The sequence below is a fragment of the Lineus longissimus genome, chromosome 3 (genome assembly GCF_910592395.1).
Source record: "Lineus longissimus chromosome 3, tnLinLong1.2, whole genome shotgun sequence".
Taxonomy (NCBI): domain Eukaryota; kingdom Metazoa; phylum Nemertea; class Pilidiophora; order Heteronemertea; family Lineidae; genus Lineus; species Lineus longissimus.
The window spans coordinates 13,917,262-14,889,188 of NC_088310.1; the positions used below are offsets into that span (position 1 = coordinate 13,917,262).

Below are 971,927 nucleotides of genomic sequence, written 5' to 3' on the forward strand. Positions count from 1 at the left end.
GCACTGGCTAAAACATGTCAGAAGGACGGGGTTGGGGGGGGGGGGGGGCTCTCCATGTCGACAGTTGCGAGAGTTCAATAGAGCTTGCACTTTACATTAGAATCTGCCAGAGTGCCAGAGTACGATAGTCCAGACACCTTTGGGGGGGGGGGATATTTTCCATTTCTTTGCCGGCTATTATGATGATGGAGTTGAGTTACTGCTGAAGAGATACACAGAGAAAACTGTCTATCAAAACAAAAAATTGGCGGAAGGAACTATAGCAGGTTCCCAACCAGGGGGTTTGGGGGGTTTCACCCCAGCCTAAAGGCGCTGCGCGCTTACTAGGGCACTGCACTGATAATATTACATAACTAGAATTGTCAGTTGAGTCTTAGCAGACTCTGGAGTCTCCGCCTCATATGCACACATCCATGCATGTTGACAAAAACAAAACAAATAACATCGCACTTTCACTTCAGCGGAGCGATGGTTTATGTGCGAAATACGACTGATCAAGGCAACATAAAGTGTCCAGAAGGGAAGAACACATTCTTGAAACTCAGCTGCTTTAATTCACTGCCGTTTTTTCTTATTTCATAGCCCATAAACTCCAAATATCATATTAGGTATTATAGAAAATGCTTCGATGGTGTAGACTAGTCCCTGATCTTTATCCAATACGTTCCTCCATATGTGCAGCCAATATGTAATACACATAACGCGGGCACCAGTCATCGTGCCGGTATGACGAGGTTTATTGGATAAAAATTTACATGTATTGCGCTATGCATGCCCATAGCACTTTCGCGGCTGTAACCCAGATTGACTTCTTAGTTCATGGACACCCTCGTTTTATCGATGTTTTGCAATGCATTGCCTTGTTCATGTACATATGAAGCTTTCACCTGGGGACGAGAGTTTGCTGGAATAATTTCTTGAAGAGAATAATACCCTAATACAAAAGTCTCAGCCGATGGCAGAGACTAATTATATCTGATAGTTCTTACAATTGTATTTATATACGACTGAATTTCTAATATTTATTAGTTGAAATTCAGTGAACTTGCTACAACCATGACAATTCTTCTCAAAATATTTAACCAACATTAACTTTCTATCCATCCAGCTGCAGCGTAGATGGATCTTCATGAAATAATAGACACCGTTAAAACCATATTGAACTTGATTTAGGCATCGCTAAAATCCACTGCCACAAGAACTGAATTAAAACAAATCGTTTTGTTTTATAACAAAATGTTTTTATTGAAATCACTAAATTTTGGTCTCGGTTGGAGTTGTACTAACTGAACATCAAAGCCTGCCACTCAGTAACTAGGACACACACAATAAGCCTCTCACAATCATTATTAGCACAATAAAAATGACGTCTAGGTTGATGCAGTGCGAAAGGTCCCATTGTTTTCTGTCGACACCAATTAGTTTAAGTTAATCAGCAACATAATGTTTTGTCCGAGAGTGTGTGTTTGTACTACAAATACTGTATTTGAGTACACATGCAAGCATGACCATTTTGTAGCAGGCATTTAGGGAAGCTTATATGACCACATCTTGTTTAAGAATACTACCTGACATACATAGGGCCTACTCAACTCATAAATTCAAAGAGTTTACATTGTATAGTCTGAATAGGTAACAAGAATGTGTGATGAGTAGGATTATATTGTAGTTGCTGTTTTACATTCAAAAATTGCATGTGCACCGTAAAATAATTTTTTTCAAATAAATTACACAAATAAATAAATACAAAGTAATGAGCTGTGCCATGGCACTTCGATATTGAATTTGAAGAGGTGTACAACCTGGGCCAACCTTTACGCTAAATGTAACCCAGATTTATATATTGGTTCAGATCAGTAAAACATGTAGATTATGCCAAGAAAGTGCTTACAAATCCTCTTTGCATTGTAAGATGAGACAGTTCGCCGCAAAAACTGCTCATAATTTCATGTCCACACAGACTTAATCGTCCGTTTGTCAAAGTTTGAACAAAATTGGCCCAAACATAAAGTGTCCTTGGAACATAAAGTTTGAGACATTTCACGAGTTTTTGAAGTTTGTTTGTGAAAGTGGGGTTTAAAAAACCTCTTTTATCTCCAAAGATAAAAATCTCAAAGCGAAAAGCATATCCTTGTTCAGGAAATCATAGTCCTTTTTAACAAAATTGATACATGAATTTGTCCAATGATGAAACACTTCACTTTGTAGATTGATGGAAAGAGAGAGCTTACAAATCTTCTTTTTTTGTCAGATGAGACATTTCACTTCAAGTATTGCTTACATAGACATGTTCACCCAGACCTCATCATCAGTCTGTCAAGGTTTGAACGAAATTGTCCTAAACATAAAGCGTACTTAAAACAAAAGAACTTTCCTATTTTTTTAAAAATTACTGTTCATCAAAGTCACATTTTTCCAAAAACAACCATGTGCTTCATTTTCAGTTCAAGTCAAAGTAGACCTACATGTAGCTCCACTAACATTGCGCAACGTTGCGGCCCGGGATGGTTTGTTGCTTAAATGAAATAATTTAAACCTACGGACCCCTTCTTAATTGGAATACCTTTGGATAATGAAGAACTTGTGACATGTCTGATCAGCAATAAAATTTTTACTTGGATTGCGGACCCATACTTGTAATTTGCTTTAAGGTACACACGTTGACAACGTACCTTCAGTTTTCATCATTTGTACTAGCTGTCTCTTTACAGAACCAGCAAGAAAACGAGCAAGGAACTGTCAAGGTAGAAAAGAACATTGGCAGAGAACAAAAAATTACAGTGTAATCGCGGAATGAATGCTGAGGCCTATAAGGGGTTGAAAAAACAGGAAGGAAAATGGTTGCAAGTTACAGAAAGATCTAAATGGGGAATGGGACTGACATGTTCTTGTAAGGCTTCCGATACTTGCCATGAAGTCACTGAGGAGAAACGCAGAAAATGACATGGGGCAGAAACAGGTCATCAGCATTAGTCCAGGAATATCCAGTTAAAAAACGAAAAAAAGCAACTGGTACACATGAAGCATGCATCTTAAATTATAAAGATTTTCAGTAGGCCTTGAAATCAGCTTTGCAGGAGGACAAATACGTTCATGGAGCCAGTTAAATATTCACACTGGTGCGTTTACACAATTGTACTGGCCAATGGAAAGGGAATATTAGGCAGAGCTTGGAGTCCTATAAATAGCTCTGATCAAGGCATAAATCTTTTTTTCCATCATTTCGTAGTTGCCTATCAAAGAAGCTATACACTGGCGTACCACTTGTGGCTCCAAGGCCGTACAGCCTACACAAGGTGTGTAAGAAGATTATTCTCAGTACTCATGGCATTGGAAAATGGACAGTGCGACATTGGGTCTCAGATGATATTGAGTCAACTGCCAAAGAACAGAATGAAACTGAAAACCCTGATCTGCCAAATAACACTGAAGACCATGTAGATCCTGAAGACCATCCTGAACTTGACGAAACCAGAGAGGAACCGGGAAAGGAACCACCTATACGTCATGTCGGTTACAAATGCTTCACAAAAGTAATCAACACAAAGAACATAGGATTTTTTCAGCCAAGGTAACTATTAAATTACAAAGTGTCAGAACAAATCACCAATAGATGTTTTTGCCAATGCGCATGAAAGTGTTATAATGACTGGGTTTTGGATGGCATGGACACCGATGATATCTCGAAACAACATTATGTTTCTAACAGAAGAAGAGAACTTTGAACTAAAATCTAAATCAGGGCTTTAGATAACTGTTTTGGTCAGGAAGTACAGTTCTTCCTAAAATCTCCAAGTGTATTAGGTTTGGCGTATCATGAATTCCAAAAGAGTAGGATTACTTCCAATATTTTTTTAAAATGCCAGCTTGGGGTTACGGTGACGTCCCAGTCCAAGCCCCAATCATCCCAAAGGGTGAAAGTCATACCCAATTCACCAAGAGACACTACATTTAGAATATCATCCTCACCATAGTTTTAGGGAGGAGTGATTAGCAAGTTCTCCCTAGCATCTTGTTATTACATTTTGTTTTTCAGAAAAGTCCAATGTGACACATGTTACACTTTCAAACCTGGTAACCTAACTGATGCAGAAAATGACAGACAAGAAAAATGAAGCTAGAACAGAGAGAGACAAGGACAATATCAGCCCAAATAAAGATATCTAAACCATGGACCTACAAGCAGTCCTCCTATGCCCTCGTATGAAAGCCTCTGCACATTATAAAACTAAGCTATGTGTACATAACTTTACAGTGTTCCACCTTTCCTCAAAAGACGTTATCAACTACATTTGCCATGAGGGCAAAGGTGGCCTTAACAAATCAGAGTTCTCATCTATTATTGTGGATTTCCTGGATAAGAAAATATGTGCAGGACAGAGTCTGCTTTTTCTCTTCAGTGACAGCTGTACATACCAGAACAAAAACATCATTTTGGCCAATGCGATTCTTCATGTTGCTATACATAGTTCATCACGTCATAATCATGCAGAAAATTTTGAAAAGGGTTTACACTCAAATTGAATTTGATTCTGTTCATGCAAATATAGAGGAGGCGTTGGTGAATCGTGATATTCACATGCCAGCAGAGTATGTCAGCGTAATCAAAAAAGCAAGAATAATGCCAGAACCGTACAAAACAAAGTTCATTGGCCACGAATTCTTCAAAGATTACACTCAGCAAGATTACAACAAGTAAATTCAACCAGGAAACCGTACAGGGGACTCAGTTGTTGCAGACCTTTGATGTCTCATGTACTCTACAGAAGGGATATCCGTCAAACTGAGCTATTGAGACAACTGGACCCCACTTTCACAAAGATTGAATCGGAGGCCTACTGAGGAAATGACAGCCAAGATCAAGCCACTGCACCCAAACCTATTGAAAAGTTTGTCCACTTACAGCAGCTCAAGTCCTTCATGATGAAATACTTCCATCCTTTCTTCGACACGCTGCAGCATAACTGCAATGATGCTGAAACTCCATGTAGTCATGTAAGACAACTACACAAGGACAATTAGTGAGTCAATTGGTTGCTTGAGAAGCCCAATACTCTCGATGATAGCTAGGTGAGCATAGTTCACTAAACATGCTAGAACAAATAAACATGCTGGTGAACTAGGGGCATTATTTTAGTGGCATTGACATGTGAATTTCAAAGAGACACTCAATATACAATATACTATATACACCACATTGTTGATATATACTTGCTCGTCTCGATAAATTAGGTGATCACACCTTATAATAAAAGTTACCTCAAAATAGAAGCACATTAAAACTGACAGGTCAAATATACATTCCCGAGTAAGGCTGAAGACAATGTATATTTGGATCCTCTACTGATTATACCCACTACCCCAGTGCACAACCCGGAAGGGAGACATTCTCTGCAGAAACTGGAGGGTGCAATTCATGTGAGAGCGTCCAGAGTTCACCTTATAAAGGTATTCAGAGACGAATGTCAGAACTCGAATCATGAACTGGCCTCCGTACTGTATCGGATAGGCTTTCATTTAAAACATGGACTGGAGCGGTAAAGACAAATTTACCAAACTACTTCTTTCTTTAAAAGTAATCGACGTTAACATATCACTGTAATTTTTTCGGTGTTCCATCAAATTTGCCTCGAAATATATTGTAACATATACTTGGTTGGCCAATTTTGAAGCAGTAACTAATTTATTCAAATCCGATATTTCAATATCAATCTCATTGACAATATTGAATTCGAGATCTCAAATCAGAATGCATTTTGAGAAATTTAAGAATGTATTTCATTGCGACCTGATGATAAACCGAAGAAGTTAGAGTGATATGATGGCATTGATTAAGATACAAAGAGTTTGTTACAAACAGAGTGCTCGACGTCGACCTTACTTGGGAATGTTAATTTGACCTACCAGCTTTAACTGATATACTGACTTTTAATCACGAGACTATCCAATGCCAGCAACAAAATGTTGGCGCAGAGTGACCAATCATTTCAGAATGTCATTGAAACGTTCTCAGTTCACTTATCATAAATACAAAGTTCCATGATGACTACCATCCCCAAGGTCAAGTTCAAGGTCTTCTTGGATGGTCATTGAACTAACAGCTGATGATGCCATGGCAATGTCTGGCATCGGATCACTTAGAAAACTACCACTGCATGAACTGGCCTCTTTCTGCAATGAAATGATGCAAATGCATTTGAAAATAAATTAATTCATTGCAATGTTTGAAATAATATACTAATACTGTACCCTGGAAAATTAAGTAGCACTATTTGGTTGCATGTACATTGTGTTTTATTCTGAAAAATCTGGTTGCGGGCAACCTTGGCAATAACAATTCATGATGGGTCAGTATTCATTTAACCTTTTTCAATGTCACTATTACTGCTGGAAAAGTAGATATATGGGGTAGGCCAGTAAAAAGGGCTTGAATTATAATCACAAATATATCAAGAGCGATGGCCGAAAACATCTTAAAGGATGGCTCCAGGAATTATTTACCACACTAAAAATGTATGAAATTAACGAACTTGAATGTTCTAAAATATACTTATACTCCCAAAAAATACTTCTTCTAAAATACATGCTTGTGATAAAAAAATGAGATTAATCCACCTAAAACTCAATTCATGATCACCACCATTTTCTTACTGTTTCCGCGATCTCCTATCCAATACTGGAGAGTTGTGACATCACAGGTGCAATGCCAACAATCAATAGACACACGTGCATGCATGATAACCAGCTGATATTGATTGCTCTTGAGTCGCGTGTTTACATTCTTCATTATCCTATTCACTATTGTATCGAAATTATCGTCATGGCGGCTTTGGTTGATGAAACAGATGACAGTCTATAAGCTATTCTGATATATCAGAAGGTTCAAGTGACAATGAGATGAATGAATTCATGGCCGTGATGGTGAATAAGCATGAGGGGGCGGCATCATTGGATACTTGAGAACTACCGTGTTGCAACCATGACGTCACGACCAAGGGAATTTTGATTCAAAAGGGCGACATTCATAATCGGAAAAAAAGGAACTTCAACAAAAATGCTTTTTATATGTAGGTAGCAATTTTTTACATCAACCAACATTTTGAAGTGGGGAATTATCACAATGCATAATCATGCTGTTTCTTTTTGATTGGCATTCTACCATTCATTCCTGGAGGCAACCTTTAAGCCTGATACCTGATGACATGTTTTTTTCTTCGGTTAAGCTGTGTAGATTATATTGTCATTGCAAAAACATTCCATCCCCGACAACAAATACAAACAAAAATAAAAACAAATTCGTTCAACAACCAAATTTTGGAAAATCCACAACATCAGTGTTTTTACTGGGTTTGAATAATCATTGTGCCAGTCACTTCATCTGCATATGGGATGCAAAATTAGCCTTTGATTTGAATCTCTTCAAAAAGACAGATCTGTTAAGGGTTTAACACATTCACCAGGTGGCTTGCATGACCAATGAATTCTGTGAATTTTGCAGAGATATTTTTTTATTGTATTATCACTTGTTATTGTTATGATATCAAATTGCAAAACGTTGAAAATGTTGTTTCATCTTCAACAAACTGCTTTTTTGCTAACAGGATACCACATGACAACTAAACAGCCACCAAACCAAGTTTCCTGAATTCACCAAGCTGTTATCAAAGCACCCACTCAAATGTTCACTGCCCCAATGTAACGGATAATAATGTTGGTGACATCATGACATCTAAATTATTACATCAATTAGACAAAAAGTTGGTAGTTCAGTGAGCTGGTGACAAAATCAATGAGTTAAGGAGCAATTTACTCATTACTCATGACTCATTACCCAGTACTTACCTCTTCCATGTCATACAACATCACAGGTGATATTGGACCTAAACCATAATGTGCTGGTGATGATGATGCTGTCGATTGGGGAAAGTGATATGACTGAAGTGACATCGGAAGCGATGGATTGAGTTGTGGTTGAGAAAGTCTGGGGAAGTGCTCGGGTGCCTGCGTCAAGGCAAACAGCTGGCCGGTCTTGAATACCTGCACTGATGAATCAGGCAAACCAAATTCTCGGACGACTCTTAACTGCAGCTGATGAGTGATGGCTCTCCGGTCAGCACAGGGAAGACTGTTTGCTCGATGCACTAGCTGTGACTGCTTCAATTCACCTTCTCTTTTTAACATGGTTTGTAAGGTATCATCATGAGGGACTGAAATGATTATAATAAGATATTTATTATCATGGAGGAACAAGAAGTTGGAGTATTATTGGGTATTGACAATATCTTGATCGCAAATCCACTTCCTTTCAGGTCATTTGGCTTCATAGATCATCCTATGATACAATTAAGGGCTTTTTTATTATTTGGTTTACCGGACCAACGCCGACACTAAAATCTCCGAATTTAGAAAAAAATTAATATGGGAATTCCCGAGTATTTTTTTACTGCCTATCATATGCTGCAAAATGAAATGGCCAGGGGCCATTGTGCTCACCGTTATACATCTTTTAGTAGGCAGGATCATGCTTAGTTTACAGGTGAATATGGCGAACACAATCAGGCACGAATAATTTTTTTAGATGTGTATTGATGCCTAGTTATAAGACAGGGCAGTATATAGAAGTTTATGATCAAACCAATAATTGTCTAGGACATCCACGAGATCAATATTGTGTGATAGGGCAGCGTTGGTGAAGACGAGGTCTAACTTTGAGTCATAATCAATCTGTGGTGTTCATAGTACAAGCTGTTAAGAAACGTGCCACTATTGGTGAAATTTTAGAGTTTGGCCTCTGCGACCTTGACAAGTAGGTCAAATCAAAAACCCATATGACAGCTAGGGGTAACCACCATAAAAGTTTTATCAAAAACAAATCATTAATAATAAGCGAGATATCACACTTTTTACGCGATTTGACCTCTATGACATTGACAAGTAAGCAAAATTGACCTCATTTTAGAGTTTGACCTCTGTGACTCTGAAAAGTACGCGACATTGACCTCATTTTTTGTCAACATGTAGTGCTGCCTTATCAGGGTCTACATACTAAATTTAAAGACAAAACGTGCCACGATCTGTGAAATTTTAGGGTTTGACCTCTGTGACCTTGAACAGTAGGTCAAATCAAAAACCCGTATGAAATGTGATGTATCCTTGCTAGGGGTAACCACCATAAAAGTTTTATCAAAAGCAAATCAGTAATAAGCGAGATATCACACTTTTTAAGTTGTGTTTTAGCCCCCTGGTGGCCAAGTCAAGAATCAGACCCGAGCGAAATTCAGTGTCAGGGTACATATGACCTTGGGCATGATGTAATCAAAGTTTCAGGTTCATAGCACAAGCGGTTAGGAAACATGCCACTATCGGTGAAATTAGTTTGACCTCTGCGACCTTGACAAGTAGGTCAAATCAAAAACCTGTATGATATGTGATGTATGCTTGCTAGGGATAACCACCATAAAAGTTTTATTAAAAACAAATCAGTAATAAGCGAGATATCACACTTTTTAAGTTTTTGGTTTTAGCCCCCTGGTGGCCAAGTCGAGAATCAGACCGGACCGAAATTCAGTGTCAGGGTACATATGACATTGGCGATGATGTGTGAGAAGTTTCAGGTTCGTAGCACAAGGGGTTAAGAAATGTGCCACAGGATACGACGGACGACGACGACGACGGACACAGAGCTATCGTACAGACTCCCCTTACGGTGAGCCAAAAACCGGCTTATTTTCAAAAACGGGTGAAAAAAACATGTTCCTTTCACCCCGCCAATTGTTACATCAAGATGACATTGTTCATTCTCAACATCGCAACAAAAAACTGTCAATATATCTATAGAATCGCACTGATTGTTGTTGTTGTCACTGTGGGTAGCGGCACCGCATCTGTTTTATTATGCATGCCTATGCGGATAACAAAAATGGGCTAAGACACGATTGTACTTTCTATGTTCAAGGCTTGGCCCCAAATTGCCAAATCCAAAACTATTGACCACTGATGATGGTACCTGGCTGAGATATCATATTTCAATCATACTGAACTCTTTGCATCATTTTTTCTTTCGCAATACCATGCGATTTTTCGTGAAAAACACTATTTTCAACAAAAAATAAATAAATAAAACCAATCATCAAAGCTACTTGCATTATATATCTCCTGAAAGGTCTTTCTGAGTTCTTTTCTTTGCTTAATAGCATTCCAATTCAGGTAAAATACCTGATTTACAGTATCTTTTTAAAGAAATATAGTTTTCACCCCTCGCTGAATTCCAAAATAATTGGCAGAACTAGACATTCCACTATGATTCTTCTAGAAAGCCACAAAGTCATAAAAACAACACAGAAAATGTTCCTAGAACTCCCTAGCAACAAACTGCATAAGAAAACATTGTCTGAGGCATCCAAAACCTAATGGGCTTGTTCAGCCTTAATGGTGCCTGATTTACCCAAACGACTTATGCCATTCAAAAGTCTCAAAGAGTTAAGATTTTATTTCTTAAATCCCATTTGTTGCAAGTGAACAGACAATTTTGATAGTTTTCAAGTTGATCTGATATATACAACAAGCACAATGGTGGAGGCCCCTATGCCAAACATGTATATGGTGTTACTCGTCATGGGCATCCAAAGCATGTGCTTCTTGCTAATCATGAGATGTTGCAGAGCTGGGGCCTTATTCATAAAGACATCTTAGGGTGTCCTTAGTGTCAACGACTACTGAGCGAGACCGTAAGTTTCTATTTTTGGGTATTTCGGTCGTGCACTAAGTGACTGCTCAGACCCATCTAAGTTGCCGATCTAAGCATTAGCTAAGTAGTTCTTGATCACGCAACTTTTTATCTAATACCCGTTTGCCTTCACCGTGGGGCTTCGTCTCCTGCAAGGGCCATAATTTCAAAGAGAATGAACAAAATTACATAAGGCTGGGGTTGAATGCTGGCATCCGAATACAAAACCTAGTAGACGTAGGCCTCTGTCCACTTCCACGATGTCACGCGAGAAGAGCAAATCGAGCAGGAGCTCTAATGTTCTCCCCAGAGAGGTTGATTTACTCATTGACAAAATAGTTGAAAATTATAAAATAATATCCTGCAAATTCACCGATTCGAAGACCAATGACAAAAAGAACCAGGCATGGGCTTATATCACGAAGTTCATGAACAGCAGGTCAACAATCAGCCAACCCGAGGACCAATGGAAGATGAAGTGGGGGGATGTGAAGGGGAAAGTGAAAACGAAGGCTACTCAAGCAGCAACCCTGCTGAAGAAAACCGGCAACTGGCCGTTGGAGGACGTTGACTGCCTGGGGGTTCATCTCGACGAGTCGGAAAGGAAAGTTCTTGGATTGATCGGCATCGACGCGGTTTGTGGAATAGACGGGGGCTTCGACAGTCAAGAGGTGAGTACCGTACGTTTCCTATGATTTTCTGGGGACTAATCCGACCGAGGCCCGGATAAAGGTGTCTTCCTAACTATAACCCTTCCCCTAATTCCCCAATGCATTTCTATTACGAAATGAGGAACAACGTTACTTCCGATCCTACCGGTCCTACCTTGATGGGAATTTGCATCGCCGTGTGAAACTGTCCGGCCAACCTGTAAACTTATGCCAGTTTTTGGCGCGTGGGTTTGAACATCTCCAGCCCCCGCCCCCCCCGTCAAACACTCTCCAGACATCATCTTTTTCACAATACATACAAGTATCTTCTTTTTTAAGGTATTGGTTGTTGAGGACGAGATCAGCGACATAAGTCTAAGTCCGCCGCCTTTCGATCGTAAACGGTTCCGCAGAAGTCCGTCACCACGTCCTCGTCAAAGCCCACTAAGAAAAAGTGCTAAACAACAATTGAAGAACGTCGTACAAATGAAACTAGTTCATCCTAGAACAATACCAGCTGCTGCTGGATCCGCCGCCCCAGGAAGAAACGAGCATACTGATGAACTTCCGGACATAATCCATCCAAGGAAAGGTCGAAACCCTTCATGTTCTGAGGCGTCAAGATCAATAGATGTTGACTTTGCAATTGGAAAGCGCAAAAGGTGAGTATTTTTAACATTTTTCTATATGCATCGGGTCTGTCCCGTCCCAGAGAAAATCTGGTTATCATGCCTGTGTTGTCAACAAATAGACCATCAGAAAATCGCTAGTTCATGGGACCATCGCAAAACGGAACGGATATTGCGCCTTAAGCGCTATTTCCTTCAGAGCTTGGGCTTGAGCGTAGCGCGCATTTCTCTTTGTTATGTCACACGCTACCGGTTGTGGACAATGGCTTGGCTTGCCAAGCTAGCAGTATTCTGCTCTGATGGATGGACCGCTTTACATGTAAATACAGAAAATGAAAAGGACCCAAGGATATGATGTTCAGATTTTGATCATAGCTTTCATATTTGTTATTATGGCATTCCGCAACACTGGAGCAATATTATATCCAAGAACCGAAAGTTCGATTCAATACTATATATCATCCTATAAACATAAAAAACGTAGAGAGTTCTGCCCTTTTTTCCGGGACACACTATAATTCCCGAATATCCTGTTTAATAACTAGAACAGAAGCAACATTTCGTGTGTAACACGCGTACTGTAGTCTCCTTTAAATCTGAACAAAATAATGATCTCTCTTGACGTTCCCCACAGCAGTGTGTAGGGGGCGGGGGCACGTACCTATGATGAAAGCCTATTCACATTTCCATCTTTTGTTTCAGCAGTGTAGGTGAGCTGGAGATGGAACAACTTCAGTTAGAAAAGGACGAGCTCGCAGTGTACAAGGAGAGGCTCGAGATTGAAAAGGAGAAGCTACAGATGAAAAGGGTTCGACTGTGTTATGAAGAAAGGAGGACATTGGCGACGGAGGAATCGGTCAAATTGTTGAAATAATTGGTGTCCACATGTACAAACCCTGCCGCTGCTGCCACAGATGCAAGGGAAGCAGCCTCGACGGGGAAGAAGTTAACCAATATATTTGAAAAATTCACGAAAGACTTCAACAGAAAATGACTTGTTATGTTACCAACGTGTTATTCATAACTATACTTCATACCGGTATTGCAGGAGAAGAATAATCCTCCGAGTCTTGCCAATCTACGAAAGCCCTGAAGGCTCATTGAACTTCATCATTGATACAAGCCGATTTCAAATTTGAAGTCGATTTCAATTTTGAAGGCGCTACTTAAAATTTGAAGTCAACATTTTAAAACATCAAACTACCCTTTCTGATCGACTGAAAATGGTCAGAACCGCATGATTATTAGAAAAAAACATATTTATCTCGGTCGATTAGAAAGGGTAGTTTGATGTTTTAAAATGTTGACTTCAATTTTGAAGTAGCGACTTCAAAATTGAAATCGGCTTCAAATTTGAAGTCGCGATTTCAAAATTGAAATCGGCTTGTATCAATGATGAAGTTCAATGAGCCTTCAGGGCTTTCGTACCAATCTCGGCGCCAGCAGCATCTCACTGATAAATGTAAAACAACTGAGCATAATCTAACTTCAATCTAAGTATAAAACAACCTCATTATGGTCTTTCACCTGTATGTCGGTTGGGAACATGTCAAGCATGTTCTATCGTTGACAGTGCAATGGCGCTGAAGCCGAGATTGGCAAATAGACAATTACAAGCGTTAGGGCACTATTTATTATATAGGCCTATAAACTGGGGTTTTAAGTATATTGTGTGTCACATAGCCTATAGGTAAAATCTCATCGAATATAGAAGTCTTGGAAATGAATTACAAATGCTTTCAAATATTCTGTTGATTATACAAAATTGATCTTATATGGTATGTTTTCCTTCGTCTATCCACTGGAAAGCTTGTACTAATATTGCAGAGGAGATAATAAATAATCTCTTGAAATTTGTCTTGGTGACTTGTTTTTCGAAGTGAATCCCAGTAAATGAAAATGTTGTGCCCTGCCAAATCTCTATCAGAGAATTTGGTGACAAAATGTGAAAAAAATAGAATTTCCTGAGATGATGTGAGGAGGACACTTCAGGGTATTCGTACATAATTTACCCAGCCGACTGCTCTTTCGGCATTGTCAGGCGCAGGTTATATATTTTGTTCCAAGCCAACCCCTCTACATTAGACAATTCGCATGGTATACGTCTTATATATATGAAGGGCCTCGAATTTCTCGAATTACCACGGACAGTTAACCCAACTGGCAGATTCATTTTGGGAAATGCTTTTGCCATGTCAAAAATATGCACCATTAGGCTATTTAAGCCCAAAAGTTTTCCCTGATGACGGCGGCTCTTGCACGTTCTCCATCCTCGTCCTCTGCCCTTCTCGGAAGATGGCCACGGTTGACGTTTTCTCGTTGGATATCCTCATCGTTCATTCTTTCGCCGGGGGGTGGTGGGATCCCTCGTTCCTCGCAAATATTATGCAGTACAGCAGTGGCCACTATAACCTGGCAGCACTTTCGTGGACTGAATGTGAGCGCACCCGCTGAAGAAAAGACAACATCTGCGGAATCAATAATGCAGGCATCCAACAGGGATTTAGCAAAAGTCTACTTGGGGGGGGGGGGGGAGATACTATGCCATGTATTTTCACGAATTTACGCAGGGTAGACAAGTAATACAAATGTTGATCCAAATGGCTCTATGAAATGAAAACGCGACGTCAAAGCGTCGTAATGGAAACCAGTCTTAGGCGGTAAGCAGATTGGAGGCTTTTTGGTTAGTTGTGACAGGTGTTCACACGACAATATTATAAATTGATTAATTGTCGTGATAAATTTGTGCAAAAGGGAAGTACATTGTACTCCAAAATTTGTCAGCGGACGTATGAGCGATTTTCAAGTATTCTGGAATTGCAACTGTCAAATGTCATAGGTCACACCTATCTCCAATATACTTAGTATTAAGGGACTTGGGGGTCAGGCATTATCATTCAGAGTAAAACTTGATTGCTAATGGGCGGTTCCTAGCCGATACCCTAGTGCCATGTTTAAACTGCACATTTGCGAGTGACCCTTAATATCTATTTCCTCAAACTTACCATCCTTACTAAGACATCGCCATCGTGTTTTCCAGCATCCGAACGCACATTCTATCTTTTGTCGTATTCTCCGATGATAGATGTTAAATCTTCGTTCCGCATCATCCTGGGGGTATCGAACTGGTGTAAGTAGATACGGTCTGAGGGGATAGCCTCTGTCTCCAAGTAAATACCCATTCCATGGAAATGGCACATTTTCCTCCAGAAGATCATGTAACCCCGAGTGGGCCCAAACGAAAGCATCGTGTGTTGCGCCTGGCCAACGAGCCACGATATTGGTAAACCGGAAGTCATGTGTGCAAACACCTTGCACATTAATCGCGTGGTACCCCCTCCGACACACATAGGCTTCTTCATTTATTGATGGACATTTGATCTGGACTAAACTTCCATCAACACAACCGAGAACATTTGGTATCCTGTGTCTGTTGCCAAGGAACCCTTCCATGATGTCTTGCTGAGATGCCTGATCTTCTGGAAATGAGATGAAGTACCTTGCTCTTCTTTGTATTGCTGCCGAGACCCTCTCCACTATACGTGATATAGTGGGCTGGCTTAGCCCAACAGTGTCCCCCTTAAGCAGTTGGAATGTCCCTGAGGCGAAAAATCTGATGGTGCTCAATATTTGCAAGTTCGCCGGTACAGCGTGGTTCCTCCTTGTTGGGTGTGATACATCATCTTCTAGTAGATTTATCACTTCTAATAAAACTGGGCGAGGCATCCGATATCTCTGTAACAGATCAATGTCATCATAGGCATCCAGGGGATGTAGTCTGTCTCTGGAAAGTCTTTGTCGTCGCCAGGCACGTCGATGGTTTTCTTCGGCTGCCATCAGTTCTCCTGCCATCGTGTCGAAATGAATGGCAAACACTGAACACTAGGCCTACTATTTACGTCTAGTCGCGACCACACTTAAAGTTGCGAGGGCGCTATGTCGTGAACCTCAAGTTACGTGGCTGTTAAGTAACCACGCAACTTCGAAAGAAGACGGATTCAATCAAGCGTTGTGCTTCCCATGTAAACTCCAATGCATTTTGTAATCTAAGAGTTGTTCTTAGGCCTACTCTTACGAGGATGCCGTAAGTTGTGTTTGCGGGTATGATTAGGGTGACATCTTAGAGGGCCTTTATGAATACGACCCCTGATGCTCAGTCAAGTTAAACCTGGTGCAATAGGGAGCCCAAAAAATATAGATTTATAACATTTGACAAGCTCAGGTCACTCAATCTGAGCTCCTGGGGACATTTTGTGGTAATTTCCAAAGCAAATAAACAAATAAAGAAAAATCTGTGTTTATCTATCTGCCAGCAATTTTTCACACGAGCAGTAATTTAGTGTGCTTGTTTTCCAGAGGTGACTGTGGCAAACTTGGGTGCAAGATGCGGCGTTCATTGATCAAGGGAAAACTTTGTCTTCATTTTAAACATATATTGAAACAAGTATATACAACAGTTAGGGTTAACAAATACAGTGCACGAGCTTTAACGGTACTTCCACGAATAAGTTCCTATAATGTCTCGATTCCAGTACATATATCGTGTCCGTGAGTTTCAGAGTATTCCACGCGGACGTTGGTTTTGTGGTGGTGAACAAGCTGTATAAGAGAACAAACCAAGTCTTAATCAAACTGTTACAAGACACCTATCTACGAAATGCGAAATAACCGACCGAAAATGGGAAATTCTGACGTTACTTACGTGATCCCAGATCTTTTTTATCAGAAAATACAGCCAGATCCCTGTCTGGTCTAACACAGCCAAAGGTCTGCACGCTCGGCCTCTGTCAACATAACTCAAGCACCATAGGGCCAAGGCCTAGCAAGCCTCTAAACATGGTAAACAGCATTACCTAATCATATTGATCATATTGACTTAGGTATTAACCACCTATGCACAATAGGGGTTCTACTTTCTACTATTTTGTCACAGTGACCCTTTTTAAACAAATGAAAAAATGAAACTATCATAGCTTCAGACATCAAACATAACTTATTTTTCGTCACTGCACCTGTTCTTGAACTGGGCATTAAACTTTATAGGGGAATATTTTGTTATTTTTCAGTAAGTCTTTGGAAATTGCTGAAAAAAGCTCGATTTTCTTAATTTATAGCCAATTTCAGAACTCATAAGTTGACCAAGAACAAAGGAAGCTAGGGCCAATTATGAATTATTGATCCTTGATCCAAGCATTTAGGGGCGATACAACTGTATAACTGCAAAATGAGAAAAAAAATGCTGTTACACTAGTCAAGTCGAGGTCCTCTCAAGCCTACCAAGCTGCTGTAGTGGCAACTTGGATGGGGCTCATAAAAAGTTTCAGGTCATTATTGCAGCCAGTAGGGGTAAAAGGGCTAAATGGCAAAAATATTGTCTGCCTTTGCCCAATAGGAGCTATAAATGGCACCAAATTGAAAGAACTAGAGGCCTATCGGCCAGGGAGCTTCCCTTATCTGTTCACATAACAAGCTGAAGATTGCTACAGTAGGTACATCTTTCAATACTAGTTGTGATTGTCCCTTTAACAATCCAGCAGACGCATGGTCACTATCAAGTACACAACCAGTAAATGCACTCTGGGCTTTTAACATCCAAGCCTTTGACGACAGAATGCTCTAGTAGATGCATGGTTACAACATTGGAATGACCAGTTAATATGGTCCAGACCTTGGGAAGATTCAAGATGGCGATTTTTGCGAAGTTCTGGAAATACTTTCGAATATATAAATAAGATGAAATGGTCCAGGGACCATGGAAGCACTTGTTTACCTCTGCAAAAGTATTTTAAATTCAAAGTGTTGGATGCTTCTGGCTAGTTTCACTAGTTTTGATTTCACTGAGTAATATTATTCTTCTCGGCTCAATGACACAAAAGAAATTTATCGGTACCATCTTAGTAGAATTTTGGTTATAAAGTTGACATAATTTCAGGGTTATTGAAGTGTGAAGATGTCACATGGAAATTGGTTGACATCTGTTCAACAGTTTAGAAGTAATAGGACGACGGACTCCGGATACCACGGTATTGTATAAGCTCCCAAGAGTTGAGCTAAAAACCAAACGAGTGTGTTTTTTTTAGCAGAAGTATCACATGAGAGGTTTCCGAGGGCCAAGACAACCTTGAGTGTGATATTTCTGCTAAAAAAATACACGAGGGTCGTTTTCTGTTTATAATATCACTGTTTGCCACTACTGCGATTATTTTGAGGGATTTTTAGCTCGAATAAATCAAATTTTTTGGTCCCGTGAATTGAAGACCCAAAGTGCGCCTCGTGTCGCAATGATATAAAATCTACAGCTGCGTTACCACAACAGTGACAACAATGTACCTCCGACCCCTGTTGTAAAGTTCTCAACAACGATGCATGGCATCGCAGGGATTCTCTACCGCGTCACAGAGGTCATCCATGTGATACAACCAGATGATCCGAAAAAAAATATCACACGGCTAGGTGGCACGCTTAACAATCCACAGGAACAATCGAATCAAATTGTTTTGCCAAGCTGCAAGGTCGATTATAATGATGGCCTAGGCATGCGATAAATGTACATGGCTGAACTGTTGGTGATCACGTCCAAAGTCTGCATGCAAATATTCGCTATGCGAATCTGGGCAAAAATTTGCCTGGTCGAATATCGCAACACTCATTCGCTTCCAAATTGCTCCCTGCTTCGGCGATTCTATTTTGATCACGCTAATTCAGCACGTATCGAGCCAGTTCGATGGATGAACAAACATATAGCAGTGACGCTTTGGGTCTGAAATTAACTTTTAGGTTCGATCGATTTGTTTGCGTCACGTGACAGCATTTTTCCACCGATAAAACAAGGCGAAAATTGTTGCAATATCGGACAAGAGCCACCAATTTTGTAAAATTGCTCAATTATCGCCTGGATTGATTTTTGGGGTGAAATCGAAGAATAGGGGCGATTGTGGGCGAATTTCGCATCTGACATATCAGTGATTTCATATAATTGCCATGCATTTGGACGTGATCACTAATGTGCAGACAAATGCCATAGCAGAAATCTGACAACCTGACAACCTGTAGACGGAACAAAAGAGTTCAAGCACAGTTTCCTAGAATGAATCAAGCAAGAGAAAAGTAGTAGATTTGGGTTAATTATTGCTGCTTAAGCCCCAACTGTCCTTCCCAAACCTTTCTGAGATGTCCTGCGGGTTCAAAGCTCAATTGTCAGATGCATTAGAAAGCAAGATCGAGAATGCACTAAACAAGCCATTGGTGCTGGATAAAAATAGCAGCTACGGTATCTGAGTGGACATTAGGCTTTATTCATCTTTTTGATTCGACACCCAAAAGCCTGGACAAACTTGATCACATCCAGACCATGGTTACTTCGGAGGAATGGGTGGCTTTTTACATCAATAGGTTTATTCTTCTCCTGTTTCAACAGCCACTATACTTCTGAAAATATTTGAAGGTTTAACTTTTTTTTCCTTACTCTTAGGTTTGAAAACAAGCATAGCGTTGAATGTCCCCCGTTGCTGTTGGGTGTTTTTTGAAAAATGTGTAGTTTGAATAAAAATTTGGTGAAGATAAGACGAATATTAAGCGAGTTCTAACACTTTAGGTCTTTTTTGTTTTGGCCCCCCTGGTAGCCAAATCAAGAATCAAACTCAGCCGATTTTTCAACGCGACACACCTTTGTCCTGCCCTCTATCAGTACACCAAATTTCAATCCAAAATATTCTGTCGTTCAGAAGTTACAGAGCGGAAGGGAATTTTCATGATTTTCAGGAAGCGCCCCCTATAGGGCAGAAAAATAGCATCGCAAAGCGAGCATAACCCCTCAGCCTATTAAGGTTGAAGGTGAGATAATGGTGAAGTTGGCTAAGTGGAGTGGCTAGTTTGCATATGGAAATTATAATAGTGGAAACCTATTTTGAGGATGTGAGCGTAGCGGCCATAATGAATTTCGAATCGCGCCGAATTTCGAAAGGAACCTTTCCCTTACAAAACTGCATTAGGCCTACGCCCACTAAAAATTTATTCCATCCTCCAAGCCGTGCTCCTCGAAATTGACGGAAACTGATTTCAAGCACGTTGGCCTGGTGACCATATTGAGAATCAGAACGAGCCGATTTTCGAAAGGAACCTTCCTCTAGTCACCCCAACGTACAAACCAAAAATGAATTTGATCGGACGAACGGTTCTCCTCGAAAATTGACGGAAAAAGATTTCAAGCACGCCGCCCTAGTGGCCATATTGATAATCAGAACGAGCCTGTTTTCAAAGGAACCTCGCTCTAGTCACCCTCAGCGTACATACCAAATATGAATTTAATCGGACAAACGGTTCTCCTCGAAATTGACGGAAACTGATTTCAAGCACGCCGCCCTGGTGACCATATTGAGAATCAGAACGAGCCGGTTTTCGAAAGGAACCTTCCTCTAGTCACCCCCAACGTACATACCAAAAATGAATTTGATCGGACGAATGGTTCTCCTCGAAATTGACGGAAACCATTTTCAAACACGCCGCCCTGGTGGCCATATTGATAATCGGAACGAGCTTGTTTTCAAAGGAACCTCGCTCTAGTCACCCTCAGCGTACATACCAAAAATAAATTTGATCGAACGAACGGTTCTCCTCGAAATTGACGGAAACCGATTTCAAGCACGCCGCCCCAGTGGCCATATTGACAATCGGAACGAGCCTGTTTTCAAAGGAACCTCGCTCTAGTCACCCTCAGCGTACATACCAACAAGAGGCCCAAGGACCTGGCGCTCAGCTGGATGACCTAATAACATAGGACTGAGGGTGTAAAGTAGTAAATATCGGCTTTATACTACTGTTTGAAGGTCAAGATAACACGTTATACCACTAAAATTTCCAATGCAGAGCTGCCAGCTGGATGAAATATGATTGAACTAATCAGCCATGGTATGTAAATATTACAGGAGGCAACGGAAGATATCCCTAGTTCAGTATGTTGTATCGGTAGCTTTACAGAAAGAAGTGTCAGAGAGGATGAGACTTCTCCGTGGACAACTGTGGTATGTCCAGGCTGGGTTGTACAGCACAAGGATACAAAATGCTGTCTGTAATTGAGAGGTATCCTGATTAAACAGAGGTCAAAAAATAAATAGAAATTATCAGTTTGGGACTAACACCACTGTCTTTTTTTTATAATAAGGTAGGGATTACAGGAGTCAACAAAATTAATTTTATTGAGAGAAATTGACCTGTCCTGCAGGTGATTGGAATTTACAATACAAAGCTAAGTACAGAGCTAAGTACATCTGATGCCCAGTTTGGGTTCAAGGCAGGTCTCTCCACAGCTACGTGTAGCACGGCTATAAATGAAGTAATTAATTATTATAACGGTTGCAACACCGCAGTGTATTGCGTAATGCTTGATGCAAGCAAAGCATTTGATTGTGTTCATTTTGTGAAGCTATTTCGAATTTTGATCAAAAAAGGGCTATGTCCATTAGCGGCTAGGCTATTAGCCAACATCTACACACAACAACGTGTACAGGTTCAGTGGGGGAAGCATATGTCTGGTGAATTTACTGTATCCAATGGAGTTAAGCAGGGTGGGGTGCTCTCCCCCGTTCTTTTTGGAATTTATCTGGATGAGCTTATTACGAGTATAAAAACTGACGGTTTCGGCTGCCAGGTTGGCAACATTTTTTGCGGTGTATTTGCATATGCCGATGATGTTATTCTCTTAGCACCATCGTTCTATGGGTTAAATAAGATGCTAAACACGGCTCGTCAATTTTCTATTGAATTCAGAATATCCTTCAACGCATCTAAGAGTAGATATTTAGTCTTCGGGTCACATGACCCGCCAGGGAAGATTGTATTTGAGGGTTCAAATTTCTAATGAAGAAATTCATTTGGGCATTCTTCTTGGTCCTGATGTTCGTCGGAGGAGGGTTCAGGGTTTAGTTACTGATCTGTACAAACGGACCAACATGCTTATGGCTCAGTTTAGGTACACCAACTTTGAAATCAGATATAAGTTATTCAAAAGTTTTTGTATGCCGCTGTATGGTTACCAGTTGCTAGATTGTTCAAAACCATACATGGAAGAATTGTATATTGCATGGCGTAAATGTATTCGTCAGACTTTGTGTTTGCCATATCGCACTCATAATGACCTGTTACCAGCCATTATAAAGGACTGTAGCATTCAAACTCAATTGGAGAAAAGGTTCGTAAAATTCATCAAAGGACTGCGGAAATCAGGAAATACACTCGTAAAGGTTACAGTTGGATTATTATTTGCCGGGAGCGTCTCATCAGTGGGGAAAAGTCTAACTATGGTGTTACAAAAGTACAACTGGAATAGGGATCAGCTGCCTGATGAATGTATAATGCTAAGGGACATCAATAGGGAATTTTGGGGATTGGGGCATAATAGGGTTGCCATCCAAGTTAGGGAATTGCTTGAAATGCGGGAGGCAGGGAATCATATTCTCACAAAAGAGGAAATAGACATGATAATTAACTTTTTGTGTACAGGTTGATTTGATGGAGTATTGTTTTTGGTGTTAGTTTTATTGTGATAGTTCAAGATACTAATGTAACTTATTCAGGATCATCTCCAAGAATGAGAGGTTTTCGGGTTCGACTCTCAGTCTTACCTTTTACTTTGTTTGCCTTATCGTAAACTTGTATTTGCACCCAACTCTGTATTGTCTTATTGCACCTTATTTTTTGTTATCTGTACAACGGAAAGTACTACGAATAAACATATATATAAAGGGTCGTTTTTCATGACATTGTGCTCTACTGCGTATCCCTAGTGAGTCGATCTTGAACCAATCTATCCTTGGCGCAGACAGGTTCAAATTGGCTATATCTTGAATAGATTGAATTGCGATGAAAATCTAATGCAATAAAGGAGCATTATCGAAGAGACAAATTAATCAAACCAATTGTCCACAGACTCGGACCCTGAAATGGCATGATGTATGCGTGCATATAAAAGTGTATCAATTGGTCCCATAGAGATGATGAGGCAATGTCAATATGCCTTGTTCCTTAGTCAGCAATACGCCCCTTTTTATACAGAGAAGAAGGAGAACCCAGATAGGCCTTCACATGTCGGCTTCCAAATGGCTACAACCAACTGTACTATCACTACCACTAATTTAAAATGTGTGCTCCTCCTACATGTAGCAATGTCTCGGCCAAAAAGGCACTTAGTCGACAGGCAAGCTAGAAGTTCAGCACCGTGAGCAGCTCCTTGGTAAGGCCATGTCAGGTTACGCGCGCCTCTTCAGATACATCAAGTATTGAAAGCTGTGGTGAGCTGAGCACATAAAAAGACCATGGTCACCTTAATTTGAAAATCCCTTCATAATCACGGGCTACTTCTGACTAAAACAGCACAATAGACCACCAATTTGACCCCAGCTCCTAACTGCGGGAAAACCCAAGTCCAGCAACCAAAAGTACCAAAAATACATTTTTGTTTACATTTGAACTGTAAACATGCGTTTGTTTACAATTTCATTTCCCGCGAAATCTCGAAAATCCGGTGACCTGCAATCGTGGATTGAAAATAACATTAACCTGGGTTCAGCAGGTCAGCAGGTATACCGGCTGTTCCAATCATCCGCCTACAGCCAGCTGTTCAAAAGGTAATGTTATTCACCCCACAGGGAGTGCAGGTAATTGATTAAGCCCCTGCATAACTTAACAGCAATGGCTTGGCTTCTGTGAGTGGTAAGGAGTTTTTTTATGGGAGTGTGGTGAGCGCACGCCGCAGGATTGTGTATAGTGGCCCTTTAAGGGTGGTACTTGGGCGTAGTAGCGGTCGCGAGTTGGGTGTGTGATATTGTTTTTGTGACCCGTGTCAAGACCGGCGGTCTAATTGCAATTGTCACAGATAATAGTTACATTAAAAGCGTATAAGTCGCATACAAGTGTTGGTAAGTTTTGTGTTCAACCCCGTGTGTGTTCCAGGAGTAACATTATTGTGTTGCTTAAAACGTCTACTTTTTACTCATGTAAGAATCACTAATAATAACTTCAACTTATTTTCTGGTTATGATAACACAACACGCATCTTCATGATCATGATCGCCTTGGACGCACAACCTAACCACATATCAATCCGCCCCGACGATCGACACATCAATTCGATTCGATAACACTCGATAAAGTTTGATAAGTAAACTAGAACTGAGATTTCACAGGAGCACTTGTGAATTCATGACTCCAGGGTTGTTTTGAGGGCGATATCGTAAGAGTTGGTCTTGAGTATGGGGACCTGAAGGTCCGTGTGAGGCACCTGGGCCACGGAGAGAAGACTAGTTGAACGGTCGATGGGATCTGACACGGACACTACTATTGATCTCATTATATGAATACCATTTAATTACAAAGAAGTGAAAACAGATCATATCATATTCCTTGGCATAAATTGAAATAGGAGTGCGGGAACAAGGTTTTTTTAGCAGGAGGAAAGCGAGAACATTTTGCGCCGTCGTATTCCGATTTGACTGGTTAGTGGTGAAATCTGCTTTTAATTTTGCAAATTAACATATTCGTTTTTATAGTTCTAACGTTGTCTGAATTAAAGATGCTTTCCCAATGCTTGACTGGTCTGGCAAGAGGCATTGCCAGGAAAACGTGACGTCATTTTAGCCATTCTTCTTACCGCACGCCCCGCCCTCTCCGTAAAACTTCCTGACATGGTGTGAAGTGGGAGGGCGCACAATGGGAACCACACTGCCGCGATGTTAATAGTTTCTATTTATAGAATTCAGCGGAAGAGATTTAAGGCACGGAAAAAGTAGATTAACTCGGCTTATCTCAATGGATTTTACCCAGGAATGTTTTCAAGGCGAGAGAAACATCTGATTTAAGTACTGCGCTTATTAGATTTCATGTTCATGCCGAAGATTGGCCTAAAACGTGGACGAAAAGAGTGCATTATCGAGTGTTGGAGAGGTCACGTGATTGGACGAGAAACCTGAGCGAAAACAATACTGACTCCAGCTCCCAGAGGGAGGAGCGCGGCTGGAGTTATAAAAAAGTTTTCGTGCTTTTAGCTGTCAACATCAATGGCTATAATATACTCCTGCAGAATAGTAGAACTAATAGAACTAATTTCCGAAGTTTCCATTAGTTTGAACACAAATCAGAACATCACCCATCAGCTGGACTCGGATCTGCATAAATTACGATAAATAATGAGGTCGTCGCTTCAATTTCGCAAAGAAAGTTGACTCCATTCGAATGTTGTTTTGACCAAATTCCGTTGAACTCATTGTTATGAGGGAATTTAAAACATTCTCGTTGATCTTTCCTATAAACGTGTGAAGTTTCGTACCAAAATACATTTCCGTAAAGGCTTAAAAAAGAAAATTTGTCACTTACAAAATCATCGCTCCGGTAGAAATAAAAAGGTCACCGCCATTTTCTTGATGATAGTACTCCAGGTAACCTCGGCGGGAAATTTAAAGCGGATGTATAGACTTCATAAAGATCTTCACAAAAATTGTATCAAAGTCCCGAAAATCGATGGAATTTTGTCCCGACTTCTCTTATATACATAGATACCACCATTATACATCGTTTTGTCAAAAATGTGATATGTGCATGCTGCGTTGGAAAAACGACGCACAATTGTTTACAGATGGACTGACTGACCGACTGACTGACTGACTGACTGACTGACTGACTGACTGACTGACTGACTGACTGACTGACTGACTGACTGACTGCCTGACTGACTGACTGACTGACTCGCTGACATCGAACCATTTTACAAGCTCTGCTGACTACAACAGCTGAGCTAAAAATGAATTTAATCGGACAAACGGTTCTCCTCGAAATTGACGGAAACCGATTTCAACCACGCCGCCCTGGTGACCATATTGAGAATCAGAACGAGCCGGTTTTCGAAAGAAACCTTCCTCTAGTCACCCCTAACGTACATACCAAAAATGAATTTGATCGGACGAACGGTTCTCCTCGAAATTGACGGAAACCAATTTCAAACACGCCGCCCTGGTGGCCATATTGACAATCGGAACAAGCCCGTTTTCGAAAGGAACCTTCCTCAAGTCAACCCCAATGTACTTACCAAAAATCGAATTTTTTGTCAAAGCCATTCTCCTAGAAATCGACGGAAACCAAGTAGCAGACGCCCGCCCGCCCGGACGGACGGCGCACGGGACGACAATACCCCTCTAACCCATTTGGGCTGAGGGGTAAAAATGCATGACTCTAAAAACCCGGGTGATATATCGTGTACCTTTGTTAGCTTAGTCTATCATAAAAATATGGTAAATATCGGACAAATATTAAGCGAGTTCTAACAGTGTTTTTGGTTTTGGTCCCCTAGCGGCCAAATGGAGAACCAAACCCGGCCGATTTTTCAACTCGACACACCTTTGGCCCACCCTCTATCAGCACACGAAACTTTAATGCAAAATATTTTGTCGTTCAGAAGTTACAGAGCGGAAGGGAATTTTCGTGATTTTCAGGAAGCGCCCCCTATAGGGCAGAAAAATGGATCAAACTAAAAAACCGGGTGATATATCGTGTACCTTTGTTAGTTCAGTCTACCATAAAAATTTGGTGAAGATCAGACGAATATTAAGCGAGTTCTAACACTTTATGTGTTTTTTGTTTTTGCCCCCTGGTGGCCAAATGGAGAATCAAACTTGGCCGATTTTTTTGTGCTCACCTCATGTGGAGTAAAGATGGATGAAGAGCATGGTATTGTGTCATGTAGTGTTAGGTTTGATGTAGATCCAACCAATTACAATTTCCCCAAAATGGCCAATTTATAATACATTTGACCTCTGTGACCTTGAAAAGTAGGTCAAATCAAAAAAGACCCGGGTGACACATCGAATGGTCGTTAGAATTAGATGTACCTATGATATAAAATTGGAGCCAATCGGACAAGTAATTAAGGAATAATAGCATTTTGAAGAATTTTGGATTTGGCCCCCTCCCTGGAGGCCAAACGGCATATCAGATTGGACCAAACTTCGGTACCTGAGATCACCTGACCAAGGGGTACATGTGTACTCAATTTGTGATCAATAGTCATTGAGGTTAAGAAACGTGCCATAGTTTTGGTCTGACGGTCAATTTACGCCATTTGACCTCTGTGACCTTGAAAAGTAGGTCAAATTAAAAACCTGTGTGACATATACTGTATGGTGGTTGATGTACCCATGATATCAAATTGGTGGCAATCGGGCAAGAAGTTAACGAATAATCACATTTTTAAGGTTTTGGGATTTTGCCCCCTGGTGGTCAAGTGGTGAATCATATTGGACTGAACTTCGGTCCCTAAGATCACCTGACTAAGGGGTAAATGTGTACCAAATTTGGGATCAATAGTCATTGCAGTTTAGAAATGTGCCATAGTTACATCCTAACGGGCAATTTACGCCATTTGACATCTGACCTTGAAAAGTATGGTCAAATCAAAAACCCATATGATATATGATGTATCCTTGCTAGGAGTACCTACCATAAATTTTTATTGAAAACGGATCATTAATAAGAGATATATTACACTTTTTATGTTTTCAGTTTTGGCCCCCTGGTGGCCAAGTCATGAACCTGACTGACCGAAATTCAGTGTCAGAATACCTCTGACCTAGTGGGTCATGTGTACAAAGTTTCAGGTTCATTGCACTAGCCGTTAAGAAACGTGCCACAGGATACGACGACGACGACGGACACAGGGCTATTGTATAGACTCCCCTAACGATGAGCCAAAAACAAGATTTTTGTTAATCTTCACCCTCAAAGGGTCAATGAATTCCTATCATGCATATTTCTTTCCCATTCCCTGAAGCCGGCGGAATTCCGCAACGTCATTTGAATTTCACCTCGTCAACAGGGTCAGTGAGGGCAGTGAAGGCAGTGTTGTTACTTTCGATTTTTTTCTGCCATTTTGTTTGGCATTTTTTCCCCCATTTTGTTTAGTGTTTGAAGCCACGTTAGGAAAAGATGATGAATCCTCGCAGTGTATTTTCTTATCTTCGAATAATAACAAGTAACGTCATCCGACACTGAGGTTGATTGGTGCTCTCACCGATTCGTCAAACAACAAGGAAAAATTGATATATATGCAGCAATACGTCAGAGTTGACGTCAAGGTGATGATCCATGCCTCGACAATACCCCTCTAATTTAGTTTCAAAATATCAAGCCTGGTACGAATCCTTCTACCTAGGAACAACTCTGCTGGTGAGACTCTAGTCATAGTATGTGAAGTTGACCTATATGTCCTGAGAAACCTACACAATTTCTGATGTTATTGTACTTGATTCAGCTTTAGCCCTCTTCACTATCTTTGCAAGTTCTCACAAATCTTTCAGCAGTACCATTTGAGCTTGGGTGGTATGGTGCCACCAACACATGTCCAATACCATTATGAGTTTAAAAAGGTGTTCAAACTCTTTTGAAGTAAACAGGAGCCCATTATCGCTCACCAACTCTTCTGGTAAGCCATATGAACAGAACAACTCCCTTAGCACTTCAATTGGTTTCCTGCTTGTAATACTCTTCATTGGCTTTACCTCAGGTCATTTGGATCTAGCATCCACAACAATCAAGAGTTAATAATTAAAAATGGTGCTGCAAAATCTATGTGGACCCTTTGATATTACCTAGAAGGCCAAATCCAAGGATTTGTGTGGTTGAAATGTTTGTCTTGTACCTTTTGACAAGTAGAACAACCATGTAGTGTATTTTCAATATGCTCATCTAACCCAGGCCACCAGCAGTGAATTCTGGCCAGAGCCTTCATTCTGACTACTCCTGTGAACGCGCCCAAAATCAATAGGGACCCTTTGACCCACTAGGCCTACACCCCCTAAAAATTTCAAGACGTGGCGGCCGGAAACCACCCAAGTACATAATGCCCCCAGTATGGTGGGGGCATAATAAAATTACTTTTGAGCCATTTTTTCAAATGAAAGACGGACCATCCGAGCAATGCAGCATGTATACAATGCATACATCGTTTCATGATTAAATTGTATACCATAGGCAACACGCCACACAATGCTGGCATGGCAAATCAAATGTCACAGGGTTCTTTCAAAAGATGTTGTAAAACACATAGGTAATTCTGAAACTTCGTTCTGTACACCTTCAATATTCTCACAAAAACAGTCATTAAACCATTTGATTTTTAAATGTCTAGTTTTCCCAAAACTTTGTGGACACAGCACCTGGGTTCTCTAGTCTCTAACCCTTTAGCCCCTGTACAACTGGATCGGATCATCAGGGCGGATCTGATCCGCCCTGATGATTACTCCCTATAAGACCGGATCAGCCCAATAACTTAGGGGATTCCCCATGGCCACAGTATAAACTGGTGAGTGAGACTAACCTCGTTTCTGGATAGCAGGGGCACTTCTGTGTTGATTCCACTTAAGATTTTCATATGCTGTTGCGTAGCGCTTGGCTGAAATCTTCACTTGGAAGTTTGGGGACCAACTTTGTTGACAAGTTGCAGATCACGGCATTGTGTGCCGGTACAAAGGCCTATTCACGAGGTATTATTAGCATAGATGATGGATGTACTCCCAACAGCTTGAGAGCGATGAATTTGACGGTTTGTTCATGATCTTTCGGGTAGGGGTTCTGATATTCAGATCGATGGAGGAATTGACGTACGAGGGGGGTCCCAAAGAGGGCCTAAGATGGTCCGAAGTCATACCATTGCCTACAGTATGCATGTAACGTTACAGCATTGTTCCATGCATTGATCATGATCTTTTGGGTTCAGGCACCGTTAGTAGGATGCACGTGGTGCATATTGGCTCACTGTCTATAGTGACCAGTTAAAGTTGCATGGGTTTTTTAACCTCATTTTGCGATAACCTCGTTTGTCCATAAGGGCTGACCGATTCGGGCGCAATCGGCATCATTGGCTGTGTTTGGCATCATAGGTGTGTCTCGTGAAGTGATTTTGGACAACAAACCATCGTATATATCTGTTTTTTTCGTTTTTCCATGTAATTTTGCCACGCCCCTTTTCCAGGGTGTTATTCATATTGATTTATTATGGTCATATGTACGTACATTCGTACAAGGGGACGAGCTTACTATGTTCCAACAAATCGAGTACATTCGCAAAATGTTGATTTTTTGGAAGCGTGTGAGTAGTGCAAATCGGCCACAAACAATTTATTCCATTTGATTCCATCGACAAATATTTAAAGAAAAGAACGAATATCGTGCCAGTTCGATAGTTTCAGGTTTGATTAGTAAGGTTTGATCCGGGGGTGTGCTAATGATATGCTACATTAGCCGATAATCAACCTGGGATCGATGAAGTATTGCAGGTGTATGACTGTATGCAACTAAGCTTATGGTGAGCATTCGGAACGAGGTAATCACCGTAATTACCGTCATCCATTAATGTTTACATGGTGAATTCTGAAGTCAACGTATAGGCCGGACATCCTAAACAGCGACCACCAGCGTCCACCAGCGTCTACCAGGTTTCAAAGTTATCAAAATTATATTTTCTTGACATAAATCAATAATATTATCAGTGCAGTGCCCTAGTAAGCGCGCAGCGCCTTTAGGTTGGGGGGAAACCCCCCAAACCCCCTGGTTGGGAACCTGCTATAGTTCCTTCCGCCAATTTTTTGTTTTGATAGACAGTTTTCTCCGTGTATCGCTTTAGCAGTAACTCAACTCCATCATCATTAATAGCCGGCAAAGAAAGCCCCCCCCCTAACCCCCGTCCTTCTGACATGTTTTAGCTAGTGCATTGGGGGAAGGCCCGCTCACTGTCTATAGTGACCAGTTAAAGTTGCATGGGTTTTTTAACCTCATTTTGAGATAACCTCGTTTGTCCATAAGGGCTGACCGATTTGGGCGCAATCGGCATCATTGGCTGTGTTTGGCATCATAGGTGTGTCTCGTGAAGTGATTTTGGACAACAAACCATCGTATATATCTGTTTTTTTCGTTTTTCCATGTAATTTTGCCACGCCCCTTTTCCAGGGTGTTATTCATATTGATTTATTATGGTCATATGTACGTACATTCGTACAAGGGGACGAGCTTACTATGTTCCAACAAATCGAGTACATTCGCAAAATGTTGATTTTTTGGAAGCGTGTGAGTAGTGCAAATCTGCCACAAACAATTTATTCCATTTGATTCCATCGACAAATATTTAAAGAAAAGAACGAATATCGTGCCAGTTCGATAGTTTCAGGTTTGATTAGTAAGGTTTGATCCAGGGGTGTGCTAATGATATGCTACATTAGCCGATAATCAACCTGGGATCGATGAAGTATTGCAGGTGTATGACTGTATGCAACTAAGCTTATGGTGAGCATTCGGAACGAGGTAATCACCGTAATTACCGTCATCCATTAATGTTTACATCGTTCACTGCTTGCTTTCCATACAAAATCAGTAAGTTTTCAGATGTCGAGGTGATGGAAATACTCATCGAAGTGTCAATAAGTTGTCTGTGAATCGCTGGCAGCATTGATACCTGGTTTGGGTGACACTGACTGACAAAGTTGCACTTGCAGCCTGATGCGGATGGCATGAATTCTAAAGTCAACGTATAGGCCGGACATCCTAAACAGCGACCACCAGCGTCCACCAGCGTCTACCAGGTTTCAAAGTTATCACAATTATATTTTCTTGACATAAATCAATAATATTATCAGTGCAGTGCCCTAGTAAGCGCGCAGCGCCTTTAGGTTGGGGGGAAACCCCCCAAACCCCCTGGTTGGGAACCTGCTATAGTTCCTTCCGCCAATTTTTTGTTTTGATAGACAGTTTTCTCCGTGTATCGCTTTAGCAGTAACTCAACTCCATCATCATTAATAGCCGGCAAAGAAAGCCCCCCCCAACCCCCGTCCTTCTGACATGTTTTAGCTAGTGCATTGGGGGAAGGCCCCTCAACCCCCCTATTCCTCTCAATAAGTCCTTCTGAGCTGCTTACCCCGGGGCGCTTGAGTGGAACCTCCAAACCTTCATCAAGTTCATGATGGTGCAGGCCTTTGACACGTTTAACCCAGAGCGAGGAAGAGGTACTCCTTCGATGGTACCTTAACTGCAACCCTCAACCATCATTACCCTTCCTTTTCACTGGCATGATATTGGCAAGACTACCAAGAGGTCGTACTGGTGGCTTCCTTGAGACAATTGCTTGTGGTCGTACCTGGGCAACCAATTCAAGGGGTCAGGGATCAGGTTTTTCCCCCACCAACATGTTGCCGAATGGTTAATGCATAAAAAATTGGTTGGAAAGGGTTTTTGCAGGCCAAGAGACTTGAAGACACTTGACTCTTGAGGAACACCAGACTGATGAACAAAGAACCTGAAGAACATAGAACCCTCTTCATACCTGGGAGCATAAAAAGACTGCTAGCGAATATTGATTATTCTTTAGAAAAAACCAGAAGATCTGCAAAACTAATGGTACCCCATAAAAACATACATTCCTCCTTAAGGTGTCTTCGGATTCCATCACGGCCCATGTGGAATTCGTTCAAAAGGTTTATTGAAATCTCAAAATAAATTTTTTTTTTCTCGAACGCCTGCCCGTCTTTTGCTTCATTATTTCGGGATTATATCCATTTTAAGCATCTTTTGGATATTATCACTAAAGTATCAAAAATCAAAACACATATGTCGGGGGGGCAAACCCCCAGAAATTGACGTTTGATTAAAAAACAGTGAGAATAATCGTGTGGTTCTCTCTCGGAGCTCAGAATAGTCGAGTTGCTTCATTCGCGCGTTTATCTCTTCTGGCCGCCATTTTAAGTCAAATTCAAGCCATTTGAAACGAATCCATGGACTTGAGAAACATTGTTTACATTGGATAAGTCGTATGCACGTTAACCATAGTAGCGCTTCGCAGAAAAGCGCGCTTAAAATAGGTTATTTAAAACATATTTTGCAAGTTTTATTGCAATATATTGAAAAATAAGTGAATTATCTGTGCTAGAAGTCGGACCCATCATGCCCAATAAAATCCAGCGTCCACCAGCGTCCACCTAGTTTCAAAGTTATCCAAATTATATTTTCTTGACATAAATCAATAATATTATCAGTGCAGTGCCCTAGTAAGTGCGCAGCGCCTTTAGGTTGGGGGGAAACCCCCCAAACCCCCTGGTTGGGAACCTGCTATAGTTCCTTCCACAAATTTTTTTGTTTTGATAGACAGTTTTCTCCGTGTATCTCTTTAGCAGTAACTCAACTCCATCATCATTAATAGCTGGCAAAGAAATGGAAAATGTCCCCCCCCCCCCCGAAAGGTGTCCGGACTAGATAGTCTGGCACTCTGGCAGATTCTAATGTAAAGTGCAAGCTCTATTGAACTCGCGCAACTTTTCAATGTATTTCACTATTTTCAAACAAAGATTAGATTGCTTATGTAAACTCATTTTTATCATGTACATGTATTTTGCAATTAACGTAGCGAGAAGTCACCACTATAACAGATAAAACTTACATCAATACGCCTGCATGTTTCACTGGTAGAGTAACCTGGCCCACTAGCACTGGCTCCACTATGTCCACTTGCACTGGAACGACTACAACAATCGTTCGTGCCAACCAACAAAAAAATGTCCGAAAACGAAGACCATCTAATCCGCCGACATTTTTCTAACAAGCCGGCAGTTTCATAACCCTGGTATGCAAAAGTTATATGGCTCTTGAACGAACTCCCTAACGCCTCATTATCCACGTACTTCAAAATTGATGCGGAAAAAATTGCAGTACGCTTCTCGTTCTCCGACACTCCCGCCATTTTGGTTTTTTTCTTCCATAACCTCGGCGGACTAATTCCACATCGCCCGCGGAATGCCGAAGACATTAGAAACCTGCACACCAAACGTCGTCGGCTAACTGTACACCTTACGACTTTGCCTCCAGACGTAATATTATAGTAGGAGGAGTACACAGCTTCACACCACAAGTTTGTTGTGGCAATCTACGTCATCATGTCTTTAGTGGCCGCATCAGGGACACCATGCTAAGTCACATAAAGTGTGTCGTGGAGGTGTGTCCGCCAGACTACCGCGTGATTGGTTGACCTAGTTGATATCTGTGTCAATTTGTTGTTTTTGTGACGACCTATAATGACGAATCATCAGCAAGAGTATTGACTTGTCGTAGTGGCCGGTAAGGGCGATGGGACGAGGCCTTATCACTAAGTCTGTAGTGTAACTAGTTGCAACAACCCTTCTTGGTTTATGCACATTTTGCAGTATTTATACCCTAAAAGAAGCAAATGCTTTAAACACATATAATCTGTGCCTCTTAATGATTCAGCGATATCTAGAAATCATCACTTGCGTGTTTCCAGGGAATGTGAAGATTTTTTTCATATTTTTGCATTTTTCTCCAAATATAGGGTTTAAAATGTGCCTTTGCCTGATTATACTTCTAAGCTCTTCAGTTAGTACTCGCATTTTAGTCTGGTGGTCCGCCATCTTGGATTCAGTAAGTGAACCAATTGGTCCAGTCCCTGTACACATTGACAACATTATAGCAATCATTTCTCACAGTGAGCCATTATCGCTGAAGGGCTTGTTTCTATTATCTTCGCGCATTTCGTTGTCTTCTAGGGGCATAAGGGATGCCCAGGCAGATCGGGGCGGTCAGGGAACGGGACAGAAAAAGAATTTTATTTATTTCTGAGGCTTGTACAGTAGAACCTCTCTATTGAGGACACCCTCGGGATTGACAAGAGAGGTGTCCTGATTAGAGAGGTCAAATTGAATGGAAACAACCAATTTGGGACCAAAACTAGTGTCCTTAATAGAGAGGTTGTCCTTAGTAGAGAGGTGTCCCCTAAGGGAGGTTCTACTGTATATGTAAAATAATGGGCCTAAAACGAAATACTAACAAGAAGCTATTAGAACTGCAAGCCTAGGCCCCTATTCAGTTTATTCAATTCATTTACAGGAGAATGACATAGTCACAAATGATTATTTAAGGCATTTTATTGATTTTTGGTGTTGTCGTGGAGGGTTAATTTTCACACAAACAAAAAAATGTCCGAAAACGAAGACCATCTAATCCGCCGACATTTTTCTAACAAGCCGGCAGTTTCATAACCCTGGTATGCAAAAGTTATATGGCTCTTGAACGAACTCCCTAACGCCTCATTATCCACGTACTTCAAAATTGATGCGGAAAAAATTGCAGTACGCTTCTCGTTCTCCGACACTCCCGCCATTTTGGTTTTTTTCTTCCATAACCTCGGCGGACTAATTCCACATCGCCCGCGGAATGCCGAAGACATTAGAAACCTGCACACCAAACGTCGTCGGCTAACTGTACACCTTACGACTTTGCCTCCAGACGTAATATTATAGTAGGAGGAGTACACAGCTTCACACCACAAGTTTGTTGTGGCAATCTACGTCATCATGTCTTTAGTGGCCGCATCAGGGACACCATGCTAAGTCACATAAAGTGTGTCGTGGAGGTGTGTCCGCCAGACTACCGCGTGATTGGTTGACCTAGTTGATATCTGTGTCAATTTGTTGTTTTTGTGACGACCTATAATGACGAATCATCAGCAAGAGTATTGACTTGTCGTAGTGGCCGGTAAGGGCGATGGGACGAGGCCTTATCACTAAGTCTGTAGTGTAACTAGTTGCAACAACCCTTCTTGGTTTATGCACATTTTGCAGTATTTATACCCTAAAAGAAGCAAATGCTTTAAACACATATAATCTGTGCCTCTTAATGATTCAGCGATATCTAGAAATCATCACTTGCGTGTTTCCAGGGAATGTGAAGATTTTTTTCATATTTTTGCATTTTTCTCCAAATATAGGGTTTAAAATGTGCCTTTGCCTGATTATACTTCTAAGCTCTTCAGTTAGTACTCGCATTTTAGTCTGGTGGTCCGCCATCTTGGATTCAGTAAGTGAACCAATTGGTCCAGTCCCTGTACACATTGACAACATTATAGCAATCATTTCTCACAGTGAGCCATTATCGCTGAAGGGCTTGTTTCTATTATCTTCGCGCATTTCGTTGTCTTCTAGGGGCATAAGGGATGCCCAGGCAGATCGGGGCGGTCAGGGAACGGGACAGAAAAAGAATTTTATTTATTTCTGAGGCTTGTACAGTAGAACCTCTCTATTGAGGACACCCTCGGGATTGACAAGAGAGGTGTCCTGATTAGAGAGGTCAAATTGAATGGAAACAACCAATTTGGGACCAAAACTAGTGTCCTTAATAGAGAGGTTGTCCTTAGTAGAGAGGTGTCCCCTAAGGGAGGTTCTACTGTATATGTAAAATAATGGGCCTAAAACGAAATACTAACAAGAAGCTATTAGAACTGCAAGCCTAGGCCCCTATTCAGTTTATTCAATTCATTTACAGGAGAATGACATAGTCACAAATGATTATTTAAGGCATTTTATTGATTTTTGGTGTTGTCGTGGAGGGTTAATTTTCACACAAACCCATCTTTTCAGAAAAAAAACCCACTTTAGATGTGTAGAGTAGCATTATTAGTACAAGATAAACACAACTTGTAGTACATGGCTTTTACCTTTTCTATCTCTTTTTCCAAAAAGCTGAATGCACATAATTATACATAAACATGCTGAAACATTCATTGTCATGTAAGTTAATATCACGTCTTCTATCAGCCGTATTCAAATGTGGTTCCTGCTCCGTAACAAGAGGCCCAAGGGCCTGGCGCTCAGCTGGATGACCTAATAACATAGGACTGAGGGTGTAAAGTAGTAAATGTCAGCTTTATACTACTGTTTGAAGGTCAAGAGAACATGTTATACCACTAAAATTTCCAATGCAGAGCTGCCAGCTGGATGAAACATGATTGAACTAATCAGCCATGGTATGTAAATATTACAGGAGGCAACGGAAGATATCTCTAGTTCAGTATGTTGTATCGGTAGCTTTACAGAAAAGAAGTGTCAGAGAGGATGAGACTTCTCCATAGACAACTGTGGTATGTCCAGGCTGGGTTGTACAGCACAAGGATACAAAATGCTGTCTGTAATTGAGAGGTATCCTGATTTAACAGAGGTCAAAATAAATAGAAATTACCAGTTTGGGACTAACACCACTGTCTTTTTTTTTAATAAGGTAGAGATTACAGGAGTCAACAAAATTAATTTTATTGAGAGAAATTGACCTGTCCTGCAGGTGATTGGAATTTACAATACAAAGGGTTGTTTTTCATGACATTGTGCTCTACTGCATATCCCAAGTGAGTCTATCGGGAACCAATCTATCCTTGGCACAGACAGGTTCAAATTGGCTATATCTTGAATAGATTGAATTGCGATGAAAATCTAATGCAATAAAGGAGCAATATCGAAGAGACAAATTAATCAGACCAATTGTCCACAGACTTGGACCCTGAAATGGCGTGATGTATGCATGCATATAAAAGTATATCGTTTGGTCTGATAGAGATGATGAGGCAAGGTCAATATGCCTTGTTCCTTAGTCAGCAATATGCCCCTTTTTATACGGAGAAGAAGGAGAACCCAGATAGGCCTTCACATGTCGGCTCCCAAATGGCTCGAACCAACTGTACTATCATCACTACTATATATTTAAAATGCGTGCTCCTCCTACATGTAGCAATGTCTTGGCCAAAAAGGCAATTAGTCGACAGGCAAGCTAGAAGTTCAGCACCGTGAGCAGCTCCTTGGTAAGGCCATGTCAGGGTCCGCGCGCCTCTTCAGATACATCAAGTATTGAAAGCTGTGGTGAGCACATAAATAGACCATGGTCACCTTAATTTGAAAATCCCTTCATAATTAAGGGCTACCTCATGACCTCTGACTAAAACAGCACCCATAAACAATAGACAACCAATTTGACCCCAGCTCCTAACTGCGGGAAAACACAAGTCCAGCAACCAAAAGTACCAAAAATACATTTTTGTTTACATTTGAACTGCATACATGCGTTTGTTTACAATTTCATTTCCCGCGAAATCTCGAAAATCCGGTGACCTGCAATCGTGGATTGAAAATAACATTAACCTGGGTTCAGCAGGTCAGCAGGTATACCGGCAGTTCCAATCATCCCCCTACAGCCAGCTGTTCAAAAGGTAATGTTATTCACCCCACAGGGAGTGCAGGTGATTGATTAAGCCCCCGCATAACTTAACAGCAATGGCTTGGCTTCTATTGTGTGAGTGGTAAGGAGAACTGACAGTTTTTTTATGGGAGTAACATTATTGTGTTGCTTAAAACGTCTACTTTTTACTCATGTAAGAATCGTAGTACTATTACTAACTTCAAATTATTTTCCGGTTATGATAACACAACACGCATCTTCATGATCATGATCTTTCTCAAACTAACTGAATGACCTAATCTCCTTGGACGCACAACTACATATCAATCCGCCCCGACGATCGACACATCCATTCGATTCGATAACACTCGATACAGTTTGATAAATAAACAAAGTTTTCACGCTTTTAGCTGTCAACATCAATGGCTATAATATACTCCTGCAGAATAGTAGAACTAATAGAACTAATTTCCAAAGTTTCCAATAGTTTGAACACAAATCAGAACATCACCCATCAGCTGGACTCAGATCTGCATAAATTACGATAAATAATGAGGTTGTCGCTTCAATTTCGCAAAGAAAGTTGACTCCATTCGAAGGTTGTTTTGACCAAATTCTGTTGAACTCATCGTTATGAGGGCATTTGAACACATTCTCGTTGATCTTTTCTATAAACGTGTGAAGTGTCGTACCAAAATACATTTCCGTAAAGGCTTGAATAAGAAAATTTGTTAATTACAAAATCATCGCTCCGGTAGAAATAAAAAGGTCACCGTCATTTTCATACTCCAGGTAACCTCGACCGCGTAGTGGAGGGTCGAGCCGCCTCGTCAATTTACCCAAGACGAGCCGTTCATACAGTGGATGCACTGGCAATACCAGCAGTCTGGTATTCCCTGGTTCGAGGTTAGTTCGCGGCGGGAAATTTAAAGCGGAAACATCCGAGGTCAAACAACAGTTTTGCTCACTACCGCCAACTGGTGATATAAATCGACACTAATCTATTTTATATCAAAATTTCTGTATCATGAAGACCTTTTCAACTTTATTTCAAGCTTTTATCTACTGCTATAGAGCGTCAAAAAATTGTTTTTTCATTTACGCATTTTGTCCCCGGGGGAGCTGAATTTGAGTCGAATCGCCCAAATTTTTTTCCGTAAGCAACATTTTCTGCAGTGTTTATAAGCAAGACTAGATTTGAAGCACCTTGGTTGTACGCTTACAAAATGCCCAACTTTGTCTACAGATGGCTAGATGGAAGGATGGGTGGAAGGATGGAAGGACGAACACCAATCGAATAGCTATTTGACTAGCTCCGCTGACTTTGTCAGCTGAGCTAAAAATACATCAGGAATGCTTCCGAAAACACCCGCGGCCAGCTTCGTGACGCCGGAGTTATCAACAGTGTAGCAATGCGTCACAACCAACGTAACGTCGCCACAACAAGTACAGTAGCCAGCGACGTCAGACCTGTCACTTGAACAACAAGAGGCCCAAGGGCCTGGCGCTCAGCTGAGTTAATATCATTAATATCTTCCCGGTGTTTAGTTCATTATGCATGAAAATGGCATGCTCCATGGTATTTGATATCCTTTTGCGTTCACTACGGTACCAACGTTTTTGGTTGACATAATTATGCCACTGTTCATTCCTCAATCCTGATCATAATTCGGGTGAAATCATTGTATGAAAATATTTACCGTAACATGAAGTTTATGCCATGAATGAGGATACTCATTGTCATAGCCTCGTTTACAAGTATGAAGTATTTTCCCGCGAATATTCAAAACTGCTTGGCTCCTTGCCAGTTAAATAACATGTGACTATACACAAAATAGAAAACTTTGATGGAAATTGTAAATCATTTTTTTATCTATCAGGGGAAAACAAGCTGATGATGATCAAGTAAATCATTCATGAGAAATCGTTTTGTTGCTGAAGCTTGCATGACGAAGTTAATGCTAAACCTTTTCTTGTGCTCTACTGCGCCACAGTAGTTTTCTATTAAGACCAGCGATGACGTCATTTCTGGTGATTCCCTACGTTGTCCAATGAGCGCTTTTTAAAATGTGCCATTTGGTATTGTACAGTATGCATTGTATTTTTTCAGCGCTGCCAGTTGCCGAACAGAATGCCGTACTCCCTCAATTTCCAATCAATTTTTATGGGAGTGACATTATTGTATTGCTTAGAATGTCTACTTTTTACTCATGAAAGAATCGTAGAACTAAAACTTAATAGGCGAACAGAATCATGCTGATTTACTGCACATACTGTGGGAATTCTCCACTTCAAAATACATCAGCGATGTCATCGCGAACAGAGCATGCTCTTCCGATATCGTTTTCACAGAAATGTGGCCAAATTTTCAAGAACTAATTTCTGAAAGTAGTCCCTAAAGACCTTATGACTACCACTGAAATGAACTAGTGATAATATCGCCTACCAGACTACTTTTTAAGCAGAAAATTGGGTTCCTTCCCGCGGTACGACCGTAGTACCAGCCTGTAGGCGTAGCGGGCCATCGTCATCGAGCTGAGTACTCATTGAGCTCCAAGATTATTGCACATGGCGTCAACATGCCGCCATTTTGTCTCCGCTTCGGTATTTCGCAGGCCGCTTATAATGCACCTTCTCAATTAAAACCAACATAATAAGGCCTTACATCGTTGATTGAATAGGAACACCACACAAAACACAATAAAGTGGGGGTACAATCGATTACGAAGCTGAAGTGAACAGTGATTTATTCCTGGAGCTACTGCTGCTTTGTTGTGTAGCTGCCATGTTTTGAGAACTGGCAAATAGGAGACTTCATTGATGGCTGACGTCATCGGGCGAGAATTTGAATCGGCAGAAATAATTAAAAGGCAGGTAGCGCCCTCTCCTGTTAAAGTTTGAACTTTTTCTCAATAAAATAGTTTTTCAAGAATTTTATCTTAATATTAAAGCATATTTCCACTAATTCTGCTGCTCCTAGGCCGATATAGGCCAGTTTCCTTCATGCGCTCTCACTCGCAGGAAGTACTTCGAATGGCGAGAAATTTTGTTTTGAAAGTAGAGTTTGACCAAAAGTATCCAGAAATGCAAAATTGAAGTCTCTAGGTCTTACGGTTACAAAATGTGCACCATGGGTTTAACGGACGGACGGACTGACAGACGGCCCCACAGACGGACGCCACTGAGCAGCTCATTTGACAAGCTCAGCTGACTTTGTTCAAACCATCCGACAATTCACATCGTAACCCCACTGATGGAGCCTATGCGATGCAAAATAAATGAGGCGAAACGCGTCTGGAGGTCTATTTAAAAGTATCTATGCTTTAAGGAACTGTACACAGTGCCGCCTGTTCCCATATTTTCATACATAAACATGCTGAAACCTTCCAGGGAACTACAAATAATGTAAATTAAATCTTCAGGAGCTAAAGGGCTAATGATATGGACAATACATTGAATACGCTGCAGCCACCTGGAACAGGGTTACATATTGGGGGAATTTCTGCCTCGCTATGCCAAGCTCCTCAACCCTACAAACATAGGTTGATGAAGACTAATAAAGCTACTTTCTAGTAAGAAAACATCAAACATACACTTGCACACTTTCCAGGTCGAGGTTTGAATATTGCATTTTAAGTTTAAAACAAGCACAACATTGTAGATGAGAGAAAGTGTGTGGCAGAAATTTTCCCTGATTGGTAAAGGATGGTGAAATTGGTGGCAACTTAGTTACGCTGAAAATAAGAGCTGTCCATACGAATTTTTGTCCGAAGTGGACCTCATTTTTGCAAAGAAATTGAGCTAATGGCCTTATGAAAAATTCAACTGAACACCTACTTCAACCTATTTGTGATAGATGCAACGGGTTGGTTATGTTAAAGGGAACTTGAACCGCCGAGCGATTTATTCAACTTTTCGACTTTAACCGCCCGAGAAAGTCAACCTTCCAACTTCCTATTCGAGTTCAGATTTGTAGCTCCGCCCCCAGTGCCCGAGCATGCGCAGTTCAATTTGTTATTATCGAGAATCATGTGAGAATCACGTGAGTCATGCGATCTTTCATTCATGAATTTTCGTAGTAAATTCCATAGTAGTGACGTCACTGAATGATTGACAGCTAGGGACCATATTTCATTCATGCCTCGTTCTGATCACCCGATACGCGGGAAATGAAAACTAGGTCACACGAACTGGCTTGGCGGTTCCAGTTCCCTTTAATACGTTCAGCATACCTTGTGATCTTGTCACTGAATAAAGTTGGAGGATTTCAACGGAGTTCAAGTTCAATGGCTTTGGGAACATGGTGATATACTGTTTGAGACCAGTCCTGTCTGAGCATGTTCGTCAGTTGTTCTCACGCAACATTGTTTTCTTCAAGGTGATACAGCACATCAGTCTTGTTTGAGCATCCACTGGAATAGTTCTCAAGCGACTTTGTTTTCTTCAAGGTGATAAAGAACATCAGTCCTGTTGGAGCATCTCACTGGACTAGTTCTCATGCGACTTTGTTTTCTTCAAGGTGATAAAGAACATCAGTCCTGTTGGAGCACCCACTGGACTAGTTCTCATGCGACTTTGTTTTCTTCAAGGTGATAAAGAACATCAGTCCTGTTGGAGCATCTCACTGGACTAGTTCTCATGCAACTTTGTTTTCTTCAAGGTGATAAAGAACATCAGTCCTGTTGGAGCACCCACTGGACTAGTTCTCATGCGACTTTGTTTTCTTCAAGGTGATAAAGAACATCAGTCCTGTTGGAGCACCCACTGGACTAGTTCTCATGCGACTTTGTTTTCTTCAAGGTGATAAAGAACATCAGTCCTGTTGGAGCATCTCACTGGACTAGTTCTCATGCGACTTTGTTTTCTTCAAGGTGATAAAGAACATCAGTCCTGTTGGAGCACCCACTGGACTAGTTCTCATGCGACTTTGTTTTCTTCAAGGTGATAAAGAACATCAGTCCTGTTGGAGCATCTCACTGGACTAGTTCTCATGCGACTTTGTTTTCTTCAAGGTGATAAAGAACATCAGTCCTGTTGGAGCACCCACTGGACTAGTTCTCATGCGACTTTGTTTTCTTCAAGGTGATAAAGAACATCAGTCCTGTTGGAGCATCTCACTGGACTAGTTCTCATGCGACTTTGTTTTCTTCAAGGTGATAAAGAACATCAGTCCTGTTGGAGCATCCACTGGACTAGTTCTCATGCGACTTTGTTTTCTTCAAAGGTGATGAAGAACATCAGTCCTGTTGGAGCATCTCACTGAACTAGTTCTCATGAGATGTTGTTTTCTTTAAGGCGATACTGCAGATCTGTCCTATCGGACCATCACACTGGACTTGTTCTTGGGCAACGTTGTTATCTTCCAACTGATACTGCATATCAGTCCTGTCGGAACATCTCACTCAGCTTGTTCTTGAGCAACGTTAATTGCTCTCTTCTGACTAATAGAGATACTGCACATCAGTCCTGTCAGAGCATCTCACTGTAACTTGTTCTTGGGCAACGTTGTTCTCTTCCAACTGATACTGCACATCAGTCCTGTTGGAACATCTCACTGGACTTGCACTCGGGCAATGTTGTTCTATTCCAACTGATAGAGATACTGCACATCAGTCCTATTGGAACATCTCACTGGACTTGCACTCGGGCAATGTTGTTCTATTCCAACTGATAGAGATACAGCACATCAGTCCTGGTGGAACATCTCACTAGACCTGTCCTTGGGCAATGTTGTTCTCTTCCAACTAATAGAGATACTGGATATCAGTCCTGTCAGAGCATCTCACTGGACTTGTTCTCGGGCAACATTGTTCTCTTCCAACTAATAGAGATACTAGACATGAGTCCTTGTGGAAAATCTCATTGGACCTGTTCTCGGGGAATGTTATTCTTTTACAACTGATACTGCACATCAGTCCTGTCAGAACATCTCACTGGACTTGTTCTCGGGCAACATTGTTCTCTTCCAACTAATAGAGATACTAGACATCAGTCCTTGTGGAACATCTCACTGGACTTGTTCTTGGGCAATGTTGTTCTCTTCCAACTGATAGAGATACTGGACATCAGTCCTGTCAGAGCATCTCACTGGACTTGTTCTCGGCCAACATTGTTCTCTTCCAACTAATAGAGATACTGCACATCAGTCCTTGTGGAACATCTCACTGGACTTTTTCTCGGGGAATGTTGTTCTCTTACAACTGATACTGCACATCAGTCCTGTCAGAGCATCTCAGACATGTCAGAGGATCTCACTGGATGTATTTATTTGAAAAGACCCTAAAGTCCAGGGCATCCTGAGCCCCGGTTTAATTGTAGCCCCTGGCAATGCTTCTGATTCATATTAGGGGTTATCAATTGGCATCGGCTATTGGTGAGGAGTTTATAATGGTTCATTGTATCAAGAGTTACACCATGCGATGTAATATGACATGTGTGAACTAAGCTGTATGAATATTGCAAGCCAAAGCAGGAAAAGATTCAGGACCCAAATATTTACTGATAATGTCCACAGTGTCACCTGCCTCATGTGTGATCTCCACTGTTCTGTAAAGTATTGGATATGGGAGCACATCAGCGAAGACAGACACAAAACGCAAACTACACAGATCAGAGAATGATATATATTACCCTGAATTAGATATCAAGCTGAAATCTCTAGGACTTACCGTTACAAAATATGCGCCCATGTTGACGGATGGAAAACGAGATATCGATATCTAAGTTTTTATTTTTGGCCTGCTGGTGGCCAAGTTAAGACTGATTCGTTATTCTGTGTCGGTGGTCATCTGACCCAAGGATGCGCACCAGGTTTCACGTTCAAACTCAAAGCTTCATTGATTAAAGATAATTACCTAATATAGTTCCACCAATTATATCCACAGTAGCAGCAGATGGAAGGTGTCCAGGGAAGTACTGAAGACCAAGGGTATCTCCCTCAACCATATACAGAGTATCAGGTATGTTGGACATATGTACTGTTCTCAACTGTACCTCCTCATTCCCCTGGATCTGGGAAAGTTGCTCATCGAGTAATGCCTGGAAAAGCAAAGGTAAATAAGGCAAATGATTTGACAAAACTACATCATTAATAATCCTCTGAACAGTGCCACTGCATGACCGTGTCAGCTTTTTGACCAATAGTCAAAACTATGAACAAACATTGTGTAATCTCCTTGGTCAGCTTTGTTGTTACATAATGTATAGGATATTGTGGTGAACTGGGTCACAGTCTTGGTTCCGTGGTTGGCCACGGCGGTGCCAGCATTACGGACGTGCCCCGGTCACCCGGCCATCCCCGCCCGTGGTTACGTCACTCGGCTGCGCTCGGTATTTCCCGCTGTACTGTCGATGACGCAACGACGCCCAATGTCGTTACGTCATCGACAGAGCGGTGTTGAAGCGGAGAGACGAGCGGGTTCGAACGTGGAAAGTGACAGAGATAAAATCGAGTATTAATCAACGTTAGTCGAGTCTTTCATTTAGCAACACTATTGCTACAACTTTATTCTTTTCATTGGCGCCCAACGTCTGAAGAATCTACGAAGAATTTATCGATTTTGGTGTTTTTATGAGTATTTTGTGAACGGTTTGTAATTGCGAGAATTTGATAACATTATTTGTTGTGCGTATTCTACAAGTAGGCCCTATACTGCGTTAAAATGAATAATTCAGAAATTGAGGAAGGTTACGACCGCGATAATGTTGAAATTAATGATGCGGGCGACGGAAATGCAGGTTCAGCCCAAGAAGATATGAACATGAATTTAGGCTCAGGGCCCAGGCATATTTTGCCTGAAAATAGGCCGGAGTACCATGGCGCATCGGATGCCGCTGTAGGTGAGTTGGTGTCTGCGTTTTCCAATATTTTAAACAAATTGGATAATGCGCAGCCAACCCGTATTATGAGTAACAGTAGTGCCGCAAAGGTACAGGCACCAAAGAATTATATGGTAAACCAGAATTTCAGAATTTGGTTGGAAAGATTCAACACATTTGCAGATCTGGCGCGCGTATCGGAGTGCGAGCGTAGACAACAGTTATTGTCTAGATCAGATCACCAGGCTTACATTGCCGCAGCAAATTTACATTCGTCTGCGGAACTATCCTGCGATCATTTTACGGCAGCGTTAGTCAAGCGTTTTCATAACGTAACGCGCGAAGATTACAAACTGCAATTGCGTGCGCGAGTCCAGGCTTCAAATGAAACTTATGAAGCTTATGCCGACTCATTACAGGAACTTGCGTTGAATGCGTACCCAAGCGGCGGTTTCGCATCACAACAGGAGATGGCGCTAGACCAATTTTTAGTAGGGGTGAAAGTGACTGATCAAATAGAACAACAACTGTTAATGAGTGCCCCAATTGGTCTGGTCGAAGCCATCCGGAAAACACGCTAACTTGACGCGGCTCAAATGCTTTTGAGGGATGGTTGGTATGCAATACCTTCCTCGCATCATAGGAAAGAGCATAAGCCTCACGTCATAGCAAATATTGATCCGGTAATAGCAGCATCCTCGGTGCCAAACCAGACATCAGAGATGAGTCGAGTCCTCAATCTTCTGGAGAAGTTAGAAACCAGGATTACCAACTTGGAAAAGACGAAGACGGGCAGTTCCACTTCCAACCAGTGTTGGCGCTGTCATGGCGACGGGCATGGGCCTTCCCAGTGCCCTACTTTGGAATGCTACAATTGCCATGAGTTTGGTCATCTTTCTCGCCATTGTACCAAACTGGTTTCGGGAAACACCAAGAAGGGATTGTCAAGGGGTGGACAGTCCCAGTAAACCCAGTAGGAGTCCCAAAAGTGTGTGACAGTATGGACGGCAGTCATTACAACCATGACGAGCAGAGGAACACCTCGTTAATTCATGGTTATGATAAACCACAACCTCCCCAGTGGACACCTAGCTCCTACAATGATGTTACTGTAGGATGTGGGTATCAAAATCAGAAGAGGAAAACCTCATCCGGTGGGCAAAAATTACATGTCTACATGCCACAATCAGTATCACTATCAAGCAATTACAACCATGGGCGGATGAGGAGCTCTTCATCAACTCTTGTTTGTGATGTTGAATCAAATCTTATAAGCAGGGACAATAGTCACAACCGTGGGCAGATGAGGAACACTTCATCGTCCCGTGTTTGTGATGTTCAGTCACAACCTGTTACAGTTATTGATTATCAGTCATCTATTCTGAATCAGGACCATGTAACGGCTAGAGCAACTCCAAGTGCAGTGTTTAATGCAGACTCCTTGGAGAGCGGTGATATTGATGCAGTACCCATGCAACAGCCTATACATACATCTCTTGTGAAAGCTAGCGTTATTGATGGTGACTTGAAGGATACTCCGTTATTGACACAAGATTTGACAGAGCCGGTGCAGCCAATCATAATGCAGTCTGATCCAGTGAAACCTCCTAGTGAAAAGGCCATTAACCAAGACAGGAAGAGGAGCACCTCAGCTTGCCCTGGTAAACTTTTGTCACCAGGTGGTCCACCATTACCTAGGTATCAAACAGCAGCCGCAAATAAACCTTGGAATTGTGAAATGACAGAGCTTACAGTGATGTCACAATCTACGTCTACACTACAAGAACAAACAAGTTTATTGGACGCTCCTACTCCTGATGTATCAAATAGCACAGAGAAAGAAATTGGGTTGAAGTCCAAGGAAGTTACCGTAGTGGAGAAGACGACAACAAAGCTGAATCCAGAAGCTGGAATTTTCAAGGGCAGGAGGAAACCAGATACATTGTTTGTAAGACAGGTTAAGTTCAGTGATCGTAGCCTGTTTCTTACGGGATAAATACAGGGGGTGTCAACATCTGCGTTGCTAGATACCGGAGCTGCACTTACCTGTATCAGTGGCGAATTGTGGAGACAAATTTTAGCTGCGACACCTAACCTGAAGATTAAGGAAACTGAAGGGAATCTACAGTCTGCCACTGGGGAAAATTTGAAAATCCTAGGAGTTGCCGACGTGAATGTTATTTTAGGATCGCGGGAGTTCAACTACTCAGTTGTAGTTGTTGACAATTTGTCACATACATGTCTGTTAGGAAGTGATTTCTTTTCAGATAACCATTGTACAATTAGTTACGATACAGTAACTCTGTATCTTGGTGACATCAGAGTCTTTCTATACAAGGGTCTGGTCACCGGTAACTTTCCTTTGATCACACGGCTCTCTCGGGCAATTAACTGGAGCCAGATGAAACCCTTTAATTTTTTCTTAAATTTTGCACAAACGTCGTAAGTCAGTTCTATCAACTTCCGATGGTGGCGCGCTTTTTCGCCGAAGCTCACCCGAGTTTCTCCGAACCGTTCCGAATGAGGAAGACACTAACAACAAAAATGGCGGACGAGGAGTTGTCTTTCAAGATTTTCCGGTTAATTGTTCCTGTCTTCTGATTGGATGTCCTTAGATGTCTAGTGAAGACAAGGGCATATTTTCTGAAGTAATGAGACGTGGTTGTGACTGTCCCCATAGCAAGTGGTTCTTAATTCCATTGGAGGGACAGGATAAACATGGGACAACACATGCTGTGCCATAGTATACAGTCTTGCAGTTGTTGGGAGGCCAAGCAGCTGGCTAAATCGAGTTGTGCTCAGGTCCGTTTTGGCAATGTCTTTCTACACAAACATACCATGATACTGGTCTTTGTCTCCCGAGGTCATTGAACAACCTTCAGGTATATCTGGGAGGGATCATAGGCAACAGAATACTAAGTATCACGGTTGTGACCGTCTCCTCAGCAACAACCGGTCATACAGAATTTACATCTTCTGGTAGGGAGTACTAAAGTTGTCGTCCTGTTTGTTGCCGAGTTCATCTGCCATCCAAAAGCAATACGGGTGTACCATTACCAGAACCAGTAAAAAAATCAATACAATTTGATTTACATAAAAACATTTTATTACCGGGTAATACCAGAAACATAAAGTGAAGTAAAAACACTGACGCCTTCGGTAACCTATCATCTTTCTTGCTCTTGGGACGTGTAAACCTGGACCTTGAACCCTTTTTCTTATTCGGCATGATGGAACCAGACCTAAAGTGAAGAAGTGAAACAGCATAATTTATTACTGGTAAATAAAACAACAAAAATTACAACTGGTAAATAAAACAACAGAGTGAATAAGTTCATTTCATCAGGTGACTCAAATCAGGAATTACAATTATAAGGCCCAGGCCTACTTAAGTTAGGTTAAAAAACAAATTAACAAATACAAATACAACACAAGCTGTTGTGTTATTGTTTACAAAAGTTATCAACACATGATATACATTGCAGGGAGCCGAGAAATAATAAGTAATGCAGGTAATGTAAACCACACACATAACACAACAGTGGATTTGAGTACTTTTGAGTATAATGCTTTGCATGACATTTTATTTCAACCTGTCATCGAACCTTTTCTAGTATCTGTCATGACCTGTGCATGAAGCCATATACATCCGGGTACTCTACACACTGAACCGCTGAATGACAGAACCAATTTGAGGAAAACGGGACCAATTTGTAATAATAATAACTCAAGATTAAAAACTTAAAAAGGTACAAGAGTTGATTATTTAGTAAGAAGACAGTTATATCTAATTAGCAAATGTACTATGATAATGAAATTTGCACGATAAACATGCTAACTGCTAACAACAACTTTTCGTCTATCCGAGAATTTTTCGTTTTCTTCAGGCGTTTTTTAGGTTTTTTTTCAGAGACTCGAATAAAACCCGCTCTAACGTCAGTTTGTTCGGTTCAATTTTAACCACACGCGATTATTAAGTTAGATCAAACCATAAAGAACAATGTGAATCTTTTAAAAAGTCAAATCAACAACGACATCATACTGAACGCCTAACAACAAAAATGTGGAAAACTGCGAGAAGAAAAAAAACTATTTGGACATTTTTCGAATCGCCGTCAAAACTACAGTCTACAAAGATGACCAATTGGTGCAAAACTAATAACATATATCGCAAATTGAAACATACCTAACTGTCCGTGAGATAAAAGTCTATCTTGATTTTAGCAACTCAAAGCGATTTTTGATATCCTTCAGGCAGTAAAAACATGTTTTTGTGAGAGAGATTGAGACGATGATTTTCCGAGTGAACCAAAATGGCGGATATGGCGTAAAAAGTTGGCTTGGGTGTACCACGTGATCCGAGAGAGCGCTGTCCCACCGCACGTCGTTCGAGACGGGCGGTGTCTTTGATGTTGAAACCAGTGACCAGACCCTTGTATAGAAAGACTCTGGTGACATGGAGTTGCCTCTGAGGAGACAACCGGGTGAATCAAAAGTATGTAGGATATTATTGGGAAAAGGAATGTGTATTCCTCCAAACACAGAAATGATACTTCCTGGAAAACTGGCCAAGTCAGTTGGTACCGGGAATGGTTGAGGACAAGTTAGATCAGACCAATTTTACAACGGGAAGATGTTTGGTGAGAGCAATCAACGGGAAAATTCCTGTTAGAGTTGCTAATTTTTCAGATAAGACTTTGCATATCAGAACTAATCAGACACTAGGATATTTTCACCCTGTTGCTGAAGTCGAGGCTGCAAAGGAGCTTGACGAAAATGAAAACAAACAGAACAATTCGAGAAAATCCAAGAGATCAGAACGAGATCAGAAACCACCTTGTGCCAAGACATATAAACCGCCAAGAAAACCGGCAGAAGAAAATAAACAACAGTCAAATGTCACAGTGTCAGGGAACAACCCTAGTCTAATTTCTTCTGTCACTAGTACCAAAGTTAAGGATCAAGAACCAGATAGCACCGGTGAAGCGAAAGGTACTTAAGCCAAAGAAGACGAGGAGGCTAAGATCCGTCTGGAGTCCTTGCTGCTTAAATTGGAGATAAATTACATTGGACTGGATCCAGGTAAAAGAGAAATGGTGGTCCAGTTGATCGAGAAATTTCAATTTCCATTTTCAATGGGTGATTTTGATTTGGGGCATACGACCGTACTACAACACACCATCGATACTGGAGATGCCCTCCCCATCAAACAGAACCCAAGACGTTTGCCCCCACATCAAGAACCCTTCGTACTTAACACAGTTAAAGAATTGGAAGAGAGAGGACTAGTTAATAAGAAGCAGAGTCCTTGGAGCTCGCCGATTGTCGTAGCGAAGAAGCACGACGGTTCGTTTCGTTGTGTGTGGATTACAGAAAACTGAATGCATGCACAGCTAAATCAGCCCAACCTTTAGCAAGGATTGATGATACCCTTAACAGCCTATCAGGATCGGTATACTTCACAACTCTAGATTGTGCCAGCGGATATTGGCAGGTAGGCGTTGCACCCGAGGATCGCGCCAATCTTCGTTTGTTGTCGGAACTCAACAGTATGAATGGAATTCGATGCCGTTCGGGCTTACCTCGGCACCGAGTACCTTCACCAGAATGATGAATATTGTCCTAGGGGGCGTGGAACATTGTCTGGTATACTTGAACGACATAATCGTACATTCGCTGACCTTTGAGGATCATCTGAAGCAACTAGCTAGTGTGTTTCAACGTCTGCAAGTTGCAAATCTCAAACTTAAACCAAGTAAATGCAAGCTTTTCAGGAGCTTGGTGAAATTTCTTGGGCACGTGGTATCCAAGGACGGAATTGCCACTGACCCGGAAAAAGTACAGAAGGTAGCTGAATGGCCAAGGCCGAATTATGTCGCTGAAATCCGGTCTTTTATGGGACTAGCTACATACTACCAGAATTACACTGCTCCACTGCATCATCTAACGAGAAAGAACACTACCTTTGTTTGGACAGACGAGTGTGAAAAAGCATTTGTGTCATTGAAGGAAAGTTTAGTTTCTTCAACAGTACTTGCACATCCTGATTTTAGTGAGAGTGCCGGAATGTTTGTATTAGACACTGATGCCAGCGACTTCGGAATGGGGGGAGTGTTGTCTCAGAAACAAAATGATGAGTCTGAGAAAGTGATCGGATATGGGAGCAAAAGTTTCCATGGGGGCGACTAAACTACTGTACTACCAGAAGGGAGATGCTTGCCCTTGTAACATTCGCCGAACACTTTCGTTATTTCCTTCTTGGGAAAAAGTTTCTGGTCATAGTTGATAATATGGCAGTGTCCTGGCTTCTGAACTTCAAGGAACCATTTGGTCAGATAGCGAGGTGGATAGAGAGGCTGGCGGAGTTTGATTTTATTATTGAACACAGGCCTGGCGTAAAGCATGGCAATGCCGATGCTCTCTCGAGACGCCCAGAAAGGATGCGGCAGCATGGAGACTGCCCATCTTGTGAACCTTCAGATATCAAGAAAGATAATCATTAATCGCATGAAAAGACCAAGGCCACTCCAAGTGCAGTGTTTAATGCAGACTCCTTGGAGAGCGGTGATAGCCATGCAGTACCCAGGCTGCGGTCAAGACATGCAAATTCGACGAAATCTGATGTTACGACACAAAGAATTGAGGCTGTGCGTGTAAAGACAGATAACAAGGAGCTTCCTGCCATGTTGTCAAGAGAAGCTATTGCAACAGCCCAGATGACCGACCCAGAAATTAGGAACCTTTATGACCACATAGCTGAAGACAAGAGTGAGCCTTCTAAAGCAACTTTGCAAGGATATGGACTCTGAGAACGCGCCTTATGGGCACAAAAAGCTAGCATGGAAATATCCAATGGTTTACTGTACATTAGGCCAGAAAAGGATTCCAAACATAAGAACCACAGATTGGTATTACCCAAGTCCCTGATTAAACCTATTTTCCGGGAAATACACGAGGGATTTGCTGGAGGACACCTTGGAATAAGGAAGACGGAAGTTGAGGGAGAGATGCTGGAGGCCTCAAATGAAAAGGGAAGTTACTGATCTTATTAGATCATGCGAGACTTGCCAAAAATGTAAGTCACCTCCTCATGGAACAAAAGGACCATTACAGAGCATTCCTGTTGGGAGGAGGAATCAGAGGGTACATGTTGACGTCATAGGACCGATTAATCCACCGTCTCGGAAGGGACTCAAATTCATTCTTGTCCTTCAAGATGCCTTTACAAAGTGGCCGGAGGCATGGCCTCTGCGCAATCAGAAGGCAACAACATGCGCCAAAGTGATAGTAAATGATTACATTTCAGGTTTCGGTACTCCAGAAAATCTTCACACAGATCAAGGAACCAATTTCCAGTCGAATGTATTTGATGACATGTGCAAGATTCTCAACATCCACAAGACGAAGACGACAGCTTTTCATCCACAAGGGAATGGTCAGGTGGAAAATCTTAACAAGACTTTGAAAAGTATGCTGACAGCCATGGTTGATGAAGAAGGTCGCGACTGGGATGATCGCCTTCCTGGTGTGTTAATGGCTTACAGATCAAGCGTTCAGGTTTCCACGGAAGAGGCACCCTTTCTCTTAACCTTCGGAGATGAGATGCAGCTACCCTTAGACTTGATCATAGCCACTGCAGATTCCGATAGAGATTCCTTATCACAACTACCTATCAGAATTGAGGGCGAAAATCGAATCTTCATTCAATCGGCCTCGTTCGAATCTTAAGTTAGCACAACGGAGACAAAGGACATACTACGACCGGAAATGTAAGGATGGTTCCTTTGCCGTTGGAGATTTGGTGCTTCTCAGAAACCACTATGTAAAGCCAGGCGTTCCACCCAAGTTTCACCGTCGTTGGATGGGACCGTTTCGGGTGTTAGATGTGTTATCTGAAGTCAACTACAGAGTAATAACGACGGAAGGGAAGGCCCCGAAGAGTAAAGTTGTCCACCTGAATAATATGAAGCGTTTCTATGCAAGAGAAAACGAAGAGTTGGACAAACCCAGCGATGACGATGATGATGACGATGATGACAAGATGTCGACTGTGACTACGGAGGAGTCAGATAATGAGTCTTACAGCCCAAACTCTGAATTCGAATTCCGTTCTTATAGACCAATGGTTCTTAGATCAGATAAAATAAATGAAATCGCTAAAGAGCCAGGTGTTAACAAATCAGAGTCTAATGTGACGGATGAAGCAGCTCCTTTTGAGGCGTGTGATGCTTCCTCTTTGGAGAGCGGTGTGGACCATGCAGAGCCCCTGCCGATTCCTAATCATGATGTATCCGATGTTTCTGTTGATGCCACTACAAGCAACTATGATCTGAGACCACGTGAGAAATTGCGCGCACCGATTTGCTATCCGCAGTTAACTGAAAGTGTAACTTTGTGTCGGATAAGAGCCCGCAAGAATGTTAGGCTCAAGAGCAAACTGTAATTAATAAGCAACCAATAAATGTATTAATGTAAATATGAAAATAATTGTTATCATTAGATATGAAATTATTGGAAGAGAAATACTGAAGCTAATTAATTGCATAAAGTAATCATACCATTTTGCCTTTACAGATGGATATTTTACAATTAGACCCGTTCCCTGTTGAAGTTAAAGAATTGAAGAGGGGGAGCAGTAGACAAGTCTATTTATTCCTTAAGGACATATTACATCGCCATCTCAATGTTGAGATTTCGTTCGGGCAGGCTCTGCAACATCTCGTGGAGGCGGGTAATATTTACCTTATGAACACAAGAGAGTTGGTGACCGGCTGTATGATTCATGGCATCCGTCTATTTATGGCCAGTGTGAAGAAATCCTTGAAAGTGGAGCCGGTAGAGATGGCTTTTGTCAAAGAGCGTATGCTATCGATAACCAAGGTGTATAACGGTGAAGAGAAGGACGTTGGGAGTTGGTTGGTCAAACTTGAAGCCAAGTTGCTTCCAGGTAATTTGTTAACTCCCTCCGTGGTTGCGCAACCTGCAACCTATGATCTCCCCATTTTAGTTATTTCTGATTCTATGTTCAGATTTTGCAAACCATCTGGCGAAATTTATCCAATCTCTCATTCTGGCGAGCGTGCCGAAGGTGTTAGGCACACCGTAGATCTTTTTCATAACATCCAATGTAGGGCCATCGTCCTTAATCATGGTCTTAACCACACCTGCCAGTATGGCAACCCTCTTCCATTTATGGAAGATATTTTTCGGTCGCTGACCCATCGTTTCCCAAACATTCCCCTCTATCACTTTCAGCCTCTACTATCCCCATCTGTATTGAACAATCCTCTTCCATGTTTTTCGTGTTAGCAATTTTTGCAGGATGATGGTAGATGTGGGATTCACCCCCATTGAACATCCTTCACTTGGTAGAGCTGCGTTCGACCGAGAGGGCTTTCATTATTCGCGTCAGGGGATGGATGATGTCACCCGTTTCCTCGTGGATGCCATTCATTGAATGAATAGGAATACAATGTTGTTCTTCGTCTTGGAACCCTTCGGAGTAGTGTTATATTCGTTGGGGGAAGAGATGGGTTTGGCGTGTTATTGCAGCATAAGCCCATGAACTCATTAATTCCTAAGCAGCTCACCGAATCCTGAATGCATGAGACACCTGGGACAACCGCACAAACCGTTGAGGATTACCTTCGGTAAACTGTAACAACCACTTGTAAATTACTGTAAAAAGGTTTAAATTTATATTTGATTATCGTTCCAGGTTGTCACACACCACGTTGGTAGAGAATATGTCCGTACGCTACTTGTTGACATCGTTACTCATTACACTTGCGAGGATTAAGCCTGGATTGGATGGTGCTACGTTGATTCATTTTTTGTATATAGCAGACTTCCTAGCGGACTGATTGTTTGATGGTCGTTATCCATTGTAATATTATATTGGACATGTTGGATATTACTGAATTGTACATTGGAAAGATAGTTGTACAGCTCGCGTTTGTGATTCAAATATTATTATAGTGGACATTGCTGAGATCCGGTAGTTCGTGCGTAATGGATTGTGTGGTATATATATATTGTATAGTTTATTTCTTATTGTAATACAGTTGGAATTCTGGAGCGTAGCTATGAGGACTATTTTGTTCAAAATTTTTGATATTTGAACAATTTTTTGGTGGGGATGGTGTGGTGAACTGGGTCACAGTCTTGGTTCCGTGGTTGGCCATGGCGGCGCCAGCATTACGGACGTGCCCCGGTCACCCGGCCATCCCCACCCGTGGTTATGTCACTCGGCTGCGCTCGGTATTTCCCGCTGTACTGTCGATGACGCAATGACGCGCAATGTCGTTACGTCATCGACAGAGCGGTGTTGAAGCGGAGAGACGAGCGGGTTCGAACGTGGAAAGTGACAGAGATAAAATCGAGTATTAATCAACGTTAGTCGAGTCTTTCATTTAGCAAAACTATTGTTACAACTTTATTCTTTTCAATATTGATTCCTCTTTAAAGGTATGAACTCTGTGACCTTAAAAGTAGGTCAAACTAGAGCAATGTCGATGGCAAGGCCATTGCAAATCTCCCCACTTTTGATAAGCAGGAGTGTTGAGGTGGAAAATTTTTAATGTATGTGTTGTAATGGTGTGTTTGGAGAAGGCGTTTGATGTCGTGAATGTGCATGTGGTGAAGTTTAGATAAATGTTCAGAGAAAGTGATGCATTTGAGGGTGATGTGATATTGTACAATGTTAATAATAACATTGAAAATGCCATTATTGTACAAAACGCGTTACTAATAAGCGAGATATTGCACTTCTCGCATTTTAGGTTTTGGCCCCCTGGTGATGAAAATCGAAAATCAGATTGCACCGAAATTGGGTGACAGAGGGGATCAAGTTTCAAGTTTATAGTTTTATCGGTTAAGAAAGGTGCCATAGTTATACACTATCGGACAATTTACGCCACAGTCAATGTCCTAACTAGTATTGGGCAATTCGCCTAACAGCAAATTGCAGACCATATCCCTGGTGAAAGTATTTTGTCATGTTGAGAAATTAGGTTTGCACCAGGATATAACCAGATAAATCAGAGGCAAATAACCCTGAATAACCAGCTGAATTAGGTTGTGACAGTAGGTGCATCATAAATACTAGAATTAGCGATGGTTCTGGGACTGCAACAACTCAGAATATGGATGGTCAGAATCCAGCAGACAACAAGCAAATGTAATCTGAATCTCAACATCTTTCGTATCTTTTGATGAGTTTTCTGGTCGAGTGAGGGAAACCAGTTGGCCATCTGATATGGCTGGTGGGGATGAAAGCTCCCAATGTTGGGACGACCAATAATACATTGCGTCTCCACAGTATTTATATTATAATACCTCCCTCCATGCACACATGGTTCTGCTGCCAATTTTTTCTTCAAATGAGCTAGGTGTCAATCATGCACTTGTGGGTACTGGCACCACGTAGGTAACTTCTGATCTGATCTTAAGTGGCAGGTTTTTGGTGCTTTGTCCTGGTGCTCATTTTTAAGATGACAAAACACTATCACCAGGGATATGGTCTGCAATTGCTGTTAGGAAAGTCACAACCTGGGGACAAAAAATAAATGTGATTTAGACTTCGCATTCCTTTGAAGTGTAGGTTACAACATCCCAGGCCATTGATGCATGCATGGTCATAACATAGGGGCAACCGGGAATCATGGCTAGGATTTTTACAACCATTCTTTTGAGGTGTAGATTGTGATGTGAGGGAAGTGTCTTTATCTCTACATAAAATTCCTTCGACATGGTGCAACAAACCAGTCCAGTAGATATATACATGGTCATAGCATACGGCATCGAGACAACCAGTATGCAAGGTTACGGCCACGCCCAAGGGGTATGACCGATCAGCACTAAGAGTAAAAACGTAAAATGCAATAATATATTTTTAAACTAACTGCCACAGTAGGTTTATTTATTCAGCCTTTTTGAAGTAAAAGTATTACAGTGAAAAGAACGAAATACGGCTGGAATATTATACTGGTTTGTCTTCGGACGGCAAATTCAGCACTGCACCGATGTCAAGGTTAAGACGGTTATACGACTTTGCCTCATCAGCTCCTCGTGGTCAAGGCTCCTATATCCGTGACTGATGCGGTCGCAGAACAGAACAGATGCTGATCATCCCCGTCACTGCGTCAGGCTGTAAAACGACCGAGGAAATATTTTAACTTCACCAGAAGTTTTATCATTCATTATTCAGACCAACAGACACTGACTACCTGCTAATAGTCTATGAATTTCATTGTCATAATTCAGAACAAACACTTATCACCTTTGCTGACAATATTTTCAGAAGGTGTGTACATTCGTGTGTCCATTTACACTGCACGTGTATACGTGCTTTGCTGTACATTTCTACAGGAGTGAGCAGGATGTACAGAAAAACGATCTCCAAAACTGTTGCTTTCAGCACTCGCGACACGTTAAGCGAGGTTTTAGCAATTATTTTCAGTGAAGGTATATCTCATGTGTAGAGTCTGGGTGATTTTGAGACATTCTTAGGTGTTTAAGGCGCACAGTTTGATGAAACTTACCCGAATTCGTAATTTTTTTGATGAATGTATATCCGCCATTGCGGGGATCTGGAAACTTTCGGATGACAGTTTGCCTCAAAAGATGGACGTGCTCCCTATAATCACCCAAACTAACAGCGAATATTTATTCTTAAGATCCTTTTCTTGACCTCTGCTGAGTTAATTTTGTCTGATGCAGTGTTTCAACACAAATTTGAGGGCGATTACAATCACGAAAAAATCACACTCACCCAGTCTAGAATGCGTAGACGAAATGTCTGTTGGCTCTTCTATGTAGCGGGTATCCTCCCACCTGTTCAGGTCAGGACAGATCAACGTTGAGCAACTTGCCTAATCGGTAAAAACGCGGGAGGCAGTGCTATTACCGGAACGGTTCAGAACCGACGATTTTCATCAAAAATCACCCGAAAACTAAAAAAGTAAGCAACGGCTGCAAAAATAAAGTACACGTTGTTCGTTAGCAGGTTATGAAACGTAACCTAACCAAATTTCAGGTCGTTCCGTGCGGCAGTTTCGGAGATACGTGTCGAAAACCACATCCCTCGGGTCCTGGCGATCGGCTCAGTAAAAACAATAGACCATATCCACGGAGTTGTGGATATGGTCTAATAATCGGCGTGTCGTAGTTCTGTTTTTATCGGTTCGTGTATTGAATTTCTTTGGTCCATGTATCGCCAGTTCAGTTCGGTTCCTAACCTATCTTCCTACCGGTTTCTATCGTGTCCAGTGTTCACGCCAGGCAGGTTTTTCCAGGCGGCACCGCCCTGTTTTAACACAGAGGGCATACATCGCCCTGTTATAAAATACGGCGCCCCATTAAAGAAACCATCGCCCTCTGAAAAAAATCTCTTCCAATAACTCTCAGGCCTGTTGCAGGCCTTCTGAGTAAAATGAAATGGTCCAGGGACCATGTGCTCACCTCGGGTAATGTAATGCATGCATGTCATTTCCAGTGGATATGAGGAGAACAGTTTCTAGCTAGTTTCACCAGTTTTGATTCCATTGAATAATATTATTCTTCTTGGCTCAATGGCACAAAAGAAAATTACCGGTACCATCTAAGTATAGCATTTTGGTTATAAAGTTGACTGAATTTCAGGGTTATTGACGAGTGTACATGTCACATGGAAATTGGTTGACATCTGTTCAACAGTTAAGGAGTAATACGACTTTGTTGGATTTTCAAGATGGCGGCCTGGTGGCCATATTTGTCATGGGATTTGACTGAAAATTAGGGATATTGATAAGAGTACATAGATACATAATCACATGAAGTTTGGTTGCAATCCTATCATTAGTTTCGGAGTAATAGGACTTTGTTGAATTTTCGAGATGGCCCCCTGACGGCCATATTGGTCAATGGATTTGACTGAAAATCAGGGACATTGTAGAGAGTACATAGATATACAATCACATGAAATTTGGTTTCAATCTGACTTTGTTAGATTCTCAAGATGGCCGCCTGGCCGCCATATTTGAAGTCCGAACGGGACAAATTTTAGGGTAGAATAGAATGTCCCTAGGTATATGTCCTCACAAGTTTAGAACCTTCTAGCTCGAAAAGAAACAAAACGTGCCACCAATCGGTGATTTAGTGAACTTTGACCTCTGTGACCTTGAAAAGAAGGTCAAATCAAAAACCCAGGTGATATCTCATTAAACCTAACTAGATACACCAACCATAAAAATTTCATCACTCTACGTCCAATCATTAACTTCAAAAAGGCAAAAAACTATTTCCAAGATGGCCGCCTGGAGGCCAGAAAGTAGGTCATATTGCGAAAAAGAAAAATAAGTATGGGCATATTGCCTTAAGCTAACATCACACCAAGTTTTAGCCATCTAACCCAAGCAAGGACCAAACATGCTCCGCTAACGGACGCCACGGTGTCCTATAAGCTCCCCATAGGTGAGCTAATGAAACGGCCAGGGGCCATTGTGCTCACCGCTAAATATATTTGGTGCATTGGAATTCATCCAGGTTAAGAAACATTTTACATATATAGTATATAGGTCAAACCAAAGTCAGTATGAAATGTGATGTATCGTTGCTTGGAGTAAGTACCATAAGAATATCATCAAAAACAATTCACTAATAAACGAGATATTGCACTTTTCATCTATTTTAGTTTCGGCCTCCTGGTGGCCAAGTTGTGTACCAGATCAGATCGAAATTCGGTGTCCGAGGTGACATGACGTAGGGAGTCATGTGAACCAAATTTCAAGTTCATAGCTTTAGTGGTTAAGAAACGTGCCATAGTTGCACTCAAACGACCAATTTATGCCATTTGACCTCTGTGACCTTGAAAAGCAGGTCAAATCAAAAACTCATATGATATGTGATGTATCCTTGCTAGGAGAACCTACCATAAAAATGTTATTGAAAACGAATCACTAATAAGCAAAATATCACACTTTCTTGGTTTTCACATTTGGCCCCCAGGTGGCCAAGTCGAGAATCAGACCAGACTGAAATTCAGGGTCAGAGGTCAGCTGACCTAGGGGGTTCTGTGTACAAAGTCTCAAGTTCATGGCCTTAGGGGTTAACAAACGTTCCACAGTTTCGCTCAAATGGGCAATTTACGCCATTTGACCTCTGTGAACTTGACAAGTACATCAAATCGAAAACCCGTATCATATGTGATGTATCCTTGCTAAGAGTATCTACCGTAAAATTTTTACCAAAAACTAATCTGTAATATTAATAAGCGAGACATGGCACTATTCAAATTTTTGGTTTTGGCCCCCTGGTGGCCAAGTTAGGAATCAGTCCGGACCGAAAATCAGTGTCACAAGTCATCTGACCTAGGGGGTCATGTGTACCAAGTTTAAAGTTCATAGCTTTAGTGGATAAGAAACGTGCCATAGTTACACACAAACGGCCAATTCACAGCATTTGACCTCTGTGACCTTGAAAATAAGGTCAAATCGAAAACCCATAGGATATGTGATGTATCCTTGTTCTGAGTACCTACCATACAAATAAAATTGAAAACAAGTCACTATTAAGCGAGATATTACACTTTTTACTTTTTTTAGTTTTGGCCCCCTGGTGGCCAAGTCGAGAATCAGATTAGACCGAAATTTGGTGTCCGAGGTTATATGATGTAGGGAGTCATGTGTACCAAATTTCAAGTTCATAGCTTTATTGGAAAGAAACGTGCCACAGTTACACTCAAACGGCAAATTTATGCCATTTGATCTCTGTGACCTTGAAAAGTTGGTCAAATCAAAAACACGTATGACATGTGATATATCCTTGCTAGGAGAACCTACCATAAAAATTTCATCAAAAACAGATCACTAATAAGTGAGAGATCACACAATTTATATTTTCAGTTTTGGCCCCCTAGTGGCCAAGTCAAGAATCAGACCGGAACGAAATTCAATGTCGAAAGTCATCTGACCAAGGGGGTCATGCATACAAAGTTTTGAGTCCATAGCCCGAGCGGTTAAGAAACGTGCCACTGTTTTAGAAATAGGATACGACGGACGACAGACGACGGACACTGCGGTGTTGTATAGACTCCCCTACGGTGAGCCAAAAAGGAGAAAATAAGGCAAAAAATCTCTTCAATTAAGGACATTTTTAGGAATTTTTCAAATAAGATAAGGAAAAAGTAGGAAATTTCACCGGTTGCAGCAAAGGAAATGAAATGGCCAGGGCCATTGTGCTCACCTCATGTGGAGGAAAGATGGATAAAGAGCATGGTATTGTGTCATGTAGTGTTAGGTTTGATGTAGGTCCAAGCAATTACAATTTCCCCAAAATGGCCAATTTACAGTACATTCGACCTCTGTGACCTTGAAAAGTAGGTCAAATCAAAGAAGACCCGGGTGACACATTGAATGGTTGTTAGAATTAGATGTACCTATGATATAAAATTGGTGCCAATCGGGCAAGTCATTACTAGGAATAATGGCATTTTGAAGAATTTAGGATTTGGCCCCCTCCCTAGAGGCCAAACGGCAAATCAGATCGCACCAAACTTCGGTACCTAAGATCACCTGACCAAGGGGTACATGTGTACTTAATTTGTGATCAATAGTCATTGCAGTTAAGAAACGTGCCATAGTTACGGCCTGACGGCGAATTTACGCCATTTGACCTCTGTGACCTTGACAAGAAGGTCAAATTAAAAACCTGTGTGACATATACTGTATGGTGGTAAGATGTACCCATGATATCAAATTGGTGGCAATCGGGCAAGAAGTTAAGGAATAATCACATTTTTAAGGTTTTTGGATTTTGCCCCCTGGTGGTCAAGTGGTGAATCATATTGGACCAAACTTCGGTCCCTGAGATCACCTGACTATGGGGTAAATGTGTACCAAATTTGGTATCAATAGTCATTGCAATTTAGAAACGTGCCATCGTTACATCCTAACGGCCAATTTACACCATTTGACCTCTGTGACCTTGAAAATAAGGTCAAATCGAAAACCCGTAGGATATGTGATGTATCCTTGTTCTGAGTACCTACCATACAAATAAAATTGAAAACAAGTCACTATTAAGCGAGATATTACACTTTTTACTTTTTTTAGTTTTGGCCCCCTGGTGGCCAAGTCGAGAATCAGATTAGACCGAAATTTGGTGTCCGAGGTTATATGATGTAGGGAGTCATGTGTACCAAATTTCAAGTTCATAGCTTTATTGGAAAGAAACGTGCCACAGTTACACTCAAACGGCAAATTTATGCCATTTGATCTCTGTGACCTTGAAAAGTTGGTCAAATCAAAAACACGTATGACATGTGATATATCCTTGCTAGGAGAACCTACCATAAAAATTTCATCAAAAACAGATCACTAATAAGTGAGAGATCACACAATTTATATTTTCAGTTTTGGCCCCCTAGTGGCCAAGTCAAGAATCAGACCGGAACGAAATTCAATGTCGAAAGTCATCTGACCAAGGGGGTCATGCATACAAAGTTTTGAGTCCATAGCCCGAGCGGTTAAGAAACGTGCCACTGTTTTAGAAATAGGATACGACGGACGACGGACGACAGACGACGGACACTGCGGTGTTGTATAGACTCCCCTACGGTGAGCCAAAAAGGAGAAAATAAGGCAAAAAATCTCTTCAATTAAGGACATTTTTAGGAATTTTTCAAATAAGATAAGGAAAAAGTAGGAAATTTCACCGGTTGCAGCAAAGGAAATGAAATGGCCAGGGCCATTGTGCTCACCTCATGTGGAGGAAAGATGGATAAAGAGCATGGTATTGTGTCATGTAGTGTTAGGTTTGATGTAGGTCCAAGCAATTACAATTTCCCCAAAATGGCCAATTTACAGTACATTCGACCTCTGTGACCTTGAAAAGTAGGTCAAATCAAAGAAGACCCGGGTGACACATTGAATGGTTGTTAGAATTAGATGTACCTATGATATAAAATTGGTGCCAATCGGGCAAGTCATTACTAGGAATAATGGCATTTTGAAGAATTTAGGATTTGGCCCCCTCCCTAGAGGCCAAACGGCAAATCAGATCGCACCAAACTTCGGTACCTAAGATCACCTGACCAAGGGGTACATGTGTACTTAATTTGTGATCAATAGTCATTGCAGTTAAGAAACGTGCCATAGTTACGGCCTGACGGCGAATTTACGCCATTTGACCTCTGTGACCTTGACAAGAAGGTCAAATTAAAAACCTGTGTGACATATACTGTATGGTGGTAAGATGTACCCATGATATCAAATTGGTGGCAATCGGGCAAGAAGTTAAGGAATAATCACATTTTTAAGGTTTTTGGATTTTGCCCCCTGGTGGTCAAGTGGTGAATCATATTGGACCAAACTTCGGTCCCTGAGATCACCTGACTAAGGGGTAAATGTGTACCAAATTTGGTATCAATAGTCATTGCAATTTAGAAACGTGCCATCGTTACAACCTAACGGCCAATTTACACCATTTGACCTCTGTGACCTTGAAAAGGAAGTCAAATCAAAAACCCGGAGGATATATGATGCACCTTTGCTAGAAGTACCTACCATATTTTTTTCAAAATTTCCCGACTACTATTAAGGGAGATATTGCATATTTTCACTTTTAACGTTTGGCCCCCTGGTGGCCAAACCATGAAACGAATCGGACCGAAACTTGGTCTCCAAGGTGTCATTACATAAGGGTACATGTGTACCAAGTTTCAACTCAATAGCTCCAACAGTTACGAAACGTGCCCTGCTAACGGACGACGGACGACGACGACGACGACGACGACGACGACGACGACGACGACGACGACGACGACGACGACGACGACGACGACGACGACGACGACGACGACGACGACGACGACGACGACGGACGACGGACGCCACGGTATGGGATAAGCTCACCTCTGCTAAGAGGTGAGCTAAAAAGAGTGGTTTCTTACCGTTAATTTGCAAAAAGACCACCTTACTTACTAACAACAAGGAAACTGTGACAAAAGCATGATGTTGTTGGTCTCCAGACTTTCAAGTCCCTCCTAAAGACTCCCCTTTTTGCAGTTGCCTTCGGGAAAAAAAGCGCTCCAGAATACCCACTCGCTGAGTAATTGGAGCGCTTTACCAATGCCAACATTGATTGATTGTTTGATTCAAAAGTCGTTTTTACATGCTGCGGGTTCAAGCTGGATCGCATCCAGAGATACAGGTTTTGGATACTGCTACATTGTGTACGCAAAACCCTGATAAAATCCAGTACAATCTGCTGGGAAGGGTGGCTGTTCCAATCACTTCACAACCTTGAAGAGTTTGTGTTCAGATGCGGTATAATACAATAAACATGTTCCTAATGTTTTGATTCTGCAATCTTCATCGATTTTATGCTGTTAAACATTCTGTTGAAGTGTTATTGTGTATTGATTACAAAATGAAACAAACTTGCAGCGGAGGACACGCACTTCAAGAAAGAGCCTTCGATAACTCAAGCTTTAAAGCGGATTTAGCATAACTAGCGATTCAGCCTACTGTTTACTTTTTCCCAGGCGGTAAAAATGTACCAACTTAATTTCTGTTTAAAAGTCTGGTGCTGATCAGTTTCTCTATTTTAGATGATCATATTGACAATAGGGTTCCACTCAAAAACTCTTGATGACAGTGATTCTAAGATCGCTTTGATAATGATTTTTGTGTGGGAAGGGCTTTGTGCATGTTGCTCATGCAAAATCTGCCTTAATAGAGAGTGACGCTCTAATTGGGAGCTTATTTTCCTACCGCAAACACCACACAGAAAGGCATGGATTTTATCAGGGGTTTGAAATATCGAGAGGCGGAGTATATTTAAAACCACTGATTACCTCAGGATGGCCAGATCGAGCCAGTTTATTTTCCCTTATGTAAAAGCAAAGCAACAGTCCTCAACCCTCCTGGGCCGAAGCGATTCCGATCGCCATTCTCGGGTCAGTGCAGGCCGGTGTAGACCGGTTTAGGAGGGTTTATTTTGTATTTAAAAGCGACCGGCCCAAGGCCGATTTGTGTGCGCTACTGAAGTGGTCGAAATTTAGAGATTTCCTTGATTCGGAAGGCAATGTATTGCAAAAAGCATGTCATGATAACACTTGTAATGACAAGGAAACTGTCCTATCAAAGTAAGGGGACGGACATACTCCAAAAGACACTCAATGGTACAGAAACACAACAAGATGAGTTAGAAAGAGCATTGTTTCACAAGGGAATCGAACTGAACCAAACAGGTTTTTTTTACTCAACATAAATACGTAGAAGGAGTAAAAACAATCTTGGATTAATCATTTAATGTTGTGATTCCAAAAAACCCTCCTCGATCCAGATCGAGGCCAGTATGATGAACCGTCCCTGTGTAAAAACGAACTAACGGGCTTGGAACCGAACAGGCCTCGAGTGGGTAAAGGAGGGTCTCCTTGAACCAGTAATGTGTAAAAAGGTGTAACGTGTCAAATTTGAAGGCCTACTTGACGAGGATGACACCGCTGGATCTCACACCATAGTTCTATCAAAGTCGAATGAGATCCAGCAGCAGAATACAAATGTCAGTGTAGTGCTTGCATTTATATTAGTGGACAATGCATGCTGGTTAAGAAACATGCTATAGTAAATAGCCAAAGAGGCCACCGTCCTAACCAAATATTAGTGGACAATGCAATCTGGTTAAGAAACGTGCTACAGCCACATGGAAATGTTATGCCATGTAACCTCTGTGACCTGGGAAAGTAGGTCAAATGAAAAACCCATGTGACACATACCTCATGGTGGTTAGATGTACCCATGATATCAGATTGGTGCCAATCTACAAGTATTTAGGCAATAATATCATTTTTAGGGATCATGTCCAAAGTCCGCATGCGAATATTCCCACATATTCACTGTGCGAATCGGGGCGAAAATTCGCCTGGTCGAATATAGCCAAACTCATTCGCCTCCAAATCAGTCCCTGCTTCGGCGATTCAATCACGATCAGGCGAAAATTCAGACTGAATGAAAATTGCAGGCGAAAATCTATCAATAATTCGCTCACACCAACCATCGGAACAGAGCGAATATTATATGTGTTGTAGTATGCGAATTCCGACATCAGCTAATAGCAGACCAAACGAAAACACAAACTAGAATTCCTGGTCAACCCGACTCCAGTAATCAAATGAAACGGCCAGGGGCCATTGTGCTCACCGTATACATCTTTTAGTAGGCAGGATCATGCTTAGTTTAGATGTGAATATGGTGAACACAATCAGGCATGAAGACTTTTTTTAGATGTGCATTGATGTCAAGTAATAAGACAGGGCAGTATATATAAGTTTATGATCCAACCAATAATTGTCTGTGACATCAACAAGATCAATATCGTGTGATTGCTAAGAGTCCCTGCAATAAAAAATTCATCGAAAAAAAGTCATTAATAAGCGAGATATTGCACGTCCTACTTTTTCAGTTTTGACCCCCTGGTGGCCAAATCAAGAATCAGATCAGGTCAAAATTCGGTGTCAGAGATTATCTAATGTAGGGGGTTACATGTACCAACTTTCAAGTTCATAGCTTCAGCAGTTAAGAAACGTGCCATAGTTACACTCTAATGGCCAATTTACGCCATTTGACCTCTGTGACCTAGAAAAGGAGGTCAAATCCAAAAATCGTAGGACATGTGGTGTATCCTTGCTAGAAGTCCCTGCCATAAAAATTTTATCGAAAACAATTCACTCAAATAAGCAAGATATTGCACTTCTTCCTTTTTCCATTATGGCCCCCTGGTAGCCGAATAAAGAATCAGATCAGGCCAAAATTCGGCATCAAAGGTTATCTGATGTAGCAGTGAGTGCTCTGGGTAGCCAAAGTGTAACTGATATCCAAAGTGACCCAGTTGCTGGCAGATTATAGCCTCGGTTTAGTATACCTGGTTAGCATAAACTTGGCCGCCCACTGACATAGATTCATGCATAATATGTCCTAGTTTACCTATATTAGGAATGTTAACAATAATAGTGCCATGCATGGAAAGTGGAGTTTGTCCATCTGAAATGTGCATTGAATTCGCTATTGCAATACAATAAATAAAATCACCCTCCCAACATCCCTAATCCATTGAATCAAGAATATCCAAATATCCAAACAATTATTTCATTCCATATTCCTTTTTTGGTCGAAAAATATAAATCAAAGTAAGGGTCACTGAATGAATATAGGCCTACACATGTGAAACATTAATAATCCAAAAGAAGTAAGAATATAATCCACCAAAGGAACAACAAAATAAGTTTAACCTGTTCAGAAGAACTGGAACCAGGAAAGATGTAACAAAATTGACAAGGCAGAAAGCACTTGATCTTCACCACCACGTGTTTCATCATGGTTACTAGGCCAATATGCTAATGAGCGGCTGATAATGAGCTGGACAAGCAACATCAAAAATGTGATAGCCACTTCGTTGATGACCAGAAAGGGTGTAAATTGTACTCATTCACTACAGTAAGAGTAAGACATGGTCAACACCATGGAATTGACCTTCTGCACTTGAAGTATCAGAAACAAAATCTATCCCTATTACAAGATCAAAGGAATATGCCGCCTTGCAAACAAGCAGCCTGCTGAATTTGAGAGATTATAGCAGACAAGTGTATCAACAAATTAACCCAAATAATGGTGTGTTCACACTGGATGCGAATTGAAACCGAATTCCGTAGAGCGCTCTCCAGAATACGAATTGATTAATCCAGTTTCAGAACGGTCGCGTCACACTGGCCCGAATACCCATTCAAATTGGTTTAAAACGCCCCACACTCAATGCATACTAATGACGCGCCATCTATTATTATTATTATTATTATTTATTAACCTCCCATATGGGAGAATAAAATTTACGAGTACAAAACATAAAAGTATATAATATCACAGTATCACACAGTCATTACTAACAAGTTAAAATCGCGTAAGGTGCTTGACCATTTCCATCTCCCGGCCATGCCTATTGCCAAAGTTCGGGTCAAAGAGGAGTGCCTCAGCGAGTCAACACCACCGTCGCTATTCGCGGAGAATCCCGGCCTCGCCCTCGAAAACGAGGCCAAAACCGGGGAAAACCCCGCCGCGACGATGTTGCTGACCAGCGTACCTTTGACCAACGAACCTGCGGCAACATACCTTGCCAGGAAATGGAAATGCAAGTCACGTGCAAGGGAGTTGATTTTTCCCTATTCTATGGCATAACGAAAAACGATTTGAGTTAATGAGATCATTTAAATACATCAGTTGACTAGTTCGGAGCACTAGTTCCCGCGGTCAAAGGTCACTTTCATGCGCCGGGCGCATGCGCAGTGCGATCGAAAACCTTAATTCGTATCAAGCGCGTCACACTTGAAATCTCAATACGGTTTCGTTGATTCGGATTAGCTGATTCGCATTCAATTCGGTTTAAGAACCGTGTTGGTTAAAGCGGATTGAGATCGGTATGAACCGAATTGAGTGTGACGCCCCAATACGTATCAACGTTTTAATTCGAATTCAATTCGTGTTAAAACCCCAGTGTGACCACGGCATATGTGTAATTAATCAAGCAGAAAGGTCCCTGTACCAGGCTGTATCATGATACCATACACAAGTTGACCACCAAGAATGTTATTGACAGTTTAGTTGAGGGGGAGGGGGCTGTGCTGGGTGGACTCCAGCCATTCATAAGCCTCATACATCAAGGGGTGTGCATATTCATTGAGAAAAGTGGTTGAATTCCACAGCCAAGATGTCAATCAAAGGTCTCCCATCAATGGTCTCTTGTTTTAGACATAGAAACTTTTTCTATCCCAATTAGAAGTTGGGGGTGGGGTGTGTGTTGGACAGTACTCACAATGAAATGCATTTTATGCTCTCAAAAGTGCTTAAATGGAATACATGTTGCATTAGGATTGTAGTGTGGTATGTATCTAACAATATTAAGCATGTTTATTGAGGTAAAAAAAGATTTGGGCTGTGCCAGAGTCATTTCAAATAATGACCCCAGCTATCAAAGCACTATCTGAGATCATAGTGCATTGAAACTGGAATGCACTAGATAGTACACAAACTAGGTCAATCCAGAACGAGGCTGACTTTGGCCTATTTTGTATAAGTTTTGACCTAGGTTGTACACTGTAGGGGGTTATATGCACCAAGTTTCAAGTTCATAGCTTTACTGGTTAAGAAACGTGCCATAGTTTACACTCTAACGGCCAATTTACGCCATATGACCTTGAAAAGTAGGTCAAATTGAAAACCCGTACGACATGTGATGTATTCTTCCTAAGAGTACCTACCATAAAAATTTTAGTGAAAACAAGTCACTTATAAGCGAGATATCACACTTTTTAGATATCCACTTTTGGCCCCCTGGTGGCAAAGTTTAGAATCAGATCAAACTGAAATTCAGCACCAAAGGCTATGTGATATAGGGGGTTATATGTACCAAGTTTAAAGTTCATAGCTTTAGTGGTTAAGAAACGTGCCATAGTTTACAATCTAACGGCCAATTTACGCCATTTGACCTCTGTGACCTTGAAAAGTAGGTCAAATTAAAAACCCGTACGATATATGATGTATTCTTGCTATGAGTACCTACCACAAAAATTTCATTCCAAACAGGTCATTAATAAGCGAGATATCACACTTTTTAGATATCTACATTCGGCCCCCTGGTGGCCAAATTAAGAATCAGATCGGACCCAAATTTAGTGTCACAGTTCATCTGACCAAGGGAGTCCTGTGTACAAAGTTACAAGTTCATAGGCTTAGCGGTTGAGAAACGTGCAACTGTTTTTGAAACAGGATACGACGACGACGGACGACGACGACAGACGACGACGGACGACGGACACTGCGGTATTGTATAGACTCCCCTACGGTGAGCCAAAAATACATCGCATCTATCCACGAGGAGCAACACAAATTTGGCACAGAGGTTTGAGGTTGTTAGTATTACAGTATGCATTCTGAAGGATTGTTGTGGAATGTACTGAATCATACAGCTAATCATAGTTAGGCTTATGTTTCCGAGTCTCGGCCAACCAATCAAGATCGTTGTAGTATCCGATCATCCTAAACAGCTTCCACCAGCATCCACCAGGTTTAAAGTCGGGTATAAAGTCATCAAAATAAAATTTAGTGACGATAAACGTAATAAGTGCATCATAAAAACACATTTCCTGAAAATTTCATGACTTTTGGAAGTAAGATGAAACGGCCAGGGGCCATTGTGCTCACCGTATAGATATTTGGTACTTTGTAATTCATCCAGATTAAGAAACATTGTACATGTATAGTATATAGGTCAAACCAAAGTCGGTATGACATGTGATGTATCGTTGCTTGGAGTAAGTACCATAAGAATATCATCAAAAACAAGTCAATAATAAACGAGATATTGCACTTTTTACCTATTTTAGTTTTGGCCTCCTGGTGGCCGAGTTGAGTACCAGATCAGATCGAAATTCGGTGTCCGAGGTTACATGACGTAGGGAGTCATGTGTATCAAATTTCAAGTTCAAAGCTTTAGTGGTTAAGAAACGTGCCATAGTTACAATCAAACGACAAATTTACGCCATTTGACCTCTGTGACCTTGAAAAGCAGGTCAGATCAAAAACTCATATGATATGTGATGTATCCTTGCTACTAGAACCTACCATAAAAATGTTATTGAAAACGAATCACTAAAAATAAGCAAGATATTGCATTTCTTACTTTTTCCATTATGGCCCCCTGGTGGCCGAATAAAGAATCAGATCGAGCCAAAATTTGGCATCAGAGGTTATCTGATGTAGGGGGTTATATGCACCAAGTTTCAAGTTCATAGCTTTACTGGTTAAGAAACGTGCCATAGTTTACACTCTAACGGCCAATTTACGCCATATGACCTCTGTGACCTTGAAAAGTAGGTCAAATTGAAAACCCGTAAGATATGTGATGTATTCTTCCTAAGGGTACCTACCATAAAAATTTTATCGAAAACAAGTCACTTATAAGCGAGATATCACACTTTTTAGATTTCCACTTTTGGCCCCCTGGTGGCAAAGTTGAGAATCAGATCAAACTGAAATTCAGCACCAGAGGCTATGTGATATAGGGGGTTATATGTACCAAGTTTCAAGTTCATAGCTTTAGTGGTTAAGAAACGTGCCATAGTTTACACTCTAACGGCCAATTTACGCCATATGACCTCTGTGACCTTGAAAAGTAGGTCAAATTGAAAACCCGTAAGATATGTGATGTATTCTTCCTAAGGGTACCTACCATAAAAATTTTATCGAAAACAAGTCACTTATAAGCGAGATATCACACTTTTTAGATATCCACATTTGGCCCCCTGGTGGCAAAGTTGAGAATCAGATCAAACTGAAATTCAGCACCAGAGGCTATGTGATATAGGGGGTTATATGTACCAAGTTTCAAGTTCATAGCTTTAGTGGTTAAGAAACGTGCCATAGTTTACACTCTAACGGCCAATTTACGCCATATGACCTCTGTGACCTTGAAAAGTAGGTCAAATTAAAAACCCGTATGATATAAGATGTATATTTGCTATGAGTACCTACAACAAAAGTTTCATCGAAAACAAGTCACTAATAAGCGAGATATCACACTTTTTAGATATCCACATTTGGCCCCCTGGTGGCCAAGTAGAGAATCAGATCGGAGAGAAATTTAGTGTCACGGGTCATCTGACCTAGGGGGTAATGTGTACAAAGGTTTAAGTTCATAGGCCTAGCGGTTAAGAAACGTGCCACTGTTTTTGAACTAGGATACGACGGACGACGACGACGACGACGACGACGACGACGACGACGGACGACGACGGACGACGGACACTGCGGTATTGTATAGACTCCCCTACGGTGAGCCAAAAAGGGAGGTGTTGTCTAAAATCACAGGGTTCCTGTTGTATTGGGAAGCCCTATCATTTCCTCCAAGTCAAATCCAACATTGCCGCTGACTGAGTGGTGGACGCTCATACATTTTAGACAACAACTCGCTGATCTAGCACACAAATGTCACGAAACGATCAGGGAATGTCCTGCTTATTTTGTTTATGACCAATAGATTTTACTTTAATGGCTTTAAGTATGTTTTTAAACCTGGTGAGATTTCATATTAAAGCCTCGCATTCGCCGGTCGATTTTCGGACATATTTCGCAGGCGTAATACTGTAGGGTGAATTTCGCGTGCGGACTTTGGACTTGATCCCTTAAGTCTTTTCCGTATTTGGCCACGTGGCCAAGTGGTGAATCAAATTAAACCAAACTTTTGGCCCTGAGATGAACTAACTATATCGGGTACAGTTATATTTGTACCAAATGTAAGATCAATTGTCACTGCAGTTAAGAAAAATGCCAACGACCAATCTAGGCCATTTGACCTCTGTGACCTTAAAAACCCCATATAACATTTGGTGTATCATTGCTTGGAGTAACTACCATAAAAATATTATCAAAAACAAATTACTAACTAGAATCGTTGTTTTAGTCAGCAGGCAGACTCTGGAGTCTCCGTCAACTGTGGATGTTAGTTAGCCTCGAGTCTTTATTTACCATCCTGAGGAAATTAGGGTTTAGGTACTGTTTGTGTGCAGGGCCGATGAAGCGAACATTAACCCCCGATTTCCTCAGGATGTAAATTACGAAAGTTTCTAACATGCAATCATGTTTTGCCAATTCTCTTTGAGCAGGGCTCGACACTAAGGATTTCAGGGCAGGGTCTGTGAGCGCGGGCACCAACAAATGGCAATGGAAATTCTTGGAAAATTTGTTATTTTATAGCCTGCAAGTGTGTAGGACTACTATAATCATAATAATTAAATGAAAAAGTCATCATTGATCAAAATATAAAAGAAATGAAAGAAAGAAAGAGCACAGAAGATAGACAGAATGAAAACTGCACTTAGATTTTGAAGCCCTGTGTGTCAAACACTGTAATTTCTTGGAAATTCCTAGAAATAATCATCGGCTTTCCTTTGACAAAACTTGGCACTAAACTGCATGTAATTAACATAATGTCTGAAAATTTTCCCTCGCTCAGAATTGAAAAGTTTTGGCAAATGTAAACAGTACAAACGTATATGTGTCATTCAAACCACAATGCTAGAGTAGATAACACAAATCTTTACTGTTCATGGGTCAACGGGCCAAATAAAATTACTTTTAAGCCTGTATTTGTTCAAATGAAAGGCAAACCAGCCAGCCGAACAATGCAGCATGTACACATTGCATACATCGTTACCTGATTACAATGTAGACTGATACATACTGACAAGCCTATAGGCGAATATGGGTCGTCGCGTTGATGCCAGAACGTCCCCAAAGTTTGGAAATGTTGTTCTTAATTCCTCCGGGTTGGGGTACCTATGGCTTGATCAAATGAATATTAATGTGGATAACTGGAAAATATTATACTCTAATGCCCAGTAAACGATTAGAGATATTTGTCAACATGAAATTTTTGGTGAAATCGCAACAAATAAAAAACTCGATGTATAGTAATCTTATGTTTTCATTTGAACTTCAAACATATTTAAATGATATTAAATCAGTGAAACACAGGGCTTGTATCATAAAATTAATGCTGGAAGCCCATTGTCTAAGAATCAAAACTGGGAGACACTGTAGTCTAAGAAAGTGTGAGGTTTGCAAGTCAGGGGAGGTTGAGGATGATTTTCACTTCCTTGCGGTGTGCCCTCAATATGCGTCAAAACAGCAAAACTCATTGCAGTTGTAATAGAAGTGATCTCCATTTTCTGTCTCTGTCGGATCTGACTACAATTTTTCTGAAAAATCCTTCACCTCCCTCTGCTGCGATTATCAACGAGTTCTTTAAACTGCATAACTCTATATTGTCCTGATTTCCATTATTATGTTTTTGTCTTTAAATATTTGTGATCTTATTTTGTATACCCTGTAACTTTATATTGTATATTTTGTAATTATTTTATGTAACCGTTGGCCCCTAGTGGGCGTTTTATAGTCTGGGCTCCTGACCTCACTCTCGCTGTCGTAGGTCAGGCAATAACAAAAATCTATGAAAAAAAATGGCCAGGGCCATTGTGCTCACCTCATGTGGAGGAAAGATGGATAAAGAGCATGGTATTGTGTCATGTAGTGTTAGGTTTGATGTAGGTCCAAGCAATTACAATTTCCCCAAAATGGCCAATTTACAATACATTCGACCTCTGTGACCTTGAAAAGTAGGTCAAATCAAAGAAGACCCGGGTGACACATTGAATGGTTGTTAGAATTAGATGTACCTATGATATAAAATTGGTGCCAATCGGGCAAGTCATTACTAGGAATAATGGCATTTTGAAGAGATTAGGATTTGGCCCCCTCCCTGGAGGCCAAACGGCAAATCCTATCGCACCAAACTTCGGTACCTAAGATCACCTGACCAAGGGGTACATGTGTACTTAATTTGTGATCAATAGTCATTACAGTTAAGAAACGTGCCATAGTTACGGCCTGACGGCGAATTTACGCCATTTGACCTCTGTGACCTTGACAAGAAGGTCAAATTAAAAACCTGTGTGACATATACTGTATGGTGGTTAGATGTACCCATGATATCAAATTGGTGGCAATCGGGCAAGAAGTTAAGGAATAATCACATTTTTAAGGTTTTTGGATTTTGCCCCCTGGTGGACAAGTGGTGAATCATATTGGACCAAACTTCGGTCCCTAAGATCACCTGACTAAGGGGTAAATGTGTACCAAATTTGGTATCAATAGTCATTGCAGTTTAGAAACGTGCCATCGTTACATCCTAACGGCCAATTTACACCATTTGACCTCTGTGACCTTGAAAAGGAGGTCAAATCAAAAACCCGGAGGATATATGATGCACCTTTGCTAGAAGTACCTACCATATTTTTTTCAAAATTTCCCGACTACTATTAAGGGAGATATTGCATATTTTCACTTTTAACGTTTGGCCCCCTGGTGGCCAAACCATGAAACGAATCGGACCGAAACTTGGTCTCCGAGGTGTCATTACATAAGGGTACATGTGTACTAAGTTTCAACTCAATAGCTCTAACAATTACGAAACGTGCCCTGCTAACGGACGACGGACGACGACGGACGACGACGACGACGACGACGACGGACGACGGACGCCACGGTATGGGATAAGCTCACCTCTGCTAAGAGGTGAGCTAATAAATAGAACAATAGCTTAAACCACCATTTCCTCAAAAATTCTTCTGCCTAATTTTTTTTAATATTATAAACAATCTATCCTGCAAAAACCAACGCAATCGGTCAAGGTTTAGCGTCCCAAATCGTACTTTTGCGAAAATGACAATATCGCTAAAAGTGACGTCATTATATGGGGAAACCCCTTTGTCTGAAACATAAAATAACCGTAATCGCGCATTTTAAGAGTAATTCCGGTATTTCTACAGTGTAGAATGATGTGTTCAATAATAGTGCATAATCCTAGGACAGATACAGCGCTCAATTCGACCGTAAAACGATAATTGGCTCGGGAAATTACAACAATGGCTGAATCTAAAAATAACACTCCTCTTTTCTGCCGTGTTATTTGTAGACGGTTGTTGTTACCTGACCCGTTCCTAAACCCTACCAAAAGCCCGGAGATCGAGGTCAGAGAACCAGACTATTTAGCGTTTTAGAGTAATAAAGAATTTGAATTTGAATTTGAATTTTTCCACCGCTGTACCTTATTATCATAATTATGCCCACGTGATTAGCTGCTCGGTATTGACGAGCAAGTGACAGTCCTCATTTGCATGTACATTAATGTCATTATTATGGCTGACGCGATCCTGTAAAGTTGTGCGTAATTTCTAATTTCTCGGCAAATACTTGATTGATTTCGTTGAAATTTGAGAGTATTACAGATTAGATTACTGCTTACATTGGGTCTTCGTAGTTTCTTCATACATCATCGATAAAGACACGTAGCTTTGTGAAGAAACTCACCATACTGCTCGCTGGCCAGCACAACATTCCTACATGCTACGTATACACGCTCATCAATTTTGAGCTCCCAATTAATAATTTTATTCATTTCGCATTTTACATGAGACGAAGGACTTAATGAACAAGATAACGAACTTTAATGAAAACTTAAGTTTTATTACAATAGGACAAATACTGGCAACGCAATTTGCATTTCAATTCAACAACTGCCGAGCATCCTAGGGCTAAAACTATCTTCATTCATAGTCAATCTCGCCATTTAGCTAAACGGACCTGAAACAAATCGATTCAGCGTCTACACTTTTACTCCGATTTGTCTCAAAATTGGTGACAAAGAGGCTGAATGTACTGCAAACAATTCCTCGGAACCAAATTTTTAAAAAAATGATTTTAAAGATATTTTTTAGTGTAAAATGCCCGTTGCTAGGAATGGTTGCTAGGCACATGCTGCCACAAACATAATGACAGAACCTGACAATAAGGGTCTGCTCTCGCGACGACCAATACACACAATGCCGTGTGCTGGCATGGATCATCACAAAACCCCACGCGGCTCCTTCAAACATGTCGTTAAATCTTCGCACTGCACACCTTTGATGTTTTGACAAATGTTTTGACAAAACAATCATCACACTATCTTATTTATTAAATGTCCAGTTTCCCCAAAACTTTGCGGACACGGTACCAACTGGGTTATCCAATCTCAAGTGATATAGACAGTACATTGTATAGGCCGTAGCCACCTGGAACGGGGATATAAATTAGGCGAATTTTTGCCTAGCTATGCCAAGAGTCTCCTCCTCTCAACCCTACATACGTAGGTTGACAGAGACTAATAAGCGAGCTATTGCACTTTTCACGTTTTCAATTTTGGCCCAGTGGTGGTCAGAACGACCGAAAATGGGAATCAGAGTTTATCTCACGGAGGGGGTCACTTGTTTCAGGTTTCAAGTTTATAGCTTGAGAAACGTGCCATAGTTACATTCGAATGGCCAATTTACGCAATTTGGCCTCTGTGAGTGTGACCTTGAAAAGTGGGTCAAATCGAAAACCTGTAGGATATGTGATGTATCCTTGCTAGGAGTACCTACCATCAAATTTTTATCGAAAACGAATTACTAATAAGCGAGATAAAGCACTTTGTTTGTTTTCACAAATCGGCCCTGGTGACAAGAGATGGGAGTCGGATCAAAATTTCAAGGGCGTTGTCAGCGTGGGGATTCAGACAGTGTCAGCAAAACAGCGCTAGTAGACAACAGCAGAAAATTTAGAAGCACAGGCCGATTCAACCGCGAATATTTCCTGTTCTAGGATTTGCTGGTTGGTATTTCTAGATGAAAGTTTCCACATTAATAGCCCCTAGCAGTTCAGAAACGTACCACTTTTTTTTAAATCAAGATACAAACAACGACGATGGCGGACACTGCTGTATTGTATGGACTCCCCTACAGTGAGCCAAAAGGCAAACCTTTCATACCTTAGTTTCATCATAATGTGGTTGAAAGAGCCTCGGTTTCAAAAACGTGCCTCGGTTCCTTCCACGTATCCAAGCACTTGCTCGACTCTGGTGGCCAGGCTCATCTCCCATCATGTGAGACGGTGGCGTACTGATGAGACCTCGCTTAATTGCATTTGTCAGCACCTCATGGTTGGGTGGAATAATGTGATCAGCACGTACATACACTAGTAGATCAGACAGGATATCACGCAGCTCGACATCACTTAGGTCACGTTTCTTTATACCCTTCTTACTGACGCTATGAGTAGTATGATTCAGCAAGTTTGGCTCTGAAAAAACAACAATAACCAGGTCAAATGCCATGTTCGAAAGTTTTAGTGGTTCTGGTAAAAAAATGCTTCAGGTTCATCATGTTCACAGGGATTAAGATTGGTTTCAAACCTTGCTGTGAAAACTTGTTTGTCAGTATGACTGTACACCATGAATGTCAAACTGGCCTTACACAAACATCGATCTGCTCTGCTCCACCGGATGCCATCTTAGGGATCACGTCCAAATTCCGCACATGAATCAGGGCGAAAATTCGCCTGGTTGAATATCGCCACACTCATCTGCCTCAAAATCACTCCCTGCTTTGGCGATTCTATTTTGATCAGGTGAAAATTCAGACTGAATGAAAATCGCAGGCGAAAATCTATCAATAATTCGCCTAATTCGCTCACACCAACCATCGGAACGGAGCAATATTACATGTGTTGTAGTAGGAGAATTCCGACATCAGCTGATAGCAGACCAAACAAAAACACAAACTGGAATTCCCGGTCAACCTGACTCCAGTAATCAAATACATCGCATCTATCCACAGGAGCTACACAAATTTGACACAGAGGTTTGAGGTTGTTGGTATTATGCTATGCATTCCGAAGGACTGTGGCGGATTGTACCGAATCATACAGCTAATCATAGTTAGGCTTATGTTTCCGAGTCTCAGCCAACCAATCAAGATCGCTGTAGTATCCGGTCATCCTAAACAGCTTCCACCAGCACCCACCAGCGTCCACCAGGTTTAAAGTCGGGTATAAAGTCATCAGAATAAAATTTAGTGGCAATAAACGTAATGAGTGGACCATAAAAAAACCCTTTTCCTGAAACTTTCATGACTTTTGGGTGTAAGATGAAATGGCCAGGGCCATTGTGCTCACCTTATGTTGAGGAAAGATAGATGAAGAGCATGGTATTGCGGCATGTAGTGTTAGGTTTGATGTAGGTCCAACCAATTACAATTTCCCCAAAATGGCCAATTTACAGTACATTTGACGTCTGTGACCATGAAAAGTAGGTCAAATCAAAAAAGACCCGGGTGACACATTGAATGGTTGTTAGAATTAGATGTACCTATGATATAAAATCGGTGCCAATCTGGCAAGTAATTGAGGAATAATAGCATTTTGAAGAATTTTGGATTTGGCCCCCTCCCTGGAGGCCAAACGGCAAATCAGATCGCACCAAACTTCGTTACCTGAAATCACCTGACTAAGGGGTACATGTGTACTAAATTTGGGGTCAATAGTCATTGCAGTTTAGAAATGTGCCATAGTTACATCCTATCGGCCAATTTACGCCATTTGACCTCTGTGACCTTCAAAAGTAGGTCAAATCAAAAACCCGTACGATATGTGATGTATCCTCGCTAGGAGTACTGGTACCTACCATAAAATTTTTATTGAAAATGGATAATTAATAAGAGACATATCACACTTTTTATGTTTTCAGTTTTGTCCTCCGGAATCAGACCGAACTGAAATTTAGTCACACTAGACCTTGTCTTTCTAGACTTGTCCAAAGTTTGACCTTTCTCTCCACACCCACGTAGGTTTGATTTCACACAATATTCTTATGAAATATGGATTCTTAAATCACAATGATTCCACTATCGGACATTCTTGACCATTAATCGATTCAGAGACATGCGCCAAATTCAGCTGGGCAGATACTGTGGTCACCTTGATTGGTGGTCAGTGTCTAGAGGACCATGTCTAGCCGGTCTTGTGATGGGTTGATGGCCTGAGTTTTTGTTATTGTGTGTTAGATGCCCAATAGGTGTCATCATATCAAATTTTTGAGAGTCTAGCACAATTAAGGGCGAAACATGCCACCTTCGCTGAAATGTTGAGAGTTTACCTCTGACCTTCAAAAGTAGGTGAAATCAAAAATGGCCAGGGCCATTGTGCTCACCTCATGTGGAGGAAAGATGGATAAAGAGCATGGTATTGTGTCATGTAGTGTTAGGTTTGATGTAGGTCCAAGCAATTACAATTTCCCCAAAATGGCCAATTTACAGTACATTTGACCTCTGTGACCTTGAAAAGTAGGTCAAATCAAAGAAGACCCGGGTGACACATTGAATGGTTGTTAGAATTAGATGTACCTATGATATAAAATTGGTGCCAATCAGGCAAGTAATACTAGGAATAATGGCATTTTGAAGAATTTACGATTTGGCCCCCTCCCTGGAGGCCAAACGGCAAATCAGATCGCACCAAACTTCGGTACCTGAGACCACCTGACCAAGGGGTACATGTGTACTTAATTTGTGATCAATAGTCATTGCAGTTAAGAAACGTGCCATAGTTACGGCCTGACGGCCAATTTACGCCATTTGACCTCTGTGACCTTGACAAGAAGGTCAAATTAAAAACCTGTGTGACATATATTGTATGGCGGTTAGATGTACCCATGATATCAAATTGGTGGCAATCGGGCAAGAAGTTAAGGAATAATCACATTTTTAAGGTTTTTTGATTTTGCCCCCTGGTGGTCAAGTGGTGAATCATATTGGACCAAACTTCGGTCCCTGAGATTACCTGACTAAGGGGTAAATGTGTACCAAATTTGGGATCAATAGTAATTGCAGTTTAGAAACGTGCCATCGTTACATCCTAACGGCCAATTTACACTATTTGACCTCTGTGACCTTGAAAAGGAGGGCAAATCAAAAACCCGGAGGATATATGATGCACCTTTGCTAGAAGTACCTACCATATTTTTTTCAAAATTTCCCGACTACTATTAAGGGAGATATTGCATATTTTCACTTTTAACGTTTGGCCCCCTGGTGGCCAAACCATGAAACGAATCTGACCGAAACTTGGTCTCCAAGGTGTCATTACATAAGGGTACATGTGTACCAAGTTTCAACTCAATAGCTCTAACAGTTACGAAACGTGCCCTGCTAACGGACGACGGACGACGACGACGACGACGACGACGACGACGACGACGACGGACGACGGACGCCACGGTATGGGATAAGCTCACCTCTGCTAAGAGGTGAGCTAAAAACCTGGTTATTCTGCATTTAGTCTCATCAGAAGTATTGACAGTAAAAATTTCACGGTTCTAGATATCAGCGTTCGTGAGATATTGACAAAATAAGGTTTTCAAAGATTGCCACCTGGAGCCCAGAAAATAGGTCAAATGGCGATGATGTTTTGTGTGTCAAGTCAAGTTGTCATAAGACACCCACACACCAAGTTTAAACTTTCTAGATTCAACAGTGAGCAAACGTGCCACCCTCGTTGCCGGACGCCAGAGGGACAGACAGAACGTGATGACATAAGCTCCCAGGTGACATAAGCACCCAGGTGAGCTAAAAATGACAACAAATTACCAAAATTCCCAAAGTCAGAGTAGCTTTATCATGTTATTTTACGGTTTGTCTTTTCAGTTCCTGCCTCGCCCGAACGTGGCAATGGTGTAGTTCGTTAAGGGGCTGTAACAATACTAAAGTGAAGCCGATAAAAAGGAAAAAAAATTGTTAGGGCAGGGAGTCAAGGGTCATTTTTTTCTTTCCAAAAAAATCCTCAACAAAACCCTTCCTGAACCGTTTTCTGGCCCTATATATGCCCAAATTTGCTCCTAAATGCTTGAAAGCCTCTTTTCCTGGGTAGCCGGCTACAACCAGAACTTTAAAACACCCTGTTTAACCACTTGCCCACAAGCAGATTAGGATCCCGCCTTGAAGTATGTCCCAAAGTGTAAAAAGTCAAAGGAGGTGCAGCAAATGGCTTTGGAAAGTGAAGCCAAAATCAGCATTTGTTAGTTTCTGAGTGGTTAGGAGGTTGGAGGAGAAACTAAAATATTTCGTTTCTATTTGATTCACTTTAATTTTGCTACAGCCCCTAATTTTGCTACAGCCCCCAAGTCCATGAGACTCCGATAACCAGCTAAATCGGGGGGAGGGGGGGGGTGGGTGGGACCTTGTAGATCGACGTGGTCATGCCGCCAACGTGGGTTTTTGTACACATACAATAGAACCTATCTATTAAAGACACCCTTGGGACTGACATGTGCTGCCCTTAATAGAGAGGTGTCCTGATTAGAGAGGTCAAATTGAATGGAAGCAACCAATTTGGGACCAAAACTAGTGTCCTTAATAGAGAGGTGTCTGCTAAGAGAGGTTCTACTGTAGATCTAAGCGGTTCGGCTGTGAAGGTGTTAAGAAGTCGGAAATAGCCTCCTACTAGTGATCAAATAGACCTAACCTACCTCTCTCTTCCATTCGTTTGACGAGCTGATGCTCCCCCCATTTAAGGACAGCACAGAGAACATCTGCTTCACTTGCCTACAAAGACAAAATAAACGAAGAAATGAACTGCTTGGTTGCGGGTCACATATAACCCAAGGTGGCTATTTTTGTTACAACCTGTATGGTGCTGGGCTTTTGTGGACGCCATGGTGAGAATTGTTTACAGACACGGTTTATTTTTAGACCTATGCATTTACTTATATGCGCATCAATTTAATTCCATCAGAGTTTTCCTATACACTCCCCATTCATGTACACAGCTGAGGATTGTGAAGACCGGGAGAACGTTTGCTCCTCTGTTTTCTTCATTTCCACCTGACTAATTACTCCAAAGATTCAAATTGATGTGATTCTTTCACGTTATTTTTTCCAAACCTAATGGAAAGAATGCTTTACTGACTGTGTGTCTCAAGCAGTGATATTTCGTACAAACTTTGTATTGGCACAGAGCTACACAGAGTCGAGCACATGTGTTCATAGTCAACGCCGTTTATAACAAGTCCCTGTGGCGGCTGCAACAAGCACCTTACATTTACGTCTAGGTTCACGCAGATATACGCGTGTCCTCGCACTTCCTGTTGGATGTATATATGTACTTCCTGTTCGTTCAATTCAAGGCCTTGAACTGTGACTTTTCTTTGTCAACCACTACCAGGTTTGCACTATTACTCTATCTCGTGATGTCATCTCTAAAGGTGTTTCTACAAATCGATGGAGTTTCTTCCAGCTATTTGTTTTTCAGCTACAGACTGACCGATGTGTTTGTGCTTGCATTTTTCATAGCATTCAGTAACCTCTTTTACCCTATGTGCAATGATCCAGGAGACAAGACATCAGAAAAACAAAAAGGAAAAGGCCACAGGCCATTGTGCTCACCGTATAGATATTTGGTGGTTAGGAATTCATCCTGGTTAAGAAACATGCTACATCTATAATATATACAGCCAGGTAAACAAGTATGTATCGCATTGTACTGTATTCTACTCGGTTACTGGTCGGTCCGTAACGCTATTATTAAGAGTACGACACAACGATGAACCGACAAATCACAGACCGAACCAGAGTCGGTGTCCTAATAATGGTCGGTTTGTAGTTCATCAGATTTTATCGGGTTGTGTATTGATTACTTCAGTCCGTGTACTGCCGGTTCGGTTCGGTTCCTAATCAAACTCTCACAGGTTCCTATCGTGTCGTGGCTGCGATGACCGGCATTGATCAGGGCCCGGTCGCGTAATTGCGCAACAAGACAGATGACGTTCGTGGGAAAACTACTGGTAAAAAGGACGGGTTGCAGATCAAAAACGGCCCTATATCTTACCGTTTTTAAAAGATAACCCCCAATCTAATCCCCAGCAGATATCTATCAAAAACAGCCCATCCCAAATGATCGACAATAGTCCTCTATAGTCCGACCAATCTGGTAGTCCCGGCCACGCCGCGCCACCCGTCCAAACAAAATCTGAGGATACAACACAAATCATTGCGTGCGTACATTTGTGTCGAGCAAAATTTGAGTGAACTTTGAGAAGACAAACTTCCCTATCGCAACATATTTACAATGATGCATTCCACGGAGCACACAGGGTCACTTCACTCCAAGAACAAGAGGCCCAAGGGCCTGGCGCTCAGCTGAGTTAATATCATTAATATCTTCCCGGTGTTCAGTTCATTATGCATGAAAATGGCATGCTCCATGGTATTTGATATCCTTTTGCGTTCACTACGGTAACAATGTTTTTGGTTGACATAATTATGCCACTGTTCATTCCTCAATCCTGACCATAATTCGGGTGAAATCATCGTATGAAAATATTTACCGAAACATGAAGTTTATGCCATGAATGAGGATACTCATTGTCATAGCCTCGTTTACAAGTACGAAGTATTTTCCCGCGAATATTCAAAACTGCTTGGCTCCTTGCCAGTTAAATAACATGTGACTATACACAAAATAGAAAACTTTGATGGAAATTGTAAATCATTTTTTTACCTATCAGGGGAAACAAGCTGATGATGATCAAATAAATCATTCATGAGAAATCGTTTTGTTGCTGAAGCTTGCATGACGAAGTTAATGCTAAACCTTTTCTTGTGCTCTACTGCGCCACCGTAGTTTTCTATTTAGACCAGCGATGACGTCATTTCTGGTGATTCCCTACGTTGTCCAATGAGCGCTTTTTAAAATGTGCCATTTGGTATTGTACAAACAGAATGCCGTAGCTCCCTCAATTTCCAATCAATTTTTATGGGAGTGACATTATTGTATTGCTTAGAATGTCTACTTTTTACTCATGAAAGAATCGTAGAACTAAAACTTAATAGGCGAACAGAATCATGCCAATTCACTGCACATACTGTGGGAATTCTCCACTTCAAAATACCATCGGCGATGTCATCGCGAACAGAGCATGCACTTCCGATATCGTTTTCACAGAAATGTGGCCAAATTTTCAAGAACTAATTTCTGAAAGTAGTCCCTAAAGACCTTATGACTACCACTGAAACGAACTAGTGATAATATCGCCTACCAGACTACTACTTTTTAAGCAGAAAATTGGGTACTTGAGTGTCATTGAGCTCCAGGCGTAAACAACATGCCGCCATTTTGTCTCCGCTTCGGTATTTCGTACGCCGCTTATAATGCACCTTCTCAATTAAAACCAACATAATAAGGCCTTACATCGTTGATTGAATAGGAACACCACACAAAACACAATAAAGTGGGGGTACAATCGATTACGAAGCTGAAGTGAACAGTGATTTATTCCTGGAGCTACTGCTTTTGTTGTGTAGCTGCCATGTTTTGAGAACTGGCAAATAGGAGACTTCATTGATGGCTGACGTCATCGGGCGGGAATTTGAATCGGCAGAAATAATTAAAAGGCAGGTAGCGCCCTCTCCTGTTAAAATTTTGAACTTTTTCTCAATAAAATAGATTTTCAAGAATTTTATCTTAATATTAGAGCATATTTCGACTAATTCTGCTGCTCCTAGGCCGATATAGGCCAGTTTCCTTCATGCACTCTCGCTCGCAGGAAGTAGGTCGAATGGCGACAAATTTTGTTTTGAAAGTAGAGTTTGACCAGAAGTATCCAGAAATGCAAAATTGAAGTCTCTAGGTCTTACGGTTACAAAATGTGCACCATGGGTTTAACGGATGGACGGATGGATGGATGGATGGATGGATGGACAGACGGACGCCACTAAACAACTTATTTGACAAGCTCGGCTGACTTAGTCAGCTGAGCTAAAAACTGCCCACAAATTGTGCAGTGTACTTACAGTAACCAAGCTAAAGGCTGATTACTCCGAGGTACACATCATAATGATAAGGAATAGGTGTTTATTGGCACATTGATTAGATGTATCTCCAGTTTCTTCTGATAGAGAATGAACTAGAGTGACCAACGCTTCTTTTTTGTCAACAATATTTGAGTGAACAAATATATTATTTATCGCCCTCCAAGAAGTTTCAGCGGCATGTCTGAAGATCAAAAGAGCCGGGATCGAGAAAGTTTTGACATGGATAATATGTCAGACATGATTTATAGCGGCTAGTTCCTTGATGTCTCAGCAAGATGTTGAAATTTGTTACAACTGACTCCTGAAACCGGCCAATTCTGATTAAAATCGGATGCAGGTGGTCAACCCCGACTCCACGGTTCATCCCCATTTCGCCTACAGCCATTTCGCCTACAAAATTTACCCATTTCGCCTACTCACCATTTCGCCTTCACCCATTTTGCCTATTCACCATTTCGCCTATTACCCATTTCGCCTACTCACCATTTCGCCTACACCCATTTCGCCTATTCACCATTTCGCCTATTACCCATTTCGCCTACTCACCATTTCGCCTACACCCATTTTGCCTATTCACCATTTCGCCTATTACCCGTTTTGCCTACAAAAAACCGGCAACGAGACATCATGGGTTACGTCGATGCTGTTAGGCATATCATATGAACAAGACATTGTGTCATGGACCTGTGTGTAGACTGTTTGAGCATTGAACCAGTGTTTCATAAAGTGAAAAGTGTCGGTACACTTGTACATGTATCTAATTTTTTCATTATTATCACATGTGCGATCTAATAAATCTTATAAATTGAAGTTTTATAAATGTAACCGCCAACGAAAGAGCATGGGTTACGTCGAAGCTGTTAGGCATATATGAACAAGATATTGTGTCCAGGATGGACCTGTGTGTAGACTGTTTGAGCATTGGACCAAATAATAAACTTGAGATAGATCATACTTAATTTTTTTTTGTTTCTTGATCACGACCCTGTAATGACCATTTGTAAAGCCAAGCTCCACAATGAAGATATCCTGTAGGGCGGTTCATCCCCATTTCGCCTACACCCATTTCGCCTACAAAATTTACCCATTTCGCCTACTCACCATTTCGCCCACACCCATTTCGCCTATTCACCATTTTGCCTATTACCCATTTCGCCTACTCACCATTTCGCCTACTCACCATTTTGCCTACACCCATTTCGCCTATTCACCATTTCGCCTATTACCCATTTTGCCTACAAAAAACCGGCAACGAGACATCATGGGTTACGTCGATGCTGTTAGGCATATATGAACAGGATATTGTGTCCGGGATGGACCTGTGTGTAGACTGTTTGAGCATTGGACCAAATAATAAACTTAAGATAGATCATACTTAATTTGTTTTCTTTCTTGATCACGACCCTGTAATGACCATTTGTAAAGCCAAGCTCCACAATGAAGATATCCTGTAGGGCAGCGCTTGGTTGTACCAAGATGTAAAAAAACAGGCCAAGACTCTTGGGTTCTTCACTTGCAAATATTCATAATTGAAATGATGAAAAGCCCCCCCCCCCTCGCCTTTATAACCCCTTGAAAATGGAAGTATAGTATGTCGGCAAGTGACCCGAACACATCAATATCTACATGTTGAAGAGTGACCTTCCCCCCCCGCACCCCCCCAATTAAGTGAAGTGAAGAGAGACAAGACCAAAATTGAATATTCATAGGTTGGAGGTTCCAGACCTATCAATTAGACGCGAGTGTGTTTTCAACTGTCAAGTGCTTATTTGGAGAGGTATTGGAAAGATGGTATGGCAAGTCTACAGATAAAAATAAATTTTTTGAAGAAAAAATAAATTTTGATATTTGGTAATCTGACAATAAGTGTTTTGAGATTTGGCTGAAAACAGTGGAAATATCATGGTCTCTCAAATTTGTCCAATTTGAAGAAAAAAAATTCGTGGACAACCACCAGTTTTAATAAAATTTCACCATTTACTTATGAATCCGACTATAGGCCTAACTATAAAAGCACTGATGACAGCTGCGCTACACTTTCATCATTATCATCATCTACTTTAGTCAACCAGCTCAGATGACCTTTCTTGGGGCAGTGATCGGTAACGGTGAACTCCTTCCGACCCAACAGGCAAATGTTTACATTCGTGTCTCCGTGTATCATGGATTCATGTGTATACTAACACCGTTGTTGTGTTGACACACTGACTGACTCTGACTGTGTACATTTCTACAGCGACGAAAAACGATCACAAAAATGGTTCTTTTTAAGCACTCATGACATGTTTACAAAAATTAAAGCAAGTGTTTTTAGTAGAGGTTTACCTAATGAGTAGCATCTGGGTGATTATAAACAATTAACTTGTGTTTAAAAGCCCACATTGTAACGAAAGGTTCCGGCTTGACGCTAATCTCCACTGACGGCAGCCGCCATTTTGCCATACTCTCGAAACTTTGGGATCGTCAAATGCAATGGACATCACATAATTTCTGACACACACTGCTACAATTCATCATTTTATTGTTCTTTCACAGTATTATTACGCCACCCTGATTCGCAAGGCAGCTTGTACCAACTGGCTCTGCATTGACTATCCCCATTCCAAGCCGAAGAACAGTGTGACAAGTTTCTCATTTTACCTTCCAATCACAGTCAAAATTTTCTAAAACAACCGGCAATGAGGACAAACTAATAATCTCAAACCAATCACAAGAATGTAATCAACACATACGACCTCATCCGAAGAGCGGATGATTAAGTTTTAGCATTGATTCAAGGTGATTTAATTCCTTCTTCGTCTCGCTTCAAATTCATAAAATGGCTGTCTTCCATACTTGTAGTATGCAGATCTAGTGGCGCAGTACAACACTGCGCATCTGGGATATCCCGACGGATTGCCTCAACCGCGAAATTCAAAACTGCTGGCAATGTGCCAACTGACATTTTTGCACAATACCGCCACCTAGTGATATGAAACGAAATTAATCTATTTAATATCGAAACCTCTATATCAGGCCGACCTCTTAAACTTCATTTCAAACTTCAATCTGCTGGAATAAAGAAAATGGGCTTTTTTAACCTTGACCTACTTATACCTGAATAGTAGGTCACACTGACCTAAATCTGTGTCAACATATAGAGATGCCTAATAGGTATCTACATATCAAATTTAGAGAGTCTATGACCAATAGCAAAAAAACGTGCCATGATCAAAGAAATTTTAGAGTTCGACCTCTGTGACCTTGAAATGAAGGTCAAATCAAAAACCCATGTGATATGTGATGTACATTTATTAGATACACCCACCATAAAATTTTCATCGCTCTAGCTTTAACCATAAGCTTCAAAATGACAAAAATAGGTTTTCAAAGAGCACCCCCTATATGGCATACCAGCAATCAAATTGCGCTGATTTTCATTCTGAAGGAAGGTCTTGCCGAGGGGTACCTACACACCAAGTATGAACTTTCTGGGTCAAGCGGTTAAGAAACGTGCCACGATTTTGTCAAAAGTTAACGACGGACGACGACGACGACGACGACGGACGCCAGACGCCGCGGTATCGTATTAGCTCACCTGACAGGTGAGCTAAAAATCAATGGTGGTCTTGTCTTAAGAGGCCAGGTTGGAATGATAAAGTATGGTAAAGTTTAACTGGGAAATATGCTATAATATGAAGGAAAAAAACCAAGCTCAACAATTCGTAAAATTGTTCAAATGTCCAGCGCACACTACTCTTTTCCTTTTTAGTAGGCGAAATGGTGAGTAGGCGTTATGGTGAGTAGGCGAAATGGTGAGTAGGCGAAATGGTGAATAGGCGAAGTGGGTGTAGGCGAAATGGTGAATAGGTGAAATGGGTGTAGGCGAAAAGGGTGTAGGCGAAATGGGGGTAGGCAAAATGGGTAATAGGCGAAATGGGTGTAGGCGAAATGGGGGTACACCGACTCCAGGTCAAATCAAGTGATAGCGTGGTGAATAGCACTAGGAAAAGCAGATGCAGATTCTAGATTGAACTGGATGCGAGGATAGTGCATGTGATTTTTGCTTCGGCCAGCATTGGTGGGTAGTTGACGAGTTAAGTTTGCAAGTTTGCCAGTACAGAAATTGTGCTTTAGATTTTAATGTTGTTGGGAGCTTTGGATTATTGTGGTCTAGGATGTTAACAGCTGCCAATACTTGACTTGCCAAACTCAGAAATGCAGCGCCACTCGCGGACAAAGATAGAACAACTCGACATTTTTTCCACCGGTTTTCGCTGCGCATGCGTACCAGCCATCCGGAAACTATAAGCTGAATAGTAGGTCAGTACATGTTCATGATTAAGGTATGCACACCAAACATGCCAGGAACTGGAAACTGAGTAAATGTAAAGTTTTAGTGTTGATATTGGGCTTCTTTATGCATATCATATGAGTTAAGCCACCATAAACACAGTCATTAACACCACAACAGCAATGGACAGTGTGTGTTGTGTTGTGGTAGTGTACATCTGCATTGTACATGTAGTATCAAGTATGCTGCATGGCTCTGCCACTGATCATGAACATGTACATGTAGGCCTGGCATAGTATATTTTCTGTGGTGTGGTGGTAGGCCTATGGCTAATATACTATAGGCTATGTACTGTGTGCATAATGCCATTATTGTATTTAATGAAAACATGTAGCCTTATGACATGTGTGATCATGATGCAATGGCAGGCAGCTAGCTACATGTAGGCTACTCTTTCTTGGGCCATGGGCCTGCAGGGAGAATGATAGCCAGATATCACAGCCCGGGATCACAGCACATGAGGCATGAGAGGCTGACCACATTTGTCATGTCTGCATGGAAAATGTTTGGGCAAGTCATAATTTTAAAAATTAACAAGACAAAATGATGTCAATTGCCTCTTTCAAGTTTTATTATTAAATGAGATCCAAATGCCGTCCTATCACATGCAGACATACATCCATGGCATAGAATAGTAATTCTTTTCACAAAGTACCTGTTTCACTCAAAATGATACGATCATTGTTCAGTTTGGAACAACCGCTGTCTAACGTTACAAACAAGTGACCACGAATAAACCAGGTTTGCCGAAATGGATATGGATAATACATCAACAAACTATTCCACAGCTATTCCAATCCAGCAGGAAATGTTATGAAGGTACATTTGTAATACAGTCAATATTCAGCAGTATACTACCCAAACTACTAGTACTATATCTGTACTATTTACTTATAATATTGTCAAGATATCAAATGCATCTCAAAAAACGCTGATTGTATATATCAATCTCTTTGAAATGCATTTAATTGAGAGGAGCTAAATGAAATACTGAGTACTCATGGCGTAAATTACAGAAACAAACCATGTAATCGAATGTTTCTTTGAACAAGTAAGTTCACACAATTGCTTGTTTTGCCAAGAATCTCAACAGTTTGACGAAAATTATTAAGATTGTTATTAACTGGGGATTATTCTTGTCTTCAGCAACCTCCCAAGAGTCACATATACTGCTGTGTACCTCACTGCACCAGTCGTGGTTACAACAAAGATGATGAGCATGGTGAAAAATTGCACCACTTTAGATTTCCAGATTTTTTGGTGCAAATACTAGTATTACAACTGTATTGATGCTTTCTCTTTTTCTGTATCTATTATCCTTGAAAATACATACTACTAATGTCATTGGCATTAAAATAGTTTTGTAATTTTTTTACCTAAAACTAATCCATTACTTCCATTTGGAACTGGAGCTCCTCTGATGAGTCGAACTCTATCATGTCCTCTGACATCACGGTTGTCATCCATGACAAGCATTCCCTGTCATGATAAAACATTGGACGTCGACATTTGTAGCACTTCTGGCAATCAGACTGGTGACATGGTCCCATCATTGTCTGGATGCTCTGGAGATCCTGCCATCGGATTTTCATTGGAATCATGAATCCTGTGTTTTTCATGTAACACCCCATGAAATACAGGGGATTCATGATTCAATGAGAATGAATCGTGCATCTCGTGTTTTTCGTGTGAGACAGCATGAAATACAGGAGATTCATGATCCAATGAGAATGAATCATGCATCTCGTGTTTTTCATGTAAGACGGCATGAAATACAGGAGATTCATGAACCAATGAAAAAGGATCACCAGCATCATCCAGCAATGAGGGATCAATGCACTCACAATCAAATTCAGCTACTGGCATGACTGGTATTATGTCGCTGCATGCAGGGCTTACGGATGGTACTGGTGGTGCATCAGGCCTAGGGGTGGCGGTGGAATCCCACGGTCAATCCCAATTGGTGATGATGTGGCAGTCTGGTGTCATCACTTTGGACACTTGATGGTTGCAGTGTGGTGTCATCAATATGGACACTTGATGGTGGCAGTGTGGTGTCATCAATATGGACACTTGATGGTGGCAGTGTGGTGTCATCACTGTGGACACTTGATGGTGGCAGTGTGGTGTCATCAATATGGACACTTGATGGTGGCAGTGTGGTGTCATCACTTTGGACACTTGATGGTGGCAGTGTGGTGTCATCAATATGGACACTTGATGGTGGCAGTGTGGTGTCATCAATATGGACACTTGATGGTGGCAGTGTGGTGTCATCACTGTGGACACTTGAGTCCATCTTCTAGCTTGCAATTAAGATAAACGTGTATTTAGTTTGTTGCAGCATTGGTGTTTGGAATGTTGCACTTTAATGAATTTTTAAAAAATCATGCAATAATTGAACATTGCAACTAAAAGGCCCATGACTCCCAGGCCTACATTCCGGCAATGCAAATAAAACTAGGCCTAGGCCTACAGTTTAAAATTGACTTGGCCTTGGGACTTGGGGTCAATTTGACTGACAACCACTCAAAAAAACCCCACCATACCCAAGCAAAATCATAGTGGGTTTGGGCAACACAAAGTCAGAGGCATCTCCTACATATTTCTGGCCCAAACTGATAAGGCCTAGCCAGCCTAGAATAGAAACACCTACAGAGGCCTTCTACAATTGAATTAGATTTAGTTCATCATGTCTATGTCAGAATCCAATGCATGCAATGCATGGCTTCAGCCAGCCTCCTATCACTGGCACAAACATCATCAGACTGTTTTATTGCCCTCATTATTTAATTGGTCAATTATTATCACTTATCATGTTCACTGACATGAAAGCCATTAATTCCCCTACTTTCTGTGGTAAGACTAGCCCAACACCACGCACAATAGAGTTATTTGGAGCAATTTCAGTGATAGCTATTGTTCAATACTCTACACGCTACACACAATGCAGGTTGCTGACCTACCTGCCTCACTCTGCATCACTTCCTGTGGTTCTGCCACTAGATGGCAGTGTATTTTAGGAATTGTGTATAAATGCTGTATTTTTAAGAATTTGGAATATGCAAGAAGAAATGATCTCCATCTTCAAATTGTTTTGTCAGAAGCTAGTTTTCCCCCATAATATTTGGTATTGTGATTGTGAGTGTACTTGGATATACAGTGTTATAAATTACCAGAAGTGGACAGAACTCTGCATTCAACTTATTTCTACTGCTAGTCCCTCCCTTCTCTTTTCCCCATAATATATCCCCCTAAATTGTTGGTCGCTTCAAAGAACCCAAGTATAATTATTCGACCTCAATCATAGGTCCTTCGTTATTGGCACATATTGAGACTTTGCTTGTTAATGACAGATGTCAATCACACAGTAACCAATCACTGATCACACTCGTAATGCCGCATCACGTCAATGTCAAAATGTTGATACATTGGAGCATGGAGTCCTGCCTAGGGCAAATTGTCAAAGACTGAGAAGAACGGCAACTTCCATCATTTCATTTTAATATTCTTCCACTATGATAGCATACCACTTCTAAACAAACTGTAGACGACAGTGTAAACATGAGACATGATTGAAAGACACAAGTCGTCTGCAACTGGCATATTTGGCCGGGCCAAAGGCAGCAACCTGTTTAAGAAGAAAATGTCAACACTTTCTTTGTTGTTTGTCTTCAGTACTCTCCGGACATAAAAGAGGCCCTGTTTAAATTAAAGTTTAAATCCAGAACCGTGTGTGTGACTGACCTGTGATGTGGTTTTTTACCCCTCAGCCCGAATGGGCTAGAGGGGTATTGTCGTCACGTTCGCCGTCCATGCGGGCGGGCGTCTGCTACTTGGTTTCCGTCGATTTCTAAGAGAACCGCTTTGACAATCAATTCAATTTTTGGTACAGTGGAACCCCGGTTGGCGACCACCCCGGTAACGCGACCACCCCGCTAACGCGACCACAATTCTCCGGTCCCGAATGGTTTCCTCTCTAATTACCATTAAGAGACCCCCGCTAAGACGACCACCCCGGTACCCCGACCGCGACCACTGGCTTGGCCGGTCCCAAACTGAAAATCAACCCCGCTAACCCGACCACCAGGCCTAATTGCCGTAATCGGTCGCGACCGCGGCATAGTAATTAGCACCTCGCTGCCAAGCTTTGTTGAGACGGGGACAATGGCCATGGGAATACATATGAAAACAAAAAATACAATGTGATTTTGCAGGTATGATCAATTGTATAAGTGTAAATGAATAAATAAACTTTCTTTTTCTAACGTTTTCATGGTTTGTTTTCATCACTGAGCCAGTTCAGTACCAGACATGCGCACTCAGCAGCAGCAAAATCATGTGATTTGCGTGATTTGCATATGAACGTATAATAAACGGCGGGTAGTTTGAAGACCACACTTATGACAATAACAAGCTTGCGAGACGTTTGAATGTTTTATGATATGGAGAACTTGGTTGATTTACTACAGTATCATTTTATATTTCTTTAAATATTTTGACTGAAAATAGATTTGATTAAAACTGTAGCATTACTCAACTCATCATTCACGTGGAATCATACGACAAGTTTACTTCAATCGTCACAAACAGTCGGGTACATGGAGGATGATTCACCAAATTGCCCGCAAATGCGTCACGTCGGGCAGATAATGAAACTTTGTGGATAAAATGAGTTACAAAATTACCTTTTCTAACTCATTCTGAGAATGTAACATGTAATTTTATCGCCGAACTGTTCTTGCGAGGCATGATAACAAAACTTTGGAGCGTGCATCATCTCAATCAGGCAGCGTTGCTATGGTAGTGCAGCGTACACACGCCATGCAGTCGGCAATTTTGGCGGGAAAAATAATCATGTATTTCGTCTGGGGATTCCCAACCCCGGTAACGCGACCACCCCGGTAAGACGACCACTCCGACCACGGTCCCATGAGTGGTCGTGTTACCGGGGTTCCACTGTATGTACATTGGGGGTGACTAGAGGAAGGTTCCTTTCGAAAACTGCATTACCAGCAATCCCCAACTTTATTATGCCGCTGCTAAATGCAGGCGCTACGATCGAGTTTGACACGTGACCCAATTTAGCCAATCAGAGCGTCCATCAATAATAAAATATATTTTTAGTACAAGAAATCAATGCCTTGTGTCAGTTTTATGCCTTCATTGTGGGTTCACAATTTTGAATGTACAGTGTTCCAGCTCATCAAAAGAACAGGGTTTTGTCTAGAATCACGGTTTTCCGAGTTTCTCCTTGTCAACACTGTCAGGAACCCCCCCCCCCCATCCTATCTACCTAGCCAACACCCAGACAGAGGTTACCAAATGACAGAGCTGAGAGAGCCCAAACATCTGAGGAATCCATGCAACAGCAAAAGCTTTGGCAAATATGCTGAAGAGAAGGATGCAATATAATATTTCGGGCTTGGTCACCCGCCTACCCCCCCCCCCCCCCGACATGACCCTTCCCAGCCCTAGTGTCCTTAATTGAACCATCCAAAGCTAGGGATCTTAGGCCATAAAGTGGACAAATAAAGCAAGAAGTTATCAAAGGGCAGTCATTCTCATATCTTCAAAGATCACTTGAGGTCCAGCTTTTCATGTATGTTGATGTTTGGACATATATTCTCTCCTCAAATCCACTTGGGACGCCAATTTGGACCCCCCTGTGGACATGGAAAAATTTTCAGTTTTCCCAATGGCATGTGTTTCAGTATACTCAGTATGATGCTGCCTTCTGCAGGAGCTACCGGCAAACTAAATTTGCAAACTCTATGTGATTCAAAAAGGCCACAGAAGTCGGCCAATTTTCATGTTTTCTTAGAATTTACATTAGGAAAAATTGCAATTCACGTGGTATTTTCAACCCATATGTGGACATGGAAAAATTTTCACCAATCAACTCAAAATTTGGCCTGCAAATGCCTTGATAGTCATAGAATCACATACGCTATCGGCAACTAGGCTTTAGTTACACAGAAAGCCGTGAGATGTCTCTCACCTCGATCTGCTATAGAAAACGTATGCTTGGCTCTGGAAGGGAGTTTGGCGCATGCGCAGCTAAAAGGTTGGGAATTGCCGGTAATGGGCTCGTTCTGATTCTCAATATGGTCACCAGGGCGGCCTGCTTGAAATCGGTTTCCGTCAATTTCGAGGAGAACCGTTCGTCCGATTAAATTCATTTTTGGTATGTACATTGGGGGTGACTAGAGGAAGGTTCCTTTCGAAAACGGGCTTGTTCCGATTATCAATATGGCCACCAGTGCGGCGTGTTTGAAATTGGTTTCCGTCAATTTCGAGGAGAACCATTTGTCTGATCAAATTCATTTTTGGTATGTACGTTGGGGGTGACTAGAGAAAGGTTCCTTTCGAAAACCAGCTTGTTCCGATTCTCAATATGGTCACCAGGGCGGCGTCCTTGAAATCGGTTTTCGTCAATTTCGAGGAGAACCCCTCAGCCTATTAAGGTTGAAGGTGAGATAATGGTGAAGTTGGCTTAGTGGAGTGGCTAGTTTGATATGGAAATTAAAATTGTGGAAACCTATTTTGAGGATGTGAGCGTGGCGGCCATATTGAATTTGGAATCGCGCTGATTTTCGAAAGGAACCTTCCCCTTACAAAACTGCGTTAGGCCTACACCCACTAAAAAGTGATTCCATCCTCCAAACCTCTCTCCTCGAAATTGACAGAAACCGATTTCAAGCACGTTGCCCTGGTGACCATATTGAGAATGAGAATCAGAACGAGCCGGTTTTCGAAAGGAACCTTCCTCTAGTCACCCCCAACATACATTCCAACAAGAGGCCCAAGGGCCTGGCGCTCAGCTGGATGACCTAATAACATAGGACTGAGGGTATAAAGTAGTAAATATCTAGAATTGTCGGTTGAGTCTGCAGGCAGACTCTGGAGTCTCTGTCAACTGTGGGGTGCTTTGTTGAGGAAGTGGAGGAGGCAGTATGTTTTGGTTAAAAGTTTATTGGGAAAATAGATATATACATATATTCAAATGATGTCCTAGTTGAGGGCGTCTGTTCCTTTGCAATCACTTGCCTCGCCTGGCTCTGTCTGTGGTCCTGTTTCTCTTTCACTTTCACTTCCTTAGCCTTCTTCAAAACTTTTTCGTGAGCTACATCCTCGGACTCAGTAAACAAGGACGATCTGGTGTTTTGTCTTTTGTTTTGACCAGGCATACTGAAGATGGGGAAAAGAAAGTTACATGCCATTACCTAGCGGTATTTTTTAGTAGGCGACAGTCCGATTGGGGCCCGGGATTATGTCGCCTCGTGTTGCATGATGTTTACACGACGCCATTATGAAAAGCGCATGTGCAGTACATAGCCACTGTTCCGCGTGCGCGGAATGTACAAACTGAGGAGGGGAGGCTGTACCGTTGATGGAGTATTGTCATATCATCATATATATTAAAGTTTACACTCTCAATCCCCATTAGATATCGTGACCTCTCATGGCAACTGGTCAAAAAATGCTTGGCAAATTCTGACTGCATCTTCGGTCATCCTAAACTGCGTCCACAAGGTTTAAAGTCAGATATAAAGACATCAAAATGAAATTTAGTAATCATAAACGAAATAAATACACCATAAACGCATTTCTTGAAAACTTCATGACATTGGGGTGTAAGATAAGGGAGTTACTATCTAAAATCACAAGCCTCCTTTAGTGTTATGAAGCCCTGTCATTGCCTCCAAGTTGAATCCAAGATGGCCGCCGACAGGGTGGTGGACGTTGGTACATTTTAGGCAATAACTTGCTCATTTTACAAACAAATGTCACGAAATCTTCATGAAACACGGGAAATGTTCTGCTTATTTCATTTATTGCCATTAGATTTTATTTTGATAACTCTAAACTTGATTTTAAACCTGGTGGACGCTGGTGGACGCATTTTAGGATAACCTGCATCTTTGCATGCAGCTGCTGCATGCAACCTAACCTGTCATCTGGACATGCCGGCCATCATCGGCCGATCTCCGTTTTAAACTCGTTTTGTATCACATGAAATAGTTGCCATCCATCGACATACTTCGCTCACCACAATCACCTAACTGTAAATAATGGCCCTGCTTGAAGAACAACCATACCATGGGACGGCTCAGAACAAAAAAAATCACTTACTTTTGCGATGAATAATTCAACGATTTCACATGTGCCTTAAACACTATTCTGCACATGCGACTTGCGCATGACCGGAACTTGATCGTCTTATCAATGCCGTCGCCTCGCTCCAAGGCCCTGCCTGTATTGACCACTATTGTTGCCGCGAAAATGTGTTTGCAGCAAGAATAACTTATAACAACAATGAATCATAAAAGATTTCAATATATTTCTAAGCAAGTGTGTTCCTGTAATCGTTGCTCTTAAGTACGAATTTATCAATTGTGGCCATTTTCAGTCAATTTCCACGGGCCACTTCCTGTCCAACATGGAACCTATCAAAATTGGCAGGGAATATGGTCGCATAATACGTCTCGTTTGGAGATTGTGTAATGGCGGATCAAATTTTCACGACCCATCGCCAAACGGCTGTCTCGTCCCCTAAAATATCGTCGTTGTCGTTATTGCTCGCAAAATAATTCTGAAAATTCGCACTGCACACCTTTGATGTTTCGATAAACAATCGCGAACACGAATCCACCTGGGTTCTCCAATCACTAATGATATACACAGTGCATTGCATACACCGTAGTCACCTGGAACGGGGTTATAAATTGGGGGAATTTGCCTAGCTAAACCAAGAGTCTCCTTTCAACCCTACATACGTAGGTTGACAGAGACTAATTACCAGTTTGGGACCAACACCGCTGTCTTTTTTTTTTAATGAGGTAGAGATTACAGGAGTCAACAAAATTAATTTTATTGAGAGAAATTGACCTGTCCTGCAGGTGATTGGAATTTACAACACAAAGGGTCGTTTTTCATGACATTGTGCTCTACTGCGTATCCCTAGTGAGTCGATCTGGAACCAATCTATCCTTGGCGCAGACAGGTTCAAATTGGCTATATCTTGAATAGATTGAATCGCGATGAAAATCTAATGCAATAAAGGAGCAATATCGAAGAGACAAATTAATCAAACCAATTGTCCACAGACTCGGACCCTGAAATGGCATGATGTATGCGTGCATATAAAAGTATCAATTGGTCCCATAGAGATGATGAAGCAATGTCAATATACCTTGTTCCTTAGTCAGCAATACGCCCCTTTTTATACGGAGAAGAAGGAGAACCCAGATAGGCTTTCACATGTCGGCTTCCAAATGGCTCGAACCAACTGTACTATCACTACTATAAATTTAAAATGCGTGCTCCTCCTACATGTAGCAATGTCTCGGCCAAAAAGGCACTTAGTCGACAGGCAAGTTAGAAGTTCAGCACCATGAGCAGCTCCTTGGTAAGACCATGTCAGGTTCCGCGCGCCTCTTCAGATACATCAAGTATTGAAAGCCGTGGTGAGCTGAGCACATTAAAAGACCATGGTCACCTTAATTTGAAAATCCCTTCATAATCAAGGGCTACCTCTGACTAAAACAGCACAATAGACCACCAATTTGACCCCAGCTCCTAACTGCGGGAAAACCCAAGTCCAGCAACCAAAAGTACCAAAAATACATTTTTGTTTACATTTGAACTGCACACATGCGTTTGTTTACAATTTCATTTCCCGCGAAATCTCGAAAATCAGGTGACCTGCAATCATGGATTGAAAATAACATTAACCTGGGTTCAGCAGGTCAGCAGGTATACCGGCTGTTCCAATCATCCCCCTACAGCCAGCTGTTCAAAAGGTAATGTTATTCACCCCACAGGGAGTGCAGGTAATTGATTAAGCCCCCGCATAACTTAACAGCAATGCCAATGGCCTGGCTTCTGTGAGTGGTAAGGAGAATTGACAGTTTTTTTATGGGAGTAACATTATTGTGTTGCTTAAAACGTCTACTTTTTACTCATGTAAGAATCATAGTACTAATAATAACTTCAACTTATTTTGCGGTTATGATAACACAACACGCATCTTCATGATCATGATCTTTCTCAAACTAACTGAATGACCTAATCGCCTTGGACGCACAAACTAACCACATATCAATCCGCCCCAACGATCGACACATCCATTCGAGAACACTCGATAAAGTTTGATAAATAAACTAGAACTGAGATTTCATAGGAGCACCTGTGAATTCATGACTCCAGGGTTGTTTTGAGGGCAATATCGTAAGAGTTGGTCTTGAGTATGGGGACCTGTGAAGGTCCGTGTCTGTGAGGCACCTGGGGAGAGAAGACTAGTTGAACGATGGGATCTGACACAGACACTACTAACTCACACAACGTAGTGAGTGTAATGGTTACGTATACATGTAAAGTGTAAACAAAATTCATATATCCATCATGTCCATCGAATCTGAAAAAATTTGTGCAGACCCATGACAATTCTGGTTCCGGTAGAGTTTGTCGCATTCCATACGGGCCGCGCATTGGCCGATCCTGCATTCACGACGCACCACATCCACAGTTACCACGTCGGACGCGATTCCCATAATTGTTTCCTTCCTTGTGACGCAATTATTTCATGACGTCATGAGCCATTGACCATTCACACAAGTAGATTTATTCACAACGGCGCCACTCAAGTGCGGGTGTAGGACATCATGTATTTAAAAATCGTCTGCTAGGGTCTCGTTAGGGAGTTTTTCCCAAATGTACGCGATGATAACGTGTCCCATTAACAGGACGTAACATCTATTTTAAAATGCGTTTCCAAAGTGAATGCGTGAGGACAATCCATTTGTGTCGTATATCACTGGAAACGCCCGATTCCCCTGATTCTGCAGGATGTTAAATCGGGCATTTTATTTCTTTAAATAAATCATAAGCGTCGCATTTACTCCTAGCTCTGTTCACCATCCCAAATGGCAATATTGCCAATTGGGCCGGACAATCATGAAAAACCCCAAATATTATACATTTCGTCCTGAATAATTCTTAGACAAAGAAAACGTGCTCGTCTTCTCGATTTACGTACTTTACTTCAAATGAAACGGCCAGGGGCCATTGTGCTCACCGTATACATCTTTTAGTAGGCAGGATCATGCTTAGTTTAGATGTGAATATGGTGAACACAATCAGGCATGAAGACTTTTTTTAGATGTGCATTGATGTCAAGTAATAAGACAGGGCAGTATATATAAGTTTATGATCCAACCAATAATTGTCTATGACATCAACAAGATCAATATCGTGTGATTGCTAAGAGTCCCTGCAATAAAAAATTCATCGAAAAAAAGTCATTAATAAGCGAGATATTGCACGTCCTACTTTTTCAGTTTTGACCCCCTGGTGGCCAAATCAAGAATCAGATCAGGCCAAAATTCGGTGTCAGAGATTATCTAATGTAGGGGGTTACATGTAACCAACTTTCAAGTTCAAGTTTCAAGCTTCAGCAGTTAAGAAACGTGCCATAGTTACACTCTAATGGCCAATTTACGCCATTTGACCTCTGTGACCTAGAAAAGGAGGTCAAATCCAAAAATCGTAGGACATGTGGTGTATCCTTGCTAGAAGTCCCTGCCATAAAAATTTTATCGAAAACAATTCACTCAAATAAGCAAGATATTGCACTTCTTACTTTTTCCATTATGGCCCCCTGGTAGCCGAATAAAGAATCAGATCAGGCCAAAATTCGGCATCAAAGGTTATCTGATGTAGGGGGTTATATGCACCAAGTTTCAAGTTCATAGCTTTACTGGTTAAGAAACGTGCCATAGTTTACACTCTAACGGCCAATTTACGCCATGACCTCTGTGACCTTGAAAAGTAGGTCAAATTGAAAACCCGTACGACATGTGATTTATTCTTCCTAAGAGTACCTACCATAATAATTTTATCGAAAACAAGTCACTTATAAGCGAGATATCACACTTTTTAGATATCCACTTTTGGCCCCCTGGTGGCAAAGTTTAGAATCAGATCAAACTGAAATTCAGCACCAAAGGCTATGTGATATAGGGGGTTATATGTACCAAGTTTCAAGTTCATAGCTTTAGTGGTTAAGAAACGTGCCATAGTTTACACTCTAACGGCCAATTTACGCCATTTGACCTCTGTGACCTTGAAAAGTAGGTCAAATTAAAAACCGATATACGATATAAGATGTATATTTGCTATGAGTACCTACCACAAAAATTTCATTCCAAACAAGTCATTAATAAGCGAGATATCACACTTTTTAGATATCTACATTCGGCCCCCTGGTGGCCAAATTAAGAATCGGATCGGACCGAAATTTAGTGTCACAGTTCATCTGACCAAGGGAGTCCTGTGTACAAAGTTACAAGTTCATAGGCTTAGCGGTTAAGAAACGTGCCACTGTTTTTGAAACAGGATACGACGACGACGGACGACGACGACAGACGACGACGGACACTGCGGTATTGTATAGACTCCCCTACGGTGAGCCAAAAAGTCAGTTTTAACACTACTGCACAAATATAGAGTGGTCTTAAAGTTCCATTTGGATAGAGATTTGACGGACTGATTTGGAAATTCATTCCAACCATGCAACTGTTTCAGAAATGAGAAAAAGCTCCTGTGTGTCATGACATGCATGATGTGTCTTGCCTCTGCATTTTTGTACTCAGACATGTCAGAGGGTTTTCAACTTACATATCATTGAAGAAATAATTCATTCCAATCTACAAGTATATCAATCACATCATTTATTTAAAAATCGTCTGCTAGGACATACAGGACAACGTCGGTGGAGACAGTTGTGACATTTCAATTTTCATTGCATAGAGATTTGACGACTGATTTGGAAATTCATTCCAACCATCCTGGGTGTCATGACATGCATTCAATTATTATTTCACCACAAAGAGCTGCTTCTGTCAGCAGATATGAGACAGCTACCGGGGCGGGGACTATTTCTTTATGGGGCCTTATTGTTCAGCGTCTCCAAGGAATTCTATTTTTAGAGTCCAATGGGTCCAGTGGGGGGGGGGCCTTCCCCCCAATGTACTGACTAAAACCTGTCACTTTCAGAGAACGGCGAGGGGGTTTGGGGGACTCATCCCCCAATGTACTGGCTAAATATGTCAGAAGGACGGGAGTTTGGGGGGCTCCCCCATGTCAAACAGTTGTGTGAGTTCACTAGAGCTTGGTCTTCACATACTATTGATCTCATTATATGAATACCATTTAATTACAAACAAGTGAAAACAGATCATATCATATTCCTTGGCAAAATTAAAATAGGAGTGCGGGAACAAGGTTTTTTAGCAGGAGGAAAGCGAGAACATTTTGCGCCGTCGTATTCCGATTTGACTGGTTAGTGGTGAAATCTGCTTTTAATTCTGCAAATTAACATAATCGTTTTACTAGTTCTAACGTTGTCTGAATTAAAGATGCTTTCCCAATGCTTGACTGGTCTGGCAAGAGGCATTGCCAGGAAAACGTGACGTCATTTTGGCCATTCTTCTTACTGCACGCCATCCCTCTCCGTAAAACTTCCTGACATGGTGTGAAGTGGGAGGGCGCACAATGCGAACCACACTGCCGCGATGTTAATAGTTTCTATTTATAGAATTCAGCGGCAGAGATTTTAAGCACGGAAAAAGTAGATTAACTCGGCTAATCTCAATGGATTTTACTCAGGAATGTTTTCAAGGCGAGAGAAACAACTGATTTAAGTACTTCGCTTATTAGATTTCATGTTCATGCCGAAGATTGGCCTAAAACGTGGACGCAAAGAGTGCATTATCGAGTGTTGGAGAGGTCACGTGATTGGACGAGAAACCTGAGGGAAAACAATACTGACTCCAGCTCCCAGTCATAACAAAGTTTTTGAGCTTTTAGCTGTCAACATCAATGGCTATAATATACTCCCGCAGAATAGTAGAACTAATAGAACTAATTTCCGAAGTTTCCAATAGTTTGAACACAAATCAGAACATCACCCATCAGCTGGACTCAGATCTGCATAAATTACGATAAATAATGAGGTCGTCGCTTCAATTTCGCAAAGAAAGTTGACTCCATTCGAAGGTTGTTTTGACCAAATTCCATTGAACTCATCGTTATGAGGGCATTTGAACACATTCTCGTTGATCTTTTCTATAAACGTGTGAAGTTTCGTACCAAAATACATTTCCGTAAAGGCTTAAAAAAGAAAATTTGTCACTTACAAAATCATTGCTCCGGTAGAAATAATGAAATGAAATGGCCAGGGCCATTGTGCTCACCTCATGTGGAGAAAAGATGGATAAAGAGCATGGTATTGTGTCATGTAGTGTTAGGTTTGATGTAGGTCCAAGCAATTACAATTTCCCCAAAATGGCCAATTTACAGTACATTCGACCTATGTGACCTTGAAAAGTAGGTCAAATCAAAGAAGACCCGGGTGACTCATTGAATGGTTGTTAGAATTAGATGTACCTATGATATAAAATTGGTGCCAATCAGGCAAGTCATTACTAGAAATAATGGCATTTTGAAGAATTTAGGATTTGGCCCCCTCCCTGGAGGCCAAACGGCAAATCAGATCGCACCAAACTTCGGTACCTGCGATCACCTGACCAAGGGGAACATGTGTACTTAATTTGTGATCAATAGTCATTGCAGTTAAGAAACGTGCCATAGTTACGGCCTGACGGCGAATTTACGCCATTTGACCTCTGTGACCTTGACAAGAAGGTCAAATTAAAAACCTGTGTGACATATACTGTATGGTGCTTAGATGTACCCATGATATCAAATTGGTGGCAATCGGGCAAGGAGTTAAGGAATAATCACATTTTTAAGGTTTTTGGATTTTGCCACCTGGTGGTCAAGTGGTGAATCATATTGGACCAAACTTCGATCCCTGAGATCACCTGACTAAGGGGTAAATGTGTACCAAATTTGGGATCAATAGTCATTGCAGTTTAGAAACGTGCCATCGTTACATCCTAATGGCCAATTTACACCATTTGACCTCTGTGACCTTGAAAAGGAGGTCAAATCAAAATCCCGGACGATATATGATGCACCTTTGCTAGAAGTACCTACCATATTTTTTTCAAAATTTCCCGACTACTATTAAGGGAGATATTGCATATTTTCACATTTAACGTTTGGCCCCCTGGTGGCCAAACCATGAAACGAATCGGACCGAAACTTGGTCTCCAAGGTGTCATTACATAAGGGTACATGTGTACCAAGTTTCAACTCAATAGCTCTAACAGTTACGAAACGTGCCCTGCTAACGGACGACGGACGACGACGACGACGGACGCCACGGTATGGGATAAGCTCACCTCTGCTAAGAGGTGAGCCAAAAAGGTCACCGCCATTTTCTTAATGATAGTACTCCAGGTAACCTCGGCGGGAAATTTAAAGCGGAATCATCCGGGGTCAAACAACAGTTTTGCTCACTACCGCCAACTGGTGATATAAATCGACACTGACTGATCTATTTTATATCAAAACTTCTGTATCATGAAGACCTTTTCAACTTTATTTCAAGCTTTTATCTGCTGGAATAGAGCGTCAAAAAATTGTTTTTTCATTTACGCATTTTGCCCCCTAGGGAGCTGAATTTGAGTCGAATCGCCCAAATTTTTTTCCGTAAGCAACATTTTCGGCGGTGTTTATAAGCAAGACTAGATTTGAAGTGCCTCGGTTGTATGATTACAAAATGCCCAATTTTGTCCACGGACGGACGGATGGATGGATGGATGGATGGATGGATGGATGAACGAACACCACTCGAATAGCTATTTGACAAAAATGAATTTGATCGGACAAACGGTTCTCCTCGAAATTGACGGAAACCGATTTCAAGCACGCCGCCCTGGTGGCCATATTGATAATCGGAACGAGCCCGTTTTCGAAAGGAACCTTGCTCTAGTCACCCTCAACGTACATACCAAAAATGAATTTAATCGGACGAACGGTTCTCCTCGAAATTGACGAAAACCAATTTCAAACACGCCGCCCTGGTGGCCATATTCATAATCGGAACAAGCCTGTTTTTGAAGGAACCTTCCTCTAGTCACCCCTAATGTACATACCAACAAGAGGCCCAAGGGCCTGGCGCTCAGCTGGATGACCTAATAACATAGGACTGAGGGTGTAAAGTAGTAAATATCAGCTTTATACTACTGTTTGAAGGTCAAGAGAACACGTTATACTACTAAGATTTCCAATGCAGAGCTGCCAGCTGGATGAAATATGATTGAACTAATCAGCCATGGTATGCAAATATTACAGGAGGCAACGGAAGATATCCCTAGTTCAGTATGTTGTATCGGTAGCTTTACAGAAAAGAAGTGTCAGAGAGGATGAGACTTCTCCATGGACAACTGTGGTATGTCCAGGCTTGGTTGTACAGCACAAGGATACAAAATGCTGTCTGTAATTGAGAGGTATCCTGATTTAACAGAGGTCAAAATAAATAGAAATGACCAGTTTGGGACTAACACCACTGTCTTTTTTTTGATAAGGTAGAGATTACAGGAGTCAACAAAATTAATTTTATTGAGAGAAATTGACCTGTCCTGCAGGTGATTGGAATTTACATTATACAAAGGGTCGTTTTCATATTTGAAAATCCCTTCATAATCAAGGGCTACCTCTGACTAAAACAGCATCCATAAACAATAGACCACCAATTTGACCCCAGCTCCTAACTGCGGGAAAACCCAAGTCCAGCAACCAAAAGTACCAAAAATACATTTTTGTTTACATTTGAACTGCACACATGCGTTTGTTTACAATTTCCCGCAAAATCTCGAAAATCAGGTGACCTGCAATCATGGATTGAAAATAACATTTATCTGGGTTCAGCAGGTCCGGCTGTTCCAATCATCCCCCTACAGCGAGCTGTAGAAAAGGTAATGTCATTCACCCCACAGGGAGTGCAGGTAATTGATTAAGCCCCTGCATAACTTAACAGCAATGGCTTGGCTTCTGTGAGTGGTAAGGAGAATTGACAGTGTCCGATTAAAAATCCCTCATTTCTGCTCCGCTGAAGTAAATTTTTGAATAAAACCAAGACGTTGCATCAGGGTAAGGTGTCACCACCATTCATGCAAAATTTCAAGGCGATCCAACGCCTCTAAGTGTGACTTTATTCGTCCCCCTTCTAATATTATTATATGGAAGATTTAGACCAGCGATGACGTCATTTCTGGTGATTCCCTACGTTGTCCAATGAACGCTTTTTAAAGTGTGCCATTTGGCATGCATTAGCATGCAATGTATTTTATCAGCGCTGACAATTGCCGAACAGAATGCCGTAGCTCCGTCAATTTGCAATCAATTTTTATGGGAGTAACATTATTGTGTTGCTTAAAACGTCTACTTTTTACTCATGTAAGAATCGTAGTACTAAAAACTAATATGCAAACAGAATCATGCCGATTCACTGCACATACTGTGGGAATTCTCCACTTCAAAATACATCGCGAACAGAGCCTGCACTTCCGATATCGTTTTCACAGAATTGTGGCCAAATTTTCAAGAACTAATTTCTGAAAGTATTCCCTTAAGACCTCATGACTACCCACTGAAAGGAACTAGTGATAATATCGCCTACTTGACTACTTTTTAGCAGAAAATTGGTTACTTGTTGCAAAATCAATCTTCCATCTTTACACTGGTCACAGTGGCTATGCTGAAATATACCCTGGTTCCCTGGCCAATTCAATGCGCAGAATACAACTGCGCAACTATACGTCATAACCCGGGCTTTTGAATCGTCAAAAAATCTGTCAAATGTGCCTGTAGCGCCAACTGGCGGTGAAAACTAAACTAATTCCATTACAAGTCAAAATGAAAAATTATTAAAAAATATTAGGCCAGATTTGAAAACAATATTTCCTCTGTGGCCCGAGGTATAAAGGAAAGAAGTTTAAACTTCCCGATGACCTCATTCGCCGAATGTAGGTCGGATCGCGCTGATTTTTGGTTTCTGAGTTCCCCTTGGGCTACTCCTAATTTAGCAGCGTCAACAAAGTGCCTAGGTCTTACGGTTACAAAATGCCCAAAATTGACATGGCAGGATGGCAGGAAGTACGGACACCATTCCCTTAGTAATATTACCAGCTTCGCTGACTTTGTCAGCTGAGCTAAAAATGAATTTGATCAGACAAACGGTTCTCCTCGAAATTGACGGAAACCAATTTCAAACACGCCGCCCTGGTGGCCATATTGATAATCGGAACAAGCCCTTTTTCGAAAGGAACCTTCCTCTAGTCACCCCCAATGTACATACCAAAAATTGAATTGATTGTCAAGGCCATTCTCCTAGAAATCGACAGAAACCAAGTAGCAGACGCCCGCCCGCCAGGACGGACGGCGCACGTGACGACAATACCCCTCTAGCCCATTTGGGCTGAGGGGTAAAAACTAAACCTAGTACGGGTGAGTGGAACCAAGTTTGAGCTCCATAAATATCTTCTTATAGTTTTTATCTGAACGCTTACGGAAAAGAACGAAAGGCACTAGAATGAGTAAGCCTGACCAAATAAGGAAGACCATCGACAGCAATTTTATGTGGGCTTATATTTCATTGGAGTAAGATGCTCGAAAGATTTGTCATACGCCAAAGGTCGTCGGCATGTAATTTGTCCTAGCTCTTGCGCTGGCGACAAAGTCCAAAGCCAGTATTAACCCCCCCCCCTACTTTTTAATGCATTTCTGCACGAATCTCAGGACCTGACTTTGGCCTACAAACAACCGGAAATGCCCAATTTGACAAATTGGTGTTTTGTTTCGCTTGCTTGGGCTATTGTTCGCATTCCGCGGAGCAGGTGAGGATTTCTGAGGGTGATTCCTCAATTAGAGGGGTAATCAACCGCGGACTACAGCTGATGGGTTCGGATTGCCACGGTTTGAGGTGATGGTTATATCCAAGCAGCAATGTAGTTGCACTCAAACGGCCAATTTACGCCATTTGACCTATGAGACCTTGAAAGGTAGATCAAATCAAAAACCTGGATGATCAGTGATGTATCCTTGCTATTCGGAATACCTACCATAAACTTTTTATTGAAAATGAGTCACTTTTAGCGAGATATCACACAGACTCCCCTGGTGGCCAAGTTGAGAATTGAAATTCTGTGTCAGAGGTCGCCGGACCTAGGGTATCCGGTGTTGAATGTTGGGAGTTCATAGCTTTAGTGATTAAGAAACCTGCCACTGTTTTTTAAAACATGGTTACAGACAATGAAATGGTCCAGGGACCATGTGCTCACCTCGGGTAATGTAATGCATGTCATTTGCAGTGGATATCGGGAGAACAGTTTCTGGCTAGTTTCCCCAGTTTTGATTCCATTGAATAATATTATTCTTCTTGGCTCAATGGCCCAAAAGCTACCATCACACCAAGTTTTAGCCATCTAGCCCTAGCGGTCAAGAAACGTGCCACAGGAGACGACGACGGACACAGCGCTATTGTGTAGACTCCCCGAACGTTGAGCCAAAAACCAGAAAATGAAAGGTACAAATATTTCTGTAAGTTGTTATTCAACTGACTTACCTGCAGGAAGTCAGAGCTGATGGCATCAATCAAATACTTCTTTGGTAAATCTAAGATGGTCGGCGAATGGGCGATTTGTAAGAAGTCTTCTCTTAGGTAGTGTAGAGCTTGCCGATAAACCCAGGCCGAACCAAGAGGTTGTGAACTCCACAGCAGGATTGGTACCAAATTGTCCATGCCTAAGGTATCAACTATTATATCTTCACTCCCTTTAAAAAAGAAATAAAGTAACGTTACAATAAGAAATACTGTCCTCCTATCTGACCTTGTCCTATATCATCCTGTAGAATCGTCATCACATTTTGTGAGTGTATTCCCTATTGCAAGGGAGGATTTCCTGGAAATATCATTCGAAATATATATCATCGAAAATATGTGACACGTTCCAGCAAAACCAGTTGCATGTCACTCTGAGCTTGGCAGGTTGAGACAGACTGTTTGTTCATTTCACTATTGCCTTTTGTGAAATCTGGACATCAATTTCTTCTATTATCTCCTGGAGTCATCTAGGGCTAGGCTCATCTTATGTGCAACATGTGATTAGTTTTGCTAGAACGGGTCACATATTGCATCAAAATCATAAGTCAAATAGAAGGCTAAACACATTACATTTGGTTATTCCATGAAAACTACAGTGCATTAAATCATTTACAGGGATGCATAGAAACTGTTATGAGCTTATGAATCATGATACTGGGAACATATGTTATCGTACTGATGGAGGCGATCAAAGAATTACTGAACAAAAACAATGCAACGTGTCAACTATGTTCACGATTGCCTCACTCGACTCTACACCCTCCCATCGACCTGCATGCGGCAATAGAACCTCTGTCGCCAAAAGGCTTGCAGCATTGTTGATTGACTTGAGTCTTTAGTGGACATGTTCAAGATGTTGGTTTCAAAATAAGTTCGACACAATTATACTCGTCAATATTGTCTACACAACTGACACTGGTTATCGAAAACTGAGACAGTCCTATACTAGCAATATGCATGTGGGAAACTGTGAATCCATGTTTAAACTAGAGCAATGTTGATGGCAAATCTGCCCGCTTTTTGTTAAGTAGGAACGTTGAAGTGGATAATTTCATAACGGATGTCGCAAAACATTTGGTGTGTGTGATGGTGAAGGTGTTTGATGTTGAGAATGTGTATGTGGTGAAGTTGAGACTGATGTTCAGGGACTTCAGCATTTGAGGGTGATGTGACATTGTACAATGAAAATAATAACAATGAAACAGCAAGGGGCCATTATTGTACAATGATGATTAACACTGAAACGGCCAGGGCCACTGTCCTCACTGTACATGTATATTAGTGGACAATGCATGCTGGTTAAGAATCGTGATAGCCAAAGGGAAATTTGCCAAGGAACCTCTGTGACCTTGAAAGGTAGGTCAAATGAAAAAAACCATGTGACACATACCTTTGGTGGTTAGTTGTAGGGTTACAGGAAAATTCGTCCCCCGAAAATTCGTCCACAAGGAAAATTTGTCCCAGAGGAAAATTCGTCCCCGGAAATTCGTCCCTGGAAAATTCGTCCCCGAGGATACTTGTCTCCTAGGAAAATTCGTCCCCGAGGATAATTTGTCCCCAGAAAATTTTACAAAGTTGAAAGTTTCTGACTTTACTTTCTAAGACTCTTAAGTCTTGTCGAATGGACTGTAGTAATAACCACTACTTTCAATTTTTCTCATTCAGTGTTACTTCTTTCTTTACTACCCTACTAGCTAGTTACCTACCCCACTATTTTCATTGTAGGTAGAGGTAGGCATGCAAAATATTTTATTTGATCGCCGTGTTGAAAATGCTACTGCGTTTTGTTTTCTTTTGCCATCTTATCAACTGAGCAGTGATTTCGGGGAATGTTTTGATTTTTTTTAAACACCTAGGAAAACCTACTCTTCCGTGAATTGGACCTTTTTTCCACAATTCCGTACCACGATTCAGTAAATGTCGGACTGGTTATTCTCTCCAAAAACCAAACTATGAAGGTTGAGTTATTCAAGCATCTTGTACACAATTTTACAGTAATTGCCAATATCTATACTATAATGCGCGTTGTGGCCGCTATTTAGGAGGTAATTTTTGTTTCAAAATTGGGCCTTGGAAATGCGTCGAATTCTTGCAACCTTTGGCTTCGTGGGTCTGGATCATATGTAAGAGTGTCACTGAGTGTGTCATACGTCGAATATCTTCGTGGTTTTAGAATAAATAACAACTTTTCAGAGAGCACGTCGACTGGAGAGCTCCGCTCATTCTCAAAAGCATACACAAACTTCACGCATATTCTCCCTGCCATATCAGTAATAGCTTCCAGCACATATGTAGTGCTATACAACCTGGTCCATGGTGCAGGGTATTAGCAGGGAGATTAATGATTAGCCTGTTCTATTTTAGTTCTATTCGAGAAACACTGACCTGAGTGATAAGGCAAATTCTGCAGAGTGGCCTACCGGAACATGCAGTCAGGGTATCAATAAACAGTTATGCCAGGATGGACAAAATATGTACAGTGGCCAGCGCTTGCTCTTTGTTTTATTCTTTACTGACTGATGTTGTCAGTTTGAATTGCGTTCTGCATCTCTCCATGCGCCTGGCTTTGGTCCGACAGTGGCATTGGGTACGGGAGTGGGTAGGTGATATGCCTAATATGTGAGGGCCTTATTTGGAACAGGACCTGCTGTCACTGGTCTCAATGCATTGTGCAAAATAGCGTACTCCAATCAATCTATTGGGGGTTGCATGTAGATAGCAGCAATAAGTCCCTAAATGCAGTTAATTTCGTGTTTAACCTTTAATAAAACTTCAGTAACGTTAGAAATTCAATGTAGCTCAATCATCGTGCCCATTTAACTAATGTATATTACATTTCAACTTTGTCCGCTCCATGGGTATATGCTAGTTAAAACAATGCTTCAAAGGTTGAGAAGAGCAGGTTTGAAGTTTAGAAGAAGACCTTTTCTTAATTGCACCCAGTAAAAACTGGGGATCAAGATAAAACACTTCCATGATGCAATTATTTAGACAGACTCCTTTGTTCCCAGTCCACAAGAAGCCATTTTCTTATTAATTGCATCATGGAAGTGTTATCTGCATATCCAGTTTTAACTGGGTGCAATTAAGAAGAAGTCTTCTGAACTTCCCACAAAAAGTCCAGACGTTACAGAGACAAGGTTCTTCTCAACCTTTGGTTTCTTGGCTCTAATTGCTTGCTCAAAGTGTCAGGTGGTATTATGACAACCATGGTTGTGGGAAGTTCCTTATTCTCTTCAAAGTGACTGATGCTGATACAACTGGAATCATGGCTGAATTTATAACATACGAGTGAGGAAAAGATAAGCTGTACGACGGTTACGTATACACAAGACAGAAACTGCTGGCAGGAAACCGCACTTCGTGGATTTGCGGACAGAGATCCAAATGTAAAGCCAGAGTAACGACAGATGGTCTACGTGTAGTAAAGGCCACAAATCAGTATACACATGCTCAAAACCGACCTGCTGTCCAAGCACAGAGGGTGCAGCAGCAGATGAAAGCACGTGTCTAAACCACACAAGAGACAATCCAGCAGGTCCTGACAGAGAATGTTGGTAACCTTGGTGAGGGGGCTGCTGTGCTGCTACCAAATATTACAAATATGAGGAGAGTTCTGCGAATGCAATGACAAACGGCGGCGCAACCTGAACCCCAGCCACAAAATGCCATGAACGTGGAGATTCCTGAGCGATATACTTAAACTCTTCGAGGAGAATTGTTCCTGCAGTTCGATAGTGGAGTCGGCGATCCAAATTGCATTCTAATATTTTGTACGCAAAGGAATCTGGAACATTTGGCGTACTGTGAACATTGGTTTGCTGATGCCACTTTTAAACAGTTCCACTCAACTTTCTTCCAGTTGTTCACCATCCATGTCTTGCTGAATGACTCTGTGACCGCATGTATTTATGCGGTGCTACAAAACAAAACTCAGGAGACCTACGCTCGGCTTTTCACCATAAGACAATTAATTCCCAATGCAAATCCAGAAACATTTTTGATGGACATGGAAAGGGCAGCTTCAAATGCAGCTTCAGAACTCTTTCCTAATGTGGATATCAAATACTGCTTTTACCACTTGTCCCAAGCAGTATGGAGGAAGATTCAGGAGAAGGTCTTGCCGTGGATTACCGTGAGGATGACGAGTTCTTGTTAATCTGAGAATGCTTACTGCACTGGCTTTTGTCCCTGTCGATGATGTCATTGAAAGTTATGAAGCCTTGCAACCACATATTCCAAATGCTGCTGAACCAGTTGTACGATATTTCGAATCAACATACATCGGAGAGAGAAGACACCAGGGACCTAGAAATCCGATGTATCATATCTCCAAGTGGAACGTGTATGATAGAACTGTCGAAAACCTTCCGAGAACCAACAATGCCATCGAGGGCTGGCATCGCGGTTTCCAGTCGAATGTCGGAGCCTTCCACCCAAACATCTGGAAATTCATTGATGTGATTCGCCGTGAACAAAGTCTTAATGAGTTGAAGATTACACAAATTCTTGGTGGACATCAAGCCTCCCCAACAACGTTGTGAGAATCGTGACTGTCAAAGGAAAATTGCTGCTATCGTGCAGGATTATGACAATCGTGATATAGTGGGATACCTGAGAGCAATTGCACACAATCTTCGGATGTGAACAGATTTGTGAACTCTTAAGGCCTCCATATACTGCATGACAAAAGTCGAAATATAGTACATTCTACAAGAATTGACCTAGCTATATAGCTAAATATCGAAATGTCTTAGTAATGTCAAACAGACTATATTTCAAAATTTGTCATGCAGTGTATGAATAATGAAGGACTTTATACAGTTGGTGACTGTTGTGGAATACCTGAGAGCATTTGAATACATGGGTGTCTCAAGTTTACTCTTGTCTTGAATTAGTATGAACTGTTTGAGACAGTGAATCAAGAATTTTAAAAATGTCCTTTTAATTGTACATATTTATAATATCAGGACACAGTTGCTCAATCAGCATTAACCAATCATTCGAGTGTTACCATAAATGTTGGCATTATCTCTTTATCAATGTAAAATACCAAGGCGAAATGGCTGAACAGCAATGTTGGTGCAAATTGTGCAATCCAGGACCAAATACATTTGTACGGCAGATTTGCATAATATCCAGAAAATTTACTTAAAAGACAATGAAAGATACCGACATACTTGTAAACAACATTTTTGGTAAAATTATCTTTTCGTATCAATAAACTTTCTATTGTACATGAAATTGTTGTAAATTTGCTTTTCTTTTAATTCCCTCTATTTTGTTGAAAACGAGAGATTAAGGCCAGTCTTGAAATATTTTTGTTTGCACATGCCTACTCAAATAATTTTATTGGCATTTATTTTACAATTTGCAAAATTTTGTTGAAGAATTTAGAGCTTTTCTTTCATTCTGACCAAAAAAAGTACTGATTTAAAAATAATAAAATATTACCCCTGCCTACCTCTACCTACTATGAAAATAGTGGAGTAGGTAACCAGCTAGTGTGGTAGTAAAGAGAGATATAACACTTAATACTAGAAAGTAATGTCAGAAACTTTCAACTTTTGTTAAATTTTCCGGGGACGAATTATCCTCGGTGACAAATTTTCCAGGGACGAATTATCCTCAGGGACGAATTTTCCAGGGACGAATTATCCTCGGGTACGTATTTTCCAGGGACGAATTAACCTCGGGGACTAATTCTCCGGGGACAAATATATAAGAAACGTGCCACAGTAAGCCCAACAAACAATTTACGCCATTTGACCTCTGTGACCTTGAAAAGTAGGTCAAATCTAAATGAAATGGCCAAGGGCTATTTTGCTCACCGTATCTATAGATATTTGGTGGTTGGGAATTCATCCTGGTTAAGAAACATGCTACATGTATATGTATTTAGGTCAAACAAAAGTCGGTACAACATCTGATGTATCATTGCTTGGAGTAACTACCATACAAATATCATCGAAAACAGGTTGTGTGTAAACCCCTTACTGTTGAATTGTGAACATTTTGGGGACATCTTGGCTTGAAATGCATTTGCGAGTAGCATTTTTGCTAAAATCCAAGTCCGAAATGGATTAGTTTTGGATATTGATTAGCAACAGTCTGTACAGCAATTTTTATAGCATGACAAAATAATACCCCTTCTTCTAAAAAGCCTAAAGCTCTGTACACACTGACAACATTTTGGGAAACATGTTGTCCAGGTGTGATGTTATCGAAAATTTGGCCCTGTATACACATGACAACATTCGACAACATGTTGGGCAACTTGTTGTCGAAAGTTTCCGTGAAATGAGGATTTTTGAGGGAATATTTTGGAGGTAAATTCATAAACAATGGAAGATTCCAAGAGAAGAAGATGTATTGTCGGTGGCTCTGCCATAATTTTACGTATCCTGATTGAAAGACGGCGAAGAAGACGTAAAGATGAGAAAAGAGTGTGGACAAGACCATGGATTTATATGAGACACCAGCATGGTGCAAATTTTGTAGCTATTTCTATAATAGCAGCTTTCTTTTTGTTCTTGTCTTTATATTCCCTGGATGTTACATCCCATAAACAGGCACAACTTTCCCATACTGCAATAAGTTGTTCAACTTTACTCAGTAACCATTCCTTGCTTGAGGCTGCCATTTTGACTACATCACATGGCTTAAGGTAGATCATGTGATTTGTGGCCTATTTCTGATTGGATAAAACTCGACAACATCATTAGCATCTCGGCAACAAAATTGATTTTGTATTATTTCGACAACATTTGAGCAACATTTGGCCAACATGTTACCGAATGTTTCCGAATGTTTCCGAACTGTACACACTGCCAACATTTTCGATAACATCGCACCTGGACAACATGTTGGCCAACATGTTTCCCAAAATGTTGTCAGTGTGTACAGAGCTTAAAGCAAAATCAATCATTGCTATGTGTAAGAAGTTCAAATCTCCCATTACTGAGACTTTTCAGCGACAAAGACGTCATAATTTATTGCAAAAGAAATGTTTTGAAAATCACTCAAACTTGTTGATTAAGTCAAGTCACAGAAATAAGAAACAGTCATTATATGTTGTTTAGAACAGATTAAATACCATTCAAAACTTTTGAAAGCTCACCTGCAACACTCTTTACCTTAGGGAAAAAATGATAGGGCATAAGATAACAAGCACAGTGGTGAAAACCGCATAAAAAGCAAACTACCCATCTTCAGGTTATGGCAGGTAGAAAATTCAAACATTCCAGGTGGTGCAGGAAGGACAAACTGATGATGTAGATTGTGCTGTACTGAAATAAATTTTTTTAGAGTTTCATGCCTATATTTTAAAATTGCACATTTACCTGTTCCCTAAAAGCTCATACCTGTGACAAGGTAATTAAAATATAAGCATGAAACTATCAAAACTTTATTTCAGTACAGCACAATGTACATCATTAATTTGTTCTTCCTGCACCACCTGGAATGTTTGAATTACAAACTGCTATAACTTTAAGATGAGTAGTTTGATTTTTATGCGATTTTCACACTTGTGTTTCTTATGTTATAATGCCCTATAGTTTTATACGCCAAGTTAGAATTTTAATAAAAGCATTTCAGGTCACCTTGAAAGCTTTAGGGAGAGTTTGCTTGTGTCCAATGAGGACTATAAAATAGGCAAAATCGATGTTGAACATAAATCACTAATAAGCGAGATAATGCACTTTCTGCCTTTTTAGTTTTGGCCTCCTGGTGGCCAAGTCGAGAATCAAATCGGATCGAAAATTTGGTGTCCACAGTTACATGACGTAGGGAGTCATGTGTACCAAATTTCAAGTTCAGAGCTTTAGCGGTTAAGAAACGTGCCATAGTTTACACCCAACTGGCCAATTTACACCATTTGACCTCTGTGACCTTAAAAATTAGGTCAAATCAAAAACCTATAGATTATGTGATGTATCTTTGCTAGGAGTACCTACCATAAACATAGTCATAAAAAAAAGTCACTAATTAGCAAGATATTGCACTTTTTACGTTTTTTAGTCTTGGCCCCCTGGTGGCCAAGTCATGAATCAGATCAGACCTAAATTCAGTGTCTGCGGTTATATGACAAAGGGAGTCATGAGCATTAAATTTCAAGTTCATAGCTTTAGCGGTTAAGAAACGTGCCATAGTTACACTCAAACAGCCAATTCACACCATTTGACCTCTGTGACCTTGAAATATAGGTCAAATCAAAAACCCGTAAGATATGTGATGTATCCTTGCTAGGAGTACCTACCATAACAATTTTATCGAAAACAGATCACTCATAAGAGAGATATCACACTTTTTAGGTTTCCACTTCTGGCCCCCTGGTGGCCAAGTTAAGAATCAGATCGGACTGAAATTCATTGTCAGAGGTTGCCTGACCTGAGGGGTCCTGTGTACAATGTTTCAAGTTCATAGCTTTAGCGGTTAAGAAACGTGCCACTGTTTTTGAAACAGGATACCGACGACGGACACTGCGGTATTGTATTGACTCCAAGCCAAAAACCCTGAAAGAATTAGAGTGATATCTCTACTTTCTGATTTATGACCATACAAAGATGGGAAGAAACAGGCATTTGAGCCCCAAAATGTGCCACACCCCCTTTTTTTACTCTTCTGGGAGGGTAAGGAATATGACACTATTGCCGGATTTTTCATATTGGCCCCTTCTTATAACCTCCAAAATGAGCCAGTTCAAAGACATTTTCTCAAATAGTTTCATTTCATATGGAATCACTACTAAGTACTCTAATGGATGTAGAGGTGCAATAGTTTTTATTCCAACTCCTCCGTCAGTTTAGATCGGATGGCAACAAAACTTGGTGGGCTTTAATTTTGGAATTCTGGAGCGATTATGGAGAAATGGCATTTTTATTGCTTCCATATTAATCATCATAAGGTAGATTATCAAAAGTCAACAGCAGTGCTCATTTCATGAGTCATAGCATCGCAAATAGCATTGCAAATAGCATTGCAAAGCGAGCATAACCCCTCAGCCTATTAAGGTTGAAGGTGAGATAATGGTGAAGTTGGCTTAGTGCATGTAGTGGAGTGGCTAGTTTGAATATGGAAATTAAAATTGTGGAAACCTATTTTGAGGATGTGAGCGTGGTGGCCATATTGAATTTCCAATCGCGCTGATTTTCGAAAGGAACCTTCCTCTAGTCACCCCCAACGTACATAAGAAAAATTGAATTGATTGTCAAAGCCGTTCTCCTAGAAATCGACAGAAACCAAGTAGCAGACGCCCGCCCGCCCGCCCACCCGCCCGGACGGACGGCATACGTGACGACAATACCCCTCTAGCCCATTTGGGCTGAGGGGTAATAAACCAAATTGCAGAACAAATAGTGTAAATTGTTCAGGTACGTCTATTGTATATACTAAATGCTATTTATTCTTCCATTTCTTGTCAATTTCAGTTGCTTTATTCACTTCTTCAACTGAGAGAAACAATCCCACTGACCTCTTGATGGCTTTGCATGTGACAATGTGATCCACCATCTGCACCATAAAGGGTGTCTACAAAACCAAGACCCAAGACCTAAGACCCAAGACCTACAAAACCAAGACCCAAGACCCAAGATGTTGATGGGTCTTGGTTTTGTAGGTCTTGGTTTTGTAGGTCTTGGGTCTTGGTTTTGTAGACACCCACACGGGTGTCTACAAAACCAAGACCCAAGACCCAACGGGTGTCTACAAAACCAAGACCCAAGACCCAAGACCTACAAAACCAAGACCCCATCTACATCTCTCCTTTTTTCAGCAGGAAGTTGCAATTTATCAATAAAACAGAAGCTCCTATATAAACAAGCTCTTTGATGCTTTGTACTCAGATTCTGTTCAGAACATTTAACACTGGTTAAGCTTTTCCAAGAAAATAAGGATCTCGGGGTAAGGATATAATACAAAAGCTAAAATACCTTAAATAGTCCTCTCGAGGGTATTCGTGATAATATAGCCTAGCTTTCTAAAGGGTTAGGGTGAATGAAAAAAAAAAAAGAACAATGTAATTACTTCTTGGGCAGGTACTTGGTACTAGGTACTAGTTTGGAGTAGGTTTGTTGATTGATCTTGGTTTTGTAGATCTTGGTTTTGTAGGTGGGGGGTCTTGGTTTTGTAGGTCTTGGTTTTGTAGGTGGGGGTCTTGGTTTTGTAGGACTTGGGTCTTGGTTTTGTAGGTCTTGGTTTTGTAGACACCCGTGTGGGTGTCTACAAAACCAAGACCCAAGACCCAAGACCTACAAAACCAAGACCCAAGACCTACAAAACCAAGACCTACAAAATCAAGACCCATCAACATCTTGGGTCTTGGGTCTTGGGTCTTGGTTTTGTAGACACCCGCACCATAAATGCAAATATTTCCAAACACCCACCAATACGCAACTTTATACAAGCCTCTTTGCACACAGCATCATAAGGGATCTACATGTATTGTGGCTTTAACACGTTAAGCATACCTGTATAGCCTATAGACCATTAATTTATTTTGGGAGAGACATGACATTAGAAGGCCTATTTGAGTTCTTCTTCATGTCCCTCCTTTTCTCCGTATAATGAGGCCTATTGCTCACTAAAGAGGCATTGTGACATTGCCTCATCATATCTATCGGACCAATAAGTCCGGGTCCGTCGACAATTGATTAGATTAATTCGTCTCTTCGATAAGACCCCTTTGATATTGCAGTAGATTTTCATTTCAATCCTTCGGCCCATGCATTTCGAGGTATAGACAATTTTAACCCGCCTGCGCAACGGGTATAATGCTAGTACATCAAATAACATACATGAAATTAGATTATTTGCATATAACCAAAATCTGATTTATAAGTTCATGTTAACGCTTGACCGAATGAAATGGCCAGGGGCCATTGCGCTCACCGTATAGATATTTGGTGCTTTGGAATTCATCCAGGTTAAGAAACATTGTACATGTATAGGTCAAACCAAAGTCGGTATGACATGTGATGTATCGTTGCTTGGAGTAAGTACCATAAGAATATCATCAAAAACAAGTCACTAATAAACGAGATATTGCACTTTTTACCTATTTTAGTTTTGGCCTCCTGGTGGCCAAATTGAGTACCAGATCAGATTGAAATTCGGTGTCCAAGGTTACATGACGTAGGGAGTCATGTGTACCAAATTTCAAGTTCAAAGCTTTAGTGGTTAAGAAACGTGCCATAGTTAACAACCAATTTACGCCATTTGACCTCTATGACATTGAAAACCAGGTCAGATCAAAAACTCATAGGATATGTGATGTATCCTTGCTAGGAGAACCTACCATAAAATTTTTGTCAAAAACAAATCAGTAATAAATGAGATATTGCACATTTTAACTTTTTGGTTTTAGCCCCCTGGTGGCAAAGTCAAGAATCAGACCGAAGCAAAATTCAGCGTCAGGGTACATATGACCTTGAGCATGATGTATACAAAGTTTCAGGTTCATAGCACAAGCGGTTAAGAAACGTGCCACAGGATACAACGGACGACGACGACGACAACGGACACAGAGCTATCGTATAGACTCCCCTATGGTGAGCCAAAAAGTCGAGACATCCTGCAGTTTCTCATATTTGTTTTCGTTTTTTACCATGAACGCGATATTAAAGGGAATGAAGCCAGGCGAGTGCACTTCAGACAAGCCTAAGAAAAAACCCAAATCAAGGCTTTATCTTGTGACGAACCATGATAAACCGTTGAATATGGATTTATTTTGACAAAAGGTTGGGATTCATGCAACAGGGTCCAATTTGAGTGACACCCTTAGGGCTCGTCTTGTTTTTAAAAGTGCAGGAAGTTGTCTGACCCCATGATAGATATGCCCTTTAAACTTGCTATAAAACTCATTGTAGTGGGTCAATGAATATCTCATTAAGATGACAACAAATGGAACCATATGATACCCTTAGATAGTCCATTAAGCACTGACAACATACTAAATCTAAATAGTTTTATAGGAATCAGTAAATTAGAAGGTAGCGCTTTCTTTAGAACAGAGCGTTTGTAATGGCAATGTTCAGCTGATCAAAGAGTTTGTTAAAGTTGCAGTTGTGCGGAATGGGCTTGGGTCAACGCGTCACGCAAGAGAGCTCTGTCCCATTCGAAATGGTCGTTGGCTTTGATGTTGAAATTGGATGTTCCCCAGTTGCCAGACTCTTTATTTGAAAGACTCTGGTTAAAGTGTCTGATTGACTTCAACTTTTTATACAGAATCACCAACATGCTGACAAGAAAAAATTAATTACCTTGGGACAGGATGGGCAAATCAAGGAACTGTCCAATCTCGTGAATTTCAATTGCTTCTTCAGCATGGGTCAAGTGACCTTTCCCGGTTACAATAGCCTGAACCTCACTCAGACTACTCGTACTAACACTGTTCCGAATAACACACGACAGATCCACTGTATCCAAGTAGATGGCTTGTAGTAACACACGGGCATACTTTCTTGGAATGACTGTTTCATCCAGCACAATACGTTCACACTTCTGGTTCGCCCTTTCTGAACACTCCTTACCCAAAGAATGCATCCCTCGTCGTACCAGTAAGTTTCTGAAAAAATTGGACCTTGCTGCCAATATTGCCTTGTGACATGACAACTCCAATTTGCTGCTTGATGAAAAGGCACAAGCACCATAAGTATCGCAGGAACCTGACAATAACTCATGGCAATCGGAATCCAGCGCAAACACTAACACAGCATCACAATAATCATCACTGTCAAGTAGGTTTCTAAGATCATATTCTAACAAATTGGGTGTGCCAAACTCGCGTCGCAGATGTACCAATATACATGTATCCAAGTCTTCATATTGAGAATCTTGTAATAAAAATTCCCCCGTGTATAGGTAGTGTAGCAATGCAGAAAACAATGAAGTATCAACACCATGACTTTTGATTTCAACGGGGACCTGGGCACCATATTTAGGGTATTTCTGCAGCAGGTCCCTGAAGTAGGGACAACGCGAACATAGAATAGCACGATGGACTGGAAAGCTTGTACCACGATAAATCAATTCAAGATCACTACCAAATTTAGAATGGTACAAATGTGACAAATCCTGTTTGAGTGAATTTGCAGTAGGTCTTGCTAGATTTGCTAGGAGAGTAATCTCCTTCAAATTTAAGCTGGCTTCATATTCATCAACCAAATCACTTAGTTCACGTATTGTCCAATTTGAAGTATAGTCCCGAATTGCTTTAGCATAATCAAATGAACGACTATGCCTTCTAACCCTCGTCAGTTTTTTTCTCAATGTCTGTAACTTTGACAATTTCTTCTTTTTCTCTCTTGTGGCAACATCACCCTCGCTAAAGTGAAAGCTGAGTCCCCGGTAAAGGGTTGAGAACCGTGAACCTGATTGGCCAGTTTTGTCAGGGTATGATGAATTTGCTCCCATATCTGTAAACTTGGCTGGACTCGTCATCAACAAAAGTAATCCATTCCTCCTAAAGAAAGATAAAAATCAGGCTTACATGTTGGTATACAGGAAATGAAATGGCCAGGGGATTTGTGCTTACCTGTAGTCACTGACAGGAATGAGGTTATCATTATGGTTCCGGAGAGATGATTTGATCTCTGTAACCTTGGAAATTAGGTCAAGGTCAAAAGTGTTCAATCAATATGTTAAGCTTGATCAGATTAAAATCAATGATATGACATACACTTTTAGATCACACATTGAAGGTTTCTTGATACATTCATTTCCCAAATAGGATCTGATGACCTTGAAATATCTATGTCAGAAAAGTTGGTCATATGACCTAAACCTTGTCATGATGAAGAGATGCCTAATAGGTGTTGACAAAGCACATTTGAGTAAGGACCTTGGCTTTCATATGATCTATAAGTCTTGAACATTTCTAATCACCCAGTGTGGTAAAAGAATTCAGACACAAAATGTGGCCGAGAAAAAAAATTTGATACTTAGATCTATGATGAAATGAAGCCGACATTACCCAACAAACTTTGAACCCTGAGTGAAATATAAATTTGCTGAGGACTGGATCGATTTGATTGGATGAAATGACATCAAAATCCTTCAAATGGCAAAGGTCAACAGGTCATAGCTTTACCGCGTGACGTGGAATTCTAACACATAATGATAAGTGAAGAAAATCTACATCTCTCAATCACATGGGAGGCATGATAGCTAAGTGGGTAAAGCGCGTGACCTCTCCTTGTCAAATACAGGCTATGCGAGTACGAACCTCGCCCGCGGTCGTTTTTTTCTTCTTTTCTTTTTTTTTCTTTGTTACTTTTTTTACTTAATGCATTACTATGCGTACATTATAAACAAGGTTATGACCAATCTCCAAAGCAGCGATAATATTCAAGCCCATTGTCTCTGCCAGAATTGGCTACCATTGCACGTGTATCGCATGTATAATGTACACAAATGTACACAAATGTACATGACAAGACTGCCTTAAGGGATCACGTCCAAAGTCCGCACGCAACTCGGAGCAAAAATTTGCCTGGTCGAATATCGCCACACTCATTCGCCTGAATCACTGCCTGCCTCAGCGATTTGATTATGATCAGGCAAAATTTCAGATTGAATGAAATTGCAGGCAAAAGTCTATCAATAATCGCGCCTGATTCGCTCTCACCAGCCATCGGAACAGAGCAAATATTACATGTGTTGTATTATGCGAATTCCAACATAAGCTGATAGCAAACCAAACAAAAACACAAACTGGAATTCCAGGTCAACCTGACTCAGTAATCAAATACATCACATCTATCCATGAGGAGCTACACAAATTTGGCACACAGGTTTGAGGTTTGGTATGCATTCCGAAGGGCTGTGGCGGAATGTACCGAATCATACCGCCATAGTTAGGCTTATGTTTCAGAGTCTAAACCAACCAATCAAGATCATTGTTGTAGTATCAAACCTAATTAATTAATTGAAAAAAATGAATTGCTGTTGTTGAAGACAAAATTGCTGTGGAGAGCTTCTGACACCACAGTTATAAAAAAAATGCTGCTGTGCGCATTCTGGGAATTTCCAGCCCTGCTAATTCAGCACGTATCGAGCCAGTTTGACGGATGAACAAACATATAGCAGTGATTCTTTGAGTCCGAAATTAACTTTTAGTTTCGATCGATTTGTTTACGTCACGTGACTGCACTTTTCGCCGATTAAAAACAAAGCGAAGATCGTTGCAAAATCGTCTAGCAAATATCAGACAAGAGCCACCAATTTCGTAAAATCGCTCCATTGTTGACGTGAGTGATTTTTGGGGCAAACTCGAAGAAATGGCGCGATTGTGAGTGAATTTCGCATCCGACATATATTGCGTGAGGACTTTGGACGTGATCCCTAACATGATGCTGTAAATGTGACAATTTACTATAGATCTTCGAATCTGCTTTTAAGGTAACCATGCTTTAATATTACTAAAGTGATTTATTCCCATTTTGAACCAATTTTAAATGAAATGGCCAGGGGCCATTGTGCTCACCGTCTAGATATTTGGTGGTTAGGAATTCATCCTGGTTAAGAAACATTCTACATGCATAGGAAACCATTCTATAGTAAACCAATGTAAGTATGACATGTGATGTATCATTGCTTGGAGTACCTACCATAAGAATGTCATCAATAAGCGAGATATTGCACTTTTTAAGTTTTTAAGTTTTGGTCTCCCGGCGGCCAAGTCGAGAATCAGATCAAATTGAAATTCTCGTCTGAGGTAACATGACGTAGGGAGTTGTGTGTAACTATGGCTCTTTTCTTAATCGCTAAAGCTATGAACTTGAAATTCAGTACACTCAAATGGCCAATTTATGCCAATCTACCTCTGTGACCTTGAAAAGTAGGTATCAAAACCCTGTATGTGATTTATCCTTGCTAGGAGAACCTACCACAAAAATATCACCCAAAGCCAGTCACTGATATCAATAAGCGACATATTGCACTTATTAGGTTTTTTAGTTTTGGCCTGCTGGTGGCCAAGTCGAGAATCAGATCAAATCGAAATTTGTTGTCTGAGGTAACATGAGTTGTGTGTACCAAATTTCAAGATCATAGCTTTAGCGGTCAAATCAAAAACCCGTATGATATGTGATGTATCCTTGTTAGGAGTACCTACCATAAAAACATCATCCAAAACAAGTAATTCATAAGAGAGATATCACACTTTTTAGGTTTCCACTTCTGGCTCCCTGCTGGCCAAACCAAGAATCAGATCGGACCGAAATTCAGTGTCAGGGGTTACATTACATAGGGAGTCATGTGTACCAAATTTCAAGTTCATAGCTTTAGCGGTTAAGAAACGTGCCATAGTTACACTCAAACGGCCAATTCACACAATTTGACCTCAGTGACCTTAAAAATTGGGTCAAACCGGAAACCCGTAAGATATGTGAATTGTGATGTATCCTAGCTCGGCCAATTCACACAATTTGACCTCAGTGAAACTTAAAAATTGGGTCAAACCGAAAACCTGTAAGATATGTGAATTGTGATGTATCCTAGCTCGGTGTACCTACCATAAAAATATCACTGAAAACGAGTGGCTTATAAGCTAGATATCGCACTTTTTAGGTTTTAACGTTAGGCCCACTGGTGGCCAACTCAAGAATCAGATCGCACCGAAATTCATTGTCAGAGGTCACCTGACCTGGAAGGGGCCTGTGTACAAAGTTTCAAGTTCATAGCTCATGCGGTTAAGAAACGTACCACTGTTTTTGAAACAGGACACAAACAACAGACGACGGACAGAACGGTGTTAACAGACTCCCCTACGGTGAACCAAAAACTGTTCAAGGCCCAAGACTACTGACTAGTCTAGATTGTCAATGGTAACCATGGTTGCCAAGTCTTACTTGATTTACTTACTCTGCCGCAGTTGGCTCACCAGTCACCTTTCAACAATGAGAACAATCGACAACCAACAATGGTCATAATGGGACATATCTAAAGTTGGATATGCATGCACCCAATATCATTGCACTTTCCACTATTTCATGAAATGGGCTAGGGACCATGCGCTCACCTCAGACAGTGTTAATGCATTTAATTTTCAATGATATGGGAAAAACAGTTTTGGTCGTTGATGTCAATCAGAAGAAGAAGTGGTTTTGTATTGCAGCTTTTATGGAGAATTTAAAGATTTAATTGAATTTTCAAGATGGCCATCAGGCGGCCTTATTGTCTATGAGATTCAGGGTTATTGTAGAGTGTACATGTCATATGGAAATTGATTGACATCTGTTCAACAGTTAGGAGTAATAGGACTTCGTTGAATTTTCTAGATGGCGGCCTGGTGGCCATGTTGGTTATTGGATTTGACTTAAAATTGGGGATATTCTTACGAGTGCATAGATACATTATCACATGAAATTTGGTTGCAATCAAACCATTAGTTTGTGAGTAATATTCTAGCACAAATAGAAACGAAACGTGCCACCAATTGGTGATTTAGTGAACTTTGACCTCTGTGACCTTGAAAAGTAGGTCAAATCAAAAACCTGGGTGATATGTCATTTAACCTTATTAGATACACACACCATAAAAATTTTGTCACTCTACGTACAACCATTAGCTTCAAAAAGGCAAAAAACCTATTTCCAAGATGGCCGCCTTGAGGCCAGAAAGTAGGTCATATCGCGAAAAAGGAAAAATACGTCTGGGCATATTGCCCAAAGCTACCATCACACCAAGTTTTAGCCATCTAGCCCTGCGGTTAAGAAACGTGCCACAGGATACGACGACGGACGACAGACGCAGCGCTATTGTATAGACTACCCGAACGGTGAGCCAACAAGTATTCAAATATCTGCTCGGATTACACTAACTACATTCCTCAATATTCAATCTGTCTCCTGAGCTGGTTTGTCAGAATGCTAAAGGTACAGGAGTGCTTTTGCACATGTCCACAAGTTTTTGTCCGTCAACTGGAACTGTGCCGAGTCACAGCCCAAAACTCTAAAACTCTAAGACCACAGTGACACTGCGCGCGTATTTGACTTTATGAGTAATGAGTAAGTAGAAAGCCTTAAAAATCATTTGAAATTCAGTTTACCCGTGAGACAACTCGATAATATCACAACTGACCAAATTTTTGCGCCGAAATATTGCCACATGACCTAGGGGCTTTAAATTCGCCGTTCAAGGGGAAAATATCTTGGCGTCAAAAACAGATGTCGGTCATGTACTGGAAAATGACGTCATACCATGTAAAATCCAAGAAGGACGTCCTCGTGTCACCAACAGGTTAGGTTCTTGCAAAATTTACGCACCTCTGCGCAATAGAGGTTGATACGACTTAACAGACAATTTTGTGACGTCATACGATGTAAATGCTGCCTCCATGGACCAGTGCATTTTTTTGGCGGGAATGGCCAGCCAAACGTAAATGGCGCCATGGCATAGTGGATAGACCACTGCGACTGTAGGCGTCAGACCCCTGCGACTGCATCCCCAGTCGAATTCCACGATGGTCACTTGTCTAACTTTCTTCCCGTGATTTTTCTTCTAAATTTTGTGATGATATTTGTCATCAATAAAACCAGACTTTCACTCCAAATAACAGACAATATTATACACCTTCCATATCTTATAGAAGTGTGAGCTTTGTAAGATTTTCCATGACATTTCATGATTTAATCTTGTCACCTGCGGTAAATTCTCGAAATATACCGGTATTCAAAATATAAGTTACCATACAAGTTATAGTTCCGTACTCATAGCGCTCTATAGATTGCCGTACGAATAAAACTTTGGAGACCATACGGGAATTGGTGTGCGCATGCGCAAAGAACTCACGTACCTTTAGCATTCTGACCCGTCAACTAGGCATATGTGTACCGTACCTCTAGCAAGCGCCAAGTTTATTTTGTAGATAAAACTTTCACCAATGGTGCAGACTCGACTGGTTAAGCCTAGAGGTTTTAAAATGTATCTGGTTTAGCTCCTATTTACATGGTTTATATTTAGATTGGTTTTAAATTTATGTTCTGAAATCTTGAAAATTGCCCTCATTTTCACAATTGCTCTTGGATTTTCATCAAACCTACTTCAGATTGGTTGTGGTTGGAATGAATTTTGAATGGATTTAAACGCTGGGAAATACTGTAACAATCAATTTGAGGTACCGTAGGTTTGACGAAAATATACCATTGTGCACATTGAGAAAATGAGAATGAGAACGTTTTTCAATTCAAGATTTTTTTTGAACATCTTGAACCAAACTAAACTTATGGGTTGCTCTCGGATTTTTATCAACTCTACAAATTGATCGTTACAGCATGTCCCTGCATTTTAATACATTCAAAAGTTCATTCGGATCACAACCGCTCCAGAAAATGGCCGATATTCCAGCATAGGAAATTTTAGTACACACAATTTGCCAAATTTGCCATTGAAGAAATGTCATGATAAATGACGTTGGACAAGCTCCAGACGCTCTGTTGCAAAGTAGCGTTATCGCCGTGTTTGACACATGCAATCATGCATGCATTTTAGGGCTCATATGTAATTATGTTGCACAAAATCATCTCTTTCTGGAGTGATTGTCACTTGTGGTTGAAATCTTTTGAATGGATTAAACTGCAGGGACATGCTGCAACGGTCAATATGGCTGAAAGGGTGGATGTCGTCCATTGGTGCCGACAAATGGTACCCAGGTTCAAGATCGACTGGACAATAAGCACCCTGGGTGCCATTACAGTACACTAGACAAACAGCACCCATCTTCTTTTTGCCTGGCTTACGGATCTTAGGGACGAGAACGTTTCTTACAATCTCGTTTTATCTCGCGCCAAGTCATCAAATCATCAAATAAAGTTAAATTTTTCGCATCAAATCAGAGTTATTAGTACTTTTCTGCTATGAAATAAGTCTTCAGACAATAAGTTATCATTTGAATAATGAAAAGTGCTGTTTTGATGGGGAAAAATAGGGTTTTTAAAACCAAATAGCCGGGCACCGATCTTCCAAAATTAGCAATGGTTTCAAAACAGTCTCCCAGATATGGGGCAATCTCTTCATTATCATAATGGGATTTAGAGGCATGTTTACAGATTTTACAAGTTCGAGACCTGTAGGACCTAAAACTCGCATAGATCCCCTCTATTTGTCGAGTTAGCGCCCATGTAAGATCATGCATTTTCGGACACTAGAACAAAATCTTCCTGCGGATATCGCGGTTTCGGTGATGATTTAAGGAGAAATTGACTGTTCTTAGAGTTGTATAGGACAGAAATGAGTTCATACTTCATGTACTTCATGAATACATGAATATATTATGATATGGGCGGGCTTCTAAGTCAAAACAACAACAAACTCAACTGCATCTCTACCGTGTATCGCGTAGTGCATTGCCTAGTGTATTTCGCAGTGTATTTTAGAGGAGACATTATTCCCGCACTTTGGCCACGCCAAATGTCTTTTTTATTCGTGGAAGTTAATCTGCTCTGTAAATTTTATTTTACACAGGACGAATCCATACTAGGTATTGCAATATTTCATGTCTATTGGTGTTTTTGTGTACAGGAGCGCACCAGACAGTGAGACATGGAGATGTGTTCAGTGCTGGTGCTGTCAGTAGACTGAATCTGATTGGCCATAGCGATCAGTGTCAGTGATATGGGTCGTGATCACGTGATGTGACGTCACCGCGGTATCCTCCTTGATCTGGCGCCGTGGTACTTCCAGCATTAGCAGTGACGCGTTTTTTTCTGTTTATCTGTTCTTTTTATTTCGCGCACTGCTAATGCCGCAAGTACCACGGCGCGAGATAAACGAGATTGCAAGAAACGTCCTCGTCCCCAAGATCCGTAAGCCAGGCAAAAAGAAGCTGGGTGCTGTTTGTCTAGTGTAATGGCACCCAGTCAGGGTGCTTATTGTCCAGTCGATCTAGAACCTGGGTACCATTTGTCGGCACCCAGGACGACATCCACCCTTTCACTTCAGCGTCAATATGATGAGGTAGGTTGGATGAAAATCCAAGAGCCATTGTGAAAATAGCTCAAATTTACAATCCCCAATCGGAAATGACGTAGGCCTAGTTTGAATTGATCGCATTCTATGAGGCGCCAAACGTTCCAAAATTATTTAGCTTTTTTAGGTGTCGAAAAACATATTATATAGCTAAATATTCAAAGATATAGATAAATACATATTTCTGAAATGTGCATTTATAAATTGTTACTTTTGATCATAAATCTTGAATTATCAGTTTAACTTTCTATATAGGATTTATGCATTTTGTACAGAAAACTCAAGATATATCTAAATATGAGAACCTAAATCTAAATACGAGAATGGTGCGACTTATTTTGTATATTTAGGATTTAGAGAAGCAGGTGTTAAAAAAACTCTGTATTTAGCTATATGCTAGCTAAATATGCCAAACGTTCCAAAATTATTTAGCATTTTAAGGTGTCGAAAAACATGATATACAGTGGAACCCCGGTAACACGACCACCCAAGGGACTAAGCCGAAGTGGTCGTGTTACCGGGGTGGTCGCGTTAGTGAATTTAGGAATCATAAGTAGGTTTTCCCGCCAAAACATCGTCCTGCTGTGTGTACATTGACATGCATTAATGACTACGCCACCGGGTGATTCGATAATTTTGTGTGTATATTACGAATAAAAAATCATTTTCTTGAGTGTTTTGCGTTTAATTTGCAACTTATGTAAATGAGTAAATAAACTGACGAGAGCTAATTAGACCAAACATTACATTAAAACTTGAGCATGCTAATTAGAACAAGCATGTAATTCACACCATCGGCAGCTGCCCTTCTTGATGTCAAGCTAATATTCCCGCTAACATTGAGAGAGGTGATGTGAGAAGATGTTGAGAATTCTTCCTGATGTCTTCCTGCTTTAACATCAGCCAATTTGAACTGGTACTGATTAAATCATCTTTTTTTACGTATTTTATCAACATTACGACGTAGTAAGCATTCTTTACTTTGAGTATCGGTACTCTTACTAATCAACATAATTTATTTGTCCTAAAAACTACGTGTGCATGCCTCTTGACATCATTTAATACTAAATGATGAAAAAACAAGCCGTGAGTCGAAAAGAAAGTTTATTCTTCATTTTATTTGCGCTTACATTTGATCAAACCTTGGAGGAATTATACTTGAAGTATAGTTCCTCCAAGATCAAACTCACTTACACATCATTTATTTTCATATGGATTCCCATGGTCATTGTGTTCGAGGTGCTAATTATCAACACGGATTTGCGAGAAGGTGCCAATTGATACCATGCAGTCATGGTTGATTACGGCAATTAGGCCTCATGGTCGCGTTAGCGGGGTTAATTTGCAGTTTGGGACCGACCAAGCTGGTGGTCGCGGTCTGGGTACCGGGGTGGTCGTGTTAGCGAGGGCCAGTTAATGGGAATTAGAGAGAAAACCATTCGGGACCGGAGAATTTTGGTCGTGTTCGCGGGGTGGTCGCGTTACTGAGGTGGTCGCCGACCGGGGTTCCACTGTATAGCTAAATATTCAACATATCCGATTTCGAAACGATGGATATATAAAATCCTTTGCAGTAGTCGTTATATATCTGTCTTTTTAGCTAAATTCAGCTTTATTTTCTAAATATTTAGCTATATAACATATTTTTCGACACCTAAAAAAGCTAAATAATTATGGAACGTTTGGCGCGCCTCATAACGCCTGATATACGATTTATGATAAAATATCATAAAAACGATGTGCATAGGTACAAAAACCGGCATTTAGCTAAATCGGAAATCTAAATCTAAATCTCGTTTCTAAATCCAGGGAATGTTCACAGTTTTCTGTATTTAGGATTTAAAGTTTCGATTTAGAAAATAAAGCTGAATTTAGCTAAAAAGACAGATATATAACGACTACTGCAAAGGATTTATATATCAATCGTTTCGAAATCGGATATGTTGAATATTTAGCTATACAACATGTTTTTCGACACCTAAAAAAGCTAAATAATTTTGGAATGTTTGGCGCCTCATAGCATTCAACTATAAATCCATTGAAAAGTTGCGCTTCTAATAAATATAATTATAATCAACCTATGACCTTTTTTTGGGCCGTGAACGGGGATCAAAAACTCGTTCCGTGAAAATAAGAGTGACTTTTACGATTTCTGAACGGCTAAACTTTAGAATCCCTGATCGGAAATGATGTAGTTTGATCGCATTCAACTATAAATCCATTGAACAGTGGTGCTTCGTTAGTCAACCGATGACCTTTTTTTGGGGTGTGATCGGGGATTCTAAACTCGTTCCTTTCTGAACATCTTGAACTAAACTATAGCCAGTGCAGTGTAGTGTAGGCCATGTAAGCCTAGGCTGTATTTATAGTTCATACAATACATACGATTGACCACCAACACGATCAGCCTCAGGCACTGCATGTCAGGTTTACATACTTTATGAGAAATCCTCAGGCACATCAGATTATCATGAAAATGGAGATGATGGACATGATGGACAATCTATACTTGTATGATGTATCGCTCCGTAACTCTAAAACACGTCTAAGTACTTAGGAGGTCTGGTGAGATTACATTTGTCCGACGCACCCCAAGTAAAGGCAAACAAAATTTGAATAGCAATATGAGACACACTTAGAAGTACGCAGCAATGCCCAGCAATTTTATTTATACCAAGATCTATGACGTCATTGATGGCGGGAAAATCAAGTGCCGAGCTGGACCAATTCCCCCAAACAGACCTCTGACAATTGGCAATGTGCCAAAAGTATATCAAAGCATGGATTGCACGTGCCGGAAAAATAGGGTGCATGGCATAAGCTATAATATGTAAAGTCAAGAACTTAGTGAGCCCCCCTTTAGGTCGGGGGAGCTCCCCCGAACCCCCCTACGAGCATATGTTAAGTGCAAGCTCTAACAACTACAGCTGTTACAATGGGGGGACACCCCCCAAACCCCCCTCCGTCGACATAGGTTTTTACCAGTGCGTTGGGGGGAAGCTCCCCCCAAACCCCCCCGGTGGACAGTCAACTAGCCCTTCTGTGTCATACTGCTGGAGGGGGGGGGGGGGGGGTGCGATGGGACCATCCATATAGTTCCTTCCGACACATTTTTGTTTTGGTAATGTAATACATTGTGATTGACCTTATTCACGGGAATCGGGCGTTTCCAGTGATATACGACACAAATGGGTTGTCCTCATGCATTCACTTTCGAAACGCATTTTAAAATAGATGTTACGTCCTGTTAATGGGGCACGTCATCATCGCGTACATTTGGGAAAAACTCCCTAACGAGACCGGAGCAGACGGCTGAAAGTAGTGTAATTATTGGCCGCTAGGGTACATAATGTACGTCGCTCACCCGAATTTTTCACGCAACTATAGCTAAATAGAGCTAGTTCTAGTTTGTGATTCAATTTGATACTTCAGATTTGGGCAGTAGACCAATATAACTTAGTCGTCAGTGTGGTTTTAAGCTGGAAAAACGTATTTGTTTTTCTTAAAGTGCCTTTTTTGGACGGGTGTGTGCGATTGTTTTGTTTTTATGTCACGTGACCTCGATCATGTCGACACAAAATTGAAATAAACCACCCTTTTCTGTCATTATTTAGGACGGTTATTTCTCTGATAAAAATATTAATATAATTGGCCAATTTCTTAGGCATATGATGTAGCGAATTCCCATGAAGATTTAAATTAATTTCAACCAATGGGATAGCAACCACCACCGGAAGATCGCGGAGAAATCGGTAAACTCAACGGAGTTAATTCAGAAAAATACCAAAAAAAATTGTTTGTAGGATATACAATATTTACTCTCTTTATTTCTCATCAAATCAGTATATCCTCCCACACACACGTGTATCTTAAGAGCCCCTCCTAAAGGGGGGCTTATAATGGAGCTAGTTAGGTTACAAGCATACGACGGATAAACCGCTCACCTATTAATTTCAAACGTTTCCAATTGTCTCAGCAAAGTTTGTATTATATCCGCTAGTTTCATCGATTTGCAGCCAATCGTGTGCCGCACGAAATAAATTTGTCCGGACACCCTCCAGTCGTTGCACCCCAATCCTCACTTGATTTTTTCTATCCATGTCAGTCCTGGCCGGTGCAAGTGTGACCTTCCCACGGCCTGAATAACATTTCTGCATACTTCCAAAGTTAAGGATATGGTACCTCTCGGGCGGTGGAGGCCCTTCAGCGCAGTTTGCCAGGGAAAAGAGGGCAACAAAAAACTTCGTCATGGTGCCAAACTACAGCATCCGTGCTATGTCAAGATCTCCGCGTCGTATCTGACATGTCTGATCAGCGTATGGCGCTTACTCAGGACAAGTCACGTGACTCATCCGGAATGTAAGAATGTAAGAGGGCATTTGATTGGTCGCCGGATCAATTTTTTGTGTTGAACACAAATCATGAAAGGCGATAAGTGTTGAACACTTAAATATATTAATAGTGACCGTAACCGCGCGCCATAATGGCGTTGATAGTCGGTCAGGGATGGTGCTGATCGCAAGCGATCGTACTCATTTTGGAGTCAAGTTTCAGAGTCAAGATGACGTTCGGACAAATCGTGCCCGAAATTTCGAGATTCCGCGATGAAAAGTTGTCATTCGAGTTCGACCACTAATTATAGCCTACTAGTGATGATAATTCGGGGGGAGGGGGGCACATCTTTACTTTATAAGCCAATCGGAATGCGAGCAAGGTTGCGACCCACTTTTAAGGCAATGTTAGCCTCTATGTAGACTGGTGCCCGGTCTCAAGACTGATACTCTGTATTGATTATGGGCGCTCCGACAAGAAGTTTAAAATTCAAAAATGTGTAATTTTTTGCCATTAGTTTTAAGTGAATAATTTAATCGAAACAGCAACTTAGTACTTCATTTTACATCAGTACATTAGGGATATTCATGCAAACACGAAAATGTATAGAAACATGGTATTATGTGTGTTTATTCGTCGAGAAATAGTTCTGACACATGTGGTGCATTTACAGATTTGTGCTGGGTGCTAGGTGCTTGTTTACAACGATCTATTTACATATCCGTGAAAAATCAAGGTTCAAAGAATTTAACTAGTGCACAGAAAATCAATCATTTCTGTTAATTCCCTATGATTAAACGCCGCATCCCCTACGTCTCGCATGACCATCAATTCGCTAATCTGTTCCGCTAACCTATTTTGCCCGTTCTTATCATTCACTATATAAAAAAGCCTCAACATATCTCCCCAGCTGTCCACATTGTTCCTATCTAACCCATATTTTGCATACAACATGTTGACACTTCTATTGATTGGATAAAGCTGATTTTATTGAGATTAACCATGAGGCCGACCCTAATTAGCGCATTAATTGCCTCAACTACTTGAATATTTTTAAGAATTACAGGATATACACCACTTTGAAATTTAGCCGAAATCAGTTAAAAAATGACCTATTGTTCAGTATATTTTTCAAAATTCTCAAACTGGGGGAAAATAGAAAATCGGCATCGATGGACTCTCGTTTTATGCTATGAGCTGTAACTGAAAAAATTTTCAATAAAAATTTTTGATATTAGGCCTATAGGTCCGAACAATCAACAACGAAGTTTTTGGCTTTTTTGATTCAAGAGGTAATTTTTTTTTTAAAGTACCCATTTGTATTTTTCTTAAAAATTATGCTTAGTAATCCTAATGTTTTTTTTCCCTGCAAAGAACCAGTACTCTTTCATTACCCATAAAAATATGGGATTCATAGCTTTGTAATCAGGAAAGTTATTAGTTATCATTTAGGGGTTATTCACACGGGTCCAGAAATGACGAAAATCTCGTTTTTGGAAGAATTTTTTCACTCATTTAAAGTGGTAAAATGCAAAAACCGGATTGTTGGTCCATTATGGGGACCGACGAACTAATTAACAAGGCCAAAAAAACCAAATATCTTTTGTTTCCATCGAGAACAGTCAACAACGACTTTTTGATACGTCAATTTTAATGAAACTTATGAGATTAATACAAATTATTAAAAGTCCGGTAGATTTCTTTCAACATGACTAAAAGATGTAATTCGAATTTTGTGATGAAGGGTACTATTTCCTCTTCAAGGTGAAATGACATTTTTGAAAAATAGCCTCTAGGTGAATAGACCGCTTACCATAGAAACCAATAAACACTATTATGTAGCAAAACGGTAAATTTGAGACTGTTACAAGCTCCCAGTTAACTTTGTTTACATTCTTTTGACCCCAAAGTTTGGAAATTAATGCTATGATAGAATATAAAAATGTTTCATATTGTCCATATTTATTTTTAAAGACTTGTTTGACATTTCTGCACACTTAAATGGGGTGTTAGGCCGGCAGGTTTTCTCATTTTTTTATCTCGCAGACGATATTTCAAGCTAGAAATACAAAAAGTGAGTATCCTACAAAAACATTGTGGAAAAATATGACATTTTGAACGTTTTGAGCCATTTGTGTGAGCGGGTTGATTTGTCCTCCGCCAGGCATGCCGGCGCGCTGTACATCTACACACGTGGTTATGCCGTTGTGGCGTGGTCTTCTGTCGTGATTGTGATAATTCGAACTGGGATCACAATGCTAACTGTAGCCCAAGAGCCTACTAGCCAGCGAATCTGGGACGAAATTAACCCACGTATACGGCCTATCTCGACCTGTATGACGTTAATCAATCCTGTATGATGTTAATCAATCCGCCTACCGCCATGGCAAGGACATAGCATAGCACTGAGACTGTACTCCAAAAAGTCACTGACAGTATTCTCTCAGCACCCGACATCGGGAAAGAAGCTCTTCTCGTCCTTCTGGATCTTTCCGCGGCCTTCGACACCGTGGACCACTCCCTGCTACTGGAGAGACTCCGCAATAGGATTGACCTTACCAACGCTGCATTTTAAGTGGTTCAAATCCTATTTACGAGACAGGACTTTGTCATGTGTGATTGAGGACGCACAGTCCGTGAAGGTTTCAGTCAAGTACGGAGTGGGTTCAGTGTTGGGCCCTGTTCTTTTCACAATCTACACACTCCCGCTCGGGGACGTCATGCGCTATGAAAATGTCCCTTACCAGCTTTATGCTGATGATAATCAGTTGATCGAATCTGTTCGCTGCGGTGACAAAGCTTAGTGCACAGCAATTGTATCCAAAACAGAGGATTGCATAGGCAACATCCAAACCTGGTTGTCTCAAAGCTTGCTCTCAATGCGCAAAAAAACGGACTTAACAAACTTTGTTTCTATCCGGAGGTGTGGTTCAATTTCGGGAATCACAATTGATGGCATATGGATTGAATGTTCTGAGTGTGTGAAAGACCTAGGCGCGTGGCTTGACAAAAACATGAATACGCAGACGCACATTAAGCTAACATGCAAAGCGGCCTACGGGAGCCTTTACAAAATTGGCCGAATCAGGAAATTTCTCAAAACAAACACCGGGAGGCTAGTCCATGCGTTTGTGACGTCACGGTTGGATACCCGAGAATACACTCGCATCCTTACAGCATGCTCAGACCTCCGCAGCTAGGCATGTCACTCGAACAAGGAAATTCGACCACATCAAACCTGTTCTTATAGACTTACACTGGCTTCCCATCAGGTCGCGAATTGAGTATAAGATTCTACTCACAGTCTATAAGTCGGTAAATGGACTAGGTCCTGTGTACCTAAAAGAACTTTTAACTGCGACCCCCCAAAGAAGGATCACCAGGGAATCCTCTGGGTTTAATCTGCTAGAAGCAAGAATGACAAAAACTAGGTACGGTGAGCGCCGTTTTTCCAGCTGCGGGCCGTGCCTATGGAATAAACTGCCACCAGCCCTCAGGGCAGAGACAAGCATTGAACAGTTCAAGAGTCAGTTAAAAACCCTACTTTTCGACAAGTGGAGACGGGCGCTTTGAACGTGGTTTAACCGCGGAAAGGCGCGATACAAATGACATTTATTATTATTATTATTATTATCATATCTCACCCCCCCCCCCCCCCGCAGTGTAGCCTGTACCGGTAAGACGACAGGCATTTGAGTCAGACCGTACGCACGGGGATTGGAAATGGCTCAAACTGCAAATAATTTCATTTCATTTCATTTCACTCATTGATGTTGACATTATTTATGGTGTCATTGGTGAGTTTTCAAGTTCAAGTTCAAGACTTGCAGTCTTGCTTGATCGAGTCAGTTGTATCGTTGTCTGAACTGAGGACAAAGCCAGTGCCTCCACTGTCCTCGACCATCCTCCAACTTCTAAGGTTAAAGAGAGACATTGCTGCATTCTTGCCAGGGCAGAGAACTTGAGACCAACGAAATCCACGTGTCCAAGCAGGAATCGGTGATGAGTTAATATCGAATGTTAACTGGGTCAACGTAGTCCCTTCGTCATTTAGTTTATCTTAGTATAGAGGCGCTGCCTCTTTTCTTTTTAGAAATATGTGAACCGTCCAGCACTGTGATTGGCTCTCTGTTTCACATTGCAAAAACTTGTTTCACGTCCCAACAAAAAGGGCGCAACGGGGTCCTTCCAGGGGAGTCCGAAGCCGAATTTCACAAAAGGAAGACCGCAGTCGAGCCTTTGACAGTGCAGCGCACGTGTTTGAAGTGGGTGGAAGTTGCCCAGGTTCTTGTACTAAAATGCATCCATGTGGAGTTACGGACGTTTATCTTACTATGTCTTACACCTGGGATCTTGTACTATTACATTTGTGTAGAGGGATAAAAGTGTGATACTAAAGCCGAAGGCAGTGTAGCAGACGGAGTAGTCCTTGTTCCATCCTCGGCACCTAGTGGTTTTCCATATGCTCCAGCTCTCGCTATTACAAACCCCTGGGGAAATCCATGCCCTTCAGACGGATTGTAGCGTTAGAAAAAAAAGCGCCCAATCAGAGCGTCGGTTGTATTTGAGTCTCGGAAATTCGTAAACCACGGACCCAGGAATTAATGCTCTCAGATGCACTATCAATTGTATAGTCTTTTGCGCCATAGGGCTCGGGTCCGAGGTAGGCTAGTTAAATTTCAATCAGCGCCATGAAACGCGTATTTTCATTAGCTGCTATTTTTAGAACATCCGGGTATTTATGAAAATTCTGAATTTTTCAGTGCTGTTCCTTCGTATTGCGCGCATCCCGCTGCAAATTTATTTCATTACTTAATTAAAACACAATTACACGTCTACACAATGTTTAACAGCATAGAATCGATGAAGTATAAAACGATTTAACGATAGGATTATCTTAAACTTTATTCATATATACATTTTATTGTCATATAAAACACTATATATACATACATTACGCACAGTGTATCAGGTTATCAGAACAGCCACCCTTCGCTGTCGATTCTAATGGATTTTCTCAGGGTATTGTATGGGCAGGCGGTATTGGGCAGGCGGTATTTGCACCACGCCACCACGGGCACCACGCCACCACCACGCCACCACGCGAACAGGCGGAGCGATCATAATGACGATATCAAAACAGACCATGGATCCGACCACAGACACTTGAGAGTTGTGGTTACACCTACCAATTATAGATGGCATGTTGGTATACTGCGTTGTTGCCTGACGGGATTTACGAGTATTTATTACTTGTTAATGGCATTCGCAAAAAGCAGGGCTATTATTAAGCCGCTACACATCCGTGTCCAACCGTTTGTCATGAGAGATCTTATCACACCATTATTGTTATCACAATACTGTCACTGCGGAGAAAGTATAGATCGGAGACCTATTATTGCGAATTCGTGTTGTACAGAGACTTGTCCATTAAAGGGGCACTATATAGGCAGCATAAAGTTACACAAAGTAGCCAGTGAGTCTCTCACATCTCACAGTTTGTCCTAACCTAGTCACGCCTGTAACAGGGATACATTCAGTGATGAATCAAATAAGACCTAATGCCCTTACTCTGTTTATAAGTCAGCTAAAGTTGGCCAATTTGACCCCCTGCTCCTACCATGGAGGTAATAATACCTCCATGCTCCTACATAGTCCCCCTTTAATGGGAAACTATAGGCAACAGCTAGGTAGGCAAGATAAAGTTACACAAAGTCGCTAATAAGGGTCTCGCACACAACAGTATGTTGAAACTATGCACACGTGTTCGAGTTAGTGATAAATCCAACTCCTCCCCCCCCCCCCCCCCAACCCACCCCACCCAAACGAACGGCCACCCCTTTAAAGGGAGACTATATAACCCACTCGTACTCGTATGGTTTTGCAGGTCAGTCGTCAGTTGGAGTAGGTCTAGTTACTCAACGGTAATTCAGTACATATTTCCGTAGTTGGCTTACGCCTTTATTCCAATAATCCCAAGAACGGGCATCAGAGAAGCTAGGATAGCAGCCAACGCCATCTATAATTGTTCCAAGAAACCATGATCCAATGAATCGACCGCTATTTTGATATCGTCATTATGATCGCTCCGCCTGTTCGCGTGGTGGCGTGGTGGTCGCGTGGTGCCCGTGGTGGCGTGGTGCAAATACCGCCTGCCTATTGTATGGGACGTAGGAGTATCAAAAACCTGAAGCTCAGGATGTCCTTGTTCGTGATTGTGTTACTTCAGACACTTGTCTCGTTATGGATTGTCTTCAGCTGGTTGCGACGTGGAATGGATAATGTCTCCCTAGGCTATCCCTCTCTGATGTGTTGGAGAACTCCGACTTGCACTTGTAGCACTGTATGGGTGTCTCTTAGATACCGTCGGATCCAAGTAGCATGTGCTAGCTACTAAAGAAAACTCGACTCAATACTTGACTTGCCAATCTCAGCTCGACGCCGAACTGCAGCGCCACTCGCGGACAAAGGTAGAACAACTCGACATTTTTTTCACCGGTTTTCTTGCTGCACATGCGTACCAGCGTCATCTTTTGTTGATTTCCGCTGGTACGCATGCGCAGCGAGGAAACCGGTGAAAAAAATGTCGAGTTGTTCTATCTTTGTCCGCGAGTGGCGCTGCAGTTCGGCGTCGAGCTGAGTTTGCAAGTCAAGTATTCGAGGAGGTCACCTTTCCCGCGACAGATGGTGGCAGCGGTGGGATGCTGCATGTCGAGATCGTAATGTCGATAACATTTATTGTACGAGAGTAGATCGGAACGCTATTTGCGCCCACGTGGATGTGCACGTATGTACGTAGTGTACTTTTCCTGCATTTATTTCGAGTTGCATGATGACGCTCGGGTATTGCGGTTGGCAATACAACGTGTAGTATGTACATACAATGTACAATGTATGTACTGCGGGCTGATGTCAATGGATGTCGGTGACATGCTGATGATGTTGTCGTGTATTGGTGTAGCAGTGGTGCTACTACCCTGTCCCTGTCTATGCTGTGTTCTTAGTGGACATGATGTCGGTCATCCATTCTAAGCTGATGATGTCAAGTTTCAAGCTCCTCTTGATCAGTTGATCTGGTGATGCTGTACTACGACTAGACTGGTGGGCTGTCGGCTGTTGATGGTTCGTGCCTTATGTGAACTCTATCGCAGTTTAGCTGGAACCGTATGGACTCCATGATGATCCTGAGCTGCTGAGACTGAGGAGAAAGGTTCAACGCCAACATGAATGACAACACGGGATGCGACGTGAGATGATGATTGATTGTGATGGTGTGCTGTGAAGCGGTACCAGTGCAGAGACTTAATTACTTTACTCAATTTTGTATTTAAAATCTTCTTTGTATTTTGTAATACATTGCATTTTTGTCCAACTTTAATTGTGGCAAGAGGGTTTATAAATTCCCGCTTTCCCCAAAATTGGACCGGTGCTGAGGACCGTGTTCTGTGGATGAAGCGCTGGTAACCTCTCTCCACACTTTTTATTTTATAAATTACGCCACAATTTTAGTTAGACCAGTGTTTTGCCATCATTTTAGAATGGTAACCTGACCATTTTCCATTTTGCTGTTTATTGAACTGCACCTCATGTCATCTTGTGTAATTATGGGTATTATATCACTGTCATTTTGACTTCATGTGTCTTGCGCGCATCTTGATGTTTCATTCAGGTTATTTTATGGTTAGGGTGCTTGCCTTACATTTATCTGGAATAGTCCAGTCATTATTCTGATGCATCACGGTTGAGTCCCTGTTGGAATTTAGTCGTGCATTAATGCGCCTGTATGGTAGAATGCGGAAAGCCGCTGCCGTCTGGGCTGAGCGAGATGCCATATGCTGCGTTCACACTAGATGCGGATTTAAACCGTATTCCGTAGTCCGCACTTCGGAATGCGGATTAAGCCCTCATTCCGAACTAGCCGTGTTCAGACACGAATCTCACTAGTCCATATTTACCACAGCGCCATCTACAATAGACGAATCAAACTGCTCTAGTTAGCGGTCAAGGTCATTCATTCCAAGATGGCTGCGCCCATAGATGATAATCTGCTGAGACAAGACCAGTAATGAATATTCATAGGTTGGAGGGTCGAGGCCTATCAATTAGACGAGTGCATGTTTTTTACTCTCAAGTACATATTTGGAGAGGTATTGAAAAAATATTTGCTGTGGCAAGTCTACAGATATAAAGAAATTATTTGATGAAAAAATTAATTTCGAATTTTGCTAATTGGGTAATAGGGGGCGTGTTTTGAGTTTTTTCTGCCAGTTGGCTGAAAACAGTGGAAATATCAAAGTCTGTCTAATTTGTCGATTATAAAAAATTTCCGTGGTCAATCACCAATTTCCATCGCACCAGTTACTCGCAAGACTAACCCGTATATCATATCCGAATTTCAGTTTCACTACTTGACGCGTTCTTTGATGCCTCGCGGTCAAACATTGACAATTTAACTGCTAAAAGGCTTAAAAAATCAATTGTGGTCTTGTCTCTATTTACACTACATTTTGGGTCAATATAGTGAAAAATTTGAATGTGCTCAAATCACTCTAATTCATTTAGAATATTGTATTGCTGATGATTTAAGGTCAAAACAAGCTAAAATAATGAGAAAAAAACTTAATTTGACCCAAATAAGAGTCAACCTGACCCCGGTCTAAGTTCGGTTTCATTTTTACAAGTCTTGTTGTGTTGCCATTCATTTTGTAATTTCTTTGAAACTACTTAGGCCTTGATTCTGAAAGTTGTGCCCTAAGCAGCAAAGATATTCCTAAATCACATCCTAAATTTTCAGCTCCAAAGCTTGCTTATTCTGGCCAGGGCAGGTCTTTGAATTTGGTGCTGTTGGCTGCAAAATCATGACTTTTTGTCGATTTTGTCCTCTTTCGTCGCTTTGGCACAGTTGTACCACTCTTTGAAATGTCTCTCATTTCTCCAAAAATGTCCAGATATGACTTTCCTTTGTTGGAGAGTTGTGGGATGTCATTCACATTAGTTTGAAAAAAATCTCAAAATGTTAACCCCTGAAATGTACCTTCATTGAGACAAGACCACTAATGAATATTCATAGGTTGGAGGGTCGAGGCCTATCAATTAGACGAGTGCATGTTTTTTACTCTCAAGTACATATTTGGAGAGGTATTGAAAAAATATTTGCTGTGGCAAGTCTACAGATATAAAGAAATTATTTGATGAAAAAATTAATTTCGAATTTTGCTAATTGGGTGTTTTGAGTTTTTTCTGCCAGTTGGCTGAAAACAGTGGAAATATCAAAGTCTGTCTAATTTGTCGATTATAAAAAAATTTCCGTGGTCAATCACCAATTTCCATCGCACCAGTTACTCGCAAGACTAACCCGTATATCATATCCGAATTTCAGTTTCACTACTTGACGCGTTCTTTGATGCCTCGCGGTCAAACATTGACAATTTAACTGCTAAAAGGCTTAAAAAATCAATTGTGGTCTTGTCTCTATTTACACTACATTTTGGGTCAATATAGTGAAAAATTTGAATGTGCTCAAATCACTCTAATTCATTTAGAATATTGTATTGCTGATGATTTAAGGTCAAAACAAGCTAAAATAATGAGAAAAAAACTTAATTTGACCCAAATAAGAGTCAACCTGACCCCGGTCTAAGTTCGGTTTCATTTTTACAAGTCTTGTTGTGTTGCCATTCATTTTGTAATTTCTTTGAAACTACTTAGGCCTTGATTCTGAAAGTTGTGCCCTAAGCAGCAAAGATATTCCTAAATCACATCCTAAATTTTCAGCTCCATAGCTTGCTTATTCTGGCCAGGGCAGGTCTTTGAATTTGGTGCTGTTGGCTGCAAAATCATGACTTTTTGTCGATTTTGTCCTCTTTCGTCGCTTTGGCACAGTTGTACCACTCTTTGAAATGTCTCTCATTTCTCCAAAAATGTCCAGATATGACTTTCCTTTGTTGGAGAGTTGTGGGATGTCATTTACATTAGTTTGAAAAAAATCTCAAAATGTTAACCCCTGAAATGTACCTTCATTGAGACAAGACCACTAATGAATATTCATAGGTTGGAGGGTCGAGGCCTATCAATTAGACGAGTGCATGTTTTTTACTCTCAAGTACATATTTGGAGAGGTATTGAAAAAATATTTGCTGTGGCAAGTCTACAGATATAAAGAAATTATTTGATGAAAAAATTAATTTCGAATTTTGCTAATTGGGTGTTTTGAGTTTTTTCTGCCAGTTGGCTGAAAACAGTGGAAATATCAAAGTCTGTCTAATTTGTCGATTATAAAAAAATTTCCGTGGTCAATCACCAATTTCCATCGCACCAGTTACTCGCAAGACTAACCCGTATATCATATCCGAATTTCAGTTTCACTACTTGACGCGTTCTTTGATGCGTCGCGGTCAAACATTGACAATTTAACTGCTAAAAGGCTTAAAAAATCAATTGTGGTCTTGTCTCTATTTACACTACATTTTGGGTCAATATAGTGTAAAATTTGAATGTGCTCAAATCACTCTAATTCATTTAGAATATTGTATTGCTGATGATTTAAGGTCAAAACAAGCTAAAATAATGAGAAAAAAACTTAATTTGACCCAAATAAGAGTCAACCTGACCCCGGTCTAAGTTCGGTTTCATTTTTACAAGTCTTGTTGTGTTGCCATTCATTTTGTAATTTCTTTGAAACTACTTAGGCCTTGATTCTGAAAGTTGTGCCCTAAGCAGCAAAGATATTCCTAAATCACATCCTAAATTTTCAGCTCCATAGCTTGCTTATTCTGGCCAGGGCAGGTCTTTGAATTTGGTGCTGTTGGCTGCAAAATCATGACTTTTTGTCGATTTTGTCCTCTTTCGTCGCTTTGGCACAGTTGTACCACTCTTTGAAATGTCTCTCATTTCTCCAAAAATGTCCAGATATGACTTTCCTTTGTTGGAGAGTTGTGGGATGTCATTTACATTAGTTTGAAAAAAATCTCAAAATGTTAACCCCTGAAATGTACCTTCATTGAGACAAGACCACTAATGAATATTCATAGGTTGGAGGGTCGAGGCCTATCAATTAGACGAGTGCATGTTTTTTACTCTCAAGTACATATTTGGAGAGGTATTGAAAAAATATTTGCTGTGGCAAGTCTACAGATATAAAGAAATTATTTGATGAAAAAATTAATTTCGAATTTTGCTAATTGGGTGTTTTGAGTTTTTTCTGCCAGTTGGCTGAAAACAGTGGAAATATCAAAGTCTGTCTAATTTGTCGATTAAAAAAAAATTTCCGTGGTCAATCACCAATTTCCATCGCACCAGTTACTCGCAAGACTAACCCGTATATCATATCTGAATTTCAGTTTCACTACTTGACGCATTCTTTGATGCATCGCGGTCAAACATTGACAATTTAACTGCTAAAAGGCTTAAAAAATCAATTGTGGTCTTGTCTCCATTTACACTACATTTTGGGTCAATATAGTGAAAAATTTGAATGTGCTCAAATCACTCTAATTCATTTAGAATATTGTATTGCTGATGATTTAAGGTCAAAACAAGCTAAAATAATGAGAAAAAAACTTAATTTCACCCAAATAAGAGTCAACCTGACCCCGGTCTAAGTTCGGTTTCATTTTTACAAGTCTTGTTGTGTTGCCATTCATTTTGTAATTTCTTTGAAACTACTTAGGCCTTGATTCTGAAAGTTGTGCCCTAAGCAGCAAAGATATTCCTAAATCACATCCTAAATTTTCAGCTCCATAGCTTGCTTATTCTGGCCAGGGCAGGTCTTTGAATTTGGTGCTGTTGGCTGCAAAATCATGACTTTTTGTCGATTTTGTCCTCTTTCGTCGCTTTGGCACAGTTGTACCACTCTTTGAAATGTCTCTCATTTCTCCAAAAATGTCCAGATATGACTTTCCTTTGTTGGAGAGTTGTGGGATGTCATCTACATTAGTTTGAAAAAAATCTCAAAATTTTAACCCCTGAAATGTACCTTCATTTACACTACATTTTGGGTCAATATAGTGAAAAATTTGAATGTGCTCAAATCACTCTAATTCATTTAGAATATTGTATTGCTGATGATTTAAGGTCAAAACAAGCTAAAATAATGAGAAAAAAACTTAATTTGACTCGAATAAGAGTCAACCTAACCCCGGTCTAAGTTCGGTTTCATTTTTACAAGTCTTGTTGTGTTGCCATTCATTTTGTAATTTCTTTGAAACTACTTCGGCCTTGATTCTGAAAGTTGTGCCCTAAGCAGCAAAGATATTCCTAAATCACATCCTAAATTTTCAGCTTCATAGCTTGCTTATTCTGGCCAGGGCAGGTCTTTGAATTTGGTGCTGTTGGCTGCAAAATCATGACTTTTTGTCGATTTTGTCCTCTTTCGTCGCTTTGGCACAGTTGTACCACTCTTTGAAATGTCTCTCATTTCTCCAAAAATGTCCAGATATGACTTTCCTTTGTTGGAGAGTTGTGGGATGTCATCTACATTAGTTTGAAAAAAATCTCAAAATTTTAACCCCTGAAATGTACCTTCATTTACACTACATTTTGGGTCAATATAGTGAAAAATTTGAATGTGCTCAAATCACTCTAATTCATTTAGAATATTGTATTGCTGATGATTTAAGGTCAAAACAAGCTAAAATAATGAGAAAAAAACTTAATTTGACTCGAATAAAAGTCAACCTAACCCCGGTCTAAGTTCGGTTTCATTTTTACAAGTCTTGTTGTGTTGCCATTCATTTTGTAATTTCTTTGAAACTACTTCGGCCTTGATTCTGAAAGTTGTGCCCTAAGCAGCAAAGATATTCCTAAATCACATCCTAAATTTTCAGCTCCATAGCTTGCTTATTCTGGCCAGGGCAGGTCTTTGAATTTGGTGCTGTTGGCTGCAAAATCATGCATTTTTGTCGATTTTGTCCTCTTTCGTCGCTTTGGCACAGTTGTACCACTCTTTGAAATGTCTCTCATTTCTCCAAAAATGTCCAGATATGACTTTCCTTTGTTGGAGAGTTGTGGGATGTCCTCTACATTAGTTTGAAAAAAATCTCAAAATGTTAACCCCTGAAATGTACCTTCATTGAGACAAGACCACTAATGAATATTCATAGGTTGGAGGGTCGAGGCCTATCAATTAGACGAGTGCATGTTTTTAACTCTCAAGTACATATTTGGAGAGGTATTGAAAAAATATTTGTTGTGGCAAGTCTATAGATATAAAGAAATTATTTGATGAAAAAATTAATTTCGAATTTTGCTAATTGGGTAATAGGGGGCGTGTTTTGAGTTTTTCCTGCCAGTTGGCTGAAAAGAGTGGAAATATCAAAGTCTGTCTAATTTTTCGATTATAAAAATTTTCCGTGGTCAATCACCATTTTATTTTTCACCATTTACTTGCCCGACTGTCCGGAATAACATAATCTAAATTTCAGATTCACATCACCACACGTTCTTTGATGCGTCGCGGTCAAACATTGACAATTTAACTGCTAAAAGGCTTAAAAAATCAATTGTGGTCTTGTCTCTGCTGAGACAAGACCACTAATGAATATTCATAGGTTGGAGGGTCGAGGCCTATCAATTAGACGAGTGCATGTTTTTTACTCTCAAGTACATATTTGGAGAGGTATTGAAAAAATATTTGCTGTGGCAAGTCTACAGATATAAAGAAATTATTTGATGAAAAAATTAATTTGAATTTTGCTAATTGGGTAATAGGGGGCGTGTTTTGAGTTTTTTCTGCCAGTTGGCTGAAAACAGTGGAAATATCAAAGTCTGTCTATTGTCGATTAAAAAAAAATTTCCGTGGTCAATCACCAATTTCCATCGCACCAGTTACTCGCAAGACTAACCCGTATATCATATCCGAATTTCAGTTTCACTACTTGACGCTTTTTTTTGATGCGTCGCGATCAAACATTGACAATTTAACTGCTAAAAGGCTTAAAAAATCAATTGTGGTCTTGTCTCTGCTGAATGAGTTAAACGCAAATAATCGTGAAAATGAAGGGTTCGCTATGGTTTTTGCGTTCATGCTGCAAGTAATGAGAATGAATGGGGAACATAGACGTTGGCGGCGCCTCAGACAGCGTCATTTGGCGGCCGAGTGGCGATTGCGGTGGCAGCGGCACCAAGATCAACAGCGTCTGGCTATGTTGACATTCGTGTTGGTGCACTTGCAGCAGGTGATGGTTGGCCAAAACCGCATTCCTCGTCGTATGTGGGTGAAGTATCGTTTGCGGAACTACTGTATACAATGGTAATTTTTGGGAGCCAGTTGATTGGAGGGAGAACCTGTGGATGTCCAGGGAAACATTCGAAATATTATGTGTTCATCTACAGCCTGCACTTCAAAAGCAGGAAACACGAATGAGAAGGCCGATTCCTCACCATGAACGGTTAGCAGTAACTCTATGGAAACTTGCAACCCCCACTGAATAACGCACTCTTGCTCAGAAATTTGGTCTTGGACGCTCCACCGTGTGTACTATTTTCCACGAAACTTGTGAGGCTATTTGCCTGATTCTCCTTCCAATATATATCAAGTTCCCTACTGGTGAATGCCTTAATAGTACCGTACAAGGATATGAACGTCGTTGGGGTTTCCCTCAGTGTGTCGGAGCTATTGATGGAATGCACGTTCCGATCAAAGCTCCGAGGGAAAACCCAGCAGATTACTACAATCGGAAATTATACCACTCCATTGTGCTTCAAGGAGTGTGCGACTGGAGGTACTGCTTCACGGATGTGTTCTTCGGCTACGCTGGCCGTGCCCTTGATGCTCGTATTTTGGCGAATTCTGGTATTTACAATATGGCTGTAACTGGACAATTGTTACCAAACCAAAATCGGGTTATTGTTGGCCAGAATGTTCCCCTCTTCATCGTCGCTGATGCAGCATATCCCCTTCTCCCTTGGCTTATGAAACCCTTTGCCCATCGAGGCATTTTAGCTGCAGCACAGCATTGGTTTAACTATGGACTCAGTCGTGCGCGAATGACTATTGAAAATACGTTTGGACGTCTGAAGGCCAGATGGTGGTGTCTTTTGAAAAAAAATGAATTTGAGCTAGAAAATATTCATAGAGTTGTCATGGCATGTTGTGTTATGCACAATGTTTGTGAAATTCACAATGAACGTCTAAATGCGAACTGGAGGGAAATCCTGAGAGAATATGAGGGTGACGACCCCCTACTGATGGTTGCCCAAGAAGTTGATGCTCGTCAAATGGATGTGGCCAGAGGACATGAAATTCGTAATGCCCTAGTTGAATTCTTAACACATTGATCTGACAATTAGGCAGAGATGTTACTTTCTGTGACGAAACTTGCTTGTCTGAAATAAATTTTGCTTGAAATTCTGTTATGCCAGTTTTGTAATTTGGGAAATACATGATTATAACATCTATATATTCTTTTTTTCCCTGACCAGATAGTCTCCTTCTGTACTGTCTCAGGGTGTGTCATGTAACACCCCGAGACAGTATCACATCATATTTTGTCACACTCGCACTGGCTAGAAGAATGAATAAAGGTAATTAGGGGGTATTGCAATGTCATGATGGGTGTACACAGGTAAAGTTCCCCTCTATTTGTCAATGGGATAAATACCAGCCATGCCAGCGATGGAAGATAAATCTTAGCTCTTGATCATTCCATGGATTGGGCCCTGGCCTTGCATAGAATGACAGTCTATAGATAAAGACTACAATATTCTACTAAAATCAAATGTATTAAAAAATAAAATCTGGTTACATGTAGGATATTTCAATTGCCCCAAAGAAAAGAACATATTGCAATATTCTACCATGAAATTAAATGATCCGATATTCATATAAAATAAACTCTGATTACATGTAGGCCTACTTTGCTCTACAACAGACTAGTGCAGTTATTGCACAATGTAATTTCCGCCTGAGAAACATTTGACCAGTGTTTGACAACATTGTGTTGACCAGTGTTTGACAGCAGTGTGTTTCATATGACGTGTATGAACCAGCTGTATTAAAAAGGGCACACTATCATGACTACAATGTATACTACTACACTATATGACAATATACTACTGGTACTTTTTTAAAAGTCATCCGAGTCAAGGACGTCAAAGCTAGACCTCATCATATTAAACACATTGCGATGTTCTTCCAGCTGCGCTTCACTCTCTTCAGACTGAACACCTTGGGACGAGTTCCTGATACCTGCAGCTGGTGTTGTTGGTCCGCGGCCGCCTGGAGCATGACGATTCCACTGTTCTGGTAGTCGATACTGACCAAGACGCATGGGTGGTCTTGCAGGCAATGGGTTGGCATGATTTTGCATATGAACTCCTGGCTGGACCTGAGCTTGCATAGGAACTGCTGGCTGGACCTGAGGAACTGGCTGGGCCTGATGTTGCATTAGAAATGGCATTGCTGGCTGTTGTCCTGCAAAAATGAAGTGTTCATCATATTTAGAAATTAAACAGTTATCCTTTTACAATGTGCCAATACAGCAGCCCCTGGTTTGCAATATCCATTCAGTTGCATTGATATACTGCATTCACCCTGTAGACACCTACCTTGGTTACCCATGAACATATTTGCCATTGTCCTCATCATTAGCATATTCTGTTCGAACTCTTGAGCACGGAGCTCCTTTTCGCGTTCCTCATCCCTTCGCCTCTGTTCTGCCTCTCTCATACGGAAGGATTCATTGGCCTCCTCTTGTTGCCTGAGGAATTGTGCCAGGATGTCACTCACTTGCTCACTGCCTTGATTACGCTTGGTCTTCTTCTGCTTCTTCCTGCTGTAGTCTACAGAATGAACACGGCAAAAGAAATCATTTAAATTTAAGGCAAACAACACTGACTTGTGATACATGCTAGTATTGCAACTTGACAAATCAAAACTTCTGGTCATTCGGACATTCAAAGTGACAGCTAGGAATCCTTGGATGGGCAAAATCGTTTAACTGGGGTATCCGATGAGAACTGCTGTCCATTTGAGAGATGATCGTATACCAACCGTTAACAGAGGACTTCTCATCCTCTGAGGACTTTGTGGGATGGTTCCTTTTGGGTGTTGCGACGTAACCACTTGTGCTGCTTTCTCTGCTTTTGTTGCTGGCTCTCGAGTCTGGTCTGATGTTGGCTGGCTCATCATCAGTCATGTCAGCATCTGTTACTGCATTATTTGAGTCGTTGACTTTTGAACCTATAAGAACAACAGCAGTAAAATAAGTTGAGCTAATAGTTATCGAGACGCCTCAATAATCGCCATATAGCTTAATATAGCTGGCGACTACCGTAAATTAATTGGACCTCGCTCATCCTGCCAACCAAAAGGAGCAAGGGTTGGTGGGGGGGGGGGGGGGGAGGCCTATGTAAGGTCATATAGGTCATGACACAAAACATGCTCCCTTCTACTACAGTACTTGTACAGCCAGCCAGTAATATTTTGGAAAGCAAGTATGCAAATGTGGATTAAGTAAGTGCGAATTAATTAATACGCATTTAAAACCGTATTTGTTAATTCGCATATAATTCGCATTAAGGGGCCTCTAGTCTGAACGCTCAATCCGGATTAAGCAATAAATTCGGTTTAAATGCGAATTAAAACGCTAGTGTGAACGCGGCAATAGTCGCGTTGTGTAACAACGCTCTGAAGGAACAGTTTACTAGGGGGCACGGGATCCAGTAGTTCGTAGGGATTTGCGGCACATCCAACTAGAGAACAATGACCAGGATTTTGAACATATGCGGGAGGCTGCCATGAATTTTTTTAGAGACGAGGCACTGGGCCGGAGGGCCCGAGTACATGGTATTGAGTTCGGGCCAAGCAACACGGTAGACTCTGGTGAGGGGCACTTGGAAGTGAATGCCGCTGGCAGAGGTCGTGTTGGGCTGGCTACTCATCCTATCATTAGAAAATTGACCGAAACTCAAGGTCAAGTTGAGGAGAGGTTGGCTAAGATTGAGTCCGATGTTGGATCGAAACTCGATAGCATTTTGGGTAAACTGTCTCTACCACATAGCGTAACTCCCCAGGAGTCAAGCGGCTGGGGTTGCGGTGGTGGTCGGTCGGGGCGCGGACCTTGGCGTCGTAACAATCCTGGTAGGCCTGGGCCTGAGCGCCGTTGCTTCCGGTGCAACAGCGAAGAGCATTGGATAGGGGCCTGCCCACAACCAGCTCCAGTTCAGCCGGCTGAGGACAAGGATCAGCCGGAAAATGTGTAGCCTCCCTGTCGGTGGGCAAGGCAGTGGAGGCCGATTTTGTGCCCAGAGACGAAGTAGTTGGTGATTGTAAGGCCCCGGAGGGAAATACTAGCTGTAGTATTAGTGCAAATAGTGCTCAAGTGGGGGCAGTGGATGTCACATGCATGATGACAGAGGGGGAATCTTGTGGCGTAGAAAATGGCACAGGTACCATAGACCCAGGGTTAATGGACAAAATTGCTGGGATGAGCCCAGCTGTGATGGTGGACGTAGGGTCCACCAGGGTGCCCTGCATCCTCGATACGGGTGCGAAAACTTCGCTAGTGCCTCTGTCTTATTATCAAAAATGTTTGTCTCATGATCTAACACTTTGCTCTCTGGGCAGTTTTATGAAGGTGTATGGGGCCAATGATCTTGAAATACCAATAGCAGGGTATTTGGTGGCACCTGTGTCAGTACATGGTAAAACAGTGACGGGTTTATGTTATGGAGGGGGTGCAAATGGTAAAAGGGAGTGAAGTCAAAAGTGACTGTAGCTAATTTGGGGACAACGCCCAAGTTCATCTTGCGGCGAACTGTTGTGACTACAGCAAGTGACACATCTGTAAAAACCTCAGTTTTTGTAGAGGAGGTGCAAAATGGCATTCAGGTAACAACACGGGAGGTTGCATTGGAAGAACCTACGGCAAGCACAGATTTTGTCAATATGGGTTTACATGTGGATGAGGTCAGACTTGGTCCACCCTCACCATCTGAGCCAGATCGGTCAGAAGACCAGGGGAAGGAACCTGAGGTCTATACTTTGTCCGATGGTACAAGTTATACTCTACCCCCAGGGATTAGTTTCAGAGATTGCAAAGATCTCACGCCAAATCAGATCATGGCTTTGGTAAAATTAATCTGTCGGCGGGATGCAGCTTTTTGGCTCACCGTTAGGGGAGTCTATACGATAGCCCTGTGTCCGTCGTCGTCGTGGTCGTCGTCGTCGTCGTCGTCCGTATCCTGTGTGGCACGTTTCTTAACCGCTTGTGCTAGGAACTTGAAACTTTGTACACATGACCCCCTAGGTCAGAGGTACTCTGACACTGAATTTCGGTCCGGTCTGGTTCATGACTTGACCACCAGGGGGCTAAAACTTAAAACATAAAAAGTGTGATATGTCTCTTATTAATGATCCGTTTTCAATGGTAGGTACTCCGAGCAAGGATACATCACATATCATACGGGTTTTTGATTTGACCTACTTTTCAAGGTCACAGAGGTCAAATGGTGTAAATTGGCCGTTAGGATGTAACGATGGCACATTTCTAAACTGCAATGACTATTGATCCCAAATTTGGTACACATTTACCCCTTAGTCAGGTGATTTCAGGGACCGCAGTTTGGTCCAATATGATTCACCACTTGACCACCAGGGGGCAAAATCCAAAAACCTTAAAAATGTGATTATTCCATAACTTCTTGCCCGATTGCCACCAATTTGATATCATGGGTACATCTAACCACCATACAGTATGTCACACAGGTTTTTGGCTCACCGTAAGGGGAGTCTATACGATAGCGCTGTGTCCGTCGTCGTCGTCGTCGTCGTCGTCGTATCCTAACAGTGGCACGTTTCTTAACTGCTAGGGCTATGAACTTGAAACTTTGTACACAGAATGCCCTAGGTCAGCTGACCTCTGACACTGATTTTCGGTCCGATCTGATTCTCTGTTTGGCCACCAGGGGGCCAAATGTCGATATCTAAAAAGTGTGATATCTCGCTTATTAGTGACTTGTTTTCGATAAAACTTTTGTTGTAGGTACTCATAGCAAATATACATTTTATATTATACGGGTTTTTAATTTGACCTTGTTTTCAAGGTCACAGAGGTCATATGGCGTAAATTGGCCATTAGAGTGTAAACTATGGCACGTTTCTTAGCCACTAAAGCTATGAACTTGAAACTTGGTACATATAACCCCCTATATCACATAGCCTCTGGTGCTGAATTTTGGTTTGATCTGATTCTCCACTTTGCCACCAGGGGGCCAAAAGTGGATATCTAAAAAGTGTGATATCTCGCTTATAAGTGACTTGTTTTCGATAAAATTTTTATGGTAGGTACTCTTAGGAAGAATACATCACATATCTTACGGGTTTTCAATTTGACCTACTTTTCAAGGTCACAGAGGTCATATGGCGTAAATTGGCCGTTAGAGTGTAAACGATGGCACGTTTCTTAACCACTAAAGCTATGAACTTGAAACTTGGTACATATAACCCCCTATATCACATAGCCTCTGGTGCTGAATTTCAGTTTGATCTGATTCTCAACTTTGCCACCAGGGGGCCAAAAGTGGATATCTGAAAAGTGTGATATCTCGCTTATAAGTGACTTGTTTTCGATAAAATTTTTATGGTAGGTACTCTTAGGAAGAATACATCACATGTCTTACGGGTTTTCAATTTGACCTACTTTTCAAGGTCACAGAGGTCATATGGCGTAAATTGGCCGTTAGAGTGTAAACTATGGCACGTTTCTTAACCAGTAAAGCTATGAACTTGAAACTTGGTGCATATAACCCCCTACATCAGATAACCTTTGATGCCGAATTTTGGCCTGATCTGATTCTTTATTCGGCCACCAGGGGGCCATAATGGAAAAAGGAAGAAGTGCAATATCTTGCTTATTTGAGTGAATTGTTTTCGATAAAATTTTTATGGCAGGGACTTCTAGCAAGGATACACCACATGTCCTACGATTTTTGGATTTGACCTCCTTTTCTAGGTCACAGAGGTCAAATGGCGTAAATTGGCCATTAGAGTGTAACTATGGCACGTTTCTTAACTGCTGAAGCTATGAACTTGAAAGTTGGTACATGTAACCCCCCCTACATCAGATAATCTCTGACACCGAATTTTGGCCTGATCTGATTCTTGATTTGGCCACCAGGGAGTCAAAACTGAAAAAGTAGGACATGCAATATCTCGCTTATTAATGACTTTTTTTCGATGAATTTTTTATTGCAGGGACTCTTAGCAATCACACGATATTGATCTTGTTGATGTCATAGACAATTATTGGTTGGATCATAAACTTATATATACTGCCCTGTCTTATTACTTGACATCAATACACATCTAAAAAAAGTCTTCATGCCTGATTGTGTTCACCATATTCACCTCTAAACTAAGCATGATCCTGCCTACTAAAAGATGTATACGGTGAGCACAATGGCCCCTGGCCGTTTCATTAATGTGACCTTCTTGTCAAGGTCACAGAGGTCAAATGGCGTATATTGGCCGTCAGGCCGTAACTATGGCACGTTTCTTAACTGCAATGACTATTGATCACAAATTAAGTACACATGTACCCCTTGGTCAGGTGATCTCAGGTACTGAAGTTTGGTGCGATCTGATTTGCCGTTTGGCCTCCAGGGAGGGGGCCAAATCCTAAATTCTTCAAAATGCCATTATTCCCAGTAATTACTTGCCCGATTGGCACCAATTTTATATCATAGGTACATCTATTCTGACAACCATTCAATGTGTCACCCGGGTCTTCTTTGGTTTGACCTACTTTTCAAGGTCACAGAGGTCGAATGTACTGTAAATTGGCCATTTTGGGGAAATTGTAATTGCTTGGACCTACATCAAACCTAACACTACATGACACAATACCATGCTCTTTATCCATCTTTCCTCCACATGAGGTGAGCACAATGGCCCTGACCATTTTTCAAAATCTGATTTTGACCTGGGTCATTGTGACCTAATTCCTCAAGAGATCAGATTTAAGGATGACCGGCCTGTGAAATTGCCATATCGCAGGATCCCCCCACATTTTATAGTACAGGTTAGGGAATTACTTCAGGATATGTTGGACGGGTATTATTAGGAAGTCCAAAAGCCCATATGCATCACCCGTAGTATTGGTGAAGCGGAAAGATGGCTGGATCCGTTTGACTCTGGATTACAGGCTTGTCAATGCACGCTCTGTTCAAGATGCATTCCCTCTTCCAAGGATTACTGAAAGCCTGGAAGCTCTAAAAGGGGCTACAGTATTCTCCTCCCTTGATCTTTCTCATGGCTACTTTCAGGCAGCCATGCATAATTCTAGCATTTCTGCCACAGCTTTCAGGGTCCCCTGGGGTCTATTTGAGTTTCTTAGGCTTCCCCAAGGTCTGTCAGGGTCACCTGGTACTTTTCAGTGGGTAATGGAGGCGATATTTGGTGATATGAATCTCATTGAGCTCATTATCTACTTGGATGATTTGCTTGTGTTCTCTCCCACCTTTGAAGAGCATTTGCATCGACTTGACAGGGTGTTAGAGCGATTAATCAAGAACAATCTTAAGGTCAAGGGCAAAAAGTGCAAACTCTGTATGCCAGAATTGGTACATCTGGGTCATGTGGTGAACAAGCATGGAGTGGCTGTCGACCTGGATAAAGTAAACAAGGTCAAAAATTGGCCATGTCCTCCAAAGAGCTCAGAAGAGTTATCATCTTTTCTGGGGTTGACTTCTTACTATAGGCGCTATGTCAAGGATTTTGCCAGCATTGCAGCCTCACTCCACGCACTGGTTGCCCGGGGTCGCAAAAGCTCAAACAATGGTAGTAAAGCTGCGAAAACAGGGAAGCCGGTGCCGTTGGACCTCAGTGGTTCAAACTGGTCAGCAGAGGCTGAGGCGTCATTTCAGGAATTAAAAAAACGCCTAAGTGAGGCACCTGTCCTTGCTTATCCTAGTTTTGATCGTGGGTTTGTTTTGGAAACTGATGCGTCGTTCAGAGGCCTTGGTGCTTGTTTGTCACAGGTTGATGATCAGGGTGACTTGCACCCTATTGCTTATGCTAGTAGGGGTTTAAGAGGGCCTGAGAAAAATTACCCGGATATTTCAAGTTTCAAACTTGAACTGTTGGCCCTTAAATGGGCCGTCTCGAAAAAATTCAAGGATTACTTGATCGGGAGCCCGGTGTGCATCGTGTACACAGATTGTAACCCCTTAGCCCACCTAAAAAATGCCAAATTAGGTGCAGCAGAGCATCGATGGGTTGCTCAGTTGGCTCCATTCAAACTGGAAACTCGATATCGCTCAGGCAAGTCAAATCAGTGTGCAGACGCTCTAAGCCGCTATCCCGTGCGCATGAATCCCCAAGAGGTCAGAACTGTCATTCATGACACTTTGTGTGGGTCAGAATTATGCTCTGTAACGTTGTCATCTGCGGTCGTTGATCCTAAGCCACAGGTTGAATCTACTAGTAGTGACGTGTTACCATCATTCAGTTATTCGGAGTTGGCCGAGATGCAAAAAAATGATGATGTTCTAGGTGTTGTCTTGGCAAGATTGGAAAAAGGCTGGGAGCCTGGTCAAATTGAACCGGTCGAGTCTCACCCACAACTACAATCTTGGGTTCGAGAATGGCCACGTCTCCACCTGAAGAATGGTGTGTTGTACCGTAGGTTCGAGGATTCTGTGCTTGGTGAGGTTATGCAATATGCTACCCAAGACAAATTGAGAGTAGTTATGTTGGAGATGGCTCATGACAAAATGGGTCACCAAGGTGTGAATCGCACAGTTACTCTGTTGAAAACTAGGTGTTTCTGGCCAGGTTTACAAGGTTCTGTGAGGGGGCATATCAAAAATTGTTTCAAGTGTACAGTTGCTAAGGCACCAACACCCAAGGTTAGGACTCCCATGAGACATCTTTTGGCTTTTAGACCGCAAGAGTTGGTGGCTATAGATTTCCTCAAATTAGATCGTGGGAGTGGTGGTTTTGAAGATGTTTTAGTGGTTACTGATGCTTTCTCCAAATTTTCAGCAGCCATTGCTTGTAGAGATCAAACTGCACCGCGCGTGGCTGAGGCCTTGAGAGATCATTGGTTTGCACCTTATGGGCTACCCTCCAGATTGCAAAGTGACCAGGGGAGCAATTTCGAGGGCCAGATTGTGGCTGAGGTTTGTCTGTGCTCTCCCCTATGGAGAACCTGGGCGCGGGCTCGTTATCTGGGCAGTAATAAGGACTCAATCTACGAATGATTTCCCTTTAACAATATATTTCAACATCGCTATAGGTCGTTACAATCATGTAGTTCGATTGATCGATTGGTACAACTGAAAATACATAACATGAAACACGTCTTACAACATTGTCACTAGTATTCTAAAAAGAGGGAATAAAACCCTGTAAAATAAACCTTAAAATTAATCAATATTAGTATCTTGACTTCTGAAACAGAATATTTCGATTGTCGGATTATTAACTGGCTTTCAACGTTAGTAGGCCCGGCGGCCAGTGATCTATTATCGGACACTTATTTGAACATGACGCGTAGCCTAAAATACGCCCAGAAAACGTTATAATAATAGGCAATTATTGTCAATCGATACATATAGCATTGCTAGGGCCTCCTAATATCTCGAGTACAAAGGATTTATATCCTTTATTCGTCTTAGGAAGATGAAACAACTTGGCGGGACAAACGCAGCCTTCAAACATTACGCGACATGGTTGCTTGGAACTCAAATTTCTCTGAAATTACGCAACACATTTGGGGTTCTTATACATCATTTTGATCCTTACATTACGTGTGTCCTTCTCGACCGGCTTATATATGGTTATCACACATTTACACCGCCTTATGCGGTCAAAAATGCGCCTGTAAATCGGCTTGCGTCCTGCGTCTGGCAGACAATATTTTCTTCCTCTTGTTGTCGTCGCAGACCAATTCCGTACTGGCCGGACGTTTCCCTTACGACGTTGTCTTCGGACACGACATAGCGGCCTCAAAACAAGAAATTAAACCTATTTTAAGTTTGTTTTCATCCTTAATTGGAGTGTCCATACCAAAACTAATTGCTATTGAGCAATGAATGGCTAAAAGGTTCATAAGAAAGTCCATAAGAAAAATGTCTCCAAAATTGAGGAAATACGAAAACTCAAATTTTAAACTCTAAAATGCAATATCAAGAGAGCAGCGCACAGCGTGCGCTCTCCGATTTTAATTCTAAACTGCGCAACACATATCATGTCCACGAATCCGTCTCCAGAATGACAAAAAGGCAAGTGACGTGACGTCCAAAGTATCTCATATTTTCAAATCTCACCCCCAAGACAAGACAACACGATCCCTAAAATACTAAGGTATAACCCGAAAAAGATGTCACAGCCGATAATGTCAAATAGGGACGAAAAACATGAATTCATGACTTATAAATCACTGAGGTGGAAGCGAATACTATCCACTTGAAACGTTCGATGTATACGACGCGAAATCCTTCGAATTTAGTGTCTCGATTAAGTGTCCTATGAAACAAATGCCTATGAATCGGCTCTGCCGTCTGGTTGGTTGTCTTCAGCAGCCTCCAGCAGGCACAATTTGACGATTGGCCTGTGCAGCTCCTTATCCGATGCAGTTTTGACTACTGCAGGAATCGCTCCATATACGCTCCTGTTTGGTAGAGAGCCCACATTACCCATAGATCACTTGTTGAATAATGCCACAGCGGAGTGGGACACGGATTTTGTGAAAAGGCAAGCCGTCTGCCTAGAAAAGGGGTATGAGATTGCTAGACAGCGTATTGAACATGCTCATAATGTGAAGAAACGCAGGTATGATCAGAAGGTAAAGACCCACCCACTCTCAATAGGAGACAGGGTCCTCTTGAAGCAGTGTAATTTCCGCTTGTGTCAAGCTAGCAACAAATTTCTATACCCAAATCAAGCTAGCCCCATATTTCCAGCACCAAGTTTACTCGGGTCTTACTCGAACTTACTCGGGTAAAGTGTCAAGCTAGCACTAAATTTCCAGCCCCATTTTTGGAGTTTTTGCGTTACATTTTAGTAGGCACAACACCAGTGACACCTACAACGGTACAAATTATTGGAGAATAAAAACAAAAAGTTGACCCTGGGGTGGCGTGGGTTAATACAAAGGTATCAAGAAAAATAATGATTTGAATTATAGACTAGTATTCAATCTTTCATAAAATATTGATTTCAGTGCTATGCTCCCCCCGAGTATTTTCAGGAGGGCAGCACCAGTAAGGGATTCATTTCTGGAGACAAGCAGCTTGGAGATGGCACTTTTTTCGATTGTTCCTTGACCAGACCACATGTGTACGGTCGGGGACGATGCCCCGCATAGCCTCATACCACTCTCGTTCCTAGGTGTGACCCGAATTTTTCAAAAATATTTTTAAAGTAAATTTTCCATTTTTTTCTGACCACCCCAAGCTCAAAAACCACTTGGAGATGGCACTTTTTTCGATGGTTCCTCGACCAGACCACATGTGTACGGTCGGGGACGATGCCCCGCATAGCCTCATACTACTCTCGTTCCTAGGTGTGACCCGAATTTTTCAAAAATATTTTTAAAGTAAATTTGGTGGTATGAGGCTATGTGAGGCATCGTCCCCGACCGTACACATGTGGTTTGGTCGAGGAACAATCAGAAAAAGTGCCATCTCCAAGTGATTTTTGAGCTTGGGGTGGTAAAAAAAAAATCGAAATTTTACTTAACAAAGATTTTTTTAAAATTCTGGTCACTCCTAGGAACGAGAGTGGTATGAGGCTATGCAGGGTATCGTCCCCGACCGTACCCATGTGGTTTCGTCGAGGAACAATCAGAAAAAGTGCCATCTCCAAGTGGTTTTTGAGCTTGGGGTGTTAAGAAAAAAAATTAAGGCCGAACACGAGCATATGCATGTACAGTTTACAAGAAGCGACAACCACAACTAACAAAGATTGCCGACCTGCAGAAAATAATTGTAGTCGGTAAATAGATGTAATTATTGGAGTTGATTTTCTCAACTTAGCATCGTTCAAAAGTCTGGAAATTAACATACTTGCTGTATATTTATGTAAACAGTACAAATATAAATATTCTGATGATTAATACACTATATTTTGGCAGCATTTTGCGCAAGTCGGTAAATGTCGGGAAAAGTCGGGGTAGGTCGGGAATTAGTATAACCGGTAGGTTATAGTTAACTTTTAGTTAGAATGGCTTATAGTTAACTTTTAGTAGATGGCTTTCAGGTCGGTTACTGTCGGTGATTGCATTTTGACTCGACGAAAATGTAAACGCCAAAAATGGGGCTGGAAATTTAGTGCTGGCTTGACACTTTACCCGAGTAAGTTCGAGTAAGACCCGAGTAACTTGGTGCTGGAAATATGGGGCTAGCTTGATTTGGGTATAGAAAGACACAGCTGGCCTGAACCCACTGACGCGATTTGTCGCTTTGCAAAAATCGCTGGAATTGTCCGCTACGACAAGTCGCCGCGTGCCGAATTTCATAACCTGTTCCCACTAGGGCGTTATCTCTGACGATTGACATCGAGGTCGCAAAGAGTTCATTTAGACACCTCTCACAGACCATTTGAGACTTGTCTTCACACGACCCAGTATCCGATTTAGACGATATTCTCGTCTTAGTGAAAGGACATGGTGGTTTTTTTTCAGTGACGATGTTTATTTTTCATCTCGGGCACCTGACTTACTATCTCAGGCACCTAAGAAGATGGCCAACGAAGAGAATGATGAATAATATTTGAATCAGGATAGCGTACATCCATCCCGGCCTCGGAAAAGGCATGTCTTAGATCTATTGGAGGGGACAAAGTGGGCTTCTGAGACCTCCAGACTAGCATTTGATTCACATGATCAAGAGGTGATAGCTCCTGGGTGAGTTTACAGTAGGGACCAACACGTTGGATGGTAGCCGACTGATATGTCCCACTGGTGCTGCCACATTTAAGGTTAAGACAGCTCCTGGGTGAGTTTATAGTGGGGGGTGGGGGGGCTGTCCTATATCGATACATCCAGCATGTGCTGCCATTTGAAGCCCAGACGGCTCCTGGCCGGGTGAGTTTACAGCAGGGGACTATGAATATGACAGATCCAGCGGGTGCTGCCATTTGACGGTCGGACAGCTCCTGATTGAGTTTACAGTAAGGGCCTGTTATTCATTTTACCATAACAAAACATAAATAACTTTAAAGAAGTACTTTCTTATTATGTGATACATTTTTAGCTCAGCTGACAAAGTCAGCGGAGCTAGTAGAATAGCTGTTCAAATGGTGTCCGTCCTGCAATCCATCCATCCATCCATCCATCTAGGGACCCATCTGTGGACAAAATTGGACATTTCTGATTGGGAAGGCCTAGCCACTTCGTTGACGGTGCTAAATTAGGAGTTGCCCAAGGTGAACTCAAAACACGAAAAATCAGCGCGATCCGACCTGTATTAAGAGAATGAGGTCATTTCGCGTTTAGATTTCTTTCCCTTTTTACCTCGGTCCACAGAGCAAATATTGTTTTCAAATGTGGCTGAATATTTTTTAATATTTTTTCATTTTTTACTTTTAATGGAATTGATATAGTTTTCACCGCCAGTTGGCGCTGCAGGCACATTGACTGAATTTTGGCGATTTCAAATTTGGCGGTGGCTCAACTTTTTGCAAGCAGTGCCGCTGATTGGCCGATCGATAGAAGAGATGCCACCATTTAAAAATGGCGGTAGTCGCTACTTCAATGAAGATGAGTGAACTTTCTCATGTTCAATCGGTTGATACTCTTTTAATCAACATGACCATGTACCTGAAATTTGTTTAGGTACTGAAAAGAGTCTATATAATTCAGATTTATCGATAGTTTTTTATAATATTGCGGAAATTTTGTGCACAAATTAGCGAAAGTTGGTGCTCGTCTCATGTCATTTTAGAGCGAGAAATTTGTTTCCGTCGATCTCTACCACTGAAAAATCGCTTGCATAGCTTCGAATTTTTGTGAAAATAAGTATCTGAACTTGGTTTCAAATAGTCTAGAGAGTTACCTTTGTGGTGATACATATGGTATGTGATAAATATTTGTAGAATTTGTGAAATTCGGTTTTCAAACGTGCCGATGAAGCAAGCGATCTCGCGTGAATTTTGCAAGTCCTGATATGTTGACCGGGTGTCAAAAACCACTCACCTCAATTCAATTCAAAGATCAAAAATAATATCTGAACTTAGTTTCAAATAGCCTACGCAATTATCATTTCGGTGATATATAATGCATGCATGTAATAATTGATTAATCTGCCTAAAACGCGCGATTAATACGGCGAAAGATCGTGATAAACACTCTGGTGGCGGTCGCACTAAATAACTACCGGTAGGGCCCGGCGTCTGGCGGAGAAAAAAAGGTAGCGCCCGGAGGTTGAAACGGGATTTTTATGCACTTTTAACTGTATATATATGTTGTTTGGATGTATTTCTAACAGTTCTGTAACTTTGATGACCAAGCTTGCGCCCAAAGTTGGTAAAATTGATGCTTGTTTATGGACTGCGCTAGCGACCGGAGAATTCGCCGTCGGCCATTTTGGCTACGGTCCCTGAGTTGTTGTGGATGGCAATTTTGCAACAAATTTCGCCATTTACGTTTGTTTACAATTATTTTGAAAGTCACATTATGACATCGTAGTATGAATCCCACTGCAGTTTCGTTACGCAGCAATGCTCATGTTTTTGGTTTGCAATCCTGTACTGTCTGTACACTGCGCTGTGCATGGCTGTACTGTAGCTGTAAAAAAGACAAAAACCATGGCCTAGCCCTGTAGGACAGGCTTAGAGTATAACACAACAGGCCCTCATGATTCATTTGATGGACAACTTATTTGATAGTACCTCATCATTAAGTCCACTAGATCCTGTTCTGTCACATGTCGTAGACGATAGACAATTTTCAAAATGTAGTACACCACTCGCTCATCTTTAAGCCCAGCTCTCGGCTCACATCATGTGGGCACGGTTGGCTGTTATTCACAATGTGATCTTATTTCTGTTCCTGAAAAGTTGTTTTCAGTGTATTTTTTCCTTGAAATCGATCACTTCAGGTACTATTACTGTGCATACCTAGCTAAGTTAGTGTCTAGTTTCGTCTCTGATGACATTTATTTCGTAAAAATCGCTGTTTTTTTCTAAAAAGGTGTTTTTCTGGTCATTTTGGCTGTTTATTTCGAGGGTAGGGTAGGAGGTCATCGTTCACTCGATAACTCTTTTTAAAATGAAATAAAAGCGTTTTAAGATACATGATATGAATTGATATTAATATTCGTTAAGTGGGATTGTCGGTGGACGTTCATTGTTGAATAGTTGTGCTGAAATTACGAAAATATATCGATATCGTTGAGAGTTCATTCATTAGGGGCCTGTTCTCAATTTTCCTTACAACGCCTCTAGCACTGGGCAATTGCCACCATCTTGAAAAGCAGTGCCGCGGATGGCTATCGCATCGCCACTACGCATGAGAACACGATGGCTGCCCTGCGCTGCATTGATAGTTCGTAATAAATTCACATAAAAACACACCAGAAGATCTCCGATTTTATTTACAAAGATCATATTTTGTTATTTATTGATAAAACAAGCCATTTTACCACAGCAGGTGACACATATTAGGCCTGAATAAGACTTTAGAATTTGAAGTGGTGGTGACGATGCCGATATCCAAGATGGCGGAATTATACCAGTGGTCAAATCTCATCTATTTTCAACACCCTCCGCCAGCCTACCTCTCTGGCTGGGCACCACCTCCACAGCTAGGAACCTCTCTGACCAGGAACCACACGTGACTGGTAGTATCACTTCCAACCGTTTGAAGAAATGGCGGTGCTGTTGGTTGATATGTTGGCGTGCAGTAGTAGCTCAGCTCATGCTCCGCCTGCGGGTGTAAAAGAAATGCTGGTCCCCATGAATCTAAGTCCAGTCTAGAATTCCTTTGTGAGGAATATTAGTTCTTGTGGGAAAAGGGAGATATATTGTTCCGCTGTGATAGAATCAAATGCCCTCCCTTTCCTGATGCCCGCCTGTATTGTTCTTCTTCGGATGAAGGGTCTTGGCCTCTTTAGAGTCCTATTGAATGGTGCCGGTGTTCTATTGTTGAGGGCATTTAATATCAGGGGGCATCTGATTCTATTACACCGGCACCTTTAAATCATATGTTGTGTTTCTTTGTTATAGAATATAATAGGGCCTACATGCAGCATAGCACCTTTCCTTATTGCCCTGCCCTTACTTAGAGTAAATTATACTATACACCTACAGGGCCAGGGGCGTAGCTAGCTTTTTGGTCTGGCGGGCGGGGGGGCAAAAGGCTCTCTGGGGACAAAATGACCCTTTATGAAATCTTTTGGCCAAAAACACATATTTTGGTGACCTCGGGAGGAGGGGGCATTTGCCCCCCCCCCCCCCTCTGCTACCTACGCCCCTGCTTTCCCGGGCCTGCTATATACTAGTCTCGTTACTCTAAGCCTCATCTAAGCCCTGCCCGAAACCATCACTATTGTATTAGGTATAGGCTATAGATCACTCTGAAACACTAATTACTTGAGAAGTGTTCGGAGCACATTAATATTGGGTTTGCTGCCCGATGTCCAGCTTGTTCCAGGCTTCTGTCTAGGAGTAAGGAGATAGCGACACCCCCCAGATCGAGCCAATGACTGTAGAGCACATCCTGGGAAGATGCCCAACGCTTGCAGCGTTGAGGAGGGAGACTTGACCGGCTGACGAACACCAACTCCGCTTCTGATTACTAGTAAGTCTGGAGAGTCTGTTAGATGGAAATGAACACAAAGAAGAAGAATTTCCAGGCTGAAGGGTCCAAGTAATGAAATGACCACACGATTTAGTTTTAAAGATGTATTTATTAATCAATCAATAGACATCATTTGAATTACAACAATTTTGTTCAGTGGACACATTCGCATATCTACTAATAAAAACCTCCTGATAGGAATTGAACATTTTACACTGTGACTACAATCAATGAATACCACTCTTGACTTTTTAAGTAAAATGACTATAAAGTTATTACCACAATCCACCCAATATTGAATATTTCAAAGAAGTTTCTTCCAAACTGATCAATAACCCAATCTGTTCAATATTGGGCAAACTGTGTTAATTACAGAACATTTCATGGTCATTTCACTTGAAATGGTCGAGAGCAGGTTACCTCCACAGCCAGGCACCACCAAGTGAAAAAAGCAGTCAGTGTATGTTTCCCTGGCCTGATACAATTGATAACTTTGATAAATAAAACTTTGAATCTGTTCAATATTGGGCAAACTGCCTTAATAATCGAACAATAACATAGTCATTTCTCTTGAAATGGTAGAGAGCAGGTTACCTCCACAGCCAGGCACCACCAAGTGAAAAAAGCATTGCATGTGTCCCTGGCCTTATACATTTGATTACTTGAACAAATAAAACTTTGAGTCTGTTCAATATTGGGTAAACTGTGTTAATAACAGAACATTTCATAGTCTTTTCTCTTGAAATGGTCGATAGCAGGTTACCTCCACAGCCAGGCACCACCATATTTTCCTCAACTTCAATGCGCCTGCGTTACCGGAAGTGATCAAAACGGAAACGGAATAGATCCAAACGGAGCATGCGCATCCGTGGTGCCTGGTCAGAGAGGTTCCTAGCTGTGGAGGTGGTGCCCAGCCAGAGAGGTAGACTGGCGAACCCTGATCTCTATTTTGGGTAATTGCATCATTATTTCTTTTTGTGATTGGTGATTTGTAAAATTGAGAATGATTGAAAAATCAGTATTTTTTCACCCAAAGGCATGAGTGAACATTTGATAAGTTTATTGTGATTTAATTGGTAATTTGGTCGACATTTTGACAATTATATTTAGCAATATTTCGATAAATGCGGACCTGCTTCTTCCTCTTTTCGTAGTGACGGTGTTTCGATAACTCAGGTCAGTTTCACGGCAAAAATAAGTGGTAGTTTTGAAATTCGAATGTGCATTTATTGATGTAACGATAAAGTACATTTCCGAGAATAATTAGTGAAAGTTTCAGTAGGTGTCGATTTTTGTAAAGTAGTGTATAGGCGATGGATTGGCTCAGCCATGTGCTCGTCGTGTCAGCGGGGCGCAAGCCGTCATGGGGGATGTAGGCTACACTACAATGCACGTGATTGATGGTTGAACATTCACTCTCGTTGACAGTGTATTATTGAAATATTTGATTGTGATGATGGTGTATTGTACTAGGCCTTGCATGCTCCCAACGTGTGGCATATTTCACATTGATACTACCAGTATCAATTACAAAAAAATAGATTGTGAGTAACAGTAGGCCTACAATACAATCAATGCTACATGTTATGAGGGTGGGAACGGGGAAGGGGGGGGTAACTGTCTCGACGTCCCGTTAGAAAAAAAGGCTTATCCCGTTTCCCAATATGCAATTTTAGCCGAATCGTGACGCAAAACACGGCTTGTCTCGAATCCCGCTAAAATAAGGGTGTCTATCCCGAATCCCGACAGTTATTTTCGGCCCATCCCAGTGTCCCGAAAATACCTGTTCTCCCCCTCATAAATACTAGTAGACCATATTGTCACATTGATGTTTTCTTTCATTACAGTTAGACTTCGAGATCTACATTTTCGACAAAGTCCTGGTGTAATATTACGTACTTGATGAAGGTAATATTAATTTCTTCAAATTTGAAGCATGACGTTAATGGGGTACCAGCACAACTTCATTGACTGCTACGTGGCGCTGGTGGTAACTAAGGTATTGCATCGCTCCTATCACTTGAAAAAAACATTTACCCTAGTTACGACCAAAGCTGCTTAGCAGAGGGCGATACCTCATCAGGAGCGCCACAATCATATCATTGGTGTGAAAGCATTTGTATGAAGTTTTTCAGTTCTCAATGTGTTCAAAACCTTAATTGTGAAATTGTGCACTTCGAATTCAAATTTACGTCACTACGTTAGTTTGACATCCATTGATGTCACGGTAATTTCACTGTTATGCTGTGCTGCTTTCAGGTTTAATGACACGAATGAGTACAAGTACATTACATTTTTCGACGAAGGCCTTCTGTAATTTCATACGCTTCTTACGGTTAGTATTGATTCATAATTTCTAGTAAAAAAGTTAATTTTGAAAGTGAAAAATATGTTACAATACAATAGACCTGCAAATACCATATACGCAAGTTTTGAACAAATATCACACATATTCCCCAGTTGACTTGTGATGATATTGATAATGGTGGTGGTGGTGTTATCATGTACATGGCTTCTAACGTAGTAAATGTTTTCTTTTCAGCAACATTCAATAGATTTATTTACTGTATTATCATTTCGACCAAGGCGAATTCGACACTTCAATTACACAAGGTTAGTAACTTTTGTTCACAAAATCCAAATGGAGGCAAATACAGAACAATCAAACTTAGTCATTCCAGTCAGTTACTGAAGCACAGTGAAAACTGTCGGGAGCAGTGCAACTGATGGCATGTCAAACTTCCAGTGACTGTCCCTGTCCATATATTTTAGACAGTACAAATCTTGTAATCATTTTGTTTATGCAATGTACGTTATTATGTATCATTTCAGCACAATCAAACTTAGTCATTCCAGTCAGTTACTGAAGCACAGCGAAAACTGTCTGAATTAGTGCTGCTGATGGCATGTAATTACTCTACTACCACTACCAGTGACAGTCAATGTCCATATATTTTCAAGTGTGCGAAATTATTACTCGTCTACTTCTTAGTGTTATTTGAATGCAATGTATGTTATAAAAATATTTTTTCAACACTATATCAACATTCTCATTCCTGTCAGTTTCTGAAAATCAGCTAAAGCAATCGCTACCAATGCAGCTGATAACAGCAATTCTTTTTGTTCCCAATGCCCATCCATGACAATATATTTCACGCATGTGACAATCATGTAATCATCCTGTTTTTTGTGTTCTATTCATGCAATAAATAAATTCAGTATTTTCAAATCATTGGTGCTACAAAACTATTCTCATTATAGATTATTCATATTTCATAAAATGCTGTCATGTCAAATTTTGTGTCCTATAAATCATTATGAAGTCGGCATTTTATATACAACTTTTGTACTCCTCCTAAATAAACATACAAATCTTGTTTTATGTAAACTTTGTATATTGGACCCGTCACAGCAAAACCAGGCGCATGTCGCTCTGAGCTTGGCAGGTTGAGACGGACTGTTTGTTCATTTATCTATTGTCTGCCTTTTGTAAAATATGAGCACATCAATTTCTTCCATTATCTCCTGGTGTCATTTAGGCTCATCTTCTGTGCGACATGTACCTGGTTTTGCTGTGACGGGTCACATATTCTATAGATATACAACACTCTAATGTCACAATGCCTCTCTCACTCGCTTTTATATAGCAAGATGTATGAATAAACATGACACACCAACTATGTACAAAATTGCTAACAAACTGCACCATTTGTCAGTACACCACATGAAATACAGAGATATGTCTTAATTCTAATCTTTCATTAGCGACACCATTTCTTACCCGAGTGCCTCCTTCATTCATACATCTTGTACTTTAACTCAAGATACCCATCTTTGAATATTTTTAGTATACCAAGTACTACAATGTCAATGTATTGAAGTCATGTTCTTGTAGTGTTATTGGCTTTCTATTATCTTGTCAAAATACCACTTGGTTCTCGCAAAATCTCAATAAAAACAAATGCTATTGCATGTATTGCATATTCTAACAGCTATCCACTGTATCGATTTATCCATCATCTGTACTATTTGTCACAAAAATGTTATATAATGTAAATCATATTTCATTACATAATGCACACTGCCAATTACTGCTGAACCATTCATATGTCATTTAAATAAATAATTTTCAACTTTTTAAAACCGTCTTATAGTACTGTTCTTGTTTATAGTACTGTTCTTGTTTCTTATTTTTAGTATACCAAGTACTACAATGTCAATGTATTGAAGTCATGTTCTTGTAGTGTTATTGGCTTTCTATTATCTTGTCAAAATACCACTTGGTTCTCGCAAAATCTCAATAAAAACAAATGCTATTGCATGTATTGCATATTCTAACAGCTATCCACTGTATCGATTTATCCATCATCTGTACTATTTGTCACAAAAATGTTATATAATGTAAATCATATTTCATTACATAATGCACACTGCCAATTACTGCTGAACCATTCATATGTCATTTAAATAAATAATTTTCAACTTTTTAAAACCGTCTTATAGTACTGTTCTTGTCACTTAGCTGAACCAATTGCTCTATAGCATGAAATTTCCAGAAATACCCCAGGGACCGAAAAATGCTGTTTTAACAGAGAGGTGTCCTAAACTGAGAAGTCGAGTTGAATGGAAACAACCAATTTGGAACCAAAAACTACTGTCCTTATTAAAGAGGTTGTCCTCAATAGAAAGGTGTCCACAAAAAGTAGGTCCACTGTATATGAAAGTACAAACCCTGGTACATGTAGTGACATCATCTACTCCTCGATGTGGACACCTGCAAATGCAGCGACAATGTCACATCAGTTATTTAATTCATCGTCCTTTGTGCAGATGGCACCACCCATCAAGCATGTTGGTGACGAATAGTGTCGCAGCATTTCGTCACCGAGCTTACACGAAAATGCACTGTCATTCATTCAGCCATAAGTGCAAGACTGTAGGGTTGTTTCCAACCAAAACATGTTCGAAATGTGTCAAGCATTCGGAACACCCAAAGACTGATTAGAGAAGTCAAAATTGAATGGAAACAACCAATTTGGGACCAAAACCAGTGTCCTTATTGGAAAGGTTGTCTTTAATAAAGAGGTGTCTACTAACGGAGGTTCCACTGTACATAATGTAGGAACCCTGGTTGTGACATTGTCCACTCCTCCAGCTGCACACCACCAAATCCACAACAATGTCACACCAGTTATTTAGTTCATCATGCTTATGGTCATTGTACTTTCATCTTATGTAAAATGTAACTTTTTACACGGTTTCAATAAACGATTTGTAATTTGTAATTTGTAAATTATAAATTTCACTAATAATTTGACGCCGCCAATTCCACTGGTCTTCGAAATACGTAAGCTACACTGTTGACGACTATGACACTCCTCACAAACCACATTGTGAATCAGACGCCGATAGGCTTGTTGAGTGTTATGGTTCAGTCTGTGAGACTAATTTAAAGAGGTTACACTTTTATTTTGAATTGGAAAACAGCCCACAGGACTGACTTTTCACTGAGTAATAAGTGTGCCCTTCGAAGGTTAAGTCTCTTTCTGGATTTGCTTCCATAGATGCCTTGTTCAGGATATCATCTGACCGATGCCTGATCAAGCACAGACTGTATCCGGTGGTGTACATTTCCCCGTCTATGTCACCCTTTTTTATTCAGTCAGTGTTAATTTCTCTTCTCTTTTTTTACAGATCAACTGTTGTTGGTTATTGCAAGAGGAGTCGTTGGCACATTTCAAGTCCAGGAAAGCACTTGCTGTTCCCACATTCAGAGTAAGGTGTGCTTACTCGTTTTACTGCTTTCCATTCCCGGAGAGCGTTATCAAATATCTGCCGCAAGGCAACAAATATCTGCCGCAAGGCGCTTCAAATATCTGCCGAAAGGCATCAAATATCTGCCGCACCAATAAAGTTCATTTTGTTAACCAACTCTTTATCTTCTTTTCTTCACATACAAAAAAGACCGTCCCAAACATTTGGCTGCATCCACTTCATCAATGTCCAGACAACAGTCGGTTCATTTGACCATTGTAAAGCACCAGGCCCCACCTCACAAAATACACTGTAATAATTATGTACCTTGTCTTCATGCAGCGTAGGTGGAACTAATAACATGCACATGGACACAAGGACTCCACTCTTTGACGTCACCACACAACTCCTTGACGTCATCACACACCCCACTACTGCAACGGCAATAGAAATGACTTTACGTCATAATACCAGGGTGACGTCAACTCAGTACTTCAGCATGCACTGATATAGCAAGAAGGTCTTTCGCATCAGCACCTCTGCGTGCTAGACGTTATAGCTTCACGTTGCCTCATAATAACGGTACCGACACACACTTGGCCCTTGCCTTCACTTATCCATTTCAGCTGAGCGCCAGGCCCTTGGGCCTCTTGTTACTTCATTATTTACATCATACATTTTACATTTTATAAACAATATTTGATTGTGAAAAAATGGGTGAGAAAATGCAATTGCCTTTGCAGACCATTCCCAGAAACTCACCCTTTTTATCACAGGTCAATGTTTTAAACCTTTCAAGCCATGTGCCCAATTCGAGCTACTATTACTATTAAAACGCGCAACATGCTCACTGGCATGAGCCTCTGAGTTTTAAAATCTGATAAAAACTTTTCCCAATTATAGCAAACAACTGGGATTAAGTTTAAAACCGGTGATAAGATTGTATTGCAGCTTCGCCATGGTTACCCAGGTGTGTCATCTTCCTGGAGATAAAGACCAGTGAGTGCCTAACCTTAGATACGTTGCGCCTACACCTACTGCACTCACTAGTCTCAATCCTATCGCTAGGTGGCTGCTGATGACGGCACTAACTGCCAGTCATGAAATAAACTAATGCTGTAACCCTGTAGGCCTAACCTACCTGTAATCTAGCTATAATGACCAACATGTACCACTGAAGAAAAAACAAAAATGCCAAAAAATCTTTAAAAAATAAAAAATAATTGAAAATAATGAAAGATATGCCTATGTGGGGCAAAGGAAGATGACACCGTATGAAATGATAAAGTTATCAACATACTTAAGTGGCTTATTTGATTCACAGACTATTTGAGAACAGGAAGAGCGCTCCCAAGAGCTTTCAGGCTTGAAAAGTTTAAATTACATTAGTTTCAAGGGTGCAAAACACACTGGGCCACAGTGAAAGATTATGTGCAGTATTGCATTGTCAAATACATACAGGTGATCTACATACAGGTGATCTTCAAACATGTTGATAAATCACAATTTTGAACAAACATTTTGCCTGACAAATTGTAGCGTTGCATTACATCACATTACATTTGTGCAGTATTGCATTGTCAAATACAAACAGGTGATCTTCAAGCATGTCGGTATATCACTATTTGGAACAAATATTCTGCTACAATTTGGAACAAATGTTTGCTTAACAGATCGTTTGCACAGCACTTCATTACATTTGCCTGAAACAAGAGCATTGATGGGATCGTCCAGCTCTGTATCAACGCGAACATTGGTGTAAGCAATGAGAGTTCTTTCATCAGGTTTGTTCCTGACAGTATTCCATGTATCTCTGACATGAAGTTGTAGCTGCAAATAGAAATACCCTTGAAACTTTCAAAACCCGTTTAGACAATCTCTGGAAAAATTAAAAAGTTCATATTTTTACTACAAGTGAGACGACTCTCCCACACCGTACTTCGTTTTTCCTTGTTTTTATAAAGCGCCTGGTCTTTTTGTGTTTTTCTGTGTGGGCACCATATTTTGATATGCAAACAACAATAGAGAATGACCAGTCTAAGTATGAGTCTAAGTATAAAAGACAAGGAATGAGGATGTCTTAAAGAATTGACTGTGTCAGATTCAAAGAGATGGAAAATAAGACTGTATTGCACTGATTTTTCACAAACCTTATAAGTTGAAGACCCAAAAGGGTTATAAAACTTCCACGATGATGATGAAGTGATTTTCCTCATCGGTGGTTTTTCAGCGTATCCTGATCAAGACAAGTGTTTTCGATACGATCTTTGATGGGTTCTCCTTTCCCAAGGCTCTTTTCCTACAGAATGGGGATGTCAGTGATTCAGATGTGATCCTGGGCTTGTTGAACCTTTAAAATATTAGAATAAGAATGATGTGTTCAATTTGGAATAAAATCTTTAGCAAGACTTTTCAAAACTGCTAGAAATCTCTCCTCTAGATCTTTACATTCTTGTTGGAATCCGTTTTTTATGTTCTTGAATATATTGGATGGTTCAGCTGTATCTTACTCAAGTCACATAATCTCAGTCACTGCTCAAAATTTCAATCTATGGCATTAAAACAGCAGACTAGCTGAGTCAAGAATCGAGTCTTACCTTGAGGCTATCTGCGCCATTTTATGGCCAAGCTTAGTCAAGGATCAAGTCAAACCTTGAGGCTCTCCCTCGGGTTGGTTGGGAGGGTCATTCATTGTCATCCCAAAGGCAGTGACAATACCGGGACTTGCAACCTCTCACCAAAAGACTAGTTGAACCTATAAAATATTGAATCAGAATGAGGCATTTCAATCAATCCTTAGCAAGATGTCTTAAACCTTGCTGAAAAATCTCCAATCCGAGCCAGATGTATTAAATCTTGCCGAAAAATCTATGGCATTAAAATAGCAGATCGACTATCTGCGCCATTTGTGGCCAAGCTGAGTCAAGGGTCGAGTGTCACCATGAGGCCCTCCCTCAGGTTGGTTGGGAGGGTCGTTCATTGTCATCCCAAAGGCAGCAACAATACCGAGACTTGCAACCTCTCACCAAAAGACCAGTTGAACCTTCAAAATATGGAATCAGAATGAGGCATTTCAATCAATCCTTAGCAAGATGTCTTAAACCTTGCTGAAAAATCTCCAATCCGAGCAAGATGTATTAAATCTTGCCGAAAAATCTATGGCATTAAAATAGCAGATCGACTATCTGCGCCATTTGTGGCCAAGCTGAGTCAAGGGTCGAGTGTCACCATGAGGCCCTCCCTCAGGTTGGTTGGGAGGGTCGTTCATTGTCATCCCAAAGGCAGCAACAATACCGAGACTTGCAACCTCTCACCAAAAGACCAGTTGAACCTTCAAAATATGGAATCAGAATGAGGCATTTCAATCAATCCTTAACAAGATGTCTTAAACCTTGCAGAAAAATCTCCAATCCGAGCAAGATGTATTAAATCTTGCCGAAAAATCTATGACATTAAAATAGCAGACTATCTGCACCTTTTTGTGGCCAAGCTAAGTCAAGGATCAGGTCTAACCTTGAGGCTCTCCCTCAGGTTGGTTGGGAGGGTCTTTCATCGTCATCCCAAAGGCAGTGATGATACCGAGACTTGCAACCTCTCACCTAAAAGACTAGTTGAACCTATAAGATATGGAATCAGAATGAGGCATTTCAATCAATCCTTAGCAAGATGTCTTAAACGTTGCAGAAAAATCTCCAATCCGAGCAAGATGTATTAAATTTTGCCAAAAAATCTATGGCATTGAAATAGCAGACTATCTGCGCCATTTTGTGGCCAAGCTGAGTAAAGGATCAGGTCTAACCTTGAGGCTCTCCCTCAGGTTGGTTGGGAGGGTGGTTCTTCGTCATCCCAAAGTCAGCGATAATACCGAGACTTGCAACCTCTCACCTAAAAGACTAGTTGAACCTATAAAATATGGAATCAGAATGATGCATTTCAATCAATCCTTAGCAAGATGTCTTATACCTTGCAGAAAAATCTCCAATCCGAGCAAGATGTATTAAATCTTACCGAAAAATCTATGGCATTGAAATAGCAGACTGTCTGCGCCATTTTGTTGCCAAGCTGAGTCAAGGATCAGGTCTTACCTTGAGGCTCTGCCTTAGGTTGGTTGGGAGGGTCGTTCATTGTCATCCAAAAGGCAGCGACAATACCGAGACTTGCAACCTCTCACCTAAAAGACTAGTTGAACCTTCAAAATATGGAATCAGAATGAGGCATTTCAATCAATCCTGAGCAAGATGTCTTAAACTTGCAGAAAAATCTCCAATCCGAGCAAGATGTATTAAATCTTGCCGAAAAATCTATGGCATTAAAATAGCAGACTGTCTGCGCTATTTTGTTGCCAAGCTGAGTCAAGGATCAGGTCTAACCTTGAGGCTCTCCCTCAGGTTGGTTGGGAGGGTCGTTCTTCGTCATCCCAAAGGCAGCGACAATACCGAGACTTGCAACCTCTCACCTGAGAGACTAGTTGAACCTATAAAATATGGAATCAGAATGAGGCATTTCAATCAATCCTTAGCAAGATGTCTTAAACCTTGCTGAAAAATCTCCAATCCGAGCAAGATGTATTAAATCTTGCTAAAAAATCTATGGCATTAAAATAGCAGACTGTCTGCGTCATTTTGTGGCCAAGCTGAGTCAAGGATCAGGTCTAACCTTGAGGCTCTCCCTCAGGTTGGTTGGGAGGGTCGTTCTTCGTCATCCCAAAGGCAGTGATGATACCGAGACTTGCAACCTCTCACCTAAAAGACTAGTTGAACCTATAAAATATGGAATCAGAATGAGGCATTTCAATCAATCCTCAGCAAGATGTCTTAAACCTTGCTGAAAAATCTCCAATCCGAGGAAGATGTATTAAATCTTGCCAAAAAATCCATGGCATTGAAATAGCAGACTATCTACGCCATTTTGTGGCCAAGCTGAGTCAAGGATCAGGTCTAACCTTGAGGCTCTCCCTCAGGTTTGTTGGGAGGGTCTTTCATCGCCATCCCAAAGGCAGTGATGATACCGCGACTTGCAACCTCTCACCTAAAAGACTAGTTGAACCTTCAAAATATGGAATCAGAATGAGGCATTTCAATCAATCCTTAGCAAGATGTCTTAAACCTTGCAGAAAAATCTCCAATCCGAGCAAGATGTATTAAATCTTACCGAAAAATCTATGGCATTGAAATAGCAGACTATCTGCGCCATTTTGTGGCCAAGCTGAGTCAAGGATCAGGTCTAACCTTGAGACTCTCCCTCAGGTTGGTTGGGAGGGTTGTTCTTCGTCATCCCAAAGGCAGCGACAATACCGAGACTTGCAACCTCTCACCTAAGAGACTAGTTGAACTTATAAAATATGGAATCAGAATGAGGCATTTCAATCAATCCTTAGCAAGATGTCTTATACCTTGCAGAAAAATCTCCAATCCGAGCAAGATGTATTAAATCTTGCCGAAAAATCGATGGCATTGAAATAGCAGACTATCTGCACCGTTTTGTGGCCAAGCTGAGTCAAGGATCAGGTCTAACCTTGAGGCTCTCCCTCAGGTTGGTTGTGAGAGTCGTTCATTGTCATCCCAAAGGCAGTGATAATACCGAGACTTGCAACCTCTCACCTAAAAGACTAGTTGAACCTATGAAATATGGAATCAGAATGAGGCATTTCAATCAATCCTTAGCAAGATGTCTTAAACCTTGCTGAAAAATCTCCAATCCGAGCGAGATGTATTAAATCTTGCCGAAAAATTTAAGGCATTAAAATAGCAGACTGTCTGCGCCATTTTGTGGCCAAGCTGAGTCAAGGATCAGGTGTTACCTTGAGGCTCTCCCTCAGGTTGGTTGGGAGGGTCGTTCATTGTCATCCCAAAGGCAGCGACAATACCGAGACTTGCAATCTCTCACCTAAAAGACTAGTTGAACCTATAAAATATGGAATCTGAATGAGGCATTTCAATCAATCCTTAGCAAGATGTCTTTAACCTTGCAGAAAAATCTCCAATCCGAGCAAGATGTATTAAATCTTGCAGAAAAATCTATGGCATTGAAATAGCAGACTGTCTGCGCCATTTTGTGGCCAAGCTGAGTCAAGGATCAGGTCTAACCTTGAGGCTCTCCCTCAGATTGGTTGGGAGGGTCGTTCTTCGTCATCCCAAAGGCAGCAACATTACCGAGACTTGCAACATCTCACCTAAAAGACTAGTTGAACCTATGAAATATGGAATCAGAATGAAGCATTTCAATCAATCCTTAGCAAGATGTCTTAAACCTTGCTGAAAAATCTCCAATCCGAACAAGATGTATTAAATCTTGCCGAAAAATCGATGGCATTAAAATAGCAGACTGTCTGCGCCATTTTGTGGCCAAGCTGAGTCAAGGATCAGGTCTAACCTTGAGGCTTTCCCTCAGGTTGGTTGGGAGGGTCGTTCATTGTCATCCCAAAGGCAGCGACAATACCGAGACTTGCAACCTCTCACCTAAAAGACCAGTTGAACCTATAAAATATGGAATCAGAATGAGGCATTTCAATCGATCTTTAGCAAGATGTCTTAAACCTTGCTGAAAAATCTCCAATCCGAGCAAGATGTCTTAAACCTTGCTAAAAAATCACAAATCCGAGCAAGAGGTCTTAAACCTTGTTGAAAAATCTATGGCATTAAAATAGCTAACTATATGCGCTTTCTTTGGCCAAGCTGAGTCAAGGATCAACTCTTACCTTGAGGCTCTCCCTCAGGTTGGTTGGGAGGGTCGTTCATTATCTTCCCAAGGGCAGCGACAATACTGAGACTTGCAACCTCTCATTATTGATTATTAATTATTATTGTTATTATTATTATTATTATTATTATTTTTATTAAAAAATTTGAATAGCGCTTATTGTTGTTAAAACTTCTAAGCGCTTTACAATTTATGATAAAGCATTGAAACATCAATACAGGATAAAATAAAAGTCATTACTAAAGAAAACGTGCAAGTGGGATTTAAAAATAGGATTCTAAAGAAAAACCTCCCGACACCTGATATCTAGGCCTGCACTTCCAGTTGAACTGTCTGCAAAGATAGAAGAAAACAATCTCATCAACTGTCAAACTTGTTCATGTTACAAACTAATATGTATTCTAACCTTGTGACTTGCCTCCAAACTAGACCCTCCTTCGGTTGAAGAACCTCCTGATACCAGATATCTAGGCCTGATCTTCCAGTAGAACTTTCTGCAAAGATAGAAGGGTACAATTTTATAAACTTTTTAACTTTTTCACTTTACAAACTAATATCTATTTTAACCTTGTGGCTTGCCTCCAAACTAGACCCTCCTCCGTTTGAAGAACCTCCCGATACCAGAAATCCTTGCCTGCACTAGGCCTGCACTTCCAGTTGAACTGCCTGCAAAGATAGAAGGATACAATTTCACAAACTTTCAAACTTTTTCACTTTACAAACTAATATCTATTCTAACCTTGTGGCTTGCCTCCAAACTCCACCCTCCTCCGGTTGAAGAACCTCCCGATACCAGATATCTAGGCCTGCTCTTCCAGTAGAACTTTCTGCAAAGATAGAAGGGTACAATTTCATAAACTTTCAAACTTTTTCACTTTACAAACTAATATCTATTCTAACCTTGTGGCTTGCCTCCAAACTTGACCCTCCTCCGGTTGAAGAACCTCCTGATACCAGATATCTAGGCCTGCTCTTCCAGTAGAACTGTCTGCAAAGATAGGAGGGTACAATTTCATAAACTTTCAAACTTTTTCACTTTACAAACTAATATCTATTCTAACCTTGTAGCTTGCCTCCAAACTAGACCCTCCCTCGGTTGAAGAACCTCCCGATACCAAAATTCTAGGCCTGCTCTTCCAGTAGAACTTTCTGCAAAGATAGAAGGATACAATCTCATAAACTTTCAAACTTTTTCACTTTACAAACTAATATCTATTCTTACCTTGTAGCTTGCCTCCAAACTTGACCCTCCTCCGGTTGAAGAACCTCCCGATACCAGATATCTGGGCCTGCTCTTCCAGTAGAACTTTCTGCAAAGATAGATGGGTACAATTTCATTAACTTTCAAACTTTTTCACTTTACAAACTAATATCTATTCTAACCTTGTAGCTTGCCTCCAAAATAGACCCTCCTTCGGTTGAAGAACCTCCCGATACCAGAAACTTTGCCTGCACTAGGCCTGCTCTTCCAGTAGAACTTTCTGCAAAGATAGAAGGGTACAATTTTATAAACTTTCAAACTTTTTCACTTTACAAACTAATATCTATTTTAACCTTGTGGCTTGCCTCCAAACTAGACCCTCCTCCGTTTGAAGAACCTCCCGATACCAGAAATCCTTGCCTGCACTAGGCCTGCACTTCCAGTCGAACTGCCTGCAAAGATAGAAGGATACAATTTCACAAACTTTCAAACTTTTTCACTTTACAAACTAATATCTATTCTAACCTTGTGGCTTGTCTCCAAACTCCACCCTCCTCCGGTTGAAGAACCTCCCGATACCAGATATCTAGGCCTGCTCTTCCAGTAGAACTTTCTGCAAAGATAGAAGGGTACAATTTCATAAACTTTCAAACTTTTTCACTTTACAAACTAATATCTATTCTAACCTTGTGGCTTGCCTCCAAACTTGACACTCCTCCGGTTGAAGAACCTCCTGATACCAGATATCTAGGCCTGCTCTTCCAGTAGAACTGTCTGCAAAGATAGGAGGGTACAATTTCATAAACTTTCAAACTTTTTCACTTTACAAACTAATATCTATTCTAACCTTGTAGCTTGCCTCCAAACTAGACCCTCCCTCGGTTGAAGAACCTCCCGATACCAAAATTCTAGGCCTGCTCTTCCAGTAGAACTTTCTGCAAAGATAGAAGGATACAATCTCATAAACTTTCAAACTTTTTCACTTTACAAACTAATGTCTATTCTAACCTTGTAGCTTGCCTCCAAACTAGACCCTCCATCGGTTGAAGAACCTCCCGATACCAGATATCTAGGCCTGCGCTTCAAGTTGAACTGTCTGCAAAGATAGAAGGATACAATTTTACAAACTTTCAAACTTTTTCACTTTACAAACTAATATCTATTCTTACCTTGTAGCTTGCCTCCAAACTTGACCCTCCTCCGGTTGAAGAACCTCCCGATACCAGATATCTAGGCCTGCTCTTCCAGTAGAACTTTCTGCAAAGATAGATGGGTACAATTTCATAAACTTTCAAACTTTTTCACTTTACAAACTAATATCTATTCTAACCTTGTAGCTTGCCTCCAAGCTTGACCCTCCTTCGGTTGAAGAACCTCCCGATACCAAAAATCTAGGCCTGCTCTTGCAGTAGAGCTGTCTGCAAAGACAGAAGAATACAATCTCATATGGTCAACAAGATTGATGACAACCCTGTGCAAACCACAATTAAATCGGTCTGGTGTTTAGGAAACATCACTAGTCACTGGTGTTGATATTAAAGGGAGAATATAGGCAGCAGCTAGGCAGGCAAGATATAGTTACACAAAGCCGCCAATAGGGGCCTCTTACATCTCAAAGTAGGTCGTAATGATTCACGAGGTCAAATTGAATGGAAACGACCAATTTTGGGACCAAAACTTGTGTCCTTAATAGAGAGGTGTTCGCTAACAGAGGTTCCACTGTATTTGGATGGAAAGCGTTCCTCATTAACTAAGCCTCTGGGAAAAAGTTATGAGTGTGGCGGATTGTCTTTATTCAACTGAAATATGGCTTAGACGTTTATTACGGGTACGTGACCTAAAACATAACAATAAAAGACGATATTAATATGCGGTGGAGGTGCAAGGTCAAAGATGGAAGCCTTCGGCACATCTCCGCTTATTTTGTTTGAACCCACAACACGAGGCATGCATGCAGTGTATTGATTGGTATACACCGCAGTACCTTTAGAACATAATATTTCGGCCTGAAAAATCAACAGTGACTAAATACGCCTAATAAACAGTAACAAAGAACATCGTACTTACATTTGATCACGCTTTTTGACAACGTAAACTCGGTCTAACATGAGAAATCTGGAGTGTTTGTTCACCACGCAATTTGAAAATGCCCTCGCCATCACAGTGCCATTCCAAAGACATGCGCAAATGGGCTAATCGTGACATGGTCATGCGCAAAGGGGCTAATCATGGCAGGGACATGCTTAAATCGTCGAAGAAAGGGCAAATCAAACTCCACAAAGTGGTCGAACAATTTTCAGCAGTTGTGGCGCGTTAACTCAGAGCATAGAGCGTCAGACTGGCATGACCTGTGTTGTGGGTTCGAATCCTACCAAGCGCAACTTTTATAATGCTTTTTTGCCTTTTTGGGCGACGATTATTTTTTGATGGTATCAAAGCAATTAGCATAAGTCCAGCTGGACCAGGCCGTGTCAGCAGAATCGTGCACTGGCCGCCTTCTCGCCCTTTTCAGGGAGTTGCAACTCCCTGAACCTTCCCATGGTCCATAACCGGATCTTGGGAGATGAAAAAGCTTTTGTGGTCAAGATGAATTTGCCATGTCCTTCACTGCTGACAAGGATTAGGACTTTCTCGATTCAGAAACATAACAGGTGGTTTCACTGTCGTTTTCCGCCACGTGTCAAATAAAGTCCTCGGATAAATGTGGCGAGTATTTTCCGCAACCTAACTGGTTTAATCTATACTTACAAATAAACTGGCGAGACGCTTATAAATCACTCCGATTTTGTCAGCATTACTCCCATCAGTAACAAGTTTGTCTACATCTTAAGCCATCCTGAGGAAATCCGGGGTCAATGTTCGCTGTTCGTTTCTCCGACCCTACGAGCAGGGTCACTCGAACATCTAATTAATTGGTCATCAGGCGTCCTAAAGCACAGGCCAACATTCGACACTATTGACCGAGCTTGTGTACAGAGGGAGGAGGATGGTCATCGGGCAACAAAGTAACCCGCATCCTTAAAACACAAAGTCGGACTGAACTAACTTGCAGCGGTCGGGAAAACTTATGCACGAACCAATTGTATACAGATAGCGCTCGAGCGTTTGACTACTGACTATTGGAGTTGATTGGCGTTAGAAGTAGGAACTAGATATGATTGGACCAAACAGTAAATATACGTCAACGACCGGCGTACCCCTTTAACCATCTAGGCACCAGTGGTTTACAATATCCTCCGCCTCTCGATATGACGAAGGAGTATAAAGGTATGAAGCTCAGGATACCCTAATTCCAATGTATCCTCGAAAATACCAGCAGCCGATTCGATCCATCGTCGGTAGTACTCGAACGCCCGGAATCAGTATGTGCTGCAGTTTGATAAGTTTGGATGCGGGGTATGATAATGATACTAATGAAAATGTTGACATCAGTATATGGTTGATGAGATATCAGTATATGGTTGATGAGATAACAAGATAAGGAAGAAGAAAAAAAGAGATAAGTGCGGCAGATTCACCGGGAGTCGAACCCGTGACTAGCCGATCCACAGTCAAACACTTTCAGCGCCGAACCGTCAAGGCTTTCGCTTGTGTCAAGCTAGCACCAAATTTCTATACCCAAATCAAGCTAGCCCCATATTTCCAGCACCAAGTTTACTCGGGTCTTACTCGAACTTACTCGGGTAAAGTGTCAAGCTAGCACTTAATTTCCAGCCCCATTTTTGGAGTTTTTGCGTTACATTTTAGTAGGCACAACACCAGTGACACCTACATCGGTATGGGCGTCAAATTATTGAAGAATAAAAATAAAAAGTTGACCCTGGGGTGGCGTGGGTTAATACAAAGGTAATCAAGAAAAATATTGAATTATAGACTAGTATTCAATCTTTCATAAAAATATTGATTTCAGTTCTATGGTCCCCCGAGTATTTCAGGAGGGCAGCACCAGTAAGGGATTCATTTCTGGAGACAAGCAGCTTGGAAAATGAGAATCTGAGAACTGTTTTTCCGAAATAGGATTTTCTCTAGATTTTCGTGGTGAACCCTATACGCCATTGCAGTGAGGGATGTCCCAGACCTAATATTTTTAAAGTAAATTTTCCATTTTTTTTCTTACCACCCCAAGCTCAAAAACCACTTGGAGATGGCACTTTTTTCGATTGTTCCTCGACCAGACCACATGTGTACGGTCGGGGACGATGCCCCGCATAGCCTCATACCACTCTCGTTCCTAGGTGCGATCCGAATTTTTAAAAGATATTTTTAAAGTAAATTTTCCATTTTTTTTCTTACCACCCCAAGCTCAAAAACCACTTGGAGATGGCATTTTTTTCGATTGTTACTCGACCAGACCACATGTGTACGGTGGGGGACGATGCCCCGCATAGCCTCATACCACTCTCGTTCCTAGGTGTGACCCGAATTTTTCAAAAATATTTTTAAAGTAAATTTTCCATTTTTTTTCTTTCCACCCCAAGTTAAATGAAACGGCCAGGGGCCATTGTGCTCACCGTAAGTATTTTTAGTAGACAGTTACAGAAAGTGCTACAGTATGTAGGCCTCTCATAATTTATACATGCATCTGTGACCAGTTCAGAGCCGGCCCTGGCCAAGTGGTGAATCCGAGACTTGTGGTTCCAAGCTTGTAGAGTCTAGGTGAAAATAATAGTGAAGAAACGTGCCACTCCATGACAATGGTGAATATATTTTTAACTTTGACCTCAGTGACCCTGACAGGTAGGTCAAATAACAAACCAGGGTGATATGTGATGTAGACACATCCACCTGACCATAACAATTTCATCACTCGTTACACTACAGCAATCGGCAAAAAACGATTTCCAAGATGGCCGCCTAATTAAATCTATGGCACCAAAAAAAAAAAAAAGGAAGAAAATGTAAGATAGAACTCAGAAAAGAAAAAAGGAAAAGATGAAAAATAAAAATATTTTTGGCTGTCCTTGACCGGGGTTTGAACTCACGACCTTTGGATTGCCACAATACGAGGAAAAACCCACAAAACATGCAATTTCGGCCATATTTGAATTCCGATCTGGCTGAAACTTGGCATACAAATAGTGGCTTCTTAGATGCATCATTACACAAAATTAAAACTCTTTACATTGAACAACGACAAAACGTACCAAGAACGGTAAAGTTTTCAACTTTGACCTCTGTGAACTTGAAAGGTGGGTCAAATCAAAAACCCGTAAGATATGTGATGTATCCTTGCTGGGAGTACCTACCATGAAACTTTTATCAAAAACAAATCAGTAATAAGCGAGAAATCACACTTTTTGAGTTTTGAGTTTGGGCCCCCTGGTGGCCAAGTCAATAATCAGACCGAACAAAAATTCAGTGTAAAAGGTCAACTGACCTAGGGGGTCATTTGTTCAAAGTTTCAAGTTCATAACTGTTGCGGTTGAGAAACGTGCCATAGTTACACTCAAACGGCAAATTTACGCCATTTGACCTCTGCGACCTTAAAAAGTAGGTCAAATCCGAAAAATTGTGCAACATCTGAGGTAACCTTGCTAGGGGTCCCTGCCATAAAAATTTCATCAAAAACAATTTGCTAATAAGCAGGCTATTGCACTTCTTACTTTTTCTGTTTTGGCCCCCTGGTGGCAAAGTCAAGAATCAGATCAGGCTGAAATTCAGCACCAGAGGTTATCTGATATAGGGGGTTATATGTACCAAGTTTCAAGCTCATAGCTTTGGTGGTTGAGAAACGTGCCATAGTTACACTCAAACGGCCAATTCACGCCATTTGACCTCTGCGACCTTGAAAAGTAGATCAAACTAGTATTGGGCAATTCGCCTAACAGCAAATTGCAGACCATATCCCTGGTGAAAGTATTTTGTCATGTTGAGAAATTAGGTTTGCACCAGGATATAACCAGATAAATCAGAGGCAAATAACCCTGAATAACCAGCTGAATTAGGTTGTGACAGTAGGTGCATCATAAATACTAGAATATGCGATGGTTCTGGGACTGCAACAACTCAGCATATGGATGGTCAGAATCGAGCAGACAACAAGCAAATGTAATCTGAATCTCAACATCTTTCGTATCTTTTGATGAGTTTTCTGGTCGAGTGAGGGAAACCAGTTGGCCATCTGATATGGCTGGTGGGGATGAAAGCTCCCCATGTTGGGACGACCAATAAATGATAATTAGACCATATCCACAACTCCGTGGATATGGTCTATTGTTTTTACTGAGCCGATCGCCAGGACCCGAGGGATGTGGTTTTCGACACGTATCTCCGAAACTGCCGCACGGAACGACCTGAAATGTGGTTAGGTTACGTTTCATAACCTGCTAACGAACAACGTGTACTTTATTTTTGCAGCCGTTGCTTACTTTCTTAGTTTTCGGGTGAATTTTGATGAAAATCGCCGGTTCTGAACCGTTCCGGTAATAGCACTGCCTCCCGCGTTTTTACCGATTAGGCAAGTTGCTCAACGTTGATCTGTCCCGACCTGAACAGGTGGGAGGATACCCGCTACATGGAAGAGCCAACAGACATTTCGTCTGCGCATTCCAGACTGGGTGAGTGTAATTTTTTCGTGATTGTAATCGCCCTCAAATTTGTGTTGAAACACTGCATCAGACAAAATTAACTCATCAGAGGTCAAGAAAAGGATCTTAAGAATATATATTCGCTGTTAGTTTGGGTGATTATAGGGAGCACGTCCATCTTTTGAGGCAAACTTGTCATCCGAAAGTTTCCAGATCCCCGCAATGGCGGATATACATTCATCAAAAAAATTACGAATTCGGGCAAGTTTCATCAAACTGTGCGCCTTAAACACCTAAGAATGTCTCAAAATCACCCAGACTCTACTCATGAGATATACCTTCACTGAAAATAATTGCTAAAACCTCGCTTAACGTGTCGCGAGTGCTGAAAGCAACAGTTTTGGAGATCGTTTTTCAGTACATCCTGCTCACTCCTGTAGAAATGTACAGTAAAGCACGTATACACGTGCAGTGTAAATGGACACACGAATGTACACACCTTCTGAAAATATTGTCAGCAAAGGTGATAAGTGTTTGTTCTGAATTATGACAATGAAATTCATAGACTATTAGCAGGTAGTCAGTGTGTGTTGGTCTGAATAATGAATGATAAAACTTCTGGTGAAGTTAAAATATTTCCTCGCTCTGTTTTACAGCCTGACGCAGTGACGGGGATGATCAGCATCTGTTCTGTTCTGCGACCGCATCAGTCACGGATATAGGAGCCTTGACCACGAGGAGCTGATGAGGCAAAGTCGTATAACCGTCTTAACCTTGACATCGGTGCAGTGCTGAATTTGCCGTCCGAAGACAAACCAGTATAATATTCCAGCCGTATTTCGTTCTTTTCACTGTAATACTTTTACTTCAAAAAGACTGAATAAATAAACCTACTGTGGCAGTTAGTTAAAAAAGATATTATTGCATTTTACGTTTTTACTCTTAGTGCTGATCGGTCATACCCCTTGGGCCTGGCCGTAACCTTGCATACTGGTTGTCTCGATGCCGTATGCTATGACCATGTACATATCTACTGGACTGGTTTGTTGCACCATGTCGAAGGAATTTTATGTAGAGATCAAGACACTTCCCTCACATCACAATCTACACCTCAAAAGAATGGTTGTAAAAATCCTTGCCATGATTCCTATGTTGTGACCATGCATGCATCAATGGCCTGGGATGTTGCAACCTACACTTCAAAGGAATGCGAAGTCTAAATCACATTTATTTTTTGTCCCCAGGTTGTGACTTTCCTAACAGCAATTGCAGACCATATCCCTGGTGATAGTGTTTTGTCATCTTAAAAATGAGCACCAGGACAAAGCACCAAAAACCTGCCACTTAAGATCAGATCAGAAGTTACCTACGTGGTGCCAGTACCCACAAGTACATGATTGACACCTAGATCATTTGAAGAAAAAATTGGCAGCAGAACCATGTGTGCATGGAGGGAGGTATTATAATATAAATACTGTGGAGACGCAATGTATTATTGGTCGTCCCAACATTGGGAGCTTTCATCCCCACCAGCCATATCAGATGGCCAACTGGTTTCCCTCACTCGACCAGAAAACTCATCAAAAGATACGAAAGATGTTGAGATTCAGATTACATTTGCTTGTTGTCTGCTCGATTCTGACCATCCATATGCCGAGTTGTTGCAGTCCCAGAACCATCGCTAATTCTAGTATTTATGATGCACCTACTGTCACAACCTAATTCAGCTGGTTATTCAGGGTTATTTGCCTCTGATTTATCTGGTTATATCCTGGTGCAAACCTAATTTCTCAACATGACAAAATACTTTCACCAGGGATATGGTCTGCAATTTGCTGTTAGGCGAATTGCCCAATACTAGTTGAACATTGAAGTCCTTTGAAGTGTAGGTGTGACGAGTCAGCCCAGTTTGTGCATGATTACAACATAGGGGCAACTAGTTGCAACAATCCTTTTTTAGTGTAGATTGTGAGGGAATAGTCTTGATCTTTCAATTAATTCCTTTGGTATGGTGCAACAAACCAGTCCAGTAGATATATACATGGTCATAGCATACGGCATCGAGACAACCAGTATGCAAGGTTACGGCCAGGCCCAAGGGGTATGACCGATCAGCACTAAGAGTAAAAACGTAACATGCAATAATATCTTTTTAAACTAACTGCCACAGTAGGTTTATTTATTCAGTCTTTTTGAAGTAAAAGTATTACAGTGAAAAAGAACGAAATACGGCTGGAATATTATACTGGTTTGTCTTCGGACGGCAAATTCAGCACTGCACCGATGTCAAGGTTAAGACGGTTATACGACTTTGCCTCATCAGCTCCTCGTGGTCAAGGCTCCTATATCCGTGACTGATGCCGTCGCAGAACAGAACAGATGCTGATCATCCCCGTCAGGCTGTAAAACAGAGCGAGGAAATATTTTAACTTCACCAGAAGTTTTATCATTCATTATTCAGACCAACAGACACTGTTACCTGCTAATAGTCTATGAATTTCATTGTCATAATTCAGAACAAACACTTATCACCTTTGCTGACAATATTTTCAGAAGGTGTGTACATTCGTGTGTCCATTTACACTGCACGTGTATACGTGCTTTACTGTACATTTCTACAGGAGTGAGCAGGATGTACAGAAAAACCGATCTCCAAAACTGTTGCTTTCAGCACTCGCGACACGTTAAGCGAGGTTTCAGCAATTATTTTCAGTGAAGGTATATCTCATGTGTAGAGTCTGGGTGATTTTGAGACATTCTTAGGTGTTTAAGGCGCACAGTTTGATGAAATTTGCCCGAATTCGTAATTTTTTTGATGAATGTATATCCGCCATTGCTGGGATCTGGAAACTTTTGGATGACAAGTTTGCCTCAAAAGATGGACGTGCTCCCTATAATCACCCAAACTAACAGCGAATATATATTCTTAAGATCCTTTTCTTGACCTCTGATGAGTTAATTTTGTCTGATGCAGTGTTTCAACACAAATTTGAGGGCGATTACAATCACGAAAAATTCACACTCACCCAGTCTAGAATGCGTAGACGAAATGTCTGTTGGCTCTTCCATGTAGCGGGTATCCTCCCACCTGTTCAGGTCGGGACAGATCAACGTTGAGCAACTTGCCTAATCGGTAAAACGCGGGAGGCAGTGCTATTACCGGAACGGTTCAGAACCGGCGATTTTCATCAAAAATCACCCGAAAACTAAAAAAGTAAGCAACGGCTGCAAAAATAAAGTACACGTTGTTCGTTAGCAGGTTATGAAACGTAACCTAACCAAATTTCAGGTCGTTCCGTGCGGCAGTTTCGGAGATACGTGTCGAAAACCACATCCCTCGGGTCCTGGCGATCGGCTCAGTAAAAACAATAGACCATATCCACGGAGTTGTGGATATGGTCTAATTAAAAACCCGTAAGATATATGATGTATCCTTGCTGTGAGTACCTACCACAAAAGTTTTATCGAAAACAAGTCACTAATAAGCGAGATATCACACTTTTTAGATATCCACATTTGGCCCCCTGGTGGCCAAGTAGAGAATTAGATCGGACAGAAATTTAGTGTCACGGGTCATCTGACCTAGGGGGTCATGTGTACAAAGTTTTAAGTTCATAGGCCTAGCGGTTAAAAAACGTGCCACTGTTTTTGAACTAGGATACGACGGACGACGACGACGACGACGACGACGGACGACGACCGACGACGGACACTGCGGTATCGTATAGACTCCCCTACGGTGAGCCAAAAACCACTTGTCGTCGTTAGACATGGGTGGCACGTTTTGTAACCACTCAAGCTTATGAACTTGGTACACATGTACCCCTAGGTGATCGCTACTCAGAGACCGAATCGCGGCCTCATATGATACACGGTTTTGCCACCAGGGGGCCAGAGGTCAAAAATGGAAAAATTGTGTTTTCTCCCTTATTACCGGTCCGAAACATTTGAAAAAAATATGGTAGGTACTTCTACCAATGGGACATCACATATTCTCCGGGTTTTTGATTTGACCTACTTTTGAAGGTCACAGAGGCCAAAGTTTGTCGGCAGCAATGCTGTTAGTCGGTGGTGGCACGTTTCGTAACCACTTTAGCCAGAGATCTCAAACTTGGTATAAATGTACCCCTGGGTGATCCCTACTCAGAGACCGAATCTTGGCATAATACAATTCACGGTTTGGCCAATAGGAAGCCAACACCACCTGCCTCCGTTCATACCAGCCGACTGAAACATATGTCATTCTTGGTGACTTCAACATGAATTCAATAGTGGGAGGTGAACATTTCAATGCCAAACTTGAAAAATTCTTTCTCCAGGAATATAACATGAACATGATGAAGCAAACAGTCACTGAAGAAACAACTGATTACCACACCAAATTAGACCTTGTATTTACAAATGCACATCATGTTGACCATACAGGGGTCGTTGACAATTGCTGGTATGACCATAAAATGATATATACAGCTTTACCAATGTCAGAATCACTGACCCCATAGCCTTCCCTTTGACACAGGTGAGCATATGGTCCCTGGACCATTTCATTTTAGTTTTATAGTGGCGAGATGACCGTTCGGACAAATTGAGACCGACATTTCGAGATTCCGCCTCGATTAGTTGTCATTCCACTAGCGATATAGCCAACTGGTGATGATAGTCGGTCAGCATTGGCGCTCGTCGTGACCGATCGCACTCATTTTTAGCTCAGCTGACTAAGTCAGCCGAGCTTGTCAAATAAGTTGATCAGTGGCGTCCGTCTGTCCATCCATCCATCCATCCATCCATCCATCCATCCATCCATCCATCCGTCCATCCGTTAAACCCATGGTGCACATTTTGTAACCGTAAGACCTAGAGACTTTAATTTTGCATTTCTGGATACTTCTGGTCAAACTCTACTTTCAAAACAAAATTTGTCGCCATTCGACCTACTTCCTGCGAGCGAGAGCGCATGAAGGAAACTGGCCTATATCGGCCTAGGAGCAGCAGAATTAGTCGAAATATGCTCTAATATTAAGATAAAATTCTTGAAAATCTATTTTATTGAGAAAAAGTTCAAAATTTTAACAGGAGAGGGCGCTACCTGCCTTTTAATTATTTCTGCCGATTCAAATTCCCGCCCGATGACGTCAGCCATCAATGAAGTCTCCTATTTGCCAGTTCTCAAAACATGGCAGCTACACAGCAAAAGCAGTAGCTCCAGGAATAAATCACTGTTCACTTCAGCTTCGTAATCGATTGTACCCCCACTTTATTGTGTTTTGTGTGGTGTTCCTATTCGATCAACGATGTAAGGCCTTATTGTGTTGGTTTTAATTGAGAAGGTGCATTATAAGCGGCGTACGAAATACCGAAGCGGAGACAAAATGGCGGCATGTTGTTTACGCCATGTGCAATAATCTTGGAGCTCAATGACACTCAAGTACCCAATTTTCTGCTTAAAAAGGAGTCTAGTAGGCGATATTATCACTAGTTCGTTTCAGTGGTAGTCATAAGGTCTTTAGGGACTACTTTCAGAAATTAGTTCTTGAAAATTTGGCCACATTTCTGTGAAAACGATATCGGAAGTGCATGCTCTGTTCGCGATGACATCGCCGATGTATTTTGAAGTGCACATACCCACAGTATGTGCAGTGAATCGGCATGATTATGTTCGCCTATTAAGTTTTAGTTCTACGATTCTTTCATGAGTAAAAAGTAGACATTCTAAGCAATACAATAATGTCACTCCCATAAAAATTGATTGGAAATTGAGGGAGCAACGGCATTCTGTTCGGCAACTGGCAGCGCTGAAAAAATACATTGCATACTGTACAATACCAAATGGCACATTTTAAAAAGCGCTCATTGGACAACGTAGGGAATCACCAGAAATGACGTCATCGCTGGTCTAAATAGAAAACTACGGTGGTGCAGTAGAGCACAAGAAAAGGTTTAGCATTAACTTCGTCATGCAAGCTTCAGCAACAAAACGATTTCTCATGAATGATTTATTTGATCATCATCAGCTTGTTTCCCCTGATAGATAAAAAATGATTTACAATTTCCATCAAAGTTTTCTATTTTGTGTATAGTCACATGTTATTTAACTGGCAAGGAGCCAAGCAGTTTTGAATATTCGCGGGAAAATACTTCGTACTTGTAAACGAGGCTATGACAATGAGTATCCTCATTCATGGCATAAACTTCATGTTTCGGTAAATATTTTCATACGATGATTTCACCCGAATTATGGTCAGGATTGAGGAATGAACAGTGGCATAATTATGTCAACCAAAAACATTGGTACCGTAGTGAACGCAAAAGGATATCAAATACCATGGAGCATGCCATTTTCATGCATAATGAACTAAACACCGGGAAGATATTAATGATGTTAACTCAGCTGAGCGCCAGACCCTTGGGCCTCTTGTTGTTATACAGAGTCGAGATGAGCGTTCGGAAAATTCAGACCAAAATTTCGAGATTCCGCGAAGATTAGTTGTCATTCGACTAGCGATATAGCCTATTGGCGATGATAGTCGGTCAGAGATGGCGCTGGTCACGACCGATCACCCTCATTTTGGTTATACAGAGTCGAGATGACCGTTCGGACAAATTGAGACAGAAGTTTCGAGATTCCGCGATGAAAAATTGGCATTCGACTGGTGATATAGACTACTGGTGATGATAGTCGCTCAGAGATGGCGCTGGTCGCGACCGATCGCCCTCATTTTGGTTATACAGAGTCGAGATGACCGATCGGACAAATTGAGACTGAAATTTCGAGATTTCGTGACTTCAAGTTGTCATTTGACTAGCGATATACGCTACTGTACGCTACTGGCGATGATAGCTCGTCATGACCTGTAGATCTTGCTCATAGGATGAACGAAAGTGGAGAAGATATCAAATCAGACACTGTACGGTCTTAGTAGCACCTAGCCTGCATTACATCCTCCCCTCTTTAGAAGAACATATTATTGTTCTGTGGAAAAAGAACGGATTGCTGAAAGTTTGAAACTAATTACTAACTCAATTACAACTGCAAAACAAGTCTCTTGTCTAGAAATGATTATAAACCAACTTAAACACTTTACTGCTGATGCTGGTTATATGGTATCATGTATATCAACCAAAGTTATGGTGTCATGTTTATCTCAACAAAGTGTCCAAAGCACCGTCTATAAATTGCAGAAGTGAAACCACTTCAGACCACTTAATGTTATGCCACCATAATGGTATATCTAGGGTTGGATTGACCCTACAAAACCTAGTAACCAAACCGTGCTAGTGGCACGACAGACCTACCACTTCTGGTGGTGTACGGAGTGTTATCGTTAACTCCTGCTACGGGCAGAGTTGCGGTTTCAGGCTGTCTCAGACTGGGCGTCTGTGGTATAATTGACGGGTGTCCTGAGTCAGTCTGATTTACAAACGGAGTTTGCACTGGGGCAGATGGTACTGAAGGCTCCGTGCCAATGCCAGTGGAACGCTGCGGAGTATCGTTATTGTTGGTGCTAGGACCTGGCACTTTTAGGAGATGCTTCCTGTTCTTCCTGTACTCGAATCCTCCTGTTTTGGCCAGGACATAGTAAGACCTGGGCTGGTTCGCTCTCCTTGTAATTACCGCTTCCTCGTCGTATCCCTTGTCGGTCTGCATTCGGACATTATCACCTGGGGTCAGTGGTGTTAATGGCTTGGATGATTTGTCCACGGATTTCTTTTGAATTTGAGGGAGTTCGGATAGGCGATTTTGCACTACCTTTGAATCCAGTGCACTGGGTACAAGCAAGGCTTTAGCCGTCGGAAGCGTTGACCGCGTGCACCTGGACAGGTTTTGCTGTGCCTGAGAACCAAGCACCGAGTCTCTGGGTGTATTCCTCTAATTCAACAAGTTCATGTAAAACTTTGTACCATCCCTGTATGATTTCTCTAAGAGATGATTTGCGGATTGAACAGCTTTCTCTGCTAGGCCATTTCTTAAAGTTCCAAGGCTAGAGACGTCCTTGAATTCTTTGGACCTGTATTGCGGTCCGGGATCTGATACCATCAGATCTGGTATACCAAATCTGGCGAAATACGATTTCAGCTTACTCACAATTGTCTTAGTTGAGGTGTCCGCGAGCGTATTAGCCTCAAACCATCCTGAGTACGAATCAATTGTCACGAGATATGAACGGGATTGCCATTAAGACATATCTGTGCCGATTATGGCCCAAGGTCGGCTTGGGACAGGGTATAACATATGCGGTTCCCTCTGTTGGTGCATTTTTTTACTAAGGCATACACTACATGCTTTGATCAATTGCTTCAATGTCATTGTCCATTGACATCCAAAATAAGATGTCACGCGCGCGGCGTTTTGTGGCGTCACAACCAATATGGCCACCGTGGGCCTGCTTCATGTAATCCTGTTGAAGTTTGGTGGGAACAACTACTTTCTGTCCTTTGAACAAGATGCCATCATCGACTAGCAGTTCGTCGCGAAACGGGAAGTACGGTTTAACTTCCGGTGCGATTTCCTTTACATGGTCGGGACATCTTGCCATGATAGTTGTACTCAACTTCTGTAGAATGCGATCATCCGCTGTAGCTTGCTTTAATTCTTCAAGCTTGCGGAAGAACTGTGAGATCATCAATGTCATTCAATCGCTGTTCTGAGTTTGCGTCCGCTGGACTGAGCGGCAGATGAGCGCGGGAAAGTGTGTCGGCGATGTATCGTTCTTTCCTTTTTAGCTCACCTCTTAGCAGAGGTGAGCTTATCCCATACCGTGGCGTCCGTCGTCCGTCGTCGTCGTCGTCGTCGTCGTCGTCGTCGTCGTCGTCGTCCGTCGTCCGTTAGCAGGGCACGTTTCGTAACTGTTAGAGCTATTGAGTTGAAACTTGGTACACATGTACCCTTATGTAATGACACCTTGGAGACCAAGTTTCGGTCCGATTCGTTTCATGGTTTGGCCACCAGGGGGCCAAACGTTAAAAGTGAAAATATGCAATATCTCCCTTAATAGTAGTGGGGAAATTTTGAAAAAAATATGGTAGGTACTTCTAGCAAAGGTGCATCATATATCCTCCGGGTTTTTGATTTGACCTCCTTTTCAAGGTCACAGAGGTCAAATGGTGTAAATTAGCCGTTAGGATGTAACGATGGCACGTTTCTAAACTGCAATGACTATTGATACCAGATTTGGTACACATTTACCCCTTAGTCAGGTGATCTCAGGGACCAAAGTTTGGTCCAATATGATTCACCACTTGACCACCAGGGGGCAAAATCCAAAAACCTTAAAAATGTGATTATTCCTTAACTTCTTGCCCGATTGCCACCAATTTGATATCATGGGTACATCTAACCACCATACAGTATATGTCACACAGGTTTTTAATTTGACCTTCTTGTCAAGGTCACAGAGGTCAAATGGCGTAAATTCGCCGTCAGGCCGTAACTATGGCATGTTTCTTAACTGCAATGACTATTGATCACAAATTAAGTACACATGTACCCCTTGGTCAGGTGATCTCAGGTACCGAAGTTTGGTGCGATCTGATTTGCCGTTTGGCCTCCAGGGAGGGGGCCAAATCCTAAATTCTTCAAAATGCCATTATTCCTAGTAATGACTTGCCCGATTGGCACCAATTTTATATCATAGGTACATCTAATTCTAACATCCATTCAATGTGACACCCGGGTCTTCTTTGATTTGACCTACTTTTCAAGGTCACAGAGGTCGAATGTACTGTAAATTGGCCATTTTGGGGAAATTGTAATTGCTTGGACCTACATCAAACCTAACACTACATGACACAAGACCATGCTCTTTATCCATCTTTCCTCCACATGAGGTGAGCACAATGGCCCTGGCCATTTCATTATAACATTAACATATTCCAGGTTCGTGTCATGGTCCTGAGAGTCGTCGTCAGGTATGAACATGTCATCCATGATTGACTCTACGGGGTATCACGTTAAGAGCTGATCGATGGTTTGCTGCCAAACTTCTGGTGCAGAACAGATTCCCATCGGCTGACGAAGATATCGGAATCATCCAAAGGGTGTCCCAAACGTAGTGAGATAAGACGATTGGAATATGGAAAAAAGGCTCGGCTGACATCAATGACAGTGAATAGCTTAGCATTGGGCATGTTTGCCACCACCTATTCAATTGTCTGCATTGGGTACCGCGGGCGCTTTATAGCTTTGTTTAGATCGCCTGGGTCGATGCAGATACGAATGTCCCCTGTACTTTTGGCATGGCCGAAACCCAATCTGTAGGTTCGGTCACATGTTCCAAGATTCCTGCGTCAACCATCTCTAGTAGCTTGTCGTAAACTTTTTCCTTGATGGCAACAGGTACAGCCTGCACATGGCGCACTACAGGGGGAGCGTTAGGATCCACAGTGATCTTGTGTGACTCAATGGGGGAGTTTCCCTAACTTTCCGAAAAAAAACTGCGGGTACTTTTTCATTATACCCGAGAGCTATGGTGGTAGATTTGCTTGCTTTTCTTTAGCAAGTTGGAACACTTCTGAACTCAGAATAACCAAACCTAAGCGAAGACTGTCTTTTAGTTCTAGCAGGATTTTCACATCCTTATCGACAATGTGGAACTCGATGTCCCATACTTTGTTGCGATGCACACATAGTGTTGCCTTGCCAAGATCTGCTGTCGCGTGTCCGCCAAACCCTATCAATTTGACGGTCCTCGAAGGGTCCATTTTCCCTTTAAGGCATGTGAGTTCTGTTCACCAATAACATCCAACTCACTAACATGTTTCCTGGGGTTACCAAGCGGGTTTTGGTTTCCCTCGCGTGACGACCTACATACCGATGCGAAGTGGTTCCGTTTCGTACATTTGGCACACTGCTTCCATGAGCCCGGCACGATGATTTGTCTTTCCCGTATGGGCCGTGTATCCACAATTGCTACACTTAGAATCATTGCCTTGCGAATGCGAATCTTTTTTCCTAAAGTCGGATTGTTTTCTTCCGTTGTTGGAAGGACGATTCGGCGGCTTGAAAGGGCGTTTCCCTTTTTTCACAAAGTGGACCTGCTCCTCCTTCGCTGCACCCTTTCCTTGGATGTCCTTTGCATCCTACTCCGAAATCTCATGTATCTGCACAGCTTTATCGAGTGTCAGATCACTCAGAAGGATCTTGCGAACGTTATCCTTGGTTATGCCGGTTACTAACCGGTCTCGTAGGAATTGGTCTTTGAGATCACCATAATCACATGCATTGGCTTTTTTGTTTCGCAGATTGGATAGAAATGTCTGGAATTCCCCAGGCTGTTGTGTTCTCGAGTTAAACTTATGTCTCTCTAAAATAACATTGGTCCGCGGACTGCAGAGTTCCCTAAATTTTACTTTCAATATCTCAGGGTCCTCCCTGGATTCAGCTGCAAGCTCAGGTTGTCCTTCGACTGGGTTAGCACGATGCGGTAAATATGTGAATGCCCGTGCGCATTCTTTTCCCTCTGGGCTCGCTAAGTTCAAAAGAATGGCAGCTTTCTTGTCGGCGAAACCGGCAGCAATGAAGATGTTGTACTCTTGTTCGAATATCCGCTAGTTTTCGGCGCAATTCCCCTCAAAACTCAGAAGAGACGGCTTTCGAAGTCCTATGTTGCCCATTGTTCTTTGTTCTTTGTTCACAATACGAATTTGGGTCAATGTCTATGAACTAATTTCCCCGTGAAAACGGGTAGAATGTCACTTTTTGAAGCTTTTTACCTGTCCTCTGTGAATTCATACGTATTTAGCCATGTGTCTTAACTTCTGACCCCATGTTGATCTTACTCATAGGATGAATAAAAGTGGAGAAAATATCAAATCAATCTAACTTTATTCAAGCTCCGTGACATGAGAGCAAGCCTCGATTTGGATCACAACTGTGTGCCTATTAGTGTACAACAAATATTATAGGTGGAGACACCGTACGGTCTAAGTAGCACCTAGCCTGCATTACATGACCAATCGCGCCCATTTTGGTTATACAGTGTCGAGATGACCGTTCGAGACCGAAATTTCGAGATTCCGTGATGAAAAGTTGTCATTCCACTAGCGATATAGCCTTCTGGTGATGATAGTTGGTCGGCGATGGCGCTCGTCGCAAACGAGCGCACTCATTTTAGTTACACAGAGTCGAGATGACTGTTCGGAGAAATTGTGACAGAAATTTCGAGATTCCACGATGAAAAGTTGTCATTCGACGAGCGATGTAGCCTACTGGTGATGATAGTTGGTTAGCGATGGCGCTCGTCGCGACCGATCGCACTCATTTTGGCTATACAGAGTCAAGATGACCGTTCGGACCAATTGAGACCGAAATTTCGAGATTCCGCGAAAATAAGTTGTCATTTGACTAGTGATATAGCATACTGGCGATGATAGTCGGTCAGGGATGGTACTGGTCGCGACCTATCGTGCAAAATTTTGTTATACAGAGTCGAGATAACACCTTGTAGATCTTGCTCATAAGATGAATGAAAGTGGAGAAGATATCAAATCAATCTTAACTTTATTCAAGCTCCATGACATGAGAGCGAGCCTCGATTTGGATCACAACAGTGTGACTATTAGTGTTCAACAGATATTATAGATGGAGACACTGTACGGTCTAAGTAGCACCTAGCCTGCATTACATGACCGATCGCGCTCATTTTGGTTATACAGTGTCAAGATGACCGCTCGGACAAATTGAGACCGATAAATTCGAGATTCCGTGACGATAAGTTGGCTTTCGACTGGCGATATAGCCTGCTGGCGATGATGGTCGGTAATGGCGCTCGTCTCGACCGATTGCGTTCATTTTGGTTATACAGGGTCTATCGATATGACTGTTTGGACAAATTGAGACCGAAATTTTTAGATTCCGCGACCATTTGTTGTCTTTCCACTAGCGATATAGCCTACTGTTGATGATAGGCGGTCGGCAATGGCGCTTGTCACGACCGATCACACTCATTTTGATTATAGAGTCGATATGTCCGTTTTGACAAATGGAGACCGAAATTTCGCGATTGCGCGATGACATGTTGTCATTGCACTAGCGATATAGCCTACAGGTGGTGATAGTCGGCGATGGCGCTAGTTGCGACCAATCTCACACATGTTGGTTATACAGAATTCAGATGACCGTTCGGACAATTTGAGACCGAAAAATTCGAGATTCGTGACGATAAGTTGGCTTTCGACTGGCGATATAGCCTGCTGGCGATGATGGTCGGTAATGGCGCTCGTCTCGACCGATTGCGTTCATTTTGGTTATACAGGGTCGATATGACTGTTTGGACAAATTGAGACCGAAATTTTGAGATTCCGCGACCATTTGTGGTCTTTCCACTAGCGATATAGCCTACTGGTGATGATAGGCGGTCGGCAATGGTGCTTGTCACGACCGATCACACTCATTTTGGTTATAGAGTCGATATGTCCGTTTGGACCAATCTCACATATGTTGGTTACAGAGTCCAGATGACTGTTCCGACAATTTGAGACAGAAAAATTCGAGATTCCGTGACGATAAGTTGGCTTTCGACTGGCGACATAGCCTGCTGGCGATGATGGTCGATGATGGCGCTCGTCTCGTCATTGCAAAGGAGGAGGGATTCTAAAACCTTACTATCCATTCTAAAGAAACGACACAACGGGTCTCATCTATTAGAAGTAATGGGCCTACTATAACCAGTGATGATGATTTTGTTTACAAGATCAGTGCGTGATTATAACACATGCGACTCCATTGGCCCATGCCATTGATAAAGGAATAATACCTGACCAATTGGCCCATCCCCATTCATTCAACAGAAACCCTCACAGATGCTGCTGAACTCATACTCAAAACTAACAACTTCATCTTCAACAACAAACACTACCTACAAAAATCAGGTACAGCCATGGGCACATCCATGGCCCCATCTTATGCCAACCTGTTTTTGGCTAAATGGGAATCAGACTTCTGGAACGGCCGACCCCACAAACCCCAAATGCACGTCAGATTTATTGACGACATCTTCATGATCTGGCCACACGGCAAAGACAAACTAGACCAAACCATAAAAGACATAATCGAACACCATCCAACCATCAAATATGTAGCTAACATCAGTGAAACCTCAGTAGATTTCCTAGATGTCACTGTTAGTATTGGGGACAACAACAACATAGAAACTTCTCTATTCACTAAACCCACAGATTGTCATAGCTATTTGGTGTCAACCTCCAGCCATCCAGACCATACCAAGAAAGGTATTGCATACAGTCAAGCAATCAGGATTCGCCGAATCTGTTCACGCATTGAAGACTACGACCAACACAGCAAACATCTCATCAGGATGCTGCATGTCAGAGGACACAAGCTTAACGACCTCAATGAAGCCATAGCCAAAGCCAGATCTCTGGACAGAGACACTCTGCTGCAAAAACAGTCTACAGAAACTAGCAGAGACACTGTCATTCCTCTAGTTACAACGTACAATCCATCACTTCCGAATTTACGAAAAATAGTGAACAAACACTGGGAGGTCCTCGAAACTTCGGATAAACTCAGGACTGCCCTTAATTCTGCCAAACCACTCATCAGCTACCGTAGATGTAAGAACTTGAGAGACATTCTAACAGGAGCCGATATAAAAGAAAACAAACTTCGTAAACCCAACACTGGCACAATCAATGAGACAGAAAGACAAACCGGCCTCCTATCGTTTGCACCCCCACCACCTAAGGGCAGCAACAAATGCAACAACAGCAAATGCGCCAACTGCAAATATATGCAGAAATCAAACTCAGTAACCAGTAGAGTCACAGGCAAAAAACATTATGTCAAACAAAACATAACGTGCAACTCAGAAAGGGTCATATACCTCATTGAATGTGCAAAATGTAACTATCAATATGTAGGCCAAACCAAAAGGACACTCAAAACCAGAATGAAAGAACACCGTTATGGCATAAACAATAAGAAACCCACGCCTATTGGCACACACTTTAATAGCAGTAATCACTTTATTAAAGACCTCCGTATCTATGGACTTGAAAAGTTACCTCAAACTAATAATGAGAGAACTCGTGCACTGGACAATCGTCTGCTAGCTAAAGAATCATACTGGATTTATACTTTGCGAACCGCTCGTCCCCTTGGTCTAAATGTCATGGACCAACTGGTATTAGTCATCGAATGGCGTGGAGTTACTTTCAGCTCATATTTTTATGTAATTCTTAAAATTATCTCTTTGTAACTCGCTGCATTATTCACTTGAACCGCCATTTTGCTTTCTGGAACGCACAGCTAGAGCCACCTAAACCACTTTATACACTAAATTTCTAGGAAGCCACGCCCCCACGAACCTCAACCAATGAAATCTCAGATAAACAACAACAAACCTGAACACGTTGGGATATCGCGGCTGACTTTTGTTAAGACGTAGCGTAAACTACATTCTCTGTTCGCAATAGTATTTAACCTGGTTGACCAAATTTGTGAAGTCATTCATTGAAAAAGTACCAATTATACGAAACGTCTGAATTGACTGGAGTCGTTGCATTTGTTTATTTAAACCCACACCCATCCCCATTCATAACCATTGTAATGATTGGGGGAGGAGTCACATTCCTTTTCTTCGAGGTTCGAGTATAAACATTTGGTTGACATCTTGGATTAAAATACTTACTTTTTTCCCTAGGCTTGTGAAGCAATTTTGTAAGACCAAGACTAATACTGATACTGGTAAGCTGTTTTGGAAATTGATTAGCAACTTTCTAATAATAACAGCAATTTTTATAGCACAGTAAAAAATAACCGGGTTTTGAGCAAGTCCAGCAAAGTAAGCAAAGTAAGCAAAACGCTTATAGTGTTCAATTGACTGTTCCCCTATAAGAAGTTCAAACCTCCTGGCATTGAGGCTTTCAGCGACCACGACATAAATGTTTCGAAAACACTGTGGATTCGTTGATTAGTTGTCACAGACATAATAAGCAGTAATAATATATCGTTTGAACAGATTAAATACCACACACAGCTTTTAAAAGCATTAGGGCGAGTTTTGCTTTTATCAAATGTGGACTATTCAATTGGCAAAATCGATGTACACTGATTTGCACTAGCATACACTATGTAGATACATAGTAGTGGAGCCTCCAAGACATACAAAGTTGGACAAACTTTCCAGAACAAATCACGCTTCTAATTCCTCCAATACTTTAAACATTAGCATCATTTGTCACAACTGCCATATGGAGGATGTTGAGAAATATCTGAAACTGGTTATACTAGTCAACTGACCCGTCAATTGCTTGTGTGATTTCCTTGCGGCAATTTTTCAGATGGTCACTCTCTGAGGGGTATATTTCCTGCAGATAAGGATTGTCCACGCCAGGGCCAGACCCGCCTCTATGCGAGTAATACGTTTGCGGACAGACACATTTTCATACAGTCCAACGTTGCAGCAAGTATTTGAAAAGAATTGTTCAGTCTCTGGGTAGGAAGGTAGCTAATATAAGGATTGAAATTCTAAAATACCTTGGTACCGTAAAGTCAACTTTTAAATGGAAAATGCATAAGCCTCGTTCTGAGAGTGGAGTGTTTTGGACACGCAACCAAGATGCTCTACCAAAGCTCCCTCGGGTTGCACTAAAATGTGGAAACCATGCACACGTCACCCCGTACGGAATTTCAGCTCACTTCATATGTTTGAGACTCTCAAAACACTGCTTCAAACACAAATCAGCCAAGGAAGCATCAACCACCCTAAGTTTTTTAATGAGCACTACACATATTTGCCGAGAAAAACGCTCCAAATAGCCCATTTGCGCGGATTTTAGCATCCCTTGAGCGAGCCGATGCGGACTTCCTATGCGCGCTGTACAAAATGTACATGTCTTATTTTCTGTAACGTTGCCTAACATAATGTAAACAACGGCGCTACCGGCGCTCCGGGCTGGCGATGGATGGAATTTGCCAAATTCGCACATATTCAAGTTATTTTCGTGGCCTATCTTTTTAAGTTTGAGGTATTTTAGAATAGAAATTGAACCCTCGGCTTCGGACCTTGGTTGAGTTACCAAGACACTCTCGGGTGGAGCTAAAATTTCGTCCAAACCCTCGCCTGTCGGCTCGGGTTTGGACTGTATTTTAGCTCCACCCTCGAGTGTCTTGGTAACTCAACCAAGGTCCTCCGCCTCGGGTTCAATTCCTTAAACCGTAAACGATACTTTAAATAAGTCTAATTTTGCCGGGGTGATGTGTCTTAACTAGCGCATGGACGTGGTACTCATTGAATTTCCGTGTATTCCAGACACTGTTAGAGATACTTCATTCCCCACCGAGTCCTGGATGAGCAGATTGATGCTGAATTTCCGTGTGTTCCAGACTCAATTAGAGATACTGCATCCCCCACCAAGTCCTGAATGAGCAGACTGATACTGAATTTCCGTGTATTCCAGACTCAATTAGAGATACTTCATCCCCCACCGAGGCTTGAATGAGCAGATTGATGCTGAATTTCCATGTGTTCCAGACTCAATTAGAGATACTTCATCCCCCACCAAGTCCTGAATGAGCAGACTGATACTGAATTTCCGTGTATTCCAGACTCAATTAGAGATACTTCATCCCCCACCGAGGCTTGAATGAGCAGATTGATGCTGAATTTCCGTGTGTTCCTGACTCAGTTAGAGATACTTCATCCCCCCCCCCCCCGAGTCCTGAATGAGCAGACTGATACTGATTTTCCGTACGTTCCAGACACAGTTAGAGATACTTATCCCCCACCGAGTCCTGAATGAGCAGATTGATACTGAATTGCCGTATGTTCAAGACACAGTTAGAGATACTTCATCCCCCACCGAGGCCTGGGTGAGCAGACTGATGCTGAATTTCCGTGTGTTCCAGTCTCAGTTAGAGTTACGTCATCCCCCACCGAGGCTTGAATGAGCAGATTGATATTGAATTTCCGTGTGTTCCAGACACAGTTAGAGATACTTCATCACCAACCGAGGCCTGGATGAGCAGACTGATACTGTACGTTTGTGTGTTCCAGACTCAGTTAGAGATACTTCATCCCCCATCGAGGCATGAATGAGCACACCGATACTGAATTTCCATGTGTTCCAGACTCAGTTAGAGATACTTCATCCCCCAACGAGGCCTGAATGAGCAGACTGATTCAGAATTTTCCTGTATTCCAGACTGAGTTAGAGATATTCAATATTTGTTTGTGCATTTCCTCATCAAACAAGCCGTTTTTTCTGTGAGAAAAATCTCCAGTTCCGATGAAATCGATCAATTTAGGCTCTTGGCCGCCTTGGTTGCAAAATGAAAAGAGGAATGGACACTTTTTATGTACATAATTTGACATCATTGTAGGACATGACGTCGATAATATCACTACATATCACTGTTGCCGGAGGAAATGTGATGTCACTAATGAAGTCACTCGTCATGACGCAGAATTATGCAAATTTAATTCGTCAATCTGACTGCCGAAAAACAATAATTTGTCATTTTTTAGGAAATTATGTCAAAAATAAAAAATCGGGCTCCGTTAGGACACTTCCGTGGCCCCCCAAACATTTCATACCTAGTTTGATGTCGATCCGTCCGTTGGTTTAGGAGAAAATCGCGAACAAACGTACAATCAAAAAACTTTTCTGGAATTTATTAAGAAATCAGACATTCTGAACCAAATTACTGGCAAATCATCCCTGTATATAGACACCATACATTATGAACACTCTCAGTACGGGAAGTCTGTGTCAGCAGATAGGCCGCAAATTAGCATCATATATAGCATGTAAGCACGGTAGGGTAGGTTGAAATCATGACATGAGACGTTTTTGAAAAATGGTCATTTCAAGTAACTGCCTCCCTCCCGCCCGTAGCTCCTGGGTCAATCATAGGTTGAGACCAGTTTTTTGATCGGCAATATCGCGGGTGGCATACCCTCACGGCGCCGAACATTGAAAATTCACCAAAAATGGCAAAATATTGAGTAGATTAAACTTTGATGGATTTTTGACGATAGAAGGTTATAATGAATCATACACATGATGTAGCCGAATGTCAGCCGGTTTGGGAGAAACGCGTCAAAACCACCGGGCTTGGAGAGTGGGTCACGGGCTGACTAAAAACAAGAGACCATATCCATGGAGTGTCAATATGGTCTAAATAGAACAGTAGCGGCTGTTACAAAACGCGGATTCCGCGGAAATCCGCGGAATCTGCGCGTACCTGGTTCCGCTGGCTACCGTCAGATGTAGTGGTAGTCGTTCACACGCTCTCTGCACGGTCACTGCACGCAGCACGAATTTAGAGAACTAAATCGTTCCGTAATAACTGTATTTCATTACATTATTTTGAGGGAAGGTAAGTACTATAAACAGACACTGTGGACTGAAATACAGACAGGACTGTTATTCTATTAATCACATATACATTGTACTACAGTTTTTGAATTTTTTTTACCAAGGATGAATCATCGCCTGAAGATGGCTAAAGATGGCTAAATTAGCCCCACTGCTGCTGCCTATAGTCCCCACCGCATTTTGGTATATTCATTAAATAAAATACCACCATGCGAATGGTTAATTGACAAGGACATTTAAATAAGCCTGGTTATCATTTCATGTCGGATTAAACGTAAACTGAATCACACACTATGCTGGGCGATCTTCGGTCCGAGTAGCTAGACCTACCATCGAGAGTCTAAGAATGTTCCAGAAGGGCGCCAATGGCTAATATTCATAAAAAACGAGGAAAAGTTTTTACTTTAAACTTCATGTATACCATACATTTACACTAGCCATCTCTGTAGAACAATGTAGTAAAAAGCATATTAGCACATGATATAATTACAGTTGGCTGGCATTGATTATTGTATGTTGAAGCTCTCGGCCTAGCGATAGATCGAAACACAGTTATCATTACATCTGACTACCACTACATCTGACGGTGGCCAGCGGAACCAGGTACGCGCGGATTCCGCAGATTTCCGCGGAATCCGCGTTTTATAACAGCCGGAACAGTAGATACAATATCGTCTCTCAACCAAACTGAAAGATCCACACTAAAAGATTTCAAGGCTGAAGCGTCATCACAAAAAATGTCCAACTGTTCAAGCAGTGCAATGTCTACAATGGTTATACAACCTTTTTTCAAAATTTTTCACTTCACAATATGATGCTCGAGCCAAAGATGGGTGAGACATCTTTGAGTTTTTTTGAGTTTAGTTTTCTTTATTCACTCAAACATAAAATAAACATACAAACAGAGAAAAATTGCCAGGGCTTAGGCACGAAACATTAGTAGCCCTGGTTACAAAACAAAAACAGTCCAAGAGTTTTCATTAATGATAGGCCCTACACATTTTGAATCGTCCCTTAATCTTAAAACCTCAAATTATCTACGACTTAATACTGCAAAGAAATTGTTTGTAACATACCGGGTCACCTAAAACATGTCCCTTTTTAAGCCTGGTCAGGTTTTATTTACCGCGAACTTTGCACAGCATCATGTGAAAAATGTGGTAGACGGTAATAAAGGCACTGGAAAAAAAGGCACAGAAAAAAGACACTAGGTAAGAAAGGCACTGGAAAAAAAGGAACGGAAAAAAGGCACTAGGAAAAAAGGCACAAGGTAAAAAAGGCACTGGAAAAAGGCACAAGGAAATCACTATACCAGGTAAGAAAGGCACTGGAAAAAAAGGCACCAGGAAATCTCTAGGTGAAAAATTCATTTGGGGTGCCCCCCCCGTGCTTTCTATTTGTGTAATGTGCTATGTGTAATGTGCTTCCAAGTCTTTCTCACCAATAAAACTGCAATGAGACTTATCAAGAATGTTTTGCTAGATGCCAATAGCCACTCTTGTGATAAACTATTGTATCTTGTAGAAATAGGTTATTGGTGAGGGAACCCTGATTCTAATTTGATTAAACTACTGGACCAAATCGGATGATCTTTTATAAGGATTCCCTGCCTATCCAAGCTAGTTTTTCTGGTCGGAGGGTACTGAAAATAGGCTGTTCGGTTTTTTTGGACCACCCAGTATTCTGTTGATGTAGAAAAAACTACACATAGAAATGCATATAGAAATTTTTATTTTTATTTTTTATCTATGTAGTAGAGATTTCCCATACATTTTTTCCATTGCCTTTTTTTCCAGTGCCTTTTTTACCCAGTGCCTTTTTTCCTGGTGCTTTTTTTTCAGTGCCTTTTTTACCTAGTGCCTTTTTTCCTAGTGCCATTTTTACCTAGTGCCTTTTTTACCTAGTGCCTTTTTTCCGTCTCTTTTTTCCAGTGCCTTTTTTCCAGTGTCTTTATTACATACATTCGAAAAATGTGCATGCATTTATTGCCATAGGGCGTCCAATACCGGGATGTTATCTGTTAATATAATATTGTGTCGACATCTAGGTGTTGGCTATCTTACCACCTATTGTATGATTGACCCTATTGTCAATTAGCCCTATAAATAGACTTGTGGTGCTTTGGACTCTTGCGCTTTCTTCTGGGACTTCCTTACTGTTCATGGGGAGCTAGCTCATGTGTTGTCAGTACTAATGTTCTTTGCTCCATTCTACATTTTTGTAAATTTCCAATTTCAAGAGCAGTAAATTCCAGACTTTATCCTTTGAAAACAATCTTTACTCCTGTCCCTTACTAGGGACGATACACATACATTTTTTTCTGCTTTTCCAATGCCAACAAATTATACATCATTAAAAACGTTGTTTAGAAACTTAGACAATGACACACGTTTCATGTCTCTACGACAATTCTAAACAAAGTTATGGTAGATCTTCTGTCACTCTGTATGCCAACTGTGACCTTAGTTATAACGTTTTGAATGTTAGTAAACACAAAAAAAAATTCTGTCATAATGTAGCACACATTACAATACATTGAAACACGCCCACCCCCCCTCCCCATATATTGATAAATCAACAACACGTGGTAAAAAGCTATTTATAGGGTGAAAGAATTATTTTGAGTATGTGCAGAAAGAGTTTTGTGAGTGCGCATGCGTTGTGCAGAAGAGGCCTTCCCAACCATGCAAAATTGCTTGAAACAAAAGTTGGCCATTCTACTTTATTGATTTTAAGCTTTGTTTCTAAAGTATTTCAGTACTTGTATCATTAATACTTCATCAGCCTGTGGCAAGGTCTCCATCAGCTATGATTGAGGTCGTATATATTGTCCCACCTGGGAAAGGTCCTAAAATGCTAATATACTAAAAAACACTGGTAGAAATTAAAGATTAATCATTTTGCCAGCCATGCCATGTGATAATTACCCATAAATCGTTTTTTTTCTTCAAGAGTAGTGCAATCAAAGTTGACAAATGCAATGCATTGAAAGATGGTGCAAAGTTGAAGAGGTGCCTGTTTCCGGTCCAAGTTTTCCCTCCAAATATCTCGATGACCTACTTTTAGTAAAAAAATTAACACTGGAAATGTGTAATGAAACGGCCAGAGGCCATTGTGCTCACCGTATAGATATTTGGTGCTTTGGAATTCATCCAGGTTAAGAAACATTGTACATGTATAGTATATAGGTCAAACCAAAGTCGGTATGACATGTGATGTATCGTTGCTTGGAGTAAGTACCATCAGAATATCATCAAAACAAGTCACTAATAGACGAGATATCGCACTTTTTACCTATTTTAGTTTTGGCCTCCTGGTGACCAAGTTGAGTACCAGATCAGATCGAAATTCGCTGACCGAGGTAACATGACGTAGGGAGTCATGTGTACCAAATTTCAAGTTCATAGCTTTAGTGGTTAAGAAACGTGCTATAGTTACAATCAAACAACCAATTTACGCGATTTGACCTCTGTGACCTTGAAAAGCAGGTCAAATCAAAAACTCATAAGATATGTGATGTATCCTTGCTAGGAGAACCTACCATACAAATGTTATTGAAAACGAATCACTAATAAGCGAGATATCACACTTTCTAGGTTTTCACTTTTGGCCCCCTGGTGGCCAAGTCGAGAATTACACCGGCTGAAATTCAGGGTCAGAGGTCAGATGACCTAGGGGGTCCTTTGTACATAGTCTCAAGTTCATAGCCTAAGAGGTTAACAAACGTTCCACAGTTACGCTCAAATGGCCAATTTACTCTATTTGACCTCTGTGACCTTGACAAGTATGTCAAATCAACAACCCGTATCATATGGGATGTATCCTTGCTAGGAGTATCTACCATAAAATTTTTACCAAAAGCTAATCAGTAATAAGCGAGATATGGCACTATTCAATTTTTTGGTTTTGGCCCCCTGGTGGCCAAGTAAAGAATCAGACTGGACCGAAAATCAGTGTCACATGTCATCTGACCTAGGGGGTCATGTGTACCAACCTTTAAAGTTCATAGCTTTAGTGGTTAAGAAACGTGCCATATTTACACACAAACGGCCAATTCACACCATTTGACCTCTGTGACCTTGAAAAGTATGCCACATCGACCTGATGTTTTGTCAATATGTAGAGCTACGTAACAGGTGTCTACATACCAAATTTAAAGACTATAGGACGAATAAAGACAAAACGTGCCACTATCGGTGAAATTTTAGAGTTTGACCTCTGTGACCTTGAAAAGTAAGTAGGTCAAATCAAAAACCCGTATGATATGTGATGTATCCTTGATAGGGGTACCCACCATAAAATGTTTGTCAAAAACAAATCAGTAATAAATGAGATATTGCACATTTTAACTTTTCGGTTTTAGCCCCCTGGTGGCAATGTCAATAATCAGACCGGAGCAAAATTCAGTGTCTGGGTACATATGACCTTGAGCATGATGTATACAAAGTTTCAGGTTCAGAGCACAAGCGGTTAAGAAACGTGCCACACAGGATACGGACGACGACGGACGACGACGACGGACACAGGGCTATCGTAAAGATTCCCCTAACGGTGAGCCAAAAATGACTTTTCTTTCCAAACAAACCCTTGACGTTTGAAATATACATGCGATGCACTATGGCAGAATACAAAACGTCAAAATGGCAATTGGTGTATCATCCCTATCCTTACCTTAGTCATTTGTGTTGCTGGGAGAACAACTTGTTTCTTGAAAGTAAATTCTATCATTCAAATTGTTGTTTGCTTATACCTTTTTGTTCCGTTTTCTATGAACCTTGATGATTACCGATAGGATGTTACTGGAGACGAGAAGAACTTGGATCACCATGCTGGTACCATGCCATGAAGTGCTGCAGTATATGTCGGACACTGAATTTCGATGTACAGATTGCCTTTGTTAAACCGTACAAGGTGAAGTCGCTGAACTGTACGAGGGTTCGCTTAACATGTACGATCATTGCAGAAATCCGTCAAAATCACGAAAAAAAATTAAGAAAAGGGCAGAATTTCAAATGAAAAAACCACGGAACACATACCCAGAAGTTGACTCCATAGCTTTAAATGGGAATGTGACAGCCTACCGTTGACCAGACAGCAATTACATGGTACACTACTAAACTTGTTTAAAATTGTTATAAAGTAGTCTTTTAAACGACAAAAACCATCCGTTATCATCTGAAGGATAGTGAATTGTATATAGCAAGACCCAAGGACGCTACATCGCAAAAATTTATTCGTATCTACCATTTTTATTTCATACACTGATTTTCAACTCTCGTTGTCTGCTAGAGTGCATAAGCGGCAGTTCGCTGAACCGTACATTTGGTTGCTAAACCGCTACAGTTATCGACCGTGGTTGTAGTACAGCAAGAACTAAGACTTTTTTGGGTGTTTTGATGTTGATATCTTAGCTTTGTTTCGAGCAATCATGCTTTTTCTGCAAAAATATCAATATGCGATAGATACTTTTCTATTGACCTTTGAAATCTGCCCCCAAGCTTCCACCTCTTCAACATGCACTCTGCCATGTTATACATTTAGGGCCCTGTGTAAAAAAACAAAGACAAGTTAATAATGATAGGTTATTCCTTTTAGTATTCCAATTATTGCACAACACTTCAAACCTCATTCAATGAAGGATGGACATAATTATCCCATTCATGGGCATACCTTCATTGGGGTTATTGACACCGTGATGTAACTGGACATGTCACTTATTACAATCCTACGGCAGTTAGATAGATGTGTTTTAGCAAGAATATAAAGAATATTCTTTGTATAATCTTGCTGGTGGTGTATGATTATGTGGAAATAATTCTGTGTGACCAACCCCATAACCTTCCTTGGGAGGGTAGCCTTGTGCAGTGGGAGAGTGTCGGTAGTCACCACAAATGTGACCCGTCACATCAAAACCGGGCCCATGTCGCACAGAAGATGAGCCTAAATGACAATAGGAGATATTGGAAGAAATTGATGTGCTCATATTTCACAAAAGGCAGACAATCGAAAATGAAAAATAGCATTGCAAAGTGAGCATAACCCCTCAGCCTATTAAGGTTGAAGGTGAGATAATGGTGAAGTTGGCTTAGTGGAGTGGCTAGTTTGCATATGGAAATTAAAATTGTGGAAACCTATTTTGAGGATGTGAGCCATATTGAATTTCGAATCGCGCTGATTTTCGAAAGGAACCTTCCCCTTACAATACTGCATTAGGCCTTCACCCACTAAAAATTGATTCCATCCTCCAAGCCGTTCTTCTCGAAATTGACGGAAACCAATTTCAAGCACGTTGCCCTGGTGACCATATTGAGAATCGGAACGAGCCCGTTTTCGACAGGAACCTCGCTCTAGTCACCCTCAACGTACATACCAAAAATGAATTTAATCGGACGAACGGTTCTCCTCGAAATTGACGGAAACCGATTTCAAGCACGTTGCCCTGGTGACCATATTGAGAATCGGAACGAGCCCGTTTTCGACAGGAACCTCGCTCTAGTCACCCCCAACGTACATACAAAAATGAATTTGATCGGACGAACGGTTCTCCTCGAAATTGACGGAAACCAATTTCAAACACGCCGCCCTGGTGGCCATATCGATAAATGGAACAAGCCCGTTTTCGAAAGGAACCTTCCTCTAGTCACCCCCATTGTACATACCAAAAATGAAATTGACGGACCGCGCACCTGACGACAATACCCCTCTAGCCCATTTGGACTGAGGGGTAATAAAAACTCAGTCTCAACCTGCCAAGCTCAGAGCAACATGCGCCTGGTTTTGCTGTGACGGGCCACAAATAGGAGTTATTCAGGTTTGATATTTAACCACAAAAAGTCTGTTATTTCAGAACCAGTGTAAGATATTAACAAGAAAACAGATCAGGCAGTCTTATTTTCCCTGTACTACAACACCATTATAAATTGATGATTACATAATGAAAAGAATAATGCACTTCATAGTGATCTTAACGATCATACAGACAACAACATTTGCAACAACCTTGTGCAAACCACATTGAATCATTAGTTGTAGGTGTTGATGTTGATATGAGCTAGACTCTACTTACATCTGAAAAGTAAGTCAAATGGACTTTTGAAGAACTAACAATTTTTTCCCCCTGTGACCTTTAAAAGTAGGCAGGCCTAAAGCTAAAAAAAAGATTGATGCAGATTATTTAGCTTGTTTAGATATATCAATGACAGGTATTTGGTGATTGACTGTTTAACGAGACTGACTTACTGTTCAATGCGAAAAGTGCATCACTTGAACCTAAAATTGTCAACATGTTGAGATGTGGAAGCATAGCGTTCACAGCCCTAGCAGTTAAGAAACTTGAAAACGTGCCAATGTCCGAAGTTTTCCTTGACTGATGACGGCGAATGATGGACACTGTACCACCATAGACTCGCCGAACCAATGAGTTCAAAATACTTCAAAACCAATGAAATGTAAGAGTTTTGACTAATTCAATTCGTCTTCCAAAGGAATTTATCCCAAAGAAGAAGAAAGTATTTCTGTGATAACCAGTTGCCCAGTGGTGTGGTGAACATAAATATATTTTCGATATTTTGTTTTATTCCCTCCACTGCACATTGTATACCCCATGTCTTTATTTCCTACAATTCTTACATCTCATGGTTTGCGTATTCACTTGTATTTGCATATGGATTAGCAGTCAGCAGCATGACAATATTTCTATTATATATGTTGCCAGTCAAGGCTCATCAAGCTGGTGTTGGACTCCAGACAGTGGGTGATTTCCTCAGGTATGGCATGACTCAACCAAAGTTTATGCAGCCTCTTGTAACTATCACTGCATAGGTGTAGTGGGTTTCCTCGCCTGAAAGATTGAACAAATTCATCGGTATCAACTCAAATATTTTATACATATGCCTAAATTTAAGCAAATGTAAAAGGCACAAAACTGTCAGAACTTATCGAGAATTAGCAATAGCTCACAACCAATCATATGCCCTTTATGCTGACTTCATGCAGAGTTCAAACTTGAATAATAGTTCTACTATTATTAGGTTAAATGGAAGGTCCCACGGCAGAGCTGTCTATGTTAAAAATAGTATAAAACAAGGAGGTGTCCTGTCACCTATTCTGTTCTGTATTTATACAGACAAATTGTAACATCGTCTGAAGGAAGATGGTTTTGGCTGCTTCATAGGTCAATTATTTATGGGAGCACTGGGATATGCTGACGACATTGTTTTTATATCTCCAACCAAACATGGTCTCAGAAAATTGGTTAGGGGATGTGATGAATTTTCAGACCAATATCAAGCGCTATTTAATGCTCCAAAAAGTCATTTTCTAATATTTAGTAATGAGCCAGAGCTAGTGGAATTCACACTATGGAACAACTAGAGGCCTGGCGGCATGTATAGCTACGCTGGCGGAATTTAATAGCAAGGAATCAGATGAATGACAAGAAAATGTAGCAAGTAGTATATGCGAGTACCAGAATGTAGGTTTATGGTAGATAGGGAGATGTGGACAGACTAGATGGAATCAAGCTTAGACAAATGGGGCCAAATTCATGAAGGGTGTTCAGCTTAAAACAGCGTTTAGCTACAGAATAGACAGATTCAGGTCCTTCATGTAAATCTTCACAGAACATGAATAGGCCCTATAACTAATCAGGGAGAAGTTACACACGTCTAATGAATTTGGCCCCTAGGGTGGATGACAGTTGTAAAGGTTTTATTTGAACTGCAATGAATGAAGTAGTTGAGGGGTTCTTTTGTTACATCTGCTCTTCAATACCTTCAGTGCCTTTGCTCCAACTGTGTTTAAGCAGGCCAGCGCAAAACTGCTCTCTCAATACCTTTAGTTTGATACCATTAATGCGACTGCCTTCCTCTTACGGTGTTCAAGTTGTTTAGTGAGTCAAAAAAGTATATCAGGGTAAACCTACTCTTAAACACCTTTAGTTTGATATCAAACACGGATGACACCTTTCGCTGTAACCGTCTCCAAGTAGGTCAGTTGGTAATAAAAGTTGGTTAGCACAAACCTACTGTTCATTATCTTTAGTTCGATACCAAACACGACTACTTTAGCTATAACAGTCTTAAAGTAGGGCAGAAGGTCATAAAAGTAGGTCAGTGCAAATCTCTCCTTCATTACCTTGAGTTTAGATTAGTTATTGTGATACTGTCTTATTCCCTCCCATAAGGCTCTAGATTGTGACACGAGGCCATCTCTAACATCACCCTCTCTACTCTCATATCAATCAGGCTACAATGCGGTCTATTGTGACATGAAGCATGATGCCGTCTCTTTCATCACCCGCTTCTCTTATATCAATCAGGCTACAACGAAGTCTTACTTGATTGTGACATCAGGCATGATAACGTCTCATACATCACGCTCTTCTCTTATTTCGATCAGTTTTATTCTATAATATTATAATAAATAAAAATTCAGAGATGCCTATTCAATTTCAAGGCTTTTTTATTCAATCAACTTGTATAATATAGTAATAATAACACAAGACCAAAACGTGAAGGACAAATCAGCTAAGGTACAGCGTCTTCTTCCCCGATCCTGTCAATCTCATGGCTGACTGGTTGATTGGTTTCATTTTACCAGTTCCACAGCATGCACAGCAACACCACTTTGCCAGTGGAGACCACCGGAATGACTCGTAGATTATAGACTGCATCATCCTGTAAACATGAGAAAAAATAGCACTTTGTAAAAAAACATCATCAAAATCAGATATTTATTATTAACATTCCCGATTATGTTACAAAAACAATGAGTAGTCAGTGCTGATACGCAAAAACCGTGAGAGGAAACATAACCCTGTATGGCTTGCTGTTCATGTTGTTGGTAAGGTAAAACACAAATTAATGTACAAAAAAAGATCAAAACTTTTGTGAAAAACTAGTGAACTGTTGGGGGGGGGGGGATAAAATAAAGTTAAATTTGAAAAAGTTCACCCTTATTTACTAACGTTCACCTTGATAGAGTTTGGACACATGGCTTGCAATGCATACTTTACTTCCCTGCAAATATGTTGCAGTGTATTGCATTTGTTCATGTACCGGTATCGGGTATGTAACTGTAATGTATTGTAAATAATGTAGGCCCAGTTCATGCAGCTCCTCACGATTTTCCGTATCAGCAGCATAGACTGAGAATGGCAGTTTTATTGTTCGTTAAAAATACCTCGCAATTCCAGCAGACTACTTCGTCGCTATTATTTGTGTACTCTGACCAGTTTCACCATCAAAGGTGTACGATATCATTGTTATTTTGACAAGAAACATGAGAAAACATCAACTTCTTGTGAAGCGGTCCGCCATGTTATTGTTTGTTCATCAAGCGTTCGGGTTTGTTTTGATTACGACGTTACGTCGATGATGATTATTAATACAAAGAGGCTATTCTTATAAGGAACGAGTTTACAATCCCCGATCACACCCCAAAAAAAGGTCATCGGTTGACCAATGAAGCACCACTGTTCAATGGATTTATAGTCGAATGCGATCAAACTACGTCATTTCCGATCGGGGATTGTAAATTTTAACCGTCATGGCCAATTGTACCTAGCAAATCAAGAGAAAATACAGAGAAAACTCACCCTGATTTTCTCTCAAAACGTCTACCGTACGTAGATGAACTGAGCGCATGAATCTGGGTTTCTCTACGTGTCTTTTATCGGCAATATTAATAAGAATTAGACAAAATAACCCCACAAAACGACATGTTGACATTGAAAATCAAAATATAGGGAAATACCACTTCCTAGCTGCTCGTTTTGAAAAATTTAGACTGGAACTATGTTTTGAAGTGAACGTACACACTCTGTATACATTCGCAAAATGGCCATCACTTTATCAGCCTCAGCTGCAATGCCTTAGGCCAATGCATTATGTGCAGCGCGTTCAGTACATTACAGAGACAGGTAGGATCGAGGCCGTTTCGCCACTTTTGACCAGACGACAATTTCCAGCTTAAAATCTGCTAATTACTGCCAATTACGGGGCGTTTAGTCTTTCTGCTGTAAATAGCTATAATCCTATCGAAACAAGAGTTCAAAATATTGGTATCCTGGCACATTTTCTGGCCCAGCTACAGCAAATTCGGATGAAAATGCAACTATTTTGCTGGAACTACTTTCGGCCAGCTCCAGTACAAACCATAAGCTCCGCTGGAAGCCAGCGTAGCTAAAAAATTGGGCAAATTGTAAATGAAAGAAAAAACTTATCTGGGCATTATGCCCAAAGCTCACATTATGCAAAGTTTCAGCCATCTACCTCCTGAATGACGACAATGATGAACGACAGACGCCACAATATTGTATAAGCTCTCAACAGGTAAGCTAAAAAATAAACTAGAGGCATCAGGTGACGGCATAGATTCGTCTCCAGGGAACTGACAGATGGACAATTTTTAGATGTGATCAGGGAATGATGGATAACGTCAGGATATTTTGTGTTGGTGACTTGGACTGTCATCAAATCCTTTGAAGTTCAGCATGAGACAAACCTGTCCATTACATGCATGGTCACAACCTAGGACAACTAGTAAATGCAGTCTGGACCATTGAATCAATTCCTCTGAAACATATGTTGAGACAAACAAGCCCAGCAGATACATGGCACAACCTTGGGACAACCAGTAACAGTCTGGACCTTTACATCTAGTCCTTTGAGGTGTAGGTTGTGACAAACTAGTCCAGTGAACATGGTCGAGCCAAGGACTAAGCCCAAGGGGTATGATGGATACATAATATTAAGTAAAAACTTAACCTTCTGTAAACCAACTGCCACATAATGTTTTCTTTATTTAATCTATCCGCGTTAAGTAATACAGTGAAAAAGTAAGTGTTGAAGAATTGTGGCTCAGCTCCTCTCTCTCTTGGTCGACTGTGATGCTGGTCACCGAAAATGTTGAAATGCAACTGTCCATCATCCCTGTTGAACATAATGAGAGAACATTTTAATTTTGCTTACCAAGTTATGTAAGACCAACAGACACTGATAAGATACTAATGATCAAGAAAATTAATTGACAAGCCCTTCGGCGATAATGGCTCAATGTGTTGTCAATGTGTACAGGGACTGGACCAATTGGTTCACTTACTGAATCCAAGATGGCGGACCACCAGACTAAAATGCGAGTACTAATTGAAGAGCTTAGAAGTATAATCAGGCTAAGGCACATTTTAAACCCTGTATTTGGAGAAAAATGCAAAAATATGAAAAAAATCTTCACATTCCCTGGAAACACGCAAGTGATGATTTCTAGATATCGCTGAATCATTAAGAGGCACAGATTATATGTGTTGAAAGCATTTGCTTCTTTAAGGGTATAAATACTGCAAAATGTGCATAAACCAAGAAGGGTTGTTACAACTAGTTACACTACGGACTTAGTGATAAGGCCTCGTCCCATCGCCCTTACCGGCCACTACGACAAGTCAATACTCTTGCTAATGATTCGTCATTATTGGTCGTCGCAAAAACAACGAATTGACACAGATATCAACTAGGTCAACCAATCACGCGGTAGTCTGGCGGACACACCTCCACGACACACTTTATGTGACTTAGCATGGTGTCCCTGATGCGGCCACTAAAGACATGATGACGTAGATTGCCACAACAAACTTATGGTGTGAAGCTGTGTACTCCTCCTACTATAATATTACGTCTGGAGGCGAAGTCGTAAGGTGTACAGTTAGCCGACGACGTTTGGTGTGCAGGTTTCTAATGTCTTCGGCATTCTGCGGGCGATGTGGAATTAGTCCGCCGAGGTTATGGAAGAAAAAAACCAAAATGGCGGGAGTGTCGGAGAACGAGAAGCGTACTGCAATTTTTTCCGCATCAATTTTGAAGTATGTGGATAATGAGGCGTTGGGGAGTTCGTTCAAGAGCCATATAACTTTTGCATGCCAGGGTTATGAAACTGCCGGCTTGTTAGAAAAATGTCGGCGGATTAGATGGTCTTCGTTTTCGGACATTTTTTTGTTGGTTGGCACGAACGATTGTTGTAGTCGTTCCAGTGCAAGCGGACATGGTGGAGCCAGTGCTTGTGGGCCAGGTTACTCTACCAGTGAAATATGCAGGCGTATTGATGTAAGTTTTATCTGTTATAGTGGTGACTTCTCGCTACGTTAATTGCAAAATACATGTACATGATAAGAATGAGCTTACATAAGCAATCTAATCTTTGTTTAAAAATAGTGAAATACATTGAAAAGACTTCACCACGTACACGAAGGAGTGCAGGGAGTTTTCATATCCATCGCTGTTGGGAAGAGAAGGCAAATAAGCCTGGCCAAAGCCTGGGGCCAAATTGGTTGCCTTGGATGAGCCGTCATCAGTGAATTCACCTTTTTCATTACAGATTGTTAAACTAGAAATATATAACGCAATTGGGGCAAATTGCGAATGTATGCCCCCGCTCTGGTGTGTTCGGTGTGTAAATATGTTCATTGCGCGCGTTATTTAGCCTATAAATATGAAATTGTGGCTATAAGCGCACCTCGAATATAAGCACAGTGCGCTTATAAGCGCATAAATACGATAATATCTTCTCTGTGGCTGTTTATGAAATTTTGTGGAGGCTCTCACATAACATCCACAATAATATGGCTGTTGACTGGGCTAGTTGGTCTTACAATAGACATGCACGTGAACAGCAGAGGTTGGTTTTCCCATTTACTCACTACAGAGGTGAAGCGTGGTCTATACTATTTTCGCCTTTGTCATCTCCTTGATCTTTTAAGTTTTTGCCGTTTCCAAGGCGATTGCCTGCTAGCAATTTACACAGAAGATCAGTGGGCAAGCTGTTGACCCTGTTACTGGAACAGCATCAATTATGCGATCGCCTGGAATCAGTCACAGAATATCTGGTACTCAGGAAGTTAAAGACTAGTCACTGCCGGGTAGCTAGTGCAATCTGCTAGAATCAGTCACAGAATATCCATTGCTTACATGCTAATGAATAACAACTGTCAGGCTATTTATCCCTTCTCCTGGTGTCAGTCACAGAATATCCAATGCTCGGATATCAATGAATAGGAATTGCCTAGCTATTTATCTCATCTCCTGATGTCTGTCACAGAATATCCAATGCTCGGATATCAATGAATAGCAACTGCGTGGCTATTTATCTCATCTCTTATCTTATCTCATCTCAGCAAAAATCTAAGATGGCGGCTGGAGGCCATTTTGGATTCTGGAATGCGCCCAAAATCGATAGAGAAACTCCCCTACTGAAGACCATTACACCACAAAAGTTTGAAGTGTGTCAAACCTCTAGTTTTTCAGTTAACAATCGGAATACCAAAATCTAAGTTGGCGGCTGGCAGCCATATTGGATTTTGGAACAAGCCCAAAATTGATAGAGAGCATCCCCTGAATGACCATTGCACCACAAAAGTTTGAAGTGTGTCAAACCTCTAGTTCTTCAGTTAACAATTGGAATACCAAAATCTAAGTTGGCTGCAGGCAGCCATATTGAATTTTGGGTCAGCCCAAAATCGACAGGGAACCTCCCCTACACAACCTCATCACACCACATAAGTTTCAGGTCTGTCACTCACTTGGTTCTTGAGTTACAGGTCGGAATGCGAAAAACCAAGTCGGGCCTGGCAGCCATCTTGGATTTCAGATCGGGCCCAAAATGGATAGGGAATCTCCCCTACACTAGGTAATAACACCACATAAGTTTCAGGTCTGTCACTCACTCGGTTCTTAATTTACGGGACGGAATACAAATCACCAAGTCGGGGACCTGGTGGCCATCTTTGATTTCGGGTCTGGCCCAAAATCGATAGGAAACCTCCCCTACCATAGACCATTACACCACAAAAGTTTGAAGACTGTTGGCCCTCCGGTTCTCTAGTAAACGAGCGGAATGCGAAAATCTAAGATGGTGGCTGGCGGCCATCTTTGATTTCAGGTCGGGCCCAAAATCGATAGGGAACCTCCCCTACCATAGACTATTACGCCACAAAAGTTTGAAGACTGTTGGACCTCCGGTTCTCCAGCTAACGAGCGGAATGCGAAAATCTAAGATGATGGCTGGCGGCCATCTTTGATTTCGGGTCGGGCCCAAAATCGATAGGGAACCTCCCCTACCATAGACCATCACACCACAAAAGTTTGAAGACTGTTGGACCTCCGGTTCTCTAGTAAACGAGCGGAATGCGAAAATCTAAGATGGCGGCTGGCGGCCATATTGGATTTTGGAACGCGCTAAAAAACAATAGGGACCCTTTGACACACTAGGCCTACACCCCCTAAAAATTTCAAGTCAGCCGAGCAAGGGGTTCTTGAGTTATAGTCTGGAATTCAGTGCAGCGGACGCGGCGGCCGGAAACCACCTAAGAACATAATGCCCCCACTTTAGCGGGGGCATAATTATTCACAGACATACTTGTGGGTAGGCCTAATCCAGAAGAAACATACCGCCAGCCTTTCCTCCGGGTTTTTCCTACAGCCTTCTACTTCTAGGCCTAGTTCTAGCACAGATAATTCACTTATTTTTCAATATATTGCAATAAAACTTGCAAAATATGTTTTAAATAACCTACTTTATTGATTTATTATTGATTTATGTCAAGAAAATATAATTTTGATAACTTTGAAACCTGGTGGACGCTGGTGGACGCTGTTTAGGATGTCCGGCCTATACGTATACGTTGACTTCAGAATTCACCGGCCATCCGCATCAGGCTGCAAGTGCAACTCTGTCAGTCAGTGTCACCCAAACCAGGTCATACCAATGCTGCCAGCGAAATTGACACTTCGATGAGTATTTCCATCACCTCGACATCAGAAAACTTACTGATTTTGTACGGAAAGCAAGCAGTGAACGATGTAAACATTAATGGATGACGGTAATTACGGTGATTACCTCGTTCCGAATGCTCACCATAAGCTTAGTTGCATACAGTCATACACCTGCAATACTTCATCGATCCCAGGTTGATTATCGGCTAATGTAGCATATCATTATCACACCCCCGGATCAAACCTTACTAATCAAACCTGAAACTATCGAACTGGCACGATATTCGTTCTTTTCTTTAAATATTTGTCGATGGAATCAAATGGAATCAAATGGAATAAATTGTTTGTGGCCAATTTGCACTACTCACACGCTTCCAAAAAATCAACATTTTGCGAATGTACTCGATTTGTTGGAACATAGTAAGCTCGTCCCCTTGTACGAATGTACGCACATATGACCATAATAAATCAATATGAATAACACCCTGGAAAAGGGGCGTGGCAAAATTACATGGAAAAAGGAAAAAAACAGATATATACGATGGTTTGTTGTCCAAAATCACTTCACGAGACACATCTATGATGCCAAACACAGCCAATGATGCCGATTGCGCCCGAATCGGTCAGCCCTTATGGACAAACGAGGTTATCACAAAATGAGGTTAAACAAGAGGCCCAAGGGCCTGGCGCTCAGCTGGATGACCTAATTACATAGGACTGAGGGTGTAAAGTAGTAAATATCAGCTTTATACTACTGTTTGAAGGTCAAGAGAACACGTTATACCACTAAGATTTCCAATGCAGAGCTGCCAGCTGGATGAAATATGATTGAACTAATCAGCCATGGTATGTAAATATTACAGGAGGCAACGGAAGATATCCCTAGTTCAGTATGTTGTATCGGTAGCTTTACAGAAAAGAAGTGTCAGAGAGGATGAGACTTCTCCATGGACAACTGTGGTATGTCCAGGCTGGGTTGTACAGCACAAGGATACAAAATGCTGTCTGTAATTGAAAGGTATCATGATTTAACAGAGGTCAAAATAAATAGAAATGACCAGTTTGGGACTAACACCACTGTCTTTTTTTTGATAAAGTAGAGATTACAGGAGTCAACAAAATTAATTTTATTGAGAGAAATTGACCTGTCCTGCAGGTGATTGGAATTAAAAATACAAAGGGTCGTTTTCATATTTGAAAATCCCTTCATAATCAAGGGCTACCTCTGACTAAAACAGCACCCATAAACAATAGACCACCAATTTGACCCCAGCTCCTAACTGCAGGAAAACCCAAGCCCAGCAACCAAAAGTACCAAAAATACATTTTTGTTTACATTTGAACTGCACACATGCGTTTGTTTACAATTTCCCGCGAAATCTCGAAAATCAGGTGACCTGCTATCGTGGATTGAAAATAACATTTATCTGGGTTCAGCAGGTCAGCAGGTATACCGGCTGTTCCAATCATCCCCCTACAGCCAGCTGTTCAAAAGGTAATGTTATTCACCCCACAGGGAGTGCAGGTAATTGATTAAGCCCCTGCATAACTTAACAGCAATGGCTTGGTTTCTGTGAGTGGTAAGGAGAATTGACAGTGTCCGATTAAAAATCCCTCATTTCTGCTCCACTGAAGTAAATTTTTGAATAAAACCAAGACGTTGCATCAGGGTAAGGTGTCACCACAGTTCATACGAAATTTCAAGGCGATCCAACGCCTCTAAGTGTGACTTTATTCGTCCCCCTTCTAATAATTATTATTATATAGATAGAAGATTTAGACCAGCGATGACGTCATTTCTGGTGATTCCCTACGTTGTCCAATGAACGCTTTTTAAAGTGTGCCATTTGGCATGCATTAGCATGCAATGTATTTTATCAGCGCTGACAATTGCCGAACAGAATGCCGTAGCTCCGTCAATTTGCAATCAATTTTTATTGGAGTAACATTATTGTGTTGCTTAAAACGTCTACTTTTTACTCATGTAAGAATCGTAGTACTAAAAACTAATATGCAAACAGAATCATGCCGATTCACTGCACATACTGTGGGAATTCTCCACTTCAAAATACATCGCGAACAGAGCGTGCACTTCCGATATCGTTTTCACAGAATTGTGCCAAATTTTCAAGAACTAATTTCTGAAAGTATTCCCTTAAGACCTTATGACTACCCGCTGAAAGGAACTAGTGATAATATCGCCTACTTGACTACCTTTTAGCAGAAAATTGGTTACTTGTTGCAAAATCAATCTTCCATCTTTACACTGGTCACAGTGGGTATGCTGAAATATAGCCTGGTTCAATGCGCAAAATACAACTGCGCAACTATAAGTCATAACCCGGGCTTTTGAATCGTCAAAAAATCTGTCAAATGTGCCTGTAGCGCCAACTGGCGGTGAAAACTAAACTAATTCCATTACTGATTACAAGTCAAAATGAAAAATTATTAAAAAATATTCGGCCAGATTTGAAAACAATATTTCCTCTGTGGCCCGAGGTATAAAGGAAAGAAGTTTAAACTTCCCGATGACCTCATTCGCCGAATGTAGGTCAGATCGCGCTGATTTTTGGTTTCTGAGTTCCCCTTGGGCTACTCCTAATTTAGCAGCGTCAACAAAGTGCCTAGGTCTTACGGTTACAAAATGCCCAAAATTGACATGGAAGGATGGAAGGACGGACACCATTGCCTTAGTAATATTACCAGCTTCGCTGACTTTGTCAGCTGAGCTAAAAACCCATGCAACTTTAATGGTCACTATAGACAGTGAGCCAATATGATTGAGAATTTGATGATAATTCAGCAGGTTTTTTGTTCATTTGTGTGTACATTTACACTGTGCGTGTATCTGTACGTGCTGTACAGTACATTTCTGTAGGGGTGATCGGGGAGAGGAAAACGATCTTTAAAATTGTCAATTTCAGCACTCATGACATGTTTACCGAGGTTTCAGCAATTATTTTCAGTGGAGGTATATCTTATGAGTGGAGTCTGGGTGATTTAGCATCATTTATAGGTGTTTTGAACGCACAATCGTCACGATTGTGATGAAAGTTTCTGGCCTGAATTTGCTAATTGCAATGCCAGTGCCAATTTCTCGGGACTTTTAGATCATCTTATGGGATGGATATGGCATAAATTCTGACGGACTCTGCTAATTATGTTGTTCATCAATACTTGATCTTTACTTTGTAGGTGTTATCTCCAATTCTGTTTAATATCTATATCGATGTGTAACTGGAAAGGTTCCGTGCAAGCAGACTCGGGTGTCATATTGGTGACCAGGTTTGTTGCGCCTTAGCTTATGCCGACATTATCATCACTCTAGTTCCTTCATTACCCTCACTTAACAAAATGCTTCATATAGCCTCGGGATACCCTATGGATTATTTTATATCTTTTGATGAGAGCAAATTTAAGTTTGTGTTTGGATTATGTAATTTTGAAAGTATTGAGATTCTTTTTAAAAACTTTATAATGCGTGTGACTCCCCGAGACGTGCACCTTGGGATAAGATATCGGAAAGACAAGAATTTCCATTTCCTGTGGAAATGTCATTTTGTTAGTTCATACCTACCCAGGTCAGACTTTTGCATGTGTACTCCATTCGGACACACCCGAAGAAGAAATAATATATTTATAATAGAAATCTCTTAGCTAGTTCGCTTAGCTACACCTAGGCAGCGCCCCTATACAGCCTCTGCCTCGTGTGAGCCGCCATCACTAGTACTTATTACTCGAGCGCACCGAGTAAGTCCCGTTGCTGTGGGGACAGGCAGGGCGGGTAGTCTGACCCGGGTCAGACTTTTGCATCGAATACCAACAACCAAAGGAAGGAGGGTAAACGGTGACTTACCATGTAGTGAAGTGAACTGTCTCCAAGCTGCGCAGCAGAACCCAACGGGTGAGACCAGGGGACCAAGAAAAAGAATGCTTGGGGGAGACCCGGGCTAGAGGTCAATAGGCCCTTTGACAACAAAGGGAAGCATACCTGGGAAAACCCATCCCCTCCTAGACGGGGACAAAACCACCTCAACACGGTATAAGCTCAGCACATATCGTCAAGAGACACAATGTGGAAAAAAATTCTTTTTTTTTACAAGAAGGAGAGCACGCCCCAGAATAATAACATGGAGCGGCCTCACTGACTAACTCTCAAAAGTCCTAGGAGGCTGAACCCTAGGACAGCTGGACGGGGCGAACGCGCAGGCCCGAAGACCCGGCGACAGTCTATAAAACAACCCCCCCCCCCCCCGCTTAAAAAGGAGGGAGGACAAGAGAGCCAGCAGGAGAGAAAATCGACGAGTGGTCTAGGCAGGGAAACACCTAGACCACGTGCTGAGCGGCGACAATTGGACCAAGAGACAGCATACCATCTGTTAACCTGGAACAATCGCGCATATAATACTGGGAGAATGTAGAGTGAGAACTCCACGTAGCCACATCTAAAACCTCGTTCAGCGCCACTCCCTTATACTCGGCCCATCAAGTAGAAATGGCCCGAATCTCGTAGGCCATAATGGCGCCTAGGCGACAAAGCTCTGGAGAAACGAGTGTCATAGAATAAGCCATCCGGATGGTGGCCACTAACCATCTGGCGACCGTGGCTGCAGCTATCTCCCAAGTAAACCCCTCTCTGTAAGACAGAAAGAGGCGCTTTCTGCCTAGGCGAACAGCAGGATCCTTAGTCTTATTAGAATAGAACTTCAATGCCCGAACAGGACAGAGAGTTCTGTCCTGGAGGTCTCTAGAGACCGTAGCGGATAACGAGGAGATAAAAACCGGGCGCCTGGAGGTGTGCGGCGCCTGGTTTTTAGCCAGAAAGCCTGGGACAAATTCTAGGACCGCGCCCCTCTCAGTGAAAGCCAATTTATCAAAGGCTAAAGCATGGAGCTCAGATGTTTAAAATCTACCTGATGCATGGGTTCAAATGGAAATTTCATGAGAGCCCTTAAGACCACCGAGAGGTCCCACTTGGGGGAGAGCTGAATGGAGCGAGGACGCTCGAAAGACATATTGCAGAGCAACGATGAAACAGCGTCATCCCAAGACGGCTGCCACGATTCAGTCAGCTTTAAGGTGACCGAAACGGCGGAGCGATAACCTTTCACTCCCTGAACCGAAAACTTCCGGACCGAGAATAGAAAATTCAAGAAGTCGAGGAAGTTGGGAAGAGAGGGAGCGACCGGAGAAACTCCGTGCTCCCGACACCAGTCTCGAAAGACAGCCCACTTGCTATCGTATGAATCAAGGGAAGACTGTCTCTGAGGTTGGGCGACTTTACGGATAACGTCTTCCGAAAAGCCTCTCTCTCGGAGGAAATACCCGACAGCCTCCAGGCGTGACGCCTGTAAAAAGAAGGGTCTTGATGATCGACCCGGCTGATCGGGTGATAAAGCAGACGGTCCCACGCCGGCAGGCGGCGGGGGTGATCTGTCAGCAGCTCCAGCAGAACCGGGAACCAGGCCTGGTTCGGCCAGCACGGTGCTATCAGACAAAGTCTGACCCGTGAACTGGCCACCTTGTTGAGTACCGGTAGCAACAGAGGGGTTGGCGGGTATGCATAAGCATTGAGGCCGTCCCAGGAGGCCGACAGGCTGTCCACTCCCAAGGCCTCCCCGTCCGGGAGGGGTGAGTAGTACAGGGGGAACCTCTTGTTCAACCGAGTCGCAAACAAGTCCACGACCGGAGCATCCCACATGGCCCCCAGGCGAGAGACCACCTCGTGATGGAGGGTCCACTCTGTCTGGACCAGACGGTCCAACCTGGAAAGGGCGTCGGCCAAGATATTTCTCTTGCCGGGGATGTGACGGGGGAGGAGCTGGATATCCAAGCGGCGACAAAGCTGCAGGAGCTCCCAAGTGAGACGGCACAATGTGTCGGATCTCGTCCCCCCTGTCTCCGAATACAAGCGACCACCGTCGAATTGTCGGAGAAAAGAGAAACCCTGTGACCCCTCAGATGAGACGTGAAGGCCCTCACTGCCAGGATGACAGCCTGCATCTCGAGGATATTGATCGAGAGACGCGCATCCTCCTCTGACCACGGGCCCTTGGTGGTCAGGTCCCCTTCATTCAAATGGGCGCCCCAACCATAAAGGGAGGCGTCCGTGAACAGGGACATCTGGGGCGACGGAGGGCTGAGCTGCACTAAGCGAAGGAGCTCCGTCTCCGAACCCCAGAAACTCCACACCTCCCCCAGGAGAGACCCCGGGATAAATATCCACTGGTCGAGGGAGTCCGTGAATGGACGCCAACTCGACAGCAGGAGGAGCTGGAGTGGGCGCATATACAGGCGGCCGAAAGGAACCTGGTCCGCTGCCGAATTGAGCAGCCCCAGCAGCGACAGAAACTGTCGGGCTGTGGCGCTGACCTGACGGCGAAAAATCCCGACCAAGGACCGAATCTTGCGAATTCGGTCCGGAGGGGGGACATCAGGCCCTCTCGTGTGCAAAATCGCACCCCCACGAAGACATAATCCTGAGCTGCGTCCAGCTCGGATTTGTCCTAATTTAACAACCACCCTGCCTGTCTGGTTGTGACAAGCAGAAACTTTGCCTGCTTTCCCAGACAGCGATGAGCCTGGTGCCGTAGCAGCAAGTCGTCGAGATAGCAATGGAGCTTTAAGCCCATGGCGCGAAAAGGCGCGGCAAACGCCTTGACGACTGTTGTGAAAATCAGCGGAGCAGAAGCCAGGCCGAAAGGAAGGGCCTTAAACTGATAAACCTTTCCTTCGAAGAAAAAACGAAGGAAGGGCTGAAACTCTGGATGGACCGGGACGTGTAAATACGCTGGGCTGCACCGCGACCGCTACTGACCTGGTTGTCTCCATCTTGAAGCCAGGGACCCGGAGGAACCGATTCAAGGTGGACAGGTCGATGACCAGTCTCCACTTCCCCGACTTCTTGGGGACCAAGAAGACATGGCTGTAAAAGCCCGGGGAGGAATGGTTGTCCACCAGCCTCACTGCCTGCTTCTTGAGAAGAGACAGGACCTTCGATTGAAGGGCAAGCGCCCTGACGATGTCTACTGACGGGGACACCGGGGTGGGAGTCGACGTCATAGGGGGGGGGACGGGAAAAGTCCAATCGGACACCGTGTCGGAGCATATCTGGCACGGGGGAGTCTTTTTGACACCACCGGTCCCATAAGTCTGCGAAGTGTCGCAGTCTGCCACCCACGACGCCAACTGTGGGGGCGCCACCTGGAGGCGCAGGAGGAAGGACTAAAGAGTCACTTGCGCTTGCCCCCGCGACCCTTCTCTTGGAAGGGACGCTTGGGCTGCACGCCGCCCCCGCCCCTGCCTGAAGAGCGGTGGCGCTTATTGGAGCGTCGAGAGGGAGCCGCAGCTTCTGCCTGCCCTTGGGGACGAAAGGAGGAGGAGTCACGCGAGGACGAATGCCCACGAGGAGTCGACGAACCTCAGGGGCGTCGAGACCCCACCTGTTGTCCCCTGCCCACGGCCTGTGAATAGGAACGCGGACGGGGGGCGGCCTGGGGAGTTGAGACTGACTCCATCAGACGATCAGACTGTGCCTGAGCACCCATGGTGTCAGGCAGGGAGTCATGGAACAAGAAAGGGCCGCTCAATGGAGCGGTCCTTAATGCCCCCCCCCCCCCCCCCCCCGCAGAAACTGGGACCTGACCGTGCTCAACCCCCCGATGAGCAGGTCACGGCGTTTTAGCACGCCGTTAGCCGCCTGCTTAGCAGTCAGATCGTTGGCATGCTGCAGGGACTGCTGGATCGGCGTAAGATAACACCGCCTTGGTCTCCTTAGCCAGGGCCTCGTCATTCTTCGTATCCTTTAAGGCCGAAGAAGAGAGGACTTTAGGGGGTACCAAACCCGAAAGTTGGATGTCATCCTTGAGGGGCGACAGTGAAACTGGGTCGGTTCCCGACGGTGAGACCCGATAATAATCGGGTCTATAGGACAGGCTTGGAGGGGAAGCGGTCGTGAATCGCTTCCCAGCCTGAGTCCAGGCACCCGGGCCCGTAGACGGGAGCGTCGAGACCAGGGCGCGCTGGTGACCCCCGCAAGAAGGCGCTGTATCCCTGAGAGCCGTATCCAACCATGTGGAGGCTCTAATCAGGGCCGGAGACGCGGGCAATTCTTGGAAAGCCTGGTCAGGGACCGCATCCGACTCCTGCTCGGAGGCGTCGCCGAACAAGTCGAACGGCACCTTACCGAGGGCGGGGTTGACCGTCGGGAGAGGACACGTGTTTTGCGGCACAAATTGCCGAACAAGAGCACGCAAGTCGAGCATACCCGCGACAATGGCGGAGTCCTCACCCCCAGAGGGGGGGTCAGCCTGAGAGGCCGAAAAAGACTGTGAGTCGCTAAACTCACAGTCCATTGGCTGATGACTCAAATCAAAAGCCACCGGCCTCTCGGCCCGGCGAGCCGAGGATCTGCCATGGAGGTTGGAAGCCTCCATGCGGCCCGTCAGGCTCCTAAGCAACTGCCATTGCTCCTCCGTGAGAGAGGAAGCAAGAGGCAGAGGCTCAGAGCTCAAATCGGACTCCCGTGGGGCAGACACAGGAGGGGGGAGGGGGGCATGCCTGATCGGCAGCCACACCCGTCAACCCCAACATACCCGACAGAGCAGGGTGGGGTCGGACCGGGGAAATAGACGGTCTGACGGCACCCATAACGGGGGGGGGGGGGGCACCTGGGCCCCTCGCCCGTGAATAGTGGTCGATCACCGACCCCCTGCCCACACCGGGCAGGACACCTCCGGGTGCGGTGAACGGCGGCAAAGAAGGGAAAGTGAAAACAGGTCTTGCCCCGCCAGGGGGCGTCCGAAGAGACGACCGACTCACGCAAACCCCGGAGGGGGACGGGGGAGCACACCTTAAATAACAGGCGGCTCACCGGGGCGACGCTGCTCACCAACCCATGACAGGTGGGGGCGTCGGCAGGGGGAGTCCCACCCCCTGGAAAGGGGGCAGGGCTAGCCCTGGGGAGTGTCCCTGAACACTCAAACCCAAGGCCTCCCCAGGGGGCACACCACCAAAAGAGGGGTGCCCGGCCTGGGGGGAGGGGTAGGGAGGGGTCGAAACCCTCCCAGAGCCCCGTGGACCTCGCCGCTTAGCGGGAGTCCGTGAGGAGGGCGAGGGAGAGAGAGTCAAAGACACCCTTCCCTTTGAGGGCCGTGCCCCTCACCTCACCTTCTTCATCTTCTTGCCGGCAGTGCCAGGAGAAGAGGAAGGCATCCCGGGGGCGGAAGGGTCCGGCCCAATTGGGGCGGAACTAACCGCACCTCGACACAGGGAAGAACCGGGCTGGGGACTATGAATCCCCGATACACCCGTAAACGGACCTCGAAAACCCGCCCTGAAGGGCAGGAACAAAGGGTGGAACACTCAAAGAAGTAAGAAAGGACGGCAATAACGATGCCATTACGTCGACTTTCTAACAGAAAAACCACAAAAGTATAAAACAAACGGTCACGTGACCAACAGCCCGGGAAAACGGAGAAAAAATTTCTTGGAAGACGGCAGAAAAGCAAGCTCCAAAAGCAGAAATCGAGGGAGGATAGTAAAAGAACGATCTCACCCGTCTCCTAGAGTCAATAAGCGTCCCGCAGGTGTCCCGGGGTGTCCTTCTCGAGCGTAGAATTGACCAAAATTTGGCTAAAATGACGTAGGAAAAACTCAGTACAATGTGATACAGTGTGCCGAGGAATAAGTACTGGTGATGGCCGCACACACGAGGCAGAGGCTGTATAGGGGCGCCGCCTAGGTGTAGCTAAGCGAACTAGCTAAGAGATTTCTATTATAAATAGATTATTTTTTCCGCGGGTGTGTCCGAATGGAGTACACATGCAAAAGTCTGACCTGGGTAGAGTATGAACGACATAAAATTGAATTCGAAGTGAATGAATGACCTTTACAGAAGGACCAATGTTATGTTGTTGTTATTTTTTAGATATGCTAGTGTCTCTGTGAAGTATCCTATATTCAAAACCTTTTCTACTCCTACTATTGCCAGATTTGGGACATATCTAAACAGCAGTTTGCTGATTTCCCTCTCTGTGGGACGGATAAATCGATACAAAAAATCTTAGATATCCCTCAGAGAACGTATAATGACCTAATTCTATTTATAATCACTGAAGGGGATATCATTCACACCTAGAGAAAAGGATTATCAAATTCCTCAATCTTCTCATGAAATCCAACAATAAGCTGAAAAAGAAATGTCTAATGCTCACTCTTAATGGTAGCCGGTCCTCTATTGGGAATCCTTTCCCTCATCTGTGTCACAAATATGGTTGCGATAGGAAGGTTCAGGATCTAATGCAAAAGCAGCTGGTTCCTTTTGCTTGAACGGAGGGAGGTTTACATCTGGGAGTTGCTAGGTATGAGGGATATGGGCAATGAGATCTAAAATTAATCAGAAATGAAATGGCCAGGGCCATTGTGCTCACCTCATGTGGAGGAAAGATGGATAAAGAGCATGGTCTTGTGTCATGTAGTGTTAGGTTTGATGTAGGTCCAAGCAATTACAATTTCCCCAAAATGGCCAATTTACAGTACATTCGACCTCTGTGACCTTGAAAAGTAGGTCAAATCAAAGAAGACCCGGGTGACACATTGAATGGTTGTTAGAATTAGATGTACCTATGATAAAAAATTGGTGCCAATCGGGCAAGTCATTACTAGGAATAATGGCATTTTGAAGAATTTAGGATTTGGCCCCCTCCCTGGAGGCCAAACGGCAAATCAGATCACACCAAACTTCGGTACCTGAGATCACCTGACCAAGGGGTACATGTGTACTTAATTTGTGATCAATAGTCATTGCAGTTAAGAAACGTGCCATAGTTACGGCCTGACGGCGAATTTACGCCATTTGACCTCTGTGACCTTGACAAGAAGGTCAAATTAAAAACCTGTGTGACATATACTGTATGGTGGTTAGATGTACCCATGATATCAAATTGGTGGCAATCGGGCAAGAAGTTAAGGAATAATCACATTTTTAAGGTTTTTGGATTTTGCCCCCTGGTGGTCAAGTGGTGAATCATATTGGACCAAACTTTGGTCCCTGAGATCACCTGACTAAGGGGTAAATGTGTACCAAATTTGGTATCAATAGTCATTGCAGTTTAGAAATGTGCCATCGTTACATCCTAACGGCTAATTTACACCATTTGACCTCTGTGACCTTGAAAAGGAGGTCAAATCAAAAACCCGGAGGATATATGATGCACCTTTGCTAGAAGTACCTACCATATTTTTTTCAAAATTTCCCGACTACTATTAAGGGAGATATTGCATATTTTCACTTTTAACGTTTGGCCCCCTGGTGACCAAACCATGAAACGAATCGGACCGAAACTTAGTCTCCCAGGTGTCATTACATAAGGGTACATGTGTACCAAGTTTCAACTCAACTACAGTTACGAAACGTGCCCTGCTAACGGACGACGGACGACGACGACGACGACGACGACGACGGACGACGGACGCCACGGTATGGGATAAGCTCACCTCTGCTAAGAGGTGAGCTAAAAACTGACATGATTAATTTATTGTGTGTCGTGTGAATTAGTGGTGGGTAGCAATACAGTACATGTTGTAAACCACTATGTACCGTACTGATCATATTAATATCAACACCTTCTTCATGCAATATCTCCCAAACTAGTACATCAATTCCAATATGGTTTTCAGGATATTGTCTGCAATTCTGTTTTCTAATTACACATTATGGCAAGAATGTGAATGCATGAGTGCCTGAAAACCCTTACAAGAAGCTTTTTTAGTTCAAACTTTCTTTGAAATATTTTTCGCTACAATGATAAAACACAAAATTCTAAGAATACTGACAAAAATCATCAAAATCTGACGAGTAATAATGAAGCTAGAGCTATTTTTCAACAGCGCATTCACTGCCAAGTGGCATGTTTTTACGACAAGAACATGCTTTTGGCAGTGAAACCCTTAATTCAAAAAAGTTATTAATGGCTCTATCTTCATTTTTGCTTGTTCAATTTTGATAATTTTTTGTCAGTATTCTTAGAATTTTGTGTACTATCATATCGTTCTAGTAAAAAAATTTTTTTTTAAAGTTTGAAATAGAGGGTTTTTTTAATTGGCCGCGCATTTGCATTCCTGCCATAATGTATAGATAGAAAACAAGATTTCTGGTAATAACCTGAAAACCGCATTGGAATTGGTGCACTAGTTTGGGAGATATTTAATAAAGAAGGTGTTGATATTGATATGATCAGGACTGTACATTTAGGGTAAGTAATAATGGGTTGTTTCTTGTGTATTTGTTTTTCCTGCACCGTGCACTACCTTTGAACCTCATGTACTTTTTGTAGCACGAAATGAACAGCTATATATATATATATATACTTAATTCACCCGACGAAAATAAAATAATTCACTCACCTTGACACACCCGCAGTGTTCAGCATAAATTATGAGTCGGCAGCTTCCTGCAATTTAAGTGAGCTCGCCACTGACGGCCTCACTCATCATATCAATGCGCATTCTTCCTCAAATACAAACTAACGCAAAGTACCATTGTTGTCAGCATTATATTTATTACTTTAATACAACAAACAATATGATTGCATTGCAAGAAAACACATAAAAATCAAACAGAACTTATAGTTCATGTCTGCGCTACAAACTATTAATATGAGCGGTAGGTAGAATCGGTCATCATGGCGGCTAAACAGCTGTAACCTCATATCAGCACTACGCTGAATATTAGGTGGCACTACACAGTGGGGACGGGGTCTGTTTTGTCCCACCAGAGAAATGTAGTTCTTACAACGCAGGCCGTTTCCATGTTCATGAATGGGTCCAACCGGTTCCAAATACTATTTACTTTGATGCCCTGGTCTTAGTTTCCATGTGCAGATGGATCTTTGGCAATTTTATGTGTCCAGCATCTGTGCCATTTGAAGCAGGTCAGAAGTTTGGCCTCAATATGTAACATACCTTCCATCTGCCACACGAGGTTGGGCATAGGTGTGCGAGTGTCTATTATGCTTGTCCAAATTCTAGGCCATATAGCGAAAAAATAGCCGAGATGACTCCATGTTTTCACATCGAATAAAGAAACTCGATGCATTTGACTATCTGCTGGTGGTAATGGCATTCCCAAATCATTCATTTTGAACCGATTGAAGCATGTTGGGGAGATCACACACATCATGCCATTTCTTGGTCAATTATTTACCATTTTCAGCATCCAAGTGGTGTCAAAGATGGCGCCACCTATCGGTGAACTTATGAATTAAATGCAAAGAAAATGCTGTAGACTTCTTCTCTTGATTCATATGAACCCAGAAATGTGTGGATTATGGTGCCTGTGATGTATGATTAGGCCTCAGCAGAAACTGAAAGACTAACTCGTGTTGGTTGCCCGGGGCCTTATTTGACGCTGCCCTTGACACTGTCCTTAGCACTGCGTATAGCCAACTTAGTATCTTAATTTCTGGATCGGCAAATTATTCACATTCGGCAAGGCTTATATCTCTTCCACTACTCATTAATAAAGACCAAGTTTAAACTTAAACAATGCGAAAACACGCATTTTGGCCTTTCGCTAGTGATATTGCCTAGGTATTTAGCCTATGCCTATGCAGAGCACAGTTGTACGCTGCTAAACCTGGATTGAGACTGCATCGATCTGTCCCATCAAGTCAATACATGAGATTTGTCGCCCATTGCACATGTGAAGTATGGTGAGGACGAATATAATGAAATGGTCCAGGGACCATGTGCTCACCTGTGTCAAAGGACCTTGAAAAGTAGGTAAAAAAACTGCAGACGATATATGATTATCATTGCTAAAAGTACCTACCATATTTTTTTCAAATTTTTTGGACAAGTATTAAGTGAACAATGGCATATTTTCATTGCCATATTGACATTTGGCCCCCTGGTGGCCAAACCGTGAATCATATGATGCCACAATTTAGTCTCTGAGTAGGGGTCACCCAGGGGTACATTTGTACCAAATTTTAGATCTCTAGCTAAAGCGGTTACAAAACATGCCACCGTTCTTTAACGGCAGTGCTGCAAGACGACCTTGATCTTGCGGTCTTGAAAAGTAGGTCGGAATAATAACACGCTGGATATATGATACACCTTTGCTAGAAGTACAACAATATTTTTTTCAAATTTTTCGGACAAGTTATAAGGGAGCAATCGCATATTTTCACTTTCACTACTCAGAGACCAAATCATATGATGCCACGATTCGGTCTCTCTTACCGATCACCCAGGGGTACATTTGTACCAAATTTGAGATCTCTTGCTGAAGCGGTTACAAAGCGTGCCGCCATTGACCAACAGCAGACTTTGACCTCTGTGACCTTGAAAAGTAAGTCAAATCAAAAACCTGGAGGATATGTGATGTAGCATTGCTAGAAGTACCAACCATATTTAAAAAAAAATTTTCAGACCAGTATTAAGGGAGAAAACGCATGTTTTCACTTTTGACATTTGGCCATCTGGTGGCCAAACCGTGAATCATATGAGGTCCCATTTCAGCCTCTGAGTAGCAGTCACCAAGGGGTACATGTCTACCAAGTTGGAGTTCAATAGCTGTAGCGGTAATGAAACGTGGCACCCATGTCTAACGATGGATGACGGTCGACTGACGACGGACACTGCGTCATTGTATTAAGGCACACAGGTGAGCCAAAAAGGCAGGGCAATTCTTTTTTAAAAAGGGCAGCAGAATGTCGCTTTAGCTGAAACACTACCAGCAGCTTTTGCAGACATAGCATTTACAAATTGATGATAATTCTAGGAGGGCCTACAAAATATAATCACCCAGATGAAATAACGTACCATGCACTCTTATCTCACAGTCAAAGGTAAATAACCAGCATTTTTCAGTCATAGTGGCTAGAGGGCCTGGCTCATAATCAGGAGGTTGTGGGTTCCAACTCTTGGCAGGATCACTGCTGTTTTGGCACAGTGATCTTCAGCAAGACACAAAACCATTTCATTGCTTCATCATTTAAATAAAACAGTTCTGGCAGCAAAAGCTTTTTTACCTTAACCCTTGGTCGGTCTCTCCATAATCATCTAAATATGGGGGAGCGTAGAAGCAACCCTTTGTTTTCCCTGATAACAACAGAATCTGGCATTCCCGCACTCTGAAACAGCAATTGAAATATCAAAATTACATAGCATATTGGATTCATAAACAATACTGGTAGCCAAATTTCTAAAAGTTGATTCCCTGAGATTAGCTGCTGCGAGACATTATAGTGAAGAAAGGATTTAGTTGATTATAACAATATTTAATATCAAGTTTGATATTCTTTTTCTCTTCCACAGAACTGCTTTGCATACTGAATTGCCTCTATGCTGTAGAGTGACCCTAATACTGTAGTTATTTCTTTACTGTAGCTTTTGCTGTATACTTTTGTTGCCTCTATACTGTAGAATCATTTCTGAAGGACCAATTTCACTAGAACATTTTCCCACTTTGGGCACCACCTTTGCAAAACTGCAACTGGCAAGACTTTGGTAATAAGGAACTCAAATCCATACATTATACTTGAACCTTATTTGGCATAATTTGCTCTATCTCTTCATCAACCGCTGGGTGGAATTTGCTCATTTTTTGAAGACTGAAGTAGACGGCCATGCGAAGAACTTCAGCTATGGGTCGAATCCATATTTTCAGCGTAAAATGTGTTACCCGTATGAATAGCTGGCCAGGCTAACATGATAAAGTTAATGGACGATGCCGCCATCAAAGCCCGGCACCTGAGCTCTAGACCGACATTTCAAGGAATCCTGGTAATCTAATCAGTGGTAAAGACACTGGCCTTACACAACAGCGTCCCAGGCCAAAACCCGCAGAGGCCACTTTTTTTTTCTTATTTTTCCGTAATTCTTATCATTTTTGTGTGAATCTTTTCATATCAGTTGATCGCACTTTCCGTGATAAGCAAAAACTTGTAAAATATGGCTATACTGATAGCGCAGATTTTTTAATTACATTAAATTTTTGGATGGAACTAAAAATGTTTCAAGTGCATCAGTGCCAGTAAAACCAGATAAATTGTAAATTTAATAAATTTAAGACGAAGAAAACGACAAAGCCAGGCCGACATGACACGCGCGCACCGCCAAGTGGTTAAGCCAAGTGGTTACTACAACCTCAAAACGGACAACTTAAGTAAATATGCAATATAACGGCAGCTAGATAGTCTCACAATGTTCACACATTCTATTCAAATCCCATCGGAATGCCAAAACATACTAGAAAATGCCAAGATTGCCGATGCACTCATTACACTGGACTGTCAACCCCTTCGATTTTGCCCGAGTTGCTTTTTCAGCCAAAAAGTCAAAAACTCTGATTTCTCTTCCAAAAAATCTGCATTCAGGCAATAAAGGGTTAATTTTTTGTTGCATCTCGGAATCCCCCACCTGGCATCAATCCTCGTCGATCGTGGTGAGTCTCGCTCACTGGAAACATTGTGCACTCTATGGACATGATGGAGTGCATGTGTATTCCAACAGCGATTCATTTTTCGTGTGCGAGACTAACAAAAAGGCCAGCGCTTTTGGGCAGCGTTTGGTATTGTTATTGAAATAACTTCTACATGAGTGAGACGTGACCCTTGATTTTTGTTTTGAAGCTTAAACCATAATGAGCAGAAAACAGAATTCATGAAAAAGTCGAGCGATGTGAATTGTACTTGTTGTCAAGAAAAACTAAAAACTCTGAAAAATCTGAAATGGGTCCGACAGGGGCTCGTAGCTCTGATTACAGATTCGTCTTGGGGATTTTATCGGACATAGGCTTACCCAAAAACAATTGCCCACAAACGACTTGATCCTAAAAATCAACAACATGCTCATAAGCGAGTTGCAGCGAGGGCTCTTCCAAAACATGTTTGAGTGCAGACAGGCCAGCTTCTGATGATGCAACATAACAGGACAGCTATCCCATTGAATTTCTTACATGTAATTTTAATGACTCCGAAACTTGACACCCCAAAAAGACTCTATATGGAACAGGGTTTTAAAGTTTCAGTAAAATTTTCAGGGAGAAGTAGTTTCAGTTGAAAGTATCTAATCAGCATATTCGTATATGAAACGGCCAGGGGCCATTGTGCTCACCGTATAGATATTTGGTGCTTTGGAATTCATCCTGGTTAAGAAAGATTATACATGTATAGTACATAGGTCAAACCAAAGTCGGTATGACATGTGATGTATCATTGCTTGGAGTAAGTACCATATGAATATCATCAAAAACAAGTCACTAATAAATGAGATATTGCACTTTTTACCTATTTTAGTTTTGGCCTCCTGGTGGCCAAGTTGAGTACCAGATCTGATCGAAATTCTTACATGACGTAGGGAGTCATGTGTACCAACTTTCAACTTCATAGTTTTAGTGGTTAAGGAACGTGCCATAGTTACACTCAAAAGACCAATTTGCGCCATTTGACCTCTGTGACCTTGAAAAGGAGGTCAGATCAAAAACTCAAATGATATGTGATGTATCCTTCCTAGGAGAACATACATTAAAAATGTTATTGAAAACGAATCACTAATAAGCGAGATATCACACTTTCTAGGTTTTCACTTTTGGCCCCCTGGTGGCCAAGTCGAGAATCAGACCGGACTGAAATTCAGGGTCAGAGGTCAGATGAGCTAGGGGGTCCTTTGTATACCAGGGAGGTACCACACCTCTCATAAATGATGCTGAGCTATTGCCGACATCTTGTTGTGGTGTTTGTTATTCAAGGTGTTCGGGATCGAACAAGCGAGAAATAAGACAACAGTTTGTGGGAAAATAACTTAGTTAGATTAAGAGAAGAATAGAAAGGCACATGATGGAAGATGCCATACTGTCACAATCAGTTCCGACAAAAGACACTGTCCCAAAGAGAACTAAATTCTGTGAAGGATCTCCAATGCACGACTACTACAGTAAGCTGGCAATGTTTGCGGCACACGGTTATATATTATGAAACTGGTTACAAACGTCTGAGGCCAAGGTTTATCCGTAGTTTTAGGTGTAATTTGTGGAGATGATAAAAGTAAGAAAGAGCGGGCCATGGCTGCAGATCAAGTGCGCAGGCCTGAACCAAACATGGTTATAAGGAAAGATGGCGCCAGCGAGCGAACTGAAGCAGACGAGCATCGAACCCAAACATGGCCGCCCCCTGACAGAGACAAGTGTATATTTACAAAGTATTGCACCCGAAAGGTGATTTTAAGTAGATCCAAATTTAGTGCAAGGTAACTTTAACCCAACTAGAAATGAGAAGCTTGAAAAACACGATTAATTTAAAACAGTAACTGAACTGCAAGCTGCTGATAGATATCCCTGTTAAATAATGAATAAAAGTGAACTCACAATAACATGACTAATACTCGGCCTGAAGCACGACTATAAATACAGATTAACCCTTCACAGTCCATAACTCGAGAATGACCCTCAACCCAAACTATTAAACGGGTCCAACGAGTCCAACAAATCCGAACGTAGGCAAGTGATGCCCAATTGAATATGCGTTATGTAATTCATTAGATAGTACCGGTATTCAGTGAATCCGGACAGTTCAATTTCACCTTCTATTGATCACGATAAGGGTTCATTTTGATTTGAGTTCGTGCGAATATCATAAACGAGTTCATGTCGAGGTTGCCAAGAGTTCATGCGGATATCACAAAAGTGTTCATCATCCAGCCTCATCCAAAGGTTCAACATACCGAATGGAATTCAAGCTCATAGAGAGTGGGCAGACGGAACATGATGGCCGAGAAATTAGAAGCAGTAATTACCAGAAATATGATCTAAATTTGAGAACCTTTTCATCAATTTTTTTCTGGCCATTTTGATTCCCTCTTTCCACATTCTTCGAGCATGCAAACCTTCGTCACAGGCCTGACGTAGCTATTGTCCTGACTGCTGTGCTCGCTAGTGTCCATGTTAGTGAGACAGTCCTAAGAACGGCGCTGGTCGAGGTTGAGGCCATCGTAAATAATATGCCTCTGACCAATGTCAAGAAGTCAACCATCTTAATGCTCTTACGCTAAATAACTTCTTATTTGGTAGTGCTGATGTGCTACCTCCGTTTGAAGAAAACAAGAACGAGATCAACAGCCGGCAGAGATGGACTCTCACCGTGAAGGGTGCCAGATATCCTCAGGGATACAAAAAAGCTGCTGACTGTACTGAGTACTTGTCTCTTTGTAGTCCCTTTGGATTTGACTTCAGTGTTGAAAACAAAGCAATTTTCTTTCACGTCCCATTTGATACCAAGAGCTCTTTGAGTCTGGATCTAGTCAAATCGATTGGTCCTGAAGGTTTGATGGCTCTCTCTGTTTCGGAAATGTGTTATAGTATCTCCCCAGTTCAGTAACCTCATCCACAAGATGGATCCCTGTAGTCAAAGAGTCAACACTTTTGACCATGTCATCCATGTAGAAGTCTTCAGTGAAGGTTTGTACGGCTTGTTTGGAGAAAGCATGGACGTTGTCTTCTGCTGTACGACGCAATGCATAATTGCAGCAAGGCGGTGAGTTCTTTGAGCCAAAGATGTGAACTACCATTACTCAAGTGTCTGGTGGCCCGGGTGTGGTAGATTCGACCTTCCATAGGAAGCGAAGGGAGTCAGAGTCGTTTCTAGCAACATAGACCTGATGAAACATTCCTTGTATATCTGCTACTATCACCACCTTGAAAATTCTGAAACGCTGAAGCACTCCAAATAGGTTGCTGAGGAAACCCGGCCCGTAGACTATTGCTGAGTGATTCCCCTTGGTGTTCAGACTTTGCCGGGTTTGTTTAGGTTAGTTACCCCGTGATGTGGGATACACATATTTTTTTGGAAGATCTTTACTGTGTGTCCTTTGTTAATAAAGTCCATCATCGATTGAGAATACATCCCCCTAAACTTTCAAAAGCTGTCTCTCCAGACTGTAATATCTTGGTAGGGCTACCGAGATGTTATTCGGAAAATGGAATCCTCAGCCTTCCAGAGCATTGGTACCTCGTAGTGACCATTTTCTAACAGCTTCGTACACTCCTTGAGATGCTTCAGTGTACTGCGATCTTGCCAAGACAAAGAATGGTTATCTGTATGATTTGTTCCAAGAGATTCTGAAATCCAAAATCTCGCCACACTCTCCTGCAAGTGTAAAACATCCTCTTGGAGATGTGATCCAAGATCAATTTCTCCGCCAATTTCTCCGCCATGATGAACCATCCGAGGTGTGTCCCTTACTCCATATTGTTGGTGTTTACCTACTTTGACAACTTCCTTCGTGATATGTGCCTCGGGTACATCAACGCTAATGAGTGGTTCAACCTCGGAAGCATTGACATCACACAGCGGAAGTTTAGATAAGGGCTTCCACCTGGACGTATTTTCTGCGTTGGCGTTTCAAACCCTGGAATGTTCAAACTCCCTGCTCCGACGACCATGATGAGTCTCGCATTGGGGTCACCTGCGGCTTTGACTTGAAGCTGAGGTTTGATTTGATGTTGAGGTCCTCAAGGCGAGTGCAGCAGAACGCCCTTTTAGGCTAAGACGATCTGCCAGGGAGTCCCAATCACTGTGATTTCGCTTGCTGAGTCTATTAGTGCCACTGTCTTGACTGTAATCCCATTGTTTGTGACAAATATTGGTGCAAGTGGGAAGCATGCTTGTAAATCCTCGGCTTTACTCAGTGCAACTCCTGATAAAGCTAAAACCACTGCATTATTATTCCCTTTGACTTCAGGCATCCCCTCCTTGGCAGCTTCATCACGATGTAAAAGGGTGTGAGGTTTCCTGCCACAGTCTTTAGCCCTACAGCGGATCTTTAACTTACAATCCTTTGCACGATGAGGCTTGAGGCAGTTGTAACATAAATTTCAGTTTTCGCACCTCATCCCTTTTTTCTTCTACTGTCTTTTGGAGAAAATTTGTACACTGCTGTAGGTAATGTTGAGGCCTTGATTCACGTGTGTACTGGCCCTCAGATTCCACCTTTGCTGCCGAGACCCGGGATGTTGGTGGCAGAGATTTCCGGGTCTCTTTGCTTGCTGTTTCATCGTAGCCATCACTCCTTTGTGCCTTTTTGAATGGGTATTGCCAGGATTTTCCTTATTATCCTGATGTCGGATTACATAGGGATTGTACTCCGTCCCAACCATCCCTGAAATCTATGATACTCTGGTAATATATTTATTCCAAACATTCACCCTGTCTCCGGGAATTTGTTTGGCCACTCTCATCAAAACATCAGTGCCTGTGATATCTGAAATGTATCCAAGCGACGTCAACGTGATTATACAGTCCCGCACACCAGAATATAAACTCCTTAATGATGACACACTTGTAAAATAGAACAATTCATAAGTTTCTCCAGATAGGCTGAGGTTACTCTGTGTCCATGTCCAAAGTGAACCTTGAGGTCCTTCAATGCCTGGTCATAGTATCTCCCTGAATGCCCAATTCCTTGGATGAATTGCTTTGCATCTCCCTCCAAATGGCTGATAAGCAAATCAATTCTCCGATCATCTGTGATCCCGTGTTTACTATGTACATGATCGAAGAAGAGCTCAATAAACTTTGGTCACTTGAGAGGGCTGCCATCAAATTTTGGAATAGTGATGGGTGGGAGATCCTTCTCTGAATTCAACTGATTCTTAGCTTGGAATAGTGACTACAATCATAATACCTTCCAAGCTGTTGGTAATTCCCCTCTGGAAGTTTGTCTCTTGTCCCATCTCCAACGCATCAATCCATCCCAAAGAATTGACACCAGTATGAGGTCGAGCAGCATGTCCTGGTATCCAAGGGCAAGCACCCGGCTTCAAACATGACAGCTTGGTTCTAGACTGAGTCATGTTGGGAACGTCTCTGAACTGCATTTCAGATTCGCAGGTTCTAAGATTCACTCCATGGTCAGGGTCCTCGCTCTTAAGGTGAAGGTTTCTCACTCCAGGCTGGGTCATAGCAACATTTTGACAGACATAATCATTGGTAATTCTGGGTCCCAGACTATTCAACCATCCTTCCACTTTGCAATCTATACTATAATGCGCGTTGTGGCCGCTAAATAGGAGGCGATTTTTGTTTCAAAATTGGGCCTCGAAAATGCGTCGAATTCTTGCAACTTTTGGCTTCGTAGGTGTGGATCATAAGTAAGAGTGTCACTGAGGGTGTCATACGTCGAATATCTTGGTGGTTTTGGAATAAATAACAACTTTGTGGATATGACGTCAACTGGAGAGATCCAAGTAATCTCTTTGCCGAGAAGTCCATCAGTAATCTCTCTGCATTATTAACGTCACGAAAATTGCCGAGCCACCTCCCACCTCCGCTATCAACCAATCAGATGTCCTGTTCAAATGGTTCTTTCCATGCGCGCATCATCCACCAATCAAAATCGACGTCACTGACGCCAGCATGCAAGATGGCGGCGCCCATATCTGAAGGAAAAATGCTGCTGTTCCACCTCGAGACAGCCATTTATTCACAAATAGCTCATCTTAGCACACAATGCACCCAACGGGAGACAAGATTTACCCACACACCGGTAACTTAAACCATTTTGGCGCTAATCGCTGGCTGATATCGAGTACATCACCAGTCTGCACCATCTTGGTTTTCCGAGAATTAGTTTAGCATTGTGGACGCCTGTACATCATGTACATGGTTACATAGTTCCGTTTTCAAGAAGTATTACACTCATGAAAAAAGTGTTACTCACAAACCAGCACCCCATTTACACCAAACCCACAATATACCAACACCCACACAATCCGATGTTTATACCTCGAACAGCCCGCGCCTCGGGTATATGCTAGTTACTGCAATGCAGACCGGCTGTCCTTGACTAGCGTAGCTTATATCAGGCTGTCCCTGTGATACGTAAATTCTCTCAGGTAGTCCCAGCCCTGTGCAATCTCTATCAGGGTGTCCCTGTCCTGTATAGATCCTATCAGACTGCTGTTGTCCGGTGTTAATCCGATCAGACTGTCTCCAATAGACTCCAGCAGGCTCAGCATAAGAGGTAACTTCTTTCTGTACGTGAACTGGCCTACTAGCTGGTCTGAGCCCAGTTTGAGTGATTCTATTCTGTGGATTGAATGCCTTTGGTGAAGTCACTATCTTGATCAAGTCTGGAAGTTGGAGGCTAGTGTTGGTGCTGACAATCTTCTCGCCGATCTGTGGCTTAAGTTTTGGCGGGAAAATGTTTAGACGTATTCTCGGTTACTGTCATCTTTAGGCTAATGTCACTCTTCCGTAATGGATCAGCAGAAGCCCCTTTGATATCTGCCCGCCCTCCTCTCAGTTCTGTTTCACACCAAAATGAGCTTTGGTGACATGATATCCGTGCGTTTCTTTACTTCACCATGATGCTCATCACTGGTTGCCAAGTCCTCAGAGGCACCAGTAGCCCCCCCCCCCCGGCATATCCAAGTCAGCTTCTTCTTTTGGAGGTTCATCATTTCATCATCATCTTCACTACCACCCGGCTGAGAGCCACATCCTTCAAGAGATTCAAAATCAGAAAAGTCATATGAGGATTCAGTCACTGATGGGATTGCATTCCTCAGCTGGCAGGTTTTAATGTCTTTCAGACACTGTGATGCTAACTCTGCTCGAGCGTTGAACCACTCATCGGCTATTCTACGATCCGATTGATCCGGCAACTGTATAGTATAAAGTTCATTTGTCCGATGTAGTGCTTCCCAAGTCGACAAAATACTTTCCTCTATTTGAGCGAGATGACTTTTACACTGGCTCTGTGACATCGCAGCAATAGCAGCATTAATCCTCCTGGTAAGCCATCCTGCCTGGAAGGCCCTCATGCTCTTAACTTCCCGGTTAAGCTAGGCCTATCCATGTCTGCTTATTGGCATAGGAAAGTTCAAACAATTCCAATGACAGCACCCATAGTACTTATTGATGACTGGAAAACCAAAGGCCGACAGTTCTGTAGATCTGCTTGATGAGGCATTGGCTGCTGAATACGTCAATTTCTAAGAATTCAATTCGCAAAAGGACTTGAAGAAATTAAGAGTGCATTGCCCCCGAAATCTCAGAGTGCGTCGAACGAGAAAGTTCAAGACGGCTGGCTGGTGTATACCAAACAATAGGTTCAGTGTTCCATCAACAGCAACCCCAATTAATGGAAAGACAAATAGGCATGTACTTCCACTTTAAGGTAATGTCCAAAGAAGTAGGTCTAAAAAGTTCCTATAATTCCAAAGTTGAACGCCTTCAAAGTTCAATGTCCAATGGATAATACAGAAAATGTACAGTCATTCAATGAAAGTATGTAAGCTGCAGGGTATCTACACAACAGTTTAGTTGTACTCACATGTATGTACCAATCAGTAGATTCAATGTTCCATTCACAGCATGTAAACAACCCAACATGTTGACAGAAAACACCATTCTCCCCACAGATCACTGGTTCCAATTTTGACAACTAATCCACACTAAATTCCACTGCACCGCCTCAGCTGATAAAGCCACCGAATAATAGAGCAGAATGTTTCTCAGTGTGTTGAACTATTGTGTGCATAACCCGTATAGATGCAATGCAGATGAAATGGACCAGGGACCATGTTCTCATCTTGGGTAATGTAGTGCATGTCATTTGCAGTGGATATGGGGAGAACAGTTTCTGGCCAATTTCACCAGTTTTGATTCCATTGAATAATATTATTCTTCTCCCTGGCGGCCATATTGGTAGATGGATTTGACTGAAAATCAGGGATGTTGTAGAGAGTACAAAGATATACAACCAAAAGAAATTTGGTTGCAATCCAACCTCTTTTTATTTTCAAGATGGCCGCCTGGCAGCCATATTTGAAGTCTTACCAAGACAAATTTTTTGGGGTAGAAAAGAGGGTCCCTAGATACATGTCCTCACAAGTTAAGAACCTTCTAACTCAAATATAAACCAAACGTGCCACCTATCGGTGATTTAGTGGACTTTTAACTCTGTGACCTTGAAAAGTAGGTCATATCAAAAACCCGGGTGATATGTCATCAGACCTTTTTAGATATACCCACCATAAAACTTTTGTCACTCTACGTACAACCATTAGCTTCAATGAAATGGCCAGGGCCATTGTGCTCACCTCATGTGGAGGAAAGATGGATAAAGAGCATGGTATTGTGTCATGTAGTGTTAGGTTTGATGTAGGTCCAAGCAATTACAATTTCCCCAAAATGGCCAATTTACAGTACATTCGACCTCTGTGACCTTGAAAAGTAGGTCAAATCAAAGAAGACCCGGGTGACACATTGAATGGTTGTTAGAATTAGATGTACCTATGATATAAAATTGGTGCCAATCGGGCAAGTCATTACTAGGAATAATGGCATTTTGAAGAATTTAGGATTTGGCCCCCTCCCTGGAGGCCAAACGGCAAATCAGATCGGACCAAACTTCGGTACCTGAGATCACCTGACCAAGGGGTCCATGTGTACTTAATTTGTGATCAATAGTCATTGCAGTTAAGAAACGTGCCATAGTTACGGCCTGACGGCGAATTTATGCCATTTGACCTCTGTGACCCTGACAAGAAGGTCAAATTAAAAACCTGTGTGACATATACTGTATGGTGGTTAGATGTACCCATGATATCAAATTGGTGGCAATCGGGCAAATAGTTAAGGAATAATCACATTTTTAAGGTTTTTGGATTTTGCCCCCTGGTGGTCAAGTGGTGAATCATATTGGACCAAACTTTGTTCCCTGAGATCACCTGACTAAGGGGTAAATGTGTACCAAATTTGGTATCAATAGTCATTGCAGTTTAGAAACGTGCCATCGTTACATCCTAACGGCCAATTTACACCATTTGACCTCTGTGACCTTGAAAAGGAGGTCAAATCAAAAACCCGGAGGATATATGATGCACCTTTGCTAGAAGTACCTACCATATTTTTTTCAAAATTTCCCCACTACTATTAAGGGAGATATTGCATATTTTCACTTTTAACGTTTGGCCCCCTGGTGGCCAAACCATGAAACGAATCGGACCGAAACTTGGTCTCCAAGGTGTCATTACATAAGGGTACATGTGTACCAAGTTTCAACTCAATAGCTCTAACAGTTACGAAACGTGCCCTGCTAACGGACGACGGACGACGACGACGACGACGACGACGACGACGACGACGGACGACGGACGCCACGGTATGGGATAAGCTCACCTCTGCTAAGAGGTAAGCTAAAAAGGCAAAAAACCAATTTTCAAGATGGCCACCTGGAGGCCAAAAGTAGGTCATATAATGAAAAAGAAAATACGTCTGGGCATATTGCCCAAAGTTACCATCACACCAAGTTTTAGCCATCTAGCCCTAACGGAGACGTAAGACGCTCCGCTAACGGACGACAAAAGGCGCCACGGTATCATAAAGCTCCCCAGAGGTGAGCTAAAAACTTCAATTCAAAACGCCTTCGAAAAAAAGCCGATTCCAATTCTGGCTTCACCCCAGGGATATGACAGAAGTACTAAGCATTTGATTTTTCCATGACACCAACTCGAGAGGTCAAAGTTCACGACAAGTTTGTAGTAAAGGTCAACGATTCCTGATGTTTAATCCGAGATACTGTGTAAAAATATGTAAAGGCTATATAGCAGGCCTGTTCGCTATTGTTCTGCTTAGTATATCATGAACTTCCCACATTGGTGACCGTTAGACTCGGGTGAAAAGTTTGTGAATACTACATGCGAAGTAACACAGCCATGGCCTCGCTCTGGATCCCGCTGTCCATGGAAGTCATTCCTTGTTGGCACTCGCCCGCATATTTAATTAGGTAAATTACAAGTGTACATACCAATGTCCTAAAGTGAGATTGAGATCCCAGAAATCCTCCGGCTTTAGATCCAAGAAATCCTCGGTTTGTTGGAAAATAACTTAGATTAAGAGAAGAATACAAGGGCACATGATGGAAGACACCATATTGATATAAATGTATTTGAAACTTGGTGCAGGTGATCAGTACTGAGTGTAGAGAAAGTTGTATTTGATGTCATTACTAAAAGTACATTTTTCATTGACACTTTTCTGCCCAAGGTACCTTCGGGGTATTTGTAGCAATTACCCCAAAGCCATGGGGTAATTGTAGCCCCTGATTACAAGCCTTATAGTGTCTCTAAGAAGCATTGTTTTAGATCAAATGCTCTGAATTACAAACTGGTTAAAATGTCTGAAGCCAAGGTTTATCCGTAGTTTTAGGTGTAATTTGAAGCTGGTTATAAGTGACAAGGATAGATGGCGCCAGCGAGCTAACTGAAGCAGATGAGCATTGAACCCAAACACTATGGGTGTCCTCATGAGCCTGTGACTGAATACCGGGGAGATACGGTCTCTCCCATATTTAATGCAGGGCTATTGCTGACATCTAGTTGTGGTCTTCATTATACTAGGGGTTTCTTTGTAAGCCACTGATTGAATGGCAGGGAGGTCTGGACACTCTTTATTGTGCTTGTGAGCCTGTGACTGAATACTGTGGAAATCCTGACCTCCTTTATTTCATGCAGGGGTGTTGTTAGGGAGGCACTGGCGAGCCTGCGACTTAATACTGGGGAGGATTGGACTTCCAATATTTCATGCAGGGCTCTTGTTGTCGAGTTTGTGGTTCTGGGCTGTAATGGAGAGCCCGTTACTGATAACGAGGTGGTCTTACCCTCCCACATTATTCATACAGGGCCATTACTAACATCTTCTTGTGGTGTTTGTAATATTAGGTGTGTGTTCTTAAGGCCTTGACTGAATACCGGGAGGTCCTCACCCTTCATCATTTTAAGCAAGCCCATTCATCTTGTTGTGGTGTGTGTAAATACAAGGGGTGTGCTTGTGAGCCCCTTTTTCTCTAATGGACACACTCAAGATTGCACAGTCATGTACTTCAGACAGGTTTTCGAGTATGGCCTGCCTCAAGGCAGCAAGTGCTTACCGAAGAAAGAGACCAACACCGGCGCCACAGGTACGTGCATGTGCTGTGGCTGCACCCACTTGGATGCCCTCCATCTCAGTCTGGCAGCAGTAACTCTGCGAACACACCATCTTCCCACAAACCAGGCATTGTGTAGGCGCACGACTGTCATCATCCGACTGAGGACATCTGTAAAGTAATTACAGGGGTTAATCAAAGGCCAAGTTAGTTATCAATGAAATGGTCTGGGGACATTGTGCTTACCTGGGAATAATTTAGGGGTAGATGAAATGAGACATGGGGGTTAAATCGACTTTTGAATACGACAAAACGTGGCACTATCAGTGACACTTTTAGAGTTTGACCTCTGCGAACTTGAAAACTAAGTCTTAATCTGTGACATAGAAGTGAATTATGCAATCTTCAATGAAATTTTAGAGTTTGACCTTTCTGACCTTGGAAACTATGTCAAGGTTAAAATGTTATAAGCACTATGTTAACCCTTTGACCCCTGAGCTCCTTGTGGGAGGGGGGTACCCCACCCTGCGATCCTGGTGGGGGGGGATTTTTAAAAACAAATAAAAATAAAAACTTTTCTAGAAGAGGTAGCCTCATGAAGTAAACTTGAAAGCCTTGAATTCCGCTAGCATTTTAACTCTATCTAACATGTGTCGGCCTGGCTGCTCAGTATCAATGTTAGTTCTCTTATCTGATGCTTTACAACACCGTTAACCCATTATCAACGTCGCACGGGCACTAGTTCATCCTTTCCAGGTTGTAACTCGACCAAGCGAGCCATCAACCATTTCAACAGCGGCAATTTGTCTTCGCTAATAATCACTAAATTGTCCAATTCAAGATTGCACTGAATCTTTGTCCATTTTGGCGTGTTCTGTAACCTAGCAATATATTCTAGCGACCAACGCTTCCAGAACAGTGTTGGTACAAGGACTGTACATGTTGCCACCTATTGAGGTTATTAACCTTTACATCAGTCAAGTCAATTTCTGATAAAGCATTTCGTTTCGTGCTTACCAGCAAATGACCCGGTGTGAGAGCTTGAAAATCCGAAGTATCAGTACACAATGGACACAATGGTTGCAAGTTCAAACATGCTTCACTCTGCACTAACACAGTGTTCAACTCTTCAAATGTTAGGCTCATGCCTACGATCTTCCTTTTCAACTTTTGACACTTTTAACCCCGCCTCCAAGAAACCTCCAAAGTGAGCAGCAGGGCTGAAATGCCACTCGATATTGTCTGTCGATAGACTGTTTGCAACTGTCAAGTGGTGATCTCTGGACTTGAGTATCCATTTCAGTTCCTTTTCTGCACCCAGAAAATGTCAATGATCATATTCCTTGGTTTACCTTGTCTCGCTGTGAATCAGCGGAATGCGATTCAGAAAGCTTCAGTCGAAGCACTGCTAACTAGTTCAAGATGTATCGCGTTCACTGCAAATCAGACGAACAATTCTGCATAACACTTTTCTCCTGGTGAACGAGCCTTGTGTTTTATCAGCAGAGGTCCAGCGTAATCAACACAGGTGTTCATGAACAGTTTCGCAAGTTGTTGGCAAGGAGGCCATCAACTGGTTAGTCATTTTCGCGCTATGGCAACGACTGATCACACACTTCTGAACAAAGTTTCTGACTAAATATTGCACACCTATTATCCAGTACCGCTGTTGTAAAACGGCGACAAGTAATTGAAGTCCCACGTGTAGATTTCCTATACCTAACCATAACCCCTTTCCCCATCTGGCTCATGTCAGTTTGTTATGGGAGGAATCATACATTATCATCATCAAAAGGAACTCTTCAGCTATGCACTAATTGTTATCAAATCATGTGGAAGTTGTGAAAAAATGACTTTGAAAATCATTTTCCAATTAGACTTGTCAGATTAGTCTTCAGGTCAGGAAATACTCACTTTTGGTCTGATCAAAGTGGATTCAACTGTCAATCAGAATAAATTAAAACTCTCTGTGCATGCCTTCCGAGTACAAGTTTCTGATCGGCAGCATTTCCTGCCTCAAGATACACACTGGTAACTAAGGGCATCCAAGGAGAGCGAGTACTACAAACGAGGCCTCCCGCTGAGCACCAGATGGGGTTTATTGAGGCTTATCAGTGGCAGTAGATTTGAACTCGGCTGGGCTTCTAGTGGGTCATGCAGTGTGATCTAATGGAAATTATGAGCTGATAATCTCGTACTTGCACCCTTTAGGTTGGTTACTCTAAGATCAGCAGCACTGATCCTTGAAGAGGATTTTTATATGGATAATTTGATCTTTGCTGGTGATGAAACTGAGAGTGCTATATGTGTAACATCAGAACTTGACAAACTATTTGGCGGCTGTGGGTTTGATTTGAGAAAGTGGAATAGTAATAAACCCGCTGTTCTTCAGCGTGTTGATGGGGCCAAGGTCAGTCAGCGTATACTTGATATAGACTTGGAAAATCCAGTAGCAAAAACCCTAGGAGTTTACTGGGACTCTAATTCAGACACGTTTCTGTACCGAGAAATTTTGGTGATAGTGGCTGGAATTAGCTGGAAATTCCCGAAAATGTCAGGGCTGGAGTTTGGCGGTATTTTCGTAAATGGCAGTGCCAGAAAATGCCAGTTGCTAGTAAAAAGCTGGCATAACCTGACATTAGCTGGAACCTAATTTCCAGAGCTGGAATTAGGTGGAAAAATCTGGACCCAGGCCTTCCAGCTGATTTACCAATGTCAGGGCTGTCAATTATTGGAAATAGCTGGCATTAGTTGACATTAGCTGGAAATTACAAATTCAGCATGCAACGAGGAATGCGACTGTATCCTCAGGATTGTCATTTGCTGTCATTTATTGGAAATAGCTGACATTTGTTGACATTAGCTGGAAATTAAGAATTCAGTATGCGACCGGGCTGGACCCAAACCTTCGAGCTCATTTACCAATGTCAGGGTTGTCATATATTGGAAATAGCTGGCATTTGTTGACATTAGCTGGAAATTAAAAATTCAGTATGTGACCTGGTTAAGCTCTCTGCCACTACGTTTGAATCGATCAGAGCGCTGCACACTAATTTACAGGCGTTTTTTGTCACTCAACAGTGACTATGATTAGAATCGTTGTGATATGCAACAAGAAGATCTCTTGTCTTGGAGTAAAACCAATAATCACTTGGTTTTGACTTTGCTGATTGCAATCTTGTCACACGCACCTGCGATTATCACCACAGACAGGCAATTTTTTCACATGCAAACATTATTGCATGTTGATTTTGCTTGATCCCTGGCCGTGCGATTTCCAATTCTAATTCAATTTTGATGGCATCTGCAATTATAACGGCAAACAAGCAATTTCTGTCACACAGAAATATTATAGGTTGCAGGTTGATTTTGCTTCCAACAGAGGTTGCTAGGATGACCAGTTCTTGTTGCGGGTACCTGAAATTATCTATGCAAACAAGTGATTTATGTCACTTGCAAACCTGATTGCTGTAGCATTATCAAGTTTGAGCATATGCCACTGACCTAATCCCTTAGTTTTCGGACACAATCTTGTCACACTGTTATAATGTAAATCTATCATTCTTGGTGTGTGTTGAATGGACTTACACGAGCATAAGATGCTCATCATATAAAACGTAAGATTATTGCTTCACTGAGGCTCCTTGCAGACACCTCTGCTAGGCGGACACTTCCCCATTGCAGATGGTTTAAGTTGCCGCATGACCTGGGTTGGAGTGCTCGTCAATGCCGATTGGCGTCGTCAGGGCTCAATGCCCATCCTGGAGGCAGCACGTCATTTACATCATAGCTAATTGTGATCAGTTGATACGATGATGTCATTGACACTCACGGACAGGAAAATTTTGCCTCTCGTTTAATGATATAGATATTGCAAATTATTCACATTGTAATATAAGGCTCATAAGTTTGAGGATCATGGATTGACCAGATTGGTGTGAATTGCCCCAGGGCCCAATGGAACATGTGTACCAATTTTAAGTCCAGACTTTACGAAACGTGCCGCGCTAACATATGGACGCCACCGACGATGGATGCCACATCATCGCATAGGCTCACAAGGTGAGCCAAATAAAAAAGAGGTGCCGTTTTAACCGGATACCGTGACATCAAAATGATGTTAACCACACATAGCACACTCTGTCACTTTCATGTCAGGAGGGCAGGGTTAAAGACGGGGACTGACGTCCAAAATGGTTGTCCAAATAACATCACTGCACGGCCTTGAAAAGAACGATGGAGCAAGCTGACTGTTGATTGACTCCATCACTACATGAGTCATGAGCTGTGGACATCTCCCATGCAAAATCTTACAGTTATGATACCGTCCGGGTCCACAATCATGCATAGCCTACAATAATACAGGCTAACAGCACATGCACTGATTCAGGCTTCTTCATATGCTAAAAAAACAACCTCAAGCCCTGTCCAGATTACCCTTTTTGCATTCATTTGAATCCTTACGTGTTCCAATTCAATTTGTGTAAACTTTGGATATCTTGATATTGAATTCGGGGTAAAAATCAAGAAATAAGAAGACCTCCCACATGATTTCTTTGTTTGACTTGAAAATTCAAACCTACTGGTTCTTGTCCGAGGTGTAATGCATCATGGGATAGGTAAGGTGATAAGACCACATGATAGAATTGCATAACGTAATAGCAATTTGCGTTGCCAGCAAATGCCAGCTTTTTCCAACAATTGTCAGAAACATTGAATTTGAAATTTCCATCTAATTCCAGCTTTTGACAATCTTATAGTAAATTGACAGAGATTTCCAGCGTTGGAACTTTTACGAAAAATAAAGTTCCAGAAAATGCCAAGAATTTCTACCCCATGGATAATGTTCCAGTTTTTGGTCAGCTTTTGCCAGCTAAAACTTTTTGATGAAACTCTAAATTCAAAGTGTCAGCTTATTCCAGCCAAGAGCTGGAAATTCCAGCTATTTCCAACAAAATCCACCTAAGGTAAAATTCATTTCGCAGGGGCGGCGGGCGGGCGGGTGAACGGATGCCCAGTAATTTAAAGTCCCCCTCCGAAGCTCATGGAGATAATAAAGAGCAAACAGATACAGTTAAACCGAATAATGATTAGTAATAATTAGGTCATGATCCAGGGATGGTCTTTGCGTCATCAAATTATTATTAATTAGGTCATGATCATGACATAATTATTATTAATAAGGTCATGATCCAGGGATGGTCTTTGCGTCGTCAATTTATTATTGACAAATTATTCATGCTTAACTTACTTATTAATAAATCATTCATGATTATTCATGCGAGTCGCCCAAACGAGAAGTTAAAACTTATTCTCTTCTGGGCGACTCGCATGAATAATCCTAATTAGGGCATATAAAGTTTGACACTGTATAAATCATGTAAATTACCACGATAGCATCAGGTCGCATATCAACCAATCAGATCGTAGCCTCCACATGAATCATATGATCAAATAAATTGAAAAGGGGCATTGTTGTCTAACAGCCGTGACCTATCATGTCATGCTTTGTATGTCCAATGTGAAGAACTGGCTATATTCAGAAATATATTTACATGATACTTACATTGCACAAGGCATCACACTTACATGGGAAAAGGCATCACACAATCTGTTAATTCTGCAAATCTGCATAAGTTCCTAAGCAACTTTCAGTGTTCACTCTGGTATGCTCAGGTGCACTCTTTCAGTGCAAGTATATTGATGTTCTGGAAGCCTGCGAGCATGGGATAGCTGATAAATATTTGTAGATATTGTCTCACACTGATTTAGTAGACAAAAATATCAAGAAGATCAATATGAATATTATTCACATGACAATGACTATACTAACCTGAATGTGGCTGCATCGTTGACCATATCACTGTAATCATGTGGTAGAGGGATCAGCCGATTAACACTCATCGGATACTGCACAACCTTCCCAGATCTTATTATTGCCTTCACTCTGGTATCACTACACCAACTGAAATATTTCACAGTTAAGATGAATGCAAATGAAAAGTACCATGGCTAAGCAAAATTATAAACATGGGAATGTTTGCTGGCTGGTTAATTTTGCTTATTTTATTTGGTAGACAACTTTAAAAATGATGCATTCCAAACAGATCCCAGCACACCTGTGGCCAAGTTGATTTTTTTTTTTTTTCATTTAGAACGGCTGCCTGGCTGATATACTGAATTCCGATACCAGATTTTTCAACTTGCCTTTCCCTTAATCCATGTCTACAGAGGGCTAGTTTTAGTGAATCAGGATGCAGCAAGCCAACACCTTAGCCTCAATTCAAGGGGGACTACACAGAAGAGAGGGATCCAACTTGTGGTCTCCTGATGACTGATATGCAATTTCAGCCAGGGAAATAGATCTGGTTTGAGTTTCTGATAAAACTTCACCTTATACAATGATGAATAGTGCTGATACTTTGAGATAGGAGCTACACCATGGCTACTTCGTGAAACTTAATCTTGCCCATTTGGCTACACCCTGCATAGTTTTTGACTCACAAACCCACCTTTCCACTAACTTTTTGATGAGATCTCCTCTCTCATCGAATAATGCTGAAAGCTTGGCTGGCAGGGAAAGATATCGACAGAGGGTTTCAAACTGCTCCACTGAACTCTCTGAAAAAAGAACCAATAAGGGTTAACCCTTTAAAACCAGAGTTCCCTGAGGGTGGTAATGGTAGTTGTAGTTGCAGTGGTGGTGGTGGTGGTGGTGGTGGTGGTGGTGGTGGTGGTGGGGGGGGGGGGTACTTGAATGTATGCATCTACTCTGTATTACTGAATTCAGTAGCATTTATTTCCCAAAGGTCATTCCCAAAAAATAAAAATAAAGTGCCCCTTTCAGTGAAAAGTCGGTCACCAATCAAAACCTTGGTGATATGTAATGGAGAGCCGAGCTTATGGTCTATCTGGCTGTACATATAACCAGCCAATGCAAAGTACAGTCCTACCAGAAAGTAAATGTCCACCATTTAAAAAAAATATCACAGCGATAAAATAAGAAAGCCATTGGCGACATTGATTCACTTGAGTGGATAGTTCCATGTTGCTCCATTTGGTGAACTTGACTGGTATTTGGTCGCCTGCTTTCTGTTGGCGAGGAATGATAAAGGCCAATGTTTTTTGTGTGGTGTTGGGAGATCTTGAAAGCATTGTTGATTAGTCATGCTCAATATCAAGCAGTTGGTTTTTTAGGGTTGCGCAATAAGTACAAGTCCCCCACAGATCCCCGACCCTTCTAAAGATTTCTAGATCCGCTACTGTCAAATAGTTTTTAAATCGATTGCATGATGTTTCACTCCTATGGAATTTTGAAATGTCATGAATTAGCATAGTACTTCACTCTCCTACACAGCGCAAAAAAATATTTCACAGACTGAGAATTCATCACCCTAGAGTGTGGTAACTGAAGAATCACTAGTATACTGGACGTAGAGGTGAAATTAAGTTTGTGATGTAACTCCTCCGTCAGTTGAGATCGTAAGGACTATGGTAACCACAGTGGACAGTGCATTGCCGACACTGTACAAATCCAATCATGGAGATGCTGAAAAGGCTAGTGAGGATAGTACCAAGCCGACCACAAATACCAGCGATCCGTCCTCGAAACAAAACAATGCCAAATAATGCCTAAGGAAGGTCAGAAAACAGTATTAGTGACCTCAGAGACCACAACCGCCTGACCAGGCATGAATTCTAATCTACCACACAATACACTATGAACAATGCAACGAGAACGATTGCGATACATCATTCATGTATAGATACTATTGATATATACATGCTTACTGTTGGTGCCCTCAATCTCGATAGACACATTCTGCGCGTATACATCACATGCATAACTTACTACATTCAGTGAATCCTCGCCAAAAATATCTCATGCTCGCCACAGGTGGCCATTTTGTTATCACTTTGCTTGAGGGATGTACATAAGCATTGTACACAGCTGCACCCTGCTTCGAGGTTCGATTTCCAAAAGCGCGAAAACACATATTTGTGGGCAATGAAATTCATTTCTGATTCAATGCGACACAATTAGCCATCACCACATTGCACGATCATTGGTTATGCAATCGCCGAGAAATCGGGTCTACAAAAATTAGACCGCACAGATTTAATAGATCACTAGCCATGTGAATCAATATTTGAAAGTGGTTTTCAGCAGAGAATGGCATGTTGAGTTGGTCATATATCTGTTGTATTTAGATGCACGTAATTCGACTCCTTCATTATGTAACAGACATTTCAAAAACGGACCAAAAATCACTTTTTTTATTTCATGTGCCTTTCCAAAAATTCACATAAGCTCATCAACTGCTGCAAGCCCTTTATGACCATCATTTTTTGGCACTTGCAATTACTACATAGAATATGTTCAATAGTGACAAATGCACATTTTTGCCAAGGATTTTTATGTTATGATTTTAATCTCTTCCATAACCTTTGATAAAGACCCCGAATCCTTCATGTATGCGCCCGAGTTGACCAAGGGCTATGTTACGGCCAAAACACTACTCTTAGCTTTATTTACAAAATTTTCATATGCACCCGGGTCACTGTCTTTAGGTCAAGTCTATCTTTAGAATCAAGGTGAGACACAGGTTGTTGGTCCCATAAGAGTCTGCATCAAGCATCAAAGAGCATCAGAGGCCGTACCTTGTGTCGATTTCAACTGAGAAAGGGTGATAAAGCTTGTAGTAATGTTAAGTGCCAGGCCATGAAGATTAAATAGGACTGAAGTTTCAGTAGGTGATATTTGATGTACTTCTTGTTTAGTTTTGAGTGCCTTATGGAGTTAAACTGAGGGTTGAAGATTCAGCCATTGTCTTAAAGATGCTTACAAGTATTTGTGTGTAGTCTCGCACAACTAGTTATATGAATGGGTCTGTTAAGTAATAATTTGGCTATGAAGCATTAATTTCCATGAAGTTAACAACACACTCAATGCTATTCTGGAGTTGTCCTTATCCCATGCTTGGTCTTAGTTTGATGATTACAATGTCTTATTGGTGTTTCAAGTTGTATGTGTTGCGCAAGACAAGGTGAGACACAGGCGTATATGGATCATCTTCCAGCTACAATGGCTGCTTTGTGTGTTGACAGTATTGATAGTGAACTAGGCTGCTATTGTTGTGCATGCAATAGACTTGGGTTTCATTCCCAAGCTTAGTGTAGCATCTTGCTTGGTGATGCTGGCATATTTGGTTGCCGTGTTTTGCCATTGATAGATCACTGATGGAAAATACATTACGTTCACGGCGCCCTCTTTATTTGAGTTGTTGAACTAATTGTAAAAATTGTATTGTATAATGAGTTTTCTATCACTCATGGTTTCTTAAATTTGTATTTTGCAGTCAATCTGAATTAACCTAAATGGGAAGATAATAAAGAAACATTACATGAAAGAATGGTTGTTCAGCATTTTCGAGCTAAGCCCATGGTCAGCACAGGCTATGCAATTACAGTGAAATTAACTCACAGCAGATGTCCCATGGTGAACATGACTATATTCAAAGGGTTCTAAGTGAACACTTCCTACTTTTTTGTGCCCATCCAAAATTTGAATCCAGTTGAATCATTGGCATGTTAGGTTTGTTTGGGAATCAGTTACAACAGACAGCCCTTGAACAACCCTCTGAATATTATTATACTTGAACCATCAATTGTATTGAATGGCCCCATTTATAAAGACCCTGACTGACTGCATTGCTGAGCAAAATTGGAGTTCTCAAAGATCACCAGCTGTCTGACATAAACCATCACCTCCAGCGAGCTAAAATAAATCTTCAAAATGAAGAATTTAGTAGGAATTTTGTAATGAAAGGGAAAAAAAACTTTCTTGCATCATAGTTCTTCAATACATTGCGAAAAAGAACAACAATAAAATAGAAAGGGGTTATTTCCACGACTGCCGTGTTCTGAACAGCGAAAATGACCTTGCATCAACGAGTGTTTTTAAGTTACTGTTCGTGTAATGTACGTGTTTGTGACATTTTAAGGAAATTATAAGGAAAATGAATGATATTGGCAGTTATTTGTTGCGAACGTCGGCTTATTTTATGATAAATAAACAAAGATATATTCAATTGTTCACTCAAAAATTACAAGAAGTAAGAAAAATTGCGGGAGGAATAAGAACTAGAGGCCTGGCGGCCTGAATAGCTACGCTGGCGGAATTTAATAGCAAGGAATGAGATGAATGACAAGAAAATGTAGCAAGTAGTATATGCGAGTACCAGAATGTAGGTTTATGGTAGATAGGGAGATGTGGACAGACCAGATGGAATCAAGCTTAGACAAATAGGGCCAAATTCTTGAAGGGCGTTCAGCTTAAAACAGCGTTTAACTACTGAATAGACAGATTCAGGTCCTTCATGTAAATCTTCACAGAATATGAATAGGCCCTATGACTAATCAGGGAGAAGTTACACACGTCTAATGAATTTGGCCCCTAGGGTGGATGACAGTTGTGAAGGTTTTATTTGAACTGCAGTGAATGAAGTAGTTGAGGGGTTCTTTTGTCACATCTGCTCTTCAATACCTTCAGTGCCTTTGCTCCAACTGTGTTTGAGCAGGCCAGCGCAAAACTGCTCTCTCAATACCTTTAGTTTGATACCATTAATGCGACTGCCTTCCTCTAACGGTGTTCAAGTTGTTTAGTAGGTCATAAAAGTGGATCAGGGTAAACCTTCTCTTAAACACTTTTAGTTTGATATCAAACAGGGATGACACCTTTCGCTGTAATCAACTCAAAGTAGGTCAGTTGGTAATGAAAATGGGTTAGCACAAACCCACTGTTCATTATCTTTAGATCGATACCAAACACGACTACTTTATAGCTATAACAGTCTTAAAGTAGGGCAGAAGGTCATAAAAGTGCGTCAGTGCAAATCTCCCCTTCATTACCTTGAGTTTAGATTAGTTCTTGTGACACTGCCCTATTCCCTCCCATAAGGCTACAATGCAGTCTCTAGATTGTGACATGAGGCATGATGCCATCTCTAACATCACCCTCTCTACTCTCATACCTATCAGGCTACAATGCGGTCTCTCACTTGATTGTGACATGAGGCATGATGCCGTCCCTTTCATCACCCGCTTCTCTTATATCAATCAAGCTACAACGAAGTCTTACTTGACTGTGACATCAGGCATGATAACGTCTCATACATCACACTCTTCTCTTATATCGATCAGGCTACAATGTTGTCACTTACTTGATTGTGACATCACCCTCTTGTCTCATATCATTCAGGCGACAATGCGGTATCTTACTTGATTGTGACAAGAGGCATGATGACGTCTCTTACATCACCATACCCCTTGCGTGACCTCTTCTGAAAACTTGCTTGGCTTTCAGTTGTAAGTTGTGGGAAATTTTCATGTAGAAACAATTTGGTTTCCTGGTATCAAATGATCAGACGCAGTGCCGTCTTTACACTGGCAGATAAACTAGACATAAAGACCTCAAATTGCGCTGTGGATAATTTATTTTCTGAGGCATTTCCCTCTCTCTCGACCCAGGGTCGAGCGACAGTAAAGGGGTAGGAATTTTAACTCGACCTTAGGTCGAGCATGACACTAGTATAAAGGTTAAAGGTTGTATGTTCAAGAGTTTAGGTTTAATAGGCAAGCATTATAATAAATAAAAATTCAGAGATGCCTATTCAATTTCAAGGTTTCTTTATTCAATCAACTTGTATAACACAGTAAAACAAGACCAAAACGTGAAGGACAAATCAGCTAAGATAGCCTACAGCGTCTTCTTTCCCGATCCTGTCAATCTCATGGCTGACTGGTTGATTGGTTTCGTGTCACCAGTTCCACAGCATGCACAGCAACACCACTTTGCCAGTGGAGACCACCGGAATGACTCGTAGATTATAGACTGCATCATCCTGTAAACGTGAGAAAAAATATAACTTTGTAAAAAAACACCATAAAAGACAGATATTTATTATCAACATTCCCGATTATGTTACAAAAACAATGAGTAGTCTGTGCTGATACGCGAAACCGTGAGAGGATATACAACCCTGTATGGCTTGCTGTTCATGTTGGTGATAAGGTAAAACATAAATGTACAAAAAAAGATTAAAACTTTTGTGAAAAACTAGTGAACTGGTTGGGGGGGGGGATAAAATAAAGTTAATAAATTTGAAAAAGTTCACCCTTATTCACTAACGTTCACCTTGTTAGAGTTTGGACACATGGCTTGCAATGCATACTTTACTTCCCTGCACATATGTTGCAGTGTATTGCATTTGTTCATGTACCGGTATCGGGTATGTAACTGTAACGTATGGTAAATAATGCAGGCCCAGTTCATGCAGCTCCTCACGGTTTTCCGTATCAGCATTGATAGACTGAGAATGGCAGTTTTATTGTTCGTTAAAAATACCTCGCAATTCCAGCAGACTTCTTCGTCGCTATTATTTGTGTACTCTGACCAGTGTAACTATCAAAAGTGTACGATATAATTGTTATTTTGACAAGAAACATGAGAAAACGTCAACTTCTTGTGAAGCGGTCCGCCATGTTTGTTCATCTCATCTAGCGTTCGGGTTTGTTTTGATTATGTCGATGATGTTTATAAATACAAAGAGGCTATTCTTATGACAAAGTTTTGTCTGGATTTCTAAGTCATTTTCCTGTAGTTGTTATATCTATGTGTAATAGATAATTGTGAAGTATTATGATTATTTCATTCTGATGATTGGGAAGAATTTTTTGCAGCACTGTTTTGTGTATAAAATGTACTATGGCGTACATGTGTGTTTTGATCTTCGACTTCGACTCAATGACTGAGCAAATTTAACGAGACAGAAAGCCAAAAACGGTAACACTTCCTATGTAAACAAGCTACGTGAGTCATTCTATACTATGACTTTTCAAATAACAGCTGTCATGGCCAATTGTACCAACCAAATCAAGAGAAAATACAGAGAAAACTCACCCTGGTTTTCTGTCAAAACGTCTACCATACGTGGATGAACTGAGCGCATGAATCTGGGTTTCTCTACGTGTCTTTTATAGGCAATATTAATAAGAATTAGACAAAATAACCCCACAAAACGACATGTTGACATTGAGAATCAAAATATAGGGAAATACCACTTTCTTACTGCTCGTTATGAAAAATTTAGATTTGAACTATGTTTTGAAGTGAACGTACGAACTCTATATACATTCGCAAAATGGCCATCACTTCATCAGCCTCAGCTGCAATGCCTTAGGGCAATGCCTTATGTGTAGCGCGTTCAGTACATTACAGAGACAGGTAGGATCGAGGCCGCTTTGCCACTTTTGACCAGACGACAATTTCCAGCTTAAAATCTGCCAATTACTGCCAATTTCGGGCCGTCTAGTCTTTCTGCTGTGAATAGCTATATTCCTATCGAAACAAGAGTTCAAAATATTGGTATCGTGGCACATTTTCTGGCCCAGCTACAGCAAATTCGGAGGAAAATGCAACTATTTTGCTTGAACTACCATCGGCCAGCTCTATTACAAACCATAAGCTCCGCTGATGGCCTACGTAGCTAATAAAAAGGCTCTCCAAGTGAGTTACGAACTCGGGTCGCTGGCGTATGAGGTCAACGTTAGTACCATTAGGCCACAGAGATTTCTTGATACATCGTCAACGATCTTACAAAGTGAAGATTTTGTAAGCTGATGACCTAAGTTTTGAACATTTCTAATAGCCCACAGTCTAGTTCAGAATGTCGCCGGACGCCATTTCCAAAACAAAAATTACAGTAGATCTATGGTGAAATGCAGCCTTAAGCCCGGCTTTGAACTGCGAGTGATAGAAAATTCGCTGAGGCTTTGTCTGTGAAAGGAGTGGACCGATTTGATTGGCTGAAAAAAGTCATGGATGGAACAACACTTTTGGGTTTGCGTCCACGATTTTATCGTGGAAATAACCACTTTGAATAAAATAAAATAATGAAATTGCCAGGGCCATTGTGCTCACCTCATGTGGAGGAAAGATGGATAAAGAGCATGGTATTGTGTCATGTAGTGTTAGGTTTGATGTAGGTCCAAGCAATTACAATTTCCCCAAAATGGCCAATTTACAGTACATTCGACCTCTGTGACCTTGAAAAGTAGGTCAAATCAAAGAAGACCCGGGTGACACATTGAATGGTTGTTAGAATTAGATGTACCTATGATATAAAATTGGTGCCAATCGGGCAAGTCATTACTAGGAATAATGGCATTTTGAAGAATTTAGGATTTGGCCCCCTCCCTGGAGGCCAAACGGCAAATCAGATCGCACCAAACTTCGGTACCTGAGATCACCTGACCAAGGGGTACATGTGTACTTAATTTGTGATCAATAGTCATTGCAGTTAAGAAACGTGCCATAGTTACGGCCTGACGGTCAATTTACGCCATTTGACCTCTGTGACGTTGACAAGAAGGTCAAATTAAAAACCTGTGTGACATATACTGTATGGTGGTTAGATGTACCCATGATATCAAATTGGTGGCAATCAGGCAAGAAGTTAAGGAATAATCAAATTTTTAAGGTTTTTGGATTTTGCCCCCTGGTGGTCAAGTGGTGAATCATATTGGACCAAACTTCGGTCCCTGAGATCACCTGACTAAGGGGTAAATGTGTACCAAATTTGGTATCAATAGTCATTGCAGTTAAGAAACGTGCCATCGTTACATCCTATCGGCCAATTTACACCATTTGACCTCTGTGACCTTGAAAAGGAGGTCAAATCAAAAACCCGGAGGATATATGATGCACCTTTGCTAGAACTACCTACCATATTTTTTTCAAAATTTCCCGACTACTATTAAGGGAGATATTGCATATTTTCACTTTTAACGTTTGGCCCCCTGGTGGCCAAACCATGAAACGAATCGGACCGAAACTTGGTCTCCAAGGTGTCATTACATAAGGGTACATGTGTACCAAGTTTCAACTCAATAGCTCTAACAGTTACGAAACGTGCCCTGCTAACGGACGACGGACGACGACGACGACGGACGCCACGGTATGGGATAAGCTCACCTCTGCTAAGAGGTGAGCTAAAAAGTTAGGTTTTGGATATTTTTAAAGACTGCCTACAACTGTTACATAATGAAGATACAGGATTAGCTGGGCAAAATACAACAGATACCTGATTTACCATTTAAGTTTTATCATTGTATGCTGAAAACTGCATTCAATTGTCTTATTCTATCCCTGTGATACTTTTAAAAACTTGTGGACATTTACTTTCTGGTAGGACTGGTTGATCCAGCAGTTACCAAATGTGCCACCATCGGCCAATTTACGCTATTTGAACTCACCTTGAAATGTAGGTCAAATCAAAAACTTGTGGGACATGCCATGTGTAATCATTACATGTACCTATGATAAAAATTCGATGATGTTCGAGCTCTTAGTTAGATAAGATAAGCTCACTTATCTTGAGGTGAGCTAAAAAGCACAAAACGTGCTCTAGCTTGTTACCGAATGGCCTGAAGATCACCAATTTTTTATGGTACATGTATTTGGCCATGTGTGCTGGCAAGACCAAAGAATCAGATCAGTCCGAAATTTATTCTGGAATTATATATTTTCCTTTGTTACATACTTACATAGTTTTAGGTTCAAAGCCCCACTAATAACAAAATGTGCTGTGCTAACGGCCAATGGTACTTAGCTCACTAGGTAAGCAAAAAATTGATACAGTCCCAATATTTTCACAGACCAGTGTGTAATGGCCATTTTAGGACTACAGTGTTTTTACAAGTTTAAATTTTCCTCCATGTGTAACTGGTAATGTGCATTAAACACTGCACTAGTTCCCTGCCTCATTCGAAGGTTACTAGAGCCCTCTTATGTTTTGGTAAGTATGTCAAATGTATATAGATATTGTTGAACCCTTAAATTGTACTGGTTGTATTATAATCATCTCAGTCGGAAGGATTTTATAGTGCCTTTCCTGCTCATTGTCACAATGCACCTGGTCATGTGGGACAATCCATTTGCAATATTGTTATCATGACTCATATAATAGGATGCTGGGGTTAGCCCTGAAGGATTGTCCCTCTTTTTCCCTGTGCTAAAACTTCCTGGGGGGGGGAGAGGGGGGAGGGTCACTCCCCATGACATGATAAGGGGTGTTTTTTTCGGAGGACAGAGCGTGACCTGTGCGTGGGGAATAGACCCCTTATCTCGTTCAAACCCACGCAATAAGCCCCTGGGAATACTGAAAATGCAACACGCCACACGCTTAAGGCCTTCAAGTTGCGGACACGTGCCCGCACCACACTCTAGGCCCCTCTCATCTCATCACACTACGCAATAGAGGCTCTTTTTCCATCAATATTTTGAGCATCAAATTATTTCAATGAAATCGGGAAATAAGAGCATGTGGCGCAAAGTTTCTCTGATCAGATATCATATCCCAACTCCCCAACGTATATCTGGTGTATTTGAGGCCCATTCAGAGGAACAATGGCACCCGACCCTACTACCGGTACATATGTTTTCAAATTTTCAAAATGTATTTCTCTTCAAAATTTGACCATAAACTGACCTGTCAAGTAAGCTTCCTCTGAGTTGTTTGTAACTTTTGTTTGATCATGCAGGATCAAGTTGTGTTATGAAATTTCAAGAGGAACTGTTCCATGTACTATGCCTATCAGGTTGATTTGAATAGAATGTTAATTAAAAGTCCTGGTAAAAAGTATGAAGAATGTATGTTATTATTTGGTGAGAGTAGAGAATCCCAATTTCCAAATGCCCTGATGGTCCTACAATGGAGCTGTAAGGCCACAAACTCGGGCCCAGCTGAAAGGGCTGTGGAAATGATGTCTTACCAGCTGGAGGGGGTGGAAATGAAAAGCTTGCCAGCAAAAGGGGGGTGGGGATTGAAAGCCTGCCAGCAAAAGGGGGTGGGGATTTCATATGGCTGAGACCAGCTGGAGCGGGTCTATTGAAAAATCAGAGTACAAGGATGCTCTGCAGATGTAATGGAGAGTGACCCCCTTGGGCTAAAACTAGTCAGGTGAGTTTTAGTTACATGTAGTAGAAATCAAATAAAACATTTCTTTGTAATACTGTATATCCCTAGGAGATGTTGTCTTTTAGTCTCTGGTCAATGGTCATTGGTTTTGCTTAGTATAGTCGGGAGTTTCAGAATCCAAACGATAAACGTAAACTTTATGACAAAGGCAGTTTGTCGTTCGTGAATTGGTAATGACGTAAACACAGTTAAGATTGAAATCTACCCATGAACGTTAGCGTAAATGGTAAATCCGAAGTACACTCAACCAGGAAGAATAATCGGGCGGCGGGTTTTCGTAGACTTGCATAACTACTTTGCATTGCGGAAAGTCTGGCTGAAGTTGTGTCTATAATCCCTAGGCCTACACACAGATCGCACATACTCAGACAGATATTTACTGTAACAAGAATGCATACACTTTTTTTCGCCAAGGATGACATTGAGCTCTTACTCCTGTATAATGCCCTTGGGCCTAGACGGGGTCCTTTAGGATGCTCCACAGCGATTCAGATTAATGGATATATCTGATGAAAATTGTGTGGAGATGTTTCGATTTGATAGAAACTTGCTTATCAGGCTGCGAGATGCACTGAACTTCCCACCCATTCTTAAGTGCAAAAATGGGACTGTAGTAGAAAGTGAAGAAGCTTTGTGTATTCTACTAAGGCGATTGTCTTATCCTAATCGCAGTGCGACCTGAGAGAAAGATTTCGACGGAGTATGCCGGAACTCAGTAAGATTTCCAATTCATCTATTGACCACGTTTATAACAACTATCGTGGTCAGGTCACAAATTTGGAGCAGTGGTGGCTAGATGCCGAGCACCTCCAAACCTACGCAGACGCAATCAGTGGGGAAGTTGGGGATTCATAGATGGAACAGTTGCTGATGTCTTCAGGTTTGGACTTTCCTATAGGGACTAATTCCCCGTTTACACCATTCATGTGCTGGCGCGCGTTGCATTCTGGTGTAGCGCACTTGTACGACCAGTCGTTATTCTTGCTCCGTTTTGCACTACACGACACTGGCGACGATCAAGATGGGATCTAAACAAATACCAAGGTTTGTGGAAGCGGAGGAAGACTTTGAATCGTATGTAGAACGATTGCAAAGCTACTTTAAAGTGCATAAAACTGACGGTGACCTGAAGGCCAATGTTTTGATTAGTGGTCTGTCCGCAGCCCAGTACCAGAAACTCAAAGACTTGCTTGCGCCAACGAAACCGGCCGAGATATTGTACGAGGATCTCACGAAGGCCCTTGCAACGCATTTCGGGGGCAAGCATAATGCCCTGGCCGAGAGATCAAAGTTTAGGCAGGTTGTACGCAGGGATAACGAATCCATGGTTGACTATGCTGTGCGCTTGAAAAATGCCACAAAGTACTGTACATTTGGTAATGCATTAGACGAAATGCTGTGGATCAGCTTGTTGCTGGAGTTCGCAATAGGCCTGCTGTTACAAAGTTGCTAGAAGCTGCGGAGGGACTGAAATTGACTTTTGCTCAAGCAATTGAGATTGCATCTACTGTTTTCTCTAATGAGGAGAGTGCGGATATGTATGGTGGTAAAGCTGCTGGTACTACTGTAAACCATGCAAGGTCCAGTGCTGAAGTTCATGCTGTTGGTCGAAATGGTTTTAAACGTGGATTCACGGCTAAAGCCCCGAGTTTTGATCCGAATAAGTTCAAAGTTGAAAAACCGAGTGCCGCTGCTGCTAAAACTAACCACAGGTACAGGGACAGAAACGTTGCTATCGTTACGATTCTTCATCGCACTTGGCTCGTAAGTGCAAGTTCAAGGATGCAACATGCCACGCTTGTGGTCATCGAGGACACATTGCGAAAACGTGTAGGGATGGAAAGGTTCCGAAACTGAAATCGCAACATATGTTATCGGCAGATTCTGAAACATACAGAACCCAGGAGCTGGAGGGTACTGGATTTCCGGATGCGGAATATTCAAGTGGGATGTGGAATATTTCGGCAGAATTTCCAGAGGTTTTTAGTCTCGATGCTCATTTATGTGATATTCATGATGATAGGAAGTACAATGTCCGGATGAATGTGAATGGTTCAGATTTCAAATTCAAATTGGATACCGGTGCAGTGGTCACTTGTGTAGGTGAGACCACTTCGAAGAAAATGTGCCAACCTGGTCATAAGTTGTTGCCCACCAGTATCAAATTACATGATTACAATAAGCGCATGCTTGATCTCGCTGGTGTTGCTATGATTACCGTGAAACACAAAGCCCAGCGCAAAAAGTTACCTTTGATAGTTGTGCAAGGTTACCGTACCTCTTTGCTAGGCCGTAATTGGCTCCGTCACATCAGTTGGATTGGAAAGTTGGCATCAATGCAGTTTCTCAGGAAGTTAGGGATTCACAAGTGAAAATTCTATGTGACAAGTATGCTGATGTGTTCTCTGATGAGTTGGGCTGTCTGAAAGATGTGGAAGTTGACATTCCACTGTAGCTTGGTGCCAAGCCTGTGTATAAGCGTGCGCGCCCTCTGCCGTATCAGAGGCTTTCTATGGTTGAGGCTGAATTGCATTATCTCGAGTCTGTGGGGGTGATGAGACCTATAGAGTACAGTGAGTGGGCTAGTCCGATTGTGCCTGTAGTGAAGTCAGATGGCAAAAGTTTGCGCATTTGTGCTGATTTTAAGGAAACGTTTAACCCGAAATGTGACATGGCTCACTATCCTCTGCCTACCCCTGAGGATATGTTTGCTAATTTGGCTAGGGGTAAATCTTACACAAAGCTTGATATGTCTAATGCTTACCATCAGTTGAAATTATCACCCCAAGCTCAAAAGCTGATGGTTATCAATTCTCACAAAGGCTTTTTTGCATATAAGCGTCTACAATTTGGTGTTCATTCTGCTGTTAGCATTTTCCAGCGCGCCATGGAAAATGTGCTGTGTGGTATTCCATTCATGGAAGTGTATCTTGATGATATCATCATAACGGGTCCGACAGACAAGGAGCGTCTTAGAACGTTGGAATTAGAGCTGAAACGTCTCTCGGAGGCCAGATTGCAGCTCAATCGAAATGCACGTTCATGAAACCGGAGATTAACGTTATTGGCCATAAGTTGGATTCAGAGGGGGTCCACCCCTTGGATGGCAAGGTCAAAGCCATACAGGCTTTTCCAACACAGGATAACAAGAAAGATCTCTCTACGTTTGTCGGGATGCTCAAGTAATATCATCGCTTCCTGCCGCGTGCTGCAGACGTGCTGTCGCCGTAGTACCATTTGGAGAAAAAGGACACACCTTGGAAGTGGGGACCTGCTGAGCATGCCGCTTTCAATGCCGCAAAGGACTTGCTGGTTTCTAACGATTTGTTAGTGCATTACGATCCGTCGAAGCCGTTGGTGCTCACGACAGATGCTAGCTCTTACGGACTTGGAGCCGCGTTGGAACAGCTTTCCAACGGTGGTGATTTGAAACCAGTCTACGACGTGTCACGTACATTGAACTCTGCAGAGAAAAACTACTCTCAAACTGAAAAGGAAGGACTCGCTGTTGTCTGGGCGGTTGGAAAACTGTCCAAGTTTTTATTTGGCAGAACGTTTGAAATTCGTACTGATCATACGCCGTTACTGGGACTGTTGGGTGAGAACAAAGCCGTACCTATTATGGCTTCAGGTCACATCATTCGTTGGTGTTTGACCCTTGCTGTGTTTGACTATAAGTTAGTGTACAAACCCAGTCCTAAAATCGCGAATGCGACTGTCTGAGTCATTTTCCTCTCAAGGAGGAAGTCGCTGCATGTCCTATGGTTGGGGACCAAGTCATGTTACTTGAACATTTGAATGATACTCAGATTACTGCAGATAACAATAGGCGGTGGACTGACCGAGGTGCACTGCTGGCTCGTGTTAGAAACTGTATCTTGAAAGGCTAGAATTTTGAGGTTGAATCAGAGACAATGAAACCGTACTTTCATCGCAAGGATGAACTTTCAGTCTTGAATGGTTGCATTCTGTGGGAAAGTCGTGTTGTTATACCTCCACTGGGTCGTGATGCCCATCCTGGAATTATGAAAATGAAGAATTTGGCTCGTGGCTACATGTGGTAGCCAAATATGGACAAGGATCTTTAGCGCCGAGTTAGTGCCTGCAGTGTGTGCCTGTCTACTCGTAAATTTTCTACGTATCAGCAACCTCTACATCCTTGGGAATACCCGAGCAAACCGTGGTCAAGGTTGCACATTGACTATCCTGGCCCAAAAGAAGGACACATGTGCTTGGTTGTCATTGACGCTCACAGAAAATGGCTGGAGATTTTTGTCACGCTCGGTTGTACTGAAGAGATTACTATTTCTAGACTGGGACTGTTCAGTGTTCATGGTTTGCCAGATATGATCGTATCTGACAACGCTGCTGCTTTCATGGGAACTGAGTTCCAGGAGTTCCTTACCAGGAATGGTATACATCACGTGACAGGGGCACCGTACCACCCTGCCACAAATGGTCTAACTGAGCGAGCAGTGAGGGGGTTCAAGGAAAAAATGGACAAAATGGCAGGATCTGTTGAGGATAGGCTCCTACGCTACTTATTTGACTATCGCATTACGCCTCACAGCACCACTGGTGTTGCGCCTTGTGAATTGCTCATGAAGCGCAGGATTGCTACACGTTTTGATAGATTAATTCCATCAGTTGAATCTCGTGTTCAGAAAATGCAAGAAAATCAGGCGAGAAACTTTAAGGGTAAGAAAGCTCAGGAGCATTTGCCAAATCCTCCTGATTTAACCACTGGGGACCATGTCTACTACAAGAACTATTCAAAATTTGGTCCACCAAATTTGCCGGGTACCGTTGAGGAGAAAACAAGCCCACTTCCTGCACTGTCCGTGGAAAGGATGGGCGACTCCATAGGAAGCATTTTGATCAGATCTTCAAACAGGTCAAGCCAGACCAGAGTGGAGGACTATTGCCGTTTTCGCCCGTCGCTGTGCCCACACCTCTACCGGGAGGCGTGGTTACTCAAAGTTCTGAACTGTCATTTAATTGTGCGAATAGCGAAACGGCAGAAGCGCCACCTTCGATGTCTTCTCCAGAGACTACTGCTACGGATTCTGGTAGTACCGCTGGGACTGATGTGCGTCGCTCTACCCGGGTTCGTAAGCCTGTGGTAAAGTTAGATTTGTAGAAACTGGACTCTGGTTTTATTAGAGACAGTCATGACAGTGAGTAATTTCAGAGACAGTGAAGTCAGTGAGATTTTGTCTTGGGAACAATCTTATTTACTCTTGTGTTGAGTTAACTTTTCATGCTAAGATTATGAGTAATTATGGGCAGTTGTCCTTACTGAGTAATTATATAGTATAGCTTTGTCTGGAGCGTTGAGGAGTGTGATGTCTTCAGGTTTGGACTTTCCCATAGGGACTAATTCCCTGTTTACACCATTCATGTGCCTGCACGCAGAGCATTCTGGTATAGCGCACTTGTACGACCATCATGGCGATTTCCTGATTTAATTGTTATTGTTTATATATGTCGTTATTCTCGCTCCGTTTCGCACTACAAGAAACTGTTCATCCTATCTGTTGCCCCGGCCACGATCAACAAGAGGTCTACAATGGACACAAGCGGGTTCATGGACTCAAGTCTCAGTCAGTGGTCATTCCGACTGGATTAGTTGTGAATCTCTGGGGACCGATGGAAGGTCGGCGCCATGACTCTGCAATGTTGGCAGAGAGCCACTTGTTGGATGAGCTTGAATTATTTCAAGGTGCAAATAATGAAGAACAGTTCTAACTTTACGGCGACCCAGCATACCCCCTGAGACCATCGCTTATGGCGCTATTTCGCCATTCTGGATTACAAAAAGGACTTGAAATTGTACTTACAGCCTGTAGGCATGTACTACATAGTCGGCACCATACTAACCAATTGCCACACATGTTTATATGGCAGTCAAACAGGATCGTACTTTGGCTTGGAAGCTTGGAAGCCTTGAGGAGTATTTAAATGGCCATTAATTTGAACTTTTCCTTGGAGTCCGAATTGGGGGGGTTAACCTCGGCAGTGCGGAAGTAAAAACGATGACAAATATTTTATTCATTTTACCTGTTCTGTACAACATTTATTTAACAATTTGAACCCTGATCTTTTGAGGCAAAAATTTGAAAAGTGAATAAGTGCTGAAAACCTATCACATAACTTGGTTTTGTTAGAAACTGCTAGCCAGACCACTTCCAATGAATATCAACCTTACAGGTCTTGGTTCACTTTTCAAAAACAAAATTAATGGTCAACTGAAGTGAATCGCCATTTCAAAAAATGTAGGAAAAATACAGAAATCAGAATGCCAGTCTGGCCAAACTAACAAATGCATATGCATTTGTACTGGATCCATCAACCACAGACATGAATGGTGTAATTAGGCCAGACTGAGTAAATTTATTTCTGGCATTTTATTACATTTTCCAAAATGGCAATTCACTAATCAGTTGATCCTTAACAGCCGTCCATGATGCAATGAAGTAACTGTAACATTTTACCAGTTTTCCCTTCAATGTTTGTAGAATAAGGCTTCTCTCTTGTATCTCTAATTTAGAATGATTTTCATGTTCTTTTCGTTCTACTTCTAATTTCTGCTCTTCGATTGCAAATTTATGTTGTTCCAGGTCGAGTTCTTCGCGCCGGATACTTAATTCCTCCTGTTTCAGTTGTTCGTCAGATTTATTCCTTTTTTCCAGGTACTCTATTACATCATCTTTTGCGGAGTGTTTTCTACCCTTGCCTTCTTTTTTCTGCTGTATCTCGGACTCCGAATCTGCACAAAGATAAAAAAGAGTTACTTAGAGATACCATGAAATCCGTTGCATCATACACTGAACACACCCAGGTGGAGAAGGCTTAGAGGAAAAATTTCGAAGTCAAGTGCATCCAGAAATACAAAAAAAGGAATGGAAGATAGGCCTACCAACATGTCGTTGTACTGATCACACCGGTTCTCCTGGTACCCCACAGTATCATCAATTACAGTAGGCATATCATTCGTGGGGGAGACATCTTCATGTACATGTATTGCAGGACACCATTCATTTCGTTTCATTTGGCTTGTACCGGAGTCATCCCAGTGATACTGCATGATGTCTCTGAATAAACTAGATGATATACATAGCCTACCTGTGTCATTTCTTTCCTGTCCCTTCATGGCATTTACTCTGATGCGTTCTGCTTTCTCTCCAGCAGCCTCCTTCTTCTTACTAGTTTCCGCTTTTTTTATCTCTGTTGCCGGATCCTATTCATTCACAAGATCCAGGAGTTCTTGTAGGAGTTGCATCAGTTCATCATACAATTCATCAACTCCACTCCTGAAAAAAGATTTAGCCATTAAAACCCTTTCATGTATAAAGTGGTCACATACAGTGGTCACATGTGACCATTAGCCTGTGCATTAAAAATACAAAATTTCTAAAATTCCCATGTCTCCATGGCTCTTATAAAATCATCAACAGATGGAAATAATTTGTACTCACTTTTTTCATGCTTTCTCGACTGCCTTTCTTAAATTTCTGCAGTAGTAAGTTTGTGTGCTCTCTGCAGAGCCGACGGTCAACATGGAACTCCTGTTCAGTGTCATTCAGCTGAGTGGCAACAAGACACCATTTCGCTTTCTGGCTCTTTTGATCGGGGCCATCGTACGGATTCACGGCCAAGAGCTCTTTGAGCAGGTAAACATCCAGCTCCATTGTAAAGCAAAACTTTTTCCTCTTTTCTGCTTCCTTCTTTTCTGCCGACATAGCTGCAGTTTATCTCCCAAAGTCGGAGTCAAAGTGTTGTAGGCCTAATTGAGTGAATTCTTTTATATATCCCGACACCAATAGCGTTCACGTCTCAACTTCACTACAAAAGGCCCCATATGAGGTTTCACCATCTGGTAAAGCCATGAAGACGACATTATAGGCGTTAAATATGATGTAACTTAATGCTTCGGGTCGAGGCGTTTGGCCTAGTTCACCACTTCTCTTGAATAGAATTCAATACAATTGACACAATTCACGAGATCATAGGTTTTGATTGGTTGATTTATGGTGCACCACTGTTCCGATTTATGCCGTGGCATAGTTCTGAATTCTGTTCACTCGCGCCAGCCATATACAGGAGAGAGAAGCATTGACAATGTCATATGACCTGGTTTATTAGCAGAAAACGTTCAAACGCTAGTGGAATATCATGGCCACCTCAATGCCGTAAAGTTTACGTTTATCGTTTGGATTCTGAAAATCCCTAGTATGGGGTCAGAAACCTACATCTTTTCAAGTAACTTGCACAGATATTTTTTCTAGCTTTTGTATTTAAAGTATATTTTCTCTGGTCTCTTTCACTGGGTTGTTTAACAAGAAAGTGTTGACAACATCTGGGTATATTTCTTTGGTCTCATTAACTGGGTTGTTTAAAGGAATGGGCAGCTCTTTACCGGAGTATGTTTGTTCTTCTTCTAGTTTATCAGTAAACTATTTTCAGAACGTGTTTTATGCTTTTCCATTTTTTCTTCATTTTTGTACACAGCTATCAAATCCACAGCATGTGTCTGTGAGTTACAGTATACAGTTTCGATTTGTTCTATAACCCCTTTATTCTATGAGTGTGAAAGCTGTTCCAATGGCTAGCTGTTGATTCCAGAGTTCCGAAAGTAAAAACAATTGAAGTATTTAAAGTATCTGCATTTTGCAAAAATAAAAAGACTGCCTTGAAGCCATGTTGGATCTTGGGTTTGGTCCACAATTAATAGGGAACCCCATTACACTAGGTCATCACACTAAAGAAGTTTCAGGTCTGTCACTCAACTGGTTATCAAGTTATGGGGCGGAATGCGAAAAAAAAGACAGACGCCTGGACTCGGCCTCGTTGCATCCAAAATCAAAAGGGAACCTCCCCTAAACCTGGCCATCGCACCATAGAAGTTTCAGGTCGTTCACTCACTTGTTTCCAGAGATATTAGGTGCAAAAGCGAAAAGACGAAGAAGGTGGCCGGGTGAATGGAAGGTTGAGCGTTGGAACCCAGCTGGCAGCTCTTTCCATTACAGCTTTGTTGGTAAGCCTTCGCTAGAGAACACTTAAATATCAACCTAAAAAACCCACTTACCTTGAAATTCTGATGGTGGTGAAACACCAGTCAAGTTATGAAAAAAGAGGGCAGCACATCGAAGGAATGGTGCACAAGCCTGTCTGAGGTAAGTATGGAGTTGCCAAGGACGGATGGTGGGGGAAACATCTTGCCTGCAATGCAAATCATTAATAAATTTACCACTTAAAAATAATAATGTCAGCACAAAGTTCTTATAGATCTATGACTAGCTATTATCGTTTATTTCTATATTCAATTCATTTCAATTCATTAAAGGCCAGTCAAGTGACACCTCTTGTGAAATGGGGCATTTTGGCTATCATGTTAAAACTTAATGCTTTCATTGATAAATTTATGAAGTTTCAAGGATCCCAAATCACTTGTATGGTTCAAGGAATACTAGTCTTCCATTCGTTTTCCCATTTCCTATGGAAATGTGATTTTATTAGTTCATACCTAAACAGGTCAGACTTTTTCATATGTACTTCGCTTCGGGCTTACCCAAGGAATTATTTAACTGTTTTATAATATAATAACTACTTCGTTTGTGGGGAAATCTGTGCGTCGCAATTCCCAGATCCTCGCCGATTTACCCTAAATTTCAGGTTTTCAAACGATCAAGCACAAGTGCATTTTGAACAATCCTTCAATCAGCCGAACATGGCCACTACAAACTCTCCATTTTAAAGCATACGCCAGCTTCAAATTCACTCATTTCTATGAAACTCTTTAGATATAGTGTCAAAGACAACATTAATAGGAAAAGCTATATGTTTCAACTTTTAGAAAAAATGCAAAATGACTCGACTTTTGTGGTCAATCGTTCACATGTTTAGAAATCACATTTTCTTTTATTAAAATTTTTCGAACTTAATGTAACTGTTATCTAATGGGAATTTGATAGCTTTGTGATTTTGAAGCCCAGTTTCTTGGTTTTTAAGATTAGAAAACGTTTCATTTTCCCATCGATCAGCTTGTTTTGGCAAACATTCAAGTGCAAAGTGATGTGAGGTATAACCGTTCCAATATTGTTGAACATGCCATTTGGCTTAAACCTTACATGCATTTATGATTGTACATTTTTGAATTACCTCATACATTAAGATACAACAGTATATGTACCTGTCTCAAGTTTGCCATTCATAACAACCTTATTATGAATTTTTAAAACCAATTGCAAGCCGAGCAGGCAGCTTAATTGTGGTTTGATTATTGTCTTTTTTGGCAATTAGCAGCTAATCAAACTTCACTAACTCATCTGCCTAAATTGTTAGATCACCCCTGCGAAATGAATTTTACCTTAGGTGGATTTTGTTGGAAATAGCTGGAATTTCCAGCTCTTGGCTGGAATAAGCTGACACTTTGAATTTAGAGAGTTTCATCGAAAAGTTATAGCTGGCAAAAGCTGACAAAAACTGGAACTTTATCCATGGGGTGGAAATTCTTGGCATTTTCTGGAACTTTACTTTTCGTAAAAGTTCCAGCGCTGGAAATCTCTGTCACTTTACTATGAGATTGTCAGAGCTGGAATTAGCTGGAAATTTCAAATTCGATGTTTCTGACAATTGTTGGAAAAAGCTGGCATTTGCTGGCATTATGCAAATTGCTATTATGTTATGCAATTCTATCATGTGGTCTTATCACCTGACCTATCCCATGATGCATTACACCTCAGACAGGAACTAGTAGGTTTGAATTTTCAAGTCAAACAAAGAAATCATGCGGGAGCTCTTCTTATTTCTTGATTTTTACCCCGAATTCGATATCAAGATATCCAAAGTTTACACAAATTGAATTGGAACACATAAGGATTCAAATGAATGCCAAAAGGGTAATCTGGACAGGCCTTGAGGTTGTTTTTTTAGCATAAGCATATGAAGAAGCCTGAATCAGTGCATGTGCTGTAAGCCTGTATTATTGTATGCATGATCGTGGACCCGGACGGTATCATAACTGTAAGATTTTGCATGGGAGATGTCCACAGCTCATGACTCATGTAAGTGATGGAGTCAATCAACAGTCGGCTTGCTCCATCGTTCTTTTCAAGGTCGTGCAGTGATGTTATTTGGACATCCAGTTTGGACGTCAGTCCCGGTCTTTAACCCTGCCCTCCAGACATCAAAGTGACAGAGTGTGCTATGTGTGGTTAACATCATGTTGATGTCACGGTATCCAGTTAAAACGGCACCTCTTTTTTATTTGGCTCACCTGGTGAGCCTATGCGATGATGTGGCGTCCATCGTCGGTGGCGGCCATATTGTTAGCGCGGCACGTCTCGTAAAGTCTGGACTTAAAATTGGTACACATATGTTCCATTGGGCCCTGGGGCAATTCACACCAATCTGGTCAATCCATGATCCTCAAACTTACGAGCCTAATATTACAATGTGAATACTTTGCACTATCTATATTATTAAACGAGAGGCAAAATTTTCCTGTCAGTGATTGTCAATGACGTCATCGTATCAACTGATCACAATTAGCTAAGATGTAAATGACGTGCTGCCTCCAGGACGGGAATTGAGCCCTGACGACGCCAGTCGGCATTGACGAGCACTCCAACCCAGGTCATGTGGCAACTTACACCATCTGCAATGGGGAAGTGTCCGCCAGGCAGAGGTGTCTGCAAGGAGCCTCAGTGAAGCAATAATCTTACGTTTTATATGATGGGCCTCTTATGCTCGTGTAAGTCCATTCAACACACACCAAGAATGATATTTACATTATAACAGTGTGACAAGATTGTGTCAGAAAACTAAGGGATTAGGTCAGTGGAATATGCTCAAAACTTGATAATGCCACAGCAATCATGTTTGCAAGTGACATAAATCACTTGTTTGCATAGATAATTTCAGGTGCCCGTTACAAGAACTGGTCATCCTAGCAACCTCTGTTGGAAGCAAAATCAACCTGCAACCTTTAATCATATTTCTGTGTGACAGAAATTGCTTGTTTGCAGTTATAATTGCAGATGCCATCAAAATTGAATTAGAATTGGAAATCGCACGGCCAGGGATCAAGCAAAATCAACATGCAATCATGTTTGCATGTGAAAAATTGCCTGTCTGTGGTGATAATCGCAGGTGCGTGTGACAAGATTGCAATCAGCAAAGTCAAAACCAAGCGATTATCGGTTTTACTCCACGACAAGAGATCTTCTTGTTGCATATCACAACGATTCTAATCATAGTCACTGTTGAGTGACAAAAAACGCCTGTTAATTAGTGTGCAGCGCTCTGATCGATTCAAACGTAGAGCAGGTCACATACTCAATATTATATTTCCAGCTAATGTCAACAAATGCCAGCTATTTCCAATATATGACAACCCTGACATTGGTAAATGAGCTCGGAGGTTTGGGTCCAGCCCGGTCGCATACTGAATTCTTAATTTCCAGCTAATGTCAACAAATGTCAGCTATTTCCAATAAATGACAGCAAATGACAATCCTGAGGATACAGTCGCATTCCTCGTTGCATGCTGAATTTGTAATTTCCAGCTAATGTCAACTAATGCCAGCTATTTCCAATAAATGACAGCCCTGACATTCCTCGTTGCATGCTGAATTTGTAATTTCCAGCTAATGTCAACTAATGCCAGCTATTTCCAATAAATGACAGCCCTGACATTGGTAATCAGCTGGAAGGCCTGGGTCAAGATTTTTCCACCTAATTCCAGCTCTGGAAATTAGGTTCCAGCTAATGCCAGGTTATGCCAGCTTTTTCCAGAGCTGGCATTTTCTGGCACTGCCATTTACCAAAATACCGCCAAACTCCAGCCCTGACATTTTCTGGAATTTCCAGCTAATTCCAGCCTCCTGGCAAGGAAAAATAGTTTGGAATTAGGTGGAAATTGCCGGCTTTTGCCGACAATTTCCAGTCGAATTTCGCAGGGGACATTCACCTTGGTCACAATTTATATTGTATGTATTTGTTACCCGATGAATCATATGTATACCGCATATGCAGAGTATGTTTTTTCGTTGAATTTTTGGTCGTCCTATGATTGTTTTGCACCTCACCTCAGTTTGTAGCTGAATTAAAATGGGCTTCATCATGGCTTCCAGTTAATTGCACAAGAAAGCTGTGGAATCAAAGGAAACTTGTCATGACCTGACTCTTTATTTGAAAGACTTTGGTTTTATGAAGCTCACCCACATGGCTTGTTCTATGTATGGGGTGCCTATATGTAGGGGCTGTTGTGTATTATCAGCGTTAGATCTGTAGCTGGTACAGTCTAATGCAAATGCTGATAATAGACAACAGACCCTACATATAAGCTCCCGATAGGTGGCCAGTGTTTAAGCCCACAGCACACTAGCCGCCAACTTTGGCGACAAGAAGCGTTCGGCTGATGCCTCTCGACGTCAAAGTTCGCGGCCAGTCGATCCCGGTCAGAGCACACCTGCCCAGAATTGGCGTTCAGTAGCGTCTTTTCCACCACTTTAACCCATCCTGGGCCACGCAGCGCGAAATCATGTGACATCAAGACGCAAGCTGATTGGCCATAGCCTCGCCGCCGACGCCAAGTCAAGCGGCCATCAGTAGCACACCTGGCTTCTTCTTGCGTTCAAACGCGGCGACACGTGTCAACAAGAGGCCCAAGGGCCTGGCGCTCAGCTGGATGACCTAATAACATAGGACTGAGGGTATAGAGTTGTAAATATCGGCTTTATACTACTGTTTGAAGGTCAAGAGAACACGTTATACCACTAAAATTTCCAATGCAGAGCTGCCAGCTGGATGAAATATGATTGAACTAATCAGCCATGGTATGTAAATATTACAGGAGGCAACGGAAGATATCCCTAGTTCAGTATAGCTTTACAGAAAAAAATGGGAGTAACATTATTGTGTTGCTTAAAACGTCTACTTTTTACTCATGTAAGAATCGTAGTACTAATAATAACTTCAACTTATTTTCCAGTTATGATAACACAACACGCATCTTCATGATCATGATCTTTCTCAAACTAACTGAATGACCTATTAGTAATCGCCTTGGACGCACAACCTAACCACATATCGATCTGCCCCGACGATCGACACATCCATTCGATTCGATAACCGGGTAACCCTCGATAAAGTTTGATAAATAAACTAGAACTGAGATTTCACAGGAGCACCTGTGAATTCATGACTCCAGGGTTGTTTTGAGGGCGATATTGTAAGAGTTGGTCTTGAGTATGGGGACGTGAAGGTCCGTGTGAGGCACCTGGGGAGAGAAGACTAGTTGAACGATGGGATCATGGAGGTATAAATAATTATTTATACCTCCATGATGGGATCTGACACGGACACTACTATTGATCTCATTATATGAATACCATTTAATTACAAATGAAACGGCCAGGGGCCATTGTGCTCACCGTAAGTATTTTTAGTAGACAGTTACAGAAAGTGCTACAGTATGTAGGCCTCTCATAATTTATACATGCATCTGTGACCAGTTAAGAGCCGGCCCTGGCCAAGTGGTGAATCCGAGACTTGTGGTTCCAAGCTTGTAGAGTCTAGGTGAAAATGATAGTGAAGAAATGTGCCACTCCATGACAATGGTGAATATATTTTTAACTTTGACCTCAGTGACCCTGACATGTAGGTCAAATAACAAACCAGGGTGATATGTGATGTAGACACATCCACCCGACCATAATAATTCCATCACTCGTTACACTACAGCAATCGGCAAAAACGATTTCCAAGATGGCCGCCTAATTAAATCTATGGCACCAAATAAATCAAAAAAGGAAGAAAATGTAAAATAGAACTCAGAAAAGAAAAAAGGAAAAGATGAAAAATAAAAATATTTTTGGCTGTCCTTGACCGGGGTTTGAACTCACGACCTTTGGATTGCCACAATACGAGGAAAAACCCACAAAACATGCAATTTCGGCCATACTTGAATTCCGATCTAGCTGAAACTTGGCATACAAATAGTGGCTTCTTAGATGCATCATTACACAAAATTAAAACTCTTTACATTGAACAACGACAAAACGTACCAAGAACGGTAAAGTTTTCAACTTTGACCTCTGTGAACTTGAACGGTGGGTCAAATCAAAAACCCGTAAGATATGTGATGTATCCTTGCTAGGAGTACCTACCATGAAACTTTTATCAAAAACAAATCAGTAATAAGCGAGAAATCACACTTTTTGAGTTTTGAGTTTGGGCCCCCTGGTGGCAAAGTCAATTATCAGACCGAACCAAAATTCAGTGTAAAAGTTCAACTGACCTAGGGGGTCATTTGTTCAAAGTTTCAAGTTCATAACTGTTGCGGTTGAGAAACGTGCCATAGTTACACTCAAACGGCAAATTTACGCCATTTGACCTCTGCGACCTTAAAAAGTACGTCAAATCCGAAAAATCGTGCAACATCTGAGGTAACCTTGCTAGGGGTCCCTGCCATAAAAATTTCATCAAAAACAATTTGCTAATAAGCAGGCTATTGCACTTCTTACTTTTTCTGTTTTGGCCCCCTGGTGGCAAAGTCAAGAATCAGATCAGGCTGAAATTCAGCACCAGAGGTTATCTGATATAGGGGGTTATATGTACCAAGTTTCAAGCTCATAGCTTTGGTGGTTGAGAAACGTGCCATAGTTACACTCAAACGGCCAATTCACGCCATTTGACCTCTGCGACCTTGAAAAGTAGATCAAATTAAAAACCCGTAAGATATATGATGTATCCTTGCTATGAGTACCTACCACAAAAGTTTTATCGAAAACAAGTCACTAATAAGCGAGATATCACACTTTTTAGATATCCACATTTGGCCCCCTGGTGGCCAAGTAGAGAATCAGATCGGACAGAAATTTAGTGTCACGGGTCATCTGACCTAGGGGGTCATGTGTACAAAGTTCTAAGTTCATAGGCCTAGCGGTTAAAAAACGTGCCACTGTTTTTGAACTAGGATACGACGGACAACGACGACGACGGACGACGGACACTGCAGTATTGCATAGACTCCCCTACGGTGACTGAGCCAAAAAGTGAAAACAGATCATATCATATTCCTTGGGATAAATTAAAATAGGAGTGCGGGAACAAGGTTTTTTAGCAGGAGGAAAGCGAGAACATTTTGCGCCGTCGTATTCCGATTTGGCTGGTTAGTGGTGAAATCTGCTTTTAATTTTGCAAATTAACATATTCGTTTCTCTAGTTCTAACGTTGTCTGAATTAAAGATGCTTTTCCAATGCTTGACTGGTCTGGCAAGAGGCATTGCCAGGAAAACGTGACGTCATTTTGGCCATTCTTCTTACCGCACGCCCTCTCTCTCCGTAAAAGTTCCTGACATGGTGTGAAGTGGGAGGGCGCACAATTGGAACCACACTGCCGCGATGTTAATAGATTCTATTTATAGAATTCAGCGGCAGAGATTTTAGGCACGGAAAAAGTGGATTAACTCGACTAATCTCAATGGATTTTACCCAGGAATGTTTTCAAGGCGAGAGAAACATCTGATTTAAGTACTGCGCTTATTAGATTTCATGTTCAGGCCGAAGATTGGCCTAAAACGTGGACGAAAAGAGTGCATTATCGAGTGTTGGAGAGGTCACGTGATTGGACAAGAAACTTTTAGCTGTCAACATCAATGGCTATAATAAATATACTCCTACAGAATAGTAGAACTAATAGAACTAACTTGAAGTTTCCAATAGTTTGAACACAAATCAAAACATCGCCCATCAGCTGGACTCAGATCTGCATAAATTACGATAAATAATGAAGTCGTCGCTTCAATTTCGCAAAGAAAGTTGACTCCATTCGAAGGTTGTTTTGACCAAATTCTGTTGAACTCATCGTTGTGAGGGCATTTGAACACATTCTCGTTGATCTTTTCTATAAACGTGTAAAGTTTCGTACCAAAATACGTTTCCGTAAAGGCTTAAAAAGAAAATTTGTCACTTACAAAATCATCGCTCCGGTAGAAATAAAAAGGTCACCGCCATTTTCTTGATGATAGTACTCCAGGTAACCGGCGGGAAATTTAAAGCGGGGTCATCCGGGGTCAAACAACAGTTTTGCTCACTACCGCCAACTGGTGATATAAATCCACACTAATCTATTTTATATCAAAACTTCTGTATCATGAAGACCTTTTCAACTTTATTTCGAGCTTTTATCTGCTGGAATAGAGCGTCAAAATTGTTTTTTCATTTACGCATTTTGCCCCCTGGGGAGCTGAATTTGAGACGAATCGCCCAAATTTTTTTCCGAAAGCAACATTTTCTGCGGTGTTTATAAGCAAGACTAGATTTGAAGTGCCTCGGTTGTATGATTACAAAATGCCCAACTTTGCCTACAGATGGATGGATGGATTGAAGGATGGCAGGATGGGTGGAAGGACGAACACCAATCGAATAGCTATTTGACTAGCTCCGCTGACTTTGTCAGCTGAGCTAAAAATCAAACATGTTAGATATTTGGCGTTTAGTTGCGGCAAGTGGCATCAAGTCGCGTTCGCCGACGCCGTTCGTAGCAGACTAGGGATTTTTCAGGCGTTCAGGACTCTCGCGGCAAAAAACGCCTGTGAACGCCGAGGTTGGCGGCTAGTGTGCTGCGGGCTTTAGCAACGATTGGCCAATCCCAAGGCAAACTCACAAATTTAATGCATGAGTTTGTACATGATAGATACGACCTGAGAGGCAAACCAACTCAGCGATGAGATCTCTTTTACCCTGTGGTCCATGTGCTGAAATCGCAATTCCGTAACGTACAATGGCATTTCAATACAACATTAAAATGAAATGGCCAGGGCCATTGTGCTCACCTCTTGTGAAGGATTGATGGATGACATGGAAAGTGAATTGAATTGAGATAACTACAGATATGACAAAGCAGAATAGACTATTTTATGATCTGACCAGTAATTGTCTATAATATCGACCAAGTGAATTGTGGCAGATGGAGTAGGATTGGTGAATATGAAGTCCAATTCAGACTGATAGTTGGTGGTGTTTTTGGACATGTTTTGTCTGAAATCATATGCTTGAAACATGAATGTTTCCAACTTTGCATTGTAGTTTTCACCTTCACCTATTGATTTCATGTTAAAATCGCCCATAACAATGTATTGTTCATTCGGTTCATATGATGAAAGGCAGTCTTGTAGACCATACACAAGATTCTGGAACGAAGATGATGGCGTTGCATATATTGCCATGACATGGATGACTATTTCACCACTACCAAGATCAGCCAATAGGCAATACACTATACCTACCATATCATGCATTATACATTACTTCTTAGGCTATGTCAATCATCAACGACCCTTTCAGCACCTATTTTCACCTCTTCAACCTAGAAATCAATCACTACACTAGAGTGTGGAAGGAGATTTCAAAGTGATTAATTACTTCTACGGCCATGACTTGAGATCACAACAATATCCAGCTTCAAGAATGTTGACAAACACCGAAATTTCTGCAATTTCCCCAGTTCACTGAAAGCAGACATGTTTATTTTGCATTCCAGTGTATCAGAATGACACCAGGTGGCATGCATTTATAGTCACTGGGCTGTATTTGGTTTTAGCCATCTAGTGGCCAAACGAAATATTAAAAACCGGACCAGATTTGGTGCCGAAGGGTATTTCACTAGGAGGTACAATTGTACCAAGTTTTAAGTCAAAAGCTTCATTAGTTGCAAAATGTGCCAATATCGGCCAATTTACGCTATCTGACTTCTGCGACCTTAAAAAATAGGTCAAATCAAAAACTGTATGATATGTTGTGTATCTTTATTAGATGTACCTATGATAAAAATTTGGCAATGATCCAGCCATGCATTAAGGAGGTATAACACATTTTGTGTTTACGGTTTTAGCCACCTGGTAGCCAAATCAGGAATGAGACCGGACTGAAATTTGGTCATCCAGGTGTTATTACATGGGGAAACATGTGTACCAAGTTTCAAGTCAATAGCTCCAGTAGTTACGAAACGTGCCCTTCTAACGGACAACGACGGACGCCGACGCCGACGGACACCACGCCAAAGCAAAAGCTCACCTCTCAGAGAGGTGAGCTAAAACAACACCCTGCTTAAGAGCAGGGTTCCAAATTGCAATCCTGGAAGTGAGAGCAGTCACAATTTCATTTGGGATTCCATATAAATTGGTAATGTATTACTAAAATAACAATTACTAATTTCTGTTCTAATTTTCATCATACAAAGAGGTGAGAGCAGTCACAATTGCACTTGGGATTCCATATAAATTGGTAATTTATTACTGAGAAAACAATTACTAATTTTTCTGTTCTAATTTTTATCGTACAAAGAAATTACAATTTTTCAATTACTAATATTTATCTGACTAATAGCTTACTGAGAAATTAATTGCAAAGATTTCACTTGCTAAATTATTACCAATAAAAAGGTAATTCAATTAGTCATATAAGATTTAGGGACTGGGTAAGCCCCTTAGTGATAAAACCATCAATCGGATTGGGTCGATGCTAAATACACCTCATATGAAAAGAAAATTTTGAAGCAGTCGCAAGTTAGAGCGTTTATGACGTCTTGATGGGAGCACAGCCAGACACCGCAGAGGACAAAAAATACCCCTCGGCCATGCTGCTGGTCGAGGGGTATTTATTATTTTGGCCATTGCCTTTTATGTTGCCGACAACTTTTGGGGCCAGAAAATGAAAACAATTATTGGGTAAAGACTATGATCCATACTTGCTGGAGAAGTTTGAATGTCAAGACAGTGCATTACTTACCCTGCTAACTGGCGTACTTTTGTGAAAATTCTCATAAGAGGCTCGCATTCCTCGTCGCCTTCCACTTCCATAGATTCTGCAATAGAGAAATATTTGAGAAGAGGCAAACAGTTAAATAGATCATTGTTCATTTTTTCTCAGTGCACGTTGCCTTGCAGATCTCAGCAATCAAGCAACACTTCATAATCCTTTGGACATATCATTCTTTAGAATATCTCAACTGCAACACAAATATGTCAGTTGTCACAACCTCCACCACAGTAGGTGCTGCAGTTGCTATTTGGTTTCTGATATGCGGCAACCCCAAGCAATAATGCAGAGCTGGGCAACCTAAAGTATAGCTAATCCCACCGAACAAGCACCGAATTTAAGACAGGGTGATTGGAATTATTGATTATTGCACTGTCAAGGAAACAAGGGCAATGTGAAGCGTGGCTTTGCCCCCCGAACAAACAGAGAATTGTAGAGTGGCTCTTCCACAAAACTTAGTCTCCTGTTGTGACAATTACCTGTGATATATTATCTTTTAATTAAGTGCACACTACCATTTAACAATAAAAAGGCCAGGGGCCATTGTGTACACCGCTGGTTAGGAAACATATTACATGTACAATAGGTTAAATCGATGTCTGTATGACATGTGACGTATCCTTGCTTCGAGTACCTAGCATAAAAATATTATTGAAAACAAGTCACAAATAAGCAAGACAAGCCTATAGGCGAATATGGGTCGTCGCGTTGATGCCAGAACGTCCCCAAAGTTTGGAAATGTTGTTGGCCTTTATTTGTAGGACGGCTGTTATGAAATCTGGCAGCATTATCTACTTGGGAGGCAAGATTGGTTTTTATTTCTGTTTATGTTTGCAAGAAGTATTTAATGCAAAAAGTCACCAGTATTGTGAAGTTTGCAAATTATTGATGGGATGGATGGCGTCATTGGTGGAGGTGACTGAAAGTAGGTTGAATCCTGAAACTAAAGTGGAGTTGTGGGAGTTACCAGGAAATTGAAGGCATAAAGGATTAAAGGAATGAATAAAGATATGTATGGTTAAAAATGCTTGTTTTATTGGTTGAAATGATTGTACTTGACCAGCAAGTAATTAGCACCAGTGATTTAAATCAAAATGAATCAATTTATTTAACATAATTGGTCAATCAGATATTTGGTTGAAATCTTCCACAAAAGATTTAAACTAGATAGTTGTTCTTACATTGTAAGAAGACAAATACAGTTGTGGGAGATTTTACAGCAATTTGAATTACAGTACAAGTAAAGTAATATATATATATATATATACAAAATAAACATGGGAGTAGAGTAAGAAGTCAGCAAATATGAACAGTACAAAAAGATAAGGAATATGGATGGCAATGATTAGACTTAACCAGTAAGATATTGGAGAATTATACATATACAATGATTGTAATCACAAGTTGTAATCATAAGAAATGAAAGTATAAAAGTTATGTAGTAGAGAGATATTATGATGGTATTTTCTTCCAGTGCACTGATCTCTTGTAGAGGAGTGGTGATGACAGGTGGTGGTACATGTGCGAATGGTAGAGTTGGCATGGCTTGAATCCTGGCACTTGATGTTAACTTTATATCCTTCTTGTCAGGGCTATCCTTGGAAGTAATTGTGGAGTGCGTCAAAACAGTTAAACTCATTGCAGTTGTAATAGAAGTGATCTCCATTTTCTGTCTTTGTCGGATCTGACTACAATTTTTCTGGAACATCCTTCACCTCCCTCTGCTGCGATTATCAACGAGTTCTTTAAACTGCGTAACTCTATATTGTCCTGATTTCCATTATTATGTTTTTGTCTTTAAATATTTGTGATCTTATTTTGTATACCCTGTAACTTTATATTGTATATTTTGTAATCATTTTATGTTACCGTTGGCCCCTAGTGGGCGTTTTATAGTCTGGGCTCCTGACCTCACTCTCGCTGTCGTAGGTCAGGCAATAAAAAAAATCTATAAATAGATAGCTTAAACCACCATTTCCACAAAAATTCTTATGCCTAAATTTTTTTAATATTATAAAAAACCTATCCTGCAAAAACCAACGCAATCGGTCAAGGTTTAGCGTCCCAAATCGTACTTTTGCGAAAATGACAATATCGCTAAAAGTGACGTCATTATATGGGGAAACCCCTTTGTCTGAAACATGAAATAACCGTAATCGCGCATTTTAAGAGTAATTCCGGTATTTCTACAGTGTAGAATGATGTGTTCAAAAATAGTGCATAATCCTAGGACAGTTACAGCGCTCAATTCGACCGTAAAACGATAATTGGCTCGGGAAATTACAACAATGGCTGAATCTAAAAATAACACTCCTCTTTTCTGCCGTGTTAATTGTAGACGGTTGTTGTTACCTGACCCGATCCTAAACCCTACCAAAAGCCCGGAGATTGAGGTCAGAGAACCAGACTATTTAGCGTTTTAGAGTAATAAAGAATTTGAATTTGAATTTGAATTTTTCCACCGCTGTACCTTATTATCATAATTATGCCCACGTGATTAGCTGCTCGGTATTGACGAGCAAGTGACAGTCCTCATTTGCATGTACATTAATGTCATTATTATGGCTGACGCGATCCTGTAAAGTTGTGCGTAATTTCTAATTTCTCGGCAAATACTTGATTGATTTCGTTGAAATTTGAGAGTATTACAGATTAGATTACTGCTTACCTTGGGTCTTCGTAGTTTCTTCATACATCATCGATAAAGACACGTAGCTTTGTGAAGAAACTCACCATACTGCTCGCTGGCCAGCACAACATTCCTGCATGCTACGTATACACGCTCATCAATTTTGAGCTCCCAATTAATAATTTTATTCATTTCGCATTTTACATGAGACGAAGGACTCAATGAACAAGATAACGAACTTTAATGAAAACTTAAGTTTTATTACAATAGGACAAATACTGGCAACGCAATTTGCATTTCAATTCAACAACTGCCGAGCATCCTAGGGCTAAAACTATCTTCATTCATAGTCAATCTCGCCATTTAGCTAAACGGACCTGAAACAAATCGATTCAGCGTCTACACTTTTACTCCGATTTGTCTCAAAATTGGTGACAAAGAGGCTGAATGTACTGCAAACAATTCCTCGGAACCAAATTTAAAAAAAAATGATTTTAAAGATATTTTTTAGTGTAAAATGCCCGTTGCTAGGCATGGTTGCTAGGCACATGCTGCCACAAACATAATGACAGAACCTGACAATAAGGGTCTGCTCTCGCGACGACCAATATTGCACTTTTAACCTTTTCAGGTTTGGCTCCCTGGTGGCCAAGTCCAGAATCATATCGGACCAAAATTTGGTGTCAGAGGTTATCGAACCTAGAGGGTCATGTGTATCAAGTTTCAAGTTGTTACACTCAAATGACCAATTTACCCCAATTGACCTAGAAAAGTAGGTCAAATCAAAAACCCGCAGGATATGTTATGTTTCCATGCTTGGAGTACCTACCATAAAAATATCATTGAAAAACAAGTCACTAAATAAGCGAGATATTGAGATTTTTACCTTATTTAGTTTTGGCGGCCTGGTGGCCAAGTCGAAAATCAGATCATACCGAGAATCAGATCATACCGAAATTCAGTGTCAGAGGTAACATGACGTAGGGAGTCATGTGTACCAAATTTCAAGTTCAAAGTTTTAGTGGTTACGAAACGTGGCATAGTTACACTCATACGGCAAATTTACGCCATTTTACCTTTGTGACCTACAAAATTAGGTCAAATAAAAGACCCCGAATGATATGAGATCATGAGGAAACCAGCCCTGTAAAAATTATCTCCTAACCATCCCCCACCAACTAATGGAAAATGCCTTAGATGCCGGGGGATGGATATTTGATGAGGGGAGAGTTTCTGAGGAATAGTTTATTGACTTTAGCTCTCAGCATATTTGAGCCAGGTAACCTCCTGCTGAGTTGCCGGACCAAAAGCTGAGGTCAACATATGTTGTTACATAACCGACCTTGCTATCACATCCTGGTTGCCTTGAAGTCGAACAAATTACTTGTAATTTTGCCTCATCACAGTAAATTAGTCATGAGTGTTATCACTGGTTACGCTGGCCATTAGGTAGATAAGGTAAATATGCCGATCATCACTGTGTGTAGTATCAGCGGGTGGTTGAAGTTGGAGGGCGACTAAATATTTTACAGGGCTGGTTTCCTCATGTGTATCCTTGCTAGGAGAACCTACCATGAACATTTTATTGAAAAGATACACTTATAAGAGAGACATCACCCCTTTTTTGGTTTCCACTTTTGGCCCGCTGGTTGCCAAGTTCTGAATCACATCGGTCCGAAATTCAGTGTCACAGGTCCCTTGACCTAGGGGGTCCGGTACACAAAGTTTCAAGTTCATAGCGTTAGTGGTTAAGAGACATGCCAATGTTTTTGAAACAGGATAAAGATGATGATGACAGACACTGCGAACTTGCAAAGACTCCCCTACAGTGAGCCAAAAAGGAAGTTATGTTTAAATTCATCATAAATGTAATCTTGAAATTAATGTTACAAAGCACATTTTTCGACCAGGTAAATACTACACGTAGGGTTTATACAGGTATACCTAGCTTGGTTACATAAAGTAGAATGAGAGCAATTAAACCTGAGGTGTGCCAGGCCACTATGGGGTTCCTGCTGAGACTCATGAGAGATGGCGCACAATCAGTAAAGTCCATAAGCATTTGGCTTTAAACACTCTGAGGTCATCCCCAAGCTTGTAAAGGAAACCTGAAGACAAGTTGGGGTCTACTTTTTGATACTGGCTAACATGATCTGCATGGCATGAGTTCTCCCAGTATACCCAATCATGCCACAGGCATTTTTCGTGAATTTAACCAGAAACCACTTTAAAAATTAAGTATATGCGCCAGCAGAATCCTGATTGCGAGGTTGTGAAATCACTGCATGTACATACACAATTTAAACCTTTTTTGCTGCGGCTGACATGCATAGCACGTGATGTAAATGTTTCAAAATCATGCATGTGATGTGCTCAGCATGTCGTACCCTTTTAAAATATCCATTCGTGAGCACTTTGTCGCAACTCTCTCAGCATACCAAACGCACTCAGAGGTAATTAGTTTCAGCATACTGATATAGATGGCAAAACTGTTCTGATAAAAGTAAGCTTCACTGCTCAAGGAGGATACCGCGGTGACGTCACATCACGTGATCCCGACCCATATTACTGATCGCTATGGCCAATCAGATTCAGTCTACTGACAGCAGCAGCACTGAACGCATCTCCACGTCTCACTGTCTGGTGCGCTCCTGTACACAAAAACACCAATAGACATGAAATATTGCAATACCTGGTATGGATTCTTCCTGTGTAAAATAAAATTTACAGAGCAGATTAACTTCCACGAATAAAAAAGACGTTTGGCGTGGCCAAAGTGCGGAAATAATGTATCCGCTAAAATACACTACAAAATACACTAGGCAATGCACTACGCAATATACAGTAGAGATGCAGTTGAGTTGGTTATTGTTTTGACTTAGAAGCCCGCCCATATCATAATATATTCATGTATTCATGAAGTATGAACTCATTTTTGTCCCATACAACTCTAAGAACAGTCAGTTTCTCCTTAAATCATCACCGAAACCGCGATATCCGCAGGAAGATTTCGTTCTAGTGTCCGAAAATGCATGATCTTACAGGGGCGCTAAGTCGACAAATAGAGGGGATTTATGGGGATCTATGCGAGTTTTAGGTCCTACAGGTCTCGAACTTGTAAAATCTGTAAACATGCTTCCAAATCCCATTATGATAATGAAGAGATTGCCTCATATCTGGGAGACTGTTTTAAACCATCGCTAATTTTGGAAGATCGGTGCCCGGCTATTTGGTTTAAAAAACCCTATTTTTCCCCATCAAAACAGCACTTTTCATTATTCAAATGATAGCTTATTGTCTGAAGACTTATTTCATAGCAGAAAAGTACTAATAACTCTGATTTGATGCGAAAAATCTAACTTTTTTGATGACTTGATTTTCCCTTGGCCGTTGATCGAATTTGTTTACAATATGCAGCGCCATCTTGGAAAAGCCGTGACGTCACCACGGTATCCTCCTTGTTCACTGCTCATTATTGGTATTGTCTGTCAGCACATGGCAAAGCCGGCTGGAAAAAAGGCTGCACGCAGTGAAAAGGTTAAAGATGACGGGTCAAATACACATTCTCGAGTAAGGCCAAAGCCAAGCACTCAGTAATGTTCGTAATGTGCATTTGGATCTTCAACTGAATATACATCATAATTAAACAATAACTGACCCAGAGCTCTGGGCTCATAAGTGGCCACCAACATCTGGGCCATTTACCTGCTGCGCACACACATTACCAGTTACATTAATCTTCAATATGATGAAGGAAGAAGAAGCCATACCCATTACCCCCAGTGCAAAACTCGAAAGTGAGGCATTCTTTCCAGACACAGTAGGCTGCACTACGTGTAAGAACATCCAGAGATCACTATATAAATGAAATGGCCAGGGCCATTGTGCTCACCTCATGTGGAGGAAAGATGGATAAAGAGCATGGTATTGTGTCATGTAGTGTTAGGTTTGATGTAGGTCCAAGCAATTACAATTTCCCCAAAATGGCCAATTTACAGTACATTCGACCTCTGTGACCTTGAAAAGTAGGTCAAATCAAAGAAGACCCGGGTGACACATTGAATGGTTGTTAGAATTAGATGTACCTATGATCAAGCAAGTCATTACTAGGAATAATGGCATTTTGAAGAATTTAGGATTTGGCCCCCTCCCTGGAGGTCAAACGGCAAATCAGATCGCACCAAACTTCGGTACCTGAGATCACCTGACCAAGGGGTACATGTGTACTTAATTTGTGATTAATAGTCATTGCAGTTAAGAAATGTGCCATAGTTACAGCCTGACGGCGAATTTTCGCCATTTGACCACTGTGACCTTGACAAGAAGGTCAAATTAAAAACCTGTGTGACATATACTGTATGGTGGTTAGATGTACCCATGATATCAAATTGGTGGCAATCGGGCAAATAGTTAAGGAATAATCACATTTTTAAGGTTTTTGGATTTTGCCCCCTGGTGGTCAAGTGGTGAATCATATTGGACCAAACTTCGGTCCCTGAGATCACCTGACTAAGGGGTAAATGTGTACCAAATTTGGTATCAATAGTCATTGCAGTTTAGAAACGTGCCATCGTTACATCCTAACGGCCAATTTACACCATTTGACCTCTGTGACCTTGAAAAGGAGGTCAAATCAAAAACCCGGAGGATATATGATGCACCTTTGCTAGAAGTACCTACCATACTTATTTCAGAATTTCCCGACTACTATTAAGGGAGATATTGCATATTTTCACTTTTAACGTTTGGCCCCCTGGTGGCCAAACCATGAAACGAATCGGACCGAAACTTGGTCTCCAAGGTGTCATTACATAAGGGTACATGTGTACCAAGTTTCAACTCAATAGCTCTAACAGTTACGAAACGTGCCCTGCTAACGGACGACGGACGACGACGACGACGACGACGACGACGACGACGACGACGACGGACGACAGACGCCACGGTATGGGATAAGCTCACCTCTGCTAAGAGGTGAGCTAAACATTATGATGTAAAAGTCTAAAGACAATTCAAACACTGGCCTCCACACTGTATTGGTGAGGCTTCATTCAAAACATGGTACTGAATATGAATTGACCAAACAATTTGCATCTTTAAGAAGAATAAATGCCAAGAAATGAGTCAAAATTTCTTTTTCTTTTCACCATTACACAGCCTGGGAGAGTATTTCATATATTACCCACTTGTTTTTCTTTCAGAATTTTAGGATAAAGAGTTTTCAGGGTAGGAATTTTAGGAAAAATAGAGAGAAAAATCAATCTGGTTTTCTGTCAAAACGTCTACCGTACGTAGATGAACTGAGCGCATGAATCTGGGTTTCTCTGCGTGTCTTTTATCGGCAATATTAATAAGAATTAGACAAAATAACCCCACAAATACCACTTTCTAACTGCTCGTTATGAAAAATTTAGATTGGAACTGTGTTTTGAAGTGAACTTACATACTCTATATACATTCGCAAAATGGCCATCACTTTATCAGCCTCGGCTGCAATGCCTTAGGGCAATGCCTTATGTGTAGCACGTTCAGTACATTACAAAGACAGGTAGGATCGAGGCCGTTTTGCCACTTTTGACCAGACGACAATTTCCAGCTTAAAATCTGCCAATTACTGCTTTCTGCTGTGAATAGCTATAATCCTATCGAAACAAGAGTTCAAAATATTGGTATCGTGGCACATTTTCTGGCCCAGCTACAGCAAATTCAGATGAAAATGCAACTATTTTGTTGGAACTTCTTCCGGCCAGCTCCAGTACAAACCATAAGCTCCGCTGGAAGCCAGCGTAGCTAATGAAAAGGCCAGGGGCAATTGTGCTCATTGTATATAGATATTTGGTGGTTAGGAAGTCATGCTGGTTAAGAAACATGCTACATGTATAGTATATAGGTCAAATCAAAATTGGTATGACATGAAATGTATCCTTGCTAGGAGTACCTAACATAAAAAAATATCATTGTAAACAAGTCACTAATAAACGAGATATTGCACTTTTTACCTTTTCAGTGTTGGTTCCCTGGTGGCCAAGTTGAGTATCATATTGGACCAAATTTCAGCGTCAGAGGTTATCTGACCTAGAGGGTCATGTGTACCATGTTTCAAGTTGTTATCTTAAAACCTTTTGAGTCCCCAGACGGGACAGCATACCGCATAAGTAACCATTATATTTGCCCACGGTAGGATGCCATCCCGCCTACCATGCCTTGTATGTTTTGTTATCTTCACAGGTGATGCCGCCTTTTGTTTGAAAAATAAACCAATAAACTAGTGACTCCAGTGGTCACCAATTAAACATTACGTTTTCTGCCCTTGATGATTTTAAGGAACTCCCCGTGTTAGCCCTTTTGGTGGGTCAATTTTATCAACATTGCCTAGGGATTATGATGGAAGAGCCGTTCAGTTAGATGAAGCATTGCGGCTTTGCTGATCACTTAGCGTGTCCCCTACTTAGCATTATCTGAGCTATAATTAAGTAAAAGTTGTTTAACCCTTATTAGGCCATAGGCGATGATCGTCGACAATAGGCCTGAAATGCCATAGGCGAGGATCGTCGAATTTGACTAGAGCTCACTTCAGTTCCTTATTGAACAATAGAGAGCAGCACTGCATCGTAGAGAACGTTTCCAGCAGTGAGGTCAATGACCTGACCGCCATTACACGCTGTACAACTATATGTTTGTGTGCAAATATTTGGCGTAATCTGTGATCAAATTTCTTGACTGTTTTGAGGAACATTTCTTCAAAATGGCGGCCAGAAGAGGTGAAACAAGGTATAGTGCAGAAGAAGTAGCTGATCTTGTAGCAAATAGTGACAGTGAAGATGACTTTATGGATGATTATTTATCGCCGGTTCGTAGTGAAAACAGAAGTAGCCATGGAAGTGATGATGTACAGGGTTATGCATCTGGCCTAGACAGTGATGTTGACAGTGTTGTGGATGGGGCCTGGCTGGGACCTGGCAGTGACATTGAGAACAGTGATGATAATGACAGTGGGCAGATGACAATGCAGTAGTACCAGCTTTACCCCCATGCCAAGCTAATGCAGGGAGAGGAGCTGCTAGGGGTAGGCCTAGAGGCAGGGGTAGAGGGAGAGGAAGGGGCAGGGGCAGGGGTGCCGTCCCTGGAGCTGCTAGACCTGGATCTGGTGCAGTTGATCTCGTCGCTTGCGGAACTTGCAGTGGAATGACCATGATGGCACGATTCCAGTATGGTGCCCTCAATATGGTAGACAGCTAGGACCACGAGGGGACTTGCAAGGGAAGAAACCCATAGATTTGTTCACCCTTTTTTTCCCTGATGAGGCTATTGATCTGATGGTCGAGGAAACAAACCGATATGCGTGGCTGTTCTTCAAACTTACTTTGCAAGAAATCGTTTTGAACTGATAACCTCGTTTCTCCACTTCAGTGATTCAAACCTACAACCTGCGAGAACTGAGTCCGCTTATTGTACGGGGTGTTACGTTGTCTATGCTATGATATGATAGAGTATTTTGCTGATATGGCAGCTTATGAGTGCGTGTGATTCATATAGGATCTATATATCACTGGCAATCGGCCAACACGCTACCGTGAGGTATACTGTTCTGTTTTGATGTTAGTTAATGTGCAGAATATAAATTGAGTCCAAGAAATGAGGTCCTTTGATGATTATAGCTTGCTTAGCTCGTGTAAAATTGGGGTAGACTAGAGCTTCAAATGGAGAGTACTGGCTCTCTAGTGGCAAGGAGAGAGTACCTTCAAGGATCGTACCTATCTGCTAGGAGTCAATTTTGAAACACAGCAATGTTAGCGAGCACTCAATATCACCGAGATAAGATTCAGTTGTGTTTTATAATTTTAATCAAGGAAGTTAACAATATTGGGTATCTGATAATGATGGGCCTAAACCTTGGCTTGTGCTTTCAAAACAGGGTTAAAGGTAGTCTGATAAACTTGCTGATACCAAACTGATAGAATAATTCTTTGCCAGAATATATCCGAGTTGGAAGCTTTCGGGTTTGTTATCAATGTAGACAAATTGGCTCAAGTTGAAGCTTTCTGAAGGTGACTAATTTCGGCATAAAATCGGGTAAAATCGGTGAGAGGTCTGGAGTCGAATTTTTGGAGGTGAACTCTCCGAGGTGAATTTTTGGAGGTGGACTCCTAGAGCGTTGATATCTTGCCCTTTTTATACCTGTAAAAGCCATTGCTTCATACCTATTTTTAACCTATTTCTTCATAGTAGACCATTCGGTCATTACTATTTTAGCTGATTAGCTCATTTTCGGATTGCCTCATTGTTAAAAATAGTTCAGTTAAATAAGTATTTTTTCCTAACATATCAACTATCCTATTATACGATTTAGAAAACCGTCATAATAATTATACATATAAAATATGAGTTTTGTTTTGGTCCTTGATCTGATTCTAGGTTTTTAACTACTTGTTTTAGACAAATGTTTCAAGGTTGATCCTTATTTACTTTTCTGACTTACATTCTATAGATAGCCACTTGGCTACAATTCAAGCCTCTTTGAGCAGGTGAATCCTCGCAGTTATGCAATGTTTACAGGTATTTTCCAATAATATGTATCAATGGGAAGCACAGCCGCTATAGCTACATATGAAGAATGGAATGATTTTGCTTCAAATCGTCTCTAAATATAGTGATGAAGGCAGCACTATACATTATGACCCGCTATACAAAATAAAGTCACTACTGGACATAGTTAGGCCAACATACAAACAGTGGTATATACCAGAAAGGGAGATTTCTATTGATGAAAGTGTGATTAGATTCAAAGCCCGTCTCTTCTTCAGGCAATACATGCCCAATAAACCTATCAAGTGGGGGATAAAAGTGTGGGCTGTGTGTGAGAGCATTTCAGGCTACTGTCTTGACTGGTACCCATACTGTGGTAAAGACAATGATGCTACAGGAGTTGGATTAAGTCATGACGTTGTAATAAAGGTAACAGAAAGTATATGGGGGGAGTGGACCTAATGGACCAATTGCTCCAGTATAACGAGTACCCACATTTGAGCCACAAGTGGTACATACCCTTGTACCATAGGGTTCGCGAAACTGCCATGACAAATGTATATCCTCTACAAGAAGGTCAACCCCAACGACAAGAAGATGACTCATTAGAAATTTGTGGAAGAGGTGATTGCTGGCTTGGTGGAAGGCATCAGTACCACTAGAAAGAGGAAAGGGCGAATGAGTGGGGTACCTGACAGAGAATCCCGCTCAGTGGAACGACACTTCGGATGGACCCCAACCAAAGGCTACAAACCAGATTGTGTTGTTTGTTCATTCAGATCTGTGAAACGCGTGCAAACCAGCAATGGATGAAAGACTGTAGAAAAGCTATGTGCTGGCCAGAATGCTTTCAGATTTTCTATACAGAACAATACTATCGCATTGCAGGAAGGAGAATTGAACAGCGTAAAATTGACACTGCAGCTCCGGAATGGAAATCAATAACATTCGTTACTCTTGTGATAGGACACATATTTAGCCATGTATTCTTTATTCATTTTGAATCTGAGGATTATTAGAATGTTTAGTGGTTGTTTGAGCCAAGAAACTGAAGGAATAATAAAACTACGAACGACCTTCGATTATAATTTGACGTTTTTATTCGGCGAAATTCTGAATTTGGAGATTTCCACTTGGAAGGGGTTAATATGAACATTTGGACAAAATTCACTCCCATGGTTGGAAAGACTAGGTGAATACGAACAACATGTATATACATGTTAACAGTGTTTGACAACTTTATAATACATTAATTTGACTTTCTTTGCAGCATATAAATTCTTTTGTTTTAGCCATTAGTAATTTGGCGCTGGGGAGTGGCCCGCTATTAGTAATTTGGCTCTTTAAGGGTTAAGTTAGGTGTAATTATTAAAGTGCTAATTGCGCGGGGTTTACACGTTGGGCCAAGCTGTATGTAGTGCCTTCTTAGTGCAAAATTTTTCCGTTCTACAGTATATAGTGCACAATATTTTTTAAATTTACAGTATTTGTGATTTAAATTGGATTTCAAATGTTCTGGAATAGTGGATTTTACTTAGAAGGCTTATCATCATGAATCTAATCCAAAGTTAAATGTCATCAATTTTTTAAAAAGGGTCACTTGTCAACTATGTGTTGCTATGTTCACTATATTACAATGTCCGTTGGTTGAAGTTTATTGTAGAATAGGTTTGAGAAGTTTTGTCAAGACTCCATGAAAGGGGAATGTCAGTGAAAGAGGAATGTCCTCTTTACTTTTCTAGTTCTCCATTTGTAGATTATGCATAGAGAATCCTCTTTTTTGGGTAAAATTAGACATTTCACTACTATAATTGCTCATTTATCATGTTCACACAAATCCAATCATCAGTCCGTCAAAGTTAGAACAAAATTAGCCCAAACACAAAGAATCCTCAGAATAATGTTTGTGACATTTCACGAGTTTTTGAGGTTTCTTTGTGAAAGTGGGGTTTATAAAACCACTTTTTCTACAAAGATAAATGATATCTAGGTAAAATAGCATATATATTCTTGTTCAGGCAATCAAAGCCATTGATCTGACAGTGGTTTCAAAAAAATGTTGGCAAGACTTCGACCAATATTGAAACACTATATTTTGTAGATTAATACAAAGAGAGTGCTTACAAATCCTCTTCTGTTCATGAAATTTCTGTTCATCAAAGTCACTATTTTCAAAAATCAACAATGCTTCCAGTCAGAGAAGTCCTAGCTACACTAAACAATGATATGTAAATTAAGCATAGTATATATACTGGCAATTAATCTCCTCCTGGGGTGACACAGATAGCATTGTTTAGAATGAAGCTTCTTTTACACTATGCAATGTATTTTGTAGATTTATGCAAAACCTTTGCAGCGATCTCGGAGAAATAGCATTTTTTGTTCTTTCTATATATGGGCATACTCATTAACATAAGGGGCCATTTCAGCAGGTCTGAATTTGCATATGGGGCCATCTATTAAATCAAAAGTGTGGGATTATACGAAAATAAGCCGGGAAAGTATTGGGGCAACTATATGTTTTAAACATTCATCCATCTCCGCAATTTTCCCCCTTTATTTTGGTCGTTCTCTTTCACCTTACGTTGTTAATCGCTCTTAATTTTTCACAGTAGCGTATGGGAATTCATCACGTGATACAGGTCACATAATAACAAAACCGCCTCACCCGACCCAAGCACTGGGCACAAAGTACCGCACAGCTCCCTATATGAATACCCGGGGCAAATATAAAATATAATATAAAATCCTGATTAACATTTCTTCACTGCAATAAAAACAGGCTAACCACTGCAGATTAACAAGTAAGTGAGTGTTCCAGAACGAGTGGAGTCCGTGCGGAGGGTGTCGAAAAAACCTCAGGTGAGCTACTTCCTCCATCTGGTGCTGCCACCCACTATGCTCGTGGCATTTGTTGTACTAAGTTCGTAAATTCACGCCATTGCCTCTTCATCATTCGCGAAATAGTTCGCAAAATAACTCGAGACCACTTTGAAGAGTGGTGGAGTTTGATGTTTCCCGTCAAACCAAAGCCAATGAAGACAAATCCCCCCCCCTCACCTATCAATACATATACCGTGATTGCCTCAATCATCAAAAGAAGACAGAGTCACAACCCCTCAGACCAATCAACCCATATCACCCAGATTGTCCCAATCATCAAAATCATCACAACCCCCAGCAACACCACAACCCCCAGACATATCATTTATTTCACCCAAATTGCCCCAACCCCACAGTTAGCCAACACCCTAAAACAACCCGCGCCATGGGTAATATGCTAGTGTAATAAACACACAAAGCAGCAGTGACCTATAACCTCAATTCAAAGGAGGTGTTAAACCATGCTTCCCTCTGTTGGATTATGGAACTTGAAGGAACTCCTTGCTATTGTGTGGGGTTGAGGAATTAGGCTCACGCGTCCGTTGGGATCAATGGACGATCTTGAGGGAAGATAACGTATCAAACGAACCGGGATCAAGGGCTCTAGGAACGTAATATATGATCCATCAATTTGCACCTGATCAATATGGCCGTATCCAGGAATGAGAAGTGGCTGTCTGTTGTTAACTGTGAGCCATTTGACCTCTTTGACCTTGAAAAGTAGGTCAAATCAAAAACTCAAGTGATATGTAATGTATCCTTGCTTGGAGTACATACCAAAAAAAAATTATCGAAAAAAAGTCACTAATAAGCAAGATATTGCACCTTTAACCTTTTCAGTTTTGGCTGACAAGTCGAGTAACAGACTAGAACTGGCAAAGCCAGATCGACGGTTTTCATTTGGGGAAACTGGTATTGGCACCTGGAGGTCACATGATGTAACATGTCAGAGGAGAATGAAGGGATTGATGTTCACACCAGAACCCAGTGGGCTATTGCTCAATAAATTTGGCTTTCGGAGCTCAGTGCGACACAGACCAGTATGTTTTGTGCGCCTTCTTATTTCTGCATCCTCCATGATAAACCAATCCCATTTCAATCGGATGTAGCATATAGGAGAAAAAGCGATCTACGTAGTGTTGTAAACACGTGCGTTTTGTCTGCATGTCAAAATATGAAATGTCATTTAAAGGGGCACTGTATTCAATCGCGAATCGGTTTCAGCACGACCACCGTAGAGGGAGGTGCCCATCGGTAAAACGATGGAACTACAGGAAACGTATCTAAAATACCCAGCAATGCAGTTTGTTCAGTGATGTATTGCCGTCAAAGCTTCCACACAGCTTCTTCAAACATTCTAATGGGATATTATGCTTTCCTGAAGAAAGTTTAATAGACTTAATACAGGTAACAATGGCAATTTAGATAACGTGTTTCTTAGTTTCATTCCTAGCCGATAGGCGCCTCCCTCTACGGTGGTCGTGCTGAAACCGATTCGTGATTGAATGCAGTGCCCCTTTAAACCGTCATTTTGTTGTGCTTGAGGTCAATTAACAGGATTTCGAATGAGCAGAGTGAATTCTGACTGTGCTAAGAGTAAAAAGTTGGCCAAAGAACAGTTGGGACGATGCGTCTAATGTATTACGTCTAAAAAGGCAACTGTCACATACCCACAGTATTTATGCATAATTATCTCATGAATAAAACCATGAATCTCTTGATGCTTTCGATTTGACTTGTTGACTTTTTATTTTGAAGAAGATGTTCTTGGTGCATTCATCAATTCTGGTTTAATACAGTAGGTTTGACTGTATGATCCCGCACAGTGCAGTGCAATGCACGCAGCACGCACACACACACACACGACCACGTGCACGAGTGACGAAGACGCTGTCCGATGCTGCCCGGCCACGCGACATCGTTGGACACCTGCGGTTTACCTACCTAACCTAGGGTAACCGCTAAAAAAGCGACGAAGTTAACTTTGCTGGTCAATACTACAAAAGTAAAATCAGTAGCCTGTGCCTCTTTGCACCTCCACAATTGCTGATTTCTTTCGAGAAAAAAACTTAATTACCTACCGACCCAGTCGAAATCGAATGTCGAATGCAAAATGGCGAATTGTTAATGACAGCCTACTAAATTGCGACAGTAACCGACAACATGGCTCTCGATTCAAATCACTATCTAAACTATCAATAAATGCCACAAAATGTATACAATTTATTAAAATCCAGTTTGTAGATTATTAAAAAATTAATAAGGATTACCCGTTGCAATAAAAAACTGTTGTGGAAAGTTGTCTTAGAGTGTCGAATAGGGTCGCAAATTAGTAAGACCCAATGTGATTCGCGTCATTAGTTTGGTTTCAGAACCCACCGCTAGGGCTAGAAGGGTAGGCTTGCTCAGGATCTACCATTCGCCGAAACCAAACGCCACCTGGCGTTAAAAGGAGTAAGCTCCACAAACGCTCGCAGTGCCGTTATTTTACCCTTTTGGTGTTTGTCGCTTTTTCAGTCAGCGCCATCTATCGTCAAAACTACTGACAAATTTTGCGTTGCCACTTAATATATATTGTTTCATGCTAAAATTGCATTTTCTCCCTTACGCCAACCCCGATTTGCATGAAACTTTCTTTATCCGAAGCGGAACTCTAATACGCACAAAACATCTGGAGACACGTCACCCCGATTTTGTCAACAGTTTCGACGATAGAGGGCGGTTAGTGAAAAAAAGTAAAAAAATGCATTAAATGCCACCTATTATCAAAACCTGTAACTATAACGTGACTTCGTCGGTAACATCTGGTGGGTAATGAGATTCTGCATCAGATGAAATTAATCTGATTCAATTCGGAGTTCGCATTCGGAAGTTATAGCTCTTGTAAGAAAAACAAGATGGCTGGTCTGGAGGCCATATTGAATATCCGATCGCAACCAAAACCTATATATTCCCTGGGCATCATAGGGAGGCATTGTTCTATGCCACTAGAATAAACTCAAAGGCTCACAGTGCCGATATTTTACCATTTTGGTGTTTGCCCCCTTTTTTCAGTCAGCGCCATCTATCGTCAAAACTGTTGACAAATTTTGGGTCGCCACCCTATATATTTTATGCGCAACAAGATTCTGCATCAGTTGAAAGTAGTTTCGTTCAAATCGGAGTGCGCATTATGGAGAAAAAGCCATTATTAGATTTTCACTTAGCGCCCCCTAGCGGCCGACCCCCTCAATGAATTTCGTAATTAGGGCAAGGAGGATCAACTTCAGACTTGGGCCTATCATATGAAATAAGTTCCACATCTACAGCTATCACCATCTCTGAGATTTGCTCTGCACAAAAATCCGTAGAAGAAAGAAAGAAAGAAAGAAAGAAAGAAAGAAAGAAAGAAAGAAAGAAAGAAAGAAAGAAAGAAAGAAAGAAAGAAAGAAAGAAAGAAAGAAAGAAAGAAAACACAAGCAAAGCAATAGGTTTTTGTTTTTTTGAGAAAAACGAAAACCTAATAAAACTGAATTTCGGTGTCAGAGGTTATCTGACATAGGGGATCATATGTATCAGGTTTCAAGTGTATAGCTTAAGTGGAAAAGAAACGTGCCATAGTTACGTTCAAATGGCCAATAGAAAATGGGCTAGAAAAGTAGGTCAAATCAATGAAATGGTCCAGGGACCACGTGCTCACCTGTGTCAAAGGACCTTGAAAAGAAGGTCAAAAACGATATATGATTTATCATTGCAAGAAGAACCTACCATATTTTATTCAAAATTTTCGGACCAGTATTAAGCGAACAATGGCATATTTTTACTTTTGACATTTGGCCCCCTGTTGGCCAAACTATGAATCATATGACAACACGATTTGGTCTATGAGTAGGAGTCACACAGGGGTTCATTTGTACAAAATTTGAGATCTCTGGCCAATGCGGTTACAAAACATGCCACCGTTCTCTAACGGCAGTGCCGCCAGACGACCTTGATCCTGCGGCCTTGAAAAGTAGGTCGGAAAAATAACGTGGTGGATATATGATGCATCTTTGCTAGAAGTACAACAATATTTTTTTCAAATTTTTCAGACCAGTAGTAAGGGGGCGATCGCATATTTTCACTTTTTACATTTGGCCCCCTGATTGCCAAACCGTGAATCACATGACGCTTGGATTTGATCTCTGAGTAGCGATCACCCAGGGGTAAATTTGAGATCTCTGGCTAAAGCGGTTACAACACGTGCCGCCATTGTCTAACGTGCCGCAGACAGACTTTGACCTCTGTGACCTTGAAAAGCAAGTCAAGTCAAAAACCCGGAGGATATGTGATGTATTATTGCTAAATGTACCTACCATATTTTGTTCAAATTTTTCGGACCAGTATTAAGCGAGAAAACACATGTTTTCACTTTTGACGTTTGCCCCCTTGTGGCCAATCCGTGAATCATAAGAGGTCGCGATTCGGTCTCTGAGTAGCGGTCACCAAGGGGTACGTGTGTACCAAGACTGAGTTCAATAGCTTCAGCGGTAACGAAACGTGCCACCCATGTCTAGAGACGGACGACAGACACAGCGTCATTGTTAAGGCTCACAGGTGAGCCAAAAACCCATAGGATATGTGATGTATCCTTGCTTGGAGTGCTTACCATAAAAATATCGTTGAAAACAAGTCACTAAAAGGCGAGATATTGCACTTTTTTACTTTTTACTTTTTGCCCCCTGTTGGCCAAGTCAAGTTGAGCGTTTAAGAAACTCAAAAGGCCAATTTACACCATTTTACCTTTGTGACCTCGAAAATTACGCCAATTTACGCCATTTGACCTCTACAAAGCCCTGAAGGCTCATTCAATATTCAAAATTCATATATTCAAAATTCAAAATTCAACAAATATTTAACTTTGAATTTAGGTGAAATAGAAACCTGTATGATATGTGATGTATCCTTCCTAGGAGAACCTACCAAGGTACGTTTTCTAGGACGCTCCTTTAGCACTAAGAAATAAATCTCTGGCTATAAAAGGCCTCCTTTTTATGTCTCCCTTAAGCAAAGGTTGGGACATTTCTAGAACCTTCCTTTATCACAGGAAATGCTTTATTTTGCTGTAAGGAGGCATTTAAACATAAGCAGGGCCGGGTACCTTTGAAAAAACCTCTGAGTACAATATTATAAATTTCCCTGATTTTTGAGAACAAAGCTGAGTTTTTCACACCAAAATCATCGATGACACATGGCCGAATTCCCTTCTAGCTCATTTGAATATGAGGTAGAACACTTGTGAGATTTATAATTCTATTTCATATTTCATACACTGGGTAGCAATATCGTACACTGTACGCCCAGGCCATACAAGTACCCAGCCCTGCATAAGGTTGGTCCGGAGTATCCCTTAATCTCCCTTAACAGCAATTAGCAAGGACCCCCTCGATATCTCAGCGATGGGTTATTATAACAATCGAGTCTTGCAGACTTATGACATCAATATGCCTATACCACGCATCCGGACACTGCTTCCTCAGTTTTGCGAGGATGATTTCAGTGACGACGCCTTTTGATCGATTTCGGTTCATCAAGAATGGATTAAACCACCTGGGTCCGGTTGTTAGAAAGCATGTTAGCTCATAACATCATGCGGACATGTTGTCACATGCGCATTGAAACATGAAACAACATGTCAACATGATGTTATAAGCTAACATGCTATCTAACAACCGGGCCCTGATGCATTTTGGCGACGACATCCAGGAAGCTCACCACAATTGTGGACACACCTTGTCACCAAGGACCCAAGTGCTGGCTGCATTCCGTTACTATGCAACAGATTTCGATTCAGATCTGCAAGGAGCTTCCCAGCCGTCGGTTTCAAGAACTGTCAGAAGTGTTTCAGGAATGTTAGCAAGAAAACAGGTCAGAAGGCTATTGCAAATAAAAGGAAATTCATTGAAATGTATGGTTTCCTGATGTGCTAGGTTGCATCGACAGGGTTCATGTGCCCATCCAAGCCCCAAGCTTGGACGAATGTGAAATTTCTAGATGTCGCAAGGGTTTCATGTCTCTGAATGTTTCAAGGCATAGCAGATGCAGATCTGAAATTGTCAACATTGTCAATCGATGGCTGGGATCAACTCATGATTCATTAAAAGGCCAATTTGTTTCCAGCTTGAACAACGCCAATTCGATGGTCATCTGCTTGGAGATAAAGGCTACGCTTTGCCTCCCATTTTTAATGACGCCACTTCAAGATGCGCACAAAACCGATACAACAATTCCCACAAGAGAACGTGACCTGTTTAAAAAAGGATGTTTTGTATATGGAAACTATAATTTCCGTCTTTGAAACAGGGTATAAGAGTGAAGCTTGACACAGCAATGTCCAACAAACAATTGTTCAAAATTATTTTCAAAAAGCTTAATTAATTGACAGTTTTGTGGTGGACAACAATCCCGGTCACAAGTTATTAACCAATTGAAGAAATGAAATACCTGTATCTTTGAGATAGATCATGATAATTTGGTGTGGTTTTCAACATATGATAGACACATCATTTGCGCTTCAGTCAAATGAGAATCTGAATTCATGGCAATTTCCATAATACATAATTTTGATACATGTATTTTGAAAAAGGCCTGAAGTTCGAAAAAAATGAAATTTCATATTTTCTGAAACTTAGCGCATCTATGACAGTTGTAATACTTTCCGTGAACAACAAATTGAAAATTTTATTTTGTTTTGATGATATCTCAAAATATCGAAATTGTCACTTTTTTAAAGAAGGGTTCTTGAATACGGGCCATAAATTTTATCGAAAACGAGTCACTTATAAGAGATATCACACTCTTCAGGTTTCCAATTTGGGACCCTGGTGGCCAAATCAAGAATCAAAAAATCAGACTGAAATCACAGCGCAGCACTTCTGATGATCTTGCCGCATCGTACCTTGTCAGTTCCGTGATTTGCCGCAGGATGGCAGCAGTGCCCACAGAGGGTTGACCTCTCTACGTTTTACACACGGTTCCACACTCTTGAATGAGACCAGGAGGTGCTGCTTCTGGTGGCAAGGCATTACCAGCAATGGCAGGCCTAGCACACTCTGTTTAGAATAGAGGGAGACTCGATCATTCCTATTGTTTGAGATTGGACAGGTGTGAATTAATCTGGCAATTAGCCTCCTGTGCATTGGTGCATGCAAACACTAAAATGTTCGGTTTTTGCTAATTTAGGGTCAAATAAATCAGCCAAAAGTTATGAAAGCTTCACGAATGATTGTCGCGAGGAAGTACTTTATGATAGTTTGCGAAATTTTGATTAATTCTAGGTGGAAAGTAATATTTTTCGCATATTTGTTCGGAAAAAAATTGAAAATCCTCCAATTTTCAACCCCCCTATGGACATTATGAATTTTTCTCCAATAAAGCTGAAATCTTGGGAATATAATCCTAAGAGTTATATCAACCACGTCTGAAGTCGGGAGTTTGTATCAAATGTATAGTTTCAGAGCTAGCGCAGCTAGAAAAGCCCCCAAATCCCAATTTCTCAGGAATTTACACTACGGGCTACGAGTGAAGCATTACAGATTTACCAAAATTTTCAACCTATAGATGAACCCATCGAATTTCCATCTAAATCACTCCAAATTTTGCCAGTAAATACCTAGACATTTATAGAATTGTGTCAGAAGTCGGGAGTTGGGATTATTTTCCTGCCCAAAAAGCCAACTTTATTGATATTTCTTATGCATTTTCCATTAGGCTTGCCAGGACCAATTAAGCAGGTGCACTAATTGGCTTGATTGGCGAGGCCCGCAATAGCTGGTAATGGTCAGGAATCAAGCAGCAATGGTGGTCAGTGTGAGTGATTTTGGAAAATATCAAGTATTTAATCAATTTTAACGTCGAAATATGCCTCCAAAAGTGACACTTTTTGCACAGGAAGTAGAACTTGGTCAATACTAACTTATGAAATTCGCCATAATGACCGTATTGCTCAAAAAACGGAAAAATTGGCGTTTGGTTTAGGGTATTCAAGATCGTGTGTATGTAATGTCAGACCAATGCAGTGCACCGTCTTGCAGAAAAACATTTGTTACAATTTGGACACTCAATTTTCCATTGTCTTTAGGTCATGGCGCATGCACATAGGCCCTAATGGCGGCCAAGTTCTCCTTGGCTTGCAAATGACCTAGGACATTGTCCCAAATAATTAATTATGCTGTTTTGAGTGTTAAGAAGCATTCCCTACCAGGCCCTAGGCACTGACCACAGGAATAGTCATTCTAACTTTCAGAGCAGCATGCTATAGGTTGATGCAATGTCTGCAGTGCACCCAATACATGCATTGACCTTGAGGTCTATGCATGCACTGTGATAGCATGCAACGATGCATTACAAGAGCACACCATGCCATAAACCTATTTTGTAACCCTGTCCCTGCCTGTTGTTCTTTTTAGCGTACCCGATAGGCATAGTAAAGGAACAGTTTCCGACAATTTCCACACCCGGCCCCCTCCAACAGGAGGCGGGGTCAAGGGGGGCACACGGCTGTAACTATCACAAATCCCCCCCCCGGCCCCTCTGGCCGAGGCTATAGGCTTGGCCGGTACACGTGTGTCATCCCCGTGGCCCTAAAGGCAAGTGAGGTAGCCCTGGGGGGGGGGGGGGGAGGCCCTGGTCGTTCATACCATGCATTCATATTCATGTCCATTTTTGCAGGTTAGCCTCACACTTCCATGAAATCTAGAAACGCTACGTACAATACTCTACAGAAATGGTTGAGGTTTTTTAAACAACGATACATGTCTCTATTTCAGGCACTGACACAGTAATGGCAGTCCTGCAGGCGATGGACAAAGGGAAGGTTGGGGAGTGTACGGAACTCCTTCGCAAGATTTTCCACCACCAGGGAGGACGACACAGAGTGGCTAGAGATGGCCGAAACCCCTCTGGCTGGTTTAGGTATCCAGGTAAAACTGATTACTACTTATACTCAACTTATAGTACCAGTAACTCCAATCAGTTCATGTGATGTAGGCCTACCTATTCGAAGTTGAAGCAATGAAATACCGGTATAAGAGTTTGCCATGTTGATGAGAATTGATGTCTATTCTGATCACAGTACAATACATAAATTTGTCTCATTTCAGTAAATCCTGATGATGTGCCGGGGTATTGTGAAGAAATTGATCAGCCAATGGATTTCACAACTATCCAGGAGAAACTAATTGTATATGAGATCTTTGTCACTACATGTATACGTTTGTTTATTGAGTTAACATGCAAATCACTCATGAATTTCCCCCTCCAGATCCCGTGTCTTCTGTTGATGAACTAAGTAGATTCTTGTTTGGCGCCTGTCTTTTCATCCTTCCCGACGTTTTCAGGGCAACCAGTACAATAATCTCGATGAATTCAATGCTGATATGCTACTTGTTCGAGACAACTGCACTAAATTCAACAGGGATGAAGGCAGCCAGATCCGTATGGACAGCAACATTGTGTTCGACTTTTATTGCAAAGAATTTGAAAAACTGAAGAACAAGAAGAAGACAATGCAAGAGGTAATCGGCAATACTTACTGTAACATATATAATGTGGATAAGATACAATCAACACTGATAAGGCACTGCCTTTTTCAGAGTTATTGATAAGTATTGAGAGGTGTCAAACTGGAAACACGACACCATGATATATTACTGTGCTTGGCCAATGAATTCTTTCCAACAGTAGCGTTGATGTTTGTCTCAATTCTCTTGACATAACATAATGCCAACTGCGGTGCAGGTCTTTAACCTTGGTGGTAAACAACAACCTACCGGTACTGAATCAGTGCATGTGAATATCTTTTAACTATGGTTTGCAATGAGTCAAGATTGCAATGATTTGAGATAACCTTTACTTTATTTTGCCCCAGGGAAAACATAGCAGTTGGAATGTAGGGCAGTACATGCGCGCCCAGAAAGAGGCCAGGCTAGACATGGCTCACTCCAGTGCAATGAAAGTGGTCCAAAAGCAAGTTGTGCAGTTGGAGAATACTATTTTAGAGAAAGAAGATCGTGAAATGGTGTCAGGTGCTTCCTCCTGTCTCATGCCCAGTCAGTTGTTAATAGAGCTTCACATTACACTGGCACTAGTAGTATTTAAATTTGCCCTCTTTCCTGCTTGGTGATCTTCAGTTGCTCATACATATGTTTACTTACATTAGTTATAAACTTCAGCTTGAATGGAGAGAAAGACTACAGTGCGACGTAAGAACTGCAACAACTGAAACTATAACACAAGTAGCGCTTGATCCAGCCAATCAACTGATGCAAGTAGACCAGAAAGGAAACAGGAGGGGCCCTGAAGTGAAAGTGAAAGTTCCAACTCGATTTATTCTAAATGACACTGACACTACCCTATTGGATCCGAAGACAGCAAGCAGTCACATTAAAAAAACTGTTACGGCTTTAAAATCGGTGCATGGCGATGATGTGCAAAATGCTAAAGATGGTATGTGGCACTCTCTGGTACAGTTGACTAGTCCTGCTGAACTGAAGGTGTGTATGTAAAGAATAGTAAGAAATGCAGAAAGGTAGTTAGCCAAGGTAAGGTGATGAAAAGGCAAGTGAATCACAATAGACGCACACACTCCAATATAGTAAATAGTGTGAAAGTGTTATACAAAGGTGGCTTGATCAGCAGCAGGAAGTACAGTGCTATTAGGCTTGCTGACAAAAGTGTTGCCAAACCTGAGTTACTCACTTATAAGGAAATGAAGGAAGAAATTGACAAGATTAAGGAAAGTCTTGCGTCCACATCTGTCGAAGGGACCAGTGGTTGTTATAGAAATGTTGAGGCTACTTTGCTGAAACTAGCCGGTTTGTACCTACACATCGATGAAGTGCTATCCAAAGATGGTGGAATCGGTCCGAGTTGGTTCAATAAGCCTCGGGGAGAATTTTGTATTGCGATAGGTGCAGACAGCGCCCCGTCAGGTAAGTTCAAAACCCAAACATCCCTCCCGCTTTCTTTCTTAAATGTACTTGGAAAGGTCGGTAGTTGCGATCATAACTTTCTGCTTTTTGGGGCAGATGTTACTGAAGACAATCCAGTGTTCATATCCAAACTCGAAAGGATCATAGCTGAGTTAGAAGAAATTGAGAAGAAGGAGTTTACTATTGGGTCAGTGGCTGTCAGATTTAGACTTGAGCTAGTCCCAGCTGATTGCAAATGGGCTGCGATAGCATGTGGGAAGTTGTCAAATGCTGCCACATACACCTCCACATTTGGCAATGCGCATAAGGATGAGCTTGGTACCCTCAATGCATCCTTTGGTACAGACGAGAAGAGCACATGGAAACCATGGGGTTATCTTCAGAGGTTAGAACATGCTAATAAAGTAAAAAGTCTGAAGAAGAAAGTGACGAACAGGGCCAAAATACTAGACGCTATCAAAGGCATGCATTCTCGACAAGAACATAGACCCATTCTGGGTAAGTATTGTGAGAAAGTGTTTGTGGAGCCACTGCATTTGAAAAAAAAATGCCTGTCATCAGCTGAATAAGATTGTTCTCTTTGAGGTCTTGAAGAGAACCGATGACAAAGTGCTCAAAAAGCCCTTCAATGATGAGGAATTCATAGCGTGTCCCTTGGGTAGGTATCTGCACTGCCCGAGAGAAACAATGAAAGCAGGTAAGATGTATATTCGACTCACAAAATGGCTGAGAGAAGCCAGGACGTCTGCTGGTGGACTCAAAGACTGCACAATTCGCTTCACTGGTGAGGGCTCGATGAAATTTTGTGTAGGGTTCCCCAATCTCACAAAAGTCTTAGATGAGACCAGTAATACAACTCACTTGAAATTCCGCCAGCTACTACTCATTCACTATGCATGGACCTTGCTCAGGGAAGCAATTGCCCTTTGGTCAAAAATCAAGTTCAGTCAAGCAGAACTTGAGCAACTGAAAGATGTGTGCGAGCTATACCACGCCACCCATGCACTGTTCTTTACGAAACCTTTGCTCACCACCTGGCATATTGGATATATTGTCACATACCATGCCATGTTGATATACTGGAAATTTGGTGTTGGTTTAGGTATCAATACAATGCATGGCAGAGAGGCAAAGCACAATCAGGTTGCACTATATTCAAAGTTTTCAACTCCCCAAAATAGGTGGAAATGCGTGCTTAGGCACGAATATGTGCAGCTGTACTGGGTTCGAGAAAATGATCTGCAGGGTGAGGCCAAAGAAATGACAAAAAAACGTGATAATAGCAAGTATCATGTAAACCCTACCTCGGCAGAATCGTGTAGGTGTTGTTTGAAGAATGAGGATGAATGTATCTACTGCAACCACCTTGTTACCAAGATGATTGCACGAAGTTGCCGCGAAAGGAAAATCAGTCATGAATTGAGAAAGATGTTTCAGAGCAAGTAGTTAATGTGTATTGCAATGTGTCGGTTCATTCAATAGCCATTAAATATGTTTAAATTTCAAGTGCTAATATTATATAGTATTGATGACAGTATTGTCTCGTGAACAACAGGACACTCAATGTACCAGGTTTTAGAGTCTGCATTGCATTCCTGATCTGTTTTGAAATTGATGTTTCAGATCATGGGGAATTCAACAGGTATGCGTCTGTAATCTATCTAGCATGCACTTTTATAATATTGCTTCATTGGCCAGTGGTAGCATGAGCACTGGACAATGATGCCACGGAGGATGGTACTGAGCTACAAGCTTTCCCAAAAACGTTTGCAAGGTTCTTGTTATTCAAGTCAATAGCAATGCATTTGTTGGCCTGGCAGTGCAATAGTTCGACATGAAGTGAGGAGCATTAGGAAATGCGGTTGTGGCGGAAATATCACCTTATCCTTAGCCTTTACCTTAGCGACTGGAAAATAACCTTCATGGGGGGAGGGGGATGCAAGAGTTTTTGAGACTTTTGAGATTGATAGTTGACATCTGTCTGAGGGTCTGTCCATTCTCAATTGTTTATTGTGTAAATGAATTAATATGTAGCTATAACTCTGACAGTTGACATCTACCTGAGGGTGCATGCATGTCCAGTATGTGATATATGTGCCAGGTGCCTTGACGAATCCTTCTTGAAAGTGATGATTGACCCTCATCTTGATGTTAACAAGACAGATTTGAATTGATGATAATAATAATAATAATAATGATGCGTCTTATATAGCGCAGTATCCAGGCCGTTTGCCCGCTCAAAGCGCTTTACATGAAGGCTATCACTCTCACCACATCACTGGAAAAGGCACGTGGTGTATGACTGTGTTCCTTGTGTGCCTCCATATCAGCATAAATCTACTAGTATTACTTTGGGGTGAGTAACACCATGGTGAAGCATCTATCATTTTCAAAGGAGATCAATAAGGCGGCCTTTCACACAGTTTCAATGTCAGGGCATTATATTTTCCGGCTTGATCTCCAAGATTTGCTTTAATGCAGGTGCATGTAGGTTTCAGTTAGAGACAGTAACAGTTGTCTATGTTGACCCACATTGTACTGTGTTATTGGGTAGGAGCCCATCAATGAGATACCGGATAGTGCTGCGATCAAGATCCAGCCTACAAGTGAAGAGTGAATGTTAAGCTAAATGTGAAAGAAATGTGAAATGTGAATACCCAAATATAACGTTTACATCAATTCAATTTTGTTTCCTCACATTATCATTATTCATAAGTAAGAACTACAGCCCCCCCCCCCCACCCCCAGATCAGGCATATTGCTTGCTAGTCAATGGCTGGAACATTTAATGACACTTGTAATGCACATGTCCCGATCATGGACAACCTGTCTGGTTATTGTGTCGCCTGTCCAAGCGATGGACAGCATGTAACAACCATGGACAACATTATGTCTCAATCATGCAGACACCATGTCACATACCTTGACTGTGACACATCCCCTGGCTTCCTCCATGGCAGGGGTGGAGTTAAAGTTTGTACTGCCTGATAAGCTAGAATTCATGTTACGTTTTGAATGAGAATATCTGTCCTACTACCGATATACAATACAACCTCTCTATTGCGGACACCCATGGGACTGGGCCCAGGCATCCGCAATAGAGAGGTGTCTGCAATAGAGAGGTTATGCCAAATCGTCCGATAGGTGGATTTGAAGTTCCCGCCTTGCAGGTCTTGGTTTTTTTCTGTGTCGACATCTAGCGTAGAAACTTTAAACCTCTTGGCTGATCGGTATTTGCTTGTGATGTTGCGTTGAATGACGTGAGCTACTTTGGAACTCAGAGAGTGAATAATCTCTCTAGTAAAAGGTGCCCCTTTTAGTGCAAAATCTCCTCGACATGTCATAATGTGTGAAAAAACACCATAATTTCTGTCCATCAGCCACCTTTGATTGATAATTAATTTTTTCAAATTTCTCTACTAACGCATATTCGCCGCAACACTGACAAAACTGCGTGTATTTATGAGTGTCCGTTGACACAATAGGCCTATGTGATTAGTTGAAAAGACGAGTAAACAAATGCTGCGGCTTAATTAGGATACAAAAACACAATGCCATGGGGTAATTACGTTGATTACTTACGCAAATATCACACCTGTCGGGCCTACTCAACTCTCCAAGCGCACGTGGGAAACCATTGTTTTTGCCTACTGTCCGTAATCGGGAGGGAATTTGACCAAAAATTGGCCATCGCCCTGTCCGCAATTCGGAGTAGAGAGGTGTCCGACATACAGAGGTTTTTCTTATTGGAAATGACTTGGAAAAAATCGGGACTGGCCGGACATGTCCGTAATGTAGAGGTGTACGCCTGGCAGAGGTGTCCGCTAAGGGAGGTTCTACTGTACTGGATATCAATGAATAAGGTAACAAGGTTTATTTTCTTATTTCAGATGTTTTTATTGTGGGATTCCATGTTTGTTGGTAACCACCCACGTGTAAGTGCAGAATAATCTATCGAAGTTCTTTTTGTTGACAATGATGAATGGATGGTCCTCATCGATTTCCACCTCCGCCTTGCAGCCGTCCTTGAATTCTTTCCTGAGCAGAGACAGTCTCTCGGGGGCATCCTTCTCCTCACAGGCCCAAGCATTGAAAATGGACATGACCTTCTCCTGGCTGGAAATAGTGATGGTAACTGTGGCCCTGGTTTCCTTCTTGGTGGTCCTGTGGCTGTTGGAGAAAATGAGCCTGTCCAAGGCATCAAAAACTGCTCTAGGGGTGTCTCTGGCAGTGTGCACCCTCCTCCTCCCACGTAAGGACACCTTTCTGAGTATTGCCTTGCGGAGGTACTTGAGCTCGTCTTTCACCAATGAATAAACCTGAAAGTAAATTTGAAATAGATCAATGATGTGCTACTCCTGAGAGACATGTGCAAAGGTTTAGGGACAATAATGTCCATGGGACATCGATCCATCATCAACGCAACAGTTTCAATTGTACATCAGCCTTCGCTAATATGACAGAGATAGGGCTATGATAGTATGATCCTAGGACCCCTTGTCCAATATGCCACCTAAGGGGCATCCCATTCGACCATCAAGCAGGTGACATCTAGTCAAAGGGGCCATCTGAAGAACACGCGATGGTGTCACAACTAAGGAAGGTCTGACACAACCTAGGGCAACATATTAAACAACCATGTAGATGATTGTGATGTGCTGTCTCCATGGTTGAGACATTCCCTGGTCCTCTGCGGGGCTCAATTGCTTATGGGGAACTCAGAATATGATATCACATCCATTAACAGCCTGTCACAACCAGGACATCATGTCATATCAATGGCCTTCCTTTGTCACAATCACCTGTGCAGGCGAGTGCACAGGTAATTGTGACGTCTCCATTGTTGTAACATCCTGCTGCCCTCCATGCAGGCGATTGTGAGGTCTCCATTGTTGTATCATCTTGCTGCCCTCCATGCAGTGTTCTCCACAGGGGTTGAAGTGTCACTGGTGAGGACGTCACAACCATGAATAGCCTGCTGGTGATTGTGACGTGCTGTGTTGTGACGCCACATCCACCTGGTTATCACCAAGCAGGACTCTGGTGGTCCACATAGCACTGGGACAACAACTGGAATGAATTGCCAGTACTGGCAGGCTTACCTGAATGACCTCATGGCGACGCCCATCAGCCCGGCCATAATGGGCAGCTGTGTTTGCAGCAAAGTTTCTGTCTCCTGACAGAAAAGAGTGAATCTAGCGCTTTCTTGAATATTCTTAGTTAAGATGGTGCTAGTAAAATTTGATTTGAACTTTTTAAAAGAACTCAGAAGAGACTTATTCAGCAGGCCCTGGTTCCAAATGTTTGCCATGATTTTATAGAATAGGCTCCAGTGTATTTTATTGTAATATTTATTTTGCTAATAAATACATAATTTATTTTCATCTATGTGTTGTTTGATTATTCTCATGTATACTATTGTTTTTCTTATTCATAACATTCTCTAATGGTACTTTGCTTCGTAAAGGAAAAAAAGCCACTAGTTCAATATGCCCTCTCCCATGTATTTTGCTACCACTCATTTGATAACAAGAGGCCCAAGGGCCTGGCGCTAAGCTGGATGACCTAATAACATAGGACTGAGGGTGTAAAGTAGTAAATATCGGCTTTATACTACTGTTTGAAGGTCAAGAGAACACGTTATATCACTAAAATTTCCAATGCAGAGCTGCCAGCTGGATGAAATATGATTGAACTAATCAGCCATGGCAGTAAATATTACAGGAGGCAACGGAAGATATCCCTAGTTCAGTATGTTGTATCGGTAGCTTTACAGAAAAGAAGTGTCAGAGAGGATGAGACTTCTCCATGGACAACTGTGGTATGTCCAGGCTGGGTTGTACAGCACAAGGATACAAAATGCTGTCTGTAATTGAGAGGTATCCTGATTTAACAGAGGTCAAAATAAATAGAAATTACCAGTTTGGGACTAATACCACTGTCTTTTTTTTTTAATAAGGTAGAGATTACAGGAGTCAACAAAATTAATTTTATTGAGAGAAATTGACCTGTCCTGCAGGTGATTGGAATTTACAATACAAAGGGTCGTTTTTCATGACATTGTGCTCTACTGCGTGTCCCTAGTGTGTCAATCGGGAACCAATCTATCCTTGGCGCAGACAGGTTCAAATTGGCTATATCTTGAATAGATTGAATTGCGATGAAAATCTAATGCAATAAAGGAGCAATATCGAAGAGAAAAATTAATCAAACCAATTGTCCACAGACTCGGACCCTGAAATGGCGTGATGTATGCTTGCATATAAAAGTATATCAATTGGTCCGATAGAGATGATGAGGCAATGTCAATATGCCTTGTTCCTTAGTCAGCAATATGCCCCTTTTTAAACGGAGCAGAAGGAGAACCCAGCTAGGCCTTCACATGTCGGCTTCCAAATGGCTCGAACCAACTGTACTATCACTACTATAAATTTAAAATGCGTGCTCCTCCTACATGTAGCAATGTCTCGGCCAAAAAGGCACTTAGTCGACAGGCAAGCTAGAAGTTCAGCACCGTGAGCAGCTCCTTGGTAAGGCCATGTCAGGTTCCGCGCGCCTCTTCAGATACTTCAAGTATTGAAAGCTGTGGTGAGCACATAAAAAGACCATGTCCATTGTCACCTTAATTTGAAAATCCCTTCATAATCAAGGGCTACCTCGGACTAAAACAGCACCCAAACAATAGACCACCAATTTGACCCCAGCTCCTAACTGCGGGAAAACCCAAGTCCAGCAACCAAAAGTACCAAAAATACATTTGTGTTTATATTTGAACTGCACACATGCGTTTGTTTACAATTTCATTTCCCCGAAATCTCGAAAATCAGGTGACCTGCAATCGTGGATTGAAAATAACATTAACCTGGGTTCAGCAGGTCAGCAGGTATACCGGCTGTTCCAATCATCCCCCTACAGCCAGCTGTTCAAAAGGTAATGTTATTCACCCCACAGGGAGTGCAGGTAATTGATTACGCCCCTGCATAACTTAACAGCAATGGCGTGGCTTCTGTGACTGGTAAGGAGAATTGACAGTTTTTTTTATGGGAGTAACATTATTGTGTTGCTTAAAACGTCTACTTTTTACTCATGTAAGAATCGTAGTACTAATAATAACTTCAACGTATTTTCCGGTTATGATAACACAACACGCATCTTCATGATCATGATCTTTCTCAAACTAACTCTAACTGAATGACCTAATCGCCTTGGACGCACAACCACATATCAATCCGCCCCGACGATCGACACATCCATTCGATTCGATAACACTCGATAAAGTTTGATAAATAAACACAGTTTTTTTGCTTTTAGCTGTCAACATCAATGGCAGAATAGTAGAACTAATAGAACTAATTTCCGAAGTTTCCAATAGTTTGAACACAAATCAGAACATCACCCATCAGCTGGACTCAGATCTGCATAAATTACGATAAATAATGAGGTCGTCGCTTCAATTTCGCAAAGAAAGTTGACTCCATTCGAAGGTTGTTTTGACCAAATTTCGTTGAACTCATCGTTATGAGGGCATTTGAACACATTCTCGTTGATCTTTTCTATAAACATGTGAAGTTTCGTACCAAAATATATTTCCGTAAAGGCTTAAATAAGAAAATTTGTCACTTACAAAATCATCGCTCCGGTAGAAATAAAAATGTCACCGCCATTTTCTTGACGATAGTACTCCAGGTAACCTCGGCGGGAAATTCAAAGCGAAATCATCCGGGGTCAAACAACAGTTTTGCTCACTACCGCCAACTGGTGATATAAATCGACACTAATCTATTTTATATCAAAACTTCTGTAGCATGAAGACTTTTTCAATTTTATTTCAAGCTTTTATCTGCTGGAATAGAGCGTCAAAAAATTGTTTTTTTATTGACGCATTTTGCCCCCTGGTGAGCTGAATTTGAGTCGAATCGCCCAAATTTTTTTCCGTAAGCAACATTTTCTGCAGTGTTTATAAGCAAGACTAGATTTGAAGTGCCTCGGTTGTATGATTACAAAATGCCCAACTTTGTCTACAGATGGCTGGATGGAAGGATGGCAGGATGGAAGGACGGACACCAATCGAATAGCTATTTGACTAGCTCCGCTGACTTTGTCAGCTGAGCTAAAAATACATTGCGTAGCATAGGACAAGAACGTGACGTCGTGACGCTATGCCTGTCTAAACATTGTTTCTCTTCTCTATCTGATGACATAACATCCCGAACTTCGGCCCAACTTCGTGTTGAATCTTCCTGTTGCCCCTTGTAACGCCGAACGGCCGTGGCGCTGACTGCAGGTGCAGTGAACTATCGAACTACGCGTATTCCAGTTTACAGCCTAGGTTCGCAGCGCTGTGAAATACAGTGTACAAAGTTTCAAGTTCATAGTTGTATCGGTATAGAAATGTGCCACTGTTTTTTGGACGATGGAAGACGGACACTGTGGTATTGTATAGACTCACCTACGGCGAGCCAAATCAAATCAACGCCAACAGATTACTCTCAATTTTTTTCACTCTTTAATCTTTTTTTCTTAACCATTGCACAGCTTAGTAGTAGTAAGAGCCTTTTAGGTATGACTGACTTGTTTTTCTTTCAGACTCATAGGATGAAGATTTCTCAAATTTTCAAGCCAGAAGTTTGCATAAATGAAAGGCCAGGCTCATTGTGCTCACCGTGTACATATTTTGTGGTTAAGAATTCATGCTTGTTAAGAAACATGTTATACCATCGTAGCCAAATTGAAATTTTACTCCCTTTAACTGATCAGAGAAAAACATGACCCTTTAAAATTAGACATCTCTAAAACTCTAGGTTTTACGGTAATAAAACGTGTGCCCTTGTTGATGGATGGACAAACATGTGCAATTTTGAATAGTTATTTTACCAGTTCTTCTGATTTCGTCAGCGGAGCTAAAAACCTTTTGTTGTATTGCTTGGAAAGAATATTCAGATGAGTGACAATTAGAAGATCCCAATTGGCAATATTTTGGCGCTTATCTTGATATGCACAATACAGTCGCCTCCATTTTCTAATAGGGGGGAGGGGGGTCTGTTACCTGCTTCATTAAAGTCCGCTCCAAGCATGATCTGCACTACATGAGCTGTCATCGTCAACTCTAGCAGATGTTGATCACTGAGGCCACCAGTTGGGAGCACCCCCACACCAGGCCATTGCTCCTCTCCATACAAAGTGGGCACAGAAAAACACAGCTGCGCGAAGTGGTGGAACATGTCAAAAGCCAGAACACACGGAGCAGGATTTTTTGGTTTGAAGTCACTGGTGGGCAAAAGAGCTGCAAATGAAATAAAATCACTGTATTACAAACATGAAATGGCCAGGGCCATTGTGCTCACCTGTCGACATGAAAGGACCTGAAGACGACCTTGCTATGAAAAATGTCAGGGAGACAATCCTGCAATATTTCTGCATATGGTATAATGGTTATGGTAGGTAAAAATGGGCTTGGACATGTTGGGTTCTTTTGTCTTCATTGATGGTTTTTTAAACTTTGCCACCTGGTGGCCACATTTGTAATCAAATCCGGACTGTAGTTGGTTGTTTGGATAGGACTTGCCTGGAGGCATCCTTGTACAAGTTTAGAATGATCTAGGCCACAGTTGACCTCTGTGACCTTGAAAAGTATGTCAAAACAAAAACCCAGGTATTATATCATGTATTCTTCCCAGATGCACCTATGATAAACATTTGGAAATGATACAGCGTTTTGTTCAGGAGAAATAACACCCTTTGTGTTTCGGGTTTTGGCCAATCCATGAATCAAATCACATCTGAATTTACTCTTTGAGGTCATTTGACCCCGGGGTACATATGTACAAGACTTCAAGTCTGTAACACCAGCAGTTATGAAACGTGCCACTAATGCCTAAGGCGATGCCAATAGCGAACTTTGACACCTGTGACCTTCAAAAAGTAGGTTAAATCAGAAACCTGGGTGGAGAAACCCTCGGGGCAATTTTCAATAGTGAACAGCATCTACTGATATGATAAACATTTATCACATGTGAAAAGAAAATCTTGAAGCAAAACTCGTGCGACATCATGATGTATCCTCAGCAGATACACCTACCATATAAATTTCCTCAGCGATAACGTCATACAGACGGACGGACAGACAGATGCCGAAGAGGACGACATGGTCGAGGAGTTAAAATTGATGAGGATTTTCCAACAACCCGGGTCATCAATGTGACAGAAATAAATATATGGCTGATTACAGTTGCATAACAAACGAGAGAAATACAAATCATGGCATATGCTCCCGCCAATGTGTTGGAACTAAAGATGGCTACTGTGGCAGGTATGTGAATTGATTAATAAAAAATTGTGTCAGATGCAGTATTTATTTTTAAAACTGCGACTCAGGATAAAGGAATGAGTCGTTATGACCAGAAAATGGAAATTGGGTCATTCGCCTTTATTGAATCAGCAGTTTACCAGGTTTTAAAATGTTGTAATAGATCAACTATGGAACTTAAAAACTTATATAATAACATATATAAGCACCTAGCACCCAGCACAACTCTGTAAATGCACCACATGTGTCAGAACTATTTCTCGACGAATAAACACATATATATACAAGCCTATAGGCGAATATGGGTCGTCGCGTTGATGCCAGAACGTCCCCAAAGTTTGGAAATGTTGTTCTTAATTCCTCCGGGTTGGGGTACTTATGGCTTGATCAAATGAATATTAATGTGGATAACTGGAAAATATTATACTCTAATGCCCAGTAAACGATTAGAGATATTTGTCAACATGAAATTTTTGGTGAAATCGCAACAAATAAAAAACTCGATGTATAGTAATCTTATGTTTTCATTTGAACTTCAAACATATTTAAATGATATTAAATCAGTGAAACACAGGGCTTGTATCACAAAATTAATGCTGGAAGCCCATTGTCTAAGAATCAAAACTGGGAGACACTGTAGTCTAAGAAAGTGTGAGGTTTGCAAGTCAGGGGAGGTTGAGGATGATTTTCACTTCCTTGCGGTGTGCCCTAAATATGCGTCAAAAAAGCAAAACTCATTGCAGTTGTAATAGAAGTGATCTCCATTTTCTGTCTCTGTCGGATCTGACTACAATTTTTCTGAAAAATCCTTCACCTCCCTCTGCTGCGATTATCAACGAGTTCTTTAAACTGCGTAACTCTATATTGTCCTGATTTCCATTATTATGTTTTTGTCTTTAAATATTTGTGATCTTATTTTGTATACCCTGTAACTTTATATTGTATATTTTGTAATTATTTTATGTAACCGTTGGCCCCTAGTGGGCGTTTTATAGTCTGGGCTCCTGACCTCACTCTCGCTGTCGTAGGTCAGGCAATAACAAAAATCTATAAATAGAACAATAGCTTAAACCACCATTTCCACAAAAATTCTTATGCCTAATTTTTTTTCATATTATAAACAACCTATCCTGCAAAAACCAACGCAATCGGTCAAGGTTTAGCGTCCCAAATCGTACTTTTGCGAAAATGACAATATCGCTAAAAGTGACGTCATTATATGGGGAAACCCCTTTGTCTGAAACATAAAATAACCGTAATCGCGCATTTTAAGAGTAATTCCGGTATTTCTACAGTGTAGAATGATGTGTTCAATAATAGTGCATAATCCTAGGACAGATACAGCGCTCAATTCGACCGTAAAACGATAATTGGCTCGGGAAATTACAACAATGGCTGAATCTAAAAATAACACTCCTCTTTTCTGCCGTGTTATTTGTAGACGGTTGTTGTTACCTGACCCGTTCCTAAACCCTACCAAAAGCCCGGAGATCGAGGTCAGAGAACCAGACTATTTAGCGTTTTAGAGTAATAAAGAATTTGAATTTAAATTTAAATTTTTCCACCGCTGTACCTTATTATCATAATTATGCCCACGTGATTAGCTGCTCGGTATTGACGAGCAAGTGACAGTCCTCATTTGCATGTACATTAATGTCATTATTATGGCTGACGCGATCCTGTAAAGTTGTGCGTAATTTCTAATTTCACTGCAAATACTTGATTGATTTCGTTGAAATTTGAGAGTATTACAGATTAGATTACTGCTTACATTGGGTCTTCGTAGTTTCTTCATACATCATCGATAAAGACACGTAGCTTTGTGAAGAAACTCACCATACTGCTCGCTGGCCAGCACAACATTCCTGCATGCTACGTATACACGCTCATCAATTTTGAGCTCCCAATTAATAATTTTATTCATTTCGCATTTTACATGAGACGAAGGACTTAATGAACAAGATAACGAACTTTAATGAAAACTTAACTTTTATTACAATAGGACAAATACTGGCAACGCAATTTGCATTTCAATTCAACAACTGCCGAGCATCCTAGGGCTAAAACTATCTTCATTCATAGTCAATCTCGCCATTTAGCTAAACGGACCTGAAACAAATCGATTCAGCGTCTACACTTTTACTCCGATTTGTCTCAAAATTGGTGACAAAGAGGCTGAATGTACTGCAAACAATTCCTCGGAACCAAATTTTAAAAAAAATGATTTTAAAGATATTTTTTAGTGTAAAATGCCCGTTGCTAGGCATGGTTGCTAGGCACATGCTGCCACAAACATAATGACAGAACCTGACAATAAGGGTCTGCTCTCGCGACGACCAATAATTTGGGAGTGAAATTTGCTTTTGAAAAATAATGCATTTTTCATTAACCCTTTTCATTACTGCAGGTATGTGCCAGTCCTGTACTGAGCAAAATTAAGGGATTTTTGGAGCTTTTTTCCTCAAGCCTAGAGCTCAATAACCAGATGAGGTAAAGACAAAAATTGGTTGCAACTAACAACCAATTAACTAGACATTAATTTCTTAATAGGAAAGTGTGCAAATTTATGCAAATTTGGTCACGAGAAATAGTTAACATATTCTGTGACTATATTTCAAGTGCTTTTTTCAAGAAAACCTCAAATGGGGCAATTACCATAAGGTTATTGGTAAAAAAACATACATGATATTGATTGCCATGGTTGATGTGCAGAACCAAAATAAAGCAAAGTTGGATTTTTGTGGGATTTTAGTAAAAAAAATTTCCAAAATTTGCAAATTTTAACAAAGTGCAAAAAAATTGCTACGATGCAATTTTCTTTTACATCTAAGCTGTATTCTGAATGTATTTGCATGATAAAATGCAATCAGTTGCTAAATGCTAGAGCGTATAGATATTTGGTGGTTAAGAATTCATCCTGGTTGAGAAACATGCTACATGTATAGTGTATAAGGTCAAACCAAAGTTGGTACGACAAAGGATGTATCGTTGCTTGGAGTATCATCCAGAACAAATCCTTAACAAGCAAGATATTGCACTTTTTAGTTATGGTCTCCTGGTGGCCAAGTCGAGAATCAGATCGGATCGAAATTCGGTGTTCGAGAAAAGTAGGTCGAATCAAAAACCCATAAGATATGTGATGTATTCTGCTAGTAGAACCTACCATAAAAATGTCATCGAAAACGAGTTACTCATAAGAGAGAAATCACACTTTTTAGGTGTCCACTTCTGGCCCCCTGGTGGCCAAGTCAAGAATCAGATTGAACCGAAATTCATTGTCAGAGGTCACCTAACCTAGGGGGTCCTGTGTACGGCTCGAGTTCTGATGGCATTGTCAACTGGAGGCTGGTTGTTATGGTTACAGCGTGGTGTTGCAGTTGTTTCCACTTGACGACTCGGACTAGGCAGCGTATTCTCGACAAGGGGTGTCTTCGCAGTAGTGATCAGGCAGTTCAGGTATTATCTCTTACTGTGGTGTGTGCTTCAAATGGCGTCTGTTGCGTCTGTAGATCTGACCATTTTCTGCTTCCACGGTATATGAATGCATGTTGACTTTAAATTTGACGACAACCTTTTTCCAAGGTAGGTGACTGTTATCGGTTGAATTCTGACAACATCACCTTGTTTCAATGGCTGCAAATCTTTGGAGTGGTGGTTGTAGTTTTCTACTATCTCGTCTTTCTGATATTTCAGCTGGTGGCGAACATCTTCAGCATCTGGTGTGAAAGGTTTGAGCAGCTTCTCATGGGTTGGCAAGGTTGTCCTAGTTCTTCTACCAAATAGTCGCTGTGCTGGTGACAGTCCTATGCTCTCAGTTGGTGTGTTTCTTTGTGCAAGTAAGGCAAGATAAGGGTCATTGCCTGACTTGTGGGCCTTTTTGATGAGTTTCTTGGCTACTTTTACGGTGCTTTCACTTTTACCATTCGACTGAGGAAAACGTGGAGAGCTTCTGACGTGCTTGAAGTCGTACTTGAAAGTAAAATCTCAGAATTTCTAGGAGTCGAAAGGTGGAACATCACTTCAGTGGGTAGACCATGGCAGGCAAAGTGCGCTTTCATCTTACCAATTACTTCAGCAGCTTTCTTGTCTCTCAGATGGTCGATTTGGAAGAAATCAGAGTATCGATCGGCTAGGACGAGGTAGTCTTTCCCATCGCACTGGAACAGATCGCAGGCTATCATTTCCCAAGGACGACTGGGAATCCGGTGCGTTACCATTGGTTTTTTCTGCTGTCTGGTTGGATAGGTAAGGCAGATTTTAACATCTCTCGGCTACAGCTATGATGTCGTTGTGCATCCCTGGCCAATAAACGCATTCTCGGGCTCGTCTCAGGCAACCTTGGATACCAATGCGACTGCTATGGATCCAGCTGATGATATCTGGTCGGCCCTTTCTTATAGATGACATCAAAATCATAGTTCTGGAGACACAGCATCACCTTTGCAGGCGCTTCGGTGCAGATGTGAGGTTTTTCTTCAGAATTGATTCAAGTGGCTTGTGATCGGATTCTATAGTTATTTTTCTACCATAGACATATGTGTGGAACTTTTCAACAGCATAGACGATTGCGAGGAGTTCCTTCTCAATTTGTGCATAGTTTGTTTTGGTGACAGTCATTGAGCGAGACGCGTATGCACTCTGTTCAGTGGCTTTGGATCTAGGCATAACCTTATTTTCCCATTTGGCTTGGTGACAGCGAACATCGATGATACCCAGTCAGTTGGTGTGGTGACCTTGGTGAGGATTCCAATCATGTCCAGCTGGTTGATTTCATCAAGTAGGTTATCTTGCACAGCCAGCGGCATCTTGCGGACTGGCATCTTGACCGTCTTGATGTTTGGATCTACTTCCAAGTGTAGCTTCTTTTCCAGATGTCCTTCCCCTTGGAATACATCTTCATATTTGTCGAGTATGGCTTCGACTTCTGGTGGTATTATCTTGGTTGTTATTGCACAAATGTTCTCCTTGTTGACTGTAATAATAATGAGTTCTTGTGCGGATCTTGCACCCAGGATCGGTATCCCTGTCGGTACAATCACAAGTTCAACGTTGTACCTTCTGGTTTCAGTTCAGTCCCATTATACATCAATAGACGGTTTGCTTTTTCTAGCTCTTGTAAGTTGTTATCGGGAAACAGTTTCTTGTACTGATCAAGAGGCAAGACGTTGACAGTTGAGCCACTATCAATCTCAAAGTTGACATTTTCTGAAGGTATTTCCATTTTTAGTTTCGCATACAGTTTCTTGGGGAATTTGTCACTTGGCGCGTTTATCGGCATAAGATAATCAGAGTCATCGGCTTTATCAAAAGACTGATTTGATTCATCGAAAGCATGTACAGGCTTGCGAAGACCTCTAGATTTTGACCTGCTTCCTTCACGTATCGCTGTGTTAGTAGGTAGCAGTCTCTTATTCGTCTTCTTATGCTGGTCTAATCATTGGCTGTGCTGATCTCTGTTCTTCTCGGAGCTTTAGCAAACTTTTGTGAAGTGATTCTTACCCCCACAATTGCCACATTCTTTGCCATATGCGGGGAAATGCTGCGTGCCGAAGGTGTGCATATCTCCGCAGTATTTGCATTGTTTGTTAGTATTTCCTGTATGGGTATCCTTTTTCTTCACATAGTTTACTGTTTCCTTGCTGATTTCTTGTACGCAATGTTCAGTGGAAAGGAATGCCCTGCATTGGTGGATTGCAGATTCCAACGTGAGCTTAGCATCCTTTAGTAGTTTCTTGCGCAGACGCGAATTTGTTATCCCAGTAACAAGTCTATCATAGATGAAGGATTCTTCTAAAGTTCCAAAATTGCATGTTTTTGCAAGGCGACGTAATGCGGATACATAGACATCAACTGTCTCATCGTTTTTCTTTGTTCTGTGGAAAACATTCTCTCTGGAAGGGGTGGTCCTATCAACTTTATGCAAAGGCAGGGCCTAGGGCAGCAACCCCATCCAAGCTAAATGGGGGGGGGGGTTAATTCAGCAGCAGTAAAGATGGAAGAAGACATGCAAATAAAACAGCTGTTTTGAATACTTTGTACATTTTTGGGGATTCTTTTTCCCGTCCTTTTTGTATTATGTCATTTCCTTTGATACGTAATCACGTCGCCGTCTTTGTTGTTATTTACGTTACGCATTTCGGTTGGGTTAACGCCATTATTTAGAATCATTCGCAGGCGTCAATCCTGTTTCCATTACAACACAAAAATCGCACTCTAAGGTATGATTACTTTCCTTTCGATTTCTCTTTGATTCGTTTGAAATGTTCATTCGCAATACCGAATGTGTTTCAGAACCTCATGTTTGTATATTTGTTTTTGCAGAACGTGTTTTATAATAAATCATCAATCAAGAATGTTAAAGAACCTTTTTCTATTAATCGTCATTGGATCTAAACCAATTTCTAAGAGCAACAATTTCTAAGAAAAATTATGGGTGACGAAGCTGAGAGTACGGGAGGCGTGGCGACGAGAGCGGAGAATTCGGCGAATTCCGTCCGGATTGAGACTCTCAAGAAGGAGAGGAAGACATTGCGCGGAAAGGTTACGCGCACCATGAAGAGGATTCGTGATGGCATGGAAGCTCGATACATGTTGGAGTTCAGGAGGCCTTGATTCAGACTTTGAAGTTGTTAGTATATAATATATATATAAACGCGCAGCTAATTGGATCCGTGGCGGAAGCTGACAAAGAGAGGTTCGAAAAATGGGAAGGCCAACTGTTGAACGATTATTATGGCTTCAAAGAGCAGTTTGAGAAGTATGTACAAGCTAGCGTACAATCAAAAGACCGCGATGGTGGTAGCAGTCCGATTGCTACAACGTCAGTTGATGATGATGGCGGTAGTGCTGTCAATGCGAGTAGCGGCCAGCGCGTTGAGGAAAATAGGCTTCATGGCATTCATGATGCAAATCGTAGCAGTGATATCGTTGAGAATACGTCAATTAATCAATTCGATGATGAATTTGTCTTCAAGCGGCGGGAGCGGCGGCAACCTGTGCAGACAGGATTTCGACGCGTGGATAGATGATTTCCATGAAATGAAAGAGACTGTCCATGAAACCAATTCTGAGAATATTTCCATAGCTGACGCATTGTTCAGATTGCAAGCATCAAAGGACATTCCATCAGTTGACTTGTGTAAATTCAACGGTAATTCATTGAAATATGTTGATTTTGTGAAAACATTTAAAGTGCAAATACATGACAAGCGTTATCTGTCAGATGACCAGAGTATGGCGCAATTGAAGATGCACCTTAGTGGGGATACCTTGAGATCAATTACAGGTTTAGGTTCCAGGGGGTTGATGTATGCGACGGCACTGAAAATGATTAAAGAGCAGTTTGGCCAGTGTAGTTTGATATGCAGAGCTTTCATCAATAAGATTACCAAGGGTCCCAAAATTTCGGCAAATGATAGGCAAGGTCTGCGCAATTTTTCGCTTGATATGATTAACTGCATTGCTACTTTTCAGCGCATCTCATTTCAGTCAGATATTAATTCCACAGAGAGTTTGCGTCGGATCATTTTGTATCTTCCTGATCTCCTCATCAACAGATGGAAGACAACAGTGACTGACATACGGGACAGAGGCGAAACTCCAACGCTCGAGCACATCAGTAAATTCGTATGGAAGCAAGTTAAGACTGATTTCGACCCAGACTTTGGTGACCTCTAGACAGGATCATTAGACAAAACTGACTCCAAGACAGGGCAGAAGGACCGTTACCATGTTAACGTACAGAAAGGTGTACACGCGGCTCAATACCAGACTACAGCAAAACCGGTCCCGAGATGTTACCTTTGGAAAGAATTGCACAAGATTTCAAACTGTCTGACTTTCAAGGATTGGTCAGTTTATGAACGCTACAACATGGTGAAAGACAACCGTCTTTGTTACGGATGCCTTAACAGAGGTCACGTGACCAAGGACTGCAGATCCAAGCGGAAATACGAAGTGAATGGATGTACGAGACAACATCATGCCATGTTACATTTCGATCCACCCAGCGCCAACAGAACAACCTCAACCTCAACCCTGAATAGAGGCGGAATTTTGCCAGTCGTATGTGTCCGTTTTAGAGCAGAAAATGGTCACATCAGGGAGGGTAACATGCTCATTGACAGCGGTGCAGGGACAACCATCGTCAGGAAAGAATTTGCCAAGTCACTAGAATTACAGGGAAAACGCAAACACTTGGAACTTTCGGTCGTCGGAGGCGAAAGTCTGAACCAAGCCGACAGTAGAAGACTGAAATTTTGGATATCATCTCTAAATGGTGGCGAGGAATTTGAGATTGAAGCACATGAAATAGAGAAAACAGTACTAAGTGTACCACCCCTTGACAGACCATGGCCGACTTCATACCGACATTTGAGAGACGTCGAATTCGCACACAACGCGAGAGCAGTTGATTTGATATTAGGCGTGCAGTACAGTCACCTACATGCAGAGGAAGAAATCCGTCAAGGCCTAAACTTCGAACCAGTTGGAAAACGCACGAAATTAGGATGGTTCGTCATTGGTTGTGACAGCACTAATATTCCCAGGATATCAGTCAACTTCGTCCAGAAATCTGACATAGAGACAAGGACAAGACAAGGAAGCGATGGACTAGTTGGAAGCGTCTTGCCATAAGAAAGGCGACAGGTACGTCATAGGCCTACCATGGAAGGAAGACCCATCAGCGCTACCAGACAACTATCCCCTTGCTGAGAAGTGACTTCAATCGTTAGAGCGCAGCCTTATGAAGAATCCGGAAAAAGCTGAACTGTACAAGAATGACAAGAATGTGGTCAACCAGAAAACGGTTGGGCAATAGCATTGACAAAAGAAGAATTGGAGGATGAGAAGATGCCGAAGTTCTATCTTCCACACCACGGAGTATATCGACCAGAGAAGGTTAGTACACTACTTAGGGTAGTATTTGACCCCGCATGCAATTACAACGGTGTTTCATTGAACTCCCTTCAACACAAAGGTCCGTGTCTCATTTGGGATCTTTATGGAGTGTTGCTTCGATTCAGAGAAGAACGTGTAGCCATCGTCGGAGATCTGCGTAAGATGTTCCTACAGATTTTGCTAAACGAGCACGATAGTTTGGTTCATCGATTTCTTTGGAGAGATTTGGATACCGGAAAACCACCTACCATTTATCGTCTGGCAAGAGTTACATTTGGAGATAAGCCTTCCCCAGACATTGCAAGCTTTGTGATGCTTAACCTCTTGACTCCCTAGAGGGGACGATATATCGTCCCTGTATTTTGTCTCGCGTAGGAGGTACAATATATCGTCACTATACTAATGCTTTAGTATAGAACTTGCGGTACACGTTAGACGCTATTGTACAGTGTATTCGTGTCCCTGGTGATCTGCAGAAGACTAGATTTAGTTTCATTCATAGTTTGCAGAGGGCGCTGCAGTTTGATTGGCGCTTGTGCAGCGTCACAGTACAATAACTGATTAGCATATAAATTAATGTTATGTTGTATTATTCGATCAATCAGTAATAGACAATAGTCAAAGGTTATCAATCAAGTTACGTTGATCATTAACAGGTTGTAACTGCATCAATTACAGTTCCATATGCTTTGTTCAAATCAGAAAAATCAATCAATTAGAGCAAAATCAATCAAAAAATATTGATTATTACTGATTATTGATTACCTCTTACCCAATTGATACCCAGAAACAACGCCAATTAATAGCCAAGGTAATCAGCTTTACAAAAATGTATGGTTTTATTAATCAAGGATGCATAATGAAGGAGGTACAATATTTAAAAGTATTTTTACGTTATTTTGCATAAAACTGGTAAAAAATCTCGGTACATCGCGTTACATAGGCCTCGGGAGCCAAAGGGTTAAATTAGCTGAGGAATTCAAAGCTACCCTACCAGACTCAGCAGAGGTACTTGAGCGTGATCGGTATATGGACGACCTTCTCCATTCATGCCCTACGCCAAAGGTCGCAGGCGAGAAGATGATGGGATTGAACATAATCCTGAACAGCAGAAGTTTCGAAATCAAAGAATGGTTTTGTTCTTCTGAAGAAGCACTTGATCTCATGCAGCCGAAGACCGAGGGACCTCCTGAACGAGAAAGTAGTGAGAGAAACGAGACCAACGCATCACCTATCAGCCTAGACAGCGAGGACGAAGAGATTCAGAAGACACTTGGCATTTGCTGGAGTCCGAAGGCAGATACCATCCAATTCCAAGTGAAAGACATGGACGCCAAGATACTGACAAAGCAGGTGGTTCTCTCTCAACTTTCCATGCTGTACGACCCATTGGGATTAGCAGTGGCAGTCACAATTAGGGCAAGAATGGCAATGCAAGAAATATGGAGGCTGGAGAAACTTGGTTGGGATTACCCATTGCCTGATGATCATGTGGAACACTGGCAACAGATATTCATCGATTTGAAGAAACTGGAAACCGTCAAATTCCTGAAAAGCGTGAAGCCAACGACAGCAAACGGAGTTGCAGAATTACATGTGTTTGCAGATGCGAGCTTCAAGGCATACAGAGCAGTTGGATATATGCGATGGAACACAGACGAGGGCCCTAGAGTTCGACTATTGATTGCGAAAGGGAGAGTAGCCCCTCTTGAGCAGACTACAATCCCAAGACTTGAACTGATGGCAGCACTTGTAGCATCGAGACTAGCGAAAACAGTTGTAACTGAACTCAAGGACAAACCGACCGTGACACTATGGACTGATTCGCAGATTGTTTTACACTGGTTGCAGTCAGAATCAATCACGTTAAAGCCGTTTGTGGGTGGCATGTTTCTACAGACAAAAACCCTGCAGATGATCTGAGTCGTGGATTGACAGTTGAAGAAATAGAAAACAGGTGGATGAACGGACCAGAATTTCTGAAAAGACCACGAGAAGAATGGCCAGATATTTCGGAAATCCAGACACCAGTAGATGACGTTGAAAGGAAGAGACAAAACCCATCTGCGTGACAGTGAAAACCGAACCACTGACTGACCCTCAGAACTTTTCAAACTGGCAACGACTCATTCGAGTGACTGCATATTGCCTTCGGTTTGTGCATAACATGATAGAAAACTAGTGAAAGAAGGAAGAAATCAGATCTAAACTTTGCTATTTTGCACGGTGTAAAGTGGAAGTTTATAACACCGCTCAGTCCACACCAAGGAGGATTCGTAAATCAAGTGTGGAAGCGTTTTGCCAGAGAATACCTTCCGACCCTTACGAAGAGAATGAAATGGACGCAAACCTGACACCAGCTTCAAGTTGATGACGTTGTCCTGGTATCAGAAATTAACACACCAAGAGGAAAATGGCAGATTGGTCGCATCACCGAGATCTTCCCAGGCGACGATGGGATTGTCAGAAATCTTAAAGTGAAAACAAAGTCGGGTGAGTATAAGCGCGCTGTCCAAAAATGCTGCTTATTATTAGAAAATTAAGACCTTGCCATATCAAATGGAGCATGGGTAGCGGGAGATAGGTTAAACCAAACACGTTCATCATTTATGTGTCAGAAGGTACATTACCTCATTTGCATATGAACCTTGTAAGATGCGCATTTCTGTGAAAAGCTATTCCTCAACTCATCATTCGTATAAATAGAGACTATAACCAATTCAGTGATACATGTGGTAATTTGAGCATTTACAGACTTGATGCTTGTAATCAAGTCCTTACTGTCTCATATGTAATCACTCTCACTGCCGCTTACGCCACTTATCATGTGAAGAAAGAAACAGTTCGTGTTTGTGAATGTGTCGGGATCACATTGATGCCAGGATTGTGGACTCTAACCCAAGCACTGCCAAGTTATGAGAGTCTCTGTGAAATTCATCTTCCAACCATTCTGGACATTGGCGACATTTTGTTCCTGTGTATGTGTATTGTACACAATTGCACGCACCTTGCATAGGCCTACTGTGTATTCAGCAGGAGCAATCATGCATTCGTACCCGAGGGAAAAACTAATGCTGTTATCCAACACTGTGATTGACTCTTCTTGTCACTTGTGGATTACTGAACTTGATCAGCTAACCAAAAGGACTATACTTCGTAAAGAGCGCAAGCCAACTCGCAGAGGAAGTAGAGCAGGCCGCAAGGTGAAATCAAACCGTACTCATCGTAATGTGACATCCAAACTGACACTTGGTGCATTGAATGCTCAGTCAATAAGGAATAAGGTTGACAGACTAAAGGATCTCATCATGGACTATGATATGGAGGTGTTTGCTTTAACAGAGACATGGGTCACATCCACCGAAAAGGATGCATTCTTTCTTAAATCACTTACCATGCCTGGCTATAAGCTACTTAGTATACCACGTGCCGGAAATAAGGGATACGGAGGAGTTGCTGTTCTCTATAAGGACAATATTGTCATGTCACCTGTTATCTCTACTCAGATAGCCACCAGCTTTGAACAATGTCAGATTTCATTCACCACTGGTTCACGGACTTTAACCATCGTTGTTATATACCGCCCACCACCATCCAAGAAGAATAAGTTGACAACCAGGCTGTTCTTTGACGAATTTTTACCCACCCTCCATGATCTCGCCACACGTCCTGCTGAGCTGGTAATTGTTGGTGACGTCAACTTCCATCTTAACATGAAATCTGATCCTGATACAAAGAAATTCATGGAGCTCATTCAGTCCTTTGGTCTGGTACAACACATCAACTTCCCCACACATGTGTCCGGAAACATCCTTGATGTGGTCATCACCCGTGCCAGTGGCAACATTAAGTCTACGATTACTGACGTGGTCGTATATCAGACCATGGCCTTGTAGTTGCGTACCTTCAGTGTCCAAAGCCATCGCCAAAGCGTGTTAAAATCCATACAAGGAAACTTAGACACTTAGAAACATTGACATGGACTCATTCCGTTTGGATCTTGCAACATTTGACTGGCAAACCCACACTGCAGATGCAAGTTTGCCGTATGCTTCGTACAATGAGTGATTTTGCAGTGAATCCGTTAGATTAGATTATTCGTTCACTGAGTTTACTCCAATCGATTGTGATGAATTGCTCAAACTGATTGGTAGGCACCATGTAGCCAATATGGTGTTCCGCAGGGGTCGGTGTTGGGCCCAAAAATGTACTGCATGTACACAAAACCACTCGGCAACATAACAAGAAACCATGGCCCAGGTCATCATTTTTATGCAGATGATGCACAGCTTTATGACTCTTTTAATCCGGGGATCCCACAAGCACAGTAAGTTACACTTGACTGTCTTGACTTATGCATTACTGACAATGGTTCCTGGTTGAAGGAGAACATGCTGAAAAAGAACGACGACAAGACGGAGGTGGCACTCTTTGCATCTACTCATCGTTCCAAGACCCTGGATCACGTTTCTGTGAATGTTGGTGACTCTATCATTGACTCTGTGGCATGCGTAAGAAATTTGGGGGTGATGTTTGACAAGAAAATGAACATGGAAGCACAGGTGAATGCTGTCTGTAGGTCGGCCTACGCCCAACTAAGGAATATTGGACTGATCCGTCAGTATCTCAACACTTCTGCAACCCGTTCACTAGTGTGCGGCCTAGTCACATCAAGGCTGGATTACTGCAATTCACTGCTCTATGGCATTTCAAAAGACCTAATGAACAAGTTGCAGAGGGTGCAGAACGTAGCAGCCCGCATCATCACGCGCACCAAGCGTCGAGACCACATCTCCCCTGTACTACGTGAGCCCCACTGGTTGCCGGTTGAGCAGAGGGTGAACTATAAAATCCTCATGCACGTTTTCAAATGTGTGCATGGAATAGCGCCTGGCTACTTGTCAAGCCTGGTCAATATCTATAGGCCAGGAAGAGACCTTCGGTAGGCTGATGACAATAGACTATTACTTCCAAGGGCCCGGAGCAAATATGGGGAGCGCTGCTTCTCATTCTCCGCAGCTGTTTTGTGGAATGGGCTCCCTTTTGAGGTCCGGCAGGCAAAGAGCCTTGCATCATTTCAAACGATGCTCAAGACCCATCTTTTTTCGATTGTAATTTTGTTATAAATATTGTGAAAGCGCCTTTGAACGGATTTAATCTGAAAAGGGCGCTTAAATTTAAATATGGTATATACATACATACATACATACATGTAAATCTTGTCAACTTGATCCTCTACTGACCTGGATCGTCAAAGTTTCTGCATCAGAACTCTGTCCAATCATCATGGCCACCATGAATGCATCACTTGCGAGTGGAGCTGTGCCAGCAGACATGAAAGTCGCATCTGTTTCTCCACTTCTGAAGAAGCCTTCCCTGGACCCTGAGATACTACAAAACTACCGACCGGTTAGCAATCTCCCATTCATCTCGAAGGTTCTTGAGCGTGTAGTTGCTTCAAGGTTGCGAAAGTACATGGATGAACATGGACTTCATGACAAGTTTCAATCTGCCTACAAGCCGCACAATAGTACGGAGACCGCACTCCTCCGAGTGCAGAATGACATTCGCCGTATGATAGATGACAATGGAGCTGCTATTCTCGTGCTGCTTGACTTGAGTGTAGCATTTGATACCGTCGACCATGAGGTCTTATTGGGTCGAATGAAGAGCCTACTTGGTCTGGATTGATGTGTATTAGACTGGTTCAGGTCATATCTGACCGGAAGGTCACAGTGTGTACGTGTTGATGGCAAACAGTCAGGTCCCCAGGACCTCCACTACGGTGTGCCCCAAGGCTCAGTATTAGGACCGATCCTATTTCTTGTCTACATTCTACCTTTGGGTCAGTTGATTGATTCATTTTCCGTCCCTCGCCATGGATTCGCGGACGATAATCAGCTTTACATAGCAATCAAGATCAAACTTGCTTCCATACCGCCACGCTCACAGACTGATCATTTAGAACGTTGTCTGTGTACAATACAGGACTGGCTTACCATCAACAAGCTTAAGGGAAACCCTAAAAAAACGGAATTCATGGTGTTTGGCACGAATAGAGCCCTGGACACCCTAAACATGGTTTCGCTTCCAGTTGTCGATGTTTGCGTTGAGGTCTCAAAAGGACCTGTTCCAAACCTTTGTATGCTGTTTGACAAGCAATTGTCAATGAGTTCCCAAGTTAACAACATTGTGAAAAATACCACCTTCTATTTGAGGATCATCGGGCGAGTAAGGAAACATCTGACAACCAGTGCAACCAAGCTCCTCGTGCAGACGCTGGTCATGTCGAGACTTGACTATTGCAATAGTCTCCTTGCTGGTGTTAGTGTCAATCTTCTGAACAAGCTACAGCTTCTTCAGAATCGTGCGGCTCGCATGATTACTCGGACATGTCGTGAAGAGCACATATCGCCAGTGCTGATGGCCTTGCATTGGCTGCCAGTTAAGACCTGGATAAACTTTTAACTGTTGCTTCTGGTTTATAAGGCAAGGAATGGAATGGCACCTGACTATTTGTCAGACCTTATTCCTCACTACCTGCCCCGCCGAAGTCTAAGATCTGAGCATTAGGGATAGATAGCCGTACCACGCTATAACCTCGAAACTTTTGGGGGTCGGACCTTCGCGGTCCAGGCAAGTAGACTGTGGAACTGTCTCGACTGTTCACTACGTGAATCGCTGATTTTAAGACAGGGCTGAAGACTCTGCTCTTTCAAGAGTGTTATTTGTGAAAAAGTGCTTGTGAGCAGGACCTTTCTTGGAACATGCGCTTTATAAGACATTATTTACATTACATTACATAACATTACATTTACGTGTAACTGATTTCATATGTATTTGAATATATCTATTTGTATCGTATATAGGTGTTATAGTCAAGACAATATTTGTTATAGTCAAGACAAGCAATGTGTATAAAATATGAATTTTTTGAAAAAACATATAACAGCTTTGGACCCGGAGGGTTTGTTTTGAATACTTTGTACATTTTTGGGGTGTATTACGTCATTTCCTTTGATACGTCATCACGTCGCCGTCTTTGTTGTTATTTATGTTACGTATTTCGGTTGGGTTAACACCATTTTTTAGAATCATTCGCAGGCGTCAATCCTGTTTCCATTACAACACGAAAATCGCACTCTAAGGTATGATTACTTTCCTTTCGGTTTCTCTTTGATCGTTTGTAATGTTCATTCGCAATACCGAATGTGTTTCAGTACCTCATGTTTGTATATTTGTTTTTGCAGAACGTGTTTTATTATAAATCATCAATCAAGAACGTTAAAGAACCTTTTTCTGTTAATTATCATAGGATCTAAACCAACGGCCAAGGGCCATTGTGCTCACCATATAGATATTTGGTGGTTAGGAATTCATCCTGGTTAAGAACATGCTACATGTATAGTATATAGGTCGAAGAAAAGTCAGTATGACATGTGATGTACCGTTGCTTGGGGTACCTACCATAAAAAAATCTTCAAAAACAAGCCACTAATGAAACGGCCAGGGGCCATTGTGCTCACCGCCTAGATATTTGGTGGTTAAGAATTCATCCTGGTTAAGAAACATGTTACATGTATAGTATACACATCAAATCAAAGTCGGTATAACATGTGATGTATCGTTGCTTGGAGTACCTACCATAAAAATATTATTGAAAACCCAACAATGACATCGTAAGAGTTAAGCGAGATATTGCACTTTTTACCTTTTTTAGTTTTGGCCCCTGGTGGCCAAGTCGAGAATCAGATCAGACTGAAATTCGATGTCAGAGGGAGTCTGGTATACCAAATTTCAAGTCCATAGCTTTATCGGTTAAGAAACATGCCATAGTTACACTCAAATGGACAATTTACGCCATTTGACCTCTGTGTGACCTTCTGAAGTAAGTCTAATCAAAAACCCTGTTTATGTGATGTATCCTTGCTAGGAGAACCTACCATAAAAATGAAATGACCAGGGCCATTGTGCTCACCTCATGTGGAGGAAAGATGGATGAAGAGCATGGTATTGTGTCATGTAGTGTTAGATGTGATGTAGGTCCAAGCAATTACAATTTCCCCAAATTGGCCAATTTACAGTACATTTGACCTCTGTGACCTTGAAAAGTAGGGCAAATCAAAAAAGACCCAGGTGACACATCGAATGGTTGTTAGAATAAGATGTACCTTAGTATTAGATGATATAAAATTGGTGCCAATCGGGCAAGAAATAAAGGAATAATAGCATTTTGAAGAATTTTGGATTTGGCCCCCTCCCTGGAGGCCAAACGGCAAATCAGATCGGACCAAACTTTCAGTACCTGAGATCACCTGACCAAGGGGTACATGTGTACTTAATTTGTGATCAATAGTCATTGCGGTTAAGAAATGTGCCATAGTTACGGCCCGACGGCCAATTTACGCCATTTGACCTTTGTGACCTTGAAAAATAGGTCAAATTAAAAACCTGTACCTGTACGACATATACTGTATGGTGGTTAGATGTACCCATGATATCAAATTGGTGGCAATCTGGCAAGAAGTTAAGGAAATATCACATTTTTAAGGTTTTTGGATTTTGCCCCCTGATGGTCAAGTGGTGAATAATATTGGACCGAACTTTGGTCGCTGAGATCACCTGACTGAGGGGTACATGTGTACCAAATTTAGGATCAATAGTCATTGCAGTTTAGAAACGCGCCATCGTTACATCCTAACGGCCAATTTACGCAATTTGACCTCTGTGACCTTGAAAAGTAGGTCAAATAAAAAACCCGTATAATATGTGATGTATCCTTGTTAGGAGTACCTACCATGAATTTTTTATTGAAAACAGATCATTAATAAGAGACATATCACACTTTTCATGTTTTCAGTTTTGGCCCCCTGGTGGCCAAGTCAGCAACCAGACCGGACTGAAATTCAGTGTCAGAGTACCTCTGGCCTAGGGGGTCAAGTGTACAAAGTTTCAAGTTCATAGCAGTAGCGGTTAAGAAATTGGCCCAGGATCTGACGACGACAACAGATGACGACCGACACAGGGCTATTGTATAGACTCCCCTAACGGTGAGCCAATGAGTCAGTCATAAGAGAGATATCACACTTTGTAGGTTTCCGCTTCTGGCCCCCTGGTTGACAAGTCAAAAATCAGACAAAAATTCAGTGCCAAAGGTCATCTGACCAAAGTTTCAAGTTCACAGCTTTAGCGGTTAAGAAACGTGCCACTGTTTTCTAAACAGGATACAGACGATGACGAAGACGGACGACAGACACTGCACTGTTTTATAGACTCCCCTACGGTGAGCCAATAAGCAAGATATTGGGATTTTTACCTTTTTTAGTTTTGGCCTCCTGGTGGAGTAGAGAATCAGATTGGATCGAAATTTGGTGTCCGAGGTAACATGACGCAGGGAGTCATGTGAAACAATTTTCAACTTCATAGTTTTAGCAGTAAGGAAACATGGCATAGTTACATTCAAATTGCCAATTTACACCATTAGACCTATGTGACCTTGAAAATTATGTCGAATCAAAAACCCGTATGATATTGTGATGGATCCTTGCTAGGAGAACCTACCATAAAAATTTGATAGAAAACGAGTCACTCACAGTCATAAGACAGATATCACACTTTTAAGGTTTCCAATTCTGTCCCCCTGGTGGCCAAGTCAAGAATTGGATTGGACCGAAATTCAGTGTCAGAGGTTACATGACATTGGGAGTTATGTGTAAACAATTTCAAGTTCATAGCTTACACAGTAAAAAAACGTGCCATAGTTACACTGAAATGGCCAATTTACACCATTATTTAACCTCTGTGACCTTGATAATTATGTGAAATCAAAAATCCATACAACATGTGATGTATCCTTGCTTGGTGAGCCTACCATAAAAATATCAGCGAAAACAAGTTACCAATAAGCAAGATATTGCAAGTTTTTTCTTTTTTAGTTTTGGCCCCCTGGAGGCCAGGTCGATAAACAGATCACACCAAAATTCGATGTCAGCTGTTATATGACGTAGGTAGTCATTTGTACAAAATTTCGAGTTTATGGCTTCAGCGGTTAAGAAACATGCCATACTAACACTCAAATGGCCAATATACACCATGACCTATGTGACCTTGAAAATTAGGTCAAATCAAAAACCAGTAAGATATGTGATGTATCCTTCTTAGGAGAACCTAGCATAAACATTTTATCGAAAACGAATCACCTCATACGAGTCACTCATACTCACACTCAAGAATCAGACAGGACCGAAATTTAGTGCCAAAGGTCATTTGACCTAGGGGGTCATTTGCACAAAGTTTAAAGTTCATAGCTTTAGCGGTTAAGAAATGTGCCACTGTTTTTTAATTAGGATGCGACAGACGACGATGACAGACACTGCGGCAACAAGACAACAAGAGAGTAGAGCTTATCATTACCTTTTATTTCATAACGCAATCATCTGTTTATGTCAAAAAATAAATGTTTTGCGCACGTTATACCATTTTGGGCCCACAGCCTGGGATGGAGGTGCACTAGAACCTGGGAGTTTGGGTTGAAGGGGTTCACAATGCCATTTTTTAAATACTACGAACACATGTCTATACATAATATATCACTTCATAGTGATATAGGTGAAGAATGTAGCATAATTTTAAGGTTGAATCTTTCTTCAAACACATTTTAAAAACAAAAATCAGTGGTCAGTAACAGAAAAAATACTCTGCACTGAAGGGTTAAGGTCATTTGGAGAACATTGAAAATTGAAACTCCCATGTTCAAATTTTGGAGTTTTTAGTTAAGACAGGAGTGACTGCTCTCAGCTGCCAATTAGCACTACACCTCATTAACTCTTTCAACCCTATGATGAAGTATACACGGATTTCAAATCATTCCCCAACTCTGCTCACAGCTGTTTCAGCTAAGCCTTATCATGACATCGAAATGATCCATCCCCAGCACAGGCCTGCAGCTGCCCAGCGATTGCTCAGCGCAAAAAGCTTGCTAACCACTATGTAAACATTGTCTCCATCACACAATTGCAATACCAATTCAGTCTAAAGGGTAATGCGTTCAAAACACGAGCGCAAGCCTGTGGACGTTCTGCTTAAAGATACGTCGGTTTTGATTGGCTCATTAGGTCTATCACGTGCCATGCCACCCGCTGACGAACTTTCATGAAATTCGGATCAGAATTAATGAAACAGCGACGATTTGTGGTATTTTTATCGATATTTCAACAAGTTGCAGATTTCCGAATTTCATCAAACTAGATACCCGGTAGGTGTAATATCACTCATCATAAATACCCCCACCGTTTAACATATCTTAATTCAGTTTCGTACCAAATCGTGCGCTTATTCAGACAATCCTAGAACTTGGATCTGATCCGATTCAAAATGGCCGGCTTGCAGACTGAGATGAACTCGAGGTGCCAATTTCATCTTACAACATCGGATTCCCTTGACCGTTTATTTGTAGTACGAGTTACTTTAAATATTAATTGATATCCTAACTTCAATTAGTTTCCGTTTTTAAAATTTAGTTTGCACTATTAATGCAGAAATATGCATTTGAAACCCAGTGTCCAGTTTCAAGTTTCTTTGGTTCAGTCTATTGTGCTGATAGGGGTTCGGTTTGGGTGGAAATATAAATGAGTCACAATTTTTTGGCAACTTGTAACCAAAACATGAGTTAGTACTTATTGTAGTCTATCCCGAAAACAAATTCAGGGATGTTTTTGATGAATCTGGTTTTCAAACTTTTGAAACACTGAATAGTTTTTCGGCATGTGCTGAGCTTATCACCCTTGGCCACAATGGACTTGCCCATTGACCCACACATTGGATTTGTTTTGATTTTTTTGTACAGGGTGATGTTAAAACAGTGTCTTGTGTTGACTGGTTGCCTATGCATAAACATTTCTTTTTTTTCTCTGTGACTGTTGCCGCCATATACTGCGGCTAGTTTGTCTTCGGCACCTCACCCGGCATAGGCGGAATCGGTCGCACACGCCAACATGAGATATTTCTTCTTTAATCGATTTGCAAATTAATCCTCGTTTCAAACTGGAAATTCTTAGCCAAATGTGGCTTATTGTAATGAGGAGAGAGGTAATTATGCAGTATAAAGCATACAGATAATTGAAATGCGTTGATTAATAGTTGGGCTATTAATTAGGCCTGTGTTTGGCACGTTTTAATGACTTGATGACTTTTGCAATATTTTAGTTGGTACTCAGTACGCCAGTAAGCGCCACCAGTTTTAGGATGCGGTCTTTTAATTGATATTCGTTATGCCAGGAGGCGCCACTAGTTTAGGATGTGACATTGTTTAAGATGTGACAATGATGATTAGTGCAGAACGTTATAATGATTCCAGAGCATTAATTCGGTTAGTTTGGACACAAAATCGTTTATGTTGTGTTTTTCCAGGATTCTGTTGCTGTTTAGAGACTAGTCACGCAATTTAGTAGAATGGTGGCATTGGTAACATCCTGGACTTAGTTTGGACAAAGCTTCAACCGAAGACCAGAGCAGGAAGAAGACGTCACAATAGACTTGGAAAGACACTGTAATTGCTGCGGCTGAAATTGTACCCAAGTGGTATTGTAATCTTGACTGTTTTTGCGTTATTAAAGTTGTTGTTGTTAATCCAGTGTTACTGTCATCATCTCGCTACTTTGAAGTATGTTTGAGCAGCAATAGTGACTACATTGTTAGATTTTGTTCCGACTCTCGTGTGTATTGTCTGTAGGCCTATTGTCATTTGTCACTGTCAGCATTTATTCGAAGAATCAAAGAACACAATTCATGCAATTGATCAGTACATGGTTTTGTATTGTCAGGGTTGCAAGAAAGGTGAAAACAATTTTTTTTTTAACTGGGGTACCATTACCAGATTTGTCTGTTTTATAATGTGTATTCTTTCATGTTCCTTATCCATGGCTGCCAAGTGTGCTAGTCATCCTTCAGTTACTAAGTACTAGATTTTCCTTTTCTTTATTTTCAGTTGGTGGTGTGGAGAGTAGGCGTACTGATGGGTGAGCAGGGTGCTGAAAGCATCCACAAGCTTGTCAATCTTGACAAGAGAACCTATGCCTGTGTGAGGGATTCAGAACTTCAGATGAAATTGTTGTACTCCAATCATGCTCTGCTTATTACTGCTAATCCAGACAATATGAAGAAGAGTGAACGAACGTGCAAGAAGGTCTTAGAAAGTGGTAAAGAATGTCCTGGTCGGTTGAAAAAATGTCCTGCTCAAAATAATGAAAGGATGTGTCAGAGCTGTTTCAAGCATTTGTTCAGTCAGTGATTGTTTTCTACATGTTGGTTTCTTTGGATAGTTGTTTGAAGGGTTCTTTTCTATACTTTATTAGCTCAGATCACATGGGTGAGCTTATGTCATGGTTTCTAGTTCTACATGTAAATCAAGAGTAAGGTGACCTTCAGCTGTCATGTGGATGTACTTTATTTCAGCTCACATGTGTGAGCTCACATGTACATGTACACGTGCATGTCATTCTGCATTTTTCGGTCTGATCCTGGCATATGATAATGTTCATTTCAGGTGATGGAAAATACCATACGGGTTCTGCCTGATAATTATTGTGTCTCGTATTAATCTGTGATTATTCACTGTAAAAATGTACCGGCATGACCGACCAGTAGTATAGTATTAGTATTGTACAGAATGTTTTTTTTCTAGTCACTGAAGCCAGTTTGTTTACGATACTAAGTTGTCAAGAAAGGGTTAAATTACAGGTTATGTCTTCCATGGGGCGGACAGTACACCTGTTTTTTTTCCCCCAAATATGGCACTTGGCTCCATTTCAGTAATAATCTGCATAGTTCTGTCTTTGCCCCTCTTAGTTACAAATATTGAGTTGTCAAATGTTCCAAAGTTCGAAAACAATATGCCATTGATACAGTCCAAGTCACAAATGTCATCGCCAAAATCGTGTCACTGTTGCGCAAATGACACGCTACAAATGGGGAAGGTCGCGCGTCATTCGGCGCAAAACTCGCCTGAATGTCCTGCGTCCCTGACGCGACGCGAGAGGGGTGACATTTGTGACTTGGACTGTAGTTCTAGTGAAGCGAATGTACAGATCGTTTTTTTGCAAGGCACTGAAGGCTGTTTCCGATACTAGGAAGTTGTCAATAAAGGGTCAAAAGTACAGGTTCTTTCTTCCATGGGGCGGACAGTACACCTGTATTTTGCTCCGAATTTGGCACTTTGCTGCATTTCTTTACTAGCCTGATTTAGTTCTGTCTGTGTCAGTCTTATGGCGCCTTGCTTCTATCTACCCTTGGCATCCACTGTAAATCAAAGTTGAACCTTCACATGTTTTAGAGCATTGATGGACTTGTGAACTAATATTGTATATACTTTAAGGGTTATTATAAATTGTGAATATCAGCATTCAATTGATATCTTGACTTTTTCATTTTTGTGAACTGCCACGTCGGTATGGAATACTATCCTCTGGTCAAGCATTGGCACTCAACACAACTAACCTGGTTGTGAAGGAGACCTGGTGAGGGATCTGGAACCACTTGTCCCATCTTGTTTAAACAGGACCAAGCCAGATGAGACGGTCACATCCCTTGCCAATGATCATTGATGATGTTACATGTATGACATGTCCTATACTAGTCCCATCTTGGTTCAGGGACACTATAACCAAGCTGGATGAGACGATCACATCCCTTGCCCAAGATATTGGTTATGAGGTGTCCAATAGCCCCATCTTGGTTCAGGGACACTATAACCAAGCTGGATGAGACAGTCACATCCCTAGCCCATGATATCGGTTATGAGGTTTCCTATAGTCCCATCGTGGTTCAGGGACACCAAGCCGGGTAAGACAGTCACATCCCTTGCCCATGACCTTGGTTATGAGGTGTCCTATAGTCCCATCGTGGTTCAGGGACACCAAGCCGGGTAAAGACAGTCACATCTCTTGCCAATGATATTGGTTATGAGGTGTCCTTTAGTCCCATCATAGTTCAGGGACACCAAGCCGGGTGAGACAGTCACATCCCTTGCCCACGATATTGGTTATGAGGTGTCCTATAGTCTCATCTTGGTTCAGGGACACCAAGCTGGGAGGACAGTTATATCCCTTGCCCATGATATAGATTATTAGGTGTCCTATACTTGTCCCATTGAGGTTCAGGACACCAAAACGAGCGAGATGGTCACATCCCTTGCCCATAATATATAGGTTATGATATATCCTATACAGAGTCCTATACTGCTTGTCTCATCTTGGTTCAGGGACACCAAGCTGGGTGTGTGACGGTCACATCCCTCGCCTATATGTTGGTTATGACATGTCCTATACTACTTTTCGCATCGGTTCAACAGGACTATTTGCATCATAAGGTGACTATTTGCATGTGTGACTATGTCTTCAGTAAGTATCATAACTTCTATACTATTACTAATCTGGCATTCCAGTACAGTCTGCATCATAACTTCCATATGGATCTGGTCTTCAGTGTAGTATAAAGAAGGAGGGTTTAGTTGTGATTTTGAACACAAGGTACAGCCAATCATCATTTTAACCCCCACACATATATCACTATCAGGTTAAAACTTTTTTGGCTAAAGAATTGCATCAGATTCATAACACTTTATAGGTACCATCTTTTATGAGGGAATAATATATCTTTCAAAAGCACATGAAAAAAGTGTCATGAGGAATCAGTAAAAAAAGGACCAGTGATTTACTTTTTTCAAGGAAAACCCCATGTTATTATAAAAATACATAGCTAAGTCAGAAGTTATGGATATAATTGTCATTTTCTGAAGATTTACAGCATCTGCTGAAACTAAAAGGGAGTGTAAACAATCATCAACGTTTGCACAGAAAAATGCCATCAAAGTCATCCCTTAGCTAACTCATTGTAATGCTGGCCCAGGCCTACTATTCAAGATGGCAGCCGAAATATACTACACAAATCTTGGTTCACGCCAAGTTGATTCTAATCAATACATATAATCCTAATTACTACAGCAAAACTGAGGGCATACATGGGTAAATTCAGGCCTATTATGTAATCTTCGCACGTTCCGAAAGCTGTCTGGGGTGAGGAACTGGGCTGTTTATTGGGATAGCAATTAACACTTTGGTGTCGCACCTCCCTGTAGAGCGTAATCTGGTAAAACTTGTATTTCAATTCCAGCTGAAACAGCTGTGTGCTACAGCATAAACACGGTGGCATCGAAACCAGTTTCCAGTTCATTATTAATGATCTCAAGTGCGATTGGGGAGCCATCTACAGTTTGCCAATCAAACTAATAGACTTCTGGGCTTGAAGTAAAAATTCACAGACGATATTTGGTTTTGAGTCTACTGGGGGGCCGGGGTATTGAATCTGACTTTGCATATATCATTTTGTATATATCAGTTTATAAGGAATGATTCAAGGAAATATTCCTTTTTCGATAAAAGTGGCTGCTGACAATTCTTCGGAAAAATGTCAGTACACAAAATTAGCAAAATTGAAGACACTCAGAAATATATAAAAATTCATGAATATCTATAATCTTTATATCACTGTCACTGTCACTGTCAAGACCTTTCTAATGGTACCACGCAAGTAGTAGTAGGGGGAGTAGTTTTTGTAAAATAAAATCCTGAAATCTTGCTTTTTCCTGAAAATCGGCTGGGATCTGGGAACTGTCGCGTCAAAAACTGCTAGGGCTGAAAGAGTTAAAATCCCTTGATGATAGTTAATTTTCCAATAAAGGACATGGGTAAATGTCCAGGCTGCCTAATGAGTTTGATGTCTGTGTACACCAGGGACAAATCTGTAAATACCAACCCTACCACAACAATAACACCTATGCGATATATTAACCTAGTTAAAACATCCGTATCATTTCAACAAGACATTCCAAACGGTTAGGATTCTGTTGCTTCTGCAAGGTCAGTGCAACAGTTTGTGACCTTGACCTCTTTGATCATGAAAAATGGTTTAACTCCAAAGCCCGGATATAGATCTGTGATTCAAAGTTAGTATTGATCAAAGCAATAGTTATATGAAATTTAGACGTTATAGGTTTTTTGGGCCCCCTAGTAGCCAAATCATAAAACTTATCTAAAATGCGAATTTTATCTAACATGCCAGCTACAAATGATTTTAATGTGTTGTGGGATAGAGTACACCAACCTAACCATAGAAACCAATTCTTAAGTTTTTTCCAGTGGTGGGTGTAGAAGATAGTTAGAAGTTTTTTTAATAACTTCATCATTGGACTGTTCAAGATTTTAGTGTATATTGATTCTTGGTGTAAATAACTTCATCATTGAACTGTTCAAGATTTAAGTGTATATTGATTCTTGTGCTCCTGTACAATGCTCCATTTGTGGACTAATGATGAAGTAATTAAAAAAAATTCTAATCCCTCTTTCTCCCACCACTGGAAAAACTTAAGAATTGGGGTTCTATGGTCAGATAGGCATACTCTATCCCACAGCACATTAAAATCACTGTAGCCTGCATTATAAATAAAACTCATCCCTTAAATCTAAAGCGTTGGGAAGCTATAGCACCAGAGAGGTCAACACAACATTTTGTGACCTTGACCTTGAAAAGTAAGGCAATTTTAATTTGGAGTCTCCTGTGACTGGCAATGTTTTTGTTCTTGCACCTACCTGTCAACAACCTGATGCAGTGTTTCCTGACTTCATCTGGCTGAACAACCTGACCAACCACAGCACCAAGACGTACTAGGGCACAAAGGCAGTCTGTCTGACGTGAACTCATTGAGCCAAATAATGGTTTTCCTTCGGCTCTGAGACACTGCTCTGTATGAAAAAAAACACAATAAATTATTTATTTAATAAAAATGAAATGGTCTAGGGACCATGTGCTCACCTCGGGTAAATGCATGTCATATGCAGTAGATAGGGGGAGAACAGTTTTGGGTATTGATGTATATTTTGCAATCTTAGAGGAAGTGGTGTGGTCGTGTAGCTTTTATGGAGAATTTAAAGATTTCATTGACTTTTCATGATGGCCACCTGAAGCCCCAAATTGTTTATGAGATTCAGGGTTATTGTAGAGTGTACATGTACATGTCACATGGAAATTGGTTGACATCTGTTCAACAATTTAGGAGTAATAGGACTTAGTTGAATTTTTAAGATGGAGGCCAGTGGCCATATTTGTCACTGGATTTGACTGAAAATTAGTGATACACCCTATTTAGGTAGGGGTGCGTAAGCTATACATGCGTGAAGGAATTAGTGCATTTACATTAGAAATTCTCTGTATAGCTTGAAACGTCAAAAATGGCACTGATAAATATGCGGGGTAGTTTCATGTGTCTGTGCGTCGCTCCAGCGCATCGGTAGGTCGCGCCCCATTGGCTGATTTTTCAATTTTCAAGAATCAATTTCAATTTAAGGGGGATTCGGGGGGCCTTTCCCCCCGGCACATGCCTAAAAAAATCTTTATTTGTATTCTTATTAGAAAAACTGCCGCCTAAATCACACATTACTCACAAAAATGCTGACGTTTTGTTTCAATTTTGCCGAGGTCACGTGACATATAGTATATTCCACACACGCGCGCGCTCGCCTGGTAACTGTTGCCAAGACGTGTTTCTTCAGTGTTTTCTCGAAATCACACTAAATCAACAATACAATATGATCCAAATAATGCAAATACGCTTTTCGTACCATCTAACATGCACTTGATTGCCCACTGCGCATGCAAATTAGCGAGAAAAAATTATTGTTATTGCATTTTTTTTTGCCAATATATACACCTGCGGAACCATTTCCACATCGGCCGTGGCCTAATAATCCCAACAATTTTAGGGGGGTTGGGTGGGATTTATCCCCCCGACTCATACTTAGGACAGATCAAAGAATTTCATTTGCATGTCCGCCTTAACAGCTTAAATCCTGTACAAAAGTGCTGTTTATTTGCGGAATTCAATCAAAACTCGTGCAGATTCGTGAAACAAGTCTCAGTTGGCAATACACCATCTAAATTCTGCACCCTAGCAGACAGAGAAACAAACAAATTTCCGCCATCTGCTTTAGTGGCGTCCGCACACGAATGAAGACACGATTTCGATTGTTCTTTTCAAATTTCCCAAATTTCTTGCAATATTTAGAAATTTTAACAGCAGTAAACCAATTCAATTGATCATTATTACCATTCAGAACATACATAGAGACTTTTTCCATAACACGACCTTTTGCAATAATTATTTTTGGCATTTTGTGGCACTGGCACTTGACTTGGCAGTCACAACCAAGTCCAAAGACAATTTAAACCAATTTATTTTGATGTCATAATGGCAGGTCTATAGGCTCAAAATCACCCAGTGAGTGGGTACATGGAAGGGTTAATTGACTGTCCAATGGCAATGAGGGGGTTAGGGGGGCTTCCCCCATTGCACTGGATAATATCAAATTCAAATTCAAATTCTTTATTTGCACAACTATCACAAGTACAGATGACACACATCGCCCCCCCCCCCCAGCGGTAAATGACACAGAAGGGCTAGTTGACTGTCCACCGGGGGGTTTGGGGGCTTCCCCCCAAACGCACTGGTTAAAACCTATGTCGACGGAGGGGGGTTTGGGGGTGTCCCCCCCCATTGTAACAGCTGTAGTTGCTAGAGCTTGCACTTAACATATGCTCGTAGGGGGGTTCGGGGGAGCTCCCCGACATAAAGGGGGGTGCACTAAGTCTGTGACTTTACATATTATTGTTGAGAGTACACAGATACATCATCACATGAAATTTGGTTGCAAGCCGATCATTAGTTCCGGACAAATAGGACATTGTTTAATTTACAAGATGGCCCCCTGGCGGCCATACTCATAATCAGATTTGAGTGAAAATTTACCATATTGTAAAAAGTACATAGATACACAAACACATGAAATTTAGTTGCAATCTGATCATTGGTTTTGGAGTAATAGGACTTTGTTATTGTAGAATGTACATGTACATGTCACACAGAAAATGGTTGACATCTGCTCAACAATTTAGGAGTAATAGGACTTTGTTGAATTTTTAAGATGGCTACCAGGCGGCCATATTGGTTGATTGATTTGACTGAAAATTTGGGATACTGTAAAGAGCACATATGTATTATCACATGAAATTTAGATATGTCATATAACCTTATTAGATATACCGGCCATAAAAATTTCGTCACTCTACGTACAACCATTAGCTTCAAAAAGCAAAAAAATATTTCCAAGATGGCCACCTAAAGGCCAGAAAGTAGGTCATATCACAAAAAAGACTAGAGGCCTGGCGGCCTTAATAGCGACGCTGGCGGATTTGAATAGCAACGAATTTAATTTAATATAAGTTTATTGAGCACCAATATACAAGAGTACAGAACATAAACAATTAAAAAAATGGCCAGGGCCATTGTGCTCACCTGTCGATATGAAAGGGAGAGTATGAGGAAGAACTTGTCATTGTTAGGGGTTAATCAAGCAATAGTTGAGGGATGGTGTGGTTTGTTTTGAATGAAATGGCCAGGGCCATTGTGCTCACCTCTTGTGAAGGGAAGATGGATGAAGCATTAGCATGGTTTTATTAATGTAAGAAAGAAATGAAGTAATGTTTTACAATGAAAAAATACATGAGAGATAAAATAATGCGTTAAGTTGAATTTAATTGAGGTGACTACAGGTATCCTTAGGGGAGAGTCCACTATTAACATTTGGGGCCCTGCTGGCCAAACTGAGAATCAGAAAAAGACTGCAGTTTAGTCTAAGAGTATAGGGGTACATTCGTACCAAGTTAGGGATCTGTAGCTAAAGCAGTGACAAAACGTGCCGTCATTGTAAAATGGCGGTGCCATAGAAAAACTTTGACCTCTGTGACCTTGAGAAGTAGGTCAAATCAAAAACCCACATTTATGAAATGTATCCTTGCTAGGAGTACCTACCATAAAAATGTTATGAAAATCAGACCACTATTAAACGAGCAATCAAACATTTTAACTTTGGACATTAAATTTGGCCCCCGGGTGGCCAAACTAAGAATTTTTCAAGATGCCCGCCTGGCACCCATATTGGCTTTCACATTTGATAAACCAGATGTAGAAATTACATAATTGTGTACGTCATAAAATAGGGTTACCTGGTGGTAAAATCAGGAATTGAATCGGATCCGTCTCCTAGGTATCATTACATAGGGAAACATGTACCAAGTTTCAAGTCGATAGCTCCAGCAGTTACAAAACGTGAATTGCTAATGGACAACGACGGACGGACTCTTGTATTAGGGACACACTTGGAAGTGACAAATGCCATCCTTAATAGAGTGGTGGCCTGATTACAGAGGTCATAATGAATGGAAATAGCCTATTTAAGACTAAAATCAGTGTCGGGGAGGGTGTCCTGCTAACAGAGGACTTCGCTATTAACCCTTTCGCTGCGGATGTACGCCAACTGGCGACTCAAATAAAAATGTCTATCGTGCGGCCGTAGGCCGGTTGACGAATTCGCCTATTTTGATTCCTATGTGTTATAGACTGATATGCAGTACTGTAAATGTCTGATAGATGGCAATAGTGTTTCATTTATTAGTGGTCCTCCATGGAATTAGAATGGTAGAGAACAATAGAAATTTTGGGTTCCGCAGTGAAAGGGTTAAGGCAATACTCTGATTACATCTTGTCATGTGCAAAATACAAAGATTCAAGAAAAACCAAACTTTGAAGAAATCGGCCCAATAGTTTTTGCACAGCGACCCAATTAAAGGCAGTGTCAGTGACATTTACTTATGAATCCGACTATAGGCCTAACCATGGAGGTTATTTATACCTCCATGGCCTAACTATAAAAGCACTGATGACAGCTGTGCCACACTTTTATCATTATCATCATCTACTTTGGATGACCTTTCTTGGGGCAGTGATCGGTAACGGTGAACTCTTTCCGACCCAACAGGCAAATGTTTACATTCGTGGACCTCCGTGTATCATGGATTCATGTGTATACTAACTAACACCGTTGTTGTGTTGACACACCTACTGACTCTGACTGTGTACATTTCTACAGCGACGAAAAACGATCACAAAAATGGTTCTTTTTAAGCACTCGTGACATGTTTACAAAAATTAAAGCAAGTGTTTTTAGTAGAGGTTTACCTAATGAGTAGCGTCTGGGTGATTATAAACCATTAACTTGTTTTTAAAAGCCCACATTGTAACGAAAGGTTCCGGCTTGACGCTAATCGCCCAGCGGCCATTTTGCCATACTCTCGAAACTTTGGGATCGTCAAATGCAATGGAAATCACATAATTTCTGACACACACTGCTACAATTCATCATTTTATTGTTCTTTCACAGTATTATTACGCCACCCCGATTCGCAAGCAGCTTGTACCAACTGGCTCTGCGTTGACTATCCCCATTCCAAGCCGAAGAACAGTGTGACAAGTTTCTCATTTTACATTCCAATCACAGTCAAAATTTTCTAAAACAACCGGCAATGAGGACAAACTAATAATCTCAAACCAATCACAAGAATGTAATCAACACATACGACCTCATCCGAAGAGCAAATGATTAAGTTTTAGCATTGATTCAAGGTGATTTAATTCCTTCTTAGTCTCGCTTCAAATTCATAAAATGGCTGTCTTCCATACTTGTAGTATGCAGATCTAGTGGCGCAGTACAACACTGCGCATCTGGGATACCCGCGGATTGCCTCGAACCGCGAAATTCAAAACTGCTGGCAATGTGCTAACTGACATTTTTGCACAATACCGCCACCTAGTTATATGAAACGAAATTAATCTATTTAATATCGAAACCTCTATATCAGGCCGACCTCTAAAACTTAATTTTAAACTTCAATCTGCTGGAATAAAGAAAATGGGCTTTTTTAACCTGGACCTACTTACACCTGAATAGTAGGTCACACTGACCTAAATCTGTGTCAACATGTAGAGATGCCCAATAGGTGTCTACATATCAAATTTACAGAGTCTATGACCAATAGCAAAAAAACGTGCCATGATCAAAGAAATTTTAGAGTTCGACCTCTGTGACCTTGAAATGAAGGTCAAATCAAAAACCCGTGTGATATGTGATGTACCTTTATTAGATACACCCACCATAAAATTTTCATCGCTCTAGCTTTAACCATAAGCTTCAAAATGACAAAAATAGGTTTTCAAAGAGCACCCCCTATATGGCAGACCAGCGGTCAAATTGCGCTGATTTTCATTCTGAAGGAAGGTCTTGCCTAGGGGTACCCACACACCAAGTATGAACTTTCTGGGTCAAGCGGTTAAGAAACGTGCCACGATTTTGTCAAAAGTTAACGACGGACGACAACGACGATGACGACGACGACGACGATGACGACGGACGCCAGACGCCGCGGTATCGTATTAGCTCACCTGACAGGTGAGCTAAAAATCAAAGATTTAGTACAGTACATAGATATACATCCAGATCAAATTTGGTTGCAATCCAATCATTACTTTCGGAGTAATAGTACTGTGTTTATTTTTCAAGATGGCTGCCTGGCAGCCATATTTGATGTTCGAACGGCCGAAATTTTAGGGGTGGAATAGAGAATCCCCAGATACATGTCCACACTGGTTTAAAACCTTCTAGCTAAAATTGATAGGAAACATGCTACTGTTCAGTGAATCAGCAAACTTTGACCTCTGTGACCTTGAAAAGGAGGTCAAATCAAAAACCCGGAGGATATATGATGCACGCTAGAAGTACCTACCATATTTTTTTCAAAATTTCCCGACTACTATTAAGGGAGATATTGCATATTTTCACTTTTAACGTTTGGCCCCCTGGTGGCCAAACCATGAAACGAATCGGACCGAAACTTGGTCTCCAAGGTGTCATTACATAAGGGTACATGTGTACCAAGTTTCAACTCAATAGCTCTAACAGTTACGAAACGTGCCCTGCTAACGGACGACGGACGACGACGACGACGACGGACGACGGACGCCACGGTATGGGATAAGCTCACCTCTGCTAAGAGGTGAGCTAAAAATACAAACAAACGAAGGAAGGAACACAATGATGGCACTCAATAGGGACACCCAGAGGGATCATAGACCCATAATAGGGGTCCCCTAAAATTAATACATATAATGATAAAAATCAATCAATATTGGACTTTAAAAAAAAAAACAGGCATAGAGAGATTTAAAATCTACAGTTAGCACATCTACAACGCCCAACCCATGTGCACGCAATGAGATAAATGACAAGAAAAGTGCCTTCCTCCAATGGTGTTCAAGTTGTTTAGTAAGTCATCAAAGTAGATCAGGGTAAACCTACCCTTAAACACTTTTAGTTTGATATCAAACACGGATGACACCTTTCGTTTTAACCGTCTCCAAGTAGGGCAGTTGGTAATGAAAATGGGTTAGCACAAACCTACTGTTCATTATCTTTAGTTCGATACCAAACACAACTACTTTAGCTAGAACAGTCTTAAAGTAGGGCAGAGGGTCATAAAAGTAGGTCAGTGCAAATCTCTCCTTCATTACCTTGAGTTTAGATTAGTTCTTGTGTCACTGCCCTAGTCCCTCCCATAAGGCTACAAGGCAGTCTCTAGATTGTGACATGAGGCATGATGCTGTCTCTATCATCACCCTCTACTCTCATATCAATCAGGCTACAATGCGGTCTCTACTTGATTGTGACATGAGGCATGATGCCGTCTCTTGCATCACCCGCTTCTCTTGTATCAATCAGGTTACAAGGAAGGCTTATTTGATTGTAACATCAGGCATGATAACGTCTCTTACAACACGCTCTTCTCTTATATCGATCAGGCTACAATGTGGTCACTTACTTGATTGTGACATCACCCTCTTGTCTCATATCATTGAGGCGACAATGCAGTGTCTTGCTTGATTGTGACATGAGGCATGATGACGTCTCTTACATCACCATACCCCTTGCCTGACCTCTTCTGAAAAAGTGCTCGACTTTCAGTTGTGGGACATTTTTATGTAGAAACAATTTGGTTTCCTGGTATCAAAAGGTCAGACGCAGTGCCGTCTTTACACTGGCAGATAAACTAGACATAAAGACCTCAAATTGTGCTGTGGATAATTTATTTTCTGAGGCATTTCCCTCTCTCTCGACCCAGGGTCGAGCGCCACAGTAAAGGGGTAGGAATTTTAACTCGACCTAAGGTCGAGCATGACACTAGTAAGCGTTAAAGGTTGCTTGTTCAAGAGTTTAGGTTTAATAGGCAAGCTTTATTTTTTGATATTATAATAAATAAAAACTCAGAGATGCCTATTCAATTTCAAGGCTTCTTTATTCAATCAAAATACAGCAAAACAAGACGTGAAGGACAAATCAGCTAATAGATACAGCGTCTTCTTTCTCGATCCTGTCAATCTCATGGCTGACTAGTTGATTGGTTTCCTGTCACCATTTCCACAGCATGCACAGCAACACCACTTTGCCTGTGGAGACCACCGGAATGACTCGTAGATAATAGACTGCATCATCCTGTAAATATGAGAAAAAATAGCACTTTGCAAAAAAACACCATCAAAATAAGATACTTATTATTGACATTCCCGATTATGTCACAAAAACAACGAGTAGTCTGTGCTGATACACGAAACCGAGAGAGGATATACAACCCTGTATGGCTCGCTGTTCATGTTGGGTGTACGGTAAAACATAAATGTACAAAAAAAAAAAAAACCTGTGGGATGAAATGGCCAGGGCCATTGTGCTCACCTCTTGTGAAGGGAAGATGGATGAAGCATTAGCATGGTTTTAAATGTAAGAAAGAAATGAAGTAATGTTTTACAATGAAATTACATGAGAGATAAAATAATGCGTGAGTTGAATTTATCCCACTTAGCAGCATTTCAAGGCACTCTTAGGGGAGAGTCCACTATTAACATTTGGGGCCCTGCTGGCCAAACTGAGAATCAGAAAAAGACTGCAGTTTAGTCTAAGAGTATAGGGGTACATTCGTACCAAGTTAGGGATCTGTAGCTAAAGCAGTGACAAAACGTGCCGTCATTGTAAAATGGCGGTGCCATAGGGAAACTTTGACCTCTGTGACCTTGAGAAGTAGGACAAATCAAAAACCCACATTCATGAAATTTAGCCTTGCTAGGAGTACCTACCATAAAAATGTTATGAAAATCAGACCACTATTAAACGAGCAATCAAACATTTTAACTTTGGACATTAAATTTGGCCCCCGGGTGGCCAAACTAAGAATTTTTCAAGATGCCCGCCTGGCACCCATATTGGCTATCACATTTGATAAAAAATCAAGGATTTAGTAGAGAGTACATAGATATACATCCAGATCAAATTTGGCTGCAACTGTATTTATTCATTGTTGTACTGTGTTTATTTTTCAAGATGGCTGCCTGGCGGCCATATTTGATGTCCGAACGGCCGAAATTTTTAGGGTGGAATAGAGAATCCCCAGATACATGTCCACACTGGTTTAAAACCTTCTAGCTAAAATAGATAGGAAACATGCTACTGTTCAGTGAATCAGCAAACTTTGACCTCTGTGACCTCGAAAAGGAGGTCAAATCAAAAACCCGGAGGATATATGATGCACCTTTCCTAGAAGTACCTACCACATTTTTTTCAAAATTTCCCGACTACTATTAAGGGAGATATTGCATATTTTCACTTTTAACGTTTGGCCCCCTGGTGGCGAATCGGACCGAAACTTGCTCTCCAAGGTGTCATTACATAAGGGTACATGTGTACCAAGTTTCAACTCAATAGCTCTAACAGTTACGAAACGTGCCCTGCTAACGGACGACGGACGATGACGACGACGACGACGACGACGACGACGACGACGACGACGACGAACGACGGACGCCACAGTATGGGATAAGCTCACCTCTGCTAAGAGGTGAGCTAAAAAACTAGTGAAGTGGTGGGGGGGGATAAATTAGAGTTAAATTTGAAAGAGTTCACCCTTATTTACTAACTAACGTTCACCTTGATAGAGTTTGGACACATGGCTTGCAATGCATACATACTTCCCTGTACATATGTTGCAGTGCATTGCATTTGTTCATGTACCTGTACCGGGTGTGTAATGTATGGTAAATAATGTAGGCCAAGTTTATGCAGCTCCTCGCGGTTTTGCATATCAGCATAGACTGAGAATGGCAGTTTTATTGTTCGTTGAAAATACCTCGCAATTTCAGCAGACTACTTCGTCGCTATTCTTTGTGTACTCTGACCAGTGTCACTATCAAAGGTCTACGATATCATTGTTATTTTGACAAGAACATGAGAAAACGTCAACTTCTTGTGAAGCGGTCCGCCATGTTTCTTCATCTAGCGTTCGGGTTTGTTTTGATTATGTCGATGATGTTTATAAATACAAAGAGGCTATTCTAATAACAAAGTTTTGTCTGGATTTCTAAGTCATTTTCCTGCAGTTGTTATATCTATGTGTCACAGATAATTGTGAAGTATTACGATTATTTCATTCTGATGATTGGGAAGAATTTTTTGCAGCACCATTTTGTGTATAAAATATACTAAGGCGTTCATGTGTGTTTTGATCTTCGACTTCGACTCAATGACTGAGCAAATTTAACGAGACAGAAAGCCAAAAACGGTAACACTTCCTTTGTAAAAAATGGCCAGGGCCATTGTGCTCACCTCATGTGGAGGAAAGATGGATAAAGAGCATGGTATTGTGTCATGTAGTGTTAGGTTTGATGTAGGTCCAAGCAATTACAATTTCCCCAAAATGGCCAATTTACATAACATTCGACCTCTGTGACCTTGAAAAGTAGGTCAAATCAAAGAAGACCCGGGTGACACATTGAATGGTTGTTAGAATTAGATGTACCTATGATATAAAATTGGTGCCAATCGGGCAAGTCATTACTAGGAATAATGGCATTTTGAAGAATTTAGGATTTGGCCCCCTCCCTGGAGGCCAAACGGCAAATCAGATCGCACCAAACTTCGGTACCTGAGATCACCTGACCAAGGGGTACATGTGTACTTAATTTGTGATCAATAGTCATTGGAGTTAAGAAACGTGCCATAGTTACGGCCTGACGGCGAATTTACGCCATTTGACCTCTGTGACCTTGACAAGAAGGTCAAATTAAAAACCTGTGTGACATATACTGTATGGTGGTTAGATGTACCAATGATATCAAATTGGTGGCAATCGGGCAAGAAGTTAAGGAATAATCACATTTTTAAGGTTTTTGGATTTTGCCCCCTGGTGGTCAAGTGGTGAATCATATTGGACCAAACTTCGGTCCCTGAGATCACCTGACTAAGGGGTAAATGTGTACCAAATTTGGTATCAATAGTCATTGCAGTTTAGAAACGTGCCATCGTTACATCCTAACGGCCAATTTACACCATTTGACCTCTGTGACCTTGAAAAGGAGGTCAAATCAAAATCCCGGAGGATATATGATGCACCTTTGCTAGAAGTACCTACCATATTTTTTTCAAAATTTCCCGACTACTATTAAGGGAGATATTGCATATTTTCACTTTTAACGTTTGGCCCCCTGGTGGCCAAACCATGAAACGAATCGGACCGAAACTTGGTCTCCAAGGTGTCATTACATAAGGGTACATGTGTACCAAGTTTCAACTCAATAGCTCTAACAGTTACGAAACATGCCCTGCTAACGGACGACGGACGACGACGACGACGACGACGACGACGACGACGGACGCCATGGTATGGGATAAGCTCACCTCTGCTAAGAGGTGAGCTAAAAACCTACGGGAGTCATTCTATACTACTATTCTATACTTTTCAAATAACAGTTGTCATGGCCAATTGTACCAATCAAATCAAGAGAAAATACAGAGAAAACTCACCCTGGTTGTCTGTCAAAACCTCTACCATACGTAGATGAACTGAGCGCATGAATCTGGGTTTCTCTATGTGTCTTTTATCGGCAATATTAATAAGAATTAGACAAAATAACCCCACAAAACGACATGTTGACATTGAGAATCAAAATATCGGGAAAATACCACTTTCTATCTGCTCGTTATGCACAATTTAGATTGGAACTATGTTTTGAAATGACGTACACACTCTATGTACATTCGCAAAATGGCCATCACAATATCAGCCTCGGCTGCAATGCCTTAGGGCAATGCCTTATGTGAAGCGCGTTCAGTACATTACAGAGACAGGTAGGATCAAGGCTGTTTTGCCAGTTTTGACCAGACGACAATTTCCAGCTTAAAGGGTAACTCGTGTAAAATTTCACCATATAATGTTTTAGCTGTTTTTGACAAATGACTACGTCAATTTCTCATAAATCGGTAAGGTTTTCGAATCGAAATGCACATTTTCTAGAAATTGATGGTTTAATCCTGCCCGGATGGCTCGCTTTGATGCCGTTTTAGTTGATGACGTCACAACATGAACATTTTCGCGGTCGCTGTGGTTTACATTCAGCGATTTTATAATAAATCTAATCAAAAATGGAAAATTTGAGCTTTACATTTGTGATCAACAATTAAAAACGGACGTATTTCCGCAAAGTTGTAAATCACATCATAGTATCACTTTAAAATCTGCAAGTTACTGCAAATTACGGGACGTTTAGTCTTTCTGCAGTGAATAGCTATAATCCTATCGAAACAAGAGTTCAAAATATTGGTATCCTGGCACATTTCCTGGCCCAGCTACAGCAAATTCAGATGAAAATGCAACTATTTTGCTGGAACTACTTTCGGCAAGCTCCAGTACAAACCATAAGCTATGCTGCAATGCCAGCGTAGCTCAAAATTGAGTCTGGGCATATTGCCCAAAGCTACCATCACAACAAGTTTTAGTCATCTAGCCCTAGCGGTGACGAAGCGTACCCGACTAACGGACGACGTCGGACAAGGATGGATGTGACGGACCCCAGAGGTGAGCTAATTATAGACAACCAGTTGGGGCCATAAAACCCAGCTCCAGGATATGAAAAAGTGTTTTACCTATGACTTGAATAGAGTAAGCACATGTTGACCAGGCCATTACAGGTACCCTGTGGTTGTCATCATCTGGATTTACATCAAGTCCAACCTGAAAAATACTTGACGTATTATATTGTCTCCATATATATGTGTAAGATGATTCAGCATTCATTTTGTTTTTATACTTCAGTACTACTACAAGATGACTACTTTAAAGACTCTAGGTGCCATTAGAACAGATTCCGTCATTCTCTCCTTTAGCACCAGATGTAGCTCAGTTGTTTTTTGAGATATAAGCCCTCAAAGGTACCAAAGTTTATGGGTACCCCACAACAAAGGCGATTCCATTTTATGTGAATCAATGAATTTGGATGAAAATACAGTGTTTCGTTGCAGCTGGCAGCTCTCAGTCAAACACTAGGCAGGTGTCAAGTTGGAGGATGGGTTAAGCTGATACTCATACCATATAAAATCCATCAAACTCTACTGCGTTGCATAGAAGCAATTGCAATTTTTCCCTTATCAGCAAAAGCCCCCTGGTAGTGAAGCCATGAAATGAATGGGGCTGACTTTAAAATAGCACCCCACCACACCATGCATATTGATATGCTATTCATATGAAGAAAAATTACCTTAAAGAAGTCTTAAGTTGGGGCATTTGCATTGTTAGTCAATGGCCAAAACACAAACTTTAGAAATTTGACCCCTGCAGCAATGAAAATTATGTCACTTGAGTTTTATTGGAACAACTGCAACTATTTTGTTTTCAGGAAATGATTACATGTAGTAAATCTACGAATTTGATTGATTGGGACACTTTGATTAATTTCATTGGGACACTTTGATTAATTTCGATCTGATCTGATTCTCGACTTTGTCTTCGATGATATTTTTTTGGTAGGTATTCCAAGCAATCATACATCATATGTCATACCGACTATGGTTTGACCTACATACCAGATATATAGAATGTTTCTTAACCAGGATAAATGTCCTCCCCACTAAAGAAATAAAAGATGAAATATTGTGCAGAATCACTTTTTTGGAACGAGACAGTTCGCCAACAAATATATCTCTATCAAAAAAAGCTCTTTTAAATATTGTAAAATATCTTTGTAAAATTTCTGTTCATCAAAGTCACTATTTTCAAGAGTCAACCATGCTTCTAGTCAGAGTAGTCCTAGCTACACAAACAATGATATATATACTAAGCATAGTATATATACTCGTAATTAATCTCTACTTTGGGTGACACAAAATGTATTATTTAGAATGAGGCTTATTCATGCACCTTCGGTTTTGTAATAATCACACAAAGCAGCAGTGACCCATATCCTTAACCCAAAGGAGGTGTAAAACCCTACTGCCCACTGTTGGATTAATGCGTAACTAGCCATTCCGATCAGGCTTCAAAAGCTAAATATATGTAATAGGGAGGGCCGCTGATCTATGGAACAGCTATTGTTTGGGGTTTCGGAATTAGGCTCACCCCTTTGGTCGGAAACCATGGACAATCTCGAGGGAAGATAAAACAAAATCCGAATCGGGATCAAGGGCTCTACAGGGTGGCCCAGAATTATTTTCCCTCTCATAATGGATATGTTACAGAAGGCTAAATAGTACGATACAAATTGTCTGTATTTACATTGGTGGTCATTAAGGGTTAAATTCTATTGAGAACATTCTCAGGGGTCAACATTTGAGTGAAACAGCTTATGTTTTAAAGAGTACAGATTAGCCATTTGAACAGAATTTGTGACGCAACTTAAACCTTTCGAACATGCACATCTTGGGAGGGGGGACGTTACTAAATAAGGTTTCAATACGCTTAGCACTCGGAAATTATCAGGGATCGTACTGTTTGTGGGGCTTGGTAAATATTTAAGGAGCTTGATTGCTAGGGTATATCATAACTTTTTCCGAATCCGAGGTTTTTTGGGAATTAACTAGAATTTAATGTCAAATTATAGCAACCTCATGATTAATTCTCGGGGTTTGACCCAAACTTGGGGGAGTTTCTAGCTGGGTTATCCTCTGTTGGCTGGACCAAGGAGGATAACTTGCCAAGGATTTGGGTGTACGAAAACATAACATGGCTTTGTAATACTGCTTGTGTTGTTGTGGATCGGTTGGTCTGGAGAAAATTGTATATAAATGGTTGATTTTTGGAACCTAGATTCGACTTGGACGAGACTTTAAGAGAGGCATAGAAACTTTTCAAGGATACACTACTCCACCAACATTCTCCTCCACAACAAAAATGTAGGGCCAATTTCTCTGTTTCCGATCATTAAATTAGCGTAAAGATCAACAGTCCAAGGTTACTTGTATTCATAAGTGCAGCTGACCCAAGACACCTTGCTAAAGACTTGAGGTCAAGTTTTACGTCCCTGACTCTCAGAGTCAGTAAAATTTAATAGATACACAATAGAATTCTCTTGTGCAAGCGAAAATGATTCTGGGCCACCCTGTAGTAACCTAATGGATATAAAAGAAAATCCTGAAGCAATTTAAAGTTTGAGTGTTTACGTTATCAGTGACGACACATGAACTTTTGAACTTTGACCTCTTTGACCCTGAAAATTAGGTCAAACCAAACACTCCTGTGAAATATGATGTATCCTCAGTCGATACACTTACCATATAAACTTTTCAAATTCTGCTTTTATTGGAACAAAATTGCAATTCTTACGTATTCAGAAAACACCCCAGAGTAACAAAACCGTGAATCTAATGTATCACAGTGCATAGTTATTAATAGCACATGGAGCATGCTATACATTCATCACTAAATTAAAATGAAAAGAAAGTGTTCGAGCAGTTTTAAGTTAGAATGTGTTGTTGTCAGTGAATGGACCAATCATCTACTTTTGAACTTGGCTTTTTTTTTTCTTCAGCAAACCCCTGTTTGTAAATTCTAAAACACCTTGATTTATATTGAACTGCAGTTTACAGTGTTTGCGTAAATGTACAGAAGCGTATTAGTGCTAAGTGAAAAAAAAGTTTCTGGCATTAATGAAAAAAACTTTTTATCACGTACGTTCGAGATAGTATCACGTCATAACGTGATAATTCGCGCTATTGCGTAAGTACATGATACTAACGCGTAATTACAAGATAACTATCACGTTATTACGAGAAAACTATCACATAATTACGAGATAACTAACGCGTAATTACGAGATAACTATCAGGTTATTATGAGAAAACTATCATGTAATTACAAGATAACTAACACGTAATTACGAGATGACTAACCCGTAATTACGCGATAAGTAATACGTTATTACGCGATAACTTACACGTATTTACACGATAAGCTCATACTAACCTTATCATTCTCAAAGTTCATGATTATGATAGCTGCTGGTCCTTGCCCGAGTCTTTTATTCAGGAAATTGGCAATCCATTGAGTCCGCCATTATAGAGTTCTAGTATTAGTGTGTCGCCTATCTGTGTGTACATCCTCATCCTGAGATTCAGTTATCGCGTATTACCGGTTAGTCATCTCGTAATTACACGTTAGTTATCTCGTAATTACGTGATAGTCATCTCGTTATAACGTGTTAGTCATCGCGTTATATCGCGTTAGTTATCGCGTAATAATGTATTATCGCTTAATTACGTGATAGTCATCTCGTAATAACGTGATAGTTTTCTCGTAACAACGAGATAGTTATCTCGAAATTACGCGTCAGTTATCTCGTAATTACGTGACAGTTTTCTCGTAATAACGTGATAGTTATCTCGTAATTACACGTTAGTATCACGTACGTACGCAATAGCGCGAATTATTAGTTACTATGTGATACTATCTCGTACGTACGTGATTAAAAAAAAGAATTTCATTAATGCCAGTCACTTTTTTTTCACTTGGCACTAATACGCTTCCGTATAAATGCACCATGGACCCACGAAGCCTCTTTTGAATTCAGCGGTTATGGTAACGCGAGCAAAACAGCTTGAATCAAAGTTTATGCATCCCAAGTAAAATAACTTTTGATAAAAAATGCATACATTGAAATCAAATCAGTAGGTGTCATTTGAGGTGTCGTTATTGGTTATACCATAATCAAGTCCATATTGCTAATTGATCATGTTGATGCCGTAATAAGTGAATGTCCAAATGTGTCAACATATGGAAGGCAGGAAGGAAGGAATTAGTTACGAAGAAAGAAAGAAAGGACCAACACAATTCACACCCATCTCATAAGTTCTGCAGTCTAATTAAAACAGCACAAATCCATGAAAACGACGGTTCTGGGACTATTCCCCCCAGTCAATTGCTCCCCAAGTCAATTTGAGAATTCCCCTAAGTCAAATTGCAAATTTTTCTAAGGGTAATTTTACTGGGGGGGGGGGGGGGGTTTTCCCTTGGGGGCAATTCTACAGGGTGCAACTTACTGGGGGCAATTGACTAGATGGGATTGTCCAGGGGGAATTGTCCCAAAAAAAACAAGCTCTGAAAAAATGAAGGTTTAGAGTTTACTGTGAGATTGAAATATTTCCTTACTGAATAAGCATCCCTGCTGAACTTTCTGATCATTTCATTGATTGTATCACTGAAGTGCCCCCTTGGCTCCAACACATACTCATAGAGGGCTTGGAAGTTCTTGGCCACACTGTCTGCCATCATTTTGGTCACGGTTGGTAATGGACATGGTTGCAGCAGGAATAACTCTTCTGGAATAGGGGCAAAATAATTTGTCAAGTCATGTTATCAAGACATCCACACATCAAGTTTAAATTATTAAATCAAACTCTTCAAGTACATATGTATGTTTGAGGATAAATGCCAAAATAATAAAAGATATTAACCATTTTGTAAGTGTAAAATTTTTATTGAGCCACTCTGTAGAGGTAGTCAGCCAGGGAGCTCTGCTTAGTCCATCGGTTTGAACATACAAATGTATACATAACAATGAGCATGATAACCAGTTAAAGATTGTGACATCAGATACATCTTACAAGTTGTAATGATTCCTTTGACTGTCACAACCTAGTAGACAACCTAGTTAAAACCTGTTAACCCTCTTGCTGCCAGACCTATTCCTATAGTTCAACCTCTTGGGCCCGGGCCTGTTTTGGCGAATTACAAGAAAAATGCATGTCTATTCCCTTAATTTTTGCCTCCTCTCCTGTAAAAGCTACAGCTGTGGAGTAATAGAAAAGTTTGTGGAATTTCTCCTATTCTTGAAGATGGGCCAATCAAAAAGATTATAACATTTTTCTTTTGAGTAAAAGCATGCATTTTTCATCAAATACATGCAAATTTTGACAAATGTATGAAAAAAAGTTTTATTGCAATTTCTTGAAAACTAAACACGTCAAACAAATTCACAAACATGTTCATTGTACTTTCCTTCATTTTCAAAAATGAAAGTTAACTTTTTGGTGGATTTTTATAGTTTTTCTTCAAGTTTCGCAAGATTCAGAGAAATGTCACTGAAAATCAACCGCCAATATCTCCGATACTTTGTGTAGGACCTCATACACATTGCAATGAGACTATCACTAAACAGTTTACATGTATGGCTTGAGCTGTTCGCAGCGAAATGTGAGACTACATTTGTGTTCGCCGCTCAGAGAGTTCGGGAAAATGTCTTTGTTATTTTGTGCTCGCTGATCGGCGAGTTCGGTAGCAAGAGGGTTAACCCTTTGATCGTGGAAGTTATTGTAAGGCGATGAGACACCAATTCCCCTTTAAACTGCCCTAGCACCTGTCAGACATCGGAAAGGGGCATGGGGGTCAGGATCTGATCAGAATATCATTTCTTTTGTATTTTATAAAACTCTAGGACTATTGACATAGCACCGATATTTATCATGTAATAGCGACCAACACTTTTCTGATTTTCTTTAAAGAAATTCAGCTCCAAAAGGGTTAAAGCCAGGATGTAGGCCTTCTATTTGTCACATACCCTAAATCCACTAATTCGTCAGACATGCTTTGAAAAACAACAAAATTTGCAACAAAAAGTAAGTACAAACGTCTCCAAAACCATAGAAAGTGTCCACAAGGAATGCCTTTGCTTTAAAAAGAAGTCTGCGCAACTTAAAAATCCCATTAAAAGTAATGCCTTTTGTTATGTCATGACGTTCGAATTCCCCCACTCTTGCCATTCGACATCGGCATGAAGTCCTGACTTGGTTACCTCAAAACTTACGTTTTCATGACAACAAGAGGCCCAAGGGCCTGGCGCTCAGCTGGATGACCTAATGACATAGGACTGAGGGTGTAAAGTAGTAAATATCAGCTTTATACTACTGTTTGAAGGTCAAGAGAACACGTTATACTACTAAGATTTCCAATGCAGAGCTGCCAGCTGGATGAAATATGATTGAACTAATCAGCCATGGTATGTAAATATTACAGGAGGCAACAGAAGATATCCCTCGTTCAGTATGTTGTATCGGTAGCTTTACAGAAAAGAAGTGTCAGAGAGGATGAGACTTCTCCATGGACAACTGTGGTATGTCCAGGCTTGGTTGTACAGCACAAGGATACAAAATGCTGTCTGTAATTGAGGGGTATCCTGATTTAACAGAGGTCAAAATAAATAGAAATGACCAGTTTGGGACTAACACCACTGTCTTTTTTTTGATAAGGTAGAGATTACAGGAGTCAACAAAATTAATTTTATTGAGAGAAATTGACCTGTCCTGCAGGTGATTGGAATTTACAATACAAAGGGTCGTTTTTATATTTGAAAATCCCTTCATAATCAAGTGCTACCTCTGACTAAAACAGCATCCATAAACAATAGACCACCAATTTGACCCCAGCTCCTAACTGCGGGAAAATCCAAGTCCAGCAACCAAAAGTACCAAAAATACATTTTTGTTTACATTTGAACTGCACACATGCGTTTGTTTACAATTTCCCGCGAAATCTCGAAAATCAGGTGACCTGCAATCATGGATTGAAAATAACATTTATCTGGGTTCAGCAGGTCAGCAGGTATACCGGCTGTTCCAATCATCCCCCTACAGCCAGCTGTTCAAAAGGTAATGTTATTCACCCCACAGGGAGTGCAGGTAATTGATTAAGCCCCTGCATAACTTAACAGCAATGGCTTGGCTTCTGTGAGTGGTAAGGAGAATTGACAGTGTCCGATTAATGAAATGGCCAGGGCCATTGTGCTCACCTGTCGATATGAAAGGGAGAGTATGAGGAAGAACTTGTCATTGTTAGGGGTTAATCATGCAATAGTTGTGGGATGGTGTGGTTTGTCTTAAAAAAATGGAGTTAGTCGTATTGTTTTCCGCGTGCACATGTTACTGACGTTGGAATAAGTGAATCGTTATTTGTGGGAGAAGCTGAGAGATGTTTTCTGGCCAATTAAGACGGGTTTACATGTGTCTTAGCTATTCAGTGACTATTGAAAATAAACAGCGCATTTACATTTTGTAAAACCTGCTGTCATTGGCCGAAATTTCAAATGAATGGGATGTACCTGTGGAATTGCGTGTGATTACGCTATCTTGAAAGGAGTATTTATCCTCGGCTTGCAATTAGAGAGAAATGTTGAAAAATATGATACAAGAACAATTGAAGCAAGGAATGCACAGTATAGAATATGATGTACTGAGTAACTAGGTAGCAGTTTGTATTCATTTTTGAGACAATAACATAGTTACAAGACAGCCCTATAGTCGGAATGGATTCATAAGTAAATGTCACTGCCCTTTTGGGCCGCTGCGCAAAAACTACTGGGCCGATTTCTTCAAAGTTTGGTTTTTCTTGAATCTAATTTCGGGACCCAAGAGGATTTTTATATTTCAGTAACCATGGTTACGAAGAAAAATTTTTTTGTATGTATTGGTGTACATTGACGTAGTGTATTGATTTTGACATTTTCTCCTCTGTACTGCTTATTTCTGGATGCATTTTGCTGAAATGTTCAGGTTAATTTTTTTTCGTGTGTATCTTTAAAGCTGCCAAGTTTCATTTAGAACTATCCATCAAAAAAATCGGGCCCTCCAGATTCCCCAAAAATGGCCAATTTTTTTCTTTATAATTTGCAAATCTCTAACCTGGAAATTGTGTTGGGTCCTGAAATTAGATTCAAGAAAAACCAAACTTTGAAGAAATCGGCCCAATAGTTTTTGCACAGCGACCCAAAAGGGCAGTCAGTGACATTTACTTATGAATCCGACTATACTACTTAGGCCTATATAAAAGCACTGATGACAGCTGCGCATATGCAGCAGTGCTACATTTTCATCATTATCATCATCTACTTTAGTCAACCAGCTCAGATGACCTTTCTTGGGGCAGTGATCGGTAACTGTGAACGCCTTCCGACCCAACAGGCAAATGTTTACATTCGTGTCTCAGCTCCGTGTATCATGGATTCATGTGTATACCAACACTGACTGTCAGACTCCGACTGTGTACATTTCTACAGCGACGAAAAACGATCACAAAAATGGTTCTTTTTAAGCACTCGTGACAGGTTTACAAAAATTAAAGCAAGTGTTTTTAGTAGAGGTTTACCTAATGAATAGCGTCTGGGTGATTATAAACCATTAACTTGTGTTTAAAAGCCCACATTGTAACGAAAGGTTCCGGCTTGACGCTAATCTCCAATGACGGCAGCGGCCATTTTGCCATACTCTCGAAACTTTGGGATCGTCAAATGCAATGGAAATCACATAATTTCTGACACACACTGCTACAATTCATCATTTTATTGTTCTTTCACAGTATTATAACGCCACCCCGATTCGCAAGGCAGCTTGTACCAACTGGCTCTGCGTTGACTATCCCCATTCCAAGCCGAAGAACAGTGTGACAAGTTTCTCATTTTACCTTCCAATCACAGTCAAAATTTTCTAAAACAACCGGCAATGAGAACAAACTAATCATCTCAAACCAATCACAAGAATGTAATCAACACATACGACCTCATCCGCAGAGCGTATGATTAAGTTTTAGCATTTATTCAAGGTGATTTAATTCCTTCTTCGTCTCGCTTCAAATTCATAAAATGGCTGTCTTCCATACTTGTAGTATGCAGATCTAGTGGCGCAGTACAACACTGCGCATCTGGGATACCCCGACGGATTGCCTCGAACTGCGAAATTCAAAACTGCTGGCAATGTGCCAACTGACATTTTTGCACAATACCGCCACCTAGTGATATGAAAAGAAATTAATCTATTTAATATCGAAACCTCTATATCAGGCCGACCTCTAAAACTTCATTTCAAACTTCAATCTGCTGGAATAAAGAAAATGGGCTTTTTTAACCTTGACCTACTTATACCTGAATAGTAGGTCACACTGACCTAAATCTGTGTCAACATGTAGAGATGCCCAATAGGTGTCTACATATCAAATTTGGAGAGTCTATGACCAATAGCAAAAAAACGTGCCATGATCAAAGAAATTTTAGAGTTCGACCTCTGTGACCTTGAAATGAAGGTCAAATCAAAAACCCGTGTGATATGTGATGTACCTTTATTAGATACACCCACCATAAAATTTTCATCGCTCTAGCTTTAACCATAAGCTTCAAAATGACAAAAATAGGTTTTCAAAGAGCGCCCCCTATATGGCAGACCAGCAGTCAAATTGCGCTGATTTTCATTCTGAAGGAAGGTCTTGCCTAGGGGTACCCACACACCAAGTATGAACTTTCTGGGTCAAGCGGTTAAGAAACGTGCCACACAGGATACGGACGACGACGGACGACGAAGGACGACGACGACGGACGACGACGACGGACACAGGGCTATCGTATAGACTCCCCTAACAGTGAGCCAAAAATCCCTCATTTCTGCTCCGCTGAAGTAAATTTTTGAATAAAACCAAGACGTTGCATCAGGGTAAGGTGTCACCACCATTCATGCAAAATTTCAAGGCGATCCAACGCCTCTAAGTGTGACTTTATTCGTCCCCCTTCTAATATTATTATATAGAAGATTTAAACCAGCGATGACGTCATTTCTGGTGATTCCCTACGTTGTCCAATGAACGCTTTTTAAAGTGTGCCATTTGGCATGCATTAGCATGCAATGTATTTTATCAGCGCTGACAATTGCCGAACAGAATGCCGTAGCTCCGTCAATTTGCAATCAATTTTTATGGGAGTAACATTATTGTGTTGCTTAAAACGTCTACTTTTTACTCATGTAAGAATCGTATTACTAAAAACTAATATGCAAACAGAATCATGCCGATTCACTGCACATACTGTGGGAATTCTCCACTTCAAAATACATCGCGAACAGAGCGTGCACTTCCGATATCGTTTTCACAGAATTGTGGCCAAATTTTCAAGAACTAATTTCTGAAAGTATTCCCTTAAGACCTTATGACTACCCACTGAAAAGAACTAGTGATAATATCGCCTACTTGACTACTTTTTAGCAGAAAATTGGTTACTTGTTGCAAAATCAATCTACCATCTTTACACTGGTCACAGTGGCCATGCTGAAATATAGCCTGGTTCCCTGGCCAATTCAATGCGCAGAATACAACTGCGCAACTATACGTCATAACCCAGGCTTTTGAATCGTCCAAAAATCTGTCAAATGTGCCTGTAGCGCCAACTGGCGGTGAAAACTAAACTAATTCCATTACAAGTCAAAATGAAAAATTATTAAAAAATATTCGGCCAGATTTGAAAACAATATTTCCTCTGTGGCCCGAGGTATAAAGGAAAGAAGTTTAAACTTCCCGATGACCTGATTCGCCGAATGTAGGTCGGATCGCGCTGATTTTTGGTTTCTGAGTTCCCCTTGGGCTACTCCTAATTTAGCAGCGTCAACAAAGTGCCTAGGTCTTACGGTTACAAAATGCCCAAAATTGACATGGAAGGATGGCAGGATGGCAGGACGGACACCATTCCCTTAGTAATATTACCAGCTTCGCTGACTTTGTCAGCTGAGCTAAAAACCAATATTGCCTTTTAATCAACATTTTCTTGGTATTTCTGGGAATATATGTGGAATATGATCAATATAAGACTGCCCTCGTGTGTGATCCTCCTCACCAGATTGCACTTGTTAATTTTCTCCAACCCGAAAGCTCTCAACCTGCGGTCTCCAGTTTTCTAAAGCTGGAGAAAATCTTGGAATCTGGCGACTCGAGCAGTATTCTTATTGAATTGCTATGCAATAGCTTTCAATATATACCCTAGTGATGTAACCTCGGACAATGATGTTTAATTATGTACATTACCAATACTCCCGGAACAGGCCCTGCGTACCAAGTTAGCGGATAATTGAAATAGGTTTGCCGGAAGGGGCGACATCAAGTATTTTAAAAAGCTATTTTTTTCTAGCCAGCTACATCACAGTTTGTTAATGCCTATATCATCCCGTCTGAACCAATATATAAAATCCACGAAGTTCAGGTTGTGACTAACCAGCAGGGAGAGGGGGGGCACAACTTCAAGTTCGATCTACCAACCCAGTGGGAGGCAGAATGTTAATTGAAACAGCTGGGGAACCCCGAGGAATAGCCGGGGTTTCGGGGAAATACCCTGCCTATATGACGTCACCATAGTGCTTGGGACTTACTTTTCCAAGTTGAAGTAACATTTCGCAGCTTGGTTACAAAAACTGCACTGACTTTGGCAATAGATGTCTTCACTCAACGCGACAAAAAGCATACTTTCCTGCAAGATCTACTCTACCCGAAATATATCAAGAGGTACTGTTTAGGATATTTAATAAGTTTTTACAATATCGAATTGTTAACTCTCTGGTGACTTTACCCCCAGTTTTCGCATTCATAAATGCTAATATTAATTAGTCCAGAAAATAAAATTGGAACAACATGAAATTTGTGTTTTATCCATCATAGCAACAGTCTCCATACTTTTGGGGTAAAAGTATGTGAATAGGGGCAACTGGATTTTTTTAAAGCCCCAAATTTACTGTTTTTGCTGTATACCAATGTTCAGTGGTTTCTATGGTAAGAGGCCATTAAATGACATTAAATATATTTTTAAAAATCATAAAGAGGAGATAGTCCCCTTCATCACAAAAGCTGAATTACATCAATTGTTCATGTTTTAAGAAATCTACAGGAATTTCAATAATTTGTATCAATCTCATAAGTTTCCTTAAATTGGCGTATAAACTAGAGGCCTACGGCCAGAGAGCTTCGCTTGGTCCATCTGGTTGTACATATATCTTCATACAAAGAGCATGATTACAATTTATGGTTGTAACAGTAGGTTAATCTTACTAGTTGCAATGGTGATCCTTGGACTGTCACAATCCAGTAGATGCATGGTCAAAACCAGTAACTGCACTCAGGATGATTACACAAAATCCGTTGAAGTTCAGTCGGAGACAAACCAGTTGTCACAACATAGGGACAGCCAGTAAAGGCAGTCCTGACCTTTTTTATGAATTCCTTTGAAGTTTAGGTTGTGAAAAAAATGTCCACTCATTGCATGGCCATCACCTTAAGCAAGCAGTAAAAGCAGTGTGGGCATTTACATTAAATCCTTTATAAAGTGCTGGTTAATACCAAACAGTTGGATGCATAGTCACAACCTAGGGACAACAAGTAACAGTCTAGGCCTTTACACCAATTTCTTTGAAGTGTACGTGGGTTGTGACAAACTAGTCCAGTGAACACGGTCCAGCCGAGGCGGGGGCAACCTTTACATCAGGGACAACCAAACAATGACCAAGTCCAAAGGGTATGATTGATAGCCCGCATTGATAGCGAGTACAAACTAAACTGCCACATAATGTTTTCTTTATTGTGTATTACAGTATTGCAGTCAGTGACAGAAATAGAATGAAATACTAGAATCTACTGGTTCTTCTGATGACCGAGTGAGCACTGATGTTGAAAAGCAATTGGAGGTGCTAAGTGTTCGGTTCCATGAGTGATGCTCAGTTCCTCTCTCGATCATCTGTGTCCTTGAGGTGATCAACGAAAACGTTGAAATGCAGAATTTCTTTTCATTCATTTAAAGTGGTAAAGTGCAAAAACGGACACGATGGTCCATTATGGGGACCGACGAAATAACGATGGCAAAAACCTGACTTATTTCTTGTTTCTATCGCGAACAGTCAACAACGACTTTTCAGCTTCACTTACAGTTTTAAATTGCCAGCGAAGCTCATGGAATACTGTAATTTCTACGTTAAACCCTTTAGTGCCAGACTACTTCTAGAAATCGTGTGAAGTTTTTTCTCGATAAGCTGCTCAACGAAGGAGTTGTGGTTGCTGCGCACTAGTGGCAAAAGTGCCGGTCGCTTTTGTCAATATCGACTGACATTGACATGAGCAAGCAAAATAGTGCTCGGTTAAATCTCTATTATTTACAGCTTTTGATGTAACATTACGCCTGTAAACAATCTGGAGTGTTTTATGATAGTTCTTTGCCATGATTTTGCCAGTAATTTTGATGGAAGTGAGCGAAATAAAAGATATTAAATTGATCTGTCAGGAGTTTTCTACAATCAATGGCGAGTGTGAACTTTCGTTATAGCTATGGTCCTCAAAATTGTGTTAAAACACTGCATCAGGCAAAGTTAACTCGTCAGACGACAAGAAAATGGTCTAAAGAATAGTATGTTTGCGGTATAAGTTTGGGTGATTATGGTCAGGACGTGCATCTTTTGAAGCAAACTTGTTGCGGTGTCACAGATTTCGTGCTTGAGATTTAGCGAATCTTCGCCGTTGCAAAGTGTGGTTGTGTCAAAACTACCCAACATATCTCTGGCTAGGGTTCATTATATATATATATGTTTATTCATACTTTCAAATTGAAGCGTACAGTTACAATTACAAATGATTGTGCTAAAAAGAATACAGAGTTGGGTGCAAGCGCAGAAATACATCAACAATCTGTATATATAAAGTATAAATGTTAACCCGGACTGTAAGCACCAACATACTAAACATATACCATACTGTTAGATCAACATGTACACACGAATGTATACATGGTATACAAACCTGTAAAATTATCATCAAAGATATTTATTCTAAATTCTTAATAATATCAATGACCTTCCTTGATCAGTAGCACCTAATTACTGTCTGTTGGTCTTGTATAACTTCATAAGCAAAATAAAAGTGTTTTCTCAATGTTTTATTTTACAGGTATGATCCACAGTGAGTGAGTGCCAGGGATCTGTTCCCACAGTTTTTAAACCCTTGTAGAAAAAAACTGTCAAAAATTGAAAACACCTGAATAAAACATTTCTTGGTGATTTTTTTTATACTAAAGATCTCTAGACAGTGAAGGCATTGTACAGACCAATGTAATCAGCAGTAGTTGCGATAACTAGGCTAATAAGACCATAAATTAGTGCTTTCACCCCGAAATTCAGCAATATCAGACCCCCAAGCCCTGTTTCTACATCTGTACCATTGTTATAAAGGCTGAAGAGAATACCATACACTGGGCGTAAAAAGGCCTGCCCAATACGGACGGTTCCACAAATGCGGCACAGGCTGGTGGCTCAACCCACAACGTACAAGGTTGGTGACCTGTTGCGGAAAGTGCGTCTTTTTAACGCGTTTTGGTATGGCGACCAGATACTGGCTTATTTTGCATTATAACACCTGCTGCACCTACGGTATTCACTCAAAACTAATCCCAACCAGCTACATATTTGCCTCGTCATTGTAGCTGAACTACATATTTACAGCCTACAACCTAATTACATTCAGAAATGATTTCAGGTTTGGAGTATGCAACGATGTACTTTTTTATTCATCATACTTCCCGAATAATCATTGGTTACATGCGATCATTCTGTTTCACGTTCTGCAGTAAAATGGTTAATACAGTGAAACATTTAGCAGCATCTTTAAAGATGTTTTCCAACATTTAAAGGTTTTCTTCTGTACCAGCAAAAAAACAGTCTTAAGTTGAGATCTTGTCGCATCCGACATAACAATAACTTTACAATCAGACAATTATAGCTGGTGTAGAAGTAGAAATGTCCCCCTGGAAAATATTCATGTCCATTGCCCTTGTATTGCCCTATTACGGATTAGGGCAAATGAGCGTCATATGACCGTCAGTGCATAATAGAATCATTTGCTCCACGGACATTATTTTCTAAGAACATTTCAAACTAGCGCACGTAATTCTTTCAAAGCGTCCCCAAGCCAAGAACAATTTACGTCTGAATTTGTTGGCGAGATTGTTATCATGACTACCGGTAGCCAGCACTGCTCTTATGTTTGATCCAAGCATTTACCTGCAGAACTCGTGGCGGGTTAACCAAACTCCAATTACACTGTCTGCTGGTTTATAATTTTTAGCCCTTCAGGCATACATTCGAGGAGATATTCAAAGACATATTTAGTGGCATATACTTATTCCTCATTGTCAGTGTTTTCATTTTTACTACAAAAAATCCCCTACAATTAACTGACTTCATTCATTGAATTACATTCTTAATTAATTCGAAAAAACACAATTTTAAGTATTGTAGCGCCATTTCTCGATGAATTTTAATTCTGTTTGTTAGAAATGTCGGTGTTAAAATCAGTTGCTACCATAGTATATAGGGCGATTTATAAAACAAAATATAACTTATAAGAATTAAATGGGATTTAATGAATTTAAGTCGCATTGTATCAACTCTAATGACATTTAGCAAAAGTCATATTTAAAACCTTGAAAGTATAGATATCAATGAATACATTACAGCTTGCAGTATTCAACTCTGGAGCATGGCGCTGTAAAATGGATTTGAAAGTATAATTTTCTTGTTTTGCTAGTTTTTATACCGAGGGATACGACTAAAAAAATGAACCTCCTTGAAATGTAACAACACTGGTATCACTGGAAAGATCTGCGAATATGCATCAATATGGTTCCAGCCCAAATATTAAGAAAGTTACAGAATTTTGAAAATAAGAAAGTCCGTTCACTTTGGACCCCTTCGTTTTAATGGAAAAACACAGAGTTTAACCACTAAAAAGGAACTTATTCACAAAAAAGGGCTCAGGGAGGTCGGCCAGCCAAACCACCCCTCACGACAACAAACATTGACCAATACACACTGTAGTACTCTGGATTGAAACAAGAAATGATATACTATCAAATAAAGTCATAAACTAACCCCTATTCTCCATACTGGATTTTACAATTCAGCTAGTCTGGTCCATCCCTCAGAAACCCCCCAAGTTCATAGCTTTTGCGGTTTAGGAACATACCAGTTACACTGAAATAGCAAATTTACGCCACTTGACCTATGTGACCTTGAAAATTTGGACAAACCAAAAACCTGTAAGATATGTGATGTATCCTTGCTCAGAGAAACTACCATCGAAATTTCATCGAAAACGAGTCACTCATACGAGAGATATCACACTTTTTAGGTTTCCACTTCTGGCCCCCTGGTGGCAAAGTCAAAAATCATTGTCAGCGGTTACATGACATAGGGAGTCATGTGTACCAAATTTCAAGTTCATAGGTTTAGTGGTTAAGAAAGGTGCCATAGTTACACCCAAACAGCCAATTTACATTATTTGACCTCTGTGACCCTAAAAATTATGTCGAATCAAAAACCCATAGGATGTGTGATGTATCCCTGCTAGGAGTACCTACCATAAAAATTTCATCAGAAACAGGTCACTAATAAACAAGATATTGCATCTTTTACCCTTTTCAGTTTTGGCCTCCTGGTGGCCAAGTCAAGAATCAGATCACACCGAAATTCAGTGTCAGCGGCTATATGACAAAGGGAGTCATGTGCACCAAATTTCAAGTTCATATCTTTAGGTGTTTAGAAAAGTGCCATTGTTACACTCAAACGGCCAATTTACACCATTTGATCTCTGTGACCTTAACCCTTAAAGCGCCGAATTCACCAAATCAAGGCTTTTTACCAGCGCCGATTTAACAGAGGCAAAGTTGGCAAAATCTACATGTTTATTTAAACTGACGAATACACCCTTTTCTGAAAGAGATAAAACAAAACAATGCATATAAAAAATGTTCCTATTTACCAGAGCTTTCAGACTGTACAGCTGGTTTTGTTCTCAAAATGTTCATATTAACCCTTTCTGGGCCAAAATGTTATGTAATCCAAAAAAAGTAATCCGAAAAAATGTCATGTAATCCAAATTGAATAAACTGTTCATGAATCAATTGTTAAATATTGTCATTTGGTTTGTCTATCATCATAACATAAAAAAAGACAGTCTATGCTGTATTTAGAGTTTTCTCATTGCAAATCTATTGGTTTTCCCTAGCTGCATGTTTACGTTCGCAGATAACCCTTCCAACACGGCGATAGTCTTTTTGGGTGTAGTACACTTCAAAACACTCTGGCCAGCACATAGCTTTCTGACAGTCTTTGCACCCATCAGATGTTTGTACATGCTTGATATCATTGTAGGAACAAACAGCACAGTTAGGCTTGTACCCCTTTTGAGAAGTCCACCCAAAATGCATATCAAGAGGCCGGAGAGGCATGTCGGCTTCATCACTTCGACGTCCTCTGCGCTTGCGTGTGGATGCAAGGCCCTCCACCAGCCCATCAATGACACCCTTGCGGAATTTCAGATGTGTCATATTTCCATCAGGATGGACTCTCTTGTACAAGAGATAACCATTATGATTGCAACATCACGGATTCTATGATACAGGGGGATGTACCATTTGTGGCTCCAGTGGGGATATTCGTAGTACTGGAGGAGTTGGTCCATTGTGTCCACTCCTCCCATGAATTTGTTGTATTCAATTATACAGTCTGGTTTGTGAGCTGTCCTCATATTACCAGGGGCTCTCTTGTCCCTAATTTGACAATCTGTCACTCCATTTCCATGAATAGTTGACAACATGTTGACTCGCTTATTGTCTTGCCACGTGCACGCCATCATGTTTCGAGACTTTTTGAACAATGGCACATCACCAAGTTGCAGTGGAATATTTGTGAAGTTTTGAGGATAGCCAATACGATTTGGTCTGATAGTACCACATGTACCTATTGAGTGCTCCATCATATTCAGGCCCAGAAATGGCAAAGAGTAGAAATTGTCATAGTAGCAGTGGTGGCCAAAACCTCTGTAGTTCTCTGTAAGTTTTGAAACAATGTCATGGTGGCCAAGTTAAGAATCAGGTGGTGGCCAAGTTAAGAATCAGATGGTGGCTGAGTTAAGAATCAGATCGGACTGAAATTCATTGTCAGAGGTCGCCTGACCTGTGGGGTCCTGTGTACAAAGTTTCAAGTTCATAGCCATAGCGATTGAGAAACGTGCTACTCTTTTTAAAAAGGATAGAAAGACGGACGGCGACGACGGTATTGTATAGCCTCACCTAGATGGTGAGCCAAAAAGGCAAAAAACTATTCCCAAGATGGCTGCCTGGAGGGCATAAGTAGGTCATATCATGAAAAATATAAAATACGTCTAGGCATATTGCCCAAAGCTTTTAGCCATCTAGCGTTAGCGGTGATGAAACGTGCTCCGCTAACGGACGATGACGACGGACACCACGGTATTGTATTATCTCCCGAGAGGTGAGCTAAAAATAAAATTGTGTGCAGCGACACTTCTGGGAACAAGAGAGTTTCCTAGCAAATATATCTCTATCATAAATAGCTCTTTTAAATTTTGAAGTTGACTGAAGAATAACGATTTTAGAGCTATAAAGTAGGCATTTTTGTCGATCTCACCTGGTTCTCATCATTTGATGAAATGCCGCGGCTTTGCCGATCATTTAGTGTACCCCTGCCTCGAGCAAGTCACAGTGTTATGCGCATCCAGACTGATCACTCAAACATGTTCAGTTGCTACATGTTCAGTTGTTACTGTAGAACGGAAAATATGCCTAACGATGGACATATTATTTGCGGCAAAATATTTTTGTGAGTGAACATTTTTTTTTTCCAAGAAAATTTAAACTGTCTATTTTGAGTCAACGCTCTTAGTGTATGGGGACTGTAGTGTAAATTGCCCCTACTTAACATAATATGAGCAATAATTAAGAAATAATTAAGCAAAAGCAGTTTAAGTTAGTTGTAATTATGACAAGTGGTAACTGCGCAGGGTATACACCTAGGCCTTTGTTGGGCCAAGCTGTATGCAGAACCTTTGAAGAAACATGGTAACAATGACATAGATTTGAAGTTAAAAGCAAGAGATTTTTGTGGCAGAATATTTTCGCGAGCCTGACCTACTCGCGAAATTCGCAAAAATATGGAATTTCAAATGTTCTGGTATAGTGGAATACTAAGAAGGCTTATCCTTGTGAATCTTATCTAAATTAAACGTCACTGGTTTTTGAAAGGAGGGTCACATGTCAACTATGTGTTGCTATGCTAAGTGTTAGGCATAGTATATAAACTAGCAATTAATCTCTTCCTGGGGTGACACAGAATGCATTGTTTAGAGTGAGGCTTGTTTTACACTATACAATGTATTTTGTAGATTTATGCAAAGAGAGTGCTTACAAATCCTCTTTTTTCGTAAGATGAGACAAACTGCTCATATATTCATGTAGTCACATACCTAATAATCAGTTTGTCAAAGTTCTAACAAAATTGGCCCAAATGTAAGTGTCCTAAGAACAAAATATTTGTACAATCTTTGTAAAATTTTTGTTCATCAAAGTCTCTATTTTCAAAAATCAACCATGCTTCCAGTCAGAGTATTCCTAGCTACACTGAATAAAGATCGTACATATACTGGTAATTAATTTCTACCTGGGGTGACACAGCCTGCAGGATGACCCGCCAGGGGAGATTGTATTTGAGGGTACAAGTGTTCAAATTTCTAATGAAGAAATTCATTTGGGTATTCTTCTTGGTCCTGATGTTCGTCGGAGGAGGGTTCAGGTTTTAGTTAATGATCTGTACAAACGGACCAACATGCTTATGGCTCAGTTTAGGTACGCCAACTTTGAAATCAGATATAAGTTATTCAAAAGTTTTTGTACGCCGCTGTATGGTTACCAGTTGCTAGACTATTCAAAACCATACATGGAAGAATTGTATATTGCATGGCGTAAATGCATTCGTCAGATTTTGTGTTTGCCTTATCGCACTCATAATGACCTGTTACCAGCCATTATAAGGACTGTAGCGTTCAAACTCAATTGGAGGAAAGGTTCGTAAAATTCATCAACGGACTGCGGAAATCAGGAAATACACTCGTAAAGGTTACAGTTGGATTATTATTTGCCGGGAGCGTCTCATCAGTGGGGAAAAGTCTAACTATGGCGTTACAAAAGTACAACTGGAATAGGGATCAGCTGCCTAATGAATGTATAATGCTAAGGGACATCAATAGGGAAATTTGGGAATTGGGGCATAATAGGGTTGCCATCCAAGTTAGGGAATTGCTTGAAATGCGGGAGGCAGGGAATCATATTCTCACAAAAGAGGAAATAGACATGATAATTAACTTCTTGTGTACAGGTTGATTTGATGGAGTATTGTTTTTGGTGTTAGTTTTATTGTGATAGTTCAAGATACTAATGTAACTTATTCAGGAAATCTCCAAGAATAAGAGGTTTTCGGGTTCGACTCTCAGTCTTACCTTTTACTTTGTTTGCCTTATCGTAAACTTGTATTTGCACCCAACTCTGTATTGTCTTAATGCACCTTATTTTTTGTTATCTGTACAACGGAAAGTAGTACGAATAAACATATATATATATATACGCATACGCATATATATATATATATTGTTGAGAGTTAGGCTTGTATTCACATGTAATAATCACACAAAGCAGCAGTGACCCATATCCTCAACCCAAAGGAGGTGTTAAACCCTCCTGCCCTTGGTTGGGAACAATGGACGATCTTGAGAAAGGATAAAATTAAATCTGAATCGGGATCAAGGGCTCTGGAAACATAATGTTGTTTTTCAAGCACCCAAATAATGCCACTAAACATACTTTCACCATTTCAGCAAACAATGTTTTGTCTGATGGCTCTTCCTGAAGAATAGTTTGTATGGGATCTTTCTCTTTTTCAAGGACATTACCAAAGAAATCTGCTACAACAGACAGAATACCAGCAGGGTTCTCCTCCTGGAGCGTGATACGACTGAGAACATCTTTCACTACACAAATACCTTCTACATGATGAATTTCAGAGTCGGCTGAAGTATAGAATGTCTTCATTCAAGGTCCAGAAAACAACTTTCCGATCAATCCGAGAACCTGAAGCTCCAACTTCACCACTGAATTGCCAAAAGCCGACAACAAACTAGATCATAAACCAGCAAGGGCAGAACCTAATTGCAAGAATGTGAGAAAGTTTGAATGATGCACAAAGTACTTTCCAGCAATACGGAAAAGAACATGAAGCCGATTGCCCCTGTAACGCTGGATAAATCCTTCACCCAGTTACTTCTCTTCAATGAATATCTTGAAGCCCATCAGGTCACCTTTACCATCCTTGAACCGCACTCTGTTCATCTGCAAAATTATCTTGGCAGCAAGACAATCCTGCCCAAACAGCTTCCCCTTCATTAGGCCATTTCTTGTTCAAGTAATTTAAAGCTGATCTAACTTTCGTTGCAACAGCGTCCAGAGGATGAAGATGGCAGTTGAGTCCATTAAGGGTCTTATTCTATGCAGCATTGTAGTTGCATCCAACCCCAAGGTGGAGTCTGGATTAGCCAAGATGCTTTCTGCTACATGAAGCTGGGATATCACCCCCATTTCTCAGACCATCATTTCAACAGTTGTACGGTGAGGGACTTCGTCAAGTTTGGCACCAGTCCTTTGAACAAACTAACTTATCCAACAGTTGGGCACATATGGCAGTGAGAACTTGGTTGACCACGGCATCATATACAAATAAGCTAGTGGCCATAGAAAACATTGTACCGTCCTTTTTGAATAGATCAGATGTAGTAGAGACATTATTACTGTCCTCAATCTGCTCTTCAAGCACAGCCACATCTCTTTGAAGAACACAGATCATTTCCTCTTTCGCTTTCACTTTATCCTTAACTTCAGAGATTTCCGCTGCAGATTGTTCACTTAGCGCTTTAACTTTTTATACTTTTTTTGCTTCTGCTTGACTTTATCTCAACTTTTCTGCAGTGCTTCCAATACATGAGTAGAATCTGCTGTATCAAGTTTCTTATGCCTGTCATGTTTCCGTTTGATTTTCTGATTCGAAACCCGGACAGTATTCTTTTTCAGAAGTTTCCTCCTGAATACCTCAATCTGGTGTAAGTGTTTTTCCTTTGTTTCTTGATGCTGTTGTAAAGCTTTGTACAGGCGCCCACGAAGTTTGATACAGTTTGAATATTTCCTGTGAGAGGAATTAGACTTTGGAATAGGACTGCTTGTAGTAATAGTTATATTCGATAGTGTGCTGCATGGGTCTTGAAGACACTCTACATACAATGGCGGTCGAAAATGGTTCACAACAATAATCCTTGAATTTCATAAATTCACTCTCATTAGTAAGCTTTTTTTATATTTCTGAAGTGTCCTCTTCACCAAAGAAGTTATCTTGCCCTTTAAAACTGTAATAGAAGAACAGTGTGGCAGTGTGGTGATGTTACTGAAAATAAAAATATATTTCTGATGTATTACAAGTAGTCTTCAGAAAGAAAGTTATGCAAAATAATTGTTTGAACTAGTCATAAGTGATCCAGAAGGAAAATAAAGTAAAAATAATCATCCATGACATAAATAGCAAGTGTGTTTGTTTTGTAAATATAGCCAGGGAGCCAATCAGTGCGCTAGAAAATGGCACATGATTCCCGTCATTCATAATCTGGTTCTAGCACAGTTATGATGAGGCATCTTATCCGTGTCCATCCTCGAGAACTATACAAGTTTATCACAATAATGAGGTATAATCCAGAAGTATTAGGGTAGCAGGAAGGGTTGGGCGTTTGTGGTTTCTGAGTCTGAGGGGGTTGGTGTCTGTTGACTGTGCTTTAAGAGAGACTAGGCATGGCGCCAGTCTCTCTTAAAGCACAGTCAACAGGCATTTGGTCTCAGTATTTGGGTTTTGATTGCCATGACTGTACCCCTGTAAAAGTCAGAGGAGGAGAAGTTTGGAATGATGAAAGCATTGAAGAAGAAGAAATGTTATTATATATTGAGGAAAGCAAAATTTATTATGAGACTAGAAGGCAGTGTCCTGACTTGATTATTTTGAAAATGGCAGTCTGAACACATTAAAAGGTGGAACATGGCATTTTATCGACTTTGAAGTGTTCCGCAGTTAAAGGGAGACTATAGCCGGCAGCTAGGTAGGCAAGATAAAGTCATACAAATTTGCCAATAGGGGTCAGTCATATCTCTAGGCATGGCGCCAGTCTCTCTTAAAGCACAGTCAACAGGCATTTGGTCTTAGTATTTGGGTACAGAATCAAGGCAGCTCAGAGAGCAATGATTGAACGATGCTGTGGACAAGTCCAAGGATACTGCATCAGTCACGACCAACATCTCATCAGAAAGCGTCACCACCAGCATATTCAATGTTCAGTTCCAACCTGTACCAGTCCAATGCACGCCTGTCATGGTCAGCAGTGGTCAGCTTAGCGCGATATGGAACATTCTTCCGAAACTCAAGCGAGGGAAGTCTGCTCATTAGCCTATCTCGCGCACTGCTCCTTCTTGTCAAACATCGTAGTGAAATCGTGGTAGAGTGGGGCGTCCTCGAGGATTGCAGCTGGTCGGACAGACGTGAGGTGGAATGTGGGCGGCTGCACTTCTTGGTTGATGTGCGATGGCAGATAGCACAGTTGTTGCGTTGCATGACAGCTGAAAGTGAATGTGATATCATAGAACTGAGGCGTTTGCAATGAGACTATAGGTGAAGTAGAAGCAAGGAGTGAAATGGGCCATCTTCCAGTGACTAATATACAGAGTAAGGGCACTGGGTGTTGTTAGATTCAGCATTGAATGTATTCCTCGTACAAGCGTGAATAGTGTGGACATACAGTGAGAGGTGAGAGACCCCTATTGACTACTTCTTGTAACTTTATCTTGGATATTATATTAGTATTGAACTTCTAGCCATGGATTATGAAGAAATTGAAGTTGTAGGCATGGAATATGAAAAATTATTCAACGTTGAAAGACATTATTCCATGAGGCTTTGCCGTGATCGCAAAGGACGCGACGCGATTGGTTCACATGCTAATGAGGTATGATAATGATAATTACCTCTATAATGCTACTTGGATAGCGACTGTGTCGTTGATTGCAACAGTGGTCTATGTCAATGTGTGCCTGTAATGTCAATGAAGTATGATGAGGTGATGACGATAGTGCAATTGACTAGGTGGCGCATTTTAGAATCAGCAGTGAGCACTGTGTGTAACATGGTGGAGGCAGCGGAGATAATAACTGTGTCGAAAGTATTGTTATAGGGCCTTCCCTAGGCCCATGGGGTTAAATTTACAATCCACGATTGAAAAGATGTAGTTTGATCGCATTCAACTATAAATCCATTGAACAGTTGTGTTCCTTGGCTTTAGTCAACCGATGACCTTTTGTTGGGCCATGATCGGGGATTGTAAACTGTAAATGTATTATGGACTGGGAGACGGGGGAAACACAAGTGAAATAGACCAAAACAAGTGATTTTGGGGCTTTGGTTTAGACGCATGCCCCACATGCGCCATGCGGGATTATGCGGGATTATACGGTTCATGTGAACTTGTTGACATCTACATGATCTAGTGCCGTTATTGGTCATGGTACATGGTAGGCCTAATCATCATGGCAATATGTTTCAGGAAAAGCTTGGAGTAAAATGAACTGCCGATGAATAATGATGTTGTTCATGTTTACCATGTTTACTATACATAGCCATAGGGTATGCACTGGCCAGTGCACTTTCTGCACGTCGTCATGGTCATGTTACATGTACGTGATACCTTGCATATTTTGTTTTTTGAATGCGCATGCTTTTTGGGCAAAATCACTTGTACCAACACTAATGAATAATGTCTTCTTATCCCTATGACTCCATACACAGTGAGGGCATTGTCCCATTCTCATCAAATGGTAACTTATTGTACCGTATTAGGGTGGAAGTTGGGGAGCAGATACCTACCGCTGCACGCCTGTCATAATCAGCAGTGATGAGCTTAGCGCGATATGGAACATTCTTCAAAAACTCAAGCGAGGGAAGTCTGCTCATTAGCATATCTCGCGCACTGCTCCTTATTGTCAAACATCGTAGTGAAATCGTAATGGAAAACGTCTGGCTTTGCGCCAGACGTTGAGACTAATAAGTGAAGAACTAGTAGGTAAAGAACTTCTACTTGCGCGAGACTGCTCTGATAAAATTATCATTGCAGAGACTACGGTGACGTACACATATATTTTTTACAATCAAAAATGCCCTCAAAAGACGACATGGAATGATTATTTTATTGATATTTCCTACTATATACCTTCCAATTATCACTTTATACAAATAGATCGGCGTTAGGTCGCATGCTTTTCTTTCCTGGTGACACTATAAAGCAAAATAGTTGCAACCCCGTAAATGCGCTATAAGTCCAATAATAAGTGACGGTGACCCGTTATAAATGTTTCGCCAGCTTCGCTTTTTTGCCGCTACGCGGCGCGTTGGGCCCTTGCGTCAAGACAATAAATATATCTATTCACTATTTCTTTATTCATTATTTTTTTGTTTTGATGCTCACAAGTTGAATTTAGACGACTTTAAAATGTATGAGAATTCAATGAAAATTGAAGAAAATCGACGCAATCTTGGAAATATCATTTCGCCAAAGGTTTTTCTGCAGCTTCGTAGATAACCTTCGCAGCTAGCTATGTCCATGTCATTACACACAGATGTGCAAAACTATACATAACAAGAGGCCCAAGGGCCTGGCGCTCAGCTGAGTAAGCAGATACAATTCATAGTTTAGCAGTTTTACTGATACTTTTAGATAGATTTGGCAAGGACTATATATAGTTACAATAACCATGGATGCTTCAATTTGTCAACTGTGAAAGATGTAAGTGACATCACATGAAGTAATGCAGTGCGAGTGCGACATTTCCAATAGAGCCAGGATCTATATCACAGTGACACACAGACAGGATTGGTTTTCCTTCTGGTATCAAAATTTTGGAAATTTTGGGGTTTGGGATGCCCTGTATGTGAAGAAGCAAGATAAAGAGGTGCTTAAGAAAATTAACTTTATTGTTAAAAGATTGACCTGACCTGCAGGTGATTGGAATTTAACAAAGGCTGATTGCAATCACGGAGTAAATTATATAAGAATCACTGATTTGGCAAAGATTATTACATTTACAAGACGTCAAGATGGAAGTGATTGTACAGTGTTTGCCAAATCCGGACCTACTTTCCGTCAATGCTGAATACGTCGATGAGAGCTCTCGAACTATCATTCCATGCAATAAATGGCAATGACAATACCACTAATAACTTCAAATTATTTTCCGGTTATGATAACACAACACGCATCTTCATGATCATGATCTTTCTCAAACTAACTGAATGACCTAATCGCCTTGGACGCACAACCACATATCAATCCGCCCCGACGATCGACACATCCATTCGATTCGATAACACTCGATACAGTTTGATAAATAAACAATTTTTTCGTGCTTTTAGCTGTCAACATCAATGGCTATAATATACTCCTGCAGAATAGTAGAACTAATAGAACTAATTTCCGAAGTTTCCAATAGTTTGAACACAACTCAGAACATCACCCATCAGCCAAGGAGGATACCGCGGTGACGTCACATCACGTGATCACGACCCATATTACTGATCGCTATGGCCAATCAGATTCAGTCTACTGACAGCACCAGCACTGAACACAATACGTCTCACTGTCTGGTGCGCTCCTGTACACAAATACACCAATAGACATGAAATATTGCAATACCTTGTATGGATTCTTCCTGTGTAAAATAAAATTTACAGAGCAGATTAACTTCCACGAATAAAAAAGACGTTTGGCGTGGGCAAAGTGTGGAAATAATGTCTCCGCTAAAATACACTACGAAATACACTAGGCAATGCACTACGCGATACACGGTAGAGATGCAGTTGAGTTTGTTATTGTTTTGACTTAGAAGCCCACCCATATCATAATATATTCATGTATTCATGAAGTATGAACTCATTTCTGTCCCATACAACTCTAAGAACAGTCAATTTCTCCTTAAATCATCACCGAAACCGCGATATCCGCAGGAAGATTTCGTTCTAGTGTCCGAAAATGCATGATTTTACAGGGGCGCTAACTCGACAAATAGAGGGGATCTATGGGGATCTATGCGAGTTTTAGGTCCTACAGGTCTCGAACTTGTAAAATCTGTAAACATGCCTCCAAATCCCATTATGATAATGAAGAGATTGCCCAATGTCTGGGAGACTGTTTTGAAACCATCGCTAATTTTGCCCATCAGCTGGACTCAGATCTGCATAAATTACGATAAATAATGAGGTCGTCGCTTCAATTTCGCAAAGGAAGTTGACTCCATTCGAAGGTTGTTTTGACCAAATTCCGTTGAACTCATCGTTATGAGGGCATTTGAACACATTCTCGTTGATCTTTTCTATAAACGTGTGAAGATTCGTACCAAAATACATTTCCGTAAAGGCTTAAATAAGAAAATTTGTCACTTACAAAATCATCGCTCCGGTAGAAATAAAAAGGTTACCGCCATTTTCTTGATGATAGTACTCCAGGTAACTTCGACCGCGCAGTGGAGGGTCAAGCCGCCTCGTCAATTTACCCCAGACGAGCCGTTCATACAGTGAATGCACTGGCAATACCAGCAGTCCGGTATTCCCTGGTTCGAGGTTTTCATGTCAGTTCGCGGCGGGAAATTTAAAGCGGGGTCATCTGGGGTCAAACAACAGTTTTGCTCACTACCGCCAACTGGTGATATAAATCCACACTAATCTATTTTATATCAAAACTTCTGTATCATGAAGACATTTTCAACTTTATTTCAAGCTTTTATCTGCTCGAATAGAGCGTCAAAAAATTGTTTTTTCATTTACGCCTTTTGCCCCCTGGGGAGCTGAATTTGAGTCGAAACGCCTAAATTTTTTTCTGTAAGCAACATTGTCTGCGGTGTTTATATACAAAACCATATTTGAAGTGCCTCGGCTGTACGGTTACAAAATGCCCAACATGGCTAGATGGATGGCAGGATGGAAGGACAAACACCAATCAATTAGCTATTTGACTAGCTCCGCTGACTTTGTCAGCTGAGCTAAAAACTAATCATACAAGTTATCCACACTCACCTTGATACCAAAATCTGCATGGTTCCACGACACAAATTTCCACTTCCAGCAAAAACATCAACAAATTGGTTGATTGAAAAACGAGGTAATTTATTCATCACTTGGCTGCCTTAGAGGGTGTTTTCCAGCAGGAATATCCACTCCAAGCCAATCTGAGAGCACCTTTTATAGCACATTCAAAAATGCCGCTCTGGGGAAGCCCGATTAGAGCGTCACAGGTAAATGGAGTCAGCAATCGAGGCCACCAGCACTGGATAGTCACATACCTACATACTGCAGAGTGGGGATTAGCTTTAATTTATGCAGTTGTGCTGAGCCCAAGATCCAGGCCTCGGTAATTGTAATGGGTCGCTTGCTTCATGGGTTGATGATCTTAGTGTTGTGGTAGCAATGCTATGTTTTTACTGCTTAAATACTGAGTTCACGTTGAGTTTCTTCTTGCAATTGTATGCATGCATCACAAGATAAAGAAACCAAAATTGTAGGCCCACTAACAATGCTCGATACCAGCATTAAGTCAACGGCAGAATTTCGCTAACATCTATATTCATGTTTTTTAAGAATTGCTTATTCTTAGTCTAAGTATATAAATAATGTGTCTGATAGTTCTTATAATTGTATTTATATCCCACTGAATTTCGAATATTTGAAAGTTGAAATTCTGTGAACTGGCTACAACCATGACAATTCTTCTAAAAGATTTAACCATGACCTTCAATCCCATCCCGCTCCAGCATAGATGGTTGTTCATGAAATAATAGTCACCATTAAAACCATAGTGAACTTGATTAAGGCATCACTAAAATCCACTGCCACAGGAACTGAATTAAAACTAATTGTAACTATGACACGCACCAAAAAGCCTTTCACAATCGTTATTAGCCTATTATAAGTATTAACTAATAAAATGACTTTAAGGCTGCCATGCAGTGCAGAAGTTCCTATTGTTTTCTGTCCACACCAATTAGTTTGAGTTAATAAGCAACATAATGTTTTGGCCGAGAGTGTGTGTTTGTACTACACATACTGTATTTGGGTATAAGGTAAAATTGGGTAATTGTAGCCCCTTTTTCACCTATAACTTCGGTTACGCAAGAGATTTCCAAGCAGATTCACAAAACTGGACCGGCTCTTGGCACCTCTTCCAATAATATTGCTTGTAATTCAGAGCATTTTATCCAAAACAATGCTTCTGAGAGACAATACAAGACTTGTGGTCAGGGGCTACAATTGGGGTAATTGTAGCCCCTGACTGAAATTACAATTTACATAAGAACACTATTTTCCACAGGTTTATGGTCTTTGTATTGGTAATGAAACATTTAGTATTATTCCAATCTACCAATGTAGGTTAATGACATGATTTTACTAGTATGGTATTTATTGAACATTTAGTGATGTTCGATGGAATCACTTACCAACAATTTAAACATTGTCACAAATCAGATTTTAAACTGGTGCAAAAACTCAAAGTTCTATTCATCCCCACTTTGTGTCAGACAACAGCTTGTGAAATTCTGAATTGACTGACAGTCTTGCCGTGCGCCGTTAAAAACTTTATTTTCAGGGATGGGTCATGTATCAACCCCAATTATAGCTGGCAACACTTAATGGTAATGCAATGTACATGTACCATGAGAAGCGCTGCTATCTCGTCAATGGTGTGGCTTGAACTACACACACCAGTAACTTTGAAAATATTTTATTTTGAAATAATGTTAGATAATCTAGTATGAAACCTCAAATGTATCATTGTTGGTACATACAGGGTGACTATTGTATCTATTGTACCTACATCAGATAGATTTATGATCAAATGATATAATTCAGGTGTAAGAATAAAGAAACCTAGCATCTGCATGATTTATGACATGATATATTGAGCTATTTAGGGATCACATCCAAAGTCCGCACGGGATATCCGCCGGCGAAATTCACCCTACAGTATTTCGCCTGCAAAATCTGTCCGAAAATCGACTGGCGAATGTGAGGCAATAATATGAAATCGGCAGTATGTCAGATGCGAAATTCGCCCACAATCGCGCCTATTCTTTGATTTCGCCCCAAAAATCGCTCCAGGCGATAATGGAGCGATTTTACGAAATTGGTGGCTCTTGCATGCTTGTCGGAACGATTTTGCATCAACTTTCGCCTTGTAAAATGTTCCATCGGCATAAACGTGCAGTCACGTGATGAAAACAAATCGGGTCATACTAAACAGCGTCCACCAGGTTTAAACACATATGAGGGGTTCAGGCGCAAAACCCCGTAAACGCCATTCCTATGAAAAATGAGATAGCTGTACCAATGTACAGCTTTTGGCATGTAGATGACGTTAGTCAAATCATATTGTTGCAAAATCCCGTAAGTCCCATCGTAAAGCCTACCTTAAACCCAGTTTGTTTGCAAAACCCAGTAAACGCCACCACCATATTGGTGCAGAAACACGTAAGTCTCTGAAAGCCAATCACTGATGAACTGCAGGTCACATGACGCACAAAATGGTGGCGCCCACGCTCGCAAGGCTTTCGCTGTAGAATAGTCAATTTCTGCTGTCAATTGTCAGTTTCTGCTGAATTTACGTAAAATTAAGATGAACAACTTTGATGAAATGGATGAAGCAGTAATGCACTCGCCACAAGGCAAGCGTAAACGTCGCCAACCCAAGGCTTCAGCCCGTGCGAGGGCAAAATCAGATCGGTACAGTGGCAATGACTTTGTTTCCCGTATATCATGTAGGCATAACAATGCATTGTGTAAAGCGAGTACACTGACTGAAATGGACTTGACTTACATTAAAGGACAGTTGTATGCAACCGATGATAAAGTAAAGCAGGATGCAGTTCTAATGTCACACATGGAAACTAGTCGGGTGAAGCGCCGGAGGCCTAGAGTACAGGATCAGAACAGACAAAAGAAGAGAGGGGTTTCCACGAAATACAGTGTTCTGAAAGAAGACAAAACCAAGATTCCTATTTGCCAGGCATCATTCCTTAGTGTCTTTGGTAAGTGAGATTTAGATAGATAGGATAGATTCTTAGTGCAGATGGTGATTTAGGGTATGTCTGTGTGTGAGGGGGATGGGGCTCTATGCTTGTGCGATGAAATTTCAGACATGAATTCGGCTGTCCGTAAAGACCTTTCTTACTGGTGACCAGAAAAAAAACCTTGCTTCAGAATGTGCCACCACAATGTATGGCTGAGTTGTTATGGCAAAAAAAATGTGCTAGTCTGTATTATTTTTTTCCTTTTATTTCAGGCCATCAGGGACAGCGGACATGATTTTAACCAGCAGTATCATTGCAACACTATTTCCAATCCAGTGTACAATATTGAAAATTGACTTCAGTTTAAATCAGATGAGTCACCAAATTATATTTTCCTTTCAGGCATCAAAGAATACCGTGTCCAGAGTGTTGCAAGATATTGGCTTGAACATGGTACGTCTCGCTCAGAAAATCGTGGTGGAGCCAGGAAAGTTGAAGAACATGCTGAGAAAAAGGAGCGCATTCAGGCCCATATTCAGTCATTCACCTGCAGAGCGAGCCACTATGCACGTAGGTCAGCCCCTGGCAGAAAGTATCTCCCTACGGATTTGAATGTTGCGAAGATGCACCGGATGTTCCTGGAACAGAATCATGCCCAATGTTCCTACTCCTTATACTGGAGCATTTTTGTGTATGACTTTAACCTTGCCTTCGGTCACCCATCTACGGATGTGTGTTCTACATGTGTGAAGTTCCGCATTGCAATAAGGGATCCCGATCTGACTCCAGATGAAAAACGAGACAAAATTCTGATGTACACCTTGCATCGTCGCCGTGCGCGTCAGTTCTACAATCTTCTCAATGAGGTCGAAGACAGCTATACTCTCTGTTTTGATGTAATGGAGAATCTGGTCCTACCCAAGTCACCTATAGGACAAACATACTATTCTCGGCAGCTGTACTTATACGTCTTTGGCATAGTTTATCACCATGGCAGAGGTGGGCCCCAGCGGAGAGAGGATGTCCACCTGTACACATGGCTTGAACATGAAAACGCCAAAGACAGCAACGCGATAGCATCGGCCCTGCGTGATTACCTTGGTTCAGTGGCACGTGCTGAGATCAACCAAACTCGTCTCCTCCGTTTATTCTCAGATTCTTGTTACGGGCAAAACAAGAACATTAACTTGATTTCCATGTTGTTTTCCCTGTGTAGCAGACAGTACCCTCAACATACCGTGGATTATTACTTCCCGATACGTGGCCATAGTTTTCTTCCTGCCGACAGAGTGTTTGGATGTATGGAACAGGATATTCGTAAGAAGGATACCATCTTATTGCCAAAGGAGTATGTTGAAATTCTCAGTAAACATGGTGTTGTTCATGAATACGGGAAGCAGTGGCAGTGTTACGATTTCAAGGGAGAATCTGCAGCGTTCATAAAAAGTCAGAGGTCATTCAAAATAAGTGAGGCTAGGGTACTGCAGGTGTATGGAGATAAGCCTGGCTTTAAGAGTGTTTACGGCGGGGAATTCTGCCAACACTCCCTATTGAAAAGAGGGAAAAAGTGGTCACAGTACAACCCACCTGTTTGTCCTGATATTAACTGTGTAAAGGATGCAAAGAAGGATGATGTACTGAAGCTGCTGAATGAATTGGGGGTACGTCAGGATGTCCGTAGTTACTATGAGAATGCTCTCTCAGATGCCGAAGTTTAGGAAGGCACTCAGGATCTTGAGGAAAGTGACGAGGACGATGACTAGGATAGTACAATGTAGTTATTAGGAGGCCATGCATCCTTGTGCTTATTATTCTTGCTCTTTTATTAATCCAATTTGAGTACATTGTTAACTGTGTTGTGTTCTGTTACATTTTCATGCATATTTTTCCAGTGATGGACTTGCCAGGTTTTGCAAACACAGATTTTTTGGACTTACTGAGTTATGCAAAAATAACGCATTTGGACTTACATAGTTTTGCAGCCAATATCAATCAAAATTGCTTAATAACTAGTTTTCATAATAAAGGTTAATTTTTGAAATTCTTGCCTTTTGTTTTTCCACCCAATAACTATTTGATTACAATGAGAGTAAACCAGTAACCAATGAACCTACTCCCAAACAAAAATTCTTGTTTTAAAACAATAGGGGTATTGTGGACTTACTGGGTTTTGCACCTGAACCCCTCATATATACATTAAAGCCATCAAAGTAAAATCTAATGGTCATAAACACAATAAGCATGAAATTTTCAGGAAATATGTTTTTTATGGTGTCGTATTACGTTTATGGCCACAAAATTTTATTTTGATGACTTTATACCCGACTTTAAACCTGGTGAACGCTGGTGAACACTGGTGGGCGCTGTTTAGGATGATCAGATACTACAACGACCTTGATTGGTTGGCTGAGACTCAGAAACATAAGCCTAACTATGATTAGCTGTATGATTTGGTACATTCCGCCACAATCCTTCGGAATACATACCATAATACTAAGAACCTCAAACCTCTGTGCCAAATTTGTGTATCTCCTCGTGGATAGATGTGATGTATATGATTACTGGAGTCAGGTTGACTGGGAATTCCAGTTAGTGTTTTTGTTCGGTCTCCTATCAGCTGATGTGAGAATTCGCATACTACAACACATGTAACATTCGCTTCGTTCCGATGGTTGGTGAGAGCGAATTAGGCGCGATAATTTTTTTCGCCTGCGATTTTCATTCAGTCTGAATTTTCGCCTGATCATAATAGAATCACTGAAGCAGGGAGCAATTTGGAGGCGAATGAGAGTGGCGATATTCGACCAGGCGAATTTTCGCCCCGATTCGCGTGCGGACTTTGGACGTGATCCCTTATAGGGGCTAAAAATACCCCGAACAAACGAGCTACAAATACCCTGGGGGTACTTCGGTCAGTCTCTAAAAAATTATCTTTTAATAATGACATCAAATACCACATATAACATTCTCTACACTCAATACTGATCACCTGAACCAAGTTTCAAATATATCAATGCTCTGTAAGTGTGGAAAATTCATACCTGCCAAAATTTCCATCCCAATTTTTTTTTGCATGTGTCTGATTTGTTTACTGCTTTTAGCCAAAGCTCTTACATAACATGTTGCATAATAAACAAACTATTTATGTTGTGATACTCAAGAGTCACCTCTTTCATATCCATGCTTGGGTTGGCTGAATAATTCCATGGTTACCGGAATATGAATCAAAAACATAGTCAGGGCTACAATCAGACTTGGGCTACAATAACCCCATTTTATCTTACATGCAATCAGGAAAATATATATAGTGGTATTTAGGGAAGCTATGACCACACTCTGTTTAAGAATACTGCCTGACATACATAGGGCCTACTCAACTCTTAAATTCAAAGCGGGTACATTGAATAGTCTGAGTAGCTGACAAAAATATGTGATGAGTAGGATTGTATTGGAGTTGATGTATCGCACAAAATTTCCATTTATTCAGTTATGGATATGTTGTACAGTTTCATCTTCATTGCAATAACAAAATTGGCTCAAACATAAAGTGTCCTTAAACATAAAGTTTGTGACATTGAACTAGTTTTTGAAGTTTCTTTGTGAAAGTAGGGTTTCAAAAACCTCTTTTTTCCCCCAAAGATGAATGATCTCCAAGCGAAAAGCATATATATCCTTGATCAGGAATCAAACATACACAGTGGGAGCCTATGCTAATCAACATACCTTCCTTTTCCTTTTCAACAGCTTCCCTTACACTTGCCTCAACTGTTTTCTGAAGTCCATCAATCCAGTTATTGAAACTCAATTCCACTCCTCTCTTCTCTTCTCTTTAAAAAAAAGAACAGACATTCAATTAGTAATGTAGAATATGTAGAAGAATGAAATGACCACGGGCCATGTGCTCTCCTGTGTTCTAAAACAAAAATATGGTTACTGTTATGCTTACAGAGAATTTGACCTTAGTGACCTTGGAAATTAGGTCAAGGCCAAAATATTTCAACTATTAACTATAGAAACTGTAAGTTAACCTTGATCTGCTTAACCCTTTGGGTGCCTTATAGATGTACGACATACGTCAACTTTTTGGAAATTGATGTGACATATAGACAATGACGTACGTACACATTTCTTTAATGATGTGTGCCCAAGTTTATCGTTATTCCCAATGATTCGGACATTCAACATATGTCCGTATGGCACACGGGTAAGTCTTAAATAGAGTTACAGTACAAATTCTCAGATGGCAGCACTGGGACGCCTTTTTGTGTGGATTACTGGAACTCTATATTTCTTATTGTGTCACATAATCACAGGCTCCAAATTCAAAAAGTGAAAAATGGCAGCCTGGGTGGTCCTAGCAGGTGTGATTTTCTGCATAGGCATGATATTATAATAGGTTTGTGTGCAAGGGGTGAAGGGATGTCCCATGGAGTGTCCCCAGGGAGGTGCCCTGAAAGTCTGGGGTGGTGAGGGGGTAGTCGGGGGTGGTAAGGGGTCGGAGCTAATCATGCTGTTCTGCTTTCAGGGCCTACTGCATCAAGCAGCACTAGCCAAAGGCCAAATATGTGTGGTTTATGGGGTCTATTAACAACATGTTTGCCATACTAGTATAACAAGAGGCCCATGGGCCTGGGGCTCAGCTTAATGTAAAGATGCTCACTTTCGTTTTTTTGGGTCAGTTTGTATAAATATTTCGTCACAAAACTGAGCTAAAAATGGTTTCCAAAACGGCTGCGTGCCAAATAAAGGTAGCTTTGCTTAATCCATCTGATTGTTCAAATAACTTCATATAATGAGTGCGATTAAAAGTTGAAGGTTGTTACAGAGATTAAATCTTACTGGTTGCGATGGTTCCTTCAAGAGTCACTACCCAGTAGACAACCAGTAACTGCAGTCTGGACCTTTACATCAATCCTTTGAAGATCAGCTTGAGACAAACAAGTCCATTAGATGCACGGTCACAACCTAGGACAACTACATCATGGAGTAAATGTAGCCAGGTCCTTTGTATCAGTTCCTTCAAAGTGCAAGTCGTGAAAAATAACGTGCTCAGTCGCACTTAAGTCCCCTCGGCTTGGGTGCAAGTTGAAGAATGTATCATTCACAGGGGAACTGTTTTTATATATTAAGGTTGTAGAGATTATGATGTTGAAGCCCTCAGTAAAACCCTTGTTGGCTGAGCTGGAGGACAGCTTGCTTTATCACTTTGAACCCTAAGAGAGTGCTGAGTGGCAGTCACCATCTTCTGCAATGGTGCCGAGGTCAAATTTAAAAATATATGTTTCTTGTCTGGAGCTGATTGAGCAGACATTGTAGTTTGATACATATACTGTGTTCAATTTAGAGTACTAACCAGTATTTGGAAGTTGTAAAGTATGATACACGGGTGGTGTAAAGGCATTTCATAAGCATTATGTATCCATTCCCTTTACAAAACATTTGAAGCAGATCAACACTCTTAGTTTTTCTTTGTTGAATTATTTATCTTCACAAATGGCATTGGGTCATTTGTTTCATTAGAATTACAAAATGACCTAGAAAGGGGAATACATTATGTGTTTCAATGTATATAAATATACGAGATTTGATAAACAACCAGTGAGAAATAAAGAAATTCAGAAGTAGAGGGTAAAGGACCATCTAGTAGTATTTCCTTCTGATGTTGATGACACCTTTCCATGAAACAAAGTTTAGGAAAGCGGCTGAAAACATAATGTTAGGAAAGACTGAACTATTCACAGGGCTCCGTACACACGTGTAGTCTTACTCCTCAGTATCTGAATTGTCATTTTTTGTTGAATCTGCATCGGATATTGGCAGTACACGTTTGTGGTGTAGACATGGAAGGCACTTAACAGGGTTGTTACAACATCTGTTTTCTTCTGTTCATTTCGTTTTCTCAGTTCAGCAGGGTGGAGCAGAGTCAAATGTACGAAGTGATTAGTGTTAGGAAATCCAGATGGTTTTATGGTAGGAGTAATATGTCTCGGCAACTCCACAAATAGGACTGGCTAGATTTGTGTAGATGAGGTCTATGGTTGTACGCATGTCTGTGGTTGGTGACATGATTTGCTGTGTGAGGCCTCGTTGTTGGAAGAAGTCCTGAACTGTCGTCTTATTGCTTGATTCTGAGAAGTAGTCGATGTTGAAGTCACCTATGATGATAGTTGGACTGGTATTATTGTTCCCGTCATTGAGGAATGATGAGAGTGCTTTGATCAAATCCGTCACTGTAACTGTTGGTGGTTTAATACCTATCACCATGATTGAATGGATGTTGAATATGACTAGTTCCACTCCGTAATTGTTGCTTCTGCACACAGGAAGGTTATCAGTTGTGGTTGATTTGAAGTACACTGCCATTCTATGAAAAGGTATTTCTTGGTTACCCCTGGTTCCGCATCATGTCTATGGCAGAGAAACTGTTGAATTTTGGTTGCTGATTTGGGGTCAGTTGGAATGAAGCGTGTCTCTGCAAAGATTAGTACATCTGCTGAGGTGAGAGAGTTGTCATGTTGTACATCTGGAATGTGTCTATGTAGAGAAAGGGCATTGAGGAATGCAATTTTCATTGAAGAGTTTACTTCATATAAGAACTGGGTCTTGAATGGGAATGGAACGCTTCTGAGACGTCTCATTTCAGAGATAACTTCCTCTGAAACTCTTACCTTGTCTGGATTGAAGTTCTGCAATATGAGATTGGATAAAGATGTTACTCTGCTACAAGCAACCTAAAGGATGTGATGTTGTGTTCTGCCAGAGAAGTTTAAAACTAGTTTGGATGGTTGTGTTGATCCCTGTGCACGGTGGACTGTGCGGTCGGCTGCAGGTCTTAGGGGAAATTGAAATCTTGTAACTTCAGGATTATTTTGAGATTTTTCAATGGTGATGTTGCGGCGAACTATTTCAAATTAATCACATCCAATTAAACAATCCAAGCCTTCCCTAATGTCATCAACATGCAATAACACAAGCAGCCAAATATTATCGCCTATGAAATTGTGAATTTAATGAGAACTTACCTCCGAATTGACAGAACGCGATCTATTCCATAGCATGGTCTCCTTACGTCTGAACTGCGCAGACTCCACGTGACGTTCGCTGCACGTGGGATAACTCGCGCGAAATTTAAAATGCTCTTCTGGGGGGTGCTCACTAAATTGTGCCAGTAACACCACCTGGTGAGAAATTCATGAGCCACGCCTATTGATAATGAAAGAGAAAGCTTTGCTCTATAAGATTAAATTTGATTCATGATCCCCAACTTAAAGAAATAGGAGAAATCAGCTGCTGGAAAAGTTTTTGGAAAATTTCGCTCGGTGCCACCTAGTGGCCAAACCACTCATCCTGCCGGACCCACATTTGGTCTATTCAGGAGTCCTGAAGGGTCTCAACGCCTCAGAGGGAAAATCTATCGCCTATCCGCCATAGTTTTGAAACGTGCCTGTTTAACGGACAGACAGACAGACACACAGACACACGGACATTCATTCTACCATTTACTCATATGAATAGCTCAGCTTGTCAGCTGAGCTAAAAAAGTAGGTAAAATCAAAAACTCTCAAAAAATTGGAAATGTGATGTATCCTTGCTAGGAGTATCAGCCACAACATTTTAAGCAAAAACAAATCACTAACAAGCCAGATAAAGCACTGTTTTTGATTTCGCATAATACCCCTTAGTGGCAACATGTGAAGTTGGATCAAAATTCTGCAGGTGTTGTGCACATCAGTGGATGAGTACCAAACATGTATCAAATTCTAAAGTTGATATGTTGCACGGCCTAGGAGGAGATATCACTTTCAGATGGTCTGACTGACTGACGAACCGACAGACTGACATACGGCCCGTCATATGGACTGACGGACAGATGGCGAACGATTTCGGAAAGCGGGTAGATAAAAATTCACACTCACCTTTCCAGAAAATTGCATATGGCTAGGTGGTATCACTCTCCTTCCAATAAATAGAAACACGCTCTCAATATCAACGTATGTTGAAAAGCCCCTCGAGACGAAATTCCACATGATCACCATAAGTAGTCTGGCACATTAAAAACAATCACTAATACGCAGGAATATTGCACTCTCGTTTGATTCAGTTTCAACCACCTAGTGACCAATAGGATTGCTGTGTGACATACATACCTTACACATAAAATACACAAAACCTTCATGACAGTGTTATATACACAACCGGCACATCCTATGCGGATCCAGAGCATGGGTTGTGCTAATGCTGAAAAGAGGGTTTGTCAATTGCCATTAGATTCATCAAAGATACTCTGGATACCAAATAACATAACTTACAGGTCGTCTGAAAGCATCTGTAGTGGAGGGATAATGGGGATCACAGAGTTGCTTATCGTCTCACACAGTGGACAGAGGAATTCCATTTTGTCAATATCAAAACTGGGGTGATGACGAAATCGAAACATTCGTCTTCTTTCTTGAGTCAGCACAGAATCAATGAGTCTGAAAATAAAAAAAATAAAAATATTTCAAATACCTTCTCTTTTGTGTTTGATAAATTTCTGAAAGTGCCATGGTCTATTTTGCAAGATAAGAGGCTCACCAAAATAAAAACACTCACTTCCTGCATTAGATGGAAAGCCAAGCTCAATGATATTTATAGCCTTGCAAGAAGCTGATTATATGATTATTACGCAAATTAGCGTACTTACATACCAATGACCAGTTTGACCTGTGTATCATATCCTGTATCCTTAATTGATACATTCATCATATAAATTTAATGAAATTCTGGCGAGTTGTATCAGAGCAAGTGCATTTTTTTCCGCTTTCTTCACGTTCTCCCTGGTGGAGAAGCCCTGAACTGGGTCAAAGCAATTTTCGATAGCAAACATCGCCTACTGATATGATACATATTTATCACATATGAAAATAAAATTTTCAAGCAGTCTCTTAGAGTGGAGCATTTACGTCATTAGTCATTTGTATGGCGACGAATAATGAACTTTGGAACTATGACCTCTGTGACCTTGACCTTTTCAAGTCACGAATCAGATCAGACCTAAATTTGGTGTCAAAAGGTTATATGATGTAGGGAGTTATGTGTACCAAATTTCAAGTTCACAGCTTTATCGGTTAAGAAACATGCTATAGTTACACTCAATCGGCCAATTTACGCTATTTGACCTCTGTGACCTTGAAAATTAGGTCAAATCAAAAACGTGTATGATATGTGATGTATCCTTACCTGGAAAACTTACCATAAAAATGTTATCGAAAACGAGTCACTCATAGTCAAAAGAGAGATATCACACTTTTTAGCTTTCCACTTCTGGCCCCCTGGTGGCCAAGTCAAGAATCAGATCGGACCGAAATTTATTGTCAGAGGTCACCCGACCTGGGGGGTCCTTTGTACAAAGTTTCAAATTCATAGCCCCAGCGGTTAAGAAACATGCCACTGTTTTTGAAACAGGATACGACGACGGACACAACGGTGTTGTATAGACTCCCCTACGGTGAGCCAACAATTGTCACTGTAACGTTAAAAGCTAGATCATCCAACTGCATTGGGTGAAAGAATTGGGGTTTTTTACATTTACTTTATGCTCCAGCACTTTTTTCCAAAGTCTTAAAACAGATAGGGTGCTTGATATCAGGCCAAAAATGTCCAGATCCATTGGCACATATCAGCCAAATAATACCAGAGCACTCAAAACTAATCTAATGTCAAAAGTTCAGGGTGTATTCTGAACATGTTGAACGAAACCATTGCTTCACAGGGCAAAAGGCCTCCCAAGGCTTCTTCAGCTAACTGTGAAATGTTTCAGGGACGATGTGTTCACCTCGGGTATTGTAATGCATATCATTTGCAGCAAATATGGGAGAACAGTTCCTGGCTAGTCTCAGCAGTTTTGATTCCATTGAATAATATTATTCTTCTTGGCACAATGGCACAAAAGAAAATTACAAGTACCATCTTAGCATTTTGGTTATAAAGATGACTGAATTACAGGGTTATTGAAGAGTGTACATGTCACATGGATATTGGTTGACATCTGTTCAACAGTTTAGGAGTAATACGACTTCGTTGGATTTTCAAGATGGCGGCCTGGCGGCTATATTTGTCCTGGGATTTGACTGAAAATCTGGGATATTGATAAGAGTACATAAATACATAATCAAATGAAGTTTGGTTCTAATCCAATTATTTGTTTTGGAGTAATAGGGCTTTGTTTAATTTTCAAGCTTGGTCGATGGATTTGACTGAAAATCACATGAAGTTTGGTTACAATCCGACGTTGTTTAATTTTCAAATTAGAAGTCTGAGCGGGACACATTTGGGGTAGAATAGAGGGTCCCTAGATATATGTCCACACAAATTTAGAACCTTCTAGCTCAAATAGAAATGAAACATGCCACCAATCGGTGATTTAGTGAACGTTGACCTCTGTGACCTTGAAAAGTAGGTCAAATAAAAAACCCGGGTGATATGTCATTTAACCTTATTAGATACACCCACCATAAAAATTTTGTCACTCTATGTACAACCATTAGCTTCAAAAAGGCAAAAAAACTATTTCCAAGGTGGCCGCCTGGAGGCCAGAAAGTTGGTCATATCGCATAAAAGAAAATACGTCTGGGCATATTGCCCAAAGCTACCATCACACCAAGTTTTAGCCATCTAGCCCTAGCGGTGACGAAACATGCTCCGCTAACGGATGACGACCGACGCCACGGTATCGTATAAGCTCCCCATAGGTGAGCTAAAAATGTCCATTATCTATCAAAGAATTTTAAGGCTTATGTGCCACCGAAAACAGTTTAGTTCACCTTACCTTTGCCAGCAGTCAGAGTGCATCACATGCCCACAGGTGCTTGTATGGGTGCCACAGAATAGGTCAGACTCAATGAACAGGGGGTCAAAATCATATCCATTCTCTATCACCTTGCCTGGGCTCCTTGACAACACTGTCGACCTAAAAAAAAAATTCAAGCACCTTGAGCACAGCTCTTTTCAAGTAACACAACCTGCGTGGCTTAAAGATAGCAAACAATGAAGCAAGAATAACATGACCTGTTAGAATACATTTTATTTGCTCATACCCTTGATGGTTAAGTGGCAGACTAACAACGCCATAGCATAATATTTGTTGCAATCCTGTGCATCATGTGACATAACTGAAACAAGTGTGCAGCTAAGTGGCAGCAAAATATGTTGGTCGCCCAGTACTCAAAACCAACCAAAAGCATGCATTTCGACCAGTAATTGTGTGTAACTGCATTTCTTTTTTCCTGGACCACCAGTAATTACAAACGGCCAAAGATCACACAATGAATGATCAAATGCGTCCTTGATTATGAAATTGCCTTAATCATTTTAGTCACGACACTGTGCATATCCCAAACTGAATCACATTCACAGGGTAATGTACTGCCATCAATCATTTATTGATTACGTAACACCTTGTATCACCATCAAGTGCTGCCACCATGACTAGGTCGTATACTGAAAAAGTTATGTAACCAGAATGCAGTTTCTGCAAAATGGCCTACTTGTTTGGCTCTAAAATACCACATGGTGTCAGATTTGGTTGATAAACCATGGCCCAGGTACAAATCAAACCCCAAGCACAACTCTCGTTGATAGAAATGATGGAGAACTGTACAAAAAGAATGAAAAAGTCCAGGTGCAACATTTCTACAAGCCGCTCAGATTAAATTTGCTTAAATTTGTCCGTCTCTGAACGTTTTGCAGCTTACGGTGCGCCAGCAATCCCCTTTTGCACTGTGGTCATTTGATCCCCTTCCTGTTGAGTGGTAGTGGCTACGATTGTTTCTTGCCCCGGAACTAAGGTGTCAATCCATGCATCGACTGCTTCCTTGTGTCGGTATGCCCTGGCAGTAGGATTCAATGCTTCTCTCGGTCGAACAGTAGGATCGGTCTGGGGTTGAGGACTGGTTGTAGTAGCAGCATTCAACCATTCGTTGACTCGTTCGGTAGGTAGTGTGACATCAATGAGGTCTCATTGTTTTTCAGTTGTCATGTTTAGGGTTTGCAGTCTGGCCTGAACTTGTTCGATTACCTTCTGTTCATCGCGCTTGATTTTTGAAAGTTCGTTCTGCAATTTTGCCTTGGTCACTTGTTCTAGTATGTCAGAATTTTGTCTGGCTTTGTCCAAGTCCAAAGTGCTGGCTTCCAACTCTACCATCTTACTTGCAGTACCGTATTTTTCTGACTAAAGGGCGCACTCTACTATAAGGCGCACCTTTGATTTCTCAGTTAAAATCCACAGATAAGGCGCACCGAACTATTGGGCGCACCCATTTTTCGAGAAGTTACCGTCATGACCGTCCGGTACTCAGCCATTACATTGGTATTGTCGATATCTTGTAAAATTGATGTTCCAGCGCGGCCGGACAATTTTAGACTTGGGAACTGTCTCAATGTTTTCGGCATGCACACTTACAAGAGAAGGGCATTTAAAACCAAACATTTTCGTGTTTGAATGAAAAAAAATCGGATATAATTTGACGAAAATAGGAAAATAAACTATTATTTATCTTTTTTTACCTCCATGGTATGACTTGATCAGTCTAGAAATAATGATAAGACTCAAAATTGAGAGGAATAAAATAAAACTGCATTAGCTGTTTCATTATTCTCCCTCAATTCTATTTTTTATTCATGACAAGCTTCGACTCCGGTTAGAACCACAATACTGGTTTCAGTGTCCCTGGGCAAGACACTTAACCCTGCAGTTGCTTCTCTCCACCCAGGTGTATAAATGGGTACCGGTTGGAATGATCAGCTAGTGCGCTGAATTGACGGCAGCCTTTCTGAGTTCTACTGAAAGGTTTCAGGAGAGACCGGGGTAATAATGTAAAGCGCTTTGAGCGGGCAAACGGCCTGGATACTGCGCTATATAAGACGCATCATTATTATTATTATTATTATTAACAAATAATACAGTGGACAAATCCATAAACAACGTTACAGTCAATTGATTGCTCATGAGAGAAAAGTTCACACATGTCATTTATGAAGTTCCGAGACGGTCCCCTTTGCAACGGCGACGGAACGTGTAACGGCCACAATGGAATCCTGCTATACTGATGTAAACATCAACATCAACATGGAAGGCGTTCATTTCTGACTCCGGATTCTCTTTTGTCTGTTCAGTTTACTCTTTTTTTATGCTCATAAACTCAATTTGCCGAAATCATGAGGTTACAAATACTTACCTGTAAAATGATTTTTCATGACTAAGCCCTGAAAAATGGGTCAAGGGCCACAGAAAAGGCGCACCGGACCATAAGACGCACCCCCCCCCCCCCCCCCCCATTTGGGGCCATTTCAAAATGTTTGCCTGCGCCTTATAGTCCGAAAAAGATGGTACTTGATTGTGAAGTGAATTCATGATGACTGGATGCTTCAGTGACTGATGTTACATCATCTTGGAGTAGGTAGAATTCAATCTTCGGCAACACTTTATTGGCCTGTTTTTCTTGGTAACACAACCAATCTTTAGCAATGTCATTTTCAGAAGGGACCAAATTTCTGTAGAGCTGGTTCGTGTCGGAGACTATATCAAATGATGATGCGATGTTTCCTATACAAGTACAGATATAACTATTTGACCTGTGGTTTGAAATTCTGTCTGCTGCCTTGTTGCAATAACGTGTGAGTGCGCTGGTCTGAGCAGTCCGGCATTGTTTAACTTGAACAGCTGATAACATGGACGGGTCGATCATGATCAGTTCGGAGATGAAGGGGGGGGAGTGAGCCAGTGAGCTCGAGTAGTACTGGGGAACCAATAAATAGTAAAATATTGTCGGAAGAAAATACTACAAACAACCAATCAGCAAATACTAAAGAGTGAAAAAGAAGGAGATATTCAAGTGCTTTGATCACACAAAAATGAATGCTTATATAAAGTTCATCAATGTACACATAAGTTAGACACAGAGGGTCATGCACTGGAATTTTTACGGGCTCCAATAGTCAGTGTGTATGACTGTTCATGGATGTAAACAAAGACCGTACACGAGTGCTTCGAATGCACTGCACAGAGAGTCAATGAACTATGATACACGGAATCCAATAGTCATTGTGCATGACTGTACATGGATGTAAACAATGACTGTGCACCAAGTGCTTCGAATGTATACAAATTTAATAATCAGTGTGTACCCAGGTGTGCTTCAAATGCACTGCACTATAAATGGAGCCACACCCCATGACATGCAAACTTGAGTGAAACCGAATTATTCAAACTTTAATGTACATAATTACCCCCAGAGTTTGGCAAGTAGTACATTTTACAAAATTAAGATGAGAAGAAATCTGATATATATTATTATTAAACTTCGTACTGAAAACAATACACTGCAGATGCAGGATTGTGTATGAGCAAGGGGTGGCAATGTACAGAAATGGTGAAAATAAAGGTATAAATTATATCACCGCTATCAAACGGTTATATGTACATATAGCTAAGATATTACCAGACAAGATGCTGTTGATTGTTTGAATAATTTGGGATTATAATTGGAGAAATTCGGGGAAAAGGTTTGAGAGTAAATAGATTAAGATCTTCCTTGTTAGCTCTCAACTCACTAACTGGAGAGTTCCAGTATTTTGAAACACAGCAATAGGTGGCAGCACCTTAGTTGACACACATTAACTATACTAGTCCGAAAACAAAGTGATGTATCTGTGCTTGGAGTACGTACCATAAAAATATTTTTGAAAACAAGTTACTAATAAACAAGATATTACACAATATTTTTAGTTTTGGCCCCCTGGTGAGTCAATGAATGAGATCAGATCGAAATTCGTTGTCAGAAGTAACATGACAAAGGGAGTCATGTGTACCAAATTTCAAGTTCAAAGCTTCAGCGGTTGGGAAACATGCCATAGTAACACTCAAATGATCAATTTACATCATTTGACCGCTGTGACCTTGATAATTGGGTCAAATCAAAATCACGTAAGATATATGATGTATCCTTGCTTGGAGTACCTATCATGAAAATATCATTGAAAACAAGTCACTAGTAAGCGAGATATGCACTTTGACCTCTTTGAGTTTGACCCACTGGTGGCCAAGTCGAGAATAAGATCGGACTGAAATTAGGTGTCAGAGGTTATATGACTTATATGAATCAGATCGGACCAAAATTCAGTGTCAAAGGTCCCGAGACATTGAGGGTCCTGTGTACAAGCTTTCAAGTTCATAGTCATATCGGTTAAGAAACGTACCACTGATTTTTAAACAGGATACGGACGACTTCGACAACGGACACTGCGGTAGTGTATAGACTCCCCTTGGGTGAGACAAAAAAATATAATCATTACTGAATTCACTGAGCAATAATTCGCCTGCTCATGATGACATCGTTCATTATGGACACAAAGCGTCGGGCACTTAAGCCACTGGAGTGCATGCGCACCATCAATTAATGCTTCATTGAACAGCGTAAAAAGGCCTCCCCTGTGTGGAGGGTTACACAAATAAGGTGCGAGTCGGTGCGTCACTCCGCAATGGATGAGGTTGGTGATCGATTGCGGTCAGTGCGTCTTTCCAATGGGTTTCGGTATGGCAACTCAATACCGGCTTAATATAGATTATAGCACCTGCTGCACGTGCAGCGTTTGCTCGAAACTAATCCCGATCGGCTTATTGTAGTGACGTGCTTTTGTCTAAGATACATATCTACAGACTACAACTTACAGTAATTACATTCTGAAATGATTTTTCAAGCGATGAGACCGTTGAGGTTTGGAGTATGCAACGGTGTAGTTTTTTTATTCATCATACTTCCCGAATAATCATTGACAATACGCAATAATACTGTTTCACATTCTGTGTTTATTATCAAGGTCTTGAAAAAAAGATTTTCCCCTATTTAAAGGTTTTCTTCTGTACCAGCATAAGAACAATCTAAATTGAGATTTCAGCGCATCCAACATAACAGTAACTTAACAATCAGACAATTATAGCCGTTATAGAAGTAGAAATGTCCCCCTGGAAAATATTCTGGCTGTGCACCATGTCAATTGTCCTATTGTATTATAACGAATTAATAGAAATGACCGTCGTGTAATCGTCAGTGCATAATAGAATCATTTGTTCCCCCAGGCATTCTTTTTCTGAGGAAATTGTTTCGACGAAATGCATGTACTGTATAGGTCGCCTGGTGAATTCCCCATTGTTTACTTCCGGTGGCGTATGGAATCCTGGGAAATAGTTCCATAGAAAATAAAATCAAAAGCAGGTCGAAGGTCAAATAAACAACTGATAACTTCGTGGGAAATTGCTAGCTACTCTTTGCATTCCCGAATTGACTGTGAGCGAGTACAGTCAACTGATTTTCTGACCTGCATTTTGATGTCGGAGAAGTTCTTCCGAGCAGCCGAGAGGAGCGGCCAGGGCTCTTTTTAAGTATTATTCATGTATTGCGTTGCAAGTTTATAGTATGAGACTGTGAACGCCTTTATTAGTGTGAAACTGTCAGACGGTTTGAAGACGTTTCTGCCTAAGCTTATGATCTTATAAAAACTTATAATACTTATAAGGGCGGCCGCCCATAGTACATTTGTACATGCATTCAGCGTCTAGTCTATAGTAAAGTAACCCTTCTTTTTCATGTATTCACATAGGCTTTCCTTTTCAGTTGAAGTTAGTTGAGAAGCCAATTAATTCTAATCTTAAACTAAAACCATGAATGGACTTTAGTCTTCAAAAAGGGTTCAGTTAGAAAGTTATAGAGTTTAAGTAGTTGATTTGATGCACTTGAGAGGTTTTCGTAGCATGCATTGGCAGTCATAGTTTAGGCTGGTTAACCCCTTGTGATCTGGACGGTTCCTCCAATCTGTCGTAGTTGTCTACAATCGTAGTCCAGAGATTTTGACACCGCCAGTATAGTTATTCACAGATGTTGCCACCTGCCAGCCGGCGTAGTTAGCAACCAGATGTCGCCATCTGCGATCGTCGTTAGCAAACATATGTCGCCATCTGTCGATCGTCGTTAGCAACCAGATGTCGACGCCTGCCGATCATCATTAGCAACCAGATGTTGCCACCTGCCAAGCAGTTATAGATATAGATTTGATGTTCCGTTAGGAGGGTGACTCTTCCCTCGGACATATTTATACAACTTTTGGTGCGATCTAGTACAGAATTTTAGTCGGAAATACTTCAAAAGATTTTGGTTTCAGGAATGCCAATCTTCAGTTACTAGATCGTACTGCAACTACTTTAAAACTTACCTCAATACGCTTAGCGTGTTATATACTCATCAAAGAAAGTTAAGGACCACTTTTTATATTTAACATAATTTTTTTCACAGCACATATGAAGGACCAGAAAATGCCTAAATATGGATGTCCTGTATGACCTCCAAGACACAGTAATCAATTTCACATGTGGTTTGTTCTACTTGTTGCATAACTTTTTTCTAAACTTGTCACAACCTGAAAATGGGTGTTTTGGTGTGTCAACTTTTTTACAATTTTAGCTTAAATGTCTTGTCATCAATGTCAGCATGTATGGCCGAGTATGGCCTCCCCCTGCTGCAATAACAGCCTGACACCGCTGTCTCATTGAGTTTATCAGACGATTAACAACCCTGACATCAATTGCATCCCATGCAGCCTCCAAGGCAACACCAAGCTGCTGCAACCCATTTGGCTGAACCTCAAGCACTCCAATACTCCTTCCTATCATGTCCCAGACATGTTCTATCGGATTCAAGTCCGGGGATTTCGCTGGCAAGTCCATACGCTCAATTCCATGATCCGCCAGGTACTGTGTCACCACCCTCGCTGTGTGGGGACGGGCGTTGTCGTCCATGAAAATGAAATTTTCCCCAGCGTTTTCTGCAAACGGAACCACGAAAGGTTCCACGATTTCATCTCTGTACCTCACACCTGTAATTGCTCCCCCTGGGACCACATAGAGGCGAGTGCGTTGGCCGTAGCTGATTCTGCCCCACACCATAATGCTGCCTCCACCATAGCAGTCATGTTCAGCGATGCAGGCATCTGCAAATCTCTCTCCCTGTTGTCTCCAGACTCTAACACGTCCACCATTGTGGTCCAGGCTGAATCTGCTCTCATCTGAGAACAGAACACGGCGCAATTGCTGGTGGCTCCATCCCACATGATCACGAGCCCAATTGAGACAGATTCATCTGTGAGCAGGGGTTAATGGGATGCATTGCAGTGGCCTCCTGGCATGGATGTCGGCTCTGTGAAGTCGGTTACGGATGGTTTGATTTGAAACAGTCACCCCAGTTGCAGCAGTGAATTGGTTATTGAGTCTGCGAGCACTACTAAAGCGTTGCGACGACAAAGAGTCACTCAGTAGCGATCATCCCTCGCAGTTGTTGCTGATGGGCGGCCAGTACGGGGTCTCTCTGAGTATCGCCCTGTCTCCCGGTGTCGTTGGTTAGCACGACTGATGACACTGTGAGACACACCCATCATCTCAGCTACTCGTCGCTGACTGAAGCCAGCTTCCAGCATCCCTATGGCTCGTGCAACCTCGACTTCACTCAAGTGGCATCTAGGCATCTCTCTAGTCAGAATGCTGCCTGAGCTTGGTGGGAATTGCAAGGAAAAGCACTTGCATGGACTTTTGTACCACTTTATGTGGTCAGCTGACACACCAAAAACACCCATTTTCAGGTTGTGACAAGTTTAGAAAGAAGTTATGCAACAACTGGAACAAACAACGTGTGAAATTGATTACTGTGTCTTGGAGGTCATACAGGACATTCATATTCAGGCATTTTCTGGTCCTTAATATGTGCTGTAAAAAAAATATGTTAAATATAAAAAGTGGTCCTTAACTTTCTTTGATGAGTGTATATTCAAGTCATCAATTTATATGTGTGTATTTGTGTAAAGCACCATTTTCGTTACGTAAAACACACTGTCAGTTAATAATTAGCAAACATCAGTGTTATACACGGCTACAAGCCACCATTATACCAATGCCCTTGAAGAATTGAAGAAGCCATTCACCACCCGACCAGTAGCTGGGCCGGCCAAGAGGATCAACCTTCGTCAGACTACACTCATCTGTTGATGGTGCCACTACTCCTGTATCCGGATTTGAGAGCAGCCTGAAGAAGAACCACAGTTGTGCAGATCCCCTTGACCTTGGACAGCTGTTACTCTATGCCATCTAGAACAGTTGGTAAGAATCGCCATTTGTTTCGAATATTGTAGTTGCACTTGTACGTCATCTATATTTGATAGTTATACAGTCTTCGCCAAAACAGGAAATTTCAAACTTCTACACCGGTGCACGATTTTTTTTGAAGGGTCCCAAAAGCCAAAAAAATGTCTGTCTGCATTTGTTGACGAGATTGTTATCATGACAACCGGTATATTAGTAAGTGAAAGTCTGCACTGCTTGTATGTCTGATCCACGCATTTTTTACTCCACAGAAATTCTAATATTTGAAAGTTGAAATTTAGTGAACTGGCTACAACCATGACAATTCTTCTCAGACATTTAACCAATGATCTTCTATCAATCCTTCTACATCGTAGATGGTTGTTCGTGAAATGATAGACAGTTAAAACCATATTGAACTTGATTTAGGCATCGCTAAAATCCACTGCCACAAGAACTGAATTGAAACAAATTGTTCTGTTCTGTTTTATAACAGATTGCTTTTATTGAAATCACTAAGTTTTGGTCTCGGTTGGAGTTGGAGTAACTGACAATCAAAGCCTGCCATTCAGTAACTACGACACTCACAATAAGCCTTTCACGATTGTTATTAGCGCATATAAATATTAACTAATAAAACTGACTTCAAAGTCCCATTTTCTGTCAACACCAATTCGTTTAAAGGTTAATCAGCAACAGAATGTTTTGGTTGAGAGTGTGTGTTTGTTCTACAAATACTGTTATTGATGAAATACTAGCATTTATGACCCAAATTATTGCTAATATCTGATTGGTTATCACTCAAACAATGTCATCTTTCCCAAATATCCACAAAGGGTGGTGTTTACTAGGTTTAAAACAACATTAATTAGTGGCACATTTTCAAACAAACTAGTAAATCACTGATACTGACACGCTTGAGGCGTCCCACAAATGTCAGCACTGTCCGTTTTGTAATTCAATCGGATAACTAATTTGAAGACTTTAATAATTTCATTCTGAGGCATTCAAAACAGAGATGAAATGATACAGGTATAGTATATACGTCAAACCAAAGTTGGTATGACATGTGAAGTATCCCTGCTTGGAGTGCCTGAAACAAGTCACTAATAAGCAAGATATTGCACATTTAGCTTTTTTAGTTTTGGTGACCAAGTCCAGAATCAGATCAGACCGAAATTAGGTGTCTGCGGTTATATGACGTAGGGGGTCATGTGTACCAATTTTTAAGTTCATAACTTTAGCGGGAAAGAAACGTGCCATAGCTACACTCAAACAGCCAAATTACGCCATTTGACCTCTGTGACCTTAAAAATTAGGTCAAATCAAAAACCCATATGATATGTGATGTATCATTTCTAGGAGAACACAACATAAAATTTTAATCGAAAACGAGTCACTCAGAAGAGAGATATCACACTTTTTAGGTTTCAACTTCTGGCCCCCTGGTGGCAAAATCAAGACTCAGATCAAACCGAAATTCATTGTCAGAGGTCACCTGACCTGGGGGGGGTCCTGTTTACAAAGATTCAAATTCATAGCCCTAGCAGTTAAGAAACGTGCCACTGTTTATGCAACACTGCAGTGTTCGTTATCGTCGTCGTTGTCGACATCCTGTTTCATAGACTCCCCTAGGGTGAGCCAAAAATGTCAGGGAGACAATCATGGAATAGTTCTGCATGAAGTATAATGGTTATGGTACGCAAAAGTGAACTCAGACACGAAGGGTGCTTGTGACTTCATCTATGATTTTTTAAACTTTGCCCCTGGTGGCCACATTTGTAATCAAATTTAGACTCTAGTTGGTCCTTTGGGTAGGACTTGCCCAGAGACATATTTGTACAAGTTTAGAATGATCTAGGTCACAAAGGAAGGAAATATGCCATGTTTGTTGAAATTTTTAAAGTTGACCTCTGGGACCTTGAAAAGTATCTCAAATCAAAAACCCATGTATTATGTCATGTATCCTTTCTAGATGTATCTTTGATAAATATTTGAAAATGATCCAGCCTTTAGTTCAGGCGTAATAGCACTTTTTATGTTTTGTGTTTTGGCATGGGGGCGGACGCGCTGCTTGCTTTTAAACGACTCCTAAAATCCTGGCTGTTCGAGGAAGCATTTCTTGGTGGGGAGGTAGCGCCTTGAGCAGGTTTACCTGGAGTTTGGCGCTCTATAAGACATTGTTGATTGATTGATTGATTGATTGAAATTCGGTCTCTGTGGTCATTTGACCTAGGGTACATACTGTCTTTTCATCGATAAACCACCGGTTCCTAATATTCAGGCCAAACCCACCTTATGATGGTACGTAGTAGCCTTTAACCCCCTCAGGAGAAAAAGGTGTAAATACTGCTTTGCTGAATATTAGATCTGTGAGAAACAAGGCAACAGCCTTGTGTGACTTTCTTGATGATGAGAAAATTGATCTAGTTGCTCTTACAGAAACATGGCTTGACTCAGATTCACAAAAGGACAGCGTTCACATTGGTCAGATGCTACCCCACGGTTATAAGCTTCAGCATAAACCTCGACTTGGTCGTGGTGGGGGTGTTGGTCTTGTCTATAGAGATCAGCTGAATGTCACCAAGATTTCGACTGATAGTGTATACAGTTCCTTCGAGATCATTCAGTTCAGGTTACAGACTAACTCAGACTGTATAAGACTTGCTATTGTGTATAGACCCCCTCCTAATTACAAGAACAAACTGACAACAACATTGTTTTTCGAGGAGTTCGCAAATCTGTTAGAGACTCTGTCTTCCATCGCCTGTCCACTGATCATCATGGGCGACCTCAACTTTCATGTTGACAACCCCAGTGATCGAGATGCTATAATATACCTCAATATCTTGGAAACGTATAGCCTGGTCCAACATGTGAAGGATCTAACTCATATCAAGGGTCATATCTTGGATCAGGTTATCACGCGTGCTACTGACATGAACGTGATTGGTGATCTGTCGGTTGGTGCATCATTGATGTCAGACCATTGCCCTGTGACTTTCACTCTCCCAGGCAAACGCGTGAAACAGCCAAATCGTGTGATGATGGATGTGAGAAGGCTGAGGTCAATAGATGTTGGTGCATTTGCTCTTGATGTTGCAGCATCTGCAGTGAACCAATGTGTCCAAGACAATGCCTCAGTCTTGGTGGAAACCTACAACCACGATCTGAAGGCAATCTTGGACAAGCATGCACCAATTCATTCTAAGGCAGTTACAATACGGCACAAGGTACCATGGTATAATGCTAAGGTGCACGAGGCACGCATAATCCGCAGAAAGGCTGAGAGACAGTGGCGCCACTCAAAGCTTGAAATCCATAGGGAGGTCTACCGTGAAAAGCATGTGCAGGTTATTCGGAAGATTGAGAAGGCAAAAAGGGACTTTCTAGTTGAAAAAATTAAGGACGATGGTGGTGATCAGCGTAAACTCTAAAGAACTGTGAACTCATTACTCAACAGGAAGAAAGACAGCTCATTGCCTGACTTCTCTGTTGGGGAAGGGCAGCAGCTAGCCAATAGATTTGCTCATTTTTTCCAAAATAAGGTCAATGGCATCAATGTCTACCTTTCAGGGCTCCGCGATTCAATGGGGTCATTGGTTACTGACGCTGAGCAACCTTGCTGCCAACAAAAGCTGTCTTTCTTTCAACCTGTTACTGAGGATGAAATTAGAAGGGTGATCAAGAAGTCGCCAACAAAATCTTGTGCACTTGATCCTCTTCCCACACATCTTCTTAAAGAGGATGCGATTGCTGAAGCAATTTCTCCTGCAATCTGTAAGCTTGTAAACTCGTCAATTTTATCTGGTTCAGTTCCGGATTGTCTCAAATCAGCCAATGTCACGCTAATTTTGAAGAAACCTAGTCTACAAAGGGAGGACCTTAAAAACTACCGGCCTGTTTCCAACCTAAGCTTCATCTCCAAAATTTTGGAAAGGATAGATGACCACCAGTTACGTGACCACATGTCCGAAAACGAGCTTTTCGAATGCATGCAGTCGGCATACCGGGCCAACCATAGTACCGAAACAGCCTTGGTCAGGGTTATCAATGACATCCTCTTGGCACTGGACAAAAAGCAAATGGTTGGTCTGGTATTGCTTGATTTATCTGCAGCATTTGATACTGTCAATCATTCGGTTCTCCTTGATCGTCTACGTGACAGGATCGGTCTGAATGGTACCGCTTTGGAGTGGTTTAGGTCCTACCTGACAAACCGGTCACAGAAGGTTATAGTTAAAGGAGAGTCATCTTTAGCTTTCAAGCTAGAGACAGGCGTTCCCCAAGGATCAGTCTTGGGCCCATTGCTTTTCAGCATTTACATGGCTCCACTGGCCGATGTGATTCGACGTCAAAGTATACAGGTTCATTTCTTTGCTGATGATACTCAACTCTACATATGTTTTGAGCAGACCGATTCAGTACAGTCAATCAGCAAACTTGAAGCCTGTATTGCGGAAGTTCGCCAATGGACGGTACAAAATTTCCTCAAGCTAAATGACGACAAATCAGAGTTTCTTCTGATTTGTTCGAAGCATCAAAGGAGAAATTTTGCTGGCCATCCAACATCTGTCAAGATTGGTGACCAAAACATTGCTGCAGTCGCTTTGGCTAGAAATATAGGCGCGTTGTTTGACGAACATGTCTCAATGAACCACCATATACGATCTATCTGCAGGTCCAGTTATTATCACCTGCACAACATTGGTCTGATCAGAAAGTTTCTGACCCCTGATGCAACTGCTACGCTTGTAAATGCATTCGTGACATCCAAATTGGATGGGGTGAATGCACTGCTGATTGGTCTACCTCAGCAGAGTGTTGCTTCATTGCAAAGGGTCCAGAATTGTGCAGCGAGGATGGTGACTGGAGTTGCAAGATCAGATCATATTTCTCCCATTCTCCGTGACCTCCACTGGTTGCCCGTAGCCAGCAGAATTAAATTTAAAGTTCTGTTGTTAACATTTAAATGCATAAATGGTGTTGCGCCAGTTTATTTGCAAGATCTTCTAACAATGTACAACCCGTCCCGGTCATTGCGTTCCTCGGACAGACTGCTGCTGGTGCAACCACGCAGCAGGACGGCTTCCTCTGGAGACAGGGCTTTTGCTTGTGTTGCGCCGTGCCTGTGGAACGGGCTACCACAGGAAATTTGTGCGAGCAGCAGTATCCTTGTCTTCAAGAGAAAGCTGAAAACTTTCCTGTTCTCTAACTAGGCAGCAGTCTGTCAAAATGGCCAGCAGCTTATATTTTTTGATTGGTTTCTCTGGTGTCTTTGATCACGTTTTTTTTTGTGGATATAGGCACCTTAAATCCCAAAATGATTGATTGATTGATTGATAAGAGGATCACAATACACGCATGGTAACGACCAATAGCAGTAGACTGTCAACTTGGAAGGCAGGCCTAGGTTTTAGAGGGGCTGATGTATGTTTCACAGGTGACCTAATAGGGTTGCGTCATTTGTACGGACGAGTGCCGCGGCAGAATAACACGGGGTGTCCCACAAAATACTCCAAAGGCTTTTACGGGGTGTTAAATTTCAAAATTTGAGTACCTTAAAAAGCGTAAAAAAAGGCATATCAAGGCTTGTTTGCTAAGTGTAATGGATGATTGAAAGAAAGGAACTTCGAATAACAATGTCTGGTCCATAGTTTGGAATCCGGGAGAATTACCTTAGCATTTTAGTTGGGACACCACGTACGCTTAAAAGGGCAAAAACTATTTAGTAATCAGTGAGGTTTCAGGAGTATATAAAGTTTGGGTACTGTCAGAAACCTCTTCTTGCCTTGCCTACAACTTGTAGAAATATGGATGAGCCACTGCCGAAAAGAAAGCGTAGTTATTCCATATCGGAGAAGCTGCGATACCTGCAAGACTTTGAGATTGCCATTGGAAATGGCACTGTGCGAACGATGACAGAATTTGCCAACCACCACAACATACCTTTTGAGACGTTTCGCAGGTGGAACCGTCATGACCTGGAATTGAAGGAGGAGCAGAACCGGGGCAAAGGCCGAAAGGTGAAGCAGATGTTGATTGGTTACTGGCCTGAGGTCGAAGACCAACTAGAAATTTGGTTCCGGGATGTTCGGCGAAGACGTCCACCTATTGTGATCCAGGATGTTCAGAAGAAGGCCGTGCAACTATTCCACACCTGGTGGGATGCCCTCCCAGAAGAGCGCCGACAACTCGCCACAGAAGCAAAACCACTAATGCATGATTTCCATGCATCCAACGGCTGGGTGGAACTTTTTATGAAGAGGAAGGACATCAGCCTGCGAAAAGTCACGAAGAAAACAACCACAATTCCAGAAAACGCCGTTGTCCTGGTTCGAAACTTTCGCGATGAAATAACCAACACCACCGAAAATTTTGGTATACCAATGCGCCTGTTTTTCAACATGGACCAGACTTTCCTCCTTTTTGACCTCCGCCTAATGTGCACCCTCAATGAGAAAGGCGGCAAGGCTGTTGATGTACGAACCTCCAGGAAGAATCCAAAGCTGGGATGATCTGTTACACTTTGCGTGGCGGCAAATGGCGATAAGATGCGAGCCCACATCACCTTTCCGAGAAGAGGATTTGTTCGTGCGCTTCGAGCTCTGGAAGAGGCCGAGTTGCCCGAAAACGTTGTGGTCACATCGTCGGCCACGGGATGGGTCAGACAGGAGACGATTCACCATTGGCTTGACGAAATCTTCATACCATACGTCCATGAGGCCCATGCTGAACAGTTCATACTTTTGGTGGATCAGTTCAGAGTACATCGAACGGAGAACTTCAGGAATCGTCTCAGAAGGGGGCAGACTCAACTTTGTACCGGCCGGATACACATCTTTGGCACAACCCCTGGATGTGGCTGTCATGAGATCCTTCAAATGTCACACCAGACAAGCATGGAAGTCATGGAAGACCGAAAACACCAACGAAGCAGGCCAGTGTGATCCAATTGGACTCAGAGATGTTGTCAACATCATCAGCCGTGCCTTTGAAGCGATCAGTCCAGAGGTCGTCGAGCATGGATTTGAGAAAGCGTTACGCCCACATAACATAGACGCAGGTCCACACCCAGTTCCAGATGATGACGATGACAACGAACAGGGGGTAGAATTCCTCAATCTGCCTGATGAGTTTGAGCCTGAGATGGCAGGGCAGAAAGCAATCGGGTCAACAGAGACAATCGGCAACCGGACCAGAATAAAAATAAAAAATAATGCATAAAAAAATTTAAAAAACAGAAATGAGAAATAAAAAATAAAAAAAATGAATAAAGGCAAAAAAAGATGAATAAAGATTGGCTGAAAGCCAATCTGAATAAACCTGAATGCATGAAGCGTCGCTGTCTTGAAGCGATGCTGGTAGAGCCCCCAAAAGGCCTGTGATGCCCACTCCAACGCGTTTTATGTGAGAAAGGGTTAACGTTGATCTATCAAACAGACCCAAACCGCAAAACCGCACTGAAACCGCAAACACAGACCGCAAACCACAATAAACGCGAGCGCTTTGCATATCCTATGTGTCTCGTTAGGCCAATCTGTCCTTCTACTAGTAACACACCTACTTCATTCAACTTTCGACCAATGAGTGAAATGGTATTGTGCCCTGTGCTCGCGGTAGGCGTATGCATTAAGCCTAATGAACCGGTCTTACATCGATGAAAAGACGGTATGTACAATATTTCAAGTCAGTAACACCAGTGGCTACGAATCTTGCTGCTATTGCCCAATGCAGGTGATGCCGATAGAGAACTTTGACCTCTGTGACCATGAAAAATACGTCAAATAAAAAAAAACAGGTTAAACTTCAATCTATGAATCAAATTTCAATCTATGAATCAAATCACATTGAAATTCGGTCTCTGGGTCATTTGACCTAGGGTACATATGTACAATATTTCAAGTCAGTAACAGCAGTGGCTACAAATCTTGCCGCTATTGCCCAATGGCGGTGCCGATAGCGAACTTTGACCTCTGTGACCTTGAAAAGTATGCCAAATAAAAAAAAAGCATCGCAAAGCGAGCATAACCCCTCGGCCTATTAAGGATGAAGGTGAGATAATGGTGAAGTTGGCTTAGTGGAGTGGATAGTTTGCATATGGAAATAAAAATTGTGGAAACCTATTTTGAGGATGTGAGCGTGACGGCCATATTGAATTTCGAATCGCGCTGATTTTTGAAAGGAACCTTCCCCTTACAAAACTGCATTAGGTCTACGCCCACTAAAAATTGATTCCACCCTCCAAGTCGTTCTCCTCGAAATTGACAGAAACCGATTTCAAGCATGTTGCCCTGGTGACCATATTGAGAATCAGAACGAGCCGTTTTTTTAAAAAGGAACCTCTAGTCACCCCCAACGTACATACCAAAAATGAATAATCGGACGAACGATTCTCCTCGAAATTGACGAAAACCGATTACAAGCACGCCGCCCTGGTGACCATACTGAGAATCAGAGCGAGACGGTTTTCAAAAGGAACCTTCCTCTAGTCACCTCCAACGTACATACCAAAAATGAACTTGATCGAACGAACGGTTCTCCTCGAAATTGACGGAAACCAATTTCAAACACAACGCCCTGGTGGCCATATTGATAATCGGAACACGCCATTTTTCGAAAGGAACCTTCTTCTAGTCACCCCCAATGTACAAACCAAAAATTGAATTGATTGTCAAAGCGGTTCTTCTAGAAATCGACGGAAACCAAGTAGTAGACGCCGCCCGCCCGGACGGACGGCGCACGGGACGACAATGCCCCACTAGCCCATTTGGGCTGAGGGGTAAAAAACAGGTTAAATTTCAAGCATCCTCATGATATGCGCCCACAGTAAAAATTTCAGGATTCTAGATAGCCAAAAATAGGTCTTCAAAGAGCACCACGTATATGGCAGACAAGCAGTAAAATTGTGCTAATTTTCATTTTGAATGAAGTCTTGCCTGGGGTACCCACGCACCAAGTATGGACATTCTAGGTCAAGTGGTCAAGAAACATGGCCCTTTTTGTCAAAAGTTTAACAACAGACAACGATGACAGATGCCTCAGTATCGTATAAGGTCACTTGACAGGTGAGCTAAAAATGTCATGGATCTAGCTATCAGCGTTCATGAGATATTGACAAAATAAAGTTTTCAAAGATGGCCACCTGGGGCCCAGAAAGTAGGTCAAATGGCGATGATTTTTTGTGGGTCAAGTCATGTTCTCATAAGACATCCTCACATCAAGTTTCAACTTTCATGACTAAACCGAGAGCAAACGTGCAACCATTGTTGACACGAGGGTTGGACGACAGACCGAGGTGAGCTAAAAATAAAATGTATCAATAAAGGATAATACTCTATCGCCGAAACCATAACACCAGACAAAAAAAAGTCACTAGGCCTAGCAAAAGCCTATAATGGAGCAAGGCCAATCTGTCATACCTGGTCGAATAGCAGAAGTTGAGGTGTAGGCCTAGGCTGGTATTTCATGCATTAACCAACCAGAAATAAGCAGGTTATAATTTCAAGTCATGGTGAATATAAAATTACTGGTTCAGGGTGGAGTTATCAGGTTTTATACTTCCGGAGATAGAGTATATTCTACACCATGAGAATTCTATGTACTGACAACATGACTGAAGTACATGGCAATGCAACTAAATATAACTGCGTACAAAACAGCGCCCCTTAAATATAGCTGAAACATAGCATTCATAGATTCCTGCGTACAGAAATATACAAATAATATTTGCAACCAGATAGCAGTCTGGACAAATCTGGGTCAATCGCTGATGGGGTCTGTCAGTTATGGAGTTGAAACAAAATTCAAGATGGCTGCCATGGGGGCCATATTGATTATGGAATCGCGTCAATTTTTGAAAGGAACCTTCCCCTTGTCACGATAAGCACCAAAAAACGGCCATCTCAAGCGTGGAGTTTCTCTGATAATTGACGAAAACAGAATACAAGATAGCTGCTGTGGCGGCGATATTGATTATTGGATTGTGCTGAGCTGGGAAAGGATCCTCCCCCTAATCACCCCAAATAAGCCCCAAAAGAATCGGATTGTTCAAACGAGGCATTTCTCTAAAAATTGACAGAAACGGAAGACAAGATAGCTGCTGTGGCGGCGATATTGATTATTGGATTAAAGGATCCTCCCCCTAATCACCCCAAATAAGCCCCCAATGAATCGGATTGTTCAAGCGAGGCATTTCTCTGAAAATTGACGGAAACGGAATTCCGCACCGAATTTCGAAAGGATCCTTCCCCAGTCATTCCTAATAGTAAGCCCCTAAAAGATCCGATGGCTCAAGTGAAGGAAGTAAGCAAGTTAATGGACACCGATACTTGACGCCACCAAAACTGACCCACGGGCATCAACTTAATGCCACCAATTTTTGAGGGCATAAAAACCTCCCTTGTGTAGTATTATGGATGTGTGGTTAAAGGCAGCCATAATAGCCAAAATGCTTGAGGGATTGTCAAAACATTAAGGCTTTGATGTGGGTCTCAACTGTGTTGCATTGGTTTGAAATTTGGGTACATGAAGAAGAACACATCGCCTCTTGACTAAATTAAAACAAGGTAATGACCACTAAAATGAAACACTCAAAACAATTGCCTGAATCTGTATACTTCAGTAATTGCCTGCATTAGATAGGCCTATAAATTACAAATTAGTATATTCGTGGATGGTTCGAGCGAGCATCAGCGAAGAATTAACTCTCTCGAAAGCTCAGAAAGGTCTAGAATCCTGGTTCGAGGACAAATAGTGACTCATCGTGCCACCTCAGAGAAAGTCACAATTTTAGAAAACCTAGTTCAAGGTCAGAATGTTGCTGGCACAGCATGGAGCTGTTAGGATGAATGTATCACAAATAAGCGATTTTTCTGCAGTGAAAATTTTTTGAGATACAACTTTGACCTACTAAGACTAGAGAGGCATTTCCACAGACATGACAATAGACCCATCCTGTTCCTCATGATATTTACTTTTAACATCATGATCTTAGCTTCCATGTGCAGAGAATGCTTTGGTGATATTATGAGGCCATCTTCTGTGATACTGGGACTGTGTCTCAACCCTCAGTTTGGCTTCATTTGGCAGATAAGGCTGGGATATTTATGCGCCAACAAAAATCTTTGTCAGAAACTACGGCCCTCGGATTACAATATGGTAAACACAAAAAGTGCAATTATGGCAAAAATGTGGAGTACACATGGTTGGTATTAAGATCTACCTCCACATCACATTAGAATTCTCTACATTAAGCAGTAAAGAAACTTACCACCCCACATCTGGGCATATTGTCCAAAGCTATCATAAAGCAAAGTTTAGGACATCTAGCCCTAGATTGTAGCTTTACCATTTACTGTGGTGCAGAGACTTTACAATAAACCAAAAGAAAATTACCTTTGAATAAAAGCAGCTAGTACCATAGCTCTATCACTAAAAGATATGTCTTGCTCTTCCTGGCACAGGATACAGGTTGCTTGTGTAATGCCAGTAACAACACCAGGGCTGCGCTTTGCACCAACGGCTACTTGGAAACCAATGGGTTCACTGAAAGAGAACAGGAAATTCACACTTCGAATATACATGTAGATCTTTAAAGCTTAGCCTAGCATTCATTACCAAGCTTGTTTATTAGTTTGAGCCTAAAATCAAGCCTTTTTAAATCAACAACTTTTTTATCAATATATATTTTGACTACCAAGGCATGCTTCCAAAGTCCACACACAAATTCCATAGGTGAATACGCAGCAATTTATCAAATTTAGCAATAATCAACTAATAGCTGGCAAAATCAGTTGAAGATGACCTTTACTGCCTGCAATCAAATCAAGGCAAATTGCCAGCGAGTCAAATGAAATGGCCAGGGCCATTGTGCTCACCTCATGTGGAGGAAAGATGGATAAAGAGCATGGTATTGTGTCATGTAGTGTTAGGTTTGATGTAGGTCCAAGCAATTACAATTTCCCCAAAATGGCCAATTTACAGTACATTCGACCTCTGTGACCTTGAAAAGTAGGTCAAATCAAAGAAGACCCGGGTGACACATTGAATGGTTGTTAGAATTAGATGTACCTATGATATAAAATTGGTGCCAATCGGGCAAGTCATTACTAGGTATAATGGCATTTTGAAGAATTTAGGATTTGGCCCCCTCCCTGGAGGCCAAACGGCAAATCAGATCGCACCAAACTTCGGTACCTGAGATCACCTGACCAAGGGGTACATGTGTACTTAATTTGTGATCAATAGTCATTGCAGCTAAGAAACGTGCCATAGTTACGGCCTGACGGCGAATTTACGCCATTTGACCTCTGTGACCTTGACAAGAAGGTCAAATTAAAAACCTGTGTGACATATACTGTATGGTGGGTGGTTAGATGTACCCATGATATCAAATTGGTGTCAATCGGGCAAGAAGTTAAGGAATAATCACATTTTTAAGGTTTTTGGATTTTGCCCCCTGGTGGTCAAGTGGTGAATCATATTGGACCAAACTTTGGTCCCTGAGATCACCTGACTAAGGGGTAAATGTGTACCAAATTTGGTATCAATAGTCATTGCAGTTTAGAAACGTGCCATCGTTACATCCTAACGGCAAATTTACACCATTTGACCTCTGTGACCTTGAAAAGGAGGTCAAATCGAAAACCCGGAGGATATATGATGCACCTTTGCTAGAAGTACCTACCATATTTTTTTCAAAATTTCCCGACTACTATTAAGGGAGATATTGCATATTTTCACTTTTAACGTTTGGCCCCCTGGTGGCCAAACCATGAAACGAATCAGATTGAAACTTAGTCTCCAAGGTGTCATTACATAAGGGTACATGTGTACCAAGTTTCAACTCAATAGCTCTAACAGTTACGAAACGTGCCCTGCTAACGGACGACGGACGACGACGACGACGTTGGACGACGGACGCCACGGTATGGGATAAGCTCACCTCTGCTAAGAGGTGAGCTAAAAAGGAATTGTCAAAATGTTCAAGCAAAATTGATGTTTAGATAAAAAGGTCAGGGGCCATTGTGCTCACCGGATTGAACTTTGGTTGAGAAATATGCTTAAGTTAAATATATGTCACTTGACCCTTGTGACCTTGAAAGTAGGTCAAATCAAAAACCAGGGTGGTCACACATCATAACTTGAAAAACATGTGAAAAAATTTGGAGATAATACAGTCATTAGTTCAAGACTTATGGCACTTTTAGTGTTTTCAGTTTTTGTCCCCTAGTGACCAAGTGAAGAATCAGATCAGACTGAAATTTCTTGTCAGAGACCAGACCACTATTGATTTTTAAGCCTTTTAGCAGCTGAAGTTGTGAATCTGAAATTTTGATATGATATTCTGGACAGTCGGGTAAGTAAATGGTGAAAAGTAAACTGGTAGTTGACCATGGAAATTTTTGATAATTGACAAATTGGACGGACATTTATATTTCCACTCTTTTCAGCCAATTGGCAGAAAAATCTCGAAACAAATCTATTGCCAAATTAGCCAAAAAATTCATCAAATAATTTCTTCATATCTGTAGACTTGCCACACCAAATATATTTTCAATACCTCTCCAAATATGCACTTGACAGTTAAAAACATACAAACAGCCCTATCTAATTGATAGGGCTGGATCCTCCAACCTATGAATATTCTGTGAGGAATAACATCCTGACATATCAGGTCATTCACTCGATACATACGTACTTCCTCATGCGCAGGAAGGAGTTATGTTGTAGGCCCTGTTTGCAAGATGATGGGAGAACAGTGACAATGATCATGTCCATGGATAAGGGATCGGCGAAATTCGAGTACATTACACGCGCTGTGTATTTTGGACAGCTTCCATTTCACCGCGAATCAGTCGCGCATCTCGACTCATCTATCTCATTGTAAACTTATGTAAGGCTGAGAACAGATCGTCTCCAACCTTGAGTAGGTTTTGGTTGCCCCATTTCTTAATTCTTATGTCGCTGACAAGCCTTTGCGCAGGAGAAATCATGCATTTAATTGGTAAAAATCGCGATCGTTTCTATCGCCCCCGCCATGTTTTCTTTCGGCGGCTTTTCAATTTCAGTGATCTGCCGTATTTCTTAGGCGTTATACTGGCCAATATGTCTATAAAACTTCTACCTTACTTGCCGTAATCCTTATTCCTCGGCATCTTACTTATATACCCGTAATTAATCCCGTCCCTCTTCTCATTTAAATACACAATATGATCTTTTCTTAGCCATGTTTTCATGTCAATGCAATGGTGTATGACGTCACTTGCCGCATGGGCGGGGCTACGCCACACCGTCGGTGACGTTAGCCTATCATGACACACCTCCGTTTAGCCCGACCAATTGCGTCGCGGATCCGAATCTTACGTTGCGTCACGGAATGATACAATGTTGCGGCATGCGAGAATATAGATCAAAACACATCGAAAAACGAGGGGAGAGCCGAGAAAAACTGTGCGATTGCATAATACGATAATTCTGACTTTGAAGATATTGCGAAGATGAGCAGCACTAGGTAACTTTGACATTTTCGAATTCCGAATTTGACTTAGACTCTATTCATCATTATGTATGCCAACTTGTCATTTCCTTGGTCCCGCCCTCGTTTGAATGTTCCTGTACGCCGCGCTGTTTAGCGCAAGGTTGGACTCTGAATAATTTTGACGTCGTGCTTGGACTCTGATCGATTTTGACGCTGACGCTGGACTTTGATGAATTTCCACGTCGGGGCCGGACTTACACACGAATTTAGATGTTGATACGGGACTCTGACGTTTTGAGATGTGCTTTAACTTAGATGCCCGACTTTGATGAACATAGATGTTAACACGCTACCCTGACGTTTTGAGATGTGCTTTAACTTAGATGCCCGACTTTGACGAACATAGATGTTAACACGGTACCCTGACGTTTTGAGATGTGTCTTAACTTTGATGTCCGACTTTGATGAACATAGATGTTAACACGGTACCCTAAAAGACTGAGAGATGCGCATTAATTTAGATGTCCGGCTCTGACGAACATACAGATGTTAATGCGACTCTGACAAATTTGGAACAATAGACGTATATACATAGGCTCGATGTCGGACCCTGATGAGTGTATTACTAAATAATGTCTAACTTGGTTAATTTAAGACGCTCAAGTGTCTGAACTCCGCCCCCTTTCTTAGATGTTAGATGTGCCTCGACTCTCCAACCTTTCCAATTTATATCCGCTCTCCGTGGGTTCATGCTTCCCTCTGTTGTTGTGCCGTATCTTTAGATGAGCACTGTAATCCGAGCGTGACGGTATATGAAGAGTGTACATTGTGTAAATATAGCAGGAATCATGAGTGAAACAAAGTTGTAAAAGAAAACACTGTTGTTGTAATTACTTATTATTCAATTTGGTATCCGGACGTTGTTTGACTAATTCTGTGGTATCTCCGTGTATCTCTGTGTTTCTCCGTGTATCTCAAAGTGTATAGCACTTGACTCTCCGGTATTATCATCACGAAGGAGGGAGGAAACCTGCCTAAGACGCGTGGCCGCCACAATTCAATAGTGGTCTTGTCTCATCACATGTCATCTGACCTGGAGGGTCAAACATAACAAGTTACAATCCCACAGCCTTAGAAGAGTTAAAAACGTGCCACAGATGCGCTCAGACAGAAAATTTAACACATTTGACCCCTACGACCTTGAAAAATAAGTCAAATCAAAACACGGGAATTATGTCATGTACTGTAGAACAGAAAAATTTCATATTTTCGAGCTAGGCCCTATTATATGTCGATTTCACTTTAGTAAACATGAGGTGATTAGAGAACACGTAAACACTGTGCAAGGAGCATGCATCATAATTACACCAAACAAACACAATTTCCACACTTATTTCAAAATTTGTGTGCTACAGGCTAAATAACTCCACACATTGAGACCTCAGGATAGTGGATTTGAGTGTATAGTAGACATCTTCACTACAGCGCCTATTCACTATCAAGAGCTTTAGGTCAAAATAGGCAATTCGAGATTTATTAGAAAAAAATTCTTGACTCGCGAAAATATTCTTAAGCGAATATGTCCATCACGCGGCATTCACGAAAAATTGTATGCCACAATAATGTTCTATTCTATTCTGTTCTATTCTACAGTATCCTAAATAGAAGTACATGTGATAACAATTTGTCCAAATTAGTTCAGGACTTATGGATTTTTTTGCGTTTTCAGTTTCGGCCCCCTAGTGACCCAAGTCAAGAATAAGATCAGACTGAAACTTGTTGTCACTGGTCATCTGACCTAGGGGGTCATATATATAAAGTTTCATGCCTGTATCCTAAGTAATTATGAAATGTGCCTCAGTTACACTAAATAAGGCAATTAATGCTATTTGATCACTTTGACCAAGAGAGCAGGCAAATTAAAAAACCCGTATGATACCTGACGTAACCTTGCTAGGAGTACCTACCATAGATTATATCAAAAACAAAGCTATTACTTGAGATAGCACACTTCATGTTTTCAGTTTTGGCCCCCTGCTGGCTTTGACAAATATCAGACCGGACCGAAATTTAGTGGAAGAGGTAATCTGACCTAGTGATAAGAATATGCTACTGTATAGACTCATCGTACACCGCGCTATTGTATAGACTCATCGTACTAAACCAAAAAACAGCAAAATTCATCAGAAAGTGTGCTGTTTTTCCATCCACAAGTCCCAAATTCACAGCACAGGAATTATACGTGAAATTTGGACCCTGGTCGCAAAGAGGTAAAATAGATCAGACTGAAGGGTTCCTGAGATCACCTGACCAAAGGGTACATAAGGTCAAATTAACAGAGATAACTCTGGAAAGAACAAATGAAACGGTCAGGGGCCATTGCGATCACTGTGTAGATATTTGGTAGTTCACTCTGGTTAAGAAACATGCTACATGTATAGTATATGTAGGTCAAACCAAAGTAGGTATGACATATGATGTATCCTCGCTTAGAATACCTACGATAAAAATATCATTGAAAACAAGTCACTAATGAGCGAGATATTATACTTTTGTCCCTTTTTTAGTTTTGGCCGGCTGGTGGCCAAGTCGAGAATCAGATCGAATCGAAATTTGGTGTCAGAGGCTAATTACATTCAAATGGCCAATTTAAGCCATTTGACCTCTGTGACCTCGAAAATGAGGTCAAATCGAAAAACCGTATGTAATGTGATGTATCCTTCCTAGGAGAACCTACCATAAAAATGTTATCGAATAATACAGTAGAACCTCCCTTAGCGGACACCTCTACCAGGCGGACACCTCTACATTACGGACACATCCGCCCAGTCCCGATTTTTTCTAAGTCATTTCCAATAACAAAAACTTCTGTACGGCGGACACCTCTCTACTCCGAATTGCGGACAGGGCGATGGCCAATTTTTGGTCCAATTCCCTCCCAATTACGGACAGTAGGCAAAAACAATGGTTTCCCACGTGCGCTTGGAGAGTCAAATAGGCCTGACAGGTGTGTTATTTGCATAATTAATCAACGTAAATACCCCATGGCATTGTGTTTTTGTATCCTAATTAAGCCGCGGCATTTGTTTACTCATCTTTTCAACTAATCACATAGGCCTACAGTGTCAACGGACACTCATAAATCCATGCGGTTTTGTCAGTGTTGCGGCGAATATGCGTAAGTAGAGAAATTAGAAAAAAATAATTATTAATCAAAGGTGGCTGATGGACAGAAATTATGGTGTTTTTTCACACATTATGACATGTCGAGGAGATTTTGCAATAAAAGGGGCACCTTTTACTAGAGAGATTATTCACTCTCTGAGTTCCAAAGTAGCTCACGTCATTCAACGCAACATCACAAGCAAAGACCGATCAGCCAAGAGGTTTAAAGTTTCTACGCTAGATGTCGACACAGAGAAAACCAAGACCTGCAAGGCGGGAACTTCAAATCCACCTATCGGACGATTTGGCATAACCTCTCTATTGCGGACACCTCTCTATTGCGGACACCTCTCTATTTCGGACACCTGGGCCCAGTTACATGGGTGTCCGCAATAGAGAGGTTGTACTGTACTCATAAGAGAGATATAACATTTTTTAGGTTTCCACTTCTGGCCTCCTGGTGGCCAAGAATCAGATCGGACTGAAATTATATGTCAGAGCTCACCTGACCTGAGAGGTCCTGTGTACAAAGTTTCAAGTTCATAGCTCAAGGGGTTAAGAAATGTGCCACTGCTCTTAAAACAGGCAATGACGACAACGGCCAACGACGACGAAGGAAGACGCACACAGCGGTGTTGTAAAGACTCCCCTACAGTGAGCCAAAAATGTGATCAATGCTCATGTTTTGAGATTGATTCAATTGATACACCAAGTATGACAGGGCAAGGACTCAGAAAGTATTAAAATCAGATAATGGCTGATCTGCGGAGCTTAAAGACTCTGGAAGTGAATGTAGACAATGCTACGTCTATCTTAATACCGATTCTCAATGAAAAGGTTCACAGGTCAGATGTTTATTGCAAACATTCTTTGATGCTCTGGAATGACAGATTGAACATTATGAGTCAATTAGTGAGCTGCCCATGTCTACATTTGGTTGATTTGTAGGTCTGGTCAGCAGTGGCGCAATTTGTCCTTCACCTCAACACATTGCTGACCGATGAAATTTTACATTGAAACGAAAAAAGGATACGGTCATGGCAAAAACACTTTGCACATGGTGTTTAGTTTAGTTTCTGATCACTTTTTACGTTCGTGTACAAGTCAAACGAGGTGTTGTGTGTGTATGGGATTGCATCATATGGGGCTACATGGACTTGGTGAGTATATCATGTTCAGGCGGCAAAGGGCACAAAGTTTTAGAGAATATGGAAGTACAAAAACAAGTCAGAATGATACTCCAGCATATTCCGGATCAACGGGTACCACTAATTGGACAGGACCAACAGGACCAACGCTGCGATCTGATCATATGTCTAAGTCTACGAGATGCAATCTGATTAATAATAGTGTTACGTTGATGGAAACAGAAATGTCATCAAAGGATATTTCATCTACAGCTAAGTCAGTGAGCTAAGGCCAAAACCCTATCATGCTAGTGAATACTCGGCCCATTGGAGGCGGGTTGAGGCCAGTTGAGGTGGGTTGTATCGATCGTGTAGACGCAAACCAGCCCAAAGCCAGTTTACACACGGCACGGATCACTATTATATTTATTACTGACCTGAAATTATAGCACGGATATTGATACATGCTGCATATTATTTAGTTTTCACTCTTTTAATGTAATTTTTCATGATTTGTCAAAAATGTCTACCACAAGCGATTGTGGGTCAAGTTGGTCCAATGATGAGACCCTTGTGTTGATACAGATATGGGGGAACGATCGAGTTCAGAGGGCCATGGAAGGCACGAAGCATAATTCAAGAGTAATGGAAAAAATCGTCAAGGAAATGAACAGATATTTGCAGTCGATTAGTGTATTGATTCTGCCTCCTGAAAGCCTTTCTTTTCTATATTATCAAGAAAACCACACAAAATCAAGACTTGTATGGAGGCTGCCATTGTTGTTGTTTATCTGATTTTTTCCTTCTACCAGTGACTGGAGATTTATCAACGCCACCTTTCAGCTCTCAAAAAAACGATCCGCCTCGATCTCGATCGAGACTAGCTCGTCATTCCCTCACTGTGTATATGTGATACAAACCGGCTTGGTCATATCCGGCCTAGGAAAGGTCGAGGCGGTTTCCTCCGAACCCACATCGTGTAGAAAGGCCTATTATTTCACCAATCTATGACCAGGTGAACTTGACACACATCTTTTGGACAAACTTCACACCATTTTAAGGACTAGTGTGCCACAAAAGGTGGCGCTACCTATTTGTAACAGCCAGATAAAATCCATCAAAAGTGCTCTAAGCGTGTCCTCCAGGTCGCTACAAATCTGAAAATGTATAGGTTGTAGTAGTTATGGACAAAGGATTACGCTTACAAGGATTCCAGGAAATGCCTCGCATCCCATACCTGACTTGTTGGTTCAGCTTGAGGCATTCTCCACACTGGTTTCTGAGATCAAAGAGATATCGACATTTGACCATGCCCGTCTTGGACCTAAATGAAATGGTCCAGGGACCATGTGCTCATCTCGGGTAATGTATTGCATGTCATTTGCAGTGGATATGGGGAGAACAGTTTCTGGCTAGTTTCACTAGATTTGATTCCCTGAAGAATATTATTCTTCTCGGCTCAATGGCACAAAAGAAAATTAGCGGTACCATCTAAGTATAGCATTTTGGTTATAAAGTTGACTGAATACTTCAGGGTTATTGAATAGTGTACATGTCACATGGAAATTGGTTTAAATATGTTCAACAATTAAGGAGCAATAGGACTTTGATGGATTTTCAAGATGGCGGCCTGGTGGCCATATTTGTCATGGAATTTGACTGAAAATTAGGGATATTGATACAAGTACATAGATACATAATCGCATGAAGTTTGGTTGTAATCCGATCATTAGTTTCGGAGTAATAGGACTTTGTTTAATTTTCAAGATGGCCGCCAGCCGGCCATATTGGTAGATGGATTTGACTGAAAATCAGGGATGTTGTAGAGAGTACATGGATATACAATCACATGAAATTTGTTTTTAATCCGACATTGTTAATTTTCAAGATGGCTGCCTGACGGCCATATTTGAAGTCCGAGCGGGACACATTTTTGGGGTAAATAGAGGGTCCCTAGATACATGTCCTCACAAGTTTAGAACCCTCAAGCTCAAATAGAAAAAGGAACATGCCACCTTTCGGTGATTCAGTGAACTTTGACCTCTATGACCTTGAAAAGTACGTCAAATCAAAAACCCAGGTGATATGTCATTTAACCTTATTAGATACACCCACCATAAAAATTTCTTCACTCTACGTACAACCATTAACTTCAAAAAGGCAAAAAACAATTTCCAAGATGGCCGCCATGAGGCCAGAAAGTAGGTCATATCGCGAAAAAGAAAAATACATCTGGGCATGTTGCCCAAAGCTATCATCACACCAAGTTTTAGGCATCTAGCCCAAGCGGTGATGAAACGTGCTCCACTAACGGACTACGGCAACGGACGCCGCAGTATCGTATAAGCTCCCCAGAGGTGGGCTAAAAAGGGGGTCGGTTTTCAAGAATTCTCCAGCATTGACATGGTTGAATAATTCCAGTTCCAGCACCTTTCTGTCTTTTCTAATCTGCAAATAAAGAATGGCCTTCTTTACTTGGAAAAGCCAACGCACCTGATATCCATAGCAGAGCTAGCAGATGCAGACAAAAACTCTGTGCTTGTCTTTTCAAACAGTTCAGCATTTTCCTTGATGAAGTTTTTTTGCATAGCTGACATCTGAGCCATGAGTTTTGCTCGTCTCTTTGCAGCCACATCTGCCTTCTTTCTTCTCACTTTTTCAGCTTTTTCATCCAGAGCTGCAGCTGTTGCATGAACAGTCTCCATTGAAACTGACACATCTTTTAATTTTCGTACAACTGAGAATTTCTGAAAATAGAAACCAACAGTATACACTTTCAATATCACACCACTTATACTACATAAAGTCCCAGGTCAAGTTTCCCCAGTATTCAAGATTGGTTATTACATAGTACCATGTTACATCTCAAGTCATACCATAATAGCTAATAAAAAAAATGCCCGATAGCTGACCTGAGTTGCCAGATCACTTTAGTAAATTTTCTCCGGCCCATCAGCCTTCGATGATTTTATTGCCACTCAAAGAAATACGCCAAAGAGACTTTTCACGATATTGTAAGAGTTTTTTAAAACATACTTTCTAAGGTAAATTGTATGGTTTGCATGGTGTTTCTGATGAATCAATCAATGTACAAAAGGTAAATGAAAGTTCAATACAGGGCAGCCACAAAACTGGCTGCCCCTGATGACATCGTTTCACCAATGTAAACCTGAAAATCGAATACCTTCATGATCCATGTCAACAAATCCTTGTGGGCGTCATGAGACAGATTCGGATGGCCAACAAGAGATTCCAGAAGTTTCAGGAGGTTCCCTTCACCTGAAATAAATACACCATCATCATCATCATCATCATCATCATCATCATCATCATTAGTATGGCTTTATATCACTTTGGTGATTTTGCATATATTCCGTGCATGCACGTCGAGAAGCTACTGAACGTTTCAATACTATTTACACTTCCTTTCTTTTAAATTACACATGGTCCAAGTTTATGGTGTATCTATTTTTAGTCCTATTTACAGAATATTTACAATTGTATTTTCAACCTAATGAATGTTTTTTTTATGATTCTCAGTAACAACATATTGACACTATACAGTACACAAAAGTACTTCCATATCACACCTGGCCTAGTTGCATCTGTAGATATCATGGTCCATTATCTTTTCACATAATTTATCAAGCCTGTATTGATGGTTTGAGTTGAGACTACTTGATCATTCAATCTATTCCAATTTGTTTAGCACGGCACTGCACTAGTTTAAGTTGTCTTTTTTATTTAGATTTGCAAGGGTGCCAGAAGTAGATAAACAATAATCGCATTTTTGAGGTTTTCAGATTTGGCCCCCTGAACTAGTAAAACAGTGAATCAGATTGAATCCATCTTCAGTTCGTGGGATCACCTGACCATAGGGTACCGTACATGTTTACCAAATGTGAGATCAATGGTCACTGCAGTTAAGAAACATGCCCTAGTTAAAGCCTAACAGCCAATTTACACCTTTTGACCTGTGTGACCTTAAAAGGTAGGTCAAATCAAAATCGGTACAACATGTGACATATCCTTGCTTGGAGTAGATACCTTGAAATATTATCGAAAGCAAGTCACTAATAAGCAAGATATTGACTTTTTGACTTTATGCCCCCTGGTGGCTAAGTCGTCAGTCAGATAGGACTGAAATTCAGTGTCAGTGGTCATCTGATCTAGAGGGTCATGTTAGCCAGTTTCAAGTTCATGGCTTTGGCGGTTAAGCAACGACAAAAGTTACAATCTTACAGCCAAGTTACGCCATTTGACCTCTGTGACCTTGAAAATTAGGTCAAATCAAAAACCTGTATGATATGTGATGCTTCCTGAAAACTTGGGGAAAATTTCATGACATTTGGGCTTGAGACCTTGGGAAGAATGCAGTTACTCTGTTGTGTTGTCCTTTGGACCTCATTCGGGCCTGTGGCCCCTCGATATTACCTCAGATTCAATGGCCTGTAGCCTAACCAACCATTGCGAACCTGACGCCGATAGGCTTGTCTTTATGTAGTTTTGTTTGTAAGGATACTGTATGAAATATCTGGTATTGTGACACATGGATTATCGTGTGACATTTGTGACGACTTTCTGGAGTTGTTTTGGTGACTTTTTATAACACATGGATTATACATTGTGTGACCTTTGTGGCACTTTTCTGTTTTTAGTGTTCTTTGTTAGTAGGGATACTGGAGTGGACATCTAAAATATCTATGTGGATGTGGATTATAGTGCGACCTCCATCTTGCTTTCCTGCTTTTTTAGTGATCTTTGTTTCTGGATTCTGTATGAAATATCTCTAACTGCGACTTATGGATTGCTGTGTGACCTTTATATCACATTTTTGTTTTGGCGACCTTCATCCTTAGACATCCGGTGTGAAATAAAATTTTGGGACACTTCAAGTATACAGTAATTTAGATGAAAGTAAATTGGGCAACGGTAATCTAGACAATGGTCATTATAGACAATAGAATATCAAACAATGGTAAACTAGACACAAGGATAGGTAAATTAGACAATGCTACTAACTTAGTATACAGAGTGGTTCAATAACAAGAGGCCCAAGGGCCTGGCGCTCTGCTGAGTTAATATCATTAATATCTTCCCGGTGTTTAGTTCATTATGCATGAAAATGGCATGCTCCATGGTATTTGATATCCTTTTGCGTTCACTACGGTACCAATGTTTTTGGTTGACATAATTATGCCACTGTTCATTCCTCAATCCTGACCATAATTCGGGTGAAATCATCGTATGAAAATATTTACCGAAACATGAAGTTTATGCCATGAATGAGGATACTCATTGTCATAGCCTCGTTTACAAGTACGAAGTATTTTCCCGCGAATATTCAAAACTGCTTGGCTCCTTGCCAGTTAAATAACATGTGACTATACACAAAATAGAAAACTTTGATGGAAATTGTAAATCATTTTTTTATCTATCAGGGGAAACAAGCTGATGATGATCAAATAAATCATTCATGAGAAATCGTTTTGTTGCTGAAGCTTGCATGACAAAGTTAATGCTAAACCTTTTCTTGTGCTCTACTGCGCCACCGTAGTTTTCTATTTAGACCAGCGATGACGTCATTTCTGGTGATTCCCTACGTTGTCCAATGAGCGCTTTTTAAAATGTGCCATTTGGTATTGTACAGTATGCAATGTATTTTTTCAGCGCTGCCAGTTGCCGAACAGAATGCCGTAGTTCCCTCAATTTCCAATCAATTTTTATGGGAGTGACATTATTGTATTGCTGAGAATGTCTACTTTTTACTCATGAAAGAATCGTAGAACTAAAACTTAATAGGCGAACAGAATCATGCCGATTCACTGCACATACTGTGGGAATTCTCCACTTCAAAATACATCGGCGATGTCATCGCGAACAGAGCATGCACTTCCGATATCGTTTTCACAGAAATGTCCCCAAATATTCAAGAACTAATTTCTGAATTTAGTCCCTAAAGACCTTATGACTACCACTGAAACGAACTAGTGATAATATCGCCTACCAGACTACTTTTTAAGCAGAAAATTGGGTACTTGAGTGTCATTGAGCTCCAAGATTATTGCACATGGCGTAAACAACATGGCGCCATTTTGTCTCCGCTTCGGTATTTCGTACGCCGCTTATAATGCACCTTCTCAATTAAAAACCAACATAATAAGGCCTTACATCGTTGATTGAATAGGAACACCACACAAAACACAATAAAGTGGGGGTACAATCGATTACGAAGCTGAAGTGAACAGTGATTTATTCCTGGAGCTACTGCTTTTGTTGTGTAGCTGCCATGTTTTGAGAACTGGCAAATAGGAGACTTCATTGATGGCTGACGTCATCGGGCGGGAATTTGAATCGGCAGAAATAATTAAAAGGCAGGTAGCGCCCTCTCCTGTTAAAATTTTTAACTTTTTCTCAATAAAATAGATTTTAAAGAATTTTATCTTAGCATATTTCGACTCATTCTGCTGCTCCTAGGCCGATATAGGCCAGTTTCCTTCATGCACTCTCGCTCCCAGGAAGTAGGTCGAATGGCGACAAATTTTGTTTTGAAAGTAGAGTTTGACCAGAAGTATCCAGAAATGCAAAACTGAAGTCTCTAGGTCTTACGGTTACAAAATGTGCACCATGGGTTTAACGGACGGATGGATGGATGGATGGATGGACAGACGGACGCCACTGAACAACTTATTTGACAAGCTCGGGTGACTTAGTCAGCTGAGCTAAAAATGTTACAATTATAAAATGGATAATTTCTTTAATATTTTGGCATTTACCCTCAAACACACATATGTACTTGAAGAGCAAGCTCTCCCAATTAATTTGACGCCGCAGGACAGATTTTATTGACTCATGCGAAATATCACTCGTGCCAACTTCTCAGTGGTTAAACAGGACAAAGAGGAAGCATTCTCAACATTTCAATTTATTCAAAGTTGAATATGAATAGGAAAATTACAAAATGAATCTGTTAAATATCACCTTCAAATGGGAATGAAATTAAATGTGTTAAAGATTGCTTCCTCTCTGTCCTTTGCCCTGTTCAACCACTGAAAGGTTGGCGCAAGTCAGACTCCACACGAGTCAATAAAATCTGTCCTGCACAATAAACCATGGAAGGATTTTGAATCTGCTGGTGTCAAATTAATCAAGAGAGCTTGCTCTTCAAGAACATCATTATCTATGTTTGAGGCAAATCCCAAAATTATAATATATATTAACCATTTTGTAAGTGTTACATTTTTCTTGAGCCACTCTGTAGTACCTCTGATAAGGAAATAACTTCTTTTTGATATTTGGCAGGATCACAAGAGCACAAAATTTATTAATTGACTAAGGATTCTTCTTAACACATATAAAATTTGGTGAGGATTGATCGGCCCTAGGGTCACTTTTTTACAAAAACAGAACAGCAATGTACAGAATGTCCAATACAGGGCTCTGGCCGGCATGACCAACTGTATATTTCAACTGCTGGCATGCTGGGTACTGTACTAAACTGTTAGCTCATAAGCTCAGTCCTTATTCCTGACCAAATGTTTATTATCATATTGTGCATGAATGTGAAGTAGAATTACCCGCAACCTATCTATGTAGCCAAAGAGGCTTATATGGAGTCCCATGGACACAGAAGCGGTCTACTCAAAGCCGCCTCTGTTGTATGGAATCTGCGTGGACTCCCATCGACATGTGCATTTATATCTATTGGGTACATCAAAATAAAAGCTTAATCTATTTGCTACATGAAAGCGCAAAACCTTCTTTCAGTACAGTACCACTGCATATAACTGCGAATCCCATCGTTATATCAAGGAAATGAATCTTTCTGGCGGATTTCGTCTTCTCTGTTTCTCTGTGGCAAACTTAATTCAGTGGTTCCGTCAATCTGACAATCACAGAGATACCCTGTTTTTGGAATTATGAGGAAAATACATGGGAATATTTCTGAGGACTTCGGTGTTAGTGAGGTGTTGTTGTTGTTGTTGTGCTTTTTCCTTGAGAAAGGGATTAAGTTGGATCTTTTATAATTTACTCCTTGTTTTGGCATTAGTAGCGCCAAGCCTCGTCAGACGACAAGTGTGGCCACTTGGGGTGGCATGGTAACTAATAGATACCTACCTCTTGTTGCCTTCTCAATAAAGCAGAATGCTCCCTCTCCCTTATCATAGGATTTCTTATCTTCATGAAGAGCAAGTCCAATCAAATGCAGCACTTTCTCAAACTGATTTTCAGACCATGACCTTGACCGTGTAGCAGCCGTTCTCATTAGGATGAGCTTCATGATGAAAATCATGACATCACAGGTCAAAATATTGATGACTGGACTGAAGGAGGTGATGAAAGGTGGTGGAACTGGAGGTGGCAACGCCTGGTCCTCATTCGCAAGCTTTTTCCTCTTCCTCTGCTGCTCTTCAGACTAAAAACATACAATTTGAATTAATACCTATACAAAGTATGCTCAGTTGTAGATGTAAATGTCCCCATCTTTCTTGGACATAGAGTGCTATCTACCGGATATATTTGTCCAAAGTTTGATTTCGTCTTGAATCTAACTTAGGGACCCAAAATAATTTTAAGGTTAGGGGTTTACTAATGAAGTACATACATTTTTTTCTTCAATGAAGCCCATTGTTGACTAGAACATTGGATTCTTAAAGGGATATGTTTTTATTGGATATCTGGCGACAAGTAAGCACAGTTGGCTATCAGTGGCCAATTGGTGATTTCCCAACTCCTACGACACTTACACTTAATTATCGACTGCTAGGTTGCCTTAGGTTCAATAGTTAGTTGCATGAATATTCAGGAGATGGGAGTGATCACTCCCTCCTGCAAAACATTTCGCTGGAGTGACAGACGACTCCTGTGGCCAGACAAAATTTCTGAAGAATTACTATTACATCACGTCTGTAAAACTCAACTGACCTTCCTTATTGGGGTGCCAAGAATAAATGAAAAATGTAAAGGAACTGAATACATATGGTCTATCCAGGGGACCCAAAAGAGACTCAAATGCACGGTTGCATAAACACATGGTTTGTACCCATGATATTTGAATATCACATTTCTAAGGTTTTCAAATTTGGCTCGCTGGTGGCAAAGTGGTAAATAGAATCAAACTGAACTTTGATCCCTGAGATACAGCTAGGTCCAGAAGCATGTATCGGTTTTGGCAGTTACAGATCGATAAGGAACAGGCCAGAAACAGATAGTTTCCTCATGTATTTTGCATTTCTTACCTCAAATCTAATGCCGCGATGACCTAGGATTTGCAGTACACGAAGTGAAATGAATTATGTTACGGACATAGATCATTTCGAGTACTGACCAATGATCATTGACCGACGCGACCTGAACAGACACGATGATGATGCAAACCGATACGAACCAGGAAAAAGATTATAGTCGCATCCTCACCAATGACATGATGCCGAGCAGGCGGGGCAAACATTTATTTGATTCAGGACACAAGGATATTTTGGCCTTCATTATTTAGGAGTCAGTCTATGTAGGTCAAATCAAAGTGGGTGTGACATGTGATGTATCCTTGCTTGGAGTACCTACCATAAAAGTATTATCGAAAACAAGTCCATATCGCTATTATGTAGAGTACGACACACAGACCGAACAGCGGTTCATGTCCTCATAATTGTTCTGTCGTAGATCTGATTTTATCAGTTCATGCATTGATTTTCTTCAGTCTGTGTATCGCCGGTTCCGTTCAGCCAAAAAGAATGACTGACGACATTTGTGGGAAAAACTACAGATGAAAAGGACGGGTGACTGAATAAAAAAAGGCCCCTTATCTTACCGTTTTGAAAAAGATCCCCAATCTAATCCCCTGCCGGTATCTTTTCAAAACAGCCCATCCAAAATAATCGAAAAAGATCCTCTAGTTCAACCAGGCCAGTAGTCCTTGCCGCCCCACCCGTCCAAACGAAATGTGAGGACACAACACAAATCAATACTTGCATACATTGTTTCCAGCAAAATATGAGTGAACTTTGAAGATAAACTCCACTAATGATAAAACACAAAGTTAAAAAACCGCAACATATTTAAAATGATGAACACCTTGGTACACTTCACTTCAAGACAAACTACCAAAAAAAAGGGGCAATGTACGCATCATAATCATAATGATAAGAAACAGGTGTTAATCTGCATATTGATTAGTTCCATAGGCTCTCCAGTCTCTGTCCATAAGGAACATACTAGAGTAACCAGCACAATCTTTCCACCTTGCGGTTTTCATTTCTTTTTTGTCAAGAAAATTATTTTATCTCAGATATCTATTTTGAGAGAGTCTTTGATGGGTGATTTTTAGCAGAGTCTTTAATGCCTGATTTTTAGCAGCGAGTCTTTGATGAGTTCGCAAGATGTTGAAATTTGAACCGACTGACTCCATTCTGAAACCGCCTGATTTTAATTCAAAACGGGCGGAGGTGGTTCAACCAGATTCCAGGTCAAATCAAATTATAGCGTGGTGAATAGCGTAGGGAAAAGATTCTTGATTGAACTGGATGCAAGGATGCATGTGATTTTTCCTTAGGTCACCATTGGTGGGTAGATGGCAGGTTTAGTTTGCAAGTTTGCTTATACAGAAATTGCGCATGTGATTTTGATGTTGTTGGGAGCTTTGGATAATTATCTTCCGGGTTGTTAACCTTTAGCTGAGCCACCCTCTATCATTTCTCCGGTCTGTATTTTATAATAACTGGATGCATCGATGCACCAGTTCCATCTATCGTTAGATAAGTGCATTGCATGCTACATTGATGAAGAAATTTTCAATTTTGGTCAAGAACAAGTTGTTTTTGACCAATTTTTGAGACAGAATGGCAGGAAGGAGAGGTAGGAGATTTGCTTGAGATGATGTGGTTGATGAAGTCAACCTAATGGCTGAGTATTCTGAGCCAGAAGCTGACAATAATAGCGAGGACGATTCGGATAGTGAAAATGAACATGATGACAATGTAAATGTAGACCTAGAGCTTCTAGCTGTAGTTCATGCTGATATGAGTTCTGATAGTGATGATGATGACCAGACCCAACCCCCCAGGAGCAGGAGGAGAGGTGGCAATGCTAACAGGGGCAGAGGCAGGGTTAGGGCTGCTGATGAAGCTCAAATAAACTGGCAGGAACTGATCCATTATATATGCCCCACATGTCTATGAAATAAAGGGCCCAGCTCAATTTGAAACAATATGTATCATTTTCTTGTAATTTAGCTAAAACAATAAGACCAGCCTGCATGTAGATAATGCATTATAATAGTACCGGCAAATGGTTCACTGCTGCGAGTCACATAGGTACAATGTAGGCCCTGAATGAAATAAATGTTCACCTCACCCGCCCGGCATCGCATCATTGGTGCCCAGTTTGTATCGTCCTCGGTTCATGTTGTCATGTCAGGTGATCCGTCAATGATCATCAGTTAGTACTCTGAAAGACCTAAGTCCATAACGTAATATATTTTGGTTCCTGTGCTGCAACATCTAGGTCATAGCAGCCATAGATTTGAGGTACAATACACGAAGCGATCATTGGTTTCTGGCTGGTTCCTATCGGTAAGGTGCCAAATAAATACTTACCTGTGGACCTGGCTGTGGTCCCTGTAATATTTATGTACCTTACTGTGACTTGAACAAGAGTAATGGTAGAAGTATGGACATGGTCCCTGTAGAATTTACCTTTGTTTGATCTGAGCGAGAGTAATGGTAGAAGTATGGATTATACTCGGTGTAGTACTCATCCTTCAACACAAAAACACCCTTGCCAGATCCCGTAGGCTTTCTAAAAGAATAGAAAAGGTATAATAGCGAGGAATTATTTTTTTACGAGATAGTATCAAAACACATTACCTTGACATTTCATGACTATACACAAGTTATTTTATCAGAAGAACATGTTGATTCTCCTATTACAATTGGGTAGCAGTCAACAAAACTAGAGCAATGACGATGGCAAGCCCATCACAAATCTCCCTGCTTTTGATATGCAGGATTGTAGAGGTGGATAATTTTATGATGAGTGTGTTGTAATGGTGTGTGTGCGTATGCGTGTGATGGTGAAGGTATTTGTCGTTGAGAATGTGTATGTGGTGAAGTTGAGATTAGTGTTCAAAGAAACCTCAAATGTATCATTGTTGGTACATAAAGAGTCAACATTGTATCTGAAATCGGATAGATTTATGATCAAATAATATAATTCAAGTATAAGAATGATGAAAACTAGCATCTTCATGATTTATGAAGGATATATAGAGCTATTTATAGGGGCTACAAATACCCCGAAACAATGGGCTACAACTACCCTGAGGGTACCTTGGTCAAAAAAGTGTCTCAAAAAAATTTACTTTTAATAATGACATCAAACGCCGTGTACAATATCCTCTTCGCTCAATACTGGTCACCTGAACCAAGTTTCAAATACTCTAGTTTCTCACTTCTAACGTCTAGCCAGATCTTTACATAGTGCACATTCCTAGGCCCATAATGGGGGCAATTTTAGGCCTTCTCTTCAAGCCACTATTGCCAATGATGCTGCAGGTAAATTAATCAAGAAACTTACTTCCGTCGTGGGCCTACTAAAATGAACACATACACTGGTTTTATATATAAATACTGCAGTGGACATTAGGGGTGCGAAACCCGAGTATATCAATGCTCTATAAATGTGGAAAATTCATACTTTTTTGTGCATTTGTCTGATTGTTTACTTCTTATAGCCAAAGCTCTTACATAACATGTTGCATATTAAAAAAACTATTGATGTTGTGATACACAAGAGTCACCTCTTTTACATCCACGCTTCCCTTACCGAAAAGCAGTGTGGTGTCAGACAGGATTCAGTCAGGTTGCAATGTTACCTTATATTTTATGGTTGTGTTGAAATCAGTGGAAAGCAGTAATAGGGAGTGTTTTTCAGTCATGCTTTACCAAAGCAACCAAAAATAGAGGTCAGGGTCAGTGGTGAGACAGTCAAAATCAGTGGTAAGGCAGTAAAAAGCAGTGCCCATTTAAATATTTCGGCTGACTGATTTCCACTGTTTTTGACACTGAAAATGACTCCCACAATGCATCATGCACAGGGCTGGCAGTGGAGTTGTGTTAATTTAAATATTTCGCAGGACACTGAATCCACACTGAAACACCACTGATTTATGACTGCTGTTTCCTAAACCTGGAGGACGGAGCAGTCATTTTCAGTGTTAATATGAATAATTTATTCAATGGCATGAAGGCACGGATGCAGAGAGCGGTTTGGGGGAAGTGACCCCCCTGCTCATGACGACCAAAGAAATTGTGCAAAAAAGCAAAAACTTCTTGGCAACTACATGTATTACTTTTGCTGCCCTATTTCAGACGGTGTGTTTGCTTCCAATATGGCAGTGATGACGTCATCTGCAAGTCTCGCAGAAATAGAGGGCATCGAAGCAACTGTCTACCGATAGGCGGCCCCTAATTCGGTCCATCCAGGGTCGGTCAGCTGTGCATTGCTGTCAATGATATCATTGATGATATCATTCAAGGCTTTAATACAGGTTTAGATCAAAGTAACAGGTGCTGCTATAGCGCACACAGCTGATCAACACATGCATTATCATCGGCTGGTCATTCACTGATCGTCGACTGGAACCAGGAATTGGACATGCGCTCTCCGAGGCCACGTTGGAACTAAAAAATACAGTAGAACCTCCCTTAGCGGACACCTCTGCCAGGCGGACACCTCTACCTTACGGACACGTCTGGGCAGTCCTGATTTTTTTCTAAGTCATTTCCAATAACAAAAACCTCTGTACGGCGGACACCTCTCTACTCCGAATTGCGGACAGGGCGATAGCCAATTTTTGGTCCAATTCCCTCCAAATTACAGACCATAGGAAAAAACAATGGTTTCCCACGTGCGCTTGGAGAGTCAAGTAAGCCCGACAGGTGTGATATTTGCGTAATTAATCAGCGTAATTACCCCATGGCATTGTGTTTTTGTATCCTAATTAAGCCGCGGCATTTGTTTACTCATCTTTTCAACTAATCACATAGGCCTATTGTGTCAACAGACACTCATAAATCCATGCGGTTTGTCAGTGTTGCGGCGAATATGCGTTAGTAGAGAAATTTGAAAAAATTACTCATTAATCAAAGGTGGCTGATGGACAGAAATTATGGTGTTTTTTCACACATTATGACATGTCAAGGAGATTTTGCAATAAAAGGGGCACCTTTTACTAGAGAGATTATTCACTCTCTGAGTTCCAAAGTAGCTCACGTCATTCAACGCAACATCACAAGCAAAGACCGATCAGCCAAGAGGTTTAAAGTTTCTACGCTAGATGTCGACACAGAGAAAACCAAGACCTGCAAGGCGGGAACTTCAAATCCACCTATCGGACGATTTGGCATAACCTCTCTATTGCGGACACCTCTCTATTGCGGACACCTGGGCCCAGTCCCATGGGTGTCCAAGAAAAGGCGCCAAAAGTTTGACGAGCAATTGAGTAATTTTTTTGAGTGACGCGAAAATGCACTGACACTACGCTGAATGTGCCGATCCGCTTTCCTCCTGCCGAAAATTAATAAAACAATGTCCTTATTTACAACATGTGTAGGCTTATACAAAGATTATAGCAAATGGAGTGGAATGGTGATATCTACTATAACTTATGAACAACTATTATTGATATGAAACAAAGATTTAATGGATAATGGGTGCATCCTTGCTTTGCCAGGTGACAATCATTCCCAATTCAACATTTAAGGTAGCTATCTGATTTCGAAATTGCAGTGGGTGCTGCTAAATAAACAGAAGAGTCATCTCAGCAATAGTTTGCCTTTCCACCAGTAGAGCTTGGGAGTATGGTATATCGTGGTGATCATCGGTGGGGTGCCGCTCGAATAATGGAAGAGCAAATCCTCCTGCATCAGCAGTTTTTCGGCAAGAGCTGACGTTTGGACTACAGTAGATTTCACAGTAAAAACTTCAGATTTTTATCCATTTCTGCAAAAAATTGATTCGCCTCTGGCCATCAACCATATAAACAATCCCTGAAAGTTTCACGGTCATATGTGGTTTAGTTCTTGAGTTATCCTGCTGAAACCACAGATTGGAACGGAGAGAGAGAGATGAAGAAAAAAACAGTAGGAAATAAGGAAGACTGGCCATTTCGGATTGGGCGGTCTTAGTAAAGGTAATAAACTGGAACACAGTTCCGAGTATTATCACTCTACTCAAGTCTGAGGCTAATTCAGCCTTATCTATAGACTTCGTTCCTAACTCACTAAAAATATTTAATCAACTTGACTATGAATAAAACTAAATGCCTTATGACATGCTTGTGCCTTTTTAACCATACAAAATACTGAAAAACATGGAATACACGCTGCTTAAATTGTCTTTGAAAATATGCATAATATACTATAACTCACTTCAAATCGAATCAGTCTACCTGGCACGCAAAAATTGCCAAAATAATGGTGAGATACCACAAGTATATTAGGTCTGCAAAAATGGCCAGGGCCATTGTGCTCACCTCATGTGGAGGAAAGATGGATAAAGAGCATGGTATTGTGTCATGTAGTGTTAGGTTTGATGTAGGTCCAAGCAATTACAATTTCCCCAAAATGGCCAATTTACAGTACATTCGATCTCTGTGACCTTGAAAAGTAGGTCAAATCAAAGAAGACCCGGGTGACACATTGAATGGTTGTTAGAATTAGATGTACCTATGATATAAAATTGGTGCCAATCGGGCAAGTCATTACTAGGAATAATGGCATTTTGAAGAATTTAGGATTTGGCCCCCTCCCTGGAGGCCAAACGGCAAATCAGATCGCACCAAACTTCGGTACCTGAGATCACCTGACCAAGGGTACATGTGTACTTAATTTGTGATCAATAGTCATTGGAGTTAAGAAACGTGCCATAGTTATGGCCTGACGGCAAATTTATGCCATTTGACCTCTGTGACCTTGACAAGAAGGTCAAATTAAAAACCTGTGTGACATATACTGTATGGTGGTTAGATGTACCCATGATATCAAATTGGTGGCAATCGGGCAAGAAGTTAAGGAATAATCACATTTTTAAGGTTTTTTGATTTTGCCCCCTGGTGGTCAAGTGGTGAATCATATTGGACCAAACTTTGGTCCCTGAGATCACCTGACTAAGGGGTAAATGTGTATCAAATTTGGTATCAATAGTCATTGCTGTTTAGAAACGTGCCATCGTTACATCCTAACGGCCAATTTACACCATTTGACCTCTGTGACCTTGAAAAGGAGGTCAAATAAAAAACCCGGAGGATATATGATGCACCTTTGCTAGAAGTACCTACCATATTTTTTTCAAAATTTCCCGACTACTATTAAGGGAGATATTGCATATTTTCACTTTTAACGTTTGGCCCCCTGGTGGCCAAACCATGAATCGAATCGGACCGAAACTTGGTCTCCTAGGTATCATTACATAAGGGTACATGTGTACCAAGTTTCAACTCAATAGCTCCAACAGTTACGAAACGTGCCCTGCTAACGGACGACGGACGACGACGACGACGACGACGACGACGACGACGACGGACGACGGACGCCACGGTATGGGATAAGCTCACCTCTGCTAAGAGGTGAGCTAAAAATACAACATCTGTCTCGCCATTACAAAGGCAACACAATAAGAAAACATTTGACCCAATATTTGAAATTCTGAGGAACGTTGCATCAAAACATTTAATAACAAGAGGCCCAAGGGCCTGGCGCTCAGCTGAAATATATGAAGATGGAAAGTACCCGATACATCTCTTTCAACCTCAGTTTTGTCAATATATCAGGCAAACATACCAAAGTAAAAAGACTTTTAAATGGTGACAAATATGCCACTTATTAGTCAAATCTAAGTGCCTGAGCCAGGCTGACCTTGAAAAGTAGGTCAAATAGAAAGCCCGTGTGATATCATGTAAAGGAGACTTATTGTACACCAACCATAAAATTCATGTCACTCTGGATACAGCAAAGGCTTTAAAATAGAAAAAAAAAACCAAGATGGCCGCCCACCAAATTATTCAAAAAAGTAAAGAAAATGTATTTACAAGTGAAAAAAGTAAAAATTAAAAAAAAAAAAAAATTGACCCGAAGTGGGATTGGAACCGACAACCTTCAGAGTCATACAAGAGCGGGAAATTCAAATCAAGCTTAAACTAGGTCAACACAGATTTTGGCTCAGTAACGCCAACTGGTAGTATCAATCAAAACTACTCTTAGTAGTTTCAAGACCTACATGCATGCGGTCCTTTTCAACTTTATTTCAAGCTTCTATCTGCTTGAATAAAGCGCCAAAAAATTGTTTTGTGATTTAGGCTTTTTGCCCCCTGGTGGCCAAACTGTTAATCCTTCCGGACCCACACTTGGTCTATTCAGGAGTCCTGAAGGGTCTAAATGGCTTATAGGGAAAATCTATCGCCTATCCGCCATAGTTTTGAAACGTGCCTGTTTAACGGACGGACAGACACACAGACAGACAGACAGACAGACGGACATTCATTCTACCATTTACTCATATGAATAGCTCAGCTTGTCAGCTGAGCTAAAAACGACCATCAGAGGGAGACTTTAATATGTTTTGTGCTGTTGTGACTTTTTAAATGCATGCTTATTATGCTGATAATTCTCAGCTACTGCTAAAAATTATAGACATTAGATTATATATTAGTGACAGCTTCTTTCATAAAATGGTTTATTTTATCAACAAATAACAAAATATGATATATAAATAGGACCTGACACTTTTTGGTGTGTCTGCAGGTGATTTTATGGAGAACTATAAATGCTGTGTAGGGCAGTAATCATTTTCGTGGGCTACGTGGTGATGCGATAGCCTCTTTGCAAATCGAAAAAATTATTTCCTTTACCACATTCGCGGTACTCCTTCTCAAGATGGTGGCAACTTACTAGCACCAGAGGCATTGTAAGGAACGAAATGTTGCTCTAGGGCCAAGAATAGTCAACATGCAGCTTCAAGTTCAAACAGGAGAGCAGAATATGACTACGAAATTATGACATCAAAGTGTTGGCTTTTTAAAGAATTCTTAATTTCTGGGGCCAATAACACCCCCTGGCGGAAAATATTTAACTAATGCATATTTTTCCCAGAAATTTTATAATTTTAGCTAAATTTTAGACGAAATTGAACACTATTCTTTATCCAGTAAGTGAAATAAGCCTTTTTAAACAAGTCGTCATGCAGGCTGATGTAGGTCAAATTGCCCTGATTTTTGGGTTCTGATAAGAGAACAAGAGGCCCAAGGGCCTGGCGCTCAGCTGAGTTAATATCATTAATATCTTCCCGGTGTTTAGTTCATTATGCATGAAAATGGCATGCTCCATGGTATTTGATATCCTTTTGCGTTCACAACGGTACCAATGTTTTTGGTTGACATAATTATGCCACTGTTCATTCCTCAATCCTGACCATAATTCGGGTGAAATCATCGTATGAAAATATTAACCGAAACATGAAGTTTATGCCATGAATGAGCATACTCATTGTCATAGCCTCGTTTACAAGTACGAAGTATTTTCCCGCGAATATTCAAAACTGCTTGGCTCCTTGCCAGTTAAATAACATGTGACAATACACAATTGATGGAAATTGTAAATCATTTTTTTATCTATCAGGGGAAACAAGCTGATGATGATCAAATAAATCATTCATGAGAAATCGTTTTGTTGCTGAAGCTTGCATGACGAAGTTAATGCTAAACCTTTTCTTGTGCGCTACTGCACCACCGTAGTTTTCTATTTAGACCAGCGATGACGTCATTTCTGGTGATTCCCTACGTTGTCCAATGAGCGCTTTTTAAAATGTGCCATTTGGTATTGTACAGTATGCAATGTATTTTTTCAGCGCTGCCAGTTGCCGAACAGAATGCCGTAGCTCCCTCAATTTCCAATCAATTTTTATAGGAGTGACATTATTGTATTGCTTAGAATGTCTACTTTTTACTCATGATAGAATCGTAGAACTAAAACTTAATAGGCGAACAGAATCATGCCGATTCACTGCACATACTGTGGGAATTCTCCACCTCAAAATACATCGGCGATGTCATCGCGAACAGAGCATGCACTTCCGATATCGTTTTCACAGAAATGTGACGAAATTTTCAAGAACTAATTTCTGAAAGTAGTCCCTAAAGACCTTATGACTACCACTGAAACGAACTGGTGATAATATCGCCTACCAGACTACTTTTTAAGCAGAAAATTGGGTACTTGAGTGTCATTGAGCTCCAAGATTATTGCACATGGCGTAAACAACATGCCGCCATTTTGTCTCCGCTTCGGTATTTCGTACGCCGCTTATAATGCACCTTCTCAATTAAAACCAACATAATAAGGCCATTTTGTATTGTACAGTATGCAATGTATTTTTTCAGCGCTGCAAGTTGCCGAACAGAATGCCGTAGCTCCCTCAATTTCCAATCAATTTTTATAGGAGTGACATTATTGTATTGCTCAGAATGTCTACTTTTTACTCATGAAAGAATCGTAGAACTAAAACTTAATAGGCGAACAGAATCATGCCGATTCACTGCACATACTGTGGGAATTCTCCACCTCAAAATACATCGGCGATGTCATCGCGAACAGAGCATGCACTTCCGATATCGTTTTCACAGAAATGTGACCAAATTTTCAAGAACTAATTTCTGAAAGTAGTCCCTAAAGACCTTATGACTACCACTGAAATGAACTGGTGATAATATCGCCTACCAGACTACTTTTTAAGCAGAAAATTGGGTACTTGAGTGTCATTGAGCTTCAAGATTATTGCACATGGCGTAAACAACATGCCGCCATTTTGTCTCCGCTTCGGTATTTCGTACGCCGCTTATAATGCACCTTCTCAATTAAAACCAACATAATAAGGCCTTACATCGTTGATTGAATAGGAACACCACACAAAACACAATAAAGTGGGGGTACAATCGATTACGAAGCTGAAGTGAACAGTGATAATTCCTGGAGCTACTGCTTTTGTTGTGTAGCTGCCATGTTTGGAGAACTGGCAATTAGGAGACTTCATTGATGGCTGACGTCATCGGGCGGGAATTTGAATCGGCAGAAATAATTAAAAGGCAGGTAGCGCCCTCTCCTGTTAAAATTTTGAACTTTTTCTCAATAAAATAGATTTTCAAGAATTTTATCTTATGGATAGACAGACATACAGAATTTGAACATTAATTCTACCAGCTAAGCTGACAAACTAAAAATTGAAAACGAGTATGACTGATAAGTGAGACAGACCTCAGATTGACTTTTATATATTTGATTTAAACATCAAAACCGTGTGAAACAAACGGCAACGACAAACAAGAGGCCCAAGGGCCTGGCGCTCAGCTGGATGACCTAATAACACATGACTGAGGGTGTAAAGTAGTAAATATCAGCTTTATACTACTGTTTGAAGGTCAAGAGAAGACGTTATACCACTAAAATTTACAATGCAGAGCTGCCAGCTGGATGAGATATGACTGAACTAATCATCCATGGAATGTAAATATTACAGGAGGCAAAAGAAGATATCCCCAGTTCAGTATGTTATGTCGGTAGCTTTGCAGACAAGAAGTGTCAGAGAGGATGTGACTTCTCCATGGACAACTGTAGTATGTCCAGGCTGGGTTGTACAGCACAAGGATACAAAATGCTGTCTGTAATTGAGAGGTATCCTGATAACAGATGTCAAAATAAATAGAAATGACCAGTTTGGGACTAACACCACTGTCTTTTTTTTTAATGAGGTAGAGATTACAGGAGTCAACAAAATTAACTTTATTGAAAGAAATTGACCTGTCCTGCAGGTGATTTGAATTTACTAAGGGTCGTTTTTCATGACATTGTGCTCTACTGCGTATCCCTAGTGAGTCGATCGGGAACCCATCTATTTTTTATTTAGATCAGCGATGATGTCATTTCTGGTGATTCCCTATGTTGTCCAATGAGCGCTTTTTCAAGTGTGCCATTAGGAACCTTTCTCTAGTCACCCCCAACGTACATACCAAAAAGTTCTCCTCAAAATTGACGAAAACCAATTTCAAGCACGCCGCCATAGTGAGAATCAATACGAGCCCATTTTCGAAAGGAACCTTCCTTTAGTAAAGGTCAACCCACCAAAAAATTTTTGTGGTTATCGCTAAAAGCATTCAACTTAAAATGAGCGGAAACAAAGAGTTTGCAGACGCCTGACGCCTGACAGACATCAGTAAAACATAATGCCTGAGCAATGCTTTACGCATTGGCGGGGGCATAAAAAGGGGCGAAATGGGAATGGGGAAGTGGGAAAGGGGTGAACTGGGAACGGGGCGACATGAAAAAGGGGCGAAATGGGAATAATTTAGGGGCAAAGTGGGAAGGGTCGAAATCGGAAGACACTGATGTGTGAGCAGAGTACAACTGCGCAGCTATGCCATCAAAGCCCGGGCTTTTTAATTAATTCTAAACTTTCTGGGGCCAATAACACCCCCTGGTGGCTAAAATTGAACTAATTCATAATTTTTTGTGGAATCTTATAATTTGAGCTACGTCATAGACCAAAATTACACTCAATTCTTCAGCCAGTAAGCGAGATAAGCCTCTTCATACAAGGTCATCTTGAACACTGGATGTAGGTCAAATCGTGCTGATTTTCAGTTTCTAATGAGAGAAAAATATTACCCTAAATTACACATTTTTGAAATGTTCTCATGCTTAAAGAACCTATTTACCAGATGAACAACATTTTGTTAAAAGACTCAAAAAACAACCTTTTTATAGAATAAATTTCTCAGGACAGGCCAGCTCAGCAAACAGGAAGGCCTGATTCTCGACAAGATCTCCAAAATTGTGGTAGCTGTTGTTTATGCGGTTTTCAGCATATTGTCACAAATGTCGTTGGTTGAATGCATATCATGGAAGGAATAAGTATTTGAAAGCCTGCATCACAGTGGATAACCGTAGTGGTTTAGCAACTACTATGTACGGTTCAACGAACTTCCGTTTTGCCATGATCTTCCAGGTAGCACATATTTTTTTTCATTTTCAGTAAGTTCCTGTGGTTTAATCCAGTTCTGCTTTTTATGCATGCATCATCGATCAATGTAGTTTACATCAGTATGCCCATGCGGATGTAACTTCGAGAAACGAAACTAATATTCACGTTGAAAGGTGAAAATGTTATGATGTTCAAAGACATTATTTCATGGCAAAGCCTCATAAATTGACACCATTCTTGCAGGGCTATCTTGTACTGCAATGTCAAGAGTAAAGACTGATGAAGTAGGAAGTAATATGCATTCTGCATTGCTGAGATACAGGGTAAAATATCTTCATGCAAGTGTACAGTGTTTAGCAATAGTATTGTACACTGATTTAGAAATATAACACACTGAAAGTGTATGGGTTGTATGGTCCAACAATTAAAAATTCTTTATAGCATTTCACTCGAAATATGTCTAAATATGGCCCAGACAGTCATAATTCCCAATCTAAAACGAAACTTTACCACCAATTTTACCACGTTTATTTATAGGATGTTCATGGAGACAAGAAGAACTGGGATCACCATGCTGTTCCGTGCATGGAGTGCTACAGTATACGTCGGAATTTCGACATACAGATTGTGTTTGTTAAACCTACAAGGTGAAGTCGCTGAACCATACTCGAGGATTGGCTAATCATGTATGGTCATTGCAGAAATCTGTCAAAATCACTAAAAAAATTAAGAAAAGGGCAGAATTTCGAATGAAATACTACGGAACACATACCCAGAGGTTTACTCTATAGCTTCGAAGGGAATGTGACGGCCTACTGTTGACAAGACAGCGATTACATGGTACCCTACTAAATTTGTTTAAAATTGTAAATAAATAACCTTATAAATGACAAAAACTATCACGATATGATCTGAAGGACATAGTAAATTGTATCTAGCAATTTCCCAGGCCGCTACAACGCCAACATTTATTCATCTCTTCCATATTTTATTTCATTAGCTGACATTCAACTCACGTTGTCTGCTAGATTGCATAAGCGGCAATTTGTTGAACCGTACATTTGGTCGCTAAACCACAACGGTTATCCATCGCGGTCATGTGAATGGACATTTACAGATAAATTTTACCTCTGTGAACAGGGAAATAGGGCAAGGTCAAATTCATTTGACCACTTCATTAAACTTCATCAGATTAATCAATGACATCCATCCAAGGATCATACAGTGAATGTTCCTTGTGATATGACCTACATATAATTTTATGACCTTGACCTACACCAGAAAGGTAGGCAACACTGACCTCTATGAGTTGAAAAGTAGGTCGAGTTCAAATTGTTTCAAGCATTATGTTAGGTGAGACATGGACGCCAACATGGACATCAATCAATGATATACTTCCCGAGCTCAACTCCTTTGAGCAGGCTGAATAATATTTCTGTTGACATTTTCCGTGTGGGAATTTGACATCATAGTTTTTTCAGCTAGTCAGATATGAAGACAAATATTTTCAATAGCAAACAATTTAGGAAATAGCATCAGCCAACCAATGAAACAATAGCACAAATATACAATTTGACTCCTTCTTTGAGATGTACAGGTTCCCAGGGTCCGGTTGTTCAAAAGCACAAAAGTCACGTTAACCCTAATGGTTATGTTAAGTATCCATAAGGACGTTATCTCTTTCAGTTAATCCCATTGAAATTTTCACGTTAAGACTTAATGCTTCTGTTAAAACTAATGTTGTTTTGAACAACTCAGCCCAGGTATGTGCAGAGTCTCACTCAAACATAATAAACTTACTTGAATTCTGCAACATCCCCAATTACAGAATCAAATGCAACTTCATCCTGAAAAGGGAAACAAAACAGAAAGTAATATAAGACATGATTTTTTTATGTACATGACCACGAAAGCGAAATAAAACATTCCAAAATTAGTGATGCCCAATATATTTGTTCGATTGGACAACAAAAGAGAGGGGCTCTTTTTGTGAGAAAATCACCTCTGAGATTGTGAGCATTAGATTAGACTTATTGGTGTCATTTACTAGATCGGAGGATAATACCTGAAGTGATCACCATATTCCACTGCTTTATAATGCTGACAACTATACTCTCCAAAATCAGCTAGGCCAAAAAAAGCATTGAAATGATACAGTCATTAGATTAGGACTCATGGCATCTTTTGCATTTTCAGTTTTAGCCCCCTAGTGGCCATTTCGAGAGCAAATCAGATTGGAATTAGTTGTCAGAAGCCATCCGATCTAGAGGTTCATACATTCATAGTTTCAACACCACAACCCTAGCAGTCCCATAGTTACACCCTAGCAACCAATTTACGCAATGCCTCCCTCTGTGACCTCGAAAGTAGGTCAAATCAAAAACCTTGAAAAGATCGACTGAAACAATATGACAGGCTCGCTTTTCTGTGGTGGCAGATGGTCTAGTAGGCATTCAGGATAAAAGAAGACTGACACACATCATACATCAAACATTAAACATTTAATAAACAATGATTTTTGAATGGTGTGAATTACCGTACAACATTCTTGTTTTTGGCATGACAGATGGTGGAAAAATCATATTTCATACTGGATTTACTAGAAAACAAATTTTATACAAAAATAACAATATGGATGAAACATATCAAATCAGACCCTGCAGATTTGAAGGTACACATGGTTATCCAGAAAATATTGTTGCTGAAAATATAACTTATTGTCTTGAGAATGCTATTAATGAATTTAAAAGTCAAGACTTTCAAATGTTATTCATTGTGATGACTGTGCAAATTCATGGGAATCAATAAATAACTGTACAAAATGTACTCAATTAGCATTCTCAGGTAGACATTTAAGAATTTCCGTTTGGTTATTAATTCAGAAATATAACGCTGTTTGTAAAGATGTTCGAGAAAATTGAAAACATGGCATGTTTCTAAACAATCAATCATATTATGACAAAATTTAAACTGTTTTATTTCGAATTATGATAAACTTGCAGTGATGAACCACCTTAATGCAGTTGTATATTATGCGTAAAAAGTTACCTGTTATAGATATATATGTTTATAACTATCAATGGAAATTGAAAGAGCTATCCTTAAGGTTGAAACTGATGAAGAAGAACTGAACTGCTCAATGTCTGTCAAAGCCGATTATTGAACAAATGAGCATTCCGTTACAGGTTTCCTTTAAGAAACATGCTACATGTATTCTATACAGGTCAAATCAACAATCAATTCAGTTTATAGTTGTTAGCTATAGCGGTTAAGAAAGGTGCCATTGTTACACTAAAATAGTCGATACATGCCATTTGACCTCTGTCACCTTGAAAATTATGTTAAATCAAAAACCCATATGATATGTGATGTATCATTCATCACTTATAAGGTTTTCATTTCTGGCTCCTAGTGGCCAAGTCAGAGTCAAAATCAAAATTCAGTGTCAGAGGTCACCTGACCTTGGGGGCGCCGTGTACAAAGTTTAAAGTTCATAGCCATAGCGGTTAAGAAATGTAGGACAGTTTTTCAAACAGAATACAGGCCACGACGCCGGACATGGCTGTTTTGTACAGACTCCCCTACGGTGAGCCAAAAAAGCAAGTTTCGCACCAATAATGGTATTATTTTAAATCATACTTCGTAGCGAGATGATAGATGTCGTCGAGGATGTGTCAACACCTCTTGTGACATCTTGTGCCGAGGCACCTTCTGTAATACTTAAATTTTAGGCATACTACACGCCACCTCCTGTCGGGCAATATTTAGAGTGACTCTTTCAAGTCGTTTTGTAAACCAATTAAATTTACTCCCTTTTCTTCTGACTTTTCTACGGCGGCGAGGGGACATTGTGAAAAAAATAATAAACTCGCACTGCGACTTTTTAAACACGCACTGCGACTTTTTAAACTCGCAATGCTACTTTTTAAACTCGCAATGCGACTTTTTAAACTCGTACTGCGATTTTTCAAACACACACTGCGACTTTTCAAACTCGCACTGCGACTTTTCAAACACGCACTGCGACTTTGCAAACTCGCACTGCGACTTTTTTTATCCAATCACAGCCGTGTTTACAACGACATGTGTTGCTGCGCTTGAGTTGTAAGAGTTCATAATTCAGGCAATTATTTCACTCATCTGAATCTCTTCTCTACATTTTGCAGGCCGTAGTTGGGTCCAAATGCTATCATGGAGAGTCATGCAATCATCAGAGCTCAGATATTGTATAGGCCAACCACGTATAGAGGTTAACATGCTGGTGTAGTCTGAGGCTACGGTTGCCTCAGTGTAACTGGGCGTTAACCATATATATATATATGTATATACAATGCATGCATTGGAAGCTGTACTGGCTTCGGTATCAATGAATGCAACTGACAGTGATACAGAATCTGTTGAGCTGTTAAAGTGATTCTTTCACCTATGTGATGCCCTAATCATTTATTTGGGACGAGGCCTGTTGCCCGCTTAACTCCCTAACTCCCTACGCTGTTGCCGACCGCCACTTGGTTGTAGGCCTATAGGCCTACCCGTCCTACCCGTCCTCTGAACTACCGAACTTGACGAGTGTTTGGTCAACATATTTGGCGCCTGCCTGAGCTTCATGTGAATTGTATGCCCAATCAACTAAGCCCGTAATTGTCAACTAAGCCCGTAATTGTCAACGAAGGGTTAGTTCAATACCTGGCATGTGGCATTTGGCGATTGGCATTAGGCAATGACAATGTGTTACTTAGTATATCAAATGCTATAAAACAGGGGTTTATTGATGGTGACAATTCATCATTATTCTTTGGATCATTAACACAATTGAAATGACGTCACTCCTGGGATTTATTTTGTTGAATTTGATGATTTGAATTAATAAACAATTTAAAACATTTATGTGTAACCTCCTCATGTCTGTGCTAACAGGGTGCTCCAGTGTGCTGTCCCCACGTCTCGTCATATATTTTGTTCATAAACAATTCATGTTGACAGACTTTGAGTAGTGTACTTAAAGTATGTATTGAGTATCCTTGAGTTTCAATTGATTTGACAAGGGACGTTCCATAATTTCTGGACGGAGTCCGCCTACAATACTGATGAGTCATTATCTAGGAAGCTGCCCCATATCTACAATACAATACTATGCAGTACTGTTGAGCAGGACTCACTTGTCCCATGAGAGCCACGTCCTAAATGCCGGAAAATGATGAAAAATACTGTAGGAGCTGTGCCGCATCCCTAAGACACTACGTAAATCAAGGAAGGGAAGTAATGCTATCTGATTTTCTCAGGATGCATTGCTACAGTGTACTATGTTATTACTGTAGAGCCTTAGAGAAATGTGAAAAGCTCTCACTGAGGTTTCCCTGATTTTATCATGAGTCCAACATGAGCTGCTCCATGTTTTCTCATCCCACATGCAGGAGCTGCTTGGGGTTGCACATCGCTACTAGTTCGTTGCTGTAGGGTACATGGTAGAATCCATCAATTTATCTTAAATCGTGAAATTACCTGTAGTGCCCTGATGGATGTCTCGAAGATGGACTGCAGCTTATCCGACTTCCATATTTGAGATTCTTTTGGTACATTGCTATTGCTATTGCCATTGCCAAGTTTTGAACTAACTACCAGCCTGGTAAGAAGAACCGGCGAAACTTCGTTACACATCATTTAATTGCCCACATTCCATACATTCAGAACTGTCACTTTCTTTAACTGCAGGTGCAAAAGTCGCACGATGGATGATGTAAAGGAATTTCTTGCGAGTAGAGGACTAGATAAAGAAACCTTCGAGCGGCTAAGAGATGATGGCGTAAGTATCATTTGATCTGTCGCTTTCAACAGCAACTGGTGTCATACTGTCTATTGCATGATGCATAAATTTATGTCAAGTCCACTGACGGGGCGGAAAACTGTGATAACATCTGATTGGTTGGCAAAGTGCCGAGGCATCGTTGTGGTTGTCGTTTGGCTATACTGCAGTCAATCCTATACAATTTCCCAGTCTCGGGGATGACGATGAGAGATGCCGCAGTCCAAAAGAGACTGGGTTCAGAGTCTAACCAAAGTCATGGACAATGGATCAATGTTAGTCTCATTGTTCCCAATTCAAAGTTACACAAAAATGTTTTATGGATTGCATCGCTGTGTTTTGCAGATTGACGAGCATGTCGTTCCACTGATGAGTGAGGACCAACTCTCCAAGTACGTAACACGATATGGTGACAGATTGGCCTTGAGGAACATTTGTTCACAACGGCAGGGCAGAGAGAAACACACCAGCAAAAAAGAAAATCGTCATTGCTTGCTAGGCTTAAACGGCGCATTCGGTCGAAGACGAATCTGAACAATTTGGATGACGACATGGAAGATGACAAGAATCAGTGTTCCGCTACATCCAGGATACAGACAAGGCGGATCGAACTTGGTTGGCTTATGGTGACGGAGCAAGCAGAGGGCACGCTCGAGTACAAACAAGTGCGCACTAACTAGGGCGGGGGGACGCGGTCACTCAATGTAGATATGGACTTCAAAGCTGAGGACTTGCTGATTGTCGCAAAGGCTCTGTTTTTTCCTGATGGAGTATCGAGCAAGGGTGAACTTGGAAAGTTTAAATTCAGTTTGAAAGATTTTCAACATAACGATGTAGATTCTCATCTCACTATCAAGGAACACTATGGGAAAACGAGGTTAACGCTTTTGCGTTTCTACTTGTGTTCGCAAGTCCTTTCTGATGCGAAGGAGGAAACTAGCGGGGCAGGTGAACATCAACAAAGATCACTGCCATCTGCAGCTGCACTGATTGGGAAACTCATTGCAAAGATCTGGTTCCCTTTGAGGACAATCAGGGCTTGCTGAGGGTTGGAGGTTGTCTTCGCAAGTCTGGTCGGGCAGCCTTTATGGAGATTTTATATTGACTGAGGTAAAGGTATGGAAGGAGATAGTGGTAATGCTGCATCAATCACCTACGATCTGACCAGTAGTTGTCTATTGCATCAACAGTATCCGAGGTTCTGTTTCTGAAAACAAGATCAAGTTTTGAGTGATAGTCGACAGTTTCTTTAGTAACAAGTTCGTTACAACCAGAGTCAGAAAGGATGTCGCAGAGCATGAGTTGCTAGCTTATGGTTTACAGGCCTGCCTACATTGGAAAATGCCAAACTCAGAGAGAAACTAGAGGCCTGGATGCCTGAATAGCTACGCTGACGGAATTGAATAGCAAAGAATGAGATGAATAACAAGAGAATGTAACAAGTGGTATATGAATGTACCAGAATGTAGGTTTATGGTAGATAGGGAGATGTGGACAGACTAGATGGAATCAAGCTTAGACAAATGGGGCCAATTTCATGAAGGGCGTTCAGCTTAAAACAGCGTTTAACTACTGAATAGACAAATTCAGGTCCTTCATTTAAATCTTCACAGAATATGAATAGGCCCTGAAACTAATTAGGGAGAAGTTACACACGTCTAGCCCTTACATGCCCTTTATGAATTTGGCCCCTAGGGTGGATGACAGTTGTAAAGGTTTTATTTGAACTGCAGTGAATGAAGTAGTTGAGGGGTTCTTTTGTCACATCCGCCCTTCAATACCTTCAGTGCCTTTGCTCCAACTGTATTTAAGCAGGTCAGCGCAAAACTGCTCTTTCAATAGCTTTAGTTTCATACCATTAACATGACTGCCTTCCTCTAATGGTGTTTAAGTTGTTGAGTAGATCATAAAAGTAGATCAGGGTAAACCTACTCCTAAACACCTTAAGTTTGATATCAAACGCAGATGACACCTTTTGCTTTAACCGTCTCCAAGTAGGTCAGTTGGTAATGAAAATGGGTAAGCATGAACCTACTGTTCATTACCTTTAGTTCGATACCAAACATGACAACTTTAGCTATAACGGTGTAAAGTAGGGCAGAAGATCATAAAAGTAGGTCAGTGCAAACCTCTCCTTCATTACCTTTAGTTAAGATTAGTTCTCGGGACACTGCCCTATTCCCTACCATAAGGCTACAATGCAGTCTCTTGATTGTGATCTGAGGCATGATGCCGTCCCTTGCATCACCCGCTTCTCTTGTATCAATCAGGCTACAATGAAGTAATACTTGATTGGGACATCAGGCATGATACCGTCTCTTACATCACTCTCTTCTCTTATATCGATCAGGCTACAATGTGGTCACTTACTTGATTGTGACATCACCCTCTTCTCTCATAACATTCAGGCAACAATGCGGTCCATTACTTGATTGTGACATGAGGCATGATGACGTCTCTTACATCACCATACCCCTTGCCTGACCTCGTCTGAAAACTTGCTCAACTTACAGTTGTAAGTTGCTGGAAATTTTCATGTAGAAACAATTCGGTTTCCTGGTATCAAATGATCAGATGCAGCGCTGTCTTTACACTGGCAGTTAAATTAAATATAACAGACTCCAATTGCGCCGTGGATAATTTATTTTCTGAGGCATTACCCTCTCTTGACCTAGGGTCGAGCACGACAGGAAAGGGTAGGAATTTTAACTCGACCTAACTCGACCTAAGGTCGAGCATGACACTATAAGGGTTAAAGATTGCATGTTCAAGAGTTTAGGTTTAATTGGCAAGCTCTAATTTTTGTTATTATAATAAATAAAATTCAGAGATGCTTTTTCAATTTCAAGGCTTCATTATTCAATGAACTTGTATAATACAGTAAAACAAGACCAAAACGTGAAGACAAATCAGCTAAGATATAGCATCTTCTTTCCGGATCCTGTCAATCTCATGGCTGACCGGTTGATTAGTTTCGTGTCACCAGTTCCACAGCATGCACAGCAACACCACATTGCCTGTGGAGACCAACTAAATGACTCCTAGATAATAGACTGCATCATCCTGTAAAAATGAGAAAATTAGCAAGCACTTAGCAAATAGCACCATCAAAATAAGATAAGACTCTCCACTCACAGATAACCCTGTTAACATTTATTATTGACATTCTCGATTATGTTACAAAAACAATGAGTAGTCTGTGCTGATATGCGAAACCGTGAGAGGATATATAACCCTGTATGGCTCGCTGTTTTATGTTGGTGGTACGGTAAAACATAAATGCCTAAATGTACAAAAAAAAGAACTTGTGTAAAAAACTAGTGAACTGAAGGGGGGGGCTACAAAATAAAATTGGCCGAGGCCTAAATCACAAAAGAACTTCTAAAAGTTAAATTTGAAAAAGTTCACCCTTACTTACTAAAGTTCACCTTGGTAGAGTTTGGACACATGGCTTGCAAAGCATCCTTTACTTCCCTGCACATATGTTGCAGTGCATTGCATTTGTTCATGTACCGGTATCGAGGGTGTAATGTATGGTAAATAATGAAGGCCCAGTTCATGCATGCAGCTCCTCGTGGTTTTGTGTATCAGCATAGACTGTAATGGAGTTTTATTGTTCGTTGAAACTACCTTGCAATTCCAGCAGACTGCTTCGTCCCTATTCTTTGTGTACTCTGACCAGTATCACTTTCAAAGATCTACGACATCATTGTTATATTGACAAGAAATATGAGAAAACGTCAACTTCTTGTGAAGCGGTCCGCCATGTTTGCTCGTCTAGCGTTCAGGTTTGTTTTGATGTTTATAAATACAAAGAGACTGGTGGCAAATGACAAAAATGACAAATTTTTGTCTGGATTTCAAAGTCATTCTCCTGTAGTTGTTATAATAATGGGTAATAGATAATTGTGAAGTATAATGATTGTTTCATTCTGATGATTGGGAAGAATTTTTTGCAACACCGTTTTGTGTATAAAATATACATGTGCTCATGTGTGTTTGACTTCGACTCAATGACTGAGCAAATTTAACGAGACAGAAAGCTGAAAACGATTACACTTCCTACGTCAATAAGCTACGGGAGTCATTCTATATTATGACTTTTCAAATAACAGTTGTCATGGCCTATTGTACCTAGCAAATCAAGAGAATATACAAAGAAAACTCACCCACGTTTTCTGTAAAAACGTCTACCGTACGTAGATGAACTGAGCGCATAAATCTATGTTTCTCTACGTGTCTTTTATCGGCAATATCAATTAGAATTAAACAAAATAACCCCACAAAATGACCAGTACCAAAGGCATGGTGACATTGAGAATCAAAATATAGGGAAATACCACTTTCTAACTGATTGTTATGACAAATTTAGATTGGAACTATGTTTTGAAATGAACGTACACACTCTTTATACATTCGCAAAACGGCCATCACACTATCAGCCTCGGCTGCAATGCCTTATGTGTAGCGCCTTCAGTACATTACAGAGACAGGAAGGATCAAGGCTGATTTGCCTGTTTTGAGCAGACGACAGTTTCCAGCTTAAAATCTGCCCATTACTGCCAATTACGGGGTGTTTAGTCTTTCTGCTGTGAATAGCTATAATCCTATCGAAACAAGAGTTCAAAAAAATGGTATCCTGGCACATTTCCTGATCCAGCTACAGAAAATGTTGATGAAATTGCAACTATTTTGCTTGAACTACTTTCGGCCAGCTCAATGGCACAAAAAAAATTACCGGTACCATCTTAGTATAGCATTTTGGTTATAAAGTTGACTGTATTTAAGGGATAATCATAGCTAGTAAAATAGATACATAGTCACATGAAAATTGGTTGGCATCCAATCATTACTTTAGGCATTATATGTTATTCAATTTTTAAGATGGCCACCTGGCGGCCATATTGTTTATGAGATTCAGGGTTACTGTAGAGTGTACATGTCACATGGAAATTGGTTGACATCTGTTCAACAGTAAAGGAGTAAGATTTTCAATATGGCGGCCTGGCAGCCATATTCTTCATCAGATTTCACTGGAAATTGGGGGCATTGTTAAGAGTACATTGATACACAAATTGGTTGAAAACCGATCATTAGTTTCGTAGTTATAGAAGGTGGCGGCGACGACAGAGGTTTTGCCAGATGCACTAAACGGTTCTAATGGCCCAGTAGTCAAGAGGTTAAGAGTACATAGATCACATGAAATTTGGTTGCATTCCGATGATTAGCTTTAGAGTAATAGGACTTTGTTTATTTTTCAAGATGGCCACCTGGCGGCCATATTTAATGTTTGAGCAGGCCTAAATTTTGGGGCAGAAAAGAGGGTCCCTGGATACATGTCCACACAAGTTTAGAACCTTCTAGCTCAAATAGAAACGAAACGTGCGGTGATTTAGCGAACTTTGACCTCTGTGACCTTGAAAAGTAGGTCAAATGAAAAACCCATGATATGTGATGTACCCTTGCTAGGACCTACCAAAAAATGTCATGAAAATGTGACCAAAATCACGGGTCCTATAACAATGGGAATGTTTTTGCATTATGCCCCCTGGGACTGTTTTTGCAATTGCATTATGGCCAAACTAAGAATACTTTTGGAATGAAATTTGGTACGAAACACCCAAGGGCCCAAGGGCCAAAGGTTAGATGTGTACCAAGTTTTCAGTCCAGACCACAAGTGGTTACGAAATGTGCCGCGCTAACATACGCCGCCAGTGGACGACAAGAATGACGACGGACACCACATCATCGCAAAGGCTCACAAGGTCATCCAATTACTGACAGAATCATGGCAAAGAATTATCACAAAATAGTGCAGATCGTATACAATCGTAATGTGAAAGCAAAAGCTACTGAATTAACTGAGCACTAGTTCACCAGCTCATAATGAATTCGATCGATATGGACACAAAGCGGCGGGCACTTAAGCCACTAGTGCACACGTGCAGCATGCACAACTCCTTCGTTGAACAGCTTGTTGAGATAAAATTTCACACGATTTCCAGAAGAAGTCCGACACTAAAGGCTCATCAGTGTGAGGGGTCAGTCTCGAGTGCTCCGTTCATCATCCCATACACGGTTGATTCAACCGAAGCCACTCGGTTCAGGTTATGCTGAACGTGCTTTTGCATCCGCGGAACCCAGGCTATGGAATAAGTTTCCCCCGAGACTGACTTCTTGCACTGACATCAAGGCATTCAAGGCACTCTTGAAAACCTTTCTGTTCAGGAGTGCCTTTTCATCAAATTAGAATTATTTATTTTTTTTGTGTGTAAATCGCTTTGAGCGGGAATATTTATCCTGGATTTAGCGCTATAGAAGTACCTTTTTATTATTATTATTATTATTATTGAGAAACGACAGTATATGATAAGCTTCGCGGGCCATTAAAAATTGCTAAAAATTAAAAGGAATACCAAGAAACCAAATATGGCCTATCCACGGATTCTCCAATAAACTCCAATATACAGTTGCAGAAACTCATGGTTTTGGTTCTATTGTCAGATTGGTGGTAATCGGACAAGAAGCTGAGCAATAATCGCATTTATAAGGTTTTCAGATTTGGCACTCTGGTGGCCAAATAGTTAATTAGTCCAGTCAATCTATGGTATGACCTCACACTAATTGCAAGAGTAACGAAACCTGCTTTATTGTGACTGTTATTATGTACCAAATTACATACTAAAAATCCCAAAAAATCGAAGCATTGGAACAATATTTATTTTTGACTTCAAAAACATACATAGTTAGGGTACTGGCGAAATTAGGGTACATACTGGAAAGTACAAAAAACACCATCTTATCCAACTACAACATAAACCAAGTTAAATTACTGGTGTAATAGAAGAGTCTACATTAATCAGGCTGTTAATAAAAGCCCTAGTGTGTGGTACCCTACCCCCTACCCCACCCCCACCGCCATTTAGCCATTGTCCCAATTTTCAACTTCCAGTCCAATCTCCATACCATCCATATCATCACCATGATCACTACCACTGTCACTCTCACCCATGTTCTCACATATCCCCTTACATTCGCCACATGCAGTTGAACAAGGCAGTCCTATTTTCTTGCAGCTACAGTGCTTGGTGCTGCACCCAGTTTTGCAGTGACATCTGACGAACTCAAGTAATTCCTTGGGTGCAACATCAAGGCCCGTTTGTTGAGGAACCATACTTCCATCCACGATTTTCCATCCCCATTCTTCAGCATCTAATTCAATGTTCTTCCATGTCTGGACCTGATGATAAACGCGCATGCTGTGGAACATAACGGCTGCTGAGGTTGGTGGAAGATTCTTTGGTTCAATAGCCTTCTTGCTAGTCCTCATCAGTTCAAGAAATTTCTGATGCCTGAGTTGGTTGAGATCGCAGATATTCGTACTTGGCTTGTACAAACACATGATTGCTTTTTCCCGAGCCGCTGTTACTTCATCCTGTGTGCAGCCCCTTCTGTTGAAAACCTTTGCCTGTTCGATAAACGTCTGGTTGTTCTTGATCAATTTCAATCCAACTGCCTTCCCAAAACCAAACAGTCTCGATGTTGTGTCGCATCCCAGGATAGCATGAACAAACAGAAGGTAACGACAAACCTCTTCCCCTAGTGCAGACCTTGCTTGATAAATATCCATGTATTTATCCTGCTGTCCGGATTTCGGCTCGGGGTGGAAGAATATTTTTTCGTGTTCGCTTGTTGCGAGATGGCACAGAAGTATCATTTGTTCTTCTGAAAGATTGGCTATGAAAACCTGGGTGTAGACACCAAAATCAGCTTCCTGCTGTAACTACTGACAAAGTTACCTCATGCGGTAGTATGTCATTAATCGTAAATTGGTAAAAGGTGTAGGCCTACCACCAATGAGGGGTTAAAATGTGGTCCTAACCCTTTGAAACTATGTTCTTCTGAAAGATTGCCTATGAAAACATGGGTGTAGACACCAAAATCAGCTTCCTGATGTAACTACTGACAAAGTTATTGACACATTTGTGCTGAGACGTCTGGCTCAAGTGCACACAAAATACTCAACTTTCAATCGCAAAATTCAGCATGTTCCAATGCTTCGATTTTTTGGGATTTTGGATATGTCATTCCTAAGATCAAATGACACAAAATAAAAGTGGTTTCGTTTCTCTTGCAATTAGTGTGAGGTTTTGCCAATATTAAGCCAGATTGACTGGACTAAATCCAATCAAACCGTACATCCATCCCTGAGATAACTTGACTATAGGGTACATGCGTACAAATTAAGAAATCAATGGTCTCAGCAGTTAAGAAATGTGTCATAGTTACAGCCTAAAGGCCAATTTATGGCATTTGACCTATGTGACCATTAAAGTGATACTATGATGTGATTTACAACTTTGCGGAAATACGTCCATTTTTAATTGTTGATCACAAATGCAAAGCTCAAATTTTCCATTTTTGATTAGATTTATTATAAAATCGCTGTTTTAATCGCGTCAGACTGGTCAACTGCCGAAGACGTTTTGAAAAACCCGCACTAAGTCACGTGACCTCATGACATCCCAACATGAACTAGTCAGACCGTTGAATATTTTCCTATTCGCTCTATATAGAAAAATGGCGTCAAAAAGGGAATCTGAGTGTTCATCCTGCTCGATATTTCCGAGGAATTGTCCGATTATCCTGACACTCATGAGTAAATCAATTTTGTCTTCAAATCAAATGGTGAAGCGATCTCATCTCACGTCAATTCATAGAATTGTCATTTTTCAGTTGCATGTGACTTAGCAGTTTTAAAGATATGTATAAAAGTCAGTATTAGTATGGTATTTTATGCATACATGCATAGAATAAGGCTTCCACAAAACTCTTCAATTCAACATAAAAAACAATGGCATTAAATTGTATTTCATATATTTCTATTCAGGTGTCGGAGTGGGAATTGCAAAGTAATGCCCAAAATGGTGGATTGCCGCTCCTGCCACAGCATTGACAAGGTCCGGGAAAAACTAAATGATGTGGATGTTGAAGGAGCACCATTTAAGTGCATCGCGGACCACCCAGGATTCACGCAAGGTTGCCTGTCAGCATTTGCCCTTCAGATTGCCCATTCAAGTTACAAGCAACAGTATGGCCCACATGCCAAGGACGGGACACTTAACGAGTAAGGGACCGTCTCATGAATATTGATGAACCAAGTGTATTTTTTTTTCACTATGATACCCTATAGAGATAATGTTAGTGTTCACATATAGATGTACATGCATATATGGGATGAAATACCATGAATGATTTATTTTTTCAAAAACTGTTGCTCATAAAACTGGCAACTCCCTCCCCTTAGTCCTCATTAAGTTTGAAAATGACACAACTATAAAGCCTGTATCTGAGTGATTCTTAATGCAATAACAGGAATATATGCCATGAATTTCAGTTTGCTTAAAAGTTGTTCATGAAAAACTCATCTCACCAACATACTCAACCAGCTCAATGGCATATCACATGTGTTGATGTGCAACATTGATCAAACATTTAACATATCAATATTCTCTTTTTTTAGGAAATACAGACACACAGCTTATAGACAGTTCATTCATTGGTGCTGGAGATATCTAGGGAAGGAGATACGAGTAGTCATACCATCGTGTGCTGTACAAAAGATCAGAAATGCTTTTCCATCAGACTCCAAGTCTTATGTAGGTTTCAAATTGCCATCACTGGATGACAGATGATGAAATACATACATGAAAATTCATATAAATCCTCTCATTGTTCCTTATTCAATTTCTTGTTATAAGCGCGCAGCAGAAAAGCCGAAGCGCTACTATGGTTAACGTGCATACGGCATATCCAATGTAAATAATATTTCTCAAGTCCATGGATTCGTTTCAAATGGCTTAAATTTGACTTAAAATGGCCGCCAGAAGAAATAAACGCGCGAATGAAGCAACTCGACTATTCTGAGCTCCGAGAGAGAACCACATGAATATTCACACTGTTTTTTAAAGTACAGTCCTTTCTTATACTTTGGGTAATATGTGGCATGTCTGGCTGTGCTTTGTTTTGTGGTGGCCTTCATCTTGTTTGAATTCTCATCATAATGAAGTGCTGCTAGTAATAGTCTGAAATAAATGAGAAAGTTTGGAATATATGTCAATCATTTCATCCAAATAAACACACTCTCTTCAAATTTTTAACCATGCAAGCTTTAGGTTATTTGAGAAAATCAAAATTACATGTAGTTACATCCATAGATGGAAAGGTCGTGAATCACTTACCACATTTTGATCTTCCAGAGTTCTATTGCTTTTCCCATCTTGTTTTGGTATGCTTAAATCACTGCGGTTGATGATCTGTAATTGTAATTGTAAAAACCTTTCATGTTCATGATTTAATTCGATGACAATGTCAATGTAGGTATACTGACCACAACATGTAGAAAACAGAGCAATCCTCCAACAAAAATAAAAATACTTTAGAAAATCACGACACCATGTTGATTGTTATTTGTTCACACAAAATGCACAACCTTAAATTGAATGAAAATACATCTTATGGTACATTAATTATACATAACAGCATCATCAAGCATCTTACCTCTGGTTCCTGTACTACAGTTTCCTTTTCTTTGGCCTAAGGAGCATCGTATGCCTCAAATGCTTCAGCGCATGTCTGAAAGTTTTAAGGGCATTCATCAGAATGTATGAAGGAATCTAATACTACTTCTATTAGACCCTACTACTACTGGTATTAGTAGGCCTACTACAGACAACCAACCATATCCCTTTCTTGCATGGTAGGCTATCTGATGGTGTAGGCCTACCTACATGATTACCAGTAGCTACCATTTTCTGTTTCAGTTTTGATTTCCGGCTTAAATTACCTGGTAGTGGTAACATCTTTACCATCTTTTGTGCCTTTTAATTTATCCAGGACGGTAGGCCTACCTGGCCACGGGGGGGGGGGGGGGGGGTCAGCCATACTTTACCAGGAATGCAGTAAGGCCTATTCTATTGCATTTCATGTCGAAGCATGCCATAGGCCTGGGCCTATAAATTTACAAGGCGGAACTTTATAGTGCTGGGGGCATAGCCTAGCACAACATTGGCCTAGTGTGCATAGGCCTACACGTGTGTGTCATGAGTTGGAAATTGGAGGGGCCGGGGGGGGGGGGGACTAATAAGTGATATCACAATGATCAGATGATAACTTGGTAGCCTAGCTACCGATAACTTACCCTCTTTCTATGCAGTTATAAAAACGCAATCCTCGGGGCTTCAGCGATGCCGATGATGTTGGTGGCACTGGCACTGGTACTGGTACTGGTAGTGGTAGTAGACGTGGGAGAACTAGGCCTAGGTCTGGGCCTAGGGGGCAGGAGGTGGGCAGAGGGAATGGCACCTTCAGCCAAAAGCCATTTAGAAGCGAAACCCAACTTCTTCTTCATACAATTTCAGAACTGGGAGTCCTCGAAATGACTGCTACAGAGGTGGCTGCTCCTTACTGTACTCAAAATCGCCCCTGGTCCGTTTGACCACTCTGGTCGAGGTCTGGTTACAGCCCGGTTCTTTGATCGGTTCAAGCCAGCAGAAAACCCCAACACCTTCAGTTTTGATGGTGTTGCCGCAAAACATCGCAGCACCAGCAACCCGACAACCCTTTTCTTCTTCTTCTCCATAATCTTCAGTTCTTATCATGTATATATTGAGTAAGGACAGGATGGAATGTCAATGGCCAATGGCAGTTGTAAATAAACGAATGAGATTTTTTTTTTCGCGGGAATGTAATCCACTGCGACCGCGAAAATGTTCATCATGTGACGTCATCAACGAAAACGTCGTCGGTGTAGCGCGATTTCAACGGCATCGAAGCAAGCCTTCCAGGTGGGATTAAAACCATTAATTTCTAGAAAATGTGCATTTCGATTAAAAAACCTTACCGATTTATGAGAAAGTGACGTAGTCATTTGCCAAAAACAGCTAAAACATTATATGGTGAAATTTGAAACGAGTTACCCTTTAAAACTAGGTCACATCCCTCTGGGAAATGTGCTCAAATCGTGAATGAAGGTGAACTGAAAACCAACATATCACAGACACTTCGTCCCTCAAAAGCCTGACCAACAATTTATCACGTTTGGCAGAATACCTTCTTTAATTATGGAGCAATTTCAACTTACATCCTCTGAGAGAGCCTTACTGAGATTACTGTGAGCCATGGGGGTGATACAGAGCTGATGAATTACTTCTCTCTTTGTCATCTCAGTCGCAGTAACTTCACCAACTTCAGAGGAGTAACGTTCGCCTACAAGTAAAAACACCAACAATACATCTGGCATGTATATAATAAAAGTCAAAAAAACATTAATGGCAGCTTGGGAACTGCACAAGCAGGCATAATAGAAAGCTGATATTAAAATGTATATGTTAATGGTAAGGTTAAACAGTGCTTAAGGTAGCACCTTTATCCTGTCTACTGTTCAAACACATGGAATACATGACCCAAATATAACCCTAAAGATTTTTACATCGTTTTTACATCAACTTAACACCTTCGGCGCCGGTGTTTCACCCACCAACCTCCTTTTAGGACCGCCAGAAAAAAAAATATAAGAGATGGCTGCATAAGGTCTTTTGCAGTAAATTCTCCAAAACAAGGTCTTCTTGAATCAATAGAGTTATGTTAGCTACACTCCTTTACTATCTTTTAATTTTTGTTTGAAAAAAATGACCAAAAATGACCAAAATGACCCCCCCCCCCGACCCCCCTAACGATTCCCGGTGTCGGAACAGCTTTATTCTTTTTTATTTAGTGGTTTGGTCTTTTCAGTTCCTACCTGGCCCTGATGATGGCAATTGCGTAGTTCTTCATGAAGTCCATGAGACTCCGATAAACAGCTCAAAGAGGTGGGTTTTTTTTGGCCCATGTAGATCTACATGGTTCGGTGCTCAAGGTGTTACATATTGTTTAGGCTCCTATACTATCTTAAAGTAGCTGACAGTAAAAAGGCGCCTCCTGGTGGCCGCCATCTTGAATTTCAATGTGGATGACGCCCCTTCAAAGACCACATGAACTCGGCTGTAACTTGGGTTCTATAGTCTGGTCCAAGATGTTGAGATAACTTGAAAATCGCTCTCTAATTAACAATTGTGAATTTACATTAATGAAACCTACCTCAAATAAATCTTCCCAGCATGTCCCTACATTTTAATCCATTCAAAAGTTCCTTAATGAGGTTCATCTGTTCAGTTGTATATTGAGATAACAAAGTTTATCTTATCACAAACAGGTTTGAAACGGATAAATTACCTTGACGTTTCATGACTAGTCAAGTCATTTCATCAGAAGTGTCTTAGTTCTTCTGTTGACCACTAGAGGTAGTGGCCAACAAAACCTGGTCCCATACGTGAGGTAGTTTGAAGCCCCCTTCATAAATCGGCAATAACGGACCATGTTGCCCAGGACAATCATTCCATCAGTTGGCGGGACAGCAAGGTTATAGACCGGGAACCCAATCGATACCTTCGCTGGATAAAGGAGTCGATATGGATCAGAAAAACACCCAACATGAATAGAGATGAAGGGGCTTCAAACTACCTCACGTATGGGACCAGGTTTTGTTGGCCACTACCTCTAGTGGTCAACAGAAGAACTAAGACACTTCTGATGAAATGACTTGACTAGTCATGAAACGTCAAGGTAATTTATCCGTTTCAAACCTGTTTGTGATAAGATAAACTTTGTTATCTCATTCAAAAGTTTGCTCTGACTACAACAGCACCAGAAATGTTGACTTTGCAGCAAAATACCTTCCTTGTGCTAAATGCAATGAAATACACTGGCAGACAAGTTGCGTCATGACGCAATGTCATCAACAATGCAAATCTCATTGTTGACGATGTCATTTGGCTCTGGCTCTCAAAGCCTGTACAAAGTGTGTGTACCAAAAAATTCCTATGCTGTTACATTTGGCCATATTTTGGAGTGGTTGTGGTCAATACAAACTTGGGAATGAAATAGAATGCTGGGACAAACTAGAAATATTCATTTGAGGTAGGTTTCATTTAAAACCAACAGAAATTATGAAATTTGAGAGCGATTTTTAAGATTTATCAGCATCTTAGATAAGACTATTAATTCTGCTACAAACAAAATTCAAATGGCTTTACCTAGGTTGATATGTAAAGTCACAGAAAGTTTGGAATATATGATGATTGTGAGGTACCTCAGACTTAGGTAAAACATGTGGCGGTTCTGTATGCTTTGCTAACTTTGCACAAATTATGTGGTCAATGCTGTGAGTGTGTATTCACCAGCGTCTGTCATCACCCCTGTGGGATTCTTATGTGCCACCCCAGTGGGGCGCCGAGGGTTGGGCTGGGGACCCGAACCAGAGTCGAGGGTTTATCGACATATTCATAATCCAAAAGAAGCTCCTGTTCATCTTTAGTATCCATTATTAGCAAATACAAATATCCAAGCAAGAACAAAGAAAGAATGAGGTCACAGCCACAAGAAAGCTGGAGCATTGACCAAACTGCATGAAAGCCAAGAGCACACTATGTATGTGTATAAAGTTCCGAAACATAGGCAACTGTAAGTTGGCCTATATCTCCTTTATCTTTAAAATGAAACGGCAAAGGGCCATTGTGCTCACTGTATAGATACTTTATTTGGTGGTTAGGAATTCATAGTTCATAGCCATTGCTCTTACCTAGCCATAGTTACACTCAAATGGCCAATTGACACCATTTGACTTCTGTGACCTTGAAAATAAGGTCAAATCAAAAACCCGTAGGATAAGTGATGTATCCTTGCTAGGAGTAGGCCTACTAACCATTAAGATTTTATCAAAAACAAATCACTAATAAGCAATATATTGCACTTTTCACCTTTTTTAGTTTTGGCCCCCTTGTGGCCAACTTGAGAATAAGATCAGACCAAAATTCGGTGTCAGCAGTTATATGACGCAGGGAATCATCTTTACCAAATTTCAAGTTCATAGCTTTAGCGGTTAAGAAGCATGTCATAGTTACACTCAAACGGCCAATTGGGGATAATTTTTTTAAAACAGTAAGTTAAAGGGCCTTTTTTAATCAGCCACCCGTCCTTTTCACATAAAGTATTCTGAAATGCGACATGAAGATTATTAGGACTCGAACCGTGGTCCGGTGTATGATTCTGTCGGTTTGTCCATGAGTCGTATTCTAAACAAGAGGCCCAAGGGCCTGGCGCTCAGCTGACATTTTGTCCAAACCAGATATTGTACCAGTATGATACAAGATGGTGGATAAACTATATATGAGTGCAACATGCCAAAAAACAACCCCATCAGAGGCATTTGGACGTGAAAGAAACGTGATCATAAGGTTTATTGCACTACTATGTAGCTACTATATAGCTAAAACATTGCTTTCAAGTTGCTAAATCTCCTACAATATCTATTCATCTTAAAAGCCAAGATCTCAAACAGCCAAAACTCTGATTTGCTCAATTGTCATTGGATGGAATGTCATGATCAATAGTCATTAAGTAGACAGAAGGTTGCAACTGTAAAAAGAATTTGAATCCGTATAAACTAATTAGATTACTGGCGAGTCATTGTTTGTGAAATTTTCAGACTTAACCTATTGCATTGTAATTGTCATCATACCCCAAGGATCCAAGATAATGACGAGAAAGTGCCAATTCAGCAGCATGTACAATCACCTGCCTTTGTTTAATACAATAACCACCTGCTACAGCCTGCATTACTTGAAGAGGTTAATGATAGCCACAACAAGGCACCTAAGGCATTTTCAGCATGTTCATACAAGGGTCATTCATGAAGTAATGCCACACAGAAGGATGATGCATGATGATGATGTAGCCTATAGCACAAGGTCCAATGGGTACAATCTGTGCTCTTCCAGAAAAAATATGGAGAAACATCCATGGAACTGATTCCAAGGAGACACTTCCCCAAGCACAGTATCAATACAAATCAGCCTATAAAATGACTGGTTTGGAATGATACCAAATGCAAATTAGAGAGAAGTTTCACAGACTGAACCTTAAGTCTATTAGCCTTCTGTGACTACCATGGCGATAAACCGAGGAAGGTCTTACAGAATGGACAAGTAGTCCTGTCAGCTCCCATTCGTTCATGAAATTAAACAAATGACCTTCAAAGTCAATCAATTCTATTCATTGGATGAAAATTTGTTTTTGCTTTTCATGTACAAAGGGAGAACCTCCCGTAAACACACACACCTTTGCAAACAGAAAATTTGTCCGAAAATAAATATGTTGGAATGATGGAACTATATAGGCTATGATGAAGCAACAATATAGGCTCCCGACCATGCTGACTATCCTCAGAGGTACTAGACCAGTCAAGTCTCAAGAAGAGTTATCTCAAAGTCATACTGCCCACAGGCTTTTGAGAAGGACTAGGCCTCTCCCCTGACATCCTGGCACCAGTATGTTGTTCACAATAAATCATCAATCAATCAAATATGACATTTCTAAAGCGCCCAAATTTGGTGAAAAATTTCACCAACTCTCAGGCGCCTTTGAAATACACTCGAAAAAGGTGTGCTTTTATCATCGTTCTAAAAGCTGCCTTTGACTCCGCAAGTCTAATGTGTGTGGGCAGCCCATTCCATAGGAGTGGCGCCGCCTTGTAGAAGGATCTGGCACCAAAACTCTGACTTAAACGACATAAAGCCTGATCTCGGATGGATACTCCCCTGATCAAATGCCCATACACTCTAACAACGTTAATGTACGCCTTTCATAACTTCACAAATAGAATTTATATGATGATTACACAATTAACTAGAGGCCTGGCAGCCTGAATAGCTACGCTGGCGGAATTGAATAGCAAGGAATGAGATGAAGGACAAGAAAATGTAGCAAGTAGTATACGCGAGTACGAGAATGTAGGTTTCTGGTAGATAGGGAGATGTGGACAGACTAGATGGAATCAAGCTTAGACAAATGGGGCCAAATTCTTGAAGGGCATTCAGCTTAAAACAGCGTTTAACTACTGAATGGACAGATTTATGTCCTTCATGTAAATCTTCACAGAATATGAATCAGCCCTATAACTAATCAGGGGGAAGTTACACACGTCTAACCCTTACACCCCCTTTATGAATTTGGCCCCTAGGGTGGATGACAGTTGTGAAGGTTTTATTTGAACTGGAGTGAATGAAGTAGTTGATGGGTTATTTTATCACATCCGCTCTTCAATACGTTCAGTGCCTTTGCTCCAACTGCGCAAAACTGCCTTTCAATACCTAAAGTTTGTTACCATTAACGCGACTACCTTCCTCTAATTGCGTTCAAGTTCTTTAGTAAGTCATAAAAGTAGATCAGGGTGAACCTACCCTTAAACACTTCTAGTTTGATATCAAACATGGATGACACCTTTTGCCTTATCCGTCTCCAAGTGGGTCAGTTGGTAAGGAAAATGGATTAGCACAAACCTACTGTTCATTATCTTTAGTTTGATACCAAATACGACTACTTTAGCTGTAACAGTCTTAAAGTAGTTCTTGTGACAATGCCCTATTCCCTCCCATAAGGCTACAATGCAGTCTCTAGATTGTGACATGAGGCATGATGCCTTCTCTAACATCACCCTCTGTTCTCATATCAATCAGGCTACAATGCGGTCTCTCACTTAATTGTGACATGAGGCATGATGCCATCTCTTGCATCACCCACTTCTCTTATATCAATCAGGCTACAACGAAGTCTTACTTGATTGTGACATCACGCCTGATAACGTCTCTTACATCACACTCTTCTCTTATATCGATCAGACTACAATGTTGTCACTTACTCGATTGTGACATCACCCTCTTGTCTCATATCATTCAGGCGACAATGCAGTCTATTACTTGATTGTGACATGAGGCATGATGACGTCTACATCACCATACCCCTTGCCTGACCTCTTCTGAAAAGGTGCTTGACTTTCAGTTGCAAGTTGCGGGAAATTTTCATGTAGAAACAATTTGGTTTCCTGGTATCAAATGATCAGACGCAGTGCCGTCTTTACACTGGCAGATAAACTAAACATAACGGACTCCAATTGTGCAGTGGATAATTTATTTTCAGAGGAATAACCCTCTCTCAACCCATTGTCAAGCGCGACAGTAAAGGGGTAGGAATTTTAAGGGTTAAAGGTTGCATGTTCAAGAGTTTAGGTTTAATAGGCAAGCTTTATTTTTTGATATTACAATAAATAAAAATTCAGAGATGCCTTTTTCAATTTCAAGGCTTCTTTATTCAATCAACTTGTATAATACAGTAAAACAAGACCAATACGTTAAGGACAAATCAGCTAAGATACAGCGTCTTCTTTCCCGACCTTGTTAATCTCATGGCTGACTGGTTGATTGGTTTTGTGTCACCAGTTCCACAGCATACACAGCAACACAATTTTGCCTGAGGAGACCACCGGAATGACTGGTAGATAATAGACTGCATCATCCTATAAACATGAGAAAAAATAGCACTATGTAAAATGAAATGGCCAGTGCCATTGTGCTCACCTGACGATATGAAAGGGAGAGTTTGATGAAGAACTTGTCATTGTTAGGGGTTAATCATGCAATAGTTGCTGGATAGTGTGGTTTGTCTTGAAAAAGTGGAGTTGGTCATATTGTTTTCCGCGTGCACATGTAACTGACGTTGGAATAAGTGAATCGTTATTTGTGGGAGAAGCTGAGAGATGTTTTCCGGCCAATTAAAACAGGTTTACATGTGTCTTACCTATTCGGTGACTATTGAAAATAAACAGCGCATTTACATTTTGTAAAACCTGCTGTCATTGGCCGAAATTTCAAATGGGATGTACCTGTGGAATTGCGTGTGATTACGCTATTTTGAAAGGAGTATTTATCCTCGGTTTGTACTTGATACAAGAACAATTGAAGCAAGGAATGCACAGTATAGAATATGATGTACTGAGTAACTAGGTAGCAGTTTTTCTATTCCTTTTTGAGACAATAAAAGGTACACATTTATGATGAAAGGCAAGGAGGATTCCACGGTGACGTCACGGCTTTTCCAAGATGGCGCTGCAGATTGTAAACAAACTCGATCCACGGCCAAGGGAAAATCAAGTCATCAAATAAAGTTATATATTTCGCATCAAATCACAGTTATTAGTACTTTTCTGCTATGAAATAAGTCTTCAGACAATAAGTTATCATTTGAATAATGGAAAGTGCTGTTTTGATGGGGAAAAATAGGGTTTTTAAAACCAATAGCCGGGCACCGATCTTCCAAAATTAGTGATGGTTTCAAAGCAGTCTCCCAGATATGGGGCAATCTCTTCATTACCATAATGGGATTTGGAGGTGTGGTTAAAGATTTTACAAGTTCGAGACCTGTAGAACCTAAAACTCACATAGATCCCCTCTATTTGTCGAGTTAGCACCCCTGTAAGATCATGCATTTTCGGACACTAGAACGAAATCTTCCTGCGGATATCGCGGTTTCGGTGATGATTTAAGGAGAAATTGACTGTTCATAGTGTTGTATGGGACAGAAATGAGTTCATACTTCATGAATACATGAATATTTTATGATATGGGCGGGCTTCTAAGTCAAAACAATAACAAACTCAACTGCATCTCTACCGTGTATCGTTAGTGCATTGCCAAGTGTATTTCGTAGTGTATTTTAGCGGATACATTATTTCAGCACTTTGGCCACGCCAAATGTCTTTTTTATTCGTGGAAGTGAATCTGCTCTGTAAATTTTATTTTACACAGGACGAATTCATACTAGGTATTGCAATATTTCATGTCTATTGGTGTTTTGGTGTACAGGAGAGCACCAGACAGTGGGACGTGGAGATGTGTTCAGTGCTGGTGCTGTCAGTAGACTGAATCTGATTGGCCATAGCGATCAGTAATATGGGATGTGATCACATGATGTGACGTCAACGCGGAATCCTCCTTGGATGAAAGGATGTGGTGTTGTGATCTTCAACAAGAGCCGGCAATTGTACTGACATCGTGTGTTAATTTATTTACCCTTGGAGTATCAATACTGTATGATACTCCCAAGATTTACCCGTTCATTGCACGCTCAGTGCATGCATCTCCCACATCTCCCGCATTTGCTGTATAGTACTGTTACATTTATTTATACAGCGGTGAACGCAGAATGGAGCATGGAAAAACCATTACTCACAAAAATGGTTGTTTGAGCACTCGTGACGCATAGTGTAACGAAAGGTTCCACCATGACGCTAATCTCAGATGACGGCATCAGCCATTATGACGTATTCTCGAAACTTCGGGATCGTCAAATGGAATGGACATCACATAATTTCTGACATACACTGCTACAATTCATCATTTTATTGTTCTTTAACAGTATTATTACGCCACCCGTATTGGCAGGGCAGCATGAACACAACTGCGCTTTGCATTGACCAATATTCCCCAATATTCCAAACCGAAGGACAATCCGACAAGTTTGTCATTTTACCTTCCAATCATAGTCAAAATTTTCTGAAACAATGGGCAATGAGAACAAACTAATAATTTTAAAACAATCACAAGAAAGTAATCAACACGTACCACCTGGTCTGAAGAGCGGATGATCGACTTATACCATTGATTGAAGGTGATTTAATTCCTTCTTCGTCTCGCTTCAAAACTTATCAAATGGCTGTCGTCCATACTTGTAGTAGGCAGCTCTAGCGACGCAGAACAACACTGGGATACCGACGGATTGCCTCGAACAACGAAATTCAAAACTGCTGGCAATGTGCCAACTAACATTTTTGCCCAATACCGCCAACTTGTGATGTGAAACGTAACTAATCTATTTGATATCGAAACCTCTATATCATGCAGACCTCTAAAACTTCATTTCAAACTTCAATCTGCTGGAATAAAGCAAATGGGCTTTTTTAACCTTGACCTACTTATAACTGAACTCTAGGTCACACTGACCTAAATCTGTGTCAGCATGTAGAGATAATAGGTGTCTACATATTAAATTTAGAGAGTCTATGACCAATAGTAAAGAAACGTGCCACCATCAAAGAAATTTTAGAGTACGACCTCTGTGACCTTGAAATGAAGGCCGAATCAAAAACCCGTGTGATATGTGATGTACCTTTAAAAGATACACCCACCATTAAAATTTTCATCGCTCTAGCTTTAACCATAAGCTTCAAAATGACAAAAATAGGTTTTCAAAGACCGCCCCCTATATGGCAGACCAGCAGTCAAATTGCGCCTATTTTCATACTGAAGGAAGGTCTTGCCAAGGGGTACCCACACACCAAGTATGAACTTTCTGGGTCAAACGGTTCAGAAACGTGTCACTATTTTGTCAAAAGTTAATGACGGACGGCGACGACGACGATGGACGCCAGACGCCGCAGTATCACATAAGCTCACCTGACAGGTGAGCTAAAAACACCATCAAAATAAGACATTTATTGTTAACGTTCCCGAATAGGTCACAAAAACAATGAGTAGTCTGTGCTGATATGCGAAACCATGCTGTATGGCTCACTGTTCATGTTGGTGGTACAGTAAAACATAAATGTACAAAAAAAGATCAAAACTTGTGTGAAAAACTAGTGAACTGGTGATAAAATAAAGTTAAATTTGAAAAAGTGCACCCTTATTTACAAGCGTTCACCTTGGGAGAGTTTGGACACATGGCTTGCAATGCATACTTTACTCTCCTGCACATATGTTGCAGTGCATTGCATTTGTTCATGTATCGGTATCAGTATGTAACTGTAATGTATGGTAAATAATGTAGGCCAAGTTAATTCATGCAGCTACTCGCGGTTTTGCGTATCAGCATAGACTGAGACTGGCAGTTTTATTGTTCATTGAAAATACCTCACAATTCCAGCAGACTACTTTGTCGCTATTCTTTGTGTACTTTGATCAGTGTCACTATCAAAGGTCAACGATATTATGGTGATTTGGCATTTTGGCCAACGTATTATTGTGTATATAATATACAGCATTCTTTGTAAATAACTTTCGTTGTTTGCGTCAACACATGTGACTCGCGATTTCCGGAATGACAGCTATTGCCATTGCTTACCACGTTCTAATTTTGCTTCGCCATCTTTTTCATTGTCAGTGTGCATCGGTTTCACCGCATGTTATCGCGTGTTTACTTCATATTCCCTTCTTGAAGCGCTTGTGATAAAGTCTTGTTGACATTGCACGGAAAGTCAGCCATTATCACGTGATCGTATTGTGTACCATTTACGCGGTTGCTAAGAATATCCATGCGCGTTGACCTAGATCGTCAATTTATAATAATTCAGTTAATAACCGTAGTTGTGCGTTTAACCGTGATTCCAGTCACTTTTATTTATTCCGTGTGACTGATATTTAATTTCGGTTTCCATACAATAAGTTGTCCTTATTAGTTTTTGGGACCTCGTAAGCCTGTTCGTCTGCAACCGTAGTTGCTAGGGGGCGTTTCTTCTTTGTTGAGTACGTGGATTTTGTGGGCTTGCCAAATTTCGACCCTGGATTGGGTTTGGCGTAGCGATATCTTGTGTGGCGCGAAATATAAAACACACAACGCTTCGGGCGACTCTCAAGAATAATCCGAAGCAACAACATCGGCCGAATTCTATTTTTTTCATTTATCTAAGCCATTTTAATCCAAAAACGTAAGAAAAGGTAACTCCATCGAGCGGCAAGGTAAGCCGGAATTGTAGGATATTAGAAATTACCAGTTTTACCTTTAATGCATGTTTAAACGTATTTTGTAAATATATTACCCAGATCCAATGGACCGGTCTCAGACCATAGCTGGGAGTCAATGCTTGGATTCCGACGCTGTATCGCATGTTCATATTTAATATAGACAGCTAGTATATATAAACTGATATCCGAACAATATGCGTTATTTCTCTCTTGTTTCTCTTAAGTCGGCCCCGTCGCAACGGTAATAGCGCAACATTTTTGGTGTCAGAAGTGGGATGTTTATATTGTTGTTGAAGGCGCTTTAGTGAATTATTTCTCAGTGTGTTTTTCTCTTCACCATAAACATCCTGTGATCGAACGTGTCTTATAATAGCATGGCAAGAGGCCGTAGAAACAACAAATTAACCAGCAAAATTGTGACGATTTAGATTTGAATATGCCGAATAGTAAACAATTACAAAACATGGCGGGTGATCAAGAACCCATACATTAAGAATTATTGAAATCCTCGGTTGACACAGCAGAGGATGTAGCAGAAATTGATGTTGTTCGGTAAGATGTATAGACCGTAGGCCTATATGTAAATGCCTCAGGCAGTAGTAACCAGGTACCGGGAGTTAGGAATTTGACGCAGGATGACGCTAATGTCGGTGATGTAGGTGTTTTAGAGGTAGCTAGTTCAAGTGAGACAAAAACAGACCCACCAATAGTTAAAGTCAACCATTCAGAGGGTAAATCTCAGCAGGTGATAGATGAACATGTAGGCGGTGTTGACATTGACAAAAACCATGACGTCATCGGTAACACCTTTGGTGTAGGAAATTTTCAACAGACCACAGCATACATTCCAGCTGGTCGCACATCGGATGTATTTCAAGATCTCCTGGCCAACCTCTGTACTACGGTTGCTGATCAGGGTCATAGGTTCAATAGGCTTATGGAATCTCAAGATAACTTATTGCGAGCTCACTTCTAACTTGGTAAGGAACACGCTGAGCCTTTAGGTGAACTGCAGAAAGCAGTCAGTGATGATAAACTGTGCAGAAAGCAAGATAAAAGAGACCTGATGACTCATCAGGCAGAAATTTACGGTGACCTTAAGGGAAATTTAAGTGAATTAAGTACCCAGGTAATTTTGGTCTCAGACTCTTCCACACAGGTTACTAAGGCATCGCATGAGAGTATTGAACAAACTGGCCAATCCTTATTCTCAATTCAGTCGAAACTGGACTCTTTCTCTCAGGTTATAGGAAAGACAGCAAGTAGTAACGCTGGAGCTTGCCACTCAGGTAGCCCATCACATCCTAGTTCTCAGACAAAAGACACCGGTATTCAGGGCGTTACCTCTGAACGACATGGGTCTGATGCTGACGACTCTGATGATGATGGCTCTACTTCGGGTCGCAGTTCCACGAAGTCCCTGGCTGTTGAATCCTTGGACTCTGTTAGCAAGAGCAGTAGCAGGCAGTCATTTAGATTGAAGAGACCTAAATTCCCATCTTTCTCGGGCACCGAACAATGGGAAGTCTGGCTAAATAGAATCAATGACGTGGCTAAAAGGATGGCTTGGTCTGAAGATGGAAAATTGATGAAATCTTGCCGAAGTTGACTGGGAAAGCTGGGGAGTTCGTTTTTGGGCAACTGCCCTCCGAGGTCATAAGTGATTTCAAATTATTAGCTCAAGAATTGGGTCATATGTTCAAAAAGGTTGAATCAGCTAAAACGTACGGGGTTCAGTTCGCCAACATTGGTCAGAAGCCTGGTGAGGACACTAAGACATATGCCGCAGAACTAAAAAGACATGTATGACAAGGCTCATTTCGGTTGGGATATCGAAACCCGACGTGAAGATTTACTTGGGCGTTTCTTTGATGGTTAGATGAGGAAGCAAAAATTCAAGTAGAATTTGTGAAATCCCCCAAACCTATTGACGCAGCGGTAGCTGACGTCGTCAATTACGTTGAAACCTGACGTTGTGGGACTTCTCAGGAAGCCACCGAAGGGAAGCGCAACAAACGTAACGTCAGGCGGGTAACAATGGTTAGGCCTTGTGACGAATCTGACGACGAAACTTCGGAAGAAGAACCGGATGATAACTAGATGATCAGAGTTACTCGTCACCAGGGTCAGTTTAAGAATAAAACAAAATCGCACGTCAATGGCAATGGGGCCCGTCCCAAGGCACACCACACCCAGTCCAATTCTGGTCAGGCTGTGGCAGACATACAGAAACAATCAGTTCAACCAACTAATTGTCCTGATGTGCTGGCTAAGCTGGAGACCACATTGAGTCAGGTTGTCGGTCAGTTGGGCACCTTGGAGCAGAATGGTAATCAACCCAGAAATAACAGTCAGACTGGTCTGAAGGGAAGGCAATTTGGTGGTCGGAGAAACAATAATTTTGGTCCGAGTCAGAATCATAGGCCTAATTTCGGTAATCATGCGAACTCGGGGGCATGGGGCAATAGCTATAACGGAAACCCCTCGAGGAGCACCGCTGACCAAGGTCAGAATCAAACTCAGAGAATTAGTGGTCCTTGTTATGCCTGAGGTCTTATGGGACATGTGGCCAAGTTTTGTGACAGATTTCACCAGATGCTGAGCCACATGCCCGGTCATTCCACCCAGGGTACTGTTAATCAGATAGGCACACAGGGAACTTGTAGTGGTACCCCAACCAGTCGAGACAATGTTGACGCAGTAAGCAACTTGTCTGCATCTGCTCCTGCGTTCAGGGCACATGGTGGTGGTACTAGGCCACCGTTAAACTAGTCGGGACCGTGCCTGAGGGTCGGGGAATGGTCGGGAAGTCTGCGAACACCAAGATAGAAGGGGAAGTGTTAGCAAGTAGACCCAGTTTAAGCGATAGTTTGTCAGCGGTAGTTAAAAATCGAGTCTCGCCAAGTGATTCAACGGCAGTGTATCATGCTCTAAGACTAAGAGATTGCGCAGAAATATAGGACGGGAGTGAGATTTTTGCAATTAGTGCAGCCAAAAATGGGGGAATGCTTGAGGACCCAGATTTTCAGACAAGTAGTAGTTATGAGGATAATGTCTGTGGATACGTGGTGACGTCAGAAACGTTTGGGACTAAGGTTCCAGGACAAGTCATGTAGTAGTCATACATGTGCATTTATCTTTACCAACCTTTTGGTAAAATTGTTTAAATTTGTTATAGCTGAACTGTTTGACTTTTGATTTTGAAGAGACAAATGTTCCTTAAGTATCTTTGATATTGTTATTGTTGACGAGGACGTCAACTCTTGTTAAAGGAGGGGGTAATATGGTGATATGGCATTTTGGCCAATGTATTATTGCGTATATAATATACAGCATTCTCTGTAAATAACTTTCGTTGTTTGCTTCATTTGACTCGCGATTTCCGGCATGACAGCTATTGGCATTGCTTACCATATTCTAATTTGGCTTCGCCATCTTTTTCATTGTCAGTGTGCATCGGTTTCACCGCATGTTATCGCGTGTTTACTTCATATTCCCTTCTTGAAGCGCTCGTGATAAAGTCTTGTTGACATGGCACGGAAAGTCAGCCATTATCACGTGATCGTATTGTGTCCCATTTACGCGGTTGCTAAGAATATCCATGCGCGTTGACCTAGATCGTCAATTTATAATAATTCAGTTAATAACCGTAGTTGTGTGTTTAACCACGATTGCAGTCACTTTTATTTATTCCGTGTGACTGATATTTAATCTGGTTTCCATGCAATAAGTTGTCCTTATTAGTTTTTGGGACCTCGTAAGCCTGTTCGTCTGCAACCGTAGTTGCTAGGGGGCGTTTCTTCTTTGTTGAGCAATGGATTTTGTGGGCTTGCCAAATTTCGACCCTGGATTAAGTTTGGCGTAGGGATATCTTGTTTGGCGCGAAATATAAAACCTGAAACACACAACGCTTCGGGGCGACTCTCAAGAATAATCCGAAGCAACAACATCGGCCGAATTCTATTTCTTTCATTTATCTAAGCCATTTTAATCCAAAAACGTAAGTAAAGGTAACTCCATCGAGCGGCAAGGTAAGCCGGAATTGTAGGATATTAGAAATTACCAGTTTTACCTTTAATGCATGTTTAAACGTACTTTGTAAATATATTACCCGGATCCAATGCACCGGTCCCAGACCATAGCTGGGATTCAACGCTGTATTGCATGAACATATTTAATATAGACGGCTGGTATACATAAACTGATATCCAAACAATATGCCTTATTTCTCTCTTGTTTCTCTTAAGTCGGCCCCGTCGCAACGGTAATAGTGCAACAATATCATTGTCATTTTGACAAGAACCATGAGAAAACGTCAACTTCTTGTGAAGCGGTCCGCCATATTTGTTCATCTAGCATTCGGGTTTGTTTTGATAACGTCGATGATGTTTATAAATACAAAGAGGTTATTCTTATAACAAAATTTTGGATGGATTTAAAGTCATTCTCCTGAAGTGGTTATATTAATGTGTAATAGATAATTGTGAAGTATTACGATTATTTCATTCTGATGATTGGGAAGAATTTTTTGCAACACCGTTTTGTGTATAAAATGTACTATGGCGTTCATGTCCATTTGGATCTTCAACTTCGACTCAACGACTGAACAAACTTAACGAGCAGAAAGCCAAAAAACGGTAACACTTCCTGTGTAAACAAGCTACGGGAGTCATTCTGTACTATGACTTTTCATGTGACAGTTGTCTTGGCCAATTTTACCTAGCTAATCAAGAGAACATTAAGAGAAAATTCACCCTGGTTTTCTGTCAAAACGTCTACCGTACGTAGATGAACTGAGCACATGAATCTGGGTTTCTCTACGTGTCTTTTATAGGCAATATTAATAAGAATTAGACAAAATATCCCAACAAAACGACATGCTCACACTGAGAACCAAAATATAGGGAAATACCACTTTCTAACTGCTCGTTACGAAAAATTTTGATTGGAACTATGTTTTGAAATGAACATACACACTCTATATACATTTGCAAAATGGCCATCACATTATCAGCCTCGGCTGCAGTGGCTTAGGGCATAGCCTTATGTGTAGCCTGTTCAGTACATTACAGAGACAGGTAGGATCGAGGCCGTTTTGCGAGTTTTGACCAGACGACAATTTCCAGCTTAAAATCTGCCAATTACTGCCAATTATGGGTAGTTTAGTATTTCTGCTGTGAATAGCTATAATCCTATCGAAACAAGAGTTCAAAATATTGGTATCCTGGCACATTTCCTGGCCCAGCTACAGCAAATTCAGATGAAAATGCCAATATTTTGCTGAAACTACCTTCGGCCAGCTCCAGTACAAACCATAAGCTACGCTGACTTTGCACAAAATGGGGCGCACTCAACATGTTCATTCTATTTTTTCTAAGAAAACTTTTGCATTTACAGATTTGAATAGTCGAAACAAGCTGGATGTATTTTTTGAGTAAGACCGAGAAGTGAAACAGACTTTTGAATTTTTCCCATTCAAATAAAACGTAATAAGTGCCAGCTTCTTTCAAAAAAAACCGTTTATTTTATCAATAGATAACAAAATACAATATTTTAAAATAAAATCTGACACTTTTAAGTGTGTTTGCAGGTGATTTTATGGAAAACTATAAACTATAAATCAAACATTTCTTTCCTTTCCACATACGTGGTACTCCTTTTCAAGATAGTGGCAACTAACTAGTACCAGAGGCGTTGTAAGGAACGAAATCGCCGCCTCATGTGTCAAGATTGGTCTACATGCAGCTTTAGGTCCAATCAGGAGAGCAGATTATGACTATGCAACAATGACGTCAAAGTGCGGGTTTTTTAAAGAATTAATAATTTTCTAGGGCCAATAACACCTCCTGGCGGAAAATATTTACCCAATGCATGTTTTTCCCTGAAATTTTATAATTAGGCTAATTTTTAGACCCAAATTTAACATTATTCTCACTCCAGTAAGCGAGATAGCCTTTTTAAACAAAGCTGTCTAGCAAACTGAATGTAGGTCAAATCGCACTGATTTTTGGTTTCTGATCAGAGAAAAATATTCCCCAAGATTAGACATTACCATGAAATATCTAGGTCTTATGGTTACAAAACTTGCGCACCATGTTGTCGGATGGATGGACAGACAGACTTTGAACAGTTATTCTGCCAGCTCCGCTGATTACGTCAGTTTACGACACTGTGTAAACCAAATTTTTAGGCAATTCTGACATAACATGGTGTGTATCCACTACCATGGCTGAAAAACCTATGTAAGAGTCCAACCCACCCACCTATCAGCCTATCACCCTAACAAAAGACAATCTACACTGGAAATATATTATTTTGAGATCTTACCAATGAGAATAATGAGCAGGTTCAAGAATTCTTCAGCCAAGATGATAGTCTGCCGAACGGGGTCTTCAGGAGATGAGCCACCAGGATTGTCATATTCTTCCCTGGAATCATATTAGGAAGAAAACTGCAATTAATATCTAAGAACAGAAGAAACAAGGGGCCTTAGGGCCTGATGCCCTTGCACCCACCCTAAACAAGCATAATACGTAATTAATCAATTCCTGGAGAAGATAACCAGCTTGTAGAGTCTGTGGTCATGGACTCTGATTCTGGTAATTAATTGACAATCCTCCAGCTGGAGTATGGCGTCACAGAGAAAAATATTGCTTCCCGGCTTCTCTCCTGTGCAAGTTGTCTTCTGTGCATGTCAAATACAGGAACATTTGGTGGTCAATGACCAAGGAAAGCATCTCCAGTATGAGGCACTTGACGGGGAAAGACTATCCTGAAGCTGTCTTCACCAACATGGCGAAAGGTGCCATGAGAAGCCCCTAGAGGATGTTCAAGGAAGTTACAATAATAAGGTGGTGTTAATTAGCTACCAGTTCCCCATACTAGACTAGTACTGCAAACTGCAAAATGTTTGCGCTGTTGTATTTTTGCAATTTGCAATTTTTTAGATGTGATTTGGGAATGATGGACAAGGTTATGATATTTTGGGATGGTTCCTTGGACTGTCACAACCCAGTAGACAACCAGTAACTGCAGTCTGGACCTCTTTATCAAATCCTTTGAACTTCAGCATGAGACAAACCAGTCCATTAGATGCATGGTCACAATCTGGGACAACTAGTTAATGCAGTCTGAACCTTTGTATCGATTCCTTTGAAGTGCAGATGGAAACAAACCAGCCCAGTAGAAATATGGCACAACCTTGGGACAACCAGTTACAGTCTGGACCTTTACACCCATTCCTTTGAGGTGTAGGTTGTGACAAACTAGTCCAGTGAACATGGTATGCCTTGGGTCAGCGGCTTAATTTGAAGAGTGGAGTTAGAGGGGAAGCATGCGCTGGTTAGGATAGCCGCAGAATTAGGCCTACAACATGTGAAGAGAAAATATCAGAAGAGAACCAAGTTCGGAGTAACCGTATAGGCCCTAATTAGTCATGATGACCCCAAAGACTACCAGTGGTCAGAAATCACCACTAAAATTTCGCACATCTTACTCACTACATATCATACCTCGACCTTGACTCACAGTAACATGGCATCAGCTCTGCCGACTGTTAAGAGTGCCCTAAATTAATGATCAGCTCCACTTGGGGGTAGTATACATGTACGTAGGACTATGAGTCTGTGAAAGCTCAACATAGCTCAGGCTATGTCCAGCAGCCTACCAACTTATTACTGATATTTACATAGCAATATTGGCAGGGATTTCGGAACATTTGTGTGACGAGCTACATCGACGAACGTCCTGGATCATCGTGAAGCGGATTCAAAGTTGATACTGATGTTTACGAAAAGCGGTACCGCTCACTTACCATTGGGGCGCGCATAGACGTCTATCATGGTTTATTCATGTTGTGACGGTCTTCAACATTTTCACAAATTTTGTTTTTGTAAATAATTAATGTAGAAACGTTTTGTCTGTTTAAAATTTGAGTTGATTCAGTCCCTTCAGTTCGGGAAAATTTACATGGTCTCTCCATACCAGATTTTATAGCATTTTGATGTCATTGTGTTCTAAATTGTGTTCATACTTTGTGTGTGTGTCTGTACAGTACAGTACATACAGGTATAGTTTTTTCACTGCATGGTTCCATAGAGCAATTGAGAAATCGAGCAAACCATCCAGCCATCGCGGGACACAGTGGTACATCATCCAACAGTCTACTAGTGAGGAAAGTGGCCCGAGTGCTGGCAGAAGTAAGGCATACCCCGTCAGTAATAGTAGGCTTAATAGTATTTTGACTTTCATTATTGCAGTGTTTACGCAAGAGTGTGCCAAAATTGCTGTTGGTAAACTTATGAGTACTTCCATAAGTTCGGACCAACTGAAAACCATTCTTTTAAAACTGGGTTTACCTGGTAGCTGTATTTGGTTATCCTACATTTTAGTATCTACACAGTTGTGGATCAAAATTGTAGTAACTTGTTGCAGTTTGGTATGCTTTGGAAAGTCCTAGCAAATGGGTTTCATTGTGAATTTTGAGTGGATTGGAATTGAGATATAACCAGCCATTGGCATTTACAGTCATAGAAATTCAGCGAACCTGCCAGATTGACGACATCATTTTGATGTGTCAAATTAGTGACATTACATCCAGCATCAAATATTTCGCGTGGCCATTTGCGCCAAACCTCACGTATTTTGAGTGGCAGTCACGTCGAACATAGTTTCTAGAGTGACATTTGCGTTCAACAGATTTTTTAGAGTGACATTTGCATTCAGCATAAAGTATCTAGATTGATATTTGCATTCAACACAGAGTTTCTAGAGTGACTTTTGTGTTCATCATAGAGTTTCTAGAGTGACATTTATGTCGAATGTCGAGTAGCGTGAGTGACATTTACGTCCAAATAGAGTATCTTGAGAGACATTCGAGTCAGATATTTAGTATCGTGAGTGACATTTGTGTTCAGTGTTCGTATCGAGTACAGTATATACGTCAAAGTCGTTCAGATTAACGTCAAAAAGTGACATTAGTGTCAAGCGCCAAATTAGTGACTCTGCGCCTAGTTTGCCATCATCTAGTATCAAACTCACATAGTTAAAATTCCTCGCAGTTATCACTACTAGTGATCAGATTAGTTTGTAACTTCAAGTTGATTTATTTGAGTCTAGTGTTAGTGTCATAGCTACATCATGGGTCGAGGGCGTTGCTATCAAGAAGGAGGTTCACCCTCACCGTTCAAGTTGCCGACTGTACGTGAAGTGATCGACTTGGAGCTGAAACAGAGGCGAGGACAATGCGTGTAACCCATTGGGAAGAGATCAAAGATGACATTTTAACACTTATATCAGAGCCAGGAAACTCAAGGAACATCAAAGCTCGGGCAAAGGAGCTTGCTGAGGTGAAAGAGGAACACATGGAATTGCGCAACAAGATTATGGATATGCTCACGGCAGAGAATGTTGTAAGAGAATGGGATGACAGCGGAAGACAGAGGAAAGACCTGCGTCGGATCTTGAACCAAGCAGCTGCATACATCACAGAGAACACTTCAGCCAAGGACGAGTCTTCTGTTGATACTCATAGTGATTCCAGTCATCATGGTCACGGTGATAGGAAGTCCAATGCAACCTGTCTACCAAAGCTGAACCTGCCATCCTTCAGTTGTAACTTGAACGAGTTTACACCGTACTGGGAGCAGTACCAGTGCAGTACATGCCAATGGAGATTTTCGGATCTTCATTTATTTGTCTACTTATTAAGTACTATGAAGGGATTAGCATTCAATTCAATTCAAATAAGACTTATATAGCGCAATTATCCAATAACGTATGATTGCTCGGCTGCGCTTTGAAAACAAAGTCACCATAATCTCGACTTCAGCACCTTTTTGAATGTGCTCACAGTTGGAGCATTTCGCACATTCATGTCTAGTCTGTTCCAGAGTTGTGTAGCATACACCACAAAACTTCTGCCACCATATAATGCCAGGCGGTACCTGGGTATTTGGAGCAAACCTAGGTTCTGGGACCTCAGGGATCGGCTGGGTTCATACAGTGGCACAATATCTAATAGATAGCATGGGGCAAGGTCAGCTTTGCACTTAAACAAAAGGAGTGACACCTTGAAGTCAATTCTTTGAGGAATAGGAAGCCAGTGTAGCCTCCTGAGCACGGGTGTAATGTGCTGGTCACGACGAGTTCGAGTTATTATCCTGGCTGCATGATTTTGTGTAAGTTGGAGTTTGTGCATTAGGTTCTTGGTAATGCCGGCAAGGAGGCTGTTGCAATACTCCAGTCTTGTTAACACAAGGGATTGGATCAGGAGTTTAGCTGCACTTTCGGTAAGACAATTGCGTATCCGGCCAATGTTCCGAAGATGGTACGTTGCAGATTTTACAACACTATTCACTTGATTTTCCATTAACATTGTTTGATCGAAAAGAACTCCCAGGTTTCTCACTGATCCTGTTGTCACTTGGACGTCAATCCCCGCTACTGAGAGGGACTCTATATTGAGACGGTTCAAAGCTTGTTGAGAGCCAAACAACTTGAGTTCAGTTTTCGTTGGGTTCCCCTTGAGCATGTTCTTGGCTAACCAGTCCTGAATCTTGAGCAGGCAGTCCTCTAACTGAACAATTTTCTGCTGTGCTTGCCCTATTGGCAATGCAACATAGACTTGAGTGTCGTCAGGGAAGCAATGACGTGGGGTAGAGAAACTGTCAATCAGGTCGCCAAGTGGTAGGATATAGATAAGGAAAAGAATAGGCCCAAGTACTGAGCCCTGTGGGACACCATAGCGCAGGGTACGAGGAGCAGATCTGCTTCCATTGATCACAATATGTAGCGATCTAAGTGAGAGGTATGACCTGAACCAGTTCAGCGCAGTTCCGTCGATGGCCAGCCTAGTCCTCATCCTCATCAGGAGAATATCGTGGTCGACAGTGTCGAAGGCAGCACTCAAATCAAGGGTATCAGGAACGCTGCACCATGCTTGTCTACCATGAGCCGAATGTCATTTTGGACCTGCAGCAATGCTGTTTCAGTGCATTGCTGTTTCAGTGCATTGAAATGCACAGAGGGATTTGATGTTACTCCTGGGAACTATCAGCCTGCTGTGAACGGGATAGGTTTGGCCGGAAGCGCCCGATTGTCTCGCCACTAGTCAAGACGATCGTTGATTTGGACATCAAGGGAATCATGACTGCTGAAACTCTTAGAGATCTTCACGATATATTGCAGAAATGGATCTGAGCGTTGAGTTGCTGTTCAAGTTTTTGCATCTACGGGTCTTATCCAAAGAGGCTTGAGATAGAAATGGAGACAAGAAAGATCGTGAGAAAGGATCTTCCACTTTCACTGCAAAGAAGAATTTCACTAAGGATATGAGGAAGCAGGACTCAAGGCCAAGCCACTCACAGCGTCAGCCTTGCTGGAAGCAGCTGGAGATAGAAGGAAGAAGTTCTGTGTCATCTGCCAGCAAGATCACGACATCAGCAGCTGTCCAGACATTATGAAGAAAAGTGTGTTAGATGGGAACTGGCAAAAACCAAACGTCTTTGCTTCAACTGTCTGAGACTAACACACCCCAGTCACTCAGTGGGAAGCTGTCAGTCAGCAAGCTGTTCAATGCAGGGCTGCGGAAAGAAGCATAATAACTTGCTACACAACAGTCACAGGATAGAAGAAAAGAAGAAAAAGGTGACCAGATTATTGGTGAAGTTTCGTCCAGCCTAAGCAACACAAGTCTTAGTACTACAGACAGCCGCAGACTACGATGTCGACAGTAGATAGAGGGACAAAGCTTAAATTGCTACTTCTATTGAATCCTGGCAGCCAGAGGTCATACATCCGGAAGCAAATAGCGGATTCCCTTGGATTGAAGGGACATTGAGAGATGTTAAGCATCGCAACCTTAGGAGGGCAAACTACCGAGACCAAGTGCCTGAGAAGAGTTGATGTCAAGATTGAAGCATTTACATGGATTAGCCTTTGCTGAGTCATACCGGTTGGATGGCGACATAGATCTTCTCATTGGAGCTGACTTTTATTATATCTTCATTGAGGGTGAAACCAGAAAGGGAGGTCCTGGTATACCAACAACTGTCACGACAAGTCTAGGATGGATCTCGTGTGGTCCAGTTGGTGGAGGACAAGAGCAAGCTGCTGTCATCGCTTCAAAATTTGTCTTCACTAAAAAAGAAGAGGTTGTGGCCAATCTGCGAGAGTTTTGAGAACTTCAGCCAATAGGCATTTTAGGAGATAAGGTCAAGTCATGCCAGCTGAAGAGAAAGCTGCCCTTGAACAATTCGAGAAAATCATAAAATAATTTGACGGGGAGCGCTACGCTGTAGGATTGCCGTGGAATAATGATCACCCGTCATTAGTTGATAACTACAATCAAGCCGTCAAAAGACAGGTCAGTTGAGAAAAGGATGCAGTAGAATTGGAAAATTAAGCAAGAATATTCAGCAGCTATTGAAGAGTATCATGCCTTGGGATATGAAGACTAGAGGCCTGGCGGCCTGAATAGCTACGCTGGCGGAATCGAACGGCTAGGAATGAATTGAATGGCTAGGAATGAGATGAATGACAAGAAATACCAGAATGTAGGTTTATTGTAGATAGGGAGATGTGGACAGACTAGATGGAATCAAGCTTAGACAAATGGGGCCAAATTCATGAAGGGCGTTCAGCTTAAAACAGTGTTTAACTACTAAATAGAAAGATTCAGGTCCTTCATGTTAATCTTCACAGAATATGAATAGGTCCTATAACTAATCAGGGAGAGGTTGCACACATCTAACCCTTACACGCCCTTTATGAATTTGGCCCCTAGGGTGGATGACAGTTGTGAAGGTTTTATTTGAACTGCAGTGAATGAAGTACAGTAAAATCCCTCTATTGCGGACACCCACGGGACTGGGCCCTGGTGTCCTTAATAGAGAGGTTATGCCAAATTGTCCGATTGGTGGAGATGAAGTTCAAGCCTTGCAGGTCTTGGTTTCTCTGTGTCGACATCTAGAGTAGAAACTTTGAACCTGTTAACTGATCGGTCTTTGCTTGTGATGTTGCGTTGAATGACGTGAGCTACTTTGGAACTCAGAGAGTGAATAATCTCTCTAGTAAAAGGTGCCCCTTTTATTGACATGTTTCCACGACATATCATAATGTGTGAAAAAACACCATCAACTCTGTCCATCGGCCACCTTTGATTAATAATTAATTTTTTCTAATATCTCTACTCACATATATTCGCCGCAACACTGACAAAACCGCGTGGATTTATGAGTGTCCGTTGACACAATAGGCCTATGTGATTAGTTTAAAAGATGAGTAAACTAGAGGCCTGGGGCGGGTTGTTCAAAGCACCGATAACCACTATCGGTGGTTATATCCACCGATAATCCACTGATAACTTTAATTCTCCGATAGGCTGAGTTGTTCAAAGCCCTGTTAGGATTTAGCTGCAGATAAACCACTGATAACTTCAACCCACCCCTAGGGGTACCGATCCAGAATCCAAAATGGCTGCCCATCGGATGCTGCTTTTTCCAAATTAGCACCGAAATCAAAGAACGTACATGCATAAAGAGTCTGATTCAGATGCATTTGATGACATCAGGTTGAGGCAAAGATATAGGTTTTGCAGAGACAATATCATATACATTACCAATCTAATAAGACATGATTCAGAACATCCCACCAAGAGATCACACAGCCTCTCTGCAGAGCAGCAGGTGATGCTGGCCTTGAGGTTCTATGCATCAGGATCATTTCTTCAGATAATGGGCAATTTGCAAGGATTTGATAAAGGGACCGCAAGTCGAATTGTCGTGAAGGTGTCAGATGCCTTGGCTGCCTTGCAGGATACTTTCATTAAATGGCCAACAACTGCTGAAGAGAGGAACCGAATCCACACTGGGTTTTACGAAATGGCAGGATTTCCAAATGTTATTGGCTGCGTTGACAGGACACATGTGAAGATTCAGGGCCCCTCTACCCACAATGGTACAAAGACTTGAATGAGGATGGACAGCAGAGGCCAACATACGAGTCTGCCTTTGTCTGTAGAAAACAGTACCACAGCATCAATACACAGGGCATATGTGACCACCAAGGTTGGCTGAATAAATTCATTGACTGTGTGGATCACTTTATATATATGAACATCCTATATTATACTAGATGAGAAACTACTGTACCAATACTCACTCCTGTTAAAGTTATTTGACATCAATTGGGATATCATGTCACATTTATCATGATTTTCATACATGGCAAAGCAAAAATGTACCCACTGTCAGCCGTGTTAACAATCAGCTGTTGTTGTTTTTTTCATTTGTCATGCTGGCAGTGGACCCTTCCACTTCAACCGTGCACCCAGTCAAATTATAAGGCAAGCCAATCCGACCATAATTTTCAATGATGGGTGTACAGTATGACTCAGAAAAAGATGTATTTGCTTTACTATAAACTATGTGTATAATTGTTTCAGGAAAGCTGATCAATTTAGTTGCATGATGGCCGGGTGCCACACATGACGCGCACATCTTCAAAGAAAGTCAGATCGGGATGTACTTGGCAGAAAATCACCGTGGGATGTTGGAGGGATTTCTTCTTGGGGACTCCGGATATCCATGTAAACCCTTCCTCCTTACACCATATCTGCGTCCAATAACAAGACCAGACACCAGATTCAACAACGCCCACAAGAAAACAAGGAACTCCGTTGAACGTTGCTTTGGTGTTTTGAAACGACGGTTTCACTTTCTCCACAGGGAAATCAGGATGCGCCCAGCACTAGTTTGTAAAATCATTACTGCTTGTGCTGTCCTCCACAATATAGCGCTTGACAGACGAGAGCCCCATTAGGAAGACCAATTCAAGACGCGGGATAGATATATCTACTAAGGAAATGAAGATGGTCGCACAGTGAGGAGAAATGTGACAAACACCTTCTTTAATTAATGTGATGGACTTGCAGAAGTTTCAGATCAATATCTACATCTAATTTACAATATTATGAATTATGAAGAACAGTAAATTAAAGAATGAAGCTTTACATAAAGACTAGCTTGTGTCTTCATTCATATACATATATATAAATAGCTCAAAATATCAGCAATATCTTAATCATATTATAAACCGGTGTAGTGAAATACACAAACAGCAAAACATTATGCAACATGAAACACCACAGGCATCTATGGTCAGCGGCACAGAATTAATGTTGTTCCCTTTCCCTTTCCAATTTCTCCACCTCAAGCCTCATCTTCTTCCCATATATCTCTGCATTTTCCAGTTCCCTCAGAAAGAGTTTATGCTGAAGTGGGCAAATACAGCGAAACGGTAGCTGGGACGGCTGCTTTTCCCCCTTCCTTTCCCTTTCCCCATACTATGGACACACCCCCGTTCACTATCACGTGCCATTTCACGAGTTGAGTCAATTTTATCGTCGTCATCAGATGACCATGGTCATGGAGCACCAGCCTCTTCTGTCAAGCGGTGCAGTTCATCTTCTGGAATGAAATTTATAATAATAATCAGTACTGGTATATAGCTGGTAATACACTGTTGGGCAAAATGGTTGTCACCCCTGCAATGGCAGATATGATTTCATATCCATTTTTAATCTATTTTGATATGGTAAACATTAATGAGTGGAAACTTTGCAGTTGTACACACATGGTATTAGCGTGTGTTTTTGGACCACAAACTTGCACATGTTTGCCATCAATTGCTTATTAATTGACATTTTATCTACGGAGGCTCATCAGGGACCTAAACTATGGAAAACATCTTTGTCATTGTTTCACTCTGTTCTCTCCATCTGATCAGATTTGATTGTCCAAATTGATAGGAATTGCACAGTTGGGTAATTTCTCACTACTTGCATACCTAATATCGCGTATTGCCCCCACGGGCTGCAATGAGCGTTGCAATTCGTCGGGACATGCTTCTAACAACGCTTCGTATCCTTCGTTGGGGATTTCGCCCCAAATACGGACAATTGCATCAGCAAGGTCGGCAAGGTTCTGAGGCTGAGGGTCCAAATTTTCAAGTTCTCTGCCGATATGGTCCCACAGGTGCTCTATGGGGTTCATATCCGGGCTGTAAGGAGGCCAGTCCAGACGGTTGACGTTTTGTTCGTGCAAGAAATTGTTCACTATTGCTGCTCTGTGGGGTCTGGCGTTGTCAATCGCTAGTGTCCAGTTGTTGCCGAACTGGGCCCTTGCTTCTGGCAGCCATGATCTCGGAGAATCTCCGAGTAGAGGAGACCGTTTACATTTTGCTTTAGGACGCTGACTGCAGTTTTTCCATGATAATGAATGGCGCCCCAGATATGGACTGAACCAACTCCAAATGGAACACGCAGGCCTACACAGTCTTCCCGAAGCTGCTCGCCTGGTAATCGACGAACTCTGACCCTGCCATCAACACGGAACAGCAAGAAACAGGACTCGTCACCAAAGACGATGTGGCACCACATTTCGTCCGGCGTGTCAGCATGCGCTCTCGCCCACAGAAGCCGTTTTGCCGCATCTGTCAATTTTGGACAGACTACCTGCCTTCTTGCATGATACCCCGCAGCAATCAGCCTACGGTTTACCGTTGTCCGACTAGCGTCAACATTATCCAGGTTGTACCAGGCATTGCGCAGCTGTGTCGTCGTTTTCTTACAATCTGCACGGCAACGACGCAAGAGAGGACGGTCATTTCTTTCATTGGAGATGCGAGGACGACCAGTAGATCTCCCAACGTTAACATTACCGTCATATCGCCCTGTGACGAAATTAAATTAGGTCACTCATGTCAATTTCAATCTAAGAATGAAAGAAACCTGACCATGATGGTGGAGAAATATGGATATAACCTGAAACGCACAATTTTCTATAGGGGTGACAACCATTTTGCCCAATAGTGTAGTATCACAAATACTTCAGAAGGATATCGAACATAATGTGTCACCTTTTATCAAAGTCTCTACTCTGCCCAAGGACACAAACATTTGCATATTGTTTTCTAAGTTAATTATTTCACAAACAGCATCCGGTACACTGGTACCCTGTATATGGCCTATGGGTTCAGTACATCATGTACATCATGCATTGTGAAAGAAGAAATCATGATGATTGCAATCTCCAGAAAACTGCTTCAGTTCATGAACAGATTCATTGAAACAAGGTGAAAATGCATTTTAACTATAGTTCATTAACTGTAGTATGAGTATGTGGTTTTTAAAAGTACAATTCAGATGTACAATGCTGGTTTTCAAGTGAAAATTGTGTCATGCCTCAGATCACGAAGGTGGCCATTTTGGGGTCGTGGCAGTTTTTTAGCAGACGAATTTTTCAGATCAAAATCAATTTTAGGCCTACAAAAGTGATAATCTAAGAAACCTTCTTGGGTCTTGATAGTTGGGATCAAGAAACAGTTGCTGGTAGTTGCTCTCCCTACATCTCCCAATTCCCAATCAGGCCTACTGATGGGGTTGGACTTGGTGTTTGGAACTGGGATCCGGATGGTGGTGGTGCTGAGCTTTCCAAGCCCCCTGAAATGCCATTCCAGGTTGGGCATTCGCTATAAATGGCTACTATCTTTTCTGTCACTGGATCCAAAGGCGGTGGAGCTGAACCCCCTCCTGTCTTTAAAATCCCTCTCCTTTCTGCTGCAGCCTTTCCTTTGGCATTCTTCTGCAGGGCCTGTCATTTGTCTCTGCATTCTTCTGCAGTTCTCACTGCCACTCCCTGTGCTGTCAGGGCCGTTGCCACCTTCACCCAAACACTTTTCTTCTTCTGATTTGTCACTGTGTCCGTGAATTTAGATGATAGCAAAGTGACATTACGCTCTGTCAGTTCAACAAGAGAAATTTGCCTTTCTTTTCTTTTTTTGGGTGGTTTTGCTAGGAACAGATGAAATTTCTCCTGCTAAATTGGCCATCTTGGATGCTGGAACACTACTGCATTATGGGAAGATCCACTGTTAAATCCACTGATACCTATCCGGTCCTTAAAACTAGTTTTGAACAACTCATTTTTATCGGTGGTTTAACTATCGGGGTTAAGAGATTTTTATCGGCTGATAAGTCTTATCAGTGGATAAATTTAACACTGCATTGAACAACCTGCCCCTGGCGGCCTGAATAGCTACGCTGGCGGAATTTAATAGCAAAGAATGAGATGAATGACAAGAAAATGTAGCAAGTAGTATATGCGAGTACCAGAATGTAGGTTTATGGTAAATAGGGAGATGTGGACAGACTAGATGGAATCAAGCTTAGACAAATGGGGCAAAAATTCATGAAGGGCGTTCAGCTTAAAACAGCGTTTAACTACTGAATAGACAGATTCAGGTCCTTCATGTAAATCTTCACAGAATATGAATAGGCCCTATAACTAATCAGGGAGAGTTACACACGTTTAATGAATTTGGCCCCTAGGGTGGATGACAGTTGTGAAGGTTTTATTTGAACTGCAGTGATTGAAGTAGTTGATGGGTTCTTTTGTCACATCCACTCTTCAATGCCTTCAGTGCCTATGCTCCAACTGTGTTTAAGCAAGCCAGCGCAAAACTGCTCTTTCAATACCTGTAGTTTGATACCATTAATGCGACTGCCTTCCTCTAATGGTGTTCAAGTTGTTTAATGAGTCATAAAAATACATCAGGGTAAACCTACTCTTAAACACTTTTAGTTTGATATCAAACACGGATGACACCTTTCGCTGTAACCGTCCCCAAGTAGGTCAGTTGGTAATGAAAATGGGTTAGCACAAACTTACTATTCATTATCTTTAGTCCGATAACAAACACGACAACTTTATATATAACAGTCTTAAACTAGTTAAAGTAGGGCAGAAGGTTATAAAAGCAGTTCAGTGCAAATCTCTCCTTCATTACCTTGAGTTTCGATTAGTTCTTGTGACACTGCCCAATTCCCTCCCAAAAGGCTACAATGCAGTCTCTAGATTGTGACATGAGGCATGATGCCATCTGTAACATCACCCTCTCTACTCTCATATCAATCAGGCTACAATGCGGTCTCTCACTTGATTGTGACATGAGGCATGATGCCGTCTCTTTCATCACCCGCTTTTCTTATATCAATCAGGCTACAACAAAGTCTTACTTGATTGTGACATCAGGCATGATAACGTCTCATACATCACGCTCTTCTCTTATATCGATCAGGCTACAATTGGGTCACTTACTTGATTGCACAGCGCCTCAGGACCAGCTCAAAACGCGGAATACGCGTGGTTTCCGAGTTCACCACTCTGCGACGTCAGCGCCATTTACGACCACGCTCCACACAGCGTCAGATCCACTCTTCGCGCCGTCATGGCGGCGCAGTTAACGATAGCGGCATGACGGCGTCACATCACTCTCCACTCGCAGTGCTTATTCTATTACGCATTCACGGACAGCGCCACTGGAGAGTTCCCCGCGAGGCAAACTCACGGGAAAGATACAATGTAATACAATGCATTGCGGGTTCCTGTGCTTTTATATACAACCCGACTTGATACATTTTTGAGTGGTGCACAATGCAAATGTACAGGGCGGGTCCCGGGCGTGGTGGAAGTGTCTTGGTGTTGAAGGCGCGCATGATGATGATGGCCCTGCTTAAGATAGCTGCTTATGTCTTATAAAGTTTGCGAAAATCTTTATTATTGTAATAAAAAAGTGTATTAAGAGTATATCAGAAATAAATTAGCCGAATTTCCCAATGTTGAGGTTTTATAAAGGCATCCTTACTGAAGAGTATATTTCAACAGATGGGGGGGATGGGTGGCCGATATGCCTAACAAAACTGTTCTGATAGAGGGAAACGCTTAAATCATGTATATATAAGAGTACATATGTGTATCTTTAGGTGTGTGCACTGATTCTGAAGATAGATGACAAACAAACATTGACCGCTATTCAGGTTAAGGTTCCATCACACCCCCCACCCCTTTGCTAGACCCCGATAGTGATTTGGCGGGAATTTTGAATTGTTCACAAAAATGGAGAACTTAGACAGCCATATTAAGGGGGCTCTCTCCAACTTTCGGAGGGGTTTCCGTGCCGAATTGCTGACAGCCGAGGAAAGGGAGATTTTCAGGGCATTCTGCCACGAACTTGATGGTGTTGCAGGGTGCCTGGCTCAAAAGTACAGCCCCTACGTGTATGGCCGGGCGGAGGCGAGGAAGCACCAACTGGTGCAGGTAATGAACTGACAGTTGTATTTCTAATTTCCAATTTATACAGAGACGTCAAAAGCATAGTAGGCCTACGTCAATTAGGTTATTTGTGAGATCAGGCTCATTCACAAGCAGATCCTCCGCATGATGAGGTCCAATGGTCCACGGAAGAGTCTGTGAATTGCTCGGTAGGTTCATGAGCTTCATGAGTTCTTTATTCTCAACGGAAATAGAGAAAAACGTTTTTTTTGTGGGGGAGGGGGGGCAGGCAACAGGAAAAATGGTGTCTTTTGTCCAACCCAAACCAATATGGTAGCAGTTTCCCTGGACACCACCACTTAGAATGATAGCTGTATGTATTGCAAGTCTTGTTTCATTACAGAGATGTACCAAGTAGCGTCTTCGACCAGATCCGGGGCCTAATGACGACAGACTCATTCCGGACCACAGTTAGAGAGACAAGAACCACCTCGACACTTACCATCACCAGCGCAGAGAAGGTGGTGATCCTTTTTAACTTCTGGGGCAGGAAAGAGGGTTTAGAAAGGAATAGCCTGCTGAGGAAGACGGACCAACAGGTAAATTGCATCCCAGGCTCCTCCTGACTAAAATTTATCCCGATGTGTGAATTAAGGTGACAAGGGTTGGAATGCACGAATAACTCCCTACATTCCCATGATGGCCAATTGGTGTAGTAAAGATCCTGCTAGCAGGCTTTAATTGATAGAGTATGAACTTAAATGTAATGTGAGACACTCTTATGTCATGATGTAACTGCATTTGACTTCAATCTCATGATACTGATTGATTGTTCCTTTTCATTTCAGGGAAATAAGATGAGCATCCTCGTGAATGAGAGCCACCCCTTCACCCTGAAGTACCGTAGCAACACCAAGAGACTCTTCCTCACATCTGGATATGAGGTGTTGAATAAATATGGTATTGCCCAGTAAAAACGCTTTTGTTGCTATTTCCTTTCTTTGAATGAATGGATCTCCAGCAAGTGTCTTGTTCCTCCAATTTCCTGGATGCTACCAAAAAAGCAAGGATTGACCAAATTAACAAACTGGGTATCAGGACATCCTCCCCCTCCCCCCTCCTGGACATTCCCCCTGGACATCTGCCCCCCCCCCCCTCCCGAACATTAGTTGACCCCCTGGGACATCTTCTCCCTTGAAGGACTTCAGATAAACCAATATCAGTCAGTTTTCATCAGGGGAGCAAATGTTCGAGAATCAACAAACTGCGGAAGAATCAGATTCAAGATAAGAATCTGCTACTGTATCTGGAGTAGGCGGGGAAATGCATCGCCCCCTAGTTCATTTGCCCCCCCCCCCCCGCCCTGAAGGATCTATATCAGACACAGTGATATCCTTTGGGGTGTCAGGGGGCAAACATCCAGTGGGCAGATGTTCAGGGGGCAAATGTCCTAGAAATGCAAATTATAGGAGGCATTTCCAAAGTTCAAGCAATGCTGACATAGATGCAGGGTGATCATATGGATTGTGCTGATGTCATCTGGAAAGAAATGTCCTTTGAACATGGCAGTCTTGACATCTGTGAAGTTGAAACCTCTCCTGGTGTTCATTGCCACATCTCACTAGTGTCAGGCATGTACATGTACATGTACATGTACAAGAAAGACTATTCAAAACAACACAAAATTTTACGGTTAACAGTGATTATAATTGAAAAAGTATAAATTCAATCACTCAATAACCAGATAAATTATTTATCATTGACATTCATTAATAATTTGTATGAATGACATTAAGAAGTCGTGGACAATAAAATTGAGCATTCAAAACTTGACATTTGGACATGTCTTTCAATCAACCAATTTACAACTGAACTCCTTTCCTTTTGATAATCTATGTAAATCTGGCAAATATGAATCCTTGTACAACAATACAACAAATATCATTTTCCTGCATTATACACCAGTGGCTATTGATCTGCCTGCCGCAATGAAGTGTATTTTCGACTGGATATTGAACCATTACGATACATGTATTTGACACACCGGACCACATTTGCTTCCGTTACCCGTTCCTTATGCTTTGTTACTCTGCCTTCCTTGGATCTCGATAAATTTGAATAGTACTTTTGAATGGCCCCCTTCTCTGCTTTTTTAACCATTTGGAATCAGCTCCATGAATTGGTTCCAATGCCTTGCATGTTTCGTCAACTTGTTTAGTCATGGTTGTGTTGCTCAGGTAGCATCTCGCAGTCGTTTGGCAGAACACGGGTCGGGTTCGTCACACACCGTAGTTTCGATTTCATCTCTACCTGAACATATTGGTCTAGTTTAACAAGTGGTACAAATTCAGCTCTCAGTCTTTCCTTCCATTCGATCTGAAAGTGAAACCAAACAAAACTAGAATTGTCGGTTGAGTCTGCAGGCAGACTCTGGAGTCTCCGTCAACTGTGGGGTGCTTTGTTGAGGAAGTTGAGGAGGCAGTATGTTTTGGTTAAAAGGTTATTGGGAAAATAGATATATACATATATACATAGTTGGAGATTAAAAGTCGGGTTACTGGTTTGTAGACCTTGGTATGAGAATTGTCTTCGCTGGCAAGGTTTGCATTGGGTTTATGTTGCTGCTGTGTTAACGCTGTGTTGGGATCGGCGGGCAGAAAATGCATGCTGCATACCGTCTGCAGACTGAGGGTTTTCTCATGAGTCAATAGAATCTAAGGTCTGGAATTAGGGGACCATATCAGCAGTTGCTTTCAGCCAACTTCTGTATTAAAATTAAGATCTGGAATTAGGGGACCATCTCAACAGTTGCCATGTGATTTTCACACTAAAAAATAAGAGGCCATTTCAGGTATATGCCAAACGGTAGAACAAAGATTATCTAGGCCGTTGTGCAAACAGGCTTTGCGATACACCACGAGTTGGGGTGTAGGCCTAAATTCATTTAACTGTGAACCAAGTGCATCCACTGGCACGCTACATGTATGTGTGACTCGCACGGATTTAGCACGTAGGGCCTACATGATGCTAATCAGCTAGGATGTATCTTGTGACCAGGACTGTAGTAATAAACATTTGCCTGAAAACATTTTTTATTTGGCCTAACAACACCTGTTTAGAATGTCAAAGAGGCCGGTATTTTCACTTAACATCAAGAGACAGAGGAGAACTGTCAAGGTGGGTGTTTGATATACAATGGTTTTCTGTTCCCTGGGTTTCTTCATTCTGTTATCTTTAATTATATTTACCCATGTCATTCAGCACGTTTTATCATGAAATCCTGCCTTTGAAACGAACCCAACCTTGCCGGCCAATCAACCAGGCGCACGAGGCACCAGGCCGATACAATATACATGTTCTGTATCAAGTACGTCATCTGTCATGCACACCCAAAAAAAATCTTCCTGCAAGATGATTCACAGGTCATTCAAATATAAGAAAACAAACTTTGAAAAAAAGTTGGCGCAAAGCAACTACTGATATGGTCCCCTAATTCCAAACCTTAGATTCTATTGACTCATGAGAAAACCTCCAGTCTGCAGACTGTATGCAGCATGCATTTTCTGCCCGCCGGTGTTGGGATAGCAGCGATGGTGATGTTGTGGTTCACATGAGCCTTAAACACTATTCTGCACATGCGACTTGCGCATGACCGGAACTTGATCGTCTTATCAACGCCGTCGCCTCGCTCCAAGGCCCTGCCTGTATTGACCACTATTGTTGCCGCGAAAATTTGTTTGTAGCAAGAATAACTTATAACAACAATGAATCATAAAAGATTTCAATTTATGTCAAAGCAAGTGTGTTCCTGTAATCGTTACTCTTAAGTACGAATTGATCAATTGCGGCCATTTTCAGTCCATTTCCACGGGCCACTTCCTGTCCAACATGGAAGCTATCGAAATTGGCAGGGAATATGGTCGCATAATACGTCTCGTTTGGAGATTGTGTAATGGCGGATCAAATTTTCACGACCCATCGCCAAACGGCTGTCTCGTCCCCTAAAATATGTCGTTATTGCTCGCTAAATAATTATGAAAATTCGCACTGCACACCTTTGATGTTTCGATAAACAACTCATTATACTATTTGATTTACTTAATGTCCAGTTTTCCCTAAACTTCGCGAACACGAATCCACCTGGGTTCTCCAATCACTAATGATATACACAGTGCATTGCATACACCGTAGTCACATGGAACGGGGTTATAAATTGGGGGAATTTGCCTAGCTAAACCAAGAGTCTCCTTTCAACCCTACATACGTAGGTTGACGGAGACTAATTAGCACATACAGATCAATGCGTCTTTCAAGAACTGAGTGCCAAAGAACTGAAGGCCTTATGTATTCGATGCTGATTACCGGTTGTTTCCTTTTTTCCGCAACAACCCATTGGGTGTCCCAAGGGATGAAAAATTTTGCTAAGAGGGCAATATAAACATTTGTTCAGGATACCAGTTCTTGATTGAGGCCCAAAACTGGTAATGGTTGCCTGTACGTATCAGAAAGATTGTATAGGCCTACACTGCTCCTCAAGGCTGGCTTTGCAACAAAATTATATGTGACAAGGTAACAAATTTCAGTGTAACATAATATACCTCAGACTGAGATACCCGTACAGTGCTGCTGTCTTTTGTTGTAGAATTACTGTTAAGATAACATACCTCAGTGGTCAAATCACGAATACACTCTTCCTTTTCCCTGATGTCATCATCCAGCTTCTCAACCTGGCCTTGCACCACTTATATGGCACTGGCATGGGCCATGTCAAGTTTTGCCTCTTTCTGTGCACGCCTATACATTCCGATATCCCAGCCAGTTCCGGTAGCTTTTTTCTGGAACCAAAAGTGATGAAAGGTCAGCATACGGTAATAAATTGTGTTCAGCCGGTGGATGAAATGAACAATGTAATGAAATGGACAACTTTAGACAGCCCAGGTTGTTGTGTCATATGACTTTGACATCTGTGACCACATATGAACCAAAAATGCAGTGCTCACTTTATCCCTTTAAAATTGAATATATTACAGGTACAATCAAATCAAGCTGAAATGATGACAGGGGAATATTCAGCGTACTGGTACTCTTGCTATAAGAGGCTAAATAAAAGAAAGAATGGTCAGACCGTGATTTTAAGAAGTGACTTCAGAGGGCATTGAAAGCAGTTTGTGCGACATCAGCTACACAGGTCTGGTATAATTAGCCTTTGACAGGAGAAGAATATTTCTTGGGGGAAACAGTACATGTACATCATTTCTATAATACCTTTGCTGGTTTCCTGCTCTTCAGTTTATCATACTCCACAGTGTAGAAGCCAAAGACAGTGTCACAGTCAACCCGAATCTGACTTGCTGGATCTCTGTTGTACTTCACACAATTATCTCTGATGAGGAGCATGTCTGTATGAAAGTCCTGACCACTCTGAAATGGAAGTGATAGGATTTAGTTATCTGCAAGTGAGAAGTTGTGAGTTTCCAATATGATGCAGCCCACCCAGCTTAAAAACACTACTGTTCAAGGCCAACAGAGAATGCCAGAGGACACAACGTCATTACATCATGGAGCAACCAGATTGAAGCTGTGACGTCATTCAGAAGCAGAACATCGTGAGAGGCAGATGCCAGTCAACCACAGCCACCCTTATGAGGCCTAGAGGAATCAACCACACCAATTGGGACCAGTGAGCAATGATTTGACTAGCATTTTCGACCAGTCTACAATTTGGTGTCTCTGAGGGGGTCATTCACTTCTTCATGGGTTGAATTTCCCAAACATTGTTTGAGCTACCACAGTGTTATCCAAATGCTACCCACCTTTATTTTCCCTTGGATGGTTGAAAAATCCATTGGGTGCTGAATCAAATCGAAGTAACCTTGTGCATCATCTTTATTCACTGAAACAGGATGATAGCAATAAAGAAATAATGGACATTATAAGCTACACTACAGGAGGTGCCAGGGCATCTCACAAAATTGCAAAGCTGGGTGATGGTGGAAGTGCAACATTAACTTGTCGTCTTCAGTGTGTGTATTAGAAGTGAGCTCTGATCATCTCATCCCTTCAAAGCAGTGTGCAGTATCTATCACAGTGTCAGAAAATACCAGTTGTCTTTTGTGGACATCTGAGTACAGACTGTCAAGTGTTTATCCACAATACATACATGATGTTTCTGGGTAGGCAATCACATAATATCTTCGAACACCTGTAGGCAACTGAGTCAAAAACCTCAGATTGAATAAGATTCATAATATCATGCCCGATTTCTCCGGCCTGATTTGTGATATTTACCTGGTAATCTAAACCAAACTGATGGGTCAATGCTAATTCTATTCATTCTTCCTCCTCTGTAGTGGGCAACCCTCTGGAGCAATCCCAGACGCTCGTACTCCATCATGGAGGCTGTTGCCACTGAAATAAACACCAAAGATTGTTAATAAGGCGTGCACAAATATTGACACAGCATTAACTCTTTTCAATTGCAGACCACTACTAAAATTAAAACCAATTTAGAAAAGTGTTCCTTGAGCTGAAAGTGGGTGTTTTGAGAAAATAAAATCAAAATGCCATCAAAAATATCTATGTCATGGATGTCTGATTAATAGAAATAGTAATTCTGAAACAGGACCATTTGATCCCAACTCTAAAGAGAACAAGTATATGCTGCCTATTGTTTCATTTCTTTATACTTACTCAGACTGAAAGCTGTTGAAATCTACAACAGGGAAAAACCAAGTGTGGACAGCAGTTCCAAAGGGAGAATGACTCCCATTTGGATATGTAAGTACTCTGAAATGGAAAATCATGATCCAGTTGTGGTAACGGTACAAGCTTGAATGCCTTTAAAATTCTTGACACAATGGACTTAAACTACCGAAGAAATCATACTCCCTGTTAAACTAGACCAATCTTTTCAGGAGAGAAAAGGCATCATCAAATAGTTATCTTACTCTGGGATCCCCCTTAATTTTGCCCGTGAATACCCTGGGTAAAAAAAATCTTTCTAAATCATGCCGATTGTGCTCTCGATTTCTTTGGAAAATGGCCCACCCTTCGGCAATCCTGCCTCCGGGCGGCGTCGCCCATGTGGGTCTACCCCTACCCCTACCCCTCATTCCTGCACCCAGAGTGGCCATCCAGCCTAACCTTGCCCCTACCCCCAATCTTAACCCCCTACCACCTCCCTAACCCTCCGATATAGACTGCCATAACTCTAGGCTCTAGCCGCAACAGTAAAGTAGCCATTGAGATGTACAGCAAATGTACAGGCCCAGTGCACTCAGGCCTCTGTGCATTTCAAGGTCATGATAATTTCTGTTGTCTATTAAAATAACATGTGCCCACACTAATGATATGGCCCTTGGTAGACTAGATATATGATGCAGCCAATGAGGAACACAAACACAGGGTAGGAAGAGCTGCAATTTTGTACAGACATACATTTTTGTAAATAGCCAAGGTCAACTGGAGCCCAAGGGCCTAAATCCGCCATTATGGGCGTTGGGCACATGCGCCATGACCCACCAAAGCCGAAATTATAGGTATCAAATTTTCTTCCCATTTCTATTTTGAAGATCTCAATGCACTGCTCAACCAAATTCCGCACAGTGTAAATTGAATACACCAAACACAACTCCTTTTTTTTACTTTTCGGATTGATGTTAGAATAATCTAACTGGCTGCTCATAAACTTTGACATTTATCACTTCCGTTGAGCCAAAAAGGTTCTCTTACCATGCCTAAAATTTGATGAAATTCGGGATAAAATTCAGAGAAAATCATTTTTCATTTCTCTATCCGCCATTCTGATCTTGTTGAGGCCGAAGGACGCTGGGTGGCAGCAGCTCCCGGTTAGGGCCAGGCAGGAAAAGACTAAAATCAATGGATTTTTAACCAGCTTCAAAAATTGACCTCCGTCCAGTGGCGCTCCACGCGGGGCGTGACAGAACTGATGCTAAGCGGTTGCTTGATCTCAACGGTTTCGAGGCGCTGTGTTGTGACATCAACCTCTTGTCTCATATCATTCAGGCGACAATGCGGTATCTTACTTGATAGTGACATGAGGCATGATGACGTCTCTCACATTACCATACCCCTTGCCTGACCTCTTCTGAAAAGGTGCTTGACTTTCAGTTGCAAGTTGCGGGAAATTTTAATGTAGAAACAATTTGGTTTCCTGGTATCAAATGATCAGACGCAGTGCCGTCTTTACACTGGCAGATATACTAAACATAAACGACTCCAATTACGCCATGGATAATTTATTTTCTGAGGCATTACCCTCTCTCTCGACCCAGGGTCTAGCGCGACCATTAAGGGGTAGGAATTATAACTCGACCTAAGGAGCATGACACTAGTATAAGGGTTAAAGGTTGCATGTTCAAGAGTTTAGGTTTAATAGGCAAGCTTTATTTTTTAATATTATAATAAATAAAAATTCAGAGATGCCTATTCAATTTCAAGGCTTCTTTATTCAATCAACTTGTATAATACAGTAAAACAAGACCAAAATGTGAAGGACAAATCAGCTAAGATACAGTGTCTTCTTTCCCGATCCTGTCAATCTCATGGCCGACTGGTTGATTGGTTTCGTGTCACCAGTTCCACAGCATGCACAGCAACACCACTTTGCCAGTGGAGACCACCGGAATGACTCGTAGATTATAGACTGCATCATCCTGTAAACATGAGAAAAAATTGCACTTTGTAAAAATCACCAACAAAATAAGATATCTATTTTTAACATTCATGATTTTGTTACAAAAACAATGAGTAGTCTGTGCTGATACGTGAAAACCGTGAGAGGATATACACCCCAGTATTGCTTGCTGTTCATGTTGGTGGTAAAGCAAAACATAAATGTACAAAAAAAGATCAAAACTTATGTGAAAAACTAGTGAACTGGCGGGGGGGGGGGATAAAATAAGTTCACCCTTATTTACTAACATTCACCTTGGTAGAGTTTGGACACATGGCTTGCAATGCATACTTTACTTCCCTGCACATATGTTGCAGTGTATTGCATTTGTTTATGTACCGGTATCAAGTATGTAACTGTAATGTATGGTAAATAACGTAGGCCCAGTTCATGCAGCTCCTCACGGTTTTCCGTATCAGCATAGACTGAGAATGGCAGTTTTATTGTTCGTTAAAAATACCTCACAATTCAAGCAGACTACTTCGTCGCTATTATTTGTGTACTCTGACCAGTGTCACTATCAAAGGTGTACGATATCATTGTTATTTTGACAAGAAACATGAGAAAACGTCAACTTCTAGTGAAGCGGTCCGCCATATTTGTTCATCTCGAGTTCGGGTTTGTTTTGATTACGCCAATGATGTTTATAAATACAAAGAGGCTATTCTTACGACAAAGTTTTGTCTGGATTTCAAAGTCATTCTCCTGTAGTTGTTATATCTATGTGTAATAGATAATTGTGAAATTACGATTATTTCATTCTGATGATTGGGAAAAGTTTTTGCAACACCGTTTTGTGTATAAAATGTACTATGGCATTCTTGTGTGTTTTGATCTTCGACTTCGACTCAATGACAGAGCATATTTAACGAGACAGAAAGCCAAAAACAGTAACACTTCCTATGTAAACAAGCTACGGGAGTCATTCTCTACTATGACTTTTCAAATAACAGTTGTCATGGCGAATTGTACCTAGCAAATCAAGAGAAAATACAGAGAAAACTCACCCTGGTTTATGTCAAAACGTCTACCGTACATAGATGAACTGAGCGAATGACTCTGGGTTTCTCTACGTGTCTTTTACAGGCAATATTAATAAGAAGTAGACAAAATATCCCCACAAAACGACATGCTCACATTGAGAACCAAAATATAGGGAAATACCACTTTCTAACTGCTGGTTATTAAAAATTTAGATTGGAACTATGTTTTGAAATGAACGTACACACTCTATATACATTTGCAAAATGGCCATCACATTATCAGCCTCGACTGCAGTGCCTTAGGGCAAAGCCTTATGTGTAGCGCGTTCAGTACATTACAGAGACAGGTAGGATCGAGGCCGTTTGCCACTTTTGACCAGACGACAATTTCAAGCTTAAAATCTGCCAATTACTGCCAATTACTGCCAATAACGGGGCGTTTAGTCTTTCTGCCGTGAATAGCTATAAACCTATCGAAACAGGAGTTCAAAATATTGGTATCTTGACACATTTTCTGGCCCAGCTACGGCAAATTCGGATGAAAATGCAACTATTTTGCTGGAACTACTTTCGGCCAGCTCCAGTACAAACCATAAGCTCGGTTGGAAGCGAGCGTAGCTAACAAATGCCACGGCTTAATTAGGATACAAAAACACAATGCCATGGGGTAAATACGTTGATTACTTACGCAAAGCGCATGCAGGAAACTTTTATGGTGGAAATCTTTGATGATTTGGCAGATATGTATTTTGTTCATTATTCTATATTTCTAAACACAATCATTCTCCAATTTTACTTTTACCTTCTGATATGACTTAACACAGCTTGGTCAGGATTTACATTTAAACAATGGTTTTATGATTTGTATTAATAAGCATGTTATAGATGTAGGATTAGCCACTCCAAAACACGTCACTGTTTACAATTGTTTTGCATTGTTTGGATTTCTGTCTCTAGGTAATTTATGTCGTTAGTAACAAGTTGTCTTGGTGAATCTAATGTTATTGTGGAGTAATTCAGGTTTTGGACTCCAGACTGGAAACACACGAAACACACACTCAGAGATCTGGTTCTCCTATCTATTGTAACTGTATGTAAATGTGTTGTGTTATTCAAGATTTATCAATTATAAGAAGTGAAACACATTTCTTGACTCCAAGTGATTCACAGCTAGTCGTCCCCCATAATATTTGGTGGAGAACCCAAAGGATCCGGAACATTTTTCATCATGACAATATCAGCAGTCCCGCCATCACTAACATCAGTGTTTAAACATCTCGGAATAACCAAGTCAGCAAACGGGTGGAATCTCTCATCAACTGGAGATGGATTATCATTAACACTAAATTGGAACGAGGATGGAGGGTATAAAATGGATAAAAGGTATAAAATCGCCATCAACGCTTCGCCGGGATCATTGCCGTATGCAAGCATACTTGCAGAAAATCAGGAGCCAAAATGTAAGTGACACTGTAACAAACACTCCTTCTGTGACTTTTACTGATCATGTTCCCGACCTCGCCATTTCCAAGGATAAGTCAGCAGTAATGTCAGCTCCAGAGATTTGGGTCATACACGAACCCCAAACAGAAAGGATATCAATCGGTGTAGAATGTGTACCGGAAAGTTCATCAGCAAGCATCGAGTGTAATCCAGAAACTGTATTTTGTGGTGCCCAATGCATCTCGGAGAGTATTTCGATTGGAATCCAGTGCAGTAAGGACACCATGTCAGCATCTAGTCAATGTGACCAGCTCATTTCATCTGATGCCGTATCACAGACAGAAACTGAAGAGGACATAACTCTCACTGTGTCATCAAAGCCAAGTCCAGCTAAGTTGAAGAAGTCTGTCAGGAACGACAAACAAGTGACAGTGACACACAAAGTGTTATCAAAGCGCAAATGTTACAATGGAGAACAATTTTATTTCATTGAATGATGTCATCCATATCACAAGGACGACTCATTTTGGGTACATGTTGATGATCTCGACTGTGAAGCCAAGGAATATATTCGAACTCATGGCGACAACATTCTAGACCCAGATGCTTTAGCACACACATAGCTTCAACTAAAGTGCGCAATGTGAATCCTGTTCCAAAATTTCCTCCGTATAAACCATGTACTAGGAACTTTGATCATACCGAGTTACTGGCTGTTCATCTCCAATCAGTACCAGGCAACAGTATGGGGACAGTCTATTTGCACCCTACAAGCACAGTGGCGGACAGTATCAGATTAGTCCTTTAGAGCTTCTTACGCTTGCGTCATGTACCACCATCTTGGATTAGTGTGTATTTCCATCACAAGCGACTGAAGAAAACATTCTCATTACAACAGGACTTGCAATTCATAAAGTTAACAAACACAGGGAAAGTGCACATGTTGGACAATACACAAGTATGTGATGAACTATATCACACGTTCGATTTTCATAAAAAAGGTGAAATCTTCAAATTGAATGTGCCAAATTAAGAAGACTATTTTATGGAGTAAATTTTGTTATCACATGACACTGAATATAAACTGAATTTTAGAACAGTGAAATGATTTGAACTGCGTTTGACAATTATACTGGACTTCTGGCCATATTCTGAAGAGGCAATTATTTCCATCTGCCTCGAAAAAGATATTATGAATCCTAAAATTGACTTTCATTTTGATGAGTTCATGTGCAAAATATAGCTATTTTGACTGTAGAATACTGTGAAGAATTATGTTCACTTATTGAATTTCATGTTACTTCATTTTGCAATTTCATCGTTACTTTTATATGGTTACGTCTTTAGTGATTTCATTTTGTAATTTCATCTATACTATCATTTAAACATGTCTTTTGTAGACAGCGTGCAATTCGCAGGAGCGAATTTGATTTTAAAACAACAGGAGTCTTTTATGGTGGAAATCTTTGATGATTTGGCAGATATGTATTTTGTTCATTATTCTATATTTCTAAACACAATCATTCTCCAATTTTACTTTTACCTTCTGATATGACTTAACACAGCTTGGTCAGGATTTACATTTATACAAGGGTTTTATGATTAGTATTCATAAGCGTGTTATAGATGTAGGATTAGCCACTCCAAAACATGTTACTGTTTACAATGGTTTTGCAATGTTTGTATTTCTGTCTCTAGGTAATTTATGTCGTTAGTTACAAGTTTTCTTGGTGAATCTAATGTTATTGTGGAGTAATTCAGGTTTGGACTCCAGACTGGGAACACACATATTTGGACTTCCAATCCGTATTTGTAATTGTAACTGTCAATGTATTTGCTTTCTTGAAACATTATTGAATTAGAAGAAGTGAACAACCTACAGGACTCCAACTTATTTCTACCCCTAGTCTCTTTTCCCCCATAATAAAACCATTGTTTTTGCCTACTGTCCGTAATTGGGAGGGAATTGGCCTAAAATTGGCCATCGCCCTGTCCGCAATTCGGAGTAGAGAAATGTCTGCCGTACAGAGGTTTTTGTTATTGGAAATGACTTAGAAAAAATCGGGACTGGCCGGACATGTCTGTAATGCAGAGGTGTCTGCCTGGAATGAGTGTCCGCTAAGGGAGGTTCTACTGCAGTTGAGGGGTTCTTTTGTCACATCCGCTCTTCAATACCTTCAGTGCCTTTGCTCCAACTGTGTTTAGGCAGGCCAGCACAAAACTGCTCTCTCAATACCTTTAGTTTGATACCATTAACGCGACTGCCTTCCTCTAACTGTGTTCAAGTTGGTTAGTAAGTCATAAAAGTAACTAATAAACGAGATACTGCACTATTTACCTTTTCAGATTTAGGCTCGCTGGTGGTCAGGTCGAGAATCATATTGGACCGAAATTTGGTGTCCGAGGTTATCTGTCCTAGTGTGTCAGGTGTACCAAGTTTCAAGTTGTTAGCTTTAGCGGTTAAGAAAGGTGACAGAGTTACACTCAAACGGCCAATTTACGGCAATTGAGCTCTGTGACCTTGAAAAGTAAGTCAAATCAAAAACCCGTATGACGTGTTATGTATCCTTGCTAGGTGAACCTACTATTGAAATATCATCGAAAACGAGACACTTAAGAGCGATATACACACTTTTTCGCTTTCCACTTTTGGCCAACAGATGGCCAAGTCAAAAATCAGATCGGACCAAAATTCAGTGTCAGAGGTCACCTGACCTGGGGATCCTATGTACAAAGTTTCAAGTTCATAGCTCTAGCGGTTAAGAAACATGCCACTGATTTTGAAACAGGATACAGACAATGACGATGACGACAACGACAGACGACGACGACAACGACGTTGGGGGTGACTAGAGGAAGGTTCCTTTCGAAAACAGGCTGGTTCTGATTGTCAATATGGTGTGCTTGAAATCAGTTTCCGTCAGTTGCGAGGAGAACCATTTTTCTGATCAAATTCATTTTTATGCCCCCGCCAATTCGTAATGCATTGTGGAGGCATTATCTTTTACCGATGTTCGTTCATCCCGTCCGTGCGTCAGGCCGTCTGTGCATCCATTAGCCGTCTGTAAACTTTTCGTTTCCGCTCATTTTAACGAGAACGCTTTGAGTAATAACAATGTAACTTTTTATGTGGGTAGAAAAAGATCACGTGTACAGCGGGCATTACAGACCAATAACTCTTTCACGGTGTCAACTAAACCCAGTCAGCTATGACACCAGCTGCCAGGGGTTGTCTGAAAAACACTTCACTTTCCTAATACACCAACTCAATGTGCTCACGGGGCATATGCCACCTAAGGTACTTTTAGTTGCTTCGTCTGTCGTATCCTATCAGTGTATCCTATTTCAAAAACAGTGGCCATTTATCAACCGCTAGGGTTATGGACTCAAAAACTTTGTATGCATGACCGCCTTGGTCAGATGACCTTTGACACTGAATTGCTGTCTGGTTTGATTCTTGACTTGGCCACATAAATAGTGTGATATCTCACTTATTAGTGATTTTTTTTTATGAAATTTTAATGGTCGGTACTCCTAGCAAGGATATATCACATATGGCCAGAGACCTCTATTAGCCAGCGTGTACATTCTGTGTACATTTTAATGAATATAGGTTTGTGAAAAAAGTACACCAAGGGTGCTTTAATTCCCAACAAATTTTATATGTGTTTTGAAGAGGCTTTTATCAAAATAACAGTAAAAATTCAAAACATTCCAATACCAATTGCCTGAGAAAAATTGATTTGTGTACAGCATTGTATACATCAAATCGTCACTCGCGGACTGATATGGGCCTATTAGAATACATGTTCTAAACTGGCCAGTGAGACAATATTTCCTTCAATTAATTATCAAAAAGTATATCCCGTTATGGCCTGGCTCTGTAGATTAAGAATCCACCAAAGATTGAAGAATAAATTCACTTTCACCCATCACAGTCATGTATTTACCACAGCTTCACAGTTCAGGTTTTCGAATCGAAATGCACATTTTCTAGAAATTGATGGTTTTAATCCCGCCCGGACGGCTAGTTTCAATTCATTGAAATCGCGCTACGCCGACGACGTTTTCGTTGATGAAGTCACAACATGAACATTTTCGCAGTCGCGGTGGTTTACATTCCTGCGAAAAAAAAAATCTCATTCGTTTATTTACAACTGCCATTGACCATTCACATTCCATCCTGTCCTTACACAATATATACACGATAAGAACTGAAGATTATGGAGAAGAAGAAGAAATGGGTTGTCGGTGGCATTGCGCTGCGATGTTTTGCGGCAACACCAGCAAGACCGAAGGTGTTGGGGTTTTCCGCTGGCCTGACCCTATCAAAGAACCGGGCCGTTACCATGAAGTTCGAGTCAAGAGGTCACCAGCCGGTGGTTCATCTTCTCCTCCTGATGCTACGCCGGAACACAACTTCGAGAACCAACTCCAAATTCGTCTGCCGTTGGGGGGGTCTTCCCCCACATTCTCGAAGTAATGAAGTAAGGGAAGGGACGGCCCCTCCCCCCAAGTCCACAGTCCCAGTCATTTCATCATAAACTTCCAACCAGGAAATTCCATCGCTGACGTCATAATAATGGTGTTCCTAAAACTATTTTTAGACCTCATTTAATATTCATTAGATTTTCCTGAGCATACGCGAACTACTGCGGATATATCTTCTTCCTAGAGCGAATAGGAAAATATTCATCGGTCTGACTGTTCATGTTGTGACGTCATGAGGTCACGTGACTTAGTGCGGGTTTTTCAAAACGTCTTCGGCGGTTGGCCAGTCTGACGCGATTAAAACAGCGATTTTATAATAGATTTAATCAACAAGAGGCCCAAGGGCCTAGCGCTCAGCTGAGTTAGTATCATTAATATCTTCCCGGTGTTTAGTTCATTATGCATGAAAATGGCATGCTCCATGGTATTTGATATCCTTTTGCGTTCACTACGGTACCAATGTTTTTGGTTGACATAATTATGCCACTGTTCATTCCTCAATCCTGACCATAATTCGGGTGAAATCATCGTATGAAAATATTTACCGAAACATGAAGTTTATGCCATGAATGAGGATACTCATTGTCATAGCCTCGTTTACAAGTACGAAGTATTTTCCCGTGAATATTCAAAACTGCTTGGCTCCTTGCCAGTTAAATAACATGTGACTATACACAAAATAGAAAACTTTGATGGAAATTGTAAATCATTTTTTTATCTATCAGGGAAAACAAGCTGATGATGATCGAATAAATCATTCATGAGAAATCGTTTTGTTGCTGAAGCTTGCATGACGAAGTTAATGCTAAACCTTTTCTTGTGCTCTACTGCGCCACCGTAGTTTTCTATTTAGACCAGCGATGACGTCACTTCTGGTGATTCCCTACGTTGTCCAATGAGCGCTTTTTAAAATGTGCCATTTGGTATTGTACAGTATGCAATGTATTTTTTCAGCGCTGCCAGTTGCCGAAGAGAATGCCGTAGCTCCCTCAATTTCCAATCAATTTTTATGGGAGCGACATTATTGTATTGCTTAGAATGTCTACTTTTTACTCATGAAAGAATCGTAGAACTAAAACATAATAGGCGAACAGAATCATGCCGATTCACTGCACATACTGTGGGAATTCTCCACTTCAAAATACATCGGCGATGTCATCGCGAACAGAGCATGCACTTCCGATATCGTTTTCACAGAAATGTCCCCAAATATTCAAGAACTAATTTCTGAATTTAGTCCCTAAAGACCTTATGACTACCACTGAAACGAACTAGTGATAATATCGCCTACCAGACTACTTTTTAAGCAGAAAATTGGGTACTTGAGTGTCATTGAGCTCCAAGATTATTGCACATAGCGTAAACAACATGGCGCCATTTTGTCTCCGCTTCGGTATTTCGTACGCCGCTTATAATGCACCTTCTCAATTAAAACCAACATAATAAGGCCTTATATCGTTGATTGAATAGGAACACCACACAAAACACAATAAAGTGGGGGTACAATCGATTACGAAGCTGAAGTGAACAGTGATTTATTCCTGGAGCTACTGCTTTTGTTGTGTAGCTGCCATGTTTTGAGAACTGGCAAATAGGAGACTTCATTGATGGCTGACGTCATCGGGCGGGAATTTGAATCGGCAGAAATAATTAAAAGGCAGGTAGCGCCCTCTCCTGTTAAAATTTTGAACTTTTTCTCAATAAAATAGATTTTCAAGAATTTTATCTTAATATTAGAGCATATTTCGACTAATTCTGCTGCTCCTAGGCCGATATAGGCCAGTTTCCTTCATGCACTCTCGCTCGCAGGAAGTAGGTCGAATGGTGACAAATTTTGTTTTGAAAGTAGAATTTGACCAGAAGTATCCAGAAATGCAAAATTGAAGTCTCTAGGTCTTACGGTTACAAAATGTGCACCATGGGTTTAACGGACGGATGGATGGATGGATGGATGGACAGACGGACGCCACTGAACAACTTATTTGACAAGCTCGGCTGACTTAGTCAGCTGAGCTAAAAATGGAAAATTTGAGCTTCACATTTGTGATCACTAATTAAAAACGGACGTATTTCCGCAAAGTTATAAATCACATCATAGTATCACTTTGACCAATAAAGCTATGAACTTGAAATTTGGTATACGTGACTCCCTACATCATATAACCTCTGACACTGAATTTCAAAAAATTGATTTGACTTTCCCTCAATTGCACCAAGTTATCGTTTAAGAGTTGATACTTTAATTCCGCAGTCATGACACGTCTTTGATTTAGACAATCATTTGCTTTTTTTGATACACAGGCGAATGTGAAAATGCCTTTTAAGAATATTTCAAGTGAAGAAACATTAAGCATAAGATCTACACCTATCATATCACGTTTAGGCCTATATTTGTCAGAAAGGGCACTGTGGCCTAGTTGAAACGGCATCGTCTCAACTCCCTGCGTCCCTGGTTTGAATCCCAGAATGGCCTTTTTGGCTCACCGCAGGGGAGTCTATACAACACTGCTGTGTCCGTCGTCGTCGTCCGTACATACCAAAAATAAATTTGATCGGCCGAACGGTTCTCCTCAAACTGACGGAAACTGATTTCAAGAATGCCGCCCTTGTGCCCATATTGACAATCGGAACAAGCCCGTTTTTGAAAGGAACCTTCTTCCAGTCACCCCCAATGCAAATACCAAAAATAAATTTGATCAGACGAACGGTTCTCCTCAAAAATTGACGGAAACCGATTTCAAAGCACGCCGCCTTGGTGGCCATATTGACAATCGGGACGGGCCTGTTTTTGAAAGGAACCTTCCTCTAGTCACCCCCAACATACACACCAAAAAAGAATTTGATCTGACGAACGGTTCTCCTCGAAATTGACGGAAACTGATTTCAAGCGCGCCACCCTGGTCATGTCACCACTGTGACCTTGAAAAGTAGGTCAAATCAAAAACATGTATGATATGTGATATATCCTTGCTAGGAGTACCTTCCATAAATCACAAATCACTAATAAGTGAGATATCACACTATCTATGATTTCAGTTATGGCAACCTGGGCCCAACGAATCGAAACTCCGATAGCGTTATCAATGCCTATTGGAGGTATAGGCCAAATGCCAATAGGCACTTTCCCCGAATTGAAACTCTGGTAGCCATGGGCGTTGTTAGAAAGACCGAATAGAAACTTTGTTAGGCTACCAATGACGTCACAGATAGGGGCCGGTAAGCCGTTTCTCTATAGACGTTCGAGACCTCCTTTAGCGCACTGTTAGTAGTATGTAGATCACTTCTAAGCAGCATGTGGTGTGTTGAAGGTGATGTGGCGATAGATGTCGTTGAGGGACATGACCATGGGTATAAAATGCGGACACGAGGATTATACGGACAGATAATTTTTCAGCCGATACCGATTTCCTAAAGAAGTATTTGGAAAACTTGTTGACCTTCTGGACGCAAGTTTACATAGATACACTCGCACAGGTCAAGTATACTAGTGTAAACCCTACCCCTGCATCGCCAATGACCTATTTCGGCCTTTTTTAGCAGTGCATAGTTGTTTCCTCACGTCCAACCTTCCCCGACTCATCTCACTTTCCCCCTAATTGTGAAAATTTTAAAACTGAATGTAATAATGTCAAATCATATTTTTCAGGACACAAGCGTTGGAGTCATCTCATCAACTGTGTACAGCGGTTCGGTATTTTTCTCAAGGTAGATTTTTCGTAGTAATGGGAGACTTACATGGCATCACGGACCGGAGTGCAAGCAAATGCATCCATACAGTAGCAAGCGCTTTGGTCCATAACATGGAACAATTTACGAACGCAGCCGTGGGTTTCCATGCATGGGGTTTGTAACATTTTCGTCAAATGTCGGGTTTCAAAATTATGTGTTTTTTTATTGGCCTTTCCTTTAACCTTGTCCACGTAACCTATGCGGGCCTTCCCTTCCATCTTGGATTACCCCTTTTTCAACTGTCATCATAAATGTAGGCTTCACCACTATTTTTACTCCAGATATCATAGTTTCCCCACCAGAATTCTGCCCATTTGAGTACTAACAGGTTTAAGATTGTGTCAAGCATCTCCCTCTGTCAGAATGTGCTGTGGATCTTATTCTATCACAGATCTGCCTCCAGATTTGTTTGGACTTTGACGTTTTGCCACTCTCCCTTTAATGCTATTGCTATGTAGCAATGCTAGGACTGTGTTTCAATGTGTTATGTACAGTGTACATTTGTACGCGGCCTCCTTATGCTTATGAATCATGAATGTTTTCTGAGGTAAATCGAGGTTCTCTGGTCGAAATCTGACAATATCTTACATTCTATCAAAATATTTTCTGTCTGATCAATGTCTCCAGACATTATTCCTTCACTTTCTATCTCCCTGTGGAGAAATCATTATACTTCGGGCACTTTTAATCAATGTTTTCACCGGCTCACCCCCTCTTAGCCTGGGTGTCGCCATCTTGCCAAAATGGGTTTTGGTGGGTTTACGCACAAATTCAGATTTCTACCTGTTATATCTCGAATATCCCTCATTAAAATCCGCTAAAAGTTTGTACTACGATAGTCGTAGCACTTATCTGCATCCTGGACCAGAGTTTAGCCGTGTAGTCCAAGTACTTTTGTCAAAATCGGCAATGTTGTCGCCCGCACCATCCTACTTGTCGTCTGTCACTCAGCCATGAGGCTGCTCTCACTTCCTTTCTCCGCTTTGCGGTGAAGCGTTTGATTTGAAATCGCCTCGTGCGAATTTATTAATACTTCAGAATTTGGTAACCGGGTATTTGACGAATTTCACCATGTTGTTTAATATTATTTCGGTCGTAGGAAAGTTGGTGTATTTTGGCGATCTTTTAGGGATACCCTCTCGTCTGTTGCCACGGCAAGGTCTGAAACATGGCGCCCATGTGGGACCTTTTGTTGGACAAAGCCACGCGTAACTTTATTTATCTTAAAAACTGCTTGTGGAATTTTCATCAAAACCCGTTTATTCATTCTTGGGTACCATGTCTTTCTTGCAGTATATTTAATTCCATGAGAGTTTAGCCGGTCCCCGAGTTATGTAGTATCTGTTCCGACTTTGTGGTAGTTTTCGTCGTCATTTGGTAACAGTCAACGCATGGCGTCACGTCGTAGAGTATTCCTACTGGTGTGCGAAAGTGTCGTTAAAGTTTCTTCTGTCGAATCGATTTCGATAAATTTGTATGAGTATTGTGTTTGAGCTATGAGCATGGCTTCTTTAAGTTTCAGCAATTTTGTACGAGCCGTTTTTGTAATATTAGTAAGTTTGTTCAGAGCAACATTGGAGAAGTGTCATTGTTGTGTTGTTTTACGCCTTGACGCCGCTATCGACGTCATCTTCGACTGGTGTACGGTGATGTCTGTAAATATTTTTCTAACGAGGCGATTTTGCCTAGTTTCTAATAATATGCTGTCCTGTATCATAAAATTATATTGTCTAAGTTTCAGTAAAATCGTGCGATATATCGGCAAGTTTGTACGGCGTAAAGTGGGAGAAAGCGTCATTGTTGTATCGCTTTGCGCTTTAACGCGTAGCGGAAGTTGTATCCGACTAGAGTACGGAAATTTGTGTAAATATTTATCTAGGTTGTTTTGTATCATAAGAACATATTGTAAATATTTCAGTAAAATCCTACCAACCGTTTTTATGATCTTTGCGGGTTGATCTGAGGGAAAATCGTATGACGCCGATTTGGCTACTGAGAAATGGCTTAGGAGCCGTCTCTAAAAAACCTTGGGGAACGAACTTCAAACTTGTGTAACTAGAAAACCGCTTGTTAGATTTTTCTCTTTTACGGCTAGTGTGTTCCTTACCGGTAAAAGAAACTTTTGTACGAGACAATTTTTGATATTTGTTTTAGAACTGTAGTTATCGAGTGAGTTTCATCAGAATTTCTTCCAAAAATTCCCGTTTCTGCCAACTCGCGACGCTGATTGGCTGGGGACCGCGTCATTTATCTATAAAAGACATGCTTTTTCTAGTATAATCAGTCTTGATCCTGTGGTCATATTGGCAACATCGACTCAATCCCAGGTATGCACCGAACCTGTCGCGCCTCCCCGCCCGGGGTCCGGCGGCGACGGTAGCCTTTCCATCCCGGCTGCCCGGCATATTACATCTCCACCATAGTTTCCAATAATAACGAACTTTGATCAGACTCACTCCATCTTTATCATGACCACTACTTTAATATGCTTGTATGCCCGTTCATTCTATCGAACATTTAGTGTGTAACCAGCACGTGTTAGGCCAGTGGGGCCTTTCGTTATCCATGTATAAACTTATCATATCATAGACTTTGAACATCGCAGTTGTAAATATGGCATCACATGTAAAATTTGTGATCTTATCTTTCTGAGTTTAAATAATATCTTGTTAGTTTTTACCGTGACTTTGTGGCCATTATTTAAGACGAATCCCACATTGTAGCAACGCCCTTTCCATAAGCTGTGCGGATCATTCTGAGGTTTGTTTCTGATTCACATTTCAAAGAGCTCTTCTATTTTAAATGTTTAAGCGGAGTCCGAACATTCCATAGAAGGCCAGCTTCCACGGCGTCTCCATAGCCGACCCAAAGACCCAGCGACCATGGCGCCCATCAGCCAGTTTCCATAGCAACCAGGGGTCCACGCCGTACCAGGCTACTGGCGTTCTCATTTATTTTAGAGTTCTTTGTCTTTCTCTCATAAAAATCCTACCTGAAACTGTTACAATCTTAAAACGCCTCAAAAACATGTCTTCGGTCACAGCAGGGCCATAAATCAAAGCTGGACGGACAATGTTTTTTTTCAAATTAAGATTTTCGACTTGACGTAGGTACGTGTGTGTGTAAGGTATTTAAGTAACGTATTCCCAGACCATGAGAGGGTCATACCGACCGAGGCCAGCCACTTCGACCCAGGCGTCCCAAGCCGAGGCCAACCTGAGCCTGTTACGTTACCGGCATGCACATTGATTTGCGTTTTGTTGAATGTCATTGTCCCAACCCCCCCCCCCCCCAATTGTCGTCCGAAATGCTATAAGGAATAACAGGAGGCTATTCGCCCTATCTGGAGACATGGTGTCTTCACGTCACAATCACAACTGGAGACAAGACAAACTGTCCCCGATATTTCTGGTCTGATAGTTGTTGATCTCAACATATCTCTTGCGGGTGACGGTGGAATCCGGGTGGGATCGCCATGCGGCCGAGACAGTCTCCATGTCGTCCAACCGCCAGCCACCACGTGTCCTAATTCCCCTGGACAGGCCATACCTGAGCCGTCACGACCAGCCAAACCAATTCCCGTCCCCGCACGTTCCGATATATTGCACAAATTAACAATATCTATATTAATGGTCCCACTTTCCCGCCAAACCTACAAGGCGTGACGTCACCTCTGACGTCACTGATTGTGACGCGTTGAGCCGTTTCTATGGAGTCCAAATGGAGTTACCACGACGTGACATATATCCAGAGCTAAGAAACCGCTCATGAACCGTCATGGTCGCCCCTTTCTGGACCGTATTTTTAATTAAAGAAGTAAGCCACGAAATTGCTACAGGTTAATAGACGGGAGTCAGGTGGAGGTCATTACTCCGAACAGACCGGCCAATGAAGCAGTATTTGTCAACCGTGGTTGTTGGCATTCTATCAACACACAGATAGTTTGTTGACCCACTTAAAAATCTTCAACCTGGATGCTAGATGGCCTGGATCTTCTCACAATTCATTCATTTGGCAAAATTCGCATGTTTGGGATCGTTTTGAAAATTACGAAATTCATGATAGTTGGTTGCTAGGAGACTCTGGTTACCCTCTTCCAAAGTGGCTTCTAACACCGTTTGGAACACCTGCGAATAATGGTCAAGTTCGTTACAACAAAGCCCACAAAAGCATTCTTTCGGCAGTAGAAAGGTGTAAAACAGTTTCAACTTGCTCCGGCTCTTGGTTTCTAGCAGGACACTCTCCGGGTCGTCCTCGTCAGCATTTGGGTTGTCTCCACCACCTGTCTTCCCTGCCTTCCTCCTTCGGTTGCGTAAGAAGCGGGCTACTTTTTGTTTTACTGCCACTTATCTTTTATGCCACTGAGATTTCTTGTAGAGACACCTACAGCATTAACTTGCTGAAGGATATCGGCGTATATAGCGTCTTTATCCTTCTGCATTATTTTGGCCGAGTGTTTGGCCATCAACTTTCCATTATTACGGCTAAACAGCCTCACAATAATACGTTTTTCGGCCTCCGAATAATCAACAGCACGGTTTGGTTTAGGCTTGTATATGGCGCAGACTGCCACAAACTGGGCAGAACGGGTGAAAGTTTTTCCATTTCCTGTGGAAATGTCATTTTGTTAGTTCATACCTACCCAGGTCAGACTTTTGCATGTGTACTCCATTCGGACACACCCGAGGAAGAAATAATCTATTTATAATAGAAATCTCTTAGCTAGTTCGCATAGCTACACCTAGGTAGCGCCCCTATACAGCCTCTGCCTCGTGAGAGCCGCCATTCACTAGTACTTATTACTCGAGCGCACCGAGTAAGTCCCGTTGCTGTGGGGACAGGCAGGGCGGGTAGTCTGACCTGGGTAGTTATGAACTAATAAAATGACATTTCCACAGGAAATGGAAATTTTATGTCGTTCATACTCTACCCGGGTCAGACTTTTGCATCGAATACCAACAACCAAAGGAAGGAGGGTAAACGGTGACTTACCATGTAGTGAAGTGAACTGTCTCCAAGCTGCGCAGCAGAACCCAACGGGTGAGACCAGGGGACCCAGAGAAAGAATGCTTGGGGGAGACCCGGGCTAGAGGTCAACAGGCCCTTTGACAACAAAGGGAAGCATAACTGGGAAAACCCATCCCCTCCTAGACGGGGACAAAACCACCTCAACACGGCATAAGCTCAGCACTTATCGTCAAGAGACACAGTTGTGGAAAAAATTCTTTGTGGATCTGATTAACTCTCAAAAGTCCTAGGCGGCTGAACCCTAGGACAGCTGGACGGGGTGAACGCGCAGGCCCGAAGACCCGGCGACAGTCTATAGAACAACCCCCCCCCCCCCCCTTAAAAAGGAGGGAGGACAAGACAGCCAGCAGGAGAGAAAATCGATGACAATCGGCGACAACTGGACCAAGAGACCGCATCCCGTCTGTTAACCTGGAACAATCGTGCATATAGTACTGGGAGAATGTAGAGTGAGAACTTCACGTAGCCGCATCTAAAACCTCGTTCAGCGCAACTCCCTTATACTCGGCCCATGAAGTAGAAATGGCCCGAATCTCGTGGGCCGTAACGGCGCCTAGGCGACGAAGCTCTGGAGAAACGAGTGTCATAGAATAGGCCATCCGGATGGCGGCCACCAACCATCGGGCGACCGTGGCTGCAGCTATCTCCCTAGTAAACCCCTCTCTATAAGACAAAAAGAGGCGCTTCCTGCCTAGGCGAACAGCAGGCTCCTTAGTCTTATTAGAATAGAACTTCAATGCCCTAACAGGACAGAGAGTTCCGTCCAGGAGGTCTCTAGAGACCGTAGCGGATAAAGAGGGGATAAAAACCGGGCGCCTGGAGGTGTGCGGCGCCTGGTTTTTAGCCAGAAAGCCTGGGACAAATTCTAGGACCGCGCCCATCTCAGTGAAAGCCAATTTATCAAAGGCTAAAGCATGGAGCTCAGACCGCCGCTGTGCCGTGGCCAAAGCCACCAGGAAAACGGTCTTAAAGGTCAGATGTTTAAAATCTGCCTGATGCATGGGTTCAAATGGAAATTTCATGAGAGCCCTTAAGACCACTGAGAGGTCCCACTTGGGAGAGAGCTGAATGGAGCGAGGATGCACCAAAGACATATTGCGAAGCAACGATGAAACAGCGTCAGCCCAAGACGGTTGCCACGATTCAGTCAGCTTTAAGGTGACCGAAACGACCGAGAATAGAAAATTCAAGAATTCGAGGAAGTTGGGAAGAGAGGGAGCGACCGGAGAAACTCCGTGCTCCCGACACCAGTCTCGAAAGACAGCCCACTTGCTATCGTATGAATCAAGGGTAGACTGTCTCTGAGGTTGGGCGACTTTACGGATAACGTCTTCCGAAAAGCCTCTCTCTCAGAGGAAATACCCGACAGCCTCCAGGCGTGAAGCCTGTAAAAAGAAGGGTCTTGATGATAGACCCGGCCGATCGGGTGATAAAGCAGACGGTCCCACACAGGCAGGCGGCGGGGGTGATCCGTAAGCAGCTCCAGCAGAACCGGGAACCAGGCCTGGTTCGGCCAGCACGGTGCTATCAGACAAAGTCTGACCCGTGAACTGGCCACCTTGTTGAGTACCGGTAACAACAGAGGGGTTGGCGGGTATGCATAAGCATTGAGGCCGTCCCAGAAGGCCGACAGGCTGTCCACTTCCAAGGCATCCCCGTCCGGGAGGGGTGAATAGTAGAGGGGGAACCTCTTGTTCCACCGAGTCGCAAACAAGTCCACGACTGGAGCATCCCACAGGGCCCCCAGGCGAGAGACCACCTCGCAATGGAGGGTCCACACTTTCTGGACCAGACGGTCCGACCTGGAAAGGGCGTCGGCCAAGATATTTCTCTTGCCGGGGATGTGACGGGGGAGGAGCTGGATATCCAAGCGGCGACAAAGCTGCAGGAGCTCCCAAGTGAGACGGCACAATGTGTCGGATCTCGTCCCCCCCGTCTCCGATTATAAGCGACCACCGTCGAATTGTCGGAGAAAAGAGAAACCCTGTGACCCCTCAGATGAGACATGAAGGCCCTCACGGCCAGGATGACAGCCTGCATCTCGAGGATATTGATCGAGAGACGCGCATCCCCCTCTGACCACGTGCCCTTGGTGGTCAGGTCCCCTTCGTTCAAATGGGCACCCCAACCATAAAGGGAGGCGTCCGTGAACAGGGACATCTGGGGCGACGGAGGGCTGAGCTGCACTCCGCGTAGGAGCTCCGTCTCCGAACCCCAAAAACTCCACACTTCCCTCAGGAGAGACCTCGGGATAAATATCCGCTGGTCGAGGGAGTCCGTGAATGGACGCCAACTCGACAGCAGGAGGAGCTGGAGTGGGCGCATATACAGGCGGCCGAAAGGAACCGGTGCCGTAGCAGCCAGTCGTCGAGATAGCAATGGAGCTTTAAGCCCATGGCGTGAAAAGGCACGGCAAACGCCTTGACGACTGTTGTGAAAATCAGCGGAGCAGAAGCCAGGCCGAAAGGAAGGGCCTGAAACTGATAAACCTTTCCTTCGAAGAAAAAACGAAGAAAGGGCTGAAACTCTGGATGGACCGGGACGTGTAAATACGTGTCCTGAAGGTCCAGAGAGATAGCCCAATCGTTGGGCTGCACCGCGACCGCTACTGACCTAGTTGTCTCCATCTTGAAGCTGGGGACCCGGAGGAACCGATTCAAGGTGGACAGGTCGATGACCAGTCTTCAATTTCCCGACTTCTTGGGGACCAAGAAGACGTGGCTGTAAAAGCCCGGGGAGGAATGGTTGTCCACCAGCCTCACTGCCTGCTTCTTGAGAAGAGACAGGACCTCCAATCGAAGGGCAAGAGCCCCGACGGGGTCTACTGGCGGGGACACCGGGTTGGGAGTCGACGTCATAGGGAGGGGACTGGAAAAGTCCAATCGGACACCGTGTCGGAGCATGTCTTTTTGACACCACCGGTCATAAAAGTCTGCGAAGTGTCGCAGTCTGCCACCCTAGACGCCAACTGTGGGGGCGCCACCTGGAGGCGCAGGAGGAAGGACTAAAGAGTCACTTGCGCTCGCTCCACGACCCTTCTCTTGGAAGGGACACTTGGGCTGCCCGGCGCTCCCACCCCTGCCTGAGGAGCGGTGGCGCTTATTGGAGCGTTGAGAGGGAGCCGCAGCTTCTGCCTGCCCTTGGGGACGAAAGGAGGAGGAGCCACGCGAGGACGAGGGCCCACGAGGAGCCGACGAACCTCAGGGGCGTCGAGACCCCACCTGTTGTCCCCTGCCCGCGGCCTGTGAATAGGAACGCGGAAGGGGGGCGGCCTGGAGAGACGAGACTGACTCCATCAGGCGATCCGACTGTGCCTGAGCACCCATGGTGTCAGGCAGGGAGTCATGAAACAAGAAAGTGCCGCTCAATGGAGCGGTCCTTAATGCCCCCCGCAGAAACTGGGACCTGACCATGCTCAACCCCCCGATGAGCAGGTCGCGGCATTTTAGCACGCCGTTAGTCGCCTGCTTAGCATGCAGACAGATCACTGGCATGCTGCAGGGACTGCTGGAGGGACATCGCGAGAATACGCTGTTCCTCCGAGGCATCCGCGGCTAACGACCTGGTAAGGGCACACAGAGTCAGGTCGGCGTAAGATAACAACGCCTGGGTCTTCTTAGCCAGGGCCTCGTCATTCTTCGCATCCTTTAAGGCCGAGGAAGAGAGGACTTTAGGGGGTAGCAAGCCCGAAAGTTGGATGTCGTCCTTGAGGGGCGACAGTGAAACCGGGTCAGTTCCCGACGGTGAGACCCGATAATAATCGGGTCTATAGGACAGGCTTGGAGGGGAAGCTGTCGTGAATCGCTTCCCAGCCTGAGTCCAGGCACCCGGCCCCGTAGAAGGGAGCGTCGAGACCAGGGCGCGCTGGTGACCCCCACAAGAAGGTGCTGTGTCCCTGAGAGCCGTATCCAACCATGTGGAGGCTCTAATCAGGGCCGGAGACGCGGGCAATTCCTGGAAAGCCCGGTCAGGGACCGCATCCGACTCCTGCTCGGAGGCGTCGCCGAACAAGTTGAACGGCACCTTACCGAGGGCGGGGTTGACCGTCGAGAGAGGACATGTGTCTTGCGGCACAAATTGCCGAACAAGAGCGCGCAAGTCGCACATACCCGTGACAATAGCGGAGTCCTCACCCCCAGAGGGGGGGTCAGCCTGAGAGGTCGAAAAAGACTGTGAGTCGCTGAACTCACAGTCCATTGGCTGATAACCCAAATCAAAAGCCACTGGCCTCTCGGCCGGGCGAACCGAGGACCTGTCATGGAGGTTGGAAACCTCCATGCGGTCCGTCAGGCTCCTAAGCAACTCCCGTTGCTCCTCCGTGAGAGAGGGAAGCAAGAAGCAGAGGCTCAGAGCTCAAATCGGACTCCCGTGGGGCAGACACGGGAGGGGGGGTAGGGGGGCATGCCTGATTGGCAGCCACACCCATCAACCCTGACATACCCGACAGAGCAGGGTGGAGTCGGACCGGGGAAATAGACGGTCTGACGGAACCCATAACGGGGGGGGGGGGGGCACCAGGGCCCCTCGCCCGTGAATAGTGGTCGACCACCGACCCCCTGCCCACACCGGGCAGGGCACGTCCGGGTGCGGTGAACGGCGGCAAAGACGGGAAGGTGAAAACCGGTCTTGCCCCGCCAGGGGGCGTCCGAAGAGACGACCGACTCACAGAGTGAGGGTCGGACGGACGAGCCCATCCCAAAGCGAAGGGGTGGCGGATCCCCGGAGTGGCCGTGGACTCAACCGTGGCGCTGGCAGAGCCAGCTGCCGCCGGAAAGGGCAGCGGCCGCAACCCCGTCGCAAACCCCGGAGGGGGATGGGGGAGCACACCTGAAATAACAGGCGGCTCACCGGGGGCGACGCTGCTCACCAACCCATGACAGGTGGGGGCGTCGGCTGGGGGATCGGGACGTAAAACGTCCAGAGTCCCACCCGGAGCCCTGCCCCCTGGAAAGGGGGCAGGGCTAGCCCTGGGGAGTGTCCCTGAATCAGGGTCACCAACACTCAAACCCAAAACCTCCCCAGGGGGCACACCCCCAAAAGAGGGGTGCCCGGCCTGGGGGGAGGGGTCGGGAGGGGTCGAAACCCCCCTAGAGCCCCGTGGACCTCGCCGCTTAGCGGGGTTCCGTGAGGAGGGCGAGGGAGAGGGAGTCAAAGACCCCCTTCCCTTTGAGGGCTGTGCCCCTCTCCTCACCTTCTTCATCTTCTTGCCGGCGGTGCCGGGAGAAGAGGATGGCATCCCGGGGGCGGAAGGGTCTGGCCCAATTGGGGCGGAACTACCCGCACCCCGACACAGGGAAGAACCGGGCCGGAGACTATGAATCCCCGATACACCCGTAAACGGACCTCGAACACCCGCCCTGAAGGGCAGGAGGTCCAGAACAAAGAATGGAACACCCAAAGAAGAAAGAAAGGACGGCAATAACGATGTCATTACGCCGAAATTTCTAACAGAAAAACCACAAAAGTATAAAAACGAACGGTCACGTGACCAACAGCCCGGGAAAACGGAGAAAAAATTTCTTGGGAGACGGCAGAAAAAGCACGCTCCAAAAGCAGAAATCGAGGGAGGATGGTAAAAGAACGATCTCACCCGTCTCCTAGAGATAATAAGCTTCCCGAAGGTGTCCCGGGGTGTCCTACTCGAACGTGGAATCGACCCAAATTTTGCTAAAACAACGTAGAAAAATCTCGGAACAATGTGCAACAGTGTGCCGAGGAAGAAGTACTGGTGAATGGCGGCTCTCACGAGGCAGAGGCTGTATAGGGGCGCCGCATAGGTGTAGCTAAGCGAACTAGCCAAGAGATTTCTATTATAAATAGATTACTTCTTCCTCGGGTGTGTCCAAATGGAGTTCACATGCAAAAGTCCGACCTGGGTTGAGTATGAAAGACATAAAATCGGCACTATACCATAGAATACCGCGCAATCCGTGCCCTGGTGGCCAAGTCAAGAATCAGACCGGACCGAAATTCAGTGTCAAAGGTCATCTGACCTAGGGGGACATGCATACAAAGTTTTGAGTCCATAGCCCTGCGGTTAAGAAACGTGCCACTGTTTTTTAAATAGGATACGACGACGACGGACACTGCACTGTTGTATAGACTCACCATACTGCTGAGCCAAAAACCTATTTATTCTGGTAGGACTGTACTTGTACAATCATTTCACTATAACCTGAACCCAGTCAGGTGCACATTTCCATGCTACCAATATATTCCATGAAAGGTATAGCTGGATGGAACACTAATTGACAGCTGTCTTTTTGTTTAGGAGCTCAAGGAGCTTGGCTTAATTAGGGATGTACGGTATCATGGCCCAGACAGTTGTGTTACAACTCTGAGGACTAATTTTTGAGAGGCGTAAAAATTACATAACAATTAAGGGTCAATGGTAGTGCAGTGGAAGAGAGTCGGCCTCATGATCAGGAGGTAGTGGGTTCAAAACCCGGCCAAGTCGCTGCTTAGTTCCCCTTCGAGTCAAGTTCAAGTGAGCGCCTTCTGGTGTGGAGTCAGGGATAATAATATGATATCCCAATAGCTCTTTGATCAGGCATACATGGAAAAGCGCTATATAAGAACTCAATATCATTTTTATTATGGCTTACCTAACCAAATAGACTCATATTCTTTAGCTCTGATAATTAATAGGCCTAATATGTTTTGACTCTACTCAGCGTGTACAAAAACTGTAGATTAGTAAGACTAGTCAGGTCATCTTTGATGGAAAAAGTAGAAAAACAAGAGGCCCAAGGGCCTGGTGCTCAGCTGGATGACCTAATAACATAGGACTGAGGGTATAAAGTAGATAGTAGTAAATATCGGCTTTATACTACTGTTTGAAGGTCAAGAGAACACGTTATACCACTAAAATTTCCAATGCAGAGCTGCCAGCTGGATGAAATATGATTAAACTAATCAGCCATGGTATGTATATATTACAGGAGGCAACGGAAGATATCCCTCGTTCAGTATGTTGTATCGGTAGCTTTACAGAAAAGAAGTGTCAGAGAGGATGAGACTTCTCCATGGACAACTGTGGTATGTCCAGGCTGGGTTGTACAGCACAAGGATACAAAATGATGTCTGTAATTGAGAGGTATCCTGATTTACCAGAGGTCAAAATAAATAGAAATGACCAGTTTGGGACTAACACCACTGTCTTTTTTTTTTGATAAGGTAGAGATTACAGGAGTCAACAAAATTAATTTTATTGAGAAAAATTGACCTGTCCTGCAGGTGATTGGAATTTACAATACAAATGGTCGTTGTTCATGACATTGTGCTCTACTGCGTATTCCTAGTCATAGTGAGGCGATCTGGAACCAATCTATCCTTGGCGCAGACAGGTTCAAATTGGCTATATTTTGAATAGATTGAATTGCGATGAAAATCTAATGCAATAAAGGAGCAATATCGAAGAGACAAATTAATCAAACCAATTGTCCACAGACTCGGACCCTGAAATGGCACGATGTATGCGTGGATATAAAAGTATATCAATTGGTCCCATAGAGATGATGAGGCAATGTCAATATGCCTTGTTCCTTAGTCAGCAATATGCCCCTTTTTATACGGAGAAGAAGGAGAACCCAGATAGGCTTTCACATGTCGGCTTCCAAATGGCTCGAACCAACTGTACTATCACCACTATAAATTTAAAATGCGTGCTCCTCCAACATGTAGCAATGTCTTGGCCAAAAAGCCACTTAGTCGACAGGCAAGCTAGAAGTTCAGCACCGTGAGCAGCTCCTTGGTAAGGCCATGTCAGGTTCCGCGCGCCTCTTCAGATACATCAAGTATTGAAAGCTGTGGTGAGCTGAGCACATAAAAAGACCATGGTCACCTTAATTTGAAAATCCCTTCATAATCAAGGGCTACCTCTGACTAAAACAGCACAATAGACCACCAATTTGACCCCAGCTCCTAACTGCGGGAAAACCCAAGTCCAGCAACCAAAAGTACCAAAAATACATTTTTGTTTACAATACATTTGAACTGCACACATGCGTTTGTTTACAATTTCATTTCCCGCGAAATCTCGAAAATCAGGTGACCTGCAATCATGGATTGAAAATAACATTAACCAGGGTTCAGCAGGTCAGCAGGTATACCGGCTGTTCCAATCATCCCCCTACATCCAGCTGTTCAAAAGGTAATGTTATTCACCCCACAGGGAGTGCAGGTAATTGATTAAGCCCCTGCATAACGTAACACTATAACAGCAATGGCTTGGCTTCTGTGGTAAGGAGAATTGACAGTTTTTTTACGGGAGTAACATTATTGTGTTGCTTAAAACGTCTACTTTTTACTCATGTAAGAATCGTAGTACTAATAATAACTTCAACTTATTTTCCGGTTATGATAACACAACACGCATCTTTATGATCATGATTTTTCTCAAACTAACTGAATGACCTAATCGCCTTGGACGCACAACCACATATCAATCCGCCCCGACGATCAACAACAAAGTTTTCGTGCTTTTAGCTGTCAACATCAATGGCTATAATATACTCCTGCAGAATAGTAGAATTAATAGAACTAATTTCCGAAGTTTCCAATAGTTTGAACACAAATCAGAACATCACCCATCATCTGGACTCAGATCTGCATAAATTACGATAAATAATGAGGTCGTCGCTTCAATTTCGCAAAGAAAGTTGACTCCATTCGAAGGTTGTTTTGACCAAATTTCGTTGAACTCATCGTTATGAGGGCATTTGAACACATTCTCGTTGATCTTTTCTATAAACGTGTGAAGTTTTGTACCAAAATACATTTCCGTAAAGGCTCAAATAAGAAAATTTGTCACTTACAAATCATCGCTCCGGTAGAAATAAAAAGGTCGCCGCCATTTTCTTGATGATAATTCTCCAGGTAACCTCGGCGGGAAATTTAAAGCGGGGTCATCCGGGGTCAAACAACAGTTTTGCTCACTACCGCCAACTGGTGATATAAATCGACACTAATCTATTTTATATCAAAACTTCTGTATCATGAAGACCTTTTCAACTTTACTTCAAGCTTTTATCTGCTGGAATAGAGCGTCAAAAAATTGTTCTTTCATTTACGCATTTTGCCCCCTGGGGAGCTGAATTTGAGTCGAATCGCTCAAATTGTTTTCCGTAAGCAACATTTTCTGCGGTGTTTATAAGCAAGACTAGATTTGAAGTGCCTCGGTTGTATGATTACAAAATGCCCAACTTTGTCTACAGATGGCTAGATGGAAGGATGGCAGGATGGATGGAAGGAAGGACGGACACCAATCGAATAGCTATTTGACTAGCTCCGCTGACTTTGTCAGCTGAGCTAAAAACTCAATTGCTTGAAGCTTAAAAGTGTTTTTGCATCACTTCAGCCTTATATTGCCGCTCATGTATGAATCCTATCAACAGGAAAATAATGAAAAGTACTAGCATCCCCAACCATTGACTTGTCTTTTTACATTTCCAATAAATAAGAAGGACCCTTACACAGAGTTTAAGACTCATTAGTGGCGTTTACACCATACGAAAATGCCGGTTCTAGACCGCCTTTTTTGTGTTTACACCATTGAACAAGAGGCCCAAGGGCCTGGCGCTCAGCTGAGTTGTTGCTGCGTTGTTCGTATATATTACATTACTCGTCAAACTCTACTAAACTAAGGACTCAAAGCCTAAGGATATTAGCTTCTGGATGTGTAACAGTGAATTACGGTAGACTGGCGCAATCTACTTCAAGCAAGCTCCACCCTTGCAATGTGTGCGCAAACAGATAACCTAACCTATATTGGACCATCAATTCTACACACAGCAACATGATTCATCCTCAGCTGTTACCATGATGATGATGATGATGATCCTTTTCGCAAATTGGTCGTCTTCTGTCTTTCTTCCATACTTCAGTGCCACCGGATGTAGTCTGCCCTTGTGGAGGGATCCTTTCAGCACCGGGACACAAGAATCCATGCGAATTGAATCACATGGAGAGACTAGCCCAATCACCCGCTTTTGGCTGGGTAGAAATGGGTAAATCTCGCAGACTGGACCTTAAACTCTACTGCCGACGTGTGAGGCCGGTCTGACAGATGAGTAAGTGGGGTCCACCTAATGCAGAAGGCACCAGTTTCCCTAACTAAAAGGGTAACATTAACAAAATGCTCTACCCAACTCTATTATTGCCTAAAGGCCTGTGTACACTAGTAAAATATTAGCAACATTTTTACATTTCCAGTTGCAACAAATGTTGCCAAAATGTTGCGTAGTGTGTACAGAGCAAAACGCGTCTTACAACATGTTGTAAAATTGTTGCAAATTAAATGCAATGCAATTCTTTGTTGCATGTTGTAAAAATGTTGCAAACTCTTCAGCCAATCAGAAATAGGATTTGCGTCATGTGATCTACCGGAGTTCATGTGACTTGAACAAGAAGCAGGTATAGCAATTCTCAAGTGAGTGTCTTGCTTCGTAGGGTGATGAAACCTTTTCTAGAAGTTTTTGTATGACGGCTTGTCAGTCAGCCGCAACTCCTTTAGGCTGCGTATCCATAGGCTGTTCCGTGCCCTGCACAACATTCCCTTTTTACCGCCTGGCGCGCCACACGGACAATGAACCTTCGTTGGTGTTATTGATCGTTCCCATAGGTTATGCCGTGTCACATTGCGGGCATATATGCACTGTGGATTGGGAATATAGGCCCATATTAGGATTGAACATTCTTTTGCGAATGAACAACACGGAAGCAATGTCTGAGGCGAAATTAATTCAAGAGGTTCATCAACGGGAACTACTCTGGGACCCCGAAACTGATGATTATCATAACAAGCACGAACCTGTAATTGTAATGTTTTATATACATGTACATGTCAATTTGATGTTGCAAGTGAAAATACAAGTTACTTGTATTTTCATTTTCAATATTCATAAGAAATTGTCTTCTGAAATAATGACAGCGTGCGGATAAACGCGATTGACCGCTGCGAAATGAGGACTACAAAGGCCTACATGACCAAAAAGGAATATCCAATGGAGACTCAGGGCATAGTGCCAGGTCACAAGGCTGTTACGCCATAACGCCACACTACACAATGGCATACCCTATGGATACGCGGCCTTAACAGGCAGTGGTATGCCCCATCATCCACCCTCATTTTGATCCAGGGCCTGGTCCATATTCTCTTTGGTTATTTCGCCGCCTCTTCCGTCTCTCAACAATGACAGCTAAAATTGCTGCAGAAGCACTCAAAACACATCTTCTCTCCTTGGAATCATCCATTTTCCCTCCAAAATACCTATTTCCCTTTGTTCCCACTAAAAAGTTTGCAACAATTTACCAACATGTTGTAAAAATGTTGCTAATTTGTTGCAATTTTGTTGCTAGTGAACACAGGGCCTTGAAGGGCTTAAAATTGTTGTAAAAATGTTGGTAAAATGTTGCTAATATTTTACTAGTGTACACCCTGCTTAAGTCAAGTGAAACTCTTAACAAACCTTAGCAGAATGCCACCATTGAAATGTTGACAATAATGATAGCAAGTAAAAACTTTAAACAGATAGACTTGATTTTTTTAACCAACTGCCACATGCGGTTTTCTTTATTTAGTAAATTTTGAGGTAAGTATTACAGAATGAAATACTTGAATACTAGAATTGCCTGGCTCTTCTGATGATTGCACTGGTGAACACCGAAGTCGATGGGATGTGCAAAGTCATAGCTCGATCCTCTCTCTTGGTCATCTTTGAGATGTGGTCACCAAATATGTTCAAATGCAGCTGCAGATCATTCCTGTCCTGCAAAACATGATGAGGAGATAACATTTTAATTTTGATAGAATAGGTAAGCTAGCCAAGTTTTATATCAAATACAAGGCCAACAACAACTGATAAGGCGCTAGGGCCGAATGATCAAGGAAGTTCATTGATGATATGATTGGGAATACATTGTGATAAGAGTGATGAATCGGCCCCGTTTGAAGCATTGTGCTATGTACAGTGTGCAAGTGTCAGTGTGTATCATATCGCATTTATTGTTTGTTGACATTTCAAATCGCTGGAGTCGATCCTCAATTACACTGTTTATGTACATTGGCAACCTTACCCGATGATATCAGAACGATGTTTATTATTGTCTTGTTTATTCACATTAGTTCTGCTATGTGACAAGAGTTATTTGTTGAGAAATCCATGATTTAAAGCCGGATTTTGACATCGTTTCTCAGACCAACCAAGCTGCATTTCGCAGATCGTTTTTCAACGATCGTCGACGAACTATTTCAAATTAATCACATCCAATTAAACAATCCAAGCCTTTCCTAATGTCATCAACATGCAATAACACAAGCAGCCAAATATTATCGCCTATGAAATTGTGAATTTAATGAGAACTTACCTCTGAATTGACAGAACGCGATCTATTCCATAGCATGGTCTCCTTACGTCTGAACTGCGCAGACTCGAGACGTGACGTTCGCTGCACGTGTGATTGGACGTGGGATAACTCGCGCGAAATTTAAAATGCTCTTCTTGGGGGGTGCTCACTAAATTGCGCCAGTAACACCACCTGGTGAGAAATTCATGAACTATGCCTATTGATAATGAAAGAGAAAGCTTTGCCCTATAAAATTAGATTTGACTCATGATCCCCAACTGAGAAATCAGCTGCTGGAAAAGTTTTTGGAAAATTTCGCTCGGTGCCACCTAGTGGCCAAACCGCTCATCCTGCCGGACCCACATTTGGTCTATTCAGGAGTCCTGAAGGGTCTCAACGCCTCAGAGGGAAAATCTATCGCCTATCCGCCATAGTTTTGAAACGTGCCTGTTTAACGGACAGACAGACAGACAGACAGACAGACAGACGGACACTCATTCTACCATTTACTCATATGAATAGCTCAGCTTTTCAGCTGAGCTAAAAATTGATACGGCTTAGTTTAGAATGCCAATTGCCGTTCTATCTTAAACCGGCAATCATTGGCGGGTCAGGACCGCCTTTTGAGCCGGCTCAGAATTTAGGACGGCATTGCGAATGGTGTGGACAGAAAATACCGGTTTATAACGCTTACTGAGTACGGCTACAGATGGCGCTGGTTGGAACTCTCCTCCTGTGGAGATAGAATCGCACAGCACGATGTCATTTTACATTGTTATGGTTTTGCATCGATTTTAGATTTTAATACTGACGGAATAAAATGCCCCGAGAAGCCACGGAAAGAGGAAGGAACTGGTCTGAGAAAGAGACCAGATTATTGTTGGCGCTATGGAGTCGAGAAGACATCCAGAAGCAACTGGAAGGGACTGTCGAAGACTCAAAAATATACTGAAAAATGGCCATGGAAATGACCAAAATGGGTTTTGAACGAAATGGGGATCAGGTTTGTGCAAAAATTAAACGATTCAAACACAGGTACAAAGCTGTGCGTGATAACAATGTAAAGAAAACTGGAGCAAAACGTATGACCATGGAGTATTATGATGAGGTGCATGCGATCTTGGGGTCTAAACCGGCGTTTAACCCACCCACCGATGGACATGATATTCGATGCTGGGGCAAGGAAAAAGTCCGAGAAGCTGAAGCCTCCCGTAGATCTGGAGCTGTCTGACGATGCTGCTGATGATGATTACGATGATGATGATGACAATGACGACCGGGATGACGATGATGGAGATAATATGTCATTGGATGGACATCCTACTGGTAGGTACGGCAAAAAATACTGCTTTATAGGCCTACAATCTCTGCTGCCCATACATAATCTCCTCTGACTATAACTTCTGGTGTTCCCTGCTTCACCCCCACCACAGCAGTATGCAAACAATAGCAACAGTCGAAATATCATATTCCGCTGCCTTCTCTTCCGCACCACGCAGTATTGTGCAAGCATTCTTGCTTGATGAGGTGAACTGGTCCTAACACCATCATTTAGCGAGTCAAATCTTCTGTTCCCGCGTCGTAATCTCTTCACAAAATGCAGCAATAATGGCTTTTTAACTTTCATTTTCTGACATTTCCGTGTTTACTTTTTTTCTTCTCATCACACAATTTGATCAATTCCACCCCGACCGGGAACAAGGTGCTTGCTATCGCCATCAAGCGGCCACTTCACAAAATATCTTTGATGCTATTTATAACGCCACGGCGAGCTCACCTCTAGCGAGAATAAAAAGGTGTGGACAGAAAAGATTTCTAAGCCGGCTTAGATTCTGAGCTGGTTTAAAAATGCCGGTCTAAATTGGTCAGGTGTAAACGCGGCTATTGAAGTCAAGAACATGTGCATGGATATTGAGGTGGATCAAACGACACATTGCTCATGCATAATTCACCAGGGCTAAAGGCCTACACACAACCAAGAAATTTCAATGGCCTAACAGATAAGGTATTGACCTGTGAAACATATGCCCCAGGTTCAATCCCACTTGGATAACTTTTATAAAATGTTCTTTCTGATGATTTTTGTGATAACATTTCTTCTTCCTTCTGAAAAAAACCTTATACTTAACTCTTTGAGAGTGTTGAACGGCATAAGTCATTTGCGTAAATCAGACAACAGTAACATTGAACGACCTACGCATACATTACTTTCTACACACAGTTGAGCTGTGCTCAGCACTGTCTGGAATCGATCAGAGAGGCATCTACAGTAATTCTCGATTACTAACAGTATGTTCTAATATTTTTTCTTACTATGGTCAGGTGATGGGTGGGTGTATATGATGGCGATAGCTAGCAGACGATTTTCTGTCAAAATGTTAGGTCAATTCAGATTTATGGCCCACAAAGATTTGGATGCCTTAGACAATGTTTTGATATGCAGTTTGTTGCTAGGGAGTTCTAGGATCAATTTCTGTGTTGTTTTTATGACTTTTTGTGGCTTCCTAGAAGAAACATAGTAGAATGTCTAGTACTGCAAATTATTTTGGAATTCGGTGAGGAGTGAAAACTATATTTCTTGTTTCGTTTAAAATAGTGTTTTTCAAGAAATGTCGGACGTTCCTGGTATTGCGACAGAAAAAGATGACACGATCTCAAAGAGTTAAAAATTAACTGACAACACGATTCATCTTTCCTATCCAGAAGTGATATTTGTAAGATTTCGATCCTCCCAAAGTATTAGTTTTGTCACGCGCATGTTTAATATGAATTGATGAAAGACAAATCAGTTGAACTTGGGCATGTCGACTGCGATACTGGGAATGCGGTAGCTCTTTTCCCTGCAGCCTGATGTCAGTCAATGTTATAAGTTTGAAATTTACTCAAAACTTTCAGTTACAAGTTATAGTTCCGTATTCCTAGTATATACATCAAAACATAACAATATAGAGTGATTCTAACCATTTGAACCCTGCGGGCCGCAATAGCAGCCTGAACATTATATGAGCACCACCCTAGTGATCACTAAAGACGCCTGGCATGACTGAGGAGGACCACGTTACTGAACTAATGCATACTTTTCCCTGAAATTTTATAATCTTAGCTATGCCATAGACCCAAATTGAACTCTATTCTTCCTTCAGTAAGTGAGCCGTTTTAAACACAGCCGTCTTGCACGCTGAATGTAGGTCTAATCGCACCGATTTTCAGTTTCTGATTAGAGAAAAATATGTGCCTCCTCATGATATCAAGTTGAAAGCTCTAGGTTTAATGGTTACTAAATGTCAGACAAATTACAAAAAAAGTTGGAAAAGTGGACCGTCTGACTGACTGACATACGCATACTATGAATAGCTATTAGACTAGTTCTGCTGAACTTTGGTCAGCTAAGCTAAAAATAATCCTCCTGCCCAAAGGTTTGAGCAAGAGCGGCAAAATGAACATAATTTTCTTTTAGACTATCAGACACAAACATTATGTGCTTAATAGTGAAGTCTTGACATGTCGCAAAAACATACCTAATCCAAACTAGTAGACCGAACTTATTCAAGAGATGTATAACAAACTCATTGCTCTCTATCATTGCTGCACAAGATTGTAATAACACCACATCTTTGTCATACATTTCACCACGGCAGCGCACATTACTGTAGAAGAAGATCTGGAAATACAGAATAAGAAAAACGTCACCTTGCTTGGTAAGAGCTAGACTCAAACTAGCACATACAAAGGTATACCGTTGCTGTATGGACACCTGACCACGAAATGAACAAGAAACACACGGGCCTGGCACTCAGCTGAATGTCGAGATGCTCACTTTCTTTCCTGGGGCAATTAAATATAAATATTCCGTCACAAAACCGAGCTAAAAATAGTTTTCAAGATTACTGCGTGCCAAATAAAAAATAGAGGCCTGGCGCCCTGAATAGCTACGCTGGCGGAATTGAATATCAAGAAATGAGATGAATGACAAGAAAATGTAGTACGTAGTATATGCGAGTACCAGAATGTAGGTTTATGTTAGATAGGGAGATGTGGATAGACTAGGTGGAATCAAGCTTAGACAAATGGGGCCAAATTCATGAAGGGCGTTCAGCGTAAAACATGGTTAAACTACTGAATAGACAGATTCAGGTCGTTCATGTAAATCTTCACAGAATATGAATAGGCCCTATAACTAATCAGGGAGAAGTTACACACGTCTAACCCTTACACGCCCTTTATGAATTTGGCCCCTGGTGTGGATGATAGTTGTGAAGATTTTATTCGAACTGCAGTGAATGAAGTAGTTGAGGGGTTATTTTGTCACATCCGCTCTTCAATACCTTCAGTGCCTTTGCTCCAACTGTGTTTAAGCAGGCCAGCGCAGCACTGCTCTTTCAATACCTTTAGTTTGATACCATTAACACGACTGCCTTTCTCTAACGGTGTTCAAGTTGTTTAGTAAGTCATAAAAGTAGATCAGGGTAAACCTACTCTTAAATACTTTTAGTTTGATATCAAACAAGGATGACACCTTTTGCTAACCGCCTCCTTTAAGTAGGTCAGTTGGTAATAAAAATGGGTTAGGACAAACCTACTGTTCATTATCTTCAGTTCGATTCCAAACACTACTACTTTAGCTATAACAGTCTTATTAAAGTAGGGCAGAATGTCATAAAGTAGGTCAGTGCAAATCTCTCCATTACCTTCGAGTTTAAATTAGTTCTTGTGACACTGCCCTATTCCCTCCCATAAGGCTACAATGCAGTCTCTAGATTGTGACATGGGGCATGATGCCGTATCTAACATCACCCTCTACTCTAATATTAATCAGGCTACAATGCGGTCTCTTACTTGGATGTGACATGAGGTATAATGCCGCCTCTTGCATCACCCGCTTCTCTTTTATCAATCAGGCTACAACGAAGTCTCACTTGATTGAGACATCAAGCATGATAACGTATCTTACATCATGCTCTTCTCTTATATCGATCAGGCTACGATGTGGTCACTTACTTCATTGTGACATCACCCTCTTGTCTCATATCATTCAGGCGACAATGCAGTCTCTTACTTGATTGTGACATGAGGCATGATGACGTCTACATCACCATACCCCTTGCCTGACCTCTTCTGAAAAGGTGCTTAACTTTCAGTTGAAAGTTGCGGGAAATTTTGATATAGAAACAATTTGCTTTCCTGGTATCAAATGATCAGACGCAGTGCCGTCTTTACACTGGAATATAAACTAAACAAAGCCGACAACTCTAATTGCGCCGTGGATAATTTATTTTCTGAGGCATTACCATCTCTCTTGACCCAGGGTCGGGCGGGACAGTAGTATAAGGGTAAAAGGTTGCATGTTCAAGAGTTTAGGTTTAATAGGCAAGCTTTATTTTTTAATATCATGATAGATAAAAATTCAGATATGCCTATTCAATTTCAAGGCTTCTTTATTCAATCAACTTGTATAATGCAGTAAAACAAGACCAAAACGTGAAGGACAAATCAGCTAAGATACAGTGTCTTCTTTCCCGATCCTGTCAATCTCATGGCTGACTGGTTGATTGGTTTCGTGTCACCAGTTCCACAGCATGCACAGCAACATCACTTTGCCAGTGGAGACCACCAGAATGACTCGTAGATAACAGACTGCATCATCCTGTAAACATGAGAAAAAAATAGCACTTTGTAAAAAAACACCATCAAAATCAGATATTTATATTTAACTTTCCCGATTATGTTACAAAAACAATGAGTAGTCTGTGCTGATATGTGAAAACCGTGAGAGGATATACAACCATGTATGGCTCGCTGTTCATGTTGGTGGTACTGTAAAACATGTACAAAAAAGATCAAAACTAATGTGAAAAACTAGTGAACTGGCGGGGGGGGGAGGGATCAAATAAAGTTAAATTTGAAAAAGTTCACCCTTATTTACAAACGTTCACCTTGGTAGAGTTTGGACACATGGCTTGCAATGCATACTTTACTTCCCTGTACATATGTTGCAGTGTATTGCATTTGTTCATGTACCGGTATCGGGTATGTAACTGTTATGTATGGTAAATAATGTAGGCCAAGTTCATTCATGCAGCTCCTCGCGGTTTTGCATATCAGCATAGACTGAGAATGGCAGTTTTATTGTTCGTTGAAAATACCTCGCAATTCCCGCAGACTACTTCATCGCAATTATTTGGGTACTCTGACCAGTGTCACTATCAAAGGTCTACAATATCATTGTTATTTTGACAAGAAACATGAGAAAACATCAACTTTTTGTGAAGCGGTCCGCCATGTTTGTTCATCCAGCGTTCGGGTTTGTTTTGATTACGTCGATGATGTTTATAAATACAATGAGGCTATTCTTATAACAAAGTTTTGTCTGGATTTCAAAGTCATTTTCCTGTAGTTGTAGTTGTTAATGTGTAAAAGATAATTGTGAAGTATTACGATTATTTCATTCCGATGATTCGGAAGAATTTTTTGCAACACCGTTTTGTGTAATAAATGTACTATGGCGTTCATGTGTGTTTTGATCTTCGACTTCGACTTAATGCCTGAGCAAATATAAATTGACAGAAAGCCAAAAAATGGTACCTATGTAAACAAGCTACGGGAGTTATTCTATACTATGACTTTTCAAATAACAGTTGTCATGGCCAACTGTACCTAGCAAATCAAGAGAAAATACAGAGAAAACTCACCCTGGTTTTCTGTCACAACATCTACTGTATGTAGATGAACTGAGCGCATGAATCTGAGTTTCTCTACGTGTCTTTTATCTGCAATATCAATGAGAACTAGAGGCACCGCGTTTGCTGGCAAACGCTAGTATATCCGCACTTTGGTGAAATCAGGTTGCTGGTAGTGTTATGTTATAGATGGTAGTGTTATCGCTGTGGTGACGAGTCCCAATGTACAGCATTGGTTACAAGCATTGAGAATGGTATTGGAAATATTCAAACGTGGCTCTCAAGAAACATGCTCGCCTTGAACGCGCCAAAGACAGACATGGTTAACTTTGTTAACGCAAGGAGATTGGGTTCTATACCGGGGATAACCATTGATGGTGTCTTGATCCAGTGTTTGAATTGTGTTAAGGATTTGGGGGCATGGTTTGAACGGGACATGAGTATGCCCATGCAGGTCAAGATGACATGCAAGGCTGCTTTCGCTAGCCTTTATAAGATCGGACGCATAAGGAAGTTCTTGGACAAACGCAGCGCTGAAAGACTGGTCAATGCCTTTGTTACATCACGGCTTGATTCTAACAATGGAATTTTATACGGTCTGCCGGATAAGACTATTGCTCCATTGCAACGGGTTCAGAATATGGCAACGAGGTTGATATGTCGCGGGAAGATATTTGACCATGTAAAGCCCTTACTGAAGGACCTACACTGGCTTCCAATCAAGGCTAGGATTGAGTTTAAGATTCTCTGTGTTATCCACAAATCACTGAATGGTGTGGGACCTGAGTATCTCAGTGACCTCCTTCTGGAAACAGAAGGGAACACTCGGTCAGTTACCTCCAAGGCCCTTCAGGTCAAAAGTACCAGATCGAGGCACGGTAACCACAGCTTTTCAAGGTGCAGCCCGTACCTCAGGAATAAACTTCCAATCGAACTAAGATCCCAGCCGGAAAAAACGTTTAAAAGACAATTAAAAACTCTGCTCTTCGAACGAGCCTATGGGGAGGTGGCGCCTTGAGCGTGGTGCCACCACGGAAAGGCGCCTTGATACAAATGTAACTTGATTGATTGACTGATTGATTAAATAGAATAGTAAAGAAGGAAGCTGATGATTGGAGTGGCTTTTAGTGTTATTTTGGGTATTCTAATTATATAGCGAGAAATGTCCAGGTGAACTCGTTCAGAATGTAGAGAGGTCACAAGATATTTCCAAGTATTACAACAAAAAGCCGCCAGTTGGCCATCTTGAATGCAAAATCAGCCATTAACGAACTTGACCTTGATATTCATCCCATACATATGCACACCAATTATAAAATGTCCAGGTGAACTTGTTCAGAATGTAGAGAGGTCACAAGGCATTACCAACTTTTACAACTAAATGGCCGCAAGTCGGCCATCTTCAATGCGAATCAGCCATTATTAAACCTGACCTTGATATTCACCCCATACACCTGCACACCAAATATGAAATGTCTAGGTGAACTCCTTCAGAATGTAGAAAGGTCATAAGGCAATTCTAAGTTTTACAACAAAAATGCCGCCAGACGGCCATCTTGAGTGCAAAATCAGCCATTATCTAACTTCGCCTTGATATTCACCAAATACATGTGCACATTAAATATGAAATGTCTAGGTGAACTCGTTCAGAATGTAGAGAGGTCATAAGGCAATTCTAAGTTTTACAACAAAAATGCCACCAGACGGCCATCTTGAGTGCAAAATCAGCCATTATCTAACCACAGCTTTTCAAGGTGCAGCCCGTACCTCAGGAATAAACTTCCAATCGAACTAAGATCCCAGCCGGAAAAAACGTTTAAAAGACAATTAAAAACTCTGCTCTTCGAACGAGCCTATGGGGAGGTGGCGCCTTGAGCGTGGTGCCACCACGGAAAGGCGCCTTGATACAAATGTAACTTGATTGATTGACTGATTGATTGAATAGAATAGTAAAGAAGGAAGCTGATGATTGGAGTGGCTTTTAGTGTTATTTTGGGTATTCTAATTCTATAGCGAGAAATGTCCAGGTGAACTCGTTCAGAATGTAGAGAGGTCACAAGATATTTCCAAGTTTTACAACAAAAAGCCGCCAGTTGGCCATCTTGAATGCAAAATCAGCCATTATCGAACTTGACCTTGATATTCATCCCATACATATGCACACTAATTATAAAATGTCCAGGTGAACTTGTTCAGAATGTAGAGAGGTCACAAGGCATTACCAACTTTTACAACTAAATGGCCGCAAGTCGGCCATCCTCAATGCGAATCAGCCATTAATAAACTTGACCTTGATATTCACCCCATACACCTGCACACCAAATATGAAATGTCTAGGTGAACTCCTTCAGAATGTAGAAAGGTCATAAGGCAATTCTAAGTTTTACAACAAAAATGCCGCCAGACGGCCATCTTGAGTGCAAAATCAGCCATTATCTAACTTCGCCTTGATATTCACCAAATACATGTGCACATTAAATATGAAATGTCTAGGTGAACTCGTTCAGAAAGTAGAGAGGTCATAAGGCAATTCTAAGTTTTACAACAAAAATGCCACCAGACGGCCATCTTGAGTGCAAAATCAGCCATTATCTAACTTCGCCTTGATATTCACCAAATACACGTGCACACTAAATATGAAATGTCCAGGTGAACTCGTTCAGAATGTAGAGAGGTCACAAGGCAATTCTAAGTTTTACAACAACAAGGCCGCTAGTCGGCCATCTTGAGTGCGAAATCAGCCATTATCAAACTTGGCCTTGATATTCACCAAATACACATGCACACCAAATATGAAATGTCCAGGTGAACTCGTTCATCATGTAGAGAGGTCACAAAGCATTTCCAAGTTTTACAACAAAATGGCCGACAGTCAGCCGTCTTGAGTGCGAAATCAGCCATTATATAACTTGGCCTTGATATTCGCCCGATACACGTGCACACCAAATATGAAATGTCTAGGCGAACTCGTTCAGAATGTCGAGAGGTCACAAGGCATTTGCAAGTTTTACAACAAAATGGCCGACAGTCGGCCATCTTGAGTGAAATCAGCCATTATCGAACCAAATCATGTCCGTATAGAAGCATCTTATTAATCTCCACAATTTGCCGTTCACTCCAAAGTTAAACAGTTTATGAAATAAACCATCATACCAGACAGTGTCAAAGGCGCGTGAAGTGTCAAGAAAACACACATATACCTTGGAATGCTTTTCGAGATTGTGTCGGATGGTTTCTTGTAAGACCAGGGAGGATGAGACGCAGCTTCTGTTACGCTGATACCCACTCTGCTGGGGGTTCGGAAAGACTACATTGTTTTCGCAGGTCCACATTTGAATCCGTTTTAACACTACCCTTTCTAAGAGCTTGTAAATGACAGGCAGTAGAGTAACCGGTCGGTAACTGTTGGGGTCACATCGGTCTTTACCCTTCCCTTTGTGTAGGGTATGCACCACGCCACATTTAGCCTGTCGCGGAAAATGTTCGCACCTCATCACGACACAGAAAAAGTCCGTTTGTGTCTGATACAAAATACGTCCACCATGTTTGATGTGCTCATTTACCAGGCCGTCAAGGCCACCAGATTTACCGTGTTTCAATTCCCGAACGCAGAAAGACACTTCCTCCAAAGAAAATGGCGAATCAAGAATATCATCATTATTTTCACATGAGGCCAATTCCATTTCCTTTATCTCCTCCTCAACTTTACGTTTAAACTGATCGTCATACCGATTATTGTATTTCGGACTGCACAATTTAGCAAAGAATTCAGACCACTTTACCGCGATTTCTTTAGGTTCATAAATAGTTTTCCCATTGAATCGCATTTGGGGTTGTTTTTCAGTTCTGTTACCGCGGGCCTTAAGAAGTCGCCAAAATTTATTTCGATCTGCCTCGGCATTTTTGTCTAGTTCCTCATAAAACCGAGATTCTGCAAGCATGTCCTCATTATGCAGTTTGCGCCTAAACTCCGACTTCCGTTCCTTATAAAGTTTACGGTCAGGATTATCTACATTTCTGGGTTTTCCTGCCATAATCCATACTTTCCTAGCCTGTCTCATACGTTCATACAAAGGTTTGAGAGAGTTTTTCCAGTCCGTTTTGCACGATTTCCTTGCTTTTGGGCAGAGTCATTTCAGCCGCACTTTCCAAGTCTGAACTAGAGAATCATAGATTAGGTCTATTTCATCTTTGGTATAGTTTCTTTGTGAATCGATAGCGGGTAGTGAGGCGGCGACTAGCTCTCGATATCGAATGATGCATTCAAAACGTTCTGATACCGTGTGTTGCCACTGGTACTATGCCTGCGGAGTAAATTGCTGTACATTATCCATATTTATGTAAGTTCCGTCATATTGAGTTAACTGCAGAGCAACATAAACTGGGAGATGGTCGGATGTATTGTCGATATGGTCATCCACCACTTCCATATTAGTCGCAGAGTCTATCATCATAGCACTTGCGCACACGTGATCTATAAGGGTCTTACTTGCACCCTCAAAGGGATCAAACGTGAAACACGGCCCCTCACAGCGGGCGTCAGCCGAACCAGACAGAAGTCCATTTTCGCGGAGAAAAGTGTCCATTGCCCGCATGCGTTTGTTAACAGCTTTTAATGGTACACCTCTTTTCATTGAGCACTCTGCATTAAAGTCCCCCATTATGAGTACATCGCCTGATGGACTTAAAAATGCGTTGAGTTGTGATAAGTAATCCTGTGTTCCAGGAAATGTACATTGCTATAGTTTGTGCTTGGAAGATACACCATAATGACAAAGAGTGTTCTGCAGTTATCTAAACACACACTGATACCCACAACTCTGTCACGATCCAAGATAAGTGGCCGAATGAACGGTGACAACGACTTTTTCCAAAGGAGGGCAACTCCACCTTTCCCTCTCCTTACACGGTCAGTCTGAAAGAGATCTACGTCACAAATGACGTGCGCAGCATATTTTGAGTTCATTGTATCCAAAAAAGAGGAACGGTCCAGGTAGAGCCAGTGTTCACACAGACCTAGAATGTCCGGATTGTGAGAAGATAACAACTTGTCCGCATATTTTGCGCCGTACAAGATTCCTCTTGCATTCCAGCATGCAACAGATAATGCAGTGTTTGTGGAATTAACCATATTTAGTTCATGTTACACATTCAGTCTTCCCATTCGCGACAGATTATACCATTTGGCCACAAGTTTTCATCAAGAAGCCAATCTTTGAGCGATTGATTATTACTTTAGCAGCCTGAGAATCTTTAATTCTACTACGTAAGAGAAATACCCTAGCATTCTCCGCACCAAGCTCTGAGACGTAATCACCGATTGACTGCGCGGAGCTGTTAAGGGATATGCGCCCAAGGTATATCACCGCCCTTTTCACCCACGGTTTGCGCGACCGAGCAGCTTCGAAGATATTGTCCTGTTTTTGTGTTCGCGATGGTGAGCTATCCCTTGCACCACCACCAGTTGCCAGTGCAGTTGCCAGTGCAATTCTTTCATAACTTTCCGGGTTCGACTTCTTTTTAACAATGCACTGGTCGCTGAAGCACACTGTCTCGATCGTGTGACTTTCGACGTGTGGTTGGACAGAATAAATGTCTGATCCCTTCGGATCAGTCCGGTCGGGTTGTTGTCGCCCCTTCATGTTCACCACCTTTCCTGGCACTCCTGTAGTTTTCTCAGGTTGGGTTTGGCCATCTGCGTCACCGCCAGCGTTTTGGCGTTTCGATGAACCATCGTTTATCATCCTTGATTGTTTACTCTCCATCCGGCTGAGGATTTCAGGTAGGTCGCTTTCCTTGTGATATCGATGTCCCTTTGTAGATTTCGGCTTCTCCGTGATGTGCGCCGCCACTGCGTTAGGTTGCCGAGAGAGCCTGACCTCCCGCTCCACACCACTGACCCTCGTCCTAAGGGCAGCTAACTCTTTTTCCAATTTTGGGACCGCGTCTACAGTTTTGTTCAACTCAATGACATCTTTGGTCACTATTTCATGGGCTGCTTCGATATCTTTTAAGTCAACCCTAAATTGTTTCACATCACTTCTGTGCTTAGAGACACCGGAGTCGCAGTTATCCTTTATTGATCTCGAACCAAGCTTCACTTCATTCAATTCACCGGGTAGTTTATTAAATGTTTCGCACTTGCTTTGAAGATTGTTGTTTTCTTTTGTCAGTGTATCCACTATTGTCCTAACAGCCATTAGTTCTCGTTGCGTGTTATCGAGTTCGGTCCAAAGTTTGTGACACTCCGCTTTTAGTGTGCGTTGCTGCTCCTGATGTTCATTCAGGACACCCTCGAAACAATCACCAGCTGCCTCACAGGCGTCAAGTCGAGACATGATGGAAGCTATCCTTTGAAATCAGCCATTATCAAACTTTGCCTTGATATTCACCCCATACATGTGCACACCAAATATGAAATGTCCAGGTGAACTCGTTCAGAATGTAGAGAGGTCACAAGGGATTTGGAAGTTTTACAACAAAATGGCCGCCAGTCGGCCATCTTGAGTGCAAAATCAGCCATTATCGAACTTGGCCTTGATATTCACCCGATACAGGTGGACAACAAATATGAAATGTCTAGGCAAACTCGTTTAGAATGTAGAGAGGTCACAATGGATTTGGAAGTTTTACAACAAAATGGCCGCCAGTCGGCCATCTTGAGTGCGAAATCAGCCATTATCGAACTTGGCCTTGATATGCACCCGAGTGTCACAAGAGTGTGACATACATACGACCAGACGGTCGGACGGACAATCCTGATAAAAACAATATATCCGAACTTTCTCCGAAATTGCGGATATAATTAGACAAAATAACCCCACAAAACGACATGTTGGGAAATACCACTTTCTAACTGCTCGTTATGAAAAATTTAGATTAGAACTATGTTTTGTAGTAAACGTACACACTCTATATACATTCGCAAAATGGCCATCCCTTTATCAGCCTCGGCTGCAATGCCTTAGGGCGATACCTTATGTGTAGCACGTTCAGTACATTACAAAGACAGGTAGGATCGAGGCCGTTTTGCCAGTTTTGACCAGACGACAATTTCCAGCTTAAAATCTGCCAATTACAGGATGTTTAGTCTTTCTGCTTTGAATACCTATAATCCTATCGAAACAAGAGTTCAAAATATTGGTATCCTGGCACATTTTCTGGCCCGACTACAGCAAATTCAGATTGGTTGTGAAAAACCAGCCAAGTAGATGCATGGTCACAACGTTGGGGCAAGCAGTAAAGGCAGTCTGGACTTTAAAACCGAATCATTTGAAGTGCAGGTTGAGACAAACCTGCCCAGTGGATGCATGGTCGGAACCAGAAACAGCCTGGACCTTTACATGAATTCCTTTGAAGTGTAGGTTGGTTGTGACAAACTAGTCCAGTGAACATGGTCCAGCCTAAGCCAGGAAAGCCATGCAGTAATTGCCATCTTGACCTTTACATCAGGGACTTTTCTACCATGATATAGATATGCCATCTACCGGAACTTACAGGTAGCGTGGTGTCTTCAGTCTGCTAGTATGTCCGATGATGTGAACCTCTTATGAAGTTTAGTTCAAATACAAAGTAGTGATTTGTACATCAGTCGTTATTATTTACCCCCCTTCAAAGCTACGTGGACAATACAACATGGTGTCAGATTTGTGAAACGAACTTATTGCCGAATTATTTCACCGTCATTCGTGTGAAAAGGAGGAATAAGACTTTCATTCAACAACGTGGATGGAGGAACGTAGAGAACAAAGGAAGGGGTGTATCAGCCAGTGGCGCGAAAAGTAAAACAACGCAGAGAGACATGTTAAACGCATAAAAGGACACAGGATCTCCTTGTAGCTCATGTAGCTAAAACGATAAGTAACTTTATGACTCTTTTTCTCAAGAAAAACAGTGTTTTTCAACTATTCAAGTGACTTTTTGATTCCGATACACAGTGTGTACATTGACCTACATTGTCAACATCCAAGATGGCACCGCCTGATGCTGAGCCAGCAGTAGCGCAAGCCACTATTGCAGCTGCCACCACCACGTACGTAGTCGCTGGGAACGATATGTCGGGTGTTAAACCAGTTCGAATGGGATGCAACGGATCTCGCAAAACATTTCAAAACGTTCAGACCTTATTGTAATCTACCCCATCGCACTCAACGAAGTCACCGAAGGAGGTCGTAAATTACATTCTTTTATGGATGGGCCTACAGGGCATAGAGATTTTAGATAATCTCAAATTTGATCGACCTGAGGACAAGGAGGATCTGCAACGTGTCAGGGACTCATTTCTGAACTATTTCGAACCAAAATCTAACTTCCGGTTGGCCAGATTCCTACTGCAGGAAATAACGCAAGGACCGTCAGAATCCGTTGATTCGTTTATTACCAAATTAAAGGTACAAGCACAAAAATGTCGCTTCGCGGATAATACCCATCTCGAGGATACGTTAGTCGATCAAACCATTAATGGGACCGCGCACGAAAGCGTCCGACGTAAGCTCCTCAACCAAGACCCAACGAAGATAACGCTAGATAACGCCATGGACGTCGCACGGACGTACGAGGCCACGTCAACGCAAATGCAATCGTTCAATAAAACAATCGAGGAAGTACAGAAGCGGAGTTCAAGTTCTAGATCTAGGAACCGTTATCAGGATCGAGGAAAATCAGCACAGCGTGGGAAGGACACTTGTATGTTTTGCGGGACGCAGCCTACTCACCCGAGGGATCTCCGCCCAGCACGTGACCAAGAGTGAAACCACTGTGGAAAAACGGGCCACTGGGGCAAAGTTTCTCAGAGCCGTGACCAGAATAACCGATTCGACGCTTCATCTCGAGGACGACCACGAGCCAGAGGAGGCCGGGGAAAATCGCACCACCGAGGACGCGGCAGGGGGCGATCGTACAACGATAGCCAACATCAGAAAGTGTACGAAATGTCTACGGAGGACCACGCATGCGCAGGATTATGGATGCTGTTAATACGCCAGCGTTAGACAAGCATAGAACCGAAGCTTACGCGACGTTGCTCATAAAGCACAAAAAGAAACATGCGAATTTGCGCAGGAAAGTTGATACCGGCACTCAGGGCAACGTTTTGCCAATTCGCACTTTTCAAAAAATGTTTCCGGACAGGTTGGATACGAAAGGCTTGCCAGTCGGCCTGAAGCCCACGGATATAAAACTGACTGCATATAACGGGACTGAGATCAATCAGTATGGGAAATTAAGAATCGAATCCAAATATCGCAATGGAGCATGGTTTACATCCACATTCTATGTCGTGCAAACGCCAGGATCAGTGATTTTTGGACTCCAAACAAGCATTGATATGGGATTAGTCGAGAATACCGCCAGTTTGGCCAAGGATATCATTCGATCAGCTGAGCAATTGAAAAATCTATACCCCGACCGATTCGAGGGCATAGGTCATTTACCAGGTAAATATAAACTGACTCTGAAACCAGATGCTAAGCCTGTACAACACGCGCCCCGCAAAGCGCCCATACAGCTACATGATAGGATTAAAGCTGAACTGCATCGAATGAATGAGCTTGATGTAATCGTATCGGTTACACAACCTACAGACTGGGTCAGACACACATTCCTAATGTCGAGGAATTAACCCATCGCTTCCGAAACGCGAAAGTTTTCTCTAAACTTGATGCTTGAGCAGGATATTGGGCTCTAGAACTCGATGAGGAGAGTCAATTGTTGACGATATTCAATAGTCCATTCGGACGATTTTGCTTTTGTCGCCTGCCATTCGGCACAAAGGTTTCGGGAGATCTCTTCAATGCCACCATCAACACGTGCTAGACGGGCTCGAAGGTGTCGTCTCCATCCATGATGACATTACCGTGTACGGTGATGGAGACACCATTGAGCAAGCATCTGAAAACCATGACTGCAATCTTCGCAAACTTATGGAACGTGCTCGTGAACACAATCTTGTCTTCAATTTTGAGAAATCGGACATTCTGAAGCCTGAGATCGTCTTTTTTGGGAATGTATATAGCCGTGATGGTGTCCGACCTGATCCCCAGAAGGTCACAGCCATACGTGATATCGCACCACCAGGCAGTGTGAAAGAACTCCAATCATTCTTAGGAATGGTTACATATCTATCACCATTCATCCAAAAACTTAGCGAGTTGACTTCACCTTTAAGGACTCTACTTCAGACAGAGGTGGATTTTCAATGGCATCCCAAGCATCAGACTGCATTCAAGGCTATCAAGGACCATATTTGTACAGCCACAACGCTATACTATTTTGATCTGAAACTTGATACAGTGATACAGGTGGACGCTAGCCAGAAATCATTAGGAGCCGCATTGATGCAGAATAACAGACCTATTGCGTACGCATCGAAAAGCCTCTCTCCGGCCGAGAGCAGGTATGCGAACATTGAACGTGAACTTTTAGCGTTTTGGGGCTGATTGCTTTCATACATACGTGTATGGAAAATTATTTCTAATCGAATCCGATCACCGACCTTTAGAGATGATATCAAAGAAAAATCTAATGGCCGCACCGGCACGTCTTCAGCAAATGCTACTAAGACTGCAGAACTATGACTACACCATTAAATACGTGCCAGGACCACAAATGACACTTCTGGACAGTTTGTCCCGTTTGCCTAAAACGAGTGTAGATTCCGAAATAGACTTGAACGTGAAAGTTTGCCATGTGCAGTTCAGTGGCCAAAAGATTACGCAACTTCGGGAGGAAACGGAGAAAGATGAGCAGTTAGCGCGATTAAAGAAAATGATCGCAAATGGCTTTCCCGAATCAAACCATGACATGCCACGCAATCTTTCGCAATTTCGGTCATTTAGAGACCAACTATCATTGGATAATGGACTAATTATCAAAGGAATGCAGATTGTCATACCCGAATCGCTCAGAGTTGAATATTTGGGAAAGATTCACCAAGCACACCAAGGCATCACGAAATGCCAGCAACGCGCCAGAAATAGTCTATTTTGGCCGGGCATCAAACGCGATATTGAGACGCTTGTCAAACATTGTGAGCAATGTCAAACTCACCAGCCGTCACAAACCAAGGAACCGTTACAACCAATCATGCCAGACATTCCGAACATTCCTTGGCATACACTAGGCACGGATTACTTTGAATATGAAAGTAAAAACTATTTGGTCATCCCGGATTACTACTCAATGTTCCCATTTGTAGAACAAATGCGGGATACATCGAGCAAGGCGACAGCGGATATTACCGAGAAAATTCTAGCAACTTTCGGTATCCCGACTCAAATAATCTCAGATAATGGTGGACAGTTTATTGAGTGCGCGTAATAAAACATGGTTAGAAAGTTCTCAATTAGCCATGTGACCAGCTCGCCCAGGTACTCTAAATCACACGGATTTATTGAAAGTCAGGTGAAAATCGCGAAAAGTATGATGAAAAAGACTAAGGACCTGCAATCTGCGCTGTTGGCACATCGCAGCACGCCTTTGGGCCATAATCTCCCATCGCCAGCCCAACTCTTGTTTAACCGCAAGATTGGAGGTAACCTGCCCACATGTGTTCAGTCGTCAGCTACTGATGCTGAGATTGAAAAGAGACTCATAGCACAAGACAAAACCACCACGTGGTACGATCAACACTCAAAGGATTTACCAGAACTCTGTATGCACCAGACGATCTTTTATCAGGATGCTGCAAAGCGCACCTGGACCCCAGGTATGATAATCGGCGTAGGTCCTGAACCTAGGTCGTAAACTCTGAAATGTAATGTTTCTGGCCACACCCTACGCAGAAACAGGGTAATGATCAACGTTGCTCAGTTGCTAAGGGATGCCTTAGTAATTGCCTCGAACTGCGAAATTCACACACAGCTAAAAATGCGCCAACTCACATTTTGCCCAATACCGCCAGCTGGTGACATGAATCGAAACTAATCTATTTTATAATGAAACCACAATATCAGAGCAGACCTCTTCAACTATATTTCAAGCTGCTATCTGCTGCAACAGCGACAATATTTCTTTCCATAATTTTTCCTCCTTCTGAGCTGAATATCACGCTGAATTTTCTGTCAGTAGCATATCTTGAGGTGTTCTTCATGACGGCAAAATTGAAGTGCCTTGGTCTTACGGTTGCAAAATGCCTGATTTGTCTACGGATGGATGTATGGATGGATGTATGGATGGAAGGACAGACACCACTCGATAAGCTATTGAATAAATTAATTTTGTTATCAAATACTGGAGGCACATTCACAAAACCATTTAGTTTATTATTGAATAAATAAATATCTGATTTTTTATTCAATTGTTCATGTCTCACCTCTATTGCTGTAGTATGTGATTTAAACGATATTTCCTGATTCAACAATACATTATTGCCACCATTTCGTAAGCATATTCACGCTGTCCAAACCAAAAAACAGACGGAATGCACTCGAGGACATGTCATTGCATTGCTTAGCGCGGAAATGTACAGCGAGGTCCACAAGTCTGTATCGCATCACACCCTATTCTAATTGGTACCTGGTTGGTCCATAACACTACCATTTAGAGTACGACACGATGACGAACTGGCCAATCACAGACTGAACTGCGGTCAGTCTCCTTATGATCATCATGTCGTAGTTCAGATTTCATTGGGTTGTGTATTAATTTTCTTCAGGAGGTGAAGCGCCTGTTCATTTCGGCTCCTTATCAAGCGTCTCGCTGGTTTCTATCTCGTCATGACTGTGATGACCGGCATTGACCAGACCAGGTTGCGTCAATAACAGATGACATTCGCGAGAAAACTACAGGTAGGGTGACTAATTAAATGAAAAGGCCAGGGGCCATTGTTTTCACCATATAGATATTTGGTGGTAAGAAAGACATTATGGTTAAGAACCATGCTACACGTATATTATATGTCAAATCAAAATCGATATGACATGTGATGTATCCTTGCTTGGGAGTACCTACTATACAAATAATATTAAAAAACAAGTCACTAATCAACAAGACAGTAATTTTTTGTGTACCTGTGACTGTGTACAAAGTATAAAGTTCATAGTTTTAGCGATTAAGAAATGTGCCACTGTTTTTCAAACAGGATACAGACAACGGACACAGTGGTATATTGTATAGACTCCCCTACGGTGAGCCAATATGGATTATTACCTGATTCAGCAGTGAGTATCCATTTCGCCTCCACATGCCCGCCTGGGTCTGGGCAATCATCACCAAGGTACGGAGGGGTGGTTCAATCAAATCGACAGGACTGAGTTCACTCTGAAATAAAAAAGTCAAGAATCAGGTCCTGTGTACAAAGTTTCAAGTTCATAGCTCTTGTGGTGAAAACTTGCCACAGGATACAGATGACAGCAATGGACGACACAGCGGTGTTGTTGAGGATTACTAGTACATGTAGTATAGTATAGTAGTGGGTTAACGTATGCTATCGCCATCTGGTGTTCTTTGTTCTTGTTAATCATCAAGTGCTCTTCTGTGATTCTTGTTAAGGTGCTTTTATTTTATAATTAAAGACGATCCCGCCATGTTGGTGAAAACCTGAAGTTTGTTCAATTTTTATCGCTCAATAAAACCACCAGTGTCGAGCGTTGAGCTTTGGTCCTCGACATTTTGGTGCCAAAACCCGGGACTACAGGAACTGTAGAATCAGATAAACAGGTTAGATAACCCTGATTCTAAGAGAAACATGGACAGTGGCAAAGATTGGGCGAAGGCGAGAGCCGGATACCGAGGGTGGCTAACACGTGCTACTAAAGCACTACGGCAAGCATGCAAAGATGCACGTCTACCATTTGCAGTGGGCGCAGCCAACAAGGTGGCATTAGAGGCTGCTGTAAATGACTTCGAGAGGCATTTGCTTTCACTTGAGAAGGTGCAGGCTGAAGTTGAGTTGACTTTGACTGCTGATCAGTTGGAGAAAGATATAGATGAGGCGTTCAATTTCATATGCAATGCAAATAACGCCCGACAAGAGGCAATGGTGCTGTTGGACGAGATTGCGAGGAAATTGAACGAGAAGTCGAAGGATGATGATTTTAGCGAAAAACTGCAGCAGCCACGGCAGTAGTCACAGTGGTAATTCCAGAAGTGTTCGTCTTCCAAAACTCCAATTGCCTACATTTAGTGGTACAATAACTGAGTGGCAGAGTTTTTGGGATCAGTTCGAGGCACTTGTTGATCTCAATGACAAGATCCCGCAGATAAGCAAGTTCTCCTACCTGCAGTCCTAGCTGGAGGGAGAAGCGAAGAATGTGATACGAGGTTTAGCTGTAACGACCCAGGTGTCGGTCCGATAGATGCTGAGGCTGTCACAGAGACAGATTTGGTTGAGACTCAATGTTTAGCAGAGTCTATCTTAGTGGTAAAACAGCCATCGGAGCCAGTCCAGATCTTTGATTTTGAGCATTGGGGCACTTACCAGAAGATGCACAACATTGTTGGACTAGTTTTGAGGTTCTATCACAACCTCAGAGTCGCTGCCGGTGACAGAAAATTTGGAGTTTTGTCTGAAGAGGAAATGTCCAAGGCTCAGGATGTCTTGCTCAGACAGGTTCAAAGCGCATCCTATCATAGTGACATTGCTTGTTTGAAGGAGGGTAAATCCCTACCAAAAGGTTCCCCTCTTGGAAGTCTTGACCCCTTTGTTGAAAAAGATGGACTGTTGAGAATGAAGGGGAGGCTCCAATTTTCGGATCTTGGCTATGAAAGTATGCACCCTGTCATTTTGCCCAAGGGGCATGTGTCTCTGAAGCTAGTTACTTTCCAGCATTTTTACATGAAGCATGATGGTGTCACAACCAAGCTTTCCCCTTTGCGATCAAAGTAGTGGATTGTTGGTGCTCAACAGATGGCAAAACGGGTATGTCGGACATGAGTCTTCTGTAGAGTCGTCGAGGCTAAGGCTTGTAATCAAACCATGGCACCCCTCCCAGGATTTCGAGTCAAGTCGGCCCCCTGTTTTTCAATCACAGGATTGGATCATGGTGGACCCTTGTTCTGCATAGATGTCCCTGGTAAGAAATTCTATATCTTGCTGTTTACATGTGCAGTGGTCAGAGCAGTCCATTTGGAGCTAACGGATTCATTAAATCTCCCCGACTGTGTTCTTGCAATACAGAGATTTGAAGCGCGTCGAGATTTACCCACTCAGTTACATTCTGACAATGCTCAGACTTTTGTAGGCGCTAACACACTCTGTTACAGCACTACTTTGGGCCCCATTGCCCGAAGTGGAGTTACATTGCTCCACGCAGTCCCTGGTGGGGGGGCTGGGGGCTGGTGGGAACGGCTAGTTGGCTCTGTGAAACTGTCTCTGAGGAAGACACTTGGTCGCAAGTCACTGACATGTTCTGAGCTGGAGACGACTTTGCATGAAGTGGAGGCCTTCGTAACCTCTCGTCCTCTCAGATTCAAAGGTGATTGTCTAGATTCTCTGACCCCCCTTACTCCACCGCACTTCCTAATTGGTAGGCCTGCTAGATTCCAGGTTGAGATTGCTAAGGATTCTCTCAATAGTCCTCAGGTGGTTGTGGCTAAGGATCTTGGTGCTCGGGAAGCTGTACGCCAGGCTAAGTTGGACTCTTTTTGGAAGCTGTGGAGTGACGATTATTTACGCAATTTGCCCCCTGTAGCCAGGGGATTTGAGGCTAGATGCAAGTTGGAGGTTGGCCCTGTTGTTTTGACTCCAAAGAGGTACCCAGTGTGGACCCTGGTGTTGTTAAAACCTCTAGCCATGGTAGACCAATCAAACCAGTTAAAAGGTTGGATTTGTGATTTACCACAAACTCATACATATAGTGAGTTTTCTGACTGAGTTGTTTGCTCTTGTTAAACGGACTCTGACACATAAGGTTTAATTTCATAAGAGCTAATTTCTGGACAATAGGTACATGAGACCTTGTATTTTTGGAGTCCATTTTCTGGTTACTGTGTTTACTACTTGTAGTTTGATGTTGTTGCTCTCCCAATTTAGTAGGAAAAGTGTTAAAATCAAGATTTTCATAAGATATAAGTGTGTTCTTTTCAGTTTGGATACACATGTGTTCATGGTAACTACATGTATTTGTAAATAAGGTTGCTTGTTTGTGGGTTAAAAAGAGAAACTATATAGTATTTGATAATTTTGATCATGTTGCTGACTCTACTTGTGTTTAGGTTTGCATAAGTTTAGTTACAGTGTGAATATTGTATGTTGTTTAATCTGTTAATTCTTGTCTTGGTTGGTAATTATCAGCATTATTGAATTTGTCTCTCATTGCATTAGTGAATAGTTACTTTGTGTAAGTAAGTGAAAGGTAAAAAGCTTGAATGACTTGGTTGAGTTGGAGACAAGATGAGCATAGTAAGTTATGTTTCCTTGAATTGAGTGTCTTTCAATTTCATTGTGTACAGACAAGTTTAAAGCAAGGACATTTCTACTTGTTGGGTTCCTGGTTATTTGGAACGTCTGTTGCTATGTAAGAGTTGAGTCATTTGAACTCCTGATTTGATTTTCTTTTGAAGATGTTGCTTGATTTACTGTGTAATTTTGGAATATTATGTTTCACATCTATGTACATGTATATGATTCTTAAATCAAGGTGTTTAATTTGTCAGAAATGTGGCACAGCTGTTGTTATAAGGTCTCTAGTAATATAAGTTGGAGTGATACCTCTCTCCAAGGTGGGGAGTGTTGAGGATTACTAGTACATGTAGTATAGTATAGCAGTGGGTTAACGTATGCTGTCACCATCTGGTATTCTTTGTTCTTACTAATCATATAGTGCTCTTCTGTGATTCTTGTGAAGGTGCCCTTATTTCATAATTAAAGACGATCCCGCCATGTTGGTGAAAACCTGAAGTTTGTTCAATTTTTATCACTCAATAAAACCACCAGTGTCGAGCGTTGAGCTTTGTCCTCGACAGGTGTTGTATAGACTACGGTGAGCCAAATTTGGGATGGTTCCACTCAAATGGCCAATTTAGGCCATTTGACCTCCGAGACCTTGAAAATTTGGTCAAATCAAAAACCCATATGACATGTGGTGTATCCTTGTTAGGAGAATCCACCATAAAATTTTTTCGAAAACGAGTCTCACAAGAGAGATATCACACTTTTTAGGTTTCCACTCATGACAGCCAGACCCTTTAGCGAAAGATGAGCAAAATAGGTGGAATGCCTCTCAGCTGGATGTTTATAATAGGTCAGATAAGCTGATTGATTGCACTCCAAGGCCTTCCTCCTAGACATCTGCTATTGCACTACAGACACCACCTGCTGTGTTAGGTTTACCTGTCTTACTGGGTTCATTACACTTGGTGCAATATGGGTATGTGGATTAGTGGATTAGATCGAATGCACTCAATAGCCGCACTTACACCACCTGAAAATGGACCACCAATCTTGGTTCGGGAACCAATGCCGCACCATCGAAAATCCACCAAGTGCTTACGCCAGCGCTGCAGCTAGTTATAAAATCCGGCTACAGATGGCGCGCAAACAATAAGCAGAACGCAGAAAGCCTTGGCAGAAAGCGCCATTTCAAAAGCGCCGCCTGGAGCCGAACCATCTAACTAGCTAATTGCCGATCCATTTGCGCGTACACCACGACAAAGCCGAGCTTTTAACAAGCCGGGCGAATTTGGACCATCAAGCTTGGTGGGACAAATTCGCTCGGCAATTTGTATCGGCAATGGATTGCCGAACCAATCTGTCGCGGCAATGTGGTGGTGTAAGTGCAATTGGTCCACCAATATTTTGTGGTGTAAGCGCAGCTTATGTGTTGCTGAATTCCTGCCATGAATTGTTATATAATGTTATATAATGATGAGTCATGGATTGGTCAAGGAACAGTTGCTGTATATCTTCAATGATTTTGATGCGGAGAAGCAATGTATGCTTCTGCATTGGTTTCTATCTGATGTCCATGAAATTTCGTTCAAATATTGTAAGCTGATACAGAGATGATGAAACAAGTATTCATCATCATATTCATGAAGGAGTCTGTCATGAAAGAACTGAAAACCTGATAGTAATAGTGACTTCAAGATGACCGAGGATGACTATCATAAGGCCAGAGTTATAACTCCCGTCTACCCCTACCCCTGGCCTTCTACCCACTTTCAACCCTCAGGAGTCACATTTTCATGTCTAAGTCACTCCACAAACCCTTGGCAGATTTGAAGCAATATTCCTGTTTGTCACTGTTACAATACACCTTGGGATTTCACCCCAGACTGACCATAAGTAGGCCAGTGTCAGTAAGTAGGCCACGCAATAGCATACATTATATAGGCCGTAGCGATGTGTACTATTTTTAAGTTAGGTCGAGATAGAGGTAAGGCTGTAATATTGGCTCTTTAATAGACTAGACCACTCTATCACAGGATAAATGTACTGGGATATTTGAATATTTTATGGCACACGCTTCGTCACAGTGTGCTTGAAACTGAAATGGAACAGGAATATAGCATGGAATCTGTCATGGGTTTGTGGAGCCCGATATAGTGATGACGCAAAGGCATGAACTGTTATAGACACCCTTGGGATTTCCCTAAAATTTCTGACGGGAACTGACGTTCCAAAAGTTGAATGTCCGGGGAACAAATGATTATTTTATATATCTTTATCTCTAATCCCCCTGAAAGCCATAAACTTCCAGGGGTACTGTTTCTGTAGCCTCCGCCCATACGCAAGTGTACGGAACCTGAGCAATGTCAAAACATTAAAGCTAAGTGTAGACGCCCCCTCCCATAGACACATATAGAAGAAGAAAATGCTGTGGCTAAGTTAATTTTCGTTTTTAAAGTAGCCCGCAAAAACCAAAAATTTAAATCTTGTTTATTATCGCTGCTACGAGATATTCCCTTTAACAACACCACATGCTAAGCAGCAGCATGGCTTGACCCCTAAGGAGAATGGTTATGAGGGGTTAAAAGTCGTTTCAAAAGTTCAGCCAACATAACCACAAGCAAACACATAAAAGTTACACCGTTGACCATTACTAAACTCAACATCTTGTCAGCTTATATACAGGTAACACCTGCTGTGGCAAGCAGTCAGCCAGATATGCCAGAGGCAATTAGACTATCTGTGATTACACCCGATTACCCTAATACCAACATCATCGGGCAACTCAAAGAGAAAAGTGAACCTCAAGGCATCAATGCATTTTCCTTTGCAACCTGAGGTTTGCTTTTTGGCCTTCCCTAATGGGATCTGGCTGTAATGTCTTCATTCAGGTAGGCCTTCCAACTTCCAACAGCCGCTTTTATGAGGAATGCGTGCCTCACAACTTAAACTAACAAAAAGTGTGCTGAATGGGAATCATCATAAAATATTTTATTTTACATCTGGTTAATTAGGACAATAGAACACCTCTGAGGCAAATTAGCCACAGAGCTACTCCGTAGTGCCTGCAAAAAAGCTGTAAATTGTGCCCCTTGTTTTAAGACCAATGAAAAAACTGTTAGTGTATGATCCTCTTTATCATGCTAATCATGAAAAACAAAGCTCACTATCACATCAACAATACTTTTTTATATTCTGAATTATGAACTAATGCACTTACTTGATTCATTTCTGGACTGAAGAATGTCATACCAAACTTTTCCAGGCAAAGGTGTAAACCAGTTAACAAGCGACTCACAGGTAAATGAATGGAAACAGGTTGAGTGGAAACATCATACCTGATCACATTTGCTTCATGACCACCAACTGAAATGAATTACAACAGCCAATGAATATAATGTTTATCATAGCATTTCAGTCACCTTTAGCATTTCCGTTCTGTCCTGCGCCAACATCATTGACGTCGGGCAGCATCACAACAACGTGATTTTATTTAGACCATTCCTACTGTGTAAGTTGCAGAGCCCTTATTTACCAATATAAGTCACCTATACAGAGTTTAATTTCAATATATATGAATATCTATCAAATGAGCATTATGGTACGCAACCATGGCCTCTTTGATTGAAAAGCAAGTTGTGTGGGTTTTTTTTTAATTTCCCACTTGGGAAAGAGCCAGAAATTGTGCTCAAAACATCATTGGTTTGTCAGTTTTGCCTCAAAATTCTCTCCTGGATTTATTCAGCCAAGTCAATCATGACATAAGCCAAAGTGGTACAGTCCAATAGTCCTCAGGTACCTTTACTATGAAATAAATCCCTAAACCTTGATAATCAGTAGATCAGTTGTCACAGCAGAGTAATTTTACTCTATAATAAGGTCAGACCTTTGGGCCAAAAATGGCAGAATATGAAGTTTTAATAATGCAGTTTCTAAAGAAAATGTTAAACAATTTGTTTCACTTTCTTGAGAGAAGTTTGTCATGGCAATTATTGTGGAATGTCTAAAAATGCAAAGCTCCCAATTTACCCTTCATTTTTGGGTTTGAAGCAGGACATAAGAAATTAATTCGGTCAATTTCAATTCAATGTTTTACCATAACTATAACTACTGTTTGGGGCCATGGTGTCATCCATGCAAGTTTGAGAAAAATTGCACTGGTTGTTTTTGCTACCATCAAAATCCAAGGGGTGGTTCTTTAAGCATCCAGCCCCTTCAAGAAAAAAATTCTAGCATATCAGTAGGCTTTTGAAAATCGGCTTGATCCCATTCATAGTTTCAATAATAGGAGGCGTTTGCTAAAAAGAATGGCATTTTTTCGACTCAACAGGATTTCATGAAAAGTGTATGGTTAGTGTGGATATACTGAGGATGCATCATACATCACACAAGTTTGTGATGTAACCTCATTCTCACCAAGGTCACAGAGGCCAAAGTTCAATAGTTAATGATCGGTCCCATGACCAATGACGTACATTACGTTTCTCGAGCCCTTGATCCCTTGATTTTATTCTATCTTCCCTCAATATTGTCTATTGTTCCCGACGGAGCGTGAGCCTAATTCCTCAACCACAAACAATAGCAAGGAGGCTATTCCATAGATCAGCCACCCTCCCTATCACTAATCCAACAGAGGGATATGGGTCACTGCTGCTCTGTGCGATTATTACATCACCAAATGTGTATAAACAAGCCTAATTCTAAACAATACAGTCTGCGTCACCCCAGGTAGAGATTAATTACCAGTATATGTACTATGCTTAATATATATATCATTGTTTAGTGTAGCTAGGACTTGATTGGAAGCTTGGTTGATTTTTGAAAATACTGACTTTGATGAACAAAATTTTTACAAAGATTATGAAAGTTGTTTTGTTCTTAGGGCGCTTTATATTTGGGCCAATTTTGTTAGAACTTAGACTAACTGATTATTAGGTCTGTGAATACATGAATATACGAGCAGTTTTTGCAGTGATATGTCTCATCTTACAACAAGAAGCCCAAGGGCCTGGTGCTCAGCAGAAATGGATAGGTGAAGGCAAGGGCCAAGTGTGTGTTGGTACCCTGTTATCATGAGGCAACCTGAAGCTGTAACGTCTAGCACGCAGAAGTGCTGGTGCGAAAGACCTTCTTACTATATCAGTGCATGCTGAAGTACTGAGTTGACGTCACCCTGCTATTATGACGTAAAGTCATTTATATTGCCGTTACAGTAGTGGGGTGTGTGATGACATCAAGGAGTTGTGTGGTGATGTCAAAGAGTGGAGTCCTTGTCTTCACGCAGCGCAGGTGGAACTAATAACATGCACATGGACACAAGGTACATAATTATTACAGTGTATTTTGTGAGGTGGGGCCTGGTGCTTTACAATGGTCAAATGAGCCGACTGTTGTCTGGACATTGATGAAGTGGATGCAGCCAAATGTTTGGGATGGTCTTTTTTGTATGTGAAGAAAAGAAGATAAAGAGTTGGCAACAAAATGAACTTTATTGGTGCGGCAGATATTTGATGCCTTTCGGCCGATATTTGAAGCGCCTTGCGGCAGATATTTGTTGCTTTGCGGCAGATATTTGATAACGCTCTCCGGGAATTGAAAGCAGTAAAACGAGTAAGCACACCTTACTCTGAATGACATGTGGGAACAGCAAGTGCTTTCCTGGACTTGAAATGTGCCAACGACTCCTCTTGCAATAACCAACAACAGTTAATCTGTAAAAAAAGAGAAGAGAAATTAACACTGACTGAATAAAAAAGGGTGACATAGACGGGGAAATTGATACCACCAGATACAGTCTGTGCTTGATCAGGCATTTGTCAGATGATATCCTGAACAAGGCATCTATGGAAGCAAATCCAGAAAGAGACTTAACCTTCGAAGGGCACACTTATTACTCAGTGAAAAGTCAGTCCTATGGGCTGTTTTTCAATTCAAAATAAAAGTGTAACCTCTTTAAATTAGTCTCACAGACTGAACCATAACACTCGACAGCCAACCGTGCCCACATGATGTGAGCCGAGAGCTGGGCTTAAAGATGAGCGAGTGGTGTACTACATTTTGAAAAATGTCTATCGTCTACGACATGTGACGGAACAGGATCCAGTGGACTTAATGATGAGGTACTATCAAATAAGGTGTCCATCAAATGAATCATGAGGGCCTGTTGAGTTATACCCTAAGCCTATCATATAGGGTTAGGCTATAGTTTTTGCCTTTTTTACAGCCTACAGCACAGCCATGCACAGCGCAGTGTACAGACAGTACAGGATTGCAAACCAAAAACATGAGCATTGCTGCGTAACGAAACTGCAGTGGAATTCATACTACGATGTCATAATGTGACTTTCAAAATAATTGTTGTCACTGCCAATGACCAGACAGGGAGAAAACAAACGTAAATGGCGAGATTTGTTGCAAAATTGCCAACCACAACAACTCAGGGACCGTAGCCAAAATGGCCGACGGCGAATTCTCCGGTCACTAGCGCAGTCCATAAACAAGCATCAATTTTACCAACTTTGGGTGCAAGCTTGGTCATCAAAGTTACAGAACTGTTAGAAATACATCTAAACAACATATATATACAGTTAAAAGTGAACAAAAATCAAGATTCAACCTCCGGGCGCTACCTTTTTTTCTCCGCCAGACTCCGAGCCCTACCGGTCGTTATTTAGTGCGACCGCCACCAGAGTGTTTATCAAGATCTTTCGCCATTTTAATTGCACGTTTTAGGCAGATTTATCAATTATTACATGCATGCATTATATATCACCGAAATGATAATTGCGTAGGCTATTTGAAACTAAGTTCAGATATTATTTTCGATCTTTGAATTGAATTTAGGCGAGTGATTTTTGACACCTGGTCGACATATCAGGACTTGCAAAATTCACGCGAGATTGCTTGCATCATCAGCATGTTTGAAAACCAAATTTCACAAATTCCAGAAATATTTATCACATACCATATGTATCACCACAAAGGTAACTCTCTAGACTATTTGAAACCAAGTTCAGATACTTATTTTCCCAAAAATTCGAAGCTATGCAAGCGATTTTTGAGACGAGCACCAACTTTCGCTAATTTGTGCACAAAATTTCCGCAATATTATAAAAAACTATTGATAAATCTGAATTATATAGACTCTTTTCAGTACCTAAACAAATTTCAGGTACATGGTCATGTTGATTTAAAGAGTATCAACCGATTGAACATGAGAAATTTCACTCACCTTCATTGAAGCAGCGACTACCGCCATTTTTAAATGGTGGCATCTCTTCTATTGATCGGCCAATCAGCGGCACTGCTTGCAAAAAAGTTGAGCCACCGCCAAATTTGAAATCGCCAAAATTCAGTCAATGTGCCTGCAGCGCCAACTGGCGGTGAAAACTATATTAATTCCATTAAAAGTAAAAATTAAAAAATATTAAAAAAAATATTCAGCCACATTTGAAAACAATATTTGCTCTGTGGACCGAGGTAAAAAGGGAAAGAAATCTAAACGCGAAATGATCTCATTCTCTTAATACAGGTCGGGTCGCGCTGATTTTTCGTTTCTGAGTTCACCTTGGGCAACTCCTAATTTAGCACCGTCAACGAAGTGGCTAGGCCTTCCCAGTCAGAAATGTCCAATTTTGTCCACAGATAAGTCCCTAGATGGATGGATGGATTGCAGGACGGACACCATTTGAACAGCTATTCTACCAGCTTTAGACAGCTGAGCTAAAAAAGAGGATTTGTGCGCACTACAGAAGGAAACTCCTGTTGATAGATTTAAAGGCGAGACAGATATGAAATATGCCACTGTCGCAATTTTTACTTGATTGAGTGCAGGGTGAAATGGTGGTCTGAGTAAGGGATTGGCCTTGCTGTATATGTTCTCGCGGGTGATGGTGGGAATTTATGAAGATGAGATCCTGTAGGTTGCCGCCTGAAGAAAGAACAAATGACATATTATTTATGAATGTCTGTACTGGCTTGACCGAGAGGCGGGATGTCATAAAGAAATGTTTATAAATAAAAAATTCCAACCCCCTAGTCGTGTGGGAAACATGCACTTGAGAGGCCTTGAGCATAGTTGGAATGTGGAAGGTCATGATATTCTAATCTAGTGAAATAAATCATTCGCTTTCAACAAAAAAGCTGTATATTATTTCTATTGTCAGACGACAACAGGGTGATCTTTTTATGGACAGAAAAAAGACGGCAGTCGCCATGGCTCCTTTCCTCTACCTACTGGAAAGGCATTGTTATCGACATCATGGTTCCTGCCATAATCTTTAGACTTAAAATTAGCGAGCACACAGTAGTAGGCACATGCGACCAGGCGGGCGATGATCTGACGATGTATGTTCGTTGTTGGCAAATGGGGGGGGGGGGGAAGCGCCTGTTTAACATGCCCACGATCACAAAGTCCAGGTCCATTTACATGATTTGAAAGTCAATTAACCAATAGATGTAATTTGTCTTCACAATTGATTCTTACCAGAGTACTTCGCATCAACTTTTTTGATTGCCTCAAAACTATTGATACGCCTTTAGTTACCCATTTATTTTGAAACAAAGAATATCGCCCCAGGACACTATCCTCTACTACTGCGCAAGTATCATTACAGCCAGATCCCGTTAGCGAAGGTTAAAAAGCGAACCTCAGGCTGCAAAGGCAAATGCCTTGAGGCCGTGAGGTTGGAGTTTCTCTTTGAATTGCCCGATGATGTTGTTATTAGGGTAATCAGGCGTGATCAGAGATTAGCGCAATCTAGCCTAATCTCCTATGGCATGTCTGGCTGACCTACCACAGCAGGTGTTACAGAATTTGTTATCGTTACTCCTGCCTGTAAGTGGCACATCATCTGACAAAATCAGAGTGTACTCAATGTAGGCCTAATGGCAATGCTTCAGATGAAGATCTGATTGGTCCTGTCGGATGCTTGTTTCTTTATTGCAATATTGTAGTTGATCATGGTGCAGGATGTAACTGCTTTTTCGGACTGTTTGTTTATAGTAGGCCTATGTGAAAAAAACATTTTTTTTTTTCATAGTTTTTCATCAGACTGGTTAAAACATGTACCTTGCTTTTTAAGTTAGGCCTGTAAACAATAATGATGTAGGGGCCTTGAAGGCTTTAAACAATATATTGTTCCGCCCTGCGAAGAGCGATCGTGTGCAAAGCGGTGGGACAGAATGGGGTACAACTAGATTACCCTGGGCTCACTGTTATCCATCCGAATTTGACCACCCCCACCCTTACTCTTAGGAGAGGAGCCTTGCCTCTATCTCGACCTAACTTGAAAATAGTACACATCCCTGCGACCTATATAATGTATGCTATTGCGTGGCCTACTTACTGACACAGACTCCCTGTAGCCAGGTCAGAACTATCCGTCCAATTTCAACTTAAGCTAAAAAAATTGCAATGCATCATGTGTGGATATACTGCCTATCCTGCAATGTCCAGTTTAGCATGAAGCATGCGGTTTCATCTTTACCTGTTCTGTTAACACAGACCATGCAGACCTTGGCCTAGGAATTTTATGGTCAGTCTGGGGTGAAATCCCAAGGTGTATTGTAACAGTGACAAACAGGAATATTGCTTCAAATCTGCCAAGGGTTTGTAGAGTGACTTTGAACGAAAATTTCATGGACATCAGATAGAAACCAATGCAGAAGCATACACTGCTTCTCTGCATCACAATCATTGAAGCAACTGTTCCTTGACCAATCCATGACTCATCATTATATAACATTATATAACAATTCATGGCACGAATTCAGCAACACATTGAGTGCATTCGATCTAATCCACATACCCATATTGCACCAAGTGTAATGAACCCAGTAAGACAGGTAAACCTAACACAGCAGGTGGTGTCTGTAGTGCAATAGCAGATGTCTAGGAGGAAGGCCTTGGAGTGCAATCAATCAGCTTATCTGACCTATTATAAACATCCAGCTGAGAGGCATTCCACCTATTTTGCTCATCTTTCGCTAACGGGGTCTGGCGGTCATGTATAGTATCCAACACAGGGCAATGTTCCGAGGTCGGGCATCTGGAATACGTCAACTGTACTGAATTTAGACCCTAGATTTTGACCTATCTCGCTTAATACTGACCCCTTTTTTCATGAAAAAAGCACCAAACTGTAGCTATAGCAATGTTTTATGCTATCCACCAATCAGCAGATAAGCACATTTTCTGACCATACTAGATCTTTAAATATATCTTTATATAGAAATAGAATCTAAATATGTATATCTGGACAAAACATAGTTTTATATATATGTGAAAACCAGCATCTAAATCTCTGCCAATTTATATAACTGTACCTTTTTTGGATTTAGTATTTAAACTTGAAATAAGAGTCAAAAGTCGTGATTTTACTTATAATAAGAATATATGATATATCTAAATAGTGAATTCATTATATACCATTTAACAGTTTGTTATGATAAAAAATCTACATTAAGCAAGCAGGCTTGACAGATTTAACTAAATAAAGAATTGCAGCAGTGTGATAAACGCTACATTTATATTTATGTTCCAACATTGATATATTGCCAAATAAGGTAAAATGGGGTAATTGTAGCCCCTTTTTCACCTATAACGTTGGTTACACAAGAAATTTCCAGGCAGATTCAATAAAACCGGCCTTCAACTTGTAGCGGCACTTCTTCCAATTTTACAGCCTGCAATTGAGGACACTTAATCTAAAACAATGCCTCTGGGAGACAATATAAGACTCATGGTCAGGGGACGGGGTATTTGTAGCCCCTGACTAAAATTTAAAATTGCATGTTTTTTTATGTATGAGAACATTGTTTTCACAGGTTTATGGTCTTCATTGTTTCAAAATTATTCCAATCTAGTTTACGACGAGATTTTGCTAGTATCAAACGGTATTTATTGAACACATTAAGGGATATCCGATGCAGTCACTTACCAACAATTTAAACAATATCGCTGCAAATCAGACTGATTTTAGACAGGTGCGAACAAAAACTTCCACTTATCACCACCTTGTGTCGGACAACATCTTGTGATATTCTGAAGTAACTGACAGTCTTGTCGTGTTCCATTAAAAAGTGCAGTTTCAGGTATAGGTCATGTATCAACTCCAACTATAGCTGGCATCACTAAATGGTATTGCAATGTACCATAAGAAATGCAGCTATCTAGTCAATGGTGTGACTTTAACTTGAGACACCAGTAAGTTTGAAAACATTAACATTATTTCGAAATAATGTTAGTTAAACTGGTATGAAACCTCAAATGTATCATTGCTGGTACATAAAGGGTTAACCCTTTCAGGACGAGTCTCGCAAAACTGTGAGCACTGCAATACCTCCGTTCTGGACGAGTCTCGCAGAAATGCGAGATCGACGATCTTTTCACTACATCTGTTTTCTGGTCATTTCTAATGCTGATCCACATTTTTTAACTGCTCGATGAGGATTCCTGACATCCTGGGGAGTACCTTTTCTATTCATGCCAACTTAAAACGATTCTTGCTATGCCGATATTTTGCTTTCAAAAATTTCCGATTTTGGACGAAAATCTTGAAAAATATCCAGTCCAGAGCGGAGGCTTAGGAAAAAAATAATCAGTCCTGAAAGGGTTAACATTGCATCTAAATTGGAGAGATTTATGATCAAATAATATACTTCAGGTATAAGAATAAAGAAACCTAGCCTCTTAATGATTTATGACAGGATATATTGAGCTATTTATAGGGGCTACAAAACCCTGAGGGTACTTCAGGTATAAGAATAAAGAAACCTAGCATCTTAATGATTTATGACAGGATATATTGAGTTATTTATAGGGGCTACAAAACCCTGAGGGTACCTTGGTCAGAAAAGTGTCTCTGGAAAATTTGATTATTACATCAAATGCCGCATACAACTTTCTCTACACTTGATACTGATCACCTGAACCAAGTTTCAAGTGTATCAATGCTCTGTAAGTGGTGAAAATTTATACCTGCTAAAAGTTCAATCCCAACTTTTTTTGTACATGTGTTTGATTTCACCTCTTTCATATTCATGCTTGGGTTGGCTGAATAATCCCATGGTTACCAGAATATGAATCAAAAACGTTGTCAGGGGCAACAATTAGACCAGGGCTACAAATACCCCACTTTACCTTGTATATTGCCAAATATATTAGCTTAATCTGGATTCATCGGGTATATTTAAAGGTAAATACTAACAGATAAACGGCGCCCCATATGGGCAACATCACATTTTGTCGGGCCACAAAACATCAACGTTGTGAAACGGAACTGCTATTCATATAGCATGATGCAGTGTTCTCGCCAGGCCATTTAAACGGGGCGCTAGCGCCTCGTTTAAATTCGAGCAGTGAAAATGCGACCCATCTAAAATTAGCCCGCCCTGTTAAATTTGCAGCTGCCCTCTTTAAATTCACCTCCGCCATGCTTAAATCCGAGCCAATAGTTACACAAACACAGCCGTAAATATCGCATATAAACATTCCGCCGTCACTCAACGATCATATCCTACCGCAACCCGACTGCCAGCCATCTCAATTACCCGGTACAGCACTACATCAATAGCCGGCACGCGATTTGCGCTACACTGCCTACCAAATTCTCTATCAAATTGCTGCCGATCGGGGCAGACTCTGTTCCAAACTGCTTTATTGATATAGCGTCGGCAAGCGTTGATTCTATTTCGTGTAACATTCTGTCGATACATGTATGCATGTAGGCCTTTGCTTTGTAACTTGACAAAATATCAATTATATTTCATTTCATTTCAGAAGCCTGAGTGTAAGAGTATTCTTTTCCATTTTTTTTAAACGAGCTGTAGGCCTATATTTCAATGTAGGTTACCATGCCACCTAGGCCGCAGCGTTCTCCAACCCCATTAATCGCCATGGTGGGCCGCCATGGCGAGATCGTAGGCCGCCATCCCGAAAATTTTCAGTGACTCGCCCCCCAAGTTGCCATCCTTTGCCGCCTTTTTCCCCCACCAAGCCAAATAATATTGAAATCACGTATCACATATCTTCTCGTTTGATCCCGTTGTACCTGTATATTAATTGAAACAGACTGCTGATTTTACGCCGACAGCTATTATCATCCACCTGCGGCACACCTGCAAGCACACTTGTTTAGTGTACAATCTTTTTTTATCATAATTAAAAACAACCGTCCCCGTTCTGCCACTAGCCGATCATACAGGTGAGCTTTGGCCACTCACTTGACCTCGTTGCCAAGGCTACGGGTGATTGTTATTGGCCGACCGTCGTCTGCCGGAACACGTGGATAGTAATAGTAGTACTTCGGGCAGCGCAGTTGAGTTGAGAGCGCGAAGTGGATATCGCTACTGACTGAGTAGGCCTGCATTTTTTTTATTCTATTGGTTGGAATTGTACGGCACAAGACATACATTGTACAAGTATAGAATCGTCGATCATCATCATGTCAACATGAAGAAGCACAGGGCTTGCACAGTTAGTTACTGCGCATCTGCGGGCTGCAGGATGCGCAGTTTGCTACTACGCATCTATATTTGGCACCGCTATCTGGTTACCAAATACCATGTGCTTTGACGAGGGCAAGGGGGATCAAAAACTTTTTTTGGAACCAGTGAATTTTTTATTTGTACAACTTCAATTTTTTATCGTATAAACTGTCTTCAGGTGGTAATATTATGTTGAGTGCCCATACAAACACCAATTTTTATCTCTCCGTATAATGTCGTGTACCCGACCGTACAGCGCTGCAGGGACATCGGAAAACGTACAAAATACGGTTGAAACGTACAAGTAAACAGCCCTGCGTATGTAACGGTTTGAATACTAGTATTACGTGGATTACTATATTTCGGCGCAGAGATCAGGTAGGCTTATATGATGTTTTGTTCCTGATGTGCACACGTGGGAAAATTTTGTCGTCACCTTCAGTAACCCCGCCATGCGACCCTCCCGCCGACCGACGTGATGCCGCAAATTGCCGTGAAGCAAAATGTTTTGCCTACGATACTAACGCTGCAATGTGTTATATCATCAGAATTAGGCCTGAAATTGTACCTCAGAGCATCTAGGTTTCAAAAATTTTCTGTGATGTGTATGGCTTAGATTTTTAAACAAGAGGCCCAAGGGCCTCGCGCTCAGCTGAAATGGCAAGGCAAAGGCAAGGGCCAAGTGTGTGTTGGTACCGTTATTATGAGGCAACGTGAAGCTGTAACGTCTAGCACGCAGAAGTGCTGGTGCGAAAGACCTTCTTGCTATATCAGTGCATGCTGAAGTACTGAGTTGACGTCACCCTGCTATTATGACGTAAAGTCATTTCTATTGCCGTTGCAGTAGAGGGGTGTGTGATGACGTCAAGGAGTTGTGTGGTGACGTCAAAGAGTGGAGTCCTTGTCTTCATGCAGCGTAGGTGGAACTAATAACAAGCACATGGACACAAGGTACCTAATTATTACAGTGTATTTTGTGAGGTGGGACCTGGTGCTTTACAATGGTCAAATGAACCGACTGTTGTTTGGACATTGATGAAGTGGATGCAGCCAAATGTATGGGATGGCCTTTTTTGTATGTGAAGAAAAGAAGATAAACAAAATGAACTTTATTGGTGCGGCAGATATTTGATACCTTTCGGCAGATATTTGAAGCACCTTGCAGCAGATATTTGTTGCCTTGCGGCAGATATTTGATAACGCTCTCCGGGAATGGAAAGCAGTAAAACGAGTAAGCACACCTTACTCTGAATGTGGGAACAGTAAGTGCTTTCCTGGACTTGAAATGTGCCAACGACTCCTCTTGCAATAACCAACAACAGTTAATCTGTAAAAAAAGAGAAGAGAAATTAACACTGACTGAATAAAAAAGGGTGACATAGACGGGGAAATGTACACCACCAGATACAGTCTGTGCTTGATCAGGCATTTGTCAGATGATATCCTGAACAAGGCATCTATGGAAGCAATTCCAGAAAGAGACTTAACCTTCGAAGGGCACACTTATTACTTAGTGAAAAGTCAGTCCTGTGCCTGTGGGCTGCTTTCCAATTCAAAATAAAAGTGTTACCTCTTTAGATTAGTCTCACAGACTGAACCATAACACTCAACAGCCAACTGTGCCCACATGATGTGAGCCGAGAGCTGGGCTTAATGATGAGGCCATGCACAGCGCAGTGTACAGACACACTGAGACAGTACAGGATTGCAAACCAAAAACATGAGCAATGCTGCGTAACGAAACTGCAGTGGAATTCATACTACGATGTCATAATGTGACTTTCAAAATAATTGTTGTCACGGCCAATGACCAGACAGGGAGAAAACAAACGTAAATGGCGAGATTTGTTGCAAAATTGCCAACCACAACAACTCAGGGACCGTAGCCAAAATGGCCGACGGCGAATTCTCCGGTCACTAGCGCAGTCCATAAACAAGCATCAATTTTACCAACTTTAGGTGCAAGCTTGGTCATCAAAGTTACAGAACTGTTAGAAATACATCTAAACAACATATATATACAGTTAAAAGTGAACAAAAATCAAGATTCAACCTCCGGGCGCTACCTTTTTTACTCTGCCAGACTCCGGGCCCTACCGGTCGTTATTTAGTGCAACCGCCACCAGAGTGTTTATCAAGATCTTTCGCCGTTTTAATTGCACGTTTTAGGCGGATTAATCAATTATTACATGCATGCATTATATATCACCGAAATGATAATTGCGTAGGCTATTTGAAACTAAGTTCAGATATCATTTTCGATCTTTGAATTGAATTTAGGCGAGTGATTTTTGACACCTGGTCGACATAACTCTCTAGACTTTTTGAAACCAAGTTCAGATACTTATGTTCACAAAAATTCGAAGCTATGCAAGCGATTTTTCACTGGCAGAGATCGACGGAAACAAATTTCTCGCTCTAAAATGACATGAGACGAGCACCAACTTTCGCTAATTTGTTCACAAAATTTCCGCAATATTATAAAAAACTATTGATAAATCTGAATTATATAGACTCTTTTCAGTACCTAAACAAATTTCAGGTACATGGTCATGTTGATTGAAAGAGTATCAACCGATTGAACATGAGAAATTTCACTCACCTTCATTGAAGCAGCGACTACCGCCATTTTTAAATGGTGGCATCTCTTCTATCGATCGGCCAATCAGCGGCACTGCTTCCTAAAAGTTGAGCCACCGCCAAATTTGAAATCGCCAAAATTCAGTCAATGTGCCTGCAGCGCCAACTGGCGGTAAAAACTATATTAATTCCATTAAAAGTAAAAAATGAAAAAATATTTTAAAATATTCAGCCACATTTGAAAACAATATTTGCTCTGTGGACCGAGGTAAAAAGGGAAAGAAATCTAAACGCGAAATGACCTCATTCTCTTTAATACAGGTCGGATCGCGCTGATTTTTCGTTTCTGAGTTCACCTTGGGCAACTCCTAATTTAGCACCGTCAACGAAGTGGCTAGGCCTTCCCGGTCAGAAATGTCCAATTTTGTCCACAGATGGGTCCCTAGATGGACGGATGGATGGATGGATGGATGGACGGATGGATTGCAGGACGGACACCATTTGAACAGCTATTCTACTAGCTCCGCTGACTTTGTCAGCTGAGCTAAAAAGTGATACAAATGTGTTTGATGACACCAAACACTCACTGAATTCTGAATAAACCCATTGTACAAAGTCGGGGAATACATAACGCATTAGCTTATACATGTAAACTGCCCATTGGTTAGGTTTTACGTCTCTTGAAAAATGCACAGAGCATTCACAGACGAAGACTGACATATATATAGCAGGGAATATGGCGGCGGTTTTCCTCAGACTTGACAAGGAAAATAGGCATGCTCGGACGCGCGAGCAACTTTTTAGAGATTGCATCCACCCATATATTTATAAGATGCCAAGACATGTGCTTCTCGAAGTAATCGACCTTATTCGTGTTGAAGTTGAACATCTTACTCGAAGGTCACACGCAATACCCGCTACGTTGCAAATACTAAGTGCCATTCAATATTTCCAGCTGGTTACAGTAGGTGGAGTGAGTCAGCCATCTATTCCCAGGATTATTAACAGGGTGTCTTCTGCTTTTCACAGAGTTTCAACAATCGACCTCATTCGTGTTGAAGTCGAACATCTTACTCGAAGGTCACACGCAATAGCCGCTATGTTGCAAATACTAAGTGCCATTCAATATTTCCAGCTGGTTACAGTAGGTGGAGTGAGTCAGCCATCTATTACCAGAATTATTCACAGTGAAACCAACAAGAAAACATGTCCCCAGTTGACTCAAATATCATCTTTTTGACTGTACTATACCTCATTGTAAAAGTTTGACTACAAGAGCGTGCACGGTATATAGATTTGATCATCAGATTTACTTTACCACGTTTACGGTACCGTTGTTGCTAAGAACGTTTGGGAATACCAGATGACATATTATGTTTATGGAACCATAACTGAAAAAATCTACGTATCTTTGTAAATAAGGTCCCTGAACAATATCACTTCCTTTACTTACCATTTACCATTTCTCTCTTGTACTGGTCTAATTGGTCTCTGCACTGGCTGAGCGTCCTCAGGCATTTATTGTATGCTTGTATCAACACCTGACGCTGCAAGAATAAATGACATTCATCTATACAATAATATCAGGTTATTCAGCAGAAAGTGTTCTGAATTTTTTGTGCCTATATCTCAGAGATGAAGGCAGGAAAAATTATTTTAGTCTGTTTCACTTTCAGACATGGAATATTCTTGCATGTGGTTTTTAAATTACAGCACGATAGCATGTGTACCTTTTTCAACCACCAAATCTATATCTTCATGTCATCATGCATCAGTTATTCAATTACATCAGCAAACAAAAGTGAGTACACTACGAAAAATGATATTGTACAGCAAATATGTGGAGTTTAGTTTAGATATTTCTAATCCAATATTATATTGACTTTTGCCAGCTTCCTGAAAAATCACAAGTCCTCATGTCAAATGCTGTTGGTGAAGAAACAGTCGCAAAAGCGAATTTGTTGGAGGGCCCAAACCCCCAATAACAGTTTTGAAAGGGAATGGTACAGAAGGCAAAAAGACAGTAGTGAATGAATGAATCATTCTAACATTGCTTTCAGCATTTCAAATTTATTTTTATTCAGGACGAAATGGTCTATGGACCATGTGCTCTCCTGGGTTCCTGCATTAAACAATAGAAGACAAAAGACAATGCATGATGGTTAAGAAACGTGGTATAGTAAATAGCCATAAATATATATCTATGCCATTTGACCTCTATGGCCTTGATAAGTTGGTCAAATCCAGGTCACAATTTCTGTATCGTGTGAAATGTACCGATGATATACAATGTGTGGGAATCAAGCAAGTAAAGAAGTCAAGGAATTAATTTTTTTTTCGGATTTGGCTCCCTGGTGGACAATCAGTGGTTGAAACAAGGTTGAAACAAACTGCAATTCCTGAGATCAACTGTCCACACAAACAGCAAATATCTGCTAGAGAAATTTGAGCAAAAAAATATTACTTCCAATGTTCTTCTTGCTGAGTTAGGTACAGGCTTCATCTAAAAATCCTCTGATAAAATTTGTTTAAAAAATACTTATTCATGATCACCATTATTAAATAATAGCAGCAGTATATATTCATAATCACTATTAGTGCTACAAAAACATTGTCGACTAAATGAAAATACTGACTTTGATGAACAGCTACAACATATGGGGGCACCTACGGAGTACGCTGTAGCCTTTTAAAAAGCTGAAAACTGGCACCTAAGGCTAATTCCAATGTTATTTGAATCATCCGCTACAATGGAGAATCCCCATAACGTCATCACCGTGAAGCCATAATGAATGACCAATAGGCATGTTTTCTCCCCTTTGTGTGTTTGATTTCGTCTTGTCGATGTATTTTGGGGGGTTTCGTAGGGTTTCTGAGGGGAGGACCAGGCCAACTATCGAGGATGCTACAGAAACATGAATTATAAAATCCATTATAGGGAATAGGGGTTAGTTTATGACTTTATATGATAGTATATCATCTCTTGTTTCAATCCAGAGTACTACAGTGCGTATTGGTCAATGTTTGTGGCCGTGAGGGGTGGTGTGGCTGGCCAACCCCCCTGGGCCCTTTTTGGTGAATAAGTCCCTTTTTTGTGGTTAAACGCTGTTTCTTTCTCAATTTTAAATCGGGAATATTTAGATTACATTATGAGATTTCAGAAAATGTATACTTTATTGGGTCTACCTTGGTTCATTGCGTTGTTATTATTGTTCTTCTGAATTGGTTGCCATTACCTGAAATGCCTTGCCCCGTTCAGGGTATTGAAATATTAAGTGCTTTCCTCCGTATGGGTTAAGAAGGGGACTTTTTACACTACAGTTCCCATACACTAAGAGCTTAGAGACAAAATAGACGGTTGAAATTTTCTTGGAAACGTTTTCTTCAATCACGAAAATATTCTGCCGTGAATAGTATGTCCATCGTAATGAATAAATATAATGTTGATGACAAAGGTAGTTTGCGCTAGTTTGTATTTGAGGAAGAACGAGCATCAATTTGATGGGTGAAGTGTTCTGTGGCGAGATCACTTAAAATTGCAGGCAGCTGCCGACTCAGAATTAGGCTGAACACTGCGGTCTTGTTGAAGGTGAATGAATTATTCTATTTTCGTCGGGTGATCAAAGTGCCGGTGAACCACATAATTAGCAGTCCGTCAGAATTTATGCGATATCCATCTCATGATGATCAAAAATGTCTCAGAAATCGGCAATGGCGGATTGCCATCAGCAAATTCAGGCGAGAAACTTTGGTCACAATCGTGACAATTGTGCTTTCAAAACACCTATGAATGACTTAATATCACCCAGACTCCTCTCATAAGACATACCTCCACTGAACAAAAATGCTGTAATCTCGGTAGACATGTCATGAGTGCTGAAATTAACGATCGTTTTCCTCTCCCCTGATCACCCCTGTAGAAATGTACTGTACAGCACATATAAATACACATGCAGTGCATACGACTATGCTTTCTCAAGTCAGGCTCAATCATATCCATGAAATTCCTTGATCATTAGCACCTTATCGGTGTCTGCTGGTCTTATATAACTTGGTAAGCAAAATTAAAATCTTCCTCCATTATGTTTTATAGGGATGATGGACAGTTGCATTTCAACGTTTTCGGTGACCAATTCACAGTCGACCGAGGACCGAGAGAGAGGGAGAGGAGCTGAGCAACTTACTTTTTCCCTGTAATACTTAAAGCAAATAGATTAAATAAAGAAAACATGTGGCAGTTGGTTTACAGAAAGTTTAGTTTTTACTTAATGTTATGTATCAATCATACAATACTGGTTGGTTGTCCCTGATGTAAGGTCAAGACTTTACTGGTTGGCCTCGGCTGGACCATGTTCACTGGACTACTTTGTCACAACCTACACCTCAAAGGACTAGATGTTAAGGTCCAGACTGTTACTCGTTGTCCAAAGGTTGTACCATGTATATGTTTGACTGGTTTGTCTCAAGCTACGCTTCAAAGGAATTGATACAAAGGTCCTGACTGCATTCTAGGTTGTGACCTTGCATGGACTGGTTTGTCTCGTGCTAAACTTCAAAGGATTTGATGTGAAGGCCCAGACTGCAGTTGCTGGATGTCTTCTGGGTTCTGACCATGTATCAACTGGGTTGTGACAGTCCAAGGAACCCCATCCTAAAATATCCTAACCTTGTCCATCATTCCCTAATCACATCTAAAAATTGTCCATTGGTAAGTTGCGTGAAGACGAATCTATGCCATCACCTGATGGCTCTAGTAATAGGATGCAAACCATGAGCATATTGAGTTCTTGTTTCAAAAAGTAGCTCATAGGATGAAATAAAACAAATATGTACATATCATATGGTTTGAGACAAGGCGAATATTTCATATAATGTGGCAAATAATTGAATCCCACATGGTGCCCATGGCTGCATTAGGGAATTATATGCATACCATTAGTTTGTAGCGGGTGCATTTTTTCATGGGATGCAAATACATGTAGTGTTTCTCAAATAATAATATAATAATAATAATATAAGATAATTTCTTTAGCGCTCGAATTATGCAAGGCATATTCTCGAGCACTTTACAATGCAAAACACTCCCTAAAAAGATGACACTTAAGGAGTGCTTTAAACTGGCCGATGTTACTTGCTAACCGTATGTTACATGGAAGATTGTTCCATAGCTTGGGGGCAGCCGAGCAAAACGCCCGGTCCCCAAAACAATGATATACAGGTTATCCTTGCATATTGTCTTCTATACCTTCTTGTACAACTGAAGTTGTACATGTGCCATACATTTAATTAGGTCCACAAAGGGTATCACGAGGAGTGGGTGTGAACACCCAAGAAATCTTTGTAGTAAACCCTGCCCTCTTTGCCTAGTCTTGCCCGCCAAGAGTCGTTTTTGCACCGCCCCTGAGTAATGATCTTCAAAACATTTGTTACTAAATGAATGATTTTCCCCGTCCACAGACCGTGGCAGTCTGGCGTAAGAACATTTGACCAATATCGTTGGGTTTCATAACCTTGTGACATGACATAGTCAGGTCTACACATAATCATTATATCCCACATTAGGCTCATCGCAATGTCACCCAAAGACATTACAGACAAAGGTAACCTGTTTATATTAGGCATAGTACAAATACTGGTAATCAATCTCTACTTTGGGTGACACAGACTGTATTGTTTAGAATTAAGCTTGTTGTACACCTCTGGTTATGTAATAATCACACAAAGCAGCAGTGACATATATATTCAACTCAAAGGACATGTTAAACCCTGTTGCCATCTGTTGGATTAGTAATAGGGAGGGCGGCTGATCTATGGAACAGCCTCCTTTCTATTGATTGGGGTTTGAAGAATTAGGCTCAGGCTTCAGTACGACAGTAGGGAACAATGAATGACCTTGAGGAAAGATAAAATAGAAACCGAATCAGGATCAAGGGCGCCAACAATGTAATGTCACTTAAGTACAACAATCAATATGATTGCAATGCAAGAAAAGACATAACAAGAGGCCCAAGGGCCTGGCGCTCAGCTGAGTTAATATCATTAATATCTTCCCGGTGGTTAGTTCATTATGCATGAAAATGGCATGCTCCATGGTATTTGATATCCTTTTGCGTTCACTACGGTACCAATGTTTTTGGTTGACATAATTATGTCACTGTTGGAATATTCTCATGGTTTATGGTATGCACCTGTTGATGGGCCATATGAATAAAAACTAGCATAAGCTTTTACTCCAGATTTTGAAGTATATAGTATGCTTCAAAAATTGGAATAGTTTAGTACTTGTGAAAGCAAAGGATTTTTAGAAATCAGTATTTGCTACCAAGTCAAGTAAATGCTAGACTATATATGAACGAAAATGTAGGATGAACCTTTTACTTGGTAGTATAAATGTATTTTTCTTGGAATCATGTAGCCTTTAAAAGTCGAAGTGAATGGTTGGTTGTTCCTCTTTGCCGGACTGCATTCACATTTTGTTTGGTGGACATGTCATGCAAGAATTGGTCAAACCATACATCCATTTATGGAGAATCAGAGTGCATGGATGCCGAGTCATTAAAAATGTCTACTAAAGAATTATTCTTGGGTCATGAAGGGAAACCTGCGTTGTTTAGTATGAAAGTGAAAAATATGACAGAGTTAAGAAAATTATGTTTTATTGAACAATAGTAAGTTTTGATTGTCTGCTTGGCTCCTTGCCAGTTAAATATAAAATAACATGTGACTATACACAAAATAGAAAACTTTGATGGAAATTGTAAATCATTTTTTTATCTATCAGGGGAAAACAAGCTGATGATGATCAAGTAAATCAATCATGAGAAATCGTTTTGTTGCTGAAGCTTGCATGACGAAGTTAATGCTAAACCTTTTATTGTGCTCTACTGCGCCACCGTAGTTTTCTATTTAGACTAGCGATGACGTCATTTCTGGTGATTCCCTACGTTGTCAAATGAGTGCTTTTTCAAATGTGCCATTTGGAATTGTACAGTATGCAATGTATTTTTTCAGCGCTGTCAGTTGCCGAAGAGAATGCCGTAGCTCCCTCAATTTCCAATCAATTTTTATGGGAGTGACATTATTGTATTGCTTAGAATGTCTACTTTTTACTCATGAAAGAATCGTAGAACTAAAACTTAATAGGCAAACAGAATCATGCCGATTCACTGCACATACTGTGGGAATTCTCCACTTCAAAATACATCGGCGATGTCATCGCGAACAGAGCATGCACTTCCGATATCGTTTTCACAGAAATGTGGCCAAATTTTCAAGAACTAATTTCTGAAAGTAGTCCCTAAAGACCTTATGACTACCACTGAAACAAACTAGTGATAATATCGCCTACCAGACTACCGTAGTACTAGCCCGTAGCCACGTAGCGGGTCATCGTCATCGAGCTGAGTGTCATTGAGCTCCAAGATTATTGCACATGGAGTAAACAACATGCCGCCATTTTGTCTCCGCTTCGGTATTTCGTAGGCCGCTTATAATGCACCTTCTCAATTAAAACCAACATAATCAGGTCTTACATCGTTGATTAAATAGGAACACCACACAAAACACAATAAAGTGGGGGTACAATCAATTACGAAGCTGAAGTGAACAGTGATTTATTCCTGGAGCTACTGCTGCTTTTTTGTGTAGCTGCCATGTTTTGAGAACTGGCAAATAGGAGACTTCATTGATGGCTGACGTCATCGGGCGGGAATTTGGATCAGCAGAAATAATTAAAAGGCAGGTAGCGCCCTATCCTGTTAAAATTTTGAACTTTTTCTCAATGAAATAGTTTTTCAAGAATTTTATCTTAATATTAAAGCATATTTCGACTAATTCTGCTGCTCCTAGGCCGATATAGGCCAGTTTCCTTCATGCGCTCTCGCTCGCAGGAAGTAGGTCGAATGGCGACAAATTTTGTTTTGAAAGTAGAGTTTGACCAGAAGTATCCAGAAATGCAAAATTGAAGTCTCTAGGTCTTACGGTTACAAAATGTGCACCATGGGTTTAACGGACGGACCGACGGACGGACGGCCCGACTGACAGACGGACGCCACTGAGCAGCTTATTTGACAAGCTCAGCAGACTTTGTCAGCTGAGCTAAAAATCAAATAGAACTAATAGTTTATGTCAGTGCTGCGAACTATTTATATGAGCGGTAGAATCTGTCATCGTGGCGGCTAAACAGCCGCAACCTCGTATCGGTACCACGCTCAATATCAGTATCTTAATCTTTGGATCAGCGAATTACTTACATTCGGCAAGGCTTATATTACTTCCGCTACTCATTAATAAAGACCAAGTTCAAACTTAAAACTAAAACACGCATTTTAGCCAAATATATACGAATTTTGCAAAAGGTTTCACAAGTGATATGACCTTAGTATTCAGCCTATGCCGATAAAGAGCGCAGTGGTACCAAACCTAGATCGAGACTGCGTCGATCTGTCTCCTCAGGTCAATTCATGAGTTTCCTCTCCCATTGTGTATGTGCAAAGTATGGTGGGAGACGAATCTAAAAAACTGCCAAAAAATATTAATTGCATCCCATGAAAAGTTGCACCCTGATACAAACTTATGGTATGCATATAATTTTCTAATGCAGTCACTGCACATGCGCAGTGGGCCAACATTTTCTATTCTGGTCTCTACGCAAAGAATTCTCTGTCCATAATTGGTAGCAGTTCCATAGTTTCAAACAACTGAACTGCAACATTTCACTGGACGCAAACCATGCATTTAGCAACATATAAAGATGATTTGGTTGTTTTGAAAACACGCATTTGTTAGTATAACAAGCCCTTCGGCGATAATGGCTCACTGTGAGAAATGATTGCTATAATGTTGTCAACAGGGACTGGACCAATTGGTTCACTTACTGAATCCAAGATGGCGGACCACCAGACTAAAATGCGAGTACTAATTGAAGAGCTTAGAAGTATAATCAGGCTAAGGCACATTTTAAACCCTATATTTGGAGAAAAATGCAAAAATATGAAAAAAATCTTCACATTCCCTGGAAACACGCAAGTGATGATTTCTAGATATTGCTGAATCATTAAGAGGCACAGATTATATGTGTTGAAAGCATTTGCTTCTTTAAGGGTATAAATACTGCAAAATGTGCATAAACCAAGAAGGGTTGTTACAACTAGTTACACTACGGACTTAGTGATAAGGCCTCGTCCCATCGCCCTTACCGGCCACTACGACAAGTCAATACTCTTGCTGATGATTCGTCATTATTGGTCGTCGCAAAAACAACGAATTGACACAGATATCAACTAGGTCAACCAATCACGCGGTAGTCTGGCGGACACACCTCCACGACACACTTTATGTGACTTAGCATGGTGTCCCTGATGCGGCCACTAAAGACATGATGACGTAGATTGCCACAACAAACTTGTGGTGTGAAGCAATAAAACTTGCAAAATATGTTTTAAATAACCTATTTTATTGATTTATGTCAAGAAAATATAATTTTGATAACTTTGAAACCTGGTGGACGCTGGTGGACGCTGGTGGACGCTGTTTAGGATGTCCGGCCTATACGTATACGTTGACTTAAGAATTCACCGGCCATCCGCATCAGGCTGCAAGTGCAACTCTGTCAGTCAGTGTCACCCAAACCAGGTCTTACCAATGCTGCCAGCGATTCACAGACAACTAATTGACACTTCGATGAGTATTTCCATCACCTCGACATCTGAAAACTTACTGATTTTGTACGGAAAGCAAGCAGTAAACGATGTAAACATTAATGGATGTGACGGGAATTACGGTGATTACCTCGTTCCGAATGCTCACCATAAGCTTAGTTGCATACAGTCATACACCTGCAATACTTCATCGATCCCAGGTTGATTATCGGCTAATGTAGCATATCATTATCACACCCCCGGATCAAACCTTACTAATCAAACCTGAAACTATCGAACTGGCACGATATTCGTTCTTTTCTTTAAATATTTGGCGATGGAATCAAATGGAATAAATTGTTTGTGGCCGATTTGCACTACTCACACGCGTCCAAAAAATCAACATTTTGCGAATGTACTCGATTTGTTGGAACATAGTAAGCTCGTCCCCTTGTACGAAAGTACGTACATATGACCATAATAAATCAATATGAATAACACCCTGGAAAAGGGGCGTGGCAAAATTACATGGAAAAACGAAAAAAACAGATATATACGATGGTTTGTTGTCCAAAATCACTTCACGAGACACACCTATGATGCCAAACACAGCCAATGATGCCGATTGCGCCCGATTGGTCAGCCCTTATGGACAAACGAGGTTATCGCAAAATGAGGTTAAATGAAATGGCCAGGGCCATTGTGCTCACCTCATGTGGAGGAAAGATGGATAAAGAGCATGGTATTGTGTCATGTAGTGTTAGGTTTGATGTAGGTCGAAGCAATTACAATTTCCCCAAAATGGCCAATTTACATAACATTCGACCTCTGTGACCTTGAAAAGTAGGTCAAATCAAAGAAGACCCGGGTGACACATTGAATGGTTGTTAGAATTAGATGTACCTATGATATAAAATTGGTGCCAATCGGGCAAGTCATTACTAGGAATAATGGCATTTTGAAGAATTTAGGATTTGGCCCCCTCCCTGGAGGCCAAACGGCAAATCAGATCGCACCAAACTTCGGTACCTGAGATCACCTGACCAAGGGGTACATGTGTACTTAATTTGTGATCAATAGTCATTGCAGTTAAGAAACGTGCCATAGTTACGGCCTGACGGCGAATTTACGCCATTTGACCTCTGTGACCTTGACAAGAAGGTCAAATTAAAAACCTGTGTGACATATACTGTATGGTGGTTAGATGTACCCATGATATCAAATTGGTGGCAATCGGGCAAGAAGTTAAGGAATAATCACATTTTTAAGGTTTTTGGATTTTGCCCCCTGGTGGTCAAGTGGTGAATCATATTGGACCAAACTTCGGTTCCTGAGATCACCTGACTAAGGGGTAAATGTGTACCAAATTTGGTATCAATAGTCATTGCAGTTTAGAAACGTGCCATCGTTACATCCTAACGGCCAATTTACACCATTTGACCTCTGTGACCTTGAAAAGGAGGTCAAATCAAAAACCCGGAGGATATATGATGCACCTTTGCTAGAAGTACCTACCATATTTTTTTCAAAATTTCCCGACTACTATTAAGGGAAATATTGCATATTTTCACTTTTAACGTTTGGCCCCCTGGTGGCCAAACCATGAAACGAATCGGACCGAAACTTGGTCTCCAAGGTGTCATTACATAAGGGTACATGTGTACCAAGTTTCAACTCAATAGCTCTAACAGTTACGAAACGTGCCCTGCTAACGGACGACGGACGACGACGGACGACGACGACGACGACGACGACGACGACGACGACGACGACGACGACGACGACGACGACGACGACGGACGACGGACGCCACGGTATGGGATAAGCTCACCTCTGCTAAGAGGTGAGCTAAAAACCCATGCAACTTTAATGGTCACTATAGACAGTGAGCCAAAAATACATGGTTTGAAACAAGGCAATTATTTCATATAACGTTGGCAAATAAATAAATTCCCACTTGGCGCCCGTGGCTGCGTTGGAGAATTATATGTATATGCATACCATAAGTTTGTAGCGGGTGCATTTTTTCATGGGATGCAAATAATGTTTTTCGCACTTATTCGTGGGATGCAAACCATGAATTTAAGCAAAGGTTGTGATTGGAAATAATCATGATGTGATGCAACATGGTTTGAAAATATAATGAAATCTCCTTGGGACATTGTGCTCACCTGGGAATCATTTAGTAGCAGATGAATTGATATATATGCAGGTTAAATTTACTTTTAGATATGACAAAATGTGGCACTGTCAATGACACTTCTAGAGTTTGACCTCTGTGAATTTCATTAACTAGGTCACAATGAGGAACCTGCAGGAGGATTGATATAAGTAACATTGAGTTTCATGACCTGACCTACTTACACCTGAAAAGTAGGTAACATTGACCTGAGTTTTTGTTATTATACAGATGTTCAATAGGAGTCTGTATATCAAATTTGATGAGTTTAGGTATTTAATGACGAAACGTGCTACCTTTGCTGACCATTCTGAGTTTGACAGTAAAAATGTCATTGTTCTTGCTATCAGCGTTCACGAGATATTGACAAAATAAAGTTTTCAAAGATGGCCGCTTGGAGCCCAGAAAGTAGGTTAAATGGGGATGATTCTTTTTGTGTCAAGTCATGTTGCAATAAAGGCGGACACAGACTACCATCTATCTAAAGTGTTTTAATTGATACCATCCCTTCAGGTAACTTCCATGGCAGTGTGTCTGGTCCACAAACCTTTCTTTGCAAAGTAATTTGATCCCGGGGAGGTACTTTGCCAAGTGTTGGCCGCTGAGGGAGACTGCTCTATTCTCACCAAGCAATTTGTTTATCTTGGCCTGTTGTTGACAGGTGTGTTGGTATCTAAACTGAGTTGGTCAATGGTAATGACATCAAAATAGGTCTATTTCTGGTGTTTTGAGTGATACCAGATTGCATTCCTGTGCCTGAAGATGCTGTGTAGTGGGCATTTGGTCAGTAGTATCCTGTATACTGAATAGAAGAAGAGCTCTGGCAGATACTTGTAACACTATCTATGGGGGAAACCCTCAAATTCATAGAGCTGGTACAGGATCGACCAAGGATATGGGATGTCACGTCAGAAGAAGACAAGAATAAGCATATCAAATCCCTAAATAAAATCGAAATTGCCCTTCTCTTCCTCTGGACAAGCACTGTCAGCATATCAACAGTAGCCATCTTTGTATTTTCCCTCCAGAATCATCAAGGTCAAGGGGATTTTATTCTTGGGTAGCCCACCACAGATGCATGGATTCAATTAAAAACGAGAGCTAGATGTTAGTCTGTCCGTGCACTGTTTAGATACTTGACCAACTTGGCCACATCTGCCTTCAATACTTGGTGACCTAGAACTTTAAACAGTGTGTAGTCTGTGTCTGCCTTAAGACATCCTCACACCAAGTTTCAACTTTCTAGACTCAATAGTGAGCAATGGTGTCTCGTGTCCCTATTGTTGACGGACGGCCGGACAAACGACGGACATGACGTGCTGACATAAGCTCACCCATCCGTGCTAAAAACGCCAACTTTGTGTGGTTTTATAACCATGGATGTTCGCAACTTCAATGGCATCCAAATAATTTTTGTTATCTTGTCATGAAACTCATGAAAATGAATGACATTGGACTGCTTTTCAGTGTCAGAGGTTATCTGATTTATATTACGGGGGTCAGGAGTCTAAAAGTTTAAAATTCATATCTTCAGCAGTTAGGACATTTTCAATACTTACACTCTTAAACCAATTTACACCATTTGACATATGGAACCTTGAAAAGTAGGTCAAGCTAAACCTGTATGATCGATTGTAAATCCTTCCGTAGATTACCAACCATAAATATCTTATCTTAGAAAAAGAAACTATTAAGTGAGGTATGGCACTCATATTGTTTTCGGTCTTGGCCCCCTGGTGGCACAGTCCAGAACAAAATTGGAGCGAAAGTCAGTGTCGGAGTTTATCTGACCAAGGGGATCATGTGCAACAAGTTTCTAATTCATAGCTTTAACGGTTCAGAAATGTGCCCTGCTAACAGATGATACACAAAGAACATGGGTGCGCTAAAGAGTTTGAGGACAGCCATTGCCACCGCTGAATGGTGACCTGCAACAACAGCAAAGTTGTTGTGTCTGTGTCACATCATACAGCATTCAATAACCAGCAAACGGCTGTAAAGGACACGAGTAGTTTGCCATGTAGTCTCATCACAAGATGAGACAGAGTGTGCCGGACGAGCATGATGACAGATATAGCACCAGCGGGAGCTAGCTAACAACCAGACAATTTTTTCTCTTGATTGATCAATTATTCATATAATACATGACTTACATCAGTTCCACACCAATCAAGAAACAGAGTTAAGCTGTCATTGAGCCTGAGTTGAAGGTTAAATGCACCTTCCCATTCTGGTTCAAACTCGAGATGCTGGCCACTTTGTCTCGTCACACAGTCCATACCCTGAAAATGTACAAAATGGGATAATCAGAATACAGAATGAAGCACTAAGAAACAAACAAGAGCAACAGTGATGGAGCAGGTTATCACAAATTGAACCCAATCAAATCTGAGCAAACAGAAAATCGAAGATTTTGAAGGATGCGTAAATGAGGCATGGGGACCTCCAGTTTTTTTAACTGATTGTTTTCTCAAAATGATTCGACCAAATTCTGAGTGTGTGTTTTCTTAATGCAAAATCCATGTGTTCATGATTTTTTAATTGCTAAGAAAAGGGTCAATCGTGCTGAACCTGACTTAAATCTTAGAGGCCATCTGGTAAAAAAGACTTCATCCAAATGTGATTAGGGCGCCCCGAAATATTCGACACCAAAAAGCACTGATATCAACGTTATCATGGATTTTAGCCCCACCTATACTATTGCGCCTTCATTATCCCACAATTTTTCAAGTGGCATAGTATTGGGCAAGCTAATGGAACCTATCATGCATGAACTAGTTTGATTTGTTGAGGGTGCAGTCTAGAGCCTGGTCCACAAGTATGTATCGGTTTCGGCAACTTTCGGCCCGATAGGAACCCACCAGAAACCGATAATTGCTTCATGTATTGCGCGGTTCGTACCTCAAATCTATAGCCCCAACGACCTAGGTTTTGCAGCACACGAACCAAAATAAATTATAGGTCATTTAGAGTACTGACCGACGATCATTGAGTGATCACCCGACGCGACGATATGAACCGAGGACAATACAAACCGACACAAAGTGGAAAAAAGATGACAGGCCGCGTCACCAAGGCCGTGATGTCAGGTGGGCAGGGCAAACCTTTATTCTATTCAGAACACAGGGATATTTTCATTCTGTTTTGCAAAGAAATATTCTAAGTTTTCGGGGCACTCACTGAGGTCATGAAATCACATTTTGCCACCAAATGGCTGCCAAAGCAAAAAATCACATGCATCCTCGCATCCAGTTCAATCTAGAATCTATATCTGCTTTTCCCTAGGTCTCACTAGCCAGTGGTGATCAGGACCGGATTGTACCCTCCCCAAAAAACTAGTTCTTCAATCTCGCGTGATTACCATGGATACAGATGGGCCTACTCTATCCCTACTGCTACTTGTTCAAATGTAAATGTCTGAGGTATTTTGTGAAGGGGTAGCTCTGACGATTATTTCAGGAAAATACCAGCTTCTTCTGTGCACTTACGCAGTGAGCCGGACCTGCATGCTATTTATAGTTCATCAGGAAGAGACTGGTCCCTGTGACATTGCACATGTTTTCAGGGTAAAATTTCAACCAAAAAACTCAAACAAAAGCCGCAACGACACCGTTTTTTTTATATAAATGATTGAAATAGTTGTCAGTTGGCTTTCTAAAGGTGATGGGTAGATGTGTTAGAAAATTTTTTTCACCATCCTTGTTAATCTTGAAGTGATAAGGAATAAAGGTGAAATCTTTCAAATCTTCGTTAACATACAGGGTATCTCATGCATTTCGTGCATAAGGTATGCACCCTTATTTCGTGCATAAGTTATGCATGAAATGACGTCGCACCATTTTTAGAGGCAGGTAGGCCTGGCCTCCGCACTGGCTACTGGTACCTTAACTCTTTCAGTGTCATACCTGTCGATTGGATGACAAGAAAACGCATCCATTGTGTGCCAAATCTGTTGAGATGGATAGGTTGGTTTTAGTATACAACGTTAGATGGCGATACCAAAGCTCAATTAATGCAAGTTCTGTCCTTGCCTTAGCGAAGCAGACGACAGATTCGGGTCGCAAGACATCTTGGGTCAGTATGATTAGCAGAATGTGGGCAGGAAAGCCACACTTCAATGCATTTCCAGCTGATAAAGTTGCATAATTTTTGGCGAATTCAGTCTCAGAAAACGATCCTTCCCGATTCAACTGGGCCTCCTCAGGTAAATCATGATGGCTAGATAGACTGAGATGAATGTTGTGATTATGAAAGCAACAAGGGGTTTAAGGAGGTCCTCAAGGTGACTTTTAAATTTTTCTGTCAAGTCGATGTGCAATATACCCCTTTCCCCTGGTGATTTCCTCAATATCTACCACACCCAAAATAAATATTCCTAGGTTGTAAGTGTGAGATGACTGACAGGCGAAGTCAGTAAAACATTTTTGGTGAAAATGTCTTTTTTCTAAATATTTTTTGAATTTTACAAAATCTTGAAATGCCTGTGTTTTCCTGGCATTCTTGCGGCCTAGAATTAAAAAAACTCTGGCACTGAAAGAGTTAATGAGACTACCAGAAAAATTTTAAGTATGAAATATGGGACTATATGTAATTTTTGTACATCGTCTAACTTCATCAAATGCATTAGAAGGGACAAAGATGCTTTCATCACAAAATATAGGCCAAAACAGTGCCCACAGCTGCAGCTTCTTTTCCCCTGTTTTCCGGCTTAATTGGGTAAGGCTTGTATGTAAAATACTCGAGGCTCGGCTCTAAACCACCATTCCAGCATTAACTAGCGAACCTGCCCACATTATGTTTATTCATGAGAGTGATATGGTAATTCTGTTGTCAGGGTTCACCGAAGGCACTGATTGGCTTGAGTTCACGAGTGTGGGGATTCTCTGATTGAATGACAAGCTTGTCGATGGTGGTTAGGCACACCGCCCTGTCTCATCCTTTCAGAATGAATACATTTCAATGATCAAGTGAATTAAAAAGGGCTTTTTGTATTCATCCCTTATCTGTTGTGCACTACGTTACTACCTACAATTCTGATTGACAAAACCTGTTGTCGTTTTTCATGTATTAATTAAGGCCTTGTTACTAATGTAAGTGACATGGCTTCCTAGACCAAGGCACAATAGCCCTGCAAATGCACATATTGTTGCCTACGATTGGTTCCTATGACACAAAAGAGGTCATGAATAGATACAGTACAACCTCTCTATTACGGACACAGATGGGACTGGGCCCAGGTGTCCGCAATAGAGAGGTGTCCGCAATAGAGAGGTTATGCCAAATCGTCCGATAGGTGGATTTGAAGTTCCCGCCTTGCAGATCTTGGTTTTCTCTGTGTCGACATCTAGCGTAGAAACTTTAAACCTGTTGGCTGATCGGTATTTGCTTGTGATGTTGCGTTGAATGACGTGAGCTACTTTGGAACTCAAAGAGTGAATAATCTCTCTAGTAAAAGGTGCCCCTTTTATTGCAAAATCTCCTTGACATATCATAATGTGTGAAAAAACACCATAATTTCTGTCCATCAGCCACCTTTGATTAATAATTATTTTTTTACAGTTTCTCTACTAACGCATATTCGCCGCAACACTGACAAAACCGCGTGGATTTATGAGTGTCCGTTGACACAATAGGCCGATGTGATTAGTTGAAAAGATGAGTAAACAAATGCCGCGGCTTAATCAGGATACAACAAGAGGCCCAAGGGCCTGGCGCTCAGCTGAGTTAATATCATTAATATCTTCCCGGTGTTTAGTTCATTATGCATGAAAATGGCATGCTCAATGGTATTTGATATCCTTTTGCGTTCACTACGGTACCAATGTTTTTGGTTGACATAATTATGCCACGGTTCATTCCTCAATCCTGACCATAATTCGGGTGAAATCATCATATGAAAATATTGACCGAAACATGAAGTTTATGCCATGAATGAGGATGCTCATTGTCATAGCCTCGTTTACAAGTACGAAGTATTTTCCCGCGAATATTCAAAACTGCTTGGCTCCTTGCCAGTTAAATAACATGTGACTATACACAAAATAGAAAACTTTGATGGAAATTGTAAATCATTTTTTTATCTATCAGGGGAAACAAGCTGATGATGATCAAATAAATCATTCATGAGAAATCGTTTTGTTGCTGAAGCTTGCATGACAAAGTTATTGCTAAACCTTTTCTTGTGCTCTACTGCGCCACCGTAGTTTTCTATTTAGACCAGCGATGACGTCATCTCTGGTGATTCCCTACGTTGTCCAATGAGCGCTTTTTAAAATGTGCCATTTGGTATTGTACAGTATGCAATGTATTTTTTCAGCGCTGCCAGTTGCCGAACAGAATGCCGTAGCTCCCTCAATTTCCAATCAATTTTTATGGGAGTGACATTATTGTATTGCTTAGAATGTCTACTTTTTACTCATGAAAGAATCGTAGAACTAAAACTTAATAGGCAAACAGAATCATGCCGATTCTCTGCACATACTGTGGGGATTCTCCACTTCAAAATACATCGGCGATGTCATCGCGAACAGAGCATGCACTTCCGATATCGTTTTCACAGAAATGTGGCCAAATTTTCAAGAACTAATTTCTGAAAGTAGTCCCTAAAGACCTTATGACTACCACTGAAACGAACTAGTGATAATATCGCCTACCAGACTACTTTTTATGCAGAAAATTGGGTACTTGAGTGTCATTGAGCTCCAAGATTATTGCACATGGCGTAAACAACATGCCGCCATTTTGTCTCCGCTTCGGTATTTCGTACGCCGCTTATAATGCACCTTCTCAATTAAAACCAACACAATAAGGCCTTACATCGTTGATTGAATAGGAACACCACACAAAACACAATAAAGTGGGGGTACAATCAATTACGAAGCTGAAGTGAACAGTGATTTATTCCTGGAGCTACTGCTTTTGTTGTGTAGCTGCCATGTTTTGAGAACTGGCAAATAGGAGACTTCATTGATGGCTGACGTCATCGGGCGGGAATTTGAATCGGCAGAAATAATTAAAAGGCAGGTAGCGCCCTCTCCTGTTAAAATTTTGAACTTTTTCTCAATAAAATAGATTTTCAAGAATTTTATCTTAATATTAGAGCATATTTCGACTAATTCTGCTGCTCCTAGGCCGATATAGGCCAGTTTCCTTCATGCACTCTCGCTCGCAGGAAGTAGGTCGAATGGCGACAAATTCTGTTTTGAAAGTAGAGTTTGACCAGAAGTATCCAGAAATGCAAAATTGAAGTCTCTAGGTCTTACGGTTACAAAACGTGCACCATGGGTTTAACGGATGGACGGACGGATGGATGGATGGATGGATGGATGGATGGATGGATGGACAGACGGACGCCACTGAACAACTTATTTGACAAGCTCGGCTGACTTAGTCAGCTGAGATAAAAACACAATGCCATGGGGTAATTACGTTGATTAATTACGCAAATAACACACCTGTCAGGCCTACTTGACTCTCCAAGCACATGTGGGAAACCATTGTTTCTGCCTACTGTCCGTAATTGGGAGGGAATTGGACCAAAAATTGGCCATCGCCCTGTCCGCAATTCGGAGTAGAGAGGTGTCCGCCGTACAGAGGTTTTTGTTATTGGAAATGACTTAGAAAAAATCGGGACTGGTCAGACGTGTCCGTAATGTAGAGGTGTTCGCCTGGGAGAGGTGTCCGCAAAGGGACGTTCTACTGTATACTGTGGGCAGGTTTATATTTTTTGCTGGCACGGTGGATTAGAGCCGAGCCTAGAGTATGTACACATAATATAATGTATGGGGTAAGCCTACCCTCATATTCCGACCAGGTCTTGTGCAACTGAAAGGGATGGAGGGCTTACTGAGACTACTTTACATGTTCTAGTAGGCATTTTAGTCCATAAAAACTGCAGATGTTGTCATTTTTCTTCAGTAATACTCGCAGTGAGGTGTTAAAGCAAGACTCCATGTGGCAAAGCTTACATGATGTCTCAAATGACTGGAGCATATTGTCTCGCACTATCGGAAGGTGACACAGAACATTTAAAGGTATAACTGAGTGGCACCAACATGTTGGTTTAGAAGGTCTAAGTATGCATTAAGACAACAATTAATTTTAAAAAAATCGATTTCAAGCAATGTGGTTCGTTTTCTTTCAACTTTTATTACAATAACAAGAGGCCCAAGGGCCTGGCGCTCAGCTGAAATGGATAGGTGAAGGCAAGGGTCAAGTGTGTGTCGGTACCGTTATTATGAGGCAACGAAGAAGATAAAGAGTTGGTTAACAAAATGAACTTTATATGGTGCGGCAGATATTTGATGCCTTTCGGCAGATATTTGAAGCGCCTTGCGGCAGATATTTGTTCCTTGCGGCAGATATTTGATAACGCTCTCCAGGAATGGAAAGCAGTAAAACGAGTAAGCACACCTTACTCTGAATGTGGGAACAGCAAGTGCTTTCCTGGACCTGAAATGTGCCAACGACTCCTCTTGCAATAACCAACAACAGTTAATCTGTAAATGAAATGGCCAGGGCCATTGTGCTCACCTCTTGTGAAGGGAAGATGGATGAAGCATTAGCATGGTTTTAAATGTAAGAAAGAAATGAAGTAATGTTTTACAATGAAATTACATGAGAGATAAAATAATGCGTAAGTTGAATTTAATTGAGGTGACTACAGGTATGACAAAGCAGAGTAGACAATTTTGTGATCTGACCAGTAATTGTCTATTATATCGACCAATCGATAGTGGCAGATGGAGTAGGATTGGTGAATACAAGGTCCAATTTGGACTGATAGCTGGTGGTGTTTTTGGACACGTTTTGTCTGAAGTTATATGCTTGAAACATAAAGGTTTCTAACTTTGCATTATAGTTTTCACCTTCACCTATTGATTTCATGTTAAAATCAACCATAACAATGTATTGTTCCTTCGGTTCATAAGATGAGTACTGTGTTTATTTTTCAAGATGGCTGCCTGGCGGCCCCCGGGTGGCCAAACTAAGAATTTTTCAAGATGCCCGCCTGGCACCCATATTGGCTATCACATTTGATAAAAAATCAAGGATTTAGTAGAGAGTACATAGATATACATCCAGATCAAATTTGGTTGCAATGCGAACATTAGTTTCGGAGTAATAGTACTGTGTTTATTTTTCAAGATGGCTGCCTGGCGGCCATATTTGATGTCCGAACGGCCGAAATTTTAGGGGTGGAATAGACAATCCCCAGATACATGTCCACACTGGTTTAAAACCTTCTAGCTAAAATAGATAGGAAACATGCTACTGTTCAGTGAATCAGCAAACTTTGACCTCTGTGACCTTGAAAAGGAGGTCAAATCAAAAACCCGGAGGATATATGATGCACCTTTGCTAGAAGTATGGTGCTGCTCCCCAATTTCGAGTCATCCCGAATTTCGCGAAAACCCGTTTTTTCCCGTTTTCTCTCGCGTCACTTCGTTTCCAGAGAAGAAATTTTCTGATTTTTGATTTTCATTTCGTTCCGCAAAGAAAGTGCCCAAAATGCGTCCTAAACAGGCAAGCAATTCTCTAATTACGTTCAAAACGCTGGGTCAATACCTAGGATCATGCACACGACACAGAAACACAACAATCAGTCGCGCATGCGCAATACCCGCGAAAATGGGGGAGCCGCTTCGGATTTGTTTTGGTCTGCATCGATCTTTCAGTGAGCGATTTCAAGATTAATTCACGCTTAAAACATCCACGCAGCATCCCAGATATTTCGTTATTGATCTCAAATTTCGTAATAAATAAGCTTTTGCGTGTATGGAATCGCTGGAAGCTAGTAAACCTGCACTTAGTGATAAGACCCGCGAAAACTGGCTCCTACATATTTTTTTCAAAATTTCCCGACTACTATTAAGGGAGATATTGCATATTTTCACTTTTAACGTTTGGCCCCCTGGTGGCCAAACCATGAAACGAATCAGACCGAAACTTGGTCTCCAAGGTGTCATTACATAAGGGTACATGTGTACCAAGTTTCAACTCAATAGCTCTAACAGTGACGAAACGTGCCCTGCTAACGGACGACGGACGACGACGACGACGACGACGGACGACGGACGCCACGGTATGGGATAAGCTCACCTCTGCTAAGAGGTGAGCTAAAAAAGAGAAGAGAAATTAACACTGACTGAATAAAAAAGGGTGACATAGACGGGTAAATGTACACCACCGGATACAGTCTGTGCTTGATCAGGCATCGGTCAGATGATATCCTGAACAAGGCATCTATGGAAGCAAATCCAGAAAGAGAATTAACCTTCGAAGGGCACACTTATCACTCAGTGAAAAGTCAGTCCTGGGGGTTGTTTTCCAATTCAAAATAAAAGTGTAACCTCTTAAAATTAGTCTCACAGACTGAACCATAACACTCAACAGCCAACCGTGCCCACATGATGTGAGCCGTGAGCGAGTGGTGTACTACATTTTGAAAATTGTCTATCGTCTACAACATGTGACAGAACAGGATCTAGTGGACTTAATGATGAGGTACTATCAAATAAGGTGTCCATCAAATGAATCATGAGGGCCTGTTGAGTTATACTCTAAGCCTGCACAGCGCAGTGTACAGACAGTACAGGATTGCCAACCAAAAACATGAGCATTGCTGCGTAAGGAAACTGCAGTGGAATTCATACTACGATGTCATAATGTGACTTTCAAAATAATTGTAAACAAACGTAAATGGTGAGATTTGTTGCAAAATTGCCAACCACAACAACTCAGGGACCGTCCCAAAATGGCCGACGGCAAATTCTCCGGTCGCTAGCGCAGTCCATAAACAAGCATCAATTTTACCAACTTTGGGTGCAAGCTTGGTCATAAAAGTTACAGAACTGTTAGAAATACATCTAAACAACATATATATACAGTTAAGTGCATAAAAATCCCGTTTCAACCTCCGGGCGCTACCTTTTTTTCTCCGCCACACGCCGGGCCCTACCGGTCGTTATTTAGTGCGACCGCCACCAGAGTGTTTATCACGATCTTTCGCCGTTTTAATTGCGCGTTTTAGGTAGATAAATCAATTATTACATGCATGCATTATATATCACCGAAATGATAATTGCGTAGGCTATTTGAAACTAAGTTCAGATATCATTTTCGATCTTTGAATTGAATTTAGGCGAGTGATTTTTGACATTCGGTCGACATATCAGGACTTGCAAAATTCACGCGAGATCGCTTGCATCATCGGCACGTTTGAAAACCGAATTTCACAAATTCCACAAATATTTATCACATACCATATGTATCACCACAAAGGTAACTCTCTAGACTATTTGAAACCAAGTTCAGATACTTATTTTCACAAAAATTCGAAGGTATGCAAGCGATTTTTCAGTGGTAGAGATCGACGGAAACAAATTTCTCGCTCTAAAATGACATGAGACGAGCACCAACTTCCGCTAATTTGTGCACAAAATTTCCGGAATATTATAAAAAACTATTGATAAATCTGAATTATATAGACTCTTTTCAGTACCTAAACAAATTTCAGGTACATGGTCATGTTGATTAAAAGAGTATCAACCGATTGAACATGAGAAAGTTCACTCACCTTCATTGAAGCAGCGACTACCGCCATTTTTAAATGGTGGCATCTCTTCTATCGATCGGCCAATCAGCGGCACTGCTTGCAAAAAAGTTAAGCCACCGCCAAATTTGAAATCGCCAAAATTCAGGCAATGTGCCTGCAGCGCCAACTGGCAGTGAAAACTATATTAATTCCATTAAAAGTAAAAAATGAAAAAATATTTAAAAATATTCAGCCACATTTGAAAACAATATTTGCTCTGTGGACCGAGGTAAAAAGGGAAAGAAATCTAAACGCGAAATGACCTCATTCTCTCAATACAGGTCGGATCGCGCCGATTTTTCGTTTTTTGAGTTCACCTTGGGCAACTCCTAATTTAGCACCGTCAACGAAGTGGCTAGGCCTTCCCGGTCAGAAATGTCCAATTTTGTCCACAGATGGGTCCCTAGATGGATGGATTGCAGGACGGACACCATTTGAACAGCTATACTACTAGCTCCGCTGACTTTGTCAGCTGAGCTAAAAACGAAAATCTTCGGGAATCTTCGGCGATGACGACAACAAAGGAAGACCGAGCACTCTCAGGAATATCATGGCGGACGGTGCAGTGTATTTGCATGTGAATAGTTTCTTGAGATATCATGCGAAATATCAATTGATATGGTGAATAGATGTGTTTTGTTCGGCTGTAGTGACATGGCCGATGCATCGAGTGCTCTTTCGAAGCATTCATTCCCGAAAAAAACAGCAATTCGATGTCAGTGGGTGAAGTCTGTACAAACAACGAGAGTGGACTTCGTGGATCCGAAACCGACCAACACTTCGGCCGTAGTGTGTTCAAAACACTTCACTGACTATTGTTTTGAAGTACCATGATTATTGTTTGCCCAGAACGAAAGTGGTTTTCAGAAGAAGTAAGCATATTTTGATTCTGTAGCCTTAATAAATTCCTATTACGTAGACGCGGAGCAACTGCAGAATACCCGGGCCACTCTCTGTGCTAAATGATAGGAATGTGTTCATAATGTACAGAGGGACAGAGTGTACATAATCATACTACTGTCCCGGCTATTCTGTAGTTATCGAAATGTTATTGTGTTGAATACTCAGGTGATGTGATGTGATATAGCCTACATATAAGCCAGGCCTGACATTGACATATTTAGCATATGCATAGGGCCTTGCACGCAGGCAGGCATGGTCTATCAGTCTTGTGTGATGTGTCGTATGACTTCGTTCAATGGTTATGACATTTCCACTTGGCACTCAACTATTGTACCCATCAATGTAGTTTTTTAAAGACTACATAAGCATAAGCATACATAATTATGCCAAACTGACCGCTCACATTCACATGTTAATATGTTTCTACTTGTAGGCTAGTTAGCTGGACTCCACTTCAATGAGAACAGTGGCAGGGACCAAGCCAAACTCGAGAATGGGGCAGAACAATTCAACGTTTTATTCCCCAAATTCAAGAAGGGAGGCTTTTCAGTGAAACGTGTTCTGACCAAGTGCACATTCAGTAAGTCTGTACTATTTTGTTCTAAAATGAAATGGCCAGGGCCATTGTGCTCACCTCATGTGGAGGAAAGATGGATAAAGAGCATGGTATTGTGTCATGTAGTGTTAGGTTTGATGTAGGTCCAAGCAATTACAATTTCCCCAAAATGGCCAATTTACATAACATTCGACCTCTGTGACCTTGAAAAGTAGGTCAAATCAAAGAAGACCCGGGTGACACATTGAATGGTTGTTAGAATTAGATGTACCTATGATATAAAATTGGTGCCAATCGGGCAAGTCATTACTAGGAATAATGGCATTTTGAAGAATTTAGGATTTGGCCCCCTCCCTGGAGGCCAAACGGCAAATCAGATCGCACCAAACTTCGGTACCTGAGATCACCTGACCAAGGGGTACATGTGTACTTAATTTGTGATCAATAGTCATTGCAGTTAAGAAACGTGCCATAGTTACGGCCTGACGGCGAATTTACGCCATTTGACCTCTGTGACCTTGACAAGAAGGTCAAATTAAAAACCTGGGTGACATATACTGTATGGTGGTTAGATGTACCCATGATATCAAATTGGTGGCAATCGGGCAAGAAGTTAAGGAATAATCACATTTTTAAGGTTTTTGGATTTTGCCCCCTGGTGGTCAAGTGGTGAATCATATTGGACCAAACTTCGGTCCCTGAGATCACCTGACTAAGGGGTAAATGTGTACCAAATTTGGTATCAATAGTCATTGCAGTTTAGAAACGTGCCATCGTTACATCCTAACGGCCAATTTACACCATTTGACCTCTGTGACCTTGAAAAGGAGGTCAAATCAAAAACCCGGAGGATATATGATGCACCTTTGCTAGAAGTACCTACCATATTTTTTTCAAAATTTCCCGACTACTATTAAGGGAGATATTGCATATTTTCACTTTTAACGTTTGGCCCCCTGGTGGCCAAACCATGAAACGAATCGGACCGAAACTTGGTCTCCAAGGTGTCATTACATAAGGGTACATGTTTACCAAGTTTCAACTCAATAGCTCTAACAGTTACGAAACGTGCCCTGCTAACGGACGACGGACGACGACGACGACGACGACGACGGAAGACGGACGCCACGGTATGGGATAAGCTCACCTCTGCTAAGAGGTGAGCTAAAAATAGGCCAGGTGAAGGAATCTACGATGTTCCCCTGCGGATGAGTACCATTTCCAAAGTAATACTACAGGGTGGTCCATGAAAAGTGTCCCTAGCCAGTCTTTCAAGTGAATGGGGAAATGCATCAAAACATCCTGTAATTAGAATGTGCTGGCAGTTTTCAAATGAACACATAATATGTAATTCGAAATATTGACCAGCCCCTTTTCCTAGGTCACCGCTGAGTAATTGCTGTTCATCACCACAACAACTGTCTTTTTTCAGACTATGTGACTGAACTTCAGAAAGAGGTGTGCAGAATCATCCGAGCTGGAGAAATCTGTCAGAATGAAGAACCCCCACCCCCACTTTCCAGCGCCTTTGAACATCTGGATAAGCAGGAAGCCATCAACAGATACCGGAGTGGAAAACGCTACGTGGAGCATGTGGGGAAATAACTTGTGTTGGACTTCTAGATTCCAGTGTAAACTGTATGTGGTGGGAGCCAATTTGGTTTGACAATCATCAAGTTGAAGCTATCACAAATTGCATGCCCGACCTTGGGCCTAGTCATCCTTGATTTTGTACAGGTCCTGCTTAACAAACATAACATCACCAGTATTGGCATTTTATATGAGCAATGTATTTAAAATTTGAAACTTAAAAATTTTGTACAGATTAACAAATACATGCAACTGAACACAATTTTTCTTGTTCGTCAATGTCATTGTACTTCATAGTCCCTATAGTCAGTGTCTAGTCAGAGTCCCCGTGATGAAAACCTTTGAATTCAGCATCCTCCTCGAGTCCAAGGGCATGAACTGTGCCCTTGTCCGACTCACTGCACATGATGGCAAAACCACACGGACATCCCGCCCCAGAAACCCCCAACACAACCTCGCTAACTGTCTGTAGCTTATGTGCCGCATCCTCTTCTCATACGGCCCATCATATGCTGCCCGACCATACTGCTGTCTGTATTGAAGCCAGGCCACCTGCAGGTCATGATGGTCCAGGCAAACTGACATGAATCCTGGGTGTTGGATGATACATGTCGTCCCCTCGGCCTCTATCTCTGCCATCTTGTCTTGGACCCTTTGGATCTCGTGGCAGCACGTACCCTGTACATTCATCCTCTTTTTGCTGGATCTGGCAGTTGTCACAGTGGCACCTGAAATGATAGCAATATAGGCCTGTATTTATCATATCAGTGACAGTGACATTGTAGTCATGAGATTAATAAGCAGTGTCATGGTAGCAGTACAATGGTCGACCTTATTCACGAAGTAAGTCCACGCAACGTTAATAAGAGTACACAAATCTTTTGTGAGTTGGGATTGAACAAAAGGACACCCGCAAACGGACAATAGCTCATGCACTGCGTAAAGTCATGAGGCCTTTGTGAATATGGTCCCTGGTATACGGTACCGGTAGATAGTTGGCGATGGTACTGGTAGGTAGGTAGGCTCTTCATTTATAGTGTTCCGTGGGTGACAGTGCTTGAAAATAATGGTGTCTAGATAAAACAATAAAACTGTAATATTCCATACCAGTCAAGATTATCTCGCCTCGTTGTCCGCTGTTCTTCTTCTGTTACTACAACTGCCTGCGCCTGTACATGCTCATGCCTGATGCTGTACTTCCACTTTGTTCAGGTACGGGTTCAAACATGTCGGGTTCTATCGGTCCAGGAACTGGCTCTGGATCCCCAACATCGCCGAATAACTCATCATCATCACCACTATCGTAATCGGCAGCAAGAAATTGGCTGAGAGCAGACGATGAAGTACTGCAATCGCTACAAATTGATGAAGAATCGCTTTCGCTGTATGCATTCGCCATGTTTGTTTGGTTCTGATATTCCTGAGATGCCTGAGATGACGTCACTTCCTGTCTGGCCGACGAGTGATTTTCGTTTTCGCAGGTGGCGGGATTTACAATTTACAAAAGCTGATTATGCTGAACCTGCTCAATCAATCATGTTGGAATATCAGTGTATACCTTATTTAGTTAGTAAACTTGTCATTATATAAAAAGAATGGTTTAGAGAAATCAAAAGCCGTTATACCTTTAAAGAATAAAATAATGTCTGAAATTACTAAAACAGGTGATTACCTTCTCTGGGGTGGGGAGACTATGTAAATAGGCTACGGTGTTTTTCGGTTCACATTTTCTCACAAAAGATATAAGGTTAAAGTCCACTGTTTCCTCTATTTCATTGAAAACAATTTTATGAATTATGACAAGTCACTCCATGTCAGTCACACCTGTTATAACATAACGTTTGTCAAACCTCTCTCTGGAAGATGCAGGTGTTAACAACCAGAGAAGGATATGCTATAATGCTTGTAGGTGATTCTGGGTGGAATGATAGCACGATACAGGTGAAATGTGTATAAAAGAGGTTTTATTTATGATCAAGTCCAGCATTGACAAGGCATCTGGCAACAGGTCGTAGTGTGGTCTGATCTGCGCGATACAAAAGAGACAAAATACAAGAATCTTAACCAAATCAAACGAAATCGACAAGTCCAAATCGAGCACAGATATTAACTTACAACTTTAATATGTAAAGAGCAATCTCTAGTGAACTCACACAACTGTTTGACATGGGGGAGCCCCCAAACCCCCGTTCTTCTGACATATTTAGCCAGTACATTGGGGATGAGTCCCCCAAACCCCCTCCCCCGTTCTCTGAAAGTGACAGGTTTTAGTCAGTACATTGGGGGGAAGGCCCCCCCCAACCCCCCCCCCATTGGACTCTAAAAATAGCATTCCTTGGAGACGCTGAACAATAAGGCCCCATAAAGAAATAGTCCCCGCCCCGGTAGCTGTCTCATATCTGCTGACAGAAGCAGCTCAGCTTTGTGGCGAGTTAATAATTGAATGCATGTCATGACACCCAGGAGCTTTTTCTCATTTCTGAAACAGTTGCATGGCTGGAATGAATTTCCAAATCAGTCCGTCAAATCTCTATGCAATGAAAATTGAAATGTCACAACTGTCTCCACCGACGTTGTCCTGTATGTCCTAGCAGACGATTTTTTTAATAAATGATGTGATTGATATACTTGTAGATTGGAATGAATTATTTCTTCAATGATATGAAAGTTGAAAGCCCTCTGACATGTCTGAGTACAAAAATGCAGAGGCAAGACACATCATACATGTCATGACACCCTGGAGCTTTTTCTCATTTCTGAAACAGTTGCATGGTTGGAATGAATTTCCAAATCAGTCCGTCAAATCTCTATCCAAATGGAACTTTAAGACCACTCTATATTTGTCCAGTAGTGTTAAAACTGACTTTTTGAAGTAAAGTACGTAAATCGAGAAGAAGAGGACGTTTACTTCGTCTGCAATGAAATGTCACAACTGTCTCCGCCGACGTTGTTGTCCTGTATGCTCTAGCAGACGATTTTTAGATACACTTCAAGACAGTGGCGCCGGTGTGAATAAATCTACTTGCGTGATTGGTCAATGGCTCATGACGTCATGAAATAATTGCGTCAACACCGGGAATCATGGTAACTGTGGCTGCGGTGCGTCGTGAAAGCAGGATCGGCAAGCGCGGCCCGTATGGAATGCAACAAACTGTACCGGAACCGGAACTGTCATGGGTCTGCACAAATTTTTTCAGATTCGATGGACATGATGGATATATGAATTTTGTTTACACTTTATATACATACGTAACCATTACACTCACTACGTTGTGTGAGTTATAACCCCATTGTCCCATTCAAAGTTCTTCTAGTGATCCCAAACGCTGGTTTGGGGGTCTGCCTCTCAAGACTGAAAGTTCCAAAATCAAGTTTCTGCGAGTGCCTCATTCTGATATTATCATGAGGTTCCTGAAGGGTGCAACGATTACGGGACCACTTACAATGCTTGGCCACAGCAATGTATAGGACATGGTGCTGCCAAACCATGTCTTTTCTAATTGGGTAAGAGAAAACCAGAACACTATTATATATTTATGATATTTTACTTTAAGAATTTAAGTTTGGTTTCAAGAAACTGTTCATGATTTGTTGTTCATTGTTCACTGTTCTTGTTCAAACATTTTTAGTACTTTTCGCAAATGAACTAATTTGGCCTGAAAGCGTATGTCTTGGTAGTATTTATGTTGATATCGCCATGCTCAGATGCTGAACCGCTTGTTTCCGCTCTATTGACTTTTCTTCTTTTGTTTACATATCCCATCAGCTTGTCCCACTTGCTGACCTGGCGCAAAGCATCGTAGTTTGCCTTCTTGTCATTTTGTGCCAGCAGAACAGTGAAGGGGCGTTCTCTTATCATTAACTAAGTTGAGTTGTTTGGCGATGATCTTGGTTGAACATCCAGGCCCAAAAATCTACGTTTGGACGACTGAGTGGCTTAGTCCTTGAAAGTTTCTTGAATACGTTGTTCCTTTTGGGGCACACGTAAACACCAATGAATGAAGGTTCTCATACTGGTTCGTCATCTTGCTACCATCGAGCGTCTCAAGTTTTACAGGGGCAAAGTACTTATTGATGATTGCCAAGACGTCCAGGGCTTTTTGAGTTGTAAGACAAACGTACTTCCCATGTGGAAGATAGCGTGGGGGTTTCGTGGATATTTGTTGCAGACAACGGAGTGTTTCCTGATTTTGTGTGGTCTCCTCTGAAACACAGGAGAGCATTCGTAACTGCCCTGTATATCATATTTCTTGGCCTTCTTTTTCCTGTCCCCCATTTGATTTCCCAGAAGATGCGAGGTCTCAGAGCAGCAAGAAACTTCCATTTTTGCTTGATATCCGTCAGTGATTTGATCGTGACCTGCGTTTTTGCTGCCTTTTGGAAGGTGCGCATCCTATGTACAAGAAAATAGAAGTGTTTCAACTTTGGAGCTTTGGGTTCCTCTGGTCGGCATTTATTTCGTTGACCAGTTTGTTGAGTCGACTACTGGCATTGCTGGTTATGGATCCAAGTATGCCACCACTCCATTGTCTGTTATCTTTTGCAGGTTTTCTGCCGTCAAGGCCCGCTCTGATGAGGATATTATCTTGCTGGAATCGTAAGTTTTCTGAGACCCTCCTTCATGCTGGCAGTTTCGTTTTCGGCAGAGTTTATCAGCCGTGCTGATAACAAGGACGAGACCGTGTCGCTCTTCAATAAGTTCACAGAAGGACTGTGTGGCGGCCTCGTAGCCAGATTAACATCGGTTATTGAAAGCAGTGTCGGGAATCAGATCAGACCGAAATTCAGTGTAAGAGGTTACATGACGTAGGGAGTCATGTCTACCAAATTTCAAGTTCATAGCTTTAGCGATTAAGAAATGTGTCATAGCTCCACTCTAATGGCCTATTCGAAGGGCATTTACACTAAAGCAGACTTTGAATGAAATTATTGATCGAAGCTATTGAAACAATACAAGGTGAAAATTAAGACATCAATAAGTGTAATTGTCATTTTAAAAACGTTGAAAAGAAATTTTTCAATTAGTGGGGATAACTCACTACTTAACACTTTCAAGAGGCATCCCGTCATACATACAGGATAAAACATTCTCGTATTTGGTGTATCCCGGGATGCCTAAAAACCAATCTGAAAATCAGCCTGATCGGTGTTGCCATCTTTACAGTTTCTTAAACTAATCTAGATTGCTGTTTACAGTGGGTAATAGTGTATTTTGCCGTGTATAATCAGCAACACTTCCAAAAAGGCAGCATTGGCAAGGAGGCAGCATTTGATTTGACTCTGTGACTATTCCCAGGCTCCCTTGAATGATGGTGAAGACTATTAGGTAGTGTTATTTGGTATCAACTAAAAGCAGGAACTCGCAGCTTTCAAATAAACCAAGTTTTACTGAATGCACAGGCAGTTGGCTGAGATGCAGCAATTTTTTACTAGAGGCCTGGCGTCCGGAATAGCTACGCAGGCAGAATTGAATAGCAAGGAGTGAGATGAAAGGCAAGAGAATGTAATGAAATGGCTAGGGCCATTGTGCTCACCTCATGTGGAGGAAAGATGGATGAAGAGCATGGTATTGTGTCATGTAGTGTCAGGTTTGATGTAGGTCCAAGCAATTACAATTTCCCCAAAATGGCCAATTTACCGTACACTTGACCTCTGTGACCTTGAAAAGTAGGTCAAATAAAAAAAGACCTGGGTGACACATCGAATGGTTGTTAGAATTAGATGTACCTATGATATAAAATTGGTGCCAATCGGGCAAATATTTAAGGAATAATAGCATTTTGAAGAATTTTGGATTTGGCTCCCTTCCTGGAGGCCTAACGGCAAATCAGATCGGACCAAACTTCAGTACCTGAGATCACGGGGTACATGTGTACTTAATTTGTGATTTAATTTACCATAATTTTTTTATTGAAAACAGAACATCAATAAGAGACATATCACACTTTTCATGTTTTCAGTTTTGGCCCCCTGGTGGCCAAGTCATGAACCAGATCGGACCGAAATTCAGTGTTAGAGTACCTCTGACCTAGGGGGTCATATGTACAAAGTTTCAAGGTCATAGCACTAGCGGTTAAGAAACCTGCCACAGGATACGACGGACGACGACGATGGACAACGATGCACGACGGACGCAGGGCTATTGTACAGACTCCCCTAACGGTGAGCCAACAAGTAGTATATGCATGTACCAGAGTGTAGGTTTATGGTAGATAGGGGGATGTGGACAGACTAGATGGAATCAACCTTAGACATATTGGGCCAAATTCATCAAGGGTGTTTAAGTTACTTAAAACAGAGTTGAACTACTGAATAGACAGATTCAGGTCCTTCATGTAAATCTTCATTGAATATGAATAGGCCCTGAAACTAATTAGGGAGAAGTTACACACGTCTAACCCTTAAACACCCTTTATGAATTTCGCCCCAAGGGTGGATGTCAGTTGTGAAGGTTTTATTTGAACTGCAGTGAATATAGTAGTTGAGGGGTTCTTTTGTCACATCCGCTCTTCATTACCTTCAGTGCCTTTGCTCCAACTGTATTTAAGCAGGCCAGTGCAAAACTGCTCTTTAAATACCTTTAGTTTGATACCATTAACGCGACTACTTTCCTCTAACGGTGTTTAAGTTGTTAAGTAAGTCATCAATGTAGATCAGGATAAACCTACTTTTAAACACTTTTAGTTTGATATCAAACACCGATGACACCTTTCACTTTAACCGTCTCAAAGTAGGTCAGTTGGTAATGAAAATGGATTAGCACAAACCTACTGTCCCTTACCTTTAGTTTGATACCAAACACGACTACTGTAGCTAGAACAGTCTTAAAGTAGGGCAGAAGGTCATAAAAGTAGGTCAGTGCAAATCTCTCCTTCATTACCTAGAGTTTAGATAAGTTCTCATGACACCGCCCTATTCCCTCCGAAAATGCTAAAATGCAGTCTCTTGATTGTGACGTGAGGTATATTGCTGTTTCTTACATCACCCTCAACTCTTATAACAATCACGCTACAATGTGGTCTCTCACTTGATTGTGAAATGAGGCATGATGCTGTCTCTTGCATCACCCACTTCTCTTATATCAATCAGGCTACAACAAAGTCTTACTTGATTGTGATATCAGGCATGATACCGTCTCTCACATCACCCTGTTATCTTATATCGATCAGGCTATAATGTGGTCACTAGATTATGACATCACCCTCTTCTCTCATAACAATCAGGTGACAATGCGTTCTCTTACTTGATTGTGACAAGAGGCATGATGACGTCTCTTACATCACCATACCCCTTGCTAGACCTCTTCTGAAAGGTGCTCGATTTTCAGTTGCATGTTGCGGGAAATTTTCATGTAGAAACAATTTGGTTTCCTGGTATCAAAGGATCAGACGCAGCGCCGTCTTTACACTCGCAGATAAACTAAACATAACGGACTCAAATTGCGCCATGGATAATTTATTTTCTGAGGCATTACCCTCTCTCGACCCAGGGTCGAGCGCGACAGTAAAGGGCTAGGAACTTTAACTCGACCTAATGTCAAGTATGACACTAGTATAAGGGTTAAAGGTTCCATGTTCAATAGTTTAGGTTTAATAGGCAAGATTTATCTTTTATTATTATAATGAATAAAAATTCAGAGATGGTTTTCAATTTCAAGGCTTCTTTATTCAATCAACTTGTATAATACAGTAAAACAAGACCAAAACGTGAAGGACAAATCAGCTAAGATACAGCATCTTCTTTCCCAATCCTGTCAATCTCATGGCTGACTGCTTAATTGGTTTCGTGTCACAAGTTCCACAGCATCCACAGCAACACCAATTTGGCTGTGGAGACCACCAGAATGACTCGTAGATAATAGACTGCATCATCCTGTAAAAATCAGAAAAAATAGCACTTTGGAAAATGAAACGGCCAGGGGCCATTGTGCTCACCGTATAGATATTTGATGCTTTGGAATTCATCCAGGTTAAAAAACATTGTACATGTATAGCATATAGGTCAAACCAAAGTCGGTATGACATGTGATGTATCGTTGCTTGGAGTAAATACCATAAACAAGTCACTAATAAATGAGATATTGCACTTTTTACCTATTTTAGTTTTGGCCTCCTGGTGGCCAAGTTGAGTACCAGCTCAGATCGAAATTCGGTGTCCAAAGGTTACATGACACAGGGAGTCATGTGTACCAAATTTCAACTTCATAGCTTTAGTGGTTAAGAAACGTGCAATAGTTACAATCAAGCGACCAATTGATGCCAATTGACCTCTGTAACCTTGAAAAGCAGGTCAGATTAAAAACTCATATGATATGTGCTAGGAGAACCTACCATCAAAATGTTATTGAAAAGAATCACTAATAAGCGAGAAATCACACTTTCTAGGTTTTCACTTTTGGCCCCCTGGTGGCCAAGTCGAGAATCAGACCGGACTGAAATTCAGGGTCACAGGTCAGCTGACCAAGGGGTCCTTTGTACAAAGTCTCAAGTTCATAGCCTTAGGGATTAACAAATGTTCTACAGTTACACTCAAATGGCCAATTTACGCCATTTGACCTCTGTGACCTTGACAAGTACGTCAAATCAAAAACCTGTGTCATATGTGATGTATCCTTGCTAAGAGTATCTACTATAAAATTTTTACCAAAAACTAATCAGTAACTAGACATAACGCGATTCGTGTGAATCGCAATGTATGCCCCCGCTGAGTGGGCATATTTTTAATGTTTGGTAGGTTGAAGGAAATGAATTTAAGTGCTTATACTGGTAGTAATCTGCTTACTGTATTGATGCGCATTTTAGCGCACTGCACGCGCTAATTGAGGGTGCAGTTAAATTCAATTATAAGCGCAGTTTAAGCGCAGTGTGCAAATAATTGAACAAAAATGTTCTTGATGTGCGTGTTGATTGGTGGCAGGAGAGGGGTCATTCCACCTGGAATGAACAGCAGTTGTGTGTTTTGCTCCTTAAAAGTGTCTTTCTCTTCGTCTTTCATGTGGCAGTGCGCGGTATTCAGAGTTAACATGCTAGAGTACTAGCGGGATTAAACATGGAAGCATGCAGCACGGGACCGTGACAGTTTGTTCACATATTCTTCCAGCATGTTATTAGAAGTGATGCAGCCTCCCTTCGATGCAGTGATGATGACGTCTCCGAAAAGTATTAGCACATGCGTTTATAATCGGGCAAAGTGAAGGCTGAAAATATACCCTAAAACAAGCGATTTTTGTTTATAAGCGCCTGTGCTAAAATGCGCATAAATACCGTATGTAGTGTGACAAGTTTTCATCAACCAGTCATGAAAGGACTGATGATGGGCATCGTAAGTTGGGTTTGAAGAGTACCTTTGGAGACAGTGGTCATGGTGAAAACTGTGTCCTTGTTGCAGTAATCAGCCATGAAAGGACTGATTATGAGCACTGTAACTGGTGTTCTGAGAGCAGCTCTGGAGGTGGTTACAGTGGAAATAAGTGTCCTTGGTGGAGTAATCAGCCTTAAAGCGGTGATTTGCATCGTAATCGGTGTTCGGAGAGCAGCTGTGGATCAAGGCAGTTGTCACAGTGGAAACGGTTTGCTTGTTACAGCTCTTGGGCATTCGTCTGCCATTGCTTTATATGGAAGAAGCCGCATTTGTGGGTTGGTGTGTTGGGCCGAGGTGGGAGTTGAGGAACATCAACCTGATTTTTTGTCAACATGTAGAGCTACGTAGCAGCTGTCTACACACCAAATTTAAAGACTATATGACGAATAAAAGCAAAACGTGCCACTATCGGTGAAATTTTAGAGTTTGACCTCTATGACCTTGAAAAGTAGGTCAAATCAAAAACCCGTACGATATGTGATGTATCTTTCCTAGGGGTACATAACAAAAAATTTTAGCAAAAACAAATCAGTAATAAACGATCTATCGCACTTTTTAACTTTTTGGTTTTAGCCCCCTGGTGGCCAGGTGAAGAATCAGATCGGACCGAAATTCGCTGTCGGAGGTCATGTGACCTAGGTCATAATGTGTACAAAGTTTCAAGCTCATAGCACAAGCGGTTAAGAAACGTGCCACACAGGATACGGACGACGGACGACAGACGACGACGACGACACAGGGCTATGGTATAGACTCCCCTGACGGTGAGCAAACAACCATCAAAATAAGATAAGACTGTCCACTCACAGATAACCCTGTCGACATTTATCATTGACATTCCCGTTACAAAACAATGAGTAGTCTGTGCTGATACGCGAAACCGTGAGAGGATATAGAACCCTGTATGGCTCCCTGTTCTTGTTGGTAGTACAGTAAAACATAAAAATATCAAAACTTGTAAACTAATGAACTTGAGGGGGGAGATAAAATTGGCCTGAATCATAATTTTTAGATTTCAAAGTCATTCTCCTGTAGATGTTTGTATTTTAGTTGTTATATCTTAATATAACAACTACAGGAGAATGACTTTGAAATGTATTAACATGTTAATATGTGTAATATTAAAATTAATATTAATATCAATATAAATATAAATATTAATATTAAATATTAAAATGTGTAATAGATAATTGTGAAGTATTACAATTATTTCATTCTGATGATTTGGAAGAATTTTCTGCAACTCCGTTTTGTGCATGAAATAAACATGGCTTTCATGTGTGTTTTGATCTTCCACTTCGACTCAATGACTGAGCAAATTTAATGTGACAGAAGGCCAAATACGGTAACACTTCCTATGTAAACAAGCTATGGGAGTCATTCTATAGTATGACTTTTCAAAAAACAGTTGTCATGGCCAATTGTACCAAGCAAATCAAGAGAAAAATAAAGAGAAAACTCACCCTGGTTTTCTGTCAAAACGTCTACCGTCCGTAGGTGAACTGAGCGCATGAATCTGGGTTTTTCTACGTGTCTTTTATCAGCAATTTCAATAACAATTAGACAAAATAACCCCACAAAACGGCCAGTTCCAACGGCATGTTGACATTGAGAATCAAAATATAGGGAAATACCACTTTCTAACTGCTCGTTATGACAAATTTAGATTGGAACTATGTTTTGAAATGAACGTACACACTCTATAAACAATCGCAAAACGGCCATCACATTATCAGCCTCGGCTGCAATGCCTTAGGGCAATGCCTTATGTATAGCGCGTTCAGTACATTACAGAGACAGGAAGGATCGAGGCCTTTTTGCCAGTTTGACCAGATGACAATTTACAGCTTAACATCTGCCAATTACTGCCAATTACGGGCGTTTAGTCTTTCTGGAGTGAATAGCTTTAATCATATCGAAACAAGAGTTCAAAATATTGGTATCCTGGCACATTTCCTGGCCCAGCTACAGCAAATTCTGAAGGAAATGCAACTATTTTGCTGGAACTGCTTTACGCCAGCTCCAGTACAAACCATAAGCTACAATGCAAAGCCAGCGTAGCTAAAAAAATTGTCTTCTAGGCCCTGCCAGTGGCGATTTTTGATCACATGACTTTAGTTGGGATAAAAAATGAAAACAATTTCTTGTTAGCAACCCTCATTTGTTATCTATCATGCCCTTTTGGTTTTATGAAATTCTATGCTATAGTTTTTGAGATATACCTGTTTGAAAAGTTGGCCTATTTTGGCTAAAAAGTGCTTCATCCAGAAGCTAGGGTAAGCCCCAGTCTGAAAAGGGTTAAGAGGAGAAAGTGCAGTTTTCCAATATCTGAAAGAAATTGAAAATCAGAAAAAATGGCCCGTATATTGTCGAAAAGTTCAATTCTGAAAGTAGAATGCTTATTACAGTGTAAAATGAAGAGTATTTCGAACTCAATGACATTTTCATTGCTGGAGATGCATAATCAATTTTTCCTCATATCACCCTGGTGGCGACCAACTTCTATTTCTTAAATTATTGGCACTGGTTTTCTGCATTTTCATAAAAATGTCCGTGTTGGGAATTTTTTATTACTGAAATATAATCTTTAAAGATAAAAGTCATCTTTTTATTAGAGAATATATTCATTGGACCACCAGATATATTACTGGCGACGAGAAATTTCAGACTGCCAGAAAGTTATAAAGCTCTAATAAAGTCCCATTTTGAGCATATTTATAGTTCTTTTCAGCGCCCCCATGTTTAGCCCGGGTATCATGATTTTTCAAGAAAATTATAAGCCCCCTTCTTAGGAGGGGCTCTTAAGATACACGCGTGTGCGAGAGTATAATGGCGAGAAATGACGAGAGTAACTTGCATAGGCTACAAACAATTTTTTTTGGTTTTTCAAAATGGCGCTGAATTAATAAATCAGACCAGTTGTAACAGGTTAAAGAACATCTGATTAACTGACTTAAAACTGAATAACTCCCTAAAATATTAATTCAAATCTTCATGGGAATTCGCTACATATGCTTAATAAATTGGCCAACTATATTTATATTTTTATTAGGGAAATATTCCGTCCTAAATAATGACAGAAAAGGGTGGTTTATTTCAATTTTGTGTCGACATGGTCACGTGACATAAACAAAACAATCGAACGCACACGTCCAAAAAAGGCACTTTCAGAAAAACAATAAACGTTTTTCCTGCTTAGAACCACACTGATGACGAAGTTATATTGGTCTACTGCCCAAATCTGAAATATCAAAATGAATTACAAACTAGAACTAGCTCTATTTAGCTAGAGTTGCGTGAAAAATTCGGGTGAGCGACATTCTGCACCCTAGCGGCCAATAATTAAACAACTTTCAGCTGTCTGCTCCGGTCTCGTTAGGAAGTTTTTCCCAAATGTACGCAATGATGACGTGCCCCATTAACAGAAGGTAATATCTATTTTAAAATACGCTTCCAGAGTGAATGCATGAGGACAACCCATTTGTGTCGTATATCACTGGAAATGCCCGATTCTCTTGATTCTTCAGGATGTTAAATCGGGCATTTTATTTCTTTTAATAAATCATAAGCGTCGCATTTGCACCTAGCTCTGTTCACCATCCCAAATGGCAATATTGCCAATTGGGCGGGACAATCACGAAAACCCCCAAATATTATACATTTCTTTCTGAATAATTCTTACAGTGCCCATTCCCCTATGAAAGACAGTTGCTTACGCTACACAACAATCAAAAAAAAATCGAGGGGCCAACTATTGAACTTTTGAGATATGTTGAATTTTGAACAAATCAGCGAAAACTGGCACTAGACGGCTTTTCAAAACGGGGCCAGTGCACATCCCAAGTTCAGTGTACACATATGTCGGCAACAACAGTAAATGCGTAGTTTCTTGCTAGCCACCTATATATTGAGTAGGGCTCTAGGTTTCAGAAACTCCAACAAAACATGTCTTTACCAAAACAACTGCTAAATCAACACTGACGTACTGTGAGGACCGAGAAATCAATGATTACAGGAACTACGGTTAGGGCTTGGCCGCGCATGAATAAGGAAAATCACAATGTATTACCTTACCAAAACAAAAATGTGTCAGAAGGAACTATGAATGGTCCCAACATGGGGGGTTTGCGGGGGTTTCCCCTCCATTGTACGTTACGCTATCGTAGGGGGTTCGGGGTCCTCCCCCGACCTAAAGGGGGGCTCACTAAGTCCTTGACTTTACATATTACTGGCCTCAAATATACCTCAAAGTATATCTCAAAGGAACAGTATTTCTAATCAAGGTTGATAGACGTAATTTCTTTTCCTGTAGTGTTATCAGTGGCAAATTTCCAAGGAATTTCAGATCAATTCTCACTTGTTATCAATCTGAAGTTGCCGATGCAATCTTGCATCCCTTTGAGGATTTAACACATACCTGCATACACTTGAGCAAATCCAATAAGACACTGAATCCATCCATGAAGTTCCTCCTGAGACTATCATTCCATTCTTCTGGGGTAGGCTTACAGGTAAGTGCATATCTGAAATAAGTAACAAAAAAAAGGGTACAGTGAAAATTATTTGACACATTGAATTACAAAGGCACAGTCCCAAAAATAAGGATTCTGATTAATACAGTTGACAGGTTAAAGTCAAATACAGTAGGATGTATGCCACAGCACATGTAAATCAAGGTATCTTTCATGAACAAACTGGCATTCACCATTAGGCCAAATTTTGTTTATTTGTTGGATTACCAATCCACTGGGGGTCTTTTTCTAGAAAGTGGAAAAAAAGTCCGGACAATTGTTTTTGTCACACTTTCATTTTCTCCCTAACCATAAAATAGAGAGAAATAGAGAGAAAAAAATTTCCGACAACCAATTTCAACGAATTTTTTTTGTGATCCATCAGACTAACAAGAGGCCCAAGGGCCTGGCGCTCAGCTGAAATGGATAGGTAAAGGCAAGGGCCAAGTGTGTGTCATGAGGCAACATGAAGCTATATTAACGTCTAGCACGCAGAAGTGCTGGTGCGAAAGACCTTCTTGCTATATCAGTGCATGCTGAAGTACTGAGTTGACGTCACCCTGCTATTATGACGTAAAGTCATTTCTATTGCCGTTGCAGTAGTGGGGGTGTGTGATGACGTCAAGGAGTTGTGTGGTGACATCAAAGAGTGGAGTCCTTGTCTTCATGCAGCGTAGGTGGAACTAATAACATGCACATGGACACAAGGTACATAATTATTACAGTGTATTTTGTGAGGTGGGGCCAGGTGCTTTACAATGGTCAAATGAACCGACTGTTGTCTGAACATTGATGAAGTGGATGCAGCCAAATGTTTGGGACGGTCTTTTTTGTATGTGAAGAAAAGAAGATAAAGAGTTGGTTAACAAAATGAACTTTATTGGTGCGGCAGATATTTGATGCCTTTCGGCAGATATTTGAAGCGCCTTGCGGCAGATATTTGTTGCCTTGCGGTAGATATTTGATAACGCTCTCCGGGAATGGAAAGCAGTAAAACGAGTAAGCACACCTTACTCTGAATGTCGGAATAGCAAGTGCTTTCCTGGACTTGAAATGTGCCAACGACTCCTCTTGCAATAACCAACAACAGTTAATCTGTAAATGAAATGGCCAGGGCCATTGTGCTCACCTCATGTGGAGGAAAGATGGATAAAGAGCATGGTATTGTGTCATGTAGTGTTAGGTTTGATGTAGGTCCAAGCAATTACAATTTCCCCAAAATGGCCAATTTACAGTACATTCGACCTCGTGACCTTGAAAAGCAGGTCAAATCAAAGAAGACCCGGGTGACACATTGAATGGTTGTTAGAATTAGATGTACCTATGATATAAAATTGGTGCCAATCGGGCAAGTCATAACTAGGAATAATGGCATTTTGAAGAATTTAGGATTTGGCCCCCTCCCTGGAGGCCAAACGGCAAATCAGATCGCACCAAACTTCGGTACCTGAGATCACCTGACCAAGGGGTACATGTGTACTTAATTTGTGATCAATAGTCATTGCAGTTAAGAAACGTGCCATAGTTACGGCCTGACGGCGAATTTACGCCATTTGACCTTTGTGACCTTGACAAGTAGGTCAAATTAAAAACCTGTGTGACATATACTGTATGGTGGTTAGATGTACCCATGATATCAAATTGGTGGCAATCGGGCAAGAAGTTAAGGAATAATCACATTTTTAAGGTTTTTGGATTTTGCCCCCTGGTGGTCAAGTGGTGAATCATATTGGACCAAACTTCGGTCCCTGAGATCACCTGACTAAGGGGTAAATGTGTACCAAATTTGGTATCAATAGTCATTGCAGTTTAGAAACGTGCCATCGTTACATCCTAACGGCCAATTTACACCATTTGACCTCTGTGACCTTGAAAAGGAGGTCAAATCAAAAACGCGGAGGATATATGATGCACCTTTGCTAGAAGTACCTACCATATTTTTTTCAAAATTTCCCGACTACTAATATGTAAAGTCAAGGACTTCGTGAGCCCCCCTTTAGGTCGGGGGAGCACCCCCGAACCCCCCCTACGATAGCGTAACGTTTTTATCCAGTACAATGGAGGGGAAACCCCCCCAAACCCCCCATGTTGGGACCATCCATAGTTCCTTCCGACACATTTTTGTTTTGGTAATGTAATACATTGTGATTGTCCTTATTCACGGGAATCGGGCGTTTCCAGTGATATACGACACAAATGGGTTGTCCTCATGCATTCACTTTGGAAACGCATTTTAAAATAGATGTTACGTCATCATCGCGTACATTTGGGAAAAACTCCCTAACGTGACCGGAGCAGACGGCTGAAAGTAGTTTATTTATTGGCCGCTAGGGTGCAGTATGTCGCTCACCCGAATTTTTCACGCAACTTTTGCGTAATAGAGCTAGTTCTAGTTTGTGATTCATTTTGATACTTCAGATTTGGGCAGAAGACCAATATAACTTAGTCGTGAAATAAACCACCCTTTTCTGTCATTATTTAGGACGGATATTTCTCTGATAAAAATATTAATATAATTGGCCAATTTCTTAGGCATATGATGTAGCGAATTCCCATGAAGATTTAAATTAATTTAAATTTAATTTAAATTAATTTCAACCAATGGGATAGCAACCACCACCGGAAGATCGCGGAGAAATCGGTAAACTCAACCGAGTTAATTCAGAAAAATACCAAAAAAAATTGTTTGTAGGATATACAATAGTTACTCTCTTTATTTCTCATCATTCATTTACATTATGTACTCCCGCACACACGTGTATCTTAAGAGCCCCTCCTAAGAGGGGGGCTTATTAAGGGAGATATTGCATATTTTCACTTTTAACGTTTGGCCCCCTGGTGGCCAAACCATGAAACGAATCGGACCGAAACTTGGTCTCCAAGGTGTCATTGCATAAGGGTACATGTGTACCAAGTTTCAACTCAATAGCTCTAACAGTTACGAAACGTGCCCTGCTAACGGATGACGGACGACGGACGACGGACGGACGGACGACGGACAAACGACGGACGGACGGACGATCGGACGACGGACGACGGACGGACGGACGACGGACGGACGGACGGACGACGGACGGACGGACGACGGACGGACGGACAACGGACGGACGGATGACGACGGACGACGACAGATGACGTTTTAGGCAGATTAATCAATTATTACATGCATGCATTATATATCACCGAAATGATAATTGCGTAGGCTATTTGAAACAAAGTTCAGATATTATTTTTGATCTTTGAATTGAATTTAGGCGGTGATTTTTGACACCCGGTCGACATATCAGGACTTTCAAAATTCACGCGAGATCGCTTGCATCATCGGCACGTTTGAAAACCGAATTTCACAAATTCCACAAATATTTATCACATACCATATGTATCACCACAAAGGTAACTCTCTAGACTTTTTGAAACCAAGTTCAGATACTTATTTTCACAAAAATTCGAAGCTATGCAAGCGATTTTTCAGTGGTAGAGATCGACGGAAACAAATTTCTCGCTCTAAAATGACATGAGACGAGCACCAACTTTCGCTAATTTGTGCACAAAATTTCCGGAATATTATAAAAAACTACTGATAAATCTGAATTATATAGACTCTTTTCAGTACCTAAACAAATTTCAGGTATATGGTCATGTTGATTAAAAGAGTATCAACCGATTGAACATGAGAAAGTTCAATCACCTTCATTGAAGCAGCGACTACCGCCATTATTAATTGGTGGCATCTCTTCTATCGATCGGCCAATCAGCGGCACTGCTTGCAAAAAAGTTGAGCCACCGCCAAATTTGAAATCGCCAAAATTCAGTCAATGTGCCTGCAGCGCCAACTGGCGGTGAAAAACTATATTAATTCCATTAAAAGTAAAAAATGAAAAAATATTTAAAAATATTCAGCCACATTTGAAAACAATATTTGCTCTGTGGACCGAGGTAAAAAGGGAAAGAAATCTAAACGCGAAATGACCTCATTCTCTTAATACAGGTCGGATCGCGCTGATTTTTCGTTTTTTGAGTTCACCTTGGGCAACTCCTAATTTAGCACCGTCAACGAAGTGGCTAGGCCTTCCCGGTCAGAGATGGCCAATTTTGTCCACAGATGGGTCCCCAGATGGATGGATGGATGGATGGACGGATTGCAGGACGGACACCATTTGAACAGCTATTCTACTAGCTCCGCTGACTTTGTCAGCTGAGCTAAAAATGGATAAAAATAAGTATGTTTTTATTTTATTTCCCCGCCCTGCATAGATTTTTAGTCTGATATAAATTTTGTTTATTTCAGCCCCGAATAAGTTTTGAGATTAAAGAACCAGAGGCCTGGCGGCCTGAATAGCGACGCTGGCGGAATTAAATAGCAAGGAATGAGATGAATGACAAGAAAATGAAGCAAGTAGTATATGCAAGTACCAGAATGTGGGTTTATGGTAGATAGGGAGATGTGGACAGACTAGATGAAATCAAGCTTAGACGAATGGGGCCAAATTCATGAAGGGCGTTCAGCTTAAAACAACATTTAACTACTGAATAGACAGATTCATTCAGGTCCTTCATGTAAATCTTCACAGAATAAGAATAGGCCCTGTAACTAATCAGGGAGAAATTACACACGTCTAACCCTTACACCCCTTTTATGAATTTGGCCCCTAGAATGGATGACAGTTGTGAAGGTTTTATTTGAACTGGAGTGAATGAAGTAGTTGAAGGGTTCTTTTGTCACATCAGCTCTTCAATACCTTCAGTGCCTTTGCTCCAACTGTGTTTAAGCAGGCAGCGCAGCACTGCTCTGTCGATACCTTTAGTTTGATACCATTAACGCGACTGCCTTCCTTTAACGGTGTTCAAATTGTTTAGTGAGACATAAAAGTATATCAGGGTAAACCTACTTTTAAACACTTTTAGTTTGATATCAAACACGGATGACACCTTTCGCTTTAACCGTCTCCAAGTAGGTCAGTTGGTAATGAAAATGGGTTAGCACAACCCAATGTTCTTTATCTTTAGTTCGATACCAAACACAACTACTTTAGCTATAACAGTCTTAAAGTAGGCCAGAAGGTCATAAAAGTAGGTGCAAATCTCTCCTTCATTACCTTGAATTTAGATTAGTTCTTGTGACACTGCCCTATTCCCTTCCATAGGGGTACAATGCAGTCTCTAGATTGTGACATGAGGCATGATGCCATCTCTTGCATCACCCGCTTTTCTTATATCAATCAGGCTACAACGAAGTCTTACTTGATTGTGACATCAGGCAAGAAAACATCTCATACATCCAATCTTCTCTTGATCAGGTTACAATGTGGTCACTTACTTGATTGTGACATCACCCTCATGTCTCATATCATTCAGGCGACAACGCGGTCTCTTACTTGATTGTGACATGAGGCATGATGACGTCTCTTACATCGCCATACCCCTTGCCTGACCTCTTCTGAAAAGGTACTTGACTTTCAGTTGCAAGTTGCGGGAAATTTTCATGTAGAAATAATTTGGTTTCTTGGTATCAAATGATCAGACACAGTGCTGTCTTTACACTGGCAGATAAACTAAACATAAAGGACTCTAATTGCGCCGTGGATAATTTGTTTTCTGAGGCATTACCTACTCTCTCGACCCAGGGTCGAGCACGACAGTAAAGGGGTAGGAATTTTAACTTGACCTAAGGTCGAGCATGACACTAGTATAAGGGTTAAAGGTTCCATGTTCAAGAGTTTAGGTTTAATAGGGAACATTTATTTTTTTAATATTATAATAAATAACAATTCAGAGATGCCTATTCAATTTCAAGGCTTCTTTATTCAATCAACTTGTATGATACAGTAAAAAAAGACCAAAACGTGAAGGATAAATCAGCTAAGATACAGCGTCTTCTTTCCCGATCATCTCATGGCCGACTGGTTGATAGGTTTCGTGTCACCAGTTCCACAGCATGCACAGCAACACCACTTTGCCTGTAGAGACCACCGGAATGACTATCTTTTTTTTTATATAATTTTTATTTTCAAAAGTATCACACAATACAGAATATCATACAGCAATACAAAACAGGTACGTGTACATTTGAATTTTTTTTTTTTTTTTTTTAAACAGACACCGTTCCCCCTCCCCTCTCCCCCCCCCCCCTACGCACACACACCCTTACCCTTTCCCCTGGATAGTACTACATGAAAAGCTGTTTGTGACTGTTCATCCCGCAGAGCTAGTGATTCCATTTTTTATTCCTGTTTTTCAATTTTTTTTTCCTTTAAAGCGCCAACATAATCGTTTCGTTCAAGGTATTTAGATTTTAGGTTTGTTGGGCATTTTCCCCTGTCCGTCAAGCCTGGACCACCTGGAACCACCCTGAGTGCAGTTCCTGGGTGGTACCAAGCGGTGCATAACCCAGCGGGAGGGAAAGTCGCCTTTAATCATGTTGTTCCAGATTTTGTTTGTCGAATATGGACCACCTGGAACCACCCGGAGTGTAGTTCCTGGGTGGCACCAAGCGGTGCATAAATCGGGAAATCTTTTTAACATTCGTCCAGCAGAGCTAATGGTTCCCATTTTTCTTCATATTTTTCGATTTTGTTATTTTTACGAGCTAGCAGAAATTCTTTAAGTTCAAGGTATTTTAAGTTATACAAGAACTTCCTGAAGGTTGGTTGTTTATTTGTTTTTTGGAATTGTAAATAAACTGCTTCGCACAGAAGACCACTGTGGAGAATAAAGCATTTTTTGATCCATAGAACACATTTGTTTGACATATCTTTTCAGTTAAGTGTCTTTCCATCATAGCAATTAAGTCATTCCAAAATACTTGCACACACCTACAGGACCAAGATAGATGATAGATTGTTTCCTGATGAATAGTACAGAAAGTACACAAATCCAGATCTTTTATTTTCCATTTCTTTAACCAATAATTGTTTACTAAAATATCATGTAGGAATCTAAACTGGAAATTTCTTGTCTTTACATCTGTGATTGATTTATGACATATTCCAAAAATTTGAGTTTTTGTAAGTTCCTTTGGATCCACATACTTAGCTGTTCTTAAACTATAACTCACACAACGTAGTGAGTGTAATGGTTACGTATGTATACACTGTATGTAAAGTGTAAACAAAATTCTTATATCCATCATGTCCATCGAATCTGAAAAAATTTGTACAGACCCATGACAATTCTGGTTCCGGTACAGTTTGTCGCATTCCATATGGGCCGCGTGTTGGCCGATCCTGCATTCATGACGCACCGCACCCACAGTTACGACGTCGGACGCGAATCCCATTGTTTCCTTCCTCGTGACGCAATTATTTCATGACGTCATGAGCCATTGACCATTCACACAAGTAGATTTATTCACACCGGTGCCACTGAAGTGCGGGTGTGGGACATCATGTAATTAAAAATCGTCTGCTAGGACATACAGGACAACGTTCGGAATAAAATGCCATATAGACAACTACGTCTTTTCTCTCTCCCAGCCCCATGTACATGCCCAATACATTACAATGGCGACGAGTTTACTGGGGTGTATTGGTGAACTCCAAGAAGGGGAGGACTTCGAGGAATACACAGAAAGGCTAGAACAATTCTGCATAGCCAACGAAATCAAGGACGAAACGAAGAAACGTGCGTTTTTCCTGAGCGTCGTGGGACCAAAAACATACGGACTAGTGAAAACGTTGTTAGCTCCCGAAAATCCGTCAACGAAAACGTACAAAGAGCTGGTAAAATTGATCAAGGAACATTTAAGTCCCAAACCTATAGTGATAGCGGAGAGGTACAAATTCTATAATCGGAAGCAGAATCCGGGAGAATCCGTCACACAGTTTGCAACGGAACAAAGGAAGTTAGCAGAAAAGTGTGATTTTCGAGACTTTCTAAAGCAAGTGTTGAGGGATATGTTTGTGATCGGACTTTCAAATCGTGCAGCGCAGAAAAAGTTACTCAGTGAAACGGACCTTGATTTGCAGAAAGCCTTTCAAATCGCACTCGGTCACGAAATGGCTGAGAAAAACGTGAACCAAATACACCCTAAGGACCCACATGACATCGGGAAAGTAGAAACGGATAGGCCGAGACCAGTGTATGCAACGTGCCAAAGATGCGGCAAGAACAATCATAGACCTGAGGACTGTTTCTATCGGGAAGCAGAATGTAGCCTTTGTTACGAACGAGGACATATCCGTAGAATGTGCAAATTAAAGCGGGAGCGACGATTTCAAAATCGGGATAACGATACGAGACAAGCCCAATCAGGTCGGCGAAAGAACAAACGTTCATCTAAAGTCAAATATACGGAAGAGAAATATCGGGACGAATCAGAACCGAGTGATTCGGAGGCAGAGAATTACATTGGAAAAGCCGAACATTTGAACTATGTAAAAAGCTCCAGAAACGAAAAATATCCGAAAATCTTGTTGGATGTTTCAATGAACGGTAAACAGATACAGATGGAGTTGGACACAGGTGCCGCAGTATCCCTCATCTCAAAAAGACTATACCAATCATATCTGAAAAAACGTGTGCCGTTAGAACCGTGTGATATCAAACTTCGAACCATTACCGGGGACAGTATACCTGTTGTCGGAATGTGCAGGGTTAACGTATGTTACGAAGGACAGTCCGCAGAATGTTTACCATTATACGTGGTGAAAAGTGACAGACCTGCCTTGTTTGGTCGTGATTGGCTTTAGCTAGATTTACATTTATACGTTTTATAGTCCGTATATCGTATGCGTTTAACGCATCCGTCCAACGAAAATTTTTCAACACATGCTTAACCATTTGCGCATTCACATATCTCCGACAACTGCATAAAACGGGTGCGTTTAAGCGCATACGTTGGTCGAAGCCAACGCATCCGTGCTATCAGGTACGTGAACGGATAGAAATTCCTTTGAAATGACGTCATTTTGATACATACTGCCAGCCTCTCCCTTGGGCAGATCACTTCCCTTGTTCTGCTGTGTTTTTGTATGTCGGCGGCAATGTAGTGTAGTACCTCGGCTAATTGATCATGATTAAGTCGAAAGTATTTCACAAACTTGTCCTCGTCACTTTCCAGGTCAATTGCAACAAGAGTGTAGTAGTCTCCATGGGATTTTCTTTTTTTCAATATATCATGTACCCAGAACCGTCTTTCCTCTTCCTGGCCTTGACAGTTTCATATGCAAGTGCACAGACCAACATATCGACATCTTTGTCGGAAGATTCCATATTGACGAATGACCTGACGGATCCGTTTTGCCCTTAATAAAGCGCTCGATATGACGTATAAATGTGTATCGGAACCTCGGATGCTGGAAATGGAAACGTATCACGCATCCGTTTCAATGTATACATGTAAATCTGGCTTTAGTAAGCTCAGAATCAATTGGAACTGCGTAAATATCCACTCGATCAGTACAAGCCTACGGGGGTCTTCCAGAGGCAACCCAGAACTTGAAGCCTTATTGCACAAATACCAAGATGTGTTCAATTCCAAGTTGGGAAAGGCGAAGAATTTCAAAGCACATTTCCGAGTGAAAGAGGGAGCAGAACCCCTCTTTTACAAATCCAGACCGGTTCCTTACGCAATTCGAGAGGAAGTGAACGAATCAATTTTAGCCATGGAACGTGATGGCGTACCGGAAAAAGTCGAATACTCGGACTGGGCTGCTCCAATTGTTCCGGTCAGAAAAGCGAATGGGACTATACGCATTTGTGGTGATTTTAAGGTTACCATCAATAAGAGTCTCGAAAACCCGGAACACCCTATGCCGAATGCTGATGAAATATACCAGAGCCTAAATGGAGGGAAAGAGTTCTCGAAATTAGACTTGTCTATTGCGTACCAACATATCAAACTCGACGAAGAATCCCGGAAATACGTCACTATAAACACGCCCTTGGGACTATTTCGTTACACAAGGCTTCCGTACGGCGTATCCTGTGCACCGCAACTGTTCCAATCATATATGGACAGAGTCTTGCAAGGGTTATCATCTGGCTGTAACCTTGATGACATTATTACGTCGGGAGTCGACGACTCTGAACACTTGAGTAACTTAGAACAGATACTTAAGAGACTGTTAGATAATGGACTTGTTTGTAACTTGCCAAAATGTGCGTTCATGTTGCCCTCTCTGAAATATCTAAGTTTCGTAGTAGATGAAGAAGGACTACACTTAGACGATGACGCAATCGCTGCGGTACGAGATGCACCAAGGCCACAATCGAAAACGGACGTTCAGTCGTTCTTAGGGCTCGTAAATCACTATCGGAGATACGTACCAAATATGTCCTCAATCGCAACTCCGATATCAGACCTGTTGCGCAAGGATAAAAAATGGGAATGGTCACCGGCCTGTGAAGATGCGTTCTGTGAAATCAAACGTATACTGACTTCGGAAGCAGGGGTTTTAGTACATTATGACCCTAAGAAACCGCTGGTATTAGCCGTAGATGCTTCACCTAAAGGACTAGGAGCTGTTATCTCACATGTCACTAAAGAAGGGGAAAAACCGATTGCATACGCCTCAAGAACATTATCGAAAGCGGAGAGCAACTACTCCCAAATCGAACGCGAGGGACTTGCGATAATTTTCGGCCTCCGGAAATTTCATCAGCCGTATACGGTTGAAAGTTTACCCTCATAACTGACAACAAACCGCTTAGTCTGATATTTGGTCGAAAAAAAGGAATACCAGGAATATCAGCCTATGACTATGAAATTCAGTTACGGACATCTAAACAAAACGGCCATGCTGACGCCTTGTCCCGCCTACCTATTCAGTCGGGGGAACCGCTGCCCGCTACGGCAATCAACTGGACTGCCGAAGCAACCGCCTTGAACATTGCGCAAATTAATTCTTTACCAATTACCGCCAAGGACATTTTAAAGGAAACTAGAAGAGATCCAGTACTGTCAAGAGTGTTACACTACTCTGTATCAGGTTTGCCTCAGGCGGATGGGTTAGACAAGGACTTACAGCAATATCAAAGGCGCAGGGATGAAATAACCACCGAAGAAGGCTGTCTTTTGTGGGGAACTCGAATAATTGTGCCTCAGAAATTCCGAGAACAAATTCTAAGTGAACTGCACAGTAATCATCCCGGTATTGTGCGCATGAAAGGATTAGCTAGGCTACATACATGGTGGCCTGGAATTGATCGCGAAAAAGAAACCATTGTTCAGAAGTGTAGTGAATGTCAGGAACTACAAGCAAAACCACCACGTGCCGAGGGGAACCCATGGAAATGGCCTTCCGGTCCTTGGCATCGCGTCCATGTTGATTTCGCGGGTCTATTTCAAGGAGAGAACTATTTCTTCATACTAGTCGATGCATTCTCAAAATGGCCGGAGGTCCACAAATTGCGGTCAATTACAGCGGAATCGACGATAAACATGCTGCGGAAAATCTTCTGTCAGAATGGTGTGCCAGTCGAACTGGTGTCGGATAACGGTCCTCAATTTGTTTCGAGGGAATTTTGTGAATCCATGAGAGCTAATGGTATTAGACATATTTTAACACCGCCATATCACCCCAGTTCAAATGGCGAAGCGGAACGCTTTGTCTTGCGGTAGGTCTCGTGGTTGCCATTGTTTGCAAAGCATCCAAGGAGTTTGATCATAATCACATACAGTCAAGTTCAACTTTAGTTTAAAGTTGAATATGCATCAACATTATAGCCACTGGTATAGGCGAAACAATATTTATTGTGATCTGGAGAGTCGCCCCACCAAGACATGCCATGGCTTTGCTTTCCCATTATAAGAATTCATTTTCCAAGTCAAAAGACCCCGGCTCATTTTGGTGAAACTCTTAGTGAAATCGATTAAAAAAACAACTCCACAAAATGTGCTGAATAACGCTGTTGTACAATAGAAAAGGCCCGGGATTCTCAAAGCTGGTATACCGGCTTCTGGCCAGGGTTCAAAGGGTTAATATAACAGAGTAAAACATAACGAATGCGTAGGCCTACCTTCAGCTGTTTAGGTCTCGGTTGATCATGATATACAGCTGTGTCAGCCGTGTCTATCCCCCCTTCTATACCACGGATCCTGGTATTGCCCAGGATGCCGATGATGCAGTTGTCGGCATCGGTCATCGCCGGTGTCTGGGTGGTTTCAAGCGGCACGTTTCCAGTTTTCTCGGCTTGTATCCGCTCTTGGCAAGCCTTTTTCTTTGTTCTTGTCTTGAGGTCTTCCCACTTTTTTTAATTTCCACGGTAGTGCGTAAACACGGCGAGATTGAATTGATCCGGAAAGATATATTTTTCCAGATACCATTCTTCCTCTGCATGGTCACCAAATCATTGAACTTTGAGCTGAGGATGGTCCAACTTTGTTCAACCGATTCTACCAACTTCTCCACCTCTTTGGGAGTGAAATTTGGCTTTCGTGTCTTCATCCGATCATCCATCATGCGTGTGTAATAGACAAATGCGGAATGATTACATGGAATGCATTCCTCCTTACGAGATGCACTACACAGGTGCGGGACGCAATTAGCGCTAGCGTTGTGACATGGTTGCGTTAGCTTTATGAATATCACGCAACGCAAACTAAAAGTTCCCGCAACCTCCATGCACACGCAGATTGCTTTGACACTTCTGCGCGGGCTCAGTGAATTGGCTCCTGAGTTATAGTTGAAATGTGGCCTTATATTTACATGTATTTGGTGTTTTAGTTGTGGTGCTGGTACTTGAAGATTTATGGGTGAATTTTACTTTAAGGTGGTAGGGAACTGTTTTATTTCAAAGTCTAGAGGACATTATAAATAAGGAGGGAAGAGTGTTATGTATTCAGAGTTCTATTTCAATATTATCCCCTTAGCCTTTACCTGTAATAGACACCCATGTTATGTGATTATTTGTGCTATGTAACACGTTCTAGTTTAGTTCGGAATAAAATGCCATATAGACAACAACGTCTTTTCTCTCTCCCAGCCCCATGTACATGCCCAATACATTACACATGTCACTTTTAGAGAACGGGGGAGGGGGTTTGGGGGAGGGGGTTTGGGGGAGGGGGTTTGGGGGAGGGGGTTTGGGGGACTTATCCCCCAATGTACTGGCTAAATATGTCAGAAGGACGGGGGTTTGGGGGGCTCCCCCATGTCAAACAGTTGTGTGAGTTCACTAGAGCTTGCTCTTTACATATTAATCTGTTTGTTGTGAGTTCTTTTTCATTATATATTTGTAGATTTGGTTGGATCTTACTTTTTCGAGAGTGGTGTTGTTGATTTTGAGAACTTTTTCAGTTTTTTTAGGTATATTTTGATACGACTTCTTAATTATGCTGGTGAGTGTGTGCCACTTAAACCTGTCTGTTCTTGGGAGCCCTTTTAGTTCAATTTGGTCAAACGAGATTTTTGTTCCATCAGGATTATAGAGATCTTGGATATAATCGATTCCCAAGTTATGAAAAGATTTGTATAGACACGGTCCTTTGTTCTTGATTAACCTTTTGTTGTACCAAATGAAGTTTTCTTTTGAACATTGACCCCAGTCTGACCAATTTTTTAAAATTTCAACGTAAAATACAGGGATCTTATCCGTTGAATTGAGTGATGCAATATCATGATCAGCCCGTATCAATAGGTCGATGTTAATACTGCTGTCACTTAGAAAGTTTCTAAACAGTTTTTTCCACACATGGTCTTCTGAAAACAGAAATCTTTTCATCCAAATTATTCGGTTTGTTTTGATCATCGATCTAACATCAGGCATATTAATGCCGCCTTCATCGAGGTTCTTTGTTATTATGGTTCTTTTCAATTTTGGTTTACCGCCAGACCATAAGAAGTCATAAATTAACGTTTCCAAGTCTTTGATGTATTTTTCTGGCATTGGGATGGCGCTTGTAGTATAAAGAAACTAAAAGTTTTGATAATAAGCGTTTTCCCCAATAGGGTGAGGTTTCTGCATTTTCAGCTATCCAAAAGTTGTTTACATTTTTTTATTCTTGCTCCGAAGTTTAGTTCTGTATTTGCGGCATCATTATAAGAAACATACACCCCTAAAACTCTTATGGGGTGTTTTGGCCATGAGATCCCTAATGGGTTTTCTATGCTATGTTTAAGTGATCCAACCCATGCGCCTTCTGTTTTATCTTTATTTAATTTTAGTCCGGAAAAAGATCCGAAGGTGTTTACTTCTTTAAGAAACAATTTTGCTGATTTGATGTTTGCTAGAGTTCCATTGGTATCATCTGCAAATTGAATTAGTTCAAGTTGTTCTTTTCCAATTGTAATGCCTTCAATTTCTTTGTTTTGTCTGATGCTGCTAGCCAAGATTTCCACCACAAGTAGAAAAAGATAAGGGGACAATGGGTCCCCCTGACGGACTCCCCTCTCTATTCAAAAATAGCCTGTTGTAGTTCCATTATTTATGACACAGCTAGAGATGTTTTTGTAGAATGTTTCAATCCATTTAATCAGAGAATCACCAAAGTTAAATTTTTTCATTGTTAATTTGAGGAAGTCCAAGTCGACAGAGTCGAATGCTTTTTCGAAGCTGATATTTATCAATACTCCAGGAATGTTTTTAATGTTACAGTGGAATAGAATATCTGAAATTGTTCTATTATTGTTTGTGATTTGCCTGCCATTTACATATCCTGTTTGGTTTGAGTGCATTATATTTGGTAATATTTTTTTAATCCGTTCAGCAAGTGCTTTGGAACCTATTTTATAGTCAACATTTAGCATAGAAATGGGACGCCAATTCTTTAGTAATTGCCTGTCTTTCCCTTTATCGAGAAGAGTAATGATAGCCTGACACTGAGATGTGGACAATTCCCCAATGTTATACCCTGTATTCAGTGATTCCAGAAGTACACTCCCAATTAAACCCAACAACTTTTGCTGTAATTCTGCTGTAATTCCGTCATTACCTGGCGCCTTATTGGATTTAAATGAATTTAGACTATTTTTTAATTCTTCAAGCGTGAGATGTCCTTCACAACTGTTTCGTTCTTCATCTGATAATTGATTTATTTCAATTTCATTTAGGGACTCAAGTTTTTCTTGTTTGGTTTTTGTATTTTTATTACTGTATAGGTCTTGATAAAAGTCTTTTTGCATGTCCAAAATCTCTTTTGGTTTAGTTGTTTCGGTCCCATTTGCCTTTAACAATTTATTCATGGTTGTTTTTGATTTATTTTTTGAACACTTCCTAAGAAAGAAAGCATTATTTTTTCCCCCTTTTTCATACCACTCACATCTTGAGCGCAGTATTAAACCTTCCATTTTTTTATTATCAAGTTCTGTTAGGTTACTGACTATGTCAGCTTTTCGTCTTTCTAATTTTACCCTTTCTGTCTCATTTGTGCAACTGTCGATTTGTTCTTCGATTTTGCTTAGGTCTCCCTCCCATTCTTTTTGATTATTGCGGTGTTCATTTGCCTGTTTCTTTCCATAGATGATTGATTCTTCCCTGATTTTATATTTCATAAACTCCCACATAATTCTTTTATCATGATAAAGGTGTTGGTCGTCTTAAATTAAATGAATCAGTTTTGTTAAGGATTTTACATAATTTTCCTCTTCCAGAAATGAGTTATTTAGTTTCCAACACCCTCTACCTTTTTCACTCTCAAAAGTTTTGATTTCTAATAGGATGGGAGAGTGGTCGCTTCTAATTGTTGAGAGTATGTCAGCCTTTTTGACAAAATCTACCAGGGATGTTGGCAATAACCAATAATCTAGTCTGCTGGAGATTGCTGGTGTACGCTGTCGCCATGTGTATTGTCTTTTTTGTGGGTTTTTAATCCTCCATATATCCAGTAAATCATTTTCTTCTTTTAACTCTTCAATTATTCCCATTGTTTTTTTGTAGTTAGCCGAGAATTGTTTTGCTCCTCCTTTCCTATCTTTATCAAGGTCTTGGATGAGGTTGTAATCTCCACCAAATATAGGTATATATGCATCATTAGCATTACTTTGATTTTGCTTTAAATCTTTGAAAAATTTAATTTTTGCTTGATCAGAATTAGGTGCATAGATATTTACAATACTGAAATGGGACCCTTGTATTTTACATTTCAGTTGAATCAGACGACCCTGGTTATCTTTGATGACTTCATCTACATGTATGTCCAATGATGACTTGGTCAAAATCATAACCCCTCTGGCATTGTGGGCACCATGATTGTAAATTATATCACCTCCCTATTGGTTTCGCCATAAGTGTTCATCTTTTGTAGTACTATGCGTTTCTTGCAATAAACAAATGTCAGTGTTTTTTCGCTTGATATATTCATTTTTCATCTCGTAGGCCCTTTACATTTAATGATATTAGTCTAAAATCACAAGTTAAGTTTCTAATCATTGGGTTCTATGTTTTGGAATTTTAGGGCTAAATTATCCACTGGACGACCAGACACAACAATACATGTATCCACACTATCCTTTCCTCCCATCCCCTCTTACCAAATCACTACACAAAAGTATGAAAGCCAAGATAAAAATCCTGGCATTTCCCTGGTCCTCTAGACCCAATTGTGTTTGTGTAGGCTTTGGTTAGCCACTGTCCCAGTTCCAGGATGCTCCCCAACAAGATTATTTATTCATTTTGAAGAGGACTTAATAATTACGACTTATACATTTAGATTCAAATAAAACCATGACTGTCTAGCCAATCCACACAATGCTACGCCACTATAGTCAATTGCATAATACTAGTGGACATGCTTTAGCTGTTGAAGAAATAATTATCTTATACTTATAAAACAAAACTATACCTTAATAATCAATTACTAGTAGTCATGCTTTGACTTTTCAAAAAAAAAAAAAAAAAAAAAAAGAGAAATTAATAAATGGAAACCCATCAACTTATACTGTTTAAAAAGTAAAGATTTCGCTACACTACCACAATTTGCACTGTTATATACTGGAACCCTCACCAGAATACATACACAAAACTACTCTTAAAACTCTGAAGCCGCTGCTCTGCCCAGTCAAGAAATGCGCACAGTCCATCCACAGTTTTATGATAAATAACAATCACTCAATGCACTCTTAAAACTCTGAAGGCCTTGCTCTGGCCAGTCAAGAAATGCATGCAGTCCAACCACAGTTCTATTATAAGTCACAATCAATTCATCAATAAACTCTGAAGGTCAAGGAATGCATTCAGTCTAACCACACTTCTACGATAAATCACAAATCAAAACTGCCATACAGACAGTGAAAAGAGCACTTGGCATGAAATGAACAAAAGCTTGTGGATAATAATTTTTGTGTAGCCAGGGTTAAGGTCTACATGTAGGTGGCCATTTTGTGGCTCATAATATTTATTATTTTGTGAACCAAGACCAATACAATAGTCTTGAACTACTGAAATGAACATTTGCCAGCAAAGGGGCCAAATATTAGACCCAGGACTACAAGTACAGAATGTAAAAGGCCAATGCGCTCATTCCAACTGTCAGTAGGCCTAGGCCTAGATGATACTAATAGCACAATCCAAAACCCACGATGTAAGATAATAACACTGTTGCAAACTGTTGCCCATTGTATTGCTAAGTCCTATTCACACACATGGTTTGATCTTTCCTTCGAACAAAATTGAAAATTAGTCCCAACAGAAATTACACATAGCCGACACCAACGTCTGTCAATATATTCCTATGTAACATAATTCTAACGAGATGAAATGACCTCAGCAACTGTCTGTCCGTACTGGATTCTGCGGACTATATCCTTTGTGTCCTTGAAAAACACTTTACCATCCCACGACCAGGCATCCTTTACTAGTTCATTCGCTTTTATTCTATTGAGAAGTTTTATGTTTTCCACACATAAATCCTCACGTATAAATATTCCGGTTCCCTTCAGTAACTTTCTGCTCTTCATGACTTCGTTTTTGTCTACCCTTCAGAAAAATTTGACTATAATCGGGTCTGCGCGTTTTTCCTTTGTTATGCCGGGTTGCCCCCGTGTCCTTGGGGGTACTCTGTGCGCTGCGTCCATCGCTTCCTCGGATATATCAAGAGCCATTTTGTTTTTCAACACTTTTGCTACCTCCACTGCACAGTTCTCGCCTTGCGCTCCTACCAAGCCGAAAATCCTCACGTTTGATTTCCGAGAGTGTTGCTCTGAATGCACTTCTCTTCTCTTACATTCCATTAGTTCCTTTTTAATCTTTTCAATATCTTTCAAATTTTTTTCGTTGTTATTTCTAAGCGTTTGAACCTCCATTTTAAGTTCACCATTTTCCGTTTTTAGGGTAGCTAACTGGCCTTTTACAAGTTCTATATCCCGAGTGAAGTGTTTCACAGTCTCCTTCACGAAACCTTTGGTTTCAATACGAAAAACGTTCATTCGTTCCTCGAGTTTCCGGTCGAACTCAGCCAGGAGCTCTTTCAAACTTTCACTTTCTCCCGTCGATTCCGCCATTTCTGATTCCGCCTTCTCTGATTCCTGGAACTCAGATTCCTCATCTATATAAGAATCCTCCAGATCTTCATCCACCGTAGTGTTTATCGGTTTTTTAAACTCCCGGTCTCCTTCGTAACTGCTGGTGCTACTGCTCACACTCCTCGCACTATTCTTTTTTTTAATCGGAGTAAAAAAATTCATCAATGTGGACATAATTGTTATGGCTGTCACAGGTATAGTCAGCCCACAGCATGTGCTCCAATGTTTACATTATAATCCTTTATAAAAAGTAGAGTGCACAATCCTATTACATCACATCCATGTCATGTTGTCTGACCACACCATGTCCAAAACAGAACACAGGCCTACTGCATGAATCTGTGTGTATGGCTTGTGGCTATAATGTACATGTATACTCCATGGGCCTTTTGGGCTGGATCTTGAAAGATTTCTGAAAAGTCTCACAATCGGACAATTGCAAGAGAATAAGAATTCTGAACAGTTCCTCACGAACAGCCAACCTTAATCAACCCACTTGCCCACTCTTATCCTCCTTCCCAAACTCTAAACATGCAAAAACTGTGGTTAGTTGGGGAGCTACCCCAACCTGTTACTACTCAGCGGCCATCTTGAAATCGTGAAAACCACCGGAATGACTCGTAGATTATAGACTGCATCATCCTGTAAACATGAGAAAAAATAGCACTTTGTAAAAAAACATCATCAAAATAAGATATTTATTATTAATATTAACATTCCCGATTATGTTGCAAAAACAACGAGTAGTCTGCGCTGAGAGGCGAAACCGTGGGAGGATATACAACCTTGTGTGGCTTGCTGTTCATGTTGGTGATAAGGTAAAACATAAATGTACAAAAAAAGATCAAAACTTTTGTGAAAAACTAGTGAACTTGTGTGGGGGAGGGATAAAATAAAGTTAAATTTGAAAAAGTTCAACCTTATTTACTAACGTTCACCTTGGTAGAGTTTGGACACATGGCTTGCAATGCATACTTTACTTCCCTGCACATATGTTGCAGTGCATTTCATTTGTTCATGTACCAGTATTGGGTGTGTAATGTATGGTAAATTATGTAGGCCCAGTTCGTGTAGCTCCTCGCGGTTTCGCGTATCAGCATAGACTGAGAATGGCAGTTTTATTGTTTGTTGAAAAAACCTCGCAATTCCAGCAGACTACTTCGTCGCTATTCTTTGTGTACTCTGACCAGTGTCACTATCAAAGGTCTACAATATCATTGTTATTTTGACAAGAAACATGAGAAAACCTCAACTTCTTGTGAAGCGGCCCGCCATGTTTGTTCATCGAGCGCTCGGGTTTGTTTTGATTACGTCGATGATGTTTATAAATACAAAGAGGCTATTCTTATAACAAAGTTGTGTCTGGATTTCAAAGTCATTCTCCTGTATTTGTTATATTAATGTGTAATAGACAATTGTGAAGTATTATGATTATTTCATTGTGATGATTGGGAAGAATTCTTTGCAACACCGTTTTGTGTTTAAAATTTACTACGGCGTTCATGTGGGTTTTGATCTTCGACTTCGACTCAATGACTGAGCAAATTTAACAAGACAGAAAGCCAAAAATGGTAACACTTCCTATGTGAACAAGCTACGGGAGTCATTCTATACTATGACTTTTCAAATAACAGTTGTCATGGTGAATTATATCTAGCAAATCAAGAGAAAACTCACCCTGGTTGTATGTCAAAACTTCTACTGTAGGTAGATGAACTGAGCGTATGAATCAGGGTTTATCTACGTGTCTTTTATTGGCAATATTAATAAGAATTAGACAAAATAACCCCACAAAACGACATGTTGATATTGAATCAAAATATAGAGAAATACCACTTTCCAACTGCTCGTTATGAAAAATTTAGATTGGAGCTATGTTTTGAAATGAATGTACACACTCTATATACATTCGCAAAATGGCCATCACATTATCAGCCTCGGCTGCAATGCCTTATGTGTAGCGCGTTCACTGCATTACAGAGACAGGTAGGATCAAGCCCATTTTGCCAGTTTTGACATTATAAAAGACAATTTTTGACATTTTTGATAAAAAAGTTGAATAGACATTACTAAAACATTTTATAATGAAACGGCCAGGGGCCATTGTGCTCACCGTATACATCTTTTAGTAGGCAGGATCATGCTTAGTTTAGAGGTGAATATGGTGAACACAATCAGGCATGAAGACTTTTTTTAGATGTGTATTGATGTCAAGTAATAAGACAGGGCAGTATATATAAGTTTATGATCCAACCAATAATTGTCTATGACATCAACAAGATCAATATCGTGTGATTGCTAAGAGTCCCTGCAATAAAAAATTCATCGAAAAAAAGTCATTAATAAGCAAGATATTGCATGTCCTACTTTTTCAGTTTTGACCCCCTGGTGGCCAAATCAAGAATCAGATGAGGCCAAAATTCGGTGTCAGAGATTATCTGATGTAGGGGGTTACATGTACCAACTTTCAAGTTCATAGCTTCAGCAGTTAAGAAACGTGCCATAGTTACACTCTAATGGCCAATTTACGCCATTTGACCTCTGTGACCTAGAAAAGGAGGTCAAATCCAAAAATCGTAGGACATGTGGTGTATCCTTGCTAGAAGTCCCTGCCATAAAAATTTTATCGAAAACAATTCACTCAAATAAGCAAGATATTGCACTTCTTCCTTTTTCCATTATGGCCCCCTGGTGGCCGAATAAAGAATCAGATCAGGCCAAAATTCGGCATCAAAGGTTATCTGATGTAGGGGGTTATATGCACCAAGTTTCAAGTTCATAGCTTTACTGGTTAAGAAACGTGCCATAGTTTACACTCCAACGGCCAATTTACGCCATATGACCTCTGTGACCTTGAAAAGTAGGTCAAATTGAAAACCCGTAAGACATGTGATGTATTCTTCCTAAGAGTACCTACCATAAAAATTTTATCGAAAACAAGTCACTTATAAGCGATATATCACACTTTTTAGATATCCACTTTTGGCCCCCTGGTGGCAAAGTTGAGAATCAGATCAAACTGAAATTCAGCACCAGAGGCTATGTGATATAGGGGGTTATATGTACCAAGTTTCAAGTTCATAGCTTTAGTGGTTAAGAAACGTGCTATAGTTTACACTCTAACGGCCAATTTACGCCATATGACCTCTGTGAACTTGAAAAGTAGGTCAAATTAAAAACCCGTATGATATAAGATGTATATTTGCTATGAGTACCTACAACGCAAGTTTCATCGAAAACAAGTCACTAATAAGCGAGATATCACACTTTTTAGATATCGACATTTGGCCCCCTGGTGGCCAAGTTGAGAATCAGATCGGACCGAAATTTAGTGTCAGAGGTCACCTGACCTAGGGGGTGCTGTGTACAAAGTTTTAAGTTCATAGCCCTAGCGGTTAAGAAACGTGCCACTGTTTTTTAAATAGGATACGACGACGGACGACGGACGACGGACACTGCGGTATTACATAAGACTCCCCTACGGTGAGCCAAAAATCAAGAAAATGTAAGACACAAGTCAGAAAAGACAAAAGGGAAAAGATAAAAAATAATAAAATAAAAAAATATTTTTGGCCGTCCCTGACCGGGGTTTGAACTCACGACCTTTGGATTGCCACAACACGAAAAACACAAAACATGCAATTTCGGCCATATCTGTGTCTGCGTTGTGACCTCTGTGACCTCGACAAGTAGGTCAAATTAAAAACCCATATGATATATGATGTATCCTTGCTATGAGTACCTACCACAAAAGTTTTATCGAAAACAAGTCATCAGTAAGCGAGATATCACACTTTTTAGATATCCACATTCGACCCCCTGGTGGCCAAATTGAGAATCAGATCGGACCGATATTCAGCACAAGAGGTTATCTGATATAGGGGGTTATATGTACCAAGTTTCAAGTTCATAGCTGTTGCGGTTGAGAAACGTGCCATAGTTACACTGAAACAGCCAATTTACGCCATTTGACCTCTGTGACCTTGAAAAGTAGGTCAAATTAAAAACCCGTATGATATATGATGTATCCTTGCTATGAGTACCTACCACAAAAATTTCATTCCAAACAAGTCATTAATAAGCGAGATATCACACTTTTTAGATATCTACATTCGGCCCCCTGGTGGCCAAATTAAGAATCAGATCGGATCGAAATTTAGTGTCACAGGTCATCTGACCAAGGGAGTCCTGTGTACAAAGTTACAAGTTCATAGGCTTAGCGGTTAAGAAACGTGCCACTGTTTTTGAAACAGGATACGACGACGACGGACGACGACAGACGACGACGGACGACGGACACTGCGGTATTGTAAAGACTCCCCTACGGTGAGCCAAAAAGCCGAGTTTTTAGGCATTTTTTGAATGCATTGGTGTCCGCAAGCTCGCGCAAAGAGACTGGGAGAGAGTTCCACAGCCTGGGAACCATCACACCAAGACTCCGATCCCCATATGACCCCTTGGAACGTGGAATGGTAAGAAGCCATGGATCATCTGAGGACCGAAGTCCACGGGACAGCACACGCAGGCTGCGCAACCCTCTCAAGTAGCTGGGACTATCCTCCTGATGCAATGATTTGTGGGCAATCATGAGGACCTGGCTGCCTGGAGGACCTGGCTGCCAGGAGGACCCGGCTGCCTGGGTGCCAAATTTGAAGTCCGAGCGTGACAAGTTTTAGGGTAGAATAGAGGGTCCCTAGATATATGTCCTCACAAATTTCGAAACTACTAGCTCAAATAGAAAAGAAACATGCCACCAATCAGTGATTTAGTGAACTTTAGGTCATATCACGAAAAAGAACAAGAGGCCCAAGGGCCTGGCGCTCAGCTGAGTTAATATCATTAATATCTTCCCGGTGTTTAGTTCATTATGCATGAAAATGGCATGCTCCATGGTATTTGATATCCTTTTGCGTTCACTACGGTACCAATGTTTTTTTTGGTTGACATAATTATGCCACTGTTCATTCCTCAATCCTGACCATAATTCGGGTGAAATCATCGTATGAAAATATTTACCGAAACATGAAGTTTATGCCATGAATGAGGATACTCATTGTCATAGCCTCGTTTACAAGTACGAAGTATTTTCCCGCGAATATTCAAAACTGCTTGGCTCCTTGCCAGTTAAATAACATGTGACTATACACAAAATAGAAAACTTTGATGGAAATTGTAAATCATTTTTTTATCTATCAGGGGAAACAAGCTGATGGTGATCAAATAAATCATTCAGGAGAAATCGTTTTGTTGCTGAAGCTTGCATGACGAAGTTAAAGCGAACTGGAACCGCCGAGCGATTTATTCAACTTTTCGACTTTCACCGCCCGAGAAAGTCGAACTTCCAACTTCATATTCGAGTTCAGATTTGTAGCTCCGCCCCCAGTGCCCGAGCATGCGCAGTTCAATTTGTTATTATTGAGAATCATGTGAGAATCACGTGAGTCATGCGATCTTTCATTCATGAGTTTTCGTAGTAAATTCCATAGTAGTGACGTCACTCAATGATTGATAGCTAGGCGCCATGTTTCATTCATGCCTCGTTCTGATCACCTGATACGCGGGAAATGAAAATGAGGTCATACGAACTGGCTCGGCGGTTCCAGTTCGCTTTAATGCTAAACCTTTTCTTGTGCTCTACTGCGCCACCGTAGTTTTCTATTTAGACCAGCGATGACGTCATTTCTGGTGATTCCCTACGTTGTCCAATGAGCGCTTTTTAAAATGTGCCATTTGGTATTGTACAGTATGCAATGTATTTTTTTCAGCGCTGCCAGTTGCCGAAGAGAATGCCGTAGCTCCCTCAATTTCCAATCAATTTTTATGGGAGTGACATTATTGTATTGCTTAGAATGTCTACTTTTTACTCATGAAAGAATCGTAGAACTAAAACATAATAGGCGAACAGAATCATGCCGATTCACTGCACATACTGTAGGAATTCTCCACTTCAAAATACATCGGCGATGTCATCGCGAACAGAGCATGCACTTCCGATATCGTTTTCACAGAAATGTCGCCAAATATTCAAGAACTAATTTCTGAATTTAGTCCCTAAAGACCTTATGACTACCACTGAAACGAACTAGTGATAATATCGCCTACCAGACTACTTTTTAAGCAGAAAATTGGGTACTTGAGTGTCATTGAGCTCCAACATTATTGCACATAGCGTAAACAACATGCCGCCATTTTGTCTCCGCTTCGGTATTTCGTACGCCGCTTATAATGCACCTTCTCAATTAAAACCAACATAATAAGGCCTTACATCGTTGATTGAATAGGAACACCACACAAAACACAATAAAGTGGGGGTACAATCGATTACGAAGCTGAAGTGAACAGTGATTTATTCCTGGAGCTACTGCTTTTGTTGTGTAGCTGCCATGTTTTGAGAACTGGCAAATAGGAGACTTCATTGATGGCTGACGTCATCGGGCGGGAATTTGAATCGGCAGAAATAATTAAAAGGCAGGTAGCGCCCTCTCCTGTTAAAATTTTGAACTTTTTCTCAATAAAATAGATTTTCAAGAATTTTATCTTAATATTAGAGCATATTTCGACTAATTCTGCTGCTCCTAGGCCGATATAGGCCAGTTTCCTTCATGCACTCTCGCTCGCAGGAAGTAGGTCGAATGGCGACAAATTTTGTTTTGAAAGTAGAGTTTGACCAGAAGTATCCAGAAATGCAAAATTGAAGTCTCTAGGTCTTACGGTTACAAAATGTGCACCATGGGTTTAACGGACGGATGGATGGATGGATGGATGGATGGATGGATGGATGGATGGATGGATGGACAGACGGACGCCACTGAACAACTTATTTGACAAGCTCGGCTGACTTAGTCAGCTGAGCTAAAAATACATCTTGGCATATTGCCCAAAGCTACCATCACACCAAGTTTTAGCCATCTAGCTCTGGCAGTTAAGAAACATGCCCAGGATACGACGACAGACACAGCGGTATTGTATAGACTCCCCAAACGGTGAGCCAAAAAATGCTGGTGGTATGTGATTTAGTCTCATGAGAGGTGTCCACTGTAAAAAAATTACAATTTTAGCTAGTAGCATTCATGAGATAAAGTCAAAATAATTTTTTCACATGATGAAAATTTGTAAAAAATATTTTTGCATTGAAAAATTAAATGAGACTAACCTTGGTAAGGTGAAATTGGGCCAAGGGTAAGTTGAAAATCACCAAAACTGCCAAAGGCACAATCTCCAATGGCACCCTAAGACCTTCATGAAACCCAAAGATGAAATGCCTAGCATTTATGGCTACAGAGATATATAGAGTTCTTCAATGGACCGACAGACAGTCGGACAGATGGATCACACAGATTTAGTTGTGATAAAACCTATGGGGGTCACACCAATCCTCAAAACATTTGGTGATATTCAGAAGTAAGGAAACTCATAATTTAATGCACTTACTTGACATCGTACATCACATACTGTGCCCTCCGGAAGCCTTGATTTCTCTCACTGCGCTCAAATGCAAACTTGCCATCTCCTGAAAACAAAAACAAATCATACAGTAACTGCCAAAAGTACATTACAGATGCACTGAGTGACACCAGTGGTACAACTGCGTGCAAAAAGGTAAATGTTTACAAAATTATGCTTGGTGTCAAAGACACTGAGCTAATTGGTGTCGCATAGACTCACTGTACCAGTGAGCCAAAAATTTGTAAAAAATATTTTTGCATTGAAAAATTAAATGAGAGAACCCTGGTAAGGTGAAATTTGATTGTAATTTCACTGAGCTGAGAAGTGTTATGGAGGGATAACATGAGAGGGCGCCACCTAATCCTAATAGGGATCAGTAATTAAGAGAAGAAGTAAAGGACCCAAAGAAAAACTATTTGTTAAAAAATTGACACAGAAACTCGATAATATTAAAGAGAAGGGAAATACGGCCAGGCACATTATCACTCCGTATGACTAATCAAGAGAACAACATAATCTTACTTCAAAGGTCACATGTATTACAACATTCTACAGGGTACCTCTAGCGACCTAGACTTATATCACCCTAACCCACCCAACTTTTTTGGTGAGAAAAATTACACCATCAATGATCCAAAATGATCCCAGACATCCCAGGATTCTTGATTTCCTTATGATAATACTTGCAGGAAGTGGAACTATTATTCCAACCCAGTTTTCAAAATAGTATTCACAGGCGCTTGTGCTAAACTAGCACATGAAACAGCAGCAGATCAGTCGAATGTGGTTTAAAGATATTTACATCAACGTAAGTATCAATCAGAACAGTCTTAATCCATATAGATATTGTATCTCTCACAATACCCCTATGGGGTTTCATAGTGCTAACCAAGTCTTGGTAGCATTCTCAAAATCTTGGTAGCATTCTCAGAAAGTCCTCGATTTGTGACATTCCCGGACAACACAGCAGAAGAAAGTAAATCAGAAGGTAAATTTTCATGTAGAAACAATTTGGTTTCCTGGTATCAAATGATCAGACGCAGTGCCGTCAGACAAACTAAACAAAACGGACTCAAATTGCACCGTGGATTATTTATTTTCTGAGGCATTACTCACGCTTGACCCAGGGTCGAGCGCGACAGTAAAGGTGTCGGAATTTTAACTTGACCTAAGGTCGAGCATGACACTAGTATAAGGGTTAAAGGTTCCATGTTCAAGAGTTTAGGTTTAATAGGCAAGCTTTATTTTTTAATATTATGATTAATGAAAATTCAGAGATGCCTTTTCAATTTCAAGGCTTCTTTATTCAATCAACTTGTATAATACAGTAAAACAAGACCAAAACGTGAAGGACAAATAGGCTAAGATACAGCATCTTCTTTTCCGATCCTGTCAATCTCATGGCTGACTTGTTGATTGGTTTCGTGTCACCAGTTCCACAGCATGTACAGCAACACCCCTTTGCCGGTGGAGACCACCAGAACGACTCGTAGATAATAGACTGCATCATCCTGTAAACATGAGAAAATATAGCACCTTGTAAAACAAGCAGTCTTTAAAAAAGACTGAAGGGGTGGTTCGAATTGTGGGCAGGGCAGGGACTGAGGTTTTTGCGCATATGATGGGGGCAATCTGGGCAGGAGTTGTTGAAATGTGATGTGGTATCATCAGAGAAACCTGTCATAGATGTTTTCATTGTAAATCGATATAGGTAGCAGCGTTCAGGAGAAATTACCAACACACATACTGTATGCATTGAATTAGCTGGCCACCACCAGGAGATCAAAATAGGCCAATATTCATCATTATACATGTTCTAGGATGACTGGGGAAACAGACGCATGATCAGTCCCATAGGAATTTGTCAGCATTCAGTAGGCCTATGACGCTTAGGAACGCAATTGAAATTGACCTATGATGGCTTATTGCTAGAACATGTATAATGATAAATATAGCCCTATTTTGATCTCCTGGTGGTGGCCAGCTAAATGCATACAGTACTGTATTTACCATAATTGAACTGTGTGGCGATTCGAAATTCCCGCCACGCTTACTCACAAACTCAACTGGCTATCGATAGGTGGCAGCACCAACAATTTAGACGGCGCAGATTTTTTGGCAACTAAATGTTGAATATCTGCAAAAATCAAGTTCCTAATCCACCGAATCAGGGTGAAAGGCAAATATCACTGTTAATGCGATGCTGCTGCTGCTGCTGTAAAATTGGCCTAGGCCTAAATCATAAAAGAACTTATAAAAGTTAAATTTGAAAAAGTTCAACCTTATTTACTAAAGTGTACCTTGGTAGAGTTTGGACACATGGCTTGCAATACATACTTTACTTCCCTGCACATACTGTAGTTTCATGAAAATAACACCACTTCAGGATATTCAAGGCCCGGCCTCTTCGCTCGAGTCTATGCACCAGAGGTAACCAATGAGTGACTTCGCTGGCCCTTGTGATGGCTCAGCCGAGCTGTCACGGTTACGCTAAACCACTTATTACCGCAGCCCTATTGATTCGAATTGTTGTGGGCCTACTGGTCGATGAGTGCGCATGTGGAATGACGTAAATGGTAAGGCCACTCGCCGACCGTTTATACAGGTTGTCTCATAAAACTGAAGCACCTTTTAGATTGATCCAAACCCCCAAAACAAAAAAAGTCCTTATTGAAACTCTGAAGAAAAATCTACAAATGCTTGCATTAGTAAAGCAAAGTGATATTCAGGCAATGATAGTAGTCACGAAATTCCGAAGAAAAACGAGGAGCTCATCCTCTGTTTTTCTACAACCCTCTTTTTGATTTAGACTCCCTAGGCCTACGTGGGAGAAAACAGAATCGAAGTTTCTAGGATTTGTGGTTTTCTTGAGGAATTCTAGGGTCACTTAGGCCTATAAATGAAGCCCCACTGAGGGTACCCACATTGCAGACAACCTGTGCGACAATGGATGCTGTAGAGATGCTGAGAAAACGACGCCGGCGCTACACCGTGACAGAAAAACTTGCCTACCTGAGAGACCAGAAGGAGGCACTGGTGAACGGTACGGTGCGCAGTATGAGAGAGTTCGCCGCCCACTATAACATCCCCTGGGAGACGTTTAGAAGGTGGAATCTCGAGGACCTCGAGCAGAAACAAGAAGAAGGGCATGGCCGGAAGAAGACGGTGATGGAGCCCCGTGATCCGTTATGGCAACAGGTTGAGGACCAGCTTTACCAATGGCTGCAGCAGATGAGAGAGCGTCGCCACGCAGTCTCCGTTCTCGACATTCAAGATAAGGCGTTGGTGGTGTGGCAAAGCTGGTGGAATGAGTTAGCCCAAGATGTCAGAGAAGGGATTCAGCATTGTCGCCCTCAGCTATGGGATTTCAACGCATCCATAGGCTGGGTGGAGTGCTTGATGAAGAGACGCCGCGTGTCCCTACGGAAGGTGACCAAGAATACAACGACCGTCCCCGCTGATGCTGCTGGAAGGATCCAGACCTTCCGAGATGCGGTTACTGGGAGCATCGATCGTCTTGATATACAGACGCGGTTCTTCTTTAACATGGACCAAACCTTTGTCCTGTTTGATATGAGAACCATGTACACGGCCAACACCACGGGGGAGAAGGCCATAGACGTCTGATCATCCAGGTCCAATACTAAGCTGGGATGCACCGTCACCCTCTGCATCGCAGCCTCTGGAGCAAAGTTGCCGGCGCACATCACCTTCCCGAGAAGAGGTTTCGTCCGGGTGTTTGCAGCCCTCCAAGACAACCCACCAGCAGATGTAAAGATTACCCTATCGGAAATTGGTTGGATGAGGGAGGAAACGGTGCACAACTGGTTAGATCAAGTCCTATCACCCTACGTCACCGACAACGAGACCGACCAGTTCCTGTTAAACTTCCGGACGAGAGTCCGCGACATGAGAGGCAGCCTGGATTACGTACCTGCTGGTTGCACATCCCTCGTACAACCGTTAGACGTTGCAGTCATGAAGTCCTTCAAATGTCACATACGGCGACAATGGAAATCTTGGAAGAAGGGCCACACGGACGAAAGAGGAGACTGCCCTCACATCGGCCTGAGAGACGTGACCAACATCATCAGAGATGCCTGGGATGGTGTTGATGAGGACATTATCGTCAACTGATTTGAAGCATCGTTTCGACCAAGGCCAATCGAAGCTGGACCACATGCTATCTTGGAGGAAGAAGAGGAGACTGCCGTGGATGGACCATAGTTCGTGAATGTAGTCGAGGAGGACATTGTGATGGACTTGAATTGACTTTGGGTGTTGTGAATGATTGTTGGTACGATTCTGAAAGCTGGACAATCTAATAATGTGTATCTTTAGCTTTGAAAAAAAATTGAATCGGGATTTGCATCGTTCTTTTTTATTCCTTCACTGATCACTTCGGACAAGACTGTACATTCAGAGGGATGTTCGGTTTTGTCTCCAGATATGTGACGGACAACTTCTCATTCTTACCAATTTTGCACTGCAAAGTATCTTTGAAAGCCCGAAGCTGGCAAGGGATGATAAGACGAGAAGACATGCTCCATTACCTCCCTGAGCAGTACCTCACTTTGAAAGGGCAGGTCAGTCCCTAAAACCAGCAGAAGCCAATATGTCAGTTGGACTTTTTTCATGGACACCCTGTACACTATCAGCAATTAGCACTGGGACACCCTTTACACTACCAATGACGATTAGTTGAAAATGTTCTGGGACACTCAGTACAAAAGCCGAAGGCCCGATCCCATTATCCCATTCACAGGAGACCTACGAATCGGTTTCAACAACCCAAACAAGAAGGATTGGACTCGAAACTGAAGCATATTGGATATGAGGCCTGGACAACCCTCTCTGGAATCCCAGCCAATGATCGGCCTTCTCAACAGCTCTGTTCGCCACCCTACGAGTCAGGGGCGGCGACACCGGCTGTTAATGAAGTGGTGTTATTTTCATGAAACTACAGTATGTTGCAGTGCACTGCATTTGTTCATGTACCGGTATCAGGTGTGTAACTGTAATGTATGATAAATAATGTAGGCCCAGTTCATGCAGCTCCTCGCTTTTTTCCGTATCAGCATAGACTGAGAATGGCAGTTTTATTGTTCGTTAAAAATACCTCGCAATTCCAGCAGACTACTTCGTCGCTTATATTTGTGTACTCTGACCAGTGTCACTATCAAAGGTCTACGATATCCTTGTTCTTGCGAAGCGGTCCGCCATGTTTGTTCATCTAGCGTTCGGGTTTGTTTTGATTACGTCGATGACGTTTATAAATACAAAGAGGCTATTCTTATAACAAAGTTTTGTCTGGATTTCAAATTCATGTTATATTAATGTGTAATAGATAATTGTGAAGTATTAGGATTATTTCATTCTGATGATTGGGAAGAATTTTTTGCAACACCGTTTTGTGTATAAAATGTACTATGGCGTTCATGTGTGTTTTGCTCTTCGACTTCGACACAATGACTGAGCAAATTTAACGAGACAGCAAGCCAAAAACGGTACCACTTCCTATGTAAACAAGCTACGGGAGTCATTCTATACTATGACTTTTCAAATAACAGTTGTCATGGCCAATTGTACCTAGCAAATCCAGATAAAATACAGAGAAAACTCACCCTGGTTTTCTGTCAAAATGTCTACCGTACGTAGATGAACTGAGCGCATGAATCTAGGTTTCTCTACATGTCTTTTATCGGCAATATTAATAAGAATTAGACAAATAACCCAACAAAACGACATGTTGACATTGAGAACCAAAATATAGGGAAATACCAATTTCTAACTGCTCGTTATGAAAAATTTAGATTGGAACTATGTTTTGTATTGTAATGAACGTACACACTCTATATACATTCGCAAAACGGCCATCACATTATCAGCCTCGGCTGCAGTGCCTCAGGGCAATGCCTTATGTGTTGCGCGTTCAGTACATTACAGAGACAGGTAGGATCAAGGCCATTTTGCCAGTTTTGACCAGACGACAATTTCCAGCTTAAAATCTGCCAATTACTGCCAATTACGGGGCGTTTAGTCTTTCTGGAGTGAATAGCTTTAAGGAATAGCTCGAAACAAGAGTTCAAAATATTGGTATCCTGGCACATTTCCTGGCCCAGCTACAGCAAATTCTGAAGAAAATGCAACTATTTTGCTGGAACTACTTTCGGCCAGATCCAGTACCAACCATAAGCTGAAAATCAAAGCAAAGCCAGCGTAGCTAAAAATAGACACAAGGGTCAGTTCTTTCCAGGTTTGCCATATGTACCAAATGAAAGCCAAACTTTATTTGTAAACCTATAACAAATACAAATCTTGTAGATTGTGCGGAATTGGGATTTTTAAAACTCAATTTTCCTTTTGCTCTGACAAGGCATTTTGCAAATTCAAGAGGCAACATCCATGACATTCAATTTTCAAGATATTTTATGGCTTTGTTCTGGAGATATTTGAGATTAAAGTACAATGCACTTTTATGGGTCACATGATACAAACCTAAGTATGAACTGAATCATGTTATTTCAGACGTCTTTGAACATTCACTTACTTCCTATCTTTGGTTTACATTCTTCCAGGAAAGCTCTGAGTAGCACACTGATGAGATTGTAATCCGTGATCAACATCCGAGCCTGAAAGAAAACATCGGCAACTTTACCTCAAATACAGGAAATAATATTGGCGAAAGGTTTTATGCGATATATCCTAAAATATCTGAATACTAAATCAGGGATCATGCCAAAAATGAAATATCCTGGGGCCATTGTGCTCATTAGTTTAACTTGACTGAAAAATGTGATGTAGCTACAAAAATAGCACCACAAAGTAAGCAAAACTCCTCAGCCCACACATGCCGAAGGTGACGTAATAGTAAATTTGGCTTAGTGGACTACGCGCAACACTCATGAGACAAAGCTCAAAGTAGTTTGTGAGAAAAAGGGACCTTCTTGGCTGATGAGCAAAGGTGCGAAAGTACACAATGCAACCATAAGACCATCATATAACTCAATGCTGAAAATTCAAGCATCCAGAAGCCAATTATGGTCAATTTAACTGACCTTGAAAAGTTGGTCAAATCAAAAACCCGGGTATTATGTGATGTAGTCTCATGAGCAGGGTCCACAGTAAAAATTTAATGATTTTAGCAAGCATAATTGATGAGATATTAAGCTAGCAGCATTCATTAGAAATGGCCGGAAGTAGTTTTTCACGTGAAGTTTGTCCTGGGACAAAAATTTTTTGTTTAAAAATTATCAGAAGTGCCAAAAGGCTGAATGGCACCATAAGACCTTCAAACCACCCGAGATGAAAAGCCTAGCCTCAAAAGTTGAGGAGATATGCTCCGGAAACTGATTACAGTCAATTTACGCTATCTGACACCTGTGACCTTGAAAAGTAGGTCAAATCCAAAACCCGGGTATTATGTGATGTAGTTTCATGAGCAGAGTCCACAGTAAAAATTTAATGATTTTAACAAGCATAAATGATGAGATATGGCCAAAAGTAGTTTTTCACATGAAATGCTCCCTGTGGTCAAAAGCGTAGTTCAAAAATCGTGAAAACAGCAGGAAGGCACAATGGCACCATGATCATAAGACCTTCAAACCACCCACAGATTAAAAGCCTAGCCTCAATAGCTACAATATGGAGATATGCTCTGGAAACCGATTACGGTCAATTTCGGCTATTCGATCCCTGTGACCTTGAAAAGTAGGTCATATCAAAAACCCCGAGTATTATGTGATTGTAGTCTCATTACCTTCCACACGCCACACAAACACCTCTTACTTGTAATATATTATGCAATGTTTTAATTGTATGTAATAAAGGTTGGCAATTGCGAAGGCAGTTGCCCCCCCCCCCATCAAAGCAAAACGACGTGTTCTTTAGCCCCTTTCACAAAGAACTATATGAAACTTTGGTGCAGAGACTTGTCTACAAGGACAAACTCATACGGAGGAGACATGAGACATTTCACTACTATTATTTCTCATATATTCATGTTCACACAAACCCAATCATCAGTCAGTCAAAGTTTGAATATAGCCCAAACACAAAGCATCCTCGAACAAAAGACTGGAACTACCTTCTGTCAGGATTGCCAAGCTGCTGGCGCCCCTACCTTCCCATCCAGCACTTCCAAGAACAGAATTGATGTTATGTTTGAGTCACATGCTAGCGTGACGTCATTGCACTTTGGATATCAGTGGAGCCCAACAGTACCAACTGCTTACGAAAACACACACAATGGTTGCTGCCCGAGCGATGCATTTCTGTTTCAGTGAGAAACCGTGAAAACATTCAGTCCTATTTTGAGCCATTCACTGTGACTCCAGTTCAACACGTTCTATCCCCATGAGCATGCTTTTAATGCATTTAAAACAAACATGCATGTACAACCTAATCGATTGCTACCTGTTGACAACGTTCAGCTGGTCACATTGACCTGGAATCGAACTACCAGATTTGTTAATTAATAAACAAAGAGGTGAATTCAAGGCACTCAAGGCAAAAAAGTTGACTGCTAGCACGCGAGCATCTTTAGCAAGGCCTTATGTCAATTAAGACAATTTGGAATATTGCTTGCGGGACTTAGTGCACGGTAATGATAATAAAACCTATGATATTCAGAGAGACAAGTATCTTCCCGTCAGTTCTGTACCAATATTTTATTGATATGAGTAAACAATAATGAAATACCGGCATTTGCAACCGCAGGATCGACAATTTTCGTCAGAGAAAAAAATCACACCAGCCCACTTCAACAATCGATTTATGGCGAATTTCGCACATTCTGGAAATTCTAATGGCATCTCAATCAAATACGATCTATTCCCAAACCTCAGAACAAATATCATTGCGCATTCCCGTAATTAATCACCTGAAATAACCAGTTAGATGCGGATCATCGATAGAGTAACCCAGGCAGCCATTTGCATGAAACTGTTTGTGTACAATGGGCAAGTGTATATTGCAGGAACACCCTTCTCTGTCGTGACGCCACGGCGCATCATAGTGTAGGACTGCTCCGATTGGCTGGGCGAGGCTTGGATCGATCTAATCAGTTTGTTTACGTTTAAGAGGGGTGACAGGTAAAATCAGCTGTTTTTCAAGGATGGTTTTGAAAATATTATATTGGGTTCTGTTTGGGGGACATTGAGATTAAAAGCAAAGCTCAAAATGGAAAGTTATTGCCATGAATATAAATTAAAAGAAAAATACAGTAACATTAACTATAATTGAATCAACTGTGAACAATACAGCCAATTTATCTCACTCACTCATAGGCCTGCTACTGTAGCTTGGTTTGTTCCCTGAATCTATTGTCTCACATCAGGCTAATCATCATGGAATTATGAAGTTCAGTAGTAATCCTTATTTGATATCGAATAAAAGGTATCCAAACTCTGCAAAGTTAGTTCACTTATTTACAAGATTGTGTCATTACACTTAGTCAGTTCACTTATTTACAAGATTGTGTCATTCCCCCCCCCCCATCACTCTAATTACTCCTCGCCGATGTCCACTCCCTAATGCTGAGACATGTCATCTTCACTGTCAGATCCTGATTCCGAGCTGGCAGGCTGTCCCTGTTGTTTGCGTGCATTCCACCTCCGCCAAGCAGCCTTGTAGTCCTTGTAGCGATGAAAGAACCCAAAGCAGGGCTGCCAACACAGGCCAACATTACATTTCCTGCATTCACAAGTTGATTCTTTTCGCAGTCGCCCACCTCCTGCACATTTCCTTTTTCCGGTTCTAGTGGAGCAGACAACACACAGCCTGGCTGGATTTTGCTTCTTGGCACCCGGCTTTGGCTTTACCTTTTCCGGAAAATGGCGGGCGGTTGGTCGCATTAGGATCCCTGTCCCTGGCAATTCCAGGTCTGCCTCCATGTTCTGGTTGGCATTGGCAGTCTGGACAAGCTCCTTCACTACGGACCTTCTAAAGTTTCTTTGGAGGAGAACCGACTTCTGATTGTGCTGACAGTAATCCTTATACAGGATATGTGCGTTCAGTACACTCAATGAAAGCATATGGAAAAACGTTTTTTTTCCCCCACTTCAAGCTGCGACGCTGGAACCCACAATATGTCAACATCTTATCACTCCTGTCGACTGCCCCCATCCACTTATCATAGTCTAGAATGCTCCTAGGACGACGAACAAGTTCACCTGTGTTGGGATCCCGCTTTGTTGCATTTGCAAACTCCACATCATGAAGAGTTGTGCATACATAGTCAATCTTTCGGTCATGCCATTTTATAATTTGTAATGTGCCATTGGTCATTGCCATGCTCTCATCTTTTGCAAGAACTTTGTTTTTCAGTGTTGTGGGAACACCACGCCTGTTTTGCCGGAGAGTACCACACGGGCCTGTTTGCCGCTTCAAGAGATCTTGGAAGAGAACTGGTGAGGTATAGTAGTTATCAACATATAGGTTGTGACCTCTATCCAGGTACAAACTCTTAAGCCTCATCACCAGATCATAGAGGATCCCTTTGGGTGAGGGAGCCTGAGCTACCGCGCCGAGTAAAGGTCGAATTGACAACAATAACCGTTCAGAGAATCGCATACCTTGTATGTTATGATCCCATATCTAATTGGCTTGGCTGGTATGTACACACGGAATCGAAGATTACCACACCAGGCGATCATGCCCTCATCTAATGACAAATTCTGACCAGGACTGTAGACAGCGGGAAAGGAGGCCCTTAGCATATCGAAGACTGGCCGAATATTATTGAGCTTATCATACCCATCTTGACCCCTTGGGATTACTCTACTGTTATCATTCAAATGTAGAAATGACATTATGAGAAATCTGTTGCTAATGCTAGGCATTACTACCCTGAAGAATGGCATTTGTAAAAGTACATCTGTCGACCAATATTCTTGGATATCCTGTTGTTCAATCAGCCCCATACCAATTGTCAAAGCAATAAATTCTTTCATCTCATTTATGTTTACATGTCTCCACTAATGAAAACGAGAACTTGGTCCCAGGTTGATGGCCTTTTCAGTGGCAAAGAACTGGGTTGCATATCGGTTGGTTTCCACGACCAGGTGCTCATAAAACCTCTCATCAAGAACGAGATTTAGAAAATCTAGGTAAGAGGAGTCTGGAGCCATGTCTACATTGAGTTTTTCCTCACCTGTAAACACTGGGGGCCTTGGGTGAAGATTTCCTCTCCGCCGGAAAACATCATCAAGCCTATCATTCTCGGCTTCTAAATCATTTAAATCCACTCCATTTTCATCCTCATCATCTGTAAATCCCCAAAATTCATCATCTGAATCATTAGCAAGAAATATTTTGCGATAAATAGCCTGATTTTCAGGCAAAACCCCTCAATTCATCAACTTTAGCGATGGGCGCCGCCATTTTTAAAATTCGCGCCGTTCGGATCGTAACTACGGCAAACAAACTCATTTTCAGCGGTTGTTAGGGAACAAAAACAAACTAGTATTGGGCAATTCGCCTAACAGCAAATTGCAGACCATATCCCTGGTGAAAGTATTTTGTCATGTTGAGAAATTAGGTTTGCACCAGGATATAACCAGATAAATCAGAGGCAAATAACCCTGAATAACCAGCTGAATTAGGTTGTGACAGTAGGTGCATCATAAATACTAGAATTAGCGATGGTTGTGGGACTGCAACAACTCAGCATATGGATGGTCAGAATCCAGCAGACAACAAGCAAATGTAATCTGAATCTCAACATCTTTCGTATCTTTTGATGAGTTTTCTGGTCGAGTGAGGGAAACCAGTTGGCCATCTGATATGGCTGGTGGGGATGAAAGCTCCCAATGTTGGGACGACCAATAATACATTGCGTCTCCACAGTATTTATATTATAATACCTCCCTCCATGCACACATGGTTCTGCTGCCAATTTTTTCTTCAAATGATCTAGGTGTCAATCATGCACTTGTGGGTACTGGCACCACGTAGGTAACTTCTGATCTGATCTTAAGTGGCAGGTTTTTGGTGCTTTGTCCTGGTGCTCATTTTTAAGATGAAAAAACACTATCACCAGGGATATGGTCTGCAATTGCTGTTAGGAAAGTCACAACCTGGGGATAAAAAATAAATGTGATTTAGACTTCGCATTCCTTTGAAGTGTAGGTTGCAACATCCCAGGCCATTGATGCATGCATGGTCACAACATAGGGGCAACCGGGAATCATGGCAAGGATTTTTACCACCATTCTTTTCAGGTGTAGATTGTGATGTGAGGGAAGTGTCTTGATCTCTACATAAAATTCCTTCGACATGGTGCAACAAACCAGTCCAGTAGATATATACATGGTCATAGCATACGGCATCGAGACAACCAGTATGCAAGGTTACGGCCAGGCCCAAGGGGTATGACCGATCAGCACTAAGAGTAAAAACGTAAAATGCAATAATATCTTTTTAAACTAACTGCCACAGTAGGTTTATTTATTCAGTCTTTTTGAAGTAAAAGTATTACAGTGAAAAGAACGAAATACGGCTGGAATATTATACTGGTTTGTCTTCGGACGGCAAATTCAGAACTGCACCGATGTCAAGGTTAAGACGGTTATACGACTTTGCCTCATCAGCTCCTCGTGGTCAAGGCTCCTATATCCGTGACTGATGCGGTCGCAGAACAGAACAGATGCTGATCATCCCCGTCACTGCGTCAGGCTGTAAAACAGAGCGAGGAAATATTTTAACTTCACCAGAAGTTTTATCATTCATTATTCAGACCAACAGACACTGACTACCTGCTAATAGTCTATGAATTTCATTGTCATAATTCAGAACAAACACTTATCACCTTTGCTGACAATACTTTCAGAAGGTGTGTACATTCGTGTGTCCATTTACACTGCACGTGTATATGTGCTTTAATGTACATTTCTACAGGAGTGAGCAGGATGTACAGAAAAACGATCTCCAAAACTGTTGCTTTCAGTTAAGCGAGGTTTTAGCAATTATTTTCAGTGAAGGTATATCTCATGTGTAGAGTCTGGGTGATTTTGAGACATTCTTAGGTGTTTAAGGCGCACAGTTTGATGAAACTTGCCCGAATTCGTAATTTTTTTGATGAATGTATATCCGCCATTGCGGGGATCTGGAAACTTTCGGATGACAAGTTTGCCTCAAAAGATGGACGTGCTCCCTATAATCACCCAAACTAACAGCGAATATATATTCTTAAGATCCTTTTCTTGACCTCTGATGAGTTAATTTTGTCTGATGCAGTGTTTCAACACAAATTTGAGGGCGATTACAATCACGAAAAAATCACACTCACCCAGTCTAGAATGCGTAGACGAAATGTCTGTTGGCTCTTCCATGTAGTGGGTATCCTCCCACCTGTTCAGGTCGGGACAGATCAACGTTGAGCAACTTGCCTTATCGGTAAAAACGCGGGAGGCAGTGCTATTACCGGAACGGTTCAGAACCGGCGATTTTCATCAAAAATCACCCGAAAACTAAAAAAAGTAAGCTACGGCTGCAAAAATAAAGTACACGTTGTTCGTTAGCAGGTTATGAAACATAACCTAACCAAATTTCAGGTCGTTCCGTGCGGCAGTTTCGGAGATACGTGTCAAAAACCACATCCCTCGGGTCCTGGCGATCGGCTCAGTAAAAACAATAGACCATATCCACGGAGTTGTGGATATGGTCTTAATATCAAGACGTACCGCGATACATTAGTACTTCCTGTCAAATAAATGCGAGCTAATGATCATTCTAATCTCTGATTGGTTGAAATAAATTATCATGATGTACCGCACGTGTCTAAACGGATCTAGACGGGAACGGCAGTGTATTGTGCACATTAGACCAACGTATGTACGCGGGACTAGCACATGGCGATGTGCATAGTGTGCGCGTATTGATACGGGACCGGCAGTGGATTTAAACTTATTAGGTACCGTATGCAGACGGGACCGGCGCTACGAAGGTTAAAGTAACAGTCAGTTTTTTTATAACGGTATATTTGTTCTTCTTCTGGTTCATCAGTAAACTATTTTTCTGGACGTGTTTGATGCTTTCCCAACTTGTTTTAGCTCTTATATTTAAGAGAAAAATGCGTTATTCGTTATTTTCAGTTCACGCAAGTCCTGGTATGAAAGACCTTTCCCACCACGTGAGTGCACATCGTATGTATGCTCCTCATGCGCCACCTGTATGACTCGAGGAATAGAGAAGGGAAACCTCGATGTCTAAGAGAACACGTGGACATACAGGCCATTGCGAACCGGACAAATGATTGGCTTCACCCCGGTCTTACCAGCCGTTACTAACCTGAGTGACTTTTATCAGAACAAAAAAACGCAAAAACAACAACCACAACAATAGAAACACTCAGTCGAGTTGCTATCTAAGGGCCCCTGAATTGGGCACACCACGATTTGCTACTGGTGTAGCTGGGAAAAACGAACTATCTGATGAGTGTACCCCATAGCCTTTTCGCATCCACCAAAATGATGAAACCTCAGCATTCTCTGACGTTACTATTGTCCATTCAACCAAAATACATCAACATAATTGTCATAAATTGCTGATAAAAACAATTGTTTCATCATTTCCATCGCCACGGTTTGCTCTCATTGGCGCATTTATCCAACAGAACCACCAAATGACGTAACGTTTCAACCCAAATCTTGACACTAGCGGCACTGATTTGGTTCCTTACAATTAAATTTTAATTTCGTCACTGTGCACGTTTGGTTTCAACCCCTCAGTTCTCCGTTGGTATGGATCTCACGACTGTCATCTATCTTGGATTGAGTGTGGGACGGAGTTCAACAATCCAACTAGAACTGAGATTTCACAGGAGCACCTGTGAATTCATGACTCCAGGGTTGTTTTGAGGGCGATATCGTAAGAGTTGGTCTTGAGTATGGGAACCTGAAGGTCCGTGAGGCACCTGAGGAGAGAAGACCAGTTGAACGATGGGATCTGTTCATGGAGAAGAAGTGTTGAGTGGCTTTGTATCGTGTATTCTTGCTGGTGGTTGAAGGAACACTACTATTGATCTCATTATATGAATACCATTTAATTACAAACAAGTGAAAACAGATCATATCATATTCCTGGGCATAAAATAAATTAGGAGTGCGGGAACAACGTTTTTTTAGCAGGAGGAAAGCGAGAACATTTTGCGCCGTCGTATTCCGATTTGACTGGTTAGTGGTGAAATCTGCTTTTTACTTTTGCAAATTAACATATTTGTTTTTCTAGTTCTAACGTTGTCTGAATTAAAGATGCTTTCCCAATGCTTGACTGGTCTGGCAAGAGGCATTGCCAGGAAAACATGACGTCATTTTGGCCATTCTTCTTACCGCACGCCCTCCTTCTCCGTAAAACTTCCTGACATGGTGTGAAGTGGGAGGGCGCACAATGGGAACCGCACTGCCGCGATGTTAATAGTTTCTATTTATAGAATTCAGCGGCAGAGATTTTAAGCACGGAAAAAGTAGATTAACTTGGCTAATCTCAATGGATTTTACCCAGGAATGTTTTCAAGGCGAGAGAAACATCTGATTTAAGTACTGCGCTTATTAGATTTCATGTTCATGCCGAAGATTGGCCTTAAACGTGGATGAAAAGAGTGCATTATCGAGTGTTGGAGAGGTCACGTGATTGGACGAGAAACCTGAGCGAAAACAATACTGACTCCAGCTCCCAGAGGAAGGAGCTGGAGTTATAATTATAGGTGGTGTATCTTTACTGCGCATTCAGTTTGACCCGTCTTAAACCGAATTGAATGCACATTCGGCCAAGTGTGACGCGACCGGCTTGAAAGCGATTGAGCCAAACCGTTTTCCGGAGGGTGCTCTATGGAAAACGGTTTTAAATCGCCTTCAGCTTGAACATAGTATTAAAGAAACCGAAAGGTATTTGCCAGCCAAGAATTGGTTTCAATATTTATCAGGCACACAACTTCATTAGCTCACCTCTTAGTAGAGGTGAGCTTATCCCATACCGTGGCGTCCATCGTCCGTCGTCCGTCGTCGTCGTCGTCGTCCGTCGTCGTCGTCCGTCGTCGTCGTCGTCCGTCGTCCGTTAGCAGGGCACGTTTCGTAACTGTTAGAGCTATTGAGTTGAAACTTGGTACACATGTACCCTTATGTAATGACACCTTGGAGACCAAGTTTCGGTCAGATTCGTTTCATGGTTTGGCCACCAGGGGGCCAAACGTTAAAAGTGAAAATATGCAATATATCCCTTAATAGTAGTCGGGAAAATTTGAAAAAAATATGGAAGGTACTTCTAGCAAAGGTGCATCATATATCCTCCGGGTTTTTGATTTGACCTCCTTTTCAAGGTCACAGGGGTCAAATGGTGTAAATTGGCCGTTAGGATGTAACGATGGCACGTTTCTAAACTGCAATGACTATTGATACCAAATTTGGTACACATTTACCCCTTAGTCAGGTGATCTCAGAGACCAAAGTTTGGTCCAATATGATTCACCACTTGACCACCAGGGGGCAAAATCAAAAAACCTTAAAAATGTGATTATTCCTTAACTTCTTGCCCGATTGCCACCAATTTGATATCATGGGTATATCTAACCACCATACAGTATATGTCACACAGGTTTTTAATTTGACCTTCTTGTCAAGGTCACAGAGGTCAAATGGCATAAATTCGCCGTCAGGCCGTAACTATGGCACGTTTCTTAACTGCAATGACTATTGATCACAAATTAAGTACACATGTACCCCTTGGTCAGGTGATCTCAGGTACCGAAGTTTGGTGCGATCTGATTTGCCGTTTGGCCTCCAGGGAGGGGGCCAAATCCTAAATTCTTCAAAATGCCATTATTCCTAGTAATGACTTGCCCGATTGGCACCAATTTTATATCATAGGTACATCTAATTCTAACAACCATTCAATGTGTCACCCGGGTCTTCTTTGATTTGACCTACTTTTCAAGGTCACAGAGGTCGAATGTACTGTAAATTGGCCATTTTGGGGAAATTGTAATTGCTTGGACCTACATCAAACCTAACACTACATGACACAATACCATGCTCTTTATCCATCTTTCCTCCACATGAGGTGAGCACAATGGCCCTGGCCATTTCATTTTTGTAATGTCAACCTGCTGCAACCCCTCAATTTTGGCATAAAATACATATCTATATATTCATCAACATTGCTGAAATAGTTCCCTTAAGGCCTGTGTACACTGGACCAATTTTAGGATACAAGTGGACACAACACAAGTGGATACACAATGTTTCCAAAAATGTCAATAGGGTATACAGGGTAAATATTTTCTCGACACAAGTCGCCACATTTGTGTCCACTTGTTGCAGATAAATTAGAATGCAATTATTTGGACACATGTTTCCAAATGTATCCAAGTTCTGACCAATCAGAAATCAGCTTCTAGTCAGCTGATCTACCTGTAGTTATGTGACTTGGACAAGATTGCAGCCACCATGGATTGGAGACTAAGTACAATAGAAGAGCTCATAAAGGTTTGTGAGGGTTGTCCCTGTTTATGTCCCTGTTAAAATTAGATAAGGACAAGAACCTGAAGAAAGGTGACAACGACTCAGTAGGATTGCCAGAAATTGGACGGTCAACTATTAAGAAACCATTGCCAGGAAAAAGAACAAGTAAGAAAAGGAAACTCGAGGACAGGGATAATAATCTTCTGGAGAGAGCCGCAGTGGCCATTGAAAAGGCTACCAGGGATGAAGAAGAAAATGTCCCAAGTAATAATGGGGACGATATCTTTGGCCAATATGTTACATCTGAGTTGAAGACTGTAACAGATGAAAGGATTAAAAAAAAACCACAACAAATTTTTTCCTCTTTGTAGGAGCCACTTTTCTTCAGGAAATATGTGTTTCCACTCATTTTCTGGACACATCTAGCAACAAGTATCCAAACTTGTTATCTAGTGTATACAAGGCCTAATTTTTTGTGTCTGGTTGTGTCCACTTGTGTTGTGTCCTGTTGTTTCCTGAAATGTTGACAGTGTACACAGAGCTTTAGTTTTCGTCAATTCAAACCACGCAACAACTGCTGAGATGGTCCCATGAGATAATAAACTAAATTCTATTGACTCTTGAGAAAATCACCAGTCTGCAGACCAAGATCAGCATGATTTTCTGCCTGCTGCCATATTGTGTACATGTACATACTAAATGGAAAGCCATTGAAATAGGGAAGTATGAAAACCTACCAGTGTTGGGACGGTGAATATCTGCACGGACTCAGAGACCACACAAACAGAATGGTCATGATCATCTTGTATGAAGTCTTTGATTAATCTTGGATAAAGCTGTGAAAAATATAGACAGAAGAAAGGTGATTAAAACTAATACCAATGCTCAACGTATAGATATTTGATGGTTAGGAATTCATCCTGGTTGAGAAACATGCTACATGTTTGGTATGTAGGTCAAACCAAAGTTGGTATGATATGTGATGTATCATTGCTTGGAGTACCTACCATTGAAAATATCATCGAAAACAAGTCACTAATAAGCGACATATTGCACTTTTTACCTTTTTTACTTTTAGCCACCTGCTGGCCAAGTGGAAAATAAGATCGGATCAAAATTCGGTATCAAGAGGTTACATGACGTAGGGAGTCATGTGTACCAAAGTTCATAGCTTTAGCCGTTAACTCTTTCAGTGCCAAAGATCATACATGTATGACCTAAATTTTTAAGGTACATGTATTCTGGTTCCTCCGGACGACACCAGACGTCCCCAGCTACTCAAATGTGTTTTATATGGTTTCTCTGGCCTGGCGCGTCCAAATTGAATAATTTTTTTGACTGAGAGGGTGGGATGGGTTCTGCCACCCCTCATTTTAGGTGAAAAATTGTAAAAATCAGCCAAAAATACCACTCCCTTGAAGTAAATTTTCAAATAATCCCAATATGCCCCAATTCATTATTACTGTTTTTTTTAAACTGGGGGTCAAGTCGAAGGTTCTGAAGAAATTTGAAGTCTGAATCTCAATAATTTTTGTTTAGGTTGGTGAAAATACCTAAATCCCGGGCACTGAAAGAGTTAAGAAATGTGCAATAGTTACACTCAAACGGATAACTTATGCCATTTGACCTATGTGACCTTGAAAATTAGGTCAAATCAATAGGATATCTGATGTATCCTTGCAAGGAGAACCTACCATCAAAATGTTATTAATGAAACGGCCAGGGGCCATTGTGCTCACCGTATAGATATTTGGTGCATTGGAATTCATTCAGGTTAAGAAACATTGTACATGTATAGTATATAGGTCAAAGCAAAGTCGGTATGACATGTGATGTATCGTTCCTTGAAGTAAGTACCATAAGAATATCATCAAAAACAAGTCACTAATAAACGAGATATTGCACTTTTTACCTATTTTAGTTTTGGCCTCCTGGTGGCCAAGTTCACTACCAGATCATATCAAAATTCAGTGTCCGAGGTTACATGACGTAGGGAGTCATGTGTACCAAATTTCAAGTTCATAGCTTTAGTGGTTAAGAAACGTGCCATAGTTACACTCAAACGACCAATTGACACCATTTGACCTCTGTAACCTTAAAAGCAGGTCAAATCAAAAACTCATATGATATGTGATGTATCCTTGCTAGGAGAACCTACCATACAAATGTTATTGAAAACGAATCACTAATAAGCGAGATATCACACTTTCTAGGTTTTCACTTTTGGCCCCCTGCTGGCCAAGTCGAGAATCAAACCGGACTGAAACTCAGGGTCAGATGACAGCTGACCTAGTGGGTCCTTTGTACAAAGTCTCAAGTTCATAGCCTTAAGGGTTAACAAACGTGCAACAGTTACTTTAAATGGCCAATTTACGCCATTCGACCTCTGCGACCTTGAAAAGTATGTCAAATCAAAAACCCGTATCATATGTGATATATCCATGCTAAGAGTATCTACCATAACATTTTTACCAAAAATTAATCAGTAATAAGCGAGATATTGCACTATTCAAATTTCTTGTATGGCCCCCCTGGTGGCCAAGTTGAGTATCAGACCAGACCGAAAATCAGTGCCACAGGTCATCTGACCTAGGGAGTCATGAGTACCAAGTTTAAAGTTCATAGCTTTAGTGGTTAAGATATGTGCCATAGTTACACACAAGCGGCCAATTCACACCATTTGACCTCTGTGACCTTGAAAATAAGGTCAAATCAAAAACCCATCAGATATGTGATGTATCCTTGCTCTGAGTACCTACCATAAAAATAAAATTGAAAATAAGTCACTATTAAGCGAGATATTGCACTTTTTACTTTTTTTTAGTTTTGGCCCCCTGGTGGCCAAGTCGAGAATCAGATCAGCCTGAAATTCGGTGTCAGAGGTTAAATGATGTAGGGAGTCATGTGTACCAAATTTCAAGTTCATAACTTTATTGGTTAAGAAATGTGTCACAGTTACACTCAAACGGCAAATTAACGCCATTTGACCTCTGTGATCTTGAAAAGAAGGTCAAATTAAAAACACGTACGATATGTGATATATCCTTGCTAGGAGAACCTACCATAAAAATTTCATCAAAAACAAATCACTAATAAGTGAGATATCACACTATTTATGTTTTCAGTTTTGGGGCCCTAGTGGCCAAGTAAAGAATCAGACCGGAACAGAATTCAGTGTCATAGGTCATCTGACCTAGGGGGTCATTCATACAAAGTTTGGAGTCCATAGCCCTAGAGGTTAAGAAACGTGCCACTGTTTTAGAAATAGGATATGACAACGACGGACGACGGACGACGGACACTGCGGTGTTGCATAGACTCCCCTACGGTGAGCCAAAACCGAGTCACTCATAAAAGAGATACCACACTGTTTAGGTATCCACTTCTGGCCCCCTTGTGGCCAAGTCAAGAATCAGATCAGACTGAAATTTGGTGTCAAAGGTAACATGACACAGGAAGTCATGTGAACTAAATTTCAAGTTCATAGATTAAGCGGTTAAGAAACATGCCATAGTTACACTCAAATGGCCAATTTACGCCATGTGACCTCTGTGACCTTGAAAATGATATCAAATCAAAAACCCATAGGATATGTGATGTATCCTTGTTAGGAGCACCTACCATAAAAACATCATGGAAAACAATTCCCTAATAAGCGATATATTGAGCTTTTTCATTTTTTACTTTTGGCCCAAGGATGGCCAATCAGATCAGACCGAATTTCGGTGTCAGCGGTTATATGATGCAGGGAGTCATGTGCATCCAATTTCATAGCTTTAGCGGTTAAGAAACATGCCATGAGTGCACTATATTTATGCCATTCGACCTCTGTAACCTAGAAAATTAAGTCAAATCAAAAACCCATAGAATATGTGATGTATCCTTGCTAGGAGAACCTACAATAAAAATTTATCAAAAATGAGTCACTCTCATTTTAGATTTCCATTTCTGGCCCCCAGGTGGCAAAGTCAAGAATCAGACTTAACCGAAATTCAGTCTCTGAGGTTGTTTGACCTAGGGGTACAGAATGTACAAGATTTTCAAATCAGTAACACCAGCGGTGACAAAACCTATTACCTATTGGCAACGCCGATACCGAACTTTGTTAACTGTGCCCTTGTAAAGTAGGTCAAATCAAAAACCCAGGTTACAATTCAAGCAGCCTTATCAGATGCATCTTCGGTAAAATTTCATGATTCTAGCTAGCAGCGCTCATAACATATAGCCAAAAAAGGTTTTCAAAGAGCGACACCTATATGGCAGACAAGCAGTCAAATTACGCTAATTTTCATTACCTAGGGTAAATTTACAACAAGAATGAACCTTCTAGGTCAAGTGGTTATGAAACGTGCCACTCTTTTGTCAAAAGTTCAAGACAGACACCGACGACGACGATGGCTGACACAGTATTGTATAAGCTCCCTTGAACGGTGAGCAGCTGCCCTGTCCTGACTCAATGGCCTGACCGCAACTTCTCCACATCATTAAAACTTCATCTGCTGAGATCCCTGGTGATCTCGATATTTCTGTATCCCTCAGAATCATGGACAATGAACGCCGAGATAGAAAAACACATCAACGCTTTCGAGCTTAACTGTAACTGCAGAATTCTCAACATTCCCTACATGTCCCATACCACCAACATTATGGTCAGAGAGCTGGTCGTGCAGCACATTGGACGCCATAACAGCCTACAGTAGAAGGCAATCAAAAACGTGGCCGACCAAAGATGATTTGGATGGACGATGTTAGGGAATGGACGAGAAAAAGGACCGGAGAACAGATCCACATCGCAGAGGATACACGGGCATGGTCCCATGTAGTCAACTGCACAGAGTCATCCCAATTGCCGCATGGCTGCAGGACAGATAGATAGATAGATAGTTTCATGTTTTAAACAAGCCAAAATAAACGAATAAATGAAACGTTCCATGTTGCACCATGCAAAACTTGAAAAGAAACCAAATTGAATGGGACTATGTGAATGATATTATATTTCATGCCATAAACATACTTCATCGAATCTTGCAGTGAATATTACATGTTATCTTGATCTTTCATTGCTTGGGCCACATTAGACCTGGAGTGGATCAAGGTGTTATTACCTACATGACATCAGGTCACCTTGACCACCATGGTCATTTCAGCTTAAGATGCAACCCAGGTTCCTTCTAAGGAAGGGTAAGTCCATGAGGTTCAGGATAAGATGAAATAGGGTTCTAGATATACATGATGGGTTGCTGGTGGTGAGTACTCCAACCAGTTTATTCTGTTCTCTAAATATCCCTTAATACCTGTAACATATTGTCCCATATTATATATTTGATCAGAAAATCGCAATTAAAATCAAACAAAACTTTCGCAGACGAAAAATATTTAGCGCCATTACCGATCATGTGATGTCTGCAGACCAAATGTTGGTCCTCAAGAATTGATAATATTGATGCATGTATTCATATTGGCACAGCGAGGATTGGCCTACAGTGCACACTTGATTGCAAATGGCCTTCAGTCTTTGCTCGTCCGCTAAAAATATATTTCACTGATGTCAATTTTCTTCTACAAGATCAAGTGTCGTACTCTTCTGGGATGTTACACGTAAATTGTGATAAATATACAACACGGTTTCTAGGTGGAAATGCTTATCACTTGCGAAGGAGCATCAAAATAGGTTTTCTGTAGGTGTATTGACGTAAAATAAATGCATTTTGCAGTGAAGCCGGGCACTTCCGCGTCAGGCGAAAATGGTGCCCGAGTGTTTACAATTATAAATACATAGGGTCATGTCTTAAAACTTAAGATGATAAAAGAAAAAAAAATACTTCAAGGAAATTTTATTTTACTGTCTTAACTCTCTCATCAGCGGCCGTCACTGCTTCACACAAAAGAAGTACTCAAAAGCTGTACATTGTACTCTGATACTGATCAGTATCTCCGTAGCTCCTCCTCTGACCATGTGCCTGTGGTAGCTCTGATGGAATAAACTTGAAAATGAAATGAAATGAGTAAAGATCAGAAACATGGCCTCTTTTACCACATGGTTCTGCAACACTGATGCTGCCCTCTGCACTAATGCTCAGTTACTCAAATACTTGGTACACAGGGTGTGGCCCAAAAAAACCCAAATAAAACTGAGTGCTGACGGAACATTCACCCCTCTGAAAATCGAGGTATGAGATTTTCACAACAAGTGATGAACAAACAAACTAAAACGCGAAAGCATAAACAGTATACATTTATTTTTTAACACCTTTACATAAAAAAATTGAAATTTTGATTCAAACTAACAGCGATATACATGTTATCGACACAAAAAAAACACTGACCAACTCATATACGGCGTCATTAAACAACACAAATTCTCTAACAAGCATCCTGGTTTGCCGCTTCCAACAGATGCAAGCGCTGAACTGGTCTCCTCAGTATGGTTCCCTTTGTGGTCTTCTGACGCATTACACCATTCTCTTGAAGTACCACCATGGTGCTCGCTCTGTGCTAAATTTCCATTCAATCTCCAGTTCTGCACCCTTTTCTTAAAGACGTTTCTCATCCTTAAACAGGTTGAACAAAATCTTGGACGCTTTTTTGAAAGTCTTCGCATTGTCAGAGTGGATCACTTTGCATCTTCCTCCACGATTTATCAATCTCCTGATGTCTATCTTGAATGTCTCAGTGGTTAAGTCACAAACCAACTCTAAGTGAACAGCTCAAACAACCATAGAGGTAAAAAGGCAAATGTAGGCTTTCTCATTTGTAGCTTTGATATACAGTTGTCCAGTGCGAAGTCCACAGCTACGTGCTCGTAACTCGGTGTGGGGGTGATGCGCAACTCTGGTAATGGTGCCATCTGCTGTTCAATTTGGACAGGCTCTTGCATTTTATACATTGGAAGAGAATTCTCCGGACCTCTTTTTTCCGTGCATAATCCAATACTGACATCTCAAACTCGCCAGTATCTGTGCTGCTCCAGTGTTCACAACATGGAAATGCATGACAAGCAGCTCAACAAATGGATCATGACGTGGCAAGACGATTGGGTGACGTGTTTGTTCTGGTAGTGAGCTGTAGTGCAGACGTCCTCCGACTCGCATGACTTCTGATTTGACAACCCAGAAGGGACTAAAATGAAGCAGTGGATGCTTTTCAGGCAAGGGTTTATTCTCCTTCAGCAGACCAATTTCATCTGGAAAGGCCTTTCCTGAGCCAATCGAATCCAAAACAAAATCTCTTGTCTATGATCGGCAAGTGTGACCTCCCCTCGTTTTCTCAGTGGGGCGATATCTGGCACATCGTCCTCAGGTTTTCTCAATGACAGGGAACGCATCAAGGTTATTGTTCCAACGAAATGGTTCAAAGAACTGAATCTTTTCACATATTCAGTCAGTTCTTCATCTCAAGCTTTCTCGTTCACCTTTTCCATATACAATACGCGTGCCAACTTCGGTGGTTTCTTCTTTGAGTTCACATCGGTCGTTTCACTTTCCAAACAATCAGTTGGTGGTGCTGGCCATTCTGACTCCCCTCGTTGAAGAAATGGTGGTCCACTTCACCTTAGTTTAGACTCTAATAGTTCTGCTGCATACAATCCCCGGGAACACAGATCTGCGGGGTTAAACTTCCCTAGAACGAGTTTCAAGCTGCTTGGCTCAATGAGATTCTGTATTTCGGCCACACGATTTGCCACAAAAGTCTGCCAGCGGTATGCTGGTTTGCTGATCCAACTGAGGACAACCTTTGAGTCAGTCCAACATGGCAATGACCTTATTGGCAGTTTCAGATCCTTCTCTGTATACTTTATCAAACATGCAGTCACAAGTGACGCCATCAGTTCCAATTCTGGTATGCTTCCTCGCTTCCAAAGTGTGCTGCTCATGTTTTTGAACAAAGCAGCGCAAAGTGAACTTGATCAGAGTTCTGATCTTCTACTCGTAGATAAATTATATTATCCACCATAGGATACCTCACAAGCATCGCCAAATCCATCAAGTCAGAAGATTGGATTAACAAAATCCTCTAGAATCAGACAACGAGGGATCTTGATACCATCCAAGATTGGCACTTCACCTTTCCATGCTCTCCAATCCTCTGTCATCTCATGTAGTAGTGGGTCATCCCATCCCCCTGTGGTGGTCCATGACTGCTGAAAGATTTGCTTTACTTTGAACGTGAATGTTGCCAACATTCCGAATGGGTCATACACTTGGTGTAGCTGTTTAAGCACGGTTCTTCGTGTCTAATAAGGTGTTTGCTGAATCTTTTCAGAAAAAGAGAACTTGAACACATCTTCTTCCGGTAAGTATCGGATCCCAAGGGCTTGATGAGTAATCTCCTCTCCAACAATTTCTCTGAAGACTTGCAGGCTCTGTCCTCTGGTGCTAGCTTTGTCAAGACCTCCGGCTCTGTGGACAGACTAGATGGAATAAAGCTAACACAAACGGTACTTCAGTCTTAAAGTAGGGTAGAAGATCATAAAAGTAGGTCAGTGCAAATCTCTCCTTCATTACCTTCTGTTTAGATTATTTACTGTGACACTGCCCTATTCCCTACCATAACGCTACAATGCTACAATGCGGTCTCTTGATTGTGACATGAGGCATGATCCCGTCTCCTACATCACCCTCTTCTCTTATATCGATCAGGCTACAATATGGTCACTTACTTGATTGTGACATCACCCTCTTGTCTCATAACATTCAGACGACAATGCGGTATCTTACTTGATTGTGACATGAGGCATGATGATGTCTCTTACATCACCATACCCCTTGCCTGACCTCTTCTGAAAACGTGCTCGACTTTCAATTGTAAGTTGTGGGAAATTTTCGCGTAGAAACAATTTGGTTTCCTGTATCAAATGATCAGACGCAGCGCTGTCTTTACACTGGCAGATAAACTAACCATAACAGACTCCAATTGTGCCATGGATAATTTATTTTCTGAGGCATTACCCTCTCTTGAACCAGGGTCAAGCGGGACAGTAAAGGGGTAGGAAATTGGAGCATGACACGGTAAGGGTTTAAGGTTGCATGTTCAAGAGTTTAGGTTTAATAGGCAAGCTTTATTTTTTATTATTATAATAGATAAAAGTTCAGAGATGCATTTTCAATTTCAAGGATTCTTTATTCAATGAACTTGTATAATACAGTTAAACAAGACCAAAACATGAGGACAAATCAGCTAAGATACAGCGTCTTCTTTCCCGATCCTGTCAATCTCATGGCAAGCACAGCAACACCACTATGCCTGTGGAGACCACCGGAATGACTCGTAGATAATAGACTGCATCATCCTGCAAAAATGAGAAAAGATGGCAATTAGCAAATAGAACGCGATTATGTTACAAAAACAATGAGTAGTCTGTGCTGATACGTGAAACCGAGAGAGGATATACAACCCTGTATGGCTCGCTGTTCATGCTGGTGGTACGGTAGAACATAAATGTACAAAAAAAGATCAAAACTTGTGTGAAAAACTAAAATAAATTAAAATTGGCCTATGCCTAAATCATATAAGAACTAATAGAAGTTAAATTTGAAAATGTTTACCCTTATTTATTTAAAGTTCACCTTGGTAGAGTTTGGACACATGGCTTGCAATGCATACTTTGCTTCCCTGCACATATGTTGCAGTGCATTGCACTTGTTCTTGTACCGGTATCGAGGTTGTAATGTATGGTAAATAATGTAGGCCGAGTTCAGGCATGCAGCTCCTCGCAGTTTTGCTTATCAGCATAGACTGAGAATGGCAGTTTTATTGTTCGTTGAAAATACCTCGCAATTCCAGCAGACTACTTCGCCGCTATTCTTTGTGTACTCTGACCAGTGACCCTATCAAAGGTATACGACATCATTGTTATTTTGACAAGAAACATGAGAAAACGTCATCTTCTTGTGAAGCGGTTGCAATGTTTGTTCATCTAGCGTTCAGGTTTGTTTTGATTACATTGATGATGTTTATAAATACAAAGACGCCATTCTTAGAACAAATTTTTGTGTGGATTTCTAAGTCATTCTCCTGTAGTTGTTATATTAGTGTGTATTAGATAATTGTGTACCATTACGACTATTTCATTCTGATGATTGGGAAGAAATTTTTACAACACCGTTTTGTGAATAAAATTTACATGGCGTTAATGTGTGTTTGTCTTCCACTCAATGACTGAGCAAATTTAACGAGACAGAAAGCCAAAAACGGTAACACTTCCTATGTAAACAAGCTACAGGAGTCATTCTATACATGCTTCCCGAAATTGGTGGCTTGCATTGGAACTAACTTTTTCCCCCTTGTCCGTCATTAAAGGCATTCAAGTGTGTTGGTCAACCATGACTATCTCCTTTGTCCCTCCACCATAAGGCTTAGTTTCCCCTTATGACATCACTACTTCGGACACTCAGCGCCCCAATTCTGGAAAGGTGTATACTATGACTTTTCAAATAACAGTTGTCATGGCCAATTGTACCTAGATAATCAAGAGAGAATACAGAGAAAACTCACCCTGGTTTTCTGTAAAACATCTACCGTACGTAGATGAACTGAGCGCATGAATCTGGGTTTCTCTATGTGTCTTTTATTGGCAATATCAATTAGAATTAGACAAAATAACCCCACAAAACGACCACTTCCTAAGGCATGTTGACATTGAGAATCAAAATATAGGGAAATACCATTTTCTAACTGCTCGTTATGAGAAATTTAGATGGGAACTATGTTGAAATGAAATGAACGTACACACTCTATATACTTTGGCAAAACGCCCATCACATTATCAGCCCTGGCTGCAATGCCTCAGGGCAATTCCTTATGTGTAGCCCATTCAGTACATTACAGAGACAGGTAGGATGCCTGTTTTGAGCAGACGACAATTTCCAGCTTAAAATCTGCCAATTACGGGGTGTTTTTAGTCTTTCTGCTGTGAATAGCTATAACCTATCGAAACAACAGTTCAAAATATTGGTATCCTGGCACATTTCCTGGCCCAGCTTCAACAAATTCTGATGAAAATGCCGCTATTTTGCTGGAACTACTTTCAGCCAGCACCAGTAAAAACTGCAAAGCCAGCGTAGCTAATAAAAGATAAGGTGGTAAAAAGTTATCCTTGCCTATAACGTCTTCTATACCTTCTTGTACAACTGAAAATGTACAATACATTTAATTAGGCCACTAAGGGGTATCTCAAGGAGTTGGTGTGTAGTAAATTCCGCCCTCTAGGCCTAGTCTTGCCCGGTTAAGATGCAATGCGATGCGATGCGATGCGATGCGATGCGATGCGACCCACCACAACATTTGTTTACACTGCCATTTTTCTCGCTGAATTGCGACTTGGTTATTCAAGAACCATTTTTCATTCCTATCTAGTTTCAGGGAGGTCAATTTCACGTCTTCAAACATTTGTAACTAAATGAATGATTTTTCCCGCCCACAGACCGAGGCAGTCTGGTGTAAGAACATGTGACCAATATCGTTGCATTTCATAACCATGTGACATGACATAGTCAGGGTTACAATATCATTACATTCTCCATCGGGCCTCATCGCAATGTCACCCAAAGACGTTATAGGCAAGGATAACCTGTATATCTTGTGAATGCTGTTAGCTTAAATCATGAGATTTTTACTATGGACACTGCTCATGAGACTTCATCTAACAATACCCAGGTTTTTGATTGAAACTACTTTTCAAGGTCACATGGGTCGAATAGCATAAATTGGCCATATTTGGTTTCCGGAGCATATCTACATAACTATTGAGGCTAGGGTTTTCATCTTTGAGTGGTTTGAAGGTCCCAGCGGGTGGGTGTTGTAACAAGAGGCCCAAGGGCCTGGCGCTCAGCTGAAATGGATAGGTGAAGGCAAGGGCCAAGTGTGTGTCGGTACCGTTATTATGAGGCAACGTGAAGCTATAACGTCTAGCACGCAGAAGTGCTGATGCAAAAGACCTTTTTGCTATATCAGTGCATGCTGAAGTACTGAGTTGACGTCACCCTGGTATTATGACGTAAAGTCATTTCTATTGCCGTTGCAGTAGTGGGGTGTGTGATGACGTCAAGGAGTTGTGTGGTGACGTCAAAGAGTGGAGTCCTTGTCTTCATGCAGCGTAGGTGGAACTAATAACATGCACATGGACACAAGGTACATAATTATTACAGTGTATTTTGTGAGGTGGGGCCTGGTGCTTTACAATGGTCAAATGAACCGACTGTTGTCTGGACATTGATGAAGTGAATGCAGCCAAATGTTTGGGACGGTCTTTTTTGTATGTGAAGAAAAGAAGTTAAAGAGTTGGTTAACAAAATGAACTTTATTGGTGCGGCAGATATTTGATGCCTTTCGGCAGATATTTGAAGCGCCTTGCGGCAGATATTTGTTGCCTTGCGGCAGATATTTGATAACGCTCTCCAGGAATGGAAAGCAGTAAAACGAGTAAGCACACCTTACTCTGAATGTGGGAACAGCAAGTGCTTTCCTGGACTTGAAATGTGCCAACGACTCCTCTTGCAATAACCAACAACAGTTAATCTGTAAAAAAAGAGAAGAGAAATGAACACTGACTGAATAAAAAAGGGTGACATAGACGGGGAAATGTACACCACCGGATACAGTCTGTGCTTGATCAGGCATCGGTCAGATGATATCCTGAACAAGGCATCTATGGAAGCAAATCCAGAAAGAGACTTAACCTTCGAAGGGCACACTTATCACTCAGTGAAAAGTCAGTCCTGGGGGCTGTTTTCCAATTCAAAATAAAAGTGTAACCTCTTTAAATTAGTCTCACAGACTGAACCATAACACTCAACAGCCAACCGTGCCCACATGATGTGAGCCGAGAGCTGGGCTTCAAGATGAGTGAGTGGTGTACTACATTTTGAAAATTGTCTATCATCTACGACATGTGACAGAACAGGATCTAGTGGACTTAATGATGAGGTACTATCAAATAAGGTGTCCATCAAATGAATCATGAGGGCCTGTGGAGTTATACTCTAAGCCTGTCCTATAGGGCTAGGCTATTGTTTTTGTCTTTTTTACAGCCTACAGTACAGCCATGCATGCACAGCGCAGTGTACAGACAGTACAGGATTGCCAACCAAAAACATGAGCATTGCTGCGTAACGAAACTGCAGTGGAATTCATACTACGATGTCATAATGTGACTTTCAAAATAATTGTAAACAAACGTAAATGGCGAGATTTGTTGCAAAATTGCCAACCACAACAACTCAGGGACCGTCCCAAAATGGCCGACGGCGAATTCTCCGGTCGCTAGCACAGTCCATAAACAAGCATCAATTTTACCAACTTTGGGTGCAAGCTTGGTCATAAAAGTTACAGAACTGTTAGAAATACATCTAAACAACATATATATACAGTTAAAAGTGCATAAAAATCCCGTTTCAACCTCCGGGCACTACCTTTTTTTCTCCGCCACACGCCGGGCCCTACCGGTCGTTATTTAGTGCGACCGCCACCAGAGTGTTTATCACGATCTTTCGCCGTTTTAATTGCGCGTTTTAGGCAGATTAATCAATTATTACATGCATGCATTATATATCACCGAAATGATAATTGCGTAGGCTATTTGAAACTAAGTTCAGATATCATTTTCGATCTTTGAATTGAATTTAGGCGAGTGATTTTTGACACCCGGTCGACATATCAGGACTTGCAAAATTCACGCGAGATCGCTTGCATCATCGGCACGTTTGAAAACCGAATTTTACAAATTCCACAAATATTTATCACATACCATATGTATCACCACAAAGGTAACTCTCTAGACTATTTGAAACCAAGTTCAGATACTTATTTTCACAAAAATTCGAAGCTATGCAAGCAATTTTTCAGTGGTAGAGATCGACGGAAACAAATTTCTCGCTCTAAAATGACATGAGACGAGCACCAACTTTCGCTAATTTGTGCACACAATTTCCACAATATTATAAAAAACTATTGATAAATCTGAATTATATAGACTCTTTTCAGTACCTAAACAAATTTCAGGTACATGGTCATGTTGATTAAAAGAGTATCAACCGATTGAACATGAGAAAGTTCACTCACCTTCATTGAAGCAGCGACTACCGCCATTTTTAAATGGTGGCATCTCTTTTATCGATCAGCGGCACTGCTTGCAAAAAAGTTAAGCCACCGCCAAATTTGAAATCGCCAAAATTCAGGCAATGTGCCTGCAGCGCCAACTGGCGGTGAAAACTATATTAATTCCATTAAAAGTAAAAAATGAACAAGAGGCCCAAGGGCCTGGCGCTCAGCTGAGTTAATATCATTAATATCTTCCCGGTGTTTAGTTCATTATGCATGAAAATGGCATGCTCAATGCTATTTGATATCCTTTTGCGTTCACTACGGTACCAATGTTTTTGGTTGACATAATTATGCCACTGTTCATTCCTCAATCCTGACCATAATTCGGGTGAAATCATCGTATGAAAATATTGACCGAAACATGAAGTTTATGCCATGAATGAGGATGCTCATTGTCATAGCCTCGTTTACAAGTACGAAGTATTTTCCCGCGAATATTCAAAACTTCTTGGCTCCTTGCCAGTTAAATAACATGTGACTATACACAAAATAGAAAACTTTGATGGAAATTGTAAATCATTTTTTTATCTATCAGGGGAAACAAGCTGATGATGATCAAATAAATCATTCATGAGAAATCGTTTTGTTGCTGAAGCTTGCATGACAAAGTTGATGCTAAACCTTTTCTTGTGCTCTACTGCGCCACCGTAGTTTTCTATTTAGACCAGCGATGACGTCATTTCTGGTGATTCCCTACGTTGTCCAATGAGCGCTTTTTAAAATGTGCCATTTGGTATTGTACAGTATGCAATGTATTTTTTCAGCGCTGCCAGTTGCCGAATAGAATGCCGTAGTTCCCTCAATTTCCAATCAATTTTTATGGGAGTGACATTATTGTATTGCTGAGAATGTCTACTTTTTACTCATGAAAGAATCGTAGAACTAAAACTTAATAGGCGAACAGAATCATGCCGATTCACTGCACATACTGTGGGAATTCTCCACTTCAAAATACATCGGCGATGTCATCGCGAACAGAGCATGCACTTCCGATATCGTTTTCACAGAAATGTGGCCAAATTTTCAAGAACTAATTTCTGAAAGTAGTCCCTAAAGACCTTATGACTACCACTGAAACAAACTAGTGATAATATCGCCTACCAGACTACTTTTTATGCAGAAAATTGGGTACTTGAGTGTCATTGAGCTCCAAGATTATTGCACATGACGTAAACAACATGCCGCCATTTTGTCTCCGCTTCGGTATTTCATACGCCGCTTATAATGCACCTTCTCAATTAAAACCAACATAATAAGGCCTTACATCGTTGATTGAATAGGAACACCACACAAAACACAATAAAGTGGGGGTACAATCGATTACGAAGCTGAAGTGAACAGTGATTTATTCCTGGAGCTACTGCTTTTGTTGTGTAGGCCTAGCTGCCATGTTTTGAGAACTGGCAAATAGGAGACTTCATTGATGGCTGACATCATCGGGCGGGAATTTGAATCGGCAGAAATAATTAAAAGGCAGGTAGCGCCCTCTCCTGTTAAAATTTTGAACTTTTTCTCAATAAGATAGATTTTAAAGAATTTTATCTTAATATTAGAGCATATTTCGACTCATTCTGCTGCTCCTAGGCCGATATAGGCCAGTTTCCTTCATGCACTCTCGCTCGCAGGAAGTAGGTCGAATAGCGACAAATTTTGTTTTGAAAGTAGAGTTTGACCAGAAGTGTCCAGAAATGCAAAATTGAAGTCTCTAGGTCTTACGGTTACAAAATGTGCACCATGGGTTTAACGGACGGATAGATGGATGGATGGATGGACAGACGGACGCCACTGAACAACTTATTTGACAAGCTCGGCTGACTTAGTCAGCTGAGCTAAAAAATATTTAAAAATATTCAGCCACATTTGAAAACAATATTTGCTCTGTGGACCGAGGTAAAAAGGGAAAGACATCTAAACGCGAAATGACCTCATTCTCTTAATACAGGTCGGATCGCGCTGATTTTTCGTTTTTTGAGTTCACCTTGGGCAACTCCTAATTTAACACCGTCAACGAAGTGGCTAGGCCTTCCCGGTCAGAAATGTCCAATTTTGTCCACAGATGGGTCCCCAGATGGATGGATTGCAGGACGGACACCATTTGAACAGCTATACTACCAGCTCCGCTGACTTTGTCAGCTGAGCTAAAAAACTACATTCCTCGGCAATATTTCATGTGAATTTTTTTTACTGTGGACACTGCTCATGAGACTTTTAAAATCACATAATAACCAATTTTTTTTCAATTTTTTTTCATTTGATCTACTTTTCAAGGTCACAGAGGTCATATAACAAAAAAAAAACCCTTACTAATTTGCATCGCATGCCTCTGTTTAACTGAAGGTGCTCGAATTTTCATAATTGAGTGTTATGATGGTCTTATGGCGCCATTGTGTGCTTTGATACACTTTTGCTCATAAGCCAAAAAGGTCCCGTTTTCAGCTAGATCTCATGAATGATGCACATAGTCCACTTAGCCTACTTCACTATCATGTCACCTAAAGCGTGTGTAGGCTGAGGGCTTATGCTCGTTTTGCGATGCTTTTTGATGTTGTAATTTGATGTTGAAATTTTTCCTACTGTCTCGACATTAGCAATGAAATGTCCTGCTGACATTGTGCTCACCTGGAAATCCTTTAGTGGTAGATGAAATGAGACATAGGCGGTTGAATTAACTATTCGGAAAGACAAAATGACACTTTCTCAGAGATTGACCTCTGTGAACTTGATAACTAGGTCAAAATAATGTCACAATTGACCTAAATTGAGTCAACTTGTGTAGATGCCCAATAGGTCTCTACACATAAAATTTGAAGAATCTGTTACAAATAGTACTGAAATTTCAGACTTTGACCTTTCTGACCTTGGAAACAAGGTCTAGGTCAAGGTCAAGGGTCAAACCAACCAACAGCCAGGCCCGAAGTATGTTTAGGGTTTGACACCTTATGAACCGATAGGGTATTGCGCGGTTCGTACCTCAAATCTATAGCTGCAATGACCTAGATTTTGCAGGAAACGAACCGAAAGAAATTACTTTTTGGACCTAGGTCATTTAGAGTACTGACCGACGATCATTGACTAATCATCTGACACGACGATATGAAACGTGGATGATACGAAAAAGATGAGGGGCTGCGTCCTCACCAATGACATGATGCCAAGCGGGGGGGGGGGGCAAACATTTATTTCATTCAGAACACAGGGATATTTTGGCCGACATTGTACCTACGTAATTAGCAGCAGTTAACAACCCGGAAGATGATAATCCAAAGCTCCCAACAGCATTAAAATCCAACGCACAATTTCTGAGCTGGCAAACTTGCAAACTTAACCTGCCAACCACCCATCAATGGCAGCCTAAGCAAATATCACATGCATCCTCGTAGCCAGTTCAATCAAGAATCTGCATCTGCTCTTCAGATTAGACCTGGAATCGGGGTCGACCGCCTGCGTCCCATTTTAATTAGAATTGGTCAGTTTTAGGACGTATCAAATTTCAACATCTTGTAAACACATCAATGAACTCGCGGCTATAAATCATGTAGGACTACTAAGGCCAAAAAAGTTAACGTTATGTTTCTGGTTTCCGCCCGTGTCATTTCCAACCCCTGCGCATCAATATCTTGTTATTTTCCCATTCAGTAGCCCGCAGACAATATCCTGCACCTGAGCGCCACGTGGCGTTTATTTGAACTACCCTATTATAAGCATGACTCTTCGTTGCAATATCCCTCTAGGCGTGCATTGATTTGTGTACATTATTTAGCACTGTTTTGCCTCACGCCACGCAAGCACTTCATTATGTCACGGCAGCTAATTTTCATTCTTTTTGAATCTGTGCTGTTTTTACCTCTGTGTTAGTAGATTGGATATAGCTAAATGAGCTTACTTAAAGAGATTGAATCGTCTTACAACCGAGAGCAGTAGTGACCTCTGTAGCGAAATTACAAACTACTGTGTGACGTCACTCGTTCCATATAAGGAAGCTTATTTACATAACTTTACAACTTTTGTTTACTACGAGTTGAAAATTCGCGAGCAGCACGTGGATCCCCTGGGTGCTCTCAGCTGTTTCCACTATGGGTTACATAATCGGCTACACAGAGGCCAGTCTTCTGGTATATAAATAAAGTCGGCGATGATAGCGGAATGCAGTTAGGACATGTTACATCGTCAATAGTGATAGAAGTGATGTTTTAGCAAAGAAAAGATGGAGAATGCAAAGAATAGTAGTACATATATATGGACTTTGAGTCGGGTGGGGATGTGGAAACCATGGAAACCAAACTAGAAATATATAACGCAATTGGGGCAAATTGCGAATGTATGCCCCCGCTCTGGTGTGTTCGGTGTGTTAATATGTTCATTGCGCGCGTTATTTAGCCTATAAATATGAAATTGTGGCTATAAGCGCACCTCGAATATAAGCGCAGTGCGCTTATAAGCGCATAAATACGATAATATCTTCTCTGTGGCTGTTTATGAAATTTTGTGGAGACTCTCAAATAACATCCACAATAATATGGCTGTTGACTGGGCTAGTTGGTCTGACAATAGACATGCACGTGAACAGCAGAGGTTGGTTTTCCCATTTACTCACTACAGAGGTGAAGCGTGGTCTATACTATTTTCGCCGTTGTCATCTCCTTGATCTTTTAAGTTTTTGCCGTTTCCAAGGCGATTGCCTGCTAGCAATTTACACAGAAGATCAGTGGGCAAGCTGTTGACCCTGTTACTGGAACAGCATCAATTATGTGATCGCCTGGAATCAGTCACAGAATATCTGGTACTCAGGAAGTTAAAGACTAGTCACTGCCGGGTAGCTAGTGCAATCTGCTAGAATCAGTCACAGAATATCCATTGCTTACATGCTAATGAATAACAACTGTCAGGCTATTTATCCCTTCTCCTGGTGTCAGTCACAGAATATCCAATGCTCGGATATCAATGAATAGCAACTGCGTGGCTATTTATCTCATCTCTTATCCTATCTCATCTCAGCAAAAATCTAAGATGGCGGCTGGAGGCCATTTTGGATTCTGGAATGCGCCCAAAACCGATAGAGAAACTCCCCTACTGAAGACCATTACACCACAAAAGTTTGAAGTGTGTCAAACCTCTAGTTCTTCAGTTAACAATCGGAATACCAAAATCTAAGTTGGCTGCTGGCAGCCATATTGGATTTTGGAACACGCCCAAAATTGATAGAGAGCATCCCCTGAATGACCATTGCACCACAAAAGTTTGAAGTGTGTCAAACCTCTAGTTCTTCAGTTAACAATCGGAATACCAAAATCTAAGTTGGCTGCTGGCAGCCATATTGAATTTTGGGTCAGGCCCAAAATCGACAGGGAACCTCCCCTACACAACCTCATCACACCACATAAGTTTCAGGTCTGTCACTCACTTGGTTCTTGAGTTACAGGTCGGAATGTGAAAAATCAAGTCTGGCCTGGCAGCCATCTTGGATTTCAGATCGGGCCAAAAATGGATAGGGAACCTCCCCTACACTAGGTTATAACACCACATAAGTTTCAGGTCTGTCACTCACTCGGTTCTTAATTTACGGGGCGGAATACAAATCACCAAGTCGGGGACCTGGTGGCCATCTTTGATTTCGGGTCTGGCCCAAAATCGATAGGGAACCTCCCCTACCATAGACCATTACACCACAAAAGTTCGAATACTGTTGGACCTCTGGTTCTCCAGTTAACGAGCGGAATGCCAAAATCTAAGATGGTGGCTGGCGGCCATCTTTGATTTCGGGTCGGGCCCAAAATCGATAGGGAACCTCCCCTTCCATAGACCATTACGCCACAAAAGTTTGAAGACTGTTGGACCTCCGGTTCTCCAGTTAACGAGCGGAATGCGAAAATCTAAGATGGTGGCTGGCGGCCATCTTTGATTTCGGGTCGGGCCCAAAATCGATAAGGAACCTCCCCTACCATAGACCATTACGCCACAAAAGTTTGAAGACTGTTGGACCTCCGGTTCTCTAGTAAACGAGCGGAATGCCAAAATCTAAGATGGTGGATGGCGGCCATCTTTGATTTCGGGTCGGGCCTAAAATCGATAGGGAACCTCCCCTACCATAGACCATTACGCCACAAAAGTTTGAAGACTGTTGGACCTCCGGTTCTCCAGTTAACGAGCGGAATGCGAAAATCTAAGATGGTGGCTGGCGGCCATCTTTGATTTCGGGTCGGGCCCAAAATCGATAGGGAACCTCCCCTACCATAGAACATCACACCACAAAAGTTTGAAGACTGTTGGACCTCTGGTTCTCTAGTAAACGAGCGGAATGCGAAAATCTTGCGGCCATATTGGATTTTGGAACGCGCCAAAAAACAATAGGGACCCTTTGACACACACTAGGCCTACACCCCCTAAAAATTTTAAGTCAGCCGAGCAAGGGGTTCTTGAGTTATAGTCTGGAATTCAGTGCGGCGGACGCGGACGCGGCGGATGAGGCGGACGCGGCGGCCGGAAACCACCTAAGAACATAATGCCCCCACTTTAGCGGGGGCATAATAACCTTAGAAAGAGGACTGATTAGGATACGAACATGATATATATAGCGATACCAGACAAAAAGCTGTGTATGTGATGTATGCTTTCATGAGTAACATTACACATACCTCGGCGCATAAGTTTTCATCGGGATGGGCTACTGTATTTGGCAGCGGAAGGCTAGGCCTTGAAGACTCCAAAAAAGAACTTAGCAACATCAGATGAATATAGTAGGCCTATCCTCTCTCCTTCAATTCCAACAGTAAGGAACGGCAGTGTAACTTATTCGTTTATCTGCAAGCGAAGAAACTAGACTAGGCAGTTTGTCGCAAAACATCCAAATACATGTGGTACTATACGAATCTGCAAGGAGCGCGTTAACGATAATGTTGCAAAATGAATGTAAAAATTGGTCGCGTTGGTCGTAAATATTGTCTTATTTTTCAAGATGAGAGTATGTTGATGATAAGAAAACGTAAACCAATGACAGACCAGTATTTCTTAAACCTTGCAAGTGTTTTGGGGTCCTTGAAACTCCTTATATTTATCAATGAAACCTTATTCCCGCCTAAGGTTTTGACCGCGCCGTCCAAAACTCCCCATTTTTTGGCGGGCCCTTCCCTTTAAGGAGATAAAAATTATCACAGAAAAAAACCCAACCAGCATGACCGCATCCATTTTCAGTTGACCAAACCAGAAAGATAACATTAACTTTTATTGGCCTTATCCTTTCCTGATCCCCAGCGCTTTTGATCTTCAGACATGCTGCTGAAACTACTTGGAGGGCAATTGAGCAGTCTGCTGCTTTGACCAATCAGCTTTCACTGGTGATCATGATGTCAGTAGACAGCTGTCAATTAATGAAAGGCCACATGAAATTCAACTTTTCTTTTTTGTTGGAATTACCCATGTCTATTCAAAGAAGTAGTTGAATAGTAAACATTTCACCAAAATTTGCGAACACTCAAATTAAACATCTGAGATCAGATCAATTTGTGGACAAAAAAGAAGCAAAAACCACAAGGCCAGATACTGCGTTGGTCACTCTAGTAGTTCCCTACGGACCGAGACTGAAGATGCAACTAATCAATAAGCAAATAAACACCCGTTTCTTATCATTACGATGCATACCTCGGACTAATCAGCCTTTAGTTTTGTGTAAATTGCATTGCACCCACGTTACTTTATAGTACCAGTACAATTTACCTGTTATGAACTCACTCCTCAGATTGCGTCTATTGCTTCATTGTTGTGTAATGCTTGTGTTAAAGGTGTAACTAGTGTTCTGGTTTTGAGCACACATTGTCCATTAAAGCACTTCTCCAAAGGAAGCCTTAGTGTTCGGTTCAGTCTGTGCATGTGCTGGTGTATTAGGCTGATATGCAAGCACGGTAAACCCTCCAAAGATCTGGGGAAAGCACGTCATGTGTTTGTACATCTCGTCTGCAGGAGCGTGACCCTATGGAGCCAATGGACTGCGAGTCAATGTCAAACCACGAGTTGGACAAGAGAATGAATATTCTGTTTACGTCTATTGAATTGGGTGCGAACGATGACGTCAATCTTGATGACAATGAGAAATTCAAGGAGAGTTATGTGGCCAAAAAATTGAATACAGGGATGAACAACATCACGTACCGCTGCCTTGGAAAGAGGATATGAAAGAATTGCCGTCGAACCTTGGATTGTGAACCTAATCGTTTGAAACAGGTGACTGATCGCTTACATAAGCTTGAACTCTTTGACGCGTACAGTAAAGTCATGAAAGAACACTTGAGCACAGGATATATTGAGGTAGTTCCGGACAGTGAACACCCCTGGAGTGAGGAGAATTCACATTTTCTCTCACATTTCTTTGTTCTGAAGGACTCTCAAACTACGCCGCTGCGTGTGGTTTTTGCCGCAAATGCCGAGAGTGTCAGCTTGAACGACTGTCTTGAATCGGGGCTATGCATGTTACACAATTTGCATGATCTGTTGATTCAGTTCAGGACTCGCCAGTTCGGAATAGCAGCAGATATCGCCAGAGCATTTCTATCGATCAAGCTTCTCGAACAGGAGAGGAATTAAGGCAAGTTTCTTTGGTATAGGAATCATGATCCAACTCAGGACATTGTGGTATATCGTTATACTACAGTAGTGTTTGGAAACACGTCATCGCCATTTTCACTTGGGATCGTGTTGGATAAACATCTTGGATCGTACGATACCGATACGGCACGTGACCAAGCGAAAAAACTGTACATGGACAATCTCGTCACTTGCAAAGATTCGGAATCCCAAGTTGTGCGGTACTACTATGAGTCACGTGGTTAAATGTGTGATGGTGGATTCAATCTGAGGCAATGGCTGACAAATTCGCCTGACTTGTCCCGGATTATTGACGCTGAAGGTACGGGTACGAAAACCAAATCAATCAGTGTGGTTGGCCTCTTGAGGAAAGCGGAGCGTGACGACATAGGCTTTCCACAGAAAAACATGTCGCCGGGAGAATCTGACAAGATCACGAAGCGTGTGGCATTGTCTGGCACGTGCTCAATGCTTGATACACTAGGACTAGTGTCGCCAGTTGTGGTCACTGCTAGGATGTACATTTCACAGCTAAGGAGCGAAAACTTTGATTGGGACGTTGAGCTGCCTAAAGAGAAAGCTGAACAATGGAGATCTATTGCTGCGGACCGGAGTCGTATTTCTGAGATCGAGTAGACACGTTGGAATAGTTTAGACAATGAACGCGCCGTACAATTGCATGCGTTCTGCGACAGCAGCTTACGCGCAATGGGAACTGTGTGCTTAACTACGTCAGGATGGTACTTGTTGGCTCTAAAAGTAAAGTGGTTGGACGAAAGTAGGCCACATTACCGCAATTAGAGCTATCGGCCATGGTGATGAACGCTCGTTACGCAAGTAACATTGCAGATACTCTGTCAGCGGATTATCCTACACTGCAGTTGTACCATTGGACTGATTCTCAGATTGGATTACACTGGCTCAATTCCACTAAGGAATTGAAACGTCCAACTGTAAACAAAGTCGCAACGATCAAGGACTTGACGCTCGTGGAAAACTGGCGTCACGTGGGCAGTACCGAAAATCCAGCGAATTTAGTTTCGCGTGGATGCTCAGTGGACACTTTGAAAACATCGAAGTTGTGGAATACTGGACCAACGTGGTTAACGTCACAGCCGGATTGGAATCCGTGGAACGGCAGCGTCACTGGGGATATTGTCGCGGCTGCTGCAACTGAGATGACAACGGTCACTCGTCACGTGGAAGTCGGCAGAATCGACAAACTTCTTAATCGACAAACTTATGTTCGCAAGTGCGTTGTCTGTACGTCATGCGTTAAGCTGGCTTGTCGAAAATTCATGGAGTTCGGACAGATGACGAATTGGTACGCGCAGAACTATTGTGGATTCAGTCAATGCAGTCAGAGCACTATTCGCACGAGTTGGATTACCTCATTAGGAAACGTGACGGAAAACCAGTCGGTCAATGTCCTGCTATTGTTCGGCAACTCAATCTCGTGCTGGACGATCGTAGATTACTTCGTGGTGCGGGTCGCTTGGGGAAAACCCTAATGCCGCTATTGTTGCCTAGAAAGAGTTTCCTTACAAAGCTTGTGATTCGGCGCGCTCACGCTCAGGACATGCATATGGGCCTTGGCGCAACCATTGTCACAATCAGATGACGATATTGAATTCCCGCAATCAGGGCCGAAGTTCACGCTTAAGTTCGCAAGTGCGTTGTCTGTAAACTTGTCTTGGGACGCCCGTACGTGCTGCCATCATCGCCAGATCTCCCAGACTACAGGATTGATCCTTCAAAGCTGTTCAAGAACGTTGGAATAAACTTTACCGGAAGTCTGTTAGTGAAAGAGTATGGCGTACAGGACCCTAGAAAGGTGTACATCGCGTTGTTCACTTGTCTTGGTACACGTTGCGTAAATCTTGAGATTGTGACTGATATGTCAAAGACTGCATTCGTACAAGCATTTTGCCGTCATTGCGCAACATATCCCTGTTCAGGCTCCATGGTGGGGTGGGGCTTGGGAGCGGCTGATTGGTGTGATGAAAAGTGTCATCAAAAAGTTATGGGGAAAGCCTTGATTACTTTGGAAGAAATGTATACAGTAATCAAGGAGGTTCAAGCAGTACTCAATGATCGTCCATTGACGTTCGCCTCTGGTGATTTAACCACTTAACTGTGGAAATTTTTTTTCCGTTAACCCACCCCCAGTGGGGGATTAATTTCGCGAAAAATAGCATTTTTTCAGTAAGTTTGTTTTATTCACCTTGTAACACAATGCATTGTAATTTCAACAGTAACAGTAACAGTAACAGTAACTCAGTAACACACAGTTCAATCTGGAATCTATCTAGCCTGTCTAGTCATCCTGATCTGACACATCCATGTCACCTGACCCATCCGATTCATCCGCTGGATTCGGCAGAATATCAGTGTTGTACCTCACCAAAGTGTGGTAAAGCTCAAAGCAAGGGGCAGCACACAAGGCTTTGTCACACTTTCTGCAGTAGTAACTTGACTCCTTCCTCTTCTTCCTAGATTGACAAACAACACACCTACGTGTAGGTTTGTCTTTCTTGGGAGAGGGAGGAATGTGACTGGGAAAGTGACGCTCACTTAGTCGCTGCGGCATTTCACCATGAGGAGGTCTACCTTGCCTAGGCTTGGCAGGTGCCCCTTGCTTGTACTTCGCCAGAATGCCCTCAATCAGATCCAACTGAAAGGTCAGCCTGTCCATCTTTCCCCCCTGTTTCTTGTACAGCAAGTAGGCGTTGAGAGCAGACATGTCCACTAGATGTCTGAATTGCTTCTGGTAGTACTTTTTGAGCCTCTTCCTGGCTGAGGGATAGCACACCAGATAGGCATCACTCAGGTCAATGCCACCCATTGTATCGTTGTAGTCAAGGCAGACTTAGGGTTTCGACACCACCTTATCCCCTCTCTGTCTAACATCTACTTTGGTACCATTGTGGTAATTGGAGAGCATATGGACGTCTTTCTTATCTCTCCATTTGAGAGCCATCAACTTACCATGGTAGTAGTCACAACTTTCCCCCTTTTTCAACCGCTTCTGCTTCAGCTGGACAGGTAGGCCTTTTCTGTTGGATCTGATTGTACCTACAGCATCTGTTTCATGCTGACACAGGAAGTCAAACAGGACTGGAGAACTGAAGAAGTTGTCCATGTTTATCCCATACCCTTGATCGAGGAGATGATGTGCAAGCGAGAGGACGACCTTGGCTCCCATTGATGGGTTATCACGGTACTCAGCACGGTATTCGGTGTCTTGCCCGGTGTAGATGAAGAAATCCCAAATATAGCGGGATTGGGATTCGCACAACTCGTAGGACTTGATGCCAAAGCGTGCTCGCTTTGATGGAATGTACTGTTTCCAGCCAAGGCGGCCTTTCCAAATCATGAGCAATTCATCTATTGCAATCGCCTGCTCTGGCTGGTACACAGACTTGAATTTCTGGCGCAGATGGTTTAGGATAGGGTACAGCTTGTAGAGCTTCCTGGACACATTTGGAATGCCAGGATCCATCATGGTGCTGTCTGCAAAGTGTAAAAATTTGCACAACAGAAGGAAGCGATCACATGGCATTATATCGCTGAAGAATGACGTTGCAATGGATTGCCACTTGCTGAAGTACATCTGGTTATCTGGCTTCTGAATAATCCCTTGTAGAAAAAGGAGAGCCAATAAAAACCGTATTTCATCAGAGTTTGTGTCCTGCCAAAGTTTATAACGTGACCTACGTTTCTCCTGACCTCTGTGCTCATCAATGAACTGTGCAGCATAGAGGTTGGTCTGCTCCACAATAACTGCTAAAATGTCATCATAAAAAAACAGTTCAAAGTACTGCACTGGATCATCCTTATCGGCAACATTAGCCTTCAACCCTGGTACAGCAGTAAACCGAAACCTGTCACGACGCTGTCCATTTTCTGTCCAAGGAGGTTAATTTTGAATTACCCGCGCTTGAACTTGGTTGCCACGGCGACCACCTAACACATGCCCGATATTACCATCACTGCCACTGTCAGAGCTTGCATTGTCAGGCATATCATCCCCACTCTGACTTGTTGCATCTAAATCGGAAGCATTCTGGGCATAAGGTTCATCATCATCGTTAGAAGATACATAATCGGACAATTCATTGTCAGAATCGAGTATCTGTTCCAAAAGATTGTCATCCAGAACACGCCTCACCTTTTTTGGTGCTGCCATTTCCGAGAAATCGCTGACAGCGCTGCCACACCTCAATAAAACTTGAGACTAAACATCGACGAACTTCGGGGAATCCCCATTGACGATCATGGTATTGCATAGAACTGATATGACTACTAGAAAATAAGGTATAACAGTATGACGAGATATCTCGTCGTACCCAGTAGCAATACACACGTGCATGACGAGATATCACGTCCTGCACAATTAATTGGTTAAATGAACCTCAGCCGCTCACACCTGCTATGCTTCTGTTCGGACATGATGTTACTGCTTTGCCTCAGCCTATTGTGGATGATGACGAGAGTGAATCATATGGTGATGCCAATACTATCAGTCGTGCAGAGCGTAGCCGCTCTCTGCTTTATCAGCATTTTGTCAATAGATTCAAGACTGAATATCTTTCAGCACTGAGAGAAATGCATTCATATTAGACTCGTAAACAAAATGCCAGTAGCTACAGTATTGAAGTAGGTCATGTTGTGTTAGTATTTGAAAAAGATGTGCCAAGAACAAAGTGGAAGTTGGGAGTTGTCACTAGTTTGATCAGGGGGGTTGATGATGAAGTGCGTGCTGCATTTGTAAGTACCAGTAATGGAAGGACGACCTCCAGGGCAATTTCTAGGTTGTACCCATTAGAAGTCACTAGTGAGAATGAGAGTAGTGATGTTACACCGGAAGCGGAACCAAAGGTGGAGATGCGTAAGCCTAAGCGGTCATGTTATAAAAAGACAATTCATGGAATCGAAGATTGTTTATCCGCTTGGGAGAATGTGTAAATTGCATTGCTCCCAAGATACTTTGTAGTACCAGTACAATTTACCTGTTATGAACTCACTCCTCAGATTGCGTCTATTGATTCATTGTTGTGTAATGCTTGTGTTAAAGGTGTAACTAGTGTTCTGGTTTTGAGCATACTTTGTACAATAAAGCACATCTCCAAAGGCAGCCATAGTGTTCGGTTCAGTCTGTGCATGTGCTGGTGTATTAGGCCGATACGCTAGCACGGCAAACCCTCCAAAGATCTCTTCAAGTTTGGTTGCTCTAAGTGCGCACATTGCAATTTTTTGGGCAGTTTGTCATGAAGTGAAGTGTACCTCTACGTTCCTTGCATCATTGTAAATATGTTGTGGTAGGGGAGTTTGTCTTTTCAAAGTTCAATCAAATTTTGCTGGAAACAAATGTACGCACGCATTGATTTCTGTTGTGTCCTCACATTTTGTTTGGAGGGGCATCGCGGCCGGTACTCATACTCGGTCAGTTGGACTAGAGGATTATTTTTCATCATTTCGGATGGGTTATTTCAGATAAATACCGGGCAGGGGTTAAGATTGGGGATAATCTTTAAAAACGATTAAGATAAAGGGCGTTTTTTAATCCGCCCCCGATCCTTTTCACCAGTAGCTTTCCCACTAACGTCATCTGTCATCCTGTTGCGCGTTGACGCAACCGGGCTTCAGTTTTAATCATGTCATCGCAGCCACGACATGATAGAAACCGGCAAGAGTATTGATTGGGAACTGAACCAAACTGAACCGGTGATACACCTTCTGAAGAAAATCAATACACAAACCGATAAAATCTTAACTACAAACCAACAAATATTAGGACACGGATCGTGGTTCGGTCTGTGATAAGTCGGTTCGTCGTTGTGTCGTACTCTAGCATCACGGACCAACCAGGAACCGAGTAGAATACGGTACAATGCAATACATACTAGTGGACCTGGCTGTATGTTGAGATGCCCTGGTGTCTACATACCAAATTTGAGTCTAGGACAATTAATGATGAAGTGTGCCACCTTTGCTGAAATTTTAGAGTTTGACCACCTTCAAAAGTAGGTCTAATCAAAAACCAGTGTATGATGTCATGTAGTTTCACCAGAAGTATCGACAGTAAAAATTTCATGGTTCTAGTTATCAACGTTCAATGAGATATAGTCAAAAGCAGTTTTTCTTGTGATGTGTTCACGATATAGTGCAGAGCATATTTTGAAAATCATCAAAACTGCTGAAAGGCACATGGCAATATAAGACCTTCCTACAACCCAATAATGATATGACTAGCATTAATTGTTATGGAAATATGCTCCGGAAACTAAACGGACAGACAGACAGACGGAACGACGGACAGACAGCCCTGGCCTCGACGATACCCCTCCTGCCTTTAGGGCTGAGGGGTAAAGAGCTGTGTATCTGTTTTCTTTTAAAACGTTACCAGATGTAGGCTCCATATTCATATTGCAAATATTTGGTGCTTTAGTTGTAAATATTTCAACTATTTGCTTATTGAATGATTTCACATAGCCAAACATAGACCTGTGACATGGTTTGTTGACATGCCATTTATTGTCCGATCTGGGCGGCTCATGGGAATGCGGATTAGCAGCAGTGTGCATCAGCATATGATAATAAACGATTAAAAACCCACCTGAGTATAAAGCATTGCGAATTTTTTCTTGCATTCTGGCTCCATGAGAACACTGCAATAAAAGAGAGAAAGTACTTTAAACTGCGATACCAATTGGGGCAGGACTAACTGGGCAAGTCCAATAATTAAGGTCTAGTTTCTAACACAGCAGTGTGCAAAATGTCAGCCAATCACAACAGCCTAGATTTTAAATGGATTGTGTAGAATTAGCTGAAATAACCATTTATAAGATAGAACAGCTTAAATTGGAGCAGAGAAGCTATGAGTTGTATCTCCCTGAGTTTTTTAATCACACCCTGATTTTCATGTATCACAGCCTCATTTTGCAGGCCTGATATGGATTTCAACATATTTTAAAATTGTCAACCTCACCTGTGGGCCAGACATTTTTTGGGAAAATTCTTCAGTTCCATTGTACAAGTGATAACCAACATGTTATTTCTGGTATGACAACAAAGTATCCTTAGCGGTACAACATTATGTGCACTCTCTCTTGATATTAAGAGATAAGATGAATTACTGGGAACCAACAGATATGACACAGTATGTCATAGCCAACTACAAGTGAAGGAGGGTGAGTTTTCTTTTTCTTTTAAAGAAAACTTATGGCACAGAGTAGGCTCCGTGTTTATACGGGGATGCTAAGACTCTTCCCAGTGCTTATATCTTCCCATATCTCCAACAATAGTTCCAAAACTAACTAGAATTGTCCGTTGAGTCTTTGCAGAATCTGGAGTCTCCGCCTCATATGCACACAGCCATGCAATGCATGTTGACAAAAACAAAACAAAAACATCGCACTTTCACTTCAGCGAAGCGATGGTTTATGTGCGAAATACGACTGATCAAGGCAACATAAAGTGTTCAGAAGGGAAGAACACATTCTTGAAACTCGGCTGCTTTTATTCACTGCCGTTTTTGCTTATTTCATAGCCCATAAACTCCAAATATTAGGTTTCATAGAAAATGCTTCGATGGTGTAGACTAGTCCCTGGTCTTTATCCGTTACATTCCTCCATATGTGCAGCCAATATGTAATACACATAACGCGGGGCACCAGTCATCGTGCCGGTATGGCGAGGTTTATTGGTTAAAAATTTACATGTATTGCGCCGATGGCGGAGACTAATTAGAATAGTTACAAAACGGATCAGAACAGTTAAACGACTGAGTGCCCATGATGTCATGTCGCTAAGGATAATGAAGTATCCTTAGCGCAGGGCCGTTTACCCTTATAAAATCATGCGAGTATTTTTTCCCAAGTTTATCTGTATTTTCACCCTTTTTTGCCAGTACACTTTAGGACAACAAAATTTAACTGTAGCTTTCTTTCTCTTGTGAGTACAAAATTGAAACAAAGTCAAATTCTGCTGAAGTTTTTACTTTTTGTGTGTACAATAAATCTTATCATCACATGCTGTTGATGCAGCAGTATCAAAGTAGGCCTTGTACTTAGACTTGGATGATTTTCGATCCCTTCACAACCAGCAATGCAGGTACTCATCTTTCCAAGCCTTATACATACAGGTAGGGCCTATGATAATAAGTCTATTCCTGATTTCTGCTGGGCTACTCAATTAATTGAAGAGGCATTCTGAAACTTTTTTTTTATTGAAAAGTACAGAGGTTATAGAGATATCTGCAATTGAAATTTTGAGATAAATGGAAATACTGAAGAGAATGGGACAAGAACGAGCTTATATCTTAGTTATTTACAAATATATCAAAGCTGGTTCTTTTCCATTGGTAGAGAGACAAAAATGAAACAAAAAAGAAAATCGGCAGTCAATTATGCATGGATACTTTGATTTATGGACAGCAGTTTTGGAACAAACTGCCTGCTGGTCATAAAGACTCATATGACCCATGCACTTGTAAGTCATGAAGTTTTACATTTTGATATAAGAGGGACCCATTGAATTGAAATAGGTACCCCTCTTTAGCAAGTGGATGCCTCTAGGCTCTAAAGCTGGTGCGTGTGAGACTGGGCCTACTCCAGCACGGTAGCAGACCAGTGTGTATGGCTATCATAGGGAGCAATACCGGTATTCTGAACATTGCCTTTCTGCCGCAAAACAAGCATGACAAACAAACAGTAGATCTAGCTACATGAACATTCACTCGCACACACACACACACACACGTCAACTGAACTCGTCATCTCATATGTCACTGTCACACTCACAGCTGCAGACTTTCGGCACTTGACAGTGGGTGATCAAAAAAAATTCCATTTTAATAAACAGTGTGTTTCGAAGAAAAGGAAACCGAGATTGATGTGTTAATTCCTAGGACATTGCTAAATATTTTGGAAATTGGCAACCACCATTTATTACCTAATGATGTCCTCTTTCTAATGACACCAAGAATTCCACTTTACTATCACAGATGACTGAGCACGAAATAGTTCAATCAAGCATGTCAGAACTGGTCTTGCACCATATTGGTAATGAACCATGTGTGCCCAGCGCAGGGCTTTTGTTGGGCCTCCAAATTATGCAATCATCTGCATCTTTTTTCATTGCACACTCCTCCAAATTGATTCCGTTTCAAACGCGTTTGAAACGCAAAAAGAGTTTATTCTAAAACGAAATTCAAACGAAAATCATCCGTTTATCTGCCGTTTATCAGCCGCTTGAAAAGCATTTGAAAACAAACGCACACCCCAAACGAAAATTTCGAAACGCTCCCAAAGGAACACGACCGATCAGAACGCTTGCCAAACGATATCCAAACGATCGCACCAAACGGATCTCAAACGCACGTCAAACGATTGTCGAACGCACTTTGTTTCAAACGAAACGATTGTCGAACGCACTTTGTTTCAAACGAACTGGAAACGTACTTCGTTTCAAACGAACGGAAAACGCACTTTCAAATGATCTTGAAACGTACTTCGTTTGAAACCAAATGTGCACGAAATGCGCATGCGATGCTCTTGTTTCATTCTTTCATTGATTATCTTGAAAGACGGACGTGTATTTCGCCCATTTATCTTTGTTATTTTCGATCTTTATCGGTAAGTCTAATTGAGACTCAACAGTTACATCTAGAGAAATTTGCTTCTAATTGCTACCATATCACTGTTTTTAGTACTCCGCCTATAAATGTGCTTTTATAGGCCTATCTGTTCACAATCCTGCGACATCAGGGCTGATCGCATGTGTTGAATATCAATCCTAAATTCTCATTTCAAGTAGTCAGGCTTGTATCAAGTAGGCCTAGGTCTATGACTAGAATTAAATTAGTACCGATTCGCGCACATCGATCTTGTGGTCGGCCCAGACATGACATGTATGTATAGGCAGAATCATTCCTGCCTCCAAGACTTGCCGTTGTGTAACTGCACATGTAGGCTATACTAGTAGTCACTAAAGCCTATCCTAGCCATTCCCTGTATTGGTACTCTTGGCTCTCCCATTTGAATGAGTCCTGCCAATACCACGCTGCAAAAAAAATATAACAAACATCGTCAGCGCGGTGGCCGTATTGCCTTGGTATATGACTATTAAAGTTTCGAACTTACCCACTCTTTATTACCAACCAAATGACCTAGACCTACTTTGTGACGTTAACAGACTGAAGTAGCATTTGGTAGAGTAACAACATGCGTATAAATGTTAGAATTTTAATCCAATCGACAACAACAAGAGAAATTTTGTGAGGGCATTGTGATACTGGGTGATACCGATACCCCCAGATTATTTTTTGGGTGACTGTAATCTCCCCGGTATTCCCCAATGCATTTAAGATTTAAACGATCGTACATGTATTTAAACCCCATCTTCACCACCAATTATTTCAGGTTTGTGTTCAGCATGATGGATCCCGGTGATGTCAATGACATAGGCCTACCAGGTGCAGAAAAAGGTAGGTTTGATTTTATAAGGTAATGCTAATTGCTATACTAAAATGCTCTCTTCGAACTTTGATATACCAACCATCTACCGTACTGTATTTATACTTGGTTTCATAAATTGTGTTCACACTTCCTTCTCCCACCAATGAAGATGCCTATCGGAAATTCATGTTTTCATTATCAAATCAAGAGAAGGCTATGTTTAGAATAATGAAATTAACGTGCACATTTATCTGGTCAGCTTCGTGAGGTCTTATGGCTTCTGTAGGCTTCTGGTAGGTTATGAAGATTTCATTTTCTGAATGCTCATTCTTTTGAAGTTGATATTTGAAAAAAAATGTATTAACTCGAACGGAAGGCTGGATTGCAGCACACAACATTTACACTTCTTTATTTTGGTTCACTATGTCATCCTCATTTTGAATATTTTGACACAAAGTCTACGTCAAATCACCGATATTGGCATATAAAATAGAATTGTAATCAATACAACACTATACCCGGGCTTGTCAGCCCGCCCCATGATCGATGGGCATGTGCATGGGCCTCTGTCACTTAAGAGGGACTGCGCTGCCACCTTCTATATGAAGCTGCTTCAATTTAGGAGTTATATTTAGAATGGGTAATGAAATGAATGTGTACATTTATCTGGTCAGCTTCGTGAGGTCTTAAGGCTTCTGTAGGCTTCTGGTAGTGCATGGATATTTCATAACTCTGAATGCTAATTTTTAGATAGATTGAAAATATTATTAATACCGGTATTTGTTCTTTATTTTTAATATTTTGGCACAAAGTCTGCGTCAAATCATCGATATTGGCATATAAAATAGAATTATAATCAAAACCGGTACAACACTATTCTCACTCTCAGTCTTGTCAGCCCGCCCCTTGATTGATAGGCACGCATGTTCCTCTGTCAGTGTCACTTAAAGGGAAACTGAGCTACCACTTTCCAAACAAGCTGCTTCAATTTAACAATTATATTTAGAATAATGAAATGAATTTTTACATTTATCTGGTCAGCTTCGTGAGGTCTTAAGGCTTCTGTAGGCTTCTGGTAGTGCATTGATATTTCATAATTCTGAATGCTCTTTTTTCAAATACATTAAAAAATGTATTAACTGGAACGAAAGGCTGGATTGTAGCATGCGCACACCCATTTACACTTTGATATTTTGGTTCACTATGTCAGTATGTTATCCTTATTTTCAATATTTTGACACAAAAATCTGCGTCAAATCATCGATATTGGCATAAAAATAGATTTATAATCAATACCGGTACAACACTATTCTCAGTCTTGTCAACCCGCCCCTTGATTGATAGGCACACATGGGCCTCTGTCAGTGTTACTTAAAGGGAAAAAAAAGATACAAGAAAAGTTTGGATTTGGTACATGTGAAACCAATTTAATCATCATTTTACATTTGTACAGGAGCTGCCAAGTCTGGAAACTTCCTAGGCTTGACGGCCTATTGGCTATCACTTAAGTCTTTTTCTGTTCTGTTGAAATTTCAACTCGGTTCGACTGATGGAGTCTTCATTCCTTTCATGGATGAAAAGACTCTCAGAGGAATCAAAAAAATATATCAGCCTACATATGACGTATGCAGTGAAGATATGCAATGTTTGTGTAAGTGGATTTTGGTTAGGATGTTATTACTATTACCAGCGGAGATACTCATGGCGTGTAGGCTTAGTGTTTGATTTGTGATGAACATAAGTTTTCCAGGTGTAATAGAGCCGGTTCATATTAGTATTCGTAGCTGTAATGTTATGTGCATGGTATATAATTAATAAGTGTGTGTTATGATTTCAGCGTGTTTTCTGTAGAGGCCGTGGGCAGAAAGATAGCAGCCAGGATGAAAGGCCAGCAAAAGCAGATTTGGTGAGCCGCAATGAAGGATTGCACCCAACTTTGGAAGGAAGTAAGGTAATGACGCAGCTTGTGAAGATTGCTCTCAAGCTACCGGGGGCTCGTACATCTAAAGTTGAAGATGTGGTTGTTCGTTATCCATATTCGTTCTGCCAGGTGTGCAGGGCAGCTGGACACGGTTCTGGAAATTGTCAGCAGTTTTGGTACAAGTGAAGACTAGACTTGCGTGTTTTTATGTGTTTGTGGTGATTATGATGGTTGTTATTTGAATTGTAGACCTAAAATCTTTTTTTAATGGTGAAGAGTCTTTATATATTGTAAGATTTGAGGGTTTTAATTGTGAATTGATCAGTGGTGAATCGTAATGATTCTGAAAATATTGTCGATTTTGTGTTGGTTAGTATGTTTATTATAGCTGGGTTGTATTGTTTTGTTGGAAATGCATAGGGCAGGTTGTGACATTATTTTGCTTTTGGGAAGGTAGAAAAAGCATCATGTCTTCACTGCATTACTAAAGTATTGAACTAGAACTGTGAAATTTGCTTTCAGCAAATTTGTGTCCATCACCAGGGGGTGACGAGTTGCTCCACAACCATTCACACGTGCGTATGGCGATTTTACGCGATGGCGATTTTTCTGCCCAACATTGCAAAAGGAAGTAGTGTAGTGATCTCCCTATTTATTCGCTATACTGTTTCGCGAATGATCTATTTCCGGACATATTCGCTCGCTCCTTTCTCAAAATAACACACTCATTAAACATTCAAACAGTCAGATGGGCACGATAGTTCATCGATAAGCATTTACGGCTCTTAGTTCTGATTCCTACTTTCAACCGTCACACAGTTCTCCGTTTTCTTCGCTCAACATACTCGACAGCTCGCGGGATCAGCCATGAGGATGATGTTAACATAACGGGGGCGGAGCTTAATACATACTAATGTATGCGTGATTGACAAAATCCCGGCCTTGCCGGCCGGTGATGTTAAAAATCGGAGCCAAAAAGTGCTTCAAAAGCACCGAAATGATCCGAATCTGGGGCCTATAATCAGCAAAAATCAAATACGTCTGCAAAAGATGATTCGTTATAGAGTTCAGGGTGATGAAAAAAAGCCGTAACATCAATATTCATGGGAATATCGATGACGTCATTGTGGGGATTGCCGTGTATTAGAACTCTACTAAAAATAATCCCTAAAACACCTCAGAAAACACCCTTCAAAATTCCTCTGAAACACCACAGAAAACTTCAGACAAGTTGAAGGATGTTTATGTGGTGTTCATGAAGTGGTCCGTGGGTTCTTTTGAAACAAAATACCTCTACCTCATATGTCATCTTCAATGCCTTGATAGCCTTGTTGATCTGCATTGCCTTCAACCACGCTTTGTCATCCATGTTCCTCGGAGGAATAGTCGAAACTGTCAAACACGAATTTGGTGCAGCACTTGTAACATGACATACTATTTCATGAAAGCAATATTACAGAGACCATAAAACGCTATTTCAAAACCCGATCGACCTCTTTTTCGAAACAAGCAACTTAATCAAGCAATTTTATACTTGAAGTTGTCTATCCATATGTCTTCCAATGTTTACAATATTTTGCATAAGTTCAATGATTGCTTCTTCATCATTTGATTTAAAAAGGACTTTACGTCATATAAAACTTATGGCCAAACTTTACTAGCTCCATGTTCCTTCCACATCAATGCAGGCCTAACACTACCATAATGACTGCTAGCTGGAAAACTTACATAAATGCGATCACAAATTTCCTTTGTAGAGAATCCGGGCCCGCTGGCAGCACAGTCATTCGTCCCAACCAAAATGAATACGTCAGTAAAAGCACTCCACCGAATCCTTTTACATTTTACTAACAAAGAAATAGTGTTGAACCCTTGAAAAGCAAATATAATGTGGTCACTGAATGCACATCCAAGAGCACTATTGTCCACATATTTTAGAATCGAGGCAGAAAAAAAACACCGTTCGTTTTGCACAGGTCGCCATTATCATAATTTTTTATGATAACTCCAGCCGTTTGGAATTCGTTTGAACACAAACGGCAGGAATATTTAATTTTCACGGAAACTATTTGAAAGAAAGCGAAAAGCGTTTGGAACGCGTTTGCTGACAAATGGCGCAATGCCGTTTTTGACGAAACGAAAACGAAACGCTTTTCTAAACGTTCTTCAAACGAATTTCAAACGCTCTTCAAACGAAGTTTGTTTAGGGTGAAACAAAATTGCGTTCGCTTTCAAACGGGAAATAAACGGTAGGGCAAGCATTTGACAATCATTTTACAAACGTTTCAAGATCATTTGGGTGCGTTTTTATTGTTCACATTTCAAACGAATTTCAAACTATCTTAGATACGTTTCAAACGCGTTTGAAACTAAATCAATTTGGAGACGGCCCCTTAAAATTTGAAAGGTTGCTCATTTTCTCAGACCAGCATAACGCAGCATACAACTGAGCAGCGTGTGTTTGTCATAACAGTGTCGTTGATGACTGGAAGCCTCCAACAAATAGCAGATGCATTTGGTGTCATCAAGCATGAGATTGAGTGGCCACCAAGATTCCCTGACCTCACCCCCTGTGATTTTTATTTTGTGGGCACATCTTAAGAACCAAGTTTACACGAGTTGCCTGCACAAGAATAAAGATATTGGCTTATATTTATAAAGACTAGTAAATACATTTAAGACAGTGACAATGATAGTATACAAGGGCCTAGTAGTCCTGACTCTGATCGTAGTGTAACCCCTCCTGCTCCAAGGGGTCGTGGTCAAATGCACGCCAGGGGTAGCGTCAGAGGAGCACCAGCTGTATCACTTGCTAGAGGTCAAGGTCAGGGCAGAGGTCGGGGACGTGGCAGGGGCCAACAAAGGGCACAACCAGCTAACCAAAGACAAGCTGCCAGTGATGCAAATTCGGGCCAGGCGAATCATCAGCCAGTTGTGAACCCTTTTGGAGGAAATCCTGGTCTTCGAGGGCCTGCTGCAAACTTGAATGCTAACAATTCTCCGGTAGAATTTTTTTCGCTGTTTTTCACAGATGAAATCTTGAACGTTATCCTTGTAGAATCTAATCGGTACACCCAGCAATACACTGCTAATACTCCACCCTCTCCTCAGGCTAGGGCTAGGAGATAGAAAGACTTGATCATGGGGGACCTCAAGGTATTTCTTGGCCTTGTCATCTTGACTGGGATTGTGAAAATGGACAATGGACGATGTTTGGTTGCGGCATGGCAGGACAATAGAACATTTAGAATAATCAGCTCTAAGCATGATGCTGGCATGGGTGTGGCTCGAGTCAGGAGGAGAGGTGAAGAATATAACAATGTGAATAAGCCACTTGCAATCATTGAGTACAATCAGTTTATGTCTGGAGTAGACCAAGTAGACCAGATGCTGTCGTATCACCCATGCGTCAGGAAGACGGTGAAGTGGTCCAAGAAACTACTCTTCTATTTTGTCTAACTTGCCCTACACAACGCTCATGTCCTGTATAACTTGGCTCACCCAGCAGCCAAGCTATATCACTGTTGGACTTTCAGCTGTCAGTCATAAAAAGTCTGACTTCTACTGCTCGTGATGCAGATAATGACAGCGACGACTCCGATGAGGAGGAAGTGGCACCCCCTCAGGGCCCCAAAGAAACATCCAGAAGACAGGCTGACAGGTGGCTTCAAAGTTCACAAACAGGAAACCTTCCCACCATCAGCAACTTCCAGAAATGTTCGAAGAAACTGCAGAGTTTGTAGAAGAAGGGTGTCAAAAGAGATACTGGCGTATCTTGGAAAAAGTGCGGAATATTCCTTTGTGCAGGACAATGTTTCCGTAACAACTGCTCAAAAAAAAACTATTGGCTATAGAATGTGTAGAGGACATCCCAATGATCAAAATAAGACAAATTTTTGTAAGTATAACTTGTTTATTCACTGTTTTAAAGATTTTTAAAATAACCCCAAAACCTCGGCACTAAAGCGCATTAAAGCATTAAAAAAGCCCTGGGCACTGAAAGAGTTAATTACCTTGGTGCCAAAATCGTCGCTGCAGTTGACACCTTTAGAGGACAAAGAGACGTAATCAGGAATGCATTGAGAGCAATGAGAACCAGAGCTGAAGTTTGTGTTGAAAGCAATGGAGGGGCATGTTGAAGGACACTGGGGTTAGGTTCAGAAAGGAATAAGCACCCAGATGTTAAATCATTGAATAAAAATGTTGCTAATGACACACTGGTCTTTCTTCTTTGTCGGATTGTCGAAGACCAGTTCTGACATGGTTGATTAAACTGCTTCGTGCTCAGTCATCTGTGACAGTATATTGGATTTATTGTCGTCATAAGAGAGTTGACATCATTAGTTAATAAATGGTATTGCCAATTTCCAAAATATTAAGCAATGCACAAGAAATTCTCAAATTAATCTCGTTTTCCTTTTTTTTTAAACACACTGTATAATTACACATATCAGACATGTCAGCATCGTCTGCTACCAACGTCGTGAAGAACGCGGCCTGTCAGGGGTCAGGAAAGAAAAACTTGAATGAAAACCCGACTTTTTTTGGAACCAGTGAATTTCTTATTCTTACAACTTCAGGTTGTAATTTTATGTTGAGTTCCCCGTACAAACACAACCTCTCTCCATAAAAATATGCCGTACCGGAACGTACAGCAGAAACCATACAAAATACAGTTGAAACGTACGAGTAAACAGCCCTGTTAGCAGTATAAGATCATGTGCACTCTCTATCCATATTAACCCTTATAGCGCGTAGGTACAGCGTAGCAGGAGCCATTAAAGTGTCATCAAAATGTGCAGGCACGGCAGTGCTGCACCTGCCTAAAACTAGTTAAATACAGAACTACACGACTGACATCTGAGAATCAACTGTGAAACTAACCATTGGCTTGCTATTGGAGTGATTCGACTAAGATTAAAATTTCTCAAATTTTTTTTCAGCATTGTGGAGGAAACATACTAGTGCAAATCTATATTATAAGAGAGAAGACCGTTCCTTGCGCACGCTTCTTTGAGACTCTGGGATCATGTACTGTACCAATGTCGGTACATATGTAATGGATTAGTATCAATCCGGATTCTGAGCACAAAAAGCTGAAATATGTGTCGTGAATGGATGTTTTTGGAGGCATTTCATATGTGTGGGTGCTCCAATCTATTTTTAGATGCAATGGGATTTCCTGCTGTAATGTCATCATCAAGGGATTTCCTGTGCGATTCCAATGAGGCTATTTCTTCTCTGTTCTTGGAGGGCCTATGGAATCTGGGGGTAATTCCGGTGTTTTATGGTAGCCTTACAGTCATGATTGCCTGTGGTTTTCCATTTAGAAGATTATCACTATCAGTGTTAGAAGATCATATGGTCGGAAGACACTGAAATAACTGGGGTGAGTTGGCTTTTTTAGGTACTAACCCGTTGTGTGCCCCAATCTATTTTTAACTCCTCACACCATCAACCAAGTGACATGGTTTGGGGTATGACACCATCAAGCAATGGACATGGTTCGGGGTATGTCATATAAAACTCATGTGTTTTTATTGTTCATGAATCTCAGTTCAGTAGCTGTCATATAAGTGTCAGAGGTGGGTGTCCACATCAATAAGAAACATTAATTATATAACTAGAGGCCTGGCGGCCTGAATAGCTACGCTGGTGGAATTTAATAGCAAGGAATGAGATGAATGACAAGAAAATGTAGCAAGTAGTATATGCGAGTACCAGAATGTAGGTTTATGGTAGATAGGGAGATGTGGACAGACTAGATGGAATCAAGCTTAGACAAATGGGGCCAAATTCCTGAAGGGTGTTCAGCTTAAAACAACATTTAACTACTGAATAGACAGATTCATTCAGGTCCTTCATGTAAATCTTCACAGAATATGAATAGGCCCTATAACTAATCAGGGAGAAGTTACACACGTCTAACCCTTACACCACCTTTATGAATTTGGCCCCTAGGGTGGATGACAGTTGTGAAGGTTTTATTTGAACTGCAGTGAATAAAGTAGTTTAGGGGTTCTTTTGTCACATCCGCTCTGCAATACCTTCAGTGCCTTTGCTCCAACTGTGTTTAAGCAGGCCAGCGCAAAACTGCTCTTTCAATATCTCTATTTTTTACCATTAACGCGACTGCCTTCCTCTAACGGTAGCGCGTTCAGTACATTACAGAGACAGGTAGGATCGAGGCTGTTTTGCCACTTTTGACCAGACGACAATTCCAAGCTTTAAATCTGTGAATTATTGCCAATTACGGGGCGTTTAGTCTTTCTGCTGTGAATAGCTGTACTCCTATCGAAACAAGAGTTCAGAATATTGGTATACTGACACATTTTCTGGCCCATCTACAGCAAATTCGGATGAAAATGCAACTATTTTGCTGGAAGTACTTTCGGCCAGCTCCAGTACAAACCATAAGCTCCACTGGAAGCCAGCGTAGCTAAAAATGGCAGGATTAGGGCACCATTGAAATAATTGTGCACCCTTGCATGCATTCACCTTGGCTGTCCTGTGTAATTGACACATCTTCTTCTGCTGCTAGATGACTACCGTAGAGCAGCAGCCTGGCTCTATCATGCTATGCATGCATGTAGAATACGCCATGACATGTGTAAGGCCCTAAGCCTAATTTGCACTGGTACTGAAAATAACATCCATCAGCACACATGCCTACCAACTATGTGCATTGCGCTGAACAGTTGTATGAATGAAAGGCCCACGTTTATTTGTTTTTACTACTGGCTGAGTACCAAGTACTGGGAACTGGATAGTGGATGCTTCTCCCCGCACAAGGCTTCAAATCATCACCAACCCATCACGCATCAGCAATGACTGCTAATCCTCAATCCTTAATTATAAATGTACAACACCTAACACGAAGAAGTCATCATGTACTAAGTTTCCTTTCACAGCTCCATAACGCCAAGCTCTCAGTCTTATCATCATCACACAATTAACCATGAAAAGTCTCCGGTAAGTAAACTTACCCTGTAGGCAGTCCAGCATGAAATCATAATATAGATGTCAGATAATACATCAAGGCCATAACAATGAGTAATCACCTAATGAATTATTCCATTAGGACCTGTATTGTCAGGTTTTAACAAGAGGCCCAAGGGCCTGGCGCTCAGCTGGATGACCTAACAACACAGGACTGAGGGTGTAAAGTAGTAAATATCGGCTTTATACTACTGTTTGGAGGTCAAGAGAACACGTTATACCACTAACATTTCCAATGCAGAGCTGCCAGCTGGATGAATTATGATTGAACTAATCATCCATGGTATGTAAATATTACAGGAGGCAACGGAAGATATCCTTAGTTCAGTATGTTGTATCGGTAGCTTTACAGACAAGAAGTGTCAGAGAGGATGTGACTTCTCCATGGACAACTGTAGTATGTCCAGGCTGGGTTGAACAGCACAAGGATACAAAATGCTGTCTGTAATTGAGAGGTATCCTGATTTAACAGAGGTCAAAATAAATAGAAATGACCAGTTTGGGACTAACACCACTGTCTTTTTAATAAGGTAGAGATTACAGGAGTCAACAAAATTAACTTTATTGAGAGAAATTGACCTGTCCTGCAGGTGATTGGAATTTACAAAGGGTCGTTTTTAATGACATTGTGCACTACTGCATATCCCTAGTGAGTCGATCGGAAACCCATCTATTTTTTATTAAGACCAGCGATGGCGTCATTTCTGGTGATTCCCTACGTTGTCCAATGAGCGCTTTTTAAAGTGTGCCATTTAGCATGCTTTAGCATGCAATGTATTTTATCAGCGTTGCCAATTGCCGAACAGAATGCCGTAGCTCCGTCAATTTTGAATCAATTTTTATGGGAGTAACATTATTGTGTTGCTTGGAATGTCTACTCTTTACTCATGAAAGAATCGTAGTACTAAAAACTAACAGAATCATGCCGATTTACTGCACATACTGTGGGAATTCTCCACTTCAAAATAATTTGCGAACAGAGCGTGCAATTCTAATATCGTTTTCACAGAATTGTGGCCAAATTTTCAAGAACTAATTTCTGAAAGTAGTCCCTTAAGACCTTATGACTACCCCCTGAAAAGAATTAGTGATAATATCGCCTATTTTACTTCTTTTTAGCAGAAAATTGGTTACCGTGTTGCAAAATCAATCTTCAATCTTTAGACTGGTCACAGTCATTGGGTATGCTGAAATATAGCCTGGTTCCTTGGCCAATTCCATGCGCAGAATACAACTGCGCAACTATATGTCATAGCCCAGGCTTTTGAATCGTCCAAAATTCAGTTAATTGTGCCTGTAGCGCCAACTGGCGGTGAAAACTAAACTAATTCCATTACAAGTAAAAAAGAAAACTTATCAAAAAATATTCAGCCAGATGTGAGAACAATATTTCCCCTATGGACCGAGGTATAAAGGAATGCAGTTTAAACTTCCCGATGACCTCATTCGCTTAATGTAGGTTGGATCGCGCTGATTTTTGGTTTCTGAGTTCATCTTTTGTTACGCCTAATTTAGCAGCGTCAACGAAGTGCCTAGGCCTTACTGTTACAAAATGCCCAAAAGTGACACGGAAGGAAGGACAGACACCATTTCCTTAGTTATATTATATTTCTCTTTTTTCTCCTTTTTAGTTCCACCATCACCAGTTTCACCATCAAACAGCAACCTACTGCCACACAACTAATTATCTGTCATAGTAAGTATATAGATAACTTACCCAACACAAGCAGGGATATCTTCACAGGATGGACTTAATGCTATCACCTTAATCATTCTGCCTATATGAATAGTTTGCAAAAATGTCCCCCATGCTAGGCATTTCAACGTATGATTTGATTCTGATACACTGTGCTTTCCTCAATCACTACCATTAGACAACTACCCTTTCCTTTACAGATGACATCGTCAAGCAGGTCAAGCAGTTCTCAATCAATTGAAAGATTTGGAGGAAGTGACAAATGAAACCTTGTCATATGCACAGGTAATATTACTAGAGAAGAACGAACTGTTGGCAGCTGCAAAAATTTCTGGTGCACACCACGCCTTGACCAACAGGATACAAACTGTCACTGCTAAAGCAGTCCACCTGAAGTCTGTAATCAGCAATTATGCAACACTAGCAACAATCGTGAAAGCCAGTCCAAATAAACGACCAGCACTTACTCCGCCGCCAACTACACCATCTCCCAAGAAACTCCCTCTTCATTACAAGGCTTCAACACCATCGCCAATGAAAGTAACTCTTAACCTAAAGGCTTCAACACCACAGAAAACACCTCCCCCACCGCCATCAACACAACCAAGGAAGACAACACCCTATTCGATGACGACACCTTGGATGATTCCACGCTTTCCCAGATCAGCATGGACAGCTCCACCACATATTTCCCCCTCACTGCCACACAACCAGAAGATAACTCCTCCAGGACGGCTGACACCAACCAAGATAATGATGATGATGATGATGATGATGATGATGATGATGATGATGATGATGATGATGATGATAACGAAACACTATTGGAGTAGAATGCACCCCTACAACATGCCGGGATCAATGCACAGCCCAATATCACACTGTGGCCTAAAACATAGACCTTCTTCATAAAACACATCAAAGTACTTTGAATTAAACTTGAATTTAACTTCCATACAAAATCCAAGTCAACATACCAAAGCACAGCAACAAGGATGTACATTGATTGCAGCATGACCGTGTTCCTCACAAAAGTTACTGCTGATTCTGACCATCATTCATGCAAACAAAGGTGCTCATTGATTTGTACAGGGTGAGTCAAAAACAATCATTCTGGAGCAATTAACCCTTCATACTTGGATTACCTTCTACACTCAACTGCTGTAGTGATAATCACTCTTTTGTATGAAAATCAATAAAAATAAACATTGTTTTAATCAACATATTCATTATTTCTTCTCTTCATTTTCCTTCAACCCTGTCCTCAACGCTAATGCAGCAACCATAGGTAACCATGCAGCACCATGCCATCTCAGAGTAAAAGAAAATCACAACTTGGCCGCTACACGTCACCAACGAAACATCGCAGACACGCCACAGTCCAAGCTGCACAGCGTAATGCACCATCCACCCTAACATACTATAACGAAAACAACTTTCAAGTGCAAACAAATATTGTTAATTTGGATAAATTATGTGAACATTGTGGTGCACATAAATTCAAAGGCGAAGCGCCAGGCTTCTGCTGTTGTAATGGTAAGGTCAAGTTAATGTGTCCCCCCTCCCCTGCCACCCTATCTCCATTCCTTATTGACACACAACAATGCAGATTCGGAGCACTTCATCAAGAACATCCGACAATATAATAACGCATTTCAAATGACATCAATAGGATGTAACCAAGTACAACTTCGTAGGTGGAATCCAACTTTCACCATACAAGGGCAAATGTATCTTTATCACCGTATTGGGAATCTCCTGCCACCAGAAAATCAAGTGCCCCTATTCCGACAAGTATACTTCCTCCAGAACAGAGCAAGTTGCCAACCGCCCAGCAAGCAACAACAGAGGCATACTACGCCCACTTATAATCCAAGGTTTAACCGACATTCTCCATGAACACAATACCTATGTTCAACGCCTGAAGACAATGACGAACCTCATCCCCCAGTCGCCAGCACAAGAAATGCGAGTGGTCATCCATGAAGACAAACGTCCTGAACAACAACACCCCCGACGGTACAACGTGCCAACCAGTAACGAGGTTGATATATTGATGCCCAATGAACCAGCTGCCACCCGTGACATCATTCTACACCAACGTAATGGGCAACTCCACCATATTTTAGAGTTGCACAGATCGTACGAGCCCCTACAGTATCCTCTCCTCTTTCCATTTGGGACCGATGGTTACAACATCTACCTCAACACACAAGGCAAAAAGATCACACAGAAGCAGTACTATGCATATAACTTGCAAAATAGACCGAACAATTAAATCCTATTCGCCCTAGATCTGTACCAACAATATTTGGTTGACATGTACTGTAAAATCGAGACAGAGCATTTGCACTTAATCTGTCGAGAGCAGAAATCCTTACGAGCCGATAGCTACAGAGAACTCCGTGATTCAATTCTAATTCAAGATGCCGACCCATCCAGTATTGGCCAACGCATCATTTCCCATCATCGTACACTGGTGGACCCAGATATATGCATGAACGATAGCAGGATGACATCACATATGTCCGCCTGTTTGGCAAACCCACCTTATTCATAGCCACTACCACAAACCCAAAGTGGCCGGCAATAATCAAGAACCTCCATCCAAACCAGACAGCTCCAGATATAGTTGTACGGGTTTTCCACCAGAAGCTCAATTCACTTATGACGCTCATAAAAAAGGAGCGTTCGGAGATCTCCAGGCGTGGTTGTATGCTGTGGAGTACCAGAAACCAGCCTTCCCCATGCACACATCTTAGTCTGGCTTACCGCTGCAAGTAGAATCACCCCTGACCGCATAGACTTCATTATCTCGGCAGAAATACCAAATCCAACCACAGAATTGATACTCCACAAAATTGTCAAGCAAAATATGATCCATGGCCCATGCGGACCATTCAACCCCCGCAGCCCTTGCATGCAAGATAACAACTGCACAAAATCTTTCCCTAAAGATTTGCGTCAAGAAACAGAACAAGGCATTGGTGGGTACCCCAAATACCGCAGAAGATCACCAGATGATGGAGGGCATACAGCAACAATCACAAAGTACCATAATGGACAACAACACGAAGAGACTATAGACAACAAATGGGTAGTACCATATAATCCTTGGCTGCTGCGAGAGATGAACTGCCACACAAATGTTGAAATCTGCAGCTCCATTAAGAGCATAAAGTATGTTCTTAAATAAATTCACAAAGGCAGTGACCAAGCTGTCTTCAACCTCCAAAGTGACCAACTGGACGCAATAGCCCAGTATCAAGATGCTCGCTATGTAGGCAGCACTGAAGCAGCCCATTGCCTTCTAGGCTTCCCCATGCATGAACATTTCCCGGCAGTAACAACGTTAGCAGTGCACTTAGAAAACGGCCAACGAGTCTACTTCAATGAATTAAATGCACTTTCTGAACCGCCCAAAATAACCCTGACAGAGTTCTTCACATTGTGCCAAAAGGACCAATTCGCACAAACAATCATGTTCAGCCAAGTACCACAATACTACACCTGGGACTCGACGCACAAAATGTGGAATCGACGCAAATCGGGCACACCCCATCCACAACACCAAAACAAGCCAAGTGCTACTTCCTACGCTTACTACTTCACCATATCAAGGGACCAAAGTCATTCCAGGACTTACGCACTTGCGATGACATCACCCACCCCACCTACCGAGCAGCCTGCCCAGCAAGAGGCCTCATTGAAGACGACAAACCCCTTGACAATGCCTTGCAAGAAGCAGCGGATAGTAATAGCCCCAGTCAGTTATGACAGCTCTTCGCTGTCATCCTCATCAACTGCGAACCAAGTAATCCATTCTCTCTGTGGGAAACTCATATGTAAAGCTTTGCAGAAGATCACCTCCATCAACTAAATGATGAACGGAAAGTCTACAATCAAGCACTCCTGGACATGGACAACCTACTTCTACAAATGCCAGGCGGATCCAGAATCCAACATTATGGCCTACCTACGCCACAACAGCACAACAGCACAACACTGACTACACCCAGGAATAGCTATGTTACACCAACTATTCCATTGAAGAACAGGCCACCTTTGTCACCGAACATGAACACCAACTGACACAAGAGCAAGCAAATATCTACCAACAACTCATCCCAAATGCCAATACCACCAATTCACAAATCATTTTCCTTGACGCACCCGGAGGAACAGGCTAGACTTTCCTACTCAACCTTCTGCTTGCCAAAGTCAGATCGACCAGAGGTATTGCAATACCAACAGCATCGAGTGGGATAGCAGCCACTCTCCTCACAGGCGGAAGAACCCTACACTCTATGTTCAAAGTTCCCTTAGACATCCACAATATGGATACACCAACCTGTGCGATCAAAAAAGGCACCTCACTCTCGAAAATCATCAATGCCTGTCAACTACTCTTAGTTGATGAAGCGCCAATGGCACATTGTGTCGTCTATGAAGCAATCGATCACACCATCAAAGACCTAAGATGTAACCAGCAACCATTTGGTGGCATACCCACCATTTTATGCGGCTGTCGTCCAGAATGGAACCCCAGCAAATGTCACTGAAGCTACCTTGAGGAATTCACACCTATGGTCGCATATATAAAAGTCGTGCGACTCCACACGAACATGCGTGCCTTCCTCACCCGGGACAAAGATGCGAAAAGTTTTGCAGACACACTCATGACCATTGGCAACAGCCAGTACTCTATAACCAACGGCCCGGACACTATCACCATACCAACATCACAACCACTAAAACAACCGAAGAATTAGTGAAGGAAATTTACGGCAACATCAGACAAAACGCGCTGAACCCAGAATGGCTCCTACATCGAACCATCCTCGCACCCCTCAATGAAACTGTCAACAACATCAATGCAGATGTCACCAGCACCTTCCCAGGAGAACAACTAACCTACAAGTCCATCGACACCACCACAACCCTTGAGGAAACAGTCAACTTCCCCACAGAATTACTCAATACTCTTGATGTTTCGGGTCTCCCACCACACAAACTCTATCTCAAAATAGGCTGCCCAATCATTATACTTCGATCACTAAACCTGCCACACATCACCAATGGCACAAGATGCACACTGTTGAAACCACATCAAAATGTTCTAGAATTAAGAATATTAAACGGCCCATCTGCAGGAAGAACAGCACTCATACCACGGATACCCCTAGCACCCTCAGACAGTGACCTCCCATTAAAGTTCAGAAGGCTACAGTTTCCCATTCGTCCCTGTTTTGCGATGACCATTAACAAGTCGCAAGGACAAACCTTCAATACCCCTAACAGGCAAACCAGAAACGTCGTCTACCCAGAGGTTCTTCAGCACCAACATAATAACCAATAACAACAGGTCAGCAACAACATCCTTCCTCAACCAAATGCCTTCACAAGACTGGACCCACGACTGGGTACTTTCCTAGTAATATATAAATGAAAAGTCCAGCTGCCATTGTGCTAACCGTATTAATATTTGGTTTGTAAGAATTCATGCTGGTTAAAAAACATGCTACATACATGTATAGTATACTGTGTGTTTCAAAAGACGAAACCAAGATTAATTTGTTAATTTCTTTGACATGGCTAAATATTTTGGAAATTGGTGACAACTATTTATTACCTAACATACCTCAGAGGTATATAGGTCGACGTGATAAATGTTGTGGTAATGTTGCCATCTGAATACAGAGATACTCACTTTTCTTTCTTGGGGCAGTTTATATCGATATTCCGTCACAAAACTGAGCTAAACATGGCATCCAAGATGGCCACGTGGAAATTTCTTTTGAAAAATGCTTTGCCTGGTCCATCTGATTGTACACCCTTGACGGAAAGTTTAAGGACACCAGTTTTTTACAATTTTCTCAAAAACTACTGGGCCAACTGGAACCTTTTTTTTTCATATCTTGATAAACTTCTTGGGTATCAATTACAATGGGTTTGGATTTTATAGTCAATTAGGTAACAAGAGGCCCAAGGGCCTGGCGCTCAGCTGGATGACCTAATAACATAGGACTGAGGGTATAAAGTAGTAAATATCGGCTTTATACTACTGTTTGGAGGTCAAGAGAACACGTTATACCACTAAAATTTCTAATGCAGAGCTGCCAGCTGGATGAAATATTATTGAACTAATCAACTATGGTATGTAAATATTACAGGAGGCAACCGAAGATATACCTAGTTCAGTATGTTGTATCGGCAGCTTTACAGAAAAGAAGTGTCAGAGGATGAGACTTCTCCATGGACAACTGTGGTATGTCCAGGCTGGGTTGTACAGCACAAGGATACAAAATGCTGTCTGTAATTGAGAGGTATCCTGATTTAACAGAGGTCAAAATAAATAGAAACTAGTATTGGGCAATTCGCCTAACAGCAAATTGCAGACCATATCCCTGGTGAAAGTATTTTGTCATGTTGAGAAATTAGGTTTGCACCAGGATATAACCAGATAAATCAGAGGCAAATAACCCTGAATAACCAGCTGAATTAGGTTGTGACAGTAGGGGCATCATAAATACTAGAATTAGCGATGGTTCTGGGACTGCAACAACACAGCATATGGATGGTCAGAATCCAGCAGACAACAAGCAAATGTAATCTGAATCTCAACATCTTTCGTATCTTTTGATGAGTTTTCTGGTCGAGTGAGGGAAACCAGTTGGCCATCTGATATGGCTGGTGGGGATGAAAGCTCCCAATGTTGGGACGACCAATAATACATTGCGTCTCCACAGTATTTATATTATAATACCTCCCTCCATGCACACATGGTTCTGCTGCCAATTTTTTCTTCAAATGATCTAGGTGTCAATCATGCACTTGTGGGTACTGGCACCACGTAGGTAACTTCTGATCTGATCTTAAGTGGCAGGTTTTTGGTGCTTTGTCCTGGTGCTCATTTTTAAGATGACAAAACACTATCACCAGGGATATGGTCTGCAATTGCCGTTAGGAAAGTCACAACCTGGGGACAAAAAATAAATGTGATTTAGACTTCGCATTCCTTTGAAGTGTAGGTTGCAACATCCCAGGCCATTGATGCATGCATGGTCACAACATAGGGACAACCGGATTTTTACAACCATTCTTTTGAGGTGTAGATTGTGATGCGAGGGAAGTGTCTTGATCTCTACATAAAATTCCTTCGACATGGTGCAACAAACCAGTCCAGTAGATATATACATGGTCATAGCATACGGCATCGAGACAACCAGTATGCAAGGTTACGGCCAGGCCCAAGGGGTATGACCGATCAGCACTAAGAGTAAAAACGTAAAATGCAATAATATCTTTTTAAACTAACTGCCACAGTAGGTTTATTTATTCAGTCTTTTTGAAGTAAAAGAATTACAGTGAAAAGAACGAAATACGGCTGGAATATTATACTGGTTTGTCTTCGGACGGCAAATTCAGCACTGCACCGATGTCAAGGTTAAGACGGTTATACGACTTTGCCTCATCAGCTCCTTGTGGTCAAGGCTCCTATATCCGTGACTGATGCGGTCGCAGAACAGAACAGATGCTGATCATCCCCGTCACTGCGTCAGGCTGTAAAACAGAGCGAGGAAATATTTTAACTTCACCAGAAGTTTTATCATTCATTATTCAGACCAACAGACACTGACTACCTGCTAATAGTCTATGAATTTCATTGTCATAATTCAGAACAAACACTTATCACCTTTGCTGACAAAATTTTCAGAAGGTGTGTACATTCGTGTGTCCATTTACACTGCACGTGTATACGTGCTTTACTGTACATTTCTACAGGAGTGAGCAGGATGTACAGAAAAACGATCTCCAAAACTGTTGCTTTCAGCACTCGCAACACGTTAAGCGAGGTTTTAGCAATTATTTTCAGTGAAGGTATATCTCATGTGTAGAGTCTGGGTGATTTTGAGACATTCGTAGGTGTTTAAGGCGCACAGTTTGATGAAACTTGCCCGAATTCGTAATTTTTTTGATGAATGTATATCCGCCATTGCGGGGATCTGGAAACTTTCGGATGACAAGTTTGCCTCAAAAGATGGACGTGCTCCCAATAATCACCCAAACTAACAGCGAATATATATTCTTAAGATCCTTTTCTTGACCTCTGATGAGTTAATTTTGTCTGATGTAGTGTTTCAACACAAATTTGAGGGCGATTACAATCACGAAAAAATCACACTCACCCAGTCTAGAATGCGTAGACGAAATGTCTGTTGGCTCTTCCATGTAGCGGGTATCCTCCCACCTGTTCAGGTCGGGACAGATCAACGTTGAGCAACTTGCCTAATCGGTAAAAACGTGGGAGGCAGTGCTATTACCGGAACGGTTCAGAACCGGCGATTTTCATCAAAAATCACCCGAAAACTAAAAAAGTAAGCAACGGCTGCAAAAATAAAGTACACGTTGTTCGTTAGCAGGTTATGAAACGTAACCTAACTAAATTTCAGGTCGTTCCGTGCGGCAGTTTCGGAGATACGTGTCGAAAACCACATCCCTCGGGTCCTGGCGATCGGCTCAGTAAAAACAATAGACCATATCCACGGAGTTGTGGATATGGTCTAACTAGAAATATATAATGTAATTGGGGCAAATTGCGAACGTATGCCAAAATCGATAGAGAAACTCCCCTACTGAAGACCATTACACCACAAAAGTTTGAAGTGTGTCAAACCTCTAGTTCTTCAGTAAACAATCGGAATACCAAAATCTAAGTTGGCTGCTGGTAGCCATAGTGGATTTTGGAACACACCCAAAATTGATAGAGAGCATCCCCTGAATGACCATTGCACCACAAAAGTTTGAAGTGTGTCAAACCTCCAGTTCTTCAGTTAACAATCGGAATAACAAAATCTAAGTTGGCTGCTGGCAGCCATATTGAATTTTGGGTCAGGCCCAAAATCGACAGGGAACCTCCTCTACACAACCTCATCACACCACATAAGTTTCAGGTCTGTCACTCACTTGGTTCTTGAGTTACAGGTCGGAATGCGAAAAACTAAGTCGGGCCTGGCAGCCATCTTGGATTTCAGATCGGGCCCAAAATGGATAGGGAACCTCCCCTACACTAGGTTATAACACCACATAAGTTTCATGGCTGTCAGTCACTCGGTTCTTAATTTACGGGGCGGAATACAAATCACCAAGTCGGGGACCTGGTGGCCATCTTTGATTTCGGGTCGGGCCCAAAATCGATAGGGAACCTCCCCTACCATAGACTATTACACCACAAAAGTTTGAAGACTGTTGGACCTCTGGTTTTCCAGTTAACGAGCGGAATGCCAAAATCTAAGATGGTGGCTGGCGGCCATCTTTGATTTCGGGTCGGGCCCAAAATCGATAGCGAACCACCCCTACCATAGACCATCACACCACAAAAGTTTCAAGACTGTTTGACCTCTGGTTCTCTAGTAAACGAGCGGAATGCGAAAATCTAAGATGGCGGCTGGCGGCCATATTGGATTTTGGAACGCGCCAAAAAACAATAGGGACCCTTTAACACACTAGGCCTACACCCCCTAAAAATTTCAAGTCAGCCGAGCAAGGGGTTCTTGAGTTATAGTCTGGAATTCAGTGCGGAGGACGCGGACACGGCGGAGGACGCGGACGCTGCGGCGGCCGGAAACCACCCAAGTACATAATGCCCCCACTTTAGCGGGGGCATAATTACCAGTTTGGGACTAACACCACTGTCTTTTTTTTTAATAAGGTAGAGATTACAATAGTCAACAAAATTAATTTTATTGAGAGAAATTGACCTGTCCTGCAGGTGATTGGAATTTACAATACAAAGGGTCGTTTTTCATGACATTGTGCTCTACTACGTATCCCTAGTGAGTCGATCTGGAACCAATCTATCCTTGGCGCAGACAGGTTCAAATTGGCTATATCTTGAATAGATTGAATTGCGATGAAAATCTAATGCAATAAAGGAGCAATATCGAAAAGACAAATTAATCAAACCAATTGTCCACAGACTCGGACCCTGAAATGGCATGATGTATGCATGCATATAAAGGTATATCAATTGGTCCCATAGAGATGATGAGGCAATGTCAATATGCCTTGTTCCTTAGTCAGCAATATGCCCCTTTTTATATGGAGAAGACGGAGAACCCAGATAGGCCTTCACATGTCGGCTTCCAAATGGCTCGAACCAACTGTACTATCACAACTATAAATTTAAAATGCGTGCTCCTCCTACATGTAGCAATGTCTCGGCCAAAAAGGCACTTAGTCGACAGGCAAGCTAGAAGTTCAGCACCGTGAGCAGCTCCTTGGTAATCGCCATGTCAGGTTCCGCGCGCCTCTTCAGATACATCTCAAGTATTGAAAGCTGTGGTGAGCTGAGCACATAAAAAGACCATGGTCACGTTAATTTGAAAATCCCTTCATAATCAAGGGCTACCTCTGACTAAAACAGCACAATAGACCACCAATTTGACCCCAGCTCCTAACTGCGGGAAAACCCAATTCCAGCAACCAAAAGTACCAAAAATACATTTTTGTTTACATTTGAACTGCACACATGCGTTTGTTTACAATTTCATTTCCCGCGAAATCTCGAAAATCAGGTGACCTGCAATCGTGGATTGAAAATAACATTAACCTGGGTTCAGCAGGTCAGCAGGTATACCGGCTGTTCCAATCATCCCCCTACAGCCAGCTGTTCAAAAGGTAATGTTATTCACCCCACAGGGAGTGCAGGTAATTGATTAAGCCCCTGCATAACTTAACAGCAATGGCTTGGCTTCTGTGAGTGGTAAGGAGAATTGACAGTTTTTTTATGGGAGTAACATTATTGTGTTGCTTAAATCGTCTACTTTTTACTCATGTAAGAATCGTAGTACTAATAATAACTTCAACTTATTTTCCGGTTATGATAACACAACACGCATCTTCATGATCATGATCTTTCTCAAACTAACCGAATGACCTAATCGCCTTGGACGCACAACCTAACCACATATCAATCCGCCCCGATGATCGACACATCCATTCGATTCGATAACACTCGATAAAGTTTGATAAATAAACTAGAACTGAGATTTCACAGGAGCACCTGTGAATTCATGACTCCAGGGTTGTTTTGAGGGCGATATCGTAAGAGTTGGTCATGAGTATGGGGACCTGAAGGTCCGTGTGAGGCACCTGGGGAGAGAAGACTAGTTGAACAATGGGATCTGACACGGACACTACTATTGATCTCATTATATGAATACCATTTAATTACAAACAAGTGAAAACAGATCATATCATATTCCTTGGCATGAATTAAAATAGGAGTGCGGGAACAAGGTTTTTTAGCAGGAGGAAAGCGAGAACATTTTGCGCCGTCGTATTCCAATTTGACTGGTTAGTGGTGAAATCTGCTTTTAATTTTGCAATTAACATATTCGTTTTTATAGTTCTAACGTTGTCTGAATTAAAGATGCTTTCCCAATGCTGACTGGTCTGGCAAGAGGCATTGCCAGGAAAACGTGACGTCATTTTGGCCATTCTTCTTACCGCACGCCCTCCCTCTCCGTAAAACTTCCTGACATGGTGTGAAGTGGGAGGGCGAACAATGGGAACCACACTGCCGCGATGTTATTAGTTTCTATTTATAGAATTCAGCGGCAGAGATTTTAAGCACGGAAAAAGTAGATTAACTCGACTAATCTCAATGGATTTTACCAAGGAATGTTTTCAAGGCGAGAGAAACATCTGATTTAAGTACTGCGCTTATTAGATTTCATGTTCATGCCAAAGATTGGCCTAAAACGTGGACGAAAAGAGTGCATTATCGAGTGTTGGAGAGGTCACGTGATTGGACGAGAAACCTGAACAAAGTTTTCGTGCTTTTAGCTGTCAACATCAATGGCTATAATATACTCCTGCAGAATAGTAGAACTAATAGAACTAATTTCCCAAGTTTCCAATAGTTTGAACACAAATCAGAACATCACCCATCAGCTGGACTCAGATCTGCATAAATTACGATAAATAATGAGGTCGTCGCTTCAATTTCGCAAAGAAAGTTGACTCCATTCGAAGGTTGTTTTGACCAAATTCCGTTGAACTCATCGTTATGAGGGCATTTGAACACATTCTCGTTGATCTTTTCTATAAACGTGTGAAGTTTGGTACCAAAATATGTTTCCCGTAAAGGTTAAAAAAGAAAATTTGTCACTTACAAAATCATCGCTCCGGTAGAAATAAAAAGGTCACCGCCATTTTCTTGATGATAGTACTCCAGGTAACCTCGGCGGGAAATTTAAAGCGGAATCATCCGGGGTCAAACAACAGTTTTGCTCACTACCGCCAACTGGTGATATAAATCGACACTAATCTATTTTATATCAAAACTTCGGTATCATGAAGACCTTTTCAACTTTATTTCAAGCTTTTATCTGCTGGAATAGAGCGTAAAAAAATGTTTTTTTCATTTACGCATTTTGCCCATGGGGAGCTGAATTTGAGTCGAATCGCCCTAATTTTTTTCCGTAACCAACATTTTCTACGGTGTTTATAAGCAAGACTGGATTTGAAGTGCCTCGGTTGTATGATTACAAAATGCCCAACTTTGTCTACAGATGGCTAGATGGAAGGATGGCATGATGGATGGAAGGATGGAAGGACGGACACCAATCGAATAGCTATTTGACTAGCTCCGCTGACTTTGTCAGCTGAGCTAAAAACATTTGGAATTTCTGGGGTGATGGGAACTAGGTATTTTGAAGCTGACGACCAACACAAGCTCCTGTACGTAGACGAAAACTGATTCCACTGAAACTAGATCCTCTCAACCTTAATCCTCCGAGTTCAAAAAGTTAAAGGGACTTAGTAAACGTGGTAAAAACTGGCATTTCATTCGACGACTACTTATTCCTCAACCCCAAACAATTGTAAGGAGGCCGTTCCATAGATCAGCCGCCCTGCCTATTAGTAATCCAACAGAGGGCAGCAGGGTTTAACACCTCCTTCTGGTTGAGGATATGGGTCACTGCTGCTTTGTGTGATTATTCAATAACCAGATGTGTAAAAACAAGCCTAATTCTTTAGAAACAATGCAGTCTGTGTCACACCAGGTAGTGATTAATTACCAGTATATGTACTATGCTTAATATATATATATCATTGTTTAGTGCAGCTGGGGTACCCTAACTAGAAGCATAGTTGAAAATAGTGACTTTGATGAACACAAATTTTACAAAGATTGTAAAAGTTATTTTGTTCTTAGGAAGCTTTATATTGGGGACAATTTTTTAGAATTTTGACTAACTAGGTCTTGACTTATTAGGTCTGCGACTACATTAATATTTGAGCAGTTTTTGCAGTGAAATGTCATCTTACAAAAAAAGAGGATTTGTGAGCCGAAAGGCAGTGCACTGAAAATAACTGCATCACACTGCTTTTGACTGAAACCCCCACTGCATATGACTGTCTTAGGCATATCATTTTTTCTTAATGTTTTAAAACCATTGATTTTGACTGAAAGACCACTGCAAAGCACTGCCACTTGCATATCATTATGAACGACGTATTTCAAAAACACTGCCTATGACTGAAATACCACTGATTTCCACTTCTCCAACTCTGATCGAAACCCGTGGCATTTTCAACATGACTGAAAACCACTGCTTTATGACTGTTGAGATTAAGACTTGATGGCAGTGTAAAGCAGTGGTAATTGCAGTCAAATTCAGTGTTAAATATCACGCTAAATGGAACCTGAGACAGGAAGCTAGTAAGTTTGAATTTGATAGTCAAACATTCAAGAAATCATGGTAGCTCTTCATATTTCTCAATATTTACCCGAATTTCAATATGAGAAGAGGGGAGTTTTAGTCAGTTTGAATTCGAACACATAAGGAGCCAAATGAATGCAAAAAGGGTAATCTAGACAGACACTGAAGTTGTATTTTCAGCAAATCAAGAAGGCTGTATAGGCCCTAGGTGTTGTAATGTTTGCATACACTGCAAGATATCTGCATGGGAGCTGCAGTCAACAGCTGATGTTGTGGGCAACAATACACATCAATCAGTCTGTTAGATTATTATTCTACAGGCCACGTGCAGTTACTTTATTTGGACGTCAATTTGATCTAGCTTCAATCCCTGACATCACTGACAGTAGCTATGTGCCATGTGTTGTTTCAATTGTCTAGTAACCTCATCTGACTATTGTCATTATTGCAAAGTTTGCAATGACGCAGGTCAAGGACGTGAATTTGTTATCTTTTTACTGTGTCACGTCATCATGCAGTGGCGATGTCCTCTATTTGTGCAGATGACGTCATCACTGCCATATTGGACACAAACACACCGTCTAAAATAGGACAGCAAAAGTAACAGTTGGCTAGAAGTTTTTGCTTTTTCGAACAATTTCTTTGGTTGTCATCAGCACAGGGGGGTCACATCCCCCAAACCTCTCTCGGCATACGTGCCTGCATGCCATTGAATAAATTATTCATATTAACACTGAAAATGACTGCTCCCTCAAGGAGGTTTTGGAAATGGCAGTCAAAATCAGTGGTGTTTCAGTGTGGATTCAGTGTGCTGCGAAATATTTAAATTAACACTGAACCCCACTGCCAGCCCTGTGCATGATGCATAGTGGGGAGTCATTTTCAGTGTCAAAAACAGTGGAAATCAGTCAGCCTAAATATTTAAATGAGCACTGCTTTTGACTGCCTTACCACTGCTTATGACTCCCTAACCTCTATTTTTGATTGCTGTATAACTGTATGCTTTGGTAACGCGTGACTGAAAAACACTCCCTATGACTGCTTTCCACTGATTCAACACTGCCATAAAAATGTGAGGTAAGACTACACTGACTGAATCCTGACTGATATCACACTGCTTTTCGGTGAGGGCTCTCTTTGCATAAATCTACAAAATACATTGTATGGTGTAAAACAAACCTCATTCTAAACAATGCATTCAAGGTAGAGATTAATTGCTTGTTTATATACTATACTTAATAATATATATACTAGCACTATACCCGTGGCGCAGGAAGGTTCAAATGGGCTATACCTTGAATAGATTGAATTGCAATGAAAACCTAATGCAATATCAAAGGAGCAATATCGAAGGGTAAATAACACCAACCATTTGTCCACATACTCGGACCCTGTGGCGTGCTGTATGCATGCACATAAAAGTATATCAATTAGTCCGAATGAGATGATGAGGTAATGTGAATATGCCTCGTTCCTTTGTAAGCAGTATCCCCCTTTTTAAACGGAGAAGAAGGAGAACCCAGATAGGCCTTCACATGTCGACCTCAAAATGGCTCGGACCAATTGCACTATCACTACATGTACTTTAACTTTAAAATGCGTGCTCCTCCTACATGTAGCATGATCTCCGGCAAGGCACTTAGTCGACAGGCAAGCTAGAAGTTCAGCACCGTGAGCAGCTCCTTGATTAGGCCATGCCAAGTTCAGAGTGCCTCTTCAGATACATCAAGTATTGAAAGCTGTAAAGAGCACATAAACAGACCATTGTAACCTTCATTTGAAAATGCCTTCATAATCAAGGGCTAGCAATGGCTAACACAGCACCCATAAACAATAGACCACCAATTTGACCCCAGCTCCTTACTGCGGGAAAACCCAAGTCCAGCAACCAAAAGTACCGAAATACATTTTTGTTTACATTTGAATTGCACACATGCGTTTGTTTAAAATTTCTTTCCCCGCGAAATCTCGAAGATCAGGTGACCTGCAATCGTGGATTGAATATAGCATTAACCTGGGTTCAGCAGGTCAACAGGTACAGGCTGTTCCAATCATCCCCCTACAGCCAGCTGTTCAACAGGTAATGTTAGCCACCCCACAGGGAGTGCAGGTAATTGATTAAGCCCCTGCATAACTAAACAGCAATGACTTGGCTTCTATGAGTGGTAAGGAGAATTGACAGTGTCCGATTAAAAATCCCTCATTACTGCTCCGCTGAAGTAAATTTCCGAAAATAAACATAACGTTGCATCAGGATAACATATCACCTGCAAATGTGCAAAATTTCGAAACGAAACACTACCCCCAAATGGCACTTTATCGAGCCGCCTTATAGTATTATGATATAGATATCATTGTTCAGTGTAGCTGGGACTACTCTGACTCCAAGCATGGTTGATTTTTGAAAATAGTGACATTGATGAACAGAAATTTTACAAAGATTAGAAAAGTTATTTTGTTCATAAGACGCTTTATGTTAGGGCCAATTTTGTTAGAACTTTGACTGCCTGATTATTAGGTCTCTGATAACATGAATATATGAGCAGTTTTGCAGTGAAATGTCTCATCTTACAAAAAAGAGGATTTGTAAGCACTCTCTTTGCATTAATCTACAAAATATAGTGTTTCAACAGTCGTCAAAGTTTTGCCTAAATTTAATTGAAACTACTGTCAGATTGGTGACTTTGATTGCCTGAACAAGAACATTTTTGCGAATTTTGCAAGTAGGTCAGGCTCCGGAAAATATCCTGCCGTGAAAATCTCTTGCTTTTAGCTTAAAACCAATGTCATTGTTGCCATGTTTCCACAGAGGCACTGCATATAGCTTGGCCCAACGAAGGCCTACGTGTATACCCCACACACTTGTCATAATTACACCTAACTTAAACAACTTTTGCTTAATTATTGCTCATATTATGTTAAGTAGGGGACATTTTACACTACAGTCTCCATACACTAAGAGCTTAGAGTCAAAATAGACAGTTTAAATTAAAAATATTCTGCCAAGAATAATATGTCCATCGTGAGGCATCGCGAAAATTATATGCCGCAGATTTTTTTTTTCCCGTTCTCCAGCAACAACTGCGCACGGCAACTCAACACGTTTGAATGATCAGTCTGGATGCGCAAAACACTGTGACTTGCTCGAGGCGGGGGTACACTTACTGATCGACATAGCCGCGGCACTTCATCAAACGATGAGAACTAGGCGAGATTGACAAAAATGCCATACTTTTATAGCTCCAAAATCGTTAATCTTCAGATAATTTCAAAACTTAAAATAGCTATTTGTGATAGAGATATATTTGCTTGCGAACTGTTTTATTCCCAAATCGACGCTGCACAATATTTTTTGTTTTATTTCTTCAGGGGGGAGGAAATATTCCCAAGATACACAAACTGAATGGCTAATCCCAAGGGGTAGGCCAATCTTGATAAAATGGACCCAACGAAAGAGCTAAAACGAGGGGTCCCAACCGAAAAATCATCAAGGGCAGAGAAACGAAATTTTCAAATTCATAGCCCTAGCGGTTAAGAAACGCATCATTGTTTTAGAAATAGGATACGACGAAGGACCATTGGCATCACCAATCAATTTTTACCCTTTTAACTGCTAAATGTTTTTTCTACAAATTTTCACTGTTTTTAATAAGACTGTACAAGTGTTGCTTGAGAGAGAGAGAAGAGTTAATTACCTTGAAACCTCCATAGAAACGATCTACTACCTCCACGCCATCGTTCAGTAGTCAGTAAAATTGCAAAGCAGACAATCTTTTCAAGGAAACTCCATGTTTAATACTAAACCACCTGCTACAGTCTATGCTTGAATAGGCTAATGATAGCCAGAACAGAGCATCGAAGGCATTTTCAAATAACTAGGTACCATAGAGCAGGTTATCCTAAATACTTCAATGGACTTGCATTGAGGTCTGAAACAGAGCGAAATGTCATCAGCATTCAGGTGGACATAGCAGGGTGTCCTAAATATACAAGTTGACTTGACAATAAGGTATGATTGAGCAGGTTGTCCTAAATACTAAATCATCACAATAGAATACTGAAAGACCAAATCCAGGTCATATTAAATACAGTACATAAGTGCATGTAAAAATGGTGGAGCACATGTGAACTTTCACAGAGGTGGAAAAAAGGGCCTAAAGGTACAATGGTATTCTACCTACGAGACAAATGTGACCCTATAACCAATCCTGGACTCCCACTACATGAATTAAAAAGAACTAAAAAAAACTATTCTAGTTGAGATGACTAAGTTAAAATTAGATAAACAAATAAGGCAAGAAATGCACATCCTGCTCCCTGTCCACCAATGATCCCAAGACCCTTGCAGAAGGCAAGGGCAACCCCACGAAAGGTCAAGGGGTCACACGAACATATAAAAGGTAAACAAATACATAATTCTTCTGGCAGGAAATTTAAACATGGAAATTGCCTTCACAACATGTTGTTGGAGATTGTGATGTAGTATGTTTTATAAAATGTTGGTGCGCAGTTTGGTGCTGCCACCTTGTGTTTTTGTCAATAATTAATTCAGCCATATTTCATAAAGAAGTTTGTTGTCTCATTTTATTCATGTCACAAAAATCAAAATTATGGACTCACTGAAGATAATGGTCCGAAACATTTTGTGCCGAAGACCTCAATGAACATTACAGATATATAAATGAGGAACTTTGTGATGGTTTTCAGTGCAGGTGACATCAGTTATGACTTGTTGAATGAAAATTTGCTGACTCAGTGTGTGTACATCTGCATTGTTCGACTGTAAACCATGTACACTGTACATTAGTAGGCCCTAAACGAATTGGTGCTCTCCACACTGAAGAAGAGTCGTGTAGCAATGAGGTCATGGCTGACAAGAGAGGCAAATGCTGTTGGTGCCGCTTAACTTTGGCACAGTTAAATTTAAGTGTTAAGTTTTGGTTTCCATGAGCCTGGAAACCGCTGAATGAGTTTGACTTTAAGCATCGTCTGTTGCTACCGCAACTTGCTATTTTTAGAGTCCATTGACGTCATAGCTATGTCAAATTTGCATGATAATTGGGTTTTCCCACCTGTTGTCGTGCTGGGGACACGTCCTGACGCTATCGGTTTGGTATAAATACTGGGATTTCTCAGCACAGAGCAGAAAGCCTTCGGGAGTGACCAAGACTGCATGGAAGCACGAAGTTGAATGGCTAGACGGGAAGAAGATTGCAGAACTCCAAGAGAAGAAGAAGAGAGAACTAACCTTTGCCGAGGGAACTTCTGCTCTGTCGCTCAGGAACCGATACACCACTGCTGGTAGAGTCAGGTCGCGGTCTACAGGCTATTTGTCCCATTGAAACTCTAGTTCAGCTAGAGATTTCTGGGAGGTTTATGCACTGTGAGATCAAGATTGTCAAAACCAGAGTTGTACAAAGGGTTCAATATACGAGTTTATTTCATTCTAAGAGTCATCTCGCCTTTTTTGTGGAAGTAGCAGTTTGGTTGCCTCCGGGTGCTAGCTGAAGGCTCGCACCGCAACAAATGCCATAGATGAACTATTACGCTCCAAATCTTGTTCTGCTGTAGCACTGGAGTTGCAGATCAAAGAATTTGATAAACGTTCGGCAAAATATGATCAGATTTGTACAGAAATCGAAACGGAGATAGGTGCGGAGGTCGACTCACTCAACACAGACATTGACGAAACGTTCAAATATAGAACAAAGGCACTAGCATGCAAGATTCGAGCGTTGGAAGAGCTTGATAAGTTGAAGCCTAGTGCAACAGCTGGTGCTACTGCTGGTGCTAGTACTAAGACTAGTGGTAGTGGTGCTATAAAGCTTGAGGCTAAATTGCCTAAAATCGATATGCCGACATTCGATGGAGATCCGATGGAATGGCCAAGTTTCTGGGAAAAGTTCCAAATCATTGTTGACAATTGGAAGAACTTGTCCGTTGCTTCGAAGTTCACATACCTTGAGTCAGTTCTCGAAAAGGATGCAAAAAGGGTCATTGAAAGTCTGTCGATATCAGCCGACAATTACGAGAATGCCAAGGAAATGTTAGCGGAACATTTCGGACAGAAGAATGGAATCATATTCTCACACATTCAAGCGCTATTGAATATCACAGTGCCTGTTAAACCGAAAATTGCTCAACTGTGGCAGTTATTAGATTCTATCCAAGGTCACGTTCAAAGCCTTAGGACATCGAAAATAACTGGAGAGGAATATGGTGTTCTGTTGACTCCACTTATTCTTTCGCGTCTTACGCCCGAGTTGCGGATGGAGTGGGCGAGAGACAGTGAGGGCAAGGAAAGTGATCTGAAGGGACTACTGACATTCCTAAAGACAGAGATTCAACGCTGAGAACGTAGCGAGGCGTTTAAAGGACTTTCAACAACCAAGAATACGAGCTGCAAACCTGTGCCTGTTGTACAACCTTCTACTAATGTATCCTCTGTTTCAGCTCTGTATACCCATAGTCATTCGCAATCAAATTCTAGCAAAGGTAGTAAACAATCTTGTGTATTCTGTAAGAAAGCTCATGCTTCTGAAAGATGTTGGACTGTCACTAAGATTCCGATTGAGGAAAGACATAAGGTAATCCAAGACAGTGGAGTTTGCTTCAGATGTATTAAATTGGGACATAGGTCCAAAGGTTGTAACTTCACGTGTGCTAAGTGCTCTGATAGACATCATCAACTTCTGTGTCATGGGCAGGGTTCACATAGTAGTGGTTCAAATTCAAGGAAAGTTGATAATGATAAAACTGTTAGTTGTACAGAACTGTCAGGTAATAATCAATCCGATGCCAGTGAAGACCATGAAGTGGTGCATACTGCATTAGCTAATCTTAATATTCGCTCCTGTTCTTCAGCCCAGGGGGTGTCCGTCCATACAGTGCTGCAGACAGCGAAGGTTACAGCGTGTGGAAGGAGGTGTGCAGTGGAGGCCGCGGTGTTGTTTGATACAGGGTCAGACAACTCCAACATCAGTAGTTCACTTGTGAAAAGGGTCGATCCAGAATGGGTAACGGCTAAGTATATGTCCTCAGCAGCCTTTGGTGGAGGTAAGCCATCAACTCGTTCTGCATACAATGTCCACAGGTTAAAATTACAGGGTGGCTCTGGAAGTTCAGAGGAACTCAAGGCAGTTGAAGTTAAGTCTGTTAGTTCATCCATGCGTAGGAATAGTGTCTCTAGGGAAGTACTAAGTTCTATTGAACATCTTCAGATGGCAGATCCTTATGAGGTTGATCGGGAAGTTCAGGTTGATATTCCGGTTGGTTTAGATTCATACTGCAGCTTTGTGAAGAGTGGTGTGATGAGATTGTCTGATGGTTTGGTGGCACAGGAATCGGTATTTGGATGGTTATTGTCAGGGTCTTGTAGTCACACCCCAACTCATCATGAGGAAGTGAGTACTAGTTTGGTTTGTTTGTCTGATTTGTCAGAGTCCACATTGGAGCGATTCTGGGACTTAGAATCCATAGGAGTTCAGTCTGCACAGAATCTGGATCCTGGTGATGAAATCTTGAAGAACTTCAATGAGTTGATCAAATTTGAGGATGGTAGATACCATGTTCAGCTTCCTTGGAAGGAGAATGCTTCTGTGTTGAATTTGTTATACAACTTGTCCATGGATTGGATTGACTGGATTGGAGTTGCATGGCTTCGGAGATTCTTCTGAACGAGGCTACGGTTCTGTGATTTATTCAAGGGTCCCACTACCAGATGGTAGTTATGAGGTCTCACTGGTTCTAGTGTGGCGCCGTTGAAGACGGTGTCCCTCCCACGCTTAGAGTTACTTGGTTGTCTCCATACTGCGAGGTTGTTGGACTTGGTGAGATTGTCATTGAAGATAACAGAGATTCAGTATCATTGCTGGTCAGATTGGACTGTAGCTTTGGGCTGGGTCAAGGGGGAACCTAGAAGATGGAAGACATTTGTGGCTGAGAGAGTCACTGAGATCCAGAGGTTGACTGACACTTCTCTCTGGTCACACTGCCCAAGCAAGGAAAATCCTGCCCATTTGTTGACAAGGGGTCTCTTAGCTGAAGAGTTGGTTAGTTCTACTCCAAGGTTGTCTGGACCTGATCGTTTGTATGAACCAGTGATTGATGCAACAGTTGATTCATCACTGATTTCGTTTCAGAGTGTTGGACAATTTCTTCAGAGTGAAGTTGCACCTGCTGAGGTTGTTATGGCTGTAGCGACCAAATGGTTGCCAGTGGAGCAGGTTCTCTTCGTTACTCGATGGCCAAGATTGTTTCCTGTTGTTCGCATTACAGCGTTGGTCTACAGGTTTCTGCATAACCTGACACATCCTACTGAGAGTCGTACTGATCAAGACTTGTCCCGTGAGGAATTGGTTAGGGCAAAACTGCATTTGTTTCGTCATGTTCAGGAAGAAGTATGGGAAGGAGTTGTCTTTGTTGAGAGGTGGTCAGTCACTACCTCAAACTTCTCCTCTCTCAGTGTTGAGGCCATTCATCGACAATGATGGACTTATGCGCATTGGTGGTCATATTCAGCATTCAGGACTCACTTATGCGGAGATCCACCAAGTGATTGTGCCAAAGGGTCACTTGGCTGTTCTGTTGATCAGGTGGCAGCATATTAAGTTGAAACATACTGGTGTAGATACAGTCATTACTTCTCTTCGTGATCACTATTGGGTCATTGGACTCAAGACGCATGGTGAAGTTGGAGAAGAAGGCTTGTATATTTTGTCAAAGAGTAGATGCCCAGGCATGTTACCAGTTTGCTGCGCCGCTCCCAGGCATCAGATTTCACCAGGCTCCCAGCTTCACAGTGACAGACCTGGATCATGCAGGCCCTCTCTTCTGCATCGACTTACCCAATACCAAGCTCTACATTCTGCTTTTCATGTGTGCTGTTGTGAGAGCAGTGCATCTTGAATTGACTGATTCATTGGTTGGAGGCGGGCTGGGCTGTTAACAATTTTCTTGCAATAATGAACAAGAGGCCCAAGGGCCTGGCGCTCAGCTGAGTTAATATCATAAATATCTTCCCGGTGTTCAGTTCATTATGCATGAAAATGGCATGCTCCATGGTATTTGATATCCTTTTGCGTTCACTACGGTACCAATGTTTTTGGTTGACATAATTATGCCACTGTTCATTCCTCAATCCTGACCATAATTCGGGTGAAATCATCGTCTGAAAATATTTACCGAAACATGAAGTTTATGCCATGAATGAGGATACTCATTGTCATAGCCTCGTTTACAAGTACGAAGTATTTTCCCGCGAATATTCAAAACTGATTGGCTCCTTGCCAGTTAAATAACATGTGACTATACACAAAATAGAAAACTTTGATGGAAATTGTAAATCACTTTTTTACCAATCAGGGGAAACAAGCTGATGATGATCAAATAAATCATTCATGAGAAATCGTTTTGTTGCTGAAGCTTGCATGACAAAGTTAATGCTAAACCTTTTCTTGTGCTCTACTGCACCACCGTAGTTTTCTATTTAGACCAGCGAGCTCCAGGCGTAAACAACATGCCGCCATTTTGTCTCCGCTTCGGTATTTCGTACGCCGCTTATAATGCACCTTCTCAATTAAAACCAACATAATAAGGCCTTACATCGTTGATTGAATAGGAACACCACACAAAACATAATAAAGTGGGGGTACAATCGATTACGAAGCTGAAGTGAACAGTGATTTATTCCTGGAGCTACTGCTTTTGTTGTGTACCTGCCATGTTTTGAGAACTGGCAAATAGGAGACTTCATTGATAGCCGACGTCATCGGGCGGGAATTTGAATCGGCAGAAATAATTAAAAGGCAGGTAGCGCCCTCTCCTGTTAAAATTTTGAACTTTTTCTCAATAAAATAGATTTTCAAGAATTTTATCTTAATATTAGAGCATATTTCGACTAATTCTGCTGCTCCTAGGCCGATATAGGCCAGTTTCCTTCATGCACTCTCGCTCGCAGGAAGTAGGTCGAATGGCGACAAATTTTGTTTTGAAAATAGAGTTTGACCAGAAGTATCCAGAAATGCAAAATTGAAGTCTCTAGGTCTTACGGTTACAAAATGTGCACCATGGGTTTAACGGATGGACGGATGGATGGATGGATGGATGGATGGACAGACGGACGCCACTGAACAACTTATTTGACAAGCTCGGCTGACTTAGTCAGCTGAGCTAAAAAGGACATGTAGATTATTTCTGTTTGAAAAGATGGTGACACTCTGATGAGAAATTAGGTCAGGCCTTTATGATTAACCAATTTGCTTTTTTTCTGGAGAAACAAAGTTCTGCCAGTTACTCACCCTGCAAAATTGCGAGATTGAGCTAGTGACCCCATATTGGACCTCTGGCAAAAGTGTAATTTTTGAGGTGGTTAAGGGAACTTAATATTCTTACCCTGCCATGAAGAGCTGATGACTGTTGATTCTAGCAACTGCAAATAACAAAAATTAGACAATATTGAGAAAAGGTACGTTATATTGTTCACAAACTGGGTAACCGGCCTCTGAACACAGTGTCGTGGCGGGCACCTCCGTCAAACAATTTGTATTGCAGCTATGCGTAATAGGTATCGCATACAACAACAAGAGCAACACAAATATATGATTATGCTCCTGACTGAGGGTTGTCTCTGGGCAAGTTTTTAAAATTTTTAAAATTTTTAAAAATATTTTAAGGCTATTTGGGGCAAAAATCCTCCCCATAACAGCCATCTTAAATTGTGACAAGAGCAACGCGAGGTGTGACATATGCCCCTGACTGTTTGTTGTATGTGTGTGTGTGTGTGAGGCAGAAATGTTGGTTGTAAATAATAGTGGTAGGCAAAGAAATAAATGAAACGGCCAGGGGCCATTGTGCTCACCGTATAGATATTTGGTGCTTTGGAATTCATCCTGGTTAAGAAACATTGTACGAGTATAGTATATAGGTCAAACCAAAGTCGGTGTGACATGTGATGTATCGTTGCTTGGAGTAACTACCGTAAGAATATCACCAACTTGAGACCTTTTGGCCTGAATAGCTGAGCTGGTGGAATTTAATAGCAAGGAATGAGACGAATGACAAGAAAATGTAGCAAGTAGTATATGCGAGTACCAGAATGTAGGTTTATGGTAGATAGGGAGATGTGGACAGACTAGATGGAATCAAGCTTAGACAATGGGGCCAAATTTATGAAGGGCGTTCAGCTTAAAACAGCGTTTGACTACTGAATAGACAGATCCAGGTCCTTCATGTAAAAAACCAACAGAAGATTGCTACCTGGCTGGACCCTAGACATGGCCCATGGCAGCCGATCTAGACCCAGAGAGAAACTACAGGGTGGCCCCGAATTATTTTCCCTTGCACAATAGAATTCTATTGTGTATCCCATGTGTGAGGGAAAATAATTCTGTACAGCGATGTCGATGACAAGGCCATTACAAATCTCCCCGCGTTTGATACGCAGGAACGTTGGATAATTTTATGATGGGTGTGTTGTAAAGGTGTGTGTATGGTGAAAGTGTATGATGTTGTGTATGTGTATGTGGTGAAATTGAGATTAGTGTTCAGAGATTTCAGCATTTGAGGTTGATGAAATGGTGGTGATGAAAGGAAGCAATGTGATATTGTACAATATGATGATAATAACAATGAAATGGTCACATGCCATCATTGTACAGTGATAATAATAAAAATTAAACAACCAGGGGCTATTATGTTCTCTGTATAGATGCTCAGTTGACAATTCATGCAGGTAAACAAACATGTTATATTATATAACCGAATGGAAATGTTATGCCATATAACTTCTGTAACCTTGAAAAGTAGATGAAATCAAGAACCCATTTGACATATAGCGTATGGTGGTTAGAGACTCCCATGATATGAGATTGGTGGCAATTGGGCAAGTAGCTATCCCTTTAGGAGCCAGACAAATTATAATTAATTCGGCTTTTACCTCAGGTCTTCAGCATTTTCATGGTATTTTGTACTTTTTTGCAAGGAGATAGAATAATTCTTTCATAAAACACAACAAACCAGATTCCTTGCCATTTAAACAAAATAATAAAGTGTTACTTCTGGCAACCCATGGCTGACCACTACTGTGATAAGGTCCATCGCAAAATACTTTCACAGGACCATATATAAAATCAACCAGCACTATGTTTTCCCAGGCGGACCACAAATAGCACCCATGACAGTAACAGGTCATAACCTGGTCTAAAGATGGTGTAGGAGAGCTGAGCAGGTTAGGGCGATACAGCACAATGCAAGGCAGGCAGATTTGGGCAATACAGCGCCTAGAACAATAAAGAGTCAGTATATAGCATCTAAAATTGTTTGAATTACTGTTTACTTATGAGACACAAGCAAGCTGAATCAAAACTGACCAAATTTTTGTCCACAAATATTGCCACATGAAATACATCAGGCTTTTAGATTGGCCATACAAGGGACAAACATCTTGTTGCCAAAAACACACGTCGGCCATGTTGGTGAAAAAAAAGTCTTAGGCCTCTTCTCCAGCGGTTCGTCCTCAATCGCAAACTTTCCGCATCTGCGGTTTATTTTGAAAACTCAGTGTATCAGTGAGAATATCATCATTTTTACTCAGGATTGATAAAACGACCGCGGGTAACACCTTTTTAAAGAATAATTACTACTTCTGCACCCTATGAAATCTCTCTTTAATTGTCGATTTCCCTCAGCTTGAGTGTTGAGTCATTTAGTCAAAGTTTTGGGAGGTGGGATTTTGACTGAATGTGTTGGTTCTCAATAGCATAGTTATGTGCATATTTTCATTAATACTTAAATGTAATCCTATTCATAAGTTTTATGTACATTATGTTATCAAATCTTATCTTAATATTGTGTTGTTAACACCTTCCCTGCCAAATGACGTTTTTGAACGTCATCTGAATTTTTGAGCACCCTGCCAAATGACGTTTCAAAATGTCATTTTCGAAAATTTGTAAATTTCACCTTGTACTACGTTTTGTTTCCGTTCACGAATGTTCCCGGGCGCTTGTAATCGGTTTCTAGCTGAAGATTCGCCAATTAGCTGATGTCTAACGAACCAGGCTGTTTCCTAGAAACAGAACAATGGCAACTCCTTCAACATCGCAGCCCGGGACCAGATATCGCTGTCGGGAGTGTAACATCCCCCTCTGCATGAACAAATGCTTTGCAGGGTACCACTCAAAGACTGTTGTATAAGGAAGAGCAGAGCAAGAGCTACAAAGACTCCAAGTTTTATGTATGTAGCTTTATTTCAAATATATTTTTCATACAGATGAAAAAAACGGTGAAATTGGTCAATTCACTGGCCTGCGGCGTCTCATATTAGAAAAGCCTCTGGCAGGGAAGGTGTTAAGATACAGAGGGAAATTGATTGAGACAAGGTAATTACTAATGTATGAATTATATTTTGGTATTCGGTATACTATGTTATATAGAGATATTTGTCTCCACAAAAAAATTAGTAAAATAAATTAAATGGTCCAGGGACCATGTGCTCACCTCGGGTAATGTAATGCATGTCATTTGCAGTAGATATGGGGAGAACAGTTTCTGGTTAGTTTAATCAGTTTTGATTCCATTGAATAATATTATCCTTCTCGGCTCAATGGCACAAAAGAAAATTACCGGTACCATCTATTAAAGTATAGAATTTTGGTTACAAAGTTGACTGAATTTCAGGGGTTATTGAAGAGTGTACATGTCGCATGGAAATTGGTTGACATCTGTTCAACAGTTCAGGAGTAATAGGACTTCGTTGGATTTCCAAGATGGCGGCCTGTCGGCCATATTTGTCATGATACTGAAAATTATGGATATTGATAAGAGTGAGTTTGGTCGCAATCCGATCATTAGTTTCGGAGTAATAGGACTTTGTTTAATTTTCAAGATGGCCACCTGGCGGAAATATTGGTTGATGGATTTGACTGAAAATCAAGGATATTGTAGAGTAAATATATATATACAATCACATGAGATTTGGTTGCAATCCGACTTTGTTTAATTTTCAAGATGGCCGCTGGCGGTCATATTGGTTGATGGATTTGACTGAAAATCAAGGATTTAGTAGAGAGTACATAGACATACATCCAGATCAAATTTGGTTGCAATCCGATCATTAGTTTCGGAGTGATAGTACTGTGTTTATTTTTCAAGATCGCTGCCTGGCGGCCATATTTGATGTCCGAACGGCCGAAATTTTAGGGGTGGAATAGAGAATATCCAGATACATGTCCACACTGGTTTAAAACCTTCTAGCTAAAATAGATAGGAAACATGCTACTGTTCAGTGAATCAGCAAACTTTGACCTCTGTGACCTTGAAAAGGAGGTCAAATCAAAAACCCGGAGGATATATGATGCACCTTTGCTAGAAGTACCTACCATATTTTTTTCAAAATTTCCCGACTACTATAAAGGGAGATATTGCATATTTTCACTTTTAACATTTGGCCCCCTGGTGGCCAAACCATGAAACGAATCGGACCGAAACTTGGTCTCCAAGGTGTCATTACATAAGGGTACATTACATGTGTACCAAGTTTCAACTCAATAGCTTTAACAGTTACGAAACGTGCCCTGCTAACGGACGACGACGACGACGGACGACGACGGACGACGATGACGACGACGACGACGACGACGACGGACGACGGACGCCACGGTATGGGATAAGCTCACCTCTGCTAAGAGCTGAGCTAAAAAGACGGGAAAAATGGATACCATTCTTCATCAGACAATGTAAACCTATATATACTCCCCTAAGTGGTACAGTGGAACCCCAGTCATCGACTTCCCACGTAACGCAACCACCCCGCTAAAACGACCAAGAATCACCGGCCCCTGGTACCCAGACCACGACTACTGGATTGGGTGGTCGCAACGACCAAATTCACCTCTCTATCTCGTCCAAAAGGCCTAATTTCCGCAATAGGTCTCGACCCCGTCTCCAATTAACCCGGCAATTAACACCTTGGGGCAAAGCTCTCTTGATTATCATCACACCACTGACAGTGGCTATCATGAGAATCCATATGAAAACTTTTGTACAGGCAGTTACTACTGTGACCCAGGAAAATTTTGCGCGCAGGTTAATTCTGCGGTATTTGCGGTCAGCACAAATCCGCAAAATTAACCTGCCCGCAAATATAATCTGATCTTGCTATGATGCACTCATCCGCAAAAATAAACTGTATAAATACTAAAACGTACACACATATACAGACAGTGTTTACCTACACTGCGCCGATCGGCAATGAGAATGCGGTTGGGAGCCGATCAATTAGCTCGAGTAGCATTGTAATTACGCTGCAAATCATCAACACATGTGTATTAATAGAGGAGATAAAAATAAAGTTTGATACTAGTATGCATGTTAATTTTGCGGGATTTGTGGTCGGCCACAGTCCGCAAATTTAGAATGCGCAAATAATACTGTTTAGACTGAAAATTGACAAATCCGCAAAAAAAACCTGCTAACCAAATTTTCCTGGGTTACAGTATCAGATGAAAGTTAATAAACTGCGTTTCTAAAGTTTTTGGAATCCATTTTTCCCTGTTTTTTGCATTATTCAGCCCTCATGACCGCCAGACCCCGTTAGCGAAAGATGAGCAAAATAAGTGGAATGCCTCTCAGCTGGATGTTTATAATAGGTCAGATAAGCTGATTGATTGCACTCCAAGGCCTTCCTCCTAGACATCTGCTATTGCACTACAGACACCACCTGCTGTGTTTGGTTTACCTGTCTTACTGGGTTCATTACACCGAGGATGACTATCATAAGGCCAGAGTTCTCACTCCCGTCTACCCCTGCCCCTGGCCTTCTACCCACTTTCAACCCTCAGGAGTCACATTTTCATATATAAGTCACTCTACAATCCCTTGACAGATTTGAAGCAATATTCCTGTTTGTCATTAGGCCTTTCTACACGAGGACAGTTGGAACCGGCTTCGAGCCAGCTCGAGGCGGGTCAGGATAATTTTTACCGTGTAGAACGAAATCAGAACCGTCTCCAAGTGACCTGACCCGAGGCGCGTTAGCACTGCAGTCTCGAGTCACTTGAGGCGGGTTGGAGCCACTTCAAGACGCTTAATCTCTCGTGTAGAACCGATCTGGCCTCGAGTCACTTTGCGCACGGTACTAAAATCGAGTAGTGCGGTATATAGCAGTATGTGAAAACACGCGCCAGCATGCAACGGGTTAGTGGTTTAAGTGGCCTGAACTGACCTGGGGCCGGCGATTTGATCCGTCTCCGTGTAGACAGCGCAAAGCCAGTTACATGTGATCTGGCTTCAAGTGGCTCGAGGTGAGGAGGGCTAGAACCGTCCTCGTGTAAAAGCAACTACTGTTACAATACACCTTGGGATTTCACCCCAGACTGACCATAAAATTCCTAGGCGAAGGTCTGCATGGTCTGTGTGTTAACAGAACAGGTAAAGATGAAACAGCATGCTCAACTGGACATCGCATGATAGGCAGTATATCCACACCTGATGCATTGCAATTTTTTTAGCTTAAGTTGAAAGTGGACGGATAGTTCTGACCTGGCTACAGGGAGTCTGTGTCAGTAAGTAGGCCACGCAATAGCATACATTATATAGGCCACAGGTATGTGTACTATTTTCAAGTTAGGTCGAGATAGAGGCAAGGCTGTAATATTGGCTCTTTTATAGACTAGACCACTCTTATCACAGGATAAATGTACTGGGATATTTGAATATTGTATGGCACACGCTCCGTCACAGTGTGCTTGCAACTGAAATGGAACAGGAATATAGCATGGAATCTGTCATGGGTTTGTGGAGCCGGATATAGTGGTGTCGCAAAGGCATGAACTGTTATAGACACCCTTCGGGATTTGCCTAAAATTTCTAATGGGAACTGACGTTCCAAAAGTTGAATGTCCGGGGAACAAATGATTATTTTGTATATCTTTATCTCTAATCCCCCTAAAAGCCATAAACTTCCAGGGGTACTGTTTCCGTAGCCTCCGCCCATACGCAAGTGTCCGGAACCTGAGCAATGTCAAAACATTAAAGCTAAGTGTAGACGCCCCCTCCCATACACACATATAGAAGAAGAAAATGCTGTGACTAAGTTAATTTTTGTTTTTAAAGTAGCCCGCAAAAACCAAAAATTTAAATCTCGTTTATTATCGCTGCTACGAGATATTCCCTTTAACAACATCACATGCTAAGCAGCAGCATGGCTTGACCCCTAAGGAGAATGGTCCTGAGGGGTTAAAAGTTGTTTCAAAAGTTTAGCAAACACATAAAGTTCAAGTTACACCGTTGACCATTACTAAACTCAACATCTTGTCCGCTTATATATAGGTAACACCTACTGTGGCAAGCAATCAGCCAGATATGCCAGAGGCGATTAGACTATCTGTGATTACACCTAATTACCCTAATACCAACATCATCGGGCAACTCAAAGAGAAAAGTGAACCTCAAGGCATCAATGCATTTGCCTTTGCAACCTGAGGTTCGCTTTTTGACCTTCGCTAACAGGATCTGGCTGTAATGCTGTCAGTGTTAGACATGCAGTAGTGCTGAAAACCGACAGCAAAATATCATGTGATTTGCATAAAGTCAGACAGCGCTGATCACCGAACACATGGGAGCATTCTAAAATGTGGAATGATGAGAACTGAAAAGACAAATGCTGCCATGATTTCTGTAAGGAAATTAATTGATTTGATAAAATATCACTCCGTATTTCGACTGAAAAAACTTGAAAACACTTCTCAAACTTGAACTGAGTAAAAAAGTAACATTACTCAACTCATCCTCTCACTTGTCAGATATGTCAGAGGTGTCAAACCTGACATCAAGGGCGCCGCTGACTGCAATTTTCTTTGGTGATGGTGGGATAACAAGTGGTAATTGCTTTCAATGTAACAAATGAAGTGTGAACTTTTGGTCGCAATTTAGCAAAGGTGAGAACAACTTTATTCATTAAATTGCAAATGAAAAACAAAACATAGGAGAACATTTTTTTTTGCAATGACAGTATGAAATACGTGAAGCCATGCAAATAAATCCCAATTTTACATGATGCTGCCCATGGATAAGTAACAGCAAATTGACAACTGCACATCGTGCAAATGCACCAGGCAAATGTTGCCTTGACTTTAAGCCGGCCGGATGAGCCGAATCACATGAAGAAACTAAAGGCCTGGCGGCCTGAATAGCTATGCTGGCAGAATTTAATAGCAAGGAATGATATGAATGGCAAGAAAATGTAGCAAGTAGTATATGCAAGTACCAGAATGAAGGTTTATGGTAGATAGGGAGACCTATGTGGACAGACTAGATGGAATCAAGCTTAGACCAATGGGGCCAAATTCATGAAGGGCGTTCAGCTTAAAACAGCGTTTAACTACTGAATAGACAGATTCAGGTCCTTCATGCAAATCTTCACAGAATATGAATAGGCCCTATAACTAATCAGGGAGAAGTTACACACGTCTAATGAATTTGGCCCCTAGGGAGTTGCACTGGCTCCCTATTCTCCAGCGTATCCAATTCAAAGTTCTTGTAATTACTTTCATGGCACTTCATCATATTGCACCGGAATACTTGTGTGAACTTGTCAGTGCAAGATGCCAGTCTTGGGTGCTCCGGTCATCAGAAAGTGTCAGGCTACTGGTTCCCAAGACAAGCATACCAACCTATGGTGACCGGGCATTTTCGGTGGCTGGACCAATGTTGTGGAACCAGCTACCTACGGGACTGACATCTTGAACTGACCTAACTACATTCAAGGCCCTCCTGAAGACTCATCTGTTTGGGAGGGTCTTTGGTCTCTGATCCTTGATCAGTTTCTCTATTATTGTAAAGCACTTTGAGCGGAGATCGCATCTCTGGATACAGCGCTATATGAATTACATTATGTATGTATGTATGTATGTATGACAGTTGTGAAGGTTTCATTTGAACTGCAGTGAATGAAGTAGTTGAGGGGTTCTTTTGTCACATCCGCTCTTCAATACCTTTAGTGCCTTTGCTGCAACTGTGTTTAAGCAGTACACGCAAAAACTGCTCTTTCAATACCTTTAGTTTGATACCATCAACGCGACTGCCTTCCTCTAATGGTGTTCAAGTTGTTTAGTGAGTCATAAAAGTATATCAGGGCAAACCTACTCTTAAACACTTTTAGTTTGATATCAAACACGGATGACACCTTTTGCTGTAACCGTCTCCTAGTAGGTCAGTTGGTAAAGAAAATGGGTTAGCACAAACCTGCTATTCATTATCTTTAGTTCGATACTTAACACGACTACTTTAGCTATAACAATCTTAATGTAGAGCAGAAGGTCATAAAAGTAGGTCAGTGCAAATCTTTCCTTCATTACCTTGAGTTTCGATTAGTTCTTGGGACACTGCCCTATTCCCTCAATAAGACTACAATGCAGTCTCTAGATTGTGACATGAGGCATGATGCCGTCTCTAACATCACCCGCTCTACTCTCATATCAATCAGGCTACAATGCGGTCTCTTACTTGATTGTGACATGAGGCATAATGCTGTCTCTTTCATCACCCGCTTCTCTTAGATCAATCAGGCTACAACGAAGTCTTACTTGATTGTGATATCAGGCATGATAACGTATCATACATCACGCTCTTCTCTCATATCAATCAGGCTACAATGTGGTCACTTACTTGATTGAGACATCACCCGCTTATCTCATATCATTCAGGCGACAATGCGGTCTCTTACTTGATTGTGACATGAGGCATGATGACGTCTCTTACATCACCTTACCCCTTGCCTGACCTCTTCTGAAAAGGTGCTTGACTTTCAGTTGCAAGTTGCGGGAAATTTTCATGTAGAAACAATTTGGTTTCCTGATATCAAATAATCAGACGCAGTGCCGTCTTTACACTGGCAGATAAACTAAACATAAAGGACTCCAATTGCGCCGTGGATAATTTATTTTCTGAGGCATTACCCTCTCTCTCTCGACCCAGGGTCGAGCGCGACAGTAAAGGGGTAGGAATTTTAACTCGACCTAAGAGCATGACACTAGTATAAGGATTAAAGGTTGCATGTTCAAGAGTTTAGGTTTAATAGGCAAGCTTTATTTAATATTATAATAAACTAGCATGGTACCCGTCGGTGACGGGTTTGGGCGTGCCAGCAGTTTACCTGTGTGGTGTCGATGTAGCGTTTCTTGCTATTGAAGTACCTCTGGATAAACTGCGTTCATTGTCTTTGTTTCGTTTGCGTGAAAGTATAGGGCAGACGATTGGCCAACTCTGGAGCATGCTACATAAAGTTGTCCGTGGGAGAAGCATGGTGTGGACAACGATAGTCCAACGACTTTTAGTGTCTATCCTTGGGCTTTATTCACTGTCATAGCGAAGGAGAGTGTCACGGGAAATTGGAGTCGCCTGAACTAAAATGGACAGTCACTTGGAATGAGCGGTATCCAAGGGATTAAGACTGTTGATCCTGCATATTTGCCGATGGCAAAGGTAGCTTCAATGATGTTGCTTAGAAGCCTTGAAACGGTGAGGGGTGTCCTGTTGCACAATCTTGGGGCATCGAGGTTGCGGAGGAGCATTATTTGGCAGCCAACTTTCAATTTGGGGTCATGTGGGGGCATGCCACTTGGTTGGAGTGAATTGAGGAATTTGACTGGATAGTGAACGGTTTGATCGATGTCGGGTACAGTGTTTATCGATTTGTACAGCATCTCTTGTGTAGGAAGACATTGAAGGAGCGTCTTGTTGAGGTGTCTGACGGCATCATTTCGTGGGGCTTAAATCGCTCTCTTGGACAACCAATTACGACTGGTGTAGTTGGTGGCGATGTTTGAGAACACAGCAAGCATCAGTTCTATTGGACTATTCTGGTTGAAACTCAAACAGGGAGAGTACAGGTACCAACTGGCACCACCAGATGACAGCGTACGATGTGTTGGAATCCCTTGAACTATAAATAGATTTGCAAGCCAGGAAGGGAATTCCCTTGCCAAAGGCAACTCTCTGGTGATTTCATTGCAATGGAATATAGAAAACAACCTTCCCATTCATAATATTGATGTTCCAGAGGCAAAGTATATGCTGTAGAGTTCGAGACAACAGAGAGTAGGCCGGACAACTCTCCTTTATATGGGTATCTAGATAAAAATTCAGAGATGCCTATTCAATTTCAAGGCTTCTTTATTCAATCAACTCTTATAATACAGTAAAACAAGACCAAAACGTGAAGGATAAATCAGCTAAAATACAGCGTCTTCTTTCCCGATCCTGACAATCTCATGGCTGACTGGTTGATTGGTTTCGTGTCACCAGTTCCACAACATGCACAGCAACACCACTTTGCCAGTGGAGACCACCGAAATGACTAGTAGATTATAGACTGCATCATCCTGTAAACATGAGTAAAAATAGCACATTGTAAAAAAACATCATCAAAATAAGATATTTATTATTAATATTCCCGATTATGTTACACAAACAATGAGTAGTCTGTGCTGATACGCGAAAACCGTGAGAGGATATACAACCCTGTATGGCTTGCTGTTCATGTTGGTGGTAAGGTAAAACATAAATGTACAACAAGAGGCCCAAGGGCCTGGCGCTCAGCTGGATGACCTAATAACAGGACTGAGGGTGTAAAGTAGTAAATATCGGCTTTATACTACTGTTTGAAGGTCAAGAGAACACGTTATACCACTAAAATTTCCAATGCAGAGCTGCCAGCTGGATGAAATATGATTGAACTAATCAGCCATGGTATGTAAATATTACAGGAGGCAACGGAAGATATCCCTAGTTCAGTATGTTGTATCGGTAGCTTTACGAAAAGAAGTGTCAGAGAGGATGAGACTTCTCCATGGACAACTGTGGTATGTCCAGGCTGGGTTGTACAGCACAAGGATACAAAATGCTGTCTGTAATTGAGAGGTATCCTGATTTAACAGAGGTCAAAATAAATAGAAATTACCAGTTTGGGACTAACACCACTGTCTTTTTTTTTAATAAGGTAGGGATTACAGGAGTCAACAAAATTAATTTTATTGAGAGAAATTGACCTGTCCTGCAGGTGATTGGAATTTACAATACAAAGGGTCGTTTTTCATGACATTGTGCTCTACTGCGTATCCCTAGTGAGTCGATCTGGAACCAATCTATCCTTGGCGCAGACAGGTTCAAATTGGCTATATCTTGAATAGATTGAATTGCGATGAAAATCTAATGCAATAAAGGAGCATCATCGAAGAGACAAATTAATCAAACCAATTGTCCACAGACTCGGACCCTGAAATGGCATGATGTATGCGTGCATATAAAAGTATATCAATTGGTCCCATAGAGATGATGAGGCAATGTCAATATGCCTTGTTCCTTAGTCAGCAATATGCCCCTTTTTATACGGAGAAGAAGGAGAACCCAGATAGGCCTTCACATGTCGGCTTCCAAATGGCTCGAACCAACTGTACTATCACTACCATTAATTTAAAATGTGTGCTCCTCCTACATGTAGCAATGTCTCGGCCAAAAAGGCACTTAGTCGACAGGCAAGCTAGAAGTTCAGCACCGTGAGCAGCTCCTTGGTAAGGCCATGTCAGGTTCCGCGCGCCTCTTCAAATACATCAAGTATTGAAAGCTGTAGTGAGCTGAGCACATAAAAAGACCATGGTCACGTTAATTTGAAAATCCCTTCATAATCAAGGGCTACTTCTGACTAAAACAGCACAATAGACCACCAATTTGACCCCAGCTCCTAACTGCGGGAAAACCCAAGTCCAGCCACCAAAAGTACCAAAAATACATTTTTGTTTACATTTGAACTGCAAACATGCGTTTGTTTACAATTTCATTTCCCGCGAAATCTCGAAAATCAGGTGACCTGCAATCGTGGATTGAAAATAACATTAACCTGGGTTCAGCAGGTCAGCAGGTATACTGGCTGTTCCAATCATCCCCCTACAGCCAGCTGTTCAAAAGGTAATGTTATTCACCCCACAGGGAGTGCAGGTAATTGATTAAGCCCCTGCATAACTTAACAGCAATGGCTTGGCTTCTGTGAGTGGTAAGGAGAATTGACAGTTTTTTTATGGTAGTGTGGTGAGCGCACGCCGCAGGATTGTGTATAGTGGCCCTTTAAGGGTGGTACTTGGGCGTAGCAGCGGTCGCGAGTTGGGTGTGTGATATTGTTTTTGTGACCCGTGTCAAGACCGGCGGCCTAATTGCAATTGTCAGAGATAATAGTTACATTAAAAGCGTATTAGTCGCATACAAGTGTTGGTAGGTTTTGTGTTCAACCCCGTGTGTGTTCCAGGAGTAACATTATTGTGTTGCTTAAAACGTCTACTTTTTACTCATGTAAGAATCACTAATAATAACTTCAACTTATTTTCTGGTTATGATAACACAACACGCATCTTCATGATCATGATCGCCTTGGACGCACAACCTAACCACATATCAATCCGCCCCGACGATCGACACATCAATTCGATTCGATAACACTCGATAAAGTTTGATAAGTAAACTAGAACTGAGATTTCACAGGAGCACTTGTGAATTCATGACTCCAGGGTTGTTTTGAGGGCGATATCGTAAAAGTTGGTCTTGAGTATGGGGACCTGAAGGTTCGTGTGAGGCACCTGGGCCAGGGAGAGAAGACTAGTTGAACGGTCGATGGGATCTGACACGGATACTACTATTGATCTCATTATATGAATACCATTTAATTACAAAGAAGTGAAAACAGATCATATCATATTCCTTGGCATAAATTAAAATAGGAGTGCGGGAACAAGGTTTTTTTAGCAGGAGGAAAGCGAGAACATTTTGCGCCGTCGTATTCCGATTTGACTGGTTAGTGGTGAAATCTGCTTTTAATTTTGCAAATTAACATATTCGTTTTTATAGTTCTAACGTGTTAAAGCTTGAGGCATTGCCAGGAAAACGTGACGTCATTTTAGCCATTCTTCTTACCGCACGCCCTCCCTCTCCGTAAAACTTCCTGACATGGTGTGAAGTGGGAGGGCGCACAATGGGAACCACACTGCCGTGATGTTAATAGTTTCTATTTATAGAATTCAGCGGAAGAGATTTAAGGCACGGAAAAAGTAGATTAACTCGGCTAATCTCAATGGATTTTACCCAGGAATGTTTTCAAGGTGAGAGAAACATCTGATTTAAGTACTGCGCTTATTAGATTTCATGTTCATGCCGAAGATTGGCCTAAAACGTGGACGAAAAGAGTGCATTATCGAGTGTTGGAGAGGTCATGTGATTGGACGAGAAACCTGAGCGAAAACAATACTGACTCCAGCTCCCAGAGGGAGGAGCGCGGCTGGAGTTATAACAAAGTTTTCGTGCTTTTAGCTGTCAACATCAATGGCTATAATATACTCCTGCAGAATAGCAGAACTAATAGAACTAATTTCCGAAGTTTCCAATAGTTTGAACACAAATCAGAACATCACCCATCAGCTGGACTCGGATCTGCATAAATTACGATAAATAATGAGGTCGTCGCTTCAATTTCGCAAAGAAAGTTGACTCCATTTGAAGGTTGTTTTGACCAAATTCCGTTGAACTCATCGTTATGAGGGCATTTGAACACATTCTCGTTGATCTTTTCTCTAAACGCGTAAAGTTGCGTACCAAAATACATTTCCGTAAAGGCTTAAAAAAGAAAATTTGTCACTTACAAAATCATCGCCCCAGTAGAAATAAAAAGGTCACCGCCATTTTCTTGATGTATTGACTTCATAAAGATCTTCACAAAAATCGTATCAAAGTCCCGAAAAAAGATGGAATTTTGTCCCGACTTCTCTTATATACATAGATACCACCATTATACATCGTTTTGTCAAAAATGAGATATGTGCATGCTGCGTTGGAAAAACGACGCACAATTGTTTACAGATGGACTGACTGACTGACTGACTGCCTGACTCGCTGACATCGAACCATTTTACAAGCTCTGCTGACTACGTCAGCTGAGCTAAAAAAAGATCAAAAATTTTGTGAAAACCTAGTGAACTGGTGGGGGGGGGATAAAATAAAGTTAAATTCGAAAAAGCTCACCCTTATTTACTAACGTTCACCTTGGTAGAGTTTGGACACATGGCTTGCAACGCATACTTCACAACCCAGCACATATGTTGCAGTGTATTGCATGCGTTCATGTACCGGTATCGGGTATGTAACTGTAATGTATGGTAAATAATGTAGGCCCAGTTCATGCAGCTCCTCACGGTTTTCCGTATCAGCATAGACTGAGAATGGCAGTTTTATTGTTCGTTAAAAATACCTCGCAATTCCAGCAGACTACTTCGTCGCTATTATTTGTGTACTCTGACCAGTGTCATTATCAAAGGTCTACGATATCATTCTTATTTTGACAAGAAACATGAGAAAACGTCAACTTCTTGTGAAGCGGTCCGCCATGTTTAGCGTTCGGGTTTGTTTTGATTACTTCGATGATGTTTATAAATACAAAGAGGCTATTCTTATAACAAAGTTTTGTCTGGATTTCAAAGTAATTTTCCTGTAGTTGTTATATCTATGCGTTATAGATAATTGTAAAGTATTACAATTATTTCATTCTGATGATTAGGGAGAATATTTTGCAACACCGTTTTGTGTATACAATGTACTATGACTTTTCAAATAACAGTTGTCATGGCCAATTGTACCAACCAAATCAAGAGAAAATACAAATAGATAATTGTAAAGTATTACAATTATTTCATTCTGATGATTAGGGAGAATATTTTGCAACACTGTTTTGTGTATACAATGTACTATGACTTTTCAAATAACAGTTGTCATGGCCAATTGTACCAACCAAATCAAGAGAAAATACAGAGAAAACTCACCCTGGTTTTCTGTCAAAACGTCTACCGTACGTAGATGAACTGAGCGCATTAATCTGGGTTTCTCTACGTGTCTTTTATCGGCAATATTAATAAGAATTTAAGAAAATAACCCCACAAAACGACATGTTGAAAATGAGATTCAAAATATACGGAAATACCACTTTCTAACTGCTCGTTATGAAAAACTTAGATTGGAACTATGTTTTGAAGTGAACTTACACATTCTAAATACATTCGCAAAATGGCCATCACTTTATCAGCTTCGGCTGCAATGCCTTAGGGCAATGCCTTATGTGTTGCGCGTTCAGTACATTACAGAGACAGGTAGGATGAGGCCACTTTTGACCAGACAACAATTTCCAGTTTAAAATCTGCCAATTACTGCCCATTACGGGGCGTTTAGTCTTTCTGCTGTGAATAGCTATAATCCTATCAAAACAAGAGTTCAAAATATTGGTATCCTGGCACATTTTCTGGCCCAGCTGCAGCAAATTCGGATGAAAATGCAACTATTTTGCTGGAACTACTTTCGGCCAGCTCCAGTACAAACCATAAGCTCCGCTGGAAGCCAGCATAGCTAAAAATTGTCAGAACTCAAAATGAAATATCTAATAAACCCATTTATCGAAGTACTGTTCTTGTTATGCATGAAAACAGAAAGAACAGATGTTGAAGCGCGCATAATCTGAGTCAGACGGCATTGCCACATGACACCCTAAACTAAGAGCCAAGAGCCAAGAGCTAATATTCTATTTAAGAGCCAAGTGCCACCAGGAAAGCCAAGAGTAAAGGGAAAATATAGGCAAATGAATATAATAATTATTGAGGCCAACACGTGCTAATGCATCAAGTTTTTTTGGTAACCGTTTATGACATTGTAAGACATCACCGCCTGGATAGGGGTGTCTACAGATATACTTAACCATCCTCATCCTCATCATAATTCAGTAATGACATAATTACTCAGTGAAATTAGTGGTGTTAAAGGGGGTTAACATACCACTTTTGATACAACGGTGCTCAGTGATGCATAGCTGTATGTCATCAAGGTATCATTGGAAAGCAGATACTTCAGGCATTATTAACCCTTTTTTACAGAATTTGTTCTTTTTTTCTGGTACACCCTCTATAGAAATTTATTTCCCCAAATCTTTCCAGTCCCAATGGCATAACCTGACACTGACACTGATTATATAGTGCCATCCTAAAGGACAATCCTGATCACTTTCCAGTCCCAATGGCATAACCTGACACTGATTATATAGTGCCATCCTCAAGGACAATCCTGATCACGAGTTTTTACGGCGATACGATGCCAGGCAAAATCAATTTCTTAAAGGGACTCTAAGGGTGTTATTTTTTTTGGGGCATGGGCTAGTTCCACCATCCCTGATCTAGATGACTCCATCATGAATTTTTGAGGCTGTAGATTGTCTCAAAGTGATGTTTTGAATTTTTTTCTCGTTGTTTCTTCACTATTAGCATTTCTGATGATCACAGGGTAGATGTTTCGATTTTAATCACTTTCGATATTAGAGTGATCGCTTTGTCTAGAGGCATTTCGTAGAGTTCATCTTAGTCAACATGTGGATACGTCAGTGATTTGTCATATTCTATGTCAGTGTCAGTTAGGTCCCTTAGGGGCCTTGTCCAAATTATTCGCCGAAATTCGCCGAAATACGCCGTAATTCGCCCCAAAAACGCCACAAATTTGCCGAAAGTCTCCGGCGAATTTTGGCGAAGTTCTGACGATGTTTGGCGAAGTTTGGGCGATTTTGAAGGCGATTTTGACGGCGAATTTAGGCGAATTTATGGTGAATTATCGGCGAATTTTTGGCGAATTAGCGGCGATTTTATGGCGAATTTCAGGCGAATTGCAGGCGAATTTCAGGCGAACTTTCGGCGAATTCCCGACGATTTTTCGACGAGTTTTTTTCATTGAACGTTGGCGAAATTTATACCAGGCAAATTTCGACGAGGAGAGGCGAAGTGAAAATCGCCGAAATCTGGCGAATTTCCGTATTTTTGGGCGCATTTTTTTACCAGAAAGCAGTCGCAGCTCACCCTGTTCTTTGTATCGTCATCCTCCTCATTGTACGTCCAATGGAGAACAGAGAGATTTCTGTAATGGTGAGTACAAGATTTTTTCTCTGTTTTTTCTACAGGACACATCGGGCAGTCACGTGACAAGGGGTTGGTTCAATAGTGTTTTTTGCCTCGTTAATGTGGTTATTTACTTATTCCTATCCTACGATACACGGCGCGACCAGATAAACGAACATAAGTGAGATCCCAAGGCAGCGACTTCAGCACCACCGTGGGGACTAATGGTATTAGGCTGGGGATTCCCAGGTATCCTCGTGCCTACTGAATACCGGAGCGTTCAGTATTTCTCAGTGCTCTGTACATTGGCTGTACATTGGGCTTTATTCCTAGTGAATCGACGCAGTCCCGGCGGTCGAGGTTACCTGGACTATAGTAATATTTATAATGTTTTTGCTCTGTAGACGTGCATTGAACAGTCAGTTCTACATGGACAGTGGATGTACTATTTTTGGCCAATATTTTTTAATAATCCAACACAAGGTAGCTACAGATCTTCTATTTTTACGACATTGCAATGAGGAACCGGCGAGGAGGTGATTTTCGCCAGATTGTAGCGATTTGTGGCGAATTTGAGCCAGATATATTTCGATCGGCGAATTTCGGCGAAGTTCATTGAAATACCAGCGGCGATTTCTCGGCGAAATTTTGGCGAATTTGTGGCGAATTTCCGGCGAATTTGTGGCGATTTTCCGGCGAATTTGTGGCGATTTTATGGCGAATTCTCGGCGAATTTATGGCGATTTTATGGCGAATTCTAGGCGATTTCTGTCGAACTTTCCGGCGAATTTTTGACGATTTTTGAGGAGGTTTTGGCGAATTTTGGCGAACTTGTAAAAATTCGCCGTAAATTGCCAGAAATTCGCCTGTGAATTTCGGCGAATAATTTGGACAAGGCCCCTTATCAGGTATTCCTTTTCAGCAGTTGTCGAGAACTGTACTTTTCAGGTGGAGAATTTCACAGGCATTGACTTCTAATTTCTTTGTATACTAATGTGACAATATTAGGAATCGCTCACTATATCTGCAATTATTATTTCTGTGTTTCTCCCTAGCTCTGGTGAACCCAGACACCCAGGATCGTTAAACATTATAAGTTTCAACACCTATTTTCTTAATTGCTCCTTTCCATTGTTTCATAATCTTTATCATTTAAGCTGTTTGACCCCTGGTTAGCAGCTGGTTACTAGGGCCCTGCCCTAGGCCCTGTCTGATAATCTTGTATTAATACAGTTGTATGCCGATTGGTTGTTTCTTTAATTACTAAGTGCTAGTTGGCTCAGAGCCTGATATTTGGGCTAGGCTATTCACCCCTTAGGGGTGTGTGTAATAAAGTATAAATGATGATGTTAAGATGTTTCAAGTAAGTCCTGGCAGATCCAGAACACTCTGTAGCTAAACACGACATTCTCTTGAAAAGCGCCAGAGCATTTTAGATCTTGATTAGTTGACTTCACCCTTGACCTTATAGTATGGTAAGATTCTTCTGTATCAACTCTTGTTGATACATTGATGTACACCTTATTTTGTAATGTTTCAGTGTCGGTTGCAGATAAGAAGTTAGAGTGAAGTGGATAATAAATAATGTAAATATATAACTAAGTTGGTTTAGTCTTTGGGTTCGAGTTCAGAATTGCGAAGTTTATACGGTGACAAATATATAAGCCCTGTTACCGCTACACTTAACTGAACAAGATGTACAATCCTTCAAATGGAGGATTCCCTATTTTTTTGATACCTTGTGTTTGGGCGTAAAATGGACTCATAGTTAGGCCACAGGCTTTTACTCCACATAATAGTTAATGGTTGTAACATTTTTATAACTTTATATGATGTATTGCTTTTAATCTGTCTATGTGTAAATGTCAATGCTTTTAGTCTAAAATATACAGTCCTCTAGGAAAGAAGTGTCTTCAAGTGTTATTTCCATGATGAGAAGAAGCGAATGATAAAACATGGTCTCTCCAACCAGATGAGTACAAACGAATGAACCGATAACAGTGATCCTACACGGTTGATATAGTGAACCCATACGGTGTCAATTTGGTGAACCCCTACAGGGTCGATTTGGTGAACCAATACCGGGTCAATTTGGTGAACCCTACGGGGTCGATTTGGTGAACCCATATACAGGGTCATTTGGATAGTATAGTTATAGTATAGTAACTTGGTGAACCCATGAGGGGTCTTGTGTAGTGGACATTGTGACTTTGTAGTGAACCCAATCGGAGTATTGTATGGCAGTATAGTTTTTGGAACTCATCATGGAGCGAATTATGAATGAAAAGGCCAGGGGCCATGATTGTGCTCACCGGTATTCAGGTAACAACTTAATTGACAATGAATGTTTCTTGAGATATGACTGAGGAAGACTCTGAAGTACTACTAGTATCTGTATCCTAATCATAGGGCACTTCATATCTTCATATGTCATTGCAGTTAAGAAACATGCCATAATTAGGCTGCCAAACAGCAAATTCACGGCATTTGACCTCTATGACCCTGAAAAGTAGGTCAAACAAAAAACCTGTATAATATGTATTGTATCCTTGCTGGGAGTACCAACCATAACAACTTTATCGAATACAAATCACTAATGAGCGAGATATCACACTTTCTAGGTTTTCACTTTTTGCCCCCTGGCAAGTCGAGAAACAGATCAGACCAAAAGTCAGTGTCAGAGGTATACTGACCTAGGGGGTCTTGTGTACAAAGTTTCAAGCCCATAGCCCTAGCAGTTACGAAATGTGCCACAGTTACGCTCAAACGGCCAATTTACGCCATTCAACCTCTATGACCTTGAAAAATAAGTCAAATTAAAAACCTCTATGATATGTGATATATCCTGGCTGGGAGTACCTAACATAAAAATTTCATCAAAAACAAATCACTGATATGTGAGATATCACACTTTTTGTGTTTTCAGTTTTGGCCCCGAAATTGGCTGTCAAAGGTCATTAGACCTAGGGGGGTCATGCATAAAAACTTCCAAGTTCATAGCCCTACCAGTTAAGAAATGAGCCACAGTTACACTCAAATGGCACATTTACGCCGTTTGACCTCTGTGACCTTGAAAAGTAGGTCAAATCTAAAACACGTATGATATGTGATATACCCTTGCTAGGAGTACCTACCATAAAAATGTCATCAAAAATGAAATGGCCAGGGCCATTGTGCTCACCTCATGTGGAGGAAAGATGGACGAAGAGCATGGTATTGTAATATCATGTAGTGTTAGGTTTGATGCAGGTCCAAGCAACAACAATATCCCCAAAATGACCAATTTAGAGTACATTTGACCTCTGTGACCTTGAAAAGTAGGTCAAATAAAAAAAGACCCGGGTGACAGATTGAATGCTTGTTAGAATTAGATGTACCTATGATATAAAATTGGTGCCAATCGGGCAAGTAATTAAGGAATAATAGCATTTTGAAGAATTTGGATTTGGCCCCCTCCCTGGAGGCCAAACGGCAAATCAGATCACACCAAACTTCGTTACCTGAGATCACCTGACCAAGGGGTACATGTGTACTTAATTTGTGATCAATAGTCATTGCGGTTTAGAAACGTGCCATAGTTACGGCCTGACTGCCAATTTACGCCATTTGACCCCTGTGACCTTGAAAAGTAGGTCAAATTAAAAATCTGCGTGCCTTATACTGTATGGTGGTTAGATGTACCCATGATATCAAATTGGTGGCAATCGGGCAAGAAGTTAAGGAATAATCACATTTTTAAATTTTTTTGATTTTGCCCCTGGTGGTCAAGTGGTGAACCATATTGGACCGAACTTCGGTCCCTGAGATCACATGACTAAGGCGTACATGTGTACCAAATTTGGGATCAATAGTCATTGCAATTTAGAAACGTGCCATAGTTACATCCTAACTGCCAATTTACGCCATTTGACCTCTGTGACCTTAAAAAGAAGGTCAAATCAAAAACCCGTATGATATGTGATGTATCCTTGCTAGGAGTACCTACCATAAAATTTTTATTGAAAACAGATCATTAATAAGAGACATATCACACTTTTTATGTTTTCAGATTTGGCCCCCTGGTGGCCAAATCAGGAATCAGGCCGGACTGAAACTTGGTCACCCAGGTGTCATTACATGGGGAATAGCTCCAGTAGTTACGAAACGTGCCCTGCTAACAGATGACGACGGACGCCAAGCCAAAGCAGAGAGGTGAGCTGACAAATCACTAATAAGTGAGATATCACACTATTTATGTTTTCAGCTTTGGCCCCCTGGTGGCCAAGTCAAGAATCAGACCAGACAGAAATTCAGTGTCAAAGGTCATCTGACCTAGCGGGTCATGCATACACAGTTTTGAGTCCATAGCCCTAGCGGTTAAGAAATGTGCCACTGTTTTTGAAACAGGATATGACGACGACGACGGATGACAGACACTGCGCTATTGTATAGACTCACCAAAAATGAGCCAAAAATGTACATACACAATTTCTTTAAAAAAATGTGCCACTGTTTTTGAAATAGGATAATACGACGACGACGACGGACGACGGACACTGCGCTGTTATATCGACTCACCAAAAAGGTGAGCCAAAAAAAGAGACTGTCTAAACCATCATATGCGAGTCATTCATGAATCTTTGACCAAGTTACATGGACTGAAGACATTAGAACCTGTGCTGGTCTCTCAAAAGGACCTTGAGAAAGAGACGAAAGCGGTAGAAACATACGAACAACGATATACGCACAATTACGAAGAAATGAATGATCTCGCTGAAGAAGCGGAAATTCCCAAACTGAATAAATACTATGGGAAGTTTCAAACTATGTACAGTGATACAACAAATATGATTGAGAAACTTATCGGTACGTATTTTCTACCCGTAGAACCGAGATTGGAGGATAGCAGTGCTGTTATGCAAATAGTGAAGGAATTTTGTGAAACGCAGAGTAAGTTGCTTACTTCGTTTAATGATATGGCTGCAAGCAAACCAGAGTCATCCAATGTCGAAAATTTGGCAAGACTTCCGAAATTGGATTTGAAGACATTTAGTGGCGGATACACCGAAAGGCATGAATTCTTCGACGTTTTTGTGTGTGCAGTGCATCAGCGGAAGAAGTTGGCACCCATACAAAAACTCCAATATCTCAAATTGTGTTGGAAAGGTGAGGCTCTAAACATCGTAAAACATTTGACTCTGATAGATGTGAACTACAAGCTTGCTATAAGACAATTGAAAATGTGATATTAAAATTTCACGCCCTTTATGACAGTTTTGAAGGTTTTATTTGAACTGCAGTGAATGAAATAGTTTAGGGATTCTTTTGTCACATCCTCTCTTCAATATCTTCAGTCCTTTGCCTTTACTCCAATTGTGTTTAAGCAGGAGAGCGCAAAACTACTCTTTCAATATTTTTAGTTTTATACCATTAATGCGTCTGCCTTCCTCTAATGGTGTTCAAGTTGTTTGGCAAGTCATAATAGTGGATCAGGGTAAACCTACTCTTAAACACTTTAAGTTTGATATCAAACACGGATGACACCTTTCGCTTTAACCATCTCCAAGTAGGTTAGTTGGAAATGAAAATTGTTTAGCACAAACCTACTATTCATTATCTTTAGTTCAATACCAAACACGACTATAGGTCATAAAAGTAGGTCAGTGCAAATCTCTCCTTCATTACCTTGAGTTCAGATTAGTTCTTAGGGATCACGGCCAAAGTCTGCACGTGAATCGGGGCGAAAATTCGCCTGGTCGAATTTCGCCACACTCATTCGCCTCCAAATCGCTCCCTGCTTTGGCGATTCTATTATGATCAGGCGCAAATTCAGACTAAATGAAAATCGCAGGCGAAAATAATAATCGCGCCTAATTCGCTCTCACCAACCATCGGTACGAAGCGAATATTAGGGGCCTACATGTGTAGTAGTATGCGTATTTCGATCATCAGCTGATAGCAGACCGTACAAAACACAAACTGGAATTCCCGGTCAACCTGACTGCAGTAATCATATACATCACATCTATCCATGAGGAGCTACACAACTTCAGCACAGAGGTATGAGGTTCTTAGTATTATGGTATGTATTCCGAAGGATTCTGGCGGAATGTACCGAATCATACAGCTAATCATGGTTAGGCTTATGTTTCCGAGTCTCAGCCAACCAATCAAGATCGTTGTAGTATCCGGTTATCCTAAACAGCGTCCACCAGCGCCCACCAACGTTCACCATGTTTAAAGTCGGGTAAAAGTCATCAAAATAAAATTTTGTGACCATAAACGTAATATATACCATAAAAAATACATTTCCTGAAAATTACATGCTTATTTCGTTTATGACCATTAGATTTTCTTTGATGGCTTTAATGTATGTATGTGTTTAAACCTTGTGGACGCTGTTTAGTATGACCCGATTTGTTTACGTGACTGCACTTTTCCGCCAATAAAACAAGGCGAAAGTCGTTGCAAAATCGTTCCGAATATCGGACAAGCATGCAAGAGCCACCAATTTCGTAAAATCGCTCCATTATCGCCTGGAGCGATTTTTGGAGCGAAATCGAAGAATAGGCGCGAATTTCGCATCTGACATTCCGGCGATTTCATATTATCGCCTCACATTCGCCGGTCGATTTTCGGACAGATTTCGCAGGCGAAATACTGTAGGGTGAATTTCGCCGGCGAATATCGAGTGCTAGTTTGGACGTGATCCTTACGACACTGCCCTATTCCCTCCCAAAGGGCTACAATGCAGTCTCTAGATTGTGACATGAGGCATGATGCCGTCTCTTACATCACCCTCTACTCTCATATCAATCAAGCTACAATGCGGTCCCACACTTGATTGTGACATGAGGCATGATGCCGTCTCTAACATCACCCTCTACTCTTAGATCAATCAGGCTACAACAAAGTCTTACTTGATTGTGACATCAGGCATGATAACGTCTCTTACATCACGCTCTTCACTTATATTGATCAGGCTACAATATGGTCACTTACTTGATTGTGACATCACCCTCTTGTCTCATATCATTCAGGCAACAATGCGGTCTCTTACTTGATTGTGACATGAGGCATACCCCTTGCCTGACCTCTTCTGAAAAGGTGCTTGACTTTCAGTTGCAAGTTGCAGGAAATTTTAATGCAGAAACAATTTGGGTTTCCTAGTAATACGATTATTTCATTCTGCTGATTGGGAAGAATATTTTGCAACACCGTTTTGTGTATAAAATGTACTATGGCGTTCATGTGTGTTTTGATCTTCGACTTCAACTCAATGACTGAGCAAATTTAAAAAGAGAGAAAGCCAAAAACGGTAACACTTCCTATGTGAACAAGCTACAGGAGTCATTCTATACTATGCCTTTTCAAATAACAGTTGTCATGGCCAATTATACCTAGCAAATCAAGAGAAAATAAAGAGAAAACTCACCCTGGTTTTCTGTCAAAACGTCTACCTAGATGAACTGAGCGCATGAATCTGGGTTTCTCTACGTGTCTTTTATCGGCAATATTTTATAAGAATTAACTCTTTCACTGCCAATAACGTTTTAAAACGTACTTGAAAATAAGTCGCAAAATGTAAGAGAATTTCTTTAGCGCTCGAACTATGCAAAGCATATTTTCGAGCGCTTTACAATGCAAAACACTCCCTAAAAAGATGACACTTAAGGAGTGCTTTGAATTGGCCAATGTTCCTTGCCAACCATATGTTACATAGTAGATTGTTCCATAGCTTGGGGGCAGCCGAGCAAAACACCCGGTCACCAAAAGTTACGCAGCACGTAGCTGGTACCACAAGTAGTGAATCTGAGTCGCTACAGAGTCTGCGAGTAGACAATGGTTGCCTGACTTTGACCATATCAACCAGGTACTGAGGGCATTACCCTGGAGGGCCTTAAATAATAGAAGGAGGACCTTGAAGGTTATCCTGTACTTAAGAGGAAGCCAGTGTAGATGCGCCAGCACCGGGGTGATGTGGTCAAAGCGAGGCACAAGACATACAACCCTCGCAGCAGCATTTAAAACCCTCTGCATCATACTACACTGCTTGTCAGTAATGCCATATAGAACAGCATTACAATAGTCAAGATGGGCAGTTACGAAAGCATGAACAAGAATCTTGGTGGTGTCCTCAGTAAGAAATTTTCGAATTTTTCTGATGTTATAAAGTCCACGAAAGGCCTTTGAGCACACTTTGCCCACATGGGTTTCCATATTCATATTGGAATCAAACCATACGCCGAGATTTCTAACACATTTGACAGGGCTCACATCAGTCACACCAACTTCAATTGAGTCAATGTTGACTTTGAGTAATTGTTGGCGGGAACCAATGATGATAAACTCAGTTTCCACATCGTTGATCAACAGTTTGTTGGTGATAAGCCAAGCCAAGCCCTCACATCACGAACGCAGTTCTCGATCTCCTTCACCGCGTCACTGACCTCGAAAGGGGGAGAAAAGATAGATATAACTGATATCATCAGAATATCCATGAGCATCCGGTAGATGTCGGGATATCACATGATAGAGGCGCGAAACGTAGAACAAGAATAAAATTGGCCCAAGGCAGCTCACTTGAGGAACACCACATTTGAGGTCAAAGTTGCTAGAGACTGAGTCATTGATAACAATCCGTTGTTTCCGACTGTTGAGATATGAATCCATCCATTCGAGGCAAGACCCAGATATTCCGAAATCCATGTTCATGGTTTCAAGGAGAATAGTGGTATCAACAGTATCAAAAGCCGCACTGAGGTCAAGCATCACAAGCAAGCACACTTCCTACTTATCCATCCCCATCAGAATGTCACTCTGCACTTTAACCAACGCCGTCTCAGTTGAGTGGTACTACCGATAGGCTGATTGTGATATAGGCAGTGCAGAATGCAAGGTGCTGTGTGACATGAGTTGTCCGACAACAGCCTTTTCTGTCAACTTTGACATGAACGACAGTTTGCTCACTGGTCTGTAGTTGGGAAAAACCAGGTCAAGACCTGGCTTTTTCAGAAGTGGCGACACAAGTGCACATTTCCACTGACTCGGCACAGAGCCATAATCAAGCGAGAGGTTTAGTGGGGTCCACCTAATGCAGAAGGCACCAGTTTCCCTAACTAAAAGGGTAACATTAACAAAATGCTCTACCCAACTCTATTATTGCCTAAAGGCCTGTGTACACTAGTAAAATATTAGCAACATTTTAAAAACATTTCCAGTTGCAACAAATGTTGCAAAAATGTTGCGTAGTGTGTGCAGAGCAAAACGCGTCTTACAACATGTTGTAAAATTGTTGCAAATTAAATGCAATGTAATTCTTTGTTGCATGTTGTAAAAATGTTGCAAACTCTTCAGCCAATCAGAAATAGGATTTGCGTCATGTGATCTACCTGAGGTCATGTGACTTGAACAAGAAGCAGGTATAGCAACTCTCAAGTGAGTGTCTTGCTTCGTAGGGTGATGAAACCTTTTCTAGAAGTTTCATCCATTCGCAGGAAGTTTTTGTATGACGGCTTGACAGTCAGCCGCAACTCCTTTAACAGGCAGTGGTATGCCCCATGATCCACCCCCATTTTGATCCAGGGCCTGGTCCATATTCTCTTTGGTTATTTCGCCGCCTCTTCCTTCTCTCAACAATGACAGCTAAAATTGCTGCAGAAGCACTCAAAACACATCTTCTCTCCTTGGAATCATCCCACTAAAAAGTTTGCAAAAATTTACCAACATGTTGTAAAAATGTTGCTAATTTGTTGCAATTTTGTTGCTAGTGTACACAGGGCCTTGAAGGGCTTGTTGCAAAATTGTTGTAAAAATGTTGGTAAAATGTTGCCAATATTTTACTAGTGTACACCCTGCTTAAGTCAAGTGAAACTCTTAACAAACCTTAGCAGAATGCCACCATTGAAATGTTGATAGCACGTAAAAACTTTAAACAGATAGACTTGATTTTTTTAACCAACTGCCACATGCGGTTTTCTTTATTTAGTCAATTTTGAGGTAAGTATTACAGAATGAAATACTTGAATACTAGAATTGACTGGCTCTTCTGATTATTGCACTGGTGAACACCGAAGTCGATGGGATGTGCAAAGTCACAGCTCGATCCTCTCTCTTGGTCATCTGTGATGTCACCAAATATGTTCAATGCAGCTGCAGATCATTCCTGCAAAACATGATGAGGAGATAACATTTTAATTTTGATAGATAGCTAAGCTAGCCAAGTTTTATATCAAATACAAGGCCAACAACAACTGATCAAGGAAGTTCATTGATATGATTGAGAATACATTGTGATAAGAGTGACGAATTGGCCCCGTTTGAAGCATTGTGCTATGTACAGTGTGCATGTGTCAGTGTGTATCAGCTATTGCATTTATTGTTTGTTGACATTTCAAATCGCCGGAGTCGATCCTCAATTACACTGTTTATGTATATTGGCAACCTTACCCGATGATATCAGAACGATGTTTATTATTGTCTTGCTTATTCACATTAGTTCTGCTATGTGACAAGAGTTATTTGTTGAGTAATCCATGATTTAAAGCAGGACTTTGACATCGTTTCACAGACCAAGCTGCATTTCGCAGATCGTTTTTCAACGATCGTCGACGAACTATTTCAAATTAATCACATCCAATTAAACAATCCAAGCCTTCCCTAATGTCATCAACATGCAATGACACAAGCAGCCAAATATTATCGCCTATGAAATTGTGAATTTAATGAGAACTTACCTCTGAATTGACAGAACGCGATCTAGTCCATAGCATGGTCTCCTCACGTCTGAACTGCGCAGACTCCGAGACGTGACGTTCGCTGCACTTGTGATTGCACTTGGGATAACTCGCGCGAAATTTAAAATGCTCTTCTTGGGGGGTGCTCACTAAATTGCGTCAGTAACACCACCTGGTGAGAAATTCATGAACCACGCCTATTGATAATGAAAGAGAAAGCTTTCCTCGATAAGATTAGATTTGATTCATGATCCCCAACTTAAAGAATTAGGAGAAATCAGCTGCTGGAAAAGTTTTTGGAAAATTTGGAAACCGCTCATCCTGCCGGACCCACATTTGGTCTATTCAGGAGTCCTGAAGGGTCTCAACGCCTCAGAGGGAAAATATATCGCCTATCTGCCATAGTTTTGAAACGTGCCTGTTTAACGGACAGACAGACAGACAGACAGACAGACGGACATTCATTCTACCATTTACTCATATGAATAGCTCAGCTTGTCAGCTGAGCTAAAAACTCACTGAAATCGGTTGGTAAGTTCTACTGGGTCATCATGAGCAGGAAGCGTTGTATCCTGCCTCTGCTTGCATAATGAATTGACCACACGGAAGAGTTTCTTTGTTAAATTGCTAATAACGTTATCTCAGTGTTTCCATCTACTCATCAAAAAATAAACCAAACTATTGATTCTACATTGATTTAAACTTCCCGCCATGTCTTCCGAAGTGTTCTCGGAAGCATTCCGTTCAATCTCGTCCCCAGGAAGTGGGTATTTCAAGTCAGGTGAATTGGTGAAGATAGACCGATTTTAGATCAATTTCCGTGATCAGCCTGATTCTGATGGTGATAATGACCAGGCAGTCTGGGGTAATGATCTAAATAGTAGTGACAATGACTCAAGTGATGCTGGGTAGGGAGCGCAGCCTGCTGCAGGTGAGAATCAAGCTGCACGTGCCCGAGGGCATGGTCGAGGGCGCCAAAGAGGGCCCCCAGCTCCTGCTACACAAAAGTGGTAAAAATGGCAAAAATGCTGGCAAGAAGGGGGAATTACTTTAAAATAGGGCTGGCAGTGAAAGAGTTCAACTAAATTACCAAACAAAACGACATGTTGACATTCAGAATCAAAATATAGGGAAATACCACTTTCTAACTGCTTGTTATGAAAAATTTAGATTAGAACTATGTTTTGAAATGAATGTACACACTCTATATAGATTCACAAAATGGCCATCACATTATCAGCCTCGGCTGCAGTGCCTTATGTGCAGCGCGTTCAGTACATTACAGAGACAAGTATAATCGAGGCTGTTTTGCCAGTTTTGACCAGATGAAAATTTCTAGCTTAAAATCGGCCAGTTACTGCCAATTACAGGGCGTTTACTCGTTCTGCTGTGAATAGCTATAATCCTATCGAAACAAGAGTTCAAAATTTTGGTATCCTGACACATTTCCTTGCCCAGCTACAGCAAATTCTGATGAAAATGCAACTATTTTGCTCGAACTACTTGCAGCCAGCTCCAGTACAAACCATAAGCTGCAAAGCCAGCGTAGCTAAAAAGGTTAATGTGGTTGATACATGTAGATTAACAATCACACAACACTCAGAAGCTTCAATGGTAATCATTAAATGATGATAACTTAATTATTGATATAGAAAACTACAAAGACCAAAGTGAGTGCATGTATGACAAAAAACTATTACTGAAACATTCTTTACAAAATCACTCCAAAAGAACCCCATGGGAGTGACTGAAAGCTCCCGTGGATATTTCTCACGACAGGCCCTGCAACACACGACCCGAAAAAAATTCATAGTATTGTTCGATAAAATACATAGTACGAGCTGATAGAAATTGAAGTTCAAGTACGATTCGGTCTTGCCCGAGTGTCGTCTGAATACTGCACGACGCCATGAAATGAAACGATACTAACCAGCACAGGCTTCAAGTGAAAACATGCCATAACTATATATGTGTCAAACATGATAATTGTTGACTGAGGCTGAATATAAGTGCTAATGTTTACGGACAAGTATGAAGCTTCACAAAACGTACCCATTCTGCCCTGCTGTCAAGAAAGTGGATGTCAACTTTCCAGTAAATTCTTCATGGTGAACAAACTTCAATTTCCCGCGGAATTACATCAGACAGAAGGAACCAATCAAAACTGGGAACATATGATGATTGGTCATTTTGAAGTACGAAAGGATACAATACGATACAACAGCAGCCGATGATTTAATTTTTTGATCAGGAATCGGCAGACAATATGTAGATGACGATCCGAGATAAATTCAGGTACGGTCCGAAATTAAACATGAACCGAAAAAAAATATCAAGAACGACCCGCAATTATGACGATACAAGCCAATGGGATTTAGGTACAGTGCTAGGACACGATCACGGTACGTTTCGACAACAGTACGACACGATACTTAGTTCTGTTACTAGCTGAAAAACCTAAAACATCTTTGTACTCAAAATAAAGAAAATGGGTTTATAGCATTTTGCCATTAAATTGCATATTCATACCTTTCCAAAGGTTTGTGTCAAGGAGGAGCATCCTTTCCATCACTGATTGTCCATCCTTCACTTCCAAGGCAACACGGCAAAAGAGATTCCGGAGACCATCAGCCTTCGAGGTGATATCTTGTAACCAAGCAAGTAACTTAACCGCAAACAGCTGATGAGAGACAATTGAAGACCTCATAACGAGTACCTTGAGACGTTTTCCACCTTGTCGAGTTGTTGTTCTCTGAAGCAAACATAGAAAACAAGCATTAATCTAAGAACTTATCTTAACTTATCTTCTTCCAAAGTCAGACATGTCAGAGGAGAACCCAATCTAATTTGATGTTGGTTGTCTCAGCCTTGTTGATTCAATTGCAAAGAAAGGGACCACTATTTTTATAAATGTTTGGTTAATGACTACAGGTTTTTCCGGTGGCTTCTTCATACTTAAGATCTTTCCTAAATATTCAGGCTTTTAGAAGTTTTTCAAAAATCTCTAACAAGAGGCCCAAGGGCCTGGCGCTCAGCTGGATGACCTAATAACATAGGACTGGGGGTGTAAAGTAGTAAATATCGTCTTTATACTACTGTTTGAAGGTCAAAACAACACGTTATACCACTAAAATTTCCAATGCTGAGCTGCCAGCTGGATAAAATATAACTGAACTAATCAGCCATGGTATGTAAATATTACAGGAGGCAACGGAAGATATCCCCAGTTCAGTATGTTGTATCGGTAGCTTTACAGACAAGAAGTGTCAGAGAGGATGTGACATCTCAATGGACAACTGTAGTATGTCCAGGCTGGGTTGTACAGCATAAGGATTACAAAATGTTGTCTGTAATTGAGAGGTATCCTGATTTAACAGAGGTCAAAATGAATAGAAATGACCAGTTTGGGACTAACACCACTGTCTTTTTTTTAATAAGGAAGAGATTACAGGAGTCAACAAAATTAACTTTATTGAGAGAAATTGACCTGTCCTGCAGGTGATAGGAATTTACAAAGAGTCGTTTTTCATGACATTGTGCTCTACTGCGTATTCCTAGTGAGTCGATCGGGAACCCATCTATTTTTTATTTAGTACCAGCGGTGACGTCATTTCTGGTGATTCCCTACGTTGTCCAATGAGCGCTTTTTAAAGTGTGCCATTTGGCATACATTAGCATGCAATGTATTTTATCAGCGCTGCCAATTGCCGAACAGAATGCCGTAGCTCCGTCAATTTTGAATCAATCCGTGTTGCAAAATCAATCTTCCATCTTTAGACTGGTCACACTCACAGTGGGTATGCTGAAATATAGCCTGGTTCCTTGGCCAATTCCATGCGCAGAATACAACTGCGCAACTATACGTCAGAGCCCGGGCTTTTGAATCGTCAAAAATTCAGTTAAAACTGCCTGTAGCGCCAACTGGCGGTGAAAACTAAACTAATTCCATAACAAGTAAAAATGAAAAATCATCAAAAAATATTCGGCCAGATGTGAAAACAATATTTCCTCTGTGGACCGAGATATAAAGGAATGAAGTTTAAACTTCCCGATGACCTCATTTGCTTAATGTAGGTCGGATCGCGCTGATTTTGGTTTCTCAGTTCATCTTGGGTTATGCTTAATTTAGCATGGTCAACGAAGTGCCTAGGCCTTTGGTTACAAAATGCCCAAAAGTGACACGGAAGGAAGGACAGACACCATTCCCTTAGTAATATTACCAGCTTTGCTGACTTTGTCAGCTGAGCTAAAAAGTACCTACCATAAAAATATCATTGAAAAGAAGTTACTGATAGTGATATTGCATTTTTTTACTTTTTTAGTTTTGGTCTCCTGGTGGCCAAGTCGAGAATCAGATCAGACCCAAATTGAGTGTCGGAGGTAACATGATGTAGGGAGTCTTGTGTACCAAATTTCAAGTTCATAGCTTAAGCAGTCAAGAAACATGCCATAGTCACATTCAAATGGCCAATTTACGCCATTTGACCTCTTCGACCTTGAAAATTAGGTCAAATTAGGACCTTGTAAATAAGGTCAAATCAAAAACCCATATGATTTGTGATGTATCCTTGCTACGGGAACCTACCATAAACATTTTATCGAAAACGAGTAACTCACAGAGATATCACACTTTTTAGGTTTCCACTTCTGGCCCCCTTGTGGCAAAGTCATGAATTAGATCAGATGGAAATTCGGTGTCAGAGGTTACATGACATGGAGTCATGTGTACCTAATTTCAAGTTCATAGCTTTAGCGGTTAAGAAACGTGCCATTGTTACACAGCCAATTGACGCCATTTGACCTCGGTGATCTTGAAAATTAGGTCAAATCAAAAACCCATAAACGTTTATGATGTATCCTTGTAGGAGAACTTACCATAAAGATTTTATCCAAAACGAGTCACTCATAAGAGAGATATCACAGTTTTTAGGTTTCCTCTTCTGGCCCCCTGGTGGCCAAGTAAAGAATAAATTCACTGTCAGAGGTCACCTGACCTGGGGGTCCCGTGTACAAAGTTTCAAGTTCATACCTCTGGCGATAAAGAAACTTGCCATTGTTTTTGAAACAGGATAGAGATGACAGACGACAGACACAGCGGTGTTGTAAAGACTCCCTCCTATGCTGAGCCAAAAAAGCAATATGGTAATGGATTCTAAATTCAAGCTTGCAAACAGGAAGCCAGAGAAATGTTGTTAGACAGGCTGTTCTGCAATTCTTTACGTGGAAGCGCTTTACAAACTTAGATTTTTTAATGAATTTTTTATAAGAATTGAAAATGTTGTTGAGAAAGCTTCAATAGGTGTAGGAGGGAGTTGGAATTTTTTTTTGAATATGTGTTGGGGAGAGTTCTGTCAAACTGTGTATGCACACCTCTAGTCAAGGTTGTTGGCAGTAGACACTGGTTAACAATCCATTAGGAAGAACTGGAAAAGAGCATGTGAAAAGTCTTACCAGGTATTTTGTCTAAATATATATATATCTTTGTTTATTTCGTACTCGTAGGTACAATACAGTGCAAGGGGTGCATTACAAATACTAGTGCATTACAACGCGATATTACAAATGGAAATTAAAGAGGAAGAGAAACCGACATCATGTAAGACACGCAAAAACTACGTTCAAAGGTATAAGCAATTAAGAAACGCACAGTACAAATATTATGTCATCAATTTCCCCCTCGTAAGTATACACATCCCTTTATCCCGGCCACATAATAATTCCCTAATCTGTCCCGCCAATCTTTTCTGCCCCTCTGTTACATTAGACCTCCCAATGTCCCGTGTCATAAAAAATACATTTGGCAAATTGCCCCTATCCCAACCATACTTTGCTAACAAAAAAATAAAACTTTTCCCAAGAGACGATCGACCCCCCACCCTCAATGATACGTTTGCATAATTTGAGATATACATTTTTAGATTTCCCAAGAGTTTAAAAAAAGTTAACAAAATGCTTCTCTATTTGAGCCTGAATCGGAGAATCATGTATTATTAATGGAAGTAAAAACTTAGGAGTGCGAGACGGTAAACTAAGAAGTTTTCTAATACATATCCTCCAATCCACGTATACATTCTCAATTCCTTGAAATGATATATCCCACCCCTGGAATCCGTAAAGAGACATGCAATAAGATTTGAAAAGCCTGTATTTTACTTCGTGAGTAGCAAACCGAAATTGAGATAATAGAATGTTTGTTCTTTTGTACAAGTCATTAATCGCCGCCTGAAACTTTCTCTTCATAATGTTCGGCCCAAAAATCATACCCAAATGTACCTCATAGGGAGATGGTCGAAGTGCCACTCCCTGAAACCAAATGACAATGTCGAAACCAACGGTTGCACCAAAAATAATTAGCTTACTTTTGGACGCAGATGGATGCAGATGCAGACGTTTCCTGAGGATCAGAACATTCACACAAACTAAAAGTTTGGGTGATATATGATGTACCACTGCTAGCTAAGACTAGTTTAAAAAGTTGACAAAATTTGAGCAAGAATTGCAGGAGTAATTGCAATTTTTGTGCTTTGACATTTCGCCCCTAATTCCTTGCCTAATGCAGCCCTTCCCAAGTCCAAATTTACTCCAATTGCTGGACATAACCAAGGCATGGGTTAGCCTTATATTCCTTCCCAATGTAACCCTGTGCGCTGGGCGACCCATCGCCACCAACAATTTTCCGATCCACTGAATAATTCCCAAGTTATTGGCACCAATTCCTTGCTCAATGCAGCCCTTACCGCATCCAAAGTTAGTCCAAGGGCTGGACATAACCAAGGCATGGGTTAGCTTTATATTCATTTCCAATGTAACCACGTTCACTGGGCCAGCCATCACCAGCAACCATTTTGCTATGCCCTGAATAAGTCCAGCGTTATATGCATTAATTCCTTGCCTAATTCAGCCCTTAGCGTGTCTAAAGTTAGTGACAATGGACCTTGAAAAGTAGGTCAAATCAAAAACCTGTATAATGCATCCTTGCTGGGAGTACCAACCATAACAACTTTATCGAATACGAATCACTAATGAGCGAGATATCACACTTTCTAGGTTTTCACTTTTTGCCCCCTGGTGTCCAAGTCGAGAAACAGATCAGACCAAAATTTAGTGTCAGAGGTAACCTGACCGAGGGGGTCTTGTGTACAAAGTTAGCCCTAGCAGTGACGAAACGTGCCACAGTTACGCTCAAATGGCCAATTTAAACCATTTAACCTCTATGACCTTAAAAAATAGGTCAAATCGAAAACCTCTATGATATGTGATGTATCCTGGCTGGGAGTACCTACCATAACAATTTCATCAAAAACAAATCACTGATAAGTGAGATATCACACTTTTTGTGTTTTAAGTTTTGCCCCCTGGTGGCAAAGTCAAGAATCAGATCAGATCGAAATTAGCTGTCAGAAGTCAACTGACCTAGGGGGTCATGCATAAAAACTTCCAAGCTCATAGCCCTACCAGTTAAGAAACGTGCCACAGTTACACTCAAACGGCAAATTTATGCCATTTGACATCTGTGACCTTGAAAAGTAGGCCAAATCAAAAACTCGTACTCCTTGCTCGGAGTACCTACCATAAAAATTTCATCAAAAACAAATCACTAATAAGTGAGATATCACACTATTTATGTTTTCAGTTTTGGCCCCCTGCCGGCCAAGTTAACCCTTTCGGACCCAACACCTAACCCACCCATCTACCCAGGCCCATGGGGATTTTTAGAGCTTTTTGCTGCTGGCCTCGTGTGTTGGTAATAAGAGAGATAGAAGAAAGTGACTGCTTGGGTTGGAGAGACAACTCAATGGAGAATATTTTGGTGCGAAAAAAAAAAATTGTTGATGCTAATGAGGTCATGTGACCTCATTAGCATATTCTCAAAACTGTCCGGAAGTGATTTTTTTACTTTGAAAATTCTTGGCTCTCTTAGTTTCAAGAACCACCAACAAAAACTGCATGGAATAGGTAGGGGGGTGGATCATCTTCATTTTCACACATTTTTTTTCCACTTATCTTCGAAATTATGATTTTGGGGACATTTTCCTCATTTTTGGGCGAGAACGTCAAAATCTGACGAAAACGACATAGTTTCATATTTCAGCCAAAATAAAAGGTAAAAACCACCTCTTTTGTTATTATATCTTTATTAGAACTATAAGAACTTTGAAACTGTGATAAACAAATTGTTTATACCTGATATTGAGGTGAAAAAATACAAGATCACCCTGCGACATGTAAGATTGTATGATTCATGGTCCGAGTGGTCGAACTCCCATTCCGAATCAATGTTTTCCCCATCTGACAGCTCTATATCTTCACCCCCAAGGTCTAAATCGGACTCGCTATCAACATCGAGCGCCGCAAGAACATCTTCGGTAGACAAAAATGCGCTTTCCGTTTTGCCGCCATATCGCCGCGCTGCTGCTCTACAATGCATGGAGTACAAATGTCTACTAAAGCCGTATATATCGGTGGGGAATCCCCGAAACCAGCGAGACTGGTTTCATTGATTGTAGACATTGGTTTGATAGGCAGTTCGAAGATGGCAGCACCGTAATTTGCTAGTTATCAATGATCTTCTGCATCAACCCCCCCACGGTTGCTCGGGTAATTGCGGTGGGGTCAAGATCAACCGTGTCACGGTTGCTCAGGTCCGAAAGGGCTAAGAATCAGACCAGACCGAAATTCAGTGTCAAAGGTGTTCTGACCTAGGGGGTCATGCATACTAAGTTTTGAGTCCATAGCCCTATCAGTTAAGAAACGTGCTACTGTTTTGAAATAGGATACGACGGACGCAGACACTGCGGCGTTAGGTGGGCCAAAAATAGCAGCTTACGCATACCACAACAAAAATACGTCCATACCGCTCCAAGTCAGTTGAAAGAAGGGGGTGGTCTCCCACCGTCACGTGACACTTGGGATCCATTACTGCACATGACGTCCATCACGTTGGATACTTGCTATCGCTGACCACGACTGGATAAACTAACCCACACAGGATTTGTGAAAAAACAAGATTTTGGCAGAACCTTTTCTGCCAAGTGATAACATACGTTCACCAACTTAACCTCAGGATGACTCACTGTCCTACAAAAGCTTACCTCAATAACATCCTTAGCTTTGTTGCATTCCTCGTAGTTCCCAATCTTAATTGCACTTCTCCCCTGAAAAAAAAGCATAGGTGAAGTTAACCCTGAGCTCATGTTACCCTTTATGTACACACTGACACAAACAAGATGAAATGGCCAGGGGCTATTGTGCTCACCGTATAGATATTTGGTGCTTTAGAATTCAACCAGGTTAAGAAACATTATGTAAAGTATACCCCCGGGATATAGCAAATATCGACCCTTTAATTTCGTCGAGTTTAATCTTATTTCTGCATGCTGCGATATATGACTATTGGACAGCAATCTTTGTAATTGGATGATAACTGAATTAGTTATTATATTGTTAACGTGGTGTATCGAATGATTTAGTATCATTCAGCGGAAGTACTTTTGTCGGGGATGCGCGATTTCGTGCCTAAAGACTGTCTATTGAGAAGCAGTTAATTTAAACGTTTTGTTTGTTCCGTAGTTAACTATAATTTTAATGGGGTTAGGGAAGATATTTGCTGTGCAAATTGTCCGATCATGGCAAATTGCTAATTCATAGCATGCGAATAGATTTATAATATTGTAATTGCATGCAGTTAGAAAATTTTTATTTAATACTGATGCCTTTGCGCGAATAAACAGTTAGATTGGAGAAAGCTTTAGAAGCTTTATGTTTTGTTGTACATGTATAGTATATATGTCAAACCAAAGTCGGTATGACATGTGATGTATCGTTGCTTGGAGTAAGTACCATAAGAATATCATCAAAAACAAGTCACTAATAAACGAGATATTCCACTTTTTACCTATTTCAGTTTTGGCCTCCTGGTGGCCAAGCTGAGTACCAGATCAGATCGAAATTCAGTGTCCGAGGTTACATAACATAGGGAGTCATGTGTACCAAATTTCAAGCTCATAGCTTTAGTGGTTGAGAAACGTGCCATAGTTACACTCAAACGACCAATTTACCCCATTTGACCTCTGTGACCTTGAAAAGCAGGTCAAATCAAAAACGCATATGATATGTGATGTATCCTTCCTAGGAGAACCTGCCATAAAAATGTTATTGAAACGAATCACTAATAAGCGAGATATCACACTTTCTAGGTTTTTACTTTTGGCCCCCTGGTGGCCAAGTTGAGAATCAGACCGGACTGAAATTCAGGGTCAGAGGTAAGCTGACATAGGGGGTCATTTGTACAAAGTCTCAAGTTCATAGCCTAAGGGGTTAACAAACATGCCACAATTACGCTCAAATGGCCAATTTACGCGATTTGACCTCTGAGAGCTTGACAAGTACGTCAAATCAAAAACCCGTGTCATATGTGATGTATCCTTGCTAAGAGTATCTACCACAAAATTTTACCAAAAACTAATCAGTAATAAGCGAGATATGGCACTATTCAAACTTTTTGTTTTGGCCCCCTGGTGGCCAAGTTAAGAATCAGACCGGATCGCAGTCATCAGACCTAGGGGGGTCATGTGTACCAAGTTTAAAGCTCATAGCTTTAGTGGTTAAGAAATGTGCCATAGTTACACACAAACGGCCAATTCACACCATTTCACCTCTGTGACCTTAAAAATAAGGTCAAATCAAAAACCTGTCGGATATGTGATGTATCCTTTCTTGGAGTACCTACCATAAAAAATAAAATTGAAAACAAGTCACGATTCAGCGAGATATTGCTCTTTTTACTTTTTTTAGTTTTGACCCCTGGTGGCCAACTTGAGAATCAGATAGACCGAAATTAGTCGTCAGAGGTTATAGGATGTAGGGAGTCATGTGTACAAAATTTCAAGTTCATAGCTTTATTGGTTAAGAAACGTGCCACAGTTACACTCAAACGGCAAATTTATGCCATTTGACCTATGTGACCTTGAAAAGTAGGTCAAATCAAAAACACGTACGATATGTGATATATCCTTGCTAGGAGAACCTACCATAACAATTTCATCAAAAACAAATCACTAATAAGTGAGATATCACACTATTTATGTTTTCAGTTTTGGCCCCCTAGTGGCCAAGTCAAGAATCAGACCGGATCGAAATTCAGTGTCAAAGGTCATCTGAGCTAGGGGGTCATGCATACAAAGTTTAAAGTCCATAGCCCTAGGGGTTAAGAAACATGCCAATGTTTTAGAAATAGGATCCGACAACGACGACGGACGACGGACACTGCGGTGTTGTATAGACTCCCCTACGGTGAGCCAAAAAGGTACATAACTCCATTGCAGTGTGGCTGACCAGTTAATAATTTTGCTATTCAGTGACACAAACACTAAATTTGCCTCAACTTAAAAATAGTGCGCTCATCGGCAACGTGACATATAAGTCTTTTACACAATGAAATGGCCAGGGCCATTGTGCTCACCTCATGTGGAGGAAAGATGGATAAAGAGCATGGTATTGTGTCATGTAGTGTTAGGTTTGATGTAGGTCCAAGCAATTACAATTTCCCCAAATTGGCCAATTTACAGTACATTCGACCTCTGTGACCTTGAAAAGTAGGTCAAATCAAAGAAGACCCTGGTGACACATTGAATGGTTGTTAGAATTAGATGTACCTATGATATAAAATTGGTGCCAATCGGGCAAGTCATTAATAGGGATAATGGAATTTTGAAGAATTTAGGATTTGGCCCCCTCCCTGGAGGCCAAACGGCAAATCAGATCGCACCAAACTTCGGTACCTGAGATCACCTGACCAAGGGGTACATGTGTACTTAATTTGTGATCAATAGTCATTGCAGTTAAGAAACGTGCCATAGTTACGGCCTGACGGCGAATTTATGCCATTTGACCTCTGTGACCTTGACAAGAAGGTCAAATTAAAAACCTGTGTGACATATACTGTATGGTGGTTAGATGTACCCATGATATCAAATTGGTGGCAATCGAGCAAGAGGTTAAGGAATAATCACATTTTTAAGGTTTTTGGATTTTGCCCCCTGGTGGTCAAGTGGTGAATCATATTGGACCAAACTCCGGTCCCTTAGATCAACTGACTAAGGGGTACATGTGTACCAAATTTGGTATCAATAGTCATTGCAGTTTAGAAACATGCCATCGTTACATCCTAACGGCCAATTTACACCATTTGACCTCTGTGACCTTGAAAAGGAGGTCAAATCAAAAACCCGGAGGATATATGATGCACCTTTGCTAGAAGTACCTACCATATTTTTTTCAAAATTTCCCGACTACTATTAAGGGAGATATTGCATATTTTCACTTTTAACGTTTGGCCCCCTGGTGGCCAAACCATGAAACGAATCGGACCGAAACTTGGTCTCCAAGGTGTCATTACATAAGGGTACATGTGTACCAAGTTTCAACTCAATAGCTCTAACAGTTACGAAACGTGCCCTGCTAACGGACGACGGACGACGACGACGACGACGGACGACGGAGGCCACGGTATGGGATAAGCTCACCTCTGCTAAGAGGTGAGCTAAAAAGTAAACTACTCAGCTAACTTTCATCTTCCTGAATAAAGTGCACCACAAGAGGTCATTGTGCTTTGCCTTTAAAACAATGATATTTTGGCAGTAATTTCCTAACGCGGGACGCCGAATCAGACCGTGTGGTGCACCCAGCTGTTAAGTGGTGACCATGGTTGTGGTGCTGGAAGGTGAGGCCAGCTGAGGAGGTTGGTGTCATGTCTGGGAAATCATTGGCAGAATTCTGTACACACCATATTTATAGGGTTCGAACCGAAAGCATAATTTGCATTATGCCATCGGTATGCCTCCCACAGATAACTGAATTCCGCCAAGGAAAGTAAATAAAATTGATATCGGTAATGAGAAAGTGGTAGTGATTTGGGAGACAGTATGGGGACAATGGCAGTTTGCTTAATGAAAGAATAAGCAGAACATGACCAAATGAAAGGACAACACTACCCAAGGAAGTATTACGCAATATGCATATCTCACTCACACTGGAGCCCCCAGAGAAGAGACTGATTTGTCTTCTAGTGTTACTCATGTAAACCACAATTTGTTTATCTTACAATCCTGTTATGTGATTTGAAAAAGAATGCGACATATTGGTGTGTGCTTTGGTTAAAAATTGTGAGAGTGAAATTGGTGAAAAATGCATACATAAGGTTAAAAAACAGTTGGCCTACCTCACGATCCACAACTGTAGCGAAGTTGGTAGCCTCCTTCTTTGAACACTCAATTGCTTTCATCAATGTGGAAATGACCTAACAAAGAGACAACTATCAAAATTCAAACACACAGATTTCAAAGGAATCTTCCTCTACATAAATGGCATTCTACCCTTTTTAGAACTCGTGAAAAATATTTTTTTTCCATCTCCATGCTACTGGAAAACTAACTTGTTTTTATTAAAGTGAATAGCATAAATTGTTGCTTATCAATCCACAAGCAAATTACCCTTGGCACAGTCATGTTGAGATGGAATAGTTCACGAACAACAAATTATTGGCCTTCACAACTGTGATTATCATAGATCAAGCATGGGACATGCTGGAGGAGGAGTGTACCTTGAGGAGTGTTGAATTATGGGCGGTAATTTGAATAGTGTGATTTAATTGATTATGATGCAGTGATGTATATAGGATCCCATGTAAGACATGGACAGCAACCCCCTCCCCCACCCCCAACACCATCTCAACCACAACCCAGTTGATGCCAGCAAAACAGTGATGCGTGAAAAGTTTGCCCTCTTGTCATATTACCAACAGAAACAGGTCGAAGGGCTGTTTCTTTGTGATACATAACCACATGCCCTGTCATATAGCAGCCCCCCCCCCCCCCCCCCCCCACCCCCACACCCAAACATAGGCCTACGAATGGGGAGTAACCGGTGAAGATCCATTTTGACACCATCCCCTCCCGCCAGTCCAGACAGGTGGCGGGCCCTTTTGACCCCCCCCAGAACCCTTTTGAAACAACCCCCAACGGCCCCAGACTGGTGGGGAACCCTTTTGTCACTCCCCCCCCACCCCGTCTAGACTGATGGAGAGCCCTGACACCATCCCGCTACCCCCACCCAGACTGGTGGACAGACCTTTTTGACACAATCTCCTGCCCCTAGACTGGTGGAGAGCTCTCTTAACACCATTCCTCTCACTTGGTATGGAGTGTCAAAGCCGAACCATGGCCAATCTCCAGAAGGAGTGTGACAAAAAGCGCACATCCTCTCACTATGAACCCCAGATCTAGTATTTTTCTCGTATTTCGATCGTATTCTGTATCAGCATCGTCATCTCTCATAAATCCACAGGGGTGCTTAATCTGTACATCGAATAATTGTTTTGATGACGTATGACAGGTAATACTGAACAAAAACACATTGTTTCATATAATATATCCCAAACCATGTCATTTTGGTGATGACGTCATAGGAATTAAAAATAGATTCGGGCATGTCCTTTGGTTGATAGATTGGGGCACACAGAGGGCTAGTACCTAAACAAAAACCACCTCACTCAATTATTTCAGTGTCCTCCCACCGTGCAATCTTCTAACACTAATAGTAATTATCTTCTAAACCGAAAAACCACATGCAGTCACGACTGTAAGGCTACCATAAGGCACCAGGATTCCAAGAAAGGAATTCCTTTGATGATGTCATTCCAACAGGAAATCCCCTTGCATCTAAAAATAGATTGGAGCATCCACACGGATAAATTGCCTAACACCGCTGTCTTTTTTTTAAATAAGGTAGTGATTACAGGAGTCAACAAAATTGATTTTATTGAGAGAAATTGACTTGTCCTGCAGGTTGATAATTAGTAGACCTTACCACCATGACTTTGGTGGCAGTGATTATAGTGTTAGACCAAACACCCATGATCTGGACAGAAACAGGAAGTCTGAGGAGAGAGGGCTTCCTGGAGGAAAAAGCACATGGTGAGGCAGAGGAGCTCGGAGAGCAACTAAAGTGATCCAAAGGAATGGGAATCGGGCCGGCCCGGACAAGCAGGTAAGTTACAAGGTACCACAAGGGATCAGAGCTGATGTACAAAGTGAGTGGTTACTCAAATCTTTTCATGGTAGCAGAGCAATTCAGGATTTCACAGATCTCTTGACTTTCAAACAGTGACATAAAATTCCAAGATGGCGGCTTCAAATTTCAAGAACCCACCAGTTTTCACCCCAGGGATGGACTATGAAACATGGAAAAACGAACTGGCTATATGGCAAACAATGACTGATTTAGCTGACACAAAGCAGGCACTAGCTGTTGCCCTTACACTACAAGGTCAAGCCCGTGCACGAGCTGTCGAAATCAAGGTAGAGAAACTAAGTGAAAAAGATGGCAAAGGACTGAAAACACTCCTGCAGGAGTTGGATAAGATTTTCCTAAGGGACAAAGTAGATATGGCGTATGAACACTACACTAGTTTTGATAAGTATCACAAACAAGAAGGACAAACTATGACAGAGTTTATCATAGAGTTTGAGAGGAAACATGAGCTCTGTAAGAAATCAAACATGTCGTTACCTGATGCTGTTCTCAGTTTCAAATTACTCGACAGTGCGGGACTGTCGGACACAGATCGACAACTAGTGCTGACTGCTGTCTCTGATTTGAAGTTCAGTTCCATGAAGTCGGCGCTGAAAAGAATTTTTGGGGGTACATCTCCGAGTAATAGTTAAGCGATGACACTGGCATTACTGTAAAAACAGAGAATGCATGTTACACCAAGTCTAATGCTCCATATGCTCAGTCTAATTCTAGATCATTTCCAAACAACACGAGAAGGAATCAAGGACCAGGTCGTGGCCCAGGACACTACAACGCTGGTAGTAGAAACGATAAAAAAGGTGAGGTACCCAGAGGAACAAACCCACTCGATAGATTCGGAAATCGTACTAAGTGCGCTGTGTGTAAATCGGTCTTTCATTGGGCAAAGGATTGCCCCCACAGAGAGGAAATAAAGGAATGCAAAGATGAGGAGGAATGTAATATAACTTTGTTTGTAAAAGGCACTGACCCCAGTGAAGTGTTCATGTGCGAGGCATATTCGACGGCAGTAGTCGATACTGCATGTACACGGAGTGTATGTGGACAAGAATGGTTAGATAATTACAAAAGCATCTTGGGTACAGATCAGCAGTCGCGCATTACGTGTAAGGATAGTACAAGAGTGTTCAGATTCGGTGATGGGAAACAGGTCAAATCGCTTAAATGTGTTCAGATTCCAGCACAAATTGCTGGCACCGCATGCAACATCCAGACAGAAGTAGTAAATAGCAAGTTACCACTTCTTCTGACCAAGGATGCTCTAAAAAGGGCGCAGACAGTACTAGACATAAGCAATGATACTGCAAAGATGTTTGGTAAACCTGTGCAGCTACTGCAAACTTCTACTGGTCACTATTGCATAGAGTTAGTACCACATGATGCGGCAGCTAGTTTTGTTGAAAATCAAGTATTGGTGACACAGAATGGCTCGGACTTGTTTCAGGAACAGCTCATCATGGAGGAGGAAGCTCTCAAAACAGAGGTGATGCAGGTGACAGAACTACAGGATGCACAAAGGCAAAAGGCAAATTTGATTAAGATTCACAAGCAGTTCGGGCATGCTTCTGCAGATAGATTGCTGAAGTTACTGATCAGTGCAGGCATGAAGAATCCAGAAATTTTTCAAATGCTGACGGATGTTGTCAAAGAGTGTGAAACTTGCCAAATGTATAGGAAAGTACCTCCCAAACCAGCAGTGGGCCTCCCTTTAGCGACGGATTACAACCAAACCGTAGCTGTTGACCTGCATGAGCTAGACAGGAACATTTGTTATTTACATATCATTGATGAGTTCACTCGTTTCAGTGCTGGGGCAATTGTCAAAAGGAAGTTGCCTCAAGTGTTCGTCCAAGAGTTTCTATCCCATTGGATTAGCATCTTTGAACCCCAACTTCATTGTTCAGTGACAATGGCGGAGAATTTTCTAATTCGGAGACACGTGATTTGTGTGAGAATTTCAACATAAAGGTGATCACAACTGCCGCGTACGCGCCATTCAGTAATGGCCTCTTAGAAAAGCACAATCATGTCCTAACAAACATAATGCTAAAGGTAAAGCATGACAGAAATTGCAGTTGGGAGACAGCACTGAAATGGGCACTCAATGCAAAGAATAGCATGATAAATGTACATGGCTTCAGTGCATACAAGCTGGTGTTCGGCTGGTGTTCGGTCATACACAGGTGACAAGTACCAGATGGGTGACAAGGTATACTACAGGAGGCCAGACAATACGGAGTTGAAGGGTCCTGGCACAGTCATTGGCCAAGATGGAAAAATTTTATTCATCAGACATGGTGGGATCTTAGTGAGGGTTCATATCAGTAGGCTTCAGTTAGTGAACCAAGAGGAGTCACAGTGCTATGACAGGGGACTCTTCGGGACATCCAACAGAGAACAAGGACAATGATAGAAACAGACAGGATCGATCAAGCAAGGATGAGCAGCCACAGAAACCAGCAGCAGGAGATGATGATGGTCAGCCGCCGATCCAACACGGAGATGATCATCCAAACCAAGACCAGGATCAAGAGGAGGGAGCACAGGGACAAAACCCGGGGATTAGAACTGATCGGATAAAAGTTGGACAAGATATCACTTTCAAACACGATGAAAAGGAGGAAAGTATGACAGCCAGAGTTGTAAGCCGTACTGGGAAAGCAGGTGGAAAATACAAACACTGGTATAATACACAGTACCTAGGTGGAGATAGTGGATCTGAGGCGGTAGATTTGGAAAAGGTTCATGGGCTAGAATTGGTTGATGTTGAACATGAAGAACGAGGACGGGACCCAGAAGAAGTGATGATTTCCCAAAATGTGGACTTTGAAGAAGCTAAACAAAAGGAACTTTCGAGTTGGAGCAATCATCAGGTCTATTCAGAAGTGCAGGACCAAGGACAAAAGTGTGTATCAACGAGATGGGTTCTGACTTTAAAGGATACGGAAGCCGGAATAATCCCCAAGGCCAGACTTGTAGCTCGGGGGTTTGAGGAGCATGGTGCAAACCAAACAGATTCCCCCACTTGTGGGAACGATTCCTTGAGGATAGTGATGGCTGTGATCGCACAGAGGAAGTGGGTGGTAAACTCAATGGACATTAAGACGGCCTTCCTTCAAGGAAATAGTTTAGAGAGGGACATCTTTGTGAAACCGCCCAAGGAAGCAAATCTGTCAGGAAAGGTTTGAAGGCTGAAAAAGTGCGTCTATGGATTGAGTGATGCTTCTCTTAGCTGGTACAACAAAGTGAAGGATGTGATGATAGAAACTGGAGGAAAAATCTCTAAAGTGGATCCAGCCATGTTCTCATGGCGGGATAGTAAGGGAGAACTGATCGGGCTGTTGGCTGCTCACGTGGATGATTTCATATGGGGAGGCACCAAACAGTTTCAGATGTCCGTAATTCAATATCTGAGGCAGAGTCTTAATGTGGGGAGAGAGGATAGGCAATCCTTTAAGTACCTTGGCTTGGAAGTCAAACACAGAGATGGGGACATTCTTGTGAACCAAGAGGGCTTTGCTTCTAGTCTGACACCGATACAGTTAGGCAGCTCTCGATCACTCCAAAAGGATTTTGCTGTCGCCGAGGAAGAGTGGAAACATTTGAGGTCAAAAATTGGGCAGTTGCTCTGAATCGCACATCAAACAAGACCTGATATAATATTCGATACGGCAGTGCTGGCAACTCGCGTGAAGTCTGCCACTGTGAATGATTTGCTGGAAGCAAACAAGATCATTAGGAGAGTGAGATCAGAACATGTATCTCTAAGGTTCAGGTACTCAGGAGAAAAGGATGTGCAGCTCGTTGCATACACTGATGCATCACCAGGAAATGCTGAAGATAATGGTTCTCATGGAGGACAATTGGTCTTTTTGATGGGAAAGGATGGAGTATGTAACCCTGTTTGCTGGAGTTCCAAGAAAATACGCAGAGTGTTAAGGAGCACTCTAGCAGCTGAGACTCTCTCGATGGCAGACGGAATAGATCCAGGGATATTTCTGGCCACGTTGTACTGTGAGTTGCAACATGGAGTTGCAAATCCACGTCTATTGGCATTGAAATGTGTCACTGACTGCAAATCTTTATTTGAGGCAATCAACTCTAAAAAGTCAGTAACAGAAAAGAGACTGAGATTAGAATTCTCTGCGATTAAGGAGAATGTGGACAACAAACAAGTGAACGAGATAATGTGGGTGGAGTCATGTGAACAGCTGGCGGACTGTCTTACCAAACAGGGAGCATCAGCTCTCAAGTTGCTAAGTGTTCTGGAGAGCGGAATGATGTCTGGAATGAAACTTTTCTGAGCACGCCTGAAGAAAGGGACTAGACATTCTTTGTAAATATGTTATTTATGCGTTCAACGTTTTAGTTTCGTTAAGTCCGCCTATAGATAATGGACTAGACTTTTCCTGTGTTTGACTTCGCAAGTTTTGAGGGATTTTTTTCACAATACGTAATTCGAAGGGAACAATGCAGGATGAGAACAATAAAACAAAAAGAAGAGAGATGAGTTTGATAATTAGTGGACCTTACCACCATGACTTTGGTGCAGGGATTATAGTGTTAGACCAATCACCCATGATCTGGACAGAAACAGGAAGTCTGAGGAGAGAGGGCTTCCTGGAGGAAAAAGCACATGGTGAGGCAGAAGGAGCTCGAAGAGCAACTAAAGTGATCCAAAGGAATGGGAATCGGGCCGGCCTGGACAAGCAGATAAGTTACAAGGTACCACAAGGGATCAGAGCTGAAGTACAAAGTGAGTAGTTACTCAAATCTTTTCACAGGTGATTGGAATTAACAAAGGGTCGTTTTTCATGACAGAATATATGTATTGTGGTGGTAGGAATCTAGGTAATTCTAAGCTATTTTAACAAAAGCCCTTACAGGCCTTTTTGTCTCAAAATAGCTTAGAAACCCCTAAGAACCAGACACCACAATACATATATTCTATCATTCATTAGATTCCCAGTGAAGCGTTGCAGTGAAATGGTAAGGGAATACTAGAGTTCAATGGGTTAATGTAATCATGACTTACTGTATTCCAACAGAAAGTACACGTCAATAGCTTTTTTCCGTGCATTTTACCTGATATATGATGTTGGCACTGTTCACTGCATGTACATAATTTTACTAGTAAATAAATAGAAAATGGCAACAGGATATTTATCAAATACCGAAAGGGCACATAAGATTCCACTTGGTTTGAAAGCTGAGAGGCAGCATCATATCATTACTCATAACCCATCATCTGCTAACCCCAAAGAAACACTGTATGTTAGAATACCGGCATTGCGAGAGAATACATTCTTTGTACCTAAATCTCTTTATCTGTCTGCTGATGTAACCATTTCTGGTGATTCTAAAAATAGTGTTGTAAATAATCTTGGTAGAAACCTGATTTCAAAGATGGTGGTTAAGTGGGGAACAGAGCAGATATTTGACCTTGACGAATACAGTCATTATTCTACATTTAAAGATCTGTGGTTTACAGAAGAAGAAAGAAATGATAGAGTTTTTCAGGGTATTCAGTCAAAAAATCTTAGAGAATTAAGATCAGGAGTCGCTGAAGCTGATGTCCCTGGAGAAACAGCTAATGAAAAGACTTTAAAGAAAGTGTTTGACAAGAAGTACAAAATACCATTAGATTTTGAACTATTCCATCATCATGCTCCATTTTACAAGTTTCCAATTCAAGAAGATGTTATCATTGAAATAACTTTAGCACCAAAGGAGGAAATCATAGTCACCACAACCACAGCTAGCATGGGCTACAAACTAGAGAATATTTGTTTTGAATATGATACCGTAGCCAACAAAATGATTGCTAGTCAATTGAGTAACAAGTACAATTCTGGATTCTCAATATTTTATGATTGGGTAGACCATTTTAAGACAGTCAATGTTACTGCTAATGAAACACTAATTAATGAGAACATCAACTTTCCAAGAATGTCTATTAAAGGATTATTATTACTATTTGTGTCTGACTATGTAGATGGAGCTAGAGATTCAGAGAAGTTTGAAAACCCTAACATAAGTAAAGTGCAGATCACAATAGAGGGTGTTGCCAATCAGGTGTTCCCAGAAGGAATGAGAATGATGGATCAATGGGAGGAGATCAAGAAACATTTTATGTCTGAAGATTTGAAGAAAACTCATGACTGTAACATGACCATGGAAAAATACTATGGTGATTCTAATCACTATGGTTTATGGTTGGACCTGAGAACTTCTGAGGATAATCGTCTTCACGGATCAGGAAAGAAGCTCCAGAACACAAAAGATGGTATTCAATTATCTATTACAAAGAAATCTGGAAAGGGACCATACAAAATGCACATATTCGTGGTTTCTGACGCCCAGGTAAACATCCAGAATTCTCAGATTGCTTCACTCCAGCACTGAGGTGCTGCAAGAACAAAGTTCGCTCCAACACTGAAACAAAGTTCGTACAACACTAAATTAAATACTGAATACTAGATAAATGAGTTTTACTAGTGATTTTCTAAGTAATTAAATGGTTACACCAGGAAAGAAAGATATCATAAATACACTGTATCAAAGTTTACTGTTGGCATCAACAACAATTGGTTACTCTATGTTACTGAAAAGGTTCTTGAGAATCAATATTGGTCCCCCAAGTCAGGCCGACCTAGAGGAAATTCTTAAACTGGGAGGAACTGTAGCTATTAGTAATGGAACATTAGAGTACCTTTACGATCAAGGAATCCTACCCAGAAATATTATGAAGTAAGAATAATTTACTTATTTGATAAAAGGTAAATTTGAAAACGAAAATTTGCTTAAGTAAATGGTTACTGTAATGAACATAGATTCAAGTGACTATCCAGATCAGAGTTCAAGTGATTTAACAGTCAATCTCAAGACTGAAATTCAGGATGCATGTAGCATCACTTTAACTTTTGCAGTAATACCTTGTACATTCTACAACATAAGTGCAGCCAGGGAGAATAACCGAATCAAAGTTAAGGGGTTTGATGTGGCAGAGATTACGCTACCAGATGGTCTCTATGACCTACAGAGCTTTTCAAAAGTATTTGCGGATAAGTTGAAAGAAAATAGTATGAGTAGAGGTGCTGTCAGATTTGACCTTGAAGAACCAACAGGTAAGGCCATCTTACACTTCCTAAAGAGAAAAAATGAGGCGAATTATCAGATCTATTTTATTGGTAAAAGTAATGAATTATTTGGCATGAAATCAGAATGGCCTTACCCTTTAGACAATAAAAGTAAGGATGATGTTGTAAGCGAGAAACCCATCAATTTTAGACCAATTAACCATTTTGTTTTTCACTGTGACATAATCGAATCTAATAGTGTATTAAGTAATGGTGAAGCATCTGATGTGCTAACCACAAGACCAATAAAGGAAGCTAATTTTGGGGATTTAATAGCATACACATTTGAGAAACCAATAGCAATTCCCTGTAAACCAAGATTCAATAAGCTGAATATTCGCTTAACTTATGAAAAAGGTGAAATCATCGATCTTAATGGTCATAATGTACAGTACCAATTGGTATTAACTCGAGCTATGCTCTCAGGGACACATCATTGAAATTAAAATTCATTGGAATTAAATGGCTGGCATTGGCATGTTATTTGGATCTGCAATAATCAATGGATTAGCATTCACTGGATCCGGTTACCTTTTTAAAAAACTAGACAAGAATGGCTATGAGACTGAAGTGAAAAGACATGATTTGGCTCAGGAGCAATTACAAAAAGCTTCAACCGAATGGGAGGAGCATAGGAAAAGTACCATTGACTTCGTTAATCTTGAATTAAAGAGAGAAAGAGACGCTTCTATTGATTTTAACAATACTGATTCAGCACTTACTGTTTACAATCATTTACATCCAGAAAGAACTATTGTACTACCTCAGCGACCACAATTAAGTGATTACTACCAACCTAGTGATGAAATGAAGAAATACGAGTACCTATGGATTATCCTAGGACTTAGTGGTTTAGGGTTAATAATTTATTATTTTACTAGGGTTAGAAAGACTAAGACAACTGATCGGACACAGTCCTGAGAGCATAGCTCAATCAGAAGCGGGACTAAGATTTTTGATGTGAAAGAGTAAATCCAAATGGATGTTGTAGTCTAATGATCAGTTTTGATCCTTTTTTCATCTTAAGTTCTTCTATGTAGTACTGTCTTTTCTCCTTAGGAATAACACTGTTTTCTTCTAAGGCATCTTTCATGGCTGATTCATCCTTATTAAAAAATAATACTAAAATTCTTATGTTCTCTCTGTAGTCCTTGACAACTGAATTGTACTTCTGAACTAGTAACCAAACAGTGAGATTGTAGTGCCTGCCGGAAAAGGCAAGATTACATAACTCGGACACCTTCTTTTTTGTGTCTCTCAAATTAGCACAGTCATCAATGAGGAATAATGTGTTAGAACCAGCAAAGGTCAGAGTAGCAAACTGAAGCACAAGGTCCAAATTACTGGCCACAGCTTCGGGATTAACTATGTAGACGTTCTTGTCTTGGTAAATCCATTTCCTTTCATATGTCTTATTGTTGAAATATGTTGGACAGAAAATGACTATGTTCTGGAACTTGTGCCGATACTCCTTTTCTAAGAGGTCAAGGGCAAAATATGTCTTACCACAATTGGTAACACCAGAAATTAACATATTGTGTGGCTCGTAAATAAATACTTCACTCATTTAAATGAATGTAAAGGATGACACACAGCAGTATCTAAGGGATTTGTACTACAACCCTGAGAGTCCCGTGGCTTACAGTTCTTTGAGTAAAATCTTGAAACAGGTCAAGGAAGATATGACTTCGTCACGAGAGCAGAGCACAACTTCGTTGTTAGGGAGAAAGTCCCGCTCAGGAAAACTTATTAAACAAAAAGAAGTGAAAGAATTTCTAGAAACACTACCAACTCACCAACTACACAAACCGGCCATTAAGAAATTCACCTTCAGGAAGACAATGGTATCGTACATCGATCAACAATGGCAAGCAGATCTGGTTGACATGCAGAAATTCGAGAAACAAAATAAAGGCAACAGATTCATTTTAACAGTCATAGATCTATTTAGTCGTTTTTCTTGGGCTCTAGCAGTTAAGAGTAAGAGGGGAGAAGAAATCAGAGATGCATTTAAAGTGATATTTGAGGAAGCAAAACCAACGAAAATCCAGTTTGATGACGGTAAAGAATTTTACAACAAACACTTCAAGGAACTCTTAACAGAAAATGACATAGAATGGTTCTCCACAAAATCTGATAAGAAGGCAGCAGTAGTAGAGAGATTCAATAGAACCCTTAAAGAAAAAATGTGGCGTTATTTCACCGCTAAGGAGACTGACAAGTGGATTGACGTTCTGGATGACCTGGTCAGCGGCTACAATAACACATTTCACTCATCAATAGGTATGAAACCTGTAGACGCCAGAAAGATGGAAAACGAAGGAACAGTGTGGTACAATCTTTACGGTCTTCACCTCAAAGAGACATTTGGTGATCCAAAGTACAAAGTAGGTGACAGTGTAAGAATTTCAAAGTACAAGTCCATTTTCGGTAAAGGTTACATGCCCAACTACACTGAGGAGGTGTTCCAAATCAAACAGATCATATTTACTCACCCTATCGTCTACCAGCTTGAGGATTACCACAAAGAAGAAATTCAAGGATATTTCTATGAAGAGGAATTGAGCTATGTTCCTAATCCGGACCAGCTAGAGTACAAGATCGAGAAAATCCTAAGGTACAAGACCAGTAAAGGCAAGAAATACGGATTAGTGAAGTGGAAGGGTTACAGTGATAAGTTCAATGAATGGTTACCAGTTTCTGATATCAAATCATTGAAATGAAATAAAGTCTCTAAAGTGACTTAAGTCACAAGAACAAGTTCGAAAAACGTAATTTAAAAAAAAATGTCCTACTAAATAAAGAAAGAAATGGATGGAGCAATATTTAATGCTACTGTCAATGTGTATCAGCAACAACCTATGTATCAGCAGCAACCTATGTATCAGCAACAACCAGTAATTTCAGGACCTACAATTTATTGTGTTAAGTGCTGTGAAAAGAAACCTGAAATTAATTTTGAAAAGAACAGGCGTAATAAATACTTGATTACTGTAAAGAATGTGGTTCAAGTAAAATCAAGGGATGTAATAAATGTTATGAAAATAAATTACTAAGTGATGGTGAATTTGGTAAAGACGGAAATAGAGGTAACTGCAGATCATGTTTTAATTCATATTACAAAAAGGATTACCTTGACCAAAATGGTAATAGAGACAGACACAAAATTAGAGTTGGTCTAAACCGCATTTCTAAGGGAGAGTGTAATCGAGCTATGCTCTCAGGACGAAGTCCGACCGGTAATTCATCATTCAATCTAGGATGTACAGACAGTTTCTTCTCACAGTGGTTAGAGTACCAGAGGAGTCTATCTCCAATAGGACAAAGTCCCGAGAACAGAGTTCGAATAGTAGAAGAAGAGTTGGATCATGTCTTACCAATCAAGGAATTCAAAGATAAACCTGAACTGTGCTTTGCTTGGTTTAACATTAGACCAATGGAAAAGACAGAAAACAGACAGAAGAGTGCTAAAGTAGACTACACACTATTTAAGGATCAATTGGATAGGTCAATGGATTTCATGGTAAAAATGAGAAGTGAAAACTGGTTTGTCTTTCGAGACCAGGATGTAATACCAAATTGGAAAATAGTGATATCACAGCATTTCGGGGATTATCTTCGTGATGAAAATATGATTCTGCTTGATAGATTATCGAATTTAAATAATAACATGAGAATGAACCAGAACATTAACATATGTAGTCAGACAGAAATCATAAACGAGATGATTAAGTTGAATAATAGACTTGAAAGAAATTTACTCTTTGCAGTGAATTGATTTTATTTTACTTAATTAAATGAATAGAACTTGGGGTTACACAAAACGACCACGTAATAGGAAAGAAAGATTAGAACGATTTCATAGAGAATTAGAGGCAGAAGTAGAGTCAAAGTTGGAGCCTGGTCCCGAAAAACCTTTAAAACCTGCTGTGCCTGCTGGGACAGAAAAACCTGTTGGGTCAGAAAAACCTTTAAAATTTAATGTACTTCAAAAACCTGTAGTGTCTGTAGGATCAACACTAAACACTAAAAATGACAGAACAACTGATTCTAGTTATTCCCACTAATTAAATGGATGGAGACAATAAGGTTTATCCAGATTTAAGTAATTTAAACTCTGAAAGTCATTTGAACTATGAAAGGTCTGAAAAGCATACAGAAAGTAACCCTCAGGCTTTCAGACTACAACAAATATGTGAGGTTAAGAGTTTCTTAGAAAGCGAGATTGAATTTAGAAGAAAGATATTTTCAAAGTACAAAAAAGCATTTAGCGTAATTACTGGCATTAGCCATTTCCTTAATTTAACTAGCGTAGCAGCCGGATCTGTTGGTGTTTCCGCTCTAGCTGGTGTCATCACGGCACCGATAGGCTTAGCTTTGGGTGGCGTAACAATAGGTAGTGCCATTATTTCATCAGCCTTAGGCTGGGAGAAAAAGAATATTCTAAGGAAAATTGAAAAGCATGAGAATATCAGAATGTTGGCAATTTCAAAACTGAACACAATCAATGATTTGGTTAGTAAAGCCTTAACCGATTCTCACATATCTACAGATGAGTTTACTTTGATTCTCAAGGAGAAGGAGAAATACATTTCGATGAAACATGCCATTAGGAAAAAACAAAGGGAGGAAAGTTCAGCTGTTGATGTAGAGTCTTTAAAGAAGACTTTTTTAGAAGAAGGAAAAAAACTAGCACAGACAGAGATGCTAGAAAAACTAAAAGTTCAGTAAATCAAACAGGACCCGGACTACGTCCTAATCCTAATGTGGTGTATCACTATCACTATTATCATGACTTCGGTGTTAGGGATGAATTTCACCAAGTAACACTACCATCAGCACCACCCTATTCATTAGTTTAATCGAACTTTGTTCTCTGGACGTAGTCCGACTAGGACAAAGTCCAGAGAGCAAAGCTCGACTCGAGCTATGCTCTCAAGACGTAGTCGTACTCAAGCGAAGTTTGAATCGCTGTAATCTATGTAGCCTTCATAATACATTCCAAATGGTAAGGTGCTTATTCCATCTTCAAGTATGAACCTCTTGTCATCAAAAGGACTGAGGCTTTTTTTGTCAACTTCTTCCAAATAGATTTGGTGTTTATCTGATCTTAAGTGTCTCATCTTGTGGTAAAATGACCTACTCTTTTCAAGACAATCAACATAGTCATCAAATGAGATATTTCTCCTTACTACATTCTTGGCAATACCCTTTAATTTCTTAGAATCGTAATCTTTTGTCGAGCCTTGCTCTCCAGACATAGTCTTGGTCCTGTAAGCGTACATCTTACTTCTCAGGGCAATGAATTCAGTCATCTCTACTCCTCCTAGCTCATCCTTAAAGTAGCCTGGTACCTTCTTCTTACTGGTATCATAGAGTGGATGATCTTTTGGATAATTACTGAAGTCAAAATAGTGTCTCAACTCCTTTAAGTCTTTAGTTAAGTCATCAGTATTAATGTTAAGTACAAAGGAATCTGTATCTAGATACAGTAGTTCAATATTTTTCTCACCAAAGTACGGTTGAAGAACTTCATAATAGAATTCATACATTAATAATTTAGACAATTCAAGTACTGAAGCTCCTATGTAGATTGGTTTGTTGAATTTCATTGATGTTTTCCTCATGCTAATAGCAGCATTATGTTCGTCAAATACGCATATCGATGAAAACCTGGGATTGGCCATTACATTCCTGGCTCTCTCCCCGTCCGATACAAATTCAATTTCAACCCTGTTCCTTACATTCTCACAAGTTTTTCCATAGAACGCATTGTTCATCAGTTTAAAATAGTCTTTCTCAAAATCAGTCTTAGAATCCATACGTCTTTTAGTGTTAAAATCAATGTATGGTGCTAACCACTTTGATTGTTTAAAGCTATCACTGAATGAACCCTCTTAAGTACCATTCCGTGCTTGAGGTAAAATTGTAGCATTCTGTAATGCACTATGTAATTAGTTTTATCCTTTTGTGTTAGTATTAGTTTCTCTACATTTGATCTTTTATCATCGCCCAGTAACTCTCTCTGGTAAGGACTTAATTCATCATCTTCAATAAAGAGAGATTCGGGACAGAATGGAAAGTTCCTTGACTTAAATTTAATATTTCCTGGATACTCCAAATCAACCTCTAAGAAGTAGCCTACTTCACTATCACTTGGAATTGCCATAATCTGCTCTTTACTGATAACATTCATGTTAAGTCGAGCTATGCTCTCGGGACTTTGTCCTAGTCGGACTTTGTCCTGAGAGCATAGCTCGAGTGGATCAATATCTATCATTTCAAAACTACCATAGGGTTGAGGTTCCATCATGGACCAGCCGTAGAGATTATTTGCGTCTACGTAGAGTAGTTTGTGGTGTTCATCTGCCTTGACATGTCTTGTTCCCATAACACCCGAAATTCCACCTCGTATTGCTTTCTCAAAAGTAAGTAAGATGTTGGCATCAGTCAGTAGTTCTAGGTTTATTCCTGTGTACTTCAAACCAGCTTGCCAGGTTAGGCCTGGTGCCGAGTAACAGTGACAGGGATCTATCTGAAAGTAGTTCAAATTGACATCCCTGAATTTCTCAAATAAATCAGCTAAAAGGATCACATCAGTTTTGAGGTAGAGGTCAATGAACTCACCGTGATTCCTGATCTTGAAATGATCCCATATTACCTTAGCCTCATCATAGGCAGAATCAGGTGCCATTTCATTTTTCAATTCGTCAAAAAACATAGACTTTTCTAGGTAAGTAACATTGTAGCTTTCATGTGATGTGTAAAAAGAGTAAGGTACTGAACCCTTCTTCCTCAATAGCTTAAAGTCAGTGGTATTTGGGAACAGCTGTCTGGTAATTTTAAAATCATCATCCAACATTGATTTGGTTATGTTGTCTAAACTGAACTGCAGGAATCTGTAGGAGTCCAAAAACCTGAAACAACCGAACTGAAATGAGATGTATTCCTCTGATGTTTTGGCAAGTATTTTCAGTTTCTTGTACTTCGGTAGCTTATTCATTAATTCTTTAATAAATAAGTGAGAATCGTAATTACTGAGATTGTGAAAAAACACTGGAACAAACATAGCTTTCTTTTCATTCAAATTACACGAGTTGTGAGCAGCACCTCGATATCTACCACAGTAGTGATCATGATCCTTGACCTTGTCATATCCCAAAGGTTGATTACAATAGTAACAATGTGTTTCTAATTGATATTTATGCCAGTCTTCATCTGTCATTGTTAGAGGAAAGTTACAGTTCAATAAATTAGAGAATTGTTCTTCCATCCTGATTAACCAATTACAGAACACATCTACAACATCAGCACCCCTGTGAGACACATACTGGCTACTGTAAAGGTGTGTGTAGTCTGAGTGAACATAAACACCAACAGCTGATGCATTTTGTTTAAAAAGTTTCTTTGAACTCGGTTCTTTCATCATAGGTGGCTCTACTGATACTACTGGTATGTTGCCTTCGGCAGAAGAACAAGGTTCGCTTATCGCTTCGAAATCAGCATAGATCACAAACGGAACTCTATTTTTGAATATGTACATGAAATGGTCCTTGAAATACAACAGATCGATGACATCATCATCATCATAATTCTTGGACAGGTAGAGAGGTTCTAGTTTTGCCTCACATGTGCTCTTAGCCCATTCGTTCTCTAACTTGAACACATTAATTTTGAGATTATTATCACTCTCTATCTTAGGGATATCCTTTTGAATACATACAGGAAATGATTTGATTTTGATATCAGTAGTTTTCGAACTCTGTTCTCGTGACGAAGTCATTTGTAGCATATCGGTAGTGATATTGAATGTACTCTCGAGCTCTGCTCTCAGGACAAAGTCCGTCTCTGGATTTTCTTTCAGATATTTAGCGGCCAATAAAGACCAGAGAAAACATTTATTGTCATTTGATTCCACATTTATTACTGCTTTTGTTTTAAATGGTAATTTAGTGTAATGACCACCTTTACACCTCTTGTAAGAACAGATGGTCATGTTACAAGACTCTATTTTATTTAAAGTAAGTCCAGAACCTTGAAAGTACCTTTCCTCAATCTGTGTCTTAATGTAGTTTAACTGGTTGGTTATGGCATAAATTGCCTGGTTCCTTGAAATTATTATGTGTTATATAAATTATTATTGTGTTACACTTTCACCCTGACGATCAAACTGAGCAAATACTGATATGCTAATTTTGTGATGGTAATCATTGAGTTGAAATAATACCTCCTCTAATTTATCTCTGTATTCATACACTTGTTTAGCTTCTCTGTCAATCTTCAAACTAATGGTGACTACAGGCTTGCCAAATTGTTTTACTATTTCTATTCCACTCACTTTCTTTATGCCATCTAGCTCATTTTCCTCAAATGCAAGTTTCTTATCCATAGTTTTAGGGATCAGTGATGGGGCTCGGGGTTGAGCAAGAGGCACATAATCCGGATTTAATTTACTTAAGTGACCTTTGGTTCTCCTGTGAACAGCCATATTATTGTAGGATATGTACTTGTCACATGTAGTGCAAAGTATTTTCTGATTCTTATCAGTCATTCTATTTATTTGATTAAAATTTATTAAATTCAATAAATCTCTTGAATTAAATAGAAATGGACTTCATAATCAATGAACAAGAATGTAATGAAGCCAAATTTGAGTACTACTTAACAGACCAATTAGACATAAAATCCATTACTTTGAAATCGATAACCTTTTACAATTCATGGTGGACAGGTGATTTTCTACCAGAGGGAGTAAGGATTTTCTCATTTCTAGTCGAAATAACCAGAATTACAAAACATGAGCCCTTAGATAAAAAATTATGGTGTAGGACATTATTTGCTCCTGGACTTGAAACAGATACACTTGAAAAGGAAGTCATGAAAATTTGCGAACGGCATTTGGAAAATGATTCTACCACAACTAAAGACACCATTACTCAAAACACATTTCCATACTCTCGACATTTTAGTTTAAGTGAGTTTTGTGAGGTATGGCAAAAATACATAAAAGAAATTGGAATAAGCCATGTGAAAATTTACTGTGATAACAATAATTACATAACCCTTGAACTTACAGAGGATAAAGAGTACCCTCTGAAAGTAGACAAGTTAGATAAAAATGAAAAAATCAAGATTGAGAGAAACACAGAAGGTTTTCAAATAAGCAAAACCATAAGAGAGGTGATAGAAAAACAGCTCACAGTGGTGAATGAGTGGTTTGGCTTTAAGCAAACTAAATTCACCAAGAAAGGAAAATACTACTCCACAAGACCACTCAACTTTTACAGGAAATATCTATTCCTGCAAGCTAATTTGGTTGACAAAGCTAAGACCCTCTACAACAATAAACCATCTAACATTTTCTGCATCATACCTGTAGAAGATGGTGACCAAATAAAAATGCAGCGATACGAACCGAATTGTAAGAAAACGATAAATAAGTGTACTAATCACATAAAATTCGAAATCACTGATGAGAATGGTAAGCTAGTTAATTTCAGAGGAACAGAGGTTTCTTTAGAGTTAAGAATCGAGCTTTGCTCTCTGGCCTTTGTCCTAGACGGACTTCGTCCTGAGAGCAAAGCTCGACTCGAGCTATGCTCTCAAGACGAAGTCGGACCACCTGATGAGATCATTCCATTAAAGGAATAGTACATTTCTTCTCTTTAACTACAGGTTTAACAAGAGGGTTAATTGATCCCTTCATGACTGCTTCATTCGGACTTTGTCCAGAGAACAAAGTTCGATTCAAGCCTGATCGCTGCTCTTTACTTACTTTTTTAGGAAGTTTCTTAAACATAATTAATGCTGCTAAAATAACGGCACCTAAACCTAGTACATAGACATAAGTATTACTACTAGATTCACGCAGTGATACATCAGTATTTTGAGATTGTGGTTCTTCTTCCTCTAATTCTTCTTCCTCCTTTTCCACAACTCTGTTTTTTGGTGAGGAGTCCTGTACTTTAAATGTCGTCTTATCCTTTTTTATCCTCTTAAATTCCTTAGATCTTCTACCCAGTTCTCCAGACCATGCTAATTGTTTCTCTGATCGAGGTTTCTTAGACACTGAAACTTTAGTCGAACTTTGTTCTCTGGACGTAGTCCTAGTCGGACTTTGTCCTGAGAGCATAGCTCGAGTAGTATCAGTTACAGTTTCAAGTTCCATTTATCTTGGCCGAATTTAATTCGAACTATGTTCTCATAACCAGGTTAATTTAGTCTTCTTTATCATCACTACCTGTGATATCTAGACTTTCATCTATTGATTTGTCACATTCAGAGACAGTCATATTTGGTGTATTCATATTTGATGCAGTCATACTCGATGCAGTCATAGATGATTCCTCATGACAATGACCTAAAGTAATAAGTGTTGTTGAGGCAAGTGCAGTTAATGGTCCCATTCTCAAACTCAACCATCCAAGCCATTTATCCAACTCGTTAGTTATCAAATAATCATTTCTAAGATCATGATAAAGATTATCTTCATCATCTATTGGTAATAACCACCTTGATAATTTAGTGTAAGCTTTAATTACTGTCTTACCCAAAGAATCATTAAGTCTGGCAGCCATCTTTGTTTCATACATTCTATGGTGTTTTAAGATTTCTTTTTCAGTCATATTATCTAAGTCATTAAAAGTTATTTGTTTATTAAGGAAATCCTTGCTTTTACCAGTTGCAACTAGAATTTCTAAGTCTTGTTTGGCTTTAAGGCCACTATCAGTCAAATAGTTCAAATTTTGTTGATTGCTAGTCGGACTTTGTCCTGAGAGCGTAGCTCGAGTTGAGCCTAGTTGGCAACTAGAATTGACTATTCCTTGACTGGGATTAACTATTCCTTGACTAGGATTAACAAAATTTGAACTATTCAACTGCTTGTTTGAAACTTGTTGATTTGTAGAGCAGTTCTGTTGAAAGTTAGTTCTGTTTTGTTGGTAACTACCAGTGTTCTGTTGGTTAGAAGCCCCAACTCGAGCTAAGCTCTCAGGACTCATAACACCAATCTGTTTCATCTGTTGTTCAATCACTGCAGATGTCTGACTATTCATTTGCTGATTATTCATTTAAAATTATGGAAAAATGACTGTTAAGTGCAAAATGCTGTTTTCACAACTTTATTGCATCTTAACACTAGCTCGAGCTATGCTCTCAGGACGAAGTCCGGCTGGCGCTATGCTCTCAGGACGAAGTCCGGCTCGAGCTGTGCTCTCAGGACGAAGTCTGGCTGGTGTAAACTTAATATTACTGATGCAGTTAATGTCTCGACCTGCACTGGCACTCAGTAAAACGTCAAACTGCTTGTCAATATCCTGGTCATATTCCTTCTCAACCTTGTAATTCTGGAAGAAAATACTTTGAGTGAAATCATACCATAATCTCTCCAAATCATTTACTCGCTCCTTGTTGGTTAAAAAAGGTGTAAATATTACATAATCAATTTTCAGCGTTTTAAAGGCTTGGTGTAAAAATACCTTGTAGTTAATGGTGACCTTCACACCACAGTAATGCAGAAATCTAAGGAAAGCATAGTACACTAGTCTAAGGTCAGTGATATTCTCATCGGTTAATTGCGGTTTACCAATTGCCCTGTTAATAAATTCAATGGCAAGAAACCAATCATATTCCCCACAGTGAAATTTAAAAAGCATGGCTTCACCATGTAACCCTTGGTTACAAAACTTAGAGGGGAGAGTGTTAATACCCATTTTTAGGGCTGACTGAAGAGTACTTTCATATCTCTGCTTACTAAGACATTTTCTGGGACTTGAAAAGTAGCACTGTAAATACCCTTCCACAAAGTCCTTTAAATACTTAACTGCCGATTCGGACAGCCGACTCCATCCAAGTTTCCTTAGAATACTGTCAAAGTAACGTGTCTTGTTGTCAATATTGATCTCAAGAGTTTTAAAATCATCGTCGTAAGTAGTCGATTTGCAATTGGTGCAGAATTGATACTTCACAGTTTTAGCTGCGTACCTTGCTGAATTCAAGTTTTTTTGATACTCAAAAAGTGTCCACCTTTTACAATTACGGCAGAATTGAGCATTAGTGTTGGTACTGACGTCATATTCTTTCATTCTTGGCAGGACTACTTTGATTGTCTCAGTCGAGCTTTGCTCTCTGGACTTTGTCCTAGTCGGACTTCGTCCTGAGAGCTCTGCTCGATCCATAACCCTAGGACGAATGTATCCTTTAAGATTCTCATTGTTCCACTCGAGCTCTGCTCTCAGGACGAAGTCCGACTCACTAGAATAATAGTCTTTTAATGAGATGTATTTATTCATATTTACATAATAATTATTTTTTTAAACATTGTTTTGATAGAAGGTCACCTAAGACCTTTTACGTGATTTTACTGTTTTACGTGATTTTAAGGCTTTAACACCCCCAATTAAACCATAAATTATGGAACTAACAATAGCAATAACTGCTATGATCAGATGTTCAGCTAGAAAGCCAACAACTGCACCAATTGTTTTCAGGAGAAATGATACGATAGAACCGATGATTCCCGGTAAAGCCGCAGCTGATTTCTTGGCTAGTTCTTTTAGCCATTCAGCAAACTTCTTGAGACCTTCTTTTACTTTATCTGGTATCGATGGTTTTGTCCTGGTTCTGGTGTAGGTCCTGGAGTTGGGTCTGGTCCTGGAGATGGTCCTGGTCCTGGAGTTGGTTTTACAGATTTAGTGGCACCACTTAAAGCACTACTGATACTAAGACCTAGAGTTGTAAATGTCATTACAACAGCTGTTATTATGGCGCTAATGGTTACACCATACGTCTTAAAAAGTAACTTTATTCTGTCCTTCAGAGGAATAGTTGATTCTGGTTTCTTTAGAACATCAACAATTAAACGTTTAATTCTTCTAGTTTGTGACTCCCTGTCATTGTCTAACCTCCATACCTTTGACTGTTCCTCATGCAATTTGTCATTTAGTTCATCTATTTGCTTTTTCAACTCCCCCGTGTCTTTAGAATCTTCTTCTACAGACTTTACATAGTCTCTTGTTAAATTATGAAGTTGATTTTCTAGTTCTTGTATTTGCATGTCCTTATCCCTCTTTACTGCAGCTAGTTTATCACCAGCCTGTTTTAACCCTCTAAGTTCTCTCAAGGCATATTCAGTAAAACCCAGTGATTTAAGTTCATCATCATTAGAATCTATCAGTTAATCTATTGGTTTGTTTGAACTGTTTACCTCATTAATTACTGCCTGTGTTTCAGGGGTTACTAATGTAGGTTCCCTTACTGGTGGGTCAGGTGCAATCATACCTCTAATCATGTCAACAAATCTAGTACCAAACTTAGTCTTTAATGTGCCTTCAGCATAGAAGCTTCCATTATCCTTAGTTAAAGGAATTAACTTGGTAATAATGGTTTTATCCTTATTACGCCAGTCAAATAAATTTTCGTTTTCATGTTTACCTTTTATCAAATCAACTTCATACTTTGTTTTCGGATTGTAATAAAGTTTGTTTCCATTGTAACTAATGTATGGTGAAAGATTACTCAATTTTTTCTTGTCATAATTCCAGTTTGATCCTCCCAATGCTGTATCAAGTTTATCCTCTATTGTATCGTAACTTAACTCCTTTTCCATCAATTCAGGGACAATACCTCTTACTCTTTCTGGTGTACTGAATGAAGTTTCAGTAGTAAGATTTCCACCTCCTGTGTTGTATGTTGTGCCGTCATCTTGAAAAGTTCTATTGGTTTCACTTGTATTAGGATCTATCTCATCCATTTGGATATATTCACCTCCTGTGTTGTATGTTGTGCCGTCATCTGGATAAGGGAGATTCTTTCTCATTTCTAGAATTTGTTCAAAAGTTCCTGATGATGATGATGATGATGATGATGATTGTGGATCGTAATCACTCATTTCATAATTTTCACCTCCTTCAGCCATAATTACTTATTTATCTAACCATAAAAACAATCAATGTACCAACAACTGAGTAAAGCATGAATTTAATTGTTTTATGAGTATCATCCACCTTCTCAACTTTGGTGTCAAGTTTAGTAGTAGTAGGAGTATTCTTTGAGGTTTCAGTTGTTTTTGGTGTATCAACATTACTATTTGGTTTATGACTGGTCTCGAGCTTTGCTCTCAGGACGAAGTCCGTCATTGATGTACCAACGCTACTCTTCACTCTTATTTTCTTAGAACTATTTCCTTCCATCAGTGGTGGTGGTAAGGTCTTTTTGTGGTTAATGTCATTCTTACCGGGTTTAGCATTTTTTGGTGCTATTAAAATGTTATTATTGTAGTTATCCAGCTTACCAATAACGAGTACCATATTTGATCCTATGACATACAATCCTGGTGATATTACATAATCTAGTCTTGTATGAGTGTCACTCACTGCTTTTTGATATCTTTGAATTGAAGTGGGAATATCAGGATGTTGATTAATCGAGTCCTTTAATAGTTTGTTAAATTCCTTCTGAGCATCCAATTCTGTACCCGGTACTCCAATTATTGGTGTTCTGGTCAACGCCTGAGCACCCAGAATACAGTAAACATATGTTCTTATTCTGTCATTCAACCTCTCTATTCCAGGATTAGAGAAACCATTTGATTTAAATATCATGAATTGTTGATAGGTTTGACATTCATTTTGTGTAATTACATCAAATACATTCTTGTGTCTCCTGACATGATCCTTGATGAAAATATCTGGATATTTGAAATTAGCCATTCCAGCATCCCAGTCTTTACTGAACATCGGTGGCATTCTATTTTCATGAACTTGCATGAGGAAGAAATTGATTTTAGAATCATTGATGTAATATCCGGGATCAGTTATGTTCGGGTTGTAATCCGGTACACTCCATGACCTCCAACCACCGTTATTTTCAAACACCGAGAAATCGTACTCGTCTTTTAAACCAAATTCACTCAATAACCCTCCCAGTTTCCTACGGTTAATGTTATTGTTTGTCTCATTAAAATCACTTTCACCTGGAATTGGTATCTCTAGATTCTTCATGATCTTCAATATTTGATAGTAAACATGAAACCTGTAAATTGACCTTAACAATGGGTCACTGTGATTCAAGTGATCGTCTATTGAAATACCACAACCTGTTGTAGCAAACCAAACAGCCATGTTAAATTGGTTCTGGTAAAACGATAATGGATTCTTTTCCAGTCGCAGACAGTCTTTCTTATTTTTCAGGCTCAAAAACCCAGGTGTTATCTTAGTTTCTTGTAGGCGGAAGAAGTTATTAGTATTAACAGTTACTTCTAAATTAAAGAAGTCATAGGTGAATTTACTTTTATGTTGATTTGCTATTGGATAATACATTTAATTTACTTGAATTTTTTCCTTGAATTTTGGTTAATGAAGACAGTAAAAAGGCCATTTATTTTAATGGAATAATCTCACCAGATGGAGAAAGTGTGACGTTAACATCATGTCTCCATGGACAGAATAACATTTGCCTTTAAACCATAGTGATATTCAGTTGTACAATGACCATATCAGATGTTGCAATCATTAATTATTTGTGCTTGCAAATTACAATGGCCATATCAGATGTTGCAGTCATTAATTATTTTTGCTTGTCAAAGACATGAAAAGGCCTATTGTGTCTTAATGCGTTTATCCGACAGAATTTTCGAAAAATATTTTCAGCGCTGAAAATTATTTTTGCGTCGTTAAAATAATGTCTCGAAATTCTGTCGGATAAACGCATTAACGAACAATAGACCTTTTGTAATACTTTGGGACGTGAGTATTGTTTGGTAACATATGTTACCATGTACATGCAGACTCTGTCAACAATATTTTCAATAGATTCAAGCAACAATGATTAATCACTGTAACAGCTGTCTTGTAGGCCTACAGCATTTATTGGAATACGCTGGGACTGTCAAGATGTGCGAACTTCAAGGGTTCATTTCTCTGCTAGTTTTTAACGGATATTTGCAATGATGTATCCTTGGAAAGCTATTGACGTGTACTTTCTGTTGGAATACAGTAAGTCATGATTACATTAACCCATTGAACTCTAGTATTCCCTTACCATTTCACTGCAACGCTTCACTGACCATTTCATTGCAACGCTTCACTGGGAATCTAATGAATGATAGAATATATGTATTGTGGTGTCTGGTTCTTAGGGGTTTCTAAGCTATTTTGAGACAAAAAGGCCTGTAAGGGCTTTTGTTAAAATAGCTTAGAATTACCTAGATTCCTACCACCACAATACATATATTCTCATGACATTGTGCTCTACTGCGCATCCCTAGTGAGTCGATCGGGAACCCATCTATTTTTTATTTAGTACCAGCGATGACATCATTTCTGGTGATTCCCTACATTGTCCAATGAGCGCTTTTTAAAGTGTGCCATTTAGGGTACATTAGCATGCAATGTATTTTATCAGCACTGCCAATTGCTGAACAGAATGCCGTAGCTCCGTTAATTTTGAATCAATTTTTATGGGAGTAACATTATTGTGTTGCTAGGAATGTCTACTTTTTACTCATGTAAGAATCGTAGTACTAAAAACTAAAATGCAAACAGAATCATGCCGATTCACTGCACATACTGTGGGAATTCTCCACTTCAAAATAATTTGCGAACAGAGCGTGCACTTCTAATATCGTTTTCACAGAATCGTGGCTAATTTTTCAAGAACTAATTTCTGAAAGTAATCCCTTAAGACCTTATGACTACCCACTGAAAGGAACTAGTGATAATAACGCCTACTTGACTTCTTTTTAGCAGAAAATTGGTTACCGTGTTGCAAAATCAATCTTCCATCTTTAGACTGGTCACACTCACAGTGGGTATGCTGAAATATAGCCTGGTTCCTTGGCCAATTCCATGCGCAGAATACAACTGCGCAACTATACGTCATAGCCCGGGCTTTTGAATCATCAAAAATTCAGTTAAATGTGCCTGTAGCGCCAACTGGCGGTGAAAACTAAACTAATTCCATTACAAGTAAAAATGAAAAATTATCAAAAAGTATTCGGCCAGATGTGAAAACAATATTTCCTCTGTGGACCGAGGTGTAAAGGAATGAAGTTTAAACTTCCCGATGACCTCATTCGCTTAATGTAGGTCGGATCACGCTGATATTAGGTTTCTGAGTTCATCTTGGGTACGCCTAATTTAGCAGCGTCAACAAAGAGCCTAGGGTTTACGGTTACAAAATGCCCAAAAGTGACACGGAAGGAAGGACAGACACCATTCCCTTAGTAATATTACCAGCTTTGCTGACTATGTCAGCCGAGCTAAAAAAACGTCCATTCATTCAAGTTATATTAGTTTTTTTGCACTATGAACCCAGATTAATACTCAACCAATATATATTCGCCCATATTTGTACAGTAAATGACCCCAGACTCTAAAAAGAATGTGTTCAAGAAACGGCATTATCACTTATAATATAGATATCCAATGAAGTTATTGCAACCCAAACAAAAATTAATAAAAACAATCACAGACAGTGCACTAACCCACATCACCTGATGCAAATATGAAGAGTGGGATGTTGCAGTGTTTGTCAGCAACAAGCAGGCAAGGTAAACCTTAAGTCAATGCACTTGCTAGAAGTTTAGGAGAGTCCATATTGTTTGACCGTTGGACCAATATCAATTTGAAGAGACTAATGTCAAATAGTAAAGAAATGTGCCTCCTACAGTGAAATTTTGAACTCTGGCCCCGTGCGATTCTGCATAAAAGTACAAGGTCAAGTCAAAAATCAAGGATATGTGATCCAGCTTCACTAGATACACTCACCATGAAATTTTTGTCGCTCTAGCTACAACCATTAGCTTTAATGAAACGGCCAGGGGTCATTGTGCTCAATGTATAGATCATTGGTGGTTAGGAATTCATCCTGGTTAACAAACATTCTACAGTGTTCTCGCCAGGCCATTTAAATTTGCTGGCGCCCCGTTTAAATTTGAGCAGTGAAAACGCGCCCTGTCTAAAATTAGCCCGCCCTGTTAAATTTGCAGCCGCCCTCTTTAAATTCACCTCCGCCATGCTTAAATCCAAGCCAATAGTTACACAAACACAGCCGTAAATATCGCATATAAACATTCCGCCGTCACTCAACGATCATTATCCCACCGCAACACGACTGCCACCCATCTCAATTGCCCGGTACAGCAGTAGGGCCTACTATACCATTACTATCCACGTGTTCCAGCAGACGACGGTCGGCCGATAACAATCACCCGTAGCCTTGGCAACGAGGTCAAGGGAGTGGACAAAAGCGCACCTGTACGATCGGCTAGCGGCAGAGCGGGGCGGTTGTTTTTAATTATGTCAAAAGAGTGCTTGCAGGTGTGCCGCAGGTGGATGATAATAGCTGTCGGCATAAAATCAGCAGTCTCTTTCAATTGATATACAGGGTACAATGGGATCAAATGAGAAGAAGGCCTCTACAAATTTTTAATAAAGTAAACATTGTTCATGTATAGAAGCGTCGATCATCATCATGTCATCATGATTGAAGAAGCATAGGGCTTGCGCAGTTGGTTACTGCGCATCCACGGGCTGCGGGATGCGAAGTTGGCTACTGCGCATCTATATTTGGCGCCGCTATCTGGTTACAAAATACCATGTGCTTTGACGATATCGGGGTCTGGGGAGCAAGCGGGGAGGGCAAGGGGGATCAAAAACTTTTTTTGGAACCAGTGAATTTTTTATTCGTACAACTTCACTTTTTTATTGTATAAACTGTCTTCAGGTGGTTATTTTATGTTGAGTGCCCGTACAAACACAACTTTTTATCTCTCCGTATAATATAGTGTACTCGACCGTACAGCGGTGCACAAACATCGGAAAACGCACAAAATACGGTTGAAACGTACAAGTAAACAGCCCTGCGCATGTAACGGTTTGAATACTATAGTATTTACGTGGATACCCCGCCATGCGTCCCTCCCGCCGACCGACGTAACGCCGCAAATTGCCGTGAAGCAAAACGTTTTGCCTACGATACTAACGCTGCAATGTCGTTTTATATCATCAGAATTAGGCCTGAAATTGCACCTCAGATAATCTAGGTTTCAAAATTTTTCCGGGGGCGGACCCCCGCCAAAAATGCACCTACGGCGCATATAGGAGCTGGCCAGCTGCGCCCCGTTTGATTGAAATCCTGGCAAGAACACTGTTCTACATGTACAGTGTATAGGTCAAACCAAAGTCAGTATGACATATGATCTATCGTTGCCTTGACTACCTACCATAAAAATAACATCGAAAACAAGTCATTAATAGGTGAGATGTTGCACTTTTTACCTTTTTTAGTTTTTGCCCCCCGGTGGCCAAGTCAAGAATCAGATCAGATCGAAATTCGGTGTCCGAGGTTACATGACGTAGTGAGTCAAGTTCGTAGCTTAAGCAGTTAAGAAACGTGCCATAGTTACACTCAAATGGCCAATTTACGCCATTTTACCTCTGTGACCATGAAAAGTTAGTCAAATCAAAAACCCGCATAACATGTGATGTATCCTTGATAGGAAAACATACCACAATAAAATGGCCAGGGCCATTGTGCTCACCTCATGTGGAGGAAAGATGGATGAAGAGCATGGTATTGTGTCATGTACTGTTAGGTTTGATGTAGGTCCAAGCAATTACAGTTTCCCCAAAATGGCCAATTTACAATACATTTGACCTCTGTGACATTGAAATGTAGGTCAAATCAAAAAAGACCCGGGTGACACATTGAATGGTTGTTAGAATTAGATGTACCTACGATATAAAATTGGTGCCAATCGGGCAAGTAATAAAGGAATTATAGCATTTTGAAGAATTTTGGATTTGGCCCCCTCCCTGGAGGCCAAACGGCAAATCAGATCACACCAAACTTTGGTACCTGAGATCACCTGACCAAGGGGTACATGTGTACTTAATTTGTGATCAATAGTCATTGCGGTCAAGGAGGATTCCGCTGTGACGTCACATCACGTGATCACATTCGATATTACTGAACGCTATGGCCAATCAGATTCAGTCTTCTGACAGCACCAGCACTGAACACAGCTCCAAGTCTCATTGTCAGGTGCGCTCCTCTAAACAAAAGCACCAATAGACATAAAATATTGCAATACCTAGTATGAATTCTTCCTGTATAAAATCAAATTTACAGAGCAGATTAACTTCCATGAATAAAAAAGACGTTTGGCGTGGCCAAAGTGCGGAAATAATGTCTCCGCTAAAATACACTACGAAATACACAAGGCAATGCATTACACGATACACGGTAGAGATGCAGTTGAGTTTGTTATTGTTTTGACTTAGAAGCGTGTCCATATCATAATATATTCATGAATTCATGAAGTATGAACTCATTTCTGTCCCATACAACACTAAGAACAGTAAATTTCTCCTTAAATCATCACCGAAACCGCGATATCCACAGGAAGATTTCGTTCTAGTGTCCGAAAATGCATGATCTTACTCGACAAATAGAGGGGATCTATGGGGATCTATGAGAGTTTTAGGTCCTACAGGTCTCGAACTTGTAAAATCTGTAAACACGCCTCCAAATCCCATTATGATAATGAAGAGATTGCCCCATATCTGGGAGACTGTTTTGAAACCATCGCTAATTTTGGAAGATCGGTGCCCGGCTATTTGGTTTTAAAAACCCTATTTTTCCCCATCAAAACAGCACTTTCCATTATTCAAATGATAACTTATTGTCTGAAGACTTATTTCATAGCAGAAAAGTACTAATAACTCTGATTTGATGCGAAAAATCTAACTTTATTTGACTTGATTTTCCCTTGGCTGTGGATCGAGTTTGTTTACAATATGGAGCGCAATCTTGAAAAAGCCATGACGTCACTGTGGAATCCTCCTTGCATTGCGGTTAAGAAACGTGTTATAGTTACGGCCTAACGGCCAATTTACGCCATTTGACCTCTGTGACCTTGAAAAGTAGGTCAAATTACAAACATGTGTGCCATATACTGTATGGTGGTTAGATGTACTCATGATATCAAATTGGTGGCAATCGGGCAAGAAGTTAAGGAATAATCACATTTTTAAAGTTTTTGGATTTTGCCCCTGGTGGTCAAGTGGTGAATCATATTGGACCGAACTTCGATCCCTGAGATCACCTGACTAAGGGGTACATGTGTACTAAATTTGGGATCAATAGTCATTGCAGTTTAGAAACGTGCCATAGTTACATCCTAACGGCCAATTTACGCCATTTGACCTCTGTGACCTTGAAAAGTTGGTCGAATCAAAAATCTGTATGATATGTGATGTATCCTTGCTAGGAGTACCTACCATAAAATTTTTATTGAAAACGGATCATTAATAAGAGACATATCACACTTTTTATGTTTTCATTTTTTGCCCCCTGTGGGGCCAAATCAGAGATCAGACCGGACTGAAATTTGGTCACCCAGGTGTCATTACATGGGGAAACATGTGTGCGAAGTTTCAAGTCAATAGCTCCAGTAGTTACGAAACGTGCCCTGCTAACGGACGACGACAGACGACGACAGATGTCGACGGACACCACGCCAAAGCAAAAGCTCACCTCTCAGAGAGGTGAGCTAAAAATTTTATAGAAAAGGAGTCACTCATAAGAGAGATATCACACTTTTTAGGTTTCCACTTCTGGCCCCCTGGTGGCCAAGTCAAGAATCAGAATTGACCAAAATTCGGTGTCAGAGGTTACATGACATAGGGAGTCAGGTGTACCAAATTTAAAGTCCATAGCCCTAGCGGTTAAGAACCGTGCCACTGTTTTTGAAACAGGATACGACAGACACTGCAGTGTTGTATAGACTCCCCTACGGTGAGCCAAAAAGCAAAACACTGATTCTATCTGACCCATCATTACGTAATCCCATGAGATAGCGGACCCGAACTAACCATAGTGAACCTACCTAACCTGCCGGATGGACGTGGTTGGGTTTACCTATGCCTTGTGCACTTCTTATGTGCATGGGTAACTCTTAGTTTTTTTGATTTGGGTGATTATTCCCACTGTGTTCTTGGATTTACTGTGATGACATTTTGGATATTCTCATGGTTTTTCTTGCATGGATATATTTCTTGTGGATTATTGTCCTTTCCCTCGCAGTTTTCAGATGAGGATGTTGAGTGGTTGCACTTCTTTTTGAATGCAACCGGCCTTCTTGGCTCACAGCTTGATGACCTGGTGGCTGTTTGCCATGTTACAGTCTTTCCGACTCTGACATACTGATATCGTTAACTGCAATCAGGTCCATTGGGTTCCCCCACATTTTGTACTCGTAAACATTGAATATAGGGCTCAGACCCAACAAACAGGGCTCAGTCCCACTCCATTTGGGCTTAACCCCCATTTGGCCATTGTCCTCATGCACAATATATACATCGGATGGCCTAGGCCCTTTCAATCAGTCCACGTTATTTAGGGCTCAGTCCCACTACACCGGCTTTGACCTTGCTGTTGGTTTCAGTACCAATTGATTTGGCTAGCTTACCCAAGCCTTCTGGTGATATTATGGTTTGCTTTAGTACCAGCAGTGTCTGCTATAAATCAAGACAGCAATTACTTTATGTTTATACGTGATTGTTCATTTTTCGGTAGTGAGAGATAGCTTTGGCATTGCCACTTCTACGGCTCAATACTACACGTGCTGCAACTTTACTGATTTGGGCAGTTGGCCATGGATGCCAGAGGTGAATTTTGACTGCTTTCACCTCGTGGATTGGAATCGGGAACCCTGCTTTGTGTAGCAGGGCTGCATGTTTTGATAATGCGTAAAACCATGATATTATATCTAGGTAAATTATGGATTATGCTTTTTCTGCCGTTTTTGGGCAATCTGTTCCCAATAGGGTTATTGCTTTTATTGCCAATAAGTAATGACACTCATTACTTTACCCTTGAGGATACCTTCTTCATATTTATCATTTGCTCTTAATACTATTGCCTGCTTACTCTGCACCCACACCTACTACAGTGGAACCCAGCGGTCGGCGACCACCCGCTATGACAACCAAGAATCCATCAATTACCATTACCAGGCCCCCGGTAACACAACCACTCCGGTACCCAGACCACGACCACTGGATTGAGCAGTCTCAATGACCAAATTCACCCCTCTAACCTGACCAAAGGGCCTAATTGCCTTAATCGGTCGAGACCGCGTCAACAATTAACCCAGCAATTAACACCTCGGCGCAAAGCTCCCTTAATTATTATAACACCATGGACAATGGCTATCATGAGAATCTATATGAAAACATTTGTTCAGGCAGTTACTATCAGTTGAAAGCTAATAAACTGCATTTTATTAATGTTTCTGAATCTATCTATATCCAAGTTTTTTTCATTATTATGAGAATCTATATGAAAACATTTGTTCAGGCAGTTACTATCAGTTGAAAGCTAATAAACTGCATTTTATTAACGTTTCTGAATCTATCTATACCCTAGTTTTTTTCATTATTATGAGAATATATGAAAACATTTGTTCAGGCAGTTACTATCAGTTGAAAGCTAATAAACTGCATTTTATTAACGTTTCTGAATCTATCTATATACAAGTTTTTTTCATTATTCACCTTGTCAGTGTCCGCCATGCACATTTAATACTGAGTACCGACAGCAATAAAATCATGTGATTTGCATAAGGTCAGGCGGCAATTATCACTGAAGACATTGGAGCATTCTAAAATGCGGAATGATGAGAACTAAAGACGAATGCAACCATGATTAAGTTAAGCAATTGATTGATTTGATGAAATATCACTCGATATTCCGACTGAAAAAAAATGAAAACATTTCTCATACTTGAACTGACCAAAACAGTAACATTACTCAACTCATCTTCTCATTTGTCAGAGGTGTCAAACCTGATATCAAGGGTGCCGCTGATTGAAATCGTGATGGTGGGATAAATAATTAGTGGTAATTGCTTTCAATATAACGAATGAAGTGTCGCAATTTAGGAAAGATGAGAACAACTTTATTCATTAATTTGCAAATGAAAACAAAACACAGTAGAAAAAATATTTTTATTCGCAATGATAGTATGCAATACAAAGTCAATAATCCCAAGTTTGCATGATGCCGCCAATGCACAAGTAACAGCAAATTGACAAGTACGCGGCTCTCAAGTGCGCTGGTAAAATATTTCCCAAATTTTAAGTGGATGAGCCGAATGAAATGAAACATCTAATAAACCCATAATATCGATGAACTCTTGTGACGCATGGAAACAGAAAGAACAGAAGTTGAAGCGTGCATAATCTGAGTCAGGTGGCGTTGCTACATGGACGAGCAGCATAAACACAAAGTCGGCAATTTTGGAGGGAAAACCTATCATGCATTTCAACTTCACTAACGCGACAACCCCGGTAACGTGACCATTCAAGCTTGGTCCCATGAGTGGTGGTGATAGGGGTTAGCTACATTGGTGATCCCCTTTTGAGGCACGTCAAAGAAATGACTTTTAAAGTTATATTCAGTTGCTTATCAGGCATAAACTACCTACATGGAAAAGATGGGTTCAATCATCTCCCTGATATAGGGTCTATTTATTTTGGTTAATGGTCTAGATATTTTGGTTCCCAAGATTGGGAGCACCGTGGATATGATAATGTTAGCATATTCTATAGATATTTCGTGCTTGCCCATGATCACAGACCTCCTAACAACAGTTAATGGCGGAATTGGTTGCCATCACTGAAGCCACCAGAATGGTCAACAGCTTTGTATGGCTTGTACGTAAGTGCATAAGGTTTACTCCTCCTCTTACATGGCTCTCGGAAGGGTGCCTTTTGACGTTAATAATGCACCTGCTCTACCCAGGTTTTGAATCCATGAGGCACCCTTCCATTGAGCTTGCCTGTGTCTTGACCTACGAGTACGAGCACACGCAGGCGAGACCTATGATCATAGCTTTGCAAAGAATGTTGCCAGATGGGTACATTGAGGCGAAATGCGTTCGCTGTGCTGAATTTTGAAATACATACAAGTCAATTTGACACCATTATGACCGGTCACGTGACAAATGCAGACTGCAGACTGCAGACCGCAGACTGCAGACTGCAGACTACTCCTTTTTTTACTTGACAAAACTGTTTTATATAATCATAATAATCATCATACCCGACAGGCCAACCGCCAGTGGCACATAGGGTTGCGGTTAAACACGCACAAAAAAGTGTATCCACTTGCACACTATTTAAAGTGCATTCGCACGGATGTAGTACGCAGGGCCTACATCACGTTAATCAATAAGGATATCTCTTGTGACCAGGACTGTATATACAACAGTTTTTTTTGCTGAGAAAATCCTTTATGGTTTGGCCTAACAACACCTGTTTGGAAAGTCAAATAGGCTGGTGTCTTCAATAAACCTAAATCAACAACATGAACAAGGGGAGTCTGATAGTGTGTTTGGGTTTATTCATTCTGTTATCTTCGATTAGATTTACCCTGTCAATCAGCACTTGTGATTATGTAATGATGCCTTTGGAGCTCTTCCTGGCTTAATGTTTGCCTAGCTAATAGCCTAATAGGCTGCCTTTGAAGAAGTGTGAGAGTAAATGAATTACATGTGGTTAGGAATTTCCAATTATAGCTCTTATGATCATAATCTGGAGGTCGCTGGTTGGATTCTCGGATGGGTTCGTTTTAGTGTTTTAACACAGCTTGCTTTTCTCCACGACACAGAACAGAAGGAAATTGGTACCTAGCTGGCAGAGATGGCAAAATACATATGAATTTTAGTCATGAGGGCTGCATTAAAAGCAGCAGCTCGGACTGCGTTACTTCTAGAGAGTAGATCTTGAAGAGCTTGAATCATGGATGTGATTATTATTTTCATAACAACTCTTGCTGTTAATAATACCAAATCCTGACAAAATACCAGAGCATCAAACAGGGCCTTTTAAATCGTCTTCCCTTTTATGAGACATTTGCCTGGTTAGAAATCCGCAAAATTAAAATGCGCAAAATAAACTTTAAGACTGAAAATTAGCAAATCCGCGAAAAAAACCTGCCGCGAAATTAAACAGGGTTACAGTATACCCTGTTTCAGGTTCATAGCTTCAGCCGTTAAGAAACATGCCAAAGTTATACTCTAACAGCCGATTTTCGTCATTTAATCAAAAAAATGGTATGACAAGCGATGCATCCTTGCTAGGCGTCCCTGCCAAAATACGTCACTAATAAGAGAGATATTGCACTTCCTACGTTTTCAGTTTTGGCCTCCTGGTGGCCAAGTCTATCCTTAGATCGAGCCCAAATTTGGCGTCAAAGATAAACTGATGTAGGGGGTTAATGGTTTCAAGTTCAAAGCTTTAGCAGGTAAACTGATGTAGGGGGTTAATGGTTTCAAGTTCATAGCTTTAGCAGTTAAGAAAAGTGCGATAAAAATATACACACTGAAACGGCCAACGGGAAACGGGACCTTGAAAACCAGCACGATAAGTGAGGCATGTATCATTGCTAAGAGTACCTACCACAAAAGCTGGTGGCCAAGTTGAATTCTCGGACAATTCAGTGTCAGGGTTCACATTACCTAGGGGAACACGTGTTTCGAGTTCATAGCCCCAGCGGTTAAGGAACGTGCCACAGGATGCGACGACAATGGACGACAGACAATGTGTTATTGTATAGAGCAAAAAAGCTAGATGCTAGATCTAAAATTGCATTTATAATATTGTACAGTCTGCAGTCTGCAGTCTGCGGTCTGCAGTCTGCAGTCTGCATTTGTCACGTGACCATTATGACCCCACTCATCTCATCTGTCCCATCACATGGGAATGGGAGGGGGATCCTCCCATTGGCAGGTGACAGCTTGGTGCTTTTTTGCCCTTTTTGGAGAACACCCGTCATTTAATGGCTGTGTTGCTCTTGTCGCCATTGAGTGCCTTTTTCGTACTTCAGTGGCTTTATTAACGATGTCATTACTTGAAATATCGTAGTGGTCTTACTATCAGCTGCTCCTGTATGCAGATTATATAGCACTACACGCCATAGGAAATCGAAATAGGAATTGGCCACGTTGGGTGTTCTTGCCTATTGTGCGTATATACTACATTGTACTGTTTTTGAACATTGCCCAAATTAAGCACTTCGGTATTAGCAGTGGACTCTATCTTAAATAGTCCTCTATCCCTAATAACACACTGTTAATAAATCACAAATAAAAGCTATCACTCATCAGGTTATTTCACGCAGTATAGCATGTTGATATTGCTGAACTGCCAAGTGACAAACATGAGGCAGAGAGTCTCTCGCGCCCAGATATCTGAGAAGCCTTCATGATCCCTTTAACACTGGCGGCTGTCTTAGCTGCCATAGATGAGAGACAGCGGTTGTCCTCTTTCCCGCACTGTAGGGCTGAAGTTGGCTGCATTATTACATAATGCCTGCTCTTAATTTGCAAAAGTTAGGTCTGAGTCAAGCAAAGCCTTGGTGATAGCGGTGATTCAATTACTGTAAAAATATGCACCCGCTTACAAGTGGCTTAGTAACCCTACTTGAGTGACAGATCAATCAGGGGTAATAAAGATAATCTCTGATACCCATCAACAGATCTACAGAATAACAATATCCAGATGATATTTTCATAAACATCAGCCAGAGAGACAGTACGCCTGTACTTACTAATTATTGCCTGACAGCATAATTCTTTATGCCAGTACACTTTCTCATGCCTGCCACCCGTAGTGCTGGTTGGCCTCCGGTTAGGAAAAAGCAGTTGCATTCAGGATAATAAAGGCATTATCATATTACTTAGGGTCTAGTCTCATGACTTTGGCACTGGCCCTCTGCTCAGGTTTAATCTAAATGGAGCGTGTTGCGCTCTAGGAATACCTTGTAATTCATATAACATATTGTGCTACAGATTGTAGATTGTCAGCAATATCAATAACTCAATCCCCCATACTCTCTGAGGTATCATTGGCATTTTTCTGTTTTTCCTGCTACTCACAATTATAGCCCACTGTTGGCACCTAATAAATTATACCTTTCCTCGGATTCATCTCTGGCAAAAAAAAAAATCATCAACTTTTCATTTAATCACATAAGCCTATTGTGTCAACGGACATTCATAAATCCAAGCGGTTTTGTCAGTGTTGTAGCGAATATACGCGAGTAGAGAAATTAGAAAAAATTAATTAATAATCAAAGGTGGCCGATGGACAGAAATTATGGGTTTTTTTTCATGTCGCGGAGACATGTCAATAAAAGGGGCACATTTTACTAGAGAGATTATTTACTCTCTGAGTTCCAAAGTAGCTCACATCATTCAAAGCAACATCACAAGCAAAGACCGATCAGTTAACAGGTTTAAAGTTTCTATGCTAGATGTCGACACAGAGAAAACCAAGACCAATCAGACGATTTGGCATAACCTCTCTATTAAGGACACCTCTCTATTAAGGACACCTGGCCCAGTCCCATGGGTGTCTGCAATAGAGAGGTTGTACTGTACTAGTTAAGGAAATGCTACCTGTAGGACAGTAACCTTACAATTGTTCAAATGTAATGGTGGCACCAGAAGTTGGACCCAGGGTACTAGAGGCACCGCGTTTGCTGGCAAATGCTAGTATATCCCCACTTTGGTGAAATCAGGTTGCTGGTAGTGTTATGGAATGGAATAGAATAGAATAGTAAAGAAGGAAGCTGATGATTAGAGTGGCTTTTATTGTTATTTTGGGTAGTCTATTTCTATAGCGAGAAATGTCAAGGTGAACTCGTTCAGAATGTAGAGAGGTCACAAAGCATTTCCAAGTTTTACAACAAAAAGGCCGCCAGTAGGCCATCTTGAGTGCAAAATCAGCCATTATCTAACTTTGCCTTGATATTCACCCCATACACGTGCACACTAGATATGAAATGTCCAGGTGAACTTGTTAAGAATGTAGAGAGGTCACAAGGCATTACCAAGTTTTACAACAAAAAGGCCGCCAGTCGGCCATCTTGAGTGCAAAATCAGCCATTATCTAACTTCGCCTTGATATTCACCCCATACATGTGCACACCAAATATGAAATGTCTAGGTGAACTCGTTCAGAATGTAGAGAGGTCACAAGGCAATTCTAAGTTTTACAACAAAAAGGCCACTAGTCGGCCATCTTGAGTGCGAAATCAGCCATTATCAAACTTGGCCTTGATATTCACCAAATACACATGCACACCAAATATGAAATGTCTAAGTGAACTCGTTCATAATGTAGAGAGGTCACAAGGCATTTGCAAGTTTTACAACAAAATGGCCGACGGTCGGCCATTTTGAGTGCGAAATCAGCCATTATCGAACTTGGCCATGATATTCACCCGATACACGTGCACACCAAATATAAAATGTCAAGGCGAACTCGTTCAGAACTTAGAGAGGTCACAAGGGATTTGGAAGTTTTACAACAAAATGGCTGCCAGTCGGCCATCTTGAGTGCGAAGTCACCCATTATCGAACTTGGCCTTGATATTCACCCCATACACGTGCACATTAAATATGAAATGTCTAGGCGAACTCGTTCAGAATGTAGAGGTCACAAGGGATTTGGAAGTTTTACAACAAAATGGCTGCCAGTCGGCCATCTTGAGTGCGAAGTCACCCATTATCGAACTTGGCCTTGATATTCACCCCATACACGTGCACATTAAATATGAAATGTCTAGGCGAATTCGTTCAGAATGTAGAGAGGTCACAAGGGATTTGGAAGTTTTACAACAAAATGGCCGCCAGTCGACCATCTTGAGTCCGAAATTAGCCTTTATCGAACTTGGCCTTGATATTCACCTGATACACGTGGACATCAAATAGAAATGTCTAGGCGAACTCGTTCAGAATGTAGAGAGGTCACAAGAGTGTGACATACAGACGGTCAGACGGACAATCCTGATAAAAACAATATCCGAACTTTCTCCGAAAGTGCGGATATAATGACCAGTTTGGGACTAACACCACTGTGGTTTTTTTTAAATCAGGTAGAGATTACAGGAGCCAACAAAATTAACTTTATTAAAGAAATTGACCTGTCCTGCAAGGTGATGGAATTTACAAAGGGTCGTTTTTCATGACATTGTGCTCTACTGCGTATCCCTAGTGAGTCGATCGGGAACCAATATATTTTTTATTTAGACCAGCGATGACATCATTTCTAGTGATTCCCTACGTTGACCAATGAGCTCTTTTTAAAGTGTGCCATTTGGCATGCATTAGCATGCAATGTATTTTATCAAAGCTGCCAATTGCCGAACAGAATGCCGTAGCTCCGTCAATTTTGAATCAATTGTTATGGGAGTAACATTACTGTGTTGCTTGGAATGTCTACTTTTTACTCATGTAAGAATCGTAGCACTAAAACTCAAATGCAAACAGAATCATGCCGATTCACTGGACTTACTATGGGAAATCTCCACTTCAAAATACATCTCAAACAGAGCATGCACTTCTAATATCGTTTTCACAGAATTGTGGCCAAATTTTCAAGAACTAATTTCTGAAAGTTGTCCCTCCTAAAGACCTTTTGACTAACCACTGAAAGGAACTAGTGATAATATCGCCTACTTGACTTCTTTTTAGCAGAAAATTGGTTAATTACCGTGTAATGGCATGTTGCAAAGTCATCTTCCATCTTTGGACTGGTCACAGTGGGTATGCTGAAATATAGCCTGGTTCCTTGGCCAATTCCATGCGCAGAATACAACTGCGCAACTATATGTCATAACCCGTGCTTTTGAATCGTCAAAAATTCCATTGCAAGTAAAAATGAAAAATTATCAAAAAATATTTGGCCAGATGTGAAAACATTATTTCCTCTGTGGACCGAGGTATAAAGGAATGAAGTTTAAACTTCCCGATGACCTCATTCACTTTATGTAGGTCAGATCGCGCTGATTTTTGGTTTCTGAGTTCATCTAGGGTTTCGCCTAATTTAGCAGCATCAAGGAAGTGCCTAGGCCTTGCGGTTACAAAATGCCCAAAAGTGACACGGAAGGAAGGACAGACACCATTCCCTAAGTAATATTACTAGCTTCGCTGACTTTGTCAGCTGAGCTAAAAAGGTTTTTTGGAAGGGTTTTTTGAAGAAAAAAAACACCTACAGTTTATGAGTAAATATTAGATGAATTGGTTGAGATTGGATGCACTGAAGTGGTGACATCTAAGATTGCGTTTTGAAAAGCTAACTTTAATTTTCCGATGCCTGTGTTCTCCCATCTAGTAATATTCATTAATTGTATTCCTCATACAATTGTGTGAATAGTTTGTATGTATTGCAAGAAAGGTGACAAGTTCCTTCTGAATCCGGCCGGCCTGGCTTGTGTCTATAGTCTCCCTTTATCAAAGTCATTTCCATATATTTTTTCCCTATTTGGGCTGCATTAATGGCTTTTGAATCCTTCCAAAACATGTTCTATATCAGAATTTGCTAGGTGACCCATTATAAATAAACTACACGTGGAGGCGGAAAAAGCGGCCTCCAGTATTTTACCGATTTTTCCTGTATTTTGCAGATCGACTGAAATTTGGGGTCAGAGGATATCTGATGTAGGGGGGTCATGTGTAACAAGTTTCAAGTTCAAGCTTTAGGGGTCAAGAAATGTGCCATAGTAACACTCAAATGGCAAAACGCCGGACGCCGGACCCCAGACACTGCAATATTATATAAGCTCCCCCACGGTGAGCCAAAAAGCGAGACATCCAAAATGACCGGGCTAGAGGTCAACAGGCCGTTTGACAACAAAGGGAAGCATAACTGGGAAAACCCATCCCCTCCTAGACGGGGACAAAACCACCTCAACACGGTATAAGCTCAGCACATATCGTCAAGAGACACAATATGGAAAAAATTCTTTTTTTTTACAAGAAGGAGAGCACGCCCCAGAATAACATGGAGCGGTCTCACTGACTAACTCTCAAAAGTCCTAGGCGGCTGAACCCTAGGACAGCTGGACGGGGCAACGCGCATGCCCGAACCCGACGACAGTCTATAGAACCTTAGTCCCCCCCCCCCCCGCTTAAAAAGGAGGGAGGACAAGACGAGAGAAAATCGACGAGTGGTGTAGGCAGGGAAACACCTAGACCACGTGCTGAGTGGCGACAATTGGACCAAGAGACAGCATACCGTCTGTTAACCTGGAACAATCGCGCATATAATACTGGGAGAATGAAGAGTGAGAACTCCACGTAGCTGCATCTAAAACCTCGTTCAGCCCCACTCCCTTATACTCGGCCCACGAAGTAGAAATGGCCCGAATCTCGTTGGCCGAAATGGCGCCTAGGCGACGAAGCTCTGGAGAAACGAGTGTCGTAGAATAAGCCATCCGGATGGTGGCCACCAACCATCTGGCGACTGTGGCTGCAGCTATCTCCCTAGTAAACCCCTCTCTATAAGACAAAAAGAGGCGCTTCCTGCCTAGGCCAATAGCAGGCTCCTTAGTCTTTTTAGAATAGAACTTCAATGCCCGAACAGGACAGAGAGTTCTGTCCGGGAGGTCTCTAGAGACCGTAGCGGATAACGAGGGGATAAAAACCGGGCACCTGGAGGTGTGCGGCGCCTGGTTTTTAGCCAGAAGGCCTGGGACAAATTCTAGGACCGCGCCCCTCTCAGTGAAAGCCAATTTATCAAAGGCTAAAGCATGGAGCTCAGACCGCCGCTGTGCCGTGGCCAAAGCCACCAGGAAAACGGTCTTAAAGGTCAGATGTTTAAAATCTGCCTGATGCATGGGTTCAAATGGAAATTTCATGAGAGCCCTTAAGACCACCGAGAGGTCCCACTTGGAGGAGAGCTGAATGGAGCGAGGACGCTCCAAAGACATATTGCGAAGCAACGATGAAACAGCGTCATCCCAAGACGGTTGCCACAATTCAGTCAGCTTTAAGGTGACCGAAACGGCGGAGCGATAACCTTTCACTCCCTGAACCGAAAACTTCCTGACCGAGAATAGAAAATTCAAGAAGTCGAGGAAGTTGGGAAGAGAGGGAGCGACCGGAGAAACTCCGTGCTCCCGACACCAGTCTCGAAAGACAGCCCACTTGCTATCGCATGAATCAAGGGTAGACTGTCTCTGAGGTTGGGCGACTTTACGGATAACGTCTTCCGAAAAGCCTCTCTCTCGGAGGAAATACCCGACAGCCTCCAGGCGTGAAGCCTGTTAAAAGAAGGGTCTTGATGATAGACCCGGCCGATCGGGTGATAAAGCAGACGGTCCCACGTCGGCAAGCGGTGGGGGTGATCCGTCAGCAGCTCCAGCAGAACCGGGAACCAGGCCTGGTTCGGCCAGCACGGTGCTATCAGACAAAGTCTCACCCGCGAACTGGCCACCTTGTTGAGTACCGGTAGCAACAGAGGGGTTGGCGGGTATGCATAAGCATTGAGGCCGTCCCAGGAGGCTGACGGGCTGTCCACTCCCAAGGCCTCCCCGTCCGGAAGGGGTGAGTAGTACAGGGGGAACCTCTTGTTCAACCGAGTCGCAAACAAGTCCACGACCGGAGCATCCCACAGGGCCCCCAGGCAAGAGACCACCTCGCGATGGAGGGTCCACTCTGTCTGGACCAGACGGTCCGACCTGGAAAGGGCGTCGGCCAAGATATTTCTCTTGCCGGGGATGTGACGGGGAGGAGCTGGATATCCTAGCACAACAAAGCTGCAGGAGCTCCCAAGTGAGACGGCACAATGTGTCGGATCTCCTCCCCCCCCCTGTCTCCGAATATAAGCGACCACCGTCGAATTGTCGGAGAAAAGAGAAACCCTGCGACCCCTCAGATGAGACGTGAAGGCCCTCACGGCCAGGATGACAGCCTGCATCTCGAGGATATTGATCGAGAGACGCGCATCCTCCTCTGACCACGTGCCCTTGGTGGTCAGGTCCCCTTCGTTCAAATGGGCGCCCCAACCATAAAGGGAGGCGTCCGTGAACAGGGACATCTGGGGCGACGGAGGGCTGAGCTGCACTCAGCGGAGGAGCTCCGTCTTCGAACCCCAGAAACTCCACACCTCCCCCAGGAGGGACCCCGGGATAAATATCCGCTGGTCGAGGGAGTCCGTGAATGGACGCCAACTCAACAGCAGGAGGAGCTGGAGTGGGCGCATATACAGGCGGAACCTGGTCCGCTGCCGAATTGAGTAGCCCCAGCAGCGACAGAAACTGTCGGGCTGTGGCGCTGTCCTGACGGCGAAAAATCCCGACCAAGGACCGAATCTTGCGAATTCAGTCTGGAGGGGGGACATCAGACCCTCTCGTGTGCAAAATCGCACCCCCACGAAGAACATAATCCAGAGCTGCGTTCAGCTCGGATTTGTCCCAATTTAACAACCACCCTGCCTGTCTGGTTGTGACGAGCAGAAACTTTGCCTGCTTTCCCAGACGGCGATGAGCCTGGTGCCGTAGCAGCCAGTCATCGAGATAGCAATGGAGCTTTAAGCCCATGGCGTGAAAAGGCGCGGCAAGTGCCTTGACGACTGTTGTGAAAATCAGCGGAGCAGAAGCCAGGCCGAAAGGAAGGGCCTGAAACTGATAAACCTTACCTGGTTGTCTCCATCTTGAAGCTGGGGACCCGGAGGAACCGATTCAAGCTGGACAGGTCGATGACCAGTCTCCACTTCCCCGACTTCTTGGGGACCAAGAAGACGTGGCTGTAAAAGCCCGGGGAGGAATGGTTGTCCACCAGCCTCACTGCCTGCTTCTTGAGAAGAGACAGGACCTCCGATCAAAGGGCAAGCGCCCTGACGGGGTCTACTGGCGGGGACACCGGGGTGGGAGTCGACGTCATGGGGGGGACGGGAAAAGTCCAATCGGACACCTTGTCGGAGCATGGGCACGGGGGAGTCTTTTTGACACCACTGGTCCCGAAAGTGTGCGAAGTGTCGCAGTCTGCCTCCCACGACGCCAACTGTGGGGGCGCAACCTGGAGGCGCAGAAGGTAGGACTAAAGAGTCACTTGCGCTTGCCCCCGCGACCCTTCTCTTGGAAGGGATGCTTGGGCTGCCCGCCGCTCCCGCCCCTGCCTGAGGAGCGGTGGCGCTTATTGGACCAGCGACAGGGAGCCGCAGCTTCTACCTGCCCTTGGGGACGAAAGGAGGAGGAGCCACGCGAGGACGAGGGCCCACGAGGAGACAACGAACCTCGGGGGCGTCGAGACCCCACCTGTAGTCCCCTGCCCGCGGCCTGTGAATAGGAACACGGACGGGGGGCGGCCTGAGGAGTCAAGACTGACTCCATCAGGCGATCAGACTGAGCCTGAGCACCCATGGTGTCACGCAGGGAGTCATGGAACAAGAAAGGGCCACTCAATGGAGCGGTCCTTAATGCCCCCCCCCCGCAGAAACTGGGACCTGACCGTGCTCAACCCCCCCGATGAGCAGGTCACGGCGTTTTAGCACACCGTTAGCTGTCTGCTTAGCAGTCAGATCACTGGCATGCTGCAGGGACTGCTGGAGGGACATCGCGAGAACGAGCTGTTCCTCCGAGGAATCCGCGGCTAAAGACCTGGTAAGGGCACACAGAGTCAGGTCGGCGTAAGATAACACCGCCTGAGTCTCCTTACCCAAGGCCTCGTCATTCTTCGCATCCTTTAAGGCAGAAGAAGAAAGCACTTTAGGGGGTACCAAACCCGAAAGTTGGATGTCGTCCTTAGGGGCGACAGTGAAACCGGGTCGGTTCCCGACGGTGAGACCCGATAATAATCGGGTCAATAGGACAGGCTTGGAGGGGAAGCGGTCGTGAATCGCTTCCCAGCCCGAGTCCAGGCACCCGGCCCCGTAGACGGGAGCGTCGAGACCAGGGCGCGCCAGTGACCCCCGCAAGAAGGCGCTGTATCCCTGAGAGCCGTATCCAACCATGTGGAGGCTCTAATCAGGGCCGGAGACGCGGGCAATTCTTGAAAAGCCCGGTCAGGGACCGCATCTGACTCCTGCTCGGAGGCGTCGCCGAACAAGTCGAACGGCACCTTACCGAGGGCTGGGTTGACCGTCGGGAGAGGACAAGTGTCTTGCGGCACAAATGCCGAACAAGAGCGCGCAAGTCGCGCATACCCGCGACAATGACGGAGTCCTCACCCCCAGAGGGGGGGTCAGCCTGAGAGGCCGAAAAAGACTGTGAGTCGCTAAACTCACAGTCCATTGGCTGATGACTCAAATCAAAAGCCACCGGCCTCTGGGATGGGCGAGCCGAGGACCTGTTATGGAGGTTGGAAGCCTCCATGTGGTCCGTCAGGCTCCTAAGCAACTGCCGTTGCTCCTCCGTGAGAGAGGAAGCAAGAGGCTGAGGCTCAGAGCTCAAATCGGCCTCCCGTGGGGCAGGCACAGGAGGGGAGGGGGGCATGCCTGATCGGCAGCCACACCCGTCAACCCCGACATACCCGACAGACCAGGGTGGGGCCAGACCGGGGAAATGGACGGTCTGACGGCACCCATAACGGGGGGGGGGGGGGACCAGGGCCCCTCGCCGTGAATAGTGGTCGATCACCGACCCCCCTGCCCACACCGGGCAGGACACCTCTGGGTGCGGTGAACGGCGGCAAAGACGGGAAAGTGAAAACCGGTCTTGCCCCACTAGGGGGCATCCGAAGAGACGACCGAGCCCGCCCCAAAGCGAAGGGGTGGCGGATCCCCGGAGTGGCCGTGGACTCAACCGTGGCGCTGGCAGAGCCAGCTGCCGTCGGTAAAGACAGCGGCCGCAACCCCGTTGCAAACCCAGGGGGGATGGGGAGCACACCTGAAATAACAGGCGGCTCACCGGGGGCGACGCTGCTCACCAACCCATGACGGGTGGGGGCGTCGGGACGTAAAACGTCCCGAGTCCCACCTGGAGCCGTGCCCCCTGGAAAGGGGGCAGGGCTAGCCCTGGGGAGTGTCCCTGAATCAGGGTCACCAACACTCAAACCCAAGGCCTCCCCAGGGGGCACACCCCCAAAAGAGGGGTGCCCGGCCTGGGGGAGGGGTCGGGAGGGGTCAAAACCCCCCATGGTCCCGTGGACCTCGCCGCTTAGTGGGGGTCCGTGAGGAGGGCGAGGGAGAGAGAGTCAAAGACCCCCTTCCCTTTGAGGGTCGCACCCCTCTCCTCACCTTCTTCGTCTTCTTGCCGGCGGTGCCGGGAGAAGAGGAAGGCATCCCGGGGGCGGAACTACCCGCACCCCGACACGGGGAAGAACCGGGCCGGGGACTATGAATCCCCAATACACCCCTAAAAGGACCTCTAAAACCCGCCCTGAAGGGCAGGAGGTCCAGAACAAAGGGTGGAACACCCAAAGAAGTAAAGAAAGGACAGCAATAACGTCATTACGCCGAATTTCTATCAGAAAAAACCACAAAAGTATAAAACAAACGGTCACGTGACCAACAGCCAGGGAAAACGGAGAAAAAAATTTCTTGGAAGACGGCAGAAAAAGCACGCTCCAAAAGCAGAAATCGAGTGAGGATAGTAAAAGAACGATCTCACCCGTCTCCTAGAATCAATAAGCGTCCCGAAGGTGTCCCGGGGTGTCCTTCTTGAGCGTAGAATTGGCCAGAATTTGGCGAAAAAACAACGCGAGAGAAACTCTGTACAATGTACAGTGTGCCGAGGAAGAAGTACTGGTGATAGCGGCTCACACGAGGCAGAGGCTGTATAGGGGCGCCGCCTAGGTGTAGCTAAGCGAACTAGCTAAGAGATTTCTATTATAGATAGATTATTTCTTCCTCGGGTGTGTCCGAATGGAGTACGCATGCAAAAGTCTGACCTGGGTAGAGTATGAACGACATAAAATACCCATTGTATACTGTGTAGTGTGTACCGCAAGCAAGCCTACACTAAAAACACAACCTCTGCTCCGTACAGTGCATTTATACACATGTTACAGGCATACAAATACAGCGAACCCAGAAATGAAATTCAGTGGAAAAGAGCACTCACATTCACAAAAATGCCAAATTCAGAGTAAAAAAACACATTTATTTGAATAAATGATGTATGACATGATAAATTGGCTCTAAATCTACTAACTCAGCACCTGTCAAGCCAGTTCTACGATTGAAAAATCATTTATCATGTACCTTAAGTTTATTGATCAGTAGACAAAACCACAGAAAAGCAAAATTTTACCCCGAAAGTTCACCATTCAAATTCTTCCAAAATCACGGAAGGTGAACCAGCGACAGTCTTTTATGATATAAAGTGATCGAAAACCCTTCTCAACATTCAAGTGTATATTTTGAAGCAAAATGTCTGAAAGTGCCTGAAACAAATATCGCATGACCCAGGAGGGTAATCCGCCCATGCAATAAAAAATATCTGGATCACACGAGAAATAATCCTGTGCACTCTCATGGGATCCAGACTCTTGACTGTTGAAAGACTTTGCAACATTCCGCTTTGCAACATTTTCATTGCAGCCTTTGTAACGTCATAACGTTGAAATTTGCCCCGTCGATGATTTTGTGAGGAGCGGCGTCGTCAGCTCAAAAGTTATGTCCGACTTGACATCTTCGCATCACAATATGTTTGTGTCAAATAAGAAATGATCCAGGGACAATGTGCTCATCTCGGGTAATGTAATGCATGTCATTTGCAGTGGATATGGGGAGAACAGTTTCTGGCTAGTTTTTAGCAGTTTTGATTCCATTGAATAAATGATATTATTCTTCTCGGCTCCATGGCACAAAAGAAAATTTCGGTACCATCTAAGTAAAGCATTTTGGTTATAAAGATGACTGAATTTCAGGGTCATTGAAGAGTGTACATGTCACATGGAAATTGGTTGACACCTATTCAACAGTTTAGGAGTAATAGGACTTCGTTGGATTTTCAACATGGCGGCCATATTTTTCTTTGGATTTGACTGAAAATTAGAGATGTTGATAAGAGTACATAGATACATAATCACATGAAGTTTGGTTGCAATCGGATCATTAGTTTCAGAGTAATAGGACTTTGTTTAATTTTCAAGATGGCCGCCTGGCGGCATTATCGGTCGATGGATGTTGTAGAGAGTACATTGATATACAATCACATGAAATTTGGTTGCAATCCGACTTTGTTTCATTTTCAAGATGGCCGCCCTGGTCATATTTGAAGTCCGAGCGAGACAACTTTTTGAGGTAGAATAGAGGGTCCCTTGATATATGCCCTCACAAGATTAGAACCTTCTAGCTCAAATAGAAACAACACGTGCAACCCATCGGTGATTTATGAACTTTGACCTCTGTGACCTTGAAAAGTAGGTCAAACCAAAAACCCAGGTGACATGTCATTTAACCTTATTAGATACACCCACCATAAAAATTTCATCACTCTACGTACAACCATTAGCTTCAAAAAGGCAAGAAACCGATTTCCAAGATGGCCACCTGGAGGCCAGAAAGTAGGTCATATCGAGAAAACGGAATGTATTTCTGGGCACATTGCCCATTGCCAGAGAAAATCATCTCTTTCGATCTGGTGACTCGGATCAGCCTTTAGTGCAGTTTTCTTATTATAGCAGTGATGTATTTGGGTCGAAATGAATTCACGAAGAAACTGTAGATTCGATCGATCTGTTTACGTCACGTGACTGTACTGGCCAGCCGTGAGTCTGTCATGTTTCAAAAACCTAACCCAATAATTATTCTTTGATAACAGATTAATAAGAATTTTAAATAGGTTAATCTTAATAATATTTATAACGATATTTCGCTATTTTTTAATTGGACAACCATATATCTGTCATCTTCTATTTAAAGCAAAGAAGCGAGGATGTTCTCAAAATTACGTAAAATTTTTTCAACAACCCCATCTCAAAACGACCCAGTCAAATTTAATCACTTTCTTTCTTTACCAATATTTGGTTCCACAAATAAGGTAAGGTAATTTTTAATCCATGTCATGCAGCATTGAGCAGTGGTTTGCCTAGTCTCACCAGTTTTGATTCCATTCAATAATATTCTTCTTCTTGGCTCAATGGCACAAAAAAGATTACCGGTACCATCTAAGTATAGCATTTTGGTTATCAAGTTGACTGAATTTGAAGGGATAATCGTGGCGAGTAAAATAGATACATTGTCACATGAAAATTGGTTGACATCCAATCAGTTGTAATAGGCATAATAAGATTTTATTGAATTTTTAAGATGGCCAACTGGCGGCAAAATTGTTCATGAGATTCAGGGTTATTGTAGAGTGTTCATGTCACATGGAACTTGGTTGACATCCGTTCAACAGTAAAGGAGTAATAGGACTTCGATGACTTTGGGCATCGGATTTGACTGAAAATTTGGGATATTATTGAAAGCACATAGATACATTATCACATGAAATTTAATTGCAATCCGATCATTAGTTTCAGAGTTATAGGACTTTGTTTTAATTTTCAAGATGGCCCCCTGGCGGCCATATTGGTTATCGGATTTGACTGAAAATTAGGAATATCGTTCAAATGTGATGCAAACATTATTCCAGGCACCACCTAAGGCAGGCTGCCCATCAAGATGGAAGGTCAAGCAACTGAAAGGAGTCTCTTACCTGTTCATACGTATGGACTTCATCATTGAACAACATAGTTACAAAGGTATTATCAGGCTCTTCAGGTTGTAAACCTCTTGGCAAATTGTCAGCACATTCATCAGTCTCCCATCTCAATAACTTCAAAATGTACTGCAGTAAAATTCCATACAATTGCTCTGCTCTTTCTCTTAGGTCAGCAGGTAGTGTTGAAACAGGGTCCTGAAACACAATTCGATAGGTTTTAATCATGAACCATTACTAAACCCTTTCACTACCATGCAGTCACTAAGAACTAAGTACTACACAGATCCATCAGATATTAGATTCATATTAACACTCCAGGCAAGCTACAATGTAGGGGCATGTGGCAAATGATAGACAGAGAGGTCACTTTGTTATAAATATTATTAGAAGATGGCAGCACTCCGTCTTATCGTACATTAAGTCAAAAGAAAACAAGTTGCCCACTAAGAAAGCAAAAAAACAGGTTTTCAAATGCTGATCTCGCCTAATACAATTAGGCACCACAGTTGACGCTAAATCCGTGACAGGTCTGGTGCCTCAGAATAAACTGAAAAGTTTTAAATGTTCTATTTAGCACAGAGAAACTGCTGTTAGCTTTTAACATAAGTTGTCTGTTTCTTTAACAAATTACGCAATTTGATCATAATTGACTATCGTGCACTTGCAGATTTATTCGCCAAATAATGTTGTGTATAAAAATCGATGCGCACCTCTGGTGTTTAGATTGCGTCAACGTATTTGGTTCTAAAAGTCCCGAAAGGTGACCAGTGTGTAGCCAATATTGGCCAATCTCAAAGAAGACTCATTACTGTAATGTATGAGTCTCAACATGACAGACTAATGTTGACTATAGATATTAGATTCGCATTCAAGTCGTTAGCTCCAGCACTTACAAAACGGACAACAATGATGAAGACGATGATGGACGACAGATGCTGGTTAATTTTTACACCAGTTTGCGACCAAATCAATTTCTACAAACCCTTTCTATTCCTTCAACAAGTCGCAGACTATTGTCATTATAGCTCAAAGGTTAAAAAAGGAAGATTTTTCAGTGTCATCCCTCTTCTTTTGCCATAGTCATCCACCATGTTTTGGTCCACTTTGTGGACACATTCCATTCAATAATATTTTCAAAGAGACATTCTGTTATTTCTTTTCTCTGTTGTGCTGTCACGCACAGCGTCTGATGAGTTAATTTTGTCTGATGCAGTGTTTTAACATGATTTTGGGGCCGATTGCTGTCACAACAAGAGGCCCAAGGGCCTGGCGCTCAGCTGGATGACCTAATAACATAGGACTGAGGGTGTAAAGTAGTAAATATCAGCTTTATACTACTGTTTGAAGGTCAAGAGAACACGTTATACCACTAAGATTTCCAATGCAGAGCTGCCAGCTGGATGAAATATGATTGAACTAATCAGCCATGGTATGTAAATATTACAGGAGGCAACGGAAGATATCCCTAGTTCAGTATGTTGTATCGGTAGCTTTACAGAAAAGAAGTGTCAGAGAGGATGAGACTTCTCCATGGACAACTGTGGTATGTCCAGGCTAGGTTGTACAGCACAAGGATACAAAATGCTGTCTGTAATTGAGAGGTATCCTGATTTAACAGAGGTCAAAATAAATAGAAATGACCAGTTTGGGACTAACACCACTGTCTTTTTTTTGATAAGGTAGAGATTACAGGAGTCAACAAAATTAATTTTATTGAGAGAAATTGACCTGTCCTGCAGGTGATTGGATTTACAATACAAAGGGTCGTTTTCATATTTGAAAATCCCTTCACAATCAAGGGCTACCTCTGACTAAAACAGCACCCATAAACAATAGACCACCAATTTGACCCCAGCTCCTAACTGCGGGAAAACCCAAGTCCAGCAACCAAAAGTACCAAAAATACATTTTTGTTTACATTTGAACTGCACACATTTCCCGCGAAATCTCGAAAATCAGGTGACCTGCAATCGTGGATTGAAAATATCATTTACCTGGGTTCAGCAGGTCAGCAGGTATACCGGCTGTTCCAATCAACCCCCTACAGCCAGCTGTTCAAAAGGTAATGTAATTCACCCCACAGGGAGTGCAGGTAATTGATTAAGCCCCTGCATAACTTAACAGCAATGGCTTGGCTTCTGTGAGTGGTAAGGAGAATTGACAGTGTCCGATTAAAAATCCCTCATTTCTGCTCCGCTGAAGTAAATTTTTGAATAAAACCAAGACGTTGCATCAGGGTAAGGTGTCACCACCATTCATGCAAAATTTCAAGGCGATCCAACGCCTCTAAGTGTGACTTTATTCGTCCCCCTTCTAATATTATTATATAGATAGAAGATTTAGACCAGCGATGACGTCATTTCTGGTGATTCCCTACGTTGTCCAATGAACGCTTTTTAAAGTGTGCCATTTGGCATACATTAGCATGCAATGTATTTTATCAGCGCTGACAATTGCCGAACAGAATGCCGTAGCTCCGTCAATTTGCAATCAATTTTTTTATTGGAGCAACATTATTGTGTTGCTTAAAACGTCTACTTTTTACTCATGTGAGAATCGTAGTACTAAAAAGTAATATGCAAACAGAATCATGCCGATTCACTGCACATACTGTGGGAATTCTCCACTTCAAAATACATCGCGAACAGAGCGTGCACTTCCGATATCGTTTTCACAGAATTGTGGCCAAATTTTCAAGAACTAATTTCTGAAAGTATACCCTTAAGACCTTATGACTACCCACTGAAAGGAACTAGTGATAATATCGCCTACTTGACTACTTTTTAGCAGAAAATTGGTTACTTGTTGCAAAATCAATCTTCCATCTTTACACTGGTCACAGTGGGTATGCTGAAATATAGCCTGGTTCCCTGGCCAATTCAATGCGCAGAATACAACTGCGCAACTATACGTCATAACCCGGGCTTTTGAATCGTCAAAAAATCTGTCAAATGTGCCTGTAGCACCAACTGGCGGTGAAAACTAAACTAATTCCATTACAAGTCAAAATGAAAAATTATTAAAAAATATTCGGCCAGATTTGAAAACAATATTTCCTCTGTGGCCCGAGGTATAAAGGAAAGAAGTTTAAACTTCCTGATGACCTCATTCGCCGAATGTAGGGCGGATCGCGCTGATTTTTGGTTTCTGAGTTCCCCTTGGGCTACTCCTAATTTAGCAGCGTCAACAAAGTGCCTAGGTCTTACGGTTACAAAATGCCCAAAATTGACATGGAAGGATGGCAGGATGGCAGGAAGGACGGACACCATTCCCTTAGTAATATTACCAGCTTCGCTGACTTTGTCAGCTGAGCTAAAAATTCTCACTCACCGTGGTTTCTAGAAAACTGGCCTGACAGTCTTCTGCGAATAAATATGCGATATCAATTTAATATTCTCAATTATGCTCACTTACATCAAAATTACTGACAGAATCATGACAAAGAAGTATCATAAAACACGGTCGATCGTTTATAATCGTAAAGTGACATCAAAAACTGTAAATATTACTGAATTAACTGAGCACTATTTCGCCCGCTCATGACGGCGTCACTTGATACTGACAAAAGCGGCTGTTGTACTTTTGCCACTAGTAAGCATGCACAGCAACCAAAACTCCTTCCTTGAACATCTTGTTGAGATAAAAATTCACACGATATCCAGGAGTAGTCCGGCACTAAAGGCTTTAAGGTAGAAACGACAGTATACGATTAGCTTCACTGGCAGCTAAAAATTACACAGTCCTTCTTATCATTGATAATTTGCATAATTTGCATAATTTGCATCTATTGTTTTATGGCTAATTTTGGCAAAATTATGACAAATAAATTGTTTTTCGACAACTCCTCCATAACCGCTTGGAGAGCACTGAAATTTTCTTGGATGATAGGTGAGATGTTGACGTTGTGCATGTGGGTTTTATTTTTTCAGTTATGTAACTAATTTGCACAATAATGACCTCCATTGTTAGCTCCTAGCTCACTTTTAAAATGGCATCGTTATGCAATTTTCAGGGAAAGTGGATCAGATGATTTGCAACAAGGCAATATATTGATATTTGCTTCGTTCACGAGATAATGAGCTATTTTGCTTCATGTAGTTAAAGGGAGCCACTGTGGTGTAGTGGCTTGGACTCTCGACCAGCGGTCAAGAGGTCCCGGGTTCGATCCCCACTGTCAGCGTGAGACTGTAGGCTGGTCTCTCTGTCTTAGTTGCCTCTCTGCACCCAGGTGTATAAATGGGTACCGGTCAGAAATGCACAGATTATAGCGCTGATTGAGCAGCTCATCTGTGGTCTACTGTTTTAGGACAGACCGGGGTTAAAACTGAAAGTCGGATGATAACCTATATCGTAGTTGATATCAGACTATAAACCCTAAACTTTAACTTTTTTAACTTTTAGTTATCAAAGGACAACAAAAATTGTTTCCAGACAACACCTCCGCTTGGTGGAGAGCGCTGGAACATTCAGGGATGATAGTTGCGCATGTGGGTTTGATAGCTCCATTGTTTTTTACCTTATTAGCTCGTAGCTCGATTATCATTATTAAAAATACTGTGGAGAAGCCTCCGAGTTTGCCCCGCGAACTCCTGACACCTCCAACCAAATCTTGAAACTAGCAATGTGAGTGAACAAGAAAAAATTACCGGATTTGTAGGGCAACATGACACATTATTGTTAACTGTGAGGAAAAGAAACATCAGATAGATTGGACATGTCACCGGTATAAAGGCTTCTAAAGAATATATATTATGAAGGGTTTGTTGGAGGACTCATGGAAGAGGGTTACACCGAAACAATAGAAACTAAGTAACATATAGGAGTGCACAGGTCTGAACATGTGCCACCTAAAAGGAACGCTGAAAATAAATCTCAACAGAGATTAAGTGTCAACACTGCTGCATTACCCACAAGGCCATTAGACCAAACGCTGATGATTTTTAAACAGATGGTGATGAGTGAAAAGCTTGTTCGTGATCCTTGTCTGTTCTGATTGCCATTCTTGATCCTTATCTGTTTTGATGTCACATGACCACTGTCGACCGTATCGAAGTAGTTAAATGCATGTATTTCAAACCTGGCTGATGACAGGCATTTTGGGTACGATCCTTGCATGCTATCTATTTAACGTGTTTTATCCTATCTAGGTCATACACATCCTTGCCACACTACTTTGAATGAAAGGTTCTCAAGTCAAGCTAAGGACAGGACAACATAAAATGCCAGTGTTTGGACAGAATTTTAGAAGTTTAGAGGCCTGGATCGGTAACCGGAAAAACGCCGACTGACCGACCGACCGACCGACCGACCGACCGACCGACCGACCGACCTACCAACCCAAGGAGTTTCGTGTGATATATCCAATCCACGATAGCAGGTCATGTGAAATGAAATTGTAAACAAGCGCACGTGCGCTGTTCAAATGACAACAAATGCATATTGCGCGTTGCAGTTCATGCATTGCATCGGTCGAGACACTCGAGTAGAAAAACTACAGTGCATAGATTAGGCCCAAATCATGTTTTTATATCCACCGACCATGTAGACAAAGCATATCTTTAGAGTATCGTTATCAGTTCCTTACTGCGTGGGCTCGTTTTCCCGGTATAATTGACTGAAGATGCTGGTGTCAGACATGTCGGAATCCATCACCTCTATTGCGCTGGGCACTACACAGATACATGTGCTATAGAAAAGCGAAAGGGATACTGCATATGACGGTAGGTCGGTCGGTCAGTCGGTCGGTCGGCGTTTTTCCGGTTACCGCCTGGATCTACTTTCACAGGACTTTGCGGTCAACTACAACAATTGTAGGCCAATAACTTTCAAAGAAATTAAGACGATGCTGGTGAAAACTGTGCAGTTTCCAGCACAAGCTACTGCACTGGAAACAGACCTATGTTGTTTTATCAAAATATATTTTCCAACTTCAGGATGCAGATTTTTGTTCGATGCATAAATTTTGATGCAACCAGTGAACAATTGCTTACATGATCTACTTGGGTTTCTAATCCCTCGGCATGAATATGACAGAAGGCAGCAGTCTTCCAAGCTTCTTTGTCACCGCAGTCACAGTATCCACCTCCACCTGATGTACTCATCTGAAAAACACACCATTTAACATCAACATTTATTTACATTGTGTAGTGTCCACAGTGTGAGGTCGTACATGTTTATGGTACCTTCCTGGTGTCGATGCTGCTAGGTGGCTCCTCTCAGTTCTGTGGGGACTAGCTGGGAGAGGGCCACCACACCAGGTGTTGCCTCATCTTAGTTAACATCTCAGCTACTTGATCGATCAAAGGACAACTCATGATTCCTCATGATTCTTGTTTAATATCTCGGCGTATGGTATATGATACACTCTCTCATACAACAAATCCAATGTAGAACTAGTCTATGCCATTGCTCAGACCCGACTCTCACACAACAAATCGTTGCTAGCTCGCCACAATAAATAATCAATATGTTATATAATATTCAATGGTGTGATCTGAACCTGTAGGCCAACACATATTTTAACCCTTGTGGCAACCTGCCAACAACCCTGGGATTCCTGATACCTGTAATACGTTACATGCTAATGTGAGCTATATACTAAGCCATAGGCATACATTGCAAACACCTAACCATACAACAGTAAAAATCTCATGATTTTACCTAGCAGTAATCTTGAGATACAACCAAAAGTAGTTAGTCACATGACCTGCCCACTGGGGCCAAGTGCAAGTTGGAAAATTATCAAAACTGTCAAAAAGCAAAATGGCACCATTATAGTAAGACCTTCGAACCACGCAAAGATGAAAAGCCTAGCCACAATAGTTATAGAGATATGCGATATACAAACCAATAACTGTAAATTTCAGCTACTTCCCAGGACTTAAATCTTACCATTATAATTACAATAAAATTAGTATTTCAATTTAGCTATTTATTGGTAATAAATTAATAAGAAAAATCATAGCAATTAATTGTTTAGTAATTGATTGGTCAGATAAATCTTAGTAATTGAAAAATTAGTAATTAAAAAAGAAGATATGCTCTGGAAACAAGTTTTTGAACAGACAGACACCTTAGGGTAACAAGGAGCCTAACGTAAACATTCCCAAGAAATCACAAGCAGATGAAAAGAGTTGGTGGAAATCAATCTATTTCATGGGTTAATTGTTGATGTAACATAGTAATACTCACCCGATACCTATGTCTTCTGTGGTCACTCTTTTGAAAACACTGGATACAGAGTACACAGGTTGGGTCAACACCACAATCACTGAAAATTAAAAAAGGAATGGACCACAGTTACTCTCCAACAGCCAATTTACGCCATTTGACCAAGCTGGTCAAATCAAAAACCTGTATGATATGTGATGTATCCTTGTCACCTCTTCACAAAAAAGAAGTAGTCGAAAGCTATACAATGGGTGAGGTCAGAACTCCGTGTATATTATGTGTTACGTGTTAGTGTTACAGATCTGTTAACATCCCTGTTAACCTGAACCACCAAACATGCAGTTCTGGCTAACAGCCTGTTAACATTATGTTAACAGGCTGTTAGCAGCCTGTTAACAGCCTGTTAGCAGCCTGTTAACATGGTGTTAGCAGTGTTCACTCGGCAGCAGTTTTATCATGAGTGGCACCACTTATTCCGCTGATCACATGGCGAATACGAGCATGCTTATCAACTAAATACTGCAAATTCAAGGAATCGCAGCTTTTTCCATTTCTACCACAGAAGTACGCATTTCCAGCGTGATCTGGCCTCTGAATCCTAATAATCACACCATCGATGTATAGCAGAACTCGGCGAATATCCCCATTGATATCAATTAAATCACGACAGAGTTCATCGAATTCAGCAGGCTGGAGAAAAAACACATGCTGAGGCGCTATGTCCATGAAAAATCTGGCTACAAGATGAAGATTTGCGATAACTGTTGGCTTTGCCTTGCCCACAGCATACCCAACCTGTCTGTAATATCCACCAGATGCGACATACATGAGAAAAGTTTCCATCATTTCCTTTGAGGTGGTAAGAAGGGCTCTGCCTTGATTTCTCCAGGCATGGAATTCGTCCACTAACCCATTAAGCTGCTCTTCTGTGAGTCGTATGTGCCTCTCTGTAGGTTCTGTGCTACTAGCAGGTGTGCGAACAAAGTTTTCAGCTCTCTGAACAGCAACAACTTGCAAATCTGGCTCGAAAATCATCTTTCAGGATTCAACAAACCAATCAAAGATGGCTGCTAACACTAACACTAACAGGCAGTATTCTGACCTCCAGAACGTTTAACAGATCCTTAACCACCTAGTGGTTAAAGTTTCTAAAATCTACCACAATCAGAATACATTACTGACAAGATGTTTGACAGTAAGAATAGTTATTTCGAACAAATTTAGTGAAAACCCCTAGCTGATTCGTCTGGAAACAAAAAAGTTATTCAAAAAACAAGCTTAACAGATTTCAGTTTGCTATGATTAAGTTAACATGTCCTGTTACAGATCTGTTAGGTGTAACACCGCATGTTACAGGAGCTGTTAGAATGTATGATTTTTAACAGATCTGTAACACTAACAGCAGTGTCACACCGGTGTTTATCTCAAGGTCAGAATTGGTGGTTAGTATTACAGATCTGTTACAGATCTGTAACACTAACACGTAACACATAACATACACGGAGTTCTGACCTCACCCATTGTACTCTGATACTGATTGGTATCTCTGTAGCTCCTCCTCCTCTGACCATGTGCCTGTCCTCTGACCATGTGCCTGTGGTAGTTCTGATGGAATAAACTCACAAAGCAGTTTCTTAATACAAGGGTAACTCTTCTTCATTCTACTTCAGGAAATGAAATATACATCTCAGTAAATCTAATTTCTGCCACAAATCAAGGAGAAAAGACGAGAAACATGGCCTAGCTCTTTCTACCACATAGTTCTGCAACACTGATGCTGCCCTCTGCACTAATGCTCAGTTACTAAAATACTTGGTACACAGGGTGTGGCCCAAAAAAACCCAAATAAAACTAAGTGCTGACTTGAACATCCTCCCCTCTGAAAATCAAGGTATGAGATTTCTACGTGCTTGAAACTCGGTGTGGGGGTGATGCGCAACTCAGGCAATGGTGCCATCTGCTGTTCAATTTGGACAGGCTCCTTGCATTTTATACATTGGAAGAGAATTCTGCGGACCTCTTGTTTTCCGTGCATAATCATATATTGACATCTCAAACTTGTCAGTGTCTGTGCTGCTCCAGTGTTCACAACATGGAAATGCATGACAAGTAGCTCAACAAATGGATCATGACGTGCAAGATGATTGGGTGAGGTGTTTGTTCTGGTAGTGGGCTGTAGTGCAGATGTCCTCTGACTCGGCACCCCAGTAGGAACTCAAATGAAGAAGTGGATTCTTTTCAGGCAAGGGTTTATTCTCTTTCAGCAGACCAATTTTATCTGGAAAGGCCTTTTGCTGAGCCAATCAAATCCAAAACAACATCTCTTGTCTATGATCCGCAAGTGTGACCTCCCCTCGTTTTCTCAGTGGTGCAATATCTGGCACATCGTCCTTAGGTTTTCTCGCTGATAGGGAACACATCAAGGCCATTGTTCCAACGAAATGGTTCAAAGAACTGAACCTTTTCACATATTCAGTGAGTTCTGCATATCTTGCTTTCTCGTTCACCTTTTCCACATGCAATATGCGTGCCAACTTCGGTGGTTTCTTCTTTGAGTTCACATCGGTTGTTTCACTTTCCGAACAATCAGGTTTGGTGCTGGCCATTCTGATTCCCCTCGTTGAAGAAATGGTGGTCCTCTCCACCATAGTTCTGACTCTACTAGTTCTGCTGCACACAATCCCCGGGAACACAGATCTGCGGGGTTAAACTTCCCTGGAACGTGTTTCAAGCTGCTTACTCTGGTAAGTATCGGATCCCCAGGGCTTTATTAGTAATCTCCTCTCCAACAAGTTTCTCTGAAGACTTGCAGGCTCTGTCCTCTGGTGCTAGCTTTGTCAAGACCTCCGGCTCGTTTGATAAGAATTTTCTTAGATTCCATCCAGGCTCCAACACTTCTGTCAGGTCAACTGCTAACTGTGTTGCTTCGTCTGCATTATCATCACCAGTGAGCACATGCATCATCTGCAAAGATATTCTCCTCAATTTCCTTAACAGCTTTGGGGTATCACTCTCGTTTGGAGGCAACATAATCAAGCAAGGTTCTGATGCTCGAAAATGGTGAGGGCGACAATCCGAAAGTCACTGTTGTTAATCGGTAGACTTCTGGAGGCTTGGTGTCATCTAAGTCTCTCCACAAAAATCGCTGACTATCTCTCTCTGTAGTAGGCTCCATGTTGCCTGGAGGAACATCTTCTCTACATCAGCGATGATGGCAAATTTGTGTCTCCGGAATCTACGTAATACACTGGCAGGTCGGGTTGTAAGGCCGGCCCTGGCAGCAAAGTGTCGTTCAAAGAAACTCCTTCTGGTCCTTTTATAGAGCCATCGAAAACACCTTTGTAGTGGTCTTATCCTCTCTCACAACAGGGTGATGTGGCAGGTACCAAACTTGGTGGCCTTTAGGTTCTTGCTCCTCAATAACACGCTCATCACGTCCAGTTTGAATAAGCTCAAGTATCTGCTTCCTGATGCCTTACAGCAAGCTCAGGCTCCCTTTTTAAACGATATTCCAGGCTGATAAGTCTCTTTGTCGCTTGTGGCTTGTTTGATTTCAAGTGCCTGTCAATTCATGACGGGTGTTTTAGTAATCCAGTCTGGTACTGATTCCCATCTATTATGGTTATGGCCTTGTGTTGCCTTACAGCTTCTTGCTCTTTCGGAGGGTTTTGTCAACTCAGTTGGCAGAATACCTAGATGTTCCAACTCCCAGTGCTTTGTAGCTATTTCAATCTCATCCTTGATATGGAACATGGAATGGTTGAGCGGTAGTCTTGCTTGACTTTCTCTGATCATGGGGCACGGTCCGGACACAATCCACCCAATGTAACTCTTTTGAGCAGAAGGTGAGTTCTTGGTCCAGTCAGTCGTTTCTCTTGTAAAATATTCATGGTATCCTGGATCCCTAAAAGAATGTCCACAGGTTGTTTTTTCCTTGGAAAGTTGTCTGCTAGTTGCAAACCCCTCAGATGCTCCAGTTGCGACAAGTCCTCCTGAACATCATTGATGTCGGCACAAGGGCAGTCTAACACACATCCAACAATTTCAAATACCTCCCCTCTCCATCCAGGAATAGCGCTTGACAACTGAAGCGTCACTCATTGTGTCTCTAGCAACAATGACTTTCCTCCAGCTAAAGTGAATTCCGCTGAAATCGATTTTCCCTTCAACTGAAGTCTGTTAGCCATCCTCTGACTTATAAATGTTGCGCCACTGCCTGTGTCAAAAAGAACACAACCCTTTGTCACTGCACTCTTGGACTCTAGTTTGGCAATCGCAGACTGTAAGAGGATATTAATATCCATCTCAAATGCTTTGACGAAGGAACTTGATGATTTGGTTGTCTCAGGTTTGTCTTGCCTGGGTTTGGTAAGGTCAGACTGCTTTTGGGTTGGACTGCTACTCGTAGTTTCACCTACTCCACGCTTCTCAAAATGAAGTAAAGTGTGATGGTTTTTGGAACATATCCAACAGTGCGACGATTTACAAGAATCGACAAAATGTGTAGTGCGAAGGCAATTAAAGCAGGCTTTGGCTCCTTTCACCTTGTCCACTCGATCTTTGACAGACAAAGACTTGGCTGTAGGACAGCTTGAGAAAAAGTGACAATGTTAACAAATGAAATGGCCAGGGCCATTGTGCTCACCTCATGTGGAGGAAAGATGGATATAGAGCATGGTATTGTGTTATGTAGTGTTAGGTTTGATGTAGGTCCAAGCAATTACAATTTCCCCAAAATGGCCAATTTACAGTACATTCGACCTCTGTGACCTTGAAAAGTAGGCCAAATCAAAGAAGACCCGGGTGACACATTGAATGGTTGTTAGAATTAGATATACCTATGATATAAAATTGGTGCCAATCGGGCAAGTCATTACTAGGAATAATGGCATTTTGAAGAATTTAGGATTTGGCCCCCTCCTGGAGGCCAAACGGCAAATCAGATTGCACCAAACTTCGGTACCTGAGATCACCTGACCAAGGGGTACATGTGTACTTAATTTGTGATCAATAGTCATTGCAGTTAAGAAACGTGCCATAGTTACGGCCTGACGGCGAATTTACGCCATTTGACCTCTGTGACCTTGACAAGAAGGTCAAATTAAAAACCTGTGTGACATATACTGTATGGTGGTTAGATGTACCAATGATATCAAATTGGTGGCAATCGGGCAAGAAGTTAAGGAATAATCACATTTTTTAAGGTTTTTGGATTTTGCCCCCTGGTGGTCAAGTCGTGAATCATATTGGACCAAACTTCGGTCCCTGAGATCACCTGACTAAGGGGTAAATGTGTACCAAATTTGGTATCAATAGTCATTGCAGTTTAGAAACGTGCCATCGTTACATCCTAACGGCCAATTTACACCATTTGACCTCTGTGACCTTGAAAAGGAAGTCAAATCAAAAACCCGGATGATATATGATGCACCTTTGCTAGAAGTACCTACCATATTTTTTTCAAAATTTCCTGACTACTATTAAGGGAGATATTGCATATTTTCACTTTTAACGTTTGGCCCCCTGGTGGCCAAACCATGAAACGAATCAGACCGAATCTTGGTCTCCAAGGTGTCATTACATAAGGGTACATGTGTCCCAAGTTTCAACTCAATAGCTCTAACAGTTACGAAACGTGCCCTGCTAACGGACGACGGACGACGACGACGACGACGATGGACGCCACGGTATGGGATAAGCTCACCTCTGCTAAGAGGTGAGCTAATGAAACGGCCAGGGGCCATTGTGCTCACCGTAAGTATATTTAGTAGACAATTAATTCATGCCAGTTACAGAAAGTGTTACAGTATGTAGCCAAATAAAAAAGTTTTATGAGGTAAAATCAAAAACCATGTGCAAGTACATGTAATACTGTATGGTGGGTTAGCTGGTCCCATGTTCATCAGACTGGTGCTATAATCACAATTCTGAAAGTTTTCAGATTTGGGCCCAAGGTGGCCAAGTTGAGAATCAGATTGGACTGGAATGTGTTATCTGAGGTTATCTGACCTATACGGCCATGTATACCCAGTTTCAGGTTCATAGCTTCAGTCGTTTTAAAAGAAACGTGCCAAAGTTACACTCTAACAGCCAATTTTTGCCGTTTGACCTCTGTGACCTTAAAAACCAGTACGATACATGATGTATCCTTGCTATGAGTACCTACGACAAAAGTTTTATCGAAAACAAGTCATAAGCAAGATATCACACTTTTAAGACATTCACATTCGGCCCCCTGGTGGCCAAGTTGAGAATCAGGTCGGACCGAAATTCAGCACCAGAGGTTATCTGATATAGGTGGTTATATGTACCAAGTTTCAAGTTCATAGCTTTGGCGGTTAAGAAACGTGCCATAGTTAGACTCAAACGGCCAATTTACGCAATTTGACCTCTGCGACCTTGAAAAGTAGGTCAAATTGAAAACCTACCTGATATATGATGTATCTTTGCTATGAGTACATACCACAAAAGTTTTATCGAAAACAAGTCATTAATAAGCGAGATATCACACTTTTTAGATATCTACATTCGGCCCCCTGGTGGCCAAGTTGAGAATCAGATCGGACCGAAATTCAGCACCAGAGGTTATGTGATATAGGGGGTTATATGTACCAAGTTTCAAATTCATAGCTATAGTGGTTAAGAAACGTGCCATAGTTTACACTCCAGTGGCCAATTTACGCCATATGACCTCTGTGACCTTGAAAAGAAGGTCAAATTAAAAACCCGTATGATATGTGATGTATCCTTGCTATGAGTACTTACAACAAAAGTTTTATCAAAAACAAGTCACTAATAAGCGAGATATCACACTTTTTAGATATCCACATTTGGCCCCCTGGTGGCCAAACTGAGAATCAGATCGGTGTACCAAGTTTCAAGTTCATAGCCCCAGCAGTTAAGAAACGTGCCACTGTTAGGATACGACGACGACGGACACAGCGGTATTATATAGACTCCCCTAACGGTGAGCCAAAAATGCACAACTCTTCATCACTCTTGGGCTTTGTTGATGACTGGCGGATAGCTAGCAAAGCATGACCGGTTGGTCTGTGTCTTGATTCTCTATGGGATTCAGTGGATGCTTCCTTCTTCTTCTCGAATTAGGTTGGATCCTTCTTTACATCTGACTCAGCTCTTCTAGCGACTTGTAGAGCGCCTCGAAGTTTATCTAACAGAACCTCAATCATCATGAGAAACCAGGTTTTTTCATTCGTCCTTTTCTCCTCTTTTATGCGATCACTACCCCACCTTTTCACCAGACCAGTTGGAAGCTCCGGTCGAATCAGGGCCGAAAGCATCCAGCTTCACTGGACGACCTTGACATCTTCCTTTGTTCTTTTCTGGATATAGTTCCAGCTGGCCACTACTTATTGTAGAATGTATCCAACTCTTTGACTGAAACAGAGGTTACCACTTTGGCATTGGCTATCTCATTAATAGCCTTCTCCATTTCAGGATAGGACATCGCCGTACCGGTTTTCTAAGAACTCCATGATATCTGTGTAACTGGGGTCCCCTAACGATGCAACGAGTTTGGCAACGTCACCATCATGTAACGAAATCACTAGATGTGCTTTTTCAACCTCAGAGTAACCAGGTTTCTTAACTTCTGATTCCACAAGCTCTTTCCATTGATCGAAGAGATCACAGTCACCTTTAAATTTGGGAATCTGAATCACTCTCTTTTTATGGGTGAGTGCACCAAGGATCATGCTCAACTGATCCTCTGAAATACCAGTGTTTTCTGTCTCTAAACTCTGTTTTAATGCAGCTGCAAAATGCTCTGGGATAAAGGTATCCCCCCGGCTTTCACACGACTTCTCCGACGGGGAGCGACGGCTCATCTTTTCGACTTCTGCTTGCAACTGTTGCACCTTTGCAGAGATGTCGTAATATTGGCTTCGATATTTCTCCTCGGACGCGATCTCGGTGCGTCTGGCTTCTTCAGACAACTTCGCCATATCTGGGTGGAAGTCAATCTCATCTTGTAAGTCTTTGAGCTCACCATAAATCTTGTTGAGTTCTTCCAAGGCATTTACTGCTCTCCTGACTGACATCTCAATGTGCCTAGTGTTCTCCTCATCATCAAACAGGGTCTGTGACTTCTTTTGAAACTCATTAACTGTATTGAATTGTGTATTTGGTGCAACAAATTCTGTGCCTTTCCCGCAACGCATCAAATGTAAGGGGGGTAACAACGATTGGGCTGCGAAAACCAAAACCTTGATCTTTAAAGAGAGGTTTAACTCAGTCAGCATCTTGTAAGGTTTTGATAGAATTTTTTTATTTGGAAAGAACTTAAACCCTAATGTTAATGTGACACCGTGATTCCCAACTACCGGTAACCAAACCTAGTATACAGGGCAACACAAGAAATGTAACTGAAAAACTCTGAAAAAGTCCGAAATATTCAACCGGCGACTCAACTTTTAACTCAGTTGTGATAACACATGCAGTGTGCTTGCACACTGTACTCACATGTTAACTCAACACAAACTGTGCACAAAAAGCTTCTCAAATATCACACAAATAGTGCACCAAGAGACTTCTCAAATTATATAGTTTTTATCTAAAAATTTTAATCATTCCTAAAACATGTTGTTTTAGCTACTCCAGGGTTAATCCTTATTTTAGGAACTCAAAAACTAAAAGTATCTTCCATAAATACTTCAGTTTCAACTCTGTTGTTTTAAGTAACAAATCACACTAGTACAAAGCTAACACAAAACAAGTTGTAAATCATCTCTATAAAAGTAAACCTTGGTAAACCTGAAGGCAGTAGGCCTAGTTTGTCATCCAGAAATTCTAGTACCTGTACACAAGATGCAAGATGTTATGAAGATATATTACTCAAAACTCAAACTTGAGACTCAAAATTTGCAAATGTGCCCTCCAAATGAACTAGTCCCAGTGATATTGCAATGAATGTATGTCAACCTGAACATGCATGCACTAAATGTAGTGTACGTAGCACTACCCTGTATACTCACTACCTCAATCAAAACTCAAGTAAAACTCTAATTTTTACAAATGTTTAAAACCCAGCAAATAATTCCAGGATTGGAAAACCTGAAAATAAACTGAATATTAATTCAGAGAATAACACTTTTTTAACTAATAAACTTTTTTTGAAAAATGTTCATCTAAAAGTCCTTTTGCAAAGATGGAAGATAGTTCATCAAACAGTTTGTGTGACAGTCCGTCTGTCTATCAGTGTCATCTCCAGCAAGGAATGTCGATTTTCTAGCTGATTTGTGGAACTCGACTTAATGATGATACTCGAACAGAGACTGTTAAACACGATGAATCGACTTGATGATGATACACGAACAGAGACCGTTAAACTTGTTGACTCGACTTGATGACGATACTCGAACAGAGACCATTAAACTCGATGACGATACTCGATGACGATACTCGAACAGAGATCATTGAAACTCAGATGGCTCGATGTAGATGATACTCGAACAGAGACCATTAAACTCTTTGACTCTACTCGATGAAGATACTTGAACAGAGTCTGTTAAACACGTTGACTCGACTCGATGACAATACTCGAACAGAGGTCGTTAAACTCTATGACTCAATGACAATACTCGAACAAAGACCGCTTAAACTCGTTGACTCGAATCGATGACGATTCTTGAACAGCGACCACACATTATATTACTAAAGTTCTCGTTGCAACTCACCCAGTCACAATGACGAAAATGATCTGGGTCATGCAATCTGGCACAAAATCCGGTCAGAGAGACCAAAAATGTCACCTCTTCACACAAAAGAAGTACTCAAAAGCTGTATATTGTACTCTGATACTAATTGGTATCTCTGTAGCTCCTCCTTCTCCTTTGACCATGTGCCTGTGGTGGTTCTGATGGAATAAACACACAAAACAGTCTCTTAAAATAAGGGTAATGATTTCTTTTTCATTCTACTTCAGGAAATGAAATGTACATCTCAGTCAATCTAATTTCTTCCACAAATCAAGGAGAAAATATGAGAAACATGGCCTCTTTCTACCACATGGTTCTGCAACACTGATGCTGCCCTCTGCACCAATGCTCAGTTACCAAAATACTTGGTACACGGGGTGTGGCCTAAAAAAAAAAACTCAAAAAAACTTAGTGCTGACAGAACAATCCTTGCCAGGAGATCCTACCATAAACATTTTATAAGTGAGATATCACACTTTTTCGGTTTTTACTTTTGGTCCCCTGGTGGCCAAGTTTAGAAAGATCCGATCGGACCGTGATTGAGTGTCGGCGGTCAACTGACCAGGGGGGGGGGGGTCTGTGTACAAAGTTTCAAGTTCATAGCCCTTGTGGTTACTCGACAGACACTGCGGTATTGTACAGACTCCCATACGGTGATCCAACAAAGCTCTGATGAGTGAAATATCACATTTTTTAGGTTTTTAGTTTTCGCCCAATGGTCGCCAAGTCAAATATAAGACCGGACCAATATTGAGGGTTAGAGAACAACTGACCCAGGAGGTCATGCTTACAAAGTTTTAAAGGTCAGAGAACTGAAGCACTAGACAAAACACCAAAACTAGAATTGTCAGTTGAGTCTTTGCAGACTCTGGAGTCTCCGCCTCATATGCACACAGCCATGCATGTTGACAAAAACAAAACAAAAACATCGCACTTTCACTTCAGCGAAGCGATGGTTTATGTGCGAAATACGACTGATCAAGGCAACATTAAGTGTCCAGAAGGGAAGAACACATTCTTGAAACTCAGCTGCTTTAATTCACTGCCGTTTTTTCTTATTTCATAGCCCATAAACTCCAAATATTAGGTTTTATAGAAAAATGCTTCGATGGTGTAGACTAGTCCCTCGTCTTTATCCGTTACGTTCCTCCATATGTGCAGCCAATATGTGATACACATAACGCGGGGCAACAGTCATCGTGCCGGTATGGCGAGGTTTATTGGTTAAAAATTTACATGTATTGCGCTATGCATGCCCATAGCACTTTCGCGGCTGTAACCCAGATTGACTTCTTAGTTCATGGACACCCTCGTTTTATCGATGTTTTGCAATGCATTGCCGTGTTCATGTACATATGAAGCTTTCACCTGGGGACGAGAGTTTGCTGGAATAATTTCTTGAGGAGAATAATACCATAATACAAAAGTCTCACCCGATGGCGGAGACTAATTTACTGAAGTTATCATCAATCTCAATGATATATTAATCAAAAGTTGGTGTCTTGTAACAGAGAGGAGAAATGAATGTTTGAAGAACTAGCCAGGGTATTGCAAAATCACTGACGTCTATTTGAAATCATGATTGGAACTGTTCAACCATTCCCGTAAGTATGACGTGTTAGTGGATCACGTTCTGAAACGGTCCCTCCCTGTCAACAAGCAGGTGGGTCGGTGCGATGTCTTTCAAAATGTCTATTTTATCTGAACACTGATCAGAAACGATCGCCGATTAGTCAGACTAGTACTGATTGATAATATGGAATTTTGTTTGATCAGTGCAGGGTGTACTTAGCAGCTGAATTGGTATTTAGAATTAGGTTTATGAGGCGGGGAGAGCTGCATCCATCCTACGTGTATTGCATAGTACAATTACATTGGGCTTTACGTGCATTGCCAAGACATGACCCTGGACTGGTCGAAAATTGATGGAGCCTGCAGCCCTCATTAACTGCTTTTGGAGAAGTTTGTGGCAAAATATCTATGGTCGTATGCTTTTTAGGTATTAGCCAATATTCAACCCCACGGTCTCGTATCCCAGTTAAGGTGCAAAAAAGTTATGCAGACTGTTGAATTTGAAAGGGTTGTGTGTCGCCTCATCCTCTGCACTGGAGTGGACTGCATGTGCATTGATTTCGATCATAGCCTCGATTGATCACATGAATCCATCGGTGCTGTGGGCCACAGCTGACACTGGCACTCACTGGGTGTGAAGAAAATTAAGCCCCTCCCCATTTTGATAGGCTACAAGTTGCTACTACCATCATACTTATGGATCTAGTCTTTGACTCCCTGTAATTGAATAATGGCTTAATGTGTACCGATGTAGAAGGAAAACAGGTCCTCCTGGAAAAGGGGTCCACCCTGTTCACAATGAGACCATGACTGTCAATAGTTCAGAGATTGAAGCACATGAATGAGCCCTTTGTTTCCCGGACATTCTGTCCTACGACACATCAAACTTCTACACTGGTGTCGTTTCTTGTAAATTACATGAGGTCATAAATTTGCATTTTTACTTGAGTATAGATTGGCAGGACAACCCCCCTCCCCCACGCCACCAGTGACCACCCTTCTGGGTTAGTTCCAAGTCTTGAAAGTTCCAGCTGACTGAATACAGGAATGCACATTGCTTGCAAAACTAAAGTTTTGAAGAAAAAGAGCTGAAAATTCGAGCTTGTATAGTATAATCTCAACCATGCATAGGCCATAAATCCATCTAATGTTTGTTGAATGACATATCAGAACAGAATGAAAGTGTTTAAATAATTATTTGGAATAGTATGATTTAAAATATCATTTGCACAAGATGACTTTCTAATAACATTTTCTTTTAAAATTGCAGTTTTTCTGGAAACCTACTGAACCAACCCACAACCATCAAGACCCACATCATTAAATGAAGAAAAATTCTCGACAGAGTTGCCAATCATGGATAACATCACAATAACAAGGGGCCCAAGGGCCTGGCGCTCAGCTGGATGAGCTAATAACACAGGACTGAGGGTGTAAAGTAGTAAATATCGGCTTTGTACTACTGTTTGAAGGTCAAGAGAACACGTTATACCAATTTCCAATGCAGAGCTGCCAGCTGGGTGAAATATGATTGAACAAATCATCTATGGTATGTAAATATTACAGGAGGCAACGGAAGATATCCCTAGTTCAGTAAGTTGTATTGGTAGCTTTACAGACAAGAAGTGTCAGAGAGCATGTGATTCTCCATGGGCAACTGTAGTATGTCCAGGCTGGGTTGTACAGCACAAGGATACAAAATGCTGTCTGTAATTGAGAGGTATCCTGATTTAACAGAGGTCAAAATAAATAGAAATGACCAGTTTGGGACTAACACCAGGTAGAGATTACAGGAGTCAACAAAATTAATTTCATTGAGAGAAATTGACCTGTCCTGCAGGTGAGTGGAATTTACAAAGGGTCGTTTTTCATGACATTGTGCTCTACTGCGTATCCCTAGTGAGTCGATCGGGAACCCATCTATTTTTTATTTAGACCAGCGATGACGTCATTTCTGGTGATTCCCTACGTTGACCAATGAGCGCTTTTTAAAGTGTGCCATTAGGCATGCATTAGCATGCAATGTATTTTATCAGCGCTGCCAATTGCCGAACAGAATGCCGTAGCTCCGTCAATTTTGAATCAATTTTTATTGGAGTAACATTACTGTGTTGCTTGGAATGTCTACTTTTTACTCATGTAAGAATCGTAGTACTAAAAACTAAAATGCAAACAGAATCATGCCGATTCACTGCACATACTGTGGGAATTCTCCACTTCAAAATAATTCGCGAACAAAGCATGCACTTCTAATATCGTTTTCACAGAATTGTGGCCAAATTTTCAAGAACTAATTTCTGAAAGTAGTCCCTAAAGACCTAATGACTACCCACTGAAAGGAACTAGTGATAATATCGCCCATTTGACTTCTTTTTACCAGAAAATTGGTTACCGTGTTGCAAAATCAATCTTCCATCTATAGACTGGTCACAGTGGGTATGCTGAAATATAGCCTGGTTCCTTGGCCAATTCCATGCGCAGAATACAACTGCGAAGCTCACGTCATAGCCCGGGCTTTTGAATCGTCAAAAATTCAGTTAAATGTGCCAACTGGCGGTGAAAACTAAACTAATTCCATTGCCAGATGTGAAAACAATATTTCGTCTGTGGACCGAGGTATAAAGGAATGAAGTTTAAACTTCCCGATGACCTCCTTCGCTTAATGTAGGTCGGATCGCGCTGATTTTTGGTTTCTGAGTTCATCTTGGTTTACGCCTAATTTAGCAGCGTCAACGAAGTGCCTAGGCCTTGCGGTTACGAAATGCCCAAAAGTGACACGGAAGGAAGAACAGACACCATTCCCTTAGTAATATTACCAGCTTTGCTGACTTTGTCAGCTGAGCTAATAATATGATGATTGGGTAAATTTCAAAACTTATTATTGCCAACATAACATGTCAGTGGTCATGGGAATGACCCCTGGCAGATCCAGAAATTTGGTAGGGGGTGGGAGTGGTGGTGCACGTAGCACATCCAGAGGACCAAAGTTGTGATCTTGAAACAAGGGGGCCTCTCATTTCACGCCCTAAATTCACCACCGATGACCCTGACAGTTTCATTGCCTATTGGTTGCAGTTTTTCTTTGAAGTAATACCCCTTCTGTATGTGCTCTGTAATGGTCTTCTTTAATCTATTATCTTATAACATTCTGATGTTTTTATGTTATACTTACAGATTCAAAAGCTGATTTGTTGACGTGTCAGTCCAGATGACCTAACCACTTGGGCTCCAGCCAATTACAGATAAATTTGAGAAGTATTCAGCCAATCCTAGCTATTTTCAGCAGTGATGTCACAGTAGTATGGAAATGAACTCTCCTTCTCCGATTTGCTCAAAACTCATATGAAAACTAGATGCCATGAAGTGATATTTTGAATTGCTGCTATCTTCAAAACAGAATATCATTAACTCCTTCAGATAAACATTGTTCTAATGTCAATTCCAGACTGCAGACAAGAAGCTCCTATAGCATGGGGAGTTGTAGGCCTCTTTGACTCAGCTAACTTCTAGCAGTTGGGGCCAATATGAAAAAACCTGTTTGTTCATTTGCCACACTTTATCCTGATTGCTAAGATCACATAAAAACATTTTTTTAAATTCACACAAAAACTTGATTACGGAATCACATAAAAGCATGATTATTCATGTAGTACAATCACGGTTTAGATTGAATGAACTAACTCACAGCAAAGTCTGATTGTATTAAAATCACAACAAAACAGGATGGTATCGCATAAGGTTACCGATTTTTCGGGCTGATCTACAAACAGCAATAGGCCGAAACATTGGATCGAAATTCTGACGTCCATCTGGCAAGATGGTAGTTAGAACTCTCCATATTCAAGAAATATCTAAAAATCGGTCAATATTTGATACCGTTTCTCATCCCCGCCACATGTACAGTGTGTTTTGATTACTGACCTTGCATGATCCTGACCTGTGCAAAAATCTGTCAAGACTCGCCGCTTCCTTGTCGCTGCTTGGCAACAGGGCGGAGTTTTGGCAGTATCGCGCTGCTGATTCGATATTTGTAGCAGCACGTCACGTACTAATTACTCCATGTGGGGTGAAGCCTCATGGCGTTGTTTACATTGATTATTTTACATTATTGAGTCAAAACCGGCGTAATTGGCGTTGTCATGACGCTAACCTTCAGCTCTGGCATGGGTCGGTGATTCAGGAATCTATTTCCTTTTTGGAATACTGTTGGGGTATTATAAATTAATTATGCAGATAAATCACGTGGCTACCTCCCAACATTTGGTTTTTGTACAAGGATGAGATACTCTTCACAAATTATTTTTGAGGAGCGGAGCGCTCCTCAACAATAATTTGGCATTAAACACATGTTTGAGAGTTGATTTTAACTTTATATTTTTTATTTGACATAAGATGATGAATCAATCATACAGGGCGCGTAAGCTACACACGTGGGGAAATTTTTTCCTTATTTGGTCAATCCAATCCATATTCCAAGAAAGATTTTTTCTTGTCGCACTTCTGATTTCAAAATGGTGCCGAATTTTGTTGTGGGGAAGATCTAATCTCGTCACCAACCATCTCACACACTCATCACCAGGTAGCTCCTCGCAGTCGAATATTTGATTGCCGTTAGTTGCCTTTAATTATTAAATTATTTCGTTAATTTTAATTTTTGAACCACCCCGATAAAAAATGCCAACATAACTAGAAAAATTATTTGTATTTGTATTGAGGAAATGTTCAAAATCATGAAATCAATTACCAAAAAACAAGGCCTGGTATAATGACGAGGTCCATGCCGCTCGTAGAGTTTGGCGCAAGTTTGAGCGCATGTTTAGGAAATCTGGCTTGGAGGTTCATCGACAAATGTTTATAAACCAGAGCAAGGCTGTAGTTTCATTGATCGACAAGACTAAAGCAACATTCCTTCGACAAAAACTGGCAACTTGCACAACGAAAGACATGTTTCGCCAAGTAAATGGCCTTCTGTCAGGCGACCATGGGGTAAAACTCCCTGATGTTGATAACGAACTTGTCCAAGCAAACAAATTCGCCATCTTTTTCGATGAAAAAAATCGAAAATATTCGCAAAGACTTTGGTGATGCTAGCTTGTGCCAGCCATCGGCTAGACCAGGCAATCATTGCCTTTCGACGTTTCGAGCTGTCACTTCTACCGAACTGGAAAAGATCATAAGGGGCTGTCCAAACAAGTCCTGCGGGCTGGATCCTTTGCCTACATGGTTACTGCGAGACAACAACACCCTCGAGGCTCTACTGCCCCTGTTAGTTCGCTGAGTAAACGAGTCGATTCTGTCTGGTAACATGCCCGACTGCCTGAAAAGTGCTCTTGTTACCCCAATCTTGAAGAGGCCGAATCTTGACTGTAACATACTGAAAAATTTCCGGCCTACCTCAAATCTGCCCTTTATATCCAAAGTCATGGAAAAGGTTGTTGCTCGGCAGCTCGTTTCATTCATGAACATGCACAAGCTTAACGACCCATTGCAGTCCGCCTATTAGGCTGGACATAAGAGCGCGGTTCCTGTGCTATGTCCAGCCTTAAAAGACTGATATCAACACTGCACTTGACAGTGGTAGGGGTGTGATCCTAATATTGCTTGATATGAAAGCAGCCTTTGACATCATAAGCCATGAGATCCTACTCTCACAACTAGAGCACAGGCTTGGTGTCAAAGGCAAAGCTCTCAGCTGGTTTAGGTCGTACCTTACAAACAGGGCCCAAACAGTCAGTGTGCGAGGTGCCAAGTCATCACCGGTAAAGGTAGTTTCCGGAGTCCCCCAGGGATCAGTTCTCGGACCTTTGCTTTTCTCAATATACATCAAGTCACTTTGTGACATCGTAGACAGTCACGGTATGCTCAGACACGGTTTTGCAGATGATGCACAACTGTATGACTTCTTTGAACTTACTAAACAAGGGCTAAATGCAGCCATTTGTAAGGCGGAGAGTTATATTACGGAAGTTCGCCAGTGGCTGAAACCAAACCATCTCAAAGGAAACGATGAGAAAACGGAGTTTCTGATTATCGCACCGAAGCGACAAATGTCCAAGTTGAGGCCTCTCCCATCCATTAGAATTGGATCGTCTGCCATTGAGCCCTCTGCACATGTGCGGAACCTTGGTGCCATTTTTGATGAGCACATGTCAATGTCAAAGCACGTGTTGCAAAGTGTGTACTGTCAAATATACAGACCATCAAAGTTGCGTCGTTGCATGGACGAAACCACGTGTGCAAGAGTTCTCAATGCGCTAGTAACATCACGTCTAGATTTCCAAGGGACCCTGCTACTTGGTCTACCGAATGTCCAAACAGTAGACTTCAGAAGGCACAAAACGCAGCAGCAAGACTTCTAAAGCAATGTCGAAAACGTGAACATATCACGCCTATTTTAGAAAATCTGCACTAGCTGCCTGTAAGGTCACGCATTGAGTACCGTGTTCTCCTGGTGATTCACAAAGCGCTTCACCGGGAGGACAGCCCTATGTACTTGAGGGAGCTCCTCAGCTTGCAGACACCGGGACGCCGTCTGCGGTCCTCTAATGATCCTTGGGTCCTCTCGCTATCCCGCTCGAGAGGGACCTATGGCGACCGCAGTCTGGGTGTCTTGGCTGCAAGACTGTGGAACTCCCTCCCCACCAGCATGCGTGAACTCACGGGCACTCAATCCTTCAAAAAACAACTAAAAAACTCACCTTTTTACCAATCACTTTTGCTAATTTTAATCCAGTTTTTAATTTATGTATTGATATTATTGTCATTATGTATCATATCATTGTTTTTAACTAAGTGTAACCATGTACAGTGCTTAGAAAATATTTTACCATTATTGTAGCACTTTGAACTGAATAAATTATTATTGTATATTATTATGTTTATTTTCGAGGTCAAGTGAAATAAACAAAACTCAATCAATCATAAAACGTTCAAAAACAGGCGATTTCAAAAGAACACAAACCTTAATGACTAGGAATTTAATTTTGTCTTGTTTCTAAGCCTGAACAATCAACAAGTTTTTAACGATTTACCTGGTTCTATTTAGCAGCGTTTCACAAACAAAATCATAATCATAATCCAAACACAGATTGCACGAGGAAATTGGCTGGAGTTCCATGAATGACCGAATTTCTGCACCCTAGCGGACAACAAACAAACTACTTTCAACCGTCTGCTTCAATCGCGTCCCCGACGAACGAAGACAACGTTTCCGTCTTTACTACAGTCTAATCTACTTTCTTTCGATAAGTATTTTGTGCAGCGGTAAAGTAAATAAATGGTGAACAATCTGCCTGGCCGCAAGGCCAAAAAGGGGGAGCAGGGGGTGTCCTCCCGAATTATATATAACAGTGGCTTACAGTACACTCACTAAGGACAATGTATACCAAAACAAAAATGTGTCGGAAGGAACTAAGGATGGTCCCAACTAGGGGCGTTTGGGGGGGTTTCCCCACCATTGTACATGGTAAAAACATTACGCTATCTAGGGGGGGTTCAGGGGTGCTCCCGCGACCTAAAGGGGGCCCACTAAATCCTTGACTTTTCATATTAGATTTATGTATTATCTGTTGAATTTTGTAACATGGTGATTTAAAACAGAACTAGATTTCGGGATTAATTATGATGATGAGCAAGCCTCGTTCTGGTGAAGCAGAGCAAATGGTGATCTCTTCGGGCCTTTCGGCCCACCGACACATCAAATCCCAATCAAAATATCAGGTAAAATCATGATTGCAGAAAATCAGCACAAACACCCCGTATGATCAATATCATAGCACACGTAAGATACCAAAGCATACGTAGTTGGCAACAACATCAGATAGTAAAAATGGCGGACAATCGGCCAATATCACCGCCCTGGCGCAGATAAGTGAAGAATGGAAGATAGTGAGAAAGGAGATGGGTTAGTTGACCAACTGATACTTCCAAGATGTGGCTAACATGTCTGGCTAATCATCTCAGGTGTTCGCTAGAAGCTAGAGTGTTAGGTTACTTTTATTATGATTTTTGAATGACACCTGGTAAACAGATCAGCTGATTCTGGATGTAAACAATACAATTGAGTATAAACAGTGCAGATTAAATGATGAAATTGTCACCCAGTTATCCCAAACATACACTGAATCTCTGCAAATTAAGTCCAGAATGATCATAGATAGGGTTGAGAATATTTATTCAAGGACATTTGATGATATTAGCAAGTATAAAGACTTTGTGTACATACTAGGGGTTGTGTCAGGGTTGTTTGGGATCATTTAGTGGCGATTTGAGCACACAGATTAATAGGAAAAGGCAAGTAAAACAAAGTAAGACTTTTTCTAAAACAAGCCTAGAAAACATTCATTTTCTAGCTTAATTTAGGAAAAAGGCCTTTTCTAGTCTTACCACTTTTTCCTATTACTAGGGATAAGCTTATGTTACTTAGTAGTGGTATTGACTCAAGAGAGACTCCTTTCATGTTTTCCCAAGCAAAACTTGCATTATAAGCAGAGCTTGCATTCCAAGCAAAGCTTGCATTCAATAACTCTGACTTCCCAGAGGCAATGCTACCCTCAATAACAATTCTCAACATTTATCGACACTAAATAGTAATTAAAAACTATTTACTATTAAACATTAAAACATTAAACAAAGTTAGGATCACTGTAATCAATGCATTTTTCAAAATTCATCCCAAAAGGCATCGTGGAGACTCCATCTTCTAAGATTAATCTCTTGTCATCAAAAGGACACAGGCTTTTCTTTTCAACCTCCTCAAATAGATCTGATGCTTTTCTGATCTCTGATATCACATTTTGTGATTAAAGCTATGCTTTTGTGACAAAGTCAGATTCAGAGTTCGTCTTGACAACACGGTTGGGTCACTTGACTTACTGTTTTCAGACAATCAATGTAGTCATTGAATGAGATATTTCTCTGAACCACATTCTTGGTAATTCCCTTTAGTTTCTTTGCCTCTGAATCTTTTTTCCTGTTAGTATACATCTTAATTCTCAAGGCAATGAATTCTATCATCTCTTCTCCTCCTAACTCATCCTTAAAGTAACCTGGTACTTTCTTTTTGCTAGTGTCGTAGAGTGGATGGGATTTTGTTACTAAAATCGAAATGATCCTTAAGATTTGTCAGGTCCTTCGTCAAATTGTCAGTCTTTAACTTTAAGACAAAACTGTCAGTGTCAAGATACAACGATGTAAATCGGTTTGTCGAATCTCATGGATGTTTTCCTCATGCCAACAGCTGCGTTCTGTTCGTTGAATATGCAAATTGAGAAAAACCTAGGATTGGCCATGAAGCTCCTGGCTCTTTCCCAGTCTGTGACCTATTCAGCTTTCATCCCGTTCCTTACGTTCTCACAAGTTTTTCCATAAAACAAGTTGTTCATCAGTTTAAAATAATCTTTCTCGTAATCAGTAGTAGAATCCATCCTCCTTTTAGTGTTAAAATCAATGTAGGACGCCAACCACTTTGACTGCTTTAAACTTATCACAGAATGAATCTTCTTCAGTACAATTCCGTGCTTGAGGTAAAACTGTAGCATCCTGTAATGTACCATGAAGTTAGTTTTATTCTTTTGTTTCAGTATCAACTTTTCAACATTTGACTTTTCCCCTCTCTGTCATCACCAAGTAACTCTCTTTGGTAAGAACTTAATTCATCGATTAAGAGAGATTCAGGACAGAATGGAAAGTTCTTTGATTTGAACTTGTTTTTGGGGTAAGCCAAGTCTACCTCGAACAAGAAGCCTACTTCTTTGTGCTTAGGAATTCCTTGTATCCAGCTTGACATCGTCCCGAAAGCTTCTGGGTCTTTGGGTTCAATCATCTCAAAACTACAGTATGGTTGAGGTTCCATCATTGCCCAACCGTAAAAGTTATTTGCATCGATATAGAGTAGCTTGTGGTGATCAGCGGCCTTAATGTGCCTTATTCCCATCACTACTGAAATAACTCCTCCTATCGCCTTTTCAAAAGTAAGTAAGGGTGCGCATGTGCTTGGAGAGTCAAGTAGGCCTGACATGTGTGATATTTGCGTAATTAATCAACGTAATTACCCGATGGCATTGTGTTTTTGTATCCTAATTAAGCCGCGGCATTTGTTTACTCATCATTTCAACTAATCACATAGGCCTATTGTATCAACGGACACTCATAACTCCACGCGGTTTTGTCAGTGTTGCAGCAAACATGCGTGAGTGGAGAAATTAGAAAAAATTAATTATTAATCAAAGGTGGCTGATGAACAGAATATATGGTGTTTTTTCACACATTATGACATGTCGTGGAGATTTTGCAATAAAAGGGCCACCTTTTACTAGAGAGATTATTCACTCTCTGAGTTCCAACGTAGCTCACGTCATTCAAGGCAATATCACGAGCAAAGACCGATCAGCCAACAGGTTCAAAGTTTCTACGCTAGATGTCGCCACAGAGAAAACAAAGACCTGCAAGGCGGGAACTTCAAATCCACCTATCAGACAATTTGGCATAACCTCTCTCTATTAAGGACACCTCTCTATTAAGGACACCTGGGCCCAGTCCCATGGGTGTCAGCAATAGAGAGGTTGTACTGTATAATGAACGCTCCATGATCCTTGATCTTAAAATGATCCCATATCTTTTTGGCCTCTTCGTAAGCTGAATCATGTGCCATTTCACTCTTTCATTCATCAAAGAACAAAGACTTCTCCAATTAAGTAACTTGTCAACTTTCATGTGATGTGTAAAAGGAATAAAGAACTGATCCGTTCTTTCTCAATAGTCTGAAGTCATCACTATCAGGGAACATATGTCTAGTTATTTTGAACTCATCGTCTACCACTCATTTGGTTATGTGATCTAAACCAGAATGAAGGAATCTGTAAGTGTCTAAAAACCTAAGACACCCGAACCGAAATGAAATGTATTCCTCTGCTGTTTTAGCAAATATTTTAAGTTTCTTTCATCAGAAAGTTTATCATTAATTCTCTAATGAATAGGTGAGAATCGCATCTACTAAGATTGTGAAAGAACACTTGAACAAACATGGCTTTCTTTTCATTCAAGTTCCAAGAGTTGTGAACAGCTCCTCGGAAACTCCCATTGTAGCGATCATGATCCTTGACCTTGTCGTAACCTAGCAATTGGTAACAGTGGTAACAGTGCGTTTCTTTGTGATATCTCTGCCAATCGGACTTTGTCCCAAGGGCAGAGCTCGAATTTGCCTCTGTCATCATTAAAGGAATGTTGCAGTTAAGTAGATCAGATAGTAATTCTTCCATTTAACCAGTCACAGAAAACGTCTACAGCATCAGAACCCCTGTTACTTGTGTATTCACTATTTTAGAGTAACGGGTAGTCAAAGCGAACATAAACTCCAACTGCTGAAGCAATCTGTTTGAATAGCTTTTCAGTCACAGGGGTTACAGTGGTTACTTGGGGTACAGGGTTAACATGTTCATTAACAACAGGAATACTTATGGATTCAAAATCAGCATAGATCACTTTCAGCTGATACATTCCGTAACTTAAAAAGATTAATCTTAAGACTGTTGTCATGCTCGATCTTGGGGATATCCTTTTGAATACATACAGGAAAGGAGTTTATTTTAATACTACCTTTATCTACACTAGCTAGAGTATCAGTTGTGACTTTGTCGGGTGCGACTTTGTCAGGTGCGACTGATGTATCTTTGTTATATTCAGCAGCCAATAGACTCCATAGAAAAAATTAATTATCATTTGATTGAACATAAATGACAGCTTTTGTTTTGAATGGTAGTTGAGTGTAATGACCACCTTTACACTTTTTGTATGAAAAGATCGTAAGATCACAAGTCTTTATCACATTTAAAGACAAACCACTTCCTTTAAAATATCTTTCTTCAATCTGGGCCTTAATGTAATTTAACTGATTGGTTATGGCATAAATTGCCTGATTCCTTGAAATTATGATTTCCATTGAGACTGAATGGGATGTGTCGAGCTATGCTCTCTGGACGTAGTCCGGGTGACACTGAATATTAATGTTCAATAAACCTACACTCATTGCATTTGCTATAAACATTCGAGGTGTTGGTTTGTTCCTGCTCGGCTCGGTGCATCCATAACCCTATTGTGAAGAGCGTTAACACAGTATTTACACTTACCATATGAATTTTTTTTATTGCGTACCGTGCGGCGCCTACTGATATGGCATTCATTTACTACCTAAATTTGAAGAAAATCTCAAAGCAGTCTCCACTTCGAGGGTTTTTGTAATATTGATAGAAGGACAGACACAAAGACCTACAGACAGACGCCATAAAGGAATGAAAATACCCCTCGGCCATGCTGGTGGCTGAGGAGTAAAAACTACACTAAGATGATATTGTAACATATGTATTAGGTTCACTCGTAGCAGCCAATAAGAACATCCTGTGCCATCTCATGCCAGGCTCTGTTATGTAATGCTACCAGGTGAATCAAGGGGTACTTTCTGCAGAGAGGGAGATTAGCCTTGGCTCTGGTAGAGTATAGACCGAGCAAGGAAGCAAGAGGAAATAAAGAATATAAAGGATATACATCGTGTTGTAATTGAGTTGGAACCTGGAGGGCGAAAGCCCATACATTACAATATGCGGAAGTACTGCTTTATTTGGACGTATCAAAGTATGAAATCCCGTTAACCGGAACCGTTTGCAATAATTAGGAAGCATCTTTGGCTATATCTATGAGCGTTATGTGTATAAAGTAAGTGACATATGATATTTCTGCAAAGTTTTGATACTGTGAAGAAGAGAAGGTAGTATCCCCTGTCCAAAAAAATACAGTTTTGTTTTTGGCTGATAAAAATCTAAAACTACCTTAGAATTTTGTCAAGAGGGTGCTGAGATGAATTAAATGTTTTGACAATCTTTGACTTACCGACATGTGTATGTAGGTTCCCCCATTTTGAAAACATGCCCACAGAGCTGAGGAGGCTGGTCCTTTTCCTTCAGTAGTTTAAATATTGTTTCTGGGTCGCCTGCACATAAGAATTTTTCCATTGGTGACAGAACAAATTTCTTCAATCGGCGGTCCACTTTCACTGCATCTGTTTCCACAGAAGGTGGAAGAATTATAGGGATGAAGTTCCTCCAGTGATCTTGGAGTGATTTGTCAAGTAATCCCTCTGCAAAACATTTGGACCATTCCTATAATAAAAAAACATAAAAGACTAAAAGACTACAATATGACTACAATATAGGAGGCAAAGTTTATTTGCCCTTGGCCCTGCTGGCTTAGGCCCAACCAAACCCCTATAAACGCATTTCATGGGGATTTGTGTTTTAAAACTTGCCCTGATCTGACAACACTCAGAAAACCCATTCAATTTTTCATCTTTGGATTTCTCCCGGCCTGCTAAAGAACAAGAGGCCCACGGGCCTTGCACTCACCAAATCTAAAGATGCTCACTTTTGTTTCCTGGGTCAGTTCATACAAACATTCCGTCACAAAACTGAGTTAAAAATGGTTTCCAAGATGGGCCGTGTGCCAAATAAAAAAAAAAGAGGAGCTTTGCTCGATCCATCCGATTGTTCAAATAATTTCATATAGAGTGCAATTAAAAGTTGAAGGTTGTTACAGGGATTAAATCTCACCACTTGCGATGGTTCCTTTGAGAGTCACAACCCAGTAGACAACCAGTAAGTGCAGTCTGGACCTTAACATCAATCTGTTGAAGTTCAGCTTCAGAGAAACCAGTCCATTAGATGCATGGTCACAACCTAGGAAAACTACATCAGGTAGTAAATGTAGTCTGGACCTTTGTATCAATTCTTTCGAAGTGCAGGTTGTGAAAAACCAGTCCAGTTGATGCATGGTTACAACATTGGGGCAAACAATTAAGGCAGTATGGACCTCAACATCAAAGTGCAGGTTGAGACAAACCAACCCACAACCAGAAACAGTCTGGACCTTTACATCGGTTCCTTTGAAGTGTAGGTTGGTTGTAACAGACTAGTCCAGTGAACATGGTCTTGCCTAAGCCGGAACAGCCATGTGTTACAGTATGCCACTGAAAGGTGGTGACACCTGGCCTAAGCTCTTTGTACTACTTTCATCATGGCTGAATAAACAAGTCTAAGTTTGTGAACCCGACTTCATCCTTCATTATAACCAACATTAAAACGTAGTGACAGCTTAAGGGCTCCGTGAAAGAAATAAGAAAGTACCTGAGTCACCTCCGATACAGGTCAATATGACAGTAAAGGTAATAAAACCGAGAATTTGAGGAGTCAAAGTAATGACATGACCGTGATGGGTGAAAGTGGATTTATTCTTCAATCTTTGGTGGATTCTTAATCTACAGAGCCAAGCCATAACGGGGATATACTTTTTTATAATTAATTTAAGGAAATACTGTGTCACTGGCCAGTTCAGAACTTGTATTCTAATATGCCCATATCAGTCCGCGAGTGACGATTTGATGGCAATGCTGTACACAAATCAAATTTTCTCAGGCAATCGGAATTGGGATGTTTTGAATTTTTACTATTATTTCGATAAAAGCCTCTTCAAAACACATATAAAATTTGGTGGGAATTAAAGCACCCTTGGTGTACTTTTTTCACCAACCTATATTCATTAAAATGTACACAGAATGTACACGCTGGCTAATAGAGGTCTCTGGCCTAGAACTATTGAAAACATGGCAGCATTCTTGCGGGAGACTTAAATGTAGACAGATTTTGTCTTATTTTCTCGACCCTTCACATTGTTTACACTTCTTTTGCATGTTTTTGAATCAGTTTTAAATTAATAATTATACATTTTAACCCTTTGCTGATTTGCATTACTCATTCCATGCTATTGAACAGAAATCCAAAAATCGAAACCGATATGTACTGTGTAGGCCTATCCACTAAGTGTTGTATGTGATATAGGCCTACTTCATGCCTATGAACTGTACTATTAGTTGATGTAGGGCCTTACATGCAGTCAGATTCAGAATTAGTCATTTTATTTCAGACTCTTTGCAATCGCAATCGCTTCGCAATCTCATTGAGGCACTGATGCATTAGATCACTCTTCCAAGGACAAGGCTGTAGGCCTATCGGCACGATACCTCCTTATTGAGAATGTGACCAAATTAACATCTATTATCTGTTGAGGTGGATTCATAGCACATTACACATATAGAAATGCACGGGGGGGGGGGGCACCCCAAATGAATTTTTCACCCAGAGATTTCCTGGTGCCTTTTTTTCCAGTGCCTTTTTTACCTAGTAGTATAGTGATTTCCTGGTGCCTTTTTTTCCAGTGCCTTTCTTACCTAGTGCCTTTTTTACCCAGTGCCTTTTTTTCCTAGTGCCTTTTTTACCTAGTGCCTTTTTTTCCAGTGCCTTTTTTACCTAGTGCCTTTTTTTCCGTACCCTTTTTTCCAGTGCCTTTATTACCGTCTACCGATATACATACGGAGTAACGTGAGAGTAACTCGGTATAGAATATAGTTATGGGAATTTATGCATGCACTATCTGCCTGTAGAAGTCGCTCAAATTTCATGATTTGATAGTCAAGACGATGAAGTCTTAGATCTCTGAACAGGATATCAATCCACTTTGCTGTATCTTGAGGGGAAGAGTTACCGGGTGAATCTTTACAAGTCTGAAACCCAATTCATGAAATGAAATGAAAACTGTTGTTTGCTTACTTTTATCAAGTATTTATTTGGAGACAGTAAACAATGTTGAAGGTATGAGACAGTCTTTCAGGTTCACAAATCTTCCTAAATTTGAGAAACAAAGGAATTTTTTTGGTGCAAGCAAATCTGTAGCTTTTTCTCTGCCAAAAACCTTATCAACACGTGAATAAGGGTCATTGCTAGGGCAAGCTAGCATATTGAAGAAAAAATCACCTATAGTTTAGGAGTAAATGGTGATTTTATTTACAATTTTTGTCAATTTCTTCCATGGCAAAACTGCCTGTCTTTGCTGTGAGATGTCCCCACCTTACACTACCAAATTGCTGGTAGGCCTAATTAGCTAGATACAAGTGGCATAAAGCTTTGCAAACCATTGATGAATGGAAAAGGTGGTAGTGGCCCCAAAACATTGATGTTTTAAAAGGGGTGCAGTGTATTGGATGTGAGCCATGTATTCAAGTGTGTGTGTTGGGGGGGGGGGGGAGTTCTGAACACCGACCAAGATAAAAATTACTTGTCTGCATTGTAGGCATGAAGCCTAAGCAATCCCTAAAGCCTCAGATAAGACAGTCTTCACAATGCTAAGACGTGAAGATTGTCTTAACCAGATTAGTCGGGGTGACGGGGAGGGCCAAGGGGGGGGAGATACCTCTTTTACTCGATTTTACCACTTCAGTTTTGAATATAAATGCAACTAGAACTGAGATTTCACAGGAGCACCTGTGAATTCATGACTCCAGGGTTGTTTTGAGGGCGATATCGTAAGAGTTGGTCTTGAGTATGGGAACCTGAAGGTCCGTGAGGCACCTGGGGAGAGAAGACTAGTTGAACGATGAGATCTGTTCATGGAGAAGAAGTGTTGAGTGGCTTTGTATCGTGTACTCTTGTTGGTGGTTGAAGGAACACTATTATTGATCTCATTATATGAATACCATTTATTTACAAACAAGTGAAAACAGATCATATCATATTCCTGGGCATAAATTAAAATAGGAGTGCGGGAACAAGGTTTTTTTAGCAGGAGGAAAGCGAGAACATTTTGCGCCGTCGTATTCCGATTTGACTGGTTAGTGGTGAAATCTGCTTTTACTTTTGCAAATTAACAATAACATATTGGTTTTTCTAGTTCTATCGTTGTCTGAATTAAAGATGCTTCCCCAATGCTTGACTGGTCTGGCAAGAGGCATTGCCAGGAAAACGTGACGTCATTTTGGCCATTCTTCTTACCGCACGCCCTCCCTCTCCGTAAAACTTCCTGACATGGTGTGAAGTGGGAGGGCGCACAATGGGAACCACACTGCCGCGATGTTAATAGTTTCTATTTATAGAATTCAGCGGCAGAGATTTTAAGCACGGAAAAAGTAGATTAACTCGGCTAATCTCAATGGATTTTACCCAGGAATGTTTTTAAGGCAAGAGAAACATCTGATTTAAGTACTGCGCTTATTAGATTTCATGTTCATGCCGAAGATTGGCCTAAAACGTGGACGAAAAGAGTACATTATCGAGTGTTGGAGAGGTCACGTGATTGGACGAGAAACCTGAGCGAAAACAATACTGACTCCAGCTCCCAGAGGAGGAGCTGGAGTCATAATGAAATTCATCTTGTATTATATATATATGTTTATTTCGTACTCGTAGGTACAATACAGTGCAAGGGGTGCATTACAAACACTAGTGCATTACAACGCGATATTACAAATAGAAATTAAAGAGGAAGAGAAACCGACATCATGTAAGACATGCAAAAACTACGTTCAAGGGTATAAGCAATTAAGAAACGCACAGTACCAATAATATGTCATCAATTTCCCCCCTCGTAAGTATACACATCCCTTTATCCCGGCCACATAATAATTCCCTAATCTGTCCCGCCAATATTTTCTGCCCCTCTGTTACATTAGACCTCCCAATGTCCCGTGTCATAAAAAATACATTTGGCAAATTGCCCCTATCCCAACCATACTTTGCTAACAAAAAATTAAAACTTTTCCCAAGAGACAATCGACTCCCACCCTCAATGATACGTTTGCATAGTTTGATATATACATTTTTAGATTTTCCAAGAGTTTTAAAAAAGTTAACAAAACGCTTCTCTATTTGAGCCTGAATCGGAGAATCATGTATGATTAATGGAAGTAAAAACTTATGAGTGCGAGACGGTAAACTAAGAAGTTTTCTAATACATACCCTCCATGCCACGTATACATTCTCAATTCCTTGAAATGATATATCCCACCCCTGGAACCCGTAAAGAGACATACAATAAGATTTGAAAAGCCTGTATTTTACTTCGTGAGTAGCAAACCGAAATTGAGATAATAGAATGTTTGTTCTTTTGTACAAGTCATTAATCGTCGCCTGAAACTTTCTCTTCATAATGTCCGGCCCCAAAAACATACCCAAATGTACCTCATAGGGAGATGGTCGAAGTGCCACTCCCTGAAACCAAATGACAATGTCGAAACCCACGGTTGCACCAAAGATAATGAGACTGAGAGTGTTTTCAGTCGTTTTTGCCCAAAGAGAGAAGTGTCCTGTCTGACATGTCCTGTCCGACACGAGGGATGAGTGGGGTTTTTTTCCCCCCTTCCGCTGTCCTTGTCCAAACTTTCTTTTGAACCCTACCTAAGATGTAAGAGAACAAAAATCTCAAGCTGTTAATGTTATAAAAAAACCATGTAGATGGAGGAGAACTTTTCAGTTTCCTAACACGCCAAAAAACGGACTTACTTTTTTTGTCCTGTCCTACACGGACTTTCTGACCCTATTTTTAAATTGAAAAATAATTTCAGTGATTTCAATTTTTAACCATGTAGGCTATAGTGGTTCAATAGTACTTGCCTCCAACAAGGTCAGAGTTTTTTTTAAATTTCCTAGAATAAATGTTATGAAAGGAAAATGCCTGAAAATGTCCTATCCGACACAAAACAAATACATGTACCATGAAATGGCCCAAAACTGGTTCCTTTCAAAACCTCATGATTAAGCCCATTGGAAAAGTTTGAAAAAGCTGCAAATAAAATCACCGTTTACTCATAAACTATAGGTTATTTTTTTCTAGCTTGCCCTGTAGGCTACTGGCAATAGGGTGTTCAGGTCAAAATAAACCATTATTACATACATAATTATTATTGCAGGCTATAATTCAAATATCAGCTATAATAAGCATTATGGCCTTTACAGAATGGAAAAATTCCTGTTCAGTCCAAAGTTATAGGCATTTGAACTTCGCAAGATTGGGACATTTTGACCAAGGGCTCCAAAGGGAAAATGCCTTACAGGGTCAAAGGTCAAATGGCATCCAACATGGCTGCCGGGGTGAGAAAATGATCAGTATTTTAGCTGTAGGAATCTTATTTATGAATATTTTTCAGCAAAATTTATAGAACGGAGTCATATTATGATGACCGTCCTAACAAATTCAAATGGCCGCCAAAATCCAAGATGGCTACCAATAATCCAAGATGGCCACCAAAACTATGCAACTTCGCAACCTTTTCTGTAGCTCCGACTCCCATTGCAAGCCAAAGGAGTAGTAAAACTTGATGATTATGGATCTTCGGGTTGGAATTCAATATGGCGGCATTCCAAGATGGCCGCCAAGGACAAATATTGGAATATGGCTGCTAGTAATAAGGATGTTGGCAGATATCATTTCAGTTTCTTAAACTAAGACACTGGTATGATATGCAGCTCGAGGTCAGTCAATCTTTATCCACTTTCATGCAACCGCCATCAGGCGGCCATGTTGAAACCAATATGGCCACCACTGAAACCAAGATGGCCGTCAAACTCTGCCAACACCATTAATATTCTAACCAGGCTTGTAATATATCAAAATGATCGGATGAGAGTAAGGACGCCAGTCGACTGTTTAAAATGTGGCTAATAACAGACACAGAAAGACTAGAAGCGTTATAAATCAAGTTCATACATTATTATTCAACTCATTTGCAAATTACAGATGAAAATAACAGATAATACATCTCAAGTACCATCGAATGTATTTGCTGCTGGACAACCACAATCCCTCACTCTGCTGAATCTGCCTCAATTCTCTTCATCCAGCCAGATCTGAAGATAAAGAATAATACCTCAAAATAAAGAATAATACCTCAAAATAAAGAATAATATCTTATTCGGTATTGGTACTTTCAATTATATCATTTATGTCAATGAGACATCTCCCCCAAGGCTTTATTGGTTCAGAGTTACAGATGGTGCTATAGTACACACAGCTATAGCCAAACATGGCCTGGTCACTCACAGAACACTGCCACACTGTCACTAAAACCATGCAATGCTGAATGCATGAACCAGGAAATCAAAAGAAAAACATTGATATTTTCACCAAACTACCCAACAAAACCTTTAAATACAGAGCATTCGAGTCTCAGGACTGTCAAGAACAACATTAGTCAACTGTCACGAGATAACAAGAATGAAAACATTGTCAAAATATACAATAAACCTACCCAAACTGACTGAAATCAGTTGATTTTCTTATGCTAATTTAATTGGAAAAGTGCCCGGATGTTACGAAAATTGGGCATGCGCCACCATCGGCCAAGTTGGAACTACAAAATAAATTATAAACTCTTGATTCCGCTGGAGATGTCAAATCATTTTCATCAAAACGGAGGTTTATACTTACAATTACCACTAAATCCGTTTAATTATCATTTCTATGAGATTTCAGAAGGGATAATTAGGTGTTGTTTAGGAGTGTCAAATCTTGAAAATGCCTAAAATCGGTAAATATTGACGGAATTTCATCCGGTTTTGGACAAACAGCAAGAGTTTCAGCAGTAGAGTTCATTTCCGGATAGATAATTTACATAGGTCATATGCCCTTTTGCGGAAAAGGCGGCAAAGATTTGACGAGCAAGTGACAGTTGGCCACGCCCCCGTGCCGTCCTCATTAGCATAACGTTATGGCGGACGTGATGATCGCCACGGCGGCCCAAGTTGTGCGTAATTTCTAATTTCTCCCCAAATACTCGATGAATTTCATTGAAATTTGAGACAATGAAAGATTAGATACCTGTTTACCTTGGGTCTTCCTGGTTTCTTCATACATCATCGATAAGACACCGAAATTAACCGATCTTCAAGAGGTGTGAAAAGTTTTTTTCGTCATTTTCTGTGCGTGACGCGAAAATGCGCTTACGGAACGTTGAAAGTCACGTGACCTGAACACCCTACTGGCAATGACCCCTAGGCGGGGTCATACCTATGTTTCCCGGTACCTATATGTCCCGGTACCTATGTGTCCCGGTACCGATGTGTACCGGTCAGTACAAGAAATGCGATTTTAGGATTTAATAGGCCTATTGTCATGACATCCTCGGCACCAGTGGTTTTCGATATGCTTCGGCTCTTTGCTATTTGTAAGGACGAAGGGGTATCAAAAAGATATAGTTGTGATAGTCGGCGTCATAAGTTAGTGTCCATAAGAAAAAAAAACGGCCCCCGCCCTGACCCAAAAACATCAAAGGGCCTCAAGGAACAAAACCAAATTCACTTGACTTCCAAATCTCTCATAGACCTACCTTGAAATTGTGTTGGGTCCAAAATTAGATTGAGGAAAAACCATTGTTTTTATTCAAGTAACCAAAAAGGCCAGTCAAATTTACTTATGAGGCCGACTATCATGACTTTATCATGACTATCGGCCTAATCCTAAAATCGCATTTTTACTGCCCGGGACGTGACCGGGAGACATAGGTACTGGGAAACATAGGTACCGGGACACATAGGTACCGGGAAACATGGGTACTGGGACACATAGGTATGGACCCCCCCTAGGCCTATGGCCTATTATTCATGCAATGATAAGGTTTTTGGCACTTATTCCTTACACCTAAGAAATTCCTTTGTTTCTCATAATTAGGATTGTGAACCTGAAAGAATGTTTTATTTCTTCAATATTTGTTACTGTCCCCAAATATATAGTTGGTATAAATACGCAAGCAACATTCTTTATTTTATTTCATGTTTTAGGTTTGGGACTTCATCATAGGTAGTAGGCCCACTATCGTGACTTTGTAAAAATTTCAGAAATATTCACCCAGTATCTCTGCCCCTTAATCTAGCCTAATCTGCGAACAAGTCATATCATGCAACGCCATAGGGCTTAGGTCTATCATGCTATATAATCATGTAGGCCAATGATAATAATAGTGTTTGATACCTCCAAAACCCTGCATTCGATAAATTCCTCGACTGTTCTCGACATCACTTCGATCAATTACACTGAATCACGCAAAACGAAGTGCTATTTACCGCGATTTGTTACATCCTCGATGTGCACACACATCGAGGATGTCGGAGTTAGGAGACGCCACCATTAGTTCATAACGCGGGAAATACGAAAGCGCACTTAATTTAATTTAATTGAAATAACTTTATTATAAAAAATATATATAAATGGATCATAAAACAGGTCGCAAGGACCATGGAAGTTATTATTAAGAAGAAGAGAGAACGGGGGCCACATCAAAGGACACAATCATCCTTCCGATGTTTGCACAGCAATAAATTATGTCATGATGTGTATTCGAAATACCTCGCGTTAATCCGCTAATTACCCCGGACGGCTATGGCTAGCGCGAGTGGACAGAATTCAGAATTATGCCACGGCATAATTCACAATTATGGTGCACCATAAATTGACCAATCAAAACATTGGATCTCATGAATTATGCCGCGCGGCATAATGCTGAATTGTGGTGTGGGTCTATTCGGCAAAAGCATACATACTACCCAGGAAATCTTTGGAGATTTGCGTTTTTACAGTTTCATTTTCGGTGAAATTTCAAAGATCACATGATCTGCAATCGTGTATTTAAAAGAACATCAAACCACAAATAACGTCCACAATTCTCACTTCCCCACAATTCCTATTTATGCCGTGGCATCATTCACGAGATCCGAGGTTTTGATTGGTTGATTTATGGTTCACCACAATTTTGATTTATGCCGTGGCATAATTCTGAATTCTGTCCACTCGCGCCAGCCATAAACGATTGCCACCCTCTGATTGGTCTAAATTGGTCTAATTATGCCACACCACAATTCTGCCGCGGTATAATTCACGAGATCCGATGTTTTAGCATCGCTTGCTAATTTTTCCTAGAATTTTTCGAAAATGGATCCTGTTCCTGGTAAGGTTTTAGTCTTGGTCTTGCGACATGACGCACGTGGTCAAGGGCGTGGCCCGGGCGGGGGGGGGGGGGGTAGACTATACCTCACCTAGCTTCACCCCATGCCCAATGTCGCTGATGACGAAGTTGGCCCTCAAAACCTGTTAGTCTACAAAGTAGGTCAGTGGTGCGCCCAGAATGTGAACATCTCAATAGGGATATCAATTTCCAGAAAAACAACGGGTAACATTGAGTAACGTTCTGCGAAGAATACTAGTAGGTGTGTTTCTTTATTTTGTGGACACCCAGCGGCCACTGTTGGGCAAAAACATATAAAAGTTAAACAAACTTGGGGAGTTGCTGAAAAATCGTCCTTGGGCACAAAATGGCTTTTGTTTACCGGTAGAAGCGCGAAGCGCTGAGCACACGCACGCACACTCCATAAAGTTTTCAAAAATATGCCCTAAGATATAAACAGAAAGGAAACAATACCCATTACCATGGTTAACGACCTATAGTGATGACTATTTTCGTAAGATGCAGAGTAAATCAAATGGATTTTGTGATGGGAGGCCCGCTCGCGAAGGTGCAAACGCCCCGTAAAATACCTGGGAACAAGGTGCTTAATGAATATAAGGAAAGTAACCTTGTCCGCCCGCTGCAACAAGCACAGGTATGTCGATCTACGTACATTCTACATGCAATGACGCTGCGGCATAAATTATGCCAAATATGGGAAACAAAATGGCGTCACCAGGTGTAAAAAAAATCGCGCGGCCGAGCTTGTTCAGGTCTCGTTAGGGAGTTTTTCCGGAATGTACGCGATGATGACGTGCCCCATTAACAGGACGTAAGATCTCTTTTAAAGTGCGTTTCCAAAGTGGCAATATTCCAATACTTGACTTGCCAAACTCAGAAATGCAGCGCCACTCGCGGACAAAGATAGAACAACTCGACATTTTTTCACCGGTTTTCGCTGCGCATGCGTACCAGCCATCCGGAAACTAATAATGGCGGCCACTCTGAACTTGTTTTGTGTAAGTTTTTGAGAGTTCAAAAAGTTCTTTAAGGCTCATGATTTAAGATAATTTAGCAATCTGATAACTATTACGTGTTAAGAAACAGAAGCGGAAATCAACTAAAGATGACGGCAGGTACGCATGCGCAGCGAAAACCGGTGAAAAAAATGTCGAGTTGTTCTATCTTTGTCCGCGAGTGGCGCTGCATTTCTGAGTTTGGCAAGTCAAGTATTGGGCCGGACAATCACGGAAAACCCAAATATTATACATTTCTTCCTGAATAATAAAGTGACCATTCTCCCGTGAAAGACAGTTGCTTACGCTACACAAAAATAGAAAAAAATCGAGGGTCAACCATTGAACTTGTGAGATACGTGTATGTTGAATTTTGCAAAAATCAGCGAAAAACGCACCAACTGGCAATGGACGGCTTTTAACACGGGCCCGACGCTCATCCTAAGTTCAGTGTACACATACGTCGGCAACAACAGTAAAATGCGTATACGTAGTTAGCCGCCTATTGAGTAGCGCTCTAGGTTACGGAAACTTCAAAAAACATGTCCTTGAAAAAACAACTGCAAAATCAACACTGGCATACTGTGAGGACCAAGAAATCAATGATGTTTTTAGAAACTACGGTACGGGTGGGCCGCGCATGAATACAAAAAAATTCCCTTATGAGACCTTCAGTCGGAAAGGACCGGAAAATGCTGACTAATTGGGCGCGTCCTTCGTCATTTCACTGTGGCAACACATTTGGGGTCCGTTTTGTCCCAATATGTAACATATCTCCCATCTGCCACACGAGGTTGGGCGTATTGTGCGGCAGAGGCTAATTCCCCAAAGCGCCAGGGACCTTCATTAAAATTCATGTATTAATCGTAGATCATGTGATTCTACGTCACCGGTGGGAATTTCAAATATTGTGCAAATATTCCAATCTTAGCAATGAATAATGGATTCTTCAGGATCTGTCTATCTGTTGAATCCTACATGCATATGCAAGTATCAACGTGTATTTTTACATCTCCCATGATTGATTGGTTGGTAACTCCGACAATCTTTCCAATACTTGTGGTGATAGTATTTCGAAATCTTGTGTATTGGTTATTTTGTACATGTTGCATGGTTTTCAGGTGTCGCTGCTCTGACGAACTGTTTTGACATAGTGATGAGGTGTGGATTTCGGACCCTTAATAAGGGCGGGGGGGGGGGTGATACTGTAGGGTCTAGGTCTGCTTTTCGGAGGGGTTTGCATGGTTTTTAGCTCAGCTGACAAAGTCAGTGAAGCTGGTAATAAGCGCGCAGCAGAAAAGCCGCGCTACTATGGTTAACGTGCATACGACGTATCCAATGTAAACAATGTTTCTCAAGTCCATGGATTCGTTTCAAATGGCTTAAATTTGACTTAAAATGGCCGCCAGAAGAGATAAGCGCGCGAATGAAGCAACTCGACTATTCTGAGCTCCGAGAGAGAACCACATATGTGTTTTAATTTTTGATTTGATTTTTGATACTTTAGTGATAATATCGAAAAGATGCTTAAAATGGATATAATCCCGAAATAATGAAGCAAAAGACGGGCAGGCGTTTCGAGAAAACAAATTATTTTGAGATTTCAATAAACCTTTTGAACGAATTCCACATGGGCCGTGGTGGGATCCGAAGACACCTTTAGGAAGAATGTATGTTTTTATGGGGTACCATTGGTTTTGCAGATCTTCTGTTTTTTTCTAAAGAATAATCAATATTCGCTAGCAGGATTTTTATGCTCCCAGGTATGAAGAGGGTTCTATGTTCCTCAGGTTCTTTGTTCATCAGTCTGGTGTTCCTCAAGAGTCAAGTGTCTTCAAGTCTCTTGGCCTGCAAAAACCCTTTCCAACCAATTTTTTATACATTAACCATTCGGCAACATGTTGGTGGGGGAAAACCTGATCCCTGACCCCTTGAATTGGTTGCCCACGACCACAAGCAGTTGTCTCAAGGAAGCCACCAGTACGACCTCTTGGTAGTCTTGCCAATATCATGCCAGTGAAAAGGAAGGGTAATGATGGTTGAGTGTTGCAGTTAGGGTACCATCGAAGGAGTACCTCTTCCTCGCTCTGGGTTAAACTTGTCAAAGGACTGCACCATCATGAAGGTTTGGAGGTTCCATCCACTCAAGCGCCCCAGGCTAAGCAGCTCAGAAGAACTTATTGAGAGGCCAATAGGGGGGCTGAGGGGCCTTTCCCCCAATGCACTAGCTAAAACATGTCAGAAGGACGGGTCGGGGGTGGGGGGGGGGGGGGGGGGTTGGGGGCTCTCCATGTCGACAGTTGCGTGAGTTCAATAGAGCTTACACTTTACATTAGAATCTGCCAGACCCCCAGAGTGCCAGACTATCTAGTCCGGACACCTTTCGGGGGGGGGGGACATTTTCCATTTCTTTGCCGGCTATTAATGATGATGGAGTTGAGTTACTGCTAAAGAGATACACGGAGAAAACTGTCTATCAAAACAAAAAAATTGGCGGAAGGAACTATAGCAGGTTCCCAACCAGGGGGTTTGGGGGGTTCCCCCCCCCCCCCCAACCTAAAGGCGCTGCATGCGCGCTTACTAGGGCACTGCACTGATAATATTATTACTAAGGGAATGGTGTCTGATCTTCCTTCCGTCCGTGTCACTTTTGGGCATTTTGTAACCGCAAGGCCTAGGCACTTCGTTAAAGCTGCTAAATTAGGCGTAACCCAAGATGAACTCAGAAACCAAAAATCAGCGCAATCCGACCTACATTAACTAAGCGAATGAGGTCATCAAGAAGTTTAAACTTCATTCCTTTATACCTCGGTCCACAGAGGAACTATTGTTTACACATCTGGCCGAATATTTTTTGATAATTTTTCATTTTTACTTGTAATGGAATTAGTTTAGTTTTCACCGCCAGTTGGCGCTACAGGCACATAAACTGAATTTTTGACGATTCAAAAGCACGGGCTATGACGTAGAGTTGCGCAGTTGTATTCTGCGCATGGAATTGGCCAAAGGCTATATTTCAGCATACCCACTGTGACCAGTCTAAAGTCGAAAAGATGGAAGATTTATTTTGCAACACGGTAACCAATTTTCTGCTAAAAAGAAGTCAAGTAGGCGATAATATTATCAGTGCAGTGCCCTAGTAAGCGCGCAGCGCCTTTAGGTTGGGGGAAACCCCCCCAAAGCCCCTGGCTGGGACCCTGCTATAGTTCCTTCCGCCAATTTTTTGTTTTGCATTACAGCCAGATCCCGTTAGCGAAGGTCAAAAAGCGAACCTCAGGTTGCAAAGGCAAATGCATTGAGGCCGTGAGGTTGGAGTTTCTCTTTGAATTGTCCGATGATGTTGTTATTAGGGTAATCAGGCGTGATCAGAGATTAGCGCAATCTGGCTGACCTACCACAGCAGGTGTTACGGAATTTGTTATCGTTACTCCTGCCTGTAAAGTGTAAGTGGCACATCATCTGACAACATCAGAGTGTACTCAATGTAGGCCTAATGGCAATGCTTCAGATGAAGACCTGATTGGTCCTGTCGGATGCTTGTTTCTATATTGCAATATTGTAGTTGATCATGGTGCAGGATGTAACTGCTTTTTTGGACTGTTTGTTTATAGTAGGCCTATGTGAAAAAAACATTTCTTTTTTTTCATAGTTTTTAATCAGACTGGTTAAAACATGTACCTTGCTTTTTAAGTTAGGCCTGTAAACAATAATGGCGTAGGGGCCTTGAAGGCTTTAAACAATATTGTTCCGCCCTGCGAAGAGCGATCGTGTGCAAAGCGGTGGGACAGAATGGGGTACAACTAGATTACCCTGGACTCACTGTCATCCATCCGAATTTGACCACCCCCACTCTTACTCTTAGGAGAGGAGCCTTGCCTCTATCTCGACCTAACTTGAAAATAGTACACATCCCTGCGGCCTATATAATGTATGCTATTGCGTGGCCTACTCACTGACACAGACTCCCTGTAGCCAGGTCAGAACTATCCGTCCAATTTCAACTTAAGCTAAAAAAATTGCAATGCATCAGGTGTATATATACTGCCTATCGTGGAATGTCCAGTTTAGCATGAAGCATGCTGTTTCATCTTTACCTGTTCTGTTAACACACAGACCATGCAGACCTTGGGCTAGGAATTTTATGGTCAGTCTGGGGTGAAATCCCAAGGTGTATTGTAACAGTGACAAACAGGAATATTGCTTCAAATCTGCCAAGGGTTTGTGGAGTGACTTTGAACGAAAATTTCATGGACATCAGATAGAAACCAATGCAGAAGCATACACTGCTTCTCTGCATCACAATCATTGAAGCAACTGTTCCTTGACCAATCCATGACTCATCATTATATAACATTATATAACAATTCATGGCACGAATTCAGCAACACATTGAGTGCATTCGATCTAATCCACTAATCCACATACCCATATTGCACCAAGTGTAATGAACCCAGTAAGACAACCTAACACAGCAGGTGGTGTCTGTAGTGCAATAGCAGATGTCTCGGAGGAAGGCCTTGGAGTGCAATCAATCAGCTTATCTGACCTATTATAAACATCCAGCTGAGAGGCATTCCACCCATTTTGCTCATCTTTCGCTAACGGGGTCTGGCGGTCATGGATATAGACAGATTTCTCTGTGTATCGCATTAGCAGTAACTCAACTCCATCGTCATAATAGCCGGCAAAGAAATGGAAAATGTCCCCCCCCCGAAAGGTGTCCAGACTATTGTAGTCTGGGACTCTGGCAGATTCTAATGTAAAGTCTAAAGTGCAAGCTCTATTGAACTTGTGCAACTGTCGCCATGAAGAGCCCCTCCCCCCCCCCCCCCCCCCCCCAACCCCCGTCCTTCTGACATGTTTTAGCCAGTGCATTGGGGGGGAAGGCCCCTCAAACCCCCTATTGGCCTCTCAATAAGTCCTTCCGAGCAGCTTACCCTGGGGCGCTCGAGTGGAACCCCCAAACCTTCATGATGGTGCAGTCCTTTGACACGTTTAACCCAGAGCGAGGAAGAGGTACTCCTTTGATGGTACCCTAACTGCAACCCTCAACCATCATTACCCTTCCTTTTCACTGGCATGATATTGGCAAGACTACCAAGAGGTCGTACTGGTGGCTTCCTTGAGACAATTGCTTGTGGTCGTACCTGGGCAACCAATTCAAGGGGTCAGGGATCTAGGGATCAGGTTCTCCCCCACCAACATGTTTTGGTTGGAAAGGGTTTTTGCTGGCCAAGAGACTTGAAGACACTTTACTCTTGAGGAACACCAGACTGCTGATGAACAAAGAACCTGAGGAACATAGAACCCTCTTCATACCTGGGAGCATAAAAAGCCTGCTAGCGAATATTGATTATTCTTTAGAAAAAAACAGAAGATCTGCGAAACCAATGGTATCCCATAAAAACATACATTCCTCCTTGAGGTGTCTTCGGATCCCACCACGGCCCATGTGGAATTCATTCAAAAGGTTTATTGAAATCTCAATATAAAATTTTTTTTCTCGAAACGCCTGCCCGTCTTTTGCTTCATTAATTCGGGATTATATCCATTTTAAGCATCTTTTGGATATTATTACTAAAGTTTCAAAAATCAAAACACATATGTCGGGGGGGGGGGGAAACCCCCAGAAATTGAAGTTTGATTAAAAAACAGTGAGAATAATCGTGTGGTTCTCTCTCGGAGCTCAGAATAGTCGAGTTACTACTTTCGCGCGTTTATCTCTTCTGGCGGCCATTTTAAGTCAAATTTAAGCCATTTGAAACGAATCCATGGACTTGAGAAACATTGTTTACATTGGATGACGTCGTATGCACGTTAACCATAGTAGCGCTTCGCAGAAAAGCCTTCGGCTTTTCTGCTGCGCGCTTATTATCACTAGTTCCTTTCAGTGGGAAGTCATAAGGTCTTAGGGACTATTTTCAGAAATTAGTTCTTGAAAATTTGGCCACAATTCTGTGAAAACGATTTTATTATTAGAAGTGCACGCTCTGTTCGAGATGTATTTTGAAGTGGAGAATTCCCACAGTATAATGTGTAGCCTGGTACCACTGGCCACCGTCAGACGACGCTGTTGTGTTTGACCTATTTTGACTTTTGTATTGACGGGATGGACGGAGGCCAGGTTCCAGCCACCGTCTATAAATAGATAATGACGTCATTGCGGGGAAGCCTGTCAACAAATCCGAAAGCGAGGTAAGTGCGAACACGTGTGTATTAGCTGTCATACGTCTATTGATAATGAGCCGTCGGTTCACAATTATACGTCCAACCCGTAATCTCACAAAGTATTCTACGAAAAAAACTTTTGTGAACATGATTACACTTAATACACAATATTTGAGTATTTCAAGCAAGCACTACTAACTCATGTTTATTAAACACGATTTCAATATAATATAAAAAGACGTTGGAAATCAACGACTTTCGTGACTCAGAATTCCGAGTCGTGCAAAGATTGGCTGGAACCTGGCCTCCGTCCGTCCCGTCAATACAAAAGTCAAAATAGGTCAAACACAACAGCGTCGTCTGATGGTGGCCAGTGGTACCAGGCTATATAATGTGTGGGGTGTTTCGAGATCAGTGGCGCTTTTTTTTAAAAAACCCGTAACGGGGGTCTAGCTCAGATATTTGTGCATGCAGAGATGATCTTTTCAGCTTTTCACCTTTCCTAGGGGTTATATTTGATTGTCCTGCAGTGAAAATTGTGCTAAGATCGGCCAATTTTTTTCTACAGCTCAAATTGTGTCCCGTACATAACCCATTTTGACCATTTTTGTGTCATCCTGGAGAAAATGTCAAAGTTTGAGAGCTTTGGCATAAAACATGTGACCAGATAGAGAGTTAGGATTGGCGTTTTCTCATCCAGACTTGACTGAATTTGATACCCAGGAATTTCTGTGATAACTCGTGTATATTTTCGACTAATGATTTTTTTATTGAAGGGGTATCTTCGTAACACCCTTACCTGTTTTTAACTGACTTCGAACAAACACCTCAGGATACACCTTCCCAAGTGTTTCTATGACAGAGATTTCCTTTATTGTAGTAAGAAATGACCATGACTATGCTGCAACTGCTCTGATTTTCAAGAGATGAGTAAATTTTTTAAATCATGACTTTTAAAAATGGGATGTGGCGTGTCCCGTACATAACCAAAATTTTCTCCCTTTTTCACCAGTGTATTTTCATGATTGATTGTTGAGCAAATTCATTGAAATAATTCCTAAGTATGCCTTTATGACTGTTCTTAGATTTGAAGAAAGACATGAAGTAAAAACTGTTTATATGTTACCCTGAAAAATCTGTGGAAGTTCAAAAAGCATGTACAAAACCAGATTTCAGAAATATCGACCATCTTAAAGTGAAAATAATGTTAAAATTGGGATTAGCACTGTTGTTTTTTGGTCACTTACTGGGTATACCACTAACTTGTAGGTTTGGTAGTATTTTGTTGATATCTGTGAAGCATGGTTGTTTAAACTCAGAGACAAGTTAAAAACAAGTACTTTTTACTGGTATTTTGCCATGTCCCGTACATAACCACTATAAGATTCTGCACATTTCCTTGCTGATTAGATGAAGATGTTTTACTTCTCTGATAAGTTGTATAAGACAAAGAAAAAATATCAAAAACATTCATGCCAGTGGTATACATTGGACATGTACCAGGCATAATAAGAATGCACTGTCCCGTACATAACTTGGATGTGAGGAAAGTTATGTACGGGACATATTAACTGTTCTTTCAAATGCTGCTAACCTTTCAAGAAATTCTCATAAGTTGTTTTTTTAAATAGTAGTATGTGTCATAAAGAACAAAACTTCATCTAAATTGGACAGTTTATGTAACTCAGTTTTTTTCAGATTTCGTGGAAAAAAAGGAACCATTCATGAATTTTCCGATATAACGCCACATACCATAACTAAGTTTCAATAGGTATAATAGGTTAATGTGGTCTCATTTCAAAGCTTTGTTAGTAAACTATCAAATTCATTCAAATTATGCAAGATACTGCAAATTGTATACTGACTTCTCACCTCTGACATTTTATCATAGTATTGGTGGCCCTGTCCCGTACATAACCGTGATGTAAAATGATAATTAGCTGCTGTTTATACAATTTTTCTCAATTTTTTCTCTTGTATTTTGCCAGTATTTCTTTACGTGTGATAGATATAAATGTTTAGATCTTAAAATAACATTTAAGTTCTGTTTCAAAGACTTTTACATGTTTTTAAAACCCTTTCCAAGGAAGGAGATTGTGGAATTTTGGCTTCCCACGGAAGATTCCTATGCTCTGCAAAATGGCTTCATTCGTCCTCTAATTATTATTGGAATTTTCAAATATTTTGATTGCTTCTTCTTCCACCTTTTATTGTGTGAATTTGGATATGAATATGAAGAGCCTGCAACCTTTGGGAATGGCTTTCCAACATTCCTTCTAAATTTGAGACTTGTTTGTTTCTTCATGTTGTTTGTCCTTGATTTTTTTCTGAAACCGAGGGGCGGATCGCCACTAAACTATATGTAGTATTTGATGGGTGTTCTAAATCTAACGAAGCCCGATTTTGAATTTAGAAACAATCTGCGAAATAATTGATGATTTATTGATTTTTGGCTGTCAGACTGACAAAGTTCATGCTTCATCGAAGAAAAGCAATGAGCGACGTCATTCCTAGTCATGACCTCAGACATCATGATGTCATGCCCCTCCCACAACCACTTAAAATTTATGTCACAATCTCTCTCTGCTGCTTAAGCGAGACAAACCTTGATAAGGTTGTAAGTTGGAAAGATAATAGAGAAGACAAGAGCTGACTGCTGAAAAGATGAAGTTACAAGTGTGTCCACGATATGAGTCACTAAACCCCCAGAGCTGAGCAGAATCTATTAAACACGAGAAAAAAAGATATGGTGAGCCAGTCCCGCACTCCGCAGGTTGTCACTACTCAAGAGAGGTAGGCACTCAGTAAAGCAAAGAAAGGGCTTAGCAGTGATACCTTCCACTTCCAAACATAAACTTCAAGTTCTTGGATTTCTCATTAATTAGAAGTCTCCAAGAAGTAGGAAAAACTACTTTTAGATACAGACGGCTTCGGGAGATTGACAAAGTAACCTCAGTTGCAAGAAGAGCTTTCCAAGCCAGATATTGGAATCAGTGTCACAGTGACTGAAGCAAATGCATCACCTTTGAGTGACAGACAAAGCAGATGTGGTAACATAGCCTGTTGTAAGTATTTCACAAAAATGGTTATGTACGGGACATGGTGCATCTGTCCTTTAACCCTTTCGCTGCGGATGTACGCATTTTTGCGACCAAAAAAAATTTCCGATCTGTGCGGATGTACGCAGAACTGCGACTTGGGAGAGACCTGAATCAGACGATGTTTTCAATAGCAAATTAGTATAGTAACTTGTCGCTAGGTGTCCTGCCATGTTGTTTACCGCTAGAACTTCCGATTTCTTGGTGAAAACTTCGGTGTTTTTATTCAAAGTTTAGGCGATATTTTGAGTCCAAAGTTTTGTAAACAAATTTAAATGCCTCAGTCACGTGTTCGACGAACTGCAGATTCAATAATTGATGAAATAGTGAATTCGAGGCGTTAGAAGACGAGTCTGATTAGTGATTATGATTCTGAACATAATGCCGATGTACACAGCGTGCATGGGGATTGAAAGTGTGCATGATTCAGGGTCCGAGGGGGATGATAGTGATAGCCTGGGTCAAGATGAAAAATGGTGTTTTTCTCCTCGTTGATTATTACTAATTAGCGTTATTTAGTTAATTAACATAATTTCAGGTGATTGACAAATGCATAATTTGAAAGTCAATGCTGTCCCCAACAACCTTTTCCAATAGTCCAAAGCTCTATCTCTTCTCATTCAGGCTGTATATTGGCCTCAAAGTTACCTATGTTAAAATTGGCTTTTACAGTATTTTGGGGGCAGCAAGGAATCAATATTGAAATAATTTTGAGCGGCGCAGCGAAAGGGTTAAAATGACCTCAAAACACTACTAACTGTCATGTGAACTCAACAAATGTACCATTGTTTTGTTGTCACATGTGCCCAGATTTAATTCCATGAGTTTTGAGATACGGTCTCGGACATAATCACAGAAAATACTCATGTTTCACTAAGAAAAGTTGTGCTTCTTTAACAACCCAATTTAAAAAGCTGGAAAATCCAGAAAATGATCACAATTGCAATTATATAATCTATTGTGAATTGTAATGTAACAGATTAATTTATCAAAAAGAGTAACGGGAATGATTTACTTGAACAAAAACCATTGAAATCATGTTGTCCATTACATTTTGTACCAACCCTCACCGAAAGGCAGTGCACTGAAAATGACTGCATCACACTGCTTTTGACAGAAACCCCCACTGCATATGACTGTCTTAGGCATATCATTTTTAGCTCACCTCTTAGCAGAGGTGAGCTTATCCCATACCGTGGCGTCCGTCGTCCGTCGTCCGTCGTCATCGTCGTCGTCGTCGTCGTCCGTCGTCCGTTAGCAGGGCACGTTTCGTAACTGTTAGAGCTATTGAGTTGAAACTTGGTACACATGTACCCTTATGTAATGACACCTTGGAGACCAAGTTTCGGTCCGATTCGTTTCATGGTTTGGCCACCACATCCAAACGTTAAAAGTGAAAATATGCAATATCTCCCTTAATAGTAGTCGGGAAATTTTGAAAAAAATATGGTAGGTACTTCTAGCAAAGGTGCATCATATATCCTCCGGGTTTTTTATTTGACCTCCTTTTCAAGGTCACAGAGGTCAAATGGTGTAAATTGGCCGTTAGGATGTAACGATGGCACGTTTCTAAACTGCAATGACTATTGATACCAAATTTGGTACACATTTACCCCTTAGTCAGGTGATCTCAGGGACCGAAGTTTGGTCCAATATGATTCACCACTTGACCACCAGGGGGCAAAATCCAAAAACATTAAAAATGTGATTATTCCTTAACTTCTTGCCCGATTGCCACCAATTTGATATCATGGGTACATCTAACCACCATACAGTATATGTCACACAGGTTTTTAATTTGACCTTCTTGTCAAGGTCACAGAGGTCAAATGGCGTAAATTCGCCGTCAGGCCGTAACTATGGCACGTTTCTTAGCTGCAATGACTATTGATCACAAATTAAGTACACATGTACCCCTTGGTCAGGTGATCTCAGGTACCGAAGTTTGGTGCGATCTGATTTGCCGTTTGGCCTCAAGGGAGGGGGCCAAATCCTAAATTCTTCAAAATGCCATTATTCCTAGTAATGACTTGCCCGATTGGCACCAATTTTATATCATAGGTACATCTAATTCTAACAACCATTCAATGTGTCACCCGGGTCTTCTTTGATTTGACCTACTTTTCAAGGTCACAGAGGTCGAATGTACTGTAAATTGGTCTTTTTGGGGAAATTGTAATTGCTTGGACCTACATCAAACCTAACACTACATGACACAATTCCATGCTCTTTATCCATCTTTCCTCCACATGAGGTGAGCACAATGGCCCTGGCCATTTCATTTCTTAATGTTTTAAAACCACTGATTTTGACTGAAAGACCACTGCAAAGCACTGCCACTTGCATATCATTATGAACGACGTATTTCAAAAACACTGCCTAAAACTGAAAGACCACTAATTTCCACTTCTCCAACTCTGATCGAAACCCGTGGCATTTTCAACATGACTGAAAACCACTGCTTTATGACTGTTGAGATTAAGACTTGATGGCAGTGTAAAGCAGTGGTAATTGCAGTCAAATTCAGTGTTAAATATCACCCATAATGCAACCTGAGACAGGAAGCTAGTAAGTTTGAATTTGATAATCAAACATTCAAGAAATCATGGTAGCTCTTCATATTTCTCAATATTTACCCGAATTTCAATATGAGCAGAGGGGAGTTTTAGTCAGTTTGAATTGGAACACATAAGGAACCAAATGAATGCAAAAAGGGTAATCTAGACAGACACTGAAGTTGTATTTTCAGCAAATCAAGAAGGCTGTAGGCCCTATAGGTGTTGTAATGTATGCATACACGTCTGCAAGATGTCTGCATGTATCTTCATGCATCTACTGTAGGCCCTATAGGTGTTAATTGTAATGTATGCATACACTGCACGATATCTGCATGGGAGCTCAATACACATCAATCAGTCTGTCAGATCATTATTCTACAGGCCGCGTGCAGTTACTTTATTTGGACGTCAATTTGATCTAGCTTCAATCCCTGACATCACTGACAGTAGCTATGTGCCATGTGTTGTTTCAATTGTCTAGTAACCCCATCTGACCACTGTCATTATGACAAAGTTTGCAATGATGTAGGTCAAGGACGTGAATTTGTCATCTTTTTACTGTGTCACGTCATCATGCAATGGCGATGTCCTCTATTTGTGCAGATGACGTCATCACTGCCATATTGGACGCACCGTCTAAAATAGGACAGCAAAAGTAACAGTTGGCTAGAAGTTTTTGCTTTTTCGAACAATTTCTTTGGTTGTCATCAGCACAGGGGGGTCACGTCCCCCAAACCTCTCTCGGCATACATGCCTGCATGCCATTGAATAAATTATCATATTAACACTGAAAATGACTGCTCCCTCCAGGAGGTTTTGGAAATGGCAGTCAAAATCAGTGGTGTTTCAGTGTGGATTCAGTGTGCTTCGAAATATTTAAATTAACACTAAACCCCACTGCCAGCCCTGTGCATGATGCATAGTGGAGAGTCATTTTCAGTGTCAAAAGCAGTGGAAATCATCAGTCAGCCTAAATATTTAAATGAGCACTGCTTTTGCCTGCCTTACCACTGATTTTGACTGTCTTACGACTGCTTATGACTCCCTAACCTCTATTTTTGATTGCTGTATAACTGTATGCTTTGGTAACACGTGACTGAAAAACACTCCCTATGACTGCTTTCCACTGATTTCAACACTGCCATAAAAATGTGAGGTAACACTGCAACCTGACTGAATCCTGACTGATATCACACTGCTTTTCGGTGAGGGAACCAGTGTCCCGTACATAACCCACACCGGAAAGTCGAATTTGAAGCAGAGAAGGGCTTCAGATGAAGATTAATGTTGACTGTTGTGTGTTATTTTTTAGGTACCATTATACTGCTTAAGTTCATGGATGTTTTTTGACTAATAATCCGTTAGTTTTTTAAGTGGGAGAAACGACAGTCAGATAAAATTGTGAAAGTGTGCCCATACTGCATTGTTTTTAGCATGAATGATACCATGAGTCAGAGAGAGAAATATTCAGAACAATTATGTAGTATTTCCAACACTCGGACATGTGCCAGATTGAATCTAACTGCCTTAGTTAGAAAGCCTGAATCCATTACGAAACCGCATGTTTGTCCGACATTGCCTGTAATTCAGCGATGGGGAAATAGAGGGCAGCAGCTGCAGTGACCTCATCTTCGCGGAATGCTATTGGACAACGTAGGGAATCACCAGAAATGACGTCATCGCGTTTAAACAAAAAATCTATTGGTTCCAGATCGACTCACTAGGGCTGAAGTGAAAGGGTGGATGTCATCCTGGGTGCCGACAAATGGTACCCGGGTTCGAGATTGACTGGACAATAAGCACCCTGGGTGCTATGACACTATAGACAAACAGCACCCAGCTTCCTTTTGCCTAGCTTACGGATCTTAGGGATGAGGACATTTCTTGCAATCAAGTTTTATCACTAATGCCGCAAGTACCGCGGTGCGAAATAAGAAGAAGAGATAAATAGAAAAAAACGCGTTTAGGCCTATAGGTCTATGAAAGCACATTTATAGGGATATATTCAGAGAATGAAAAATTATGTGATGACAAAATGAATGGATTTGCTGCGTATTTTTCTTGACAATCAGTCGATATGTACCAGTACCAGGGCGCGAGATAAAACGAGATTGCAAGAAACGTCCTCGTCCCTAAAGATCTGTAAGCCAGGCAAAAAGAAGCTGGGTGCTGTTTGTCTAGTGTAATGGCACCCAGGGTGCTTATTGTCCAGTCGATCTCGGACCTGGGTACCATTTGTCAGCACCCAGGACGACATCCACCCTTTCAGCCTCACTAGGGATACGCAGTAGAGCACGATGTCATGAAAAACGACCCTTTGTAAATTCCAATCACCTGCAGGACAGGTGTTAGTGCCAAACTGGTCATTTCCATTTATTTTGACCTCTGTTATCAGGATACCTCTTGATTACAGACAGCATTTTGTATCCTTGGTTGTGCTGTACAACCCAGCCTGGACATACCACAGTTGTCCATGGAGAATCACATCCTCTCTGACACTTCTTTCTTGTCTGTAAAGCTACCGATACAACATACTGAACTAGGGATATCTTCCGTTGCCTCCTGTAACATTTACATACCATGGATGATTAGTTCAGTCATATTTCATCCAGCTGGCAGCTCTGCATTGGAAATTGGTATAAAGTGTTCTCTTGACCTTCAAACAGTAGTATAAAGCCGATATTTACTACTTTACACCCTCAGTCCTATGTTATTAGGTCATCCAGCGGAGCGCCAGGCCCTTGGGCTCTTGTTTAAAGTCATGAAAACTTTGTGGACCTTATTTGCTGGTTATCAGATCTCAGAATACTGCCGAAATGATCAAACTATAAAAAGTGACCACACCAATGAATGTTGAACTGTTGGAATAAATTGCATTCAAGAATATAATTTACTAACTGTTGTTTTTTTCAAGTTACAACAAGTCATGTACGGTACCCAACTGGCCTTCAGTAACCCCGATGTAAAATGGGTATCAAACTTAAGGTCCCTAACACCTTTCACCTCCCAGTTACAAGGCCTTGAGTTCTGGATACCTTACCACTGGGCACACCCAGATCAGGAGTCGAAGATTATTCCCTGTGGTTGGGCAGACCCCAAACTCCCCAAACTATCCCATGATATAAAAATCAAACCCATATTTTACCCTGCAAACAAAGTACTAAGATGACCTGTCAATCTTTTCACAATAAAATTTCAAAAACATTGGCTACCCCCAAACTTTTAAACCTAGATAACTACTTGAGTATACTATAGTACTTCATCCATGTGGATTTCTAAAATAGCAGTAACAGGAAATATGTGACATTGTTGGTGTAAACAAATGGCACGTGATCTCATTGACAGCATAAAGTTAATATGACGTCATGCATGAATACTAATGAAGGTCGCTGGCGCTTTGGGAAATTAGCCTCTACCGTGGTTGTGGGAGTGTCAATTATGCTCGTCCATATATAGGTATCAAACTTAAGGTCCCTAACACCTTTCACCTCCCAGTTACAAGGCCTTGAGTTCTGGATACCTTACCACTGGGCCACACCCAGATCAGGAGTCGAAGATTATTCCCTGTGGTTGGGCAGACCCCAAACTCCCCAAACTATCCCATGATATAAGAATTAAACCCATATTTTACCCTGCAAACAAAGTACTAAGATGACCTGTCAATCTTTTCACAAGAAAATTTCAGAAACATTGGCTACCCCCAAACTTTTAAACCTAGATAACTACTGCAGTATACTATAGTACTTCATCCATGTGGATTTCTAAAATAGCAGTAACAGGAAATATGTGACATTGTGGGTGTAAACAAATGGCACGTGATCTCATTGACAGCGTAAAAGTTAATATGACGTCATGCATGAATACTAATGAAGGTCCCTGACGCTTTGGGGAATTAGCCTCTACCGTAGTTGTACGAGTGTCAATAATGCTCGTCCAAATTCTAGGCCATATAGCGAAAAAATAGCCGTGATGACCCCATGTTGTCACATAAAAAACAAAAAACTAGATGCATTTGACTATCTGTCGGTGCTAATGGCATTCCAAAATCATTCATTTTGAACCAATTGAGGCCTGTTTGAAGATCGCACACATCATGCCATTTCTTGGTCAATTATTTACCATTTTCAGGACCCAAGTGGTGTCAAAGGTGGCGCTACCTATCGATGAATTAAATACAGTAAAACTGCTGCAGACTTCTTCTCTTGATTCATATGAACCCAGAAATGTATGGATTATGGTGCCTGTGATGTATGATTAGGCCTCAGCAGGAACTGAAAGACAACCTCGTGTCCGTTGCCCAGTGCCTATTTGACGCTGCCCTTGACGCCGTCCTCCGCACTGTGTAGTGCCACCTAAACAATGAGAAATGCGCAACCAAACGTGCCCCAGTGCCGAAATTAAAAAAAATCCGACACTGGAATTCAGGGGAGGGGCACATCTTCACTTTATAAGCCAATCAGGCTGCAAGCAAGGTTGTGACCCACTTTTAAGGCAATGTCAGCCCCCATGGAGACTGGTGCCCGGTCTCAAGACTGATACTCTGTATTGATTATGAGCACTCTGACAAAAAGTTTAAAATTCAAAAATGTGTAATTTTTTGCAATTTGTTTTAAGTGAATAATTCATCGAAACAGCAACTCAAGTTCTTCATTTTATGTCAGTACATTATGATGCAAACACGAAAATGTATACAAACATGGTATTGATTGGATAGAGCTGATTTTATTGAGATTAATCGTGAAGCCAACCCTAATTAGCGCATTATTATTGCCTCAACTACCTCCTAACTAATTAACAATACGACTAGTTGGAGGACGTACAATTTATTCATCTTTTGTAAACTCATAAAGTGATACCTCGGCTATCTATTTCAATCATAAATTTGTCAAAAATAGGTTGAAAAATTTTTTTCTAAGGGTGAACTTATAAAAAACAAAGTTTTCCACGGACAATTTCGCTGAATAAAGCCATCATGTTGCAAAGACACTTATAAAAATACAAAATCTGAAGTAGGAATACGTTCACTAAACCTAGATCATGAACTGTATAAAATATTGTCCAATTATTTGAAGAATTATAGGATATACACCACTTTGAAATTCAGCCGAAATCAGTTAAAAAAATACCTATTGCTCAGTGTATTTTTTTAGTTCTCAAACGGGGAGAAATTAGAAACTCTGCAACGATGGTCTCTCATTTCATGCTATAGGGCTAAAACTGAAAAAAATTCAAAAAAATTTTTTTGATATTAAAGATCCGAACAATCAACAACAAAGTTTTTGGCTTTTTGGCTCACCGTAGGGGAGTCTATACGATAGCTCTGTGTCCATTGTTGTCATCGTCGTCGTCATCGTCCGTTGTATCCTGTGGCACGTTTCTTAACCGCTTGTGCTATGAACCTGAAACTTTGTATACATCATGCTCAAGGTCATATGTACCCCGACACTGAATTTTGCTCCGGTCTGATTCTTGACTTTGCCATCAGGGGGCTAAAACCGAAAAGTTAAAATGTGCAATATCTCATTTATTACTGATTTGTTTTTGACCAAAATTTTATGGTGGGTACCCCAAGCAAGGATACATCACATATCATAGAGGTTTTTGATTTGACCTATTTTTCAAGGTCATAGAGGTCAAATGGCGTAAATTGGCCATTTGAACGTAACTGTGGCACGTCTCGTTACTGCCACGGCTATGGGCTTGAAACTTTGTACAAAACGACGATGAACGACAGACACTGCGGTGTTATACAGACTCACCGTACCTATACAGTACCTCACCGTAACGGTGAGCCAAAAAGGAAAATCTTTCTTATCATAATGAGGCTACACATCACCATTAAGCCCTCGAAATGATTGCTGCACTAGGTCAGATTACCTCTGACACTGAATTTTGGTCTGATCTGTTTCTCGACTTCGACTCCAGGGGGCAAAAAGTGAAAACCTAGAAAGTGTGATATGTCACTCATTGGTGATTCGTTTTCAATAAAGTTGTTATGGTTGGTACTCCCAGTAAGGATACATTATAGGTTATTAAAGTTGTGATTTGACCTACTATCTGAGGTCATTGAGGTCAAATGCCGTGAATTTGTTTGTTGGGGGCCTAACTATGGCATGTTTTTAACTGCAATGACAATTAAGTTCATATTTGTTGCACATTATCCCAAAGGTAAGGTTGGCCTAACTTCAGGACTTCCACGTGGACATGTGAAGTGCTCTATGATTAGGATTCAGATACTGGAGTACCTCGGAGTCTTATCTCAAGGAACATTCATTGTCAATTAAGTCTTTACCTAAATACTGGTCAGCACAATGGCCCCTGACCCTTTCATCTATATCCGCAGTACTGCTTTTCAAGATGGTGGCAAGTTACTAGGACTAGGTGTAGAGGCGTTGTAAGGAACGAAATCAGCGACTCTAGTGTCAAGATTGTAAGAACGCATCGAAATTATCCTCAAAATCAGTCTTGACACTAGAGGCGCTGCTTTCGTATACATCCTGTATCAGCCTGTATACATCCTGAGATAATTGGTCAATTTTACAATTATTTGATCGGCTACAAACGGTATTGAAACAGTGCTGACACGTAGTGCCCGGATAGACAGGTCATAGGTCAAACTTACTACGTGACCCCAAGATTCTGGCGGTGAAGAGCGATATGACGCATACGGGTATCCAGAGTCGAGTGGTGCAGCCATTTTTGAATGCTAATCAAGTGGAGCCCGGATGTAGAGGTTGCTGTGTATCGTAACGTGTACTCAGTAGAGTGCCTGTGTGTGTGGTGTTAACGGAAAGATAGTCCCTCGAATCAATATTCAATATTATAAAATGCCTGTGTGTGGTTGTACTGGTAGTTATTTTATAAGCCCCCCTTCTTAGGAGGGGCTCTTAACCCTTTCGCTGCGGATGTACGCATTTTTGCGACCAAAAAAAATTTCCGATCTGTGCGGATGTACGCAGAACTGCGACTTGGGAGAGACCTGAATCAGACGATGTTTTCAATAGCAAATTAGTACAGGAACTTGTCGCTAGGTGTCCTGCCATGTTGTTTACCGCTAGAACTTCTGATTTCTAGGTGAAAACTTCGGTGTTTTTATTCAAAGTTTAGGCGATATTTTGAGTCCAAAGTTTTGTAATCAAATTTAAATGCCTCAGTCACGTGTTCGACGAACTGCAGAATCAATAATTGATGAAATAGTGAATTCGAGGCGTTAGAAGACGAGTCTGATTAGTGATTATGATTCTGAACATAATGCCGATGTACACAGCGTGCATGGTGATTGAAAGTGTGCATGATTCAGGGTCCGAGGGGGATGATAGTGATAGCCTGGGTCAAGATGAAAAACTGTGTTTTTCTCCTCGTTGATGAATACTAATTAGCATTATTTAGTTAATTAACATAATTTCAGGTGATTGACAAATGCATAATTTGAAAGTCCATGCTGTCCCCAACAACCTTTTCCAATAGTCCAAAGCTCTATCTCTTCTCCTTCAGGCTGTATATTGGCCTCAAAGTTACCTATGTTAAAATTGGCTTTTACAGTATTTTGGGGGCAGCAAGGAATCAATATTGAAATAATTTTGAGCGGCGCAGCGAAAGGGTTAAGATACATGCGTGTGCGAGAGTATAATGATGAGAAATGACGAGAGTAACTTGCATAAGCTACAAAAAATTTTTTTTGGTTTTCAAAATGGCGCTGAATTAATAACTCAGACCAGTTGTAACAGGTTAAAGAACATCTGATTAACTGACTTAAAACTGAATAACTCCCTAAAATATTAATTTAAATCTTCATGGGAATTCGCTACATATGCTTAAGAAATTGGCCAATTATATTAATATTTTTATTAGAGAAATATCCGTCCTAAGTAATGACAGAAAAGGGTGGTTTATTTCAATTTTGTGTCGACATGGTCGAGGTCACGTGACATAAACAAAACAATCGCACACACCCGTCCAAAAAAGGCACTTTAAGAAAAACTAATACGTTTTTCCTGCTTAAAACCACACTGACGACTAAGTTATTTTGGTCTACTGCCCAAATCTGAAGTATCAAAATGAATCACAAACTAGAACTAGCTCTATTTAGCTATAGTTGCGTGAAAAATTTGGGTGAGCGACATACTGCACCCTAGCGGCCAATAATTAAACTACTTTCAGCCGTCTGCTCTGGTCTCGTTAGGGAGTTTTCCCAAATGTACGCGATGATGACGTGGGCCCCATTAACAGGACGTAACATCTATTTATGACTCCAGCTCCTCCCTCTGGGAGCTGGAGTCAGTATTGATTCGCTCGGGTTTCTCGTACAATCACGTGACCTCTCCAACACTCGATAATGCACTCTTTTCGTCCACATTTTAGGCCAATCTTCGGCATGAACATGAAATCTAATAAGCGCAGTACTTAAATCAGATGTTTCTCTCGCCTTGAAAACATTCCTGGGTAAAATCCATTGAGATTAGCCGAGTTAATCTACTTTTTCCGTACTTAAAATCTCTGCCGCTGAATTCTATAAATAGAAACTATTAACATCGCGGCTGTGTGGTTCCCATTGTGCGCCCTCCCACTTCACACCATGTCAGGAAGTTTTACGGAGAGGGAGGGCGTGCGGTAAGAAGAATGGCCAAAATGATGTTACGTTTTCCTGGCAATGCATCAAGCATTGTGAAAGCATCTTTAATTCAGACAACATTAGAACTAGAAAAACGAATATGTTAATTTGCAAAAGTAAAAGCAGATTTCACCACTAACCAGTCAAATCGGAATACGACAGCGCAAAATGTTCTCGCTTTCCTACTGCTAAAAAAAACCTTGTTCCCGCACTCCTATTTTAATTTATGCCCAGGAATATGATATGATCTGTTTTCACTTGTTTGTAATTAAATGGTATTCATATAATGAGGTCAATAGTAGTGTTCCTTCAACCACCAGCAAGAGTACACGATACAAAGCCACTCAACACTTCTTCTCCATGAACATATCCCATCGTTCAACTAGTCTTCTCTTCCCAGGTGCCTCATGGACCTTCAGGTTCCCATACTCAAAACCAACTCTTATGATATCGCCCTCAAAACAACCCTGGAGTCATGAATTCACAGGTGCTGCCTGTGAAATCTCAGTTCTAGTTTAAAATGCGTTTCCAAAGTGAATGCATGAGGACAACCCATTTGTGTCGTATATCACTGTAAACGCCCGATTCCCGTGAATAAGGACAATCACAATGTATTACATTACCAAAACAAAAATGTGTCGGAAGGAACTATGGATGGTCCCAACATGGGTGGTTTGGGGGGGGTTTCCCCTCCATTGTACTTGGTAAAAACGTTACGCTATCGTAGGGGGGTTTGGGCGTGCTCCCCCGACCTAAAGGGGGGCTCACTTAGTCCTTGACATTACATATTAAGCCCCCCTTTTTCGGAGGGGCTCTTAAGATACACGCGTGTGCGAGAGTATAATGACGAGAGTAACTTGCATAAGCTACACACAATTTTTTTTGGTTTTCAAAATGGCGCTGAATTAATAACTCAGACCAGTTGTAACAGGTTAAAGAACATCTGATTAACTGACTTAAAACTGAATAACTCCCTAAAATATTAATTTAAATTTTCATGGGAATTCGCTACATATGCTTAAGAAATTGGCCAATTATATTTATATTTTTATTAGGGAAATATTCCGTCCTAAATAATGACAGAAAAGGGTGGTTTATTTCAATTTTGTGTCGACATGGTCGAGGTCACGTGACATAAACAAAACAATCAAACGCACACGTCCAAAAAAGGCACATTAAGAAAAACAAATACATTTTTCCTGCTTAAAACCACACTGATGACGAAGTTATATTGGTCTACTGCCCAAATCTGAAGTATCAAAATGAATCACAAACTAGAACTAGTTCTATTTAGCTAGAGTTTCGTGAAAAATTCAGGTGAGCGACATTCTGCACCCTAGCGGCCAATAATTAAACTACTTTCAGCCGCCTGCTCCGGTCTCGTTAGGGAGTTTTTCCCAAATGTACGCGATGATGACGTGCCCCATTAATAACAGGACGTAACATCTATTTTACAATGCGTTTCCAAAGTGAATGCATGAGGACAACCCATTTGTGTCGTATATCACTGGAAACGCCCGATTCCCCTGATTCTGCAGGATGTTAAATCGGGCATTTTATTTCTTTAAATAAATCATAAGTGTCGCTTTTGCTCCTAGCTCTGTTCACCATCCCAAATGGCAATATTGCCAATTGGGCCGGACAATCACGAAAACCCCCAAATATTATACATTTCTTCCTGAATAATTCTTACAGTGACCATTCCCCCCTTAAAGGCAGTTGCTTACACTACACAACAATAAAAAAATCATATTTTTGACACTACAATGCCCTTTGATTAGTTATGTACTGATGGAACCGTGGCACGTTTCTTAACCTCTTAATCTCATTTGACCTCCTTTTCAAGGTCGAATTTCTAGAGATGAAAAACAATATAAAAGAAAGAAAGAAGTGCACATAGGTCGAGGAAAACCCTGAATGAAAATGAGAAATTTATTTCAGCCATCGTTTTAGGTGCTAATTTCATGACTTCTTGTAGAATTGCTGTTATTATGTGTCTGTGCAAATTTATCTTTACAGATGCTTCAAACCCTCTCCGCAATTGCAACTGAAGAATCTTGAATGACTTGCAAGGGTATGTATACCATAAGGTTATGACATGCCCAATCGGAACTTTTTCATGGTGTCCATTTCTTAGTCAGAACAGAAGAATCTCATCAATCTGGTTCTGAGTCAGGAGGCCATGTTGGAAGCTGTGATGCAATGTGATTCGTTCCTCATGTGGATATACCATGAACTAGCCCACGTTTATTTCCATAAATACAAAGGAATAAGGTCAACCTCTGCCAAAGGAAGGCAAATAATTTAAAAATTGAGAGATGTAATTCAACCATAATTTTTAGGAATTTAGTGTATGTACTGATTATACAGTACTAGTTGTGCTGTAATTACACATTTGTGCCAATTTGTAATTTCAGATGACACAACCTTGCCAGCAATTGCATATGAAGATTCTTGTTTGATTTCCAAGAAGAAGGGTAGTTATACTTGTCTGACTGGTCAATAGAGGTGCCACTGTCAAATCTGTGTTATCGTTGGTAAAATAAACATGTAACTTGAGGACCCCACAGGGCCTCAAGAGAGTGAAAAAAATTACAGACTAAAAATCTGCGAGATATAGAAAAAGAATGAAACAATTTATTTTGGCGTAAAGAATGCACATTACGAAACACATATAACTGTTATCCCCATTGCAACTTTATTATGTTAACTCTTCTAGAGATCAAAGATATTAAAACTTTCAACTTATTTATATTTTGCATATTCAAAATAAAACATTTTTACCCCAAGAAATGTTTATAAAATGCAGTAATATATTCGTTGCATACATCATATAGCCATTACTAAATCATATTTTGGTCATGTAATTAAAAGAAAATTAAATGAATTGACGGTGACACTTCTATCTGCAAATCGGGCTGTTATTCAAAAGTTGTAACCATAGTGAGATGTTGTGTTTGCGTGCGTGTGTGTGTGTGTGCGTGTGCGTGGGGGTGTCTGTGTGAGATGGGGTTGAAAAAGGGTGTGAGAGGTCTTGGGGGAGGAGGGGCTCTAGTCGCTGTAGTGAGTGCTGGAAGTGTGACTGATCAATGTTGTGCTAGTTTTGTAGCTATTGTTGTTAATCTAGTTAAGAGCAGTTATCATAGTTATCTAGCTAGTATAGTTGTTAGAGTAGTTATCGTAGTTATCCAGCTAGTATAGTTGTTATTCGTGTTTCCTGCTTATCATCTTTTTTAACCTATTCAGCTTTCAGTTGTCCAGGCCAGGCCAGGTGACCAATGACGATGATAGATCGGGTTCGATTCAAGCTGTACGCTTGGTGTATTTGGTTATCGTGACTGGCGACTTGAGTCTATCTCATCTCATGTCCAAAGCACGGTGGCTGGGTCCCAGGCATGCTTGCCACTTTGTTCCACGGTCCTCATCTAAGTTTCGACGGTGATGACATGGACTTAGGTTCAAGGAACGTGTTCCCCTTGAGTCATTGTGGTTGATTGATCGGGGCAATAAACAGTTGCGTGTCGCAAGTCATTCACAATATCCCCTTGTTTTAGAGTGTTGATGGGATAAGTCTTACGACTGTTAACAATAGTAAGCAATAGCCGGCCGGCAACCCCCTACCTGATATCGAGGGGGATGGAATGACTGGGGTTATATGCCTGTTGTTTAACCTACGGAATTTCGTCGGACGAAATGTCAAGCGTGTCCGTGTGGTACTTGTGCTAAACCAGTTTAGTACTAATGACGAAGACATTGGGCTCTTTGAATAACAACATGGTTCTTGACCTTGTGCCTCACAAAGCTAATAATATACACCCCCTGAAATTGACAAGACGGCGATAAAGAAGGAGAGTCGACCTTCAACTCGTCAGCCGAGAAGACACTAAATGGACCCCGAGAAGATGTTGCTGCCAATGTTGGAGCCATACAGGGTAAGCATCACTTAGTCCTCAGTTACATCTGGATTAAAAGAAACATTACAAAGTATCACTCTGACTTTTCAAATCGAATTGCATGCGCATTAGGCCAAGTGTGGTGCAGTCATTTCGAAAGTGGTGTAGCCAATTCGTGTTACGGAGAGGGCTCTCTGGAAAACAGTTTTTAATCGGATTCAGTGTACTGTGAACGCATCATGCAGTAGAAACTCTCAGAAATTAGATAAACCCCTCAACAAAAAATATGATTCTTTTAAGGCAGCCGGAGCCAACATTGTACAAGGGCCACAAGGAAAAGGGACACAAGGACAAGGGGCACAAGAACAAGGGACACAAGAACAAGGGACACTAGAACAAGGGAAACAAGGACAAGGGACACAAAAGACGATGTTGCAGTCTACAGGTGAGCATCACTTAGGCCTGGTTAATATTATATCTCCTCATGAGACAAACTTTCCAACCAGTCGTTAAGGAGAGAAAAAAAATCATTTCTCCGCAACCTGCACACCAAGTCATGAACTTTTATCCCCGCGTGAGACCACCTAAACGAGAGTGCTCAAGTAACAGCCAAATGGGCATCTTGATGAGTTGGACAAATAATGAGTTGCATTATATGTATGGTTGTCAGCAATATCAGACATAAGCATGGCTATAAAAAGGAGGGTTTAAAGGAGGATGCAAGCATTAGTAACTTTAGTCTTTTATTCAAAATCCTCACTTACATTGTCACTAGATGCTTGCAGTGACATCGTGGTCATTGTTATGTTATCAGTCAAAACCAAACAAACGTTGAGCGTTCTAACTTTTATAGAGGTAGCCAACTTGAGAATTATCTTTGTAGAACAATGTTGGTTTTAAAGCTGAAATTTCGATCTCAACATTGACGACCAAAGAATAGGAGTCAATCAAAGAAAAAAGAAGAAGAACTTGAAGGGCGTCATTGAAATTAATGTCAACTTTTACTTGGGAATCATCCCAAATAGACTGAAGCCAAAAGAATTTTTTCTTTCCTGTGAACCCTCTACCCCCTTATTATTACTAAAAACTGAAGACCGTCTTCAAAAAATGAAATTGGCCAGGAATCATGACGATTTATGCCTGCCAAAGAGTGTGGCTGATCAGCATTTTTCCTCAAGAAAATAACGTTAAAGCGAACTGGAACCGCCGAGCCAGTTCGTATGACCTCGTTTTCATTTCCCGCGTATCGGGTGATCAGAACGAGGCATGAATGAAACATGGCGCCTAGCTGTCAATCATTGAGTGACGTCACTACTATGGAATTTACTACGAAAACTCATGAATGAAAGAGCGCATGACTCACGTGATTCTCACATGATTCTCAATAATAACAAATTGAACTGCGCATGCTCGGGCACTGGGGGCGGAGCTACAAATCTGAACTCGAATATGAAGTTGGAAGTTCGACTTTCTCGGGCGGTGAAAGTCGAAAAGTTGAATAAATCGCTCGGCGGTTCCAGTTTGCTTTAACCAAAGACGCTTTAGAAAATGAAACGGCCAGGGCCATTGTGCTGACCTGTCGACATGGAACAAAATGGACTCGTACATGATGGGTGCTTTGACTTCATTGATGATTTTTTAACCTTTGCCCTCTGGTGGCCACATTTGGAATCAAATCTGGACTATAGTTGGTCATTTGAGACAAGACCACTAATGAATATTCATAGGTTGGAGGGTCCAGGCCTATCTATTAGACGAGTGCATGTTTTTTACTCTCAAGTACATATTTGGAGAGGTATTGAAAAAATATTTGTTGTGGCAAGTCTACAGATATAAAGAAATTATTTGATGAAAAAATTAATTTCGAATTTTGCTAATTGGGTAATAGGGGGCGTGTTTTGAGTTTTTCCTGCCAGTTGGCTGAAAAGAGTGGAAATATCAAAGTCTGTCTAATTTGTCGATTATAAAAAAATTTCCGTGGTCAATCACCAATTTAAATCGCACCAGTTACTCGCAAGACTAACCCGTATATCATATCCGAATTTCAGTTTCACTAGTTGACGCATTCTTTGATGCGTCGGGGTCAAACATTGACAATTTAACTGCTAAAAGGCTTAAAAAATCAATTGTGGTCTTGTCTCATTTGGGTCGGAATTGCCAAGAGGCACCTTTTCCCCTTAGTAATTAATACGCTGAATACGCTGAATAAAAATAGCCCTCTCCACATCGAACTTTGGTTAAGAGATGTGCTGTAGTGACATTCATTGACAACAGGGACATAAAGAGCCCAAACTGATGCCAGTGCATAAGATTAAAATTGCAACATTGTTGATATCTCGAGATGTTGAAGTTGAAGTCCTGATGAAAAAAATCTCCCCAAATGAACAAAAAATATTTAGTTTCTTTTGGCTTCAATCTATGTATAGATTACCCTGTATTGAATCAATGTTTTTACTGTTTTCTAGGCTATGCAGATGACTGGAGATGATGGCTGTTGAGTTAACCCAATGACTTTCACCATGATCTACGATGCGTACTGAAGCAAGAACGACTCTCAAAGACCCAGAAAACAACAGATGCCAACACTTCGCCCCATGATAAGATGCCTTCATACCCATCCATCGACAATTTGGGCAAGACAGCCTAATTGACCTTCATGGGGATCTTCCTGGCAGATGTTGTATGAGGAAGGATTCAATGTGTATACAGTACGATAAAGTGGTGTACTTAAAATTCAATATTATGATTCGCCCTAAAGCTGTTTACCAGTAAAAAGATACTTCCTTTGCTCTGGGCTGTGTTTAATGGAATTCTGAAGATTGCATCTGAAAAAAAGGCTGAGCTAATCTTCATTGCATTCCTGCAGTTAGGCACTACTGAACTAAAACGTCTTGAAAAAGCGTGGTCATAAATGTCTTTGGACAGACAAGCAGTAATTCTATCAAAATGGCTCAAGACTTTAATCTTGGTAAACAATGGATTGACCTTGATATTTTGTTTTCCAGCCATGCTTGGATGAGGGACTGAGAGTCGGGTAGATTCAATGGATGGAATCGTCTCGCTCAGGGATATCGGCGGTGGACACTTACATTGTGTGTCATTCGAATAGACTTTAATGACAATCGAAATGATGCTCTAAGGGGACTCTGATGACTCTAAGGACATAGAGCCCTTCTTGTTACGTAGTGTGATGCCATATCCAGCAGCCACCATTGAGCCAGCTCATCTGTTACATATGGATGGATGCCATCTCAAACGGTAATAATATAAAAAAATCAATTTCTAATTTCTATGTCATTGCTTTGGTGTAGGCTTAAGCCTTATTTAGGGATTGTGAACAATTAAAAACATTGTAAAAGAGAAAGCTTTCGATTGATCAGACCTCTGATATGGAGAAGTTTGCAGCTTATATATGACCTCAAGGAGGGACAGATTTGTGTCTGTTGTTGATCTTAGCAGTGCTGAGAGTCCTGATGATATTTTTGGAAAGCTCACCTTACTTGTAAAAATTACCAGAAATTTGAGAATTTGAAGTAATTTGCTCCCTCCTTACTTAGAAGTTTTCTCAACCTCTTCAGTGTTGTATATGATCCCTTATGATCTTAAGAAATGTAGAAAAAACAATCCACCTTCCCCGGAGCATTTTTGATTGTCTGCTGACCGGTGAACCTGCCTCTGCCAACAATGAGAGGATAAGGGATCCTTCCGCTCACACGATAACGATAGCACTATTTTTAAAGTTATCGTACCAAATAATGTATTTCTGGTTTAGAACACACACGCTATTTCATCGCCAATGTTATTTTTGACTAGCCTAACCACCAAATATCTATACGGTGAGCCTACCGTTTCATTATAGGCCCCAGATCCCGTCTGGGGACTATATTGATATCACTGGAATTCTCGAAACTGTTATTTTCTTCCACCAACCCATTTATTGTGGTAGTCCAGCAAAACGGCTGAATAAACCAGAAATCAATCACCCTTACACCACCAAACCCAATTCCATCTATGGACTATCGCAAAAGTATTTTTAAAATCCTGAGTATTTCGATACTTTTGAAGCATTTTTTGCTGAGATATCGTCTGATCGTCTTCTCCCAACATGCCGAAGCCGCGATTCAATCTGACATGCGCTGTGACATGCACAGAGGCGAGACGCTGATACATTAGCATAAGCTCCGCCCCGTCATAATGACGTCATTATTCTCAGGAGTTGGTCGAGCGATGGGACGATGGAGGTATTATAAAGAAACCCAATTCGATTCATGGACTATCGCAAAACGATTTTTCAAAACTCAGAATATTTCGATGCTTTAGATGCGTTTTTATGACACTAGCTCCTCCCTCTGGGAGCTGGAGTCAGTATTGTTTTCGCTCAGGTTTCTCGTACAATCACGTGACCTCTCCAACACTCGATAATGCACTCTTTTCGTCCACGTTTTAGGCCAATCTTCGGCATGAACATGAAATCAGTACTTAACCCAATAGAGCCACCTATTTTTTTTGCACTTTCCATCTATAACCACCTATTTTTTTAAGGGTTTCACAAATTCAGACATGAATTTTTAAAATGATTTTTATGTATTGTTCGACTTCAAAACCATATATTACAAGTTATATTTATATGAAAGGTCATGAACTAAAGAATTAAGATTTTCAAACATTTTGGTGCGGGGGGGTCATTTTTAGCTCACCTCTTAGCAGAGGTGAGCTTATCCCATACCTTGGCGTCCGTCGTCCGTCGTCCGTCGTCGTCGTCGTCGTCGTCGTCGTCGTCGTCGTCGTCGTCGTCGTTGTCGTCGTCGTCGTCCGTCGTCCGTTAGCAGGGCACGTTTCGTAACTGTTAGAGCTATTGAGTTGAAACTTGGTACACATGTACCCTTATGTAATGACACCTTGGAGACCAAGTTTCGGTTTGATTCGTTTCATGGTTTGGCCACCAGGGGGCTAAACGTTAAAAGTGAAAATATGCAATATCTCCCTTAATAGTAGTCGGGAAATTTTGAAAAAAATATGGTAGGTACTTCTAGCAAAGGTGCATCATATATCCTCCGGGTTTTTGATTTGACCTCCTTTTCAAGGTCACAGAGGTCAAATGGTATAAATTGGCCGTTAGGATGTAACGATGGCACGTTTCTAAACTGCAATGACTATTGATACCAAATTTGGTACACATTTACCCCTTAGTCAGGTGATCTCAGGGACCCAAGTTTGGTCCAATATGATTCACCACTTGACCACCAGGGGGCAAAATCCAAAAACCTTAAAAATGTGATTATTCCTTAACTTCTTGCCCGATTGCCACCAATTTGATATCATGGGTACATCTAACCACCATACAGTATATGTCACACAGGTTTTTAATTTGACCTTCTTGTCAAGGTCACAGAGGTCAAATGGCGTAAATTCGCCGTCAGGCCGTAACTATGGCACGTTTCTTAACTGCAATGACTATTGATCACAAATTAAGTACACATGTACCCCTTGGTCAGGTGATCTTAGGTACCGAAGTTTGGTGCGATCTGATTTGCCATTTGGCCTCCAGGGAGGGGGCCAAATCCTAAATTCTTCAAAATGCCATTATTCCTAGTAATGACTTGCCCGATTGGCACCAATTTTATATCATAGGTACATCTAATTCTAACAACCATTCAATGTGTCACCCGGGTCTTCTTTGATTTGACCTACTTTTCAAGGTCACAGAGGTCGAATGTACTGTAAATTGGCCATTTTGGGGAAATTGTAATTGCTTGGACCTACATCAAACCTAACACTACATGACACAATACCATGCTCTTTATCCATCTTTCCTCCACATGAGGTGAGCACAATGGCCCTGGCCATTTCATTTCGTGACCTTTGACCTTGACCTTTTGACCTTTGATGAAAAATCCTCTTTTCAGCCACATTCAAACTGCATAAATGTGTAACTGTTGTCAGTGTTACCTTGTGACCTGAATAAAATAAGAGGAAACATAGCTGATAGATGCTTTGAATGAACACCCGAGGCATAAAACATCTCCCAAACCATACCTCGATCACACGTGCATCTGTTATTGTTTACATTGGTGCCATGGTAATGCAAACAATGAAATCAGCTGATTATTGTGATGCAAATCTCACCGATTCTACTGTGATGTGGACATCGATGTCCGACTCTCCATCATCGAGGGGTCCTGAATCATCTCCTGAATCGTCAAATTCATTCAGTATTTCCTCCAAACGACGCAAATTCTTGGCCATTTCAGAGAACTCTCAATCAATACATGCAATATCGGTGTTGTTACACAAAAACAGAAGGAGGAGCCCGCCTCGCAATTTGGGGATTCCCCATGTGATTCCGCGAAACCTAGAATAGGAACGTGCATATAATATTCCATATTTGGATACCTGAGGGCATTCCCTTGATGATATGAATATGATGACATAGCCGGAGATTCCCAAGTGGGGTTTTCCAGCGGTTTTAAAGGACATCGTCGATATGGCGGTTCAGGGTGGACGTGGCGGCTCGTAGCAAGGCGGTTCAGGGCGGCAGTGGCTCTATTGGGTTAAATCAGATGTTTCTCTCTCCTTGAAAACATTCCTGGGTAAAATCCATTGAGATTAGCCGAGTTAATCTACTTTTTCCGTGCTTAAAATCTCTGCCGCTGAATTCTATAAATATACTCATCAAAGAAAGTTAAGGACCACTTTTTATTTTTAACATATTTTTTTACAGCACATATTAAGGACCAGAAAATTCCTAAATATGAATGTCCTGTATGCCCTCCGAGACACAGTAATCAATTTCACATGTGGTTTGTTCCAGTTGTTGCATAACTTCTTTCTAAACTTGTCACAACCTGAAAATGGGTGTTTTTGGTGTGTCAGCTGACCACATAAAGTGGTACAAAAGTCCATGCAAGTGCTTTTCCTTGCATTTCCCACCAAGCTCAGGCAGCATTCTGACAAGAGAGATGCCTAGGTGCCACTTGAGTGAAGTTGAGGTTGCACGAGCCATAGGGATGCTGGAAGCTGGCTTCAGTCAGCGACGAGTAGCTGAGATGATGGGTGTGTCTCACAGTGTCATCAGTCGTGCTAACCAACGACACCGGGAGACAGGGCGATACTCAGAGAAACCTCGTACTGGCCGCCCATCAGCAACAACTGCGAGGGATGACCGCTACTTAGTGACTATTTGTCGTCGCAACCGCTTCAGTAGTGCTTGCAGACTCAATAACCAATTCACTGCTGCAACTGGGGTGACTGTTTCAAATCAAACCATCCGTAACCGACTTCACAGAGCCGACATCCATGCCAGGAGGCCACTGCAATGCATCCCATTTTAAAACCCCTGCTCACAGAAGAATCCGTCTCAATTTGGCTCGTGATCATGTGGGATGGACCCACCAGCAATGGCGCCGTGTTCTGTTCTCAGATGAGAGCAGATTCAGCCTGGACCACAATGATGGACGTGTTAGAGTCTGGAGACAACAGGGAGAGATATTTTGCAGATGGCTGCATCGCTGAACATGACCGCTATGGTGGAGGCAGCATCATGGTGTGGGGTGGAATCAGCTACGGTCAACGCACTCGCCTCTATGTGGTCCCAGGGGGAGCAATTACAGGTGTGAGGTACAGAGATGAAATCGTGGAACCTTTTGTGGTTCCATTTGCAGAAAACGCTGGGGAAAATTTCATTTTCGTGGACGACAACGCCCGTCCCCACACAGCGAGGGTGGTGACACAGTACCTGGCAGATCATGGAATTGAGCGTATGGACTGGCCAGCGAAATCCCCACACTTTAATCCGATAGAACATGTCTGGGAAATGATGGGAAGAAGTATTGGAACGCTTGAGGTGCAGCCAAATGGGTTGCAGCAGCTTGGTGTGGCCTTGGAGGCTGCATGGGATGCAATTGATGTCAGGGATGTTAATCGTCTGATAAACTCAATGAGACAGCGGTGTCAGGCTGTTATTGCAGCAGGGGGAGGCCATACTCGCTACTGACCATGCTGACATTGATGACAAGACATTTAGGCTAAAATTGTGAAAAAGTTGACACACCAAAACACCCATTTTCAGGTTGTGACAAGTTTAGAAAGAAGTTATGCAACAACTGGAACAAACCACATGTGAAATTGATTACTGTGTCTAGGAGGTCATACAGGACATTCATATTTAGGCATTTTGTGGTCCTTAGAGGCCATAACTCAAGGTATTTTGCCATTTCCTGCTGTAAGACGTTTTCAAAAGTGCACCTAACAATTTATATAATACAGAAAACCCCATGCAATTTGCTCCATCCATTTTGAAGATATAGCCTTTCAGGTGTTTGACAACTAGATCACCTAATCAGGCTAGCAACTGGCTTGTTAGAGCCAGGCGGCGGGTTCACCAAAATTGTGATGTAGATCAGGCTCATTGCCCTACTTGGGAGGACACATATAAATTAATGCTCTTAAAATTGATATATGAAGTCTGTTTTTCATTGACATTTTCAATGTTCAAGTATGAAAGCATACCTTTGCCCATAATAAATGAGTTTATTGTATTCCAAAAAATATTTTAATTAGATATTTTAATTTTCTTTAGAAAACCGGTTATATTTATTTTAGAAGTCAACTCTCACATCTAGAAAGTGTTATTTGAGCTAATTCATGAAGTGGGGAAACAAAATCAATGCCAAAAAAAACATAGGCCCCACAAATATGGTCCAATTAGGTTTTCTAGACAATTTAGGCAAATTTATAGAACTTAATTGATTTTTCAAATTCGATTCTTTTTACAGAAAATTGCATCAAATACATCAATTTATACAATACTTAAACTATCATAATGTATTTCTAATTTAAAGCTTCGATATACCTTATAATAAGGTAAGGTAATACAGACAAATTTATACTATTTATAGTAAGAAATCCAACGTCAGCCTGATCTATGTCAGTAAACCTGCCGCCTGACTTTACTTAGAAACCTAACCAAGGCTGTTACATAACATGTAAACAAAGCCGTTAATTTGCTATATCTCTGGACTGGGTTCTTCAATTTTGATCAAACTTGATTTAATGCGGAGCTTTAAGTCTAGTGTTTGAGGATTTGTACATGTCATGCAATCATAAAAGCATGAGTCATGGCCTTTAATATGTGCTGTAAAAAAATATGTTAAAAATAAAAAGTGGTCCTTAACTTTCTTTGATGAGTGTAGAAACTATTAACATCGCAGCAGTGTGGTTCCCATTGTGCGCCCTCCCACTTCACACCATGTCAGGAAGTTTTACGGAGAGGGAGGGCGTGCGGTAAGAAGAATGGCCAAAATGACGTCACGTTTTCCTGGCAATGCCTCTTGCCAGACCAGTCAAGCATTGGGAAAGCATCTTTAATTCAGACAACGTTAGAACTAGAAAAACGAATTTGTTAATTTGCGAAAGTAAAAGCAGATTTCACCACTAACCAGTGAAATCGGAATACGACGGCGCAAAATGTTCTCGCTTTCCTCCTGCTAAAAAAACCTTGTTCCCGCACTCCTGTTTTAATTTATGCCCATCGTTCGACTAGTCTTCTCTCCCCAGGTGCCTCACGGACATTCAGGTTCCCATACTCAAGACCAACTCTTACGATATCGCCCTCAAAACAACCCTGGAGTCATGAATTCACATTTGCTGCCTGTGAAATCTCAGTTCTATATTTAGTTGTGCTGCGATTTTGACGAGAGTATCGGGTCAATGTCAAATACTACACTCAGGCTGTTAATTCGAACGCGTTCGACTCGAGTATTGACTACAGTCGAGTTTGTTACTCGGATTCTACTCGGTTGACATGACGACTACCTGGGGACTATCAAATTTGCTACCAATTTGCTACCAGCAAATTTCGGAATTCTAGTTTTCCAATTGTAATTACATCAAATACAACCATAAAAAATGGTAGCATTAGTGTTAGCGGAACGATCTCTTATTCTCTCTAATGTAATTTCAAGGCCAAACACAACCTTTGTTTAATGTGGCTGTGTCACGGCTGCTGCCATATGCGGTCATTCAATTCAGTGCATGCTTCGTAGACTGTCCAGGCCTTTCAATTGCATTGTTTTCACACCATTTGACGGTGTAAGAGGCCGCCACATGTCTCACTAAGTAGGTCTGAAAAGGCTCAAAATGCGGGAAGGTAAAGGTTTCAAATATCTGTCCAGGAAAGGAACCACTTTCCCAGGTCCATGAACCGGTCCATAAACTTCTCGCTGAGCAAGATCTCCTTCCAGACTAAATTTTGTTTTGATCTAATTCTTAGGTAGGCCACCAAGGGGCAAAATGTGAAAACACAAAAACTGCTCTAACTCCTCAAGAAATAGTCAGATGCTCAAGAAATTTCTCCTGTGTGTGTATCTGAGGAAGAGACATAATGTGTCAGAAGGATTTTATATTTGATCTACTTTCAAGGTCACAGTGTCGAAGTTCGAAATTCCAATGATTCGTCCTTTGGTAGGGCACATTTTGTAACCACTTGGCCTTTGAACATACTGTGGAGACGCTATTTAGCCAGTTGAAGGGCACCTGGACAAAAAGCCTATATAACGTGCAACAGGCCTATGTCAGTATGTGAAACAGATGCACCAAAACCAGCTAAATAGTGTCTATGCAGTATGTAACAAAAGGCAAGCTCTCCTTCCAGACTGAATTTTGGTTCCATTGGCCACGGGGTAGGGGAGAATGTAAAAAACACAAAGCCAGCTCCTCCTCCTTAACAAATGGTCAAATTCTCATAAAATTTTTAGTTTCTGTGTATCTGATGATGAAACATATTTTTTCAGTCGGGCTTTGATCTGATTGACCTCCTTGTCAAGGTCACCAAGGTCAAAGTTCAGAGATGAACACTTTTGTCCATCAGCAGCGCTAGCTTTGTAACCACTGAGTGGGGCCTTTGACCTGAAACTATGCACAAAGGGAAAGATCTCCTATCCCAGCAAATTTTTGGTCTAATATGGTACTTGGGCTTACATGTCTGGCATTCAAACTTGAGAAAACCCCTCTCTATCCATGAAAATCATCGATTGGCCACTGATGACACTTTGATAACCTCTACTTTTTGATGTCACATATCAAATAATGACACTGTAGGAACCCAGGTGAGCACATGGACTATTTTATGTAGTGTTGGAGATATTCATCTGTGAGGTTAAGGTTTGAATGGTAACAAAGAACAACAACTTTATTGACATATATATGATAACAGTCGCCTAAGGTATAGAATATTGCTCAAAAGTTCTTCTGTCACGCCCTACACTCCTGGGGCAGTCTATTGCTTCAATTTATCCTAATTAGATCTCCTTAGGGACTGCCACAAATAGTGGGAATTCGTGCGGCTGGACGATTAGCCAATGGACATTGCTGTAACGAAACTGTAAGGGCATTTTCTGTCATCAAATCAGAATGCTCAGCGCATATCGCTATGGCATAAATAATGGCGCAGCTGATATTCATACACTTCATTTCTCCCATGGTTTTTGGCTCACCGTAGGGGAGTCTATACGATACCGCAGTGTCCGTCGTCGTCGTCGTATCCTGTGGCACGTTTCTTAACTGCTTGTGCTATGTACCTGAAACTTTATATACATCATTCTCAAGGTCATATGTACCCCGACACTGAATTTCGCTCCGGTCTGATTCTTGACTTTGCCACTAGGGGGCTAAAACCAAAAAGTTAAAATGTGCAATATCTCATTTATTAGCTCACCTGGGTGAGCTTATGTCGTCACGTCTTGTCGGTCGTTCGTCTGTCCGTCCGTCCGTCGGGCCGCTCCGTCGGGCCGTCCGGCGTCCGTCAACAATGGTGGCACGTTTGCTCACCATTGAGTCTAGGAGGTTGAAACTTGGTGTGTGGATGTCCTTTGACAGCATGACCTGACATACCGAAAATCATTGCAATTTGACCTACTTTCTGGGCTCCAGGCGGCCATCTTTGAAAACCTTATTTTGTCAATATCTCATGAATGCTGATAGCTAGGATCTTGAATTTTTTTCTGTGGATACCTCTGAAGAGACTACATGATATAATAGCCAGGTTTTTGATTTGACGTACTTTTCAAGGTTACAGAGGTCAAACTCTATAATTTCACCGCAGATGGCACGTTTCGTCATCACTTGTTGTAGACTCTTTAAATTTGGTATGTTTATTGAGCATCTCTACATGTTGACCAAAAAAGTAGGTCAATGTGACCAACTTTTTTTGGCTCCAGGCAGCCATCTTGGAAAACCTTATTTTGTCAATATCTCATGAACACTGATAGCTAGAACAATGAAATTGTTACTGTCAATACTTCTGATGAGACTACATGACGTAATGTGCGGGTTTCTGATTTGACCTACTTTTTAAGGTCACAGAGGTCAAACTCTAAAATTTCAGCGAAGGTAGCTCGTTTTGTCATTAATTGTCCTAGACCCTTCAAATTTGATATGTAGATACCTATTGGGCATCTGTACATATTTACAAAAACTCAGGTCAATGTGACCTACTTTTCAGGTGTAAATAGGTCACTCAATGTCAGTTATCAAGAAACCTTCACTTTGTGATCTTCAAAGGTGAATTATTGATTGATATGATCAAGATTGACATAGAGCTTGTAACATTTTAACCTTGACCTAGTTACCAAGGTCAGAAAGGTCAAACTATAAAATTAATATATTCACTACTATTTGTCTGAGATTCTTCAAATTTTATATGGAGACACCTAATGAGATCTATACAAGTTGACCCAATTTAGGTCAATTGTGACCTAATTTGTCAAGTTGCAGAAGTCAAACTCTAAAAGTGTCCTTGACGTGCCACATTTTTAGCTCACCTCTTAGCATAGGTGAGCTTATCCCATACCGTGGCGTCCGTCGTCCGTCGTCGTCGTCGTCGTCGTCCGTCGTCCGTTAGCAGGGCACGTTTCGTAACTGTTAGAGCTATTGAGTTGAAACTTGGTACACATGTACCCTTATGTAATGACACCTTGGAGACCAAGTTTCGGTTTGATTCGTTTCATGGTTTGGCCACCAGGGGGCCAAACGTTAAAAGTGAAAATATGCAATATCTCCCTTAATAGTAGTCGGGAAATTTTCAAAAAAATATTGTAGGTACTTCTAGCAAAGGTGCATCATATATCCTCCGGGTTTTTGATTTGACCTTCTTTTTCAAGGTCACAGAGGTCAAGGTTTGCTGATTCACTGAACAGTAGCATGTTTCCTATCTATTTTAACTAGAAGGTTTTAAACCAGTGTGGACATGTATATGGGGATTCTTTACTCCACCCCTAAAATTTCGGCCGTTAGAACATCAAATATGGCCGCCAGGCAGCCATCTTGAAAAATAAACACAGTACTATTACTCCGAAACTAATGATCGGATTGCAACCAAATTTGATCTGGATGTGGATCTATGTACTCTCTACTAAATCCTTGATTTTTTATAAAATGTGATAGCCAATATGGGTGCCAGGCAGGCATCTTGAAAAATTCTTAGTTTGGCCACCCAGGGGCCAAATTTAATGTCCAAAGTTAAAATGTTTCATTGCTCGTTTAATAGTGGTCTGATTTTCATAGCATTTTTATGGTAGGTACTCCTAGCAAGGATACATTTCATAAATGTGGGTTTTTGATTTGACCTACTTCTCAAGGTCACAGAGGTCAAAGTTTTCCTATGGCACCGCCATTTTACAATGACGGCACGTTTTGTCACTGCTTTAGCTACAGATCCCTAACTTGGTACGAATGTACCCCTATACTCAGACTAAACTGCAGTCTTTTTCTGATTCTCAGTTTGGCCAGCAGGGCCCCAAATGTTAATAGTGGACTCTCCCCTAAGGGTGCCTTGAAATGCTGCTAAGTGGGATGTCATAGTCTAAGCCTAGGCAAATGCAGGATTAATTAACCTATACAGAGCCCTAGGAATTTCAGATGATGGTTGTTTCTTGTACTAGACACAAGCAAACAACATAATTATCCTATTCCTAAGCATTTCCATAATGGGTCATCTGTAAACCAAAGGACTTTTTTTAAAAAGGTGTGTTAATGCTGATGACTTGTTGCATGGAATTGCTTATGTGTCTGGGAGTGATTGTGACATTCCCGATTTACAACTACCATCAACAGTCCAAGTGGTTGTGCAGGAGAAAATCATTTTGAGCTTCATGTAATATTGTTAGATGTTGTGAGGCTGATTTGTAAACAACTGCTGTCCTTGATTTTAAAATCTTTGATTTGAGTTAGTAAGGCTGAATCGGACCAACCTGGGTAAGACTAAAAGTCTTTTATTTGTGACTTCAGTTTAATTGGCGGATTGGAGATATCACAAAATTGTCTACTCTGCTTTGTCATACCTGTAGTCACCTCAATTAAATTCAACCTAGCATTATTTTATCTCTCATGTAATTTCATTGTAAAACATTACTTCATTTCTTTCTTACATTTAAAACCATGCTAATGCTTCATCCATCTTCCCTTCACAAGAGGTGAGCACAATGACCCTGGCCATTTCATTTCATATCTAAAAGTCAATTTAACCTCCATATGTCATTGTGAAGTTGAGATGGGGGCATTATGTTCTTGGCTGGTTTCCGCGTCCGCATCCGCACTCTATTCGGCTCTATAACTCAGGAACCGCTTGTCCGGTAGACTTGAAATTTTTATGGTCTGAAGGCCTAGGGTCTCGAAGGTTCCCTATTGATTTTGGGCCAAAGCCCAAATCCAAGATGGCCGCCAGGCCACCATATTGTTTTTTTGCATTCCGCCGCCTAACTATAGAACTGAGTGAGTGATAAACCAGAAACTTCTGTGGCGTGATGCTCTAGTGTAGGGGATGTGCCCTATCGATTCTGGGCCCGAACTAAAATCAATCATGGCCGCTAGGCAGCCATCTTTGTTTTTCACATTCTGCCCCATAACTTGAGAACCGAGTGACTGATAAACCTGAAACTTCTGTGGTGTGATGCTCTAGTGTAGGGGAGGTGCGCTATCAATTTTGGGCCCGACCTAAAATCCATCATGCATGGCCGCCAGGCGGCCATCTTTGTTTTTTTGGCTCACCGTCAGGGGAGCCTATACCATAGCCCTGTGTCGTCGTCGTTGTCGTCCGCTACCGTCGTCCATATCCTGTGTGGCACGTTTCTTAACCGCTTGTGCTATGAGCTTGAAACTTTGTACACATTATGACCTAGGTCACATGACTTCCGACAGCGAATTTCGGTCCGATCTGATTCTTCACCTGGCCACCAGGGGGCTAAAACCAAAAACTTAAAAAGTGTGATAACTCATGTATTACTGATTTGTTTTTGCTAAAATTTTTATGGTGGGTACCCCAGCAAGGATACATCACATATCATACGGGTTTTTGATTTGACCTACTTGTCAAGGTCACAGAGGTCAAACTCTAAAATTTCACCGATAGTGGCACGTTTTGTCTTTATTCGTCCTAGAGTCTTTAAATTTGGTATGTAGATACCTGTTACGTAGCTCTACATGTTGACAAAAAATCAGGTCGCTGTTGCGTACTTTCAAGGTCACAGAGGTCAAATGGTGTGAATTGGCCGTTTGTGTGTAAATATGGCACGTTTCTTAACCACTAAAGCTATGAACTTTAAACTTGGTACACATGACCCCCTACGTCATGCCAAAAGTGAAAACCTAGAAAGTGTGATATCTCGCTTATTAGTGATTCGTTTTCAATAACATTTTTATGGTAGGTTCTCCTAGCAAGGATACATCACATATCATATGAGTTTTTGATCTGACCTGCTTTTCAAGGTTACAGAGGTCAAATGGCGTAAATTGGTCGTTTGATTGTAACTAGGGCACGTTTCTTAACCACTTAAGCTTTGAACTTGAAATTCGATACACATGACTCCCTACGTCATGCAACCTCGGACACCAAATTTCGATCTGATCTGGTACTCAACTCGGCCTTCAGGAGACCAAAACTAAAATGGGTAAAAATTGCAATATCTCGTTAATTAGTGACTTGTTTTTGATGATATTCTAATGGTACTTACTCCAAGCAACGATACATAGCGACTTTGGTTTGACCTTAATACTATACATGTACAATGTTTCTTGATCCTGATGAATTCTTTTGCCGTTTCATATTGGTATACGTACGCACTGCGTTGTATCATTAGTTGACCTACATGTGAATAAACAACGAACAAACTGATTAGATGGAAAGATCTTTGCACATGATCTCCGGTTACAGAAGCTAACTTGGAATACAACTGCTTTGAACTTTATTCGTGCTAATTAGCGAAAATTAATCAAAATGTTATTCCAACTACAGCGCCCCTTCAAGCCAGTCTGTCAATTCGTTGAGGTCATCGGTACAAATGAAAGCTTACCACTTGACTTATCGCAGTGGTTAGGGTGAGAGATGAGGCCCTGGCCACTGCGTCTGGAGTGTATCAGGCCCTGGCTCCACTCCAGTTTGCTTGAAAATGATGAATCACCCTGAGTATGAACTGGTTACTTCATGTACTTCTTTTATCCAATCAGAGTGCAAGACCATCATTACCAGGTCAATCAATATGGTTTGGACCATCCAGCATAATCTGTTGGCTGATTACTGATGCGTTCTTAATTTTAGCATCCAGATTTTCTGTGATTGGCTCATTTGGTGATATTGGGGAAAGACCCGAGAAAGGCAATTTTTTCACAGTATTGTAACGAAATAGATGTCAATAAAGTTGGTGCTTTATCAATTCTGTTCTAATCTTAACCTGACTATCGTTGAAACTAGCGCGTTCCAGTGTATCATATATTTTTCTGATGATGGTGTGCACTTACAAATACAATATTATGTTGTCCGTTTCTTTTCAGGAGATGAGCCATCCCACAGGAGGGAGGAGGATGTTGCTGAGCCAGCGCATCTCTACCATGCTCCCGTCGCCGTCAAGGAGGTTCGATTTTTGTCACCGTAAGCCTTACCCTTTTATTGCAATATCTGATTGAAAGGTGATTTGATAAAAATCCTGATATTTTGGTTCCTGATTGCAAGAGGGCAATTATTTGCCTTCTTTCGGGCAATGACAAACTCTTGCCATCGCTCAAAATCGTACACAAGAAGAATTTAGAAAATGGGGGAGGGGGTAATAAGGTAACCAGGGCATGTCACAAGCCCAGAAATTATTTTCTCACAAACAAAATTGATAAGAAAAATCAAAATGTGGATGGGATGTTCTGACTAACAGGACAGCCAACAGGGTTGGTACCCAAACAAAACATTTGCAATAGCCTAGGGTTCATTAGAACCGTACAGGCTGCTTTAGATTTGAAAAAAGATCTTTCTGCTTACAAAATCACTGAATTCATCAGATATTGTTTTTGATTATGTCCATCATATGAGACATGGGGTTCACAAGACATTCGCTTTGCTCTGACCCCAGGCAAAGCGAATGACCATGTGTGTCTTGATGGAACCACAGGCCTTTTTACTGTTTCTTGATCTCTTCAGTACCACAGAATCCACCGACTTTTAAACACCACCTGGGCCAAGGCGCCAAAGATCCTTCGTATCATTGGCTGGCTCAGTTGCTCAGTGTCTTTACCTTCATACTTGAGACAACTGACAAAAATCTGGTGAATTTTATTTGCTAGTCACTTTTTAATCAATACCTGTGAACAAAAAAATCACGGGATGCAAAACATCTTTTCACCAATTTAACTGATAAGTTTTGTCAATAAAACTATTGTTTAAAATATTAAGATATTAAACTATTGAAATAGCAATGTGTCAATAAAACTATTGTTTTATTGAAACTTATCCGAATAAGACTGGTTCTTGATCCTACCCATAGCGGTCTTACAGAATCATGTTCTGGAGGTTATGAAAGATATTATTTTGGCCCATCAAGAAAATTTTTAATGGACTTGGTAATGGTACTGAATGATTTGAGAAAAGTGTAACGTCAATTTGTAAGACGTTTTATATTGTCATATATGTATGTAATTATATTTGTAATGCATGTAAATCTTGTAAGTAAAATAAAAGAGATCTAAGACTCAACTTGCAAAGAACCTGGCAGACCAACATCCAGTCTTGCCAGGTCAAAGCTACCTCTTTTTTTGTCATGCAAATATATGTCACCTCTGCTCCTTTTGTCATGCTAATTGGCAGTTCCTGGCCATGAGAAATGTGGTTCTTTTGTTATTCAAATTGGGCCCTAAACCTGTTTAGTCATGGATTAATGAGAGCAAGTGACCTTACCTATTGTTCATTGAACATGGCTCAACTTTGTAATGCATGTAAATCTTGTAAGTAAAATAAAAGAGATCTAAGACTCAACTTGCAAAGAACGTGGCAGACCAACATCCAGTCTTGCCGGGTCAAAGCTACCTCTTTTTTTGTCATGCAAATATATGTCACCTCTGCTCCTTTTGTCATGCTAATTGGCAGTTCCTGGCCATGAGAAATGTTGTTCTTTTGTTATTCAAATTGGGCCCTAAACCTGTTTAGTCATGGATTAATGAGAGCAAGTGACCTTACCTGTTGTTAAAACATGTACAATAGCTAAAACGTGTATATGATGAATGCATGCAGAGCTCATTGTTGGAATTGTTGAGTCATCTCGTGTAAATTCAGCAGTCTTTTTTGGACATTTTAAAGGAGAACATGTGTGATAGTACAATGTTTGATAGTACAATTATCACCACGTCTCATCCTTTAAAGGGCATTGGAGTGGTAAAGTGACTATAATCGATGGAAAGTACACCAGTTTTTGCACATTTTCTCAAAAATCCTATTGAACCCAAATTTTCACCAATGGTGGAGAATCTTCTTGGCTATCGAATGATATCATAGTTGATATCAGGACCAATTGCATAACAAAGTTATTACATAATTTTGTGAGGCATCTTTTTTACTTTTTTGTTAATCAATTTTTCAAAACGAAATTTTCCCTACATTATATATCGTACACCTTCCTAAGACTTTCTGTGAAAAAAATTTCGAAAAATCTCATTTCAGTTCTCATTTCAGATATCAGTGTACAACCTGGGTCAAAACTTATACAAAATAGGCCAAAGTCAGCCTCGTTCTGGATTGACCTAGTTTGTGTACTATCTAGTGCATTCCAGTTTCAATGCACTATGATCTCAGATAGTGCTTTAATAGCTTGGGTCATTTTTTGAAATGACTCTGACACAGCCCAAATCTTTTTTTACCTCAATAAACATGCTTAATATTGTTAGATACATACCACACTACAATCCTAATGCAACATGTATTCCATTTAAGCACTTTTGAGAGCATAAAATGCATTTCATTGTGAGTACTGTCCAACACACACCCCACCCCCAACTTCTAATTGGGATAGAAAAAGTTTCTATGTCTAAAACTAGAGACCATTGATGGGAGACCTTTGATTGACATCTTGGCTGTGGAATTCAACCACTTTTCTCAATGAATATGCACACCCCTTGATGTATGAGGCTTATGAATGGCTGGAGTCCACCCAGCACAGCCCCCTCCCCCTCAACTAAACTGTCAATAATATTCTTGGTGGTCAACTTGTGTATGGTATCATGATACAGCCTGGTACAGGGACCTTTCTGCTTGATTAATTACACACATTTGGGTTAATTTGTTTATACACTTGTCTACTATAATCTCTCAAACTCAGCAGGCTGCTTGTTTGCAAGGCGGCATATTCCTTTGATCTTGTAATAGGGATAGATTTTGTTTCTGATACTTCAAGTGCAGAAGGTCAATTCCATGGTGTTGACCATGTCTTACTGTAGTGAATGAGTACAATTTACACCCTTTCTGGTCATCAACGAAGTGGCTATCACATTTTTGATGTTGCTTGTCCAGCTCATTATCAGCCGCTCATTAGCATATTGACCACAGTAACCATGATGAAACACATGGTGGTGAAGATCAAGTGCTTCCTGCCTTGTCAATTTTGTTACATCTTTCCTGGTTCCAGTTCTTCTGAACAGGTTAAACTTATTTTGTTGTTCCTTTGGTGGATTATATTCTTACTTCTTTTGGATTATCAATGTTTCACCTTTGTAGGCCTATATTCATTCAGTGACCCTTACTTTGATTTATATTTTTCGACCAAAAAAGGAATATGGAATGAAATAATTGTTTGGATATTTGGATATTCTTGATTCAATGGATTAGGTATGTTGAGAGGGTGATTTTATTTATTGTACTGCAATAGTGAATTCAATGCACATTTCAGATGGACAAACTCCACTTTCCATGCATGGCACTATTATTGTTTACATTCCTAATATAGGTAAACTAGGACATATTATGCATGAATCTATCTCAGTGGGCGGCCAAGTTTATGCTAACCAGGTATACTAAACCGAGGCTATAATCTGCCAGCAACTGGGTCACTTTGGATATCAGTTACACTTTGGCTACCCAGAGCACTCACTGTATATCGAAATATCAAATTTTTTTGATATTTTGATGATTTGATATTTTTGGGTTTTTTGCAACTGTATCATTGAGAAGTCATACCCAAACAATGATTGGCACCAATTTAGCACAGCTGCTGAGAAAAGGTGTGGTAGTATGAAAATTTTCATATAATAATTTCAAGATGTTCCTTTAGTTGAAAATCAGAAATAAAATCGCCATTCATTCAGGGGACATGGGTACTACTAGGATATATCGAAAAATCAGAAAATTCTCAAAATTTTCAGAATCTCAAAATTTTTGATATTTCATGAAAAGTAAATGATAATGATATTTTCACAGAAAATCTTAGAATTGTTATCTGTATGATACAAGATTTATACTTCGATTTAATAAAATCCATCAACCAAAAAGTGAAAAATAGATGCCCCTCAAAATATGTAATAACTTTGTGATGCAATTGGGCCTGTTATCAACTATGATATCATTCGATAGCCAAGAAGATTCTCCACCATTGGTGAAAATTTGGGTAAAAAGGATTAGCCGTTTTTGAGAAAATGTGCAAATCCTGGTGTCCATAATTTTTTGACCATGATTTTACATGTATGAAGTCATTATGGTCGTAATCGCTGTGCCTGTGTGATGGAGTTGACGACTCCCTAGTTGACGACTCCGTAGGTTTTCTCTTGTTGAAACGGTTTTCCAAGTTGCCATGTGAGGAGAATTCTTGGAATGTGCAACAATAAATAATTTTCAAAAAATATATGATTGATATTTGCTTTTCTTCTTTACATGCCTGGTGGTGCTCCGACACTTCAACTAGTATTGTTTATAATATTGTCATGTATTTAAACCAACAAACTGATTCAGCATGTGATACATTGAATGGATTTTTGTTTGAATCAAAAATTTATCAGATGACCACAATCATTGTATGATTTACATTCAATTCACATTGAATGGTTTACGATCATCAATATTTCTCAGATCACCTAAATCAATATGACTATGAATTCATGTCGCCAAGTTCAGATGGCCACAACCATTTGAGTACACATTGAATGGTTTATCAATCGAGCATTCACTTTGTATTGCCAGTTGGGCCGGACAATCACGAAAAACCCCAATTATTATACATTTCTTCCTGAGTGACTATTCTCCCATGAAAGACAGTTGCTTCTCCCATGAAAGACAGTTGCTTCTCCCATGAAAGACAGTTGCTTACCCTATCAACCATTGGACTTTTGAGATATGTTGAATTTTACACGAATCAGCGAAAAACGCACCAACTGGCACTGGACGGCATTTAAAACACGGGGCCGACGTACATCCCAAGTTCAGTGTACACATACGTCGGCAACCACAGTAAAATACGTAGTTTCTTGTAAGCCGCCTATTATGTAGCGCTCTAGGTTTCAGAAACTCCAAAAAAACATGTCTTTGCCAAAACAACTGCTGAATCAAAACTGACATACTATGAAGACCTAGAAATCAATAATTCAAGGAACTACGGTTGGGGCTTCGCCGCGCATGAATAAGGTCAATGAGAATGTATTACCAAAACAAAAATGTGTCGGTAGGAACCATGGATGGTCCAAACATGGGGGGGGGGTTCCCTCAACGCTATCATAGGGGTTTCGGGCGACCTACAGGGGGGCTCACCACGTCCTTGACTTTAGAGTTTTGCAAATGAGTTTAGTGGTGGTGTTTGTGCCAGTCATGAAAAAGCTGATCCCATCAAAAAAAATTATTTATAACGCACCAAGAATACACTTAGAAACCCATAGAATAGATCTGTAACATTGAGGAGTTTCGCGATTTGGAATGTTTCGATAAGGCGGCAAATTTCTCTCCTGATGTTGCTCTGCGTATTTGTCATTAAGTGTATAAACGTCAGTGATGAATCTGCTTAAGCGATTTAGCCGTCTTGACCACTGAATAAAACTGACAAAAGTTATTCTCAAAAGAATCAAATTATCTCCTACATCAACAAATTTGTTTTGAACTGTTCACACCGGTTAAGATGACTAAGCGACGCGTATTCCTGAATTCCGAGTCATTCCAAATTTTCGTCGAAATGATGTCTCACCCATGGCATACTAATTGGCTGGACATTTCTACTTGGGCGGCGTGACGAGGCAATAACAGCAAGCATGAACATCAAAAGCTATTCATCCATTGAAGCATATCAGCCTTTTCAATTTCGAACTAGAATTTCATGGAGTCTTTGAAGGAAGGGAGTGCTGTTCGTAGACAGCCGTTGAAGGACTCAGAATTCAGGAACTCAAGACGACTCGGAATCTGGACTTGTCACGTTATACCCGGATTTTAGGATATTGATTCACCCTCCTGGCTAAGAAGGAAAACCTGCCATTTCCTAAAATTGTGAACATTGTTTCAGCACATAATAAGCTACGTTCATGCGATACAGGCACAGCACTGGTCGCATTAATGAGATCAAACTACCTTCTTATCTTTACATCAATAGGTTGGATTTAGGTCGTGTGCTTTTCTTTCCTCGTGACAATATAGAGTAAAATGGTTACAATCCCATAATCGGGCTATAAATCCATAATCGAGATCACGCTGACCCGCTATAATTGTTTCACCAGCTTCGCTATTTTGGCGATACGCGGCGCGTTGGGTCCTTGTGTCCAGCATGGCATATATGTGCAGGCAGCATATCATCAAACTATCCGAGTGCATCAAACAATAGCCCATTATGCAGGCTAAGGTCCTCCGAACATCAGAGAATTCATCGGTCTAACAAAACACAAACGTCCTCCTGCCAACTTCAACGATTCTCCATTTAGTAAATCGCATTGGTTATCACGTAAAAACAAAAAAAGTTTTCACCTTTTCTCAGAAATTGAGACCTGTTCATGTCTTCCTTGGTTCATTATCGGTTGGGTCAAATATCAATATTGCAAGCTGATAATATAATAGTTTCAAAAACCTTTCTCGGTGAGAACGGACATTATCGTCAATGAAAATGAAATTTCACCTCGCATTTTCTCGACTTGCTCTTACTATGGGACGACGTCGAGTCGATTCCGGTTCCCCTAGTCAATGACAAACACAATCATCCAGAGTGACGAGTTCCACTTCATCGATCCAATTCATCTGCCATCGGATCTTGGGATAAAGGGGAACATGAAGGTTTTTATCTGATCAGCCCTTTGTTTTTCTTCAGAATGAATGTTCCAGTTGAATACTAGGTTTGCCATGAGACAGTCATTATGGGAGGAATATACACCGAGGGCCTTGGAACTCAGGAATATAACATGGAATGTGGACTTGTGTAGGATTTCAATTGGTTGTGACCGTGGCTGCTGCATCAGAGATGTCAATTGATTGAAAATTTGAGTTTTAAAATATTTTTATGAAATTTTACCTCCGAATTAACTAGTAAAAAGTCATTCGCAAAATAAAAAGTGGATCTATAACGTTTTTTGAGGAGTGTAAATCACAATTGATATAGGAAATAACGGTTATGGGTTGGCCGCTTAGCTATACAAAAAAAGCTCCCTAGTCGTAGCATGTCGTTTTCCATTCATTGTGTAGTTTTATTGGAAACAAATTTTCAGCAGCATCCATATAATCTTATCGGGCAATTCATGTAAAGAGATGGTGGCAGTGGTAATGATGTGTTCGATTTGAATCCTGAGCCCATGCCTCTTCATTAGTTTAGAAAATTCGAAATTCAGATGATTTTACACTCTGGCACACCTTGTAGACATAGCCCATGCGAGGACACCGTCAAGAAATTTCAGAAAACTTCGATTGTGCCTTTTTATTTGATATTGTGGCGCCTTAGCCCTTCATTATGTAACAGTCAAAACTTATTCTATTAGTCAGGAAATTCCTCCCAAAATATTGATTTTGCAGGATAATTATAGTTCGTTCTTATGTTCAGCTATGCGGTCAGTCAAGGTCGATATAAATCATTCTGAACCATCAGAATTAGGGATTTTTTTAAAGCCCCTTGAAAACAAACGATAAGTCGGCCCTTTTGACCTAGTTCAATTGACCATTTTTCCGTGTTTGCATTTTACCTTAATATTAACGCGTATTACGGTCCACTGGTCTACCGATGCCGATGCCGACCAACATGCACTAATGTGGTCGGCATCGGCATCGGTAAAGGCACTCGTTCTCCTGCGACATGAAATATCTCTTAGTATCCATCAAATGACTAATCCATCCGGCCGATGTCCGAAAGTCTGATTATCTGGGTTCAAAACCTTCCCACCATTGTTGCATTGTAGTCGGGTCAATATATAACAAATACCCCCTCAACCCCAAAAAAATTGCAACAAAAGGTTTTTCAACTGATTCTGTTAGGTTTTGATGTGCTTTATAACATACTAAAAGTCTACCAAAATTCAACCCCCGGAAAAGGGTCATTTTCAAGATTGCGTCCAAGATGGCCGCCAAAACCTCTCAATGGCTATAACTCAGTTATTAGTCACTCAAATTTGATGATTTTGGTGTCTATCCATATGTTTTGGGGGTCAAGGAATATAATGATACAAAAGAAAATGAAATCGGACAATTACATATCATAGAAATCCAATGTGGCGTCCGAAAATGGCGGCCGACACTTGTTTTTAGCCATAATTCAGTTATTTGTCAATCAAATCATTCAGTGCTATCTTGGTGTCTATCCCCAGGTTTTCCATATAGATTCAATGATTACAGAACTGAAAATCAGGTAAGTAAAGAATTTTTGCTGTTGTCACCTTCCATATTTTCAGTGCTGCCTTCTTCGTAATCTACAAGAAACCACTTCTTAAATAATGCAAGATAATCCGCTAATAATCCCTTCATTACTAAATTTGACACTGAAACATCATTCCTGTAACACTCAGTACTGATTGTAAGGTAGGTCTGCAGATGAGGAAGTAGTTTATTATCTTGTGTTGTATGATATAGGGCTCATGCATTTGCAAGCCGTTTCAGATTGCTTGCCTGTATTTCCTGCAGCTGGTCATTTCAATTACTTGAGGTCTGCGCATTATTATCTGCAAGAAATGAGTAACCTTGAGGAGAAACATCCAGATGTGCATAAAAGGTTTGTTAACGGATTCCATGTTGTTCGAAGAAGCAACCAATTCTGGGGAGGACTAAGTAGTGATATTGTCAGTGAACAAACATTGATGAGGTCTCTTAAAAGCACAGGAGGTAGTGGGATGACTGAGGACATGCGCAATCTATGGACATTGTCTGCACCCGTGACTTCAGAGTACAAACAGTGCGATGCAGGATTTCACCGACCTGACTTACACTACAAGTCCGCAACACAAAGACTCCACTGAAGCACGAATCAAAAGAGATACATCTGATCTTGAGAAAATTCGATTGAAGCTTGCTGCCTGCTCACCGTTCACTTCAGATTCACTCTGAGGAATATCGTCAATGGGATCGTAGCTCGTCAAGATGTGAATATACATGACTTTGAATCAGTTGGGAACAAGATAATAGAGGATATGATCGGAAAATCGGCATTCGCCTACAAATTCAAGCGAAAGGACCGAGCCAAAACCCTTGGGAATATCTCTGCCGTGAAGATTGCTGCTGATCGCACAATTGATCCTGCTCTCCTTTATCAACGTTTCCTTGTTGTGTCGAGTTCAGGAGATATTTCCCTGGATGAGGTTTTGAGTTATGAACTGAGCCCCCTTCCCTCCAGCCCTCTTTGAGACAAGCAACATTCTTCGAAAAGCAGACAAACCGCAACTTGCACAGGCAATTCGAGACCATGTGATATGCTTATCAAGTGAGGCGGTCCTGTACTCTGTACCTGAAACAGATTGTTAAGTGTTGGATGGTGGTTCGTTGCTGCACCGTGTACCGTGGATGAGAGGACAAACATATGGTCAGATAGCAGACTCCTATGCAGACTTCGTGGTGAGACACTACGGTCAAGCGACAGTTGTCTTTGATGGTTATGGGGAAGGGCCATCTATAAAGGACAATACACATCAAAGACGGGGGAAAAACACGCACCCTCTGGTTAACTTCACGGCAGAAACAGATTTTTCCGGGAAAAAGGAGGATTTCCTGTCCCGTGACAAAAACAAGGCAGGGATGATTGGACTCATCAGCACGGCAATTACTAAACGAGGGTGCCACATCATTCAGTCGCCAGGGTCTCATTAGGACGTTGATATCGTCAAGGCTGCTGTTGATCGTTCGCGCACTTGTACCACAACTTTGATTGGTGAAGATACAGATTTGCTAAACCTACTGCTACACTATGCTAGAACAGACAATCAGACGATTTATTTCCGTTCCGACGCAAACAAGCAGTCAAAGGACCACAAGGACAAAGTCTATAACATCAACCTCTTGAAAGAAACCCTAGGAGATGATGCGTGTAATGAGCTGCTCTTAATTCATGCCTACACAGGTTGTGATTCAACATCTCGGATCTTTGGCATAGGCAAAAAGTCAGCCTTCCAGAAATTAGTGAAACCTGATCCTGTCATGAAGTCCTGCGCTAGCACATTTATTCATCCAAATAAATCTCCGGAGGAAATATCCAAACAAGGCCAAGACCTGATGGGTAATCTCTTTGGCGGAAAGTCTAACGACACGCGCCACCATAGCCTACGTGTTTACTACCAAGTCATGGTGTGGATGGGTATGGTACGAACTGAATCCTAGGGATTGGGGATGGAAGGAGGAAAATGATAGATTGATTCCAGTGATGACAGACAAGAACGCTGCCCCTGATGAACTTCTAAAGGTCATCCATTGTAATTGTTCAGCAGGATGCACATCTCTCCGATGCAGTTGCAGACGCTATGGACTTCCTTGCACTACGGCATGTGGCCCTTGCCAAACTGAAAACTGTGACAATCCTTACAACAACAAAGAAATTGAGGAGGATGAGGAGGAGACTGACAATTAAAGACCTAAACATATTCTATGGACCAAGTGATAAGTGGATTCTTGAATTGGTTTCAAGACAATACAAATCCCAGGGTGGAACCCGCATGTGTTATAGGCGCTGCTTCCCCCTTGGCGATCATCTTGTTTGGATGCCATAGTGAATTTCTTGATAATGCAATAGCCATGTGTGATCCAAAATAGTCTTAATGTGTTCCTTACCCCCAATAACCTGGGGATAGACACCAAGATTGTCAAATTTGATTGACAAATAACTGAGTTATGGCTAAAAACAAGTGTCGGCCGCCATTTTCGGACGCCATATTGGATTTCTATATGATAAGTAATTGTCCAATTTCATTTTCTTTTGAATCATTGCATTCCTTGACCCCAAAACATGTGGATAGACACCAAAATCATCAAATTTGAGTGACTAATTATAGCCATTGAGAGGTTTTGGCGGCCATCTTGGACGCCATCTTGAAAATGACCCTTTTCCGGGTGTTGGATTTTGGTAGACTTTTAGTATGTTATAAAACACATCAAAACCTAACAGAATCAGTTGACCTTTTCTTGCAATTTTTTTGGGATCAAACTGTAAATTGACCCGACTATTGCCCTTTTGCATCTCGTAGAACACGTGTTACTAACCAGTTGATATTTTGTCAATACTCAAGAACCTCGCATTGCAGTGCCAATTCAACGACAGGCAAGAGACCATCGTGCCAGCCGAACACGAAATGCATCATGCTGTGTTTGAGTGATCAGTGTTTCCATTCTTTGATCCATCTCCTTTTTTTTTTAAAACGATAATTCCTCGCATACTTTCACATTACCCTGTTCAACTGCAGTTTCACAAGGCGAGGCTCTACAATATGGCTGTTGTGTCTTCGGACAACGGCAGCGGCTACTTCATCATCATCATGGACATCAACATCTCTCTGTGCAACACCATCAGTTTTTTTCATCACCAACAGAAGGGCTTCGCAAAACAGCATCAGCATAACAGCACGGTTCTGCTAATAATGAGTGAAAAAAATTCTTCAAAAAACGAGATTTTCTTCCTTTCTTTACCTGTGACAAGAAAATAATAGCTTTCCTTAATTTCAGAGCTATACATCCCATATTTTTATGGATTGCGGGATAGTACTTTCCAAGGAAAGTTCTTTCAAGGAAAAGATAAGGATGAATAAGCATACTATTAAGAAAAATACTAGTACCATTTGTTTAATTTGTCAAAAAGATGTCAAGATTTCCCCTCAGCTCCGCCACTGATTACACTTCGTTTATAAATAGTGACATAAGTCTTTTACTTAACACTTAACGATTAAAGTGATTAAGGAACAGACAGTGGAAGATGATGGAAAAACAGTTGGTTTTGCTGAGAATTTAGTAGAAATGCAGAAGAAGCCCTATCATCGGGAATTAAGTGACCCTTCTGAACCTTTTTGTACTAATGTATGTAGATGATTTGATAAGGTCTAACTCCTAAGGTCTCCATTAGGGAAAGGGTTTTTTATTCATGTGCGGCCGTACTTCCTAAAAATCATTGATTTCTCGGTCCTCACAGTATGTCAGTGTTGATCCAGCATTTGTTTTGGCAAAGACATGTTTTTTGGAGTTTCTGAAACCTAGAGCGCTACTCAATAGGCAGTTAACAAGAAACTACGCATTTACTGTTGTTGCCGACGTATGTGTACATTGAACTTGGAATGTGCGTCGGCATTGCTGTGCTAGTTGGTGCATTTTTCGCTGATTTGTGCAAAATTCAACATATCTCCAAAGTTCATAGTTGGCCCTCGTTTTTTGTGTAGTGTAAGCAACTGTTCTTCATGCAGAATAGTCACTGATTGTCTGGCCCAATTGGCAATATTGCCATTTGGGATGGTGAAAAGAGAGCTAGGAGCAAATGCAACTGATTTCTTTAAAGAAACAAAATGCCCGATATAACATCCTGCAGAATCAGGGGAATTGTGCGTTTTCATTAATATACGACACAGAAGGGCCTCATGCATTTTAAAATAGATGATACGTCCTAATAATGCGGCACGTCATCAACGCGTACATTTGGGACTGATTTCTTTTTATTTCTTAATTTTGCTAGGGTATAATGATCACATATCCTTACAAGGTTTAATCATTTCCTGTTAATTTGACAGGTTTTGATGAATGAATAGTTGTAACTGTTTGTGACTGTATTGCGAGCACGTATAGGCCTATACATTTTCTGTTAGGTCTATTGATCATGATGGCGGGGAAAAAGGAAGGCCAACTTCTCTGAGGTTGAAAAATTTCATCTATGTGAAGAATATGAATCTCAGTTGTGTATAACACGAGCCAAATTCTCAGGGACCATATCAAATCAGAAAAAACACAACGCATGGACGGGACGTAACGAACAAAAAGGAACCTGTCAGTATAAGGAAGAGAGAAAGATCGCCTGTTCACAATCACCTGTTCATTATAGTACATTTTGCAAGGAACCGGTAATTGTTAATTCGGTGAATTTCATATCAAGAATTCAACGTCATTTTGCATGGTTTCGTTGAGTCACTAAAGACGTTATATATTTTAGTCATTGGTGATGCTGTGGAAGTGGGCGATGCAATGATGTTTTTACTGTTCTAGCATCATGCTACTGAAAGTGCATCGTTGTGTATTACAGTTCTCTAACACATCTCAATGCAACGAAATCTATGTCCACCATTGCCTGATAAGGAACCTGAAAATACATCGAAGCGTAAAGCGGGATGATAAAGCAGCAGAGATTTCCCAGTGAAAAACTTTTGCTTCACTCCAATTGGAGCTCGTGATGGAGATCGAGATATTGCACTTAAAGAAACAAAATCTTACCTTTACCTTTAGAACTTCATGTGTGCGACCTATTGAGGAAACAATTAACCGCATAACTACACTTTACCTTTGATTTGTTTGCAAAGTTAATACATAAATAAAGATTATTGCAATTAAAATAGGTTTGTGTTTTTCATTTACTGACATTCATCAGAAGTGAGCATCAACTGTCTATTCAACTGTCGGCTGTCGTCTCACCGCACCCAGTTTCTGTGTTTACAACATTTTCAGGTTGCGGCCTCCGTTCTATCGGCATTTCATCAAAATCGGGTGATGCACTATAAACGACTATTATTTCATAACATTTTTGTGGCGAATATGAAGACAATAAAGGCGTCTTTTCCACTCTTTTCACCAAGCTTGTGTACCCTGTGGTATCTGCGTTGCTGTGCCCATTTGGATTCTGATTTGGGGTCATCAACCACTGACGTAGCTGTTACCCGCTGTCCCCTTACAACACAAAGTGGACAAAAATATAAAGTGAGTAGCCGATATGATTGAACTTAAGACACACTTGAAGGTGTCTCAAATATAAGCACCAAATTAAGAGGTAAGACTTGACATCAGTAGCATATTGAATCCAACTTATTCCTTCAATTATCTTAAGTTTTGCTTAGGTGTTAGACTGAGACTTATTATTATGAGAACGGACTCAGATCCGCTAGCGGGCGCGGGCAGTATATTGACTTTAGATATGAGGTTTTATATATATGACTTTACATATCTGTCACCCTTAAAGTCCTTCGTACGCTCCTAAAAACTTTTCGATCACTAACATTTACATCAAACATCCCAGTGATGAAAGATTATTGCCTTATTTCACATCGAAATGAAAAAAGTCTGATCTTCTCTAACTCTTGAAATTTAGGCATTTAGACTCGAATGCTTCCTAAGAGCCGTCGCCACTGGCTAGTAATCTATTGCCATGATCTGTTGTGGAGTAGCTCTCACGAAATCAGCTCTGCCTTGAGATTCTGATAACGTTTTGTTAAATATATCAAATAAACTAGCTCCAAGTTTCGAGATCGAATCTGGATGCAATAAAAACTAGGCAGCTAACCAGGGTAATTTCCCTTTAGTTATCTCCGAGTTTTGGTTGCCCTTTTTCTTATTGATGCGTTTAATGACCCAAAGAGTCCAACGAGATGTGCATACTGAGGGTGAGAGAGATACTAAGTTTCTACATTGAAACAAAAATTTAATAGACTAATAGACTGTTTCCAACTTTTCGCATCGTAAAAACACTTAAACTTAAGATCCTACCATTCCAAAACTCTTTCTAAATACACTCATTAAAGAAACTTGACCACTTTTTATTTTCAAAACATATTTTTTTTCAGCACATATTAAGGACCAGAAAATGCCTAAATATTAATGTCCTGTATGACCTCCAAGACACAGTAATCAATTTAACATGAGGTTTGTTCCAGTTGTTGCATTACTTCTTTCTAAACTTGTCACAACCTGAAAATGGGTGTTTTGGTGTGTCACCTTTTTCACAATTCTAGCCTAAATGTCTTGTCATCAATGTCAGCATGGTCAGAAGCGAGTATGGCCTCCCCCTGCTGCAATAACAGCCTGACACCGCTGTCTCATCGAGTTTATCAGACGATTAACATCCCTGACATCAATAGCCTCCAAGGCCACACCCATTTGGCTGCACCTCAAGCGTTCCAATACTCCTTCCCATAATGTCCCAGACATGTTCTATCGGATTAAAGTCCAGGGATTTCGCTGGCCAGTCCATACGCTCAATTCCATGATCCGCCAGGTACTGTGTCACCACCCTCGCTGTGTGGGGACGGGCGTTGTCGTGGAAATGAAATTTTCCCCAGCGATTTATGCAAACGGAACCACAAAAGGTTCCACGATTTCATCTCTGTACCTCACACCTGTAGTTGCTCCCCTGGGACCACATAGAGACGAGTGCGTTGACCGTAGCTGATTCCGCCCCACACCATGATGTTGCCTCCACCATAACGGTCATGTTCAGCGATGCAGCCATCTGCAAAATATCTCTGAATGTCTCCAGACTCTAACACGTCGATCATTGTGGTCCAGGCTGAATCTGCCCTCATCTGAGAACAGAACACGGCGCTAATGCTGGTGGGTCCATCCCACATGATCACGAGCCCAATTAAGACGGATTCTTCTGTGAGCAGGGGTTTTAAAATGGGATCATTGCAGTGGCCTCCTGGCATGGATGTCGGCTCTGTGAAGTCGGTTACGGATGGTTTGATTTGAAATAGTCACCCCAGTTGCAGCAGTGAATTGGTTATTGAGTCTGCAAGCACTACTGAAGCGGTTGCGACGACAAATAGTCACTAAGTAGCGGTCATCCCTCGCAGTTGTTGCTGATGGGCGGCCAGTACGGGGTTTCTGAGTATCGCCCTGTCTCCCGGTGTCGTTGGTTAGCACGACTGATGACACTGTGAGACACACCCATCATCTCAGCTACTCGTCGCTGACTGAAGCCAGCTTCCAGCATCCCTATGGCTCGTGCAACCTCTACTTCACTCAAGTGGCACCTAGGCATCTCTCTTGTCAGAATGCTGCCTGAGCTTGGTGGGAAATGCAAGGAAAAGCACTTGCATGGACTATTGGATCACTTTATGTGGTCAGCTTACACACCAAAACCCCCCATTTTCAGGTTGTGACAAGTTTAGAAAGAAGTTATGCAACAACTGGAACAAACCACATGTGAAATTGATTACTGTGTCTCGGAGGTAATATTAAGGAATTTTCTGGTCCTTAATATGTGCTGTAAAAAAATATGTTAAAAATAAAAGTGGCTCTTAACTTCACCCGGAGTTTCAACCTCGCTTTTCCAGTTGGCAATCACTCCCGCTCAGGCCAGATTAATAAAGGGTTTTTTCTCAAAGACATGATATAATATATTAAACGTTGAGTAAATAGGTGATGACCAGACGTTCAATTTAGGCAAAAAAAGTGAAGAGTGATTATAACCAGTAATAAATCAATAGATAACTGTGACTAAGTAACAAAGTAATGTTTACGTTCAAGATCCTGCATATCCTTGAACAGAAAAGAGGCAATAGTTGAATTTGCGGGTTTTAAAGGACCCTTGGAATGGAACAGTGATATGCTGCGATATCGAATTTCAAAAGAATTGTATTGTTAGGTACTTAAGTTTATCGGGCCAGACATCGAAGATCCCACAAGACCCTTGCTCCAACTTATGCATTTGGTTCTTTTATAGATTTTCGTGATGCCTGCGGTGTACCTCAGGCTGAAGCTATATGTACTAGAAAAGACCAGTTCATACATTTTCCCTTTGGAAAACATGAGCGCGACGAGCAACGATGCAGGATTACGAGAATTTGTTAATTTCCCAGGGTTAATCGATATCATGGCAGCCACGTCGCTGTTGTGAAAAGGATTCACCACCTGATGATCTTCACAAACGTAGTCGTTGGATTGTATTGATCATGAGATGATTCAAGGATTTTTAAAGAATCGCGATGCTTCCTTCAATTTTAGAATGGTGAACCTCGAGGTATTTTACAAATAGTTGCCGAACCACATGTTCACACCTGTTCGTTATCCCACGGACCCACAAAGTAGATACAACAGGGCACAAAGAAGAACAGGAAAGCGTTCAGCATATGGAAGAAACATTTCCACGCCCAACAACAGCATTCGATGTTTGGTATTTATGAATAATTAGCAAGAGGAGTCAAGATATTTTGCGTGGTATCTCAGCAAAGGGCATGCATATTACTGTTGTTTCTTCCTCATTTTCATATCCAATAATAATTTTTTTTGTATTCATGGTATACAATGTAATATGGTAACACATGTGCCTATGAATTAGGCCCGAATCTCATTTCACATTCAATTTCAATTTACCCGTCGTTTGGTTGGTGCGTAAATTTCCTATTATTGCCGACGCCATTGACCGATGAGAGGAAGTGTAATTGAACAAGTTTGAAACGGGAAAAGGCAGGTTTTGCCCCTTGCGTCCTTCACGATCACCTGCACCGAAAAATTTGAAGTCATTTTAGCAATACTAAATGAGCAGTTATAGGACACCCAGAAATGAAGCGAAAAAGGTCAACCTTTTCTCCCTGCTGATCAATTTCACGTTCACTTGGTCCTGTTATGTTTGGCACCGCATCCCTCAATTATGTAGTGACGCTGGCAGATCAGCTGGGTCACTCATCCATCGGTTTCCCCATCTGTTTCCCAACTTTGGGGTACGTCTGGTTTGTTACAACAAGGAACTTTTGCAACCGGTTGACATCATTGCTTTCTTTCCAGCGTCACTACAGAATCGAGGGATGCGGTGCCAAACATAACAGGACCAAGAATTGAATCCCGAAAGGCAGAGCAGATGATTAAGGTACATCAATCACCAGCGGAGACTCACTGTAAATGTCGACACATTGCCGACTCATCGGCAGTGAATATCAGTCCTAAAGTCTCCCTCTTTCACCGCCGATAACTCCCGTCTGTCTGTCGGACGCACCATCAAAAACGGGTGAGAAATTGCTCGAACCTCCTGATCACGTTACCCTTCATGCACTGAGCATTTTGGCTCATGTCAGCACCCTGGAAACGTTACCAATTGATTATCTTTCGACTTCTGATTCGGGGAGAGTTATTGGCGGTGAATTGGCACGGTTTTGAAGTGCGATTAACACTGGTGAGATTGACACGCTTAATATTTCTGCCTTGAATGAATCATGCAAAGTCATTGTATTGTATTCGCAACCTTGTCGACGGGTTCTACTTGATTAGCATTCAGGATACACGTGTACGTGTACTCATCACCACCCGAATCTCGGGTGACAGAGTACGTTTGACCTATGGACACGTATGGACGCGTCAGCAGTGTTTCATCAGTGTTACATCATGTTTTCAAAATGTGGCCGATCATGGTGAATACGGATCAAGATGTTATTATATTTAAGCATCTTAAATATAATGACAAAACAAATTATCAGAAGGGATTTTGAAATAATATTGTCACAGTGCTTTGCGCGATTGAATATTGTGACACTTGCCTCACCGATTCTATTTTGGTCGTGCGATATGCACATTCTGGGAAAACTCAATGAGGAAGTATGCACATAAGCGTAATCTCTTCTTAGCTCAAGCTCGAGGTAATTTTGCGCAGTGTATCGTCGGCCCAGATACATTGTAGTGAAAAACGTCTAGGTCTAGTACAATGAAGGCCTTGTTTGCACGAGACTAATAAGTGAATAAATTAAAAATACTAGAACGTATAGGCTGGCAGCTATCTTGGATTTCTAGATGACATCAACAATATACGAACTTGGATGTGATAAAGATAATGTATGTTCTCAAAATACCAAGTGATTATCTCCTTCACGACTGATCTAGTTTAAATAGTTGAGGAGATAGGCCAGTGTTATTGTTACGGCGGCCATCATGGAAATAACCATTATTTATGGATTTTAACAAAGATGTTAGTTCTAATAGATAGTTTGACCCCAAAATTATCAGCTATAAATTGAAAAGATGGCTAGTTGTGGTCATGGTTATATGTAATAATGGCCATCTTGGACGCCACCTTGAATTGTATCTTCCGTGGTATTTTATTCGAAATTCTTCCTATGACCGTACCTAACCTCAAATAGGACCTCACCTTGTATGGTAAAACAAAGTCAATCTGTATGTCGAGAATTCAATTTCCGACATATTCTCCAATGCACGGTACCAGCATGGCGATCCCAATTCTTCTCGTCTCATTGAACATCGTATCAATAATCCCATCAACGTTCATATAAAACAGAACAAAAAGTTAACAAGTTGACTGACTTTTACTTCATTATCGGCTCGTAAGTTTCAAGAACTGGTTTGTGTGAATTGACGTTTAACTGCTCAACCGTGTGTCTGAATAGACGCTCAACCAGCACAAGACACCTCAAAGATAGCACTGCCGAGAACCTTTAGCAGTGTGCGGTGCGCATCAAGACCTACAAGCACAAATGCTCGACGAGACCGTGTACTTTTGTCGACGTTTTGTCACAAAAGTGGAGAAGAAACATTTCTCCTCAAAAAGAGTAAAATATTTGGCTAATTGAAAACAAATCCCCACGTCTCGAAAGGGGAAAACGATCAACTATTGATTGGTAAATTGGGTATTATCACTGTCAGCTTTCAGTTCATTTTCAATCAATCTCATTTTGGCTTGATGTTCGTCTTTCGTTACTTTCTTCGGCAGAAAGACATTGGAGAGGTTCACTGATATCTGATTTGGCACCAACTAAAACCACATACCACTTACCGGATACCCTCGTTCAAGCCCATGGCCCATGTTTACTGTAGTTCCAGAGCTCACGACAAACGGCAGCACCGTTCAGGTAGGCGGTTCCAGACAGTATATTTCAGTGATTTATGCTAATTTCATGAACACATCAGGCTTTGTAGATGTATCAGTAAATAGACATTAAGTTCTTCAGGTCTTCCTTGTGGGCTATGTGGTCACGCCTGGATCTTATTACGCGGTACAGTAGACAATCGTCAGCGAAGAGGCGGTCTATGGACTTCACACTCTGGCAGGTCGTTGATGTGACACAGGAATAGGATGGGGCCTAGAACTGTTCCTTGTGGGACATCGGATTTAACAGGCTCTTCGTGTGATGATTCCCCTTCTACACTCAGGCTTTGGATACGGGCAATGAGATCTTAAATCGATCGGAAATTACTGACATCATTATTTTATTGTGTATCGGGCGATTAGCAATATTGTATAGGTTTATGTCTGTTTGGCCTATTCCTGTTTCACCTATTCCTGTTTGGCCTATTCCTGTTTGGCCTATTTCCTGTTTCGCCTATTCATGTTTCGCCTACTTCCTGTTTCGCCTACTTTCCAGTACCCCTACAATAAATCGACTCTCCCACGGGGAACCTTAGGGATGCATGCATGTCCATTTTATGGAGAAAATGTGAGGGGACGATGCTAAGGGTGTCTATAAACCGAAGATCGAAGACCGAAGACCGAAGTCCGAAGATGGATCTATAAAACGAAGACCCCACCTACTATAAAACGAAGACCCTATTAATATGCAAGAGAAATCACACAACGTACACAACGGGGAGCCCCCAACCCCCCGTCCTTCGAACATGTGCTATCCAGTGCGTTTAGGAGCCCCCCTCGTGGACTTTCAACAAGTCCTTCCTTGATGCTTATCCAGTGCGTTGGGGGAGCAGCCCCCCCCCCCCCAGTCGACTCTCAATAGGTCATTCCTTGATGTTTACCCAACGGGCAAAGGGGGATATGACCCTGCCAACTATAAAGCAATTCATTTTGGGTCACAGTCCTCACAGCTTGTCCCCAAACCTACCCTACGCTACGCCAACCCCACTGATACCAGCAATGATACAGTGCAGCAACCCATTAGAAGAGAGTTAACATGATCGGAAAAATACCTAAAAGGCCGACAAACCCACCGTGGGGAATCACCGTAATTTTGTGGTAAAAACACAGAGTATTTATAAATATATATAAAAAAACCGTACGCTTAAAATAGGTTCTATACTGTATGGCGACGTGCTCGACCTGTTTGCGAGCACCTTAGACTGAAGCGTACACCCTGTGTGCAGAAAGAGACGGCCAGATCGGCCAATGAACCCGTTTCGCAAGTAACACGTTTTTGACTACAAAATTTGACTACTTATTTGACCGTTTTATATAGTAGGGTCTTCGCTTTATAGTTGGTGGGGTCTTCGTTTTATAGTAGGGTATTTGCTTTATAGTAGGTGGGGTCTTCGTTTTATAGTAGGGTCTTCGCTCTTTAGTAGGTGGGATCTTCGTTTTATAGATCTTCCATCCTTGGTCTTCGGTCTTCGATCTTCGGTTTATAGACACCCTGTGATGATAATTTGACTAATCAAATGCCATCAACTTTGTCAACAAACCATGCCATGACCGGGGACAGTCCGGGACTTATTTGACCATAGGACCATACTGACAAATTGTAAAAACTATAGATTAAGTAGAGTAAAGCAGTCGTTCAGGAAATCATGAGTTTTTGATAAAAATACATAATACTGTACATTCTCATAATTATTTGATCAAAATCAGCTGCAAAATCCATGTCATAATATACATGCACATATCAAGTCAAACAAGGTTGAAAATACATATCATGATATATGATTTCACGATATCATCATTCATCAGACCAATTATTGTGGGCATAGTACAATGACAAATAGAACAAAACTTAAGGATTATCATTCGAATTAGTGAATTCTTTAGGACAGTACATATCCACGTACTACCAATATGAACCACATATAAATCTTGCTCTTCGACTATAGTAAGGGACGGTTCATATTCCTACGTCTGTGGGGAGGATAGCAATACATTTGAATAGGCGAAACAGGAATAGGCGAAACAGGAATTAGGCGAAACAGGAATAGGCGAACCAGGAATTAGGCGAATCAGGAATAGGCGAATAAGGAATTAGGCGAAACAGGAATAGGCAGAACAGGAATAGGCGAAACAGGAATACACCATTGTATATGTTGTGAACAACTATAATTTTGGCCCTTAAATGCGTTATTTCTAGTGTATTTTTTTCTTGCACTGTACACTACCTTTGTATATGCACCACGAATTTTATGTACTTTTTGCAGTACGAAATAAACAGCTATATATATATTTGGGTCTTGTCCAAGGACCGAAACATCACCAGTGGCATTGGCAAAGTGCCTTGTCCAAGAATCCAAACGTTACCAGTGGCATTAAGTAAATAGACTAAGTTCTTCAGGTCTTCCTGGAGGGCTAGGTGGTCGCGCCTGGATCTTATTACGCGGTACAGTAGACAATCGTCAGCGAAGAGGCGGTCTATGGACTTCACACTCTGGCAGGTCGTTGATGTGACACAGGAATAGGATGGGGCCTAGAACTGTTCCTTGTGGGACACCGGATTTAACAGGCTTTTCGTGTGATGATCCCCCATTTCCTGTTTGGCCTATTTCCTGTTTGGCCTATTTCCTGTTTGGCCTATTCCTGTTTCGCCTACTTTCCAGTACCCCTACAATAAATCGACTCTCCCACGGGGAACCTTAGGGATGCATGTCCATTTTATGGAGAAAATGTGAGGGGACAATTGGATGATGTTAAGGGTGTCTATAGACCGAAGACCGAAGACCGAAGACCGCAGACCGAAGATGGATCTATAAAACGAAGACCCCACCTACTATAAAGCGAAGACCCTACTATAAAACGAAGACCCCACCAACTATAAAGCGAAGACCCTATTAATATGCAAGAGAAATCACACAACGTACACAATGGGGGGGGGATCCCCCAACCCCCCCGTCCTTCGAACATGTGCTATCCAGTGCGTTGGGGGAGCCCCCCTCGTGGACTCTCAACAAGTCCTTCCTTGATGCTTATCCAGTGCGTTGGGGGAGCAGCCCCCCCCAGTCGACTCTCAATAGGTCATTCCTTGATGTTTACCCAACGGGCAAAGGGCGATATGACCCTGCCAACTATAAAGCAATTCATTTTGGGTCACAGTCCTATTTGTCCTGGATTGACTGGACTTCAGCATTACGGAAGCGCTGTCTTGAGCCTGTCCCCAAACCTACCCTACGCTACGCCAACCCCACTGATACCAGCAATGATACAGTGCAGCAACCCGTCAGAAGAGAGTTAACATGATCGGAAAAATACCTAAAAGGCCGACAAACCCATCGTGGGGAATCACCGTAATTTTGTGGTAAAAACACAGAGTATTTATAAATATATATAAAAAAACGTACGCTAAAAATAGGTTCTATACTGTATGGCGGCGTGCTCGACCTGTTTGCGAGCACCTTAGACTGAAGCGTACACCCTGTGTGCAGAAAGAGACAGCCAGATCGGCCAATGAACCCGTTTCGCATGTTTTTGACTACAAAAAGCATTTTATATAGTAGGGTCTTCACTTTATAGTTGGTGGGGTCTTCGTCTTATAGTAGGGTATTTGCTTTATAGTAGGTGGGGTCTTCGTTTTATAGTAGGGTCTTCGCTTTAGAGTAGGTGGGGTCTTCGTTTTATAGTAGGGTCTTTGCTTTAGAGTAGGTGGGGTCTTCGTTTTATAGTAGGGTCTTCGCTTTACAGTAGGTGGGGTCTTCGTTTTATGGTAGGGTCTTCGCTTTAGAGTAGGTGGGATCTTCGTTTTATAGTAGGGTCTTTGCTTTAGAGTAGGTGGAGGTCTTTGTTTACAGTAGGTGGGGTCTTGGTTTTATGGTAGGGTCTTCGCTTTAGAGTAGGTGGAATCTTCGTTTTATAGATCTTTAATCTTTGGTCTTCGATCTTCGCTTTATAGACACCCTGATGTTAACGATGTGATGATAATTTGACTAATCAAATGCCATCAACTTTGTTAAGAAACCATGCCATGACCGGGGACAGTCCGGGACTTATTTGACCATAGGACCATACTGACACACTGTAAAAACTATAGATTGAGTAGAGTAAAGCAGTCGTTTATTTTATAAAAACAGGAATTCATGAGTTTTTGATAAAAATACATAATACTGTACATTCTCATAATTATTTGATCAAAATCAGCTGTAAAACCCATGTCATAATATACATGTAGGTACAGCACATATCAAGTCAAACAAGGTTGAAAATACATATGATGATATATGATTTCACGATATCGTCATTCATTAGACCAATTATTGTCGCACCAAAGGGCATAGTACAATGACAAATAGAACAAAACTTAAGGATTATCATTCGAATTAGTGAATTCTTTAGGACAGTACATATCCACATACTACCAATATGAACCACATATAAATCTTTGCTCTTCGACTATAGTAAGGGACGGTTCATATTCCTACGTCTGTGGGGAGGTTAGCAATACATTTGAATAGGCGAAACAGGAATAGGCGAAACAGGAATTAGGCGAAACAGGAATAGGCGAAACAGGAATTGGGCGAATCAGGAAGTAGGCGAATCAGGAATAGGCGAATAAGGAATTAGGCGAAACAGGAATAAGCGGAACAGGAATAGGCGAAACAGGAATACACCATTGTATATGTTGTGAACAACTATAATTTAGGCCCTTAAATGCGTTATTTCTAGTGTATTTTTTTCTTGCACCGTACACTACCTTTGTATATGCACCACGAATTTTATGTACTTTTTGCAGTACGAAATAAACAGCTATATATATATATATTTGGGTCTTGTCCAAGGACCGAAACATCACCAGTGGCATTGGCACGGTGTCTATGTTTAAAAAAAAAAAATTCAAATGTACACGTACCTGTTTTGTATTGCTGTTATGATATTCTGTATTGTGTGATACTTTTGAAAATAAAAAAAAAAAAAAAAAAAAAAATCATCACTGGCATTGGCAAAGTGCCCTGTCCAAGGACCCAGACATTACCGGTGGCATCGCCAAAGTGTCTTGGTCAAGGACCCAAATATTGCTGGTGGCACTGCCAAAGTGATTGTCCAGGGACCAAAACATTACCAATAGCATCGCCAAAGTATGTCCTGTCCAAGGACCCAAACATTACCGTTATTCGGCGTTGTGTTATCGTCGCTTACTCATTATACCCGACTCGGTGGCTTTTATAGTTAACTCGGTGACTCCAACTCAAAAATGTGGTTGTTTGATGCCCAAAAATTGTGGATCTGTCAGTCCTCTCCACAGAATGCATTAGAGGCGCCGAATTGGGAATCACAACAAAAAGAACTGCCGCCTCTCTGTTGCATATAACCTCATTATATATCGTGGAGTGACTTTCTGACAAGTGCAACCAAAGCGAAGGTACATGTACTCTGCATGTGATCATTGTGTGCGTGCCTTGTGTAATACATCGGACCAGTGGCATTGCCAAAGTGTCTTGTCAAAAGACCGAAACATCACCAGTCGCATTGGCAAAGTGTCTTGTCAAGAACCCAAACGTTTCCAGTGACATTGCCTAAGTGTTTTGTCCAAGGAACGAAATGTTACCAGTGGCATTGCCAAAGTGTCTTGTCAAAGGACCAAAAACAAGTGGCATTGCTAAGTACATACATGCAAGGCCACGGCAGCAGTGGCGCCGCCTGGTGGGAATAGTAAGATGTAGTCACAAAGCCTGATGTTCATGAAATTAGCATAAATCACTGAAATTATATTGGATTGAACCGCCTACCTGAACGGTGCTGCCATCTGTCGTGAGACCTGGAACCAACCTGCATGGGTAAAGAGAAAACAGGTAACATGGGCTGGAATGAAGGTGGACAATAAGCGGTAAGTGGCCGGTAAGCGGTTAGTGACCGGTAAGTGGTAAGTGGTAAGTGGCCGGTAAGCAGTAAGTGGCCGGTAAGTGGTAAGTGGCCAGTATGCGGTAAGTGGCCGGTATGCGGTAAGTGGCCGGTAAGCAGTAAGTGGCCGGTAAGTGGTGAGTGGTTTTAGTTGGTGCCTTCAGATTTCATGTCAATAGTGATAACGTTCAGAATTACCTATAACTCGTCGGAAAGATTGCCCGTGACAGCTTTACCTCCTCCTAGTCCTACGTTTCCATAGCTTCAAAACTGTTGCAGTCGATCTTGGCCTTTCTGGAAATAACGCTTCCATTTCGCGCGCAACAGCATCCCAAGCCTTCTTCTTTTTCTCATTAGCTATGGCATCTAATCGTTTATCTTCAAGCACATTTTTACCTTGAGGGGTTTCAATTTATACAGCCCCTTTTGTTCTACATGTTACATGTCCAGGTTACATGATCTCGAGATTAATGGAAATGGGACCACACCGCATAATCACGCTCCCAAATCTAGCCCAATACCATTTGGCGTGGTGTCGCCGAGGCGGCCCCTGCCTGGGCAGAACTGTAGGGGTTTCGAAAAGAGTCGACGTGTTTTGGTGGAGCTCCGAAAGATTAATGTATTTGTGTAGAACTGTCTAGGCCCGTGATTATTGGTTCACAATGTGATATTTAATTTTGCCTCTTTTTTTCTTCATCGGTTTACTCCTTCGATTTACTCCTTGAATCTATCACTACAGGTCTCATCATTTTTCATAGCCTAGCTAAACTTGTATGCAGTTTTGTCTCCCAACAGATTTATTTGGTTTAGATCGCTAGTTTCTTTGGCTCACCAAAAGTGTCTATACAACACCGCAGTGTCGTTGTCGTCCGTCGTATCCTATTTCAAAAACAGTGGCACATTTCTTAACCGCTAGGGCTATGGACTCAAAACTTTGTATGCATGACCCCCTAGGTCAGATGACCTTTGACACTGAATTTCGGTCTGGTCTCATTGACTTGGCCACAAGGAGGCCAAAACTGTAAATATAAATAGTGTGATATCTCACTTATAAGTGATTTGTTTTTGATGAAATTTTATGGTAGGTAATCCTAGCAAGGATATATCAGATATCTTGCGTGTTTTTGATTTAACCTACTTTTCAAGGTCACAGAGGTCAAATGGCGTAAATTGGCTGTTTGTGTATAACTGTGGCACGTTTCTTAACTGGTAGGGCTATGAGCTTGGAAGTTTTAATACATGACCCTTAAGGTCAGATGACCTCTGACAGCCAATTTTGGTCTGATCTGATTCTTGACTTGGCCACCAGGGGGGGGCCAAAACTGAAAACACAAAAAGTGTGATATCTCACTTATTAGTGATTTGTTTTTGATGAAATTTTTATGGTAGGTACTCCCAGCCAGCATACATCACATATCATAAAGGTTTTTGATTTGACATTTTTTTCAAGGTCATAGAGATCAAATGGCGTAAATTGGCCGTTTGAGCATAACAGTGGTACGTTTCGTAACTGCTAGGGCTACACAAGACCCCCTAGGTCAGAATACCTCTGACACTGAATTTTTGTCTGATCTGTTTTTGGACTTGGACACCAGGGGGCAAAAATAGCATCACAAAGCGAGCATAACCCCTCAGCCTATTAAGGTTGAAGGTGAGATAATGGTGAAGTTGGCTTAGTGGAGTGGCTAGTTTGCATATGGAAATTAAAATTGTGGAAACCTAATTAGAGGATGTGAGCCATATTGAGCCATATTGAGCCATATTGAATTTCGAATCGCGCTGATTTTCGAAAGGGACCTTCCCCTTACAAAACTGCATTAGGCCTACACCCTCTAGAAATTGATTCCATCCTCCAAGCCGTTCTCCTCGAAATTGACGGAAACCGATTTCAAGCACGTTGCCCTGGTGACCATATTGAGAATCAGAATGAGCCTGTTTTCGAAAGGAACCTTCCTCTAGTCACCCCCAAACGTACATACCAAAAATGAATTTGATCGGACGAACGGTTCTCCTCGAAATTGACGGAAACTAATTTCAAACACGCCGCCCTGCTGGCCATATTATCCATTTCCTGTGGAAATGTAATTTTATTAGTTCATACCTACCCAGGTCAGACTTTTGCATGTGTACTCCATTCGGACACACCCGAGGAAGAAATAATCTAATACCAACAACCAAAGGAAGGAGGGTAAACGGTGACTTACCATGTAGTGAAGTAAACTGTCTCCAAGCTGCGCAGCAGAACCCAACGGGTGAGACCAGGGGACCCAGAGAAAGAATTCTTGGGGAAAACCCGGGCTGGAGGTCAACAGGCCCTTTGACAACAAAGGGAAGCATAACTGGGAAAACCCATCCCCTCCTAGACAGGGACAAAACCACCTCAACACCTCAACAATAAGCTCAGCACATATCGTCAAGAGACACAATGTGGAAAAAATCTCTTTTTTTTTACAAGAAGGAGAGCACGCCCCAGAATAACATGGAGCGGCCTCACTGACTAACTCTCAAAAGTCCTAGGCGGTTGAACCCTAGGACAGCTGGACGAGGCGAACGCGCAGGCCCGAAGACCTGGCGACAGTCTATAGAACAACCCCCCCCCCCCCGCTTAAAAAGGAGGGAGGACAAGACAGCCAGCAGGAGAGAAAATCGACGAGTGGTCTAGGCAGGGAAACACCTAGACCACGTGCTGAGCAGCGACAACTGGACCAAGAGACAGCATACCGTCTGTTAACTTGGAACAATCCCGCATATAATACTGGGAGAATGTAGAGTGAGAACTCGATGTAGCCGCATCTAAAACCTCGTTCAGCACCACTCCCTGATACTCGGCCCACGAAGTAGAAATGGCCCGAATCTCGTGGGCTGTAATGGCGCCTAGGCGACGAAGCTCTGGAGAAACGAGTGTCATAGAATAAGCCATCCGGATGGTGGCCACCAACCATCTGGCGACGGTGGCTGCAGCTATCTCCCTAGTAAACCCCTCTCTATAAGACAAAAAGAGGCGCTTCCTGCCTAGGCGAACAGCAGGTTTCTGAGTCTTATTAGAATAGAACTTCAATGCCTGAACAGGACAGAGAGTTCTGTCCGGAAGGTCTCTAGAGACCGTAGCGGATAACGAGGGGATAAAAACCGGGCGCCTGGAGGTGTGCGGCGCCTGGTTTTTAGCCAGAAAGCCTGGGACAAATTCTAGGATCGCGCCCCTCTCAGTGAAAGCCAATTTATCAAAGGCTAAAACATGGAGCTCAGACCGCCGCTGTGCCGTGGCCAAATGCCGTGGCTCATGACACCAGTCTCGAAAGACAGCCCACTTGCTATCGTATGAATCAAGGGTAGAGTGTCTCTGAGGTTGGGCGACTTTACGGAAAACATCTCCGAAAAGCCTCTCTCTCGGAGGAAATACCCGACAGCCTCCAGGCGTGAAGCCTGTAAAAAGAAGGTTCTTGATGATAGACCCGGCCGATCGGGTGATAAAGCAGACGGTCCCACGCCAGCAGGCGGCGGGGGTGATCCGTCAGCAGGTCCAGCAGAACCGGGAACCAGGCCTGGTTCGGCCAGCACGGTGCTATCAGACAAAGTCTGACCCGTGAACTGGTCACCTTGTTGAGTACCGGTAGCAACAGAGGGGTTGGCGGGTATGCATAAGCATTGAGGCCGTCCCAGGAGGCCGACAGGCTGTCCACTCCCAAGGCCTCCCCGTCCGGAAGGGGTGAGTAGTACAGGGGGAACCTCTTGTTCAACCGAGTCGCAAACACGACCGGAGCATCCCACAGGGCCCCCAGGCGAGAGACCACCTTGCGATGGAGGGTCCACTCTGTCTGGACCAGACGGTCCGCCCTGGAGAGGGCGTCGGCCAAGATATTTCTCTTGCCAGGGATGTGACGGAGGAGGAGCTGGATATCCAAGCAGCGACAAAGCTGCAGGAGCTCCCAAGTGAGACGGCACAATGTGTCGGATCTCGTCCCCCCCGTTTCCGAATATAAGCGACCACTGTCGAATTGTCGGAGAAAAGAGAAACCCTGTGACCCCTCAGATGAGACGTGAAGGCCCTCACGGTCAGGATGACAGCCTGCATCTCCAGGATATTGATCGAGAGACGCGCATCCTCCTCTGACCACGTGCCCTTGGTGGTCAGGTAGCCTTCGTTCAAATGGGCGCCCCAACCATAAAGGGAGGCGTCCGTGAACAGGGACATCTGGGGCGACGGAGGGCTGAGCTGCACTCCGCGGAGGAGCTCCGTCTCCGAACCCCAGAAACTCCACACCACCCCCAGGAGGGACCCCGGGATAAATATCCGCTGGTTGAGGGAGTCCGTGAATGGACGCCAACTTGACAGCAGGAGGAGCTGGAGTGGGCGCATATACAGGCGGCCGAAAGGAACCTGGTCCGCTGCCAATTGAGCAGCCCCAGCAGCGACAGAAACTGTCGGGCTGTGGCGCTGTCCTGACGGCGAAAAATCCCGACCAAGGACTGAATCTTGCGAATTCGGTCCGGAGGGGGGGACATCAGGCCCTCTCGTGTGCGAAATCGCACCCCCACGAAGACATAATCCTGAGCTGTGTCCAGCTCGGATTTGTCCAAATTAAACAACCACCCAGCCTGTCTGGTTCTGACGAGCAGAAACTTTGCCTGCTTTCCCAGACAGCGATGAGCCTGGTGCTGTAGCAGCCATTCGTCGAGATAGCAATGGAGCTTTAAGCCCATGGCGTAAAAAGGCGCGGCAAATGCCTTGACGACTGTTGTGAAAATCAGCGGAGCAGAAGCCAGGCCGAAAGGAAGGGCCTGAAACTGATAAACCCTTCCTTCAAAGAAGAAATGAAGGAAGGGCTGAAACTCTGGATGGACCGGGACGTGTAAATACGAGTCCTGAAGGTCCAGAGAGATAGCCCAATCGCTGGGGTGCACCGCGACCGCTACTGACCTGGTTGTCTCCATCTTGAAGCTGGGGACCCGGAGGAACTGATTCAAGCTGGACAGGTCCATGACCAGTCTCCACTTCCCCGACTTCTTGGGGACTTGGCTGTAAAAGCCCAGGGAGGAATGGTTGTCCACCAGCCTAACTGCCTGCTTCTTGAGAAGAGACAGGACCTCCGATCAAAGGGCAAGCGCCCTGACGGGGTCTACTGGCGGGACACCGGGGTGGAAGTCGATGTCATAGGGGGGGGACGGAAAAAGTCCAATCGGACACCGTGTCGGAGCATTTTTTGACACCACCGGTCCCAAAAGGCTGCGAAGTGTCGCAGTCTGCCATCCACGACGCCAACTGTGGGGGCGCCACCTGGAGGCGCAGGAGGAAGGACTAAAGAGTCACTTGTGCTTGCCCCCGCGACCCATCTCTTGGAAGGGACGCTTGGGCTGCCCGTCGCTCCCGCCCCTGCCTGAGGAGCGGTGGCGCTTATTGGAGCGGCGAGAGGGAGCCGCAGCTTCTGCCTGCCCTCGGGGACGAACCTCGGAGGAGCCACGCGAGGACGAGGGCCCACGAGGAGCCGACGAACCTCGGGGGCGTCGAGACCCCACCTGTAGTCCCCTTCCCGCGGCCTGTGCATAGGAACACGGACGGGGGCGGCCTAGGGAGTCGAGACTGACTCCATCAGGCGATCCGACTGTGCCTGAGCACCCATGGTGTCAGGCAGGGAGTCATGGAACAAGAAAGGGCCACTCAATGGAGCGGTCCTTAATGCCCCCCGCAGAAACGGGGACCTGACCGTGCTTAACCCCCCGATGAGCAGGTCACGGCGTTTTAGCACGCCGTTAGCCGCCTGCTTAGCAGTCAGATCACTGGCATGCTGCAGGGACTGCTGGAGGGACATCGCGAGAACGCGCTGTTCCTCCGAGGCATCCGCAGCTAAAGACCTGGTAAGAGCACACAGAGTCAGGTCGGCGTAAGATAACACCGCCTGGGTCTCCTTAGCCAGGGCCTCGTCATTCTTCGCATCCTTTAAGGCCGAAGAAGAGAGGACTTTAGGGGGTACCAAACCTGAAAGTTGGATGTCGTCCTTGAGGGGCGTCAATGAAACCGGGTCGGTTCCCGACGCTGAGACCCGATAATAATCGGGTCTATAGGACAGGCATGGAGGGGAAGCGGTCGTGAATCGCTTCCGAGCCTGAGTCCAGGCACCTGGCCCCGTAGACCGGAGCGTCGAGACCAAGGTGTGCTGGTGACCCCCGCAAGAAGGCGCTGTATCCCTGAGAGCCGTATCCAACCATGTGTAGGCTCTAATCAGGGCCAGAGACGCGGGCAATTCTTGAAAAGCCCGGTCAGGGACTCCTGCTCGGAGGCGTCGCCGAATAAGTCGAACGGCACCTTACCGAGGGCGGGGTTGACCGTCGGGAGAGGACAAGTGTCTTGCGGCACAAATTGTCGAACAAGAGCGCGCAAGTCGCGCATACCCGCGACAATGGCGGAGTCCTCACTCCCGGAGGGGTAGTCAGCCTGAGAGGCCGAAAAAGACTGTGAGTCGCTAAACTCACAGTCCATTGGCTGATGACCCAAGCCACCGGCCTCTCGGCAGGGCGAGTCGAGGACCTGTCATGGAGGTTGGAAGCCTCCATGCGGTCCGTCAGACTCCTGAGCAACTGCCGTTGCTCCTCCGTGAGAGAGGAAGCAAGAGGCTGAGGCTCAGAGCTCAAATCGGACTCCCGTGGGGCAGACACAGGAGGGGGGGAGGGGGGCATGCCTGATCGGCAGCCACACCCGTCAACCCCGACATACCCGACAGAGCAGGGTGGGGTCGGACCGGGGAAATGGACGGTCTGATGGCACCCATAACGGGGGGGGGGGGGGGGGCACCAGGAATAGAGGTCGATCACCGACCCCCTGCCCACACCGGGCAGGACACCTCCGGGTGTGGTGAACGGCGGCAAAGACGGTGGGGGGGAACCGGTCTTGCCCCGCCAGGGGGCGACCGAAGAGACGACCGACTCACAGAGTGAGGGTCGGACCCCCAGAGCCCCGTGGACCTCGCCGCTTAGAGGACCTCGCCCTTTGAGGGCCGCGCCCCTCCTCTCACCTTCTTCGCCTTCTTGCCGGCGGTGCCGGGAGAAGAGGAAGGCATCCCGGGGGTGGAAGGGTCCGGCCCAATGGGGGTGGAACTACCCGCACCCCGACACGGGAAGAACCGGGCCGGGGACTATGAATCCTTGATACACCCGTAAAAGGACCTCAAAAACCCGCCCTGAACAGCAGGAGGTCCAGAACAAAGGGTGGAACACCCAAAGAAGTAAGAAAAGACGGCAATAAAGATGTCATTACGCCGATTTTCTATCGGAAAAACCACAAAAGTTATAAAAACGAACGGGTCACGTGACCAACAGCCCGGGAGAACGGAGAAAAAATTTCTTGGAGACGGCAGAAAAAGCACGCTCCAAAAGCAGAAATCGAGGGGGGATTGTAAAAGAACGATCTCACCCGTCTCCTAGAATCAATAAGCGTCCCGAAGGTGTCCCGGGGTGTCCTTCTTTAGTGTGGAATCCGCCAAAATTGGGCGAAAACGACGTAAGAAAACTCGGTACAGTGTGTTGCAGTGTGCCGAGGAAGAAGTACTAGTGATGGCGGCTCACACGAGGCAGAGGCTGTATAGGGGTGCCGCCTATGTGTAGTTAAGCAAACTAGCTAAGAGATTTCTATTATAAATAGATTATTTCATCCTCGGGTGTGTCCGAAAGGAGTACACATGCAAAAGTCTGACCTGGGTAGAGTATGAACGACATAAAATGATAATCGGAACAAGCCCGTTTTCAAAAGGAACCGTCCTCTAGTCACCCCCAATGTACATACCAAAAATTAAATTGATTGTCAAAGCCTTTCTCCTAGAAATCGACGGAAACCAAGTAGCAGACGCCCGCCCGCCCACCCGGACGGACGGCGCCCGTGACGACAATACCCCTCTAGCCCATTTGGGCTGAGGGGTAAAAAGTGAAAACCTAGAAAGTGTGATATCTTGCTCCTTAGGGATTCATATTCGATAAAATTGTTATTGTAGGTACTCCCAGCAAGGATACATTACATGTTATAAAGGTTTTTGATTTGACCTACTTTTCAAGGTCCATTGTCAATTAAGTCGTTACCTAAATACCGGTGAGCACAATGGCTACTGGCCTTTTTATTTAGAAAAGGTGTTTTTGTGGTCATTTGTCCGTTTATTTCGTGGATATTTTGGTTGGTGTCTGTTTGCTCGATAACTACATTTAAAATCAGATAAAAGGTTTTTAAGGTATTTGATATGAATTTATATTACTATTTGTCAAGTGAGATTGACTGTTGAACAGTCAAACAGTCAACAGTTGAACAGTGGGAATGACGAATATATTTCAGCATTGCTGAGAGTATATTAACTTCATGAATTAGAACCTTTCCCTTTGAGAATGCCGAATTGTAAAATAGAACGTGATTGAGAAATTAGTGCACGCTTTATAAGTTCATTGCAATTAATTTCTTATTTTTGAGGATAATTTCGACGTGTTCTATTGCGTCATAGATTTTCGTAAGGCGGTAAATTTGAATCGAAGGGCTGAAAGCTAAATATTGAAATGACTACGGTAGCGTTTTGGTCTGTAAGATTGCTTTTATGACAACTATAATGACAACTATACCTTCGTCATCCCCATATTCTAAATTAATTATCCAATCGTTTGCAAGAGAAGACCAAGTCCATAAAGGTGTTTTTGTTGACAATTAACATGCTGAAATCTCGCTGTTTACATTTTCTGGTTCATCCACCGTTTTGTATGTCATGTGACCTCGAGCTTTTCGTGGGTTAGTTTAAGGAAGAGGCTAATTGCCCAAAGCGCCAGGGACCTTCATTAATATTCATGTATTAATCATAGATCATGTGATCCTACGTCACCGGCGGGAATTTCAACATAGAAGCAGGAAAACAGTTATGACTGTGGGGTGTTCTGCCTTGCCTTTGCGACATCAATACTGCATGGTAGAGATCCCGAGCATATATTATATACCAGCAATTCTACTGTTTTTTAGACATCACTTGCAACAGAGTCTTGCAAGCAGAAAGTTTGTGCCCTTCCCAGCATGCAATGTTCCTTGTAAGAAACGCATGACCAGGCGAACAATTGTCTACAAAGTTCAGTGGATTTCTGACCCTGGATTGCATTCAAGAATATAATTTACTGTTGTTTTTCTTCAAGTTACAACAGGTCTTGTACCCCAATTGGCCTTCAGTAACCCCGATGTGAAAATGGGTATCAAACTTAAGGTCCCCAACACCTTTCACCTCCCAGTTACAAGGTCTTGAGTTCTGGATACCTTACCACACCCAGATTAGGAGTCGAAGATTATTCCCTGTGATTGGGCAAACCCCAAACTCCCCAAACTCTCCCATGATATAAGAATTAAACCCATATTTTACCCTGCGATTGCGAACAAAGTACTAAGATGACCTGCCAATCTTTTCACAATAAAATTTCAAAAACATTGGCTACCCCCAAACTTTTGAACATAAACAACTACTTGAGTATACTATAGTACGTAATCCATGTAGATTTCTAAAAATAGCAGTTACAGGAACCATGTGACATTGTGGATGTAAACAAATGGCACGTGATCTCATTGGCACATGATGGTACATGACACATGATCGCATAATAGTCAATTTGACGTCATACATGAATATTAATGAAGGTCCCTGGCGCTTTGAGGAATTAGCCTCTACTGTTAGTTCAATAACTGGCGAATGGTGATGTACTTGAAGTATGTCAAGCTATAAAACAGTCCCTAAGTTTCAGTGGCCTGTGGTCTAACCAATCCAATTGTGAACCGGATGCCGATAGGCTTGTAGTTGTAAAGATTATGTCAAGCAGCTAGAATGCAAAAAACTGCCCATCTACCAATCAATGGTGGAGCTACTGGAGCAACTGGAGGAGTACAGAATCCCCCCGTCGGGATTCCAATGCATCCTAAAAACATCGCAACACTACACTAAGGAGGATTATTACCCCGATTATTACCCCGTGAGCACATTGAGTTGGTGTATTAGGAAAGTGAAGTGTTTTTTTCAGACAACCCCGGGGGAGCTGGTGTCATAGCTGACTGGGTTTAGTTGACATCGTGAAAGTGTTATTGGTCTGTAATGCCTGCTGTACACGTTATCTTTTTCTACCCACATAAAAAGTTACATTGTTATTACTCAAAGCGTTCTCGTTAAAATGAGTGGAAACGAAAAGTTTACAGACGGCTAATGGATGCACAGACGGACGCAGACAAAGGGACATCGGTAAAACATAATGCCTCCGCAATGCATTACGAATTGGTAGGGGCATAAAAATGAATTTGATCAGAAAAATGGTTCTCCTCGCAATTGACGGAAACCGATGTCAAGCACGCCGCCCTGGTGGCCATAATGACAATCAGAACAAGCCCGTTTTCGAAAAAAATCTTCTTCAAGTCACCCCCAATGCAAATACCAAAAATAAATTTGATCGGACGAACGGTTCTCCTCGAAATTGATGGAAACTGATTTCAAGCACGCCGCCTGGTGGCCATATTGACAATCTGAATAAGCCGGTTCTCGAAAGGAACCTTCCTCTAGTCATCCACAATGTACATAACAAAAATGAACTTGATCTGACGAACGCTTCTCCTCGAAATTGACGGAAACTGATTTCAAGTACGCCGCCCTGGTGGCCATAATGACAATCAGAACAAGCCCGTTTTCGAAAGAAATCTTCTTCAAGTCACCCCCAATGCAAATACCAAAAATAAATTTGATCGAACGAACGGTTCTCCTCGAAATTGATGGAAACTGATTTCAAGCACGCCGCCTGGTGGCCATATTGACAATCTGAATGAGCCGGTTCTCGAAAGGAACCTTCCTCTAGTCATCCACAATGTACATAACAAAAATGAACTTGATCTGACGAACGCTTCTCCTCGAAATTGACGGAAACCGATTTCAAGCACGCCGCCCTGGTGGCCATAATGACAATCAGAACAAGCCCGTTTTCGAAAGAAATCTTCTTCAAGTCACCCCCAATGCAAATACCAAAAATAAATTTGATCAGACGAACGGTTCTCCTCGAAATTGATGGAAACTGATTTCAAGCACGCCGCCTGGGGGCCATATTGACAATCTGAATAAGCCGGTTCTCGAAAGGAACCTTCCTCTAGTCACCCACAACGTACATAACAAAAATGAACTTGATCTGACGAACGGTTCTCCTCGAAATTGATGGAAACTGATTTCAAGCACGTCGCCCTGATGGCCATATTGACAATCGGGACGAGCCTGTTTTCGAAAGGAACCTTCCTCTAGTCACCCCCAACGTAATGGAAACTGATTTCAAGCACGTTGCCCTGATGGCCATATTGACAATCGGGACGAGCCTGTTTTCGAAAGGAACCTTCCTCTAGTCACCCCCAACGTACATACCAAAAATGAATTTGATCGGACAAACTGATTTCCTCGAAATTGACGGAAACCAATTTCAAGCACGGCGCCCTGGAGGCCATAATGAGAATCAGAACGAGCCCGCTTTCGAAAGGAACCTTCCTCTATCACTCCCAACGTACATACCAAAAACGAATTTGATCGGACTACAGTTCTCTCCTTTACGCATTGGCGGGGGCATAAAAACGGACACAAATGATACAAAACTGGATTCTTTCGACTTTGGTGCAAGATACTCTTGCAAATTGGGCCTACAACACGACTTCTCCTTACACATGTTTCCATTGAGGGAGTTAGTATGTATCGAGTGAAATGGCCTGATATTGTCAGGATGGTGCAAGATATATAACAGACTTGAAACAATCTGCCAGGGATCAAAATCAGGAGATACAGGGAATGAAACAAAAAATGAAGAAATGTATCGTGGATTTCATGCAACCAGGGAGGATCTTAAAGGCCTACGCAATTCGTTAAAAATATTGAATTTGTCATTGAATTTTCAAATGTCCAATTGCAAAAATACATTCTAAATATCAATTTCAGCATTGCCGTTGTGCAGACTGATATACAAATACTATGAATACTAAGTTTAAAGAAATTTGTATTCACAATAACTGCACTACGGCATTTATTGCACTTTTTACCTATTTTAGTTTTGGCCTCCTGGTGGCCAAGTTGAGAACCAGATCAGATCGAAATTCGGTGTCCGAGGTAACATGACATAGGGAGTCATGTGTACCAAATTTCAAGTTCATAGCTTTAGTGGTTCAGAAACGTGCCACAGTTTAAACTCAAATGACCAGTTTATGCCATTTGACCTCTGTGACCTTGAAAATTAGGTCAAATCAAAATCCTGTCTGATATGTGATGTATCCTTACTAGGAGAACCTACCATAAAAATTTTAACGAAAACGAGTCACTCATAAGAAGATAACACACTTGGTTTCCACTTCTGGCCCCCCGGTGGCCAAGTAAAGAATCAGATCGGACTGACATTCAATATCAGAGGTCACCTGACTTGGGGGTCCTGTGTACAAAGTTTCAAGTTCATAGCCCCAGCGGTTAAGAAACGTGCCACTGTTTTTAAAACAGGATACGACGACAGACACAGCGGTGTTGTATAGACTCCCCTACGGTGAGCCAAAAAGAACGTAATGACAAACCAAACCAAGGCCTATTAAGGTAGGCAGGCTGAGGGTTAAAACGTCTGCCACTAAACTTAAGGGATCGAAATACGGGATAAGCAATTAGGCCCCCTCCCTGCAGGCCAAACGGCAAATCATATTGGACCAAATTTCAGTACCTGAGATCACCTGACCAAGGGGTACATGTGTACTTAATTTGTGATCAACAGTCATTGCGGTTAAGAAACATGCCATAGTGTTACGGCCCGACGCAACCTCTGTGACCTTGAAAAGTACGTCAAAGTAAAAACCTGTGCGACATATACTGTACATGTGTACAAAATTTGGGATCAATAGTCATTGCAGTTTAGAAACGTTACATCCTAACAGCCAATTTACGCCATTTGACCTCTGTGACCTTGAAAAGTAGGTCAAATCAAAAACCCGTAGGATATGTGATGTAACCTTGCTAGGAGTACCTACCACAAAATTTTTACTGAAAACGGATCATCAATAAGAGATATATCACACTTTTTACGGTTTGGCCCCCTGGTGGCCAAGTCATGAACCAGACCGGAAATGCAGTGTCAGAGTACCTCTGACCTAGGGGGTCAGGTGTACAAAGTTTCAAGTTCATAGCACTAGCGGTTAAGAAACGTGCCACAGGATACGAGGATGACGACGGACACAGGGCTATTGTATAGACTCCCCTAACGGTGAGCCAAAAAGCAAGGGAAAAAGGCATGATTAAGAGTCGATACTCTATACGTTGATGGTCAGATCCAAAGAGGAGCAGGTATTGGTCCAATAGGTGAAATGGCCCTAAGAAATAGGACAACGCAGGAGGTTACGACAACATTTATACTGTGAATACTGACGATGACTCTTCTCTTGAGTCTAACTATTTTGGCACCAACTAAAACCACTTATCACTTACCGGCCACTTACCACTTACCAGGCACCTTCGTTCCAGCCCATGTTCCCTGTTTTCTCTTTACCCATGTAGGTTGGTTCCAGGTCTCACGACAGACGGCAGCACCATTCAGGTAGGCGGTTCCAGACAAGAACCCAAGCGTTACCAGTGACATTGCCAAAGTGTCTTGTCCAAGGAACAAAATGTTACCAGTGGCATTGCCAAAGTGTCTTGTACAAGGACCGAAACATCACCATTGGCATTGCCAAAGTGCCTAGTCCAAGGAAGAAACATCACCAGTGGCATAAAGTGCCTTGTCAAAGGATCAAAAACAAGTGGCATTGCTAAGTACACAGCCACAGCAGCAGTGGCGCCACCTTGTGGGAATAGTAAGAGGTAGTCAAAAAGCCTGATGTTCATGAAATTAGCATAAATCACTTAAATTATACTGTCTGGAACCGCCTACCTGAACGGTGCTGCCATCTGTCGTGAGACCTGGAACCAACCTACATGGGTGAGGAGAAAACAGGGAACATGGGCTGGAACGAAGGTGCCGGTAAGTGCCTTGTATGTGGTAAGCGGTTGGTAAGTGGTAAGTGGTTTAAGTTGGTACCAACTATTTTGACGCTTAATGTGCGGACTGAAAGGAAAGTTAAAGTGCCCGGACTTCATCGAATATGTCTCTAACTTTGACATACTTGCTTTTCAAGAAACCAAATTAGACGATTAAGAATGATGTTAAAATTGATGGTTACACAGTGGTAACACAACCATTACAACTTTATCGAATACGAATCACTAATGAGCGAGATATCACACTTTCTAGGTTTTCATTTTTTGCCCCCTGGTGTCCAAGTCCAGAAACAGATCAGACCAAAATTCAGTGTCAGACAGAGGTAACCTGACCTAGTGGCTCTTGTGTACTAAGTTTCAAGCCCATAGCCCTAGCTGTTACGAAACTTGCCACAGTTACGCTCAAACATCCAATTTACGCCATTTGACCTCTATGACCTGGAAAAATACGTCAAATCGAAAACCTCTATGATATTTTATGTATTCTGGTTGGGAGTACCTACCATAAAAATTTCATCAAAAATAAATCACTAATAAGTGAGATATCACACTTTTTGTGTTTTCAGTTTTGGTCCCCTGGTGGCCAAGTCAAGAATCAGATCAGACCAAAATTGGCTGTCAGAGGTCATCTGACCTAGGGGGGTCATGTATTAAAACTTCTAAGCTCATAGCCCTACCAGTTAAGAAACGTGCCACAGTTACACTCAAACTCCAAATTTACACCATTTGACCTCTGTGACCTTGAAAAGTAAGTCGAATCAAAAACATCTACGATATGTGATATATCCTTGCAAGGAGTACCTACCATAAAAATTTCATCAAAAACAAATCACTAATAAGTGAGAAAGCACACTATTTACAATTTCTGTTTTGGCCCCTCGTGGCCAAGTCAAGAATCAGACCGGACCGAAATTCAGTGACAAAGGTCATCTGACCTAGGGGATCATGCATACAAAGTTTTGAGTCCATAGCCCTAGCGGTTAAGAAACGTGCTACTGTTTTTGAAATAGGATACGACGGACAATGGACACTGCGGTGTTGAGAGACTCACCGTAGCGGTGGGCCACAAATTTGCTAGTTAAATCGTTATTCTGCTATGTTTGATTTAGTATATAGATTCGTTAATCAATAGCGTTGGAAAATGAGGAATAAAATGTGATTTTGCAAATTTTCATCAGCGACTGTCTGACATGTTCACGGATGTGAGACCCAACCTAAAAATTTGGAAAATTATATTTTATTCCTCATTTTTCGAACGCTATTGATTAACGAATCTACATACTTTATTCATAACGAAAAGGTCTAGGGACCATGTGCTCACCTGTGTCAAAGGACCTTGAAAAGTAGGTAAAAAAATCTAAAACCCGGAGGATATGTGATGTAGCATTGCTTTAAATACAGTAGAACCTCCCTTACCTCTACATTACAGACACGTCCGGCAAGTCCCGATTTTTTCTAAGTCATTTCCAATAACAAAAACCTCTGTACGGCGGACACATGTCTACTCCGAATTGCGGACAGGGCGATGGCCAATTTTTGGTCCAATTCCCTCCCAATTACGGACAGTAGGCAAAAACAATGGTTTCCAACGTGCGCTTGGAGAGTCAAGTAGGCCCGACAGGTGTGATATTTGCGTAATTAATCAACCCATGGCATTGTGTTTTTGTATCCTAATTAAGCTGCGGCATTTGTTTACTCATCTTTTGAACTAATCACATAGGCCTATTGTGTCAACGGACACTCATAAATCCACGCGGTTTTGTCAGTGTTGCGGCGAATATGCGTTAGTAGAGAAATTAGAAAAAATTAATTATTAATCAAAGGTGGCTGATGGACAGAAGTTTTGGTGTTTTTTCACACATTATGACATGTCGGGGAGATTTTGTAATAAAAAGGGCACCTTTTACTAGAGAGATTATTCTCTCTCTGGGTTCCAAAGTAGCTCACGTCATTCAAGGCAACATCACAAGCAAATACCGATTAGCCAACAGGTTTAAAGTTTCTACGCTAGATGTCGACACAGAGAAAACCAAGACCTGCAAGGCGGGAACTTCAAATCCACCTATCGGACGATTTGGCATAACCTCTCTATTGTGGACACCTCTTTATTGTGGACACCTGGGCCCAGTCCCATGGGTGTCCGCAATAGAGAGGTTGTACTGTACCTACCATATTTTTTTCAAATTTTCGGAGTTTGATATTTTCTCCCATCTGGGAGAGACCGAGGAAACCACCACCCACATCGAAGAAGCCAGAAACCAGTGGCTCATGTGGTTTGTGTGGGGGACTGTATCCTCACCGCACCAAATATCCGGCCAAAGGGAGAGTGTGGGAAGTGTGGACACCTGAATCACTTTGCCAAGGTTTGCCGTAGCTCACAGACCCGTGGAGCTCAATCATCCAGCAGCTACAATCGAAGCAGTGAACCTTGGAGAGGAAAACAAAACCAACGCAGGAAACATACCGCCAGATCTCTCGGAGACACCGCCGACGACAACGGTAGTGGTAGTGATGAAGAGGGACACATATTCCACTTAGCGCAATGTCCCGACTCAATATCGGACAAGCCAATATTCGATGTAACAATTCGAGGCAGTAAGACAACCATCACGGCCGATTCAGGAGCTAACGTTAATATCCTTAACCACGTGGATTACCGCCAACTTGCCAAACCGCCGCCGCTCCAATTGTCGAAATCAAAGATATATCCCTACATGTCCAAAACACCATTGGCACTGCAGGGAAAATTTGAAGCTGATGTGCATAGTGACCAGTGCACATCCAAGGAAACTTTCTATGTTGTTTCTGGTCCCAAGTAGGTCACTACTCAGCTGGAAAACGTTACAGAAATTGCGCCTAATTCAAGTGGCCAACGCTGTCGAAAAACACAAAGATATCGTCATGGAACCTTCGATACCAGATTTCGTAAAGGACTTCCTGACTGCATAAATGGATCGATGGGAGCAAGCGAAGGAGAGATGGTCAAAATTCACGTGGACACCTCTGTAAAGCCGATCGCTCAACCGCACCGCAGGGTACCATTTCATGTACGCAAGAAAGTGGAAGTTAAAGTCCATGACCTTGAGGATTCCGACATATGCGAACCAGCAGAAGGCCCACCACCATGGGTCTCACCGATCATTGTTGTACTAAAACCGCGAAATCCTGATGAAATTTGCATGTGTGTGGATCTGCGTGCCGTAAACAAAGCAATCATCAGAGAACAACTCGTTATCCAAATCACCGATGACATAATCTCTGATCTAAATGGATGCAAAGTTTTGGCAAACTAGACTTGAAGCAAAGACACCATCAAATCCTCCTTCATCAAGATTCACGTCATCTCACAACTTTCTCGACCCATATTGGACTATATCGCTACAAAAGACTGAACTTTGGAATGTCTTGCTCAGCTGAAATATTTCAAAAAGAAAATTGCTGATGTAATCCTTGGCATACCCGGTGTACGGAACATCAGTGATGACATCTACATTGGAGGAGTGGATACCAGCAAGCATGACCACCGTCTCAAACTTGTCCTTCAGAGATTAGCTGAAAACAATCTGACTGTTAATCTCCCAAAATGTGAATATCGTGTACCCGAGATGATCTTCTTTGGTCACAAGTTCAGTGGGGACGGAATCTCGCCCGATCCAAAGAAAGTCGCTGACTTGCAGGCCATATCTGTGCCCACCAACATCACCAAGGTTCGCAGTCTTCTCAGCTCTGCCGCTTTCTGTGCTAGATTTATCAAGGATACCGTTTCACTGTCGAATACCAGCCTGGGAAGGATAATCCAGCAGACTACGCGTTGCGACATCCGATTGGTCGGCCCGGAGAAAAAGAGATCGACGATGTCAATGAAGCTGATAACTATGTGGCCCACATAGCACGGAACGCAGTCCCAAAAGCCATGACACTGTCTGAAATCGAAACGGCAACCTCAGATGACCCAACCTGCAAGCTTTGATGTGCGCCATGAGGTCTGGTAAATGGCCCAAAACCCCACCAAATGTGCTTGATAAAATCTTTGCAACGTTTGGAATCCTGGACACTGTCAAATCTGATACGGCCCACCATTCAACAGGGAAGACTTTAACAAGTTTTCCAAGACTCTGGGTTTTCATCACCGCAAAGTCACTCCACTATGGCCGAGAGCCAATGGAGAAGTCGAAAGCTTTGTTGAGACCTTGAAGAAAGAGGTCAAAGTTTCGAAAGCGCAAGGCAACACCTGGAAACGTGATCTGCAAGCATTTCTCCGCAGCTATCGCAAATCGCCGCACACCACCACTGGTGTCGCACCAGCCACTCTGTTCTTAAAACGTGCTGTGAAAACCAAGTTACCTCAACTTCCTGAAGCCGATCCTGTCGCTGAGATTATTCGCAACCGTGACTCTGAGCTGAAAATGAAAATCAAGTTGTATGCTGACAAGAAAGCATGTTAAGCCAAGTGAGATCAAAACTGCTGACACTGTCCTTGTCAAGAGGCCTTTCACTGCAAAGAAAAGTGACACGCCGTATGAAATCTAACCAATGACAATTGTTAGGAAAAAGTGAACAATGCTGACAGCAGCAAAGGATGAACGAGAAGTTACAAGAAACTCATCGTTCTTCAAGAAAGTGTGTTTCCCAGAAACAACGAGTGACACTGCGCCTAAAGATGAACATGCGTTTGAACCAGAAAATGACACCGCGCCTACAGATGACTTCATGTCTGATCCAATGCCGGAACTGCCCATACCTAATCCAGTGGTACCAGAACCAGCAGTACCAAACTTGAACTCAGATGCTCAGGCATCGCCAGGCCCTGCATTGCGCCGTTCAATCAGAACTGTGAGAGCAACCAAGAAGTTAGACTTGTGACTCTTGCGAGTTTGCGCTCAGTATCAGATAATGAACACTCATGAATAGACACTCATAATATTTGCAACTCATTTAGTCACTCATATAGACACTATTGGTATAGACACTCATGATAACTCAAAAATATCCAGTGATTCAAGTTATTCAGAAACATTAAATTGTGTAGCAGAGTTTGGTATTTTAGTTTAGAATTTTAGAAAATTCAAGTGTGTTACAGTTTCATTATATCTTGGAATAGTTTAGAATTTAACTTAGATTAAGAGTTTGCACTAATAATGTAACCGATTGAAAACCTTGGACTTCCAGCATGAAGCAATAATCTACAAGGAAGGGGATGTGATGTTCACTATTCTTAGGCTACTTAGGAATATGGTTTATAATCCATAACAACCACAACAGGATGTTTACATCTATATATTGTAACAACGACTACAACAGGAACCAGAAGGGATCTTATCCTTTGTGTACAACCATGCTTTATATACAATAATAATCCTTATAATAATCTACCTAATCTTCACTCGTATCTACAGTAAGACTTCATGTGTACCAAGTTGGAGTTCAATAACTTCAGCGGTATTTTACGAAACATTACGTGCCACCCATGTCTTTTGACGGATGACAGACTCTGCGTCATTGTAAAGGCTCACAGATGAGCCAAAAAGTGACAACAAATTTGCGCACTGGATTACGATTTCGAATGAAGAGGCCAGGGAAGTTGTGCTCACCTGTAGACATCGGTCAACTGCCTCCATAGCCTTTGCCACACTTAAAACATTGTCAAGAGTCAAATCTGTTCCCTTTTGTAGGAGTTTGTGGCGTAATTGAGATGATTTGCAAGCATCAATAACTTGGTCACGGAGCTGTTTGTTAGTTGCTGCTAAATCACTGAATTCACAGTTAATAGCCTGCTGTTTCAACCTTGAAACAATACTGTGCTACTGTCTCCTCTTCCTGTTTTAACTGTCTGAAAACGTGGCACTCATACGCCACATTTAACTTTGGAAGAAATAGCCATCCAATTTCCTCATGGCTGCCTTGACCAGGGGTGGATCCAGGGGGGGCCCAACAGACCTGGGCCCCCTTTTTTTCGCTGACCGCTGAAAAAAAAACTTAAGGGAAATCCTTTATAAGCCAAACAAGTGTTACTTAGGCTGCAACCGATTTGTAGCATGTAAACATATTTTATATCGCGTACAAGCATAGTCGCATGTATCATAATCATGGAATAACCATCACCTGTTATCAGGATGATTACGATATCACCTGTTCGTGCTTTGCCCTCAACATTTTTTAGCTTCTCCCTCAATTTTTGCTTCACCCCCCCCCATCCAGCAGCGTTGGATCCGCCCCTGTTGACTTGCCCTCAACTGCTACGATACGAATGGCACGTCTGCAGCAGTTTCGAATACATCCTGCGCTTCCCATCCTAGCGGAATGAAGAAGCAATGCTTTCTTCTGTACATCGTTATAGTAATACCTTTTCAAACAACGTAATATTCGAACGCCTTTTCCAGTGTGGGCCAACACTGGCCAACACTGCCGGCAGTCAAACTTTTGTCGGGGAGCAATATCAACATTAGTTGTCATTTTCAAAAAGTTTATCAAGTTTAACCCGGATTCAACTCGTTGTTTCTAAACTCTGATCTCTTGACTCTTGTGTTCATTCATATTTCACCTTGTCCCCAATTGTAACGTTTTTAACACAGGAACTACGAATAATTACACATGAAATTGGGAACTTTATTAACAAGAGCAGTCATACACAATCTGGACACAACAGATCCATGCATTTGATTGGGAACAACGTTTACATTAACGTAGTGTTGGCCGTCGTCACGTCACCATGCATTTTTACATTACTGTAACGTGACGTGACGCGACCGTTCAAGTGCATGGATCTATAGAGGCGCTGATTTAGTTCCTTTGTAAATTTTGGCACTGCAGCAGTGCAGGGGCGAGTTCGCAGACTCACCTCAGTGCCAAAATATAAAACCTCGCCCCAGGTGGCACTACACAGTGGGGACGGGGTCCGTTTTGCCTTTACTTGAAGGATTTGCTTCCAAGGAAATGCTAGTTTTTATTTGTATGGCCCAATGAATGTTCCTTCTACGTACAACTCCAGAAGTCGAGAAGACAATTTATCTTCCAAGAAAATATATATATATTACTAATATATATATTTTCTTTCGCCCTTTTCGAACATAGTAGCCTAAAGGCCTATACGGTACTATGTTCCACCAAATGTTATTAAATATAGGCCCTATAGAGAACTCATGAATATAAAAGAAAAAATGACTGCCATTGCAAGTGGCTAAATTTATGAGGTGAAATAATGGTACCCTCATTCATCCATGTATACTATAGGCAAATCTCACGCAAAAATAGATTTCATGACTCGGGTGAGTGACCCGTTTTCCTTTGACATGTTGGAGTTAGCCCAGCCGTCGATACAAGTACATTGGTCGAAACACACAAAAGATAGGGCTCTTCCATCAGTGGGAGGTACGGTCCGCGATTGGCTTTTCTTTCAGAGGGAGATGGTAATATGAATTTATACAAGGCGTTCCAAAAAAAATTGAGTTACTACTATTATAGTATATGGTTGTCATGATCATCATGGAAAAGGATCGCCTGCCTCCCCTTAGCCCACAAGAAACCTTTTTATGCACATTAGTTTTTTTACCCCCAGATCAGATATTCAAAAAGAATTTCAAGGGACACTGTAGACTAGGACGGACAAGTTAAAGTTACAGAAAGTCCCTAATAGGGATCTCTCGCACCTCACAATATGTCTAAACTATTCAAGCTTTTACAAGGAATATATTTAATGCTGAATCTAACTTGACCCAGAGTTTTCGGAACAAGCTGGGTTTGGTTATTTGAGCTTATTTAGTAAGGAGCAGTGAGTTTGGCCATATGGAGGGTGTTCTCGACTTGTAGGGTTGTATTTGTGGGTTTGGGGTGGCAATGGTGGATGGTTTTTCTCCTGTGGTGATCATAGGGCTTTAATGATGTGGAAGCTCTCACACGATACTGCACATGTAAAGTGATTTAAGGTTATATGAGTGGATTTGGAGCTGTTTATACTGACATTCAGTTTTGTTGTAGAGTTTGTAAAAAGGGAAAGTTTTATTTGGACAGTTTGAGGTTTGGAGGTGAGAGGTGAGAGGATGCATTGCTTATGAAGGCAATGCGTCCTCTCACATTGTGCTGCAGATGTTAAATGGATGAAGCGGATACAAGTTGATTGGTTCTGTTTGCATTCAGATAGAAATGTCGTGGAATATCGGACAGTTGTGGTTGACGAGAAGAAGGATGCATTGATGTGACTTTGTCCCTGCTGCATTTGGGCACTGGAATGTGCTGTATGCACTGACGTCATAATTGCAAGAAGTTTGGTGCATGTCATGTTGTGGAACTTTCTGGGATGAAACATTGCACTTGTGAATGTTTTTGGGTATGATACGGCTGCTTCAAATCGTTGACCAAATCATGAAATGAGCAGAGTGGATGCCGGTCGGGCCTAGGCCCACACTAGTACTACTTACTTGACTTCAAGCTCGGTCTCATTAATTACTACAAGCCGCCCAAAGAATACACACGCATTCCTAATGGCTTATGTCACTTGAAACATGGCTCTTTCCACAAACTTACCAGTTACAAGGCGCAAACACCGAAAGTACCGGCAGCCGTCGCTGTCATATTTTACCGCACGATGACATGAGCATACACGTGCATACACGAGGTGTACAACGTCATAAAATCGTGTGTGGTGCAACGTCACAAAATTGTGCAATGTCTGCGTCGTCATCGGATCTTGCTAAAAATTATCAGTTCACAATTTCGGACGCGTCATCAGTTTTGATATTCACCGATAAAATCATTTTTTTCTTCTAAGTCAAATTTCGTTCGCGCGCTCCTTTTCACCATAAACTACCTTGAAAATTATTTTGCTAACTATTCCATGCGGTTAAACCGAATGGAGCGGGTTCTATCATAGATAACTGGAGGTCGAAATCCACAACCAGGAATATGACTTAAGAAAACAATTGAAGCGGTCCGCAAAAGCCTTCGTCGTGAGGTGGTGCCGCCTGTCGGCGGTTCCGGGACCATTGCGTCCAGCGCCCTTACTCCGTATGTTAGTCACCTGAAGATGGCCAATGCTCCCCCATGCTCCTGCCTATAGTCCCCCTTTAAAAGATTTTTCCCTGCTTAGGTACTCCAGAGCACTGGACTTTCCTCGACCCCTCACCCATACATGTTTTTGATGACATAATGGACTACAAAGGATTCTACTGCTTGGGATGATATTACCTTTTCGAATTACATCTTTATCCCTCTACATGGATGTGATACAAATAAAGTGGAACTTCCCTTAGCTGAAACAACTCTACTTAAGGACACACCCTCTATTAATGACACAGCATGTCATGATGTGGCACCAAGTTGGTCCTTTCCAGCGAATTTGAACTGTTTAATTGGGACTTTCAATTAAGGATAGCATTTGCCAGTCCCAAGGTTGTCCTTTCTACTGTTAGTAGTGAATTACTAAATTGTCTTATTGCTATAAGACTAGACAATTATTTTTGGACTGATGAATTTAAAAAAAATCCCTTTATTACCATGACTATGAGTTTTTTTTAGAAATTAGGCTCTGTGCAAAGTTCTTAGCATTGGATGGTTGCTTTCTCAAGCAAATTTTACGGCTAAGCCAATAAGTACACTTTAAGGGGGGGGGGCTGTAGCAGGCAAGCAAATTTAAAGGCTAAGCCAATAGGTACACTTTAAGGGGGGGGGCTGTAGCAGGGGTGCAGAAAGTTTTTTGCATTCCTTTACATGAGATTTTTCCTATATATTTTTACTTGTTCAGGAGTGCAGGCATGTTGGCCACCCTCTCGGCCATAGTAGGATAAAAAGTAGGAATTTCATTTTTCAAAAACAGGATTTTATTAGGAATTTAAGCTTCAAAATAAGGAGAAAGTAGGAACTTTTATTAAAGTGGTTTTATTTTAAATAACGTCCTAGCAATGGAATTTAGGAGTTTTCTTACCTTTTTATTTTTATTTACAAACATTTTACTTACTCAACTTATCTCAGGTCAGATCAAAAGCTGATGACATGGCGGGTGAAGGGTGTCAAACTTGAACTTGACATGGATTGAGCATAACTTGATTTAGTGACCAAAGAGCGACGTTCGCAGGCACCCACCATCTTAATGTAGATTTCTGAAACTAAAAATGTTTCTTTTATTAACTTCAACTATCAACTCTTCAAACATGTTTTACAATGATGGATCCCAGCTCTACTTGTCACAACAATTATTAGCAGTACTTATTCTCAGAACATCTGCCCTGACTAGTCAGGGTGTCTGTATCCTGCAATAATGTTATTGTTATGCAACAAGTTACTCAGTAGGTTACACACTATTGACTTAAATGAACTTTACACATGGCCCAAATAACAAAAATTTCATCACTAGGATTGCAGTGACTTAAGAAACACAATATGAAAATATAACTGAAAGAGATGAGCCTGTCAAATTAACAAGAACAACAATAATGATCACAATTTTTATGGTAACACCAGCTTAATTACTCCCCAACAAAGAGGTCGTTCCAAACAAAAATACTCTTATCTTAGAGCTTAACATGTTCCCTTTGAAAATCAACATAGCAAGAAATGATTTAGTGAACAGTTTATACTGTTTTAATGATTTTTCCAAGTAGAAAATATCTGAAATTTGGGGTTGTCTAATTTTTGACCTGACCCATCTTTACCTCAAATGTACTTCAAAAGTACTTTCTGGAGCCGTAAGACAGTAACAGTAAGAGTAGAATTACATCAAAGTGGATTAAGTGTTATTGTGGGATGCACTGTTCACCATTTTCATGTGTTTTCTGTCAGTAGTAGGTATAATGTCCCTTTCAACGCCCAAAATCCGAGGCCCAAAGTCCGAGGGTCCCGGGGCGTTGAAAGGTGCATCATTCGACGCCCGCGACAAATGTCCTCCCGTGATATTGTGCTTGAAGAATTTTTTCCGCGCTTCATGTAAGCGCTCAAAAATTCGGCGCTATCCGTCCGCGCTGTCCACGGGAGTGCATTCGTCGCGTAGCAGAGTACAAGCAGCCCGATGCCGCAACGAGCACAGATTAATGTGCACTCTTATTCACGCTCCTCCTGAGGTTTTACGGGCTGCTGTCACAAGCCGAGCGGAGCAAGGGTGTGGATCAATTAGGGTCTCCACCATCGGGAAAGTCTGTTCGGGGCAAATAGCCTACTGAAGCATTCTGTTGCTATAACTGGGATGTTATCAGTGTCTAGGCAATCCTTGTCATTGACTCTGCATAGAGACTGCTCATCCTAGCTGAAATTAAGCCCTTCTTAGTAAGGGCTCTATTTCTAAGCCAACGCCTAGAAAATTCTACCATATTGGATAATACCAGAGGTAGTATAACAATATGCCATATCCCCTTTAAATCCGCACGTGTCTACAGGTAAACAAAAAGTGACGTCACACTGCGCATGCTCACTTGGCACCGCCTCTATAACCTCACACCCACCAGCCCTTCAATCATCCTTCTTCCACGCAGACCGATCCCCAACAGGATAAAATGTGGGGAGGATGGGTGGGATAAATTCGTAGAATTTTCTAGGCGTTAGCTTAGAAATAGAGCCCTTACTACGAAGGGCTTAAATTTCTAGCGTAACGCTCTAGAAAATTCTACCATATTGGATAATACCAGAGGTAGTATAACAATATGCCAGACTTGTCAGCGGAAGGTGGGATTTTATACCCAAACCACCAACCAAAACAAAACGAAGGCAGGAGTGTGAGGAGCTCAGAAGAGCATGCCCCCCTCTTTCTGACCCAGGAAGGAACATTTTAAAAGGCTATTCACCCAAAGATCAGTGAGTTCTCCTTCCTGCTACGGTCGGATGTAGTCTGCTGGATCCGTCAACCTGTGTTTGAAGATCCACCAAGTAATGAGACGTGAATGTAGTCTGCCTGGCCCAAGAACCTGCCAGTAGAATGTCCTCCACTGCCAGACCCGCCGCAAAAGCCCAAGATGCCGATATCCTTCGCACCTCGTGGCCCCCGGCTGAGACATTGCCCGCATAGGCAAACTTTATCACCTTTTTAAGCCAGGAAGAGATAGTTCTGGTGCACACAGACCCTTCCCCCCTACATTTAAAAAACAAACTGGAGCCACTGGCCCACCCATTTGTACATGAAAGATAAAACTTAAGCATCCTCACAGGACAGAGCAACCTATCTGAGTTGTCTCGACCTGAGAACCTATCATGTCTTGGAACGAAAAATGGTTTCAAATCCGTGTCTGCCGCCTGGGTCTTAGCTAAAAACCCAGGGACAGTCCGAAGATGTACCCCATCATCCGAAAAAATTAAGTCTCGCTTATCTCGCGAAATAGCAAAAAGCTCGCTTGCCCGCTTTGTACAAGCCAAGGCAAGCAAAAATACAGTTTTCCATGCCACAAAAACTCTTTGCTGGACAGTATCAAACTTAACAGGCTCGAACGGAGCTTTCGTGAGCATTGATAACACCTTTAAAAGATCCCACTCTGGGACTCTATTCCTCAATTGAGGCCTTTCAACTGAAAAATTCTTGAGAAGCGCGGTTAAAACGGGGTGACTTCCCACCGAATAACCATAAAAAAAACCCAGAGCAGCCGATAACGCTGACCGGTGGTTCGCAATAGTTGCTGGCAATCTGCCCAACTCTTCAAACATATATACAAAATAATCAGCAATCAATGAAATAGAGAGACTGTAGAGGCTCGTCCCTTGAAGAGAGCCAAGCCGAGAATGTACCGAAATGGCTCTCGTAGACGGACAGAGAAGACTTTCTCTGAGGTCTAGCTGCCCTAGCCGCACCCTTCTGAGAAAACCCTCTCTGTACCAAGGAATTCTCAATAAAGACCAGGCGTGAAGAGCCTGGGACTGGGGCTGGGAGTGAAAAACGACCGACCCCGGTTGTTGGAGTAAACGACGGTGAGGAGGTAACGTTAGTGGAAACTCCACCAGCAGCTGAAGGAGAGCTGGAAACCAAGACTGCGCCGGCCAAGCTGGTGCAATCAGGATTATTATCGAGTCAGATTCGTTGACTTTCCTAAGAATGTCGCGAATCAGAATTCTCGGCGGAAACGCGTAAGCCATCAGGTTGTCCCAAGAAAGAGACATGGCATCGACCGCCCATGCTTGATCGTCCGGGAAGGGGCTGACATAAAGAGGTAGCTGATTGTTCTTGTAAGTCGCAAACAGGTCTACTTGCAGAAAAGGGAACAGAGCAAAGATCTGACTGAAGACTGATTTCGCCAGTGTCCACTCTGTCTCCAAGACACGATTCTGTCGTCTGAGACTGTCGGCCAGAACGTTTCTCTTGCCTGGTATAAAGGCTACTCTGAGAAAGATCCCCTGTTCCTGACAGGATAGAAAAAGCTCCCTGGTGAGCAGGTAGAGACTCAACGACTGGGTGCCCCCTTGTCGACGAATGTAGGACACCACAGTGGTGTTGTCCGACAGAATTCTGATGCATTTGCCTCGAATCTGATTCAGCAAAGCCTTGATTGCTAACAGGACCGCCTTCAGCTCCAGGAGATTGATGTGAAGGCTGGCTTCCTGCTCTGACCACTGACCGGACACTGTCTGAGTGCCTAAGTGGGCACCCCAACCCGATAGACTGGCATCGGTAATAAGGGTCACGACTGGCTCGGGAGGATGCAACGGATCTCCGGCCATCAGATTGTCCTCGGACTCCCACCACAGAAGATACTGGAAAAATATGGGCTGCAGCGGCACCACTATGTGATCTTGATGGGTTTTGAAAAAGCACTTGAGATAAAACTGCAGTGGGCGTAGATGAAGCCTCCCCAGTGGGATGAAATCTGCCATGAAGTTGAGGAGCCCCAGGAACGACAAGAAGCTCTTTGCCGTGACCTTCCTGTACCTCTTCAGATATACGATCCACACGCGGACCTTCTGAACTGACTGTTCCGTTGGGAAAACTAGTCCTTGAATCAAGTCGAACAGGACCCCTAGATGTTCGAAAACCTGTCTGGGAGTCAAATGTGACTTCTCAAAATTGATCAGAATACCTAGAGTGTCGGCTAGCTTGAGGAGAAGCTGAAGCTGACAACACAGGGTTGCTGAACACTTGTTCCTGAGGAGCCAGTCATCCAGATAGAGATTGATTAGAAATGCCAGCCTCCTGAGATAAATCGCCATCGCTCTCAACACCTTTGTGAAAATGAAGGGAGCAGTCGCCAGACCGAAGCACATTGCTCGGAAGCGATATATGGTGTCCCCTATACAAAACATTAGGTATTTGCGGAACTGAGGATGCACTGGCACGTGGTAATATGCATCCTTCATGTCAAGGGACACCACATATTCCCCCTTGTTCAGCTGTGCCCTTATCGAATGGACGGAGTCCATCTTGAAATGGGGCACCGAAAGGTGTTGATTTAACGCTTTTAGATCTATCACAGGCCGGTGGCCCCCCGACTTTTTTGGAGTTACGAACATATGAGAGTAAAACCCTGCCTCCAAACTGAGGCGGGGACGATCTCTATGGCTTTCTTGGCTAACATCAAGTCTACTTCTCCTAGCAAGACTCGTCTCTTGGGAAGGTCCCTTGGTAAGGCAATGGGACGAGGGTGTTTTGTTAAGGGGGTTAAGGGCTGGAACTTCAGCCTTAAACCGTGAGTTACTACATCCATGACCCACTGGTCGGAGCCTATTCGAGCCCACATGCCCGCAAACTCCGCCAGTCTGGCCCCCACTGGAGAACCCGAACCCAGTGGGAGCAGGGAGGGTCCCCTGATATCAGGAACGCTGCTTTGGTGGAGGCAGCATCTGTGTCCTGCCACCCCTGCCACCCCTAAAGCTAATATTGTTGCCAGCCCTAGCTGGACGAGAGCTACCACGCCCACGCCCCCTAGGAGCTAGAGTAGGCGTCGCAGTGAAAGACTGAGACGAACTCGTATGATAAGGCTGAGACCTCCCAGAGACAGAATTCAAAAGGAAGAACACCTTCCTTCTGTACAATAGGCTGATTTACCAGCCACTTATTGGCTGCAGGGGGAACCAAAGACACCGGTGCAGACTCAATAAAAGAGCGTCGCCTAGCCAGCGTGGAGAGAGCCACAGAGTTGGCGGCAAACTCAGTGGCGTGCTTTACCGCCCAAACCAAACTAGCTGACATAGCAAGCTTGGCCTGTAAATCGCTGGCCGAGGGATCCCCTGCGGCCTCGATGCGCCGAATACCCCCAACCAACACATCAATAGCATTGAGTGCCAACAGTGCCTTCCTCGACTGACGCTCCACATCCTTCATCTCTGCACTCTTAATAAAGCCTGTGGACTCCTTAAGCCCAGTATAGGTCTCCAGGCTCTCCCCTACGTCCGGGGGCTTGGCCTGTACAGAATCAGTTGGTGTGGAGTAAAATTTCTCCTTGTAATGAGGAATTCTCCTGCGCCCAACTTTTTTAGACCCCTTCAAACTAGATGGCAGTGAATTTGGATCATCCAACTTGGCACCCTTCATGCCCCACATTTGTTCATGGATGACGTCGAAGGTAGACGCCATCATCCCAGAATGCGGAAAAGCGACAGAGGGCCTTTGGGCCAGTATATCGTCCGACTGTAATTGTGACAAAGCCCGGACGGATGAGGTCTGCTGCAGTCTACGAGGCAGATCATCACCAAGAACCGCGTGCAGGTTCTCAATGACTGCATAAAACTCAGAATCGAGTTTGGGACTCCCATCCCCATCTGGGTTGGAGGGATGGTTGGAAGAGAAATCTAAATCCATCCCTTCCCCAGCTACTGAAAAATCCAGTATGGCTGGGAGCGCGGAAGTCAAAAAGGTCACCATCCCCTTCTGGGTCTGGTGATTCCGACCTAAAGACTGTTGATGGGACCTCAGCCTGAGGAGGTTGGGTAGCTGGGACTCCCAGAGCAGCCTGGGGCGATTGTGACGCCCGTCCAGCTGACATCAGTGGCTTTACCATGGCTAAAAATGACCCCATCATCTCGGTGAACTGGTTAATGCCCGGTGCTGGAGAACGACTGCGTCTCTGGCGCCTGCGACGAGATCTCCACTCATCATCTGAACTAGATGAAACATTGTCTTTGGAAAGCTTCCTGGACCTCCTACGTGACCTTGAACGAGCGCGAGACCTTTGCCTCGTTGGCGACAAGGAAGGAGACCTACGGGTACGAGGTGAGACTCCCAGACCCGAGACAGGGGGAGGACCCAGAGGTAACTGGGGGGGGGGGGGGGCTCCGGAACCTTAGGATCTTCTGACGGCAATGGCGGCAGAAATTCCAACTTATCCCGACCAGAAAGTAAATTGCTCGTAGCACTACTTCCTGAAGCCTTAGAGAGCGACTGTTCCTACTCTGAGGACCCGACGCTTGGCTTATCAGATTGACTCTGACTACTGGTGGACACTCTAGAATTTGAGGCCCTACCAGCAGTAGAAGTGGTGGAGGAAGAACCCTGCCTACTCTTCTGTTGAGAGCCTGCAGTGGTACCCTTACCAGTAGAATTTCTAACCATTCTAACAGATGCTGCGAAAGCAGAACACTGCCGTAGAGTGTAGCATGTAAAACACGCAAAATGCACGTGAAAGCAGCAAGCTTGCAAAACGAAGCACCATGCACCAGCGTTGAAGCTGAGCTATAGCCCTCAGAACCTGCAGCTTTGGTCGCCGTAAAGACTACCTAAAGAAGCAGAACTAGCAAGCACAAAAAAGAAAAACAATACCTGAATGTGGTTCGACGGGGTTCCCGGCGGGCTGGCTGTCTAGCTGAGGCAAAACCAAGATCGACGGCGTGACACTGATCGATTTCGTAGACGGTACTAAACCGAAGTACCCCGACAGCCTCAAGGCGGTAGCTAATCTAAACCGTCAAAAGCTCAAGAAAACTTCCGAAAACCACATATAAAATGCAAAAAACCTTCTTAACTATTAAAATACTGTAGACTACAGATTAAGACAAGTCCGTGCAGGAGCGTGTCTACAGGAAAGAAGGATGATTGAAGGGCTGGTGGGTGTGAGGTTATAGAGGCGGTGCCAAGTGAGCATGCGCAGTGTGACGTCACTTTTTGTTTACCTGTAGACGCGTGCGGATTTAAAGGGGATATGGCATATTGTTATACTACCTCTGGTATTATCCAATATGGTAGAATTTTCTAGAGCGTTACGCTAGAAATTTATGACGCGAATTGCCTCGACTCGTCGCCACATTTTAGGGGTCCCGTCTCCTCAATGTCCGTTTAGCTCCAAAGCAATGAGGTCTGTACATGTCCTCTTCGTCTCGCATGGTGGCCGGGTTCGTATAGCGCGGGAAGAGGAGGACAGGACAACTCTCCTGCGCCACCCTTTTCCTGATGGAAGGGTGGATATTTTGACACGCACATGAAGAAAGAACAACTCATATACGACGTATTTGTGATATGGAAAAACTTTTTTATTTCTAATTTCAAAGTACACATTTTCAAATCTAGAAGAGAAATAGGGACAGAGCAATATTGAACATGACACATTGAAGAGCATCATGCATGTTCGTTTTCACTTTTTATTTCGTTGCTCCTTCTCTTGAGTGGGAACTCTTAGTGGCAATCTCTAACATGATCTTATAAACAATTTTAGTAGCGAACATTTTCTTAATTTCAAAACGTGTCTTCAGTTAGTGGCACCCTTGTGGTTTGTCTATCAATACAATTCAATTCAATTTATTTCAACTGATTTTTAGGCCACATTTTTTTGCAGCATGAAAAATATAGACACATACAGCGGGATAATATAATAGAAAGACACGATGATACTTATGTACATAGTAATACACATACACTAACGCCTCTGCTCTTTTACTTTTTGCAGATACGTGGCCGATAAATTTCGTAAAATTTCATATTGTTTTGTAGACACGATATTGATAAATAATGATAGAACGGTTGGTCGTACAAACAATTCGACAGCTCACAAAAAAATCTCTAATGAGCGAAGACATTGGGCAACTGCTCTCTTGCCTTTCTCTGCAACATGATACAAACAAGAGAATGTACCTTTCTAATAGACAGACAACAGGAGCGATTGCTTTTCACTCATATACCAGTATTCATATGTTCAAAGTACAGGCTATATAATTCATTTACAAAAAAAATATATACAACAACAGCAACAGTGATCCCGGCAGTGATCTTTTAAAATTTACGGCACCGCCTATCATTGGGAGCAGGAATATCTGTCAAATGCATGTTACTGCACGGAAGGATAATTAAGTGGGCGATACAATCTGTTTCGTTAGAAACGTTGTTTTCTTATCGAAGAGTTAGTTTGTTTTAAGCTGCGCGCAGTTGTTTTATTTGCGTATTTCTTTGCCAGATGTTTTTTGTAAAGGTAAAATTCATACTCTGCTAGTGTCATTCTTTCTGGTAAGTGATGTGGGTTTTTTTTCGCGCTCAAAGGAATACAGTATTCACGCGGATCGTAGATGATATGAATGGAGTTCTTCTTGCAAGATGTTTTTAAAGGAGCCCTTCTCCTCCCTGTTTTCGTTAAAAGTCATTGTTTTTTCTTGCCCCCACGTCCTTTTCCGTGTAGCTAGGTCATTTTGTATTTGGGCCTCAGTTTTTGTTACACCCTTTGTAGGCTTGTAGGCCTGTGACCCGATTGAACTGAGCCTCAATCTGGTGTCACAAAATTCCAACATGTCTTCCATGACCATGTTTTTCTTCTTCTCCATCTAATTTCCAATTGTGTTCAACTTTAAGGTGATGAACCTGGCTATGCCTCCCCCAATGGTCCAAGCTTAATATTACTAAAATCCCCCTGTTCTTTATTTCGGAGGTAGTAGGCCCACATCTTTGTAATTTAAGAAACTAAGTAGAGAGTCAGCATGACTGTAGTGCTTTGTATATAGTATATGCTCTACAAGCACACCCCATACAACTTGTGATTCATAGTAAATAGTGCAACATTTAGAAATAAACACCACATTCGCATATCCAGACGTGTTGTAGTTATAATTAGGGTATCGATCCACGATTTTCGGTTGTTGCATCTGCATGGCTTTTCGCTAAACGGTTTGATAGCTTCTGTCAAAACAGGCAAACAATGCATTAGACAGGCCTTACAACTTTGCAAAGCTGTGGTTTTTTGGTCGAAGAAACAGTGAAATTTTGTCATGGCTTCTTCATTTTTTTCATGCCCGCAATAAAAGTCTCGACAGCTTTTTCTTCCCGCGCCATGAGTTTGTCTACAGAGGCCTTTTGTGAAACAAAATCCTTGTGGTATTTTTCGCATTTTTCAGCCCAAGCTTTTATCTTTTCCAAAGCGACCTTTTGTTTTTCGTGGACAGAACAAATGTTTACAAAATCTTCAATAATGTGAGGATATTTTAATCTATTCTTTTTCGACTCAAATATTGGACGAAGATATTTTTTTACGAAGACTTTTTCATCGCCTGAACAGCATTCATGAGCGGAAGCTCCAGCTTGTTGGGGGGTTATATCATTGAAGGCAAGTTGTTCGTTTAGCTGGTTACGTAAAGTGATAACATCCTGTTCTACATTATACGCTTTCGGAAAAAGAGACCCCCTCGACAGGGATAATTTTTAGACTGCATGTTCACCCGTTAAATAAATAAATAAATAAATACATTTTCTTTTGCTTAAAGCTGAACTGTCGTTCGGATCCGTTCATTAAAGCTGAACTGTTGTTGAAATATCCAAACTATCCAATCAATTTGTAGTATATTTTTCAGATATTGACCATGGCTGAGGGAGACGGAGAAGACATGGCAAAAGCAGTGAAGCAAGAAGACCCGAACAATCATTTTAACCGTGATGAGAGACAATGGATGCGCAGATTGAAGACATTCTCGGGGAGGAAGAATCCTTCATCTTCGGAGCATGATTTCGACTCGTGGGAATTTGAGGTTCAACAGCTGGATGAAGAAACCGACATTGATGACAAAGTGAAACATCGTCTCGTGCGTGGAAGCCTAATCCAACCTGCTGCCGGTTTAGCTAGAAGTTTGGGACATACTGTTGATATAGCTAAAATACTGAAAGTGCTGAAATCAGCATATGGTCAGGCTGCGGATGGACATGAGCTACTCATGAGGTTTTACGATGTGGTACAGAAAGAGGAAGAGAAACCTAGCCAACTACTGCAACGACTTCAAGGTTTATTGAGGAGAGTAGTCGACTCAGGCGAGATACTTCATGATGAGGAGTTCAAAGTTTTGAGTAAACAATTCACTAGGGCATGCAACGATGAAACACTCTTAATCAAACTTGACGGTTATGAGTATGACGACTTCGGAGAACTCTTTTGTGGTCTTGTAGAAAAAGAAACCAGACTAAAAGACAAGAACTCGAGGTTTGGAGACCATCATAGTGAAAGTACCACAACGAAGAGAACCCAAGCAACAGCAAAGTCCCAGACAACTGCTGATGCATCAACCCATAATACTCAAATGACACAGTTGCTTGAAACAGTTACAGCTCTCAGCGTTGCTGTAGATGAACTTAAGAGGGAACGAGTAACTGAGGTTGAAGCTGATGAACATCATCCAAATGGTCGAGGTCGTGGTACTACCCGCACAAGAGAACCAAGTGGATGGCGACCAAGATCCCGTGCACCATCATCCCAGACAAGAAGCAGGATATGTTACCACTGTGGCGAGAGTGGACACTTCTTTAGAGATTGTACCAGACAGGGAGATCCCAGGAAAGTCTGCGATTTTTTGAAAGGGGGAGGAAGACAAGATGACAATGTTCATCAGGGAAACTAAGGAATGCCTGCGTAGAGGGTCATACGCAGGCAGGCAAACCGAAAGGCCCAAGAAACTGCAACGGTAGTACTCGATAACACCATCCAGTAGATGAACCAAGTATCTTGTCGAAGCTTATTGGAGACCGGTGTGAATCTCAAGTCGTGGTTGATGGAGTTTTAGGAAAATGTCTGTTAGATTCAGGTTCGCAAGTGAGCACAGTTTCTGAAACATTTTACCGTACTCATCTTTCACATATCAGACCCTTGGAATCACTTCAACAGGTGATTAGCATTGAAGGGGCTGGTGGGAATCTTTTGCCATATTTGGGATATATATCTGCAGATGTTCAATATCCAGGTGGTCCAGAGGCTGAAAAGCTTATTGCCTGTCTATTCCTAGTTTGTCCCAATAATGCATTTTCCTCAGACGTTCCTCTTCTTATTGGTACTAATGTTCTTACTGATTTGTGGCCAGAGTCTGTTCCTTTGTGGGCTCCTTCTGAGGTACAGCGTATTTATGCTTCAGCGATCAATGGAGAGAAGTTTTGTGATGGAGAGAGTGGACGGCTTGGTTCAGTTAAGGTTCTTAATTTCAGGGCAACTGTGGTCAAATCTGGTGAGACTGTATCCATTCCTGGCATGGTCAAGACAACGAACACTAAGATTGCATATCCAGCTATAGTTCAGGAGCCGATTCATGACAACCCCCTGCCTGGAGGTATCTTAGTGCGAAACACTCTTGTAACTATGCCTGCCACTGGTAAATCTAGAGTTAATGTACAGGTGACAAATGTGTCAGAGAGAGAGATTATAATTCCGCCTAGGTCAACTGTTGCTGACTTGTTCCTTCCTAATTGGGTCAGATCAGTTGGCAATAGCAAGAAACGCCAAGATGTGGATGCGCCTGTGATTTCTGCAAAGTTGGCGGAGACAACTGAAGAGCCTGAGCCTAGTGAACGCAGTTCTAATCCAGACTTTATAGACAAGTTCCAGTTTGACGAAAGCCTTTCGGCGGAATGGTCTGGTAGAGCACGAAGCTTGCTGCGAGAATTTCGAGATGTATTCTCAACTCATGACATGGATATAGGCTGTACTGATATGACAGAACATAGGATTGAGTTAACCAACGACATTCCATTTAAAGAAAGATCAAGACCTATAGCTCCTCGTGACTTGGAGGATGCTCGGAGACATATCCAACAACTTTTAGATGCGCAAATCATCCGTGAATCGAAGAGCCCTTACGCAAGTCCGATTGTATTGGTACGGAAGAAGAACGGTGATGTAAGATTGACAGTTGACTATCGGAAACTAAACAGAATCACTGTAAAGGACGCCTACGCTCTTCCAAGAATCGAGGATGCCTTCACAAAGTTATCTGGTTGCCGTTGGTTTTCTACCATGGATCTTAAGTCTGGATATTATAATGTGAAGATACGAGAAGAAGATAAGTCAAAGACTGCCTTTACTTGTCCATTGGGCTTCTTTGAGTGGAACAGACTTCCACAGGGCATAACTAATGCACCAGCAACCTTTCAAAGACTCATGGAGAGATGTTTGGGGAGTATGAATTTAGATTGGGCTCTCGCATTCATAGATGATTTGATAATCTTTTCAACTACACTTGAAGAACATGAATCTAGGTTACGTTTGGCTTCACAACGGTTGCGTCAATTTGGTCTAAAGTTAAGCCCGGAGAAATGTCATTTCTTTCAGAGATCCGTTCGGTACTTAGGTCATGTGGTATCAGAAAGAGGTATTGAAACTGACCCAAAGAAAGTTGCAGCGGTAAGTAGTTGGCCAAGGCCAGAGAATATGAAAGAACTCCGTTCTTTGTTAGGATTTATGGGCTACTATCGCAGGTTCATTCAGGGTTTTTCAAAACTGGCACATCCACTGACAGAGTTATTGAAAGGGTATACCCATCAAAAGGGGACAAAGTTGATTACTGATCGTGTCAAGATAAAGAAACCATTCGGTGAGTTATGGACAGCAGACTGTGAGAAAGCATTCCTCATTTTGAAGACTGCTATTACATCAGCCCCAGTATTAGCGATGGCGAATCCACAGATTGCATATGAGCTTCACACAGATGCTAGCCTTTCTGGACTTGGAGCTGCTCTTTATCAAAAGCAAGAAGGAACTTTACAACCAATAGCTTTTGCAAGTCGCGGCTTAAGCAATAGTGAGCGTAACTATCCAGCGCACAGTTTAGAGTTTTTGTGACTCAAGTGGGCAGTAACAGACAAATTCAAAGACTATTTGTATGGTGCAAAATTCACTGTAAAAACAGATAACAATCCTTTAACCTATGTCATGACCACAGCACGTTTAGACGCTACAGGGCAAAGATGGGTGGCCGCACTTTCATCCTTTGACTTCACCATCCAATACATTGCTGGCAAGAAAAATTCTGATGCTGATGTACTTTCCAGAAGACCCCAACCGATGGATGACCCAGAGCTACTGGATGACTGGGATCAAGAGGAAGTTACCAACTCCTTATTAGACAGAGCTAAATGCACAACTGACGTCAAAGAGTTTTTGTGTGCTGCCCTAACCTCCGCTGATGCACCACCAATCATGAGCTTTGCCAATTCCATGGGTGCCATTGCTGAATTGCAGGATGATCCATTCCAAGGGATACCAGTTACGGCATTGAAGGAAGCCTGATCAGGAAAGCCCAGAGTAGTGACCCCACAATTGGACGCGCCCGAGAGATCGTTGGAGCCAATGTTACATTTAACCAAATGCAACGTAGGAAGGAGCTACCCGCCGTGAGATCCTTGTTAAAGAATTTCAAATCTTTCAAGATCACCGATGGACTACTTTACAAGTGTAGCAACCTTAATGGGAAGCATTTTGACCGATTTGTGGTACCTGCAGAATATAGAGCTCGAGTGTTTACAGGAATTCATGATGACATGGGACACCTAGGTTCCGAGCGTGCAATCGGCATAGCCAGAATGTGCTTCTATTGGGTAGGCATGGAGCAAGACATACACCGTTACTGCCGCCAATGCCAGTGATGTACTTTGAGGAAGGCGAGCAACAATCGCCCTGCTATGTTGAATAAGTTACAGTCTACAGGGCCTATGGACCTTGTGTGTATTGATTTCTTGTCTGTTGATCAGGATAAAGCTGGCAGGGAGAATATATTGGTTGTTACCGACCACTTCACACGTTTTGCAAGGGCGTTTGTCACAAAGAAGCAGACTGCCAAAGAGGTAGCAACAATGTTGTGGAAAGGATTCTTCTTAGACTTTGGTTTTCCGCGAAGACTTCACTCTGACAGAGGGGCTTGTTTCACTGGCAAATTAGTAACTCAACTGAAAGAGATATCAGGAATTGAAAGTTCCCTTACAACCCCATACCACCCGCAAGGGAACGGTCAGTGTGAGCGGTTTAATCGCACTCTCATTGGCATGTTAGGGACACTTGATGAGGAGCGCAAGTCACAATGGTCTAAACATATTAAGTATTTAGTGCATGCGTACAACTGTACCATTAACGACTCCACAAGATTCTCACCATTTGAGCTGATGTTTGGAAGGCAACCCCGACTACCAATAGACTGGTACTTCGGAATTAAGGATCAGTCAGGAGAAGAAGATAGGTCGTTCGACAAGTACGTATAGGAACTCAAGAGTAGTCTCAAGGAGGCATACGATAAGGCCAGTGAAGCATCCGACAAGAATCACACCAACAACAAGAACAGACATGACCAGAAGGTCAGACGGGTAGATTTAAACATGGGTGACCGAGTACTGGTCAAGAACGTGAGCGTCAGAGGCAGACATAAACTGGCAGATGCGTGGTGTCCGGACATTTACAGGGTGTGCAAGCGGATCGGCAGAGATGATTCTCCTGTATACATGGTACGGAGAGAGGATGGAAAAGGAACAACCCGAGTTTTACATAGGAATCTTCTGTTACCTTGTGGATTCCTACCACTTCCAGGGGTAAAGGATACTCAACAACCAACTCTATCAAGTTCAGACCGCCCAGTCCCTAAACCCCGGAAGAAGACCATATCAGTACCAGTACAAGAAGAATTTGCACAACCAGTGTCTAGCTCAGAGAATGAACCTGCCCAGGAAGAGCCTGAGCGGCCTTTTTGGGATACTTCCGATTCCGAGTCTGAACAGGATATACCACAGACAATTCCACAACTAGCAACACCGGCCGCTGCTGAACAGCAGACTGCTGATTATGATAGTCCGCCAAGAAGATCGGGGAGACATCGTGGCCCACCAGAACGTTTAGGATATGACGCATTGGGGAATCTAAGTGTTCATCAACAGAATGCTGTTGCTCAGTTATTTGGAGCTGTTGCTGCACTACAACTATCCCGGTGATAAGGCGTAGCTATCCAACTTAATATGTGTTGCATTTATACTTCAACGCCTTGAACTCGATTTTGAGAATTTATATAGGAAGGAGTGGAGTGAACTGTTTGTAAAGTGCATTTCTGTGACAATCATGGATGTTATGGTTGCTTACGAGTTAGTTTAGCTAAGTTGATTCAGTTCAAAGGTTTAGATAATGTGACACACCCTGCTACACAGCAGTGTGTTGGAATTTCACTTGCTAGTCATTGTTATGAGACATGACTTTTGTGTGTGATTTGATGTTGTAACTAAGTTTATTCTGATGTATGTTAATCATCTCTAGGAATTGCAGTTATTGAACAAACCCTGTAGGATTATCCGGGTAGAGTTAGGTACATGTAGTTGATGGTAGCTGATATTTTTCTCTTTGTTTTCTTTTGGTATTGGTACAAACTTATCTAATGAATGTCCAGCTTACCATATAATTTCAGAAGACCGTGCAGTTTTAGGTCCAACAGCACCACCTATCAGCAAAGAAAAACGACCAAGCCCAGAGAACATATTGCAGACGTCCAAATTGAACCCAACGGCAACGAGATTTGAACCTACTTCAGCGCAACCCAAGAAAGGTAGCATTAACTGGGTAGACAGCAGCTTGTTTGTCACTGTTCAGGTCAATGGGGAGTCTATGCCAATTTTGCTTGACACCGGAGCGACTTCTACTGTAGTAAGCGCAGCGGCATGGAAGCAATTTTCCTATTCTGGGGAAGAGCTTGGGCCAGCAGATGGTTCTCTCACGTCAGCATCAGGTGATGAGTTGCATGTTCTTGGGTGCACCACGGTCTTATTCCAGTTTGGTGATTTAGAGATTCCTCATAAGGTTGATGTGATTGATAATCTTGACTATCCCTGTCTCCTTGGTAGTGATTTCTTTGCAAAACATGACTGCACAATCGACTATGGTACCAAGACCCTCGCCATAGCCGGGCAGGAACTTCCTCTCCATCAGGACAGAGAAAACCCACGGATAAGTCGAGTGACCCTTAACCGATCTGTAACGATACCACCCAATTCAGAGATGATTTTGACCGGACATCTCAGGTCGTCGGTGCATCTTAATGAAGGCACTCCTGGCATCATTGAGAGGAGGAAGGGAAACCAGTCCTTCTTTACCGGCCGGACTTAAGTGGTCCCACAGAAGGGAAAGGTTCCAGTACGTGTGGCAAATCTCTCCGACTCTGAGGTGCACATCGAGTCACACCATACCCTTGGATGGTTCCACCCAAGTTGTGCATCGGATGCCAAGGTTATTCCTTTCTCCCCAGATGAGATGAACAACAAGGAATCTACGTCGACTGCCCAGGAAAAGAACACACAGGAGCGTCATCTGATTGGTGCTATAGACCCAACCAGAAAGACTGAAAACTGTGGTAGGCCAGCCGATGCAGACACGTCAAGAGACCAGCCGTCAGCAGCAAGAAAGCCCGGGGATGAGCCAGAAATGGAGACCCTCTTTGCTCAGCTGCAACTAGAGCAGACTGATCTTGACCCAGAGCAGTTAAGAAAGGCAAAAAAACTGGTTACAGACTATGAGGACATCGAGTGGCGATTTTGACTTTGGCCGTAGTGAGTTAATTCAACATCACATTGACACTGGGAACTCACCGCCAATCAAGCAGGCTCCCCGACAACTTCCACCTCACAGGTTGGAAGCAGTAGAGGAGATTGCTCTAGGCCTACTGGAAAAGAACCTTATCAAGTATGCCTCAGGTCCATGGAGTTCCCCGATCGTCTTAGCCAAGAAGAAAGATGGGTCCCTACGTCTTTGTATTGACTATCGCCGAGTTTACAGCTGTACGGTTAAGTCTGCACAACCTCTCCCTCGGGTGGATGACACGCTAAATGCTTTGAGCGGTTCATGTTGGTTTAGCTCCCTAGATTGTGCGTCCGGATATTGGCAAATGGAGGTTGCACCCGGAGATCGATCTAAGACTAGCTTTGTTTTTGGAAATAAACAGTTTGAATGGAATGTCATGCCCTTCGGGTTAACCGGAGCACCTGCATCCTTTACCCGTCTGATGTCCTTGGTGTTAGGAGGACTAACCCATTGTTTGGCTTATCTCGATGACATTATTGTCCACACTGTGTCATTTGATGATCACCTCACACGATTGGAGGAGGTCTTCAAAAAGATCCGAACATCCGGGCTGAAGCTTAAACCGACTAAGTGCAAACTTTTTTGGAAGTCTGTCTCCTTCCTAGGTCATGTTGTTTCCAAAGATGGTATCGCCACTGATCATGAAAAGACCAAGAAGATTGCTAGCTGGCCAGTGCCAATCAACCTGGCTGAGTTACGTTCTTTCCTCGGTCTTGTAACCTATTACCAACGATTTGTCCCAGACTTCTCTTAAATAACAACCCCCTTGCACAATCTTACAAAGAAAGGAGTAGAGTATGTCTGGTCTCTGCAATGCCAAGAAGCTTTCACTACACTAAAAGCACTGTTGACATCTCCTCCGATCCTTGCTTATCCTGATTTCACCAAAGATGCTGGAATTTTCATTTTAGATACCGATGCGAGTGATTTTGCGATAGGGGCTGTCCTGTCACAAGTTCAACCTGGTGACACTGAAAGAGTGGTGGCTTACGGCAGTAAAACTCATAACAGCGGCGAGCGTAACTGTTGCACAACACGGCGGGAGATGCTAGCATTAGTCACCTTTTGTGAGCACTTCCGTTATTACTTGCTAGGTAAGAAGTTCCGTGTCATAGTGGACAACATGGCCCTGCGGTGGTTGCTAAATTTCAAGAATCCATCTGGACAAGTAGCTCGTTGGTTGGAGCGATTGGCTGAATTTGACTATGAGATCGAACATCGCCCTGGGAAGCTCCATGGGAATGCAGATGGACTCTCTCGTCGGCCAAAGCGTATCCGCCAACATGGAGACTGCCCGCCATGTGGGCCAACTGATAAACCATATAACGAGGAGTGCAGGGGTGACAGCACTTGCGTAAAACACCTTGAAGAGGGAAAAGTGAAAGGACCAACCTTGGTGGTAAGAATAGCAGGCAAATCGCAAAGCATCCTTTCATGGACTTCAACAGACTTGGCAAAGGCTCAACGGGAAGATCCGGACATAGGCCCCGTGATTGAGCACATAGAAAAGCACAAGAAGCCATCTGAAGCAGTCTTAAGATCCCTCGGCACCACTGCACGAGCTATTATGGCCCAGTTTCAGTTACTAGATGTTAAGGATGACTGCCTTATTTTGAGGTCGCCAGAGAAAAAGGACCGGGATAACCCTCGCTGGGTCCTTCCAAAATCTCTGGCTGACCAAGCAATAAGTAACCTTCATGAAGGGTACGCCGGGGCACATCTTGGGGTATTGAAAACCCATGCTAAAGTAAGGAGTAGGTTCTGGAGACCAGGTTTGAAGCGATTGGTGGTTGAATTCATACGAGCATGTCCAACTTGCCAGATGATCAAATCACCACCTAAGACTGCCAAAGCACCAATGGAGAGCATTCCAGTCGGAAGACGATTCCAACGACTCCATGTGGATGTGATTGGTCCAATCAACCCGCCCTCCAGACGTGGACATCAGTACATCCTAGTTGCCCAAGATGCTTTTACCAAATGGCCTGAGGCATGGCCCTTGGCACGGGTAGCCGATTACGTCACTCCGTTTGGTGTACCCGAAAGCCATCATTCAGATCAAGGATCCAACTTTGAATCTAAGTTATTCAAAGAGATGTGTTCGTTGCTGGGAGTGCGCAAATCGAGGACGACCGCTTACCATCCGCAATGCAATGGCCAGGTGGAGAACTATAACAAGTCCATTAAGGGCATGCTGACGGCCATGGTAGACGAAGAAGGCAGGGACTGGGATTTGAAGCTGCCAGCATCGCTCATGGCTTTCCGATCGAGCGTCCAAGCATCCACAGAGGAAACACCATATGCCATGGTATTTGGAGGGAAAATGCAGCTACCAATAGACCTGCTCCTTGGAAGCCCTGCAAATGAGCACCAACCGGAAACTACCACCTTCGTGAGGGACCTCCATGAGACCCTGGAGAAAGCTCACCAACGCGTGAGGGAAAAACTCGGTTAGGCTCAACAAAGGCAAAGGGCCTATTATGACAAGGGCTCGAAACTTACATCATTCGAAGTCGGTGACTTGGTCCTAATGAAGAACCACCACATTAAACAGCGTGAGGTTTCTAAATTCCACAAGAAATGGAAAGGGCCATACCAGATACTCGAGCGTATATCGGAGGTTACCTACCGAGTGGTCCCCACAACCGGAAGGCAGCGGAAAAGCGTTGTTCACCTTAACAACCTTAAGCGTTACTACTCCAGAACAGAATCAGTTGCAGAACAAGAACTGACTGCAGGCAACTCAAAGGACACGAATAGGCCCAAACCAAGAGCAAAGATAACCACCCAAGGGACAGCACAGCAAGAAGCTGTGCTAGAAGCAGATACCAGTAGTGACTCTGACTCGGAGACAGACAACAGACCAGACAACACTACGTCTTCTTGGACTCAAGAGCCAAGTCAAGTGCCGATGTCAGGATCTGAGTCTTCAGTTGGTGATTTAAACCCAACTGAATACCCGACCCTGATGGTGGACA

The 971,927-nt window shown here is 41.4% G+C and overlaps 4 protein-coding genes, 2 long non-coding RNA genes and 1 pseudogene across 10 annotated transcripts; 4 read left to right on the plus strand and 3 right to left on the minus strand.

The window, feature by feature from the left end:
- Positions 1–1,196: 1,196 nt before the first annotated feature.
- On the minus strand, positions 1,197–133,642 carry LOC135485747 (BTB/POZ domain-containing protein 7-like). Of its 3 annotated transcripts, none has more exons than XM_064768141.1 (8): positions 133,477–133,642; positions 122,333–123,534; positions 110,034–110,242; positions 82,821–82,896; positions 78,291–78,601; positions 44,894–45,077; positions 7,843–8,207; positions 1,197–6,171 (listed from the first exon to the last, which is right to left on the minus strand). In XM_064768141.1, exons 2-8 carry the CDS (start codon positions 123,510–123,512, stop codon positions 6,022–6,024), a joined length of 2,475 nt encoding a protein of 824 aa, XP_064624211.1. In that variant the 5' UTR covers positions 123,513–123,534; positions 133,477–133,642; the 3' UTR covers positions 1,197–6,021. The 3 variants fall into 3 exon arrangements, with proteins under 3 accessions (XP_064624211.1, XP_064624212.1, XP_064624213.1); XM_064768142.1 differs by lacking the exon at positions 133,477–133,642 and adding an exon at positions 133,425–133,462; XM_064768143.1 differs by lacking the exons at positions 1,197–6,171; positions 7,843–8,207 and adding an exon at positions 13,520–14,455.
- A 17,793-nt stretch (positions 133,643–151,435) lies between these two features.
- LOC135484796 (uncharacterized) lies at positions 151,436–152,506 on the minus strand. Its single transcript, XM_064766480.1, has 3 exons — positions 152,362–152,506; positions 151,917–152,150; positions 151,436–151,782 (listed from the first exon to the last, which is right to left on the minus strand). Exons 1-3 carry the CDS (start codon positions 152,504–152,506, stop codon positions 151,436–151,438), a joined length of 726 nt encoding a protein of 241 aa, XP_064622550.1.
- A 15,594-nt stretch (positions 152,507–168,100) lies between these two features.
- Positions 168,101–171,449, plus strand: LOC135485748 (uncharacterized). The gene is made up of 4 exons (XR_010446624.1): positions 168,101–169,021; positions 169,373–169,448; positions 169,656–169,726; positions 169,946–171,449. It is a non-coding gene; the product is annotated as an uncharacterized LOC135485748 (long non-coding RNA).
- A 37,751-nt stretch (positions 171,450–209,200) lies between these two features.
- LOC135485750 (E3 ubiquitin-protein ligase UBR2-like) lies at positions 209,201–859,669 on the minus strand. 3 transcript variants are annotated; one of them, XM_064768145.1, is made up of 41 exons: positions 859,584–859,669; positions 850,629–850,897; positions 826,480–826,558; positions 825,279–825,389; positions 819,283–819,483; positions 769,836–769,913; positions 765,709–765,771; positions 759,146–759,368; positions 728,338–728,374; positions 689,756–689,807; positions 661,200–661,298; positions 649,557–649,638; positions 642,992–643,070; positions 617,069–617,174; positions 590,800–590,928; positions 578,283–578,376; positions 563,982–564,127; positions 557,581–557,691; positions 541,276–541,418; positions 487,260–487,360; positions 470,405–470,529; positions 454,260–454,306; positions 442,127–442,229; positions 438,552–438,849; positions 433,618–433,712; positions 432,927–433,180; positions 423,057–423,206; positions 403,308–403,448; positions 400,810–400,974; positions 396,224–396,327; positions 365,839–366,008; positions 361,347–361,434; positions 349,029–349,181; positions 321,226–321,462; positions 287,163–287,238; positions 276,454–276,587; positions 256,839–256,947; positions 256,160–256,291; positions 250,330–250,497; positions 237,429–237,530; positions 209,201–214,472 (listed from the first exon to the last, which is right to left on the minus strand). In XM_064768145.1, exons 1-41 carry the CDS (start codon positions 859,626–859,628, stop codon positions 214,331–214,333), a joined length of 5,241 nt encoding a protein of 1,746 aa, XP_064624215.1. In that variant the 5' UTR covers positions 859,629–859,669; the 3' UTR covers positions 209,201–214,330. The 3 variants fall into 3 exon arrangements, with proteins under 3 accessions (XP_064624215.1, XP_064624216.1, XP_064624217.1); XM_064768146.1 differs by lacking the exon at positions 825,279–825,389; XM_064768147.1 differs by lacking the exon at positions 590,800–590,928.
- On the plus strand, positions 494,621–495,752 carry LOC135484297 (putative nuclease HARBI1; annotated as a pseudogene).
- A 4,897-nt stretch (positions 859,670–864,566) lies between the features above and the next one.
- LOC135485751 (uncharacterized) lies at positions 864,567–904,703 on the plus strand. Its single transcript, XR_010446626.1, has 8 exons — positions 864,567–864,646; positions 884,024–884,078; positions 884,422–884,481; positions 885,251–885,936; positions 886,198–886,342; positions 888,363–888,605; positions 888,903–889,155; positions 902,719–904,703. It is a non-coding gene; the product is annotated as an uncharacterized LOC135485751 (long non-coding RNA).
- A 57,251-nt stretch (positions 904,704–961,954) lies between these two features.
- LOC135484798 (uncharacterized) lies at positions 961,955–962,980 on the plus strand. The gene has a single exon (XM_064766481.1). The coding sequence runs from the start codon at positions 961,955–961,957 to the stop codon at positions 962,978–962,980; it is 1,026 nt and encodes a 341-aa protein (XP_064622551.1).
- The last annotated feature ends 8,947 nt before the right edge of the window (positions 962,981–971,927 follow it).

What these genes read in the sequence shown, in the direction of transcription:
- LOC135485750 (XM_064768145.1), bottom strand. Translation starts at nt 859,628, where the DNA reads ATGTCGAGAACAGTCGAGGAATTTATCGAATGCAGGGTTTTGGAG. An exon ending in TCGAATGCAGGGTTTTGGAG is followed by an intron (nt 850,898 to 859,583) that starts GTATCAAACACT and finishes TTTTTATTATAG; the next exon opens with GAATGGTCCAAATGTTTTGC. An exon ending in TTACTCTATTCAAGTCATAG is followed by an intron (nt 349,182 to 361,346) that starts GTAAAACACTTT and finishes TTTTTCATACAG; the next exon opens with AGCAGTGTCTCAGAGCCGAA.
- LOC135484798 (XM_064766481.1), top strand. Translation starts at nt 961,955, where the DNA reads ATGGCTGAGGGAGACGGAGAAGACATGGCAAAAGCAGTGAAGCAAGAA.
- LOC135484796 (XM_064766480.1), bottom strand. Translation starts at nt 152,506, where the DNA reads ATGACTGATGATGAGCCAGCCAACATCAGACCAGACTCGAGAGCCAGC. An exon ending in TGAGAAGTCCTCTGTTAACG is followed by an intron (nt 152,151 to 152,361) that starts GTTGGTATACGA and finishes TTCATTCTGTAG; the next exon opens with ACTACAGCAGGAAGAAGCAG. An exon ending in TATGTTCATGGGTAACCAAG is followed by an intron (nt 151,783 to 151,916) that starts GTAGGTGTCTAC and finishes TCATTTTTGCAG; the next exon opens with GACAACAGCCAGCAATGCCA.
- LOC135485747 (XM_064768141.1), bottom strand. Translation starts at nt 123,512, where the DNA reads ATGACGAGTCCAGCCAAGTTTACAGATATGGGAGCAAATTCATCATAC. An exon ending in CAAACGAATGGAAGAGAGAG is followed by an intron (nt 78,602 to 82,820) that starts GTAGGTTAGGTC and finishes TTGTTTTTTCAG; the next exon opens with AGCCAAACTTGCTGAATCAT. An exon ending in TGTTGTATGACATGGAAGAG is followed by an intron (nt 6,172 to 7,842) that starts GTAAGTACTGGG and finishes ATTTCATTGCAG; the next exon opens with AAAGAGGCCAGTTCATGCAG.